Genomic DNA, 1,087,162 nt, shown 5'->3' on the forward strand with positions numbered 1-1,087,162 from the left:
AAGGTCATGTGTGACCAGTGTGGGAAAGTCTTCTTGGTGAGAGAAATATTTTACCACGCGACGTCGCGTGTCCATGTTGCTATTAGTTTAACACAACGCGATATGGCGTGATGACTTGTGCCTATTTCCACAGTATTGTGTCTTACGGAATCTTGCTATGGGGTAAAGCGGCGGATATTGGAAAAATTTCAGTATTACAAAAAAGGGCAATACGTGCAATTTATAATTTAAAACCGCGCGATTCCCTACGAGAGAAATTTAAGGAAATAGATATTCTTACAGTAGCTTCTCAATATATTTACAATAACATAATTATTGTTCGACTTAACATTCTCAGCTACAAAAAAATCTGTGATTTCTGTGACAGACAAACTAGGGACCGTAATAAGCTTGCAACTCCTACGCTCCGCCTCGCGAAAGTGGGAAAGTCATATTTTGTGGTGTGTGTAATATTTTATAATAAAATTCCACAAATAATTTTAGACTTGCCTTTACACAAGTTTGAAAAATCTATTAAAAGTGTGCTTTTAAAAAAAGCATATTATACAGTCGAAAACTATGTAAATGATAAGAAAGCTTGGATTTGACTCGCTGACGTATGTTATTGTTGGCATAGCAACAAAATCGTATGATTTCTAGGAAAACATGCCTCGCGCTTGCTGTACTAAGAAATCAAGTTTAGTTTTAAGTTTGCGTAATAACTATCACCACTATATCTTACAAATCCAACAACTGACAATCGAAAAGAGTAATTTATTACCTATTTTGAATAAATAATTTGACTTTGACTTTGACAAGGTTCGGACAAGCTTTCATTGAATCACAAGCATTTAGCAATCCTATAGACAACCTAAAACTAAGGGTCGCTACAAACTCATCACGCGACGTCGCGTGACGAGTCTATTAATAGCACCATTACGTAACGTTGCGTGACGAGTTAATCAATAGCTAACCTTGACACGCGACGTCGCATGACGAGTTAATCAATAGCCAACATTGACGCGCGACGTCGCGTGGTAAAATTAAAATTACGTGTCCACAGTCGCCTTCGTTCCTCCGTCAGCACATGCAAGTGCATACCGGCGTGAAACTGTACAAGTGTGAGATATGTCACAAGGGGTTCACCACGGCCTTGTCTCGAAGGTTGCACGTCAATGGACATACCGCCAAGGCCAGCTTCCCCTGTCACGTGTGTCACAAGACGTTCACGTACGAGTCCAACCAAAAGCGACACATGCTGGTGAGTGGTCATTTCTTGACCATCTTTTTTCTTTCAAAGGCACAACATGTCTTTTCCTCTAGACATGTTGGTGATTTGGCATGATGGTTCACAGCCAGCCGCCTACCTTCTTTTTCTTTCTTGTTTTTTATTCAGATACAAGTTAGCCCTTGACTGCAAGCTCACCTGGTGGTAAGTGTTGATGCCGTCTAAGATGGTAGCGGACTAACCTGGAATGGGTATGGCAGTTTTTATTAAAGCCATGCCCCTTTGGTTTCTACACGGCATCGTATCGGAACGCTAAATCGCTTGGCGACACGGCTTTACCAGTAGGGTGGTAACTAGCCACGGCCGAAGCCTCCCACCAGACCAGACCCTGTAGTTGTCATTTCTTTTACAGTCGCATCAAGCCACGCGTCCACTCCACAAGTGCGACATATGCGACAAAACGTTCACGGGTCGCATTGGTCGCGACCAGCACGTGTCGCACGTGCATATGAACGTGCCGCGGCCCAAGCGTAACCGCCGCGACAGGCAACCCGACACATGAACACCTGTCGATTATGAGACTGCGTCACAAATCGCGCAAGTGCGGTAGAATGACAGCTACAATGTCACGATCACAATCACCTCTGATTGGTTGACGCTCGCTCACTATTGGCTACAATGCATTGTTGCAACAAGAATAGGCACTAATTCAGCCAATCAGAACTATTGATATTGTAATATTGTATGATGCAGGTTTTACGAAATCGTCCAAGCGTTGGCTATATTTTGTGGCATTAAAAAGTTTGATCAGTATTTGGTCTATGGTTTTGAATTTTCCTATACAATTATATACACGGTCAAAAGGGCTAGAACCCAGAGCCGTAAAGCCTTCTAAAAGAAACCTGCGATCGAGGTTCTTCTTCTTAATTTGCTTTATGGCTTTCAGTAGACGTAGTAGTACTTCCAACTTCATTGGTAGTGCCACACCGAGCACAATTCACTTCGCCAATGTCACGTAGAAGCGATCAAGGTTAATAAAACAATGAATGTATGATGCGTAAAAAAGAGTTTTCACGCGACATTTTAGTTTTATGTGTCAAATGCCAAGACAAAAGTACGATTTTAGTCCATATTTTAAAGGTGAACCGTACTTTTGACACGTAGATAGAGTAATAAAGGTAGATGCAGGAACGTTTGCTTTCTCATTCGCACTAAAAAGAGAGCACAGATAAAGTTACTAATGTGATAAACAGAGACGCAGCTAATCTATTTTTTGTCCCTTATCATGTAACTGGTTTTTTTCAAGAATACATACAAGAAGTTGCAAAACAAACTTTGAGAATTCGTGGCGTAATTGTATTTCTCATTAATTATTTACTTGTTTTCACATAAAAAACGTTTAATACAAAATATATAGTTGATCGGTTAATATAAATATTGACTACTAAACAATGGTAATAATTGTCGTGTTATTCATCGTTACGTCGTGCTATCGCTATCTCATACGCGGTTACACAGTACTGTAAGGGTGGTAAATTGGGCGGAATAGAAATATACCCGGATACGGAATAATCTACCACCTTACAAAGATTAGAGGAAAAAAAAAATAATAATTTACTTTACTTGATCTATCTACCTAGTAAAGAATAGAAGCTAGCCGTCGACTCCCTTGTAATGTATATGAGGTGTTATAAATGAAATTTGCTAGATGTTAGGCAAAATTGTTTTTAATGTAACTTTTACCGGGGTCGCTTAATACATAGTGATGGCTAATAATGCTTAGTTATTCTAGCTTAATGCCAAGACTTAATTTAGATACATTAGAATGCCTTAGGTAGATAGTACATAAAATCTATGTTTTAAATTTAAGATGCCATTGGCATGGAATAGACAATGACACAGTAAAATTCATAAAATTGTTTCAAAATAAAAGCTCAGTAGTAAAGACAGGGTTCTTACTGTACACATACACTAAGAAGGTTCACTAAACTGTTGCAGGATACAAACATTTGCTTACTTGTAGGTGCGAAGACTGCAAGGTAGCTGGACGGCATCGGCCAAGATCCAAAACTCAATTTATTTGATTCTTCACAACCGAAATGTTTCATTACAAAGATTTTCACCAAGTCTTATCCATAGCAATTAAGTTGTCAACGTGAATGTGCAAAAGAAATAAATACGAAAACCGAAAACGCAAACGGAAAACTAAAACGGAAAACTGAAGCTAAACGTAAAACGTAAACGTAAAACGTAAAAACGTAAACCCTGTAACAAAGAAAAACAAGATTATAATTTGTGCTGTGTGAAAATTTCGACACGTGGAATTTTCCCGATCAAACACAACTCACCTATTGAACTCCTGGCCACCAATGGTTTTCAGAAGTCCACCCACAACCCATTATCCTCATTTATTTGGGAAGTTAAAATAACTGGAACTGAAAGAAATCATGAGATTAGGATTTTCTCTAACCAAACCGCCATTTTGTCGAATCCACATTACTTGATTTTTCACTCACCATAATTGATGAAACATTGAAATACGTTAGGATGACTAACTTTATAACTATTGTATTTTCCCAGGCGAAGCCATGGGCGAAAAAGAATGAGATTTTCCTGGAACGAAAAAAATTCGTCTTCACATGTTGACTCCAGAGAAAATTCTAAATCTCACCAATCGGTGTTGCCTGACGCAACCCGAGTGTCGCCGCTCTCAGTTAGTTTGATCATGAAGCCAATTCATTTTTGAATATTTGCGGAACCTAAGGATATATTATAAGAACCGTTTTGTTAATGACTTAACAATAAACAAATGATATTATGGTTTTATTTAATTATTTTGTTTTATTTTTACGACAATTGACAACGAAGCAAACGCCATCTATTGTGGCTCGAATGAACTCTGAACATCGACCCACGCGTAGTTCTGCACCCTGATGCTAGGTGGCACCAACATACTTTGAACAAAAATAGATTTTAATTAAAAGCGAAACGCTAATTAGTAGTTCAAAATTTACAACGTCACAATACTTCCCCTCCTACGAAAAGGTTCAACAGGTTGAACCACGCTGCCCTCAGCGTCATCCAACAACTACTAACAATTTGCCTGAAACAAACAAACAAAAAAACACAGAAGTTACGCGTGAACGCACATCTACTACTAACAAGGAAAATTGTCTAACAAAATAAATATACTGAAAACAGTGTAAGGTTTTATACATTATACTTAACTACACAACCCTAACTTCTAAAAGAATATATACAAAAAAAAAAAACTTCATGGTGTCTAAGACACTTGAGTGGAAACATCTTGGCATCATTCTTCAGCTGACTGATAGAATGCGTCTAGGCCTACGGTGGTTCACTCTTTTAAACTACCATCTTAATATTTGTTACTCAACAAATACGGAAAAACTGGTTGTGAACGGGTCCATCTGATATGGCAACCGTTCTCTATGCCATTCGGAAAATAAAACCGAATCAAAATCGGAATATGAGAAAAAAAAACGAAATAACTCTCCTAGAAAATAGATCTCGGAACAGAATCGGAAAAATAACAGAAATGATCCATTATCTAGAAGGAAAACGAAAACAAAACACAAAACCCCCCCTTTTCGTTATCCCCAAAGTACGATATTTGCATTTTTACTTTCTCAACCGGTTGGTCTACCACAAGCATTCCAATCATCACATATTCATCCCTACATACATCCACTACATTCCTCCTCAACTGAACCATGGTAATGTAACTGTTAACTCAGAACATCACTACACTCATACAAATTCCTAATTGAATATTGGTAACTTAAATATTCAAACAGTTTAGACCAAACTAAGTAATGGCAAATATCTACTTCTTAATATCCTTAATATGCCAAGTGCCTATTGGGTGGTTGTCAGCTACTCTAACTAGTTCGTAAACCAAAGGTGACAAAACCTTGACAACCCTGCACTTTTCATACTTAGGTGCCAGCTTAGCTGCGAAAAAATTTGTAGCGTCGCTTTGTGGATAGGTCTTTTTCCACACTATGTCCCCAACAGAATAGCTTGCAGACCTACGCCTTAAGTTGTAATGCGTTGCATACTCTGCATGAGCCTGAAACAAATTTCTCCTAACCTGACCAAATATGTCCTCCAAAGTTCCAAACTTTCCTGCGTATTCCTCCCTTGGAATTCCGGCCTCGTACTCCTTATCCGTGTCCTTATAGAAGGAACCATTTAAGACCGGTTCTCTAGCGTGGACAAGGAAGAACGGGGAGAATCCAGTGGATTCATTAACCGCACTGTTTATGGCGAACTGGACCTTGTACAGGTTTTCGTCCCAGGACCTGTGGTTATCTTTCACAAAAGCGGCTACAGCAGTCATAACAACCTTATTGTACCTCTCAACAAGGTTAACTTGCGGAGTGTACAGTGGTGTGTAGTGTAATTTCGGAATATTATAACGCTTAATGAGATTACGGAATTCAGATCCTGTAAATTGGGACCCATTGTCCACAATCACAGTCTCTGGAACACTATGGTTCAAGAATACAAAATTCTCTAGCGCTTTAACAACAGCGGCACCTGTGGCGCGCCGTAACGGAAACAACATTGTATATTTCGAAAAACAACACGTCACCACAAAAAGAAATGTAAATCCTGATTTAGACCTAGGCAAAGGTCCGACTAAATCAGCCGAAATGACCTGAAAAGGTCTCTCGCAGACTTTAGGCTTCCCAAGCAGACCTGGAGTGGCTGATGTCGTGTGTTTATACGCAGAGCAAGTATCACAATTCTTAACGTACTCAACCACGTCCTTATACATACCACGCCAAAAATATCTGAGGGATAATCTGCGATGAGTTTTGAACACACCAAAATGACCTGCAGTTGCATCTGCATGGTTTTGTTGCATAATTCTAAGGATGTCGTTCTTGTGGACTACCTCTTTCCAGTCGAACTCACTGAGAAGCTGGTATTTACATTTACTGTAACGATATAGTTTATCGTTCAAAATACTAAAATTCGGAAAATTTGCTGGATTGATTTTACAGCCATTAAATGTTTTGTCATACCAGTCATCTACCAAAACTTGTTGACTAGAGTTATCATTACGATCACCAACTACATCTACGTGTATGAGTCTCGACAAGGTATCCGGAACTACATTATCACAACCCTTCCTATGTTCGATAACAAAATTATACTGTGATAATCTACAACCCCATCTGGCGAGTCGTCCTGAGGGATTTTCTAAATTTAAGAACCACTTTAGGGATGCATGGTCTGTGATAATTGTGACTGGCTTGGAACCAAAATAAGCCTGAAATTTCTCCACTGCAAAAATCACAGCTAGAGCCTCGCGTTCCGTCGCGCTGTAATTCCTTTCGTTTTTATTTAGGCTCCTACTGACATACGCAATGGGATGATCGCAACCATCGGTTTCTTGCGTTAGCATACCGCCAACACCATATGCAGAAGCATCACAATGTATTTTGAATGGTTTTTCAAAATTCGGTACCGCAAGAACAGGTGCGGTTACCAACGCATTCTTCAATGTATTAAATGCTACCTCTGCCTGTTCGCTCCACTCAAATTTAGGTGCGTTCTTTCCTTTACTCGTTAGTCTATTGAGTGGTGCAGCGATGGTTGAAAAATTCCTAATAAAGCGCCTGTACCAAGAACAAGTGCCTAGGAAAATCTTTACCTCCTGTGCAGTTTTTGGGGTCGGAAAGTTCAAAACTGCGGCAACTTTTCCAGGATCTGTGCGTAAACCAAATTCATCCACTATATACCCTAAATATTTCAAAGAGTTTCGAAAAAAATTACATTTATCAAAATTTATGGATAGTTGAGCCATTTTTAGTTTATCCAGAACTCTGTTTAATAAAATTAAATGGGTTTCAAAATCAGCAGAACAAATAACAATATCATCTATATAACAAAATACTATTCCATTTTCAATATCACTACAAAAATTTTGATTAAATAACTGGTCCATTAACCTCTGCTGTCGTGCTGGTGCACCGCATAGGCCAAACGGCATGACTTTAAATTTGAATAACCCTCTACCAGGAACTGTAAAACTGGTTTTTTCCTGAGAGTCGTTAGCTAATGGAATTTGCCAGAAACTTGAACTTAAATCAATCGATGATAAAAACCTTGCCTCTTTCAAGCTATCTAGAATTTGTGGAATGTACGGTATTGAGTATGAATCCCCCTTTGTCACTGAATTTAATTTCCTGCAATCTAGGCAAAATCTCCAGTCTCCATTTGCCTTTTTCACTAAAATTGCTGGGTTATTCCAAGGGCTTTCACTCGGAGTAACTACGTCCATTTCCAGCATCCTATCTAACTCTTTACTTAAAGCTTCCTTCTTTTCGGGAGAAAGTGGATATTGTTTTATTTTTATTGGCAAGGCATCACCGGTGTCAATAACATGTTCAATTAATTTTGTTCTACCCAATCCAATTTTCGCTGAAGAAATATCTAAAAATTTATTTACTACAGATTGGGCTAATTCTTTCTGTTGAGATGATAAGTTTTCAAAAGAAGTGATGGTATGAATTTGTTCATTATCAATCGCACAAATATTGTAAAATTGAGAAGGTGCCTTAATTAATTCTAAATTATCAAAAATGCCAGGGGCTAACTGAAATGTTTTCCAAAAGTCACAACCAAAAATAACATCCGCTATTATAGAGGGTACTACAAAAAATTTTATTATGTGAGTTACGGAATTATAAGTAATCGGAATAAACATATAACCCATGCAATCAAGTTTGTCTCCATTTGCCACTGAAAATGTGGTATCAATACTGCTATGCAATTTATAACCGAATCTCAAAAAAACCTTGTGCGCCTGGTTACCCAAAATTGACGCGCAAGCACCGGAATCTAGTAAACCTGTAATCTCAAAACCGTCAACAAAAACCTTTAAATGTGGCCTAAAGTCTCGTTTATCCACTGAATACAGAACTGTGTCAGGTAAAAGGGATGTTTTGTTGTTAATGACCAAGTTCTTTACTTGTGTCTCTGCACAGTTCTTACTAATTAGTTTTTTGAATTTTTGTCCGGAGCGGGTTTACTAATCGCCTTTTTACTACAACTTGGACATGTCTTTACTGTAAAGTTCTGACGTCCACACGAAAAACATCTAATAAATTTCGGAACTGTCCTGCAAAATTTAAAGGAATGGTTACCCTTGCCGCACTTGTAACATAGTTGTTTATTTGTTTTCGTAAAATTAGTGCCTTTACTTGTATCAACCTTAGGTGCAGGTGTGACTGAAAGTGTGTTTATCTGTTTTGTCACTTGTTTGTAAGCAAACTCTGAACTTAAAGTTGCCTTACTGTTAGTAGGCTCAGAAAATAAGGCGGAACGCTGCCTCGCAGCCTCTAGTTTGCGACACTTTTCCTTCAACATTGCGACAGACTTAATGTCAACAAGAGCTAATTGTTCTGAGTAAAAAGGGCGAATATTATGTAATAAAATTTGTAACTTTTGTTCTTCGGAAAGTGGTGTTGACAACCTTGAAAACATGCCAAACATTACAGCGAAATAGATAGACACAGGTTCTTCAGAGCCTTGTGTTCTTGCTCGAATTTCACCTAGCAACCTGTAGTCATAATCTACTGCATCAAATTCCTCTAAAAATAAAGTTTTCAATTCTGACCAAGACGAAACTTGACATTTGTTGCCTCTGTACCATAACAATGCTCGGCCTGTAAAAAGATGAAATGCAGAAACAAATAATTTTCCATCTGAAACGCCATAAGATCTTTTATATTCCTCAACGCGTTCGATGAAACTGCGCGGATCACCCTGTCCGTTGAAATGTAACTTCCACTTGGCAACATTTTTATCACCAGTGCAGTCAACGGCGGTACTCTCGGAATCCAGTGATTCGTCGTGAGACGACTCATTGTCAGCATCTAATCTGGAAATCAAACTCTGCAACTTTGTATGTAATTCACTCTTCCTACTTATTAAGCTGAGTTCGGAACACTGTATTCTCAAAATTCTAAAGTACAAATGTGAAGCTAAAGCTTTAGACCTACAGAGGGCATGTCTCTCTTTAGTGTCAGAACACTTTTTTAATAAATCTTCTAAGTCTTGAAGTTTTTTAGTAATAACCCCTAACTCACTTTCAGAAGTGAAATCCGTCTCTAAAATTGATTCAGAAGGAATTTCCTGAATTAATTGTTTTAACTGTTTCTTTAAACCTAGCACTGTAGGTGCTGGAGTTTCGGAACGAATGGATACCTCATAACACAATTCGTCCTTCAAAAGTGAATGAAACTGGGCAAAAGTCTGTTCCATTGTGTTAAGTCAAAACACATTTAACAAAATATCGAGCTTGTGTAACTGTCTATGTTTAGCCTTATACAAATTGGTTAAACACAAACACAAAAGAAGTTATTTAAACTATTAAATATACACAAGCAAAATACACAACAAAAACAATATTCTTAAGTCTATCCTAACCTATTTTATCAATTATGTTCCTATTCCAAAATATTGTTAATAATACAAGCACATATTATTACTATAGTAAACAAAATATAACAAAATAAACTTCCCAAAATTGAATAAATGATTGTAAGGTGCAGTATCACCTTTATGAGTACACAGTGTGTTACAACCTTTACAATTACAAAAGTAAACAGGCAACAAAATTGCAATGAACTCTGACTAGCATATTATCTTTCAAAAAAACAAAGAGATTGTGCAATGGTTTGATGGCTGTTACTTTACACTTTTAACACATAACCTAAAATACAACAAAATCTGTTTCTAAATGTCACTTTAAACTACCAGCATTCACTTAAACTTAACATGTTTTGTGTGTGAAGTAGCTTTTATCATAACCTTAACACAGCTCTAAACAAAATTTCAACAAAATAATGAAGTATCAAGTCACTGACAAAAAATTGTTCATAACTTCCTACTTGAACTTAATGTAATCTCTGAATATAGTTTATATATTTAGTTTCACAAGTTGTAACTCTTAGTATTTATAAATGTATGTGTGTAACTAGTTAACAGCACATAGCGTTTCAAAACTTTAATTATACTAAGTTACCGGAATTTTCAAACATAAGATGTACTTACTATTGAAAGCAATACCCAACAACAACTCAGTTAAGCAATGTTTATTACTAAACTGAAGGCAAACATTCACTTATACACCTCCAAGGTAAGTCAAATAACATAATTGAACGGCATAAACACCATTTATAAAGTGTTGATTAAGTAAGAAAAAATGTTGGACTATACTCAGAAAATTACTTAAACTATCAAACAAAATTTCTAACTATTAGTTATTATTTAGTTAGTTAACCATAAAAACAGCTTAGTGCTCTTTGCAATGTGTCACTACTTAGAAAATTGTACAATCAGCGGAGTACATTTCATAAAATTCACAAAATTTCTCAAAATATACTGAAATAACTATATAAAAAAACGTTCGGGCGCCATTTGTAAGGTGGGTAAATTGGGCGGAATAGAAATATACCCGGATACGGAATAATCTACCACCTTACAAAGATTAGAGGAAAAAAAAAATAATAATTTACTTTACTTGATCTATCTACCTAGTAAAGAATAGAAGCTAGCCGTCGACTCCCTTGTAATGTATATGAGGTGTTATAAATGAAATTTGCTAGATGTTAGGCAAAATTGTTTTTAATGTAACTTTTACCGGGGTCGCTTAATACATAGTGATGGCTAATAATGCTTAGTTATTCTAGCTTAATGCCAAGACTTAATTTAGATACATTAGAATGCCTTAGGTAGATAGTACATAAAATCTATGTTTTAAATTTAAGATGCCATTGGCATGGAATAGACAATGACACAGTAAAATTCATAAAATTGTTTCAAAATAAAAGCTCAGTAGTAAAGACAGGGTTCTTACTGTACACATACACTAAGAAGGTTCACTAAACTGTTGCAGGATACAAACATTTGCTTACTTGTAGGTGCGAAGACTGCAAGGTAGCTGGACGGCATCGGCCAAGATCCAAAACTCAATTTATTTGATTCTTCACAACCGAAATGTTTCATTACAAAGATTTTCACCAAGTCTTATCCATAGCAATTAAGTTGTCAACGTGAATGTGCAAAAGAAATAAATACGAAAACCGAAAACGCAAACGGAAAACTAAAACGGAAAACTGAAGCTAAACGTAAAACGTAAACGTAAAACGTAAAAACGTAAACCCTGTAACAAAGAAAAACAAGATTATAATTTGTGCTGTGTGAAAATTTCGACACGTGGAATTTTCCCGATCAAACACAACTCACCTATTGAACTCCTGGCCACCAATGGTTTTCAGAAGTCCACCCACAACCCATTATCCTCATTTATTTGGGAAGTTAAAATAACTGGAACTGAAAGAAATCATGAGATTAGGATTTTCTCTAACCAAACCGCCATTTTGTCGAATCCACATTACTTGATTTTTCACTCACCATAATTGATGAAACATTGAAATACGTTAGGATGACTAACTTTATAACTATTGTATTTTCCCAGGCGAAGCCATGGGCGAAAAAGAATGAGATTTTCCTGGAACGAAAAAAATTCGTCTTCACATGTTGACTCCAGAGAAAATTCTAAATCTCACCAATCGGTGTTGCCTGACGCAACCCGAGTGTCGCCGCTCTCAGTTAGTTTGATCATGAAGCCAATTCATTTTTGAATATTTGCGGAACCTAAGGATATATTATAAGAACCGTTTTGTTAATGACTTAACAATAAACAAATGATATTATGGTTTTATTTAATTATTTTGTTTTATTTTTACGACAATTGACAACGAAGCAAACGCCATCTATTGTGGCTCGAATGAACTCTGAACATCGACCCACGCGTAGTTCTGCACCCTGATGCTAGGTGGCACCAACATACTTTGAACAAAAATAGATTTTAATTAAAAGCGAAACGCTAATTAGTAGTTCAAAATTTACAACGTCACAGTACTTACATCTACCTATTATTCTATCTACGAGTTTAGTCCATATTTTAAAGGTTAACCGTACTTTTGAATTGACAGTTGAACCCTAGAGTCAAAATGGCGCGTGAGCGTTTTGTACGGACTATAATCATTACAATATTCAATTTTGATTCTACAATCAATTTGAAATCCAAAAAAAACACTGTTATTATATAGTTAGGTAGATTTAGGTTTTTACTTCAGCTGACAATTGTAATATATTATGTAGGTTGCAAACGCATCGAATTAGAAGAAAGGTGATGCAAAATTATGTAGGTTAGATAACGAAATATTGTGGCTAATTCCATTGTACACAATCTCTAAACTAAACTAAAATGGCATGTCTAAATCTAATGCTATCCCTTTCATAATGTTACTTGCGGAAAAGGATGGCACAAAATTTAGACCGGTTAATTTAGTTTAGTTTAGAGATTGTGTACAAGAGAATCGGCCCCACTATGAAAACAATAGCATGTAAAAGCAGTGATAGCCTAGTGGTTAGGACGTCCGCCTTCTAATCGGAGGTCGGGGGTTCGATCCCGGGCACGCACCTCTAACTTTTCGGAATTATGTGCGTTTTAATTAATTAAATATCACTTGCTTTAATGGTGAAGGAAAACATCGTGAGGAAACCTGCATGCCTGAGAGTTCTCCATAATGTTCTTAAAGGTGTGTGAAGTCTACCAATCCGCACATGGCCAGCGTGGTAGACTATGGCCAAAACCCTTCTCACTCTGAGAGGAGACCCGCGCTCTGTAGTGAGCCGGTGATGGGTTAATCATGATTATGATGAATAGCATGTAAGATTTTGTTATAATTACTGTTTGTTCATAAGTTGGGTTGATCATAAGACATCACTCAATAAACACGTCTCCATCAATTTAACAAAACCAAGAAATAAAAGATATATAAAAGGAAAAGGTGACTGACTGACTGACTGACTGATCTATCAACGCACAGCTCAAACTACTGGACGGATCGCGCTGAAATTCGGCATGCAGATAGCTATTATGACATAGGCATCCGCTAAGAAAGAATTTTTCAAAATGCAATCCCTAAAGGGGTAAAATAGGGGTTTGAAATTTGTATGAAAGTCTGTCAGTTTTGAAGTGTCTATAAAGAAGTTTTGTAGTTAATATTTTTGCAATTAGTAGTATGACATATTTTAGTAAGCTCATGTTAAAATCTCATAGTTAAAGATCAAACCTAAGGGTGTAAAATAGGGGTTTAAAATTTGTGTAGTCCACGCGGACGAAGTCGCGGGCATAAGCTAGTAAAAGATATATTTCACAGTCCCCACTCCCCACTGATTGCCAATTTTTTTCTTACAGTTGCATAAAGACACGAGGCCCACCTATAAATGCAAATATTGTGGAAAATCCTTCCAAAGCACGACAGGCCACCATTTGCACGTAAAACACGTGCACCTCAACGTGCCCTGGCCCAAGAGGACTCGCAACGAACGTGCGAGTGCCAAGCGAACACAGTGTGGACTCTAGTGACACGCAGTGTTTCCATATGTAAATCGAGAATTACCGTGTTCAAGGGTTAAAATTACGGTGTTTCTAGATTAAATTACGGTGGATTAGCTAAAAGAATACCGTGTAAATTACCGTGTCATTTTTAAAAGAAAAAACGTCACGAATTTGCTTTTTAATCAATTATTAATATTATTCTGAATCTGACTCTCCTAGAATAGCAATATCTTTTTCATATACGGATTTATTCATATTAATATTTTGTTAAATCTCATTAGTTTTACATTTCATTCCTTCCTAATTGCTTGAATAAGGACGAAAATAGATTGCTGAGATTCGATGCTTAAACCGAGAGCAAGAGAAATGTTGCCATTACGAAATATGCTAACGTGACTGAGATTCGTACTCGTATTACGCAGTATACTATGAATTTTTAACGTGATTTTTGTATTACGGTGACACGGTCAAGGTAATGGCCATATTACCTTGACGGTAGATTAGGGCTGAATTACGGTGCATCTACGGTAATTACCGTGTACATGGAAACACTGACTGACACGTAATATGAACCAAAGGTCGAGATGACAATCGGGGAGGGAACGCCCCGCACACACTCACAACCCCCGCGCTAACTCGGTTCGGGCTAGTGCGGGTGTGCGGGGCGTCCCCCCTCCTCATATATCGATTGCCATCTCAACCTGTCGTGGACTACACGTAGCTGATATCGTTCATTTGTATTATCATGATTAAAATAATTATTTAAAAATGGAAATTGCAGTTTTATTTCTCTGATCTTCACCGTTAGTACAATTCACGACAGTTAGGGAACTTGGAACAAACCTGTGACAACTGGTACTGGTACAGACGCTCAGAATCAGGCTCAAAAACACTATAACCCAGAGTCGTAAAGCCAGTTGATTAAAAGTGCTTGGTAGTTGGGTTTCTGTCAGCTGTCAATGATAAAAACGTAGAGTGATTCGTAGATAGAATAAAAGGTAGATGTAAGTACTGTGTAACCGCGTATGAGATAGCGATAGCACGACGTAACGATGAATAACACGACAATTATTACCATTGTTTAGTAGTCAATATTTGTATTAACCGATCAACAATATATTTTGTATTAAACGTTTTTTATGCGAAGACAAGTAAATAACTCATAAGGAATACAATTACGCCACGAATTCTCAAAGTTTGTTTCGCAACTTCTTGTATGTATTCTTGAAAAAAACCAGTTACATGATAAGGGACAAAAAATAGATTAGCTGCGTCTCTGTTTATCACATTAGTAACTTTATCTGTGCTCTCTTTTTAGTGCGAATGAGAAAGCAAACGTTCCTGCATCTACCTTTATTACTCTATCTACGTTTAGTACACTTTATCACAGCACCAAAGAGTATATAATCACTATGCACAGCACCACAGAGTACATTGAATATACCACAGCCTTGGACGATCTAACCTAGGTTAGATCGTCCAAGACCACAGCACTTAATTTTGTTTACTTTTGTACTTTACAGTTATGTGAGAAATTAAATTAAATTATAATAATTGTTAGTTAGTGAATGACTGTGGGACCAAACGGCATTATGTGTTCCCCGAGGCACAGCGAAAAGGTGAAGATCAAAATTCAGACTTCGAGGTTAGGTCATCATAGTCATATTGTAAATTGCCTACAAAATGGTTTCTTTACAGTTTTGCATGATATGTCTGGACTCCAGTGAGGATTGTAAGTTGTACCCAATCAACAAGTGTAATTTGGATTTGGAATATCAACATTTGACTGGAATTTCGGTACGTTGTCTGCTGAAATTAATAGAATTCATTGACCGAGCAAAGCTTGGTCTCCGAGTCTTGATGTCCGTCAGTCCGTCTGTCACAGTCTTATAACTTCTGAATCACTGAACATAATCCTATATCATTATATGTAAACTGATGGCCTTCTGCCGAATATCTCTACATATAAAAATGAATCGCTAAATGTGTTGCTGATCGCAAATCTCGAGAACAGCTGAACCGATTTAGCTAATTCTTTTTTATAATATTCCTTGAAGTACGGGGATGGTTCTTACGGAGAGAAAAATTTAAAAAAATTGCCTGAAAAAGTATAGACTGTTAGGCGGTATGAGGTTCGCCGGGGCAGCTAGTTGCATAAAAAAATATAAAAAGCTTGAAATAAAGCTTTTTATATTTTTTTATGCAAGGGAGGCTCTCATACAAAATGGGTGGCTTTAAATTGAAGGCTGAATTCGATGCTATATGTCAAAAACCGGCCATATAATAAATTTTCAAAAATATATTTATAATGCACTGTCATAATTTTAACTTCTCTAAATTTAGTTCTCAGGGACTCTCGTGGTCCCATACTATATATGGCTCGAACAGCCCTTTTCTGCAGCACAAAAATAGAATTAATATCAGCAGCACTACCCCATAATAATATACCATATGACATAATGCTTTGAAAGTAACTAAAATATACTAGTCTCGCCGTTTCTATGTCTGTCAACTGGCGAATCTTTTTACTGCATATGCGGTAGAACTAAGTCTAAGCACTTAAACGTTTCCGTCTGTTGTGCGTGCATTGCCCCTCAAGTGAACCTATAAGGGTTCCGTTTTTCCTTTTGAGGATATTAAGATATGCTCTGTTATTGCAGCTGCAGGATGAGCTGCAGTTTGAGCCCCAGTTCTGCACAGAGTGTGCTCAGAGACTGAGCAACTGCAGCAAGTTTAGGAACAAGAGTATGAGAGCTTATCATTTACTTTTGGGATTAATTGAGAAGCATAAAACGGTAAGGGACTTATTGATAGAGCAAAGCTAGGCTTTCTTGGAGGCCTAGCTAGGTCTAGTGACTACCCACCACCTCCCATGGCCCCACCAACCTCGCTGTTATATGGGCCGAAACGCTGGCGCCCGTTCGGTACTTGCACAGTGCCTCTTTCCCGGGACGCCTTTTTGACTCCCTACAAATTCTTTCTATCCTTTCCTTTCTAGTCTTTCTCCCCTTTCTGGGGCAGACATACACACAAACGCAGATCCCCGCGTGCCCCGCTGTCCGGATCCTTCCTCAAACACCCACTGGTCCACGATCACGGTCCGAGCTGTTCTGCCTCTTGTGCCAATGAACTCCCGTAGCTTGCCGAAGTTTTCCGCCGAAGCAACGAGGACCTAGTCCAGGTCTAGTGACTCATGTCATTGGTTTAGCAATGAGGCAGTCTGGCAGTCCAAGCCTGAGTATGGGTCTCCTCTCAGAATGAGAAGAGTTAGGTCATAGTCAACCACGCTGGCCAAGTGTGGATTGGCAGACCTCACACATCCTTGAGAACATTATGGAGAACTCTCAGGCATTCAGGTTTACTAGCACATACACTAATCATTATCATCAATCAATACACATCCACAGCTGGACATAGGTATCTTGTAGGGACTTCCACACGCCACGTCTTGCGCCGCCGCCATCCAGCAGCTCCCACATGCTCGTTTATTGCGTCTGTCTTCCTAAGTGGGAGGTCTTCCAACGCTGCGCTTTCCGGTGCGAGGTTGCGATTCTAGTTGGGACTCCATCATCTATCGGTTTTTCAAACTAGTGCCAAATATTAATATGTCATAATATGTTTTCAGTTTTATTTTTATTTTTATTTTATTTATTTATTAATATGTTTTCAGTTAACAAAGAAAATTATCCAGACAGTTGACAGAAAGGATAACAAACTAGCATCTAATATAGAAAAGAAACTGTACCAATCAGACCACTGCGACCTACACTTGACAGAAATTAAAGGAAACCAAGATTTGAGAGTGTATAGTACTCAAGAAAACAATGTGAATATTGAAGAACAAAAAATTTTTCCAAATAAACTAATAGGTAAATTAATTATTAAATTACTAGATGATGCCCGCGACTTCGTCCGCGTGGATTTAGGTTTTTGAAAATCCCGCGGGAACTTTATGATTTCCCGGATTCCTATGTCCTTCCCCGGGATACAAGCTATATCTGTACCAAATTTCATCAAAATCGGTTAAATGGATGAGCCGTAAAAAGCTAGCAGACAGACAGACAGGCACACTTTCTCATTTATAATATTAGTATGGAATATATTAGTATGGATTTACATGTTATTTTTTAACTAGCTTATGCTCGCGACTTCATCTGCGTGGACTACATACATTTCAACCCCCTATTTTACTCCCTTAGGGGTTGAATTTTTAAAAAATCCCTTAGCTGATGCTTACGATAGAATAGCTATCTGCATGCCAAATTTCTGCCCAATCCGTCCATTAGTTTCAGCTGTGTGTTGATAGATCAGTTAGTCAGTCAGTCAGCCACCTTCTCCTTTTATATACAGGATGTAACCAGAACGCTAGCAAAAACTTAGCGTTATTTTTATACTACCTAAACACAATCCGATACCATTTGCCTCATTTTGTAGTTTTAGTGATCTAGTATTTTTCGAATCCGCAATGTATAGCGTGCAAAACTCTGGTCAATGCCCCGCCTACGACGTGACATTGACTCCGAGTGGCCTACTTACGCAACTTTCGCTGACCTCTAGCGTCAGTCAGATATTTTATTTGCAGTATATCGTAAAATTTTACAAAATTACAGGATTTTTTAATTATTTTTTTCGCGTTTTTTTTGTGGTATCGTATCAGTCGTCAGACGTAATCATACGTCATATACCTGTCTTCGTTTTTAGATATTTAATATAGTTATGTATAACTAACGATGTTATGATAAAAGAAATTAGATAATTATTAATTTATGAAGATAATTTAGAAATAATTTTGCACGCCATGCTTGGCAGGATATGTAACTGATTACCTAACTTTTAAGACCCCATGTAAATAATATACATGTATAATATGTAATATACATGACCTACCATATCTGAGCAAAATATTATGATTATGATTATGATTATGATTATGATTCAATTTACAGACACAGTTATAGATCTAGACATTAAGCATGAAGTTCAAGTTAAAGATAATGACGATGTACTTTCAAACAATGATGACAATACTGACATTTTCAAAAATGAGGTTGTCAATAAACAAGATATCAAAAATGATGTAGAATCTAGCGATTATGACATTGATATAGATATTGATGTTTGTAATGATAATAATCATGATACGGCGACTTTGGCTGAACATGTTGAAAGAGAAAAACGAAATAATACAAAACAAGTCACGCTTAAAAACAATGCTAGAAAGAAACCAACTGCTCGGAATGTTAATGCTTTAAAAGGGAAGAAGGAAATTAAATCAGAAAAACAGATGAAAAAGAGACCTGTCAAAAAGATTTTGACAGTTGAAAGTAATAGAAAAGATGCTGCTGTTAGAACTAGGACTAGAAAGCGTGTCGAAAAACCTCCAGTCAATAAGTTAGACTTGAAATTGGTCGAAGAAGTGAAACTGACTCTGGAAGAGCAGAAGGTCGAGATAGAAAAGCGAAAAAACTCAGACAACTATATGTATTCGTGGTACAAATGTGACTTTTGTTACAAAGGTTTCCACCGTTTGGAGCCTTATAACGCTCATATGGAAAGACATACGGATGTGAGTTATCTATATATACAAAAAAGAAAAGCTGACTGATCTATCAACGCACAACTCAAACTACTGGACGGATCGGGCTAAAATTTAGCATGCAGATAGCTATTATGACGTAGACATCCGCTAAGAAAGGTTTTTGAAAATTCAACCCCTAAGGGGGTAAAATAGGACGAAGTCACGTGCATAAGCTAGTTACTACATAACAACTCTCTCTGCATCATATTCCTCATTCCTGACGTTGTTGACATTTAATTAATCACAATGGTAAATTTTACCCCCTTAGGGGTTGAATTTCCTAAATTCCTTTCTTAGCGGATGTCTACGTTATAATAGCTATCTGTTTGCCAAATTTCATCCCAATCCGTCCAGAAGTTTGAGCTGTGCGTCAATAGATCAGTCAGTCAGTCATCTTTTGCTTAGAACACTAGCAAAAACTAACTGCTATTATAATTCTACCTAAATACAATCCAATACCGATAACCATTTGCTTTATACTTGTAGTTTTAGTGATTTAGTATTTTTCAAATCCGCAATGTATGGCGTGCAAAATTCGAGGTCAATGTCCCACCTACGACGTGGCATTGACTCCTCGGCACCTATCTACGCAACTTAGAGCCTCAATAGCTCAACCGGTACAGGAGTGGACTGAAAACCGAAAGGTCGACGGTTCAAATCCCGCCCGTTGCACTATTGTCGTACCTACTCCTAGCACAAGCTTTACGCTTAGTTGGAGAGGAAAGGGGAATATTAGTCATTTAACATGGCTAATATTCTTTAAAAAAAAAAAAAAAATTTGTTAAACTCCTGCGTCAAACAGGTGTTTTATTTGAAATACATTGCGAACTTTCGTCTAAAATGACGATGTGTAAATCTGTTTCAGAAATTCGGTCTGTTTGAATGCGAAGTGTGCCGCATTCGCTACAAAAGCGAAAGGCTCAAGAGGAAACACTTCAGTTATAACCACTGCTATATATATAAATGTACCGAGTGTGCGTATGTCTGCACCCACCGAAACTCGGCAGTACTTCACCAGCGGTGGCACGATGGCAAGATATACAAGTGTACACACTGTGATATGAAGTTCACGTGAGTATCCCCATTTCACGCTGCGAAGAAAATTGCACATCAGTATGGCCGTGTCGGACTATCTATACACAATACAATATAATAATGGCTTCGATGCCATCTGGCGCAAGAAAACAGCATCACTATTGTCCAGAGTCCGTGGAAGCAGCAACGGAATCCTGCGCATGATAGCGGATAAAATGGATAGTCCTCTGATGGGGAAACTCGTGCAGAGGACTAAATCCCTTTTAATTATTAAGTACTAACAGTGATTAAGTATTTTGTTACTAACTCCTTAGTGTTTAAGTATTAACAAAGTTATTAAGTATTTATTGTTGCTAACACATAATGGATCAATTGGTGTCCGATTTAATAAATAAATTGAAATTGAAATTTTAGCCCCAAGGGACGCACTATACAGAACAATAATTAAATTGATTCCAGTAAATGCTCGACACTCAAGTCGCACGAGCGTATAAAGCACCCTTCAGACTCCGTGTGCTCTCAGTGCGGTTTCTCGTTCATCGGCGAGAAGGGGCTGCGGTCGCATATGGACAGGAAACATCGCTTCGACGACACGGAGGTTATATCGCACCTTTTTAGTTTAGGGTTCCGTACCTCAAAAGGAAAAAAGTAACTTTTGTAGGATCACTTCTTTGTCTATGTGTCTGTCGTGTCTGTCAAGAAACCTTTAGGGTAATTTTTTTGACCTAGAATCATGAGATATAGAAGCTTAAAAAACAATATTAAATTCCTCATCATTTCGTTTCATGTCTATAAGATCTAATTACAGTACCCAGCAGGAAATATTGTACATCGATCTTTAGAAAGAGATAGCGGTTTCGTAGAGCATTGTCTCCTGTCGTTGAGACCGACAAAACGTCACATAGGTATGAGTGACAGACACAACGCTCTACGAAGCCGAAATCTCTTTCTGAAGGCCGATGTACTACAACATTTCCTGCCGGCAACTGTTTTTTTTTTAATATCTTATTAGAACGGCAGTGAGACTTACACTAACTAGATGATTAATAATAAATTTAAATACAAATAACGGTACAAGAAACAAGACACAAAAACCAAAACGATAAAAGATTAAAGGATTTTGTATAGCAAAGATAATAGTTAATAACTATTTCAGAACTTAGCCGGTCCGTTGTGTGAGCCCTGCAACATCCGCTTCGCCTCCGAGGACGCGTACATGCAACACATGTTTGCGTCTCCCAAACATGCGCCCGCCGAACTCCTCAGACCCAACTGTCCGCTGCAGAACAGAACGACCAACACGAATCAAATGCCCATCGATTGTGAACAGGTAAGTCATTATGCTCAACAAACTTTGCAGCAATGCCCAAAGTTACCACAGGCTGTGCATTGTTTAGTACTCGAAATACAAAGGATTGGTTACATTGTACTAGCCGGTCCGTTGTGTGAGCCCTGCAACATCCGCTTCGCCTCCGAGGTCGCGTACATGCAACACATGTTTGTGTCCCCCAAACATGCGCCTGCTGAACTCCTCAGACCCAACTGTCCGCTGCAGAACAGAACGACCAACACAAATCAAATGCCCATCGATTGTGAACAGGTGAGTCATATTGCTCAACAGACTTTACAGCAATGCCCAAACTTACCACAGGCTGTGCATTGTTTGATACTGGAAATACAAGGGATTTGTTACATAGTTGAACATGGTTTACTGGAATGCCCAAATATACCACAAGCAATGCATATACTTCTTAAAATAATTATGGTCCATACTAGCTGATGCCCGCGATTTCGTACGGCTGGATTTAGATTTTTAAAAATCTCGTGGGAACTTTTTGATTTTCCGGGGATAAAAAGGAGCCTATGTCTTGACTTTGCAGCCTTGCATAGCAAAGCAATATTTTATTTTTTATTTTATTTTATTGGTTTGCCAACTGATAGTACACATATTATAAAATAACAATTACAATTCACAGAGAAAAAATTTAGAGTGTACACCCAATTACTGGCAAACCGGCATGCATTTTAAAAGTTTGCAATATTTTTTCTTTCTTCCTTTTCCAGTGTGGTATGAGACTGGTGGGTGTCCGCCGATACGTTATGCACTTCAGGGCGAAGCACCCGGGCAAGACCCGCACGCAGTTCCCGAAGGGGATCCCCAAACTGCCGCGCGACAAATCCAGCTCCGTGATCAAAACCCACCCCAAGGCAGTGTGCGAGAAGTGCGGGAAAGTATTCCCGGTGAGATAAGTAAAAAGACTGTGTTCACGCGACGTCGCGTTATTCGCAACTCGCCCGCGATTGAGTGGACCCCAGCGCGATGATTCGCTAACCCAGTGTCTAACACTGAATGATAGCCACCGAGCTCATGTTACATTGGTTTGTTTTACATGCAGATAGCTATTATGACGGAAACATCCGCTAAGGATTTTTGAAAATTCAACCCCTAAGGGGGTGAAATAGGGGTTTGAAATTTGTATAGTCCACGCGGACGAAGTCGCGAGCATAAGCTAGTTTGTCATAAGGGATTAATATTTAGACGTGTTTGTCGGCGACGGATCGCATGATCACGCGATGTCGCGCGACATGTCAATTGGATAGCAACTTTACACTCGATGTCGCGTGATGTAATTTCCGATGTCATGAGCTTTATTTAGAAAATAAATTACTTACGTGTCCATGATAGTCCGCGCGTGTTCCTCTAAACATGTATCACGCGATGTCGCGTGATGTAAATATTTTTTTTCTTGTCCACAGACGTCCAGGCGTCTCATTCAGCACATGCAGATGCACACCGGAGAGAAACTGCACAGATGTAAGATATGCGATAAGGGCTTTACCACGAACATGTCTCTGAGGATCCACGAGATGAGGCACAGCGGCCAGAACAGCTACCAGTGCGATGTGTGCCTCAAGGTGCTGTCCAACCCCGCCAACCAGCGGCGACACATGCTGGTGAGTGGTCATCATCATGACCAACCCATTGCCGGATCATACTCAGTTTAGATAAATTTACACACGGACAGACAGTTGTTTTTAGGGTTCCGTACCTCTAAAGGAAAAACGGAACCCTTATAGGATCACTTTGTTATCTGTCGGTCTGTCAAGAAACCTACAGTGTACTTCCCGTTGACCTAGAACCATGAAATTTGGCAGGTAGGTAGGTCTTATAGCAGACATTAGGGGAAAAATCTGAAAACCGTGAATTTGTGGTTACATCACAAGAAAAAAATTAAAATGTGTTCATGAACAAATATTGCTGTTTTCTACTTTCAAAGTAAGATAACTATATCAAGTGGGGTATCATATGAAAAGGCTTCACTTGTACATTCTAAATTAGATTTTTATTTATTTTTAGGTATAATGGTTTTTGATTTATCATGCAAAATGTTGATGAAATATGATTGTAATACAGAACCCTCAGTGTTCGAGTCCGACTTGCACTTGGTTTTATTTAAATTAGAGCTTGCTTTGTTACAGCTACACGAAGACACGAGGCCTCTCTACGAATGCAGCCATTGCGGCAAGTCGTTTACGAGCGCGGCCGGGCGCGACTTGCACGTGTCGCACGTGCATTTCCACGTGCCGCGGCCCAAGCGCAACCGCCGCGTGCAACGAGCCACACTTGACACGAGACACAGCGGCAGTGCTAGCGACTCGCGAGACTAGTCACTGTATCACTGTGTAACCTCATGTCGTTCAAGGAAAATCACCCGCTGCGCAGGTACAAGATCGGAGGTCTTTGAAAAAGACGCCAAATAATATTATGTAGATCGACATATCACCTACTGAGCCGCGAGACTGGTCACTATGACACTGTGTAACCAAAAGAGACCTCACGTAATTCATTGAAAATCACCCACTGCGCAAGTTCAAGGTCGGAGACTTTGACCAACAGCAGCTTACACTATAGTACCAGGGTGAGTCAAATTACACTGTGTAACCATGAGACCTCACGTGATTCAATGAAAATCACCCACTGCGCAGGTACATGATCGGGGGGTCTTTTAAAAAGACGCCAAATATGTAGATCGACATATCACCCACTGCGCAAGTTCAAGGCCGTAGACTTTTGACCAACTGTAGCTTACACTAAAGTGCAATGCAAATCACCCACTGCGCAGGTACAAGATCGGAGCTCTTTTAAAAAGACGCCAAATATGTAGAATAAAATATGTTTTTATTCAAGTAGCGTAACTTTTTACAAACGCTTTCGAATAGTCGGGTAGTTTTAATTAACCACTGGTTCGGAATGCCGTTCCTACCGAGAAGAACCAGCAAGAAACTCGGCGGTTGCTCTTTTTAATTCGACAGTAGTAGTAAGTAGATCGACATATCACCCTCTGCACAAGTTCATGGTCGGAGACTTATTTATTAGGGTTCCGTACCTCAAAAAGAAAAAAGGAACCCTTATAGGATCACTTCGTTGTCTGTCTGTTCGTCTGTCTGTCGTGTCTGTCAAGAAAACCTATATAGGGTATTTCCCGTTGACCTAGAATCATGAAATTTGGCAGGTAGGTAGGTCTCATAGCAGACATTAGGGGAAAAATCTGAAAACCGTGAATTTGTAGTTACATCACACAAAAAAAAATTAAAATGTGTTCATGAACAAATATTACTGTTTTCGACTTTCAAAGTAAGATAACTAATATCAAGTGGGGTATCATATGAAAGGGCTTCACCTGTACATTCTAAAACAGATTTTTATTTATTTTTATGCATCATAAGTTTTTGATTTATCGTGCAAAATGTCGAAAAAATCTGACTGTAATACGGAACCCTGGCCTGACTCACACTTGGCCAATTTATTGTGTTTAAATTATTAGAATTATGTATAGGTACTTATCAAATTTCATTATCTCATAATAATTAATATATCATAGTAGTGTAAATAAAGGAAAACAATAAACTGTAAAATAAATAAATGTCTTTAATTTTTGATATGCATTTTTTTTTACACTCCCATCCCATTCTATCCATATACTCCTCCCTCCCGCCCTCCCTGACGACCTCCCTGGCGCAGTGGTAAGCGCTGTGGTCTTATTAGTGGGAGGTCACGGGTTCGATTCCTGGCAGGGATTAGGAATTTTATAATTTCTAAATTTCTGGTCTGGTCTGGTGGGAGGCTTCGGCCGTGGTTAGTTACCACCCTACCGGCTTACCACCCTACTTAACTTCTTAGGTATATAGGATTGCGCTGACTGCAAAGGCGTCAGGTGACAGTTTTAAAGCGTTGGCAGTACTGGAACCCAAAGCCGTAATACGTGTACAAAGAGTTTAATATCCACTGGTCTGTGATACAAGGATACAGGCACACAGGGCTTGAAAACAAATCACCACCCAGAGCCGTAAAACCAGTTAAAAAAAAAACACCAAAGAGTATATAATAATTCGAAAGGGCTAGAATCCAGAGCCGTAAAACCAGTTAAAAAAATAAAACAAAACATATAACAAGTTATTATTATTTTGGTAATTATATATTATGCCCACTAATGCCTGTAATTAGTGCTAATTCTTCCTACAGATAAGCAAAATGGAGCACAATACAAAAAGTGAGCTAAGAAATCAGCAGCAGAGTGCTTTACAGGTAAATGTCTTCCGTCAACTTAACCTGTACACGAATCTGCAATTAGTACTGTAAAAACAGTATTGGACGGGAACTGTAAAATGGGGATGATCACAATAGAATAGAATAGAATCAGTACCTTTATTATAAACTAGCATATACTCGCAACTTCGTCCGCGTAGACTTCAGACATTTCAAACCCGTATTTCACCCCTTTAATGGTTGAATTTTCAAAAATCCTTTCTTAGCAGATGCATACATCATAATAGCTATCTGCATGCCGAATTTCAGTCCGATCTGTCCAGTAGTTTGGGCTGTGCGTTGATAGATCAGCCAGTCAGTCAATCCTTTTATATATTTAGACTAGCTGTTGCCCGCGACTTCGTACGCGTGGATTTAGGTTATTAAAAATCCCGTGAGAACTCTTCGATTTCCCGGGATAAAAAGTAGCCTATGTCACTCTCCAGGTCTTTAACTATACCCATGCAAAAAATCACGTCGATCCGTTGCGCCGTGATTGGAGGACAAACCAACAATGATTCCAAACCTTAGCCATGTATTGTACAACTAGCTTATGCTTGCGACTACGTCCGCGTGGACTACACAAATTTCAAACCCCTATTTCACCCCCTTAGGAGTTGAATTTTCAAAAATCCTTTCTTAGCGGATGCCTACGTCATAATAGCTATCTGCATGCCAAATTTCAGCCCAATCCGTCCAGTAGTTTGAGCTGTGCGTTGAAAGATCAGTCAGTCAGTCAGTCACCTTTTCCTTGTATATATTTAGATTTGTTTGTTTTCAGTTCTGCATGATATGTCTGGACACTGATGAAGAACATAAAATGTACCCCGCCAACACATATAACTTGGGTCTGCAATTTACACAGTTGACTGGAATTTTAGTAAGCACTTCTTCATTTTTAGAATTCCGTACCTCAAAAGAAAAACGGAACCCTTATAGGATCACTTTGTTGTCTGTCTGTCAAGAAACCTACAGGTCCCGTTGACCTAGAATCATGAAATTTGGCAGGTAGGTAGGTCTTATAGCTGGCTTTAGGGGAAAAATCTGAAAACCGTGAATTTGTGGTTACATTACACAAAAAAAATTAAATTGTGGTCATGAACTAATAATTAGTATTTTCAATTTTCGAAGTAAGATAACTATATCAAGTGGGGTATCATATGAAAGGGCTTCACTTGTACATTCTAAAACAGATTTTTATTTATTTTTAGGTATTCTTGTTTTTGATTTATCGTGCAAAATGTCGATAAAATACGATTGTAATACGGAACCCTCGTTGCGCGTGCCTGACTCGCACTTGGCCGGGATTTTTAGGGTTCCGTACCTCAACCGATAAAAAATAGCCTATGTCCTTCCCCGGGATGCAAGGCGCAAGCTATATCTGTACCAAATTTCATCAAAATCGGTTGAACAGATGGATGGAAGTAGGGATGAGACGTATTTACGCTACCAGGTTTTAAAACCAGGGCTTTGCTTGGAAGTAGGGCGCCCTGGTGCGGGTGGAATTTACTTGCAAGTAATTCTTCACAAATAGGATTGTGCTCCTTATACATATGAAAACACGGACCGAATTTCTATGCAAGTATTTTTGCAAGTATTTTCCACAAATAGGAATGTGGACTTTATATGTATGATGACACGGATCGATTTCATATGTCATAAAAAGATTTCGACCTTCAACGTATTTTTTACCTGACTACGGCAAAGCCAAAAGTAAGGGTTATGAGAACGGCCGGGGCTTCGAACTTGCAAGTCTTTCTTCACAAATAGGATTGTGCACCTTAAACATATGAAAACACGGTCCAATTTTCTATGCAGTAAAAAAACTTCGAACTTGCAAGTATTTCTCACAAATAGGATTGTGGACTTTATATGTATGACAACACGGATCGATTTCATATGCCATAAAAAGACTTCGACCTTCAACGTATTTTTTACCTGACTACGGCAAAGCCAAAAGTAAGGGTTATGAGAAGGGCCGGGGCTTCGAACTTGCAAGTCTTTCATCACAAATAGGATTGTGCACCTAATACATATGAAAACACGGTCCGCTTTTCTATGCTTTTAATACTTTAAAGTATTTTAAAACCTGGTTTTAGACCCTGGTATTTTTACGTACTCTTACTTGGAAGCCCTGGTATTGAATTTAGAAAGTATGTCTCATCCCTAGATGGAAGGGACAGGCCGTAGCAGACAGACAGACAGACACTTTTGCATATTTATAATATTTGGATTATGATCGTTGTTTCCATAGTGGACAACCGATATTCAAAAATAAATCAAATAGTTCCCACAGGATATTTGCGTGAAAGTTTGCATGGTGGATAGTTAACTGTGTAACTACTCTTATACACTTCCTTGTGTACTAAAACTGAACTGTAATGTTACACACGTGTGGCGCCACCTAGTTTCATACGATGAAATTAGCCAAGTTTTAAACTAACTTAAACCAAGTTTTAAAAACCTACATAGTTGAAAAAAAACCGGCCAAGGGCGAGTTGGGCCTAGTTTTTTCAGGGTTCCGTACATAGTTCGGTTTAAAGACATTTGTTTCTCCATAAAGAATACAACAGTTCACTTATTCGAGAATTAGGAATAATCCATTAATGGTCTGACATAAGTTTATCAAACTCAAACTCAAATTATTTATTCAGAATTGATAAAATGTTACGCTTCCTAATAGTCATAAATTTTTATTTCTAAGATGATATTATATAGTGGTGATAATTAATACATACTTGCTACGAGGGTTCCAAACGCGCCCAGGTCAAAGAAGAGCCTACAACAAACTCAGCTAGAACTATCACAAGCTGTTAAGCAACTCATTCCCAAGCTTTCTTATCATTTAAATAATCCTTTACATTGTAATAGGATTTTTCAATTAGTTTACGTTTTATGAAAACTTTGAACTTGTTGAGAGACATCTCCAATATGTCTTCTGGAAGCTTATTATAAAACCGGCCAAGTGCGTGGCGGGCCACGCGCAGTGTAGGGTTCCGTAGTCACAATCCTCAAAAAACAGATATAACCCCTTAACCTGTGAACCCAACTTAGCCATGATAGTTTTCCTTTAAAATTGATTATATATACTACTGCTGTGAATTTTTTCACGTTCCTATCATTGAATTTTATCGTGTGAATTTTATCATTTGGATGATAGGGGGGGGGGGACGAGGTTGATAGGGGGGGATGAGATTAACCGAGGACGGACGGACTTGGCGTAACTATAAGGGATAATAAAAACGTATAAAATTACAAACAAACGAATTACTAACTTTACTTAGCCTTATTTGAATAAAAATGTATTGTATTGCAGCTGAAAGGGGTGCCCCAGTTCTGCACGGAGTGTGCTCAGAGGCTGAGCAGCTGCTGCAGGTTCCGCAGCAAGTGTCTGACAGCTCACCAGTTGCTGAGGGGGCTGGTGGAGAGGCATACAAGTGTACGACAATGAGTTATTACTAGCTGATCCGCGCGGCTTCGCCCGCGTGGAATTAGGTTTTTAATCCTTACAGCATCAGGTCAGGGCTGAGGAGTTGGATCCTCGAGTTCAAAAAGTCTTTACTTGGTACTTGGTAGGTACCTCCAATATCAATTTATAACCGACAGTTTCTAAATCCCATCAGTTTTGGTGGTCAGGTCCTGTACAGCATCAGGATTGAGGAGTTGGAATCCAATATTTTTATGGGATAATGTCGAAGCTGAAGGTTTCGCCGAAAAGTAGCCGAAAACGGTTTTTTCGCCGAAGGTAGCCGAAGACGGTTTTTTCGCCGAAGGTAGCCGAAGACGGTTATTTTCGCCGAAGGTAGCCGAAGACGGTTTTTTCGCCGACGGTAGCCGAAGACGGTTATTTTCGCCGAAGGTAGCCGAAGACGGTTATTTTCGCCGAAGGTAGCCGAAGACGGTTTTTTCGCCGAAGGTAGCCGAAGACGGTTATTTTCGCCGAAGGTCGCCGAAGATGGGTTTTTCGCCGAAGGTAGCCGACGCCGAAGCCTAAATTGAAGACTAATAAATAATCATTTTTTAGATATCAATACAGAAAATAAGGGCAATAAGCCGTAAGGAGTATCAATTAACATCTAATATATCTAAGAAGGCGTACAAAGCTAACCACACCGATGTATACCTGATAGATATTACTGATTGTAATACACAAGAAAATGATGACAAAACTGACGTATACCTGATAGATACTACTGATTGTAATACACAAGAAAATGATGAGAAAACTGAAATAAATATAGATAGTAAAAAACTAGATCCCATTTTAGATAAGGATGGGGAGGTCTTGGATGATAACTTTATTGACGAAGTATTTGTTAAATCTGACGTGGAATCTCTAAATGACGATATTGACATTGATATTTTTGATGATACTGATGATTTTCAAACACTAGCAAAAGATTTAGACAATGATAAGGAAGAGAAACAAATTATTGATAATATTCAGCCTCTAAAAATAAAAGATAATGATGTAAAAAAGACTGTAGAAACAACGTATGAATCGACGGACGAGATAAAATCGATACAAACTATGAATGATGATTTTGACAATGATGATGATTTTTTAGATTATGACATTGATATGTGTGATGATAGTGATTATATTGATAGAGAAACTAATAAGGAAAAGTACTTATCTAATAATAATATTACAAATAGCGAAACTACTTTGAATGCTGTCAAAGAAATTAATAGTGCAATCAAATCAAATAATAGCACTTCTGATGAAGAAGATGAGAAGAAAATCGTGAGAGAAAATGTGTATAAAAAAACTCCAATGCTATTTTCAAAAATAGACGTAGACTTATCGAACCAATTCAAAAAACTTTTCAAAATAATTGTGCTGACACATGCACAACAGATTGCTGAAATTCAGAAGAGAAAGGATTCGGACAACTTTAAGAAATCAAAGTTTATTTGTTCTGTTTGCTTCAAAGGTTTCCAAACTTCGGATCTATACAAGGACCATATGCTCAGACACACGGATGTGAGTAATTTTTAATAGGAATTATAATGTGTTCACGAAGTAATTAGTTTACTAAACCACATCGTAGATGGCGCTGTCCGTAATTAACTTGCAGTGTTGAAGTGTTATCTCTTATACGATGCTACTGAACCCTGCGGTCATGTGCGAATCTGAATCGCACATGACCGTTTTTAGGGTTCCGTACCTTAAAAGGAAAAACGGAATCCTTATAGGATCACTTTGTTGTCTGTCTGTCTGTCGGTCTGTCAAGACTCAAGAAACCTACAGGGTACTTTCCGTTGACCTAGAATCATAAAATTTGGCAGGTAGGTAGGTCTTATACATTCGGGGAAAAATCTGAAAACCGTGAATTTAGGGTTGTATCACACAAAAAAATATAGTATATTCAACTTTTAAAGTAAGATAACTATATCAAGTGGGGTATCATATGAAAGGGCTTCACCTGTGCATTCTAAAACACATTTTTATTTATTTTTATGCATCATAGTTTTTGAATTATCCTGCAAAATGTCGATAAAAAAAAAATCTGTTTCAGAAGTTTGGCTCACTCGAATGCAGTATTTGCCGCATCCGAGTAAAAAGTACATTACAGTTAAGTCAACATGAATACATTCACCGCATCATGTTCAGATGTAGGAAGTGTCCGTTCCAGACATGTCACAAGTCGGTGGCGGACCGCCACAGACGCAGCCACTTCGGCGGGGCGCACAAGTGCTCAAAGTGCGACTTTGAGTGCAGAGAGTAAGTATATTTTATTGCGTTGTTCAGAAACGCACTGTCGCCAGTTATCGGACCAATAGCGCTATTGAATAGATAAACTATAGAAATAATTCCGTTATACCTCTTCTCATATTTATTTTATTTATTTATTTATTTTTTAGGTACGGTCTTAGTTTTCTTATATTGTTTGTCTTTTTTTTAGTTATTTGTTTAAAAATAAATAAATAAAATTGATTTATTTCAGGTTAACATACCCATAATAACAACTTTGAAATTAATAAAAGTAAAATAACAATACATAAAATAATTAATAAATAAAAATAAAATTAAATATCTAGTACCTTCTCTCCGGCATTGGTACTGGAACATGTCTTTCACAGCAATGCCGAAGATAAGGACAGTCGAGTCGGGCTGCAATCATCTGCAGAATGGTGTTGGGGCTTTCCCGCACTCTGCGCACCAACGACGCGCACCGCTTGCGTACATTAGTATAGAAGCAGTCGATGCGCGCGTCCGCAAACATGCCTGAGGCGCTGCAGAATCGGGGCAACCCCATCAACATTCTGAACGCATTGTTGTAAAGGACCCGGAGGTCACTGTATCGTTTCTTCGTGTAGTTAACCCACAGGCTGCACGTGTATAAGGACGTACAATACGCTCTAAAGAGCGTAACCTTAACACCGGTGGAGCAACGAGCAAACCTGCGGGCTATCATGTTTGCTCTTATCGACAGTGCCCTCCGTTCCCGTTCAACATCTGCATCATCCTTGAGGTCGGTAGTAATCACGTGCCCCAGGTATCTGAACTGCTCCATCGTGTCTAAAGAGACGCCAGAGAGCACCACAGGTGGTACATTCTGAGGACGTTTTGTACCGGCGGCCTCAAAGACCATACATTTACTTTTTGCAACATTGTATTTCAAGCCATGACGACCTGCGTATTCCTCACAAGTCTGTACTAGTCTCCTCAGTCCACAAATCGACGCACTCAGCAGCACCATGTCATCTGCATAACTTAAATTATTGACGCAAACGCCGTCAACATGGCAACCGACACGCTGCTTGCTGAGTGCGACGATCAATTCATCCATATACAGGTTAAATAGAGTTGGAGATGTTAACCCACCCTGCCTGACACCACATTCGAGCTGATATGAATCCGACATTGCCCCCGCCCAACGAACACTGTTTGACTGATGCGCATACCAATATTGAAACATATTGATAAGTTCGTGTGGTAATTCTACACGCTTAAGTTTTTCCCACAGTAGATCATACGCCACCATGTCAAAAGCCTTGGATAAGTCGAGGAAGCACGCATACACTGGTGTCTTGCGGTCTGTGTAATATTTGACGGTGTGCTTAAGACACAGTATAGCACTTTCAGTAGACAGTTGAGGACGAAACCCAAACTGGTTGTCATGAAGTGCTACATATTTGTTCAACTGTGCATTAAGCAAACCGTCAAAAACCTTGGCCATGACAGTGGCAAGAGAAATTGGCCTGTAGTTACTTTTGTCAGCCAAGTCACCAGTCTTATTTTTCACAATGGGTACTATCACTGTTTTCATAAGGTTGTGCGGCAAGTAAGAATGGCTCACGCACAGCGAATAGAACATAGCCAGTACTCTACAAATATGAGATCCGGCATGCTGAAGGTGCTCGATGCTCAGTCCATCATGACCCGGAGACTTGCCTCTAGATATTTGAGTTATGGATCTATATACATCCTTCGCAAGGAATGAAGTCCCAACCACCTGTCTATTCATCTCAGCATCGAGCACTCCCATCGCCGGACCTAACGGTGATTTAACAGAAAAATGGGTCTTGAAAATATTGGCTATATCCCTAGGATCACTCATACCATCGATGCTCACCGGAAGACCAGGCCGTATATTTTCCTTACTCGTATCCTTCCAGAAACCGCGAAAATCACCTTTACAATGTTTTTCCGCCAGAGCATCCATTTTTATTTGCTCCTGATGATCCTGGCACCATTTTAATCTAGATTTAAACAATCTACGGCTTTCACACATATCGCGGTATAATGGGCCAGATTTAGGCCGACCACACATCACCCATTCCTTGAAACTAGACCTAGCTACCCGGTGTGCATCGCTGACATGTTTGTTCCATCCTACTACTATACGCGCTCCACGCCCTACCTTCCTCGCACCTCCTCGACTCACCACCGCCGAGTCGCTCAGAGCGGCCACAATGTCGGAGTAAAGCTCGTCCAGAACACGCCTGTGATCATGGCTATTACAAAAAGAATCAGCACAGTTTATACAGTCAGAAGGAAAGTCAATTAATTTTAATCTTTTATTGCACTCCTTGGTATACACATCCACCTGCTCCTTATTTCTTACACCCCATATTATGTCTTTATTTAAATTAATAATTTTATGCGGAACCGTAGGGGTAAGTAATTTTAAATTACACTCGATAACAAGTGGATAGTGGTCAGACCAGCTAGTGTTATACTTTACATCTACGCTTATAACAGACTGCTTGGCCGAGCGAGTTGCTATACAATGATCCAACCAGCTGGTGGTCCCGTGCACGTCACTTATAAAAGTAAACGTATTCGAGTCCAGCCCCATCGTGTCTACGTCTAGACACGACCACTGCTGTTCGTTACAAATATTCATAAGTTCATTGTAAAACAACTTACCCGGATCAGCATTGAAGTCGCCTAAAACGAATACAGATTCAATTCCATGCTCGTCAATAATAGCACTAACTGCACTCAAACAATTTGTAAATTCTTCCAAATTATCGATGGAATTGGTAGGCATATAAACGCACATCACTATTAAACCTTAAACCTTAAACCTTAGTTTAGTTGTTTGCGTATTTTGTTTTTATAATATACTGTACTAGGTAAATACCTCGTCCGTGACTTCACTTGTTAAGGCTCCCACTGAAAACCAGCGCTGCAGCTTGTTGCAGCATGATGCTGAGTGGGAGACCTATATTTGGTCACACGTACTCGTATATATGGGTATTATTTTTTTATTATTATAATTTTTGTTATCAGTTTAATTATGTAGATTGACTTAATTAGCTTTTAAGGTTTATTGTAGTATTGTGATCAAATAAAAGTTTTCTTTCTATCTTTCTATAAACCGTCGTTAAAAGTACCTCAGAAACCGGGTATAAATATATTATGTCTACCATTTCTTCGAGAAGCCTGGTTACAATGAGGAAGTTTCCAGGCAACGTTTGATAAAATTTTCATAGATGGCTCTGCATACTACCACCACTAAAGACGAAAAATAATATCTATATCTATATGATCTATGCTTTAAATCTTAAAATTTAAATCCGATGCGAAATTAATTATTAACTACTTCTATTATAGTTCACATATTTTGTGGGGAGGAAACGTAAGGAAAACTGCAGTGCAGGCCAGCTGTTACTCTTCGTCTGTCATTGATTGACACGACCTAAACATTAAAGCATATAAAGATGTAGGTATTATTCTTCGTCTTTAGTGGTGGTAGTATTCAGCGCCATCTATGAAAATTTTATCGAACTGTTAGACGCGATGTTAGGTGGGGGTGTCCGGTGAATAGAATAGAATAGAATAGAATGTTTTTTTATTCAGGTAAACTTTTTACAAGTACTTATGAATAGTCAGGTAGTTTTAATTTACCAAAGTCAAAGTCAAAGTCAAATGATTTATTCAAAATAGGTAATAAATTACTCTTATTGATGGTCTGGTATGGTGTTAGATTTGTAAGATATAGTAGTGATAATTATTACGCAAACTTAAAACTAAAGCTACGAGGGTTCCAAACGCGCCCAGGTCTGAGAAGAGCCCACAACAAACTCAGCCGGGTATTCTTTTTATTATCACCACTTTACAAAATTATTGAAACTTATTAGAACTATCACAAAGCCGCTAAGCAACTCATTCCCAAGCTTGCTTATCATTTAAATAATCCTTTACATTGTAATAGGATTTTTCAATTAGTTTACGTTTTATGAAAACTTTGAACTTGTTGAGAGACATCTCCAATATTTCTTCTGGAAGCTTATTATAGAAACGAGCAAATAAATTGCTAACTTTACTGAGCCTAGAGGCGGGCATTACATGTTTATTTTTATTTCTAGCATTTATATTATGACAGTCAATTTTTTTTTTAATTTATCTATGTTTTTATGTACGTACAGTAAATTTTCAATATGCGGCTTAGGCTAGGGTTGTAACAGAACGTTGCCTGGAAACTTTCTCATTGAACATAAATGTTACAGACACAGCAGGCTCATGGTGCACAAGCGTGTAAAGCACCCTTCAGACTTTGCGTGCCCCCATTGCGGGTACTCCCTCAACAGCAAGGCCGGCCTGACACAGCACTTCACCAAGAAGCACATCTTCGAGGACACGCAGGTTGGAGATATACAACATTAGTTTTATGATTTATGATTTATTTATTCATTTGCTTTCATGGTTACATGAAGCCCCGTTAGGGCATTGCAAAGTTAGGTACATTAACAATACATACATGCTAAATATATAATTATTATACAATTACATGCAAACTACGTGTTACATTATTTTATAATAGAATTTATCATGTAATTATATAGGGCATTCATTTTGAATCGAAATTATTTTTATTTATTGATCGCACTAATTAATTAAGTTTGTTATAATGTCAATTAGTTTCTTCTTTGTTAATAGTTTAGTAATATTAAGTAGGTATGTTAATATAAAATAGTTTCGATTATCAGTAAGAATGTCATATTAAACTTAAATTAACAGGTTATAGTAAGTACAACATAGTCTGAAGCATGGCTTCAGACTATGTTGTACTATATTTTAGCCTATATTTTAGCTTTAAGTTAAAACTATATTTTAGACTATATTTTAGCTTTAAGTTAAAACCGGCCAAGTGCGAGTCAGACTCGCGCACTGAGGGTTCCGTACTACAATCGTATTTCATCGACATTTTGCACGATAAATTAAAAAAAAAATTATTAATAAAAATAAATAAAAATCTGTTTTAGAATGCACAGGTTAGGTGCACTTTTCATATGATACCCCACTTGATATAGTTATCTTACTTCGAAAGTAGAATTTTCTAATTATTAGTTAATCACAATTAAATTTTTTTCTTGTGATGCAACCACAAATTCACGGTTTTCAGATTTTTCTCCTCATGTCAGCTAAAAGACTTACCTACCTGCCAAACTTCATGATTCTAGGTCAACTGGAAGTTTTTTGACAGACAGACAACAAAGTGATCCTATAAGGGTTCCGTTAACCCACTGTAATACAGTGTTTACTAGTGCAGGGGTTGCCCATTCATACGTCTACTAGACCTAGGTCTACTTAATTATTACTTGTTTTTTTTTTTTATCAGTACTTTATATGTAATAATATGTAATAGATAAATTAAATTAAATTAAAGTTTTTCCTTTTGAGGTACGGAACCCTAAAAAACATTAAAACTCTGTTTTGTTAAGAAAATAATGAAAAATAATGCTTTAAATTTTTTCCCCCATTATAATACAGTTCGACCTATTTTCACGGCTATTCTATTGGAAAACTACAATGTTTTTTTTTCTTGTAATATTTATCAAGAACAGCTATGACAAAATATTACGTTGAGTACTAAGATTTTGGATTTTAAGATATTTTTTATCTTTTTACAGTACTTAGATGGTCCGTTGTGCGAGCCTTGCAACATTCGCTTCGCGTCGGAGCGGGCGTACACGCTACACATGAAGGTGTCCCCCAAACATACGCCGGCCGACGAACGCCAACGCAACTACCAACCCCAAAACAGTAGTTGGATCGATTGCGCACTTGTAAGTGATGTTGCTCAACATATTTTACTGCTATGCCCAAACTTACCACAACTAGAGCATTGTTCAGTCATTCCCCTTCGTGTGCGAGTCCGACTCGCACTTGACCGATTTTTTAACCTTTTTAATTCTTCCGTATTTTTTTTGCAGTGTGGTACTTGTAACTTGTGAGTGATGTTGCTGAACATATTTTACTGCTATGCCCAAACTTACCACAACTAGAGCATTGTTCAGTTATTCCCCTTCGTGTGCGAGTCCGACTCGCACTTGACCGATTTTTTAACCTTTTTAATTCTTCCGTATTTTTTTTGCAGTGTGGTACTTGTAACTTGTGAGTGATGTTGCTGAACATATTTTACTGCTATGCCCAAACTTACCACAACTAGAGCATTGTTCAGTTATTCCCCTTCGTGTGCGAGTCCGACTCGCACTTGACCGATTTTTTAACCTTTTTAATTCTTCCGTATTTTTTGCACTGTGGTACTTGTAAGTGATGTTGCTGAACATATTTTACTGCTATGCCCAAACTTACCACAACTAGAGCATTGTTCAGTCGTTCCCCTTCGTGTGCGAGTCCGACTCGCACTTCACCGATTTTTTAACCTTTTTAATTCTTCCGTATTTTTTGCACTGTGGTACTTGTAAGTGATGTTGCTGAACATATTTTACTGCTATGCCCAAACTTACCACAACTAGAGCATTGTTCAGTCGTTCCCCTTCGTGTGCGAGTCCGACTCTCACTTGACCGATTTTTTAACCTTTTTTTTAATTCTTCCGTATTTTTTGCAGTGTGATATCAAATTGAAAGGTTTCAAGCTGTACGCTAAGCACTTCGAAGCGAAACACCCGGACCAGCCTCCGCCGACACGCTCTAAGCGCAAGGCCTACAAGTACACAAGCTATAAGTCTAAAGCAAATGATATGTGTGAAGTGTGCGGCAGATGCTTTGTGGTGAGTTTTTTAGAGTTCCGTACCTCAAAAGGAAAAAAGGAACCCTTATAGGATCACTTTGCTATCTCTCTGTACGTCTGTCCATCGTGTCTGTCAAGAGACCTATAGGGTTTTTCCCGTTGACCTAGAACCATGAAATTTGGCAGGTAGGTAGGTCTTATATCACACGTGAAGGGAAAAACCCGAAAACCGTGAATTTGTGGTTACACCACCCAAAAAAAATTTGAATGTGTTCATGAACAAAGATAAGTATTTTGAACTTTAAAAGTAAGATTACTTTACCAAGTGGGGTGTCTTAATATAAAAGGGGTTATACATTCTATTTTATTTTATTTATACATAAGTAGACATTTTAATTTTTTTTATTGATATACCCACAAATTCAACGTTTTCGGCATTTTTTCCGTCTACTTGTGCTATAAGACGTGCCAAATTTCATGATTCTAAGTCAACGGGAAGTTCCCTATAGTTTTTCTTGAGACAGACAGACAACGAAGTGATCCTATAAGGGTTCCCTTTTCCTTTTGAGGTACGGAGCCCTAAAACACTGAATCTCTCACAGGGCCCCCTGAATCTGCGAGAACACATGCAGCAACATAGCCTAACATGGCATATTATGCTGAAACATACAGATGATTGCTGTCTGTATGTCTGTCTGTCTGTCAAGAAACCTACAGGGTACTTCCCGTTGACCTAGAAATCTTGAAATTCGGCAAGTAGATACGTCTTATAGCACAAGTAGAGGAAAAAATGCCGAAACCCATGGCTTTGTTGACAGACAGATGAAGTGATCCTATAAGGGTTCCCTTTTCCCTTTGAGGTACGGAGCCCTAAAACACTGAATCTCTCACAGGGCCCCCTTAATCTCCGAGAACACATGCAGCAACATACGGGCGTGATGATGTACCAGTGTGACATATGTGATAAGACGTTCATGAAGAAACCTAGCCTGAGAGGACATATTATGCTGAAACATACAGATCCCACAAGCAAACATACAGACAAATTCCAGTGCCGCGTGTGCTGTAAGGTGATCTCCACATTTGGCAACCTGCAGCGACACATGGTGGTGAGTGGTCATTCATCCTCGCCCAGCCGTACTACACTGCTAATATTATAAACTAGATGATGCCCGCGACTTGGTTCGCGTGGATTTAGGTTTTTGAAAATCCCGTGGAAACTCCTTGATTTTCCGCGTTAAAAAGTCTAGAAAGCCTATGTCCTTCCCCGGGATGCAAGCTATCTCTGTACCAAATTTCATCAAAATCGGTTGAACGGATGGGCCGTGAAAAGCTAGCAGACAGACAGACAGACAGACAACAAAGTGATCCTATAACACCTTTACTTAGATTAGTTTTTTAAATTGTTAGCTCCATTTTTTTACATTTATATTATATTCTAATCAATTCTAATATTAATTTAATCCGCTTCATACTGTGTATATTGTTATGGGTTGTATTTTCATTGCCTGAAATAAAAAATTATTTATTATTATTTGTAAGGGTTCCGTTTTTCCTTTTGAGGTACGGAACCCTAAAAAAGAAAAGAAAAATATTTCAGGTACATCAAGCCGTGCGGCCCTCTTATCAATGCAACGTGTGTGGCAAATCCTTCACAACCAATGCCGCCATGCAGAGCCACGTGGCCCACGTGCACCACCACGTGCCGTGGCCCAAGAGGGTCAACAGGAAACGAACCAGAGCCAAGCAGAATAGAATAGAATAGAATAGAATAGAATGTTTTAGAATAGAATGTTTTTTATTCATGTAAACTTTTTACAAGTGCTTATGAATAGTCAGGTAGTTTTAATTTACCATTGGTTCGGAATGCCGTTCCTACCGAGAAGAACCAGCAAGAAACTCGGCGATTGCTCTTTTTAATTTTTCAATTTACAATGTTATTATACCGTACTATACAAGCCATTGCAGCCCCATGCATTGCTGGAGCGAGTCAAATCCAAGCAGAGGCGCAGTTCAGACATAGAAAACTAACTAACATATGCATGCAATCACACACTCCCACTTACACACACTCATACAACAACACACACACACACACACACACACACAATCACACACACACACTGTTGTAATTTTATTATTGTATATACATTTATTCTAAATCTATTCTGTTAAAATAGTTTTCATTATAATTTTAAGTAATCTCTTGTGGCCTTCTGTTAAAACTAGATTTAGATTTAAATAATAATTATATAATTCCGCTGTTGATTACTTTCAAATAAACAAAATAAACTATTACCACGTAAAGCTGTGATAGCCTAGTGGTTAGGACGTCCGCCTTCTAATCGGGGGTCGGGGGTTCGATCCCGGGCACGCACCTCTAACTTTTCTGAGTTATGTGCGTTTTAATTAATTAAATATCACTTGCTTTAACGGTGAAGGAAAACATCGTGAGGAAACCTGCATGCCTGAGAGTTCTCCATAATGTTCTCAATGGCGTGTGAAGCCTACCAATCCGCACATGGCCAGCGTGGTAGACTATGGCCAAAACCCTTCTTACTCTGAGAGGAGACCCGTGCTCTGTAGTGAGCCGGTGATGGGTTGATCATGATGATGATGATGACGTAAAGATGTGACACTCACTTCCCCCGGCAATTTATTGTTTCAAATACACACACAAACACACACGGTATAAACGCGTAGATAGAATAATAGGTAGAGGTAAGTGCGTATGAGATAGCGATAGCACGACGTAACGATGAATAACACGACAATTACCATTGTTTAGTAGTCATGGCCCCGATTCTCTAGTCTCTCTCTAAACTAAATTTAAAATATCTGCATCCTTTTCTTTTTACTAATGCTAAAAAAGGAACGGAACATGACTTTCACATTTAAAGACTCTAAATTTTAGTGCACAATACAAATTTAAACAGTAGGTTCGCGAGTGCGTGCTAAAATCACGGGTTTTACCATCTAACAATTAAATTTAGAAATGTCAAACTGCTTCTGTCCTTTTCATATTACAATAGTAAGAAGAGGGTGCGAATACTCTAAAATTAGGTTGTGCTTAGAATCGGTGCCAATATTTGTATTAACCGATCAACAATATTTGTATTAAACGTTTTTTATGTGAAAACAAGTAAATAACTCATGAGAAATACAATTACGCCACGAATTCTCAAAAGTTTGTTTTGCAACTTCTTGTATGTATTCTTGAAAAAAACCAGTTACACGATAAGGGACAAAATATAGGTTAGCTGCGTCTCTGTTTATTACATTAGTAACTTTATCTGTGCTCTCTTTTTAGTGCGAATGAGAAAGCAAACGTTCCTGCATCTACCTTTATTACTCTATCTACGAGTCCTCATAATTTAAAGTTGAACACTTTTGACATGACAGTTGACACATAGAATTAAAATGGCGCGTGAAGAGTCATTTTGTATGAACTATACCAATTTTTTAATGAAATCTCGCAAATTGCTAATGCTAATTTCATCGTATGAAACTAGATGGCGCCACACGTCTGTAACATTGCGGTTCAGTTTTAGTACACAAGGAAGTGTATTAAGAATAGTTACACCATCCGTTGTTAACTCTCCATGGAAATATCCATGCAAATATCCTGCGGGAACTCTTTGATTTATTTTTGTATATCGGCTGTCCACTAAATGGAAACACCGATCGTAAAAAGGTGATGAAGTTATATCGCACTAGGTGATATAAATTATATTATAGTTTGGTAAAAAAAATAGACATTTAAGGTTACATTCTTTCGCATAGGGCTAAGAATTGCTGTAAGTCCCGCTAATTGCTAATGCGCGTGGCCGCCATTTCAGTGACGTCAGCGCTAGACTGAAATTTAGACCAGATGGTATATTTTTATTTCGGCTGACATCAAAATGACGTCATTTCGATGTTCATGAGACATGGTTCCAGCGCAATAGCAATTTGCGTGACTTATACTAGGGACTAGGTATCACTATTTGGAAAGAAGTGAAAACGTACAGTGCGACAAGGCTATCTTGGCGCGTGGCGAAAATTAGAACTAACGTTGCCGTCAAGTGTCCCCTTTGTTCTTGTTTGAATATATATTCGCCCTTGTTAAATAAAAATTGCAGTTATATACCACAGCGCTTACCACTGCGCCAGGGAGGAAGGTAAGGTTTAAAATAAAACAAAAACACAATATTTTCTATAATATACATTTATTTCCTTATCTAAATGAGAAACAATGGTTGACATTATTGCCAAATGGCCATTTACAACTTTGCAGAATTGAATTTTTTTAAATAATCCATACTAATTATTATAAATGCGAAAGTGTCTGTCTGTCTGTCTGCTAGCCTTTCACGGCCCATCCGTTTAACCGATTTTGACGAAATTTGGCACGAAGACAGCTTGCATCCCGGGAAAGGACATAGGCTACTTTTGATCCCGGAAAATCAGAATTCCCACGGGATTTTTAATAACCTAAATCATCATCATCATCTAGTTGTTTTATACAAATAACGCTCTATAGATCTAGACGTTAGACTTCCACTTAATTAAGTAATTCAGATTTTTCACCCAAGTAACGCCGGGGCGAATCAGCTAAACAAAAAAAAGTAAATCTTACAAAACTTAAAGAAAATTAAAGGTTCGTACGCACCTGAGCGGCGCGGCGCGGCGCTTCAGCGAGCTGCACGTCGCGGCACAGAGCGTCAAAATATCATTTCTATCATTTTGTATGGCGCATATCGCACTAGAGCGGCGCTGCACAGCGCTTCACCGCGCGTTGCCGCGCGGCACGGCTGGAGAGAATATTTTGAAGCGCAGCGAAGCGACGCGCAGTGCAGTGACGCTAGTGCGACATAGCCAGCGGCGCGGCACGGCGCTTCGCGCTCGTACGCGAACGGGTATAAAAGTGACGCGCAAGTGACGCGAGGTGCCGCGTACTGAAGTTGTAGTGCGGTAGGCACCGTCGAGCGGCCTGAGGTGACGCGTTCTGCAGTCGGACTGAAGCGCCGCGCCGCGCCGCTCAGGTGCGTACGAACCTTTAATCAACACTTATTATTAAGGTAAATCCCACACGAGCTATATAGTACATTCAATATTAACTGGCGTGTTTCCACTTGAGACCGTAAATGATAGGAAAGCTTGGATTTGACTCGCTCCAGCAATGCACGGGGCTGCAATTGCTTGTACAGTATGGTATAATAGTATTGTAAATTGATCACTTGAAAAGAGCAACCGCCGAGTTTCTTGCTGGTTCGTCTCGGTAGGAACGGCATTCCGAACCATTGGTAAATTAAACTAGTTAACGATTCAAAAGCACTTGTAATAAGTCTACTTGAATAAAAATATATTCTATTCTATTCTCTACCATCATTAGCAATAGCAATAGGATTAAGACTGAGATCTATACAGCGGGCTCAGACTTTAGACAGGGTAAAAACGAGACAGAGCTATATCTCTCACATAAATCTGTCTCGTTTTAACTCAATCTTAAGTCTGAGCAAAGTCAAAGTGAGCTTCTATATTATGTGTATTCAAAAGTATCAACCCATGGTTTGCAACCATCGATATAAATGACAAGATATGATCAAGCGAACAAAAATTTTCACGGTTTTAGCACCAAATAAATCAGCGCCACCTCTTAGATACTAATGAACGACCCGTTTGAAATCCAGACGTCACTGAGGTTGCATTGGTGCTAAAGCACCACTGAGTGCCATTTTGTTTGTTCAATGGCCCTGTCCCGAAGTAATATTATATAAGGTTATGTTTGCAACAAAATATATAAGGTTGAACCGGCTCCTTTAAAAATGAATGGGCTCTTTGAGTGTTTATTACGCCTATTGATGACGTTCAAGTGGAAACACGCCAGTTAATATTGAATGCACTATATACACAAATCAAAGTGTGGATGGATTCACATTTAGTTTTAGGTGAACGTCAGGATGGCTGGACCACCACAGAATTTGGAAGTTTAAGCCATGCCAGGATTTAGTACCTATTTGGTACTATTTGGTACCTGAGATCAAATAATTAGTACCTCGATAAATAGGGAGAAATTTTATAATCAAAGTGGTCAGCCATTCTGACCGTCAGGATGGCTGGACCAAGTCGGTTTTACTAAGTTGGCGGCGTTAAAGTTAATATGTTTTATCGTAAGGATTTAGTACCTAGTTAGTACTTAAATATAAACACTTTTATTTATTTATTTGATACACAAAAAAAAAGTTATAACCAAAATCAGTTTTGTATGGGAATAGGACCATGTCAGTTTTTCTCAGTTAAAGGCGTCATAATGAATTAATTTTTTCGCAGAGATTTAGGTCCTAATTAGTACCTAAACATAAATAGTTTTTTTAGATTTTTCGGACAAACCAAAAAAATACTCCAAGAATTGTACAGGAGTAGTAGGTAGCTACTCTACTATACATGGGGCCAAGTCAGTAGGATGGGTAACCGACTTTAGAGGTCCAATTTGGTCTTTACATTTAATCCGTGCCTCGGAGAGCACGTTAAGCCGTCGCCATCGGTCCCGGTTATTATCACTAACATTTGACAATATAACTGTAAAACCTAATAATCGAAATTTCATTCCCGTAGTGAGTTGTATGCAGAAGAATAATGTTGTTGGATGCAAAAGAATTGTTGTATGGTGAGGTAACCCACCGCATTAGTATCCCAAGAGAACTTCAGCCATTATATGATTTATGGAAAGGAGTCACGACCCTTAGCAATGAGAATTAACGACTATAAGAAGAACCTTTATAAAAACAAAGAAACAGCAGAATAAGCCAGTACCAGCCAGAATAAGCAAGGCCAGTAACTCAGTAGTGGGTCGGCGGCGGTGTGTTGATGATGATTATCTACCTACCTGCGTCGCGGAGACCAATCCCTAATCTAAGACTACTTATAATTATGAAAATAAATCATAAGGACAGACATATTTTTTTTTAAATCAGACTTACATACTAAATTAGATCTTAAATCAATAGTTACCTAACTTACAGACTTTACTTAACTTTCAGACTTAAGTACATAATAAAGTTAAATCTAAAATTAATAAGTACTTAACTTTCACCACATCTAGGTACCCTTTTGGCACTTAAATTAGGACTTTGATTGCTGGGTGACTAGTCGACCGTGCGTAATGGGTCTAAGCGAAAACTATCATATAGATTAGGTGTTATTTAATGCATATTCCTTTTCAAAAATTTAAAAATAAAACATGTCAGTACGTGGTAGAATTGGCGCGATTGAGTATTATATTTAAGTGTTTGCGTTTTCTTAAAACCGATCTAGTGCGAGTCGGACTCGCACGCGACGGGTTCTGTACCATCGTACAAGATAATATAACACTTTTATGTGCAATACTGAAAGTTAATGACGGGTGGCGCCATCTACATTTGATTTAGTAAACTAATTATTTGTTCTTGAGTCTTGACACGTTCTTCCACTTCCTTAACACACTTCCCCGCTCCACACCCGGGCAAGGAGGCCATGCCTCGAGGCCCGTACCCCCATATTGACCTAAGTCAAACGGAGAAGACCCCGCTGCTGTTGAAGGTCATCTAAATATATAAAAGGAAAAGGTGACTGACTGACTGACTGATCTATCAACGCACAGCTCAAACTACTGGACAGGACGGGCTGAAATTTGGCATGCAGATAGCCTATTATGACGTAGGCATCCGCTAAGAAAGGATTTTTGAAAATTCAACCCCTAAGGGAGTGAAATAGGGGTTTGAAATTTGTATAGTCCACGCGGACGGTCGCGAGCATAAGCTAATTTTATATTAATTTTTAACCACCGACCCAAAAAGAGAGGTGTTATAAGTTTGACGTGTGTATCTGTGTATCGGCATCGTAGCTCCTAAACGAATAAACCGATTTTAATTTGGTTTTTTTTTTTGTTTGAAAGGAGAGCGTTCTTAGCTATAATCGAAGAAAATCGGTTCAGCCGTTTGAAAGTTGAAGTCAGCTCTTTTCTAGTTTTCTTATAGAGGTTTTTATGTCGGGGATTTTTTAAATTTTGAGTTATTTGTGATGTAGCCACAAAGTCGCGGTTTTCGGATTTTTTTCTTTACTTCTTCTATAAGACCTGCCTACCTGCTAATCATGATTCTAGTTCAACGGGAAGTACCCTACAAGTCTAGATTCCCTTATCTTGACAGACAAGACAGACAGACAGGCAGACAAAGAAGTGATCATATTATAAGGGGTCATTTCTTCCTTTCGAGGTACGGAACGTTAAAAATGAGTGCCTATAGGTACTTACCTTGTTCATCGGAAGAATTTTTAATTCGTGCGTGAGTCCGACTCGCACTTGATCGATTTTGCATCCCGAATTTAACACATTTCCGGTTGCAGTTTAGGAAATGTATGTAGAATTCCTAAATAAAGTAAGATGATGCGGGGCTATTCCGTCGGCGGGGCCATTGCGACTTTTGCCTGTAACTTTTATACTACAACTAGAGGATGCCCGCGGCTTCACCTGCGTGGATTTCGGTTTTTTTAAATCCTCTAGGAACTCTTCAATTTTCCAGGATAAAATGTAGCCTATGCCCTTCCTCGGGATCTAGCCCAAGTTTGCACCAAATTTCATTAAAATCAGTTCAGCGGTTGGGCCGTAAAAACTTAGCAGACAGACAGACATACAGACACACTTTCGCATTTATATTACTAGCAGTTGCCCGCGACTTCGTCCACGTAAAATTTCTGGTTTCTCATGAGATCTGAAATTTTTCCGCTGCAAAAGACCTCACTTACCTACTCACTCAGTCTCACCTTAAGGCACGGAACCCAGAATACCTAAATGCCAATTTTCATATCTCTAACTCAAAAACATAGGATTTTCGTATAACTCATATGCCGTATTTCGTATGCCGGCCTATCGGTATTTTACAGGACATATTTCGGAGAGTGTGCTCAGGAGCTGTTCGAAGTTGTCCCTCCCTCAAATTTCTACCACCGTACCGCAAGACTCAGGAAATATTCTTCTTAGATTGTCATTTAGATGGCACTGCTAACGCGTTAACTGTTTGATCGACAGTCATGTGTGTGTCGGACACCATTTTTGACAAGTGTGGTGAAAATAATTAAGCTCCACGGATTTTGTTTCGAAAATGAGTAAAATTTATCATTTTTTATGGTTTTTATGGGTAAACGACGATTTAAGAAACGGAATTATTATGTGCTATTCAGTTTTACTATGCGCTTTGTTTTTACTGAGTTATTTGATGCGACATAATAACCCCTCAAATTCTAAGATGGGGGTTATTCCAACCAAAATCTTCTGACGTAATAGCCCCACTATTTTAGTATGATAATTGAAAAAGTCAGTGATGTGCTAGGGTCGATAAAATAACGATAAATGTTTATATGGGGCTCTTACTATCTGATTTATAGTTAAGTAGTGTTCGAACAAACCCGACTTTGTTTTATATATTAAGATAATATATTTTTTAGTTATTTCGTGTAATGTGTTAGCGACTTTTTTACTAGCAGAGTAGAGCGTTCATCACTGGCACTATGAATATTGCACAAAAATGATAAAAGTAACTGTGATCGTTACGTTTCACGCGCTGGCCGCGCAGCCGCCGCGTACTTGTGTCCATAAATATCATTATAATATTGTTGTGGCTTAGTCAATAGATTGAATCCATACTAATATTATAAATGCGAAAGTGTGTCTGTCTGTGTCTGTCTGCTACCTTTTCACGGCCCAACAAATTAACCGATTCTGACAAAATTTGGTACAGAGATAGCTTATATCCCGGGGACGAACATAGGCTACTTTTTATCCCGGAAAAATCAAAGAGTTCCCACGGGATCTTTAAAAACCTAAATGTGGATTTAGATTTTTAAAGATCCGTGGGACACTTAATTTAGTTTTTTTTTTACTATCCTACAAACAATTACCTAACGTTTTTTTAATACACTGACTATTATTACAAGAGTACTTGGTATTAAAACTCTTACTATTCGCCGTTAAAGAAAGATAAAGCTTTTATTCAATAACTTAACGATAACAATTTGAAACCGATGAGAATTTATCGAGTTATTCGGCACATCACTAGCATGTATGGAGGCGCGTCGCAATTGCCCCGTAATTTACAAAAAAAAAAAAAAGATTTTAAAGGAATTTGAATCCCCCTACCTTTTTGTAAAACTTAGAATAGTATGTTTTCCGCCGTGATTTGTATGAGCCACTAAGTATTAACTAAATAGAATCACAGATGGCAGAGACACAATCAAAAGTCGAAAAAGCCCCGCAGCGGGGTTATTCCGCCATTTTCCAGAATTCAAATACAAATTCTTGGTTGTTACAAAAATATTGATTTTCTACAGAAGTAATACAGCGTAACCATTAACAAATAAATTATTTTTATGATGCACTTACTCATTTGTTGTTATTGCTTGCTGTAGTGAAATAGCAAAGATTTGAATTTTACACGTCACTTTTTTTGGCCGAATAGCCCGGCATGACCTTATGAAATAAATAATGTTTTATACATTGCCTGGATATTTTAGGTATTCCAAAAAATGCCTAAAATATTCATTTCCACAATAAACAAATATTGGCGATAACATCTTTAGGTTGATAACTACCTACTAGTATTATAAAGAGAAAAGACTCTGAAACTACTAGACTGATTTTAATAATTCTTTCGCCATTAGAAAGCTACCTGTTTTAACCAGATTTATTTTTGGTAAATTATTTTCCTTTGTACAATTTATATTCTTTCTTCTTTCAAATAAACATTACACTCATTTATACTAACCCACTACTCACATGCAAAACTTCTTCTAGGAGTATTTTTTAATATTTTATCGAAAAAAATTTAAAACCTATTTATCTGCAGGTACCAATTAGTTAGCTAAATCTTTACAAAAAGATAAGTTAATTATTACGCCTTTGATTGAGAAAAATCGACGTGGTCCCATTTATAGTAGAGTAGGTACCTACTACTCCTTTACAATTCTTGGAGTATTTTTTTTGGTTTGTCGGAAAAATCTAAAAAAACTATTTATGTTTAGGTACTAATTAGGACCTAAATCTCTGCGAAAAAATTAATTCATTATAACGCCTTTAACTGAGAAAAACTGACATGGTCCTTCTCCCATACAAAACTGATTTTGGGTATAACTTTTTTTTGTGTATCGAAAAAATCAAAAAAAAGAATTCATATTCAGGTACTGATTAGGTACTAAATCTTCGCGTAAAAATTAATTCATTATAACGCCTTTAACTGAGAAAAACTGACTTGGTCCTATTCCCATACAAAACTGATTTTGGGTATAACTTTTTTTTTGTGTATCAAATAAATAAAAAAAAGTGTTTATGTTTAAGTACTAACTAGGTACTAAATCCTTACGATAAAACATATTAACTTTAACGCCGCCAACTTAGTAAAACCGACTTGGTCCAGCCATCCTGACGGTCAGAATGGCTGACCACTTTGATTATAAAATTTCTCCCTATTTATCGAGGTACTAATTATTTGATCTCAGGTACCAAATAGGTACTAAATCCTAGCATGGCTTAAACTTCCAAATTCTGTGGTGGTCCAGCCATCCTGACGTTCACTTGTTCTTGTTTGAATATATATTCGCCCTTGTTAAATAAAAATTGCAGTTTTATTTCAGTGAACTTTATTTTGGATGTGGGAGAATCCTTATTTCCCTATCCGTCATTATCATCAACCAATAGACGTCCACAGCTGGACATAGGTCTCTTGTAGGGTCACACGCCACGGTCTTGCGCCGTGCCCTTTGTTCTTGTTAGACTGTGTTGTTCCCTTATAAGATTGTGGTCAAGGGTTATAGTGCATTCAAAATAAACTGGCGTGTTTCCACTAGAGACCGTCATTAGCAATAACAATAGGATTAATGGCGGGTGAATTCAAAAGTAAGACCGTCCCTAATGGGTCTTAGGGTTTGCAAATCATAGTGACTTTTATTTATTTTTATTCAGATACAAGTTAGCCCTTGACTGCAATCTCACTTTGTGGTAAGTGACGATGCAGTCCAAGATCGAAGCGGGCTAACCTGGCAGATTTTAATAAACCCATGCCCCTTTGGTTTCTACAAGGCATCGTACCGGAACGCTAAATCTCTTGGCGGCACGGCTTTGCCGGTAGGGTGGTAACTAGCCACGGCCGAAGCCTCCCACCAGACCAGACCAGAAATTTAGACATTATAAAAACTCCTAATCCCTGCCAGGAGTCGAACCCGGGACCTCCCACTACTAAGACCACAGCCCTTACCACTGCGCTAGGGAGGGAGGTAAGGTATAAAATAAAACAAAAACACAATATTTTCTATATACATTTATTTACTTATCTAAATGAGAAACAATGGTTGACATTATTGCCAAATAGCCATTTATAACTTTGCAGAATTGAATTTTTTTAAATAATCCATACTAATTATTATAAATGCGAAAGTGTCTGTCTGTCTGTCTGCTAGCCTTTCACGGCTCATCCGTTTAACCGATTTTGACGAAATTTGGCACGAAGACAGCTTGCATCCCGGGAAAGGACATAGGCTACTTTTTATCCCGGAAAATCAGAATTCCCACGGGATTTTTAATAACCTAAATCCACGCGGACGAAGTCGCGGGCATCATCTAGTTGTTTTATACAAATAACGCTCTATAGATCTAGACGTCAGACTTCCACTTAATTAAGTAATTCAGACATTTCACCTAAGTGACGCCGGGGCGAATCAGCTAAACAAAAAAAAGTAAATCTTACAAAACTTAAAAAAAAATTTAATCAACACTTATTATTAAGGTAAATCCCACACGAGCTGTATAGTGCATTCAAAATTAACTGGCGTGTTTCCACTTGAGATGATAGGAAAGCTTGGATTTGACTCGCTCCAGCAATGCACGGGGCTGCAATTGCTTGTACAGTATTGTATAATAGTATTGTAAATTGATCACTTGAAAAGAGCAACCGCCGAGTTTCTTGCTGGTTCTTCTCGGTAGGAACGGCATTCCGAACCATTGGTAAATTAAACTAGTTAACGATTCAAAAGCACTTGTAATAAGTCTACTTGAATAAAAATATATTTTATTCTACCGTCATTAGCAATAACAATAGGATTAAGATTGAGATCTATACAGCGGGCTCAGACTTTAGACAGGGTAAAAACGAGACAGAGCTATATCTCTCACATAAATCTGTCTCGTTTTCAAAGCAAAGTCAAAGTGAGCTTCTATTTTATGTGTATTCAAAAGTATCAACCCATGGTTTGCAACCATCGATATAAATGACAAGATATGATCAAGCGAACAAAATTTTTCACGGTTTTGGATCCAAGTAAATCAGCGCCACCTCTTAGATACTAATGAACGACCCGTTTGAAATCCAGACGTCACTGAGGTTGCATTGGTGCTAAAGCACCACTGAATTGGTGCCATTTTGTTTGTTCAATGGCCCTGTCCCGAAGTAATATTATATAAGTTAATGTTTGCAACAAAATATATAAGGTTGAACCGGCTCCTTTAAAAATGAATGGGCTCTTTGAGTGTTTATTACGCCTATTGTTGACGTTCAAGTGGAAACACGCCAGTTAATATTGAATGCACTATATACACAAATCAAAGTATGGATGGATCTACATTTAGTTTTAGGCTCCATCAATTTTTTTTGCCTTGTTTACACATACGCTAACCACGTTTACACCAAGATCTGAAGGTATAGAATACTGAGTATAAGTCCCGCAAATTGCTAATGCGCGTGGCCGCCATTTTAGTGACGTCACTAGACTGAAGTTTCGAGCTAATGGTATAAATATTTTTAACCGACTTCAAAAAAGGAAGAGGTTCTCAATTCGTCGGAATCTTTTTTTTATTTCGGCTGACGTCTAAATTATGTCATTTTGATGTTAATGAGACATGGTTCCAGCGCAATAGCAATTTGCAGGACTTATAAGACTCCTGCGGTAGTGGGGCGTTGCGGGAGGGTGACGTCACGTCATCACACCCCTCCCGCACCGCCCCACTACCGCAGGGACCTATTATGTTTGTAAAACACAGAAATTTTTATTAACGCTAAAAGAAGTGACAGAAGTCAAACAAAACTTGTAAAATAAAGCTGACTTTACAATTTGGTAACGCAAAAAAAAATGTCTAAAAAAGTGGCCAATTCTTTGTAGGTAGTAGGCACACAACATCTAGACCTGTTGCGGACTATAGAGAAAAACCGGCCAAGTGCGAGTCAGGCTCGCGCAATGAGGGTTCCGTACTACAGTCGTATTTTTTCGACATTTTGCACGATAACTCAAAAACTATGATGCATAAAAATAAATAAAAATCTGTTTTAGAATGTACAGGTGAAGACCTTTCATAATATGATACCCCCCACTTGATATAGTCACTCACTTCGAAAGTTGAACATACTAATTATTAGTTCATGACCACAATTTAATTTTTTTTGTGTGATCTAACCCTAAATTCACGGATTTCAGATTTTTCCCCAAATGTAAGCTATAAGATGTACCTACCTGCCAAATTTCATGATTCTAGGTACCCTGTAGGTTTCTTGACAGACAGACAGACAACAAAGTGATCCTATAAGGGTTCCGTTTTTCCTTTTGAGGTACGGAACCCTCAAAAATATGTCTACAAAGTGGCCAATTCTGTTGTAGGTACACAACATCTCGAGCTGTCGCGGACTATAGAGAAAAACTACCTTGAGAACCAGAACCTAGCATTTAGATTTTTTTTAGGAATTAATTTACAAACAAAAAATGCGCAGTACGGCGCTAGCAAAGGTCAAAATCACATTTTTATACGTCACTGACCCCCCCCCCCCCCTAAATTATCCCCATTTAGATTTTTTAGCAATTAATTTCTAACACAGTTCAAAAAAATAGTTCAAAATCACATTTTTATACGTCACTGAGCCCCCCCTCCCCCCCTAAATTATCCCCATTTAGATTTTTTAGCAATTAGTTTCTAACTTCAAAGAAATAGTTCAAAATCACATGTTTATATATACACGTACAAATTAACTGTGCACTGCAAACCGATGACGTCACTGTGCGAGCGAGCGAAAAATGTTGAGAGAGCGAGAGCAAAACATTTCGTTAGGGTTCACAGTTAAGTCGTACGGGATATAGAATAGATGGCGTCATGAAAGTTGAAAATAGACCCCCCCCCAAGCTATCCCCCTTTAAACAAGTTTATCATACAGTTATCGTGATATTGGTACTGATTCTGAGCATAATCTAACTTTAGAGTATTCGCATCCTCTTCTTACTAATGTAATATGAAACGGACAGACGCAGTTTGACAGTATTAAATTTAATTTTTAGATGGTAAAGCGACCTGTAAGTGCGAGCGAAACAGACAGATAACTTGACGACTCAGTTTAAAATGCGTCGACTATGCTCCTCTTAAATGCCATACCCTCATTTACAACTTTTATGCCCCTTTTCAACTTTTTTGCCCCATTTTTTAAACCTCAATGCCCCCCACTTTTTCAACTTTTTTGCCCCATTTTTTTACCCTCAATGCCTCCACTTTTTCAACTTTCATGACGCGTGACTATAAGTAGGTATATATACAATAGCTACAGTGAACTTATTCTGGCGGTTTGTATGTCTGTATGCCTTGCATGCGCGCCTTCCTGCGCTCGGAGGGGGTTGCGCCTTTGATCTTGTTGATAACGTGGGGTTTGCTGGCGCTCGGAACGTACGATGTTGAATTTGACTGTAAAAAATATACTCCTATATTATATTTATATCGGAATAACGTCTTGGACTGTAGTAATAAAATGATGTTGTTTTGTATAGTGGTAGTTTATGCCCCCTTTTAAATTTTTTTGCCCCATCTTTTCAACTTCAATGTTTCAACTTTTATGCCCCATTTTTTTACCCTCAATGCCGCCACTTTTTCAACTTTCAAAGAAATTACTTTATTAGGGTTCTTTGCCTCATGCCTTTTGAGGTACGGAACCCTAAAGAAGATAATATAAGGCAACTCACACTCTCCCAGTCCTCTTCACATTCGACTGCAGAGGATGGCGCTTGCACCTGTACCACGGGGCGGTAGTCGTTGTCCGTGATGTACAACTGCGAGTCCAGCAGCACGCGCTTCGGGCACCTCTCCACGTGGTACTGCAATAACAATTGTTCTATCATCATCAAGAAAATTGGTGACCTACACCAGCGATTCCCAATTGGTGGTCCACGGAACCCCAGGGTCAGTCCATGGAACCCAAGGGTCACAGGGGTTCCATGGACTGTCCGAGAGTTACCTAAAGAAAACGTTTGTGGAAAAGACTCATAACCGCGCCGCAATGTCACGCCTACGCGGCAGTCAAAGATGGAAGCTACCTGTGGCCCAGTGGCGTGCAGGTCATAGAGGCATAAATGCACTGCTTACCCCAGTTAAATAGTTCAATGCATATTTTTCATAATGACCTGTCAGTAAACAGGCTCTTACTTAACTAGTGCCTACCCTGGCTTCAAACCCTGTGCACGCCACTGCTGTGGCCCTACCGCGGTTGTTTGACAGCTACAATGTCACGATCGCAATCATCTCCTGATTGGTTAATGCTCGCTCACTATTGCCCACAATGCATTGTTGCAACAAGAATCGCACAAATTCAGCCAATCAGAACAATTGAGTTGGCAATAATGATTGATGCAGGTTTTAGACAATCGCCCAGCCGGTAGGTTTCTACACGGCATCTTACCGGGAACGCTTAATCGCTTGGCGTTACGTCTTTACCGGTAGGGTGGTAACTAGCCGCGGTCGAAGCCTCCCACCAGACCAGACTCTGGCTGGAAATCATACCGAGACTTCAAACTTTTAATACAACAGTGCACGCACTGCGCCACGAAGGTAATTTACGTCATAGTATTTATTTGTCACAATAAATGTTTTGCAATACCTATAATAATAATTATTTATCATTATCAAAATAGCCAGCTAGGGTTCCGCCAAAAAAAGTATGATCAATTAGGGTTCCATGGCCAAATAAAATTGGGAACCCCTGATCTACACAATAGTTTAACTAGAAACCATAACAAGCTTGCAGCTCCGCCTCAGGAAAGTCCAAAAGTCATTTGTGGGTATTGGTATAACCTTTTATAATAAAATCCCGCAAACTATTTTGGACTTACCTTTGCACAAGTTTAAAAAATCTATTAAAAATATGCTCCTGAAAAAAGCATATTACACAATTGAAGATTATCTAAATGATAAAAGAGCGTGGATTTGACCTGCAGCTCGTTCCGGCAACGCACAGGACTGCAAATACTTTTTTATACATGGCATAATCAAATATTTGAAAAGACCAACCGCCGAGTTTCTTGCTGGTTCTTCTTGGTAGGAAAGGCATTCCGAACCAGTGGTAGATGCATCCGACGATTCAAAAGTACTTGTGAAAGTTTACTTGTACAATGAACCAAAAGCTTAATTTGTAGGTGTACATCTCCTGAGGATGCTCCGGTGTCGGGGCGAAACGTGCGTCTAGTGTGTTTGGGATTTGTGTGGTGCTGCGTATTGCTTGCTTGGTGGCTGCTTCTTCCTGCTTGTTTAGCAGTGGGAGGGCGGGCGGTGCATTTCGCATGCTGCATGTTGCACCATACAGATTCGACCTATTTCAGCGGATTATAGCCAATTAAGCTTTTGGTTCATTGTATATCATGGACTTCCGCAAAGTAACACCTGCTTCTATACAAAGTTTACTTGAATAAAATCATTTCATTTCAACTGATAGACATCCACTGCTGGACATAGGTCTCTTGTAGGGACTTCCACACACCACGGTCTTGCGCCGCCGCCATCCAGCGGCTCCCTGCGAATCGTCTGATGTCGTCTGTCCACCTAGTGGGGGGGGGGGTCTTTAAAAACTAGATAACTCAACATACATCCATTTCAATGTCGTTGATCACGTGGGTAGAGTCGAAGGGACACATCCCTTTCTTGCAGTCCTTGTGCTGCTCCTGCACTTCTGGAGGTGGACATGCACCCTAAAGCGTTCCACCTGATGCGCCTTGTTGTATGGGCATGGCATGAGTTGATAAAAACTATGAGACACACTTCTAGATAGAAGAGTTGTTTGATCTCATTCCACCCTCCTTTTTCTACAACCGCACCGCACGCCACCACAATCAATTCCACCCTCACTGCCTGGGTTTCTGGAGCACTTCAACCACCCGCTGTGCCAGATCCTTTTTTCCACGCACATGCAAACTGTGGAATCAACTCCCTTCGGTGGTGTTCCCTTTAGATTACAACATGGGGTTATTCGAGGAGCGGACCAACAAATTCCTAAAAGGCCGGCAACGCATCGGCGGTTCCTCTGGTGCTGCAAATGTTCATGGGCGGCGGTAATCACTTAACATCAGGTGACCCACCTGCTCGTTTGCTCGCTATCTGTATTAAAAAAAAAGAAGATAACTCAACAATACAACATACGTCCATTTCAACGTCATTGATCACGTGGGTTGAGTCGAAGGGACACGTGGCTTTGTTGCAGTCCTTGTGCTGCTTCCTGCACTTCTGGAGGTGGACATGCATTCTATAGTGTTCCACCTGATGCGCCTTGTTGTACGGGCACGACATGAGCTGGTGAGGGGCCGGGTCTGCCATTGCTGCAAACCAAAACATATCTGAATATACAGGGTGTAACCAGAACGCTAGCAAAAACGACAGTACGAGAGAATCATTTATTTAAAATAAAACAACTAATTAATCAATCACGTTTTCAAAATGACCGCCGTTAGCAGTTATACAGGCTAGGGCTCTGAACGCAGTGGCGTGCAGCTCATAGAAGCATAAACACACTGCTTACCCTCATTGTAATAAATCAATGCTTATTTTTCATTATAACCTGCCGTAAAATAAGTTCATACCTAAATGCATACCCTGGCTGGAACTCCTGTGCACGCCACTGTCTGAACGACATCCTTTGGGTAGTTATTCATAATTTAGAAAGATTTCCTGATATTTCTGTAGCATTGATCCTCTCTTTTAGTACTATCGACACAGCATAAACTTTTTGTTTCATGTAGCCCCAAGAATTTATTATAGTTATCAAGTTTATACAGAAAATGTTTATTATTCTGATTACTGATAGTCTTTGTTTATAACTAAACCATAATGTCATAATGTCCTAATTTAAATAGTTATAGATTTTTTACTAACAAATAGGTTTAAGTTTCGTGTAATTACTAACACTAATATTAATAATTACTAACAATTAGGTTTAAGTTTCGTGTAATTACTAACACCAATATGATCCTTGTTGGTCGAAATAAAACATTTTTTTTTTTTTTTTATAATACCCCTTGCCTTGCAAGTTGCAAGCCCACACAATCAATTACGAAAATAATGTACATCGACCTTTAGAAGGAGATAGCAGATTGGTAGGTATCGGTCTCTGTCGTTGAGTGAGATCGACAAAACGTCACATAGCCTCACATAGATGTGAGTGACAGAGACAATTTTCTGCCGCGTACTGTAAAGAGACGCACTAACTAATATGCGGCCTATACGATCTTGTTACCGGGATCTTCCAATGAAATCATAATACGAGTTAAAGATCAACTCCATGAAGGTTTAAAGCGCCGGGCAAATCGTGTTGCTCGCATATCTTCCAGACGGTTCCTGTGATTTGAATATCTTAAAACTTTTAGGCAAACAAGTGTTCGGAATGACGACCATTTTGCCAATTTCTTCTTTGTTCCAAGTTTCGCAATATCAACAACCGCCAATAAAGAAAATATGCTGAGTACAGAATTAGTTAAGTAGGTAAGACTTAAATTCATTATCATTAATGTAGATGCAGAAACTAAATATATAAAATGAAAAGGTGACTGACTGACTGATCTATCAACGCACAGCTCAAACTACTGGACGGATCGGGTTGAAATTTGGCATGCAGATAGCTGTTATGACGTAGGCATCCGCTAAGAAAGGATATTTGAAAATTCAACCCCTAAGGGGGTGAAATAGGCGTTTGAAATTTGTGTAGTCCACGCGGACGAAGACGCGAGCATAAGCTAGTGAAGTATATAAATGAGGTATCTAAAGTGAATAACATGACTATCGTGAATCGTGATCGAAAGTTATTGTTCATAAAATCTTAATGGCCGTTAGTAGTTAGTTTCAACAAAATAGCACATGCAGTCTAGTTAATACTAAGAATCGCTGCGTGGCATATCTTTGGGACGATTAAAATGACGGTGTTAATGATACATACCTAATAACTTGCTTGGTTTCCACTAAAGTTAGTTTCAATTTTGCAGCAGAAAGAAAATTAACACAATACGTCTCGCTAGCAGGATCACTTCCATGAGAAAAAGCCGGGTCTTTTCACTCAGTACATTTTAGCCACAGTACAAAATCGCACAGGGTACATTGACTCAGACTTAGCTCGACAGATGGCACTAGTAGTAAGTTTTGTTGCCAACCACGCGCAACAGGTGGCACTACTTGTAAATTTTGTGGCCGGTCAGCAGTGTGACCGTTTGTGGCAGATTTCTGCCATTTGGGCAGATTTGGCTCCTAAATTTTTGAAAAAGCTGACGATTTAACAAAGTGGTAGATTGTGGCAGATTTCAAGGAAATCCTTATTATTTTTCTAATCTATCGCCCCACTTATCTTATCTTATTATTTTTCTAATCTATCGCCACACTCACGCACACACAGTTAAAGTATCAATTATTAATCTTGGCAATCTATTTTCGTCCTTATTCAAGCAATTAGCAAGAAGTGAAATGTAAAAATTCTTAAATGTGATGGATGAATGCAATAAAAAAATATATGAAAAGACATTGCTATGCTAGGAGAGTCAGACTCAGAATAATATTAATAATTAATTAAAAAGCAAATTCGTAACGTTTTTTTTTCTTTTTAAAAATTACACGGTAATTTACACGGTATTCTTTTAGCTCATCCACCGTAATTTAATCAAGAAACACCGTATTTTTAACCTTACAACACGGTAATTCTTGATTTACATATGGAAACACTGGCACAGTCACAAATTGTCAAGTCTGTGGTCTGTGTCTATTAAAAATTATTTATTTTCAACCACTTTTTTCCGAGGTTTTCCATTATATCAAGGTGTTTATGTGATATTTTCCAACGACTTGACTTTGTTAGTTGGATTTTGGTGATTCTGTTATAGTGAAGTGACTTGTGCTTTATTTTGAACTCTGACAACTCTACCGAGCAACTTTCTTTATTTCTTTGTACCTCTTCAGCTATTCGAAACTGCAAAGTATGGATTTACAGTGCATTGTGCTGATCTGGATGTGATGGAAAAAGCCATAAAACAAGAAAAAAGAAGAGCTCTATAAGTACCTAACTAATATAACCCCGACTACGTTTCTCGGACTACGATTTGCTGTAATAACAGAAATAAAGTGTGTGCCCAGTTATAAAAATAAATAAAAGATTATTACCTTATTTATGTGTTTTATTGAAATTAACCATAGAAAAATAGAAATAAAAGAAAATTTAAAACCTATATATAGGTACCTATCTAGGTAGCGTATATACTGTACCTATAGGGATTAGTATATATAGCAGATCCTGTAGTTGCAACTTAGCTCAATAGATGGCGTTACCAAAAAATAGGGACTGATGACTCTATACCCGTATATTCAATGTACTCTGTGGAAAAAGCGAAAAACACAGTGTACATTGAATCCGAAAAAGCACAGGCCAAAGACCAATAGCATATAGGAAAAAGTAAGCAGAAAAACCACAGAGAAAAACTCTATGCGGACATGATGCGTGTTGGAACTGGCTGTAAACTAAATTGTTTATATTTAAATGTTCTTATTCTTATTTTTTCTAAGAGTTTTTGTTTTACATTCGATGACATATTCACTGACTTCAAATATATATCTCAAACAGGACGTCCAAGTTTTTCTTTTTTACTGATATTTTTCCTATAAATTCTAAATATCCCAACGCGTTATCAGCACGAAGGGGCTCTAGGTGGAAAAATAAAAGTGGAAAAGTGGTATTAATTGTCCATTGTTGCTGTATTTGTTGCGTACAAGATTGGTTGTGAACAAGAAAAAATATTCTTTCCTACTTTAAAATGCGGAATTATTTCCTACATGACGACCTGTGGTTTGTGTTGATGGGTATCCAGAAGGAGATACGAACGCACGAGTAGAAATACAACCGCTGCATCAATGAAGGTGATTCTGTTCGTCATGCTTTCGCCCTCTGGTGGACTGTACAGTGTACATAGTTGATTGTACTGTTAATATTCCACCTAAGATGAATAGTGAAGATATTGCGTACGAGGTGCACTCTGACCGTCTGAGCAGGTATCAGCTCTGGCATATGGTTAGGACACTTGTGTCGCATAGGCATGAATTAATTGAACTTGAAGAATCATCAGGTAGTTTAGGTCTTGGTTTTTTTCTCATGTTAATTTTTTTTTTCTTGTTCCTGTGTGTTAATATTTTATGTTAAGTTTTTTTTGTAAGACAATTTAGTTTAAAGGGGGATGTTGGAACTGGCTGTAAACTAATTTGTTTATATTTAAATATATTCTTATTTTTATTTTTACGTTTTACGTTCGATGACTTATTAACTTACTTCAAATATATATCTCAAACAGGACGTCCAAGTTTTTCTTTTTACTGATATTTTTCCTATAAATTCTAAATATCCCAACACGTTATCAGCACGAAGGGCTCTAGGTGGAAAAATAAAAGTGGAAAAGTGGTATTAATTGTCCATAGTTGCTTTATTTGTTGCGAACAAGAAAAATCGTATTTAGATATTTTCCTTTCCAAATGTCAAAAATAGAGAAGGATATCCCACTTGGAAATTTAAAATTATTAAATTATTTGCTACATGAGAACCTGTGGTTTCCTATTGATGGGTATCCAGAAGGAGATACGACCGCTGCATCAATGAAGGTGATTCTGTTCGTCATGCTTTCGCCCTGTGGTGGACTGTACAGTGTACATAGTTGATTGTACTGTTAATATTCCACCTAAGATGAATAGTGAAGATATTGCGTACGAGGTGCACTCTGACCGTCTGAGCAGGTATCAGCTCTGGCATATGGTTAGGACACTTATGTCGCATAGGCATGAATCAATTGAACTAAAAGAATCATCAGGTAGTTTAGGTCTTAGTTTTTTCTCGTTAGTTTTTTTTTTTCTTGTTCCTGTGTATTAATATTTTATGTTGAGTTTTTTTTGTAAGACAATTTAGTTTAAAGGGGGATGTTGGAACTGGCTGTAAACTAAATTGTTTATATTTAAATATGTTCTTATTCTTATTTTTTCTAAGAGTTTTTGTTTTACATTCGATGACATATTCACTGACTTCAAATATATATCTCAAACAGGACGTCCAAGTTTTTCTTTTTTACTGATATTTTTCCTATAAATTCTAAATATCCCAACAATGCGGACTGCGGAGAAAACTGGAAAAGGAAAAAGTGAAAACACAGAATACAGACCAATAACATAGACGCAGAGCATAGACGTTAATTTAAAAAGTATTACCAAAGATTATGTACCTAATCACTACGTGATTTAATCTCGGAAGAATACAAAACTTGGGTTGGTGCATAGAGATATTGGTATGGGTGGGTTGGTAACTCACCAAAGAATTTTTATGTACTACTTCGTAATGTAACTAACTAACTATCTGTTGTCTCAAGTTAAGATTTGGCTAGAAATAAATGGGAGTCGATTAAGTTTGTCGATTAACACAGTAAATAAAACTAAAAAATTTTAAGAATTTATTTCACAAGTCGACCCAAAAGGCAACAAAATTTTGCTCTTCCATGATATAAAACAAGCCCCCCGATTGTGTAAGAAAATGTATTCATCGTTATCGTAATCGTCAACAAATTCTGCCCTTTCATTGGTTGATTCGCTGTTTACATTTTTTCACAGCATAAAGCTTATAAAAGTAAATTAGCGACGAAAGCACTAGAATCCAGAGCTGTAAAGGTAGTCGATTTTTTTATTGTTATTTTCCAGTTTGATTCATGTCTCTGTGGTATCTGTGCATGACATGACATTTTCTGTGGTTTTGTACCACAGACCATGTATTTTTGTTTACGGCTATTTTTGTGTGATTTGTATTTTGTTGTTTTGCTATTAATTTAAAAACGCGAGCGATTTATATTTTGTAATAATGGACGAGTTATTCAAAGATTCAGTGCATTTATCGAAAGGGATAAATATAAAGTAAGTGTGCAAATCCGTAAGTATTATGTTATAAGTACCCGCAACTTCGTCCGCGTGGGTTTCAGATTTTTGAAATTGCCGTTAGAACTCTTAATTTTCCGTGATAAAAAGTATCCTACATCAGTCTCCGAGGTAAGCAATCTCTGTGCCAAATTTCATCAAGATCGGTAGGGCGATTGTCTAAAACCTGCATCAATCATTATTACAATCTCAATTGTTCTGATTGGCTGAATTTGTACGATTCTTGTTGCAACAATGCATTGTGGCCAATAGTGAGCGAGCATTAACCAATCAGAGATGATTGCGATCGTGACATTGTAGCTGTCAAACAACCGCGGTAGAGCCACTAGGGCGATTGTCTAAAACCTGCATCAATCATTATTACACTCTCAATTGTTCTGATTGGCTGAATTTGTGCGATTCTTGTTGCAACAATGCATTGTGGCCCATAGTGAGCGAGCATTAACCAATCAGAGATGATTGCGATCGTGACATTGTAGCTGTCAAACAACCGCGGTAGGGCCACACGGTTCAGCCTGTAGGGCGATTGTCTAAAACCTGCATCAATCATTATTACAATCTCAATTGTTCTGATTGGCTGAATTTGTGCGATTCTTGTTGCAACAATGCATTGTGGCCAATAGTGAGCGAGCATTAACCAATCACAGATGATTGCGATCGTGACATTGTAGCTGTCAAACAACCGCGGTAGGGCCACTGTTGATTTGACACAGGAGATATTTTGCATTCTGGATTTTTATCACTAGAAGATGCCTATTCGCTCTTGTTTGACTGATCTAGGATACTTTTTATCCTGGTAAAACAAAGAGTTCGAACCTCCTTTTCACGTTTCAACTGCTTATCTGATTTTGACAAAATTTGTTAAAGAGGTAACTTGCATCGTAGAGAATAGTTATAGGGTAAGTACCAAGGAGTGTCTGAGGGATTTTAGTAATCTAAATAGGTATATAAAAGAGAAAGCTGACTGACTGGAAGGAAGAATTTTTGAAAATTTGTCCGTCAAGAAAGGATTTTTGAAAATTCAACCCCTAAGGGGGTGAAATAGGGGTTTGAAGTTTGTGTAGTCCACGTGGACGAAGTTGCGAGCATAAGCTAGTTTTATATAACATCTGTCACTGGCTTTACTCACGTATTTAGTCGACGTTAGCCCGACTAGTTTCAAACCCATGTCGAGTCCTTGAAAAAGGACCCCGGAGAAATCACTCACAATGATATTGATATTTTGTCTCTTGCAGGGAGCTAATCAGCAAGCCGTCAGAGTTCCACATAGACTTGGACTTCAAGAAGAAGTCAATGGGGATGATGAATGGGTGTGATGATGATCTGTTACCTGACATGGATGATGATGATAATGATGACAGGTAATGGGTTTAAAAAAACTACCGGCCCCCAAATGGTAGCTTTCGAGAATAAAGTACAGTATAACAAGGCTCTTTTAGCACTTGAATGACATTCCGAACCTCATAAGGAAAAACAGAACCCATAGGATCACTGTGTTGTCTCATGCCTGTCTGTCTATCAAGAAACCTACAGGGTACTTCCTGTTGACCTAGAAATTCGGCAGGAAGGTAGGTCTTATAGCTGACATTAGGGTAAAATCAGAAAACCGTGAATTTGTGGTTACATCACACAAAAAAAAATTAAATTGTGGTCATGAACTAAAAATTAGTATTTTTAATTTTCGAAGTAAGATAACTATATCAAGTGGGGTATCATATGAAAGGGCTTTCACCTGTGCATTCTAAAACAGATGCATCATAGTTTTTGAATTATCGTGCAAAATGTCGAAAAAATATGATTGTAGTATGGAACCCTCGTTGCGCGAGCTTGACTCACACTTGGCCAGTTTTTTAATTAAAAAATGTTATTTCCTGTACGATGGTACGGAACCCTTCGTGTGCAAGTCTGACTCGCACTTGACCAGTGATTTAATGAAATGTTACAGTGATGCAGAGGATGCCTTCAAAATTATAGAACGTTCTGCTGAGAACATGATGCTATCATGTCCTGAGTACCACTCCTTCAAGGACCTGGCTGCAAAGATGGTGGACTGCATACCATCCGGCGAAGTTAAAATGTTAATCATAGAGGAAGGTGAGTCATCATCATCATCTAAATATATAATAGGAAAAGGTGACTGGCTGACTGACTGACTGATCTATCAACGCACAGTGTTACCTCTTAATATCGTTGGTCCAATTTCCTTCTATACTATTAATATTTGTGCCAATTTGATCCTAAAGTAATAAAAAACCACCAAAAAATTTTCAAAAATTTTATACAATCGATAAGTGCAATAAAAATGAATTTAAAAAAATGAATGGTGTTGCCAGAAAACATACGTCCCTTATTTTGTGGGTAAATTTAATTTTAAATTCACCTCGATTATTTTGTAAAATAAAGAGATAGTTTTAAATAAAAGTAAACAAAAATGAGACAAAAAACCGCCAAAAGACAATTGTGAACCTATTATTTTTATTCTTTCTGTGTGACTGAGTATTTGATGTGACTTATATTATCAGAACATAACATATCTTAGAAATCCAACATCTGACCATCAAAAAGAGTTATTAATTACCTATTTTGAATAAATCATTTTACTTTGACTTTGACTTAACATATTGCATGCTAATAGGCAGAATTTGGCTGTACCTTTTTGTTTTTGTAACATCTTAACTGATTACCCAGATTCGCAATAAAGAAATTTGTATTTGTAAAAAGAAAATGTTTGTAGGTGACGGGCCGCTGGTACCCGTGGACGCGATGGTCACCATACACCACGCGGCGTATTTCGAAAACGCCAAAATACCCTTCGACTCTACGCTCACTACGAATAGTCAAGCTCCATTGGTAAGTAACCTAACTAACTAGAGTTAATTCTAAATAATATCTGTCCCGGCTGTACTCACGTGTGTAGCCGACGTTAGCCCGACTAGTTTCGAACCCATACGGGGTCCTTTTTCAAGGGAGTCCGTTCGCGCACGCGCCGCGGTTTTGACTGCGGGACGCACGTGCCGCTGCCCGTAGCGCCCGTTGTGAGGGTGGCTGGTAAATGCTAAAATAGAGTTAATTCATCTATATGTTACCCGATTTCAGGACAAACTAGTTTTGCCTAGGCCTAGGCTAAACTAGTTCTTCCTGTACGCCATAGGATGAACTAGTTTAGGCTAGGCAAAACTAGTTTGTCCTAAGCCCGATAGGATAGACCAGTTTAGACTAGGCCAAACTAGTTGATCCTGATGTAAATTACAAAAAAACATTAGACAAACATTCTATTAACAAATGTTTTACTTTGCAAAAGACAGAGGCTAGGTCGACGTTTTATTTTCAAAAAAAATTAGAGATCCCTTCGAAAATTGCAATAAAGTGAAAAAAGTCCATTTAGATCTTCCTCTTGAATCACTGTATCTATTGATGATCTCTCTTGATCTCATCTTTCCAGCGTATGCGCCTAGGCTGTAAGAAGTTCATACCAGGTCTGGAAATAGGCTTGACAATGGTGAAAGGCCCTAAAGCGAGATTTCTCCTCCTGGTAGAGCCCAGTATGGCGTGGGGGCGTCAGGGGGTATTCCCCCGCATCAGACCTGAGCCGGCACTCTTCGTGATTGTACTGTACCAAGTTGAAGATACCCAGGCCGCCGCTAGGTGAGTAAACGTTGACACTGGTCAAAGGCCATGAAACGTGATTTCTTCTTGTGGAGCCCAGTATGGCGTGGGGGCGTCAGGGGGTATTCCCCCGCATCAGATCTGAGCCGGCGCTTTTCGTGATTGTACTGTACCAAGTTGAAGATACCCAGGCCGCTGCTAGGTGAGTAGACCTTGACAATAGTGAAAGGTCCTAAAGCGAGATTTCTCCTCCTCGTGGAGCCCAGTATGGCGTGGGGGCGTCAGGGGGTATTCCCCCGCATCAGACCTGAGCCGGCGCTCTTCGTGATTGTACTGTACCAAGTTGAAGATACCCAGGCCGCTGCTAGGTGAGTAGACCTTGACAATAGTGAAAGGTCCTAAAGCGAGATTTCTCCTCCTCGTGGAGCCCAGTATGGCGTGGGGGCGTCAGGGGGTATTCCCCCGCATCAGACCTGAGCCGGCGCTCTTCGTGATTGTACTGTACCAAGTTGAAGATACCCAGGCCGCTGCTAGGTGAGTAGACCTTGACAATAGTGAAAGGTCCTAAAGCGAGATTTCTCCTCCTGGTGGAGCCCAGTATGGCGTGGGGGCGTCAGGGGGTATTCCCCCGCATCAGACCTGAGCCGGCGTTCTTCGTGATTGTGTTGTACCAAGTTGAAGATACCCAGGCCGCCGCTAGGTGAGTAAACGTTGACACTGGTCAAAGGCCATGAAACGTGATTTCTTTTTGTAGAGCCCAGTATGACGTGGGGGCGTCAGAGGGTATTTCCCCGCATCAGACCTGAGCCGGCGCTCTTCGTGATTGTACTGTACCAAGTTGAAGATACCCAGGCCGCTGCTAGGTGAGTAGACCTTGACAACGGCTTAGCATTTGCTGGAGCTTAGTATGGCGTATAGGGGAGAGAATATTCCCTGCATCAGACCTGAGCCGGCGTTCTTCGTGATTGTACTGTACCAAGTTGAAGATACCCAGGCCGCCGCTAGGTGAGTAAACGTTGACACTGGTCAAAGGCCATGAAACGTGATTTCTTCTTGTAGAGCCCAGTATGACGTGGGGGCGTCAGAGGGTATTTCCCCGCATCAGACCTGAACCGGCGCTCTTCGTGATTGTACTGTACCAAGTTGAAGATACCCAGGCCGCCGCTAGGTGAGTAGATCTTGACAACGGCTTAGCATTTGCTGGAGCTTAGTATGGCGTATAGGGGAGAGAATATTCCCTCCATCAGACCTGAGCCGGCGCTCTTCGTGATTGTGTTGTACCAAGTTGAAGATACCCAGGCCGCCGCTAGGTGAGTAGATCTTGACAACGGCTTAGCATTTGCTGGAGCTTAGTATGGCGTATAGGGGAGAGAATATTCCCTCCATCAGACCTGAGCCGGCGCTCTTCGTGATTGTGTTGTACCAAGTTGAAGATACCCAGGCCGCCGCTAGGTGAGTAGACATTGACAATGATGAAAGGTCTTCTTGTGGCGCCCAGTATGGCGTAGGGGCGTCAAGGGGTATTCCTCCACATCAGACCTTAGGCGACGCTTTTTGTGATTGTGTTGAGATTTCTTGGGATAATAGTGCGGTGGGTTCACAGATCCCTCCCCATACAACTCGACTAAGGCAACGAGATTTTGTTGACAAACTTTATCTAAACATTAAAAGGAAAAGGTGACTGACTGACTGATCTATCAACGCTCAAACTACTGGAAGGATGCAGGTAGCTATTATGAGGTAGACATCTGCTGAGAAAAGATGTTTGAAAATTCATCCCCTAAGGGGTTTGAAATTTGAGTAGTCCACGCGGATCAAGTCGCGGGCATAAGTTAGTAAATTTACTAAATTATAAGTTTTTTTTTAAATTTCCAGATTCAACGACCTACCCTCGGAGGAACAAAAGAAATTCGAGGTGACGATAAATACTGTGACGTCACTGCACAGTCATGCAAAACACCTTTTCTCTAAAGGGAAGTACGCTGCAGCCGTCAAAGACTACCAGCAGTCCATATCTATATTGAACATATCACAGACAGACGACGAAACAGAACAAAAAGAAATAAAAAAATTAAAAGTCAACTCTTCCGTCAACCTGTGTGTGTGTTATTATAAACTAAATAAACCTAAATATATACTGAACATTTGTAATAACCTTGACTATATAATTGATATTGAAACTCATTGTAAAGCGCTTTTTTATTATGGCAGAGCGTACGAAATGTTAGGAAAACATGAGGAAGCAGTCAAATATTACAAAAAAGCACTAAAATTAGAACCCAAAAATAAAGATATAGGTAATGCATTGGCAAATATAGATAAGTACAATTTAAAATCCGCGGAGAAAGAGAAAGAGTTATGGCAGAATGCATTCCAATCTTTGCCCGAAGAAAAAAAAGTTGTCTATGACGTCGATGAGGATTTTCAAAATGGCGTCCTAGAGATGTGTCAAAGTTTGGCGGGAAGGGACGAGTATTCGAAATTCGATTTGCCGAATGGTCTGTCGAAGGGGGAGGTTGATTGTATTAAGGATTTGTGTTCGAAATTCGAAGGTTTGGCTGTATTAGAGGATGGGGAGGGAAGGAGGAAGAGGATTTCTATTGTTAGGAAATTGTTGGGTTAAACGTATACAAAGACAAACAACTCGGTGGGCGTTAAACATTTTGAGACACCAACCAATGACAAACGAAACCATGTTTTCGATTTGAATTTCGAATATTTTTTGATAACATAGGTTCTCTAATAGATACAGTTCTTGCAATTCACGAAGGCAAGTGGCTCATGGCTAGCGTTTTGGTTACACCGTAGATAGAGTAATAAAGGTAGATGCAGGAACGTTTGCTTTCTCATTCGCACTAAAAAGAGAGCACAGTTCAAGTTACTAATGTGATAAACAGAGACGCAGCTAACATATTTTTTGTCCCTTATCGTGTAACTGGTTTTTTTTTCAAGAATACATACAAGAAGTTGCAAAACAAACTTTTGAGAATTCGTGGCGTAATTGTATTTCTCATGAGTTATTTACTTGTTTTCACATAAAAAACGTTTGATACAAATATTATCGATCGGTTAATTCAAATAATGTGGCTAATTCCTTTGTACACAATCTCTAAACTAAACTAAAATATCACGTCTAAATCGATTGCTATCCCTTTCATAATGTTGCTTGCGGAAAAGGAAAGCACTAGATTTAGACCTGTTAATTTAGTTTAGTTTAGAGATTGTGTACTAGAGAATCGGCCCCATTGACTACTAAACAATGGTAATAATTGTTGTGTTATTCATCGTTACGTCGTGCTATCGCTATCTCATACGCGATTACACAGTTCTTACATCTGCCTATTATTCTATCTACGGGTTACACCCTGTATTAAAAAGTTGGACCCAAACTAAGGCATATATTAAAGTAAAAAAATATTCAGAAATTTCCCTGAAGTGTAGGTAAAAACACTATCATAAGAACTTTTTTTTAAATATAGTAAAAAAGTAATAATATGTCATTTCTCGTTCAAAGAGCGGCATTGTAATATGGGCATTTGAAAGTAGTTTCGATAACTGCAAAGTGTCGCTACTAGATGGCATTAACAGTCGCTTCAGTACTGAGTGAACATGCATATCACAAACGTCACTGGCAGCAAGCGAACCGTAGCTTAGTGGTCAGAGCGTCGGCCGCGATCCCAGGAGACGCGGGTTCGATTCCTGCCGGTTCGCAATTTTTGATATATATATATTTGAAATTATTTAGAAATTTCCTTAAAGTGTAGGTAAAACACTATCATAAGAAAAAAATTTATAACAATTAAAGTGTTTAACACTTTAAAAAGACAGAAAAGTCTTAGAAAATCAATCTCGCCTATTAGTTAGGTATTACTTATATTTAAACTTTATACTAGTTTATAGTATTTTAGCGTTTAAACTACCGTTAGTGATTTCCATTATAAAATAATGGGGCCGATTCTCTTGTACACAATCTCTAAACTAAACTAAATTAACGGGTCTAAATCTAGTGCTATTCTTTTCCGCAAGCAACATTATGAAAGGGATAGCAATAGATTTAGACGTGCCATTTTAGTTTAGTTTAGAGATTGTGTACAACGGAATTAGCCACAATATCTGTCTCGGCTGTACTCACGCTTGGCTGTACGGATGGGTTCGAAACTAGTCGGGCTAACGTCGACTAAACACGTCAGTACAGCCGGGACAGATATTATTTAGAATGGAAATCACTCACGGTAGTTCAAACGCTAAAATATCTGTCCCCAATCACGTGTTTAGTCGACGTTAGCCCGACTAGTTTCGAACCCGTGACAGATATTACCGTTCGAAGCCGGGACAGATATTATTTATAATAGTCTTAACTAAATTTTAATCCATCTTAAGAACCCATAAAATCGATCTATTTTAAGATCTAATATTATGTTCTATACCTAACCTGTGTTCTCTTCACAGAATATCTTAAGTAGGATACAGCAAATTTGTAGAGCGTTGTCTCTGTCGTTGAGACCGACAAAACGTCATATAGGTATGAGTGACAGAGACAACGCTCTACAAAGCCAAAATGTCATTCTAAAGGCCGATGTACATTACTTTCGGCCGTGTACTGTAGTGCAGTGCGCGCAAAATATGTAGTCCGATCTGAAGTTGCAGCATGACTTAAAGGGAAAACCAGCCAAGTGCGTGGCGGGCCACGCGCAATGTAGGGTTCCGTAGTCAAAAGTTTGCTAGTTTGCTGGGTCAGCTAGTATAACAATAAATCAATCTAACTATAATTTATACATTAATATGCAACTCGTAATAGTGAATTTTATCACGTTATCACGGGGGGGGGGGGGGAATATCTATTCAACGATACCCCACACTATGGGGTAGACGAAAAAAAAAAATCATCACCACTTTACATGTAGGGGAGTTACCCTAAAAAAAATATTTATCACAATTTTATTTCACCACTTTGTCGGCGTGATTAAAACATATTTATTCTAGCACTAAAAGTCTCTGAGATTAACCGAGGACGGACGGACAGACGGACATGGCGAAACTATAAGGGTTCCTTGTTTACTACGGAACTCTAAAAAGGAAGGCTCCTTTATTCCAAACCTTACCTTGGACTGCCTACTGTTTAGCGCGCACTATGACAGGTCGAGATGGCAATCGGGGAGGGAGCGCCCCGCACAGCCCCGTGGTAACCCGGTGCGGACGAGCGCGGGTGACGTGCGTCATACCGCATACCCCCAACACACGAGTAGATAATATTATAGACCAGAGGGGAAGCTTCACACTAGTTCACGCACACCACGACGTGTCACGGACGCTCCGTGCGCCCAGTTCGATGGCAAACGGAGCGTCCGTGACACGTCGTGGTGTGCGTGAACTAGTGTGAAGCTTCCCCTCTGGTCTATATATATATATTTTTTTTTTTAACGCTGGGAAATGCGTTTATGCATCCCCCCCTCCTGGAAGCCAGCCAACCAACTGGAGGGAAGGTATGTGGGACTCGCCGGCCGAGAGGCGACCGAAATACCCACTTAAACCCAGCGGCGCTCTTGCGCGTCGCCTGGTGACTGGGTCCCCCCCCCCCCCCCCCCCCCGGGGACCCAACGGGCAACAACGCGATTCCGCGCACGTAGCAAGCGTCCCATCCTCCGCCTCGTCCACTGTGCCCCCTGCCAGGTCATTAGCCATGGCCAACAATATCCCCGAAGAGAGATTATTAGCCATGTTGCCGGGGTGCACCGGCCCGAATACTGCTCTTCCCCTCGGATGCCCGATGCATCCAAAAGGGACCAGCAACACCCAGCCACACTGGGAGGTTACCTGGCTGGCACCCCCTGGTCTATATATCTACTCGAAATGGCGTTGGGGGCACACGACTGGTCTATATATCTACTCGTGCGCCCCCAACGCCATCTCAACTTGTCGCGGATTATACCTATAGGCTATACCTCGAAGTATAAGACGAATAGTTGTATGAAAAATTTTGAGTTTTATTTTTGTTATTTTTCATTAATATATTTTAAACTTTGTACGTATGACTTTTATTTAAATCTTCCCTGCTCTTTCACTTGATGGTAAGTGACAATGCATACAAGGTCCGTCGGAGAAGTCCGCTGCAGTACCTGGCAGGAAATATTGCACATCGATCTTTAGAAAGAGGTTTTTAGAGTCTCGATAGCTCAACGGTTAAAAGAGCGGACTGAAAACCGAAAGGTCGCTGGTTCAAATCCCACCCGATACACTATTGTCGTACCGACTCCTAGCACAAGCTTTAGGCGTAATTGGAGGGGAAAGGGGAATATATTAGTCGGTAATTAACTTAGCTAATATTCTTATTAAAAAAAAGAAAAAAAGATAATAACATAAAAAAGATAACTAAAAAAAAAGTATATATATACAAAATATATCAAAAAAAATAATTTAGAGGTAGGCTTATTTATTTATTTATTAATATTCTTATTAAAAAAAATCGGCCAAGTGCGAGTCAGGCTCGCGCACTGAGGGTTCCGTACTTCAATCGTATTTTATCGACATTTTGCACGCTAAATCAAAAACTATTTATGCCTAAAAATAAATAAAAATCTGGTTTAGATTGTAAAAGCAAACCCCTTTCATATGATACCCCACATGGTATAGTAATCCTACTTTGAAAATTGAAAATACTAATTATTAGTATCACCACAATTTTTTTTTTGTGTGATGTATGTGGTCATTCACGGTTTTCAGGTTTTTCCCCTAATGCCAGCTATAAGACCTGCCTACATGTCAAATTTCATGATTCTAGGTCAACGGGAAGTACCCTGTAGGTTTCTTGACAGACAGACAGACACCAAAGTGATCCTGTAAGGGTTCCGTTTTTCCTTTTGAGGGCCGGAACCCTAAAAACCAACAAACAAACACACTTTCGCATCATCAATCAATATACTTATAATAAAACTGTAACAGGTCAAATTCTGTACATTGAAGATATTTTGAAAATTTTTTTTCGAGGGCACTCTATAATCGATACTGAACCCAAAACTGTAATTTTTTTCATTTTTGTCTGTCTGTCTGTCTGTCTGTCTGTATCACGGCCGCGCATCACGCTGAAACTACTGTATGGATTTCAATGAAACTTGGTACGATTTGAGGTCATACTATGAGGAAGAATATAGGATACTTTTTATCCCGAAATTCAGCATGGTTCCCGTAGGAGAGGGGATGACAGTTAAAATGTATACTGAGTTGTAATTCATTAACGCGTAGTCCGATTTCATTCATTCTTTTTTTGTTAGAAAGGGAATACTTTAGAGATTGTTCCGTAAATATTTCAAGGTCATCGGTTTTTAACCGACTGTCAAAAAGGAGGTGGTTCTTTTTTCTACATCGATTTTTTCGAGATTTCTGGACCGATTTGCAATTTTTTTTTTTAAATCAACAAAAAAGTTTACGTCGTGGTCACATAAAAAATTCTGGATTCAGCTCCTTAATCCTGATGCTGCAGGGTTACTGCCCGCCTGGGTTATCAAGATTCAGGAAGTGTTCATAGTGAATTCATATTGTAGGTACCAAGCAACGACAACAATCCCGAAAAATCAAAGAGTTCCCGCGGGATTTTAAAAAACGTAAATCCACGCGAAGTCGCAGGAATCAGCTAGTTTATAATATGGGTAGTGGTTCGTCCACGCACGAGTGGATTTGTCAATTAATTTTTTAAGTACATAATTAAGCTTATCAGCATTGTTTGTTTTAAACAACTGCGCAACTCAGTCAGTCAGTTAGTGTCTACCTGTTGGACTGATCAGCTGTAAGAATGGTTGTCAAAGCTAGTCATCATAAGGTAAGTCAAAATCGTTTTGCCGACTTCCCTGGCGCAGTGGTAAGCACTGTGCTCTTATCAGTGGGAGGTCCTGAGTTCGATTTCTGGCTTGGAATTTTATAAGAAATTTTCTGGTCTGGTCTGGTGGGAGGCTTCGGCCCTGGCTAGTCCTGAGCCGTGCCGTCAAGTGATTTAGCGTTCCGGTACGATGCCGTGTAGAAACCAAAGGGGCATGGGTTTAATAAAAACTCCCATTCCCTTTCCAGGTTAGCCCGCTTCCATCATCATCACTTAACACCAGGCGAGATTGCAGTCAAGGGCTAACTTATATCTGAACTAGCTTATGCTCGCGACTTTGTCCGCGTGGACTATACAAATTTCAAACCCCTGTTTCACCCCCTTAGGGGTTGAATTTTCAAAAATCCTTTCTTAGCGGATGCCTACGTCATAACAGCTATCAGCATGTCAAATTTCAGCCCGATCCGTCCAGTAGTTTGAGCTGTGCGTTGATAGATCAGTCAGTCAGTGACCTTTTACATACTTGCTGAATTAAAAAAAATCGAAGTCAAAATAAGTAGGTATTGTACACTTTGATTGTGAATTGTTGAATTTGTAGATAGGTAATGATGTAATAGCCTAGTGGTTAGGACGTCCGCCTTCCAATCGGAGGTCGGGGTTCGATTCCCGGGCACGCACCTCTAACTTTTCGGAGTTATGTGCGTTTTGAGTAATTAAATATCACTTGCTTTAACGGTGAAGGAAAACATCGTGAGGAAACCTGCATGCCTGAGAGTTCTCCATAATGTTCTCAAAGGTGTGTGAAGTCTACCAATCCGCACATGGCCAGCGTGGTAGACTATGGCCAAACCCATGAATGGTGTAATCATCATAACCAACCCATCGCCGGCTCACTACATTCATCATGATCAACCCATCGCCGGTTCACTACAGAGAACGGGTCTCCTCTCAGAGTGAGGAGTGTTTGCCATAGTCTACCACGCTGGTCAAGTGCGGATTGGTAGACTTCACACACGGGGAATTGGGGAGGAAACGACCCGCATAGCCCCCGCGGTAACCCAGTGCGGGTGAGCGTGTGTGACGTGCGGGGCGTCCCCCCGCCTCATACCCCGATTGCCATCTCGACCTGTCGCGTACTATACCTATCTATATCTTGTACGATGGTAGGGAACCCTTCGTGTACGAATCAACTCTCACTTGACCAGGGCTTGTACTTACTTATGATAATAATTCCAAACCGGTCTGATATGGAAAAAACCGGCCAAGTGCGAGTCAGGCTCGCGCAACGAGGGTTCCGTACTACAGTCGTATTTTTTCGACATTTTGCACGATAATTCAAAAACTATGATGCATAAAAATAAATAAAAATCTGTTTTAGAATGTACAGGTGAAGACCTTTCATATGATACCCCACTTGATATAGTCACTCACTTCGAAAGTTGAAAATACTAATTATTAGTTCATGACCACAATTTAATTTTTTTTGTGTGATCTAACCCTAAATTCACGGTTTTCAGATTTTTCCCCAAATGTCAGCTATAAGACCTACCTACCTGCCAAATTTCATGATTCTAGGTTAACGAGAAGTACCCTGTAGGTTTCTTGACAGACAGACAGGCAGACAGACAACAAAGTGATCCTATAAGGGTTCCGTTTTTCCTTTTGAGGTACGGAACCCTAAAAAGCTAACTATAGGTAGGTGTAAGTAAGTAAGTAAATATACAACCGCGCTGCGCCGAAAGATAAAATTAGCTAATGTTTTTATTATACAGGGTGTAACCAGAACTGCATTGTATGCAGATATGCATGTATTTTTCAAATCCGCAATGTATAGCGTGCAAAACTCGGGTCAATGCCCCGCCTACGACGCGGCATTCACTCCGAGTGGCCTACTTACGCAACGTTCGTTGACCTCTAGCGTTAGTCAGATGTTTTATTTGCAATATATCGTAAACTTTAAACTATTTTAAATTTTTTTTCGCGTTATTTTGTGGTATAATATTATTTCAGTTATCATCAGTCTCACCTATCTTCGTTTTTGCTAACGTTCTGGTTACAGCCTGTAGTCTGTATGCAGATAGATATTGGCGCTGATTCTGTTGTCTTTCTCTAAACTAAATTTAGAGTATCTGCATCCTTTTCTTTTTAACAATGCTAAAAAGGGACAGAACATGAACTGTACCTTTAAAGACTAAATTTTAGTGCACGCTACAAATTTAAACAGTAGGCTCGCGACTTTGCGCTAAAATCACGGTCTAAAGATAAAATTTAAAACTGTCAAACCGCGTCTGTCCTTTTCATATTACACTAGCTAATTCCCGCGGCTTCGTCCGCATGGACTACACAAATTTCAAAACCCTATTTCACTCCCTTAGGGGTTCAATTTTCAAAAATCCTTTCTTAGCGGCTGCCTAAGTCATAATTCGCTATCTGCATGCCAAATTTCAGCCCGATCCGTCCAGTAGCTTGAGCTGTGCGTTGATAGATCAGTCAGTCAGTCAGTCACTAACTCTAAAATTTAGTTGTGCTCAGAATCAGTAGGTACCATTGATTTCAGATTTTCGTAATAGTAACAGTGAGTTTCACTGCTATGTCACTTGGGTTCACGTTCGGGCACATGAGCGGGATGGTGCGAGCGCTGCAGCGGCGGGATGAAGATATAATGCTCAGCGAAAATGAGATATTTTTAACAGGTGAGTCACTGCCATACCAAGGATAAAAAGTAGGCTCCTCGAATTTATGAAAAAAAACCGGCCAAGTGCGAGTCGGGCTCGCGCAATGAGGGTTCCCTACAGTCGTATTTTTTCGACATTTTGCACGATAATTCAAAAATCATGACAGACAGACAGACCTCAGATTTCACCCCGATCCGTCCTGTAGTTTGAGCTGTGCGTTGATAGATCAGTCAGTCAGTCAGTCACTTTTTCCTTTTATATATTTAGATAATTAATTAATAAGTTGAATCGTTTTATGAAAACTTTGAACTGTACTTGTAAATATGTTTTATGGGAGCGACGACACACATGATACCACTTAAAAAGTGTCTCTCGCGCAAACTATTTAGTTTAGACAAAAATTATATTAGAAACTTCAATATCATTTTTGAAGACCTATCCATAGATACCCACGTATGGGTTTGATGAAAAAAAAAAAAGAGTTTCAGTTCTAAGTATGGGGAACCCCAAAATTTATTGTTTTTTTCTATTTTTGTGTGAAAATCTTAATGCGGTTCACAGAATACATCTACTTACCAAGTTTCAACAGTATAGTTCTTATAGTTTCGGAAAAAAGTGGCTGTGACATACGGACGGACAGACAGACACGACGAATCTATAAAGGTTCCGTTTTTGCCATTTGGCTACGGAGCCCTAAAAACTATTGAATTACTAATTTAACTTAGAGCGATAACGCACTCCGATCCGAATCCGTGAAAATACGGATATAAAAAACTTGGACCGAATCCGGATATTGCTAATGCACTAATCCGATCTCGGATCCAAATCCAAGTTATTCAGTGGACATCTTTAACTTATCTATGTTATACGTCCGATTTGAACCCGAGGCGTATCCGATATATTGACACGGATGAAAAGCTATGTACCTACTTATCATCAGCAAACAGTACTATATCCCATGATTGTCCTTATAGCGATGTAAGAAAGATCATTAATGTAAATGAGGAACAGAAAAGGTCCTAAAATGGAACCTTGTGGGACCCCTATTTTTGAAACTGATCGGACGCTTTCCATTGATGAAAAGTGATCAATTTAATTTAATTTACTTATTTACTTACCTAGCTATTGGGGCGGATTCTCTGATACACAATGGGGCCGATTCTCTAGTACACAATCTCTAAACTAAACTAAATTAACAGGTCTAAATCTAGTGCTTTCCTTTTCCGCAAGCAACATTATGAAAGGGATAGCAATAGATTTAGACGTGATATTTTAGTTTAGTTTAAAGATTGTGTACAAAGGAATTAGCCACAATCTCTAAACTAAACTAAAATGGCACGTCTAAATCTATTGCTATCCCTTTCATAATGTTGCTTGCGGAAAAGGATAGCACTCGATTTAGACCTGTTAATTTAGTATAGTTTAGAGATTGTGTACAAGAGAATCGGCCCCATTATAACTCTAAGTCTAACCTAATTCCTCAATCACTAATTTCTTATTGTAACCTTAGACTAGAGGGTCGCACAACATGACCAGGGTTTTCCAGGATTTGCCTAATGCTATTTATTATTTGTTCCAGTTTCCTTTGCATCACTCTCTTCAGTATTGGGCGTCATGTTCGTTGTGATAAGCGATGTTATCGGAAGAAGATGGAGTTTCATACTCTTTTCTGCACCATTAGTATTAAGTTGGATCGTTCTATATTACGCTAGAACTTTTTCCGCGTTCATGATATCAAGGTTCCTAGCAGGAATGGCAGCTGGAGCTTTTTCCATTCTTAATTTAGTTGGTATAGCGGAATTTACCTCTCCCAATTCACGAGCGATCTTGCTAAGTCTGGTATCCATGGTCACACCTGCGTTTGGGAATGTAACCAGTCATTTACTTGGTATTATCATAAATTGGAGAACGTTAACTGTAGTTGGGTTATCTCTATCAATCATACACCTCTTTTTACCTTACTTTTGTATAGAAAGCCCTCAATGGTTGGCCTCTAAAGGTAAATTTGAAGATTGTGCAACGGCATATCGAAAAATACACGGTAGTAGTCCAAGTTCTGAAGAAGAATTGAGGTTACTAATTAAATTGGAGACCAATAAACAAAAAGCAAGCGTTGAGATGAATTTGAATAATAGTGGTTTAAAGAAGTTATTATTAGCTTTTAAGAAGGGATATTTTTGGGATTTGATAATTATGCTTATATTTCTATTCACTTATTACTTTGCGGCAGGGAGATTAGTTTTCAGTACGCTAGCGACCGTTGTATTGGGAGATATAACAGGGTCTCCAGATATTTTATTATATACTTTTGTGGTCGACGGATTCATATTCGTAGGCACTTGCCTCTCTTGTGTACTAATTAAGAAGACTTCGGTCCGTGTTTTGCTATTTTCTTCGGGTTTAATAGCAAATGTTATTTTAATTTTACTGAGTTTGTGTTTGTACTATAAAAATTCTGAAGTTTACTTTCAATGGATTAATGTGGTTTTACTGGCTTTTTACTTTATAATTGTAAACGCAGGGCCGTATCCTGTTCTAGAAATATTGCTTGGAGAAATGTTTCCAATAGAATTAAAGATGTATTGTTTTTTATTAACTTCACCTTTTTTCGCTGTATCTATATATTTTAGTATAGTACTTTTACCCAAATTTATTTCTGCCTTGGGATACCACGGCCTGTTTCTGATGAACGCTGGGATCATGTTTGTATGTCTGGGTTATTTCTATGCTAAGTTACCAGAGACTAAGGGGAAGACGTTACAAGAGATAGAGTCGTACTTTAAGACTAAGAACTTCGACGTGGACGAAGTTTTGAGTAAAAATGAACAAATAAAGACGCTTATTTAAAAAAAACCTTTGTTTTAATTTGGAGTGGTTCGGTACAATTCCTATTACACCATGGTCTGCAAGCTGCAGGCACGGTAATGTACAGTATTGTAACTCGGCCGTATCTTTGAAATAAATACCTACAGCAGCGCGGTACGTAAACATGCGATAGGGCTGCCCGCCTCCGGCATTTTAATTATATTTGCTTACTTTGTGTTTATATATGTACTTGTCATTTGCCTACTTTGTGTTTAAATATGTACTTGTCATATTATTAAATATGTACTTGTCATTTGCCTATTTTGTGTTTAAATATGTACTTGTCATATTAAATATGTACTGGAACTTATTTTTAGTGAAAAAATCGCGTGGTTATTAAAAAAACAAAACACCATCCGTTCGTCACTGCGGCACAGTCGCGACTGGCTGCACCGCGAGCGTACCGCGAGATCGAGGCGCGTAGGTATAGCTCGCGTTTCGCCCGTTTGTATGAAGTTGGAATACTGCTTATAACATTACCGTGCTGCAGGCCTAGTTTGTACCTCAATGGACTGTGGATATAAACTATTATAGGTACAGTGCGACAAGGCTCTCTTGGCGCGTGGCAAAAATAATAAATAACGTGAAGTGTCCCCTTTGTCCTTGTTTGAATAATCTTTGCCTTTGTTCTCCAACAGCGCCCCCTGTCAATGTCATTCAAGTGCCAAGAGAGCCTTGTCGCACTAGATGGAACAAAATAGTATAGGTACCTACTTACAGCTATCTACCTATTTATTTTGGGTTTTCAAGTTTCTGCCCATGGCCCAGATTGTGCCCGAGCCTCTGGGCTCAGAAGTCAGAACATGGCCGAACAAAAGAACAAAGGCGAACTTCATACAAAATTTTACCTTGAATGCGTCTATGTAGGAAAAATATTAATACCACAGGGGGCCCATTACTTAAACATAATCACCAAGATTTTTCATTTCAGGATTCATCCAAAAAAAGATATTAATATTTTTATATTTTGAGATTATGAAAGTAACGTAGTGGTTACATACTCTTTGGTTGGTAGTCAGTCAATCAATCAATCAATCAATCAATCAATCAATCAATCAATCAATCAATCAATCAATCAATCAATCAATCAATCAATCAATCAATCAATCAATCAATCAATCAATCAATCAATCAATCAATCAATCAATCAATCAATCAATCAATCAATCAATCAATCAATCAATCAATCAATCAATCAATCAATCAATCAATCAATCAATCAATCAATCAATCAATCAATCAATCAATCAATCAATCAATCAATCAATCAATCAATCAATCAATCAATCAATCAATCAATCAATCAATCAATCAATCAATCAATCAATCAATCAATCAATCAATCAATCAATCAATCAATCAATCAATCAATCAATCAATCAATCAATCAATCAATCAATCAATCAATCAATCAATCAATCAATCAATCAATCAATCAATCAATCAATCAATCAATCAATCAATCAATCAATCAATCAATCAATCAATCAATCAATCAATCAATCAATCAATCAATCAATCAATCAATCAATCAATCAATCAATCAATCAATCAATCAATCAATCAATCAATCAATCAATCAATCAATCAATCAATCAATCAATCAATCAATCAATCAATCAATCAATCAATCAATCAATCAATCAATCAATCAATCAATCAATCAATCAATCAATCAATCAATCAATCAATCAATCAATCAATCAATCAATCAATCAATCAATCAATCAATCAATCAATCAATCAATCATCAATCAATCAATCAATCAATCAATCAATCAATCAATCAATCAATCAATCAATCAATCAATCAATCAATCAATCAATCAATCAATCAATCAATCAATCAATCAATCAATCAATCAATCAATCAATCAATCAATCAATCAATCAATCAATCAATCAATCAATCAATCAATCAATCAATCAATCAATCAATCAATCAATCAATCAATCAATCAATCAATCAATCAATCAATCAATCAATCAATCAATCAATCAATCAATCAATCAATCAATCAATCAATCAATCAATCAATCAATCAATCAATCAATCAATCAATCAATCAATCAATCAATCAATCAATCAATCAATCAATCAATCAATCAATCAATCAATCAATCAATCAATCAATCAATCAATCAATCAATCAATCAATCAATCAATCAATCAATCAATCAATCAATCAATCAATCAATCATCAATCAAACAATCAATCAATCAATCAATCAATCAATCAATCAATCAATCAATCAATCAATCAATCAATCAATCAATCAATCAATCAATCAATCAATCAATCAATCAATCAATCAATCAATCAATCAATCAATCAATCAATCAATCAATCAATCAATCAATCAATCAATCAATCAATCAATCAATCAATCAATCAATCAATCAATCAATCAATCAATCAATCAATCAATCAATCAATCAATCAATCAATCAATCAATCAATCAATCAATCAATCAATCAATCAATCAATCAATCAATCAATCAATCAATCAATCAATCAATCAATCAATCAATCAATCAATCAATCAATCAATCAATCAATCAATCAATCAATCAATCAATCAATCAATCAATCAATCAATCAATCAATCAATCAATCAATTTAATCCAATCAAATTGATGCATTAATAACAAGTAAAAACACTAAGAGTTTGTAGAGCATTGCCTTTAGTATTTTTTTCATGAGTATAGTTACACTAGAGCCTAGAGCCGTAAAGCCAGTTTAAGCGCAGACAAATAAACTGTTCCCATAACCATTACAAACCAATTATTACATCAAAAATTGTTGTAACAAACCCACAATAATTATTCCATCCTTGAGCCACGCGGAGGCGAAGCTGCGTGTAATAGTTAGCACAATAAGAATTATAGTTTGTAAGCATTGATTTATAAACAGTTTTATTTATTACTCAATAATAACGAAATACCTACTTTTAAGGTAACTTTTTGTAAAGTAGCAACTCTGGTAATGTTTTGCAATTATAACCAACACATGAATTTAATCAAATATTTATTAATTTTATAATTTAATCTACCATAAAGTCTTACAAAACTAATTTTGTATAAAAACTAACTAACTAAATTACTAAGTTTTGCATAGGTCACATTTCTAGACACTTCCTAAAACATTCGTAATCACATGCCGATGTTCTAGAATAGGCGAAAACTCTTTTGATATTGATAGTGTGACTTTCCTGTAACATAGTCACCGCAAGTTTCCGAAAGTAAACTCAAATCTCAAATGTCAGCATGACATTGACATCTCCAATCCAAGTGACGTGTTTCGAATCGAAAGGGAAACTTGTTTTTTGAAAACGTCCGCAGAAATTAAAAAGCGATATTGCTTACATTAATTTTTATCAATATCGATTCGATAAGGTGCTTTATCGCGTCCACGTAGGTGAATTAACAAATCAATTATTCACACGTTTCGTCAGTGATTTAATTACAATACTACCACTGTTAAAAACCTAAAGTAAGTTTACGAAAGTGTATAAAACTTTTTGGGAAAATTTAGTAAAAGTACGTAAATATTTAAGTAATTAAAGACTTTTATAAGTGAAATAGAGCTTAATTTAGTTGTTTTAACTTGTTTCCAGGGAAAAATGTATCGTTTAATAGTGTTAACAGCGGTTTTCCATTTTACGATATGCCAGCAATATCAACAGAAAGTCGCACCTGGGGTGCCCCCACAAAATTATCAGGTAAGGGTTTTTTACACGTATTAATATTTTTCATCACAATTTGTTTGTTATTTACTTAATTTTATGCTTGAGTAGTGAATGTGGCATGATGAATAACCTAACAATAGAATTTCTACTAAATTAGTATGTACCATTTTTTTTAAAGCAGTGGTAGCCTAGTCGTTAAGACGTCAGCATCCTATTTGGGGGGCCTGGGGTTCGATCAGAGCTATGTGCATTTTAAGTAATTAAATATCACTTGCTTTAATGGAAAACATTATTGTGAGAACAGTTTAAGAGAATCTAAAACAGAGATTTTTTAAAAGCATAAATAACCTAATGTATTTTTAGGGTTCCGTACCTCAAAAGGAAAAATGGAACCCAGGCAAACAGTATGTCTGTCTGCCTGTCAAGAAACCTACAGGGTACTTCCCGTTGACTTAGAATTGTAATAATTAAGCTTTTTTATTTCCATCTTAACATGTTTACAATTTCATGTGGTTACTTATTTGAAAATGTTACAAACTTCATAATGAAAAAAATGAAAATGAAAATCTTTTTTTATTCGTATAAACTTTTACAAGTGCTTACAAATAGTCGGATGCATATTGTTAGTTGTTAGATGTTTAGTAAATAGATTAAAAAGTTAGTGTTAGTTTGTTAGTGTGTTAGTTTTTGATGGATCCCAAAGTCTGGGTGAAAGCCTCCTCCATTTCTTTCCACTTTTTCCTATTTTGGGCAGCATACATCCAATCTCTTCCAGCCACTTCTATAATGTGTTGAGACCACCGTTTCTTGGGCCTGCCCACTTTCCGCTTTCCAAGTGGTCCAGTCCATTTCGTCAATGTTTCTGTCCACCTCCCATCTCTGCACCTGGATATATGTCCAGCCCATTTCCACTTTAGTTTCCCGTTGACCTAGAATCAGGAAATTTGGCAGGCAGGTAGATCGTATAGCAGACATGAGGGGAAAAAACCTAAAACCGTAAATTTGTGGTTACATCACAAGAAAAAATTAAAATGCGGTCATGAACTAAAAGTTAGTATTTTCAAGAAGGATAACTATACCAAGTGGGGTATCATATTAAAAGGGCTTCATTTGTGCATTCTAAAACAGATTTTTATTTATTTTAAGGCATAATAGTTTTTGGTTTATCGTGAAACCTCGTTGCGCGAGTCTGACTCGCACTTTGCTGGCTTTTTTTAAACTAAAGCCACAAGGGTGCACGTGGTGGCATGCTCTCTGGAAGGCCTATGCCTCGTAGGGAACACGAACAGGCCGATTGATTGATGTACCTTCTCTGTATCTTAATAGCAACAACAATATCAACAGCCGCCGCCTCCCCCTCAACAACAGTACCAACAACCTCCTCCTCAGCAACAACAGCAGTACCAACAACAGCCGCCTCAACAACAATTCCAACAACAACCGCCTCAACAACAACAGTACCAGCAGCAGGTGCCTGTACAGCAGATACCAGTGCAGCAAACTCCTCAAGGGCATGGAAACCATGGCAATGGTAAGTGTACTTCTGTTAAGCATCCCCAACAACAGTCTCGCTAATAACATTTGAAACAGCAGTTCCAACATCAGAGAACAACAGAGAAAGAGGTGATCTAATTGAAACGTACAAAATACTAAATAATTATTATAATGTCCCAAATTTTTAGAGCATGTTTCTGAGGAGCAATCCTACATTTAGGGGACATGATGTGAAGCTACAATATCAATTGCCATTGTCAAATCCATTAAAACACTTTCTGACTGGCAGAGTTGTTCATATACGGAATAAATTGCCTAAGGATGTGGTTATGTCAAGTTCTGTTAACCAGTTCAAGAATAGACAAACATTTGGAAAACTCCAAGCACTTCTGATATAGACAGATTAGTGAAAGCTGCTTCTATTAAAAATAATAATCCACACTAATATTATTATAAATGCGAAAGTGTGTCTGTCTATCTGTCTCTCTGTCTGTCTGCTAGCTTTTCACGGCTCTACCGTTTAACCAATTTTGATGAAATTTGGTACAGAGACAGCTTGCATCCTGGGGAAGGACATAGGCTATTTGTGATCCCGGAAAATCAAAGAGTTCCCACTGGATTTTTAAAAACCGAAATCCACACAGACGAAGTCGCGGGCATCATCTAGTAATAAATAAATAATCAATTGTGTTCAGGTAGTATATTACAGCTGTAATATACCTTAACAGAGAAGGTATGTATGGTACAATTTTCTAAGGCATAAAATTACTTTACACTGGTTTTTTCTCTTTTTTTCAGACCCTCATATATTAGATGCTGCTAACATCGCACATGAAAGAGAGTAAGACATTTCTTATATTATACTCAAATATCTTTAGTTATTATACACTAGCTGATGCCCGCGAATTCGATTGCGTGGAATTAGGTTTTTTAAAAATCCTGTGGGAACTCTTTTGATTTTCCGAGATAAAAAGTAGCCTATGTCACTCCAGGTCTTTATCTATACCCATGCAAAAAATCACGTCAATCCGTTGCACCGTTGCGACGTGATTGAAGCACAAACCAACAAACAAACACACTTTCGCATTTATAATAAGGGTACTGAAATTTCACACCCAGCTTTACTCACGTGTTTAGTCGATCGTTAGCCCAACTACTGTTGAACCCATCCGGGGTCCTTTTAGGGTTCCATACCTGAAAAAGAAAAACTGAACCCTTATAGGATCACTTTGTTGTCTGTCTGTCTGTATGTCTGTCAAGAAACCTACAGGGTACTTCCCGTTGACCTAGAATCATAAAATTTGGCAGGTAGGAAGGTCTTATAGCAGACATTAGGGGAGCGATCTGAAAACCGTGAATTTGTGGTTACATCACACAAAAAAAAAATTAATTGTGGTCATGGACTAAAAATTAGCATTTTCAATTTCCAAGTAAGATAAACTATGTGGGGTATCATATGAAAGGGCTTTACCTGTGCAGATTGTTATTTATTTTTATGCATAATAGTTTTTGATTTATCGTGCAAAATGTCGAAAAAATACGACTGTAGTACGGAACCCTCGGTGCGCGAGTCTATCTCGCACTTGGCCGGTTTTTATTTAATCATCATGTTTTGCCCATAGACACATTCAAGAGCACATGGAGGTGCCCATAGACACCTCGAAGATGTCGGAGCAAGAACTGCAGTTCCACTACTTCAAGATGCATGACGCTGATAACAACAACAAGCTCGACGGATGTGAACTTATCAAGTCCCTCATACATTGGCATGGTGAGACTTCTGAATTTACTAATTAGCACATGTTGGCGCTGATTCTGCTGTCTTTCTTTAGACTAAATTAAGAGTATCTGCATCCTCTTCTTTTTAATATTCCTAAAAAAGGACGGAGAATGAATTTTACATTTATATACTCTAAATTTTATTGAGCGCAACAAATTTAAACAGTGGCAGCTAAAGTCACGCGTAACTAACCTGGAATGGGTATGGCAGTTTTTATTAAACCCATACCCCTTTGGTTTCTACACGGCATCGTACCGGAACGCTAAATCGCTTGGGGGCACGGCTTTGCCGGTAGGGTGGTAACTAGCCACGGCCGAAGCCTCCCACCAGACCAGACCAGAAATTTAGAAATTATAAAATTCCAAACCCCTGCCAGGAATCGAACCCGGGACCTCCCACTATTAAGACCACAGCGCTCACCACTGCGCCAGGGAGGTCGTCGAACATGTACAATATTACTCGTAGTGTAAACAATTCTGTAAGTACTTGCGGAATAACTTGCAAGAAGTTCTTGCTAGTCTAAACCGCGCTTTATATCCAAGCGATAAAATTATTCTCATGCTACCCACCTAAATGTGTTATTTTGCGCCACAAATAATTTGTTAGTAAAGCTTTACCCAAATACACACAAGCACAATCTTATCAACATGTTTTTAGATTCATACATTTAATTGAGAGACAGTCGTTAAAATGATGTTCTTTTAAAATTGAAATACAGGAAACATACCTAACTATTGTTTAGTTATTAATATAAGATATAATGTTGTGAATTATAATATTATATGTCGCACCTCATTTTCAACGACATTAATTCTGCGACAGGTTAGACCCTGCCGGGTATGAGGCCGGGCAGACGCCCCGCACACCCGCACGTCACCCGCGCTCGCCCGCACCGGGTTAGCACGGGTGCAGGTGTGCGGGGCGTTCCCTCCGATTGCCAAGCTGTCGCGTACCTTTACTTTATAAATTGTATCGACTGTCTCTCTTATTCATATTTATACCATATTACAACATTTATAATATAAAATTACTTTTAATAAGTTTTAATGCAAAAGGTTTGACGGCTCTAAATTAAATTTAAAACTGTGAAACTGTGTCTGTCCTTTTTATATTATACTAGCTGATGCCCGCTACTTCGTACGTGTGGTTTTAGGTGTTTAAAAATCCTGTGGGAACTCTTAAATTTTCCGGGATAAAAAATAGCCTGTCTTTTCCCGGGTTGCAAGCTACCTCTGTACCAAATTTCGTCAAAATCGGTTGAGCCGTGAAAAGCTAGCAGACAGACAGACAGACAGACAGGCACACTTTCGCATTTATAATATTAGTATGGAGTATGGATTAGCAAGAAGAGGATGCGAATGGTCTAAGTTGTGCTCAGAATCAATACCAATATCTGGTAACCGCATATTCCAGTATTTAAAAATTATTTAAACTTTTTACCAAACGCGCGCTTAGTATGCTAGCTTCTATGAAATACTGGTTATGTGACGTCACAATAGTTTGACGTGCTTCTTTAGTTTAATCGATAATTTAAAATGGTTGACACACATGAAACTAACAGCGGACGTGAATTTTACGAATTTTGGAAGACCCTCTATTTAATATTTAAATAAATAAATAAAATAAAATTTCTCTGATACAATAGTTATACATCTTATATTACTAACTAACCGTATCACTAATTTCTTGTTTCCTATTATTTAATTATCCTATCCTACATAATTTATTCTAAAAAAATTTAATAATTACTAAGAAATAATTTATTTTTGACACAGTCCCGGTGCGGGTTAGCTCGGGGGGCTGTGCGGGTGTGCGGGGCTTTCCCTCCCCGATTGCTATACTATAAAGGGCTTACGCAATATTGGCTTATTCATTACTCTACGCACTGTATCTGAATCCGAGAACAGGGTATTTTACACCATGCGAGAAAACAACTAAAAATGTATATCTATATATATAAAAGGAAAAGGTGACTGACTGACTGACTGACTGACTGACTGACTGACTGATCTATCAACGCACAGCTCAAACTACCGGACGGATCGGGCTGAAATTTGGCATGCAGAAAGCTATTATGACGTAGGCATCCGCTAAGAAAGGATTTTTGAAAATTCAACTCCTAAGGGGGTGAAATAGGGGTTTGAAATTTTGTAGTCCACGCGGACGAAGTCGCGAGCATAAGCTAGTTATGTCTATAAAATATGAATTTCATAATGTTAAACATTTCACTTTTTTATCTGTTCTACAAATATTCGCAACGCACTAAGCTGTAGCCGCCATGATGAATTCCGATTGTGACGTCACATGGGTTGTAGTTGTAATGTATTTCACTAATAGAATAGAATAGAATAGAATAGAATGTTTTTTTATTCATGTAAACTTTTTAAAAGTGCTTATGAATAGTCAGGTAGTTTTAATTTAATTTAAGAAAATGTTTACCACTCCGTGTGACGTCATGACAGCTCATGAACCTAAACAAAACGGCGTTTTCACGGGAAAACTTGAAATACATGCGTTTTTAGTTCAGTTATCGATCTAAATAATTTTTTTCTGAATTTTCGGTAGTTTATTATCAACTAGCGACCCGCTCCGGCAATGTAGATACTTATGTAGTCTCACTTCCATACTAATATTATAAATGCGACCAGCGCCGCCTCCGTCTCGTTTTGTTGCGCGTAATATTTGTTAATTTTCGATGGAAGCTTAATGTTCTTCTGACATTTTGTTCAAATATCGTCATATTGCAACAAATTAACACAAACCAATATTAAATTATACCTATAAACCTTCCTCTTGAATCACTCTATCTATTAGTGAAAACCGCATTAAAATCCGTTGCGTAGTTTAAAAGATCTACGCGTTCATACATACAGACAGCGGAAAGCGACTTTATTTTATACTATGTCGAGACTTAAGATCAAATTAAGACTCTTTTCAGAAAAGGATAAAATACCCTATTCTCGATTCAAAGTAGCCGTAGTACTATTTGTATGAAATAAATTTTATTTTGGCTTTCATATGGTATTAATTTTAAAACTGCTGGGAGATTGGACCAGGGTCCATATTGGAGGATTGGACCAGGGTCCATATTAGGCGATTGGATCAGGATTCATATTGGGGAATTGGATCAGGGTCCATATTGGGGGATTGAACCAGAGTCCATATTGGGAGATTAAACCAGGGTCCATATTGGAAGATTGGACCAGGGTCCATATTGGGGGATTGGACCGGCGGAGTGATTCGCTAAATCAGTGTCTATCACTGAATGATAGCTACCGAGTTCATTTGACATTGGTTGGTTCTACATTGCTGCTTCACTGAGTGATATCGAAATAATTCTTCGTAGAAAACCTTCAATGAATTAATAATAAATGTCAAATGAGCTCAGTTGCTATTATTCAGTGTTAGACACTGATTTAGCCAATCAGTAGGCAGGGTCCATATTGGGGGATTTTCGTCCATTGTCCTTTTATTCACTTGTCTTGTCTCTCATTTTTATGTACCATCCATCAACCGTGGTTGTCATGTCAACCGTCCGCCATTTTGGTTCGCAACCACAGAGCAAGGTCACAAGCAACAACCGCAACCTGGAACCCCAGCGCCCGAAGAAAAGATCTTCAAAGATGATGAACTAACCAACTTAATTGACCCCATTTTAAACATGGACGACCATAACCGGGACGGGTTTATAGATTATCCAGAATTCATAAAGGCGCAACAGAAGAACCAAAATAAAGAAGGATAACCCGATAGACTGATTGAGATTATTTTTCCTGCTATTTTGGTAGGATTTTCTTTGGTGTGGCAACACTGGAAATAAGTCTTACGTAAATTGAGATAAACTTTAACACTAATATTTAGGGACTGAGTAAATATATACATACCTAGCAAATTAAGAAGACATTTTATATTTTCTTATAAAACATTTTTATTACCTACTGCAATACTCAATTGAGTTTTTTGTATACAAAAAGTTTAATACTCTTTTCTAGATAGTAAAAATACCCTAAAACTTCTGGAACAAGTTATTAATTAATAAAAATTCTAGGCAAACGCGTCCCATCTTAGGCCACATCATCACTTTCCATCAGGTGTGATCGTGGTCAAGCGTGCGCCTATAACGAATAAAAAAAAAGCCATTTTATCCGCGACGTTTAGCTTTTGTTTTATGCCCTTGGTGTACAATCTACTATTAAACTGCCTGTATTCTTTTTTATATTACCTATGTTATTTATCTTTAATTTTATCTTCTAACTAATGTGCCAAGATTTTATATACTCTTAAATAAAATTATAAAATAGCAAAAAGAGCCAGTATACGCTTCTAAATGATATATTATTTTTAAAATTTCATTGTTGCCATAAAAAAGAAAAAAATTAACACCATTCCATACTTCGAGTGTAGTCAATACCGTTGTCCCCGTTAAACAGAAACGACAACGGGGACAAAGGGATAATTTTTTTATAATTTTATTCAAATCCCGATGTCCCCGTTGAGCGGAAACGACAACGGGGACAACGGGACAACATGTAATTTTTTATGTGAAAAGTCGTCACTATATTCTATCCGCGGATAGAAGTAAGTATAGCGTTATCTCTGTTACGTAATCCTATGCAAATGATAGAGACAAAAATCTCAGTGGGTCTCAACCATTTTGAGGCACCAACCAATCACAAACGAAACTATGTTTTCTAATTGAACCTCGAATGTTTTTGGAAACATGTTTGTGATTAGTTTGTGACTCAAAATGGTTAACCCCCCACTGAGTTTTTGGTCTCTACATCACTTGTATGGGATTACGTAACAGATAATAACAGACAGAATATAACTATGACTTTAGTATGCTGTGAGTTTGATATTTATCAAAAATTGTTCAAGACGAAAATGAGATGGTCTCCGGACACTGCCTTATATATTACAGTCTCCTGCAGCAAAAGAATTGAGGAGTTGGATTCTAATTTTTTATGAGACAATGCAAAGTTTCTGTACCGATTAAAAAAAATACGCAAATCGGTTCAGAAATCTTGGAGATTTCGGTGTACATAGGTAGATAAACACAACTCCTCCTTTTTTAAAGTTGGTTAAAAAAGTAGCCTATGTTACTCTTTGGTTAATCCTCTACTTGTCTGTGAAAGTCCCGTCAAAAAAGTTTCAGCCGTTCCGAAGATTAGCCCGTTCAAACAGACAGACAGACAGACACAAAATTTAAAAACGTGTGATTCAGTTATGGTACATAATATGAGGTAGTCTAAATATATAAAAGGAAAAGGTGACTGACTGACTGATCTATCAACGCACAGCTCAAACTACTGGACGGATCGGACTGAAATTTGGCATGCAGATAGCTTTTATGACGTAGGCATCCGCTAAGAAAGGATTTTTGAAAATTCAACCCGTAAGGGGGTGATATAGGGGTTTGAAATTTGTGTAGTCCACGCGGACGAAGTCGCGAGCATAAGCTAGTTATTTCTAAATTACAGACATACACTTCAATTTTATTTATTAGTATAGATGATGATGAATGATCTAATTAGTGCTTCCTATCTCCACTTAAAATTACGAATATTTTTATCTTTTTATCTTCGGTTCTTAATCTTAGTTTTAAACTTAATTATTATTAATTATTATTAGTTTATTCTTTAAACCATCGCTCGTTGTGTATTTATTTATATTTTAATTTTAAATGAGATAATAAATAGATCGGTACAGATGACCTCGAATTTTGGTTAGAATTTTCTTTTTTTTTTCATCTCTCTTCATTTTACTTCAGTTAAATTGTAGTTTTTTTGGTGTCACAAAAATTTAATTTTATATTGATACCTGACTATTTATGTATATTTTGCTTGGGAAATGCATTAACTTTTGTTATTCGTAAAAAAGTTGATTATTTAAAAATATTTTTAAAAGTTCACAGACCAAAAGAAAAAAATATAGATAAGGCTCACGCAAGTAAATTATTTCATAAATAATTGTGCTTCATTACTAGATGCCCGTAAGCTGTCTATCTTTTTTTCTCAAGTCTGTGTTATATACATATAAAATTCCTATACAATTTTTTCAAAAATATATATGTACATAGGTATATACATTGGAAATGTGTGTGTGTATGTTGTTCAATATATGTTTTATGGGTTGTGTGTTTGTTTCTGGAAATAAAATGTAAAATAATTTGTACCGGTATTTGTGTTTTATTTTTGCCTTTTGTGATCATCATCATCATCAACCGATAGATGTCCACTGCTGGACATAGGTCACTTGTGTTGGCTTCCATACGCCACGGTCTTGCACCGCCGCCATTCAGCGGCTCCTGCAGATTCTTCTGATGTCGTCTGTCCACCTAGGGGGTCTTCCAACGCTGTGCTTTCCAGTGCGAGGTCGTCATTCCAGCACCTTGGGACCCCGACGTCTATTTGTGATGTATTAGGAATTAAAATCGCAAGCAAACCTACTATAATAGCCTTTTTAGTATTGTAAACGACAAGAAATATTTTACATCGACCTTTAGAATGAGATTTCGGCTTTGTAGAGCGTTGTCTCTGTCACTCATACCTCTATGTGACGTTTTGTCGGTTTCAAAGAACGAGACAACGCTCTACAAAACTGTTATCTCTTTCTAAAGGTCTGTACGGGAGCGGTGTGCAGGCTCGACCGTACCAAAGGGGAGATCTCCCACCGAGCGGTTGGTTGTGCTCGGTAGCGCCAGCTGGGCCGACGGTTGTATCTTGAAACTTCTATATATAATCCAGATTGCCGAACACTCTGTTAGTGCGAGTACTGTCGGCGGTACATTTGTTCGGGACTACGTCATCGATTGAACAGCGCCATCTAGTTTGTACTGTGGCAACCGCCACAGGTCGATGTACAATATTTCCTGCCGGGTACTGCATACGGTTACACATCACATCAAAGTTGATAGAGATGAGAGATCTGCATCTTTTCCATTTTAAAGCTGCTAAAAAAGGACAGAAGATGAACTTTAAATTTATGACTAAATAATTGTGGCTAATTCCGTTGTACACAATCTCTAAACTGAAATGGCACGTCTAAATCTATTGCTATCCCTTTCATAATGTTGCTTGCGGCAAAGAATAGCAATAGATTTAGACTTGTTAATTTAGTTTAATTTAGAGATTGTGTACAAGAGAATCGGCCACACGCTACTCTAGAAAAAAATACCGTTCTAAAGTGGTAATTGATTCTGAGCACAACCTAATTTTAGAGTATTCGCATACTCTTCTTACTAATGTAATATGAAAAGGACGCAGTTTGACAGTTTAAAATTTTATTTTTAGATGGTAAAACCCGTGATTTTAGCGCACAGTCGCGAGCCTACCTAAAATTTGGAGTCTTTAAATGTACAGTTCATATTCTGTCCCTTTTTAGCATTGTTAAAAAGAAAAGGATGCAGATTAGAGATAGACAACGGAATCGGTGCCAGTGACACATAAAGTCCCGAGGTTTGATAGTTCTAAATTAAATTTAGTTGATCTGTCCTTTTCTTATTACATGAACAAGAGAAAGATGCCAATACTCTATTAATCGATCCAATTCAATCACTATATTCCCATATGAAAATGGATTTAGTGTAAACCTACATTAAATACAAAGTAGGCAATTCGTGTTTTGTGATGTGCTTTAATAGGTTGTTATATAATTTTGGGGTGAGTTTTATTCAGCTAGATTATATTTATTTATATAAGCCCCGCAAATTGCGTGGCCGCCATTTTAGTGACGCCAGCACTAAATAAGTTTCGAGCTGGTATATTTTTATTTCGGCTGACGTCGAAATCACGTCATTTCGATGTTAATGAGACAGCCTCAATAGCTCAATCGGTATAGGAGTGGACTGAAACCGAAAGGTCGACGGTTCAAACCCCGCCCGTTGCACTATTGTCGTACCTACTCCTAGCACAAGCCTGACGCTTAATTGGAGAGAAAAGGGGAATATTAGTCATTTAACATGGCTAATATTCTTTAAAAAAAAAAAACATGTTCCAGCGCAATAGCAATTTGCGGGACTTATAAGTAAGCATACTTATAGAAGCCGTGATAGTCTGGTGGTTACGACATCCGCCTCCTAATCGGAGGTCGGGGGTTCGATCCTGGGCACGCACCTCTAACTTTTCGGAGTTATGTGCGTTTTCAGTAATTAAATATCACTTGCTTTAACGGTGAAGGAAAACATCGTGGAAACTGATTTTCCGTGATAAAATAGCGTACCTATGTCGTACCTAGATATGTCCATGTAAAAAAACCGGCCAAGTGCGAGTCAGACTCGCGCACTGAGGGTTCCGTACTACAATCGTATTTTATCGTCATTTTGCACGATAAATCAAAAACTATTATGCATGAAAATAAATAAAAATCTGTTTAAGAATGTACAGGTAAAACCCTTTCATATGATATCCCACTTGGTTACCTAGTTATTTACTTTGAAAATTGAAAATACTAATTATTTGTTCATGAACATCATTTGACTTTGACTTGAACACACAATTTTTTTGTGATGTAACTACAAATTTATGGTTTTCGGATTTTTTCCCTTGTTCTAGATGTACCTACCTACCTGCCAAATTTCAACTGGAAGTACCCAATACCCTATAGGTATTCTTGACAGATACGACAGCTGGACAGACGGACAGACAGACATCGAAGAGACAACAGTTTTGAGGCACGGAACCCTAAAAATAACTAGAAGCCCACAGCTTTTTATTTATAGTTATAGAATAGAATAGATTTTTATTCAAGTAAACTTTTACAAGTGGTTTTGAATCGTCAAAAACATAGTTTAATTTACCACTGGGTTAGAATGCCGTTTCTACAGAGAAGAACCAGCAAGAAACTCGGCGGTTGCTCTTTTCAAGTGATCAATTTACAATATTATTATACCATACTGTACAAGCAATTGCAGCCCCGTGCATTGCTGGAGCGAGTCAAATCCAAGATTTTTTAAATAAATTTATTTATTTATTTTGAAAAGAGCAACCGCCGAGTTTCTTGATGGTTCTTCTCGGTAGGAAAGGCATTCCGAACCAGTGGTATATGCAGTTGACGATTCAAAAACACTTGTAAAAGTTTAATTGAATAAAAAATATTTTGAGTTTGTTGTGGGCTCTTCTCAGACCTGGGCGCGTTTGGAACCCTTGTAGCTTTAGTTTTAAGTACGTATTAATTATAACCACTATATCATATCATAAGCTGTGGTAGCCTAGTGGTTAGGACGTCCGCCTTCCAATCGGAGGTCGGGGGTTCGATCCCGGGCACGCACCTCTAACTTTTCTGAGTTATGTGCGTTTTTAAGTAATTAAAATATCACTTGCTTTAACGGTGAAGAAAAACATCGTGAGGAAACCTGCATGCCTGAGAGTTCTCCATAATGTTCTCGAAGGTGTGTGAAGTCTGCCAATCCGCACTTGGCCAGCGTGGTAGACTAAGGCCAAAACCCTTCTCACTGTGATAGGAGACCTGTGCTCTGTAGTGAGCCGGTGATGCGTTGATCATGATGATACCATATCATCTTACAAATAAAAATTTATGATAATCAGGAAGCGTAAAATTACCAATTCTGAATAAATAATTTGAGTTTGAGTTTATTTATTTATTTACCAACAGTTTTTTTTCCAGGTGAAACGGACACAAAGCACCCTGTATACACAGATGCCCAAATCGAAGCAACTCTGGATCTAGCGTTGAATCATACAGACATAAACAACGATGGTTATATAGATTATACAGAGTATGGCTTTAGCATGCATAGAACTAAACTCAATGCTACGAAGATTGCACGCGGGGAGAAAATATAGGAAAATATGCTTTGTAAACAGCTCTTGTCGGTGTATATCCGGCAGAGTTATATTCTTATTTAGAGTCAACAGTCTTAGATTGTTATGACACAAACGTCTCTGTTTGTGGGAATCAGTCGGACATACACCGATAATTGTTACCTTTATAGACATGCAAATCGAAGCACCTTTGAAGAAGAAGTCCATACAGACATAAATAATGACGGTTACATAAATTATGCAGAGTATGGCTTTAGCATGCATAGAACTAAACTCAATGCTACTAAGATTGCACGCGGGGAGAAAATATAGGACAATATGCCATGCTGCTATTGTCAGTGTATATCCGACAGAGTTATATGCTTATTTAGAGTCTTAAGATTGTTATGACACAAACTCCTCTGTCGGCATACACCGACAATTACTGTTACCCTTAAAGACGCACAAATCTAAGTAACTTTGGACCTTGCGTTAAACCATACAGACATAAATAATGACAGTTATATAGATTATGCTGAATATGGGCTTAGCATGCATAGAACTAAACTCAATGCTACCGTGGGGGGAAATAGGACGGTAGGCTATCTAAACTATTTTTAAGTGAACCTATTTTTGGTGTATATTCGATAGGATTTTACACACGTTGAAGGTCCTCAGGCGTCTTAAGATTGTCACAACACGACCTCTCCTGTTTGTTGGGATTAGTCGGGCATACACCGACAGTTAATTTTGACTTTTGTAAAATTGTTTCCATTTATTTTCAATAAACGTTTCTTATCTTTGTTTATAAATCTTCTATGCTTTTTCCTATCACCTTGTACCGATCGCTAAATTAATGTTTTGAAAATCCCTTGGAAACTCTTAGACTTTCCGGGATACAAAGTAGCCTATGGCACTCTCCAGATTTTTAACGATACCCATGCAAAAAATCACATTGATCCGTTTCTCCGTTGTGACGTGATTGAAGGACAAACCGACAAACAAACATACTTACGCATTTATAATATGGGTAGTAATGTACAGAAATCGTCCAGTTACAGTTAGATATATTAGTTATAAGAAAGAAAAGAAAAGACGTTTATTTACCAAACTGTAGGTATAGATACTTACAACATATCAAGTGCCAGCGCAGCGAGCGCATAATTTTATTTGAATATGATTCCAGACTCCGACGGCACGAAGAAGGAGTCAGTAGTGAAGTATACCGACGCAGACCTGTCGGAGATCGTGGAAGGCGCACTAAAGCAGGCCGACAGGAACCACGACGGATTCATAGACTGGCCCGAGTACAGATCCGTCACAGTCGGATAAAGGCCAACAAACGCAGTGGCATAGTATACAATCTTGAGACTAAACTGACAAGACTGTCTAAATCTAGGGAATAAATAAAACACGAATACTTGGTTTATTTTATTTACTATGTTTTATTATTTAATGGAATAATTAATGAAAATAAAAAGCCCTATCAAGTGCGAGTCGGACTCGCACACGAAGGGTTCTGTACCACCATACAGGAAATAACGCTTTTTAATTTTCTTGGTGGCCATTTTGAATTATTATGATTGTTGTTAGCCTGACTCGTACTTGGCCTGTTTTTTATTTTTATTCCTATACAAATTAGCTCTCGACTGCAATCTCACCTGTTGGTAAGTGATGATGCAGTCTAAGATGGAAGCGGGCTAACCTGGAAAGGGTATGGCAGTTTTTATTGAAACCCATGCCCTATTGGTTTCTACACGGCATCGTACCGGAACGCTAAATAGCTAGGAGGTCCGGGTGTGCCTGTTGTGGTAACTAGCCGAAGCCTCCCACCAGACCAGAAATTTAGAAATTACTAGCGACCCGCCCCGACTTCGCATGGGTGCAAAAAACAAATGTTTAATATCAGAAAAATATATTTATTTTCATATCACACATTTAAAATAGGAACTATTTATAATAAACAAAATGATTTGTAGAGTAATTAAGTAAATGAGCCTAGCTTTAAGTTTTATTGTATAAGCGGACCGAAATATCGTTGTATAGGCGTTACTTTGCGGAAGTCCATGATATACAATGAACCAAAAGCTTCATTTGCTGTAATCCGCTGAAAGAGGTCAAATCTGTATGGTGTAACATGCAGCATGCGAAATGCACCGCCCGCCCTCCCACTGCTAACCATGCAGGGAAAAGCATCCACCAGGCAAGCAATACGCACCACCACCACGCAGCACCATACAAATTCCAAAACACACTTGACGCTCGTTTCGCCCCGACACCGAAGCATCCTCAGGAGATGTAGACCTTACACGTAGCGCTAGTTGTTCTATATCGCCTCTACCAATCTAAGGGGTTCTGCATCGCGTCTCGCAGGGAGACACTGTTGCTGCTGTAGAACTGAGTGAACCAGGCTCGGAAGGTGCGGATAGTCTTGTCGCTCTTGGCGTAGGCGGGCGAGCTCACGTAGCGCTTGTTGTTCCATATCGCCTCTACCAATCTAAGGGGTTCTGCATCGCGTCTCGCAGGGAGACACTGTGGCTGCTGTAGAACTGAGTGAACCAGGCTCGGAAGGTGCGGATAGTCTTGTCGCTCTTGGCGTAGGCGGGCGAGCTCACGTAGCGCTTGTTGTTCCATATCGCCTCTACCAATCTAAGGGGTTCTGCATCGCGTCTCGCAGGGAGACACTGTTGCTGCTGTAGAACTGAGTGAACCAGGCTCGGAAGGTGCGGATAGTCTTGTCGCTCTTGGCGTAGGCGGGCGAGCTCACGTAGCGCTTGTTGTTCCATATCGCCTCTACCAATCTAAGGGGTTCTGCATCGCGTCTCGCAGGGAGACACTGTTGCTGCTGTAGAACTGAGTGAACCAGGCTCGGAAGGTGCGGATAGTCTTGTCGCTCTTGGCGTAGGCGGGCGAGCTCACGTAGCGCTTGTTGTTCCATATCGCCTCTACCAATCTAAGGGGTTCTGCATCGCGTCTCGCAGGGAGACACTGTTGCTGCTGTAGAACTGAGTGAACCAGGCTCGGAAGGTGCGGATAGTCTTGTCGCTCTTGGCGTAGGCGGGCGAGCTCACGTAGCGCTTGTTGTTCCATATCGCCTCTACCAATCTAAGGGGTTCTGCATCGCGTCTCGCAGGGAGACACTGTTGCTGCTGTAGAACTGAGTGAACCAGGCTCGGAAGGTGCGGATAGTCTTGTCGCTCTTGGCGTAGGCGGGCGAGCTCACGTAGCGCTTGTTGTTCCATATCGCCTCTACCAATCTAAGGGGTTCTGCATCGCGTCTCGCAGGGAGACACTGTGGCTGCTGTAGAACTGAGTGAACCAGGCTCGGAAGGTGCGGATAGTCTTGTCGCTCTTGGCGTAGGCGGGCGAGCTCACGTAGCGCTTGTTGTTCCATATCGCCTCTACCAATCTAAGGGGTTCTGCATCGCGTCTCGCAGGGAGACACTGTTGCTGCTGTAGAACTGAGTGAACCAGGCTCGGAAGGTGCGGATAGTCTTGTCGCTCTTGGCGTAGGCAGGCGAGCTCACGTAGCGCTTGTTGTTCCATATCGCCACGTCTCTTTGGAACTGTAACAGACAAACATACAAGGTTAGTGATTTTTTTATAGATTTTTTTAAAGATACAGATACAAGTTAGCCCTTGGCTGTAATCTCACCTGGTGGTATCTGATGGTGCAGTCTAAGATAGAAGCGGGCTAACCTCAATCTACAGTTGAAGAATATCCTACCATGCATTTTTTTAGGAAAAAGGACCCTTATAGGATCACTTTGTTGTCTGTCTGTCTGTCAAGAAACCTACAGGGTACTTCCCGTTGATCTAGAATCATGAAATTTGGCAGGTAGGTAGGTCTTATAACTGGCATTAGGGGTATGGCAGTTTTTATTAAACCACACAATGTAAATAGAGTGAATGACCGAATTATAGTTGTTATAATACGTTGACGAATGACAGGAATGAGTGGAAGAAGAAGACATGTTGTGCCGACCCCACGTAGCGTGGGATAAGGTAAGGAAGAAGAAGAAGAAGAAGACAATGTACAATCGATGAAGCATTCTCTGCAGGAGAAAAATTTGGTGCCAGTGGTGTCACTGTCTGCGACACGGTCATGAGTCACAAAGGGGATAATTCTATTCAGTCTCTAATAAGAAAAGCGCCGCTCCAAGCCTCTCTCTCTGACTCTCTGCAGAAGGGGCATTATTGACAGAAACACTATCATGGGTCGCAGAGGGGACATACCTGGCTTGCCTCCAGGAAGACCAGAGCAGCCCCAAGCGGCGCGTTGTAGTACGGCGAGTACACTCGGTGAACCACTCGCTGCAGCAGTGGTGCCAAAGGCGTCACCGATTGCGACACCATCATGGGTCCCAGGGGTGACATGAAGTTCAGGCGGACGTGGGCTGGACCTATCTGGAAGTCAAAAAATTTTTACAAAAAAAATAAAAACCGACTTCGTTACATAAACACTAAAAATTGAAAAATAATTTAATTTATTACCGAATATATTATGTATACAAGAGTTAATATAGTTCCATAATAATACTTTTTGGTGCCGGTGCCAATTAGCTTTAGCTGCGCGAATCGTCTAGACTTCATATTTTTATGGGACTCCACAATGGCACCTCATTGGCACCGACCCCAAAAAATATTATTATGGAACTATATTAACTCTTGTATACATAATATATTCGGTAATAAATTAAATTATTTTTCAATTTTTAGTGTTTATGTAACGAAGTCGGTTTTTATTTTTTTGTAAAATTTTTTATTTCACAATTTTTAGTGGCCCCATGGAATTATGCTATGACTGGTTAAAAATCTACTGTTTACTAAGCTGTTACACTGATCGCGAGCAATTTACTCTTATCCGTTGAGGAGTTCCAGTATCTATCTTCGAAGATGTTCATCAGATCTTCACCAAATTGAAATGGGACCAACTTTGAAGTATACCCTTTCAAACAAAAAAAGAATTTTCAAAATCGGTCCAGGCGTTTTTGAGTAATCGGGGAACATACATAAAAAATAAAAAAAAAAAAAAAAAAAAAAAAAAAAAGATTCCGACGAATTGAGAACCTCCTCCTTTTTTTGAAGTCGGTTAAAAAGAGATCTCTGTGAGCGCAAAGTTTTAATCCTACTATCCTACTTCCTACTAATCCTACTTCCTACTATCCTACGAATCCTACTTCCTACTTATTAATATTAATATTTTAAATGTGAAAGTGTGGATGTTTGTTACTCAATCACGCAAAAACTACTGGACGGATTTGGCTGAAATTTGGAATGGAGATAGATTATACCCTGGATTAACACATAGGCTACGTTTTGTCCCGGAAAATCAAAGAGTTCCCGCAGGATTTCAAAAAACGTAAATCCACGCGGACGAAGTCGCGAGCATCAGCTAGTCAACAATAATACCACCGCACCGCACGCCACCGCAATCAATTCCACCCTCACCACCTGGGTGTCTGGTGCACTTCGACCGTCCGTTGTGCCAGATCCTTTTTTCCACGCACATGCAAACTGTGGAATCAACTTCATTCGGCGGTGTTCCCACTAGATTACGACATGGGGTTGTTCAAGGGGCGGACTGACAAATTCCTGAAAGGCCGGCAACGCATCGGCAGTTCCTCTGGTGCTGCAAATGTTCATGGGCGGCGGTAATCACTTAACATCAAGTGATCCGCCTGCTCGTTTTCTCACCATTTTTATTATAAAAAAACCGGCCAAGTGCGAGTCAGGCTCGCGCAATGAGGGTTCCGTACTACAGTCGTATTTTTCGACATTTTGCACGATAATTCTAAAACTATGATGCATAAAAATAAATAAAAATCTGTTTTAGAATGCACAGGTGAAGCCCTTTCATATGATACCGTTGATATAGTTATCTTACTTAGACAATTGAAAATACTAATTAATTAGTTCATGACCACAATTTAATTTTTTTTGTGTGATCCAACCCTAAATTCACGGTTTTCAGATTTTTCCCCAAATGTCAGCTATAAGATCTACCTACCTGCCAAATTTCATGATTCTAGGTCAACGGGAAGTACCCTGTAGGTTTCTTGACAGACCGACAGACAGACAGACAACAAAGTGATCCTATAAGGGTCCTTTTTAACCGACTTCAAAAAAAGGAGGAGGTTCTCAATTCGTTGGAATCTTTTTTTTTCCTAAAAAAATGCATGGTAGGATATTCTTTCGTCCTTGTTTTCACAATTAGAGGACATACCTGATTAACTGTAACTTTCAGCGGAAAAACGTCAATTTTCATGATGATATACTTCTGCGAGATTGTGATTTTAGCGAGATGCTCCTCGTCGCCCCTCATCCACTCCGCGCCCCAGGTGTGATGACCTGGAATATCATCATGATGATCAAACCATCACCAGCTCACTGCAGACCACGGCGGCGGCGTGATTCAGGCTTGCGACAAACGTAAATCTCGCTATCATTGCTGTCAAATCTCCGGCTAGAGAGAGACAGCAATAGCCACAAAGCAAAATAAGAAGAAGAAGAAGAGAGACAGCAAATGAACTGTCGGATTTCTACTGCTGTCGCGTTGCTGTCGCTACTGCAACCGCGCCGGTCTCCTCTCACAGTCAGAAGGGTTTGGCCATTCTACTGGCCATGTGTGGATTGGTAGACTTCACACACCTTTGAGAACATTATGGAGAACTCTCAGGCATGCAGGTTTCCTCACGATATTTTCCTTCACCGTTAAAGCAAGTGATATTTAATTACTTTAAACGCACATAACTTCGAAAAGTTAGAGGTGCGTGTCCGGGATCGAATGACCTCCGATTAGAAGGCGAACGTCCTAACCACTAGGCTATCACAGCTTTTTTAGACCTGGAATAGTGATTAAATATAATAGATAATAGAAGTTTTGGTAGGTAACCAAAATTTATTTTTGTGCCAAATATGTCTCATAGCTATTAACTTAAGTTTTGGTAGAGAAAAAAAAATATTTCTGGGCCAAATATGTCCAGCCACATATATGGCCCAGTCCACCAGCAACCTGCAATTTAAGCAAGGATGAATAGTTTTGGTACATGAGCAAAATTTTTTTTTGGGCCAAATATGGCCTCATGGTTCATGAGATACAGCCTGGTGACAGATGGATAGACGGACGGACTGCGGAGTCATAGTAATAGGGTCCCGTTTTACCCTTTGGGTATGGAACCCTAATTACGACTCAGACTATGAAGGCGATCTTGGTATCTTACTCTAGTTTTTGGCTAGTCTCCGCGTCCAAAATTCTGTGGAAAACGTTCAGGTGTGCCACATCTGCACCGTTCTCTGGTATTTACCTATGATTTGGTTGAGGAAGGGATACTTGAGGCCGATGTCTGAGAACATGGACACTGTGTGGACCGCGTTCAGGTGTGCCACATCTGCACGTTCTCTGGTATTTACCTATGATTTGGTTGAGGAAGGGATACTTGAGGCCGATGTCTGAGAACATGGACACTGTGTGGACCGCGTTCAGGTGTGCCACATCTGCACGTTCTCTGGTATTTACCTATGATTTGGTTGAGGAAGGGATACTTGAGGCCGATGTCTGAGAACATGGACACTGTGTGGACCGCGTTCAGGTGTGCCACATCTGCACGTTCTCTGGTATTTACCTATGATTTGGTTGAGGAAGGGATACTTGAGGCCGATGTCTGAGAACATGGACACTGTGTGGACCGCGTTCAGGTGTGCCACATCTGCACGTTCTCTGGTATTTACCTATGATTTGGTTGAGGAAGGGATACTTGAGGCCGATGTCTGAGAACATGGACACTGTGTGGACCGCGTTCAGGTGTGCCACATCTGCACGTTCTCTGGTATTTACCTATGATTTGGTTGAGGAAGGGATACTTGAGGCCGATGTCTGAGAACATGGACACTGTGTGGACCGCGTTCAGGTGTGCCACATCTGCACGTTCTCTGGTATTTACCTATGATTTGGTTGAGGAAGGGATACTTGAGGCCGATGTCTGAGAACATGGACACTGTGTGGACCGCGTTCAGGTGTGCCACATCTGCACGTTCTCTGGTATTTACCTATGATTTGGTTGAGGAAGGGATACTTGAGGCCGATGTCTGAGAACATGGACACTGTGTGGACCGCGTTCAGGTGTGCCACATCTGCTCCGTTCTCTGGTATTTCCTGGAATTAATAAAAACGTATTACTTAGCAAGAGTAGAAAAAATATTAAAAAAACCGACTTCCAAAGATTTTTTTTCGACATGACATCCGACACGGTTTTTTAATTTTTTTTTAATTATTTTAAGCTTTTTAGTGCAAGTAGTCATTGCTTGATACCTAAAATATCAATTCACCATCAGAAATTCTTGAATCTTCACGGCTTAGGAGTTCAGTACCTTGCAGCATCAGCATTGAGGAGTTGGGATCCGAAGTTCAATGGTATAGTCTACGCTTGGCATCAAAAATAATATTCCATCATCCGCAGTTCCTGAATCACTATAATTTAGGAGTGCTGTACCCTACATCATCAGGGCTGAGGAGTTGGGACTTGGAGTTCAAGTATAAAGTCGTTGCTTGGTACCTACAACATTAATTCACTATGAACACTTCCTGAATCTTGGTAACTGGCGGGCAGTAACCATGCAGCATCAGGATTGAGGAGTTGGATCCAGAAATTTAAATGGGACCACCATCTTTACATCCTCTGTTGATCAAAAAAAATTGGCCAAACCCTTCTCACTCTGAGAGGAGACCCGTGCTCTGTAGTGAGCCGGCGATGGGTTGATCATGATGATGAATCTCGTAACTGACCTGTATGTGAGAATTGACCAGGAACTCATTGCGTCCTCTGTACCCCCAGTTCGTGATATCCTCACTCTCTGCCACCGTCCAGTGAGGGGGCTCACCATCCGCGTGGTACCACACCCACACTGAACCATCCACCTCGTTGCAGTGGTAGGTCTTGATGGATATACCCTTGGGCACTGGAAGAGATAATCATATTGTTCAAAAAACCAGCCAAGTGCGAGTTAGACTCGCGCAATGAGGGTTCCGTACTACAATCGTATTTTACCGACATTTTGCACGATAAATCAAAAACTATTATGTCTAAAAATAAATAAAAATCTGTTTTGGAATGTACAAGTAAATGCATTTCATATGATACCCCACTTGGGAAAGTAATCTTACTTTGAAAGTTGAAAATAGCGATATTTGTTCATGAACACATTTCAATTTTTTTTTCTTGTGATGTAACCACAAATTTACGGTTTTCAGATTTTTCTCCTAATGTCTGCTATAAGACCTACCTACCTGCCAAACTTAATGATTCTAGGTCAACTGGAAGTACCCTGTAGGTTTCTTGACAGACCGACAGACAACAAAGTGATCCTATAAGGGTTCCGTTTTTCCTTTTGAGGTACGGAACCCTAAAAAGATATAAGCATTTAAATATTTTTGATTAGACAGACTGGCAATAAGTATAGCATTTTGACGTCACACCTTACTAACTAATGCCATAGTAGCTTCGTGCCGTTTTATACAAATTTTCGTTTTGCGAGAAAGAGATAGAAGACCCTCAAACTCCAAAATTAAAATACACGTAAGTTTGTGAATCTTTGTTGGATTTAAAAAAAAATTTCAGCGTACCTACGTCATTATTTTTATCCTAGTTTATAATAAAGTAATAAATATTTATCAAATTCAAAAGTAGGAAAATACCCAATTGTCAGTAATTTAATATTCTAAATGTATCTTTGTTTTTAAATAAAAATAAATGAATAAAAAAATCCATCTAGGAGTTCCGTTCTTCATCTCCCAAGATAACGAATGATTAAGGGTAGGGGTCAAAAGTAGATGTAAAGTATAAGGGTCGGAGACAGGGGTCAAGTTTAGAGATCAGGGATCATAACTCTCATCCATTGAGGAGTTCCGTTCTCCATCTCCCAAGATGAAGAAGGATCAGAACACAAACCTGTGTCCATGCCCGGTATGCTCACGCAGACGCCATCTTGGAACCGCCACTGGTGGAAGGGGCACTGGATACAGTCGCCGCACACCGAGCCGCCCATGGCCAGGTTGGCGCCCAGGTGTGGGCAGTACGCGTCCACTATACGAGCTTTGCCATCCTCTCCTCTATACACGCAGAGGTTTAGACCTGGAAACAAGAGGATTTTTTTTATTTTTTTTATTTTATTCAGATACAAGTTAGCCCTTGACTGCAATCTCACCTGGTGGTAAGTGATGATGCAGTCTAAGATGATAGCGGGCTAACCTGGAAGGGGTATGGCAGTTTTGATTAAACCCATACCCCTTTGGTTTCTACACGGCATCGTACCGGAACGCTAAATCGCTTGGCGGCACGGCTTTGCCGGTAGGGTGGTAACTAGCCACGGCCGAAGCCTCCCACCAGACCAGACCAGAAATTTAGAAATTATAAAATTCCAAACCCCTGCCGGGAATCGAACCCGGGACCTCCCACTATTAAGACCACAGCGCTCACCACTGCGCCAGGGAGGTCGTCAACTAGCGTTTATTCGCAACTAGCGACTCTCCCCGGCTTTACACGGGTAAAATGTAGAACCTAATGCCACAGTTCACCACAGTTAAGGAACTTGTAACCACAGACCACCACCTATAGACGAATAATACGCCTAAGACGCCTTTGTCAACCTCCCTGGCGCAGTGGTGATGTGGTCTTATTAGTGGGAAGTAGAAGGGAAGAAATATTGCTATATTCAACTTTCAAAGTAAGATTACTATATCAATAGTAATCTTACTTTGAAAGTTGAATATAGCAATATTTATTCATGAACACATTTTAATTTTTTTCTTGTGATGTAACCACAAATTTACGGTTTTCAGATTTTCCCCTAATGACTGCTATAAGACCTACCTATCTGCCAAATTTCATGATTTTAGGTCAATGGGAAGTACCCTATAGGTTTCTTGACAGACAACAAAGTGATCCTATAAGGATTCCGTTTTTCCGTTTGAGGTACAGAACCCTAAAAAGTGGTCTCAACTCTTACCCAAAGCATCAACGGGAACCACGTCTGCAACCCCCAAGTCCTGACTCTCCACCAGGGAGAACCATCCGTTAGGATATGGAGGGGGCAGCTTGTTGCCGAACTTGCGGTTGTTCTGAGCCCTGATGATGTGCAGGGCTCGGTCCTTCTTCGGCAGGTGGTTGTAGCCTATTTCTGACAGCTCCTGAAAAAATACAAACCGGCCAAGTGCGAGTCAGACTCGCGCACCGAGGGTTCCGTAGTACAGTCGTATTTTTACGACATTTTGCTCGATAATTCAAAAACTATGATGCATAAAAATAAATAAAAATCTGTTTTAGAATGCACAAGTGAAGACCTTTCATATGATACCCCACTTGATATAGTTGTATTACTTCGAAAATTGAAAATACTAAGTATTAGTTCATGACCACAATTTAATTTTTTTTGTGTGATGTAACCACAAATTCACAGTTTTTAGATTTTTACCCGAATGTCTGCTATAAGATCTACCTACCTGCCAAATTTCATGATTCTAGGTCAACGGGAAGTACCCTGTAAGTTTCTTGACAGACAGACAACAAAGTGATCCTATAAGGGTTCCGTTTTTCCTTTTGAGGTACGGAACCCTAAAAGCCGGGCAAGTGCGAATACAGTATTTGACAACTAGTCAAATCAGTAACTTTTAATAAGTAACAATTATAAACAACAATTTCAAATTTCAGGTCGATAGCTTTAATAGCTACTGAAATAATCGACTGTGACAGACAGACGGACAGACGCACCATAAGGGCTCCATTTTCACCATTTCATTAGGGAACTCTAAAAACTCACCTTTTTATACAGCACTGGGCTCCAATAAGATTTATACAGAATAAATAAAAGAAGAATCATCAATGCACTCAGAAGAATTACTTTATAGTGACTACAGATAAACACTAGTCACTAAACATATTAGCTTTGTTAATTGTAACTAATATTCTCCTTTCCCCTCCAACTAAGCGAAAAGCTTGTGCTAGGAGTAGGTACGACAATAGTGCAACGGGTGGTTTGAACCGGCAACCTTTCGGAATTCAGTACACTCCTTAACCGTTGAGGTATTGAAATATGACCAAATATGACGATAATAAGGGCGTTTGTGCACTCATCCGATCCGTGACGGTTTGACGGATCCGTGAAAAAAATACGAATTGAATGTATGTATTTGTATGACGAATACGAATCGAATACGGATAAGTGTAAAAACTAGTGTAGGCTAGTCGGGTAAAAACTCACCTTTTTATAAAGCACGGGACTCCAATAAGACTTGTACAGAATAAATAAAAGAAGAATCATAACTGCACTCAGAAGAATAACTTTATAGTAACTACAGATAACCACTAAACATATTTTGATTAGGTTTATCGCGAAGTTCGTATAAAATGATACGTCAAAGTTTGGTTTCGTGTCATGACAGCGTAGTTCGTTCTGCAAATTGTATTCGGTCGCCATCTTGGAATTCCGAATGTTTTACCTGAAACAAGGATAAAAGTTTTATTTGACAGTTGGTTGGAGGCTTCCGTCGTGGCTAGTTACCATGCCGCGTAGGATCCAATTAGTAGTACTTATTGATTTGAACCGTGATAGGACATCCGCCTCCTTTTTAGGGTTCCGTAGCTAAATGGCAAAAACGGAACCCTTATAGATTCATGTCTGTCTGTCTGTCTGTCTGTCCGTCCGTATGTCACAGCCACTTTTTTCCGAAACTATAAGAGCTATCCTGTTGAAACTTGGTAAGTAGATGTATTCTGTGAACCGCATTAAGATTTTCCCACAAAAGTAGAAAAAAAACCGGACAAGTGCGAATCAGACTCGCGCACTGAGGGTTCGGTACCTACTACAACCGTATTTTATCGACATTTTGCACCATAAATCAAAAACTACTTACTAGATCACATTTAAACCAATTTTAGGTGGAAGTTTGCATGGTAGCGCTTATAGTTTCGAAAAAAAGTGGCTGTGACATACGGACGGACAGACAGACAGACAAACATGACGAATCTATAAGGGTTCCGTTTTTTGCCATTCGGCTACGGAACCCTAAAAAGGTACCCTTATAGGATCACTTCGTTGTATGTCTGTCTGTATGTCCGTCTGTTGTATCTGTCAAGAAAACCAACAGTTTTTATAATTTTACTAGCTGATGCCCGCGACTTTCTTTCGCGTGGATTTACATTTTTCAAAATCCCGCGGGAACTCTTTGATTTTCCGGGATAAAAGTGGCCTATGTGCTAATCCAGGGTATAATCTATTTCCATTCCAAATTTCAGCCAAATCCGTGCAGTAGTTTTTGCGTGATTGAGTAACAAACATCCAAACATCCAAACATCCACACTTTCACATTTATAATATTAGTAGGATATAGTGTTTTTATCTACACGTCAAAGAAATTACTAAATAATTTTTAAATGCATATCTAAAATTGCGCAGCAGGATTCGAACCTGCGTCTTCTGGGTTCGCGCCCGACGCCTTGACCGGTGGGCCACGGTTTCGCTTACTGCCAGTGACGAGAATTCTAATTTCGTCACTGGCAGTAAGTGAAAATTTCTAAAAAAATACGCAGCGAAACTTTCAGCTTTTATAAAATAAGGAAGGTCTGGCACGCACTGGCTCTCTGTCTATTAGCGGAGTCAGCGTGTATTGTTATTACGGAAACCCCGCAATACGTAGGTATTTACCTACTTCATATTATTTCTTAGAATTTCATGCCAATTTCTACGAATGCCTAGTAATGCAATTAACTATTTTATAGGTATCGAGTTCTAGGCGCCTTTCCTGGAACAACTTACATGACCTGAATAACATAATAATATGTGCATTTTTAAAACACGTGTTTTATAAACACTAGCTTATGCCCGCGACTTTGTCCGCGTGGAATTAGGATTTTCAAAAATCCCGGGGGAACTTTTTGATTTTCCGGGATAAAAATAGCCTATGTCACTCTCCAGGTCTTTAACTGTACCTATTCAAAAAATCACGTCAATCCGTTGCACCGTTGCGACGTGATTGAAGGACAAACCAACAAACCAATAAACCAACAAAGAAACAAACTTTCGCATTTACAATAAGGATAAGGGTTTTTAAAAAATCCCGTGGGAACTCTTTGATTTTCCGGGATAAAAAGTAGCCTAAAAAATCACGTCAATCTGTTGCACCGTTGCGACATGATTGAAGGACAAACCAATAGGCAAATTGCTTCGTACGTATCCGTGGAACTACGTACGAGCCCCAATCAATCCCCGTAAAATCTGAAAACCGTGAATTTGTGGTTACATCACAAGAAAAAAAAAAATGTGTTCATGAACAGATATTGCTATTTTCTACTTTCAAAGTAGGTAAGATTGCTATACCAAGTGGGGTATCATATGAAAGGGCTTCACCTGTACATTCTAAAACAGACTTTTATTTATTTTTATACATTATAGTTTTTGAATTATCGTGCAAAATGTCGAAAAAATACGACCGGATTACGGAACCCTCGTTGCGCGAGCCTGATTCGCACTTGGCCGGTTTTTTTCCCACTCTGTATATCTAAAGTTATTGAAAAGTTAGAGGTGCATGCCCGGGATCGAACCCCTAGCACAAATAAATAAATAAATAAAATAAAATAAAAACCTTTTTTATTTTTACAAGTACTTACGAATAGTTGGATGCATCTACCACTGGTTCGGAATGCCTTTCCTACCGAGAAGAACCAGCAAGAAACTCGGCGGTTGCTCTTTTCAAATATTTGATATAGGTACACACACACAGGCGGCCCAAGCGGCTATCACAGCTCGCTCGTCACATAAAATAACCGGCCAAGTGCAAGTCAGACCCGTGCCCCGAGGGTTCCATACTACAGTCGTATTTTTTTGACATTTTAGTTAGACGATAAATCAAAACAATCTAAATATATAAAAGAGAAATACCACTCACTCACTGACTGGCTGACTGACTGACTGACTAATCACGAAGCCTCCAGGTAAGAAACGGTTTTGAAAAATTCCTCCCGGTTTTGAAAAAAGGGTGCGAAAGGGGGGGTCGAATGTTGTATGAAAGTCCTATGTTTTTGTGAGTTAGAGACGTGAAAATCGACATTTAGGTTATTAGCTTTAAATAATAAAAATCTGTATAATTCAATTTAATAATCAAAAAATATAATTCAAATTCCCCCCTTAAGGGTGGTAAAATAGGGGGGCAATGTTTTTATAGAAAAGTTTTAACAATTGTTATTTTTACTTGAAATTTAAAATGTAGGCTATTTCTGGAGGGTAGGTATCAGAAAGGATCTAACTAAATTCCCCCCCCCCCCCCCTAAGGGAGTAAAATGGGGGTGGAAGGGTTATATGAAAATCCTACGTTTTTGAAGTTAGAGATATGAAAGTTGGCATTCAGGCATTCTGGGTTCCGTGTCTTAAGGTGAGACTGAGTGAGTAGGTAAGTGAGTACGCAGACGAAGTCGCGGGCATCTGCTAGTATAGCATAAAAATCTGTTTTAGAATGTACAGGTAAAGCCCTTTCATATGATACCCCACTTGGTATACTGATCTTATTTTGAAAGTTGAAAATACTAATTAAGTATTTGTATTTTGTACCAATCCGCACATGGTCAGCGTGGTAGACTATGGCCAAAACCCTTCTCACTCTGAGAGGAGACCCGTGCTCTGTAGTGAGCCAGTGTTGGGTTGATTGTAATGATGTTTTATTTATTTGTCACAGAACCGCCCACAGAATTACACACTTAAAATTATGTAAAACTAGATGATGCCCGCGACTTCATCCGCGTGGATTTAGGTTTTTAAAAATCCCGTGGGAACTCTTTAATTTTCCGGGATCAAAAGTAGCCTATGTCCTTCCCCGGGATGTAAGCTATCTCTGTACCGAATTTCGTCAAAATTGGTGAAACGGTTGAGCCGTGAAAAGCTAGCAGACAGACAGACAGACAGACAGGCAGACAGACAGACAGACACACTTTCGCACTTATAACATTAAGTATGGATGTTATCGAGTTTTACAGGTCTCGTGTAACTCAACTTACGGACAGTCACAACGAGCTCTAAACAAAACAAGTCGTACATTAAAATAACCTAACCTAAACATGAAAAACCGGCCAAGTGCGTGTCAGGCTCGCGCAATGAGGGTTCCGTACTACAGTCGTATTTTTTCGACATTTTGCACGATAGTTCAAAAACTATGATGCATAAAAATAAATAAAAATCTGTTTAAAATGCACAAATGAAGACTTCTCATATGATACCTCACTTGATATAGTTATCTTACTTAGAAAATTGAAAATACAAATTATTAGTTCATGAACACAATTTAATTTATTTTTGTGTGATGTAAGCCTAAATTCACGGTTTTCAGATTTTTCCCCAAACGTCAGCTATAAGATCTACCTGCCTGCCAAATTTCATGATTCTAGGTCAACGGGAAGTACCCTGTAGGTTTCTTAACAGACAGATAGACAGACAGACAACAAAGTGATCCTATCAGGGTTCCGTTTTTCCTTTTGAGGTACTGTTGGCAACACCACGTTTCAAGTCCGGTGTTGGTTGCTACGTCTGCGGTCGTGACGTCACGCCCCTCCGCCGCGCCGCGCCGCCGAGGCGACAAGAGGCGACCGGCGACGCGGGACGACACTTTCAGTTTAGAATCCAAGCAAGCAACAGTTGAATGAATATACGGGTTGATTTAGTAATTTGAGAGTTTAATTGTTAACATCAGAAGTGTGTAGTAACTTACGCTAGGGGGGAAAACGGTTGGAATGCAAACGTGCTCGTCCACCTGGAATTCTTCAAGTGCCGCCTCCAAGGAAACGTAATAAGGTATCTTGTAAAGATACCGAGACTGTGAGTACTTTGGACAATATTATACTTAACGTTGACCTTTTGAAACACGATGTAAATGCTTGGTTTAATATTATAAGCCTTACGCTCAAACTTTCGTATAGGCAGATGAGATAATTCGTTACTAAACTCTAAATACGTTGAAAGGATCAGCTAAAAGTCTGGCACGATTTATTTGCGTACAGGCTATACGTGGGCCTTGTAGAAATAAAGTAATTGGAAAGCGAAATTGTTTGATTAGTTGACAATTCGAGGGAATATGTTTAAACTTTTAAAATAAATAGTTGATAAAAACTGTTAGTGCTCAGTTTATTCGAATTTAATTTAGAATTAAAAGGTAAAATGCGCTGTTTGTTTCAATGTTTTGACCAAGACATAATTTCTAGTGGCATCAGTGATTATGCGTCTTTAGAAGCTAGTAATTTAAAAACGTGTAATGAATAAGCTAGTTATTTACATAGCAGTTGTTGTACGCAAAATGTTAAACAATTAGTGGGTAGTTTACATGACGAACAATTTAAAATGAGTAGTGATTGGGGTATACCGTCGGTTAGTCAAAATTTACTAGTGAATTTAAACGTGCCAAAACATCTCGGTCATTCAAATGTTAGCTCAGATATTAATCATCATAGCCAAACATATATTCTGTGGACAAACCCAAACTCGTAGGGACATAAATGTTACATAATATTATGTGAGGTACTCGTAAAAATGTGTATATTTCCGATACATGTCGCGAGACATCTATGGGTACCGGAAGTAGTTGTTCACTTGCATCAGGATCGTTAGTAAAGAAATTTCAGTTTAAAGACATTTATTTCTCAATAAAGAGCACAACAGTTCACTTATGTATGGAGATTACAGCCATTTACATTTACAGTGGTAGGTACTTACCTACGTACACGGTATCTATGACCTATGTGTTGTAACGTTGTACAAGAACGTTGCATGTATTTAATAAAAATTCGGCGCCTAACCGAATATTAGCAGAAATATCGCACACGTACGACTGCAATCGTGTTACTTCGTGTTTCAACGAATGAGTTCCGCGTGCAGCCGCTAGAAGCGAGAGGGCGACACTGCCGCGCTGCGCCCGCGCATATATTTTACTAAGATCAGTCTAGAATCTTTTCGAAAAGTGACAGGAAGCGAATTGTTCCTCGGAAGTGTTCCTTATGATAGTTTCCGTATTCCTGGAACTATTATTAACAGTTTTAGTGACCTACGTGGATTTGTAACCCGTGTATAAACGGGTAAGTACTGGAAAATCGCCGTAGGATAGTTTTATTTCTTAAAATTGTAGCCGACCCTCGCGTCATTGCATAACCTTGCTTTGTTCATTAGTAGATTATAATTTTGCTTACCTAGTTTACTGTATTATTAGCCAATAGATGCTAATTGCCTTCTGCAATTAGTGTCGTGCGAGTAAATTCCTTTGTTTTTAAAAATGTTAACGTAGTCTCACACCTTCCTTCCCTTGTAACTCCGTCTGATTGTGACAACGCATACTATCATTACGCTGTGCTTTCCGCTTGCTGTGCCGCGTGGTCACGATCAGAAGCGTAGTGAGAGACCTTGCTCAGCCACTGGAATGTGCGTTCCAGGTTCTGGATCCTGCTTGGATTTTCACGGCACTTCTTCGTGCTTCTTCGTGCTTCTTCGTGCACCTTGGATCCCGCTGCCGCTGCCTACGCCAGGCGCATCACGTGGCACCCTCTTCCGGCGCTACGGAACTCCCTGCACCTGGCCAGCGGTCTGCCTCCGTACACCTCGTCGAGCGCGCATTCCCCTTCCCTGAAGACCATCTCGCCGGACTCCCGCTACCTCTGGGACGTTACCGCACGGCGAAACAGGGAAGTACAGCCTACTGCAAGTTTAGTGATTGTAGTGACGCCAGCACGCTAACTCACGACCCTACTTATCTAAATAAATTCTCGTGTTGACTTGTGGGTTTTATTCCTCGCCACTAACAAACCCCCGCGTCACACTGGCGCCTCAACTGGTAAGTAGGGTCATTATAATCCTAAGCTTGTAGTAGTGTTAATTTGGTGTGTGTGCTTGTTTTAGTTTAATTGTAAAACGTTTTAATTTTTATTTTTGGTTGACTGCAACTAAGGTGTTCGACGTACATAGATACCTATTGTAAACCTTGTTAAAGGGCATCACTCACTAAAGAGCAATCTTACATAAGCTATTTTTATAAATTTTATTGTTTTCAATTTTTATTAATTGTTGTTGTTCACATTAACTGTATATTATTATTATTATTGACCGTAGCGAGTACCGTTAGGGAAAAAAAATCTTATAAACGTCTCACACATTAGTTGCAATTTTCGTTTTATTTTTGTTGCTGCTTTGACATGTTGCACTGGTTGATTTAGTCTCATCAATCAATCAATCATTCACCAATCACTCAATCATTTCATGGTATTACTTCACGCTTTAAAGAATAAACAACCAAAACGTTATTTAGTTAATTTTAATTGTAACAGACGGAGATTTCAGTTAGTTTTTGGTGCGATTATTCAGTACTTACCCAGCGTTTATTTTTTTTAATTGTTGAATTATTTTAAATTTAACCAACAATGGCTTACGAGGTCAAATTTATGTCACTTCAAAAAGTGGAACTTGAGTATGAAGTCGCTATTCGAGGTGAAACTCCAGCTTCCACTGTTCAAGAGCTGAGGAAACAGATAGCTAAATGCGGTCCACTATACCCTTCTGAGGATATTTTAACTAGTCCCTTTGAACCTTCTGTAGATATAGATGGCGTATTTGATGCTCTCGAGAAGGTCGAACAAACAATTTCGTCTGCTTCGGACAGAAGTGCACTATTGCGAACTCAAAACTTACTAAACCATGTATATCATCGACTTCACCGTATTCCGTGCTCTGATAAAATAAAACAGGACTACGATGAATGTGTCTCCTTGTATAAAACACATGCAATGAAACTTAGCACGCTCTTAGACAATGCTACAGATCCCCTAGCCATTGCGAGTAGTAGTTCTGCGAATCCTACAACATCTACAACGCCACTCAATGTCAACCTTACTTGCGACGGAAACAACTCTAATTTGTTTTCTAAATTAAAATTTGATGGCAAATCTTGCGTAAGGACTTTTATCCAACGTGCTAACGAATTTTGCCAAGCAAAAAATATAGATTCTGGCAAAATTTTAAAAAATGCTACCGAAATATTTACCGGCAATGCTATTCATTGGTACCGAGGTATTAAGGAATATGTACATACTTGGGAGGAACTTGTTGTCTTACTAAAGAAGGATTTTAGTGAACCGGATTACGATTACAAATTGAAAGAGGAAATTAAATCACGTACGCAAGGTGAAAAGGAAAACATAGTCATCTACCTTTCAATTATGTCTGGGCTTTTCTCACGACTTAATAAAGAACCTTCAGAAGAGGACAAATTGGAAATACTTCTTCATAACATTCGACCTTTTTACGCGAATGCATTGTCCTCTGCTTCGTCCGTTAAATCCATTGATGAGTTGAGAACGCTCTGTCGGAATCACGAAGCTATACATTCCCGATTTTCTCAATTCAAAGAACCTCCAAAACTCACATCTGATACACTAGCACCAGATTTTGCTTATTCTAGTGGTAAAGTTAACCCTAACCCTACGCCAAAATTCAGTAACAATAATTTTAAATTTAACAGAAATAATAATGAAAATAACAAATCTTTTCACAATAAACAGAATTCCCCAAATTTTAGTAATTATGTACACGCTGTTGCAACTAACTCTCAAAAGCGAACTCAGTACTGCGTACGCTGTCGCACTGACTCGCATAGTACTAGACTGTGTACTGCAGATAGATCTAAGATATTTTGCTTTATCTGCGGCCTCAAAGACTTTAAATCAAATAATTGTCCAAATTGCTCTAAAAACAAACAACCTGATCCAAAAAACTAGAATCTGAGAATTGTGCGGATAGTAAATTTAATGAAAAGGATTGGAAAAATTGGCTTAGTATTATAAATTTATATTTTAAAACTTACAAAATCCACACAATTCTCGACAAAAATTACAATCATGATGATAGGCCTCATGCATCGATTCAGGTTAATGGTCTTAATCTTTTAGGTCTCTTAGACTCTGGCTCTAGCGTTACTATACTAGGTAACGTTATTCATCATAAACTAGGCAGTCTAGGCCTGCCTCTAATTAATGACGACTGCATTTCGGTCACTTCAGCCGGTGGTCAATGTTTAAAAAGTATCGGTTACATTAACTTGCCTGTTGAATTTGAAGGTCAATTTCACATCTTGAAATCATTTGTTATACCAGAAATCAGAACCAATCTTATTCTAGGTGTTGATTTTTGGCGGAAATTCCAACTTTGCCCTAAATATGTCAGCAGTGTTATTACTACCAATAACAATGTTGATAATAACCCTAAGGCTGATGCTTCACATCAACCTTTCATTCAAAGCTATAGTAACTTGTCTGATTCGGAAAAACTGTTAGCTGATAACATTATGAAGCAGTACGAGGATATTTCATCAGAAACCAAAGGTCTGGGTGTTACTAATATCATCACTCATCATATCGATACTGGAGACTCCCCGCCTATCAGACAACGTTACTATAGAATGTCACCAGCTAAGCAGCGTATTCTATGTGAAGAACTGGACGAAATGCTAAAGTTAGGAGTTGTCGAATCTTGCGAGAGTCCATGGTCTTCACCAGTCCTTCTGACCCCTAAAAAAGACGGTAAGCTTAGGTTTTGTCTCGATAGTCGTAAACTAAATTCTGTTACTAGAAAAGATGCTTATAAATTACCCTATGTATCGGAAATATTAGATAATCTCAAAAACGCTAAATATTTGTCCAGCATCGATTTATCAAAAGCATTTTGGCAAATACCTATAGCAACTGAAGATCGAGACAAAACTGCATTTTATGTCCCGGGTCGGGGTACTTTTCGTTTTGTTACCATGCCTTTTGGGTTAACAAACGCCCCTGCCACTCAGCAACGCTTAGTTGATATTTTATTTTACGGTCCCGAGTTTGAAAACTCGGTATTTGTGTTTGTGGATGACATAATAATCGTCTCACCTGATTTTAACACTCATATTTCACTACTAATGAAGGTTTATAAAAAATTACAAATGGCTAACTTAACCATAAATTTATCAAAATCGGTTTTCTTTAGAAGCGAACTTAAATATTTAGGCTATATCGTGAACGCTGAAGGATTACACGTGGACCCTGGGAAAGTTGACGCGATCCTTAATTTTAAAACTCCCACTAATAAAAAGGAAGTTAAAAGATTCCTAGGTACAGCTTCCTGGTACCGAAGATTCGTACCTAACTTCAGTACAATCGCTGGACCACTGAACCAATTGACGTCTACAGGTAAAAAAGCTAAACCTTTTATCTGGTCTAAGGAAGCTGATGAATCTTTTAACAAACTTAAGGAATGCTTAATTTCTGCTCCTATTTTGGCTTGTCCTGACTACAGCCTGCCATTTGAAATCCATACTGATGCTAGCGACTGCGGAATAGGTGCGTTGTTAACTCAAACTATTGACGGCATTGAACATCCTATTGCATATATGAGCAGATCACTGACGGTTCCAGAGCGAAACTATAGTATCACGGAAAGGGAGGCACTTGCAGTCTTAGTGGCTTTGGAACATTGGCGATGCTATATCGACAATGGTCTCAAGTTCACGGTGTACACTGATCACTCCGCACTCAAGTGGTTCCTTAACCTTAACAATCCTACTGGACGTCTAGCTCGCTGGGGCATCCGCTTGTCTTGCTTTAATTTTGAAATTAAACACCGTCGTGGCGCAGACAACATTATTCCCGACGCCCTCTCTCGCGCATGTCCCGTAGCTGCTTTAGACGCGACTTTAGATACGTCATCTAGTAGCTGTAGTAGTTCAGACCAATGGTACTTAAACATTTACCATGGCTGCCAAAATTCACCAACCTCCTTTCCAAATTACATCGTTAAAAATAACAAATTGTACCGCCTTATGCGAAATAAATGCGCCTTATTACAGGAATTTGAATGGAAGGAAGTGATACCTAAAGAAAAACGCGAACTGATTCTTACAGAATGTCATTCAGAGCCTACGGCTGGTCATTTTGGCGTTTTCAAAACTTACAAGCGCTTAACGCTACGCTATTATTGGCCCAATATGCACGCTGATGTAGTGAACTTTATTTCCAACTGTGATACCTGCCTATCCTATAAAACTCCTACTCACGGTACTATGGGACAGATGGGTAGACCGAAGGAAGTCTCGCGACCTTTCCAAATGATCTCTATAGATTTTGTAGGTCCCTTGCCCACTAGTCGAAAGCAGCATAGCTATCTTTTAGTAGTAGTCTGTTGTTTCTCGAAATATACTATGCTGTTTCCACTACGACGCGCTAACACAGAATCTGTTATTCGAGTGCTAGAGGACAACGTGTTTCTAGTCCACGGAATTCCTCAATCTATCGTCCTGGATAACGGAACTTATTTTTGCAGTAAAGACCTGGATACATTCTTTAAAAAGTATAAAATACCGAACGTATATTTCACACCGAAGTACACGCCGCAAGTCAACACAGTGGAGCGCTATAATAAAACGGTCATTACGAGTATAGCCTCATTTATAGAGAACGATCACAGATCTTGGGACACTAAACTGCCGAAAATACAGTTCGCTATGAACAGTTCTGTGAACGAGTCTACTGGGTATACTCCAAATTTCCTGGTTCATGGGAGAGAACTCGTTTCTTGTGGTTCTCATTACCTAAACTCCGATATAGGTGATGAATTTATTTTTCTACCTAGGGATATCTACTGCGAAAATCTGGGCCACCTCGCTATTATATTTAACGAAGTTCAAAAATCATTATATCACGCTCATGCAAAAAATATGTCGAACTATAATTTACGTAGGAAGCCTTTCGAATTTGAAGTAGGAGACGTTGTCTTTAAGAAAACCTATGTTTTATCTGATAAAGATAAGTTTTTTAGCAAAAAGTTGGCACCTAAATATATAAAGTGTCGCGTTATAGAAAAACGTTCGCCACTCGTTTATATTTTAGAGGATATGTCAGGAAATAAGTTAGGTACATGGCATATAAAAGACCTTAAACCTGTATCTTCTCACTATAAATTTTAAATTAACCTTAACCTAGAATAACTATTACATTAGATCAATTTAACTTAAATTCATATCATAATATATATAATTACCGTTAATATAATTTTCAACTTACGCTACGAATAATTATACTTATTTAACTCGATCCCTCGTGTTGATTTACCATCTTGTGGCTAAGTTCGTACGAGAGTTATTGGTTTCTGTACAACCATAAACTCATTTTATTAGGATGCGTCAGTAATTTTGAAGAATAATTACTGTTGCTTTTATTGAATGCGTGATGTATGTAAGAGTATGGATGGGATTATGATAGTGTGTAAGTACGAGCGTTTTCAGGCCTTAGCGAATTTTATCTGATAGGGATAAAATTCTTCGCCAGGCGAGGGGGATATGTAACGTTGTACAAGAACGTTGCATGTATTTAATAAAAATTCGGCGCCTAACCGAATATTAGCAGAAATATCGCACACGTACGACTGCAATCGTGTTACTTCGTGTTTCAACGAATGAGTTCCGCGTGCAGCCGCTAGAAGCGAGAGGGCGACACTGCCGCGCTGCGCCCGCGCATATATTTTACTAAGATCAGTCTAGAATCTTTTCGAAAAGTGACAGGAAGCGAATTGTTCCTCGGAAGTGTTCCTTATGATAGTTTCCGTATTCCTGGAACTATTATTAACAGTTTTAGTGACCTACGTGGATTTGTAACCCGTGTATAAACGGGTAAGTACTGGAAAATCGCCGTAGGATAGTTTTATTTCTTAAAATTGTAGCCGACCCTCGCGTCATTGCATAACCTTGCTTTGTTCATTAGTAGATTATAATTTTGCTTACCTAGTTTACTGTATTATTAGCCAATAGATGCTAATTGCCTTCTGCAATTAGTGTCGTGCGAGTAAATTCCTTTGTTTTTAAAAATGTTAACGTAGTCTCACACCTTCCTTCCCTTGTAACTCCGTCTGATTGTGACAACGCATACTATCATTACGCTGTGCTTTCCGCTTGCTGTGCCGCGTGGTCACGATCAGAAGCGTAGTGAGAGACCTTGCTCAGCCACTGGAATGTGCGTTCCAGGTTCTGGATCCTGCTTGGATTTTCACGGCACTTCTTCGTGCTTCTTCGTGCTTCTTCGTGCACCTTGGATCCCGCTGCCGCTGCCTACGCCAGGCGCATCACGTGGCACCCTCTTCCGGCGCTACGGAACTCCCTGCACCTGGCCAGCGGTCTGCCTCCGTACACCTCGTCGAGCGCGCATTCCCCTTCCCTGAAGACCATCTCGCCGGACTCCCGCTACCTCTGGGACGTTACCGCACGGCGAAACAGGGAAGTACAGCCTACTGCAAGTTTAGTGATTGTAGTGACGCCAGCACGCTAACTCACGACCCTACTTATCTAAATAAATTCTCGTGTTGACTTGTGGGTTTTATTCCTCGCCACTAAAAAACCCCCTCGTCACAGTGTAACGATTTAGTGCTTTTTGTCTATATTAATGTTTGAAGCAATAATTGTGTGAGTGGGTATTAGATAAAAATAAAATAATAATAATTTAGTGGGACAGTAGAACGTTCATAAGTTTACAGTGCTAGTTTTTAGGGAAGGGTCACATTGATGTACCTATACATTCAGGGTTTTCGTAAATGTTCGATCATTTGCTTATAAAAAAAAAGAGGTTGTGGTTTATTATTCGCTCCTTCAACTTATTTCGTTCTAATTTTGGGTAGTCGCAGTTTGTTGTGTTTTAGTAAACAATGTCATAAAGTGTTTGAGTCAAAGCATAATTTGGGAGTGTATGTCCTCTGTTATTATTTTCCTGATGAGAATACAGTCGTAGGCTCGTACAACTGACTTAAGGGCTTATTACACCAACTTGAAATAGGACGTCCTAGGTCCTAATTAGGGTTGGAAAGTGAAAGTATAATCGCATTTAGCAAGTTAGGATCGTAGAAAGTATGCTAGCTAGGACGAAAGTAAAGTTGCTAACTTAGTCATTCAGCATCCTAGGTAGGAAAGGATTAAGGAAGGTGTAATAGCATTGTTACATTTAGAATTTCCGTATCTTTACACAGTTTATTGGTGGGTGTTAAATAGAATAAATAGTATGATGCTTTGATTTTATTATGAAGAATCTGAAAATTTTAGACATAGGGTTTCGCGGGGGTTACCAAATTTCGAGAACGTACTCTCTAGAGTCTAGAGTATTACAAGGGTTCTAAGTAAAATTGCAAAAACAAAAGTAACCAAAAATAAAATGTTACCATTTGCGTTGATTCAATTGCGTTAAGTGAACTGATTCTTACGTCATAGGTTCAGTAGGATTTGGTACGGTATAAAAACTTACTTGGACGGAATACAGAGTGATCCGATTCAGTTTACTCCTGAGAAGAGTACTGGTACCTCTGAACGCATTTTAGCTATTTTGTTTCAAACAGAGAACCGTTTTGTACACAGAAACTAGTAGAGTAGATTAAACTAGTACGAAGTTAAAAGGGTTGTACATTATTTGTTCAAGTAAACACATAGACTATTATGAAAGTAATATATCTCTTTAGAGTTAAAACTATTGCAAATAGCCGTTAACTTCAAGCTTCGTTGCCGCTACTTGTTAGGTGCCTGCTTCAAAAATTATTACGGGTCGTAGTGCTGTCAGATAAAACAATAACAGTGAAGCTATTTCATTTAATACAAAGTTATTGTACGTGATCAATAATAATAATAATAAATGGAATATTTAAAATAACTATGATTTGGTGGTTAATATTCGAAATCATTATTAAGGACCTTTTGGGGTAAAAGCTGTCACATATGCGTGGATTGAAGAAGATATCTTTGGATATCTAGGCGGCTATTATTAGCTCAGAAAATCTGATTTAAAAGATTGCACAGGGAGGGAAGTCGAATGCAACATTTTGTTGCTCTCGACCGCAATTCTGTGCTATAATCAGGAGGGGCCGAAAATAGTAAATAAGTAGTGATATAAAGCTTTATTGCAACAAAACATAGTACATGCTTAAAAATAATAATAATAATTAGTTACTGGTAGTGAAAGCGTTGTTAATTTAAGGAGCAATGAAATATATTTAAAAAAAAAAGCCTTAGATTTGGCAGTGGTATGCGGTTGGGTACTCATAATTCATGACTCATATTTTCTTAGCCTAGTAAAATTATAATAATTTGAGGCAGCTTTTAGTGTAAAATTAATATGCGTGTATATGGAATATGAAATAACCAATTATTATTGGTTCGTATTGGAGTTATTTGTGAATTAAAATAGTGACTGGGTTATTAGATTATTTTGTGACCAACCCTGGTATCGTAATTAATAATGCAGTGAACTAGTGGAATTATGAATATACCAGCAGTTAAGATAATGATTAATTTGAAGTAATAGTTTGGTGTGATAATAATAATAATTGTTTGAAGCTAACTTATAGTACCTGCTTTAGAATCAAATAATCCGTTTAATAAGGAAGCATTGATGACTTTTGTTTAAAGTTAAAAATATAGCGGACAGTGAGATGCTTATGAGGTAAAATAGCTTTTATTCTGGGGGTTTCGTGAAAAACTGGCACCGACGATCCCTTGTGTGGATGTGCGGTAGATAAAGCTAGTGTGGCGAATGCATACGCGGGTGAATAGTGTCGGGGCGCTGTATGAGTGCACGACGCTATGACATTCAGTATGTAGATGCGCATAAAGTTGAGAAGGTATAGCTGATATTTGTGATTTAGTAAAGAGATTTGGTCTTGATCGTGAGTGTCAATGCAATGATTCTATAAAGAATTTAAGAATATCAAAAACCGTGTTGGCAAGGTTGCCTTGTGTACTTATACCGGTCGTTGATTGCCAATAAATTAATCATAACTAAAATTATATTTTCTTCTTTACTGCAATCAAAAGTTACCTTTAATAGAAATTAGTTCATGTTCTATAGTAACTAATATTATTATAGAAATTGTGTATAGCAAGATAATTGACACAGCGAGCCGAGATAAAATTTTAGGTTAGCTAATTAGTGGGAATATTGCACCATAGATATAAAATATCACATTGGGATACGAAGCTTGAACTTGGATAAAATATGAAAAGGTTAATTGGGAATATTGTACCATGAATATAAAATATCACATTGGAATACGATACTTGGTCTGAAAGGCGAACTTGGTACGCTTAAGTGAGCGAAATGTTCTTTAAGTGCAAGTGGTCTTTACAAACTTGGTACGTTTAAGTGAGCGAAATGTTCTTTAAACGCAAGTGGTATGAGTTACTATGACAAACCTGGTCTCCTAAGTGTGGCAAAGTCCCTTTAGGTGGGGTTGTTCACCAACTTGGTACGTTTAAGTGAGCGAAATGTTCTTTAAGCGCAAGTGGCATGAGTAACTAAGACAAACCGGGTTTCCTAAGTGTGGCAAAGTCCCTTTAGGTACCCGGGGTTGCCTTGTTGTTGTTTGTTGTTATTGCAGGCTATCGTATGGTTAAGTGATAAGTGATTAAGAATGGACAATATTTTTTAAGAGACCTTGCGAGTATGTAGTGAGGTTATTTGGTTAAGTTCAAGTTGTCGTATGATTTGTTAAGTGATATGTGATAATGAATGGGCAATATTCCTTCTAGATGTGATAATGAAAGGATCCTCACAAGTATATAATGAGATTCAGGTGTTAACGGTTGTGTAATTTGCAGAAGTTTTATCCCGACTCGTGGGGTGCCCGGGGCGGGCACCATGCAGCATGGCCGTGTTGGCAACACCACGTTTCAAGTCCGGTGTTGGTTGCTACGTCTGCGGTCGTGACGTCACGCCCCTCCGCCGCCGCCGCCGAGGCGACAAGAGGCGACCGGCGACGCGGGACGACACTTTCAGTTTAGAATCCAAGCAAGCAACAGTTGAATGAATATACGGGTTGATTTAGTAATTTGAGAGTTTAATTGTTAACAGTACGGAACCCTAAAAACAATAGAATAAAATAAAATTGTATGAACACATTTGAATTTGTTTTCTGTGATGTAACCACAAATTCACGGTTTTCCGATTGTTCCTCTCACGTGTGCTATAAGACCTGCCAACCTGCCAAATTTAATGATTCTAGGTCAACGGCAAAAACCCTGTAGGTTTCTTGACAGACAGACAGACAACAAAGTGATCCTATAAGGGTTCCGTTTTTCCTTTTGAGGTACGGAACCCTAATAATAAAGTAGTGTTTTCAAAGTCAATCTCATTCATGATTCAGTTGAATAAGAAATGTTGTTGTTTCCACACGACGCAAATTAGGTTTTGCGTCACTCGACGAATTTCAAAGTGAGATCTATCATCCAGCATCCATAGACCTCTGTCAAGTAAGGATATGTGATCTAAATCACTACCCATATCTTTTTTAGGGTTCCGTACCTCAAAAGGAAAAACGGAACCCTTATAGGATCACTTTGTTGTCTGTCTGTCTTTTTGTCAAGAAACCTACAGGGTACTTCCCGTTGACCTAGAATCATGAAATTTGGCAGGTAGGTAGATCTTATAGCTGACATTCGGGGAAAAATCTGAAAACCGTGAATTTGTGGTTACATCTCACAAAAAAATTAAATTGTGGTCATGAACTAATAATTTGTATTTTCAATTTTCTAAGTATAAGATAGATTTAGATTTAGACTAGCTTATGCCCGCGACTTCGTCCGCGTGGTCTGTACAATTTTCTAACCCCTATTTTACACCTTTAGGGATTAAATTTTGAAAAATCCTTTCTTAGAGGATGGCTACGTCATAATAGTCATTTGTGGGAATGAGTGTAAAATTTTATAATAAAATTCCACAAGCAATTTTAGACTTGCCTTTACACAAGTTTATAAAATGTGTTAAAAGTATGCTCCTAAAAAAGCATATTATACAGTCGCAGACTATGTAAACGATAAAAAAGCTTAGATTTGACTCGCTCCAGCAATGCACGGGGCTGCAATGGCTTGTATAGTACGGTATAATAACATTGTAAATTGAAAAATTAAAAAGAGCAACCGCCGAGTTTCTTGTTGGTTCTTCTCGGTAGGAACGGCATTCCGAACCAGTGGTAAATTAAAACTACCTGACTATTCATAAGCGCTTGTAAAAAGTTAACATGAATAAAAAAACATTCTATTCTATTCTATTCTATTCTATAGCTATCTGCATGCCGAATTTCAGCGTGATCCGTCCAGTAGTTTGAGCTGTGCGTTGACAGATCAGTCAGTCAGTCAGCCACCTTTTCCTTTTATAAATATACGAGCTGATGCCCGCGACTTTGTCCGCGTGGAATTAGGTTTTTTAAAAATCCCGTAGGAACCCTTTGATTTTCCGGGATAAAAAGTAGCCTATGTCACTCTCCAGGCCTTTATCTATACCCATGCAAAAAATCACGTCAATCCATTGCACTGTTGCGACATGATTGAAGGACAAACCAACAAACAAACACACTTTCGCATTTATAATAAGGGTACTGATTCAAAGATTTTTTTACACACGCCGCAGGGTATCCGCTAGAAGATTATTAGCCATGTTAAATGACTAATATTCCCCTTTCCTCTCCAACTAAGCGTCAGGCTTGTGCTAGGAGTAGGTACGACAATAGTGCAACGGGCGGGGTTTGAACCGTCGACCTTTCGGTTTTCAGTCCACTCCTATACCGGTTGAGCTATTGAGGCTCTATGTAGGCTCTATGTATCTAGTTTATAATATTAGTAAGATAAAATGACATACCAAATTGAAGAATTCACGCACATATCCTTGAAAACTTTAAAATTTTAATAAAAAAAAGGTCCTTCTTTCTTGGACTCTTTAAAAACACTGTGCCTTTTCAAAAAGTTACGCAGTTATGTGTGGTAACGCTAATATTTAATTCATTGATTTCACTGACCCCTACTAATAAAAGCTCGCTGGACTTTCGATTGCCGATGTGTTTTTGGAGCAACTAGATTTGTGCCGTTTTGAGACTTGAATAGAATAGAAAAGAATATATTTATTCAAGTAAACTTTTACAAGTGCTTTTCGTCAACTAGCTTAATTTACCATTAGTTCGGAATGCCGTTCCTACCGAGAAGAACCAGCAAGAAACTCGGCGGTTGCTCTTTTCAAGTGATCAATTTACAATATTATTACACCATACCACTATATATTGTTGTTTTGAAGCAACTTGTTTTTCGCTATTTTGACGCTGATAGCAGATGTGAGCGTGATGTAGCGTCATCATCATCATGCTCAACTCATCGCTGGCTCATTACTAAACACGGGTTTTCTCTCAGAATGAGAAGGGCTTAGGGCATAGTCCGCCACGGTGACCAAGTGCGTATTTGCAGACTTCTCACACCTCTGCGCCCTGCTGGACGGGATCGTTCGTGAGGAAGAGGGTCCGGTATACTACCAGGGCCTCGTTGCTCAGCAAGCTACGGGAGTTCGCGCACCCAGTGGTGCCTCTTGTGCACTCTTGTGCCAGTGCATAAGAAGCGGAACAGCTCGGACCGTGATCGTGGACCAATGGGTGCTTGAGGAAGGATCCGGACCGCGGGGCACGCGAGAATCTGCGTTTTTGGGCACGTCTGCCCCAGAAAGGGGAGAAAGACTAAAAGGGACAAGGAAAGGATAGAAAGAATTTGTAGGTAGTCAAGAAGGCGCCCCGGGAAAGAGCCACCGAGCAAGTACCGAACGGGCGCCCTCCCGCGTTTCGGCCCATATAACCGCGAGGTTGGTGGGGCCATGGGAGGTGGTGGGTTCTCACATATCTGCGAACATTATGGAGAAATCTCAGGCATGCAGGTTTCTTCACGATGTTTTTCTTCACCGTTGAAGCAAGTATCATCATAAAGTATCAATTTTAAATCCCATTACACTACACTTGGTGGGAATTAGCTTCGAATCAGTACAAAAATAACACAATTTTGTATGGCCTCCCTCTTCCAGTGCACTTGTATCCATTTCAGTGATAATATTATGATGGCAAAAACCCTCGATATTAGTTCAAAGACACACTATGGCGATTTGTATGACAAATAAAATGATTTTTAGGGTTCCGTACCTCAAAAGGAAAAACGGAACCCTTATAGGATCACTTTGTTGTCTGTCTGTCTGTCAAGAAACCTACAGGGTACTTCCCGTTGACCTAGAATCATGAAATTTGGCAGGTAGGCAGATCTATACCCATGCAAAAAATCGCGTCAATCCGTTGCACTGTTGCGACGTGATTGAAAGACAAACTAACAAAAAAACACACTTACGCATTTATAACAAGGGAGGTTACCTGGCTGGCACCAGTAGGTACCACCCTAATAGGTTTTTACAATCGTACCGGAACGCTAAATAACTTGACGTTACGACTTTGACATTGTAGAGGAGGTATTGAAACTTTAATTACTTTTTACGCAAGAATAAATTTATTATCAGTTTATACAAAAACCGGCCAAGTGCGAATCAGACTCGCGCACTGAGGGTTCCGTACTACAATCGTATTTTATCGACATTTTGCACGATAAATCAAAAACTACTTACTAGATCTCTTTCAAACCAATTTTCGGTGGAAGTTTGTATGGTAATGTACATCATACTTTTTTTTTAGTAAATATATAAGAGAATGATAAACATTCTCTTATTTTAGAAGTTACAGGGGGGGGGACACATTTTATCACTTTGAAAGTGTCTCTCGCGCAAACTATTCAGTTTAGAAAAAAATGACATTAGAAACCTCAATATCATTTTTGAAGACCTCTATCTATAAATACCCCACGCGTATGGGTTTGATGAAAAAAAATTTTTTGAGTTTCAGATCTAAGTATGGGGAACCCCAAAATTTATTGTTTTTTTTTATATTTTTGTATGAAAATCTTAATGCGGTGCACAGAATACATCTACTTACCAAGTTTCAACAGTATATAGCTCTTATAGTTTCGGAAAAAAGTGGCTGTGACATACGGACGGACAGACAGACATGACGAATCTATAAGGGTTCCGCTTGTTGCCATTTGACTACGGGACCCTAAAAATACCTACTATTGCAAAAATCTTAGCTAAATGTATGATTAAAATATATACCTACATATAATTAGGTAATCTAGGTCAGTGTAGTATGATAATTAGATTATTCAAACTTGTTATTTAAAACGTATCTAATATCTATAAATAATCAAAATAGGCCTACAAATTCGTGTATCTATCGACTAAAGGTAAAGTTAGACGTCCTCCCTGGCGCAGTGGTAAGCGCTGTGGTCTTATTAGTGGGAGGTCCCGGGATTTAACCCTAAATTCACGGTTTTCAGATTTTTCCCCAAATGTCAGCTATAAGATCTACCTACCTGCCAAATTTCATGATTCTAGGTCAACGGGAAGTACCCTGTAGGTTTCTTAAGTAGGAGCCTGTTCACTGGCAGGTCATAATGAAAAATATGCATTGAGCTATTACAACTGGGGTAAGCAGTGCATTTATGCCTCTATGACCTGCACGCCACTGCGTGTAGGTATGTCTGTATGAAGTCGGACGAGCATAAAAGAAACTAGAAATCAAAGCGTGTAGCTCACCCGACTTCAACATACATTACACGTGTAGAAACATAAGTTATTTTTTAATTTGTAGTGGTTTTGGAAGTCGGTTTTTAAAAATAAAATTGTATAAGTTATTTTGTCTTCTGACGTATGTTTATAGCTCCCAAACCCATAGTTCCGTGTAATGTGTAACATAAAAATTTATGATCTATATCATATAGCATTTTGTATCTATTTATTACACTCTCAAGAAGGATTAAGGCGTAATAGGTTAAAATCACTGACCTTTACCTTTTTTTTTTCCGTGGGGAAATCCTTATGGATGCCACCGCACCCGGGGAGGTACGGAGGTTATGTCGGACTCTTACCGACTAAACCCCACGATGTTCCACGCATCGCCTGGTGGCTGGGCTACGGGGCCAAACACGTTCGCGCAACCCAGCCAGCGGCGCCTGCTGAGGACCCACCTCAGGGGACCAATAAAATCCCTACACCCCGTCTGAGGCACCATGTGCTGTGGGAGTGTCCCCTTTATGAGGACTTGCGGGTGACGATGTTGGATGGGATCGTACGCGGGGAAGCGGGGCCGGTCTTCTACACGGACCTCGTCTCATCGGCGGGGAACTACAACCGGCTACGGGAATTCGCGCACCATTGGCATAAGAGGCGAAGCAGCTCGGAGCGTACAGGTGCCAGGCCGGCACCACGGAGGAGCAGCAGCGGAGATCACAGCTGTATTAGTGACGTCTAGCCCCCAAGGGGGGAGAGTGAGCATAAGGGACAAGGAAGAGACAAAATAATTTGTAGGGAGTCGAGAAGGCGCCCCGGGAAAATGCCAAGAGCAAGTACCGAACGGGCGCCCTCCCGCGATTCGGCCCATATAACCGAGAGGTTGGTGGGGCCATGGGAGGTGGAGGGTTGTCCCCTACCCCGTCTGAGGCGCACCAGGAACACGAAGGTGCGCCTCCCGACTCGAGGACTGGTTTCTTTCCGGACGATAGACTCCCCGCGTCCATTGCCCGAGAGTCCTTCTCAAGGGGGTACAAGTACGCTGTAGTTGCGATTGCCGACGTGTTTTTAACGCTACTTGATTTTTAGGGTTCCGTACCTCAAAAGGAAAAACGAACGGATCGACATGAGTTTTTACATGGGTATAGTGACAGCTGGAGAGTGACATAGGCTACTTTTTATCCCGGAAAATCAAAGAGTTCTCACGGGATTTTTAAAAACCTAAATCCACGCGTACGAAGTCGCGGGCATAAGCTAGCTAGCGGGCAAAATGTTGACAAAAATACCCGAGTACGGGACCCTCGGTCCCCAGGTCCGACTAGCACTTTTTTTATCTATATATAAGAAAAAGGTGAGTGACTGACTGATCTATCAACGCACACCTCAAACTACTGGACGGATCGGGCTGAAATTTGGCATGCAGATAGCTATTGTAAAGTAGGCATCCGCTAAGAAAGGATTTTTTGAAAATTCAACCCCTGGGTGAAATAGGGGTGTGAAGTTTGTGTAGTCCACGAGGACGTAGTCGCGAGCATAAGCTAGTTCTTATTAAAACAAAAACAAAAAAAACTAAAGATCACCAGCAAGGTTATTTATTTTATTTATTTATTTTTATTTTTATTTTGATTTTTCATGTACCTAACGAAATTGTGACCGATGACCTGAAGAGGGTGGTGGGGAGCGGGTGGATGAGGAAGGCTGAGGACCGTGTTTGGTGGCGTGCTCTTGGAAAGGCCTTTGTCCAGCAGTGGACGCAAACAGGATGGATTGGATTGGATTGGATAACGAAATTGTTGTTACATAGTAGTAATAAATTAAGTTACATTTGTGTTGTCTACATCTACACTTCTACACTAATATTATAAAGAGGAAAACTTTGTTTGTTTGTTTGTTTGTTTGTTTGTTTGTTTGTTTGTTTGTTTGTACTGAATAGGCTCAAAAACTACTGGACCGATTTTAAAAATTCTTTCACCATTCGAAAGCTACATTATCCACGAGTAACATAGGCTATATTTTATTTTGGAAAAAAATAGGGTTCCGTAAGATATTTGGGTTTTTCGGACACAAGGTGTAAAAAATCAACCAGAAAAGTTACTTATTTTGCGTACGCTGCCTAAACTATAAAAGATAGAACCATAAAATGTTCTAATTAATTGTAGATCTTATAAATATCTACAAAAAAGTCCGCGACACACTATACCCATCTATGTCGAGTGAGGCACAGCAACCATTTTTTTATTTAAAAATCTTGAATTTTTTTTGGACTACATTTAAACGCGTTTATTTTACTCATGCTATTAATCCTTATCAAAATAAATGATTTCATCACTAAGAACAGTTTATGGAGATAATATTTGGTCTTTGAATGATTAAAATTGGACGTTTGGTTTTGAAGTTATGGCGAAATTAAAATATTACGATTTCTGCTGCACGGCCCGTTGTATTATATAAAGAGGTAATGTCGTTAAGTTTGTTTGTAGGGGGTAATCTTTAGAACTACTGAACCGATTTTAAAAATTCTTTCACCAGTAGAAAGCTACATTATTCCTGAGTGACATAGGCTATACGGGATCTTTAAAAACCTAAATCTACGCGGGCGAAGCCGCGGGGATCAGCTAGTATTATATAAAGAGGTAATGTCGTTAAGTTTGTTTGTAGGGGGTAATCTTTAGAACTACTGAACCGATTTTAAAAATTTTTTCACCAGTAGAAAGCTACATTATTCCTGAGTGACATAGGCTATACGGGATCTTTAAAAACCTAAATCTACGCGGGCGAAGCCGCGGGGATCAGCTAGTTATGTATATTTTATGAGTTGTTATGGTCGGAAAATGGCACAAAAACGGTAAAAATTCAACGTAAGCCTTGAATTACTTAAATCGCAAAAAATAGAGACCGGGAGTCCTACTTTTCTAAAAAACCGGCCAAGTGCGAGTCAGACTCGCGTACCGAGGGTTCCGTACTCGGATATTTTTCACGATAAATCAAAAACAATAGTTTTTATAGGCGGGCAGTAACCCTGCAGCATCAGGACTGAGGAATTGGAGCCAGAAATTAAAATGGGACTTAACATCCTCTGTTGATTAAAAAAATGTTTGCAAATTGGTTCCGGAAACCTGGAAAAAATCGATGTGGGCTACATAAAAAAAACGGCCAAGTGCGAGTCAGGCTCGCGCAATGAGGGTTCCGTACTACAGTCGTATTTCGACATTTTGCACGATAATTCAAAAACTATGATGCATAAAAATAAATAAAAATCTGTTTTAGAATGTGCAGGTAAAGCCGTTCTATAAAATATGATACCCCACTTGACATAGTTAGCTTACTTTAAAAATTGAAAATACGTTTTTTTTTTTTTTTTGTGATGTAACCACAAATTCACGGTTTTCGGATTTTTCCTTTACATTTGCTATAAGACCCACCTACCTGCCAAATTTGATGATTTTAGGCCAACGGGAAGTACATTAGGTAGGTTTTCTTGACAGACACGACAGACAGACGGACAGACAGACAACAAAGTGGTCGTATCAGTTCCTTTATAGGGTTCCGTAGCCGAATGGCAAAAAACGGAACCCTTATAGATTTTTCATGTCTGTCTGTTTGTCCGACTGTCCGTCCGTATGTCACAGCCACTTTTCTCCAAAACTATAAGAGCTATACTGTTAAAACTTGGTAAGTAGATGTACTTATTATGTGAAACGCATTATGATTTTTACACAAAAATAGAAAAAAAACAATACATTTTGGGGTTCCCCATACTAAGAACTGAAACTCAATTTTTTTTCATCAAACCCATACGTGTGGGGTATTTATAGATAGGTCTTCAAAAATGATATTGAGGTTTCTTATATCATTTTTTTTCTAAACTGAATAGTTTGCGCGAGAGAAGTTGTAAAATGTGCCCCCCTCCCCCCCGCCTGTAACTTCTAAAATAAGAGAATGATAAAACTAAAAAAAATATATGATGTACATTACCATGCAAACTTCCAACGAAAATTGGTTTAAACGAGATCTAGTAAGTAGTTTTTGATTTATCGTGCAAAATGTCGATAAAATACGATTGTACTACGGAACCCTCAGTGCGCGAGTCTGATTCGCACTTCGCCGGTTTTAAACACACGCATTTATAATAAGGGTACCTACTGATAGCAAATATGACCTCCTGCAGCTCATTATTCAGGAGAAAATAGCTGACATTTGGGGAAAAATCGGAATACCGTGAATTTAGGCTTAGATCACACAAAAAAAATTAAATTGTGGTCATTAATTAATTAATAGCGTTTTCAATTTTTGAAGTAAGATAACTATATCAAGTGGGGTATCATATGAAAGGTCTTCACCTGTGCATTCTAAAACAGATTTTTATTTATTTTTATGCTTCATAGTTTTTGAATTATCGTGCAAAATGTCGCAAAATATGACTGTACTACGGAACCCCCGGTGCGCGAGTCTGACTCGACTCTGAGTCGCCGGTTTTTTTTAAAATTCAGATACATCATACAAGTTAGCCCTTGACTGCAATCCCACCTGGTGGTAAGTGACGATGCAGTCTAAGATGGAAGCGGACTAACCTGGAAGGAGTATGGCAGTCTTGATTCAACCCATACCCCTTTGGTTTCTACACGGCATCGTACCGGAACGCTAAATCGCTTGGCGGCACGGCTTTGCCGGTAGGGTGGTAACTATAGTTACGACCAATGCCTCCCAGACCAGACCAGACCAGAAATTTAGAAATTATAAAATTCCAAATCCCTGCTAGGAATCGAACCCGGGACCTCCCACTAATAAAATCACAGCGCTTACCATGCGCCGGGAGATGAAGGTATATATCTGGAAATGTATGATATCTTTAGCCAATGGGATCTACATTATTTAAATGTAAAGCTCAGCTTTTGCCGAGTGTTCATATATTCAACTAAGCTGTTATTTACAGTATCTCTCTTTGTGTTGACCGCATCTAAATTTATGTTTGACCGTTACTACTGGCGCCATTTTGTTTTGTGCGTTCGGATACTTGCACCAAAATATATTTTCCTCATCATTATCATGATCAACACATCGCCGGCTCACTGCAGAGCAAGAGTCTCCGCTCAGAGTAAGAAGGGTTTGGCCATAGTCTACCACGCTCCATGTGCAGATTGCTAGACTTCACACACCTTTGAGAACATTATGGAGAACTCTCAGGCTTGCAGTTTCCTCACGATGTTTTCCTTCACCGTTAAAGCAAGTGATATTTAATTACTTAAAACGCACATAACTCCGAAAAGTTGGATGTGCGTGCCCGGGATCGAACCCCCGACCTCCGATTAGCAGGCGGACGTCCTAATTACTAGGCTATCACAGCTTCATATAATTTTAAGAGTGGTGATAACCCAGTGCTAAGATGTAGACCACCTATTCGGGGGTCGGGGCTTCTTACACGCCTCTAAATTTTCATAGTTTTGTGCGTTTTAAGCATTTAAACTATCACTTGTCTGTCTGTCTGTCTGTCGGTCTGACGAAAATTGATCATGAAATTTGGCAGGTAGGTAGAACTTATAGCAGACATACATATATAGACAGACAGATGACATAGTTATCTTACTTCGAAAATTGAAAATACTAAATTATTCGTTTATGACCACAATTTTTTTTGTGTGATGTAATCCTAACTTCACGGTTTTCAGGGTTCCGTACTTACCAACTTAAAATCGTACAACGTCTTCAAAAAGTCCGCCCCTGCTGGTTGCCCCTGGGCCAAAGGTGCCCATTAAGCTGGCACTATTGTCACGCTGAATGACAACCTTTAGACCAGGTAGGCCCCAGAGAGCGGATCGCAATCTCTTTCCCTTAGACGACGGCCGATGTCACGCACGAAACCCAAAGTCTCCACCGCCAGTGGAACAAAGAGGTATTTCCCCGGAAGAGGGGCATATTTAGCCCGTTTCTTCGCGGCAGCGGACTCTGCGGCGGCGCAGAGTATTTGTATTTGTACCAAAAGCTAAAGTCAGAAAAGCAGGTTAAATTTAACAAATTTTATAAGACGTTATTAAAATGTTCCCTCATATAAAGCTTGCACGTGGATATAGATCACAACGCGTAGAGGCTTATCGAGAGTTTTAATCTTTATAATAACCTAACTGCAATATTAACTTGATTAGGGCACAATTGCTATTGCAACCACATAATCAAAATAGCGACCTAAACACAACAGTTTTTTTTTAATAGTCGTCGAGTCTCGAGTCGGAACTAGACTGAAGTAATAACTGTCAAACACTCGTATTTATACAAATCGAATCAAGATGGCTACGCCACCACAGATTGCGTGACATCAGATGAGTCAAATATTGTCTAATTCATTAAACTAACTTCAATAAGCTAACAGTACGTTTATTCGGTTGCGCGTATCCGATCGTGGATAAGTAAACCCCAATACAATATGCATGTAGCGCGTGCGTCAGCCGCCATCGGATTTGAATCCATTAATATTACACCAACTTTTTGCCCATTGCGAAACACCTGGCCGTGAATTTGGCTGCGTTATTTTCAAAAACATTTCATCATCACCATCATCATCATCAACAACCGATAGACGTCTACTGCTGGATATAGGTATCTTGTAAGTTGTAGGCCTCCCCGAAATCCCTTTCGTGAACACATTTTAATTTTTTGTGATGTAACTACAAATTCACGGTTTTCGGATGTATTCCTTTATTTGTGCTACAAGACCTACTTATCTACCAAATTTCATGATTCTAGGTCAATGGGAAGTAGGTACCCTAGTAGGTTTTCTTGACAGACACGACGGACAGACGGCTAGACGGACAGACAGACAACAAAGTGATCCTATGAGGGTTCCTTTTTTCCTTATGAGGTACGGAACCCTAAAAAAAGAAAAGTGGTTGACTACTAGGCACGCCAAGATCTTCAAAGCCCTTTTTTGGCGTCACCGTTATAGCGACATGCGGTGACGCAAACCCATGAGTTTCGCCCCAAATAAAAAACCGGCCAAGTGCGAGTCAGGCTCGCGCAATGAGGGTTCCGTACTACAGTCGTATTTTTCCGACATTTTGCACGATAATTCAAAAACTATGATGCATAAAAATAAATAAATATCTGTTTTAGAATGTACAGGTGAAGACCTTTCATATGATACAAGTGGGAACTTGGTATACCTAGTTATAAATTGAAAATATTAATTATTAATTCATGACCACAATTTAAGTTTTTTTGTGTGATGTAACCACAAATTCACGGTTTTCATATTTTTCCCCGAATGTCTGCTATAAGACCTACCTACCTGCCGAATTTCATGATTCTAGGTCAACGGGAAGTACCCTGTTAGGTTTCTTGACAGACAGACATAGACAGACAACAAAGTCATCCTATAAGGGTTCCGTTTTTCCTTTTGAGGTACGGAACCGTAAAAATCGCTCAATGCGATTGGCCATAGGAGTTTTCACTAAAAACTCAGCGAATCAATATGGCGCCTGCTTTCCTAACTTCTTTGTTGAAGTGGCCGTGAGTGGATATAGGTTACGATTAGAATATTTTCCGTCGATGTTTTTCTGACATTCTTAGAATGCCCTCAATATTATAGTTTACACGGGTCGCCATCGCCGGCTCACTACAGAGCATGGGTTTCCTCTCAGGAAAGGGTTTGGCCATAGTCTACCACGCTAGTCGATTGCGGATTGGCAGACTTCACAAACTTTTGAGAATATTATGGAAAACTCTCAGGCATGCAGGTTTTTCTCAAGATTTTTGTCGACTTAATAATCATTATATCAACCCATCGCCGGCTCACTACAGAGCACGGGTCTCCTCTCAGAGGGAGAATGGTTTGGCCATAGTCTACCACGCTAGTCGATTGCGGATTGGCAGACTTCACAACCCTTAGAGAACTCTCAGGCATAGGTTTTTCTCAAGATTTTTGTCGATTTAATAATCATCATGGTCAACCCATCGCCGGCTCACTACAGAGCACGGGTCTCCTCTCAGAGTGAGAATGGTTTGGCCATAGTCTACCACGCTAGTCGATTGCGGATTGGCAGACTTCACAAACTTTTGAGAATATTATGGAAAACTCTCAGGCATGCAGGTTTTCCTCAAGATTTTTGTCGATTTAATAATCATCATGATCAACCCATCGCCGGCTCACTACAGAGCACGGGTCTCCTCTCAGAGTGAGAATGGTTTGGCCATAGTCCACCACGCTAGTCGATTGCGGATTGGCAGACTTCACAAACCTTTGAGAATATTATGGAAAACTCTCAAGGCATGCAGGTTTTCCTCAAGATTTTTGTCGACTTAATAATAGCTCTATCTAAAATAATTATCATCATATTTAATACCTATCATCATCATCATCATTATCATCAACCGATAGACGTCCACAGCTGGACATAGGTCTCCTGTATATTAAAAATAAATAAATTTTGTAGTTTATGAAGCCAAAACTTGACACTTTGAACATCCGAAATGTGTCTCAGCACAGCTATTGGGACGCATATCGCCTTGATTTCTTAAAAACACATTACTCAGAAAGTTTTTTTTTTTAATTTATAGACTAGCGCTTGGTTGCAATCAGACCTGTGGCCCTACCGCGGTTGTTTCACAGCTACAATGTCACGATCGCAATCATCTCTGATTGGTTAATGCTCGCTCACTATTGGTCACAATGCATTGTTGCAACAAGAATCGCACAAATTCAGCCAATCAGAACAATTGAGATTGTAATAATGATTGATGCAGGTTTTAGACAATCGCTCAGCAGGTGGCAAGTGATGATGCAGCATAAGATGGAGCGCGCTTGTCTAGAAGATGCCTATTCACTCTCGTCTTGAAGGTACCCATATTATAGTTGGAGGGGAAAACTGATGTTGGAAGGGTATTCCAAATCTTAGCGGTGTAGGGTTGCGTGCGTGTGATCGAACCCCCAACCTCGCGAATAGGAGGCGGACGTCTACCACAGCTTTTTTAACCACTAGACTACCATGGCTTGGTTCAGAAGGTGAAATTACTAAGTTTTTTTTTTTTTTTAATTTCGCTTCTCTGGCGCTCCCAAAATACAAGTCTGCATATAAAAGACATCAACGCGAGTGCAGCGAGTGTTATCATTTTAGGTTCCGAACAGTGGCGTGCACAGGGTTCAAAGCCAGGGTAAGCAGTATTAAGGAAGGTACCTATTTACATTGAGCATTAAGCTATTTCAACTAGGGTAACTATTTCTTAGGTAAGCAGTGCTTTGATGCCTCTATGAGCTGCACGCCATTGGTTCCGAACCCAACGTAAAACTTAGTAATAGGGCCGCGTTGGGTGCCAACGGGACCTTATTACTATGACTCTGTTATCCGTCTGTCTGTCAGCGGGCTTGTATCTCGTGAACCATAATAGGTAGAAACCTGAAATTTTCACAGAATGTGTATTTATTTTCATGGCCGTTGTAACAACAAATATTAAAAATTTCAAAATGGCTGCCATGAAAATTAATAGTGTTAGTTATTGTACGATGGTACGGAACCCTCCATGTACGAGTCCGACTCCCAGTTTTTTTTTTATTTTTTTAAAGAATATTAGCCATGTTAAGTGACTAATATTCCCCTTTCCTCTCCAACTAAGCGTCAAGCTTGTGCTAGGAGTAGGTACGACAATAGTGCAACGGGCGGGGTTTGAACCGTCGACCTTTCGGTTTTCAGTCCACTCCTTTACCCGTTGAGCTATTGAGGTTCATCTATTTCTTTTCCTTTTGAGGTATGGAACCCTAAAAAATAAAATGCCTTACTTACTAAACTCAGAAATAAAGGCTATTGTTATTTTTTATACTTAATTCAAAACGTATTTACCTGACAAGTTTGGATGAATGGGTGTCTGAGATGTTTTTATATTATTTTGCCGCCAAAATAATGCGGGATCCATAATCGCCGAGTTTTTTCACGTGTCTACATAACAGAAGGTCGGAATTTTGTTAGCATTCTTATATTCTTATTTATTCCTCTTGGAGGGTTTCCGTGTGGGTATAGGGTTGGTAAATCCGAAAATATCCTTGAAATACCCGAAAGTGTATTTTTGTTTTTTAGGGTTCCGTACCTCAAAAGGTAAAACGGAACCCTTATAGGATCACTTTGTTGTCTGTCTGTCTGTCTATCTGTCTGGCTGTCTGTCTGTCTGTCTGTCTGTCAAGAAACCTACAGGGTACTTCCTGTTGACCTAGAATCATGAAATTTGGCAGGTAGGTAGATCTTATAGCTGACATTTGGGGAAAAATCTGAAACCGTGAATTTGTGGTCACATCACACAAAAAAATTAAATTGTGGTCATGAACTAATAATTAGTATTTTCAGTTATCAAAGTAAGATAACTATATCAAGTGGGGTATCATATGAAAGGGCTTCACCTGTGGATTCTAAAACAGATTTTTATTTATTTTTATGAATCATAGTTTTCGATTTATCGTGCAAAATGTCGAAAAAATACGTACTACGGAATCCTTGGTGCGCGAGCCTGACTCGCACTTGGCCGGTTTTTTTTGATTAAAGACATTTATCACTACCCATATTATAAATGTGTACGGGAGCGGTGTGCAGGCTCGACCGTACCAAAGGGGAGATCTCCCACCGAGCGGTTGGTTGTGCTCGGTAGCGCCAGCTGGGCCGACGGTTATGTTTTTGTGTTGTTTCGGATTGACTATGCTGCGTAGGCCCTATTGGCCGCTACAGCGTCACCGGGGGGGTTGGCGAGCGCGAGGCTCCGCCTGGGGGTGAGCCCTAGGGCTCGAAGAAATAATTCGAGAGGTCGGGGGGCAACGTCCTCCTAAGGGCGCCTCCTGTGAGGCTCGGACCTCGGCTTAGGATGACGTTGGGATGGGTGGAGTTGTCGGTTTTGTTGGTTAGTCCGTACGCCCCCGAGGCCGTGGCGTGAGCCCACGTCCGGGTGACGTTAGAAATCGGGGACCTCGTCTTCGCCGGCGAAGACGCTGTGATGAGGTTGAATTGTGTAGCCCTACGAGATAGGGTGCATTGTCGGTCATGATTTGATCGTCGGGGTCATTAAGGACGTGCTTAGGGCGTCTTTTATCTGGGGGGTCGTTTCGGTCAGGGGTGTAAGTCGCTGCCTCAACTATTAGGGGGTTGGGGTGTCTAATGGCTTTCTCAAAATAATTTTTGGAAAGCTGTTTAAAGTAATGAGCTATTGTCGGGAGTTGGAGGTCTCTGTGGAGGTCCACGTTGCGCATGTACCACGGGGAGCCAGTGGCCGTACGCATAAACTTATTCTGTAGGACTTGGAGAGGTTTGAGAGAGGAGGGCGGCAGGTGTGCAAATGCAACACAGGCATAAGACATTATTGGGCGGATGCACGTTTTGTATAGCGTGACTTTGTGTCGAAGTGACATTTTGCTCTTTGCGCAAATCATGGGGTAAAGACGGGAGAGCACATACGCTGCGTTCTTGCGGACTCTACGAATGTGCGCGGCGAAGCTCATCTTGTCATCAAAGGTTACACCCAAGTACTTGGTATTAGTTTGCCAGGGAATGGGGCGGTCGTAAAGAGTTATTTCAGTCTGTCGAAGTTTGTATTGTGATTTCCTTTTGGACTTTTGAAAGAGCACTGCTGCGCTTTTCTCCGGGTTAACCTCTATCCTCCAAAGGCGGAACCAGTGGCCTAGGCTACTGACTGCCTTTTGGAGTCGAGCTTTAACGTTCCGGTAGTTTAAGTCGGAGCTATATAGAGCGGTGTCATCCGCGAACTGGGCTATATGAACATGAGGGGATCTGGGAATGTCGCTGGTGTACAGCGCGTACAAAAGTGGCGAGAGCAGGGAGCCCTGAGGGACTCCTGCTCGGAGAGGTCTTGGGGAGGATAGGGTCCCATCCAGACGGTAGCGAAAAGTTCGATTGGTGAGAAATTCTCGTAGTAAACGTACGAGTCTTTCGGGCACGCCTAGATGGTAAAGCTTGTAGATCAAGCCGGCGTGCCACACCTTGTCGAAGGCTTTGGCTACATCGAAGAAGAGGGCTCCCGTTGGGATACCTCTCGTTTTGAATCGGTTGAAGCCGAGAAGGATGTGCTCCGTGAGGCGGTGCACTTGATGAACACATGAGTGTCTGGTTCGAAAGCCAAATTGCTCGTCGTTGAGGAGGTTTTTCTCCTCTACGACGGACCTAAGTCGATTAAGGATAACTTTCTCATACACCTTGCCAAGGGTGTTGAGCAAACTAATGGGGCGGTAGCTAGTAGGGAGGTTCCTAGGTTTCCCTGGCTTGGGGATGCCTATAACGGTAGCTTCTTTCCACCTGTCGGGGAAGGAGCATCCTGCCATGAGGGTGTTAAAAATTACAACCAAGAGGTTGATTAATACGTCGGGGAGTAACTTTAGAGTTTTGTTATTAATAGAGTCGGGGCCTGGGGCTTTTTTGGCGTGAAATTCTTTGATAATTTGACGAACTTCGCCGCTATTTGTCGGGAGGATTGGATCGCCACCTGGGGCGGAAGAGAAGATAGATGCTAGTTTGTTTTCAACTAGTTCTATGTGGGACTTGTCTACAGAGATGGTGCTCGGGGAGCATTGGGCTTCTAAGCTATCGGCCAAGCATTCGGCCTTATCGACATCTTCAAAGGCGGGCGGTTGATTGGGACGTAAAAGCGGAGGAGTGGCCGAGACAGGATCGGCTTTGAGAGCTCTCGCCAGGCTGTAGTAGGCTACATGCGATGGCTTGAGCTCACTCAGCTTCCTGTCCCATTGTTCGTCGCGGAGTTCGGCAAGGCGAGCCTTTACCTCCCTCTGGGCTCTCCAGAGTTCTCTCCGGTTGTCGGCGTTAGGACATGCGTCATGGGCTCTACGTTTAGCGTTTTTGATGGTGATGAGTTCTCTGGCGTCGTCCGGCAACTGTCGACGGGTGAAACCGTTCGGCATCTGTCGGGAGCAGGCGCTTAGAGCATCGCGGATATGATTAGTAAGGTGCAGTGAGGCTGCATGCGCTTCATCTAGACTACCTATAATGTCAGGAATTTGAGAGATGTGCACTGAGTCTATAGACTTAAGATGCTCTGAGAGCTTCTTGAAGTCAATGACTGTTTTGGTCGGGGGGGCCGCGGTGGGCGGGGGTCCTAGCCGCATTAGGACGGGACGGTGGTCTGAACCTAGCTCGGACAGCACCTCCAAAGGACTCACCTGAAGGGCGATGTTCTTTAGAAGAGCTATATCGAGTATGTCCGGTCTGTCTGTTGAATTGTCGGTCATTGGATAACGAGTCGGTGTGTCAGGGGCTATAACTATGAAGTTAAGATCGGGGCGGCCGACGGTTATGTCTTGAAACTTCTATATATAGTCCAGATTGCAGAAAACTCCGTTAGTGCGATTACTATCGGCGGTACATTTGTTCGGGACTACGTCATCGATTGAACAGCGCCATCTAGTTTCTATTGTGGTAACCGCCACAAATGCGAAAGTGCGTTTCTTTGTTGGTTTCGTGGTTTGTCTTTCAGTCACGTCGCAACAGAGCACCGGATTTACGTGATTTTTTGCATGTGTATAGTTTTGACTATACACATGCAAAAAATCACGTCAATCCCTATGTGACCTGGAGAGTGACTAGGCTACTACTACTTTATCCCGGAAAATCAAAGAGTTCCCACGGGATTTTTGTCAAAGTCAAGTCAAAGTCAAATGATTTATTCAAAATAGGTAATAAATTACTCTTATTGATTGTCTGGTATAGTGTTAGATTTGTAAGATAATATAGTGGTGATAATTATAACGCAAACTTAAAACTAAAGCTACGAGGGTTCCAAACGCGCCCAGGTCTGAGAAGAGCCCACAACAAACTCAGCCGGGTATTCTTTTTATTATCACCACTTTACAAATTTATTGAAACTTATTAGAACTATCACAAAGTCGTTAAGCAACTCATTCCCAAGCTTGCTTATCATTTAAATAATCCTTTACATTGTAATAGGATTTTTCAATTAGTTTACGTTTTATGAAAACTTTGAACTTGTTGAGAGACATCTCCAATATGTCTTCTGGAAGCTTATTATAGAAACGTATGGAATTACGAGCAAATGAATTGCTAACTTTACTGAGCCTAGAGGCGGGAATTACAAGTTTATTTTTATTTCTAGTATTTATATTATGACAGTCACTTTTTTTTTTAAATTTATTTATGTTTTTATGTACATACAGTAAATTTTCAAAAATATATTGATTATGCACTGTCATAATTTTAACTTCCCTAAATTTAGTTCTCAGCGACTCTCGTGGCCCCATACTGTATATGGCTCGAACAGACCTTTTCTGCAGCACAAAAATAGAATTAATATCAGCAGCATTACCCCATAATAATATACCATATGACATAATGCTGTGAAAGTAACTAAAATATACTAGTCTCGCAGTTTCTATGTCTGTCAACTGGCGAATCTTTTTTAAAAACTTTTTTGAAAACGTAAATCTACGCGGACACAGTCGCAGGCATCAGCTACTTAGTAGATATATAACTAGCAACCTATAGCGACGAAAAGAAGTCCGCCTCCTATCGGGAGGTCGGGCATGCAGATAGCTATTACGACGTAGACATCCGCTAAGAAAGATTTTTTGAAAAAGAGATTGCCCATTTTCTTAGGAGCTTTGGGCCCCCCTAATAAAATTGTTATGTCACCATGGTTTTAATTTTATTTTATAGACAAATAATTACCTTTTTATATTATGCAAACGATTTTCATTTTATTCACTCTGGTTATAAAGAAATCTTATTTTTTATGTTGCTGATATTGAGGTTATATTTAATTAATACTTCTTCAAAATATATGGATGTTTACGATTCTAACTGTAATTGTGGATATTTTCAGTAATAGAATGAAAGAAAAGTCGTAATAAAACATATAATCGTAATTTTTTTTGAATTTTAACACATTTTTTAAAAATTAATTTAAGTTTTAACACGACGCCACAAAAGAGGGCCCGTTCACGGGCAATCTCCTTTAGCCTATGTCACTCTCCAGGTCTTTAACTATACTAATGCAAAAATCACGTCAATCGGTTGCTCCGTTGCGACGTGATTGAAGGACAAACCAACAAACCAACAAACAAACACACTTTCGCATTTATAATATGGGTACTCATAGGTGTATTGTTGAATAAAACAATTGATGTTAAAGTCAATGGTGGATTTATTTTATATGTAGTTTTTTAGTAATTACTAATTAATATCGAGAAAAGGTACGTAGTGCCCCGTCCTTTAGTTTGGCTCGTCTTGGCGGGGGCACTACCGTGCCCCCTGATTTAAGTACAAACACAGTGAAATGCGATCTAATCTTTACTCAAGGTTATGTTAAACTCGCAATGACAGATATGTCATCTGTCACTTTTACTTTGACAGGTGACACAGAGTAACGTTCCGTTACTACAACAACAATACAAAAGCTACAATAAAAAGCTACAATAGGTACTGATGTTCGGTGTGGCACTACTGAAAGCCACAAAGTCAAAGTCAAAGTCAAAACGTTTATTCAAAGTAGGTAAAAAATTATTGATAGTCGGTTTGCATTTGTAGGGCGGTTTCAGACTAGCGTATTTTTTTGCGCGTATACGGTCGTTTCAGCATACGCGCTTACACGCGCGCTTCAAAAACCGGAGTCGCGTATACGGGCATATTTCGGCGTGTTCGCTCGAACCGGTGGTGTTGCGGGGAGGTGTCTCTCGCGGCTCGCGCTTAAATACGAGCTTAGAAGCGCGTCAACGCTCGTACGAGTTGAGCGTGTGCGAAAAGGCGCGCCTATACGCGCCTACATGCGCTTCCAAAAACGAGGTCATACGCACGTATAAAACGAGGTCATACGCACGTATAAAACGAGGTCATACGCACGTATAAAACGAGGTCATACGCACGTATAAAACGAGGTCATACGCACGTATAAAACGAGGTCATACGCACGTATAAAACGAGGTCATACGCACGTATAAAACGAGGTCATACGCACGTATAAAACGAGGTCATACGCACGTATAAAACGAGGTCATACGCACGTATAAAACGAGGTCATACGCACGTATAAAACGAGGTCATACGCACGTATAAAACGAGGTCATACGCACGTATAAAACGCTAGTCACAAACCGCCCTAAGTTGATGATATAGTGATAATTTTTACGCGAACTTAAAACTAAAGCTACGAGGGTTCCAAACGCGCCCAGGTCAAATAAAATAAGAAGACGTAGGTACCTACTTATAATATTAGTATGGATGAGGATGGACAGCCCTAGATCACGATACCTATATTTTTTCGGTGATTTCAGTATGAATAAATTGGGTCATATGCGGTCAGAACGTAAAAACTCTACCAGATTTCTTCCGGATGTGAAAAAATGGGTGTATTCCATCAGTTTTTTTATGCTTTTAATTCCTTGATTCAAATATTTTTCAAAAGCGTAGCGTAAAAAGTAACATCATCATCGTTATCAACCAATAGACGACCACTGCTGGACATGGGTCTCACTTTCACACGCCACGGTCTTGCGCCGCTGCCATCCAGCGGCTCCCTGCGACTCGTCTGACGTCGTCCGTCCACCTAGTGGGGGTTCAACGCTGCGTCTTCCGGTGCGAGGTCGCCATTCCAGCATCTTGCGACCTCAACGCAACGTCTATCGGTATTTCGAACTATGTGCCCTGCCCATTGCCACTTCAGCTTCGCAACCCGTTGAGCTATGTTGAGACATTCGGGGAAACATCTGAAACCCGTGAATTTGTGGTTACATCACACAAAAAAAAACGTTTTTTTTTTTTCAATAGATATAGCGAGCAAGCGAGCAGGCGGGTCACCTGATGTTAAGTGATTACCGCCGCCCATGAACATTTGCAGCACCAGAGGAGCCACCGATGCGTTGCCGGCCTTTTAGGAATTTGTTGGTCCGCCCCTTGAATAACCCCATGTTATAATCTAGTGGGAACACCGCCGATGGGAGTTGGTTCCACAGTTAGCACGTGCGTGGAAGGATCTGGCGCAGCGGACGGTCGAAGTGCACCAGACACCCAGGTGGTGAGGGTGAAATTCCTTACGGTGGCGCGCGGTGGTTATGAACTTATAATTAGTATTTTCAATTTTCGAAATATTAAGATAACTACTTATATCAAGTGTGGTTTCATATGAAAGGGCTTCACTTGTGCATTCTAAAACAGATTTTTATGTATTTTAGGCACAATAGTTTTTGATTTATCGTGCAAAATGTCGAAAAACTGTAGTACAGAACCCTCGTTGCGCGAGCCTGACTCGCACTTGGCCGGTTTTTTTTTGTTAGTCATATGCAGACAAAGTCAGCACACACAGCAGGTGAATGTAACATCATCATCATCATTATCAACCCATCGCCGGCTCACTACAGAGCACGGGTCTCCTCTCAGAGTGAGAAGGGTTTTGGCCATAGTCTACCACGCTGGCCATATGCGGATTGATAGACTTCACACACTTTTGAGAACATTATGGAGAACTCTCAGGCATGCAGGTCTCCTCACGATGTTTTCCTTCACTGTTAAAGCAAGTGATATTTAATTACTTTAAACGCACAAAACTCCGAAAAGTTAGAGGTGCGTGCCCGGCATCGAACCCCCGACCTCCGATTAGAAGGCGGACGTCCTAACCACTAGGCTATCACAGCTATTATGTATGTAACATATCAAGTGCGAATTACCATAAACAATGCAACCCAAATCCGTTTCTCGGAAATGGTGACATACTAGGTTGTTTTGTTCTGGTCTAGATTTTAAAATGGTCTAGACAAGTTTCTAGGCATCCGTTATTAGGTCCAGTTATATAAAAGATGGCTAAAGTTAACCCGGGTTGATCCTGAATCGACGATATTATGACAAACTAGCTGACGCCCGCGACTTCATCTGCTTGGAATTCAGTTTTTAAAAATCCTGTAAGAAAGCTTTGATTTTCCGGGATAAAAAGTAACCTTTGTCACTTTCCAGGTCTTTGTCTATACCCATGCAAAAAATCACGTCAATCCTTTGCACTGTTGCGACGTGATTGAAGGACAAACCAACAAATCAATAAACCAACAAACAAATACACTTTCGCATTTATAATAAGGGTACCGAAATAAGGGTACTGATGATGTTAGGCTATTTTGACGTAAAATCATATAAAAATGAGACTACATTAGGGCTACCTGCGTCAAATGTACGTGTAAATACTAACGACATGTCACACCTGCCAGTGACGTCGAAGCCAGCGACGTTTTGTTAGTAGTGCCCTAACTAATCTCGTACCTTTCTCAGTCAGTAACACACGTAATATGACACGTATTTCGTCACGTAGCTAGACGTAGCGGACTCGTAGCAAGTACTGTAACCAGGTCATGGCTTATTATCGGAATTTCATGGGGAACTATCATTAAATCACATTTACTAAACGGTATATCGATCCGAGACATGGTCGCTAACTATGGGCCTCATAAGAAAGCTCAGAGACACTCAGAGGGCGATGGAGAGAGCTATGTGCGGAGTTTCTCTACGTGATCAAATCAGACATGAGGAGATCCGTAGGAGAACTAGAGTAACCGACATAGCTCAACGGGTTGCAAAGCTGAAGTGGCAATGGGCAGGACACATAGTTCGTAAAACCGATAGACGTTGGGGTCCCAAGGTGCTGGAATGGCGACCTCGCAAAGACGCAGCGTTGAACCCCCCACTAGGTGGACGCATGACATCAGACAAGTCGCAGGGATCCGCTGGATGGCGGCGGCGCAAGACCGTGGCGCGTAGAAGCCCTTACAAGAGACCTATGTCCAGCTGTGGACATCTATCGGTTGATGATGATGGACACACGTAATTGTATGACGTGTATTTCGTCACGTAGCTAGACGTAGCAATCTCGTAGCAAGTACTGTAACCAGGTCATGGCTTATTATCAGAATTTTATGGGGAACAATCATTAAATCACATGTATTAAACGGTTAATGTGCCAGTGATGACATAAGGATCCAAGACATGGTCCTTACACCCCGATTGCCATCTCAACATAGGTATTCATGATCAACCCAGCGCCGGCTCACTACAGAGCACGGGTCTCCTCTCAGAGTGAGAAGGGTCTGGCCATAGTTTACCACGCTGGCCATGTGCGGATTGGTAGACTTCACACGACTTTGAGAACATTATGGAGAACTCTCAGGCATGCAGGTTTCCTCACGATGTTTTCCTTCACCGTTAAAGCAAGTGATATTAAATTTAATTTCTTAAAACGCACATAACTCCGACAAGTTAGAGGTGCGTGCCCGGGCCTTCTAATCAGAGGTCGGGGGTTCGACCTCCGACCTCTGATTAGAAGGCGGACGTCCTAACCACTAGGCTATCACAGCTTTACACAGGTATTAAGATGGTCTAATATTAAAGAGCTCAAAACAAACAAACAAAAAAGGCGTCACACCAAAAAAAAGAGAAGGAAAAACTCCTTGTTTGGAAATATGATCCTCAATCCAACGCGCAGATATAAGAGGTCGTCGGAAAATTTTGTTTTACTGTCAAGGATAAGTATATTATGGAATTTTGGCTTCTACAAAATATATTCCAGGAAGTAAAATATGTGTGTCAGAGTGTCAAAATAGGATTTATTCCTTTACTTATGCTATAACCTCTACCTATCTGCGCAAAATTTCATGATTCTAGGTCAACCGGAAGTACCCTATAGGTTTTCTTGACAGACAAGACAGACGGACAGACAGACAGACAAAAAAAGGATCCTATATTTTTCTTTTTGAGGTACGGAACCCTAAAAAAATCGGCCAAGTGCGAGTCAGACTTGTGCACCGAGGGCTCCGTACTACAGTCGTTTTTTTCGGCATTTTGCACGATAAATCAAAAATTATAATGCATAAGAATAAATAAAAATCTGTTTTAGAATGTACAGGTGAAGACCTTTCATATGCTACCCCACTTGGTATACCAATAACTTTAGTTATCTTACATTGAAAATACTAATTATTTGTTCAGAAACACATTTTATAATACTTTTTTGTGATGTAACCACAAATTCACTGTTTTCGGATTTATTCCTTTACTTGTGCTATAAGACCTACTTACTACCAAATTTCATGATTCTAGGTCAAAGGGAAGTACCATTTAGGTTTTCTTGACAGACACGAGTGACTATAATTAGCTTATGCGCGCACTTTCATGCCCGTGGACTACACAAATTTCAAACCCCTATTTCACCCCTGATTGAATTTTCTAAAATCATATTTTCTTAGCGGATGTCTACGTCATAATAGCTATCTGCATGCCAAATTTCAGCCTGATCCGTCCAGTTGTTTGAGTCAGTCAGTTATTCACCTTTTCCTTTTATCTAGATTTCAGTGTTTAATTACGATTGTAAACGGGTTTTAGTTTTCAACTTATATCTTGTAAGTTGGGTGCGTACACGAGTACCAGAGCAGGTCAGCTGTACACTTCACCCGCTCTAACCTACATTTGAAAAGTAGAGCACCGAAAAATGGAACTAACAAACGATTCATGAAATTCAATTTGGTAGATTTGTCCGAAAATTTCGAGGAAAAACGACTGTAACGGGGAAAATCTGCTGTTTACAGTTCAGAGAACTGTATGGTAACCTAAATCTCCTTGCATAGACTGCTTTTCTAAGAACTACATTATGCCCGCGATTTGCGTGGACTGCACAAATTTCGAACCCCTATTTTACCCCCCCAGGGGTTGAATTTTCAAAAATCTTTTCTTAGCGGATCTCTAACGTCATAATAACTATTTGCATGCCGAATTTCAGCCCAAGTGAGCTTTTCCTTTTATATATTTAGACGAGCGACCCGCCCCGGATTTACACGGATGGCTTTTTTAGGGTTCCGTACCTCCAGAGAAAAATAAGGAACTCTTATCATCAGCATCATGATCAACCCATCGGCTCATCTGGCTCACTACAGAGAACAGTCTCCTCTCAGAGTGAGAAGGGTTCTGGCCATAGTCAGGCATGCAGGTTCTAGGGGGGGGGATTCCAACGTTGCGTCTTTGCGAGGTCGCCATTCCAGCACCTTGGGACCCCAACATCTATCGGTTGTACGAACTATGCGCCCTGCCCATTGCCACTTCAGCTTCGCAACCCGTTGAGCTATGTCGGTTACTCTAGTTCTCCTACGGATCTCCTCACGTCTGATTTGATGACGTAGATCACTTCGTAGCTTTAGTTTTAAGTTTGCGTAATAATTATCACCACTATATCTTACAAATCTAACACCAGACCATCAATAAGAGCAATTTATTACCTATTTTTAATAAATCATTTGACTTTGACTTTGACTTAGAGAAACTCCGCACATAGCTCTCTCCATCGCCCGCTGAGTGACTCTGAGCTTTCTCCCATCACATCACACTAAACATATTAATTATTAATTAATGGTATTTTTAAGGTAGGGCATTGCCCCACAACGCCCGCCCCCCCCCACCCCCCCCCCCTTAGCTACGGCCCCGCCGGGTTGGTGGGTAAAAGGTACATAATATTATACCGGATCATCATGATCAACCCATCGCCGGCTCACTACAGAGCACGGGTCTCCTCTCAGAGTGAGAAGGGTTTTGGCCATAGTCTACCACGCTGGCCAAGTGCGGATTGGCAGACTTCACACACCTTTGAGAACATTATGGAGAACTCTCAGGCATGCAGGTTTCCTCACGATGTTTTCCTTCACCGTTAAAGCAAGTGATATTTTAATTACTTAAAAACGCACATAACTCCGAAAAGTAAGAGGTGCGTGCCCGGGATCGAACCCCCGACCTCCGATTGGAAGGAATAGAATAGAATAAGAAGGCGGACGTCCTAACCACTAGGCTACCACAGTTTTTTTATTTTATATACCGGATGCCGTACTTATAATATGAAGAGTTAGGTATATAGGTACCTACGTCAAACGGGCTCGAAAATATTCGGGCGAATTTGAAATCTGTATATTATTGCCCGTACCCACAGAATACTAAAATAAATTAATAGAAATAACGGTCGGCTATTTTAGCGTTTGTCAGCAACACTGACTAAATTACTAGTTATTTTTAGCTTATTTTAAAGAATTGGTTTGAATTCAAAGTAATGATCAAGATTATCAATTTATTTATTGAAGTTAGTTTAATGAATTTGACATTATTTGACTCATCGGATGTCACGCGATTTGTGGCGGGGCAGCCATTTTGAATCGATTTGTATGAATACGGGTGTTTGACCGTTTTGAAGGCAGTCTCGCTCTGACTCGAGACTCGACGACTATTAAATACTTTTTGTGTTTAGGTCGCTATTTCAATCAAGTGGTTGCAATAAGCATTTGTTCCCCAATCAAGTTAATATTTCAGTAAGTTTAGTTTAAAGACAAAACTCTTGATAAACCTCTACGCGTTGTGATCCATATCCGCGCGCAAGTTTAATATGAGAGAACATTTTAACTAAACTCATCTAAAAATATCCAATGATTTGCCTGCTTTTCTGACCGACTCTTTTACGTTTAAACTACCGTGAGTGATTTCCATTCTAAATAATATCTCAAAACCGCGGCACATGCGCGAACGGACTCCCTTGAAAAAGGACCCCGTATGGGTTCGAAACTAGTCGGGCTAACTTCGACTACACACGTGAGTAAAGCCGGGACAGATATTATTTACAACAGAAATAAGTAGTTTCTAAAGTTCAATCCAAGTTCAAGTTCAATTAAATTGTTTTGTAATATATGAAAGGTTAAATAACAGTAATAAGTACCTACATGACTATTTGATTAAGAAGTTTAAAAATCTATAAATCGTGTGAGGTCGATGATCTTTGTCAGCCCTAGCACAGACTACGGTCTGTTTGGGCAGCAAATTGCAAATACCAGTTTTTATTTAATTATTTATTTTTAGGGTTCCGTACCTCAAAAGGAAAAACGGAACGCTTATCACTTTGTTGTCTGTCTGTCTGTAAAGAAACCTACAGGGTACTTCCCGTTGACCTAGAACCATGAAATTTGGCAGGTAGGTAGATCTTATAGCTGACATTTGGGGAAAAATCTGAAAACCGTGAATTTAGGGTTAGATCACACAAAAAAATTAAATTGTGGTCATGAACCACTAATTAGTATTTTCAACTTTCGAAGTGAGTGTCTATATCAAGTGGGGTATCATATGAAAGGTCTTCACCTGTACATTCTAAAACAGATTTTTATTTATTTTTATGCATCATAGTTTTTGAATTATCGTGCAAAATGTCGAAAAAATAAGACTGTAGTACGGAACCCTCATTGCGCGAGCCTGACTCGCACTTGGCCGGTTTTTTATGTGTACCAAAAACATTTACAGTAAAGAGAAAAAGAGAACAAAAGTTTATCTAGTGCTTTGGTCTGAAAGGGCGGTGTAAAAATATTCACTTTTCATTAAGCCTATAAATTAAAACCATGAGCCTGTATGCGTCTAAGTATTGCTGGACATTTGTCTTTACAAGACGCATGTAGACGAGGTGCATGTAGACTATTTTATATAGGGACTATGCGAAAGCAGCGCACATCTGACATCTTTTTTTTTTGTTTTTTTTTTTAAAGAATATTAGCCATGTCAAATTACTAATATTCCCCTTTCCTCTCCAATTAAGCGTCAGGCTTGTGCTAGGAGTAGGTACGACAATAGTGCAACGGGCGGGATTTGAACCGTCGACCTTTCGGTTTTCAGTCCACTCTTATACCGGTTGAGCTATTGAGGCTGCTATCTTGATAGAGCGTAAAATTCGGTCCAGCTCCAATGCTTTCTTTTCTTTATTGCACTACAAAACACAAATGACAGGCTACAAAAAGAGATTTTAGAATGTAGGTAGGTACAAAAAGGCGATTTTATCGCTAAATAGCGATCTCTTCCAGACAACCTTAACGCTAGGGAGAAAACGAACAAATGGACAGGGAGGTGGTGTATATAATAAATCTAAATACTTATATGTTACCTAATAAATCAGACTGTCGTCATCATTATCTTCATCAACCCATCGCCAGCTTACTACTGAGAACGGGTCCCCTCTCAGAGTGAGAAGGGTTGAGTTATTATCAACCATGATGTTCAAGTGCGGATTGGTTCACACAATTCCCAGAATCGAAAATCTTTGCAAATATTTCGGTTTTTACAAAACGCGCCCTGATGCTTCACTAGTCATCTGCGTGGTGACAAGCTTAGTTCCTTGACCACTTCTAAACTTAATCTGAATTCTGCGGCTCTACAGAAAAAAGTTACATTTTGCTTTGCACGTGCTTTGAAGTGATTTTTCAACTTTAAAGTATTGACGTCACTTGAGCTTCGGTATTGGGGGGGGGGGGGGGGGGGGGAGAGGGGGGGTGTTCCCTCCCCGATTGCTATCTCGACCTGTCGCGTACAATACCTACTTATTATAAATGCGAAAGTGTGTTCGTTGTTTTATTGGTTTGTTGGTTTGTCATTCAATCACGTCGCATCACGGTGCAACGGATTGACACAAGGCCTGGAGAGTGACACAGGCTAATTTTTATCCCGGAAAATCAAAGAGTTCCCACGGGATTTTTAAAAAACCTAATTCCATTAACCTACTTATATTTTAATTTTATTTATTTTTATTTGCGCGTATTGTATTTTAGTGCGTAGGGGTTTGATATAGATATAGATCAGTCAATCAGTCAGTCAGTAAGTCACCTTTTTCTTTTCACCACCACCTTCGTGTATACCAGACTCGCACTTGACCGGTTTTATGGTAAATAGACTAGCGCTTGACGACCATCATGCCCCAAGTATAACAAACCGTTTCAAATCTCAATGGTTTCAGGCCACAGATATGCAAAATTATTGTACTTACAAGTACGCTAGATAAGGTGTGCCATAAAAAATGATCGTCGTGATAGCCTAGTGGTTAAACACGTCCGCCTCCTATTTAGGAGGTCGGGACTCGGGAGTTCGATTTCGGGCACGCATCTTTTTTAATAGAGATAGCGAGCAAACGAGCAGGGCACCTCTAATTTTTCGGAGTTATGTGCGTTTTAGGCAATTAAATATCACTTGCACAACTAGTGTCTCTTATGCTACACCCTGTGACTTTACCACTGGTTTGGAATGCAGATTCTATCGAGAAGAGGCAGCAAGAAACTCAGCAGTTGATCTTTTCAAATCATAAAAAGTTACAATATGTTACAATGTTTTTAGACATTCATGGAGCCTTTAATTTAATTATTATCGGTTTTGTTACTTTAGAAGGTATTTGTACTGACTTTGCATGCAGTGTTTACTTTTAAATGACAGTTGACACAGTTGTGCATTATAGAAAATTCTGTGCAAGTAATTAATTTAATTTATTTTATTTTGTAGAGACAAACAGTTGCAATTAGATAAATAGATAGTATTTATATAAAAACACTTAAACCAAAGCAGTCTCCAATGAGAAATTAACACTTATAATAAAAATTATGTCCACAACACACGCGTATGAAAACTAGGCACAGAGTATTTAAAACTAACTAGGTAGGTAAACTTATGGAACTAAAATCGACTAAAGTATAAACTATAACTAGGTAGAATTTGATATTACATTCCTAATTGCTAATTTATACATATGGAGAGAGAGATGAAAAATATCATTTCTCGCGAATAGATGATTATCTATAGTTATTAAGTAATAGCTGATGCCCGCGACTTCGTATCCGTGGATTTAAGATTTTAAAAATCCCGTGGAAACTCTTTGATTTCCCGGGATAAAAAGTAACCTATGTCACTCTCCAGGTCTTAAACTATACCCTTGCAAAAAACCGGCCAAGTGCGAGTCAGGCTCCCGCAATGAGGGTTCCGTACTACAGTCGTATTTTTTCGACATTTTGCACGATAATTCAAAAATTATGATGCATAAAAATAAAAAAAAATCTGTTTTAGAATGTACCTTTCATATGATACCCCACTTGATATAGTCACTCACTTCGAAAGTTGAAAATACTACCTAATTATTAATTCATGACCACAATTTAATTTTTTTGTGTGATCTAACACTAAATTCACGGTTTTCAGATTTTTCCCCAAATGTCAGCTATAAGATCTACCTACCTGCCAAATTTCATGATTCTAGGTCAACGGGAAGTACCCTGTAGGTTTTTTTGACAGACAGACGGACAGACAGACAACAAAGTGATCCTATAAGGATTCCGTTTTTCCTTTTGAGGTACGGAACCCTAAAAATCACGTCGATTCGTTGCTCCGTTGCGACGTGATTGAAGGACAAACCAACAAACAAACTAACTAAGTGTAGTGATAATAAGGGTCGTGATAATAATGGTAGTAATAATAAGCGTAGTGATTATAACTAAAGTACGCGACAGGTCGAGATGGCAATCAGGGTGGGGAAGCCCCGTATAGAACTCAAAAAAAAAACTCAAGACTCAAATCATTTATTCAGAATTGGTAAAATTTTACGCTTCCTGATTGTCATAAAGTTTTATTTGTAAGATGATATGATATAGTGGTGATAATTAATACGTACTTAAAACTAAATAGCCGCACAGTCCCCGCGCTATAGCACGGGCGCCATGCGAATGTGCAGGGCGTCCCCCCGCCCCATACCCCGATTGCCATCTCGACCTGTCGTGTACCATCTTGTGGGCAACTGAAAGCTCAGCCGGTTGCTTCCACTTTATCAGTACGGAATTCATCAATTATTAAGTTAAAGGACGGCAGAATAGCAATTCCAGCGTGCTTGTATAAGTAGATGTCAATGTTTCAGGCAGTTTCAGGCGTCCCGCCTATCTGCACCTGGCCTAAAATGCAAATGGCCGCGTATAAATATGGCCGCCGCGCCCCAGCTGGGCACAGTGCCGGCCGGTGGACGCGCCAGTTCCCGCCAAAACCTCCTGTCAAACACCAGTGCTGCCACTCTTCAAATTTCTCTTAAGAAAAATGAGTGCGCTCCTACTCATCACTCTATGTGCCCTATTTATATACAAACTTTTTTCTCGTCGAACTGTCGCATGGAAAAAAGTTTCCAAATATGGCGACGGGACCGTTTTAAATTTGAAACAAGCGCCCGGACCTATCGCTTTACCTGTCATAGGCAGTATGCATTTGTTAGGCAAATTCGAATCCCCTTTTCAATCCTTTACGGAATTAAGTAAAACTCACGGGGATATCTATAGTATTAAATTGGGTTCTTCGGAGTGCTTGGTGGTGAATAGTTTAGAGCTTATTAGGGAGGTTTTGAATCAAAATGGAAAGTTTTTCGGCGGTCGTCCAGACTTCTTGAGGTTCCACAAACTATTCGCTGGCGATCGGAATAATTGTAAGTATTTTTTTGTTACTTATTTTTTAATAACTTTATTTATTAATCAATTTAAACATCTTTAATGCTAACTAGCTGCCCCGGCGAACTTCGTACCACCTAACAGTCGATTCTTTTTCAAGATTTTTTTAAAAAAATCTCTCCGTATCAACTATCCTCGTACTTCAAGGAAATATTATGAAAAAAGAATTAGCGAAATCGGTTCAGCTGTTCTCGAGATTTGCGATCAGCAACACATTCAGGGATTCATTTTTATATATATAAATTACAATTACAATATTAATTAAATTGACCAAAGAATAAAAATACAGGATACGCTTTTAATAATTTTTATAACAGCTGACGCTCGTGAATTCGTCCGCTTTTAAAAATCCCGTGGGAACTCTTTGATTTTGCGGTATGAAAAGTAGCTTATGTCACTCTGCAGGTCTTTAATTATACTCATGCGAAAAATTAGGTCGGTCCGTTGCTCCGTTGCGACGTGATTGAAGGACAACTCAAACCTGGGTGCGTTTGAAACTTTCGTAGCTTTAGTTTTAAGTTTACGTAATTCATTATCACCATTAGATAATTAATTATCTTACAAATCCAGTAATTAAGAGTAAATGTAATCGAATTTGAAAACAAATGTCATTATCAAATTCAGCATCCTAGAAACCCCTGAAAACAAGACCCATTACAATTTTTCTAAAAAGTGCATGTTCGCTATCTTGGATTTGAAAATAAATGTCACTATCAAAAAAAAATTTTGCAAATCGATCCAGATACCTGGAAGAAATCGATGAACGTACATAAAAAAGTCGGAAAAAAAACGGGCTGAATTGAGAACCACCTTCTTTTTGGAAGTCGGTTAAAATCAGTATCCTGGAAAACCCTAAAAACTACACCCATGTCTATTTTTAGTGACACTTACTTTTAGTAGGTAATTCATTCAGTTTGCTAAGGTAAGTTAGTATCTAGGTACTATCACTATTACTAGAATTATTACACATGTAGCTTACTATACAATATTTTTAATTTTTATTCTATCTTGCAACAGGTGACAACCCGATAAGAATAGGTATAAAATTTGAACATTGTTAGGAAACTTCCCCTCTGTTCGGATAACAAGAATATAATTTTATACCGATTTTTTCATTTTATTTGTCGACAGTACATACAAACATAGTATTAAAAAAAGGTTTTTTAATTATTGCAATAAATATATTACCTTTTTTCATTTTATTTGTCGACAGTCCTATGTCGCAGAGATAAAAAAGATTTAAAAAGTTTTCTATTAAGTAGGTACCTATTTGAAACATTTTTTTTTGAATTTTTTCGTTGAATAAAATAATCCCGAGATCGATTCCTGAATAGACAATTTCGGAATGTATAATTTATTAATTTGCTTATCTGTGAATAAATAATATTTTTTTGCTGATGTTGGCAATATGGGGGATCGAATTTCATAAAATATCGGCTAAATTAAGCTGTGTTTAGACGAGCAGAAAATATATTTATCACGTTTTACACAACTGCCCAAAACATCAGTGTATCAGTTTACGTATGTATGTGAGTTTCTCTATTCCATCATAACTTCTTAACTAATCCTGAGTGACACGGGTTATACTTATTTTTTTTGAAAAAAAAAATGAATGTGGGCAGGGCGGCATTCCTGTTTTCAATTTTTTTTCTTTATAATTTTTATGTAAATAGGGCATAATGTCTTATTGAAATTATTGTTCTATAAGTAACGCAAATTGCTAATGCGCGTGGCCGCCATTTTCGTGACAGCACTGTAATAATAATAAAATAATAAAGCTGTACTGAAGTTTCGAGCTGATGGTATATTTTTATTTCGGCTGATGTCAAAATGACTTCATTTCGATGTTAATGAGACATGGTTCCAGGGCAATAGCAATTTGCGGGACTTATCATGTTTAATTAGAGCCGCAATAGCTCAACCGGTAAAGGAGTGGACTAAAAACCGAAAGGTCGACGGTTCAAATCCCGTCCGTGCTAGGCAAGCTTGTGCTAGGAGTAGGTACCACAAGATTTTTTTTTTTTTTTAAATAAAAAAATTGTACTTTGTACTGATAATACAAAAAGAAGAAAAAAATATCATACTCACATGAGATACTAATATTTCTATATATTTTATGGTATTTTCAACTCAAAGTTGGATTTCTTCATAACGAGATGTTAACTCCAAATAAGTTCATAATAGAAAATAAAAAGTTAGCCACTAAAAATAAAAATACCTCACTACTATAACTTACATTTTATTTAAAAAAAAATCACATAATCTTTGAAAAAAAAAATCACAGCACTTAAAATTTCACTCCCGCGTCAAAAAAGTCACTTTTAATGCAGTTTTAAGTTTTTTTACCCGCAATCCTTAGGGGAAATTAAATTCACGCGAATTAAAGATGAACGACGCGTAAAAAAGTTCACGTAAAAAATCCAAAGTATAACAAAAACATAAGATTTTATTACTCTACATGCATATTGATTTTTTATTCTATGCATTAATCAATCGGGCTAATTAATTAGAGTTCTTTTTTACGTCTAAACAAGTAGGAATACAGAAAGAAAACTGGGCTATAATTTTAATTTGATGAATGTGTATGAAACACGATCCCTACAACACAAGACGAGCTAAACTCTATAGAATTTGTGACTTTGCTCGCGTTTTATTTTTCCCATAATATTTTCCTGAAAACAAATACAATTTTCCCTATATAATTTCCAAATTATCTAAGTCCTAATAAGGATGTTGACTACTAGTCAAACGTCAAAACGCTCGCTTAGCATGGGAGCTTGTATGAAATACATAGATGTGACGTCATAAGACCTAATTTGACATAGATACTTTGGTTAGCAAACTTAAAACTAGCAGTGAAAGAGGAGTTTACGATTTTTGGAAGGTTTTCGGATTTTTTCCATTACTTGTGCTATAAGACCTACCTACCTGCCAAATTTCATGATTCTAGGTCAACGGGAAGCACCCTGTAGGTTTCTTGATAGACCGACAGACAGACAGACATACAGACAACAAAGTGATCCTATAAGGGTTCCGTTTTTTCTTTTGAGGTACGGAACCCTAAAAATACGCAAGTACGGAACCCTCGGTGCGCGAGTCTGACTCGCACTTGGCCGATTTTTGTAGCTACATATTATGTGTATGGGATCCCATAACATAAAGATGCCAGACATAGGTCACTAGCGCTAAGTCATGGTCTTAAGTTATCAAAGAAACGCGTAGGTAACACTTTAATACATTTAGGGCAATGTAGGTCACCTACATGATAGTTGATACACAAGTAGGTTTTTAGGGTTCCGTACCTTGAAAGGAAAAACGGAACCCTAATAGGATCACTTTGTTATCTGTCTGTCTGTCAAGAAACCTACAGGGTACTTCTCGTTTACCTATAGAATCATGAAATTTGGCAGGTAGGTAGGTTTTTGAAAATTTAACCCCCAAGGGGATGAAATAGGGGTTTGAAATTTGTGTAGTCCACGCGGACGAAGTCGCGAGCATAAGCTAGTCGGGCGATAAAATAAAAACATTTCGCTTATCTCTTATATCATGCATCTCAACCACTTACCATTTGGAGTGTCAGGTGTAACTGGAGAGGTTATGGGCAATCTGTAAAAATACGCTTGCAACAGCGCATTGCATGGGCTCATATTATATAGGCACATAATAATATTATGGACTAAGAGCCAGCGCGTGTCTGACCTATGTTATTTTATAAAAGCTTAAAGTTTCTCTGCGTTTGTAAAAAATCAAACATCAAAGTATAAAGTCTATTTTTTTTTTTTTTGGGGTTCCGTACCTAAAAAGAAAAAACAGCACCCTTATAGGATCTCTTTGTTGTCTATCTGTCTGTCAAGAAACCTACAGGGTACTTCCCGTTGACCTGCCAGGTAGGTAGGTCCTTTAGCAGACGTAAGGGGAAAAATCTGAAAACCGTGAATTTGTGGTTACATCACACAGAAAAAATTAAATTGTGGTCATAATTAGTAAGTACATATTTTCAATTTTCGAAGTAAGATAACTATATCAAGTGGGGTATCATATGAAAGGTCTTCACCTGTGCATTCTAAAACTGATTTTTATTTACTTTTATGCATCATAGTTTTTGAATTATCGTGCAAAATGTTGAAAAAATACGACTGTAGTAGGGAACCCTCGTTGCGCGAGCCTGGCTCGCACTTGGCCGGTTTTTTTTTCCTTGGAACAGTATTAGAAATCAGCATTGCCAGACACTTATTATGATGGCAACCCCCTGCCAGGTATAAAAAAGTTAGACTTTATAATTTGACGTAAGATTTTGTACGCCTTTATTGCCTGTTATCTCCCAAAGCCACCATGATCTAAACTTCATAGTCGCTGATCGTTCCTCCCAGTGTTGGGGACAATACGCAGAGAAACTTGCATCTATCTTCTATCTAAATTATATAAAAGGTAAAGGTGACTGACTGACTGACTGAGGAAAAACCGAACCCTAATAGGATCACTTTGTTTTCTGTCTGTATGTCAAGAAATCTACAGGGTACTTCTCGTTTACCTATAGAATCATGAAATCTGGCAGGTAGGTAGGTAGGCAGGTAGCTAGGATCGGGCTGAAATTTGGCATGCAGATAGCTATTATGACGTAGGCATACGCTAATAAAGGATTTTTGAAAATTCAACCCCTAAGGGGGTGAAATAGGGGTTTGAAATTTGTGTAGTCAACGCGGACGAAATCACGGGTATAAGCTAGTTCGCAATAAAATTGGTTATCATCATCATGATCAACCCATCGCCGGCTCATTACAGAGCACGCTCCTCTCAGCGTGAGATGTGTTTTGGCCATAGTCTTCCGCGCTGGCCATGTGCGGATTGGTAGACTTCACACACCTTTCAGAACATTATGGAGAACTCTCAGGCATGCAGGTTTCCTCACGATGTTTTCCTTCACCGTTAAAGCAAGTGATATTTAATTAATTAAAACGCACATAACTCCGAAAAGTTAGAGATGCGAGTCCGGGATCGAACCCCCGACCTCCGATTAGAAGGCGGACGTCCTAACCAATAGGCTATCACAGCTTGGATTGGATAAAATTGATCAAATACTTAAAAAACAAAAGTTATATAAAAAACAAATTACTTGTGTAATTTATTTGAGTAGGTAGTTACTTACCTAATAGTAAATTAGGCTATAGAATATAGGTAATAATAAATGACTAAGTAGGCAGATCTAGTACTTATGCCAAAAATCTGTAACCTAACACCATTGTTTACATTAAACTTGAAATTCGATACCGCTGGTTAGTAATGTAATGTTATTAAAATTGTCTCTTTATTTTTAAAATGCTGATTGTAGGATATGAAATGCCTAATTTTTTTCTAGGTTAGGTCATTGTTAAATGATACAGGCCTGAATGTTTATTGAACACTAGCTTATGCTCGCGACGTCATCCGCTTGGACTACACTTTCAAATCCGTATTTCACCCCCTTAGGGGTTGAATTTTCCTTTTCTTAGCGGATACCTACGTCATAATAGCTATCTTCATGCCAAAGTTTAGCCTGATTCGTCCAGTAGTTTGAGCTGTGCTTTGTTAGATCAGTCAGTCAATCAGTCAGTCTGTCTGTCAGTCATCTTTTCTTTATATATATTTAGATTAGCTGATGTCCGCCACTTCATCCGCGTGGGTTCAGTTTTCCCGCGGGAACTCTTTGATTTTCCGGGATAAAAAGTAGTTTATGTCACTCTCCAGGTCTTTATCTATACCCATGGAAATAATCACGTCAATTCGTTGCACCGTTGCGACGTGATTGAAGGACAAACCAACAAACAAACACACTTTTGCATTTATTAATGCGAAAAGAAGCAAAGGTATCTTTGGTTACAACGTATCAGTGGCCAAATCAGACAGGTCGAGATGGCAATCGAGGAGAGAACGCCCCGCACACCCAGACAGCCCCCGCGCTAACCCGGTGCGAGAGAGCGCGGGTAAGATACTGGGAGTGCGGGGCGTCCCCTCGCCTCATACCCCGATTGCCATCTGAACTTGCTGCGGACTATTCTTTTAACATGTCAATTTTTTTATTTTATTTTTTAAACTATATATAGTATATACAATATACATACAGAAAAACTTATCACTAAAAAATTTATATTTACAAAAAATATACGCCGTCCAAATGGTCATTTATGGGCATTGTGCCCAAAACACTGGCGCTATTACCTCGCTGAACGGCAAGGCTCAACCGTTGAGCGAAATAAGCACCAGCTCTTGGGTCACCAGACGCGTGGATCAGCTTTTGGGACACGACGTTTATAAAAGCTTTCGTGTCCGATGGCCATGGGCCCAGAGTCTCAAACGCAAGCGCCGCAAATACATAGTCCTTACTAATGACTGAGTATTTACGGCGCTTAAGCTCTTGAGCTGACTCGGCTGCTGCAGCCGCTTTTTGGCACGTGCCCGATAAATGGGACGCTGCCAACGTGTCGACGCAGGTCGCATCCCAGTATCAGACCAGCGCATGTCAGTTGATACATAGAGCAAAAATATGGCGAGGGAGTTCCCAAAATGTATGCATGGTATGAGTTATATATAAGCTGTGATAGCCTAGTGGTTAGGACGTCCGCCTTCTAATCGGAGATCGGGGGTTCGATCCCGGGCACTCACCTCTAACTTTTCAGAGTTATATGCGTTTTAATTAATTAAATATCACTTGCTTTAACGGTGAAGGAAAACATCGCGAGGAAACCTGCATGCCTGAGAGTTCTCTATAATGTTCTCAAAGGTGTGTGAAGTCTACCAATCCGCACATGGCCAGCGTGGTAGACTATGGCCAAAACCCTTCTCAGTCTGAGAGGAGAATCGTGCTCTGTAGTGAGCCGATGATGGGTTGATCATGATGATGATATGGGTGTGTCTTTGGTTATTTTGTTTCAACGATTAAATCAGAGCCACAAAAAATGCATGTTGTACGTGCGTCAACACTTGATCATGCATGCAAGTTTATGCAGGACGCTTGTTTGTGCGCATATCTCCCGCCATGCATGCCATTAGCAACCGAAATAGATTTAATACACCATGCATCAGCAAAAGTTACCTTTTTATGCGGTTTTAGATTTGAAAGATTTTATTCGCTCAAATCGTCCTTTTAGGGTTCCTTAATAAACAAGGAACCCATATAAATAAATAAATAACCTTTTATTTGGGACCATAGCGCACAGTACAAAGCACAACAACACCAGACAAACGTACATAAACAAAACAAAAAAAAAAAAAAGTTGTGTGTGTCTCCGCCCGTCTGTTCGACCGTCCGTCCGTCCTCGGCTAATCTCAGAGAATAGTCTCTGCACTAATAGCACTAATAATAGTGCTAGAAATCTGTAATTTGGCATGGGTATAAATATGAATCACACCGACAAAGTGCTGAAATAATATTTTTTAGTGTATCAACTGATTTGTACTTTCGTTAGGCCAGGGATCTCAAAAAGGTTAGGAAACAATTCATGATTTAACCACTTTATTTTGAGAAAAAAGTGTCGTAAATCGGTCACCCATCCATTTACCGATTTCGGTCAACGTTGCTTACCCTGCGCAATCGCCTGATATGTAATGTCGTAATCACACTTTAGTACATTTTAACAGAAGTTTTAAAAACTTTTTTCTTTGTCCACAGCTCTGGCTTTATGCGATTGGTCGAATTTGCAGTTGCGCAGACGAAACCTGGCGCGACGACACTGCGGGCCCAAGCAGCATACCGACAACTTCGCCAAAATCGGCTCAGTAGCCACTTTCGAGGCTGTAGAGTTGGTACAAACCCTCAGAAATATCACAAGAACTACTACAGACAGTATTGACATAAAACCCTTGCTTATGTCTACAGCTATGAACATGTTCTCGAATTACATGTGCAATGTACGCTTTGACACCGAAAACGATCAAGAATTCCGAAAAATAGTTGACCATTTTGATGAAATATTCTGGGAAATCAATCAAGGCTACGCCGTCGATTTTCTACCTTGGCTAGCGCCATTTTATAAGAAACACATGGATAAGCTATACAATTGGTCTCAGGAAATCCGTGCTTTTATATTATCAAGAATTGTAGAGCAGAGGGAAATCAATTTAGATATGGAGGGACCAGAAAAGGATTTCCTGGATGGACTGTTACGGGTTCTGCATGATGATCCTACTGTTGATAGAAACACTATAATTTTTATGCTTGAAGATTTTCTAGGTGGACATTCTTCTGTGGGTAACTTAGTTATGCTTTGTTTGACAGCTGTGGCTAGAGATCCTGAAGTAGGGAAGAAGGTTAGAGCAGAAATCGATGCTGTGACTAAAGGTAAACGCGCTGTGACATTAACAGATCGAATGTCCATGCCATATACTGAAGCGACAATTCTAGAATGCTTGCGGTACGCATCGTCACCCATAGTTCCTCATGTAGCCACAGAAAACGCAAATGTCGCTGGTTACGGAGTCGAAAAGGGTACAACTGTATTCATAAACAATTACGAGTTGAATACTTCACCCAAATACTGGAACCAACCTGAGAAATTTGATCCGTCAAGGTTTTTAGAGCGTACCAAAGTTAGAGCGAGACGTAATTCACAGTGTGATTCAGGAATGGAGTCAGATAGCGAAAGGTCTGGTCCCATTAACAGAGTAACAGATTTCGAAAAGGAAATAGTTTCGGTGAAGAAAAACATACCACATTTCTTACCATTCAGCATCGGTAAAAGGACATGTATAGGTCAAACATTGGTAACAACTATGAGTTTTGTCATGTTCGCGAATATCATCCAGGAGTTCGACGTTGGAGCTGTGGATGTAGAGGACCTAAGACAGAAACCTGCGTGCGTTGCTCTGCCTAAAGACACGTATAACTTGTACTTACTGCCTAGGAAACACTGAACTGAATTCGACTTATGCCTTACTTTAGAAAAATACCCTGACTCATTCGGTGTCTAGAATTCGTACCTAAATTAGTTTTGTAATTAGTCTTTGCATTAGGGTCTTGGACTGTAGTAATAAAATATGACGTCATTTATTGTAATTTATAAAGGATTTATTGTAAATTAAAGTATGTTTCTGTGTGTTTTTGTAATTCAAATATTACAGAATTCGCTAAAATATAACACATTTTGTAAAACTTACAGATTACAAATTTGGAAAACTGGCCAACTTTCGGCGACAACCCAGTTGGTTTATAAAAATGAGAAGCATTACTTTGATTTTACAATTTCTAACGTAATTACATTTTTTTTAAATAGACAAAGATTTGTCTGGAATTTACAAAATTGTGTAGAAATTCTGAATTATCATAGAACATTTTAGTATTTCAGCGACAAGGTTACCGAATTTGGATACAGAATGAGTTTAGGGAATCGCTCAAAACTATTTATTTTTTGAAATGACTCTAATTTATATCTCACATTTGGACGTCATCTTCCATACCACACTTGAACTCGAAAACTTGACTAAACTAAATTGAACATACTAAAAACATGTTGCTTTTCTTTTAAAAATAATGATTGCTGAAAAACAACTTGATTTTTGGTGTCTTAATTTTTTTGTAATTTTTGGTAATTTAAAGAAAAGTGCGACACTCATTTCGACTGTACAGGTTGAAAGAATATTTCATTTTTGGCGCAAAAAGAGGTACCTATTGTGTAAATAAAAGTTGTGTAAACTAAAGTCCTGTAAAATATCGCACTGTTATTTTAAGTAATTTCTTTGTAATTCTATTCATTTGATTGATGAAAAACGACTGTATTTTGTTTTGGATTATTGATAGTGCTAAGGTATATGTGATGTATGAATGAATCATTTATAGATATAGTATGTATGCGATAAACAATGAACTAATTTTGTTGTACATAAATTTGGGATGCGTCATTAAACATTTTAGTAATAAACGATACTGGTTGCGCCAACTTATTTATAAAATTAATTTAAAATATTTCCTGGTGTTTCCACTCCTAACTCCTTAAACCCGAATGCAGCACTCTACAAGACTGCGAGGAGAAAAGGGCAAGAATCCAGAGCCGCCACGCGAACTCGACACACATGTAACTAAGAAATATTATAACTAGAACACTTCTTCTCGAATACGTCGCAAGTGCGCGCGGTTCGAGAGAATGCAACGTTAAAAAAAACTTAAATTATAAATATTATAACTTATCTCCATGTGCTTCATTGAGAACACGCGAGACTTTCCATATCATATGTGTTTGTGCCTTGAACGTGGTGGAATTTGATCAAGAAAGAACCCGTGGAAGAAGGGGAAAGTTAACGGCGGCCATACTGGAAGATTGATTCAAGTAAGTGCTGCATTTCCTTCTATCTAAATCCTTTATTTCATTTGCACCACGGTTTTTATTTGTCAATTTTAATACAGTCCGCTAATCCATATTTAAATTCATAATTTTACATAATTAACATAACATAACTTGGCGCATTCATATAAGTGGTTACCTTCTCGCCGGATATTTCCAGCATATTTCGTTTGTTAGAATACTTCCATAGGCTCTAATAAATGAGATTTTATAATATTTACATATAATATTCATTGCGAATATATGTATTTACTTAAAACGAAAAACTTGGCTATTGCGTCATCTTTTTCATTGTCTAAATACTGGCATAAACGGCATATAGCATTGAGCTAGCTATTTTCCCAGTTAGGCATACTAATTATTTATACGTATTTATGTATATTTTGATAAATAAATAACTTATTTTCATAATATTAATCATTTAAATAAGTCTTGAATATCGTGCCACAGGTACCGTCAATTCAACGACACTCGAAAAAGTTAATGCAGATTACTTGACTCTTAAGTTCTAACGCATACGCTTGAGATTCGTTTGAATTAGACACGGGTCGATCATAAAATTATAATCCTACCGCGCGCGTAGTGTCTTCAATACCTACGCGCCTCGCTACCGATTACGTGACCTACTCCTTTCACCTGACTTTGCTTGACTATTATTTTTATATTTGGGTAAATTACGTATACATTTTGTGATTTTGTTTACTTATTATTTAGTTGCGTGTTATCATAATGCCGCCTAAAATAGACCCTAAATCAAGCGAAGGCACGAGTGAAAGCGATAAAGATATTCAAGATTCTAGATTGTCTATCTTACTTGCTAAACGTGAAGCTATATTTGGAATCATGCAGAATATCTTCGAATTGTCTCGTGACAAATACATTCACACAGATGATGAAAAGATGGAACATTTTCTCGACGAATCGTCACAAATTGATTCGTTGCGCGAAAAATACGAATCTATCGTTGATAGTTATAATACTCGTTTGTTGCAATTAAATCCTGAGGCAACGCCTAATTACAGCTGTCTGTACGCTTTTGAGACTTTATATAGTAGGGTCAAACGAGTTCAGGCGAAATGCCCAACTTCCGAATTGACACCGGAAATGCATAACGCGACTCCCGCGCTGCTGAAGGCTAAGCCAAAACTGGCTCCCATTTCGATATTGGATTTCGATGGTGACATAAAATCCTTTCAGATGTTTTATACGACCTTTAAGTCAGTGGTAGATAATAATCCATTACTCAGCGATGCCGAAAAGCTATTTTATCTATTACCGACGCTGAAAGGAAAGGCGAAAAGCGCGATCGCAGGAATTTCTCCATGTGCTGAAAATTATAAGTTGATCTTACAAACGCCTATAAACCGATTCGATGACAAACGGATGTTGACTTCCGCGTACCTACATGAATTATTTCGTTATAAAGGTTTTCAAACCCCCTCCGCGGCGAACTTTGAATCTTTCATAGATCAGTTTGCTGGCGCAGTAAGCGCTTTAAAAAATTTAAAATTAGACAATTTGGCTGATCTCATCATATTACATATAGCTACACAAAAGGTAGACACGGAAACAGTACGCGCGTTTGAAATTAAGTGCGGAAGTAAAATACCTAACTTCGACGAATTTGTGGAATTTATCACAACTCGTGCGAAGGTATTCGAGCGTACTAATAAAAATATAACAAACGCTTCGGATACACGTCAAAATAAAAATATAAAACAGACTAATAACGGGTCTTCAGGCAGTGCGCCGAAGTACCAGGCTTATGTAAGCACAGTTGATAAGTCTACTTCGTCTAAATGTCTATGTAAAAATATATCGCATACGTATTTGTATAAATGTGTCGATTTTAATAAATTATCTTCCCCTCAGGAACGTTTTAAATGTGTCAAAGACAAAAACGCCTGTGTAAATTGTTTGTCTGTGTTACACAGAGTTGGTCAATGTGAGGTCTCCCCACACTGCTCCTGTGGGCAAAAACATAATAAGAGACTGCACTTTGATCAAGCAAATACTCGCGTCTTACATCCAGATAGTGCCGTGACGTCATCGCGGACCGCCGTACCTACAACTCAGACGCCCGTAGCAAGTGAATGCACCGACGTAGCACCGCGTGCTACGGACGTAGGCGCTCCTATGACTGCTACGCATTCGTATAGCAGTCAGATATCGAATCGCGTAGGAGATAAGCAATCTACTGTCTTACTAGCTACGGCACAAATTGCTGTGTACGATTGCAACGGCAAGCGTCGAATAATCCGCGCGTTGCTCGATAGCGCCTCGCAAGCTGATTTTATATCTCGGCAATGTTGCGATCTTTTGGGTTTACAATGCGAACACACAGAACGTACTATCGTGAAGGGGTTCGGTGGAATTGAGAAGGTTGTACAATCCAACTCTGTTAATATAAAGTTTTATTCTCGATTCAATGACAACGTTAGCTTTAATATTTCGCCACTTGTCGTTGATACCGTAACAGATAAATTACCTACAGCTGTGGTAGATACGTCAGTCCTATCACACCTGAAGGGTATTCCGCTTGCTGACGAAAGTTTCGGCGTACCTGATAAAATAGATGCTTTAATAGGAGCTTCCCTATTCCCGCGCTTGCTTCTGCCCGACGATGTCCATACATCACGTCGCGACCCGTCGATGCCAGTCGCATTGCGCACAGTTCTAGGTCTCGTGTACATGGGCAATGCGCCTACGATACCTACCGTAAATACTCACTCAGCCTTGACATGTTGTTTCGTTCAAGAGCCTCCCGCTATTGACTCCATAGTCAGGCGTTTCTGGGAACTCGAAGAGCTTCCTTCCGCTTCCGTTCAACATCCTGACGATGCTGAATGTGAAGATTTCTATACTTCGACTACTATCCGTGATCCTGTCACTGGCAGATACGTTGTCGGCCTGCCATTTAAAGAAGATGTATACTCCCTAGGGAATTCTATGGATGTAGCTAGAAAACGTTTCGCTTGCCTCGAAAGGAAGCTCGAAGCTTCACCTAAATTGAGGTCAGCATATGATGACGTTATAAAAAATTATCTCGCGAAAGATTATATTTCTGCCGCGCCTTCGTACGATTCTCAGGATCCTGTTCCTATCTATGTGATGCCACATACGGGAATCTTACGAGAAGACAAATCGACGAGGTTGAGAATGGTGGTAGACGCATCGTGTCGCACTAGCTCCGGCCAGGCGCTGAACCATCTGCTACATTCCGGCCCTAACTTACAGGGAGATCTATTCAAAATAATTTTAAATTTCCGTCTGCATGAAATAGCAATGACAGCCGATTGCCGCGAGCAGTTTCTACAAATAATTATGCGCGAAGCTGATCGTCGCTATCAATGCTTCTTATATCGCTTCAGACCACAAGATCCCCTCGTGCTATATCAGTTCAATCGTGTCTGTTTTGGCCTCACTTCGAGTCCATACCATGCACTGCGCACGGTACGACAACTCGTAGAAGACGACGGCGCGAAATATCCGCTAGCGAGTAGCATTGTGCTACCAGCGCTATACATGGATGACGTTGCTTTCTCGCTTCCTAGCGAGCGTGAAGCAGTTACTGCATCGCAGCAGATGATTGACCTCTTCAAAAGCGCACAGTGGGACTTGATAAAGTGGAATAGCAATTCTCGCGAAGTTTTAAAACATATTCCGGCTTCGCACAAACTTCCTACTGAAGTGGAATTTGATAAAACCGTGCACCATAAGATACTTGGTTTGCATTGGTCCACTGAAACTGACTCGTTCTATTTTAAAATTTCCGTACCCGATGATGTGACATGCACCAAGCGCTCCATCTTGTCGACGGTTGCCCGTCTGTGGGACATAATGGGCTTCGTTGCTCCCACAGTCGTGTATGCCAAAATATTAATTAAGATGCTTTGGCAATTAAATCTTGATTGGGACACTGTAGCTCCGCCACACATCGTTAAGATGTGGAGACAGTTTTGCGACGAATTACCAGCTCTAAATAAACTTCACATACCACGTCATGTGGGCGTGACCGAAGACTGCGAGGTCACCCTCCTGGGACTGTCAGATGCCAGTCTCGCAGCCTACGGTGCCGTAGTTTATTTACACGTGAGCTCACCTTCTGGTAATACTGTGCGTCTCGTTTGCGCGAAAAGCAAAGTTTCGCCGACAAAACCACATTCTATCGCGCGTCTCGAGCTACTGGGTGGCGTCTTGTTGTCAAAAATACTTCGTACAGTATACGACAACTACGCTGAACACACCCCGATCAAGGCTACGTATGCTTTTCTTGATTCCAAAGTTGCCTTGTATTGGATTAAAAGCTCTCCACATAGATGGCAAACCTTTGTCGCAAATCGCGTGATTAAGATAACAGACAATATCTCAGCTGACAACTTTTATCACTGTGCTGGCGTTGAGAACTCAGCTGATATTTTATCCAGGGGTGTTACTCCTGAGAAACTTGTCTCACACCCTTTGTGGCTTCATGGGCCACCGTGGGCCTCGCTGCATCCCTCTCAGTGGCCGCTTAAGACCCTGGATGGGCAGTGCGTAGACAACTTACCAGAACAAAAAATTTTAACGCACCCTGTGTGCACGCCCGTAAAGCAATGTGCTTTATACGAGCTAGCACATCGTACGTCCTCATGGAGTAGACTTCTACGTATAATTGTATATATTTGTAGATGTTTAAAGTTACTTCCACGCCGCCGTACTGCGGCAATAACAGCTGAAGAGTTAGATTTTGCAGAAAATAGGATGCTTCGCGTTCTGCAAAATCAGCATTTTTATAACGAATATTATAATATTGAAAACAATTTACCATGCTCACCGGCGTTTAATCGCCTGCGACCATTTATCGACAATGGATTAATCCGTGTCGGTGGTCGTCTTGTCAATTCGGGGCTTGACTTTGAAAAAATACATCCGGTCGTACTGCCTCGCAATGACCATGTGGTAAACATAATTATTGATTATTACCACATCAAACATTTACATGCTGGACCAGAACTTCTGATGGCTTTGCTTCGGCAGAGATTTTGGATTTTGTCAGCACGCCGCATTATTAGGCAGAGAGTCCATAAGTGCAATACTTGCTTTCGAGCCAAGCCGCGTCCGACTTATCCTCTGATGGCGGATCTTCCTGATATCCGTACACGTCCAGCGCTAAAAGCTTTTACTTTCACGGGCTGTGATTATGCAGGTCCCATACCATACGTTCCTGTGCGCCGCCGAGGCGTACGCAGCGAAAAAGCATACATAGTGCTATTTACATGTCTCACTACGAGATCTACCCATATTGAAGTCGCTACCTCACTCAGCACTCCTAGCTTTCTTGCTGCATTTAAAAAATTCCTCGCCAGACGTGGGCCCGTTCAGGTGCTCCATAGTGACCGGGGTACGAATTTTCAAGGTACTGCCTCTTATCTTCGTGATCTGTACAAATTTCTTAGAGAAGAGTATTATCCGAAACTAGAACAAGAATGCGCCGAGAGTCGTATAACTTGGAAATTCATTTGTCCAAATAGCCCGCACCAAGGAGGTGCGTGGGAGAGTATGATCAAAGTAACAAAGTCGATCTTGTTTAAAGTCATAGGACAACAGCTCCTTTCATATGAGGAACTATATACTGTGCTTACGCAGGTCGAATGTCTACTTAATTCGCGTCCACTGACGGTACTCAGTTCCGATCCCGCAGAACCTTCAGCTCTTACACCGAGTCACTTTTTGCACACTGCGCCTCTATTTTCCTTACCTGCGCCTGAAGTCGGTACAGATAAAATCAACTTACTCGACAGGCACTCGTTAATGGATAAAATGGTCCAATCCTTTTGGAGTCGTTGGCGGATGGAATATCTGCATTGTCTACAAGTTAGACAAAAGTGGAATACTCCATCCGCACCAATCACTCCAGGGACTGTTGTTGTGGTCATAAACGATAACGTACCTCCCCAGGCTTGGCCATTGGCAGTAGTGGAGAGAGTTCATCCCGCTAAAGACAGTGTTGTTCGCATAGCTACTGTAAAGATCTCTGGGAAAACTTACCTCCGTCCGGTTGTTAAGTTATGCCCTCTCCCTACGCAGTAAGCTTCAAATATGGCTTCAGTTTAAATAGTAAGTTAGCTTATAATTTGTACATAATCATAATCATAATCGTTTATTTTATATTCATAAATTAACACTATATTCATATCGTACCATGTCATATCTTATCAAGATACACGTTAGTGTGTCGAGCCAAGTTCTAATAATTGTATTATCTCATGACTTTTAGATTATTTTACGCAATGTGCGTTTTTTCTCATAGAGCCCTATTCGCTCTACACCTCATGAGACTTTTCTTAAAGGTGACCCTTTAAGGGCGGGTGGATGGTTGCGCCAACTTATTTATAAAATTAATTTAAAATATTTCCTGGTGTTTCCACTCCTAACTCCTTAAACCCGAATGCAGCACTCTACAAGACTGCGAGGAGAAAAGGGCAAGAATCCAGAGCCGCCACGCGAACTCGACACACATGTAACTAAGAAATATTATAACTAGAACACTTCTTCTCGAATACGTCGCAAGTGCGCGCGGTTCGAGAGAATGCAACGTTAAAAAAAACTTAAATTATAAATATTATAACTTATCTCCATGTGCTTCATTGAGAACACGCGAGACTTTCCATATCATATGTGTTTGTGCCTTGAACGTGGTGGAATTTGATCAAGAAAGAACCCGTGGAAGAAGGGGAAAGTTAACGGCGGCCATACTGGAAGATTGATTCAAGTAAGTGCTGCATTTCCTTCTATCTAAATCCTTTATTTCATTTGCACCACGGTTTTTATTTGTCAATTTTAATACAGTCCGCTAATCCATATTTAAATTCATAATTTTACATAATTAACATAACATAACTTGGCGCATTCATATACTAAAATTGTTATATTTCACATTTTTTATTGTAGTTTGCAAAGTATATAGGTACTTAATTAAATAAATTTTATTTATATTTTATCAAATTGTTAAACCTGCACTTCAAGAAAATTTCAAAATAATAATAAAAAATTAGTTCTCTTCATTAATTAAATATCACCACGGATACCAATTGAATTTATTCAAAATTTATGTACAACAGAATTTATAATTTTGTGAAATTTAAAAACTCATTTTTTTCATTTCTCCGCTAAAACCAAAATCAAAATAAATGTTGTGACTAAAAACTATGTAATTGTTGTACCATGTAGACTTAAATGCATTTATTTAGTTTTTTCGATGTAGAAATTATATAGAACTTATATTGTGATTAAGCTATTTAACCTTTTTTGTAGATAAAAAAATACGTAGCAGAAGCATAGATATATTATTATGATATACTATTAACATAGTATGCTAGATATGGCGTGCCATGCAATAACACGTTTTTGTGCCAATTCGAACGATCGAGCGTACCGGAAATTAAAACTGAACTTTGTGTCAAATTGACAGGATATCTTATCACTCAGTTCCGAGTACGCTCACATGACACACTGCTGCCATCAGCGACAAAATGGCGAAAATCAGGTTGCTTCAAAAGCAAGTCGCTAACCGCATATTTACTGTACTATGTTATAGTATTATTATATAAGTAATATGTACGAGCAAAATAAACACAGTCCTAATTGAATTGTATTTTAAAACATAAAAAAAATACATTTCCAATTATTTTGTTTGACTTTATTTTACAATACTTATTTCCTTTTACAGTAAAAAACAGTTACCTACCTACTAAATATTAAAAAAATTCGAACTGTCGATTTATTTCTAAATACATGTTCAATAAAGACTTTTCAATATTATTTTCAACTTAAATTGAAAAATGATTTTTCTTACAATGATCTACCTACTCATGATAGTTATCTTTAAAAAAAACTGTTTTTGTTTTGTATGAAATACCTATTACGTAAGTAATAGTGAATTCATTATTGTAGATACCTATTGTAATATAAAACATATTATTGTGATGAATATTTAGTTTTGAAAATGAAAATATATAGCTTGCAATTTTGATATTATTTTTATTTATTTTAACACCCAATCACCATTGTTTATATAAAATATATAAAATTAAAAGGTCACTGACTGACTGATCTATCAACGCACAGCTCAAACTACTGGATGGATCGGGCTGAAATTTGACATGCTGATAGATATTATGACGTAGGCATCCGCGAAGAAAGGATTTTTGAAAATTCAACCCTTGAAGTTTTTTTTTTTTCTTTTTTATTAAAATGCATGAGAATAATCTTCATAGCCCTTACGCCTGGTCCACTACGGAGCACGGATCTCCTCTCACGAATGAAAAGGGGTTAAGCCATAGTCCACCACGCTGGCCAAGTGCGGATTGACAGACTTCACACACCTTTGAGAACATTATGGTGAACACTCAGGCATGCTGGTTTCCTCACGATGTGTTCCTTCACCGTTAAAGCAAGTGCTATTTAATTAAATACTGTTTTTTTTAGATTTAAGTTTATTAATAGTTTATTTGTAATTAAAAATTGATTAAAAGTTAAAAATATTTAGTTAAAAAAAAAAACAAAAAAAAAATTAAATACTTAAGACGAACATATCTCCGAAAAGTTAAGGTGTGTGCCCGGGATCAAACCCCCGGTCTCCTATTAGGACGTGGACATCCTAACCACTAGGCTATCACAGCTTAGATATTAGCAGTCGAATCTGTCTCTGTACTGTATAATAAAATCCAAAAAATAAAGTAAAAATTGACTTCAATAACCACAAACACAATAAATCAAAAAATAATTTAATTTATTACCTAACTAGATGATGCCCGCGACTTCGTGCGCGTGGATTTCGGTTTTTTGTAAATCCCATGGGAACTCTTTGATTTTCTGGGATGAAAAGTAGCCTATGCTCTTCCCCGGGATGCAAGCTGTCTCTGTACCAAATTTCGTCAAAAGCGGTTGAATGGTTGAACTGTGAAAAGCTAGCAGACAGACAGACAGACACACTTTCGCATTTATGATATTAGTATGGATAGGTTCCGTGCCTTAAGGTGAGAGAGTGAGTAGGTAAGTGAGGCCTTTTGCAGCGGGAAAATTTCTAATCTTATGAGAAACCAGAAATATTACGCAGACAAAGTTGCGAGCAACTGCTAGTTATCTTCTATAATATAAAAATGAATTACTAAATGTGTTGGTCATCGCAAATCTCGAGAACAGCTGAACCGATTTCGCTAATTCTTTTTTATAATATTCCTTGAAGTACGAGGATGGTTCTTACGGAGAGAAAAGTTTAAAAAAAACCGGCCAAGTGCGCATCAGACTCGCGCAGTGAGGGTTCCGTAGTCCAATCGTTTTTTATCGACATTTTGCACGATAAATCAAAAACTACTTACTAGATCTCGTTCAAACCAATTTTCGGTGGAAGTTTGCATGGTAATGTACATCATATATTTGTTTAGTTTTATCATTCTCTTATTTTAGAAGTTACAGGGGGGGGGGACGACACACACATTTTACCACTTTGGAAGTGTCTCTCGCGCAAACTATTCAGTTTAGAAAAAAATGACATTAGAAACCTCAATATCATTTTTAAAGACCTATCCATAGATACCTCACACGTATGGGTTTGATGAAAAAAAATTTGAGTTTCAGTTCTAAGTATGGGGAGCCCCAAAATTTATTGATTTTTTCTATTTTTGTGTAAAAAATCTCAATGCGGTTTACAGAATATATCTACTTACCAAATTTCAACAGTATAGCTCTTATAGTTTCGGAGAAAAGTGGCTGTGACATACATCTAGACAGACAGACAGACATGACGAATCTATAAGGGTTCCGTTTTTAGGGTTCCGTACCTCAAAAGGAAAAACGGAACCCTTATACGATCACTTTGTTGTCTGTCTGTCTGTCTGTCAAGAAACCTACAGGGTACTTCCCGTTGACCTAGAATCATGAAATTTCGCAGGTAGATAGATCTTATAGCTGACATTTTGGGAAAAATCTGAAAACCGTGAATTTAGGGTTAGATCACACAAAAAAAATTAAATTGTGGTCATCAATTAGTATTTTCAACTTTCGAAGTGAGTGACTATATCAAGTGGGGTATCATATGAAAATTCTTCACCTGTACATTCTAAAACAGATTTTTATTTATTTTTATGCATCATAGTTTTTGAATTATCGTGCAAAATGTCGAAAAAATACGACTGTAGTACGGAACCCTCATTGCGCGAGCCTGACTCGCACTTGGCCGGTTTTTTTGCCATTCGGTTACGGAACCCTAAAAATTTGAATCGCCTGTAAGGCGGAACGAAGTTAGCCAGGGCAGCTAGTATAATATAAGTATATCAAAACAGCTATATCAGTATGACATTGAGGTAGGTAGGTCTTAAGATATTAAATATTTATGATTGTCTAGATTCCAGACATGTGACTGAAGTCTTATTTTAGGGATCCGTAAGTATCTCATGAAGATAACAAGTTGAAATATAAAACACTAGCTTATGCTCGCGACTTCGTCCGCGTGGACTACACAAATTTCAAACCCCTATATCACCCCCTTAGGGGTTGAATTTTCAAAAATTGTTTCTTAGCGGATGCCTACGTCGTAATAGCTATCTGCATGCCAAATTTCAGCCCGATCCGTCCAGTAGTTTGAGCTGTGCGTTGATAGATCAGTCAGTCAGTCAGTCAGTCAGTCAGTCAGTCAGTCAGTCAGTCACCTTTTCCTTTTATATATTTAGATTATAAACAAGACTGCCTTGCCATAATTTTCCAATAGACTAGATAAATTCAAGCCCCTCGCTGTCCCCTTTTACCCCTACTAAAAAGGACAGACGATAAGGTCTAGAAAAAAATTTTAAATACATATCAAAAATTGCGAACCGGCAGGAATCGAACCCACGTCTCCTGGGATCGCGCCCGACGCTCTGAACACTAAGCTACATCCCGCTTACTGCCAGTGACGAAATTTGTGATATGTATGTTCACTCAGTACTAAAGCGACTGTTTATGCCATCTAGTAGCGACATCTTTTTGCAGTTATCGAAACTACTACTAAACAGCTCAAACTACCGGACGGATCGGGCTGAAATTTGGCATGCAAATAGCTATTGTGACGTAGGCATCCGCTAAGAAAGGATTTTTGAAAATTTAATCCCTAAGGGGGTGAAATAGGGGTTTGAAATTTGTGTAGTCCATGCGGACGAAGTCGCGAACATAAGCTAGTTTAAATTAAAGCTTTAATTTGTTCATTACTCAAAACTTCATCGATTTCACGAAAGTTTTTAGTTTTAAAATAGATTTCTATTTCTTGTAGCGTCCGCCCCTTAGTCTCTGGTAACCTAAGCCAGATGTAACCTAAACTTATGCACATTATACCTGCATTGGTTAAGAATAACCCATGGTAACCCATTGCGCCCACCATCACTTGTAACAAAAGTACAGTTAAAGCGAAGGAACTCATTAAAATAATCCCGGAAAAGAAAAAAAAGTGTACTTTCAATTCTATAGGGTAAATTTCACCCAGTAAAGCTTCTAGTACAGGGTACGGGCCCGACTTACCAATGAAGAAGTAGAAACTGAGCAACGCAATGCTAACCCATTGAAAATAGACTGAATCAGTTTTAAAATATAAACACGCACTTAGACTAACTAAAACTATGATGCCAATAATAGCTGTTGTGAATAACATGCTTCGCATTGATAACTTCTTGATTAATAAACACGACGCAGCCGCTCCTATTATAACACAAATATCAACGACCATTGTAAAAACAAATATGTCACGTGAACCTGTAATTTCCTCTACAATTGTAACACCGAGAGTACTAAATACTAACTTTCCACCTGCTGCTAAAAAAACAGAAATAAACACCCCAAGCAGCATCAAATCCCAGAAATATTTCTTTTTACACGCAATCATTAGTTTTTTGAGCGTTCTCAACGAATTTGTTTCTTTTGCTTTCTCCAATTTTGATTTTTCCACTTTGAGCAGCAAACTTAGTTCTGCTTCAGTATTTGGTGTACTTCCATGTAGCTTCCTAAATGCCTGTTCGGATTCTTCAAACTTTCCTTTAGATGCCAACCAGTGCGGGCTTTCTTCCCAGAAAAATGGTGGGATTATTCCAAAAAGTGTCGTTAATATTCCTACCAGAGCGACTGTTCTCCAGTGAAATACAATTCCTAGAGCGTGAGCCACAGCACTGCCGACAGATGGAGCTAGTGTAGATACCATGTTCAGGAACAGTGCCCTGGTTTTAGGGCCTGCGTATTCTGATGTTACACATAACTTTAGCGCGAATATGGCGCCTGTTGCGATACCTGAAAATGAGGAGAAAAAAGTGATTATATGAAGCCCATATAAAAATATTTTTTGTTCAATGAACTTTACAAGTACTTTTGAATGGTCAAATGCATCTATCACTGGTACGGATTCCGTTTTTCAAAGATTTGATATAAGTACTTAAAATTTATTTATTGGATATCACAACTTAAATATAAAAGAAAACTATATATACGAGTACATGTACAACTTATCAGTAAAAAAATTATATTTACAAAAAATATACCTACGCCGTCCAAATGGTCATTTATGGGCAATACACTGGCGCTATATAAATAAAATAAAAATAAAAAAATCTTTTTTTTATTTTATTCGAATAAACTTTTACAAGTACTTTCGAATAGTCGGATGCATCTGCCACTGGTATAAGTACAATAATATTATGCCATGAAAAAATATTTACGGACTGCAGGTCAAATCCACGCTCTTTTTAACCGACTTCAAAAAAAGGAGGAGGTTCTCAATTCGTCGGAATCTTTTTTTTTTTTTTTTATGTATGTTCCCCGATTACTCGAAGACGCCTGGACCGATTTTGAAAATTCTTTTTTTGTTTGAAAGTTCTTCAAAGTTGGTCCCATTTAAATTTGGTGAAGATCTGATGAACATCTTCGAAGATAGATACTGGAACTCCTCAACGGATAAGAGTAAATTGCTCGCGATCAGTGTAATAGCTTAGTAAACAGTAGATTTTTAACCAGGCATAGCATAATTCCATGGGGCCACTAAAAATTGTAAAATAATTTTTTTTTACAAAAAAAATAAAAACCGACTTCGATACGTAAACACTAAAAATTTAAAAATAATTTAATTTATTACCGAATATATTATTATGTATACAAGAGTTAATATAGTTCCATAATAATATTTTTTGGTGCCGGTGCCAATTAGCTTTAGCTGCGCGAATCGTCTAGACTTCATATTTTTATGAGACTCCACAATGACGCTCTTTTTAACCGACTTCAAAAAAGGAGGAGGTTTTCAATTCGTCGGAATCTTTTTTTTTTTTTTTTTTTTTTTTTTATTTTTTATGTATGTTCCCCGATTACTCAAAAACGTCTGGACCGATTTTGAAAATTCTTTTTTGTTTGAAAGGGTATACTTCAAAGTTGGTCCCATTTCAATTTGGTGAAGATCTGATGAACATCTTCGAAGATAGATACTGGAACTCCTCAACGGATAAGAGTAAATTGCTCGCGATCAGTGTAATAGCTTAGTAAACAGTAGATTTTTAACCAGTCATAGCATAATTCCATGGGGCCACTAAAAATTGTGAAATAAAAAATTTTTACAAAAAAAATAAAAACCGACTTCGTTACATAAACACTAAAAATTTAAAAATAATTTAATTTATTACCGAATATTTTATGTATACAAGAGTTAATATAGTTCCATAATAATATTTTTTGGGGTCGGTGCCAATGAGGTGCCATTGTGGAGTCCCATAAAAATACGAAGATTCGCGCAGCTAAAGCTAATTGGCACCGGTACCAAAAAGTATTATTATGGAACTATATTAACTCTTGTATACATAAAATATTCGGTAATAAATTAAATTATTTTTAAATTTTTAGTGTTTATGTAACGAAGTCGGTTTTTATTTTTTTTGTATCATGTAGATAATCTTCAATTATGTAATATGCTTTTTTCAGGAGCATACTTTATATAATAGATATAGATAGTAGATATAGTTGCATAGACGTTGGGGTCCCAAGGTGCTGGAATGGCGACCTCGCACCGGTAGACGCAGCGCTGGAAGACCCCCCACTAGGTGGACGGACGACATCAGACGAGATGCAGGGAGCCGCTGGATCCAGGCGGCGCAAGACCGTTGTGTGTGGAAGTCCCTACAAGAGACCTATGTCCAGCAGTGGACGTCTATTAGTTGATGATGTATTTTGACACGCTTTATCCAAGAACTCCTCAACATTCTTCAACATTTGAGGAAGGTTAAGATAGGACTAGCTTATGCTCGCGACTTCGTTCGCGTGGACTACACAAATTTTAAACCCCTATTTCACCCCCTTAGGGGGTTGAATTTTTAAAAATCCTTTCTTAGCGGATGCCTACGTCATAATAGCTATCTGCATGCCGAATTTCAGTCCGATCGGACCAGTATTAAGCTGTGCGTTGATAGATCTGTCAGTCACCTTTTTCTTTTATATATTTAAATGAGTTGCTCAGCATCTCCCCTGAATTGGGTATTTGACTACATCAAAAATAAATTATTTCTCAGTGATTATTAAATAGGTGGTCTTCCAAAATACGTAAAATCGACGTCCTTTGTTGGTTTTAAGTGTAATAACCATTTTAAATTATCGATTAAACTAAAAAACAGCCAAGTGCGAGGCAGGCTCGCGCAGCGAGAGTTCCGTACTACAGTCGTATTTTTCGACATTTTGCACGATAATTCAAAAACTATGATACATAAAAATAAAATATAATAAAAATCTATTTTAGAATCCACAGGTGAAGGATATCCCTTTCATATTATGATACCCCACTTTATATAGTCATCTAACTTCGAAAATTGAAAATACTAGTTATTAGTTTATAACTAATAATAAATAATAATAAAATATAATAAATAACCACAATTTTTTTTTGTGTGATGTAACCACAAATTCACAGTTTTCAGATTTTTCCCCTAATACCAGCTATAAGACCCACCTACCTACCAAATTTCATGATTCTAGGTCAACGGGAAGTACCCTGTAGATTTGTTGACCGACAGACAGACAGACAGACAACAGAGTGATCCTATAAGGGTTCCGTTTTTCCTTTTGAGGTACGGAACCCTAAAAAGCACGTCAAATGATTGTGACGTCACACACTGGTATTTCATAGAATCTCGCATACCAAGCACGCGTTTTGACGTTTGATAAAAAGTTACTGATTTGACTAGTTGTCAAATACCGTATTGATAAAAAGAAGAAGGAACTATGTCGTCTCTGTCTCACCAGCTAGCAGTCTGGACAGCATGAATGTGGACATATCCCACGCGAAGTACACCACCACGTAGTTGGCCATCATGGGCACGGAGAAGATGGAGAAGGACCTCCTTCTGCCAAACTTGTCGGAGACCACAGCGGCCAGCGCCATCCCCACTATGTTGAACATCATCAGGGAACCCGCTGGAAACATAAAAACAGAACTCATATAGTTTCACTTGTCAATAGGGTATTTTACCCTTTTTAGGGTTCCGTACCTCAAAAGGAAAAACAGAACCCTTATAGGATCACTTTATTGTCTGTCGGTCTGTCAAGAAACCTAGGGTACTTCCCGTTGACCTAGAATCATGAAATTTGGTAGGTAGGTGGGTCTTATAGCTGGTGTTAGGGGAAAAATCTGAAAACCGTGAATTTCTGGTCACATCACAAAAAAAGTATCGTAGTTTTAGAATTATTATCGTGCAAAATGTCGAAAAAATACGACTGTAGTACGGAACCCTCATTGCGCGAGCTGACTCGCACTTGGCCGGTTTTTTTTAAAAAGAATATTAGCCTTGGTTTATGACAAATATTCCCCTTTCCTCTCCAACTTACTCTAAGTCAAGCTTGTGCTAGGAGTAGGTACGACAATAGTGCAACGGGCGGGGTTTGAACCGTCGACCTTTCGATTTCAGTTCACTCCTTTACCCGTTGAGCTATTGAGGCTCTAAATTGAATGGCAACGTTGGCTAGTTTGACGGTAACTATACCATTTAGGACGTAGGATTTAGGAAGGTGGAATAAGCCATTTAGCCTTACCGATGATGGAGATCTGGCCGTCAGTCAGCTGGATGCCCTCCTCCCGTCTCCGGAGGGACTGCACCATGCTGGCCACCTGACCCAGGATGAAGCCATTGCCAAACGATACACAAGTTATAGTGCCAATCACTAGTGCCTGAGAAAAAAAAAAATCATTGGTTATAAATGACTAGCTGCCCTGGCGAACTTCATTCCGCCTAACAGTCGATTAATTTTTTTAAAGATTTTTCTCTCCGTAAGAACCATCCTCGTAATTCAAGGAATATTATAAAAAAGAATCAGCGAAACGAAATCGGTTCAGCTGTTCTCGAGATTTGCGATGACCAACACATTTAGTGATTCATTTTTAGGGTTCCGTACCTCAAAAGGAAAAACGGAACCCTTATAGGATCACTTTGTTGTCTGTTTGTCTGTCTGACTGTCTGTCTGTCAAGAAACCTACAGGGTGGCAGGTAGGTAGATCTTATAGCTGACATTTGGGGAAAAATCTGAAAACTGTGAATTTAGGGTTAGATCACACAAAAAAAATTAAATTGTGGTCATGAACTAATTAATTAGTATTTTCAACTTTCGAAGTGAGTAACTATATCAAGTGGGGTATCATATGAAAGGTCTTCACCTGTACATTCTAAAACAGATTTTTATTTATTTTTATGCATCATAGTTTTTGAATTATCATGCAAAATGTCGAAAAAATACGACTGTAGTACGGAACCCTCATTGCGCGAGCCTGACTCGCACACAAACCAGCCAAGTGGGAGTCAGGCTCGCGCAACGAGGGTTCCGTATTACAGTCTTATTTTTTCGACATTTTACACGATAAATCAAAAACTATGATGCATAAAAATAAACAAAAACCTGTTTTAGAATGCACAGGTGAAGCCCTTTCACATGATACCCCACTTGATATACTTAGTTATCTTACTTTGAAAATTGAAAACATTATTAGTTCACGACCACAATTTAATTTTTTGTGTGTGATGTAACCACAAATTCACGGTTTTCAGATTTTTTCCCTAAACCCACCTACCTGCCAAATTTCATGATTCTAGGTCAACGGGAAGTACCCTGTAGGTTTCTTCTTATTCTTCTTTTCTTATTATATGGCGTTTTTCAGTGCCATGTCAGCACAATGCACTTTGCCAGTCTCAAGTAGTATGGGCTTCTTGATAGACCAACAGACAGACAGACAGACAGACAACAAAGTGATCCTATAAGGGTTCCGTTTTTCTTTTGAGGTACGGAACCGTATTAAAATAATAAAAAACTCCAAAAAAATTCTAAATTGATTAAGAAAGAACATACCTTTGGAGACGTCATATTCGTTGCACCGCAGTCCGCACCACACCGCACTTTGATTGGAAACCAATTAACTTGAATTTTGTAGTGGCTTCATAAGCTAAGATATTTAAACGGTATGAATAAGACAAACTGGTAAAAATAATAGATATACTTATTAGCCAAAAAAGAGGCCATTTGGTAGTTTATTCTATACGACTGCTGACTGACTGATTAACTTAGTCCGCGTAGATTGCACAAATTTCAAACCCGGGGGTTGAATTTTCAAAAATCCTTTCTTAGCGGATGTTTACCTCATAGTAGCTATCTGCATGCTAAATTACAGCCCGATCCGTCCAGCAGTTTGAGCTGTGTGTTAATTGATCAGTCAGTCAGTCAGGCAGCTTCCCCATTTATATATTTAGACTAGCTTATGCTTGCAACTTCGTCCGCGTGTGCTACATAAATTTTAAACCCCCATTTAACGTACTTAGGGGTGGAATTTTGAAAAATCCTTTCTTAGTGGGTAACTCTTTACAAAGAACACACTCTCCAAATTTCATGTATGTAAGACCAGCGGCTTAGGCTGTGTGTTGATATGTAAGCCAGTCAGTCAGTCAGTCAGGACTTTAAATTTTATATATATAGAATAGATAATTAGCTCTAACACTCCTAGTCTATCCTCTCATCAAAGGTCTCCTTGGTGATTGCTTCAAGCATACATTTTTTTAAAGAATATTAGCCAAGTAAATTGCTGACTAATATTCCCCGTTCCCCTCCAACTAAGCGTCAAGCTTGTGCTAGGAGTAGGTACGACAATAGTGCAACGGGCGGGGTTTGAACCGTCGACCTTTCAGTTTTCAGTCCACTCCTTTACCCGTTGAGCTATTGAGACGTTGAGCAATTGAATACAATTGTTTTTATTTTATAGCTTCTTTGTGTTTTTAGGGTTCCGTAGCCAAATGGCAAAAAACGGAACCCTGATAGATTCGTCATGTCTGTCTGTCTGTCCGTCTATATGTTACAGTCACTTTTTTCCGAAACTATAACTGTTGAAACTGGGTAAGTAGGTGTATTCTGTAAGCCGCATTAAGATTTTCACACAAAAATAGAGAAAAAACAATAAATTTTGGGAGTTCAAAAAAGTTTTCTATCTTTCTATCTAAGCCTCTCTTAAGCGGCTGAGAGAAGCCCAAGATAGCTTTTCTACCATTTACTTAAATCTCTGAGTCAGCAGGCGAAACGAGATATTATTATCATACCCATTATTTATTTACATAATATTATAAATAAAGGATACCTAACGGCGAATTGTCTGTCTGCTAGTCGATATCTTAAAATATAATTATCATCATTTTATATATAAAAGCGAAATACCACTCGACTCACTCACTCACTCACGGACTGACTGACTAATCACGAAATCTCAGGAGCTTTTAAGCCTACAAACTTGAAATTTGGAAGGTAGGTTCTTTCTAGGACGTGTCAGCTAAGAAACGGTTTTGAAAAATTCCCCCCCTAAGGGTGTGAAAGGGGGGTCTAAGGTTGTATGAAAGTCCTATGTTTTTGAAGTTAGAGACCTGAAAATCGACAATGTGGCTAATTCCATTGTACACAATCTCTTAACTAAACTAAAATGGCACGTCTACATCTAATGCTATCCCTTTCATAATGTTGCTTGCGGAAAGGATGGCACTAAATTTAGACCTGTTAATTTAGTTTAGTTTAGAGATTGTGTACAAGAGAATCGGCCCAATTTTGGTTGTTAGCTTTAAATAATAAAAATCTGTATAAGTCAATTTGGGAAATTCTTCCCTTAAGGGTGGTAAAATAGGGGGGGAAAGTTTTTATAGAAAAGTTTTAACTATTGTTATTTTTACTTGAAATTTGAAACGTAGGTTCTTTCTAAAGGGTAGGTATCAGATAAGAAGGCCTCCTCCTAAGGGAGTGAAATGGGGGTTGAAAAGTTATGTGAAAATCCTATGTTTTAGAAGGTAGAGTTATGAAAATTGGCATTACGGCATTCTGGGTTCCGTGCCTTAAGTTGAGACTGAGTGAGTAGGTAAGTGAGCCTTTTGCAGCGGGAAAATTTTCAGATCTCATGAGAAACCAGAAATTTTACGCGGACGAAGTCGCGGGCAACTGCTAGTTATACATATAGCATTGTCCTTTGCACTATTTTGGTTGCCTGGAAAAGAGGTGTAGCAAGCAATCATGATCAACCCATCACCGGCTCACTACAGAGCATGGGTCTCCTCTTAGAGTGAGAAGGGTTTTGGCCATAGTCTACCACGCTGGCCATGTGCGGATTGGCAGACTTCACACACCTTTGAGAACATTATGGAGAACTCTCAGGCATGCAGGTTTCCTCACGATGTTTTCCTTATGCAAGTAAGTGATATTTAATTAATTAAAGCGCACATGACTCTGAAAAGTTGGAGGTGCGTACCCGGGATCGAACCTCCGACCTCCAATTAGAAGGTGGACGTCCTAACCACTAGGCTATCACAGCTTCCAAATTGTACCTACCTGCCTATATTTTTGTATTGCTTTTTATGGGTTTTTCTGTAATAATTTGTGGTGTACGTATGACAAAAGTATATTAGGGTTCCGTACCTCAAAAAGAAAAAAGGAACCCTTATAGGGTCATTTCGTTGTCTGTAGTAATACAATTCGGTTTTGGGTCAACACTCGACCAAACACCATATACGAAAAATGACAGTCACCGATTCCGTTGTCTTTCTCTAAACTAAAGGAGATCGCCCGTGAACGAGCCCTCTTTTGTGTCGTCGTGTCAAAACTTAAATTTTTTTTTTTTTAATGTGTTATTTTTTACGATTATGTTATAACGACTTTTTTTCACTCTATTATTGAAAATATCCACAATTACAGTTAGAATCGTAAACATGCATTTATTTTGAAGAAGTATTAATTAAATATAACCTCAATATCAGCAATATAAAAAATAAGATTTCTTTATAACCAGGGTGAATAAATAGAAATCGTTTGCAGAATATAAAGAGTTAATTATTTGTCTACAAAATAAAATTAAAACCATGGTGACATAACAATTATATTAGGGGGGGCCCAAAGCTCCTAAGAAAATGGGCAATCTCTTTTAGAGTATCTGCATCCTTGTCTTTTCAACAATGCTAAAAAGGGACAGATCATGAACTTTACATTTAAAGACTCTTAGTGCACGCTACAAATTGAAACAGAAGACTCGCGGCTGTGCGCTAAAATCACGGGTTTTACCATCTAAATATTAAATTTAGAACTGTCAAACTGCGTCTGTCCTTTTCATATTACATTAGTAAGAAGAGGATGCGAATACTCTAAAATTAGGTTGTGCTATATCAGTACCGCGTGAATATAAAATGTCTATATGAGCTAGAGAGTAGACCCGTGACAGACAGACAAACAAACAAACAGACAGACAGCAAGGTAACATTAATAGGTTTTACCCCTTGAGTACGGAACCCTAAAAACAAGTTGCAGTCCGCAAACATTTTTGTTTGGGATGACCCATCCTGTGGTAATAAATACTGCATAAAGGTCATTGCCCTGAATTTATAAAAGTCATCCATATTAAAATTTCCATACCAATATCAGTATATATAAAATTCAAAGTCCTGACTGACTGACTGACTTATATATCAACGCACAGCCTAAACCACTGATCTTAGAGACGTGAAATGTATGGAAAAAGCATTTCATGGCCCATCCGTTTAATCGATTTTGACGAAATTTAGTACAGAAAGAAAGAAAGAAAGAAAAGACGTTTATTTATGCAATTGTGCCACACATTACAACTTACAGCTAAGAGCTGGTCATTCCGGCGCTTCTTCCACCTGAGAACAAGCAAAAGAAGCGCCGGAACAAACTGTCATATTGTGTGGCACAACCCGAAAAAAGGGTCCCAGCTCAGCATTATGCTGTATGCCTTGTTGCACAAGAACATACAGCGCTAATTTTCAGCTGGTACCCTGAACCGGGTGACGCCACGGAATCATAAACTAATGATAACTAAACTAATGATAACTAAACATAACTAATAAAATACACACAATACAGAGATAACTTGCATGCCGGAGACAGACATAGAATACTTTTTATCCCAGAAAATCAAAGAGTTCCCACGGGATTTCAAATAACATAAATCCACGCGGACAAAGTTGCGAGTCGCGGATATCATCTATTTGGTACAGAGATACCTTGCATCCCAGGGATGGCCATAGGCTACTTTTTATCCCGAAAAAACAAAGTCTTTTCAAAACCCTAAAGAACTAGGTACAAATAATAATAATAATCATCTTTATTTCAGATATTACATCTATTTTGTTAGTAATAAAATTAATTGCTAATGACTATACTGCCGTCCTAAAGCTAAAGTGTCGTTAACTACCACAACCAAGTTTCGAGATATGATCAAAAAAGCGCGAATTTATAAAGAAATGATGCCATTTGATAAATAATAAACGTATATAAAACTTGAAACTATGAAAATGTAGAGCAAATAGAGCACTTTTGAATAGCTGTATTTTTAAGTTTCTAGAGTAAATAATAATTAAAGCAGGACAGTTTTGGCTTTTTAGTCTAGCATTTTTTCTAACAACGTCTTGTATTTACATAACTTAAATGTCGTTAGATTACCCTTTAAGACGTTTAAGGCTTGGATTGCATTTACTTTTTTTATCTTTTTACGAAACTTAAAAAAATTGTAAAATTACTAAAGTAAAATGACTCTAAAAGACTTTAACGACATTGTAGGTTAGGTTATGATCCTTAAAACTATCAATAACATAACACTTAAAATGCGGCTTTTGTAATTTAAACACATTTTAGTCTAGTAGAATAGAAATGGTTTGTATACAGTAGCGTTTTTTGGGGAGAATTGCTAAACTAAAATGTGGTTTATTGCAAATGATCGAACCGTAGCGACGTTTTAGGTTAGCATTGTTTATAAAAATTTGAGGTTTTCCAATGAAAGTAACGGTAACTACAACAATTGAAAGAGGAACAGTCCGAAAGTAGTCTCTTATTTTGTTAAAACTTATAGTATTAGTGCTAGAAATCTGTAATTTGGCATGGGTATAAATATTAATCACGCCGACAAAGTGGTGAAATAAAATTGTGATAAATATTATTTTTAGGGTGGCTCTCCTTCATGTTAAGTGGGGGTGAATTTTTTTTTCTCGTCTGTCCCATAGTGTGAGATATCGTTGAATAGGTCTTTTAAAAATACTGTGGGTGTGGGAACATCATTTTTCAATTTCTAGATCCGTTGTAAAATATGATGTTTTAATTAAAGTGCTAATTTTTATTAGAGTCAAGTGTCTACCCCCTTTATCAGCCATATGGTTGTATAAAGGAACGTGAAAAAATTCACAGCAGTAGTATATAATATAATCAATTTTAAAGGAAAACTATCATGGCTAAGTAGGGTTCACAGGTTAAGGAGTTGTATCTGTTTTTCGAGGTTAATTATTGTAGGTACGTAGATATTACGAATAGCATATTAATGTATATTATAGTTATATTGTATCTATTGTATTTGTGATTGATCGTAATCCTAATAATATTTTTTCCAACTTCCCCTGTGAAGCTGGATTTTATGACTCTCTCTTCAGTTACCATCGTCCTTTGTGGGCCCGTTTGTAGAAGTGAACCGTGAAAAACCATGGATTTCAAAATATCCTCAGTATTCATAAATAAAATAAAAGCACTATCTTAGGTCAGCTGTAATAATTGTGACATTACAAAATCCATAAAATCATACAATTTTCCTTTTTTCTTCATAGCAAGTCCTCTTAGTCCGTTATGTCCTCTTGTTTTCTTCCCACTACGCTATCATTCCAGAGTACAGTGAGAGGTTTGAACTCATTGGTTATTTTGCCTATTGGTGCAAACGTTTGATTGAATGCCACAAGGCGTTTACAGAAAGCTCTCGCAGACGCACTAGTTAAAGTTAGAAGCTTTTGAATGTGGGTATACAGAAGAATGTTGAGAATCTCTTGGGTACAGTGTATCAAAAATGCAACTGTACTACAAAGGCTAAGTGAAGATCTTGAAATCCTGAAGACCATAAAAGTGCGGAAGTTGGAGTACTTTAGCCACATTATGAGAAATAGCAAATACGACCGCCTTCAGCTCATTATTCGGGGGAAAATAGCCGGCAGTCTTACCACCAGGCCGTAGAAGAACATCCGTGGCTAAAGAATTTACGCCAATGGTACGGGAAGAGTACCCGATCTCTTTTCCGAGCAGCAGTGTCCAAGGTGCAGATAGCTCTAATGATTGCCAACCTCCGATAGGAAACGGCATTGCAAGAAGAAGAAAGTCACAACCTCGCGAGATGCGGGAATAGTTAGAGACATTAAAGTTATGTATTGCGGGATAGAGTTATTTTAGGATAGGAAACAATATTTTTTTGCAAAATATCACTAAACTGTAACGCGTTTATGTGTCATTAAAGACATTTTAGTCTAGCATTTTCGTTTAAAGACATTTAAGTTATGGAATAGTGCACCATAATTTTGGAGAAAAACTTAATTTAAAAATAAGTAAAGTGACTATAAAGACATTTTAGTTAAGGAATTTAAGAAAAAAGCCTGCTTTGAGACATTTTAGACTGGCAAATGTCAGTTAAATGCGTTTAAGTGTTGTTATCATATGAACAGGTAGTTATTTAACGACGTTCTTCATATTTCTATTTCAAAAACTACAGCAGCTAGGAAAATACCGGTTAGATTGGTCGATAGAAAAAAAAATTCGAAGTAAGATAGCGTTAAAAAGTCAAATTTGGCCAAATGTTGGTTAACGACGTTTTAGCTTGAGGACGGCAGTATATTAGTAAGTAGGCTTTTTCATGCTTACTTTTATTTATCTAGGAATCTACCGCCCATGAGACACTGAGAGTGCATGTGCAAACCAACCCAGTGTCTCACAAATGGATCAAAATCACACACACCGCCATCGCCCTGCGCTCCCTCTCTATGTCCTTTATATCAGACATATCCTCTGAAACAATATTCCCTAGATATTTAAACTATGCGACTCTTTTGAGGGGGACTCCGTTAAGGGTCACAGGAGGGATATCATCGGGCGAGTTACCTTTACTCTTAAAAACGCTTGAATTTTGTATATCTTATTATTATAATCACAAATCTTATTATAATGATCACAATAAACTTAAACTTTAAAGTACACAAATATTTAATTACATACTTGACTATTAATTTTATAACTTAGCTAAATTGTTCTTATAATTACAATTACTTATTTAATAAGTAGGTAGGCCTGCTATGTGTTTCAAACCTCCAGCACCACATCTCAGCATCAATCTTCTTCTTCTCGACCAGTCGCAAAGTCTCCGCAACGTATAAAAATACGAGGAAAACAAGTGTTTGAACGAGCTGGATCTTCGTTTTTGTGATGTTCCTGTTCTTCCATTTTTTTCTTCAGCTGTTCCATCGCAGTTCTTGCTATCGCCGTTTTACTTCTTCTACGCAATCTCCATTGTACGAAATTAAAGCACCGAGATATGTAGGATTGGAGTTGGACGACCTCGCAGTTCGCAATCTGAGTGACTTCGGGCGAGTTATTGTTGGCTCGGTCTACAATCATCATCTTAGTTTTACTGCGGTTTATCTTTAATCCGAACTCTAGGCTCACGCGCTCCATTTTGAGAAGTAGTTCCTCCATATGACGAGCACTGGTTGCAAACAGGGTGGTATTGTCAGCGTAGCGCAAATTTGATAGCTTCTAGCCACCAATAGCAACATCGTCTGTCTCGTCTTCTAGAGTAATGTGCATAGAGTTCGGTATAAGCATTGAACAAAAGCGGTGATATTATGCATCCTTGGCGAACACTTGCACTGGAACGGAAGTCTTTTAAAAAAACATCATCCATCCGCACCGATGCAGTTCCATCTTCGTAAAGGCGTCTAAGAAGATGAACTAAGTATTGCGGTGTACTAGCAAAACATTCTATAGTTTAGGCTATTTCACAGAGTCAAACGCGCTGGAGAAATCAACAAAGCAAATATATGTCAGTTTATTGAACTCTCGTGCCTTCTCTATAAACTGGCGAACAATAAGGATTTGCTCACGTGTTCCCTTAACGAAAATGGCTTGTTCTGGTTGCTTGACGAAAATCTCCTTGGACAGAAAGGTCTTCAGTCCCTCATTTAAAATGTGTATCAAGATTTTGCTAGCGTGTGATATAAGCGCTATAAGGCAGTATAGGCTACTTGACTCATATCTAATTTCGTCCAATAAATGATTATTTATGATAGTATTTTGCTTAAGACAACGAAATATATCAATAACAATTATTAAAAACGCAGGATGGATATATAAATCCAATTTAAAAAAATACAGTTTTTATTTTTATTTGAAACGCAGAAAACGCTGTCAGCCATAATGTGACGTCATTAAATATGTAAACAAAGAAATGTCATCCCTATGTCACGCGGGGACTAACGTAGTATCCATATATATAAAATTTAAAGTCCTGACTAACTTATATATCAACGCACAGCCTAAACATCTAAACAGCTGGTCCTAGATACATGAAATTTGGTGGGTGTGTTCTTTGTAGGTAAAGAGAAGGTATCCACTAGGAAAGGATTTTTTGAAATTCCACCCCTGAGTGGGTTAAATGGGGGTTTGAAATTTATGAAGTCCACGCGGGCGAAGTCACGAGCATAAGCTAGTTTTTATATGTTTTTAAAAACTCAAGTAAACGTAAAAAAATATCGTTTTCTCTTTATAAATTGAATAAGTTATTAAGTACCTAAGACTTACAACAAAGTGATCTTTGCAAAAATAAATTTGGGTTGAAGTCGTTAGTGATATAGGATCCCTTTAAGCAAGTCTTCACGTGTTACGTATATTTATTTCACTGGGCACTCTAATCCACAACTTTCCTGTAGTCTTTATCGATGCGTTTTTACATTCTCGGATGATACAATAACGATAATTACTATATTTTTCATGTAAACTAGTATAGAAGTCATGTTTGTTAAACTTTGGGAGGTTATGCTGTTGTTTACAAATGCATGACGTCAGAGCACAGATAATCTATCGGCCAAACATGGCCGACAGTGTTTTCACCTGTCTAAGAAAAATATATTTTTAAATTAAAGTTTTACGGTTTTTAGGGCGCAAAAAAATATAGTGTTAATTTTTTTGATCTAATTGGACAAATATTAACCATTTAAGACCTACTTAAAAAAAGTGTCAACTAGCCCATTGCTATGCTACACTTCTTAGTTGAACCCTTTTAATGTAAAGGAATGAAAACCGTATGAGTCCAATCTTTTAGCCTTGCTCCCGAATGAATCTTGTTGCAGATGATGTGGAACATATTGGCACCTATATAGCCTAAAGCCCTTAGGCGGTATAGGCTTGTTTCAATCGGGATTGCATCTCTACCGGTAGCTTGTCCATTTTTGAGATGCATAATGGCGGCTCTGACTTCAGACTTCAGTATGTCTGGCTCTAAGTTTTCTTTATTAAAAGTAAGTTTACTTAATTAATTGACAACAAATTTACTAACGCAAATGTACTTTGGAGTGTTTACATTAGTTGCCGTATTAACCGTGTAAGCTATTTACGTGAGTAATACTAACATATGTATCTGTGGCCCAAGAAGAGCATTTCAGAGTTCGTTTATTTTAATTCGATACGTATTTCACTTTAATTAAATTAAAGCTTTAATTTCTTTATTGCCCAAAACTTCATCAATTTCATGGAAGTTTTTAGTTTTGAAATAGATTTCTATTTCTTGTAGCGTCCGCCCTTTAGTCTCTGGTAACCTAAGCCAGATGTAACCCAAACTTATGCACATTATACCTGCATTTGTTAAGAATAACCCATGGTAACCCATCGCACTTACCATAGTTGGTAACAAAAGTACAATTAAAGATAACGAACTCATGTAAATAATCCCAGAAAAGAAAAAGAAGTGTACTTTCAATTCTATAGGATAGATTTCGCCCAATAAAGCTTCTAGCACAGGGTACGGGCCCGACTTAACAATGAAGAAGTAGAAACTAAGCAACGCAATGCTGACCCATTGAAAATAGACTGAATCAGTTTTAAAATACAAACACGCACTTAGAGTAACTAAAACTGTGATGCCAATAATAGCTGTTGTGAATAACATGCTTCTCATTGACAACTTCTTGATTAATAAACACGACGCAGCCGATCCTGTTACAAAACAAAAATCAACGACCATTGTAAAAACGAATATGTCACGTGAACCTGTTATTTCTTGTATGATAGTAACCGCTAGAGTAATAAATGCTAACTTTCCAGCGGCTGTTAAGAAAGCAGATATAAAGACTCCGAGCAGCATCAAATCCCAGAAATATTTCTTTTTACACGCAATCATTAGTTTTTTGAGCGTTCTCAACGAATTTGTTTCTTTTGCTTTCTCCAATTTTGATTTTTCAACTTTGAGCAGCAAACTAAGTTCTGCTTCAGTAGTTGGTGTACTTCCATGTAGCTTTCTAAATGCCTGTTCGGATTCTTCAAATTTTCCTTTAGAGGCCAACCAATGTGGACTTTCTTCCCAGAAAAATGGTACGATTATTCCAGAAAGTGTCGTTAATATTCCTATCAGAGCGACTGTTCTCCATTGAAATGCAATGCCTAGAGCATGAGCTACAGCACTTCCGATGGCTGGCCCTAATGTTGATATCATGCTGAGGAATAGGGCCCTGGTTTTAGGGCCTGCGTATTCTGATGTTATGCACAATTTTAGAGCAAAGAGACCACCTGTTCCGACACCTGAAAGAGAGAAGAAAAATGTGATTATATTTTGGAGCACACGCTAAAATAAAATCTGTGGCGTTCTAGACGATGATTCATGATTTCGTTCTTCCATTCCAATGACGAATGGCCTTCTCGATCGACTTACGTCAATAGCAAGAAAATGACGTTTGCGAGCGCAAGCCTGCGGGTGAGCCCTAAGACTCGAAGAAATAATTTGAGAGGTCGGGGTGCAACGTTCTCCTAAGGGCGCCTCCTGTAAGGCTCGGACCACGGCTCAGAATGACGTTGAGATGGGTGAATGGCTGTGGCGTGAGCCCACGAGCGGGTGACGTTAGAAATCGGGGACCTCGTCTTCGCCGGCGATGACGCTGTAATAAGGTTGAATTGTATAGCCCTACGAGATAGGGAGTATTGAGGGGGATTCCAACATCAATGAATCAATGATTGACAGTCATGATTTGATCTCCAGGATCGTTAAGGTCTTCTAGGTCAACGGGAACGGGTCTGCAGGTTTCTTGACAGACAGACAGACAGACAAAGTGATCTTATAAGGATTCCTTTTTTCCTTTTGAGGTAGTTGAAGAGCAGATGTAGGATGTAAGTAGGAAGTTGGTTGGTTCCACTTCTTCTCTCTCTCACCTGCTAGAACTCTGGACATCATGAAGGTGGGCATGTCCCACGCGAAGTACAGCACTACGTAGTTGACCATCATGGGCACGGAGAAGATGGAGAAGGACCTTCTTCTCCCAATCTTGTCGGAAACCACAGCGGCCAGCGCTAGCCCGGGTATGTTGAGGATTAACAGCGAACTCGCTGGGAACACAAGAACAAAATCTATATACATATATAAAACTAGCAGTTGCCCGCGACTTCGTCCGCGTAAAATTTCTGGTTTCTCATGAGATCTGAAATTTTCCCGCTGCAAAAGGCCTCACTTACCTACTCACTCAGCAGAATACCTAAATGTCAATTTTCATATCTCTAACTTCAAAAACTTCATTTTCATTAAACTTTTCAACCCCCATTTCACCCCCTTAGAGGGAGAATTTAGTCAGATCATTTCTTATCTGATACCCACCCCCTAGAAAGAACCTACGTTTCAAATTTTAAGTAAAAATAACAATAGGTAAAACTTTCTATAAAAACTTTTCCCCCCTATTTTACCACCCTTAAGGGGGGAATTTCACAAATTGACTTATACAGATTTTTATTATTTAAAGCTAATAACCTAAATGTCGATTTTCATGTCTCTAACTTCAAAAACATAGGACTTTCATACAACCTTCGACCCCCCCTTTCACGCCCTTAGGGGGGGAATTTTTCAAAACCGTTTCTTAGCTGACTCCTATGTCCTAGAAAGAACCTACCTTCCAAATTTCAAGTTTGTAGGCTTTATAGTTTCTGAGATTTCGTGATTAGTAAGTCAGTCAGTCAGTGAGTGGTATTTCGCTTTTATTAAAATTTAGATTAAAAGTGTATAAGTGTATAAAACTTTTCATATCAATAATGATGACTATGATAAAAATTATGATTGTCTTCAATGTAATATTATAAATCTAGCATAATAAGAATGTTGCATGCAATAAATTGTAAAAAAATGTTATTTTATTTTATTTATTTATTTTATTAAGTGTATAAAAGTGTGTATAAAATTCAAAGTGTATGAAATTCATCAAAGTATATAAAATTCAAAGTCCTGACTGACTGACTGACTGACATAATATAATATATCAACGCACAGCCTAAACCGCTGGTCCTAGAGACATGAAATTTGTAGGGTATGTTCTTTGTAACGAGTAGGTATCCACTAAGAAAGGATTTTTTCAAAATTCCACCCCCAAGTGGGTTAAATGGGGGATGGAATTTTGTATGAAAGTCCGTCATTTTTAGGGTTCCGTACCTCAAAAGGAAAAATGGAACCCTTATAGGATCACTTTGTTGTCTGTCTGTCTGTCAGTCAGTCAAGAAACCTACAGGGTACTTCCCGTTGACCTAGAATCATGAAATTTGGGTCTTATAGCTGGTGTTAGGGGAAAAATCTGAAAAACGTGAATTTGTGGTCATATCACACAAAAAAAATTAAATTGCGGTCATAAACTAATAATTAGTATTTTCAATTTTCGAAGTAAGATAACTATATCAAGTGGGGTATCATATGAAAGGGCTTTACCTGTGCATTCTTATGCATCATAGTTTTTGAATTATCGTGCAAAATGTCGAAAAAATACATAATGGCCTTGCTAAAAATATACAATATACCTAAAGACATTGTCTAAAGAATGTGCTACTTTGATACACAATAGGAAGTACTTCACTCGATCAAATAAAATCTTGAAATAAGCCGAAATAAAAGTCTGAAACGAATTATTTAATACTAAAATTTCTGACTTGGCAAATAATTTTTATATGGAAATATTTGTCTTTAAGTACTACAGAGAACCTGCTAAATTTTGGTTTTCAACAGGACTTCTATAATTTATTAAATTCAAATTTAACGTTTGAAACACAGAATTTGAACGTTGCCAAGCGGTTTACTTCAAAGCCACGCTGCCCGCCTCGGTGACTATTCGCAATAAGAGCATGGACTGATACAACTATCGGTACAATAATCGTTGAGTCAACACTCCACATGGCGGTAATCTCGTGAGCCAAGTATTTTTATTATCTGTGTTATTATTATTAATGTATTTAATAATTCATTATGTAAATAATTGATTGATATAGACAGCGTAAATTAAACTATTGTAAAATTAATGTAAAATTAATGGGTTCAGTCACTTCGATGATTGATTATACCCGACATACTTGTTTCATTATCGCGAGATAGTAAACAATTTAGCACTTAGGTACCTAATTAATGACTTGTAGAGACGAGACAAATCCGTGGGGTGATTACGTAAAAAGTTGCAGTAGCGACAGCAACGCGACAGCAGTAGCAATCCGACAGTTCATTTGCTGTCTCTCTTCCTCTTCTTCTTATTTTGCTTTGTGACTATTGCTGTCTCTCTCTAGCCGGACGTTTGATAGCAATGATCGCGAGATTTACGTTTGTCACAAGCCTGTCGCGAGATACGTAATCACCTCGCCGACGAGTTCAAAGGTGATCTTACGTTCAATAGCCGTGATGTTGGTAAGTGATCGATCTCTTTTAGTAATTTGGTAAAATTAAATTATTTCTCAGTGATTATTAAATAGAGGGTCTTCCAAAATATGTCAAATCCACGTCCTTTGTTAGTTATAAGTGTAATAACCATTTTAAATTATCGATTAATCTAAAAAAAGCACGTCAAATTATTGTGACGTCACATTTAAATATTTCATTTATCTCGCATACTAGTCCGAATCCAACTCGGTTGGGTAGCGTTTAGGAAGCTTCGAGATGTCTTCTTGTCCAAAATTCCTCAGTGCTTGAAGACCAAAGTCTTGGAACAGTGCGTGTTGCCAGTGATGACATATGAATCCGAGACATGGTCGCTAACTATGGGCCTCATAAGAAAGCTCAGAGTCACTCAGCGGGCGATGGAGAGAGCTATGTGCGGAGTTTCTCTACGTCATCAAATCAGAAATGAGGAGATCCGTAGGAGAACTAGAGTAACCGACATAGCTCAACGGGTTGCGAAGCTGAAGTGGCAATGGGCAGGGCACATAGTTCGTACAACCGATAGATGTTGGGGTCCCAAGGTGTTGGAATGGCGACCTCGCACCGGAAGACGTAGCGTTGGAAGACCCCTACTAGGTGGACGGACGACATCAGACGAGTCGCAGGGAGACGCTGGATGGCGGCGGCGCAAGACCGTGGCGTGTGTAAGTCCTTACCAGAGACCTATGTCCAACAGTGGACGTCTATTGGTTGATGACGATGATGCATACTAAGTGCACGTTTTGACGTTTGATAAAAAGTTACTTATTTGACTAATTGTCAAATACCAAATTCTGGTCCGACCGCCGACGATGAACGAGAAACGAGTAGAACTAGAAACTATAAACGAGTTGGCGATCACCGGGAAGCGAGTGTGTAGTTTCGATAGTTTTGTCGCCGGGTTATAAGCGAGTGTGCAAGTGCGACGAGCGATTACTCGCGCCATTCGCCCGCGGTCGCTCAGTCCTGTGCAAACCTGCGAGCGCGTGACACGTGTTCAAGCGAGCGAGCATCGCTGAACGAATAGCGCTGAGCGAATTTATTTTTGTAAGCTCATCGCTCAGCGACGAGACTAGTAGAGCGAGTCGTCGCCGGCAGTGTGAACAATCATAGAGTAACTTTTGATATATGCATCTCTTTCGTTTACTCGGAATGTACATTTATTGTGCGTTTCTTGGGAAAGAAAATCGCCGATAGTTAGTCGTTTTCTCGCCGGCGGTCGGACCACTGCCTGATGCTGGGCGCGTAACTCAAACTTTTCAGCGTTACTTATTTATTTATTATTTATTTATTGATTCAAATGAAAATACAATAAACAAAAATACCAAACTTATTCTAGAACATAAAAATTACAGATCGATTCTTATTTATTTATTTATTTATTACTATTAATTTTAATGTACATTCTGTTACATGCGTCTCTTCACAGAATGCGAAAGGGTTAGGTCATATACACCACACTGGCTGGCCCAGAGCTGATTGGCCTCACGATGTTTTCCTTCATCATCATCATCATGATCAACCCATCGCCGACTCACTACAGAGCACGGGTCTCCTCTCAGAGTGAGAAAAGTTTGGCCATAGTCTACCACGCTGGCCATGTGCGGATTGGTAGACTTCACACACCTTTGAGAACATTATGGAGAACTCTCAGGCATGCAGGTTTCCTCACGATGTTTTCCTTCAACGGTAAAGCAAGTGATATTTAATTACTTAAAACGCACATAACTCCGAAAAGTTAGAGGTGCGTGCCCGGGATCGAACCCCCGACCTCCGATTAGAAGGCGGACGTCCTAACCACTAGGCTATCACAGCTGTTTTCCTTCACTTGATATTTATTTAATTAAGGTAAACGCAGCTATCAGTGATCTAAGGAAAATGCGCAGTTATTACCGATCTATTATTTTAACTATCTATCGCATTAGGTTAGCCTGTAATGATAGTTTTAAGTTGTACAATAAATAAATAAATAAAATAAAAAAACTAGCTGATGCCCGCAACTTCGTCCGCGTGGAATTTGGTTTTAAAAAATCCCGTGGGAACTCTTTGATTTTCCGGGATAAAAAGTAGCCTATGTCACTCTCCAGGTCTTTATGTATACCGATGCAAAAACTCACGTCAATCCGTTGCACCGTTGCGACGTGATTGGAGGACAAACCAACAAACCAACATAACAAAACTCTGAGAAGAGACACGTCCTCTGTACTGAACCGGCCATGGCGGACCGACAGACACACTTTCGCATTTATAATATTAGTATATGGATGGATTTTTAATAAATAAAAAAACCGGCCAAGTGCGAGTCGGGCTCGCGCACTGAGGGCTCCGTACTACAGTCATATTTTTTCGAAATTTTGCACGCGAATTCAAAAAGCATAAAAATAAATAAAAATATGTTTTAGAATGCACAAGTGAAGCCCTTTCATATGTTATCTTACTTGGAAAATTGAAAATACTAATTTTTAGTTCATTACCACAATTTTTTATTTTTTGTGTGATGTCACCACAAATAGCCGGTTTTCACATTTTTCCCCGAATATCTGCTATAAGACCTACCTACCTGCCATATTTCATGATTCTAGAATCTAGGTCATCGGGAAGTACCCTGTAGGTTTCTTGACAGACAGACAGACAACAAAGTGATCCTATAAGGGTTCCGTTTTTCCTTTTGAGGTACGGAACCTTTAAAAATGTCACATTTAAAAAAAAGGAACTCACCAATGATGGAGATCTGGCCGTCAGTCAGCTGGATGCCCTCCTCCCGTCTCCGGAGGGACTGCACCATGCTGGCCACCTGACCCAGGATGAAGCCATTGCCAAACGATACACAAGTTATAGTGCCAATCACTAGTGCCTGAGAAAAAAAAAAAAAAACCGGCCAAGGGCGAGTCAGTCATAATATATACCACTGCTGTGAATTTTTTCACGTTCCTACATACTACCATTTTGCTGATAGAGGGGGGGGGGACACTTGACTCTAATAAAAATTAGCACTTTAAAACATCATAAACGGATATAGAAATCGAAAAATGATGTGCCCACACCCACAATATTTTTAAAAGACCTATTCAACGATACCCCACACTATGGGGCGGGTAGACGAGAAAAAAAAATCATCCCCTTTTTACTTGTAAAGGGAGCTACCCTAAAAAAAAATATTTATCAAAATTTTATTTCACCACTTGGTCGGCGTGATTAATATTTATACCCATGCCAAATTACAGATTAACCGAGGACGGACGGACGGACGGACAGACAGACGGACGGATATGCGTAACGAATGTATTCACAGGTTCTAACAAATTTTAACTGGTCGCTTGATTCGCCCCCTTATTATAAGGGGGTGAATCAAGCGTATCCGTTGCACCGTTGCGACGTGATTGAAGGACAAACCAACAAACCAACAAACCAATAAACCAACAAACAAATACACTTTCGTATTTATAATAAGGGTACTGATTAGGAGTGATTTTTGACGAAAAAATTGGCTATAACAATAGTTATTCACGCCTAGAATCGATGTGCAGTCATAACAAAATTGAGCCTCAACAGCTCAACGGTTGAGAAGCGGACTGAATTCTGAAAGGTCGGCGGTTCAAACCCCACCCGTTGCGCTATTGTCGTACCTACTCCTAGCACAAAGCTTTACGCTTAGTTGGAGGGGAAAGGGGAATATTAGTCCTGATTAGTATGGCTAATAATATTCTTTTTTTTTTACTTTTTTTTTTTTGTCGCTTAATTCGATATTCGATAACACAGTCCAGTTATTACACACTGTACAAAACATTTTTATTGTTTTTTTCTACAAGTCAGTCAAGTTTTTTAGTGACTACCTAGGCCAGTAAATAGAGCAATTTTTTTTTTAGGTTAAGGGTCACTTACTGACCATAAAATCACAAAATGCTGACAGATCCAGGTGGAGCTTCGATCGGAGTCTTGAGGGAAAGTTTTTGGCCGATATCTCGGAAATTATCCACTTTAGTGCAAAATTATCTATACTATTATTGTAGAAAATAAAATTTTGCATTTTTTGTTTTCTGTAAACTTTTTTGTAAAACTTACCGTTTACGATTTATGGCCGATTGAATGAACCGGTTTTTCTATTTCGGCCGATAACTTCTAAAATATTGGATTTGAATCAGCATTTTGTGATTTTATGGTCAGTGAGTGACCCTTAACCTAAAAATAAAGCATAATTGGATCGGAAATTTAGTACGAGATTGACCAAAAACAAAACGGCTTTATTTACTGGCCTAACTTATTTTGATTTAAATTGAAAATTAATTAGCACAACCTTCCGATTCATTTTGTCGTCACACCCCACCACTCCGAACTTTGGTCACAAACAAACTAAGGTGTGACACTTTAGGTGCTCCAGCAGGTATTCTAAGATGTATTCTCAGTGTGTGCAGTTAGACTGGGGGCACACGGTGCGTTGCGGCGCCGCACCGCAAAGATTTTACCGAATCACCGGGCACACGAGCGCTGCGGCGCCGCAACGTTGGTATGTCGCAGCGGCGCCGTAACAGCGTTGGACAGCCTTGAGCGGCGCCGCTCTGACGTCACAACGTATTCACTTCCCAGCCTCGTCTCGGTGGTTGCAAGTCCAGTGCGGCGCCGGAGCGCATCGTGTGACATGCCACAGATATCTCTATGTAAGACGACGCAGCGACACCGCTTCGGTGCCACACCGCCGCGCCGCCGCAACGCAACGTGTGCCCCCGCTCTGACATGTCACACGATGCGTTGCGGCGCCGCACCGGACTTGCAACCACCGAGACGAGGCGGGGAGGGGTGAATGCGTTGCGACGTCAGAGCGGCGCCGCTCAAGGCTGTCCAACGCTGCTACGGCGCCGCTGCGACATAACAACGTTGCGGCGCCGCACCGCTCGTGTGCCCACTGATACGCTGAAATCTTTGCTGTACGGCGCCGCAACGCATCGTGTGCCCCCAGTCTAAGATGTATTCTCAGTTTAAGTGTGTGCAATTAAGCTATCTATCTAACTGTCAACCTATCTAAGATATTTAAATGATAGGTTAGATAGGACAAACTGATAAAATCATTATATTAACCTAATTAAAATAGGTCAGTGTGGCTATTTTTCTGTTATACACAATCTCTAAACTTAAATTTTTTACAAAAAAATATATGAACCGATTTCAATACCTTACCGTATTTATACACTAAAAATCAGTACCCATATTATTATAAATGCGAAAGTGTTTGTTTGTTGGTTTGTTGGTTTATTGGTTTGTTGGTTCGTCCTTAAATCACGTCGCAACGGAGTAACCGAATGACGTGATTTTTTTGCATGGGTATAGTGAAAGACCTGGAGAGTGACATAGGCTACTTTTTATCCCGGAAAATTAAATAGTTCACACGGGATTTTTATTACTGAATATATTTTTATGTAGACAAGAGTTAATATAATGTAGTTCTATAAAAATATTTTTGGGGCCGGTGCCAATTTAGCTAATTAGCTGCGCCAATCCTCTATAGGTACTTACTTCATATTTTTTTGAGATTGGCATATGGCACCTCATTGGCATTAAATGAAAATGATTAAAAAGTAGCAATAATCGTCTAGAAACTCTTTCCTTCTTTTCTTTTAGATTTTTTAAAAAAGAAAACTAGCCGTTTATCATGACTAATATTCCCCTTTCCCCTCCAACTAATCGTAAAGCTTGTACTAGGAGTAGGTACGACGGGGTGCCAGCCAGGTAACCTCCCAGTGTGGCTGGGTGTTGCTGGTCCCTTTTGGAAGTATCGGGCATCCGAGGGGAAGAGTAGTATTCGGGCCGGTACACCCTGGTAACATGGCTAATAATCTCTCTTCAGGGATATTGTTAGACCTGGCAGGGGGAAGGATTCTCCGCGTGTCCTTCTGGCTAGCAGAGGGCGCAGCGGACGAGGCGGAGGATGGGACGCGGGCGACGTGCGCTGAGTGTGCAGTTGTCGCCCGTTGGGTCCCTGGGTCGGGAGTGCGTTGTGGGGACCTCGTGAGCGGGGTCCCTGATGGAGGGTCCGCCTCGGCGTATGTCGCTGACTGGGTCGCGGTGGTTACCTTCGGCGTTCCCGTGACACAGTCGCCAGGCGACGCGCAAGAGCGCCGCTAGTCGCGAGTCCCACATACCTTCCCTCCAGTTGGTTGGCTGGCTGGTTAGCTGACTGGCTTCTAGGAGGGGGGATGCGTAAACGCATTTCCCAGCGTTAAAAAAAGGGAGTAGGTACGACAATTTGCAACGGGTGGGGGTTTGAACTGCCGACCTTTCCGATTTCAGTCCGCTCCTTTAACCCTTGAGCTATTGAGGCTACAAATCTCTAAAATGTCTAGGAATCCGGCGGGTCTAATCAGAGTTCCAATATCTTAGAAGCTAATGTCATTAACTTCTAAGTTGCTGAGTGATACACAAAATTCTGTTTACTCGGCAAACCAATGTTGATTCTGTGATAGTCTAGGGGTTAGCACATCCGCCTCCTATTCGGGAGGTCGGGGGTTCGATCCCGGGCACGCACCTCTAACTTTTCGGAGTTATGTGCGTTTTTAGGGTTCCATACCTCAAAAGGAAAAACGGAACCCTTATAGGATCACTTTGTTGTCTGTCTGTCTGTCTGTCTGTTTGTCTGTCCGTCCGTCTGTCAAGAAACCTACAAGGTACTTCGCGTTGACCTAGAATCATGAAATTTGGCAGGTAGGTAGGTCTTATAGCTGACATTCGGGAAAAAATCTGAAAACCGTGAATTTGTGGTTACACCACACAAAAAAAAAATTAAATTGTGGTCATAAACTAATAATTAGTATTTTCAATTTTAGAAGTAAGATAACTGTATCAAGTGGGGTATCATATGAAAGGTCTTCACCTGTACATTCAAAAACAGATTTTTATTTATCATAGTTTTTGAATTATCGTGCAAAATGTCGAAAATATACGACTGTATTACGGAACCCTCGTTGCGCGAGCCTGACTTGCACTTGGCCGGTTTTTAAGTAATTAAATTTCACTTGCTTTAAGTTTAACGGTGAGGGGAAACATCGTGAGGAAACCTGCATGCCTGAGAGTTCTCCATAATGTTCTCGGCGGTGTGTGAACTGTGAAGTCTCGTAATACGAGTAGGCTTGTCGAAACAATATCGATACCTACATGATACATCGATAGATCAATATTATTTGTTCGATATTTTTAAGCGACATTTAATCTTCTAAATATATAAATGGGAAAGGTGACTGACTGCCTGACTGATCTATCAACGCACAGCTCAAACTACTGGACGGATCGGGCTGAAATTTGGCATGCAGTTAGCTATTATGACGGAAGCATCCGCTAAGAAAGGATTTTTGGAAATGCAACCCCTAAGGGGGTGAAATAGGGTTTGAAATTTGTGTAGTCCACGGGGACGAATTCGCGAGTATAAGCTAGTTTTTGATAAATTAAATATCACTTGCTCTAACGGTGAAGGAAAACATCGTGAGGAAACCTGCATGCCTCCATACTGTTCTCAAAGGTGTGTGAAGTCTGCCAATCCGCACTTGGTCAGCGTGGTGGACTATGGCCAAACCCTTCTCATACTGAGAAAAGACCCGTGCTCTGTAGTGAGCCGGCTATGAGTTGATCATGATGAACCTAGTTTGAAAAAAAGTAGTGTCGGCGAAGTGGTTAAGACGTCGGCTGCCTATTCGGTCTGGAGATCGGGGGTTCGATCCCGGGCAAGTACCTCTAACTTTTCGAAGTTATGTATTTGCTTTCAAAGTCAAAGTCTTATTCAAAATCCATACTTCCATACTAATATTATAAATGCGAAAGTGTGTCTGTCTGTCTGTCTGCTAGCTTTTTAGCACAGCTTAACCATTCAACCGATTTTGACGAAATTTGGTACAGCGATAGCTTTTATCCCGGGAAAGGACATAGGTTACTTTTTATCCCGGAAAAATGAAGAATTCCTACAGGATTTTTAAAAAACTATATCCACGCGGACTAAGTCGCGGGAATCGCCTAGTGGCTAATATTTAAAAAACCGGCCAAGTGCGAGTCAGGCTCGCACATTGAGGGTTCCGTATACAGTCGTATTTTTTCGATATTTTGCACGATAATTCAAAAACTATGATGCATAAATATAAATAAAAAATCTGTTTTAGAATGCACAGGTGAAGCCCTTTCATATGATACCCCACTTGGTATAGTTATCTTACTTCGAATATTAAAAACCTTATTATTAGTTCATGACCACAATTTAATTTTTTTTGTGTGATCTAACCCTAAATTCGCGGTTTCAGATTTTTCCCCTAAAGCCAGCTATAAGACCTACCTACCTGCCAAATTCCATGATTCTAGGTCAACGGGAAGTACCCTGTAGGTTTCTTGACAGACAGACAGACAGACAGACAGACAGACAGACAGACAACAAAGTGATCCTATAAGGGTTTCATTTTTCCTTTTGAGGTACGGAACCCAAAAAATTATAAATTCCCAAATTGCCGCTGCCAGGAATCGAACCCGGGACCTCTCACTAATAAGACCACAGCGCTCACCACTACGCCACGTTCAAACAATCAATAAATTTTAATTTCAGCTAGAAAATCCCATATTTGAAAAACTTCTCTACAATTTAATTAAATCTCTAAGTCGCCAAGCGAAGCTAGATATTTTTACTGTATAAATTTAAATACATAATATTTACATAATAAAATTAATTAATGATTACATTGTCTGTCCGCTCCGTTGTATCTAATACTAACGACCACACGTGGATTTGCTCCCCTGCGAATTTCAAAAAATCCGGTCTTACACCCTATCTACCTAAATATTTAAAACTTATCTCTGTCTGTCTGCTTATTTCGCTCAACGGTTGAGCCTTGCCGTTCAGCGAGGTAATAGAATTCCGAACCAGTGGTAAATTAAACCTGACTATTCATAAGTACTTGTAAAAAGTTTACATGAATAAAAAAACCATTCTATTCTATTCTATAGCGCCAGTGTTTTGGGCACAATGCCCATAATTAATGACCATTTGGACGGCGTATATTTTTTGTAAATATAAAATTTTTAGTTTTTAGGGTTCCGTACCTCAAAAGGAAAAACGGAACCCTTATAGGATCACTTTGTTGTCTGTCTGTCTGTCAAGAAACCTACAGGGTACTTCCCGGTGACCTAGAATCATGAAATTTGGCAGGTAGGTAGATCTTATAGCTGACATTTGGGGAAAAATCTGAAAACCGCGAATTTAGGGTTAGATCACACAAAAAAAATTAAATTGTGGTCATGAACTAATAATTAGTATTTTCAACTTTCGAAGTGAGTGACTATATCAAGTGGGGTATCATATGAAAGGTCTTCACCTGTACATTCTAAAACAGATTTTTATTAATAATTTAAACTAAAACCAAAACCTTAAAAAATATAATATTATAACTAAAATATATTATTAAAAGGAGTCCCTTTAGGCAAGGTTCCGAAGATACTGGCAGCGTTCCCCCTTTGAATAGCTAGGCTAATTCTTTGTCCGAGGTAGCTGCCAGATTTTTATTTATTTTTATGCATCATAGTTTTTGAATTATCGTGCAAAATGTCGAAAAAATACGACTGTAGTACCGAACCCTCATTGGCCATTGCGCGAGCCTGACTCGTACTTGGCCGGTTTTATTTATTAGTATAGATATAGACTACTATGACCTAAATACTACCAATATGCGAAAGTGTCTGTCTGCTGCTCGATTGCGGTAGAATGACAGCTACAATGTCACGATCGCAATCACCTGCGATTGGTTGACGCTCGCTCACTATTGGCTGCAATGCATTGTTGCAACAATCGCACAAATTCAACCAATCACAACAATTGAGATGGTAATTATTATTGATGCAGTGGCTCTACCGCGGTTGTTTGACAGCTACAATGTCACGATCGCAATCACCTGCGATTGGTTGACGCTCGCTCACTATTGGCTGCAATGCATTGTTGCAACAATCGCACAAATTCAACCAATCACAACAATTGAGATGGTAATTATTATTGATGCAGTGGCTCTACCGCGGTTGTTTGACAGCTACAATGTCACGATCGCAATCACCTGCGATTGGTTGACGCTCGCTCACTATTGGCTGCAATGCATTGTTGCAACAATCGCACAAATTCAACCAATCACAACAATTGAGATGGTAATTATTATTGATGCAGTGGCTCTACCGCGGTTGTTTGACAGCTACAATGTCACGATCGCAATCACCTGCGATTGGTTGACGCTCGCTCACTATTGGCTCCAATGCATTGTTGCAAGAATCGCACAAATTCAACCAATCACAACAATTGAGATGGTAATTATTATTGATGCAGTGGCTCTACCGCGGTTGTTTGACAGCTACAATGTCACGATCGCAATCACCTGCGATTGGTTGACGCTCGCTCACTATTGGCTCCAATGCATTGTTGCAACAATCGCACAAATTCAACCAATCACAACAATTGAGATGGTAATTATTATTGATGCAGTGGCTCTACCGCGGTTGTTTGACAGCTACAATGTCACGATCGCAATCACCTGCGATTGGTTGACGCTCGCTCACTATTGGCTGCAATGCATTGTTGCAACAATCGCACAAATTCAACCAATCACAACAATTGAGATGGTAATTATTATTGATGCAGTGGCTCTACCGCGGTTGTTTGACAGCTACAATGTCACGATCGCAATCACCTGCGATTGGTTGACGCTCGCTCACTATTGGCTCCAATGCATTGTTGCAAGAATCGCACAAATTCAACCAATCACAACAATTGAGATGGTAATTATTATTGATGCAGTGGCTCTACCGCGGTTGTTTGACAGCTACAATGTCACGATCGCAATCACCTGCGATTGGTTGACGCTCGCTCACTATTGGCTGCAATGCATTGTTGCAACAATCGCACAAATTCAACCAATCACAACAATTGAGATGGTAATTATTATTGATGCAGTGGCTCTACCGCGGTTGTTTGACAGCTACAATGTCACGATCGCAATCACCTGCGATTGGTTGACGCTCGCTCACTATTGGCTGCAATGCATTGTTGCAACAATCGCACAAATTCAACCAATCACAACAATTGAGATGGTAATTATTATTGATGCAGTGGCTCTACCGCGGTTGTTTGACAGCTACAATGTCACGATCGCAATCACCTGCGATTGGTTGACGCTCGCTCACTATTGGCTGCAATGCATTGTTGCAACAATCGCACAAATTCAACCAATCACAACAATTGAGATGGTAATTATTATTGATGCAGTGGCTCTACCGCGGTTGTTTGACAGCTACAATGTCACGATCGCAATCACCTGCGATTGGTTGACGCTCGCTCACTATTGGCTACAATGTCAATTCAATTCAATTCCCAATTATTGGCTTTTAGGTGTGCCAGCTGGGCACAGAGTGTTTCGCCAGTGTCACGTTTATGGAGAAGGCAGAGCTACAATGTCACGATCGCAATCACCTGCGATTGGTTGACGCTCGCTCACTATTGGCTCCAATGCATTGTTGCAACAATCGCACAAATTCAACCAATCACAACAATTGAGATGGTAATTATTATTGATGCAGTGGCTCTACCGCGGTTGTTTGACAGCTACAATGTCACGATCGCAATCACCTGCGATTGGTTGACGCTCGCTCACTATTGGCTGCAATGCATTGTTGCAACAATCGCACAAATTCAACCAATCACAACAATTGAGATGGTAATTATTATTGATGCAGTGGCTCTACCGCGGTTGTTTGACAGCTACAATGTCACGATCGCAATCACCTGCGATTGGTTGACGCTCGCTCACTATTGGCTCCAATGCATTGTTGCAAGAATCGCACAAATTCAACCAATCACAACAATTGAGATGGTAATTATTATTGATGCAGTGGCTCTACCGCGGTTGTTTGACAGCTACAATGTCACGATCGCAATCACCTGCGATTGGTTGACGCTCGCTCACTATTGGCTCCAATGCATTGTTGCAACAATCGCACAAATTCAACCAATCACAACAATTGAGATGGTAATTATTATTGATGCAGTGGCTCTACCGCGGTTGTTTGACAGCTACAATGTCACGATCGCAATCACCTGCGATTGGTTGACGCTCGCTCACTATTGGCTGCAATGCATTGTTGCAACAATCGCACAAATTCAACCAATCACAACAATTGAGATGGTAATTATTATTGATGCAGTGGCTCTACCGCGGTTGTTTGACAGCTACAATGTCACGATCGCAATCACCTGCGATTGGTTGACGCTCGCTCACTATTGGCTCCAATGCATTGTTGCAAGAATCGCACAAATTCAACCAATCACAACAATTGAGATGGTAATTATTATTGATGCAGTGGCTCTACCGCGGTTGTTTGACAGCTACAATGTCACGATCGCAATCACCTGCGATTGGTTGACGCTCGCTCACTATTGGCTGCAATGCATTGTTGCAACAATCGCACAAATTCAACCAATCACAACAATTGAGATGGTAATTATTATTGATGCAGTGGCTCTACCGCGGTTGTTTGACAGCTACAATGTCACGATCGCAATCACCTGCGATTGGTTGACGCTCGCTCACTATTGGCTCCAATGCATTGTTGCAAGAATCGCACAAATTCAACCAATCACAACAATTGAGATGGTAATTATTATTGATGCAGTGGCTCTACCGCGGTTGTTTGACAGCTACAATGTCACGATCGCAATCACCTGCGATTGGTTGACGCTCGCTCACTATTGGCTCCAATGCATTGTTGCAACAATCGCACAAATTCAACCAATCACAACAATTGAGATGGTAATTATTATTGATGCAGTGGCTCTACCGCGGTTGTTTGACAGCTACAATGTCACGATCGCAATCACCTGCGATTGGTTGACGCTCGCTCACTATTGGCTGCAATGCATTGTTGCAACAATCGCACAAATTCAACCAATCACAACAATTGAGATGGTAATTATTATTGATGCAGTGGCTCTACCGCGGTTGTTTGACAGCTACAATGTCACGATCGCAATCACCTGCGATTGGTTGACGCTCGCTCACTATTGGCTGCAATGCATTGTTGCAAGAATCGCACAAATTCAACCAATCACAACAATTGAGATGGTAATTATTATTGATGCAGTGGCTCTACCGCGGTTGTTTGACAGCTACAATGTCACGATCGCAATCACCTGCGATTGGTTGACGCTCGCTCACTATTGGCTGCAATGCATTGTTGCAACAATCGCACAAATTCAACCAATCACAACAATTGAGATGGTAATTATTATTGATGCAGTGGCTCTACCGCGGTTGTTTGACAGCTACAATGTCACGATCGCAATCACCTGCGATTGGTTGACGCTCGCTCACTATTGGCTGCAATGCATTGTTGCAACAATCGCACAAATTCAACCAATCACAACAATTGAGATGGTAATTATTATTGATGCAGTGGCTCTACCGCGGTTGTTTGACAGCTACAATGTCACGATCGCAATCACCTGCGATTGGTTGACGCTCGCTCACTATTGGCTCCAATGCATTGTTGCAAGAATCGCACAAATTCAACCAATCACAACAATTGAGATGGTAATTATTATTGATGCAGTGGCTCTACCGCGGTTGTTTGACAGCTACAATGTCACGATCGCAATCACCTGCGATTGGTTGACGCTCGCTCACTATTGGCTGCAATGCATTGTTGCAACAATCGCACAAATTCAACCAATCACAACAATTGAGATGGTAATTATTATTGATGCAGTGGCTCTACCGCGGTTGTTTGACAGCTACAATGTCACGATCGCAATCACCTGCGATTGGTTGACGCTCGCTCACTATTGGCTGCAATGCATTGTTGCAACAATCGCACAAATTCAACCAATCACAACAATTGAGATGGTAATTATTATTGATGCAGTGGCTCTACCGCGGTTGTTTGACAGCTACAATGTCACGATCGCAATCACCTGCGATTGGTTGACGCTCGCTCACTATTGGCTGCAATGCATTGTTGCAAGAATCGCACAAATTCAACCAATCACAACAATTGAGATGGTAATTATTATTGATGCAGTGGCTCTACCGCGGTTGTTTGACAGCTACAATGTCACGATCGCAATCACCTGCGATTGGTTGACGCTCGCTCACTATTGGCTGCAATGCATTGTTGCAACAATCGCACAAATTCAACCAATCACAACAATTGAGATGGTAATTATTATTGATGCAGTGGCTCTACCGCGGTTGTTTGACAGCTACAATGTCACGATCGCAATCACCTGCGATTGGTTGACGCTCGCTCACTATTGGCTCCAATGCATTGTTGCAAGAATCGCACAAATTCAACCAATCACAACAATTGAGATGGTAATAATTATTGATGCCGGTTTTACGAAATCGACCTACATAGGTACAGGTCTTTCTACGATTTAACATTCTTAAAAAATATTTGATAGAAGCGGAAATTTTATTACCTAGATCCATTACATTATTAATATAATTATACTGTATCTAGATCTAGATTCTAGATCCATAAATAGTTTTACTGTTATAATAGGGTCTTAGACTGTAGTAATAAAATGACGTGATTTTATGTATAGCGGTAGTTTATGCTGCTAGAATTCATCCGGCCAAGTGCGAGTCAGGCTCGCGCAACGAGGGTTCCGTACTACAGTTGTATTTTTTCGACATTTTGCACGATAATTCAAAAACTCTGATACATAAAAATAAATAAAATCTGTTTTAGAATGCACAGGTGAAGACCTTTCATATGATACCCCACTTGATATAAGTAGTTATCTTACTTCGAAAATTGAAAATACTAATTATTAATTAATGACCATAATTTAATTTTTTTGTGTGATGTAACCACAAATTCACGGTTTTCAGATTTTTCCCCTAATGTCTGCTATAAGACCTACCTACCTGCCAAATTTCATGATTCTAGGTCAACGGGAAGTACCCTGTCAGTAGGTTTCTTGACAGACCGACAGACAGACAGACAATAAAGTGATCCTATAAGGGTTCTGTTTTTTCTTTTGAGGTACGGAACCCTACAAAACATGTTTTTTATTTATTTTTAAAATAAATAATTATTGACGTCACGCTATACGGAAAGCGATTAATGAAGTCACAAGGCGATAATTGACGTCTTAAAAAATTCTGGGTCCAACTCCTTAGTCCTGATGCTGCAGGGTTACTGCCCGCCTAAGTTATCGAGATTCAGGAAGAGTTCATAGTCAATTATTATTGTAGGTACCAAGCAACGGCTTCAAGCTTGGACTCCAAGTCCCAACTCCTCAACCCTGATGATGTAGGGTACAGCACTCCTAAACTTTAATGATTCAGAAACTGCAGATGATGCAATATTATTCTAGGTACCAAACATATCATTGAACTTTGGATCCTAACTCCTCAATCCTGATGCTGCAAAGTATCTACTGAACTCCTAAGCCTTGAAGGATTTGAGAATTTCTGATAGTGAATTTATATTTTAGGTATCAAGCAACGGCTTCAAGATTGCATTCCAAGTCCGAACTGCTCAAACCTGATGATGCGGGGTACAGCACTCCTAAATCATAGAGCTTCAGGAACTGTTCCTTGTGAAATAATATTTTAAAATTATTTCACAAGGAACAGTTCCTCCTTAAGCCTCAATAGCTCAACCGGTATAGGAGTGGACTGAAAACCGAAAGGTCGACGGTTCAAACCCCGCCCGTTGCACTATTGTCGTACCGCCTCCTAGCACAAGCCTGACGCTTAATTGGAGAGGAAAGGAGAATATTAGTCATTTAACATGGCTAATATTCTTTTTTTTTTTTTTTTTTTAAATGCCGAGCATAGACTTGATTTTTATTGAATTCCAAGTCTCAACTCTTTAATCCTGATGCTGCAAGGTATTGAACTCCTAAGCCGTGTGGATTTGGAAAGTTTTGCTGGTGAATTGATATTTAGGTACCAAGCAGTACTTAAACTAAAAAGCTTAAAATGAAATATGAATATTTAAAAAACCGACTTCCAAAAACACTACCTACAAAGTAAAAAATAGCTTTTGTTTCTACTATTCGCACTTGGCCGTTTTTTTTATCTAGGAAAATCGAAGAGTTCCCACGGGATTTTTAAAAACCTAAATCCAGGTGGACGAAGTCGCGGGCATCATCTAGTCTAAATATATAAAAGGAAAAGGTGACTGACTGACTGACTGATCTATCAACGCACAGCTCAAACTACTTGACGGGTTGGGCTGAAATTTGGCATGCAGATAGCTATTATGACGTAGGCATCCGCTAAGAAGGGATTTTTGAAAATTCAACCCCTAAGGGGGTGAAATAGGGGTCGAAATTTGTGTAGTTCACGCGGACGAAGTCGCCAGCATAAATAAGCAAGTTGTAAAATAAAATAAATATAATGGTCCACACATTCTAATCGCACAGTAATTAAAACAGGAAACAAAAAACCGGCCTTGACTCGTGTGTTTTTTATTTACATTAAATACCAATAAAATATATGGAATAAAAACATAATCAATCACTTTAATCTATACCTACTAACTAATATTATAAAGAGGTAAAGTTTGTAAGTTTGTTTGTTGAGGGGGTAATCTCTGGAACTACTGAACCGATTTTGAAAATTCTTTCACCAGCAGAAAGCTACATTATTCCTGAGTAACATCACTACACATCAACATTCTTACAATTATACCTACATAAACATTCGCAACTTTTTTTATACACCAATGCCAAATGTCATTACATCAATATTGTAAACTTTTTTTTTTCTAATCAAGACTTTATATTTTCTACATTTAAGTCAAATCAGCTTCCAAAAATTAATTTTAAAAATTTAGTTAAACAATAAAACTAAAACTATAACTAAAACCTTAAAAAATATAATATTATAATTAAAATATATTATTAAACGGAGTAAATAAATAATTACTCGTATTATAAATGCGAAAGTGTGTTGGTTTGTTGGTTTTGTCCTTCAATCACGTCGCAACGGAGCAACAGATCGACGTGATTTTTAGGGTTCCGTACCTCAAAAGGAAAAACGGAACCCTTATAGGATCACTTTGTTGTCTGTCTGTCTGTCAAGAAACCTACAGGGTACTTCCCGTTGACCTAGAATCATGAAATTTGGCAGGTAGGTAGATCTTATAGCTGACATTTGGGGAAAAATCTGAAAACCGTGAATTTAGGGTTAGATCACACAAAAAAAATTAAAATGTGGTCATGAACTAATAATTAGTATTTTCAACTTTCGAAGTGAGTGACTATATCAAGTGGGGTATCATCTGTACATTCTAAAACAGATTTTTATTTATTTTTATGCATCATAGTTTTTGAATAATCATGCAAAATGTCGAAAAAATACGACTGTAGTACGGAACCCTCATTTCCCGAGCCTGACTCGCACTTGGCCGGTTTTTTGCATGGGTATAGTTAAAGATCTGAAGAGCGGCATAGGCTTACTTTTTATCTCGGGAAATCACAGAGTTCCCACGGGATTTTTAAAAACCTAAATCCACGCAGACGAAGTCGCGGGCATCAGCTAGTTAGGAATTTTGTACTACCACAGAACAATAATAGTACTATCGTACCAATACTAAACTCTGATGTCTATTTTTAGGGTTCCGTACCACAAAAGGAAAACGGCACCCTTATAGGATCACTTCGTTGTCTGTCTGTCTGTCCGTCTGTAGTGTCAGTCCAGTATATAAGTCAGTCAGTCAGGACTTTGAATTTTATATATACCAACGGATAATAAAATTAATTGAAAAATACTTCGTACTAATACCTGAATAACTAATTATAATACGCTAAGTACCTAACTAGAGATAAGGATTATGTCACTTACCATAAAGTGATATCGTGATCACATTAGAACAGGATTCCTACAAAAACAAAGTACCTACGAGTTCTATCCATACTAGCTTATGTCCGCAACTTCGTCCGCGGGGACTTCACAAATGGGAAACCCCTATTTTACCCTCTTAGGGGTTGAATTTTTAAAAATCCTTTCTAAGCGGATGTCTACGTCATAATAGCTATCTGCATGCCAAATTTCAGCCCGATCCGTCCATTAGTTTAAGCTGTGCGTTGATAGATTAGTCAGTCAGTCAGTCAGTCACCTTTTCCTTTTATATATTTAGATTATAAATGCGAATGTGTGTCTGTCGGTCTGTTACCTTTTCTCGGCCCATCTGCATAACAAATTCGATGTTTCATCACCACCCTTATTATAAATGCGAAAGTGTGTTTGTTTGTTGGTTTGTCCTTCAATCACGTCGCAATGGAGCAACGGTTTGACGTAACTTTTGCATAGTTATAGTTAAAGACCTGCAGAGTGACATAGGCTGCTTTTTATCCCGGAATATCGAAGAGTTCCCACGGGATTTGAAAAAAACTGAATATACACGAACGTCACGACACGCAGCGGCTTATCGAGAGTGTTACCTTTCATAACCTTATTGCAATATTAACTTGATTAGGGCACAATTTCAATCAAAATGGCGACCTAAACACAAAAACTCAAAGCCTAAAGACGAAAGTCTTTAATGAGTGTGTCCTACCTGTGATCACGTATCGCGCTGATACGTGGACACTGACAGTTGGCCTTGTCCACAAGTTCAAAGTCGCTCAGCGGGCTATGTTGGGTATCTCTCTGAGGGACAAAATCCGTAACGAGGAAATCCGTAAGAGAACCAGAGTGACCGACATAGGCCAACGAATTAGCCAGCTGAAGTGGCAGTGGGCAGGCCACGTCTGCCGCAGAACCGATGGCCGATGGGGCAGACGTGTTCAGGAGTGGAGACCGCGTATCAGCAAGCGCAGTGTGGGACGACCTCCAACCCGCTGGACTGACCTTAAGAAGATAGCGGGAAGTGGGTGGATGAGGAAGGCGGAGGATCGTGTGTGGTGGTGCGCTCTTGGGAAGGCCTGTGTCCAGCAGTGGACTCAAACAGGCAGATTGATTGAAACACAAAAAGCATTCAATAGTCGGTCGAGTCCCGCGTCAGAACAAGACTAACTTATAAATCGTTGTGTAGTTTCGGATTGATTATGCTGCGTAGGCCCTACTGGCTGCTACAGCGTCACCGGAGGGGTGGTGAGCGCGAAGCTCCGCCTGGGGGTGAGCCCTAGGGCTCCAAGAAATAATTCGAGAGGTCGGAAGGCAACGTCCTCCTAAGGGCGCCTCCTGTGAGGCTCGGACCACGGCTTGGACTCCACCCATCCCAACGTCCGTACCGTAACGTTGGTTAGTCCGTACGCCCCCGAGGCCGTGGCGTGAGTCCTGTAAAGAGGTTAATTTGTGTAGCCCTACGAGATAGGAAGCATTGTCGGTCATGATTTGATCGTCGGGATCGTTAAGGACGTGCTTAGGGCGTCTTTTGTCGGGGGGACTTATAAATCATCAACCACCCGTATTTATGCAATCGAATCAAGATGGCTGCCTCGTCGCAATAGATCACGCCACTTCCATTTCAAAAGGCGGCAAATACAAATGGGATAACACGTAGTCGCGGGTATTAGCAATTAGCATGTACCTACCAACAGAAATATTCGTCCGCAAACAACCGCAAAACTTCACAAAACTGGAAGACGTTTCAAGTTATCTCTACATAGTATAAAATAAAGTCGCTTCCCGCTTAAAATAAAGTAGCTTTGTATGTATGTATGAACGCGTAGATCTTTTAAACTACGCAACGGATTTTAATGCGGTTTTCACCAATAGATAGAGTGATTCAAGAGGAAGGTTTGTAGTTATAGTTTAATTCTCAAAAAATTAGAGATCCCTAGAGAAATTGAAATAATGTGAATTAGGTCGGAAAAAAATCCTCTCATTTGAGAGTTTCCGAGGCAATGACACCTCAATGACACCACATTAGTATCTACATTGCAGCCATGCGAAGCCGGGGCGGGTCGCTAGTTTTTATTATGAACTTCGTCCTGCACGTACTTAATAATGTTTTTTTTTTTTTTTATTGAAAAGGTTAGCTAGCTATTTTTACAAAAATGATCTTAAATTACATAAAGTTAAATTACATGACGTTGTATGTAAAATCATTTGAAAGCAAACACTACATGCACATTACCATACACATTACATGATCGTGCCAAGCTCTAAACTAAAAATACACAGTTCGGGTCCCAACTCGATTTGTTCGAAAATTTATAATAAAATTCCAGACCATATCAAAAACCGGCCAAGTGCGAGTCAGGCTCGCGTAACGAGGGTTCCGTACTACAGTCGTAGTTTTTCGACATTTAGCACTATAATTATTCAAAAACGATGATGCCTAAAAATAAATAAAAATCAGTTTTAGAATGCATAGGTGAAGACCTTTCATATGATACCCCACTTGATATAGTTATCTCACTTCGATAATTAAATGTACTAATTAGTTCATGACCAGAATTTAATTTTTTTTTTGTGTGATGCAACCCTAAATTTACGGTTTTCAGATTTTTCTCCGAATGTCTGCTATAAGATCTACCTACCTGCTAAATTTCATGATTCTAGGTCAACGGGAAGTACCCTGTAGGTTTCTTGACAGACCGACAGACTTGTTTGTTTGTTTGTTTGAAAAATGTCTTTATTAAGACCGACAGACTGACAGACAACAAAGTGATCCTCTAAGGGTTCCGTTTTTCCTTTAACCCTAAAAAATATATATAATATCATAACTAGTTATTGTTTCGTCGGTAGCTAAGTACAACCCCCTAAGTGATTTGTATTTTTATGTGACCTTCAAGTCAAACTTTTTTTTTTATCTTTTTTAATATTACAATAAAACTTAAAGCTAGCCTTATCTAATTACTATATAAATCATGCCCGTGTGAGATTTAGATAAAAAGAGAGAAGAGAAGTTAAGACAGTGGGCTTTAATAGTGATGATAAATTAAATCCAATGATTACTAATGAAAGTTATCATCTATCAATTATTGAAATGTAGGTAGTTGTACTTTTGTCAGGTAAGGCCACATACTAAGTAATTAAAATTAAAGCAAAGCATCTGCTGTATTATTTCAAAGTAAGAATCCTAATCATCTAAACAGGCTTCTATAATAATTAGAAGCTAACAACCTAGTGTTTACTTTTATCTCAATGTATAAAATAAATAGCACAAGAGGGTAGGTGATAAATACAGAAGTAAAACCAACCAAGTCGAATAATAACTGAATTGTATTTATTCAGCATTGATCTATTTATATTAAAATGAATCTACCACCCATTTCGCTAAGGTGTTTAGTCATGGAGAAGAAAGGGCAAAGAAACTCCATAACACACATCTTTTAAAACATTAGAACGTTGAGTAAAGTAGTAGGTACATATTTGGTACACAGTTACAACAGGTAACCTATAAAAGGCAAATGATTACATTACATTATAATACAATATAAGAATACTTAACTTCAGTAAGGTCCGCTGTGTTTGCTCTGGGCTGTCGATACAAGACTGTCCCCTCTCTGTCGAGGTAGGGTACTTTTATAACACTGCCATCGCAAACAAGGCGGATATCGACTATCACATGATCTTAATATTAATCATTATTTATTTTAGGTTTGTTGACAAAAGGTATGTTGACACACCCAATTTACAATAATAAAATCAGTGACATTGATGGTCTACGTATTAATAATTTACAATAATAATAAGCGACTTAAATTGTCAGTTTACACAACATTATTATTTCACATAATAGCTATTGCCAACTGTATGTTGACAATAGCTTAATATAATGTCACTCTTAGTATATTGACAATATTTAATTTACAATGAATAATTAGTGACATGTATTGATAATTTATATAATATTATTTTTCATATTTTCATATTCCTAGATACCAAATTAAACAAGAATAAACAATAATAGTTTTACACTATTGTATTGTATGACGACAGTAAGAAACTAGGAACATTGACATTGTATCCGGAAACGGAATAACGATTCTGTTTTAAACATCACAACAAACATTTACTTCAGACTCCCAAGTTTATGATTAGATGAATTTTAGCATAATAATTATGTATCCAATTTTATCGTAATATAACACGGCCATACTGACAAGTACTTCGCTCCCGAAGTACATAGGGAAATACGGAGAGAAAGGAAAAAAAATCCTTATGTTTTGTTTTTTTTTTTTTTTAATACCATTCGGCAATAATAACATTTGTCCCTTTTAGGATTAAAAACTCTTGTCCCGTTTGGGAATCTCAACGTTTGTCTCATTCGGACATCTCAAATTATTTATTATTATTATTCATATTACCATTATAAATTTACTATAATAGGTATGTATTTATTATTACATTTACCATATTTATTTATTTTATTTTTAATTTATTTACCTTTATTATTATCAATATTTGTTCCATTCGGAAATCTCAAGCTCGTCCCATTCGGGAATCTCGATATTTTGTTCCATTCGGAAATCTCAAGCTCGTCCCATTCGGGAATCTCGATATTTTGTTCCATTCGGAAATCTCAAGCTCGTCCCATTCGGGAATCTCGATATTTTGTTCCATTCGGAAATCTCAAGCTCGTCCCATTCGGGAATCTCGATATGTGTTCCTTTCGGAAATCTCTTAGTTCGTTCCTTTCGGAAATCTCTCAAGTTTGGTTTTTTTTTTTTTTTTTTGTCCCATTGGGAGTCTTAACATTTTGTCCCATTGGGAGTCTTAACATTTGTCACAGTGAGTCTTAACATTTTGTCCCATTGGGAGTCTTAACATTTTGTCACATAGTGAGTCTTAACATTTTGTCCCATTGGGAGTCTTAACATTTTGTCACAATATAGTGAGTCGTAACATTTTGTCCCATTGAACTTTTTGTCACATGGTGAGTCTTAACATTTTGTCCCATTGGGAGTCTTAACATTTTGCCACATAGTAAGTCTTAACATTTTGTATCCTTAAAATTTTTTTTTTTTCTTTTCTTTTTTTCTTTTTTTTCTTTTCCCTTTCCTTCCTCTCCGTTCTCCTTCTGTCATTTAGCATAAATTATTAGTATGTTTTATTATAATTCGGCCATCTTGATAAGTACTTCGTTCCCGAAGTACATAGGAAAATAGAAAACTGCAGCCCGTGAAATTAAATCAACTACGGCAACAAAAGCACCGACACAAAAAAAAATAAGATTGTGCCATTCGCAAAACAAAATTCAATGATTCAATGTCAATGTTACTGTCATAAAAACTAGGATAGACGTCAGACAGAAATTAGAGTAGAAGAGAATATGTTTTCTTTGTTGATTATGTCTTAGAAACAAGTGTAGTGGATGCAAACCAACTCAAAACAAGAATAAATTGATAACACGTAACGTAGGTATTTAAAATGTTCTGATAGCATTACTGAACAGAAAAAACTTGAGCAGGTAATCTGCCTTACGTTGCTAAAAAAGTAATTTAGTTAAATAATAAAAGTTACTTGAATGGACCATCTCTTTTGTGTTGTTTTAAGAGAAGAAAAATGGTCGAGTTATTTTAAGAAGCAAAATAAATAAATAAATATAGTTTATGTTTAAGTTACATAAATCAGAATAAGGTAATTTCTTCAAGTTTCGAGTTGTAAGTACGATGCAATTTCTCAAAATTGCAAACCTACTGATTTGATTATTATTATTGTTTCGGTATATCATAACTTTCTAAATGATTTCACATTGTTATATACTTTATCAAAAACCGTTCGGCCAATCTGACCTCTAACTAGACTTATTCTTATCCAAATAAATTATACCACAAACACGTGGTTTAAACTTAAAAGTTGCACCAAGTTCACTTCGAAGCAGCACATAAATACACTTCACTTAACTTTCAAAATTGAAGCGACGTTCCAACAAAAGGTGCCACACGAGCACCAAGTGCCGATGACAAAAGCGCTGCAGGGTGCTTTGGGATCATCGGGCACCAACATCAAGTGCCACCGACGACAGGCGGTAGCCTGTCGCTTCGAGGAGAAGCCGTATCCACGATTGCTGAAAGCATTTGAAAAGTATTAGTATTTCGACAAGAAAAGAATTACCGTATCCCACTTCTGATGTGAGATTTAGATAAAAAGAGAGAAGAGAAGTTAAGACAGTGGGCTTTAATAGTGATGATAAATTAAATCCAATGATTACTAATGAAAGTTATCATCTATCAATTATTGAAATGTAGGTAGTTGTACTTTTGTCAGGTAAGGCCACATACTAAGTAATTAAAATTAAAGCAAAGCATCTGCTGTATTATTTCAAAGTAAGAATCCTAATCATCTAAACAGGCTTCTATAATAATTAGAAGCTAACAACCTAGTGTTTACTTTTATCTCAATGTATAAAATAAATAGCACAAGAGGGTAGGTGATAAATACAGAAGTAAAACCAACCAAGTCGAATAATAACTGAATTGTATTTATTCAGCATTGATCTATTTATATTAAAATGAATCTACCACCCATTTCGCTAAGGTGTTTAGTCATGGAGAAGAAAGGGCAAAGAAACTCCATAACACACATCTTTTAAAACATTAGAACGTTGAGTAAAGTAGTAGGTACATATTTGGTACACAGTTACAACAGGTAACCTATAAAAGGCAAATGATTACATTACATTATAATACAATATAAGAATACTTAACTTCAGTAAGGTCCGCTGTGTTTGCTCTGGGCTGTCGATACAAGACTGTCCCCTCTCTGTCGAGGTAGGGTACTTTTATAACACTGCCATCGCAAACAAGGCGGATATCGACTATCACATGATCTTAATATTAATCATTATTTATTTTAGGTTTGTTGACAAAAGGTATGTTGACACACCCAATTTACAATAATAAAATCAGTGACATTGATGGTCTACGTATTAATAATTTACAATAATAATAAGCGACTTAAATTGTCAGTTTACACAACATTATTATTTCACATAATAGCTATTGCCAACTGTATGTTGACAATAGCTTAATATAATGTCACTCTTAGTATATTGACAATATTTAATTTACAATGAATAATTAGTGACATGTATTGATAATTTATATAATATTATTTTTCATATTTTCATATTCCTAGATACCAAATTAAACAAGAATAAACAATAATAGTTTTACACTATTGTATTGTATGACGACAGTAAGAAACTAGGAACATTGACATTGTATCCGGAAACGGAATAACGATTCTGTTTTAAACATCACAACAAACATTTACTTCAGACTCCCAAGTTTATGATTAGATGAATTTTAGCATAATAATTATGTATCCAATTTTATCGTAATATAACACCCGCGTAGAATGGTGCCAAGAATACTGGCTGCATTTCCGTGCTGGACAGCCAGGCTGATCCGTTGCGCAAAAAATGAGCCAGCCCTTCTGTCACCAGATGAGGCTATTAATCGCGGTGAAATGTCTCGTAAAAAAATTTTAGCACTAAGACTCCATGGCCCCAGGGTCTCCACGGCAAACGGCACTAAAATGTAACTCTCTATAAGAGAGGCACACTTGCGCCGCTTGCCGTTTTCAGCTGTTTCTGCTGCGGCTCCCGGTCTTGATGCTGTCTTCCTGATATGACACGAGGCCAATGTGTCAACGCAAGTTGCGTCCCACATTAGCGCCCGTCCCCGTTCCCAGGGAACCAGCGTCAATCCATCAGGTCTCTTGCCATCATCCCGACTAATCCCTGCCGGCTCAATGAGCGCAGGAATATTTATGGTGGCAAGAGCTCTTTTAATTGTATCGTTAAGAGAGCCATGCCTAAACAACTTGGACGATTTAACCTATGGACTTGTAACGCGCCTAATATTACGAATAAAAATTTCTGTCACTTTTGGTGCGGGACGAGGAAACACTACATAGACAACTTGACACACTCACTCAACAAAGTTTTGTGACACACACATATCTAAATCTTCAACACTGCTACATTTTACGCACACTAATAAGTTATATACATCAACATACAAAGACATTACGAGTGTAAGACAGTCAAATTGATTTGCGATGCTACCGTATCGATATTTTAAAATATATCGATAGTTTTTCAGAAACAAAAGTAGAAGTAAGAATTTATTACTCGTATTTAATTACTTAAAACCAGTGTTTGGTCAGCGTACCGTATTCTTGCATACATTCACCTCACTTAATAGGTAATTATCCCAAAAACTAATAATGCAACGTAAAAATAAGAAAAATATTTATTTAAAAAATATGCACATAGGTACTTTTTTACTTATTTTATATCATTTTTAATCTTTTGTATTTTTTTATATAACGAAATTTTCATTTAAAATTTCGATAGTGAAAATGTTAATTATTCATCATAGTAGGTTGTTAAAGCGTAACACAAAAAGACAGACAGTCAGACACCCTCAAAAATTGTTTCAAATTTTACATGTAAACACATAATATGGAAACACTTACGGTATCTGCTAAAAGCAATGTTGGTATGGCATGAGAGACTAATTTGCGACGTTTATTAGGCAAACATTCAAATTGGGACGAATCAAAGTGCGCCGAACAGATAGTACTTGTGCGGGTAGGTTCCCAACTACGTTTTCGATCGCACAATTGTGCCCACTTCATTTTAAAGTGGGCGTCTTTAGGAAATCTGTAAAAATAAAACGATTATGATAAATTATTACCTGATCCTCATCCTTGAGAAAGGTACACCTTTTAGCTACATATTACCCAGTTCAGAGACACCCTACCCCGTTTCGCGCCTATCACTAAAATTGCGTTGCTTTAATTTTTTTTTTAAATGTATTAAGTACGTGAAATCACAGAAATCGACCAGTTTTATTACAAGTATAGGTAGCGAAAAAATTGTGGTAATTAATAATAACTATTCTTTACTTGACTTGAAGACGGTAATTTAGTCGTTAATAATAAAGAAAATGTTTTCATCGATATCGATAATCGAACCGCAATCACTATCGTACTACTACGTAATTTCATGCTGTTCACGCGTATTCAAATTTTAACCTAATTTGTATATGTCGAGGGTTGCAATTGTTTAGAAAAAACAAAATATAGTCTCGTGAGGAGTGTGACTCGTTTCTACCGAATTATTACGTACTCAATTACCTACTGAATCGGTAAAGTTCTCGATTGTTATTTTATTATAATAATTTATGTAATTTAATTTATAGAAAGCGTTTATTACACCAAAAATACTTACTTATGAAATGAAATTCCATCTTTTTGTAAATTTGATGTGTTTGATTTGTTCTTGCACTCACTAACGGCACAAACAGGCATTTTTCACCCAGCGTCTAAGACGTCGTCACACATCGAAAACGATTCTGACAATGACAAAATCGATTCCGTAAACAGTGTTTATAAACGCAGTGGATTAAAAATCCATTACTATTGACAGAGGGGAATAATCATGCGAGGCGCGTCCTTAGGTTAAATCGTCCAAGCTAAACAACCTACCAGAGCTCCTTTGGCAAGAGAGTCCGTGGATTCCAAATTTATCAACCTCTTTTCCACACGGACTGTGCTGATGGCACAGTGGTGTTAAAGTATACTATGTTAAGTTAAGTTCAAAGTCAAAGTCAAATGATTTATTCAAAATAGGTAATTAATAACTCTTTTTGATGGTCAGATGTTGTATTTGTAAGATATAGTGGTGATAATTATTACGCAAACTTAAAACTAAAGCTACGAGGCTTCGTAAATCTAAGTTGACAAATTGAATTTTAAAAAACCGGCCAAGTGCGAATCAGATTCGCGCACTGAGGGTTCCGTAGTACAATCGTATTTTATCGACATTTTGCACGATAAATCAAAAACTACTTACTAGATCTCGTTCAAACCAATTTTCGGTGGAAGTTTGCATGGTAATGTACATCATATATTTTTTTTAGTTTTATCATTCTCTTATTTTAGAAGTTACAGGGGGGGGGGGGGCACACATTTAACCACTTTGGAAGTGTCTCTCGCGCAAACTATTCAGTTTAGAAAAAAATGATATTAGAAAACTCAATATCATTTTTGAAGACCTATCCATAGATACCCCACACGTATGGGTTTGATGAAGTTCTAAGTACCCCATTTATTGTTTTGTTTCTATTTTTGTGTAAAAATCTTAATGCGATTCACAGAATACATCTACTTACCAAGTTTCAACAGTATAGCTCTTTTAGTTTCGGAAAAAAGTGGCTGTAACATACATCCAGACAGACAGACATGACGAATTTATAAGGGTTCCGTTTTTTGCCATTCGGCTACGGAACCCTAAAAACACGCCATGTAAAAAATGACAAAAATTTCCGACGTAGAACAACTTAGGTATATCTGTTAGGGTCTTGGACTGTAATAATAAAATGATGTCATTTTTAGGGTTCCGTAGCCAAATTGCAAAAAACGGAACCCTTATAGATTCGTCATGTCTGTCTGTCCGTCCGTACACCACAGCCACTTTTTTCCGAAACTATAAGAACTATTCTGTTGAAACTTTGTAATTAGATGTATTCTGTTCACTCAAAAATAGAAAAAATAAAAAACCGGCCAAGTGCGAGTCAGGCTTGCGCAATGAGGGTTCCGTACTACAGTCGTATTTTTTCGACATTTTGCAGGATAATTCAAAAACGATGATTCATAAAAATAAATAAAAATTAGCACTTTCAAACATAAGACCTATTCAAACGATACCCCACACTATGGGGTAGACGAGAAAAAAAATCATCCCCACTTTACATGTAGGGGAGCTACCCTAAAAAAATATATTTATCAAAATTTTATTTCTCCACTTTGTCGGCGTGATTAATATTTGTATCCATGCCAAATTACAGATTTCTAGCACTAATAGTCACTTAGATTAACCGAGGACGGACGGACATGGCGAAACTATAAGGGTTCCTTGTTTACTGAGGAACCCTAAAAAGGAACCCTTATAGCAGCGGTCGGCAACAGGTGGACCTAGCACAACCCTCCACCTCCCATGGCCCCACCAGCCTCTCGGTTATATGGGCGAAGTCGCGGGAGGGCGCCCGTTTGGTACTTGCTCTTGGCGTTTTCCTGAGACGACGTCAAGTCATAGTATGAGTGACATAGACAACGCCCTAAAACGCCAATGTCATTCTAAAGGCCGATGTACATTATTTTCTGCCACGTACTGTAGCACGGAACCCTCGGTGCGCCGTGCGCGAGTCTGACTCGCCTTGGCCGGTTTTTTTGTTGTCACAAATTACAATACTAAAATGCGAATCGATAATTTTTGTTTTATTTTTAAACCAGAGGACGTTTTGATTTATTCTATACTTACCTATTATACAGGGTGTAACTAGAACACTGGCAAAAACGAAGACAGGTGATGGTATTGATGGTTACTGATGTGAATCCACAAAAAAAACCGGCCAAATGCGAGTCAGGCTCGCACATCGAGGGTTCCGTACCATACTACTGTCGTATTTTTTCGAAATTTTGCACGATATTTTTTTTTTTTTTTTAAGAATATTAGCCATATTAAATGACTAATATTCCCCTTTCCTCTCCAATTAAGCGTCAGGCTTGTGCTAGGAGTAGGTACGACAATAGTGCAACGGGCGGGATTTGAACCGTCGACCTTTCGGTTTTCAGTCCACTCCTATACCGGTTGAGCTATTGAGGCTCTTAATCAAAAAACTATGATGCATAAAAATAAATAAAAATCGGTTTTAGAATGCACAGGTGATGCCCTTTCATATGATACCCCATTTGATATAGTTATCTTACTTAGAAAATTGAAAATACTAATTTTTAGTTCATGACCACGATTTAATTTTTTGTGTGATGTGACCACAAATTTACGGTTTTCAGATTTTTTTCCCCATTATGTCTGCTATAAGACCTCCTGCCAAATTTCATGATTCTAGGTCAACGGGAAGTAACCTGTAGCTTTCTTGACAGACCGACAGACAGACAACGAAGTGATCCTATAAGGATTTCGTTTTTCCTTTTGAGATACGGAACCTTAAAAATAAAAAACAAACATAAACATAAGGTAGCTGCCAGCTCTCTGGTCCCCGGTTGACTCGATAACTCTTTTCGCAATTTCTTCAAAAAGAGCTCGAGCCCCCGGGCCCTACGGCCCCAAGGTCTCCACACCAAAAGGCACGAATACGAAGCTCCCATCGAGGTTTTCATATTTGCGCCTCTTGGCTTGTTCGGCGCTGATGGCCGCTGCACCCGCCATAGAGGAGGTCGCCTGAATGTGGGATGCAGCTAAAGTGTCTACACAAGTTGCATCCCAAACAAGCGACCTGCCCATCTTCCACGGTACGAGCGTCATACCATCAGGTCTCTTGCCATCGCTACGTGCCAAACCAATAGGTTCTAATACAGCTGGCACATGGGCGGTGGCAAGGGACCTCCGGATGATGTCGTTAAGGGTACTATGGCGGGAGAAGCGTCCAGCGCTTCTCGAACAGGAGAGCCCATGGTGGCTGAAGGCGTCAACGCAGTCACCGCAGTGGCAACGGTGAGGCTGGTTTATTGTGGCGCCAAGCCTAAGAGCAATCAGAACAGAAAGTGTCGTATGGTCTAACATAGTGCCCAGGTTGGCAGAGGGAAGAGCATGTAGCCAGTAGCCGGACTCTTTTGCAGAGACAGCGAGAAGACCAGCACGGTCTTTTTTAGAATTTGCGTTTGCTAGTAAAGTGTCAAATGTCGTTTTGCAAATAATGTCGTCCCACTGTCTCTGGGAAGAAAGAGAAACCGGCACTTGGCTGGGACTATGTATGGACCATTCATTTCTTGCCTCTGTTAAGCCAGACACCTCTATGGAACCCAAAGAATTGGATATAATCTTGCCATAGAGAGTGTGTGTACTGTAAACAGAGGAAAGAAATGCTGGCAGCGAAACACTAGAAATTTTGCGAATTCCCAGACCTCCATACCTGATTGGAAGAGAAGCCTGGGACCATGCTTGATTACTTATTGGACAATTTAGAATACTAGTGAGAATATTTTTAACTAAAGCATCCAAATTGTCCAATAAAGTATTAAATTTCCAAAGTGGAGAACATCTTAGATAGTAAGTAAATTTTGGAACAAATAAACAAAACCGCAATATTGTGAGAGCCATATGTGGATTAATTTCACACAGACGGTGGGAGTTACTACTAAATTTTGAAATAGTATTTTCAACAAATAGAGGAACTGATGCATCTAGTACGGGAGCCCCTAGGAGACGAAGTGACTCATCATTTAAAATTTTAATACCAGGAGCCAACATATTGAATTTCTCTAAAATATCTAATTTAGAATCAGCCGAAAACGAATTTGGAACATATATTTCGCATTTATCAAAGTTTAGTTCTAGGCCAATAGATTCAAATTTTGATATAACACTGCTTAGATCGTCCAAAACTGTGTTCACTTCGCTACCTAAGGTCCCATCATCTAAATACCAAATATTGAATTTTGAATTTAGCGTCGAAATGATAGGATGGATAGCCAAACTAAAAACAGCTGGTCCAAGTGGATCCCCCTGCTGACAGCCCACAGCGGAGATCAGTAAATATTTTTTTATATACAAGTTTGGATGGATTCCGGTAGCACGGCGCTAAATATGGAAACAGCTGTGGAAATTTATTTTTCATATAAAATCTTTTATTTGTTCATTACTCGTAATTCTACCCTCATCGAATTTATTATTAGACTTAAAATATAACTCTATTTCTTGTAGAGTCTTGCCTTTGGTCTCGGGCAGGCTGATCCAAAAATATGCTAAACATATAAAAGCTATGGCAGAATTTAACAAAAACAATCCATGGTAACCTATAAAACCTACTAATACAGGCATAAGTACGATGCCAGTACATACCGTAGCTACAAGCGCAGGTGTAGACAATAAAAAGCAAAACAATTTAATATCTAAAGGAAATAATTCACCTAACAAAACTTCCATAACTGGATACGGTCCAGCATGAACAATAATAAAGTAAATCGCCAAAAGAGCTACATTAATCCATTGAAAATACATTTCACTATTCTTAAAATATAAGCAAGCACTTAAAGCTATTAAAATACCATTCGAAACAAATCCAGAAGAGAAAAGTAATACACGAATCGACATTTTTCTTATCAAGATAATAGACGCGCAAGTTCCCACAACTATAAACCCATCGACTAATAGAGTGAAAAACAAAATGTCTGCCGTGCCAGTCATCTCTTCAAGCATTACAGTAGCTAAATTACTAAATATGACTTTACCGGCAGCGGAATAGTACAAATATATCATGCAATTAGTTAACATTATCTTCCAAAAGTATTTCTTCTGAAACGCACTGAAAACTTTCTTGATTTCAGTATTTTTATTTAATTCCTTTGCTCTTTTCTGTTTGTTGCCTTCAATTTTTATCAAAAGACTTAACTCGTCTTCAGATTTTGGATTGATTCCATGTAACTTTCGAAAAGCCTTTTCGCAGTCATCAAATCTACCTTTTGATGCTAACCATTGAGGGCTTTCGATCCAAAAATATGGTAAGCATAGGTGTAAAATTGATATAACAACTCCAACTATGCATAGATGCTTCCAATGTATGATTACTCCAAGGATGTGGCCTGAACTTGTGCCTAATGCTGGAGCAACCATGGATACTAAACTTTGAACCAATGCTCTGGATTTTGGGGTAGTGAATTCGGCTGCTGTGACTAAGTTTAAAGTTGCTAACCCCCCTAAGGATATGCCAGCTAAAATCCTTGATATCAGTAATGTTATAAAGCCATTGGTGTAGTACATTATCACCCAATTGGTTAGCATTGGTATGGAAAAGAGACTGATACTCCATCTTCTCCCAAGTCTCTCGCCAAATATGCCGAGTAGAATCATTCCGATGACGCTGCAAAATGTCATGCAGACCGCTGAAAAACAAAAAAATCTATATATAAATCATTAACTTATAATTTACTAGCTGGACCGTCCCGGCCTCGCTCGGGTGGAGTTTAGAAAATTGAGGGGGAGGTTGAATTTTTCGGAATATTTTTTTGTTCGGATTTTTCTCTCCGTAAGAACCATCCTCGTACTTGAAGGAATATTATAAAAAAAATATTTGCGAAATCGGTTCAGCGGTTCTCGAGATTTGCGATGACCAACACATAGTGATTAATTTTTAGGGTTCCGTACCTCAAAATGAAAAACGGAACCCTTATAGGTTCACTTTGTTGTCTGTCTGTCTGTCGGTCTGTCAAGAAACCTACAGGGTACTTCCCGTTGACCTAGAATCATGAAATTTGGTTGGTAGGTAGGTCTTATAGCAGACATTAGGGGAAAAATCTGAAAACCGTGAATTTGCGATTACATCACACAAAAAAATTAAATTGTGGTCATGAACTAAAAATTTGTATTTTCAATTTTCGAAGTAAGATAACTATATCAAGTGGGGTATCATATGAAAGGGCTTTACTTGTGCATTCTAAAACATATTTTTATTTATATTTATGCATCATAGTTTTTGAATTATCCTGCAAAATGTCGAAAAAATACGACTGTAGTACGGAACCTTTATTGCGCGAGCCTGACTTGCACTTAACCGGTTTTTATATTATAAGAAAAGATTACTTCGTATGGACAGGGGTCAGGGTTATTGAACAAACAAAATGGCACCGACTCATTAATGCTTATGCACCAATGCAACCTCAGTGACGTCTGGATTTCAAACGGGTCGATCATTAGTATCTCAGAGGTGGCGCTGAATATGGTAAAACTTCTCATAAGACCCGTGCCACAGTGAATTAGAGTGAGAGAACTCTTGGTTTGATCCTAAATCGACGATATACCTATCAAATAGAGATCAATGAGCCTAAATAGCTCAACGATTGAGGAGTGGACTGAATTCCGAAAAGTCGGCGGTTCAAACCCCACCCGTTGCACTATTGTCGAACCTACTCCTAGCACAAGCTTTACGCTTAGAAAGGGGAATATTAGTCCTGATTAGCATGGCTAAAACTCTTTACAAAAAACTAGGCTATGGGCTGAGGTCAAATCAAATAAAAATATTATGTACTAGCTTATGCTTGCGACTTCGTCGGCGTGGACTACACAAATTTCAACCGATATTTCACCTCCTTAGGGGTAGAATTTTCAAGAATCCTTTCTTAGCGGATGCCTACGTCATAATAGCTATTTGCATGCCAAATTTCAGCCCGATCCGTCCAGTAGTTTGAGCTGTGCGTTGATAGATCAGTCAGTCAGTCAGTCAGTCACCTTTTCCTTTTATATATTAAGATGTAGTTGTTTCGCCTAGCGTCACATAGGTAATGGGTAACATTTGACACTTGCCATCTAACGTTGAAGCTTCGATGTCTTGTTACAAGTTCCCCAAACTGTTGTGAACTGTGCCCGTGCTCAGTTGTGAGCCAGCGATATGCCAATGATGACGACTTACCCAATAATGATATTTGTCCTTCGTTAACTTGTATCCCAGCCTCCTGTTTCTGTAACGCCCGGATCAGCCCCGTCATATTATGTCCTTATGTGAATATGATGACTGACCCAATAATTATATTTTGTCCTTCAATAATGATATTTGAAATATGATGACTGACCCAATAATTATATTTTGTCCTTCAATAATGATATTTGAAATATGATGACTGACCCAATAATTATATTTTGTCCTTCAGTAATGATATTTGAAATATGATGACTGACCTAATAATTATATTTGTCCTTCAAGAATGATATTTGAAATATGATGACTGACCCAATAACGATATTTGTCCTTCGTTAACTTGTATCCCATCCTCCTGCTTCTGTAACGCCCGGATCACCCCCGTCATATTATGTCCATAGTATGTGAATATGATGACTGACCCAATAATGATATTTGTCCTTCAATAATGATATTTGAAATACCTATGAAGACTTACTCAATAATGATATTTGTCCTTCAGTAATGATATTTGAAATATGATGACTGACCCAATACCTAATGATATTTGTCCTTCAGTAATGATATTTGAAATATGATGACTGACCCAATAATGATATTTGTCCTTCAATAATGATATTTGAAATACCTATGAAGACTTACTCAATAATGATATTTGTCCTTCAGTAATGATATTTGAAATATGATGACTGACCCAATACCTAATGATATTTGTCCTTCAGTAATGATATTTGAAATATGATGACTGACCTAATAACGATATTTGTCCTTCGTTAACTTGTATCCCATCCTCCTGTTTATGTAACGCCCGGATCAGGCCCGTCAGATGTCCGTATGTGAACCCACAGGATAGAGCACTCAACACCATGGTACCAATCGCCAAACCCTGAAACAGTTTACCATCTCACTTATCATCAAACTAGTTTATGCTCGCGACTTCATCCGCGTGGACTACACAAATTTCAAACCCCTATTTCACCCCCTTAGGGGTTGAATTTTCAAAAATCCTTTCTTAGCGGCCTACGTCATAATAGCTATCTGCATGCCAAATTTCAGTCTGATCCGTCCAGTAGTTTGAGCTGTACGTTGATAGATCAGTTAGTCAGGCACTCAGTCAGTCAGTCACCTTTTCGTTTTATATATTTAGATTTAGGTATTAGGTATTCTGAAATTAAAATACCGAGGTATTACTCCAGGTTTATTAAATAAATAGTATGCCTAATGATATTAGGTATATAATTTTAGGTATTATTTATTCAGTTCATGTTTAGTTTCTTACTAGCCATATTTACATACAGCCTTACGTCAGGAGACTGTTGCCAACTAAAATTGAGCTTTGATGCCAGCGCATAAAGTTTGTTTTGTAATGTCAAACATTAAGGCTGTTTGAATTTATGTTTCAAATCGTTATCTATGTTTTTAGGGTTCCGTACCTCAAAAGGAAAATAGAAACCGAGATCACTTTTTGTCTGTCTATCTATCTGTTGTGTCTGTCAAGAAACGCCGAAGCAAACCACCGCGACCCAGCCAGCGACGTCCGCCAAAGCGGACCCTCCACCTCCTTCCTCCACGCACGTCCGAGGTGCACCAACTATGTGCACATCCCCCCCCCCCTCCCCCCTCTCCCCCCCCCCCCCCCCCCCCGGAGACGCAACGGGCGAAAACGCAATCCCGCGCACGTCGCCCGCGTCTCAACCTCCGCCTCGTCCACTGTGCCCTCTGCTAGTCAGAGGGACACGCGGAGAAACCTCCCCCTGCCAGGTCATTAGCCATAGTCAACAATATCCCTGAAGAGAGATTATTAGCCATGTTACCAGGGTGCACCGGCCCGAATACTGCTCTTCCCCTCGGATGCCCGATGCATCCAAAAGGGACCAGCAACACCCAGCCACACTGGGAGGTTACCTGGCTGGCACCTCACAGTGTTAGGTAGCTAGGTGTATCTTGTACGACAGTACGGTACCCTTCGTGTGAGAGTCCGACTCGCACTTGACCGTTTTTCTTTCTTTAATAATAGAAATCGTAAAGGCAAGGGTTTAATTTTATCTAACTGATTTAATTCATGACAGTTTATTATCAAAACCATAAATATTTTTTCAACACACATGCTCATAAAGAGACTCTAAAAAATTCTGGATCCAAATCCTCAATCCTGATGCTGCAGGGTTATCAAGATTCAGAAAGTGTTCATAGTGAATTAATGTTGTAAGTTGATACCAAGCAACGACTTCATGCTTGGTTTCCAAGTCCCAACTCCTCAACCCTGGTGATGTAGGGACAGCACTCCTAAACTATAGTTATTCAAGAACTGCGGATGATGCAATATTATTTTTGGTGCCAAGCATAGACTACACCATTGAACTTCGGATCCCAACTCCTCAATTCTGATGCTGAAAGGTACTGAACTCCTAAGCCGTGGGGATTCAGGAATTTCTGATTGTGAATTGATATGTTAGGTGTCAAGCAACGGCTTCATGATTACATTTCAAGTCCGAACTCCTCAAACCTGATGATGCAGGGTACAGCACTCCTAAGCCATAGAGATTCACGAACTGTTCGTGGTGAAATAACATTGTAAATGCCAAGCATAGAGTTTGTTATTGAATTCCAAGTCCCAACTCTTCAATCCTGATGCTGGAAGGTACTGAACTCCTAAGCTGTGTGGATTTGGAAAGATTTACTGGTGAATTAATATTTTAGGTACCAAGCAATGAGTAAGTTACACTAAAAAGCTTACAATAAAAAACCGACTTCCAAAACCACTACAAAATAAAAAATAACTTTTGTTTTCATTTAATCTAAAAATATAAAAGGAAAAGGTGACTGACTGACTGACTGACTGATCTATCAACGCATAGCTCAAACTACTGGACGGATCGGGCTGAAATTTTGCATGCAGATAGCTATTATGACGTAGGCGTCCGCTAAGAAAGGATTTTTGAAAATTCATTCCCTAAGGGGGTGAAATAGGGGTTTTAAATTTGTGTAGTCCACGCGGACGAAGTCGCGAGCATAAGCTAGTTAATGATAATTTTAATTATTGTTTCGTTTGCCGTGGAGACCCTGGGGCCATGGAGTCTTAGTGCAAAAAAAAATTACGAGACATTTCACCGCGATTAATAGCCTCATCTGGTGACAGAAGGGCTGGCTCATTTTTTGCGCAACGGATCAGCCTGGCTGTCCAGCACGGAAATGCAGCCAGTATTCTTGGCACCATTCCACGCGGGCATGATTAATTGTATAGTAATTAGATAAGGCTAGCTTTAAGTTTTATTGTAATAGGTACTAGCTTATGCCCGTGACTTCGTCCGCGTGTACTACACTTTCAAACCCCTATTTCACCCCCTTAGGGGTTGAATTTTGAAAAATCCTTTCTTAGCGGATGCCTACGTTATAATAGCTATCTGCATGCCAAATTTCAGCCCGATCCGTCCATTAGTTTGAGCCGTGTGTATCAACACACAGCTCAAACTAATCAGATCAGGATCAGGCTAGATAGATAGGCCAGGGAGATCAGGTTGATAGATCAGTCAGGTCACTTTTTCCTTTTAAGTATATATTTAGATTGATAAAATTATGATCACATTACTTCGAAAACTCCCTTGAACTAGCACTCCAGATTGCTGCGGCCTCGTGCTGAGTGGGGAACCATATTTGTTTAACGATTAATTTTCGAGTATTTAGAAAAATATGGGTTTTACTTAGGTACCTACTTATTGTAAACGTTAATTGTAAAAGGTTCGTCAACAAATGATTTTTTTATCTATTCATCTTATTTAGTTTGGTCGTTTGAAGCTGCTATTTGCTATATCTAGGTATAATATAAGTACTACTCTCATAATTTAAGTACTTCGCCCGTACCTATCGTCGGATAGCTCGTGTCAATACCTATTATACCTTAATATCTTTCACGATGTTTGTGAAGACTACTCTTTTTGGTCCTGGCAGAATACCAGCGCTCAGGTTTTATTTTAAAACCTGCGGCATTAATGCTGAGCTGTTCATCCTGTGCCAAGTGGGTGCAAGAACGCATTTTAAATTAAATTAATTACTAAGTATTTTTATGATCTACTAACAACTAATTTTAAGTTTGTTTGTACTTTAGGCATAAGGTGAATAAACTAGTTTTCTTTCTTTCTTCTTCTTTCATCTATTTTTCACTTCACTTCATTATTTCTGTATTGCGTGTACTATCCAACACACCTAGTTTCTCCTTTCAGCAAAGGTTACCTGGTAGAGATTGCTGTGAGCAATAAGGCCGCCTTTGCATACAATTATTTTTTAGTTTTAGTTTCTTTCTTTTTGTCATGTTATGTAATATTTTTTGTGTGGAATAAAGTATTTCTATCTTTCTATCTATCTATCTAAATAAACAAACCTTTTGGTAAAAATCCCACATTGTCACCACACCACCACCACCACCACAACTACGCTGCAAGCGGCTAAGACAAGCTAATGATGCAGTGAGTGCGATCGTTTCAACGATAGGCATGTACACAGAGCTATGGACTAAGAGCCAGCGCGTGCCAGACCTTCGTTATTTTATAAGTGTTAAAAAAATTGCGTTTAAACTATCGTGAGTGATTTCCATTATCCATACTAATATTATAAATGCGAAAGTGTGTCTGTCTGTCTGTCTGCTAGCTTTTCACAGCTCAACCGTTTAATTGATTTTGCCGAAATTTGGTACAGAGATAGCTTGCACCCCGGGGAAGGACATAGGCTGCTTTTTATCCCGGAAAATTACAGAGTTCCCACAGGATTTTTAAAAACCTAAATCCACGCCGACGAAGTCGCGGGCATCATCTAGTATATAATATCTGTCAATGGCTTCACTCACGTATTTATTCGACGTTAGCCCGACTAGTTTCGAACCCATCCGGGGTCCTTTTTCAAGGGAGTCAGTTCGCGCACGCGTCGCGGTTGTGACTGCGAGCTGCGCGTGCCGCTGCCCGTAGAGCCCGTTGTGAAGGTGGCTGAGTCTAGTCTCTGTGTGAGTCTCTCTGAGTTTATAATGGTGTTAAAATGTTACGTCAAAGTATCATCATCATGATCAACCCATCACCGGCTCACTACAGAGCCATACCGTAAGTAATGTCATACTTGAACTCCGCACAAGGTCGGTATATTTTGATAGTAAGCTGATGATGACTTCGTACGCGTGGATTTAGGTTTTTAAAAATCCCGTGGGAACTCCTTGATTTTCCGGGATAAAAAGTAGCCTATGTCACTCTCCATGTCTTTATATACTCATACAAAAAATCACGTCAATCCGTTCCACCGTTGCGACGTAATTGAAGGACAAACCAACAAACTGACAAACCAACAAACAAACACACTTTCGCATTTATAATAAGGGTACCTACTGATGAATCGCTGAATGTGTTGCTCATCGCAAATCTCGAGAACAGCTGAACCGATTTCGCTAATTCTTTTTTTATAATATTTCTTGAAGTACGAGGATGGTTCTTACGGAGAGAAAAATTTAAAAAAATGCTTGGAAAAGTCTAAAAACAATTGAGCCCCTAGCAGTATCATCTTCACAGGCTGCACTCATGTTCTTATTTACTTTTTAGTTAACCGTGGGAGAGGGCTGGCTATCCTTAACACAGATCTAAAAATCTAGCTAGGATAGCCAGTTCTTGATCTTGTACCATTTTTAATATTGTGTATGCTTATGTCAACAAGCACGCAAATTTGTTCAAGATCAAATCCATGTATGTGTGTAACTAGATGATTGAAAAATAAACGTTTTATTTATTTATTTATTTATTTATTTTATTTATATAAAAAAAAATACTTGAAAGTGTCCAGTTTGAGAAATTAGTCAAAATAATGAGTTTGACGTGAGCTACTCACAAATTAGTCTTTATTTTGACTAATTTCTTAAACTGGACACTTTCAAGTAAAGATTTTTATATAAAGCTGTGAAGATGATATTGCTAGGGGCGAAATTTGAATGCCATAAGTCGACTTTGTCGCATTAGTTTACAAATTGTGAAAAACCAAATTAAATTTGAATTTCGTGGTCAGACCCGTGTCTTGGGCCTTAAGCTTTTTAAAGATAAATTTCTCGATAAGCTTTTACTCGTCGTGACCTGTGTCCCCCACGCAAGTTTAATCTGAGAGGACATCTCAATTGTTCTTTGAAAATACCTATTTAAATTATACAGGTGTAACCAGAACGCTAGCAAAAACTTAGCGTTATTGTTATACTACCTAAACACAATCCAACCAATAGCCATTTGCCTCATTTTGTAGTTTTAGTGCAAAACTCAGGTCAATGTCCCGCCTATGTCACGGCATTGACTCCGAGTGGCCTACTTACGCAACGTTCGTTGACCTCTAGCGTTAGTGAGCTATTTTATTTGCAATTCGTAAACTGTTACAAAATTATAGGATTTTTTATATTTTTTGTCGCGTTTTTTTTTGTGGTATCATATCAGTACCATCACCTGGCTTCGTTTTTGCCAGCGTTCTGGTTACACCCTGTATATTCTGGTTTCTGAGGGGGGATGCTTATCTATAATACGCGACAGGTCGAGACGGTAATCGGGGTGGGGACGCCCCGTACACCCGCACAACCCGCGCGGTAACCCGGTGCAGGCGAGCGTGGGTGACGTGCGGGTGAACGGGGCATCCCCCCACCTCATACCCCGATTGCCATCTCGAGCTGTCGCGTACTGTACACAATAGGGTCTTGGACAGTAGTAATAAAATGATGAGATTTTTTTGGCGGTAGTTTATGACGCTAGAATTAATTGTTAAAGAGAATGATTTAAAAAAAACATGATTTTTATTTATTTTTAACGTGAACGTCACGCTGTACCTACGGAAGGTGAATAGTGACGTCACAATCCGTAAACAATGATTTTTTTCAATTTTTTAACTTAAAAGAGTGAATGAGTTCACCAAGATCATCAATATAATTTTGTAGTGTTATCACGTCAGCTTGGCTGTTAATAGTTTTGTAAGTTTTTATATCATGTGCAAAAATTTAGAATTTAAATTGTGTGCCAAATCATTTATAAAAATTAAAAAGAACGTGGGACCTAGATGTGATCCTTGAGGTACACCCGATGTTATTTTTATCTCATAAGACTTAAAACCATTAACAGCAACAAGTTGCGACTGATTTCTTAAGTAAGATTCACACCAACGTAACAATGAGCCATGAATTCCCAAAAACTCATTTATTAATAACAAAATATATTGGTTCACCATGTCGAATGCTTTTCGAAAATCAGAAAATGCATGTACCTCACCAGTAGCATCAATAATCTCAGCGATGTCTGAAATATAACTAAGTTAGAGGTTGTCGATTTGTGAGGGTGAAACTCATGTTGATTAGGATCAATCATAATAAATGGCGCTATATGTGAGACTAATTTTTTTTGAGAATTTACCACAAACTGATAAAATAGATATAGGCCAGTAGTTTTTTATTTCTTTTGAGTTGCTACACTTATGGACTGGAGTGGTATATGGAATTTCCCATTTGGTAGGAAATACATACCTGTTTGCAAATATTAATTACTAGCTGAGACCCGCGACTTCGTACGCGTGAATTTCGGTTTTTAAAAATCCCGTGGGAACTCATCAATTTTCCTGGATGAAAAGTAGCGTATGTCCTTCCCCGGGATATAAGCTAACTCTGTACCAAATTTCATCAAAATCGGATGAACGGTTGGGCCGTGAAAAGCTAGCAGGCAGACAGACAGACAGACAGACAAACACACTTTCGCATTTATAATAATATTAGTATGGAAGTATGGATATACTTATGCGAGTTAGTGGTTTAACTAATTTGTGAGCGCATTTTTTAAGAAATGCTGGGGCAAAAATATCTGGACCGGGTCCTTTAAGTGAATCCCAGTTTAAAAGATGTTTATTTTTTAGGCAGTTGACAGGTACCGAATGGAGCATTAGGAATGGTATTGTTTCGGAGAGGTGAGTTTCCTACTGAGGTTTTCTACTTGACAGTTAGGTACTGGTGTTTGTGTAGATCGATGAAAAATGTTTAGCAAAGTGTTATGTTGAGATAAAATTAAGTCGGGTAAAAAATATTGTAATAGTTTACCACGCTGGCTATGTGCGGATTGGTGGACTTCACACACCTTTGAGAACATTATGAGAACTCTCAGGATCAGTGAAGGAAAACATCGTGAGGAAACCTGCATGAGGTTTCCTCACGATGTTTTCCTTCACCGTTAAAGCAAGTGAGATTTAATTAGGTACCTACTTAAAACGCACACAACTCCGAAAAGTTAGAGGTGCGTGCCCGGGATCGAGCCCCCGACTTCCGATTAGAAGGCGGACGTCCTATCACAGCAGCAAAGTTGCAGATTCCAGGTAATTTTAAAAATCAGATGAATTTCTGAACGTAAACGTAAGTTTCCGAACGAAGTTGCTTTCATTGTCAGTTCTGACTTCTGCGAACTGTCAAATCGAGTATGACATTTCATCGGATCAATACCATCGAAGTTTCCTGTTGCGATTTTGTCTAAAAATCTACATTTATTTGTGTGTTAGAGGGGCGTCGGTATCTCTAATTTATAAAGAAACATTTTCTGTAAGTATTTCATAACAACTTTAGTTATTTTTAATGCTTTGAACGTGTTTTAAATATCGATTTAGTGGGCGAAGGTTTTGACCTATAATTCAAATTTAAACACCCCTTTTCACTACTATAGGGGTAAAATTTTGGAGAAGGCTTTAGTACATACTGCATAAGTTACTAATATTATTAGTAGTGTCGACTATTTCACGCTAAGTCGACTACAAAAAGTCTATGTAAGTTGTACTATATAATTTCACGTCTTTTACTCCTCCTTTGGTTGCCTTTCTCTGTACTGATTTTGTAAGGTACATAGCCAGAAGCCGGAAGCTATTCTAATGACGTAGCAATTAGGATTGATTAAATAAAGTATTTATACTTAAAGCCAGGTGCATAATATACTTAAAAACTAGCAACCCGCCCTGGCTTTGCATGGGCAGCTTATTACAATTTTTGTAGGGATCTCTAATTCTTTGAAAATAAAATATAATATGTTATTCAGTAATAATGTAGCTATCTACTGGTGAAAGAATTTTAAGAAGAAGAAAAAGATTTATTTTTTAAAGCTGGTACCTATCACACATTACCAGTTAGGTCATTTTCAAAATCGGTTCAATAGTTCCAAGGATTACTTCCTGCCAACTTACAAACATTACCTCTTTATAATAGTAGTACTTAAATAAAGGTTAAAGATTGTGTTACAATTAAAATTAACTACCAACTAGCTTATGCTTGCGACTTCGTCCGCGTGGACTACACAAATTTCAAACCCCTATTTCACCCCCTTGGGGGTTGAATTTTCAAAAATCCTTTCTTAGCGGATGCCTACGTCATAATAGCTTTTATATTTTCATATTATTAGGGACTAGCTGATGCCCGCGACTTCATCTGCGTGGAATTAGGTTTTTAAAAATCCCGTGGGAACTCTTTCATTTTCCGGGATAAAAAGTAGCCTATGTCACTCTGCAGGTCTTTATCTATAGGTACCCATGCAAAAAATCACGTCAATCCGTTGCACCGTTGCGACGTGATTGAAGGACAAACCAACAAACCAATAAACCAACAAACAAACACACTTTCGCATTTATCAGAAGGGTACTGATATTATAAAGCTTGCTTAAATTATTTGGTCTCTTCAAACGTACTGTTATAAATTTATAATTAATAACTATTTAATTAAACTGTTAAACAAAATTGTAATCCAATTTGGCCTTATTATCAGTCTGTTATTATTTAAAATTATATTGTATGCATCGCTGTTGATTGCAAATAAACGAATAAAAAAAAATAGCTATCTGCATGCCAAATTTCAGGCCGATCCGTCCAGTAGTTTGAGCTGTGCGTTGATAGATCAGTCAGTCAGTCAGTCAGTCACCTTTCCTTTTATATATTTAGACGATTAAGGAGCTTTTCTTTCTCCACAGAATCATGGGAGACCCATGGGTGATCCAGCCTCATGAGCACGCAAAGTTTGCGGATCACTTTTGCAACCTCGGACCCATCAATGGACACCTCACCGGAGAGCAGGCCAAGAGATTCATGTTACAGGTATTCCTTAATAGCAATATTTGTTCATGAACCCCTTTTTAATTTTTTTCTGGTGATGTAACCACAAATTCACGGTTTTTTGATTTTTCCCCTCATGCCTGCTATAAGACCTACCTTCTTGCTAAATTTCATGGTTCTAGGTCAATGGGAAGTACCCTATAGGTTTCTAGACAGACAGACAGACAGACAGACAACAAAGCGTGCCTATAAGGGTGCCGTTTATCCTTTCGATTGCGTGCCCGGGATCGAACCCCCAACTAGAAAGCCGTCATCTTAATCACTATACTGACAAGTCTATCACTGCTTTTAGATTAATAAAAAAAACTTACTACAATATAATAAAAACACACACACACACACACACACATACACACATACATTAATCTAACATAATTTTCATTGATTTTTAACATTGTGCTTTTTCTTTTCATTTCTTTTGTACCTAATTTCTCAATCTGGAGGTGGGCGTTAACAACTGTAACACAGTTTCTAACTAAAGCAGTTGTTACTGTTCTTTACTTTTAAGGCAATGTAAAGAGAATAATAATAAAGAATTTTCAATTAAAAAATATATATATGGTAGGTACTGTAGGCATAGATAGCTATAAGGTATACCTACCTATATAGGTATAAATAATTTTTCAGTCACAGTTCCTTTCAGTCATTGAACATTAAAAATATATAAAAGTACTTAATTAATTTAAAAATGCCCAGCGAACTGTTTTGACGCTGCTAAATACAATGTGAACAACTTGGTACTCAATATTTAAATTGTATTGCTCTATTTCTAGGGTTCAGTACCCTTACAGTAGCAGCTCGCAATATATTTATAAGAACATAATTTTTGTAAGACAAAATATTCTTAGTTACAAAAAAATTGGTGATCTACACAATAGGCTAACTAGAAACTGTAACAAGCTTGCAGCTCCTACCTTCCACCTCAGGAAAGTCCAAAAGTCATTTGTGGGTATGGGTATAACTTTTTATAACAAAATCCCGCAAACTATTTTGGACTTACCTTTGCACAAGTTTAAAAAATCTATTAAAAATATGCTCCTGAAAAAAGCATAAAACAATATAAAAGAGCGTGGATTTGACCTGCAGCTCGTTCCAGCAAGGCACAGGACTGCAAATACTTTTTTATACATGGCATAATATTGTATATCAAATATTTGAAAAGAGCAACCGCCGAGTTTCTTGCTGGTTCTTCTGGGTAGGAAAGGCATTCCGAACCAGTGGTAGATGCATCCGACTATTCGAAAGCACTTGTGAAAGTTTACTTGAATAAAAAAGATTCGTCCGGTTTCAAAATGGCGGCCATGAAAAATGAAAATAATAAAAAGCAGCGCGGAACCCTTGGTGTACGAGTCCGACGCGCACTTGAAAGATTTTTAAATTAAAGCAGTAATGTTCAAATTATACTAGTTATTATTAATTTTATTGTTATACGTGCATAATTATTAACTTAATTCATGAATACTAATGAATTTGTCTCATCAATTTTCTTCTAACGTTGTCTGAAATTGCGGTAAAACCACTATTTGTATGGATGTACAAACATTTGTATTATATTAATATATCTATGTATTTTATCCATATCCATACTTCGATACTAATATTATAAATGCGAAAGTGTGTCTGTCTGTCTGATAGCATTCCACGGCCCAACAGGTTAACCGATTTTGATGAAATTTGATACAGAGTTAGCTTACATCCCGGGAACGGATTATCCCGGAAAATCGAAGCGTTCCCACGGGGTTCTTAAAGACCCATCCGCTTAACCGGTTTGTACGAATTTTGGTACTGAGGTAGCATATTCATACAAACGGATTACCGTACAGTCAGTGGCGTGCACAGTGTTTGAAGCAAGGGTAGGCATTAGTTAGGTAGGAACCTGTTTACTGACAGGTCATAATGAAAAATATGCATTGAGCTATTACAACTGGGGTAAGCAGTGCATTTATGCCTCTATGACCTGCACGCCACTGCGTACAGTACCATATTCTAGCAGTGCATATTCTTTTTTTTTCTTCTCGAGTCGACTGTCACCTCAAATACATCATGATCAACCCATAACCGGCTCACTACAGAGCACGGGTCTCCTCTCAGAGTGCGAAGGATTTTTGGCAATAGTCTACCACGCTGGCCATGTGCGGATTGGTAGACTTCGCACGCCTTTGAGAACATTATAGAGAACTCTCAGGCATGCAGGTTTCCTCAGTATGTTTTCCTTCACCGTTAAAGCAAGTGATATTTAATTAATTAAAACGCACATAACTCCGAAAAGTTAGAGGTGCGTGCCCGGGATCGAACCTCCGATTAGAAGGCGGACGTCCTAACCACTAGGCTATCACAGCTTACCTCAAATACGGGCAGCCCAAAAAGCCGCAACCGTGATAGCTCGGTAGTGTAGCTCGTTCGTGCAGTTTGTCGGGCACGCAGGGCACCCAGTCATGTGTGCAATGGTCTGTCTCGGATGACCGCAGATGCACTGCGTATCATGTCCAGAGATGAAGCCCCACCTTGCTTAGTTTACCCTAGACTTCCCCATCCCTGCTTTGAGGCGGTTGAGCGACTTCCAGCTGAGGTTGTCTCCTTCACGCTGGTGTTCGGGTTCGGGGTACCTAGCCGTGACCTCCACATACCAACTCAAAATTATGTGTCAAATTTTGCGAGGAGATGTTAATGCTCCAGAACTTCATGACCAACTGTGTCGCATACGTGTCCCTGAATCCAACAGTAATCTTCGTCCACGAAAAAATAAACTTTTCGTGGTCCCACATCATCGCACTGTTGCTAGATCTATGTCACCTATACCCCGTTCATTAGCATCATTCAACGCGCTTTTGGACAATAATGCTCAATGGGACCCATTTAATGATGGGTCTATAATACTGGTTCGGGAGTTACTGAAGTACGCTGAGAGCATTGCATGAATATGTCATTCAATGTTCTCAGCGTACATATTCAAAATTCTTTGATCTTTTATCGTTTTGTATTTTATGTCCTTTTTCTTGTACCTTTATTTGTATTTAAATTTATTATTAATCATCTAGTTAGTGTAAGTGGCACTGCCGTTCTAATTAGATATAAAATAAATAAATAAATAAATAAATAGCAAGACGCGTAGTTTCAACGGACTGGTTGAGAGGCTGCACCGAGTGTAAGAAGCCATTCCTGGAGCGTAACCTAGGAAGGGGCGGGTTTATGACTGAATAGTGGGTGACGTCTATCCTGTGTCTGCTTTGTTCTTTCATTCATTCAGTGCATATTAGAAACGAGGAAATATTTGTGTTGTTCTAGTCCCAGCTGCCTCCGCCAGTGCTTGGCCAGATCTGGACGCTGGCAGACACCAACGCTGATGGGAAACTCGACTTGAAGGAGTTCTCCATCGCTTGCAAGGTGAGGTTTTTTAGGGTTCCGTACCTCAAAAGGAAAAACGGAACCCCCAGTGACGAAATTTGTGATATGTATGTTCACTCAGTGCTGAAGCGACTGTTAATGCCATCTAGTACACTATCTAGCGACACTTTGCAGCTATCGAAACTACTTTCAAAGGCCCATATTATAAAAAAATGTTTTTTTTCTTTTACAGATAATAAACCTAAAACTGCACGGCATAGAAATACCTAAGGCATTACCACCGTCTCTACTCGCTTCCTTGAGTCCCACAGGTAACTGTACTATCTTCTTTCTCCTTCTATACTATACTCTATCCGAACCAGTGGTAGATGCATCCGACTATTCGTAAGTACTTGTAAAAGTTCTAAGGACCAAATTGCGACACCCAAACTGGGTATCCATAATACTTTATACATGCTTAATATGATGTAATGAGTTATGGAAATGCAATAAATAAAAATTGAAATTGAAATTGAAGTTTATTATTCAAATAAAAAAGATTTTTATTTATTTATTTATTTTTATCCGCGGAAAGAAGTAAGTATAGCGGTCTCTCTCTCTTCCGTAATCCCATACAAATGATAGAGACAAAAATCTCAATGTGTGTTAACCATTTTGAGGCACCAACCAATCACAAACATGTTTTCAAATTCAATTCAAAAATGTTTTCCGGAATACAAAAAGTCGTTGCATGAAGGAGTTACAACATACAAACTTACAAACATAAAACTAATCTAAATATATAAAAGGAAAACGTGACTGACTGACTGACTGACTGATCTATCAACGCACAGCTCAAACTACTGGACGGATCGGGCTGAAATTTGGCATGTAGATAGCTATTATGACGTAGGCGTCCGCTAAGAAAGGATTTTTGAAAAATCAACCCCTAAGGGGGTGAAATAGGGGTTTTAAAATTTGTGTAGTCCACGCGGACGAAGTCGCGAGCATATTTAAGCTGGTAATAAATAATTATACAAAATCCACGCGAACGAAGCCGCAGGTATCAAAAACATAACATGCATACGTTTTGAGATCTAACTTGCCATTTTAACTAAAGGTTCTCACCTTTAAATTAATTAAAGGTGAGAACCGCTTTTCACCTTTAAAATAAGAACTGATAAAAAAGAATCAGTTGATGCAGTTTTTCAGTCAGTCATACCAGCTGGTTGATTGCGTAAAAACTGCATCAATCTTTATTACAATCGCAATTATTGTGATTGGCTGAATTTATGCAATTCTTGTCGCAACAATGCATTGTAGCCAATAGTGAGCGAGCGTCAACCAATCAGAGGTGATTGCGATCTTGACATTGTAGCTGTCATTCTACCGCAATCGAGCCGCTGTACTTTTGACATGACAATTGACACATAGAGCAAATATGGCGAATTAGTTCTCAAAATATACTTACTATAAGTGCTTTAATAATAATACTACATTTTCTTTTTTCAGGGGCCAAACAGCAATTCCCACCCCCGAAACCTCCCATACCACCAATGCCCAACCTCAACCAACCCCTTATTTCCAGTTTACCCCAATCTCCTCAACTACCACCCCAAATTCCACCCCAACCCACCCAAAACCTATTGGGAGATTTCAACGCTCCTTCTATACCCGCAAAACCTGTACCAGACTTGATATCTGGTGTGAAACCGGTTATGCCAACCCAACCTATGTTACCAACCAATCAACTGATCAACCAATCCATCCCTCAACCAATAACATCTCAACCATTGATGAATCAACCACTAGTCTCAAACATAAATCAACCATTGATTAATACTACAACTTTAATCAATACATCCATAATGTCTCAAAACCAACCGTTGATCAACACATCAACTTTGATCAACACAACTACTCAACCGCCGAATCAGTTGAATAACACATCTCAACCGAATCAATTGATCAACTCGAACCAACCATTGATCAACACATCCCAACCATTAATCAACTCATCTCAACCATTAATCAACTCGTCTCAATCGTTGATCAACTCATCCCAACCGTTGATCAACTCATCACAACCGTTGATCAACTCAGCTCAACCGTTAACCAACTCAACTGCATTAGTTGGACTAAATCAATCCCTAGCAAGTTCTCCCCTAGGACCTAGTTCCCCCCCACAAATCCCTGCCTTACCCTCAGGAACAACTGTAAGCTCAGTGGTTAGTCCAACCAAACCTGGGGTGACAAGTGTAGCAGGTTCGATCCCGAGTCAGCCAATTACTTCAACACCTATTACTGCGGTCAAGAGTGATTCATTTTCAAAACCGGGTAAGTATTTCTCGTCTCATCAATTGGATATTTGACTACATCAAAAGTAAATTATTTCTCTGTGATTATTAAATAGAGGGTCTTCCATTATACGTAAAATCTACGCCCTTTGTTAGTTTTATGTGTAATAACCATTTTAAATTATCGATTAAACTAAAATAGTACGTCATTATAATGTGACGTCACATTTCAGTATTTCATAGAATATCGCATACTAAGCGCGCGTTTTGACGTTTGATAAAAAGTTACTGATTTGACTAGTTGTCAAGTACCGTATTTTCCCCTCCACTTTTAATACAAGGTGTAACCAGAACGCTAACAAAAACGAAGACAGTTGATAGTAGTGGTAGTGATAAGGTACTTACCAAAAAAAAAAAACCGAAAAAAAACCTTTATTTATAAAAGTTTACAATACATTGCAAATAAAACATCTGACTGACGCTAGAGGTCCTTTGATGACGATATGGAAAGGGAACGCAGGGCATTGTTAGTCCGAGCGAATATGGTGGCCCGCAGGTTTGCCCGATGTACAGATGCTGTGAAAGTCACGCTGTTCAAAGCATACTGTACATCCTTATACTCGGCAAGCTTGTGGTTTCAGTACACGCAAAGGGCTTACAATGCGCTGCGAGTCCAATATAATAAGGCGTTCAGGATTTTGTTGCGGCAACCTCGGTTCTGTAGTGCATCAGCTATGTTTGCTGAGGCGCGGACAGATGGCTTCGATGCCATCTGGCGCAAGAAAACAGCATCACTGTTGTCCAGAGTCCGAGGAAGCAGCAACGGGATCCTGCGCATGATAGCGGGCAAAATGGATAGTCCTCTGATGGGGAAACTCGTGCAGAGGACTAAATCCCTTTTAGTGTTTAAGTATTAACATAGTTATTAAGTATTTATTGTTACTAACACATAATGGATCAATTGTTGTCCGATTTAATAAATAATAAATAAATAAAAATAAATAAAATTTAACGTAAACGTGCCACTCGGAGTCAATGCCGCGTCGTAGGCGAGGCATTGACCCGAGTTTTGCACGCTATACATAGCGGGTTTGAAAAATACAAAATCACTAAAACTACAAAATGAGGCAAATGGTTATTGGTATTGGATTGTGTTTAGGTAAGTAATTATAACGCTAAGTTTTTGCTAGCGTTCTGGTTACACCCTGTATGATACTGGTGACTTAACCAAGTCAGTCTTTTATTGCACGGCATATGACACACTGTGCAATAATGGACTATTTAAGTCACGCGTGCCTTAATTTAACCTATTTTAACCGTCTGTTACATCATCATTTGTCGAGAAAATGTATCATTTTGATTTCGAATCAAGAAAAATAATCCATACTAATATTATAAATGCGAAAGTGTGTCTGTCTGTCTGTCTGTCTGCTAGGTTTTCACGGCCCAACCGTTCACCCGATTTTGATGAAATTTGGTACAGGGTTAGCTTATATCCCGGGGAAGGACATAGGCTACTTTTTATCCCGGAAAATTAAAGAGTTCCCACGGGACTTCAAAAACCTAAATTCACGCGGAAGAAGTTGCGGGCATCAGCTAGTTATCAATAATTTCATTGTTTAGGGTCGTTGGTGACGAGTCCCACGGATGTGCCGATGGGAGTAGTGAGTCCACCCCCAGCCGTCGAGTGGGGAATCCCCCAGCCACAGAAACTCAAGTAAGTTCACTCTATACTATCCACGGAGAGAAGTTAGTATAGCGCTATCTCTGTTACGTTGTCCCATACAAATGACAGAGACGAAAAACTAAGTTAACCGTTTTGAATCACCAACCAATCACAAACGAAACTATGTTTTCGAATTGAATTTCGAATGTGTCCACCAGCCACAGAAACTCAAGTAAGTTCACTCATCATCTAGAGAGAGACAGTAATAGCCACAAAGCTAAATAAGAAGAAGAAGGAGAGAGACAGCAAGTGAACTGTCACATTGCTACTGCTGTCGCTACTGCAACGTTTTACGTAATCACCCCGCCCGTGCTCTGAGTGAGCCAGCGATGAGATGAAAGAAAGAAAGAAATTGCATTTTTTTGTTTTGATTTTTTATTTGTTATTGGTGTATTGAATATCTGGGCCATGTTATGCGCAACCCAAAATACGATCTACTGCAGCTTATAATACAGGGCAAGATAAAAGGCAGACGTAGAGCTGGCCGTAGACGAATATCCTGGCTCAAGAACCTTCGCCAGTGGCTTAACATGAGTACAAGATCACTGTTTAGGGCAGCAGTAAACAAGATCCAGTTAGCCTTAATGATTGCCAACCTTCGGTAGGAGATGGCACTTGAAGAAGAAGAAGTTATTGGTGTCACAGATAACAACAAAAACAACAAAGACACCACCCCACATGGGTGTACAGCTCAGCATAATGTCTTGCATCATATTATGCAGGACACATAACATGCAGGACGCTGTTTTTCAGCTGTGACCTCTAATATATGATGATATCTGTCTAAATGTCAGCTATAAGATCTACCTACCTGCCAAATTTCATGATTCTAGGTCAACGGGAAGTACCCTGTAGGTTTCTTGACAGACAGACAACAAAGTGATCCTATAAGGGTTCCGTTTTTCCTTTGGTATAGAATAGAATAGAATAGAATGTTTTTTTATTCATCATGTAAACTTTTTACAAGTGTTTATGAATAGTCAGGTAGTTTTAATTTACCACTGGTTCGGTGGTTGAGGTACGGAACCCTAAAAAAAAAGACTAAAAACTCAGTTGATCGCTTTGAATCACCAACCAATCACAAACGAAACTATTGTTTCGAATGTTCTAGGTACACTCAACTGTTCAACGCAACAGACCGTTCTAAGTCTGGATCAGTGTCTGGAGCCCAGGCACGATCCATCATGCTCCAGTCTCGCTTGCCGCAACAGACTTTGGCCCAAATTTGGGCCCTGGCTGACCTAGACTCTGATGGGAAACTTGGTGAGTTCAACTAGCTTATGCTCACGAGTTCGTCCGCGTGGACTACATAAATTTCAACACCCTATTTTTTTTTTTTTTTTTAATCTTTATTTATTTTTAAAGGGCTTTTCTACAATATGTACATGACAACCCTATCGTGCATAAACTGACTTAATTAACAGTAATTATTAATAAAATCATATTTTATATACTTACCTAGTAGAATTTCAAAAATCTTTTCTTAGCAGATGCCTACGTACAGATAGCTATCTGCATGCCAAATTTCAGCCCGATCCGTCCAGTAGTTTGAGCTGTGCGTTGATAGATCAGTCAGTCAGTCAGTCAGTCACCTTTTCCTTTTATATATATAGATATCACCTTATATGATAAACTATATGTACAGGGTGTGAAGAATTCGTGCTAGCGATGTATCTGTGCGAGAGAGCGACGCAAGGGGAGACCGTGCCAGCAAAACTGCCCATCGAATTGATACCTCCCACTTTTAGGTGAGCTTGGGGATGTTTTTTAGGGTTCCGTACTGGGGTACTGAACCCTAAAAAACCCTAACAGGAACACTTCGTTTTCGGTCTGTCTGTCCGTCGCGTCGTGCCTGTCAAGAAAACCTATACGATACTTCCCGTTGGCCTAGAATCATGAATTTTGGTAGGTAGGTAGGGCTCTTAGCACAAGTAAAGGAATAAATCCGAAAACTGTGAATTTGTGGTTACATCATCGGAAAAACATTAAAATGTGTTCATTAACAAATATTAGTATTAACAATTTCTAAGTAAGATAACTATATCAAGTGGGGTATCATATGAAAGGTCTTCACCTGAACATTCTAAAACACATTTTTATTAATTTTTTATGCATCATAGTTTTTGAATTATCGTGCAACATGTCGAAAGAATACGACTGTAGTACGGAACCCTCGGTGCACGAGCCTGACTCGCACTTGGCCGGTTTTTTATTTATTTATTCAGATACAATTAATAATTATAAATTTATAACAGTACCTTTGATAATTTAAACAAGCTTTACAATAATATAATAATATGAAAATATAAAAGTCAATTAACTACTAAAAATACCTAGTAGGTGATTCACAACATATGTATGTTTTTTTTTTTATATTCAGATACAAGTTAGTCCTTGACTGCAATCTCACCTAGTGGTAGGTGATGATGCAGTCTATGATGGAAGCGAGCTAGCCTAAAAGGGGAATGGCAGGTTTTTTTAAACCTTTCCCTTTGGTTTCTACACGGCATCGTAGCGGAACGCTAAATCGCTTGGCGGTACAGCTTTGCCGGTAGTGTGGTAACTAGCCACGGCCGAAGCCTCCCACCAGAAATTTAGAAATAATAAAATTCCAAACCCCTGCCGGGAATTGAACCCAGGACCTCCCATTAATAAGACAACAGCGCTTGCCACTGCGCCAGGGAGGTCGTCGAAAATCTGATTCCACTTTACCGGCTTTTCAATCTCCTTCTAGACGTGATTCAGTGTCAAGCATCAGCAGTAACAAGTCATACGAAGAGAGAAGGAGAGAGAACTTGGCGCGAGGACAGGCGGAGTTGGAGAGGAGAAGATCGCAGCTCGCTGACGCACAAATGAAGGAGAAGGTGAGATTTTACGATCTTCTACTGACTCTTCTTTTTGTCTCTTTCGATGTCTGATCTTCATCTTTTTTTCGCTCTATTAATGTGTCATTCTCACTCTTTCTCAGTTCCTTGTACTCTTTTTAGAGTTCCGCACCTCAAAAGGAAAAACGCAATTCTTATAGGATCACTTTGTTGTCTGTCTGTCTGTCGGTCTGTCAAGAAACCTACTTCCCGTTGGTTTAGAATAATGAAATTTGGCAGGTAGGTAGGTCTTATAGCAGACATAAGGGGAATAATCTTAAAACCGTGAATTTAGGGTTAGATCACAAAAAAAAAAAATTGTGGTCATGAACTAATAATTAGTATTTTCGTCGTATTTATTAGAAGTGAGGGACTATATCAAGTGGGGTATCATATGAAAGGGCTTTACCTGTATATTCTAAAACAGATTTCCATTTATTTTTAAGCATAATACTTTTTGATTTATCGTAAAAAATGTCGACAAAATACGACTGTAGTACGGAACCCTCGGTGCGCGAGTCTGACTCGCACTTGGCCGGTTTTTTCTCACTTTCTCAATTCTATGTTCTCATCCTTTGTTCTCCAGTCCATTACTATAATTTCTCGCTTTCATTTTACACTCAATTTCTCTCTCTCTCTCTCTCTTATTATTTAAGGTGGTTGGTTGCTTCAAGCGGCTTTCAATATTGTTTGTTTAATTTTCACGTTTTGAAGTCGATTTTACGTAATTAAATTTATCACTATTACATCCTGTTACAAATTCACCAAATGAGAGTCAAAAAGCTGTACAATGTTCCGCAAATTGCTATTGCGCTGGAACCATGTCTAAATTAACATCGAAATTACGTGATTTTGACGTCAGCCGAAATAAAAATATATGTACCATCAGCTCGAAACTTCAGTCTAGTGCTGACGTCACTAAAATGGCGGCCACGCGCATTAACAATTTGCGGGACTTATAATAAAATTATCACCATTACATCATCTTACAAATGTACCAAATGACAATCAAAAAGTTGTACAATGGTACCCCCAATTTGACTAAATGCTTGAATTTGATGTTTTTTTTTTTTTTTTTTTTTTAATTTTTTATTCAGATACAAGTTAGCCCTTGACTGCAATCTCACCTGGTGGTAAGTGATGATGCAGTCTTAGATGATAGCGGGCTAACCTGGAAGGGGTATGGCAGTTTTTATTAAACCCGTACCCCTTTGGTTTTTGTACATTGCGTGTTTTATTTACATTTACATTACATTGCATTCGATGTTTATTATTTGCAATAATCATTGTTTTATTTGCTTCAACACGCTGACATATAGGAAGAAGAGGTAAAAAATATAATCCATATCTAAATATATAAAAGGAAAAGATGACTGACTGACTGATCTATCAACGCACAGCTCAAACTACTGGACGGATCGGAAATTTTGCATGCAGATAGCTATTTTGACGTAGGCATCCGCTAAGAAAGATTTTTAGGCAATTCAACCCCTAAATGGGGCAAAATAGGGGTTTAAAAAAGTCGTAGATATAAGCTAGCAGTATTATGAATGTAAAAATTCCTTACGTACTTCCTTTCACGGCCCATTAACTTAGTATAGAGATAGCTTGCATCGTAAGGATGGATATTGTCTCATTTCTATCCCGAAAAATCAAAGAGTTCCCACAGGATTTAAGTTTTTTTTTTCAGTAATTTATTTATAGAAAAGAAGAGATTTTTATCTAATCAGTACCACTACTATAAATGTGAAAGTGTGTTTGTTTGTTGGTTTGTCCTTCAATCACGTCGCAACGGAGCAACGAATTGACGTGATTTTTTGCATGGGTATAGATAAAGACCAGTGGCCCTACCGCGGTTGTCTGACAGCTACAATGTCACGATCGCAATCATCTCTGATTGGTTAATGCTCGCTCACTATTGGCCACAATGCATTGTTGCAACAAGAATCGCACAAATTCAGCCAATCAGAACAATTGAGATTGTAATAATGATTGATGCAGGTTTTAGACAATCGCCCTACTGGAGAAAGCCATAGGCTACTTTTTATCCCGGAAAATCAAAGAGTTCCCCCGGGATTTAAAAAAAAATTAAATCCACGCAGGCATCAGCTAGTAAATTATATTATTTTAAATGTATTTAATGTCACAGGCGGAAAGAGAAAGAAAAGAAAGGGAAGAAGCGGAGAAGAAAGAGAAGATGCGCCTCGAAGCGCAGAAGAGGGAGCAAGAAGAGTTGCTTCGGAAGCAGAAAGAAGAACTGGTTAGTTTGTATGTATAGATAAAATTTCAGTACCTACTCGAGTATATGGCGGTCACCACAATTGGGTATTTGACTCTAATTTTTTTATTACTTTATTATAAACTAGGATAAAAATAATTACTTAAACTGAAAAAACTAATTAAATCGATCAAATAACAAAAAAAGTTAGAAGCATTTAAATATTTCTGATTAGACAGAGATAGCGATATAGCATTTTGACGTCACACCTTACTAATGCCATAGTAGCTTCGTGCGGTTTCATACAAATTTTCGTTTTGCGAGAAAGGGATAGAAGACCCTCCCACTCCAAAATTAAAATGCCTGTAACTTTGTAAATCTTTGTTGGATTTTAGTATTTTTATCAGCGTACGTCATTATTTTTATCCTAGTTTATAATAAAGTAATAATATTTATCAAATTCAAAAGTAGGAAAATACCCAATTGCAAGCAGATGGCGCTCCTCACTCGTACAAAGAAATCAATCAGCAATCATTGGATACGAACCCAAGCCTTGACTACTCACGTCGCTCTCACTAGATGGCAGCACGGGTACCACCCTCGGAAGTGAAACACGCAACTCTGAATCGCACTAACGGAATGTTTTGGAATCCAAACTATATACAGGGTGTAACCAGAACGCTAGCAAAAACGAAGACAGTAGATTGTACTGTTGATTAATACCACAAAAAAAAACGCGAAAAAAAATTGTGTGGGGGGTCTTTCAACGCTTCCTGGTGCGAGGTCGTCATTTGTTAATTAAACTGTCTAATTTTTTTAACAGGAGAAACGCGAGGCAGCACGAAAAGAGATGGAGAGGCAATGTCAACTAGAGTGGGAAAAGAAGAGGTGAGAACTATTAATTCTTCACCTAAGAGTTGACGATCTGAGACCTAAAAGAGTTTTATTTAAAAAAAAATCTCATCCAAAGGACTCGGGAGCTGGAGGCCCTACGTACAGAAGAACAGACCAAGGTTCTAAGCCTGAAGTCCCGCAGCCAAGCTCTATCAGCTGAGCTGAGTTCGGTGACTCCTCGCGCTGGCAACCTGGCCAAACAGATCCGTGACACCAGGACTGCCGTGGCTGCCGCCAAGTGCACTATTGACTCCATGCGGTAAGTGACTCTTGCACTATACGTGCTTACAATTAAATCTTGGTCACCGGCTCTTATACTATAAAGATTAAATGTCATCAAAATTTTGGTCACCGGCTCTTATACTATGAATGTTTAAGTGTCTCAAACGTTTTGCCACCCGGCTCTTATACTATGAACATTAAATGTCATCAAAATTTTGGTCACCGGCTCTTATACTATGAACATTAAATGTCACCAAAATTTTGGTCACGGGCTCTTACACTATACGTGCTTACATGCCATCAAAATTTTGGTCACCGGCTCTTATACTATGAATGTTTAAGTGTCATAAAAGTTTTGCCACCCGGCTCTTCTATAATATAAAAATGAATCGCTGAATGTGTTGGTCATCGCAAATCTCGAGAACAGCTGAACCGATTTCGCTAATTCTTTTTTTATAATATTCCTTGAAGTACGGGGATGGTTCTTACGGAGAGAAAAATTTAATTCAACCTCCCCCTTAATTTTCCAAACTCCACCCGAGCGAAGCCGGGGCGGATCAGCTAGTATACTATAAAAAAGTCATCAAAATTTTAGTAATGGGCTCTTACAAAATTTTGTATAGGTTGTATAGGTCGGTAGATCTATAAAATCATCAATGATGCCAATGACAATGATGATGACAATGATTTTTCGTGTCATCCATGTGTTATCAGATAGATTCATATATAAACACTTTATGCCCAAGAACATGAAAAGCAGTTTTAGTCCGCTTACAGCCAGCATGAAGAAAGAACTTTACGAGCATGAGAACTGAAAAAAATTATTAAAAGAGCTTGTTTTCGTTACAAGGTCCGACCGCGACACAAGCATGTCAGAGATGCAACAGCTTAAAGCGCGAGTCAAAGAGCTAAACGCGAAGCAAATAGCTCTGAACAAGGAGAAGGCTGAGCTGGACGCCAAGGCCAAGGCGTCGGAGGGCGCGGGCGAAGACGGGAAGCTGAGTATGATGGAAGTCACTCTCAAACAACTGCGGGACAAGGTGAGTCTTCGCGCGAGCTTGTACAAATGGCAAATCTCCTCCCTGACGCAGTGAAGAGTGCTGTGGTCTTAATAGTGGGAGGTCCCGGGTTTGATACCTGGCAGGGGTTTGGAATTTTATAATTTCTAAATTTCTGGTCTGGTCTGCGGTGCGATTGTCTGAAACCTGCATCAATCATTATTACAATCTCAATTGTTCTGATTGGCTGAATTTGTGCGATTCTTGTTGCAACAATGCATTGTAGCCAATAGTGAGCGAGCATTAACCAATCAGAGATGATTGCGATCGTGACATTGTAGCTGTCAAACAACCGCGGTAGGGCCACTGGTGGGAGGCTTCGGCGGTGGCTAGTTACCACCCTACCGGCAAGGCCGTGCCGCCAAGCGATTTAGCGTTCCGGTACGATGCCGTGTAGAAACCAAAGGGGTATGGGTTTAATGAAAACTGCCATACCCCTTCCAGGTTAGCCCGCTATCATCTTAGACTGCATCATCACTTACCACCAGGTGAGATTGCAGTCAAGGGCTAACTTTTATCTGAATAAATAAATAAAAAATCCTGCGAATTTTCTTAAATGTTAGTGTAACGTAGTTTTAAATGAATTATTGTGCTTTATTAAATACAAAACAGACATTATGGTACATTTTTTTTTTTTTTTTTTTTTATTATTGAACACAAACAGCTTTTACATTTTTACTTAGCTACTTATTTCTAGTTTGTACATATGCCTATTAAGTGTTCACTCATTTACATTATATCTATTTAAATACATGGTGTATCCTGTATTCTTACTCTCTGTAATTTTGTTAACAATGAAGTTATTTAAATAAATAAATAAAATTATGGATGAAGATAGTTCGTGAAGTTCACACTTCCCTATATTTCTGTTGTTTTTTTTTTTTAGGTGGACGCAGCCAAAGCGGTAGTGGAAAGCAAGAAGACCGACCTAGAGACCAACAAGTCGCAACTGACTGAGCTCTGCGACACAGTCAGTCAGTTGAGCGAGAAGTGCGAGACAGTGTGGAAACTGTACGAGCAGAGACGCGACGAGTATGCCAGGAACAGATCCACTGCGCCAGCAGACTCCGCCTGGCAAGCCGGTGAGTACTGAGTAGCTCCTGTATAACTATGCTCTCCTGGTACTTTTCACGTTCCTCAGCACTACAAAAAGCATTCTGCTGACGAATCTTCGACGCTTCTGATACAGACGACTCGTGATGTAGGTGTCTCCACCTCCCCAGCAGACTCCGCCTGGCAAGCCGGTGAGTACTGAGTAGCTCCTGTATAACTATGCTCTCCTGGTACTTTTCACGTTCCTCAGCACTACAAAAAGCATTCTGCTGACGAATCTTCGACGCTTCTGATACAGACGACTCGTGATGTAGGTGTCTCCACCTCCCCAGCAGACTCCGCCTGGCAAGCCGGTGAGTACTGAGTAGCTCCTGTATAACTATGCTCTCCTGGTACTTTTCACGTTCCTCAGCACTACAAAAAGCATTCTGCTGACGAATCTTCGACGCTTCTGATACAGACGACTCGTGATGTAGGTGTCTCCACCTCCCCAGCAGACTCCGCCTGGCAAGCCGGTGAGTACTGAGTAGCTCCTGTATAACTATGCTCTCCTGGTACTTTTCACGTTCCTCAGCACTACAAAAAGCATTCTGCTGACGAATCTTCGACGCTTCTGATACAGACGACTCGTGATGTAGGTGTCTCCACCTCCCCAGCAGACTCCGCCTGGCAAGCCGGTGAGTACTGAGTAGCTCCTGTATAACTATGCTCTCCTGGTACTTTTCACGTTCCTTAGCACTACAAAAAGCATTCTGCTGACGAATCTTCGACGCTTCTGATACAGACGACTCGTGATGTAGGTGTCTCCACCTCCCCAGCAGACTCCGCCTGGCAAGCCGGTGAGTACTGAGTAGCTCCTGTATGACTATGCTCTCCTGGTACTTTTCACGTTCCTTAGCACTACGGGAACTAACGGGAAGTACCCTGTAGGTTTCTTGACAGACAGACAGACAGACAACAAAGTGATCCTATAAGGGTTCCGTTTTTCCTTTTGAGGTACGGAACCCTAAAAAAGTGCTATCACTGTATGTATGTAATGTTATGTGTTGGCAATCTATCAGATGCAGACTGGGGCACAGCGGACGAGGCGTGGTCGGAGCCAGCCGCGACCGAAGCCGCGTGGGGAGACGCGCCTGCTACCAACGGTAACTAACTTTTGTTACAAACAACCTCGATAGCTCAACAGTTGGAGAGCGGACTGAATTCGGAAAGGTCGCCGGTTCAAACCCCACCCGTTGCACTATTATGACGTAGGCATCCGCTAAAGGATTTTTGAAAATTCATCCCCTAAGGGGGTAAAATATGATTTGAAATTTGTGTAGTTCGCGCGGACGAAGTCGCGGGGATAATCTAGTGTGTTTTATTGCTATTCGATTTAATACAGTTCTTGCAATTCACGAAGGCGAGTGGACTTTACTTGTGGTTACGTCGTATACACGGGCATTGTGCATGTCCGACCAATCAGTCGCGAGCACCTTAACACAAGCATGAGCCACTCGCCTTCGTGAATTGCAAGAACTGTACCTATAGTACGCGACAAGTCGAGATGGCAATCGGGGTGGGGACGCCCCGCACAGCCCGCTAACTCGGTGCAGGCAAGTGCAAGTCACGTGCGGGGCGGCCCCCCGCCTCATACCCCGATTGTCATGTCGACCTGTCGCATTTATTTATTTTATTTTATTGTAGATACTTTTAGTTTAGTTTAGTTTAATATTCTTTATTGTACACCAAAAAGAAAAGACACAAAAAGAAACATGTAAAAGAAGAAACATACAATCAGCGGCCTTATCGCTGTGAAGCGATCTCTACCAGGCAACTAGGTTGAAGAGGATTTAAGGGCTAGTGAAAACTGGGTTTAAGGTGTACGTAAGTTGTTAGGGAACATAAAGATAATAATTATAATATAAGTAATATGTATATTAATAGGCACAGAAATGCCTTAATAATTATATATAGATAAAGTATACACAGGTACATATATAATACATAATATATATACATATATTAATATATAATATAGTGATAGATGAATAATAAATATACAACAATAATATTATGAGTAATACTTGATATGCTTACAGCTAATGCGAAAGCGCATTCCAAGTTAAAACTTATGACTAATGACTTTATTATTATTATTTCCTCTCATTTATTTATTTATCTCATTTTTATCATATTTTTAAAAAAAACAACAAACAATAAAATAACAGAAGCAACAAAAAAAAAATTAAAGTAAAGTAACAGAAAATCAAATAACAAGAACAACAAAAAATTAAATAAAATAAAATAAACAACAGAATATAAAGTAACAGAAACAACAAACGATAGAATAACAGAAACAACAGAAATTAAAATAACAAGAACAACAAAAATGAAAGTAACTGGAACAACAACAAAAAAAAAAAAAACAATAATTAAAAATATGATAAAATGGATCCCACTAGCAGCGGGCTAGGATCCAAGCTGGGCTCCAGAGTGAGGAACCTCCTCACAATGCGTGAGGAGGTTATTATTATTTATTATTATACCATAATGTGCACTGTCCTTACAGGGGAGTCCTAATGCGACAGTGTACTTACTAACTTATACCTATTAACAATAATTATACTTAAAATTTAAAAAAAAAATATTTACAACGACCATTATTAATCTACTACTTAACCAAATTACCAACTTAAAAACGTATTACGCTTATGGCTACGCATTTTTGAGATACGGTGTTATTCTCTGGGGAAACTGCACAAATGCCCATGATCTGTTTATACTACAAAAAAAGTGCATACGCATACTAGTCAATATAAAAATTACAGACTCATGTCTACCTCATTTCAAAAAATTAAAAATTCTTACCCTACCTTCCGTATATATCCTCGAAATATGCAAATTTGTAAAAAGAAATATACACTTATACACAAAAAAAGTAATCAAATCCCGTCGATTTCCCGAAGGACATTCAAATAAATTAAACCTTCCGCAATCAAAATTAGTACTGCATACCTCGAGTCCCTACGTAATGTCTATAAAGATATATAATAATTTACCAGACAAAATTCGTAACATAAACAATAGGTTTAAAGACTTTATTTTCTCAAAAAAGAACAAAAGTTCACTTAAATGAGAACAATTTTAAACATAAATATAGAAGAAAACATTATTTAAGATACGGTGAATTTATACAATAATAAAACTTATACCTATATATTTTAAAACTATAATGTGGCTAATTCCATTGTACACAATCTCTAAACTAAACTAAAATGGCACGTCTAAATCTATTGCTATCCCTTTCATAATGTTGCTTGCGGAAAAGGATAGCATTAGATTTAGACCTGTTAATTTAGTTTAGTTTAGAGATTGTGTACTAGAGAATCGGCCCCAGTGTTTGACAATGAGGCCGATTCTCTTGTACACAATCTCTAAACTAAACTAAAATGGCACGTCTAAATCTATTGCTATCCCTTTCAAAATGTTGCTTGCGGAAAAGGATAGCACTAGATTTAGACCTGTTAATTTAGTTTAGTTTAGAGATAGTTTACAACGGAATAAGCCACATTATTTTTTTAATTTTTCTTTAAATTTTAGAAAAGATTTTTCGTTAAAAATGTCTTTCGGCAAGTCATTATATAGTAGCACTCCCTCAAACTGTATAGTTTTCACCCCACAATTAGTCCTAGCTTTAGTTAATTGTAGTTTATGTTTGTTTCGTGTACCATGTTTATGAGATTTTGTCTTAAAAGTGATTTGACTCTAATGGAAATAAATTCAACAAAATATTAAAAAACTTTTTATTTGAAAAGGTCTACTATGCCGTAAATGATTTTCTAAACGACGAACATCAAAATAAATAATAATATGATGTAGTTTATGGAAATGCAATAAATGAAAATTGAAATTGAAATTGAAATTGATTGATATTTATATTGAACACGTCTAGGCTCTGGTGCTGAGCAATCAACTCACTTAGCATGGAATTTTTTGTTTGTGTTGTTTCGGATTGACTTATATGCTGCGTAGGCCCTACTGGCCGCTACAGCGTCACCGGGGGGTTGGCGAGCGCGAAGCTCCGCCTGGGGGGTTAGCATGGAAAGTGCACATACTATATTTATATTGTTTCAGCCACTGAAGCGGTGGCCGCCACCCCCGCGGCGGCCATCACCACCACCCCGAGATGGCGTTGTGTGTACGAGTTCACCGCAAGAACCGTCGATGAGCTGAGTCTCCAACCTGGTGACTTGGTAAGTTATACTAGTGGGCGCCCCGAAATAAGACCTCGCAGTATCCCACAATGCCCGATAGATTTATAATATTAACAGCGCCATCTATTAACATTATTGTGAAGTTAGTTTAAAAATACTGATACCCATTAAAAACCGGCCAAGTGCGAGTCAGGCTCGCGCAATGAGGGTTCCGTACTACAGTCGTATTTTTTCAACATTTTGCACGATAATTAAAAAACTATGATGCATAAAAATTAATAAAAATCTGTTTTAGAATGTACAGGTGAAGACCTTTCATATGATACCCCACTTGATATAGTTATCTTACTTCGAATATTGAAAATACTAATTATTAGTTCATGAACACAATTTAATTTTTTTGTGTGATCCCTAAATTCACGGTTTTCAGATTTTTCCCCTAAAGCCAGCTGTAAGACCCACCTAGCTGCCAAATTTCATGATTCTAGGTCAACGGGAAGTACTTACCCTGTAGGTTTCTTGACAGACAGACAACAAAGTGATCCTATAAGGGTTCCGTTTTTCCTTTTAAGGTACGGAACCCTAAAAACATCCACCGATCTCCGGCTTGTACGGGAGCGGTGTGCGGGCTCGACCGTACCAAAGGGGAGATCTCCCACCGAGCGGTTGGTTGTGCTCGGTAGCGCCAGCTGGGCCGACGGTTATGTCTTGAAACTTCTATATATAGTCCAGATTGCAGAAAACTCTGTTATTGCGAGTACTGTCGGCGGTACATTTGTTCGGGACTATGTCATCGATTGAACAGCGCCATCTAGTTTCTATTGTGGCAACCGCCACACACTACTAAACACGGCTCTCCTCTCAGAATGAGTCACAGTCCGAGTGGAGATTGGCAGACTTGGCACTTTCGAGAGCATTATAGAGAAGCACAGACCACCACCTATAGACACCTAACAGCCGGACACCCCCAATCGCCAAGCTTAGGCAGTGGCTTAGCATAAAAGTCGGCCCACGCCCGTTCCCTACCCTCATTCCGCACATTGTCTTGATTACATGACTTTTGAGTCCACCAATCACAACAAGGCATTCTCCCCTGTCCCCCGCCAACATTTTACGATTTCGTGTCCATGCAAAACATTGATAAAGTCCTGCAAATTGCTATTGCGCTGGAACCATGTCTCATTAACATCGAACATTTTGACGTCAGCCGAAATAAAATATACCATCAGCTCCAAACTTCAGTCAAGACGTCACTAAAAGTTTTTTTAGTTCTATGTTCTTTTATTACAGTATAGGTATTATTTAATAGTGAGTCCGTTACTAACTTCGTACACGTCCATTACTAATAACTGCATTTGTACACACTTTTTTTTTTTTGGAGAGTGACTAGTTTTATTCATGACTTGTATTACTTTATCAATTACTGTCATAATCTGTTTTGTGTGTCCAATAAATAAAAATAAAAATAAAAAAATAAAATAAAATGGCGGCCACGCGCATTAGCAATTTGGGGGACTTATATATGCTTACTTATATAGGAATTTGGAGTATTTTGTCAAAAAATCCGATGTAAACCAAAATAGTATAACAAGGAATCAAGATAGGCTAATAATGCCACAATATAATCTTAGGCAAACTCAAAAATCGCCTTACGCAATGAGCATTAAAATTTATAATAAATTAGATACAAACTTAAAAAAGCTACCGACGACACATTTTAAAAGGAAGCTCTTTCAATGGTTGTGCGATGAATCGTTCTACTCTGTCTCAGATTACCTCAATTATATACCATGGAAGTCATAGTGCTAATTTAAGATGTATAATTAATTAGTTGTAATTTTATAAAATAAGTTTGAATAATATACCCTACATCGTTTGTCATTGTACAAATTACCTTTAGGTGTAGATATATTATTATTAATATTTGCATGCTGAAGTATCAGTAAATATGCGGGGACTATTTAGATTATAAGTAATATATTAAGACCTTTGTAAACTACCCATATTTAGCAAATAAAATTATTTCAATTTCAATTTCAATTTTTACTCTTGAGATTGAATTCTCTGTGGTACACAGGTAAGCGAGGCGAGCGCGCCTCGAGGCGACGCCGAGCCGGGCTGGAAATGGGGCACTGCTAGAGGTATGACGATTCAAACAAAAATATTTGTTTTTAGCGCACAGTCGCGAGCCTACTGTTTAAATATGTAGCGTGCACTAAAATTTAGAGTCTTTAAATGTAAAGTTCATGTTCTGTCCCTTAAAAGAAAAGGATGCTTTTTATCTAGTGCTTTGGTCTAAAAGTGTGTAAATTGTTCACTTTTCGTTTTGTCTAAATAAATAAATAAAAAATAAAAATTCAGGTACTCTAAATTTAGTTTAGAGAAATTGGCACCGATTCTAAGCACAACCTAATTTTAGAGTATTCGCACCCTCTTCTTACTATTGTAATATGAAAAGGACAGAAGCAGTTTGACATTTCTAAATTTAATTTTTAGATGGTAAAACCCGTGATTATAGCATGCACTCGCGAACCTACTGTTTAAATTTATATTGTGCACTAAAATTTAGAGTCTTTAAATGTGAAAGTCCTGTTCCGTTCCTTTTTTAGCATTAGTAAAAAGAAAAGGATGCAGATACTCCAAATTTAGTTTAGAGAGAGACTAGAGAATTGGGGCCATTACCCTATTAAAAACAAAAATTCTAAACATAACATTTTAACACGCTGATCCATTGTAAGGTCAATCGGGCTGGTTCCCCGAGTCGTACGTGGAGGACATCAACGCGATACAAGCTTACGCCGAGGTCATCGAACCTTTGGAGACCAAGACGCAACTTGAAGGTAAGTGCTCATTTACCCGACAGCCAGGAAAAAGAGAGTAAGTGACGTTAAAGGTTTGATCCTGCTGCGCGATTGGGGTAGAATGACAATGTCACGATCGCAATCACCTCTGATTGGTTGACGCTCGCTCACTATTGGCTACAATGCATTGTTGCAACAAGAATCGCACAAGTTCAGCCAATCACAACAATTGAGATTGTAATAATGATTGATGCAGGTTTTGTGAAATCGCCCTAGTGAATCGACGATATGTCAAATATTAGGCTACCGGTGACGTGAAATTAAAGAGAAATAGGCTATTCATAGGCTACCAAGCGCCAGATGTTGGAACATTTGACGCCTGCCAGTGACGTAGAAGCCTTGACGTTTTGTTGCAAGTTCTCTAATGGCATGCAATTAAAAAGAGCAACCGCCGAGTTTCTTGCTGGTTCTTCTCGGTGGGAACGGCGTTCCGAACCAGTGGTAAATTAAAACTACCTGACTATTCATAAACACTTGTAAAAAGTTTACATGAATAAAAAAACATTCTATTCTATTCATGTAAAAATTGATCAATTTTATCCCTAAAACTTTGATCTTCTGCGCAGGTATAGCTGAGGTTCCAGAAGCGGAAATAACTAATGACTTGGGCGGCGCCATGCCTGCTGTTGGCAAGTACTCCTCTATAAAGTACATAAATATTCTATACTGACGCCATTTACATATACATAACAGCTGTGATAGCCAAGTAGTTAGGACGTCCGCCTTCTAATCGGAGGTCGGGGGTTCGATCCCGGGCACGCACCTCTAACTTTTCGGAGTTATGTGCGTTTTAAGTAATTAAATGTCACTTGCTTTAACGGTGAAGGAAAACATCGTGAGGAAATCTGCATGCCTGAGAGTTCTCCACAATGTTCTCAAAGGTGTGTGAAGTCTACCAATCCGCACATGGCCAGCGTGGTAGACTATGGCGAAAACCTTCTCACTCTGAGAGGAGACCCGTGCTCTGTAGTGAGCCGGCGATGGGTTGATCATGATGATGATGATGATGACGCCATTTTAGTGACGTCAGCACTAGACTGAAGTTTCGAGCTCTTGTCCACAGAGGGCGGTGACTTCTACATAGCGGCGTACCCCTACGTGTCCTCGGAACCGGGTGACCTGACCTTTGAGGCTGGTGAGAGGATTGAGGTCATGAGACGCGATGGCGACTGGTGGACTGGTAGGATTGGCATACGGTACGTGGTAAATCTCATTTTTTATCCTTCGCAATCATAGATGGCGTCATATGCCTCAATTATAATTATTATGCACTAGCTGATCCCCGCGGCTTCGCCCGCGTAGATTTAGGTTTTTAAAGATCCCGTATAGCCTATGTCACTCAGGAATAATGTAGCTTTCTACTGGTGAAAGAATTTTTAAAATCGGTTCAGTAGTTCTAAAGATTACCCCCTACAAACAAACTTAACGACATTACCTCTTTATATAATACAACAACGGGCCGTGCAGCAGAAATCGTAATATTTTAATTTCGCCATAACTTCAAAACCAAACGTCCAATTTTAATCATTCAAAGACCAAATATTATCTCCATAAACTGTTCTTAGTGATGAAATCATTTATTTTGATAAGGATTAATAGCATGAGTAAAATAAACGCGTTTAAATGTAGTCCAAAAAAAATTCAAGATTTTTAAATAAAAAAATGGTTGCTGTGCCTCACTCGACATAGATGGGTATAGTGTGTCGCGGACTTTTTTGTAGATATTTATAAGATCTACAATTAATTAGAACATTTTATGGTTCTATCTTTTATAGTTTAGGCAGCGTACGCAAAATAAGTAACTTTTCTGGTTGATTTTTTACACCTTGTGTCCGAAAAACCCAAATATCTTACGGAACCCTATTTTTTTCCAAAATAAAATATAGCCTATGTTACTCGTGGATAATGTAGCTTTCGAATGGTGAAAGAATTTTTAAAATCGGTCCAGTAGTTTTTGAGCCTATTCAGTACAAACAAACAAACAAACAAACAAAGTTTTCCTCTTTATAATATTAGTGTAGATAACAGAGATAGCACCGTTGCTATGCTTGCATTTTTTATTCGCGTGAATGGGACATAAATAGGGTATATGTGCATTTCCTTCTTCCCTGTACGCAACCCCATATATATCCGTTCCTTCCTACATCCTAACTTATATGCAAGAAGTACCAATCAGTGCAAAATTACCGCCGTGAAGACATGACCGCGTTGTGATACGGTATGCGCAGTGCCAACGTGTTTGTGCAAAATAAAATAACCTTAATTCGATTATCGTGCGTATAAAATAAGCCAAAAATAATCAAACCCAAGACCTGGCCAGGCAGAAGACGCAAAATAAGGACAAGTGTTTGGTGACGTCGGCAAACTGTGAGTCTATATTCTATGTTCACCTAGACCTCCCATTTCCTAGCTATCCTATCCCTAGTTTGGAGTGCTACTTATTTTCGGGGAAAATTAATTAAAACGCAAAAAATCTACAGTCCACTTTTTAAAGATACATAAATATCGAAATAAGTCACTCCGCTACCAATATGGTGGATTTCGCCAGTTGCCCCATAATTTAATTTTGGAATTCACCAGTACGTATACCGCACCTTACTTTTATGTGACCTCGGAGCATGGCGACCTGACCTTTGCGGCGAGAGGTCGGGATTTTTAAAAAACCTAAATCCACGCGGACGGAGTTGCGGGCATTCTCTAGTAAAAAATAAAAACTAATAAAAGTACTGTAACTGATTTTAACAAATAACAAATTATGTGAAATCGGTTTTTTTTTCAGCACGGGTATATTCCCTTCCAACTACGTAACTAAAGACACCACCACAACAAGCGGCGACGTCATGTCTAGCATTCCCGAAGCGCGCGAACCGCAAGACGCTGCGTTTCCGCAACCGCAACCGCAGCAACCTGCGTTTACGCAACCGCAACCGCAGGAAACTGCGTTTGCTCAACCGCAACCGCAGGAAAGTGCGTACACGCAGCCCGAACCACAACTAGAACCTGTGCAGGTAAGAAGCTTCAACCATTATCAGTAACTTTCAACATGACTTCAAAATTACTACAAATTTTTTTAAAGCATGAGTAAATATTAATTAAAATTTAGTAAATTTACAATATAAGGTACAATTTTAAATATTTTACAAATAACCTACAAATCTTCTTTCATTGGTACTTGATTGGGGACTGCTTGTAAACTTTAGTTTTTAGGGTTCCGTACCTCAAAAGGATAAACGGAATCCTTATAGGATCACTTTGTTGTCTGTCTGTCTGTCTGTCAAGAAACCTACAGGGTACTTCTCGTTGACCTAGAATCATGAAATTTGGCAGGTAGGTAGATCTTATAGCTGACATTTGGGGAAAAATCTGAAAACCGTGAATTTGTGGTTACATCACAAGAAAAAAAATTAAAATGTGTTCATGACCAAATATTGCTATTTTCAACTTTCAAAGTAAGATTGCTATATCAAGTGGGGTATCATATGAAAGGGCTTTACTTGTACATTCTAAAACAGATTTTTATTGATTTTTAGGCATAATAGTTTTTGATTTATCGCGCAAAATGTCGATAAAATACGATTGTAGTACGGAACCCTCAGTGCGCGAGTCTGACTCGCACTTGGCCGGTTTTTTGACTACTGTTGAGTGTTGAGACGAGTTTTTAGAGAAGTTTACAAGTAGTTGACGTCATCAACCACTCGGCCAATCACAGTCGTTCACGATCACGCGACTAAAGTAGACAAAACATCATTTTCTCTTTTGATTTTCTCTTAAAATATCTTGTATTTTTATTAACTGACTAAATATAGTTGGGTTCTATAATCCATATTCAATATGGATATCGATAGATCCTATGTTTTACATGCTGTCAAATACCCTATAGGCCTATAGTATAAAAAAAAAAAGTGAAGACAGATTGGTACGCGCGTGTGTGTTTGTGTATGTGTGACACATACATATAGCAACACACTACATAGATATTGGCGCAGGGCTTATACGCACCTTTAGACACCTATGAGCGTGCTTCTATAGTTCGCGACAGGTCCACATGGCAATCGGGGTGGGGACGCCCCGCACAGCTGCAAAGCCCCTGCGCTAACCCGGTGCGGGATAGAATAGAATAGAATAGAATGTTTTTTTTATTCATGTAAACTTTTTAAAAGTGCTTATGAATAGTCAGGTAGTTTTAATTTACCACTGGTTCGGAATGCCGTTCCTACCGAGAAGAACCAGCAAGAAACTCGGCGGTTGCTCTTTTTAATTTTTCAATTTACAATGTTATTATACCGTACTATACAAGCCATTGCAGCCCCGTGCATTGCTGGAGCGAGTCAAATCCAAGCTTTTTTATCGTTTACATAGTCTGCGACTGTATAATATGCTTTTTTTAGGAGCATACTTTTAACACATTTTTAAACTTGTGTAAAGGCAAGGCTAAAATTGGTTGTGGAATTTTATTATAAAATATTACACTCATTCCCACAAATGACTTTCGCACCTTCCAGAGGCGGAGCGCAGGAGTAGCTAGCTTATTTCTGTTTCTAGTTTGCCTATCATGGAGATCACTGATTTTTTTGTAACTGTGAATGTTTTGTCGTACAAAAATTATATTATTGTAAATATATTGGGAAGCTACTGTAAGAATACCTATATAGTGCGGGTGTGGGGTTTCCCCCTGCCTCATACCCCGATTGACATCTCGACCTGTCGCGTATAGTTAGTTTAAGAGCTAGTTTAGTGCTAGGTATCTCATAAAACATTTGAGGGTTATTTGTAAAATACAGTCGTTTAACTTACTGAATAATTGGCACAACTATGACTCATGTAATCATGTATCACAAGATGCAACAAGACACACCGAGTGCGCCACCGGAGCACCCCTGTGTCTCGCCGCCCTACCACGCAGAGCTTGTGCAGGTAAGCCACACATTTACACAGAAAAATTATGTAATCACACTCATTTACACAGCTAAATTCTGTAAATACACTCATTTACACAAGTACATTCTGAAATTATTCTCATTTACACAGGTAAATTCTATAATTATACTGATTTATACAAGTAAATCCATAATTATACAGGTAAATTCTACAACTAAGTATGTACTCATTTAACTTACCTGTAAATAATTGGCACTATGACTCATGTAACTCGACTTACCTATCACAAGATGCAACAAGACACACCGAGTGCGCCACCGGAGCACCCCTGCGTCTCGCCGCCCTATCATGCAGAGGTTGTGCAGGTAAGTCACTCATTTACACAGGTACATTCTGTAAATATACTCATTTACACAGGTACATTCTGTTATTATTCTCATTTACAGAGGTAAATTCCATAATTATACTAATTTACACAGGTAAATTATGCAACAAGTATGTACTCATTTAACTTCCCTGTGAATAATTGGCACTATGACTCATGTTATTCGACTTACCTATCACAAGATGCAACAAGACACACCGAGTGTAGCGCCGGAGCACCCCTGCGTCTCGCCGCCCTATCATGCAGAGGTTGTGCAGGTAAGTCACTCATTTACACAGTTAAATTATGTAATCACACTAATTTACACAGGTAAATTCCAAAATTATACTCATTTACACAGGTAAATTCTACAACTAAGTATATACTCATTTAATTTACCTGTGAATAATTGGCACTATGACTCATGTGACTCGACTTACCTATCACAAGATGCAACAAGACACACCGAGTGTAGCGCCGGAGCACCCCTGCGTCTCGCCGCCCTATCATGCAGAGGTTGTGCAGGTAAGTCACTCATTTACACAGTTAAATTATGTAATCACACTAATTTACACAGGTAAATTCCAAAATTATACTCATTTACACAGGTAAATTCTACAACTAAGTATATACTCATTTAATTTACCTGTGAATAATTGGCACTATGACTCATGTGACTCGACTTACCTATCACAAGATGCAACAAGACACACCGAGTGTAGCGCCGGAGCACCCCTGCGTCTCGCCGCCCTATCATGCAGAGGTTGTGCAGGTAAGTCACTCATTTACACAGTTAAATTATGTAATCACACTAATTTACACAGGTAAATTCCAAAATTATACTCATTTACACAGGTAAATTCTACAACTAAGTATATACTCATTTAATTTACCTGTGAATAATTGGCACTATGACTCATGTGACTCGACTTACCTATCACAAGATGCAACAAGACACACCGAGTGCGCCACTGGAGCACCCCTGCGTCTCGCCGCCCTACCACGCAGAGCTTGTGCAGGTAAGTCACTCATTTACACAGCTAAATTATGTAATCACACTCATTTACACAGGTAAATTCTAAAATTACACTCATTTACACAAGTGAATTCTACAACTAATCATGTACTCACTTGACTTACCTGAGAATAATTGGCTCTATGACTCATGCAACTTGACTTACCTATCACAAGATGCAACAAGACACACCGCGTGTAGCGCCGGAGTACTCCTGCGTCTCGCCGCCCTACCACGCAGAGCTTGTGCAGGTAAGTCACTCATTTACACAGAAAAATTATGTAATCACACCCATTTCCACAGGTAAATTTTGTAAATATACTCATTTACACAGGTACATTCTGTTATTATTCTCATTTACACAGGTAAATTCTACAATCATACTCATTTACACTGGTAAAATCTGTAATTATACTCATTTACACAAGTAAAATCCATAATTACTCATTTACACAGAAAAATCTATAATTGTGAATAAATAAACATCTTCAAGCAACAACACAAAGTCGCGAGCAAATAATAAATAGTTTTCTCTATAAAGTTCGGCAATCTTAGGCCACATCATCACTATCCATCAGGTGTAGTTGTGGTCAAGCGTTTGTCTATAATGAATTTAAAAAAAGTTCGTATCTCTTACAGGAACAAAAGTCATCCACGCCCATATCATCAGAAGTTGCCGCTATAACGGAGTCAGCCAGCGCTCCTGGAGGGCCTCGACCGGCCTCCTCTGCCCGTAGAGACTCTGGGAGGGACTCCGCCACGTCTTCTCGACGCAAGCACGAGGTGGCGCAGGCGTTGGCTAACTATACTGCTACTAGGTAAGCTAAACTTTGCGCTCACTGCGCTTGTGCTTTTGTCTGTCAGATTTGTGTTGTCAGAGGCGTGAAAATCGACATTTAGGTTTATTAGCTTTAAACAATAAAAAATATTTAATAAAAATCAGTATAAGTCTTTTTGGAAATTGGAAAACCCCCCTTAAGGGCGGTTAAATGGGAGGAAAAGTTTGTATAGTAAAGTCTTAATTATTGTTAATTGAACTTGAAAATGTAGGTTCTTTCTAGGGAGTACGTATCAGATTAAGAAAGGATCTAACGAAATTTCCACCCGTAAGGGGGGGGGGGGGTGGGGGTGTCGAAGGAATTTGCGAGCAACTGCTAGTACTATATAAAACACAAGAAATGTTTTTATCTATGTCTGTAATAGATTTGAAACCGATGTGCCCCAAACTGGTTTCATTAGAAATGCAATAATGCGAAGATGTTATTTTCAGCGCCGAGCAATTGTCACTAGTGAAAGGGCAACTGCTGATCGTTAGGAAGAAAGCAGACAGCGGCTGGTGGGAGGGCGAGCTGCAGGCTAAGGGCCGGAACAGACAGAGCGGCTGGTTCCCCGCCAGCTATGTTAAGGTGAAAAAAACCGGCTAAGTGCGAGTCAGGCTCGCGGAACGAGGGTTCCGTACCTACTACAGTCGTATTTTTCGACATTTTGCACGATAATTCAAAAACTATGATGCATAAAAATAAATAAAAATCTGTTTTAGAATGCACAGGTGAAGACCTTTCATATGATACCCCACTTGATATAGTTATCTTACTTAGAAAATTGAAAATACTAATTATTAGTTTGTTACCACAATTTAATTTTTTTTTTGTGTGATGTAACCACAAATTCACGGTTTTCAGATTTTTCCCCAAATGTCAGCTATTTTATTTGTCTAGATATTTTGCAAATGCTGTGTACACATTTTATAGATACATTTATCAGCCTGTGTTTGTTTATAAGTGTCGTAGTTTGTGTTAAATTAATGTATTGTGTGTGTTCCTAATAAATAAAATAAAATAAATAAAGAAATTTACGATAGAAAAAAAAAAAGACGTACCGTACCTACCTGCCAAATTTCATGATTCTAGGTCAACGGGAAGTACCTACCCTATAGGTTTCTTGACAGATAGACAACGGAGTGATTCTATAAAGGTTCCTTTTTCCTTTTGATGTACGGAACCTCTACAAATCACCTTTACAATATATTTTGGCAGGTGTTGCACTCGTCGGGGCGCACGTCGGGGCGGACCACCCCCGTCATGTCAAAGATGGACACAGTGCCCACTGAAACTGTCATCGATAAGGTAACAATATCCTCCTCAGCCTCAATAGCTCATCAGGTAAAGGAGTGGACTGAAAACCGAAAGGTTGACGGTTCAAACCCCGCCCGTTGCACTATTGTCGTACCTACTCCTAGCACAAGCTTTACGCTTAGTTGGAGGGGAAAGGGGATAATTAGTCATTTAACATGGCTAATATTCTTAAAAAAAAAAAAAAAAAAAAAAAATTACCCGACTACGGCAACGCCAAAAGGAAGGGTTATGATTTTGGCAGTCTATGAATGTATGTATAATAATAATGTATGTTTGTCTGTCAGGTGATAGCTCTATACCCGTACACGGCTCAGAACGCGGACGAGCTGAGTTTCGAGAAGGATGACATCATCGCCGTCACCGACCGCTCGCAGGACCCCGCCTGGTGGCAAGGTATGTATGTATGTTTGCCGTGAAAAGCTAGCAAACAAACAGACAGACAGACGCACATTCGCATTATTGAAACCTCCACGGCACTGGCGCCTCTTGTATCAAGCATCTTTTCCTCATAAAATAAAATAAAATAAAATAAATAAAAAAGCTTTATTTTTATCCCTTACTAATTTAATTTTACATTTTTTATCTATAGTTTAAACTAGATATTCTTATTTTTATTTTTCCCAACTTACTTAATATTTACACTAAACAATTTAAATAAACTAATCTCTACAATAAAAGTTTTATATTGCATCTTTTCCTCATAGTGAGATGAAAAGTTTTGTGTTTCGCACGGCTGCTTGCGCTCGAGTCTTTGAATTCCTCGCTACGCTCAGGATTCTATCTTTCAAACCTTCACCTTAGAATCCTTCGCTGGCTCGGAATTCAATACAAACTCTCGCGACAAAATAACAATTTTGCAACCTTGCATAATAAATAACTATTTTGGTTTTCAGGTGAACTTCGAGGGATGACCGGCCTCTTCCCGAGCAACTACGTCACTAAATTAGTCAACTAATCACTAAAATTAGTTTCACTAAACTAGTAATTTAGTAACTAAGAAAACAATATTATGATTATTCTATTGCAAGTAGAATTCACTCATAAAAACCATTGTAGTAGTTAGTAATTCATGAAATACCAAAAAAAACACTTAATTCATAATAAGAATAAATAAATAATAAAAAAACTGTTTGCCTACCTAACTCATATAATGAAAATAATTATAATAATCTGTCGCAAAAACATAGAACAGATTTTTTTATAGGTCCCGCAAATTGCTAAATTGCGCTGGAACCATGTCTCATTAACATCGAAATCACGTCATTTTGACGTCATTTGACGTATATTTAACTTCAGTCTGCGGCCATGCGCATTAGCATTTTGCGGGACTTATAAAGGTAATTTTTAAAAATGTCTTTGTATTTGTAATTTAAAGTGGTTGCCTAAAATATTAAAAATAAAAAAAATTCATGAATTTGGTATTTTGAACAAAAAATATTTGTTTACTAAAAAAAATTGCCTTTTCCGATAATTACGATAGTTGACGTCAAAAAAACTGAGGTATTCATTTGATGCGTATTTTTCTCGTATTAGTTGTATCTTTCTTAATTAATCAAAATAGTATTATTCTAATACTCGTTATCATTTTCAATAGAATAGAATAGAATAATGTTTATTCGAGGTATATAGGTGGTACATGGTGTAGGCAATATCGTCCTGTACAGCAGTGCAACACCTCGAACAGGTAGGCCACTCAGCTTGTGTTGAGACGTCGGGCCCCTCAGACACAAACCTCTAGAGCAAATATCTGAGGTACCAGATGCCCCAACGCTGATTTTCGGTATTTTATTTCAATTTTAATCTAATTTTTAACTATGTTTTAAAAATAATATTTTTTAATAAACAACATTCCAATTTTTTTCATAAATTAGGTATTTTAATTTAAGAAATGACATGCTCTTGTAATTTTTAATCTTTACCTACATATTTTGTTATTTTAAATTTGGCTTAATTTTTTGGATTCTAGCCTCAATGAGCCAGCCTTATTTATTTTGTAGAGTACAAAATGTTGCCAGCATATTTTAGTTAAATTGTTGTTAAAACCTGTAGTGTTTTAGCTTTAAAATATGTGGTAATTAATTATAATAATCGTGTATCAATGTTATTGTGATTTTAAAAATAAATGTTATCAAATCATTAAATTGACTTTTCTTTCGCTGGTCTCTCCTCAGCCAAAAAAATTTTTTTTTATTGCAAGATACAGTGCGACAAGGATCTCTTGGCACTTCAGCGACATTGACAGGGGGGCGCTGTTGGAAAACAAAGGCTTAGAATATTCAAAAAAAAACAAAGGGGATACTTGACGGCAATGTTAGTTCCGATTTTCGCCACGCGCCTAGATAGCCTTGTCGCACTGTAAAGCAGTTTATCAATAAATGCGCCGCGTTCCGGCTCTACTACAATTTGTTGGTGTGCTGTGCGCCTAAGGGAATTGGGAAGTCAAGTAAAACACATTAAACTTTTGCATTTTTTTATATTTTTTTCATTAATTTATCCAACATTATATAAATACGGTACTCTGGATTATTGCGACGTATTATAACAAAGTTGCCACCTTAAAAAAAATATAATACACTTAATTTAATTTTTTTTAACGTAGCAACATCGTATCGCAACAATTCGGAGTTGCCAACAACTAAAAACAATTTCGATTTCTTTTCCTTGATTCGAAATCAAAATGATACATTTTCTTGACAAATAATAAATGTAACAGACGGTTAAAATAGTGAATTAGGGCACGCGTGACTTAAATAGTCCATTATTGCACAGCATGTCAAATGCCGTGCAATAAAATACTGACTTGCGTAAGTCACCAGTATCATGTAACCAGAACGCCAGCAAAAACTTAGCGTTATTGTTATACTTCCTAAACACACCATCAGCTCGAAACTTCAGTCTAGTGCTGACGTCACTAAAATGGTGGCCACGCGCATTAGCAATTTGCGGAACTTATACCGTCCAAAAATGATTTACGTGATGTTAAAACTTAAGCGACGATATCACTTTATAGCTCGTGTGATTGGTCTAACGCTAAACGCTTACACGTGACTTAAGTAGTACATTTTAATTTTCATACTGAGCAAAAAACTACTATTGCATGGCGTGACTTAGCGCTCAGCGTAGTGAGGTCGTGCTATACAATTTCGCACGGTGTCAAACGTACTTACTACTTAAGTCACGTCATAAGCGTCATAAAGTCAGATTTATGTCACGTGGTGCTGTAAAATTGATTTAATTCTAGGACTACTAATGTCTTTTGGTTTTTTTGGAAGTTTTAACAATAAATTTGCTTGATTCATACATTTCGTGATGTTCAATATCATGTTGATTTTTAAAAAGTTTTGAATTCAAATTTAACTTGCCAACTAAAAGTTATCTCTGTGCTAAGTTTTATCAAAATCGGTTCAGCAGTTTAGCCGTGCAAGGTATCAAACAGAGAGAAAGACTTTCTATTAATCATAGGCTCTGGTCTAGAAAAAAATCTTTAATACAGTGCAATATTTTTGAGAACTCACTCGCCATATTTGCTCTATGTGTCAACTGTCATTTCAAAAGTACAGCTGCGCGATTGCGGTAGAATGACAGCTACAATGTCACGGAAGTACCCTACAGGTTTTCTTGACAGACAAAAAACAAAGTGATCCTATAAGGTTTCCTTTTTAACCGACTTAAAAAAAAGGAGGAGGTTCTCAATTCGACTGTATGTTTTTATTTTTATTTTTTGTATGTTTGTTATGCGAAATATGGCGAGTGAGTTCTCAGAAGGTATGCACTATAATATGTCTGGTTTTCGGCAACTGTCTGCCAAACCCTAGGACAGTGTATTTATTGGTGCCTTGAGGAGTTAGCTGCGCTGTCTCTGTTGTGGTCTCTCCAATGTCTTTCCACGAATTTCCTTATGTAGTTGTAGGGCTTTGACTCCTGCTCGCCTATTACGTTTTCCACCTGAAAAAAAAAAGATATTTAGGATGGTAAATCTTCCAGTAGTATTTTTAGCGGTCCGTACCTCGAAATCCTTAAAGACTTTGTTGTCTGTCTGTCAAGAAACCTGTAGGGTACTTCCCGTTGACCTGGCGGGAAGGTAGGTCTTATAGCAGACATCCGGGGAAAACCTGAGAAGTTGTGGTTACATCGCACAAAAAAAAAAAAATTGTGGTCATGATCTAATAAATTAGTATTTTCAATTTTCTAAGTAAGATAACTATATCAAGTGAGGTATCATATGAAAGGTCTTCACCTGTGCATTCTAAAACAGATTTTTATTTATTTTTATGCATCATAGTTTTTGAATAATCGTGCAAAATGTCGAAAAAATACGACTGTAGCACGGAAACTTCGCTGCGCCAGCCTGACTCGCTCTTAGCCGGTTTTTTAATGATGTAACCCCAAATTCATGGTTTACAGATTTTTTTCTTGTCCTATTAAACCTACCTATCTGCCAAATTTCATTATTCTAGGTCAATAAGAAGTACCTACCCTATATGTTTTCTTGCCAGACACAACGAGAAGACCCAAGCAGATATCAGTTACCTTATAAGGAGGAGTGATTGTGACTTCATTGTACACTCGGATGCTCTGCCCGGCCCAGGACACGTCGTCTATGACGCGAGCAATCGCCAGGAACAGTCTCTGACCTTCAGGGTCTAAGCATGCTGACAGTGCTGATACCTGAAAGTAGGGAAAAACTTTTAATATCAGACGTAGATACATTTTTAGAGTTCCATAGCTCAAAAAGAAAAAAGTAACTTTTATAGGTTCACTTTGTCGTCTGTCTGTTTGTCTGCTGTGTCCGTCAAGACCTGTCAAGAGAATTTAAACTTATACTTCCTATTGACCTAGAATAATGAAATTTGGTTAGTAACAATGTATTATAGCACAAGTAAAGGGAAAAATATGAAACCGTTTTGTGGTTACATCACAAAAATACGATATTAAAATGTTATTTCCTGCCTTGAAAAATTTAGAGGTGCATACCTAGGATCAAACCCCTGATCTTCGTGATCAAAGGGTGACATCCCAACTACTAGGCTATCACCACTTACCACCACTTTTGTAGCTTAGCAGCCATTAGTAAATCAATTAACCTATATAGAGAATCCATGAGCTCAACAAATATTGCATCATGCTTTTATAGGAACTTAAGCATTTTTGATTTGCATAACATTGTTCTAACAGTGTGTAAGGAACATGAATAGAGAAAATCAAAGGTGTTATAAAATTTTTATTAAGTCTTGGGCTACCTAAACCTATCAAGTATCTATTGACCAGATATAACAGCTACATAGAATTTTGGGTTTTATGTGTACTGTGTATGTCACTAAGTAGATGTTTTAAGACAAAAGTAAGGGTACTTACCAATCTACGCTTATTTTCTATTGAGTTTCTAACCCGTGTATTCAATCTATGAAGGTTCAACGATGGAGGAGGTTCCGGTACCGATGTCACCTCCTTCTTTATCTGCACGTCGCTTACGAGCGATAGGTTTATGATATTCACGTCGTGGCGCTTAGGAATACCACTGGAAGATGGACATTTGAGGATCAGCATTTTTGTTTGCGGGTCGAATGCCAACACTTCCCCTTCGATGTCTTCATTGTAACAAGTCCTCGTAGCAACTATACTGCCGATGGAAAAACAGTCTGAGACTGTAGACATCGTTGTTATGATATAAATTTATAAAATGGTCACGTTTTTGTGGTTAAAAATTTGCCACAGTTGTTTTGTTAGAAAACGTAAAGTGACAAGTCCGCCATGAAATTGTGACAGCGCGAATCGCAGGACGCAGATTGGCGGAACCAGTGTTGCCACTTACTATTTTGGTTTTGCCCTCGTTTCCGTGGGAATTCACCCTAAAATACCTTAAAAATTGTATGAAATATCCTGATTTAGGGTGCATACATCGACATAAGAGGTAATAATTAAACTTTGGGTGCATGGCATAAGTTGACGTTAATTTTTATATGACAACTCATTTCGCGTTTTAAATACCTATCATTTCACGATCCTAAATCTTCTGACAGAATAAATAATTTGCTTTTCATTTCTAAAAAATTTAATACCTTTCAGTGTCACAAAAATACCAAGCTAAGGTTTCAATACTTATGAAAACACGCTATAATTTCAGAAAACAATTTTCTATTTTTGAGCCTATCCCCTTAGATAAATCTACTACGATACTACATTAAGTTTGATTACACCCCAAATTATTTTAAATCTCTGTTAACAAAAAAATGCCGATATTTCTACCTAAATTAGTTAGTTAACATTCACCGTAAAATAGGGCGAAATCCCTAAAGTGGAAACACTGAGCGGAACACAGATTGAAATGACAAAAAGCGTTTTGTTTTTGCATCGATTTGCGTTTAAGCTAAACTGATTCTTAATGCTTTTCAGAGTGCCAAATCAGCACAATGTAATCTCAATATCTTTAAGGCTCGTTGAGACCGACAAAACGTCACACAGGTATGAGTGGCAGAGACAACGCTCTACAAAGCGGATATCTCATTCTAAAGGTCGATGCTTTCTTGCCGGCTACTATAAATAAAACAATTCATGACAATGTGTACTCATTTATTCAAGCACTTATCCACTATACTAGCCGATTATTATGAACGAACAAAATTCTAATAGTAGTTACCTATACAATGATAAAAATGAGATAATTTAAATTAATAAATTAAAGTTAAGGTAGGCGTACACTGTTGACTTCCACTATTTAGGTACCTATATGTAGTAGAATTAATTTCCCAAAATATTACCTATCAGGATCGGCAGCTCGATTGCGGGAAAACTGCATCAATCATTATTACAATTGCAATCGTTGTGATTGGCTGAATGTATTCTTGTTGCTGTTGCAACATTGTATTGTTATATATTGTAGCCAATAGTGAGCGAGCGTCATCCAATCAGAGGTGATTGTGATCGAAACATTGTAGCTGTCATTCTACTGCAATCGAGCAGCCGGATTCTTAAGCTGCGGAATACTGAAATGCTACTCAGTGCCACACACTTTTCGTTTTTCGACATTTGCTATACGTTCTTTTCTCCCTAGAAACCTTCTGATATTCATATTAATTTAGGGTCCTTGAATATCGTTCCCGCAGAAATTACTCTATTTTTATGTTAAAAAAATTAAAAATTTTGTCGTTTACGAATTGTGACGTCATTATTCACCTTCCGTACAGCATGACGTCATGTTAAAAATAAATAAAAATCATGATTCTTTAAATTATTCTGTATAATAATGAATTCTAGCCCCGTAAACTATATGTATTCAAAAAATCACGCTATTTTTACTGCAGTCTAAGACCCTATTATGCCAAGAAGTAATTTGAAAAAATCTAGAATAAGTGTTTAACTTTGAATTTTACGAGAAACAGAGTCATATTGCTGAAGGTTCATTCATTTGAAACACATAGTAACTTTTGAGATGCTTTTCAGTATTCAGGTTTTGTTATTATTATATTTTGAATACACAGTGCACGCACTAAATAGCTTTGTCTGGCGGAATCGCTTTTAACATATATTTTAACATATAATATTTTCATTCATTAAAATAATATATCTATTATATAATATGTAATATTATATTATTATTATATTATGTATTTTGTTTTACGCCGCGTTAAGACTGGTTCCTAAACAAAGATATGGATTTTATTTCATATTTATTAGACCTAACACACAAACTAGTTTTAGAAATTTTCGCTCTCCAGTCTGCGTGCGGCTTTACAATAAAGAAATTAATTATTATACTATCCATATTATTTTATAGTTACTATATTTTAGATTTTTTACTCTTTAAAAGACTGCTTAAACTTAATAAAGATATATATTATACAATATTATAGTTTTAGAGGAACATATACAACTATTTAAAAAAAAGGAAAATGTAGATAATAAATAGATGCGGAAGCGTGTTTTTTTTTCAGTTTAAAAAGTCAGAAAAGTAATAGATAGCCAAATGTGAGTTGAAATTTAAAAATACTATTGTATATTTTCTTCTAAAACTCTTAGAAATATTAAAAACATGAACTTAACTGTATTTCAAATTACTTAAGACTAGGAGTAAAAAAATAATTATAACCTTTTTTTTTATATTTGTTGATAATTTTTTGACGCAAAAACCAATAAAGGAAAAATAATATTCATGTAAGCATATATTATGTCTTTATATTTTATACAAATTTGACAATATAAATAAAAATAAAAATTTAAGTTTTTTGAATTGGTTTTATAACTTTTAATGAATCAAAAAAAACATCAACAAATAAAATTAAAAATAGCATGAAGGTATTTTTATAGTAAGAAAATACAAAATATCACTAATTAGGTAGGTATTTAAAAATCCGTTTTTTTTAGTTTTTTCCTTAGTTTTTACTTTACGAAACGTACCAAATAACAGTCTGAATGTCAGAAATAAGGCTTGGGAAGACAGTGCGCGACGAAAACTTAGAACGGTATATAATAGGTATAATGCATAATGGTATGTGTCAACTGTCATGTCAAAAGTACGCTTTAAGTCCTTAATCTAAGGTTAACCCATCGAGATTATAAACAGCTGGAGACGCCATACCTTCGAAAACAGGTATGCACCTACCTACAGAAATAGGTATGCACCCTGGTAGGTGGGTATGTATGAATATTCCATTCTCCATATTTATATTCCTATCTCTATAGTTGTTGTTTCTTGCTTAGTGGCTTTTGGTAGTGCCACCACGGCACAATTTACTTCGCCAATATCGCGTAGATTGAAGAAAACACGAAGGAGGTTGCTCGGTTTCAGAATTCTACTATTGAATTTTCCAAACCAAAATTTTTTTCTCTATAGTTAAACCGTACTTTTGACATGACAGTTGACATAGAGTAAGAGCATGTTCTAATGCATTATACATGTGTATCACAGTCACAATGCGTTCGCGTTTTGTCTTACCAGGCCTTTAAAATTCAATTTCTACCAAAAAGGAATAAAACTACGTACTAACTATGGGTTTCAGATGCGAAGGCCATTGACTTTCGCCATTTTAAAATGTAATGTCAAACTTACAATTTGAATTATTATCGCAGAGAAGTTGATATAAGGCTCTCTCTTTCTCTCTGTTAATGCCATACAAATAACAAAGACCAAAGTCAGTGGGCATCAATCATCATCCCGCGTAACAATTTCTATTAATACGTAAAGTAATAATAGATTTCTGTGTTAATGGTAAAAGGGCTAACGTCGACTAAACATGGGAGTAAACCCGGTTGTGAGACAAGTATATTTTTTATAATGAAATGGAAATAAATCTATTAAGGTCTTCATATTTGAAACGCATAGTAAGTTTTCATTTATAAATACTTCTACGACAAAACTACCAAATTCTACTAAAATGCCCGTAATACTACCAACTTTTTGGTAGAAATCAAATTTACAATCCTTACCATACTTAATACAAAACTCCGGTCGTAAATAAAATAATGGCTTAGTGGAATTTTTCCAGTCCAAATCATTTCCAAAATTTTACAAAAAAAAAAACTCAAATTCTAGTTTTAACCATAGAGTTTACTACCGTACTAGAATAGACACTGTATTTTGTCTTCGATCAAACGGCTGAAATTAATATACATCTCTACATAGTATAAAATTAAGTCGCTTTCCGCTGTCTGTCTGTATGTATGTATGAACGCGTAGATCTTATAAACTACGCAACGGATTTTAATGCGGTTTTTACCAACAGATAGAGTGATTCAAGAGGAAGATTTATAGCTCACATATAGATTTACATTCTCAAAAAATTAGAGATTCCTAGAGAAATTGAAATAATGTGAATTAGGTCGGAAAAAATCCTCTCATTTGAGTTTTCAAGGCAATGACACCTCAATGACACCACATTAGTATCTACATTGCACCCAGGCGAAGCCGGGACGGGTCGCTAGTACTATCTAGTTGTAATATGCCGTTAGACGTTGGGGACCCAAGGTGCTAGAATGGCGACCTCGCACCGGAAAGCGCAGCGTTAGAAGACCCCCCACTAGCTAGACGGACGACGTCAAGCGAGTCTGCGGGAGCCGCTGGATGGTGGCGGCGCAAGACCGTGGCGTGGGGAAGTCCCTACAAGAAACCTATGTCCAGCAGTGGACGTCTATCGGATGATGATGATGACAATGAAACAAGTTATAGCAATGTTATTTTTCAAAAATTGCACGGCCTTTTTTGACAAATTACTCAGCCAACAAAAAAAAATTTACCGCTATCTAAACATTAATCTAGTGTTAGGAGTGAGATAAATATTTATCTCCGCTATAATCAGATGCCACTTTGAATTTTTCTGCATTGTCTATTCTAGTACCTTTCTAGATCTATATCAATGATACCAACATAAAAAAATTCAAACAAACATTTCTTTATGTTGTTTTAATTTGAACAAAACAAAAAAACAATATTTATTGTTTTAATTTAAAATCCCCATACTTTATAAACTCGACTCGATACATACTATATAAGCGATCACCTTTATTTGCCATAGAGTTAGAAATCTAACAGTATTACCACTATTTTAAGTTACGTACGTACCTGCGCAGAAATCTTGTTTTTGAATGGCGCGAAAATATCTCAGCCAATCACAGCGCGTGTTCGTCCGCTATTGGTTGTTGCCTACGCGCCATGTTTTGTACGCGTGAATTATGAGCGAGATAGCACGAGTCCCTGTTGTTCTTGTGTTTAAGATCTTAACGTCAAGCAATAAGGTCTGTATTTCATTGGGGTACATTCGGTTTCGGCGTTAGGTTACACTTTTCTATGCACACGAAATTTGCCGATACGACTTATAAAAGTGGTAGTACTGCACTCAAGTATTGTTAACTCTATACGCATTATAAAGGTGATCGCCCACTACCCTAGCTCTGCCTCAGTCTTAACTCTAGTTGAGGATGATGAGTCTGGGCGGAAGCATGCCCTTCTTACTGAGCCACACCCTGGAAATAAAAGAAAAACATGATTAAAAATTGTTCAAACATAAGAAAAAATTTGAAACAAGAAAATAGATGTTGAAACATGAGAAAAAATACTGAAACATGAGAAAAATGACGAAGCATCAGTATATGTAAATATATATCAGTAAATGTTGAAACATACATAAAAATCTTGAAACTTGCGTAAAAATATTAAAAACGTGAAAAAGATGTTGAAACATGAATATAAATGACAAGATATGCCCAAGCGAAGAAAATTTTTCACGGTTTTGGAACCAAATATATCACCTCTCAGATACTAATGAACGACCCGTTTGAAATCCAGACGTCACTGAGGTTGCATTGGTGCTAAAGCACCAATGAGTCGGTGCCATTTTATTTGTTCAATGGCCCTGTTCATACGAAGTAATATATATGTCAATGGAAACGTGAGTAAAAATGTTGGAACATAAGAAAAAAAAATGTTGAAAAATGAAAAAAATGTTGAAACATGAGAAAAAGTGTTGAGACATGAGAAAAAATATTGAAACATGGGGTAAAATGTTGGAATATGAAAAAAGTTGAAACAGAGAAAAATGTTGAAACATTAGAAAAAAACCAGCCAAGTGCGAGTCAGGCTCGCACACTGAGGGTTCCATACTACAGTCGTATTTTTTCGACATTTTGTACGATAATTCAAAAACTATGATGCATAAAAATAAATAAAAATCTGTTTTAGAATGCACAGGTGAAGCCCTTTCATATGATACCCCACTTGATATAGTCACTCACTTCGAAATTTGAAAATACTAATTATTAGTTCATGACCACAATTTAATTTTTTTTTTGTGTGATCTAACCCTAAATTCACGGTTTTCAGATTTTTCCCCAAATGTCAGCTATAAGATCTACCTACCTGCCAAATTTCATGATTCTCGGTCAACGGGTAGTACCCTGTAGGTTTCTTGACAGACAGACAGACAACAAAGTGATCCTATTAGGGTTCCGTTTTTCCTTTTGAGGAACCCTAAAAAAATGTTGAAACATGAGAAATAAACTTTTCATAACTCACCCGATGCCAGCTCCGAGCAGCAGGGAAACTATATTGGTCACCAGAACCGCAGCGATGGCGCCCCGACTGAACAGGCACGTGCGACGGACGGACAGGCAGTGGCTCTGAAAACGTAAATAATATATATATCCTATAAGCATATTATACAGTCGCAGACTATGTAAACGATAAAAAAGCTTGGATTTGACTCGCTCCAGCAATGCACGGGGCTGCAATGGCTTGTATAGTACGGTATAATAACATTGTAAATTGTAAAATTAAAATTAAAAAGAGCAACCGCCGAGTTTCTTGCTGGTTCTTCTCGGTAGGAACGGCATTCCAAACCAGTGGTAAATTAAAACTACCCGACGATTCGAAAGCGCTTGTTAAAAGTCTACTTGAATAAAAATATATTCTATTCTATTCTATTCGAAATTAATGTACATCGACCTTTAGAAGGAGATAGCAGATTTGTATAGCACTGTCTCGGTCGTTGAGACCGACAAAACGTCATATAGGTATGAGTGACAGAGACAACGCTCTACAAAGCCGAAACGTCATTCTAAAGGCCGATGTACATTACTTTCGGCCGCGTACTGTACAATTAATTACATACAGTACATATAAAATATCATCATCATCATCATTATCAACCAATAGACGTCCACTGCTGGACATAGGTCTCTTGTAGAGACTTCCACACGCCACAGTCTTGCGCCGCCGCCATCCAGCGGCTCCCTGCGACTCGTCTGATGTCGTCCGTCCACCTAGTGGGGGGTCTTCCAACACTGCGTTTTCGGTGCGAGGTCGCCATTCCAGCACCTTGGGACCCCAACGTCTATCGGTTGTACGAACTACGTGCCCTGCCCATTGCCAAATAAAATATACAATTTACTGTTTAACCGAAACAATTAAAAACTGACTATGACGAAACAGAAAGTATTTTAAAACCATTTGTAATGTCACTAATGACTAACCAATCACAAACGAACCTGTGTCCGCGACAGGTTTAGATGATGATCTAGATACAGTACGGAACCCTGTGTGCGCGTGTCTGACTCGCACTTGACCGGTTATTATGATAGTTAGTAAAGTAGTTTTATAAATTTGTGATAATAAAAAGAATACCTGGATGAGTTTGTTGTGGGCTCTTCTCAGACCTGGGCGCGTTTGGAACCCTCGTAGCTTTAGTTTTAAGTACGTATTAATTATCACCACTATATCATATCATCTTACTATAATAATCAGGAAGCGTAAAATTTTACCAATTCTGAATAAATAATTTGAGTTTGAGTTTATTTTGAACTAGCTTATGCTCGCGACTTCGTCCGCGTGGACTACACAAATTTCAGACCCCTATTTCACCCCCTTAGGGGTTGAATTTTCAAAAATCCTTTCTTAGCGGATGCTTACGTCATAATAGCTATCTGCTTGCCAAATTTCAGCCCGATCCGTCCACTAGTTTGAGCTGTGCGTTGATAGATCAGTCAGTCAGTCAGTCAGTCAGTCAGTCAGTCAGTCAGTCACCTTTTCCTTTTATATATTTAGATTGAAGATTGAAGATTGATAAATCATTTGACTTTGACTTTGACTGACCTGCTGCATGGCAGGCGCCAGCTGTTCCAGCACCTCGATGGAGGAGGTGGCGGAGGGGGGGCCCCGCGCGCTCTGCGGGTGCTTGAAGCGCCAGTCCCTGCAAATAACACAAATACAGGGTGTAACCAAAACGCTGGCAAAGAAAACAGGTGATAGTAATGATGATCAGTGATATGATACCACAAAAAAAAACATTTAAAAAATCCTATGATTTTATGAAAGTTTACGATATATTGCAAACTAGCTTATGCTCGCGACTTCGTCCCCGTGAACTACACAAATTTCATACCCCTATTTCACCACCTTGGGGGTTGAATTTTCAAATATGCTTTCTTAGCGGATGCTTACTGCATAATAGCTATTTGCATGCCAAATTTCAGCCCGATCCGTCCAGTAGCTGTGCGTTGATAGATCAGTCAGTCAGTCACCTTTTTCTTTTATATATTTAGATAAGCATCTGACTGACGCTAGAGGTCAACGAACGTTGCGTAAGTAGGCCACTCGGATTCAATGCCGCATCGTAGGCGGGGCATTGACTTAAATTTGAATTTGACCTCCTTTTTGGAAGTCGGATAAAAAGTAGATATGTATGGTATTGTATGAACTGTGAAATAATTGATTTCGACCAAACGGAGCATATAGCATGAATATTTTACTATAATACCTACAACTAACTGACTTAAAGTTTAAGTCAGTTAGTTGTATATAGTAAAAAACTAAAAAGTATGTAATAATAAGTAAATATAAATAATTAAAGTTAACTTAGCTATCGCATTAGGTTAGCCTGTAATGATAATTTTAAGTTGTCAAAAAAAAAATAAAAAAAAAAAAATCTGAAGAAGAAGAACATAACCTAAAAAGTTAATAAGTTAATGAGTGTGAACTCACTTTGGGGGCAGCTGGTCAGGTCGACTGCTCCATTCCCAGACCCAGTCGTTTGCGTCATCCTGGAATTTAATATAGAGGAGATGTGACCAACAACTTTTTGGGCTAGTTCCTCCTTCACCTTTCTACTATCGTACCGCAACAGCGGCGTCTTTACCTATGGTGCAGGGTGTGCGGCGCACACGGGCGCCGGGTCTAAGGGGACACCTCCAAAGATGCGTCGATGCCGGCGCTCTCAAAGACCCTGCGCTCGTGTTATGGCCGACGCCGTCATCATTTAAAATGGCACCATTTGCATCCGAATTTCCGTTTGAAAATATAACTGTTAGTATTCCATTTTGACCCTGCTTCTACTAGACTAGAGGGCGCCAGGGTACTGGTTGCACACGGGCGCCACAAGGGCTAGAGATGCCTCTGTACCGCAAGGCATCATCAAGGTCTGCACCAGTACAGTACGGGGCAGAAAACAATGTACATCGGCATTTAGAATGACATTTCGGCTTTGTAGAGCGTTGTCTATGTCACTCATACATATGTGACGTTTTGTTGGTCTCAACGACAGAGACAATGCTCTACAAAACCGCTACCTCTTTCTACAATTTCTGTCGCATACTGTACATAATTTATCTAATTCATCACGCCAACGTCGCCTCGGCCGACCACGCTGGCGTTGATGATTCTGGGGCGTCCAAAAAGAAGCAGATTTTGCCCATAACTCATCTGGCATACGGCACACATGACCTGTTACGTGGCCTAAAGAGGCACGAAATAGAAAATTGTGGAAGGATCGGAGGGAGGCCTTTGCCCAGACGTGGGACAGCACAGGCTGATTTAGATTAGATTAGATTAGACTGTACATAATCGAAATTCCTCGGACATGTACGAAGAGATTCGGCTCCTCATTTCTAATTTGAACCGTTACTACATAGAACGCCCTTCCAGCATCAGTTTTCCTCCTCCAATAAGAATGATCACTACTAGTAAATTCAACGATTTTTTATCAAACGTCAAACTTGTGTGATGTGACTTCATAAACGTTTCACGTAATTTGACGTACCTAACTTTTTAGTTAAATTGGTATTTTAAAACGGTAATAGCTTAAAACCAACACCGGACGTGGATTTTGCGAGTTTTGGAAGACTCTTTATTTAATAGTTCCTAAGATATAATTTATTTTTGACATGGTCATCACCCCAATTCTAATATGGGTACCTTCAAGTCAAGAGTGAATAGGCAGATGCCTAGGCAAGCGCGCTCCAACCTAGACCTTGGCGTATCTAAAGTTAGCCTAAACGAAATTAAAATGATTAGTATTCACCCTCCAGCAGTTGATGTAGACCCCCTTTAGCTCGTCTTCCGTGGAAGGTTCCAGGTTCGGACTGTTTGGAGGTGATTTGGGGCTGAAAAAAAAAGAAAAAAAGAATGTTTGTAAATGTCAAAATACAAAGTTATCCGCCTTTTCTAATTACGACAAAATTAAGCTAAGCTATTTTTTTAAAGCAAAAAATGTTTAAAACTATTTCTTAATAAAAAAACTACACTACAGTCGTATTTTTTCGACATTTTGCACGATAATTCAAAAACTATGATGCATAAAAATAAATAAAAATCTGTTTTAGAATGTACAGGTGAAGACCTTTCATAATTATGATACCCCACTTGATATAGTTATCTCACTTTGAATTTTAATTTTTTTTGTGATGTTACTACCACAAGTTCACGATTCTCGGATTTTTTCCTTTACTTGTGCATATAAAAATGCCATCATTACCTAGATTTTCCAATGAACTAGATTAGTCATTGCATACCAGAGGTGCGATTGTGTAAAAAATTACCATGGAAATGGTATTCATTTCATGGCGTAAACAGACGATTTCAGTTGTCAAACGACAATTTCGAATTGTGTAAGGTGTTCATGATTGTTTAGTCATTACATGGTTATGAGATTGGTTTTTAGACCATTGAGTGAATGATTTGATAAGATTTGACAGCTAATTTCGATTGTGTAACTATTTTGAGGCCATTGCTTATGTCAAATAATAACTGTGACTCGAGACCTATGACAATGGTCTTAATATAGGTCATAATATAGGTTTTAAATATAATTATCTAACTTTTTTAAGCCAATTCCTACTTCACCGCGGTAAATTTTGTACCTTTTTACTCGACTACGGCAAAGCCGAAGGCTCAACAGTGCACAAATTAACACAGCTCTTTATCAAAAAGTGTTTTAAACAAAAATTGACGTTATTATTGCAATAAAAGGTACTTAATAATTCATTGCATACCTAAGTACCTAGCTAAACTACAACTAGTGATAATAATTTAGTGATGCTAGATGCTAGAAAACCACTAGGTATCGACGCCTCTCAATCCGGCTGGTCACCCTGAGAGGTTAGACCAATAACCTTCAGTGTAAATACAGTTCATAGGTGTTTTGATTGACTAGGTAGGTACCGTATGTTAAATGGACACAGAAAACACCTGAAGGAGGCCTCACACCCTAGGGCCTAGGGTGTACTGCACAGCTAAACGGTATCTACCTAGGTATCTACTGGAAACAAATTAGCATTTAAGTAATTTGTTCACTGATTACCTTAGAAAAGAACTCGACTGATTACAGACAGATTGTTTTAAGTTTAAATTGGCTTAGGTATAATTATGTTGTAGGTACTTATGTATGTACCTACCTACTCAAATCTAATAGGTACCTGAGTTTTGTAGGTAATTAAATTTTTGTTTGTTTATTTAATGTAGTATTTTATGTTATGTAAAATAGCTTACTTTATTATAAACATTAAATGGTTTAATGGTATAAAATTTAACTCCTTACGCGCCATTTTAACTTTATGTGTCAAATTTCATGTCAAAGGTACCACACTTTGAGGTGAAAGTTGACTCATAGAGTTAAAATGGTGCGTGAGGAGTCATTTTGTATAGACTATACCTAACTACCTACTTAAAACATCATCATGATCAACTCATAGCCGGCTCACCACGGAGCACAGGTTTCCTCTCAGTATGAGAAGAGTCTGGCCATAGTCCACTACGCTGGCCAACTGCGGATTGGCAGACACAACCTTACATACCTACATTTTTATTATTAAAAGAACCTACTTCCTTGGATACAATATCAATAATATAAGTTAGTAAAAATGAATTGTTTATTTGCATTCTACACTACACTAGACAAGTACCTACATAAGAATGAATATTATTTACAACTTTTAATTTGATCATTTATTCAACAATTTAATTTACCTTGGTTTCCATATTCCAGTCAAAAAGAATGAAAATAGCTACTTACATCTTTTATTATTTAATAGAATGTTATAAGGACCTACCCAACTATCTACTATCATTTAAGAAAAAACATTGTCAAAGACTAAAATTCTAGAATGTTATACTTAAAGGAAAGTAGCTACCTAATAGGTACTTATATTTTTTATATAGAAATACTGAAGATAAAATAAACGAGAAAAAGAAGTATGCATTATTACTACATATAATAGCAAAAATATACTTACTAATAAGTAAAAGTAGGTAGGTACATTTATGTTAAAATATTTAGGAAATAGTAATGTAACAGGTTTCAAGGGCAATGTTATTAAGTACCTACCAATAATAATGATAAAGCATTTTTTATTTATGTTATTAATGAATGTACTGTACTAGTTATACCTATCTACTACCTAGGTAGGTAGGAACGATACCTAGGTACTTATTAAAACTCTATTAAGTATTTTTAAGTTCAGTAAATAAAGGGCTTTAATATTATTATTATTACGGCAAAGCAAAAAGGTAAGGATATGATTTTAGCAGTCTTTGTACCTAGATGTTTGTATTTAAGTACTTATGTTCCTAAACTACTGAGCCGATTTTGATAAATGTGGTCTCAATCGATTCGTTAGTACAATATTAAGTAGGTACCTATGCAATTAATTCTGTTTATTTGGCCATGCCAGTTTAATCAGTTAGGTAGGAACCTAGTTACAGTTTTATTTAATTAATTGCTATGTTTTAGTAAGTAAGTTTTCTGTTTCATCATAGGTTTAAACCGTGTAAATATTTGGTGAGTGTTTTTTGCAATTAAATCTATTCATTTCATACATTGGAGAGAGTTTTACTTAGTTGATTAGACCCCAGGGTAGCTATATTTAGGTACCTATCTACTTACCTATTTCTTAAGAGTAGGTACCTAGCTGTTTAACTTTTTACTTTATCTTGTTAAGTACCTACCTAATTGTAATTGTGAAAATAGCTCACCCATACATGCTGAGAATGGGAATGAGGAGTTCCCAGCTGCCGAAAGCCCCTGCCACATCCCAGAAGGGGAATTTGTGGACAATTACAGGCTATCTTTGCCACTGTTCCAGCAACTTGTCGACGAACTCACACCCATACTTGCAGTCAAGGCAGAGATCTACACGTATCTCTACAGAGTTCAAAGTATTGGTCTTATTATAAATACTATCTGTCCCGGCTGTACTAACTAAACGCTAAAATATTGGTCTTATATTATAGTAGGTAGGTACGTATTGATGAAAATAAGAAAAATTAGGATAGAATAGTCATGTCTGCCAAGAAAACCTAAGTATAGGGTACTTCCCGTTGACCTAAAATCATGAAATTTGGCAGGTAGGTAGGTCTTATACTACAAGTAAAGGAAAAAATCCAGAAACCATGAAATTTGTGGTTATGATTCTAGGTCAACGGGAAGTACCCTGTAGGTTTTGATTCCCTTTTCTTGATAGACACAACAGACATACAATGAAGTGATCCTGTAAGGGTTCCTTTTTAAGGTTCTGTACCTCAAAAGGAAAAACGGAATCCTTATAGGATTACTTTGTTGTCTGTCTGTCAAGAAACTTACAGGGTACTTCCCGTTGACCTAGAATCATAAAATTTGCCAGGTAGATAGGTCTTATAGCAAACATAAGGGGAACAATCTGAAAACCGTGAATTTGTGGTTACATCACACAAAAAAATTGTGGTCATGAACAAATAGGTAATTAGTGTTAACAATTTTCAAAGTAAGATAACTATATCAAGTGGGGTATCATATGAAAGGGCTTCACTGGTGCATTCTAAAACAGATTTTTATGCATCAGTTTTTCATTTATCGTGCAAAATGTCGAAAAAATACTAGTACAAAACCCTCGGTGCGCGAGCCTGACTCGAACTTGGCCGGTTTTTTTCTTTTGGAACCCTAAATAGTAGGTCTCTGAAAATTTTTTTGCTATGGTAATGAGTAGGTAAGTAGGATATCAAATGAAAGAGGAGAAAATTCTGTTCATAAAATAAAAAGTATGTAAATTACGATATTAAACATCTTTATTGTCTACAACTATTACAAATAATAAAAATATAGGATAAGCGACAGATGATTAGGAACCTACTAGCTACTCAGCCCCACCCGTTTGGTATTATTAGGTATTTCTTTGGGTTTTAGTTGGGTTTATCTGTTTACTTATGATAAACATAGGAAAATTTTACCTACTTATAATATGCTAAAATGTTGAATGTGAATCACAGTCAATTTTAACACGGCACACAACTCATCATCATCAACTCATCACTGGTTTATCACATTGGAGGCAGACATCTTAACCACTACACTATCACCGCTCTTGATCAAAGATTACTAATTATGAACACATAGTAAATAATAAATTATTTGCCTACTTATATGCTATAAATAACTCAAAAAGTCTTAATGTGAGAAAACTTAACATTTGATTTTTGATTTATTTTTATAAAGAATGTTAGCAAGTTTATTATGGTGACTAATAATCCCCTTTTCTTTCCAACTAAGCGTAAAGCTTGTGCTAGGAGTAGGTACGACAATAGTGCAATGGGTGGGGTTTGAACCGGCGACCTTTCGGATTTCAGTCCGCACCTCGAACAACGGTTCGGAGCTATTGAGGCTCCGATAACACTCTGGGCTGTTCATAGTAAACCAAGTAGGGTTCTAGGGTTAAGGATAATGCCTTTACAACTTCTTCAGTGCCTGTTCTGCAATCTCCATTTGATATCCAAGCAATTTCAAGGCGTTGCTTCTCATAACTTTGTGCCCCCACGTTCCCCTCGTTGGCTTCTAGTAGGCCAGAGTGCTTATAGGCATTTCTCTGCCGGAGACTTCTTAATTTTATTAACGTATGGAAATTATGGAATAGATATCGAACTGAGAATTTTGTCTAATTTGTTATTGTAATTTGTTCTCGTAAAATTCGTAATTTGTCATTACTGACATTGACACCACTGTCACTTGTCACTTAATTGACACTTGAAACGTAGACTTACAGGAAAAAGCATAATCTAAGAGGAAAAACATAGGAAAAAATAAGTCCACTAACGCCACCTATTGTCGAATAGCAGTAAACTCGACTATTCATTCGTTCAAAGCGTTTAGTTATTGCAAATGCATTATATAATAATAACGTTAGAATTCAATGTTTTAAGTATGAAAGGTAATTTTTATGATGAAATTAATAAGTTAACTTTTAAGTTGCATTGTTTTTGTGTCCGACATAATTCTTAAAAACAAAAAATATTGACTTTCACTAATGCTATTTGTATAATAAAACGCGATTCTAATGAAAAATTTTTAAGTCACCGGTCACCAGTAGGTCTTCATATGATGATACAATTTACGCAATTCGAATTCGGTTTTACCATTTATGACCAATCGCTTAGATTTGCCATGATGGTTAAAACTTACGCAATCGCACTTCAGAATAGCCTAGTCTGTTTACAATTTACCTAGACCTCAACCTAGCTATGACAAACAAGTCTAGGATGTCTAGATTTTAGATATCGCGTCTAGTTGGAACCGGTTAGAGGTACTAGGGTAACATAGGAATGTAGAATGGTCAGTAATTTTCTTAGGCACAAGGTACACCGGCAGAGTTGAGCGGGGCAGGCATTATCATCATCATGATCAACCCATCGCCAGCTCACTACAGAGCACGGGTCTCCTCTCAGAGTGAGAAGGGTTTTGGCTATAGTCTACCACGCTGGCCATGTGTGGATTGGTAGACCATGTGCGGATTGGTAGGCCATGTGTGGATTTGGTAGTTTTGCAGGCATTATGTCAAACATTTATTGTTTAAATCATGTTTTCCGATACTATTGAATACATACATTGCTCTCACATTCATACATTCACACGCACACGCACACGCACACACACACACACACACACACACACACACACACACACACACACACACACAATATTTGTATTTGTTATTAATTAATTTTTAAGTTAAACCAATATGTATGGGAAGGCACTGGCTCCTAAGATACGGGATCTCCTAGTTTACGAGCCAGGACTCCATTTAAGTGAAATGTACAAAAGTTTAGTATTAAATAAATATTCATTCATTCATTCATACATACATTTTTCAGGAAAAAAGGAACCCTTATAGGATTATTTTGTTGTCCATCTGTCCGTCGTATCTGTCAAAAAGCCCTAGAGGGTAGTTCCCGTTGATCTAGATTCATGAAATTTGGCAGGTAGGTAGGTCTTATAGCACACATAAGGGGAGAAATCCAAAAACAGTGAATTTGTAGTTACATCACGAAAAAAATTACCCCACTTGATATAGTTATCTTACTTTATAAATACCAATTATTTGTTCATGAACACATTTTAATTTTTTTTCGTGATGTAACTACAAATTCACTGTTTTTGGATTTTCCCCCTTATGTGTGCTATAAGACCTACCTACCTGCCAAATTTCATGAATCTAGTTCAACGGGAACTACCCTCTAGGGCTTTTTGACAGATACGACGGACAGACAGACAGACAGACAGACAGACAACAAAGTGATCCTACTATAAGGGTTCCGTTTTTCCTTTAGGTACGGAACCCTAAAAAACCAGCAAAGTGCGAGTCGGGCTCGCGCAACGAGAGTTCCGTAATACAGTGGAGAATACAAGATAACTATATCAAGTGGGGTATCATATGAAAGGGCTTCACCTGTATATTCTAAAACTGATTTTTATTTAATTTTACGCATCATAGTTTTTTAATTATCGTGCAAAATGTCGAAAAAATACGACTCAAATTACGGAACCCTCGTTGCGCGAGCCTGACTCGCACTTGGCCGGTTTTTTGTGTGATGTAACCACAAATTCACGGTTTTCAGATTTTTCCCCGAATGACTGCTATAAGATCTACCTACCTGCCAAATTTCATGATTCTAGGTCAACGGGAAGTACCCTGTAGGTTTCTTGACAGACAGACAACAAAGTGATCCTGTAAGGGCGGAACTCTTACAGGATCACTTTGCTGTCTGTCCTTGTGTGTTTCCCTGCTGTGTTTCCTTTTGAGGTACGGAACCCTAAAAAAAAGGTAACGGATATCTATCTCACCTGCCCTTGATGCTAGAAGCTCGGGAGTGTCTGACGGAGGAGTCGCGGCTTTCGCGTTGAGCTTCTCTCAGCAGTCGGATGTATTCGTTCTCCGCGCCGCTGAGAACTCCGCCAGAGTTCAGTTCCACCCAGGATTCTGAAAAGATTCACAAAATCCATGCTAATATGTTTATCCGTCTGCCTGTCTGTCACATTTCACGTCTCATCAGTAGGGCGATTTCGTAAAATCTGCATCAATCATTATTACAGTCTCAACTGTTGTGATTGGCTGAATTTGTGCTGTTATTGTTGCAACAATGCATTGTAGCCAATAGTGAGCGAGCGTCAACCAATCAGAGGTGATTGCGATCGTGACATTGTAGCTGTCATTCTACAGCAATCGCGAAGCCGTACATATTTATTTTACCTACACTTCAAGGAAATTTCTAAATAATTCAAAAATTGGGGAACCGGCAGGAAGTTGTTACGATAACTGCAAAGTGTAGCTTTAGTTTTAAGTTTGCGTAATAATTATCACCACTATATTATCTTACAAATCTAACACCAGACCATCAAAAAGAATAATTTATTACCTATCTTTATATACAAAAGGGAAAGGTGACTGACTGACTGACTGATCTATCAACGCACAGCTCAAACTACTGGACGGATCACGCTGAAATTCGGCATGCAGATAGCTATTATAACGTAGGCGTCCGCTAAGAAAGGATTTTTAAAAATTCAACCCCTGAAGGGGTAAAATAGGGGTTTGAAGTTTGTATGAAACTCTGTCAGTTTTAAAGTGTCTATAAAGAAGTTTTGTAGTTAATATTTTTGCAATAATTAGCAGTATGACATACATATTTTATTAAGCTCATATGTTAAAATTTCATAGTTAAAGATCAACCCTAAGGGTGTAAAATAGGGGTGTAAAAGTGTAGTCCACGCGGACGAAGTCGCGGGCATCAGCTAGTTTTAAATAAATCATTTGACTTTTGACTTTTGACTAGATGGCATCAACAGTCGCTTCAGTGCTGAGTGAACATACACATCACAGATTTCGTCACTGGCAACAAGCGTGGCTTAGTGGTCAGAGAGTCGGGCGCGATCCCAGGAGACGCGGGTTCAAATCAGATTCCCAAATCCATTGGACATTACTTTCTGCTGCGTATTGTACATACATGATACATAGACTGCCAAAATCATAACCCTTCCTTTTGACTTTGTAGTCGGGTAAAAAATAAACAGTTTCGCACGTGCGCAGCTTACACTTCCGGCATGATTTAAATCTCAACAGTATTAGTATACAGTGGCGTGCAATTCATAGAGGCATAAAAGTACTGCTTACCCCAGTTGAAATGACCAGTGCCCATTTTTCTTTATGACCTGCCATTCAGTAGGTCTATATAAGGTGTATCTAAGGCCTATCTTACTAATGCTTACCCTGGATTCGAACTCTGTGCACGCCACTTTTAGTATATATGTATCTAGTTATATGTTATGTATCTCTACATAGTATAAAATAAAGTCGCTTCCCGCGTCTGTAACGTATGTATGAACGCGTAGATCTTTTATACCACGCAACAGATTTTAATGCGGTTTTCACCAATAGATAGAGTGATTCAAGAGGAAGGTTTATTGCTTTAGTTCAATTCTCAAAAAATTTGAGATCCCTAGAGAAATTAAAATAATGTGAATTAGGTCGGAAAAAAATCCTCTCATTTGAGGGTTTCCGAGGCAATGACACCTCTATGACACCACATTAGTATCTACATGGCACCCATGCGAAGCCGGGGCGGGTCGCTAGTTATACATAATTGGTATAACACCCGCGCCGGCCAACATGGCCGACTGCGTCCGGTTTATCACACGCGATCGAGATTTCATCGCTCTACAAGTTCCACGCAAAACTTATCTAAATCTAAATATATAAAATGAAAAGGCGACTGACTGACGGACTGATGTTTTTATGTAATATTTAAATATATATAAGGTATAATTATTATGCTCGCGACTTCGTCCGCGTGCACTACACAAATTTCAAACCCCTATTTCACCCCCTTAGGGGTTGAATTTTCAAAAATTCTTTCTTAGCGGATGCCTACGTCATAATAGCTATCTGCATGCAAAATTTCAGCCCGATCCGTCCAGTGGTTTGAGCTGTGCGTTGATAGATCAGTTAGTTAGTCAGTCAGTCAGTCAGTCAGTCACCTTTTCCTTTCATATATTTAAGATGTGTGTTACATTTAAGTAAAAATATACCATCAGCTCGTAACGTCTAGTGCTGACGTCACTAATGTGGCGGCCCCGCGCATTAGCAATTTGCGGGACTTATATAGAAGATAATAATTTTATTGGTATGTCTAAAAAAGTATTCCACGTAGTCGTAGCGTGAAGTTCCATTCATCAATTGTACATTAGTTCGACCCATTTTGATAATATCGTCATTACATAAGTCAGCAGGGTTCCGTAGCTGCGGAACCCTACTGGCTTATTTAATGTCACTCGATACAACAGCAAAAAACCAGCCAAGTGCGAGTCAGACTCGCGCACCGAGGATTCCGTACCTACTAGTCGTATTTTTTCGCCATTTTGCACGATAAATCAAAAACTATTATGCATAAAACTAAATAAAATATAGTAATCTTACTTTGAAAGTTAAAAATACTAATTATTTGTTCATGAACACATTTTAATTATTTTTTTGTGATGTAACCACAAATTCACGCTTTTCGGATTTTGTCCTTTACTTGTGCTATAAGACTTGCCTACCTACCAAATTTCATGATTCTAGGTCAACGGGAAGTATTCCATAGGTTTTCTTGACAGACACGACGGACAGACAGACAGACAAAGTAGTGATCCTATAAGGGTTCCTTTCTTCCTTTTGAGGTATGGAACCCTAAAAATAACGCCATTCTTCGACTGACTTTTAAGTAATATCTTGAAGTAGTGTGAAACTACAACATTATCTAGAAATACCTAGTAAATCTATAATTAAAGAAACTAGTTTTACTAAATGTCAACTAAGTACATCAGCACTTATATGTAGTGTAACCAGGGAGTAAGTGCTTTATAGGATAAGTCCCAGTTTATATTTTTTTTAAAGATGACAAAAAAAAGGAAAAAACCTTGATGCCCGCGACTTGGTCTGCGTGCAATTAGATTTTTAAAAATGCCGTGGGAACTCTTTGATTTTCCGGGATAAAAAGTAGCCTATGTCACTCTCCAGGTCTTTATCTATACCCATGAAAAAAATCACGTCAATCCGTTGCACCGTTGCGACGTGATTAAGAGGACAAGCCAACAAACAAACACTTTCGCATTTATAATATGGGTACTGATGGCTTAAGAATTTCTTATGAGTCATCACTAATTGTTAAAGGTCAGATGAGATGTGACCTTATTATCGACTGTGGAGATAGGTCATTTGACATAGACATTTAATAAAGACTGATTAAGACTCATACATTTTGAACGAATTCTTAGGTGCATAAAATACTGGACAATTGATTAATACAATTACTATCGATCCAAAGTACTTTTCAGGGTTCCGTACCCTAAAAGAAAAAAGGAACCCGGAAGGAAGGAAGAAGATCATTTTGTTGTCCGTCTGTCCTTCTCTGCTAGCTTTTCACGGCCCATTCCGTTCAACCCGTTTAAAAATCCCGTGGAAACTATGATTTTCCGAGACAAAAAGAAGACTATACCCGTCTCTGGGATGCAAGTAGGGTTCATTCCCGGGAATTCTCGAGCCGAGAATTCCCGGGAAATCAAGCTCGAGAAAACTCGAGAACTCGAGAAATCATATTTGAGTTTATGAAATTATAAAATAAAACGATTTGCGTTTGCCGTTTGTTTTAAATGCAAAAATTTCATTTGATTTTTTTTTCTAATTAACATGCCAAAAATGGTGCTGTGATTGTAATTTAATTATAAGTTAGGATAAGGTTAACGTTTTCATGTTGAAATTTTTGTTTATTGTTTGTTTTGTTTAAAAGAAAGAAGCTAGAAGTTTTAAGTTGTTTTTTTTTTCTTTTTAATGCTGTGCTTGTGCTGTAATTGTATATATGTATAAGTCACAAATGTCAGAATAGCTTATTTTTTTAGTTTTCTTTAAGAAAAAGAAGCTAATTATGTTGAAGACTGTCAATAAAAGTCTTATAATTATTTTGGTACTTTTATTTGAGAGGAAACCACTGAATTTGTTGATTAATCGCATTATTGGAACCGAAGAATATGCAAATCCGTACGTAAATGTAAATTTCTCGACAACCCGAGAAGACCCGAGAAATTAGCCTCGAGAATTCTCGAGACCCGAGAAATTGATAAGCTCGAGAAATCATGAACCCTAGATGCAAGCTATCGACTACCAAATTTCATAATAATGATCATCATAATCATCATGTAACAGACAGACACACTTTCGCATTTATAATATTAGTATTGATGTATTTAGAGTCATGCTAGTCCTTATTTACAGTACAGTAAAGCTCTATTCGGTAATCGGTAAGCTGCGATAGTCTAGTGGTTAGGACGTCCGCCTTCTAATCTGAGGTCAGGGGTTCGATCCCGGGCACGCACCTGTAAGTTTTCGGAGTTATGTGCGTTTTAATTATTTAAATATCACTTGCTTTAACGGTGAAGGAAAACATCGCGAGGAAACCTGCATGCCTGATAGTTCTCCATAATGTTCTCAAAAGTGTGTGAAGTCTACCAACACGCACATGTAGACTATAGCCATAACCCTTCTCACTTTGAGAACCCGTGCTCTGTAGTGAGCCGGAGATGGGTTGATCATGATGAAAGCTCTATTCAACACAAGACAGCCCAGCCAGCACTATTAAGGCAAAGAGCGAATCATCCCTAAACACTGTGTGTTTAAAAATAAACATAAATTACCACAGTAAACAAAAAAGCAAAACAAATCCAATACCGAGTTCGTCTACCGCCGACGCGTTCAGAGGCTCTATCATGTTTACAATCGCTGGCACTGTTCACGTTTTACACAACACAAAACACAACAATGCTCACACCTTAATTCAGTTTATTAATAAATAAATTAGTCACTTAAGTCCACTGCTGCGTAGAAATCGATTACACGTGAACAAATATTTCTAATCGATTAAAATTAACGAGCGGAAGCACACGCGTCTGCATGCGCCGAGCGCTCGAACTAGACTGGCGTGACCGGTGTTTATTTTCAAATTTCGAACGTAAACAAAGCGAATGCGTAGGCGCAGGTTCCTGGCGATATCTGCGTAGATGCTTCTCGTTGGTCTACTTTGTGTGCATTCGCAACGGAATGGTTCTATTGGGATAATTATTTTATTCGTAGCTTGTTTTTAGACGTGACTGCGATCGCGTAGAGTTTATAAACCGGACGCGATAGAAATCTAAATATATAAAACGAAAAGGTGACTGACTGACTGATCTATCAACGCACAGCTCAAACTACTGGCCGGATCGGGCTGAAATTTAGCATGCAGATAGCTATTATGACGTAGACATCCGCTAAGAAAGGATTTTTGAAAATTCAACCCCTAAGGGGGTGAAATAGGGGTTTGAAATTTGTGTATTCCACGCGGACGCAGTCCCGAGCACAAGTTAGTTATTTATAAGTAGATACTAAAGTATAACCGGTAGAACCACAGATGACTAAGATGCAAATTAATTTAATTCGATGAAGCTGATAACAAGATTTTCCATAGGAAAGTACTAAAGTTTACACGCCATTTTCGCCTCTTTGGTATTTAATATTACACTAATTAAAGACTTTCTACATATAGTATACTTGTTTCAAAACAAGAATATGTATTTTTATTATTATATGAATAGTTTTTTTACTTCAACTGGCCCGACACAATGGGAGCTATCCTGAATCTTTCAAGATTTTGGGGCACCGTAATAACATCCTATAAAAGAAAAAAAAAATAGATTTTAGAATGAATTACAATTTAGAATTTCTCACAGTTCAAATTAATTTTTTTGGTATTTTTAATTTTGGACTAAGAGCCCATGAGGGCCAAGCCTTTGTTATTTTATAAAACAAAAGTTATTTTTACTTTATAGTGGTTTTGGAAGTCGGTTTTTTCAATTATTATTTTTTTACATTATTATTTAGATAGGGATTATGTACAATTGAATTGGCAACATTGTCTGTCAGGAAACGTGTTGATGATGGTGTGATTTAGTGAGAAAATTGGTTTTGAAACAATTTGGCAAGGATTCGCAAAGATATTTTCAGTGTAAGGTCAACACTCGAGATGATAAAGTTTTCCTGTTTCTGTGTGTATTATTTATTATTAGCTGATGCCCGTGACTTCGTCCGCGTGGATTTCATCATCATCATCATCAACCAATTTAATTTTATTTTGACATTTAATTAGTTAAAACGCACATATAACTCCGAAAAGTTAGAGGTGCGTGCCCGGGATCGAACCCCCGACCTCCGATTAGAAGGCGGCCGTCTTAACCACTAGGCTATCACGACTGCTGTAGTAGTGATATTAGTATGAATTAATATTCGACTATATTAGCAGTTAAATAACACATCCTGTTTCTGGTAGTTATTTATTTTTTTGTTTATTGCGAAATGGTTTGAATATCAATTTTTCAAGGTGAGAATCGCATCTTAATTTTTAGGGTTCCGTACCTCAAAAGGAAAAATGGAACCCTTATAGGATCACTTTGTTTCCTGTCTGTCCGTCGTGTCTGTCAAAAAAACCTATAGGGCACTTCCCGTTGATCTAGAATAATGTAATTTGGTATAGTTCTTGCAACTCACGAAGGCGAGTGAACTTTACTTGTGGTTACGTCGTATACACGGGCATTATGTAAGTGTGCGTAAAACAGGTACCTACACAAAACTTAGACGCAAGAGCGAGCGAAGCGAGCTCGGGACTCGGAGCACTCCGACTCGGATGGGTTAGGTTAGAGATTTTTTGGTAATCATTAGTAAACCGGCATTAAATCTTAGTACATTTGACGCAGGTAGCCCTAATGTAGCCCTATTTTCCTTTACTTTACCTCCATAGCCTAATATTTGACATAATCATCGATTCAGGATCAAACCGCGAGGTTCCTTCACTCCAGTTCACTCTGGTAGTGTACAGACGCCAGTCCGACGACGCGACGTCACGTTTCGGACGTCAACGTCGTATATGCCTTGAGTCACGTTTCAGCTATGACTAACCCAGCCTTGCGTATTGTTGTAGATACTATCACTTGTTATCGAATTGCGTTCTACTCGTACGTTGTTTTGTTAACTTATCTATGCACTTAGGAGTTTATGACAACTCTACTTCCTAATTGGCCCCGCGTGTCATCATCATCATCATCATCAACCGATACACGTCCACTGCTGGACATAGGTCTCTTGTAGGGACTTCCACACGCCACGGTCTTGCGCCGCCGCCATCAGCAGGTCATCTGATATCGTCTGTCCTGCGAGGTCGCCATTCCAGCACCTCGGGACCTCAACGTCTATCGGTTTTACGAACTATGTGTCCTGCCCATTGCCACTTCAGCTTCGCAACCCGTTGAGCTATGTCGGTTACTCTAGTTCTTCTACGGACGGAACTAGGCGACTAGTTGAAGCTCAACTGGTAAAGGAGTGGACTGAAAACCGAAAGGTCGACGGTTCAAACCCCGCCCGTTGCACTATTGTCGTACCTACTCATAGCACAAGCTTGACGCTTAGTTGGAGAGGAAAGGGGAATATTAGTCATTTAACATGAAACACTCGTTGTTGTACCCCCACTCGACTCTTCCCCTCTAACAAGAGACCAGACAAAGAGTGCGCACACGCACTGAATCACGTATGCCCTTCACCTCACGAGTCAATGAGGTTACAGATACAGACAGAATGTACAGTGGTACTGATTCTGAGCACACCTAAATTTTAGAGTTTTTTTTTAAGAATATTAGCCATGTTAAATGACTAATATTCCCCTTTCCTCTCCAACTAAGCATCAGGCTTGTGCTAGGAGTAAGTACGACAATAGTGCAACGGGCGGGGTTTGAACCGTCGACCTTTCGGTTTTCAGTCCACTCCTATACCGATTGAGCTATTGAGGCTCTCAAACATAAGTACCTACTCGTAACAGAACGATTAATTTTGTTTGTATTCAACTTGCTCTAAATAATACGTTTACCTAACCTCATTATTATCATTACAGATTCTTCCGTGGATCTTACTGTTGGTTATAAATGTTACTAGTATAAACTAAGCCTAATATGTTTTATCTGTAAGCACGTAAGAAAAGGGCTTGTAGCCAGAGCCGCAAAACGGTGTTTAAAAATGTGAGTTGGCAATCTGTGTTGCCCTCTCTCTCTTGCGTTCTCTTCTCTCAATCTCTCAGCTAAAGACTAGCCGCTCTCTGTTGTACTGTTGCTTCTAAAGTGTTCCTTATAAATTAAATGCCTGTCGATCAGCATATTTCCTTTTATTTCTATATAACCCTTCAGGTTATGGGCCCAGCACGCTTCCACTGCGCGTTATATAAGTTGGTGGTTGGTGGCAACCCTATTCTATTTGGAATAGGGTTAGGTTTAGGTTTAAAGACTTTATTTTCTCAAAAAAGAACAAAGGTTCACTTACATGAGAACAATTTTAAGCATAAATATTGAAGAAAACATAAATATAGAAGAAGATACGGTGAATTTATACAATAATAAAACTTATATATATTTTAAAACTATAGTGTTTGACAATATTTTTTTAATTTTTCTTTAAATTTTGGAAAAGATTTTTCGTTAAATATGTCTTTAGGCAAGTTATTATATAGTAGCACTCCCTCAAACTGTATAGTTTTCACCCCCCAATTAGTCCTAGATTTAGTTAATTGTAGTTTATGTTTGTTTCGTGTACCATGTCTATGAGATTTTGTCTTAAAAGTGGGTTGCCACCAATACCTAAAATAATATATTTATAGTATTAGGAACCCATACATATTTCAGTTCTGCAATCTGCGCATCTGCTATACTGTTGAATAGAATAGAATAAAATAAATTAAAGTGCTTTTGGATCATTAACTAAATTACCACTGGTTCGGAATGCCGATCCTACCGAGAAGAACCAGAAAGAAAATCGGCGGTTGAATAAATATATGGTAGGTGCGCAAGAATACTTTACATACATCATCATCATCATCATCGCGTGCCTTCTTCGGAACAAAGTTTGGAGGTCATCATTCGAAAAGCTTCTCTATTTAAAGCCGCCTCCGTATTTTTCTCATAGTCATTTCTTAGCTGACACCTAACCTCAAGAAAAAACCTACTTTCCAAATTTCAAGTTAATAATATCAAAAATTAAAACTTTCCCATACAAACTTTCATCTCCTATTTTACCACCCTTATGGGCGAATTTTCCAAAAATCCTGAAACACGTATTTCTTCATTTGTGACCGAAAACCCAAATACCAATTTTCATGCCAATAACTTGAAAAATGACGGACTTTCATACAAACTTCCATCCCCCATTTAACCCACTTAGGGGTAGGACCAGCGGTTTAGGCTGTGCGTATATATGTCAGTCAGTCAGTCAGTCAGGACTTTGAATTTTATATATATAGAAGATATACACATGTACCTATCTATCACAATGTGTAAGATCTGGCGATGACACAATATTTCAATCACAATAGAATAAATAGAATAGAGTAGAATAGAATGGAATACAATAGAATAGAACGGATATATATTTTTATTCAAGTTTTTTACATGCGCTTTTGAATCGTCAAATAATTGAATTTACCAGTTATAGGTACTTTTAGTTGTAACAACTAGTTGGAACTAGCAACGGCCGAAGCCTCCCATCAGACTAGACCAAAGACAACTTACAAATTATAAATTCCCAAATTGCCCCTGCCAGGAATCAAAGCCGAGAATCATAAGATCACACCACTCATTAATGCATCAGAGACGTCGTTGTTTATTCATTTCTTGTTTCACAATTATCAATTTATCAATCAGGTCTCGGACAATAATCACGTCTTCACTCGACCAAGGTCACATAAAGAATGAGGCCCGTACATTGACCGAGTGCAGTGAATTCGAATTTCGAATGCGTGTTGCATTTTTTTTAAATTCCGCCAATTAGTAATGTGAAACCGTTATATAGGGCTGCCAAAATCTTAAGGGTCGATGGCTTACTTTGATACTTGAATTATTGCATATACATATCTCTCATCATCACCATCATGATCAACCCATCGCCGGCTCACTACAGAGCACAGGTCTCCTCTCAGAGTGAGAAGGGTTTTGGCCATAATCTACCACGCTGGCCATGTGCGGATTGGTAGACTTTACACACCTTTGAAAACATTATCGAGCACTCTCATGCATGCAGGTTTCTCCACGATGTTTTCCTTCACCGTTAAAGCAAGTGATATTTAATTAATTAAAACGCACATAACTCCGAAAAATCAGAGGTGCGTGCTCGGGATCGAACCCCCGACCTCCGATAAGAAGGCGGACGTCCTAACCACTAGGCTATCACAGCTTCTAAATTTCTCTACATAGTATAAAACAAAGTTGCTTCCCGCCGTCTTCTGTCCATCTGTACACTTATCTTTTAAACTACGCAACGGATTTTAATGCAGTTTTCATCAATAGATACGTAGTCTCTGTCGTTGAGACCGACAAAACGTCACATAGATATGAGTGACAGAGACAACGCTCTACAAAGCCGAAATCCCTTTCTAAAGGGCGATGTACAATACTTCCTGCCGGCCACACTGCCTATATCATCAGGTCAATAGTCTTATATCAAACACATGTGTCTGTTGTCTTTATCATTCCTTATCAGTAACATTGTAGCTACAAAACTATAGCACGGTAATGTTATCTATATACAGTATTCCAACTTCATACAAACGGGCGAAACGCGAACTATACCTACGCGCCTCGATCTCGCGGTGCGCTCGTGGTGCAGCCAGTCGCGACTGTGCCGCAGTGACGAACGGACGGTGTTTTGTTTTTATAATAACCGCGCGATTTTTTCACTAAAAATAAGTTCAAGTACATATTTAATATGACAACTACATATTTAAACACAAAGTAGGCGAATGTAATTAAAATGCCGGAGGCGGGCAGCCCTATCGCATGTTTACGTACCGCGCTGCTGTAGGTATTTATTTCAAAGATACGGTCGAGTTACAATACTGTATAGATAACATTACCGTGACTATAGTTTCATGATAATAATGCAATCAAATTGTTTTATAGTGCGCGCAAAACAAATAATCCAATCTGAACACGAGGCGTATCACTGCGCATTGATTTTTAGGGTTCCGTGGCCGAAGGGTGCCAACTGTCCGTCAGTCCGTCAGTCAGTGGGCTTTATCTTGTAAACCATAATAGTGGTTTTGGAAGTCGGTTTTTTAAACAATTTTTTTAATACCATTTTCTTTTCACAAATTTTACAATGGTAATAACTCACATCAAATAGTTGTCCGCAATTTCGTTGAAGGTCGAACTTTATAGGGTTCCGTACACCCGAATGAAAAAACGGAACTCTTATAGGGTCACTTCTGTCTGTCTGTCAGTCCAGTCAATTTGCTTGTCATGATTTCAAAATAATAGTTAATCGTTTGAGTCAAATCACATACTTTTTAGGGTTCCGTACTTCAAAAGGACAAACGGAACTCTTATAGGATCACTTTGTTGTCTGTCTATCTGTCAAGAAACCTACAGGGTAGGTACTTCCCGTTGACCTGCCAAATTTTATGATTCTAGGTCAATGGGAAGTATCCTACAGGTTTTGATTGCCTTGACGGTCTTGACAGACAGATAAGACAACGTCGTGATCCCATAAGGGTTCCTTTTAGGAGATACGGAACCCTAAAACGGATAAAAATTAAGAGTGTTAACATCTTGTTTACATTTCTTTGTTCACGATAAAATCAGGGTGATATTCGTGATATTACAAACTCCAAGAAAAATTACAAAGATAAGATAAAAATTGCCCACTGATTTTACAATCTTAGATAAATAGATAGTTTTGTTTACAAAACAAAATATCTATGGATATCTACTTATTCATCCCAATTTGACCTAATCAACATCACGACCCATCGCCGGCCCACTATTGAGCACGGGTCTCCTCTCAGGCTTTCATAGACTTATTGAGACAACCACATCACTGCAGGCGTTACGCCATAGTCCATTAAGCTGGCCAAGTCTTTGAGAACAGACTTTCGGCAGACTTTAAGAACAAGTCAAGAGTGAATAGGCATCTTCTAGGCAAGCGCGCTCCATCTTAGGCTGCATCATCACTTGCCACCAGGTCTGATTGAAATTTTTAAAAAAAACATAGACCTTTGAAAACATTATGGAGAACTCTCAGGCATGCAGGTTTCCTCACGATGTTTCCTTCACCGTTAAACCAAGTAATATTTAATAGCTAAAAAGGTAAAACACACATTACCTACCTGATAAAGCTAGAGACGCGTGCCCGGGATCGAACCCTGAACTCTCTGAATAGGAATATTTAAGTAATACAAATGTATTTTGGTGTAAAATCTTAAAGTTTGTTTAAATTTATTTACTTACTACAATACAAAGAAATATTTTTTTTATATCTAAATTAAAAGTTAAAGAAAAAACCGGCCAAGTGCAAGTCAGGCTCGCGCAATGAGGGTTCCGTACTACAGTCGTATTTTTTCGACATTTTGCACGACAACTCAAAAACTATGATGCATAAAAATAAATAAAAATCTGTTTTAGAATGTACAGGTGAAGACTTTTCATATGATACCCCACTTGATATAGTCACTCACTTCGAAAGTTGAAAATACTAATGATTCATGAAGTACGCTGAGAGCATTACATGAATATGTCATTCAATGTTCTCAGCGTACATATTCAAAATCCTTTGATTTTTTATCGTTTTGTATTTTATGTCTTTTTTCTTGTACCTTCATTTGTATTTCAATTTATTATTAATTATCTAGTTAGTGTAAGTGGCACTGCCGTTCTAATAAGATGTAAAAAATAAAATAAAATGACCACAATTTAATTTTTTTTGTGTGATCTAACCCTAAATTCACGGTTCCCCAAATGTCAGCTATAAGATCTACCTACCTGCCAAATTTCATGATTCTAGGTCAACAGGAAGTACCCTGTAGGTTTCTTGACAGACAGACAGACAGACAGACAGACAGACAGACAGACAGACAGACAGACAGACAGACAGACAACAAAGTGATCCTATAAGGGTTCCGTTTTTCCTTTTGAGGTACGGAACCCTAAAAACATTAAATTAAAACTAAATTAATTGTTTAAATTAATTTTTTGTTCATACTTACTTACTTACTTCAAAGGTTTTTAACCGAACGAAAACAACACAAAGAAAGTACCAGGACAATATAACACACAAACAAGTGTATAGATCCGAGGTTGGGTACTTGGTACATAAAACTAAATGTAGTATGCCTTCGAAGGTCAAAGGCACCTAGACGTCTCGACGGGTCAACGGCCTCACAGAGCATAAACTCTTAACTGATATGGGTGCCTGGTAATTTTAAATCTTGCGCGATGAAAGTTTGTTTATTCATAACAAAAACTTGCCTGGCTCACTACTGAGCATGGGTCTCTTCTTAAAATGAGAACGGTTTATCCCATAGTTGTACCACACTGGCTAAGTGTGGATTGGCAGACTTCACACACCTTCGAGCACATTATGGAGAACTCTCAGGGCATGTAGGTTTCCTCACGATGTTTTACTTCACCGTTAAAGCAAGTGATATTTAACTTCTTAATACCAGGGATCGAACCCCCGACCTCCCGAATAGAAGACCGATGTCTTAACCACTAGACTATCACCGCAACCGCTTCATAGGAAGTAATCTCTTGAACCACTGAACCGATTTTAAAAATTATTTCACCAGTAGAATACTACAATATTCTTGAGTGATATAGGCTAAATTTTATTTTCAAAAAAAAATTAGAGATCCCTACGAAAATTGTAATAAGCTACCCGTGCGAAGCCGGGGCAGGTCTCTAGTAAATAAATAAAAATTAAAAATAAATAAATAAATCATTTATTTGCAAGAACATTGACGTACAAGAAAGGTTGTATACAAATTATGTATAGTATAATGTACATTTGACTAAATTAATACTGAGCAAATATTTTTAGAGAGAGAACAATGAAGTTTCTAATTAAATTAAATTATTAGGTATAGTGCATTCAAAATAAACTGGCGTGTTTCCGCTTGAGATCGCCATTAGCAATAACAATAGGATTACATTCGACATGCCACGTAAACAATAGGGGTAATAATCAAAGACTCATAGGGGCTCTATGAGTGTTTGGTTTATTACCCATTCATTTTTAAAGGAGCCTGTTCAACCTCACAGTGTTGAAACTTTTCTTGAATTCACCTGCCATAACTTAATCCTATTGTTTTTGTCCTAATGACGGTCTCAAGTGGAAGCACGCCAGTTTATTTTGAATGCACTATACATACTTATACTTACTGGTACCCCAGAGATGGGAAGAGAGCGAGAAGACGGCCACAGAGGAGATGGGAGGATGACCTGCCAAAGGGTTGGCGCGGACTAGCGTTAGATAGGAAAAAATGGAGAAGTCTAGAGGAGGCTGCTGCTTCACTGAATGATATCAAAATAGTTTTCATAGAAAACCTTCAATGGATTAAAAATAAATGTCAAATGAGCTTTGTGGTTCTGTACTACAGTCGTATTTTATGACATTTTGCACGATAAATCAAAAACGGTTATGCATAAAAATAAATAAAAATCTGTTTTAGAATGTACAGGTGAAGACCTTTCAAATGATACCCCACTTGGTATAGTTATCTTACTTTGAAAACTGAAAAAACTAATTATTTGTTCATGAACACATTTTAATTATTTTTTGTGATGTAACCACAAATTCACGGTTTTCAGATACATTCCTTTACTTTTGCTATAAGATCTACCTACCTACCAAATTTCATGATTCTAGGTCAATGGGAAGTACCCTATAGGTTTTCTTGACAGACACAACAGACAGACAGACAGCAAAATGATCCTATAAGGGTTCCTTTTTTCCTTTCGAGGTACGGAACCCTAAAAACTACTTTAAAGGGTCTAAAGCACGCTGCAGCTCTATTTTATGCAACGCCCTCTGGTGTTCCAATTTCTCTACTTCTAATAACTCTTTGGTTTTATTGATCTCCATTAAACTTCTCAACTTTTCTACGGCTACCTCTTTTTCTAACATTAGAATGGAACGACGAATGCAGAAGAGTTCTTTTCTTTCTTCTTTCTCTTGTAAGATATTGTTTTGCCTTGTGGCGATGAGGTCAGTTGCCATCGTAGATGATGATAAGACAGTGTCGCATTCCACAGGGTATGGCACCTCTCCTGGCACATAGTCTTCACTGGGAGGTGGGCTGCCGCTGCCTGTTGACAGTCTACTTTTCATTTCTTGGGATTGGGCGTCCTTTATTGACCTTTTTAGTTTCTCCCAGCATCTTTTCAATTGTATGACTTCTCTCTAGAATATTACATTTTTTTTTAAATTCAGATACAAGTTAGCCCTTGACTGCAATCTCACCTGGTGGTAGGTGACGATGCTGTCTAAGACTAGCTGACAGAGTTCCCATGGGATTTTTGAAAACCTAATTCCACGCGGACGAAGTCGCGGGCATCAGCTAGTTATAGTATAAAATATTGCTTACCTTACTAACAAAATCGTGGCTATTATATTTTTTTTGTATCCTCTCCCACGCCTCCACTTTTAATTTATTGGTGGCTTTATTAGTTCGCTTATCTTCTACAACTTTTTCCCGTTTTATAAGGGAGATTAATAACTCCTTTTCTTCAGTTGAAAAAGTAATTTTTGCGGATGCAACCGTATCCACCGATGCCATTGATTTATAATAACAAACATCCAAAAAGTAAGGTTCTCAATTCGTCGTGTGTTGTTTTTACTAATTAATTATGTACTAATAAATATTCTATTCTCTATTCAATACCATGTCAATACCTAAACAGTATTATTTTAATAGAAATGTTTCCAAAACAAAAGCAAAGCGACGCGCGGCGCGCCAATAACACAAGATGTCAAAGTCACGTCAAACTTCAAAGCGACATTTTTAACTGGCTTTACGGCTCTGGGTTCTAGTTTTTTGAGTCTTGTCAAAGTGATATAAGTCCCGCAAATTGCTATTGCTTTGGAACCATATCTCATTAACATCGAAATGACGTCATTAAATAATAATATTAATAATAATTTTGGAGTCAGCCGAAATAAAAATATAGGTACCATCAGCTCGACACTTCAGTCTAGTGATGACGTCATTAAAATGGCGGCCACGGGTATTAGCAATTTGCGGGACGTATATCTATAACAAATTACATTGCCAGCTTGGTAACTGTACTGTACCCCACGCGACCCAAACCGGAGAAGTCGAATTGATCTCAATTACTAAATTGCGAGCAAAGACCCGCGCTATATTTAGGTACACTACTGAGTATCATTTTAGATCCATCAGGGACCAATTCGTGAACATCTACATATACATAAATATATAATATCATATATTGTTCCTATTTACAGTAGCCGGCAAGATATATTATACATCGACCTTTAGAAAGAGATAGCGGTTTCTTAGAGCGCTGTCCCTGTCGTTGAGACCGACAACGTCAGTCGTCGCATAGGTATGAGTGACAGAGACACCGCTCTACAAAGCTGAAATCTCCTTCTAAAGGTCGGTGTACAATATTTCCTGCCGGGTACATTATATGCACTGAAACTGCATAACAATCACTCGCGCCTTGGCCGGTTTTTTAAATTAATTTTAAGAAGTCGCGTCGTCGGTTAAATTTATAGTAAATAAATAAAAATCTTTTTTATTCAAATAAACTTTTACAAGTAGGTACTTTCGAATCGTCGGATGCATCTACCACTGGTTCGGTATATAAATAACCAAATATGGTCTGTAGTTTATGCCAAACCATCGGATCGTGTCAACTACGAGTCAACTCTATGGGTGCAATATATTATTTACCTAATACATTCTCTATTATGAGAGTAGGTAGGTATGGTTCGTCGACTCAAAACATCTCAGCTAAAAGTTCAACTATTGTTTTTGTATCATTGTAATTAAATTACCGTAAAAATACAGGTCATGTGTGAGTCGGCCTCGGACAGTGTTCCGTACAATACAAGCCGTCGGAAATATATGCGAATCGCTTAATGACGTTATGCAAATGTTCGCGCAACGAGGGTTCCGTACTACAGACGTATTTTTTACACATTTTGCACGACAATTCAAAAACTATGACACATAAAAATAAAAATAAATCTGTTTCAGAATCCTTTCATATGATACCCCACTTGATATGATTATCTTACTTCGAAAATTGAAAACACTATTAGTTCATGACCACAATTTTTTTTGTGTGATGTACCTAACCACAAATTCACGGTTTTCAGATTTTCCCCCTAATGTCTGCTATAAGACCTACTTACCTGCCCATGCTTCTAGGTAAACGGAAAGTACCCCGTAGGTTTCTTGACAGACAGACAACAAAGTGATCCTATAAGGGTACCGTACCTCAAAAGGAAAAACGGAACCCTTATAGGATCACTTTGTTGTCTGTCTGTCTGTCCGTCTGTATGTCAAGAAACCTACAGGGTACTTCCCGTTGACCTAGAATCATGAAATTTGGCGGGTAGGTAGATCTTATAGCTGACATTTGGGGAAAAAACTGAAAACCGTGAATTTAGGGTTAGATCACACAAAAATTAAATTGTGGTCATGAACTAATAATTAGTATTTTCAACTTTCGAAGTGAGTGTCTATATCAAGTGGGGGTATTATATGAAAGGTCTTCACCTGTACATTCTAAACCAGATTTTTATTTATTTTTATGCATCATAGTTTTTGAATTATCGTGAAAAATTTCGAAAAAATACGACTGTAGTACGGAACCCTCATTGCGCGAGCCTGACTCGCACTTGGCCGGTTTTTTTTCCTTTTAAGGTACGGAACCCTAAAAAACGCGCGATTCTCTAGTCTAAACACACGATAGCGCGCACTAAGCTTTGCAAAACACCTGCCAAGATATCGTTATCTGCCACGTAGTAGGCATTGGGTACGCATGAAGTACGTAATTGTTTGTTGAATGTGTCATGATCATGATCAACCCATTACCGGCTCACTGCAGAGCACGGGTCTCCTCTCAGAGTGAGAAGGGTTTGGCCATAGTCTACCACGCTGGCCAAGTGCGGATTGGTAGACTTCACACACCTTTGAGAACATTATAGAGAACTCTCAGGCATGCAGGTTTCCTCACGATGTTTTCCTTCACCGTTAAAGCAAGTGATATTTAATTACTTAAAACACACATAACTCCGAAAAGTTAGAGATGCGTGCCCGGGATCGAACCCCCGACCTCCGATTAGAAGGCGGACGTCCTAACCACTAGGCTATCACAGCTTATTGTTGAATGTGTACGACAAAAAAAATAACTATTAGGTAATGTATTTATGGCGTAAAACCATTTTCGAAAATTAAATTTTTAAGGTTCCGTACCTCAAAAAAACCGGCGAAGTGCGAGTCAGGCTCGCGCAATGAGGGTTCCGTACTGCAGTCGTATTTTTTCGACATTTTGCACGATAATTCAAAAACTATGACACATAAAAATAAATAAAAATCTGTTTTAGAATGCACAGGTGAAGACCTTTCATATGATACCCTACTTTTTATAGTAATCTTACTTTGAAAGTTGAAAATAGCAATATTTGTTCAAGAACACATTTTTTTTCTAGTATAACCACAAATTCACGGTTTTTAGATTTTTCTCCTCATGTCTGCTATAAGACCTACCTTTCTGCCAAATTTCATGGTTCTAGGTCAATGGGGAGTACACTGTACGTTTCTTGACAGACAGACAGACAACAAAGTGATCCTATAACGGTTAATGTCAGGTTTCGCAAATTACATTTTTAGGGTTTCGTACCTTTTTCTTCATTCATTTGACATCCCACACGATACAATAGCAAAAAAAAATTTAAAGACTCTCACTATATTGGATTTTACATCCGTCAGATCGATTTGTTTGTACATAGACTGCGAAAGTCATAACCCTTCCATTTGGCTTTGCCGGAGTCGGGTAAAAAAATAGGCATACCTTTAACATTTTAACCAGTTGCCTTAATATAATGGGCGATATAATATAAGTAGACACAATAAAAGTGGGCGTAGCCGCCTACACTTTGGGAACATATGGTTTCGTTTATGTTCGTCACGTCCTTGCCAACGCAATCTACTCTCGTATCATTTTAGACTAGCTTATGCTCGCGACTTCGTTCGCGTGGACTACACAAATTTCTAACCCCTATTTTATCCCCTTAGGGGTCGAATTTTCAAAAATCCTGTCTTAGTGGATGCCTACGTTAGTTTAATTATCAGCGAGCATAAGCTAGTCCTACTAATATTATAAATGTGAAAGTGTGGATGTTTGGATGTTTGTTACTCAATCACGCAAAAACTGCTGAACGGATTTGGATGAAATTTGGAATGGAGATAGATTATACCCTGGAGAGTGACATACTACTTTTGTCCCAGAAAATCAAAGAGTTCCCACGGGATTTTTAAACACCTAATACCACGCGGGCGAAGTCGCAGGCATCAGCTAGTTCTTCATAATTTGTGAAACACGTAAAATTGGACAAACATGCTGGACCGTTTACGGGGCCTCTAAGTGAGGGCTAAAGCATTATCTGACTAAAGTCTAGACTTGCATGAAACAGGCTTATAGGATAAAACAAGTGTACACTTGCACACCTTGTAAGCATTCTGTTAATACTGTTTGTAGGCTTAACTTGTTAAACTTGCTAATAGTTTATTTTTGTATTGCTGACTTAAAATACAAATACAAATACAAATCATTTATTTGCTGATTGTAGGTAGGTATATAAATAAGTTGTTAATTACAATTGTTCTTCTTTCGTGCATAAAAATAAATAAAAATCAGTTTTAGAAGGTGCAGGTAAAGCTCTGAAAACCGTTTTCAGTTTTTTTTCCTTATGCCTACTATAAGACGGTAGGTCTTACCTCTACCTACCCAATTTCATGATTCTAGGTCACTGGGAAGTACCCTGTAGGTTTCTTGACAGACAACAAAGTAATCCTATAAGGTAGATAGGTAAGTCTTATAGCTGATATTATGGGAAAAATCTGAAAACCGTGAATTTGTGGTTACGTCACACAAAAAAAATTAAATTGTGGTCATGAACTAATAATTAGTATTTACAACTTTCGAAGTGAGATAACTATATCAAGTGGGGTATCATATGAAAGGTCTTCACCTGTACAAACGAAAACAGATTTTTATATATTTTTATGCATCATAGTTTTTGAATTATCGTGCAAAATGTCGAAAAAATAGGACTATAGTACGGAAGTCGTTGCGCGAGCCTGACTCGCACTTGACCGGTTTTTTCCTTTTGAGGTACGGAACCTTAAAAAACTACTGTTTACGAAATAATGACCATTAGCAAATAGCATCAAGCTTGGTTACAGAAACCTATGAGCACTTTTATAATAATTGGTTATTAAATATAGACGTAATTGGTGTGCCATTGCATAAACTTAATTATACCTAGTTAGTATATTTTATGGTAATTAGATGGCAGTCTGGATCCTAGATAGTAGAATAATGATTCTATTGTTACTTGTTATGCTAATTTTGCAAGTTTTTGCAAAACAAAGATAAACTTGTTTACAAAAGTATGTTATTCTCATTTTATGTTGATATTTTGGTGGTAGCCTAATGATTAAGATAATATTATGTAATCTAAATATATAAAAGGCAAAGGTGACTGACTGACTGACTGACTGACTGATCTATCAACGCACAGCCCAAACTACTGGACGGATTGGGCTGAAATTTGGCATGCAGATAGCTATTATGACGTAGGCATCGGCTAAGAAAGGATTTTTGAAAATTCAACTCCTAACTGGGTGAAATAGGGGTTTGAAATTTGTGTAGTTCACGCGGACGAAGTCGCGAGCATAAGCTAGTTATCTATAAGAGGGGTATATGATCCCAGGCATGTGCCATGTACCTAATTTTTCGGTATCACTTGCTTTAACGGTGAAGGAAAACATGGTGAGGGGACACCTGCATGCCTGATAGTTCTCCATAATGTTCACAAAGGTGTGTGAAGTCTGCCTATCCGCACTTGGCTAGTGTGGTAGACTATGGCTTTCTGAGAGGAGAACCGTTCTCAGTAGTTAGCCATTCATGGGTTGCTGATGATGGTTTTGAGAAATTTTGTTTCACTAATTTTATTATTCTTACAGGCAAACTGACAAACAAATCTAGGTAAAAAAAAATGGTCCTAGGTCCTAGTAAAATTAAGTAGTTCATTTAAAAGTACCAGGAGATAATAAACAGTAGGTGAAATGGAAATCAGCTGTTGTATGATGAAATTAAAATCTCCATTTACAATTTGCTTCAAGTAAACAACGTATTAATTATTAAAAACGGATTATCTTCGTTGGGTTTTTAACGAGGTACCCAGTATTCTATTATCGCATTCCAACTAACCCCAAAGGTTGACGCATATCAAATAGACTGCCTACGAATAAATACCTAACTTTCCAAGGACACAGCTGTTGCAAAATAATAACTGCGCAATTTAGGAAGGAAACGATCGTACGCGTTGTTTACGTGTTTAAAATAGAAGAGAAATTACAAGAATAACGATTAATCATTCATGTTTCCGAACAAGGAACTTTTGTTTTTGAATCACAGTCGACTGCACTTTGTGTTGTGAGCCATTGTTTATTTATGAAAAAGGAATGTTAGCTTACCACTTAAATCTTCAATAGTATTCAGCTTCCGTGCAGCCATTCTCGCTTTTTTCGTCACAACACTGATGCAAAAAGTTATTATACAGATTATTACACTTTTAAAATAATGTTCCAAGGTATTTTTGCGTTGTAATTACAATAAAAACATTCGCGAAGAGCGATTTCGCAAGAAGTTCTTTGTTTTCTGTTTTGATTTGGGGTTGTTGACAGGAACGGTGCACGTCTCTGCACGTATAGTCGATTATTTGTTAGCCAATAGAAGAGCGTGACGCATATTATCGTCTTCTGATTGGATAAGGATTTGTAAACAAAAAAAAATGTTGCCGTTATCAAATATACGGCTTTTCATAGATAATGTTATTAATAGTACAAAATAAGAAAGTATTTAACTATTGATGTGCCTCCGGAAAACATACAGCATTTATGTATGAAGAAGCAATTATGTACTCACCGCATATATGCGCGCTTCATCCATAAACATGTATATTCCTATGCAATAATGTAGTTTACCTTACCGGATATAGGGGCGCTAGTGTCTCACCCAGCAAGGCAGTGAGCCGCTGCCATCTTGGATGTCATAGCGTTGTGTACTTTCGCCGCGTGCGCGTCGAATCTAAAATTATATCGTTAATCCGTCTTCCTTTGCAAAAAAAATATTTTCAATAAGTGCAATAAATGTGATAATACGGTGATCATGATATATATTTTCTTATTATTTCGTAATATTACCGTGGGGACATTTTGGTTGGACCCCACGTGCGCGAACAATGTCGATAGGCTACGTAAGCTAATCGATCTGGTGTTTCGCGCTTATTGGTGCCTGAGAGGGCTCTTGAAAAAGGGGATACCTCGACATCCAGCAGCGATTCAAGCAACGAGCAGGATTGAGAGTGACTCCCGAGAGAAACGGCGAGAAATTACCAGGTAACGATCGATCCTCGAATCGATGCGTTATACAACCAGGTGAGTTTTCTTACATATCTTATAATGCATCTACCATATTGTGTATCTAATGCAAATGAGATGCTAATTGAGAAACCAAATTAAACAAATGGCGATTTGGTTGACGAACGTGTCGACACCGACACCGAAATCTAAATCTGGATCTAGGTTTCTTAAATACAAGTTTTGGCGAGGAAAAGTCCCAATGGTTACCTATAATCGGTTATTGAATCTATTTATTTTATGTACAAAGTTAATTGAGTGCAATTTAAATTTTACGCCAGTGAATCGAATGATAACATTTTATCTCGCCCACGTGGCGAGATGTTGGTTATAACAAGACATTGGTTAAATTGCTCATTTAAAGGGGTTTCGTAAACTGAAAATAACGGAGAACTGTACTCACTAAACAATAGCTAACACTTATTTGGCCCCACTGAGGACATCATGGCCGTTACCACCAATGCTTTATTATACCAAACAGAACTCAGTTAAGAATCCAGATACCCCCTTTAATAAAGTCGCCCTTTGGTCTAAGTATCTCCTGCATTTTTATTCTTTTGAATATAATGATTAGCAATAAAGATGGTTAAATAAATAAATAACATTCAGCAAATCATCTTTGTCTTAAAAATTATCAGAACAAACTTTACAAATTGTTTAGGTAACAGGCGAATGTATAGCATAATAATATATTATGTAAGGCGCAGGAGATGAATATCAGACAGAATTTTCATGGAGATGTTTATTTTAAATACTCTAAGGAAATTTTGGATACGGTACTTGCATATGTCAAAAGTGAATGGTTTCTCAGTGATGGCTGAATGGAGGGTCTTCCACTGGAAGCCTCTCGGACCTCACATATGCTGATATGTGAGGTCCGCGCCCTTTGTTAGTTTTGGGTGTGATAACCATTTTAAATTATTGATTAAGCTGGAAAAGTACGTCAAATCATTGTGACGTCACATGCCAGTGTTTCATGGGGCCTCGCGTGCTGAGCGTGTGTTTTAACGCTTTATAGGATACTGATTTGACTAGTTGTCAAATACCGGATTGGCTTTTAACAATAGTGACGAGGTTCTTTTTGGATAAAGCAACACTCACTGCGTTTATGCAATCCCCTGGTGGCCCATATTTATAAATATTACAGCTATAAATGCCTACAATTGAAAAACCTATCCAACACATGTTACAGGTTATGTAATGACATTCTAATATCGTTGGCAAGCTTTTGGTGCAAACAGTTTTTGTAAATGTCAATTACGGTATTTCGAATACCCTAATACAAGAAACTACCCCCGGTAATGCCCACAAAACAAATAATGCAACATGCAACCTGGTCACCTGTCACGACTTAAATGACACAAGAATTACTGGACCAAAACTAGTAGAAGTGGTTCACAAGGAAATGCCCAGTTTTATCTCCGAGCTTTTTCTGCGGAAGGAAAGCGTTGGATCGATGCGTCTGATTTTCGACCCTCGAGAACGAAACAAATTTGTGAAACAAAACTATCCCGTCTGATTTGTCATACCGGTTCGTAGCTTTCTACAACAAAAGTTGGACAACCTGTCTAATTTTTGGGTCTGGCGGCAGCGCCCCACCTGTAACATGCTTGGTTGCGGAAACCTTGCATGCGAAGGAATGTCGAGTGCTAGTCTACCTAGACGACTTCCTTCTGGTCAATCAAGACCAATCCAAGTTATGTCTTCAGGCTGCGGAAGCCGTGAGGCACTTGGAACTTCTGGGCTGGCAATTCTGGTCAACCAAGACCAATCCAGGTTATGCCTTCACGCTGCGGAAGCGTGAGGTCCTTGGAACTTCGGGGCAGGGGGATCAATTACCAAAAGCCAACGTCCATACCATGTTGAAGACACCGGTTCTCGTCCGATCACCGAAGTTAAGCAACATCGGGATCAATTACTAAAAGTCAATTCTAACACTGACACAAGACCTACAATACCTGGGTATTCGTTGGCAGACTATAAGAAAATTCAATGTTCTTGCCCATAATAAAGAGTAAAAAACTATCAACGAGAACTTTGAGAGAATTATTACTGAAAATATCTGAAATCACTCTTCACGAAATGCAACGGTTGCTAGGACAGTCAGACTTCGCCAGTTTAGTAACTCCCAGAAGCAGACTACATTCTGATCAGATCCAAATACGCCTCAAACGTTTCGATAATATGTTTTAGACTGCTGAATCCACAATCGTGGAACAGGGAATGACATGGCGGCGCGGAACCACATGTCTCAGGCTGCCAATATGTACACCTAAAACCTGCCATCCACTGCTTGGCGAATAATGCCTCTGATTGGCTTTTAGTGCCCAATTAAACGGGAAATTAATGCCAGAAACTTGGTGAGTGCATCAAAAATGATAGCACAGCAATAGAAGGAACTTTATGCAGTTATAGTGGCAATTGAAGACAGCACAAGAACTCTGTAAAAATCGCAAGTCTTAGTTCAATCGAACACTCATTCGTTCACTCACTCGTTCGTTCTAACGTTCATTTTAATGAACAAAGTCGTGGGTTTTACTGATTCTAACAATCGAACTCCCGCACATAACAGATTACATTATTGGCTCAAGGCTGTCACGAGGAAAACCTCCCACAGAGTGTCATCTTTTCCCTCAAGCGCCGTCCGAGATCGATTTGGTTGCAGCACAACAGATTACTGTAGTAGGGAATAAAGATAGTGTGATGTCTTTATCGACTGCAAAGATTGATCAGCAAGTTATAGATGCTTTCAACAGGTCATTGAGACATCAATTTAGCATGGGTGTTTTCTTCTCCAAACTAATTGCCAGAAGTACTGACTTACTTGAACAAGTGCAGCTGGGGTGTACTTAAATGCGGCACGTGAAAGACCTTTGGGCTTCAAGATTTGAAAGCAGAGCTCAAATGAACTATAGAACCTATCAGGGACTCTGATAGATGTCACGACATTACAGTGTCCACCAGACATTTACACGGAAGCTGAAAAAATTGAGGATGGGTGCCCAAATAAAGGATTAGTCTATACGAGAAGTAAAGAACAGGTGCTTGTTGGAAGCAATTTTTGTCCTACCTACCTACCAGACATCAAAAATGGTTAAACTGGTGCGAAACCTGGTGGCGGTTAACTTTCTATGATCCACATGTGGACACTAGGCAATTATTGACGTGGCTAAACTCAAAATTACTAAACCATTTATCATACAGGACCTTAAGGTAGAGCTCAAGCGCTAACTTCAGAAGCTCTCATTTAAGCACACACTTCTCGAGATATCTAGACGAACCTATATGGACAATTGTTGCCTCGGAACGAAGGGTTGACAACTGAAAGTCTGTGTCACCGGGAAAAATATATTATATACTTTATTTGGCCCAAAGACTGACACTCACTCTTAACATCAATACGGATGGACACTTTCAAAACATAATAGCATAACAGAAAACATAATTCTCTATTAATGTACTAGTATACTACAGTAGTACTACATGTATGTCTTTGACACAGGAAAATAGGTCAAGCAGAATGAAGTTAAGAATTTAGATATATTGTAATCTTTTTATCACCAACTGTAATGAAACTGAAGCCGCATCACGTACTGTAATAGATCACTGGAACAGTTCAGTTCTTAAGCAATGTGGCAGCATTCCTGTATCCCCAGGCATTCATCAGTGGATCAGCAGTAGTTTCTTTGGGGACAGATAACCAATCAATGGACGATATACTCGTATCTCGTGGTAACTGGAGATTACCAGACACTCTTGTTGAAATCATTATTGTCCGGAGGAGACCTAAAAATAACTGAAGCTTATTTTTCAATATAATCATTATATGGTCCGGTTTGAGTTTTAGTAATCCTTATCAAAATTACAGACATAAATCATTTAAATTGTTTGTCTTTTAGACATTATATTTTAACTTATTAACCCTGGTTAGAAATAACAATAACTTTAATAGGTGACAATGAATGAAGGGGACGTGGTTATTTGATCTAACTTAACGATTAATATTTTTGTTATTCAATTGACAGATTAACTCCCTTTGATTCATCATAGCGTTGTGGGTAATACATTTCACCAGCAGATAACAAACACGTCTTCATACATAAATGCTGTATGTTTTCCGGAGGCACATCAATATGACGGTTTTACATAACAATAAAACCGATATTATGTGCCGAGAGGGAAAACATACAGCATTGCAGGAACTTCTTCCTGGTGAAGACTATGACATCCAAGATGGCAGCGGCTCACTGCCTTGCTGGGTGAGACACTAGCGCCCCTATATCCGGTAAGGTAAACTACATTATTGCATAGGAATATACATGTTTATGGATGAAGCGCGCATATATGCGGTGAGTACATAATTGCTTCTTCATACATAAATGCTGTATGTTTTCCCTCTCGGCACATAATATCGGTTTTATTGTTATGTAAAACCGTCATATTATGAAAATTCAACATTACAGTGTTATTAATTTCATGATACCCTTAGTACTATTTCAGGGAGGCTATGTTTCTTGAATGCTACAACATTCTGTTTTCGTAGGTACTATATATTTTGTATGTAACTAACTAGATACTAGTTACAAACTGTTGGTCTTAAGCCGGTACCACAAGCGAAGCGATACATGAGGTGAGTCATGATTGCATGCGGGTGTATGCCCCACAGCTTGCTGCTGACCTTTTTAACACTAATGCAAACACTCGTCATCACCTCAGTGTATTCAATAGGTTTATAGTACCTTTACTTCCTAGTAGTGGTTAGGTTAGGATTTAGATATTACTATTTTTTAATTATTAATAATTGAAACTCCCACAGACTGCTTATAATTTCTATTTGGACTAATGTTATGGCAACATTACAATATTGACATTGATGACTGCTCTACTTTTTAACAATTATCTATTTACTCTTTTTATAAAATTTGCCGAGTGCGTGATGACGTTCTGCTGTTAATTTTCAAACAGTTTAATTTCTTAAATATTAATCAAGAAAATGAGCACAAACACCACTGAGGATGACAATCTACCTTCTCCAGCCCTGGATGTGATGGACAGTCCACGGTAATCGCAATATTTTGTGTGTAAAATTGTATTTTAGCCGCTTGTAGACTGTGACAGCTGATTGCTTGGCGCCAAAGTCAAAGGCGGTAAAAGCATGTTAGCTATATTTTTACCTTAAAAATGTGCTAATAAGTGAAATTATTTGTGTTATTTGTAGGAAAAGGATGCGCTTGGAAAATTCGCCGCGTAAAAGTTGGAGTTTGATGGATAGACGGGCCGACAAAGAGGTATGTAAATGATGCCGATTCCCGCTCTTTTGCACCACATTTTTGCTTATAATTTGTCTTTAAAACAACTAAATGACTTTATTCTCGTAGAAGGTCGACTCTAGTGCTAATATTTAGCTGTAGAATAGTCTGATACAGGCTAAAAATACGCTAAAATTTAGTAAAAATGATACTTATAGGATCACGTTGTTGTCTGTCTGTCAGAGAAACTTTCAGCTTTTATAAAATGACGAAGGTCTGGCACGCGCTGGTTCTCTCTCTCTATTGTGTTATTATACCAAATTATGTAGTTCAGCAATAATTTATTGCCAAAATGCACATGTATTTTTGTTCCATATTTTATGCTGACAAAATCTAAATTGATTATGTTTGTAAAAAAAATCTAAGAAAGTGCATACAGCCTGTATCAGCTATATTTATAACTAGACTAGATGATGCCCGCGACTTCGTCCGCGTGGAATTAGATTTTTTAAAATCCTGTGGGAACTCTTTGATTTTCCGGGTTAAAAAGTAGCCTATGTCACTCTCCAGGTCTTTATCTATACCCATGCAAAAAAAATCACGTCAATCTGTTGCACCGTTGCGAAGTGATTGAAGGACGAACAACAAACCAAATAAACCAACAAACAACACACACTTTCGCATTTATAATAAAGGGTACTGATAGTTTTTGATTTATCGTACAAAACTGGGTGCGCGAGTCTTGATGCGCACTTGGCCGGTTTTTAGTAGTCTGTTTTTTTTCTATAGGTATTACAAGAAATGGGTGTGAGCCTTTTGGAGCCAGACGAGGGAGACCCTAGTTGCGATACAGCTTCTACTAATAATGCAGTAAGTGTCATCATCAACTTGATCAACCCATCGCCGGCCCACTACAGAGCACGGGTCTCCTCTCCGGCTGAAATCTACGCACTTTGACTTTGCTCAGACTTAAGATTGAGTCAAAACGAGACAGACTTATGTGAGAGATCTACCAGTCTCGTTTGAACTCTGTCTTAAGTCTAATCAGAGTGCGCTTTATAGATCTCACCCTCAGAGTGAGAAGGGTTAGGCCATAGTCTACCATGCACAGTGTGGATTGGCAGACTTCACACACCTTTTAAATACATATAAAAAATTACGGACCGGCAGGAATCGAACCCGCGTCTCCTGGGATCGCGCCCGACGCTCTGACCACTAAGCTACGGCTCGCACTCAGTACCGAAGCGACTGTTAATGCCATCTAGTAGCGATACTTTGCAACTATCGAAACTACTAAAAGCCCATATTAAAAGGCAGTTCTTTGAATGAGAAATATTACATAATATTTGCTTTTTACTATATTTTATAATCGGGCGCGATCCCAGGAGACTATATATTGATCAAGTAAACTTTTACAAGTGCTTTTGAAAAGTTGACTTGAATAAAAATTTAAGTATGTATTCAATATTTTTATTTTGTTTACAGCATAAATCAAATCTAAAACGCAAGCGGGACATAGAGAATGTTAACCCCAACATCAACAGTATTATAATGTCCCCACGGGGTAAATACAGCCCCAAGTCCCCGCGGGGCAAGTTCAGCCCCAGCCCCGGACCTTCGAGGGTCAAGAGCCCTAGGAGCTCAGAAAAACGTAAGTTATTCGTTCATTCAGTATTCTTTATTACCTGTTATGTCTCAAAGCCACCCTTCATAGTCGATGATCGGTCCTCCCAGTGTTGGGAATAATACGCAGTGAAACTTTCAGCTTTTATATTTATAAAATAACGAAGGTGTGGCACGCGCTGGTTCATAGTCCATTAGATCTAACCAACCAATTTTTGGAAATAAACGATTTGATTTGTATCTTCTTTCTTTCTTTCTATTTGTATCTCAGTAGCTATGTACGAAACTCTTACTAAATACCTGACATAAATACTATCTGTCCCGGCTTTACTCACGGTAGTTTAAACGCTAAAATACCTGACACTTAAAATCTCGAGTGAGACTAAAATGGTTGAGAATAATAAAATGCTCAAGTAGTGCTTGATTTTGAAATACTTGAGAACACTACAATACTTGAGAATACTAAAATACTTAGGTAGTATTAAAATACTTAAGAATACAAAAATCCTCAAGCACGCAGAAACAGCTGAAGAACATAATGAATTATAGTTATGGGTTGACTGGTAGATTTTGTTCCTGATTGTTTCTTTTATTTATGGTCAGTATTAAAGATGTTTAAATAAATAAACATAACTTTTACTAATAATACTCATGTTATATTTACAGAAACATTACATTGTAAGCTGTATTTTATTTTATCACCGACGACCTCCCTGGCGCAGTCGTGAGCGCTGTGGTCTTAATAGTGGGAGGTCCCAGGTTCGATTCCTGGCAGGGGTTTGGAATTTTATAATTTCTAAATTTCTGGTCTGGTCTGGTGGGAGGCTTCGGCCGTGGCTAGTTACCACCCTACCGGCAAAGCCGTGCCGCCAAGCGATTTAGCGTTCCGGTACGATGCCGTGTAGAAACCAAAGGGGTACGGGTTTAATAAAAACTGCCATATCCCTTCCAGGTTAGCCCGCTATCATCTTAGACTGCATCATCACTTACCATCAGGTGAGATTACAGTCAATGACTAACTTGTATCTGAATAAAAAAAAATATCAATTACAAGTTACTTAGTCTTTGACTGTGGTCTCACCTGATGGTGAGTGATTATGCAGTCTAAGATGGATGCGGAGCGCGGGCTAGCTTGGAAAGGATATGTAACTTTTATTGGTTTCCACATGGCAACGTATCGGAACACTAAGTCGCTAGCCAGACCAGACCAGAGGCAAATTAGAAATTATGAATGCCCAAATTTCCCCTGCCAGGAATCGAACCCGGGACCTCTTGCTTATAAGAGCACAGTGCCAGGAACGTCGTCAATAAATGTTTTCTACTTGTGTTTATCTCTGTAATAAGTAGATAGATACTACCTACATACGCGACAGGTCGAAAGGGCAATAGGGGATGGAACGCCCCGCACAGCCGCCGCGCTAGCCCAGTGCGGGTAAGCTCGGGTGACGTGCGGGTGTGCGGGACGTCCCCCCGCCTCACACCCCGATTGCCATCCTGACTTGTCGCGGACTATAGTTATAATAAATAATAAATAAGCCTTTATTCAGACATGTTTCATTTTTACAGTAATAATTGTTAGTTGCTAATAATAGGTACAAGATTACAAAATATTAAACTACACGATTTTACATAACTATTATTTCTAAAGTAACTTATTTCTAACACTTATAATATATTATATTTCTTATTTATTAAGTCTTGTACTGCCTCGATAGCCTACAATTCGTCTGTTTGCCACTTTTTGGCAAAGGCCTCCTCCAATTGCCTCCATATATTTCTGTCGCCAGCAGTTCTAGACCATGTGGCGCCTGCTGTTTCTCGGATATCATCAACCCATCTTTGTGCTGGTCTACCCCTTTTTCTTTTTAAATGTCCTGTGTACCAGTGCATTACTGTTTTGCTCCATTTTGCTCCATTGGACTATAGTTACTTTATTATATTTGACTGTCCCCAGTGAAACCACTGCAGCCATCAGATCAGATCCTGGAGACGAGTGTGAGCCACGCTTACCTCGTGGACGAGGAGACCCCTTTGGCGCAGTCGGTGAGCGCGGACTATAAGGGGTTCAATGCCGGGACGAGTAGCGGCAAAAAACGGATTAGCGACAATAGTTTTACCCGTAAGTATCTGGTACTCAGAATGAGAACGGTTTACGCCATATTCTGCCCTTCTCATTCTGAGAAGAGACCCGTGCTCTGTAGTGTGCCGGCGATGGGTTGATCATGATGATGCTGGTGAAAAATTACCAAAATAAAGCCACAAAAATACAAACAAAAACATTCAAGGGACTTTAAATATTTGAATACCTACACTACTACTCGTAACATTTTTAAAAGTCGGTTCCATACCATCATACAAAAAATAACACTGTGATGTAACCACAAATTCATGGTTTTCCAATTTTTCCCTTTAGTTTTGCTATAAGCCATTGCTACGTGCCTTTCATGATTCTAAGTCGAATCCCCATACCACAAAGGTTTAAATTCCCTTGACGGTTCTTGACAGACAACGAAGTGACCCTATAAGGGTTGATTTATTTCTGTAGAGATATGGAACCCTAACAAAAAAAATAAAAACCGACTTCGTTACACAAACACTAAAAATTGAAAAATAATTTAATTTATTACCGAATATATTATGTATACAAGAGTTAATATAGTTCCATAATAATATTTTTTGGTGCCGGTGCCAATTAGCTTCAGCTGCGCGAATCGTCTAGACTTCATATTTTTATGGGACTCCACAATGGCACCTCATTGGCACCGACCCCAAAAAATATTATTATGGAACTATATTAACTCTTGTATACATAATATATTCGGTAATAAATTAAATTATTTTTCAATTTTTAGTGTTTGTGTAACGAAGTCGGTTTTTATTTTTTTTGTAAAAAAATTTTATTTCACAATTTTTAGTGGCCCCATGGAATTATGCTATGACTGATTAAAAATCTACTGTTTACTAAGCTATTACACTGATCGCGAGCAATTTACTCTTATCCGTTGAGGAGTTCCAGTATCTATCTTCGAAGATGTTCATCAGATCTTCACCAAATTGAAATGGGACCAACTTTGAAGTATACCCTTTCAAACAAAAAAAGAATTTTCAAAATCGGTCCAGGCGTTTTCGAGTAATCGGGGAACATACATAAAAAATAAAAAAAAAAATAAAAAAAAGATTCCGACGAATTGAGAACCTCCTCCTTTTTTTGAAGTCGGTTAAAAATACTCAAAATACTTAAAATATCAAAATACTGAATAGGGACTACGTTTCCAGGTCACAGCTTAGAAGAAGACCAAAGAGTGCACCCGACAGAGCCGTCAATCAGGCAGGATGACGTCACAGATGGCGCAGACACATTCTCGCTGCTCTCCGACGAGGTCATACTCGGCGTCATGCGCTGGCTGCCGAAGCGCACTCTCGCGCACTGCATGCTTGTATGCAAACGGTAAGATCGATTATCTTGAGTTTGTTTGTTTGAGATTATCTTTAAATTAAATTAAATTAAATTAAATTATTTATTGATCAAAAAACATACATAGGTTACAAATACATCTGCATATCTAGAAGTACAAAATACATGCTTATAATAACATACCAATTTTGTTAAGTATACAGAAATACCGACTGTCCCTAAGCTAGGTATATACCTGTGTTTTAGGCGACAGGGGTTCTGAGTTTGTTGTGGGCTCTTCTCAGACCTGGGCGCGTTTGGAACCCTCGTAGCTTTAGTTTTAAGTTTGCGTAATAATTATCACCACTATATCTTAAAAATCTAACACCATACCAGACCATCAATAAGAGTAATTTATTACCTATTTTGAATAAATCATTTGACTTTGACTTTGACTTGTTCTTACAAATGTAAAATGAAAATACAGAAAAACTTATTTTATTTTCTTAGATTTAAATTCAAATTTACGGATTTTAAAACGCACCGCAATTGGGTATTTGACTCCAATTTTTTTATTACTTTATTATAAACTAGGATAAAAATAATGACACGTAAACTGACTAATTAAATCGATCAAATAACAAAAAAGTTATAAGCATTTAAATATTTCTGATTAGACAGAGATAGCGATATAGAATTTTGACGTCACACCTTACTAATGCCATAGTAGCTTCGTGCAGTTTTATGCAAATTTTCGTTTTGCGAGAAAGAGATAAAAGACCCTCCCACTCCAAAATTAAAATGCCTGTAACTTTGTAAATCTTTGTTGGATTTTAATATTTTTTTCAGCGTAAGTTACGTAAGCGGCAACCAGAAGGATTTTTGAAGGAAACGAAGATAGGCTTTTACTAAATTTATATTCTTAAATCTTTACATTTTAACTTAACCTAACGTCTGCACTCTGCACCGAGGTTAGATGCAGAGTTTCACATAGTGACGACCTAAATCTAATCTAATCTAACCTAACTTAGAGACTGCGTCGAGGTGTGACGACAGACTGCCCCTCTTCACATATCTCACTTGGTTTAAATACCTTAATCTTAAAATATAGCTAAATCCCAATTAGTTGCGGAGTCACGTATGGCAATGAGGTAGTTACTTGCTGACGGCGCGGTGGACTCATGACCTAGTGAGTTAGCCTTCAAAGATGGTTTGCTGCGTAAGTGATTTGAACTAGGTTATCGTTAGGATAATATGTATATGATATATTTTTTAAACCTTCGTGGTTTTTTGCTGTGTCTAAATTGGATTTGTTAAACATTCTCTATGTTGGTAATTAAAAAAAAAAAAAAAAAATGTAACACGTACGTCATTATTTTTAATCTAGCTTATAATAAAGTAATAATAATATTTATCAAATTCAAAAGTAGGAAAATACCCAATTGGTCGCACCGCAGTGCGTGCCCTCTCTTAGAATCTGTAATTTATATGAAAGTTGCCGTACCTATCCGCACGAAGTTGCAGCGACTCTGTGCGCAGAGACACTGCGACTTCCATATAAATTACACATTCCAACCGCCGTCGACTGAGTTGCCGGGCGACTTGTTGATCCCACGTAATGGCACTAAGGGTTCTTTGTTTACTACGGAACCCTATAAACGGAGAGACATTGGATTTGTTTTCTTTCTCTTACAGTTGGTACAGAATAGCCTGCACGGAGACGCTATGGCAACGCTTGGATCTCGGTAACAAGACACTGGCCAAAGACTCGCTAGGAAGAATACTGGATAGAAAACCTGTCATAGTCAGATTTGCTAGCTCAGAGGTAAGCTCTCACTAACACACATACATGTACAGTTCGTACAGAATAGCAATAATATAATATAATATAATCGTAATAATATAATGTATGCCTCAGCCCGATTCGTTCTGTGGTTTGAAGTGTGCGTTGATAGATCAGTCAGTCAGTCTGCTTCTTTTATATATTTAGATCCTAAGTCAAAGTCAATCATTTATTCAAAATTGATTGATTTGTAAGATAATGATGTATGGTGATAATAATTAATTATGAAAACTTGAAACTAAAGCTCCGAGGGTTCCAAATGCACTCAGGTCTGAGAACAAACAACAAACTCAGCTGGGTATTCTTTTTATAATAATTTAATTAAATATTTCATTTATTTAATTTCAGATAGGCGAATGGCGCCCAACTTCGACGCCAATACAATCGCGAATACAGTATCTAGACCTGAGCATGTGCACAATAGAACATCAGACACTAGAGCAATTGCTCGCAAGATGCTCAGGACTGAGAAAACTGAGTCTCGAGAGCGTTAACCTGAGCGAACCCACTCAGGAACTTATTGGTAAGTGATTTTCTTATATTACTAGATGATTGATTGTTTGAGAATTATTTATTTATTTTTCTCATAAGCATAAAATAAATAAAGTAAAAAACAAAATAGTATGCACTACTTGAGTATTTCAGTATTCTCAAATATTTCATTACTACTTGGGTATTTTAATATTCTCAAATATTTTGCGCTGTTTGAGTATTTTAGTATTCTCAAATATTTTTAAACTACTTGTGCGAAGCCAGGGCTAGTCAACGAGCTATGTTATATGATTTGTTTATGATAATCATCATTATCAACCGATCGACGTCCACCGCTGGACATAGGTCTCTTGTAGGGACTTCCACACGCCACGGTTTTGCGCCGCCGCTATCCAGCGGCTCACGCAGACTCGTTTGATGCCTCCAGCAGTGGACGTCTATCGGCTGATGATGATGATGATGATGATTTATTTGGTACATAAATATGTTTGTTTCAGGTAAATGCGGTAATATGGAAACCTTAAACCTGACAATGGCTCAAGGGTTAACCGTTGAAGGGCTCACCGCCATCTTGGAAGGATGTACTGCGTAAGTAAATCATCATCAGGCCCACTACTGAGAACGGGTCTTCTCTCGGAATGCCACTACCACCAGCGCCACCAGCTGGCCGAGTACGGATTAGAAAACTTCGCACACCTTTGAGAACATTCCTTTATACCAACCATAGAATCATTCCTCATACGTATGGCTAAGGGGGCGTCCACAAATTACGTGAGATTTTTAAGGGGGGGAGGGGGTCGATTCAAATCTCATCTAATCTTACGTTGGAGGTCTCGGCAAATATCACGCAATTTTTTTCCTGATTGAAACAAAAAAAATTATACTATTTTTGTCCGTTTAATCCAGATTGTATTTATTTATTTATTACACCTATAACTCTCAGCAATATTGAGTACTAGTCTTAAATAGTCGTAAATAAAAGCACGAAGCAAATTTTTTTTTTCTTTGTACAATTACAATCCAACGCGTTTACGTAAGAAACCCACATTTTGAAAAATCTCACGTGAGATTGGGGGATGGGGGAGGGGGTTGAATAAAATCTCACGAAATCTCACCAGGGGGGGTGGGACGGACAAAAAATTCAAAAAAACACCTTACGTAATTTATGGACGCTCCCTAAGGTTTGGAATACTCTTCCGCGATATGTGTTTCCTACCAATTACAACCCGGGTATCTTTAAAACAAGAGTGAATAGGCATCTTGTAGGTAAACGCGTCCCATCTTAGGCCGCATCATCACTTCCCATCAGGTGTGATTGTGGTCAAGCGTATACCTATAATGAATTAAAAAAAAAAGAACATTATGGAGAGCTCTCAGGCACAGAGGTAAAAAAAGTAAAAAAAATAAAAATTAAAAAGTGTTTTTGTTAATAATCCATACTAATATTATAAATGCGAAAGTGTGTCTGTCTGTCTGTCTGCTAGCTTTTCACGGCTCAACCGGTCAACCGATTTTAATGAAATTTGGTACAGAGATAGTTTGCATTCCGGGGAAGGACAGGCTACTTTTTATCCCGGAAAATTGAAAAAGTTCCCAAAGGATTTTGAAAAACCTAAATCCACGCGGACGAAGTCGCGGGTTTCATCTAGTTTTAAATACATATCAAAAATTGCGGACCGGCAGGAATCGAACCCGCGTCTCCTGGGACCGCGCCCGTATTTTTTCTTGTACAATGGTACGGAAAACTTTGTCTGACTCGCACTTGGCCGGTTTTTAATTATTTTTGAATATTTTTCCAGCCTCCAATCCCTAAACATATCGTGGTGTAATCTAAACGAAGACGCGCTACAAATACTAGTCGAATTGTTGCCTCAAAAGCTGCAACGCCTCAACCTGGGCGGCGCGAGGACACTCACAGATGACAGTAAGTGGTCACCGCTTGTTTATTACTAATACAGAATCTAAATATATAAAAGAAAAAGGTGACTGACTGACTGACTTACTGACTAATCTATCAACGCACAGCTCAAACTACTGGACGTATCGGGCTGAAATTTGGCATACAGATAGCTACTATTATGACGTAGGCATCCGCTAAGAAATAATTTTTGGAAATTCAACCAGTCTCAACCCCCAAGGGGGTGAAATAGGGGTATTGAAATTTGTGTAGTCCACGCGGACAAATTCTTGTGTCTGCTATAAGATCTACCTATCTGCCAAATTTCATGATTCTAGGTCAAGGAGAAGTACCCTGTAGGTTTCTTGACAGACAACAAAGTGATCCTATAAGGGTTCCTTTTTCCTTTTGAGGTACGGAACCCTAAAAATAATTTTTCTATTTCAGTGGTTGCAGCTTTAGTTTCCCGCTGCCCGCGTCTTTTGGAACTAGATCTGTCCGACTGCTCGCGACTAGCAGTCGCATCACTGACTGCTCTACTGTCGCTCAGTAGACTGGAGCACCTCGCCTTAAGTCGCTGCTACCTTCTACCGCCACACGCCTTAACGTGAGTCCACCTCCTAACTAGTTATATTGCCCTGGTACTTTTTACCGAAACTTCATTTTGGGAGGAGAACCGTGCTTAGTAGTGGGCCGACGATGAGTTGGTGATGATGATGACGACTAAGGTCTACTTAAACTCACTACCTTTCATAATCAGTCTACAATCGCTCAGTAGACTGGAGCACCTCACCTTAAGTCGCTGCTACCTCCTACCGCCACACGCCTTAACGTGAGTCCACCTCCTAACTAGTTATATTGCCCTGGTACTTTTTACCGAAACTTCATTTTGGGAGGAGAACCGTGCTTAGTAGTGGGCCGACGATGAGTAGTCTGTGATGATGATGATGACTAAGGTCTACTGGAACTTCATTATCAGTCTACTATCGCTCAGTAGACTGGAGCACCTCGCCTTAAGTTGCTGCTACCTCCTACCGCCACACGCCTTAACGTGAGTCCACCTCCTAACTAGTTATATTGCCCTGGTACTTTTTACCGAAATTATTCATTTTGAGAGGAGAACCGTGCTTAGTAGTGGGCCGACGATGAGTTGGTGATGATGATGACTAAGGTCTACTTAAACTCACTACCTTTCATAATCAGTCTACAATCGCTCAGTAGACTGGAGCACCTCACCTTAAGTCGCTGCTACCTCCTACCGCCACACGCCTTAACGTGAGTCCACCTCCTAACTAGTTATATTGCCGTGGTACTTTTTACCGAAACTTCATTTTGGGAGGAGAACCGTGCTTAGTAGTGGGCCGACGATGAGTAGTCTGTGATGATGATGATGACTAAGGTCTACTGGAACTTCATTATCAGTCTACTATCGCTCAGTAGACTGGAGCACCTCGCCTTAAGTCGCTGCTACCTCCTACCGCCACACGCCTTAACGTGAGTCCACCTCCTAACTAGTTATATTGCCGTGGTACTTTTTACCGAAATTATTCATTTTGAGAGGAGAACCGTGCTTAGTAGTGGGCCGACGATGAGTTGATGATGATGAAAGGTCTACTTGAACTTCACTACCTTTCATCATCAGTCTACTATCGCTTCAGTAGACCAGAGTACCTCTGCTCAAGCCGCTGCTATTTCCTTGAACTACTACTACACTACTATACTAACTTCTTTCCGCGGATAGAGTAGGCGATAATAAAAATGGGCGTTATTGGCTATTTCTGGCAACGGTTAATGAACAGTTATTTAGTTTCAATACCAATATTGATAACCGTTGCCGAATATCGGTATCAGAGTTGTGTTTCAACTAATCTAATATGCGCAACGCACGGTTTCCGTAGTAGTGACTAAGCTAGCTGCCGTATCAATACCGTCTGTATAGCTAGCGCCCGCATATTCACTAAAATAAAACCAATTTTACTTTCATGAATATCGTGAAGTAATCACAACCTTAAGTTCATAGCAGCAAAGTTTAATTATAATGATCATTGGCATAGGTCAAACTATAGTGGACGCCTGCACGAATAGTTTGCCACAGTCCAGTTAACCAAAAACATTTCACGAAGATTGATAAACCAAAGAGGACCTTATCTCTATTACTCTAAGGCTAACTGTATTAAGATTGATAGATCAAAGTGAAATGGACATGTACTTGTACAGTCCATTTCACTGTACAAGTGCCTTAGCGTAATAGAGATAAGGTCGGCTTTGGTTTATCAAGTTCTTAGTTACTAAGCCGGTAGCCAATAACCGCTCCTTCTCAGCTTTCAGTGAAAGAAAGAAAGAGAAGGCATAATTATTGCGTTTCTAGTTACCAAAAAACCAAACAATGCATTGTCAGTTGCCAGTTGGCAGCGTTGCGTTGTCAGGTGGTTCGTCATAGTGATAACCGTTGCTAGGTACGACAATAACGTTACGGTACGCTATAGGCACGGCAGCGATTTTCAGTTAGTCAAAGTCAAAGTCAAAGTCAAATGATTTATTCAAAATAGGTAATAAATTACTCTTATTGATTGTCTGGTATAGTGTTAGATTTGTAAGATAATATAGTGGTGATAATTATAACGCAAACTTAAAACTAAAGCTACGAGGGTTCCAAACGCGCCCAGGTCTGAGAAGAGCCCACAACAAACTCAGCCGGGTATTCTTTTTATTATCACCACTTTACAAAATTATTGAAACTTATTAGAACTATCACAAAGTCGTTAAGCAACTCATTCCCAAGCTTGCTTATCATTTAAATAATCCTTTACATTGTAATAGGATTTTTCAATTAGTTTACGTTTTATGAAAACTTTGAACTTGTTGAGAGACATCTCCAATATGTCTTCTGGAAGCTTATTATAGAAACGTATGGAATTACGAGCAAATGAATTGCTAACTTTACTGAGCCTAGAGGCGGGAATTACAAGTTTATTTTTATTTCTAGTATTTATATTATGACAGTCACTTTTTTTAAGTTAAGTTAAGCTATAGCGGACACATGTCTAGTCGATAATATTAGTATGTTTGTTTGCAGCAAACTGCGCAGCATGGCGGCGCTGCAATATCTGGAGGTGTGGGGCATGCTGCCCACTGCCTCCACCAACGCGTTGCGTGCTGCGCTGCCCGCCATACAAATCAACCAGTTCAAGTTTAGGTAAGGGCCATAAAGCAGAAACAAAGAGGAGATGTTGTATTAAGATTTCCCTATGAAATATCGAGTGACATTTTGCGGGGTGAGGGGTTGTGGAACGCCGCCCACTTCTCAATTTTCCATCTGCGGGTTAGTAGCAAAACTACTCGCTTAGCGACCTAACATCGATATATTGATGTCACTACATAGTTCAGCTATCTCACACTAGATGTCAATAAGTGTAGAAATTACGTATAAAATTACTTACAAATGAAATGTGATACCATTCATAGCATCAGAACGTCTGTCTGAATAACTTTGACACGATAAAACACAACACTTCATCCTTTTGTTCTTAAAAACGCGAAAACACACCGATACTACGAGTCTCAATATATGTGAACCTGACGAACGCAGACAGCATACTAACTAAGGCCCCGCCCACAGTGATGACGTCAGGACCTAGTTGAAAATCACAGTGCACAGTTGCTTAGGCCAACTCCTCTTTGTTTCTGCTCTATGGTAAGGGCAGACAAAAGCTTTAAAAAAGTTAGGAAAACTGACTGAGTGACTTATATATTATTATTTTTTTTTTTTTTTTTATTTATTTATTTATTCAACTCTTTAAATCTAGCATTACAGGAAATGGTCCTAATGCACTAGATTAAGCCTTAAATATTATCTAAATCTAATTAATATATTAAAGTAAAAATTAAAAAAAACTTATATTAAACCCCCACTATCGTAGCAGATAGTCCCCAATGCAACTCTTGTGAATAGGCTACTTGACAATTTTTTTAAGTTGGTCTTAAATGGTTAATATTTGTCCTATTATATCAAAAAAATTAACACTATATTTTTTTGCGCCCTAAAAACCGTAAAACTTTAATTTAAAAAAATATTTTTCTTAGACAGGTGAAAACACTGTCGGCCATGTTGGCCGATAGATTATCTGTGCTCTGACGTCATGCATTTGTAAACAACAGTATAACCCTGTGGTTATACTGTTGTGTAGTGTTTTCACCTGTCTAAGAAAAATATTTTTTTAAATTAAAGTTTTACGGTTTTTAGGGCGCAAAAAAATATAGTGTTAATTTTTTTGATATAATAGGACAAATATTAACCATTTAAGACCAACTTAAAAAAATTGTCAAGTAGCCTATTCACTCAGAGCACGCATATCAACGCACAGCCTAAACCGCTGGTCCTAGAGACATGAAACTTTGAAGGTGTGTACTTTGTAAAGAGTAGGTTTTTTTTTTATTTTATTTTTTATTCAGATACAAGTTAGCCCTTGACTGCAATCTCACCTGGTGGTAAGTGATGATGCAGTCTAAGATGATAGCGGGCTAACCTGGAAGGGGTATGGCAGTTTTTAATAAACCTATGCCCCTTTGGTTTCTACACGGCATCGTACCGGAACGCTAAATCGCTTGGCGGCACGGCTTTGCCGGTAGGGTGGTAACCAGCCACGGCCGAAACCTCCCACCAGACCAGACCAGAAATTTAGAAATTATAAAATTCCAAACCCCTGCCAGGAATCGAACCCGGGACCTCCCACTATTAAGACCACAGCGCTCACCACTGCGCCAGGGAGGTCGTCGGTAGGTATCCACTAAGAAACGATTTTTCGAAATTCCATCCCTAAGTGGGTTAAATGGGGGATGGAAGTTTGTAGGAAAGTCCTTCATTTTTTAAGTTACATCAATGAAAATTTGTATCTAAGCCTTCAGTTAAAAATAAAAAATAAACCGGCCAAGTGCGAGTCAGGCTCGCGCAATGAGGGTTCCGTACTACAGACGTATTTTTTCGACATTTTGCACGACAATTCAAAAACTATGATGCATAAAAATAAATAAAAATCTGTTTTAGAATGCACAGGTGAAGACCTTTCATATGATACCCCACTTGGTATATCATACTTTGAAAATTGAAAATACTAATTATTTGTTTGTGAACACATTTTAATTTTTTTTTGTGATGTAACCACAAATTAATGGTTTTCGGATTTATTCCTTTACTTCTGCTATAAGACCTACCTACGTGTCAAATTTCATGATTCTAGGTCAACGGAAAGTACCCTATAGGTTTTCTTGGCAGACGGACAACGAAGTGGTACTATAAGGTTTTTTCCTTTTGAGGTACGGAACCCTAATAGGACTACTAAAAATCGTACTTTTGACGTGACAATATGGCGCGTGAGAAGTCATTATGTACGCATAATACATATGTTATACTAGCTTATGCTCGCGACATCGTCCGCGTGGACTACACAAACTTCAAACCCCTATTTCACCCTCTTAGGGGTTGAATTTTTAAAAATCCTGTCTTAGCGGATGCCTACGTCATAATAGCTGTCTGCATGCCAAATTTCAGCCGGATCCGTTCAGTAGTTTTTTTTTTTTAATTAGCCATGTTAAATGACTAATATTCCCCTTTCCTCTCCAACTAAGCGTCAGGCTTGTGCTAGGAGTAGGTACGACAATAGTGCAACGGGCGGGGTTTGAACCGTCAACCTTACGGTTTTCAGTCCACTCCTTTACCGGTTGAGCTATAGAGGCTCTTGTTTGAACTGTGCGTTGATAGATCAGTCAGTCAGTCAGTCACCTTTTCCTTTTGTATATATAGACTATGTTGTTGCAGCGCAATATCCCGGCCGACGGTGGGCACGCGACGGACGTCCATATGGGGCCTGAGGACTAGAGACTGAACATATATATATATATATATCGTAGAGTACATATTTATTGTTAGCTTTAAACAAATAAATCAAATCATATTTATAAAACTCTGAGTTTTAATTAAAAAAAAAAAAAAAACTTTTTTATTCGAATAAACTTTTTCAAGTACTTACGAATAGTCGCATGCATCTACCACTGGTTCGGAATGCCTTTCCTACCGACGAAGAACCATGTAGACCCGTTGTCCCCGTTAGCCGTATCCCCGTTAACGGGGACATCGGGATTTGAATAAAATTATTAAAAACTTATCCCGTTGTCCCCGTTGTCGTTTCCGCTTAACGGGGACATCGGGATTTGAATAAAACTATTAAAACTTATCCCGTTGTCCCCGTTGTCGTTTCCGCTTAACGGGGACATCGGGATTTGAATAAAATTATTAATAACTTACCCGTTGTCCCCGTTATCGTTTCTGTTTAACGGGGACAATGGTATTTGAATAAAATTGTGGCGGTTGCCACAATAGAAACTAGATGGCGCTGTTCAATCGATGACGTAGTCCCGAACAAATGTACCGCCGACAGTACTCGCAATAACAGAGTGTTCTGCAATCTGGACTATATATAGAAGTTTCAAGATACAACCGTAGGCCCAGCTGGCGCTACCGAGCACAACCAACCGCTCGGTGGGAGATCTCCCCTTTGGTACGGTCGAGCCTGCACACCGCTCCCGTACATTGGGGATTTTTGACTGTGTAGGTACGAGGAAATCGGATGGTACTCGTAGCGTTGCACCGTACGTCATCAGAGCCGGACTGAGATTGTTGTCCTCTCGTAATGCCGTACGTAGGCCAAGTAGTACTGTCGGCAGTTCTTCCGTCCAAGTTGCACTGGCACCGCGCGCCATGAGAGCCGCCTTCATTGTGCGATGCCATCGCTCGATCCGTCCATTGGCCTGTGGGTGGTAGGCCGTAGTCCGGCAAAATAATTGAAAATCTCCAGCAAGAAACTCGGCGGTTGCTATAGTACGCGACAGGTTGAAATGTTTTCATAAAACGTAAACTAATTGAAAAATCCTATTACAATGTAAAGGATTATTTAAATGATAAGCAAGCTTGGGAATGAGTTGCTTAACGACTTTGTGATAGTTCTAATAAGTTTCAATAATTTTGTAAAGTGGTGATAATAAAAAGAATACCCGGCTGAGTTTGTTGTGGGCTCTTCTCAGACCTGGGCGCGTTTGGAACCCTCGTAGCTTTAGTTTTAAGTTCGCGTAATTATCACCACTATATCTTAGAAATCCAACATCTGACCATCAAAAAGCGTTATTAATTACCTATTTTGAATAAATCCTTTGACTTTGATAATCAGAGAGGGAACGCCCCGCGTTAACCCGCAGGGTGATTACCTTAAACGTTGCAGTAGCGACAGCAACGCGACAGCGGTAGCAAAGCGACAGTTCATTTGCTGTCTCTCTTCTTATTTTGCTTTGTGGCTATTGCTGTCTCTCTCTAACCGGCGTTTGACAGCAATGATCGTGAGATACGTAATCACCCGCATGCGGACGAGCGTGGGTGTGCGGGGCGTCCCCCTGCCTCGTACACCGATATACTATGTCAGGAACCTTTACGCAAGTATCGACAACAACTGTACTAAGTTTCAACTCAATCGGATAAACGATGCGCGAACGCACAGGTAATGAACAGATTACATTGTTTTTGATATTCAACAATAATGCACCATCAAAGAGTACAATGAAGTCTTTCCTACTCTAGGACTCTGGGTTCGATCCCGGGCACGCACCTCTAATTTTTAAATGGACAAATAAACTTCAAATAAAAACCGGCCAAGTGCGAGTCAGACTCGCGCACTGTGTGTTCCGTAATACAGTCGTATTTTATCGACATTTCGCACGATAAATCAAAAACTATTATAAAAATCTGTTTTAGAATGTCCAAGTAAAGCCCTTTCATATGATACCCCACTTGATATAGTAATCTTACTTTGAAAGTTGAAAATAGCAATATTTATTCATGAACACATTTTAATTTATTTCTTGTGATGTAACCACAAATTCACGGTTTTTCGATTTTTTCCCTCAAGTCTCCTATAAGACCTACCTTTCTGCCAAATTTCATGATTCTAAGTCAACGGTAAGTACCCTATAGGTTTCTTGACAGACATACAGACAACAAAGTGATCCTATAAGGGTTCAGTTTTCTTTTTGAGGTACGGAACCCTAAAACTCATCACATAACTATCATCCTACCAGGTTCAAAAATAAAACAAGCATTTATTAAAACTTAAATCACATTTATTTAACTTTATAGTAATTGTATAAACATAATAATATTATAAAGTCATTGAATACAATTATAGGTGATTTAAAATAACGCTATAAACAATTTAAGAAAATCGCTTGATACACATTTTTAAATTCTTTGGATACAAAATAACGCGTTCAAACTAAGAAAAGCACTGATTTGCCGCTATATCGTGACGTCATAGCTGTATTTTCCTTGCAAACCGTAATTTTCAATTGACAGATAAAGTTTACATTTTTAGTAATATTGCCAATATTATACCACAATATTATTACCCATATTGGCAAGAATAATATTGCCAATATCATACGAGTAATGCTTGCACAAAAAGTTTGTTGTGGGCTCTTCTCAGACCTGGGCGCGTTTGGAACCCTCGTAGCTTTAGTTTTAAGTTTGCGTAATAATCATCACCACTATATTTTAGAAATCCAACATCTGACCATCAAAAAGAGTTATTAATTACCTATTTTGAATAAATCATTTGACTTTGACTTTGACTAATATTATGGTACATTACGAAAATATAATAACAATATTTTTTAATATTATTCTGCGGAAGCTAAAGTTACTCTTGTTATATGCATTTCAAATGGCACATCTTTAAAAAACTCTAAATTCTAAATCTTATAGATTTCGTTTTGTAATATTTTAAGTAAATCCATCATGAGTGCTGCAAGTCAGTTGTAAAAAAAAAGAAGTTTAATTTACATTTTTCCATGGATTTTTTTGTTAAGAATTTGGCATAGATCTAGGCAATAACTTAAAAGCAATGGGCTAAGCCTAATATATAAAAATCCATAGACGTGGCACAATTTTGTGATTGCGTTTGATTGAATGTTTGCGCTTGATACCTGTCCTTAAAAAATAATTACAAAACCCCGAAAATGTACATAGTCCATTTTGTTGAACATCAATCTCAAAACTCAAATGGCAAGTATTATAAAAAAAATTGCTATTCTTTCTATAATAATTGACAATCAACGAGTTATAATTATTGTACTGTAAATTATTATTGTCTTCGAAAAATAGCACAAAGTAATTTGATTCGCGTACAACCATTTCACACGAAATAATTTGCTGAGAGAAAAATAATCACATTCTTTTTAATTATTTCAATAAGCTATTCTGAATTATATTCATATTCAGCTATAAAAGTCCTGATTTGTTTAGCATTTATTTTAATCTTTAGTCCATCATCATTTTTGTCTTTAATTCCACCATCGACCGAACTTTCATCACCTTTATTGTTTTCATTACCTCTAGATATCGAATCATCATATGCATTATTAAAGCTATCAGCAAAATCACTGTCAGTATTCCAATACCACTTTTCTGTTTCCTTCAACCATCTATTCGCTGCCAAAGTAGTTTCTTTAATAGATTTAATTTTTAAATTATTAAACATATCTACCAAATCTAATTCTACAGTAGATTTATCAGATTTCTCCATAATGTTTTCGAATCTAATCAAAACTTTATTACTATCCCACGGTTCTAAAGTGAGTAAATGAACACCTGAAGGCAAAGGTTTAATTCCTTTATAACAATTGTTTAAATTAATCCAATTTTCATAAGTGACATGTTCTGAATTAGAAACAAATATGATTGGCTTTAAATGATTTTGTATGACTTGTTTCCTTTCGTTTAGTATTTCATCTGGTTTATTGGGATTTATAAAAAGTATTCTATGCGCACCTCTAACTACTAAACCTATACCGTTAACTGTTTCGTTCAAAGCTTCGCCTACGCCAAAAGCATCGTCATGCAACAACCGTCTATGTACCATAACTTCTATATCACCTGTATTTAATGAGGTACCACCAACTGATCTGTCAGTTAAAATGGCAATCCTATCATTAGAATCTTCAATAGAAATTTCATTAGTTACTGGATAATAATTCCCAGCAACTGGTTCTTGTAAAGTCAAGTTATAATCATATCTTTTATTTAAAACACGTTTCAACATCTGTCTACCATTTGAATCTGTGTAAAATACGCCATTGTTATTTACATTACTTTCGTATCTTACTACGTATTCTTTGCCCACATTATCAGTGATATCTATAGGTCCTATAACAAAATCGTGTTCTATAAAGTTAATTCCGTTATAAATTCGTAAGGTATCAAAAGCGTTTTGATCTGATATAGCCCTAGCTTCGTGCACAACTTTTCCGTCTATTGTGCCATTATTTTTGTATGTGATTTCGAATGGTTTTGTAGTTTTCGGTCTGAATATGTAAGCTCCTGAGGATCTTTGCGACGTATTCGTGTTGTCGCCGTAGCAACCAGTCCAGTAGTATACTTGTATTCTCAAGTTGACAGTACGGTCGGGTAGAATCATGTGCGTCATTTGGCCGGTTTCGTTGTCAATGCGAAGTTTCATGAACTGCGAATAAATAACAGTCTTTAATTTATATTGTATTTGAATAAAAGGAGACTGACCAAATCATGGTACAGCTCAAACCGCTGGACTAAGAAACAAATTTTTTAAATTAAAAAAAACCGGCCAAGTGCGAGTTAGGCTCGCGCAATAAGGGTTCCGTACTACAGTCGTATTTTTTCGACAATTTGGACGATAATTCAAAAACTATGATGCATAAAAATAAATAAAAATCTGTTTTAGAATGTACAGGTGAAGACCTTCCCCACTTGATATAGTCACTCACTTCGAAAGTTGAAAATACTAATTATTAGTTCATGACCACAATATAATTTTTTTGTGTGTGATCTAACCCTAAATTCACGGTTTTCAGATTTTTCCCCAAATGTCAGCTATAAGATCTACCTACCTGGCAAATTTCATGATTCTAGGTCAACGGGAAGTACCCTGTAGGTTTCTTGACAGACAGACGGACAGACAGACAGACAGACAACAAAGTGATCCTATAAGGGTTCCGTTTTTCCTTTAGAGGTACGGAACCCTAAAAAGCAAATTAGCTATGTTTATCGTGACTAATATTTCCTTTTCCCCTCCAACTAAGCGTAAAGTTTTGCTAAGAGTAGGTACGTCAGTCGGATTTCAGTCCGCCCCTTAACCGTTGAGCTATTGCGGCTTGTAAATTGTAGAAATGCATAGAATATACATTCATGTGGAATACAAAATCTATGGACAAGATGTCAATAAAGTAAATACAATTTATACTACCCATTTATTTACGATTTTTACATTTAAAAAATACTATTAAGTCTATAATTTAAATATATGAAACGAAATCAAAACTATTTAATTGATTTTGAAGAAATATAAATTGGTGCAATTCGGTGGAATCGAAGAAAAACTAAATCCTTTATCAATGCAATGCAAATGCTGAACCTTTGTCAAATACATATTAACCTGACAAAGCCCAATAACTAAATTTAAAGAAATAAGAGTAAGTTCTAAATAAATGTTAGATAAAACATTTTATATTAACATTATAATGAAAGTAAATACCTCATTCTCCAAATAAAACTCGTCGGATCGCTCCACAATCTTTGGTTCATCAGATAACATCCTCATTTCCTCATCATTCAAAGTTGGATAAGTCCACGTTTTGTCCAAACTCCTCGCTTCCCCTCCACTTTTCCCCAAATATACCTCCCTTATTATTTTTTCCAACTCCCCTACCCCATAATCTGGCGATTCCTTATCCTTTAGCAAATCAATATCAATTCCCTGGACAATATTGACTTTATTGTCAATATTATTACGGTAATTCACCAATATTGGAATATTGGCTTGAATATTCCTCGAATATTTTTCCGGTAATACTGGAGTATCTCTAACAGGGAAATAGCTGTCTTTTATATCAACATCATCAATGTTTTGTATATCAATATAGGGTTTGTCACGAATATTTTTCCAGTAATCATTAATATTAATGTAGTAATCATTTTTCCTTTCGTTATTTTGAGTGTCCCTTTTGACTTTCTGGTTTACTTTTTTTATGAAAAAGGATTTGACACCCATAGCGTGTAGTTTTGCTATAAACACTAACTCATGGGTTGCCTCGGATTTTCTAGTTGGTATGTTTCTTACTGGTTCAGGAATGTCTACCAATTGTGTTTCTATTTTATCACCTGAAAATTTAATTTGAGTGTATTTTGTTATCATTTTTTTATGTAAGCAGTAATAGCCTAGTGGGTAAAACGTCTGCCTCCGTCGGGGATCGGGGGTTCGATCCCGGGCACATGTGTGTTTTAGGCAATCAAACATCACTTGCTTTAACGATGAAGGAAAACATCGTGAGGAAGCCTGCATGCCTGAGAGTTCTCCATAATGTTCTCAAAGGTGTGTGAAGTCTGACATGCGCACTTGGCCAAGGTGGATTATGGCCTTAAACCCTTCACAGTGTAAGAGTAGACCCGTGCTCAGTAGTGGGCCGGCAATGGGTTGAGAAGAGAGATAAGAAAGCCGGGTCGGAGCAGTTATCAGTACCCTTATTATAAATGCAAAAGTGTGTTTGTTTTTTTTTTCAAGATTTTTGATTTTTGATTAGCCAAGTGAATTGGTGACTAATATTCCCCTTTCCCTTCAAATTAAGCGTAAAACTTGTGCTAGGAGTGGGTACGACAATAGTGCAACGGGTGGGATTTGAACCGGCGACCTTTCGGTTTACAGTCCGCTCTTTTTGACCGTGGAGCTATCGAGGCTGGAATAGAATAGAATAGAATGTTTTTTTATTCATGTAAACTTTTTAAAAGTGTTTATGAATAGTCAGGTAGTTTTAATTTACCACTGGTTCGGAATGCCGTTCCTACCGTTGCCGTTCCTGGTTTGTTGGTTTGTCCTTCAATCACATTCGTCGCAATGGATTGACGTGATTTTTGCATGGGTATAGTGGAGAGTGACATAGGCTACTTTTTATCCCGGAAAATCAAAGAGTTCCCACGGGATTTTTTTAAAATGTAAATCCACACAGACAAAGTCGCGGGCATCAGCTAGTCGTGTTATATATTTACCGTTAGGTGCGTATACTTCGTATGTTCCGTCTTTGACGGGGATCCTGATGGGTTCCATGGTGTCCCACGCCAAAGGATTGTAGACTGTTACCTAAAATATTATAAAAAAAAAACAGGTCGAGTGTGAGTCGGACCCGCACACGAAAGGTTCTGTACCATCGTACAAGAAATAAAACTTTTTAAATTTTCATGTCCGTCATTTTGAAATGTTTATCATTTATTGTTTATTTTTTATTTTTTATTTTATTTAACACACACAATACATTAATTTAACACAAACTACGACACTTATAAACAAACACAGGCTGATAAATGTATCTATAAAATGTGTACACAGCATTTGCAAAATATCTAGACAGATAAAAAGAACTTAACTAACTACTTTAACTAAACAATTAATAATTAAGTTAAGGTTCCATACCTCAAAAGGAAAAAGTAACCCTTATAGGATCAATTTGTTATCTGTCTGTCTATCTGTCTGTCTGTCAAGAAACTTATGAGGTACTTCCCGTTGACCTAGAATCATGAAACTTGGCAGGTAGGTAGATCTTATAGATCTTATCTTCTGACATTTTGGGAAAAATCTGAAAACTGAATTTGTGGTTACATCACACAAAATAAATTAAATTGTGGTAAAGATGCCGTAGTACAAGTTTAAATTTTTTTTTTTATTCAGATACAAGTTAGCCCTTGACTGCAATCTCACCTGATGGTAAGTGATGATGCAGTCTAAGATGATAGCGGGCTAACCTGGAAGGGGTATGGCAGTTTGTATCAAACCCATACCCCTTTGGTTTCTACACGGCATCGTACCGGAACGCTAAATAGCTTGGCGGCACGGCTTTGCCGGTAGGGTGGCTTATTTAATTTTTTTATTTAAATTATTTAAATTTGGTGGTTTTAACAGCTCTATATAAATCTTTTGAACTGGACGCAACCGCACACTACCATACATGAACAACGACTGACGAAACGTCACATAGGTAGTTTGCGACAGAGATAAGCCGAAATTAGCCGACTGTCTCTTTCTAAAGGTCGATGTTCATCACTTTCGGCCGAGTACTGCATGTATTATGCATAAGACGTATGGATAGTCTTACCACAAACTGCTTGCTGGTCTCGGCGACGGGACAGCTCGACTCGTTGAGTCTGCATCGCTCGTAAGCGAAAAGCGGCAATTTCAAGCTGTCGCCTTGAGCGATCTTACTGTCAACAAATACAATATTATATATAATAATATCTCTCACCCGGCTATACTCACGTGTGTAGTCGGCGTTAGCCCGACTAGTTTAGAACCCATCCGGGGTCCTTTTTCAAGGGAGTCAGTTCGCGCACGCGTCCCGGTTAAGACTGCCCCCTCCCACAACGGGCTGTGCGGGCAGCGGCGCGCACTCTTAACCGCGACGCGTGCGCTAACTGACTCCCTTGAAAAAGGACCCCGGATGGGTTCTAAACTAGTCGGGCTAACGCCGACTACACACGTGAGTATAGCCGGGTGAGAGATATTATATGTAATGGAAATCACTCACGATAGTTTAAAAGCTAAAATAAAATATTGTTTGTTAACCCTCGTAGCTTTAGTTTTATGTTAACGATCCGTGTTATTTATTATTAGTTTTTACCTTACCCAATACGATTTTTAATCGAACTTACCTGTGATAGGATTCACAGGTAAGTTCGATTAAAAATCGTAAGTTCGAATTGTAATATAGTTTACCAAACGAATCACTTACGTTTAAAGAGTTTATTTTCCCAAAAAAGAAGAAAAAGAATTTATTAGCAGGGCTTAGTTGCAAAGACGTTATTTGTATTTGTTTTATTTATTTATTTTTCGATTTAGACTCATACAAGCGCTTACGAAAGTCAGTTCGGCATAGTACAATACAATAATAAAATAAGTTTACAAAATATGCCATAGAATCTAGATAATAGTAGTGCAAGTTGATCGTTATATATAAATTAATATATTATGTTAGGGATATACTCACTTGAAGGCCTGTCTAGCAATGAGTATAGCGTCTTCGATGGCCGCGTCTAGCAACCTCTCATAGTCGTGAGCCACGTGTTCTTTTTCTGTGCCGGTGATTGCGTCGTGGTGTTGCATGACACCTTCAATAAAAATGACGCTATTTATTTATCTTGGTCGTGAAGGAATCGGTAGGTACCCTTATAATAAATGCGAAAGTATGTTGGTTTATTGGTTTGTTGGTTTGCCCATCAATCACATCGCAACGGATTGACGTGATTTTTTGCATGGGTATAGATAAAGACCTGAAAAGTGACATAGGCTACTTTTTGTCCCGGAGTTCTCACGGAATTTTCAAAAAACATATTTCCACGTGGACAAAGTCGCGGGCACCAGCTAGTTTTATAATAAAAGTTTAATTGTTTTGAAAGACAAACAAAAAATAAACTTGTAAATATTATTATGACAGGAAATTTTTCATAATACATTTAAATGACTAGTTTTAAATAATGCATAGAATTAGATATTTGAATTATTAATAACATTTACATGATGACGTAACAATAATTTAAGAAGGTGAGACGAGATGCTGGGTTCAATTAATTTTGCACGCCATGCTTGGCAGGTAAAGATGGGCGTTATTGGCTATTTCTGGCAACGGTTAATCAACAGTTATTTAGTTTCAATACCAATATTGATAACCGTTGCCGAATATCGGTATCAGAGTTGTGTTTCAACTAATTTAATATGCGCAACGCGCAGCGGTTTCCGTTGTAGTAACTCTAGCTGCCGTATCAATACCGTCTGTATAGCTAGCGCGCGCATATTCACTAAAATAAAACCAATTTTACTTTCATGAATATCGTGAAGTAATCACAACCTTAAGTTCATAGCAGCAAAGTTTAATTATAGAATTTATTCAAGTCATTTAATAAAATGCAAAACGATAACTTACCCATTGCACTTTTAAGTTCGTTCAACACAAATTTGTTGTGTTCCTCTAAACCTCCTAACACTTGAAGATGTTTCACCATCTAAAACACAAACAATAATTTAAGTAAAACAAACACACACACAAAAACATAAATGGAAGGGCGGACGAAGTCTCGAGCATCAATAAAATTCAATTGTCTATTTAACATTTCAGAATTCAACATCGCATTCCCACTCAGAAAACCAGTTCTATAAAAGTAAAATTAATCGAACTTACCTGTAAATAATCATTTCCCTGTCGCTCAAAGTACTTAGTTGTAGGCCTCGAGGTAAAGTAACCGGTCCAGTAAGCGGTGGGATCGCTTGCGTAAGGGAAGAAGTCGTCCTGTTTTGTGGGTAGTGTTGGGCTAAAAAACAAATAGACTAAAGTTATTGCGTTTAAGTTTTTTTTTTAGTATAGGCGCACGCTTGACCACGATCACACCTGATGGGAAGTGATGATGTGGCCTAAGATGGGACGCGTTTGCCTAGAAGGTGCCTATTCACTCTTGTTTTAAAGATACCCGGATTATAATTGACAGAAACTCTGACCTAGGAAGAGCATTCCAGACCCTACCTGTAGCATTGATTAAAATTGTTTTTTCTTGAATTACTCACTACATCTATTGATGAAAACCGCAATAAAATCCATTGCGTAGTTCAAAAGATTTAAGCATATAGGGGACAGACTGCGGGAAGCGATTTTGTTGTATACTATGTAGAAACTGAGTAAGAATCCAAGGATCATTTAGATTAGATCATCTTGTACAAATTATCGTCATATTTCAAGAAATTAACATAACATAATACAAGTGAGAAATTAAACTATTGAACACCTCCATGCTTTCTCCGAAAAGTTTTCTAAGATTTCTCTCAATTTTAGGTCGGCTAAGAAAAAATTTACTACGTACATGGCTCATTAATTAGTCCTTTTTTTTAAATAGAGATAGCGAGCAAACGAGCAGGCGGGTCACCTGATGTTAAGTGATTACCTAGTGCTATTGTAGAAAAAAGAGGGTGGAAAAGCTCGTCAATGCACTCCTTATAATAAAGGCGATAGAACACGCATAGAGAGCTAACGTCTCTGCGGTGCTCCAGGCTACGAGCCGGTTAGTTTGGGATCGTCCACAATCGTCGATCCATCGTCGTCGCCTAGGATAAATAACACAAATAAAAACTTACTTTGCGTCTTTGACAGCTTTCAAATAACAATCGGGTGTTGAATAAAATAGTTTTATGTTAAGGCCATCTTTCGCTGCCTTCAGGTTTGTGTATCTGCAAAATAATGGTAATTTTTGTAACTTACCTGTCACTTCTTTAATGTTACCTGTTATATCAAAACACATATACTGTTATATTGGGGCTTCTCTTGTACACAATCTCTAAACTAAAATGACACGTCTAAATCTATTGCTATCCTCATAATGTTGCTTGCGGAAAAGGATAGCACTAGATTTAAACCTGTTAATTTAGTTTAGTTTAGAGATTGTGCACAAGAGAATCGGCCCCATTAGTCACCTAAACTACAGTGGCTAAGGCATTCATTTTATATCATGCACGGCTACTTTTAACATCTATACAAACATGCACACTACGTTTTCACGCAAAAATAAATATGGTATCAATGGTAACTGACTAAATCACATATTAGTGATTTATTTACAAGATATAAAATTACATCGTGTATGCTGCTTCTATATAGCTTCGTGTTTTTTTTTTTTTTTTAAAGAATATTAGCCATGTTAAATGACTCATTTCCTTTCCTCTCCAACTAAGCGTCACGCTTGTGCTAGGAGTAGGTACGACAATAGTGCAACGGTCGGGGTTTGAACCGTCGACCTTTCGGTTTTCAGTCCACTCCTTTACCGGTTGAGCTATTGAGGCTCTAAATGACACGTTATAAAAAAGACTTACTCTATCAACTTATCAAGGTTTTTGTACCACATTTCAGCGTTTTGGTACGTAAAATCCCCGCCCATTGTCAAAATGACATTACTCGTTCTGTAAAACTCCGCCTGTTTTGTCACGTACGCGAGGAACTTGTCTACCTGTCAATTAAGAAATAATTTTCCTCAGTTGCTGCAAGTTTTTTTTTGGGTTCCAATCTCAAAAGGAAAAATGTATCCTTATCACTTCGTTGTACGTCTGTCTGTCTGTCAAGCCCCTTTTTGCTCAGGAAGGCATGGAGTTAATAAATTGAAATCAATATCACATATTTAATTCTACGGTTCCTTGAATCCATAAAAAAAATCAAGCTTCTAAGGTTACGCAATCAAAAAATACACCCATTTTAGCAACATATTAAAATCGCTAATAAATCAAAACCTGTAGTGTACTTCTGATTTTTTTTTAAATAATATTAGCCATGTCAAACGACTAATATTTCCCTTTCCTCTCCAACTAAGCGTCAAGCTTGTGCTAGGAGTAAGTACGACAATAGTGCAACGGGCGGGGTTTGAACCGTCGACCTTACGGTTTTTCAGTCGACTCCCTTACCGGTTAAGCTATTGAGGCTTATGATTGACTCTGATTGACATTAGGGGAAAAACTGAAAACCGTAAATTTGTGGTTGCATCACACAAAAAAATTACTTGTGGACATGAACTAATAGTTAGTATTTTCAATTTTCAAAGTAAGAAAACTATATCAAGTGGGGTATCATATGAAAGGTCTTCACCTATGCGTTCTAACAGATTTTAATTTATGCATCTTACGTTTTGATTTATAAAATTTGAAAAAAATACGACTGTAGTACGGAACCCTCGGTGAGCGATCCTGACTCGCACTTGGCCGGTTTTTTAGTTGAATAGCAGTAATAGACACTATATGAGTAAAACCGTTTCAAAGCGCTGTTTTGAATCATACGCGAGTCAAGTGATACCTACTTATTATTCAACTATTCATATTTACCTGTCACGTCAACCCCAACAGGTAAGTTTCATTTATAGGAAAAGATTTGAAGTAAAAAAGTGATTTTTACTAAATTTTTTTCACCATGCATATTGCATAGCATGCATGCATAGAGACATAAAACAAAATTACATCGTGCGTTCAAACGTGCGTGCGTGTTTGCGTGCATGCGTTTTGCGTCTATCTAGAAACACGTTAAGCTATTTGACTAGCTTATGCCCACGACTTCGTCCGCGTGGACTACACACATTTCAACCCCCTATTTTACCCCCTTAGGGGTTGATTTTCAAATATCCTTTCTTAGCGGATATCTACGTCATAATAGCTATCTGCATGCTAAATTTCAGCTCGATGCGTCCAGTAGTTTGAGCTGTGCGTTGATCTTCAGACAGACAACTTTTCCTTGTATATAAATTTAGATTTATAGTTCTACATTATACATTCTACATCTAAAAAGTCAAAACCTTTAATTTCGCAAATTATTATGTTGTTTTTACGTGGTCTATTTACGCACGAAGTTGCATCAAAATTTGGCCTACAATAGAGACTTTTCAAGGGTCCTAGCTTTCAAAATAAATATAATTTAATCATGTTTCATTATTTTCGGGAATTAATCACTGAGAATTTGAAATTCGTGTTGTCCACGCGACATCAGTACCCTTATTATAAATGCGAAAGTGTGTTTGTTTGTTGGTTTGTCCTTCAATCACGTCGCAACGGTGCAACGGATTGGCGTGAAATTTTGCATCGGTATAGATAAAGACCTGGAGAGTGACATAGGCTACTTTTTATCCCAGAAACTCAAAGAGCTCCCACGGGCAGTGGCGTGCAGGTCATAGAGGCATAGATGCACTGCTTACCCCAGTTGTAATAGCTCAATGTATATTTTTCATTATGACCTGCCAGTAAACAGGTTCCTACCTAACTAATGCCTACCCTGGCTTCAAACCCTGCGCACGCCACTGTCCACGGGAATTTCAAAAACCTAATCCACAAAGACGATTCAAAGACGAAATGATTGGGTTAAAAAAGCCAAGGATAGAGAGAAATGGCACCAACTGGAGGAGGCCTATACCCAATGGGATCCTTATCAAAAACATATAAATATACTTATAAAGAAGCAAATGTGCAATAAATTAAATTAATATGTAAATAACTACTAATTTACTAACACAAATAAACACAACTACAATCATAAATACACACGCACACATTTATACAATACGCTTATACACGCACACACATGCTCACACACACGCTCACACACCCACACACACACACACATCAACATAATATCACTGATTAACATACTAACAAATAGAATTAGATTAGGTATTAGAATAGATTCAGAAACTCTGTAAATAATATTAATTGATAAGGAAAATAAAGACGAAGTCGCGGGCATCAGCTAGTTATCACTTAAGTGTGACGACATATGCTAGTAACATAATAACCGACGTAACCCTAAGATTTGGACTCACGATATCAACTTATCGAGGTTAGTGAACCACATCCCAGCGTTCTGGTACTGGAAGTCATCCCCCATTGTGACTAGAACGTTATCCGTCTTGTATGCAACTGACATTAGTAGGGCTCTGCCTATAAATGCCGATACCTAAGACAAACGAAAATAACCGATCAAACGCGGTTCCGTACTCGGGTATTTTTCTCGACATTTTGCACGATAAATCAAAAACTATGATGCATAAAAATAAATAAAAATCTGTTTTACAATGCACAGGTGAAGCCCTTTCATATGATACCCCACTTGATATAGTAATTTTACATTGAAAGTTAAAAATAAGTACATTATTTGTTCATGAACACATTTTAATACTTTTTAGTGTTCCGTACCTCAAAAGGAAAAACGGAACCCTTATAGGATCACTTTGTTGTCTGTCTGTCTGTCAAGAAACCTATAGAGTACTTCCCGTTGACCTAGAATCATGAAATTTGGCAGGTAGGTAGGTCTTATAGCTGGCTTTAGGGGAAAAATCTGAAAACCGTGAATTTGTGGTCACATCACACAAAAAAAAATTAAATTGTGGTCATAAACTAATAATTAGTATTTTAAATTTTCGAAGTAAGATAACTATATCAAGTGGGGTATCATATGAAAGGGATTCACTTGTACATTCTAAAACAGATTTTTATTTATTTTTAGGTATAATAGTTTTTGATTTATCATGCAAAATGTCGATAAAATACGATTGAAATACGGAACCCTCAGTGCGCGAGTCCGACTCGCACTTGGCTGGTTTTTTTGTGATGTAACCACAAATTCACAGTTTTCGGTTTATCGATGTACAATATATCATGCCGGCTACTGTGCGTATGCAATCATATGCGCATGCAAAATGCACATTCATGCATCTAACATGCATAATATGCACTTGTTAAAAATCCATGGCGACTCACTCTATAAGTTTGTCGAGGTTTTTAAAAGACATAGCAGCATTTTGGTAGAAAAAATCTTCACCCATTGTTATCAAAATGTTATTTGTGATGTAGTTTTTGGAAATGTTTCGGCATATTTCCAAAAAATCGTGTACCTTTGAAAAAATTTTATCATTTTTACTATAGGTGTGTTACGGATATTCGCATCCTCATCCGCAAATGCGGAACATTCGCATTAATTCAGACATCCGCATCCGCTTCCGCGGATGTGAACTTCTAACCATCCGCATCCAACATACCCTGGTATTTACTATAGTAGCTAGGTACGACAAAATTGTATATGTACAGTACTCAATCGATAGTAATGTACATCGATCTTTAGAAGGAGATAGCAGATTTGTAGAGCGTTGTCCCTGTCGTCGAGTGACAGAGACAACAAAGCCGAAATGTCATTCTAAAAGCCGATGTACATTACTTTCTGCCGCGCACTGTACTCGTAACAAAGTGACTCAATTTTTATTAGTCATGTATAGGTATGTTAATACCTACATAACCTACATTAAACAAAGTTGTTCAAATATATATACTTTATCATTATTCATCTCTATATATATAATACTAGCTGATCCCCGCGGCTTCGCCCGCGTAGATTTAGGTTTTTAAAGATCCCGTATAGCCTATGTCACTCAGGAATAATGTAGCTTTCGAATGGTGAAAGAATTTTTAAAATCGGTCCAGTAGTTTTTGAGCCTATTCAGTACAAACAAACAAACAAACAAACAAAGTTTTCCTCTTTATAATATTAGTGTAGATAAAAATGAATCGTTGAATGTGTTGCTGATCGCAAATCTCGAGAACGGCTGAACCGATTTCGCTAAATTTTTTTTATAATATTCCTTGAAGTACGAGGATGGTTCTTACGGAGAGAAACATTTAAAAAAATTGATCGACTGTTAGGCGGTACGAAGTTCGCCGGGTGAGCTAGTTAGAGTTCCGTACCTCAAAAGGAAAAACGGAACCCTTATAGGATCACTTTGTTGTCTGTCTGTCTGTCTGTTTGTCTGTCTGTCTGTCCATCTGTCTGTCAAGAAACCTACAGGGTACTTCCCGTTGACCTAGAATCATGAAATTTGGCAGGTAGGTAGATCTTATAGCTGACATTTGGGGAAAAATCTGAAAACCGTGAATTTAGGGTTAGATCACACAAAACAAATTAAATTGTGGTCATGAACTAATAATTAGCATTTTCAACTTTCGAAGTGAGTGACTATATCAAGTGGGGTATCATATGAAAGGTCTTCACCTGTACATTCTAAAACAGATATTTATTTATTTTTATGTATTATAGTTTTTGAATTATCGTGAAAAATGTCGAAAAAATACGACTGTAGTACGGAACCCTCATTGCGCGAGCCTGACTCGCACTTGGCCGGTTTTTCAATAAATTCATGTGTCAATAGTTTCAATATTTTAATGTTTTCAATAATGTGTTATTATGAGTAAGTATTTGTGAGTAAAAGAAATAAGCATTATTTTAAATTTATTACGAGATACTCGCGTGGTCAAATTGAATGATTTTTTCAAAATACCTGTTTCTGAAGGATAATTTTTATTTTATTTTATTCAAATGCAAGTAAAAATAGTTACAGTACTAACTACCTCTTTTAAAAGTCACACCGATGTCCTGCGCAGAAATTTGGCGCAAAAACCATGAAATTTGGCAGACAGGTAACTAGGTCTTATAGCAGACACAAGGGGAAAAATACGAAAACCATGAATTTGTGGTTATAAACACAAGAAAGAAAAAAAATTAAATATGTTCATGAACAAATAATTAGTATTTTCGACTTTCAAACTAAGATATATATACCAAGTGGGGTATCATTTGAAAGGGCTTTTCTTGTATATTCTAAAAAGCAGATTTTTATTTCTTTTTATGCATCATAGTTTTTTGAATTATCGTGCAAAATAGTCAAAAAAAAATGCGACTAATACGGAACCGTCGATGCGCGAGTCTAACTCGCTCTGGGCCGGTTTTTAATGGTGTAACCACAAATTCACGGTTTTTGGGAGTTTTCCCTTTACTTGTGCTATAAGACATGGCTGTTTGTAGGACAACGGAAAGTACTCTATAGGTTTTCTTGTCAGACACGACAGACAGCTGGACAGATAGATAGACAAGAAAGTGATCCTATAAAGGTTCCTTTTTTCTTTTTCAGGTACGGAATCTTAAATTAATACATCCATACTAATATTATAAATACGTTAATTTAGTTAAGTTAATGCAATAAAATTTATTCTATTCTACGAAACTGTGTCTGTCTGCTAGCTTTCCACGGCCCAATAAGTCAACCGAATTGAATGAAATTTGGTTCTCTTCCATTTTCTTGACAGACAGACAGATCCTATAAGGGTTCCTTTTTTCCTTTTGAGGTACGGAACCGTAAAAAAACTTATGAAAGTGGTAGTATACTGTACTAAGTACTTACTCGATCTTCAACATTGAACATGGGCGAATCCGGGTCGTCTATAATAGGTTCATCGTCACAGAGCACGTCGAAACAGAACCCGGGCGGCGGGGAGTAAGTATTGAACAGTACTCCCGTGAATAAGTCTGATGAGTTTCCTGGAATTAAAAACAAAACCGGTATACACGAGAGGTCAACGAACGTTGCGTAGATAGATGCCGCGTCGTAGGAGCATTAACCCCGAATTTCAGCTATACAATGCGCGTTTGAAAAATAAATCACTAAAACTACCAGAGGCAAATTATTATTGGTATTGGATTCTGTTTCTAGTAGTATAACAATAACGCTAAGGTTTTGCTAGCGTTATAATCTTGGAAAAGGTGACTGACTGACTGATCTATCAACGCACAGCTCAAACTACTGGACGGATCAGGCTGAAATTCATCGGGCATCCGGTAAGGATTTTTGAAAATTCAACCCCTAAGGGGTGAAATAGGGGTTTAAAATTTGTGTAGTCCACGCAGACAAAGTCGCGAGTATAAGTTAGTTACATATAATATGTATATTTGAATTTCAATATTTCATAAGAGATAAGTGCCACAAGTATATTTCTCGGATCACGTGACGTAAGCCTAAGTTTTACGTACCTAAGTCATCATCCCCTCTCCAAACCATTTCCATCCTCTTCTGAACTCGCCTAGCCCCTTTGTCCTGATAGTCTATCCGGCCAAGGAACAGTCCGTCATAGCCCATAGCCGCCAGCAGAGAGGCGAACTCTCGCGAGTGACCGAACGGGTCTATTTGCCATCCCACGCGTGGCATCCCACAGGGACCAAATGTTTCGTTGAGTTTTCTATAAAAAAAAAAAGAGACTCGTGCTATCTCGCTCATAATACGCGCGTACAAAACGTGACGCGTAGGCAACAACCAATAGCGGACGGACGCGCGCTGTGATTGGCTGAAATATTTTCGCGCCATTCAAAATTAAGATTTCTGCGATTAAGCACAGAAGATATAATGATTAAGGTACATCGGCGCTACTTATATCAACCGGCCAAGTGCGTGGCGGGCCACGCGCGGTGTAGGGTTCCGTAGTCACAATCCTCGAAAAACAGATATAACTCCTGAACCTGTGAACTTTACATAGCCCTGATAGTTTTCCTTTAAAATTGATTACATATACTACTGCTGTGAATTTTTTCACGTTCCTATATACTACCATTTGGCTGATGGGGGGGGGGGGCACTTGACTCTAATAAAAATTAGCACTGTAAAACATTATATTTTACAAACGAATCTATAAATCGAAAAATGATGTTCCCAAACCCACAGTATTTTTAAAAGACCTATTCAACGATACCCCACACTATGGGATAGACGAGAAAAAATTCATCCCCACTTTACATGTAGGGGAGCTACCCTAAAAAAAATATTTATCAAAATTTTATTTCACCACTTTATCGGCGTTATAAATTTTTTTACTCATGCCAAATTACAGATTTTTAGCACTAATAGTCTCTGAGATTAACCGAGGACGGACGGACAGACGGACAGACAGACGGACGGACATGGCGAAACTATAAGGGTTCCTTGTTTACTACGGAACCCTAAAAAGTGGACAGTGGTTAGTGTTGGGCAATGAGTTTGTTGTAGGTTCTTCTCAGACCTGGGCGCATTTGGAACCTTCCTAGTTTAAGTTCGCGTAAAAATTATCACCACTATCATCTTACAAATCCAACCATCAAAACCACCTATTTTGAATAAAATATATTTTGACTTTGACTTTGACTTTGTCCACTGTCTGTCTGTCTGTCAAATAATATTCTGGTATATGTCATAGTTGAGAAGTAGGTACTAGGATACCAAAGTAATCAAGGAGGTAACACACCTCAGGCCCCAAGTGAACTGATCGATAGTGCTCTGGTAGTGTGAAGCAGCCTCATCGTTCATGCTCCAAGCCCCGCCCACAAACTGCAGCCGTCCTTGTCGCACCAGCGTGTGCACTTTGTGACGTACGTCATCGTTCTGACGCACCCACCACTTCCAGAAGAACGCCGTTTCGACGTAGATAAACCTGGGAATAAGGGTTAAAAACAATAGACGTGAAGGTAAATATTGGCACCGATTCCGTTGCCTTTCTCTAAACCAGAGATAATATATTAATGTTTAATATATTATCTGTGCTCTAAACTAAATTTAGAGTATCTCCATCCTTTTATTTTTAACAATGCTAAAAAAGGACAGAACATGAACTTTACATTTAAAGATGCAAAATTTTAGTGCACGCTAGAAATTTAAACAGTAGGCACGCGACTGTGCGCTAAAATCACGGGTTTTAACATCTAAAAACAAGTGCGAGTCAGGCTCGCGCAATGAGGGTTCCGTACTACAGTCATATTTTTTCGACATTTTGCAGGATAATTAAAAAACTATGATGTATAAAAATAAATAAAAATCCGTTTTAGAATGCACAAGTGAAGACCTTTCATATGATACCCCACTTGATATTATAGTCACTCACTTCGAAAGTTGAAAATACTAATTATTAGTTCATGATCACAATTTTTTTTTGTGTGATGTAACCCTTCACGGTTTTCAGATTTTTTCCCAAATGTCAGCTATAAGATCTATCTACCTGCCAAATTTCATGATTCTGGGTCAACGGGAAGTACCCTGTAGGTTTCTTGACAGACCGACAGACAGACAGACAGACAACTAAGAGATCCTATAGGTAAGGTCCGTTTTTCCTTTTGAGGTACGGAACCTTAAAAACCATTTGAAATTCAATTAGAAAATATAGGTAAACCATATGCATCTTCTAGGCAAGCGCGCTCCATCTTAGGCTGCATCATCACTTGCCACCGGTCTGATTGCAGCCAAGCGCTTGTCTATAAAATAAAATAAAATAAAATTGATAGTAGAGTAGTAAATAAAGTACCTTCTTTTTGGGTCCAACCAGAGTTCTTTGATGACTGAATCCAATATATACTGGACACCAGCTTTTTGTATGTTGTTCCGACCTAAAATAAATAGTCCGGTTAAAATTTCAAAATTTAAGTCTAGTAAAAGTCAAAGTACTAAAATCCTAAATCGTGGGGATTTTAGAATTTCTGATAGTGAATTGATATTGTAGGTATCAAGCGACGGCTTCACGATGACACTCCCAGCGAAGCCGGGGCGGGTCATCATAAATAAGGAAAGAATGAAATTAGTTTCTTTTAATAATTGTAAGTCTCTTAAGAGATCCATAGACTGTGTACGGGGACTTAGCCTTAAGGCTGATATTATTTAAATTAAGGTTTTTATTTAATTACATGTAAGCTGTACGTACTAACATAGTTCTTAAGTTTTTAAATATTAATACTATTTACTAACACCACATGGGCCAAATAAAGAAATAAAGAATTTGTTTATTATTTATTTATTATCACCACTAGTGACTAGGTGAGATTGTAGTCAAGGGCCATATGACCAACCCTTTGTACAGTAGCCAGAAATAAATATTGTACATCGACCTTTAGAATGAGATTTCGGCTTTGTAGAGCGTTGTCTCTGTCACTCATAACTATGTGACCTTATGTCGGTCTCAACGACAGAGACAACGCTCTATGCAACCGCTATCTCTTTCTAAAGGTCAATGTACAATATTTTCTGCCGCGTACTGTATTTCCAGTACTAAACAATGCACTGGTTGTGGTAAGTTTGGGCATTGATCTAAAGTGTGTTAAGCAATCCATACTAATATTATAAATGTGAAAGTGTGTCTGTCTGTCTGCTAGCTTTTCACGGTCCAACCGTTCAACCGATTTTGACGAAATTTGGTACAGAGATAGCTTGCATCCCGGGGAAGGATATAGGCTACGTTTCATCCCGGAAAATTGATGAGTTCCCACGGGATTTTTAAAAACATAAATCCACGCGTACGAAGTCGCGGGCATCAGCTAGTATTATATAATTATGTATTTGAAAACAAATACTCACTGCCGTAGTAATACTGGTCCACAGTCTTGAGCCAACCGACGTCGTCGTGTGTGTGAGGTACTATGTGCACATTCAGCACACGCGGATCTGCTTGTGTGCAACTCTGTAAAACACCAACCCATATTATCTGATGCCCGCGACTACGTCCGCGTGGATTTAGGTTTACAAAGATCCTGTGGGAACTCTTTTTAGGGTTCCGTACCTCAAACGGAAACAAGGGACCCTTATAGGATCACTTCGTTGTCTGTCTGTCTATCAAGAAACCTACAGGGTACTTCCCGTTGACCTAGAATCATGAAATTTGGCAGGTAGGTAGGTTTTATAGGACAAGTAAAAGGCAAAATCCGAAAACCGTGAATTCATGGTTACATCACAAAAAAAAGGTATTCATGAAAAAATTGTTAGTGTATTCAATTTTAAAAGTAAAATTAATATATATCAAGTGGGATATCATTTTGACATGGGAAACTTTTTATCCCGGAAAATCAAAGGGTTCCCACGGGATTTTAAAAAACCTATAAATCAACTAGTAAATAATAACATCTAAGTTTGTTTAGAATAGAATAGAATAAAATAGAATGTTTTTTTATTCATGTAAACTTTTTACAAGTGCTTATGAATAGTCAGGTAGTTTTAATTTACCACTGGTTCGGAACGTTTGTAATATTGTTTGTTTATCTAAATATGTATAAAAGGAAAAGGTGACTGACTGACTGACTGATCTATCTACGCACAGCTCGACTAGACGGATCGGGCTGAAATTTGGCATGCAGATAGCTATTATGACGTAGGCATTCGCTAACAAAGGATTTTTGAAAACTCAACCCCTAAGGGGGTGAAATAGGGGTTTGAAAGTTGTGTAGTCCACGCGGACGAAGTCGCGAGCATAAGCTAGTCTAGTAAATAATAACATATTAGTTTTTTTATTATTCAGATACAAGTTAGCCCTTGACTGCAATCTTACCTGGTGGTAAGTGATGACGCAGTCTAAGATGATAGCGGGCTAACCTGGAAGGGGTATGGCAGTTTTTATTAAACCCATACCCCTTTGGTTTCTACACGGCATCGTACCGGAACGCTAAATCGCTTGGCGGCACGGCTTTGCCGGTAGGGTGGTAACTAGCCACGGCCGAAGCCTCCCACCAGACCAGACCGGAAATTTAGAAATTATAAAATTCCAAACCCCTGCCAGGAATCGAATCCGGGACCTCCCACTATTAAGACCACAGCGCTCACCACTGCGCCAGGGAGGTCTTCGTTTGTTATTCATTGTGTTTATACAAAATAGAGTGGAAAGGTCGAACTGTTCGTTTGCATGTTATCAGCATGTCGATAACATGTTATTTGCTGAACTAACTCATTTTACTCAGTTACGATTATTATTTTAATTACAGAAATCGTTATCTTCTCTTTTTAGGGTTCCGTATCTCAAAAGGAAAAACGGAACCCTTATAGGATCACTTTGTCTGTTTGTCTGTCTGTCAAGAAACCTACAGGGTACTTCCCGTTGACCTAGAATCATGAAATTTGGCAGGTAGGTAGATCTTATAGCTGACATTTTGGGAAAAATCTGAAAACCGTGAATTTGTGGTTACATCACAAGAAAAAAATTAAAATGTATTCATGAACAAATATTGCTATTTTCCATTTTCAAAGTAAGATTACCTTACCAAGTGGGGTATCATATGAAAGGTCTTCACCTGTACATTCTAAAACAGTTTTTTATATTTATTTTTATGCATTATAGTTCTTGAATTATCGTGCAAAATGTCGTAAAACTACAACTGTAGTATGGGACCCTCGGTGCGCGAGCCTGACTCGCACTTGGCCGGTTTTTTTGTCGAACTATGTGCCCTGCCCATTGCCAGCTCAACGGTTAAAAGAGCGGACTGACATCCTAAAGGCCGCCGGTTTAAACCCCACCCGTTGCACTATTGTCGTACCTACTCCTAAGCTTAACGCTTAGTTGGAGGGGAAAGGAGAATATTTGTCATCATTGGCTATTACTCTTTAAAAAAGTGGGCCAAGTGCGAGTCAGGCTCGCGCAATGAGGGTTCCGTACTACAGTCGTATTTTTTCGACATTTTGCACGATAATTCAAAAACCATGATGCATAAAAATAAATAAAAATCTGTTTTAGAATGTACAGGTGAAGACCTTTCACATGATACCCCACTTGAAATAGTTATTTCACTTCGAAAGTTGAAAATACCAATTATTAGTTCATGACCACAATTTAATTTTTTTTGTGTGATCTAACCCTAAATTTTTCATTAGGTTTTCAGATTTTTCCCCAAATGTCAGCTATAAGATCTACCTACCTTCCAAATTTCATGATTCTAGGTCAACGGGAAGTACCCTGTAGGTTTCTTGACAGACAGACAGACAACAAAGTGATCCTATAAGGGTTCCGTTTTTATTTTTGAGGTACGGAACCCTAAAAATTGCGCACCGAGGGAAGCTAGTATTATACTTACGTCATAACCACACGTATCCCCTCTGCCAGGGTATATGTCATCAGCAACAGGCACGGCTGATGATAGCCCAACAGCGGAAACTAACAGCAATGGCAGTAACATTTTCTGGAAAAAAACAGTATAAATAAAATAAAATAAAGATAAAAAAAATTATTTTATTTTTTAAGGGATTTATTATATTTTATTTACTTTAAGCGAAACAGACGAGTCTGCAGGAGCCGCTGGATGGCGGCGGCGCAAGACCGTGGCGTGTGGAAGTCCCTACAAGAGACCTATGTCCAGCAGTGGACGTCTATCGGTTGATGATGAAGAAAGGATTCAGCACGATGTATATGCGAGGGAAGCTCGTTCCATAAACAGATAGCCTTGACTGAGAAGGAATATAGGGTCTTGGATTGTGGAGGGTCCGTCAGAAATAAGAAAATAAGGGCGCGGTAGAAATGCTTCGGTGTTTCCGTGACCCAGGCGCCAGCGCAGCGCAGGAGCTGGGCTTTAGTGGGTATTCCGGCCCCCCCTTAGGCTGGCGAGTACCACATACCCTACCCGTTCACGTGAGGGATGCGTAGATACATTAATATAGAAACTTCCCATTGAAACCGTCACGGTATACTGGCGCCTTTTGTATCTAGCGTTTTCCTCGCTGTAGTGAGATGAAAAGTTGTGTGTTTCGCACGGCTGCAAATTTATTTGCGCTCGAGCCTTTGAATTCCTCGCTACGCTCAGGATTCTATCTTTGACCCACTCGCTTGGAATCCTTCGCTGGCTCGGAATTCAATACAAACTCTCAAGACAAAATAACACCTTTGCACCCTTGCATAACAATAGTTATTTGTTTTTATTTATTTTTACGTCGTCCAAGACCCTATTACTAAAGTACATATTTATGGAACTCACCATCACTGCACCAGGGAGGGTTATCGTTGAATTACGAAAAAATAAGTAGAACAAAAATATATCAAGTACAAGTTAGATATTACAACATAAGATAAGATATATCCCTTCTTAGTTAGAACTAATAGTAGGTCATAAGCATCTTGCACCATAGATATATCAGTAAGATGATTTGTATGTGTCTTGCGCAAATAAACAAAACACTTAAAAACCGACCAAGTGCGAGTCAGGCTCGCGCAACAAAGGTTCCGTACTACAGATGTATTTTTTCGACGTTTTGCACGATAATTCAAAACCGGCCAAGTGCGTGCCAACTTTATATAGCCTTGGCTGATAGATGGGGGGGGGGGGGGGCACACTTGACTCTCATAAAAAATGAGCACTTTAAAACATCGAATCTAGAAATCGAAAAATGATGTTCCCACACCCACAGTATTTTTAAAAGACCTATTCAACGATACCCCACACTATGGGATAGACGAGAAAAAAATTCATCCCCACTTTACATATAGGGGAGCTACCCTAAAAGACAGACGGATGGACATGGCGAAACTATAAGGGTTCCTTGTTTACTACGGAACCCTAAAAACCATGATGCATAACTCGTCTGACTCGCACTTGGGCGGTTATGCTTTTCAACTTCGCGGCCCATCCGTTTACGATTATGACGGGCACAGAGACAGGTACCTAGCCTCGCAACAGGTCGAAATTGCGATCGGGGTTCCCTCCCGCACAGCCTTCGCACTAAGCCAGTGCGGGGAAACGCGGGTGCCGTGCGGGGCGTCCCTCCGCCTCATACTCCGATTGCCATCTCCACCTGTCGCGTACTATAGCCAGCTTACATCGCAGACTATGTAAGCTACCTCTCGTCGGAACTTTCCAGGGTTCCGTATCCAAAGGGTGGCAAAGTGGTGCCAAAGGAACCCTATTACTATAAGCCTCCACTGCGCTGTCGGTCCCTCTATCAGTCAGCGGACTGTATCTCATGAACCGTAATAGGTAAACAGTTGCAACAGATAATTGAAAGCAAGATGGCGAATTTCAAAAGGGCCACCATGAAAATAAAAAATAAATGAAAATACGTACCGCAAATTGCTAATGCGCGTGACCGCCATTTTAATGACGAGGTGATGCTATATTTTTATTGCAGCTGAACTCAAAATGACGTATTTCGATGTTAATGAGACATTGTTCCAGCGCAATAGCAATTTGCGGGACTATAGTATGATACGGAATCCTTTGTGTGCGAGTCCGACTCGCACTTGACCGGTTTTTATTTTTATTTTCTAGAAGGATAGACCGTTTTCACCTAGTACAAAGTAAATTGTAGGACGCGGGTCGCATAAGTTACAAGGCGAAGAACCGTTTGACATAATAAAAAATGTCGGTCGCATCTCGCATCCGTACGACCTCCTCGCAGCTATGAGATCCTGGTACTCAGTTACTCACATATCGGACATACTAGGACAAAAGTTTACAAAAAACAACAACAAGTTTTAGTTCATTATTCGAGTCCATTTAAAAAAAATGTGCTTCGTTATTTACCTAGGTACCAATAGTTTGGTAAAATAATAAGATTTGCCTGGAGGAATAGAATGGTAATATTTGGTTAAGTACCTCATTATTTCTGAAATACTGAACTTGTTTTAACGAAAATCTAGAATTAAATAGCGTTCCCGTTTTTGTAATTGATACAAAATTTGCATTTTCGATAGACTAGCGAATAACGATCTAAAAATTAAATTTTAACAAACTTTTTAAGGTTTCTTTAAACAAGTCTCTCTCTAAGTGCAAATACTTATTAATATAAGTACCGATATTTTAAAAAAAAAACCGGCCAAGTGCGAGTCAGACTCGCGCAACGAGGGTTCCGTACAAAAGTCGTATTTTTTCGCCATTTTGCACGATAATTCAAAAACTATGATGCATAAAAATAAATAAAAATCTGTTTTAGAATGCACAGGAAAAGCCCTTTCATATGATACCCCACTTGATATAGTTATCTTACTTCGAAATTGAAAATACTAATTTTTAGTTAATGACCACAATCTAATTTTTTTTTGTGTACTAATGTAACCACAAATTCAAGTTTTTCAGATTTTTTTCCGAATGTCTGCTATAAGACCTACCTACCTGCCAAATTTCATGATTCTAGGTCAACGGGAAGTACCTACCCTGTAGGTTTCTTGACAGACAGACAGACAGACAGACAGACAGACAGGCAGTCAGACAGACAGACAACAAAACGAAACCCTAAAAAATACTAGGTTTACACTTTCATAATTCCAATATTTTTTTCCAATTTCCATAATTATACGTTTTATAATATAAATAATTATTATTAACGTTTAATTAAGGTTTAATTTATAAAACATACAACTGCACCTACATAGCTAATTATTTTATTTTTCCTCTTATTTCAACTCCATTTCTTGTTTTAAGCCTTTTAGTAAATTTCTGTAATATATTTAAAAGAAAACTCACCAGTTAAACATCCACACTAAATCTAAGAAAACTAGAAAAAAATATTTTAATTTCTATAAAATTACAATTTTAAAAGGCGTCTACTCCTCTCCTTTCGCAATCAAGGAATGACATTTGTCATTTTGATTTTGGACATTTGACATTAATTTACAAAAGAAAACTGACATTTGTTTATAGTGTTACCACTTACGATTTTGGTTTTACCCTAATTTTTTATACCCTAGTTTAGGGCACGTAACGGTTCCAATTCAATTCAATTCATCAGCCTGTTTACATCCACACCTGGACATCTCCACTGACCTTTCCAAGAGCGTACTGCGTAACGACTACTTCATGTTCATTATTAACTGTTTAACAATATCATTTCAAGTAAGTATTAACATCATTTCACGATCCAAAATCTTCTCCAAAGTCCAATCCAAAGTCTCGTAATGAAGAAGGTATTTGACTATAATTTTCTTCCATTTTAGATATACCTAATTATATATAACTAGATGATGCCCACGACTTCGTCCGCGTGGATTTAGGTTTTAAAAATCCCGTGGGAACTCTTTGATTTTCTGTGATAAAAAGTAGCCTATGTCCTTCCCCGGGATGCAAGCTAACTATATCTGTGCCAAATTTCGTCAAAATCAGTTGAACAGATGGGCCGTGAAAGGCTAGCAGACAGACAGACAGACACACTTTCGCATTTATAATATTAGTATGGATTTTATCTAAAACGCCCCAAGCCAAACCTAATATTTAGTTGTTGTGCCCTACAATAGGGAGAAATCCCTAAAGTGGATACACTGTTGAATGTCTATGATTTGAACTTGAAACATTAGTTTTTATTTTCTTTGTCAAATCAAATATGACATCCAATCCACTGACATCGATTTGATTTGTTTACAAACACAAGTGTCGAGGTCATGTTTTGGTTTTGCTAAAAACGTTTAAATAAGTACCTATCAGTTTTATTCACCATGGCGTTGTGGCAATTTTCGGAGTCAGCCCAACCACTTCTTAAACGATGTATAGAACTAGCAACCGTTGATAGCAATAACAAATGGATTCAGAAGTTTGGTAACAAGTCCGAACATTTTGATAAAGATGAAGTTTCGGATACGAATGCAGCTAATCATCCAAATAATACTTGTAATGGAGCTATACCAATCACAAATTGTCCAAAGGAGGCTACGGAAATCTTTGAAAACCCTATTTTTGTACCAGTACGAGTGAAGCTGGAAAGAGACGATTTTTCCCGCGAAATTTTAGATTTGGAACCCATCACACATTTCGACTACATCGTAGAAAAGTGTTTAGAAAATGAAAATTTATATGTAATTTTAGCTGACGAATTACCGCTTATTTCGATAGAAAAACTATGCAGACACATTTACGATACGAAAAACGTTGATTCGACGTTTTTGGAGAACTTTTACACTGTTTTTATCCCGGCATTTTTGAAAAGAGAACCCACTCGGTTGTCTTTGGATTTACTCATCAAGGGGAAGTGCTATCCTGTGTTTCATAAACATTTACTTGTAATAATTTTCAAAGATATAGAATTACCGAGTAATATTTTACATGATTTTGTGTCTACTTTAAATATGAATGAGCAAACTGAGTTTTTGATAACTTTAAGCCACTCTGACGTTCCGAATGAAGCATTTCTTCATCATTTAGTTACAATTCATACAGCTTATAAGAATAGTCTAAAAAATAACGAATTACAGAATTATATTTTAGCAAAGTTAAGTCAAATATCGGAAAATTGTGCAACAGATAAGAATTATGGTCGTTTCTTACTCAATTTTTTACAGTCGCATAAGGATTATAAAACAAATATAACAAAAATAGAAAGTATTGTTGCAACACATAGATCTGCTTTCAAGAAACCCTGTTTTAATGTATTGAATGAAATTAAAAATTTATCTAAGGATAAATAATCAGAAATGTTATACTGAACAATAAACTTATATATTTCGGAGAGTGTGCCGAAGAACTTTTCAACCTGGTTACTCCTTCATCTTTCTACTATCATCCCGCAAGGCATTGCCAAGGTCTGCTCCCATACGTAGTCGAAATTCCATGGATACATACAAAGCGATTTGCCTCCTCATTTCTAATTCAAACTGCTAAGATTTGGAACATCCTACCTGAGTAACGGCCTGCGAAAATCCTTTCAAAATCGGTTCAGCCATTCAGCTTTCATAAAAGCAATTTTTTCCTATTTAAATAGATTATAGTTACCTAAGTACTTTTGTGTGTTAAGTGATTTAAATAAAATGTAATTAGCTTTTAATAACTTTGCATGTACACGTTTTGGTTTAGGCTGTAAGTGTAGGTATATTGTTTAAAATGAAATAAAAAAAATAAAAATTCAATCTTCTACTATTTCAATTGTATTGAATGTATAACAGCTATAATTAATGCATGCAATATATTGTATAATTTAACTGATATTTGACTTAACAAAAGGTCATTAGATACCTAGTAGATCAATGAACTCTGAGCTCTGAATCTTGAAATTGTAGATTGATGATCATAGAGATCAACTATTCCTAATTGTTATTTTCCAAAAGTTATTGTTGATTTCCTAAATCCGATGTAATTTTTTTGTTAAAATTAAAAATATTTGAATAACCCTTTGTTTCTCTAAATTGCTCTGAAACTGGTGCTCTGAAATAACCGTAATTTTGTACTGGCAAGTCTCGTTAGAGGTCCATGGTGCATGTTCCTTGACAGGCAATAACACTAAAATTATTGCTACCCGACTAAATATAGGAGAATACGCCTCCGTTTTCGTATTGGTCGTATTGTATTGATTTTTTTATCAGACGTTCCGCCATTGTTAAAATTAGATGTCCATTTCAATTTGTTCGATTAATCTTACATATGATTTTTAAAGGTGGCCGCACAGAGTACGGTGGCCGTGTTTTTGTTCAGTTGTCAATTAAAAAATGGTGAGTTAAAAAATGAATTGAAGGTAATTATTAAATGATTTTGTGATCAGGCCACGTCAAAATGAAGTTCTAACGGTGGATATTGTCTTCGATCCTACTTATCAACGTTAAAAGGTAAATATTTTTAATAGTTACATTTATATACGTCCATGTTTTCGAAGTTTCTTTGTTACAAATTTTCTACTTTCATTTCTTCATTCTTTTTTCCGCAGCCTGCCAACAGAATCGATGCTAGTAAATCCATCCGAGAAACGATTCGCTAACAATGGCGTTTTCACTGCGAAAGATGTTTTCAAACATTACCTATTTCAAAAAATCTGAATCCGAAAATCCCGAACAGCATTCGAAGCTACGTCGAGATACTTACGTAGTAGACGACCCCATTATAATCCATTACAACTCTACAGAACCTGATTCCACTTCTAGACAATGCGCGAGTTTAAACCTCCCTGATTCCGTGAAAAACTTCGTCGCGAAAAAAGGTTCTTTATCTGATACAGACTTGTTAAATTTAAACGCTGAAAATCCAATACGCAAGAAACGTAAGAGCAAAAAACTTAAACTGGACATTAAAAAGGCAACAAGTCACTCAATGAATACGTTGAACTATGATAGCAATGTTGAGAACACCCCAAAACATGTGCATCTAGAATGTAAAAGTTCTGATGCATTCAGCGAAAAGTTGAGGAACATGGATTTTAATAAATCTTTTCATTTAATCGATGCTATGTCGGATGATCCCTCATCGTCACCTTTTGAGGAAGATTTTGAAATTGAATCACTCTCCGATTATACAGACTCTGATATATCTGTACTTTCAAATAAATCATCTATAAAGATGTGTCGTAAGATAATGGTAAGTCAGTCCAGTGATAAAAAACAGATTGCTCCATCGGTCAGTCTCGAATCATTCTCAGACATTGAATTAGATAAGAATGAAGAAGTGAGAAACAGACTACTCGTCAACTATCAGACAAAGTTGGAGAAGTTGGAATTATGTACGAAGAAACTACTCAACGAGTTCCAATTCCACATTGAGGTGTCCAAAGTTTTCAATTCTCGGTCTACAACTTCTATTCCGGGTAAAACGGAAAAGATTCCAAAAATGCTTCAGGAGCTCGTGTACACGACTGGCACAAACAAACCGAGCTTATCAGATTCCTGGAATGTTATTTTGGAGAAGGAAGATAATGAAACGAAATGTAAAGTGAAGAAACATTTGTTATCCATGAAAGAGTTTATCGATGAATTTGTGCGTTTGAATTTGCAGAATTCTGAGCACTCTGACGTAGATTCCAAACAGGGCCGACCCATCAAGAAATGTAAACGATATGTACCGAAACACGCGAATATGAGCCGTAAGAAGAAGATGAAACATTTCGACTTTCCAGATCTCAGAGAAGCGATGTTAAATCTTTTTAATGAAAATGTAACTTCGCATGATTCAACCACTGATATAAGCTCATCTGATGAATCTGATATGTCCAAATGTATCTGTAAATGTCACAGCACATCCTCTGAGACTGATTTGGAGCCATCTTCGAATATGAACGATCAATCTACGTCAATAACATCTTCCATCGGCAACTTTACTCTTGACATGTCAGAGTTGACAGCTTATTCAGAGTCCCTAGATCAAATCGTGAGTTACAACAGCTTCCAAGACACCAGTTTGTACAATACGTTGCTTCAAAAGGCTGCCATTGAACGCATATCATTCTACGTTCAAGTCCACAGCATACAGCTGAAATGTGAAGAATCGAATCAAGATGGAGATACGAAGAATATATTAACATTCTACTGTCCGTCATGCAAGGATGTTGAAACAGAAGAAAATGGTTTATTGAGACATATTCTAAGTCCATCGCATTGCGAGAAAATCCATTTTCTGTATAAAACAGCATACATCAAGAAGTGTGTAGCTGCGGGTAAAGAGATCCAGCCGAGTACGGTGTTGAATCCCATGACGATGTACAGGGACGATAATAAGATAGTTTGTTTTGGGGATGCGTTGTATGCCTGTACGTTGTGCTTCGAGAATCTGATTGTTGGGGAGTATGTACTCATGAAACACTGTTGTGAGCCTCAGCATATTGAGAGGAAGGAGAAATTGGCAGATATTATAGGCTAGTGAGACTGTTCTAGCAATAATCAATCAATTATCTACCACTGCTGGATTACAAATACTGGAATTTTTTGCTGGATCAAAAGATCAGTTGTTTCTGAGAAACTTCCCTGGAGCAGTGGTAAGTGCTGTGGTCTTATTAGTGAGAGGTCCCGGGTTCGATTCCTGGCAGGGATTTGGAATTTTATAATTCCTGATCTGGTCTGGTGGGAGGCTTCGGCCGTGGCTAGTTACCACTCTACTGGCAAAGCCGTGCCGCCAAGTGATTTAGCGTTCCGGTACGATGCTGTGTCGAAACCAAACGGGCATGGGTTAATTTAAAACTGCCATACCCCTTCCAGGTTAGCCCGCTCCATCTTAGACTGCATCTTCACTTACCACCAGGTGGGATTGCAGTCTAGGGCTAACTTGTATCTGAGTAAAAAAAAGTCCTCATCCAGCCACTACCCCGCCATCTTTTTAAAGTCGTCCACTCTGTGCTTGCTGGCACTCAGTCTCCTCTCCAGAACACATCTGTCCCAGGAAACATAATATGTATCTGCCAGCTGCCACTTCTACGTAAATAAAGGTATGTGATTCTAAATTCTTATTGATTGCTATCATTCAATCGTTCAAGTTTAGTACTCAAGGGTGCTGTTGAATTTTATTTATAATTGCTTGAAGTAAAATTGTGTTTATTTAATAAAAGTTAGTTATGAATTAATTTTTTTTTTGTATTTGCAATTAATTTTTAGCCTCAAAAATACTCAGTGGTTCGAATAATAGGGATGTTGCCTATATAAAAAATAAAATAGAGGGTCTTCCAAAATACGTAAAATCCACGTCCTTTGTAAAATTTATGTGTGATAACCATTTTAAATTATCGATTAAACTAAAAAAAAGCACGTCGAATGGTTGTGACGTCACATACCAGTATTTCGTAGAAGAAGAATAAAAAGTTACAGATTTGACTAGTTGTCAAATACCGGATTATAGAAAGAAAAGGAAAGAAAGAAAGAAATCAAAATGTTGCCACTCAAAGCTTAATGCTTGTTTTCAAATTAGTCCTACCAATTTAACTACTCTGTGCAATTATAAATGAGTTGCATGTTAACAATATTATGATAATGATTTCATATTTACTGTAGGTTAAGATTTTTTCAGTCTGACATTTACCTAGAAAAATTTATTTTTACTCTCGTGTAATCTGTCGATCTTAACCTGTTCTGATATTTCCTATTGAAACTCAAACATTGTTTTATATTTGTTTGCGCATGTGTAATTAGAATAATATGTATTGTTGCTAATGATGATAAAAATTAAATAATTTTTGGTGTTCGTACAAACATTTTAGATCTGGCTGGCTGGCTCGCTTTTTTGAGATTAAAGTGTAAACTGGTTGGATTAAAGTGTACTGTAGATTTTCGGCACTAGACAGTAGACTTCTTGAGCTTTTTTCTCGGTACTTTTTTTTGTATTTTTCTGAATACTCAAGTCTGAATTCAAGCCTTTTAAGTTATGATTAGTAATAAACGTTGCCACATTTTATTGGAAAAGATTATATTTAAATTTTCTTTTCAATTTTATTTTTTGCTCTTTTTACAAAATGCAGAACATTTTTTCAAATGGAATCTTATTTTTAAGAAATTAGATTTGGATTTTGCATTTTTGTTACAATAATTTTTGTGTCATATCTATTTTAGGATCTCATTTTGTATGCCATAATATTATTAGAATTTAACTTTGTAAGCATTTAAGTGAATGTTTGTATGAACACATATATAAACTTAAATTTAAGTATTAAAAACACTTTTTCTAATTTTCTAATAATGCAGACTTGACAAATCTATTTTTTTTACTGTGTTATTTTCTTCTATACAATTTAAACTAATTTTCATTGACTGAGCATTTATATAATTTTTTTTCCAAACTACATTAGATTTATTGGTATTTTACTTAATGATTTTTTTATTGTCACTTTTTGATTTAAAAAGGAGACGAAATTGATATTTATGACTTGAGGAGTTTTATGTAATTTATTACTTTATGATTTTTTTTGGCTCAAATTAGTTGTTTCTTAAAAATATAAAATAATATATGTATTGATTTTAATGCTCCGGGTTCTAACCCATTATAGGATGGATATTATATTTTTAATTTACTTGATGTTGCCAGATGAAATCGAAAGTTTATAATATTAAAATAAATATGTACACATCGCACATACCTACATATGGCAAAAAACTTATTTGTTGTTAGACTTTTCTAATTATAAGTTTTAATTATGTCAACCAATCAGGAATAAGTATTTAAGTAAATTTTTGCCGATATAATATAGCGAAATATACAATAGACAAACATAAAAATAGTTAGTAGTAGTTCCTATACCATTCATGTCATTGTTGTTCAAATTCTAGAAAATAAAATAGTGTGATTGTTTATGAATTTACAAAAAACAGGGTGATGACCGTAGGGGTTTTTCGAAATATTTTTGTACTAATTTAGAAGCTTAGACCTTTTTTTAAATATTTATATAGTTCAAAAATGTATTTCTTGTATATTGTTATCGTAATATTATTATGTACTTAAAGTAATCATTTGTTAGCAAGTTTCAAAAAATCGCGAATAAATTGAAAGCTTTTAGATAACTTTCATACTACCTATACACATTTTTAATAGTTTTTTCAAATGTAATTTAAGCTTAATATCTTAATAATTAATGTTTTAGTGGTAAGACTGTTAAACAGACAAAAAAGAGGATTTTCAGGATAATGTTTTGTAATTCCTGTTAAAAATTGCAGATCTCAATTTTGCACAGATTAAAAAATGCAGATAAATAATATATATCTTCTTTAAGAATTGCATCTAGCTGGTTGTTTTTATTCATAAGTGTTTTAAAAAACCTTGCCTACGGCTTGGTCACCTTTGTATCATACTCGTTAATTACCAAGCATAATGTATCTCATAAAAATAAGTTAGCATCTGCATTTTTTCGTCGTGTGTGATAGCTTATAATAGTTATTCCTTCAAATTAAAAGACTGATATTTTGAATGTAAAAAAATGTGTTCAGTAATTGATTAGCCAACGTTAAAAAATTACAAAAATCTAGCCATCATTTACCCGCCTGTACATTAGAATAATTTAAAAATAATTTTTAAATTAATTTGAAAATAAGTTTCCAATTTCATAATCTTAAAAATCCAAGTTCAATTTCTAAGATCTTAAAGTAAGCAATAATAGTTTAAGATAACCAAATGATAGATATATCAGTTCGTAATTTTTAAAAAAGCCGGCCTAGTGCGAGTCAGGCTCGCGCAATGAGGGTTCCGTACTACAGTCGTATTTTTTCGATATTTTGCACGATAATTAAAAAACTATGATGCATAAAAATAAATAAAAATCTGTTTTAGAATGTACAGGTGAAGACCTTTCATATGATACCCCACTTGATATAGTCACTCACTTCGAAAGTTGAAAATACTAATTATTAGTTCATGACCACAATTTAATTTTTTTTGTGTGATCTAACCCTAAATTCACGGTTTTCAGATTTTTCCCCAAATGTCAGCTATAAGATATACCTACCTGCCAAATTTCATGATTCTAGGTCAACGGGAAGTACCCTGTAGGTTTCTTGACAGACAGACAGACAGACAACAAAGTGATCCTATAAGGGTTCCGTTTTTCCTTTTGAGGTACGGAACCCTTAAAATGATTCAATTTGAACACACGCTGCATATTTATTTTGGTATCTACACAGTTTTAAATAAATAAAAAGATTCCGACGAATTGAGAACCTCCTCCTTTTTTTGAAGTCGGTTAAAAAAAGGAAAATGACATGTTAAACAATTTTTATTTGTGTTAAAAAAACAGCTAATCACTTTTTTTGTGTAAAGTGTGTAATAAATAAATGGCGATCGATAATAGTGGTGTAGCAATTATTGCATTAATTAAGTAGATTAATAAATAATTATAACCTTCATATATAAGGGCTAGTAGTAATTATTAAATATTTCTCTTCTCGTAGAAACACATTAAATATAGCTTTTTTTTCTTTAAAAAAAATAGCTATTCAAAATGGGCATCAGTTGGGATGAAATGTAAAAATTTGATTTATTTTTATAAAAAAAATATTTACGAATGCCCAAGTTTTCTTAGTTTAAAAAAATAAGCGAGGCTTAGGTAACTATGTTGGTACGTTGATTATTTGAAATGTAATTAAATAATAACTATGAATATTAATTGCATAATAATCAGTAGTTTAACTAAAAAGTACTTTGTATTAAGTGAAAAAAAAAAAAAAACTAAAAGATAAGTGCACACTTAAAATGTGGACTGTAGTTTTTTTTAATTTTTGAAGGCTAAAGCATTTTTATCCTAAAACGTATACTTGAATTTACTAAAAAAATAAAACAATTCTGTGATCTAACTGTTGATATCCAAAATTATTGTAAAAAAAATAGTTTTTAAAAACGTGTGTGACGACTTTGAAAAGTCTTTTCCTACCTATTTTACTTTTTCTTGACATTTCTATGACCAAATTTTTTGATCTGTTATATTTCTTCAATCAAAGTTTTCGCACACATTATCTGTGATCCAAAAAAGTGTTCATATCTCTATTGTTATTAAAAAAAAGATCAATATTTTGTTTGGAAAGCCATCAACGAAATTATTAACTAAAAAAGTAGATTTTTTTATTTGAGCTTATTTATTTTGATTTATGTTCAACAAACTCAATATTGGTCTTTCCTTTCATAAATGGTTGCATTTTACAGGCTTAATAATCGATATGTTTATAGTTTTTTTTTACTTTTGAAATTTTTTAATCTGCCTATGGTAATTTTGCATACGAAAAAATTTTTTTCTTCAAAAATTGATTTTGCTCTTTTATATTTAGAATTATTACGTCTGTAAAATCGCGCCATCTGTTGGTTCGTGACTGTTAAAACTTTTTTTTCTAATAAAATTACACCGATTTTTCGACTGAATAAATGTGTGCAGTTTGGAATCATTTGTTTTATTTCTATAGAATAAACTTGCAACACTATCCGTTTTGTTTTTATTGTCCGTTCATCGCAATGGTTTATCGTAACTTGATGCGTGAGTAATATGTTAGAAAAACATCCTAATTTGTATAATCGGTTCGATTGCGGTAGAATGACAGCTACAATGTTACGATCGCAATCACCTCTGATTGGGTGACGCTCGCTCACTATTGGCTACAATGCATTGTTGCAACAAGAATCGCACAAATTCAGCCAATCAGAACAACTGAGATTGTTATAATGATTGACGCTGGTTTTACGAAATCGGTGTACAAATTGGGATGTTTTTCGACGGCGCGCACTTCCGACGGAAAGGCGGCCATCTTGCTCGCCACGCAGAACTTGAGCACGTCGATCTCACGAGCTAGCTTGCAAGCTCCGGTAGGAGTGTGTGTTTTGTGCTTGTAAGCGGTGAGGTATCAATCTCATGTTATCCTGGTACCTGCATTTAGCTTTCACTTAAGCATAAAAATACGCGCTGCCCAGCCCGATTGTTGTTTCTCGTCGCTTTTACTAATATGTGCTGCCCAGCCAACACTCGAAGGTTGTGGTAATCTATCTCGCTTACTCATTAGTAGTTCAATGACATGAGAGATTAGGTAAGAGGAGTAGGGAAAATAGGTAAAGAAAAGCAACTATAGTCAGTGCAAATTTTTAAGTAAATTTTATGTTTTATTTTATTTTAGATGACATAAACAAAACTTAATTAAAATTATAGTAACTCAGTACAGTACGCGGCCGAAAATAATGTCCTAAATATCAGTGATAGCAGATTTGTAGAGCGTTGTCCTTGTCGTTGAGACCGACAAAACGTCATAATATAGGTGTGAGTGACAGAGACAACGCTCTCGGGTGTGCAAGTTTTAAGTAAATTTTATTTGTTTTTTTTATTTCTTTATTTTAGATGACATAAACAAACTCAATGAAATTGAATCAGTAACTCAGTCAGTCAAGTTTTAATTTTAAGTTAAATTTTATTTGATTTTTTAAAATTTAAATTACTTAATTTTTTAATTAAATAAAACGCAATACTATTTAAAATACAGCATCAAGTGTACAAATTGGGATGTTTTTCGACGACGGCGCGTACTTCCGGCGGCAGGGCGGCCATCTTGCTCGCCACGAAGAACTTGAGCGTGTCACGTAATGGCGCGGGGAAGTATGGCGCGTCGATCTCCGCCGCCAGCGCCGAGTAGCACGCCGGCACGCGCCACCGGATCTTGTACTCTTTGTTTTCCGACTGTTAGAAAATGGCGCACTTATAATCATTTTATTTTTTTATTTTATTTTTATTGAAAAGGTTCGCTAGCGATTTTTACAAAAATGATCTTAAATTACATAAAGTTAAATTACATGACGTTGTATGTAAAATCATTTGAAAGCAAACACTACATGCACATTCACACAATTTACATGGAACAATTATTAATCATATAAGTAAATATTTTTATCGCAGTATAATTAATATATAAAAGGAAAAGGACGCAAAGCTCAAACTACTGGACGGATCGGGCTGAAATTTGGCATGCAGATAGCTATTATGACGTAGGCATCCGCTCAGAAAGGAGTTTTGAAAATTCAACACCAATTAAATTTTTGAAAATTCAAAAAGGGGTTTGTAATTTGTGTAGTCCACGCGGACGAAGTCGCGAGCATAAGCTAGTAATTAATTAAATTGAGGGTGAAGGGGGGGGGGGGGGAGGAGAGGATTGAGAGGCTGGGGGGAAAGAGGATGTGGAGGGAGAGGGAGTGGAAGGAGACAGAGGATAGATGGGAATAGAGGATGAAAGGAGAGAGGAGAAGAGGGAGAAATTATTTTTTAGCTGCAGCGATGGCGAGATGAAATGCACTTTAATGCGTCGTAACAAGAGTCGCTATTTATTTAAACGTCTTTACGGAGTTATGTGCTAACCTTGATGAGCGTCAACGCTCGCAGTAGCGTGTTAGCGAGCAACCATTGCTGTCTCGCTCTCTGCACGAGCGTGTGATAGAGACGGCTGGAGCTCTCCGCCGCGGTCACACTCTCCCCGGAGAGTCCCGAGACACAACAGAGAGCCTCCACATAGGCTTGTGTCAAACTCTCTTGGTCGCGTATTGACTGAAATTTAAACAAAACAGTCCTTCAAAACTTGTTTATTTGCTAACTAGCTTATCCCCGCTGCTTCGCCTGCGTGGATTTAGGTTTTTAAAAATCCCGCGGGAACTTTTTATTTTCCAGGACAAAAGTAGCATATCCATAGTAGCCTGGAGATGCAAGGATGCAGTACCAAATTTCGTAGAAACATGAACGTATGATTCTTTAAAAATCCCTTGGAATCACTACAATAGGAATGCAATTCCTTACAATTATTTAAAAATCTCATGGTATCACTACAATAGGAATGCAATTCCTTACAATTCTTTAAAAATCCCATGGTATCACTACAATAGGAATGCAATTCCTTACAATTCTTTAAAAATCCCATGGTATCACTACAATAGGAATGCAATTCCTTACAATTCTTTAAAAATCCTGTGGAATCACTACAATAGGAATGCAATTCCTTACAGCATCAGGGCTGAGGAGTTGGAGAATCCTCGCGTTCAAAAAGTCTTTACTTGGTAGGTACCTCCAATATCACTTTAAAACCGACAGTTTCTAAATCCCATTTGTTGGTGGTCAGGTCCCCTGCAGCATCAGATTGAGGAGTTGGAATCTAATTTTTTAAGGGACAATATCACAAAGTTTCTCTATCGATTAAACAAAATTACGCAAATCTAAATATATAAAAGGAAAACGTGACTGACTGACTGACTTACTGACTGACTGACTGACTGACTGATCTATCAACGCACAGCTCAAACTACTGGACGGATCGGGCTGAAATTCGGCATGCAGATAGCTATTATGACGTAGGCATCCGCTAAGAAAGGATTTTTGAAAATTCAACTCCTAAGGGGGTGAAATAGGGGTTTGAAATTTTGTAGTCCACGCGGACGAAGTCGCGAGCATAAGCTAGTCTAAATATATAAAAGGAAAACGTGACTGACTGACTGACTGACTGATCTATCAACGCACAGCTCAAACTACTGGACGGATCGGGCTGAAATTTGGCATGTAGATAGCTATTATGACGTAGGCGTCCGCTAAGAAAGGATTTTTGAAAAATCAACCCCTAATGGGGAGAAACAGGGGTTTTAAAATTTGTGTAGTCCACGCGGACGAAGTCGCGAGCATAAGCTAGTCGTTTCAGAAATCTCGTTGATTTCGGTGTACATAGGTAGAAAAACAAGTCCTCCTTTTTTGAAAGTCAATTAATAAAAGTAGCCTTGTCTGTGAAAGTCCCGTCAAAATAGGTTTAGCCGTTCAGAAGATTAACCCGTTCAAACATACAGACACTTCAAATGTGATTTTCAAAATGACCCATTCAATTTATTTTACCTGTAAATGTGCGTCGATGACATCTGCTGGATTTGATCCTAGTCTTATGAGGTTCTCTATTGTGGGGTTGTTTAAGAACTTCCCAACGTCTGTGTCCACTTCTTCTATTCCTACAAAATAAGTAGTAATTAAAAAAACCGGCCAAGTGCGAGCCAGGCTCGCGCAATGAGGGTTCCGTACTACAGTCGTATTTTTTCGACATTTTGCAGGATAATTCAAAAACTATGATACATAAAAATAAATGAAAATCTGTTTTAGAATGTACAAGTGAAGACCTTTCATATGATACCCGACTTGATATAGTTATCTTACTTAGAAAATTGAAAATACTAATTATTACTAGTTCATGACCACAATTTAATTGTTTTTGAGTCAAATACTCAACTTTCACTCTGGTATTCTAGTACTTATTTTATTTTATAGGAACTTGTACAGTTCCAGGGACTATAATCAACAGTTCCAGCAACTGTAACCGATAGTTCCAGTGACTATGCCCTATAGTTCCAGGAACTAGAACTTTAGGTCATAGTTCCCGGAACTACAATTCATAGTTCCCGGAACTATAACTATAACCTATTTTTTTTTTCTTTATTTATTTAGGGGCTTTTATATTTAAATACATGTCAGCCCCATTATAGCCTAATACATAAAATCAAAACAAGAAAATCTTAACCTAACGACATAACCCCAATACAAAAAAAAAACTATAACCTATAGTGACAACTTTCATAACATGTTCTTACCACTCTGGTCAAGGCTGATCTCATTGCCCATGCCCAGCACTGTGTCGATATGCCGTGTGTCCTCAGTGGCGCTGTCTTCATCAGACTGACCCTCGCCATCTTCTTCTTCTTCTTCTTCTCCATCAGAGCCTGATACATCTAGAATTTGGAATTTCACTCAATAATTATCAGAAATGAAGTTTGTGTGATTACGAAATTGCCTATGTATATACAAAACGGGTTGCGAAGTTGAAGTGGCAATGGGCAGGGCACATAGTTCGTACAACCGATAGACGTTGGGGTCCCAAGGTGCTAGAATGGCGACCTCGCACCGGAAGATGCAGCGTTGGAAGACCCCCCACTAGGTAGACGGACGACATCAGACGAGTCGCAGGGAGCCGCTGGATGGCGGCGGCGCAAGACCGTGGCGTGTGGAAGTCCCTACAAGAGACCTATGTCCAGCTGTGGACGTCTATTGGTTGATGATTATGATGATACCCGTTTTCAGGGCTCGATAGTTAACAAGGAATTCTAGTATTGTAATACGCGACAGGTCGAGATGGCAATTGGGGTGGGGACGGCCACCACACCCGCACAGCCCCCGCACTAACCTGGTGCAGGCGAGCCCGGGTGACGTGACGGTGTGCGGGGCGTCCCCCCGCCTTATACCCTCAATAGCTTATGCTCGCGACTTCGTCCGCGTGGACTACGCAAATTTCAAACCCCTATTTCACCCCTGTGGGGTTGAATTTTCAAAAATTCTTTCTTAGCGGATGCCTACGTCATAATAGCTATCTGCATGCCAAATTTCAACCCGATCCGTCCTTCCGTCGCGGGCATCAGTTAGTAAGATATATAACTCACATTCGTCCTCACTGCCTTCTCCGTCGCTGAGTTCTGCGGATGGGCCGAGTTTGTTTTTCATTGTCTTTTTGTTCTCCGCACCTCCTAAACTATTTCCTGTAAACAAATAAAAGAGGGTGTTTTAGAAGTTAAGTTAAGACTTTGACCTCCTATTTGGGGGGGTACAGGTTTGATATTTTTCGTTTTTTTTTTCCTTTCCCTTCCCTCTCCAGTTAAGCGTCAGGCTTGTGCTAGGAGTAGGTACGGCAATAGTGCAACGGGCGGGGTTTGAACCGTCGACCTTCCAGTTTTCAGTTTACTCCTCTACTCATTGAGCTATTGAGGCTATCGCGATTTGAGTTATTCACGATTTAAGCAATAGGGTCTTGGACTGTAGTAATAAAATAATGTGATTTTTGTATAGCGGTAGTTTATGGGGCTAGAATTTATTATTAAAGAGAATAATTTAAAAAAAAACCATGATTTTTATTTATTTTTAACATGAACGTCACGCTGTACGGAAGGTGAATAATGACGTCAACCACGTAAAACTCCAGGTTCACCCTCACCATCTGGGTGTCTGGTGCACTTCGACCGTCCGCTGCGCCAGATCCTTCTTTCCACGCACATGCTAACTGTGGAACCAACTCCCATCGGCGGTGTTCCCACTACATTACAACATGGGGTTATTCAAGGGGCGGACCAACAAATTCACGCATAGGCGGCTCCTCTGGTGCTGCAAATGTTCATGGGCGGCGGTAATCACTTAACATCAGGTGACCCGCCTGCTCGTTTGCTCGCTATATCTATTAAAAAAAAAAAAAAAAGGTAAAGAAAAACTTACTTACCAGCCAATACAACCCTTGTAAGTCTGTCCGTACTATCCGGTAGAGATGTTAACGCGTCAACTACCTCCATGCAAGCTTCTCTCCCTATTTCATTATGGCTTAGGTCCAACGACTGAAAGAGACAAAACATTTTTACATTAAGATTGTACGGGAGGGGTGTGCAGGCTCGACCGTACCAAAGGGAGATCTCCCACCGAGCGGTTGGTTGTGCTCGGTAGCGCCAGCTGATCCAGATTGCAGAAAACTTCGTTAGTGCGAGTACTGTGGGCGGTACATCTGTTCGGGACTACGGCATGAAATGTTATCGATTGAATAGCGCCATCTAGTTGCAATTGTGGCAACCGCCACAAGATTAAACAATGAAAAATCGACCGTTGTATGGATTTATATTTTTTGGGCAGGGCACATAGTTCGTAGTTTAAAGCTGTGATAGCCTGGCGGTTAGTACGTCCACCTTCTAATCGGAGGTCGGCGGTTCGATCCCGGGCACGCACTTCTAACTTTTCGGAGTTATGTGCGTTTTAATTAATTAAATATCACTTGCTTCAACGGTGAAGGAAAACATCGTGAGGAAACCTGCGTATCTGAGAGTTCTCCATAATGTTCTCAAAGGTGTGTGAAGTCGTAGACTAGCGTGCGTAGCGTGGTAGACTATGGGCAAACCCTTCTCACTATGAGAGGAGACCCGTGCTCTGTAGTGAGCCGGCGATGGGTTGATGTATCTTACCTCCAATAACGTAGAATCCTTTAAACTTTTGGCCAGAGTCTTCGCGCCGGTGCTCTTCAACAGGCAGTCTCCGAAATTGATGGATTTCAGGTTTTTTAATCTGTAAGAGAAAAAAAATTATAAATGTGTAACACCGATTTAAGTTCTCGACCTGTAAACTAGGTGGCGCTAGTAGAACGTTATGTCGCGCTATTCCATACCGCGGGTCCGAGGTTACCTACCTGCCAAATTTCATGATTCTAGGTCAACGGGAAGTACACAGTAGGTTTCTTGACAGACCGACAGACAGTAGGGCGACTGTCTAAAACCTGCATCAATCATTATTACAATCTCAATTGTTCTGATTGGCTGAATTTGTGCCATTCTTGTTGCAACAATGCATTGTAGCCAATAGTGAGCGAGCATTAACCAATCAGAGATGAATGCGATCGTGACATTGTAGCTGTCAAACAACCGCGGTAGACAGACAGACAACAAAGTGATCTTATAAGGGTTCCGTTTTTCCTTTTGAGGTACGGAACCCTAAAAATAGTCACGGTATCTAGCCACGGCCGAAGCCTTTTCGCCAGTAAAAATGCTAACCTATTGATTTGATCCCAGGTTCCATTCCCAGTTGCGGTAAATTTGGATTTGGCCTCAACTGGGAATTGAATGTGGGACTCACCTGGGTAGCGCGGCGGCGATGGCGGCGGCGCCGGTGGGGCCCATGGTGTTGTCGTTAAGGTTGAGGCAGGAGAGTCCCGGGTTCTGTTTGAACGCCTCAGATAAGGCGGTGATGCCAGCATGGTAGATGCCGTTCTGTGGCATTGACACCTCTTCCAGGGTACCCATGGACTGTTGGAAACCAAAAACAAACGAACTCTATACAAGGTCTAACATTATTTAGAGCAAAGCAAGCTCAATTTTAGAGCCTCAATAGCTCAACGGGTAACGGAGTGGACTGAAAACCGAAAGGTCGACGGTTCAAACCCCGCCCGTTGCACTATTGTCGTACCGCCTAGCTTGACGCTTAGTTGGAGAGGAAAGGGGAATATTAGTCATTTAACATGGCTAATATTCTTTAATAAAAAAAAACCCGACTAATTCACAAAAACCGGCCAAGTGCGAGTGCAGACTCGCGCACTGAGGGTTCTGTACTACAATCGTATTTTTTCGACATTTTGCACGATAAATCAAAAACTATTATGCCTAAAAATCAATAAAAATCTGTTTTAGAATGTACAACTAAAGCCCTTTCATATGATACCCCACTTGATATAATCTTACTTTCAGAGTTGAAAATAGCAATATTTGTTCATGAATTTAATTTTAATTTTTTTCTTGTGATGTAACCACAAATTCTCAATTTTCAGATTTTTCCCCTCATGCCTGCTACAAGACCTACCTTCCTGCCAAATTTCATGATTCTAGGTCAACAGGAAGTACCCTATAGGTTTCTTGACAGACAGACAACAAAGTGATCCTATAAGCATTCCGTTTTTCCCTTTGAGGTACGGAACCCTAAAAAACTGTTTTTCTTCATTTCTGAAAAAAATGTTATGGAGTTGAAAATTTTATGATCTACGGGTGCGAGAATAAACTAGCAAGTGTAGCGAGCGTAAAATTTTTCTTTACCTGAAAGACTCCGGCCAGTGCCTTAGCGCCCTCGTTCTCCAGGCGGTTCCTGCCTGCCACGAACACACGCAACTGTCTGGGATTGGTCGACAGCGCCTTGGCTAGCAGCCTGCCCCCGGTTATGCCTAGACCATTATTGTTCAGGTACAGCTCCTACAAATTATGACATTACAAGTTAAGTTCTCAAATGCTTTCCGTAATGTGTGAAGGCTACCAATCACTACTTAGCCAGCATGGTAGAGTATGGCCTAAACTGTTCTGAGAGGAGACCAGTGCCCAGTAGTGGGTTGATTATTATTATCAATAGACTAAGTGGCTTTCGCTGATGCTTCTATATCAGAAAAGCTTGGAGTTTTCCAAATGTTTGTCTAATCTATTGTTGAACTGGTTAAGAGAACTTGACATAACCACATCCTTAGGCAATTTATTCCAAACTAGCTGATGCCCGCGACTTCGTCCGCGTGGAATTAGGTTTTAAAAAATCCCGTGGGAACTCTTTGATTTTCCAGGATAAAAAGTAGCCTATGTTACTCTCCAGGTCTTTATCTATACCCATGCAAAAAAACGTCAATCCGTTGCACCGTTATTGAAGGACAAACCAACAAACCAATAAACCAACAAACAAACACACTTTCGCATTCATAATGAGGGTATTGATTTGACGATGGCAATTGATATTGTAGCTTCATATCATGACCCCTAAATCTAGGATTGCTCCTTCTTGAATACATGCTGATGATGTCATGATCATGATGATGATGCTAGAAGCATACTCACTTGCAACTGTGAGCAAACGTCACTCTGCAGTAACTTCGCCAGTCCCTCGACGCCGATTGGACCAAATGCGTTGTCGCTGAGGTCTAGGACCTTGAGCCGAGCGCCCGCCTCTATCATGCCATCACCTAGGGCAGTCTGGAAAATATATTCTAGAATATATAAAAGCAAGTGGCAGTGGGCAGGCCACGTCTGCCGCAGAGCCGATGGCTGCTGGGGCAGCCGTGTTCTGGTATCAGCAAGTGCAGTGTGGGACAACCTCCAACCCGCTAGACTGGACGACCTTAAGAAGGTAGCGGGAAGTGGGTGAATAAGTAAGGCGCAGGATCGTGTGTAGTGGTGTGCTCTTGAGAAGGCCTATGTCCAGCAGTGGACGCAAACTGGCTGATTGATTGATTGATATACCGTACCTCAAAAAGAAAAAAAAACCCTTATAGGATCATTCCGTTATCTGTCATGTCTGTCAAGAAACCTACAAGGTACTTCCCATTGACCTAGAATCATGAAATTTGGCAGGTAGGTAGGTCTTATAGCAGACATTAGGGGAGAAATTAAACAATTAAAAAAAAAGACAGGCTCTGGACCAAACTTCCTTGCCTTTAGCAAGAATATCAGTATTTTCGTTGTTAACTAGTAGCAGCCCTGGTAGCCAGTGTAGAATCATGCTGTTGTACCGAGCCAGGGTGTTTAAGCACTAGATTGGAAGGAACCTTACCAGAGCTGGTGGTATCTCCGTCTTCATCCTGCCAGTGAACATGTCGGAGAACCTGGCAGTCTTCAGCTCAGGGTGTTGTGCTAGGGCCTTCGCGATAGCCTGTGCGGCTGACACACCCAGTGTGTTGCCAGTGAGGGTCAAGTACTGTAAGTCTGGACATTTGTTGATAGCATCTATTATTGGTTGTGCTGTAAAAAAGAGTTATGTCAAAATTTCAAAGTCCAATCCTCACGAGATGTCGACGAATCGAGTTGTAGAATTATGCAAACCAAGACGCATCATACCACAATATGGAAAGTTGTGACGTTGTGATTGTATTTTGCCAGATAGCTCGTGCAGTTCCAGCGAAAAGAACAAGAAGGGGGGTAGGGGGCTCGAACTTCATCTCTCGCAGCACCGCAGTCCCGCCATGACCACGACCACGAAATAAGCTTAAAATCATTAGTTAAGTATCTTTTACTTTAACAGTGACGGAAAACATCGAGAGAAAACCCGCATGCCTGAGAGTTCTCCATAATGTTCCTAAAGACCCGTGCTCAGTAGTGAGCCAGCGATGGGTTGATGATGATGATGCTTACCAAAAACTTCAACCGCAAAAAAATTGCAAAGATGCTCAGCTTAGGTTATGTTTCTATTTCATGACAATGTTATGATACCTTACCTATATATCATTTATATGAACGTTAAAAGTAAGATTTTAACTTCAGAAGCGGTCATAAAAGTATTATTATAACTAAAAATCTAGTTTACATACCATCTTTTTCGGTATCGAGTTTCAATGACCGCCCGGAGAAATCTACACCAGTCACGCTTCTGTTTGGTTCATTTAAAGCTGTGCTTAGTGAGTTTAAGTCGATCGACATGTTTGTTGGCTGTTTTTGGCAAGTTATAGTTGTTTTTCAATGTTTTATAAGTTTTTTCACATTACAAATCACAACACGCAACGGCTTTTTTTGATTTTTTGTTTGGCGTTTGCTTCTCTGTCAAATCAAATTGTCAAATGTCAAGTTCCATAACGCACAGATAAAAAATAGCCATGACAAAACCACCTACGTCTCCACTATCGCCAAATTCGGATAGGATTCGGCATCGACAGAAAAGAGTCGAAATTATATATGGGGGCACCACACTTTCGTTTACTCTTTAACGCCATGTAGGTACTGTAACTAAATCAATGTTGATATTAATTAATAGTTTTAAATTGTTAAAAACACTGGAGAATCCTATATCGTATTTTTAACATTATAAAAATTGAACGGTCGATCAGCTGATTGGTTGTTAGAGCGACCCTTTCTCTCACTTGTCCGAGTTAGGTTTTTCTTATGGGCCCCGAGACCCAAGCAGAGGCCGAAACACATACAAAATTGCTAAAATCTATATAAATCAACATTTTTTTTAATCTTTGTCAGCACTGACATTAGTTATTTTAGGGTAGCTCTTTAAAAAATCATTTCAGCTCCAAATTTTTAATTTCCATTCTAAATGATCGCACTGCCGCACATAATAATATTTATCCTATATGTTATTGGTCTGTGATAATATTACTTCGTGCTAACTGCTAACCCAAACGTTTTATTTCATTGTTGAGTTGGAAATCAGAAAAGTGTGGCCAGTTGATTTGTCGAATGCCAAAATAACGTAAAATTCTCTAAAACTCAAATGATTGGCCAAATTAACTACACCGCGAGGCGGACGCCGGTGTATGCGTGTTTCCTCGACTTGTCGAAAGCTTTTGACCTAGTCTCATATGACGTGTTGTGGGGCAAGTTGAGGGATGCGGATGTGCCGACGGAGTACACGGCTATACTGAAATACTGGTATGCTAACCAGCGTAACCAGGTGAGGTGGGTTGGTGCTCTGTCGGACGAATACAGGCTGGAATGCGGTGTGAGGCAGGGTGGTTTAAGCTCTCCTTTGCTGTTTAACCTGTATATTGACCAACTTATTGAACGACTGAGTGGCACACATGTCGGCTGCCACATCGATGACATATGTGTCAACAACATAAGCTATGCTGACGACATGGTACTGCTCAGTCCTTCAATAGCAGGGCTTAGGAAGCTGCTTTCCATCTGCGAGACATATGCGGAGGAGCATGGCCTAAAATATAACTCAAAAAAGAGTGAATTATTAGTATTTAAGGCACCGAAAATACGGCCACGCCATGTTCCACCCGTGTGTCTCGGTGGTGTGAAGGTCGTGGATAAATTTAAATATCTTGGTCATATTGTCACGAGTGACATAGGAGATGATGAGGATATTGAACGAGAACGCAGGGCGTTGGCGGTAAGAGGCAATATGCTCGCCCGTAGGTTTGCCCGATGCACTGCAGACGTGAAAGTAACTTTATTTAAAGCGTTCTGTCAGTCTTTCTATACCGGTGCACTATGGGTGACATATACACGCCGAGCCTACAGCGCCCTGCGTGTTCAATATAATAACGCTTTTAGGATGCTGTTGAGGTTGCCGTGGCGCTGTAGCGCATCTAAAATGTTTGCAGACGCTCACACCAATGACTTTTTTGCCATAATGCGCAAAAAAGCGACATCTCTCCTGCAGCGCTTACGTACCAGCGACAACGGCATCCTAAAAGTAATTGCTGCCAGGCTCGACTGTCCCATACTACACCACTGTGTGGCGATAGCTATTGGGTCAGTAAAATAAAATTAATTGTACCTACGTGCTAATGAACTAACAATACTAACTTACTATTTAAGGAACAATTGTAACTAACATACTAACAATCTATGGATCTATTATGGTCTGAAATAAACGTTTATTTATTTATTTAAATTCTGATAGTGGAGCCGTACCTACCATAAGAATTTTATTTGGACTCGCGGCTCGCCGCTTGGGGCTTTGGCTAGCTGTGGTGCTTGCTTTATAATGAGCAATCATCTTTATTGATAACGTTTAAAAATAAAAACTACAATGCTACAAAACTAGTAAAATGACATTTGTGAATGACGTATAATCTTTTTTTTCGTGCCGTCAATGTTGCGTCAATGTCACTTGCAAGTTTCAATCTTTTAACTTTTTTTTCTGGTCGGTGGTTTCAATGTAAATTTTCATTAGAGGTCTTTTACATTCTATGATTATATTTTACGTTTTAACTTTCCGATAACACAAATATAACAGCGTTCCTCGACCCTAGTTCCTACGTGATTTTAGGTGACTTCAAAGTTCATACCCGAACACCATGGCAGGTTCGTATTTTTTAAATTTCAAATTTCGAACTTGTTTTTCATGCACTAACATTTTCCTGTACAACTCTTATCAGAGTTTAATACGGAAATTCTTAAGTTATCGCTTTCCTAAATAAATAACAGGAAAGGTAATTTTGATACATGATTACAGTGCATGAAACTGTTTAATAAACATTATAGGCATAACCTTTGATCTTGTTTATGTGTATGATTAATATTCTAAATGTTAACTAATTGACACTAAAAGAACTTTCAAGGTTATTTGAGCGGCTGCTGTTAAATTCTATTGGGTTCTTTTCAAGAGCCACTTCCTACCATGCCTCTAACTTTAATGTAAATCCAATGTAATAAATGATTTTATGAGCATTGTACCTACTATGATTTTCGAATAAACTAGGTATATGATGTAATACATGACTTTATAGTTTATGAGCATTATACTATGATTTACGAATAAACTACTTAGTAAATGTAATCTAGGTTCTCTTGCTATTAATGATTTAATATCCCTACAAAATTAACTAGGAATTAAAAATTGCCAGCCTAGAATTATTAAACCTGAGTTCTCTTACCAATGCCAGTTAATTTTTAATTTTTAATCGTTAATCAGATTTAACTAAAATGAAATTCTGGGTGTTTGTTGCTGGCCTTAGAATATATTTTTATAAAATAAAATTATTTTGACATTAAACCCTCCTTCAATAGTGATAAATATTTGATTTTGACAGATTTTGTATGGAAATTAGTTATAGGGAATAATTATAGGGAAATTATAATCAATAATTATTAAAAAGCTAAGTAGATGATGCCTGTGACTTTGTCAGTGTGGATGTGGATTTAGGTATTACATATCCTCTGGGAACTCTTTGATTTCATGGGATAAAAAGTAGACTCACTCTCCGTTTTCAACTATCCATGCAAAAATCACATTGATCTCTTGCAGCATGATTAAAGGACAAACCAATTAACAAACACACTTTCACATCACACTAATATTATAAAGCTTAAAGTTTTGTGTGTGTGTGTGTGTGTGTATGTTTGTAACTTTTTCATGCAAAAACTGGACAAACTTTAGAATTATTAGGTTAATTATTATGTTAAGTATGTTATATTATATTAGGTTAAGTAGGATCTATGTCTTGGATTAACACATACCTAGACTACTTTTTATCCCATAAAAATTCATGGTTCCCATGTTCCCGTAGGATTTTTTAAACATATCCACACAGAGGAAGTCTAGGGCATCTATTTTATAATATGTACTGGTACATTTTACAGATTTTATAGGTGCAATAAGACTTGAACCCAGAGCCAAACATCCATTTAAAAAATTGCAATAATAACCAAAAATAATGTTAATGCTAAAAATTATTTCTAAATCTATTAAACAAACATACAAAATGAGAGTGCATGGCTTTTCTTTTGCAGCGAGCGGCAACCCGTACGAAAAGCTGTTGAAAACTATGAACATCAATGGGAAAAGGTTCAAATATTATGACGTCAGCACATTGGGCGAGAAATATGGTAAGATTTAGAATTTGAAAGAAGAAAGAAATAAAGAAAGAATTTGAGAAAATATCATACACACAGCGCAGAATATTTAATAGTAGCTAACTCATTCTGAAACAGTGGTGTGCAGGTCATAGAGGCATAAATGCAATAAACTGCTTACCCCAGTTGTAATAGCTCAATGCATATTCTTAGGGTTCGTAGGAACCCTTAGGTCTGTCTGTCTATCTGTCCGTCGTGTCTGGCAAGAAAATCTATAGTATACACTATAGATTTTCTTTTATCTTACTTTGAAAATTGAAAATACTAATTATTTGTTCATGACATTTTTTTTGTGATGTAACCACAAATTCACGGTTTTCGGATTTATTCTTTTACTTGTGCTATAAGACCTACCTACCTACCAAATTTCATGGTTCTAGGTCAACGGGAAGTACCCTGTAGGTTTGTTGACAGACAGACAGACAACAAAGTGATCCTATAAGGGTTCCGTTTTTCCTTTTGAGGTACAGAACCCTAGATAGGCCTCTGTTCAACAGTGAACATCCACAGGCTCATATGATGATGATGTTTCCAGACCGCCTGCCCTTCAGCATCAGGGTCCTCCTGGAGTCCTGCGTCCGCAACTGCGACAACTTCCAGGTGCTAGAGAAAGATGTCAACAATGTGCTCAACTGGGAGTCCAACCAGAACGTCGAGGGGGGTGTGGAGATCGCGTTTAAACCTGCAAGGGTTATATTGCAAGTAAGTATTTTAATTTTAAAGCCTCAATAGCTCAACAGTTAACAGCAACTGCCGAGTTTCTCTCGGTAGGAAAGGCATTCCGAACCAGTGGTAGATGCAGTTGACCATTCAAAAATACTTGTAAAAGTTTAATTGAATAAATTGGACCAGAGAGCTGGCAGTTACCTCGGTCAGCATATTAGTCTGGCCATTCAACGAGGTAACGCTGCCAGCGTTCCCAGCACCCTGCCTCGTTGCGGTGGTTTAGATGATATTTTCGATTTGTAATTTTTATGTTCTAGAATAAGTTTGGTATTTTTGTTTTTTGTATCTTCCTATTACATCATCTTCTGTAATTTATTACCCAATATATTATGTATACATTGAATAAAAAATATTTTTATTTACTTAAAGTAGTGGACTGAAACCGAAAGATCGACGGTTCAAACCCCGCCCGTTGCACTGTTGTGCAATGTTGCTAATGTTGCTAATGTTGTTAATGTTGGTATTATACATATTATTTAATACATGTATTAGTGGTTTATGTATATTAGTATATTACACACCACCTGCAGTCTAATGTTCCTCACATTTTCCAATCTTTAAGGTTGCCTGGTAGAGATCGCTAATTAGCGATAAGGCCGCCTTTTGTATCTTTCTTCTGTCTGTGTTTTTTATTCTTTAATGTAATCCTTCTTGTGGTTGTGCAAATGAAGTGTATTTATTATATTATGGTCTTTCATTTATTTATTTTTCTCATTTTTATCATATTTTTAAAAAAACAACAAACAATAAAATAACAGGAACAACAAAAAATAAAATAAACAACGGAAATATAAAATACCAGAACAAACAGAAACATAACACACACATTTTTGCACGCGAATTAGAATAGAATAGAATAGAATAGAAATTCATTTATTGATTGAGGCAGATATTGGCAGATATTGGGAGAATTTTTGTATTAAAAAAAAGGGCAATACGCGCAATTTATAACTTAAGACCACGCGATTCCCTTCGAGAGAAATTTAAGGAAATAGATATCCTTACTGTAGCCTCTCAATATATTTATAATAACATAATTTTTGTAAGACAAAATATTCTTAGTTACAAGAATGTGATCTACACAATAGGCTAACTAGAAACAGAGACAAACTTGCAGCTCCTGCCTTCCGCCTCAGGAAAGTCCAAAAGTCATTTGTGGGTATTGGTATTACCTTTTATAATAAAATCCCGCAAACTATTTTGGACTTACCTTTGCACAAGTTTAAAAAATCTATTAAAAATATGCTCCTGAAAAAAGCATATTACACAATTGAAGATTATCTAAATGATAAAAGAGCGTGGATTTGACCTGCAGCTCGTTCCAGCAACGCACAAGACTGCAAATACTATTTTATACATGGCATAATCTTGTACCTATATCAAATATTTGAAAAGAGCAACCGCCGAGTTTCTTGCTGGTTCTTCTCGGCAGGAAAGGCATTCCGAACCAGTGGTAGATGCATCCGACTATTCGTAAGCACTTGTAAAAGTTTATACGAATAAAAAAGATTTTCATTTCATTTTCATTTCATTTCATTTCATTGGTTGATCCAACACACGATAAACACAAATATTTACAAAAAACATTCCTTAAAATCTAATCCAACAAATAGGTACCTAGTGTCCTAGCGTTGTGGTTACACGATGTAACCACAACGCTGGTTTTCTGTTCGAGCCCAAATTATGAGCGAGATTATGTCAAATTCCATATAATTTGCAGGATCTGACCGGCGTCCCAGCGGTGGTGGACTTCGCAGCGATGCGCGACGCCGTGAAGGGCTTGGGCGGCGACCCCGACAAGATCAACCCCATATGTCCCGCCGACCTGGTCATAGACCACTCTGTCCAAGTGGACTTCGCTAGAGTGTGAGTGCTCTTCTGCATTATACACTATCCACAAGGGAGCGTCCATAAATTACGTGAGGTGTTTTTTTGAATTTTCTGTCCCCCCCACCCCCCCTGGTGATATGTCGTGAGATTTTATTCAACCCCCTCCCCCATCCATTTTTTAGGAAACTTGTAACTGCCTTTCTGCAACACAGGTTTTTTCCTAGTGCAGAGGGTAGGAAACTCGTTCTCTTACCTATAATTTTAGTATAATATTAGATATAATATATTAAGTCCTTAGTTTTTAAAAAACTTGTAACTGCCTTCTGCAATACAGGGTTTTCCTAGTGCAGAGGGTAGGAAACTTGTTTCTTGTGCCTAAATTCTAAATTCAAAATAAATTATTCTTATTCTTATTCTTCTTATCCCCCAATCTCACGTGAGATTTTTCAAAATGTGGATTTCTTACGTAAACGCGTTGGATTGTTATTGTAAAAAGAAAAAAAAAATTGCTTCGTGTTTTTATTTACGACTATTTAAGACTAGTACTCAATATTGCTGAGAGTTATAAGTGTAATAAATAAATAAATACAATCTGGATTAAATGGACCAAAATAGTAGGTATAATTTTTTTTGTTTCAATCAGGAAGGTACCGACCGATACTTTCCCGGCATGTAAGCTACCTCTGTACCAAACTTCATTAAAATCGGTTAAACCGTTGGGCCGTGAAAAGCTAGCAGACAGACAGACAAACACACTTTCGCATTTATAATATTAGTATGGAGTATGGATATAACACTTGTTTTTTCTTTTCAGGCCAGATGCATTGAATAAGAATCAAGAATTGGAATTTGAGAGGAACAAAGAAAGATTTCAGTTTTTGAAGGTACCTTCATTTTTTTTAAAATTTCAATTTAAAAAGAATATAAGCCAAGCTGACTAATATTCCCCTTTCCCCTACAAATAAGCGTAAAGCTTGTGCTGGGAGTAGGTACGACAATAGTGTAACGGGCGGGGTTTGAACCGGCGACCTTTCGGTTTTCAGTCCGCTACTTTAACCGTTGAGCTATCGAGGCTCATGAATCAACAGTTTTAAAATCAATTTTTTTTAAAACTTATAGTTTACTAACTGATGCCTGCGACTTCTTCCGCGTGGAATAACTACAGTACGCGCAGAAAATAATGTACATGGACCTTTAGAATGACATTTCGGCTTTGTAGAGCGTTGTCTTTGTCACTCATACCTATATGTTGTTTTGTCGGTCTCAACAACAGAGACAATGCCCTCCAAAGTACAAAACCGTTATCTTTTTTTTTAATAGAGATAGCGAGCACCGAACTCGTTGAGACCGACGAAATGTCATATAGGTATGAGTGACAGAGACAACGCTCTACAAAGCCGAAATGTCATTCTAAAGGCCGATGTACATTACTTTCTGCTGCGTACCGTACTTTTAAGCTTGAACAGTCTATAAGTCAGGCAAATTGCTAATGCGCCTGGCCCCCATTTTAGTGACGTTAGCACTAGACTGAAGTTTCGAGCTGATAGTATATTTTCATTTCGACGTCATTTCAGTGTTAATGAGACATGGTATCATGGTAAGATACCATTCGTGACAGTTTCGCTATGAAAATACAGATGAAAACAGCAGTGGCGTGCAGGTCATAGAGGCATAAATGCACTGCTTACCCCAGTTGTAATAGCTCAATGCATATTTTTCATTATGACCTGCCATTAAACAGGTTCCTACCTAACTAATGCCTACCCTGGCTTCAAACCCTGTGCACGCCACTGGAAAACAGGGTAATAAACCAAATTACGTACCCGTGCCATGTCTACGTGCCTACCAATGAAAGAAATACGGCAGCTCACTGTCTGATATTGTAAATCTGAAATTAATAAAGTTCAGTTCAGTTCAGTTCATACAGACTTGTCGAAGATATTTTTTTTAAATAGAGATAGCGAGCAAACGAGCAGGCGGGTCACCTGATGTTAAGTGATTACCGCCACCCATGAACATTTGCAGCACCAGAGGAACCGCCGATGCGTTGCCGGCCTTTTAGGAATTTGTTGGTCCGCCCCTTGAATATTATGTTGTAATCTCCTTCTAAAGGTTGATATACATTATTTTCTGCTGCGTACTGTACTGCTATTCAATATGTACGCGGAGGCAATATTTTCTGAAGCACTCGACGGTATTGACCAGGGAATAACGGTAAATGGCGTATCCATAAACAATATTCGATACGCGGATGACACAATCTTGATAGCGGATAGTCTAGAAGGCTTACAGTCATTAGTCAATGTAGTTTCTTCTGCAAGCAACTCATACGGCATCAATATCAACTGCAAGAAGACCAAATATATGATAATCAGCCGATCACCTGTGCAGAACACCTCCTTGTATCTCAACCATGGAAATTTGGAAAGAGTCCAACGGTATCGGTACTTGGGAACCATGCGAAACCGGCGACCACAGTCTGGAAATACGGTGCCGTATTGAACAGGCAAGAAACGCTTTTATAAAGCTAAAAAGAGTTCTCTGTGACCGCAATTTAAAAATACCGCTTCGGATGCGGTTGGCACGGTGCTATGTTTTCTCAGTTTTATTGTATGGAGTCGAAGCCTGGACTTTAACGCAAGCGATGAGCAACAAGCTGGAGGCGTTCGAGATGTGGGTGTACAGGCGAATGTTGCGAATCTCATGGAGAGATCGTGTACGCAATACCACCGTGCTGCAAAGAATGGGGAAGTCCGCTGAGTTACTCAAATGTGTGCAAAGGAGAAAGCTCGAATATCTGGGCCATGTTATGCGCAACCCAAAATACGATCTACTGCAGCTTATAATACAGGGCAAGATAAAAGGCAGACGTAGAGCTGGCCGTAGACGAATATCCTGGCTCAAGAACCTTCGCCAGTGGCTTAACATGAGTACAAGATCACTGTTTAGGGCAGCAGTAAACAAGATCCAGTTAGCCTTAATGATTGCCAACCTTCGGTAGGAGATGGCACTTGAAGAACTTGAAGTACTGTACTGAAGTAATTTAACAGTTTTACTTTTTTTACAGTGGGGTGCCCAGGCATTTGACAATATGCTGATCGTACCGCCAGGCTCGGGAATTGTCCATCAGGTAATGTAAAAGCTAAACATAACCTCAACTGCTACCCATTTATAGTAACCGCTGAAAAAAACTGGCCAAGTGCGAGTCAGACTCGCGCAACGAGGGTTCCGTACTACAGTCGTATTTTTTCGACATTTTGCACGATAATTCGAAAACTATGATGCATAAAAATAAATAAAAATCTGTTTTAGAATGCACAGGTGAAGACCTTTCATATGATACCCCACTTGATATAGTCACTCACTTCAAAAGTTGAAAATATTAATTATTAGTTATGACCACAATTTAATTTTTTTGTGTGATCTAACCACAAATTCACGGTTTTCAGATTTTTCCTCGAATGTCAGCTATAAGACCTACCTACCTGCCAAATTTCATGATTCTAGGTCAAAGTCAAAGTCAAATGATTTATTCAAAATAGGTAATAAATTACTCGTATTGATGGTCTGGTATGGTGTTAGATTCAAACGGTTTTAGGTCAACGGGAAGTACCCTGTAGGTTTCTTCACAGACAGACAGACAACAAAGTGATCCTATAAGGGTTCCGTTTTTCATTTTGAGGTACAGAACCCTAACAAGACCTTATTCATCATCCTGACTATTCATAGTATAATAGTGGAAATGTTGTTGGTTTCCAGGTGAACCTGGAATACTTGGCCCGTGTGGTGTTCACGGGGGATGTGCTGCACCCTGACTCCGTGGTGGGGACGGACAGCCACACCACCATGATCAACGGCTTGGGAGTGGTGGGATGGGGTGTGGGAGGTAGGTTCATTCCACAAGCAATTTTAGACTTGCCTTTACACAAGTTTAAAAAATGTGTTAAAAGTATGCTCCTAAAAAAAGCATATTATACAGTCGCAGACTATGGGCCGGTTGTTTCAACAAATTTTGACGGACACGTAACCTTTAAATATGGCGCTAACGAACGTAAGAAAAGAAAAAGCGCTGATTCAGCATCTATTAGCGCTAACGTTCGTTAAAAAGTTACGTTTACGTTAACCGGTGCTGGCGCCATTGGTGATCGTCAAATCAGTTCGTAACTTCATACTTCTTACAAACGGAATATTTTATTTACAAATTATAATGGAATCAATTGAATTCAATGCTTTTAATGGTAGTTTTTTTGAAGATGAAAGAGAATTTTTAAAAAAGAAAAAGTGTTTAAAATGCGAAGTAGCAATATCAATAACTATATAATTTAACTAGCTGACCCGCCCCGGCTTCGCTCGGGTGGAATTTTCGAACCGCGTCATTTACGGGAGCCGCGCGGGTACCTTACTCATAGATCTAAACTCCCCTCCCGCACGCGCACCCCCGCCTTGGTGACGCCCACTTCGCAACGGGTCGTGCAGCAGAAATCGTAATATTTTAATTTCGCCATAACTTCAAAACCAAACGTCCAATTTTAATCATTCAAAGACCAAATATTATCTCCATAAACTGTTCTTAGTGATGAAATCATTTATTTTGATAAGGATTAATAGCATGAGTAAAATAAACGCGTTTAAATGTAGTCCAAAAAAAATTCAAGATTTTTAAATAAAAAAATGGTTGCTGTGCCTCACTCGACATAGATGGGTATAGTGTGTCGCGGACTTTTTTGTAGATATTTATAAGATCTACAATTAATTAGAACATTTTATGGTTCTATCTTTTATAGTTTAGGCAGCGTACGCAAAATAAGTAACTTTTCTGGTTGATTTTTTACACCTTGTGTCCGAAAAACCCAAATATCTTACGGAACCCTATTTTTTTCCAAAATAAAATATAGCCTATGTTACTCGTGGATAATGTAGCTTTCGAATGGTGAAAGAATTTTTAAAATCGGTCCAGTAGTTTTTGAGCCTATTCAGTACAAACAAACAAACAAACAAACAAAGTTTTCCTCTTTATAATATTATAGTGTAGATATAAAATGAAATAAAAAAGGATACGGAAAAGTAAGTAAATTTTTAGGGTTAGTTTCGTAACCAGAATAACAATGACGAACAGTTTTTTGTATAATGAAGCAACGCTCTTAAATTAACAGATGTTAAAATTCGTCTACGTCTGTTAAATTTTAACGAACGAATCTTACGAAGACCAATGGTTTGAAACAACCGGCCCTATGTAAACGATAAAAAAGCTTGGATTTGACTCGCTCCAGCAATGCACGGGGCTGCAATGGCTTGTATAGTACGGTATAATAACATTGTAAATTGAAAAATTAAAAAGAGCAACCGCCGAGTTTCTTGCTGGTTCTTCTCGGTAGGAACGGCATTCCGAACCAGTGGTAAATTAAAACTACCTGACTATTCATAAGCACTTTTAAAAAGTTTACATGAATAAAAAACATTCTATTCTAAACATTCTATTCTATTCTATTCTATTCATCCAGGATATCCACATTTTTAATATACCTAGATCCATACTAATATTATAAACTAGGTGATGCCCGCGACTTCGTCTGCGTGGATTTAGGTTTTTTGAAATCCCATGCGCACTGCCCAACAGTTTGACCGATTTTGATTAATTTTGGTACAGAGTTAGCTTACATCCCGGGGAAGAACATAGGCTACTTTTCATCCCGGAAAATTGATGAGTTCCCACGGGATTTTAAAAAACCTAAATCCACGCGGACAAAGTCCTGTGGGAACTCTTTGATTTTCCGGGATAAAAAGTAGCCTATGTCACTCTCCATGTCTTAAACTATATCCATGCAAAAAATCACCTGGATCCGTTGCTCTGTTGTGATGTGATTGAAGGACAAACCAACAAACAACATTTTTGATATGGGTACTGATTTTTTTAAGGTATTGAAGCGGAAGCAGTGATGCTAGGTCAAGCTATAAGCATGCTGCTACCCAAAGTGGTGGGGTACAAACTGGTGGGGGAGCTGGACCCCCTGACCACCTCCACTGACTTAGTTCTTACCATCACCAAGGTAAGTCATCATCATCACGATCAACCCATCGCCGGCTCACTACAGAGCACGGCGAGGTATGTATCTCGCGACAGGCTTGCGACAGACGTAAATCTCGCGATCATTGCTGTCACACGTCCGGCTAGAGAGAGACAGCAATAGCCACAAAGCAAAATAAGAAGAAGAAGAAGAGAGACAGCAAATGCACTATCGCATTGCTACTGCTGTCGCTACTGCAACGTTTTACGTAATCACCCCGCGGGTCTCCTTTAAGAGTGAGAAGGGTTATGGCCATAGTCTACCACGCTGGCCATGTGCGGATTGGTAGACTTCACACACCTTTGAGAACATTATGGAGAACTCTCAGGCATGCAGGTTTCCTCACGATGTTTTGCGTCATCGTTAAATCTTTAAAGCAAGTGATATTTAATTGCATAAAACGCACATAAGTCGGAAAAGTTAGAGGTGCGTGCCCGGGATCGAACCCCCGACCTCCGATCAGAAGGCGGACGTCCTAACCACGACAGCTTGGATTAAAATATTACTACTTGAAGGGCCTATGCATATTTTTAGGGTTCCGTACCTCAAAAGGAAAAAGGGAACCCTTATAGGATCACGTTGTTGTCTGTCTGTCTGTCTGTCAAGAAACCTACAGGGTACTTCCCGTTGACCTAGAATCATGAAATTTGGCAGGTAGGTAGATCTTATAGCTGACATTTGTGGAAAAATCTGAAAACCGTGTATTTAGGGTTAGAGCACACAAAAAAAAAAAATTGTGGTCATGAACTAATAATTAGTATTTTCAACTTTCGAAGTGAGTGACTATATTAAGTGGGGTATCATATGAAAGGTCTTCACCTGCACATTCTAGAACAGATTTTTATTTCATAACAGTACAGAACCCTCATTGCGCGAGCCTGACTCGCACGTTTTTTTTATTTGTACAAACAACATTTACAGTAAACAGAAAAAGAGAGTAAAAGTGGACAGGGAAGCACTTATCTCCATATGAGAGATCTCTATCTGTGACCCTTGGCAGTCTCGCACTGCATGTAGAGAGGGTACAAGAAGAAGATAAAAATATTATCATTGTTTTATTTTTTAGAGGGTCTTTGGACGGGGGGGGAGTTAATTTTTTAATTTAATTTTTTCAAAAGAAGTTCATCACTTCAAAAAACCTTCTATTTAAGTCAAATCATCTATTCAAAGTAGGTTCTTGGTAGGTACTATTGAAGATGATGTAGTGGTGATAATTAATTAATGATGTAAACTACGAGGGTTCCAAACGCGCCCAGGTCTGAGAAGAGCCCTCAACTCTATTATTTATTTCTTTGTTCTAGCACCTCCGTTCTCTGGGCGTGGTGGGTAAATTCGTGGAGTTCTTCGGTCCAGGCGTGGGCGCTTTGAGCATCGCAGACAGAGCCACGGTAGCCAACATGTGTCCCGAGTTCGGTGCCACGGTGGCTCACTTCCCCGTTGACGAGAGATCTCTGCAGTACTTGAGTCAGACTAGTGAGTTATCTCCTTCTATTCTCTGCGACCCTAGTACAGTAGCCGGCATGAAATATTGTACATCGATCTTTAGAAAGAGATTTCGGCTTCGTAGAGCGTTGTCTCTGACGTTTTGTCGGTCTCAACGACAGAGACAACGCTCTACGAAACCGCTATCTCTTTCTAAAGGTCGATGTACAATATTTCCTGCTTGGTACTGTACCTATGTTACGGTAAGCGTAGGTGCTTTGAGAAACGCAGACAGAGCCACGGTCGCTAACATGTGTTCGAGAGACGAGACGACAGATCTCTGCAGTACTTGAGTCAGACTAGTGAGTGATCTTTTTCTACTTTCTGCGACCCTAGTACAGTACCCGTAGTACAAGATTTTACGTCTCACCAAACCAAACCAAATTCGAGAGTCGAAATACTTCCGCGTTACAGTAAACTGGATCTTAAACGCCTTGTTTTAAAGCTCAAGTTTGTCTACACTTCTACAGCCAGCGCTCCAAGCGGAAACATTGCGAAATTAAAATCAGTGGCATTGAATATTTGACTTCAATTCAAGGCTGTTTAGGTCCATTTTACTGTAACGCGGAAGTATTTCGACTCTCGAATTTGGTTTGGTTTGGTGAGACGTAAAATCTTGTACTACCGGTACAGTAGCCGGCATGAAATATTGTACATCGATCTTTAGAAAGAGATTTCGGCTTCGTAGAGCGTTGTCTCTGACGTTTTGTCGGTCTCAACGACAGAGACAACGCTCTACGAAACCGCTATCTCTTTCTAAAGGTCGATGTACAATATTTCTTACCGGGTACTGTACCTATGTTACGGTAAGCGTGGGTGCTTTGAGAAACGCAGACAGAGCCACGGTCGCCAACATGTGTTCGAGAGACGAGACGACAGATCTCTGCAGTACTTGAGTCAGACTAGTGAGTGATCTCCTTCTATTTTCTGCGACCCTAGTACAGTAGCGCGCAAGAAATATTGTACACCGACCTTTAGAAAGAGAATTCGGCTTCGTAAAGCGTTGTCTCTGTCACTCATACCTCATTTAGTTGGCAACACCGCGTCATCACTTCGGGTGTTCGCACTTTCTGCTTAGACTCCAAATAAGCAAGAGTTGAATGAATATACGGGTTGATTTAGTAATTTGTGAGTTTAATTTTTAACAATTTTGTCGGTCTCAACGACAGAAAACAAATCAAAACAAAAGAAATCCGCCATTTTTTTGTAATATTTATTTAGTGACACTCGCGCCATCAAGACGAATCTTATCAAAATCGGTTGAGCCGTTGAGTAGCTACGAGCGGACATAGTGATGAAAATACATGTCAAACACATGACTCTCCCCTGTAAGGTCTTACCACAGTCGAGTAAAGAACCATATTAATACTTTTTAACCGACTTCAAAAAAAGGAGGAGGTTCTCAATTCGTCGGAATCTTTTTTTTTTTTTATTTTTTTTTATGTATGTTCCCCGATTACTCGAAGACGCCTGGACCGATTTTGATAATTCTTTTTTTGTTTGAAAGGGTATACTTCAAAGTTGGTCCCATTTAAATTTGGTGAAGATCTGATCTGATTCGAAGATAGATACTGGAACTCCTCAACGGATAAGAGTAAATTGCTCGCGATCAGTGTAATAGCTTAGTAAACAGTAGATTTTTAACCAGTCATAGCATAATTCAATGGGACCACTAAAAATTGTAAAATAAATTTTTTTTACAAAAAAAAAAAACCGAATTCGATACACAAACACTAAAAATTGAAAAATAATTTAATTTATTACCGAATATATTATGTATACAAGAGTTAATATAGTTCCATAATAATATTTTTTGGGGTCGGTGCCAATGAGGTGCCATTGTGGAGTCTCATAAAAATATGAAGTCTAGACGATTCGCGCAGCTAAAGCTAATTGACACCGGCACCAAAAAGTATTATTATGGAACTATATTAACTCTTGTATACATAATAATATATTCGGTAATAAATTAAATTATTTTTCAATTTTTAGTGTTTGTGTATCGAAGTCGGTTTTTTTTTTTTGTAATTTTTTTTTATATAATATAAAAAAGCCAAAATTTTTGAATGTGTTTTCAGATCGATCGGCGGACAAAATCAAAATGATCGAAGAGTATCTCAGGGCTACTAAACAATTTAGGGACTACAGCAACCCAGCTCAAGACCCTATATTCTCTGAGGTAACCTAACTTTTATAATATAGTACCTACCACTAGCTTATGCTCGCGACGTCGTCCGCGTTTACTACACAAATTTCAAACCCCTATTTCACCCCCTCGGAGGTTCAATTTTCAAAAATCCTTTCTTAGCAGATGCCTACGTCATAATAGCTATTTGCATGCCAAATTTCAGCCCGATCCGTCCAGTAGTTTGAGCTTTGCGTTGATAGATCAGTCAGTCAGTCAGTCACCTTTTCCTTTTATATATTTAGATTTTGAATCAAATAAACCATTTTGTAAGATCATAAATCCACATAGTAAAGTCTATCTCTAGTCTATAAAACATACAGAAAAATTTATCACTAAAAAATTTATATTTACAAAAAATATACGCCGTCCAAATGGTCATTTATGGACATTGTGCCCAAAACACTGGCGCTATTACCTCGCTATAATAATAAACCATTTGATTTGATTTGATTTCAGGTAGTAGAACTAGACTTGTCCACCGTGGTGACGTCAGTGAGTGGACCAAAGAGACCACAGGACCGGGTCTCCGTGTCTGTTATGAAGAAAGACTTCAAGGACTGCCTTACCAACAAGGTATGTGCATTGGACATTATAACTAGGTGATGCCCGCGTGGATTTAGGTTATTAAAATCCCGTGATTCTTTGATTTTTCGGGATAAAAAGTAGTCTGTGTCCTTCGTCGGGATATCAAGTAACTCTGTACAAAATTATCAAAATCGGTTAAACTGTTGAGTCAATTTCGCAATTTATTAAAAATCTGGCAAGCATTCTAAATGAAACAATCTAAAACGCACACCTTCACACACACACACACACACACACACACACACACACACACACACACACACACACACACACACACACACACACACACACACACACGCACACACGCACAAATACATACACACACGTCACTGGTAGAGATCTCTCATAGAGATAAGTTCTTCCCTGTCCACTTTTGCTCTCTTTTTCTCTTTTCTGTTAATGTTTTTGGTACAAATAAAAAATAAAATAATGAGAAATATTAAAATAAAATAAACAGTGATTTGTCAACTTTTGTCATGACAGTGCTTGTCTTCTTTGTGACAATGTTCACCAGTGACAGCAATCACACACCCAGTGACTGATTGGTGACATGTCTACTGAGAGAGTGACTACTACCATTGACAAATGTTTTCTTGCTTATTTTGTCATGACAGTTCTTGTCTTCTTTGTAACAGCAGTGCTTGTCTTCTTTGTGACAATGTTTACCAGTGACAGCAATCACACACCCAGTGACTGATTGGTGACAAGTCTACTGAGAGAGTGACTACTACCATTGACAAATGATTTCTTGCTTATTTTGTCATGACAGTTCTTGTCTTCTTTGTAACAGCAGTGCTTGTCTTCTTTGTGACAATGTTCACCAGTGACAGAAATCACACACCCAGTGACTGATTGGTGACAAGTCTACTGAGAGAGTGACTACTACCATTGACAAATGTTTTCTTGCTTATTTTGTCATGACAGTTCTTGTCTTCTTTGTAACAGCAGTGCTTGTCTTCTTTGTGACAATGTTTAACAGTGACAGCAATCACACACCCAGTGACTGATTGGTGACAAGTCTACTGAGAGAGTGACTACTACCATTGACAAATGATTTCTTGCTTATTTTGTCATGACAGTTCTTGTCTTCTTTGTAACAGCAGTGCTTGTCTTCTTTGTGACAATGTTCACCAGTGACAGAAATCACACACCCAGTGACTGATTGGTGACAAGTCTACTGAGAGAGTGACTACTACCATTGACAAATGTTTTCTTGCTTATTTTGTCATGACAGTTCTTGTCTTCTTTGTAACAGCAGTGCTTGTCTTCTTTGTGACAATGTTTACCAGTGACAGCAATCACACACCCAGTGACTGATTGGTGACAAGTCTACTGAGAGAGTGACTACTACCATTGACAAATGATTTCTTGCTTATTTTGTCATGACAGTTCTTGTCTTCTTTGTAACAGCAGTGCTTGTCTTCTTTGTGACAATGTTCACCAGTGACAGAAATCACACACCCAGTGACTGATTGGTGACAAGTCTACTGAGAGAGTGACTACTACCATTGACAAATGTTTTCTTGCTTATTTTGTCATGACAGTTCTTGTCTTCTTTGTAACAGCAGTGCTTGTCTTCTTTGTGACTATATTCAGCAGTGATAGCAATCACACACCCAGTGACTGATGAGTGACAAGTCTACTGAGAGAGTGACTACTACCATTGACGAATCTTTTCTCGCTTCTTTTGTCATGACAGTTCTTGTCTTCTTTGTAACAGCAATGCTTGTCTTCTTTGTGACTATATTCACCAGTGACAGAAATCACACACCCAGTGACTGATTAGTGACAAGTCTACTGAGTGAGTGACTACTACCACTGACAAATGTTTTCAATTTCAATTTTCATTTATTGCATTTCCATCATATTAAGTATGTACAAAGTATTATGGATACCCAGTTTGGTGGTTTGGTTGGTGGTTTGGTTTTTAGTAAAACACCATGTATAAAACGTCATGTGTATGAAAGTAAAATGACAAAAATATCTATCAGTAATTACTGTCATACACCCAGTGACAGACATGACATGTGACACTGTCTACGACTGAATGACTGAGTGAATGACTGCTATCACTAAATCATAAGTACACTGCTGAAAACTACACCAAAAATAACATAAGAATAATGGCCGTATAATTATGAAATCCCTGTTAGTGTTTGTAGTGGTAAAAAAAAATTACAGTGGAAAAACAAAACAAGCATGAAGATATCTCTCAGCAATAACCGTCAGATACCCAGTGACAGACATGTGACACTGTCTACTGAGTGACTGACTGGTGTCACTGAAAGAGGACACCCTTGTTAAGAAACCCTGTAGTAAAAAGAGACAAAAGACGCGGTGAAAATATCTTTCAGTAATAACTTTCATACACCCAGTGAGAGAAATATGACACTGTCTACTGAGTGACTGACTGCTGTCACGGAAAGACTAAATAATTATGATATACATGACAGAAAAATTAAAAGCATATCTATATTGTGCAGATAAATATGACAGCATTTATAAAATAACACGACGAATTGTGTCTTATAGTAATAACTGTCATACACCCAGTGACAGAAATATGACAATGTCTACTGAGTGACTGACTGCTATCACTAAAAGACTAAATAGTTGTAATATACATGACATAAAATTAAAAGCTAAAATTAATATGACAGCATTAATAAGATAACACGACGATTGTGTCTTAGAGTAATAACTGTCATACACCCAGTGACAGGAATATGACATTGTCTACTGAGTGACTGACTGCTATCATTGGAAGACTAAATAGTTGTAATATACATGACAGAAAAATTAAAAGCATACCTATATTCTGAAGATAAATATGACACCATTAATAAAATAACACGATGATTATGTCTTAGAGTAATAACTGTCATACACCCAGTGACAGGAATATGACATTGTCTACTGAGTGACTGACTGCTATCATTGGAAGACTAAATAGTTGTAATATACATGACAGAGAAATTAAAAGCATACCTATATTATGAAGATAAATATGACACCAATAATAAAATAACACGATGATTATGTCTTAGATTAATAACTGTCATACACCCAGTGACAGATATATGATACTGTCTACTGAGTGACTGACTGCTATCACTGGAAGACTAAATAGTTGTAATATACATGACAGAATGATTAAAAGGATGACTATTTTGTACATAAATATGACAGCATTAACAAAATAACACGACGATTGTGTCTTAGAGTAATAACTGTCATACACCCAGTGACAGAAATATGACACTGTCTACTGAGTGACTGACCGCTATTACTGGAAGACTAAATAGTTGTAGTGTATATATGACAGAACGATCAAAGTATGACTACTGTCAAGATGAATATGACAGCATTAACAAAATAACACGACGATTGTGTCTTAGAGTAATAACTGTCATACACCCAGTGACAGAAATATGACACTGTCTACTGAGTGACTGACTGCTATTACTGGAAGACTAAATAGTTGTAGTATATATATGACAGAACGATCAAAGTATGACTACTGTCAAGATAAATATGACAGCAATACTAAACTAATACGATGATTGTGTCTTAAAGTAATAACTGTCATACACCCAGTGACAGAAATATGACACTGTCTACTGAGTGACTGACTGCTGTAACTGAAAGACTAAATAGTTATAATATACATGACAGAAAAATTAAAAGCATTCCTATATTGTGAACATAATTATGACAGAAATAATAAAATAACACGATGATTGTGTCTTAAAGTAATAACTGTCATACACCCAGTGACAGAAATATGACACTGTCCACTGAGTGACTGACTGCTATCACTGTAAGACTAAATAGTTGTAATATACAGGACAGAAAAATTAAACGCATACCTATATTGTGAAGATAAATATGAGAGCATTGATAAAATAATACGACGATTGTGTCTTGGAGTAATAACTGTCATACACCCAGTGACACAAATATGACACTGTCTACTGAGTGACTGACTGCTGTCACTAAGAGACTAAATAGTTGTAATATACATGACAGAAGTAAGTATATATGACAGAATGATTAAAATTATGACTTTTGTCCAGATAAATATGACAACAATAATAAAATAACTTGATGATTGTGTCTTTCAGTAATTACTGTCATACACCCAGTGACAGAAATATGACACTGTCTACTGAGTGACTGACTGCTATCACTGAAAGACTATTATGACAGCTGTTTCATCAAAATTAGTATAGCAATAAATATAAGAAAAAAAAATTCATACCTACACTTTCTATTTTTAACCGACTTCAAAAAAGAAGGAGGTTCTCAATTCGTCGGAATCTTTTCAGGGTTCCGTACCTCAAAAGGAAAAGAGGAACCCATATATGATCACTTCGTTGTCTGTCTGTCGTGTCAGTCAAGAATACCTATAAGGTACACTAAGTCTTACTCAAGGAACTTCAAAAGTTACGTTACGTTATTCACTGATAGTTAAAATGCAACTAACCAATTTAGCGTTGTACATCAACCTTTAGAAAGAGATAGCCGTTTCGTAGAGCGTTGTCTCTGTCGTTGAGACCGACAGAACCTCACATAAGTATGAGTGACAGAGACAACGCTCTACGAAACCGCTATCTCTTTCTAAAGGTCGATTATTTCCTGCTGGCTACTGTACTAGGGTCGCAGAAAGTAGAAGGAGATCACTCACTAGTCTTAACTCAAATAACTTCAAACGTTATTTCACTGACTGTTGAAATGCAACTAATCAATTTAACGTTGCGCTTTGCATATTTAAACATAGGTTGAAAAGTGGGGTTTATTTATTAACGTAACAAAATAAATTAATTACTAGGGATAATTTATTATTATTAAGAATAATTAATTAATTAATTAACGATAATCTCGTTCGCTAATAGGTTATTTTGTTAATGGGGGGTTTAAAAGAAGTGCTTTAGGTAATTAGGACAGGTAAGGTGTATTTTTGGGATTATGTAATTATAATAATATTTTTGTTATTGTCTCGGAAGTTATTTTTTGGGTTCCGTATCCGAAAGCTGTAATAGCCTAGTGGTTAGGACGTCCGCCTTCTAATCGGAGGTCGGGGGCTCGATCCCGGGCACGCACCTCTAACTTTTCGGAGTTATGTGCGTTTTATGTAATTAAATATCACTTGCTTTAACGGTGAAGGAAAACATCGTGAGGAAACCTGCATGCCTGAGAGTTCTCCACAATGTTCTCAAAGGTGTGTGAAGTCTACCAATCCGCACATGACCAGCGTGGGTCTACCACGCTGGTCATGTGCGGATTGGCCAAAATCCTCACTCAAAATCAATTCAGATCAATTCTGAGTTTTTTTTTAAACTTATTGATGACTATTGACTAGCGACCCACCCTGGCTTCGCATGGGTGCAATGTAGATACTAATGTGGTGTCATAGAGGTGTCATTGCATCGGAAACTCTCAAATGAGAGGATTTTTTCCGACCTAATTCACATTATTTCAATTTCTCTAGGGATCTCTAATTTTTTGAGAATTGAACCATAGCTATAAACCATCCTCTTGAATCACTCTATCTATTAGTGAAAACCGCATTAAAATCCGTTGCGTAGTTTTAAAGATCTACGTGTTCATACATACATACAGCGGGAAGCGGCTTTATTTTATACTATGTAGAGAAGCCGTTGTCAGTAACAGCTCAACGATTCAGTGAGAGAGCTTTAAGATATATATAACTTAACTTACAAGCTCGATCACCGAATCACTGAATTGTACACTTTCTCTGTCTGCGTCATATTCCTCATCGCTGAGCGTGGTCACCCCTTCCACTCTTCTCGTCTTCTCTACTTACTTTTCTTTGCATAGTATAAAATAAAGTCGATTCCCGCTGTCTGTATGTATGAACGCGTAAATCTTTTAAACTACGCAACGGATTTTAATGCGGTTTTCACTAATAGATAGAGCGATTCAAGAGGAAGGTTTATAGCTATAGTTTAATTCTCAAAAAATTAGAGATCCCTAGAGAAATTGAAATAATGTGAATTAGGTCGGAAAAAATTTCTCTCATTTGAGAGTTTCCGAGGCAAAGACACTTCAATGACACCACATTAGTATCTACATTGCATCCATGCGAAGCCAGGGTGGGTCGCTAGTTATACATAAAATGGTAGTAGTTCTCTTGGGATGATAATTTCTCTTGCGGTGGGTTCCCAGATCCGTGCGTATATAAGAGCGTGAATTGTACTTATAGTTTCTCTCTGCGTCATATTCCTCATCGCTGAGGGTGGTGACCCCTTCCCATTAATCATATAATGGTAGGAGTTCTCTTGAAATGTCGTCATTTTGACGTCAGCCGAAATAAAAATATACCATCAGTTCGAAACTTCAGCTGCTGACGTCACTAAAATGGCGGCCACGCGCATTAGCAATTAGCGGAACTTATATGTTTGTAACATCGATATAAATGACAAGATATGTCCAAGCGAACAAAATTTTTCACGGTTTTGGCACCAAATAAATCAGCGCCACCTCTTAGATACTAATGAACGACCTGTTTGAAATCCAGACGTCACTGAGGTTGCATTGGTGCTAAATAAACATTTTAGGACCAATGAGTCGGTGCCATTTTGCTTGTTCAATGGCCCTGTCCTTACGAAGTCAATATGGTCAATGGTTTGTAACTATTGTGTGTATTGCACTTTTTACTATCACTATATATCACTTTATATTACATACTATATTATGTAGGTGCGTTCTTTCTTGATATATAACAAAAGAAGTCGTTATCTAATGTGGTCAATTTGTTAAACCACAATTATTTGTATGTTGTAGTTGTATGTCGATTCTGACAATACTTAAAAAACCCTGATATGATTTTGACTGATATAACCCGCCCCGGCTTCGTTTGAGCGTAATTGTCGAAAATACATGAGAGGGTGGAATTTAAGTCTCAATAGCTGAACGGGTAAAAGAGTGGACTGAAAACCGAAAGGTCGACGGTTCAAACCCCGCCCGTTGCACTATTGTCGTACCTACTCCTAGCACAAGCTTGACGCTTAGTTGGAGAGGAAAGGGGAGTATTAGTCATTTAACATGGCTAATATTATTTTTAAAAAATGTAGATACTAGCTGATGCCCGCGACTTTGTCCGCGTGGTTTTTTTAAAAACCCAGTGCAAGGCACATAGTTCCTAAAACCGATAGACGTTGGGGTCTCAAGGTGCTGGAATGGCGACCTCGAACCGGAAGATGCAGCGTTGGAAGACCCCCCCACTAGGTGGACGGACGACATCAGACGAGTTGCAGGGAGCCGCTGGATTGCGGCGGCGCAAGACCGTGGCGTGTGGAAGTCCCTACAAGAGACTTATGTCCAGCAGTGGACGTCTTCTCTCTCTTCTGGAGAGAAGGAAAAGAGTAAAAGACAAGAATGTTGCTGTGTTGTAGGCTGAAAGGCGGGTACACGGTCAACAACAAGACAGCAGGGGTGTCCATGAGGATTTTCCCCCTGCTGTATAAAAAAAAAAAGCAGTGGACGTCTATCGGTTGATGATGATGATGATACATACATAGACTGCTAATATCATAAGCCTTCCTTTTTGCTTTGCCATTAGACGTGTAAAAAGTAGACGTTAATGGTTTGACGTGTTTGTAACATTTGGAAGGTAACATAAAATTGAAAATTCGATAATAATTAATTATTGCTATCTATCTTGCGGTGTCAAATAACTGTATTGGAAATAATTATTATCGTTAGAATATTTTTATCATTAACTAGCTGACTCGCCCCGGCTTCGCTCGGGTGGAGTTTAGAAAATGAAGGAGGAGAGGTTGAATTAAATTTTTGTCTCCGTAAGAACCATCCCCGTACTTCAAGGAATATTATAAAAAAAGAATTGGCGAAATCGGTTCAGCTGTTCTCGAGATTTGCGATGACCAACACATTTAGTGATTCATTTTTATATTATAGAAGACTAGCTTATGCCCGCGACTTCGTCCGCGTGGACTACACAAATTTCAAACCCCTAATTCACCCCCTTAGGGGTTGAATTTTCAAAAATCCTTTCTTAGCGGATGCCTACGTCATAATAGCTATCTGCATGCCAAATTTCAGCCCGATCCGTCCAGTAGTTTGAGCTGTGCGTTGATAGATCAGTCAGTCATTCAGTCAGTCGGTCAGTCGGTCAGTCACCCTTTTCTTTTATATATTTAGACTAGCTTATACCCGCGACTTCGTCCGCGTGGACTACACAAATTTCAACCCCCTATTTTTACCCCCTAGAGGTTGAATTTTCTAGAATCGCCGTCAACCCATCGCCGGCTCACTACCGAGCACGAGTCTCTCAGAATGGGAAAGGTCATAACGCTTAGCCAAGTGTGGATTGGCAGACATTCACACATGTTCTCAAACATTATGGAGAACTCTGAGGCATGCAGAATTTGGAATTTTATAATTTCTAAATTTCTGGTCTGGTGGTCCTCCATTTTCTAAACTCCATCCGAGCGAAGCCGGGGCGAGTCAGCTAGTTAATGATAAAAATATTCTAACGATAATAATTATTTCCAATACAGTTATTTGACACCGCAAGATAGATAGCAATAATTAATTATTATCGAATTTTTAATTTTATGTTACCTTCCAAATGTTACAAACACGTCAAACCATTAATGTCTATTTTTTACACGTCTAATGGCCCCGATTCTCTAGTCTCTCTCTAAACTAAATTTAAAGTCCTTTTCTTTTTACTAATGCTAAAAAAGGAACGGAACATGACTTTCACATTTAAAGACTCTAAATTTTAGTGCACAATACAAATTTAAACAGTAGGTTCGCGAGTGCGTGCTAAAATCACGGGTTTTACCATCTAAAAATTAAATTTAGAAATGTCACACAGCTTCTGTCCTTTTCATATTACAATAGTAAGAAGAGGGTGCGAATACTCTAAAATTAGGTTGTGCTTAGAATCGGTGCCAATGGCAAAGCAAAAAGGAAGGCTTATGATATTAGCAGTCTATGTATGTATCATCATCATCATTAACCGATAGACGTCCACTGCTGGACATAAGTCTCTAGTAGGGACTTCCACACACCACGGTCTTGCGCCGCCGCAATCCAGCGGCTCCCTGCGACTCGTCTGATGTCGTCCGTCCACCTAGTGGGGGGGGTCTTCAAACGCTGCGTCTTCCGGTGCGAGGTCGCCATTCCAGCACCTTGAGACCCCAACGTCTATCGGTTTTAGGAACTATGTGCCTTGCACTGGGTTTTTAAAAAACCTAATTCCACGCGGACGAAGTCACGGGCATCAGGTAGTATCTAATATTAGCCATGTTAAATGACTTATATTCGCCTTTCCTCTCCAACTAAGCGTCAGGCTTGTGCTAGGAGTAGGTACGACAATAGTGCAACGGGCGGGGTTTGAACCGGCGGCCTTTCGGTTTTCAGTCTAATCTTTTACCCGTTCAGCTATTGAGGCTTAAATTCCACCCTCTCATGTATTTTAGACAATTACGCTCAAACGAAGCCGGGGCGGGTTATATCAGTCAAAATCATATCAGGGTTTTTTAAGTATTGTCAGAATCGACATACAACTCGCTTGTGGTGGTCAGGCATCTTGATGTGCCAAAAAGTACACGCTTAGATTATGATTCAGGATTTTTTAAGAAATTCTTTTACAATAACCTTGTTCTTTACGAAAACAACAAAAAATCGGCCAAATCGGTTGATTTGTTCTCAAGTGATGATCTTACATACATGCGGCAATTGATTTATGTACTTAAATTTACCTAGTTACAATAATTAAAGTTTTCTTCTTTGTGGGAATTGTTTTATCTCTGGTAACATTAAGAAACGTCAGAATTCCACGGAATTAAAAATCAGACTATAGGCTATTAAATTGTACTTATTATAATGCCTAATCATTAATTATATTACTAGAATAATTATCAAAAAGAATCACTTTACTTGATTTTATAAGCACTTGTCGTTTCGTGCCCATTAATTAAGTTAATTTACAATGTCGCTAATTTATTAATTAGTTAGGATACGTCATACAATAGGGGTTTATTTGTGTAATTCACGAGGACGAAGTCGCAGGCATAAGCTAATCCATACTAATATTATAAATGCGAAAGTGTGTCTGTCTGTCTGCTAGCTTTTCACGGCTCAATCGTTCAACCGATTTTGATGAAAAGAGATTGCCCATTTTCTTAGGAGCTTTGCCCCCCCCCCCCCCCCCCCCCCCCCCTAATTTAATGGTTATAATTTTATTTTGTAGACAAATAATTAACTCTTTATATTCTGCAAACGATTTCTATTTATTCACCCTGGTTATAAAGAAATCTTATTTTTTATATTGCTGATATTGAGGTTATATTTAATTAATACTTCTTCAAAATAAATGCATGTTTACGATTCTTACTGTAATTGTGGATATTTTCAATAATAGAGTGAAAAAAAGTCGTTATAAAACATAATCGTAAAAAAATAACACATTTAAAAAAAAAAAAATTTAAGTTTTGACACGACGCTACAAAAGAGGGCCCGTTCACGGGCGATCTCCTTTGGTACAGAGTTAGCTTATATCCCGGGGAAGGACATAGGCTACTTTTCATCCCGGAAAATTGATGAGTTCCCACGGGATTTTTAAAAACCTAAATCCACGCGTACGAAGTCGCGGGCATAAGCTAGTAATATTATAATCGTGTGACAAAAAAAAACTTACCAGATGTTTTTTTTTTCGAAAATTACACTAACACGAAATATTGAATACTAAAATAAAAAGTACTTACTCTTTAATAAATAACTAATTAAACACTACAGTGGTAACTGTACGTGAGGTTTTATCGATTCGTTTATATTGTAACTGAAATTCACAATGTCAGCCATTTCTAGTTCCTGAATATTATGTAGGTATCACGATCAACCCATCACCGGCTCACTACAGAGCACGGTCTCCTCTCAGAGTGAGAAGGGATGCGGGAAGGGATGAGAAGGGTGCGGATTAGTAGACTTCGCACACCTTTGAAAACATTATGGAGAACTCTCAGGCATGCAGGTTTCCTCACGATGTTTTCCTTCACTGTTAAAGCAAGTGATATTTTATTGCTTTAAACGCACATAACTTGGAAAAGTTAGAGGTGCGTGCCCGGGATCGAACCCCCGACCTCCGATTAGAAGGCGGACGTCCTACTCCTAACCACTAGGCTATCACAGCGAGTCCCGAGCTCGCTTCGCTCGCTCATGCATCATGTCGATCTTATTTTTGAAGTTGCCCTGTTTGGATTTCTAGTAGCTCTTTAGTTTTATATTTTACGCGTGGCTTCGGTAAGTTTATAAATTTACGAAAATGCGTAAAATGATACAATTTATCTCTCGTTTATAATCCTTCGAAGGTTTATAAATTTCCTAAAAAAAATTAGGAAATTTATAAACTTACGGTTCTTGTTATCTTCCGGTGACATATATAAATAAATAAAATAAAATAAAAATATTTTATTTATTTATTTTATTTTATGTAACGGGTAGGTACATACCACGATTAATTTTTGTTTTTATTTGTCGATATTTCAACCCAATTGCACGGGACGTGGTCACGACGGGACGTGGTCACGACGGGACGTGGTCCCGGTAAAAATCCCGTGGGAACTCTTTGATTTTCCGGGGTAAAAATAGCCTACGTCACTCTGCAGGTCTTTATCTATTCCCATGCAAAAAAAAAATCACGTCAATCCGTTGCACCGTTGCGACATGATTGAAGGACAAACCAACAAACAAACACACTTTCGCATTTATAATATGTGTAGTAATAATATGAAAAGTATGGATACGTAATCACGCATGTACTTGTATGCACCTATTTTTAGGGTTCCGTACTCGAAGGGTACCAACCCTACCCTATTACTAAGCCTCCGCTGTCCGTCCGTCGGTCCCTCCGTCGTCTGTCAGCGGGCTGTATCTCATGAACCTTGATAGGTAGAAAGTTGCAATTTTTACAGACTATTTCTCTTGCCGCTTTATCAACAAAAAAAATGAAATAGGCCGATATGAATTTGCAACTTTCATTGTAAAATCACTATACCAAGTGGGTTTCATATACCACTATCTATATCTAAATATATAAAAGGAAAAGGTGACTGACTGACTGACTGACTGATCTATCAACGCACAGCTCAAACTACTGGACGGATCGGGCTGAAATTTGGCATGCAGATAGCTATTACGACGTAGGCATCCGCTAAGAAAGGATTTTTAAAAATTCAACTCCTAAGGGGGTGAAATAGGGGTTTGAAATTTTGTAGTCCACGCGGACGTAGTCGCGAGCATAAGCTAGTTTCATATAAAAGGGCTTTACCTGTACATTCTAAAACTGAGTTTCATTTCTTTTTATGCATCATAGTTTTTGATTTATCGTGCAAAATGTCGAAAAAATACGACTGTAGTACGGAACACTCGGAGCGTGAGCCTGACTCGTACTTGCGCGGTTTTATAATATTTCCTCACACAACAAGGTCAACAATTAATGCATTGACAGCAGATTCTATAGTGTGTGTCAATTTTGCTTACACACGCAATTTGTACCACGACCTTTGGTGAAAGAAAGAATGTTATTTCCGTGTTATTTTTGTAGAATGCATGTCACGATCATTTAAAAACTTGGTTAAACAAAACGCGAGGCGGAAGCGACTCGATTGCAATTCCTAAATATTAAAAAACTTTAAAAAAATCGGCCAACTGCGAGTCAGACTCGCGCATTGAGGGTTCCGTACTACAATCGTATTTTATCGAGATTTTGCACGATAAATCAAAAACTATTATGCCTAAAAATAAATAAAAATCTGTTTTAGAATGTACAAGTGAAGCCCTTTCATATGATACCCCACTTGGTATGGGAATTTTACTTTAAAAGTTGAAAATAGCAATATTTGTTCATGACCACAATTTAATTTAATTTAATTTTTTTGTGTGATATAACCACAAATTCACGGTTTTCAGATTTTTCCCCTAATACCAGCTATAAGACCCACCTACCTACCAAATTTCATGATTCTAGGTCAACGGGAAGTACCCTGTAGGTTTCTTGACAGACAGACAGACAACAAAGTGATCCTATAAGGGTTCTGTTTTTCCTTTTGAGGTACGGAACCCTAAAAGTGTGGTAATAAATAAAGAATCCGAACGGCATTCCGAACAAGATATGATAAGACCTAACCAATGTTAGGTCCAATGTTAGACGGCGGTGTCCGGTGCTCATAGAAACAACCACAAAGTTTGATAGACACCCCTTTTTAGGGATCCGTACCTCAAAAGGGAAAACGGAACCCTTATAGGATCACTTTGTTTTCTGTCTGTCTGTCAAGAAACCTAAAGGGTACTTCCCGTTGACCTAGAATCATGAAATTTGGCAGGTAGGTAGATCTTATAGCTGACATTCGGGGAAAAATCTGAAAACCGTGAATTTAGGGTTAGATCACACAAAAAAAATTAAATTGTGGTCATGAACTAATAGTTAGTATTTTCATATTTCGAAGTAAGATAACTATATCAAGTGGGGTATCATATGAAAGGTCTTCACCTGTACATTCTAAAACAGATTTTTATTTATTTTTAAGTATCATTTTTTGAATTATCGTGTTTAAATTGTCGAAAAAATACGACTGTAGTACGGAACCCTCATTGCGTGAGCCTGACTCGACTTGGCCACGGGTCCTAGAGACATGATATTTGGAGGGTGTGTTCTTTGTAAAGAGTAGGTATCCACTAAGAAAGGATTTTTCGAAATTCCACCCCTGAGTGGGTTAAATGGGGATTTGAAATTTATGTATTCCAAGCGGACGAAGTCGCGAGTATAAGCTAGTCTACAAAAACGATTGTATTGAGTTTGGTATTGATTGTGTTCTTAAATCTTTGTTTTCGTCTTCCACAGGTGGGCTTCAAAGGCTACGGTCTGTCACCAGCACAGCTAGCAACGTCAGGCAGTTTCTCGTTCAGCGATGGGAAGACTTACTCTATAACGCACGGATCTGTCATCATCGCCGCCATCACCTCCTGTACCAATACCTCCAACCCCAGCGTCATGCTTGGTGCCGGTGAGTGAATTTACCTAAATTTTCCCATTATTTCCCAATTTTTCCCATGACGATTTTAAGCTTTTTAAATCCACAGCATCATGATCGAAGCTACGACGTAATTTTACCTTTTTTTCCACGAATAATTTCCCAATTTCTCGCAAGCTTTTTTCACTTTCACAGAACCCTAGCATCATGATCGAAGCTAAAGAGTGATTTACCGCATTTTCCCTGAATTTCTCATCTTTTCCTCAAGTTTCCCACTACATTAACAAGTCTACCATCATTTTTCCTGAATTTTTAAACTCTTTTCCTAAGTCATAATTATTATTTTCTTTTGTCCCTAGGCATGCTAGCGAAGAAGGCGGTGGAAAACGGCCTCTCAGTGTTGCCTTACATCAAGACTTCCCTGTCGCCTGGCTCAGGGGTTGTCACTTATTACTTAAGGGTAAGTCCTTTTTCAGCTAAGCTGTGATAGCCTAGTGGTTAGGACGTCCGCCTCCTAATCGGGGGTTCGATCCCGGGCACGCACCTCTAACTTTTCCGAGTTACGTGCGTTTTAAGTAATTAAATATCACTTGCTTTAATAGTGAAGAAAAATCTGTGAGGAATCCTGCATGCCTGAGAGTTCTCCATAATGCTGTCAATGGTGTGTGAAGTCTGCCGATCCGCATTTGGCCAGCGTAGTGGGCTATGGCCAAAACCCTTCGCATTCGAGAGGAGACCTGTCCTCTGTAGTGAGCCGGTCATTGGTTGATCATGATGATGAAGTTTTTTCTGAATGGTGGAGAGAGCTATGCTTGGAGTTTCTCTACGTGATCAAATCAGAAATGAGGAGATCCGTAGGAGAACTAGAGTAACCGACATAGCTCAACGGGTTGCGAAGCTGAAGTGGCAATGGTTAAAAAAAGAAAGAAATAAAGAAAAAAAAAACTTTTTATTTGATCACAATGAGCCTTAAAAGTAATTACAATAATCTATCCTTATATTATGTAACAACTAGCTTATGCCCGCGACTTCGTCCGCGCGGACTAGGTACACAAATTTCACCCCCGTAGGGGTTGAATTTCCAAAAATCCTGTCTTAGCGGATGCCTATGTCATAATAGCTATCTGCATGCCAAATTTCCGTCCAGTAGTTTGAGCTGTGCGTTGATAAATCAGTCAGTCAGTCAGCCACGTTTTCCTTTTATATATTTAGATTCAGGTATAGCACTGACAGCAATCTCACCTGGTAGTAAGTGATGATGCGGTCTAAGATGGAAGCGGGATAATCTGGAAGGGGTGTGGCAGTTTATATACATAAATTTTAGTTTAATAAATTCTTATTGAAGTTTATATCCTAAAGCACTTATCTTATCTTTTATCTTATCCTTTTTTTTTTAAATATTACAATAAAACTTAAAGCTAGCCTTATCTAATTACTATATAAATCATGACCGCGTGGAATGGTGCCAAGAATACTGGCTGCATTTCCGCGCTGGACAGCCAGGCTGATCCGTTGCGCAAAAAATGAGCCAGCCCTTCTGTCACCAGATGAGGCTATTAAACGCGGTGAAATGTCTCGAAAAATTTTTTTAGCACTAAGACTCCATGGCCCCAGGGTCTCCACGGCAAACGGCACAAAAATGTAACTCTCTATAAGAGAGGCATACTTGCGCCGCTTGCCGTCTTCAGCTGTTTCTGCTGCGGCTCCCGGTCTTGATGCTGTCTCCCTGATATGACACGAGGCCAATGTGTCAACGCAAGTTGCGTCCCACATCTTATCTTATCTAAATAGTAGATTAATAATGGTCGTTGTAAATAATTTATTTTTAATTTTAAGTATAATTATTGTTAATAGGTATAAGATAGATTTGAGTACACTGTCGCATTAGGACTCCCCTGTAAGGAAAGTGCACGTTATGGTATAATAATAAATAAAAAAATAAAATAAAATAAAATAAAAAATCTTTTCAGGAGTCCGGGGTGGTTCCGTACCTGGAGAAGCTGGGCTTCGACATAGTCGGCTACGGGTGCATGACTTGTATTGGCAACTCGGGACCCATAGATGATAACATCGCCAATACCATCGAAAAGGTAATATAAGACTATCTATCTATCTATCTATCTATCTATCTATTTTTATTCATTTATTTATTTATTTAGATACAAGTTAGCCCTTGCCTGCAATCTCACCTGGTGGTAAGTGATGATGCAGCCTAAGATGATAGCGGGCTAACCTGGAAGGGGTATGGCAGTTTTTATTAAACCCATACCCCTTTGGTTTCTACACGGCATCGTGCCGGAACGCTAAATCGCTTGGCGGCACGGCTTTGCCGGTAGGGTGGTAACTAGCCACGGCCGAAGCCTCCCACCAGACTAGACCAGAAATTTAGAAATTATAAAATTCCAAACCCCTGCCAGGAATCGAACCTGGGACCTCCCACTATTAAGACCACAGCGCTCACCACTGCGCCAGGGAGGTCGTCTAAAATCTATCTATCTATCTATCTATAAGTCCCGCAAATTGCTATTGCGCTGGAACCATGTCTCGTTAACATCGAAATTACGTCATTTTGACGTCAGCTGAAATAAAAATTATACCATCAGCTCGAAACTTCAGTACTGACTGATTTAACTAGTGCTGACGTCACTAAAATGGCGACCACGCGCATTAGCAATTTGCGGGACTTATACCAATAACATAGTAAATAAATAAATAAATAAATATTTTCTTGCAGAAATTACTGTGATTACTAGGTATTTTAGAAAACCGGCCAAGTGCGAGTTAGACTCGCGCATTGAGGGTTCGGTACTACAGTCGTATTTTTTCGACATTCTGTACGATAATTCAAAAACTATGATGCATAAAAATAAATAAAAATCTGTTTTAGAATGTACAGGTGAAGACCTTTCATATGATACCCCACTTGATATAGTTATCTTACTTTGAAAGTTGAAAATGCTAATTATCTGTTCATGAACATATTTTAATTTTTTTTGTGTGATGTAACCACAAATTCACAGTTTTCAGATTTTTCCCCTAATGTCAGCTATAAGACCTACCTACCTGCCAAAGTTTATGATTCTAGATCAACAGGAAGTATCCTATAGGTTTCTTGACGGACAGACAGACAATGAAATAATCCTATAAGTTTTTTTTTTTTTAAAGAATATTAGCCATATTAAAATGACTAATATTCCCCTTTCCTCTCCAACTAAGCGTCAAGCTCGTGCTAGGAGTAGGTACGACAATAGTGCAACGGGCGGGATTTGAACCGTCGACCTTTCGGTTTTCAGTCCACTCCTATACCGGTTGAGCTATTGAGGCTCAAAAAATTGAGGTTTCTTTTTCCTTTTGATACAGAACCCTAAAAATGTGTGACAGAGACAGAATACTTTCCTGCTCCCAGATGTTTCTTAACATCTCACTATCTCTTTCTTCTCTTCTAATTGATCTTCTCTGTTCTTCTAGAACGAGCTGGTCTGCTGCGGGGTTCTGTCAGGCAACAGGAACTTTGAGGGCCGCATCCATCCCAACACTAGGGCCAACTACCTGGCTTCACCTTTGTTAGTCATAGCATATGCCTTGGCTGGTACTGTTGACATTGACTTTGAGACGGAACCACTGGGTGAGTGCTACATTCCCTCACTCTCATAACAAACCGGCTCGTTGGAAAGCCTGGAGCACCGCAGAGACGTTAGCTCTCTATGCGTATTCTATCGCCTGTATGATGGGGAGTGCTCTGAGGAGCTTTTTGACCTCATTCCACCCTCTTTTTTCTACAACCGCACCGCGCGCCACCGTAAGGAATTTCACCCTCACCATCTGGGTGTCTGCTGCACCTCGGCCGTCCGCTGCGCCAGATCCTTCTTTCCACGCACGTGCTAACTGTGGAACCAACTCCCATCGGCGGTGTTCCCACTAGATTACAACATGGGGTTATTCAAGGGGCGGACCAACTAATTCCTAAAAGGCCGGCAACGCATCGGCAGTTCCTCTGGTGCTGCAAATGTTCATGGGCGGCGGTAATCACTTAACATCAGGTGACCCGCCTGCTCGTTTGCTCGCTATATCTATTAAAAAAAAAAAAAAAAAAACTTTTTGTCATAATAAATGGGTATTTTACTACTTTTGATTTTGATCAATATTATTACTTTATTATAAACTAGTGTAAAAATAATGAGCGTCAAATGTACTAACATTTGACGCCTACCAGTGACGTCGAAGCCTCGACGTGTTGTTAGAAGTTCCCTAACTGTCGTGAACTGTGGCCGTGCTCAGTAGTGAGCCGGCGACGGGTTGATGGTGACAGCAAATGTTTGGTCCAGGCAAACGCGCGGATGGGTCTCCAGTGTTCCTGCGCGAGATCTGGCCCACCAGAGCTGAGATACAGGAGGTTGAGAACAAGTACGTCATTCCCGGCATGTTCAAGGAGGTAAGTACACTTTCCTAACAGGAAAAGCTGACTGACTGACTGATCTATCAACATCATCATCATCAACCGATAGACGTCCACTGCTGGACATAGGTCTCTTGTAGGGACCACACGCCACGGTCTTGCGCCGCCGTCATCCAGCGGAAGACGCAGCGTTGGAAGACCCCCCCACTAGGTCGACGGACGACAGCAGACGAGTCGCAGGGTCGTCGTTCCCGGCATGTTCAAGGAGGTATGTACACTTTTCTAAAAGGAAAAGCTGACTGACTGACTGATCTATCAACATAATCATCATCAACCAATAGACGTCCACTGCTGGACATAGGTCTCTTGTAGGGACCACACGCCACGGTCTTGCGCCGCCGCCATCCAGCGGAAGACGCAGCGTTGGAAGACCCCCCACTAGGTCGACGGACGACAGCAGACGAGTCGCAGGGTCGTCATTCCCGGCATGTTCAAGGAGGTATGTACACTTTTCTAAAAGGAAAAGCTGACTGACTGACTGATCTATCAACATCATCATCATCAACCAATAGACGTCCACTGCTGGACATAGGTCTCTTGTAGGGACCACGACAGCGACATCTTTTTGCAGTTATCGAAACTACTTTCAAAGGCCCATATTACAATGCAGCTCGGGCGCGATCCCAGGAGACGCGGGTTCGATTCCTGCCGGTTCGCAATTTTTGATGTGTATTTAAAATTATTTAGAAAATTTCCTTCAAGTGTAGGTGAAACACTATAAAAAATTATAAAAATTTAGTGCCAATTAGTAGAATACTACCTAAACACTATCCAATACCAATAACCATTTGTTTTTGTCTTATAAAAATAAAAGATTTTTCAAATCAGCAATGTATAACGTGCAAAACTCGGGGCCAATGCCCTACTTACGACGCGACATTGGCCCCGCGACACATCTATGCAACGTTCGTTGACCTCTACCGTCTTTTCTTTTCTATCTTCGTTTTTGCTAGCGTTTTAATTACACCTTATATTTTGCACATTTTCATTTTTGTCTTTTGGTGTACAATGAAGCATATTTCATTCATTCATTCATTCATTACATTATACCTGTACAGGTATACGAGAAGATAGAAGAAGGCTCAGCTACATGGCAGGCGTTGGATGTGCCTAAAGGGAAGCTGTACGGATGGGATCCTGAATCCACTTACATCAAGAGACCGCCGTTCTTTGACGGCATGACTAAGGTGAGTGAATAAAACAAATTGGCGCTGATTTTGTTGTTTTTAGCTTAAGATAAGTTTATTAATAAGATAAGTTTATTAATTGCAAAATTGGATGTACATAGGTTCTTAAAAATATAAAAGTCCAATTACAATCTGCCATCAATGGCGCGCAATTTTACAATAGTGTCAGTTACACATTTAGTTACTATTAACATAGGTACTAAAAAATAAAAAATAAATTTAAAATATGATGTCATAGAAAACCTAAAATAGTCTTATTAAGTGCATGTTAATTATAATTTAATAATAAATTAATTACATTGATGAAATTAATTACTTAATCATCTCGAAATTAAGCCTTACGTACGAAGTCATCCACTGCATAAAAAATTTTTTCTTGCAACCATTTTTTTAATTTATGACAGAATTGTTTAAATGGAAGCATTTTAATCTCCATCGGCAATTTGTTAAAAAAATTTATGCACATAGAGTAACAATTTTTTTGGTATAATGATGTTTTGGAGATCCTATCAGACACTAATTTATCTTGATTTCTCAATCCTCTTTTTCCAACATTATCATGCAGAGTTTTGAAACAATGAAAGTTCGTTTTGACAAACTTTGCAATTTCTAAAATGTACATACATGGAAGTGGCAATATTCCATGTTTTTGAAAGACAGGCTTACATGATTCATAACTAAATTTAGAGTATCTGCATCCTCTTCTTTTTAATATTACTAAAAAAGGACGGAACAAGAATTTTACATTTAAAGACTCAAAATTTTAGTGCACGCTACAAATTTAAACGATGCGCTCGCGACTGGCCGCTAAACTCACAAGGTTTGACGGCTCTAAATTAAACTTAAAACTGTCAAACTGACTGTCCTTTTCATGCTATATTTATTAGTAAGAGGATGCGAATGCTCTATAATTTAATTGTGCTCAGAATCATTAGCATTATTAATTATTTATTTAAAAACAAGTATTACATATCATCCTATGAGCCTCAATAGCTCAACCGGTAAGGGAGTAGACTGAAAACCGAAAGGTCGCTGGCTCAAACCCCGCCCGTTGCACTATTGTCGTACCTACTCCTAGCACAAGCCTGACGCTTAGTTGGAGAGGAAAGGGGAATATTAGTCATTTAACATGGCTAATATTCTTAAAAAATCATCATCATCATCAACTGATGATGATGATGATGATGACCGAAACGTATTCATTATAATAATGTTTTCTTTCAGGACTTACCACCAATCCGTAACATCGAGAACGCTCGTTGTCTTCTCCTACTGGGTGACTCTGTGACCACAGACCACATCTCGCCCGCTGGATCCATCGCCAGGAACTCTCCTGCCGCCAGGTTCCTTGCTGACAGAGGGTGCGTTGACCCGCGAGCGAAGCAAGCGCGAAATTTTCCTACTTATCATCAAAATCAACCCATCACCGGCTCTCTACAGAGCACGGGTCTCCTCTCAGAGTGAGAAGGGGTTTAGGGTAGTCCACCACGCTGGCCATGTGCGGATTGGTAGACTTCACACATCTTTGAGAACTTTATGGAGAACTCTCAGGCATGCAGGTTTCTTCACAATGTTTTCCTTCACCGATAAAGCAAGTGATATTTAATTACCGCACCGCGCGCCACCGTAAGCAATTTCACCCTCACCACCTGGGTGTCTGGTGCACTTCGACCGTCCGCTGCGCCAGATCCTTCCACGCACATGCTAACTGTGGAACCAACTCCCATCGGCGGTGTTCCCACTACATTACAACATGGGGTTATTCAAGGGGCGGACCAACAAATTCCTAAAAGGCCGGCAACGCATCGGCGGTTCCTCTGGTGCTGCAAATGTTCATGGGCGGCGGCAATCACTTAACATCAGGTGACCCGCCTGCTCGCTTGCTCGCTATATCTATTAAAAAAAAAAAAAAAATTAATTAAAACGCACATATTTCCGAAAAGTTAGAGGTGCATGCCCGGGATCGAACCCCCGACCTCCGATTAGAAGGCGGACGTCCTAACCACTAGGCTATCACTGCTTAATCTTATGGATTTTTAAATTTTGTTTGGTTGCAGGCTAACACCTCGCGAGTTCAACTCGTACGGGTCGCGCCGCGGCAATGACGCGGTGATGTCGCGCGGCACGTTCGCGAACATTCGCCTTGTCAACAAGATGGCGCCCTCTCCCGGACCCCGCACCGTCCACCACCCCTCTCTACAAGTGATGGACATATTCGACGCGGCCGACAGGTGAGATCCCCTCCTTCAGCGAGTTCTGACCCTTTTATCCGAACTAGACCCCTTTAGCCTCTCAATATATTTATAATAGCTGACCCGGCGAACTTCGTTCCGCCATCCGCAGGTCCTGAAACATTATAGTTTAGGAGTGCTGTACCCTACATCATCAGGGTTGAGGAGTTGAGACTTGAAGTCTGAGAATAAAGTCGTTGCTTGGTACCTACAATATGAATTCACTATGAACACTTCCTGAATCTTGACAACTCAGGCGGGCAGTAACCCTGCAGCATCAGGATTAAGAAGCTGAATCCAGAATTTTTTATGTGACCACGACGTAAACTTTTTTGTTGATTTAAAAAAAAAAAATTGCAAATCGGTCCAGAAACATCGAAAAAATCGATGTAGAAAAAAGAACCACCTCCTTTTTGACAGTCGGTTAAAAACCGATGGCCTTGAAATATTTACGGAACAATCTTTAAAAAACCCCCTTTCTAACAAAAAAAGAATGAATGAAATCGGACTACGCGTTAATGAATTACAACTCAGTATACATTTTAACTTTCATCCCCTCTCCTACGGGAACCATGCTGAATTTCGGGATAAAAAGTATCCTATATTCTTCCTCATAGTATGACCTCAAATCGTACCAAGTTTCATTGGAATCCATTCAGTAGTTTCAGCGTGATGCGCGGCCGTGATACAGACAGACAGACAAACAGACAGACAGACAGATAGACAGACAGACAGACAAAAATGAAAAAAATTACAGTTTTGGGTTCAGTATCGATTATAGAGTGCCCTCGAAAAAAAATTTTCAAAATATCTTCAATGTACAGAATTTGACCTGTTACAGTTTTATTATAAGTATTGATTGATAACATAATTTTTGTAAGACAAAATATTCTTAGTTACAAGAGAATTGGTGATCTACACAATACGCTAACTAGAAACAAAGACAAGCTTGCAGCTCTTACCTTCCGCCTCAGGAAAGTCCAAAATAAAGTCAGGATAGTTTTAAGTTGTGAATAAATAAATAAAAAAAGAAAAAAAAAAAAAGTCATTTGTGGGTATTGGTATTACCTTTTATAATAAAATCCCGCAAACTATTTTGGACTTACCTTTGCACAAGTTTAAAAAATCTATTAAAAATATGCTCCTGAAAAAAGCATAAAACAATATAAAAGAGCGTGGATTTGACCTGCAGCTCGTTCCAGCAACGCACAAGACTGCAAATACTATTTTATACATGGCATAATCTTGTACCTATATCAAATATTTGAAAAGAGCAACCGCCGAGTTTCTTGCTGGTTCTTCGTCGGTAGGAAAGGCATTCCGAACCAGTGGTAGATGCATCCGACTATTCGAAAGTACTTGTAAAAGTTTATTCGAATAAAGAAAAAGATTTTCTTTTTTACCCCCAATTTGACCCCTTTACCCTCAACATGATCCCTCACCCCCAATACCACTCCTTACCTCCAAAATAACCCCTTACCGCCAATAGAATAGAATAGAATAGAATAGAATAGAATGTTTTTTTATTAATGTAAACTTTTTAAAAGTGCTTATGAATAGTCAGGTAGTTTTAATTTACCACTGGTTCGGAATGCCGTTCCTACCGAGAAGAACCAGCAAGAAACTCGGCGGTTGCTCTTTTTAATTTTTCAATTTACAATGTCATTATACCGTACTATACAAGCCATTGCAGCCCCGTGCATTGCTGGAGCGAGTCAAATCCAAGCTTTTTTATCGTTTACATAGTCTGCGACTGTATAATATGCTTTTTTTAGGAGCATACTTTTAACACATTTTTTAAACTTGTGTAAAGGCAAGTCTAAAATTGGTTGTGGAATTTTATTATAAAACTAGCTTATGCTCGCGACTTCGTCCGCGTGGACTACAAAATTTCAAAACCCTATTTCACCCCCTTAGGAGTTGAATTTTCAAAAATCCTTTCTTAGCGGATGCCTACGTCATAATAGCTATCTGGATGCCAAATTTCAGCCCGATCCGTCCAGTAGTTTGAGCTGTGCGTTGATAGATCAGTCAGTCAGTCAGTCAGTCATTCAGTCAGTCAGTCAGTCAGTCACCTTTTCCTTTTATATATATAGATATTACACTCATTCCCACAAATGACTTTCGCACCCTCCAGAGGCGGAGCGCAGGAGTAGCTAGCTTATTTCTGTTTCTAGTTTGCCTATCATGGAGATATATATAACCCCCTTATCGCCGCTTGGTTGAAGTCTAACTTGGTCCTTACAGATACGCAAAGGAGAACGTGACGCTCATAGCGATAGTGGGGAAGGACTACGGGTCGGGGTCCAGCCGGGACTGGGCCGCCAAGGGACCCTTCCTGTTGGTGAGTTGACATTGTTTTTACAATACGACAAGGCTCTTTTGATGTAATAGTTATATTATGTCACTAACAATAAATTAACCCTTTTTTTTTTTTTTTTTAAATAGATATAGCGAGCAAGCGAGCAGGCGGGTCACCTGATGTTAAGTGATTACCGCCGCCCATGAACATTTGCAGCACCAGAGGAGCCGCCGATGCGTTGCCGGCCTTTTAGGAATTTGTTGGTCCGCCCCTTGAATAACCCCATGTTGTAATGTAGTGGCCTTCTATTACAGTAAACACAAACAGTTCGACGACCTCCCTGGCGCAGTGGTGAGCGCTGTGGTCTTAATAGTGGGAGGTCCCGGGTTCGATTCCTGGCAGGGGTTTGGAATTTTATAATTTCTAAATTTCTGGTCTGGTCTGGTGGGAGGCTTCGGCCGTGGCTAGTTACCACCCTACCGGCAAAGCCGCGCCGCCAAGCGATTTAGCGTTCCGGTACGATGCCGTGTAGAAACCAAAGGGGTATGGGTTTAATAAAAATTGCCATACCCCTTCCAGGTTAGCCCGCTATCATCTTAGACTGCATCATCACTTACCACCAGGTGAGATTGCAGTCAAGGGCTAACTTGTATCTGAATTAAAAAAAAAAAAAAAAAAAAAAAAAAAAAAAAAAACAGTTTAAGATCTCAACTGCACATTTTTACCGGCCAATCTCCTCTCTGTGTCTCCTTCAAGCTACTTGAGACTGGCAAAGTACATTGTGCTGACATGGCACTGGAAAAAGCCATATATTAAGAGAAGAAGAAGGCTCTTTTGGCACTTGAGTGACATTGACAGGGGGGGGGGGGGGGGCGTTGTTGAAGAATAAAAGCTGCCAGCAAATAAAATCTTCTCAACGGAATATTATTGAAAACTAGCTTATGGTCGCGACTTTGTCCGCGTGGACCACACACATTTCAATTCACTATTTCACCCCCTTAGGAGTTGAATTTCCAAAAATCCTGTCTTAGCGGATGTCTTCGTCATAATAGCTATCTGTATGCCAAATTTCCGCCCGATCCGTCCAGTAGTTTGAGCTGTGCGTTGATAGATCAGTCAGCCAGTCAGTCACCTTTTTCTTTATATATTTAGTTTGGGTTACTGTCGCTTGGTATATTTCAATAGTATACTATATTTATATTTTCATGAACTCTAGTATTTTACCCTTTTATTTGACATCCTTTGTATCGAGTATATTTCGAGTCTTCAAATTAAAAAAAATTTAAAGACCCCCACTTTATTGGATGCAACTTCCGTCACATTGATTTTGTTCGTATAAAATGTAGCCTATACCTCATCATTACAATCGGCTCTGTAGTTTAGCCGCTACAGTGGAACACACATAGATACAAACAGTGGCGTGCACAGGGTTTGAAGCCAGGGTAGGCATTAGTTAGGTAGGAACCTGTTTACTGGCAGGTCATAATGAAAAATAATATGGTCATAATGATAAATAGCTTACAACTGGGGTAAGCAGTGCATTCATGCCTCTATGACCTGCACGCTACTACTGGATACAAACATACATACATACATAGACTGCCAAAATCATAACCCTTGCCGTAGTCGGGTAAAAATGAAAACTTTAACAAAATCCTAACGTATATATTTTTATCCCGCAGGGTATAAAAGCTGTGATAGCGGAATCGTTCGAGAGGATCCACCGTTCAAACCTCGTCGGCATGGGCATCATGCCCTTGGAGTTCCTGCCCGGGCAAAACGCGGACTCCCTGGGCCTGACCGGGGCAGAACACTACACTATTAAAGTACCCGAAGACCTGGCGCCACAACATTTACTTACTGTACAGGTAAATCGGTACCCTTTTTTTTTTTTTTTTTTTTTAATTTTTTTTTTAAAGAATATTAGCCATGTTAAATCTAAATATATAAAAGGAAAAGGTGACTGACTGACTGACTGACTGACTGACTGACTGACTGACTGACTGACTGACTGACTGACTGACTGACTGACTGACTGACTGACTGACTGACTGACTGACTGACTGACTGACTGACTGACTGACTGACTGACTGACTGACTGACTGACTGACTGACTGACTGACTGACTGATCTATCAACGCACAGCTCAAACTACTAGACGAATCGGGCTGAAATTTGGCATGCAGATAGCTATTATGACGTAGGCATCCGCTAAGAAAGGATTTTTGAAAATTCAACCCCTAAGGGGGTGAAATTGGGTTTTGAAATTTGTGTAGTCCACGCGGACGAAGTCGCGAGCATAAGCTAGTGACTAATATTCCCCTTTCCTCTCCAACTAAGCGTCAAGCTTGTGCTAGGAGTAGGTACGACAATAGTGCAACGGGCGGGGTTTGAACCGTCGACCTTTCGGTTTTCAGTCCACTCCTATACCCGTTGAGCTATTGAGGCTCATAGGATGATATGTAATACTTGTTTTTATATATATTATAAACTAGCAGTTTCCCGCGACTTCGTCCGCGTAAAATATCTGGTTTCTCATGAGATCTGAAATTTTCCCGCTGCAAAAGGCCTCACTTACCTACTCACTCAGTCTCACCTTAAGACACGGAACCCAGAATACCTAAATGCCAATTTTCATATCTCTAACTTCAAAAACATAGGATTTTCATATAACCTGCATTTCACCCCCTTAGGGGGAGAATTTAGTTAGATCCTTTCTTATCTGATACCTACCCCCTAGAAAGAACGTAAGTTTCAAATTTCAAGTAAAAATAACAATAGTTAAAACTTTTCTATTGTGGCGGTTACCACACTAGCAACTAGATGGCGCTGTTCAATCGATGACGTAGTCCCGAACAAATGTACCGCCGACAGTACTCGCACTAACAGAATGTTCTGCAATCTGGACTATATATAGAAGTTTCAAGATACAACCGTCGGCCCAGCTGGCGCTACCGAGCACAACCAACCGCTCGGTGGGAGATCTCCCCTTTGGTACGGTCGAGCCTGCACACCGCTCCCGTACACTATAAAAAAATTTCCCCCCTATTTTACCACCCTTAAGGGAGATATTTCCCAAATTGACTTATACAGATTTTTATTATTTAAAGCTAATAATCTAAATGTCGATTTTCATGTCTCTAACTTCAAAAACATAGGACTTTCATACAACCTTCGACCCCCCCTTTCCCACCCTTAGAGGGGATTTTTTCAAAACCGTTTCTTAGCTGACACCTACATTCTAGAAAGAACCTACCTTCCAAATTTCAAGTTAGGCTTTATAGTTCCTGAGATTTCGTGATTAGTCAGTGAGTGAGTGAGTGAGTGAGTGAGTGAGTGAGTGAGTGAGTGAGTGAGTGAGTGAGTGAGTGAGTGAGTGAGTGAGTGAGTGAGTGAGTGAGTGAGTGAGTGAGTGAGTGAGTGAGTGAGTGAGTGAGTGAGTGAGTGAGTGAGTGAGTGAGTGAGTGAGTGAGTGAGTGAGTGAGTGAGTGAGTGAGTGAGTGAGTGAGTGAGTGAGTGAGTGAGTGAGTGAGTGAGTGAGTGAGTGAGTGAGTGAGTGAGTGAGTGAGTGAGTGAGTGAGTGAGTGAGTGAGTGAGTGAGTGAGTGAGTGAGTGAGTGAGTGAGTGAGTGAGTGAGTGAGTGAGTGAGTGAGTGAGTGAGTGAGTGAGTGAGTGAGTGAGTGAGTGAGTGAGTGAGTGAGTGAGTGAGTGAGTGAGTGAGTGAGTGAGTGAGTGAGTGAGTGAGTGAGTGAGTGAGTGAGTGAGTGAGTGAGTGAGTGAGTGAGTGAGTGAGTGAGTGAGTGAGTGAGTGAGTGAGTGAGTGAGTGAGTGAGTGAGTGAGTGAGTGAGTGAGTGAGTGAGTGAGTGAGTGAGTGAGTGAGTGAGTGAGTGAGTGAGTGAGTGAGTGAGTGAGTGAGTGAGTGAGTGAGTGAGTGAGTGAGTGAGTGAGTGAGTGAGTGAGTGAGTGAGTGAGTGAGTGAGTGAGTGAGTGAGTGAGTGAGTGAGTGAGTGAGTGAGTGAGTGAGTGAGTGAGTGAGTGAGTGAGTGAGTGGTATTTCGCTTTTATATATTTAGATGTGAAAGTGTGTTTGTTTGTTGGTTTGTCCTTCAATCACGTCGCACCAGAGCAACGGATATCAATGTGATTTTTTGCATGGGTATAGATAAAGACCTGGAGAGTGACATAGGCTACTTTTTATCTCGGGAAATCAAAGAGTTCCCACGGGAATTTTAAAAATCTAAATCCACGCGCACGAAGTCGCGGGCATCGGCTAGTATTATAATAACTGACTAATTTCTTCGACGCGACCGATGCAACCGATGCGTGAATTTCTTCAGCGTGTGCTTTCTGACTTGTCGTCATTGAATATTCCGTTGCTTTCGATGCGTACGACTCTTGCAGCGCCGGCTGTTTTACCTCTAAGTACCAGGGTATCATAACCAGAGCCTCAATAGCTCAACCGGTATAGGAGTGGACTGAAAACCGAAAGGTCGACGGTTCAAACCCCGCCCGTTGCACTATTGTCGTACCTACTCCTAGCACAAGCTTTACGCTTAGTTGGAGGGGAAAGGGGAATATTAGTCATTTAACACGGCTAATATTCTTTAAAAAAAAAAAAACTCTACAGTCCATACTGTTACGAGTTATGTCCGAGTTCAATCTCCATCACCCTTATGATAGCCTAATAGGTAGTTACCTATCCCGACGTGCAATACTGCTGATGTCATCTGCATTTCTTCAGCGCTCCCTATGCTGTCGACTCGTGCTGGCCTCCTGTACAGAAAAGTAGGTACAGTATTACATTACCCGGCAGGAAAGCTTCCGCTGTGCGTCCGTCCGTTTGTCTGTCATTTATATTTAACTGGCTTTACGGCTCTGGGTTGTAGCCTGTTTATAGGTAAAGAGTAGACATTTCAATAGGATGTATAATTCTATTGCCGCTGTAACAAAAAAAAATACAAATTTCAAAATGGGCACCATGAAAATTTAAAAAAAAAATTATAAAGTTTTATTTCTTATAAGATGGTACGGAACCTATCGTGTGCCAAACCGACACGCACTTGACCGGTTATTTTTTTTCTAGGTGGACAACGGCACATCCTTCCAAGTCAAAGTGCGATTCGACACCGAAGTGGATTTAACCTACTACAGAAACGGAGGAATTTTGAACTATATGATTAGAAAGATGTTGTAATCTTCGTTCACAATCACAACCTTAGTATAAGTCCCGCAAATTGCTATTGCGCTGGAACCATGTCTCATTGACATCGAAATGACGTCATTTGACGTATATTTAAGTAAAAACTAAAAATATACCATCAGCTCGAAACTTCAGTCTAGTGCTGGTATCACTAAAATGGCGGCCAAGCGCATTAGCAATTTGCGGGACTTATAAAGATTTATTTTTGTGTTCGAAAACGACATTCTATAAGTTACTTGATAAACTATAGTCGTTTTTATTCCTGTAGAATTAAGGCGGAAACAAGGTACCTGATTAATAAAATGTACACTGAACTGTGCTAACTATCAGACGTAAGTAGCGGACGTAACCTGGAGCGCTCGGACGTCCGATAGATTTCTCGCAAGCCGTGTCCCAAGCGATTGTGCCAACTATCAGACGTAAGTAGTGGACGTAACCTGGAGCGCTCGGACGTCCGATAGATTTTTCGCAAGCCGCGTCCCAAGCGATTGTGCTAACTATCAGACGTAAGTAGTGGACGTAACCTGGAGCGCTCGGACGTCCGATAGATTTCTCGCAAGCCGCGTCCCAAGCGATTGTGCTAACTATCAGACGTAAGTAGTGGACGTAACCTGGAGCGCTCGGACGTCCGATAGATTTCTCGCAAGCCGCGTCCCAAGCGATTGTGCTAACTATCAGACGTAAGTAGTGGACGTAACCTGGAGCGCTCGGACGTCCGATAGATTTCTCGCAAGCCGCGTCCCAAGCGATTGTGCTAACTATCAGACGTAAGTAGTGGACGTAACCTGGAGCGCTCGGACGTCCGATAGATTTCTCGCAAGCCGCGTCCCAAGCGATTGTGCTAACTATCAGACGTAAGTAGTGGACGTAACCTGGAGCGCTCGGACGTCCGATAGATTTCTCGCAAGCCGCGTCCCAAGCGATTGTGCTAACTATCAGACGTAAGTAGTGGACGTAACCTGGAGCGCTCGGACGTCCGATAGATTTCTCGCAAGCCGCGTCCCAAGCGATTGTGCTAACTATCAGACGTAAGTAGTGGACGTAACCTGGAGCGCTCGGACGTCCGATAGATTTCTCGCAAGCCGCGTCCCAAGCGATTGTGCTAACTATCAGACGTAAGTAGTGGACGTAACCTGGAGCGCTCGGACGTCCGATAGATTTCTCGCAAGCCGCGTCCCAAGCGATTGTGCCAACTATCAGACGTAAGTAGTGGACGTAACCTGGAGCGCTCGGACGTCCGATAGATTTCTCGCAAGCCGCGTCCCAAGCGATTGTGCCAACTATCAGACGTAAGTAGTGGACGTAACCTGGAGCGCTCGGACGTCCGATAGATTTCTCGCAAGCCGCGTCCCAAGCGATTGTGCTAACTATCAGACGTAAGTAGTGGACGTAACCTGGAGCGCTCGGACGTCCGATAGATTTCTCGCAAGCCGCGTCCCAAGCGATTGTGCTAACTATCAGACGTAAGTAGTGGACGTAACCTGGAGCGCTCGGACGTCCGATAGATTTCTCGCAAGCCGCGTCCCAAGCGATTGTGCTAACTATCAGACGTAAGTAGTGGACGTAACCTGGAGCGCTCGGACGTCCGATAGATTTCTCGCAAGCCGCGTCCCAAGCGATTGTGCTAACTATCAGACGTAAGTAGTGGACGTAACCTGGAGCGCTCGGACGTCCGATAGATTTCTCGCAAGCCGCGTCCCAAGCGATTGTGCACACTACAGATATGCAACTAGCATGGCCCCTATAGTCCCTCTCGCTCAAGCAGAGGTACTTACTTGCGAAACGTTATTCCTTCCATTTTACGTCCGCTTCGGCTATCGTAGCCTAGTATACTGCAACTTGCAACCCACCATTGCACAATAACATCAAAGAGAAAAATATTTGTCAGAATCTCACGTACAAAATACATTTTAACAAACAAAAAACCTGACCACGGTGATAAGGATAAAAATAATTATTCTTCACGTTTATATACGAGCTTAAATGAATTTAGCTATCTTGCTTTAACAGCCGCGGCTTACGGACGCGTCCGATAGTTTGTTTCCGCCTTTTGTATAAGATTTTACATTTCAGCCACGTTCATAAAATTCGAAATTCGAAATACTTTATCGTTAAAGTAAAATGAACCTTAACAGAGCCCGTTTTAAAGTTCAAATTCATAAATTTACAGTCAGCGCTCCGAGTGTAAACCTTGCGAAATTACCTGACCATTTTGAACTTTCGACGCTCGAATTCTATTTAGCGTTTCGAATCGATGTTCGAATTCTATCAATCGAGATGGAACAACTCATACTAGGTATACATTTTTTTTTTAATTTAATTTTTTTTTGGAAATGGGTTGGTATTGTTGTGAAATGTATATTTATTTGGGTTGGGGTACCTAGTTTCTTATAATTTAGGCGCTAGTAAAGTAAAGGGGCTAAGTTAGCTTTTAATTTGCGAATCTGTTTAGAGATATCGGAGTAATCGATGTGATACACTTAAAGCCCGATTTCTAAAACTGTTTTTTTTTTAACAAGAATATTAGTCGGCCCTTGACTAACATAATCGCTAATTTAAACTGAAAACGGGTTATAACTGACATAATGTACACACAGTGGCGTAGCTACCTAGGGGCTAGGCGGGGCAGTGCCCCGGGGCCCTAAAGCTCAGGGGGCCCTCGAATCCTTACCAGAAATTCTCGATCGAACTAAATTTTTGAAAATTTCTCCCATTTTCAAAATAAATATTATAATTCGAAAGTTACTAGGGAATTCCCCTAAATTCTTTCTGTGAATGTATTTGTATATTTAATATTTTTACTTGATAAAACCTAAACAGTTTAGATAGCAGTGGGGTCCCATTTTTGATTTGCCCCAGGGCCCTTGGTTACCTAGCTACGCCACTGGTCTTACTCTAAACTAAATTTAGAGTTTCTTTTTAACAATGCTAAAAAAGGAACGGAACATGGCTTTCACATTTAAAGACTCTAAATTTTAGTGCACAATACAAATTTAAACAGTAGGTTCGCTGCGCGCTAAAATCACGGGTTTTACCATCTAAAAATTAAATTTAGAAATGTCAAATTGCTTCTGTCCTTTTCATATTACAATAGTAAGAAGAGGGTGCGAATACTCTAAAATAAGGTTGTGCTCAGAATCGGTGCCAATACCTACATAGAAACATACGCATCGAATTCAACATAAAAATCTGTAAAAATAACCATGTAAAGGAATTTGCAGTCACAACTAGTTTATTTTGATTGTTAAGTTATTTTGTTGTATTTATAATTTTTCTTTATGATAGTGTTTTAACTTTTATCCTACACTTCAAGGTAATTTCCAAATAATCCATACTAATATTATAAATGCGAAAGTGTGTCTGTCTGTCGGTCTGCTAGCCTTTCACGGCCCAACCGTTCAACGGATTTTGACGAAATTTGGTACAGAGATAGCTCGCATCCCGGGGAAAGGCATAGGCTACTTTTTATCCCGGAAAATTAAAGAGTTCCCATGGGATTTTTTAAAACCTAAATCCACGCGGACGAAGTCGTGGGCATCATCTAATTTTTAAATACATATCAAAAATTTCGGCACCGGCAGGATTCGAACCCGCGTCTCCTGGGATCGCGCTGACGCTTTGACCGCTAAGCCATGCTTTGATGCAAAGTGTCGCTACTAGATGGCGTTAACAGTCGCTTCAGTACTGAGTGAACATACATATTATCACAAATTTCGTCACTGGCAGCAAGCGAAACGTGGCTTAGAGGTCAGAGCGTTGGGCGCGATCCCAGGAGACGCGGGTTCGAATCCTGCCGGTTCTGAAATCTAAATATATAAAAGGAAAAGGTGACTGACTGACTGACTGACTGACTGACTGATCTATCAACGCACAGCCCAAACTACTGGACGGATCGAGCTGAAATTTGGCATGCAGATAGCTATTATGACGTAGGCATCCGCTAAGAAAGGATTTTTGAAAATTCAATCCCTAAGTGGGTGAAATAGGGGTTTGAAATTTGTGTAGTCCACGCGGACGAAGTCGCGAGCGTAAGCTAGTTATTGATATGTATTTAAAAATTATATTTTGTTAGTCAATAAGTGCCCTTGTTAGTTTAAATGGTTTTCTTGTTACCTATACGGATTTTGTACTAAAAATAGTAAAATTTTATTGCAAGAAAAAATAGTGCAAATTCTTGTAAACTTGCAAATAGCAAATAAGTATCGATGTACTTCGGAATTTATACTTATTGGAATAAAATATTATATTTTCATATGACTTGGTTTTATTTCTATCCTTTACGTAGAAAATATGTATCATCATCATCATGATCAACCCATTGTCGGCTCACTACAGAGCTCGGGTCTTCTTGCAGAGTGAGAAGGGTTTCGCCATAGTCTACCACGCTGGCCATGTGCGAATTGGTAGACTTCACACACCTTTGAGAACATTATGGAGAACTCTCAGGTATGCAGGTTTCCTCACGATGTTTCCCTTCACCTTTTTTTTTCTTAACGGGGAAGAAAATAATATGTATATTCCGTACAAAATGAGGTCTCACTCGCCATTTTAACGCTGTTTCAACTGTCACCTACTTAAATGAATACACAGGCAAGCGGTAACTTGTTAATTGAAAAAACCGGCCAAGTGTGAGTCAGGCTCGCGCAACGAGGGTTCCGTACCACAGTCGTATTTTTTCGACATTTTGCACGATAATTCTTTTGAATTCATAAAACTAAATAAAAATCTGTTTTAGAATGCACAGGTGAAGACCTTTCATATGATACCCCACTTGATAATTTATCTTACTTCGAAAATTGAAAATACTAATTATTAGTTCATGACCTATTTATCTGCCAAATTTCATGATTCTAGGTCAACGGGAAGTACCATGTAGGTTTCTTGACAGACCGACATCGACAGACAACAAAGTGATCCTATAAGGGTTCCGTTTTTCCTTTTGAAGTATGGATCCCTAAAAAATACAAATGAAAATGTTATTTGTTTATTTGGTAACACGATCATGAGTAGGTTAAGAATTAGTAAACATTTTTTGTTTATTAATTTAAAATACTTAAACACTGAATACTGTTTTGTGAAATGTTACCGACCACATGTGGAGAAGTCAGTCAGTGAGTTTGTTTTAAATTAATGATTCCTTAGGTACGTATTGTATATAATATCAAAAATAAATAAAATATATATATATACATAGTTACTTAAGATTAAATCAAATAATAACAAACTGTAGACATTAAAAAAAAAGTGTGTGTTAATAAGTGCAAGAACCATTATTAAGGAACTAAAAGGCTATAATAATAAAAATCCGGCCAAGTGCGAGTCAGGCTCGCGCAATGAGGGTTCCGTAATACAGTCGTATTTTTTCGACATTTTGCACGATAATTCAAAAACTATGATGCATAAAAATAAATAAAAATATGTTTTAGAATGTACAGCTGAAGACCTTTCATATGATACCCCACTTGATATAGTCACTCACTTCGAAAGTTGAAAATACTAATTATTAGTTCATGACCACAATTTAATTTTTTTTGTGTGTTGTAACCCTAAATTCACGGTTTTCAGATTTTTCCCCAAATGTCAGCTATAAGATCTACCTACCTGCCAAATTTCATGATTCTAGGTTGTCCTGGAATCATGAAATAAGTAAGTCCGGGAAGTACCCTGTAGGTTTCTTGACAGACAGACAGACAACAAAGTGATCCTATAAGGGTTCCGTTTTTCCTTTTGAGGTACGGAACACTAAAAAATAATAGGTACGTATTATTCTGAGATAAAAGTTCTAGATCCGACCGAGTAAAAGATTCTATAAGGGTTCCGTCTTTCCTTTTGAGGTGCGGAACCCTAAAAATTAGTTTTTAGGGTTCCATGGCGTGTGGAAGTTCATACAAGAGACCTATGTCCAGCAGTGGACGTCTATCGGTTGATGATGATGATAATAAAGGATTAGTGGATTATTATTAAGGATTATTTATAATATAAAAATGAATCCCTAAATGTGTTGCTGATCGCAAATCTCGAGAACAGCTGAACCGATTTCGCTAATTCTTTTTTCATAATATTCCTTGAAGTACGGGGATGGTTCTTACGGAGAGAAAATTTTTAAAAATGCTTTAAAAAAAAGAAGTTCGCTGGGGCAGCTAGTGATTAATAAAAATCCGTTTTTTTTAGGTATTATACCGTAACAAAATGAGTTTTATTGTACAGTGTATTTATTTGGTCATCTATTTGAGGATGGTTCTAGCTATGGACCCTAACCTCAAAGATTTGTTGACTCCTTTACCACAAATAGGAGAGAAGTGTGGATATGAAGTAAGTCCAACCCGTCGGAAATATCTGAGAAACTGGCTTAATGACGTCACGCTTCGTGCTTGCGTTAGCAACGGTACTGGCAACGGTACTGGTAGGACGTAGTATTTATTTATACTCTTTGGGTACTGGATAATCGAAAATGGGCAAGCTGCAGCGAAGTGCGAGGGGAAGCGCATTGCAGCGAGATGCGCAGATATTTCCGACAGGTATTTTTTTTTTTAATACAGTAGGTACGCAGCCGAAAGTAATGTACATCGGCCTTTAGAATGACATTTTGGATTTGTAGAGCGTTGTCTCTGTCACTCATACCTATATGACGTTTTGTCGGTCTCAACGACTGAGGCAATGCTCTACAAATCTGCTATCTCCAAAAGGTGCGATAGCCTAGTGGTTAAGACGTCGTCCTCCCAGTCGAGAGGTCGGGAGCACTTATCTTTAACTTTTAGGAGTTATGTGTGTTTAAAAGCAACTAGCTTATGCTCGCGACTTCGTCCGCGTGGACTACACAAATTTCAAACCCCTATTTCACCCCCTTAAGGGTTGAATTTTCAAAAATCCTTTCTTAGCGGACGCCTACGTCATAATAGCTATCTGCATGCCAAATTTCAGCCCGATCCGTCCAGTAGTTTGAGCTGTGCGTTGATAGATCAGTCAGTCAGTCAACTTTTATATATTTACCTAGTTATGTTATTATTCTAGAGCTGCCCCCCTCTAAAAGACGGCTGGCTCAATGTCCATATAGTACCTCATTCGCACGCAGAGATGGGACTTTCAAAAACCTTCGAAGACTACTATTCAGGAGGTAGGTACTTAAGGGCGAGGCCACAACACTGCGATGCGACATCGCATCGCAAAACCGATGCCGAATCGCGATGCGATGCGTTGACGCAACGCAAAAATTTCGTCGCTTACGGCATCGTACGAGAAAACTCTGACCATCAATTTCTAGTGAGCCATGGACCGCACTCTGGGCCGTCTATCTATTGGAGGCCCTGGGCACATTAGAATAATGGGGCTCGTATGACCTAGATAAAGTAGTACTATTTTCTTAGAATAGGCAAAGAAAGTAGATAAGTCACAATTTTGATTGGTTAACAATCTCTATGGTCCTTTGTTTGAGAGGGCCGTTTCAATCTTTGATTTTATAGAAATAAACGGTAAATATGTTTTTCGGTAATAAAATATCGGTCGGTCGGTTATGGTTTGATGATCTGGTGGTAGGGACTAGTGGGCCTCTATCGATCGTGGGCCCTGGGCACGTGCCCACAGTGCCCAGTGGGAAAGAGGGCCCTGACCGCACTACACGTATCCTACTTCTACTTGCTTTAAGACGCATCAAGAAGAACACAGCACAGGATGGCACACATATGAACTCTGTAAGGGATTGTCTCGACGAAGTCGCAGGCATCATCTAGTATTAATTAGTATATTAGGTATCTATAGTACGCGACAGGTTGAGATGGTAATCAGGGAGGGAACACCTCGCACACCCGCACAGCCCCTCGCTAACCCAGTGCGGGCGAATGCGGGAGACCTGCGGGTGTACGTGACGTCCCCCCCGCGTCATACCCGAATTGCCATCTCAACCTGTCCCGGACTATACACGATAGCTTTTCGCTTCCATGATTACAGATTCTTACGGTGGTTGGATGAAAATTCGCGCAAATTGGAAAACAATATTGGACTCGACCATATCGGAGCTTTGGGTTATAAAAGATAGAAGGTTAGTAACACAACTTTAAACACCTATACATATCAAAAATGAAAGAACCGACAGGATTCGAACCTGCGTCACTCTAGGTATCACATCCGCAGCTCGATTGCGGTAGAATGACAGCTACAATGTCACGATCGCAATCACCTCTGATTGGTTGACGCTCGCTCACTATTGGCTACAATGTATTGTTGCAACAAGAACCGCACAAATTCAGCCAATCACAGATCTAGATCTAGATCTAGATAGATCTTTACACAGCTAACCGTAATATTGACATTTTTAATAATAATTTGAACATATTTAAAAAACATATTTATCAACATTTTGCATCTTCTCCACTTTAAGTATATTTTTCATAGTTAATTTTCTTGTATTTCTTTTTTCTGTGTTTTTATAAATTGTATCTTATCAGTTAGTTAGTGCATTTATTTATTTAAGAATTGTTGTGTACACATATTAAGGGTTACCGCTTAGATCTTAATCTATTGTTTTTTATTTTTATTTGGACCATTTATAGCTGAAATCTGTTTTGTGTGCCTTTATAATAAAATAAAATAAAAATAAAATAAAAATCAGAACAATTGAGATTGTAATAATGATTGATGCAAGTTTTAGACAATCGCCCTACTGGAGGGGGAACGCCCCGTACACTCGCACAGCGCCTGCGGTATCCCGAACTGGGCAGGTGCGGGGCATATCCACCCCGATTACCATGTTGTTGACCTGCTGCGAACTAATTATACCTATTATAGCCACCTTTGGTTTGGCCATCCATGCATTGTTTGGCCCACGGATTGTGAATTCGAACAGATCTCGAATCGCGCGCCACCGTAAGGAATTTAACCCTCACCACCTGCGTGTCTGGTGCACTTCGACCGTCCGTTGTGCCAGATCCTTCTTTCCACGCACATGCAAACTGTGGAACCAACTCCCATCGGCGGTGTTCCCACTACATTACAACATGGGGTTATTCAAGGGGCGGACCAACAAATTCCTAAAAGGCCGACAACGCATCGGTGGTTCCTCTGGTGCTGCAAATGTTCATGGGTGGCGGTAATCACTTAACATCAGGTGACCCGCCTGCTCGTTTGCTCGCTATCTCTATTTTAAAAAAAAGATCTTCGACAAGTCTGTAAACTGAATTTTATTAATTTCAGATTTACAATATCAGACAGTGAACTACCGTATTTCTTTCATTGGTGGGCACGTAGAGATGGCACGGGTACGTGAAATTGGTTTGTTACCCTGTTTTCATTTGTACTTTCATAGCGAAACTGTCGCGAATGGTACGGTCTATGTAATACCTGTTCAAGCATAAAAGTACAGTAGGCGGTAAAAAGTAATGTACATCGGCCTTTAGAATGACATTTCGGTTTTGTAATTGTCTCTGTCACTCATACCTTTATGAAGTTTTGTCAGTCTCAACGACAGAGACAACGCTCTGCAAATCAGCTACCTATATATATCTCCTTCTAAAGGTCGATGTACATTACTTTCTGCTGCGTACTGTAATAGGCTCGCCTCATTCAGAACCTTCTTCGCGAGCCAGAAGGGCTTCGCGCGAAACAAAAAGACTCTTAGAGGTAAGACCACACAAGTAGATATATAGACCAGAGGGGAAGCTTCATACTAGCGGCTGGCTGTAGGTTCACTCACTCACAGCGCAGCTCACGCACGCCACGACGTGTCACGGACGCTCCGTTTGCCATCGAACTGGGCGCACGGAGCGTCCGTGACACGTCGTGGTGTGCGTGAGCTAGTGTGAAGCTTCCCCTCTGGTCTATAATATCCACTCATGTGTTAAGACTGCCTGGAGTCGGGATGATTAGGTACATTTCGTTCTGGGCTATTCTGGCTGAACTTTAAAGCGTTTCTTTGTAGTTCGTCGCATGGTATACGAGCTGATTCGTCAGGGGCGACTGGTGTTCGTCGGAGGAGGCTGGGGGATGCACGACGAAGCCTCGACCAGTTACCAAGCCATCATTGACAGCTACACTTACTCGTTGAGGTAAGTATTAAGAGTACAATCTTTTAGCGCAAGTCCGTCCACATATGGAGTACTGCTCTCCCCTACCTACTGCCTACTGGGCCGGAGCACCCCAGGACCAAGTCCTTCCATTTGATCGGATCCAAATGGCGGGCTGTTCGACTTGTGGGCGATCCCAAACTAACCGGCTCGTTGGAAAGCCTGCATGGAGCACAGCAGAGACGTTAGCTCTCTATGCGTGTTCTATCTATCGCCTTTATAATGGGGAGTGCTCTGAAGAGCTTTTTGACCTCATTCCACCCTCCTTTTTCTACAGCCGCACCGCGCGCTACCGTAAGGAATTTCACCCTCACCACCTGGGTGTCTGGTGCACTTCGAGCGTCCACTGCGCCAGATCCTTCTTTCCACGCACATGCAAACTGTGGAACCTATAAAATATGTAGGAATCATTTATTTGTTAATTAATGACAATGACATTGTTCTCTTTTTATAAACTAAGAAAAGAGGTTTACATATGTCACACCTCCCTTCTTAAACAATAACTTCCCTTACTATCTTAACTATATAAATCATCGATGCCAAAACGTCTTGGCGGCCCTCGTTTACGAACAGACTCGCGAGGCGCCCTGTCCACCACAGCTAACTCGGGCTGCTGGCTAGTGCTGGGCTCAGGCGCCGCGCGACCGGGCGACCAGGAGCTCGTCTCCCCGCCGCTCTCCTGCGGCCCTTCCTCGGGTACCGAGCTCAACGCCACTGCCACCATCGCGCCCCTGGACCGTCCCGCTGCTGATGGTCTATCACCAGTTTCAATGTTAATTGAATTACCGATATTTGAATTAATTTCCGAACATTTTTTTATCTGATCGACATGTCTAAATATCTCAGTTCCATCTCCAGTACGCAGCTTATAATTTGTACTCCCGCTTCTTCCTATGACATCCCCGTTTAACCATTTATTGCCTGTTCCGTAGTTTCGGTACCACACCCTACTTCCGACCTCGAACGATCTCTCAACTCCTCCCGCCGCAAACTCTTGACGTGCCTGGGCAGATCGAACTATATCCTCCCGTTCCGGCTTTAGCTTATCCAAACGCGTGCGTAATGACCTGCCTTGTAACAGTTTGGCTGGGCTTTCTCCTGTCGTGCTATGCTCGGTATTCCGGTATAATAATAGAAAACGACATAACGCTGTGTCTACGTCTACCCCCTGTATAAGAGCTTTCTTTATTACTCTTTTACAAATCTTAACCGCATTTTCCGCAGCACCATTAGACGAAGGATGATACGGCGCTGAAAAAATTTGTTCAATCCCGTTCTGACTTAGAAAAGTTCCAAACTCCACGCTTTGAAACGAAGCAAAATTATCACTAACTAACTGCTTTGGAAGACCAAATCTAGCAAAAATATCTCTTAATTTATTAATTACAGTTTTCGCTGTGATGGAACCCATCTTTACCACCTCAATCCATTTGGAACTAGAATCGACTACCACCATATAAGTAACCCCCGCTATAGGTCCCAAGCAATCGATATGCAGTCTTGTCCACGGGCGACTCGGCCACGGCCACATGTGCGGTGCGTGCGCCGGCGGCGCGTCGGCCACTGCGGCGCAAACCTCGCACGCGCGGCACATCGCCTCCAACGCTTCATCAATTCCCGGAAACCATACGTAGCTCCTCGCTAATGCCTTAGTTTTAACTATCCCCATGTGCGAGTCATGAAGTTCCTTCAACACTTTATCTCGGCACTCAACGGGTATTATGACCCTATGACCCCACATGAGACATCCTAGTTCGCTATACAACTCCTTCCTACGATTGAAAAATGGCCGTAATTCTTTTATTTCTACCTCCGTGGGCCAACCGTCCCTAATGTAACTTAATACTCGTCCCATGATGGGATCTCGGCAAGTAAATTTTTTTAATTCTTTATAATCAAGTAATAAAGCTTCTGAAGCAAAATGTAAATACGTTTGCTCGGGACATTCGCTCATTTGAGATTCACTATTTTCTCTATGAGCTTGTATCATCCTTGACAAACAATCAGCTGTATTTTTATCAGTACTTACATATTCAATTGAAAAATCATATGCCGACAAAATTAACGCCCATCTCTGAAGCCTGCTAGCTGTCATGTTTGGAATACCTGACTCAGCCCCAAAAATGGTCACTAAAGGCTTGTGGTCCGTTCGTAATATAAATCGGCGCCCATACAAGTATTGGTGAAACTTTTTAACGGCAAAAATAATTGCAAGAGCCTCCTTTTGTATCTGACTATAATTTATTTCCGCTGCCGACAGCGATCGGGAGGCATAAGCGACCGGTCGCTCGCCCCCGCCGATGTCTGCGCCTCGCTGCGCTAACACCGCGCCTATCCCAAGCGCACTCGCATCACATGTCAATATAACCGGCTTATTTACATCGTAATGCGCTAAAACCGCAGAGATCGCCAGTAATCTTTTAACCTTATTGAATGAATTCCTTTCTTCTATCCCCCAATACCAACTATGATTTTTCTTTAGTAAATTATATAATGGTGATAAATTACTACTTAAATTCCTGACAAAACGACCGTAAAAATTTACCATCCCTAAAAATGATCTTAATTCGGAAATATCTTTTGGCTCCGTTAAATTTAAAATAGGCTTGACTTTATCTGGGTCAACTCGAATACCTCTATCCTCTATTACATACCCTAAATAGGTTATTTGACTTTCGAAAAATGCACATTTTTCTTTTTTAATTTTAAAACCGCAATCCTTCAGCCTAGTAAGTACTCTCTTTAATGTATCCTTATGCTCATCAAGTGAAGAGTTTGCGATTAATATGTCATCTAAGAAAGTTACCACATTCGGAATATCTTTAAACAAATTTATCATTATCCTTTGAAATATGCCCGGACTTGAAGCTAACCCAAACACTAATCTATTGTAACGGAACAGACCCCGGTGAGTATTTATCACCGTAAATTCTTTTGACTTATTATCTAACTCGATCTGGTTATACGCTTGTGAAAGATCGATTTTACTGAAATACTGACAACCGTTCAAATTGGCCAGTAGATCTTCTATTTTAGGAACTGGATATTTATCAACCGATAAAAAACGATTCAACGTAGCCTTATAATCGGCACATACCCTAATGGCACCGTTAGGTTTGTTCACAATTACAAGCGGGGTGGCCCAGTCCGACGTGTCAACCGGTTCGATGACACCGGCGCGCAGCATCGCGTCCAGCTCGGCGTCCACGCGCTCCCGAAGCGCATAGGCGAGGGGGCGCGCACGACAGAACACGGGCACGGCGCCCTCCCGCACGTGCAGCGTGGCGCGCCCGCCCGTGTAGCGCCCGAGCCCGCCGTCGATTAACTCACTAAACCTGGAAAATATTTCCTCCACGTATCTATTCTTAACAAACTCCTGTACTCGCAAATTATTAATTTTGCACTTAGGCACGTCAATGTTTAATTCCGCTAACCATTGACGCCCTAATAATGACGTCGTCCCATTATCGATGACATATAAATCTAATACCTTCATGCGATCTTTATACCTCACTTTAATTGAGATATACCCTAGAGGTTTAATTTTTGTGCCATCATAAAAAGTTAACGTTAACCGACACGATCTTAACGGTAGGTATTTGTACCTTTCAATATACGTCTGCTTGCTTATACATGACAATGCAGAACCAGTATCAATTTCCATAACCAAAGGCTTCTCGTCTAGTAATACTATTATGCTAACCGGCCTATAGTCCCTTAGCGACATCTGATAAACAGTTTCTTCTTCGTTGACGTCATCCGAACCGACCGACTCCATCCAAGCCGGGTCTTCGTCCCGCCAGTGGTTCGTGCCCGCCGTGTTCGGGCCCCTCGATGCAATGCCCGCACCCTGATTTCTACGCTGTGCTCCTGCTCCCCAACGCATTCCGTAGCTGCGACCGCCGCGCCGCGATCGGTTATAGCCCCTGGCAGCATTTTGCCCTGCAGATCCTGCTCCTGGGTCATCAGGACATCGTCGTCGCAAATGCCCGATCCGTCGGCATCGGCTGCACTCAAAAAACTTATAAGGACAGTCATCTTTACCATGCCGCTGATCCCCGCATCGATCGCATGCACTAATTCGAAAACGATGTAATGATTTTGATGAAGTTCCGCTGACACTCGCAGCTGCTTCTCGTAGCGTCTCTCCCGTCTTCCCTGGTTCCGATTTTGGTCTGCTGATACCTATTCCGACTTCCACTGCAAGTGCGTTTTTCTCCGCGGCTTCGAATGTCGTAGCCAACCTGACTGCGCGATTAAAATCTAAAGTCTCTTCGGCAAAGAGTCTTTGACGAATGACTTCACTCTGTAAGCCGCACACTAACTGATCTCGCAAATTTTCGCTGAGATTATTTCCAAACTCACAAAAACGTGATAGTTCCTTCAGTTCTGCGACATATTGTGAGACCGAAGTTGATTCTTGCTGACGATACTGCCTAAATCGAAAACGCTCAGCCAATATTGATGGTTTTGGTTGTAAATGTTCTCCCACTATCTTCACTAACTCGGCAAAAGTTTTATCACCTGGTCTAACCGGGCTACAGAGGTTTACCATCAGCTCGTACGCCCTGTCCCCGACCATCGATATCATAGTAGGTACCCTTAAGGCCTCTTTCACATCGCCCACTATGAAATACATTTCCATCCGCTCGCAGTATGATGCCCAGTTCCCACTCACGACATCGAATTCCCCTAATTTCCTGGGAGAAACCATCTTCACTTAATTTTCCATCCAGTCGCCACTATAAAATATGTAGGAATCATTTATTTGTTAATTAATGACAATGACATTGTTCTCTTTTTATAAACTAAGAAAAGAGGTTTACATATGTCACAGAACCAACTCCCATCGGCAGTGTTCCCACTACATTACAACATGGGGTTATTCAAGGGGCGCACCAACAAACTCCTAAAAAGCCGGCAACGCATGGGCTGCAAATGTTCATGGGCGGCGGTACTCACTTAATTTCAAGTGACCCGCATGCTCGTTTGCTCGCTATCTCTATTAACTAGTTCTATTGTAACTAAAATTAAAAAAAAACATTTTAGGAAGATAAACGCAACTTTCCTGTCTTGTGGTCGTCCACTAGTGGGCTGGCAAGCGGACACGTTCGGTCACTCGCGCGAGTACACTTCCCTGGTCGCGCAGATGGGCTTCGACGGTCTGTTCGTGAACCCCATCAGTTTCGACGACGAACTGATCAGGATGGAAAGACGCGCCTTGGAGTTTGTGTGGCGAGGAAGCGATGACTTGGGTAAGTAATACTCATCATCATCATCATCATCAACCAATAGACGTCCACTGCTGTAGGGACTTCCACACGCCACGATCTTGCGCCGCCGCCATATAGCGGCTCCCTGCGACTCGTCTGATGTCGTCCGTCCACCTAGTGAGGGGTCTTCCAACGCTGCGTTTTCCGGTGCGAGGTCGCCATTCTAGCACCTTGGGACCCCAACGTCTATCGGTTGTACGAACTATGTGCCCTGCCCAATGCCACTTCAGCTTCGCAACCCGTTGAGCTATGTCGGTTACTCTAGTTCTCCTACGGATCTCCTCATGTCTGATTTGATCACGTAGAGAAACTCCGCACATTCTCTCCATCGCCCGCTGAGTGACTCTGAGTAGTACTCAGACTCTACTTATTATATGATAGCCTGGTACTTAGCCATAAGGAACGGTAGTTAAAAGCTAGATTATAAACTAAGGTTATCTTAGGATATTTCTCATTCATGAGGGTCCAGACTCCAGGTACCTGGCATCCAGGTGTTGAGGGTGACATTTTTTGCTTCATCATCATCATGATCAACCCATCACCGGCTCACTACAGAGCGCGGGTCTCCTCTCAGAGTGAGAAGGGTTTTGGCCATAGTCTACCACGCTGGCCATGTGCAGATTGGTAGACTTCACACACCTTTGAGAACATTATGGAGAACTCTCAGGCATGCAGGATTAGTCACGATGTTTTCCTTCACCGTTAAAGCAAGTGATATTTAATTAATTAAAACGCACATAACTCCGAAAAGTTAGAGGTGCGTGCCCGGGATCGAACCCCCGACCGATTAGAAGGCGGACGTCCTAACCACTAGGCTATCACAGCTTATTGTTTGCTTACCTTTACCTATTCCAGGTGCAGAGACAGACATATACACTCACAAGCTATTCGATGGGTATTGGTCACCGCCAGGGTTCTGCTTCGGAAGCAGGTGCTCGGATCCTCTCCTCGTGGTTTCTGACAGCTTATTTAATAACGTCGATGAAAGAGTAAGTACATGGCCTCGATTACACATGTACGTTTTAAGGTGCTATTCAGCATTCACCAAGGTCACTGACATAGCCCAAGCTATTAGCAAGCTGAAGTGGCAGTGGGCGACCCATGCCTGTCGTAGAGGCGATGGCCGTTGGAGCCGGAAAGTCCTTGAGTGGAGACCGCGTTTAAGCAAGCGTAGTGTGGGACGCCCTCCAGCACGATGAACCGACGATATAAAGAGGCTGGCGGGAAGTGGCTGGATGAGGAAGGCTGAGGACCGGGTGTGGTGGCGCTCTTTGGGGAAGGCCTATGTCCAACAGTGGACGTCCACAGGCTGATGATGATCATAATTCAGCATTTAGCTCGATGCGCCTCTGGAGTCTGGACACAGAGGTGTTGTGATAGCTTTTTCTATTCTTAAAATGCTGAATGACTTTCAATATAGAGATACGAAAATACACAAAATTTTCAAGTTACTTAAGTTAGGTAGAATATTAGGTATTTTTATTAAGTTAATCTATGTTATAAGGTACGATAGGATTGTCATGTAGGTACATCTAAATATATAAAAGGAAAAGGTGACTGACTGACTGACTGACTGATCTATCAACGCACAGCTCAAACTACTGGACGGATCGGGCTGAAATTTGGCATGCAGATAGCTATTATGACGTAGGCATCCGCTAAGAAACGATTTTTGAAAATTCAACCCCTAAGGGGGTGATATAGGGGTTTGAAATTTGTGTAGTCCACGCGGACGAAGTCGAGAGCATAAGCTAGTATTGTATAAAAGCTCTTTAAAAATAAATAAAGATATTAAAAAAAAGCCCCAGCCAGAATGTTGTACACAAACCCTCCACATCGGTCTCCACCAGTGATTTACAAGTGTTTACACTGTTGTTTAATCGCCGGTGGAGACAGTTTGTTTACAACAGTCTGGTCGGGGGTTTAATGATCATTTGGCTTATCTTGTAGTGATTTAGTATTTTTCAAACCCGCAATGTATAGCGTGCGAAACTCGGGTCAATGCCCCGCCTACGACGCGGCATTGACTCCGAGTGGCCTTTAACTAACGTTCGTTGACCTCTAGCGTCAGTCAGATGATTACTTTAACTTAAAGTAAGATAACTATATCAAGTGGGGTATCATATGAAAGGTATTCACCTGTGCATTCTAAAACAGATTTTTATTTATTTTTATGCATCATAGTTTTTGAATTATCGTGCAAAATGTCGAAAAAATACGACTGTAGTACGGAACCCTCATTGCGCGAGCCTGACTCGTACTTGGCCGGTTTTTATGGAATCGACCTACTGGTTACACCTTGTATGTCCTTTCAATGAAAATAAACACCTTTATAATTATTTTCAGATAGACCAATTCATAACTCAGATCCGTTATCGACAGTCGCCTCACTACAACACTAGACAGGTGATGGTAGTGATGGGACAGAGGCATGGCTACTTCGACGCTAAGATCTGGTTCAATAATATCGATACATTGATACAGTGAGTACAACACTAAGGCTGAGATCTATAGAGCGCACTTTGACTTAGCTTACCCTTAAGACAGAGTTAAAACGAGACAGACCTATATCTCTCACATAAATCTGTCTCGTTTTAACTCTAATCTTAAGTCTGAGCTAAGTCAAAGTGCGTTCTATAGATCTCAGCCTAATTCTGAGATCTATAGAACTTTGTATCTATAAATCTGTCTCATTTTAGCTCTGTCTTAAAAAACAAAAAAAAAACACCACGTAAAAATCACGTTAATCCGTTTCACCGTTGCGACGTGATGGAAGGACAAACCAACAAACAAACACACTTTCGCCTTTATAATAAGGGTACCTACTGATGGCGATTTTGTAGAGCGTTGTCTCTGCCGTTGAGACCGACAAAACGTCACATAGGTATGAGTGACAGAGACAACGCTCTACAAACAAACACACTTTCGCCTTTATAATAAGGGTACTGATGGCGATTTTGTAGAGCGTTGTCTCTACCGTTGAGACCGACAAAACGTCACATAGGTATGAGTGACAGAGACAACGCTCTACAAACAAACACACTTTCGCATTTATAATAAGGGTACTGATGGCGATTTTGTAGAGCGTTGTCTCTGCCGTTGAGCCCGACAAAACGTCACATAGGTATGAGTGACAGAGACAACGCTCTACAAACAAACACACTTTCGCATTTATAATAAGGGTACTGATGGCGATTTTGTAGAGCGTTGTCTCTGCCGTTGAGCCCGACAAAACGTCACATAGGTATGAGTGACAGAGACAACGCTCTACAAACAAACACACTTTCGCATTTATAATAAGGGTACTGATGGCGATTTTGTAGAGCGTTGTCTCTGCCGTTGAGCCCGACAAAACGTCACATAGGTATGAGTGACAGAGACAACGCTCTACAAACAAACACACTTTCGCCTTTATAATAAGGGTACTGATGGCGATTTTGTAGAGCGTTGTCTCTACCGTTGAGACCGACAAAACGTCACATAGGTATGAGTGACAGAGACAACGCTCTACAAACAAACACACTTTCGCATTTATAATAAGGGTACTGCTGGCGATTTTGTAGAGCGTTGTCTCTACCGTTGAGACCGACAAAACGTCACATAGGTATGAGTGACAGAGACAACGCTCTACAAACAAACACACTTTCGCATTTATAATAAGGGTACTGCTGGCGATTTTGTAGAGCGTTGTCTCTACCGTTGAGACCGACAAAACGTCACATAGGTATGAGTGACAGAGACAACGCTCTACAAAGCCGAAATCTCATTCTAAAGGGCGATATACAATATTTCTTGCCAGCTATTGTATGTACCTACTTAGTGAAAAAATTTTTACAAAAAAAATAAAAACCGACTTCGTTACACAAACACTAAAAATTGAAAAATAATTTAATTTATTACCGAATATATTATGTATACAAGAGTTAATATAGTTCCATAATAATACTTTTTGGTGCCGGTGCCAATTAGCTTTAGCTGCGCGAATCGTCTAGACTTCATATTTTTATGGGACTCCACAATGGCACCTCATTGGCACCGACCCCAAAAAATATTATTATGGAACTATATTAACTCTTGTATACATAATATATTCGGTAATAAATTAAATTATTTTTCAATTTTTAGTGTTTGTGTAACGAAGTCGGTTTTTATTTTTTTTGTAAAAATTTTTTATTTCACAATTTTTAGTGGCCCCATGGAATTATGCTATGACTGGTTAAAAGTCTACTGTTAACTAAGCTATTACACTGATCGCGAGCAATTTACTCTTATCCGTTGAGGAGTTCCAGTATCTATCTTCGAAGATGTTCATCAGATCTTCACCAAATTGAAATGGGACCAACTTTGAAGTATACCCTTTCAAACAAAAAAATAATTTTCAAAATCGGTCTAGGCGTTTTCGAGTTATCGGGGAACATACATAAAAAAAAAAAAAAAAAAAAAAAAAAAAAAAAAAAAAAAAAGATTCCGACGAATTGAGAACCTCCTCCTTTTTTTGAAGTCGGTTAATTATTTTCCAGGAAATTCAATGAAAGGACATATCAAAATAATGAGAAAATGCACGCGATCTATTCCATGCCCGCTTGCTTTTTGAAAGCTGTTTATGAAGAGAAGTATGTTTATATATTATGCATTTTCAGTTAATTTATTTATACAGGAGACCTTTGTCCAGCAGTGGACGTCTATCGGTTGATGACGACGACAAATTCCTTTAAAAAACTACAGGGTGTAACCAGAACGCTGGCAAAAACGAAGACAGGTGATAGTACTGATGATTACTGATATGATACCACAAAATAACGCGAAAAACAAGTATAAAGAAATCTTATAATTTTGTAAAAGTTTACGATATATTGCAAATAAAACATCTGACTGACGCTAGAGGTCAATGATCGTTTCGTAAGTAAGCCACTCGGAGTCAATGCCGCGTCGTAGGCGGGACATTGACCCGAATTTTGCACGCTATACATTGCGGGTTTAAAAAATACTAAATCACTAAAACTACAAAATGAGGCAAATGGTTATTGGTATTGGATTGTGTTTAGGTAGTAGGTATAACAAAAACGCTAAGTTTTTACTAGCGTTCTCGTTACACCATGTATGTAGATACTTATAGTAAAATAATTGTATTTTAATTTATATTCTACTAGCTTATGCTCGCAACTTCGTCCGCGTGGACTACACAAATTTCAAACCCTTATTTCACCCCCTTAGGGGTTGAATTTTCAAAAATCCTTTCTTAGCGGATGCCTACGTCATAATAGCTATCTGCATGTCAAATTTCAGCCCGATCCGTCCACTAGTTTGAGCTGTGCATTGATAGATCAGTCAGTCAGTCAGTCAGTCACCTTTGCCTTTTATATATTTAGACTAGCGTATGCCCGCGACTTCAATTCGCGCCCATAATTTCAAACCTCTACTTTACCCCCTTAGGGCTTGACTTTGCAAAAATCCTTTCAGCATAGCTATCAGCATGCCATAGTTTGATCCGTCCAGTAGTTTGAGCTGTGCGTTCATAGATCAGTCAGTGACCTTTTGCGTTTATATATTTTTTCAGCCCCATTTTAGAGACGAAACAAGACGATTTCTTCCCGTATGCGTACAAGAAAAATACCTACACAACTGGCATGTATACCACACGACCTACTTTCAAGTATCTAGTCAGAGAATCCAATATTTTTCTGCAGGTAAGTACCTAAGTCAGCGTGGTAGAATATGCCCAAAATCGTACTCACTCTGAGAGGAGACCCGTGCTTTGTAGTGAGCCGGTGATGGGTTGATCATGATGATGATGATGACGAAATACCTAAGACAAACTACTCGTTTCTTATCCGGACCACTAGGACATACAAATAGCCTGTAAAACAAAAGATGTGTAAATGCAACGATAGAGGATGAACTGGACCTTAGTAAAAAAAAACTAGATATAAATTAAGGCACAGAATAATATAATAGTACCGGTTAAGATTAGTTTAGAGTTAAAGATGTTGCAATGTAATAGCAACAGGTAAAAATGTCATCAAAAAAAAGGATATACAACGTTAGTTTTAGTTAACACAAAAACCGAAACACGTGTCGAATATTTTTTACATAAAGAATGTATGTACAAAATTTTAAAAATATTTAATGAGAATTTACGAAGTTATAATCTTGTTGTGTTGAGTAGTTGTCCTCACAAGAACATGGTCACCCCAAGCGAGCAGCTTTGAGCGAACGGGACGGCTGGCGTCGATCGTGCGCGCTCCCGCTCGCACGGCTCGAATCAGCTGGTGCATGCGGTCATTCAACTAGGTGTCTAAAAAGTATTTTTTGGTCAAAATTTAACCACAGCGCCTTAACGATTAAAGAGCCTCAATAGCTCAACGTGTAAAGGAGTGGACTGAAAATCGAAAGGTCGACGGTTCAAACCCTACCCGTTGCACTATTGTCGTACCTACTCCTAACACAAGCTTGACGCTTAGTTGGAGAGGAAAGGGGAATATTAGTCATTTAACATGGCTAATATTCTTTTAAAAAAAATTGTAAAATTTCAGATAGCGAAGCAGTTGCAAGTGTTAATGAATTTAGGGAATTATGATAAAATGTTTGAAAATTTCAACTGGATCATGGGTGAGTGCTCATTGACAACATGCATATCAAACGTGTATATAATATGCGACTGGTCGAGATGGCAATCGAGAGGGAACGCCCCGCAAACTCCCACAGCCCTTCAGTCTTCCAACGCTGCGTCTTCCGGTGCGAGGTCGCCATTCCAGCATCTTGAGACCCCAACATCTATCGGTTGTACGAACTATGTGCCCTGTCCATTGCCACTTCAGCTTCGCAACCCGTTGAGCTATGTCGGTTACTCTAGTTCTCCTACGGATCTCCTCATGTCAGATTTGATGACGTAGAGAAACTCCGCACATAGCTCTCTCCATCGCCCGCTGAGTGACTCTGAGCTTTCTTATGAGGCCCATAGTTAGCGACCATGAACACATTCAAACATAGTAGGTAGGTTATATGGTTAGGTTCTCCGTAGTATATCAAACGAGCCGAGACATGGTCATCATTGGCAATACGCATTTACCTTACTCTATGCATGAACTATATTTCAGGAGTTGTGCAAGACCATAACATAATATCAGGAGCAATGCGAGACCATGTAGCAAGCTACTATGCTGAGAAACTACATTCTGCAGTGCAGTGGTCAACTGAGTTACTCCAAGATGCTTTCAAGTAAGTAGCTGTTGAGTTTCTGCCGGCTTCTCTCAGTAGAATCTTCTTTCCGAATCAGTGGTGCTATATACGTACTATATCGACCATTCCATCCTTTACTTGTGCTATAAGACCTACCTAGTACCCAGTGGCGTGCACAGGGTTTGAAGCCAGGGTAGGCACTAGTTAAGTAAGAGCCTGTTTACTGGCAGGTCATTATCTATACTTATAATTGCAGGGTAATCAGTAGGTAGGAAAAATAATAATGTAAACGCGGGTACCGGCGTATCACTATTAAACTCAGTTAGCATCGAACCTGTGTTTGATTTGTTCCACTGGCGACGAGTTTGTGTATTTTATATTATTTACCACGCGATTTAAAGTGATTATTTCAAAAATACAATGCCTATAGGTAAATTAGAACCGTTTGACTTGAATTCCAAACAGTGGCCCGCGTATATAAGGCGAGTTAAGCAGTATATTCTCTTAAACGAAGTGAAGGCTGAATTACAAGTGCCGTTACTAATTACGATTGTGGGTGAAGCGACGTACACTTTGATGTGCGATCTATGTTCGCCGGCGCATCCTGAATCGAAAGGTTTCGAAGAATTAGTGGAATTGGTTTCGGCACACTTGGAGCCAAAACGTTCCGAAATAGCCGAGCGCCATGTTTTTCGCTTACGTCGCCAACGTCCAGGCGAGTCCCTCACGGAATATCTACATAACTTAAAACATCTGGCAACAACTTGCAATTTTGGAACAATGTTAGAGGAGAACTTACGAGATCAGTTCGTGTCAGGGTTGGCAAACGAACTGATGCGATCTAGAATATTCGCCGAAAAAGACATCAAATACAAGGAGGCAATCGAGCTAGCTCTGGCGTTGGAGGCTGCAGAAAAGCATGCGGAGGTGAGCGGGTCTATGGTGACTTCGACATCGACCTCGGGTGCGGGCGGCGAGGCAGGCGAGGGCCTGCATCATGCGAGCGGGCGGCGCGGCCCGGCGCGAGCGGCGTCGAGCGCTGCCGGCGCGGGAGGGCGCGGCGGCCGCGGCGCACCGGGACCGACGGCGGAGTCGAGTGCGGCTGTGCGGTGCTGGCGGTGCGGAAAGCCGCACCGTGCAAACAGATGCAGATATGCGCAATTTAATTGTGATAAGTGCCGACGCCGCGGACACCTAAAAATCATGTGTGATGAAGTGCATAATTACGGGTTTAATGTGCGAAATAATTATGTACAGGAGGGAAGTGTCTCGGGGGAAGACGACTTCTTTAAGATCGAACTGGCAGCCAAAGGTAACGGACCATATTTTCTTAAAGTGCAAATAGACGAGCATCTATTGGAATGTGAAATTGATACCGGTAGTCGTATTTCGGCGATTAGTGACCAACTTTTTTATAAACTTTTTTCTCATAAAAAAATAATATGCGATAATTTAATATTACGTTGCTACTCGGGTACACAGATCGATTCGTTGGGTTATGTACATGTAGATGTCACGGTTGGGAACGTGCGAGTACCTAACTTGACATTATATGTAATCAAAAACGGTTCTCGACCTTTGTTGGGCCGAGATTGGCTTCGAGCCTTAGATATTAAACAAATAACATTAAAAGAGATAGCCGAAGATCGATTTGTGGACCGTTTAACCGCCGAATTTCCGGAAGTATTTACGGATACGTTAGGCACTTGTAAAAAGACCATTCAATTACAGCTCACTGACCAGGAACCTGTTTATGTGAAGGCCCGGCCGGTACCTCTCGCGCTGCGCGGCCGCGTGCAAAGCGAGCTCGAGCGACTCGAGCGGGAGGGGTACATGTACCGCGTGGACCACTCGGAGTACGGCACGCCGATCGTGCCGGTGGTAAAGGCGTGCGGAGAAATACGAATATGCGGGGACTATAAAGTTACGATTAACCCAAAATTAAAACGCGATTATTATCCTTTACCTCGAATTGAGGAACTATTTGCTTCATTGAGCGGGGGGGAAGAGTTTTCGAAAATAGACCTAAAGCATTCGTATCAACAAGTCATGTTATCCGAGGACTCCCAAGCTTATACCGCTATTACTACGCACATAGGTACGTTCGTATACCGCCGCACGCCATTCGGACTATCATGCATTCCTGAAAAATTCCAAAAATTAATGGAGGAAACATTACGAGGTATTCCTGGAACGGTAGTGTTTCTAGATGACATTTGTGTGACGGGGTCTAACAGACAAACACACCTAGCCAATTTACGAGCTGTACTTGAACGGTTGCGGTCGATGGGTTTTACTGTTAAGTTAAGTAAGTGTAGTTTTCTTAAACCTAGTGTAAAGTATTTAGGCTTCATTATCGATAAATCAGGCTTGCACCCTGATCCGAATAAAATAGAAGCGATCCACGATGCGCCTCACCCCGAAAACGTGACACAATTAAAAAGTTTTCTCGGATTATTAAACTACTATGGAAAATTTATACCCAACCTCAGTATATTATTATATCCGTTACACGCGTTACTTAAAAAGGACGTTCCTTGGAAATGGGATGCACGTTGTGAAGCCGCGTTTTCGGAAGCCAAGAGCGCACTGTTGGGCGATAAAGTGTTAGCTCACTATGAAGAGGGTCGGCCGTTGGTACTGTCCGTGGACAGCAGCGCGTACGGTTTGGGCGCTGTGCTCGCGCACCGTTATCCGGACGGCAGTGAACGCCCTGTTAGCTGTGTTTCGCGAACATTAAATGATTCCGAAAAAAATTATAGCCAGCTTGATAAGGAGGCGCTAGCTATTTTCTTTGGTATTACCAAACATCACCAATATGTATTCGGTAGACAGTTTATATTGCGCACAGACCACCAGCCCTTAAGTTTCATTTTCGGAAAAAAATGTGGAATCCCCCAGACGGCTGCCAGTCGTTTACAACGGTGGGCTGCGCGTGACAAATTTAGATAAAGAGAGAAGTTAAGACAGTGGGCTTTAATAGTGATGATAAATTAAATCCAATGATTACTAATGAAAGTTATCATTTATCAATTATTTGTCAGGTAAGGCCAAATACTAAGTAATTAAAAATCAAGCAAAGCATCTGCTGTATTATTTCAAAGTAAGAATCCTAATCATCTAAACAGGCTTCTATAATAATTAGAAGCTAACAACCTAGTGTTTACTTTTATCTCAATGTATAAAATAAATAGCACAAGAGGGTAGGTGATAAATACAGAAGTAAAACCAACCAAGTCGAATAATAACTGAATTGTATTTGTTCAGCATTGATCTATTTATATTAAAATGAATCTACCACCCATTTCGCTAAGGTGTTTAGTCATGGAGAAGAAAGGGCAAAGAAACTCCATAACACACATCTTTTAAAACAACTAGAACGTTGAGTAAAGTAGTAGGTACATATTTGGTACACAGTTACAACAGGTAACCTATAAAAGGCAAATGATTACATTACATTATAATACAATATAAGAATACTTAACTTCAGTAAGGTCCGCTGTGTTTGCTCTGGGCTGTCGATACAAGACTGTGTCCTCTCTGTCGAGGTAGGGTACTTTTATAACACTGCCATCGCAAACAGGGCGGATGTCGACTATCACATGCTCTTAATATTAATCATTATTTATTTTTGGTTTGTTGACAAAAGGTATGTTGACACACCCAATTTACAATAATAAAATCAGTAACATTGATGGTCTACGTATTAATAATTTACAATAATAATAAGCGACTTAAATTGACAGTTTACACAACATTATTATTTCACATAATAGCTATTGCCAACTGCATGTTGACAATAGCTTAGTATAATGTCACTCTTAGTACATTGACAGTATTTAATTTACGATGAATAATTAGTTACCAGTATTGACAATTCACATAATATTATTTATCGTATTGTCACATTCCTAAATATTAAATTAAACAACATACAAGAAAAGATACCACTTAAACCATACTCTTTCCGTACATTGATATTGAATCCGGAAACGGAATAACGATTCTGTTTTAAATATCACAACAAATATTCATTTCGGACTCCCAAGTTTATGATTAGATGAATTTTAGCATAATAATTATGTATCCAATTTTATCGTAATATAACACGCGCTTGTCGGCCTACGACTTTACGGTGGAGTTTGTGCGTTCCTCGGACAACGGGCCGGCCGATGCTTTGTCCCGCCTGCCCTTGCCGTGCCAGCGGGCGACCCCTTCGGAGTGCGTAAGCTATGTCCAACTTATGGAAGATAACTTGCCAATTAGTTTTAAAGATGTTAGTAAGGAGACGAAGAGAGACCCTTTATTAAGTAAAATAGTCGGCTATGTAATGTTCGGTTGGCCGTCGTCAGTAGCGGGCGGCGAGGAGGAAAAGGCTTATTTTGCTAGGCGACATGAGATAGTATTGGAACTGGGTTGTTTAATTTATAAATATCGAATAATAATTCCGCCGTCATTGCGTACAGAAGTTTTAAAAGAAATACATGAAGGCCATTTGGGCATTAATAAAATGAAGAATGTGTCACGTAGCTATGTCTATTGGCCCAGTTTAGACCGCGACATCGAGGATTTATGTCGAAAATGTGAAGCATGTCGAGTAGTCCGCGACTCCCCACCCCGCGCCACACTCCACCCCTGGGAGTACCCACTATGTCCGTGGCAACGCGTGCACGCCGATTTTGCGGAATGTGCGGGTAAGAAATATTTGATCGTCTTAGATGCTTATTCAAAGTGGGTAGAAGTAATTGGTATGACGCGCACGGATGCGGAGTCGACAATTTCGGTCTTTCAGACATTATTTGCCAGATTTGGGCAGCCCGCGCAGCTCGTAACTGACAACGGCCCCCCGTTCAGCGCCTTAGATTTTAAGAAATTCTGTGCTAATAACGGCATCAAGAGTGTAACGACGGCACCGTATCGACCGCAGGGTAATGGTGCGGCTGAAAACATGGTGAAAACCATTAAAAAAGTTATCAAACGCGCTTTATTTGTTAAAGAGAATGTATCAGCTGCCCTAAACAAATTTCTATTTCAATATAGAAACTGTGAACATGCTACGACGGGTGCGTCCCCCGCCGTACTGATGCTAGGCCGGCGATTGCGTGGGCGACTGGACGCGTTGCGTCCGGACGTATCTTCGGTAGTCCGCTCAGCACAAGATCGCCAGATTAGTCAGAAAGGGGGTACGCAGAGACAAGTAGATATTGGAGATACGGTCATGGCACGAGATTATTCCTCTAAAGGAAGCAAATGGACTGAAGGAGTCGTAGTCAGTCAGACAGGACCGGTGTCTTATAAAGTAGATATTGGTAAGGGCATAGAATGGCGTAGACATCGAGATCAGGTAATCAAAGTAAATAAAAAAAATCGTTACTCTCTCGCTCGAACTAGCATCCTCGGTCAGGAAGCCGAGCAGACGGGGGAGAATGCCGACGAAAGGGTAGCGGTTGATAGCGATGCCGACGTTACATTCGAAGACGCTGTCGGTGTGTCCGGGACGAGGGTTCGGCCCAGGCGCCTGAGGTGCACTCTCCAACACCGCCGCCCCCGGACGCGTCTGCTAGAGCTCTGCGAGCATATAAGCGTAATAAAAAGGTCTAGTTATGTATAACTATGTTATTTTCTATTTAAAAAGGGGGGAAAAGTGCAGGGTAATCAGTAGGTAGGAAAAATAATAATGTAAACGCGGGTACCGGCGTATCACTATTAAACTCAGTTAGCATCGAACCTGTGTTTGATTTGTTCCAATAATAAAACTGTAACAGGTCAAATTCTGTACATTGAAGATATTTTGAAATTTTTTTTTCGAGGGCACTAATCGACACTGAACCCAAAACTGTAATTTTTTTTCATTTTTGTCTGTCTGTCTGTCTGTCTGTCTATCTGTCTGTCTATCTGTCTGTCTGTCTGTCTGTATCACGGCCGCGCATCACGCTGAAACTACTGAATGGATTCCAATGAAACTTGGTACGATTTGAGGTCATACTATGAGGAAGAATATAGGATACTTTTTATCCCGAAATTCAGCATGGTTCCCGTAGGAGAGGGGATGAAAGTTAAAATGTATACTGAGTTGTAATTCATTAACGCGTAGTCCGATTTCATTCATTCTTTTTTTGTTAGAAAGGGGATATTTTAAAAATTGTTCCGTAAATATTTCAAGGTAATCGGTTTTTAACCGACTGTCAAAAAGGAGGTGGTTCTTTTTTCTACATCGATTTTTTCGAGGTTTCTGGACCGATTTGCAATTTTTTTTTAAATCAACAAAAAAAGTTTTTGTGGTGGTCACATAAAAAAATCTGGATTCAACTCCTTAATCCTGATGCTGCAGGGTTACTGCCCGCCTGAGTTATCAAGATTCAGGAAGTGTTCATAGTGAATTCATATTGTAGGTACCAAGCAACGACTTTATTCTCAGACTTCAGTATGTAATTATCTATTTTAATTTGTTTATTATTAATTCCAGTAAAATACGTAGAAGTACATATAAAACGGATTATAGACTGTGTTACCTCAACATATCGTCGTGTCCCAACACTAAACTGGATACGTTTTATGTGAGTAAATTAATTAAAAATCATAAGTATAATAGAAAAACCGGCCAAGTGCGAATCAGACACGCGCACTAAGGGTTCCGTACTACAATCGTATTTTATCGACATTTTGCACGTTAATTCAAAAACTATGATGCATAAAAATATATAAAAATCTGTTTTAGAATGCACAAGTGAAGACCTTTCATATGATACCCCACTTGAAAGTAAACTTGTAAGAAAACTATATCAAGTGGGGTATCATATGAAAGGGCTTGACCTGTATATTCTAAAACAGATTTTTATTTATAGATTTTTATTTGTTTTTGAATTATCGCTCAAAATGTCGAAAAAATACGTTTCGCGAGCTTGACTCGCACTTGGCCGGTTTTTTAAAGTTGTTTTCCCTGTTTTGTGTGTAATAACGACTCTCTATTTATCTATCGATCTATTACAGATAACAATCTATAACCCATTAGCTTGGCCCGTGACGATGCCTGTACGGTTGCCAATAACAAATACTAAATATGAAGTCTTCGATCCATCCGGTAATTAGGTTTTTTTTTTTTTTAAAGTATAATAAATGACTAATATTCCCCTTTCCTCTCCAACTAAGCGTCAGGCTTGTGCTAGGAGTAGGTACGACAATAGTGCAACGGGCGGGGTTTGAACCGTCGACCTTTCGGTTTTCAGTCCACTGCTTTACCGGTTGGTTTGATATTTGTAGATCTCTCTAAAGAAGCCCCAATCTTGATTATAAATTCTAGTGTTAGTGCTCACCTTCATTATTATAAGGATTTTCTTTGCAAAGGGGTTTGAATATTTTAGTATGGAACCTGGCCTACCTAAACTGTCCACAACTTTTCTCAATACCATTCCTAGTACACAGTGGCGTGCAGGTCATAGAGACATAAATGCACTGCTTACCCCAGTTTTAATAGCTCAATGCATATTTTTCATTATGACCTGCCAGTAAACAGGTTCCTACTTAACTAATGCATACCCTGGCTCCAAACCCTGTGCACGCCACTGCTAGTACATTATTTACCTGTTTATATGTTGCTTAATATTTGACGACCTCCCTGGCGCAGTGGTGAGCGCTGTGGTCTTAATAGTGGGAGGTCCCGGGTTCGATTCCTGGCAGGGGTTTGGAATTTTATAATTTCTAAATTTCTGGTCTGGTCTGATGGGAGGCTTCGGCCGTGGCTAGTTACCACCCTACCGGCAAAGCCGTGCCGCCAAGCGATTTAGCGTTCCGGTACGATGCCGTGTAGAAACCAAAGCGGTATGGGTTTAATAAAAACTGCCATACCCCTTCCAGGTTAGCCCGCCATCATCTTAAACTGCATCATCACTTACCACCAGGTGAGATTGCAGTCAAGGGCTAACTTGTATCTGAATATAAAAAAATAAAAAAAAACTTTTCAGGTACACAAATCAAGGCTATAAAAATAGCAATACCGGGCCACGTATTCGATATACCTAACCGAAAGATACCAGTCACAAACGAGCTGGTCTTCATAGCAGAAAACATCCCACCGCTGGGACTGAGGGGTTACTTCATACAAAAGGAAACCAAAACACTGGCGAAGAGATCTATCATAAAGAAAATAAGTAAAACCCAACAGAAAAAATACTATATGCGACAAACGGCGAAAGAAAATAAAAGTTACATCGAACAATCTCGAGAATATGACGATTTTGATGAAACTAAACCAGCGACTAGGATAGAGTTCGATAAAGTAGTACATGCATTACCAAGTGGTGATGAAGAAACTGATTTAATTGATGTAGAAGGTGAATCAACCAATAAAACTGGTGATGGAATCCAAGTAAGACTCAATAATAATAGTCAAAAAGTTGATGAAAGTGAGATGACTGTTGTTAATAGTAATGAATCGATCAAAATTTTTGATGAAACTCAAGTATCAATTATTAATTCTCAATCAACTAGTCAAAATAGTCTCAATAATAGTCAAAATGTTGATGAAAGTGAGATGACTAATGGTGATAATGAAACAAATATTAAAATTTTTGATAAAACTCAAGTATCACATAAAAATAATGAATCAACAAGACAGAACATTGATGAAACTGAAATAACAAATGTTGATAAAAAATTTGAAATTGAAGTAACTACTATGGAAAATATTGAAGTAATACATCCTGGTATAATGAAAAATACTATAGAAAATGTTAGTAGCACGGAGAAAACTGTACAAGACAGTCTAGCTCTATCTATTGTGGATACACTAAATAAACCTAAGTTTAAAAAATGGGTTCCAGCAGATGGAAACGAAAAACCTGATGACATAAGTTCTAGTGAATTAAATATAGATGATTATTATGCTAAGGAATCGAAAGACTATTTTATTAGAAATCAGGTAGGTACATATTCTGTTTTAATTGTTGTAGTAGAAGATAACTACCTTCTTAGGCGGTTAGGTTAGGTGAGCTACTATCGGGGTACCAGCCAGGTAACCTCCCCGTGTGGGCAGTTTCTCTACATGGGATATTGTTAACCATGGCTAATTGACCTGGTGGGGCGGTGGTGTTGTCAGCGTGCCATCCAGCAGCTCCCTGCAACTCGTCTGATGTCGTCCGTTCGCCTAGTGGGGGGTTTTCCAACGCTGCGCCTTCCAGTGCGAGGGCGCCATTCCAGCACCTTGGTACCCCAACGTCTATCGGTTTTTCGAACTATGTGCCATTGCCACTTCAGCTTCGCAACCCGTTGAGCTATGTCGGTTACTCTAGTTCTCCTACGCACCTCCTCATTTCTGAATTGATCACGTAGAGAAACTCCTCTCTCCATCGCCCGCTAGTAACTAATACGATAAACTCTAACAGATCTTTCTCCTTTTCAGTACATACAAATAAACTTGGATGAATACCGAAAAATAACAAGCATGAACTTGTCCAATGGCGTGAACACATCACTAGATATACAATACTATTACTATATATCTGACGAACCAACAGATAACACCACTTGGAAACCTGGAGCATACATATTTAGAGCTGTAGATACAAAACCTGAACCTATCATAGATTTCATTGAAACGAAAGTCTATAAAAGCGATATTGTAGAAGAAATACATACCAAATATTCTAATTACGCTTCTTTTGCAGTGAAATTGTACACAAATAATCCTATTATAGAAATAGATTGGGTAACAGGTCCTATACCTATTGAAGATAATTTTGGTAAAGAAGTATTTATAAGATATACAACGGATTTGGAGAATGAAGGTGTTTTTTATACAGATGCGAATGGAAGACAGATGGTTAAAAGGATACGGCATTTGAGACCAATGTATGAACCTTATGATTTAGATCCTATAGCTGGTAAGTTGATTTAAGATACATTACGGATTGTTGAATTCAAAATCGGTAAAGAAGAAGTCGCTAACTCTGGGCCTCAGAAGAAAGGTCAGAGTCACAGCGGATGATGGAGAGAGCTATGTGCGGAGTTTCTCTACGTGATCAAATCAGAAATGAGGAGATCCGTAGGAGAACTAGAGTAACCGACATAGCTCAACGCGTTGCGAAGCTGAAGTGGCAATGGGTAGGGCACATAGTTCGTAAAACCGATAGACGTTGGGGTCCTAAGGTGATGGAATGGCGACCTCGCACTGGAAGACGCAGCGTTGCTACACAAATTTCAAACCCCTATTTCACCATCTTAGGGATTGAATTTTCAAAAATCCTTTCTTAGCGGATGCCTACGTCATAATAGGCTATCTGCATGCCAAATTTCAGTCCGATCCGTCCAGTAGTTTGAGCTGTGCGTTGATACTCGTAGATCAGTCAGTCAGTCACCTTTTCATTTTATATATTTAGATTTCCACTCATTTTCTAGGTAACTTCTATCCAGTAACATCAAGAATATACATTGAAGATCCAAAACGGAATCTACGATTTTCAATTTTCAATGATAGATCGCAAGGAGCTAGCTCTCTTCTCGAAGGCTCCATAGATTTAATGGTACATAGAAGAATCCTAACAGATACCAGCGCATCGTTTATAATAATAAATGAAACTGAATACAATAAAGGTCTTATAGTCAGGGGAAATCATTATTTATATCTAACCAAAGCAAATTATAAACAAAACAGAGTTTACGAGAAGAAAATTGCTAAAGAGATCGAATTAAAACCTCAAATAATGTTTAATAGAATAACACAAGAACTAAATAAAGAAGTTTGGTTAAGTTATAACAATGATTTTACTTGTTTAAACAAGAGATTACCTATAGGTGTACACATTTTAACTTTACAAGAATGGAATGCTAGAACTATATTGTTGAGATTAGAAAATTATTTAGAAAAAATCGATGCAGTGAAGAGTGGTATTAAAAAAGTTTATATAAAAGATTTGTTTGTTAATATTAAAGTTTTGAATTTGATAGAAATGAATTTAGCAGCGAATATGTTTTTAAAAGATAATGTTAAATTGAACTGGCGTGTTAATGGTAGTTTTGTTAAGAATTTCAATGATTTTTATGGTAGTAATGGTAAAATTGAATATAGTAATGATGAAATGAGGGTAGTTGATGACGTGGATTTGGATAGCGGTATTATTTTGGTTCCGCAGCAAATACGAACTTTTGTAATAGGCCTAGAGGCCTAGCTCATTATTGCGACCTAATTGAGGCCTAGCTCATTATTGCGACTTCGTCCGTGTGGACTACGCACATTTCAAACCTCTATTTCACCCACTTAGGGGTTTAATTTTCAAAAATCCTTTAGCGGATGCCTACGTCATAATAGCTATCTGCATGCCGAATTTCAGCCTGATCCGTCCAGTAGTTTGAGCTGTGCGTTGATAGATCAGTCAGTCAGTCAGTCGGTCACCTTTTCTTTTTATATATTTAGATAAAGATATTTAAATAAAAGATTGGGTTAAGGATATTAAATTGTATTTATTTAAAGAATTAATAATGTACTTAATATCTAATTTGTATCCTAAATTAAGTAAATAATTATTATTTATATTATGTGTTTCTTTATAATTCAAAAGAAATAACTAGCATTAAGGATAAGTTAAGATTATATTATTGTAATATTTTTAATAAAGTATGTTAATTTTGAAAAATGTTAATTTATTACCAATCCATATCCATACTTCTATTCTAACATTATAAATGCGAATGTGTGTCTGTCTGTCTTCTAGCTTTTCACGGCCCAACAGATCAACCGATTTTGATGAAATTTGGTTTAAAGTTAGATTACATCCCGGGGACAGACATAGACATTTTTTATCCTGGAAAGTCAAAATTTCCCACGGGATTCTTAAAGACAGTCTGTGTAACCTAATTTATATGAAACTAGCTTATGCTCGCGACTTCGTTCGCGTTGCCTACGCAAATTTCAAACCCCTATTTTACCCCCTTAGGGTTGAATTTTCAAAAATCCGTTTTTAGTGGACGTCTACATCATAATAGCTCCAGTCCAGTAGTTTGAACTGTGTTTGAGATGTGCGTTGATAAATCAGTCAGTCAGTCAGTCAGTCACCTTTTCCTTTTATATATTTGGATTAGATTTGGTACAGAGGTAGCTTGTATCCCAGAAATTTATATAGGCAATTTTTTATTCCGAAAAACCAAAGAGTTCCCACAGGATTTAAAAGAAACCAAAATCCACGTGGACGAAGTCAAGAGTATCATGTACAGTGGAAACTCGATTAACCGGATTAATTGTTGTCGTTAGGGATTCGGATAATCGAAAATCCGGATGATCGAATGTGTGAAGAAAAGCAGGTTTGTGCATATTATGTAGTTCACTATAATAGTTATTTTTAATTTTCAAAGTAAGATAACTATACCAAGTGGGGTATCATAATATTATGAAAGGGCTTTGCCTATACATTCTAAAACAGATTTTTATTTATTTTTATGCATAATAGTTTTTGATTTATCATACAAAATGGCGGAAAAAATACCCGAGTATGGAACCCTTGGTGTGCGAGTCCGACTCGCACTTGGCCGAACAATTTTCAGTTAGGCAAATCCGTATAACTGAGGGCCGGATAATTGAGTTTCTACTGTAGTTATATCTATTTAAAAGTCCTCTTAGCCTTCTGCTCGGCTGCGTCGCTGGCTCCGATAAAGGTTCTCTTTAGCTTGTGCTTGCGACTCTCTCTGTACTTTGCTGACACCTTCTCTGCCAGCGACGCTATCCTCTTCATGGTCTGGGCTGGATATCTGTAACAATTGGAAAATCAGTCAAGTGGGAGGCTTCGGCCGTGGCTAGTTACCACTAGAAACTAAAGGTAAAAACTGTCATACTCCTTGCAGGTTAGCTCGCTTCCATCTTAGACTGCATCATCACTTGCCACCAGGTCTGATTGCAACCAAGCGCCAGTCTATATTTAAAAAAAAACCACCAGATGAGATTGCAGTCACGGGCTATCTTGTATCGGAATAAATAAAATGATGTGATTATTGAAAGGGGTCACGATCCTCAGAAATAAGGAACACGACTCAAAGAGTCAAGACTTGAGTTTACCTGCACCCCAGGAACTCAATGTTAGTGAAGATCTGAGCCAGAGTTATCAACTCGGATTCTTCAAAGTCATCTTTATGTTCCATCATGAAACTGCGACGCACGTCCCACTGCTCGTCAGACTCGTGCTCTGTGCGCAACGCGTCTATATCTACCGATGGCTTCATTTTGGTTCAATTAATTGTAGAAAACCACAATATTATTACACCCTACACGTTGTTTTTATTTTTTAGCAATTTGTTTTGACCACTTTGACATTTGAGACTTTTGCCCACAGAACACATTTTTTTGCCAGCAGAATCACAGAACAAATTAGACAGCTGCTGACGCTAAGCTATGGTTTGGTCACAGATTAAAGGCTGTTTCAATTAGAATCGAATAGTCCAAGTTTGTCGTGCATGCCTTTCCTTATTTATCTATGATTTATAGTCTGGAGCCTGGAATCCAAGGCCCATTAAAATAAAAGACGTTGACAGAAAAATAATAAACATAACCTAGATTTCGTAAATTATTAAAATTTAAATCTTTAGTTACGAAATAAACGTGTTCATTAAAGTACTGAAATAGATCGGTAATTAGTACATAATAGTGTCTTTTTTATTTTATTAAAGCAAGTAAAATATATATTAAATATATATTAAATATATAGTATTTTAAGTAGGTATAAGACGTATACTTACTTGTTTATGCTAGAAATCTGAGGAACACCTTTTGAACCTAAAGAGGAAGTTGTGTTATAGCAACAACAGTATATTATAAAATACTATTTGATGCCCGCGACTTTTTCATCTATAGGTTTTCAAAAATCCTGTGGTAATCCATTTTTCCGGGTCTAGCCTAAGTAGCCTATGCCCTGCCCCCCACAATACAGGCAAATCTCTGCACCAAATTTTGGCATAGGCTACCTTTTATCCAGAAAAATTTAAAAGTTCCCGCAGGATATTAAAAAAAAAATCCACATGAACCAAGTTCAGGTACTTTATAATATTAATATGGATTTCATTTCAGCCGTAAATATGCCAGAAACTTTGAAAGTCCACCTACAGTTTGGCGGAGGTGCAGAACTCCTGTTTGACAAAGTTAAGAAGAGAGAAGTAGAATTGCCAGCTTTAAACAAATACTTCCCGGATTGCCAGACTGAAAAATGGACCATAAAAGAACTGCTTGTATGGATTAAAGATAACTTGTTGAAAGAAAGGCCAGAGTTGTTTTTACAGGTAATATATTATACTAGCTTATGCTGCGTGGACTACACAAATTATAGTTCTTGCATTTCACGAAGGCTCTAACTCATGCTTGTGTTTAAGTCGTATCAGTATACGTAAGGTACACTAAATGTGTGCGTTTGACAGCACTTGCTCGTGACTGATTGGTCCGACATGCACGCACACTTACGCAATGACCATGTAAATAGTGTTACCACAAGTAAAGTTCACTGGCCTTCGTCAGTTGCAAGAACTGTACAAATCCCTGTTTTGCCCCTTTAAGATTGGCAGACTTCACACACCTTTGAGAACATTATGGAGAACTCTCAGGCACACAGGTTTCCTCACGATGTTATTTTTCACCGTTAAAGCAAGTGATATTTAATTTTTGTAAACACATAATTCTGAAAAGTTAGAGGTGCGTGCCCGGGATTGAACCCCTGACCCAATAAACTCTGTTTAACATGAGGCCCCCGTCCACAGGGTGCCTCAGTGAGGCCTGGTATCCTGGTGCTGGTGAACGAGGCGGACTGGGAGTTGTGCGGGGAACTGACATACGAGCTGCAGCAAGGTGACGTCATTATGTTCATATCCACGTTACATGGCGGATAGGTGACTTACAGCCGTACTCAGAGTCACTTAATCCTTACTTAAGTTTAGTTAAAACGAGACAGAGCTATATCTCTCACATAAATCTGTCTCGTTTTAACTCAATCTTAAGTAACGATTAGCGACTCTGAGTACGGCGGTAAGTTACTTATTTTGTATAGTAATTAGATAAGGCTAGCTTTAGGTTTTATTGGATTAATTTCATTTAAAAAACTTACGTATTATATTGTATTTATTATTAAAATAAAAAATAAATTAAAAAATTTATAAAAGCGACTTTTGTTTTTTCCCATATTTGACACATTATAATTAGAGGTAGATTACTGATAGATATTAGGGATTTGCACTGATGATACATCAACGGGAAAATAAAATTCCTCTTGTGTCACACTGTGATTTTTCCTGTGGAGTCACAGTATTACTCACGGAAGTGTGATTCAACGGGAACCAATCCTTTTAGGTACCTTCTAACGAAACATTGAAGCTTGAAGTCACTGGCAAGCCTCAAATGTTAGTGCATTTGACGCAGGTAGCCCTAAAGTAGTGCCATTTTTCTTTTATTTTACCTCAACATAGCCTAATATTTGACATATCGTCGATTTAGGATCAAACCGAGATTTCCCTCACTCTGATAGCGCTTACCACTGCGCCAGGGAGGTCGTCAAGTCATGTTGTAAGGCCTCTGTGCAAAGGGTGCCTCATTAAGACCATAGTTTTAATTTATAAAAGCGACTTATTTTATCCCATATTTGACAAATTGGTAGATTACATATAGATATTAGAGATTTGCACCAGTGACACAAATAAAAATAAAATTAAATAAAATTCCCCTGTCACACTGTGACTCAAGAGGATTTTGCCCCCTTTGAGTCACAGTATTACTCACGGGAGTGTGACTCAACGGAAACATCCCGTTCAGACTGTTGGATACCTTCTAACGAAACATCGAAGCTTCGACGTCACTGGCAAGCGTCAAATGTTAGTACATTTGACGCAGCCCTAAAGTAGTCCTATTTTTTTTTGATTTCCATGGCTTTCTCGTTTTGAAATCCGTCCATTGTGCCAGATTTTTCCACGCACATGCGAACTGTGGAATCAACTCCCATCGGCGGTGTTCCCTTTAGTTACAACATGGGGTTATTCAAGGGGCGGACCAACAAATTCCTGAAAGGCTGGCAACGCATTGGTGGTTCCTTTGGTACCTACTGTAAATGTTTGGGCGGCGTTAATCACTTAACATTAGGTGCTTGCCATTTTTATTTAAAAAAAATCGGTTTAAAAGCATTTGATTCCCCGTTAGGTACCTATATTTCGACTCACCCCCTCGCTTTTAGTTCAAAGCCAATATACACAGAGGGATGGATCAAACAATCATAATCCAATTTGTTGATTTTGATGCAGTTTGCACTAAAACAACTAACTAGTTTAGTGTTGCGATGTTCCCTATGGCTTAGTGTTGTTACACTTCACAATCGAGATGTTCCGGGTTTGATTCCAAAATGTAAATAATTTAAGCATTAGTTATAGGTACTAATTGCGACAGGTCGACATGGCAACCGGGGTATGAGGCAGGGGGACGCCCCGCACACCCGCACGTCACCGGGTTAGCACCGGGGCATCCCACCCTGATTGCCATGTCGACCTGTCGCAAACTGTACCTAGGTTAGATAGGTATAAAGGAAATAATTAATGCTACCTAATCTATACAGGGTGTAACCAGAACGCTGGCAAAAACGAAGTCAGGTGATAGTACTGATGATTACTGATATGATACCACAAATGAAAGCGCAAAAAAAAAACCGGCCAAGTGCGAGTTAGGCTCGCGCAACGAGCGTTCCGTACAACATTCATATTTTTCGACATTTTGCTCGATAGTTCAAAAACTATGATGCATAAAAATAAATAAAAATCTGTTTTAGAATGTACAGGTGAAGACCTTTCAATTATGATATGATGATGATATAATATTGATATAGTTATCTTACTTCGAAAATTGAAAATACTAATTATTAGTTCATGACCACAATTTAATTTATTTTGTGTCATTTAACCACAAATTCACGGTTTTCAGATTTTTCCCCGAATGTCAGCTATAAGATCTACCTACCTGCCAAATTTCATGATTCTAGGTCAACGGGAAGTACCCTGTAGGTTTCTTGACAGAACGACAGACAGACAGACAACAAAGTGATCCTATAAGGGTTCCGTTTTTCCTTTTGAGGTACGGAACCCTAAAAATATAAAAATCCTATAATTTATAAAAGTTTACGATATAATATTGCAAATAAAAACTGCGTAAGAAGGTCCCTCGGAGTCAATGCCGCGTCGTAGGTGGGGCTTTTGACCCGAGTTTTGCACGTTATACATTGCAGGTTTGAAAAATGCGAAATCACTAAATGAGGCAAATGGTTATTGGTATAGGATTGTGTTTAGGTAGTATAACAATAACGCTAAGTTTTTGCTCGCGTTCTGGTTACATCCTGGTACATTCTTATTTAACTTATAAATAAAATTATATTTGCAATATTTACCTGTACCTACAGACCTTTGAGTAGGTCACCTAATCTTTTAAGCTTGAGCTAGAATAACAACACAATCCTTATAGTCTGAGAGACAGCTACAAGATTCCCTTCAAGTAACGAAGCTGTGATAGCCTAGTGGATAGGGCGTCCTGGAAATCAGTGAAACTGTTGGACCGTGAAAAGCTAGCAGACAGACAGACAGAAACACTTTCACATCAGTACCCTTATTATAAATGCGAAAGTGTGTTTGTTTGTTGGTTTGTCCTTCAATCACGTCACAACGGTTCATCGAATTGACGTGATTTTTTGCATAGGTATAGATAAAGACCTGGAGAGTGACATAGGCTACTTTTTATCCCGGAAAATCAAAGAGTTCCCACGAGATTTTTTAAAACCTAATTCCACGCGGACGAAGTCGCGGGCATCAGCTAGTTTATAATATTAGTATGGATTCCTTGTTTTCTCATCTTCTCTTGACGATATTTGACGCTAGTCTCTTAGCCTACATCGCCCGCACTGTAAGCCCTAGGGTTTGCACTAATCCTCAGAGCTAGCTTCGTGTCCCGGCGATGCCTGGATTAGTTCTAGACACGCTTTGAAAGACATCCAACGTAACTAAGGTACCTATCTTAGTCTAAGTATACATTAAACACCTTTAGCTGCGCTTTATAGTGGGTTTCAGGAGTTTCTGAAACGTTATGCGTGTTTCCTTCAGTTCAATAATGTTGCAACAAACAAGTAAAAATAACTCTGTTTAAGGCATATTGCCAAACTTTCTACACGTGCAACCTGTGGGTGTCATATACGCAGAGGGCCTACAACGACTTGCGTGTCCAATGGATTCAGAGTGCTGATGGGGCTGCCGAGGTGCTGCAGTGCGTCGCTGATGTTGAGGCTCATACCGACGATTTTTATGCAATCATGAGAAAACGAGCAGCTTCAGTGATGAGCAGAATCCGAGGTAGTTTCAACGGTATTCTGAAAACCTTATCTGAAAAACTAGATAATCCATTTATGAGACACTGGGTTGGTTTGCACATGCACTCTCAGTGTCTCATGGGTGGTAGATTCCTAGATAAATAAAATGGTTCATAAAAGAGCCTACTTACTAACATAGTCATTAGCAATTAATGTTAAAAATAAATAAAATAAAAAAGCTTTTATTATTCCTTACATGCACATACTTAATTTTACTTAGTTTTTAATTTTTATCTTATTATTAACATTATATTATATATACAATTACTTTTAATTTTTTCTTATTATTATAAATTATTTCTTTATTTAAGTATGTAGTTATTTACAATTGCAGGTGCTACCTGGCTTGGACCCACTCACGAAATCTCTTATATATATATTTTTTTTTACATATATATATATTTAATAGTTTACATATAGTTATGTTTTTAGTAGGTAATTAGTAGGTGACTATATTCTGAATTTCTTGTAAGGACCGCCTTATGCGGTAAAAGCCTCCTCCAAGACTTTCCATCTGACAATTAATGTTATTACTAACAAAATGGATGTACCTAATATCTTCTCTTCTATCTAAATATATAAAAGGAAAAGGTGACTGACTGACTGATCTATCAACGCACAGCTCAAACTACTGGACGGATCGGGCTGAAATTTGGCATGCAGATAGCTATTATGACGTAGGCATCCGCTAAGGAAGGATTTTTGAAAATTCAACTCCTAAAAGGGTGAATTAGGGGTTTGAAATTTGTGTAGTCCACGTGGACGAAGTCGCGAGCATAAGCTAGTCTGAACTAAAGATGATTATTATGTTATTATTATAATAATGTACAATACATCAAATGACATGGTATGGTATAATCCCATATTAAAGCCATTGGATTTTCCCGGGAAAATTCCTGGAAAATGAATACAGCACGGATTCGGAGAATGACAGCGGTGACGGTGAGGCAAGTACAAACAAAACGTTTACGTTATTTGCTTAGGGAATCCTGAATGTATAGGTACAGGGTGTTTATTGATTATTATACTGCGCTTGAAAACTATTGATACTTCATTATCCTTATTATTTACGTACTAATACATACTATCAGTACCCTTATTATAAATGCGAAAGTGTGTTTGTTTGTTGGTTTGTCCTTCAATCACGTCACAACAGTTCATCTAATTGACGTGATTTTTTGCATGGATATAGATAAAGACCTGGAGAGTGACATAGGCTACTTTTTATCCCGGAAAAACAAAGAGTTTCCACGGCATTTTAAGAAACCCTAATTCCACGCGGACGAAGTCGCAGGCATCAGCTAGTCAGTACCCTTATTATAAATGCGAAAGTGTGTTTGTTTGTTGGTTTGTTGGTTTGTCCTTTAATCACGTCGCAACGGAGCAACGGATTGACGTGATTTTTTGCATAGATATAGATAAAGACCTGGAGAGTGACATAGGCTACTTTTTATCCCGGAAAATCAAAGAGTTCCCACAGGATTTTAAGAAACCCTAATTCCACGCGGACGAAGTCGCGGGCATCAACTAGTATTAATATACTTTTAGAATAGTCCGATAGCCTACAGTCGTCATTCTTAAAGGGAAGAGGGTGTTCATTACTTAAAGGGAATCTTGTAGCTGTCTCTTGCACTACAAGGATTGTGTTGTTATTCTAGCTCAAACTTAAAGGATTTTAAGAAACCCTAATTCCACGCGGACGAAGTCGCGGGCATCAGCTAGTGTATTATAAATGCGAAATTGTGTCTGTCTGTCTGTTAGCTTTTCAAAGCCAACAGCTTAAACCCGATTTTGATGTAGTACAGAGTTAGCTCAGAGTTAGCTGAGGCAATTTGGGGCCATCTCCAAAATCAGAGTTTCCACGGGATTCTAAAACCTAAATCCACGCAGCATCGGTTGGTCGGTCGCGGGCTTCAGCTGGTTATAATATCTACAGTACCAAAACTACCTAATCTATCTACACACACGTTTTTATGAAATAACACCCGCTGTCTTTTTACCCCTGTCCTATAGATAAGGTCAATAATTATATAGCTTTAATTACAATGTGTAATATTTAATGTTGCTTCATCATCATCATCAATCGATAGACGTCCACTGCTGGACATAGGTCTCTTGTAGGGACTTCCACACGCCACGGTCTTGCGCCGCCGCCATCCAGCGGCTCCCGCAGACTCGTCTGATGTCGTCTGTAAACCTAGTGGAGGGTCTTCCAACGTTTCCGGTGCGAGGTCGCCATTCCAGCACCTTGGGACCCCAACGTCTATCGGTTGTACGAACTATGTGCCCTGCCCATTGCCACTTCAGCTTCGCAACCCGTTGAGCTATGTCGGTTACTCTAGTTCTCCTACGGATCTCCTCACGTCTGATTTGATGACGTAGAGAAACTCCGCACATAGCTCTCTCCATCGCCCGCTGAGTGACTCTGAGCTTTCTTATGAGGCCCATAGTTAGACCATGTCTCGGATCCATATGTCATCACTGGCAACACGCAATGTTCGAAGACAATTTTTGGTCCTCAAGCACTGAGGAATGTAACTAACTAAGGCTAACCTGGAAAGAGCATGGCAGTTTTTATTAAATCCACACATCTTTGGTTTCTACACGGTATCGTACCGGAACGCTAAATCGCTTGGCGGCACGGCTTTGCCGGTAGAATAGTAACTAGCCACGGCCGAACCAGACCAGACCAGAAATTGAGAAATTATAAAATTCCAAACCCCTGCCTGTAATTGAACCCAGGACCTCCCACTAGTAAGACCACAGCGTTTACCACTGCACCAGGGAGGTCAAAAAAGGTATGCGACAGGTCGAGTTAGCAATCTGGGAGAGAACGCCCCGCACTCCCAGCCCCCGCGCCAAACTGGTGCAGGTAACGTGTTGGTGTGTGGGGCACCCCCCGGCCTCATACCCCGCTTGCCATCTCAATCTGTCGCGGGCTATACCAAGACGGCTCTATATGTAATGGATATCTAAGATCCCTTTCAAGAGTCGAGAAAAAAATGCAATCCATTATGAAACATTGATTAATTAGTAAAAAGACTTATTTATAGACTTAACTATTCAAAGCAGCACATCATTTAAGTCTTTAAACTCCAAACGATAAAAAGGAATTGAATAAAAATAAACAAATAATACAATTTTCTTCCCAAAGGTTGCTCGGTATCGCTGTCCCTGTCGCTCGTGTGGGGAAATTGTTTGGGTTGGTCTCCCGTCTCGCTCGCCGCTTTTCCGAGCATAGTGGAATATTGAACGATCGCACTACCGGGATAGGGTAAGGATGTGACACAGGCATATAGCCATGTTGTCGATGCTTTTTAGGGTTCCGTACCCAAAGGGATCCATATGTCATATGGATCCGAGACATGGTAGCTAACTATGGGCCTCATAAGAAAGGAAAGAAAGGCAAAGAAGTATTTATAAGATACACAGCTGATTTGGAGAATGAAGGTGTTTTTTTATACAGATGCGAATGGAAGACAGATGGTTAAAAGGATACGGCATTTGAACCTTATGATTTAGATCCTATAGCTGGTAAGTTGATTTGAGATACATTACTGATTGTTGAATTCAAAATTGGTAAATAAGAAGTCGCTAACTATGGACCTCAACAAAACAAACTTTTGTTGATTACAATAAAGCATTCGATTCACTAAAACATAATCTCCTATGGAAGACTCTTTTACAGCAGGGAGTTAATAGAAAATACATAAGAATCATAAAAAACGTGTATACTAAGAGCACCGCACAAATTAAGACAGAGTCACTAGGAGAAGAATTCCTAGTATCTAAAGGAGTGAGACAGGGAGACCCGCTATCCCCAAAACTCTTCTCGGCAGCTCTAGAAGGAATATTTAGAAAACTCGATTGGGACGATTTCGGGATAAATATAAACGGTGTGAAACTAAACCACCTAAGATTCGCAGATGATCTTGTTTTGATATCTAACAACAGCTTAAACATCCGAATTATGCTCCAACAGCTTGCTGAGAAGAGCAGAGAAATAGGTCTAACCATGAACAAATCAAAAACAAAGATAATGACGAACAAAGAACAAGAAGATATAGAAGTAGATGGAGAGAAGATAGAATATGTCACTCAATACATCTACCTAGGACAAACTATCTCTTTCAAAGATCAAATTGACCTAGAACTAGAAAGAAGAGTGACTTGTGCCTGGAAAAGGTACTGGTCCCTAAAAGAAGTTATGAAAAGTAAACACTTCCCTATAGCAGTAAAAAGGAAAGTATTCAACATTTATATCCTCCCATGCCTGACCTATGGCTGTCAAACTTGGGCCCTCTCGCAGAAAAACTTGCAGAAACTTAGAACTTGTCAAAGAGGAATGGAAAGAAGTATGTTAGGATTCACTTTAAGAGACAGGAAGAGAGCGAATGACATAAGAAATACCACTAAAGTGCAAGACATACTTGAGACAATTAAAAAGTTGAAATGGCGGTGGACAGGACATATGACAAGGGAAAGCAACGAAAAATGGACACAGAAAATAACTGAATGGTTACCTCGAGATGGACAAAGGAAAAGAGGGAAACAATACAGGCGATGGGAAGACGACATAAGAAAAGTTGGAGGAGCAACATGGAAAAGGACAGCGCGTGACAGGCAAAAGTGGAAGCTGCTGGAAGAGGCCTATGTGTCGAGAGGACACGCTGATAGCTCAAGAACAAAACAAATTCTATTTTCTAAAGACTAAAACTAAAAATATTAAAAAAGAAAAACTATCAGCAATAAAGGTTAAAAAAAAAAAAAAAAAAAAAACTATGGACCTCAGAAGAAAGCTCAGAGTCACTCAGCGGGCGATGGAGAGAGCTATGTGCGGAGTTTCTCTACGTGATCAAATCAGAAATGAGGAGATCCGTAGGAGAACTAGAGTAACCGACATAGCACAACGGGTTGCGAAGCTGAAGTGGCAATGGGCAGGGCACATAGTTTGTAGAAAATTAGTATTTATTAGTGAATGACGGAGGAGGAAGAGCGGGGACTCTGAGATACAGGTTTTGCAAACTTACTTACCCTGGCACAATTTGTAAAAAGACATATTGTTAGAACCAATAAATCATTTCATTTCAAAACCGATAGTCCCGGAAGACCGGTAGTTGGGTCTCAAGGTGCTGGAATGGCGACCTTACACCGGAAGACGCAGTGTTGGAAGACCCCTCACTAGGTGCACGGACAACATGGGACTCGCTGGCGCAATACCTTGGCGTGTGGAAGTCCCTACAAGAGAGCTGTGTCCAGCAGTGGACATCTATCGGTTGATGATGATGATCATAGATAGTATGATACTACTACTGATACTAAACTGGACATTAAAAACTATACTATACTATGATACTATACTATGATAGTAAACTGGACATTAAAAAGAATCATTAAGAATGAAGAAGAATAATCAGTCTGAAAAACGACACGCTAACATCCGCTCGCGCGCAGGCCACCTATGGCCTTGCATTGGTACCAGCACGAAAATCTAGAAACGCTCTCAGGCATCCCTAAGGCTGATTCAAGGAGTACTGGAGAATTGCATAAGAACAGGTCAGTGATTTCTTCCTTGTATATATCTGTTTTAAGCATTATTTTGTTGTTTTTTCTAGGTTTTTTGTTGCAAATACCATCGCCGCTAATTCCATACTATTGCAGTATAATTATTATAATTAAGTTCGCACACGCACCCAGGATCAGTGACTATTTACACGTTGCCGATCCATTTTATTTCTTCATTCTTCTTCATTTGAAGATTAATGATGTTTATCGACACGTCGACAAATCCCAACCCTGCCAGCAGGCTGGTGTCCGTAAAATGGCAGTCGCACTACGCCTGCGTAGGCGAAAGGTTCTACACCGGACCACACCAAAATACCACCATTTGTGCTAAATAAATGGAAAACTATCAGTGAAAAACACTTAAATACAGTGCTTAAGACGTAATTACATACTATAGATGTGCTTGTGTGTGTTAAACATGACTATGTGTGAGTGTAAAGGATTATAATCCGAAATATAGTAAGTTATATAATTATATTTATATAATACTAAAGTAATATGTGCAATTTAAGGACTACTTAAGTTTCACTGACTAGCTTATGCCCGCGACTATCCTATTTCACCCCCTTAGGGGTTGAATTTTCAAAGATGCCTACGTCATAATTGCTATCAGCCCGATCCGTCCAGTAGTTTGAGCTGTGCGTTGATAGATCAGTCAGTCACCTTTTCCTTTTATAAGTATTAAGTATACTAGTTTATGTTCGCAACTTCGTCCGCGAGGGCCTATAAAACTTTCAGACCCCTATTTTACCTCCTTAGGGGTTGAAGTTTCAAAAATCCTTTCTTAGCGGATGTCTACGTCACAATAACTATCTGCATGCCAGATTTCAGCCCGATCCGTCTAGTAGTTCGGGCTGTGCGTTGATATATCAGCCAGAGCCGTAATAGCCTAGTGGTTAGAGGTCAAGCGACTTGACGTCAAGCACGTTTTTGCTTGAGCGTTTTGACCGTTTACATTGCTTGATGCTTGAGTCAAGCATTTACGTGCTTGACGCGACATTCGGACAGTGTTCGAATGAAAAAAGTGCCGTTTGCTTGTTCAAGCCGCTTGACGGGCGCATCAAGGAAGACAAATTTACGTGCTTGACCGTGACGAAAGCTCTTTAGAATAGGGAAATATTAGTCATTTAACATGGCTAATATTCTAAAAAAATCTGTTCAGGCATTTAGAAGTTAAGGTGGTATAAATAAACTTACATACATACATGAACCCGTACATTTCACTCATTTTTGAGCGTATTGCAAAAGCATGACCTTAACTCATAAAGTCAGGTTTAAACACCTAGTTAAATACCCTCCTTAGAGTTATCGGGTTATTTTGAACCCCTCAGTTATAAATTACATGTAATTGTCGCCATCGCGTGAAAATATTTTATTTGTAACACGACCCTCGTAGGGTTAGCATAAAAAGGTACAACGGTTTAATGAAAGGATCAAATTTTATCATGGGTTTTTCTATTTATAACTTTTTAATCATCTTTTAACGAAGTAATTTGATTATGTAGGTAGTTACTTTTTTTTAATCGACTTCCAAAAAGGAGGACCTAGCTTTCACTAGCTGATACTCCATGCTCCCATACCAATATTATAAATACGTGTGTGTGTCTGTCTTTCTGTCTATCGGTCTGCTAGGTTTTCACGGCCCATCTGTTCAACCGATTTTAGTGAAATTTGATACACGCATAGTTGCATCCCGGGGAAGGACATAGGCTGCTTTTCATCCCGGAAAATCAAAGAGTTCCCACGGGATTTTAAAACCCTAAAAACCCTAAATCCACGCAAACGAAGTAGTGGCATCATCTAGTAATAAATATTTTCTAATTATTATTTAACATCATGATCAACCCATCACCGGCCTACTACTGGCCGGTACCCTACCTAATGAGAATGGTATAGGCCATAGTCCACCATGCTGGCTTAGTGTGGATTGGCAAACTTCACTCACCTTTGAGAACATTAAGGGAAACTCTCAGGCATGCAGGTTTGCTCACGATATTTTTCTTCATCGTTAAAGTGAAGTGATATTTCATTTCTTAAAATACAAGTAACTCCAAAAACTTGGAGGTGCAGGATATGGATAGGATACCCAGGATAGAACCTAAACCTCCCGAAGGGGAAGCCGACGTGTTAACCACCATTAATGGTAAATTAAAACTACCTGACGATTCAAAAGCACTTGTAAAAAGTTTACTTGAATAAAACATTATCTATTCTATTCTATACCAAGCCACTACCGCTCTTGTACAACTATACATAAAACAGACCATGTTTTATTTAATTTTTAAGCCATAAAAATAAAACTGTACAAAACTGTTTCATAAACTTTTTTAAACTGCACAAAAGTTTCAAATAACTTTCCGAAAATAAAATGTTTTTTTTTTGTTGACTCTACAACAAAATCTAGCTTAGTTCGTCGGCCTAATCAGTCACAAGCCATAACTAGGTCGTGAAGTTTTTAGTTGAATTTAAATAAGTGGCGTGGATTGTAACTCGTTTAAAGTTTTTTTTTAAATTTTACCTTCTGACCAATTTTTTTCTACCTTGAAATTTTGAGGTTTTTTTGACCTTGGACTTTGAGTTTTTTTTGTACCCTGGACTTGAGTTTAAGAAACTGGGTGGTTGCTCTTTTCAAAGCTATGAAGTAGTTTTTCTTTAGACGTAGCTGCAGTCTACGAAGCTACTAGCAATATGCTACGCTACGTAGCCGCGTAGAACTAAGCTACGGTTTCTTGCAAACTAACTACCAATCATCATGATCAACCCATCGCCGGCTCACTACAGAGCGAGAAGGGTTTGGCCATAGTCTACCACGCTGGCCACGTGCGGATTGGTAGACTTCACACACCTTTGAGAACATTATGAACTCTCAGGCATGTAGGTTCCCTCACGATGATTTCCTTTAACGATAAAGCAAGTGATATTTAAACGCACTGGTGTAAATTCGTGGGCCACTGTCCACCTTCGACAGCGAGAGCTGGAGCGGACTGTATGCGGGTTGTTTAGAATTTAGAAGGTGTCCACGCAGGTGAAAAGGGGCAAATGAAGGACAAAGGATTCGTGCACTAACCTCGACGGTCTGCCAGCAGGAACAGGCTCAGCACAAGCACTCAGGGGTATCTCCCACATGCACAGTTCACTTCACGGGACACTTCGGGGTGTATCTTCAGACGAGCAGCGGCACACACGGATTCACCTTCCTTATTGGGTTGTATGAACACGAGGACGCGACTCAGTTGTCAACGGGGCGTCTCGCGGAGCACGCAGAACATACTGGCGTCGTGGCGTTGTATTTGACACCACGAACATAGGCAAAAGTGCACGAAGGGGAAAATGGAGGGTAGGTAGATAAAATAATCATGAACACCTTGTCAAATTATGTTTATCCAAAAGTACCAACAGGTGGCGCCACCACGCACATAACTCGAAAAGTTAGAGGTGCGTGCTCGGGATTGAACCCCGACCTCCGATTAGGAGGCGGACGTTACATTATTTTCTGCCACGTACTCTACACAGTAGGTATATACTACATAGAGGTAGTCGCTCTATACATAATATCAAAATTCTCTAAATTAATTTAAGGGCCCGTCGTGCGTTATTTTAAGGTTACAAATCAAATGTGAGGGACCCGTAATCCAATAATGTTAGGGTGCGTTTATATGGTGCCTTTTTTTTTTTTTTTTTTTTACACTTTACTGCACACAACACAAAGTAAACATTGAAAAAACACAATACAGGATCTTATTCTAATAGATGTAGCATGCAAAGGCGGCCTTATCGCTAAAGCGATCTCTTCCAGGCAACCTTTGACGAAAGGAATCACGAAAGCACGGGTTGGTGCGGCAGCCGAAAATGGCCCTAGTTATTATTATAAATTAGACTACATACACAGTACATTCAAATAATACACAAATAAATATAATTATATATACCCATATACATATCTCTATAATATACTACATAATTCTGTTTACATAGATAAATAATAGTTCTTCAAACGATTTTTGAAGGTGCCTTTATTTGTGACTAGCTGATACACGCTACTGCGTCCACGTGGATTTAGGTTTTTAAAAACCCCGCGGGAACTCTTTGATTTGCTGGGTCAAAAAGTACCTAACCTAGTCTGTATACGGGATGCGAGCTATCTCTGTACCAAATTTCGTCAAAATCGATTAAATCGGTTGTTAGGGTTCCGTAACTCAAAAGGAAAAACGGAACCCTTATAGGATCACTTTGTTGTCTGTCTATCTGTCAGTCTGTCAAGAAACCTACAGGGTACTTCCCGTTGACCTAGAATCATGAAATTTGGCAGGTAGGTAGGTCTTATAGCAGACATTAGGGGAAAAATCTGAAAACCGTGAATTTGTGGTTACATCATACAAAAAAAATGTGGTCATTAACTAAAAATTAGTATTTCCAATTTTCGAAGTGAGATAACTAGGTGTATCAAGTGGGGTATCATATGAAAGATCTTCACCTGTACATTCTAAAACAGATTTTTATTTATTTTTATGCATCATAGTTTTTGAATCATCGTGCAAAATTTCGAAAAAATACGACTGTTGTACGGAACCCTCGTTGCGCGAGCCTGACTCGCACTTGGCCGGGTTTTTTTTCATTTTGGTACTTAGCCCTAAAAAGATCCAGCCCCCATGGCCCCACTTCAGCTGCTTGTATTACGTTGCGCCATATAACCCCACGGTAGAAAAATATAAATCCAATAATCTTATTACTCCCACGCCCCCATGTGAACACACCCTAATTTTATACAATTTCGCTCAGTATGGGAGAGGATTTGTGTGGAAATGACATGGGGTGGTCTAATAGAATCGGGTTTAAGGTTTTTGATTTTTACTATCAAAGGGGAAAGCTTTTTAAACCATAACTAGGTTTGACATGTGATTTCGTGTGATGTCGCCAAGGAGTAGGTATTATTAATTCATATTAATTCAACATTTTAGGAATTCAACATTTTAGGAATTCAACATTTTGGGCCTGAAGGTTTTGCCGTTCGATTCCGGGTACGCGTACCTCTAACTTTTCGGAGTTAATTTGCGTCTTAAGCAATTAAATATCACTATTTATAACGGTGAAGGAAAACATTGTAAGAAAACCTGCATGTCTGAAAGTTCTCCATAATGTTTTCAAATGTGTGTTAAGTATGCTGATCTACACTTGACCAGAGTGGTGGACTATGTCTTAAGCCCTTATCACTGTTACGTGTTATCAGCTAGTTCAATATAAATATCTACTTAATAGAGATTTGTTTATTTTCAGGTCAGGTTTCAGGTTTGCAGTGGCGTAGATTAAACTGAACAGGTATTTATGAAAACATTTTGTAGTAAGTAATTTAACTTGAAACTTTACATCGAATAAAAAAATATTTTAGGGTTCAGTACCTCAAAAGGCAAAACGGAACCCTTATAGGATCACTTTGTTGTCTGTCTGTCAATACCCGTCAAGAGAATCAAAATCTATACCTAGGTTCAGTACATCGGCCTTTAGAATGACATTTCGGCTTTGAAGAGTGGTGTAATCCACGCGGAAGTCGCGAGCATAGGTCAGTCTCGTTCTAAAAGTCGACGTGATTGAAGGACAACCCAACAAACAAACACACTTTCGCATTTATAATATGGGTAGTGATTCGAATGAAAAACCAGGCAGACAAAAACATGGCGTCGGACGATGGACACCGTCATACTTACGGATTGAGTGTAAAATTTGTACTATAGGCAATGGGAAAAATAATATACTAAGTGTCATGTAAATAAATAAAATAAATAAAAAATCTTTTTTATTCGAATAAGATGAGATGGTTACTAACATAATATTGTGGGCCTTGATGTCTGAGGAAATGAAGATTATTTATTATTTATTTATTATAAACTTTTACAAGTACTTTCGAATAGTCGGATGCATCTACCACTGGTTCGGAATACCTTTCCTACCGAGAAGAACCAGCAAGAAACTCGGCGGTTGCTCTTTTCAAATATTTGATATAGGTACAAGATTATGCCATGTATAAAATAGTATTTGCAGTCTTGTGCGTTGCTAGAACGAGCTGCAGGTTAAATCCACGCTCTTTTATCATTTAGATAATCTTCAATTGTGTAATATGCTTTTTTCAGGAGCATATTTTTAAAAGATTTTTTAAACTTGTGCAAAGGTAAGTCCAAAATAGTTTGCGGGATTTTATTATAAAAGGTAATACCCATACCCACAAATGGCTTTTGGACTTTCCTGAGGCGGAAGGTAAGAGCTGCATTGCTGTCTTTGTTTCTAGTTAGCCTATTGTGTAGATCACTAATTTTCTTGTAACTAAGAATATTTTGTCTTACAAAAATTATGTTATTATAAATATATTGAGAGGCTACAGTAAGGATATCTATTTCCTTAAATTTCTCTCGAAGGGAATCGCGTGGTCTTAAGTTATAAATTGCGCGTATTGCCCTTTTTTGTAATACAAAAATTCTCCCAATATCTGCCGCTTTACCCCATATTAAGATTCCATAAGACATAATACTATGTTAGTCTCGTTCTAAAAGTCGACGTGATTGAAGGACAACCCAACAAACAAACACACTGTCGCATTTATAATATGGATAGTGATTTGAATAGGGAACCCTAAAACAGTGAATTCAGGAACGAAACAGGTGTTTGGGATGTAAATTCAAATCCAAAACTTGAGATTTACGACTCGCGAGATGCGATACCACTGATTTATGTGACACTAGCGCCGCGCCCCGTCTGCGCTTATCTTTTGTACGCCTCTGTGATAAGATGTCGATTCCACTGCCAGAAGTTTACGCTTCAGAGTTTTGTGTTCGCGGTAATCTACGCGATAGCTTTCTTTTGTACAGCACTTTGTGTGTGCAAGAAGTTTACCGCTAACTTTAATGCTTATCGAACCGCTGGTAGATATTATCTACCACCGGTAATTGCCCTGCCCATTGCCACTGCAGCTTCGCAACCCGTTGAGCTATGTCGGTTACTCTAGTTCTCCTACGGATCTCCTCATTTCTGATTTGATCACGTAGAGAAACTCCAAGAATAGCTCTCTCCATCGCCCGCTTAGATTTACTTAATTCTGCTTAAAAAACTTTACTTCCAGACTTTAGGTCAATATGTTGAAACAACAAAAGATATTCGGGCACAATGAAGCAAACAAAAAATTCAACGTCCACTCGGGGCTCTAAGTTTCCGGTAGAGAATGACAGCAGTGGCGTGCAGCTCATAGAAGCATAAACACACTGCTTACCCTCATTGTAATAAATCAATGCTTATTTTTCATTATAACCTGCCGTAAAATGAGTTCATACCTAAATGCATACCCTGGCTTGAACTCCTGTGCACGCCACTGCCGGTACCTCTAAAGATTTCATTATCAATGCGAAAGTGTGTCTGTCTGTCTGCTAGCTTTTCACGGCCCAATAGCGTAGCGGGGCACTTCCCTTCAGGTGTGATTGTGGTCAAGCGTATACCTATAATGAATAAAAAAAAAAAAAAATTAAAACCCTATTTGAGGAAGAAATTCTTTGTAAATAAGTAGGTAAGTACTGTTCCTTTATGTGTAGGTAAATAGGGGTTGGCCGGTAGAATTTCTATAATTTATGTGTTTTAAAAATAAACTCATATTAAATAATTGTGCTCTGTTAAAAATTTAATATAAAAACCGGCCAAGTGCGACTCAGGCTCGCGCAATGAGGGTTCCGTACTACAGTCGTATTTTTTCGACTTTTGCACGATAATTCAAAAACTATGATGCATAAAAATAAATAAAAATCTGTTTTAGAATGTACAGGTGAAGACCTTTCATATGATACCCCACTTGATATAGTCACTCACTTCGAAAGTTGAAAATACTAATTATTAGTTCATGACCACAATTTAATTTTTTTTGTGTGATCTAACCCTAAATTCACGGTTTTCAGATTTTTCCCCAAATGTCAGCTATAAGATCTACCTACCTGCCAAATTTCATGATTCTAGGTCAACGGGAAGTACCCTGTAGGTTTCTTGACAGACAGACAGACAACAAAGTGATCCTATAAGGGTTCCGTTTTTCCTTTTGTAGTACGGAACCCTAAAAACTGGAGTAGTAGAAAATTTCTATTAAGTACCTAGTGCCTACTCGCTCATTACCATCGAGCTACTCGTAGCTCATTGAAAAGTTAATTTTAGCCAACAGGCTACAGTGTATAATTTTAAATCAATTTTCAATGAAATTGTCGACTTGCACTCGGTGGCGGTTGAGTTAGCGTGTTAGTGTTATTTGCTTTTATTTTATGTTTCCAAAGTATAGCAGAATTATACCTACTCATTTATTTTTTGGATTTAGTTTTTTAAAACTGGAAACTGGGAACTCTTTGATTTTCGGGATAGAAAGTAAAAGTAGTCAAAAATATGTCACTCTCCAGGTCTTTAACTAGTATAATTATATCCACGCAAAAATCAACTCTATCCGTTGCTCCATCAGTTGCTCCGATGCTCCATCAGTTGCTCCGATGCTCCATCAGTTGCTCCGTTGCGGCGTGATTGAAGGACAAGCTAACAAACAAACACGGTTTCGCATTTATTTGTATATATAAAATTGAAAGTCCTGACTGACTGACTTATATATCAACGCACAGCCTAAAGGTTCGTACGCACCTGAGCGGCGCGGCGCGGCGCTTCAGCGAGCTGCACGTCGCGGCACAGAGCTTCAAAATATCATTTCTATCGTTTTGTATGGCGCATATCGCACTAGAGCGGCGCTGCACAGCGCTTCACCGCGCGTTGCCGCGCGGCACGGCTGGAGAGAATATTTTGAAGCGCAGCGAAGCGACGCGCAGTGCAGTGACGCTAGTGCGACATACCCAGCGGCGCGGCGCGGCGCTTCGCGCTCGTACGCGAACGGGTATAAAAGTGACGCGCAAGTGACGCGAGGTGCCGCGTACTGAAGTTGTAGTGCGGTAGGCACCGTCGAGCGGCCTGAGGTGACGCGTTCTGCAGTCGGACTGAAGCGCCGCGCCGCGCCGCTCAGGTGCGTACGAACCTTTAACCGCTGGTCTTAGAGACATGCAATTTGGAGGGTGCGTTCTTTGTAAAGAGTAGGTATCCACTAAGAAAAGATTTTTCGAAATTCCACGCCTAAGTGGGTAAAATGGGATTTTGAAATGTATGTAGTCCAGGCGGACGAAGTTACTTTCACGTATAATGTTTTGGCAAGGTAGGTAACTTGGTTGACAAATGATAATTTTAAATACAACTCATATCTAAATCAACCTAAATGAATTATACACCTAGGCTCATTTTAATAACACCCTGTTAATTATAGCTCACATAAAAGTCAGTCACGAACGTTATGATTTAAGCGCGCTTAGAGTCAACAGCTAATTAAATATGCTAACTAGCTTAGCTGTAATTAACGTGATTTTTATTAATTATGTACTTGCAAAATTTAATTTCCTTCTGCGTGCAAAGCTTAATTTCATTTCTTGGTTAATTAAATATGCACTAGCTTATGCTCAGGACTTCGTCCGCGTCGACTACATAACTTTCAAACCCCTATTTCACCCCCTTAGGGGTTAAATTTTTAGAAATCCTTTCTTAGCGGATGCCTACGTCATATTAGCTATCTGCATGCCAAACAGCCCGATCCAAAGATTCAAAGATTCAAAGATTCTTTATTTGCGGAAACATTTTACAATGAGATGTTATTACATAAAATTGTCCAGTAGAAATGTTTCGCCTTAAATATTAGGCATGCAAAACAATTAGTTAACCTAGTAAAACAATAACTATAAGTAATTTGACGCACGTTGTCTTTGTATATGGTAAAATTCAAAATTTAAAAATGTCTAATTTGAAAAAATTCATTAATGTTATATAATGTCTATTAAAAAATCATGCAATTTATTCTTAAATTTATTTATATTATTACATTTCCTTATCTCCCCTGGTATCTTATTATATATCTTTACCGCCATGACACAAACACTTTTGTTAAGGAATGAGGTTTTGTGAGTGGGAAACAAAAATCTGTCTTTACAGCGTTCTCGTAGCGTTCTCCGTCCAGTAGTTTGAGCTGTGCGTTGATAGATTAGTCAGTCAGTCACCTTTTCCTTTTATATATTTAAAATTACGGATGACAGAGAAAATGTAGTAGAGATCGAAAGGAAGCCAATTTCTAAAAATGCGGAAGAAAGATAGTCTAGTGGTTAAGACGTCGGCCTTCTATCTAGGAGGTCAGGGGTTCGATTCCGGGCACGCACCTCTAACTTTTCGGGAGTTATGTGCGTTTAAAGCAATTAAATATCACTTGCTTTAATAGTATCATGTCTTATGGAATCCTGATATGGGGTAAAGCGGCAGATATTGGAAAAAAAATTGTTTTACAAAAAAGGGCGATACGTGCAATTTATAATTTAAAACCACGCGATTCCCTTAGAGACAAATTTAAGGAAATAGGTAAACTTACAGTAGCCTCTCAATATTATTTACAACATATTCTTAATTACAAAAAAAAATGGTGATCTACATAATAGGCTAAATAGAAATCGTAATAAACTTGCGACTCCTACGCTCCGCCTCAGAAATGAAATCATTTGTGGGTATGTGTTGAAATGAGATTCAGCAATTTTATTAAATCACACACTGTATTACAGGAGAATCTCTGTATTTACAATAATTAATTGTGTCACACTCTGTACTTATACAAATCATTACAATAATCTCTTAACGGAATAAACAAACTGTCACGTGCGCTCGATCAGACTGACGTCCCACACAGTGTTGCCAACTCGGATTTTGAAAAAGGCGTAGACCACATTAGAAAAAGACGTAGATTTAGTAAAAATTTCGGATGAAAAGTTCGTAGATCTACGTACTTTTTTTCTGGGTAAAATGAAGAGAGTAAGGTAGTGTTTTGTCATACAATTTATTCATTTTCATCAATTTCAGCCTCACGCAAATGAAACTCATACATATTTGTTAAAAAATTCTTGCAAAGGTCACTGTTTTTTTATATTTAATTTTTGTAAAAAGTAGGCCAGTTAGTGTTTAATTGAAAAGTCTGTTTGTTAAGTTTGTTTTCATTAAGTTGTTAGTCCGTTTGAATTTGAACTTTGAATCGAAATGCATAGTATCTCTATGATAGTACGACATAGTGCATACAAGGCTCTTTTGGCACTTGAATGACATTGATAGGGGGGTGTAGTTGTCGAACGACGGCTGCCAGCAAATAAAATCTCCTCAATTTTACGGAATATATTGAAAATGTCAATGTCGAAAGTCGAGTAAGTTTTATTTAATTTTAACTGAATAAGAAATTGGGAAAGCCGTCCCTGTTTCCAAATAGAGAAAGAATAATAAAAACCATTTATAGGCCATGGACTAGCTATATTAATTAGTTACCTGGTGCTAAATATAGCTATAAGATGCAGACACATTTATGCTGTACAATATATTATTAGGATATATTATCATGATGTTATTTAAATGGAATGGCTCTAATATTTAACAAAAACAGTGAATTTAATTTTTTTTTACTTAGCAACACTGCATTTAAGGTCACACCGTGATACTTCAAAAGATGGCGGCTTTATTTTCGCCACGCGCCAAAAGAGTCTTGTCCACTTGTATTTCTGACAGTGACACTAGTGACAATTTCTGCAAAGCGAACGTTCCATTTTACACAGTCACACGTATATTGTTGTAACTGTGTAAAAAGGGAACTTTTTTTAATAACCTTTTTCATGAACGAAAAATAAATTCAAATTATGCCCATTCAGCCTCAAAAGGCTAAGTATTCGATCACTTTGTACAATTTGATAAAAAATACGTAGATTCAGGGCAGTCCCTGAAGTTCGTAGGTTTGCAGGAAAGGCCTAAAGTTAGTAGATCTACGTAAAAAGACGTAGATGTGGCAACGCTGGTCCCACACGCCAGCGCGCCCCCCTTCGCCCAAGCTCGGCTACCGCCGACAACGGCCGAAGCGCCATCGGTACCGTCGTAGCGACGCGGCGCGTTACAATTTATACCAAAGTTACCCGCTACCACAGTAGGCAGCGCCGTCCGAATATATTCTGTGAATGTAATGTCAAAGACGTTTTTTGTTTCTCTATATATTAAAAGTTTTGTTAGAAAGTTTATGAGCAAATTAAAGATTAATACTTTCTCCCCGGTGTTTTCTTGTTATAATAGTAAACATGGGTATAACCTTTTATAACAAAATTCCGCAATCTATTTTGAACTTGCCTTTACTCAAGTTTAAAAAATCAATTAAAAGTCTTATGCTCCTGAAAAAAGCATATTACACAATCGAAGATTATGTAAATGATAAAAGAGCGTAGATTTGACCTAATTAATTTATTTATTAACTGATAGGTCCGACTGTCCGAATGTCCATAATATATACGACTAGCTTCTGCCCGCGGCTTCGCCCGCGTGGCCTAAAGGAAACAAATGGCATTTTTTTTTCAGAAACAAACATTATAACATCAGGACACGCACTCTGAACAGCACCGAATAACACATATAACCTTCCAACCCCCATTTCACTCCTTTAGGGGGGGGTTTTCTCATAGTCGTTTCTTAGCTGACACCTAACCTCAAGAAAAAACCTACTTTCCAAATTTCAAGTCAATTATAATATCAATAATTAAAACATTCCCATACAAACTTACATCCCCTATTTTACCACCCTTATGGGCAAATTTTCCAAAAACCCTGAAACACGTATTTCTTCATTTGTGACCGAAAACCCAAATACCAATTTTCATACAAATAACTTGAAAAATGACCGACTTTCATACAAACTTCCATCCCCCATTTAACCCACTTAGGGGTGGAATTTCGAAAAATCCTTGCTTAGTGGATACCTACTCTTCACAAAGAATAGACCCTCTAAATTTCATGTCTTTAGGACCAGCGGTTTAGGCTGTGCGTTGATATCTATGTCAGTCAGTCAGTCAGTCAGGACTTTGAATTTTTTATATATATAGATAGATGTGACAACCACAAATAAAGTTCACTCGCCTTCGTGAATTGCAAGAACTGTATTGGTAATCGGTAATAACACCGGTAAGCCCCAACATGAGGGCGGTATGAATATTTAAATACATAATACGTGGTATTGCGTGTTACAAGCATAGATTGTTATAATACGAGAATAAGTTCATTTTATGTATGTTTTTTTTTAATTTTTTTTATTCAGATACAAGTAAGCCCTTGACTGCAATCTCACCTGGTGGTAAGTGATGATGCAGTCTAAGATGATAGCGGGCTAACCTGGAAGGGGTATGGCAGTTTTTATTAAACCCATACCCCTTTGGTTTCTACACGGCATCGTACCGGAACGCTAAATCGCTTGGCGGCACGGCTTTGCCGGTGGGGTGGTAACTAGCCACGGCCGAAGCCTCCCACCAGACCAGACCAGAAATTTAGAAATTATAAAATTCCAAAACCCCTGCCAGGAATCGAACCCGGGACCTCCCACTATTAAGACCACAGCGCTCACCACTGCGCCAGGGAGGTCGTTAAATGTAAATGGTATGTACCTGTAGTTTGTCGATAAATTCAATTGAAATAATTTTTAAAAAGAATATTAGCCAGTTTATCAAATTTAATTAGTTCTTGTTTAGGCAAAGTGAGGTAATTAATTTTATTATCAATGGTTAACAAATAAACTATTAATAAAGTTAAATCTAAAAAAAAACCATTTTAAATTAAAACTAAAATAAATTAAATTAAATCTAAAACCTCGTCGAGACCACCGCAGCGAGGCATTGTACCCAAGATGCTGGCAGCATTACCCCTTTGGATGGCCAAACTAATTCTTTGACCAAGGTAGCTGCCAGCTCTCGGGTCCCCGGTTGACTCGATAACTCTTTTCGCAATTTCTTCAAATTAAATCGCATTAAAATATTTTTAGGGTTCCGTACCTCAAATGAAAAAACGGAACCCTTATAGGATCACTTCGTTGTCTGTCTATCTGTCAAGAAACCTACAGGGTACTTCCCGTTGACCTGAGGGTCTAACATGCGCCCGGCGAGAAAATTTTGTCTACGCATTATCTCGTGTTTTTTCATACAAATAAGACGAGTAAATGCGTAGACAAAATTTTCTCGTGGTGCGCATGTTAGGCGTGCTGGAATCATGAAATTTGGCAGTTAGGTAGATCTTAAAGCAGATATTAGGGGAAAAATCTGAAAATCGACAATTTGTGATTAACATCACACAAAAAAAAAAATTGTGGTCATGAACTAATAATTAGTGTTTTCAATTTTGAAGTAAGATAACTATATCAAGTGGGGTATCATATGAAAGGTCTTCATCTATACATTCTAAAACAGATTTTTATTTATTTTTAGCCATAATAGTTTTTGATTTATCGTGCAAAATGTCGAAAAAATACGATTGTAGTACGGAACCCTCAGGGCGCGAGTCTGATTCGCTCTTGGCCGTTTTTTCCGCGACAGTTCGAGATCGCAATCGGGGAGGGAACGTCCCGCACACACCCATTGCGGGCGAGCGCGGGCGTGCTACAGTATTTTGTGGCACGTATAAAATTAATAAAATAAGACATCTTTTATATTTATTTACATAATAATCACTTAATTATTAATTAATTAACAGAGTCATAAATACTATTAACATAATATTATTATTATTGCTTATTCTGAATTGAGTGTCATTCAATCAGCCTGTTTGCGTCCACTGCTGGACATAGGCCTTCCCAAGGGCACGCCACCACACACGATCCTACGCCTTCCTCATCCACCCACTTCCCGCTATCTTCTTAAGGTCAGTCCAGCGCGTTTGAGGTCGTCCCACACTGCGCTTGCTGATACGCGGTCTCCACTCCAGAACACGTCTGCCCCATCGGCCATCGGTTCTGCGGCAGACGTGGCCTGCCCACTGCCACTTCAGCTGGCTAATTCGTTGGCCTATGTCGGTCACTCTGGTTCTCCTACGGATTTCCTCGTTACGGATTGAGTGTACTAAATTTGATTAGTTGTACTCCTAAATGTAGATTAATTAAAACTACATTGACATCCTATCCTATTACATCCACAATGGCACATATTTGCCCACACAATATAGACTGTACCATTTTTGATAGAACTTTCATCAATATTATCAACAACTACATGAGGCTTACTGTTCTGACTATCGGGTTCTGTTTTAACAATAATAGGTTCACCATAATGCATTTTAACAAATTGTTCAATTATTCTCTGAACTTCTTCATTTGTATATTGTGTGTTTTTATAGTTAACTATAGGACAGAAGTTTAATGCTTGTAGTTTATCAGTTTCAAATACAATCTTTGCTTTTATAATTTTGACTGCAGTCGGCCACATCTGCAAATATATATCTGGATTGTCAGTTTTTAAATAACTAACTTTACCAAACTTTGCTGGTTCATATTGAATTGCACCTATATTATTTAAAGGTATTGTTACAACCTTTTCATTTAATACATTGTTTAATACATTTGGTTGTGCTAAGTAATTCTTTAAGTTATTGCTTATTTCTTTAATGTTGTTAAGATTTGATGTTGATATATCTGGATTGTCAGTTTTTAAATAACTAACTGTGCCAAACTTTGCTAGTTCATATTGATTTGCACCTATATTATTTAAAGGCATTGTTATAACCTTTTCATTGCATACATTGGTTAATACATTTGGTTGTGCTATGTAATTCTTTACGTTATTGCTCCTTTCATTAATGTTGTTAAGATTTGATGATGATACATCTGGATTGTCAGTTTTTAAATAACTAACTGTGCCAAACTTTGCTAGTTCATATTGATTTGCACCTATATTATTTAAAGGCATTGTTATAACCTTTTCATTGCATACATTGATTAATACATTTGGTTGTGCTATGTAATTCTTTACGTTATTGCTCCTTTCATTAATGTTGTTAAGATTTGATGATGATACGTCTGGATTGTCAGTTCTTAAATAACTAACTGTGCCAAACTTTGCTAGTTCATATTGATTTGCACCTATATTATTTAAAGGCATTGTTATAACCTTTTCATTGCATACATTGGTTAATACATTTGGTTGTGCTATGTAATTCTTTACGTTATTGCTCCTTTCATTAATGTTGTTAAGATTTGATGATGATACATCTGGATTGTCAGTTTTTAAATAACTAACTGTGCCAAACTTTGCTAGTTCATATTGATTTGCACCTATATTATTTAAAGGCATTGTTATAACCTTTTCATTGCATACATTGGTTAATACATTTGGTTGTGCTATGTAATTCTTTACGTTATTGCTCCTTTCATTAATGTTGTTAAGATTTGATGATGATACATCTGGATTGTCAGTTTTTAAATAACAAACTGTCCGAAACTTTGCTGGTTCATATTGAATTGCACCTATATTATTTAAAGGTATTGTTACAACCTTTTCATTTAGTACATTGGTTAATACATTTGGTTGTGCTATGTAATTCTTTAAGCTATTGCTTATTTCATTAATGTTTGGTGGTTCTATATTTTCAAATTTAGCTTTTTCTAGTGTATTTAAATATGGTTGACTAACTATGTATGCTTCGGTAGGTAGATTTTCTACTTTGGTAGGTGCTATTATTTGGTCATTTTGATAAACATTGCCATAATTTAATGGTGTTGCAAATCGATAATAATTAATATTTGCCAATTTATTTAGATATAGTTTAGGTTCAGTTTCTTTTTCTGTGGTAAATGTTTCGCAACGATTTGGTAAATATGTAGAGCTTAATAAAGCTGGATTACTATTTGATTTTAATCGTGTTTCACCTAAAAATTGGGCATCTAACGATGGCATATGAATATGAGGTATTGTTGAAATTTGTGTAGAATCTGTAACGTCTGGTGTAAAATTTGGTTTTTGAATAAATGGTGTTGTGAGAGAAGTAAAAGGTGTTAATGATAAAGGTATTTGTCGACCTGAATGTGGAAGTTTTACTAATAATGGTGAAGAATATAATGCCGGTTGTAGAGGTACAGAATCTGACTTGATTCCAAGAGGATATGAATCGGGGAATATAGATGTTATTTTACGATTATCACCAAAATTAGGCCATGTTATGTTATCGTTAGCTATTGGAGATAAATTAGAAGTTTTTGGATTAAGTAGTGGTGAAATGGCTTGTTGACTATCTTCAAAATAAGAAACGCTAAGGTTTGGTTCACGCGTAATAATGTGATCATTAAATGTTGTAATTTTAGGCGTGACATACATGCTTGATGGTAAATCATTACAAGGTGATAAATATGGAGTTTGTGATATGGTTTTCGAAAGAGGTTTAGAAAGATGTGATCTTGTATTAAATGCAGATGGTGGAATGACATTTAGAGTATTAATGGCGCCAGTACTTGAAGGCGCTGTATCTAATAGAGGTGGATTGGTTACAACAAAAGGATTAGGTGATGTAGGTGTTAAATTTTGTAATTGTTCTTCATCTTTACTCGTTATAACCTTATTGTATGGTAATGCAGAAGATAAAACATTATTAAATTTATTTGGAGACAAGTTTAATGAAGAAGTAACGCGCGAATTAAAACCTGAAGGTAATGAACCTAGTGATAAATTATTATCGAGTGATATTGATGTTAAATCAAAAGGTATTGATTCCGTACCTAAATTCAGTGGTGAACCACTTGTTTTTGGTGAAATTATTAAATCAGATGGAGTTACTTGGTATAACGGTATTTCTGTAGTTTTAATTGGTAAATGTTTACTTTCTTGTAAAGAGGATAACTTATTTAATTTGTTTTTAGAAGAATAAGGTGAAAAAGAAGACGTTTCGTAACCAAGTATAGGTAATACAGAATTTGATGTGGCAGCGATATACGACATTTTGTTTGAACTTTTTGGTGTAGATACCATTTCACTTTGCGAATATGATGATGGGTTGAGAATGAACATTTTGTTATTTGCTGAATTAGGTGTTTTGCATCCTGAAACGAAAGAAGGCAATGTGTTATAAGATTGAGGAGGTTTAACATTTGGAAGATTATTCATTGACAAAATTGGCGATTTTCGCAAACCTAATTTTGATATAGTTAGAATATTTGATTGTAAGGCCAATTTTGGTACTGCATAAGTTGGACCTATATTTGCAGTTTGGTGAAAAGATGAGGGTTCGGTGTATATAACTTGGCCAGGCAATCCATATTTAGGTATGTTTGTGGCAGTAGAAGAAACTTGACCTAGAACCTCATACTTTTTACCATGTTTTAAGGGAAGTTGTTTGTATAGAGAGTGTATATATTTTTTGTCTATATTTGAGTCGAAATCTCGAGGTTTCTCATTAGAAGAAAATATTGGAAGAAATTCGGGTGACATCAAATTTTGTGACGTTAAAATATTTATACCGGATTTAGGTAACGGATTTGTAAAAGTTGAATATTTGTCTCCATATGAAGAAATAGGTTCTGTTTTGGGCAAGCATGGCACAACCGAAAACGTGCTTTGTGGTTGTATAATAGAATTTAATTTAGCATCAGTAGGCAGTATGTGTGATAAATATGGATAATTTATAGTATCCTTAGATGATTTTATATCTTGTGTTAGGAAAGGTGTTAACATTAAAGGTTTTGGAGTAGAGGAAATTGAGTTTGAAGGGATTTCGTTCCTGTATGTTTCCATATTGTGTGGCAAACTTTTATAGAAATGTATCTTTGATGGATGATGATGTGGTCTTAATGGCAATGTTACATCATTGGAAGATGCCTTAAAAGGTTGCATTGGGGCTATACTGTCACTATAAAAAGGTTTATATGTATCTCCTAAACTGTTTTGTTCTTGTACTAAAGGTAAAGCTTTGGATTGCTTTAATGGCAGTAAAGCTTCTAATGCAGCAATAGGTTTAAAAGAAGCTGTGTCCCTAAGCAATGGTGTTTGTTTATGTTTAGCTAGCATTCTCGAAGATAAAGGTAACACTGGTGACGTACCTATAATATTTTGATTTGGAATAACCTTTGAAGCGAGAGGTTCGAAATTAGATGAATAATTATTCTGAAAATCAGTCATAAAGCTCTGTTTATCTGAAGTGCTAGGTTCTTCTTTTGGAGGAAAAAGATAAGATGTAAATGTCGATTTTGGAGCATATTTACCTACTGATGTATATGGCATTTGTTTAAAAACTCCTGGTATAGACTGACAAGGAAGTAATGTATTTATTGATGAGTCAGTAGTAGATTGTGGCAATAAAGAGTTAGTTGATAAGTCATCATGAGAAATTGTGGTTTTGTCCTGTACTGGAATGGCCGGTAGAGAAGAAAAAGGGTAACGAGCAGTCATGGGAGTAACTGAGGATGAAAAGGAAGGATAAGTAGAGTCCTTTATCGTTGGCGATATAAATTCAGGCATTGAACTTTTAGCATTTTGGTTATATGGATTAATTGCTGTTGGTGATACATTTTGAAGTAAAGATTCACTCACAGTATTGGGAATAGAGTCAAAGTTATTCGAAAGCCCTGTCACAATTAAATCTTGAGCCAAGGGTTTCGTTTTTGGAGCTACAAAATAAGATGTGTATGGCCTTTGGTCCAAAAATCCTGGTGTGAACTGACAAGGTATCTTTGGATGGTGTTGGTATGGTGTTAAAGGCATATTGTTATATGGCAAAGTTACATAATTGGCAGATGCCTTTACAGATTGTATTGGGTCACTATAGCAAGGCTTATAGTTAACTTGGGCTTCTTGTACTAAATATGGTACCGGTTTAGACTGCTTTGATGGCAGTAAAGTGCCTAATACAGAATTAGGTTTCAAGGAAGCCGTGCCACTAAGCAATGGTGTTTGTATATATTTAGCTAGCTTTTTTGTTGATAAAGGTGACACTGAAGACATAGCTATAATATTTTCATTTGGAATTGCATTTGAAGCGAGGGGTTCTAAATTATTTAAGTAATTATTCTGAGAATCAGCCGTAGAGCTTTGTTTATCTATGGTACTAGATCCTTGTTTTGGAGGGAAAAGATACGATGTAAATTGAGATTTTGGCGCGTATTTATTTTCTGCTATATATGGCCTTGCTGGTGTAGACCAACAAGGAAATGATGGATTTGTTGATGAGTCAGCAGTAGAGTGTGGCAATAACGAATTAGTTGATAAGTCACCATAAGATACTATGATTTTGTTCTGTATTGGTACAGAAGACAAAGGATAATAAGCAGCCATTGGAGTAACTGGTAAAGTTTTATAGAAAGCGGGTATTTTTGAAAGGTGTTGGTTTGGTGTTAAAGGCATAATATTATATGGCAATTTTACAGACGTGGAACAGGCATTTAAAGGTTGTGTTGGGGTTATACTGTCACTATCCAATGCAGAAATTGGTCTGAAATAAGCTGTGCCACCAAGCAATGGTGTATGTTTAGCTTGCATCGTTGTTGATAAAGGTAACACTGAAGACGTACTTATAATATTTTCATTTGGAATAACCTTCAAAGCGAGAGATTCCAAATTAGATGAAATAACGTTCTGAGAATCAGTAGCCGAGCTCTGTTTATCTGTAGAACTAGCTTCTTCTTTTGGAGGAAAAAGATGAGATATAAATTTAGATTTTGTTGCATATTTATCTTTTGATGTATATGGTCTTTGTTCAAAAAATCCTGGTGTAAATTGACAAGGAAATAATGTATTTATTGATAAGTTATTAGTAGATTGAGGCAATAATGAGTTGGTTGATAAATCACTATGAGATACTGTGATTACATTATCTTGTAGTGGGATGACCGGTACAGAAGAGAAAGGATAATGAGCAGTTATTGGAGCTAGTGGGAAAGTAGAAGAAGGATAAGTAGAATCTGTTATCGTTGGGGATACAAATTTAGGCAATGAACTTTTATCTTTTTGGTTATACGGATCAAGTACTCTTGGTGATACATTTCGAAGTAAAGCCTGATTTACACTTATAGGAATGGAGTTAACGTTATTTGCAAGCTTTGTTACAATTAAATCTTGAGTCAAGGGTTTGATTTTTGGAGCTACAGTAGAATATTCATAGGGCTCTAAAATATAAGATATTTGGTCTGGTTGTGACACATCTTTAAGAGATATTATAGGTTTTGATTTCGCTGTCAATAAAGTAAATGGTTTACTGGTTTTTGATGGTTTATAGTTTCGAACATATGGTTGAGAAATTGTTTGTAAGCCATTTGATCCAAGTTTGCTTAGATAAATAATTTCTGGAGTCACAGGCTTCAAACTTTCAAGTGTTTGTAGTTTATTTATATTCTTAATGATGGGATGGGATGGATCTTTTTGTAGTATATCATTTGTTACACCATAAAATGCATTCATTGGTGAAGTAATAATATTATAATCTTTTATTTTTAATATATCATTATCAGCAACAAACATGGGAAATTTTTCTACTACTGGATATGTATATTTTGAAGATTCTATAGGTTTTGTAGATGTTGGTGAAATAACATAATATAAGTCTTTATTAGCTAAATCTATTTTGCTTGTTAATGGCGTTAAATTCTTTTCAGCTTGTGATAAATTGCTTAGATATGTGTAATATTGATTCATTGGTAGCGCATTAATATTGAGTTTTAAAGGTATGTTTGTTGGTATGTAAAGATGGTTATTAATAGGAACAAATTCTCCCGTTATATATTTACGGTTAGGTGCATTATAATCAAATAATAAAGTGTCTCCTTTATCTGTCAAACCTTGTGGAGTAGCTAGAGTGTTTGATGTTTCTACTATTGGTTTATCATAACCTTCCAAAGTTATTACATTTTTATACGTACAGGGATCTAGCATGTAGTAAGTATTTGAACCAATATTTGGTTGGTGAACGTAACTTTCAAATTTTTTACCACTATATGGATAATATGGTGAAAATGTTGTAGGGCTAGAAATTGTTTTATATCTGTAAGGCTCAAATAACTTGGTATTATAAGTCGCATAATTTTCTGGGTGATCTTTACTTTTATCAAATAATGTGATACCAATTTGATTTTGGTCCTCTTCATAATATTTCGAATCTTCCAAATTTTTTGGTAAACTCTCTTCTCTAAATGGTGAAATTATTTCCTCTTGTAGATTTTGGTAATTAGGTTTATCGTCTAGATTCACTTGAGACAAATCTAGAATGCTTTCTGCTTTCTTACTAGCAACTGGTTCTAGATACTTTACCATATTTTTGTGTTTCGATAGCAGAGGCAGCAATATATTTGGGGCCATCACATATTTTGAAAAATCAATTGTGTAGAGATTTTTATCATGGTTAATATTTGGCTCCGTTAGATCATAGTTGTATAGTGCGTTTTGGTGCAAATCATTATGCCCATGTATGACTAAATTTGGGTGTAAGAAATTATTTGGCCACTGTTTAAGTATATCAAACTTATTAATTTGACCTAAACTTAGAAACCTAGATTGATTTCGTTTATTGACATCACCATTTTGCAAATAAATCCAGGGATGAATATGAGGGTATTGTCTGTTAGTAATTAATTGGTAATTTTTATTATTATAAGGTTGTGTTTTTAAATGATATTCATCGTTGTCATTGTGTACATGAGTCTGAGGCGCTTCTGCGATATTTGTACCAAAATTTGGAATGTGAGAATGGGTCGGGTTTACAAATTTGTAACACGGAACTTGAGATTTAACATTTGCTATTGGTGATAATTTAGGTACATATATGATATCCTCTTTTGTAATAATCGAAGGTATGGTAGCCTCGTATAAGGGTGGTTTAGTTACATAGGTTAGAAATTCTTTTTCTTTATTATTCATTGTTCCTGATTTAACTGTAACTATCGGTTCTGTATCTGCAGCTTTCTGAGCTATGTTTGAGATTAGAATATCTTGCACTGTACCCAATACTCTAGATGGTGGTGTAGAAGGTGTAAATACAATTATATTATCAGTGTCTTGATTAGGATTATTATGGACAGTTACAAAATCATTTTTGTCTTTGAGTACATTTATCTTATTTTCAAAATCGACTGTATTTTCTATATTATTTGTTTCAGGTGTCTTTACAATAACTTCATTGCTTGGCATAGGATTTGATAATAATATGTTCTTATCAGAAGGTGTTAACACAATTATATTATCGGTATTTTGATTAGGATTATTATCAACAGTTACAAAATTACTTTTATCTTTAAGTCCATTTAGCTCACTTTCAAGATATACTATATTTTCTATATTATTTGTTTCAGGTTTCTTTACAATAACTACATTGCTTGGATTAGGACTTGACAATATATTATTATCAGAAGGTGTTAACACAATTATATTATCGGTATTTTGATTAGGATTATTATCAACGGTTACAAAATTACTTTTGTCTTTGAGTCCATTTAGCTCACTTTCAAAGTCTACTATATTTTCTATATTATTAGTTTCCGGTGTCATTACAATAACTTCATTGCTTGGAATAGGATTTGATAATATATTCTTATCATAAGGTGTAAACACAATTATATTATCGGTATTTTGATTAGGATTATTATCAACAGTTACAAAATTTCTGTTGTCTTTGAGTTCATTTATCTCATTTTCAAGATCTACTATATTTTCTATTTTAGGTGTCAATTCAATAACGTCATCGCTTGGAACAGGATTTAATAATACATTTTTATCATTTTGTGGTGTACTCACTGCATTGCCCATAACATTAGCATATTCTAAATAAGGGTTCATTTCTATAACTGCATTAATTTGAACAGGAGTTGAACTATCAGTAACATCAGTGTTATTGCCATTTGTTTGATTTAAAATATTTGCATCAGAGATTCCATTTTTATTATTTTCGATTATTGACTCATTGGTTTTGTCAATTATTTTGGTTATACCATTGATTGGATGAGCAGTCGTTTCCTTTGAAATTATATTATCAGGTCCCAAATTTTCTACATTGAGAGAAATTTGATCTTCTGGTTTAATATTATTAATGCCATATATTAACTGCGTATTCGGAATTTGTTCTTGTTCCTTGTAAGAAATTGGTTTTAATTGTAATTTAGAACTGATTTCAGAGTCAGGTAAGTTGCTATTTTGTAAATTATAAACAAGAGTATGTTCTTGATTAGTTTCGTGATCTGTGTTCTTGTTCACATAGTTACTTTCAGTGTTTAAAATACCTATATTTGCAGAGTCTGTCAAAATGTCGGTACGATCATGTTTATTATTAGTCAAATCAATATTTTGCTGGTCTGGTCCACCTAAATTATTAGGTAGAGCTAATACAACATTATTATGAGAAAGGTTTGTAATGTCAACTTTATGTTCTGCATCATTATTTATATTGTGAATACCTTGCACAATTTTACTCCCATCTAATTCTTCTGGTATTACAGTAACATCTTCATAAATATCTTTTGATTTTGTATCCTTTTCCTTTGAACTTATTAACTGCTGTAACTCCAAAGGTTGTTTCTTTGGGTAATATAGTTTAGGTTCACTTATTGCGCTACTTATATAACCAAACTTGCTTATTTCTGGGTCAGTATTAACATCTTTACTTGATATGCTGTCTGGATAAGCAATATTAACAAACTCTGGTTTACTATTACCTTCTTGATTTATTTGTTCTTTAGAATGAAATTTTCCTAGATTTTGTAAACACAAACAATCCTTTTTGTTGTGACCTACACAAAAGTAATGTGTATATTTCAGAATACAATCCCGCAATGTCCTTTCGTTTGTGAAGAAGTATCCAAGGTATCGAAAACTATAATTTGTATACAAGTAGAAATAAACTAGCAACTCGTACCCTGTACCATGTTTTTGGATATCGTTCATTAGATTAATTATTTGGTCGTCGTATCCTGCTAAATAGATAGCAGTTACATTTGTACCAGCCAACACAGGATTAATTTCTGCACTGTTTCTGTTGTAATTATGTTGAGGATCTTTAGTATTGATACAATTGTGAAGTTGTTTTCCATATCCATCTTTAAAATTAATATATTCTATTATGTTATGTTCATTAGGTAGGTAGGTAGTGTTGAATTGTTTAGCTATATCATTTTCATCAGAAACAACTTGTTTGTTAGCAATAGCATCTCTATTGTATACATCTTCATAGTTAGAATTGTCAATTGTATTATGTCTATCAGAGTAAACTTCTATATATGGTTCTCTAGGATCGACTTTGATATTAGTAGCACCATCTACGTCAAGTTTCCTGGAATGTTGATGTATATGCTGATCACATGCATCAGCACAATAAGCTGCACATCCTATTATACCTGAAATAAGAAAGATAATATCAGGGAGACAGCATCAAGACCGGGAGCCGCAGCAGAATTTGCTGAAACTGGTAAGCTGCACAAGTATGACATAATGTCATCTTGATAAATCTGGTGACAGAAGGGCTGGCTCATTTTTTGCGCAAGGGATCAGCTTGGCTGTCCCGCGGAAATGCAGCCAGTAATCTTGGCACCATTCCACGCGGGCATGATTTGTATAGTAATTAGATAAAGCTAGCTTTAAGTTTAATTGTTACCATTTTCGAAAAAAAGGAGAGAAGAATTCAATGTAAAATAAGCGACGTGAGGTGAGATATTCAGAATAGAATAGAATAAACTTTTATTCAAATAAACTTTTACAAGTGATTTTGAATCGTCAGAATAATTTACCACTGATTCGGAATGCCTTCACTGCCTAAAAAAAAACCAATAAGAAACTAGGTGGCTTCTCTTTTCAAATGTTCAATCCATACTATCCATACTTAATATTATAAATGCGAAAGTGTGTCTGTCTGTCTGCTAGCTTTTAACGGCCCAACAGTTCAACCGATTTTGATGAAATTTGGTATAGAGTTAGCTTACATCCCGGGGAAGGACATAGGCTACTTTTATCCCGGAAAATTAAAGAGTTCCCACGGGGTTTTTAAAAACCTAAATCATCTAGTCATCATCGTCTAGAAACCGAGAGTTTCTCTCACTCTGATTCACTCTGATAGTGCATAGTAGGTACGTAGTATTCTTATACACGCTCCAAAAAACAAAAATCATAAGTTCTCTCAATAGAAAATGGCGTCTTTCGGTAGTGAACGGAGTTTTCCTTGAGGCTTTTAAAAACCGTTTAAAGCGCCATAAACATAAGCTAACTGCTTTACCAGTCAACTGCAGACGGCTTTAGGGCTTTGTTTATGAATAATAACTAAGTATTTCTTCGTTCTAAGTTACCCATAGTATTATTTAGTTAATAGGAAGTCAACGGTATACAAAGAAATATTTTTTATATCTAAATTAGAAGTAAAAAAAACTACATTAATTAAAGTAAAATAAATTAAATTAAATCTATAACAGCGAGGCATTGTACCCAAGATGCTGGCAGCATTACCCTTTTGCGCGAGTCTGACTCGCACTTGGCCAGTTTTTAGGGTTCCGTATCTCAAAAGGAAAAACGGAAACCTTATAGGATCACTTTGTTGCCTGTCTGTCTGTCAAGAAACCTACAGGGTACTTCCCGTTGACCTAGAATCTTGAAATTTGGCAGGTAGGTAGATCTAATAGCAGACATTAGGGGAAAAATCTGAAAACCGTGAATTTGTGGTTAAATCATACAAAAAAAATTGTGGTCACTAATAATTAGTATTTTCAATTATCAAAGTAAGATAACTATATCAAGTAGGGTCATCATCATGATCAACCCATCGCCGGCTCACTACAGAGCACGGGTGTGTGAGGGTGAGAGTGAGAAGGGTTTTGGCTATAGTCTACCATGCTGGCCGAGTGCGGATTGGCAGACTTCACACACCTTTGAGAACATTATGGAGAACTCTCAGGCATGCAGGTTTCCTCACGATGTTTTCCTTCACCGTTAAAGCAAGTGATATTTTAATTACTTAAAAACGCACATAACTCCGAAAAGTTAGAGGTGCGTGCCCGGGATCGAACCCCCGACGTCCGATTGGAAGGCGGACGTCCTAATCACTGGGCTACCACAGCTTACGTGACTCGCACTTGGCTGGTTTTAGTTTTTTATTATTATTCAGATACAAGTTAGCCCTTGACTGCAATCTCACTTGGTGGTAAGTGATGATGCAGTCTAAGATGATAGCGGGCTAACCTGGAAGAGGTATGGCAGTTTTTATTAAACCCGGCAAAAACGGCATCGTACCGGAACGCTAAATCGCTTGGCGGCATGGCTTTGCCGGTAGGGTGGTAACTAGCCACGGCCGAAGCCTCCCACCAGACCAGACCTGAAATTTAGAAATTATAAAATTCCAAACCCCTGCCAGGAATCGAACCCGGGACCTCCCACTATTAAGACCACAGCGCTCACCACTGCGCCAGGGAGGTCGTCAAAAAGAGTTAGGTAATAAAACCGAATATTCTTGACGTTGTAAGTATTTGGTACGAATGTGGATGTAAAAGGTGAGGGGAGGAAATAAAACGACTATGAATTTAAAACGGGAATTTTACGATCCTGCATAAATTAACGACGATACCTTTTCCTACATTTGGCAAACTTCGTCGAATCTCTTTGCCATCCCTTACAATTTCTGAACTTAGAAAAAACTACCTGGCAACCAAATCTTCTTGGATTACAAGGAAAGCTGACTTCACGCACCCTTGAGAACATTATGGAGAACTCTCAGGCATGCCGGTTTCCTCACGATGTCTAGCAAGTGAGGAACGCACGTTTTCCTTTTATAGATAACTTCGAAATGCCCGAACCGATTTGGATATATGAGGTATGGTTAGAATCCTTACATCATCCCGACATACACAGGTTATTATTTAGATGGTATCTGTATGTTGCCATTTTGAGTTTCACGACTTGTTTTCATAGAAAAATATAATAATATAGAAATATTCTTAATAGAATTTTAAAAGGAAAAGGTGACTAACCGATCATTGTACTGATCTTTCAACGCACAGCTCAAACTACTGGACGGATCGGGCTGAAATTCGGCATGCAGATAGCTATTATAACGTAGGCATCCGCTAAGAAAGGATTTTTGAAAATTCAAACCCAGGGGGTGAAATAGGGGTTAAAATTTTGTGTTGTCCACGCGGACATAAGCTAGTTAGATAAGCATTGACTTATATAATGTTACTTCGTATGGACAGGGCTATTGAACAAACAAAATGGCACCGACTCAGTGGTGCTTTAACATCAATGCAACCTCAGTGATGTCTGGATTTCAAACGGGTCGTTCATTAGTATCTAAGGGGCTGATTTATTTGGTTCCAAACCCGTGAATAATTTTGTTCGCTTGACCATATCTTGTCATTTATATCGATGTAGATAAGTAAAGTACGGACTCTCTTGCCAAAGGAGCTCTGGTAGGCTGTTTAGGCATGGCTCTCTTAACGATACAATTAAAAGAGCTCTTGCCACCATAAATATTCCTGCGCTCATTGAGCCGGCAGGGATTAGTCGGGATGATGGCAAGAGACCTGATGGATTGACGCTGGTTCCCTGGGAACGGGGACGGGCGCTAATGTGGGACGCAACTTGCGTTGACACGTTGGCCCCGTGTCATATCAGGAAGACAGCATCAAGACCGGGAGCCGCAGCAGAAACAGCTGAAGACGGCAAGCGGCGCAAGTATGCCTCTCTTATAGAGAGTTACATTTTTGTGCCGTTTGCCGTGGAGACCTGGGGCCATGGAGTCTTAGTGCTAAAACTTTTTTACGAGACATTTCACCGCGATTAATAGCCTCATCTGGTGACAGAAGGGCTGGCTCATTTTTTGCGCAACGGATCAGCCTGGCTGTCCAGCGCGGAAATGCAGCCAGTATTCTTGGCACCATTCCACGCGGTCATGATTTATATAGTAATTAGATAAGGCTAGCTTTATGTTTTATTGTAATAATGATAAGTAATAAAATTTCAAAACAGATTTAAATTGTAAGCGGACCGTTGTAAAAAAACGGTTCGTTTAAAACTAACACAAACTTTGTATGGAGTACGAAATCCAATTATTCATATCGAAATATCCGGTATTCGTTTACAAATTGAAACTATTTGACTGTAATTGGATTTATTCATGTGGAATATAGTTACATGTTGCTATCGGAAGGTAACTTAGTTAACTGTGAATATGAAAGGATAAACTAAGTTAATAATGACATTTTAGTGCCAGCCAGATAACCTCAAAGTTGGCCTGGGTGCTGCTGTCACACTGGGAGGACTTCCGACTTCGTCCTCCCAGTGTGACACGTAGACCACGGCGCGGCGGCGTTGTTTTAACAATGGTTGCCTGGTTGCTATTAAATGGTTGATTCTCTAAAACCAGTCAAGTGCGACTCGAGCTTGCACACGACGTATTCCGTATATTATCGTACAAGATAAAAAAAACCGACTTCGTTACACAAACACTAAAAATTGAAAAATAATTTAATTTATTACCTACCGAATATATTATGTATACAAGAGTTAATATAGTTCCATAATAATATTTTTTGGTTCCGGTGTCAATTAGCTTTAGCTGCGCGAATCGTCTAGACTTCATATTTTTATAGGACTTTACAATGGCACCTCATTGGCACCGACCCCAAAAAATATTATTATGGAACTATATTAACTCTTGTATACATAATATATTCGGTAATAAATTAAATTATTTTTCAATTTTTAGTGTTTGTGTAACGAAGTCGGTTTTTATTTTTTTTGTAAAAAAAATTTATTTCACAATTTTTAGTGGCTCCATGGAACTATGACTGGTTAAAAATCTACTGTTTACTAAGCTATTACACTGATCGCGAGCAATTTACTCTTATCCGTTGAGGAGTTCCAGTATCTATCTTCGAAGATGTTCATCAGATCTTCACCAAATTGAAATGGGACCAACTTTGAAGTATACCCTTTCTAACAAAAAAAGAATTTTCAAAATCGGTCCAGGCGTTTTCGAGTAATCGGGGAACATACATAAAAAAAAAAAAAAGATTCCGACGAATTGAGAACCTCCTCCTTTTTTGAAGTCGGTTAACAATATGTTTTCTTTTAAATTTTCATAGCTGTCATTTAGAACATCGCCATCTTGGTTTTTTATTATTTTGTTGTTAAAGCGGCAAACGAAATACCACTCTGTTAAGATTTCAACTATTTATGTATTATATTCATGAAGTTTTATTATAAGTATTGATATACAGCCTGCTGACAGACAGACGGACGGCAGAGGCTACGCTAGAGCTAGAGTACGGAACCATTAACACTGCCTTTTAATTTCACAGATAATTTTACAAGTCCGCTGTGGTTTCCCGACTTGTGGTGTGTCAACTGCACACGGAACGAAACATGGCGGCGTCGCTTTTACAATGGTCTGGTTGTTATTAAATTGTTAATTCTTTAAAACCAGTCAAGTGCGAGTCAGGCTTGCACAACGAGGGTTCAGTACCACAGTCGTTTTTTCGACATTTTCCTCAAGAGGTTTTCCTTCACCGTTAAAGCAAGTGATATTTAAATGATTCTAATCTAACTCAAGATCTGTGATTGCCTAGTGGTTAGGACGTCCGCCTTCTAATCGGATGTAGGTTCGACCCCGGGCACGCACCTCTAACTTTTCGGAGTTATGTGCGTTTTAAATAATTAAATATCACTTGCTTTAACGGTGAAGGAAAACATCGTGAGGAAACCTGCATGCCTGAGAGTTCTCCATAATGTTCTCAAAGGTGTGTGAAGTCTACCAATCCGCACTTGGCCTGCGTGGTAGTCTATGGTCAAAACCCTTCTCACACTGAAAGGAGACCCGTACTCTGTAGTGAGCCGGCGATGGGTTGATCATGATGATATTTTATAGATAGTATATTTCTATACTTACATATAAAAATCAATGTAATAATATATTTTCTTCTGTTAAGGTATTTCATATCGGTACCAGAAAATAATGTAGTTTAGATACATTTAGCTTGAACTCTGAAAATAAAATAAGTGCAAAAATTATTATAAGCCTTTTTATAATAAAAAAAAAAACCGTCCAAGTGCGAGTCAGGCTCGCGCAATGAGGGTTCCGTACTACAGTCGTATTTTTTCGACATTTTGCACGATAATTCAAAAACTGTGATGCATAAAAATAAATAAAAATCTGTTTTAGAATGTACAGGTGAAGACCTTTCATATGATACCCCACTTGATATAGTCATTCACTTCGAAAGTTGAAAATACTAATTATCAGTTCATGACCACAATTTAATTTTTTTTGTGTGATCTAACCCTTAATTCACGGTTTTCAAATTTTTCCCCAAATGTCAGCTATAAGATCTACCTACCTGCCAAATTTCATGATTCTAGGTCAACGGGAAGTACCCTGTAGGTTTCTTGACAGACAGACAGACAGACAGACAACAATAAGGGTTCCGTTTTTCTTTTTGAGGTACGGAACCCTAAAAACACTATAATAAAAAATATTATTATATTATGGTAAAAATACTGTGTTACTCTCCAGGTCTTTAACTATATCCATGCAAAAAATCACGTCAATCCGTTGCTCCTTTGCGACGTGATTGAAGGACAAACCAACTAACCAATAAGCCAACAAACAAACACACTTTCACTTTTATAATATGGGTAGTGAGGCAGTGATTTTCAATAAAATAAAATAAAATAAAATAAAAATCTTTTTTATTCGTATAAACTTTAGATTAAATAAAAAGTGTAGTGATTAATTACTATTAACTCATTAAATTTGAGACATTTTAAATAATTTTATCTTTTTATCTATACTATTATATAAAGAGGTAAATGTCGTTAAGTTTGTTTGTAGGGGGTAATCTTTGAAACTACTGAACCGATTTCAAAAATTCTTTCACCAGTAGAAAGTTACATTATTCCTGAGTGACATAGGCTATACGGGATCTTTAAAAACCTAAATCCAGCTAGTGGGATTATAATTTCGATATCTATGCTAGCCTTTATATAAGTATACTATACTATAGTATACTGAGATCATAGGTTCATTAGATCCAAAAGCATACAAAACTAAACAGATACCTACTTACATGTTTTCCCTTATTTTTTAACAGCATATAATTTAGAGATAGATACTGAAAACTGATTATATAATGTATGATGACTCAGTCACTACTGAAATTCTATAAAATAAAATAAAAAAAATCTTTACAAAATTCTTGAACATTATATTATTTTGTAAACATTTTTTTAAAATCTGTTACCATGAAAGTTTACGCGTTCCGGTTATTATGGAATATAAAATAAAATTATCTATGGATTGGTTTAATTTGTAAATTCATAATACGCAAGAAGCGCTGATGACCGAGTGGTTAAGACTTCAAGAAGAAGCGTTCAAGGTTCGATCCCGGGCACCTATAACTTTTCAGATTTAAGTATATGAGTTAGATTTATCGTCATCATCATCATGATCACCCCATAGCCGGCTTACTAGAGAGCACGGGTCTCCTCTCAGAGTGAGAAACGTTTTGACCATAGTCTACCACGCTGGCCATGTGCGGATTGGTAGACTTCACACACCTTTTGTCTGGTGGGAGGTTTCGGCCGTGGCTAGTTACCACCCTACCGGCAAAGCCGTGCCGCCAAGCGATTTAGCGTTCCGGTACGATGCCGTGTAGAAACCAAAGGGGTATGGGTTTAATAAAAACTGCCATACCCCTTCCAGGTTAGCCCACTATCATCTTAGGCTGCATCATCACTTACCACCAGGTGAGATTGCAGTCAAGGGCTAACTTGTATCTGAATAAAAAAATAAAAAAAACCTTTGAGAACATTATGGAGAACTCTCAGGCATGCAGGTTTCCTCACGATGTTTTCCTTCACCGTTAAAGCAAGTGATATTTAATTACTTAAAACGCACATAACTCCGAAAAGTTAGAGGTGCGTGCCCGGCGTCGAACCGACATCCGATTAGAAGGCGGACGTCCTAACCACTAGGCTATGACAGCTCTTGAGTTAGATTGTAATCTATTTATATTATAAGCATTTAAATATCACTTGCTTTAACGGTGAAGGAAAACATTTTAGCGTTTAAACTATCGTGTTATCGAGGGAGTCAATTCGCGCGATAAAGATCAGCAAGAATTACTGTCGGGAGATGATCTGCAGCTCTGTGTGTGGAAAACGTACCTATGGTTTACCGTGGTGCGTGCTAGCTCTAAGGCTTTTTTTTTTTTTTTTTTTTTTTTTATTTGACTAACCAACAACATTTACACATACACAAGTATTTACATACAAAAGGATTTATAACTAAAGGACATATAGCATAAACGTTAACAACTGGCTAGTACATAAGATTTAGGTACAATGATGTTATGACTTTAAAAGGCACTTAAGATTGAGTTAAAACGAAACAGATTTATGTGAGAGATCTGTCTCGTTTTAACTCTGTCTTAAGTGTAAGTTAAGTCAGTCAAAGTAAGTATCTCCGGTCTATAGATCTCACCCTAAGATGGAGCGCGCTTGCCTAGAAAATGTCTATTCAGTCTTGAGTCTTGCCTTGAAGGTACCCATGAATCAAAAGTGACTAGCGCGAGCGGTTCGAATTAGAGACCAGGAAAGAAAATCGCTTCGTACCCTACGTATCCGTTTTTAGGGTTCCGTACCTCAAAAGGAAAAACGGAACCCTTATAGGATCAGTTTTGTTGTCTGTCTGTCTGTCTGTCGGTCTGTCAAGAAACCTACAGGATACTTCCCGTTAACCTAGAATCATGAAATTTGGCAGGTAGGTAGGTCTTATAGCAGACATTCGGGGAAAAATCTGAAAACCGTGAATTTGTGGTTACATCACACAAAAATAATAAAATTGTAGTCATGAACTAATAATTAGTATTTTCAATTATCAAAGTAAGATAACTATATCAAGTGGGGTATCCTATGAAAGGGCTTCACCTGCGGACTTAAACAGATTTTTATTTATTTTTATGAAACATAGTTTTTGATTTATCGTGTAAAATGTCGAAAAAATGCGACTGTACTACGGAACCCTCGGTGCGCGAGCCTGACTCGCGCTTGGCCGGTTTTTCATTGCCATTTCGACCTGTCGCGTACTATACCTTCCTGCGTATGGGTGCAGACTGCAGACCTTGACGATTCATTTCTCTGTTCCACTCCACTCTGCCGGTGTGCGCTGCTCCTTACGCTTCGAAAAATAAAAAATAATTTTTCCCATTTTTCCGAGAGTGTCGTTACATCAATTATTCAAATCGCTGGGAATTAAATAACTTTCTACAGGCAATTTTTTGTTTCAACAAATCCGATTTTCCCGCCAAAATTCCGATGTCGGGCGACCAAAGTTTGGAATCGATAGAACTTTGGACGTTTCGGATTGAAATTCCATTAAAAATTCATTGAGATGATTTTTAGGGTTCCGTACCTGAAAAGGAAAAACGCAACCCTTATAGGATCACTTTGTTGTCTGTCTGTCTGTCTGTCAAGAAACCTACAGGGTACTTCCCGTTGACCTAGAATCATGAAATTTGGCAGGTAGGTGTAGGTCTTATAGCTGACATTCGGGGAAAAATCTGAAAACCGTGAATTTGTGGTTACATCAACAAAAATAATAAAATTGTAGTCATGAACTAATAATTAGTATTTTCAATTTTCGAAGTAAGATAACTATATCAAGTGGGGTGGGGTTTCATAATATGAAAGGTCTTCATCTTTCACATGATACCCCACTTACCCGGATATCTTTAAAATAAGAGTGAATAGGCATCTTCTAGGTAAACGCGTCCCATCTTCACTTTCCATCAGGTGTGATTGTGGTCAAGCGATTACCTACCTATAATGAATTTTTAAAAAAGGTCTGTGCATTCTAAAACAGATTTTCATTTATTTTTATGCATAATTTTCGAATTATCGTGCAAAATGTCGGACAAAATACGACTGTAGTACGGAACCCTCGTTGCGCGAGCCTGACTCGCACTTGGCCGGTTTTTTTATCCCGGAAAATCAAAGAGTTTCCACGGGATTTAAAAAAAACATGAACTATATCGCAAGCATAGGTTTACAAAGAAGATATCCCGAATTGTTATCCTAAGAAACTCCTAACAGGATAATGCTTAAATTGCACAAACGGTTTTCCTATTTTTCCAAGGCCTTTTCAAAATACACGATCCTCGTATCAAAATATTATTTCCCCCGGATTTCCCCAGGGCGAACTGTTGGTACATCAATTATTCAAACCTTTCAGGATTAAAAAACTTCCTATAGATAAACAATAGCCTTGTCTTTGATTCGATAAACACGAATTTTTCCCCCCGAATTCCGATGTTTAACAAAAAACCGGTAAAGTGCGAGTTAGGCTCGCGTAACGTGGGTTCCGTAATTACAGTCGTATTTTTTGACATTTTGCGCGATAAATTAAAAACTATTAGCTGCCCCGGCGAACTTCGTTCCGCCTAACAGTCGATTCAAATTTTTAAAAATTTTCTCTCTGTAAGAACCATCCTCGTACTTCAAGGAATATTATAAAAAAAAGAATTAGCGAAATCGGTTCAGCTGTTCTCGAGATTTGCGATCAGCAACACATTTAATGTTCAATTTTTATATTACTTATAGAAGATGTATAAAATATGTTTTAGAATGTACAAGTAAAGCCCTTTCATATGATACCCCACTTGGTATTTATTTATTTCTATACGAATTGTAAAGCAGTAATAGCTTAGTGGTTAGGACGTCCGCCTTCTAATCGGAGCTCGGGGGTTCGATCCCGGACATTATGATACAACGTCAAGAATATTCGGTTTTATTACCTAACTAAAAGCAGCCAAGTGCGAGTCACGTAAGCTGTGGTAGCCCAGTGATTAGGCCGTCCGCCTTCCAATCGGAGGTCGGGGGTTCGATCCCGGGCACGCACCTCTAACTTTTCGGAATTATGTGCGTTTTAATTAATTAAAATATCACTTGCTTTAACGGTGAAGGAAAACATCGTGAGGAAACCTGCATGCCTGAGAGTTCTCCATAATGTTCTCAAAGGTGTGTGAAGTCTACCAATCCGCACATGGCCAGCGTGGTAGACTATGGCCAAAACCCTTCTCACTCGGAGAGGAGACCCGTGCTCTGATGTAGTGAGCCGGTGATGGGTTGATCATGATGATGATGATGATACGAATTGTATCAAGCCATGCCTCTAAGAATTTGGAAAGGATACTAATAAACAATATTATTTTAAGTGTTTATTTTAAAACTAAGTATGTTTACATAAAATTTAAAGAAACAGACCAAGCGCGAGTCGGACTCGCGCACGAAGGGTTCCGTACCATTATTTATAAAAACGGCAAAAAAAAAACATGCCTGTTGCACTCAACAGATTTTACAATAAGTAGGTATTTATTTTATTCTGTTTTTAGTATTTGTTGTTATAGCGGCAACAGAAATACAGCATCTGTGAAAATTTCAACTGTCTAACCATCACGGTTCATGAGATACAGCCTGATGACAGACGGACAGCGGAGTCTTACTAATAGGGTTAATTTCAATTTAAATTTCAATTTATTGCAATTCCATAAACTATGTACAAGGTAGGATTATGGATACCCAGTTTGGGCGTCGCAATTTGGTCTGAACAGTAGACCTTAATAATAAGACGCATATTATTATTTATTTTCATCTGGGTCCTGTTTTACCCTTTGGGTACGGAACCCTAAATATTACAAAGTGACTGCTCCGCTCAGTAAGTTAGTTGCCAGGTTGGAAGGTAGCTTTAACAATGTTGTTAGGAGCTTGTTGCAATTCTGGGCACATCCTGATTGTTGTTGTTGTTGAGGCGGTGGTTGTTGTTGAGGTATCGGTTGTTGTTGAGGCATCGGTTGTTGTTGAGGCATCGGTTGTTGTTGAGGCATCGGTTGTTGTTGAGGCATTGGTTGTTGAGGCGGCGGTTGTTGTTGGGGCAGTTGTTGGAGCGGTTGTTGCATTTGTTGAACTGGTTGAGCAGCTATGAACACAAAAAAAAATACAAGGTATGTTAGATATTACAAAATAGAAAATACAAAAACAAAAACGATTCCGTGTAAGAGCTATGAACGGTTAAAATACCGGCCAAGTGCGAGTCGGGTCCCGCTTTTTTAGAATTCCGTACATAATTATGTTTTGGGCACAGCTTACAAAATACTTAATGAATACAGTACAGTAGCCGGCAGGAAATATTGTACATCGGCAAAAAGAGATAGAGTTTTGGTAGAGCGTTGTCTCTGCCGTTGCGACCGACAAAACGTCACATAGGTATGAGTGACAGAGACAACGCTCTACGAAGCTGAAATCTCGTACTAAAGGTCGATATACAAGTCGCTTCACGGTGTGGGTACTTACCTTGGTATTGCATTTGGTGTGGTGCATGGTAGGGGACAGCGTAGTACATGATGGGGCACGCCAATGTTGTTAGGGGATCTGCAGAAAATACAAAATTTCATTAAAAACCGGCTAAGTGCGATTTGAACTCGCACACGACGGGTTCCGTACCAGAAGTAACATTTTTTATTTTTATTTTGTGATGTAACCACAAAATCACAATTGATTTTTTCTTATACTTGTTCAATTACACAATTAACAATGCTTTTACAATGCTTCCTGCCAAAAATCTTATGATTATATCTGTCTGTCTGTCTGTCTGTCTGTCTGTCAAGAAACCTACAGGGTACTTCCCGTTGACCAAGAATCATGAAATTTGGCAGGTAGGTAGATCTTATAGCTCTGAAAATCTGAAAATCTGAAAACCGTGAATTTAGGGTTAGATCACACAAAAAAATATTAAATTGTGGTCATGAACTAATATAATTAGTGTTTTCAATTATCAAAGTAAGATAACTATATCAAGTGGGGTATCATATTATGAAAGGGCTTCACCCGTGCATTCTAAAACAGATTTTTATTTATTTTTATGCATCATAGTTTTTGAATTATCGTGCAAAATGTTGAAAAAATACGACTGTAGTACGGAACCCTCGTTGCGCGAGCCTGACTCGCACTTGGCTGGTTTTTTATTTTTATTTTGTGATGTACCTAACCACAAATTCACAATTTCCAGATTTTTTCTTATACTTGTGCAATTACACAATTAACAATGCTTTTACCATGCTTTCTGCCAAATCTTATGATTATTTTTATTTTATTTTGGTGATGTATTCACAAATTCACGGTTATCGGATTTTTCCCTTGACGTGTGCTATAAGACCTACCTACCTGCCAAATTTCATGATTCTAGGTCAACGAGAAGTACCCTATAAGTTTTCTTGACAGACACGACGGACAGACAGACAGACAGACAGACAACGAAGTTATCCTAAAAGGGTTCCTTTTTCTTTTTGTGGTACGGGACCCTAAAAAATATTAAAATATATGTATATAAATATTTTCATTTACCTACTTACGCCAACTAATAACAAGTTATACTCTACCACAGGTTCGGAAAACAGTTTCTAATGAGAGAAGCCAGCAAGAAATTTATTTTTTAGCGACTCCAAAAAAAAGAGGAGGTTGTCGATTCGTACTTTTTTTGCGTGGATAAGGACTTACCAAAAATTAAAATTAATATCAAAATTATGGAATACATCGTTATTATTATTAGTCGTTAATTATATTAAACACGTCTTTCTTAATCTTATGTCACTGTATATTATGAAAAAATGTCTACCTAGGTAGAATTTATAAATACTACTAATCAATTTCTGGCTAAGCAATTTACGACTTTATGATGAGCGTAATATGGGCACTTTTTATTTGAAAATAGTTTTCATTAGTTTATTAAACGGTTGATTAGACGTTTAAACTAAACAATCTCAAGTTTATAGTAATAATTCAATTTTTACTACTTGTTTTTTTAGGGCTCCTGATTCAGGAGGATGATTCAGGAACTTCAGATGATGCTAAATTATATATATATATATATTTTTAAATTTTTGGTGTCAAGCATAGACTACAGTCTACACCATAGAGTTTCAGATACTCCTCAATCCTGATGCTGCAAGGTACTGAACTTCTGAGCCGTGTGAATTTGGAAAGTTTTGCTGGTGAATTGAAATTTTAAGTACCAAGCAATGATTAGTTACAATAAAAAGCTTAAAAATATATATTAAAAAACCGACTTCCAAAACCACTACAAAGTAAAAAATAACTTTTGTTTCTACACGTGTATGAAGTCGGGCGAGCATAATAAAAGAAACTAGAAATCAAAGCGTGAAGCTCACCCGACTTCAACATACATAGATACGTGTAGAAACAAAGGTTATTTTTTACTTTGTAGTGGTTTTGGAAGTCGGTTTTTATAATAAAAAAAATTTACATCCTATATTTATATGTTTTTATTTATTCAAATGATTGTGTCTAGAAGAGTAATGTAATTGTGGTCGTTACATCTTTCTTCGGACCATAATGTCGTGCCTCCACCATGCTCAACTCTGAAACAAAAATAATATTTTAGTTATAATCTTAAACTAAATATATATAGAAGGAAAAGGTGACTGACTGACTGACTGATCTATCAACGCACAGCTCAAACTACTGGACGGATCGTGCTGGAATTTAGCATGCAGATAGCTATTATGACGTAGACGTCCGCTAAGAAAGGATTTTTGAAAATTCAACCCCTAGGGGGTTGAAATAGGGGTTTGAAATTTGTGTAGTCCACGCGGACGAAGTCGCGAGCATAAGCTAGTTCAATATATTTTGAAAAATTTAATCGGGGGAAACATTATCATCGATATAGACCCCAAAACAATTTTTTTGGAATTCTTCTGTCTGTCTGTCTAATGCCCGCATCACACGAAAACTACTGAACGGATTTTGATGAAATTTGGTACAGTGGTAGCTGTTAGGTGAAAAGCTAGCAGACAGACAGACGGACACACTTTCGAAGGATTTAGATGATTGGATTAGATACATACATACCTGTTTCTTAGCAGAAAATCATGCAAAAAATGGAGGCGAGGAATCAAACTGTATTGAATCCTAAGATGTCCTGCATCCTTGTCTATTCCTATAGAGATTGAGGGAGATGTAAGAATTTTTGGTAGAAATACGCCTGAAATTAAATAAAACCGGTCAAGTGCGAGTCGGGCTAGCACACGAAGGGTTCCGTACCGTCGTACAAGTTTTTTTTAATTTTATGGCTGCCATTTTGAAATTTTTAGTGTTTGTTGTTATAGCGGCAATAGAAATATATATTCTGTGAATATTTCAGCCAAAAATAGTATGAGTTTCAACATTTTATGAATTTTCATCCTCTTATCGATTTTCAAAAATTCAACTTAAGCTTAGACTTTTTTTGTTAATTTTGTATTAGTGTAGATAGGTGATTGGTTAGTAAAGAATAAAATAAGTAATTAACAATTAATTAAAAAAAATTTAAGTATTTACACCATATTATAGCCACGATGGCTTGAAATGACATGGTTAAATAGAAGATTTTTTTGAAAAATCATTAAACTTTATACCTACCTACTGGTTTTGTTATTCTAACATTGCGTCGAAGTACCTATAGAATTTTCAAACTTTCTAAATTAAATAAAACATGCGAAGATATGAAAAATGCGACAGTGTGTATGTCTGTTACGTTATCACGGCCCATCCGATTAACCAATTTTGATGAAATTCTGTGCAGAGATAGCTTGAATCCCAGACACGGGATATAGGCTACATTTTATTCGGAAAATCAAAGAGTTCCCATGGGATTTTTCAAAAACCTAAAAAATGATGATGGATGCGGAAAAAGACGCGGGCGTATTTAAATCCATACTAATATTATAAACTAGCTGGTGCCCGCGACTTCGTCCGCGTGAAATTAATTTTTTAAAAATCCCGTGGAAACTCTTTGAGTTTCATTTATAATAACTTAATAAGGGTACTGATGTGAAAGTTTGTCAGTATGTCTGTCTGCTATACTTTTTCACAGCCCATTCGCTTAACCTTTTTTGACGTTTGGTACGGAGATAGGTATAGCTTGTATCCCAGAGACGGACATAGACTTTTTATTCCGGGAGATTTCCGGGAAATCCATCCGGACGGATGAAGTCGCAGGCATCAGCTAGTTCGCTATATCTTGAAAATACAGACCAATTATAATCACAGGCAGTGGTACTGATTCTGAGCACACCTAGATTTTAGAGTATTCGCATCCTCTTCTTACTAATGTATTATGAAAAGAACAGACACAGTTTGACAGTTTTAAATTTAATTTAGAGCTGTCATCCTGACTTTAGCTGCCAGTCGCGAGCCTATTGTGGCTAATTCCATTGTACACAATCTCTAAACTAAACTAAAATGGCACGTCTAAATCTATTGCTATCCCTTTCATAATGTTGCTTACGAAAAAGGATGGCATTAAATTTAGACCTGTTAATTTAGTTTAGTTTAGAGATTGTGTACAAGAGAATCGGTCCCAATGTGTAGCGTTCACTATAGAGTCTTTAAATATAAAATTCATGTGCCGTCCTTTTTAAGCAATATTAAAAAGAAAAAGCAATAGATACTTTGAATTTAGTTTAGAGAGAGACTACAGAATCGGCGCCTGGAGTTTTTATAATTCAAGAGCATTCAAATATCCGAAAAATACCTAACAATCATTTGCAGCGAACCGTAAATTGTAAACTATCCACATTTTTCAATCAAAGAAAAATCATAATATTTCCAAAAATAGTTACTAATATTTGCCATGAACCGTAAACTTTGTAAACATGCAATATTGAATTTGGAATTGTAAACAGGTAAAATTAAACTTTTGAGTATAAAAAGTGACGGGTTGCCTCCAAAAAATCACAGAACGGTGGTGATAGAATAACCAAAATGGCGTTTTTAACTGGTTTTTTCCTTGTTGGTAAGTTACTTTAGTAAATTTAATTACCTAAGTACTATAAGTTCATCATCATCATGATCAACCCATTGCCGACTCACTGCAGCGCACGGGTCTCCTCTCAGAGAGAAGGGTTTTGACCATATTCCATCATGCTGGCCAAGTGCGGTTGGCAGACTTCGCCACATACAACCCTCAGGCATACAGGTTTCCTCACGGACGTTTTTCTTCACCGTTAATTTCTTAAAACGCACCGAAAAGGTGCGTGCCCGGGATCGAACCCCCGACCTCCCGAATAGGAGCTGGGCGTCTTAACCACTAGGCTATCACGGCTTAACCATAAGTTCATCATGAACAACCCATCGCCGGCTCACTACAGAGCACGGGTCTTCTCTCAATATGAGAAGGGTTTGGCCATAGTCCACCACGCTGGTCAAGTGTGGATTGGCAAATTTCACACCTTTGAGAACATTATGGAGAACTCTCAGGCATGCAGGTTTCCTCACGATGTTTTCCTTCACCGTTAAAGCAAGTGATATTTAATTTTTCAAAACGCACATAGCTCCGAAAAGTTAGACGTGCCCGGGCTCGAACCCCCGACCTCCGATTAGAAGGCGGACGTCCTAACCACTAGGCTATCACAGCGCAAAGCAACGTTTAATAAATAGCAATAAGCTAATAGGTAATTGCGAGACTTGCGAGACTCTTGCTGCAAGACCAAGACCAAGACTGGGAGCGCAATACCAAGACCAAGACCAGGTGTATTGGCGCAAGACCAAGACCAAGACTGGCTACGTATCGTCTTGTTCGTTGCCAACGTTGCCAACTTAACTTAAGACCTGGAGCCGCAGCAGAAACAGCTGAAAACGGCAAGCGGCGCAAGTATGCCTCTCTTATAGAGAGTTCTTTACATTTTTGTTCCGTTTGCCGTGGAGACCCTGGAGCCATGGAGTCTTAGTGCAAAAAATTTTTTTACGAGACATTTCACCGCGATTAATAGCCTCATCTGGTGACAGAAGGGCTGGCTCATTTTTTGCGCAACGGGTCAGCCTGGCTGTCCAGCGCGGAAATGAAAATTCTTGGCACCATTCCACACGGGCATGATTTATATAGTAATTAGATAAGCTTTAAGTTTTATTGTAATATTAAAAAAAAAACTTAACCATTATTTTCTAGCTCTACTATGCTCAGTACGCTGCAACCCATTGGGTGAAACCACCGTCTGTGAATCTACGCCCAATGTTTTGCCGAGCTTTGGCCTTGGGGTTGGACCGTTGGGACTAAACCTACCATCATCTTTACTAATGCAGCTTATGTCACAAACCGTGGCCCCAACGTTGGGCTCGACTACCATATGTGACAGCAAACCTAACATTGGCTTACCTGTCATTTCACCTTATGGCTTACCTTTCAATACAGGTAACTACTTTTACTACCTGATTATCATCATCATTATCAACCCATCGCCGGCCCACTACTAAGCGTGGGTTCCCTCTTAGTGTGAGAAGGAAAGAAAGTAGGCAAGAAAAAAATGCAAATTTTTTGAAAGTTAGAAACGTTTAGACCATGTAGTCCGCCACGCTAGCCCAGCGCGGATCGGCAGACTTTATACACCTTCGAGAACATTATGGAGAATTCTCAGGCATACGATGATTCCCTTCACCGTTGAAGCAAGCGTTGTGACATTTAATCACAACCACAACGCATATAAAAGTTAGAGGTGCGTGTCCGGGATCGAACCCCTGACCCCGAAATCGTCTAAGCCACTAGGCTATCGTGGCACAACCGCACCGCACGCTATAAGTACCTATAATGCAGCATAAATTTTGAGGACTCACCATTTTTAGGGTTCCGTACCTCAAAAGGAAAAAAGGAACCCTTATAGGATCGCATTGTCTGCCTGTCTGTCTGTCCTGTCTGTCAAGAGAACCTATTTGGTACTTCCCGTCGACCTAGAATCATTAAATTTGGTAGATAGGTAGGTCTTATAGTACAAGTAAAGGAATAAATCCGAAAACCGTGAATTTGTGGTTACATCACAAAAAAAAATGTGTTTACGTAATTTTTAATAACAGCGCCATCTATATGTGATTTGATAAATTAAAATTAATTTATCAAATCACATATAGATGGCGCTGTTGTCATTATCTTGCAGTGTTGCACATAAAAATGTTAAAATATCTTGTACGATAGTACGGAATCCTTCGTGTGCGAGTCCGACTCGCACTTGGCCGGTTTTTTGCTCCATGTCTCAACTGTCATATCAAAAGTACGATCTACCCTTATATAAAGGACTAAAATTCTCTAAAATCGTATTTTTGACATGACAGCTGTTGACACAGAGCAAAAATGGCGCGTGAGTTCTCAAATGCTCTATATAGATTTGTATATTATTTTAGTTCTGATAAAATAATCATAATTGTTTTTTTAGGTCTTGGTACAGGCACAATATGTGAATCCATGCCGAACCTTGGCTTACCTCTGCTACAAAACTACGGGTTACCTGTCCCCGGCCAAACAACCATCTGCGAAAGTTCACCCAACCTATCCCCATTGAACTTACCTTTACCTTACGGCTTGAACTTACCTGGACTACTACCTGTCCCTAGTCAAACAACACTATGCGAAAGTACACCCAATCTATCCCCACTAAACTTACCTTACGGCTTGAACTTACCTGGACTATTACCTGTCCCTAGTCAAACAACACTATGCGAAAGTGTATCCAATCTATCCCCACTAAACTTACCTTACGGCCTAAACTTACCTGGACTATTTAACAACTTACCTGGATCAACCACTGTAATCGAAAGTACTCCCAATGCTATTTCACCACTTGGCATGCCTTTCGGCTTACCTGGGATGGGATTAGCTGGGTTGGGTTTACCTTATTCCAGGCAACTTGGAGGCCTTGGCTTTGGTTTACCTCTTAATGGACTAGGCTTACCTCTAAACGGACTTGGTAGATTCCCAGTCAGTCCTTTCGGCTTACCAATAATGTAAAATCCATTATTCTAACGAAACACAACTAACACAACGAATACGTAGTACAGTATGCGGCCGAAAGTAATGTACATCGGCCTTTAGAATGACATTTCGGCTTTGTAGAGCGTTGTCTCTTTCGCTCATACCTATATGACGCTTTGTCGTTCTCAACGACAGAGACAGTGCTCTACAAATTTGCTCCTTCTAAACGTCGATGTACATTACTTTCGGCCGCGTACTGTACATAAATTTTGAGAAACAACTCGTCATAATATTTGCTCTATTTGTCAACTGTTCTGTCAAAAGTACGATTTTAGTTCTTAATTTAAAAGTGAACCGTACTTTGACATGATAGGTGATACATACCCCTATGGGTAAAATGGCGAGTGAGATCTCAAAATGTACGCACTATACGATGTTAACTTCACCATGGTAAACTGTAAAGTCATCTATACCTTGTCCATTTTAAGAACGGCCTTTTGACAGCTCGACGACTGCTAAGTTATAGTGATGTCCTAAAGGACGTATGGACAAAGTATAAGTATAAAGTAAGGTAAAGGATTTTAAGTTGGTCTCATTTATTTATAAGCAAGTTAAAAAATACTTTGGACATAATATTTTGTTTTAACTTTCATTGTAATTTTCGATACAGATTTTCTAATAGTTGAAATATCATACAAATGTTTTTGAAATACAAATATTTTTTATTTAAGTTTGGTATTTTCTAAATAAGCGTTAAAAATATTCACTTGATTGGCTGAAGAATTATTTTTATTTGTTTTTAAATTGACTACCGAACTTGCAAATAATTAAAAAATTGTATTCTGTATATCATTGCATGTCCAAAGATTTAAAAAAATGTACGAGTAAATTTTATATTTTGTGAAATTTATATAATTTTGTTATATGTATAAAATTGGCGTAAATAAAACTTAATATGTATATCTTATTGCTTTTCTTTATTTCGTTATGAGTACCTACCTAATTTATCAATAACCTAGTGGTCCATATTAGGGGATACGAAATTTGATCCCGGGCACGCATATCTATCTTTTCGCAGTTACGTGCGTTCTTGGTTTCATGGTGAAGGAAAACATCGTGACGAAGCCTGTGGCCTGAGAGTTTTCTTCATAATGTTCTCAAAGGTGTGCGAAGTCTGCCAATCCGCACTTCACATGGTGCACTATGGCTTAGCCCCTCTCGTTTGATTAGCAATTGTTTTGTTTTTCAAAATGTGTCTTCAAAGTTTCATTGAATTTGTTTGTAATGGGAACCAAACTAAGTTTGAAATAAAGCACTGGGGAGTGCGCTAGGATTACTTCTAAAGTAACTAGCCACGGCCGAAGCCTCCTATTAGAGGACAGGATAAATTCTGTCTATATAATATCTGTCTGATTAAATAAAAACACAAAATAAAATGTTCAAACAACTCGTATTTTATTCGTTGGCTCATACAATCTTTGCAAATGTAGTCTTAAAACAATAAAATATACAATTAATACAATAATAATTATACATATAAATTAAAATAATACTTACATATAGGGGTTTGCACAATATATTTAGGTATTTAAAAAATGCTTAAGATGGAATGAGCATTTAAACTTAGCGCTTGACTACAATCAGACCTTGTGGCAAGTGATGATGCAGCCTAAGATGGAGCGAGCTTGCCTAGAAGATGCCTATTCACTCTTGACTTGAAGGTACCAATGCTATGGCTAGCGGGGAAAACGGACGCCGGAAGTTTGTCCGATGATGCTAGCTGGATTGCTGATTGATGGTGAATTGAAGGTACCTATATTAAAAATGGAGGGGAAAGTAGGAGTTTTATAGATCTGATTTTCTAGTATTCGGATTGGATGCAATGCGAAAAGGACCTAATATGAAATACCCCTGCTGGAAGAACTTAATATGAGATAGCTCTTAGTTAAAACCCTGCTGGCAAGCGCAAGGGTCTGGACAAGGTGGAGGGGGACATGGGTTGTACACGCACACCTTGGCACCACCGCGGGTCCTGAACCGTGTGATGGGGTTTGGTTGGAAGCAGATGGTGGGGGACTGTGGTACCACTATCCTGGGGGGCTGTACCACGAGGGTGTCCGGTGGTGGTGGCTGGATTGCTGGTGGGGTTACCTGTGAAGAAACAATAATGTTAAAAAAAACGACCGAACTTGACCCGAAGGGTTCCTTTCCATCGTACAAGATATTTTAACATTTTTATGTGCAACACTGCAAGATAATGACAACAGTGCCATCTTTATGTGATTTGATAAATTAAAATTTATTTATCAAATCACATATAGATGGCGCTGTAATTAAAATGTGTTGACGAAAAATTTCATGAACACATTTTTTTGTAATGTAACCACGAATTCACGGGTTTCGGATTTTTTTTCTTTATTTGTGCTATAAGAGCAACCTACCTGCCAAATTTCAAGATTCTAGGTCATCGGGAAGTACCCGATAGGTTAACTTGACAGACGCGTCAAACATACAGACTGTATACCTACGGACAGACGGACAGACAGACCGACAACAAAATGATCCTAGAAGGGCTCCTTTTTTCTTTGAAGATACGCACGTTAAAAAAACCAGCCAAGGCACCGAGGGTTACGTACTATAGTGCGACAAGGCTCTCTTGGCACTTGAATGACATTGACAGGGGGGGCGCTGTTGGAGAACAATGACTTAGAATATTCAAACAAGAACAAAGGGGACATTGCGGGTCTTCTCCGTTTGGCCGGAACGGCCAAGCGGGGGTACGGGCCTCGAGGCATGGCCTCCTTACCCGGGTGGGGCGCAGGGCAACTTTGTGCCCTGGTGACTGTTTTTAAGTCGGAATTACACCGACTTGGGCCTGCCAATCTTGGCTTATGGCCCTAGAGGACTTGTTCTGTTTGTTTGTTGAGATGTTTTCGGTCCAGGGTCGTCAATACGAGGTCGGTCTCCGCGCGACGGCGTTAAGTTCGCCGTCGAGCGCGGAGACGAGGTCAAGTCCGGTGGGTCTCGCGTCGTCGTAATCGTCGTCGCTTGGATCATTTGCGTTCTGCGACAATGATGACGATCGCAGGAGCTCACGAAATAGTTGACGCCCGGTCGGCGGTCTAGGGATGAGTGAAGCGATGCCGTGGAGGTGCTCGTACGGTCCGTTGTCCGCCGCGCAAACATGTGCCGCGCGAGTGTGCGGACGTACTCCTCCACGGTGGGCGTCTTGAGGTCGCGGTGGATGACGTCGTTCCTCACGTACCTCGGAGCTTTCACGATTAGGCGCAGGCACTTGTTTTGTTGGATTTGTTGGACAAAGGGGACACTTGACGGCAACGTTGGTTCCGATTTTCGCCACGCGGCATGATAAGCCTTGTCGCGCTGTAATCTTTTTAACCGACTTCAAAAAAAGGAGGAGGTAATCAATTTTTTTTTTTTTTTTTTTTTTATGTATGTTCCCCGATTACTCAAAAACGCCTGGACCGATTTTGAAAATTCTTTTTTTGTTTGAAAGGGTATACTTCAAAGTTGGTCCCATTTCAATTTGGTGAAGATCTGATGAACATCTTCGAAGATAGATACTGGAACTCCTCAACGGATAAGAGTAAATTGCTCGCGATCAGTGTAATAGCTTAGTAAACAGTAGATTTTTAACCAGGCATAGCATAATTCCATGGGGCCACTAAAAATTGTGAAATAAAAAATTTTTACAAAAAAAATAAAAACCGACTTCGTTACATAAACACTAAAAATTGAAAAATAATTTAATTTATTACCGAATATATTATGTATACAAGAGTTAATATAGTTCCATAATAATATTTTTTGGGGTCGGTGCCAATGAGGTGCCATTGTGGAGTCCCATAAAAATATGAAGTCTAGACGATTCGCGCAGCTAAAGCTAATTGGCACCGGCACCAAAGAGTATTATTATGGAACTATATTAACTCTTGTATACATAATATATTCGGTAATAAATTAAATTATTTTTAAATTTTTAGTGTTTATGTAACGAAGTCGGTTTTTATTTTTTTTGTAAAAAAAAATTTATGACACAAAGTTCATGCTCACAAAGATGTTGCGAGAAAAAGTCAATTTGTGAATAAATCAAGTTTCAATTCCAATTCAAACTTCGCTTAAGCTTAATTAGAAACTTCCGGGCGTGTGCTAAACTTTAAACTTTAAACATATCAACGCTCCTTGATATTGGGCCATAATGAGCAATCATGGTTCACCTCACCTCAAACTCGATAGAAAGTTTAAACTTCTGCACAGGCACTACTAAACTTCTATACGACGCTAGAGAATGTTCCCAATATATTATGACCACTTTTTAGGGTTCCGTACCTCAAAAGGAAAAACGGAACCCTTCTAGGATCATTTTGTTGTCTGTCGGTCTGTCAAGAAACCTACAGGGTACTTCCCGTTGACTTAGAATCATGAAATTTGGCAGGTAGGTAGGTCTTATAGCTCATAGCTTATAAAAAATCTGAAAACCGTGAATTTGTGGTTACATCACACACAAAAAATTGGTCATGAACTAAAAATTAGTATTTTCAATTTTCCAAGTAAGATAACTATATCAAGTGGGCTATCATATGAAAGGGCTTCACCTGTGCATTCTAAAGCAGATTTTTATTTATTTTTATGCATCATAGTTTTTTAAATTATCGTGAAAAATGTCGAAAAAAAACGATTGTAGTACGGAACTCTCGTTGCGCGAGTCTGACTCGCACTTGCCCGGTTTTACGTCATAAATATAGGTAATATTAGTATGGATGTAGTACCTATGAATTAAGATTTAGTGCTGTTGTAAAGGAATGCAACCCTAGGTTTATACTCTTTGTTAATTATGTTCATGAAAATGAAATTTGGCAGGTAGGTAGGTCTTATAGCGGGGAATAATCTGGAAACCATGAATTTGTGGTAACATCACACAAAAAAAATTAAATTGTGGTCATGAACTAAAAATGAGTATTTTCAATTTTCCAAGTATCACATCAAAGAGAAACTGGTTACCTTGATGCATGCAGGTTTCGGTGGTTGCACGGGCGCAGGTCTAACTATAATAGGCTGTGGTTGTGGAGGGCGCACCGGCGGGGGTTGCACCATTATTGGTTCTGGTGTAGGCGGCTGTACTGGGGGTGGTTGAACCTGGAAGATTGAACAAAGGGGGTAGATAATTATATCTACCAATAGATGGTCGCTCATAAGAAAACTCAGATTCACTCAGCGGGCGATGGAGAGAGCTATGTGCGGAGTTTCTCTACGTCATCAAATCAGAAATGAGGAGATCCGTAGGAGAACTAGAGTAACCGACATAGCTCAACGGGTTGCGCAGCTGAAGTGGCAATGGGCAGGGCACATAGTTCGAAAAATCGATACCCCTTTTTGAGGGTGCTTAAATATTTACCCGTATCGGCGCTGGTGGTTGGGGCTGCACCGGTGCTGGTCTGACCCAGATGGCGGGAGGGGTTGGCAGCTTGATGGTCCCCGGCTTCACCATTATAGGCTGGGGGGTCGGGAACCTTACGAGACCTGGTTTTATTATCACCGTTCCTGAAATGAGGATTAAAATTAGTGTTGCCCAAATGCAAGAACAAGACGATACGTAACCAGTCTTGGTCTTGGTCTTGGTCTTGGTATTGCGCTCCCAGTCTTGGTCTTGGTCTTGGTCTTGCAGCAAGAGTCTCGCAAGTCTCGCAATTACCTATTAGCTTATTGCTATTTATTAAACGTTACTTTGCGCTGTGATAGCCTAGTGGTTAGGACGTCCGCCTTCTAATCGGAGGTCGGGGGTTCGATCCCGGGGACGCACTTTTCGGAGTTGTGTGCGTTTTAATTAATTAAATATCACTTACTTTAACGGTGAAGGAAAACATCGTGAGGAAACCTGCATGCCTGAGAGTTCTCCATAATGTTCTCAAAGGTGTCTTCACAAGTCTACTAATCCGCACATGGCCAGCGTGGTAGACTGTGGCCAAAACGCTTCTCACTCTGAGAGAAGACCCGTACTCTGCAGCAGTGAGCCGGCGATGAGTTGATCATGATGATGATGACGACGTAACAGAGAGAGCGTACTAACTTCTTTCCGTGCATAGAGTGATAGAAGGTTGAGTTTGTACTTTTGATTGTACTAGGATGTTATGAAATAGAAGAGTTTAAACTTACCAGTAGGAGCTTGCCCATATACATAACGAACTGCAGCGTCATTTGGGTTACACGGCCCTACTTGTATGGTATCCTGGTACCCAGGACAGGGGTCAGGTTGGGGACAAGGGGGTAAATTCTCCTCACAAGGGGGCGGCTGTGGGCATGGGCAGGGGTCAGGAGTCGGCTCGGGGCATGGTGGGGGACACGGTGGCGGACACGGCGGGGGACATGGTGGGAGACAGGGGTACTGCATTTGGGGGTCCGGCATTGGTAGTCCCCATGATGACCCGATGAGAAGAACTGGGGAAATACAGTATAGATTTAAGTTTTCTTAAATAAAAAAAATAAAAAAATAAAATGTTTTTTTTTTTGCAATGGAGATTAGAGAATACTTTCTGGTGGTGTGGAATACCTTAGAATATTTTACTTAGACTGACAGACAAACAGGCAGACAACGAAGTGATCCTATAAGGGTTCCTTTTTAGGGTTCCGTACCTCAAAAGGAAAACCGGAACCGGAACTAGAATAGAATCACTTTGTTGTCGAAAGTTGTCAAAAGTTGTCAATCGACAGACGTGGGTCTGTCAAGAAACCTACAGGGTAATTCCCGTTGACCTAGAATCATGAAATTTGGTAGGTAAGTGGGTCTTATAGCTGGCTTTAGGCTTTAGAAAACCGTGAATTTGTGGTTACATCACACAAAAAAAATTAAATTGTGGTCATGAACTGATAATTAGTATTTTCAATTTAGTTATTTATTTTAATGCATCATAGTTTTTGAATTATCGTGCAAAATGTCGAAAAATACGACTGTAGCACGGAACCCTCGGTGCGCGAGCTTGACTCGCACTCCGAGGTTTTTTCCTTTTGAGGTACAGAACCCAAAAAAAGGTGATTCAAGTCTATGGCACCAATAATAGGTCTTACCAGATAACCAGAGTGCTTTTCCCGCCACCATCTTCCAGCCAACTGATATTTCCAAAAACTAACAAACCTTTTATATTCAAAATCACAAAAATATTATAGAAACAAAACACAAACCAAATCTGAAACATTAAATTTACAATTAACGGTTTATGAATTCAAAATTTTAAACAAAATCGAAAATTATAAACGCTATATTTTCACAGATAAAATAATAATTTAGTAAATTATGAAAACAAAATATACCTACTTAGCTTTAAAATGGTTGAAAGATTTTAATTTTTTATTACTTTTTAAGTAACACCTTAACATAATCTTTTAAGTGCGTATCTAAATTTTGTTACGATTATGAAAAAGTTTCAGTTTTATGAATAATTTTCATCATCATCTGATGAATTATGATTTCATCATTTCACAGATTGACTGACTGATCTATCACCGCACAGCTCAAACTACTGGACGGATCGGGCTGAAATTTGGCATGCAGATAGCTATTATGACGAAGACATCCAGTAATAAAGGATTTTTGAAAATTCAACCCCTAAGGGAGTGAAATGGGGGTTACAAATTTGTGTAGTCCACGCGGACGAAGTCGCGAGCATAAGCTAGTTATTATTTAAATTGTATTTATTCTTTGTCCAAAGGGAAATTGTCATAATAAAACCGGCCAAGTGGGAGTCAGGCTCGCTCAATGAGGGTTCCGTACTACAGTCGTATTTTTTCGACATTTTGCATGATAATTCAAAAACTATGATACATAAAAATAAATAAAAACCTGTTTTAGAATGCACAGATGAAGATCTTTCGTATGATACCCCACTTGATATAGTTACTTACTTTACTTACTTAGAAAATTGAAAATTCTAATTATTAGTTCATGACCACAATTTAATTTTTTTTGTGTGATCTAACCTTAAGTTCACGGTTTTCAGATTTTTCCCCAAATGTCAGCTACAAGACCTGCCAAATTGCATGATTCTAGGTCAACGGGAAGTACCCTGTAGGTTTCTTGACAGACAGACTGACATACAGACAGACAGACAGACAGACAGACAGACAACAAAGTGATTTTTTTTTGCATTTTTTGTGGTTATCATATCAGTAATCATTAGTTCTATCACCTGTCTTCGTTTTTGTCACTTCTGGTTACAGCCTCTATCTATAGTGGTAATACATCCCGCCTGACCTAAACGCAAGTTAGTTTTAGAAGTTTAGTAGGTCATCAGATATATGTAGTACCAGCGGTTTAGGCTGTGCGTTGATATATATGTCAGTCAGTCAGTCAGTCAGTCAGGACTTCGAATTTTATATATATAGATAACTTTGACTACAAGGGATTAGAGCATAACTTTAACTACAAGGGACTTATGATACGACAGACTTACGTCATAATATTTAATGTTTTCGGTAACGGGTTTTCAATTGGAAATTCAATCCCAAAGGGGGTAAAAATGGGGTTTGAAATTTAAGTTGTCCAAGCGGTGATTCTAAGTCAACGGGAAGTACTCTGTAGGTTTCTTGACAGACCGACAGACAGACAGACACAACAAAGTGATCGTGTAAGGGTTCCGTTTTTCCTTTTGCAGTACGGAACCCTAAAAGTATAAAAATATTAAAAATCTGGAAGAGCCAAATTGTCAATTAAAATTCGTTTAGTATACTTTAATTTGTTCAGTTTTTACAAGTTTGAAACTTTTTACGCCCAAACTTTTTAAGGTACCTACATAAAAAGAGCCCCTTAAAAGTTAGTTTTAAGTATTTTTCTACGCCACAAGTATAACCTTCCGCCACCCAGTGCATGTTATTACCTCTTTAGGGTACTTTGTGTTGACCTAGAATCATGAAATTTGGCAGGTAGGTAGGTCTTATAGCAGACATTCGGGGAAAAATCTGAAAACCGTGAATTTGTGGTTACATCACACAAAAAAATATTAAATTGTGGTCATGAACTAATATAATTACTAACTTCTGGTGACAGAAGGGCTGGCTCATTTTTTGCGCAACGGATCAGCCTGGCTGTCCAGCGCGGAAATGCAGCCAGTATTCTTGGCACCATTCCACGCGGTCATGATTTATATAGTAATAAGATAAGGCTAGCTTTAAGTTTTATTGTAATATTAAAAAAAAAATCAAAGAAAAAAAATATATAATTAGTGTTTTCAATTATCAAAGTAAAATAACTATATATCAAGTCGGGTATCATATGAAAGGTCTTCATCTGTGCATTCTAAAACAGATTTTTTTTTTTTATGCATCATAGTTTTTGAATTATCGTGCAAAATGTCGAAAAATGTACTACTGAACCGAGCCTGACTCGCACTTGGCCGGTTTTTTCCTTTTGAGGTACGGAACCGTAAAAGTAGCCTTTGTCCATAAACTGGACACCAAGCTATCCGTGTATCATAAGGTGATGCGCACGATGTCACGGGCACGAATGAGTACCTACCCAGAGGCAGGCACGTGCCCACTGCCTAGGCCCTAGGGGCGCGAGGTTACGAAAGGGCGCGCTACTCATGTAGAGTTCAATTACCTGGCCTACGCCTACCTAAATATCCCTACTAAGTAATATTATCTTGGAGTGACCGAAAACTGCCTCTTCTCTACATAGTCTAAATATATAAAAGGAAAGGCTGACTGACTGACTGATCTATCAACGCACAGCTCAAACTACTGGACGGATCGGGCTGAGGCATGCAGATAGCTATTATGACGTAGGCATCCGCTAAGAAAGGATTTTTGAAAATTCAACCCCTAAGGGGGTGAAATAGGGGTTTGAAATTTGTGTAGTCCACGCGGACGAAGTCACGGGCATAAGCTAGTATAAAATAAAGTCGCTTCCCGCTGTCTGTATGTATGAACGCGTAGATCTTTCAAACCACGCAACGGATTTCAATGCGGATTTCAATAATACATAGATAGAGTGATTCAAGAGGAAGGTTTATAGGTATAGTTTAATATTGGTTTGTGTTAATTTGTTGAAATATGACGATATTTGAACAAAATGTCGGAAGAATCACTCCTCACTGTCACCACATTAGTATCTACATTGCACCCCATGCGAAAGTGGGGCGGGTCGCTAGTCTTTAAAATAGCAAAGTGTGATGTTCTTCACTCGTTCACATAAATAGTATAATCACCAACTACCAGCTATGCAATGAGACGAGACAATTGCTCTTTAGAAGTTAGTAAAAATTTTAATATGGCTGCTAGAGGGGCGCCTATGAGGTACTTGCCTAGGGCGCCTTCGCCTTAATCCGCCTCTGCCTATTATTCAATTTCCAACACTATTTTGAAATCCCTGTGCAGTAAAGATGTAGTAAAGTTATGTATTCATTCAATAAATAACTAGTTACTTCATGTTATTAATGGATTTTATCAACGAGAGGAAACTTGTCGGTCTCAGGAAGGAAATTGGAAATACGTGCGAGCTTCCGGAAAATTAATAAGCTCAGTGTTCCATTGAAATTATTATTATTTATTATTATTATTACCTCAAAAGGAAAAACGGAACCCTTATAGGATCACTTTGTTGTCTGTCTGTCTGTCTGTCTATGCGTCTGTCTGTCAAGAAACCTACAGGGTACTTCCCGTTGACCTAGAATCATGAAATTTGGCAGATATAGGTAGGTCTTATAGCAGACATTAGGGGAAAAATCTGAACATTATAAAACAGATTTTTATTTATTTTTATGCATCATAGTTTTTGAATTATCGTGCAAAATGTCGAAAAAATACGAGTGTGGTACGGAACCTTCGTTGCGCGAGCCTGACTCGTACTTGGCCAGTTTTTTAGAGTTATACTTTCCTAAATTTTTATACATTTCACGTAAGTTATACAACTCGTTTTCTGTATTTGGTGAACGTGTACCTACTTACCATAGACAAACTGTAGAGCCGAGTTCTCTATGTCGAGGAAAAGTTACATAAACTAAGCAAACTTAGGAGTTTAGAGCAAAAATGTACGTAAACTAGGGATATCATCTCAGAATATTGTCTAAGTTTTTGGATATAAGTAGATTTTTACTAAAAGTTATCAATAATCTAAATATATAAAAGGAAAAGGTGACTGACTGACTGACTGACTGACTGACTGATCTATCAACGCACAGCTCAAACTACTGGACGGATCGGGCTGAAATTTGGCATGCAGATAGCTATTATGACGTAGGCATCCGCTAAGAAAGGATTTTTGAAAATTCAACCCCTAAGGGGGTGAAATAGGGGTTTGAAATTTGAGTAGTCCACGCGGACGAAGTCGCGAGCATAAGCTAGTTTTATCTAAATATATAAAAGGAAAAGGTGACTGACTGACTGATCTATCAACGCACAGCTCAAACTACTGGACGGATCGGATTGAAATTTGGCATGCAGATAGCTATTATAACGTAGGCGTCCGCTAAGAAAGGATTTTTGAAAATTCAACACCTAAGGGGGTGAAATAGGGGTTTGAAGTTTGTGTAAATTTTTTTTTTATTAATTTTTTTATTCAGATACAAGTTAGCCCTTACTGTAATCTCACCTGATGGTAAGTGATGATGCAGTCTAAGATGATAGCGGGCTAACCTGGAAGGGATATGGCAGTTACTATGGCAGTGGCAGAGTAATCCACGCGGACAAAGTCGCGAGCATAAGCTAGTAGGATCATAAAGGCGAAATGTATGGAAAAGTCTGCGCGCCCGAGCGCGTTGCACATTTTTTATAAATATTTTATAGTTAAAATTACTCTGTTACCATAAAATATCGTATTCTTAGTATATTAAACATTGAACGTAAATATGTTTTTTTATTGAAATTGGTTTTACTTATATCAATCGAATAATACTGGATTTTCTTCTAATGGTCGTGTAAAAATGCGTATTTTGGGGAAACTTCACGATTTTTTCGTTTCGAGTCAAATTTTGCCAATTGTGCTTTGGCTCTCGTAATTCACTAAAGAATATCTGTAAATTGTTATACTATTACTTGCAATCATCATCATCATCATCAACCAATAGACGTCCACTGCTGGACATAGGTCTCTTGTAGGGACTTCCACACGCCACGGTCTTGTGCCGCCTGGATCCAGCGGCTCCCTGCGACTCGTCTGATGTCGTCCGTCCACCTAGTGGGGGGTCTTCCAACGCTGCGTCTTCCGGTGCGAGGTCGCCATTCCAACACCTTGGGACCCCAACGTCTATCGGTTGTACGAACTATGTGCCCTGCCCATTGCCACTTCAGCTTCGCAACCCGTTGAGCTATGTCGGTTACTCTAGTTCTCCTACGGATCTCCTCACGTCAGATTTGATGACGTAGAGAAACTCCGCACATAGCTCTCTCCATCGCCCGCTGAGTGACTCTGAGCTTTCTTATGAGGCCCATAGTTAGCGACCATGTCTCTGTTACTTACAATATAAATAAACAAATTTGTAGTCCCCTAAACCCCCTAGTCCCCTAAGGCCCCTAAACTTCGAAATAAGCTTAAGGTAAGTAAGTTAGTAAGCTGTGATAGTCTAGTGGTTAGGACGTCCGCCTTCTAATCGGAGGTCGGGGGTTCGATCCCGGGCACGCACCTCTAACTTTTCGGAGCTATGTGCGTTTTTTAAAATTAATTAAATATCACTTGCTTTAACGGTGAAGGAAAACATCGTGAGGAAACCTGCATGCCTGAGAGTTCTCCATAATGTTCTCAAAGGTGTGTGAAGTCTACCAATCCGCACATTGCCAGCGTGGTAAACTATGGCCAAAAACCCTTCTCACTCTTAGAGGACACCCGTGCTCTGTAGTGAGCCGGTAATGGGTTGATCATGATGAAGTAAGTTAAGGAGAATAAAACAAAGTTTTAAACATAAATACATATAATTTTACACAAATAAAAACATAATTATAGTATTTTACATACAAATAGAACTGACTAACATATGCAAAGACTTAAAACTAACGAATCACATACGAGTTATCTTAATATACAGGCAATCTGGCTAATTATACACAATACCTACCTCTAACTATATGGACAGGTCTGAATCTAGTGCTATCCTTTTCCGCAGGGAGTATTGTAAAAGAGACAGCAATAGATTTAGATAACTGTTCAAGACCAAACCATGTTTCTTTGATCTCATTATAGATGTCGCTGTAAGTCAATTGTATCGCGATTTTATTATATACTATAGTAAAATTTTGTTTCTGTTTAATTTAGACATTGTGTACAATAGAATTTTATTAGCCACATGATTTAATTATCTGAAATCATTTTTGAACAGCATAGTTTGAAAAATTGAGATCTTTTATATTGTTGCACGAAAGTTGATAAAACACTGTAAAGCTTGGGTCTTTGTTTAAAGGGGGAGATTTTTGATTTTCACTTCTCGCGCTGTAGGGAAGTACAGTACTTATGCGAAGACACATCTCTTCCACTTAATAGTTCGAATATTTTTTACTTGTAGTTCATGAAAATCTTGAATTCGTCAGAGATACCTCAAATTGATCCTTTCCTTCTGACTTTCCTCATTCTAAGAGAAGACCCGTGCTCAGTAGTGGGCTGGCAATGGGTTGATCATGATGACGATGACCTAAAATAATGGCGTTGTTTCAAATTTCGTGATGCGGGTATTTATGCTGGTGATTAAGAGCATGGACATGGGCATGGGGAATCACATGGTGAATCACCAGAGGAGCCATTGGAATATACTCCAGAACTGTCTCCAGAGTCCATGGAATCACCTCCATTTCGATTAAGACATGATGTTTGGAAATAAATTGAGGGTAGTTGCAAATTTGGTAAGACTGGTGGTCTGACTAAAATTGGTGATGGTGTGATTGGTGCAAATTCTGGTTGTCTTATTGAAATTGCTGCAGGTTGTATGGGTTGAGGGATTGGTGGTCTGACGAGGATAGGTGGCGGACGAATTGGGGCCAAGGGTTTGGGTCTGACATAGATTGGGGGTGGACTTATTGGTGGTAAGGTGGCAGGTCGCACGCAAATTGGGGGAGGTGTTATTGCAGGTTGCTGTGGTGGCTGAACGTTTATGGGGGCAGGCTGGATTGGTTTCAGCATTGGGGGTTTGACCAAGATTGGTGGGGGTTGGATGATGACGTCTGGGTTTTGATGGACAAAGAAGCATCCTCCTGGTACGGGGTAGGATTGGAAGTTGGCTGCTCTCAACTGGTCTTGCACTGTTGTCTTCTGCACCATCACTTTTATTGGGCCATCGCCGTTGGGTGCTGTAAAGAAATAATAAGTTTCACAGTTTGTTGAAATAATGTTGTAACTTGAATCTATGTAAAGAACAACCGGAGAGTTTCTTGCTGGTTTTATTGGTATGGGCAAATGGTATGGTAGTATGTACCCTCAAAGTGGTATGGAGTGATATCATATTGCATACTTGTGACATGAGAGCTCAAGCATGATGACCACTATCTACAACTCGTTTGATCTTAGACACGGTTTGACACAGTTTGTTTTAAAGTGGTGAGGATTGTATCGTGGTCTAGATACTTGTCTATTTCAAAACCAAAATAATATGGCGTTAGAAGCACAGGGGTAGTATCTGCAACTACCCCATGCCCCTTTATGATCAATCCATTATATTTATACATTGCTCAAATGAACTGAAGTGCACATACTCATGTAATGACCTTGCTTATGGCACTATTAACATTGTAATCCTTTGTTCAAGATGTGACGGTTGCCACAGATGCAACTAGATGGCGCTATTCAATCAATAACATTTCATGACGTAGTCCCGATCAAATGTACCGCCGACAGTACTCGCACTAACGGAGTTTTCTACAATCTGGACAATACATAAAAGTTTCAAGATACAACCGTCGGCCCAGCCGGCGCTACCGAGCACAACCAACCGCTCGGTGGGAGATCTCCTTTTGGTACGGTCGAGCCTGCACACCGCTCCCGTACAAATAATATATTATTATCAGTCACAAAACAAGAATTTCACTTACTTGGTTGTATTTCATTATCACAGGGGTCGCGAGGGTCACAGGGGTTGACAGGGGGTTCTGGGGGAGGGCACGGCGGTGGCGGGCATGGTGGTAAAGGCTCGCAAGGTGGTAAGGGGGGTATCACGCAGCATACTTGGGGCACTGGCGATGAGTAGGCCGATGCTATGAGAGCTGGAATAAAAAAGTCATCATATTTTTAGGGTTCCGTACCTCAAAAGGAAAAATGGAACTCTTATAGGATCACTTTGTTGTCTGTCTGTCTGTCGGTCTGTCAAGAAACCTACAGGGTACTATTCCCGTTGACCTAGAATCATGAAATTTGGCAGGTAGGTGGGTCTTATATAGCTGACATTAGGGGAAAAATCTGAAAACCGTGAATTTGTGGTTACATCACACAAAAAAATTAAATTGTGGTCATAAACTAATAATTAGTATTTTCAATTTTCGAAGTAAGATAACTATATCAAGTGGGGTATCATATTATGAAAGGTCTTCACCTGCACATTCTAAAACAGATTTTTATTTATTTTTATGCACCATAGTTTTTGAATTATCGTGCAGAATGTCGAAAAAATACGACTGTAGTACGGAACCCTCGTTGCGTGAGCCTGACTCGCACTTGGCCGGTTTTTTTTAATGCACATAATTCGAAAAAGTATAGAGATGTGAGTCCAGGATAAAACTTCGGAAACTTCGAATAGGAAGCGGACGTCCTAACCACTAGGCCTTGAAGTTATCACAGCCTTAAAAGTAGGACAAACAATAGAATAAATAGACAATATAACTAGTTTCGCTCCGTCAGAGCAAATAGAGTTTCTGCTGACGGTACATAAAAGTTTGGCACGAACACGAGGAATACAACAACAAACTAAGGCAGAACTATTTAAACGCCTGATAAGATGTTAGTTTGTTGCTAGGCTAATAAATAAAACCGGTCAAGTGCGAGTCAGACTCGCGCATCGAGGGTTCCGCACTACAGTCGTATTTTTTATAAATATAGGTAACTAGCAGTTGCCCGCGACTTTGTCCGCGTAAAATTTCTGTTTTCGCATGAGATCTGAAATTTTCCCGCTGCTAAAGGCCTCACTTTACCTACTCACTCAGTCTCACCTTAAGGCACGGAACCCAGAATACCTAAATGCCAATTTTCATATCTCTAACTTCAAAAACGTAGGACTTTCGACCCCCCCTTTCACACCCTTAGGGGGAGAATTTTTCAAACCCGTTTCTTAGCTGACACAACTACGTCCTAGAAAAAACCTACCTTCCAAATTTCAAGTTTGTAGGCTTTATAGTTTCTGAGATTTCGTGATTAGTCAGTCAGTCAGTGAGTGAGTGGTATTTCGCTTTTATAATATACTAGCTGATCCCCGCGGTTTCGCCCGCGTAGATTTAGGTTTTTAAAGATCCCGTATAGCCTATGTCACTCAGGAATAAGGTAGCTTTCTACTGGTGAAAAATTTTGTGAAATCGGTTCAGTAGTTCCAAAGATTACCCCCTACAAACAAACTTAACGACATTACCTCTTTATATAATAGTATAGAATAGATATAGATTTAGATATTAGTATGTATTAGTACGTCTATGAATAAATATTTAGTGCAACTCACCTATGAAACCCAATGCCGTGAATCTCCCCATCCTTGTCAAACTGATTGTTCCCTCGAAAAATACGCTTATATACTACCTTTTATCTATGTCTAGATTTTTACATGTTAAACTTTAGTAAAACATACAAAATCAGCATGGATGCGTTTTAAAACAAATACAGGTACGGTACGTGCTAGGCCTTTAATATTAGTAATGCGAAAGTGTCGGTCTGTTCATTTGTTACCTTTTCACAATCAAGCACTTTATTATATCCTCACTAGCTTATGCTCGCGACTTGCGTGGATTACACAAATTTCAAACCCCTATTTGAAAGAAGAAAGAAAGAAAGAAAAGACGTTTATTTACACAACTGTTTATTTGTTTATTTCACCCCATTGGAACTTGAATTTTCAAAAAAAAAATCTTAGCGGATGCCTACGTCATAATAGCTATCTGCATGCCAAATTTCAGCCCGATCCGTCCAGTAGCTAGAGCTGTGCGTTGATAGATCAGTCAGTCAGTCACCTTTTCCTTTTATATATTTAGACTAGCTTATACTCGCGACTTCGTCTGCGTGGACTACACTTTCAAACCCCTATTTTACCCCCTTAGGGGATGAGTTTTCAAAAATCCTTTTTTAGCGGATGCCTACGTCATAATAGCTATCTGCATGCCAAATTTCAGCCCAATCCGTTAAGTAGTTTGAGCTGTGCTTGATTGATTAGTCAGTCAGTCAGTCAGTCACCTTTTCATTTTAGGTAATATTTAGATAAACTCAAAAGCAAGTCAAAAGAAATACCACTACACAATAATTTAAGTACCACTGGTTCGAATTGCCATTCATATCGCTTGAAACTAATCAATAATAATAATATCCAATATTTGTTATTCTGGTAATATTTAAGATTTAGTGATTAAGAATTGATAAATAATATCTGATGATAAATTTACTTGTATTAAATGATAAATGATGATGATGATAAAAAAAAAAAATAAGTTATCGTAAGTTATTTATCTATACCTAGACCTTAAAATTTAAAATTCATCACGGACAAAGTCGCGGGCAACATGTTGTTTGTTGCTGTTAATATTATAATGATTCATTATTAAATATTATCATAATAATTTCAAATCATGCACAAAAATTGTCAATCAAGCTTACAAAAACTACTCCACAGTTTTTGTTACGCTATTAATTATTCCAAATTGAACTTTAGGGATTAGTTCATACAGTTCATAATCACTTGTATATACTTAAATGATATGTTTTGAAAAAAAGGGTATAAAATGGAGGGTTTTTTTTTTGGAAAAAGAGACATTCGATCGCTATGGGTATTTACGCTTGGATCATTTTGGGTAAGTAACAATTCAAAGGTATTTTATAAAGATTTAGTGTAAATTGAGCGGAAGTATTGATGCGTGGGGGGCGTCTTCCAACGCTGTGCTTTCGGTCGCCATTCTAGCATTTTACCCCCTTAGGGGTTAAATTTTCAAAAATCCTCTCTTAGCGGATGTCTACGCCATAATAGCTATCTGCATGCCAAGCAGTCCGATCCGTCCAGTAGTTTGAGCTGTGCGTTGATAGATCAGTCAGTCAGCAAGTCAGTCAGCCAGTCACCTTTTCCTTTTTAGGCTTCCGTAGTAAACAAGGAACCCTTATAGTTTCGCCATGTCCGTTCGTCTGTCTGTCTGTCCGTCCGTCCGTCCTCGGTTAATTTCAGAGACTATTAGTGCTAGAAATCTGTAATTTGGCATGGGTATAAATATTAATCATGCCGACAAAGTGGTGAAATAAAATTTTGATAAATATTTTTAGGGTAGCTCCCCTACATGTAAAGTGGGGATGAGCTTTTTTTTCTCGTCTACCCCATAGTGTGGGGTATCGTTGAATAGGTCTTTTAAAAATACTGTGGGTCTGGGATCATCATTTTTTGATTACTAGATCCGTTTGTAAAATATGATGTTTTAAAGTATTAATTTTTATTAGAGTCAAGTGTCTCCCCCCCCCCCCCCCCATACTATCCAAATACCATCAGCTAAATGGTAGTATATAGGAACGTGAAAAAATTCACAGCAGTAGTATTTATAATCAATTTTAAAGGAAAACTATCATGGCTAAGTTGGGTTCACAGGTTAAGGAGTTACATCTGTTTTTCGAGGATTGTGACTACGGAACCCTACACGACGCGTGGCCCGCCACGCACTTGGCCGTTATATTTTATTTAGATACTGTATATCTAAGGCTAAGTCCCAAGAGTAGCTAGTTTCTATAGAAACATATTTCAGATAATTACCGCTTCAGGCGGTGTTCCGACTAGCAAAGCATACTTTGAGCTAACTATAATAAGTTTATCAATAAACTAAGACTAACTAAGGCTAACTTTACCGTACTATTGCTCAGTTAATTTACCGGTAACGCTTTGAACCTGTATTAATTCAATAAATAAGTGATATTTTAACGGTGGAGGAAACATTGTGGGGAAAACTGCGTGCCTCAGAGTTCTCTATCAAATTCCCACGGGATTTTCCCCCAATTCCCACCAAGCAAATTCTTCACTTCAAAACCTATTTAATCGTTTTAAGAATCAGCATATAACCATAAATACTGAAAACAGCGGCATAGCAAGAGAAAATATATACATAATGGTTTTATTATGCGAGACTTTATACCGTTTCACGTCCATTTATCTGGGACCCACTGTCGGTATATCACGTTGTATAACTATGTTTTCCAAGCCATTACATAGTATGTTAATGGATTTAATTCTTCTCCGATTCATCAAAGTTTTCAGTTCTGTAGTAAAAACCAAAATCTATTCATTTAAAAAAGAAAAGCTGACTGACTGATTTATCAACGTGCAGCTTAAACTACTGGACGGATATGCCTGAAATTTGGCAAAATGATAAATGACGAAGGCATCCGCTAAAAAGGATTTTTGAAAATTCAACCGGGGGGTAAAACGAAGTCGCGGGAATAAGCTAGTATACTTATAAAAGCAAACTGACTGACTGATTAATTATCAACGCACAGCTCAAACTACTGGACGGATCGAGCTGAAATTCAGCATACAGATTATGACGTAGCCATCCGCTAAGAAATTATTTTTGAAAGTTCAACCCCTAAAGGGGTAAAATAGGGGATTGTAATTTGCGTAGTCCACGCGGACGAAGCCTTGCCTAGCCAGTATATAACCATAAATAATGGGAACAGCAGCATAGCAAGAGAAAATATATACATAATGGTTTTATTATGCGAGACTTTATATCACGTTGTATAACTATGTGTTCCGAGCCATTACATAGTATGTTGATGTGTTAATTCTTCTCTATTCTAGTAAAATTTTCAGTTTCAACTTGTCTGGATGAAATATTTTTAGGCTTTCGTACCTCGAAAGGAAAAAAGCAACCCTTAAAAATGTGTTATTTTTTTACGATTATATATTTTATTACGACTTTTATTTCACTCTATTATTGAAAATATCCAAAATTACAGTTAGAACCGTAAACATCAATTTATTTTGAAGAAGAATTAATTAAAAATAACCTCAATATCAGCAGCATAAAAAAAGATTTCTTTATAACCAGGGTGAATAAATGGAAATCGTTCGCAGAATATAAAAAGGTAATTATTTGTCTACAAAATAAAATTAAAACCATGGTGACATAACAATTATACTAGGGTGGGCCCAAAGCTCCTAAGAAAATGGGCAATCTCCTTTGGTATAGTAGGTAGGTTTTATAGCTCTATATATACCAAGTACTATGATGATGTGATGTGAAGTCATCCGGATCACCCTCACTAATGGGCGTTCCTCAAGGCTCTATACTAGGTCCCTTCATGTTCTTGGTATATATAAACGATTTACCATATTTCGTTCATGATACTTGCAATATTGTGCTATTTGCAGATGATACGTCCCTAATTTTTAAAATCGATAGAAATAAAAACAATTTTGACGATGTAAATAATGCCATATCGCGGGTCACTCATTGGTTTACTGTCAACAATTTACTTTTAAATGCAAAGAAAACCAAGTGTGTTATATTTTCTCTGCCCAATACAAAGGCGACCAAGGACATTAACTTAATGATAAATAATGATATGTTAAAAGTGGAGGAGACCACCGTGTTCCTGGGAATCACGTTAGATGCAAAGCTTCAATGGAACGCCCATATATCAACACTTGCTGGTAAACTCAGCTCTGCTGCTTATGCTGTTAGAAAGATTCGACAGGTAACTGACGTGGAAACTGCAAAAATTGTGTATTTTGCCTATTTCCACAGTATTATGTCTTACGGAGTCTTGCTGTGGGGTAAAGCGGCAGATATTGGGAAAATATTCGTTTTACAAAAAAGGGCAATACGTGCAATTTATAATTTAAAACCGCGCGATTCCCTACGAGAGATATTTAAGGAAATAGGTATTCTTACAGTAGCTTTAATATTTACAATAATATAATTTTTGTACGACAAAACATTCACATTTACAAAAAAATCTGTGATCTCCATGATAGGCAAACTAGAAACAAAAATAAGCTAGCTACTCCTGCGCTCCGCCTCTGGAAGGTGCGAAAGTCATTTGTGGGAATGAGTGTAATATTTTATAATAAAATTCCACAAGCAATTTTAGACTTGCCTTTACACAAGTTTAAAAAATGTGTTAAAAGTATGCTCCTAAAAAAAGCATATTATACAGTCGCAGACTATGTAAACGATAAAAAAGCTTGGATTTGACTCGCTCCAGCAATGCACGGGGCTGCAATGGCTTGTATAGTACGGTATATAATAACATTGTAAATTGAAAAATTAAAAAGAGCAACCGCCGAGTTTCTTGCTGGTTCTTCTCGGTAGGAACGGCATTCCGAACCAGTGGTAAATTAAACCTGACTATTCATAAGCACTTTTAAAAAGTTTACATGAATAAAAAAACATTCTATTCTATTCTATTCTATTCTATATTACTATAGATACTATACTATACCAAGTGGGGTATCATAAGAAAGGGCTTTACCTGTACATTCTAAAACAGGTTTTTATTTATTTTTATGCATAATAGTTTTTTAATTTATCGTGCAAAATGTCGAAAAATACTTAAGTACGGAACCCTCGGTGCGCGAGTCTGACTCGCACTTGGCTGGTTTTTTGCAAACAAAATGTCTACCTTAGTAGGCTTCTTAGCGTGGTCCATATAAACGTAGTTTGATTCTCATCTAAATATATAAAAGGAAAAGGTGACTCTCTGACTGACTTACTGACTGATCTATCAACGCACAGCTAAAACTACTAGACGGAACTGGCTGAAATTTGGCATGTAGATAGCTATTATGACGTTGACATTCGCTAAGAAAGGATTAATGAAAATTCAACCCCTTAAGGGGTAAAATAGGAATTTGAATTTTGTGTTGTAGATAGAATAAGATAGTTCATAATACATTTTTAACGATTTTTTTATTTTTATTTTTTATACTTATTTCTTTTATTTAGCTATCATCAGCACAGCCTACGCCGCGCCGTGGCGTTGCGTCAAAACCCAAGATGGCAGCACGATATGTTTCGGCGACTGTGGCCAGCCAACCTTCGGTCCACCATCCATCACTGTCGGCAGACAAGGGCCACCATGCATCTGCTCCTCGACCATATATACACCACCAGTCGGCCCCCCACCACCACCACCATGCGGTCCACCATGCCCACCCCCGCTGTTACTGACACCATGCGGTCAGCCTTGCTATAATTAAATTGGTTATTCTCACGACGGTGCCTTACCTTCGTCATTTAGTCAGATAATGGTACACATTTTGTGGGCGAAAAAATTGAATTTTGGTATTTTTCATACTCAAAATTGAGATTCGGAAATTATATTTTGGCATATCTTTTGTTTTTTTGACGAATTTAGCAAAAATATTTCGCAAATGTAAAAAAAGGGTAATTAACTTTGACAGTTTTGTTTTTTTTTGTCTCAAACGTCTATCTTTGGTCAGTTTTGGAATACAAACATAATGATTTTTTTGTGTTTTATTTTACGTTACATAACTGCTTTATTTTACAGCTGAAGTTTGCTTGTGCAAACTTCAGTGTTATTGTTATCCTACCTAAACACAATATTTGCCTCATTTTGTAGTTTTAGTGATTTAGTATTTTTCAAAACCGCAATGTATAGCGTGCAATATTCGGGTCAATGCCCCACCTACGACCTGACCTTTGGCGTCAGTCAGATGTTTTATTTGTAACATATCGTAAACTTTTACAAAATTGTAGGATTTTTTTATTTATTTTTTCGCGTTTTTTTTTTCTTGTGGTATCATATCAGTATTCTTCAGTACTATCAGCTGTCTTCGTTTTTGCCAGCGTTCTGGTTACACCCTGTATACCTACTTAGTATCCAAAAGTTAGTTTGAAATCATATTACCTAACATTAGAACAAAGCCAAACTCTCACGTCCGGAGATCTAACTCGATCGAACTTAGGCTAAGACTTTAGCCAAGTCTACATTTGTCTTGGGGAAACCTAGACTGAGCTTACTGTGTCAGTTTGACGTGAATTTTAAATTCTTCAGTTCGAATCCGAATTCAAAATCTTTGTTTTAAGTTACATAAGTTAGGTTAGGGAAGCTATTCTGTATCTACTAGTGAACTGTTCCGGCTTCCCACGGGATAGGAACTATTATCTACACTATAGGTAGGTACAGTACGCGGCAGAAAGTAATGTTCACCGACCTTTAGAAAGAGATATACGTTTTGTAGAGCGTTCTGTCACTCATACCTATGTGACGTTTTGTCGGTCTCAACGACATCGTCATTTAACACGTCAAGAAAGCTCTGTGGAAGAAATCCGAAAGTGTGTCTGTCTGTCTGCTAGCTTTTCACGGCCCATTTGTATAAAAGTTTTTGACGTTTGGTACAAAGATAGCTAGCTGACTGACTGACTGACTTATAATATTAACGCACAGCCTAAACCGCTGATCCTAGAGACATAAAATTTGGAAGGTGTGTTACTTTGTAACGAGTAGGTATCCACTAAGAAAGGATTTTTCGAAATTCCACCCCTAAGTGGGTTAAATCGGGGTTTGGGATTTATGTAGTCCACGCGGACAAAGTCGCGAGCATAAGCTAGTCTATCTTCTATATATATAAAAGGAGAAGGTGACTGACTGACTGACTGACTGACTGATCTATCAACGCACAGCTCAAACTACTGGACGGATCGGGCTGAAATTTGGCATGCAGATAGCTATTATGACGTAGGCATCCGCTAAGAAAGGATTTTTGAAAATTCAACTCCTAAGGGGGTGAAATAGGGTTTTGAAATTTTGTAGTCCACGCGGACGAAGCCGCGAGCATAAGCTAGTATTCAATAAAATAGGTAAACCCATCTATGCGAATTCCGGCCTAGTTTCGAACATGATATAATCATAGTTGTCAGCCCATTGGCTGGCAGGCCATGCGATCAAATCCAATAACACAACTTGTATGAAACGGGGGCACAGAGATACGTTGTTATATTGTGAGTGATGAAATGGCTAAACTTCTATATTGAAACGACTACAACTAAGTCAATAAGTAAGTCAATTTATCAACTTTTAGGACATAGCAATGCTGGATTTTAGCATCAACGATCGGCGATTAGAAGGAGTTTCTATAGGGGTTTAAAAACTCTAAATTCTCATGAAAATACGTTGCAGGTACTTCTCACCTGTTCGGTACAGGAATAGCACGCATCCCGAAGATGTAATAGGCTACTTTTTATAAAGAAAAATCAAAGAGTTCCTGCGGGATTTTTACACACCGGACGAAGTCACAGGCATCATCTAATATTCTATAGAATAGGTAAACCATCTATGCGAAGTCCAGTCGAGTTTTGAACATGATATAATCATAGTTTGTCAGTCCATTGGCTGACAGGTCATGCGATCTAATCCAATCACACAACTTGTATGAAACGGGGGCACAGCGATACGTTGTTATATTGTGAGTAATGAAATGGCTAAATTTCTATAGAATAGAATAGAATAGAATGTTTTTTTATTCATGTAAACTTTTTAAAAGTGCTTATGAATAGTCAGGTTTAATTTACCACTGGTTCGGAATGCCGTTCCTACCGAGAAGAACCAGCAAGAAACTCGGCGGTTGCTCTTTTTAATTTTTCAATTTACAATGTTATTATACCGTACTATACAAGCCATTGCAGCCCCGTGCATTGCTGGAGCGAGTCAAATCCAAGCTTTTTTATCGTTTACATAGTCTGCGACTGTATAATATGCTTTTTTTAGGAGCATACTTTTAACACATTTTTTAAACTTGTGTAAAGGCAAGTCTAAAATTGCTTGTGGAATTTTATTATAAATATTACACTCATTCCCACAAATGACTTTCGCACCTTCCAGAGGCGGAGCGCAGGAGTAGCTAGCTTATTTTTGTTTCTAGTTTGCCTATCATGGAGATCACTGATTTTTTTGTAACTGTGAATGTTTTGTCGTACAAAAAAATTGCAACGCTATATTGCAACGAGAATCTATAATATTTATCTGACGTGACTGAAGGACAAACAAACACACTTTCGCATTTATCGCACTTAGGACGAGGAGAAAAGTTGAAATATTAAACTCGTATTAAGCGATCTTGGAGCAGAAAATGGTCAATAGTCAAAATGTAATAGCCTATTACATTTACTTGCTGGCAAGAATAATGGTCAATTCTACAGAAATCCACGTCTTCACGTCGAATGGGGGTAGAAGACTTTTATAAACGCTGCTGTTGAATTATTTGAAAGTTAGAGCGCGAGTCACGAGCGGTAGCGATTTCAAAATCACCAATTTTTTTAATTTTTAAGTGACAACTTCTTTGGGCGCGTTAGGTGATTTTGGGATGAGTAAAAACTTCAAGGTTGCGTCAGAAACATGCTTGATGCTATGGAAATAGCTTGGCTAAGGAAAGTTGTATTAAATAGATTTTTTAATCCGCGGGGTCATTACGTAAAACGTTGCAGTAGCGACAGCAACGCGACAGCAGTACCAATGCAGCAGTTCATTTGCTGTCTCTCTTCTTCTTCTTATTTGGCTTTGTGGCTATTGCTGTCTCTCTCTAGCCGGACGTGTGACAGCAATGTTCGCGAGATTTACGCGTGTCGCAAGCCTGTCGCGAGATACGTAATCACCCCGCGGGTTTCTGTTTAACGCCATGGAAGTAGGAAGTACTAAGCGGTCTTTAGTTCAACGAAAGCTGAAAGAGATAATTTAGTGTATTTAGAAACCTGAAACACTGCAGAAATTCGCGAGTCTGACTCGCACTCGGCCAGTTTTTAGGGTTCCGTACCTCAAAAGGAAAAACGGAACCCTTATAGGATCACTTTGTCTGTCTGTCTGTCTGTCTGTCTGTCCGTCTGTCTGTCAAGAAACCTACAGGGTACTTCCCGTTGACCTAGAATCATGAAATTTGGCAGGTAGGTAGATCTTATAGCTGATATTTGGAGAAAAATCTGAAAACAGCTAATTTAGGGTTAGATCACACAAAAAAAATTAAATTGTGGTCATGAACTAATAATTAGTATTTTCAACTTTCGAAGTGAGTGACTATATCAAGTGGGGTATCATATGAAAGGTCTTTACCTGTATATTCTATGACAGATTTTTATTTATTTTTATGCATCATAGTTTTTGAATTGTCGTGCAAAATGTCGAAAAAATACGACTGTAGTACGGAACCCTCATTGCGCGAGCCTGACTCGCACTTGGCCGGTTTTTTTGTATGGGAATAGGTAGAGAGAGCGCTACTTATATTAATTTCATTCCGCGGATAGGGTATATATAAATAGTGAACCACAGTGACACTTGGACCACACGCGATCACAAACATGGCCGTCGAATATAACTACGTCCATTGTCCTCTTCACTTTAAAATTAAAATTACAAGCCGTTCAGTGAATGTTTACTAGACGTTCCAGGTTTGATTCTTAGTTTTTTATTATCTATACAAACTGCCATACCCCTTCCAGGTTAGCCCGCTATCATCTTAGACTGCATCATCACTTACCATCAGGTGATATTGCAATCAAGGGCTGTCGTGTATCTGAATAAAAAAAAAAAAAAAAAAATCTATACCTTTTTTTGGTTCTACACTGCATCGTACCGGAACGCTAAATCGCTTGGCGGCACGGCTTTGCTAACTAGCCACGGCCGAAGCCGCTAACCAGATCAGATCAGGCATTAAGAAATTATTAAACTCCAAACCCCTGCCAGGAATCAAACCCGGGACCTCCCACTAATAATACCACAGTGTTTACCACTGTGCCAGGGAGGTCATCTCACTAGTAAGCAAGAGTCTCCTCTCCAAATGAGAAGGGCTTAGGCCACAGTCCACCACGCTGGTCAAGTGCGGAGTGGCAAACAAGCAAGCAAGCAATGTGTCTGTTGGTTTTTCATTTTGTATAGACGGGCCTTATTATCAAGTCTCTTAGAACGAAGAATTTGTCATAAAACACGGCTATTGCCTTTTTAATTTAACACCTTTTCCGCCATTTTCCCGTTTCCCCCACTTTGTACCTCTTCCTGTTTTTTCCGAGATATCATTAACCGCCTCAAATAGTCTGAGAGCAAGTGATCGGCGCGGCGGGGTGATTACGTATCTCGCGACAGGCTTGCGACAGACGTATATTTTTATTTCGGCTGACGTCAAAATGACGTCATTTCGATGTTAATGAGACACTGTTCCAGCGTAATAGCAATTTACGGGACTTATGCTTAGTTTATTATTTAGAGTTAATTGGTCGTACGTGTTGACAGGTGTCAAATTCGTCCGAACGCATCAAAAGTGCGGCTAGCGATCGACGCCTTAGACAAATCGGTCGCCGGTTCCTGAACTACAATTCCGAAAACAACTTTTTAATTAAAACTTGTTCACATTTTCCTCCACAACCTTAGTATTCTGCTCGCTCTATTTAAACATATTAACGCCGGACGCAAATGAGCGACATTATACGCCTGACGCAGACGAGCGACATTATTCGGCATGGCGAAATTCGGCGAAAACCACAGCATAAAAAAAATGTATTAAAACTTATGCTCCTTAAAACACTGCAATGAGGAACTTTCCTGACAACGTTCGATAAAATTTTCATAGATGTCTCTGAATACATAGATCGCCACTAAAGACGAAAAATACTATATCTACAGTCCGTTCACTATAACTTTTCCCCTGACGTCATGTTGGCACCATTGCTTTGTTTGCTTTATTCCTTAGAGCTTAGGGTTTATTATTGTGTGATTTGCAATGGTGCCAAATATAACGTCAGAGGTAAAATAAGTGTGAACGGACTGTATATGATCTATAATTTATGTCGAGTCAATCAATGACATAGATGAAGAAGCCTAGCGTGCACTGCAATTTTCTGTATGTTTCTTCCCCATAAAATCTGTGAACTAGGATAGAAGCGGCGCACTTCGTAATTAATTTCACATGTAGATTCTAACAGTTTAGTCTGTGGAATTATTGTTATGTATGACAGTAAAGGTGAACACACACTTGTCGAACGAAGTCATCATTTTCGTTTAAGTTTCGTTTTCGTTTTGCGGTTTTGTGATCTTGTAATTTTTTATTTACTTCTGCTTTACAACAAACTGCATAACCCTGGACTCCGATTACCGCTGCATAATTATGAAGATCTGCCTACGACCTCTGGATACCAATTCTATTGTACTCATCTTCTACTAGCTGTGTCAAATTCTTTGTTTATTAGTTTGTTGGTTTGTCCTTCAATTACGTCGCAACGGAGCAACGGATCGACGTCATTTATTGCATGGGTATAGTTTAAGACCTAAACAGTGACATAGGCTACTTTTTATTACTGTCACTGACATAAAATACGTCATCTAAATATATAAAAGGAAAAGGTGACTGACTGACTGACTGACTGACTGACTGACTGACTGACTGATCTATCAACGTACAGCTCAAACTACTGAACGGATCGGGCTGAAATTTGGCATGCAGATAGCTAATATCACGTAGGCATCCGCTAAGAAAGGATTTTTGAAAATTCAACCCCTAAGGGGGTGAAATAGGTGTTTGAAATTTCTGTAGTCCACGCGGACGAAGTCGCGGGCATAAGCTAGTCAGTTATAAGATTAAAATCGACCTCACATAAAAATCAGACGTCTGCGTTAGGCCTAAAATAGCCGCTTTTAATCTGACAGTACCTAAACGAGAAATTATATATATTTAACCCATTTTTCTCATAATTTTTCGCTACAACTATTATTATATAGTCTAGTACTTATATTAGAGCAAAGCTTGTGAAAGGTAAATCATTAGTTTTAATTCCAAGAAAACATTAAAAAGATATTCTATTCAATTTAAACGCAGAATGGTACAGTTTTTAACCGACTTCAAAAAAAGGAGGAGGTTCTCAATTCGTCGGAATCTTTTTTTTTTTTTTTTTTTATGTATGTTCCCCGATTACTCGAAAACGCCTGGACCGATTTTGAAAATTCTTTTTTTGTTTGAAAGGGTATACTTCAAAGTTGGTCCCATTTCAATTTGGTGAAGATCTGATGAACATCTTCGAAGATAGATACTGGAACTCCTCAACGGATAAGAGTAAATTGCTCGCGATCAGTGTAAAAGCTTAGTAAACAGTAGATTTTTAACTAGTCATAGCATAATTCCATGGGGCCACTAAAAATTGTGAAATAAAAAATTTTTACAAAAAAAATAAAAACCGACTTCGTTACACAAACACTAAAAATTGAAAAATAATTTAATTTATTACCGATTATATTATGTATACAAGAGTTAATATAGTTCCATAATAATATTTTTTGGGGTCGGTGCCAATGAGGTGCCATTGTGGAGTCCCATAAAAATATGAAGTCTAGACGATTCGCGCAGCTAAAGCTAATTGGCACCGGCACCAAAAAGTATTATTATGGAACTATATTAACTCTTGTATACATAATATAATCGGTAATAAATTAAATTATTTTTCAATTTTTAGTGTTTGTGTAACGAAGTCGGTTTTTATTTTTTTTGTAAAATTTTTTTAAATAAGTTGTTATCCTTTTGCGAATGTTGCGAATCTCATGGAGAGATCGTGTACGCAATACCACCGTGCTGCAAAGAATGGGGAAGTCCGCTGAGTTACTCAAATGTGTGCAAAGGAGAAAGCTCGAATATCTGGGCCATGTTATGCGCAACCCATTACAAAAAAAATAAAAACCGACTTCGATACACAAACACTAAAAATTGAAAAATAATTTAATTTATTACCGAATATATTATTATGTATACAAGAGTTAATATAGTTCCATAATAATACTTTTTGGTGCCGGTGCCAATTAGCTTTAGCTGCGCGAATCGTCTAGACTTCATATTTTTATGAGACTCCACAAATGGCACCTCATTGGCACCGACCCCAAAAAATATTATTATGGAACTATATTAACTCTTGTATACATAATATATTCGGTAATAAATTAAATTATTTTTCAATTTTTAGTGTTTGTGTATCGAAGTCGGTTTTTATTTTTTTTGTAAAAAAAAATTATTTCACAATTTTAGTGCCCCCATGGAATTATGCTATGACTGGTTAAAAATCTACTGTTTACTAAGCTATTACTCTGATCGCGAGCAATTTACTCTTATCCGTTGAGGAGTTCCAGTATCTATCTTCGAAGATGTTCATCAGATCTTCACCAAATTTAAATGGGACCAACTTTGAAGTATACCCTTTCAAACAAAAAAAGAATTTTCAAAATCGGTCCAGGCGTCATCGAGTAATCGGGGAACATACATAAAAAATAATAAAAAGAAAAATAAAAAAAAAAGATTCCGACGAATTGAGAACCTCCTCCTTTTTTTGAAGTCGGTCAAAAATACGATCTACTGCAGATTATAATACAGGGCAAGAGAAAGGGCAGACGTAGAGCTGGCCGTAGACGAATATCCTGGCTCAAGAACCTTCGCCAGTGGTTTAACATGAGTACAAGATCACTGTTTAGGGCAGCAGTAAACAAGATCCAGTTAGCCTTAATGATTGCCAACCTTCGGTAGGAGATGGCACTTGAAGAAGAAGTTATCCTTTTCCTTCGTGTCAGTCATTTCGAAATCTAGACAATTAGGGATTCCTAACTGTCTAAGTAAAGGACTAAGAAAGGAATTAGTGGACTGGCGATGCGATGGGTCGATCATAATGAAAAACCGACCGAGTGCGAGTCAGGCTCGCGCAACGAGGGTTCCGTACTACAGTCGTATTTTATCGACATTTTGCACGATAAATCAAAAAATACTTACTAGATCTCGTTCAAACCAATTTTCGGTGGAAGTTTGCATGGTAATGTACATCATATATTTTTTTTAGTTTTATCATTCTCTTATTTTAGAAGTTATAGGGGGGGACACATTTTACCACTTTGGATGTGTCTCTCACGCAAACTATTCAGTTTAGAAAAAAATTATATTAGCACCTCAATATAATTTTTGAAGAGCTATCCATAGATGCCCCCACACGTATGGGTTTGATGAAAAAAAAATTTGAGTTTCAGTTCTAAGTATGGGGAACCCTAAAATTTATTGTTTTTTTTTTCTCTTTTTGTGTAAAAATCTTAATGCGGTTCACAGAATACATTTACTTAGGTACCAAGTTTCAACAGGATAGCTCTTATAGTTTCGGAAAAAGTGGCTGTGACATACGGACGGACAGACAGACGGATTGACTGACATGACGAATCTATAAGGGTTCCAATTTTTGCCATTCGGCTACGGAACCCTAAAAACTGCCATAACCCTTCTAGGTTATACCTCTTTCTATCTTAGATGTATGTATTTAAATAAAAATAAAAGTTTACAAAAAATAAAAATAAAACCGGCCAAGTGCGAGTCAGGCTCGCGCAATGAGGGTTCCGTACGTATTTTTTTGACATTTTGCAGAATAATTCAAAAACTATGATACATAAAAATAAATAAAATCTGTTTTAGAATGCACAGGTGAAGACCTTTTATATGATACCCCACTTGATATAGTTATGTTACTTAGAAAATTGAAAATACTAGTTGTTAGTTCATGAGCACAATTTTTTTGTGAGATGTAACCACAAATTCACGGTTTTTAGATTTTTCCCCAAACGTCAGCTATAAGATCTACCTACCTGACAAATTTCATGACTAGGATCATGAAATTTGTCAGGTAGGTCAACGGGAAGTACCTACCCTGTATGTTTCTTCACAGACAGACGGACAGACAGATAGACAGACAGACAACAAAGTGATCCTATAAGGGTTCCTATAAGGGAACCCTAAAAATACAGAAAAAATACGTAAAGAACTTGGGAACGTGGGGGTGTTTTTTAATTTCAGAGTTTCAAGTTACAGGGTTCCTTGTCTCGTGCCTTCCGGTTCATTAACTCTTGCCTGTTTTACCTAAAAAGGCAAAAAAGGCAAAAAGGAAAAGGCTTGAGTAAAACTTTAGTAATTAAACGTTGCTTTTCGATTCAAGCGTTTGTTGACTACATTAGGTACCGGTCAAAAAGTAATGTACATCGGCCTTTAGAATGACATTTCGGCTTTGTAGAGCGTTGTCTCTGTCACTCATACGTATATGACATTTTGTCGGTCTCAACGACAGAGACAATGCCGCAAATCCTACAAATCCGCTATCTCCTTCTAAAGGTCGATGTACATTATTTTGTGCACGTACTGTATCTATCAATTTTCATTTTTTAGGGTTCCGTAGCCGAATGGCAAAAAACGGAACCCTTATAGATTCGTCATGTCAATCTGTCCGTCTGTCTGTCCGTCCGTATGTCACAGGCACTTTTTTTCCGAAACTATAAGAGCTATATGCTGTTGAAACTTGGTAAGTAGATGTATTCTGTGAACCGCATTAAGATTTTTACACAAAAATAGAAAAAAACCGGCCAAGTGCGAGTCAGGCTCGCGCAACGAGAGTTCCGTACTACAGTCGTATATTTTCGACATTTTGCACGATGATTCAAAAACTATGATGCATAAAAATAAATAAAAATCTGTTTTAGAATGTACCTGATGAAGACCTTTCATATGATACCCCCACTTGATATAGTCACTCACTTCGAAAGTTGAAAATACTAATTATTAGTTCATGACCACAATTTAATTTTTTTTGTGAGATCTAACCCTAAATTTGCGGTTTTCAGATTTTTCCCCAAATGTCAGCTATAAGATCTATCTACCTGCCAAATTTCATGATTCTAAGTCAACGGGAAGTACCCTGTAGGTTTCTTGACAGACAGACGGACAGACAGACAGACAGACAGACAGACAACAAAGTGATCCTATAAGGGTTCCGTTTTTCCTTTTGAGGTACGGAACCCTAAAAAGATGAAAAAACCGTATCCCTGGCAAGTTATTTCAAGTTTTTCCAGCGAATAAGTGTTTCATATTAGCAGTAGGTAGGACTGCACCCTCACTTACCATCAGATGAGACCGCGGTCACTAGAAAACCTACAATCAATAACAGTAAAGTAAAACACCCCTCGTTCTAGTCTAGGGGGTGATAAATAAAATAATAGCCCCTAAGAATTTTCATTAAAAAATTCAACCCCAAAGCGTTTTCTTTCAATTCTCTTTATTTTTTGCGTAAGGGTAGTTTATCCCAGGGGATTCTAGTGAGTTTGTCGCAATTTTTTTTTTGATATTAGCTGATGCCCACGACTTCGTCTACGTGAATTTAGGTCCACCTCGCGAAAGTGGGAAAGTCATTTGTGGGAATGAGTGTAATATCTCTACATAGTATAAAATAAAGTCGCTTCCCGCTGTCTGTATGTATGAACGCGTAGATCTTTTAAACTACGCAACGGATTTTAATGCGGTTTTCACTAATAGATAGAGTGATTTAAGAGGAAGGTTTATAGCTATAGCTTAAAATTGGTTTGTGTTAATTTGTTGAAATATGACGATATTTAAACAAAATGTCGGAAGAATCACTCCTCACTGTCACCACATTAGTATCTACATTGCACCCCATGCGAAGCCAGGGCGGGTCGATAGTCTACTTATATATAAAAAGAAATCGCTGAACGTGTTGCTGATCGCTGCACGGAGAACAGCTGAACCGATTTCGCTAATTCTTTTTTTATAATATTCCTTGAAGTAGGTACTAGGATGGTTCTTACGGAGAGAAAAATTTAAAAAAAATCCTGAAAAAGAATCGACTGTTAGGCGGTACGAAGTTCGCCGGGGCAGCTAGTTTTATAATAAAATTCCACAAACAGTTCTAGACTTGCCTAATTATACAAGTTTAAAAATCTATTAAAAGTGTGCTCTTAAAAAAAGCATTCTATACAGTCGAAGACTATGTAAATGATAAGTAAATTGATCTCTTTAAAAGAGCAACCGCCGAGTTTCTTGCTGGTTCTTCTCGGTAGGAAAGGCATTCCATGCATTCTATGTCTCGTACGTGACAGGTCGAGGGTCGCGTACTAAACATGATATTTCAGAGAGCTATGACTATAAATTAACCTATCATACAAACGAAGTCGCGAGCAAAAGCTAGTTAACCATAATGCGATGGTACTTAGTGACATTTGAAGTCGATTTTTGAAGTTTTTTTAATAATATAAAGCGAAAACATGAGCATGTTTCTATGAAAATGTTTGTACAGAATTGCAAATGGCGGACGAATGTTGCAGCTCATTACCGTCGCTTGCATTGTCGTGTTTTTGCACTTTTTACGCTTTTTGCGCCATTTCGCACCCATTCCCGCGGTGGATAGAATTATTTTGATGAATAACATTTAATATTTATATTACTAGCTGATTTGCGATGGACTATTGAATAAATGAACCAAATATGAAAGAGGTTAACCGCTGAATCCAACTTGGGTGAATAGCGTTTGGGAATCTTCGAGATGTCTTCTTGTCCAAAATTCCTCAGTGCTTGAAGACCAAAGCCTTCGCACAGTGCGTGTTGCCAGTGATGACATATGGATCCAAGACATGGTCGCTAACTATGGGCCTCATAAGAAAGCTCAGAGTCACTCAGCGGGCGATGGAGAGAGCTATGTGCGGAGTTTCTCTACGTCATCAAATCTGACATGAGGAGATCCGTAGGAGAACTTAAGTAACCGACATAGCTCAACGGGTTGCGAAGCTGAAGTGGCAATGGGCAGGGCACATAGTTCGTACAACCGATAGACGTTAGGGCCTTTGGGGGGTTGACAGGATAACGCTTTCTTGAACTTTTTAATGGGGAGTGCTCTGGAGAGCTTTTTGACCTCATTCCACCCTCATTTTTCTATAACCGCACCGCGCGCTGCCGTAAGGAATTTCACCCTCACCACCTGGGTGTCTGGTGCACTTCGACCGTCCGCTGTGCCAGATCCTTCTTTCCACGCACATGCTAACTGTGGAACCAACTCCCATCGGCGGTGTTCCCACTAGATTACAACATGGGGTTATTAAAGGGGCGGACCAACAATTTTCTAAAAGACCGGCAACGCATGGGCTGCAAATGTTCATGGGCGGCGGTAATCACTTAACATCAGGTGACCCGCCTGCTCGTTTGCTCGCTATCTCTATTAAATTTTTAAAAAAATACTAGGTATAGTAGATTGTTGGATTACGGAATGACTTGATATACTTAATTTAAAATTGCTTTGGTTAAACACCTCTGATTCCAGTCATTATTTAGATGGGAAACTAAACTATGTAATTAGAAAAGGTAAGAAAGTTATGTGAGGGGGTAACCCACCCTCACCGTGTCTAAAAGCCATCGTAAGGTATCTATCTATCAAGCCCCTTCCATACCACATAAATCAACCCCTATTATTATTTTCTGAGTATCACGCACACGCAGTATCATAGACGCATTCGGTTTATATAGACGTCTTTCGTGAAAAGTTAATAAACTTTATCTAAAAGTTAAAAATTAAATTAATTTTATTAATATAATTAATACCATTACCATAATTACCATTTGGACGGCGTATATTTTTTTTAAATATAAATTTTTTAGTGATAAGTTTTTCTGTATGTATATTGTATATATACTATATATAGTTTTTTTTTTGTTGTCTACTTAATAATAATTTCAAATAGATGCATATTCAAAATAAAGCGATACAATTTAAATGATTTAAAAATATAATTAATTAATTAAATAAAAGAGAGTAACTAAAAATAATTCGTAGAGAGGTAGGTATATACTTATTTTGTTTAATTTAATAAAAATATACCAAAAATTTGAATTTAAAATTACGAGTGGAAAGGAAATAAGATAAAAAAAATTATAGGTAATTTAGATGAAAAAAAGTGTACAATGATTTTATGAAAAAATATAAAGTTTTAAAAGTTATATTGAATTAACTTGTTCCCGGACTTTAAAGAAATATTTTTGTGAATAAAATAAATTGAATACTTTTATAAAATCATGAAATAGGCTTTTTTTAAATTTAAATAATTAAATTACTTTAATAACATCAAGACTTTATGCAGTTTAGTGTTTGTGTGATTTTGGAACTTTGGGAATTTTTAGGGTGAAGTGATCAATTTTGGATTAAATAGGTGCAATTAGTAGGTAAGGGGTTTTTTTTTGCAGTTTAATATAGAATTTTATTTCACTTTTTTTTTTTAGCTAGCCTTATCTAATTACTATATAAATCATGACCGCGTGGAATGGTGCCAAGAATATGGGCTGCATTTCCGCGCTGGACAGCCAGGCTGATCCGTTACGCAAAAAATGAGCCAGCCCTTCTGTCACCAGATGAGGCTATTAATCGCGGTGAAATGTCTCGTAAAAATTGTTTAGCACTAAAACTCCATGGCCCCAGTTGGTAAGGGGTTATCTGTTTGTAAGCGTATTTTTTTTTTCAGGTACAAGTTAGCCCTTGACTGCAATCTCACGTGGTGGTAAGTGATGATGCTATGTAAGATGGAAGCGGGCTAACCTGGAGGGAGTATGGCAGTTTTTAGGGTTCCATACCCATAGTGTAAAACGGGACCCTATATTACTAAGACTCCGCTGTCCGTCCGCCTGTCTGTCCGTCTGTCTGTCCGTCAGTCACCAGGCTGTATCTCGTGAACCGTGATAGTTAGACAGTTGAAATTTTCACAGCTGATGATGTATTTCTGTTGCCGCTATAACAACAAATAATGAAAACAGAATAAAATAAATAATTAAGGGGGCTCCCATACAACAAACGTGATTTTTTGGCTCGTTTTTAACCTCTAAAGGAAAAACGGAACCCTTATAGGATCACTTTGTTGTCTGTCTGTCTGTCAAGAAACCTACAGGGTACTTCCCGTTGACTTAGAATCATGAAATGTGGCAGGTAGGTAGGTAGATCTTATAGCAGACATTCGGAGAAAAATCTGAAAACCATGAACTTGTGGTTACATCACACAAAAAAAATTAAATTGTTGTCATAAATTAATAATTAGTGTTTTCAATTTTCTAAGTAAGATAACTATATCAAGTGGGGTATCATATGAAAGGGCTTTTTAGTATATTCTAAAACAGATTATTATTTATTTTTAGGCATAATAGTTTTTGATTTATCGTGCAAAATGTCGATAAAATACGATTGTAGTTTGGAACCCTCAGTGCGTGTGTCTGACACGCACTTGGCCGGTTTTTTTTATAGATAACTAGCTGATCCCCGCGGCTTCACCCCTGTGTATATAATATAGCCTATGTCACTCAGGAATAATGTAGCTTTCTATTGGTGAAAGAATTTTCAAAATCGGTTCAGTAGTTCCAGATATAACCCCCTACAAACAAACTTAACGACATTACCTCTTTATATAATAGTATAGAAGATATCTACTTCATCGGACGAAGTCGCGGGCATGATCTAGTAATAAACAAAATTTGTTCTTATTCTATTTTCCTATCCCCTCAGTTAAATCCGAAAACTTTATTAATTTTAAACCTATTAATCAATGAAAACCTCATTAAAATCGGCCCCACCCTCTTTACATTGAAATTTTACGACTTCTTACTTCACAACTATTTCTAAACGCGAACATTGGCTCTCAAAGTTTGCATTATTAAATACTTTTGATAATTTATTCATGGATCCATTTTATACCAATACTTAAATCTCTTTTATTTTATTAGAAGTTAGCCCTTAACTGCGATCTCACTGCGTGGTAAGTGATGATGCATGATGCAATCTAAGATGGAAACGAGCTAACTTGGAAAGAGTAAGAATGACAGTTTTTTATCCCATTATCAGTTTCTACATGGTATCGTACCGGAACGCTAAATCGCTTGGCGGCACCGCTTTGCCGTTAGGGTGGTATTGAACCCATATCTACTCATTATCATCGTACCGGAACGCTAAATCGCTTGGCGGCACGGCTTTGCCGGTAGGTGGTAACTAGCCACGGCAGAAGCCTCCCACCAGACAAATCATCACCGGCATCTTGGTGGAGAGCTGATAGCCTGTCACGCACCTCTAAGTTTTCGAAGTTATGTGCGTATTAAACAATTAAAATAATATCACTTGCTGAGGAAACCTGCTTATTATCTACCGGAGAGTTCTCCATAAATTCACCCCCCAGGGGTTGAATTTTCAACAATCCTTTCTTAGCGGATGTCTACGTCATAATAGCTATCTGCATGCCAAATTTCAGCCAGATCCGTCCAGTAGTTTGAGCTGTGCGTTGACATATCAGTCAGTCAGCTTTTCCTTTTATATATTTAGATCTCATGGACAACTACTATATCAAAAGCTACGTTTGTGACTCTACCACTGACGATGGTTAAAAATTTAAAATCTAGGCATTACCGTGCGCTAAGCCTAGGTCTAGATATATTAATCTCGCCGGCTTAGCTGCTCGATGGACGCAATATTGGTATCGGTCGTGTTCGCGATAGATTGGATTTTGTGCAGCTCGCACCTACTTTATTTGGTTTCAAAATCCTGCACACCATTTCACTACAGTAATACAAGTCACTACCCATCCATACTAATATTATAAACTACCTTATGCTCACGACTTCCATCATCATCATCAGCCTGTGGACGTCCACTGTTAGACATAGGCCTTCCCTAAAGAGCCCCACCCGGTCCTCAACCTTCCTCATCCAGCCACTTCCCGCCAGCCTCTTTATATCGTCGGTCCATCGTGCTGGAGAGCGCCCCACATACGCGGCCTCCACTCAAGGAATTTCCGGCTCCAACGGCCATCGCCTCTACGACAGGCATGTCCTGCCCACTGCCACTTCAGCTTGCTAATAGTTTGGGCTATGTCAGTGACCTTGGTTCTCCTGCGGATCTCCTCATTCCGGATCTTATCCCTCGGGGAAACTCCTAACATAGCCATCTCCATAGCTCGCTGAGCTACTTTGAATTTGTGAACAAGGCCATTTGTCAGTGTCCACGTTTCAGCATCATAGGTGAGGACGGGAAGACCACACTAGTTAAAGACTTTCGTCTTCAGGCACTGAGAAATTGACGATGAGAAGACTTGACTCAATTTCCCAAAAGCTGCCCAACCTAGCCGAATCCTTAGGGGTTTAATTTTCAAAAATCCTTTCTTAGCTGATGTCTACTTCAAAATGTCTGTCATTATCAGAACTCTACACTTTGAACGCTAGACCGCTCTCTGTGTGGACGACGCGTAATCCTCTAATTAAAATTCCCTATCAGTGCGTGTTTAATTTGTTGGCGCCTTCTTGTTCTAATACATCAACGTCGGGTAATCTTAACCGACGATCACAGTTGCCGTTAAACTTGTTAAACTTACCACCTTGTTTTTTTTTAAATAGAAATTGCGAGAAATCGAGCTGGCGCGTCACCTGATGTTAAGTGATTACCGCCGCCCATGAACATTTACAGCACCGGAAGAACTTTCGGGAATTTGTTGGTTGGGTTTTTGCATGGGTATAGTTTTTTAGTAAATATACTTGTCGCTATGACAAGTGTCACCGCATCCCTGACATGATGTCAGAGACTTTTGACAGTCAGAAACAACCATAGAGCAGAAACAAAGAGGAGTTGGCCTAAGCAACTGTGCACTGTGATTTTCAACTAGGTCCTGACGTCATCACTGTGGGCGGGGCCTTAGTTAGTATGCTGTCTGCGTTCGTCAGGTTCACATATATTGAGACTCGTATTATCGGTGTGTTTTCGCGTTTTTAAGAACAAAAGGATGAAGTGTTGTGTTTTATCGTGTCAAAGTTATTCAGACAGACGTTCTGATGCTATGAATGGTATCACATTTCATTTGTAAGTAATTTTATACGTAATTTCTACACTTATTGACATCTAGTGTGAGATAGCTGAACTATGTAGTGACATCAATATATCGATGTTAGGTCGCTAAGCGAGTAGTTTTGCTACTAACCCGCAAATGGAAAATTGAGAAGTGGGCGGCGTTCCACAACCCCTCACCCCGCAAAATGTCACTCGATATTTCATAGGGAAATCTTAATACAACATCTCCTCTTTGTTTCTGCTCTATGGAAACAACTGACAAGGCTGCAGTCACCAAGTAATTCTTCCCAACAGTGGAAGGAGCCAATGCCATCTTGCGCAAGTTAACACTGACACCAGCTCTAGTCCAAGTGTTCAGTGGGCATGGCGGGTTTTCAGAGTACCTGCACAGGTTCAAGTGCAAGGAAGGTCCTGGCTGTGTCTGCGATGACAGTGGCGATGAGTCGATTGTACATCTACTCATCGACTGTCCGCAGCACAGCAGAATACGTGAGGACCTACACCAGCAAATCCGAATAGAACTGTGCAGGGGCTCTATCCCCGCCATGGGTATAGTTTAAGACCTGGAGAGTGACATAGGCTACTTTTTATCCCGGAAAATCAAAGAGTTCCCACGGGATTTTTAAAAACCGTAACCCACGCGTACGAAGTCGCAGGCATCAGCTAGTCATTTAATATTTCGGATGGTCAAAGCTCAAGGCTACTTGATAACACGAATGTAACAACGTCATCTGAGTTATCAGAAATACCTAAGTACCTCTGTTTATTACGACGATTGAAATTGAAGTTGAGCTATTGAGAGCCTCAATAGCTCAACGGTTAAAGGAGCGGACTGAAATCCGAAAGGGCGCCGGTTCAAACCCCACCCGTTGCACTATTGTCGTACCTACCGACCTATTCCTAGCACAAGCTTAACGCTTAGTTGGAGAGGAAAGTCATTTAACATGGCTAATATTCTCTTAAAAAAAAAATCCGTTTTTAGGATTCCGTACTTCTAAAGGAAAAACCAGCCAAGTGCAAGTCAGGCTCGCGCAACGAGGGTTCCGTACTACAGTCGTATTTTTTCGACATTTTGCACGATAATTCAAAAACTATGATGCATAAAAGTAAATAAAAATCTGTTTTAGAATGCACAGGTGAAGACCTTTCATATGATACCCCACTTGATATAGTTATCTTACTTCGAAAATTGAAAATACTAATTTTTAGTTCATGACCACAATTTAATTTTTTTGTGTGATGTAACCACAAATTCACAGTTTTCAGATTTTTCCCCGAATGGCAGCTATAAGACCTACCTACCTGCCAAATTTCATGATTCTAGGTCAATGGGAAGTACCCTGTAGATTTCTTGACAGACCGACAGACAAACAGACATCAAAGTGATCCTATAAGGGTTCCGTTTTTCCTTTTAAGGTACGGAACCCTTCCGGAGACAATATAGTAATTATAAATCCTAAATTGCCCATGTAGGGAATCAAATCCGGGACCTCCCATTTGTAAGACCGCAGCGCTTAAAACTGCGCCAGGGAGGTCGTCAAACACCACCACCAATAGCCTATCACCACTTCTGTCATCTGTTATAAGTCCCGCAAATTGCTAATGCTCGTATGGCCGCCATTTTAGTGACATCAGCACTAGACTGAAGTTTCGAGTTGATGGTATATTTTTATTTCGGCTGACGTCAAAATGACGTCATTTCGATGTTAATGAGACATGGTTCCAGCGCAATAGCAATTTGCGGGACTTATAGTACAACGACACAAGTATACCTACTTAATCAAAATCAGTCTAAAACCAAACATAATCGATAGGGATCAAAAATTATCTACACTTTTCACTTAAACCGACCCCTCTGTATGCAACTGACTGACGTTTGATGTAACGACACCGACACCGACACGACACCGGCACGCGACCGGCACGTGACCGACACGTGACGAAACTGTGCATCTCGTTAGATTAAAGAGGGTGGTATTGACTATGGATAAGGCTAGGTACCTACAATCGTGCATGAAAGTTTTTTGACTTCCACTTAAAAAGTAAAATAAGTATAACTCAAAATAAGTTTATTTTCTCTTATCTAAATCTAATTATATAAAAGGAAAAGCTGGCTGACTGACTGACTGATTGACTGATCTATCAACACATACGGACGGATCGGGCTAAAATTTGACATGCAGTTAGCTATTATGACGTAGACATCCGCTAAGAAAAGATTTTTTAAAATTCAACCCCTAAGGGGGTAAAATAGGGGTTTGAAATTTGTGTGGTACACGCGGACGAAGTCGCGGGAATAAGCTAGTAGGATATAAGTTCAGGGGAGTATCCTATTTTATTAGTTTTATTAAAAAACTGGTCAATCCAGATAGAATAATGTAGGGTTCCGTGGGTAATTGCTAAAAAAAATATGGTCATTATTTCTCAAGTGGTAGATAGGTTCTTAGGGTTCCGTACCTCAAAAGGAAAACGGATCACTTTGTTGTCTGTCTGTCTGTCAAGAAACCTACAGGGTACTTCCCTTTGACCTAAAATCATGAAATTGGGCAGACCAGGTAGGTCTTATAGCTGACATTCGGGGAAAAATCTGAAAACCGTGAATTTGTGGTTACGTCACACACAAAAAATGAAATTGTGGTCAATTGGTCATGAACTAATAATTAGTATTTTCAATATTTGAAGTAAGTTAACATGAAAGGACTTCACCTGTGGATTCTAAAACAGATTTTTATTTATTTTTAAGCATCATAGTTTTTGAATTATCGTGCAAAATGTCGAAAAAATACGACTGTAGTACGGAACCCTTGTTGCGCGAGCCTGACTCGCACTTGGCCGATTTTTCCTTTTCAAAAACATAGTAATTTTAAAATACATACTTATTTAACTTGCGGAGGTATACCATATAATTTTTTATTATTATTCAGATACAAGTTAGCCCTTGACTGCAATCTCACCTGATGGTAAGTGATGATGCAGTCTAAGATGATAGCGGGCTAACCTGGAAGGGGTATGGCAGTTTTTATTAAACCCATACCCCTTTGGTTTCTACACGGCATCGTACCGGAACGCTAAATCGCTTAGCGGCACGGCTTTGCCGGTAGGGTGGTAACTAGCCACGGCCGAAGCCTCCCACCAGACAATCTCCATGTGTTCGAGGGGGAAATCAAAAATTTTTCGACACTTATTTGGGTTCCGTACCTCAAAAGGAAAAACGGAATCCTTATAGGATCACTTTGTTGTTTGCCTATCTGTCTGTCTGCCTGTCAAGAAACCTATGGGATACTTCCCATTGGCCTAGAACCATGAAATTTGGCAGATAGGTAGGTGTTATAGCAGACATGGCTTTTACATTAGAAAGTTAATAATGCTAACCGAAATAAGTAGAATAGCAAATTAACAATAATGTTATATCAATTTTTGCCCCCATACAAAACCCATGGGTGCCACAAACCATGATATATCTCCCTAATTTATGTCTCACGCGTGTCATGGGGGTCCTGGACCAACCGGAAGCCGGGTTAGGGGGTGCGATGACCCCATGGGGTCTCGCTTATCGTGTGGGATACTACGATTTGTTATTAATTTGATGACCTTACTGGTGCAGCGATTAGAAACTTGCCTGAGATTTGGAGTTCGATTTCTGGTTAGAAAATCTAATTATATAAAAGGAAAAGCCGACTGATTGACTGACTGACTGAATGATCTATCAACGCACAGCTCAAACTACTTGAACGGATCGGGCTGAAATTTGGCATGAAAATAGCTATTATGACGTAGGCATCCGTTAAGAAAGGATTTTTGAAAAGTCAACCCCTAAGGGGTGAAATAGGGGTTTGAAATGTGTGTAGTCCACGCGGACGAAGTCACGAGCATAAGCTAGTATATAATTAGAATTTATATTTGCTACGGCAAAATTAATATTTATATTTAAGTAGGTACAAAATATACGATATAAATACAGATTAGAACATATTTTTATTCAAAAATGTAATTGTATTATAAGCATATTGTGTCAAAAATTATGCGTTGTATGTTTTTTGACTTAACACCACAACTTTTTCCAAAATCCCGACCCCAAGAGATAACAAATTGTAAAATGAGTCCCTCTTCATTCCCTCGCGAGGGATTTGTTAATATAATCCTTTGACAATCAAATGTGCTATGGGAAATAAATTAAAAGCTGGTTCCCAAAAAGGGACGATTCAATACGCCATGTAAGCTTTTTTATTTTCCCCCCAAAAATACGATTTTTTATGTCCGAGGTAAGGATTAAAACCATTCTGCCTAAGTTTTTCTCTGTGTTTTAAAGTAGGTGCCTACGATGCCGCTTAGAAGAGGCCGATAAGGCGTATGGGTTTAATCATTGACTTATATTATACTAGCTGATCCCCGCGGCTTCGCCCGCGTAGATTTAGGTTTTTAAAGATCCCGTATAGCCTATGTCACTCAGGAATAATGTAGCTTTCTACTGGTGAAAGAATTTTTAAAATCGGTTCAGTAGTTCCAAAGATTACCCCCTACAAACAAACTTAACGACATTACCTCTTTATGTAAAAGTATAGATATAGATTACATCGTATAGACAGGGTTATTGAACAAACAAAATGGCACCGACTCATTGGTGCTATAGCCACAATGCAACCTCAGTGACGTCTGGATTTCAAACGGGTCGTTCATTAGTATCTAAGAGGTGGCGCTGATTTATTTGGTTTCTAAACCGTGAAAAATTTTGTTCGCTTGACCATATCTTATCATTTATATCGATGGGTTTAATAAACTATTTTTTTTTAAATGTATAGGTTGCACGAACTATGTGCCCTGCCCATTGCCACTTCAGCTTCGCAACCCGTTGAACTATGTCGGTTACTCTAGTTCTCCTACGGATCTCCTCATGTCAGATTTGATCGCGAAGAGAAACTCCGCACATAGCTCTCTCCATCGCCCGCTGAGTGACTCTGAGCTCTCTTATGACGCTCATTGTTAGCGATACCTAATCATTATCATGAACAACCCATCGCCGGCTCACTACAGAGCACGGGTCTCCTCTCAGGTTGCGAATTGGCAGACTTTAGTTAATTAATATAATCATCATGATCAACCTATCACCCGCTCTCTACAGAGCACAGGTCTCCTCTCTGAGTGAGAAGGGTTTTGGCCATAGTCTACCACGCTGGCCAAGTGCGGATTGGCAGACTTCATACACCTTTGAAAACATTATGGAGAACTCTCAGGCATGCAGGTTTCCGATGTATTCCTTCACCGTTAAAGCAAATAATATTTTAATTACTTAAAAACGCACGTCATAACCCCGAAAAGTTAGAGGTGCGTGCCCGGGATCGAACCCCCGACCTCCGATTGGAAGGCGGACGTCCTAACCACTAGGCTATCACAGCTTATAATAATATAATACCTACATGCAATAACTACATAAGATAAACTAAACACAAAACCTGCTTTTCACTTTCCAAGTCGGTGAAACAATACCCCACCTTTCGCCACACTAATTGAAGTCAGTCAGTCATAAATCCATTTCTTCTTAATAATGAAAGCAACCACTTAGCAAATCGATTTTTTTCACGCTGCTTTCGCCACTCCCCCTGTAGGTTGCACCACGGGGGATCTATCAATGTACAGTTAGAAAAAAAAACACTCAGAAATTTCATACTTTATTTTTTTTAAAGCACTCTCTTGAAAGCTCAGGGGGATATTTCCTTGCAATAATACTCGAGAATCATATCAAACTCATATTTTATTCTTTGTATGCTTTTACTTATTATCTCATCTCATAATCATATAATCACATAATCACAATATAACAACTTCATAACTTAAACACTATCGCACCATAATTAACATATGAACACAACTATGATTGACAAAAGACTGAGCTCTGGTTATCCAAAACATCTGTATTAAATGCAAGTCGTTACCACTTCCAAACAGTAATAATTGCCTTTGTCAATATACGTCTTTTTATGCAACGTATATTGACAAAAGATAATGACATATTTGATAAGGTATATTGACGTGCCTACACTGTAGTTTTCATGACATCCACTTCCGGACAATAATAATTACTTTTGTCAATATACGTCTTGTCATGAAACGTATATTGACAACAGTATAACGACATGTTCAATAAGGTATATTGACGTGGCTACACTGTTGTTTCATGACGTTGTATACTGGCAAGTGATAAGAATAATAATTATCCCCGAAATTCTAACACTCTACTATTAGTTAGTTTGATTCTATTTATTTGACCAATACTTAAAAATATCCATACAAGTCGAGTCAGACTCACGCAGCGAGGGTTCCGTACTACAGTCGTATTTTTACGATAATTTGCACGATAAATCAAAAACTACTATGCATAAAAATAAATAAAATCTGTTTTAGAATGTACAGGTAAAGCCCTTTTATATGATACCACACTTGGTATAATAATCTTACTTTGAAAGTTGAAAATACTAATTAATTACTTCTTCATGAGCACATTTTAACAATTTTTTTTGTGATGTAACCACAAATTCACGGTTTTCGGATTTTTCCCTTTATGTCTGCTAGAAGACCTACCTACCATGCAAAATTTCATGATTCTAGATCAACGGGAAGCCTATAGGTGTTCTTGACAGACAACGACAAACAGACGGACAGACAGACAGACAACGAAGTGATCCTAATAACCCTAAAAAATATTCAGTATGATAGATTTTAAACAAGCTTTTGCCTACAGATTTGACAATAGTCCAAAAAATTAAAGGTAGGTATCATAATTTTTCAAACGTGTTTTTTTGCTGTTGGTACTCAGTAAAAGTATTTTATAGAGGGGGAATCTAAATAGGCTTATAATATCGCAGCATGTCGAAAATATTTGTATTATGACTTTAGAATTTAGATAGAAAAAAAATTATAAACTAAACATTTTTTGACTCAGGAGATTGGCTTTTCCAAGTATTTTGTGATAAGCTGCCATAGCCTAGTGGTTAGGACATCCGCCTTCTAATCGAAGGTCGGGGGTTCGATCCCGGGCACGCACCTCTAACTTTTCAGAGTTACGTGCGTTTTAATTAATTAAAATATCACTTGCTTTAGCGGTGAAGGAAAACATCGTGAGGAAACCTGCATGCCTGAGAGTTCTCCATAATGTTCTCAAAGGTGTGTCTACCAATCCGCACATGGCCAGCGTGGTAGACTATGACCAAAAACCCTTTTAACTCTGGGAGGAGACCCATGCTCTGCCGACGATGGGTTGATCATGATGATGATTATGAAGTATTTTGCAATTGTGCACTGTGGAGTCTACATCCCCTGAAGAGGCTCCGGAGTGAAACATACCTAACGTTTTCTAGAATTTCTAGAAGATTTGTGTGGTGTTGTGTGTTGGTGGTGTTTTTAGGGTTCCGTACCTCAAAAGGAAAAACGGAACCCTTATAGGATCGCTTTGTTGTCTGTCTGTCGGTCTGTCAAGAAACCTACAGGGTACTTCCCGTTGACCTAGAATCATGAAATTAAGCAGGTAGGTAGGTCTTATAGCAGACATTCAGGGGAAAATCTGAAAACCGTGAATTTGTGGTTACATCACACAAAAAAATTAAATTGTGGTCTCATGTGAACTAATAATAATTAGTATTTTCAATTTTCAAAGTAATATAAATATTAAGTGGGGTATCATATGAAAGGTCTTCACCTGTGCATTCTAAAACAGATTTTTTTATGCATCATTGTTTTTGAATTATCGTGCAAAATTACGAAAAAAATTCGTCTGTAGTACGGAACCCTCGTTGCGCGAGCCTGACTGGCACTTGGCCGGTTTTGATCTCGGAAAATCAAAGAATTCCTACGGCATTTTCAAACCTAAATACACGCGGACGAAATTGCGGGCATCAGCTTGTAGTCCTTGCAGAGCGTACATACAAACCATCATAGTACCTACCTAGTTTGTAATACAACCGTATATTGGGACTAAAATGAGATCAAGGGGGTAAGGAGGGGTAGAATCATTTACGTAGGGGTACTCGCCCCTGTGCTATGCACCAGTGGAATCAATCAGGGAACTAAAGGTCAAAGCGGGACTTAAGGTGCGTTTTAATTAGTTAAGGCCTCCTTCGGCGGTGTTCCCATTAGATTACAACATGGGGTCATTCGAGGGGCGGACCAACAAATTCCTGAAAGGCCCGCAACGCATATGTAGTTCCTCTGAAAACCGTGAATTTGTGGTTACATCACACAAAAAAAAATTGTGGTCATGAACTAATAATAATAATTAGTATTTTCAATTTTCTAAGTAAGATAACTATATCAAGTGGGGTATCCTATGAAAGGTCTTCACCTGACCATTCTAAAACAGATTTTTATTTATTTTTATCATAGTTTTTGAATTATCCTGCAAAATGTCGAAAAAATACGACTATAGTACGGAACCCTCATTGCGCGAGCCTGACTCGCACTTGGCCGGCTTTTTTTGTTGTTGTTAAGAAGACCTTTTTCGTCTCTCCTGGGTTTATTTTCCGCAAATAATATTAAATCTCTTTTTAATTATTAAATTATTATTGTTCTTCTCTTCTTCTTCTTCTTCTCAAGTCGACGGTCACCTCATATACGGGAAGCCCAAAAAGCCGCAACCGCGATAGCTCGATCGGTAGCCTCGTGTAAAAATAACAATACAAAAATATATTCGTTCGTTCGTTCGTAAGTAATTCATTTAAGAATGTTAGTTTAGGTTTATATGTATTTATTTTAAATGTTAGGTCAGTCTTCAGGCTGTGGTAGTAATTAATAATAAGTAGGTATATAGGTATTTTTTTAAAATGTTACTTTAGATATAATTTTTTTTGAAGAAGTACATATTATGTTACACTAGCGTATTAGGAATAAGCCTGGAAAGCTAGATGTAAGTGTTGCAAAAATAAAAAAATATAAAAATATTGTTGTAAAATTTCAACTGAATCGAAAAATCAGAACTAACAGACGTAGGTCTCTTGTAGGGATTTCCACACGCTACGGTCTTGCGCCGCCGCCATCCAGCTGCGACTCGCCTGCGATGTCGTCCGACGTAGTGGGAGGACTTCCAGCGCTGCGCTTTCCGGTGCAAATTCAAATTCAAATTCAAATTCAAATTTCTTTATTGCGAATATGGGTAAACAGTGCAGATATTAACAAAACAAAAAGGTACAGCCAAATTCTGCCTATTAGCATGCAATATGTTATGACTTATGATATACCGAACAACGTGTAGGTACATAGTTTTGATAAAATTAGTCAAATTAAATACTTAGTCACAAAAAAATACAAATTTAAATGATAATGTTACAAATGTCAAAAATTAAAATAAAACTAAAATTTCTCTACAAGGTAATCATTAATCGAGTAATATGTCTTTTCTAACAATAGTTTTTTCAATTTTATCTTAAACAAAGGAAGTTCTCGCGTCTCAATTATATATTTGGGCAAGTGATTATACAAGAGTGGCAAAAAAACTTTTGGAGAAATGAGCGGTTCTACTAGGAGGGTGCCGCAGTTTAAGCACATGCCTTTTACTATTGAAGTTTTCATATAAATTCAAGTTTTGTTTAATAAAAATGATAGTCTCATAAATATATATACATGGCATGGTAAAAATATTATATTTCTTAAAATAGGGTTTACAACTGTCCGTCATTTTTAATCTAAATATTGCCCTTAAACATTTCTTTTGCGCTTTGAATGCAGCCTCTTTTTCTGTAGAATTACCCCAGAATATAATGCAATATCTCAACAGTGAGGCAAGGTCTCCATTCCAGCACCTTGGGACCCCTACATCAATTTCGACACAAATCAAACTAAAAAAAAGCTTTTAAAAATCGTTAATGTACGCTACGGAGTCTAGTGACGAAAATGGTAAAATAATAAAATGTACGTAGTCAAACCTACCCTTAAGCCACCCTAAGCTAGGGGATTGAAAAGAAATGTCGGGGCTCAAGTCGAGGCTGGGGAGTCATTATTTATTTATTATTTTACTGGTTTTACAGTTTTTAGGGTTCCGTACCTCAAAAGGAAAAACGGAACCCTTATAGGATCACTTTGTTGTCTGTCTGTCTGTCTGTCCGTCTGTATGTCAAGAAACCTACAGGGTACTTCCTGTTGACCTAGAATCATGAAATTTGGCAGGCAGGTAGATCATTATAGCTGACATTTGGGGAAAAATCTGAAAACCGTGAATATAGGGTTAGATCAAAAAAAATTGCGGTCATGAACTAATAATTAGTAATTTCAACTTTCGAAGTGAGATAACTATATCAAGTGGGATATCATATGAAAGGTCTTCACCTATGCATTCTAAAACAGATTTTTATTTATTTTTATGCATCATAGTTTTTGAATTATCGTGCAAAATGGCGCAAAATACGACTGTGGTACGGAATCCTCGTTGCGCGAGCCTGACTCGCACTTGGCCGGTTTTTTATTTTATTTCCTGGCCATTTTGCAGTTTTTGTCCATACTAATATTATGAACTAGCTGATGCCCGCGACTTCGTCTGCGTGGAATTAGGTTTTTTAAAAATCCCGTGGGAACTCTTTGATTTTCCGGGATAAAGAGCCTATGTCACTCTCCAAGTCTTTATAGTCCTGCAAAAAATCACGTCAATCCGTTGCACCGTTGCGACTTGATTGAAGGACAAACCAACAAACAAACACACTTTCACATTTATAATAAGGGTAGTGATGTGAAAGTCTGTCTGCCTATCTGTCTGTCTGCTAGTTCCACGGCCCAACAGTTTAACCGATTTTGATGAAATTTGGTACAGAGTTAGCTTACATCTCGGGGACATAGGATTCAGCGTTCCGGTACGATGCCATGTAGAAACCAAAGGGGTATGGGTTTAATAAAAACTGCCATACCCCTTCCAGGTTAGCCCGTTTCCATCTTAGACTGCATCATCACTTACCACCATGTGAGATTTCAGTCAAGGGCTAACTTGCATCTGAATAAAAAAAACCTATATATAGAGACGAGGGACCCGCCCCGGCTTCGCTCAGGTAGCTTATTACAATTTTCGTAGGGATCGCTAATTTTTTTGAAAATAAAATATAGCCTATGTCACTCAACAATAATGAAAGTTTCTACTGGTCATAGAATTTTCAAATCGGTTTAGTAGTTCGAGAGAAACTTTACCTCTTTATTATCATCATCATCATCATCATCATCATCATCATGATCAACCCATCGCCGGCTCACTACAGAGCACGGGTCACCTCTCAGAGTGAGTAATGTTTTGGCCATAGTCTACCACGCTGGCCATCTGCGGATTGGTAGACTTCACACACCTTTGAGAACATTATGGAGAACTCTCAGGCATGCAGGTTTCCTCACGATGTTTTCCTTCACCGTTAAAGCAAGTGATATTTAATTAATTAAAACACACATAACTCCGGAAAGTCAGAGGTGCGTGCCCGGGATCGAATCCCCGACCTCCGATTAGAAGGCGGACGTCCTAACCACTAGGCTATCACAGCTTCAACCTCTTCACCCCTATCACTTCACCTCTTTATAATCTTCTATAATATAAAAATGAATCACTAAATGTGTTGCTGATCGTAAATCTCGAGAACAGCTGAACCGATTTCGCTAATTCTATTTTTATAATATTCCTTGAAGTACGAGGTTGGTTCTTATGGAGAGAAAAATTAAAAAAAATTTAATCGACTGTTAGGCGGAACGAAGTTCGCCAGAGCAGCTAGTATTAGTATAAATATTAACCGCGCGATTCCCTACGAGAGATATTTAAGGAAATAGGTATTCTTACAGTAGCTTTAATATTTACAATAATATAATTTTTGTACGACAAAACATTCACATTTACAAAAAAATCTGTGATCTCCATGATAGGCAAACTAGAAACAAAAATAAGCTAGCTACTCCTGCGCTCTGCCTCTGGAAGGTGCGAAAGTCATTTGTGGGAATGAGTGTAATATTTTATAATAAAATTCCACAAGCAATTTTAGACTTGCCTTTACACAAGTTTAAAAAATGTGTTAAAAGTATGCTCCTAAAAAAAGCATATTATACAGTCGCAGACTATGTAAACGATAAAAAAGCTTGGATTTGACTCGCTCCAGCAATGCACGGGGCTGCAATGGCTTGTATAGTACGGTATATAATAACATTGTAAATTGAAAAATTAAAAAGAGCAACCGCCGAGTTTCTTGCTGGTTCTTCTCGGTAGGAACGGAATTCCGAACCAGTGGTAAATTAAAACTACCTGACTATTCATAAGCACTTTTAAAAAGTTTACATGAATAAAAAAAACATTCTATTCTATTATATTCTATTACTTATGTATATATAGTAACAAAGATAAATCGTGGGTAGGGAAAAAATAATTGCATTTTTTCACCCTCTTTTTATCCAGTTTAGTTTGGGGTAGAAAAGTCAATAATAATATTGACCTTCGTGTAAAGACCAGATGGTCAAGTGCGATCGCTAAATAATTCAACTGTGAAGAAGTACAAATTGGTTTTGGATAAACTTTGTGGGGTGGAGAAATAAATTTTTAGATTTCCGTACCTCAAAAGGAAAAACGGAACCCGGGTTCCGTACTGCAGTCGTATTTTTTCGACATTTTGCACAATAAATCAAAAACTATTATGGATAAAAATAAACAAAAATCTGTTTTAGAATGTACAGGTTAAACCCTTTCATATGACACCCCACTTGATATAGTAATCTTACTTTGTAAGTTAAAAATAGCAATATTTGTTCATGAACACATTTTAATTTCTTTCTTGTGTGATTCACGGTTTTTAGATTTTTCCTTTCATATATCTGCTATAAGACCTACTTTTCTGCCAAATTTCATGGTTCTAAGTCAATGGGAAGTACCCTATAGGTTTCTTGACAGACAGACAGACAACAAAGTGATCCTATAAGGGTTCCGTTTTTCCTTTTGAGGTACGGAACCCTAAAAATACGACTTCAGTACGAACCCTCGGTGCGCGAGCCTGACTCGCGCTTGGCCGGTTTTTCACTATATGCACGCCAGTTGACACACATATATTTATCTCTCTCTGTTTGTTGCAGATGAGGCCGCGTGCGACAAGGACGGGTAGATGCTGAGCCATGGAGCCAGGCTGGGTTGTGCTGGCTACCGCCCTGGTGGCGGTCTTCGCGCAAAATAATAGAAGTAAGTCATCATCATCACCAACCGATAGACGTCCACTGCTGGACATAGGTCTCTTGTAGGGACTTCCACACGCCACGGTCTTGCGCCGCCGCCATCCAGCGGCTCCTGCAGACTCGTCTGATGTCGTCCGTCCACCTAGTGGGGGGTTTTCCAACGCTGCGTCTTCCGGTGCGAGGTCGCCATTCCAGCACCTTGTAAGACAGATAGACAGAAATAAGTACCTTCAAAAATAGTCATCATGATAAACCCATCGCCGACTGATGCGACGTGATTGAAGGACAAACCAACAAACAAACACACTTTCGCATTTATAATGTGGTTAGTGATTGTTATTTTCTGTGTTTTTATATTTAAGTCAACAACATAGGCAACAAAGTTTATGTTTTACAAATCGAGTTCTGCCGTCGCCATCTTGTGCGAATATAAAAGGAAATGGCCGGCGGAAGTGGAAATGAACGGCAAGACGTCGCTTCCGGCAATCAGTTGGCGGGAAACGCGTGATTTGGGAGATCGAATCTTATCTATTGTTTTACACTCCATTAATCTATACTAATATTATAAATGCAAAAGTGTGTCTTTCTGTCTGTCTGCTAGCTTTTCACGATCCATCCGTTCAACCGATTTTGATGAAATTTTGTACAGAGATAGCTTGCACCCCGAAGAAACACATAGGCTACTTTTTATCCTGGAAAATCAAAGAGTTCGCACGGGATTTTTAAAAACCTAATTTCACACGTACGAAGTCAAGGGCATCAGCTAGTATAATATAAAAGGAAAAGGTGACTGACTGACTGACTGATCTATCTACGCACAACTCAAACTACTGGACGGATCGTGCTGAAATTTGGCATGCAGGCTATTATGACGCAGGCATCCGCTAAGAAAGAATTTTTGAAAACTCAACCCCTAAGGGGGTGAAAAAGGCGAAAAACAAATAAATTCCATGCGGACAAAGTCATGGGCTTCAGCTAGTAGACTATAAATATCACGAAATCGTGAAAGTTTTTCACCAATCTATTGTCGGGGCGTCTCCATTCACTTGAATGCATTCGCGTCGGATCTCAGTTCTTTACCAACTTCTCATAATAAATCCCATTCAGATCTTGACACCTATTCTATATTATTATGAATGATTATAGAATTCCTCCATTAAATGAATATTGGATAAATCGAATGATGTATTTTTTTCAAAATATCGGGGAAATTACGGACTTTTGTACAAACTTATTTATTTTAACTCCCTTAAATGTAGAATTTTTAAAATCCTGAAACACGTATTTCTTCATTTGTGACCGAAAACCCAAATACCAATTTTCATAGAAAGCTTTTATCTTAAAAAATTACGGACGTTCATCTCCTATAAAAACTCTTTCTTTATAGTACCTAAGCGCTTACGACTAACAAAATTTCAAGTTTCTAACTCCAGCTTTTTTAGGTTTTTTATGCCTTTCAATACAAACTTATCAAGTAGGTAGGCATTATTTGTGACTGATCAGTCGGCCAGGAAAAGTTATTACTTTTTATATATTAGTTATCTAGGTATACCTAGACATATATAAAAGGAAAAGCTGGCTGACTGACTGATCTATCAACGCAAAGCTCAAACTACTGGACGGATCGGACTCATGCAGATCAATATTGGTATATTGTACGTTTCTTGAGAGAGAAAATCGCCGATAGTTTTCTCGCCGGCCGTCGGACCCAGTCGGACCACTGCCTTACGCTCGTAATTTTTGTCTGTCTGTACCTACATCTAATTCTAATAAACATTAGAACAAAGTAAGCAATAGACAAACTTGGTACCGGAAGTAGTAGATTTACCGCCAAAACGGAACACGCGGTCGTTAACCAACTTCCGCCATTATATAGCTTTTAAACATGGCGCCTTAATTGGGTTTTAGTTTAGTTTATAGTTTTTGATTTGTGCTATAAGCTATTATTTTATGTTATGGACTGAAGTCCAGGACAACATGACAGTCTGTTCCGGCGCTTCTTTTGCTTGTTCTCAGGTGGAATAACCAGCTCTTAGCTTGAAGTTGTAATGTGTGGCACAATTGTATAAATAAACGTCTTTTCTTTCTTTCAATATCTAAATATATAAAAGGAAAAGGTGACTGACTGACTAATCTATAAACGCACAGCTCAAACAACTGGACGGATCGGGCTGAAATTCGGCATGCAGATAGCTATTATGACGTAGGCATCTACTATGAAAGGATTTTTGAAAATTAAACCCCTAAGGGGGTGGAATAGGGGTTTGAAATTTGTGTAGTCCACGCGGACGAAGTCGCAAGCATAAGCTATAGTTAGGGAATAATTTGCTTTAACAGCTTCGATAGTTCTAATAAGTTTTAAGAGATAATGTGAAATAGTGATAATTTCACACTATAATATTATAAAGGCGAAAGTTTGTGTGTATGTGTGTGTGTATGTTTGTTACTCTGTCACGCAAAAACTATTGGACGACTTTGGCTCAAATTTGGCGTGCAGATAACTATTATGACGTAGGCATCCGCTAAGAAAGGATTTTTGAAAATTCAACCCCTAAGGGGGTGGAATAGGGGTTTGAAATTTGTGTAGTCCACGCGGACGAAGTGGCGAGCATAACCTAGTGGTTAATAAAGGGAATGAAACAATTAGTGAAACACAAAGCAATTGGATATTTTGCGATTCAATCACAACCAATATGCTAAACATTAGCTTTAATTAAACCACATCGAAATAGAATTAGAAACAGAAAGATTATTCTATTCAATAAACTGTAAGTGTATCTGTCCATCTGTCTGTTACCTTTTCACGGCCCATCCGCTTAACCAATTTTGAGATACAGTGGGACAAGGCTCTCTTGGCACTTGAATGACACTGACAGGGGGGCGCTGTTGGAGAACAAAGGCTTAGAATATTCAAACAAGAACAAAGGGGACACTTGACGGCAACGTTAGTTCCGATTTTCGCCACGCGCCAAGATAGCCTTGTCGCACTCGGCCCTAACCTCAGCTCGCCGGAATGATACGGACTGATTAAAAAAGCCAGTGGCCCTACCGCGGTTGTTTGACAGCTACAATGTCACGATCGCAATCATCTCTGATTGGTTAATGCTCGCTCACTATTGGCCACAATGCATTGTTGCAACAAGAATCGCACAAATTCAGCCAATCAGAACAATTGAGATTGTAATAATGATTGATGCAGGTTTTAGACAATAGCCCTGCTGACTAAAGTACTGTGTAACCGCGTGTGAGATAGCGATAGCACGAAATAACGATAATAACACGACAATTACCATTGTTTAGTAGTCAATATTTGTATAAACCGCTCGACAATATTTGTATTAAACGTTTTTTATGTGAAAACAAGTAAATAACTAATGAGTAATACAATGACGCCATGAATTCTCAATGTTTGTTTTGCAACTAAAGTAATATTCCTTGAAAAAAATCGGTTACACGATTAGGGACAAAAAATAGGTAAGCTGCGTCTCTGTTTATCACATTAGTAACTTTATCTGTGCTCTCTTTTTAGTGTGAATGAGAAAGCAAACGTTCCTTAATCTAGATTTTTTTACTCCATCTACGTTATCTACAGTTTATAAAAACTTTTTTTTCAGATGACGGCCCTAGATTCCTGTCGCGGGGTCACTCCTTCAGGACAGTGGTTGGGGACACGTTGCTGTTGCCATGCCAAGTACAGAATTTAGGTAAGATCGACTAGAAGGTGCCTATTCACTCTTCTTTTGAATGTCTGTCTGTCTGGTGGGAGGCTTCGGCCGTGGCTAGTTACCACCCTACAGGCAAAGCCGTGCCGCCAAGCGATTTTGCGTCCCGGTACGATGCCGTGTAGAAACCAAAGGGGGATGGTTGTATACACGTTACTTAGCGGAAGTCCACGATTTAGGTACAATGAACCTAAAGCTTTTTTTTTATTTATTCAGATACAAGTTAGCCCTTGACTGCAATCTCACCTGGTGGTAAGTGATGATGCAGTCTAAGATGATAGCGGGCTAACCTGGAAGGGGTATGGCAGTTTTTATTAAACCCATACCCCTTTGGTTTCTACACGGCATCGTACCGGAACGCTAAATCGCTTGGCGGCACGGCTTTGCCGGTAGGGTGGTAACTAGCCACGGCCGAAGCCTCCCACCAGACCAGACCAGAAATTTAGAAATTATAAAATTCCAAACCCCTGCCAGGAATCGAACCCGGGACCTCCCACTATTAAGACCACAGCGCTCACCACTGCGCCAGGGAGGTCGTCAAAAGCCTAAAGCTTAATTTGCTATAATCCGCAGAAACAGGTCGAATATGTATGATGCAACATGCAGCATGCGAAATGCACCGTCCGCCCTCCCACTGCTAACCATGCAGGAAAAAGCAGCCACCAGGCAAGCAATACGCACCAACACCACGAAGCATCACACAAATCCCAAAACACACTCGACGCACGTTTCGCCCACGATGTTTTCCTTCACCGTTAAAGCGAATGTTATTTAATTTCTTAAAACGCACATAACTCCGAAAAGTTAGAGGTGCGTGCCCGGGATCGAACCCCCGACCTAGGACTAGAAGGCGGACGTCCTAACCACTAGGCTATCACAGCAGTGGTAAAATAGGAGTTTGAAATATGTATATAATATGTATTTGTAAATATGTATACGCGAACGAAGTTGCGGGAATAAGCTAGTCTAAATATATAAAAGGAAAAGGTGACCGACTGAATGACTGACTGACTGATTTATCAACGCACAGCTTTTACGCGAAATTTGGCATGCATATAGCTATTATGACGTAAGCATCCGCTAAGATTTTTTTTTTGAAAATTCAACCCCTAAGGGGGTGAAATAGGGGTTTGAAATGTGTGTAGTCCACGCGGACGAAGTCGCGGAAACAATGCTAGGCTAGCTGCTATATAAAATTAAAATGACCTCCCCCAGGGTCTCTGGTGCTGCTGTGGAGGCGAGGACCAGCGGTGCTGACGGCGGCCAGCCTGATGGTGACGAGGGACGAGCGGTTCCGCCTGGTGGATGGGTACAACCTGCAGATCACGGACGTTGGACCACAGGTAAATTGTTGTGTTGTCATTTTTTGGGTTCCGTATCTCCGGAAAAGGGAACCCTTATAGGATTACTTCGTTGTCTGTACCTATATATCTGTCTGTCTGTCGTGTCTGTAAATTCAGGGGAATTCTTCAGGGGAATCAAAACTCATAGGGTTTTGATTCCCTGTTTGCATCCCCAGGGATTGATATAGAATGTTGTCCCGGAAAATCAAAGAGTTCCCACGGATCAAATCACGGACGTCAGCTAGTACCTAGTTACAGTTCATATTCATTGCAAGAATTGTACCGATATAATAACGAAGGTCGAAGGTACTTTAACAAAACCTTTTATAACCTACAAAATATAATGCCCTCTCCTTGAAAGGTTCAAAGAAAAACTTCCCATTCAAAAATTTTCATTAAAAAAAGCAAATTCCGTATTCTCCATAGACAATAAAACGCCACAGAGCTGACTTTCATTATTCGTGCAAGTTTCCCGCCAAATCCTCCGATCCTATTAGGCGATATGATTTTTAATTTCGGCTTTGGATTCTCGTGGTTTTCGTTTAAATGAAAACCGATATATTTTAATGAGCTTCTTATAAGTTTGGTGAAAGCTGAAAGTGAAAAATGGCGGCATGTTTAAATATCTTAGGTCATTCACACTCACTTAGGTAAAGTGAGTCTCATTTCGGCTTTGTAGAGCGTTGTCTCTGTCACTCATACCTATATGACGTTTTGTCGGTCTCAACGACAGAGACAGTGCTCTACAAGCCCGTCATCTCCTTCTAAAGGTCGATGTACAATATTTTCAGCCGCGTACTATACGCACAGCTCAAACTACTGGACGGATCGGACTGAAATCCGGCATGCAGATAGCTATTATGACGTAGGCATCCGCTAAGAAAGGATTTTTGAAAATTCAACTACTAAGGGGTGAACCCATTGTACGCACTTAATTATTTTGTAACTTCGTAGGCTGTATCGCAGTCATCATAATATTTTAGTGCACAATCATCTTTTTGCGAGGTTGTTTATCATGTCGGCCATTTTGCTTTGCGAGCTCCTCGGCTGTTACGAGTGCAGGGTAACGGCCTGTAACGAATGGCGTGACATTTTGCCGCGTTTTTAGGGTTCCGTATCCAAATGCTGAAAATCAGCGCTGTGTTCTTGTGCAACAAGGCATACAGCATAATGCTGAGCTGGGACCCTTTTTCGGGTGCCACAGATGACAGTTTTTTTGAATTTTTGGAGCGCGTTGGGCTTATGCTCAGGTCAGGTGGAAGAAGCGCCGGAATAACCAGCTCTTAGTTATTACTAGCGACCCGCCCCGGCTTCGCATGGGTGCAATGTAGATACTAATGTGGTGTTATTGAGGGGTCATTGCCTTGGAAACTCTCAAATGAGAGGATTTTTTTCCGACATAAATTCACATTATTTCAATTTCTCTAGGGATCTCTAATTTTTTGAGAATTAAACTATAGCTATAAACCTTCCTCTTGAATTACTCTATATATTGGTGAAAACCGCATTAAAATCCGTTACATAGTTCAAAAGATCTACGCGTTCATACATACATACAGACGCGGGAAGCGACTTTATTTTATATACTATCTAGAGATAAGATGTGATGTGTGGCACAGTTTGCTAAATAAGCGTCTTTTCTTTCTTTTCTTCTTTCAAATGGTAAAAACGGACAACCTTCCTGGCGCAGTGGTAAGCGCTGTGGTCTTATTGGTAGTAAAAGTCTCGCAAATTGCTAAAGAGCGTGGCTGCCATTTTAGTGAAGTCAGCACTAGACTGAAGTTTCGAGCTGATGGTATATTTTTATTTCGGCGGACGTCAAAATGACGTAATTTCGATGTTAATGAGACATGCTTCCAGCGCAATAGCAATTTGCGGGACTCATAACGAATGGCGTCAGATTTTGCCGCGTTTTTGGGAAACGTGACGCGAGATTGCCCGGTTTAAGAGATTAGATCTTTATACGTGAAGTACATACATAAAATAACACACATTACATTTTTTTAATTATTCCTCTTTCCATAAAACTTTTAGATACGTTTTAAAATGTAGTAAAAGGGTACCAGACTTTAAGTGCGGAAACCAGCCCAGAGTGAAGAAGGGTACCAGACGTGAGTTTAAAGTCAGGCAGAAAGGCAGGGCATTATATAAGCTATTTTTGGATTAGTTATTTAAATGTCCTCTCTTGTTAAACTTGCGCGCAGATAATGATCACACTCGTAGAGGCTTACCGATAGGTTTACTCCTTATACTAACCTAACTACAACATTAACGTGATCAGGGCACAAAATTACTATTACAACCAATCAATCAAAATGGCGACCTAAACACAAAAGCATTTAGTAGTCTGTTGAGTCTGCGTCTGAAACGAGACTAGCTTTAAAACCATCAACCACCCGTATTTATACAATCGACTCAAGATGGTTGCCTCAGAATAGATCACACGGCTTCCATTTCAAAAGGCGCCAAATATAAATGCGATAACATTAGTTAGTGTAAGTCGCGCAAATTGCTCATGCGCGTGGCCGCCATTTTAGTGACGTCAACACTAGACTGAAGTTTCGAGCTGATGGTATATTTTATTTCGGTTGACGTCAAAATGACGTCATTTCGATGTTGATAAGACATGGTTCCAGCGCAATAGCAATTTGCGGGACATATACTGTCCCAACTCTTCAAACCTGATGATGCAGGGTTACAGTACAACTCTCATAATCTATAGCAATTCAGGGATTGCGGATGATGCAATATTATTTTAGGTACCAAGCATAGCCTACATCATTGAACTTCGGATCCCAACTCTTCAATCCTGACGCTGCAAGGTATCGAACTCCTAAGCCTTGGGGATTCGTGAATTCCTGATGATGAATTGATATTTAAGGTATGAAGCAACGGCTTCATGATTACACTCTAATTCCAAACTCCTCAAACCTGATGATGCAGGATACAGCACTCCTAAACCACAGCGATTGAGGAACTGCGGATGGTGCAATATTATTTTAGGTACCAAGCATAGACTACATCATTGAACTTCGGATCCCAACTCCTCAATCCTGACGCTGCAAGGTACTGAACGCCTAAGCCTTAAGGATTCCGGAATTTCTGATGGTGAATTGATATTATAGGACACTAGCTTATGCTCGCTACTTCGTTCGCGTGGACTACACAAATTTCAAACCCTTATTTTACCCCCTTAGGGGTTGAATTTTCAAAAATCCTTTCTTAGCGGATGCCTACGTCATAATAGCTATCTGCATGCCGAATTTCAGCCCGATCCGTCCAGTAGTTTGAGCTGTGCGTTGATAGATCAGCCAGTCAGTCAGTCACCTTTTCCTTTTATATATTTAGATTAATTTAGATTATAACTACTAGGCTATCAGCCTCTTTTTAGGGTTCCGTACCTCAAAAGGAAAAACGGAACCCTTATAGGATCACTTTGTTGTATGTCTGTTTGTCTGTCCGTCTGTCTGTCAAGAAACCTGCAAAATGACGAAAAAATACGACTGTAGTACGGAACCCTCATTGCGCGAGCCTGACTCGCACTTGGCCGGTTTTTTACATAATTCCCATAGTTAATCTCATATCACGTCACCCGCGCTCAAAATGGCCGAATGCTAAACTCGACCGCAAAAAGATAATTGTGAAGTAAAATATGATAATTGCGATATAAAACCTCGCGTCTCGTTATTTTTTACGATGGCAACACTCTCGAATTGGGCTGTTTCGAGGTGGCGGGAAATAGGTACTATTTGGGGTAATTACCCTGCTTATTATTTTTAGGGTGTTTTTGGAGGTCCTGGTCAATCAAACTGGAACAAAAAAATTGAGTCAGTTTATCCTTACTAGCTTATGCTCGCGAGTTACTGGACTACACAAATTTCAAACCCCTTAGGAGTTGAATTTTTAAAAATCCTTTGTTATCAGATGCCTACTCATAATAGCTATCTACATGCAGAATTTCAGCTCGATCCGTACAGTAGTTTGAGCTGTGCGTTGATAGATCTGTCAATCAGTCATTCAGTCAGTCAGTCACCTTTTCCTTTTATATATTTAGAATAGATGATGCCCGCGTTTTCGTCCGTGTGGAACGCGACCTGCGACGTTTTGCTACACCTAGCCACGGAAGCGTACGATATCAAGCCATAATATCCCAATATGATGCCCAATGATATCATATCATTGGCCTCACGATGGCTGTATAGAACCAGCAGGGTTAGCATGGGCGGGGATATAATTTTCTCCCCGGGGAAAGGATAAAATCTTTATCCCCTCCGACAGCTTTATCCACTCTCCGAGCATGGGCTCATGGGTGGATATAATTATCCACAGTGAATAAAACGGGGACTTTTCGGTTTTTGGATCTTTTCCTTTACCTTTATTGGGTTAATGGTAATTGGTATTTGGGACCTATATTGGGTTTATGTTGGGGTTCCCAACCATATTCCAAACATAACCCAAACACAACCCAAACATAACACAAACACAACCCAAACATAACCCAAACACAACCCAAACATAACCTAAACCCAACAGGTACCGCGAGACATGTTTTGATTTTTTAAGTTCTATGAGAATAAACTTAAACCCACGTCTAATGTCGAGGATAAAATTGTCCCCGAATTAGGGATAAACTTCTCCTCTCTTCTGTTGCCGTGCTTTGAGAGGTGGACAAGTAAATTTTATCCCTCGTCAGTGGATATAATTGGGGGATAAAATTTTTGTCTCCTGCCCATGCTAGGGGGGCAGAAGATTACTTTTGAGAGAGAGAGTACCTATAGTTCGCGACAAGTCAAGATGTCAAGCGGGGTATGAGGCGGGGGAACGCCCCGCACACTCGCACGTCACCCACGTGCACTGTGCGGATCGGTCCGTCGCTCAGTGTGGTCCTCGGGTTGGTTGGCGTGCTGTGGTTCCGGCATGCCTCTGACGGTGTTTGGGGACACGTGTGCCCCAGTCGTGGGTCTGCTGCGGCGGACATCCGCTGGCGGAGTAACGAGGCGTTGTTGGTCCCTTGTGCTCCGTCGTTAGCGGTGTGGTGGAACTTCGTGAGGTTTTTATATAATAATAAAAAAAAAAAAGCCTTTTATTTCTTCTCTTTACAATAATATTATGGGATTAATTAAATAAAACTTAAAATTACTAGACGTTAACATAAAATAATATTTTAAATTTAGTGCTATGCTTATTTTTATGAAGAACCCTTTTCAGGTCAAGGCCTCCTCCAGAGAAACCCACTTTACCCTGTCTTTAGCTTTGAGCATCCAGTTTGGTCCCGCCACTTTTTTGATGTTGTCGTCCCAACGATAATGCGGCCTTCCTCTACTACGTGTGCCTTTTGGTCCTGGCCAGCTCGTTACTCTCGCTGTCGTGTGTGAGGTTTTTAGTCGGTAGGAATCCGACAAAACCACTGTGGCCGGTGGTATCCATGATGGATTTTCTTCACGAGAAAAAAAGGGGGATGTGCGGATGTGCGGGTCGTCCCTACCCCGATCGCTATCTCGTCCTGTCCCGTACTATGCCTACTTGTTCTTTTACCATCAAGTGATATCACGGTCAAGTTCAGAACTGCCATCAAAATCTACCTACAGTGCGACAAGGTTCTCTTGGCACTTGAATTACATTGACAGGGGGGCGCTGTTGGAGAACAAAGGCTTAGAATATTCAAACAAGAACAAAGGGGACACTTGACGACAACGTTAGTTCCGATTTTCGCCACGTGCTAAGATAGCCTTGTCGCACTGTAGGTGACTTTGTTGTGACCTCACAAAATATGTGTGGTGCCATAAAAGATAACGAAACTCGCAACCCTTATGGAGCAATTATCATATTTCTCCCCACCAATTATATTTTTTTCATGGATATAAAACTTTTTAGCATATTTTTGTGGTAAGGGAGACGTTATAGCTTATACCGTGTAAATGGTTTGGATGTATTAGTACGCATGATTTTCGGAAACATTTTGAGACTTTCTACAGAAGTTATTTAAACAACTGCTATACCGATAGAATAACATTTAAATGACCTACGAATTTTCGTTTTAAAATAGCCAAATCAAATAAATGAAACAAGTACCTAAGTAAATAATTTAATAAGTTTTAAGAAAACCCGACTGCTATTTGCATTGCTGTCTAATATCTGTGTTGTGTTTATAAAAAACCACGTCAATCCATTGGTTTGTTGCGACGTGATTGAAGTACAAACCAAAAAACCGGCCAAGTGCGAGTCAGGCTCGCGCAATGAGGGTTCCGTACTACAGTCGTATTTTTTCGAGATTTTGCACGATAATTCAAAAACTATGATGCATAAAAACAAATAAAAATCTGTTTTAGAATGTACAGGTGAAGACCTTTCATATGATACCCCACTTGATATAGTCACTCACTTCGAAAGTTGAAAATACTAATTATTAGTTCATGACCACAATTTAATTTTTTTTTGTGTGATCTAACCCTAAATTCACGGTTTTCAGATTTTTCCCCAAATGTCAGCTATAAGATCTACTTACCTGCCAAATTTCATGATTCTAGGTCAACGGGAAGTACCCTGTAGGTTTCTTGACAGACATACGGACAGACAGACAGACAGACAGACAGACAACAAAGTGATCCTATAAGGGTTCCGTTTTTCCTTTTGCGGAACGGAACCCTAAAAACAAACACACTTTCACATTTATAATATTATTGTCGTGATATCCTGCATGATTAGTGAGGCAGTGGTCCGACCGCCGACGATGAACGAGAAACGAGTAGAACTAGAAACTTAAACGAGTTGGCGATCAGCGGGATTCGGGAAGCGAGTGTGTAGTTTCGCCCGCAGTCGCTCAGTGCTGTGCAAACCACAGAGTACTTTTTACATATGCGTGCGCGAACGATGTCGATAGCCTACGTAAGCTAATCGATCTGGTGTTTCGCGCTTATTGGTGCCTGAGAGGGCTCTTGAGGATAGGAAGGGGATACCTCGACATCCAGCAGTGATTCAAGCAACGAGCAGGATTGAGAGTGACTCCCGAGATACTTTCGCCGCGTGCGCGTCGAATCTAAAATTATATCGTTAATCCGTCTTCCATTGCAAAAAATTATTTTCAATAAGTGCAATAAATGTGATAATACGGTGATCATGATATATGGTGCAAACCTGCGCGCGCGCACGTGTTCAAGCGAGCGAGCATCGCTGAACGAATAACGCTGAGCGAGTTTATTATTGGAAGCTCGTCGCTTAGCGACAAAACTAGTAAAGCGAGTCGTCGCCGCCAGTGTGAACAGTCAGAGAGCAACTTTTGATATATGCATCTCTTTCGTTTACACGGAATGTACATTTATTGTGCGTTTCTTGAGAGAGAAAATCGCCGATAGTTAGTCGTTTTCTCGCCGGGCGGTTGGACCACTGCCTTACGATAGTGTTTCTATTTTCCAGGATGCAGGAGACTATGTGTGTCAGATATCAGATCGCGTGGCCAGGGACCAAGTCCACACAGTGGAGGTCCTCGTCCCGCCCAGCATGAGGGCGTCTCCAGAGTCGAGGCACGCGGCTGCGAGGCGAGGCGGGGCTGCGGTGCTGGAGTGTAGGGCTTCGGGTAACCCAGTGCCTACTGTGACTTGGCATAAGCTGGTGAGTGAAGAACAGTTCCCTTGCCTAGGTACCTTAGTAGAAGACTAGAAAACACGCATGGTGCTTACGTATCTCGCGACAAGCTTGGCGTAAATCTCGCGATTATTTCTGTCAAACGTCCAGCTAGAGAGAGACAGCAATAGCCACAAATCAAAATAAGAAGAAGAAGCAAATAAGAAGAAGAGAGACAGTAAATGAACTGTCGCATTGCTACTGCTGTCGCTACTGCAACGTTTTACGTAATCACCCCCCCCCCCGGAGTTAGCCACATTCATGCCTGTACAAGACTAATTCTTTCTGTTCCTTCATCACCAGAACGACTCTACGCTCCGCCTGGGCGAGGGTCCGCAGCTCCAGCTGTCGCGGCTGGAGCGGCAGCACAGCGGGAAGTACGCCTGCACCGTCGACAATGGTGTCGGACCACCTATCGTGGCCGAGTTCCAGCTGCAGGTTTTATGTGAGTTCACATTTGCGTTAATCACAATATAATTTATGGTCTGTATATGCGAATGCTCACGTCAAACAATATATTTATTTTGGTTATAAGCAAATGCGTTGCCAGAATTTCAGGAATTTTATATTTAACTAGCTATTTCTTGTAAATTGTGTTCTATTGTATGAATCTTGTTTTTCAGATCCTCCAGAAATAACAGTGGAAAGGTCCTGGGTACACACTGGAGAGGGATTCAGGGCTGAACTGCTTTGCACTGTGCTGGCTGACCCTCCTGCTGAGGTAAATATGTGATGAAGATCAAGACATAATCTTCAGTATAATAATATCATATCAGTTTTCACCAAGTGTGAACGTTAATTTTCATCAAACTAAAAATATAAGATTTTTTCTGAGAAAACAAGATAAGAGATATTTTCGCAATGCAAAGCCGAGTGATGTCGCTGCTTACAATTCTGACATTTAGTTGCACTAATACAATCTTTGGTCACATGATTAGAACCTAAACAATTAAAACATTGCCTTTGCACATAGGATTATAAAATTAAAATTTTGCAGGTGTTATGGTACCAGAACTCTTTCCCATTGAGTGCATCAGAGCGCGTGACGATGTCAGTAAGAGGGAACAACCACACACTCCTCATTGCTAACGTTCAACCCGAAGATTTCGGAAATTATACGTAAGTTATCAAAACTAATTTAATATCTGTCTGAGTTAAACAATGATTTTTATAAACAACTAGCTTATTAAACTACACAAACTAGTAAAATTTCAAACCCCTATTTCCCCCCCTTTGGGGTTGAATTTTCAAAAATCCTTTCTTAGCGGATGCCTACATCATAATCGCTATCTGCATATCAAATTTCAGCCCGATCCGTCCAGTAGTTTGAGCTGTGCATTGATAGGTCTGTCAGTCAGTCAGTCAGTCACCTTTTCCTTTCACATATTTAGATAATTGTTGTTAAGCGTCACAAAACGCGAAATAGTCGTAACGAAAAGCCTCTGATTTTATTTTTGAAGCCAAGCTTCGCAAGCAACGTCTGAAACTTAGCTCGCAAATGGGCGTACGACTGAACCATGAAAATGTAGCTTTCGCATTCATAAAATCAGTATGGATTAAAGTATGAGGCCTCCCTTTCATTGAGTGTCCTACGACACATCACACTTTTTTGCTTTTCAGTCCCTAAAAACACTTTAATTCCTTGCAGGTGCGTAGCAGACAACAGCCTGGGTCGGGCCCGACAGCACGTGGAGGTGTCGGGCCGGCCCGGCGCCGCGCGCTTCACGTCCCCGCCGCTGGCGAGGTCGCGGACAGCATACACGCTGTCCTTCGCCGTGGACAGCTACCCGCCGCTGGACGAGCTGCGACTGCTGTACCGGCAACTCGCGGTATGACACACCCATACCACATCAGACATTCCATACAAGCGAATTTATTTGATTAGCTATTACTACTACCGGGACACCAGCCTGTCCGCAAATATTTGTGTATGTAGGTACTGGTAGAGCTGAGGTCTGAGCAGAGCTAACTGAAACGCATGTTAGCAACGTCAGTCAACAAGGTGAGAGTGAATAGCCGAGCCATTACTGTGAAGGAAAACATCGTGAGGAAAGCTGCTTGCCTGAGAGTTCTCCATGTTCTCAAAGGTGTGTGAAGTCTACCAATCCGCATTGGGCCATAGTGTGCTGACTATGGCCTAAACCCACTCACTCTAAGAGGAGATCCGTGCTCTATAGTGAGCCAGCGGTGGGTTGATCAAGATGATGATGATGATATTCTAAGTAATTACTTCTAAAATAATGGAATATGGTTTAAATTTCAGATAAACGAGTCATTCCAGCAGCCTGGAAGATGGCACGACGTGGTCATTCAGGCCCCAGAGCCCGCGGGGTCCTTGACCCATCGAGTGACGCACGAGTTACGGGGTCTGGACCCTGGGGCTGTGTACGAGGCCATCGTCCAGGCCAAAAACAGATATGGGTGGAATGAGGTAACATTTCAAACTCACGATTTTGAACCCTACAATAGTTAGCGTGATGATAAGACAGTTAGAAACGCTAAAATATCGAGGTAAGTTAGAGTAACAACTTTTGTGTACAGGTAAAACCGTTGCGCGGAATTTACATAGTATCTAGTATTAAGAATAAATACTTAGTACCTAATGTAATTCTTATGTAATCTGTACAAGAGTGATGTGTTGGCTCGACCGTATAAATTAGGGAGATCTCCCACTGAGCGGTTGTCTTGCTCGGTAGCGCCAGTGGCGCCGATGGTGACATCTTGAAACTTCTATATATAGTGTAGATTCCTAAACACTCCGTTAGTGCGATTCAGATTTGTGTGTCCTACTTTCACTTCCGATGAAGGTAGGTAGGAATAGTCAGGCTTAAGTTCGTATCTATTGAACTATTTTATGCAATTTGAAATATTTTCTTTCAGGTAAGCGACATCTTCCAATTCCACACACTGGGTGGTACCCATTCGGTCCACGCGGACGAATTATCCCCTATGTTCGCGTCAGCAGTCAGGCATCGAATGATGACGAGCACAGTACTCCTCGCCTTATATACCCACCTTCTCGGATGATTACAGTTCTACCACCATTTTGAAAGTAAATTTTGACGTTCCATTTTTATTTTAATATTTATATAAATACTTTTTGATACATTGATGTAAAGAACTAAGGTAAAGCCACGTATAGTCCATAAAAAGTGACTTCTCATGCGCCATTTTAAGTTTACGGGTCAACTGTCATGTCAAAAGTACGGTTTTCCAGGGTTTTCCTTTAAAATAAGGACTAAAGTCGTACTTTTAACACGAAATTTGACACAAAAAGTTAAAATGGCGCTTGAGAAGTTAAATCTTCTTCTTCTTCTTCTTCTTCGCTCTGGGCTGGTTTCCGCACTTAAACGTTTCCGTCTGTTGTGCGTGCATTGCCCCTCCCCGCTGAAGTTAAATCTTACAAATGTGTACTACAAAATATTTATGTCAACCGTATAAGTTGAGGCTCAGTGCTGACCTCTGCTGACGTCATCATGTCTTCGATGCTTCCGATGCGGCAGATCGAAATTTAATGGCATAACCTGTAGAATATCCTAAAAGTAGGTATTCTATAATATAATAATGTTTTTTATGTGATTTGAATACCAAAGCTTTTTATGTTTATATTAATTTTTTGTAATATTATTGTGTACGTGTTAATAATAAAATGGGGTTTCACATAATAATTTCTTTTAATTAAACAAATTTTTTTAAAAAAAGTGTGGAATTCAAAAAACGAAGGTAAAATGAAAAAATTAAGTATATAAAGTTATTTTATTATGTTTTACCTTATTTTATTGCAACACTATTTTAAATAATATATTAATATTCAATCCTAAATATTTTATAATGTCCCGACTTTTGTATTCGAAAATTAAAATAAAACTAACCAACAGCAAAAATAAATTAAATTAAATTAAATTATTTATAATTAATAATATTATGTAATTCCAAAATGGTCTGTATTAGAAATAAATGTAAATGTAAATTAGAAATATTGGACTAAGAGCCAGCGCGTGCCAGAACTTTGTTATTTTATAAAAGCTGAATGTTTATCTGTGTATTGTCCCTAACACATGGAGGAACGATCAGTGACTTTGGAGTTTGGATCATGGTGACTTTGGGAGATAACAGGTAATAAAGGTGTAAAAAATCTTACGACAAAGTATAAAATCTAATTTTTTTATATTTTCTTCGGAATAGTATTAGAAATCACGTCATGCATTGCCAGACACTTAGTGTTGTGGCAATCCCCTGCCAGACACCCTTAAAGTTTAGCAATTTATAAAAGTTAATGCATGACGTTATTTCTCATATTATTTCAAACAAAAATTAAAAATTAGACTATACTTTGACGTAAGATATTTTTACATATTTTATTATCTGTCATCTCCCAAAGCCACCATGATCTAAACTTCATAGTCGCTGATCGTTCCTCACCGTGTTGGGGGCAATACGCAGAGAAACTTTCAGCGTTTATAAAATAACGAAGGTCTGGCACGCGCTGGCTCTCTCTCTATATGTATGGGACGTAGGTTTCGTAAGAGGGTATGTGACATTATTTCATATAATGTAATTTTTTGTTTGACACCTCTCTATACAAGAACTGTCAAATTTAACGTCACTTTGTGTCATGGCACAAAACGACCTCTGATTGGTTGACGCTCTGAAAGTGAAACTGAAATGCATTGTTGAACAAGAATACCATCATCATCAACCGATAGACTCCACTGCTGGACATAGATCTCTTGTAGGGACTTCCACACGCCGCGGTCTTACCCCACCGACATCCAGCGGCTCCAACAGACTCGTCTTATGTCGTCCGTCCACCTAGTGGGGGGTCTTCCAACGCTGCGTCTTTCGGTGCGAGGTCGCCATTCCAGCACCTTGGGACCCCAACGTCTATCGGTTGTACGAACTATGTGCCCTGCCCAGTGCCCATTGCCACTTCAGCTTCGCAACCCGTTGAGAATACCATAAATTCAGGCAATTAAAATGGCCGCAAAATTTTGTCATGTACCCGACGTCAGTAGTCACTCCCTTTTATAATAATTTATGCATCATATTTCAGTGCTAAATAAATTTAATTTATGCATCATAATTTATCTACTACTCTGTACAATTCTATGATTTTTTTAACTTGCAAAATATATCGTGTAGAAACCAAAGGTGTATGGGTTTAATAAAAACTGCCATACTCCTTCCAGGTTAGGCCGCTCCCACCTTAGACTGCATCGTCACTTACCATCAGGTGAGATTGCCGTCAAGGGCTAACTTGTATCTGAATTTAAAAAAAAAAAAAATCGATATAACACCTACTTTGATACGTTATATTAATTTTATTAATATCGATTGAAGTTATTTCATTCGGTTCCTTTTTTTAATGACCTATAAAGCTATGCGCGCACAATTTTAGTAAATATATTTTTCTATACAATTAGGTACATATTTTAATGTATTTTTAGGGTTCCGTATCTCAAAAGTAACAAGGAACCCTTATAGGATCACTTTGTTGTATGTCGTGCCTATCAAACAACCTATAGGTACTTCCCGTTGACCTAGAATTATGAAATTTTGCAGGTAGTGAGGGCTTATGGCACAAGTAAAGGAAAAAATCCAAAAACCGTGAATGTTCACAAAAAAAATGTTCATGAACAAATAATTAGTATTTTCAACTTTCAAAGTAAGATTACTATACCAAGTGGGGTATCATATTATATTATGGTAATATTTTATTTATTTTTACGCATAAAAGTTTTTATTTTTAATTTATTGTGCGAAATGTCGAAAAAATACGATTGTAGTACGGAACCCTTGGTGCGCGAGTCTGACTCGCACTTGGCCGATTTATCAACTTATAACGTGTCCAAACTAAAAATCCGTGTTTGCCATATTGTGACGTCATAGTTAGCTAGAAATATATTTTGATGGATTATATTTCAGTAGATTTTGTCCTACAAAATCGATTGAATGGATTCAGTAGGTTTTGTCCTCCAAAGCGATTGAATATATTTTGTCCTACAAAATAATAGGTATATTGAATCAAAATAGCTAAGACGTCACAACATGGCGGCAACGATTACCCTTTGTTAGTTGGGATGCGTTATATAATATGGAGTGACTATTAACTCTTTAAGGATAGTGGATAATCGTAAAACGGTTAATTTCAACACCAAATTTTTTGTATATTGACAAAATGATACTTAATTTATAAGTTACCTAAAATTTTATATCGGTGGCAGATGAAGGATATTGCCGCAGCAGTATGTCTAGTGAAGAAGTTTCTAGGCTACGTTCGAAAAAATTCATAGATGGCGCTGAATACTACCACCACTAAAGATAAAAAATAATACCTGTATCTATATTATCTATGCTTTAATGTTTAGGTCGTGTCAATCAATCACATAGATGAAGAGTAAGAGCTAGCGTGCACTGCAATTTTCCTTACGTATCTTCCCCACAAAATCTGTGAACTACCTATAATATTAGAAGTACTTAATAATTTTTGCATCTGATTTAAATTTAAAGCATAGATCATATAGATATAGGTATTATTTTTCATCTTTAGTGGTGGTAGTATTCAACGCCATCTAGGAAAATTTTATCGAACATTGCCAGGAAACTTCCTCGTTGCCACACAAAACAACACACAAGTGTGTATGCACCTTTATTCCATTTCCAATGCAAGGCATATACCCTATCCGCGGAAAGAAGTTGGTATAACGCTATCTCTGTTACGTAATCCCATACAAATGATAGGGACAAGAATCTCAATGGGCGTTAACCATTTTGGGGCACCAACCAATCAAAAAAAATGTTTTAAAAAAACATTCGGAATTCGATTAGATTCGTTTGTGATTGGTTGGTGACACAAAATGTTTAGCGCCCACTGAGATTTTTGCCTCTATCATTTGTATGGGAGTACATAACAAAGAGAGCGCTAAACTAACTTCTTTCTGCGGATATAGTAAAGATGTGTTCAGTACAGCAGTCAGATTTATTGATAGATGACGTAATTTTTTTACGTCATCTTCCAATAATATGATTGACCTATAACTGCTTTAGTGGATCCCGCGGGGTGATAACGTATCTCGCAATCGGCTAGAGACAGACAGCAATAGCCATAAAGCGAAATAAGAAGAAGAAGAAGAGACACAGCAAATGAACTGTCGCATTGCTACTGCTGTCGCGTTGCTGTCGCTACTGCAACGTTTCGTAATCACCCCGCCGGCCTTACTTCAATAATTTAAAGTTGGTCAGTCCACAGCATTTTTAAAAGGTATTAGTGTTGTGAATAATTAATTTATGCCAGGGTTAAAAACACTCTAAAACGTTTTTAACTTGTAATTATTTTTGCATTTAAAATTGTTTAAACTAGACTGAAGCGTACGGCTAATTTCATTAAATGAACACACACATCACCATTAAAAATCCTGTAGTTATACATATTTGCGGACCTTATGAAACAACATCACTACGTAAAAAATGTTTTTCTGTGGTTTTTTTTTGTAGTATTGTAATAATTTTGAATTGAGAAACATTTTTTTTACTGGCAACTACCTACCTACAGTGCGACATTGCTATCTTGGCGCGTGGTGAAAATCGGAACTAACGTTGCCGTCAAGTGTCCCCTTTGTTCTTGTTTGAATATTCTAGCCTTTGTTCGTGCTATGTTCTCCAACAGCGCCCCCTTGTCAATGTCATTCAAGTGCCAAGAAAGCCTTGTCGCACTGTACATAAAATGTGTTTTCAAAAATCATTTGATTTTTGTTTGATAAGGTCCAAATCATTTAATATAATATTAGTAACTATGTGTAGCGCTTATAAATATCTGTCATTATTTGTAAAGATACATTTGGTGTTACTTGAAAATCATAATAAATCTATTCATAAGAATAATAATAAATAAATTATTTATTGAATAGAATAATAGCGATTAGAATTTAAACAATTTTTTTATTGCTCGTAGACTTAGCTCTTAAAAATAAAAAAAATCTTTATATTTTTTTTATTTCACGGTTTAAAGGCAAAGGATTACTTCTATTCAGCCTAATATTTTTTTTTTAAATTTCAAATAACACCAAATTGAACTCCCAATGAAAAATATAACATCACATCCATATAAATGAATTTATTAATAATTACGTAGTAATATTAAATTAATATTAAGCAATAAACACGTGTTAGTGATATACCTACGCTATTTTAGTGATTATTATAATAAAAAAAAATATTATCTCTATTATCTATGTGTGTAACCTATTTTCTTTTGGTTTTTTAATGGCTCCATATTAATTACGTCACTAAGTATGGGAAGGGGTTATAATGTTAACGTGCATTTCTCAGAACAAGGACTATTAGAAGTAGCCCTATTGTGACACTTACTGTTAGAGCGAGATAGCTAAATGCATTTAAGCTCTTATTAGAACGTGACAAAATGATAATGTTTTGTCCTTATCACCGTGGCCACTTTTTTTGTCTGTCAAAATGTATTTGTACGTGAGTATTTGACAAACAACGTGAAGTGTAGAAGGAATGACATTTCACAAGTAAGAAAATCTGCTTGAGCGAGAGGGACTGAGGGGGCCACGCCAGTTGCAAATCTGACATATCTGTGGTGCATTTACATATTGTTTTCACAATTCTTCAGTGCTTGAAGACCAAAGTCTTCGAACAGCGCGTGTTGCCAGTGATGACATATGGATCCGAGACATGGTCGCTAACTATGGGATTAAATTTTTTTTCAAAAAAAACAGTTCTTGTGACGTTAAGGGATTCCAGAATTTGTGACGTAATTATATGATACGGTCCTAAAATTGTATAAAAGATGTAATTAATTTTAAGTGCAATATTAATTTAAGCATGAAATCCAAAGCAATATTTGAACACATCACTATTGTATTGTGTAAAAAATTAGAAACAATTATCATGCTATTTTTTTATTTAGTTAATTAAATACATATTTGCAAGTACTTATTTAAAATATTATATTGCAGTAAAAAATTACCAAACAATATATAGCGCGTGCAAACTATTCGAAATCCGCCATATTGTGACATTCTAGTTACAGCTTTTGCCAAAAAACTAACTACTAACGCCGCCATCTTGTGAAGTGTCACAGCAACGCCGCATAATAAGGGGACAGCCCTTGTTATTCGGTGTTGCTAAGTTGAAATTCGCTGTTTTTGTTAAATATTAGTCACTAGCTTATGCTCGCGACTTCGTCCGCGTGGACTACAAAATTTCAAAACCCTATTTCACCCCCTTAGGAGTTGAATTTTCAAAAATCCTTTCTTAGCAGATGCCTACGTCATAATAGCTATCTGCATGCCAAATTTCAGTCCGATCCGTCCAGTAGTTTGAGCTGTGCGTTGATAGATCAGTCAGTCAGTCAGTCATTCAGTCAGTCAGTCAGTCAGTCACCTTTTCCTTTTATATATATAGATTACATATACATACAGTGCGACAAGGCTATCTTAGCGTGTGGCTAAAATCGAAACTAACGTTGCCGTCAAGTGTCCCCTTTGTTTTTGTTTGAATATTTCAAGCCTTAGTTCTCCAACAGCGCCCCCCTGTTCTTTCTATTCCATTCTAAAACAAGTTTTCATTTATTTTTGTGCATATTAGTTTTTAGTCGATAAAATACGAATGTACTACGGAACCACGGAACAGAACTCTCACTCAGAACTCTGACTCGCACTTGGCCGGTTTTTTAGTTTGGACGCGCTATAAAAATATTCACATTTGAACACGTTCGAAATGATTCAAAATAATATTTACTTAATTGTGTAATTATTTTACAATATCATTAATGTACGGATCCATTATTTTTATAAAAATTGCCACTGCCATTAAAATGTAAAATGTAGGTACCTAAATACATATATATGCTTGCTACTATTTAATATTCTTTCCCATATTTTTGAACTTCGGTGGTGAAAAATACGCAAAACCCCGCCATTCAATTATAGTTTCAAACTAGGTGTAATTTTTTTAGGAAAAAAAATTTGGAAAAAAATTAAATATTTACTAGGTCGTAAAATTGTAAAAATTTGATTGGCTGTAGAAAGACGCCTTTTTGAAAATCGATTTTTTTAAAATAAAAAAAAACACTGACTCCTGTAAGTAGTAATTAAACGTGTAACTTTATTACAAAATATTCACTTGGCATTTTTATTTCAAAATCCCATTTCGAAAAATTCAATATAAATAATTATAATCATTATTAATTTATAGTTAATAATGGCGGGTCTTCTCCGTTTGGCCGCAAGTCGCAACGGCAGTATGGGCCTTGAGGCATGGCCTGGTGGGGCGCAAGACAACTTTTTGTCTTGGTTTTACTTTTTAAAACTGACTGACATCTATTAAGGCATAGATGGCGCTACTAGTATTTTTTCACGCTATCTATGTTTAGTATTTAACATTACTTTGTTGTCCACTGAGACAAATAGATGGGGCTATTAGTATTTGGAGTATCTCACTGTAGCCATATCTATGTTTACCATCAATCAACTTGTTGTCTACAGATAGATGGCGCCACTTGTGTGTTATACCAATTTTGATCTCAATCACTGTCGATCTCTAAGAAATGTACTACAGGATAGGAAATGAAACAAAAGGCTTAGTTCAACGTATATGTACACAGTATACAATGTTTTTGTAGATATTTACACGATTTCATGGTAGTTTTACAGATACAAGTTAGTCCTTGACTGCAATTTCACCTGCTGGTAAGTGATGATGCAGTCTAAAGTGGAAGCGGGCTAACCTGGAAGGGGTGTGGCAGTTTTTATTAACCCTTACCCCTTTGGTTTCTCCATCGTACCGGAACGTTAATTCGCTTGGCGGCACGTCTTTGCCGGTAGGGTGGTAACTAGCCACAGCCAAAACCGGAATTCCAAACTCCTGCCGGGAATCGAACCCGGGAACTCCCACTAATAAGACCACAGCACTCACCACTGGGCCAGGGAGGTCGTCAGAAGTAGTTTCACACAAGCTTGGAGCGCCGCGCGCGGTAGGGCGCCGGCAGTTTGAGGTGCACCGTGCTGACGTGCAGCTTCATGGAGTTGGACTGCGAGAACGACTTGCCGCAGTGGGAACAGCTGTAGGGCTTCGCCCCCGTGTGTACCTGGAGAGAAGAAAATCAATTTTACTGTTTTGGTTTGAGATCTATGTTTGGCGCAGTCGGTAGGATGCAGATGGAAAAATCGACCCAAAGCCCAAGTAACATTTTATCATCATCATCATCATCAACCAATAGACGTCCACTGCTGGACATAGGTCTCTTGTAGGGACTTCCACACGCCACGGTCTTGCGCCGCCGCCATCCAGCGGCTCCCGCAGACTCGTCTGGTCCGTCCACCTAGTGAGGGGTCTTCCAACGCTGCGTCTGCCGGTGCGAGGTCGCCATTCTAGCACCTTGGGACCCCAACGTTTATCGGTTATACGAACTATGTGCCCTGCACATTGCCACTATAACATTTTATAGTCTGTAAAAAATGATTCCTCACGCGCCATTTTAACTTTATCGGTTCACTGAGGCCGATTCTCTTGTACACAATCTCTAAACTAAACTCAATTAACGGGTCTAAACCTGCTGCTATCCTTTTCCGCAAGCAACATTATGACAGGGATAGCAATAGATTTAGACGTGTCATTTTAGTTTAGAGATTGTGTACAAGAGAATCAGCCCCACTGTCATGTTAAAAGTACGGTTCACCTTTAAAATAAGGACTAAAATGTACTTTTGACATGAAATTTGACACAAAAAGTTAGTGTCTGTTTTATCTGTCTGTCTATCCTACAGGGTACTTCCCTATAGGTTGACCTAGAATCATGAAATTTGGCAGGTAGGTAGGTCTTATAGCACAAGGGGAAAAACTCGAAAATCGAGAAATTTGCGATTATATCACCAAAAAAAAAAATTAAAATATGTCCATGAACAAATAATTAGTATTTTCAACTTGCAAAGTAAGATTAGTATACCAAGTTGGGTATCACATGAAAGGGCTTCACCTGTATTTATTTTATTTTATTTTATTTATTAGGAACACACAATACATTAATTTAACACAAACTACGACACTTATAGACAAACACAGGCTGATAAATGTATCTATAAAATGTGTACACAGCATTTGCAAAATATCTAGACAAATAAAAAGAACTTGACTAACTACTAAACTAAACAATTAATAATTAAGTTACTTAGGAGATGAACCCACCGTAAAATGATAAGAGCTTTTTTTTGAATGCAGTAGCTGAGTCATGAAATATGTCGATGCCAGATATCTTTTTTGACATTCTGTACATTCTAAAACAGATTTTTATTTATTTTTATGCATAATAGTTTTTGATTAATCGTGCAAAGTGTCGAAAAAATACGACTGTAGTACGGAACCCTCGGTACGCGAAGTTTTAAGGTTAAGCAATAAACTTACTCGATCGTGTCTGTTGAGAGCCGCCTTGTGCTTGAACGCCTTCGGACAATGCTTGCATTGATACGGACTTTCCCCGGTGTGAGTCCGTAGGTGAATCTGTGCAAACACCAGTTAGATGAGACCACCACTGAGATTATTGTCTCTATCGTTTGTGTCGTGAGCAACCCACTACCGGCCCACTACTGAGCTCGGGTCTCCTCTCAGAGTGAGAAGGGTTTAGGCCGTAGTCTGCCACGCTAGCCCAATGCGGATTGACTCGCTCCAACAATGCACGGGGCTGCAATGGCTTGTATAGTACGGTATAATAATATTGTAAATTGAAAAATTAAAAAGAGCAACCGCCGAGTTTCTTGCTGGTTCTTCTCGGTAGGAACGGCATTCCGAACCAGTGGTAAATTAAACCTGACTATTCATGAGTACTTGCAAAAAGTTTACATGATTAAAAAAACATTCTATTCTATTCTATTCTATTGACAGCCTTCACATTTGACGACCTACCTAAGTGCTGTGATCATATTAGAGAGAGGTCCCGGGTTCGATCCCGGCAGAGGTTTGGAATTTTATAATTTCTAAATTTCTGGTCTGGTCTGGTGGGCTTCGGCCGTAGCTAGTTACCACCCTACCGGCAAGGTCGTGCCGCCAACCGATTTAGCGTTCCGGTACGATGCCGTGTAGAAACCAAAGGGGCATGGGTTTATTAAAAACTGACATACCCCTTCCAGGTTACCCCACTTTCATCTCAGATTGCATTATCAAAATCTCAGTGGGCGTCAACCATTTTGAGTCACCAACCTATGAATCACAAACATGTTTTTCAAAAAACATTCGAAATTCAATTCGAAACAAAAACATAGTTTCGTTTGTGATTGGTTGGTTAACGTTCACTGAGATTTTTGTCTCTTTCATTTGTATGGAATTACGTAACGTAGTGCCGTACTAACTCCTTTCCGCGTATAGCGTATAGTCAACATACCTGTAACCTCTGAAAGACACTGAACTTCTTCGGGCACTCGGTACACTGGAACGGCCTCTCTCCGGTGTGTATGCGCTGATGGTAGGTTAACGTCGCTTTCGTCTACAACAATAATTTATTCTAAGTCAAAGTCAAATAATTTATTTATTTACTTTGTTCAGAATCAGTAACAGAATCGATTGCATTTTTACTACGGGTTAAGGGTTATTTAGAAAAAAAAGCCGGCCAAGTGCGAGTCAGGCTCGCGCAATGAGGGTTCCGTACTACAGTCGTATTTTTTCGACATTTTGGACGATAATTCAAAAACTATGATGCATAAAAATAAATAAAAATCTGTTTTAGAATGTACAGGTGAAGCCCTTTCATATGATACCCCACTTGATATAGTCACTCACTTCGAAAGTTGAAAATACTAGTTATTAGTTCATGACCACAATTTTTTTTTTGTGTGATCTAACCCTAAATTCACGGTTTTCAGATTTTTCCCCAAATGTCAGCTATAAGATCTACCTACCTGCCAAATTTCATGATTCTAGGTCAACGGGAAGTACCCTGTAGGTTTCTTGACAGACAGACGGACAGACAGACAACAAAGTGATCCTATAAGGGTTCCGTTTTTCCTTTAAAAAATCCTGCACGTTTGAACACCTAGTTAGTAGTAATGACCGCATGCACCAGCTGACTCGAGCCGCGCGAGCGAGAGCGCGCACGATCGACGCCAGCCGTCCCGTTCGCACACAGCCACTCGCTTGGGGTGACCATGTTCTTGTGAGGACAACTCCTCAACACAACCAGCTTATAACTTCGTAAGTTTTCGTTAAATATTTTTGAAATCTAAATATATAAAAGGAAAAGGTGACCGACTGACTGACTGACTGACTGATCTATCAACGCACAGCTTAAACTACTGGACGGATCGGGCTGACTTTTGGCATGTAGATAGCTATTATGACGTAGACATCCCCTAAGAAAGGATTTTTTAAAACTCGTTTTTTTTAAAAAGAATATTAGCCATGTTAAATGACTAATATTCCCCTTTCCTCTCCAATTTTAAAAAAATATTGTGTGGCACAACCCGAAAAAAGCACGCTAGCTCATCTAGCGCTCTGCAAATTGGATAATGTAATGGGCGTTTTACGTAGTATAATAGTAGTTATAAATTTTTATTTTTTTTAATTATTAAAATTATTTAATAATAGTGGTTCTCACAATGCACTTCTTCCCGCATATCTCGCAGACCACACTCTCGCTGGGCCGCTTCAGAGTCCTCGGCTTGTTTTGCTTCAGCTTCACTCCGAGGTGGACGCGCTGGTAATGTATGGCGTACGACCGCTCGTTGTTGAACGTTCTCTTACACTGGAAGTAAAAGCAAAAATTGTAACACTGACTTTAGTACCCGACCTGTAAACTAGATGGCGCTAGTGAACATTAGCTCGCGGTAGGAGGCACCCATGTTGCTTCCACACCCGCCTAATGATTCGCTAAAAACTGATAAGGGATCACTGACTTTAGTATTCGACCTGTAAACTAGATGGCGCTAGTGAACATTAGCTCGCGGTAGGAGGCACACATGTTACTTCCACACCCGCCTACTGATTCTCTAAAAACTGATAAGGGATATGGTTTTAATAAAAACTGCCCCTCTCAAGTTAGCTCTCTTCCATCTTAGACTGCATCATCACTTACCACCAGGTGAGATTGCTGTCAAAGGCAAACTTGTATCAGAATTTCAAAAATTGGCAGACCTCTTTTATATAAAAGGAAAAAGTGACTGACTGACTGATCTATCAACGCACAGCTCAAACTACTGGACGGATCGGGCTGAAATTTGGAATGTAGATGAAATTTGTGTAGTCCACGCGGACGAAGTCGCGAGCATAAGCTAGTCATATTATAAAACGACCACCAAACAGAACAGCTATTTTGACACGGCCATACTGTGACTTACCTCGTCGCAACTAACGCTCTCGTCTTTATGGTGAAGCTGCAGATGTTCTTTCTGGTCTTCATCGGATGGGTACCCTTCCCCGCAGTATGGACATGGCCTGAAACAAGTTACATTGAAAGGAGATAGGAGTTTTTTTTTTTTTTCTTAGGAGCTTTGCCCCCCCCCAATATAATTGTTATGTCACCATGGTTTTAATTTTTTATTTTGTAGACAAATAATTACCTTTTTATATTCTGCAAACGATTTCCATTTATTCACTCTGGTTATAAAGAAATCTTATTTTTTATGTTGCTGATATATGTATCAGCATATGTATGTTATATTTAACTAGCTTATGCTCGCGACTTCGTCCGCGTGGACTACACTTTCAAACCCCCATTTCACCCCCTTAGGGGTTGAATTTTAAAAAATCCTTTCTTAGCGGATATAATAGCTATCTGCATGCCAAATTTCAGCCCAATCCGTCCAGTAGTTTGAGCTGTGCGTTGATAGATCAGTCAGTCAGTCAGTCAGTCATCTTTTCCTTTTATATATTTAGATTAATACTTTATACACACACAGGCACAGACACTATTACACACGCACACAGACAGACAGGGAGAGATATTATATATAATTAATACTTCTTTAAAATAAATGGATGTTTACGATTCTAACTGTAATTGTGGATATTTTCAATGATAGGGGTTTCAAAAAATAACACATTTAAAAAAAAATTAGTTTTACACGACGCCACAAAAAAGGGCTCACGGGCGATCTCCTTTCCTTTTATATTCGCGGGCATTTTTAATTCAGATACAACTTAGCCCTTGACTGCAATCTCACCTGGTGGTAAGTGATGATGCAATCTAAGATGGATGCGGGCTAACCTGGAGGGGGTTTCTACACGGTATCGTACCGGAACGCTAAATCACTTGGCGGTACAGCTTTGCCGGTAGGGTGGTAACTAGCCACGGCCGAAGCCTCCCACTAGTCCAAACCAGAATTTTGGAAATTATTAAATTCCAAACCCCTGTCGGGAATCGAACCCGGGACTTCCCACTAATGAGACCAGGGCGCTTACCACTGCTCCAGGGAGATCATCAGGGAGACGAAGTATAAGTCCCGCAAATTGCTATTGCGCTGGAACCATGTCTCATTAACAAATGACGTCATTTTGACGACAGCGGAAATAAAAATATACCAACAGCTCGAAACTTCAGTCTAGTGCTGACGTCACTAAAATGGCGGCCACGCGCATTAGCAATTTGCGGGACTTATACCGGGTATGAAGTTAAAGTCAAATGAGTCAAAGTCAAATGATTTATTTGACTTTTTGATAGTCAGTTGTTGGATTTGTAAGATATAGTGGTGATAATTTTTACGCGAACTTAAAACTAAAGCTACGAGGGTTCCAAACGCGCCCAGGTCTGAGAAGAGCCCACAACAAACTCCCACTGACCTCACAGTTGGGTCGCAAGTGTCGTTGAGGGAGAGGTCGAGATGCCTGGCCAGCGCTTCGATGCTGTGGAACTTGGCGTTGCATTGAGGACACGTGGACGGAGAGTGGGAACTCTACAAAAAAAAAAGTTAAATTGTGAAAAATCGAGCAACTGAGAGTCGAGACAAGGACAATGTTAAAATTAGTACGCGACAGGTTGAAATCGCAATCAGGGTGGAGACGCCCCGCACACCCGCACAGCCCCCGCACACCCCCAAGTGCGAAAGTCATTTGTGGGAATGAGTGTAATATTTTATAATAAAATTCCACAAGCAATTTTAGACTTGCCTTTACACAAGTTTAAAAAATGTGTTAAAAGTATGCTCCTAAAAAAAGCATATTATACAGTCGCAGACTATGTAAACGATAAAAAAGCTTGGATTTGACTCGCTCCAGCAATGCACGGGGCTGCAATGGCTTGTATAGTACGGTATAATAACATTGTAAATTGAAAAATTAAAAAGAGCAACCGCCGAGTTTCTTGCTGGTTCTTCTCGGTAGGAACGGCATTCCGAATCAGTGGTAAATTAAACCTGACTATTCATAAGCACTTTTAAAAAGTTTACATGAATAAAAAAACATTCTATTCTATTCTATTCTATTCTATTCTATTCTATTCACCGATAGCACGGGTGACGAACGACTGTGCAGGAGATTATACTATAATTGCGTAATAAAATAAATAGGAACTATAATGCGCATTAACAATGTAAATGGTAAGAAAGATATAACACTGTACTTTTATTTTATTTTTAATTTGCATGGCGGCCATTTTGAAATTCGCCATCTTGGTTTTTGTTATCTGTTGTTATAGCGGGAAATACACTCTGTAAAAACTCTCATCATACGGTTTATGAGATACAGTCCGCTAACAGACAGACGGACGGCAATCTGTGAGGACTCACTGACTTTTTAACACACAGCGATGTGAGTGTTCTCGCTCGCGCGCTACTTAGCTTGAGGCGATGACCATGTGCTATACTTACGTGCGCTTTTCGCTTGTGCATCCTCAACCCAAACTCCCCTATAAAGGATTCCCCACACACATCGCAGGCGTTGCTCGACGGATGTTGAAGACGGATATGAGTCAAATGACTTGTTGATTTACTGGAAAATAAGCAGACATTGGGGCCGATTCTCTTGTACACAATCTCTAAACTAAACTAAATCAACAGGTCTAAATCTAGTGCTATCCTTTTCTGTAAGCAACATTATGAAAGTGATAGCAATAGATTTAGACGTGCCATTTTATTTTAGTTTAGAGATTGTGTACAACGGAACACATTAGCTGATCAGAACTCTAGCAAAAACTTAGCGTTATTGTTATACTATCTAAACACAATCCAATACCTCATTTTGTAGCGATTTAGTATTTTTCAAACCCGCAATGTATAGCGTGCAAAACTCGGGTCAATGCCCCGACTACCAAGCGGCATTGACTCCGAGTGGCCTAGTTATGCAACGTTGTTAACCTCTAGCGTCAGTCAGGTGTTTTATTTGCAACTAGCTTATGCTCGCGACTTCGTCCGCGTGGACTACACAAATTTCAAACCCCTATTTCACCCCCTTAGGGATTGAATTTTCAAAAATCCTTTCTTAGCGGATGCCTACGTCATAATAGATAGCTATTATGACGTAGGCATCCGCTAAGAAAGGATTTTTGAGCTGAAATTTGGCATGCAGATAGCTGCATGCCAAATTTCAGCTCGATCCGTCCAGTAGTTTGGGCTGTGCGTTGATAGATCAGTCAGTCAGTCAGTCACCTTTTCCTTTTATATATTTATAGAAGATATATCGTGAATTTTTACAAAATGTAGGACTTTTTATATATTTTTTCGCGTTCTTTTTTGTGGTATCATATCAGTAATCATTAGTACTATCACCTGTTTTCGTTTTTGCCAGCGTTCTGGTTACACCCTGTATGTACATACTACATACACATATATAGAGCCTCAATAGCTCAACCGGTATAGGAGTGGACTGAAAACCGAAAGGTCGACGGTTCAAACCCCGCCCGTTGCACTATTGTCGTACCTACTCCTAGCACAAGCCTGACGCTTAATTGGAGAGGAAAGGAAATTGGAGTCATTTAACATGGCTAATATTCTTTAAAAAAATATATATATATCTATGTATGTTTGTGTTTATGTCAGTGTGTGTGGCATGTGAACAGAAAACGCAACTCACGCAAAACTGGCGCCGCATATCTTGCAGTCGAACGTAAACCCGTTGTGCCAGTTCGAATGCTCCTTCGCTCTGTGACTGCAACAAATCATACGACTAAATAATGTATAGCATGCAAACTCGGGGTCAATGCCCCACTTACGACGTGGCATTGACCCGCGTGCACGGCACCTAACTACGCAACGTTCGTTAACCTTCAAGCGTCAGTCAGATGTTTTAATTGCAATACGTTGCGATTTTTGTTTCTTACTTTTTAGTTTATTTTATTTATACCTAGTCAAGTTACTACTACTAAGTAATTATTAACATTTGGTTATATTTTTTTTCTTATGTTGTTTTGTGAGCTGAATAAACTTTTACTTATTTACTAGCTTATGCTCGCGACTTCGTCCGCGTGGACTACACAAATTTCAAACCCCTACTACCCCTATAAACTCCCTTAGAGGTTGAATTTTTAAAAATACTTTCTTAGCGGATGCTTACGTCATAATAGCGATCTGCATGCCAAATTTTAGCCCGATTCATCCAGTAGTTTGAGCTGTGCGTTGATAGATCAGTCAGTCAGTCAGTCAGACAGTCAGTCACCTTTTCCTTTTATATGTTTATTGTTTTAGTCCTTTAAAGGTGACCGTGCGTTCACCTTTAAAGTGCTAAAATCGTACTTTTGACATGAAATTTGACACACAAAGTTAAAATGGCGCGTGACTAGTCATTTTTACGCATTATACAAACCGCTGTTTGAAGCAAATAAATATAGAAGAGCAGTGTTACCTAGATCTAGACACGTGATCGCACAGTTTACACACGTACTTCCTCTCGTGCGAGTTGACTATGTGCGTCCTCAGCTGCCTCGCCTCCGCCCATCGCGACTGACATATCCCGCACACGAACTCGCCACGTTCCTGGTAGTTACAGGTTATATTAATGTACCTATATATTTTTTAATTTATAGACTGCTTGGCTGCAATCAGACCTGGTGGCAAGTGATGATGCAGCCTAAGATTAAAAAGAGCAACCGCCGAGTTTCTTGCTGGCATTCCGAACCAGTGGTAAATTAAAACTACCCGACGATTCGAAAGCGCTTGTAAAAAGTCTACTTGAATAAAAACATATTCTATTCTATTCTATTCTAAGATGGAGCGCGCTTGCCTAGAAGATGCCTTTCACTCTTGGTTTGAAGGTATCCATATTATAATTGTAGGAGAAAAAGGATACCGAAAGGGCGTTCCAAATCCTAGAGGGCTGAATTAGAAACGAGGAGGCAATTCGCTCCGTATGTAGCCGTGGAATTTCGTGCACGGGTGCAGACTACACAAATTTCAACCCCTATTTCACCCCCTTAAAGGCTTTGTCAGACAGGACGCGTACTTAGCGCGCGTCAGAGCGTTAACTTGACGCCGCGCTATGACGCTAAGATGTGTTGTACTACCATCGTACAATACCGTCAAACAGAGCGCCGGCGCTAGCAGTACGCAACGCTCTGTCGCGGCGTTAGGACGCTTTTAACGTCGGGTGTTGTATTTTTTTACAAATTTTATTTTAGCGTCGGAGTGAATAGGCGTAAAATAATAATAAAATACTGCATAATGATCGAAAATTTGATAGAATTGGTTAGAAAATATCCATGCTTATATAATACGAAGGATAGTTCATATAAAGATATATCAATGAAGGCAAAATTGTGGGCACAAATCGGAAAAGAAATTAATGAAACTGGTAAGTAAAAAAATTCGTTTATTGATTAAAATAAGACACAAATTGTTCACGAGTTTCGAATGCTGCAGTCGTTGATCTTCTATTTGTTGGACGATGAGTTATTAAAGCACGCATAGGTGCGTTTTCGTCTTCCGACTCCGGAGTTAATATCGCTGTACCTTGTTTTGTTCGCAAGTAATTATGTAAACAACATGCAGCTTTAATAATATCAATTGATGTGTCCACATCACAGTCAATAGGTCGTAAAAAAATGCGCCATTTTTGTGCTAATATTCCGAATGTATTTTCAACCACCCGACGTGCCCTGCAAAGTCTTTTATTAAAATTTGTTTTTCTTTCGTCTTGTGTGGCTAAGGCTCTTGGGAATGGACGCATCAAATATGTTTTTAAAGCAAAACCTTCGTCGCCGATAAGTACATGAGGTACGGGCTCCTCGGTGCCTGGAAGAGGTTTATCTGGCAGCAGAGATTTTCCGTGGATATATTGCCGATAAAATATTGAGTTCTCGAATATACCACTATCACTTTGCCGCCCGTAACTACCGACATCTATGACGGTGAATTTGTAACATGGATCGACTATAGCAAGAAGAACTACAGAAAAAAACTTCTTGTAGCAAAAATATTCTGATCCACTATTTTGGGGACACTTTATAGAGACATGTTTCCCATCAATACTACCGACACAATTCGGGAAGTTCCAGGTTTCCCTATAACCCTTCTCTGATTGTTTCCATGTCTCTTCAGTAGGCGATGGCATATATTCTGGTTGTAATGTATTCCAGATTTCTGTACAGACTTCTTTTACAATACCACCGACTGTTGAACGACCTACTCGGAAGGAGAAGGCTATGGTCTGATGTGAATCACCCGTAGCTAAGTACCTGAAACAAAATAATACAATTTATGTTTATTTTATAGGTGAAGTAGCTAAAAAAAAATGGAAGAGCTTGAGGGACAATTATATGAGATACAAAAAAGAGGTTGCAGGTACTACAGGACAAGCTGCAAAAAAATTTACAAAATGGCCTTGGGCTTCCCAGTTACAGTTCCTTGACTCAACTCTGACAGATCGAGAAAGAACTTCAAATATTCGAGAACCTACACCAGAAACATCGTCAGCTATAGAAACTCAATCTCCAGAGACGCCTCCACCACAGACACCTCCACCAAGAACACAAAGCGCACCCCCGCCAGAAACACCTCCGCTAGAGACGCCCCAAACAAATGACACAAATAGTTCACGAGCTAAGAAAATTAAAAAAACTGACAGCGAAATGGATAAAGTTATAAATTTTCTTCAAAATAAGAAAAAACAAGAGTATGATGCCATAGATCACCTATTCCAAAGTTATGCCCAAACATTTAAAAGTTTTTCCAAAGACAAACAGATAAAAGCCAAAGTAGAACTAGCCAAGTTATTTGCAAGCATAGAAACAGAGGAACTGCAAGAAAACGTCCAGATATTGAATTCACCACACTATTCCATTATTAGTACCGAAGACTCCGTCTGCTATGCAGTACCCAATTCTGTTCCCGAAGATTCATCCCCAGTAGCTGTTATAGATTTATCTAACAGTACTTCATCATACCTGCAACAGCCTGAGCAGCTACGTCAACCACTACGCGAAATCGATATTCTACATGTAACTAATTTTGGAGCATCGACTTCTGATTACAACTCAGCTGATTTTGATTGATTTTCATAATAATAACGCAATGAACATGTATTTAAAAAAATAAATATTTCTTACCTTAGACAGATTACAAGTCTTTCTCTTGTAGAAATAGGTGTCCTCCAGTTTGTGGTACATTTGCTTATTTTTGGGATGAGCAGTTCATGTAGTTCTTCGAATAAATCTTGAGACATACGAAAGTATGTAAAAAAACGATCTTCATGTGATGCAAGCTCACGACACAAACGATGATACTCTCCTAAATTCTTTCTCTTTTGATTGATGTCGTGCACCCATACTCTTTTTCTCTGTGACCGTGATAAAGCATATAAAAGTAATAATTCTTCCACATCTGAATCACTCGACATCTCCATAACGAACAAACTCTTCACACTGCTATCGATCTGCACTACGCTTTGGCGAATGGCGAAATGGCGGCGCGGTGTCGTCGAGTCAGTGCCCTAACGCGCGCTAAAGCGTTCTGTTTGACGAAGCCTCGCGCGACGTTAAAACGGGACGCTATAACGCTACTACGCAGCGCTAAAATACGCATCCTGTCTGACAAAGCCTTAAGGGTTGAATTTACAAAAATCCTTTCTTAGCGGATGTCTACATCATAATAGCTATCTGCATGCCAAATTTCAGCCCGATTCGTCCAGTAGTTTAAGCTGTGTGTTGATAGATTAAAACTCTTTAAATCATAATAATGTACCCTTAACTAAACTAAACTAAATGTTTTTGTGTGTGACAAATATGTCCCATATGACATATTATATGCCTCAACGTCTTTAAAGTTAGATTTTTGGTAGTTTTATGTATTACCGATTCTTATGTCGGAATAAATGTACCGCTGTGAGTTTTAATTAAACTTAACTTAATAAACATCTTCATGTGTGACAAATTTGTTCCAAAAATAAAAACTTACTTCCTCATGCGGGACAAACATGTCCCTTATATGACAAATGTCCCTTATGTGACAAACATGTCCCTTATGTGACAAACATGTCCCTTATGTGACAAATATGTTCCAAAAATTAAGAACTTACCTCATCATGACTCAGCATATGATTCCTAAAAGTAGCGTCCGTTATAAAGCCCTTAAAGCACTTATCGCACTTATAAAAGGAGTTGATATAATTCGACGATGTTTTCCTCTGCTCTATCTCAGATAACTGCTCAGATTTGCTCAGGTATATAACCTCAACGTCTTTGAGGTCTTCGGGTATTGGTATTTCTTCGTTAATGACGTCACTGTCATAGTTGGTGACGTCATTGTCTATGTCGATGTAGCTGTGATCTTGTTTGAAGTCCTCTTCAAGTTTGACTAGGTCTTCTATTTCCTGGGGACAAAGGCTATATTTTTAAAAACCAGTGTGCGAGTCAGACTCGCGCACCGAGGGTTCCGTACTGCAGTCGTATTTTTTCGACATTTTGCACGACAATTCAAAAACTATCGATGCATAAAAATAAATAAAAATCTGTTTTAGAATGTACAGGTGAAGACCTTTCATATGATACCCCACTTGATATAGTTATCTTACTTCGAAAATGGAAAATACTAATTATTAGTTTAAGACCACAATTTAATCTTTTTTTGTGTGGTGTGACCACAAATTCACGGTTTTCAGATTTTTCCCCTAATGTCTGCTATAAGACCTACCTACCTGCCAAATTTTATGATTCTAGGTCAATGGGAAGTACCCTGTAGGTTTCTTGACAGATCAACAGACAGACATACAGACAACAAAGTGATCCTATAAGGGTTCCGCTTTTCCTTTTGAGGTACGGAACCCTAAAATAGGGCAACAACCCTTGTATAGATACCTGTTTAATTTTCTTCTTTTTCCTCTTCTTAGGTTTCAACTCTTCCACAGTCAACTGCACATAGTCTACATTGTCTATCTCGTGTTTGATCTCCGGCTCTACATACTCTATGCGCACAGTGGGGTAGTTGGTTTCGTGTACCAGGTTCAGTTCAAACTGGTGGTTTATTACACGCAGGCTTTCCAATGATACCTGAAACAGTATATACATACACAAGAACGCTGGCAAAAACGAACACAGGTGATAGTACTGATGATTACTGATATGATACTAGAAAAAAAACGCGAAAAAAATACTTTAAAAAAAACCTATAATTTATTTAAAAGTTTATGATATATTGAAAACTAGCTTATGCCGGCGACTTCGTCCGCGTAGACTATCCTATTTTACCTCCTTAGGAGTTCAATTTTCAAAAATCCTTTCTTAGCTGATGTCTACGTCATAATAGCTACCTGCATGCCAAATTTCAGCCCGATCCATCCAGTAGTTTGAGCTGTGCGTTGATAGATCTATCAGTCAGTCAGTCAGTCACCTTTTCCTTTTATGTATTTAGATAAAACATCTAACTGATGCCAGAGGTCAATAAACATTGCGTTTGTTTGTTTGGCGAGGGGGGTTATATAATAGTGAAAGTTCTTACCACTTGGTGTGATTGAATAGAATTCAGCAAAATCTGCTGAGTGGTGCAGCATTTCTCTTTAAAAGACGCACTCTTGAGCAGCATGGCGCTGCAGTAGCTGCAGATATGGTGCGGCAAACCCTCTTGTAGTGAAAACTGAGAACAATAATATAAGTTCACAACGGTGTAATTACGAAGTCTGCCAACCTACATTTGAACAACCTACATACAGTAGGATTAAGATAAAATCATAACTGTCTGGGAAGATAGAATCGTAATCGTATCACTCTTACCAGATCAGCCAATTTTAAATCTACCCTGTCGGAAATCTGACCCTGGGATCTCCCATTTGTCCATACTAATATTATAAATGCAAAAGTGTATCTGTCTGTCTGTCTGCTAGGTTTTCACGGCCCGACAGTTTACCCGATTTTGATGAAATTTGGTACAGAGTTAATTTAAATCCTGCGGAAAGACACCTACTATTTTTTATCCCGGAAAAGAACAGAGTTCCCGCGGGATTTTTAAAAAACTAAATTCACACGGACGAAGTCGTGGGCATCCTCTAGTCTTCTAAATATACAAAAAGGAAAGGGTGACTGACTGATCTACGCACAGCTCAAACTATTGGCCGGATCGTGCTGAAATTTGGCATGCAGATAGCTCAGGCAGATAGCTATTATGATGTAGGCATCCGCTAAGAAAGGATTTTTGAAAACAACCTCGGGGGTGAAATAGGCGTTTTAAATTTGTGTAGTCCTCGCGAACGAAGTCGCGAGCATAAGCTAGTCATAAATAAAATAGTAAGCTAACTCGGTATAACCATAAGACATTTTCCGGTTAAATAAAATAAAAATAAACATTGGTAAGTACCTCAATTCCAGTTAGAATTTCATATGCTTGTACAAAATTGAAGTGATACATGTTGTACAATTTTATATTGTCCGTCGCAAGGCACACACGACACGCCAATAATTCCGCCATTATTCATTCAATTAACACGAATTTACTTTAATTTTTGAAATATACTTTTGATTTATTTCAATATTTACAAACTATGAGAACATTTGACAGCTTCTTTCTAAGTTTCTAAGCACAGAGCAGAAGAATGATAGAGATTTACAGAAATAGGATCGTCTAAAATGGACGCGAAAATCTTAAATCGATCGGTATTTTAATATGATTGTTACATATTTTGTTGAATATAAACAGTCGTTATCGTTGTTTAAGTTTTAAAAACACTAGAATATTGTTATTTTGAACAATTTTTGATTAATCGTTATTATTTTTATGAAATTACGTAATTTACAATATTCTCTGAGGTGTTATTTCTCTATTATAGCTATGCAATACAACATAGATCGACCGAAAAGAGTTTAAATTAAATGAGGCCGCCACTTTCGTTCTTGTATACAACACCATGTACTGCAACCAAAACAATATTGATATTTAATTTTTTTTTAATTTATTAAAAACACTGGAAAAGTCTATATTGTAAGTTTCAGCGACAAGTTCCATCAAAAAATTTCTGCAACAAGTTTTAACAACAAGTTTCAGCAGCAAGCTTCTGAAACAAGTTTCAACAACAACTTTCAGCAACAAACCAAACCATGAAACCACCAATTTAGCCACGTTAATAATAAGTTAAACCACGACATAATCTTAATATCATTAGTTTCAACAACCAGTTTCCAAGTGGACACAACAAGTTTCAATAAAACAATAAAACATTTTAGTTCCAATATATTTAATTTTCTACTCTAAGCGGTTGCACTGTACAACCTATTTTCCAAATCGCGTTCATTTTATAAATACATTTGCATTTTGGCAGTCTCACTTTATCATTATTTTTGCAGTTATCATTTAAAATTCTTTATACCTATCTACCCTACTTTATATCTATCTATCAATAGTTTTTTTTTTTTTGTGCATAGTTTTTTCAATTTTATCTTAAATAAAGGAAGTTCTCGCGTCAAAAAAAAATAGCTCACTATATTAAATTATCTACCCTACCATAATATTCTCTACATCTAATTTTATTTGAAAAATAGTTCTTGGAAATAACAAAATCGATGAATGAAATCGATTTAAATTAATCCATATCTTCACACATCACTAGTATAAGATTACAAAAAACAAAATCAAAACAGAGTGACGCGTCAAGGGCGCCATGACAGTCCCACAGATACTGTCATGGCGCCGTGATCACGCTAGCACAGGAAAAAATATTCTGTATTTTGCAACTTGATAGCTTCAAGTAATCACTTGGTAATCTGTGGTGATAAAATGAATAATTTCTGTTCCTTTGTGAGCATCCACTATATTATCTGTGAGTGCGGAGATACTTTCCCAACCGAAAAGTTATTGCGGGACCATCTAGATCATGAACACGTAAATCTTAATGAAGAAACTAGTGAATACCAGTGCAGCACTGTAAGTAATGGATATAGATTTATTACGTACCTATCTATTATCAACCTCATTGTTTACCGTAGTCCTTTTAAAGGATCTGGCGGGAAAAAATTTCATCCTTTGTTGACGCTGTTTCTGCTGGTAAATTTCTTTTCTGCTGTTAAAAACAATAAATTATAGTCATTAATTAGTTCAAATAACCTCCGGTTAAGTTTCAAGCTTTTTCATTAGTTTTGTTCAAGATTTGAGTATAATGATTAATGTTTAGATAGGTATATTATAGTGATCTTATCAACCCCTTTTAAACCCTAGTAAGACTTTAACACACGCTTGAAAACATTATGGAGAACTCAGGCATGCAGGTTCACTCACGTTTTCCTTCACCGTTAATAAAAAACCGGCCAAGTGCGAGTCAGACTCGCGCACCAAGTGTTCCGTATTACAATCGTATTTTTTCGACATTTTGCACGATAAATCAAAAACTACTATAAAGATAAATACCTAATAATTATTTATGATCAGGAGGTGGATCGCCCAATAAATTCAATCTTGATAAATACATAAAATATAATTTATTATTTTAACAGAAAGACATTACTTTTTCCAACGATAACGACAACCCACAAGTGACAGACTTACAAATATAGAACGCTATTTTATTCTTTCTTCACTTTAGATGTAATGAGTTTACATACGAGTTCATATCACTTTCTAATCTATTTTAGAATGTTTAAGTAAGGCCCTTTCATATGATACCCCACTTGGTATAGTTATCTTACTTTGAAAACTGCAAATACTGATATTTGTTCCTGATTCATGATTGTTTTTTTTGTGATGTAACCACAAATTCACAGTTTTAGGATTCCTTTACTCGTACTATGACCTACCTACCTACCAAATTTCATGATTCTAGGTCAACGGGAAGTACCCTATATATAGGTTTTCTTGACAGACACGACAGACAGACAGACCACAAAGTGATCCTATAAGGTTTCTTTTTCCTTTTGAGGTACGGAACCCTGAAGAAGTGATTTATAACTGCATTTAAGGCAAATATATAAAAAAAAATTAGAGGTGCATGCCCGTGATCAAACCCCTCGACTCTCCAATTAGGAGACTAAAATCTTAATCACTATAGTCGACGCATTTTAAACTGAGTCATCGAGTTATCTGACAGACAGATAACTCGATGACTTAGTTTAAAATGCGTCGACTATATACTCTGATTTTTAATTCGGTGGAATTCTGACATTGTCATTTTTATACATCAGGGGAGTTATTTGTATGAAAAACAGTGTGACCACCACCTGAAGTTCGATTTTACCCCAAATTACATTAAATCCCTGTCAATATAAAAAGCCCTAAGACATAACTTCGCACTAAAATACAATGCAATCTTTAACGGCTGAAAGTGGAAACTGGCAGCAATGGGATCGGTTGATTTGAGAATGTAATCTTGACTTATATGTTGACATTTCTCAGTAAAACAACAAAAAATCTGCCAAATCGGTTGATTTGTTCTCAATCTTTACATGCGGCAATTGATTTATATACTTAAATTTACCTATGTATAATATTAAGTTTTCTTCTTTGTGGGAATTGTTTTATGTCTGGTAACATTAAGAAATGTCAGAATTCCACGGAATTAAAAATCAGATTATAGACTATCACCACTCTTGAATTGATCATCACTTGTATACCATTTTTCCAGTGCGGTAAGATCTTCTCTACAGAGAGAGGATGCATCGTCCATCAAGAAGTTCACGCCAGAGGTGTCACAACCAGGCGCCCGCGCCTGGCGGAGCCACGAAACTCATCACAAGCTAAGAAGAGATATTACACGTGCAAGAATATTGTGTGTGAAGTCTGCGGCAAGAGATATGCTGTGAGTAGCTTCTTCTTTTTTTTATTCAGATGCAAGTTTGTAACCTCATCTGCTGGTAAGTGTTGATGCAGTCTAAGATGGAAGCGGGCTTTTTTTTTATTATTCTTGAATTTTAAATATGGTGTGTGTGAGAGATAACTGTACCCCTAAACTTTTGTACTTGGTTTCAGTCTAATGCAGCATTGCGGTACCACCAGAGGGTCCACACTGGCGAGAGGCCGTACCAGTGCATCATGTGCCCCAAGAACTTCACCATGCCCCTCTTCCTTCAGGTAAATAAAACCAGCAAGTACTAGGTTTCAGTCACGCAGCGTTGCGGTACCATACCTAGATCTAGATTACAACATGGGGTTATTCAAGGGGCGGACCAACAAATTCCTAAAAGGCCGGCAACGCATCGGCGGTTCCTCTGGTGCTGCAAATGTTCATGGGCGGCGGTAATCACTTAACATCAGGTGACCCGCCTGCTCGTTTGCTCGCTATCTCTATTTTTAAAAAAACCCATTTTTTTCACAAATTTCAAACCCCTATTTCCCCCCATAGGGGTTGAATTTTCATAAATCCTTTCTTAGCTGATGCCTACGTCATAATGTCTGTATGTTAAATTTCAGCCCTATCCGTCCAGTAATTTGAGCTGTGCGTTGATAGATCAGTCAGTCAGTCAGTCGCCTTTACCTTTTATATTTTTTAGATCCACGTCCGTACTCACACTGGAGAGCGCCCGTACGAGTGTCCGTTGTGCCCTAAGGCCTTCAGCAACAAGGCTGCGCTGCTGAGACATGACCGAGTGAGTTAATCTATATCTTATCAGTACCTCAGTACCCTTATTATAGTGCGAAAGTGTGTTTGTTTGTTGGTTTGTCCTTCAATCACGTCGCAACGGTGCAACGGATTGACATGATTTTTCGCATGTGTATAGATAAAGACCTGGAGAGTGACATAGGCTACTTTTTATCCCGGAAAATCAAAGAGTTCCCGCGGGATTTTTGAACAACCTAATTCCACGCGGACGAAGTCGCGGGCATCAACTAGTATACTAATATGATAAAGAGGCAACGTTTATTTTAGCGTTCAAAGTGGCAGCGGCGACGCGTCCGAGAATTGAGTCCCTGTGAAAAACCGGCCAAGTGCAAGTCAGGCTCGCGCAATGAGGGTTCCGTACTACAGTCGTATTTTTTCGACATTTTGCACGATAATTCAAAAATTATGATGCATAAAAATAAATAAAAATCTGTTTCAGAATGAACAGGTGAAGACCTTTCATATGATACCCCACTTGATATAGTCACTCACTTCGAAAGTTGAAAATACTAATTATTAGTTCATGACCACAATTTAATTTTTTTTGTGTGATCTTACCCTAAATTCACGGTTTTCAGATTTTCCCCCGAATGTCAGCTATAAGATCTACCTACCTGCCAAATTTCATGATTCTAGGTCAACAGGAAGTACCCTGTAGGTTTCTTGACAGACCGACAGACAGACAACAAAGTGGTCTTATAAGTGTTCCATTTTTCCTTTTGAGAAAACAGAACTCTAAAAATACTAATTAATTTTTTTCTCTCCCCAAGGTACATACGGGCGTGAAACCGTACGAATGTCCCCAATGTGGCAAATTCTTCACACAATCCAACTCCATGAAGCTACATGTGAATACTGTTCACTTGAAGATGCCCACTCCATACAAAAGCAAGAACAGGAAAGCTAAGCTTGCGATGAAACAGGCCAACGTTATAGCCAGTGCTATAGGTAAATATGAGAGGGGTATATTTGGTAATCTTTTCTACGTAACGTCTACTAACTAATATGGGAAAATATGAGTTGGGTATAGATAGATAGATAGATAGAAATACTTTATTGCACACAAAAAAAATTACATAACTATTACAGAAACTTAAACTAACAAAATTATTGTATGCAAAGGCGGCCTTATTGCTCACAGCAATCTCTTCCAGGCAACCTTTGGTGAAAGGAGAAACTAGATGTGTTGGATAGTACTTACACGCAATACAGAAAAAAAAAATGAAGTAGTATAATATTATATAATATAATTAACTATTTCAGTAATACATACATAACTATCATACATATACATAACTATTATAAATATTAATATATATACAAAATCCATAATAGAAATATATATATATATATAACTACATACCTACATATATTATTATAATAGACATACATATTATACCTATGATCGAATAAATTAACTATTATGGCATCGATAAGTATAGTTCTTTAAGACGAATTTTGATTTGGTATGTTTAGTAATCTTTTTTACGTAGGTTCTACTAATGGTATAGGAAAATAATATGAGTTGGGTATATTAAGTAATCTTTTTGTATGTTGTTGGTGCTAATTAATATACCCAAAACAGTATAGCCAACCTTATATTATAGCGAGTGCTATAGGTAAATATGAGATGGGTATATTTGGTAATCTTTTCTACGTAACATCTACTAACTAATATGGGAAAATATGAGTTGGGTATGTTTAGTAATCTTTTTTACGTTAAATATAAATTTCAAAATGGCGACCATAAAAGTTTGTTGAAATTTCTTTTACCTATAATGGTACGGAACCCTTCGTGTGCGAGATCAAAATCATTTAACTGGTTTTTTTTGTTACAGCAAATCAAGTTCTGACTAAGTCTAAGCCAATGACTAAGTCTAAGCCAATGTTGGTGGCTATCAAAGAGGACGTTGAGGCGACGACAGAGGATGTGGAGTCTATGGATGGCACGGAGGTACATTTGATGGAGGTCAAAACTGAGGGCCAGGAGGAGGGGGACCAGGAAGAGGAGGTGGAGCAGGAAGAGGAGGGGGAGCAGGAAGAGGAGGTGGAGCAGGTGAGGACACCCTTTATACAGGTTGTAAGTAAAACGCAAACTAGACGTAAACTAGAGTAACCGACATTGCTCAACGAAGATGAAGTGGCAATGGGCAGGGCACATAGTTCGTACAACTGATACACGTTGGGGTCCCAAGGTGCTGGAATGGTGACCTCGCACCGGAAGACGCAGCGTTGGAACACCCCCCACTAGGTGGACGGACGACATCAGAAGAGTCGCAGGGAGACCGGTGCGTGTGGAATTCCCTACAAGAGACCTATGTCCAGCAGTGGACGTCTATTGGTTGATGATGATAATGAAGTAAAACGCTAAGCGAGCTATGGAAAGGGCTATGTTAGGGGTTTCCCTGAGGGATAAGATCCGAAATGAGGAGATCCGCAGGAGAACCAAGGTCACTGACATAGCCCAAGCTATTAGCAAGCTGAAGTGGCAGTGGGCAGCTCATGCCTGTCGTAGAGGCGATGGCCGTTGGAGCCGGAAAGTCCTTGAGTGGAGACCGCGTGTGTGGGACGCCCTCCAGCATGGTGGAACGACGATATAAAGAGGCTGGCGGGAAGTGGCTGGATGACGAAGGCTGAGGACCGGGTGTGGAGGCGCTCTTGAGGGAAGGTCTATGTCCAACAGTGGACTTTCACAGGCTGATGATGATGATGAATAAGTAAAACGCTAGCAAAAAATAAAACAGGTGGAAGACAAAAATAAATTGTAAACAATTTTTTTTTAAGTTCGCAATGTACTACAAGCCGTGATAGCCCAGTGGTTAGGACGTCCGCCTTCCAATCGGAGGTCGGGGATTCGATCCCGGGCACGCATCTCTAACTTTTCGGAGCTTTGTGCGTTTTTAAGTAATTAAAATATCACTTGCTTTAACGGTGAAGGAAAACATCGTGAGGAAACCTGCATGCCTGAGAGTTATCCATAATGTTCTCAAAGGTGTGTGTAGTCTGCCAATCCGCACTTGCCCAGCGTGGTAGACTATGGCCAAACCCTTCTCACCCTGAGAGGAGACCCGTGCTCTGTAGTGAGCCGACGATGGGTTCATCATGAATGTACTACAAATAAAATACCTGACTGACGCTAGAGGTCAACGAACGTTGCGTAGATAGGTGCCGCGGGGTCAATGCCGCGTCGTAGGCGGGGGATTGACGCTAGTTAATCTATATATTTTCACGACCTCCCTGGCGCAGTCGTGAGCGCTGTGGTCTTAATAGTGGGAGGTCCCGGGTTCGATTCCTGGCAGGGGTTTGGAATTTTATAATTTCATAATTTCTGGTCTGGTCTGGTGGTAGGCTTCGGCCGTGGCTAGTTACCACCCTACCGGCAAAGCCGTGCCGCCAAGCGATATAGCGTTCCGGTACGATGCCGTGTAGAAACCAAAGGGGTACGGGTTTAATAAAAACTGCCATACCCCTTCCAGGTTAGCCCGCTATCATCTTAGACTGCATCATCACTTACCATCAGGTGAGATTGCAGTCAAGGGCTAACTTGTATCTGAATAAAAAAAAAAAAAAAAAATTCCAGATATACCAAGAAGAGCTGATTGACCAAAGTCAAGTGAAAGTGGAGATTGAAGAGATGCCAGTATATGAGGAAGACCTGGAGCAGACCGACATTGTCTACGAAGAGGTCTACGAGATGCAGGAAATGTAGAGCCATCATCATCATCATCATCATCATCATCGTCGTCGTCACCGGCCCACTACCGAGCACTGGTCTTCTAAAATAAATGAAATAAATAAATCAGTACCCTTATTATAAGTGCGAAAGTGTGTTTGTTTGTTGGTTTGTCCTTCAATCACGTCGCAACGGATTGACGTGATTTTTTGCGTGTGTATAGATAAAGACCTGGAGAGTGACATAGGCTACTTTGTATCTCGGGAAATCAAAGAGTTCCCACGGGATTTTTGATTATTCAAATGAACTTTTACAAGTATTTTTGAATCGTCGGATGCATCTACCACTGGTTCGGAATGCCTTTCCTACCGAGAAGAACCAGCAAGAAACTCGGCGGTTGCTCTTTTCTCTTAAGCAATATAAAATTGTATACATCTAGGTCTATGAGATGGAGGAAATGTTAAATCATCGTCATCATTATTGTTATAGCTAGCTGATGCCCGCGATTTCGTACGCGTGGATTTAGGGTTATAAAAATCCCGTGGAAACCTTTGATTTCTCGGGATAAAAAGTAGCCTATGTCACTCTCCAGGTCTTTAACTATATCCATGCAAAAAATCACCTGGATCCGTTGCTCCGTTGCAATGTGATTGAAGAACAAACAAACAAAAAACACTTTCGCATTTATAATAAGGGTACTGATAAAACCCTATATTTTTAAAAGTTTACGATATATTGCAAATAAAACATCTGACTGACGCTAGAGGTTAACGAACTTTGCGTAAGTAGGCCACTCGGAGTCAATGCCGCGTCTTAGGCGGGGCATTGACTCGAGTTTTGCACGCTATACATTGCGGGTTTGAAAGATACTAAATCACTAAAACTACAGAATAAGGCAAATGGTTATTGGTATAGGATTGTGTTTAGGGTAGTATAACAATAACGCTTAGTTTTTGCTCGCGTTCTGGTTACACCCTGTATAGGTATTGATTAATTAATATTATGTAATTTGTAAATAGTTATGTAAGTTTAAATTTTAATAAAATTAAAAAAAAAATTATTACAAAAATTTGTTTTTTTTAATACCATCCATTTCAGTATGTTATTTAGGGTGTAGTAAAATAAAGAAAAAGCTGTGATAGCCTAGTGGTTAGGACGTCCGCCTCCTAATCGGAGGTCGGGGGTTCGATCCCGGGCACGCACCTCTAACTTTTCGGAGCTATGTGCGTTTTAATTAATTAAATACCACTTGTTTTAACGGTGAAGGAAAACATTGTGAGGAAACCTGCATGCCTGAGAGTTCTCCATAATGTTCTCAAAAGTGTGTGAAGTCTACCAATCCGCACATGGCCAGCGTGGTAGACTATGGCCAAAACCCTTCTCACTCTGAGAGGAGACCCGCGTGCTCTGTATTCTAATAACGTCTGTAGTAACAGTCTCAAAAATAATAATCAATTCTACAAAATTAATAAAAAGTTCACAATTTTTTTTTTTTTTATTAAGATACAAGTTAGCCCTTGACTGCAATCTCACCTGGTGGTAAGTGATGATGCAGCCTAAGATGATAGCGGGCTAATCTGGAAGGGGTATGGCAGTTTTTATTAAACCCATACCCCTTTGGTTTCTACACGGCATCGTACCGGAACGCTAAATCGCTTGGCGGCACGGCTTTGCCGGTAGGGTGGTAACTAGCCACGGCCGAAGCCTCCCACCAGACCAGACCAGAAATTTAGAAATTATAAAATTCCAAACCCCTGCCAGGAATCGAACCCGGGACCTCCCACTATTAAGACCACAGCGCTCACCACTGCGCCAGGGAGGTCGTCAAAATGTCAATATTAATGAAATGCTAAAAACCAGAATAAAACAAATATTTAACTACAAAATACGTGATTTTTGTGCTCGATTTTATAGATAACTAGCTGATGCCCGCGACTTTGTCCGCGTGCAATTATGTTTTTGAAAATCCCGGGGGAACTCTTTGATTTTCCGGGATAAAAAGTAGCCTATGTCCTTCCCCGGGATACAAGCTATATCTGTACCTCGTCAAAATCGGTTGAACGTTTGGGCCGTGAAAGGTTAGCAGACAGACAGACAGACACACTTTTGCATTTGTAATATTAGTATGGACTAGATGATGCCCGCGACTTCGTCCGCGTGGATTTAAGTTTTTGAAAATTTTCCAGGATAAAAAGTAGCCCTTCCCCGGGTTGCAAGCTACCTCTTGCCTTTGCATACAATTATTTTTTAGTTTTAGTTTTTTGTAATAGTTATGTAATATTTTTTGTGTGCAATAAAGTATTTCTATCTATCTATCTATCTATCTATCTACCTCTGTACCAAATGTCGTAAAAATCGGTTGAACGCTTGAGCCGTGAAAAGCTAGCAGACAGACAGACACACTTTCGCATTTATAATATTGTATGGATGGATGGTAGGAACCCTTAGTGCGCGAGTCTGACTCGCACTTGGCCGGTTTTGGGCGTGACGCGGATCCGAACGTGTGACCCCAGGATCCGCAGCTGTAAAGCTAACCACGCGTCCAACGAGATAGTTAGATACTTATGATGTGAGAGGCTAAGATCGTGGTGTTGAAATACTTTAGTCGACAGCTGAGTAGGTCGCGGCCATGATAATGTTGTGAGGTCGACCGGTCCCCTAGTGGTGGGAAAAGTCGATGATTCTGTGTCACGAACTTTGAATATCGACACTTTAACCTGCTGAATTATTTAATTCAGCAGGTTAAATAATAATACCTTGCATACAATGATATAATGACATGATATGATTGCATATAATGATACCTTGCATAGGTACTAATTTTAGTACCTATGCAAGGGCCCATCCTAGTGGTTAGAACGTCCGTCTTCTAATCAGAGGTCGCAACTCTAACTTTTCGGAATTATGTGCGTTTTAAGTAATTAAATATCACTCGCTTTAACGGTGAAGGAAAACTCAAATCATCATCATCAACCAATAGACGTCCACTGCTGGACATAGGTCTCTTGTAGGGACTTCCACACGCCACGCCATGTGATGATGTGGGGGGGTCTTCCGGTGCGAGGTCGCCATTCCAGCACCTTGGGACCCCAACTTCTATCGGTTGTATGAACTATGTGCCCTCCCCGTGCCCATTGCCACTTCAGCTTCGCAACCCGCTGAGCTATGTCGGTTACTCTAGTTCTCCTACGGATCTCCTCATGTCTGATTTGATCACGTAGAGAAACTCTAAGCATCAAACTCAAATAAACTTCAAAAATTCAAATAAACTTTTATAATACTTTTACTAACGTCGAATAAAGCCGGGTGTGAGATATAATATAAAGCTGTATAATGGAAATCTCTCACGATAGTTTAAACACTCAAACTTTTACAAGTCTTTTCAAGTACCTACTTTTGAATCGTCTAATGCATCTCCCACTGGTTTGCAATGCGATAATATCGATAGCGATATAAACCTAATTTGATTAAATTACAACACTAATTTACGATACATGTTTATTATTGAAATCGAACAGTTCGATTAAGCTCTCTGTACCGAAAGCTCAGTTTTTATCCATTTTATTTAATTTGTGCTAATTTCAAGTTTTTTTTAGTTTTGGAAGTGTCTGATATAATAAAAGGAAAGTTACTACCTAAAACCCTTAGTAGGTAGGTAAGTGGTAGATATACGTTTTTAAAAATTATATAGACTAGTACGCGACAGGTCGAGATGGCAATCGGGGTATGAGGCGGGGAACGCCCCTCACACTCACACAGCGCCCGCATCGGGTAAGCGCGGGGGCTGTGGCCCTACCGCGGTTGTTTGACAGCTACAATGTCACGATCGCAATCATCTCTGATTGGTTAATGCTCGCTCACTATTGGCCACAATGCATTGTTGCAACAAGAATCGCACAAATTCAGCCAATCAGAACAATTGAGATTGTAATAATGATTGATGCAAGTTTTAGACAATCGCCCTACAGGTGTGCGGGGCTTTCCCACCCTGATAGCCATCTGGACCTGTCACGTACTATACTAACGTAGTTACCTATCTCAGGTATATTATGTAGGTACTATTTTATTTAGAGAACTAGGCATGTGTAATATTAACATAGGTAGCTTCTATTTTAATCAGTAGGGCGATTGTCTAAAACCTGCATCAATCATTATTACAATCTCAATTGTTTTGATTGGCTGAGTTTATGCGATTCTTGTTGCAACAATGCATTGTAGCCAATAGTGAGCGAGCATTAACCAATCAGAGATGATTGCGATCGTGACATTGTAGCTGTCAAACAACCGCGGTAGGGCCACAGGTTAAATAAGTTGCTGAACCGATTATGTTGAAAGAATGTGTTAGAATAATTGTTTTATTTACTTTTTCAGATAAAAAAATGGAACCAAACGAAATGCTTAGCGATCCAGAAGAGTGCACCGCCGGAGTTCGACTTGTAGTGGTAACAATCTTACTATAGTTGACGCATTTTAAACTGAGTCCTCGAGTTATCTGTCTGTTTCGCTCGCACTTACAGGTCGAAGGTAAGTGCGAGCGAAACAGACAAATAACTCGACGATATAATAAATATAATAAATAATAAATATCTCTACATATACTTAGTATGTAAAATAAAGTCGCTTCCCGCTGTCTGTATGTATGTATGTATGAACGCGTAGGTCTTTTAATTTAAAACTACGCAACGGATTTTAATGCGGTTTTCACCAATAGATAGAATGATTTAAGAGGAAGGTTTATAGCTATAGTTTAATTCTCCAAAAATTAGAGATCCCTAGAGAAATTGAAATAATGTGAATTAGTTCGGAAAAATCCTCTCATTTGAGAGTTTCCGAGGCAATGACACCACATTAGTATCTACATTGCACCCATGCGAAGCCGGGGCGGGTCGCTAGTAGACTATAATATTGAAAGCGGTGATAGCGTAGTGGTTACAACGTCGACCTTCTCTTCGGGGGGTCGGAGGTTCGATCCAGGGCACGATGGAACCTCCTACCTCCAGATTAGAACTGAGCTTATCGGAGTTATGAGTCATATAAGTCTCGCAAATTGCTATTGCGTAGGAACCATGTCTCATTAACATCGAAATTACGTCATTTTGACGTCAGCCGAAATAAAAATATACCATCAGCTCGAAACTTCAGTCTAGTGCTGACGTCACTAAAATGCCACGCGCATTAGCAATTTGAGGGACTTATTGTACCTCTAACCTTTCCGGAGCTAATGTGCGTTTAAGCTGTGATAGCCTAGTGGTTAGGACGTCTGTCCGCCTCCTAATCGGAGGTCGGGGGTTCGATCCCGGGCACGCACCTCTAACTTTTCGGAGTTATGTGCGTTTTAAGTAATAAAATACCACTTGCTTTAACGGTGAAGGAAAACATCGTGACGAAACCTGCATGCCTGAGAGTTCACCATAATGATCTTAAAGGTGTGTGACTGTGAAGTCTGCCAATTCGCAATCGGCCAGCGTGGTGAACTTTAGCCGAACCCTTCTCATTCTGAGAGGAGACCCGTGCTCAGTAGTGAGCCGACAGTAGGTTGATCATGATGATGATGAACCTTTAAAATAAAAACCAATAAGTATACCTACCTATTATATAAAGACTAAACGGGAGTCGAACCTTGGACTTCTGCACCGCTGCGCTTGAGGTCATCTGTACCTACTAGTCTGTTTTAAATTAGTTTTAAAATCATTCGAGTATTTTATGGTAAGGTCGCATTTACGATTTGATTTGGAAGATGTTGCCTAATATGTAAACATACAAACAAACACTTTTAAGTCAAAATGACATAATATTCAAGGCCTTTTTTGTCCGAGCTAAGCAAGCTGTCGTCGAGTCTATTGGAATAAGAGCCAACGCGTGCCAGACCTTCGTTATTTTATAAAAGGTGAAAGTCTCTCTGCGTAAGTCAAAGTCAAATGATTTATTCAAAATAGGTAATAAATTACTCTTGGTTGGTCTAGTTGGTCTAGTCTACTAGATGGTCAGTTGTTGGATTTGTACGATATAGTGGTGATAATTATTACGGAAACTTAAAACTAAAGCTACGAGGGTTCCAAACGCGCCCAGGTCTGAGAAGAGCCCACAACAAACTCTGTTGTATTTTTATTTATTTTTTAAGAATATTAGCCATATTAAATGACTAATATTCCCCTTTCCTCTCCAATTAAGCGTCAAGCTTGTGCTAGGAGTAGGTACGACAATAGTGCAACGGGCGGGGTTTGAACCGTCGACCTTTCGGTTTTCAGTCCACTCCTATACCGGTTGAGCTATTGAGGCTCCAAATGTTATTTTTAAAAAGTCTGGCACGCGCTAGCTCTTAATCTATTCTAAGAGAAAGTTTGTTTGTAGCGGTAATCTCTGGAACTACTGAACCGATTTTGAAATTTCACCCCCTCTCCCCCCCCCCCCCCCCCCCCCCCCCCCCGACCCCCTCCCCCCCACCCCCCGACCCCCGCTAACTCGGCGTCGGCGAGCGCAGGTGACGTGCAGGGCGTACTCCCGTCGTATATAGCGATTGCCATCTCGACCTGTCGCGTACTAAGTATACTACAGATCGTTGGTATGATAGAACTTTATTATGAAAGCTTTAATGGAATTTTAAAATATGTCGTACCTATGTTTACAGTTGAACCTTCCTGAAGATGAGGGCGAAGGCCTAGGGTTTCGCCTCACTAGGACGTTATGGGACCCATACCCTTGGGTGAGTCTACCTACATATAACACGCTGGTTATAAAGGATATACATAAAAAAATTCATTAAAAATCGGTCAACTGTGAGTAGGACTCGTACATTTTTTTTTTAAATTCAGATACAAGTTAGCCCTTGACTGCAATCTCACCTGATGGTAAGTGACGATGCAGTCTAAGGTGGGAACGGGCTAACCTGGAAGGAGTATGGCAGTTTTTATTAAACCCATACATACATATGCGTTCCGGTACGATGCCGTGTAGAAACCAAAGGTGTATCCTTTGGTTTCTACACGGCATCGTACCGGAACGCTAAATCGCTTGGCGGCACGGCTTTGCCGGTAGGGTGATAACTAGCCACGGCCGAGGCCTCCCACCAGACATGAAGGGTTCCGTAATCCATACCATCATACAAAAATATGTACCTACTTTTTAGGATTCCGTACATCAAAAGGAAAAAGGGAACCCTTATAGGATCATTTCGTTGTCTGTCTGTGGGTCTGTCAAGAAACCTACAGGGTACTTCCCGTTGACCTAGAATCATGAAATTTGGCGTAGGTACTTATAGATGACATTTGGGGATAAATCTGAAAACCGTGAATTTAGGGTTAGATCACACAAAAAAAGTTAAATTGTGGTCATGAACTAATAATTAGTATTTTCAACTTTCGAAGTGAGATAACTATATCAAGTGGGGTATCATAATATGAAAGGGCTTCACTTGTACATTCTAAAACAGATTTTCATTTATTTTTATGCATCATAGTTTTTGAATTATCGTGCAAAATGTCGAAAAAATAAGTACGAGTGTAGTACGGAACCCTCATTGCGCGAGCCTGACTCGCACTTGGCCGGTTTTTATTTATTTTGATTTACACGGCGGCCATTTTGAAATTTTTACAGCGGCGATAATATAACACACTGTGAAAACAACTCTCTACCTATTATTAATTAAGATAGGTACAGCCCGCTGACAGACAGGCAGACAGACAGACGGACGGACAGTGGAGGCATTTGTCTGGTGGGAGGCTTCGGCCGCGGCCAGTTACCACCCTACCGGCAAAGCCGTGCCGCCAAGCGATTTAGTCTTCCGGTGTGATGCCGTGTAGAAACCAAAGTGGTGTGGGTTTAATAAAAACTGCCATACCCGTTACAGGTTAGCTTCCATCTTAGACTGCATCATCACTTACCACCAGGTGAGATTGCAGTCAAAGGCTAACTTGTATCTGATTAAAAATTAATAAAAAAGTAGGGTTCCGTCGACACCTATAATAGTTAATTATTTCAGATTCACGAGGTAACTCCAGAGTCGCGAGCTGATATCGCCGGGTTAAGAGCAGGCGACTGTTTACTGCAAGCGGATGGGAAGGACTTGCTTGGACTATCGGTAAGATGACTATAAATCAAATTGCTAATGCGCGTGGCCGCCATTTTAGTTACGTCAGCACTAGACTGAAGTTTCGAGCCGATGGTCAAAATGACGACATTTCGATGTTAATGATACATGGTTCCAGCGCAATAGCAATTTGCGGGACTTATACAGCATCGGCACAATAAATTAGAAAATCGATTTTAAATAATCGATTCTACTTGCATATTAATTTCTCTTAAGGTTGAATATACACGATGCGCAGTTATATCAACCACCCAACCCTCGTGAAAATAAGTTTTCAGTACTTGTTACAATTTACATAATTAAAAATTTTGTGAAAGGATAATGAAGTTTAGTAGGTACTTCAAAGTAACAAAGTAATTTTTCAAGCGGTTGTAAAATTGGATTAGGTCAATCAATTAACTTAAGTAGGTATTAAAATAATATTTAAGCAGTAAGGAATGAAGTTTTAAACCAGTTTAATTAAATAAAAAGAATCAGAAGTGGGATTGTACCTACTTATTTTTAATACAATTTTATTTTGATTTTTTTTTTCAGATAGGCAAAGTAGCCGGTCTGATAAGAGGTGACGGCGAAGGGCACGGTGTGTCTTTACTAGTGTGGAACTGTGGCGTTGATCCCAGAGACGACCCAGAGGTATAAACATTAATTTCATTTCATTGGCAACAAAACAAATTAATTACTCGTCTTAGACTTATTTTTTACTAGCTTACTCTTGCAAATTTGTCCGTGAGGATTTTCTGGAATAAAAAGCAGTTTATGGTCACTCTCATGATATTTAACCATATTGATGTAAAAAATTACGTTGATCTTTTGCGGCGTGAAGGACAAAGAAACAAACAAACACATTTTTGTATTTATAATATGGGTAGTGATTTTTACACTGGCAACATTTACAGCTGCTGTGGAGCTGCGGTGGGGGCTCTCGTGGGGAGAAGTCGAGACGCGCACTCGCCGGCGTAGTGAAAGCGCTGTCGTGCTGTGTATGCGCTGCCACTGCGACGAAAGCGCTTAACTGTGCACGATCACATTTGTATTGCGAAGGTAAGCGTTGAAGCATATGCGAAGGAGTTTTAGAGACCACCGCATTATTATTGGGACTACTCCAACCATTATGTTATTAAAGGAAAAGAGTAACACCCCTCAGAAATGAGGCATATGGTTCAAAGAGGAAAATCTAAAAAATATATACAATTAAGCAAGCTTAAGCAAGATGCTTCACTCTCTAGTGGAGGATTTATGTTCCTTAATACATTTCTAAATCAGCCATCTTTGTTAAAGACTAGCTTATGCCCGCGACTTCGTCCGCGTAGACTACACAAATTTCGAGCCCTGTTTTATCCCCTTAGGGGTTGAATTTATTCCAAAAATCCTTTCTTATCGGATGTCTACATCATAATACCTATCTTCGTGCCTTTTCAGCCCGTCACCTTCAGTCAGTCACTAGTCACCTTTTTGTTTTAAATATTTACGCTTGGATCTTAGATTAATAGTGATCTAAGCGTAAATCCAGTCGAAGTGTTGAGAATTTGAATGTATTTCAATGTACTTACCATAAAACATTGAGCTATGAAGACTTAAATGTTAACTTTACTAACTATGGAGTTAGCTTTGTAACTTTCTTTTCAGGATGTTGGAGCAGATTAGAACGGTGTGCGTTGTGCAGAGAAACACTGCCAGCTAAAGAATCACCGTATTCAAGAAATCTTGTTGCCGAACAAGTTTGCTCATTTTTTTACTTACGGCGATTACGCACTGCACTTCCGTCATCCGAGTTCTATCCGTCATCCGTGAGAATACCAGCGATTATCTACGACTGTCTATAAGCTCTCATACAAAATAAAAAAGAACATATTTTCACGGACTCGGATTGGATGCAGTGCGTAACCGCTCTTACTGTTCTAACGCGGTGCGAAAAACGTCATCTTGGCACTGAGCACAAAAACTCCTAGTGAATATTTTCAAGGCACTGAGGTGAGCATCGGCAATGTGACGAACGGCACCAGACGTGTCTGCGGGAGCCACTGGATGGCGGCTGCGCAAGACCGTGGCGTGTGGAAGTCCCTACAAGAGACCTATGTCCAGCAGTGGACGTCTATCGCTTGATGATGATGATGAGATGAGCATGCCTCATTGTCTTGAAAATATTCGTTGTTTTGGTTTGGGCGTACCCAGTTATAAGCATTATCCTGCATATTTTTTTATTTGTTTTTGGGACAGGCACATTGTGTTACTTTTTTTATTTTTTTTATTTTTATTTTGTTTATTTGAAAGTAATCAACAGCGTAAATACATAATTATTATTTAAATTTAAATCTAGGTATAACAGAAGGCCAAAAGAGATTACTTAAAATTATAATTAAACTATTTTAACAGAATAGAGTTAGAATAAATGTAGGTATATACAATAATAAAATAAAATTACAACAGTGTGTGTATGATTGTATGTGTGTGTGTATGCGTGTGTGAGTGTGTGCTTATGAGTATGTGTGAGCGTGTGTGCATGTGTGTGTGTGTGTAAATGGGAGTGTATGATTGCATGCATATTTAGATGTTAGCTACTTTTTTTTTTGTTTTACGATGATAGTTTCTTAATTCCTTTTTAAATTTATTGTTTGATAGGTAAAATAAGTCAAACTCAGCGAACTGATTGTTATAAGTACGTACCAAGCGTGGAATTATAGAATTTCGCGCATAATTTGAGTTAGATTTGGGAACATTTAGAAGGCGCGTGTGACGCGTTCTTGAAGGTTGGTTATGCACTTAATAATATACTTAATAATAAAATTTACTTTTTTCAGGTCTTCGAAGCAATAGCAACGGAATATGAAATAAAGTACACGCTAAAGAGACCGCAATCTATATCAGCCCACACATCTCCGAACCGATCACCCAACATATCACCAACAGCGCGCCGCAAAGGACAATACCAACTATCTGTGATGCACAAAAATCGAAAACCGACGCTTCCGAATGAAAAGTTTGCATCAGATCCGAATATAAATCGATTTAAGGACGATTCAAAAACTACCAGTTCTACCAAAATGGTAGAACATCCTGGCATATTTAATGGGAAATGCAACTGTCAAATTAATGGCGGGAAATGTAACTGTCATGCAGATAACCAATCTCAAAGGTTGAACATACCACAGATCAATGTCGAAGACACCACTTGCAATTGCAGTTGCCAGCAGTTGCAACATAAGTTAGTTGCGAGATTAAGACAAACCTGTTCGCTTGCAGATCTGCAAAACGTTGCTTTTCAAAGCTGTTCTTTGTCTAAATCTATGAATAACATCAGTCAGAATGAAAAGAGGTAAGTTAAATAGTCCATACGAAAAACGCACCTTTTGGTAGACTTTTGAATTTAATCAGAAACAAGTAATGTCAATAACTCTCAAAACTAAATTATTATCATTCGCTAACAATTTCATTATTATCCTAAGAAACCCACCTACTATTAATGAAATGGCATTTTATGGTAGAGAGGGATTCAACGTAGTATTCGATATACGTAACACTTTTACTATTTTCAGCTCTGATGAGGGGCAACATAGCAACTCAATGGATAGTTTAAAAATTGCAGGTTCGTACATTTTCATTGGTATAATTATTAATCCAAAGACTATACAAAATATTGCAATACTAACTGCAAAAATAAAACTAGTAACTAGGTACCCATTGGAATTTGATGATAAGTTTTTTAATAAAATGTTTCTTTAATTTACAGAAGCACCAGTGTTCGTGGTTCCAACACCCATATATCTCTTGGCATGTGAACATAGTAAATAAAATAAAACGTGCCTGTAAACGTAATAATTTTATAAGTCACGCCATCATGTATTTAATTTATATTTTACAAAATCATTAAATGTTTTTGAAATAAAATAACGTGGAGTTTCTTGTTATACCGAAAAATACTTCTTTGATTATTAAAACACTGTCTGCAGCTGCCTTTATTTAGGAGTGAAGACGTCTTTGATCTTTACTTTAGTTCATCAAAATCACAGAACACATTTACTCATCAAAATACTTATTCATTACTTGTGCGCATAGATTATCTACTATATCTTGTGCGAGTTACATGCACCGTGTACAAAGACCATAAGAACAGGGAATCGAGCCACAGCACAATCGATACAAATCGATTTTTGATACTAAGGAATCTGTGGACAACTCCAGCTGTCACGTTTTGTCAACGCTTGTCAGTGAGCTGTGACCAGTGTTTCCACTCTTAGGGATTTTGCCCTATTTTAGGGTGAAACGACAATTATTAAGTACAACTTTTTAATACCCACCCAATGGCACCGATTCCTTTGTCTTACTCTAAACTAAATTTAGAGTATCTGCATCCCTTTCTTTTTAACAATGCTAAAAAAGGAACGGAACATGACTTTCACGTTTAAAGACTCTAAATTTTAGTGCACAATACAAATTTAAACAGTAGGTTCGCGAGTGCGTGCTAAAATCACGGGTTTTACCATCTAAAAATTTAATTTAGAAATGTCAAACTGCTTCTGTCCTTTTCATATTACAATAGTAAGAAGAGGGTGCGAATACTCTAAAATTAGGTTTTGCTTAGAATCGGTGCCAATGTATTGTTTATATTTTATTAGATTTAATAAATGGGCTTCGCTCAAAAGAGCTATAAAAGGGCAAAATAAAAACAATCTTGCATCGCGGAGTAACAGGGTATTTGGAAAATATTTTAGAATAGAATATAATAGAATTCTATTGTATTCTATTCTAAAATATTTGAGGGTAATTTAAGGCGAACTCCTACTGAAGTGGAATTTCCACTGTGGAAACAATTGTCACTGTCAGTGTCAACTGTCAATGTCAAATTACCTACGTGACGTACGTAGACTGACCAACGCCATACTGCACCACTGTTTACCAAATTGAAATTTGTAAAGGAATTTCATGATTTCAACATCAAATAATCGTTTAAAATGGACAAAATCCCTGAAAATTATGAAAGCGAGCTGAAACCTGACGTGGAGTGTGGAAAAGCGATATGCCGATGCTGTCTTACCACCAACAAGCGCTTGACCAGGATCGACCTCTTTCGTAGTCTTTTTATCGATCTAGCTGATATTGTGGTAAGTATTCTTAATTTTATTAACTTGTTGAATGCGATAGCGATGATAGCGTGGTGGTTAAGATGTCGGCCTCCCCGTTCGGGGGTCGTGGGTAACTTTAGTTATGTGCATTTTAAGCAACTAAATATCACTTGCTTTAACAGTGAAGGAAAACATCGTAAGGAAACCTGCATGCCTGAAAGTTCTCCATAATGTTCTCAAATGTGTGTGAATTCTGACAATCCGCATTGGGTCGACATGGTATACTATGGCTAAACCCTTCTCTCTGAGAGAAAAGATCAAAATTCAAATAATTAGTTCAAAATAAATTACTCAGTTTGATAGTCGTTTGTTGGATATGTAAGATGTCGTGGTGATAATTATTACGCGGACTTAAAACTAAAGCTATGTGGGTTCCAAACGCGCCCAGGTGTGAGAAGAGCCCACAATGAACACAGCCGGGTATTTTTTTTATTATCACCACTTTACAAAATCACTTTAACTTATTAGAACTATCATAAAGCTGTTAAGCAACTCATAAATAATTTATTATTATTATCTATAATATAAAAATGAATCACTAAATGTGTTGCTCATCGCAAATCTTGAGAACAGCTGAACCAATTTCGCTAATTCTTTTTTTATAATATTCCTTGAAGTACGGGGATGGTTCTTATGGAGAGAAAAATTTAAAAAATTGCCTGGAAAAGAATCGACTATTAGGCGGAACGAAGTTCGCCAGGGCAGCTAGTTATTATTATTTTTAATAGACTAAGCAGCTTTCGCTGATGCGTGTATATCAGAAGTGCTTGGAGTTTTCCTAATGTTTTTCCAGTCTATTGTTGAACTGGTTAACAGAACTTGATGTAACCACATCCTTAGGCAATTTATTCCATATGTGAACAACTCTGTTGGTCAAAAAGTGTTTTAATGGATTTGATGATGGCAATTGATATTGTAGCTAGTATTGATATTAGCATTTTGCAGGTGACAGAATCGGATGGTCTGCCACAGTGGATCTGCTGGGAGTGCCGCGCTATGCTGCTCAAGAGTGTGAGGTTCAAGCACAAAGTGCTCCGAGCACACGCCATGCTGTATGACTACCATCGGAGATGTGCACCTGTGAGTTGTTCTTCTTTATAGTCGTGCTTGATGATGCCCATGTGAACTCTTTGATTTTCAGGGATAAAAAGTAGTTTTTTAGGGTTCCGTACCTCAAAAGGGAAAACGGAACCCTTATAGGGGTAGGGTATGGCAGGTAGGTAGGTCTTATAGTACAAGTAAAGGAATAAATCCGAAAACCGTGAATTTGTGGTTACATCACAAAAGAAAACCGACCAAGTGCGAGTCAGGCTCGCACACTGAGGGTTCCGTACTACAGTCGTATTTTTTCGACATTTTGCACGATAATTCAAAAACTATGATGCATAAAATAAATAAAAATCTGTTTTAGAATGCACAGGTGAAGCCCTTTCATATTATGATACCCCACTTGGTATAGTTATCTTACTTTGATAATTGTAAATACTAATTTTTAGTTCATGACCACAATTTTTTTTTTGTGATGTAACCACAAATTCACGGTTTTTAGATTTTTCCCTTAATGTTTTCTATAAGATCTACCTACCGGCCAAATTTCATGATTCTAGATCAACGGGAAGTACCCTACAGGTTTCTTGACAGACAGACACAACAAAGTATAGTATATGTTATAACGTGATATTTTTTCAGTTCCCAATAGATGGTGCAGATTCTGAGCTCACGAAATACGCAAGTCCACACCTAAGCACCTGTACTACCCTCGTTTTTGAATCGGCAAAAGAAAAAAAAAATGGTTACCATGAAATTTTAGAGGTAAGTCTTTTATTTTATTACAAGCTTATTTCATTTCATTTATTCATTCATTTATTGCATGATTGTAAGTATAAGAGAGATGTCACATAGATTATTAAGTCGATAGCTACATGTCACAATCTGCCATGAAATGGCGTACATTTTCAAAGTATAATACATTATGATTTAAGTATAATATGCTTATTCTACACGACTACACAAATTTCAAACCCCTATTTCACCCCCTTAGGGGTTGAATTTTTAAAAGTCCTTTCTTAGCGGATGCCTACGTCATAGTAGCTATCTGCATGCCAAATGACAGCCCGATCCGTCCAGTAGTTTGAGCTGTGCGTTGATAGATCAGTCAGTCAGTCAGTCACCTTTTCCTTTTATAAATTTAGACTCCCAAAAATTAGTAAGACTGAGGCCACTCGACGCGTTTCCGGTGCGTTGACATTAAGTGGCACAAAAAGTTTAATTTTTGGCTCTTCTCAGACCTGGGCGCGTTAGGAACCCTCGTAGCTTTAGTTTTAAGTTAATAATTATCACCACTATATCTTACAAATCCAACCACTGACAATCAAAAAAGAGTAATTTATTATCTACAAGCCGATGCCCGCGACTTCGTCCGCGTGGAATTAGGTTTTTTAAAAATCCCGTGGGAACTCTTTGATTTTCCGGGATAAAAAGTAGCCTGTGTCACTCTCCGGGTCTTAATCTATACACACGCAGGAAATCACGTCAATCCGTTGCATCGTTGCGACGTGATTGAAGGACAAACCAACAAACAAACACACTTTCGCATTTATAATAAGGGTACTGATTTTGAATAAATCATTTTTTTTTTTTGACTTATCTGTTTGTTTCAGCACGAAAAATCCAAAATAAAGTCTCAACTAGATGATATTTTAATAGTAGAAGCTGATGATACGAACTTTTATGATGATCAGATATCAGTTAAGGATGAAGCTGTGATATCAGATTGTGATGACAATGTTCCTCTGCATGAAATTAGGTAAGTCAATATCAAAGTCAAAGTCCAAACTAGATGACATAGCACCATAAAACAGCCACCCTAGATACACTGTCCTATATCTAAAAAAACTGGTCAAGGGCGAGTCGGACTCGCACACGAATGGTTCTGTAGCATCAATACCATACAAGAAATAACATTTTTATGATGTAACCACAAATTCACGGTTTTCGGATTTTTCCCTTTACTTGCGCTATAAAGAATCGCTGCCTGCCAAATTTCATGATTCTAGGTCAATAGAAAGTGCCCTATAGGTTTTGATTCCCTTTACGGGTCTTGACAAACACGACAGACAGGCAACAAAGTGATCCTATAATGGTTCTTATTTTCCTTTTGAAGTACGGAGCCCTAAAAAAACCGTAAACATGCCATCTCAACCTATTTCCGGGCCACTACTGAGCATTGATCTCATAGAATGAGAAGGGTTAAGGCTATAAGGGCGTTTGTGCACTCACCCGTGATTTCACGGGTCCAAAGTCAAAGTCAAATGATTTATTCAAAACTAGATGATGCCCGCGACTTGGTTCGCGTGGATTTAGGTTTTTAAAAATCCCGGGGGAACTCTTTGATTTTCCGGGATAAAAAGTAGCCTATGTCCTTCCCCGGGATGCAAGCTATATCTACACCAAATTTTGTCAAAATCGGTTGAACGGATGGGCCGTGAAAGGCTAGCAGACAGACAGACACACTTTCGCATTTATAATATTAGTATTTTCATTTTTTTAATTTTTTTTATAAAGAATATTAGCCATGTTAAATGACAAATATTCCCCTTTCCTCTCCAACTAAGCGTCAGGCTTGTGCTAGGAGTAGGTACGACAATAGTGCAACGGGCGGACGAGTATGGATTGATTGTCTCATTCAAAAAGTTTTTCTCTATAGTCATTTTCATTACAGATCAAACAAAAATGTATGTGAAGAGGAGCTAATACCTAAAACGGAGATAAAAGAAGAGAAGAAAGAAAGAAAAAAGAAAGTAAAGAAAAAGATTAAAACCAAAAGAAAACAAGAGAATTTAGAGTGAGTATAATTTATGGTTGTAAGGATGAAAGTAATGAAAACTAGACGATGCCCGCGACTTCGTCCGCGTGGATTTAGTTTTTTTAAATGCCTTTCCCAGGATGCAAGATACCCTCATTCCACCCTCTTTTTTCTACAACCGCACCGCGCGCCACCGTAAGGAATTTCACCCTCACCACCTGGGTGTCTGATGCACTTCGACCGTCCGCTGTGCCAGATCCTTCCACGCACGTGCTAACTGTGGAACCAACTCCCATCGGCGGTGTTCCCACTTGACTAGATTACAACATGGGGTTATTCAAGGGGCGGACCAACAGATTCCTAAAAGGCCGGCAACGCATCGGCGGCTCCTCTGGTGCTGCAAATGTTCATGGGCGGCGGTAATCACTTAACATCAGGTGACCCGCCTGCTCGTTTGCTCGCTATATCTATTTTAAAAAAAATACCTCTGTACCAAATTTCATTGAAATCGGTTAAACAAATGGGCCGTGAAGGGCTAGCAGACAGACAGACACACTTTCACATTTATAATATTAGTGTGGATGTTTTCAATGTAAATAACTGTGTTTCAGCACAGCATTCGAGGCTTTTGAACCAAAGAGAAGTTTGAGGAGACCGCTAGAGATAGACGAAACTAAGATTAGGATTATCAAATTGGACCCAGCCGAGCAGCTCAGGCAGAAAGAGGTGAGTTTTGTGTTTAAAAAACCTGATTCTAGGTCAACGGGAAGTAGCCTGTAGGTTTCTTGACAGACCGACAGACAGACAACAAAGTGATCGTATAAGAAAGTATAAGGGTTCCGTTTTTCCTTTTGAGGTACGGAACCCTAAAAACCGGCCAAGTGCGAGTCAGGCTCGCGCAACGAGGGCTCCGTACTACAGTCGTATTTTATCGACATTTTGCACGATAATTCAAAAACTATGAAACATAGAAATAAATAAAAATCTGTTTTAGAATGTACAGGTGAAGACCTTTCACATGATACCCCACTTGATATAGTCACTCACTTCGAAAGTAGAAAATACTAATTATTCATTCATCATGACCAAATTTTTTTTGTGTGATGTAACCACAAATTCACGTTTTTCAGTTTTTTCCCCGAATGCCTTTTACAAGACCTACCTACCAAATTTCATGATTCTAGTTCAACGGGAAGGTTTCATGACAGACAGACAACAAAGTGATCCTATAAGGGTTCCGTTTTTCCTTTTGAGGTACGGAACCCTAAAAAAACTATTCAAACTATTCTTTCAGGAAGAAACCAAAGAAAAACTAAAGTTCCCATACCAGTGCCATCTCTGTTTCAAAGGCTTCAACTTCGAAGCCAAACTCAAGAACCACATGTTCAAACACAGTCCGGTGAGTGTGTTTCTATATTTTTATGTAACTCGTGCCAAAAAAAGAAAATATATATGATAACTAGCTTATGCTCTTGACTTCGTCCGCGTGGACTACACAAATTTCAAACCCCTATTTCACCCCCTTAGGGGTTGAATTTTCAGAAATCCTTTCTTAGCGGATGCCTACGTCATAGTAACTATCTGCAAGCCAAATTTCAGCCCGATCCGTCCAGTAGTTTGAACTGTGCGTTGATAGATAAGTCAGTCAGTAACCTTTTCCTTTTATATATTTAAGATACTGGATTTGAAATTAGTTTTGGCAACCGCCAATTTCACGGGACAATAGCTCTGTCCCGGCTATGGTATATGTAGGACTGACTGCCCTGGGTGAACTCGCAGCCAGCCTGTTGGAGTTGTGCTGATGCGGCAGTAGGCATCAGCACATTTGCTAACTTTCCAGTAAATAAATAAATAAATAAATAAATAAATAAATAAATAATAAATTTATTCATAAGAATGCAGGTGACATAACATGGTTATAAAATTAGTTGGCGAGCCTTATGCATTCTACCTTAGAATATTGGTGTATGACTATTTAAATATTACATTACAGTTAAATTTTTAGAAACATGTAAGTACATATAAATTACAAAATCTTTAAAATTATATAATATTCAGAAAGTAAATTAATTAAGTCATACAAAAACAAGAGAAAAAAAATAGAAATAAAAGGTATAACAGAACCATAAAATGAAGTTGACCCCTATTTTCCAGTCCCGCGGCCCATACAAATGCTCACTATGCTCCATGCACCTACCTACCGCATATTCCGCATCGGTTCACTCGTTGACGCACACGCTGCGGTACGAGTGCGTTCAGTGCGGACGACGCATGATCGACAGACTGGCCATCATTAACCATTACCGGTAAATATAATGATTATTTTTGTATAGAAGCACATGACGAGCTCAATTAGACAGAGTTACATTCTAGTAATTAATGTCCATGTTGCTGACAATTATAACAATTTATTTATTGATGTTAAAATGATGTAAAAAAAACACGAGTAGTGATGAATGAATGGATGGTGAATAGTTTGGCATGACGAGCACAATTAGACAGAGTTACATTCTAGTCATTAATGTCTATGTTGCTGACAATTATAACAATCCATAAAATATAAAAAGTCTATAACGGACAACCCAAGTAACACAAGCTGCATATCAGCTGATTTACCATCCACATTGGAAACTTTAGCTGCATAAACGTGCTATATAATAGCTGAATAATAGCATCCTCAGAAGATATAACTCTGATTTGGGCACAAATTATTCAGCAACTAGCTGATTTACTGCCCACAACTGCGTTATATCAGCATTATATAAGCATTAACAAAGGTAACAGTCGCCCCAAGAGCTGAACATTGGCTGATAAAGAGAGTGTATGTTACCTATTATGCAGCTAAAACGACAAAATTGACATAGCTAAAAACATTTTTTTCATATCTAGATGATTAGTATGGATAGTATTAGCGGAAATGTTTGTTGCCCACAGATCTCAGCACGAAGGTGTCACGTCCGTGTTTACTTGCCATCTCTGTGGGAAAATTTCTACGTAAGTTTTTATCATTCACAGTTGTTTAGTTTATTTAAAAAAAAAATTTTAGGGTAGCTCCCCTACATGTAAAGTGGGGGTGATTTTTTTTCTCGTCTACCCCATAGTGTGGGGTATCGTTGAATAGGTCTTTTAAAAATACTGTGGGTGTGGGATTATCATTTGTCGATTTCTAGATCCGTTAGTAAAATATGATGTTTTAAAGTGCTAATTTTTATTGAGTCAAGTGTGTGTCCCCCCCCCCCCCTCCTCTATCAGCCAAATGGTAGTATATAGGAACGTAAAAAATTCACAGCAGTAATATATATAATCAATTTTAAAGGAAAACTATCATGGCTAAGTAGGGTTCACAGGCGCCCTAAAAGCTAACTGCTTTGGAGATCCCTCTTAAAATGTTCATCCAGTATGTTACTCGGATACAGCAACGACAAAACCCATCGCGGTCACATGCGGAACCACCACTCCGGGGCCGGTCGGGTGACGTGCAACGAGTGCGGGAAGAGCTTCGTCAACAAGGACTCTCTCATCGAACATCAGCTGTAAGTCATTAAGCTAGGGGTGTATTTACAAAATGAACGGCTGAGCCCTGACTGTATGATCACACAGTGTGTATGATCATACAGTAGTATGTATTGTTATGAATTCATTGAATGCACGAGAACTCCATAATTAGATTTAATGTGTATCAACAACTAGTAGAACTATTAATAAAATAAAAAGTAACTAGGCCAGGCAAACCTAACCTACCTAGATCGACTCCTCCATTCCCATACCGTTCCCAGACCAACCAGTATCTAACTGTAGTAGTTAGATACTGTTTGGTCTTCAAATTAACCTTCGAATTAACATTTCCAACCAACCGTACCCACGGATAGATAAAATCACATTTATTGATACAAATTGAAACGATACAAGAAGACTCACCGATAATAACAGCCACACAAATTAACTTTCACAGTAACTGAGTCAAAGCGCCCTTTCACAACTCGACTCTTTCAGAGCACGATCCGTAATGAATCTCTGATCACTCATTTCGATGTAATTTAATCGAATTACGACAGTATAATGACTGTTGAGTTATTGAGGTTGTCTTTACAGAATACACCAAGGCGTCAAAAACTACGAATGCCCAGAATGTAAGAAGATGTTCCGCACCAGGAATCAAATCCGGCACCACATGGTCAAGCACAGCGACTCCAAGGACTATTATTGCGTTGAATGTGATGTTAGGTGAGATTTCCAGTTTAATTCTTACGAACTCCGCTCCGCGAACCGCGTTTTTGCACGGAAAAAAAAACCAGTAAACAACTTTTACTTATTTTTGCAGTTTGTAAAATCAAAAATGCTGACAAAAAAACAAAAATTAATTAGAAAAAGAAGAAATTATAATCCGGTTCGAAGGACCAAAAAATAATGGCGAATCTGCTCCGAGGGAAAGGCAAACATTAACTTTTAAGGGAAAAAATTATAATCTGGTCCCAAGGACCAAGAAATAATGTTGAATCTGCTCTGTAGGAAAGGCAAACGATTAACTTTTAAGTTAATTTAGCAAAATTCTTATCCACAAATAACTTTTTATTGAAGTTTCGCAAAATGATGTACCTAATTTGCTTTTTTAAGGACCATTATTTTTAAATAGCTTCATAGATTACATTAGCTTATGCTCGCGACTTCGTCCGCGTGGACTACACAAATTTCAAACCCCAATTTCACCCCCTTAGGGGTTGAATTTTCAAAAATCCTTTCTTAGCGGATGCCTACATCATAATAGCTATCTGCATGCCAAATTTTAGCCCGATCCTTCCAGTAGTTTGAGCTGTGCGTTGATAGATCAGTCAGTCAGTCAGTCACCTTTTCCTTTTATATATTACTAGCTTATGCTCGCGACTTCGTCCGCGTGGACTACACAAATTTCAAACCCCTATTTCACCCCCTTAGGGGTTGAATTTTCCAAAATCCTTTCTTAGCGGACGCCTACGTCATAATAGCTATCTGCATGCCAAATTTCAGCCCGATCCGTCCAGTAGTTTGAGCTGTGCGTTGATAGATCAGTCAGTCAGTCAATCAGTCAGTCACCTTTTCCTTTTATATATTTAGATATAGATTAATAGATGAAATTGTTTTTGTTACAGATTTAAGTCAGCTCACACTTTGCGACAACATCTGAAGAGGACTACGAAGCATAAAGACAGTAAAACCCCCAAGTGAGTATTAATGAAACTGATAGAATTAAATAGACTGCTGCTGGATTGCGATAGGATCACAGCTACAATGTCACGATCGCTATCACATTTGATTGGTTGACGCTCGCTCACTATTGGCTACAATGCATTGTTGCAACAAGAATCGCACAAATTCAGCCAATCACAACAATGAAGATTGTAATAATGATTGATGCAGGTTTTACGAAGTTGACCTACTGTTTTCTCATATATTTTATTAATCTATTTTTGTACGTTTTTGCATTTTATCACTACCAAAAATTACAAAAAAACTGTTAAAAATACCTTAGTATTATAAAACCGTTTTTTGTAATGTTTTTCTCGGTTAAATTTTTCTATGATTTTTCGTCCTCTTTTATGTCGAGAGCAATATTTTATGCTCACTTGATTTTTCGGCATATTAATGGATTTTCCGATATTGTTGGTCTATAGTTTTTTGTTCCTTGAGATCTCTAGGATAGTATTTCACTTTTAAAAAAATAGCGTTGGTTATTATCTGATGTTTCTGGTCCTTCGAGCCGGATATCTTAATTTCCATAGTTTTAACTGGTTTTTCGGTAATTTTCTCCTAGATTGGAGTGTACAGTGTGTTCCAAGGGGTTCTCGACCCCAGCCGCACTGCAGGCGCACATTCGCATTCAACACGAAGGTATCAGGGAGCACCGTTGTCCGCAGTGCGACGCAGCCCTGGCCACTAGGGCTTCTCTGATGAAGCATATTAAAGCGGTGCATGGAGGCATTAGGGCTCCGCCCGTTCATGTCTGTCATACGTGTGGAAAGATGTTTAGGGTAAGTTCTGTCACACAGTATGACGCAATCATTTTTTTTTAAGAATATTAGCCATGTTAAATGACTAATATTCCCCTTTCCTCTCCAACTAAGCGTCAAGCTTGTGCTAGGAGTAGGTACGACAATAATAAATAAATAAATAAATAAATAAATAAATAATAAATAAACGTTTATTCGCTGTGTTTAATAGTGCAACGGGCGGGGTTTAAACCGTCGACCTTTCGGTTTTCAGCCCACTCCTCTATCCGTTGAGCTATTGAGGCTATTGCATCCAACATCATCTATCTAAGGAACAGGTGACTGACTGACTGACTGATCTATCAACGCACAGTTCAAACTACTTAACGGATCAGTCTGAAATTTGGCATGCAGATAGCTATTGTGACGTAGATCCGCTAAGAAAGGATTTCTTTTAATTCAACCCCTCAGGACGTTGGGGGTTTGAAATTAGTGTAGCCCACGCGGACTAAGTTGCTGGCATAAGCTAGTTATAAATAATAATAATTTAAGTATTTTTTGTAAATATCATTTAAGATTAAAAACGAAAAACTTGTGTCGAGGTGGCCATGGGACCCCAACGACATCGGTTGTACGAACTATGTGCCCTGCCCATTGCCACTTCAGCTTCGCAACCCGTTGTGCTATGTCGGTTACTCTAGTTCTCCTACGGATCTCCTCATGTCAGATTTGATGACGTAAAGAAACTCCGCACATAGCTCTCTCCATCGCCCGCTGAGTGACTCTTAAGCTTTCTTATCCATGTTATATGCGATTAATAATTTTGTGTACAATTTTTAGGCCAAGAGCACACTAACGAATCACGTGCGAACTCACACGGGGGAGAAGCCGTTCCCGTGCGCTGAGTGTGGACGCAGCTTCGCGCAGCGCACCGCCATGCGCACGCACGTCAAGCTGGTGCACCTCAAGATACACCGCAGTGCCAAGGTACGACGCTGAATGCATAATGCATATGCACCCCAAAGCCCTAGAAAATGGATATTACGTTCATAATCAGCACCCCAAAATCCTAGGAAATGGATATCATGTTCATAATGAGCACCCCAAAATCCTAGGAAATGGATATCATGTTCATAATCAGCACCCCAAAACCGTAGGAAATAGATATCATGTTCATAATGAGCACCCCAAAATCCTAGGAAATGGATATCATGTTCCTAATGAGCACCCCAAAATCCTAGGAAATGGATATCATGTTCATAATGAGCACCCCAAAATCCTAGGAAATGGATATCATGTTCCTAATGAGCACCCCAAAATCCTAGGAAATGGATATCATGTTCATAATGAGCACCCCAAAATCCTAGGAAATGGATATCATGTTCATAATGAGCACCCCAAAATCCTAGGAAATGGATATCATGTTCATAATCAGCACCCAAATTCCTAGGAAATGGATATCATGTTCCTAATGAGCACCCCAAAATCCTAGGAAATGGATATCATGTTCATAATGAGCACCCCAAAATCCTAGGAAATGGATATCATGTTCATAATGAGCACCCCAAAATCCTAGGAAATGGATATCATGTTCATAATGAGCACCCCAAAATCCTAGGAAAAGGATATCATGGTCATAATCAGCACCCAAAATCCTAGGAAATGGATATCATGTTCCTAATCAGCACCCCAAAAAACCTAAGAAATTAGATAATATCATGTTCATTATCAGCACCGCAAAATCCTAGGGAATCGACATCAAGTTCATAATCAGCACCCCAAAACCCCCAAGAAATGGGTGTCGTGTTCATAATTAGCACCCTAAACCCCCCAAGAAATGGGTGTCGTGTTCATAATCAGCACCCCAAAACCCCCAAGAAATGGGTGTCGTGTTCATAATAAGCACCCCAAAACCCCCAAGAAATGGGTGTCGTGTTCATAACCACACCCACCCCAATCAGCACCCCAAAACCTAGGATTTTGGGTTGCTGATTATGACACTGGAAATACGATTCAAAAAAATTAAAAAAAAAAAAGAATATTAGCCATGTTAAATGACTAATATTCCCCTTTCCTCTCCAACTAAGCGTCAAGCTTGTGCTAGGAGTAGGTACGACAATAGTGCAACGGGCGGGGTTTGAACCGTCGACCATTCGGTTTCCAGTCCACTCCTTTACCGGTTAAGCTATTGAGGCTTTGAAAATGTTTTCTATTTTTCCAGATAAAACCGAAGCTTCCCCCACCGCCCGAGTCTTTGCTCCAAAAAGCGGACATCTTCAAAGAAGACCCCCCCATCATGTTCGAGTGGGGCCGACAGAACCTGCCCTGCGAATATTTCACCGTCACCGCGGGACCCTAAAAGCAAAATAACTATAATGCATAAAGGGATTTGAATATTTTATAATGGACCTGGCCTACATGTCCGCCATTTTTAACCGACTTCAAAAAAAGGAGGAGGTTCTCAATTCGTCGGAATCTTTTTTTTTTTTTTTTTTTTTATGTATGTTCCCCGATTACTCGAAGACGCCTGGACCGATTTTGAAAATTCTTTTTTTGTTTGAAAGGGTATACTTTATTTATATATTATTTATTTATTTATATATATTTTATAAAGTAAGGGTATACTTTATTTATATATTATTTATTTATTTATATATATTTTATAAAGTTGGTCCCATTTAAATTTGGTGAAGATCTGATGAACATCTTCGAAGATAGATACTGGAACTCCTCAACGGATAAGAGTAAATTGCTCGCGATCAGTGTAATAGCTTAGTAAACAGTAGATTTTTAACCAGTCATAGCATAATTCTATGGAGCCACTAAAAATTGTGAAATAAAAAATTTTACAAAAAAAATAAAAACCGACTTCGTTACACAAACACTAAAAATTGAAAAATAATTTAATTTATTACCGAATATCTTATGTATACAAGAGTTAATTGTTTACTATTTTGGAAAAAAAGTAAAATGGCGGACTAGGTAGGCCAAAATTTACAGAGCCCTTTGAGAACTCACTCGCCATATTTGCTCTGTATCTACTGTCATGTCAAAAGTACAGTAGGGCGATTGTCTAAAACCTGCATCAATCATTATTATAATCTCAATTGTTCTGATTGGCTGAATTTGTGCGATTCTTGTTGCAACAATGCATTGTGGCCAATAGTGAGCAAGCATTAACCAATCAGAGATGATTGCGATCGTGACATTGTATCTGTCAAACAACCGCGGTAGGGCCATGACTGAGATCATACCTTTCTCATGACAGTTGACACATAGAGCAAATATGGCGAGCGAGTTCTCAAAATGTACGCAATATATAACAAAAGGATTTGTGATATAACAAAACGTGTAAATCTATTATTGAGCATGAACTTAGGTACCTTATAGTTAGTAAGATATAAAAATATTTTCTGGAAAAAAACCGATTTTTTATTTTCTGAACTATTTACCCAAAATCCTTTAGCTCGAGGTATCGGGGTGGGTGATGTGTGCCCGTTGTGATTGGCTGAGATATTTTCGCGCCATTCAAAAATAAGATTTCTGCGTGCCGGTGCCAATTAGCTTTAGCTGCGCGAATTTTTATGGGACTCCACAATGGCACCTCATTGGCACCGACCCCAAAAAATATTATTATGGAACTATATTAACTCTTGTATACATAATATATTCGGTAATAAATTAAATTATTTTTCAATTTTTAGTGTTTGTGTAACGAAGTCGGTTTTTATTTTTTTTGTAAAAAAATTTTATTTCACAATTTTTAGTGGCCCCATGGAATAATGCTATGACTGGTTAAAAGTCTACTGTTTACTAAGCTATTACACTGATCGCGAGCAATTTACTCTTATCCGTTGAGGAGTTCCAGTATCTATCTTCGAAGATGTTCATCAGATCTTCACCAAATTGAAATGGGACCAACTTTGAAGTATACCCTTTCAAACAAAAAAATAATTTTCAAAATCGGTCCAGGCGTTTTCGAGTTATCGGGGAACATACATAAAAAATAAAAAAATAAAAAAAAATAAAAAAAAGATTCCGACGAATTGAGAACCTCCTCCTTTTTTTGAAGTCGGTTAAAAATAAGATTTCTGCGCAGGTACATCGGCGTTACTTATACTACTACTGTACCTACATTTTAGAAAATGTATTAACTAGATGGTGCCTGCGACTTCGCCCGTGTCCATTTTTAGGGTTATGTAGTTACATCACATAAAAAAATTAAATTGTGGTCACAAACTAAAAATTAGTATTTTCAATTTTCTCTAAAAATTTGCATGTTGCAAATGGTTTTCGCTTTTACTTAATGTCCTGCGTCCAACGCCAAATACAAGTACGGTGGACTTTTGTATGTCCATTTCAAATTATCATCGTCATCACCGCATTGATGGCTCACTACTAAGAACGTTTCTTCTCGGGTACCTACCAATCTAAATAAAGATATTTTCAGTTCAAAAAAACAACATCCAAATAACCATTTATTTGCACATTAATAAAATTCTTCAACTAGATATTTACAAAAGTTCACTTCAATTAGACATAATTAAACAAAATTATTCTAAAATATTAATAATATTTGTTATAGTTAACATTTTTTAGTATGTACTATGATATTTTAAGCACTAGATGTATTTAATAAGTGTTAGGCAACAGAAATATTATGCCATATTACTAGGACTTGCAAAATGGCAACAACCACATCACCTCAACCCATCGCCGGGCCACTACAGAGCACGGGTCTCCTCTTAGGGTGAAATCTATAGAGATCTGACTTCGCTTAGACTTAAGACAGAGTTAAAACGAGACAGCTATATCTCACATAAATCTGTCTCGTTTTAACTCAATCTAAGTCTGAGCAAAGTCTATAGAGTCTTCGCTCTATAGATCTCAGCCTCAAAGTGAGAAGAGTTTTGGCCCTAGTCTATCACGCTGGCCCAGTGCGTTTTGACAGACTTCACACACCTTTGTAAATATTATGGGGAACTTTCAGGCATACAAGTGATTTTTGTCTAAAAATGCATATAACCTTCTGTAACTTTTCAGAGTTATGTGCGTTTTAAGCAATTAAATATGACTTGGTTTAACGGTGAAGGTAAACATCGCGAGGAAACCTGTCAATCCGCACTTGACCAGCGTGGTGGACTGTGGCCAAAAGTCAAAACCCTTCTCATTCCGAGAGAACACCCGTCCTCACTCGTTGCTGATGGGTTGATCATAATGATGATTGCCGGCGACTTCGTCCGTGTGGATTTAAGTTTTCTGAAAATCCCATCGGAACTCTTTAATTTCCCGAAATAGACAGTAGATAGCCTATGTCTATCTGTCTATCTCCGGGCTACTATAACTTTCGTCAAAGTCGGTTAAAATGGACCGTGATACACAGACAGATAGACAAACTTTCGCATTTATAATATTAGTAGGTATGGATAATTGGAATTTTTGACAAATGGTAATCAAAATAATTAAAAACACTGCCCTGCCAAAAACGACCTAAAAAGAAAAAAAATCACGAAAACTGCGCCATATAGTGGTCATATTGAATTTCAAAAAGTAAGGATTCTATCGTACCCCATATGTCCAAATCCGTTCAGGCATTTAGAAGTTATGGCGGGATAAACAAACTCACATACATACATGAACCCTGAAAATATTACACTCACTCCTTTTTTTTATTCATTATAGGCAAACGCTTGACCACAATCACACCTGATGGAAAGTGATGATGCGGCCTGATGGGACGCGTTTACCTACAAGATCCCCATGCCTTTTTTTGGACAGTCGTGTAAAAATTAACCAAATTATTTTAAACCAAATAAGAATTGGCAAGTTAAATTTTTTAACCTAATTTAAACCTTAAAAATACCCAAAGGTAGATTTCATACATAATTTCAAGTAGTTTATAATAGTATCACTGAAAAAACTTAAAAACTAAGTAATATTCAGGCCCGTAAAACTAAAAAGACAAAAAAATACTTTAATAATCAAACAAGACATGTTTTAATCAAAGTAAGTTTTTTCGAAATAATATTTACATAACATTAAAGACTATATTCTATAAAGTACCCTTCTTTATACATTATTACAAAAAAAAACATTATTTAAGAGTGCACCTCAAAATGTGCAGACAAAATCCGAATAGACTAAGAACTAGCGAACGATTTAGTTATAGTGTTTATACAGGTCGAAATCTACTATACAGTGCGACAACTTCTGGCACTTGAATGACATTGACAGGGGGGCGCTGTTGGAGAACAAAGGCTTAGAATATTCTAGCAAGAACAAAGGAGACACTTGACAGCAATGTTAGTTCCGATTTTCGCCACGCGCCAAGATAGCCTTGTCGCACTGTAGTCTATTTTTTAATCCCGGAGACCAAAATGACGTTTCGTGTGTTGCCTGTTTTTTTACGGCTCTTTATATTTTAATAGTGATGTGGTGCAATCGATATTTACCGATAAAATATTTATATGTAGGTTTTCTTGTGATATGTTTAATGAGACAAGAAAATGTGTTGAATATAATTCCAATTCAAATGAAATAAGTATGGGCTGATTCTCAATTTATAAGTTTTGCATACTATAGAAAAATTCCTATGGTGAATTATTTTTGTATTTTTTTTATATTATACGCTCAAGGTATTATATCGGTTACTCTTGCCATTATCTAGTTTTATCGATATATAAAACATTGACAAAAATATTGATTTTAAAGACCTTGGAATATTCCTATTTTTACACTAAATTTATGACAACTTTGGGCGTAAAAAATAAGATTAGGAATGTGAAAATTCTAAATCAATTTTATTTATTTATTAGTTGAAATATCTTTACTTTGCAAACATACATTTAGTAGTCTTGTCTCAAAAACACTTTTCCTAAGCCCTTTTCGCGCGCTTGATTTCGGTGAAAATCATCGTGCCTCTCACCTTTTTCATACCAGTATGTATACCATACAGGTTTAGGTTACCCACGTGCGCGGACAATTTCGGTCGAGCGTACTGCGTCTCTTTAAGACATGTTCGCTAGATCTTAGTACCTCTAATATCTCATTTCAATTTACATACTATCTCTATTTTCTTTCTTTCTATATAGAAAACACAAAAATGTTTCTACCTGTCTGTTAAAGACTTTGAACCATCCAACCGATGTTTCATCAGAAATGCAATAATGCGAATATGGTTTTAGACCAATAAAAAAATTTAGGCAATTTTTTTGCGTAGTAGCACACGCTGGGTATCCGCTATACTAGCGCGCTAGTATTTCAGTAATCACATCTAATCCTCAAAATTCTTAAAATCGAATGAAAATCCTTGAAATATTAATAGTAATAAAACTTTTATCAATTGGGATGAGGACTAACTGTGTCAAAGATAAATTATTTCTAAGAAATTACTAACTAGAGGGTCTGCCAAATTTCGTAAAATCCACATCCGCTGTTAGTTTTAAGTTTGGTAACCATTTTAAATTATCGATTTAACTTAAAAAGTACATCAAATTACGACAAATCTATATGACATCATAATAAAACTGTAAATTTAACACAAACTCCCATACTAAGCGAGCGTTTTGACGTTTGATAAAAAGTCGCTGATTTGACTAGTAGTCGTCATCCCTATTATTCTATATTTAATAATAGATAATAAGTGTAGCCTACAATATTTCATTTTGTAGTTTTATTAAAAAGACATCACTAATTGTGTTGTTTCGTAGTACTTACAAATAAATTCAAAAGTTTCATAGCGTTTTTTTATTTAAAAAAAACACGTGTACAATTAACTCTTAATTTAGTTACATTGACTCTTACATTATAATTTTCAAACAAACCTTTACGCCTTTATTTTAATGATTCGAAAGTTTTTAGACTCTATGGATCGATCTAAGGTTTGTACTAGCCACTAATTTTTCAACTAATAGGGTTTTGGACTGTAGTAATAAAAAAATATTAAAAAAACCGACTTCCAAAACCACTACAAAGTAAAAACCAGCCAAGTGCGAGTCGGGCTCGCGCAATGAGGGTTCCGTACTATAGTCGTATTTTTTTGACATTTTGCACGATAATTCAAAAACATATGATGCATAAAAATAAATAAAAATCTGTTTTAGAATGTACAGGTGAAGACCTTTCATATGATACCCCACTTGATATAGTCACTCACTTCGAAAGTTGAAAATACTAATTATTAGTTCATGACCACAATTTTTTTTTGTGTGATCTAACCCTAAATTCACGGTTTTTAGATTTTTCCCCAAATGTCAGCTATAAGATCTACCTACCTGCCGAATTTCATGATTCTAGGTCAACGGGAAGTACCCTGTAGGTTTCTTGACAGACAGACGGACAGACAGACAGACAACAAAGTGATCCTATAAGGGTTCCGTTTTTCCTTTTGAGGTACGAAACCCTAAAAATCATGATTTTTAAAAAAATAATTCTCTTCAATAATGAATTCTAGCCCCATAAACTACCGCTATCCAAAAAATCCCATCATTTTATTACTTCAGTCAAAGACCCTATTATCCCCTAAAAGCAGAGAACGTTCAGTAGTAATAAAGAGATGAATTTTTGACCTTTGACAATAGAGAGGGATGCCTTGGTTCTAAAACGCACTGAAGCCATATTTCTTTCTATCAGTTTTGATCATTTTTATTGCAATTAATAAAACATTTTAAGAAAATGTCTGAACAAAAAATTGACTGAGGCTGAGATCTATAGAGCGCACTTTGACTTTGCTTAAACTTAAGTCATAAGTTAAAACGAGACAGCGTTACATCGCTGACATAAATCTGTCTCGTTTTAACTGAAGCTTAAGTCAGAGCAGTCATGAGTTAAAACGAGACAGCATTACATCGCTGACATAAATCTGTCTCGTTTTAACTGAAGCTTAAGTCAGAGCAGTAATGAGTTAAAACGAGACAGCATTACATCGCTGACATAAATCTGTCTCGTTTTAACTGAAGCTTAAGTCAGAGCAGTAATGAGTTAAAACGAGACAGCATTACATCGCTGACATAAATCTGTCTGGTTTTAACTGAAGCTTAAGTCAGAGCAAAGCCACGAGTTAAAACGAGACAGCGTTACATCGCTGACATAAATCTGTCTGGTTTTAACTGAAGCTTAAGTCAGAGCAAAGCCATGAGTTAAAACGAGACAGCGTTACATCGCTGACATAAATCTGTCTGGTTTTAACTGAAGCTTAAGTCAGAGCATCTTACCATTAGTGACTTTTAGAACTGAGGCATCCTAGAAGTTTACAGATGAAATGACTCCTAACTTCTTATGGTAGATAAAAAATCTATTTGCAAAATTATTGCTATTATTTTGATAATAGTTAGAGCACCCCATCTGAGGTTTAAAATGGTTTTATACGTAGCATTCTTTGTTTGATCACAAGTTAGCCCAAAACTGTTATTTTACTTGGAGGTAAGTGACAATGCAGTCTAAGGCAGTGGTCCCGCGCCGGCGAGAAAACGACTAACTATCGGCGATTTTCTCTCTCAAGAAACGCACAATAAATGTACATTCCGTGTAAACGAAAGAGATGCATATATCAAAAGTTGCTCTCTGACTGTTCACACTGCCGGCGACGACTCGCGTTACTAGTTTTGTCGCTGAGCAAATAAACTCGCTCAGCGATATTCGTTCAGCGCTGCTCGTTCGCTTGAACACGTGTAACGCGCGCGCAGGTTTGCACAGGACTGAACGACCGCGGGCGAATGGCGCGAGTAATCGCTCGTCGCACTTGCACACTCGCTTATAGCCCGGCGACAAAACTATCGAAACAACACACTCGCTTCCCGCTGATCGCGAACTCGTTTAAGTTTCTAGTTCTACTCGTTTCTCGTTCATCGTCGGCGGTCGGACCACTGCCTAAGATGGAACCGGGCTAACTTGGAAGAGGTACATGGCAATTTTTGTATATCTCCATACCCCCATGGATCTATATGTATATACCTAAGGATAGAGCACACCTAATACCTATAACCTATCCACATAAAGAAATTATTAATAGCACTCTCTCTGTTACGTAATCCCATACAAATGACAGAGACGAAAATCTTAGTGGGCGTTAACCATTTTGAGTCAACAACAAACGAAAATAAGTATGTTTTCGAATTGAAATTCGAATGTTTTATGAAAACATTTTCTTGAATTTCGAATGTTCTTTGAAAACATTTTTGTGATGTGAAGTTTTTGGGTCTGTCATTTGTATGGGATTATGTAACAGAGAAAACAAATACTAACTTCTTTCCGTGGACAGAGTATAATTGGAGCCTACTTACCGCTATCTCACTTCAACTGCTTAGCGAGAACGAGAGGCCGGACATCATTGGTCCTCTCTCGCTCTAATTTGTTAGTTGAAGTGGGACACCGATAAGTAGGTATTTGCTTCATGTAGGTATTAGACTGATCTACCTTTATTATACATCATGCCTCTAATCGTTTTTTTTAAACGTTAAATCTTCTTTAGAGTGGTAACTAACCACGGCCGAAGCCTCTTATCAGACCAGACAAAACAATACATTTCCAAATTGCCCCTACTTGGAGTCAAACTCTGAACCTCTCTCACTTATAAGATCACCCCGACAGCCAATCTAAAAAGTAGTTAACTGTAAAAATAGTTTTTTAGTTATTGCCAAAAAAAAACGAATCTGTCTGTCTGGCTGTGTCTCATGAACTGTAATAGATGGAGCTGAAATTTTCACGTCGCCGTTATAACAATAAATAATAAAAAACCAAGATTTTAATTTCGAAATGGCTGCCTTGCAAAATAAAAAAATTAAAAAGACTTGGACTTGATTGTTTTTTTTTTCTGAATTCCCATGTTATTTGACCATTACTCTTAAAAGTCTAACAGCCGTATTTAGAGTAGATTAATCGTTACTTACGGCATTCCTTATCCATACTAATTCATGCCTTAAGTAACAACTAAGCGACTCTGAGTGTGAGATCTATAGAGCGCACTTTTACTTAGCTTAGACTTAAGACAGAGTTAAAATGACACAGAGCTATATCTCTCACAAAAATCTGTCTCGTATTAACTCAATATTAAGTCTTAGCAAAGTCTAAGTGCGCTCTGTAGATCTCAGCCTAAGTGTGGCCTTTAAACTATATTTACAGTTAACCTCTTTTCAGGTAAAGAATGGCATAACTATGATTTTATAAGTGAAAACACAGAGACATTAAACCATATCCACATCAATCAAAATTTGTCTGGATGCTGCTTTACTAGATATACGTACAAACATTTGTGCAACATACACAATATTTTCATATACACAATGAAATTTTAATGGTTGTTTTCCCGAAGCAAAACGATTTTGTTATGGTATTCTACTCGATTTATAAATATAAAAATTATTAGTGTCAGAAATGGCAAATTTTCAATCGAGAAAAACAAAACTCGAATGACAACTCGAACCAATAGTAATACCGCGTGCGTGCAAGTCAGTTTATGCCGTATCACTACGCGCGAGAGCTTATTTTGCTCTAAACTTTTTCACTTTATTGGCAGCGCGGTTCGAGTGGATGTACCTACCTACTATTCAGGTTATGTCTAGTGAGTTACTATTGTTTCTCACACTTTCGAGTTGTTTATTATTTTTAAATTATTTCTAAACGAAAACTCGAGAGTACTACTGAGGTCAAATCGTTCAGCCGCGGGAAGACAACCCTAAAATTTCAGTGTGTATAACATACGTTTCTCACGAAAAGACATTTAAAACCACTCTCTCACTCTGAATCGGACTCTGTCTCGTCAGTTTCCTCCTCCTCTTCAGAACTAGAAACCGGTTCACATTTGATGAACTCAATCTCTTTTCTGGTCTTGCGAGGTCTTCCTCGGTTCTTCCCCTTTCCCTTCTTATCTCCATCATCCATAACAGTCTTCACCATTTGGGAAATGCGTTTCAAATGCTGTTGTTCGTGTCGTTGCAAATGATTGTTCAAGTATCGTTTAATTTTGAATTTTTTTCCACACTGGTCACACTCGTGAGCATAATTACTCTCGTCGACTTCAACGTGAACGGAATTGTTGTGCCGTCTCAGATAGTGAGCATGGGCAAACTCCTTGTCGCACTTTTCACAACGGATCTTCGGTTTGTTAGGATGAACGATTTTCTTGTGCTTCTTCAAACGGACGGCCGAGTGGAAATACTTGTCACACAACTCACATTTGATCTTCTTATCAAACGACGTATGCACTTGCATATGCTCCTTCAAATATTGATCGTTCTTGAACTCCTTCAAGCATTCCGGACATGTCACTTTGGATTCCAACGGTGGATGAATATTTAAAATGTGACGCTTCATATGGTGACGAGACTTGAATGTCATCGGACAGAACACACACGGGTGACGTTCGACATGCGAATGTTGGAAATGTAAGTGACGGTTCAAATTCAAATGGCTTTTATACAACTTCTGACAGACGTGACATTGGTATTTGTCTTTTTCTGGTCTGTGACAGTTCTCGATGTGGTACCGGAGCTTGTACGGTACAGAGAACTCTTTGCCGCAGTCCGGACACTTGATTTCTGGTAACGTGTTCGGATGTATGCGTTTTACATGCATATGTAATGCTCTACGAGTGCGAAACTCCTGTAAGCAGAATTGGCAGTAACACTTCTCGGATTCTGAATAGTGCTTGTTCATTCTATGCATGTATAAGTAGTGCTTGTTTTTGAAGGTCTTATCGCAAATGTCACACAGAACGGCTGATTCTTCTGACGAATGCACTCTGGTTGTATGGAGGTACAGGTTTTGGTAATTCTTGAATTCCTTGTTACATTTCTGACATATGTAACGTTTGATTCTTTTGGGAAACATCACGGGTTTCCACGTGGACAGTACCGATTCGTACATAGCTCTCTGTTCCTCATTTAGTTCGTTGCTGGTAACGCTGATGAATTTTGGAGGAGGTCGGTTCGGCATGGGGCCAGGTCTCGGTATGGTGTGGTCGATGACTTGGCCTTCTTCCAGCTTCGGTTCTGCCAGCTGTTCCACCTTGGTTTCCGGATAACTTTCCAGTGGTGGTGGATAGTTTGGTGGCATGGAGTAGTTTTCTGGCATGGTCTGGTATTGGGAAAGTTCTGGTTTCTGGTCTATGTACGGGCCTGGCTTTTGGTCTATGTATGGACCTGGCTTTTGGTCTATGTAAGAACCTGGTTTCTGGTCAATGTAGGATGCATCCATTCTAGGATGGTATATACCATCTTCCATTTTGGGTTGCTGGTACATTGGGGGGGGCTCCTCCATTGTGGGGATCTGAAAAGATAGCTAATGAAATTATTTAATTCCTGTAGGACAGCCTGTGCAACTTATGACTTACTAGATGCCCGCGACTTCTTCCGCGTGGATTTAGGTTTTTGATTTTTAAAAACCTAAATCCTTGGGAAAAAACTTGGGAACTCTTTGATTTTCTGGGATAAAAAGAAGGACATAGGCCTTCCCGGAATGCAAGCTATATCTGTACCAAATTTCGTCAAAATCGGTTGAACGGACGGGCCGTGAAAGGCTAGCAGGCAGACAGACAGACAGACACACTTTTGCATTTATAATATTAGTATGGATGATATGTCAACATTCTACCGCTGATTAGGAAAGCAGAATCTACTGAGAAGTACCAGCAAGAAATCCAACAGTCGTTATTTACTTTTATAGAATAGAATAGAATAGAATAATTCTTTATTTGCATAATGTGGTACATAAGATGTTAAATCTAAGAAACAGTCCAGCACATTAGCCATGGCGGCGTACAAATATAGTTAACAGTTGAGATTATTGAGTGTGACTAGATATTTTTTTATAATACAGGCAAATCATAAAATTAAACTTAGTAAGTACGAGTTATAAATAAAATGTCAAAACCAAGCGAATATAGGCACTGTAATAAGCTTTGAACAAGTAACTGCAGTGATGATTCCTTATTCATAGCAAAAGTATAATTTGTCAAAGGATACTTAAATATAACAGTCAAATTAAAGTGGAAAAAAAATACTTATATGATTGGACATTCATAACAATAAAATTTATTTTTGATAATCATCAAAAATTTAATTTTATCAAATTAAAAAGTAGTAGTGTTGTGTTATTGTTGAAAAGTTGTAGTAGTGTCTTCTCAATTGGAATGCATAGTAAGATGTATTAAATGCTGCTACAACTTTGATTTCATTCTTTATTAGAAATCAAAAACTGCACAAATTTCAAAGCAAAGCCGAGGACAGAGCCTAGTTTCAAAGACATGTCAACACCCACTTGACCTTGAGATCTCTGTCCTTATTTTTTTAATAGCATTATGTGAAACAGACATACTCATTGTGAATTATTAGATAATGTGTAAATAAAGCATTAAATAGATAAAATACTAGCTCTAAATTGTGGTTTAGCCTGGGTATTTTAGTTGATATAGTAACAAAATAACTACAGATGTATTTTTCGAAAGGTATCTTCGTTTAATAACTAGATACCAGCTATCAACTTAACTATCAAAAACGAATGAATCTACTTAAAATGCTATAATAAATATAAAGTGAGTATTTAAATTAATAGTGTTCCGTCGAGAACGCGCATGCTTTCGAATACAAAAGATAAAACTTGGTCTTCAATAAAATGTAATAAATTACAATTTACGAAAAACTCCAAAAATGTGCCGATTGAATAACTCTTTTATACTCACCTTTTGCTATAACAGCACTTCAGAATAACACTTAAAATGCACTAGAACACGTCATAACTTTATCGAAACCACAATTCAATATTATAATAAAACTATAAAATCATAAATTCCATTGTGCCTAAGGCTACATCTTTAGCAACATGGCGTAGGTCTATTTACTAGAAATATAACTAAAATAACATTGCACTTATCGAAATAGCAACTAAAACAACGATCCCGTAAAACTATTTTGTGATATTATTGATAATTTTAATAAAATTCACGGCTAAATCGCTGATACGAAATTTTTGTTTGACAATTTCGTTTTGACATTTGGGTGTCACACTCCACAGATAACCTCTTTCTAGTCTATACTTTATTATGGCTCCTACACACTTGTTTATATTGTTTACTTTCAAATTAAATCATAATTAACTTCAAATTAATACTTTAATTCATTTGTATTTGGTTTCATTTAATATTATTCCATGAAAATACTTATATTTACACAGTTTACTTTTTTTTACAATATTTAAATAAAAATAGGAACGATATCCCATGTGATAGGCCAGCATAAAATAGTAAGCGAATTTCCCGTGCGGTTTTCACTTTTTAAATTAAGTGCTTTGCTTTGCAGTGAAAACTCTTAAAAATGCGTGAAATAGTGCATTTGCAGGCGGGCCAGTGTGGGAACCAGATCGGTTCAAAGGTGGGACAATAAAAAAAACCTTTTCTTTATACGATATTTTCTTTAGTTTATTTGGGACGAAAATAGAAAACTCATGGGAAATTCTATAAATAATTGTTACGCTCTAAATACCGCTCGAGATGAAATCGCTCGATCGCTCATCTCGAAAATGTCATTCTAATATAATGCATATTTATTAAATGAATATGAATAATTTATTAATATTTATTTGTTAGTATTCAGTTAGGTAGAAACCTATTTACTTATAATGACTGACGATCGAACTTTTCACGTATTTTGTTTAGAATAGTGAGAATAGCATACTAATTACTTACTAAAGTTTTTTATTTAAATAAATAGATAAGTAGATATAGTACGTGACAGGTCGAGATGGCAATCGGGGTATGAGATGCCGGGACGCCCGCACGTCATCAGCGCTCGCCCGCACTGAATTAGCGCGGGGACTGTGCGGGTGTGTGGGGCGTTCCTTCCCTGATTGCCATCTCGACCTGTCGCACACTATAGGTCAGGAAGAAAAGAAGCGGAGATAGCCCAGTGGTTAAGATGCCAGTCTCCTAGTCGGGGGACCGGAGTTCGATCCCGGGCACGCACCTCTAACTTTTCGGAGTTATGTGCGTTTTATGCAATTAAATATCACTCGCTTTAACGGTGAAGGAAAACATCGTGAGGAAACCTTGCATGCCTGAGAGTTCTCCATAATGTTCTCAAAGGTGTGTGAAGTCTGCCTATCCGCACCTAGCCAGGCGTGGTAGAGATGGCCAAACCATTTTCATTCTCAGAGGAGACCCGTGCTTTGTAGTTAGCCGGCGATGGGTTGATCATGATGATGATGATGACGTCATAGACTTCTGCATAGTAACGCCTGCTATACAACTTTTCTTTGGACTGTGGCATACAGTAGCTAGCAGGAAATATTGTACATCGATCTTTAGAAAGAGATTTCGTCTTCGCAAAGCGTTGTCTCTGTCAGTCCTATGTGACGTTTTATTGGTCTCAAGGACAGAGACAACGCTCCACGAAACCGCTATCTCTTCCTCTTGACACCTCATTCATCAAAATCGGCTCAGTAGTTTAGCCGCTACAGTGGAACACACATACATACATAGATAATCACAGCCCTTCCTATTGGCTTTGCTGTAGTCGGGTAAAAAAGGTTTTTCCCCATAGTTCTGGGAGATAATCTCTGACGAGCACGGCATAGACCCGACGGGGCACTACCATGGGGACAGCGAGCTGCAGCTTGAGAGGATCCAGGTCTACTATAACGAGGCTGCCGGTGGCAAGTCAGGTAAGCACAGTACAGTGCGACAAGGCTCTCTTGGCACTTCAATGACATTGACAGGGGGGCGCTGTTGGAGAACAAAGGCTTAGGATATTCAAACAAAACCAAGGGGACACTTGACGGCAACGTTAGTTCCGATTTTCGCCGCGCGCCAAGATAGCCTTGTCGCACTTTACTACCGCTTTTATGAGTTACTAGCTTATTCCCGCGACTTCGTCTGCGTGGACTACACAAATTTCAGACCTCTATTTTACCTCTTTAGGGGTTGAATTTTATGGATTTAGGTTTTAAAAAATCCTTCTTCTAGTGCCTCTCCATTACTGAAGGTCAGCCTTAAGTCAGTTGTTTAAACTTCTCCCTGTCCATGGCTAGGCGGAACAGTTCTCCGACTGTTTTTATGCCAGTCCACTCCCTGATGTTACGTAGCCATGACTTCTTTCTTCTTCCCACCCCTCTTTCCCCAGCTATTTTACCCATCATGATTGTCTGCAGCGGGCGGTACCTATCGTGTCGCAAAATATGGCCCAGGTACGAGATCTTATGCTGCTTGATGGTTTTAACTAACTCTGTCTTCTTCTGCATCCGGGCAAGAACCTCAGCGTTGGACACCTTATCCGTCCAGCTTATGAGGAGCATCCTGCGATACGTCCACATTTCGAAGGCTTCGATCTTTTTCCGCAAGTCCTCCACTAGGGTCCATGCCTCGCAACCATATAGAACTACGAGCCAAATGTAGCATTGAAATGTAGAATTAAAAAATCCTGCGGGAACTATTTTATATTCCGGAACCAAAAGTACCCATGTACCTACTTTATCTAGCAAGCTAGGTTTATCTGTACCTTTCATCTAAATTACTGCTTAACGGATATAATACTAGTGATCTGTTCCTAAAATACAAAATATCTTTGCAGACATGCGCTTCGTCCCCCGCGCCGTCCTGGTAGACCTGGAACCTGGCACCATGGACGCAATCAGATCCTCATCATATGGAGAACTCTTCAGACCTGACAACTACGTATTTGGACAGAGTGGTGCTGGTAAGTCTACTCCATCATCAGCTCTGGTAGACCTGGAACCTGGCACGATGGACGCGACTAGGTCCATCGTCCTATAGATTATTATAATAGTGGCATTAATTAAGTAGGTACGTAAAGTTAAAAATAAAGCTATGAGGGTTCCAAACGCGCCCAGATCTGAGAAGAGCCCACAACAAACTCAGCAGTATGCTTTTATTATCACCATATTCAGGGAGTGCTCTGAAGAGCTTTTTGACCTCATTCCACCCTAATTTTTCTACAACCGCACCCCGCGCGCCACCGTAAGGAATTCCGCCCTCACCACCTGGGTGTCTGGTGCACTTCAACCGTCCGCTGTGCCAGATCCTTCTTTCCACGCACATGCAAACTGTGGAACCAACTCCCATCGGCGGTGTTCCCACTAGATTACAACATGGGGTTATTCAAGGGCGCGGACCAACAAATTCCTAAAAAGCCGGCAACGCATTGGTGGTTCCTTTGGTACTGCAAATGTTCATGGGCGGCGGTAATCACTTAACATCATAAACCTGTTCGTTTGTTCGCCATTTCTATCTAAAAAAAACGCGCCCAGCGCCCAGCGTCTGGGAATATCCCATAACAAACTCAGCCAGCGGGGTGATTACGTAAAACGTTGCAGTAACGCGACCGCAGTAGCAAACAGTTCATTTGCTGTCCATCTTCTTCTTCTTCTTATTTTGCTTTGTGGCTATTGATGTCTCTCTCTAGCCGCTGTTACTGGTGACGTTTGACCGTTTGATTTACGTCTGTCGCAAGCATGGGGTATGCTTTTATTATCACCATGTTTACTCTTAAGAAACTGACCATAATGAAAATCTGTTGTTGTTCAGGCAACAACTGGGCGAAGGGCCACTACACGGAGGGCGCTGAGCTGGTGGATGCCGTCATGGACGTGGTGCGGAAGGAGGCGGAGCCCTGCGACTGCTTACAGGGTATGACATTTTGAAGCATTTTTTATAGACTAGCGCTTGGCTGCAATCAGACAACCGAAGATAGAGCACGCTTATAAAAACGGGGAGACAAATAGCTTTATATTTCAGAAAACTCCGTTAGTGCGAGTAAAGTCAGCGGTACATTTGTTCAGGACATCGTCGTTTTTACGATTGCGCCATCTATTACCTTAATTGTTCATCATACCGATGGTGCCATCTAGCAGGTTACTTGTAAATTACTTCCTCTTGGGTTTTTTATCTTTCATGATTATTGATTGAAACGCTATCTGCTTGCAACTGTCACGACCGCCACAAGCATAGAACGCACTTTGACTTTGCTCAAACTTAAGATTGCGTTGAAACGAGACAGATTTATGTAAGAGATATAGCTCTGTCCCGTTTTAACTCTGTCTTAAGTCTAAGTTAAATCAGAGTGCGCTCTATAGAATATAGATCTCACCCCCAGCCTTGGGCTGAGATCTTTAGAGCGCACTTTGACTCTATAGATCTCAGCCTTGACGCGATGCATTCCTCGAAATTGAGGTTGGGTGAGATGTCGATACCCAACTCAATGTGGTCACTGATCGGAACGAATACAATATTTTGACTAAAATTGTGCAGGGTTTCAACTGACACACTCTCTGGGCGGTGGTACGGGCTCGGGTCTCGGCACTTTGCTGCTCAGCAAGCTGCGAGAGGAATACCCTGACAGGATTGTGAACACATTCAGCGTTACTCCATCACCTAAGGTCAGTATGATGATGATGACTTCTGTCCAGGGTTTCAACTGACACACTCTCTGGGCGGCGGCACGGGGGGGTTACAAAATATGTAACTTTCCATAAAAAAGGCATACTTACTTGCTTCCATGTCTGTTTGTTTGACAGTTTTTCGTGTTAGTCAGTTTGTCGAAGTTTTCAATTGATTTTAATTATTCTATTAATTATTCTATACTTTTTAGTCCTTTTTAAAAACGCGGGGTATTAAAAAATAAATACTTAAAAATTTTCACGACTTTGTTTCCAGGTCTTATTCTTCTTATTTTGCTTTGTGGCTTTTCCAGGTCTCAGACACAGTAGTAGAGCCTTATAACGCGACTCTGTCCGTGCATCAACTAGTGGAGAACACGGACGAAACCTTCTGCATCGACAACGAAGCGTTATATGACATATGCTTCCGCACGCTTCGACTCGCTTCGCCCACTTATGGCGACCTCAACCATCTGGTGTCTGTAAGTGACTAGTGTGCTCAAAGTAACGCTAACAAAACTTTCTCAAAATGTATGTCAAGGCAAAGCTGCCACCACCTTGATAACATCATGATGATGATGATGATGAACAGGATAGTCAAGATTACCTTTTAGATTAACTTAGCCTTCGTGGACGCACTAACGATACTCTCGCAGTACGAGAGACAACACAAACTACCCTCAACTATAGCAACCCTGACTAACTATGAGTCATGACACCAACGTCTCCAAAGAGACTAGACAACGCTAACTAACCCTACCTAAGTCCCTACCTGGACCGGCTCCACCATCCCCTACACCAGTTCCATACCAACCAATATCTAATTACCTCAACTAGTCCAACCAACAGGAACCTCATTAGGCAACAAAAACAATAATATATAGTAACAAACCTACAGTACGGCACACACAGTGTCTACTGAGAAGTGTCCTCGGCAAGAGCCACACGAATAATAATCCGTTTCACACAGCGCATACGATTTTATAGTAACGGTGGGGACGATGATATAATGTTCAATGAGCAATCAGTAGGGCGATTGTCTAAAACCTGCATCAATCATTATTACAATCTCAATTGTTCTGATTGGCTGAATTTGTGCGATTCTTGTTGCAACAATGCATTGTGGCCAATAGGGAGCGAGCATTAACCAATCAGAGATGATTGCGATCGTGACATTGTAGCTGTCAAACAACCGCGGCAGAGCCACTGACTAAAAGACGGCGTTGTCGTCATATGCATTATGGTACCGACACGTATAATATGTCCGCAGCTGACGATGTCCGGGGTGACGACATGTCTGCGCTTCCCCGGGCAACTTAACGCAGATCTGCGCAAACTCGCCGTCAACATGGTGCCGTTTCCACGACTCCACTTCTTTATGCCCGGTGAGTATTACACACATATATATATAAGTGGCAATATATTATATTGCGGGTTTGAAAAGTACTAAATCACTAAAGTACAAAACGAGGCAAATGGTTATTGGTATTGAATTGTGTTTAGGTAGTTTAAGGGTTAGTTAGAAAAATAGGTTTAATTTAACTAATTTTATAAGTTATTAAAATGTCCTTATATAAACGCGTAAAGGCTTATCGAGAGTTTTAATCTTTATAATAACCTAACTGCAATATTAACTTGATTAGGGCACAATTGCTAAATTGCAACCACTTAATCAAAATAGCGACCTAAACACAAAAGTATTTAATAGTCGCTGAGTCTCAAGTCGGATTGAGACTCGCCTAAAAACCGTCAAACACCCGTATTTATACAAATCGATTCAAGATGGCTGCCTCGCCACAGATCGCGTGACATCGGATGAGTCAAATATTGTCTAATTCATTAAACTAACTTTAATAGATATAAATTTGAGAGCCTCAATAGCTCAACTGGTAAAGGGGTGGACTGAAAACCGAAAGGTCGACGGTTCAAACCCCGCTCGTTGCACTATTGTCGTACCTACTCCTAGCACAAGCCTGACGCTTAGTTGGACAGGAAAGGGGAATATTAGTCATTTAACATGGCTTATTCTTTAAAAAAAAAAGCTAACAGTAGTAGGTATAACAATAACGTTAAGTTTTTGCTAGCGTTCTGGTTACACCCTTTATGTTTTCAGGTTTCGCCCCACTGACCGCGCGGAACAGCCAGGGATACAGAGCGTTGACTGTCGCTGAGTTAACACAACAGGTACCTACCTACAGTGCGACAAGGCTCACTTGGCACTTGAATGCCATTGACAGGAGGGCGCTGTTGGAGAACAAAGGCTTACAATATTCAAACAAGAACAAAGGGGACACTTGACGGCAACGTTAGTTCCGATTTTCGCCACGAGCCAAGATAGCCTTGTCGCACTGTACCTATCCTATCTTAGGCTGAGATCTACAGAACGCACTTTGACTTTGCTCAGACTTAAGATTGAGTTAAAACGGGACAGATTTATGTGAGAGATATGGCTCTGTCTCGTTTTAACTCTGTCTTAAGTCTAAGCTAAGTCAGAGTGCGCTCTATAGATCTCACCCTTAGACTCAAAATAGGGTACGGTATAAAATACCAGTTACAGTGCGACAAGAATTTTTGAATTTTTTAATTATCGTGCAAAATGTCGATAAAATACGATTGTAGTACGCAACCCTACTTTGCGCGAGCCTAACTCGCACTTGACCGGTTTTTTTTTATATCAGAGCCATTCCATATACATAACATCACGATATATCCTAATAATAGATGCAGCATTAATGTATCTGCAGCCTTTATTATAGGCACACGCTGAAATTTTAGTGGTTGTCTTCCCGCGACAGAATGATTTGCTCTCAGTAATCGAGTTAAACTTAAAAAATATAAAAATGTTTTTGTTTTTTAATAAATGAAAAAAATCATCAGCTCGAAATGTGAGAAACAATAGTAACTCACTAACGTGACATAGACATGCCGTGAATAGTACGTTTCCTCCCGTGAGTACGTACTGTTACACCCCTTAACTGTACCTAAAAGAGCTGATGACAGACCGACTCTGACTTGACCGCCGGTAGATAAGGTAGCTTTCCCAGTCCGTGCTAGACCCACAGAGTACATTGAATATACGGGGCTAGACCTCTGAAGAGGGTAAACGTCTCTTGTTTTTATTTTTCAAGTTTAATTAATTAATTAAAGTGTATTTCTTTTAGTTATTAAATAAATCTTTTTTAAAAACCTTTTCGAAAGGACCCTTGTAACAGTACGTAGGTACATCGAACCGTGTTTCGAATAAGTGAAAAAGTTTAGAGCAAAATAAGCTCTCGCGCGTAGTGATACGGCATAAACTAGCCAGCACGCACGCGGTACTACTATTTGTTCGAGGTCTCATTCGAGTTTTGTTTTTCTCGATTGTAAATTTGCCATTTTTGACTCTAATAATTATTTACATTTATAAATTTATAAATTGTTATAAACAACCATTACAATTTCAGCGTGTAGATTTATGCTTTGGAATTTGGATACAGATGTTCAGTCCAATAAACATGATGGCGGCGTGCGACCCCCGCCGTGGCCGCTATCTCACCGTGGCGGCCATCTTCCGAGGACGGATGTCTATGAAGGAGGTCGACGAACAGATGCTCACTGTGCAGGACAAGAACTCCAGGTAATGGAAGACTGGCTGACTGACAATAAGAAAAAACTGAGAGAGTGAAGTTATCCAGTTTAAACCGCTGGGTCTAGCAAATAAATCACCCACTGCGTAGGTTTAGGTTCTGTGAATGAGACACTAGGTAACTGTTGTTTACATTGTAAAGTACCAGGCGAGCATCATAGCACAGGAGTTATCAAAATACCGTATAGGTTTCTTGTTAGGCAGACAGACAACAAAGTGATCCTATAAGGGTTCAGTTTTTCCTTTTGACGTACGGCTACGGAACCCTTAAAATCTATTATGTTTTGTTAACAGCTACTTCGTAGAGTGGATTCCCAACAACGTGAAAGTGGCGGTATGCGACGTGCCGCCGCGTGGACTCAAGATGGCGGCCACGTTCGTGGGCAACACCACCGCCATACAGGAGATCTTCAAGCGCATATCCGAACAGTTCACTCTAATGTTCCGCAGAAAGGTAACTTCAGTTTATAAAGCGGTAAAGCCCTTTCATAAGATACCCCACTAGATACACGCTGACATTGTAATGGTTGTTTTCCCGAAGCGAAATGATTTTATTGTGGTATTACAATGGATTTATAAGTATAAAAAAATATAAGAGTCAAAAATGGCAAATTTACAATCGAGAAAAACTAGAACTCGAAAAAACCGAATGAGACCTCGAACCGATAGTAATACCGCGTGCGCGCAGGCTAGTTTATGCCGTATCACAACGCGCGAGAGCTTATTTTGCTCTAAACTTTTTCACTTTATTGGCAGCGCGGTTCGAGTGGATGTACCTACCTACTATTCACGTTACGTCTAGCTAGGTACTATTGTTTCTCACACTTTCGAGTTGATGATTTTTTTTTTTATTATTTCAAGACAAAAACATTTTTACTTTTTAAGTTTAACTCAAAATTTCGATAGTACTACTGAGGGCAAATCGTTCTGCCGCGAGAAGACAACCACTTAAATTTCAGCGTGTATGAAAGTTGAAAATACTCTATTATTTGTTCATGAACACATTTTAATTTTTTTTTCGTGATGTAACCACAAATTTACAACTTTCCAATTTTTCCCTTAATGTCTGCTATAAGCCCTACCTACCTACCAAATTTCATGATTCTAGGTCAACGGGAAGTACCCTGTAGGTTTCTTGACAGACAGACAGACAACAAAGTGATCCTATAACGGCTCCGTTTTTCCTTTTGAGGTACGGAACCCCAAAAAGACAATATATCCGCAAGTGAACAAAAATTAAATTTAAATAAAACGGTGATTCAATATTAAAATATGTATTGTGGCTAATTCCTTTGTACACAATCTCTAAACTAAACTAAAATATCTAAATCTATTGCTATCCCTTTCATAATGTTGCTTGCGGAAAAGGATGGCACTAGATTTAGACCTGTTAATTTAGTTTAGTTTAGAGATTGTGTATAAGAGAATCGGCCCCATTGTATTTTAATATTTCTATTTTTGTACGCATTTCAGAGATCGATCATATAAAAATTAACACAAAATTTTAGTTCTTCTAATGACTCCAGAACACATTGGCCCAATAGCTTCGGCGATTTTACATCTCGCAAATATCCGAAACAAAAAATCAGCTTTAGACCAAAAAATTGGTTTTAGACAAAACCGGGCTTAACAAAAATCGGTTTCCGAATTGACCTCAAATAAAAATCGGTCATCTCTACTGTTTACGTCCTTCCAGTATTTCCAATTTCAACCTTAATATTTCCATTTCTTTCTATCTCTAATGATTTCCATTCTATTCCTATTCCGTCCTTTCAGTATTTCCAATTTCAACCTCAATATTTCCATTTCTTTCTTATATCTTATCATTTCCATTCTATTCCTAGTCATTAGTAGGCGGTTTTGTAATTTGGCGTTTTTCATTTTTTCGAGATAATACTGTTTCCTTATTGATCCTATTCTATTGTTCTCTCTGTTCGGTTTGTTTGAGTTGCTATCCTTGCTGTGTTCTGAAAAAAAAATAACAACACTGATGAAAGGTCTTCACCTGTGCATTCTAAAACAGATTTATTTTTATTTGTATGCATCATAGTTTTGTGAATTATCGTGCAAAATATTGAAAAAATCCGACTGTAGTACGGAACCCTCGTTGCGCGAGCCTGACTCGCACTTGGCCGATTTTTTTATTAATGCAATGGTGTGCTAAAGACTTTAGTGTTCCATATTTAAAATTAAAAAATGTACGATAATACTCTTTTATTGACTCACCTCTATGGTTTTCTCTGTTCTGCTCATTGGAGGAGTTATCTGTAGATTCTTCTGAAAAAGAGATAAGTGGAGATAAGATACATATTATAATGCATACGTGCATATTATAATGTGTCCGCCATAATGTGATGTTCTTGCTAGACATATATGTTGATCCAATATATAGGGGCGTAAGTAGAACACTAGCAAAAAATGTGATAGTACTGATGATTACTGATAATGATACCACAAAAAAAAGTGAAAAAAAAAAACATATTAAAGGTCTATAATTTTGTGAAATTTTACGATATGTTGCAAACAAAACGTTTAACTGACGCTAGAGGTCAACGAACGTTGCGTAAGTAGGCCACTCGGAATCAATTCCGCGTCGTAAGCGGGGCATTGACTCGAGTTTTGCACGCTATACATTGCGGGTTTGAAAAATACTAAATCACTAGAACTACAAAATGAGGCAAATGGTTATTAGTATTGGACTGTTTTTAGGTAGGTAGTATAACAATATAGCCAAGTTTTTGCTAGCGTTCTGGTAACACCCTGTATTTACCATTGCTGTTGGATTCTTGGCTGCTGTCATGGTCCTCATCTAATCTAACTTCAACTGTTCCCCCTTCCTGAAACAAGGGGGAAAATCGAAATATATAAAAAGAAAATGTAACTGACTGACTGATCTTCCAACGCACAGCTCAAACTACTGGACGGATCGGACTGAAATTTGGCATGCAGATAGACATTGACATCCACTCAGAAAGGATTATTGAAAATTCATTCCTTAAAGGGATGAAATAGGGGTTTGAAATTTGTGTAGTCCACACCAGGAATAAGCTAGTCTAAATAAATAATAACCAAGAGAAAGTTAAACTGCACTAAAACTCGACTACTAGATATCGATAGTGATAGATATACTTATAGTAAAATTGTTTTTGTCGCTCAGTGTATTTTAACACTGTACATAACAATATATTTATAACTTTTTTTTTTTTAAAGAATATTAGCCATATTAAATGACTAATATTCCCCTTTCCTCTCCAATTAAGCGTCAGGCTTGTGCTAGGAGTAGGTACGACAATAGTGCAACGGGCGGGATTTGAACCGTCGACCTTTCGGTTTTCAGTACACTCCTATACCAGTTGAGCTATTGAGGCTCATTTATATTTATGAACTCAGTGTCGCTACTAGATGGCATTAAGTCGCTTCAGTACTGAGTGAACATACATATCACAAAACATAAAATCATTTAGAAACTAGCTGATGCCCGCGACTTCGTCTGCGTGGAATTCGGTTTTTAAAAATCCAGTGGGAGCTCTTTGATTTTCTGGGATAAAAAGTTGCCTATGTCACTCTCCAGGTCTTTATCTATACCGTTGCGACGTGATTGAAGAACAAATCAACAAACAAACACACTTTCGCATTTATAATAAGGGTACTGATACAAAGGTCTTACCTTGTCAGTGGTGGGTTTAGATGTACTCTTACGTGTACATCGTTTGTGGTTGTCGTACCAGGCCTTCAGCTGCTGCGAACTCCTCGCTCCGCTGGATTGCACCTTGTTATATCTTCTTACTATTTCGTCCCATGCATCTCTCTTCATTGTTGCCCACTGTGTGTTGGTTTCTTTATTCAATATTATGTCTTTGAATCTGAAAAAAATTCACCATCATGAGCAGGCGAGAAAGAGGCGATCTAATTGAAACTTACAATTTACTAAATGATTATTATAATGTCCCAAATTTTGAGAGCATGTTTCCGAGAAGGAGCAATCCTATATTCAGGGGACATGATATGAAGCTACAATATCAATTGCCATCGTCAAATCTAGTAAAACACTTTCTGACCAACAGACTTGTTCACATATGGAATAAATTGCCTAAGGATGTGGTTATGTCAAGTTCTGTTAGTTCAAGAATAGATTGGACAAACATTTGGAAAACTCCAAGCACTTCTGATATAGACGCATCAGCGAAAGCTGCTTAGTCTATTAATAGTCATATAATAATGATCAACCCATAACGTATTTTAATTAGTGTAATTGGCTTTATGGCCGTTCTAATTAAATAATAAATAAATAATAATAATAATAATAACCTGGCTCACTACACAGGTCTCCTCTCAATTGAGACCGATTTTGGTCATAGTCCATCACGCTTGCCTCACAGTTGTAATAGCCCCGCTGCCCCTTACCTTAACAATTTCAACACATCGTACCGGAACGCTAAATCGCTTGGCGACTCAGTAACTAGCCACGGCCGTAGCGTGCCAGCAGAAGTTCCTAATTAAATAAATATTTACCAATTACCAGTTACCGCATTATTTAGTATTTACTTACTCATCTGTTAGTTTTACTATCATTGCTTTTTCGTGGGTCGTATAGTTGCTTGCACGCCTCCTCTTTGGTTCCGTGCCATACAACAACTCTAAATCTTCACTTTCGAGCATTATTCAAACCTATCTAAAATTAAAATTTCACTTTAAAATGCTTTAAATTAAAACCATTAACCAACCACCTTTTTTTTTTTTTTTTTTAATTTATTTTACGGCCCTGGATAACACTCCTTTAAGGCCTTTCAAAAATTTACAAATTCTAAAATACAAAATTGCTTATAACTAAATATTATTCTAAAAATACAAAATTGCTTATAACTAATTAGTCTAACGTTTTTACACTTTATTTATAGTATTACTTATATAATTAAAAATAGACTTAAAATATGACGTTTTACACAACAAGTCCTTTACATGGCGGGGAAAATCAATTTTTTGTTTTTGTTCCATATTTATAGTGTTTAGATCACTGGCTAATATAAGTCTTTGTATGCCAAAAGCTGGACATTTGAGTATCATATGATTAACATCAGCCTCCTCATAATCACAATAGTTGCATTTTTTACTGTTTAGTATTTTTATTTTATTCAGGTGTGTTGGCACCAGACAGTGACCAAATCTCAGTCTATTCATTAATGATGTAAATTTTCTAGATTCACACTTCGTTTTGAAATACCATGGTTGTATTGGTATTTCCTTTTGAATTTCCGCATACCATTTTCCTTTATTTTTATTAGTCACATCCCACACTTCACTCCACAATTTCTTTTGTCTTATTTTAATTGTATTGCATAAATCCGTAAATGGCACCTTGATGCTACTTGAACAATCTTCATAAAAATTACTTTTTCTTGTAGCAGAATCAACCACTTCATTTCCTGTTATGCCTCTGTGGGAGGGTACCCAAACAAATTCTATATTAATTCCCCTTTGTTTTAAATTAAGTAGTACATTTTTAATTTGGAAAATAATATAAACTAATTTATAATTACTAAAATTAAAATTATTTATAGCTAAAAGAACACTTTTCGAGTCTGTTATTAAAACATAGTTATTCATTTTAAACATTAATTCTTCTTTGATATATTCCAATGCCTTGAACAGGGCAACGCATTCAGCAGTAAACACACTGCAGTCAGAGTTTAATTTATATGATCTACATTTTTTTAACTGTGAATCATAAAAAGCAGAACTTACAAAGTTCTCATTTTTAGAACCATCCGAATATATCCTATAATGATTTTTACAATTTTCTTCAATGAACAATAGGAAGTCTAAATTGGATTTAATATCAGTGATGTGTATTCTATTTTCGAGGTTTATTACATCATAGTGGCAATCATACATAGGCCAAACGTCATTCACATTTATCTTACTAGCAATACTATGCATATAAGTCATAATCATTGACATAGTAGGTCCTTTACCGGAAAGAAGTGCTTCCGCTGTAGGTTGTAGAGTTTCAATTGATGCTTCAGTAACTTTTAATAAATCCTGTGGAAGTAATAATTTGTTTACCAAGTTAGAGTTAGCGAATAGTTGCTTCAAACAAAACTTTTCAGCCAAATAAACACGTCTCACCGGCAAAGGAGGGATACATGTTTCTACTTCCATTGAATTAATAGGTGTAGACCGCATTGCTCCACTTATTATTCTCAAACCTATATTTTGAATGACATCCAATTTTTTCAACAACGATGGATTAGTTTGCATATACGCAAGACAACTATAATCAAAATGACTTCTAACCATACTATTGTACAACAAAGTCAAAACTTTGGGATCTGAGCCCCAAAATGTACCAGCTAAACATCTAATAAGATTAATGCTTTTTAATGCATTTTTACAAATGTAGTTAATGTGAGCATCGAATTTTAGTTTTGTATCAAAAATTACTCCTAAGAACTTCTTATTTCTTACAATTGGAACATCTAAGTTATTATATTTAATGTTTACATCTACTGGTCCACCAAATACCATGCATGAACTTTTAGAGGTATTAATACTTAATTTTAAAGTGTTTTGGTAATAATTTTGCACCTGAGTCAATGCTGAATTAACATTATTTACAGCTATTTCTACATTTTTATTTACACTATATAATAACAAGTCATCTGCAAATTGTAAAATTTTTACATCCTTTGTTGTTACATATTTCTCAATTTGAGAGGTATATAAATTGTATAAAATTGGAGATAATGATGCACCTTGCATAAGGCCTTTACTTGTTGAGTTAGGTCCATGAAGTATATTATTATACTTAACATAAAACTTTCTGTTATTTAAAAAATTTGATAGCCATTTTAACATTTTTCCAGGAATGCCAATTTCATGAAGAGAAGTAATAATCTGGTTTAAATCAACATTGTCATAAGCACCTTCTATATCCAAAAATACACATACTGCAGCATCTTTTGATAACTTACAGCTTCTTAAATCCGATACAAATGATGTCAAACTCTCATTAGCACTTCTTCCTTTTCGGAAACCATATTGGAATGTTGGTAATAATTTATTTTTTTCTGTAAAATAATCTAATCTCAGTTTCAGCATTTGTTCAAATAATTTTCCTATGCATGATGTTAGTGATATTGGTCTGTATGAATTACAATCAGATGAAGATTTATCAGGTTTTAAAATCGGTACTATACATTGGATCTTCCAACTCTCTGGAACACATTGATTATCCCATAGCCTATTAAATATATCAAGTAAAGCTAATTGACCTAATTTATGCAATTTTTAATCATTATATATGGAATGTTATCTAAGCCGGGTGTAGAGTTTTTTCTTGATTTAAGTGCTATATTAAATTCTGCAAAAGTGAAAGGCTTTAAAAGTAACATATGCTTGTCAGAATCATTATTAAATTCGAAAACAGAGGTATTTAACGTTGTGTTATTGTTATCATGTTTAAATTTTGAAATAAAATCGGGAATCCATACATCATTTTTATGCTGTGGTGGGTTTTTAATACGTTTAAACATTTTCATATAATTCCATACTCGAGTAATAGGAGTATATCTATTGAATGTTGAACATAACATGTACCAACTATTTTTCTTAGCATCCTTAATTATTAATTTTTTTTGTGCATCCAATTGTTTATAATTAATGTAATTTTCCATCAACCCATTTCTTTTATATAACTGTAAAGCTTCTCTCGAATTTTTAACAGCAACTTCACAGTTTTCATCCCACCAAGGAGCAGGAGTTTTAAAAAGTCTAGGACCTTCAATTTTTACATAAGGAACGAATTCTTTTCTAAGAGTATTTAAAACTTCACAGAACTTATCATACGACTGTGAAGGATCTTTTTCATCAAAAGATATACCTTTAAAGTACTCCTCTGATTTTGCATAATATTTGGTCCAATCTGCTTTATGAAATAGAAATTTCTCTACTTTGTCATTGACAGAATATTTAGATGGAACTAGGCTTAATTTTGTAAAAGTTGGATAGTGGTAACTACCCAAAGGATCGTCACCTACTGACCATTCACATAGAGGTGCTAATACGGGACTCACCCCTGTCACATCAATAGCAGAGCTATTTGCATTAGGTCTTTGTACTGTAGTAGATACACCTGTGTTTAACAGGCATAGGTCATGTTCATCAAAAATTTCAAACAATGTTTTGCCTCTTGAATTTGTACAATTGCACCCAAAAGCAATATGATGCGCGTTAAAATCTCCTGAGACTATACAAGGTTTTGCTAAGCTAGCAATAATATTTTTAAGTTTATTAATTCTACAATAATTGTTATTTTTATTTTTAGGTGGACAATAAACACATAGAATCGACACGGAACCTATATTAGTTTCTAGAGAAATTGCTATGGACTGGACATCTTGATAAAATTGTGTTGGCAATATTTTATATTTTAATGTATTTTTTAATAAAATGCCTACTCCACCATGTTCATTATTTGCATTTTTTCCTACAAAATTATATCCTGAAAATCTAATAGGATTACTTGTATTTTTTTGCCAGGTCTCATTTAATAGCAAAATATCAATATTATGTTGTTCCAAAAATGTTTTAACCAAGGGTTTCTTATTGTTAATACTTTGGATATTATGCTGCACAATAGTTAGGTGAGAATCCATTATATTTTACTTAAATGTTCTAAAAATGTTTCTTTGATTTGATTAGTAGTCTTAATATTATTAGAGTTCCCTATTGTAACCAAAGTGTTTACTATGGCTCCTAAAAGCTTAGAGTTATTTACAATATCATTGTGTGAAATTTCTGTCTTTGTCTGTGTAGTTTGCTTAGGCTGTGAGTATGTAGTTTGGTTTTTTTCATATGTCTGAGGGCTCTGAGGCTTTGGGAGTGGAGGGAAACTCGCACTACTTATTTGAACTACTTTTGAGTAGGTTTCTTTTTTGTTCCTCTCCATTCTCGCTGCCTTTACAGGACACGTTTTTGATATTGCAAGATGCGCACCCCCACAATTGCTGCACTTCAGTGTATCCGTCGTGCAGTCCTTGTAATGGTGCTCACCAGCGCACCGTGAGCATATTTGCTGATTTTTACAAATTTTCCCATAATGGTTAAATTTCATACATTTAAAACATTGCATCAAAGGAGGAACATAAGTGAAAACTTTGTATCTCCAGTTGTCCAAATAAATATACTGCGGTAGACTAGTACCGCTGAAAATTACACTGATAGTGGAGAGAGGAATTAGCTCCTCTCCCACTTTTTTCAAAAATCTCTTTACACCTATTACTTCACTTTCCGAGGAGAGTTTATTGAAAAGTTCCTGATTGCTAGATTCTTTTGGAATAAACCTAACCACCCCTACCCTTTCCACAGAGGACGCCGGGATGAACGCTCGAAGTTTATAAACTGAAAGGCACTCGTGCTTCAAAAAGTCATTAGCCGCTGTCGCTTGTTTGAAGACAAGCATAATTTTAGTAGCGTTTATGCGCCTACTTTCACTTACACCTTTTACTTGTTTAAAATATTTGGATACCACTAGGGGGTTTTTGTTTCCTAGTTTGATATCGTCTGTGCTTTCTACGTATACAGGGAATTCTGAATTGGTACTAGTATCGCCGTACGCCCGGCGATACCCTGGTTTTATAAATGGTTTGTATTTTGCACCATCACTTTCAGAGGGTTTCTCCTTTTGCATTTTCTTCCTCTTTTTGCCCGCTGCTGGTTCCAAATCACAGCCGTCACTATCTGACGGCATTGTACCACAGTTTAACGAAAACTATTTACAAAATAATGTACTATTTACACTCAAAAACTATATTTTTAACAATTTTCAATTAAAAAGCGCACTTCGCGTTTCCCGCCAAAAACGCAAGTCAACCAACCACCTTAAAACCAGAACCCACAGAGTACATTATATCAGAACCTCCCCGTATATTATAATACCTACTCTTTGATTGAAGTATCTTCATAACAATTATTATACTCTTTGGCAAAGAGTATAAGAGTACAATTACAGCTCTTTGGTCAATAACGTCTTTTATTGTAATAAAGTATTATACAGTTATTTGTAAATTAAAAATAAATAACGTCTGACAACGTAGATAGAGTAATAAAGGTAGATGCAGGAACGTTTGCTTTCTCATTCGCACTAAAAAGAGAGCACAGATAAAGTTACTAATGTGATAAACAGAGACGCAGCTAACCTAATTTTTGTCCCTTATCGTGTAACTTGTTTTTTTCAAGAATACATACAAGAAGTTGCAAAACAAACTTTGAGAATTCGTGGCGTAATTGTATTTCTCATGAGTTATTTACTTGTTTTCACATAAAAGACGTTTAAAATACAAATATTGTTGATCGGTTAGTTATATCGCATAGCTCTAGGTGAAGCGCTGACTCTACGATATTGCTAGAGACACGAGTAGCAGCGTCAGCTATTGCGACATTGCGACCCAAATTGGAGTTTTCCTTAATTATTGTAAACGTCCAAAATTCATTCTGATTCTTTAGTTACATCGCGTAGCATTAAATCCAAAATTTAGTATTGTAAATTAGTTTTAATTTTATTTTAATAAAGTAATTATAAAGTAATAGTTTTTTTGGGCCCTCCGGCTGTGTCTTCCTTCACTGGTTGATACAAATATTGACTACTAAACAATGGTAATAATTGTCGTGTTATTCATCGTTACGTCGTGCTATCGCTATCTCATACGCGGTTACACTAGGTACCTATTATTCTATCTACGCTCAAAAGGAAGTTTTGTATCTATTTTTTTAGTTTTTTTACGGCTCTGGATGTCAGTCTTTTTAGGAACCGATTCTACTGAACCGATTTTGAAAATTCTTTCACCAATAGAAAGCTACATTATTCCTGAGTGTCATCTAGGCTATAGGTATTATATACACGCGGGCGAAGCCGCGGGGATCTTCTAGTATTAAGTATATAAAAGTTTACATGTATGCTTTATGCAGCATTTTGTTGCTGTTTCATCACTGATAACTAAACATAGGATTTAACACCTCTAGAACTTGCGGTTTTTCATTAAATCTAAGTTTAAGTCACAATGATTCTAGGTTATATGCAATTTACCTATAATATTGTGAAAACCAATAAAAACAGCCGCAAGTTTAAAATCGTGTTAAAATCACAACTTTTAATTTTTATTGACGGGACTTTCACAAACAAGTAGAGGATTAACCAAGGAATAACATAGGCTATTTTTATTCAACCCCTAAGGGGTTGAAATAGGGGTTTGAAGTTTTTGTAGTCCACGCGGACGAAGTCGCGAGCATAAGCTAGTAAACAATAAAATAGGTAAATTCTAGAACTAATGTAGTCACCTACTTAGCCATTTCAAAAATGATTTCCTTTTGTTTGGGATTTTGGGAGGGGTTAGTGGCCCAAACTTTTTCATTCTGAAAGAAGACTCGTGCTCGGTAGTGGGCCAGCGATGAGTAGATAATTTATTAAATAGACATAAATTTTGTTGGCAGGCGTTCCTGCACTGGTACACCGGGGAGGGAATGGATGAGATGGAATTCACGGAAGCGGAGAGTAACATGAACGACTTGGTGTCCGAGTACCAGCAATATGAGGTAAACACATCATCGCCAACCGATACACGTCCACACACACACACTGCTGGACATTGGGATGGTAATGATTTTAAGCTAATTTCGTGGTTTAACGACATATTTTAATGTACCTACTTCGATAACGGGTACTGCCACGATTAATTTGATGTTTTTATCCATCCATACTCCATAGTAATATTATAAATGCGAAAGTGTGTCTGTCTGTCTCTGCTAGCTTTTCACGGCTAATGCGTTAAACCGATTTTGACGAAATTTGGTATAGAGATAGCTTACATCCCGGGGAAGGACATAGGCTACTTTTTATCCAGGAAAATTAAAGAGTTCCCACGGGATTTTTAAAAAACCTAAATCCACGCGGACGAAGTCGCGGACATCAGCTAGTTTGTTGATATTTCTACCCAATACGTCGTGACTCGTGATCACGACGGGACTGCGATGCTGCGAGAGATGTAGTTCGAGCTGTCATGTGTAGTAGCGAACTACCCTCTTTCTTGTTCTTTTCGCTGGAACTTCACGAGCTGTCCGGCAAAATTGTATATTTTAGTTTTAAAAAAATAATCTTAAAAAATATGACTATATTTTTTAAAATAACTTAATTTAATTTTAGGAAGTAGGTGTTGACGAAGATTTCGACGAACAGGAAGAAGTCCCCGGAGAAGAGGAATTTCCTGAGGAATAAAATAGAGAATAGAGGGGGTAGACTCTAGCAGTCTGTCCAATGAATCTGAGTGCAAAAGAGCGATAATGCCGAGAATTGGCCAAAAAGCGCCCAGCATATTCTTTTTGTGAAAAAAAAATTGTTCCATTGAAACCCTCTCTTTTTTAGGGTTCCGTAGTAAACAAGGAACCCTTATAGTTTCGCCATGTCCGTCTGTCTGTCTGTCTGTCCGTCCGTCCGTCCTCGGTTAATCTCAGAGACTATTAGTGCTAGAAATCTGTAATTTGGCATGGGTATAAATATTAATCACGCCGACAAAGTGGTGAAATAAAATTTTGATAAATATTTTTTTTAGGGTAGCTCCCCTACATGTAAAGTGGGGATGAATTTTTTTTTCTCGTCTATCCCATAGTGTGGGGTATCGTTTAATATGTCTTTTAAAAATACAATCAATTTTAAGGGAAAACTATCAGGGCTATGTAAAGTTCACAGGTTAAGGAGTTATATGTTTTTCGAGGATTGTGATTACGGAACACTACACTGCGCGTGGACCGCCACGCACTTGGCCGGTTTTTTTTAAATCCATATTTTTACCAATTAATTGCTGTATTATATAGGTACTCTTGATATATAGCTTCATATGTGGGCACCTAAGGGCAAAATTTAGCCACCTGGCATTCCCCTTTAGTAGGTATAGAGATAGTTTATATCCCGGAAAATCGAAGTCCCCCAAGGGTTGTATGAAACCCAAAATCAGCGCGGATTGAATTGCAGGCATAACCTTAATATTTACCTAATATAAAATCAAAACTGTACAGTCCGCGGCAGAAAGTAATGTACATCGGTCTTTAAAATGACATTTCGCCTTTTTAGAGCGTTCTCTGTCACTCATACCTATGTGACGTTTTGTCGGTCTCAACGAGAGAGACAGTGCTCTACAAACCTATCTCCTTCTAAAGGTCGATGTACATTACTTTCTGCCGCGTACTGTACCTTAATTTATTTTACTTTTAATATCTTTGTTATTAAAAAATAAAACTACAAAAAAATATGCTATGACTTTTTATTTAAATGAAATTGTATTTTATTTACAGGTTTTGATGGAACTTTTCTAATTATTTCATTGCCAAAATTGTTATAATTCAGATGCTCGTTAATATTTGTAATAACTGCCTCCTCAACACCTGTACAATCTATAACTTCTATATTACCATCAGCTATATTACATTCTCTAATATTACTAGATTTTTATTTTATTTATTTTTATTTTTTTTTTTTTTATTCAACTCTTTAAATCTAGCATTACAGGAAATGGTCCTAATGCACTAGATTAAGCCTTAAATATTATCTAAATCTAATTAATATATTAAACTAAAAATTAAAAAAAAACTTATATTAAACCCCCACTATCGTAGCAGATAGTCCCCAATGCAACTCTTGTGAATTCACTCAGAGCACAACAAAACAGGTCAGTTTTCCCCGCTATGACGTTAAGGGTGCGAAGCGCGCGCGTCAGCGGCGCCTTGCTGAGCAGGCTGGTGCGCCCCACCGGTACCCACAGCAGCGGCGGCCTGCGTCTCCGACCCACGTATCCATCCGGGACTAGAAACCTGACTTGCCCTAAAACATCCGGGCTATGCAGCGCCCCTCTTATTACTTTAAAAATATATGTAACAAGTGCTAGTTCCCGCCTAACTCTCAGCTCATTGTACCCGACCATACCTAAAACAAATAACGTAGGATACATTAAGGGGTAGAACGGGTATACCCCATACAGCTTCAGGTAGAGGAACCTAGCAAATTTGTTTTGCACCCGCTCCAACATGAGTCTATATTTAGTCTCATGCGGAGACCAAATGACTGCGTTCCCTTCCAACTGACTCCTAACTAACGCATTATACAGTGCGACCACAGCGTTCATGTTGGTAAAGCCACCGACGGTACGAAGTAAGAAACCTAAATTTCTATAAGCTTTCTTGCAGCATTTCACAATATGCGTACGAAACGTAAGCTCCTTATTCAAATTAACCCCTAAGTCCCTAACTTCGGATACTCGAAGCATTGGCACCCCGTCAACCTTATACTCGTAATGGACAGGGGAGTGCGCCTTAGAAAAGGTGATCACTGCACATTTTGAGTGATTAAACTCCAAAATGTTGTCCTTGCTCCATTTGACTACTCTGTCTATATCCTGTTGCAGCCTCACACAGTCACTCGTGTCGCGTATATCCAGAGATAGCTTGAGATCGTCCGCGAACAACAAACACTTAGCGTCCTTGACGACTTGTGGCAGGTCGTTAATCATCAAAATAAATTGCAGGGGTCCTAGGTTACTGCCCTGACTCACCCCAGACCTTGTGTAGTACGATTCTGATCTATAACCCCCATATTCCACATATTGCGTCCTGTCACCCATGTAACTCGCAAAAAATTTAAGTAAATGCGGAGTGAAACCAATCGCCGCCAACTTTCTTAGCAGAACGTCATTTTCCACCAAATCGAAGGCTTTCCGGAAATCAAAGTATGCGGCATCTGCCTGCCTTCCACTGTCAACTGCTGGAACGATCTGAGACATATAGCAGAGAAGGTTGCTGGTTGTGCTTCTCGCTGGTCTGAATCCGTGTTGATTGTCAGAGAGTTGCGACCTTACTTGGGTGTAAATACTTTCATGCAACGCTGATTCCAACACCTTTGCTGGAGTTGACAGCACAGCCACCGGTCTGTACCCTTCTACCTGAGTTGCAGACCCGCCTTTGGGTACCGGGACGACTCTAGTCACTTTCCACCTTTTGGGAAACACCGCTGCCTCGAGACACTGATTGTATATGTATAATAACGGCTCAGCCAGGACGAATCGACAATCTCTGAACAGGTAAGGCGGTATACCATCCGGTCCCGCTGACTTCTTCGGCTTGAGTTTTTTAAGTGCCTGCCTCACCTCGTCCAAAGTCAGGCTTCCCACATGTACCCGCGCCGCCCCATTCTGCCCTCCTGCTGCTGCGAGATGTTATATTACCATCTGTAACATTATTACCAGATGTTATATTACTTATAACATCATCATTATATTTAATTTCTGTACTAATAATAGCATTATTTTCAGTAATATTATCATCATGACATTTTATTTTTTTGCGATTATCAATATAACAAGGTTGAATTTTTTTATCGTCGTTCATTTTACGTTTCTTAGAAACACGTTTTAGTTGATTACCGATACTTATAGTATTAACATCACCCATATTTAGTTTTACAGATTCTTTAATACAAGTTTCTTTTGCTTTAGTATTTATTTGTTTGTTATTTACATTTCTCAATCCATGAGTCTCGGTTGCAGGTTTGGTATCTTTAGGTATTTTCTGTTCGTTGTTCAAGTTTTTTAATCTAAATATAATATCACGCTGCCGTTGCATCAGTTTCTGTCTAGTCTCGTTAACATTCTCAAGTTCAGGAGCATAACATACATGTAACAATCCTCCGTAGAAGTTTTTCGTGTCAACCAATCGTTTAGCATGCCTAGCGGATTGTATTCTCTCGTACTGTGCATGATATGTTTCCGTGAATGACTCTGCTGCATGTCCCTTTGATATGTTGAACTGTAATAGTTTGCCGAACTTAGAGAATAGGGCTTTGGTCTCTTGGCGCAGGTTTAGTGAGGGTACTCCAAATATCAGAAGGTGGTTTGATTCCTTGCTGATTGAGTATACCTGGAAATCATACATACATTTAAAAGGATAACTGACTTACACTCTCTAGACTATGATAGCCTAGAGGTTAGGATATCTTCCTTGTAATCAGAGGATGGTGGTTTGATCCTGAGCATGCACCTCTAACTTTTCAAAGTTAGTTAGTTTTTAAATAACTAAAACATCACTTGCTTTAACGGTGAAGGAAAACATCGTGAGGAAACTTGCATGCCTGAGAGTTCTCCATAATGTTCTCAAAGGTGTGTGAAGTCTACCAATCCGCTAGTCTATAACATAAGCACCTCTAGGCTCTAAGAACCGAGGTTGCGAAATTCCAACAGGATATTTGAGAAACCTAACATGAAAAGACTAGATTTTAAAACTATAGACCATAGAATAGTCAGGTAGTTTTAATTTACCACTGGTTCGGAATGCCGTTCCTACCGAGAAGAACCAGCAAGAAAATCGGCGGTTGCTCTTTTTAATTTTTCAATTTACAATGTTATTATACCGTACTATACAAACCATTGCAGTCCCGTATAATATAAAAGTTATAAGCGTAAATCGAAGACGGTTTAAGTTTTTACCTTTACTGCTGTTAATTTTCTTCCTTGCCTGTATGGAAGGCGAGTGGTGCAGAGCGGTTGCTGTTCGTGATGCGGCAACAAGATTTTATCTTCATCACTTTGCTCTTGCATTGTAAGAGTGAAATAATTTATAGAAAATACCCAAAAAACCATGAAAATTGAACATCACAACATTAATCTAAGAAAATCACATTGTTTTGGACCATTTTTGGACACAATCAAATGACATCTATTTGACGTTTAAGTCAAGAGCACAGAGTACATTGAATGGTCAAGAGCATCACTAACAGCTTCGTTCAAAAACAGAAGCAAAATAGGGTAATGGCCACACTATCAACAAATCTTAACAAACCCATAAAAGGTTGTTTTTCTTTTATATAACTAGCTGAAGTGCTATGGATTCTAGCCTTTTAAGCTTTGGTATTAGCAAAATAATTAAGAAATTACAGAAATGAAACTAAAATATAATGCAAATAATTTATTTAGAGCTTATTACATATATATTACAACGTATAACAATGTTACATAGTGGAATACTTTCAGCTTTCTTCCTCGTACCCTTCAGTCTTCATATCGTTGAGTCCCAGCTCATCGTTCTGCTCGTAGGTGCGCTCGTAGCGAGTCACTTTGAGGGCTGTAACAAACGAAAACCGGTCAAGCGTGAGTCGGACTCGCACACGAAGGGTTCCGTAACATCTTGAACAATGGTATAAGTGGTAAAAAAAATCTTCAAACAATTTAGACTTTGACTTTGACTTTAAAACCTCCTTTACCATCGTCATACTGGTCTGGATCATCATTCAGGTTCTGCACATAGGAGTTGCCGGCTGGATCATCCAGGATGATGGTGATGGCTCGCTTGCTCTCCAGAACCTCCTCCAGCTTCTCCGTGAACCTGGAATACGTTGTGTTGGATAAGCGATGGTGGTGTATGACAGCGATTGGATTATCATTAATTGGCTCAACCCCGGCCCACTACAGAGCACAATGTCTCTGAGAATGAGAAATGAGAGAGAGTGACCATGTAGGGCTCTGCCTTCCATATTCTAATTTTGACTAAATTCGGTCACCCATCCAATTTACTTGGATCGCGTCGCGTCGGTTAAGCAACGTCCGCCCATGTTGCTAAATGAATGTGTGATGAAATATTTTCGGTTGGTCAAGCTATGTTGACCCAGGTCACCAATCGGATGGGAGACCGAAATTCGAAGCAAATTATTTGGGCTGGTCTAACAACAATGACGCAAATCTCTAACTGGAAGGGTCGCTCCCACTTTTTTAAAATCGACGCCAGCGCATTGTATTACACTACTAGCGCCATCTAGTATGCGAGATGAAAACTAAAATAACAAAATGACGTTACTTACTGCTCGAGGCGCTCCTTAGCCAATCCGGGCGCGTCGCCCGTAAGCGCGGGCGCACACTTCAACTGCTCAACGGAAGCCCTGATAAGTCCTTCCGCGGTAGTGAAGCGGCCCCCTAGGGCTTTGCCCCCCACTTCTAGGTCAAGTTCCGGTATTGACATACTGCAGGTTTCAGACTAAAACACAAAAAAACAACAAAAATAGTAAGTGCAATCACAATCCAAATTAGATATGCGAAAGTGTGTTGGTTTGTCCTTCAATCACGTCACACCGGAGCAACAGAGATATGTTATTATTGCATGGGTATACCGTATAGTTTAAGACCTGGAGAGTGACATAGGCTACTTTTATCCCAGAATATGAAAGAGTTCCATAGTATGGGTTCGCATTTACATTATTAGAATAGAATAGAATAGAATATGTTTTTATTCAAGTAGACTTATTACAAGTGCTTTTGAATCGTCAACTAGTTTAATTTACCACTGGTTCGGAATGCCGTTCCTACCGAGAAGAACTAGCAAGAAACTCGGCGGTTGCTCTTTTCAAGAGATCAATTTACAATATTATTATACCATACTGTACAAGCCATTGCAGCCCCGTGCATTGCTGGAGCGAGTCAAATCCAAGCTTTCCTATCATTTACATAGTCTTCGACTGTTTAATATGCTTTTTATAAGAGCATACTTTTAATAGTATAGATATTACATTACCTTAAGAATATCCCGTGAGAAGTCGTCTCTACTGGCGACGCGGACCTCGAACCTGACACCCTTGTCCTCTATTCCACCGCCAGACTTGACCTGCGCAGAAACAAATATTTAAACATTTACAAGGGCTAAACTTGTATATGAATAAAATGAAAAATTTATCCCGGGACCTCCACTTATAAGACTACAGCGCTACTATTGCGCCAGGAGAATAGAATAGAATAGAATTTATTTTATTCAAGTAGACTTATTACAAGTGCTTTTCAATCGTCAACTATTATAATTTACCACTGGTTCGGGATGCAGTTCCTACTGAGAAGAACCAGCAAAAAGGAGGATCGTCATAGAATCTACCAACCCGCACTTGACTGCAGCGTGGTGGATTTTCTCATTGTGCGGGGAGGCCCGTGCTCAGTAGTGAGCCAGCGATGGGTTGATGAAGGAATGTAGCACTCACTTCGTTGGTGCGATGGCCGCACGCGTCACATACGGTCGCCATGATCACCACATCTTTGAAATGTGGAATGGCTGAAAAAAAAAATTTTCTCAAACTACTTAAAAAAATATTTTACTATAAAAAATATACAGTACCCGGCAGGAAATATTGTACAACTACCATTTGAAAGAGCGGTGCGGTTTCGTAGAGCATTGTCTCTGTCGTCGAGACCGACAAAATTTCAAATGACAAAATACCTGTGTACGAGTGACAGAGACAACACTCTACAAAGTCGAAATATCATTCTAAAGGCCGATGTACATCACTTTCGGCCGCGTACTGTATGCGAGGTAAGACAGGGTACAGTTGGTGCTAACATAGACACCCCACTTTACACCACCAAAAAGATCGATTAATCACCCACTGCGCAGGTACAACATCAGATTTTTGCGTGAAATGAACTACATAATATACGTAGACGTTGGGGTCCCAAGGTGCTGGAACGGCGACCTCGCACCAGAAGGCGCAGCGTTGGAAGACCCCCACTAGGTAGACGGACGACATCAGACGAGTCGCAGGGAGCCGCTGGATTGCGGCGGCGCAAGACCGTAGCGTGTGGAAGTCCCTACAAGAGACCAACGTCGCACGCACAACAGACGGAAACGTTTAAGTGCGGAAACCAGCCCAGAGCGAAGAAGAAGAAGAAGAGACCTACGTCCAGCAGTGGACATCTATTGGTTGATGATGATGAACTACATAATATGCTCACTAGTAAGTTTCATGTTGGTATCGGCAGGCGCGTTGCAGTCAGGGCAGTTGGTCCTGAACTGTAGGACTTCGTCCTTAACGAGACGGTCGTAGGAGCCCTCACCGGGGTCTCCGGGGGTCAGGGTCCCGGGGAGACTGTCTGATACCTGTGGAAAACACATTTCAATATAATTGTTACAAAATTTATTCAACTAGCTTATCCCCGCGTCTTTGTGGACTACACAAATTTCAAACCCCTATTTTACCCCATAGGGTTTGAATTTTCAAAGTCCTTTCTTAGCGGACATCTACATCTATATCTGCATGCCAAAGTTCAGACCGATCTGTCCAGTAGTTTGAGCTGTGCGTTGATAGATCAGTCAGTCAGTCAGCTTTTCCTTTTATATAGACTAGGTTTTTAAATACATATATCCATGCAAATAATTACGGCTGTCCGTCTCTCCGTTGCATTGCGGCGTGAGTGAAGGACAAACCAACACACTTTCGCATTTACAATATTAGTAGGATGACATGTTATGACCTTAAGGAAAAACGGTATTAAAGACAGAGATACTGTTAAACTGCCTGGGATTAAATGAAAATTAAAAACCGGCCAAGTGCGAGTCTGACTCGCGCACCAAGGGTTTCGTATCTTTGAAAATTCGTATAATCGATTAAATAATTAGATTACAACATGGGTTTGTTCAACGGGCGGACCAACAAATTTCTGAAAGGCCGGCAACGCATCGGCGGTTCCTCTGGTACTGTAAATGTTCATGGGCGGCGGTAATCACTTAACATCAGGTGACCCGCCTGCTCGTTATTTTTATTTATATTTTTAAAAAAATATGTCAAAGGCTGGAATAAATGAGGTATTGTTCATATACATGTTAAAACATAGGCTTTTCTAAAATACTAAATTATTGGCACTATTTATGCAGATGATATAATTTTACACGATGGATATACATATATATATATATATATATATCAGAAAAAAATTACAGGGCAAAGCGAAAACTATTGATATAATGCGTACAAAAGGGGATCTCACTCGCACTTTAACATTGTGTCCACGTCCACCGTACTTTTGACATGACAGATGACCCATAGAGTTCAAATAGCGGATGATAACTCATTTTGTATGGACTATATTGTTGTTTAAAGGAGGTATAGTAAGCGACAGGTTGAAATGGGAATCGGGGAGGGAACGCCCCGCACACCCCTTGTGTTAACCCGCGGGGTGATTTCGTAAAACGTTGCAGTAGCGACAGCAACGCGACAGCAGTAGCAATGCGTCAGTTCATTTGCTGTCTCTCTTCTTCTTCTTTTTATATTGCTTTGTGGCTATTGCTGTCTCTCTCTAGCCGGACGTTTGACAGCAATGATCGCGAGATTTACGTCTGTCGCAAGCCTGTAGCGAGATACGTAATCACACCGCGGGTGCGGGCGGGCGCGGGTGTGCGGGGCGTTCCCCCTTCTCATACCCCTATTGCCATCTCGACCTGTCGCGGCCTATAAAAGGGGTATCAATTATTATGTCCCGCAAATTGCTATGGCGCTAGAACCATGTCTTGTCATTTTGACGTCAGCCGAAATAAAAATCGAAACTTTAATCTAGTGCTGACGTCACTAAAATGACGGCCGCGGGCATGAGCAATTTGCGGGACTTATACCTCGATTGCCATCTCGACCTGTCACGGGCTATAAAAAGGGGTATCAATTATTATAAAAACGTAGGGGCACTCAGCTAAAAACTATAAATATGCATAAAAACGTGTTTGTAATGCAATCTGTGTACAGCATCAACTTACACTGTCCGAGTCATCGTCACACGGCTTGAAATAACAAACAACTGTATTAGTTTCACATTGAGGAACACATAGTTCATTATAGTACTACCACCTGTATAAGTTGCGTCAATGTACCTGCGCAGAAACCGAATTTATGAACCTGCGACTTCATCCGCGTGGACTATAAGAATTTCAAACCCCTATTTTAAGGTGGTAAACTAAGGGTTGGATTTTCAAAAATCCTTTCTTAGCGGGTGTCTACGTCACAATAGCTATCTGCATGTCGAATTTCAGCCCGATCCATTCAGTGGTTAGAGCTTTGCGTTGGTAGATCAGTCAGTCAGTCAGCTTTTTCTTTTAGATGGCGTTGGCGATGGCGTACTAGGCATCATCCCTATTACTGGAATCATAGCCTACCTCCTCATGTGTATAGATGCCTAGTACATGATTTTGATCCTTGCTTCGCTTGAAATCCGTTCTTTCAGCTCGCGGGTCCTTTTTGGGAGCTTCAGGGTTTTCTATGAAGCAGTTGCCTGGAACAAGTTTTTCATCATTATCATCAAATCAAAAGTTCTCACAAGATTTCCAAAAACCGGCCAAGTGCGAGTCAGACTCGCGAGAAATACGAGTGTAGTACGGAACCCTTGGTACGCGAATCTGACTCGCACTTGGCCGGGTTTTTTACTGAATTCTCAAAAATTTTGCCAGTATTTCCCAAAACTTTCCCACTACCCACTAGCTGATGCCCGCGACTTCGTCCGCGTAGATATAAGTTTTTTAAAAATCCTCTTTGATTTTCCGGGATAAAAAGTAGCCTATGTCACTCTCCAGCCGGGCGATTGTCTAAAACCTGCATCAATCATTATTATAATCTCAATTGTTCTGATTGGCTGAATTTGTGCGATTCTTGTTACAACAATGCATTGTGGCCAATAGTGAGCGAGCATTAACCAATCAGAGATGATTGTGATCGTGACATAGCTGTCAAACAACCGCGGTAGGGCCACAGGTCTTTATCCATTACCCATGCAAAACTTCACGTCAATCCGTTGCACCGTTGCGACGTGATTGAAGGACAAACCAACAAACCAACAAACAAACCCACTTTCGCATTTATAATAAGGGTACTGATTTTATCTACTCACCGCTAATATCTTCAAGCAGCAGAGTCCACGGCGTGGCGACAGATCGCAGGGCTTCCAACCTTTCTACGAAGGCGTCTATTTGGGCTGCGGCGTCAGGGTGCTCCGCCCTGCGCTTCTCCTGATCTTGTTTCAGACCCGACACGGCTCGAGTCAGGATTCCCTCCACTGTGGTCACCTCTGTTTAGAAATCCATATATGACTGAATGACTGATCTATCAACACACAGCTGAAACTACTGGACGGATCGGGCTGGAATTTGGCATGCAGGTAGCTATTATGACGTATCTAATATGGATCAGAGACAGTCTAAGTGATACAAGATGTTCAAGAATCCGCTTAGAAAACGTTAGGATTGTGGTCATGAACTAATAATTAGTATTTTCAATTTTCGAAGTAAGATAACTATATCAAGTGGGGTATCATATGAAAGTGTGAACCTGTGCATTCTAAAACAGATTTTTATTTATTTTTATGCATCACTAGCTGATGCCCGAGACTTCGTCCGCGTGGATTTACGTTTTTCTAAATCCCGCGGGAACTCTTTTATTTTCGGGGATAAAAGTAGCCTACGTGTTAATCCAGGGTATAATCTATCTCCATTCTAAATTTTAGCCAAATCCGTCCAGTAGTTTTTGCGTGAAGGAGTAACAAACACACGCACACGCACACACACACACACACACACACACACACACACACACACACACACGTACAAACTTTCGCATTTATAATATTAGTCGGGATAGTTTTTGATTTATCGTGCAAAATGACAAAAAAATACGACTGTAGTACGGATCTCTCGGTGCTTGACTCCGACTGACTTGCTGACTTGGTTTTTTTATCCCAGAAGAGCAAAGAGTTCAGGATTTTTATAAACCTAAATTCACGCAGAATTAAGTTTTTAAGTTTTGGGCGTCATCTAGTTCTAACTATATGTTACATACTGACCTCCTTTTTGACTCTGAGCTGGAATCTCAAAATCGACTTCTGGAATCTTCACAGATGTATAATCGCTCTTAACCACTTGCCGGTTTAGGTCTTCGCTGGATTCCACACAGAGTTTCCATCTGGAAATCATTATGGTCTATCTATATCATAAATGCAAAACTTGTGTTATTGTATAGGTATTGGTTTGTTCATCAATCGCACCGCAACGGAGCAATGGATCTCCGAATAGGTCTTTCACGGCCCATCCGTTCAACCGATTTTGACGAAATTTAGTATAGAGATAGCTTGGATCCCGGAGAAGGACATAGGCTACTTTTTATCCCAGAAAATCAAAGAGTTCTCATGGAATTTTTAAAAAACTAAATCCACGCGGACGAAATCACGGGCATCTTCGAGTATTATATGTATGAAATGGCTTTACTTGTCCATTCTAAAACAGATTTTTATGCATAATAGATTTTGATTTATCTACAAAATGTCGAAAAAATACAACTGCAACTAAAACAGATTTTTATGCATAATAGATTTTGATTTATCTACAAAATGTCCAAAAAATACAACTGCAGTATGGAACCCTCGGTGCGCGAGTCTGACTCGCACTTAGCCGGTTTTTTACTTGTGATCTCTAAAATGCAGGAAAGATACCCGCGAGTGAAGAAGTAGATCTTGTATACCACATACAGTACGATTCAAACTTAAACCGCCGAGTTTCTTGCTGGTTCTTCTCGGTAGGAACGGCATTCCAAACCAGTGGTAAATTAAAACTACCTGACTATTCATAAGTACTTGTAAAAAGTTTACATGAATAAAAAACATTCTATTCTATTCTAAATGCGTCTGCGTTAAGTTGCGACACGTGCGCAGTTACCCTCCCCGATACCCCGGACACCCAAAATGTGTGTGGTGCGCAAACTTCAGGGGCGCATTTCCGTTTGAATCGCACTGTACCTGATGCCCAGCTCAGCGGTGGCGCCTCCGGGCTGGATCTCGTTGTTCTGGTAGCCGCACGAGGGGCAACTGAAGGACATGATCACCACATTCTTGTAGTGCGGGATGCGAGTCAGCAGGAGTCTAGTCGTACCCTGCAACGAGGACAACAATGGTGTCTGGACTTGCTGAATGACGCTAGCGTACGCCACTTGGGCTTATTTTGTAGACCTAGCGCGGGCAGTTATTAAAAGTTCATTGAAGTAGTAAAATTATGTAGTAAAAAGGTTCTCGGCGGCGTATTTGCTTTAAGTAGGTATTGGAAGTAAAACCTCTACTTACTTTTACTTCATGGTTAGGATTAACTAGAACCTAGGCTAGGTCTAACCTAGTTACTAGGTCATCAGCTATAGTTCCTATCTTAGCAGTTAAAGAATACTCTGATTCGAATTGGCGACACTTTGGGAGAATTTGCATTCTAATCACAAAGCCCTTTATAAACTAAAAAAAACTAAAAACCGAGCATAACCTAAAATTTGTAAACTCCAAAATTATGAATAAAATACATAGAATAACACCTACAAACTACTAGACTTTACTTAGAATAGTAAAATCACGAAGTTGAAGAGCATAAAAACTTTCGAGTTCATACAAAACTGCTGAAAAACTAGGGGTTTTAGAAATACTTACGTTTGTATAACAATTAACACATAAAGACTCTATTTCTGTGACTTCTGGCTCCGGATCTTCACCCGTGAGATCCCTGAATAGAGGTTTCTGTTCCGTGCTACACATTTTTTTCGAAAATTAATAATTTTCACGTTCCAATAACCAAAGTTCCTTCTGGAATGTTTTGGCAAAATGCCAAAACAATTTGCCAAAATGAAAATGTCAAAAGTTGTCAAAACCGACACAGACAAATAACTAATATCACATTTTTTTTAAACTGGTATTACGGCTCCGGATTTTAGCTCTTTTGAACCTCAAAATAACATAGATTATATTTTACCTCAGAAAAAATACCCTATTGTGACTGTAAAGAACCCATATGTTGCATAATATCAACCTATCGCCGGCTAACTACTGAGCACGGGTCTCCTCTCATAATGTGAAGCATTTTGGCTATAGTCCTCCTGCCACCACGCTGGCCAAGTGCAGATTGGCAGACATCGAGAGAACATTATGGAGAACTCTCAGGCATGCATGATGCAGGTTGTTTTCCTTCACCGGTTTACGAAGCAAAAATGACTCCGAAAAGTGGATGCTTATTGCTTGCCCGGCTTTCCGGCCTATCAATACTTATAATAAATCTTGCATATAAATAAACTGTTTAACATAATAACAGCTAAGTATGTAAGTATTACTTACAGACTCGTGCGAGCATTATTTACATTCACAAAATATGTAGTTAAATACATTGGCCTCAAGTAAATGATGTCACTATAGAGAAATAGGCGTGACCTTGGAGTCGGCCACACGAAGGTAAATCAAATGACGTCACGCCGATATTTTTGTCGATTTGTCGGTCGTGTCTTATGGTAACGCGGTTATATTTAAACGATCCCTTCTTATGTTTCAATACTAGCAATTTGTGCTACATCTCAATTTGGTTAGATAACTAAGTAGTATTTCCGCCACTGAAATGGACTAATCAAGAACGCTGGAAGAGGGGTGTACCAAACAAAATGACTGTTATTTTTATGACGATTTAAAGCGCTCGATCGTGAGTAGCGGATTAAAATTGTCACTAAGTATCAAATATATTTGGCATCAGTGTGGACACACCTATTTGACCTAATGTCTCATCAGTGACATCACTAACATTTAGTTTAAGTACGCTCACTGACCAAAATTGCTGCAATCAAATTGCAGAGGTCGGTAGGTCGATTTCGTAAAACCTGCATCAATCATTATTACAATCTCATTTGTTGTGATTGGCTAAATTTGTGCGACTCCTGTTGCAACAATGCATTGTAGCCAATAGTGAGTGAGCGTCAACCAATCAGAGGTGATTGTGATCGTGATATTGTAGCTGTCTTTCTACCGCAATCGCGCAGCTGCATTCGGCAATAGGCTACTTGACAATTTTTTTAAGTTGGTCTTAAATGGTTAATATTTGTCCTATTATATCAAAAAAATTAACACTATATTTTTTTGCGCCCTAAAAACCGTAAACCAAGGGTTATACTGTTGTTTACAAATGCATGACGTCAGAGCACAGATAATCTATCGGCCAAACATGGCCGACAGTGTTTTCACCTGTCTAAGAAAAATATTTTTTTAAATTAAAGTTTTACGGTTTTTAGGGCGCAAAAAAATATAGTGTTAATTTTTTTTGATATAATAGGACAAATATTAACCATTTAAGACCAACTTAAAAAAATTGTCAAGTAGCCTATTGCAATTCCAGCATACTTGTGTTAGTATAGGTCAGTGATTCCCGCCGAATGACTTCACTATTTGAACTGAATTTCAAAATAACATAGTCGAGTAAAAGACGTGGTTTCAAAGCGCCGGTGCTTAAAATAAAAATAGTTTTCGACAAATATAACAAAACAGTGATTAAATAGTGAATTATTAGTGCCCAATTAGTTGCCCTTGGATTTTATTTTAAATATTTATTGTAAGTATTTCACATTTTCCTAATCAGTACCCATATTATAAATTCGAAAGTGTGTTTGTTGGTTTGTCCTTCAATCACGTCGCAACGGAGCAACGGATCGACGTGATTTTCATGACATAGGCTACTTTTTATCCCGGAAAATCAAAGAGTTTCCGCTGGATTTTTTAAAACCTAAATCCATGCGTATCCATTAGGTACTCAGGGTATTCTCCAAGAATCAGAAGCGTTCAGGGCACAGTGTATAACATTGGCCAAGAGCGGATTGGCAGACTTCACACACCTTTGAGAACATTATGGAGAACTCAGAGCCTCAATAGCTCAACTGGTAAAGGAGTGGACTGAAAACCTAAAGGTCGACGGTTCAAACCCCGCCCGTTGCACTATTGTCGTACCTACTCCTAGCACAAGCTTTACGCTTAGTTGGAGAGGAAAGGGGAATAGTAGTCATTTAAGATGGCTAATATTCTTTAAAAAAAAAAAAAAAAAAATATTATACATTTAGGTACAGAAGTAAATTCAATTAAAACACAACTCTCAGGCATGCAGGTTTCCTCACGAAGTTTTCCTTCACCGTTAAAGCAAGTGATATTTAATTACTTAAAACGCACATAACTCCGAAAAGTTAGAGGTGCGTGTCCGGGATCGAGCCGAATTCGATTAGAAGGCGGACGTCCTAACCACTAGGCTATCACAGCTTTATTTAGATACCTATATTAGTAAGTAGGTATCGATTGTGAATAGGAGGAGGCTCAATAGCTCAACCGGTATAGGACTGGACTGAAACCGAAAGGTCGACGGTTCAAACCCCGCCCGTTGCACTATTGTCGTACCTACTCCTAGCACAAGCCTGATGCTTAGTTGGAGAGGAAAGGGGAATTAGTCATTTAACATGGCTAATATTCTTTAAAAAAAAAAAATAAAAAAAAATAGTTTGTTATGTTTATTAGATAAGTTAGTATGATATGACGTAATACAAGATGAACTCATGGATTACTGACTTAGACTTACCTATTTGCTTCTTGACCTTGAATAACCATTATTTACAGTACCCGGCCAAAAGTGATGAAAATCGATCATTAGAAGGAGACAGCAGATTTGTAGAGCACTGTCTTGTTCGTTGAGACAAAGCGTCATATGGGTATGAGTGACAGAGACAACGCTCTACAAAGCCGAAATGTCATTCTAAAGACCGATGTGCATTACTTTCGGCTGCGTACTGTACCCGATTACGACTTCTTAGCTCACCTATAGTTACAGACAGGCCTTTTTAGGGTTCCGTAACTCAAAAGGAAAAACGGAATCCTTATAGGATCACATTGTTGTCTGTCTGTCTGTCAAGAAACCTATAGGATACTTCCCGTTGACCTAGAATCATGAAATTTGGCAGATAGGTAGGCTTTATATCAGACATGAGGGAAAAAATCTGAAAACCGTGAATTTTGTGGTAAAATCACAAGAAAAAAATTAAATTGTGGTCATGAACTTATAATTTTATTAGTATTTTCAATTTTCTAAGTAAGATAACTATATCAAGTGGGGTATCATATGAAAGGTCTTTACGTTCGCGTCTAAATCAGATTTTTATGCATCATGGTTTTTGAATTATCATGCAAAATGTCGATAAAATACGATTGTAGTACGGAACCCTCGTTGCGCGAGCCTGACTCGCACTTGGCCGGTTTTTTTACAAACTTGTCTTTCCAGAATAATGGGCAAGGACGATAAAGAAGACTCGGGTTTCGGCTTCAAGGACAAGGCGAAGGCCGAGGACACCCTGCGGCTGTTGGAGAAACACGACCCCAACTATAGGAGGTTGACTGTGAGGGGTCTGCTGGGGAGGGCGAAACGAGTACTCACTAGTAAGTCTACGAGTTGCCTTTGAACCATAAATAAAACTTTCTCTAATCTGTGCTTTGAACTAACTCGCTATTGGCCCTCGCCGTCGGCTCGGGTAGATAGACGTGTCGGATAAAATGGCTTGTTTTTGGTTATTTCAGTGACAAAAGCAGAGGACAAAATAAAGAACATAAAAGAAGCGATGGAAGTCTTCGAGAACTGGCTCGCGGAACTGGAGAAGAACAAGGAGCAAAAATCGGACAAGAAGGAGAAGAACAGAGAACAGAGGAGTGAGGAAAGGGAAAGAAAGAAAAAGAAAAGTGAAGAGGTGAGTGATGAAGTTTTTTTTTTTTTTTTTTTTTTTTTTAACCGCAAAGCGCGGCGTTGGAAGATCAAAAATAATAGTGATGAAGTTGTAACAACTGTTTATTAACCACATCATAAAATCTACTTACTGAGAAAATAAGTATGTATGTATGTAAGGAATTTCACCCTCACCACCTGCTGAGGAGGGTCCAGTTTACTACCAGGACCTCGTTGCCTCGGCGGGAAACTTCGGCAAGCTGCGGGAGTTCGCGCACCACTGCCACAAGAGGCAGAACAGCTCGGACCGTGATCGTGGACCAGTGGGTGTTTGAGGATCCGGACCCCGGGGCACGCGGGGATCTGCGTTTTCGTGCACGTCTGCCCCAGAAAGAGGAGAAATACTAAAGGGGATAAGGAAAGGATAGAAACACTTTGTAGGGAGTCAAGGCGCCCCGGGAAAGAGCCACCGAGCAAGTAGCGAACGGGCGCCCTCCCGCGTTTCGGGCCATATAACCGCGAGGTTGGTGGGGCCGTGGGAGGTGGTGGGTTCACCACCTGCGTGTCTGCTGCACCCCGACCGTCCGCTGCGCCAGATCCTTCTTTCTACGCACATGCTAACTGTGGAACCAACTCCCATCGGCGCTGTTCCCACTACATTACAACATGGGGTTATTCAAGGGGCGGACCAACTAATTCTGAAAAGGCCGGCAACGCATCGGCGGCTCCTCTGGTGCTGCAAATGTTCATGGGCGGCGGTAATCACTTAACATCAGGTGACCCGCCTGCTCGTTTACTCGCTATATCTATTAAAAAAAAAAAAGTGTATTCCTTATTGGACCACAAACACAAATTATACGTTACATAAAGAAATCTTATAAAGTAGGTTACTTAGGTACAAAAAAAAATCCGACGAACTGAGAACCTCCTCCTTTTTTTGAAGTCGTTTCGAAAAAAGGCGGTTTTATCGCTAAACTAGCTTATGCTCGCGACTTCGTCCGCGTGGACTACACAAATTTCAAACCCCTATTTCACCCCCTTAGGGGTCGTATTTTCAAAAATCCTTTCTTAGCGGATGTCTACGTCATAGTAGCAATCTGCATGCCAAATTTCAGCCCGATCCGTCCAGTAGTTTGAGCTGTGCGTTGATAAATCAGTCAGTCAGTCAGTCAGTCACCTTTTCCTTTTATATATTTAGATAGCGATCAGACAATCTTAACGCTAGGGAGAAAACGATATTATTTTTTTCTATTTTCAGGAATCGGACTCAGATGTAGAAATGGAAGAAAAACCAAAAGAAAAGAAAGAGTTACCCGCCGACACTGTGCCTGGGTTGGGCTTCAAAGATCAGGCAAGAAAGTTATATTATACCTAATACCCACTAGCTGATGCCTGACTTTGTCCGCGTGGAAGTTTTTAAAAATCCCGTGGGAACTCTTTGATTTTCCGGGATAAATATGTCATTCTCCAGGTCATTATCTATATTCATGCAAAAATAAAAAAATAAAAATAACTAACTTCAATAACCACCAACACTAAAAAGTAAAAAAAATTTTTTTATTTTTTTTTATTCAGATACAAATTAGCCCCTGACTGCAACCTCACCTGATGGTAAGTGAAGATGCAGTCTAAGGTGGAAGCGGGCTAACCTGGAAGGAGTATGGCAGTTTTACTAAACCCATACACCTTTGGTTTCTACACGGCATCGTACCGGAACGCTAAATCGCTTGGCGGCACGGCTTTGCCGGTAGGGTGGTAATTAGCCACGGCCTAGGCCTCCCACCAGACCAGACCAGAAATTTAGAAATTATAAAATTCCAAACCCCTGCCAGGAATCGAACCCGGGACCTCCCACTAATAAGACCACAGCGCTTACCACTGCGCCAGGGAAGTCGTCAAACCAATATATTACCCAGTATATTATGTATACAAGAGTTATTGTAGTTCTATAGTAATATTTTTTGGAGTCGGTGCCAATTAGCCGCACGAACCATCTATCTACTCTTCATAGTGTTTTGCGACTCCACGTTATAATAGGGTACTGATAGGTAAACGCTTGACCACAATCACACCTGATGGGAAGTGATGATGCGGCCTAAGATGGGACGCGTTTACCTACAAGATGCCTATTCACTCTTGTTTTAAAGATACCCGGGTTGTAATTGGTAGGATTTAGGAAACACGCATTGTATTGTACGCGGCAAAAAATAATGTACATCGACCTTTAGAATGAGATACTTTACTCATACCTATGTGACGTTTTATCGGTCTCAACGACAGAGACAGCGCACTCGAAACCGTTATCTCTTTCTAAACGTCGATGTAAGTAATATGTGTGTTTGGTTCAGAAAGCCGCGAAGAACAACCTGCAGGAGTTGGAGGAGGCCTAGAGCCTCAATAGCTCAACGGTTGAGACTGAATTCCGAAAGGTCGGCGGTTCGAACCACACCCGTTGCACTATTGTCGTATCTACTCCTAGCACAAGCTTTACGCTTAGTTGGAGGGGAATATTAGTCCTGACTAGCTTATGCTCCGCGTGGACTACAAAAACTTCAAACCCCTATTTTATCTCCTTAGGGGTTGAATTTTCAAAAACCCTTTCTTAGCGGACGTCTACATCATAATAGCTATCTGCATGCCAAATTTCAACCCGATCCGTCCAGTAGTTTGAGCTGTGCGTTGATAGATCAGTCAGTCAGTCAGTCAGTCAGTCAGTCACCTTTTCCTTTTATATATATAGATAGCATAGCTAATAATAATAGCTAAAAATTAAATATAACAAATTATTATCATGTAACGCTCCCTAGTGCTAGTGCTTCTATACATAATGTATATATTATTTATGGAAGCACTATACCCAAAATCGATTAATGGACGGAATGATAAGCAACATACTAAACCTTAGTGGTTTTTTTGTTGTGTTAAAAGTATTTGTAAAATGTTCAATATTTGATAGTTAATAAAAAAAAAAAAAAAAATCTTTTTTAAAAAAACCGCGTGTTTTGTTCAGGAAGCTGCAAAGAGCACACTGCAGGAGTTGGAGGGCAGAGACCCCGACTATCAGAAGTTGGCCGTCAAGGGGCTCATAGGACGAGCCAAGAGAGTGCTCACTTGTAAGTTTCTATTTCGTTTATTTTTAGGGTTCCGTACTTCTAAAGGACAAAGAAGAAAGCAAAGAACCTTCGATGTGTGTCTGTCGTGTCTGTCAGGACTTGTTAAGGGAATTTCTTGCTGATTTTTCTATGAGTTTGAAAATTTCCGAGCTTCTTGCTGGTTCTTCTCGGTAGGAACGGCATTCCGAACCAGTGGTAAATACTAGTTGACGGTTCAAAAGCACTTGTAATAAGTTTACTTGAATAAAAAGATATTCTATTCTATTCTATTCTAATAAAAAAAAAACCTATTTAAGTACCTTATTTTGTTTTATTTGTAAAAGTTTACGATATATTGCAAATAAAACATCTGAGTGACGCTACAGGTCAACGATCGTTGCGTAAATAGGTCACTCAAAGTCAATGCCCCGTCGTAGGTGGGGCATTGACTTTGAGTTTTGCACGCTATACATTGCGGGTTTGAAAAATACTAAATCACTAAAACTACAAAACGAGGCAAATGGTTATTGGTATTGGATTGTGTTTAGGTAGTATATCAATAACGCTAAGTTGTTGCTAGCGTTCTAGTTACAGCCTCTATATACAGAGCCATCTTTATCCTATTGGAGGCCCTGGGCATATTAGAATAATGGGGCCCCTATGATCTTAATTTAATTTTAATTTATTTTATTTTATTTTGTAGAGACAAACAGTTACAATTAGTTAACTAGATATTTATATATATAAAAACACTTAAACCAAAGCAGTCTCCAATGAGAAATTAACACTTTTAATAAAAAAATATGTCCACAACACACAGGCATAGTATGTGTATGAAAAACTAGGCACAGAGTATTTAAAACTAACTAGGTAGTAGGTAGGTAAACTTATGGAACACAGAACTAAAATCGACTAAAGTATAAACTATAACTGAACTATAAATATATCTTGACAGAGTATAGGTACTATTTTCTTAGAATAGGCAAAGAAAGTAGATAAGTCACGTTTTAGATTTTCGGTAATAAAATATCGGTCGGTCGGTTATAGGTTGGTGATCTGGCAGGGACTTGTGGGCCCCTATCGATCGTGGGCCCTGGGCACGTGCCTATAGTGCCCAGTGGGAAAGAGGGCCCTGTGTATAATAAGCCATGTTTCCACAGGTACCCGCGACGAGACGAAACTATCGAACATCAAAGAGGCGATATCGATTTTCGACAAGTTTCTCGACGACTTCGATACAATGCATCTGAGCAAACAGAACAACCCTTACATCAGCCTGGCGATCGTGAGGACTTGTGTCCACCTAGCTGACGCGAACATCACCGAGCAACAGGTATCACTACCCCTATATACTTAGTATAATATATATAACTAGATGATGCCCGCGACTTCGTCCACGTGAATTTAGGTTTTTCAAAATCCCGTGGGAACTATGATTTTCCGGGATAAAAAGTATCCTATGTCCTTCCCCGAGATGCAAGCTATCTCTATTCCAAATTTCATCAAAATCGGTTGAACGGATGGGCCGTGAAAGGCTAGCAGACAGACAGACACACTTTCGCATTTATAATATTAGTATGGATTGATCTCTTGAAAAGAGCAACCGCCGAGTTTCTTGCTAGTTCTTCTCGGTAGGACGGCATTCCGAAGCAGGGGTAAATTAAACTAGTTGACCATTCAAAAGAACTTGTAAAAGTTTATTTGGATAAAAATCTAATCTAATCTATTCTATTCTATTCTATTCTATCACTACCCCTATTATAATGCGAAAGTGCTGGATAGCGGCGGCGCAAGACTAGGTGGACAGGAATACCTAACTACCGGCAAAGCCTTGCCACCATGCGATTTAGCGTTCCGGTACGATGCCGTGTAGAAACCAAAGGGGCATTGGTTTAATGAAAACCGCCATACCCCTTCCAGGTTAGCCCGCTTCCATCTTAGACTGCATCATCACTCACCACCAGGTGAGATTGCAGTCAAGGGCTAACTTGTATCTGAATAATAAAAATGATGGTTCATGGGGTAGGTACAGTACAGACAGCCCGCTGACAGACAGACGGACGGACGGACAGCGGAGACTCAGTAATAGGGTCTCGTTGGCACCCTGCGGGTATGGAACCCTCCAAAGCGTCCATTGTATTTTGTAAGCCGCGAGTTACGCAATGTCCCGATAGATGGCGCTGGTTATACATTACGTCGCGTTAACAGTCATATGTTATAGGACGTATATTGGTAACTTCTGAAATCTCGTTAATTCACTATCTGTCAACATATCTATGAACTACCATAGTGTAGTACAATTTTTATATACTTGCATAAGTTAAAAGCTTGCTATTTACATAGTATATGGCATTTGCTTAGAACAATGCGAGTAAGATAAGTAAGAAAAGAAAACAATCTCTACATATTTTGTAGTCTCTACATAGTATAGTATATAAAAAAACTGGCCAAGGGCGAGTCAGGCTCGAACAATGAGGGTTCCGTACTACAGTCGTATTTTTTCGACATTTTGCACGATAATTCAAAAACTATGATGCATAAAAATAAATCAAAATCTGTTTTAGAATGTACAGGTGAAGACCTTTCATATGATACCCCACTTGATATAGTCACTTCGAAAGTTGAAAATACTAATTATTAGTTCATGACCACAATTTAATTTTTTTTGTGTGTGATCTAACCCTAAATTCGCGGTTTTCAGATTTTTCCCCAAATGTCAGCTATAAGATCTACCTAACTGCCAAATTTCATGATTCTAGGTCAACGGGAAGTACCCTGTAGGTTTCTTGACAGACAGACGGACAGACAGACAACAAAGTGATCCTATAAGGGTTCCGTTTTTCCTTTTGAGGTCCGGAACCCTAAAAAAGATACAACTTCAACTCAAAAAAATATTGTTATTAATTATTTATTGTGATTGTTAACAGAAAGCCTTCATAGAAGCGTACACCTCAGCCGGAGGCGAGTACAAGCGTTTGAGAACTGTGCTCGAGACCGAGGGCGGTAAGACCTGGGACATTGTGAGGAACGCGGCCTTGAAGCAACTAAAGGAAAAGGTAGTTTTATACTATTGTTATTATAGAAAACCTTAACACCTACACCTCAGCCGGAGGCGAGTATAAATGTTTGAAGACTGAGCGTGACAAGACCTGGGACATTGTGAAGCACGTGGCCTTGAAGCAGCTAAGAGAAAAGGTAGTTTTATATCATTGTTATTATAGAAAACCTACATGACTGCACCTCAGCCGCAGGCGAGTACAAATGTTTGAAGACTGAGTGTGACAAGACCCGGGACACTGTGAAGAACGTGGCCTTGAAGCAGCTGAAAGAAAAGGTAGTTTTATACAATTGTTATCATAGAAAACCTACATGCCTGCACCTCAGCCGCAGGCGAGTACAAATGTTTGAAGACTGAGGGTGACAAGACCTGGGATATTGTGGGGAACGCTGCCTTGAAACACCTGAAGGAGGAGGAAGTTTTAAGGGTTGTTAAGGGAAAAAGGGTACTTCCCGTTGACCTACAATCATAAAATTTGGTAGGTGGGTAGGTCTTATAGCACAAGTAAAGGAATAATCCGAGAAACCGTGAATTTGTGGTTACATCACAGAAAAAAAATTAAAATGGGTTCATGAAATATTAGTATTTTCAACTTTCAAAGTAAGATTACTATACCAAGTGGGGTATCATATGAAAGGACTTTACCTGTATATTCTAAAACAGATTTTTATTTATCATGGAAAATGTCGAAAAAAATACCCGAGTACGGAACCCTCGGTGCGTGAGTCTGACTTGCACTTGGCTGGTTTCTTTATCATCTCATAGACAATTTTTTTTTTGTTTCAGCACGCAGACGCGAAGCTCTTCAATGAGAAAGACGAACCAACAGCAGAACATTTAGAGATGCTGCTGTGGGCGTACTCGCCGGAACCCGCGCGCGTCAAGAAGCTTGTCGCGGCGACTGACGACACCAAGCGCGACACCGACCGGAAACGACGGAGCAGCCGTGGCAGTGACGATAAAGTCGACGACCGGAAACGACGAAGCAGCCATGACAGTGACGATTCGCCAAGCAAGAAGAAGAAAGAATGATTTATTATTTTAATTTGTATTGATACATACATAATTATTGTTTGCAGCATTTATTTGATATTTTGATTAAATATTTACAAATTAAAAGTGCTTTCGAGTCTTCTTTTTCGGGTTCCGTATTTCCAGAGAAAAAAGGAACCCCTACATTGACCGTTCACACTTATTTTCTGCCACTGAAATATTTACCAAAGGCATATTAGGGTAACTATTTGCACGACAGGTTTTTGAAAATGTTTTATTCTATGTTACAGTGCGATACGGCTTTTTTGGCGCGTGGCCAAGTGCCAAGAGAGCCTTGTCGCACTGTACCATAGAGATTACTGTACACTGTACAGGATGTCTAAGACTATAAAAAATGTATATTTTACGTTCCATTACATATAGTGCAAGAAAAAACCCTTAACGACATCATCCAGAGGTCCCTTGCCACCGCCCATGTGCCACTTGCCAGCTGTACTAGAACCTATTGGTCTGGCACGTAGCGATGGCAAGAGACCTGATGGTATGACGCTCGTACCGTGGAAGATGGGCAGGTCGCTTGTTTGGGATGTAACGTGTGTAGACACTTTAGCTGCATCCCACATTCAGGTGACCTCCTCTATGGCGTGTGCAGCGGCCATCAGCGCCGAACAGACCAAGAGGCGCAAATATGAAAACCTCGATGGGAGCTTCATATTTATGCCTTTTGGTGTGGAGACCTTGGGGCCGTGGGGCCCGGGGGCTCGAGCTCTTTTTGAGGAAATTTCGAAAAGGGTTATTGAGTCAACCGGGGACCCGAGAGCTGGCAGCTACCTTGGTCAAAGAATTAGTTTGGCCATCCAAAGGGGTAATGCTGCCAGCATCTTGGGTACAATGCCTCGCTGCGGTGGTCTCGATGACGTTTTAGATTTAATTTAAGTTACTTTAGTTTTAATTTAATGTTGTTTTTTTTTTAGATTTAAGTTTATATAAATCATCTGTCTTGTTTAAAAAAAAATGGAAACAAAAATATTCTATTTAAATATGGCGAAAACGCTTTCGTAGCAATATGGCGCCTCATACGTCATTTCGAGGCCACCTCTTCACCACAGACCATTTACCTTTAAAATAAGGACTATAATAAAATCGTACTTTTGACATGTTGCCATTCACGGTTATTCGTCTGTGGTTCAGTACATCGATTTGACATTTTGAGTTGACATATCGTTGTAAACATTAGAGTACAATGAACTTTTAGAAATATGGAATTTTATGAAAGAGATGTTGTTTTGCTCGATGAATCATAAATTAAATGTGTCTTATAATGTACTCTTTTAGTGATCTATAAGTGTATTAAACAATTTTACACATTAGTTTCAGAATGTGACATATTTCCAAAAGTGGGCGTGTTTAACCGCAAAGTGATTCGATTTTTGAATATTTATAAGTGCGAAAGTAAACAATTACGTTTTAATTTCTATAAAACTTAAATAACAACACAATGGACTTAAAAGTTGTGAATTAACTACACTTTGGGATATAATTATTAATCAAAGTAAGTAAGAGTGTTAATCCTAGTCCTATGCCTAGTATTTATAGAGAGAGGCAGTTTCATTTGAGTATATCTATTGAAAATTAAATTAGGGTCCCGTATCTGCAGACACTCGCCGATAAACTGATGTGCATTTTGGCGAGATAAAAATTGTTAAATTACGTGTGCATTATATGAAATAAATTTTAAAAAAAAACTTTTTTTTTTAAACCAACAGCTTCATTTGATCTGAATAATCTTAACATTAACTAGAAGCTAAAATAGATTTTCACAGTTAGATACAAAATTAAAGTAAGTAAGATGAATACAGTGACAAGCAAGCTATAACTAGATATAATTATATGTTATGCTACCAAACAACTTTGTTGAACTTTGGCATACAAATTTCATTGCCATAAAATAGTTGTATTTAGAGATTTTTTTTAAATAATAAAACTTATAATTACTTTCCATTACAGGTAATGTTTTCAAGTTAGCAGGATGGAGGAAATCAGTGAAGCTAGTTATTGTAAGCATTATTATCATCATGATCATTTTTAGGGTTCCGTACCTCGAAATGAAAAACGGAACCCTTATAGGATCACTTTGTCTGTCAGTCTGCCAAGAAACCTACAGGGTACTTCCCGTTCACCTAGAATTATGAAATTTGGCAGGCACGTAGGTCTTATAGCAGATATTAGAGGAAAAATCTGAAAACCGTAATTCGTGGTTACATCACACAAAAAAAAATTAATTGTGGTCATGAACTAAAAATTTGTATATTCAGTTTTCGAAGTAAGATAACTATATCAAATATATAAAAGGGGTATCATATAAAAAGGCTTCACCTGTGCATTCTTAAACAGATTTTTATTTATTTTTAGGCATTATAGTTTTTGAATTATCGTGCAAAATGTCGATAAAATACGATTGTAGTACGGAACCCTTAGTGCGCGAGTCTGACTCGCACTTGGCCGTTTTTTTATAAATAATATTGGCACCGATTCTAAGCACAACCTAATTTTAGAGTATTCGTACCCTCTTCTTACTATTGTAATATGAAAAGGACAGAAGCAGTTTGACATTTCTAAATTTAATTTTTAGATGGTAAAACCCGTGATTTTAGCACGCACTCGCGAACCTACTGTTTAAATTTGTATTGTGCACTAAAATTTAGAGTCTTTAAATGTGAAAGTCATGTTCCGTTCCTTTTTTAACATTAGTAAAAAGAAAAGGATGCAGATACTCTAAATTTAGTTTAGAGAGAGACTAGAGAATCGGGGCCACTGATTTCTTTTTTATTTGGCAGGTGAAAAAGAGAGCTGGGATGAGTGGGGGAGTCACTCCTCCCTGAGCCAGCAAGAAGAGGTGAGACCACATATTTTTTATTTTCTTATAGCATAACCCACTGGCCACTGCCATTTCAGCTGGCTAATTCGTTGAGCTATTTCAGTCACTCTGGTTCTCCTACGGATTTTGTGCCTCACGAGAGCCTGCTCCATAGCACGCCGAGTGACTTTGAGCTTGTGGACAAGGCCAACTGTCAATGTCCACGTTTCAGCACTGTCTGCCGCAGAACCCATGGCCGCTGCGGCAGACGTGTTCTGAAGTAGAGATCACGCAAACGCAGTGTGGCACGACCTCTAACCCGCAGGACTGAGGACCTTAAGACAGCGGGAAATGGGTGGATGAGGAAGGAGGATCGTATGTGGTGGTGCGCTTTTGGGAAGGCCTATGTCCAGCAGTGGACGCGAACAGGCTGATTGGTTCATTGATACCACAGCAATGTACATCGACCTTTCGAAAGAGATAGCAGATTTGTAGAGCGTTGTCCTTGTCGTTGAGATCGACAAAACGTCATATAAGTATGAGTGACAGAGACAACGCTCTACAAAGCCGAAATGTCATTCTAAAGGCCGATGTACATTACTTTCTGCCGCGTACGGTACATTATCATAATCAACTACCGATAGACGTCCACTGCTGGACATAGGTCTCTTGTATGGACTTGCGGTCTTGCGCCGCCGCCGCCATCCTGTTTACATAATGAATAATAAAATTTATTTACATTCTTTGCTTTAAACCAAACATACTTGACGAATCGCAGCCATGTTATTTTTATTTCCCGCCAAATGTTCAAAGTAATGGCCGCCACAGCAATAGCATAGAGAAGTTGCGTAATCCTCAAATACAATTAAAAATGAACTTTACACCTCTAGTATTAGAATCAATTTTCTATCGAACATGTGAAGTTTTAGTGATACGCGATTTTATGTACAATTGTTAACGAAATAAGGTCGATCTTAGAATGGTTTAACTACTAGATACAATATTGTATGTTGATATTTGGTGAGTTAGTGACCCAATTTTTTTAATTAATCGCGCATTTTAAGGCAAAGATTGGGTTTATATTCGGAGAACAAACATATTATGAAACTCTTGATAGGCAAAGCTCGTGCAGTAATTCTTTAAAAAAAATCGGTCAAATGCGACCATCGTGCATCGTACAATAACACATTTTTTTCATGACATTTTGAAATGCTTATTTGTTGTTATAGCGGCAATAGAAATACACTTTCTATGAAAATTTCAGCTCTCTACCTATTACGGTTCATGAGACGCCTGTTGCGCTGACAGACAGACGGGCTTAGGAATAGGATCTCGTTGGCACCTTAGGGCACGGAATCCTAAAAAGGCTTAAACTTTGCACAGAGGTTCCCTTTATAAGGTAGACTAGGAAAAAACCGGCCAAGTGCGAGTCAGGCTCGCGCAATGAGGGTTCCGTACTACAGTCTTATTTTTTCGACATTTTGCACGATAATTCAAAAACTATGATGCATAAAAATAAATAAAAATCTGTTTTAGAATGTACAGGTGAAGACCTTTCATATGATACCCCACTTGATATAGTCACTCACTTCGGAAGTTGAAAATACTAATTATTAGTTCATGACCACAATTTAGTTTTTTTTGTGTGATCTAACCCTAAATTCACGGTTTTCAGATTTTTCCCCAAATTTCAGGTATAAGATCTACCTACCTGCCAAATTTCATGATTCTAGGTCAACGGGAAGTACCCTGTAGGTTTCTTGACAGACAGACAGACAGACAGACAACAAAGTGATCCTATAAGGGTTCCGTTTTTCCTATTGAGGTACAGAACCCTAAAAAAGCCGGATTTTCGAGATACCCACGGGATAGGGAAGAATAGAGCGAAGCCTGGTCCGTCGCTAGCAGAGTTAATTTATTATCTCTGGTCACTGGTAATCTTAACTAATATTATAAAGAGGTAAAGTAAGTTTGTGAGTTTGTTTGTAGGAAGTAATCTCTGGAACTACTGAATCGATTTTGTAAATTCTTTCACCAATAGAAAGTGTCATGGCTAAGGCTATGTTTTAAGCACCCGTGCGAAGAAGTGGTCGTCAAATTATGCTGACATTGGATCGCCATTTGCGTTTAATTAAGGACGGAAGTAATTTTTTGTTGACACGCGCGCCGGCCATCTTAGTTTATTTTCGTATAAGGTACGGACGCGCTTTCCATTTTGTAGGGCTGGCTAACACATTATAATCTAAATCCATATAACGCGTAAAATTTAACTCCTCAAACGCCATTTTAAATCCTCATCCGAAAAGTACGATTTTAGTCGTTATTTTAAAGGTGAACCGTACTTTTGACATGACAGCTGACTCATACGCGCGTAAGGATTCATTTTGTACGGACTATAGTCTATACTAATAATATAAATGCGAGGGCGGAGTTCTTAGCGGATGCCTACGTCATAATAGCTATCTGCATTCTGCATGCCTTTACGGCGGCGTCGATACGGATATCCGTAGTGGTAACACCCCTTGTAGCATTATTTTTGTGTAGGTTTTCAAAAAAACTAAAATTATTTACCTATTCAAAATAGGTAAAATGTTACGCTTTATGTTAATGTTATGCTACTGATTGTCAAAATTGTTAATTTGTATGATGATATAGTGGTGATAGTTAATACGTACTTAAAACTAAGGCTACGACGGTTTCAAACGCGCCCAGGTCTGAGAAGAGCCCACAACAAACTCAGGCGTATATTTTTTTTATTATCACCATTTCCAATGTCTAGTTTTATTTTCTCCGTCTGTTTCCAAGCTGTGAACGCCTGTAGGCGTTCACTCGTATACGAACTAACCAACACATTCTATGACAACTAACCAACACCTCGCAAAGCTAAGCACCATGCAGTCACATTAGTAATTCAAGAGGCTTTATGCGTAGGCAGCCCTATTCCGTAGTCAGTGAAACTCCCCCTCTACTACGAGTTCAATACTCACTTTAAACTCAACGCAAGTTCGTTGAATCACTACCCATATTTAAATGCGAAAGTTTGTTTGTGCATTGGCTTGTCCTACAATCATGCCGCAACGGAGCAATTGATCAGTGTGATTTTTGCATGCTTGAAAGACCTGGAGAGTGACATAGGTTAGCGGGATGATGCTGGTTCAGGAGAGAAATTTACATACATATAAATGACCTTAGGAAGCCCATTTATTTCTCTTCATTTATTTGTCTATGTCAATGTCATCACTTATCTATGTCTATGATCACATAATTTGAATCTGCCGCGCATTGACCCGAGAGAGCTGTCAAGTGTCAACTGTCAGGTTGTTATTTTATTAAAACGTTAGCTGTGCGAGTGAATTTCGAATTATAATATAAAATTAGAATTTAAAGTTTAAACAATACCTAATAACAGTGAAATAATAGCTTCAATTGTTGTTTCTCTTTACAGGTAAGATAATCTTTAACAACTTATGTGTTTGGTTCTTGTAAAATGTCAGGGCGTTAATAAAACATAATACTCTTTACAGAGCAACGCAAGATCTTTTATTTCACAAGAGTGTTTATAAACACATTATAAAACAACAATTCTATAGCTATTTTTTGCAAGAACATGGAGAAGTTAAGATTGGAATTTGTTGTAAAAAAAATCGATGGATGATCCGAAATCAAATGTCATCTGCTTAACATCAATAACTAATAATAATCGTACCTTCTTAATGCCGGAAGAATTCCAACCAGCAAAACTGCACGACACATTGATAAAAACTCAAACATTTCAAAAAGTAAAAACCACACTACAAAAGAGAAATGATAGAAGACAAGTTTGGTTTACACTAACACCAGAGATATGTGGTACCTACATAGATGAAGATGGAAACATGCAGTTTAAAGGATATTTGCTAGAGGAATCAACACAAGAAACGCGGACACTGCCCTCTACTTCTGGAATTTCAGAAGAGGCTTTGACGAGAATCTTAGAGAATTTTGCTGAAAAAAAGAATTCATCGAAGTCCGACAATATAAAAAAGCTGACAGAAAAAATTGTATTAGAGAAATTCAATAATAAGATGTCAAATGTATCACAATGGATGGCTATTTTTGAATCAGAATGTATTCGTGTTGGTATAGAAGAAGACACTAAGAAAATTGAGGCCTTGAGATTATTCTTAGAAGATTCATGCCTCGATTGGTACAGTTCAAGACTCATAAAATGTACAGTAAACTCGGAATGGTCAACGTGGAAGGAAAACTTCTGTGAAACTTACGCAGACAGGGGATGGTCGCCAGTGAGATATGCAATGCTATTCAAATATAGACAAGGATCATTACTGGAATATGCTTTGAAAAAGGAAAAACTTTTATTAGAAGTTAATAAATCAATGGATAATACCACGTTAATTGATTTAATTGCCACCGGGCTCCCAAATTTTATTGCAGACAAAATCAATAGAACTAGCTTAAAGGAGACTAAGGATTTGTTTAATAATATCAGGGGCTTGGAACATCTAGTGAATAAAAAGAATTCGGGAATAAAAATGAAAGGTTTAGAAAATAAAATTAAAGACCGAGATGGAAGTTACAAACCATGCAGAATTTGTGAGAAAGAAAACAAAGGCAACCGGTATCACTCCGAATCTTTGTGTTGGTATAAAAACAAAAATAATGATAAACAAAAAAGAGATCAGATAAAAACAGTTAATAATTCAGAGTTAGAAACAGAATTAAACGAAATAAATCCAAAAAACTAGTGATCCCGCCATTAATCAAAATTAAATTGTTATTAAATGATTCCTTAGAAATAACAGGGATTTATGACTCTGGATCAAACGTTTCTTTAATAAATTCTAGATTACTATCTTTGAAACCTAATAACAATAATATTGCAATTGAAAATGCAAACTTAAAAACGATTAATGGCGTGAAAAAAACTAAAGGAATAGTAACATTAAAGATAAAGATTTTTGAAATGGAAAAAAAAGCTAATGTTTTTGTGATTGATGAAGAAAACTTTGATTATGACTTTTTAGTTGGTCTGGACTGCATAAAAGAATTTCATCTGATTCAAAATGAGAAGTTAGAAATTACTCAGGGTACAATCAACCTCAAAATAGATAATAATAAAGAAGAAGTAAGCCTAAAAACCAAAAGAATACCATCGGACATTTCAAATAGTAAGATTGAGGAAAATTATATTAAAAATGTGGAGGTCCTGAATAAAACTAAGGATAAATATACAATAAACTTCAATGAACATGTAGAAGAGACTAGTTTCATTATTTCTGTCAATCATCTGGATGTTCAAAAGCAGGCAGAGATAGAGGATTTAATATGCAAATATAAACCTCTTTTTGCTAAGGATAAATATGATATAGGCACTGTGAAAGGCTATGAAGCACATATTGATTTATTAATTGATAAATACTGTAGTAAAAGACCTTATAGGTGCACTATTGAAGACAAAAAAGAAATTGAACAGCAAGTATCTAAGTTATTACAGGAGAACCTAATTGAAGAGTCCTGCAGTCCTTTTGCTGCGCCAGTAACACTGGCCTATAAAAAAGAAGAAGGGAAAAGATCAAGACTATGTATAGATTTTCGTGAATTAAATAAAATTGTGGTTCCTCAAGCGCAGCCGTTTCCACTTATAGAAGACTTGATGGTAAAGACTGCAAAGTGTAAATACTTCTCAACACTAGATATAAATTCAGCCTTCTGGTCCATTCCTTTGAAGATCGAAGACAGGGAAAAAACAGCATTTGTTACCCAGGATGGGCATTACCAATGGACATGCTTACCATTCGGTTTAAAAACATCACCTGCAATTTTTCAAAGAATATTGAGTAGTATTATACGGAAACACAGACTATCAGATTTCACTGTAAACTACATTGATGATATTTTGGTATTTTCTGAGACATTTTCAGACCACATCAAGCACTTATCACTTTTGCTGGAAGCAATATTAGAAGAAGGCTTTAGATTAAAATTCTCAAAATGTAACTTTGCACAAGACTCAGTAAAATATTTGGGCCATATTATCAAGAATAATACAGTCACTCCACTGAAAGATAACTTAATTGCTATAAAGAATTTCCCTGTTCCGAAAACCCAGAAAAATGTTAGACAGTTTCTAGGGAAGATAAACTTTTATGGGAAATATGTGCCAAAAATATCAATAATATTAGATCCATTACATAATTTGTTAAGAAAAGGACAAAAATTTATTTGGTCAGGAAAATGTCAAGAGTCTTTTGAGACAATAAAAAAATTACTTTGTTCGCAACCTATTTTAGCGATCTTTGACCCTAATCTCCCGATACATATATATACAGACGCTAGTATACAAGGTATCGCTGCTGTTTTGAAGCAACCTCAACACAGTGGAGAAGAAAAACCATGTGCATATTTTTCAAGAAAATTAAATGACACACAAAAAAAGAAAAAAGCCATTTATCTAGAATGTTTAGCAATAAAGGAAGCAGTAAAATACTGGCAATACTGGCTTATAGGAAAAAGATTCAAGGTTTTCACTGATCATAAACCTTTAGAGAAAATGAACATAAAGGCAAGAACAGATGAGGAACTAGGAGACTTAACGTATTACCTATCACAGTTCAACTTTGAGATAGAATACTCTCCAGGAAAATACAATGTGGAAGCAGATAGCTTAAGCAGAAATGCAGTATTAGACCCATGGGAAAATCAAGATGAAATTTTAAAAATTATAAACTTGATTCAACTAGAGGATATACAAAATGATCAAAAAAGGAATCAAGATATAAACCAGAATAAATATAAAGTAACATTAAAAGATAACATATACTATCGTAAGGATGGGAAAAGGGAAAAGATAATACTAACTGAGGAATTTAGTAAAAAATTTATACAGAAAATACATTATATGTACTGTCATATTGGGATACAACAGATGAAAAGGAAAATTAATCCATTCTATACAGCAAAAAATTTAACATATAATATCAAAAAAATTTGTGACAACTGTGAAATCTGTATAAAAAACAAATCTAGAGGGAAATATAATTTTGGACTAATGTCTCACTTAGGTCCGGCTACTTATCCTTTTGAAATAATGTCTATAGATACTATTGGTGGATTTGGTGGCTCACGTTCTACAAAGACATATTTACACCTCCTAGTAGACCACTTTTCGAGATATGCTTATATTTTGACTTCGAAAACCCAAAATGCCAATGATTTTATAAGGTTGGTCCAAAAGGTAACACGTGAAAATAAAATTGGCTTAATTTTATCTGATCAATATCCCGGCATCAATTCAAAGGATTTTAAAAATTTCTTAGACAAAGAGAATATACCTATCATCTTTACTGCAGTGAATTCACCATTTTCTAATGGTCTGAATGAAAGATTAAATCAAACACTGACAAATAAAATAAGATGTAAGATAAATGAAAGGAAAGATAAATTAGCTTGGACAACTATTGCTCATGAATGCACAAAAAAGTATAATGAAACGGAACATACTGTAACAGGATTTTCACCAAAATATCTATTGGAAGGAAAAAATGTTGATATACTACCAGAAGAATTGAAACAAGATAAAAGCCGTAATGATTTATTGAAGGATAGAAAAACCGCATTGGAAAACACTTTAAAATCGCACAATTATAATAAACAATACTTTGACAAGAACAGGAGAACATGTGAATTAAAAGTAGGAGACTTAGTATATGTTGAAAATGGTAACCGTTTGAACAGGAAAAAACTAGATGAGTTAAAAATTGGCCCGTATGAGGTCTTAGAAAAAATTTCAACCTCAGTCTACAAAATAAACACAGGACATAAGAAGTGTGAATCAAACCTATTCCACATAACAAAATTGGTTCCAGTGTTGAATTGACGACGGCTGGGGGGGGAGATATAAATGACCTTAGGAAGCCCATTTATTTCTCTTCATTTATTTGTCTATGTCAATGTCATCACTTATCTATGTCTATGATCACATAATTTGAATCTGCCGCGCATTGACCCGAGAGAGCTGTCAAGTGTCAACTGTCAGGTTGTTATTTTATTAAAACGTTAGCTGTGCGAGTGAATTTCGAATTATAATATAAAATTAGAATTTAAAGTTTAAACAATACCTAATAACAGTGAAATAATAGCTTCAATTGTTGTTTCTCTTTACAGGTAAGATAATCTTTAACAACTTATGTGTTTGGTTCTTGTAAAATGTCAGGGCGTTAATAAAACATAATACTCTTTACAGAGCAACGCAAGATCTTTTATTTCACAAGAGTGTTTATAAACACATTATATACAGTTCAACAAGTTATAGGCAATATTATACTCTCGGTATAAAAGTGACATGGCGCTCATTACGTTGTCTTGAAACCAGTGCAAAGGGGCGCGCAACTCCTTGCGATTAAGTGCGGAAACCAGCCCAGAGCGAAGAAAGAAGAACTCCTCGCGTGCGGGGGAGCCTTGGCCGCCCAGCCCCCCCCCCCCCCCCCGTTACCCCCTCCCGCCATGTGCGTTGTTCCTCAAACACGAAAAATACAATTCCCACGGGATTTAAAAAACCTAAATCTTTGTATCTGGATGAAGTCGCAAGCATCAGCTAGAAGATTATAAAGACAGGGCCAGCCAATCCCATTTTGTTAGATAACTAGTTCGATTAGTCGAACAATCCGAAAAAAATCCAGTCTGTTCGACTGATCGGTCTAACAAAGCGAAAACGTAATATTTACTCCATTCTGTTAGACTGTTGTTGAAGCAATCGTCGAACAATCTGTTTCAGTATATTTTCTTTAAAAAAAGCCCCGAGTTTTGGTCGAGTTTCGAGATCGTGGTAACGCTACAAGTGTCACAATAAACCGGTAAAGTGACATTTATCAATGCTGTCATTATTAGGAATTTCCCCCATTTTGTGGGGGAAAAATACTATAGGAAATTATGTCGGGACTTGCCACCTGCGTGTCTCAGCCCTTGTATCCTTCCCCGTATTATGTATAGTTTCGATAATATTAAAGTTGTTATAATCGTACCCAGTGTCCCAGTCACAAGTGAAGCTATTCAAAAATTGAGTGCAGGAACTAGACGCTCATACAAGCCTAGTTGCGGCATAAATATTATTATTCTATAAATATTTATTATTACTAATTTTAGATTTTCAAGTATCCCGTGAAAACTCTTAAGATAAAAAGTAGCCCTTCCCCGGAATGAAAGCTATCTTTGTACCAAATTTCGTGAAATTCGGTGAAGCGGATGAGCCATGAAAAGCTAGCAGACAGACAGACACACTTTAGCATTTATAATATTAGTATGGATATATATATTTCAACAGGATAGTGTAAAAAGTTGTTCATGATCATCATTATCATATGATAAACGTCAACATTGTTTGTGTTGTTTCGGATTGACTATGCTGCGTAGGCATTTAGGCAATACTGGCCGCTACAGCGTCAGGGGGGGGCGTCATGCCATACTGATATTTTTTTCTGATATTTTTGGGGAAAATCAGTTCCCCACGCTGACAATACTCCAGAAATGCGCCATTCCGTTCGGTTCGGCTCGCGACTTCGCATCGTAGTCTACTATGCGTCAAATCGAAATGTCATTGCGTAAAACATAAATAAACCAACTTGCATTGCTGAGTTAACTTTAATTTAATTTTAAAACAACTAAACCTATAGAAATAGTTAAAACTTTATTGAACTGCAGTGCTATTAATTATTACTCTGTGTTTATAAAAAGTTATTGTTCCAAATTCAAAAAGTGCGAATGGGAATTGGGAAACCGAGTCAAAGTGTGAAGTTGTGAATTGACCCAAATTGTATTGTGATGTGAGTCGTGACGTCATTGTGTGTTTATTTTTTTTTCGTAACGCATTTTCAATAGTCGAGTGTTTATGGTTTTTAGAAACGTAAAAAAAGGAGAAATGTGAAAGTGTTGTCTTCTATTTATTGGATTTGAATTTGGAATGCAATCGGTTTGTTGTTTGTTTTTTTTAATAAGTAGGTAGGTATCTAAATTATTATTGGGCTAATTTGGACCAATAACTCAGTGATTGTGGGTGGAATAGAGTCTGAAAGAACGTAGGTTCTAATTTCACGTTTTAGACTTTCTTGTACTTACTCCTAGCACAAGGTTTACACTTAGGGTAAGATCTATAGAGCGCACTTTGACTTAGCTTAGACTTAAGACAGAGTTAAAATGAGACAGAGCTATATCTCTCACATAAATCTGTCTCGTTTTAACTCAATCTTAAGTCAAAGTGCTCTCTATAGATCTCAGCCTTAGACTAGCTTATGCTCACGACTGTCCACGTGGACTACACAAATTTCAAATCCCTATTGCCCCCTTAGGGGTTGAATTTTCAAAAATCCTTTTTTAGCGGATGTCTACGTCATAATAGCTATCTTTATGAGAAATTTCAGCCCGATCCGGCCAGTAGTTTGAGCTGTGTGTTGATAGATCAGTCAGTCAGTCAGTCACGTTCTCCTTTTATACCTATATTTAGATTAAGAAAATTCTCTACAATAAAAGTGAAAGTGTAAAGATTTCTCTTAAAGTATCTGTTGAATTTGCATTGAAATAATATAAATTGACATTTACATGATTTTCAAATGCCAATAAGTCATTGAGAAAGTTATTGCATATGATATTGCATAAATAAGTAATATCCATGAAATCAATAATGTTAATTGATTCCTTCTAGCTTTGCATAGGTAGATTTATTAGTAACTGGACAATGCCTAGTAAAAGCTGTGACAGCCTAGTGGTTAGGACGTCGGCCTCCTATTTGGAGGGTCGGGAGTTTGAGTTCGGGCATGCACCTCTAACTTGGACTTATGGAATACACAAATTTCAAACCCTATTTTACCTTAGGGGTTAAATTTTCAAAAATTCTTTCTTAGCAGATGTCTAGGTACATCATAATAGCTATCTGTAAATTTCAGCCTGATCCGTCCAGAAGTTTGAGCTGAGCGTTGATAGATCAGTCAGTCCTTAGATTAACTTTAGATTTTTTCTCATCATAAGATCTACGAACTAACTTTCCAGAATTTCAAAGTTATGTGTATTTTAAGTAATTAAATATCACTTGCGTTAACGGTGAAGGAAAACATGGTGAGGAAACCTGCATGCCTGAGAGTTCTCCATAATGTTCTCAAACGTGTGTGAAGTCTGCCAATCCGCACATGGCCAATTTAGTAGAGTAAGTATATTCAAACATTTCTAATTTGGAGAGGAGACCCGTGCTCAGTAGTGAGACAGCAATGGTTGATGATGAGTTAAAGTATGACTCAGTATGAATAGTAAATTGTCCGTCTGTAAATCAATTGTATGCAATTCCATTAAGTGAACTGGGGTCATTGACATTGTGGGAATGGGGAATAACATTGATATGGATGGATATTTGTTAGATAGTATCAAATATTCATCCATATCAATGTTATTTTAGACTAGATGATGCCCGCGACTTCGTCCTCACGTATTTAGGTTTTTAAAAATCCCGCGGGGAATCTTTGATTTTCCGGGATCTTTCTCGGGAAAAGTAGCCTATGTCCTTCTCCGGGATGCAAGCTATCTCTGTACCAAATTTCATCAAAATCGGTTAAACGGGTGAGCCGTGAAAAGCTAACACACTTTCGCATTTATAATATTAGTATGGATTAGCTTATTCCAGCGACTTTTTCGGCATGGACTACACAAATTTCCAAACCCCCCCCCCCCCCCCATATTAATTTATTTAACTAGCTGATGTCCGCGTGGAATTAGGTTTTTTAAAAATCCTGTGGGAACTCTTTGATTTTCCGGGATAAAAAGTAGCCTATGTGACCCTCCTTAAACTTACACTCTATACACATGCAAAAAACCTTAATCCACGCGAACGAAGTCGCGGGAATCAGCTGGTATTAGTATAGATTAGGAATCACAAATTCCCAATTTACCCCTGTCCCTTGCTGGGAAAAGAACCCAGGCCTTCCAACTAGCTAGACCACATTTACCACTGCGCTAAGGATGTGAGTCATGTACATATAAACAAAGTACAGGTGTCCGCTCCCCGCGTGTATTTAGACAATATCCCAGTTTGCGCAATTCGCCCCACTTAGCGCAAACTGAATCAATATTAGCGCAGCCAAGCCCTGTGATCTCACCAGGCATAAATGTTTTACTAGATGCGGCGTTTTATAGTTACAACCAGCTGCGCGATTGCGGTACAATCACAGCTACAATGTCACGATCACAATGTCTGATTGGTTGACGCTCGCTCACTATTGGCTACAATGCATTGTTGCAACAAGAAAAGCACAAATTCAGCCAATCACAACTATTGAGATTGTAATAATGATTGATGCAGGTTTTACGAAATTGACCTACACCAGGGTTGTTGCGGATGCCAATATATTGACATCCGCGGATGTGAATGCGGATGCGGATGTCTGAACTAATGCGAATGTTCCGCGTTTGTAACACCCCTGTTGGTGAGCGCGAAGCTCCGCCTGGGGGTGAGCCCTAGGGCTCAAAGAGATAATCCCTCCCGTGAGGCTCGGACCACGGCTTAGGATGACGTTGGGATGGGTCGAGTTGTTGGACTACTGGTTAGTCCGTACGCCCCCGAGGCCGTGGCGTGAGTCCACGTCCGGGTGACGTTAGAAATCGGGGACCTCGTCTTCGCCGGCGAAGACGCTGTGAATAGGTTGACTTGTGTAGCCCTACGAGATAGGGAGATACGTCATGATTTGGACATCGGGATCGTTAAGAACGTACTTAGGGCGTCTTTTATCGGGGGGGGTCGTTTCGGTCAGGGGCGTATGTTGCTGCCTCAACTATTAGGGGGTTGGGGTGTCTATCGGCTTTCCCAAAATAGTTTTTGGAAAGTTGTTTGAAGTATAAGCTATTGGCGCGAGTTGTTACTATGAAGCGCCGCATCTAGCGAGACGTACATCGCTGGATCTCGCACTGTCTGTCCACACGTGCCCGAAATTGCTTTCCGGCGAACTGGCGTAAACATCGGCGCTTTGACCGATTACCACAATTACCGCACGAAAATAGCTGAACTGTTATTAGATTTTCTGCAAATAAAGAATCTTTGAATCTTTGATGATTCCCGCGACTTATTCCGCGTGGACTTCACTTTCAAACCCCTATTTTATCCTCTTAGGAGTTGAGTATTGGAAAATTCTTCAGATTTCAGATTCAGATTTATTTGCTTTCATGTACATTTACATTAATTGATGGTGGGTGCTTAAAGCTAAAGGCTAAATACATGAGACACTTGGGGCTAATTCTGAGCACAACCTAATTTTAGAGTATTCGCATGCTCTTCTTACTAATGTAATATAAAAAGGACAGACATAGTTTGACAGTTTTAAATTTAATTTTTAGATGGTAAAACCCGTGATTTTAGCACGCACTCGCGAACCTACTGTTTAAATTTGTATTGTGCACTAAAATTTAGAGTCTTTAAATGTGAAAGTCATGTTCTGTTCCTTTTTTAGCATTAGTAAAAAGGAAAGGATGCAGATACTCCAAATTTAGTTTAGAGAGAGACTAGAGAATCGGGGTACCTGTCAGGGTATTGCAAATACAATTTTAGGTACAAAAAATGGTAATAATATTAAAGATACAATAAGAATAGGATTAAAATTATTAAAATTATCATTACTAGATATTAAATATTATTCATTTGCATGCTTATATTTACGTATTTTATTTATTTTTATCAAAGAAGTAATTAAACTATTAATAAACTTAAATCTAAAAAAAAAACAACATCAAATTAAAACTAAAATAAATTAAATTAAATCTAAAACCTCGTCGAGACCACCGCAGCGAGGCATTGTACCCAAGATGCTGGCAGCATTACCCCTTTGGATGGCCAAACTAATTCTTTGACCAAGGTAGCTGCCAGCTCTCGGGTCCCCGGTTGACTCGATAACTCTTTTCGCAATTTTTTCAAAAAGAGCTCGAGCCCCCGGGCCCCACGGTCCCAAGGTCTCCACACCAAAAGGCACGAACACGAAGCTCCCATCGAGGTTTTCATATTTGCGCCTCTTGGCCTGTTCGGCGCTGATGGCCGCTGCACCCGCCATAGAGGAGGTCGCCTGAATGTGGGATGCAGCTAAAGTGTCCACACAAGTTGCATCCCAAACAAGCGACCTGCCAACATTCTCATATTATTATATTATGAGAATGTTGACTAGAATTTTCTTTCTTAGTGGATGCCTACGTCATAATAGCTATCTGCATGCCGAACAGCCTGATCCGTCCAGAAGTTTGAGCTGTGAATAGATCAGTCAATTCGGGAATAGACAATTTAGCAATATGTGGCCTAGACTAGGGTTGTAAGTTGTAACAGATCGTAGCTTAAGTCTAGGCACATACCCAGACTAGGAATACCATTATGGCGTGTCACATTACCCGCCAAGCCGCAAGATATCATGTTACGTCTGTCGAGTGTCTACGTATCTAACATACTTTGTGACATTGGATATTGATGCTAATATCATTGACCGAGCGAGTTCTTGCTAGGGTTCCGTACCGGGACCCTATTACCAAGCCTCCGCTGTCCGTCCGTCCGTCTGTCTGTCATCGGGCTGCATCTCGTGAACTATACTACATTCGGTAATAAATTTTTTTTTTTTTTAATTTTTAGTGTTTGTGGTCAGGTACTGAAGTAAGTTCTTTTTTAGGGTTCCGTACCTCAAAAGGAAAAACGGAACCCTTATAGGATCACTTTGTTGTCTGTCTGTCTGTCTGTCTGTCAAGAAACCTACAGGGTACTTCCCGTTGACCTAGAATCATGAAATTTGGCAGGTAGGTAGATCTTATAGCTGACATTTGGGGAAAAATCTGAAAACCGTGAATTTAGGGTTAGATCACACAAAAAAATTAAATTGTGGTCATGAACTAATAATTAGTATTTTCTACTTTCGAAGTGAGTGACTATATCAAGTGGGGTATCATATGAAAGGTCTTCACCTGTACATTCTAAAACAGATTTTTATTTATTGTCTTAAAATGTCGAAAAAAGACGACTCTAGTACGGAACCCTCATTGCGCGAGCCTGACTCGCATTTGGCCGGTTTTTTTTTTTGTAAAAAATTTTTATGTTCATGGCGGCCATTTTGAACATTTTATTACTTGTTACCGACACACTCTATGACAACTCTCTACCTATTATGGTTCACGAGATAGTCGACTGACAGACTAGACAGACAGAACGGCTAGCGGAGGCTTAGTAATAGATAGGGTCCCGCAAACCATTGGCACCCTTTGTGTAACGAACCCTAGATTTTTACTTTTAGCTTATCTAGACTTCTAGGTAGACTTTATTATTTGATAGTCAGACCATCTGTAGTCAGCAGCGACCTTGAGCGCGCCGCTCGATACTGTCCTTAAGTGGGCTCAGTTCGGTGCTTTCTTCATACAAACGTAGGAGGGTAATTACAACATTATTTGATTTTGTATGCTCAAAACTAAGTATTATATCGGTTTGTCTTGCCATTATCTAGGTTTATTGATATATTTAACACTGAAAAAAATATTGATTTTAAAGTTACGAGCTTCAAAGGATTCTTATTTTAACACTAAATTTATGTCAACTTTGGGCGTAAATGAATAAGATTAGGGGTATGAAAATTCTAAAAGAATTTAACATTAGACATAGTTTATTTATTCATTAGTTGAAATATCTTTATTTTACAAACATACATTTAGTGTTTTTTTCTCAAAAATACTTTTCCTAAACCCTTGATTTCAGTGAAAATCATCGTACCTCTCACCTTTCTCATACAATGTCAAGTGAAAAGCAAACAGGTTAGGTCGATCGTACTGCGTCACCTTAATACCACATTACCTACTGCTTCCGGCAATCCAAATACAACCTTAACTCTTCCCAATAAACTGCTTTTTCGCTTAAACAGCAATATTATGCAAAATTTGAACTACGTATTGTTTGTAGCAATCGAAATAGAACCTTAAGTCTTCTTTGTAAATTGCAATTTTACTTAACCAGCAATGTACCTATGCAAAATTTGAGTGCGTGCCCGGTATCGAACCCCCGACCTCCGATTAGAAGGCGGACGTCCTAACCACTAGGCTATCACAGCGTTTTATAGACACCTCGGCGGTGTTCCCACTAGATTACAACATGGGGTTATTCAAGGGGCGGACCAACTAATTCCTAAAAGGCCGGCAACGCATCGGCGGTTCCTCTGGTGCTGCAAATGTTCATGGGCGGCGGTAATCACTTAACATCAGGTGACCCGCCTGCTCGTTTGCTCGCTATATATTGCTTGCATAAGCTAGTAATATAATAGGTATGAATTGCAAACAAAGTGTTGGGCAAAAGCTACAGATAAATAGAATCAATGCAATGTCGCCGATATTTCGCCCTTGATAGACTTGTGGACAAAGTAAAGCTAATAAACCCGACGTAAACCAATTAGGTGATCGCACGAGGCCCATCATGTAAAGGGGAACTTATATAATATATACTTATAAGTCCCGCAATTTGCTATTGCGTCAGCCGAAATAAAAATATACCATCAGCTCCAAACTTCAGTCTAGTCACTAAAACGGCGACCACGCGTATTAGCAATTTGCGGGACTTATAATGTACATCGACCTTTAGAAGGAGATAGCTTTGTAGAGCCGTGTCTCTTTCGTCGAGACCGACGAAACGGATCATGGATATGAGTGACTGAGACAACGCTCTACGAAGCCGAAACCTCGTTCTAAATGTCGATGTAAAATATTTCTAGCCGGCTACTGTACAGCGTATTGTTGTCATAGTGTGAGCGTGAAGTCAGACGACCGTATCTGATTACATAAACGAAAATCGCTTCCGCCTATGGTTGAGACACAAAATTCAATCGCTTCCGACTATGGTTTGAGACACAAAATTCAATCGCTTCCGCCTATGACTTGAGGTGTAAAAAGTGTTGAAGTGTGCATTAATGCACCCAGCTTCACGCTCTCGCTCGTTAGAGAAGCTTTGTGCGGTTTTCAAACGGCGGTTTTTAAAAAACACGTGCAGTAACATACACCCTACTAAATACACCCTTGTATGAGTTACCGCCAGACGGTGGTTTGAATTTAATTTACCGTGTTCTTACCTAGTTATTTACGCTTTAGGTTTATGCATGTATTTTTTGTATGCTTTTTGTTATCTCACTCTTCAGCACGCCTAACATGCGCACCACGAGAAAATTTTATCTACGCATTTACTCGTCTTATTTGTATGAAAAAACACGAGATAATGCGTAGACAAAATTTTCTCGCGGGGCGCATGTTAGACCCTCTGGTCTTTATATCCATGCAAACATCACGGTGATCTATTGAATAGTTGAAGGACAAACCAACATACTTGTGCTACGAGTAATTGCAACGAGTGGGGTTTGAACCGTCAACTTTTCGGAATTCAATCCGCTCATCAACCGTTGAGCTATTGACGCTCAATGGCTTAATATTAAACAAAAACAAACCGATTGCATTTCCAATAACAATAAAATAAACTTAAAACCATAGAAAGACAAAACCTATAGCTTAATTACAAACATAAACATTAAAAATGTGACTCAACTATAAAAAAAATGTGAAAATTAACTAAACAAAACAATGGCGGGCGCCCGAAACGTAACCGAGCCGCGCTCTACCGCCTACTACTACGCGGATCTTGAGAAAATCAAGCGCCAAAACGGCGTCATCCAAGATGGCGGCATCAAACAAGATGGCCGCTACATCCAAAATGGCGGATACATACAAAACAACCAAGACAAACCAGACCAGAATCTGAACGAGCTAAGTGAATACGTGGAGACCAACGAAGTTGTCAATGATGGAGCCACGAAGGATGTTCCCCCTTTAAGAGATAGATACAGCCCAGAGTACTCTACTCCAGAAAATGGAGTCAAAATTGGTGAAACGTACTCCACGGCTGGGACTTTCCCCATGCCTGAGCCGAAGGAGAAGGAGCCTCTGTTGGCTGAGTTGGAGATTGTTGGGAGAGTACCGTTGACTCAGCTGGAGTCAGGTCAGTCGGTGAGGAGGAGCAGGAGCTGGTACTTGTGCTGTCCAGATGTTGGGGAGGAGGAGGCTTGCAGACAGTCCTCGTGGAGGTATTCCAGTCTGCGCCCCGTCACTGCGCCCCCTGCGCCCCGACCTGAGGTGAGTGGAACTAACTTGGCAATTTATTTGGGTTGCAAGGATTTTCTGGAATATTCTGGATTCCCAATATATTGATAGGTACTCAGGAACTGGAGACAGATAAAAGGAAGAGTGTATTAGAGGATAATGTGTTAGTACTGCCTTGAAGAGTCTATTTTCTAGAGTAATAGAGTTAAATTAGTAGTGTTTTTTAAAGGTTTTGTATAGAGAAAGAATATTATCAGGCAGATTAGGTAGGTATTTTACAAGTTTGGAATTGTACGCCACATTGCAGGTCCTGGCCGTTAGATCGCATCGAACCATTGTTAATGATTCCTGATTAGTATTCCATACATATTCAGTTACGTATTCGGGAGTCGGTGTAACTGCATTGTGATTTATAAAGCAGTACCGACCGTCAACCAAATACATATAGGGTGTGGTACTGGTACCTAAATTTTGGGCTGCAGTACGTGACCTTAACAGTTCTTACATTTCACGAGGGCTCATGCTCTTGTTTAAGTCGTATCGGTATGAATAAGGTACGCTAAACGTGTGCGTTTGCGAGCGTTTGCTCGCGACTGATTGGTCCGACACGCACGCACAATGTCCGGCGTGTATACGACGTACCCGTACGTGCAAGTAAAGTTCATTCGCCTTCGTGAACTGCAAGAACTGTACACGACCGTCAACCAAATGTAGGATGTGCCTTTATTTTGGGGCGCAGTACGTGCGACGGGCAAAAGATCTTCGCATATTATATAGACTTGACACCAATCTAACAGCTTGGGACAACCCTCCACCTCCCATGGCCCCACCAACCTCTCGGTTATATGGGCAGAATCGCAGGAGATTTCCCGGGGCGCCTTCTTGACTCCCTACAAATTATTTCGTTCATTCCCTTATGCTCACTCTCCCTCCTTGAAGGCTAGACGTCACTACCAATCCAACAGCCGTCATCGTCATCATCAACCGATAGACGTCCACTGCTGGACATATGGACATAGGTCTCTACGCCACTTCCACACGCGACGATCTTACGGCCGCCGCCATCTAGCGATGTCCGCAGACTCGTTTGGCGTCGTCTGTCCACCTAGGGGAAGGTCTTCCAATGCTGCGATTTATAAAAGTGGTAAGACGCGTTCCCACTTTGTCGTGACGACAGATAGTCGTGTAGTTTAAAGCGTCATGGCATGGATTCGTTTCTTTTGTTGCGGCGTGTACAAAACATCACAAATTGGGTCAACAGATTGGGGCGAGGATCGTTTGACAATGTTCGCGAGCTCCGAACGCTCTCAAACTGCATTTCAATGAATGCATCAGCAATGGTATCTGTATAACGTATTCCTGATGCGATATTTTCCAGGGTTCCATACCGAAGGGTGCCAACGGGACCCTATAGAGCATTGCTTTTAATTTTTCTATGATCAATATAGAAATGAGGAGAACCAAAGTTACCGACATAGCTCAATGGCTCAACGGGTTGTGAAGCTAAATTGGCAATGGGCAGGACATATAGTTCGGGGTGCCAGCCAGGTAACCTGCCAGTGTGCCTGGCTTCCAGGGGGGACGGGACGGGGGGGACGCGTAAACGCATTTCCCCAGCGATAAAAATGGCGGCGTTGGTTGCCGCCATTTTGATTTTTTTAAATTATAGCCAGTGCCACTCGGGATGAGTGGATGATGATGAAAAAGCATCTACTTGTACATTCTAAAACAGATTTTTTTGACATAATAGTTTTTGATTTATCGTGCAAAATGTCGATAAAATACGATTGTAGTACGGAACCCTCGGTGCGCGAGTCACACTTGGCCGGTTTTTTTTTAGTCAGTCGTTTATTCTTCTCACATTTTTGGCTTGGTTGCTCAGACTAATAGGTTTAACATTTGTTTTAGGTGGCAACCCAGAGCAGCGGACGTGCAGACGACGCAGCAACGCTACGCGCGGAGCGGGACGCGCTGGTGCGCGCGCTGGCAGCGGAGAAGCAACGCGCGGCCGCTCAGGCGCGAGCGCACGACGCGCGGCTCGCCGAGCTGCACGGCGTCATCGCAGAGCTCGTGCGAAGGCGCGCTGCCGACAAGCTCAGCAAAGCCATTCCTGAGGAGGAAGTGTCAGGTATGATGATTGAGTCTCTTCTCAGACCTGGGCGCGTTTGGAACCCTCGTAGCTTTTAAGCTTATTTCATGGTTTAACGACATATTGTATTGTAGAAATATTAGAAACTAGCTTATGCCCGCGACTTCGTCTGCGTTGACTACGCAAATTTGTGTAGATATGCAGATATGACGTAGACATTCGCTAAGAAAGGATTTTTGAAAATTCAACCCCTAAGGGTATAAAATAGGGTTTCGAATTTTTTGTAGTCCACCACGAATTCGCGGGCATGACTAATTTATAAACCATGTGTTTGTTTGCAGATGAGTGTGAGTCCACCACGCAGCCGGCCGGGGAGCTGGACAACGACCCGGACATGTCCCGGACTGAGCAAGTATGTCCATTGTCCATATTATAATGTAAACTAGCCACCTGCCCCAGGTTCGCGCGGCAGTTTGACTATTCCACTATACATTGTTTTCGTGTAACTTTTATACTTATTACACTAGCTTATGCTCGCGACTTCGCTTGTGGACTACACAAATTTCAAACCCCTATTTCACCCCCTTGGGGTTAAATTTTCACAAATCCTTTTTAGCGGATGCCTACGTTATAACTTATAATAGCTATCTGGGTGTAAAATTTCCAATAATTTGAACTCTGGGTTATAGTTCAGTCAGTCAGTCACCTTTTCAAGTCAACGCTGCGTCTTCCTGTGCGAGGTCGCCATTCCAGCACCTTGGGACCCCAACGTCTATCGGTTGTACGAACTATGCGCCCTGCCCATTGCCACTTCAGCTTCGCAACCCGTTGAGCTATGTCGGTTCCTCTAGCTCTCCTACGGATCTCCTCATGTCAGACTTGATGACGTAGAGAAACTCCGCACATAGCTCTCGCCATCACTACCCCTATTATAAATGTGAAAGTGTGTTTGTTTATTGGTTTGTTAGTGTGTTGGTTTGTCCTACAATCACTTCGCAACGGAGCAACGGATTGACGTGATTTTTTGTATGGGTATAGTACAAGACCTGGAGAGTGACATAAGCTACTTTTTATCCCGCAAAACCAAAGAGTTCCCACGGGATTTTTCAAAACCTAAATCTACGCGTACGAAGTCGCAGGCATCAGGTAGTAGCAAATAAATAAAATTTTGATTTTTCTTTCAGAATGACAACTCCTCCCTCCTCAGTCCAACTGAGTTGCCAACTCCTCAGGACCCGAAGCTGGAACCGTTACCTGAAGACACGGACTTCAGCACCACTGAACATATCAGGTACTAGTTTATACGCGTGGACTTCACAAATTTCACCCCCTCAGGGATTGTTGTTGGGGGGGTAGCTATTCGCATGCCAATTTTCAGCCCGATCTGTCCAGTAGTTTGAGCTGTGCTTTGATAAATCAGTCAGTCAGTTTCCTTTTATATACATACTAGCTAATGCTCGCGACTTCGTCCGCGTGGACTACACAAATTTCAAACCCTTGTTTCACCCCTTTAGGGGTTGAATTATCAAAAATCCTTTCTTAGCGGATGCCTACGCCATAATAGCTATCTGCATGCCAATTTTCAGCCCGATCTGTCCAGTAGTTTGAGCTGTGCTTTGATAAATCAGTCAGTCAGTTTCCTTTTATATACATACTAGCTAATGCTCGCGACTTCGTCCGCGTGGACTACACAAATTTCAAACCCTTGTTTCACCCCTTTAGGGGTTGAATTATCAAAAATCCTTTCTTAGCGGATGCCTACGCCATAATAGCTATCTGCATGCCAAATTTCAGCCCGATCCGTCCAGTAGTTTGAGCTGTGCGTTGATAGATTGCAGTCAACGCACAGCTCAGGAAGGAAAAGGTGACTGACTGACTCAGTCACCTTTTCCTTTTATATATTTAGACTAGCTGATGCCCGCGACTTTGTCCGCATGTATGTATTTAGGTTTTAAAAATCCTAAAATTGATAAAAAGTAGCCTATGTCACTCTCCAGGTCTTAAACTATATCCATGCAAAAAATCATGTCGATTCGTTGCACCGTTGCGAAGTGATTGAAGGACAAACCAACAAACAAACACACTTTCGCATTTATAATAAGGGTACTGATGAACATGATAGATAAAATGCGTTACAGGTAAACATATTGGTGTAGAATTTTCGATCGGCCTTCAACTCGACGACCTCCCTGGCGCAGTGGTGAGCGCTGTGGTCTTAATAGTGGGAGGTCCCGGGTTCGATTCCTGGCAGGGGTTTGGAATTTTATAATTTCTAAATTTCCGGTCTGGTCTGGTGGGAGGCTTCGGCCGTGGCTAGTTACCACCCTACCTTCAAAGCCGTGCCGCCAAGCGATTTAGCGTTCCGGTACGATGCCGTGTAGAAACCAAAGGGGTATTGGGTTTAATAAAAAACTGCCATACCCCTTCCAGGTTAGCCCGCTATCATCTTAGACTGCATCATCACTTACCACCAGGTGAGATTGCAGTCAAGGGCTAACTTGTATCTGAATAAAAAAATAAAAAAAACTTTTACGGTTATTCTTTCAGAATGGAGAGGCCCAAACTGCAGGTGTCTCCTGTGCAGGGCTCCGAGCAGTGCTCGAGTCTCCAGCTCTCCGAGAGAGACTCGGAGATCTGCGTCAGCACCGCCAGGTACTACCTACCATCAACAGGTCTATTTTTTAGGGTTCCGTACCTCAAAAGGAAAAACGGAACCCTTATAGGATCACTTTGTTGTCTGTCTGTCTGTCAAGAAACCTACAGGGTACTTCCCGTTGACCTAGAATCATGAAATTTGGCAGGTAGGTAGATCTTATAGCTGACATTCGGGGAAAAAATCTGAAAACCGTGAATTTAGGGTTAGATCACACAAAAAAAATTAAATTGTGGTCATGAACTAATAATTAGTATTTTCAACTTTCGAAGTGAGTGACTATATCAAGTGGGGTATCATATGAAAGGTCTTCACCTGTACATTCTAAAACAGATTTTTATTTATTTTTAAGCATCATAGTTTTTGAATTATCGTGCAAAATGTCGAAAAAATAGGACTTTTGTACGAAACCCTCGTTGCGCGAGCCAGACTCGCACTTGACCGGTTTTTATAAAAAAACCGGCCTAGTGCGAGTCAGGTTCGCGCAATGAGTTTTTCGTATTACAGTCATACGGAACCCTTAAAAGAGTCTGCCACTATGGGTTCGGAAACCAAATACAATCTGAGGAGAGGTGATGACTAACAAGTCAGGCCTAGTCCTAGTCCTAGACCTAGGTCTACTGTTATTATTTGTTCTTTATCTGTATTCTTAATATTTTTAACCGGCTCGTTGGAAAGCCTGGAGCACCGCAGAGACGTTAGCTCTCTATGCGTGTTCTATCGCCTGTATAATGGGGAGTGCTCTGAAGAGCTTTTTGACCTTATTCCACCCTCTTTTTTCTACAACCGCACCGCGCGCCACCGTAAGGAATTTCACCCTCACCATCTGGGTGTCTGCTGCACCTCGATCGTCCGCTGCGCCAGATCCTTTCACGCACGTGCTAACTGTGGAACCAACTCCCATCGGCGCTGTTCCCACTACATTATAACATGGGGTTATTCAAGGGGCGGACCAACAAATTCCTAAAAGGCCGGCAACGTATCGGCGGCTCCTCTGGTGCTGCAAATGTTCATGGGCGGCGGTAATCACTTAACATCAGGTGACCCGCCTGCTCGCTTGCTCGCTATATCTATTAAAAAAAAAAACTGTGTTCCTTATATTATAATTTATGTCAGCACTCAGCAACTGAAAGGCAATAAATTTTTTGATTTGATTTGATTGAAAGAAAGAAAGAAAGAAAAGACGTTTATTAATACAAATTATGCCACACATCACAACTTAAGCTAAGAGCTGGTTATTCCGGCGCTTCTTCCACCTGAGAACAATTATTGAGATTGCTGTACTTGTCCCCAGATGCTGCCAGTACGCGCGCGCGGCGCACGCGGCGCACGCGGGGCACGCGGCGCACGCGGCGGGAGGGAGCTGCGAGAGGGACCGCGGCTCGCCCGCGCTCATGCCCGTCTCTCCGGGTACATACTAATTTTTTTTTTTTTTTATTATTTTTTTTATTGGTTTGCCAACAGATAGTACATATTACAGTAGTATATAATATAAATGTAAAGAAAACCACTTTACCTATGGACACCTATTCAGTGCTTTTTTTTAATTTTTTACTTTGTCTTTGGTGCATAAAAGACATATCCTGAAGTCTGTGGACTTAGCTTGTCAAATGTCACTACTGACAGTTGTGTCAATTGAATCTGAAGTTTTGTCGGTGTTTTGAAGTAAACGGATATTTTGTGTTTATAATTAGAAAAGATTTGTTAAAACCGTAAATAAAGGCTTTAAATGTTGTTTCTGTAATTGTATAGAAACGCAATTAAGTCTTGGTTTCATTCCCCGAATCCACTCAAGAATAAAATAACATTATATAAATTATAATAATCTATGCTATATGTTACCACAAGGCTATAGTAGGCTAGGGATAATATAGTAAACTAGCTTATGATCGCGACTACACAAATTTCAACCCCCTATTTACCCCCTTAGGGGTTGAATTTTCAAAATTCCTTTCTTAGCGGATGCCTACGTCATAATAGCTATCTGCATGCCAAATTCCAGCCCGATCCGTCCAGTAGTTTGAGCTGTGCGTTGATAGATCAGTCAGTCAGTCAGTCAATCCTTTTTGTATGTTTAGATAATAATGGTGATTGTCGTGAATTGCAGGTCGCTGTGAGGCGCGGGAAGCGAAGATGGCGTCCCGGGTTCGACTCCGGCGCACCGAGGACACGGAGTCCAACCAGCTCTCCGATGACGAGGTACCAGTCCTTTGTCATTCCCCATTGCTGAGGGTAGTGCCCTCCGAAACATTTCACTTCACGGACAAAACTAATTATTTGTTCATAAACACGTTATTTTGTGTGATGTAACCGCAAATTCACAGTTTTCAGATTTTTTCCCGAATGTCAACTATAAGATCTACCTATCTGCCAAATTTCATGATTCTAGGTCAATGGGAAGTACCCTGTAGGTTTCTTGACAGACTGACAGACAGACAACAAAGTGATCCTAGGAGGGTTCCGTTTTTCCTTTAGAGGTACGGAACCCTAATCCATATCCATACTAATATTATAAATGCGAAAGTGTCTCTGTCTGTCTGCTAGCTTTTCACGGCCCAACCGTTCAACCGATTTTGATGAAATTTGGTACTGAGTTAGCTTATATCCCGGGGAAGGACATAGGCTACTTTTTATCCCGGAAAATTAAAGAGTTCCCACGGGATTTGTAAAAAACCTATTTCCACGCGGACGAAGTCGCGGGCATCGACTAGTGAATGAATAAAATAAAAATAAAATAACAAATTGGCAGGCGTGGTGCGTGCAGGCGGCGGAGCGCCTCGCGCTCGACGTGTGCTCGCAGGCGGGGCTGCGGGAGGCGCTCGTGGCGGCCTCCAACGGCGGTGAGTACAGACCCTCCATCTCCACCTCCCATGGGCCGAATCGCGGCAGGGCGCCCGTTCGGTACTTGCTCTCGGTGCCTTCTTGACTCCCTACAATATCGGGATATCGGGTCGGATGTCATTGCGATGTGGCAGGAGCGCTGGTCTGCGGAGATTTGCGGTGACAGGTTCGGGGCCACCTGGGTCGCGCCGGACTACGAGACCTCACAGATCCTCATCGCACACGGCTGTTTCCGGGCGCGCCTGCATAGGATGACGTTGTGCGAGAGCCCGGCGTGCGAGTGCGGCTTTGGCGACGAGGATAGGCACCATGTGCTGTGGGAGTGTCCCCTATATGAGGACTTGCGGGTGACGATGTTGGATGGGATCGTACGCGGGGAAGCGGGGCCGGTCTTCTACACGGACCTCGTCTCATCGGCGGGGAACTACAACCGGCTACGGGAATTCGCGCACCATTGGCATAAGAGGCGAAGCAGCTCGGAGCGTGCAGGTGCCAGGCCGGCACCACGGAGCAGCAGCGGAGATCACAGCTGTATTAGTGACGTCTAGCCCCCAAGGGGGGAGAGTGAGCATAAGGGACAAGGAAGAGACAAAATAATTTGTAGGGAGTCAAGAAGGCGCCCCGGGAAAATGCCAAGAGCAAGTACCGAACGGGCGCCCTCCCGCGATTCGGCCCATATAACCGAGAGGTTGGTGGGGTCATGGGAGGTGGAGGGTTGACTCCCTACAAGTTATTGTATGTCTCCTCCTTGTCCCTTATGCCCACTCTCCCCCTTGGACGCTAGACGTCACTAGCACAGCTGAGATCCCCGCTGCTGCTCCGTGGTGCCGGCCTGGCCCCTGTACGCTCCGAGCTGCTTCGCCTCTTGTGCCAATGGTGCGCGAATTCCCGTAGTTGTAGTTCCCCGCCGATGAGACGAGGCTCGTGTAGATGTACGGGAGCGGTGTGCAGGCTCGACCGTACCAAAGGGGAGATCTCCCACCGAGCGGTTGGTTGTGCTCGGTAGCGCCAGCTGGGCCGACGGTTATGTCTTGAAACTTCTATATATAGTCCAGATTGCAGAAAACTCCGTTAGTGCGATTACTATCGGCGGTACATTTGTTCGGGACTACGTCATCGATTGAACAGCGCCATCTAGTTTCTATTGTGGTAACCGCCACATAGATACGACAGGTGGACCTGTTTCGGAAGGTTCCGAAAGCTGCTCTCTGCTGTCTTTTTTTTTTATAGAGATAGCGAGCAAACGAGCAAGCGGGTCACCTGATGTTAACACTGTTGCACCAAATAAAATATAGTTTTAGTAATGTATGAATATATATATAGTATAGTATAAATATAGTATAGTATATAATATAATATAGTATGAATGAGGTCGATGAACTTTGTCAGCCCTAGCACAGACTACGGTCTATTTGGGCTGCAAACTGCCAACACCAGTCGCGGCTTTTTGTCTAGTGCTTTGGTCTGGAAGTGAATTATTCGCTTTTTTTTGTCTAAATAAAAAAAAAAAAAAAAAAAAAAGTTAAAACTAACTAGATTTAATTTAAAATATAAGCTAAAATTCTATTATATTAACAAATTGTAATGATCCCCGTTTTAGTATGAAATGTAATGTAATAAGGGTTTCTATAAACAATTTATATTGTTTATAGAAACACTATTATTATTATATATACATCTACTCTCACGCCCGCGTACAAAATAGATACATATAAAAGCCAAAAGAGTTATAATATACTTACATACATAAAAATAAATAAACCTACATAAACATTACATACATACATATTTGTACCGGGCGGAGGATTACACCCCGGCAGGGGAGACCAAACGGCCGGGGGTCAGGGCGACAGGTGTAGAAATCGGCGGACTATCCTAGCCGAGTCCAGCAAGACCGCTTTTTGCATCCTGGCTGCGAGCGAACTGCCACGGAAACCCAGTCGCCTCAGATGTGGAGCGAGGCTGACTGGGATCATCCTGTGGGTGTCGTAAGAGGCGACTAAGGGAAACGGGGAACTGATTAGCATCATTTAAGTTCCCCTAAATCTGGTACGCTGGCCACAGAAACAGCCTCCTCGGGGACCTGAGTGGACCCCGAGTGATGTAACCACCACTCACCCCCCCCCCCCCCCCCCTTTTTATGATGATGGACAACAATATACGGAATGTGCGAATAGGGCCGCTACCTGGGGGTCGCCAGGGCGCGCCTGGAGCTGGCGCTGGGCGTAGCAGCATACGGGCCGCCAGTATCACCACCAGTCGACCGGCACCACTACCTAGCCGGCCGACAAACCCATCATCCCCACCAGAGGGCTTGGCTCCGACAGGGTCCACTAGGGCCCAATTTTCGGCGCCCGCCGCTGGTGGTGTACGCCGCATGAGATGGACGTCTCTCATGAACGAGAATGTCATGCGTGCGTACTACAGGGCGACAGGAGGGGAAACCGGACGGACTGGCTACCGAGCGGCAATGTACCGCGAGTTCCTGCTGCTCGAGCCGAACTTAACTGTCACGGAACAAAACCTGGCAGGCTATTATTATTATTATTATGTATTAAGAAGTAGACGGAATGACACACTTTTTGATACTTCGTCTTTTTTTGCTGTGTCTAAATTGGATTTGTTAAACATTCTTTATGTTGGTAATAAAAATAAAATTAAAATAAAAAGTGATTACCGCCGCCCATGAACATTTGCAGCACCAGAGGAACCGCCGATGCGTTGCCGGCCTTTTAGGAATCTGTTGGTCCGCTCCTTGAATATCCCCATGTTGTAATGTAGTGGGAACACCGTCGATGGGAGTTGGTTCCACAGTTAGCATGTGCGTGGAAAGAAGGATCTGGCGCAGCGGACGGACGAGGTGCAGCAGACATTGTCTCGAAAGATGGCTGTCTTTAGGCGCTATCTTTTTTCTGCCTTGCCATCACGACCTGTCGCGCATAATCTGCTAATTTCATAACCTTTTAAAGCTAAAACTTTGCCGTATTCGAGAAAAAAGTTTTAATCGGTTTTTTTGTGTTAGACGAGTCGGTGCAGTCGGCAGCGGCGGCGGTGTGGCGCGCCCGATGCTTGCGACTCGCGGCCGACTGCCGCGTGCTCGACTGCGCGCTCGCGCAGGCCGTGGACACCGCGCACAGGTAACATAGTCAAATGTGTTATAACACATAAAAAATAATTAAAAAGTGTTATTTCTTGTACGATAGTACGGAACACTTCGTGTGCAAGTCCGATTCGCACTTGACCGATTTTCATTATAATATTTCAGGTTATCTTGCGCATGTGCGGTACAAGAGTCGTCGTCAGTGGCGCTGTGCAGCGCTTTGAGGGCTGCAGACCGAGCGCTGGAAACGTACGACGTGCTGCTGGCACTGGCCGAGACCCACGCTGACAACCAGCGGACCGAGAGCGAAGTGAGCCACTAATCTTTTATACGACCACTGTATATTCACACTCACTCACTCTTTGTAGACACTAGACAGGTAAAATAAAACAAGGCTGAGATGAAATTCAGTATCATAATTGAAAGCGAATCAATAGTGCGAGACAAATACAAACAGTGCCATCTAGTAGGATTTTTGGAACTACGAGTTAATTGACTTTGACCCAAAAAATTTGACCCAAACTAAATCTTTGTACTCAAAAATTAGCATGTCGGTGATGCGATCTTAAAATATTATCCATCCCAAAATTACCCAACGCGCCTAATGAACTTAAAAATAATTGAATGTAATTTTTGCCGCTTCCAGCGCGGTGCGGCGGAGGCGGTAGCTTGCCGACTACTGCGGCGGCTCGAGGCTGCGCCTGCGTGGGGCGAAGCCCTACTCTCTCCGGGGCCCTGGCACAACCACCACCAGTGAGTATCTAAATCTTATATATATAAAAGGAAAAGGTGACTGACTGACTGACTGATCTATCAACGCACAGCTCAAACTACTGGATGGATCGGGCTGAAATTTGGCATGCAGATAGCTATTATGACGTAGGCATCTGTTAAGAAAGGATTTTTGAAAATTCAACTCCTAAGGGGGTAAAATAGGGGTTTGAAATTTTGTAGTCCACGCGGACGAAGTCGCGAGCATAAGCTAGTATTATATAAACGGAAAAGGTAACTGACTGACTGGCTGATTTATCAACGCACGTCTCAAACTACTGGACGGATCGAGCTGAAAGGCATGCAGATAGCTATTATTCCCAAGTGTAGTTCCCAAAAGTAGTTCCTAAGTGTAGTTCCCAAGCGGTACACTTAGGAAGTTCTCGGCTTCGCCTCGTCTTTCCGATATTCATCATCATCATCATCAACCGATAGACGTCCACTGTTAGACATAGGTCTCATGTAGGGACTTCCACACGCCACGGTCTTGCGCCGCCGCCATTCAGCGGCTCCCTGTGGAGCGGCGACTCGTCTGATGTCGTCCGTCCACCTAGTGGGGGGTCTTCCAACATTGCGTCCTTCTGGTGCGAGGTCGCCATTCCAGCACGTTACTTATTATTATACTAGCTTATGCTCGCGACTTCGTCCGTGTGGACTACAAATTTTCAAATCCCTATTTCACCCCCTTAGGGGTTGAATTTCCAAAAATCCTTTCTTAGCGGATGCCTACGTCATAATAACTATCTGCATGCCAAATTTCAGCCCAATCCATCCAGTAGTTTGAGCTGAGCGTTGATAGATCAGTCAGTCAGTCAGTCACCTTTTCCTTTTATATATTTAGATTACTTGACCGTAATTCCTGCGCTCATTGAGCCGGCAGGGATTAGTCGGGATGATGGCAAGAGACCTGATGGATTGACGCTGGTTCCCTGGGAACGGGGACGGGCGCTAATGTGGGACGCAACTTGCGTTCACACATTGGCCCCGTGTCATATCAGGAAGACAGCATCAAGACCGGGAGCCGCAGCAGAAACAGCTGAAAACGGCAAGCGGCGCAAGTATGCCTCTCTCATAGAGAGTTACATTTTTGTGCCGTTTGCCGTGGAGACCCTGGGGCCATGGAGTCTTAGTGCTAAAAAAATTTTACGAGACATTTCACCGCGATTAATAGCCTCATCTGGTGACAGAAGGGCTGGCTCATTTTTTGCGCAACGGATCAGCCTGGCTGTCCAGCGCGGAAATGCAGCCAGTATTCTTGGCACCATTCCACGCGGTCATGATTTATATAGTAATTAGATAAGGCTAGCTTTAAGTTTGTACGGGAGCGGTGTGCAGGCTCGACCGTACCAAAGGGGAGATCTCCCACCGAGCGGTTGGTTGTGCTCGGTAGCGCCAGCTGGGCCGACGGTTATGTCTTGAAACTTCTATATATAGTCCAGATTGCAGAAAACTCCGTTAGTGCGATTACTATCGGCGGTACATTTGTTCGGGACTACGTCATCGATTGAACAGCGCCATCTAGTTTCTATTGTGGTAACCGCCACAAGTTTTATTGTAATAATTGGGAATTTGAGCAGTAATGTACTGACAGGACAATAATTTTGTAACAAAATGATTGCAGGAACAGCGAATCGGACAAGGACCTGGAGCCCTGGAGCCCTGAGTGCGAGTCGCGGCTGCGAGCGCACGCCGCGCGCCTCAAGCGAGACACCGTCGCGCTGAGGGAGCTTCGCCCCCCGCCCTCGTTCTATTCGCCACACGGTGTGTATAGCTGTACGGGACAAGTCGAGATGTCGATCGGAGTATGAGGCGGGGGGACGCCCTGCACACCCGCACGTCACCCGCACGTCACCCGCACGTCACCCGCACGTCACCCGCGCTCGCTCGCACCAGCCTAGCATGCTATGTTGTGGGTTCGACCACAACAACAACAACAGGAAGACACAACAACAACATCAATAGAAAGACACAACTACAACAACATTTTTTTATTTACTTGCGCTACAAAACATTAAAAGTAAAAAATTCATTTATTGTATACCTAGTGAAGTTTGGGAGCTTCGAGTTTATATTTTTTTTAAAGGCGAAAGATTCAAAACTATACTTTAATAATAATCAAACTAGAAAATAGACTAAAGGTTCGTACGCACCTGAGCGGCGCGGCGCGGCGCTTCAGTCCGACTGCAGAACGCTTCACCTCAGGCCGCTCGACGGTGCCTACCGCACTACAACTTCAGTACGCGGCACCTCGCGTCACTTGCGCGTCACTTTTATACCCGTTTGCGTACGAGCGCGAAGCGCCGCGCCGCGCCGCTGGGTATGTCGCACTAGCGTCACTGCACTGCGCGTCGCTTCGCTGCGCTTCAAAATATTCTCTCCAGCCGTGCCGCGCGGCAACGCGCGGTGAAGCGCTGTGCAGCGCCGCTCTAGTGCGATATGCGCCATACAAAATGATAGAAATGATATTTTGACGCTCTGTGCCGCGACGTGCAGCTCGCTGAAGCGCCGCGCCGCGCCGCTCAGGTGCGTACGAACCTTTATGCTAACAGAGTCGAGTTGGGGACTGTTGGTTATTTTCCACCCTTTTCCATTGTTCGGCGGCGGCTTTGGTGGTCGCGCTACCGAGAATGCCGCGTGAACGCAATGGCTTGTTGGTTAGGTTCGTTACATATAACTACCTACTTAAAAAAATTATTTTTGTTCAACATAATAATATGTAACCCCCCCCGGTTTTTTTTTTTTTTTTTTTTTTTTTCTACCATAAAGCACCATTATAAAATGGTAGCTTTATTGCTACTACCATCTAGCCTATGGGCTAATAAGTAATATTATTCTAGCTTAAACTTCTACTTATGATTAATTTTTAAATCTAATTTACAGTCCAGTAACTGTCCTTAGTTTATTCTAACACGTACTTACAGTTCACTATGTTCTTGTGACCTAGAAAAATAAAGTATTATACAACTACACACATACACTATTACACAAACGCTGCACTTATGTACTTTTTAACACTAATTCGAACGGCTTGGTTCTTTTGAGCCTCCTTTTGATGTCCACCTTATCTAGAAGCTTCACAGCCTCCAAATTAACTTTTTTTTTTTTTTTTTTTTAAAGAATATTAGCCATGTTAAATGACTAATATTCCCCTTTCCTCTCCAACTAAGCGTCAAGCTCGTGCTAGGAGTAGGTACGACAATAGTGCAACGGGCGGGGTTTGAACCGTCGACCATTCGGTTTTCAGTCCACTCCTTTACCCGTTGAGCTATTGAGGCTCTCAAACATGATGGCGAAGTCGATGTTGGTGTCATTCAAGTGCCAAAAGAGCCTTGTGGTCCTGTAGCACTGGTCCCTGTTGCAGACATGGAGGAGGCGGACTCGCGCTGCTCAGACACTATCAGTATGGAGGAGATGGAGGCGGCTGTCACCATGCAGGTACAGGTACCAGTCGTATTTTTTCGACATTGGCCCCGATTCTCTAGTCTCTCTCTAAACTAAATTTAAAGTATCTGCATCCTTTTCTTTTTACTAATGCTAAAAAAGGAACGGAACATGACTTTCACATTTAAAGACTCTAAATTTTAGTGCACAATACAAATTTAAACAGTAGGTTCGCGAGTGCGTGCTAAAATCATGGGTTTTACCATCTAAAAATTAAACTTAGAAATGTCAAACTGCTTCTGTCCTTTTCATATTACAATAGTAAGAAGAGGGTGCGAATACTCTAAAATTAGGTTGTGCTTAGAATCGGTGCCATTTTGCACGATAAATCAGAAACTATTATGCATGAAAATAAATAAAAATCTGTTTTAGAATCAATATCAATACTTATAATAAAACTGTAACAGGTCAAATTCTGTACATTGAAGATATTTTGAAATTTTTTTTTCGAGGGCACTCTATAATCGATACTGAACCCAAAACTGTAATTTTTTTAATTTTTGTCTGTCTGTCTGTCTGTATCACGGCCGCGCATCACGCTGAAACTACTGAATGGATTCCAATGAAACTTGGTACGATTTGAGGTCATACTATGAGGAAGAATATAGGATACTTTTTATCCCGAAATTCAGCATGGTTCCCGTAGGAGAGGGGATGAAAGTTAAAATGTATACTGAGTTGTAATTCATTAAAGCGTAGTCCGATTTCATTCATTCTTTTTTTGTTAGAAAGGGGGTTGTTTTTAAATTGTTCCGTAAATATTTCAAGGTCATCAGTTTTTAACCGACTGTCAAAAAGGAGGTGGTTCTTTTTTTTACATCGATTTTTTCGAGGTTTCTGGACCGATTTGCAAATATTTTTTTTAAATCAACAAAAAAAGTTTTCGTGGTAATCACATAAAAAATTCTGGATTCAGCTCCTTAATCCTGATGCTGCAGGGTTACTGCCCGCCTGAGTTATCAAGATTCAGGAAGTGTTCATAGTGAATTCATATTGTAGGTACCAAGCAACGACTTTATTCTCAGACTTCAAGTCTCAACTCCTCAACCCTGATGATGTAGGGTACAGCACTCCTAAACTATAATGTTTCAGGAACTGCGGATGATGCAAAATTATTGCGACTGTTAGGCGGAACGAAGTTCGCTGGGTCAGCTAGTGTATAAATAAAGCCCTTTCATATGATACCCCACTTGATATAGTATATCTTACTTTGAAAATTGAAAATACTAATTATTAGTTCATGACCACAATTTTTTTTTTTTTGTGTGATGTAACCACAAATTCACATTTTGTGTCACAAAGTGATCCTATAAGGGTTCCGTTTTTAGGGTTCCGTACCTCAAAAGGAAAAACGGAACTCTTATAGGATCACTTTGTTGTCTGTCTGTCTGTCTGTCTGTCTGTCTGTCTGTCTGTCAAGAAACCTACAGGGTACTTCCCGTTGACCTAGAATCATGAAATTTGGCAGGTAGGTAGATATTATAGCTGACATTTGGGGAAAAATCTGAAAACCGTGAATTTAGGGTTAGATCACACAAAAAAAATTAAATTGTGGTCATGAACTAATAATTAGTATTTTCAACTTTCGAAGTGAGTAACTATATCAAGTGGGGTTATCATATGAAAGGTCTTCAGCTGTACATTCTAAAATAGATTTTTATTTATTGTCTTAAAATGTCAAAAAATACGACTGTAGTACGGAACCCTCATTGCGCGAGCCTGACTCGCACTTGGCCGGGTTTTTTTCCTTTTGACGTGTGGAACCCTAAAAAGTATGCATAATTTTGTTTGTCACAGGAACTGTTGGTTGCTAAAGAAGCAGCGGCTATGGAACGAGCGGCGGCCTTGTTGAAAGAGAAGAGCAAACCCGCGAGACATAGCGAGGTAAGCTATCACTTATATACGAAGCCGGAAATATACGACCCTGTATATGACACGTCACACGTAACACGACATATACAGGACTAGCTTATGCTCGCGACTTCGTCCACGTGGACTTCACAAATTTCAAACCCCTATTTCACCCCCTTAGGGGTTGAAATTTCAAAAATCCTTTCTTAGCGGATGCCTACGTCATAATAGCTATCTGCATGCCAAATTTCAGCCCGATCCGTCCAGTAGTTTAAGCTCTGCGTTGATAGATCAGTCAGTCAGTCAGTCAGTCAGTCAGTCACCTTTTCCTTTTATATATTTAGATGTAACCAGAACACAAGTTATTTATTTATGATACTACCTAAACACAATCCAATACCAATAACCATTTGCCTCATTCTGTAGTTTTAGTGATCAATTTTTCAAACCCGCAATGTATAGCGTCAAAAACTCGGATCAATGCCACGGCTACGACGCGGCATTGACTCCGAGTGGCCTATTTACGCAACGTTCGTTGACCTCTAGCGTCAGTCAGATGTTTTATTCGCAATGTACCGTGAACTTTTACAAAATATATGTTTTTTAAATATTTTTTTCGAGTTTTTTCTTGTGGTATCATATCAGTAATCATCAGTATTCAGTACTATCATCTGTCTTCGTTTTTGCCAGCGTTCTGGTTACACCCTGTATATGACGTGTGACGTGTCATATATAGGGTGTAACCAGTCTATACTTGCTCCACGGAGAGAAATTAGTATAAAGCTCTTACTGTTGCGTAATAGCCATGGCTAGTTACCACCCTATCGGCAAATCCGTGCCGTCAAGCGATTTAGCGTGCTGGTACGATGCCGTGTGTGCTTAATAAAAACTGCCATACCACTTCCAAGTTAGTCCACCTCCAATCTCCAGCTTAGATTGCATCATCACTTACCACCAGGTGAGATCGCAGCCAAGGGCTAACTTGTGTCAGAATTTGAAATCTAAACTTTCATTTCATTTTAATTGGCGTTAATACGTTTGAAAAGCATGTATGAAGTGTAACCTTAATGTGTGTTTGTTTGTCTCACAGAACGACTGCGGGCGCAGACGACATCGGGAGAGACATTGGCTCGACACACCAGCTTCGGAAACCGACTTATAAAACACGCCCGTGACAAACTCATGACGCAATCGTGACAAACTCATGATTCACTCAAAACAAGCTCATGATTTATTGTGACAAACTCATAATACATTGTGACAAACTCATCTCATTATTTGTAACACACTCAACGCAATGATACTCTCGTCACAAACTCATGATCGCGTGAGTCAAATACACATAGTTGCGACGCACTCAACTCCTCAACACACGACAAAATGAAACCCTCGTGACAATGTCACGATACAGCTGTGACAAACTTATGATACATTGTTATAAAGTCATGATAATCTCGTAACAAATTCATAAGTGAAACACTCATTAGTCGTCTCACACTCTTTCAACTCAACATAGGATAAACTCATGATACCCTCATGACAAACTCAGGATACAGCAGTGACAATCTCATCAAGAAAACTCGTGATGTATTGTGACAAACTCATGATACATTGTGACAAATTCCTGACACACTCTGCCCGTGACAAACTTGTCACAAGGGTATCATTTTGTGATCACACCTGTCAAATCAACACATCTGTGACAAACTCATGTCACAAACGTGAGACTCCCATGATACCCTCATGACAAACTCATGATATCTCATGCATGGTACACCTGTGAAACACTCACTAGTGTTGACACTTTCACTCAACTCATAACACACGACAAACTCATGATACCCTTGGGACAAACTCAAAATACATCTACTTCTTCTTCTTAATTTGCTTTATGGCTTTCAGTAAAAAATTACATCTATGACAAAGTCATACTCGTGTCATTCTAATGTCATATCATAGTATGTAGTATAAATAATTATAAACATTTGCTCTGTGTCAACTGTCATGTCTAAAGTACAGTTTACCCTCAGAATAAATCTGTAAAACGATAGATTTAAGTACTACAATCGTACTTTTGACATGACAGTTGACACATATGACATAGAGCAAATATGACGTGACGTGTCTCATACGTGGTAACCAGAACGCTAGCAAAAACAACTACGCAAACTTCAACCTTCAATTTTACCCCCTTAGGGGTTGAATTTCCAAAAATCCTTTCTTAGCGGATGCCTACGTCATAATAGCTATCTGCATGCCAAATTTCAGCCCGATCTGTCCAGTAGTTTGAGCTGTGCGCTGATAGATCAGTCAATCAGTCAGTCACCTTTTCATTTTATATGTTTAGACTAGCGGATGCCCGCGGGACTTTCGCGTGAGAATTTTTTTTTTAACAATCCCGTGAGAATTTTTTTTAACAATCTCGTGAGAATTTTTTTTAACAATCCCGTGAGAATTTTTTTAACAATCCCGTAAGATTTTTTTTTTAACAATCCCGTGAGAAATTTTTGATTTTCCGAGATAAAAAGTAGCCTATGTGTTAAGTCAGGGCATAAGCTATCTCCGTTCCAAATTTAAGCAAAATCCGTCCAGTAATTTTTGCGTTAAAGAGTAACAAACATACATACGCACAAACTTTTGCCTTTGTAATATAATATTAGTCTACCAATCTGCATATGGCCTGCGTGGTAGACTATGGCCAAAACCCTTCTCACTCTGAGAGGAGACCCGTGCTCTGTAGTGAGCCGATGATAGGTTGATCATGATGATGACCACAAAAAACGCGATTTTTTTTTTAATCCTGTATTTTTAAAAGTTCACAATATTATATTGCAAATAAAACATCTGACTGACGCTAGAGGGCAACGAATGTTGCGTAAGTAGGCCACTTGGAGTCAATGCCCCGTCGTAGGCGGGGCATTGACGCGAGTTTTGCACGCTATACATTGCGGGTTTGAAAAATACTAAATCACTAAAACTACAAAATGAGGCAAATGGTTATTTGTATTGGATTGTGTTTAGGTAGTATAACAATAACGCTAAGTTTTTGCTAGCGTTCTGGTTACACCCTTTATATATTTTGAAATTCAAAATGAGCTTTAAGCTTTGAACACCGCCATATTATCTAAAATGCAATGTTAAACTTGTACAGTACGCAGCAGAAAGTAATGTACATCGGCCTTTAGAATGACATTTCGGCTTTGTAGAGTCTCTGTCTCTGTCACTCATACCTATATGACGATTTGTCGCTCTCAACGACAGAGACGACGCTCTACAAATCCGCTATCTCCTTCTAAAGGTCGATGTACATTACTTTCTGCCGCATACTGTACTTAACACATATTTCTTCATTGTTCTGCTGATTTCTTACGTATTTCAAAATCGAGCATTTTTAGGGGTTCCGAGAAGAAAAGGAACCCTTATAGGATCATTTAGTTTTCAATCTATCTGTTTTTTTAAAATTATAACTTGGATGGCCTTCTCAATTGAAATGCATAGTAATAGCATTTTTGTTTTGTTTTTTGTTTTTGTTAAATATTAGTGATATTGCTTAATGTGCCAATAATATTAATTAAATAATTATTAAATGATATTGAAAAAGTTTATTAATTAATGAAATAACAATTAATTGTATTGTGTTAAACTGTTAGTTTTATTTTAATATTACATAATATTATTGTATATAAATAATTAATAAAATGATAATTTTATTTGTCACCCCTTTTTTATTTATTTAACAATCTTTCTGACTGAATTTCGGTCATGGTGGCCGACTCTAAATAGAGAGTGGCCATAAAGAGGTTTCGGCTTCGTAGAGTGTTGTCTCTGTTACTCATACCTATGTGACAGTTTGTCGGTCTCAACGACAGAGACAAAGCTTTACGAAAGCGCTCTTTCTAGAGGTTTTGACGACCTCCCAGGCGCAGTGGTTAGCGCTGTGGTCTTATTAGTGGGAGGTCCCGGGTTCGATTCCTGGCAGGGATTTGGAATTTTATAATTTCTAAATTTCTGGTCTGGTCTGGTGGGAGGCTTCGGCCGTAGCTAGTTACCACCCTACTGCCAATCGATTCAGCGTTCCGCTACGATGCCGTGTAGAAACCAAAGGGGCATGGGTTTGTTAAAAACTTAGCCCGCTACCATCTTAGACTGCATCGTCACTTACCACCAGATTGCAGACAAGGGCGAAGGACTTAGGACCTTCCTTATATTTACAAAGTACTCTGTGGTGGATTTGTGATTTCGTTTTTTTGTCTCTTAGAGTTATAGCCTCGAATCCAGAGCTATAATGCCAGTTCTTCAGAATAGTGTTTTGTTTACACTGCGACCACCTATGGCGACCACCGACCAGAAATAAAAGGACTGCGACAAGCAATGGACAAGCATTATTCATCCAAGGCGACAAGGCTACCTAAACGAGTGGCGAAAATCAGATCTAACGATGCTGTCAAGTGTTTCCTTTGTTCTTGTTTGAATATTCATCCAGATATTCATGGACTATTCTAATGATTCTAAGCCTTTGTTCTCCAACAGCTTTTTTTCTGGTCGGTGCACGGCTTAGACTAAGTATCAAGGAGACTTGGCATCTAAATAATAATACCTTGTTAGAGCAAGCTAGGTGTATAGAAAAGCTCTAAAGAGGGATAAATATAAAAACTCATTTTTTTGTCTTTCTCATAGTTTAGCTTTTTTTTGTTAGGCACAGTTGTCCAACAATCTCTTTGATAGTAATTTATTGCGAATATTACGAGTTTTTATTTAGTTTCTGTGTTAAATGTAGTCTTGAAGGTGTGTAGAAGCCATTTATGGTACAGTGCTGTGTGATCGGCTGTAAAAGTTGTAGCAAACGCAAATTATCCACCTTTCATACGTAACTATGATTTCTTCTGTTATTTTGTGCTTTTGTATACGCATTTGACAAGTCCACCTTGATTCTTGGTCTGAGGTGCACGGTGGTTGCTTGATTTGGTCTGTGTTGTTTTAATTTAGAAAAGTATATGAATATATGAATAGTGAATAGCCCAGAGCCGTAAAACCACTTTTTAAAAAAATGTACGAAACACAGAGCACTGACCATCGACTACACAGAGTATTTACTTTGCTTTGTAAATAATTTATGGCACAAAAACTACACGTGAAATAAAAAGTTGTAAATTGAAATTCATGATTAAAAGCTTCAAAAATGCAGTGTTTTGCACCTTTTTGTAATAATACAGCAAGGATGGAGTCTGAATCTTATGGAATTAGTTTTCACAAGTAAGAATTGCCTTTGTTTTATACTTTTCAACGGCCCCGGCGCACCCACGCAAAGTTATTAAATAAACAACTAAATATAAGTTTATTCTTATTTCTTAGCAACAAAGACCAAGAGAATAGGAAATTACACTAAATATTGCTAGGCAGGCGCGCTCCACCTTAGGCTGCATCATCTTCTAGAATATGGTGTGATTGCAGTCAAGCGCAGGCTTATAAACATAATTAAAAAAAATACCCGGCTGAGTTTGTTGTGGGCTCTTTTCAGACTTGGGCGCGTTTGGAACCCTCGTAGCTTTAGTTTTGTTCGCGTAAAAATTATCACCACTACATTATCATTTTACAAATTCAACGACCGACAATCAAAAAGTGTAATTTATTACCTAAGTACCTATTTTGACCTATCCTAATTCCTAATATAATTATAAATGTGAAAGTGTGGATGTTTGTTACTCAATCACGCAAAAGCGGCTGAACGGATTTGGATGAAATTTGGAATGTAGATAGATTATGCCCTGGATTAACACATAGGCTACTTTTTATCCCGGAAAATCAAAGAGAGAGAGAGAGAGAGATGTCGCAGGCATCAGCCAGTTTTGAATAATTTTTTTGATTTGATTAGTATTAAAAACAACTGGATACACTGAACCACTACACCAGCTTAAACCTTGAAGCAGCGGTTTAATATCCTACTGGAGCTGCTGGCTATCATGCTCACGAATGGCTTTTTAGCTTAACTACAAAGAAACAGTTAAAAAGATGGACAAAAATTGTATGGACGCGTGCCCCAGAATGTATAGAAATGATAATATATGTGCCATTTAACAAATGTACAGAGATGATATATGTGCCATGTAATAGTAAAAATCTTCTATTTCAAGAAAAAAAGTCGCATGTTGTTTTGCAGCTATTGCATAAAGTTTGTGATAAGCATAGTTCAGCCTAGGGCAAATTTTAGCCATCTCGTTTTAGATTTTGATGCCACATTGTGAGCGGGTCTGTTGAAAAAGGACCCTGGACAGGTGAACTAGTCTGGGTGTGACTACTGCACCACTTTGTGGGCTGCTGAATGTGAAGCCGACCATTACTATGCAACTTTGTCATTTAGAAATCAAGATCTGGCCAAAGATATAAAATAACTAACTGATGCCCGCGACTTTGTCCGCGTGGAAATAGGTTTTTAAAAATCCAGTGGGAACTCTTTGATTTTCCAGTATAAAAAAACCTTCCAGGATTATACCCATGCAAAAAATCACGTCGATCCGTTGCGACGTGATTCAAGGACAAACTAACAAACAAACACTTGCATTTATAATATGGGTAGTGATTCTATTCTAAACACATTTTTTCAGGTTTCCCCCTTCCCGCAAAGCCTGTGCTGCCTGGCTCCAAGCCCTCGGTAGACCAGGGTCCCCGCTGCCACGTGGCGCAGTGGTCTGCTCACAGCACTTCCTGGCCGAGGACTTCAGTGTCACACGGAGCGGTCTGAAGAAGATACGACTAGAAGCCATTCCTTTTGTGATACATGATATGGCACTGTTTGGTGTAGATCAGAAAACAGTAGAAATAAGCATAAATCAGGAATTAGCTGACTTAAATCAAAAAGTTACTGACAATGTTGAAATAGTAGATCAGAAAACAGTAGAAATAGACATGAATCAGGAGTTACCTGACTTGAATCAAAAAGTTACTGACAATGGTGAAATAGTAGATCAGAAAACAGTAGAAATAGACATAAATCAGGAATTACCTGACTTGAATCATAAAGTTACTGACAATGATGAAATAGTAGATCAGAAAACAGTAGAAATAGACATGAATCAGGAGTTACCTGACTTGAATCATAAAGTTACTGACAATGTTGAAATAGTAGATCAGAAAGCAGTAGAAATAGATATAAATCAGAAATCAGATGACTTAAATCAAATGGTCACTGACAGTATCGAAATAGAAATAGAAAAAATAAAAATAGATGAACAAGCAGAAATAGAAATAAATCAGAAACCAGCAAGCTCAAATCAAAAGGTAGATGGTGTTGAAATACAATTAGAAAAATTTGACATAGCAGAAATAGACAAAAATCGGAAATCTGCACTCTCAAATCAAAAGGTTACTCGCAGTGTTAAAATACAATTAGAAAGATTTGACATAGCAGAAATAGACAAAAATCGGAAATCATCACTCTCAAATCAAAAGGTTACTGATAGTGTTAAAATACAGCAAGAAAAATTTGACATAGCAAAAATAGACAAAAATCGGAAATCACTCGCAAATCAAAAGGTTACTCGCAGTGTTAAAATACAATTAGAAAGATTTGACTTAGCAGAAATAGACAAAAATCGGAAATCATTCGCAAATCAAAAGGTTACTCGCAGTGTTAAAATACAATTAGAAAGATTTGACTTGGCAGAAATAGACAAAAATCGGAAATCAGCACCCTCAAATCAAAAGGTTACTCACAGTGTTAAAATACAATTAGAAAAATGTGACGTAGATACACAAGCAGAAATAGACAAAAATCAGAAAATAGCAGTCTTCAATCAAAAGGTTACTCACAGTAAAGTAGAAAAAGTTGATGTACATGTTACAGAAAATGGATCCATATTAAAAGGGGAACCTTTTGCAGATAAATGTTTGGAAATTTATTTTGATAAGGACTCAATCTTTAATGAGGTTTCTAAAAACAGTTTGGGAAATGATCAATACGGAAATAGGAATGCACCAGATTTACGTTCAGAAACGGTTGAATCCAGGTCAGAAAAGGTGGTGGACAAAGGTCCAGACAAGGCTGTAGAATATAAGAGACAGAGGAAACCAAAACATAATAAATCTCTTTTGAAAGATAAGAATTCGAAACGTCAATCGAAACGTAAACATAAACAAAAAAATAAACCTACATTTGGAGTCGAGAACAAAAAGCCTGTGAAATATAAACGATCGTATGAATATAGAAAAAACAGTAAATTTACTTGTGATCTTTGTGGTCTTACTACTACAAGAAAGCATTATCTAATTTGTCATATGCGTAAACACACTAAGGAGATGTCGTACTGGTGTGAGCATTGCCCATACAAATGCTTGGGTAGAGGGTCCATAATATCCCACATGAGACGTCACACTGGGGAGAAACCGTACATATGCGATATATGCGGACGCAAGTTTGCACACTCGTCCAGTTTCGTCAGTCACAGAAGGACACACACTGGTGAAAAACGGTACTCCTGTACGCTTTGTGATTTCAAAGCTGTCCAAAGAGGTGCTCTAATAGGTCATATGAGGGCTCACTCTGATGAAAGAAGTTACGTATGCAATGTGTGCCAATCTAAATTCCGGACCAGTGTCACATTAAACAGTCACATGAGAATTCATACGGGCGAGCGACCGTATAGTTGTGAACATTGTGAGCGTACGTTTGCAAAGAAATGTACTTTAGTGAATCACGTGCGGATTCACACTGGTCAGAAACCGTACTCTTGCAAGATTTGTCATTACAAGTTTTCGACTTGCAGCGGCCTATATTTACACAAGCGTATCCACAACGGTGAAAAGGCGTTTTCTTGTCAACATTGTCATCAGAAGTTTGGTAGGAAAAGTGCTTTAAACGTACATATGCGGATGCACACTGGTGAAAAACCGTATTCGTGTACGTTTTGCGATTTTAAATGTTCAGTTTCGAATGGTTTGAAAACCCATTTGCGGACTCACACCGGTGAAAAACCGTACAGTTGTCAAGTTTGTGACTACAAATGTGCCACAAGTGGTTCTTTAAAAACCCATATGACAGTTCATACGCGGATAAAACGATACGCGTGCAAGCTTTGTGACTTCAAATGTGCACAAACAAGTGGTATGAGCTCCCACATGAGGAGTCACACTGGGGAGAAACCGCATTTATGTAACCAGTGTCAGTATAAATGTGCTACCAAGACCACTTTACGGCAGCACATTCAAACTGTACACAACCATGAAAAGCCATTTGAATGTGATATATGCCAGTGCAAAGTGTCTTCCAAACACAGTTTAGTGTTACACATAAGGACGCACACTGGGGAGAAACCATATTCATGTCAGTACTGTGAATACAAATGCACAAACACACAAAGTTTGAAATCCCACGAAAGGACTCACACTGGTGAGAAACCTTACCCTTGCAAAGTTTGTAATTCAAAATTTTCAACTAATTCAATTTTGAAGATTCATATGCGGTCTCACACTGGTGAAAAACCATACGCCTGTACCTTGTGCCAGCTCAGGTTCGTCAAAAGCTACGGTTTGACGAGACACATGCGGACTCACACTGGTGGGGAAAAGACTCACCGCTGTACTGATTGTGATAAAAGTTTCTACGAAAAGGTTCATTTGAAGAGACATATGAGCACACACACTGGTGACAAACCTTTCGCTTGTAGCCTGTGCCCGCTCAAATATTCTGCGAACGCCTCTTTAATGTATCACATGAACAATCACACTGGTGAAAAACCTTTTTCATGCAAATCTTGTAATTACAAGTGTGCCAATGCAAAGTCCCTCAAATCTCACAACCTGGTACATACTAAAGAGAAACCTATTTTCTGTACGTATTGTGAATATAAATGTAATAACTGGGGTTCTCTGAAAATGCACATACGGACTCACACTGGAGAGACACCTTACAGTTGCGAGATATGTGACAGGATGTTTAAAACAAGTTCTTCCATCAACCGGCACATGAGGACTCACACTAGTGACAAACGGGTATTTTGTGCACACTGCGAGTTTGAAACGACACACAAGAAAACTTTAATTTGTCACATGAGGACTCACACTGAATAAAAACCATGTACAGTATGTGGCCGAAAGTAATGTATATCGACCTTTCGAAGGAAATAGCGGATTTGTAAAGTCGTCTCTGTCGTTGAGACCGACAAAACGTCATATAGGTATGAGTGACAAAGACAACGCTCTACAACGCCGAAATGTCATTCCAAAGGCCGATGTACATTACTTTCGGCCGCGTACTGTAGTAGCGCAGTTCACGACAGTTAGGCACCTATTTTAATGTAGACTAGCTTATGCTCGCGACTTCGTCCGGTTGGACTACACAAATTTTAAACCCCTATTTCACCCCCTTAGGAGTTGAATTTTCAAAAATCCTTTCTTAGCGGATGCCTACGTCATAATAGGACCCTCGTAGCTTTAGTTTTAAGTACGTATTAATTATCACCACTATATCATATCATCTTACAAATAAAAATTTATGACAATCAGGAAGCATAAAATTTTCCCAATTCTGAATAAATGATTTGAGTTTGAGAGTTTGAATAGCTATCTGCATGCCCAGCCCGATCCGTCCAGTGGTTTGAGCTGTGCGTTGGTAGATCAGTCAGTCAGTCAGTCAGTCACCTTTTCATATTATAAATTTAGATTACTTAGTAGTATCATAATGTGGCCATTGCACACAATCTCTAAACTAAACTAAAATGGCTCGTCTAAATCTATTGCTATCCCTTTCATAATGTTGCTTGCGGAAAAGGATAGCATTAGATTTAGACCTGTTAATTTAGTTTAGTTTAGAGATTGTGTACTAGAGAATCGGCCCCTAGTGTAAAATCTTGTTTAAAGTAAGAGCACTTCTACAATAATTGTTACTATTGTTTATGTACAATATAAAAATAGCATAAGTACTTTTTGGTATTAAATGTTTTAATTATAAAGATTTATTCTTGTTGGAACTGGCTGTAAACTAGATTGTTTATATTTAAATATGTTCTTATTCTTATTTTTTCTAAGAGTTTTTTGTTTTACATTCGATGACATATTCACTTACTTCATATATATATCTCAAACAGGACGTTCAAGTTTTTCTTTTTTACTGATATTTTTTCCTATAAATTCTAAATATCCCAACAATTCTAATGCATTTTTATTTTATATAGGCAAGTACCCTATACACGGAAATAAGTTAGTATAGCGCTCTCTCTGTTACGCAATCCCATACAAAGGATAGAGGCAAAAATCTCAGTGTGCGTTAACCAATTAGAGTCGCCAACCAATCTCACCTACACGGCGACGACCTCCCTGGCGCAATGGTATTAGTGGGAGGTCCCGGGTTCCATTCATTGGAAATTTATAATTTATTTTTGGTCTGGTGTGGTGGGAGGCTTCGACCGTGGCTAGTTACCACCCTGCCGCCAAGTGATTTAGCGTTCTGGTACGATGCGGTTTTTTTTATTCAGATACAAGTTAGCCCTTGACTGCAATCTCACTTGGTGGTAAGTGACGGATGCAGTCTAACATGCATGACATTTCGGCTTTGTGGTGCGATGTCTCTGTCACTCGTACATTTGCAACGTTTTGTCGGTGTCAACGACAGAGACAACGCTCTACAAAATCGCTATCTCTTTCTAAAGGTTGATGCACATTATTTTCTGCCGCGTACTGTACCCAGGAGGAGGCTTTTACCGCATAAGGCGGTCCTTACAAGAAAGTCAGAATATAATCACCTACTAAAAACAACTATATGTTAACTATTAAATGTATATATATGTAAAAAAATATATAAGAGATTTCGTGAGTGGGTCCAAGCCAGGTAGCACCTGCAATTGTAAATAACTACATACTTAAATAAATAAATAATTTATAATAATAAGAAAAAATTAAAAGTAATTATATATATAATATAATGTTAATAATAAGATAAAATTAAAAACTAAGTAAAATTAAGTATGTGCATGTAAGGAATAATAAAAGCTTTTTTATTTTTATTTTACTGTACCCATAAGTTGGACAAATCAGCCGGCCGGGTATATTACAAGGGTGATTGGAGAAAAACAACACAAATACCGATTTCACCAGTTTATTTGTCCGATTTGGTTAATGAATGACAATTATTAATGCAATTGTACGGGAGCGGTGTGCAGGCTCGACCGTACCAAAGGGGAGATCTCCCACCGAGCGGTTGGTTGTGCTCGGTAGCGCCAGCTGGGCCGACGGTTGTATCTTGAAACTTCTATATATAGTCCAGATTGCAGAACATTCTGTTAGTGCGAGTACTGTCGGCGGTACATTTGTTCGGGACTATGTCATCGATTGAACAGCGCCATCTAGTTTCTATTGTGGCAACCGCCACAGCAATATTATACATTCAGTCCAATGTTTTCTTATATTATATTTAATGAACCTATTAATTATTATCTGTATATACTAGACAATTCACATGTATTATAATAATTAATTACATAAATATATACTAATATTATAAATACGAAAGTGTGTCTGTTAGGTGATTTATCCTTCAGTCACAACGGATCGACATGATTTTTTGCATGGGTATATTCAAAGACCTGGAGAGTGACATAGGCTACTTTTATCCCGGAAAATCAAAGAGTTCCCACGGAATTTTCAAAAACCTAAATCCACGCGGACATCAGCTTGTAATATATACAATTCATATTGATTATAATAATTATTTACATGACTTCATGAGGTGTGTTGTCAGATTACATTTGTGGCTAAAGTTGGCTTTAACTAAACTACTTTTCTGTATAAACGCAGCTTTGCACGTCTCACATTTATACTTCTCACTAGTGTGAGTCCTCATATGTACGGACAAAGTGTGGTTTAGTGGAAATTTGGCGTGACATATTATGTCACACGAAAAGGGCTCGTCACCAGTGTGTCCTATAATGTACTATCAGACCGCTTTTCTTTACAAATTTAGCTTCACACCGATCGCAAGCGTAAGGCTTGTCGCCAGTGTGAGTCCTGACGTGCGAGGTTAAGGGGACTCAGTTCGGTGCTTTCTCCATACAAACGTAGGAGGGAAAATACAACAATATTCGATATTGTACGCACAAAACTAAGAATTATATTGATTTATCTCGTCGTTATCTAGGTTCAATGATATCTAAAACATTGAAAAAAATATTGATTTAAAAGTTACGAGCCTCAAAAGATTCCTATTTTAACACTAAATTTATGACAACTTTGGGCGTAAATAAATAAGATTAGGGATATGAAAATTGTAAAACAATTTATCATTAGACGTAGTTTATTTATTCATTAGTTGAAATAACTTTACTTTGCAAACATAAATTCAGTAGTTTTTTCTCAAAAATACTTTTCCTAAACCTTTTTCGCGCGTTTGATTTCAGTGATAATCATCGTGCCTCTCAACTTTCTCATACAATGTCAAGTGAAAAGCAAACACGTTACCCACGTGCGCTGCCAATTTCGGTCGAGCGTCCTGCGTCACCTTAAATGACACTTTTGTCTGAACTGTACCTTTTTGTTTTGTAACATCTTCACTGTTTACCCAGATTCGCAATAAAGAAATTTGTATTTGTAAGAACTTAGCGTCACACAGGTGACAGGTGTACGGTTTCGCACCGGTGTGAGTCCTCATGTGAATTTTTAGTAGACTCCAATGTGCATATTTTATTTTTTATTTTATTTTATTCGTTTTTTGCAATCAACAGCGATATATACAATATAATTTTACATAATAACAGACTGAAAATAAGGCCAAATAGGATTACAATTTGATGCGTAGATTTAGCTTTAGGCCAGGAAGTAACGAATGTAACCGTCACTTACCGTTGTGCTGATGCGAGGACTGCTTGATATCCTTTGGGGTACCCCGTGCAGGACTCCATAGCGGCGTTTTTAAGTACTGGTGGCAATGATTGATAAGTTGATGACACAACGTTGCCGAAATTGAAGATTCGCACCGCATCGGATTATGATATCGTAATCATATTTGCGATTTATTTGCGCGTTGCAGCGGTGCACGCGTTGCAGAGAGGTGTCTGACAACTGATTAGTTTTGCTTCTTAACGTAGTTGGCGCTGTATGCACACGTTCGGAAATTGTGACATATACATTCGTTTGAATGTTGTAAAAAATGAGAATTTGGAAAGAATGGCAATTTTAATTATTTGTGCTTGCAGTTTTAGGAAGTATAAAGATAAACGCTTGTTCTACGGAACACAATTTTTTACAGATTACTTAAATAGATATTAATTATAAATTTATAACAGTATGTTTGATAATTTAAACAAGCTTTACAATAATATAATAATATGAAAATATAAAAGTCAATTAACTAGTAATATTTAGTGTTGCACAGGGAACACGAATACGGTTTGACGCCTGTGCGAGTCCTCGTGTGACACATGAGGCTAGGCTTGTGCGTGTACTTCGCGCCGCACAGCGGGCACCAGTAGGGCTCGTCCCCGGCCTGTTTCTGTATATTATGTAAAAGTAAAGCTATTTCTTCTCCGTAAAAGTTAGCAAAGCTGTTGAGCTTCGCCTTGGTAGCTAAGTCGCGCTGGGCCTGCGCTGATGCTGGAAGGGAAAACGTTTTCCTTGAAATACCAGTGTGACAGACGGACCGACATGCATGGCAAGAAAGAAAAATAAACTTTCTCCCTCTTGCTCGGAAATCACTTAATTATTTAAAACTATCTTATGCTCGAGACTTCGTCCGCGTGGACTACACAAATTTCAAACACCTATTTCACCCCTTTAGGGGTTGAATTTTCAAAATCCTTTCTTAGCGGATGCCTACGTCATAATAGCTATCTGCATGCCAAATTTCAGCCCGATCCGTCCAGTAATTTGAGCTGTGTGTTTTTATATCGTCACTCAGCTTTTCCTTTTATATATATAAAAAATCAAAACGTGTTTTCTGTCCGCACGTCAGGAATTTCGAACACGGCAATAAATTACTCGAATGTCAGTTGTTGGATTCTTAAGATATAGTGGTGATAATTATTACGCAAACTTAAAACTAAAGCTACGAGGGTTCCAAACGCGCCCAGGTCAGTGAAAAGCCCAGGACAAACTCAGCCGGGTATTCTTTTTATTATCACCACTTTACAAAATCAAAATACATTGATCAGTTTCGTCGCGGTAACCGTGCGAAGGAGCCGCGTCCGACCGAGTGCTACCGCTTACAATTTTATTTACGCGCGCCGGCCGCGAAGCAACGTAGGTATCTATTTACCTGCCTACGGCCGGCCGGACGGGTTTATACGCAATGAGTAAAGACAGTGACGGGTACGCAAATGCAAATAATACAATTGTGTTACGCGGCGAGAATGATATACAACAGGAAGTAATGTTAGTAGAAGAGCACCAATACAACCAAGAGGAAGAGGTAGATATGACTTTAGAAGTGTGCAGGGAAGAGGATTTAAGAGCTCAGAAGAGAACAAGATCAGATGATGAGGAGAGTGAATGGACTACGGTGGGAAGCAGAGGGAAAAAGACGAAACCCGGAAACGATTCAATTGAAATATATATCTCTAGTTCGGAAATTTTACCCAAACAGTTTGCAATGGCAAAACTTTTTAAAAAGAATAATTTGAGTGACATCGAAAGAGTAAAATATATCAGCCCTTTTAAAATTCGGCTCCATGTGCCTAATGAAATCAGCGCTAAGAAACTAGAAAATTGTAGGGAGTTTATTGATAAAGGCTGGAGAATCTATAGGGCGTTGGAGAAAGATATATCATATGGTATCATAAGAGGAGTGGACTTGGACTTGTCAAGCGAAGAAATCGCCAAAAGTATTGAATGCCCCAATGAAATCGAATTACTATCCATTATGCGCCTCGACCGCCGTAGCGATACAGCGGTAAACGGCTGGACTCCTAGTGAATGCGTTCGGCTATGTTTTAGAGGCAAACAGCTACCCCAATACATATCAGTAGACGGTCTCAAAATTAATATAGAACCATATATTTTCCGGGTCTCTCAGTGCTCAAAATGTTGGCGGCTAGGTCACATTCTTAGAAGGTGTCCCTCATTCAAGGTCATTTGCCCAAAATGCGGTGGAAACCACGACAATTGCACAACTACAACTTATAAGTGTGTTAACTGTAATGGAAACCATATGGCGATGTCAAAGACGTGTCCCAGTTATCTTAAAGAACGAAAACTTAGAGAGATAATGGCCGAACTTAATTGTACCTATAAAAAAGCGTTATCTGTTTACGTGCCATTGAGACCAGAGAGGCCACCCAATATGCCGGACTGCCCTTCCTCACCTATTCTTCCTACGACGTCCTACACATCAGCAAATATAAATAAACCGCCCGCATCATCAGATACATCCACATATGCACATGTTGTAAAGACTACCGCTATTATTCACAAACCAACTAGTTCTCACAGTACAGCTAAAACAACAAAGACTCCACGAAGGCGATTTGAAGATATGGAAGAAATTACTAAGGAAAGTGAAGATTTGTACAATACTAAAGAAAAGGAGAATAATTCTAATCAACAAAATAACAGGATACCATTTTTAGAGCTTTTGAGCAGGCTTAAAAATATTTTATTTTTGAAAGGAATTCCTATACAATTAAAAATTAAGAATATTGCAAAGTGCGTATTTGAGTGGGTGTATTCGGCATTGATGGATTATATATCTGACTGGTCCTTTATTAAGACAATTATTGACTCATTTATTAATAATGGCTAGTAATAATAATAACATAAAACTGAACATTATACAATGGAATGCGCAAAGTGTTAAGCCTAAGTTGTTGTCGTTTCAAAATATTCTCTTGCAGGAAAAAGTTCACATTGCTGCTCTGAGTGAAACCTGGTTAGACTCGAGCACGACATTACAGGTAAAATAATAATAATAATAATAATAATAATGTTCTTTATTTCAGGCAAAATGTACCCATATTATTACAAAAGTCAATAAAATAATAAATAAAATAAAAATAATTAAAATCTACAGTAAAAGTAATAACAAAAATAAGTACAATAATGTATTATTGTATAGTATTTCTATCATTATTTTCGATTCGCACTGCGATGCTGCGTCAACCAATACCGGTAGATGGCGACATCCAAGTGCTCACACATCGCCCGGAGAATCTCATTATTAGAGTGGCGTAGTCGCTCCCAAAAGGAAGCTATTCTGGAGCGAATAATCGCGAAGAAGTCGGGCATTCTTGCTGATGCGAACATGATGGACGCACTACAAAATCGTGGTAGTTTCATCAGGATGCGGTAGGCATCATTGTACTGCACCCTGATGGCACCATACGAGCGTCTTGTGTAGTTAAACCATAGTTGGCAAGTGTACAGGTTTTGACAGAACGCTCTGAAAAGAGTGTTCTTAACTTGTTCATTGCAGCGGAAAAATCTACGCGCGATCATGTTGCATCTTACGGCAAGCGCCCTCCTCTCGCGCTCGATGTCCTTATCGTCACTGAGATTCTCCGTCAAGATGTGGCCAAGATACTTAAACGTCGCCACCCTCCGGATTTCCACACCATTCATATACACTGGAGGGACACTGTCCGGACCCTTTCCACATCTAAATACCATCATTTCCGTTTTGGAAACGTTATATTTAAGTCCATGACTTAAAGCGTATTTTTCACAAATACTTAACAACTTCCGTAGCCCCTTGATAGAGGGACTGAGTAGCACCATATCATCAGCGTAACTTAAATTGTTAATACAAACTCCGCCGACATGACAACCGATTTTGGTGCTTCTCAGTTCCTCTATCAGGCTGTTCACATAAATGTTGAAAAGGTCCGGCGATGTTAACCCGCCCTGGCGTACACCACATTCTAACCTATAGTCGTTAGAAAGTGTGTCGCCCCATTTTACCTTGTTGCTTTGGTTTTCGTACCAATATCTCAAAAGATTTATAACATTAGATGGCACTTTATGCTTGTTGAGTTTCGACCATAGCAAATTATAATTTACCAGGTCAAAAGCTCGGCTTAGGTCCAAAAAACAGGCATATATACTAGTGTCTCTGTTAGTATAATATTTGACAGTGTTTTTCAAGCTGAAAATAGCAGAATCGGTTGAGACATTGGCACGAAAACCAAATTGCGCATCGTCGATACTAACATTTTTCATAAGAATCGGATGTAAAAGTCTTTCGAATATTTTACCAATTATAGTACCCAGTGATATGGGTCTATAATTGCTCAATTTAGACAAGTCTCCGGTTTTGTTTTTGGGGATTGGAACCACCACGGTCTTCATTAGATTCTTAGGTAAGTAATTAAATTTAATACATAAATTGAAAAGCGTACACAAAACTTGGCTAATATCTTCGCTAGCGTTGAGCATATGCTCGACACTCAATCCATCGTGACCCGGAGACTTCCCACGTGTCATTTTTCTTATCACGTCAACAATATCTTTAGGTGAGAATTGTAGGGTCTCAGTCTGCGTGTCCGACGGGGAAGTGTCGTACGTATTATGCTCAGCTCCTTCAACGTTAAGTGGTTTCACCTTAAAATGACTGGCAAATAATTCGGAAATTTCCCTCTGTTCAATTATATTTTCAACACTATGTGGCAACCGGGGTTTATTTTGCAACCTCTTTGTTGCTTGCCAAAATTTTGGAAAATTTTTATCTACTCTATGTGCAGCTAAAATGTTCATTCTAATCTGATCTTGGTTGTTCTGACACCATTTAAGTTGACTTTTGAATTTTCTACGACTATTTACCATATCATTGTAGACTGGACCGGCTGTCGGCCTGCCACTCTCCAACCAACTTAAGTAATATAGTCGAGCTATTTTATGACTTTGGCTCACGTGGTAGTTCCAACCCACCACTTGTTTCCGTTTCCTATTACCATCGCAGTGCGAATCGAAACTTAAAATAGCAGCTCTTCTTAAAATACTTACAATTTCATCATAATAACTATCTATTAAAAATAAGTGTTCAGTGCAAGTAAAATTATCACAGTTTAAACATTGACTAGAATAAGTAACATTTTTTAGATTATCACAGCAATATTTATTGTACATACTAATCTGATGAGGATTTCGTTGACCCCATTTAACTTTATTTACTAAGCTTCTATTTTCACTAATAATTTTACTTACAACTACGTCAAAATTACATGTAATTATCAGTGGAAGGTGGTCCGACCACCCCACGTCATAATCTACGGTTACAGCGGTGACCGTTCTCCGCGCGGCACTTGTCCCTATGCAATGGTCGAGCCACCGCGTCACGCCACTGGCATCACTAACATATGTATACGTGGACGAGTTCTTTCCTAAAAACTCATAATCCACACACTCTAAGGAGTGCTCCGCACAAAACAAAGTAAGCTCGTCACCAAACCTGGAGATGCAATGGTAAAAGATTACAATATCTTCCGTAAAGATAGGGCGGACTCGTATGGAGGTGTCGCACTATTTGTGCATAGATCTATCAAAGCTGACCTGCTGCAAATATCAGATATAAGTTCAGGCATAGAAATGATAGGAATTAAAGTTCATAACTGCGACGATATCTATCATATTATCTCTTTATACTGTCCTCCATCGGCACGTACACATCAAAAAGAGTGGGATATTTTATTTTCAAGATTTAGAAAGAAAACATTAATATTAGGCGACTTCAATGGTCACCATACAAATTGGTCTAATAAAATCGACTCAAGAGGGGTTCAAATATTTGATGCCCTCGAAGACCATTTATTTTGCACTTTAAATGACGGTACTCCGACGCGTGTACATCTGGTGAGTGGTCAATGTAGGCAGTCAGCTCCAGATATTTCATTAATATCTTCAGATATTGTTTTGAACTTCAATTGGACGGTTTTAAACGAATCTCTGGGCAGTGATCACCTAATGATTAAAATTTCAACTGAATTTAATGACCGTCCTAATAATTTTCCCCAACGTAATTACAAAAAGGCTAATTGGCAAAACTATAAAAGCTGCCTAAAATCAATGTTTGAAAAATTTGAATTTAAGGAAGACTTACAGACTTCGTACGATAATTTTATTAATTACTTAAATATAGCTGCAGATCTTCATATTCCACATATAAAAATAAGTCTGAACCCTTCTAAAAAATTTCGCCCTAAGCCCTACTGGAACCCGGACCTTTCTAAATGTGTTGCAGAACGTCGACTGGCCCTGTCAACTTTTCGACGTAATCCCACCCCCCAAAATTATGATATTTTACAAGAGAAAATTCAAAAATCACAGAGAAGGATACGCACCGACCGTAATAAATCGTGGCAAACGTTTTGCAATTCTTTAGATGGAGCTTCCAATCAAAACGAGCTTTGGTATAAAATGAGATGGTTCAAGGGCCGTCACAATCCTAGCAGTAATATTCCAAAGGATGAATGTGTCAAACTTCTAGAAAAGCTCACACCTGATTATGTTTCTCCGGATAAACCAGTTTTCTCAACAAGCAACGTATCTCTAGATACAAAAATATCACTGCAAGAATTGCTTAGTTGTATTAAAAATAAAGATACTTCCCCTGGTGCCGACAACATATCATATTCCATGATTAAGAACTTACCTAAAAATGCCAAAAATATCTTATTACAACTATACAATATTTTTTTTATGAATGGATTTGTTCCTAAACAATGGAGGGATATAATTATTATTCCTATCCCAAAACACAGCAGAGGTCCTAACTTCCCTTTATCTCTCAGACCCATTTCAATGATATCGTGCATCTGTAAAATTTTTCATGGCATACTAATCAATAGATTAGAGTGGCACATAGAAAAGAATAAGATTCTATTACCAGTTACCACCGGTTTTCGTAAAAGTCGATCTTCGTTGGAAAATTTATCCACATTAGTCTCAAGAATACAAATAGCTTTATCTAAACAACAAGCCACAATAGCTTGTTTCGTAGACCTAGAAGATGCCTACAACAATATAGATATTTCAGTGCTACTTAAGTCTATGGACTTATTAGGAATCAGTGGCAGATTATGCAGCTACTTGTGGAATTTTTTAAATGAGAGGAATCTTAAAATTAATGTTGAGAATTCATATATTTGCCGGAAAACTGGGAAGGGGTTGGCTCAAGGAGATCCGCTCTCACCTCTGCTTTTCAATATTGCGACATTAGATCTGTGTAAATGTATAAATACTGATAAGGTTTCAATTTCTCAATACGCTGACGATTTTGTAATCTATTTGATGTGCAAAAATACCCAAAGAGGGTCACAGGTCTTACAATTAGAATTAAATAAATTTGTTCATACTGCGATGCAATTAGGATTACAGGTATCAGCAGTCAAAAGTAAAATATGTATTTTTAGAAGGGGCTATAAAGATGCAACGGTAAATTTAACTGTCAATGATTCTACTCTGCAGATGGCCAATTGCGTAAAACACTTAGGTCTATGGTTAGATTATTCTCTAAGGTGGAAAAAACACATTAATGAATTAAAAGAAAGATGCTCAAAGTTTTTTAATGTTTTTAAAGTATTGGTAGGGCCGGGGTGGGGCATTCACCCAACCCATTTAAGAAAATTGTACATTGCTATAGTACGAAGCCGATTAGATTATGCTAGCTTCCTATTTGCAAACAGCTGTAATACACACTTAAGTAAGTTGGATAAAATTCAGAACCAATACATGCGGATTGTTGGTAGTTTTATCAGAAGCACGCCGATTCATGTAATGGAATCGGAGCTATATCTCCAACCCTTATGTACAAGAAGATACTACCTGGCCGGGAAGTTTTGGTTTAAGTCGGTATCAATCTCGGAAAGTGAGCTAGCGAATACACTTAGTGTTCTCAGTGCCCTTTGTCAAGATAGATATTGGAGATGCAAAAATAAACCTTTATTAGCTTTAGTTCACGACGAGTTCAAACACACCGCATTTCATAAGAGTAATAATTTGGACTGTTTTTCCCTAGATACTTGGATCAGCAATGTGGATTTAACAAATGTAGTTAACACGGAGATTGAGACGATCAAGAACGCTAAAAGGCAATACAATCAGAATGTGTTAAAAAATCTTTGTATGCATTACATTGCCGATAAATATGAAAATTTCTACAGGATTTACACGGATGGTTGCAAAGGAGAGGATGGTTCTGGTATGGCTTTCTTAGACACTCAATCGGGAACATCGGTCGGATTACGAGTTAATTCGAATATGTCTATCATGCACATTGAGTTGGTGGCTATAGCGGAAGCTGTGGCATATATTGACTCCCTTGCTCCTGGCAATTATGTGATTCTTACGGACTCAAAGAGTGCCCTTCAGCATATGTTGAAATGTACTACAACTGTTTTTCGCGGTGTACCACTAGCATATGATATCATAAAATCAATCCTTAAGATCTTATCTAATAAAAAGTATCTATGTCTACAATGGATCCCATCTCACATAGGCTTGCCAGGTAACGAGGAAGTCGACCACCTAGCCAAAGAAGCATCGTATTCTGACTGGTCATTTGATGGGCTACCCTATTTCAGTGATCTAATTTTTTTAGTAAAAGAAAGATGTTTTGATATGTGGAAGGAACATTTTGACCAGAGATCTCTCATCAAAGGCATATGGTATAAGACTATACAGCCATCCCTCCCTCGGCAACCGTGGTTTATTGGTGCTAAGTTAAGTAGATTCGAAATTGTAGTAGCTTTAAGACTACGTTCCGGTCACATTCCACTGAACGGATTTGCATACCTTATTGGAAAATCAAACTCGCCAAAATGCACAGAATGCGATATAATCGAGGATGTGTATCACGTCTTAGTGGAGTGTGTCCGGAACGAAATAGAAAGGCATAATTTTATAAATAGGTTTAATATTGACTTGAGAGATGTGGGTACTTGTAACAGTGTTTTGGCCCTCCCTTTGTCTAAGGAGGCCAGAGCACTGTGCAAGCTGTATAAAACGTACTCAAATTTTAGAAGTTAGAACATAATGAAATGTTTGCTCCTATGAGGGTGACATGTTTAGGTTGTAAACAAACCCTCTACAAAAATCTAGAAAAAAAAAAAAAAAAAAAAAAATACATTGATTGCAGCCAAGCGCTGGTCTATAAAATAAAAAAAATGGAGCAAGTGTGGAAAAAAAACCATTTAGATGGGCGATGTTCACAAGAATTTTTTCTTCACCTGTGTGAGTCCAGGCATGTTTAGTTAAATAAGCCTTCCGTGAGAATGTCTTCTGGCAAAGCGTACAGGGGAAGGGCCCCTCTCCAGTGTGCGTCCTCTTGTGGCGCGCTAGGGCGCTGGGCCCTGCGCACGTGCTCTGACACACGCCGCGCACGTGCGCCGCGCGCCGTGAGCACGACGCGGGTTGCCGGCCGCGGACGACGACGTGTACTTGAAACAAAGAAACACGTTTATTTCATAACTAGCTGACCCGCCCCGGCTTCGTTCGGGTGGAATTTAGAAAATCGGCGTGGTGGTAGAATTTGAAAAAGCGGCCAAGTGAGAGTCAGGCTCGCGCAACGAGGGTTCCGTACTACAGTCGTATTTTTTCGACATTTTGCACGATAATTCAAAAACTATGCATAAAAATAAAGTGTTTTAGAATGTACAGGTGAAGACCTTTCATATGATACCCCACTTGATATAGTCACTCACTTCGAAAGTTGAAAATACTAATTATTAGTTCATGATCACAATTTAATATTTTATTGTGTGATCTAACCCTAAATTCACGGTTTTCAGATTTTTCCCCAAATGTCAGCTATAAGATCTACCTACCTACCAAATTTCATGATTCTCGGTCAACGGGAAATACCCTGTAGGTTTCTTGACAGACAGACAGACAGACAACAAAGTGATCCTATAAGAGTTCCGTTTTTCCTTTTGAGGTACGGAACCCTAAAAATTTGAGTCAAATACCCAATTAGAATTAAGTATGTAATAAAATGGAACATACTTGAAATGGGTTGATTTCCAAATGCCTGTGACCAGTAGCAAAGCTTTCTCCCCCCATTATCAGTAATATTTTCTCCTCCAACTCGTTCAACTCTACCGCCTCTCGTGCCAGTGGTGCGCGAACTCCCGCAGCTTGCCGAAGTTTCCCGCCGAGGCAACGAGGTCCTGGTAGTAAACTGGACCCTCCTCAGCAGGTGGTGAGGGTGAAATTCCTTACGGTGGCGCGCGGATCCTAAGTTTTTATTTTTTCAAAGCTTCCGCCAGTAGTTTGAACCCCTCGCCGATGGCCTGCAATGCCTGAGACGTGGCCACGTCCCGCTCGTGCGCACGGTCGACCATCGCTTCCAACAGCAGCGAACTGCGGCGCGCCACCTCCATCCGCTGTTCCTCAATCGCCAGAAATCTCTCTGTCATTCTGGAGAATGGAGACCTCCGCTGAGTTGGAGGTGCCACTGTTTTGCGTCTTTGGCGGCCGCGACGGTTGGATGGCGCTAGAATAAAAATAACTTCATAGGGCCGGTTGTTTCAACAAACTTTGACGGACACGTAACCTTTAAATATGGCGCTAACGAACGTAAGTAAAGAAAAAGGGTTGATTCAGCATCTATTAGCGCTAACGTTCGTTAAAAAGTTACGTTTACGTTAACCGGTGCTGGCGCCATTGGTGATCGTCAAATCAGTTCGTAACTTCATACTTCTAACAAACGGAATATTTTATTTACAAATTATAATGGAATCAATTTAATTCAAAGCTTTTAATGGTAGTTTTTTTGAAGATGAAAGAGAATTTGTAAGAAAGAAAAAGTGTTTAAAATTCGAAGTAGCAATATATACCTATGCAATAGCAATATAGCAATGCAGTAGCAATATATAACTATGTATATAATTTAATATACTTAAAATGAAATAAAAAAAGGATACGGAGAAGTAAGTTAATTTTTAGAGTTAGTTTCGCAACCAAAATAACAATGACGAACAGTTTTTTGTACAATGGAGCAACGCACTTAAATTAACAGATGTTAAAGTTCGTCTACGTCTGTTAAATTTTAACGAACGTATCTTACGAAGACCAATGGTTTGAAACAACCGGCCCTTAGACTTTGACCCGTATTCACAATCATTCCTATGAGGTCTCACAGTGCCCTCGAACGCACAGTGTTGGTTCCACCAATCAGATTACTCAATAATGCAGTGTCACGTGAATTTTCAGTAATCTGATTGGTGGAACCTACGCTATAATGATAATAAATAAATAATTTTTATTTCAGGCAATGAAAATACAACCCATAACAATATACACAGTATGAAGCGGATTAAATTAATATTAGAATTGAATAGAATAGAATATAAATGTAAAAAAATGGAGCTAACAATTTAAAAAACTAATCTAAGTAAAGGTGTTATTGTCGCACCGATGCAGGTTGGACCAATGTTTTGTAAAAGGATTACTAAGATCCTCTACAACAGCACACAAGATAGCGTTTGTACTGTGTGTCAGTCTTTTCCAGAAGGATGCCGTCCTCGCTCGGAGTATGGCGAAGAAGTCAGGGACTCTTGCAGCAGCAAACATAGCTTTAGCACTGCAGAAACGCGGGCGCTTCATTAGGATGCGGAAGGCGTTGTTATATTGTACCCTAAGGGCCGGTTGTTTCAAACCATTGGTCTTCGTAAGATCCGTTCGTTAAAATTTAACGGACGTAGACGAACTTTAACATCTGTTAATTTAAGTGCGTTGCTTCATTGTACAAAAAACTGTTCGTCATTGTTATTTTGGTTGCGAAACTAACCCTAAAAATTAACTTACTTCTCCGTATCCTTTTTTTATTTCATTTTAAGTATATATTTTATATACATAGTTATTAATATTGCTACTGTAAGGGTGGTAAATTGGGCGGAATAGAAATATACCCGGATACGGAATAATCTACCACCTTACAAAGATTAGAGGAAAAAAAAAATTTACTTTACTTGATCTATCTACCTAGTAAAGAATAGAAGCTAGCCGTCGACTCCCTTGTAATGTATATGAGGTGTTATAAATGAAATTTGCTAGATGTTAGGCAAAATTGTTTTTAATGTAACTTTTACCGGGGTCGCTTAATACATAGTGATGGCTAATAATGCTTAGTTATTCTAGCTTAATGCCAAGACTTAATTTAGATACATTAGAATGCCTTAGGTAGATAGTACATAAAATCTATGTTTTAAATTTAAGATGCCATTGGCATGGAATAGACAATGACACAGTAAAATTCATAAAATTGTTTCAAAATAAAAGCTCAGTAGTAAAGACAGGGTTCTTACTGTACACATACACTAAGAAGGTTCACTAAACTGTTCCAGGATACAAACATTTGCTTACTTGTAGGTGCGAAGACTGCAAGGTAGCTGGACGGCATCGGCCAAGATCCAAAACTCAATTTATTTGATTCTTCACAACCGAAATGTTTCATTACAAAGATTTTCACCAAGTCTTATCCATAGAAATTAAGTTGCCCACGTGAATGTGCAAAAGAAATAAATACGGAAAACTAAAACCGAAAACTAAAAACGGAAACGCAAACGGAAACGCAAACGGAAACCCTGTAACAAAGAAAAACAAGATTATAATTTGTGCTGTGTGAAAATTTCGACACGTGGAATTTTCCCGATCAAACACAACTCACCTATTGAACTCCTGGCCACCAATGGTTTTCAGGAGTCCACCCACAACCCATTATCCTCATTTATTTGGGAAGGTAAAATAACTGGAACTGAAAGGGAAAATCATGAAATTAGGATTTTCTCTAACCAAACCGCCATTTTGTCGAATCCACATTACTTGATTTTTCACTCACCATAATTGATGAAACATTGAAATACGTTAGGATGACTAAATTTATAACTATTGTATTTTCCCAGGCGAAGCCATGGGCGAAAAGGAGTGAGATTTTCCTGGAACGAAAAAATTCGTCTTCACATGTTGACTCCAGAAAAATTCTAAATCTCACCAATCGGTGTTGCCAGACGCAACCCGAGTGTGGCCGCTCTCATTTAGTTTGATCATGAAGCCAATTCATTTTTGAATATTTGCGGAACCTAAGGATATATTATAAGAACCGTTTTGTTAATGACTTAACAATAAACAAATGATATTATGGTTTTATTTAATTATTTTGTTTTATTTTTACGACAATTGACAACGAAGCAAACGCCATCTATTGTGGCTCGAATGAACTCTGAACATCGACCCATGCGTAGTTCTGCACCTTGATGCTAGGTGGCACCAACATACTTTGAACAAAATTGATTTTTATTAAAAGCGAAACGCTAATTAGTAGTTCAAAATTTACAACGTCACAATACTTCCCCTCCTACGAAAAGGTTCAACAGGTTGAACCACGCTGCCCTCAGCGTCATCCAACAACTACTAACAATTTGCCTGAAACAAACAAACAAAAAAAACACAGAAGTTACGCGTGAACGCACATCTACTACTAACAAGGAAAATTGTCTAACAAAATAAATATACTGAAAACAGTGTAAGGTTTTATACATTATACTTAACTACACAACCCTAACTTCTAAAAAGAATATATACAAAAAAACTTCATGGTGTCTAAGACACTTGAGTGGAAACATCTTGGCATCATTCTTCAGCTGACTGATAGAATGCGTCTAGGCCTACGGTGGTTCACTCTTTTAAACTACCATCTTAATATTTGTTACTCAACAAATACGGAAAACTGGTTGTGAACGGGTCCATCTGATATGGCAACCGTTCTCTATCCCATTCGGAAAAATAAAACCGAATCAAAATCGGAATATGAGAAAAAAAAAACGAAATAACTCTCCTAGAAAATAGATCTCGGAACAGAATCGGAAAAATAACAGAAATGATCCATTATCTAGAAGGAAAACGAAAACAAAACACAAAACCCCCCCTTTTCGTTATCCCCAAAGTACGATATTTGCATTTTTACTTTCTCATCCGGTTGGTCTACCACAAGCATTCCAATCATCACATATTCATCCCTACATACATCCACTACATTCCTCCTCAACTGAACCATGGTAATGTAACTGTTAACTCAGAACATCACTACACTCATACAAATTCCTAATTGAATATTGATAACTTAAATATTCAAACAGTTTAGACCAAACTAAGTAATGGCAAATATCTACTTCTTAATATCCTTAATATGCCAAGTGCCTATTGGGTGGTTGTCAGCTACTCTAACTAGTTCGTAAACCAAAGGTGACAAAACCTTGACAACCCTGCACTTTTCATACTTAGGTGCCAGCTTAGCTGCGAAAAAATTTGTAGCGTCGCTTTGTGGATAGGTCTTTTTCCACACTATGTCCCCAACAGAATAGCTTGCAGACCTACGCCTTAAGTTGTAATGCGTTGCATACTCTGCATGAGCCTGAAACAAATTTCTCCTAACCTGACCAAATATGTCCTCCAAAGATCCAAACTTTCCTGCGTATTCCTCCCTTGGAATTCCGGCCTCGTACTCCTTATCCGTGTCCTTATAGAAGGAACCATTTAAGACCGGTTCTCTAGCGTGGACAAGGAAGAACGGGGAGAATCCAGTGGATTCATTAACCGCACTGTTTATGGCGAACTGGACCTTGTACAGGTTTTCGTCCCAGGACCTGTGGTTATCTTTCACAAAAGCGGCTACAGCAGTCATAACAACCTTATTGTACCTCTCAACAAGGTTAACTTGCGGAGTGTACAGTGGTGTGTAGTGTAATTTCGGAATATTATAACGCTTAATGAGATTACGGAATTCAGATCCTGTAAATTGGGACCCATTGTCCACAATCACAGTCTCTGGAACACTATGGTTCAAAAATACAAAATTCTCTAGCGCTTTAACAACAGCGGCACCTGTGGCACGCCGTAACGGAAACAACATTGTATATTTCGAAAAACAACACGTCACCACAAAAAGAAATGTAAATCCTGATTTAGACCTAGGCAAAGGTCCGACTAAATCAGCCGAAATGACCTGAAAAGGTCTCTCGCAGACTTTAGGCTTCCCTAGCAGACCTGGAGTGGCTGATGTCGTGTGTTTATACGCAGAGCAAGTATCACAATTCTTAACGTACTCAACCACGTCCTTATACATACCACGCCAAAAATATCTGAGGGATAATCTGCGATGAGTTTTGAACACACCAAAATGACCTGCAGTTGCATCTGCATGGTTTTGTTGCATAATTCTAAGGATGTCGTTCTTGTGGACTACCTCTTTCCAGTCGAACTCACTGAGAAGCTGGTATTTACATTTACTGTAACGATATAGTTTATCGTTCAAAATACTAAAATTCGGAAAATTTGCTGGATTGATTTTACAGCCATTAAATGTTTTGTCATACCAGTCATCTACCAAAACTTGTTGACTAGAGTTATCATTACGATCACCAACTACATCTACGTGTATGAGTCTCGACAAGGTATCCGGAACTACATTATCACAACCCTTCCTATGTTCGATAACAAAATTATACTGTGATAATCTACAACCCCATCTGGCGAGACGTCCTGAGGGATTTTCTAAATTTAAGAACCACTTTAGGGATGCATGGTCTGTGATAATTGTGACTGGCTTGGAACCAAAATAAGCCTGAAATTTCTCCACTGCAAAAATCACAGCTAGAGCCTCGCGTTCCGTCGCGCTGTAATTCCTTTCGTTTTTATTTAGGCTCCTACTGACATACGCAATGGGATGATCGCAACCATCGGTTTCTTGCGTTAGCATACCGCCAACACCATATGCAGAAGCATCACAATGTATTTTGAATGGTTTTTCAAAATTCGGTACCGCAAGAACAGGTGCGGTTACCAACGCATTCTTCAATGTATTAAATGCTACCTCTGCCTGTTCGCTCCACTCAAATTTAGGTGCGTTCTTTCCTTTACTCGTTAGTCTATTGAGTGGTGCAGCGATGGTTGAAAAATTCCTAATAAAGCGCCTGTACCAAGAACAAGTGCCTAGGAAAATCTTTACCTCCTGTGCAGTTTTTGGGGTCGGAAAGTTCAAAACTGCGGCAACTTTTCCAGGATCTGTGCGTAAACCAAATTCGTCCACTATATACCCTAAATATTTCAAAGAGTTTCTAAAAAAATTACATTTATCAAAATTTATGGATAGTTGAGCCATTTTTAGTTTATCCAGAACTCTGTTTAATAAAATTAAATGGGTTTCAAAATCAGCAGAACAAATAACAATATCATCTATATAACAAAATACTATTCCATTTTCAATATCACTACAAAAATTTTGATTAAATAACTGGTCCATTAACCTCTGCTGTCGTGCTGGTGCACCGCATAGGCCAAACGGCATGACTTTAAATTTGAATAACCCTCTACCAGGAACTGTAAAACTGGTTTTTTCCTGAGAGTCGTTAGCTAATGGAATTTGCCAGAAACTTGAACTTAAATCAATCGATGATAAAAACCTTGCCTCTTTCAAGCTATCTAGAATTTGTGGAATGTACGGTATTGAGTATGAATCCCCCTTTGTCACTGAATTTAATTTCCTGCAATCTAGGCAAAATCTCCAGTCTCCATTTGCCTTTTTCACTAAAATTGCTGGGTTATTCCAAGGGCTTTCACTCGGAGTAACTACGTCCATTTCCAGCATCCTATTTAACTCTTTACTTAAAGCTTCCTTCTTTTCGGGAGAAAGTGGATATTGTTTTATTTTTATTGGCAAGGCATCACCGGTGTCAATAACATGTTCAATTAATTTTGTTCTACCCAATCCAATCTTCGTTGAAGAAATATCTAAAAATTTATTTACTACAGATTGGGCTAATTCTTTCTGTTGAGATGATAAGTTTTCAAAAGAAGTGATGGTATGAATTTGTTCATTATCAATCGCACAAATATTGTAAAATTGAGAAGGTGCCTTAATTAATTCTAAATTATCAAAAATGCCAGGGGCTAACTGAAATGTTTTCCAAAAGTCACAGCCAAAAATAACATCCGCTATTATAGAGGGTACTACAAAAAATTTTATTATGTGAGTTACGGAATTATAAGTAATCGGAATAAACATATAACCCATGCAATCAAGTTTGTCTCCATTTGCCACTGAAAATGTGGTATCAATACTGCTATGCAATTTATAACCGAATCTCAAAAAAACCTTGTGCGCCTGGTTACCCAAAATTGACGCGCAAGCACCGGAATCTAGTAAACCTGTAATCTCAAAACCGTCAACAAAAACCTTTAAATGTGGCCTAAAGTCTCGTTTATCCACTGAATACAGAACTGTGTCAGGTAAAAGGGATGTTTTGTTGTTAATGACCAAGTTCTTTACTTGTGTCTCTGCACAGTTCTTACTAATTAGTTTTTTGAATTTTTGTCCGGAGCGGGTTTACTAATCGCCTTTTTACTACAACTTGGACATGTCTTTACTGTAAAGTTCTGACGTCCACACGAAAAACATCTAATAAATTTCGGAACTGTCCTGCAAAATTTAAAGGAATGGTTACCCTTGCCGCACTTGTAACATAGTTGTTTATTTGTTTTCGTAAAATCAGTGCCTTTACTTGTATCAACCTTAGGTGCAGGTGTGACTGAAAGTGTGTTTATCTGTTTTGTCACTTGTTTGTAAGCAAACTCTGAACTTAAAGTTGCCTTACTGTTAGTAGGCTCAGAAAATAAGGCGGAACGCTGCCTCGCAGCCTCTAGTTTGCGACACTTTTCCTTCAACATTGCGACAGACTTAATGTCAACAAGAGCTAATTGTTCTGAGTAAAAAGGGCGAATATTATGTAATAAAATTTGTAACTTTTGTTCTTCGGAAAGTGGTGTTGACAACCTTGAAAACATGCCAAACATTACAGCGAAATAGATAGACACAGGTTCTTCAGAGCCTTGTGTTCTTGCTCGAATTTCACCTAGCAACCTGTAGTCATAATCTACTGCATCAAATTCCTCTAAAAATAAAGTTCTCAATTCTGACCAAGACGAAACTTGACATTTGTTGCCTCTGTACCATAACAATGCTCGGCCTGTAAAAAGATGAAATGCAGAAACAAATAATTTTCCATCTGAAACGCCATAAGATCTTTTATATTCCTCAACGCGTTCGATGAAACTGCGCGGATCACCCTGTCCGTTGAAATGTAACTTCCACTTGGCAACATTTTTATCACCAGTGCAGTCAACGGCGGTACTCTCGGAATCCAGTGATTCGTCGTGAGACGACTCATTGTCAGCATCTAATCTGGAAATCAAACTCTGCAACTTTGTATGTAATTCACTCTTCCTACTTATTAAGCTGAGTTCGGAACACTGTATTCTCAAAATTCTAAAGTACAAATGTGAAGCTAAAGCTTTAGACCTACAGAGGGCATGTCTATCTTTAGTGTCAGAACACTTTTTTAATAAATCTTCTAAGTCTTGAAGTTTTTTAGTAATAACCCCTAACTCACTTTCAGAAGAGAAATCTGTCTCTAAAATTGATTCAGAAGGAATTTCCTGAATTAATTGTTTTAACTGTTTCTTTAAACCTAGCACTGTAGGTGCTGGAGTTTCGGAACGAATGGATACCTCATAACACAATTCGTCCTTCAAAAGTGAATGAAACTGGGCAAAAGTCTGTTCCATTGTGTTAAGACAAAACACATTTAACAAAATATCGAGCTTGTGTAACTGTCTATGTTTAGCCTTATACAAATTGGTTAAACACAAACACAAAAGAAGTTATTTAAACTATTAAATATACACAAGCAAAATACACAACAAAAACAATATTCTTAAGTCTATCCTAACTATTTTATCAATTATGTTCCTATTCCAAAATATTGTTAATAATACAAGCACATATTATTACTATAGTAAACAAAATATAACAAAATAAAACTTCCCAAAATTGAATAAATGATTGTAAGGTGCAGTATCACCTTTATGAGTACACAGTGTGTTACAACCTTTACAATTACAAAAGTAAACAGGCAGCAAAGTTGCAATGAACTCTGACTAGCATATTATCTTTCAAAAAAAAACAAAGAGATTGTGCAATGGTTTGATGGCTGTTACTTTACACTTTTAACACATAACCTAAAATACAACAAAATCTGTTTCTAAATGTCACTTTAAACTACCAGCATTCAATTAAACTTAACATGTTTTGTGTGTGAAGTAGCTTTTATCATAACCTTAACACAGCTCTAAACAAAATTTCAACAAAATAATGAAGTATCAAGTCACTGAAAAAAAAAATTGTTCATAACTTCATACTTGAACTTAATGTAATCTCTGAATATAGTTTATATATTTAGTTTCACAAGTTGTAACTCTTAGTATTTATAAATGTATGTGTGTAACTAGTTAACAGCACATAGCGTTTCAAAACTTTAATTATACTAAGTTACCGGAACTTTCAAACATAAGATGTACTTACTATTGAAAGCAATACCCAACAACAACTCAGTTAAGCAATGTTTATTACTAAACTGAAGGCAAACATTCACTTATACACCTCCAAGGTAAGTCAAATAACATAATTGAACGGCATAAGCACCATTTATAATGTGTTAATTAAATAAGAAAAAAAAACCAATGTTGGACTATACTCAGAAAATTACTTAAACTATCAAACAAAATTTCTAACTATTAGTTATTATTTAGTTAGTTAACCATAAAAACAGCTTAGTGCTCTTTGCAATGTGTCACTACTTAGAAAATTGTACAATCAGCGGAGTACATTTCATAAAATTTGCAAAATTTCTCAAAATATACAGAAATAACTATATAAAAAAACGTTCGGGCGCCATTTGTAAGGGTGGTAAATTGGGCGGAATAGAAATATACCCGGATACGGAATAATCTACCACCTTACAAAGATTAGAGGAAAAAAAAAATTTACTTTACTTGATCTATCTACCTAGTAAAGAATAGAAGCTAGCCGTCGACTCCCTTGTAATGTATATGAGGTGTTATAAATGAAATTTGCTAGATGTTAGGCAAAATTGTTTTTAATGTAACTTTTACCGGGGTCGCTTAATACATAGTGATGGCTAATAATGCTTAGTTATTCTAGCTTAATGCCAAGACTTAATTTAGATACATTAGAATGCCTTAGGTAGATAGTACATAAAATCTATGTTTTAAATTTAAGATGCCATTGGCATGGAATAGACAATGACACAGTAAAATTCATAAAATTGTTTCAAAATAAAAGCTCAGTAGTAAAGACAGGGTTCTTACTGTACACATACACTAAGAAGGTTCACTAAACTGTTCCAGGATACAAACATTTGCTTACTTGTAGGTGCGAAGACTGCAAGGTAGCTGGACGGCATCGGCCAAGATCCAAAACTCAATTTATTTGATTCTTCACAACCGAAATGTTTCATTACAAAGATTTTCACCAAGTCTTATCCATAGAAATTAAGTTGCCCACGTGAATGTGCAAAAGAAATAAATACGGAAAACTAAAACCGAAAACTAAAAACGGAAACGCAAACGGAAACGCAAACGGAAACCCTGTAACAAAGAAAAACAAGATTATAATTTGTGCTGTGTGAAAATTTCGACACGTGGAATTTTCCCGATCAAACACAACTCACCTATTGAACTCCTGGCCACCAATGGTTTTCAGGAGTCCACCCACAACCCATTATCCTCATTTATTTGGGAAGGTAAAATAACTGGAACTGAAAGGGAAAATCATGAAATTAGGATTTTCTCTAACCAAACCGCCATTTTGTCGAATCCACATTACTTGATTTTTCACTCACCATAATTGATGAAACATTGAAATACGTTAGGATGACTAAATTTATAACTATTGTATTTTCCCAGGCGAAGCCATGGGCGAAAAGGAGTGAGATTTTCCTGGAACGAAAAAATTCGTCTTCACATGTTGACTCCAGAAAAATTCTAAATCTCACCAATCGGTGTTGCCAGACGCAACCCGAGTGTGGCCGCTCTCATTTAGTTTGATCATGAAGCCAATTCATTTTTGAATATTTGCGGAACCTAAGGATATATTATAAGAACCGTTTTGTTAATGACTTAACAATAAACAAATGATATTATGGTTTTATTTAATTATTTTGTTTTATTTTTACGACAATTGACAACGAAGCAAACGCCATCTATTGTGGCTCGAATGAACTCTGAACATCGACCCATGCGTAGTTCTGCACCTTGATGCTAGGTGGCACCAACATACTTTGAACAAAATTGATTTTTATTAAAAGCGAAACGCTAATTAGTAGTTCAAAATTTACAACGTCACACTACTTCGCATTTTAAACACTTTTTCTTTCTTACAAATTCTCTTTCATCTTCAAAAAAACTACCATTAAAAGCTTTGAATTAAATTGATTCCATTATAATTTGTAAATAAAATATTCCGTTTGTAAGAAGTATGAAGTTACGAACTGATTTGACGATCACTAATGGCGCCAGCACCGGTTAACGTAAACGTAACTTTTTAACGAACGTTAGCGCTAATAGATGCTGAATCAACGCTTTTTCTTTACTTACGTTCGTTAGCGCCATATTTAAAGGTTACGGTGTCCGTCAAAGTTTGTTGAAACAACCGGCCCTAAGTGCATTATAGCTGCACTTGGTAAACTTTGTCCACAGCTGACATGTGTAGAAGCATTGACAAAAAGCTTTAAATAACGTCACCTTCACATCATCAGAGCAACGAGCGAATCTGCGCGCTATCATGTTAGCCCGTACCGAAAGAGCCCTGCGCTCCCTCTCCATATCTCCGTCACTATGCTATCTGTGCGTTCGAGCGCAATGCGAGGCCTCATAGTAATGATTGTGAATACGGGTGTAAGAACGGCCTTTTGACAGCTCACACCCATGAAGTTTCGTATTGTTTAACTTAAAGTTTCATACAACTAATATTGTACTTCAAGGACGGGTACCGCCCCCCCTAGTGATATGCCTCACAAAACTATCACTACGTTTTTTTTTTTATAAGAATATTAGCCATGTTAAATGACTAATATTCCCCTTTCCTCTCCAACTAAGCGTCAGGCTCGTGCTAGGAGTAGGTACGACAATAGTGCAACGGGCGGGGTTTGAACCGTCTACCTTTCGGTTTTCAGTCCACTCCTATACCGGTTGAGCTATTGTGGCTAATTCCGCTGTACACAATCTCTAAACTAAACTAAAATGTCACGTCTAAATCGATTGCTATCCCTTTCATAATGTTGCTTGCGAAAAAGAATGGCACTAGATTTAGACTTGTAAATTTAGGTTAGTTTAGAGATTTGTGTACAAGAGAATCGGCCCCATTGAGGCTCTAAATTGTGCCACAGATTCAAATAATCGATAGAAATAAATACTAGCACGGGCTTTTGTTGCGATTGACAGACATTTTTTACAAAAAAAAGCGATATCGATTATTACCTCCTTTAGGACATCATTATAACTTGGCAGTCGTCGAGAAGTCAAAAGGCCGTTCTTAAAATGGACAAAGTATAGATAACATTTAGTACAATTTATGAAGTTAAACTCAATCAATCAAAAAAGAAATTAGAGCCTCGATAGCTCAACGGTTGAAGGAGCGGACTGAAAACCGTAAGGTCGCCGGTTCAAATCCCACCCGTTGCACTATTGTCGTACCTACTCCTAGCACAAGCTTTACGCTTAATTGGAAGGGAAAGGGGAATATTAGTCAGCAATTAGCTTAGCTAATATTTTTATTTAAAAAAATCTATCCTGATATAAATCTGTTGGTATATTAACAGACACAATCGATAATTTTATTATTGGGTAGGTAGGTAGGTACTCTAAATCTATCGCATTTTCTAGTTATCTTGTAAATTGAGTATTTGACTCCAATTTTTTTATTACTTTATTATAAACTAGCTTATGCCCGCGACTTCGTCCGCGTGGACTACACAAATTTCAAACCCCTATTTCACCCCCTTACGGGTTGAAGTTTCGAAAATCCTTCCTTGGCGGATACCTACGTCATAATAGCTATCTGCATGCCAAATTTCAGCCCGATCCGTCCAGTAGTTTGAGCTGTGCGTTGATAGATCAGTCAGACAGTCAGTCAGTCAGTCACCTTTACCTTTTATATATTTGGACCAGGATAAAAGTAATGACGTAAACTGAAAAAACTAATTAAATCGATCAAATAACAAAAAAGTTTTAAGCATTTAAATATTTCTGATTAGACAGAGAGTTTGACGTCACACCTACTAATGCCATAGTAGCTTCATGCGGTTTCATACAAATTTTCGTTTTGCGAGAAAGGGATAGAAGACCCTCCCACTCCAAAATTAAAATGCCTGTAACTTTGTAAATCTTTGTTGGATTTCAATATATTTTCAGCGTAAATTAAGCGTCATTATTTTTATCCTAGTCTATCTATATCTATATATATATATATATATAAAAGGAAAAGGTGACTGACTGACTGAATGGCTGACTGACTGACTGACTGATCTATCAACGCACAGCTCAAACTACTGGACGGATCGGGCTGAAATTTGGCATGCAGATAGCTATTATGACGTAGGCATCCGCTAAGAAAGGATTTTTGAAAATTCAACTCCTAAGGGGGTGAAATAGGGTTTTGAAATTTTGTAGTCCACGCGGACGAAGTCGCGAGCATAAGCTAGTTTATAATAAAGTAATAATATTTATCAAATTCAAAAGCAGCCAAATACCCAATTATAATTACTTGTCTGTGCTGGTGGTCCCAACAGCCGACGGCGGGCATTCATCGTGCGCCGCGAGGGATGAGCACCCGAGCCCGAGGGTGTTGTAGGCGAAGGCCGTGGTCCACTAATTCCAGCTGGTGGGGTGTGCGGTGGGGAAGGAGGTACAGGCAGAGCACTCTGATTCTGAAAAAAAAACCGGCCAAGTGCGAGTCAGGCTTACTGCAGTCGTATTTTTTCGACATTTTGCACGATAATTCAAAAACTATGATGCACAAAAATAAATAAAAATCAGTTTTAGAATGTACAGGTGAAGACCTTTCATATGATACCCCACTTGATATAGTTATCTTACTTAGAAAATTGAAAATACTAATTACTAGCTGATGCCCGCGACTTCGTACGCGTGGATTTCGGTTGTTTTTAAAAATCCTGTGGGAACTCTTAAATTTTCTGGGATAAAAAGTAGCCTATGTCCTTTCCCGGGTTGCAAACTACCTCTGTGTCTGTACCAATTTTCGTCAAAATCGGTTGAACGGTTGAGCCGTAAAAAGCTAGCAGACAGACAGACAGACACACTTCCGCATTTATAGTATTAGTATGGATTAGTTCATGACCACAATTTTTTTTTTTTGTGTGACCCTAAATTCACGGTTTTCAGATTTTTCCCCAAATGTCAGCTATAAGATCTACCTACCTGCCAAATTTCATGATTCTAGGTCAACGGCAGTGGCGTGCACAGTGTTTGAAGCCAGGGTAGGCATTAGTTAGGTAGAAACCTGTTAACTGGCAGGTCATATAGGAAAAATATGCATTGAGCTATTACAACTGGGGTAAGCAGTGCATTTACGCCTCTATGACCTGCTCGCCACTGGTCAACGGGAAGTACCCTGTAGGTTTCTTGACAGACAGACAGACAACAAAGTGATCCTATAAGGGTTCCGTTTTTCCTTTTGAGGTACAGAACCCTAAAAATTTGAGTCAAATACCCAATTAGAATTAAGTATGTAATAAAATGGAACATACTTCAAATGGGTTGATTTCCAAATGCCTGTGTCCGGTAGCAAAGCTTTCTCCCCCCATTATCAGTAATATTTTCTCCTCCAACTCGTTCAACTCTACCGCCTCTGCCTCACCACCAGTCTTATTTCGGGCACGATAGCGAAGAGCGCCCTTTTTTTTCACGGCACTCTTTTTATCTGCCCAGTACTAAAATATAATAAACGTATTAGGTATGCACATAAAACTAATTAATAGAAAAATTATTAGTTGCTACGTAAACATTAGTTATTTGTTTTAGGTAAGTAGTTAGTTAAGTTCTTTTTATTTTTCTAGATATTTTGCAAATGCTGTGTACACATTTTATAGATACATTTATCAGCCTGTGTTTGTCTATAAGTGTCGTAGTTTGTGTTAAATTAATGTATTGTGTGTGTTCCTAATAAATAAAATAAAATAAAATAAAAAATAACATCCATATCCATACTAATATTATAAATGCGAAAGTGTGTCTGTCTGTCTGTCTGCTAGCTTTTCACGGCCCAACCGTTCAACCGATTTTGATGAAATTTGGTATAGTGTTAGTATCCCGGGGAAGGACATGGGCTAATTTTCATCCCGGAAAATCAAAGAATTCCCACGGGATTTTTAAAAAACCTAAATCCACGCAGACGAAGTCGCGGGTATCAGCTTATTTAAATATATAAAAGGAAAAGGTGACCGACTGACTGACTGATCTTTCAACGCACAGCTTGAACTACTGGACGGATTGGGCTGAAATTTGGCATGCAGATAGCTATTATAACGTAGGCATCCGCTAAGAAAGGATTTTTGAAAATTTAACCCCTAAGGGGGTGAAATAGGGGTTTGAAATTTGTGTAGTCCACGCGGACGAAGTCGCGAGCATAAGCTAGTTTAAATATATAAAAGGAAAAGGTGACTGACTGACTGACTGATCTATCAACACACAGCTTAAACTACTGGACGGATTGGGCTGAAATTTGGCTTCCAGATAGCTATTGACATAGGCATCCGCTAAGAAAGGATTTTCGAAAATTCAACCCCTATGGGGGTGAAATAGGGGTTTGAAATGTATGTAGTCCACGCGGACAAAGTCGCGAGCATAAGCTAGTCTAGTATAAAATAAGACAAAAAACCTTGATCCACTGTTTTGAAGTTTTAACACAGCCTCCAAGGCTGTTCAGTTGGAGTGCCAGAGCCTCCCAAGATCTCCGCGCTGCGTCCCTTGCACAAGGCACTTTGGAGAAACCCTTTGCAAGGCTTGGGTTTCTCTCCAAGTACTCCAAAAGAGACTCAATTTGAGCCCGAGAAGGATGTGACGCTCTTTCCGTGATGCTGTATTACGAAAGATAATCTTGTTAGACACTAATTGTTAGGTTTGAACATGATCTATTAAATATATAAAAGGAAAAGGTGACTGACTGACTGACTGATCTATCAACGCACAGCTCAAACTACTGGACTGATCGGGCTGAAATTTGGCATGCAGATAGCTATTATGACGTAGGCGTCCGCTAAGAAAAGATTTTTGAAAATTCAACTCCTAAGGGGGTGAAATAGGGGTTTGAAATTTGTGTAGTCCACGCGGACGAAGTTGCGAGCATAAGCTAGTTTGTAACTAAAGAGCAAAATTACAATACTTACCTAACTAAATACTACACTAACCCTCGTTGTGCGAGCCTGACTCGCACTTGGCTGGTTTTTTTTGTGAATAGCCCTGGGTTGGGGATGTAGTAGCCCCGGCCCAGCTGTATACAACATGTGTTCTGTAACTTGGGTGCTCCTATAAGTGTTCCGGTTTTTCTTTTGAGGTACGGAACCCTAAAAAATACTATAGTCCGCGACAGGTCGAGATGGCAATCGGGGAAACACCCGCGTATCACCCGCGCTCGTCCGCAAGGGCTAACTTGTATCTGACTAAAAAAGATTGCCATTTCAACAACATACAAACATACTTACAATACCATGGTCTTGTTGCTAAGATTGCTCGACTGTGACGCAGCACCATCTTTTTGTCCCACATTTAGAACAGCAGTGGGAGTAAGTTGGCTACAACCTAGTTCTGGTTGGGGACAGAGCACCCCCGGCCCAGCGGTGTACATGTGTTCTGTATCTTGGGTGCTGGCTTCTGTTCCCCAAGTTTGGTGGACTGCTTTGTCTTTTCCCGTCGTATGTATCATCGGCAAACGGGCACCTGAAAAATAACTTGTTTTTATTTTATTTAAATCTATACTAATAAATAAAATTGAAGAGTCTATATATAATTTCGAAATAGCTACCTACCTTAAATTAAGCTCATATGGTTATCTGAACTGTACCATAACTGTATCACACGTTTTTAAAATTCTTGTCCATCTGTCTGTCTGTTTGAACGGGCTAATCTTCGGAACGGCTGAACCTATTTTGACGGGACTTTCACAGGCAAGCAATCACAGATAACCCATGGGTTATACTGGAAAATCACAAAGTTCTAACAGGATTTATAAAAAACCTATATCCACTCAATAAAATTCGCAGGCATTCAGCTAGTTTTTAAATACATATCAAAAATTGCAGGATTCGAACCTGCGTCTATGGGAATCGCACTTGGAGCGCCTTACTATGTTAATATCCACTTACCAAGTGTTTGAGCACCATCTGTGGGCAAACTTGCATGAAGCAAGTAGGATTCAGTAGGTTCTAGCTGAAAACAAAATATACACAACATTAGCTGTTACCCGCCACACACTCGCATACACACATAACACAAAGGCAACTCACATTAATGTGTGTCCTCAGACATCTTGCAGACACCTCTGTGTCTTCAGATGACTTGAATACTTTCTGTAACTCGACAATTTCTTTACTTAAAATTGTTTTAATTTTGATTGGCATTAACATGGAGACTTGTTGATCATTCCACTGTTCTAAGTGTGGACTAGAGTTGGATAACTCTTCTTTAGGCACAATAAAGTCCTTGTCATCATCACCCTCATCAGCTACCTCTAGGTCTTCTAACATTTCCTCCTTAGGTTCTATGAGGTGGTAGGCATCGCATGTATGGTCTTTGGCTTGCTGTTCCATCTTCAAGTGTAGCTTACTTTAAAAGTACAATGACCAATGTGAATTAAGACAAACACGATGTTATGTTTATGTTAAATAACCAAAATAACCATTAAAATAGGCACAAATAACAATAAGCATAGAGTAAAGTAATACACTGAGCATAGAGTAAAGTAATACACAGGCCCTGTCAACTGAGGGCCATAAAAGATGCATCAGTCCATTTCTTTCGCACTTCCTATTCCTCTTTCGAAATCCACAGGACTATCTCGCTCCACTCACACAGTATTAAAGGCACATGTACATACAGCACACCTATGATATTTTTTTCTCAAATCTTATTGGTCGGTGATTAGATCCAATCGGCTTTCATTACATAGAATTTCGAAATAAAAATATGTCGGTTTTGAGAGATTTTATAACCTAACCTTAAAAACTCATTTTTTCTCGTCCTTAATCCATTGCGAGAGTTTAAACCTTGAGGTGTGCTGCAGTTATAACAGGATATTCATTTTATATTTCTATTTTCAGTTTTTTATGTTTTTGTTTTAATTGAGAGATATAGTGATGTGCTCTTTAAACTTGCCTGCCTAATTTAGGCTTAGTAATAATTGTTAGTGTTTCTAAATACCTAGTATCCTTTTTATCTGATATGAGGCAGTGTAGTGTACCTAAGTGTAAAAGCACCCTACATTTACACGCCGTACCCTTTACCGACACAACTAGATGGAAAGCATGGTTGATTAACTGTACATATTTGCGTAAGTACTCCCTTAGGCAATTAAAAAATGTCAGGATTTGCGAATCCCATTTCTTACCTCGGTATATCGTAAATAATAGATTGACAAAAGATTCAATTCCCACGCTGAATTTGCATATTACACAGTCTTCTAAAAACCCTGGTATAGTACATTTTAAAATTGACAAATTTCTAGAGATATCCCCTTTACAGACTGGTAAACCCCTCGATGTTAACATAGTCGATATCCCATCGACTTCACAAACAGACAAACAAAGTAGGAATGAGCAAGCTTCTGTTATTTCAAGTCCTATAGATTTAGTAAATCCCTTGCCAAATATCCCGATTCCTGACAAACAGAAGTCACCAGATTTAAATCAGCACTCTATTTTAGAGCCAACAACTTCTATTACTCATTACTCTCAACCACTGAGTCTTAAATATATCATATATATGATGTCCCACATTTACTCAAATGTTTCCACAATAATTTTCAGAAGAAGGATTTGCTCATCGGGAGTCAGCGTGCTCAGTGGGACTACATCGAGAAGCTGTTTGCTGTTGATGGTGTGGCAGGTGTTGGATGGTCTACCAAATTAACAGACAAGCATGTGAAACCAAATTGATATGACAAGTTGAAGGCAAGTAACTGAACATTTGTTTTGTAACAATAGCTTTGTGATAATGTCCTTGCCATGGAAAAAATCCAATAAAACTATGGTGCGCAGACCTTAGTTATTGGTACTAAAACTTCTTGTTTTCGTGGTGTCTATGTTATCACGTTTTTGAAAGCACTGTCTCTGAAACTATGGGTTGTAGACCCTGTTGTTGGTCAATTTTAAGTTTCAGCTTACAAAAATCTCTTCACGTGATCACATAGACACCATAAAAACAAGAAGTATCAATAACCAGGGTCGGCGCCCAATAGTGTCGCAGATAATTATGAGCATACTAGGTGATGCCAGCGACTGCGTGGATTTTCATTTTTCAAAATCCCGCGGGAACTCTTTGATTTTCCGGGATAAAAAGCAGCCTATATGTTAATTCAGGGTATAATCTATCTCCAGTCCAAATCCGTTCAGCTGTTTTTGTGTGATTGAGTAACAAACATCCACACTTTCACATCCATACTAATATTATAAATGTGAAAGTGTGGATGTTTGTCTGTCTGCTAGCTTTTCACGGCTCAACCGTTCAACCGATTTTAACGAAATTTGGTACAGAGATAGCTTGCATCCCGGGGAAGGACATAGGCTACTTTTTATCCCGGAAAATTGAAGAGTTTCCACAGGATTCTTAAAAACCTAAATCCACGCGTACGAAGTCGCGGGCATCGGCTAGTTTATAATATTAACATTAGGATTAGGATAATTAGGTTTAGGATAGTATAATTATGAGCATAAAAGATAATTTTTTGAACAAAAATTTGAATCCTAATGAATTTCCAAACTACTCATTTAAATTCTTTAATTATATTTTAAACCCAATGTCTACTTTAAATCTAAATTGCATTATCAAATTTAGTTTATTAACATAATTATCTATAAAAAAATAACTATGCATTACAGGTGAAACTTGCTGCGCAAGTCTTCAGCAGAGATGTGGCCCACAGCTTAAGAATACAGATGAACACTTATCGTCAACTACAACTGGAACATGGTTATTGTCTATTCTAAATAAAGTTTTTATATTTTGATAAATTTGATTGTTTTTTTTTTTTGAAAAACTAAATTCCTTAATAAATTATTAGTAGGATTACCGATAAATACTGAAAATCGGTAATTAATAGCAAAACCGTTAAAATCTGTAAAAAGGACATCACTAAAAAGTTACGGTTTTCCTGCTGTCACGCCATCCCTAATTTACGACAATCCGGGCATATAATTGCTATATATTATATAAAGTTAGAAAGAGATGGTCCTGTGGATTCTCATAGTAAAAACCAATAAAATGTGAGACAGACGATCACTACAACAATGACTATTTGTTATATAAATTCCTTGCCTCCCACTTCCCCTTACTACTGAAACAAACATCGTCTATGGAGTTGGTGGTCTGTATCCTATATGTTATTGGTCTGTGACACTGAATAAGTCACCAAAACAACACCAAACCACAGAATACAAACTGGATTACTGGTCACTGGTCTGTGGTAAAGTGCACAGACTTTCGATGAACTCTGGGGTGTATTGTCTATGGCCTTGATTTAACCCGTAGATAGAGTAATAAAGGTAGATACAGGAACGTTTGCTTTCTCATTCACACTAAAAAGAGAGCACAGATAAAGTTACTAATGTCATAAACAGAGGCGTAACCTATTTTTTGTCCCTTATCGTGTAACTGGTTTTTTCAAGAATACATACAAGGCGTAATTGTATTTATTATGAGTTATTTACTTGTTTTCACATAAAAAACGTTTAATACAAATATTGCTAATCGGTTAATACAAATATTGACTACTAAACAATGGTAATAATTGTCGTGTTATTCATCGTTACGTCTGTCTCATACGCGGTTACACAGTACTAAAATCTACCTATTATTCTATCTACGATATAACTCCTATATGTTATTGGTCTGTGACCAACTCTGTCTTAAAAAAGCAGAATCCAGAGCCATAAAACCAGTTAAAAAACAAAATCTTAGATAATCTATGGGTTGCACAGAGTACTTTTTACATTCTGGTTGTGACTTAGGTACTGGTCTGTGGTTGTGACGTCGACTCGAGGTTGTCCGTTGTGGTCATAGAGTAAAGTCTGAAAGTTGTGGTTGTGTCACAGATTAATTGTGACGATACGTGGACCGTGGACACTTTGATTTCATTCTTTACGCTGATAATCACCTTGTAATACGAAAATATGTAATAGTAAAATACCTACTTCAAGATGGAAGAACAACCCAAGCATCATACATGCGATGTCGGCAACCTCATAGAACCTAAGGAGGAAATATTAGAAGACCTAGATTTAGCTGATGAGTGTGAAGATAACAAGGTATTTATTATTGTACCTAAAGAAGAGTCATCCAACCCAAGTCCACACTTGGAAGAGTGGAATGATCAGCAAATCGGCATGGTGATACCAATCAAAACAGAAACAATTTTAAGTACAGAAATCAATGAAATACGGAATCAACAAGAAAAGTTAAGAAACGGACAGACATCTGTGGACAAAGATGTCGCCGAGTGCGCTGCTCGCGGTGAGTACGTACCTAGCCGACTGTGTATAGAATACAATATACAATAGAAATTATTTTATTCACGTAGACTAAATACAAGTGCTTTTGAATCGTTAACTAGTTTAATTTACCATTAGTTCGGAATGCCGTTCCTACCGAGAAGAACCAGCAAGAAACTCTGCGGTTGCTCTTTTCAAGTCATCAATTTACAATATTATTATACCATACTGTACAAGCAACTGCAGCCCCGTGCATTGCTGGAGCGAGTCAAATCCAAGCTTTCCTATCATTTACACTTCCACTCACATCTTCCACTGTATAATATGCTTTTTTTAAGAGCATACTTTTAATATGGGTGTCGCCCAGCAACAGGAATGTAGTATTCAGTTGTGAAGACCTCCCCAGCGCAGTAGAGCACTGTGCTCCCATATCTGCGAGGTTCTGGATTCTGTTCCCAGCTAGAGAAAGGAATTAACAATTTCTTAATTTTCTTTTGCCCCCGACGTGGCATCTGCAAAGATAAAGATATACTTATTTTAAATATTATATTTTTGAAGACGATTATCATAATTCCCCCAGCTTTATAAAAAATCTGATAGTACGCTGCGCTGTATGCAACAATTACATTAACAATGTTCTACATTTTGGCAATAATTTCATCTTGTTAACAATTTCTGATTTTTCATAGTCCAAAATGGCATGTAGGTAGCTAATAGCTATTATAACAGAGGCATCCCTAAAGAAAGTATTTTTGAAAATTCAAGGAGGTAAAATAGGGGTTTGAAATTATGAAACCATGCACGAAATAGTGGGAATAAGCTAGTTCATTAAAAAAGTAAAATTTGTTCCTTCCAGGCCCTCGTGTGCAGAAGAGGTGTGCGCAGCTCCAACACGACAGAGCTGCTGAGAAAGAGGAACGATACTGTTGCAATGTTTGCAACAAAACTTGTAAATCGAAAAGTGTTTTGCTTGTACACATGAGGACTCACACTGGCGAGAGGCCCTATACTTGTGATCTATGTCATATCCAATTTTCACAAAAAAGTGATTTAGATGGTCACATGTGGGCTCACACTGGCAAGAAATCGCATTTCTGTGACTTATGTAACGCTAAATTTGCACATAAAAGAAGTTTAAATGCTCACATGACGACTCACACTTGCGAGAAATCTTACGTTTGTGGTCAATGTCGGGCCAAATTTTCACAAAAAAGTAGTTTACATAGTCACAATATGATGTATCACACTGGTGTGAAACCTCATTCCTGTAACTTATGTCACACCAAATTTAGCCGCAAAGACAGTTTAAACACTCACATGAGGCTGCACACTGGAGAGAAACCTTATTCCTGTGACTTATGTCACACAAATTTTACCCGCAAAGACAGTTTAAACACTCACATGAGGCTGCACACTGGAGAAAAACTTCATTCCTGTGACTTATGTCACAGCAAACTTACCCGCAAAGACAGTTTAAACGCTCACATGTGCCTGCACACTGAAGAGAAACCTCATTCCTGTGACTTATGTCACACCAAACTTACCCGCAAAGACAGTTTAAACGCTCACATGTGCCTGCACACTGGAGAGAAACTTCATTCCTGTGACATATGTCACAACAAATTTACTCGCAAAAGTCATTTAAACGCTCACAGGAGGACGCACACTGGAGAAAGACCTCATACCTGTGATCTATGTACTGCTAAATTTGCACATAAAAGTAATTTACGTGCTCACATGAGGACTCACACTGGCGCGAAACCTCATTAAGTGTGACTTATGTTAGGCCACTTTTGCACTAAAATATCAATTAGCTGTTCACCTGAGGACTCACACTGGTGAGAAGCCCTTTTCTTGTGATATCTGTGAGAACAAATTTACGCAAAAATCTAGTCTAGTGAGGCACATGAGAGTACCTAATGCATTTCAGGGTTCCGTACCTCGAAAGGAAAAACGAATACAATCTCAATTGTTGCGATTGGCTGAATTTGTGCGATTCTTGTTGCAACAATGCATTGTAGCGAATAGTAAGCGAGCGTCAACCAATCAGTAGGTCTATTTCGTAAAACCTGCATCAATCATTATTACAATCTCTATTGTTCTGATTAGCTGAATTTGTGCGATTCTTTTTGCAACAATGCATTGTAGCCAATAGTGAGCGTCAACAAAACAGAGGCGATTGCGATCGTGACATTGTAGCTGTCATTCTACCGCAATCGAGCGCCTGCTGTTCCATATATTACTCGAGAAGAGCACAGAACAGCCGACTTTTTTTCCAATTATAACGGTAACAAATGGTTGGTCAAAAAAATGTTAACGTACCAACTTTATAATTACCTATGTACCAATAATTTGTAAAAATATTCCAAAAAGATTGATGTAAATGAATTGACATGAAACAATAGCAAAGTACCTACTCCTACGTAGATAAATAATACCTATAATATATAATTTTAGTAGATTTAATTGTAAATTTTCACATTTTACCATGCTATGATTGTATCTACAATGATAATTTGCACACTAAGTTATTGATTTAAGACCCAAGTGTACCATATTCTAGAAAATAAAACTATTTCTATTTCTAGCTAGTTGTATTATTTCCCCCCCATTATTATTGTGCTTGACGGCGGGCCTTGCTGGTAGCGAGGTAGGTACCATAACCAGCCACGACCGAAGCCTTCCATCAGACTAGTGGGGTGATTGCAGTGATCTAACTCAGTGTCTAACACTGAATGATAGCGTCACCGAGCTCATATTTTGACATTGGTTGGCAAAGAGTATATTAATATACTGTTGGTTGGTTTGGTTCTACATTGCAGCCACAGACTAGTGTTGATTGCAGCTTTATTGAGTGATATTAAAATAAATTTTCGTAGAAAACCTTCAATGGATTAAAATTAAAACTCATTCAATGTTAATAGTAGCCACCGAATCTGTCTGCAAGCCTTTCAAAGCCCATCTCTCAACCGATTTTAACGAAAACAATCTCTGAAAAAAATCCTCTGGAGTCACACTGGGACACGAGGAGTTTTATTTTCCCGTTGAGTCACACCCACATATTTCGTGTGTAACAGTGTTGAATGAACGTGAAAAATATTGTCCTTGAGCCACACTGACAACGTCACTTTATTTATTGGCAACTTTCAAAAAGGTGATTCTCAATTTTCTATAAGTGCTGTATCTGCATCATCAAGGTGAGGAGTTGAGACTTGAAGTCAACTGTGACTCAACGGGAACAAACCTTTATGCACATACACCCGCCATCGCCATCCTGATGCACACAGGCTTTTGATGTATACTGTGTGTAGTGGGGATGAAAGTGAATGAAACAAAATGGAATTTCTGCATTTAATTTATTTAAACAGATAAGTTTAAGTGTTAAGTATGTACCTACATCATTCCCGTCACTTATTCTAATTTAATAATTGGTTTTAAAGTTATCACATATATCACAAGAAAAGGGTTTCTCGCCGCTGTGAGTCCTCATGTCAATAGTTAAACTACTTTTATGTGAAAATGTGACCTGACATAAGTCACAGGAATACTATGTTTGAACTAGGTACTTTAATGTGAAAATGTGACCTGACGTAAGTCATAGGAATACTATGTTTGAACTAGGCCCTTAAATGTGAAAATGTGACCTGACATAAGTCACAGGAATACTATGTTTAAACTAGGTACTTTAATGTGAAAATGTGACCTGACATAAGTCATAGGAATACTATGTTTGAACTAGGCCCTTAAATGTGAAAATGTGACCTGACATAAGTCACAGGAATACTATGTTTGAACTAGGTACTTTAATGTGAAAATGTGACCTGAAATATGTCATAGGAATACTGTGTTTGAACTAGGTAGGTACTTTACTGTGAAAATGTGACCTGACGTAAGTCATAGGAATACTGTTTGAACTAGGTACTTAAATGTATAAATGTGACCTGGCATAAGTCACAGGAATACTATGTTTGAACTAGGTACTTTAATGTGAAAATGTGACCTGACGTAAGTCATAGGAATACTGTTTGAACTAGGTACTTAAATGTATAAATGTGACCTGGCATAAGTCACAGGAATACTATGTTTGAACTAGGTACTTTAATGTGAAAATGTGACCTGACGTAAGTCACAGGAATACTAGGTTTTTTTCCAGTGAGTCCTCATGTGGGCATTTAAATGAGCCTTTTGGACAAATCTGGCCTGACACAAGTCACATGAGTGAGGTTTCACACCAGTGTGACTCGTCATGTGAACACGTAATTGATCTTTACGTGCAAAAGTGGCCTGACATACGTCACAGGAATGAGGTTTCACGCCAGAGTGAGTGGTCATGTGAGCGTTCAAACTACTTTTTTGTGCAAATTTGGCCTGACATTGGCCACAAACGTAAGGCTTGTCGCCAGTATGAGTCCTCATGTGAGCATTTAAGCTACCTTTCTGTGAAAATTTGGTGTGACACACGTCACAGGAATGAGGTTTCTCTCCGGTGTGAGTCCTCATGTGAATAGTTAAACTGCTTTTCCGTGCACATGTGACCCCACATAAGTCACAGGAATGCGGTTTCTCGCCAGTGTGAGACCTCATGTGAACATCTAAGTGACCTTTTTGTAAAAATTTAACGTGACATAGGTCACAAGTATAGGGCCTCTCGCCAGTGTGAGTTCTCATGTGTACATGCAAAACACTTTTGGATTTACAAGTTTTGTCGCAAACATTACAACAGTAACGTTTCTTTTTCTCAGCAGCTCTGTCGCGTCGGCGCTGCACACATCTCTTCTGCACACGAGTGCCTGGAAGGAACAATTTTCATTATTTCAATTCATTAATGAATAGAATAGATTTTTTTTATAACCGGCCAATTGCGAGTCAAAGGGTTCCCTACTATAGTCGTATTTTCTCGACATTTTGCACAATAAATCAAAAACTATTATGCATAAAAATAAACAGAAATCTGTTTTAGAATCTACAGGGAAAGACCTTTCATATGATACACCCATTGGATACACCACTTGGTACGTTAATCTTACTTTGAAAGTTGAAAATACTAATTATTTGTTCATGAACACAGTTTAATTTTTAGGGTTCCGTACCTCAAATGGAAAAATCTGAACCCTTATAGGATCACTTTGTTGTCTGTCTGTCTGTCAAGAAACCTACAGGGTACTTCCCGTTGACCTAGAATCATGAAATTTGGCAGGTAGGTAGATCTTATAGCTGACATTTGGGGAAAAATCTGAAAACCACGAATTTATGGTTAGATCACACAAAAAAAATCAATTGTGGTCATGAACTAATAATTAGTATTTTCAACTTTCCAAGTGAGTGACTATATCAAGTGGGGTATCATATGAAAGGTCTTCACCTGTACATTCTAAAACAGATTTTTATTTATTTTTATGCATCATAGTTTTTGAATTATCGTGCAAAATGTCGAAAAAGTACGACTGTAGTACGGAATCCTCATTGCGCGAGCCTGACTCGCACTTGGCCAGTTTTTTTTGTGATTTGACCACAAATTCACGGTTTTTGGATTTTTTCGCTTAAGCCGGCGAGAATGGACCCACATAATTTAAAAATTAAGGAAGCCCCAAGCACAAGTTCAAGCAAAAGTTTATATTAATTATAATCATAAGTATATACAAAGGTTATATAAAAAATATTGAGGCTTTGTTATATCATCCTCTCCACTTACCCAGTGTGTGAGCAGTGTCTGCAGTCAAACTTGCTTCATCTTCAGAAGGCTTCCACTGAAACAAAATATATACAATATTAACTGTTACACACCACATACTCCCATGAAGTGACAGCATATACACATAACACAGAGGCAACTCACTTTAATGTGTGTCCTCAGACATCCTGCAGACACCTCCGTGTCTTCGGATGACTTGACTGCAATTTCATTGCTCAAAATAGTTTCTGTTTTGATTGGCTTACACATTTGTTGGTCTAATACAGTTTCTAAGTGTGGACTAGTGTTGGAGAACTCAACTTTAGGCACAATCAATTCCTTGTCATCTTCACAGTCAGGTTCAAAAGTAACCTCTAGCTCTTCAAACACTTCCTCCTTAGGGACTAAGAGTTGTTCCTCCATCTTGAGAGAGTACTCTCTCAAGTTCTAACGAGAGCTGACAACGAAGAAAAAAATTGTCACCACTTTTCTGTTTTCACATTAAATTACCTACAAAAATAACACGTAGTGATTATTAACTTTGTAAACAAAAAAGCTCAGTTTTGTTTGTTAATATTTCTCTGAGATATTTCTATGGTTCGAACTTCGCTTCGTTTTCGCTTCAAGCACGCTTCAAGGGCGGAATTTTGCTCTGGCTCTACTTGCTCTTTAGATAATATTTTCGATCTGTAATTTGTATGTTCTAGAATAAGTTTGGTATTTTTGTTTATTGTATTTTCATTCGTAATAATTACCTACTTAATTTTTAAATAAATAATTAATAACTTGCTCTACTTCCTCTACTTCTTGCTCGAATTTTGATTCACAGACCAATAACTTATAGGATACAGACCGCTAACTCCATAGACGATGTTTGTTTCAGTAGTAAGGGGAAGTGGGAGGCAAGGAATTTATATAACAAATTGTCATTGTAGTAGTGATTGTCTGTCTCACATTTTATTGGTTTTTACTATGAGAATCCACAGGACCATCTCTTTCTAACTTTATATAATATATAGCAATTATATGCCCGGATTGTCGTAAATTAGGGATGGCGTGACAGCAGGAAAACCGTAACTTTTTAGTGATGTCCTTTTTACAGATTTTAACGGTTTTGCTATTAATTACCGATTTTCAGTATTTATCGGTAATCCTACTAATAATTATTTAGGAATTTAGTTTTTCAAAAGAAAAATCAAACAAATTTATCAAAATATAAAAACTTTATTTAGAATAAATAATAAGCGACTCTACCACCGGTTCGGAAAGCAGATTCTATTGAGAAGAGCCGGCAAGAAACTCAATAGTTGCTCTTTTTTTTGTAGTGTATTACATTATTTTAAGACTTGTATTCTATTTTAATTCTAAAGATTTTAGGTCTAAAATAGTTTTGTACCAGCTAAACAATGATGGGTTTGGATAGATATAACGCATGCTGTAGGTGCATATTTAAGTCAGCAGAAAGTGTATTGACATTATATAAGTCTTATGCAGGGTGCACATTTAATTAATTAATTATCTTTGCCATATTTAGTTGATACAAAATACATAAAATGATTTATTCGATCAATAGAAATGTCATCCTAAAAATAAGTGCAACCTCATAGTGCAACCCGCGCAACCGCCTCAACCCCTTGCACAGCTTAATCAATCTTATTATTTTTAGGTCAAAAAGGTTTTAAGGATCGTTACATTACATGAGTGTGAAAATCATACATTTGAAAACCACGCGTGTTACTTGCAACTCCGCACCACTAAAACTGTGGTTGCACCATCAAGCATATTTTTAGAATGATTGTAATTTTTTCATCCCAAAAACTCGAATTTTTAAATTATAATGATAAAGATTTATACAATACAAAATCACTGCAATAGCCAGAGCTTCAATGAGGATATCAGCTGTGTTTTAAAATATTTACGAAATTAGATGATTATGCTTCTATTATAAAATAAGAACAAAAAGTTTTTTTCCAAAAAACATATTAACTTAGAAAACTAATAAGTTTTGAAGTAGGTATTCAAAATATTACTTTAGAATTATAAGTGATTGCACAGGCGGATTGCGAGTTTTATATATATACTAGGTATTTAACATTTTACTTATGTGGTTAAGAATTTAGAAGCGCTCAATGAGGCTATAATTTAAAATATTATACTAGATAGATACATTATGAACCTGTCAGTATGCTGTATAACATATTATATTGGAGTGCAATCATCATCACATCAAAAGAAAAGTCTCGATTTACTGACTGACTCATCAACACCCAGCCCAAACACTTGGACCTAAAAAGTTGAAATTTTTGAAGCGAAATGCAATTTTCTAAATTACCACGGGATAGAGAATAAAGAGAAATAGAATTCCACCTGAGTGAAGCCATGGCGTGTCAGTTAGTCTGCGAACGGAAATGGCAAAATGATACGACTTTAATGTTGTTCAAGAGAGATAAAATAATAAAGTTAATCTTAATATATAAAAGGAAAAGGTGACTGACTGACTGACTGACTGATCTATCAACGCACAGCTCATACTACTTGACCGATCGGGATGAAATTTTGCATGCAGATAGCTATTATGACGTAGGCATCCGCTAAGGATTTTTAAAAATTCAACCCCTAAGGGGGTAAAATAGGGGTTTGAAATTCGTGTAGTCCACGCGTACGAAGTCGCGAGCATATGCTAGTGAACATTAAAACATCAATTCAAACTTTTAACAGTGGCTTAAAACCTTAATTACTTTTGCGACGTACAGTTCTATAGCTTGCGCCTTTAGTAACTTTTGTCGCAATCAAATTTTCCATTTCCTTTCCCTTTTTTCTCGAATCAACATTATGTATTCTTCTATTGAAGTTAATACACCATTGTCTAACTTGCATTCTTATTACGAACAACCAAAAAGCTTTTAAAAAATCTGATTTATGCTCAACACAATCAAACCAAGATGTATTAATTTGTTCGAATTTGTTAATTAAATCTGAATATATGTAAACCTTACATATGTCTGGCAAAATTTTTTCAATGATAGATATACAATCCCATACCAGGGACAACAATTGATTGGATGGGTAGTACAATTTTTTGTTACTTGAATCAAATTCTTTCATTTCAATTAAAGTATGAAATGATTTAATTTCGTTAGACAATAGTGTATTTCGGCAATTTGGGCATTGCTCACAATTTAACTTTGGAAATAAATACCGACAAACTGCGCCGGCAATATAAGACAAAGCATTCGTTTGAAAAACGTTTTCAGGTGGAACACATTCTTCAATAAAATTTACGTTATGAATATCAGAACTGTAATCAACAAATCGTGTATCAAGTTTTGGTCTACTTACCAAATTACTTAGAGTACCGAGCATTTTATCACTATCGGCGGCGCAATTCGCATACAGAGATTTCCCGGTTGTAATGTTATTGATCAACAATGTTTTGAACAATGAAACAAAATTATGACAGTCCGGGTGTGTGCTAGAACCACCCTGACCTCTAATCTGAGAAAAGAAATTTTCCAGGGGATCCTGGTTTAAACGCGTCAGACTCAAAAATTTAACGCCTGAGATTAATCTAAGATCTGACCAAAGATGTTTTATAGTTTTAATGTCGTGTATAAAATTTCTTAAACACAATGGCTTACTTTCTCTTGAATCTGACGCATCGAATTTCATTGATTCTAGTTTCTTCACTGCTTCATTCCAAAAATCAAGATGAGTTGAATTTATAGATAAAGAATTACATAGGTCAGTACTGGAATAGCCGGAGGAGTTCAGGCTGCTGAATAAATTATGAATCAATAAAAGGATCTCAGCAGTGAAAAGTCCATTATCAATGTTTACAGATGGAGGACAATAACCATGTTCCAGTTGTAGTTGACGATAAGTGTTCATCTGTATTCTTAAGCTGTGGGCCACATCTCTGCTGAAGACTTGCGCAGCAAGTTTCACCTGTAATGCATAGTTATTTTTTATTAGATATGTTAATAAACTAAATTTGATAATGCTATTTAGATTTAAAGTAAACATTGTGGCTAATTCCGTTGTACACAAACTCTAAGCTAAACTAAAATGGTACGTCTAAATCTATTGCTATCCCTTTCATAATGTTGCTTGCGGAAAAGGAAAGCACTAGATTTAGACCAGTTAATTTAGTTTAGTTTAGAGATTGTGTACTAGAGAATCGGCCCCATTGGGCTTAAAATATAATTAAAGAATTTAAATGAGTGGGTTGGAAATTCATAAGGATTCAAATTTTTGTTTAAAAAATTATCTTCTATGCTCATAACTATACTATCCTCAACCTAATTATCCTAATCCTAATAATATTATAAATGTGAAAGTGTGGATGTTTGGATGTTTGTTACTCAATCACGCAAAAACAGCTGAACTTTAAATGATAAGCAAGCTTGGGAATGAGTTGCTTAACGACTTTGTGATAGTTCTAATAAGTTTCAATAATTTTGTAAAGTGGTGATAATAAAAAGAATACCCGGCTGAGTTTGTTGTGGGCTCTTCTCAGACCTGGGCGCGTTTGGAACCCTCGTAGCTTTAGTTTTAAGTTTGCGTTATAATTATCACCACTATATTATCTTACAAATCTAACACTATACCAGACAATCAATAAGAGTAATTTATTACCTATTTTGAATAAATCATTTGACTTTGACTTTGACTTTGACTTTGAACGGCTTTGGATGAAATTTGGAATGGAGATAGATTATACCCTGGATTAACACATAGGCTGCTTTTTATCCCGGAAAATCAAAGAGTTCCCGCGGGATTTTGAAAAATGTAAATCCACGCGGACGAAGTCGCGGGCATCACCTAGTATGCTCATAATTATCTTCGACACTATTGGGCGCCGACCCTGGTTATTGGTACTTCTTGTTTTCATGGTGTCTATGTGATCATGTGATGAGAATTTTGTAAGCTGAAACTTAAAATGGACCAACAACAGGGTCTACAACCCATAGTTTCGGAGATAGTGCTTTCAAAAACGTGATCACATAGACACCACGAAAACAAGAAGTTTTAGTACCAACAACTAAGGTCTGCGCACCGTAGTTTTATTGGATTTTTCCATGGCAAGGACATTATCACAAAGCTATTGTTACAAAGCTAAAGTTACTTGCCTTCATCTTGTCATATGAATTTGGTTTCACATGTTTGTCTGTTAATTTGGTAGACCACCCAACACCTGCCACACCATCAACAGCAAACAGCTTCTCAATGTAGTCCCACTGAGCACGCTGACTCCCGATGAGCAAGTCCTTCTTCTGAAAATTATTGCGGAAACATTTGAGTAAATGTGGGACATCATATATATGATATATTTTGTTTCCTTCGATGACATAATGTATTATATTACACCCATCGTTGCCACTTCGAAGTAAATCTTCGCGTGCATCAGCTATTAATGAGTTTATCGCAGCAACATTGGCAGAGCCTTGATCTGATACTGTTGATCTCAAAACAAATCCTGTCTTTAATATTTCCGTAGTTAGTTCTTTAATAATGTTTTTTAGAAAGAAGGTTTTAATTCCATCTCGTACAAAATAAAATGCTATAGGTAGCTTCCAAGGTAAAAATATGCCCCGTAACATAAACACTAAAACTTTGTCAGCAACATTGTTAGTGCGTTCACCACCTCCTAGATCTTCAAATCCTTCAATAACACCGGTATGAAAATTAAAAAATAAATTTTTGTTAATTGCCATTTCGTCAAACAGCAATACACATTGTAACCCCATACAATTTTTATTTTTAGCAGCATCTGCCAAATGCTGAAAAATAAAATCATTAATACCTGGTCTTAAAGGTATATTATTTAATATAGAGCCTATAGTGGATTGAGCTGGTAATCTTAATCTTTTTTGCAAATATCTGTAGCACCTTGGACTTAATTTATATAAAGAAAGCGCAAAAACTTTTTCTTCGTTAGTGTATCTAGAACCTCTAGATTTCACACCAGATAGTCGTAACTGTGAATCTACTAATAATTTGCCGAAATTACTCAAAATAGGATATTTTGTGATAAAGAATTTTATTTTATCAGAAACTGTTTGCACCTTTGCCTTAAACTTATTATATCTGATAGTCATGTTCCGTAATTTTATTTTTAATGTTTTATTACCCTGACGTAGCTTCTGCTTACGAGGGGTTTCTTGATTTTTATCTAAACGTACTCTAGGAATTATGTCTGGCTTTTTATGATGAGATCTAGAATGTGTTCTTTTACGTTTTGGTGTAGTCTGTAAAGCAGACCCAACTTCAGAAGGCATAGGATCAGACGGTATCAAAGTTGTAGCCTGTGAATTGGACACATCCTCTGAAGAGATGGGATCAAATGGAATGGGACTTGGAGTACGCAGAGCAGACACATCCTGAGAAGGCATGATATCTGACAGGATGGAACTTTTAGTCTGTAAAGCAGACACATTTTCGGAAGACATGGGAACAGACGGAATGAAACTTTGAACATCCTCAGAAGGAAAGGTTGTCTGTGAAGCAGATACCACTTCAGAATGCATGGACTCATGAGGAGCAGGACTCAGTGGTTGTGAGTAATGAGTAATAGAAGTTGTTGGCTCTAAAATAGACTGCTGAATTAAATCTGGTGACTTCTGTTTGTCAGGAATCGGGATATTTGGCAAGGGGTTTACTAAATCAATAGGACTTAAAATAACAGAAGCTTGCTCATTCTTACTTTGGTTGTCTGATTGTGAAGTCGATGGGATATCGACTATGTTAACATCGAAGGGTTTACCACGCTGTAAAGGGGATATCTCTAGAAATTTGTCAATTTTAAAATGTACTGGTTTAGTACCTTTTAGGGTTTTTAGTTTAGTTTTAGGGTTTTTAGAAGACTGTGTAATATGCAAATTCAGCGTGGGAATTGAATCTTTTGTCAATCTATTATTTACGATATACCGAGGTAAGAAATGGGATTCGCAAATCCTGACATTTTCTAATTGCCTAAGGGAGTACTTACGCAAATATGGACAGTTAAACAACCATGCCTTCCATCTAGTTGTGTCGGTAAAAGGTACGGCGTGTAAATGTAAGGTGCTTTTACACTTAGGTACACTACACTGCCTCATATCGGATAAAAAGGATACTAGGTAGGTATTTAGAAACACTAACAATTATTACTAAGCCTAAATTAGGTAGGCAAGTTTAAAGAGCACATCCACTATATCTCTAAATTAAAACAATCCCTTAAAAAACTGAAAATAGAAATATAAAACGAATATCCTGTTATAACTGCAGCACACTTCCAGGTTTAAACCACAAGGTTTACAACTCTCGCAATAGGAGAAAAATTAAGTTTTTTAGGTTAGGTTATAAAATCTCTCAAAACCGACATCACGTTTTTATTTTGAAATTCTATGTAATGAAAGCCGATTGGAGCTAATCACCGACCAATAATATTCGAGCAATCTTGAGAGAGTGTGCTGTATGTACATGTGCCTTTAATACTGTGTGAGTGGAGCGAGATAGTCCTGTGGATTTCGAAAGAGGAATAGAAAGTGCGAAAGAAATGGACTGATGCATCTTTTATGGCCCTCAGTTGACAGGGCCTGATTTTGATTTTTGATGGGTCGCACAGACCAATAACATTGATGGGTCGGTTCCGGTCAAAGAGTATATAATCACTATGTTGTTCCGGTTCACTCGGTGCCACAGAGACCAGCTTTGATCGGTGTATAGATAATCCCTGGAGGGTCAGTGCAACTCTGTCTGAGGTGCAACCTGGGTCGGTGCTGTGGGTCGGCCGTCGGTCCCACAATCTTGGACGATTTAACCCATAGATTATCTACTATATACTAGAAATAGATGTGCGACTCTAGATTTCTTTTTCAAAGTTACGCGTGTACTCACATCAAGAGGGCACTAAAAGCGCGCTAGGCGTGCGAGAGCGCGAAAATTTAAATGCTATTTAAATGTACTTTACTAGAATATTTTATATTTTTGGAACACGTTTTAAATAAACATTAATAATTCCATTAACGTTTGTTTAAAACATGTTTAAAAATATATATTACAAGACTATGACTCTTTGAGCTACTTAATTATAACTATATTATAGAAAGAAAAAGGTTTTAAGGTTTTGTAAATATTTATTATCATAAATTCGTAACTAGGTAGATACATAAAATACAATAGAATAGAAAACAATACGAAGTGTATGTAAACACTATAAAATACATACCCAAATTCAAGACCCGCAAGATTGTGAAATAATTACTATTCAAATTTAACATTTTCGGTTATTTACTTTTAATAATTTTCAAATTATTACCACAATTGGTGTATTTGTGTAGTCAGAAAACAATAAAATAATTGTTATATGAGCCAAAGATAATTAACATAAAGCTAGCTTTAAGTTTTATTGTAATATTAAAAATAAAAAAAATTAACATAAATTATATTAAATAAAATTCCCTGTAAATAAACTGTAAAATAATAAACATAAATTATACTAAATCAAGTAATCAATAAAACCAATCTACTAGATTGATTTTATTGATGGGAATTTATGTTTACTAGCTTATGCCCGCGATTTCGTTCGCGTGGACTACACAAATTTTGAACCCCTGTTTCACACACTTAGAGTTGATCTTTAACAATGAGATTTTAACATATGAGCTTAATAAAATATGTCATACTGCAAATTGCAAAAATATTAACTACAAAACTTTATAGACACTTCAAAACTGACAGAGTTTCATACAAACTTCAAACCCCTATTTTATCCCTTCAGGGGTTGAATTTTGAAAAATCCTTTCTTAGCGGACGCCTACGTTATAATAGCTATCTGCATGCCGAATTTCAGCGTGATCCGTCCAGTAGTTTGAGCTGTGCGTTGATAGATCAGTCAGTCAGTCAGTCAGTCAGTCACCTTTTCCTTTTATATATAGATTATATTATATTTGACTAGTGCCACAAAGGCAGTAATATTAAAAACATAATTACACAAATTAATCACACAGGATTGGCAAGAGTCTGTGATCAATCTACAATTAACAATTTAATCCCCCATATTTGTTAAAAGGAATACAAAACAATTTACTAAAGAAAACAATTTAGTAAAGACTGCCAAACGGATATAGCTTCTGTTAGATATTGATGCAGAAGATGACTTACGAATGTGCAATAGTTGACAGAAGCTTGAATGATTCCCCTTATCTAAATATATAAAAGGAAAGGGTGACTGACTGACTGACTGACCTATCAACGCACAGCTCAAATTACTGGACGGATCGGGCTGAAATTTGGCATGCAGATAGCTATTTTGAAGTAGGCATCCGCTAAGAAAGGGTTTTTGAAAATTCAACCCCTAAGGGGGTGAAATAGGGGGTTGAAACTTGTGAAGTCCACGCGGACAAAGTCGCGAGCATAAGCTAGTTTTATCAAACGAAGTCTGTAATTCAACTACTGATTTCATTAGATTGCATAAAATAGATTATTTACCTTTATGTGTTTGATAATATCTCAACGCCTGAATTTTTATGCTATCATTTTCAGTATCTGAATTTTTACCTTTTAAAATTTTATTTACATTATTGCACCAGCTGTGAATAATCAATTTGATCACAAAATTTATTATATAATTTTTCAAATTGACTTTGTGTGTATCACATGTTAAAAAATCAAAACTTGTACTCTGATCAACTAATAATTTTATCATTTGACTTTTGCCACTTTTCCCAGGATCATTTTTTAACATGCTTTTTACTATTTTTATTATATTTCTCACACAATTTGAAAAGTTACGCGAGGGTCGGTAAAGAGATCTCCTTGTGATATCGATAGAATGTATGTATTCATCTGCTTGAGGTGGGGTGGTGTCACACAATTCATTATTGCATTTTATACAAGATTTACACACATTCCTTTTTAGCTTTTTTATGACAAACCCTGTCACATACTTTTTAGTTTCAGAGATTATTAATTTGTCTCCAATTTCTGAACTACTATCTGCCAAATTTTCTATACTTAGATCTGTATCCATTGGCTCATTGCTCATCGGGGGCTCTTTGATGTCATTTTCTATCAAAAGACAATCTAAATTTTGTAACATTTTGTTAGGATCTTCCTCACAGTTAGCCCCTAATGAGTGACTTGAATTTAAATTATTTACAAGTAATGTTTTGTAAATACTTTCAAACTGCTGGCAGGTAGGGTTTGTGTTTCTAGCCCCGTGGCTCCTCACAGAGGAGAAAAAGTTTTCCACAGGATCTTGGTTAAAACAGCGCGTTAACAAACTAGTTACATTATGTTTTTCATTTAGATATAGCCACAATTCTTTCATAACTTTAATATTGTGGATCCAATTTTTAATTGATGGAACCTGTTCATAACGAATACTTACTGTTCCATCTTTTTTTTTTGTTTCCATCTTAAATCGCATTGATTTTAATATTGGCACACTTTCATCCCATAATTTAAAATGGTCAGAGTTCATTTTCAAACAATTTTTATATATTTTATGGGTCTTTTTATAAGACCCTCCATTAAAGGAGTCAAAAAGACGATCAAATAATAGCAGCAAGTCGGCTGTGTCAGCACACTCTTGTGGTAGTAAATTATTTTCTGAAAAAGAAAAAAGATTAAAAATTAAATACTTAAATAAATACTTAAATATATTTTTTTATACATAAATGTCAGGCCACATTTACATGGATTTGTAGCTGATGCTCGCGACTTCACCCGCGTGGATTTAGGTTTCTTAAAATCTATGAACTCTATGATTTTCAGAGAAAAAAGTAGTGTCCTTCCCTAAGAAGTTATTTGTATACCAAACGTCAAAATTGGGTGGGCTGTGGGTCGATTTCATAAAACCGGCATCAATCATTATTACAATCTCAGTTGTTGTGATTGGCTGAATTTGTGCGATTCTTGTTGCAACAATGCATTGTAGCCAATAGTGAGCTGGCGTCAACCATTTATAATATTAGTATGGAGTTGTGGATGTTTTAAAGTTGCACTATCATCACATTACAGATGTAAAATAGCGCCATATATGTTGCTAATAAATAATTATTGAGAATAAGATTAGTCCTTGCTAGTCAAGTAGTACCAAAGTCTGATGAATTAATTCTAAAGTGAAGAAGGTCTTCAAATATCAGGTCTTTAAAAGTTTCAGAACATTAACAGTACTTACTTGCACAAAATCGTAGCGCTCCTGATACACGCTGACTAAAAACTTGTGCAGCATGTTTTACTTTCATCTTCGGAATTTTCTCTATGAGTACATGAGCTTCTGTTAACTTGTTGCACATTCGTAAGTCATCTTCTCCTGCATCAATATCTAACAGAAGCTTTAAATGTATCCATTTAGCAGTCTTTACTTCGTCCTCCTGTGTGAATCTTAATTCTTTTGTCAGTAAATTGTTTCGTATTCCTTTTAACAAATGTGGGGGATCAAATAAGGGGAATATATTATTATTTTCTACAGCAAAACTACTATCCCTAGGCTCGTTGCCTAATCTAAGACAATCTACTTTAGTCTCTTTTATCAGCTCATTTATAACTTTGTTGTTAATTGTAGATTGATCACAGACAGTTGAGACGACAGCCAATCCTGTTTGATTAATTTGTGTAATTATGTTTTTAATACACCTTTTTAATATTACTGCCTTTGTGGCACTTTTGCAAAACAAATAGCAAATTGGCTGTTTGAACTTAGCTTTTAGCCCCTTTATCATGAATACCAAAACATGGTCAGCAATATTCTCTGTAATTTCATTTCCCCCAAAATCTTCAAATCCGATTACTTGATCGAATGCTGTATTGAAATGTAGGGATGGAGACAAAGACATTTCATCAAAGATTAATACACATAATCGTTGCTCCATCCCCAATTTGTCTGCCGCATTTTTCAAAAGTTTAATTATCGCAGGGTTTAAGCCTGGTTTAATTGTTATTTGTTTAAGGACATCCAGTAATGTTCGTTTTGATGGCAAAGTTAACATTTTTCTCAAAAAGTTATAGCCTTTTGGACTTTTCTTATATATCGAGAGTGACATTAATTTTTCTGCATGATTAAATCTTCTTCCACGGCTTTTTTTGTTATGCTGTGTTAATTGCATTTTTACAAGTGTTTGAGCAGGCATAGGTAAGTATTTTAGAACCTTGTTAAATAATTTTGTTTTTGACATTTTTTTTGCTATCTTTACTTGGTTTCTTTGTTCGAATAATTTATTTTTCAAATTAACTATTTTCCTTAACAATTTCTGAACTTTGAGATTCACATGTCTTTGACCAGCTTTTCCTGAAAAAAAAAAGGTGTTTTTATTAAGTATACATTAACTATTAGACAATTTTCAATACTCTATTCTTGTTAAAATCTTGTTAAACAGTAAAGATTTTTTATCTCTTATTTAATTAAATTAAATTAAATTTATTGGATATTATTACATATTAAATTACATATAAGGAACACAAAAAATACTTATAATACAGATAAAAACAAGTAATAACAATTAAGTAGACCTAGGTCTAGTGGGGTGCCAGCCAGGTAACCTCCCAGTGTGTATGTGTGTATGTGTATTATTTGTTGTTTATGGCCACAACTTACTAGTAATTATTTTTTTCTGAATCTGAGTTTGAGAATATCCTGCTTGGATGTTGTGAACCACAGATGGGGTACTTTGAGCGACCGATTGATTATGTGTAGAACTTTCTGGTTGATTTATTGTATTAGCATCTAGACTTGAATCAATGGCACCTGAAATATGCAAAATAGAGTTTTAGAAGAAGTGTTTATGTTATAATTATTAGTTATACATAGTTAGTTTCTGTCTGCAACTTCATTAGGAGATTTCAGTTTTGAAGATTCCATAGAAACATTTGTACTTATTACATTTGATACCAAGTGGGGTATCCCGTAGCGCTGCCAAGTCGATTTTTTTGATATTAACAATAAACCTCTACAGTTTTGCGGCTTGTTAAGAAAAGTGATCTGTTTTACTCTTGTGTATTACAGAACCCTATGTGCTGTGTCCAACTCGCACTTGGCCAGTTATTTTCTACATAGCAGTTCTTGATTTATCGTGCAAAACGTCGAAAAATACGACTGAAGTATGGGACCCTCTGTGCACAAGTCTGACCCACACTTGGCCAGTGTTTTCAAGCTTCTACAATCTGTGCTTTGACCTATTATTGACATGTCAATCAATGTAATTTCTCAAAATCCTCTCTACTGTAATAACTAATAAATAAAACTCACCAAGGTTAAGAGAAGGAAATGCTGTCTTTGCTAGTCTTTTACTGTGATGGTATAAAAAACGATCTTCAAAGTGGTGATTGCAAATTCGATAATTCGTATATATTTCATCATCAGTCTTGCTTTCTAAATCTTGTCCTACTATCTCTTTCCATTGTTGAAATCGTTTCAAAGAGGAGTGGCCAGGTTTTGGAAAGTGATGCAAAACATCTGAAAAAGTAGTAACATAAAATATGCAATATATTATTGTATTATCTATACTTATTGTACTTATTTACTTAATCTCTATAATATATATATAAAAATGAACCACTGAATGTGTTGCTAAGCGCAAATTTCGAGAACAGCTGAACCGATTTCGCTAATTCTTTTTTTATAATATTCCTTGAAGTACGAGGATGGTTTTTATGGAATTGCCCGAAATCGACTAGGCGGTAAGACGTTCGCTGGGGCAGCTAGTAAAATATAAAAAAACCATAGTCATTAAAGTTCAAAATAATATCTAATGTTGTACCTACGTACCTACACTTAATTACAAAACAAAAAATGTACAGAATTAGTAGTCAATAATCCTTACCAATATTATAAATGCAAAAGTATGTCAGGCTGTCTGTCTGCTAGCTTTTCACAGTCAATTTGTGTAACCGTTTATGATAAAAGTTAGAAGGTACAGAGAAGCTTGCATCCAGGTAAGGACATAGGCTACTTTTGCCTCGGAAAATCAAACAGTTCCCATGGGATTCTTTAAAACGCTAAACCAACGTAGACAAAGTGGCGGGCATCATCTATTTGGTGAAGAGATAGCTTGCATCGGAGACGGTTGTAGGCTACTTTTATCACGGAAAATTGGACTTCTCACGGGATTTCTAAAATGGTTTTTTGGATGATATCCACGTGGACGAAATCGCAGGAATTATTTAGTATCATGATAAAATACCTAATGTACTAATGGAGCATAGAGTTTGACTCGTTTAAGAGATTTGTGTTAGATTACAAGTGAGCTGATTTTAAACTTACCGAATTGCTCACATCCGAACACACATCGAGATCTCCGTGGCATTTTCCCTGCACAAATCTATCGACAGAAAATCTTTTCACAAAGCAAAAACAAGTCCGTAATCCGTAGCCGTGGTCAATCGTTCAGGCATGAATCGAGTCCGTAAATCAATCCTTAGGTAGTTATCGAGGTGGTTAAAGGAAACACAGAGTCCAGTAAACAAAGCAGGGTCAGATAAATTTATCAGAAATAGAAATATTTAGAACCGCACAAACAACAATACACGAAAACATGAAAAGTTTTGAACTTCAACGGTGACCAGGGTTGCCAGATATTTACCAATTGAATTCGCCCGTTTTTTTTTTTTTTTTAATAGATATAGCGAGCAAGCGAGCAGGCGGGTCACCTGATGTTAAGTGATTACCGCCGCCCATGAACATTTGCAGCACCAGAGGAGCCGCCGATGCGTTGCCGGCCTTTAGGAATTTGTTTTAGGATTTTGCCTGCTGAGTAGCCTAAAATCGCCCGTTTCTATCTTCCAGGGGCCCTACCGCGGTTGTTTGACAGCTACAATGTTACGATCACAATCATCTCTGATTGGTTAATGCTCGCTCACTATTGGCTACAATGCATTGTTGCAACAAGGATTGCACAAATTCAGCCAATCAGAACAATTGAGATTGTAATAATGATTGATACCGGTTTTAGACAATCGCCCTACTGGTAGCCTAAATGGTTACTGGTAGCCAATCGGGATTTTTGGGCGCCGATTGGCCCGCCGAGGTAGCCTAAATGGCGGTAATTCGCCTAATCTGGCACCACTGACGGTGACTGTGGCTGTCCAAATGTTTGTAATTTAAAATTACAACAATGTGCCCGCCATCTATTTACGTCTTTTATTAACTGTTATCTATTTGTTTAGCCGTACTCGCGCTTAGATGGCACCACAAGCGAATTTCAATTTGCGATTTTTTAATGTTCTGGAGTTGCACCCCTATGATTTAACCTATGGACTTGTAACGCGCCTAATATTACGAATAAAAATTTCTGTCACTTTTGGTGCGGGACGAGGAAACACTACATAGACAACTTGACACACTCACTCAACAAAGTTTTGTGTCATTATTAACACACACATATCTAAATCTTCAACACTACTACATTTTACGCACACTAATAAGTTATATACATCAACATACAAAGACATTACGAGTGTAAGACAGTCAAATTGATTTGCGATGCTACCGTATCGATATTTTAAAATATATCGATAGTTTTTCAGAAACAAAAGTAGAAGTAAGAATTTATTACTCGTATTTAATTACTTAAAACCAGTGTTTGGTCAGCGTAGCGTATTCATCGTAGTATTCGATCGCACAATTGTGCCCACTTCATTTTAAAGTGGGCGTCTTTAGGAAATCTGTAAAAATAAAACGATTATGATAAATTATTACCTGATCCTCATCCTTGAGAAAGGTACACCTTTTAGCTACATATTACCCAGTTCAGAGACACCCTACCCCGTTTCGCGCCTATCACTAAAATTGCGTTGCTTTAATTTTTTTTTTAAATGTATTAAGTACGTGAAATCACAGAAATCGACCAGTTTTATTACAAGTATAGGTAGCGAAAAAATTGTGGTAATTAATAATAACTATTCTTTACTTGACTTGAAGACGGTAATTTAGTCGTTAATAATAAAGAAAATGTTTTCATCGATATCGATAATCGAACCGCAATCACTATCGTACTACTACGTAATTTCATGCTGTTCACGCGTATTCAAATTTTAACCTAATTTGTATATATCGAGGGTTGCAATTGTTTAGAAAAAACAAAATATAGCCTCGTGAGGAGTGTGACTCGTTTCTACCGAATTATTACGTACTCAATTACTGAATCGGTAAAGTTCTCGATTGTTATTTTATTATAATAATTTATGTAATTTAATTTATAGAAAGCGTTTATTACACCAAAAATACTTACTTATGAAATGAAATTCCATCTTTTTGTAAATTTGATGTTTTTGATTTGTTCTTGCACTCACTAACGGCACAAACAGGCATTTTTCACCCAGCGTGTAAGACGTCGTCACACATCGAAAACGATTCTGACAATGACAAAATCGATTCCGCAAACAGTGTTTATAAACGCAGTGGATTAAAAATCCATTACTATTGACAGAGGGGAATAATCATGCGAGGCGCGTCCTTAGGTTAAATCGTCCAAGCCCACAATATAATCCGTAGAATAGATAGAATAATAGGTAGATTTAAGTACTGTGTAACCGCGTATGATATAGCGATAGCACGACGTAACGATGAATAACACGACAATTATTACCATTGTTTAGTAGTCAATATTTGTATTAACCGATCAACAATATTTGTATTAAACGTTTTTTATGTGATAACAAGTAAATAACTCATGAGAAATACAATTATGCCACGAATTCTCAAAGTTTGTTTTGCAACTTCATGTATGTATTCTTGAAAAAAACCAGTTACACGATAAGGGACAAAAAATAGGTTAGCTGCGTCTCATTAGTAACTTCACCTGTGCTCTCTTTTTGGTGCGAATGAGAAAGCAAACGTTCCTGCATCTACCTTTATTACTCTATCTACGATATAATCCTACTCTATGATCCCACAGAATACCATCTACAGAGGTCGGGCCACCCTTGAATTTGTAAGCTAACCATTACCTACCTACCTAATCTTTTTTCACAGAGTACCTACATTTAATATATGCTTTTTTTTCTGGTCGGTGCCTGTAATCTGCTGTAATCATAGACAGTAGTGATTATATACTCTTTGTAATAGAGTAGTATTATTGAAAAAGTACTCTGTGTATTATTGTAATCTCGTAAGGTAGGTAAGGTAGGTATTAACAATAACACCATCGACCAGAAATAAAAGAACTTTATTTCTGGTCGGTGTAAAAGAATAACACGAACAGCAGCAGATACCTACCAATGATTTAGCCGATCTAGGATTTTGGTACGGCTTATTGATTGAAGTCAAAGTTTGAGGGCATAACCTCCTTCATAATGTGTGTTCATTTGATCTTACACTCTCTCATTAATTATTGATCTCAAGCAAGTGCAACTTACCCCTAGTGTAATAAGTTAAACAATACATTCCAAGATGGAGGAACAACTCTTAGTCCCTAAGGTGGAAGTGCTTGAAGAGCTAGAGGTCACTTTTGAACCTGACTGTGAAGATAACAAGGAATTTATTGTGCCTAAAGTTGAGTTTTCAAACACTAGTCCACACTTAGACACTGCATCAGACCAACAAATGTGTAAGCCAATCAAAACAGAAACTATTTTGAGTAAAGAAATTGTGGAGTTACGGAAAGCAATCAAGTCATCTGAAGACAACGAGGTGTCTGCAGGATGTCTGAGGACACACATTAAAGTGAGTTGCCTCTGTGTTATGTGTATATGCTGTCACTTCATGGCAGTGTGTGGCGGGTAACAGCTAATATTGTATATATTTTGTTTTCAGCGGGAGCCTGCTGAAGCTGGACCAAGTTTGTCCACAGATGATGGTCAAACACTGGGTAAGTGGAGAGGATATTATTTTATTTAATTTAATTTAATTTAATTTTTTTTAATTTAATTTATTTTATTTTATAGAGACAAACAGTTACAATTAGTTAACTAGATAGTATATATATATAAACACTTAAACCAAAGCAGTCTCCAATGAGAAATTAACACTTATAATAAAGAATTATGTCCACAACACACGGGCATAGTATGCGTATGAAAAACTAGGCACAGAGTATTTAAAACTAACTAGGTAGGTAAACTTATGGAACACAGAACTGAAATCGACTAAAGTATAAACTATAACTAGGCAGAATTTGATATAACATCCTTAATTGCTAATTTATACCTATGGAGAGAGAGATGAAAAATATCACTTTTCGCGAATAGATGATTAGCTTGGTTGCAACTTCGTCGTATGAATGTGTTATCAGGGTGTTTAGTCTTACTTGGTGCAATATGAAACAGTTTCCGATGCCGGGAGTTAACCCGTGGGCACCTTAAAGATATTTTTGATAGCAGATATGGTGAGTCAACGCCGTTGTTAAGAAGCTTAAATAAAAGGATTTGATCTCTTTGAACACGTCTGTCAGCAGCTGAAACTGGCATATGGGGATTGTCATTACTATTAGTATTGTTTAATATGTAATATGTTAGTCGTTTTTTGAACCGATTGTGGACTCTTTCAATTTTATCCTTATGTACATTATACTGAGGACTCCAGACTGTGGAAGCATATTCCAGAGATGATCTAACGAACGAGTTATAGAGAATTACAAGTGTTGACGATAGTTTAAACTCTTTGGAAATCCTTAAGACAAATCCCAACATCCTGTAAGCCTTACTAGCTATGTGGTTGACGTGTTCATCGAAAATCAGCTTTTTATCTAATATTACGCCAAGATCCTTTACCGAGGACACCCTGGTCAAAATTTCATCTCTTAGTTTATAATCAAAGTTTATAGGTTTGCGTTTTCTTGTAAATGTTATAAGATTGCACTTTTTTATGTTCAAGAATAGTGAGTTTTGGGAGCAATACTGACAAAGTGAATCTAAGTCCTTCTGTAAATCAATACAATCATTTACGCTTCTTATAATTTTGTAAATCTTATTATCATCAGCATAAAGTAAAAACTCTGAGTGTTTGAAAACTGATAAAATGTCATTTATGTAAATATTAAAAAATAATGGACCAAGATGGGAGCCCTGAGGCACACCTGAAGGGACAGGGATGAATGATGAACAGTATCCTTTGACTGTAACAGCTTGACTACGATTAAATAAGTATGATTTAACCCATCGAAGCAGGTCCCTGTGTACACCGATACGTTTAAGTTTAGAAATAAGGATATTGTGGGAAATTTTGTCGAAGGCCTTAGAATAATTATAACAATCTAGCTGACTGCCCCGGCTGCACTCGGTGTGCTGTGGACCTAACTACAAGTATAATAATAATAATCAAGTGGGGTATCAAATGAAAGGGCTTGAGATTTAAAAATTGAGACTTGAGATTTAAAAAATATTATTGATTTATTTCAGATTTTTATTTATTGCTATGAATCATAGTTTTTGATTTATCGTGAAAAATGTTGAAATACTGTAATACGGAACCCTTGGTGCACGAGCCTGACTCGCACTTGGCTGGTTTTTTATTTATCAATTTTAATCATTTGTTGAGAAAACCTTTTCAATACGGTATTTTACACCATGCGAGAAAAAATTCAAAATGGAATAAACAAAGCAATCTTTAAAATGTTAGTTTCAGTATATAAAATTATATTTTAATATAATTATAGAGCCTGTATAATAATAAAATTATTAAAATATAATTTTATTATTATACAGGCTCGCGACTGCGCGCTAAAATCACGGGTTTTACCATCTAAAAATTAAAACTGTCAAACTGTGTCTGTCCTTTTCATATTACATTAGTAAGAAGAGGATGCGAATACTCTAAAATTAGGTTGTGCTCAGAATCAGTACCATTGATCAAATAAAACTTTTGTAAACTTTTTGGTAGTTTAATATCACTTAGGATAAAATTAAGAAAATCTTCAAAGGATAAAATACCCTATTCATCTAAGTCAGAGAAAACTGGCTTATGCTCGCGACTTCATCCACATGGACTACACAAATTTTAAGCCCCTCTATCACACCCTTAGGGGTTGAATTTTCAAAAATCCTTTCTTAGCGGATGCCTATGGCATAATAGCTATCTCCATGCCAGAGTTCAGCCCGATCCATCCAGTAGTTTGAGTTGTGCATTGATAGATCAGTCGGTCACCTTTTTCTTTTATATATATATGTCGGAGAACAGGAGGATGGCTGATAATTATTATTCATCTTTAGCCGACATCAGAAGGTACTAATTAATAGGTAGGTACTTTAATCCATGTTCTTTACAAATAGTTCTCAGTAACGTATCGCACATGGAAACCATCAACGTAACACAACCAGATCACCCTAACCTAACCCTACCTATGGTCGCCTCCAACCACCCCTCACAGCGACCCCTCACCTCACTCTAAACTAGCTAACCTAAGCTAAACACTACATCGTGTGATTAGGGCGCAATTGCTATTGCAACCTCTCAATCAAGTCACGACCTACTCCGTTATCTAATCATCTCAAGGTAATCAATCACAACTTCATGAACGCTCTTAAAAGGATCATTGCATCGACTCTCTTACGATCTAAACCAGATCTTATAATTGACTTCTCATTACTAATTCAGAATATCGCAATAGCTCTACCTTCTCCACTCTGTGCACATCTGCATACAGAACACCATAGCATCGTGCGCCACACGCGCCACGACTACTATATCCACCCAAATAAGCGATCACAACAGAAACCAGATAGAATGTAAGCTATTCGATCTCATGGGCAACTCATTGTCTAATCCATTTCAACATTACACGAGAGTCATCAATGATTCTTTACCAACCGGGTTATACGATTCTAAAGCGGGTACCTACTATCAAAGTTAACTTCAAGTTACTATCACACTAAGCTATCACTTCAAACTAATCATTATCTCAACTGCCGGTATATCTCCAATTACACTCTAAATCACTAGCGTCTGCAGAAATAACCTTAACGGATGTCCTTATAATAATCTATCCACTGAGCCAAACGTTAACTCACGAATTACTCTAATATTCACCAATAATTAGTATTCCATATTCGTCAAACAACTACGCGAACATTATTAATAGTGCTTTGCAGACAAAGTCACCGGATGGCACTAGATGTTACGATTTAACACAATGTACATTAGCATCGAACAATTACTGTTCTAACTATATCACAATCACCGAATTAAATATCACGATTAAGAAACTACCTACCTATCTCAAAGAATAATAATTAGCTAAGCTATAATCTGATACTTAATTAATTTAACGCGAGAGAAAATTGTGAACGACAACAAAATTCGTGCGTGTCAAAGTCCAACTCTGACAACTAAACTAAAGATGGCTACCTTCCGTAGAGTAAAACTCATACGTTTCTTTTCACGGAGTCTATAGACAGTAAGAACTCTTTCAATATCGACCCTCCAATATATAGATTGCTATAAAATTTAACAAGAATATTGACTTTGTATAAAAAGATTTTAATTAAGAGTTGTTCACAATATGGAATAAATTGTCTAAGGATGTGGTTAATTATGTCAAGTTCTGTTAACCAGTTCAAGAATAGATTGGACAAACATTTGGAAAACTCGAAGCACTTCTGATATAGACGCATCAGCGTAAGCTGCTTAGTCTATTAAAAATAATAATAATTTTTAGATTATATAGCATAGAGTAACTGTTATATAGTGAAGTATACGTTTCCTCTTTCAGACGCTCGCGTGCGGGAGGGCAGCAGCAGAGCCAGCGACGCGGACGCGCTGCACCGCTGCAGTGTCTGCCGCAAAGATTGTAGATGCAAAAGTGCTTTACTTGTACATATGAAGACTCACACTACCGAGAAACCTTTCGCTTGTGATCAGTGTCAAGCCAAATTTTCTCGAAGAGGTTATTTAACTGACCACATTAGGATTCACACTGGTGAGAAACCTTTCGCATGTAGTCAATGTCCGGCCAAATTTTCTCAAAAAGGTACTCTAAATGTTCACATGAGGACTCACACTGGCAAGAAGTCTTTCGCGTGTAGTCAATGTCAGGCCAAATTTTCCCAAAAAGATACTCTAAACGTTCACATGAGGACTCACACTGACGAGAAACCTTACGCTTGTGGTCAGTGTCAAGCCCGATTTTCTCATAAAGTTAGTCTAAGTGTTCACATGGCGACTCACACTCGCGAGATATCCTTTCCCTGTAACTTATGTGACGCCAAATTTCCAATAAAATCTCGTCTCACTGACCACATGAGGGAACACACTGGCGAGAAATTATTTCCCTGCGACTTATGCACCGCCAAATTTCCACAAAAAAGTAGCTTGAAGGTTCACATGAGGACGCACACTGGCGAGAGACCTTATGGCTGTGACTTATGTACCGCCAAATTTACACAACAATGTCATTTAAACGCTCACATGAGCACTCACACGGGCAAGAAACCCTTTTCCTGTGACATATGTCACACCGAATTTTCTCGAAAAAAGATTTTAAATAACCATATGAGAACTCACACTGCCAAGAAACCTTAGTATTATTGCCAGCATTGCCAATTTAAATATTCAATCAAAAGTAAAAAAAAAACTGGCCAAGTGCGTGGTGAGCAACGCGCAGTGTAGGGTTCCGTAGTCACAATCCTCGAAAAACAGATATATAACTCCTTAACCTGTGAACCCTACTTAGCCATGATAGTTTTCCTTTAAAATTGATTATATATACTACTGCTTTTTTTCACGTTCCTATAGAGACACTTGACTCTAATAAAAATTAGCACTTTAAAACATCGTATTTTACAAACGGATCTATAAATCGAAAAATGATGTTCCCACACTCACAGTATTTTTAAAAGACCTATTCAACGATACCCCACACTATGGGGTAGACGAGGAAAAAAAATTCATCCCCACTTTACATGTAGGGGAGCTACTCTAAAAAAAATATTTATCAACATTTTGTTTCATCACTTTGTCGGTTGTTGGTTGTTGTTGATTAATATTTACCGTAATTTATACCCATGCCAAATTACAGATTTCTAGCACTAATAGTCGCTGAGATTAACCGAGGACGGACGGACGGACGGACATGGCGAAACTATAAGGGTTCCTTGTTTACTACGGAACCCTAAAAATCACGTGATGAGTGATTTCCACGACAGACAAACTAGGAACCGTAATAAGCTTGCAACTCCTACGATCCGACTCGCGAAATTGGGAAAGTCATTTGTGGGTGTGATACATGGTACCTACAATAAGAAAAAAATACGTGCTCGCTACGTGTGGGCATCAGCTATAAAATAGAAATTAAGTATCATTATGTTCGCACGAAGCATTATAGATGTATCTACCTACCTGTTTAATAAATTGATACAGAAATTCAGTTTTGTTTCATTTCACACACAGTCACACTCGATCGACTCACACTGTGACCCGATCGAGTGTGACTCACTGGGAACCCACCGTGAAATGTATTGTTGTACCAAAAAAATACCACTATCAACCACAACAATTGTAAAATTGTAACCACACTTACATGGATTTTACCCAGGATATGCGTACCGCATTCAGTCAACACTTGCTACACACGTAATATGTAGGTGTGACTCAACGGGAATACCATTGAGTCACAGTTTTAAAAAACCCGTTAGGTCACACTGTTACTCACGGGGGTACGAGTTGTGACTCAACGGAAATAACCCTGCGTACGGGTCTATTGCTTTTGAGGAGGCGTTAAAAGCATAAATAGTAGGTAGGCATGTTCAAGAAAAACTTATGCAGTTTTGGAATTGACACCCTTTATAAAAAAAGGTGCAGATCTGTTCTATTCTTTAGAATACCCGGCTGAGTTTGTTGTGGGCTCTTCTCAGACCTGGGCGCGTTTGGAACCCTTATAGCTTTACCACTATATCATCTTACAAATAAAAATTTTGACAATCGGCAAGCGTAAAATTTTACCAATTCTGAATAAATGATTTGAGTTTTGATGGGAGGCTTCAGCCGTGGCTGGTTCTCTCACTGACGGGAAAAGCACAATAATTATTTTCTCCTTCCTCACTGATTGTTCTGTAAGTGCAACCGGAGGAGGTTATTCCCGTTGAGTCACACCCCCGTATGTAACACTGTGACACAAGGTGCCAACAATTTCAAAACATTCCCGTTGAGTAACACTGTTACACAACGGGAATTTTAAGGCGGATTAGTCAAGAGCGCCCTAGGCAAGCACCTCATAGGCACCCCTCTAACAGCCATATTAAAAAATTTACTAAATTCGAAAGAACGAGGAATCGTCTCATTGCCTAATTGGTAGTTGGTGATTATATTTATTTATTGAAGAATGTCACGTCATGACACTTTGCTATATTAAAGAAGAGGCAGTTTCGGTCACGGCATTCCGAACCAGTGGTAAATTAAAACTACCTGACTATTCATAAGCACTTTTAAAAAGTTTACATGAATAAAAAAACATTCTGTTCTATTCTACTCCAAGATAATATTACTTAGTAGGGATAATTAGGTAGGTCAACCCACCACCTCCCATGGCCCCACCAACCTCGCGGTTATATGGGCCGAAACGCGGGAGGGCGTCCGTTCGGTACTTGCTCGGTGGCTCTTTCTTGACTCCCTACAAATTCTTTCTTTCCTGTCCTTGTCCTTAATTGGTCTTTCTCCCCTTTCTGGGGCAGACGTACACAACACACAGATCCCCGCGTGCCCCGCGGCAATTAGGTAGGTCAGGTAATGGAACCCTACATGATCACCTGCGCCCCTTCGTAACCTCGCGCCCCTAGTTTGCCTTAGGGATAATCTGCCTCTGAATGCAAGTGTTACCTGAGAATTAGTGGACTGTTGACTTCAGCGTGGTCTGCAGGAGCGCGCAGCTGGCGCCAGGCGGAGATGTGACGACACCCGACGAGGACGAGCTCCGACAAGGGGGGTGGGGGGAATAATAGACCGGCAATAGTGTTTCATGTTCATTTATTTACTTATATCCGTAGGTACTTACTACAAAGATTTGAATATTTTTCTACATTTGCATACATAGCTAATTATAAAGATGATTTCAATGTATGTACCTCCATATGGCGTTACATACAAGGTGTAACCTGTGGCCCTACCGCGGTTGTTTGACAGCTACAATGTCACGATCGCAATCATCTCTGATTGGTTAATGCTTGCTCACTATTGGCCACAATGCATTGTTGCAACAAGAATCGCACAAATTCAGCCAATCAGAACAATTGAGATTGTAATAATGATTGATGCAGGTTTTAGGCAATCGCCCTACAGAATGCTAGTAAAAACGACAGGTGATACTAATCATGATCACTGATATGATACCACAAAACACGCGAAAAAAAAAAAAAACCCATATTTTGTAAACGTTCACGATATGTTTTCAATAAAACATCTGACTGACGCTAGAGGTCAACGAACGTCGCGAAAGTAGGCCACTCGGAGTCAATGCTGCGTCGTAGGCGGGGCATTGACTCGAGTTTTGCACGCTATACATTGCTGGTTTGAAAGATACTAAATCACTAAAACTATAGAATGAGGCAAATGGTTATTGGTATTGGATTGTGTGTAGGTAGTATAACAATAACGCTAAGTTTTTGCTAGCGTTCTATTTACACTCTGTATATCGTTATAGCCTATTGAGGTGTGTATTTGTCATGAAAATTTCGACTCTGTATCTATTACGGTTCATGAGATACAGCCCGCTGACAGACAGATAGACGGACAGACAGCAGAGGATTAGCAATAGGATCCCGTCGACATCCCGTACGGAACCTTAAAAATACAATAGTGTCAATATTCATGTGTTTCACTATAGTTGGGCCATTACGAACGTGCGAACTAATTTTAACAGACTCGCTCGCACTTACAGATCTTATGGCACTGGAACCTGATGCTCTGATGTTGTGTGTAACAGAAAAAAAAAAGATTTGTCGATAGTCGAAAACAGGTTACAAAGAGCGAGGGGGGAAACAATACAAAATTATACCTGCGTCCGAACGGCATCCCTTTATCGATAACGAGTTCTGCGGCATTCTCACAACCCTATGATCGTAATCACTACCCCTATTATAAATGGAAAAGCGTGTTTGTTTGTTGGTTTGTCCTTCAATCACGTTGCAACGGATCAACGTGATTTTTTGCATGGGTATAATAGTTTAAGGCCTGGAGAGTGACATAGCCTACTTTTTATCCTTGAAAATCAAAGTTCCCACATGATTTTTAAAACCTAAATCCACGCGTATGAAGTCGCGAGCATCAGCTAGTAATTTATGACTCGGTTCGCAAGTTCATAATGGCCCAAGACTAGTGTTTTGTAAAGTTCTCACAGATATCACAAAGGATTGTCACCAGTGTGAGATGCGGGCATATTGGGTGTGACATAAGTCACAGAAATGAGATTGCTCGCCACGGTCAGTCATCATGTCACGTTTAGAATGTCCTTTTTGTAAAAATTTCGTGTGACATAAGTCACATAAATAAGCAGTGTGAGTCCTCATGTGAACATTTAAACTATGTTTTTGAGCGAATTTCGCTTGACATTTACAACAAGCGTAAGGTTTCTCGCCAGTGTGAGTTCTCATGTGTGTCATCAAATTACCTTTTTGAGAAAATTTGGCTTGACATTTACCACAAGCGTACGGTTTATCGCCAGTGTGAGTCCTGATGTGAACATCTAGACTACTTTTTTGAGAAAATTTGGCCCGACATTTACAACAAGCGTAAGGTTTTTCGCCAGTGTGAGTCCTTATGTGCTCAATTAAACAACCTCTTCGAGAAAATTTGGCTTGACAATGGTCACAAGTATAAGGCTTCTCCCCAGTGTGAGTCCTCATGTGTACAACTAAAGCCTTTTTCGATCTATAAGCTTTGCGGCAAACATTGCAGCAAACTCTGCCGTGTCGGGGCGCGCGCCTCTTCCGCACGGGATCATCTGAAAGGGGAAATATATACTTCAATAATTATTATTATTCTATATATGGAAAGATCGTGATAGCCTAGGGGTAAGGACTTGCTTCAGGCTTGCACTTCACACACCTTCGAGAAGATAAAAAAACTCAGGCATACCGGTTTTCTCACGATGTTTTCCTTCACCATTAGCTCAATTAGTGATATTTGAATGCTTGAAACACACTTAACTTCGATAAAGTTATATCCTCTCCACTTACTCAGTGTGTGAGCACTCTCTATGGACAAACTTGCTTCAGCTTGAGCAGGCTTCCGCTGAAAACAAAATATATACAATACTAGCTGTTATGTTAGTCCCGCAAATTGCTATTGCGCTGGAACCATGTCTCATCAACATCGAAATGTCGTCATTTTGACGTCAGCCAAAATAAAAATATACCATCAGCTCGAAACTTCTGTCTAGTGTTCGTGTTTTAGTCGTCACTAAAATGGTGGCCACGGCATTAGCAATTTGCAGGACTGCAACCCGCCACACACTGCCATGAAGTAGCAGCATATACACATAACACAGAGGCAACTCACTTTAATGTGTGTCCTCAGACATCCTGCAGACACCTCTGTGTCTTCAGATGACTTGATTACTTTCTGTAACTCCACAATTTCATTGCTTAAAATAGTTTCCGTTTTGATTGGCTTACACATTTGTTGGTCTGATGCAGTGTCTGAGTGTGGACTAGTGTTGGAGAACTCATCTTTAGGCACAATCAATTCCTTGTTGTTACAGTCAGGCTCCAAAGTAACCTCGAGCTCTTCAAACACTTCCTCCTTAGGGACTAAGAGTTGTTCCTCCATCTTGATGTGCTTTGTACAACTTTTTGTAGACATAAGATGCACTGGCTTGAGATCACATGAGAGGCGGTATAACACACACTATGAATTAGTTTTATACCTTCAAACTTTGACTGCAACTGATGAGTAAAGCCCATTAAATCAATGGTAAAGCCACAGAAATTTGCCTCTACTGGTCGAGCGATTCTATTAAGACGACCTGTCGAGCATTAGGTACACGGTTTTATGCTCAAATCAAAGGGAAAACCGGAGAACCGAGCTAACCCTACTCACAAGGAACATGTAGTAAAAAACTATTGTCACCACTTTTCTGTTTTCACACATTTTTCACATTGTTTTACAAAATAAACAAAATAAAAGCTTGATGTCTGCTCGATTTAAAACGTAGTGATCACAGAACACATTTACTCCAGGAGGTAGTGATGTGGTAGTGATTATATACTCTTTGGATTTAAAGATCTACGCATGATCTACGGCTTTGGCACAGATTATTATTGACAGGCGTAGATAGAATAATAGGTAGATTGAAGTACTGTGTAACCGCGTATGAGATAGTGATAGCACGACGTAACGATGAATAACACGACAATACAATTACGCCACGAATTCTCAAAGTTTGTTTCGCAACTAAAGTTGCATGCCATGTATGTAAGTTGTATGTATTCTTGAAAAAAACCAATTACACGATAAGGGAAAAAAATAGGTTAGCTGCATCTCTGTTTATCACATCTGTGTTCACATGACATTTACGTGTTACGTAAATTTACGTCACGTTATGTAAAACAGATATAAAGCCTAGTCTACAATAATTCAGGCTAAGGGGATCACATTCAATTTATTAAAAACATGTTGACTGCCGACAGATTAAATTGTCTAGGCATGTGAAGGAACAAATCGGAATAAATTTTTAGAAAAAAAATTAGATTTAGATTTTAGTGTTGTTAATCGTTTAATTTTCTGCAGTAGATAATGTGTATTATGTTAAAGAATTACCTAATAATTTAGAAATGGGATAAAAGTAAATCTGGTACAAAATGATAATAGTAGATATAATAGAACACGACACAATAAAAAAAAATCAATTTATCAATTTTATTTATTTTTACTGGTTATTATAGTGGCAGGATTAAGTAAATTATAAACAGAAATGGCCGAACCTTCGAAAATAGATTTATTTATTTTCATTAGGGTACCATTTCTTGAACTACTTATTTTTATCATCATCGAATGTGGTAGGTAATAGCTTTTTTTGATATATTTACTTACTACAAGATCTGTTGACTAATATAATTTTGACAATACTTCTCTGAAAAAAACATTTAACTATATCGAACAAAGGTATCATCATATTATTGTTTTGATATTTTACTTTATATAGATATTATTTTTATTGTATTTGTTTTTCAGATGCCGCCTCGAAAAACTCCCGCCGAAAGGCAAAAACTTTATAGAGAAAAACTTAAAATCCAAAATCCCGAAAAATATAAAGAAATCAAACAGAAAACAGCAGCAAGAGCTCTTGAGTACTATAGAAAAAAACAAAGAACCTTAACAGAAGAACAGATACAGGAATTACGACTACGAAGAAAAGAGCAAGATCAGAATGCAAGAAATTCCCAAAGCGAGACACAAGAGCAAAACGACCCAGAACACCTACCTTCAGGACTCTTTCAACAACAACCTAACCGTAGAGATATTAGAAATAGCCAACGCAAGATCGAATATAAGAAAAGAAAAGAGATTCGACAACTGCAGGATAGTATGAAAAAAATATGGAAGGGATTCAAGACGCTGCAAAGAAAATACAACAGACAGCAGAAAAAGCTTAATGGATTAAATGAAACCTGCAATGATTTAAAAAGAGAGCTAAACTTGGTGAACATGTTAAGTGCTGAAAATACAAATTTAAATGAATGCACACCACTAAAAAAAACTGAACAATTCATTAAAGAAAATTTGAATAACATTATTACTAATAATTTTGACTAAAATTTAAGACTTCTTGCATGTACTAAAAGTTCAAAGATTCCTAGATCAGGCAAGTCTAGTCTTTAATTGTTGTACTTTTGCGCATTTGAGTCAAATTTGAGTTAAGTTTTTAAGTTACAAAATAAAGTTCTTAGGCTTTCACTTTAATTTCTTAGATGTTTGTTATTTTCTTATTAAAAAAACCTTCACCAAAGTACTTTGTTACTATATAACAAAGTAAAATAGACTTAGAATAATAAAAAAAAATATAATATAATATTTATAATAGAATACCTATTTCATTTAGTTTTTTATTAAGTGATCACTTCGATGATCAAAATATTGTGCCTACGATTATAAAAATTATAACATTATTTTAAAAATAGAATGATGTTAGAAAGCTCAAAGTATCAGTGTTTTATTTACATTTCAATTAGGCTTTTTACCCGACTATGGCAAAGCCAAAAAAAGGGTAATGTCTTTAGCAATCTATGTATGTATGTTTGTATCCGATTTTTGTATCGGATTCTGTGTGTTCCACCGTAGAGCTACACTACTAGTCCGATTTTACCTATCCTATAATATTGTGTTTAGGTAGTATAATAATAGCGCCAAGTTTTCGAAAGCGGTCTCCTTATACCCTGTATAAGCTGTTTTGGGTCAGTATTAAACAATATTTTGTTCACCTATTAGGGTCTAATAACTCATACCTCAATAAACGAATTGTGTTACAAAAGATATTGAATGAAATATTGCGCACAAATGAGATCTAGGCTTTAGAATTTTATATAACATTTTTACGTAACATTTATGTTTTTGTGACTTAAAAAATTTATGTCGCTTTTATGTCACATAAGGAAAAAACCACGGCCTTACCCATATACTCTGCTATTGAATTTATTAAATCAGTTCAGTTTTTCAAGATCTCTGCCTCTCTGTGTTTTATTTCTACCTATGTCTACAACGTGTGATGAGTGTATGATGTATCTGGTATCAGTGACCAATACGCGTTTTTTTTCGAATATCTACTTATTGGTTGTACGCACAAAAAAACTTTCACGAACAATTACACGACGTTACGCACTAAAAAACTATCCAACTCAAATCCAGAAATTCAACATTATTTTGCTGGGATTACGCACACGTGTGACGTGACCAATGTACAAGTTGAAGAGTTAAAATTTTACAAAAAAAATAAAAACCGACTTCGTTACATAAACACTAAAAATTTAAAAATAATTTAATTTATTACCGAATATATTATGTATACAAGAGTTAATATAGTTCCATAATAATACTTATTGGTGCCGGTGCCAATTAGCTTTAGCTGCGCGAATCGTCTGGACTTCATATTTTTATGGGACTCCACAATGGCACCTCATTGGCACCGACCCCAAAAAATATTATTATGGAACTATATTAACTCTTGTATACATAATATATTCGGTAATAAATTAAATTATTTTTAAATTTTTAGTGTTTATGTAACGAAGTCGGTTTTTATTTTTTTTGTAAATTTTTTTTATTTCACAATTTTTAGTGGCCCCATGGAATTATGCTATGACGGGTAAAAAATCTACTGTTTACGAAGTTATTACACTGATCGCGAGCAATTTACTCTTATCGGTTGAGGAGTTCCAGTATCTATCTTCGAAGATGTTCATCAGATGTTCACCAAATTGAAATGGGACCAACTTTGAAGTATACCCTTTCAAACAAAAAAAGAATTTTCAAAATCGGTCCAGGCGTTTTTGAGTAATCGGGGAACATACATAAAAAAAAAAAAAAAAAAAAAAAAAAAAAAAAAAAAAAAAGATTCCGACGAATTGAGAACCTCCTCCTTTTTTTGAAGTCGGTTAAAAATAGGTACCTACCTAATGATTTTCAGCTTATTTCGTGGTTTAGCAATTTGACAGCATGTGAAATATAGGATCTATTGATGGCATCCGTATCGAATATGAATTTTGGAAACCAACTATTAGTTAAGAAAAATACGAGATATTTTAAGAGAAAATCGACAAAGAAAATGATTGTTTGTCTACTTTATCACGTGATCGTAAACGCCTGTGATTGGCCGAAAGGTTGATGACGTCAACTGCTTGAAAACTCGTAGTCAACAACTAGAGTCCTTAAACATCAGTGAATAACAATTCAAAAATATTTTCAAAAAACCGGTCAAGTGCGAGTCAGGCTCGCACAACGATAAGGTTCCGTACAACAGTCGTATTTTTTCGACATTTTGCACGATAATTCAAAAACGGTTTCATGTCAAATAAAACAGAAAAATTGGAAAAAAATTATTTTATTACTATTATGTAGCACTTTTACAATTTTAAATATTATAAAACTTAAAATAATTCTATAAATATAAATTAGTAATTTAAATTTCTATATGAATAGGTATTATACCTACTGCCTATACACTAGGTATAGCTTCACAAGTATAAGTCAAAGTCAAAGTCAAATGATTTATTCAAAATCCGTACCCTTATATAAATGCGAAAGTGTGTTTGTTTGTTGGGTTGTCCTTCAATCACGTCGCAACGGTGCAACGGATTGACGTGATTTTTTGCATGGGTATAGATAAGGACCTGGATAGTGACATGGGCTACTTTTTATCCCGGAAAATCAAAGAGTTCCCACGGGATTTTTAAAAATTTGAATTCCACGCGTACGAAGTCGCGGGCATCAGCAAGTAGGTAATAAATTACTCTTTTTGATGGTCAGTTGTTGGATTTGTAAGATATAGTGGTGATAATTATTACGCAAACTTAAAGCTACGAGGGTTCCAAACGCGCCCCGGTAGTATAGTACGAGGCAGGTCGAGATGGCAATCGGGGTATGGGGGGATCGCCCCGCACACCCGCACGTCACTCGCGCTCGCTCGCACTGGGTTAGTGGGATGTGGCACCCAAAAAAGGGGTCTCCCAATTTTTTTTGTTATCGTATCGAGGGAGGGTTCAAATTAAAGAAACCAATGCTGATTTCATAAATATTAGTATACTACAACATTCAAATTTCAGCGTTTATTAATTAAGACGATCGATCATAGTCGGGTTTTTAACTTTATCTTGTTTCCTTTTGAGGTACGGAACTCTAAAAACACACTGTATAACGAACTTAAAAGAAAAACAATCACAGCTAAGTAGGCTTTACAAGCTAACGAGAACTTGTCGACCAACGCTTAAAATGTACTTGGCTCTCATGAGCAGTTTACGAGATTTTCAATTCACCAGATTCGCAACTCACCAGATTCTCAATTCACCAGATTCGCAACTCACCAGATTCTCAATTCAACAGATTCGCAACTCACTAGATTTTCAATTCACTAGATTTGGTATAATCGCACAGAAAATGAAGATCTGACCAGAATTGAGAATCTGGTAAACTGCTCATGAGCGGCGGTACTTGGTACTATTTTTAATTGTTTTTATTACTTGTTTATATAAAACTGATAGATGACGCCCGCGACTTCGTCCGCGTGGATTTAGGGTTTTTAAAAATCCCTTGGGAATTCTTTAATTCCGGGCAATAAGTAGCCCATGAAGGTTGAACGGATGGGCCGTGAAAAGCTAGCAAACAGACAGACACACTTTCGCATTTATAATATTAAGTATGGATTTGTTAATAGTTTAAATGTTAATCGCTATCTAGGTCGGAGTCGGAGTCCTTGCGGCCGCGGATGGTTTTCTTGCTCTGTATGTGCAGCGCGCGCTGCTTCTTGGCCTCGGCGGGCGGCAGCGTCAGGTCCCCCGAATACTCGATCACTTGGGACCTGCGACACACACACTGCTAGTGATCTCTTGAAAAGAGCAACCGCCGAGTTTCTTGCTGGTTCTGCTCGATAGGAACGGCATTCCGAACCAGTGGTAAATTAAACCAGTTGACAAATCAAAAGCACTTGTAAAAGTTTACTTGAATAAAAATCTATTCTATTCTATTCTAGTTGGTACGGCACTGCCAGAGTGAACTATCCACGGAAACTGGCTGGTTTCCGCACTTAAACGTTTCCGTCTGTTGTGCGTGCATCGCCCCTCCCCGCTGAAGTGCACCACCGGCACAAGAGGCGGAACAGCTCGGACCGTGATCGTGGACCAGTGGGTGTTTGAGGATCCGGACCGCAGGGCACGCGGGGATCTGCGTTTTCGTGCACGTCTGCCCCAGAAAGGGGAGAAATACTCAAGGGGACAAGGAAAGGATACAAAGAAGTTGTAGGGAGTCAAGAAGGCGCCCCGGGAAAGAGCCACCGAGCAAGTACCGAACGGGCGCCCTCCCGCGTTTCGGCACATATAACCGCGAGGTTGGTGGGGCCGTGGGAGGTGGTGGGTTGTATCCACGGAAAGAAGTTAGTATAGCGCGCTCTCTGCTTCTGTTTGTACCTACTGTAATACTATGTCGATCTAAAGGCTACACTAGTGAGATCACCTGGCGATCCTCCACTCGAGCAGATCCGTGGTGAAGTCGTCTCGGTTGCCCAGCTCTGTGAAGCCCACTATGAAGTCTGTGGTCTTGTTGGCCTTCACGAGTCCAATTGTGGGAATCACGCGCACCTTGAGCCGACCTGAGGATAGGTTATTTATTATAACTAGTGTCAGACTTCAGCCATCTTCAGTCAAAAAACACCTTCGGCTTCGGCCGAAATGAGCCGTAAAGTAATGTCACACGCTACCGGTAATATCACACGCTACCTGCAGTGTCACACGCTAACTGCAGTATGACACGCTAACTGCAGTATGACACGTTACCTGTTATGTCACACGCAACCAGTAATGTCACACACTACCTGTAATGTCACACGCTACCTGTAATATCACATGTTGCCTCCTAATGTCACACGGTACCTGTAATGTCACGCGTGACCTGTAATGTCAAACGTAACCTGTAATGTCACACGTGACCTGTAATGTCACACGTTACCTATAATGTCACACGCTATCTGTAATATCACACACTACCTATAATGGCACACGCTACCAGTAATGTCACACGCTACCTGTATGCATCACGCTATCTGTAATGTCAAGCGCTACCTGTAATGGCACACGCCACCTGTAATGTCACACGTTACCTGTAATAGCACACTTGCCCTGTAATATCACACGTTGCCTCTAATGTCACACGCTACCTGTAATGTCAAGCGCTACCTGTAATGGTACACGCCACCTGTAATGTCACATGTTGCCTCTAATGTCACACGCTACCTGCAATGTCACACGCTACCTGCAGTATAACACGTTACCTGTAATGTCACACACTACCCGTAATAGCACACTTGACCTGTAATGTCACAAGTTACCTGTAACATCACACTTGACCCGTAGTGTCACACGTGACCTGCAATATCACACGTGACCTGCAATGTCACACGTGACCTGTAATGTCACACGTCACCTGTAATGTCACACGTTACCTGTAATGTCACACGTTACCTGTAATGTCACACGATACCTGTAATGCCACATTACCTGTGAGGAATGGAGCCCTCTCCACATTGAGCTTCACGAATCTGGTCTCCACATGTTTCTTGGCCAGAGTCCTAAGGTGCATGTCCACGATGCGGCAGCGCGGCGCGTCGTCGCGGTAGAAATGGCACACTACATTCTCGCTTTTATTACATACAGTGAAGAATTCTTTTTCGTCTGACAGCTCTGAGTATTCCCCGTGGCCCTGGAATGAAAGAAACAAGTAAATTAAAAAAACAGTGGTATTTTGGATTTTCAAAGTAATTGTAGTATCGAAAATAAAAATTCCATAATTTTGTGAATTGAAACCATTTACATATCAAGTTAGTTTGGGTAAAAACTGATCAGTTACTTTATTTTTTCAAAAAAAAGCTACAGCAAACCTTTGTGATAGGAATTTATTGCGAATATTACGCATTTTTATTTAGTTTTCTGTTATAAATTTAGTATTGAAGGTGTGTAAAGTCATTTATGGTGCAAATAAATAAATAAAATAATAGTCACCATAGCAAGCCACTCCTGCTTCTGAATGGCGCGCTGCTTCATTTCGGCGATGCGCTGCTGTCTGATCACTTCCAGGTCACTGTTGTCCAGTGTGTCTAACCTGGAAGTCAAAGTCAAACAATTTATTCAAAATAGGTAATAAATTACACTTTTTGATGGTCAGTGGATGGTTGTTGGACCTCCAAAGAGCCATAGAGAAGAAAAGAACAAGAGGTTGTTGGATTTGTACGATGATATAGTGATGATAATTTTTACGCAAACTTAAAAGGGTTCCAAACGCGCCCCGGTCTGAGAAGCACCCACAACAAACTCAGCCGGGGGGATTTAGCGTTTTTTTTTATCATATCAGTAATCATCATCACCTGAGTTCGTTTTTGCCAGCGTTCTGGTTACACCCTGTATATGTTTGTATATATTTACCTTTCCAATTCATTGTCCAACTGCTTCTCGACGGTCTGTGCCACCTGCTGCAACACCTGCTCCATGTCTGCCAGTTCCTACAACAGAGTGCAACTGTACTTTACTCTGTCAACTGCAGTACACTGCAGAAAATAATGTATAGTCAAACCGGCCGAAAAAATATTCCAAAAGATCATAAGTCAGTACTTATACATTCAAAACGCTAATGTAACTGTTTGGGTTAAGGTCCAATGTCAAATGACGAATAATTACAAGAGAGATTTACGTTTTAAATATCCTGTGGGAACTTTTTTATTTTCCGGGATAAAAAGTAGCCTATGTCCGGCCCTTGGATGCAAGCTATCTTTGTACTTAATTTCGTCAAAATCGGTTGAACGGATGAGTCGTGAGAAACTAACAGACAGACACACTTTTGCATTTATAATAATATTATTATGGATGAAGAGAAAATGTTAGTAACAGGGTCAAGTCGGTGACCTCATGCGGCATCCGCACACATGTTACTAAGAAACGAAAATACAGACACACTTACTGCTTGTACGGTGATGCGAATAGCGAGAATCGATCACAGTGATACTTATTATTATTTCACAACAACAATCACGATTTTATTTCTATAACTTTCTAATGAAATTCACAAAACAAAAGAAACACCCTTAGCTTGTGTTGAATTTGTTGACAAATTTTTGACAATTTTGCATTTTTTGAAGATGTCAAAGCCAAACGTAAGTGTCACTCAAGTCTGACATTGAGAGATTATCTATCTTTGCAATTTGCAAAAAGTGTGACCGATTGTGGCAGATTTCTACCATTTGGGCAGATTTGACTACCTTATTTTCACTTTTTTCCAAGGCGTGTTCCTTAAAAGCTTCATATGAATGGATGTTACCCTCCGATGTCGTCGAGCCCTAGGACTCAAACCCAAACTTCTGTCGAGCGCTACTTTCTTCAGTGACTTCGCTGCTCAGCACGTAAATAATAATTACAGATACTATCTGTCCCGGCTTACTCACGTGTGTAGTCGACGTTAGCCCGACTAGTTTCGAACCCATACGGGGTCCTTTTTCAAGGGAGTCCGTCCGCGCCCGCGCCGCGGTTTTGACTGCGGGGCGCACGTGCCGCTGCCCGTAGAGCCCGTTGTGAGGGTGGCTGGGGTGGGGGGGGGAGACAGCTGCCGATCGTCTCCCGACAGTTCCTGCTGTTCTTCATCACTGGAACCGTCACCGAAATCCAGGCACGCGGAGCTAATGGTGTCCCGTCCCACGACTGATGCCCTTGTCTTAGCGTCAAAAAGCGGTTTCCACGCTGAGGGTAGCATCCATCCATTGTCACGATTGAAATTCGGGTGGCGACTAATTTCGATCGCTTCCCGTATCTTCCGCGGTACTAGAAACTTTTCCCGGGACAACACGGAAACCTTGTCGAATCGTATGTAGTGCGTCGTACCCGAATTCTGGATATGTTCTGCTATTGCTGACCCATTGGTGTCTACATTTTTGACGCTGCGTATGTGTTCCATCACTCTCATCACAACGGGCTCTACGGGCAGCGGCACGTGCGTCCCGCAGTCAAAACCGCGGCGCGGGCGCGGACGGACTCCCTTGAAAAAGGACCCCGTATGGGTTCGAAACTAGTCGGGCTAACGTCGACTACACACGTGAGTAAGCCGGGACAGATAGTATTTATAATGGAAATCACTCACGGTAGTTTAAACGCTAAAATAATTACAGAGTTTATTATTTTACGCACTTCGCTATTCATCTCGGAATGAACTTGAGAGCACAGAGTACATTGAATATACGGCTTTCGAGAGCTTTACTAAATTACATGAAAACGCTTAAGTACTTAAAATTAAGTTTACTTGAAAACTTCATACGTGTAAATTAGGCTGTGAAATTAGCCTTTATGCTCAGAACAAAATGACGTGCTCTCATCAGAGAGTAGGGTGATTTGTGAAGGCTATGGCTAGAACCCAGAGCCGTAAAACCAGTTAAAAAAGATTGTGAAGTGGTATTTTTCACTTTCTTGCTTTTATCTTGTTTCTACTTTCTTGTTAAATAATTAAATTTTGATTTTTAAGCGTTGATTAGAAATTAATGAATAACAGTGCGCCTACTCAAAGTGTTATTACTTATTTTGTGTGAAAAAATATTTTTAGTGTTGTTTCCAATGGGTTCAAGTTATACGTATTAGTGATTCGTAAACTTTTTTACTAAAAGGTAAATACTTAATTTGGTTTGTTGATTTGAGAACTGCATACCGGTTTTACGTTAGGACTTAGGACTTGAGCGCAGGCTCCACAAAACTCAAAAAGCCCGCAACGCATTTTTTTATTACCATGGGCTGAAAAACAGATATGGCGGCATCGGGCGGATCGAAGAAAAGCTGATGGCGCCGAGAAATGTCTTGCGAACTTACGGCTTCGTGTGGTTTTTTAATCGCTGTTTTGTTATTATCAGTCGAATAATAATGCTAAGGGCGTAAAATAAGGGGTTGAAATTTGTGCATTCCACGCGGACGAAGTCGCGGGGCATAAGCTAGTATTTCAATAAATTGAACTTTACCAGAGCCATCAAATACTTTCAAAAATTCATAACTCGTAATTTATTAATAGTACAGAGTTTGTTTGTAGTACACATAGAACACAAAGTACATAATATTATGTATTTTTGGAATACATAGTAGGTAATGTGTTCAAAAAACAAATTCCGTCAATATGTAGGTACTGTAGATGAAGTCATGAGCTATAATAGCTAGTAATATAAATTAACTGTGTGTTTGTATTTTACAGAACTGCCCTGTAAGTGCAACAAGTGACCCATGTGAACTAAAAACCTCAACATGGAGGACAGTACCAAGCAGTCAATACTTAACACAGGGCTCATAATACCCAAAGAGGAGATCAAAGAAGAGGTAGAAATAACTTTCGAGGATGACTGTGAGGATAGCAAAGAGTTTCTTGTGCTTAAAGAGGAGTTGTCCAACTCCAGTCTTCCAGAAGAGGAGTACGACCAGACCGTGATGCCCATCAAAACAGAACTGACCTTGAGTAAGGAGATCAGTGAGATACGCAGTCGGCAAGAGATGCTGGAGCACGGGGAGCCTTCGGGATACGTAGAGATTAAGGTGGGTGCTTTTTCAATCGGCTATGGAGCTACAGTACGCGGCCGAAAGTGATGCACATCGGCCTTTAGAATGACATTTCGCCTTTGTAGAGCGTTGTCTCTGTCACTCATACCTATATGAGGTTTTATCGGTACAGAGAGACAATGCTCTACAAATCTCGTTTTAAAGGTCGATGTACATTATTTTCTGCCGCATACTGTAGATGCATTTGACGATACCAAAAGTACATGTAAAAGTTAATTTGAATAAAAATATTTCTATTCTATTCTGCCGATTGTGTCATCATCAACCCATCGCCGGCTCACTACAGAGCACGGGTCTCCTCTCAGAGTGAGAAGGGGTTTGGCCATAGTCTACTACGCTGGCAAAGTGCAGATTGGCAGACTGCACACCACAATGTTCACTCCTTTGAGAACATTATGGAGAACTCTCAGGCATGTAGGTTTCCTCACGATGTTTTCCTTCACCGTGCAAGTGATATTTAATTGCTTAAAACACACATAACATGATTGGTTCGCACATTGAGATTTTGGTCTCTATCATTTGTATGGGATTATGTAACAGAGACAGCACTACACTAACTTCTTGTATACAAACTAGACGGCTTCATTGAACCTCTGTATGTATACGCTCACTTTGTTGGCAGGTGGAGCCGATGGATGAAGCTAGTATTCCCGCACCCGAGCCTTCAAGCAGTAAGTGATATTTATAATTTAAGCCAAGGAATTCAAAATAACGTTATAGAAATGGTATTTACTAATGATTACTATAGAAAAATTACTGGAGCACCCCAATGGTTCTCAAAAACTATCTATCATAGAAGCATGTTGCCAAAGCAAAAGGTTCAAGTCCTAGGGCCCTTTGGTGAACCGGTGAAAAAAAGATGGATACCGAACAAAAAAAAATTGCTCATGCAAAATACTACTGCCCTCAAATACTATATAAACAAAGTATAATAGTTTTATTTTAAGGTGCACCAAAACGCGCACTGATGTTTCACTAGTCATCAGCGTGTTGATGCTTCTTTATCATTTCTATACTTATTCTGAATTCTGTGGCTGATACAAATACAATGCGCGACCGCAACTGTTATAGCATCATCATCATCATCAACCGATACACGTCCACTGCTGGACATAGATCTCTTGTAGGGACTTCCACACGCCACGGTCTTGCGCCGCCGCCATCCAGCGGCTCCCGCAGACTCGTTTGATGTCGTCTGTCCACCTAGTGGTGGTTTTCCAACGCTGCGCTTTCCGGTGCGAGGTTGCTATTCTAGCACCTTGGGACCCCAACTCTATCGGTTTAGAATTACTATTATTTACTTGCGTTTAATTTAATAAAAAAATACACATTGGTACTGATTCTGAGCACAACTAAACTTTACGGTATTCGCATCCTCTTCTTACTAATGTTATATGAAAAGGACAGGACACAGCGCGTAGGGAACTGGTTTTTTTATTTGAATTTGTCGGCGCCGCGTTGTTTTTATTCACATACAAGTTAGCCCTTGACTGAAATCTCGCCTGATGGTAAGTGATGATGCAGTTCGAGATGGAAGCGGGCTAACCTGGAAGGGGTATGGCAGTTTTTATTAAACCCATGCCCCTTTGGTTTCTACACGGCATCGTACCGGAACCTCCGAAGCCTCCCACCAGACCAGACCAGAAAATTAGAAATTATAAAATTCCGAACCCCTGCCGGGAATCGAACCCGGGACCTCCCACTAATAAGCCTACAGCGCTCACCACTGCGCCAGAGAGGGCGTTAGTTTATACGTTGCGGTCGCGCTTTGTATATTTGTCTGTCTATATGTTTATATTGTGTCATGTGTCCACTAGCAATTAAACTTGCAGAAGCTCTGGCAAGTCACTTGCATGTTACTTGCATGAAATTGCAGATACTAAAATGCTTTTTAAGCGGGATGGGAGCCAGTGTGGCAGTTTGAAAAAAGTAGTTTTTTGGGTTCCGTACCTCAAAAGGAAAATATGAACCCTTATAGGATCACTTTGTTGTCTGTCTGTCGTCGTGTTTGTCATGAAATCCTATAGGGTACTTCCCGTTGACCTAGAATCATGAAATTTGGTAGTTAGATAGGTTTTATAGCACAGGTAAAGGAATAAATCCGAAAACTGTGAATTTGTAGTTGCATTACAAAAAAAATTAAATTGTGGTTATGAACTAATAATTAGTATTTTCAATTATCAAAGTAAGATAACTATATCAAGTGGGGTATCATATGAAAGGGCTTCACCTGTGCATTCTAAAACAGATTTTTATTTATTTTTATGCATCATAGTTTTTGAATTATCGTGCAAAATACGGAACCCTCGGTGCGCGAGCCCGACTCGCACTTGGCCGGTTTTTTACCTATGTAGAGGATGTCTAGTTCCGTGTCTATGTCCGGTTTTCCTTTTGGGGTACGGAACCCTAAAAAAGTCTAAAAAATCCCTTTTTAGGGTTCCGCAGTAAACAAGGAACCCCTATAGTTTCGCCATGTCCGTCCGTCTGTCTGTCTGTCCGTCCGTCCGTCCTCGGTTAATCTTAGAAACTATTAGTGCCAGAAATCTGTAATTTGGCATAGGTATAAATATTAAATTTTGATAAATATTTTTAGGGTAGCTCCCCTACATGTAAGAGTCAAGTGTGTCCCCCCCCCCCCTCTATCAGCCAAATGGTAGTATATAGGAACGTGAAAAAATTCACAGCAGTATTATATATAATCAATTTTAAAGGAAAACTATCATGGCTAAGTAGAGTTCACAGGTTGAGGAGTTACATCTGTTTTTCGAGGATTGTGACTACGGAACCCTACACTGCGCGTGACCCGCCACGCACTTGGCCGGTTTTTATTTCACATTTCTCAACCACCTTAATGGAAAAGCTTACAGAAATGGACAAGGACAGCTAGCTGCAACAAAACTTGCTAATGGACACTTAATCTTTGATACGATGACCGACAACCAGCCTGAGCAAAGGTGCACTGTCCACTTTTAACTTTTAAGAAAAATGTGACTGACTGACTGACTGATCTATCGACGCACAGCACAAACTACTGGACGGATCAGGCTGAAATTTGGGATGCAGATAGCTATTATGACGTGGGCACCGGCTAAGAAAGGATTTTTGAAAATTCAACCCCTAAGGGGGCGAAATATAGGTTTGAAATTGGTGTAGTCCACGCGGACGAAGTCGCGAGCATAAGCTAGTTGGTTGATAAAAACCATTGATGGATTGCTTGCTCAAGTTGTTTACCGGTCACTAAGGGTGAGATCTATAGAGCGTACTCTGACTTAGCTTAGACTTAAGACAGAGCTATATCTCTCACATAAATCTGTCTCGTTTTGACTCAAACTTAAGTCTGAGCAAAGTGAGAGTGCGCTCTACAGATCTCCACCTTGCGCAAAACCAGAACTGCTATCTGAACACTAGGCATAATGACTCTTTAGGTTCAGAAACCAGACCAGAGAGAAGAAAAAGAGGCTCAGAACAAATACCTGTAGAAGTAGCCCTATTGTGACTCTTACTGTTAGAGCGAGATAGCTAAATGTATTCAAGCTCTTAATTAGAACGTGACGAATGATCATTTTTTGTCTTTATCACCGTGGCCACTTTTTTGTTTCATCATGATCATCATGATGAACCCATCGCCGGCTCACTACAGAGCACGGGTCTCCTCTCAGAACGAGAAGGGTTTGGCCATAGTCTACCACGCTGGCCATGTCCGGATTGGTAGACTTCACACACCTATGGAGAATTCTCAGGCATGCAGGTTTCCTCACGATGTTTTCCTTCACCGTTAAAACAATTAGTGATATTTAATTAATTAAGACGAACATAACTCCGAAAAATTAGAGGTGCGTGTCCGGGATCGAACCCCCGTCCTCCGATTAGAAGGCGGAGGTGGCGGACGTCCTAACCACTAAGCTATTACAGCTTTTTTTTGTATGGTAGCTTACGCACTAAATCAGACTTCCGTCATCCTATTTTTCTCAGTCATCCGTGAGAATATCTCGGATGTGTTCCGAGTTTTTGTATCCGTATTTTCACGTATTCGGATCGGATGACTGCGTAACCGCTCCTAGACTTAGACAACTGTAAGAAAGGTATCTGATCTTGAACCTGCGCAGTAGATGATTTATCGTTTAGTTTAATGTACATATTGGATGGATGGATGTAAGCAGCGGGTACCTTCTGTGTTACTATGCTCTCCTGGTACTTTATTCATACAAACTACAGTTGGTGTCACGTTAAAAACCTTTTGACCTTATACATGCGCAGCGGGAGATTCATTAATCTTCATATTTGGTGTTTCGTTGAAATGCCTCGACCTTGTACCTGCGCAGTGGGTGATTTATCGTTCTATTTGATGCATAAAGACGTGAGAAACGACGGCGCCAGTGTCTATAAAAGTATTATAGCTGTCAGTATCAAAAGGCATCTGATCTTGAACCTGCGCAGTGGGTGAATTATCTTTATAAAGAAGGTGCGACGGCGGCCCGTCTCAGCTCGCTGGATGATGTCAGTGGGTACCTCCTGTGTTACTATGCTCTCGGTACTTTATTCATAAATACAATACAGTTGGTGTCACGTTAAAAGTCTTTTGACCTTATACATGCGCAGCGGGAGATTCATAAATATATTTGGTGTTTCGTTAAAATGCCTCGACCTTGAACCAGTGCAGTGTGTGAATTATTTAATTTATAAAATAAGGTGCGACGGCGGCGGCTCGGCGGATGATGTCAGCGGGTACCTCCTGTGTTACTATGCTCTCCTGGTACTTTATTCATATACACTGCAGTTGGTAACACGAAAGGACCACCTTGAACTTGCGCAGTGGGTGATTTATCTTTTTTTGCGGTACAAAGTTGGAAGTGCGTGCCCGGAATCGAACCCAAGACCCCCGAATATGAGGCCTGAGAAATGAGGAGATCCGTAGGAGAACTAGAATAACCGACAAAGCTCAACGGGTTGTGAAGCTGAAACGGCAATGGACAGGGCACATAGTTCGTACAAGATCTTGTGGTCCCAATGTGTTAGAATGGCGACCTCGCACCGAAGACCCCCGGGCCCCGGGCGATATCAAACGAGTGGCAGGGAGCCGCTGAATTCAGGCGGCGCAAGATCGTGACGTGTGGAAGTCTCTAAGAGACCTATGTCCAGCTGTAGACATCTAGCAGTTGATGATTATGATGAACTTGTCTCACTTATGATATTGTGTCAGTATTCTACCACCAGGACTTATGATGTGTCAGTATTCTACCACCAGGACTTATGATGTGTCAGTATTCTGTACCAGTTCGGCAAGAAGATTCTACTGAAAAGCAAAGTGCCTCAAAAGGAAAAAAATTGAACCCTTATAGGATCACTTTGTTGTCTGTCTGTATGTCAAGAAACCTACAGGGTACTTCCCGTTGACCTAGAATCAAGAAATTTGGCAGGAAGGTAGGTCTTATAGCTGACGTGAGGTCAAAAATCTGTATGTCGTGCAAAATGTCGATAAAATGCGATTGTAGTACGGAACCCTCGGTGCGCGAGTCTGACTCGCACTTGGCCGGTTTTTTATTTATTTGTTTCTTTCTTTCAAATAGCTACTGATGGTGAAGATGGTTTAAATACTAAAGATGCAAAGGAATATCGGGAAAAACTAGCTCAAACGGATGAGCAAAGAGTTACATATCCGATCCGTTGAAGGCGTTTTTGGTTCAATGTACAAAAGCACCAAGCAGATGCCAGAGTGTTATCAAAGGTGTATAAAAAAGAAGCTGTTTCAACTGGTGATGGAGGCGGAAGATGACATCGCCGAGACTACAGTGTGTACAGAAAGTCCTGGAAAATGCTGAAGGGTATGTATGTATACTGGTAGAGATGCACTCTCTACCAGTGTTATTGCGGGTGCCCATATTTTTGAAAGAAAGAAGAAAGGAAGAAAGAAAACTTTTTTTGACATCCGAGGATGCGGATGAGGAATGTGGATGCGTATGAGAATGTCTGAATGAATGCAAATGTTCCGCATTGACGGATGCGGATATCCGTAATAGCCCTGTTGGGTACAATTGGGTATTGGACAGTGGCGTGCAGCTCATAGAGGCATAAAAGCACTGCTTACCCAAGAAATAGTAACCCTAGTTGAAATAGCTTAATGTTCAATGTAAGTAGGTACCTTCTTAACTACTGCTTACCCTGGCTTTGAACCCTGGCTTTGAACCCTGTGCACGCCACTGGTATTGGACTACATGAAAAATAAATTATTTCTCAGTGTTTGTCTTCCAAAATACGTAAAATCCACGTCCTTTGTTAGTTTTAAGTGTAGTAACCATTTTGAATTATCGATTAAACTAAAAAAGTACGTCATTATGATGTGACGTCACATTCCAGTATTTCATAGAATATTGCATACTAAGTGCGCGTTTTGACGTTTGATAAAAAGTTAGTGATTTGACTGGTCGTCAAATACCATATTGTACACTTTTTGACTGATCAGATATCAACTCGCAAACACGCGCGCGGCGCGCGCCTCTCTGCTCTGGGGTTATTCCCGTTGAGTCACACCCCCGTGTGTAACACTGTGACACAAGGTGCCTAAAATTTCAAAACATTCCCGTTGAGTAACACTGTTATACAACGGGAATTAAGCCCGGCCCACTTTTTGCATTTAAAATATGAATAGTGATAGCTCCAAGTCATACTTGAGAAAATGGTTTTTCGATCCGTATTTAAGGGCAGGGCATACCCAAGAGCGAGGTACACGATGTGTAAAAATATAAAAAAATTAGACTTATACTAAGATACGTAAGATTTTTTTACACCTTTATTAACTGTTATCCAACCACATAATCAAAATAGCGACCTAAACACAAGAAGTATTTAATAGTCGTCGAGTCTCGAGTCGGAACGAGACTGGAGTAAACTGTAAAACCGTCAAACACCCGTATTTATACAAATCGATTCAAGATGGCTGCCCCGCCACAGATTGCGTGACATCGGATGAGTCAAATATTGTCTAATTCATTAAACTACCTTCAATAAGCCAACAAAAGATATTTAACATTCTTATGTGCAACACTGCAAGATAATGACAACAGCGCCATCTGTATGTGATTTGATAAATTAAAATTAACTTATCAAATCACATATAGATGGCGCCAGTCTAGCCAGTACGCATCTCCGCACAGCTTCGGTGGATATTGCTGAAAAACATCTCTTCTCGTCTCCGCTTCAGACATCTCCGCACAGCTCCCCTCTGGTGGAGTCCGGGCCTTACTTTGAATCGGTGTGACACTTTATTTAAACCCATAGCCTTTCTCGGTTTCTACTCGGCTTCGTACCGAAACGCTAAACCGCTTGGTGGCACGGTTTTATCGGTAGGGTGGCGCCTCCCACCCAACGCAATGTGTGGAATTTTTTTTGGTTTTGGGTTGAACCACACACGTGCATTACTATCACATCTAGCACTGCGAGCACTATTAACATTAGCATATCGAATAACTTGAAGTTTTTACCCATCCTATAATCCATCCGCCCAGCGTGCTTAAAAATTTACTTCAAAATTGCTTTTCAATTTTGAAAATTTCACCTTCCAGGCGCTCTCCTGCCGAAGAGACATCGGAAGACGAATCGCGGCAGCGCTGCAGAGAAGCGTCACCGTTGCACTGTCTGCGACAATCGGTTCCAACACAAATGTAATCTAATCACTCACATGCGGACTCATACCGGAGAGCGTCCGTTTTCGTGCGAGTATTGTGCGTTTACATTTAAAACCTCGGGCACTTTGAAGGCTCATACAGTACGTCACACTGGTGAAAGGCCATTCGCTTGTGAGGTCTGCCATTTAAAGTTCGCACAAAAGAGATACTTGGTAAAACACGTACGCATCCACACTGGGGAGAAACCGTACGCGTGTGACTTGTGTGACGCTAAATTCCGGGAGAAGAACGACTTGAATTATCACATACTCGCTCACACCGGGGAGAAACCTCACGCTTGTAAGGTCTGTGACGCTAGATTCATTCAAAGATGTCGACTAAAGTCTCACATGAGGATCCACAGCGAGGAGAAACCGTATGTCTGTAATGTATGTGAAGCTGAATTTGCAGTCAAGCAAGATCTAGCTAATCACAGAAGGACTCACGCTAGTGAGAGGTCGTTTGTGTGCAGCATCTGTAGCGAAGGGTTCTCTAGAAAAGAAATGTTGACCTTCCACATGGTGACACACACGGACACCAAGCTGTTCTGCTGCAACGCCTGTGATTGTAAATTTGCGGAAATTAAGTTTCTAGCCGAGCACGTGAACATTCATGCTAAAAAATAGATTAGAAATATTTTTTTTGCAAATATACTTTTGAATCGCCAAATGCATCTACCAATGTACACCTGGTTCGTAATGCCTTTCCTACCGAGAAGAACTAGCAAGAAACTCGGCGGTTGCTCTTTTAAAAGATTTTTTTATGCCATGCAATGCTGGGCGAGTTTTTTTTTTTTTTTTTTTTAATAGATATAGCGAGCAAGCGAGCAGGCGGGTCACCTGATGTTAAGTGATTACCGCCGTTTAAAATTAACTGTAAAGTAAACATTAACTGAAGTAAATTTTTATAAAATAAATAACGAGAATGATGTAAATACATGTGTAAACATTATAAGAATAACTTGAATAAATATGTAGGTACATATAAAAAAACGTTCGTCGTTTTGTTGAAAACCTTTATTTTTATTGTATTCTAGTGCTTGTATAGTAGTGCTTTTGAATCGTCAGCTAGTTTACTTAACATTTGGTTCGGAATGCCGTTTCTACCGAGAAGAACCAGCAAAAAAACTCGGCTGTTATTTTTTTCAAGTGTTCAATTTACAATAATATTATTATACCATACTGTACAAGCAATTGCAGCCCCGTGCATTGCTGGGGAGAGTCAAATCCAAGCTTTTTATCATTTACATTGTCTTCGACTTTATAGTATGCTTTTTAGGAGCATACTTTTGTTTTTTTATACTTGTGTAAAGGCAAGTCTAAAATTGATTGTAGAATTAAATTATAAAATATTACACTCATTCCCACAAATGACTTTCTCACTTTCCGGAGACGGAGCGTAGGAGTTGCGAGCTTATTACGGTTCCTAGTTTGCCTGTCGTGGAAATCACCGTCTTTTTTAGAGTTCCGTACCTCAAAAGGAAAAACGGAACCCTTATAGGATCACTTTGTTGTCTGTCTGTCTGTCGGTCTGTCAAGAAACCTACAGGGTACTTCCCGTTGAGCTAGAATCATAAAATTTGGCAGGTAGGTTGGTCTTATAGCTGACATTAGGGGAAAAATCTGAAAACAGTGAATTTGTGGTTACATTGCACAAAAAAATTTAATTTGTGGTCATAAACTAATAATTAGGATTTTCTGTATTCAAAGTAAGATACTATATCAAGTGGGGTATCATATGAAAGGGCTTCGTTTGTGCATTTTAAAACAGATTTTTATTTATTTTTATGCATCATAGTTTTTGAATTATCGTGCAAAACGTCCAAAAAATACGACTAGTACGGAACCCTCGTCGCGCGAGCCTGACTCGCATTTGGCCGGTTTTTTGTTACTGAGAATGTTTTGTGGTACAAAAATTATATTATTGTAAATACATCCTATTTCCTTAAATTTCTCTCGAGGGGAATAGCGCGGTTTTAAGTTATAAATTGCGCATATTTTGTGATACGAAAATTTTCCTAATATCTGCCGCTTTACCCCAAAGATTCCGTACGATATAATACTGTGGAAATAAACTTTATACAATTTTTGCAGTTTCCACGTCAGTTACCTGTCGAATCTTTCTCACGTCGTAAGCAGTAGAGCTGAGTTTACCAGCAAGTGTAGATATAATATGGTCGTTCCATTGAAGCTTTGCATCTAACGTGAACCCCAGGAACACGGTGGTCTCCTCTACTTTCAACATTCTTATTCCTATCGACTTTAAATATAAAAGACGTATCATCTGCAAATATCTACTAATACAAATATAAGCTACTACAAATATAATAATGGGGCCGATTTTCTTGTATACAATCTCTAAACTAAACTAAATTAACAGGCCTAAATCTAGTGCCATCCTTTTCCGCAAGCAACATTATGAAAGGGTTAGCAATAGATTTAGGCGCGACATTTTAGTTTAGTTTAGAGATTGTGTACAATGGAATTAGCCACAATATCTACCTAGTAAATGTATTTTGATATACATGATGAAATGTAAAGAACATCGAAACATTAAAAAAAATCTTTTACCTTATCACTGACATAGAAAATCGTGTTATACAACCACCTACGACTTACTAGCTGTTGCCCGCGACTTCGTCCACGTCCCGCGGCAACTGTCTTTTCCCGTGGATTTTTCTCACCTTTCAAACTTTCCTTGGACTTCTAGAAATATTTGAAAACCAAAATTAGGTAAATTGGTTTTGCCGTTCTCGAGTTTTTGTGAGACTTACAAACGTCAATTGATTTTCATATAAAAGAGAAGAAGAAGATAATGTGAGATGGTGCGAATAAAAATCCGAAAATAATTAGACTGAGTTTGTTGTAGGCGTCTTCTCAGAGCAGGGCACGTTTGGAGCCCTCATAGCTTTAGTTTTAAGTTTACTTACTCAATAATTATCATTATTAGTTTAACTATTTCGTTTTTAAAATCTCAAATGACATTTAAAAGATGTAGTGTCACTTTGAATAAATGACAGACTATATTTAGGGTTCCGTACCTCAAAAGGAAAAACGAACCTTTATAGGATTACTTTGTTGTCTGTCCGTCTGTCTGTCAAGAAACCTACAGGGTACTTCCCGTTGACCTAGAATCATGAAATTTGGCAAGTAGGTAAGTCTTATAGCTGGTATTAGGGGAAAAATCTGAAAACCGTGAATTTGTGGTTACATTACACAAAAAAAATTAAATTGTGGTCATAAACTAATAATTAGTATTTTCAATTTTCGAAGTAAGATAACTATATCAAGTGGGGTATCATAATATGAAAGGGCTTCACCTGTGCATTCTAAAACAGATTTTTATTTATTTTTATGCATCATAGTTTTGAATTATCGTGCATAATGTCGAAAAAATACGACTGAAGCACGGAACCCTCATTGCGCGAGCCTTGCTTCGCACTTGGCCGGTTTTTTTGAAAAAAATTATCTAGTGATTTTAGGCTTATATCGTGGTGTACCGACATACCTATTATAATGTACCTAACGGGTACATTACATACAACGATTCATACATGATTCTGCGATAGGTACCGATATTTCGACCCAGTTACATGGGTCGAAATAAAAATGTCGATAGCTCAAAATCATCATACGAATCGTGGTACGTACCGTTGGTTACATTATAAAATTTTACCTTGCAGGTGTTTTTCTGCTGAAGAGATATCCGAAGAGGAACCGCAGCAGCTCTGCAGAGAAGCTTCACCATTGCACTGTTTGCGACAAGCGGTTCCATCAGAAACGTAGTCTAATCACTCATATGACGACTCATACCGCAGAGCGTCCGTTTTCGTGCGAGTATTGTGAGTTTACATCGAAAACCTCAGGCAATTTAAAGGCTCATACAATGCGTCACACTGGTGAAAGGCCATTCGCTTGTGATGTCTGCCATTCGAAGTTTGCACAAAAGGGTCACTTAGCAACACACATGCGCATTCACACTGGAGAGAAACCGTACGCGTGTAACTTTTGTGACGCCACGTTCCGGCAGAGAAACTACTTGAATTATCACATACTCGCTCACACCGGAGAGAAACCTCACGTTTGCAACATCTGTGACGCCAAATTCATTCGAAGATATCGTCTAAAGGCTCACATGAGGATCCACAGCGAGGAGAAACCGTATGTCTGTAATGTATGTGAAGCTAAATTTGCAGTCAAGCAAGATCTAGCCAATCACAGAAGGACTCACGTTAGAGAGAGGTCGTTTGTATGCAGCATCTGCAGCGAGAGGTTCTCTACAAATGAATTGTTGACCTTCCACATGGTGACACACACGGACGCCAAGCTGTTCTGCTGCAACGCCTGTGATTGTAAATTTTCTGAAATTAGGTTTCTAGTCGAGCACGTGAATATCCATGCTAAAAAATAGAATAGAAACATTTTTCATGCAAATAAACTATTACAAGTACTTTTGAATCGTCAACGGAATGTCTTTCCTACCGAGAAGAACTAGCAAGAAACTTGGCTGTTGCTTTTTTAAAAGATTCAATTTACAATATTATGCCATGCAATGCTGGGCGAGTTGTATAATAATTTATATATGACGTGAAACGACGATGATGTGAATTTTGTGACTACCCACATTTACAATAATCGTGAACTAGCTGATGATCCACTGACGCGTGATTGAAGGACAAACAAAAAACCAACAAAAAAACACTTGCGCATTTATAATAAATAGATACTTATTTAGTAATAATATTGAAATTATTCTTTGTATGTTTCAGTAATTATTGTAATTCCGGTGTCACTCTCTGAATACGTGACATTCCAATTTCACACGTGCACATTACTGTTTAAAATTAACTGTAAAGTAAACGTTAACTGAAGTAAATCTTTACAAAATAAATAACGAGAATGATGTGAATAAATGTGTAAACATTATAAGAATAACATGAATAAATATGTAAAAATCAACGTTCATAGTTTTGTTGAAAACCTTTATTTTTAATGTATTCTACACTAAAAGTGAACTTTTACAAGTGCTTTTGAATCGTCAGCTAGTTTAATTTACCTTTGGTTCGGAATGCCGTTTCTACCGAGAAGAACCAGCAAAAAGACTCGGCTGTTGTTTTTTTCAAGTGTTCAATTTACAATAATATTATTATACCATACTTTACAAGCAATTGCAGCCCCGTGCATTGCTGGAGCGAGTCAAATCCAAGCTTTTTATCATTTACATAGTCTTCGACTGTATAATATGCTTTTTAGGAGCATACTTTTAATTGATTTTTTAAACTTGTGTAAAGGCAAATCTAAAATTGATTGTAAAATTAAATTATAAAATATTACACTCATTCCCACAAATGGCTCCTTTCCGGAGACGGAGCGTAGGAGTTGCGAGCTTATTACGGTTCCTAGTTTGCCTGTCGTGGAAATCACCGTTTTTTTGTTACTGAGAATGTTTTGTGGTACAAAAATCATATCTTATATATATGTCGGAGAACAAAGAGGATGGCCTATAATTATTATTGATCTTTAGCCGACATCAGAAGGTAGTAATTAATAAGTAGGTACTTTAATACATGTTCTTTACAAATGGTTCTCAGTACTGCAAACAACTTATCGGATCAGTCAGGATACTTTCCCTAAATTAATCAGGCCACTTGTATTTGAACTAACTATATTCTTTTGTTATCAAATGACATGAGCTACCTTCAATTACAATCATTGTAATACTCACTTATCACACGTGAAAACCACTAGCGTAACGTAACGTAGGTAAACCTAACCTAACCCTACCTAGGTCGCCTCCAACCACCCCTCACAGCGACCCCTCACCTCACTCTAACCGAATCTCAATATCAACATCATCATCATCATCGCATCATCATCATCATCGTCATCATCGCATCTTCATCATCGCATTATCATCGCATCATGTGATTAGGGCACAATTGCTATTGCAACCTCTCAATCAAATCATGACATTATTCCGTTATCTAATCATCTCACGGTAATCAATCACAACTTCATGAACGCTCTTAAAAGGATCATTGCATTGACTCTCTTACGATCTAAACCAGATCTTATAATTGACTTCTCATTACTAATTCAGAATATCGCAATTGCTCTACCTTCTCCACTCTGTGCACATCTGTATACAGAACACCATAGCATCGTGCGCCGTGTTCATGAAGTTGTGATTGATTACCGTGAGATGATTAGATAACGGAATAGGTCATGATTTGATTGAGAGGTTGCAATAGCAATTGTGCCCTAATCACATGATGCGATGATAATGCGATGATGAAGATGCGATGATGACGATGATGATGATGATGCGATGATGATGATGATGTTGATATTGAGATTCGGTTAGAGTGAGGTGAGGGGTCGCTGTGAGGGGTGGTTGGAGGCGACCTAGGTAGGGTTAGGTTAGGTTTACCTACGTTACGTTACGCTAGTGGTTTTCACGTGTGATAAGTGAGTATTACAATGATTGTAATTGAAGGTAGCTCATGTCATTTGATAACAAAAGAATATAGTTAGTTCAAATACAAGTGGCCTGATTAATTTAGGGAAAGTATCCTGACTGATCCGATAAGTTGTTTGCAGTACTGAGAACCATTTGTAAAGAACATGGATTAAAGTACCTACTTATTAATTACTACATTCTGATGTCGGCTAAAGATCAATAATAATTAATTATCGGCCATCCTCTTGTTCTCCGACATATATATATATATATATATACGTCGGAGACATCACAAGCAACCTATATATATATATTGAGACGCTACTCTAAGAATACCTATTTCCTTAAATTTATCTCGTAGGGAATCGCGCGGTTTGAAGTTATAAATTGCGCATATTTTGTGATACGAAAATTGTCCTAATATCTGCCGCTTTACCCCATAGCAAGATTCCGTACGATATCATACTGTGGAAATAAACTTTATACAATTTTGCAGTTTCCACGTCAGTTACCTGTCGAATCTTTCTCACAGCGTAAGCAGTAGAGCTGAGTTTACCAGCAAGTGTAGATATATGGGCGTTCCATTGAAGCTTTGCATCTAACGTGAACCCCAGGAACACGGTGGTCTCCTCTACTTTCAACATTCTTATTCCTATCGACTTTAAATATTAAAGACGTATCATCTGCAAATATCTACTAATACAAATATAATCTACTACAAATATAATAATATCTACCTAGTAAATGTATTTTGATATACATGATGAAATGTAAAGAACATCGCAACATTAAAAAAACTTTTACCTTATCACTGACACAGAAAATCGTGTTATACAACCACCTACGACTTACTAGCTGTTGCCTGCGACTTCGTCCGCGTCCTGCGGCAACTGTCTTTTCCCGTGGATTTTTCTAACCTTTCAAACTTTCCTTGGACTTCTAAAAATATTTGAAAACCAAAATTAGTTAAATTGGTTTTGCCGTTTGGAGTTCTCATGGCTTTAGTTTAAGTTTACGTACTTAATAATTATCATTATTAGTTTAACTATTTTGTTTTTAAATTCTCAAATGACATTTAAAAGATATAGCGTCACTTTGAATAAATGACTTAGACTATATTTTTGAAAAAAATATCTAATGATTTTAGGCTTATATCGTGGTTACCGACATACCTATTATAATGTAACTAACGGGTACATTATATACAACGATTCATACATGGTTTTGAGATAGCTACCGATATTTCGACCCAGTTACATGGGTCGAAATCAAAATATCGCTACCTCAAAATCATCATACGAATCGTGGTAAGTACGTACCCGTTAGTTACATTATAAAATTTTACCTTGCAGGTGCTTTCCTGCCGAAGAGATATCCGAAGACGAACCGCAGCAGCTCTGCAGAAAAGCGTCACCATTGCACTGTTTGCGACAAGCGGTTTCATCAGAAACGTAGTCTAATCACTCATATGACGACTCATACCGGAGAGCGTCCGTTTTCGTGCGAGTATTGTGAGTTTTCAGCTAAAACTTTAGGTACTTTAAAGGCTCATACAATGCGTCACACTGGTGAAAGGCCATTTGCTTGTGATGTCTGCCATTCGAAGTTTGCACAAAAGAGTTACTTGGCAACACACATGCGCATCCACACTGGAGAGAAACCGTACGCGTGTAACTTCTGTGACGCCACGTTCCGGCAGAGCAACTACTTGAATTATCACATACTCGCTCACACCGGAGAGAAACCTCACGTCTGCAACATCTGTGACGCCAAATTCATTCGAAGATATCGTCTAAAGGCTCACATGAGGATCCACAGCGAGGAGAAACCGTATGTCTGTAATGTATGTCAAGCTAAATTTGCTGTCAAGCAAGATCTAGCCGATCACAGAAGGACTCACGCTAGTGAGAGGTCGTTTGTGTGCAGCATCTGCAGCGAGGGGTTCTCTAGAAAAGAAATGTTGACCTTCCACATGGTGACACACACGGACGCCAAGCTGTTCTGCTGCAACGCCTGTGATTGTAAATTTTCGGAAATTAGGTTTCTTGCCGAGCACGTGAATATTCATGCTAAAAAATAGAATAGAAACATTTTTCATGCAAATAAACTTTTACAAGTACTTTTGAATCGCCAAATGCATCTACCACTTGACACCTGGTTTGGAATGCCTTTCCTACCGAGAACAACCAGCAAGAAACTTGGCGGTTGCTCTTTTAAAGCATTCAATTTACAATATTATGACATGTAGGTATGGTATAATACCTAATGGCAATCCTGCGCAATGCTGGGCGAGTGAGTTTTAACTTGTGATTTTCTATATGATTTATATATGACGTGAAACGATAATGATGTGAATTTTGTGACTACCCACATTTACAATAATCGTGAACTAGCTGATGGCAGTGACTTTGTTCACGTGGGTTGAGGTTGTCAAAATCCCGTGGGAACTTTTTGATTTTCCGGGATATAAAGTGCCTTTGTCTTTAACTATATCCATGCAAACAAACACACCGATCCGTTGCTCCACTGAGGCGTGATTGACGGACAAACCAAAAACCAACAAATTAACACTTTCTCAGTTATGATATGGATAGTTATTTAGTAATAATATTGAAACTATTCTTTGTATGTTTCAGTAATTATTGTCATTCCGGTGTCACTCTCTGAATACGTGACATTCCAATTTCACACGTGCACGTTACTGTTTAAAATTAACTGTAAAGTAAACGTTAACTGAAGTAAATCTTTATAAAATAAATAACGAGAATGATGTGAATAAATGTGTAAACTTTATAAGAATAACTTGAATAAATATGTTAAAATCAACGTTCATCGTTTTTTTTGAAAACCTTTATTTTTAATGTATTCTACACTAAAAGATATAGAATAGAATAATGTATATTTTTATTGAAGTTAACTTTTACAAATGCTTTTGAATCGCCAACTAGTGTAATTTACCACTGGTTCGGAATGCCGTTCCTACCGAGAAGAGCCAACAAGAAACTTGGTGGTTGTTCTTTTCAAGTGTTCATTTTACACTATTATTATTCCATACTGTACAAGCAATAGGCTACTTGACTCATATCTAATTTCGTCCAATAAATGATTATTTATTATAGTATTTTGCTTAAGACAACGAAATATGTCAATAACAATTGTTAAAAACGCAGGATGGATATATAAATCCAATTTAAAAAAATACAGTTTTTATTTTTATTTGAAACTCAGAAAACGCTGTCAGCCATGATGTGACGTCATTAAATATGTAAACAAAAAAAAGTCATCCCTATTGACTAACGTAGTATCCATATATATAAAATTTCAAGTCCTGACTAACTTGTATATCAACGCACAGCCTAAACATCTAAACAGCTGGTCGTAGATACATGAAATTTGGTGGGTGTGTTATTTGTAGGTAAAGAGAAGGACCTATCCACTAGGAAAGGATTTTTGAAATTCCACCCCTGAGTGGGTTAAATGGGGGTTTGAAATTTATGAAGTCCACGCGGGCGAATTCACGAGCATAAGCTAGTTTTTATATATTTCTAAAAACTCATAGTAAACGTAAAAAATTATCGTTTTCTCTTTATGAATTGAATAAGTTATTAAGTAAGACTTACAACAAAGTGATCTTTGCAAAAATAAATTTGGGTTGCAGTCGTTAGTGATATAGGATCCCTTTAAGCAAGTCTTCGCGTGTTATGTATATTTATTTCACTGGGCACTCTAATCCACAACTTTCCTGTGGTCTTTATCGATGCTTTTTACATTCTCGGATGATACAATAACGATAATTACTATATTTTTCATGTAAACTAGTATAGAAGTCATGTTTATTAAACTTTGGGAGGTTATGCTGTTGTCAAAGAGAATATAATCACTTGGCTGTTGTTTACAAATGCATGACGTCAGAGCACAGACAATCTATCGGCCAAACATGGCCGACAGTGTTTTCACCTGTCTAAGAAAAATATATTTTTAAATTAAAGTTTTACGGTTTTTAGGGCGCAAAAAAATATAGTGTTATTTTTTTTGATCTAATAGGACAAATATTAACCATTTAAGACCTACTTAAAAAAAGTGTCAACTAGCCAATTGCTGCCCTGTGCATTGCTGGAGCGAGTCATATCCAAGTTTTTTTTATCATTTACTAGCTTCTGCTCGCGGCTTCGCCCGCGTGGCCAACAGGAAACAAATACGCAGAGCTTCTGTCCAATCATAAGAGAGAAATTTATATCAGACATGTTTTGAAAACCGCGCGTAAAAACAAATGAATGTTTTATCTGTTGCAATAAAAATAAGATTATGATTCTGTACTTTTTCAGTTCAATTAATTTATTGGTATTATTTTCCGTAAATTTAAGTACGTTTTAGATTCTATAAACATAAACATTATGATAAAATTTGAAATTTGTTTATTTTGTATAGTTAGCGCCCTCTATTGAGGAGCGGACCCCAAAAGCTTTTCAGTTATCTCAAGTATAAACTAGATGGCAGCTGTATAGCTGTGGCGTGCAGGTCATAGAGGCATACATGCACTGCGTACCCCAGTTGTAATAGCTCAGCATATTTTTCATGATGACCTGCCAGTAAACAGGTTCCTACCTAACCCTACCTTACCTACCCTGCCTACCCTGGCTTAAATGTCTGTGGACGCCACTATTACCGACATACCTATTATAATGTAACTAACGGGTACATTACATACAACGATTCATACATGGTTTTAGATAGGTACCGATATTTCGACCCAGTTACATGGGTCGAAATCAAAATATCGCTAGCTCAAAATCATCATACGAATCGTGGTAAGTACGTACCCGTTAGTTACATTATAAAATTTTACCTTGCAGGTGCTTTCCTGCCGAAGAGATATCCGAAGACGCACCGCTGCAGCTCTGCAGAGAAGCGCCACCATTGCAATGTTTGCGACAAGCGGTTCCATCAGAAACGTAGTCTAATCACTCATATGACTACTCATACCGTGCGTCCGTTTAAGTGCGAGTATTGTGAGTTTACATCGAAAACTTCAGGCACTTTAAAGGTTCATACAATGCGTCACACTGGTGAAAGGCCATTCGATTGTGAGGTCTGCCTTTGGAAGTTTGCAGCAAAGACGCACTTGGCAATACACATGCGCGTCCACACTGGAGAGAAACCGTACGCGTGTAACTTTTGTGACGCCAAATTCATTCGAAAATATTGTTTAAAATCTCACATGAAAATCCACAGTGAGAAGAAACCGTATGTCTGTAACATCTGTGACGCCAAATTCATTCGAAAATATCGTCTAAAATCTCACATGAAAATCCACAGTGAGGAGAAACCGTATGTCTGTAATGTATGTGAAGCTAAATTTGCAGTCAAGCAAGATCTAGCTAATCACAGAAAGACGCACGCTAGTAAGAGGTCGTTTGTGTGCAGTATCTGCAGCGAGAGGTTCTCTAGAAAAGAAATGTTGACCTTCCACATGGTGACACACACGGACACCAGGCTGTTCTGCTGTAACGCCTGTGATTGTAAATTTTCGGAAATTAGGTTTCTAGCCGAGCACGTGATCCACATCTATGCTAAAAAATAGGGGAAATATTTTTATGCAAATAAAGTTTTACAAGTACTTTTGATTCGCCAACTGCATCTACCACTTGACACCTGGTTTGGAATGCCTTTCCTACCGAGAACAACCAGCAAGAAACTTGGCGGTTGCTCTTTTAAAGGATTCAATTTACAATATTATGACATGTAGGTATGGTATAATACCTAATGGCAATCCTGCGCAATGCTGGGCGAGTGAGTTTTAACTTGTGATTTTCTATATGATTTATATATGACGTGAAACGATAATGATGTGAATTTTGTGACTACCCACATTTACAATAATCGTGAACTAGCTGATGGCAGTGACTTTGTTCACGTGGGTTGAGGTTGTCAAAATCCCGTGGGAACTTTTTACACGTGCACATTACTGTTTAAAATTAACAGTAAAGTAAACGTTAACCGAAGTAAATCTTTATAAAATAAATAACGAGAATGATGTGAATAAATGTGTAAACATTATAAGAATAACTTGAATAAATATGTTAAAATCAACGTTCATCGTTTTGTTGAAAACCTTTATTTTTAATGTATTCTACACTAAAAGATATAGAATAGAATAATATATATTTTTATTGAGGTTAACTTTTACAAGTGCTTTTGCAGGTGACCGGACCGATCAATTGACAAAAAACAAATAACAAAGTTTCATTCCCCAAACAAATTCTGGCAAAATTATGGGCCGGTTGTTTCAACAAACTTTGACGGACACGTAACCTTTAAATATGGCGCTAACGAACGTAAGTAAAGAAAAAGCGTTGATTCAGCATCTATTAGCGCTAACGTTCGTTAAAAAGTTACGTTTACGTTAACCGGTGCTGGCGCCATTGGTGATCGTCAAATCAGTTCGTAACTTCATACTTCTTACAAACGGAATATTTTATTTACAAATTATAATGGAATCAATTTAATTCAAAGCTTTTAATGATAGTTTTTTTGAAGATTTTGTAACAAAGAAAAAGTGTTTAAAATGCGAAGTAGCAATATTAATAACTATGTATATAATTTAATATACTTAAAATGAAATAAGAAAAGGATACGGAGAAGTAAGTTAATTTTTAGGGTTAGTTTCGCAACCAAAATAACAATGACGAACAGTTTTTTGTACAATGAAGCAACGCACTTAAATTAACAGATGTTAAAGTTCGTCTACGTCCGTTAAATTTTAACGAACGGATCTTACGAAGACCAATGGTTTGAAACAACCGGCCCTATGAATCGTTTTATGATCGTTATAAAACTTATGTTTCTACAAATAATTCACTTGATAAAACAAATTACCAGACAAATTGTTATTTCATTCATTCATTTGACAAACAATTGATTTCTTAATCGTGTTAGTTTCTAAAACAACATATCGCACTCTTTTTTTTGAAAAATGAATTGTTTGATAAATTTACCAAATCATTTATATGTCGACCGGGCCGACGGAAGAGATCGCTTACTATAATGGGGGGTCTCTTTCCTCCCCGTCGTCGGGCCCCGATCGACGAGAAGAGACCACCCACTATGGTTAGGGGTATCTTCCCAACTCCATAAATTAGCTTCATGATGTCAAAAAAATATAAGAATAACTATATTTCCTTAAATTTATCTCGTACGGAACTGCGCGGTTTTAAATTATTTTCCTTGGACTTGAAATATTTCAAAATTAGGTAAATCGATTCGGCCCTTCTCGAGTTTTTGCGAGACTAACAAACGACAATTGATTTTTATATATATTAAGAGAACAAGAAGAAGAAGATAATGTGATAATAAAAATCCGATAATAATCCGACTGTTTGTTGAGGGCTTTTTTATTTATTCAGATACAAGTTAGCCCTTGACGGTAGCAACGGTACGGACGGTAAGTAGGTGGTGATGCAGTCTAGCTAGTCAGCTAAGGTGGTAGCTAACCTGGAAGGGGCTTCTTCTCAGAGCAGGGCATGTTTTGAGTCCTCGTAGCTTTAATTTAAGTGTACCTCATAATAATTAACATTAGTTTAACTATTTAGTTTTAAATTCTGCAAATGACATTTAATAGTTGTAGTGTCACTTTGAATAAAGTACTTGAACTATATTTTTGAAAAAAAAAATCTAATGATTTTAGGCTTATATCGTGGTGTACTGACATAATATTATAATGTTACTAACGGGTACATACAGTGATTAATACATGATTTTAGGCTTATATCGTGGTGTACTGACATAATATTATAATGTTACTAACGGGTACATACAGTGATTAATACATGATTTTAGGCTTATATCGTGGTGTACTGAAATAATATTATAATGTTACTAACGGGTACATACAGTGATTAATACATGATTTTGAGATAGGTACCTGGAGGATTTTACCTGGATTTAGGCACTGGTGCGGGTGATCTGCTCCTTGCTGGTGATGACCTTGGTATGACCTTCCGTTGCACTTAACTGCACTGATTTTATTAAGGGGTTTTCGATAGCACAGATTGATTAGCGATAATATGCCTACGTCATATGTTATTTACACTTTATATAGGTACCTATTTTGCTCGATTGTTCAGATCACTTATTTTAGCGGTTTAATTAGGGTCCATTTATTAGTTTAGCGGATTCACTTGATTTTTGCGGGATTATACAATTTTCTTTGAAATCTTAGCGTGTTCAACCGTAGCGGAGCGGGTGTGAAATTGCGTGGCACATTCGTTGTGCAAAACAGGGGCGGTAACGTGCGTAAACGCAGGAATGCGGAATCGGACTGAGGAAGCGGGGAATTTGAAAGGAAATGTCATTGCGTACGTGTTTATGTGTGAGTTTGAATGTGCGTATGTGTGTATATATAATAGATTACTGCAAATTTAATAATTGGCGTAAACAGTACCCTTATTTCGACACAGTTACATGGGTCGATCACACACGTCGATTACATCATACGAATCGTGGTACGTACCTGTTAGTCACATTATAAAATTTTACCTTGCAGGCGCTCTCCTGTCGAAGAGATATCCGAAGACGAACCGCAGCAGCGCTGCAGAGAAGCGTCACCATTGCACTATTTGCGACTATCGGTTCCAACAGAAATGTAGTCTAATCACTCACATGCGGACTCAAACCGGAGAGCGTCCGTTTTCGTGCGAGTATTGTGAGTTTACATCGAAAACCTCAGGCACTTTGAAGACTCATGTAATGTGTCACACTGGTGAAAGGCCATTCGCTTGTGAAATATGCCATTTGAAGTTCGTACAGAGAAGTTACTTAACCAAACACATGCGGGTCCACACTGGAGAGAAACCGCACGCGTGTACCGTGTGTGACGCCAAGTTCCGGCAGAGGTACGCGCTCACATCACACATGCTCGGCCACACTGGAGAGAGACCTCACGCTTGTAACGTCTGTGACGCTAGATTCATTCAAAGATATCGACTAAAGTCTCACATGAAAATCCATAGCGAGGAGAAACCGTATGTCTGTAATGTGTGTGAATCTAAATTTGCAGTCAAGCAAGATCTAGCCGATCACAGAAAGACTCACGCTAGTGAGAGGTCGTTTGTGTGCAGCATCTGCAGCGAAAGGTTCACTCGGAAGGGAACGTTGACCCTCCACATGGTGACACACACTGACGCCAAGCTGTTCTGCTGCAACGCCTGTGATTGTAAATTCGCGGAAATCAGTTTTCTAGCGGAGCACGTAAAGAGTCATACTAAAGAATGAGTTTTAAATTACGAAGTTTTCTGTATAATTTATAAATGGCGGCGTAAAACAATAATAATGGGAATTTGGTGACTACCCACATTAACTAATATTTGGAACACCCTTCCAGCATCAGTTTCCCGCTCCAAATATTATATGGGTAACTTCAAGTCAAGAGTGAATAGGCATCTTCTAGGTAAGCGCGCTCCATCTTAGGCTGCATCATCACTTGCCACCAGGTCTGAATACAGCCAAACGCTAGTCTATAAATTAAAAAAAAATACAATTATCGTGAACTGGCTGATGTCTGCGACTTAGTTCACGTGGGTTGAGGTTGTTAAAATCCCGTGGGAACTTTTGATTTTCCGAAGTAGAAAGAATTTTCAAAATCGGTCCAGGCGTCTTCGAGTAATCGGGGAACATACATAAAAAAAAAAGATTCCGATGAATTGAGAACCTCCTCCTTTTTTTGAAGTCGGTTAAAAAGTAGCCTGTGTCACTCTCCAGATCTTTAATCATATCCATGCAAAAATCACACCGATCCGTATATATCTCCACTGAAGCGTGACTAAACCAAAAACCAACAAATAAACACTTTCGCATTTATATATGGATAGTTGTTTGGTAATATTGAATTAAGATTGTACTATTCTTTGTACGTTTCAGTAATTATTGTAATTCCGGTGTCACTCTCTGAATACGTGACATTCCAATTTCTCACGTGCACATTACTGTTTAAAATTAACTGTAAAGTAAACGTTAACTGAAATAAATCTTTATAAAATAAACAACGAGAATGATGTGAGTAAACATTGGGGCCGATTCTCTTGTCTTCAATCTCTAAACTAAACTAAATTCACAAGTGTAAATCTAGTGGTATCCTTTTCCGCAAGCAACATTATGACAGGGATAGCAATAGATTTAGACGTGTCATTTTAGTTTAGTTTAGAGATTGTGTACAAGAGAATCGGCCCCATTATGAGAATAACTTGAATAAATATGTAATAAAAAAAAATCAAAAAAAAAAAATCCGACTTCAATAACCACCAACACTAAAAAGTAAAAAATAATTTAATTATTACCCAATATATTATGTATACAAGAGTTATTGTAGTTCTATAGTAATATTTTTTGGAGCCGTTGATACAGTTATCTTAGAAAATTGAAAATACTAATTATTAGTTCATGACCGCAATTTAATTTTTTTTGTGTGATGCAACCCTAAATTCACGGTTTTTAGATTTCTCCCCAAATGTCACCTGTAAGATCTACCTACCTGCCAAATTTCATGATTCTAGGTCAACGGGAAGTACCCTGTAGGTTTCTTGACAGACAGGCGGACAGACAGACAACAAAGTGATCCTATAAGGGTTCCGTTTTTCCTTTTCTAAAGACCGATGTACATTACTTCCTGCCGCGTACTGTAGTAAGTATTTTAATTTCCAGGCGCTCCTCGGGCGGCGGAGCGTCCGCAGCCCCGGCGCTGCACCGCTGCTGAGGGCGCTCCTCGGGCGGCGGAGCGTCCGCAGCCCCGGCGCTGCACCGCTGCTGAGGGCGCTCCTCGGGCGGCGGAGCGTCCGCAGCCCCGGCGCTGCACCGCTGCTGAGGGCGCTCCTCGGGCGGCGGAGCGTCCGCAGCCCCGGCGCTGCACCGCTGCTGAGGGCGCTCCTCGGGCGGCGGAGCGTCCGCAGCCCCGGCGCTGCACCGCTGCTGAGGCCCGTTGCAACATTCCTTACTGCACTTGTACATTCCGAAGCGCCTCCGACAAGAGCTTCTCTTGCGAGCATTGCGAGTACAAATGTAAAACCATGAAGCTGTTAGAACGTCACGCGCAACGTCACACCCGCGACAAGCCATACTCCTGCCATCTATGTCGGGCTTCATACAACGAGGAGGCTCAGTTGACCAAGCATTTGAGTACTCATCCTTGCAAGAGACCAGTCACATGCGATCTGTGTTCCAAGAAATACGAATCAAAGTATTTGTTAACTCTTCATATGAGGAGTCACACGGGTGAGAAGCCCTACTCGTGCGATATGTGCTCGGCGAGATTCACGGCCAAACGCTATTTGAAAGGCCATATGGTTACTCACAGTGAGGATAGACCTTTTTGTTGTAAAGTGTGTTACAAGAGGTTTACAAAAGAAAGTAATCTGACATGTCACATGAGTTTTTACGGACACACGGACGACAGGCCCTTCTGCGGCGAGCTGTGTGAGAACGAATGTTGTTTAACCAAACCGACTGTCCTCGCACCTCGACCCGTGCGGACGTACACCCGCGGCCCGCGGAAAACCTAAACAGTCAAACCGTAGCTCAACTGTACACATCTATACTTATAAGACCCTCAAATTGCTAATGCGCGTGGCCGCCATTTTAGTGACGTCAACCATAGACTGAAGTATCGAGCTGATGGTCATGTCGATGTTAATGAGACATGGTTCCAACGCAGTAGCAATTTGCGGGACTTATATAATAAAACTGTAACTGGATGATTTCTATACATTAAACCACTAGGTACCCACATTATAAATGCGAAAGTGTCTTTGCTTGTTGGTTTGTTCTTCAATCACGTCGCAACGGAGCAACAGATTGACATGATTTTTTCATGGGTATAGTTAAATGACCTAGAGAGTGACATAGGCTACTTTTTGTCCCAGAAAATCAAATAGTTCCCACGGGATTTTTAAAAACCTAAATCCACGCGAACGAAATCGCGGGCATCAGCTAGATTTGAATAAATGTATTGTAAGAATTACTTGAATAAATATGTAAACATTGTAAGAATTACTTGAATAAATGTGTAAACATTGTAAGAATTACTGGAATAAATGTGTAAAAATCTGATTATAATATTTAATTTGAAACCTTTACTTGTTGAGCTTCCTATCGTACGCGACAAGTCGAGATGGCACTTGGGGTATGAGGCGTGGGGTTGCCCCGCACACCCGCATGTCTCTCGCGTTATCCCGTACTGGGTTAGCGCGGGGGCTGTGCGGGTGTTCGGGGCGTTCCTACCCCGCTTGCCATGTCGACCTGTCGCGTACTATACACATATACAAGTGGGTGTACATTTGCGCATGCGCACGGACGGTGCGCACAACACGCATCGTTATCAGTTATCACCGATAGACGTCCACCGCTGGACATAGGTCTTTTGTAAGGACGCCACGGTCTTGCGCCCCCGCCATCCAGCGGCTCCCGCAGACTCGTCTGATGTCGTCCGTCAACCTAGTGGGGGGTCTTCCGGTGCGAGGTCGCCATTCCAGCACCTTGGGACCCCAACGTCTATCGGTTGTACGAACTATGTGCCCTGCCCATTGCCACTTCAGCTTCGCAACCCGTTGTGCTATGTCGGTTACTCTAGTTCTCCTACGGATCTCCTCATGTCTGATTTGATCACGTAGAGAAACTCCGCACATAGCTCTCTCCATCGCCCGCTGAGTGACTCTGAGCTTTCTTATGAGGCCCATAGTTAGCGACTCGGATCCATATGTCATCACTGGCAACACGCACTGTTCGAAGACTTAGGTATTCAAGCACTGAGGAATTTTGGAAAAAAAAGTCGTCCTTTCAATGACACTTAATTATTTAAGAACTTTTTGTAGATATTAATTATTAGTAAAATAAGAGGTAAGTGTAAAATTTTTATGATAGGTATCCATGTAAATTATAAAAGAAAAATAAAGCTATTTTTTATTTTATTTTATACACGTGGAAGCATTTGTCAGCCGCCATCTTGTTGGTCATCATGACATTCCGCTTCCATCTAGAATGTTCGACGTGCAAGTTGTTTTCTTTTCCTGTCAGTATAGGAAAATATACAAAGAGTAATAAAATATAATATTAAGAAAAATATAACCAACAGGAGGAGGCCTTCGCCTAAAAGGCGAACTAAAAATAGGAAAATATATGACTTTCGCATATTTTCGGACGAAACAACAAATCTTAAATACTGTAAGCCCCAATAGCTCAACGGGTAAAGGAGTGGACTGAAAACCGAAAGGTCGACGGTTCAAACCCCGCCCGTTGCACTATTGTCGTACCTACTCCTAGCACACGCCTGACGCTTAGATACTTAAAAAAAATTGGAGGTTAAAATCGAACTTCAGCTGGTAACTCTGCCTTTCATACAAATGGCTCGTCCAATATATAAAATGCCTTCTGTCAGAATTCCACCGAATTAAAAATCAGACTACAAGTGAAAATTTTATCTTTCAGGCGCTCCTTTGCCGGAAAAACATGAAAACGAAGTCAGAAGCGCCGCTGACAGTAGGAAACTGAGCTGCAAAGTATGCGACTATACGTGTAAATACAACAGTGTACTAATCACTCACATGAGGAGGCACACGGGGGAAAAACCGTTTTGTTGTGACGTCTGTCGCGCGACGTTCATGAGGAAGGGGAACTTGACGCACCATCGGCGGACGCACTCCGGGGAGAAACCTCACCCGTGTGACGTCTGTCACGTCAACTTCAAAACCAAACAGCACTTGATTAACCACACGAGGACGCACACTGGCGAGAAGCCCTACCGCTGCAGCGTGTGCCGCGCTCAGTTCGCGTACAAAGACAATTTAACCAACCACCTGAGGACTCACACCGGTGAGAAACCATACATATGCGATCATTGCAACAAGGAACACAGACAAAAACACTCGCTTATAAGACACATGAGAACGCACACTGGTGAAAAACCCTACAAATGTAACGTTTGTTCAGTGAAATTCGCATTGAAAGGTAATTTAAACGATCACATGAAGACTCACACGGGTGAAAAACCTCATTCCTGTAGCGTGTGTCACAAACGATTTAGACAGAGGAGTCAGTTGAACGGTCACATGAGGACGCACGGTGAGGGGCGCTTGTGTTGCGAGCTCTGTCCGTACAAAACTGTACATTTGAGCTGTTTGGTCGCTCACAGGCGGACTCACACTGGTGAGAAACCGTTTTGTTGCGATGTTTGTGACGCTAAGTTTCATATAAAAACTAGTTTAACTGAGCATATGAAGATTCACAGCGATGAAAGACCTTATGCCTGCGAGCTGTGCGACAAAAGGTTTAGAAAAAGGGGCAATCTAAAGGACCACTCACGGTCGCACAATGAAGAGAGACCCCATCGCTGTGAGCTGTGTCCTAACAAATACAAATATAAGAATGCATTAAAACGCCATACTATGAAGAGCCATACAGGGAGTCCATTGCCGTAATTTTATTTATAACTAGCTTATGCTTCGTCTATCGATACGTATTTCACGCCCGAAGCCGGGCGGGTCAACTGTTATTTTATAAATAAGTGTTCCTATTACAGTAATTTAAAATAATTTCTATTTAGCTTTAAGTGATGTAAACAATAACCGTTGTAAATATTTTTTGGAATGATGAGAATAAAATGTATAAACACTGAGGCTGATTCTCATGCACACAATCTCTAAACTAAATTAACAGGTCTTAATCTAGTGCTATCCTTTTCCGCAAGCAACATTATGAAAGGGATAGCAATAGATTTAGACGTGCCATTTTAGTTAAGTTCAGAGATTGTGTACAACGGAATTAGCCACATTATAAGAATGGCGTGAATAAATGAATTAAAATCCGTTGTGTGTTTTACTTGAAATCCTTGCTTCTTGTTGATATCTCTACAGTCTAGGTCTACACTAGATTAGGCGCAGCGCACACCGACAGAGCCGAGGCGCAGCGTCTTTCTTAATAACAACTCAAACTTTAAAGTTTTATAACATCATATAATATAATATCTCTCACCCGGCTATACTCACGTGTTTAGTCGACGTTAGCCCGACTAGTTAGTTAGTTAGTTTTATAAAATCATTGTATCTAAATCTTTTGTACTAGCCAGTTGTTAGCGTTTATGCTGTGTCTTTTAGTTATAAATCTCTCTTTTATGTAAATACTTGTGTATGTGTGAATGTTGTTGGTTAGTCAAATAAAATAAAAACAAACTAAGTGCTATTTGCTTTGGCATAAAGGTTGACACACGCGGCACGCGGCCGTGTTTTCTTTCAGTATGCCAATTTAATCTTTATTGAATGACAACATGGTACCATAAAATACCTCTAATAAAAGATGGCGGCATAAAAACAGCTGTTTTGTTTGGCGGTCACGTACAAGCGGGAAATGTCAAGCTGTGCCTGTTAGTATTTTCATAGAGCTAGTTTACTGCACTTGTGCGATAATAAACTATTACCGTACGGTCTCTGGAACTGAGCAACTGTGCACACTGCCTCTGTAGACTCTCTATAGAGCACACTTTATATTTGCTCTGACTTAGACACTGTTAAAACGAGACAACGTTATGTCGCTGGCATAAATCTGTCTCGTTTTATCTGAAACTTAAGTCTGAGCAAAACCAAAGTGCGCTCCATAGCTCTTGGCATAAGTGGCCAACTTTGTGGTAAATTTATTATCGCTCAAGTGCTATAATTCTATTTTACAGCTTAACGAGCGAATTTATTGAAAAAATAAATTTGCTTTCAGGCGTTCCCGTGACGTTCTCCCCCCCAGCGCCGCCGCGGCGCGGGAGGGGGAAGAAGAAGAAGAAGCTGCACTATTGCCACATCTGCGACTACACGTGCAAGTACAGGAGCGTGCTGGCCGTGCACGCGCGCACGCACTCCGGCGAGAAGCCCTTCGCGTGCGACACGTGCCCCTTGTCCTTCAAGACCATGAGCCATCTGAGGTCCCACGCGAAGACGCACACCGGGGTAAAGCCGCACGTCTGTCAACTTTGCCCCGCCAAATTCGTGCGCAGGAGCTATCTAACCAACCACATGAGGACTCACACCGGTGAGAAACCATACACTTGTGACATATGTCTCGCCAGATTCCCGAAAAGAAACAGCTTGACCGACCACATGAAGACGCACACTGGCGAAAAACCGTATTCGTGTGATATATGCGAGCTTAGATTTTCACAAAAATGCAATTTAAACGACCACATAAGGACTCACACTGGTGAGAAGCCCTATGAATGTAATATGTGTCAAGCCAGATTTACCAAAAAAAATAGTTTGTCCGGTCACATGATGACTCACACTGGAGAGAAGCCGTTCACGTGTGACGTATGCAAGAAGGAATTCCGACGGAAGAGTAATCTAACCGAGCACATGAGGACGCACACTGGTGAGAAACCGTACTCGTGCGAACTGTGCCAGAGAGTGTTCCGACACTCGAGTAAACTGACGGAGCATATGCGGATGCACACTGGTGACAAACCTTTCACCTGTACTGTTTGTCGTACGAATTTTGCACAAAAAAGATATTTGACGGCTCACATGAAGACTCACGGTAAAAAGAAGGAAAGTTCTAAGAATTGAGATATCTTGTGCGACCTGCGCGCTGCGTTCATACGTTGCCACTGTCTGTGTCTAGTCTGTGTTACTATAAGAAGGGCGCCATCGAGAAGTTGCGATTTTTTTTATTCCGTGTATATCACAGATATACCAGACATGCAACTAGCGTGGGCCCCTCAGTCCCTCTCGCTCAAGCAGACGTACTTACTTGTGAGATGTTATTCCGTCTATTTTACGTTCGCTTCGGCTATTGTAGCCTAGTATACTGCAACCCATGGTGGGTTCACAATAACTTCAAAAACAACAAAACGAATCAATTATTTATTTACAATACTTGAGTCAACATAACCTCACTTCACGTTGTTTGCCAAAATCTCACGTACAAATACATTTTGGCAAACAAAAAAAAAGTGGCCACGGTGATAAGGACAAAACATAATCATTTTGTCACGTTCTAATAAGAGCTTTAATGCATTTAGCTATCTCGCTCTAACAGTAAGTGTCACAATAGGGCTACTTCTAAAGGTATTTATTGTGAGGTGTATATGTTCTGTTAATAATAAAGTCTTTGGTAACTAAAAATTGTGTATTAATTATTTTTCTTATGATAAAGTAGTCGATGACGTTTCGACCGAAGCAGAGTGTACTAGAGGAGGGAGCTCTCAGTTTGATTCTGAATGGACATCTGTCAAATATTAGGTACTAGATGATGCCCGCGACTTCGTGAGCTGAATATAGGTTTATTAAAATCCCGTGAGATTTGATTTTTCGGGATAAAATGTAGCCTCTATCTTTCCCCGGGACGCAAGCTATCGCTGTACCAAAATTCGTCAAAATCGGTTGAACGGATGGGCAGTGTAAGGCTAGCAGATAGACAGACAGACACACTATCGCACCTATACTTATAAATAAAATTGAAATGTCTGTCTGTAATTTCAAAATAACCACCTTATATTAAGCTCATATGGTTATTTGAACTGTACCATAACTGAATCAAACATTTTAAAATTTTTGTCTGTCTGTCTGTTTGAACGGGCTAATCTTTGGAACGGCTGAACCAGTTTCGACGGGACTTTCACAGACAAGTACAGGATTAACCAAGGAGTAACATAGACTACTTTTTTAACCGACTTTAAAAAAAGGAGGAGTTGTGGTTTTCTACCTAGGAACACTGAACTCTCCGAGATTTCTGAACCGATTTGCGTAGTCAAAGTCAAAGTCGAATGATTTATTCAAAATAGGTAATTAATAACTCTTTTTGATGGTCAGATGTTGGATTTCTAAGATATAGTGGTGATAATTATTACGCAAACTTAAAACTAAAGCTACGAGGGTTCCAAACGCGCCCAGGTCTGAGAAGAGCCCACAACAAACTCAGCCGGGTATTCTTTTTATTATCACCACTTTACAAAATTATTGAAACTTATTAGAACTAACATTTTTAATCGATAGAGAATCTTAGCAACATGGTCCCATGAAAAATTTGGATTCCAACTCCTCAATCCTGATGCTGCAGGGGATCTGATCACGAAAACTGATGAGACTGTTTAGAAACTGTCGGTTACAAATTGATATTGGAGACTACCTACTTACCAAGTAAAGACTTTAGCGTTGAGCTGGAGGAGCCAACTCCTCAACCTGTAAACAATTGCATTCCCAAATCGTGGTGATTTAAAAACTGCCCTACTAAGTCGGTTAAAAACCGGCCAAGTGCGAGTCAGGCTCGCGCAACGAGGGTTCCGTACTACAGTCGTAATTTTTCGACATTTTGCACGATAATTCAAAAACTATGATGCATAAAAAATTAATAAAAATCTGTTTTAGAATGTACAGGTGAAGCCCTTTCATATGATACCCCACTTGGTATAGTTATCTTACTTAGAGAATTGATAATACTAATTATTAATTCATGAACACAATTTAATTTTATTTGTGTGATGTAACCACGAATTCACGGTTTTCAGATTTTTCTCCGAATGTCAGCTATAAGATCTACCTACCTGCCAAATTCTATGATTCTAGGTCAACGGGAAGTACCCTGTAGGTTTCTTGACAGGCCGACAGACGACAAAGTGATCCTATAAGGGTTCCGTTTTGCCTTTTGAGGTACGGAACCCTAAAAAGGAACGACGCAATGCCGCTTGCTTCCCACTCTCTAATCCGTGGTGCTTCCACACCCTTCAACATTACTATTTGCGTTGGACTTTAAAATCGATTTGTTAGTTGCCAGCGGGACAGGAGTGGAGGAGGCGGGTAGAGAGGCGCGAGGGGTGCAACGGATCGACTTGATTTTTTGCATGGATATAGGTAAAGACCAGGAGGGACACCCTACTACTTTTACGTCGGAAAATCAAAGAGTTCCATCGGGATTTAAAAGTGAAGCGGCGAAGTGCGTGGCGGGCCACGCGCAGTGTAGGGTTCCGTAGTCAAAAGTTAGCTGGGTCAGCTAATGTGGCCAATTCTCTTGTACACAATCTCTAAATTAAACTAAAATTGCACGTCTAAATCTATTGCTATCCCTTTCATAATGTTGCTTTGTAAGGGTGGTAAATTGGGCGGAATAGAAATATACCCGGATACGGAATAATCTACCACCTTACAAAGATTAGAGGAAAATAATAATTTACTTTACTTGATCTATCTACCTAGTAAAGAATAGAAGCTAGCCGTCGACTCCCTTGTAATGTATATGAGGTGTTATAAATGAAATTTGCTAGATGTTAGGCAAAATTGTTTTTAATGTAACTTTTACCGGGGTCGCTTAATACAGAATGATGGCTAATAATGCTTAGTTATTCTAGCTTAATGCCAAGACTTAATTTAGATACATTAGAATGACTTAGGTAGATAGTACATAAGATCTATGTTTTAAATTTAAGATGCCATTGGCATGGAATAGACAATGACACAGTAAAATTCATAAAATTGTTTCAAAATAAAAGCTCAGTAGTAAAGACAGGGTTCTTACTGTACACATACACTAAGAAGGTTCACTAAACTGTTGCAGGATACAAACATTTGCTTACTTGTAGGTGCGAAGACTGCAAGGTAGCTGGACGGCATCGGCCAAGATCCAAAACTCAATTTATTTGATTCTTCACAACCGAAATGTTTCATTACAAAGATTTTCACCAAGTCTTATCCATAGCAATTAAGTTGTCAACGTGAATGTGCAAAAGAAATAAATACGAAAACCGAAAACGCAAACGGAAAACTAAAACGGAAAACTGAAGCTAAACGTAAAACGTAAACGTAAAACTGAATCGTAAACCCTGTAACAAAGAAAAACAAGATTATAATTTGTGCTGTGTGAAAATTTCGACACGTGGAATTTTCCCGATCAAACACAACTCACCTATTGAACTCCTGGCCACCAATGGTTTTCAGAAGTCCACCCACAACCCATTATCCTCATTTATTTGGGAAGATAAAATAACTGGAACTGGAATGAAATCATAAAATTAGGATTTTCTCTAACCAAACCGCCATTTTGTCGAATCCACATTACTTGATTTTTCACTCACCATAATTGATGAAACATTGAAATACGTTAGGATGACTAACTTTATAACTATTGTATTTTCCCAGGCGAAGCCATGGGCGAAAAGAAGTGAGATTTTCCTGGAACGAAAAAAATTCGTCTTCACATGTTGACTCCAGGAAAATTCTAAATCTCACCTATCGGTGTTGCCAGACGCAACCCGAGTGTGGCCGCTCTCAGTTAGTTTGATCATGAAGCCAATTCATTTTTGAATATTTGCGGAACCTAAGGATATATTATAAGAACCGTTTTGTTAATGACTTAACAATAAACAAATGATATTATGGTTTTATTTAATTATTTTGTTTTATTTTTACGACAATTGACAACGAAGCAAACGCCATCTATTGTGGCTCGAATGAACTCTGAACATCGACCCACGCGTAGTTCTGCACCTTGATGCTAGGTGGCACCAACATACTTTGAACAAAATAGATTTTAATTAAAAGCGAAACGCTAATTAGTAGTTCAAAATTTACAACGTCACAATACTTCCCCTCCTACGAAAAGGTTCAACAGGTTGAACCACGCTGCCCTCAGCGTCATCCAACAACTACTAACAATTTGCCTGAAACAAACAAAAAAAAACACAGAAGTTACGCGTGAACGCACATCTACTAGTAACAAGGAAAATTGTCTAACAAAATAAATATACTGAAAACAGTGTAAGGTTTTATACATTATACTTAACTACACAACCCTAACTTCTAAAAAGAATATATACAAAAAACTTCATGGTGTCTAAGACACTTGAGTGGAAACATCTTGGCATCATTCTTCAGCTGACTGATAGAATGCGTCTAGGCCTACGGTGGTTCACTCTTTTAAACTACCATCTTAATATTTGTTACTCAACAAATACGGAAAAACTGGTTGTGAACGGGTCCATCTGATATGGCAACCGTTCTCTATCCCATTCGGAAAAAATAAAACCGAATCAAAATCGGAATATGAGAAAAAAAAACGAAATAACTCTCCTAGAAAATAGATCTCGGAACAGAATCGGAAAAAATAACAGAAATGATCCATTATCTAGAAGGAAAACGAAAACAAAACACAAAACCCCCCCCTTTTCGTTATCCCCAAAGTACGATATTTGCATTTTTACTTTCTCAACCGGTTGGTCTACCACAAGCATTCCCATCATCACATATTCATCCCTACATACATCCACTACATTCATCCTCAACTGAACCATGGTAATGTAACTGTTAACTCAGAACATCACTACACTCATACAAATTCCTAATTGAATATTGATAACTTAAATATTCAAACAGTTTAGACCAAACTAAGTAATGGCAAATATCTACTTCTTAATATCCTTAATATGCCAAGTGCCTATTGGGTGGTTGTCAGCTACTCTAACTAGTTCGTAAACCAAAGGTGACAAAACCTTGACAACCCTGCACTTTTCATACTTAGGTGCCAGCTTAGCTGCGAAAAAATTTGTAGCGTCGCTTTGTGGATAGGTCTTTTTCCACACTATATCCCCAACAGAATAGCTTGCAGACCTACGCCTTAAGTTGTAATGCGTTGCATACTCTGCATGAGCCTGAAACAAATTTCTCCTAACCTGACCAAACCTGGCCCCACGTTGGGCGCCATTTGTAAGGGTGGTAAATTGGGCGGAATAGAAATATACCCGGATACGGAATAATCTACCACCTTACAAAGATTAGAGGAAAATAATAATTTACTTTACTTGATCTATCTACCTAGTAAAGAATAGAAGCTAGCCGTCGACTCCCTTGTAATGTATATGAGGTGTTATAAATGAAATTTGCTAGATGTTAGGCAAAATTGTTTTTAATGTAACTTTTACCGGGGTCGCTTAATACAGAATGATGGCTAATAATGCTTAGTTATTCTAGCTTAATGCCAAGACTTAATTTAGATACATTAGAATGACTTAGGTAGATAGTACATAAGATCTATGTTTTAAATTTAAGATGCCATTGGCATGGAATAGACAATGACACAGTAAAATTCATAAAATTGTTTCAAAATAAAAGCTCAGTAGTAAAGACAGGGTTCTTACTGTACACATACACTAAGAAGGTTCACTAAACTGTTGCAGGATACAAACATTTGCTTACTTGTAGGTGCGAAGACTGCAAGGTAGCTGGACGGCATCGGCCAAGATCCAAAACTCAATTTATTTGATTCTTCACAACCGAAATGTTTCATTACAAAGATTTTCACCAAGTCTTATCCATAGCAATTAAGTTGTCAACGTGAATGTGCAAAAGAAATAAATACGAAAACCGAAAACGCAAACGGAAAACTAAAACGGAAAACTGAAGCTAAACGTAAAACGTAAACGTAAAACTGAATCGTAAACCCTGTAACAAAGAAAAACAAGATTATAATTTGTGCTGTGTGAAAATTTCGACACGTGGAATTTTCCCGATCAAACACAACTCACCTATTGAACTCCTGGCCACCAATGGTTTTCAGAAGTCCACCCACAACCCATTATCCTCATTTATTTGGGAAGATAAAATAACTGGAACTGGAATGAAATCATAAAATTAGGATTTTCTCTAACCAAACCGCCATTTTGTCGAATCCACATTACTTGATTTTTCACTCACCATAATTGATGAAACATTGAAATACGTTAGGATGACTAACTTTATAACTATTGTATTTTCCCAGGCGAAGCCATGGGCGAAAAGAAGTGAGATTTTCCTGGAACGAAAAAAATTCGTCTTCACATGTTGACTCCAGGAAAATTCTAAATCTCACCTATCGGTGTTGCCAGACGCAACCCGAGTGTGGCCGCTCTCAGTTAGTTTGATCATGAAGCCAATTCATTTTTGAATATTTGCGGAACCTAAGGATATATTATAAGAACCGTTTTGTTAATGACTTAACAATAAACAAATGATATTATGGTTTTATTTAATTATTTTGTTTTATTTTTACGACAATTGACAACGAAGCAAACGCCATCTATTGTGGCTCGAATGAACTCTGAACATCGACCCACGCGTAGTTCTGCACCTTGATGCTAGGTGGCACCAACATACTTTGAACAAAATAGATTTTAATTAAAAGCGAAACGCTAATTAGTAGTTCAAAATTTACAACGTCACAGCTTGCGAAAAAGGATAGCACTAGATTTGTTCCTGTTAATTTAGTTTAGTTTAGAGAGAATCGGCCCCAGTATAACAATAAATAAATCTAAACTAAATGAAACGAATAGGATTACGATCAATCACAAACAAAAATAATAAAACTGTAATATGCAACTCATAATATCTACGTACAATAATTAACCTCGAAAACAGATATAACTCCCTAACATGTGAAGTGTGAACCCTACTTAACCATGATAGTTTTAATTTAAATATATATACTATTATATATACTACTGCTGTGGATTTTTTCACGTTCCTATATACTACCACTAGCTGTTCCCCGCGTCTTCGCCCGCGTAGATTTAGGTTTTTAAAGATCCCGTATAGCCTATGTCACTCAGGAGTAATGTAGCTTTCTACTGGTGAAAGAATTTTTAAAATCGGTTCAGTAGTTAAGATTACCCCCCACAAACAAACTTAACGACATTACCTCTTTATATAATAGTATAGAGTATATAGATTTGGCTGATAGAGGGGGGTGGGGGGGGGGGGACACTTGACTCTAATAAAAATTAGCACTTTAAAACATCATGTTTTACAAACGGATCTAGAAATCGAAAAATGATGTTCCCACACCCACAGTATTTTTAAAAGACCTATTCAACGATACCCCACACTATGAGAAAAAAAAAATTCATCCCCACTTTACATGTAGGGGAGCTACCCTTAAAAATATATTTATCACAATTTTATTTCACCACTTTGTCGGCATGATAAATATTTATACCCCTTGCCAAATTACAGATATCTAGCACTAAAAGTCTCTGAGATTAACCGAAGACGGACGAACGGACATACGGAGTTAAGGGTTCCTTGTTTACTACGGAACCCTAAAAAGCGAAATCTACGCGGACGAAGTCGCGGGCATCAGCTAGTTTATCATATTAGTGTGGAAGTATGGTTGAAAGGCTAGCAGACAGATACACCCTTTTTCATTTATAATATTAGTATAGATTTTTTTTTCGTTGCAGGTCTTCCTGTCGAGAGCAAGTTCCCGCCGCCTCGAGGCGAGCCGAAGACGAGGCAGAAGGGTTCCTCGATACACCACCTGCTGACCCCCTCCGCTGAGAGACCCTTCTCTTGCCAACTCTGCGCCTCTAACTTCAAAACCCCGAGCACTCTCAAGTCCCACATGAAGACGCACACTGGTGATAAACCCTATTCGTGTGCTCTATGCCATGTTAAACTTGCACAAAAATGCAATTTAATCGATCACTTGATGACGCACACTGGTGAGAAACCCTATAAATGTAATCTGTGCAAAGCAAAATTCGCCAAAAAACATAGTTTATCCAGTCACATGATGACTCACACTGGTGACAAACCGTTCACGTGTGACGTATGCCAGAAAGAATTCCGACGGAAGGGTAACCTGACGGAGCACATGCGGACGCACACTGCCGAGAAACCGTACTCGTGCGAACCGTGTCACAGAGTGTTTAGTCACTGGAGTGAACTGACGAGGCATATCAGGACGCACACTGGCGACAAGTCGGCTTTCACTTGTACAGTTTGTCGCGCGAGTTTTGGACAGAAAAGATCTTTGACTGCTCATATGAAGATTCACAGCGCAAGGAAGTGACATAGAAAAGAATAGAATAGAATATATTTTCACTCGAGTAAACTTTTACAGTCACTTTGGTTCTTCTATGGATTTCCTCGTTACAGATTTCGTCCCTCAGAGAGACACCCAACATAGCCCGCTCCATGACTTTGAACTTGTGGACAAGGCCAACTGTCAGTGTCCAAAGTGGCTGACATAGCTCAACGACTTAGCCAGCTGAAGTGGCAGTGGGCAGGCCACGTCTGCCGCAGAACCGATGGCCGCTGGGGCAGACGTGTTCTGGAGTGGAGACCGCAGTGTGGGACGACCTCCAACCCGCTGGACTGACGACCTTAAGAAGGTAGCGGGAAGTGGGTGGATGAGGAAGGCGGAGGACTGTGTGTGGTGGCGCGCTCTCGGGAAGGCCTATGTCCAGCAGTGGACGCAAACGGGCTGATTGATTATTTGATTGAAACTTTTACAAGTGCTTTTCAATCGTCAAATAGTTTAATTTACCACTGGTTCGGAATGCTGTTTCTACCGAGAAGAACCAGCAAGAAACTCGGCGGTTGCTCTCATAGTGATTAAGTATTTTGTTGCTAACTTTAGTCACACATATAATGCTCTAGTGTTTAAGTACTAACATAGTAATTAAGTATAAGTAAGTAAAGTTTAGTAATTAACATTAAATGGATCAATTGTTGTCCGATTAAATAATTAATTTTTTTTATTTATTATTAATGAAAGTCCTAATAATTAAGTTATTTCGTGTGACCTGAAAACTGATAGCCTAGAGGGCTACAAGAGCGTCTGTAACTGTTTAAATAATGAAATATCACTTGCTTCAACGGTAAAAGAAAACATCGTGAGGAAACCTGCATGCCTGAGAGTTCTCCGTAATGTTCTCAAGGGTGTGTGAAGTCTGCCAATCCGCTTTTGACCAGCGTGGTAGACTATTCCTTTCTCACTCTGAGAAAAGACCCGTGCTCTGTAGTGAGCCGGCGATGGGTTGGTCATGATGATGAGCGACCTGCATTGAGATGAAATGAAATGAATTACCTACCTATTCTATTATTTATTGTTCTAGATCGAAACTAAGCCAGATATCGATTTATCGCTCCATTGCAAACAATTAGTAAAATTAGACTTATTTTTTGAAACTTATGATCCTTGAAACATCTCTTATTTTAAGGCAAATTTTGGTGCAAGATAAAGTACGACATTTCGGCTTTAAAACCGGCCAAGTGCGAGTCAGGCTCGCGCAATGAGGGTTCCGTACTACAGTCGTATTTTTTCGACATTTCGCACGATAATTCAAAAACTATGATACATAAAAATAATCAAAAATCTGTTTTAGAATGCACAGGTGAAGACTTAAGTAGAGTGTTGTCTCTGTCATTTACACCTATATGACGTTTTGTCGGTCTCAACGACAGAGACAATGCTCTACAAATCCGCTATCTCCTAAAGGCCGATGTATATTTCTTTCTGTCGCGAACTGTACTACAAAATTGCAAAACTATTGACAATATAAGGCGAAGGTTACTTAATAATAATTTGAAAGTTCCATATTATCAATACGAAAGTGTGTTGGCTTGTTGGTTTGTCCTTCAATCACGTCGCAACGGAGGAACCATTGATGTTGGAATGGAGCAACGGATTGACGTGATTTTTTGCATTGGTATTTAAAAATCTGAAGAGTGACATAGGCTACTTTTTATCCCGGAAAATCAAATCAAATCAAATCAAATCATTTATTTGCACGATTGCAGGTACAATGATGGTGTTACAGTGGTTTATCAACAGTCACATATCACATAATATAATATAATATCACATGTCACATAATAATTATCTACCTGTAATATATTAACCAAGAAATAATTAAAAAAAATAGTCAATATATCAATGAGTTCCCCCGGGATTTTAATATCTAAATCCACACAAACGAAGTCGCGGGTATCAGCTAGTTTAAATATATAAAAGGAAAAGGTGACTGACTGACTGATCTATCAACGCACAGCTCAAACTACTGGACAGATCGGGCTGAAATTTGGCATGCAGATAGCTATTAGGACGTAGGCATCCGCTAAGAAAGGATTTTTCAAAATTCAACCCCTAAAGGGGTGAAATAGGGGTTTAAAATTTATGTAGTCCACGCGGACGACGTCGCGAGCATAAGCTAGTAATGTATAAATTACAACGGTCCTAAAAACGTTTGCACAAAGCCTGTTTGTTTTAAAGTAAACCTTTTTCCTTTCAGGCCTCCTCGAAGTGAGGCAGTTCCCGCTTCGAGGCAAACCTGACACGCGCCAGTTCCCTCCGCCTCCGCGCAAGGCGAAGAAGAGGCAAAAGAGCTCGCTCATCACCCTGCACAGCTGCGGCGTGTGCGACTACACCTGCCGCCGCCGCAGCGGCCTGCTGTCGCACCTGCACATACACTCCGACGAGCGCCCCTTCTGCTGCCACCTCTGCCCCTCCAAGTTCAAGACCATGAGCACCCTAAAGTACCACATCAAGACCCACACGGGCGACAAACCGCACGCTTGCCAACACTGCGCACGCAAATTCGCACGCAGAACCCATCTCAACTACCACATGCGTTCCCACTCCGGTCACAAAGCTTACGCGTGTGACCTTTGTCCAGTCAGCTACAAAGCTCGAGCCAGCCTGGTGACCCACATGAAGCTGCACGCGGGCGAGGGCCCGTTCTCCTGCGACATTTGCTACAAGGAGTTCAAACTCAAGAGCAGCATAGCAGCCCACATGAAGGTTCACGATGGAGAGAAGCCCGACACGTATGACCCTCAGAGTTCCACTGCCAAGACGCTATTCTGCTGTGCCGTTTGTGATGCCAACTTTACGGAGATTAAATATCTAACCGCTCACGTGCGGATGCACCGTGGAAAGAAGAAGAATGCTGATTAACTGGCTCGTTGGGAAGCTTGGAGCACCGCATAGACGAAAGCTCTCTGTGCGTGTTCTATCGCCTTTATAATGGAGAAAGAAAGAAAGAAAGAAAACTAGTTACTTACAAACTTAAAATTAATGGTTAGTAGGTAGTAAGTAGTTCTAGTTAGTGATAAAAAAAACTTAATAATTAATTTAATTTAAAATGAGTTCTTGCACCCTGGGCACAGTATGGCCCCTAATGGAAATGGCCCCAGCTCAGCATTAATGCTGCAATAGAGAGTGCTCTAAAGACCTGTTTAACCTCATTCCACCCACCTTTTTTTACAACCGCACCGCACGCCACCGTAAGCAATTTCACCAATTCCACCTTCGTTCCGATTTTCGTCACGCGCCAAAAGAGCCTTGTCGCACTGTAGATCGTCCGAAGCCTCCTATTTCCTCCTACATCAAACCAACTATTTGGAAAAATTGAATTGCTGAATTCCCGCGCCGAGCATCGAACCGATAACACCTGAAGATGGCCTTATTTAGGTCCCGCAATGTTGCTAATGCGCCTGGTCGCCATTTTAGTGACGTCAGTACTAGACTGAAGTTTCGAGCTGATGGTATATTTTTACTTAAATATACATCAAATGACGTCATTTCGATGTTAATGAGACATGGTCCCAGCGCAATAGCAACTAGCGGGACTTATACCCACCACTGCGGTAGGGAGATTAAAAATAATAAAAAACCAAAATCATTCTCTTAAGTATAATAGTAGGAAGTGGTAAGTACATAATAAATAAATATTATAATACAAATATCACAAAATCATTTCGAGAAACTTTTCTTCCTTTTGTAAAATTCCATGGCACATTTTTTTTTAATTCAGATACAAGTTAGCCCTTGACTGCAATCTCACCTGGTGGTAAGTGACGATGCAGTCAAGATGGAAGCGGGCTAACCTGGAAGGGGTATGGCAGTTTTTAATAAGCCCATGCCCCTTTGGTTTCTACACGGCATCGTACCGGAACGCTAAATCGTTTGGCGGCCGGTAGGGTGGTAACTAGCCACGGCCGAAGCCTCCCACCAGACAGAATGAGAATGGTCAACTGGCCAAATGCGGATTGGCAAACTGTACATTTACAACAATACAAGTTAGCCACCAGGCCAGGGTCGCCAGGCCAGGGTCGTCAGGCCAGAGATTTAGAAATTATAAAATTTCATAACAAGGTCAAGGTAAGATTGCTGCTTCCACAAATCACATGGATTTACTCGCTGCAGTCGCGCAGCCGCAGCGCTGCAGTCGCGCAGCCGCAGCGCTGCAGTCGCGCAGCCGCAGCGCTGCAGTCGCGCGGCACTTCAGCCGCTTCGGCACAACCAGGTGGTAACATCGGATCATAATACATTTTGAGAACGCACTCGCCATATATAGCAGATTTGTAGAGTTGTCTCTGTCGTTGAGACCGACAAAACGTCATATAAGTATAAGTGACAGAGACGCTCTACAAAGCCGAAATGTCATTCTACAGGCCGATGTACATTACTTTCTGCCAAGTACAGTACCTACTTACGAAAAAGTTGTCAATAGGGATGAAATGGAATGAACTAACCCCACTATAGTTCGCGACACGTCGAGATGGCCGTGGGGGTGGGGACGCCCCGCGCACCCCCCGGCTCGTATCCCGATCGCCATCTCGACCTGTCGCGTACTATATCCTATATAGTATTTTATGTGACGAAGCGACGCGCGCTTTACTTGTGGTAACCAATGTACATGTGTGCGTGACGTTCGTGACGTTTCGTGATGTGACGTCAGTATACAAAGTAAACGTCGAAAAATCCTTCTTAGTGAGGTTGGTTCATTATTTTACATATTATTTTATTTACTTTTTTAGTTTTTAGATTTGTTTATGTATTTACAGATAACATACACTAATATTGTGTCAAAGACGACGTTTTACTCGTAAATTATTATCCATCCATACTAATATTATAAAGGCGACAGTGTGTCTGTCTGTCTGCCTGCTAGCCTTTCACGGCCCATCCGTTCAACCGATTTTGATGAAATTTAGTACAGATATAGCTTGCATCCCGGGGAAGGACATAGGCTACTTTTTATCCCGGGAAATCAAAGAGTTCCCACGGGATTTTTGAAAACCTAATTCCACGCGGACGAAGTCGCTTGCATCATCTAGTTATCGATAAATGTAATTTGTAAGTATGATTATAAATTTACAAGATGATTCCGATGAAACTGACACTGATTATGATGATTCGAATGATTCTCATTGATCTGAATAAATATTTAAAAAGTAACCATATGTCATTTCATTCAGTTCTTAAAAGATCTGTTCCTTCTAAATATCATTAATTTTTTATTTAATCATTTATTTTACACAATAAACAACAAAAAATAAGTCACACAGATTAAATAATATCCTAAATAATATCTGTCCCGGCTGTACTCACGTGTGTAGTCGACGTTAGCCCGACTAGTTTCGAACCCATACGGGGTCCTTTTTCAAGGGAGTCCGTTCGCGCACGCGCCGCGGTTTTGACTGCGGGACGCACGTGCCGCTGCCCGTAGCGCCCGTTGTGAGGGTGGCTGGGGTGGGGTCACACAGATTAATATTCACGTTTGGGAATAAAACTCCTAACTCCATTTGTTAGGATGTATGTGCTGACGCTACTCTCTTCACGCACACATGCGTACCTTGTATTGCACACTTGGTTCCCACAAGCAAAGCGCGCGTCGCTTCGTGACATGAAAATACTATAGCAAATCTTATTACCTAAACACACGACGCGATGGGTATTGCACGGCAAGTTGCCACTGAACGCGCGCGTACATGTGTTCGGTTGCATGGAATTATATGAAGCACGTCAAACTGTGGGACGCACTCAATTTTATTGTCTTACATACTATACTCTATCCACGTTAGTATAGCGCTCTCTCTGTTACGTAATCACATACAAATGACAGAGACAAAAACTCAGCGGGCGATAACCATTTTGAGTGGCCACCCAATCACAAACTGTTATCTGTATGTATTACTCCATTAGTAACTACTTAGGTTTTCAAAATACATTCGAAGTTCAATTCGAAAACATAGTTTCGTTTGTGATTGGTTGGTGCCTCAAAATGGTGAACGCCCACTGAGTTTTATGACTATAAGTCCTGCAAATAGCTAATGCGCGTGGCCGCCATTTTAGTGACGTCAACACTAGACTGAAGTTTCGAGCTGATGGTATAATTTTTTTACTTCGGCTGACATCAAAATGACGTCATTTCGATGTAAATGAGACATGGTTCCAGCGCAATAGCAATTATATTGACTTCTCTCCGTGGATAGGGTAGCGTGAATTAAGGTTTCGGTGGGAACTTTTGATTTTCCACAGACAGACACTTTCGCATTTTTAATATTACAGTAATAAAGCCAGTACGTGGCACGGCTCGGGCCCGCCACGTGTTGGCATAAAGCATCCCTAAATCTGGTGCTAATGTGCGTGTTGCGGCGCCGCACGCCACCCAGCGCGCACTACGGTGAATTTCCGTACGTTTTATTTCCCGCAAAATCTGTGAACTATAAAACTACAAAGAAAATCGCGCACTGCGGAATTAATTCAGCACCGGATTTTAATTGATTTAAATTCAAATTTCAAAAAACGCACCACAACTCGTCGCACCACACACAGTACACGCTCTCTCTAATGCGGCGGAATGAGCGGTGCGGCGCCGCAACGCATCGTATTAGCGTCAACTGCTGGGCTGCGCGCGGTACAGCCGCAGCCGCGCCTCCGACAGCGACGCCACCAGCGTGTCGGTGACGCGCGCCGCGCACACCGCCACCGCCGGCTCCGACGCCGGCAGCCGCATGCTCCTGCACCCGTCCAGCCCGTACAGATCCAGGCTCGAGTCGCTCTCCGAGTGCGCCGCCACCCACATCGACCCCGGCACCTTCACGAACGCGCTGCGACACATCACACTCGTGCGAGCGGAGCCCCCGAACACTTGCTCGTGCTCCACGTCACCACCACTCTTCACTTTACACAAGTGTAGCTTCGCGCGCTCAGCGCCCGCGCGACTCGACACCAGCACTCTGTGACTCTCATCGTCGTAACACAAGGACATGAACGGCCCCTCCACGGGCAGACTCCTCCTCTCCCACTGCCGCAAGTTGGACGTCCACAGCCAACAGCTGTTCAGCTGACACGACAGCAAGCCGTGCTCCGTCGACACCAACGACACGACGGGGGACAGATCCGTCCCAATGTTGAACTTCTTGATGTACGTCGCGGAGTTCCTGATGTCGTACTGCTGGATGACGCCGCCGGTTCCTCCCACGTAGAACTCGTTGCTCCGCAAGTAGTCCCAAGTGCACGACCACAGCGGAAGCCCACATTGGATCGTAGAGCTTAGTATCCCTCTTTCAACGATCCGTGCTGTATTATCCAATCCAACGGACAGTAGCAGGTCTCTTGGTTGGGAATACGTTATGTCTCGGATGGGTTTGGGATGTAAATGCAGGAACTGTCCCAGTTTGTAGTCCACGCAACTGACTTTCCGGATTCCGTATCCGGGGAACAGCGGGTTGGTGCTTCTCTGGGAGACGTACAGCTCGTAGGTCCTGCAGTTGTACGTCATCACCCTGCATCCCCCGTCCTTGTTGATCTCCAGGTTCTTCTCCAGGGCGAACCTCCAGGTCCTCCGCACCGGCTGCTCCTTGTGAGTCTTCAGCAGTGACCTGCGCAGATCTTCCAGCTGCATCATGGTGGCTCTGTGCGCTATTCTCGACTTCTGCAGTTCTAACTCTGACCGATTCTTCTCTGCAAAGCAAATAAATCCATGCTTAATATTATGAATGCGAAAGTCTGTCTGCTAGCTTTTCACGGCCCAACAGTTAAACCATGAGATGGAAGGGGTCATTAGTCCCACTATCATGAGATGGAAAGGGTCACTAGTTCCACTATTGGAAGGGGTCATTAGTCCCACTATCATGAGATGGAAAGGGTCACTAGTTCCACTATTGGAAGGGGTCATTAGTCCCACTATCGGAAGGGGTCAATAGTCCCACTATCATGAGATGGAAGGGGTCACTAGCTCCACTATTACGTCATGGAAGGGTCACTCACCCTGCTGTAGCATGTCGATCTGCGCCTGCAGCGCTGTGACCTGCGAGCAGTCCGCCGCCACGAGCTTCTTGGCGTAGATGAACCGCATGTCCTTGAGCGTGGCTCTGCTCTTACACGAGGGGCAGCGCCGCTCCCGCGCCGGCTGCGCGCGCAGCCACCGCGCCACGCACTGCGCGCCGAACAGGTGCCCGCACTTGAGCGACACCAGCCTGTGCGGCCCGGAGTTGCCCCACGAGTCCAAGCAGATGGGACATGTCTCACCATCGTCCTAAAAAAAAATACAATGTTTAACATGGGGGGGGGTCCCTAAAATCAAACCCCTATTTCAGCCCTTAGTGTAGTGACACACATGCCGAAGAGCTCGCAATGTTTGTGATGCGTTCGGCGCAGCGCCTATCTTCCGTTAGGCGATTACTTCGGCTACAACGCATTCAATGTATTTTGAAAAGCAAGCGACGTATACGAGCGCACGACCCAAAGATCGGCGCGAGTACTTCTTCTTCTAAGCGCTCTTTAATAGCCAATATTGTAATGAAATCCTTCTTTCTGGGATTCAACACATCGCAACCGCACACCACAAAATGACGACACCGGCTGACGACGACGCCACGTGCCGCCGTACGTAATTTTTCGTCGCGGAAAGCGCTGAACTGAACGCCGTCCGACTGTTCGGCGCGTGTAGTGTGTCACGCCACCGAATACCACGACCGATAGTCCAGTCGCTGAAGTATCAGCGCCATACGTTCAGCAAGTGTGTCGCTACCCTTAGGAGTTGAATCCGCCCAGTAATTTGAGCTGTGCGTTAATAGATCAGTCAGTCAGTCACCTTTACCTTTTATAATTGAGATTATCATACCTGTACTGAGGTATCCAACTTCCTGACTTTAGTCGGTGGCTCTTCACAACCTTCAGTGCCTGTATTTGGTCTCCCACAACACTGAGTGTCTTCACTGCTGCCCTCTGGGACGGCTCTCCACGGCTCCTCTATTGGTGGAGAGACTGGCAAGCCAGGCTGTGATTGGTTGCTCTCATTTGACAAAGCCTCATCTGGGACAGCTCTCAAGGCCTGCACTACTAGTCGAGAGAATTGTAAGCCAGGCTGTGATTGGCTGCTGTCATTTGACCGAGCCTCTTCACGGATATCTACAACAACCCTCAAGGGCCCCTCTACTGGTTGAGAGAGTGGGTAGCCTGGTGAGAGGCTCCTGTCATTTGACTGCGCCTCTTCACTGATATCTACAACAACCCTCAAGGGCCCCACTATTGGTTGAGAGAGTGGTAAGCGACTGCTGTCATTTGACTGAGCCTCTTCACTGATACCTAGAACAGCCCTCAAGGGCCTCACCCTCGAGGGCCAGACTGGTGAGAGCCTGCTGTCATTTGACTGAGCCTCTTCACTGATATCTAGAACAGCCCTCAAGGGCCTCGCCCACAAGGGCAAGTCTGGTGAGAGCCTGCTATCATTTGACTGAGTATCTTCATTAATGGCATCTAACACGGGTATCCAGTCTTCCACTGGTTGGGAGAGCGGTAAGACATGTCTCCGGGGCTCTAGGATTGGTTGAGGGGCTGGTGAGGCGGGCTGCGGGTGGTGACTGTCATTTGAGCGAGTCCCTTGTGATGCGTTGCTGATCCTATTGATGTCATAGCCTGAAATACAACCAATAGATTAACAGGACACTGGGAGGTGTACACTTAGAAATTCATCATCATCATCATGATCAACTCATCGCCGGTTCACTACAGAGTATGGGTATTAGTATAGTAACATTCAAAGTAAAGTCAAAGTCAAATGATTTATTCAAAACTAGATGATGCCCGCGACTTCGTCCGCGTGGATTTAGGTTTTCAAAAATCCCGTGGAAACTCTTTGATTTCCTGGGATAAAAAGTAGCCTATGTCCTTACCCGGGATGCAAGCTATCTCTGTACCAAATTTCATTAAAATCGGTTGAACGGATGCGCCGTGAAAGGCTAGCAGACATACAGACAGACACACTTTCGCATTTATAATATTAGTATGGATAGGTAATAAATTACTCTTTTTGATGGTCAGTTGTTGGATTTGTAAGATATAGTGGTGATAATTATTACACAAACTTAAAACTAAAGCTACGAGTAAGATAACTATATCAAGTGGGGTATCATATGAAAGGGCTTCACCTATACATTCCAAAACAGATTTTTATTTATTTTTATGCATAGTAGTTTTTGATTTATCGTGCAAAATGTCGAGAAAATACGACTACGTACGGAGCTCTCGGTGCGATGTAACGACAAATTCACGGTTTTCACATTTTTTCTTTACTTGTGCTATAAGACCAACCTACCTACCAAACATGATTCTAGGGCAACGGGAAGTACCCTATAGGTTTTCTTGACAGACACAACATACAGACAAACAACAAAGTGATCCTATAAGAGCCTTTGTGCACTCATCAGTATTTGGTTCATATCCGTGATACTTCAAAGTGTTTCATTTATTCATTATTCCATTACTATTTTTAAGATCATCTTTTCATTAATTATAATATGTATGTATTCACATAGTTTTAATGCGTCTTTTTTGTAGTTTCTGTTTCTTTTTTTATACATGCTGTGGTCGCTTCGAATAGGCCCAATTCACATTTATGTTTTATAATGTTTAGTAAGGTTATGGATTGGAGCCAGTTTAGTGACCCAAATAAAAATAAAAAAAGTAGCTGTCATACAAATGTATACATTTGATTCGTATTTTTTTGACAGATTCGCAAAATCACGGATTTTATTACATATTCTAGTTTAACGGGAAGTACCCTGTAGGTTTCTTGACAGACAGACAACAAAGTGATCCAATAAGGGTTCCATTTTTCCTTTTGAGGTACGGAACCCTAAAAAATCTGCCAGGATATCAGATTGCAGCCCACATCTGGAAAATCATTATCTGTTACGATAGCTTGTGAGTTGTCCTCACCGTAGTCTGGTTGCCAGAGGATAGGGCTTCCGGGGGAACCATCGGTGCTGCTCTCCGGTGACTCAGGAACCAGGATGCTGGGGCTGCTGGGGAGTTCAGATCCCTCCATTCTACATTGAACTGTAAGCCACAATAAAAGGTTGAATAACTAAAACATGACTAACTTTTTTCCGTCAATCCATTGCACTGTTGCGACGTGATTGAAGGACAAACAAACACACTTTCGGATTTATAATAAGGGTACTGAGGGTACTGCTGCAAAAGTGTATTTGTTTGTTGGGTTGTTTTGTCCTCCAATCATGTCGAATTGGAGCAACGGATTGACGTGCTTTTTTGCATGGGTATAGTCAAAGACCTGGAGAGTGACATACGCTACTTTTTTATCCCCTAAAATCACAAATTTCCCACAGGATATTTAAAAAACCTAAATCCATGTATGTATGGATTGATTCATTCTACATTGAACTGTACGTAACAATAAAAGGTTGAATAACTAAAACATGACTAACTTTTCCGAGTCATTTAGGGACTTTTCCTAAGGAACTGAAAAATCTCCCCTATGAACAAAGACTTATAAAACTTGGACTCAGCACCCTCAAAAGTAGGCGAGAAAGAGGTGATCTAATTGAAACTTACAAAGTATTAAATAATTATTATGATGTCCCAAACTTTGAGAGCATGTTTCCGAAAAGGAGCAATCCTAGATTTAGGGGACATGATATGAAGCTACAATATCAATTGCTATCATCAAATCCATTAAAACACTTTCTGACCAACAGAGTTGTCCACAAATGGAATTGCCTAAGGATGTGGTTATGTCAAGTTCTGTTAACCAGTTCAACAATCTAGATTGGACAAACATTTGGAAGACTCCAAGCACTTCCCATAGCACAGGGAATCCTAGTTTGGGGGCCAGGAACTTTGCATTGCTTCTACCAGGGTTATGTATTATTGTATATATACCTTGTAATTTTATCAAATAAAGATTATTTATTATTTTATTTATTTATTATTACTTCTGATATAGACGCATCAGCGAAAGCTGGTTAGTCTATAATAAATAATAATAATTAGCCTGTGGCATAAGCTCTTCTCATTCTGAGAGACCTTTGCAAGGGTGTGGACTAGTGATGGGGTAAACTGATGATGAATATGACCAATGTCTCATGTCAACAGGAAGGAAAGGCCTCCTGCTCCTATAGGCCTCCATCTAAGTAGGAATGGTATTCCGAACTAGTGGTAGATGCATTTGACGATTCAAAAGTACTTGTAAAAGTTTAATTAAATCCATACTTAAATTATAAATGTGAAAGTGTGTGTCTGTGTGCTAGCCTTTCACGGCCCATCCTTTCAACCGATTTTGACCCGTCCATCCCGGGGAAGGACATAGGCTAATTTTAGTTCCCACGGGATTTTCAAAACCTAAATGCACGCGGACGAACTCGCAGGCATCATCTAGAAAAAATATTTTTATTTTATTACAATTACAACAATTGACATTGTAATGATGATTGGTGCAGGTTTTACGAAATCGACCTATGTCATACACCATGGTTTCCAAACCTTTATGAGTTTGGGAGTTCTAAGGAACTAGCTGATGCCCGCGACTTTGTCCGCGTCGGTTTAGGTTTTTAAAATCCTGTGGGAGCTCCTTGATTTCTCGGCGTACAAAGTCTCCTATGTTACTCTCCAGGTCTTTAACTATACCCATGCAAACTCACACACTTTCGCATTAATATTAGGTATAAGAATATTGTAAAAATGAAAGGTTCATTTATAGTTACATGGGTACTTACAAAACCTATCGTGAATTTGCACTTAGTCACACCAAGTCACACTTCACTCACACACACACTCCACCGGTTAATATGGTTAATTTTAATTTTAAATAATTATGTAATATGACGGCCTACTTATTTTGTAAAAAACGCTAGATTTTTAAAAATCTGATTTTATAACTTTTAGATATCGAGAAACACCGAAACAAAAGCAAACAAAAGTACATAATAATAACCAATAACCATACTAGATAGAGTAATAAAGGTAGATACAGGAACGTTTGCTACACTTGCACACTAAAAAGAGAGCACAGATAAAGTTACTAATGTGATAAACAGAGACGCAGCTAACCTATTTTTTGTCCCTTATCGTGTAACTGGTTTTTTTCAAGAATACGCACAACTTACATACAAGGCATGTTTACAAGGCAACTTTAGTTGCGAAACAAACTTTGAGAATTCGTATTTACTTGTTTTCACATAAAAAACGTTTAATATAAATATTGTTGATCGGTTAATACAAATATTGACTACTAAACAATGGTAATAATTGTCGTGTTATTCATCGTCACGTCGTGCTATCGCTATCTCATACGCAGTTACACAGTACTTAAATCTACCTTGCAATGTCTTGGTATAGCCCGCGCCAATATAATAGTCGTCTGTGAACTTAACCGCAAGACGAGTTGCAAATCAAATGAGTTGCAAGGAGCACGCACGTAGTGATTATATACTCTTTGGAGCACGCTAGCCCGCGCCCACAGAGTACTTTTAACATATGGAAATAGAGTAGGTACTACCTCGCGAGCTAATAGTGGCAACAGCTTAGTAGCGCCATCTGTATCTGACGAACGGAACTAATATTCATAATATGTACATACCTACCTATGTATATAGACTGCTTTATCGGTTCATACCTATACATATAATACATACATATAGGACTGCTATGGAAGGTAGGATTGTGATCAGATTAATTATTTATTAATATTTGACTCCCTTACAATTTAACATATCATGTAAATTTAAAAAAAATCTATAATAATTAATCTGAACACATATTTTTAAATAATAGAATTTTTTGGATTCTAATCTTTATTTTTACCAAAATTAATCCTAATCACTCTTCCTTATCCTAAAACAGTTTATAAAGTTGCCTGAGGACTGGGGTCTGGTGCCGAGTAGTTTAGTTTCAAGATATCAATATTATGAATCCAGGTCATAAAAAGATCCAAATCTTTGGCACGATTTGGAAATTCATGCAGGACATTTTCTAAACCTGAAAAGGAAAAATATGAGTATCTTAGTATGGTCACAAGTTCATAACATGTTCACTAAATCTGACTCAATTTTATTAATCTAATCACATCTAATCTGAGGTCGGGGGTTCAATCTAGGGCATGCACCTCTAACTTTTCGGAGTTGTGTGTTTTAACTAATTAAATATCACTTGCTTTAACGGTGAAGGAAAACATCGTGAGGAAACCTGCATGCCTGAAAGTTCTCCATAATGTTGTCAAAGGGTGTGAAGTCTACCAATCCGCACATGGCCAGTGTGGTAGACTATGGCTAAACCCCTTCTCACTCTAAGAAGTGACCCGTGCTCTGTAGTGAGCCAGCGATGTGTTGATCATGATAGGAATTTGGTCTAGAAAAACTAAAGAAATACCTACTTCTTTATTCAAATAAACTTGTAAATAGGTGCTTTCGAATCGTCAAGAGAATCTATCACTGGATCTGAATGCCCAATACTTAAAGAAAAACCTATGCGTGAACCATATTGTCATCAAGTTCAAGGAATTTAATAAAAATTGCATTCAAGGATTAAAGTAGATACCTATGACGGTATTACAATGGCATTTACAAACCTGCAGTGAACCTGAACAGCCTGGAATACAGCCTCTTGTAAGAAATGTTCACTAAACTTAACTAGTACCTAACTACAACTATACTGGAGTCCTGTCTCGTAAATAAACACTGGAGTTCTGTCTCAAAACACTGGAGTCCTGTCTCAAAACACTGGAAGTCTCTGTTTCAAACATGGGTACGGAAAACTTAAAATTTCTTTGGTCTCAAAACACTAGAATCTCTGACAGCTTACTTAGCGTGGGTTAGGTTCACTGGTTTGCTAAACGTAGCGTGAAATCACTAAAAACTGGCTTTAAATAGTTACAAAAGGTATTGAAAATAGCAAAATCAGAAAACATTACGACCGCCAGCACAGACCAGGTTGTTAGCCCAATTTCTACCATATCAATAGCAAAAAATTGTCTGACAATTTTATTTTCAAGAATATTTATTAAATCAATGATACATACCAAAGGTAGAACCAAATAAAATATTGGTAAATAGAAATTAATGGTTAGAGAATATTTTTTTCTTTAAAATACAAATAATATTTGTATTTTAAAGAAAAAAATATTCATTATAAAATATTATTATATATATATAATATATAAATATTATGTTAATGTAAACTAAACTACCAATTTGGTAGAAAAATTAAACATGGGATGCCTTGACCACAGAATAATATATCGAATTTGTCCAGTCACAGTAGCGCGGTCTGCTATTGCCTTTTGGTACTAAATGAATTGAAGTGGTACCATGCTATTTGTTCTAAGATTGATGACCCTGCCCGCGCCTCACCGTGCCCTGCGCTCACCATCTGGCTGGTCGATGGGAAATTCATATTTTGTACCTTTTGTGTGTGACTCGGGGAGATGTAGGGCCCGGGAGCTCTTTTTGAGGCAAAAAAGGGTTATCCGCTTGCTATTTATTATACCTTAAACAAAGAATTACGTTTCTAAACCCTTCGTCACTGGGTAGAGTTACTCTGTGGAGTACATTTTACGTAGAGATTATCCGAATGTTTATCGTTATGTTGGCACGACTAGTATTTATTTATTAATCTGTCATGTTGGTAGTATTGTCAAAATCGCGAGGAAGACATAACGGGTCGTTCTCTTTCGCTGTTTTTTAATCCATAATTTTAACCAAACGAGCTTTATATCGTGACTTATTTGTGTTAAAACTAATCTAAGCTGTATTTAGAGGGTTTCCGTGTAATCGTTCGCGCTATACAACGTGTAGTGATTAGTTGGATAGCCATACAAGTTGACACATTATGGCGGATTGATTACATATTAAAACAAAAATGTTTGTGTAGATAGTGCGCAAACCGATTGGATTATTGTCTTGTGATGCCTGTTATCGCTGGTAAGTGCATGCTTTCATTTTAAAATACTACTTCCTTTAGCTTCTAATGATTTTTGACATACTTTTCAGCATCTTTTCAGTAATGTAATTTTTATCAAAGTTTCGACAGTACAGTTGTGTTTTTCACACACGTAAGTTGGTTTTAGGCCAGTATTAGTCAATACGTACTCGAAACGAGCCCTGTTGACATTTTATTAATGCATATCGCAATAGAACCGTGTCGCAAGATGTAAACTGGGTCATTCGTGGTCCAGGTCAGATGCGCACGCAATGACGTCAAAATAAAGTAACCGCGCCCCCAAAAGACCAAAAACAATTCACTTTCGATATAGGTCACTTTCCCACGACGACCTGACGACCTGTCGACGTCACGACAGGTCGGCGACGGCCGTACGAGACTCGTACTCCTCACTGCCGAGGGTCGTGTCTCTTCCAATTGTGGTTAAGGTTTTCGTGGAATAATAATGCGATAGGTTTCCAGATCCATCTACAAAAGACTCGACTAATTTCAACTATGGATTTAGGTTTTAAAACACCCTTAGGAACTGTTTATTTTTTTAGTACAAGAGATATCCTGAGTCCAGGTATCTGTGTCCCAAATTTCATCAAGGTTAAAAACTACCAATACAAAGCCTTATAAATAGGGTTTCGAAAAAATCCCTAGGGAACTTTCTAGGATAAAAAGTAGCATATGTCACTCTCCAGGTCTTTAACTATACCCATGCAAAAAAAACCGGCCAAGTGCGAGTCAGGCTCGCGCAATGAGGGTTCCGTACTGCAGTCGTATTTTTCGACATTTTGCAGGATAATTCAAAAACTATGATACATACCTAAAAATAAATAAAAAACTGTTTTAGAATGCACAGGTGAAGACCTTTCATATGATACCCCACTTGATATAGTTATCTTACTAAAAAAATTTAAAATACTAATTATTAGTTCATGACCACAATTAATTTTTTTTTGTGTGATGTTACCACAAATTTACGGTTTTCAGATTTTTTCCCAAATGCCAACTATAAGATCTACCTGGCTGCCAAATTTCATGATTGTAGGTCAATGGGAAGTACCCTGTAGGTTTCTTGACAGACAGACAGACAGACAACAAAGTGATCCTATAAGGGATCTGTTTTTCCTTTTGAGGTACGGAACCCTAAAAATCACGTCGATCCCTTGCTCAGTTGCGATGTGATTGAAGGACAAACAAGGACAACAAAACATGGAGAGTGACATAGGCTACTTTTTATCTCCTGAATTCAAAAAGTTCCCACAGGATATTTAACAACCTAAATCCACGTGTCTCTTTGCATGAAGTAAGTAATTTATTGGAGAGCATTGATAGCCTAGTGGTTAAGTGGTCTGCCTCCTATTCTGGGGGTCGGAGGTATGATCCTGGGCATGCACCTTTAACTTTTCAAAGTTATGTGCATTTTATACAAGAAAATATGCTTTAATGGTGAAAAAAAAACATGGTGAGGAAACTGGCATGACTGAGAGTTCTCCATAATGTTCATAAAGGTGTGTGAAGTGTTTTAATCTGCTCGTGACCGGCATACTGTACTACTGTATTACTTATTAACAATAATAATAATAATAAATAATGCAGTATCAAGCAAGAAAATATCTAGCCATTAATTTCAGTTTCTGTTTTTAGTTCATAAAATTATATTATGTGGTTAAAGAATTTTATTCTCAAAAGAAAAATTATAATTAATTTATAGATATCACTTTTTTAATCTGTTCTACAAATAGCCAAAATGCATGAAGCCATAGCCGCCATGTTAATTCCGAGTGTGACGTGACAGAGCGGGCGCGGCTGGGGCGCGCGGCGCGGTGATGCAGGGCGTCCGATGAGCCGGCTTCTCTGCTGCCTGCGCGCGCGCCGGCCCGACATGGGCGCTGCGCTCTCGCATCCACAGGTCAGTCGTGAGCCTAATGCCTGCTACACAGTACGTGGCAGCACTGGAGACTGTAGGCAGCAACTGTCAAGCAGGGTACTCACCTAGCCGTGGATGGCAACACGTGGCTCGTAGCGGGATACGCGGTGGCCGGATACGGAGTACTTCATAGTGCAAACAGCAAAGCTGAGCTGAGCTACTGACATACAAGTACATAAAAAGGAATCACGTGATTTTTCCCTCCCCAAATCTTTATTGTCCTGAGATTAAATCACAACCATTGTTTTTCTATTTAGTTATTATTAATTGCATAGTTTATTTTTAATTGCATAAATTATTAGTGCAAAATAAGCGAGTGAAATTTACATTTGCGAAACGCATCACTATTGGTCGAAACGGAACGTGACGTATTCTATAGTAATAATGACGTGACAGGACAGTGACGTCATTTTTCAGTTGACACAGAGTAAATATGGCGAGTCCTTTCTCGATATGTACGCATTGTATCGGAGCTGACATGTTTGTGGTGCCTGACGCGCGTGTCTGTTGCAGGAGGGCGATGCATGTGACGGCGGCATGCCCGCCTCGCCCCCCACCATGGCCGACGTCATACGGTACGTTACCTACCTTCGTAACATACACACACTGAGATAACGCCCTGCATGTTTGCAGACGAGCCGGCTGAACGCGAGTAATATACCAAAAGTTGAAAAATGAGTTTGTTGTGGGCTCTTCTCTTCTTGGGCGCGTTGGGAACCCTCGTAGCTTTAGTTTTAATTATCACCGAAATCCAATAACCGACCATAAAAAAACAAACACACTTTCACATTTATAATAAGGGTACTGATTTTGAATAAATTATTTGATTTTGACTAAAACTGATCCACAACTGAACAACCCACAACCCCATCAACCTCGCAATTATATGGGCCGAAACGCGGGAGGGCGCCCGTTCAGTACTGTAAGGGTGATAAATTGGGCGGAATAGAAATATACCCGGATACGGAATAATCTACCACCTTACAAAGATTAGAGGAAAAAAAAATAATTTTTATTTACTTGATCTATCTACCTAGTAAAGAATAGAAGCTAGCCGTCGACTCCCTTGTAATGTATATGAGGTGTTATAAATGAAATTTGCTAGATGTTAGGCAAAATTGTTTTTAATGTAACCTTTACCGGGGTCGCTTAATACATAGTGATGGCTAATAATACTTAGTTATTCTAGCTTAATGCCAAGACTTAATTTAGATACATTAGAATGCCTTAGGTAGATAGTACATAAAATCTATGTTTTAAATTTAAGATGCCATTGGCATGGAATAGACAATGACACAGTAAAATTCATAAAATTGTTTCAAAATAAAAGCTCAGTAGTAAAGACAGGGTTCTTACTGTACACATACACTAAGAAGGTTCACTAAACTGTTGCAGGATACAAACATATGCTTACTTGTAGGTGCGAAGACTGCAAGGTAGCTGGACGGCATCGGCCAAGATCCAAAACTCAATTTATTTGATTCTTCACAACCGAAATGTTTCATTACAAAGATTTTCACCAAGTCTTATCCATAGCAATTAAGTTGTCAACGTGAATGTGCAAAAGAAATAAATACGAAAACCGAAAACGTAAACGTAAAACTAAAACGTAAATCGTAAAACCCTGTAACAAAGAAAAAAAACAAGATTATAATTTGTGCTGTGTGAAAATTTCGACACGTGGAATTTTCCCGATCAAACACAACTCACCTATTGAACTCCTGGCCACCAATGGTTTTCAGAAGTCCACCCACAACCCATTATCCTCATTTATTTGGGAAGATAAAATAACTGGAACTGGAATGAAATCATAAAATTAGGATTTTCTCTAACCAAACCGCCATTTTGTCGAATCCACATTACTTGATTTTTCACTCACCATAATTGATGAAACATTGAAATACGTTAGGATGACTAAAATTATCACTATTGTATTTTCCCAGGCGAAGCCATGGGCGAAGAGAAGTGAGATTTTCCTGGAACGAAAAAAATTCGTCTTCACATGTTGACTCCAGGAAAATTCTAAATCTCATCAATCGGTGTTGCCAGACGCAACCCGAGTGTGGCCGCTCCCATCCAGTTTGATCATGAAGCCAATTCATTTTTGAATATTTGCGGAACCTAAGGATATATTATAAGAACCGTTTTGTTAATGACTTAACAATAAACAAATGATATTATGGTTTTATTTAATTATTTTTGTTTTATTTTACGACAATTGACAACGAAGCAAACGCCATCTATTGTGGCTCGAATGAACTCTGAACATCGACCCACGCGTAGTTCTGCACCTTGATGCTAGGTGGCACCAACATACTTTGAACAAAATAGATTTTAATTAAAAGCGAAACGCTAATTAGTAGTTCAAAATTTACAACGTCACAATACTTCCCCTCCTACGAAAAGGTTCAACAGGTTGAACCACGCTGCCCTCAGCGTCATCCAACAACTACTAACAATTTGCCTGAAACAAACAAACAAAAAAAACACAGAAGTTACGCGTGAACGCACATCTACTACTAACAAGGAAAATTGTCTAACAAAATAAATATGCTGAAAACAGTGTAAGGTTTTATACATTATACTTAACTACACAACCCTAACTTCTAAAAAGAATATATACAAAAAAAAACTTCATGGTGTCTAAGACACTTGAGTGGAAACATCTTGGCATCATTCTTCAGCTGACTGATAGAATGCATCTAGGCCTACGGTGGTTCACTCTTTTAAACTACCATCGTAATATTTGTTACTCAACAAATACGGAAAATCTGGTTGTGAACGGGTCCATCTGATATGGCAACCGTTCTCTATCCCATTCGGAAAAATAAAACCGAATCAAAATCGGAATATGAGAAAAAAAAACGAAATAACTCTCTCCTAGAAAATAGATCTCGGAACAGAATCGGAAAAATAACAGAAATGATCCATTATCTAGAAGGAAAACGAAAACAAAACACAAAACCCCCCCTTTCGTTATCCCCAAAGTACGATATTTGCATTTTTACTTTCACAACCGGTTGGTCTACCACAAGCATTCCAATCATCACATATTCATCCCTACATACATCCACTACATTCCTCCTCAACTGAACCATGGTAATGTAACTGTTAACTCAGAACATCACTACACTCATACAAATTCCTAATTGAATATTGATAACTTAAATATTCAAACAGTTTAGACCAAACTAAGTAATGGCAAATATCTACTTCTTAATATCCTTAATATGCCAAGTGCCTATTGGGTGGTTGTCAGCTACTCTAACTAGTTCGTAAACCAAAGGTGACAAAACCTTGACAACCCTGCACTTTTCATACTTAGGTGCCAGCTTAGCTGCGAAAAAATTTGTAGCGTCGCTTTGTGGATAGGTCTTTTTCCACACTATATCCCCAACAGAATAGCTTGCAGACCTACGCCTTAAGTTGTAATGCGTTGCATACTCTGCATGAGCCTGAAACAAATTTCTCCTAACCTGACCAAATATGTCCTCCAAAGATCCAAACTTTCCTGCGTATTCCTCCCTTGGAATTCCGGCCTCGTACTCCTTATCCGTGTCCTTATAGAAGGAACCATTTAAAACCGGTTCTCTAGCGTGGACAAGGAAGAACGGGGAGAATCCAGTGGATTCATTAACCGCACTGTTTATGGCGAACTGGACCTTGTACAGGTTTTCGTCCCAGGACCTGTGGTTATCTTTCACAAAAGCGGCTACAGCAGTCATAACAACCTTATTGTACCTCTCAACAAGGTTAACTTGCGGAGTGTACAGTGGTGTGTAGTGTAATTTCGGAATATTATAACGCTTAATGAGATTACGGAATTCAGATCCTGTAAATTGGGACCCATTGTCCACAATCACAGTCTCTGGAACACTATGGTTCAAAAATACAAAATTCTCTAGCGCTTTAACAACAGCGGCACCTGTGGCACGCCGTAACGGAAACAACATTGTATATTTCGAAAAACAACACGTCACCACAAAAAGAAATGTAAATCCTGATTTAGACCTAGGCAAAGGTCCGACTAAATCAGCCGAAATGACCTGAAAAGGTCTCTCGCAGACTTTAGGCTTCCCTAGCAGACCTGGAGTGGCTGATGTCGTGTGTTTATACGCAGAGCAAGTATCACAATTCTTAACGTACTCAACCACGTCCTTATACATACCACGCCAAAAATATCTGAGGGATAATCTGCGATGAGTTTTGAACACACCAAAATGACCTGCAGTTGCATCTGCATGGTTTTGTTGCATAATTCTAAGGATGTCGTTCTTGTGGACTACCTCTTTCCAGTCGAACTCACTGAGAAGCTGGTATTTACATTTACTGTAACGATATAGTTTATCGTTCAAAATACAAAAATTCGGAAAATTTGCTGGATTGATTTTACAGCCATTAAATGTTTTGTCATACCAGTCATCTACCAAAACTTGTTGACTAGAGTTATCATCACGATCACCAACTACATCTACGTGTATGAGTCTCGACAAGGTATCCGGAACTACATTATCACAACCCTTCCTATGTTCGATAACAAAATTATACTGTGATAATCTACAACCCCATCTGGCGAGTCGTCCTGAGGGATTTTCTAAATTTAAGAACCACTTTAGGGATGCATGGTCTGTGATAATTGTGACTGGCTTGGAACCAAAATAAGCCTGAAATTTCTCCACTGCAAAAATCACAGCTAGAGCCTCGCGTTCCGTCGCGCTGTAATTCCTTTCGTTTTTATTTAGGCTCCTACTGACATACGCAATGGGATGATCGCAACCATCGGTTTCTTGCGTTAGCATACCGCCAACACCATATGCAGAAGCATCACAATGTATTTTGAATGGTTTTTCAAAATTCGGTACCGCAAGAACAGGTGCGGTTACCAACGCATTCTTCAATGTATTAAATGCTACCTCTGCCTGTTCGCTCCACTCAAATTTAGGTGCGTTCTTTCCTTTACTCGTTAGTCTATTGAGTGGTGCAGCGATGGTTGAAAAATTCCTAATAAAGCGCCTGTACCAAGAACAAGTGCCTAGGAAAATCTTTACCTCCTGTGCAGTTTTTGGGGTCGGAAAGTTCAAAACTGCGGCAACTTTTCCAGGATCTGTGCGTAAACCAAATTCATCCACTATATACCCTAAATATTTCAAAGAGTTTCTAAAAAAATTACATTTATCAAAATTTATGGATAGTTGAGCCATTTTTAGTTTATCCAGAACTCTGTTTAATAAAATTAAATGGGTTTCAAAATCAGCAGAACAAATAACAATATCATCTATATAACAAAATACTATTCCATTTTCAATATCACTACAAAAATTTTGATTAAATAACTGGTCCATTAACCTCTGCTGTCGTGCTGGTGCACCGCATAGGCCAAACGGCATGACTTTAAATTTGAATAACCCTCTACCAGGAACTGTAAAACTGGTTTTTTTCCTGAGAGTCGTTAGCTAACGGAATTTGCCAGAAACTTGAACTTAAATCAATCGATGATAAAAACCTTGCCTCTTTCAAGCTATCTAGAATTTGTGGAATGTACGGTATTGAGTATGAATCCCCCTTTGTCACTGAATTTAATTTCCTGCAATCTAGGCAAAATCTCCAGTCTCCATTTGCCTTTTTCACTAAAATTGCTGGGTTATTCCAAGGGCTTTCACTCGGAGTAACTACGTCCATTTCCAGCATCCTATCTAACTCTTTACTTAAAGCTTCCTTCTTTTCGGGAGAAAGTGGATATTGTTTTATTTTTATTGGCAAGGCATCACCGGTGTCAATAACATGTTCAATTAATTTTGTTCTACCCAACCCAATTTTCTCTGAAGAAATATTTAAAAATTTATTTACTACAGATTGGGCTAATTCTTTCTGTTGAGATGATAAGTTTTCAAAAGAAGTGATGGTATGAATTTGTTTATTATCAATCGCACAAATATTGTAAAATTGAGAAGGTGCCTTAATTAATTCTAAATTATCAAAAATGCCAGGGGCTAACTGAAATGTTTTCCAAAAGTCACAGCCAAAAATAACATCCGCTATTATAGAGGGTACTACAAAAAATTTTATTATGTGAGTTATGGAATTATAAGTAATCGGAATAAACATATAACCCATGCAATCAAGTTTGTCTCCATTTGCCACTGAAAATGTGGTATCAATACTGCTATGCAATTTATAACCGAATCTCAAAAAAACCTTGTGCGCCTGGTTACCCAAAATTGACGCGCAAGCACCGGAATCTAGTAAACCTGTAATCTCAAAACCGTCAACAAAAACCTTTAAATGTGGCCTAAAGTCTCGTTTATCCACTGAATACAGAACTGTGTCAGGTAAAAGGGATGTTTTGTTGTTAATGACCAAGTTCTTTACTTGTGTCTCTGCACAGTTCTTACTAATTAGTTTTTTGAATTTTTGTCCGGAGCGGGTTTACTAATCGCCTTTTTACTACAACTTGGACATGTCTTTACTGTAAAGTTCTGACGTCCACACGAAAAACATCTAATAAATTTCGGAACTGTCCTGCAAAATTTAAAGGAATGGTTACCCTTGCCGCACTTGTAACATAGTTGTTTATTTGTTTTCGTAAAATCAGTGCCTTTACTTGTATCAACCTTAGGTGCAGGTGTGACTGAAAGTGTGTTTATCTGTTTTGTCACTTGTTTGTAAGCAAACTCTGAACTTAAAGTTGCCTTACTGTTAGTAGGCTCAGAAAATAAGGCGGAACGCTGCCTCGCAGCCTCTAGTTTGCGACACTTTTCCTTCAACATTGCGACAGACTTAATGTCAACAAGAGCTAATTGTTCTGAGTAAAAAGGGCGAATATTATGTAATAAAATTTGTAACTTTTGTTCTTCGGAAAGTGGTGTTGACAACCTTGAAAACATGCAAAACATTACAGCGAAATAGATAGACACAGGTTCTTCAGAGCCTTGTGTTCTTGCTCGAATTTCACCTAGCAACCTGTAGTCATAATCTACTGCATCAAATTCCTCTAAAAATAAAGTTTTCAATTCTGACCAAGACGAAACTTGACATTTGTTGCCTCTGTACCATAACAATGCTCGGCCTGTAAAAAGATGAAATGCAGAAACAAATAATTTTCCATCTGAAACGCCATAAGATCTTTTATATTCCTCAACGCGTTCGATGAAACTGCGCGGATCACCCTGTCCGTTGAAATTTAACTTCCACTTGGCAACATTTTTATCACCAGTGCAGTCAACGGCGGTACTCTCGGAATCCAGTGATTCGTCGTGAGACGACTCATTGTCAGCATCTAATCTGGAAATCAAACTCTGCAACTTTGTATGTAATTCACTCTTCCTACTTATTAAGCTGAGTTCGGAACACTGTATTCTCAAAATTCTAAAGTACAAATGTGAAGCTAAAGCTTTAGACCTACAGAGGGCATGTCTATCTTTAGTGTCAGAACACTTTTTTAATAAATCTTCTAAGTCTTGAAGTTTTTTAGTAATAACCCCTAACTCACTTTCAGAAGTGAAATCCGTCTCTAAAATTGATTCAGAAGGAATTTCCTGAATTAATTGTTTTAACTGTTTCTTTAAACCTAGCACTGTAGGTGCTGGAGTTTCGGAACGAATGGATACCTCATAACACAATTCGTCCTTCAAAAGTGAATGAAACTGGGCAAAAGTCTGTTCCATTGTGTTAAGTCAAAACACATTTAACAAAATATCGAGCTTGTGTAACTGTCTATGTTTAGCCTTATACAAATTGGTTAAACACAAACACAAAAGAAGTTATTTAAACTATTAAATATACACAAGCAAAATACACAACAAAAACAATATTCTTAAGTCTGTCCTAACCTATTTTATCAATTATGTTCCTATTCCCAAAATATCGTTAATAATACAAGCACATATTATTACTATAGTAAACAAAATATAACAAAATAAAACTTCCCAAAATTGAATAAATGATTGTAAGGTGCAGTATCACCTTTATGAGTACACAGTGTGTTACAACCTTTACAATTACAAAAGTAAACAGGCAGCAAAGTTGCAATGAACTCTGACTAGCATATTATCTTTCAAAAAAAATAAAGAGATTGTGCAATGGTTTGATGACTGTTACTTTACACTTTTAACACATAACCTAAAATACAACAAAATCTGTTTCTAAATGTCACTTTAAACTACCAGCATTCAATTAAACTTAACATGTTTTGTGTGTGATGTAGCTTTTATCATAACCTTAACACAGCTCTAAACAAAATTTCAACAAAATAATGAAGTATCAAGTCACTGAAAAAAAAATTGTTCATAACTTCATACTTGAACTTAATGTAATCTCTGAATATAGTTTATATATTTAGTTTCACAAGTTGTAACTCTTAGTATTTATAAATGTATGTGTGTAACTAGTTAACGGCACATATCGTTTCAAAACTTTAATTATACTAAGTTACCGGAATTTTCAAACATAAGATGTACTTACTATTGAAAGCAATACCCAACAACAACTCAGTTAAGCAATGTTTATTACTAAACTGAAGGCAAACATTCACTTATACACCTCCAAGGTAAGTCAAATAACATAATTGAACGGCATAAGCACCATTTATAAAGTGTTGATTAAGTAAGAAAAAAAAATGTTGGACTATACTCAGAAAATTACTTAAACTATCAAACAAAATTTCTAACTATTAGTTATTATTTAGTTAGTTAACCATAAAAAACAGCTTAGTGCTCTTTGCAATGTGTCACTACTTAGAAAATTGTACAATCAGCGGAGTACATTTCATAAAATTCACAAAATTTCTCAAAATATACTGAAATAACTATATAAAAAAAACGTTCGGGCGCCATTTGTAAGGGTGATAAATTGGGCGGAATAGAAATATACCCGGATACGGAATAATCTACCACCTTACAAAGATTAGAGGAAAAAAAAATAATTTTTATTTACTTGATCTATCTACCTAGTAAAGAATAGAAGCTAGCCGTCGACTCCCTTGTAATGTATATGAGGTGTTATAAATGAAATTTGCTAGATGTTAGGCAAAATTGTTTTTAATGTAACCTTTACCGGGGTCGCTTAATACATAGTGATGGCTAATAATACTTAGTTATTCTAGCTTAATGCCAAGACTTAATTTAGATACATTAGAATGCCTTAGGTAGATAGTACATAAAATCTATGTTTTAAATTTAAGATGCCATTGGCATGGAATAGACAATGACACAGTAAAATTCATAAAATTGTTTCAAAATAAAAGCTCAGTAGTAAAGACAGGGTTCTTACTGTACACATACACTAAGAAGGTTCACTAAACTGTTGCAGGATACAAACATATGCTTACTTGTAGGTGCGAAGACTCCAAGGTAGCTGGACGGCATCGGCCAAGATCCAAAACTCAATTTATTTGATTCTTCACAACCGAAATGTTTCATTACAAAGATTTTCACCAAGTCTTATCCATAGCAATTAAGTTGTCAACGTGAATGTGCAAAAGAAATAAATACGAAAACCGAAAACGTAAACGTAAAACTAAAACGTAAATCGTAAAACCCTGTAACAAAGAAAAAAAACAAGATTATAATTTGTGCTGTGTGAAAATTTCGACACGTGGAATTTTCCCGATCAAACACAACTCACCTATTGAACTCCTGGCCACCAATGGTTTTCAGAAGTCCACCCACAACCCATTATCCTCATTTATTTGGGAAGATAAAATAACTGGAACTGGAATGAAATCATAAAATTAGGATTTTCTCTAACCAAACCGCCATTTTGTCGAATCCACATTACTTGATTTTTCACTCACCATAATTGATGAAACATTGAAATACGTTAGGATGACTAAAATTATCACTATTGTATTTTCCCAGGCGAAGCCATGGGCGAAGAGAAGTGAGATTTTCCTGGAACGAAAAAAATTCGTCTTCACATGTTGACTCCAGGAAAATTCTAAATCTCATCAATCGGTGTTGCCAGACGCAACCCGAGTGTGGCCGCTCCCATCCAGTTTGATCATGAAGCCAATTCATTTTTGAATATTTGCGGAACCTAAGGATATATTATAAGAACCGTTTTGTTAATGACTTAACAATAAACAAATGATATTATGGTTTTATTTAATTATTTTTGTTTTATTTTTACGACAATTGACAACGAAGCAAACGCCATCTATTGTGGCTCGAATGAACTCTGAACATCGACCCACGCGTAGTTCTGCACCTTGATGCTAGGTGGCACCAACATACTTTGAACAAAATAGATTTTAATTAAAAGCGAAACGCTAATTAGTAGTTCAAAATTTACAACGTCACAGTACTTGCTCAGTGGCTCTTTCCCGGGGCGCCTTCTTTACTCCCTACAAGTTCGTTTTCTCTGCTTCCTTGTCCCCATCATGTCCCTCTCCCCATTCTGGGGCAGACGTCACAGATACGGGAGATTCCCGTCGCCATTCGTGGTGTCTTCTCCTGTTACCCATACTCCTGTCATTGCGTATCTGTGTATTCCTCGCTCTCGCTCTCCTCCTGTGCGCTCATCGCATCTTCCTCAACCTCCTCCTCCTCGTCCTCGTCTCCGTCGTCATAGATAGGGATGATATGACACGACTGTATGTTACAACAGTTTATAAGCATTGACGTATGCATGTTGCAGGGAGCGCAAGAAAAAGGCGGGCGGCGCAGGGCTCGGCACGCTGCGCAGGCGCCTCGCCGCCGCCGCGCGCCGCCCGCACGTCGACAGAGGTGACACTCATTGACATTCAAGAAAAAAATCGTGCTCGTTTCGCTTTCTAACTTTTTCTGCAACCGCACCTGCGGCATCGACGGTGTTCCCACTAGATTACAAAATTAGGTTATTCAAGGAGTGAACCAACAAATTCCTTAAAGGCTGGCAGTTCCTCTGGTGCTGCAAATGTTCATGGGTGGCGGTAATCACTTAATATCAGGTGACCCGCCTGCTCGTTTGTTCACTATCGCTATTGAATAAAAAAGACAAAAAACATCAAAAAATCTTTTTTTTTATTCCCTTACAAGTTAGTAAATAGTAGAATAATTATTCGCCGAGGCCCAATCGAGGCTCCAAAGTACTCACACATGAACTACACAGGTTGCGAGCATGCTCGCTTCATCCGCTCGGTGGTGAGCTCGTGGCGGCTGGCGGAGGTGTTCCTGCTGTGCGAGGAGCTGGAGGCGGGCGCCGCGCTGCGCGACCTGGCCACGCAGGCCGAGCTGGCTCGCGAGCCGGCGCCGGCGCTGCACGCAGACCTCGCCGCGCTCTATCGGGACCGGTGAGTATGTCACATTCCAGGCCGAGATCATCCGCTCGGTGGTGAGCTCGTGGCGGCTGGCGGAGGTGTTCCTGCTGTGCGAGGAGCTGGAGGCGGGCGCCGCGCTGCGCGACCTGGCCACGCAGGCCGAGCTGGCTCGCGAGCCGGCGCCGGCGCTGCACGCAGACCTCGCCGCGCTCTATCGGGACCGGTGAGTATGTCACATTCCAGGCCGAGATCATCCGCTCGGTGGTGAGCTCGTGGCGGCTGGCGGAGGTGTTCCTGCTGTGCGAGGAGCTGGAGGCGGGCGCCGCGCTGCGCGACCTGGCCACGCAGGCCGAGCTGGCTCGCGAGCCGGCGCCGGCGCTGCACGCAGACCTCGCCGCGCTCTATCGGGACCGGTGAGTATGTCACATTCCAGGCCGAGATCATCCGCTCGGTGGTGAGCTCGTGGCGGCTGGCGGAGGTGTTCCTGCTGTGCGAGGAGCTGGAGGCGGGCGCCGCGCTGCGCGACCTGGCCACGCAGGCCGAGCTGGCTCGCGAGCCGGCGCCGGCGCTGCACGCAGACCTCGCCGCGCTCTATCGGGACCGGTGAGTATGTCACATTCCAGGCCGAGATCATCCGCTCGGTGGTGAGCTCGTGGCGGCTGGCGGAGGTGTTCCTGCTGTGCGAGGAGCTGGAGGCGGGCGCCGCGCTGCGCGACCTGGCCACGCAGGCCGAGCTGGCTCGCGAGCCGGCGCCGGCGCTGCACGCAGACCTCGCCGCGCTCTATCGGGACCGGTGAGTATGTCACATTCCAGGCCGAGATCATCCGCTCGGTGGTGAGCTCGTGGCGGCTGGCGGAGGTGTTCCTGCTGTGCGAGGAGCTGGAGGCGGGCGCCGCGCTGCGCGACCTGGCCACGCAGGCCGAGCTGGCTCGCGAGCCGGCGCCGGCGCTGCACGCAGACCTCGCCGCGCTCTATCGGGACCGGTGAGTATGTCACATTCCAGGCCGAGATCATCCGCTCGGTGGTGAGCTCGTGGCGGCTGGCGGAGGTGTTCCTGCTGTGCGAGGAGCTGGAGGCGGGCGCCGCGCTGCGCGACCTGGCCACGCAGGCCGAGCTGGCTCGCGAGCCGGCGCCGGCGCTGCACGCAGACCTCGCCGCGCTCTATCGGGACCGGTGAGTATGTCACATTCCAGGCCGAGATCATCCGCTCGGTGGTGAGCTCGTGGCGGCTGGCGGAGGTGTTCCTGCTGTGCGAGGAGCTGGAGGCGGGCGCCGCGCTGCGCGACCTGGCCACGCAGGCCGAGCTGGCTCGCGAGCCGGCGCCGGCGCTGCACGCAGACCTCGCCGCGCTCTATCGGGACCGGTGAGTATGTCACATTCCAGGCCGAGATCATCCGCTCGGTGGTGAGCTCGTGGCGGCTGGCGGAGGTGTTCCTGCTGTGCGAGGAGCTGGAGGCGGGCGCCGCGCTGCGCGACCTGGCCACGCAGGCCGAGCTGGCTCGCGAGCCGGCGCCGGCGCTGCACGCAGACCTCGCCGCGCTCTATCGGGACCGGTGAGTATGTCACATTCCAGGCCGAGATCATCCGCTCGGTGGTGAGCTCGTGGCGGCTGGCGGAGGTGTTCCTGCTGTGCGAGGAGCTGGAGGCGGGCGCCGCGCTGCGCGACCTGGCCACGCAGGCCGAGCTGGCTCGCGAGCCGGCGCCGGCGCTGCACGCAGACCTCGCCGCGCTCTATCGGGACCGGTGAGTATGTCACATTCCAGGCCGAGATCATCCGCTCGGTGGTGAGCTCGTGGCGGCTGGCGGAGGTGTTCCTGCTGTGCGAGGAGCTGGAGGCGGGCGCCGCGCTGCGCGACCTGGCCACGCAGGCCGAGCTGGCTCGCGAGCCGGCGCCGGCGCTGCACGCAGACCTCGCCGCGCTCTATCGGGACCGGTGAGTATGTCACATTCCAGGCCGAGATCATCCGCTCGGTGGTGAGCTCGTGGCGGCTGGCGGAGGTGTTCCTGCTGTGCGAGGAGCTGGAGGCGGGCGCCGCGCTGCGCGACCTGGCCACGCAGGCCGAGCTGGCTCGCGAGCCGGCGCCGGCGCTGCACGCAGACCTCGCCGCGCTCTATCGGGACCGGTGAGTATGTCACATTCCAGGCCGAGATCATCCGCTCGGTGGTGAGCTCGTGGCGGCTGGCGGAGGTGTTCCTGCTGTGCGAGGAGCTGGAGGCGGGCGCCGCGCTGCGCGACCTGGCCACGCAGGCCGAGCTGGCTCGCGAGCCGGCGCCGGCGCTGCACGCAGACCTCGCCGCGCTCTATCGGGACCGGTGAGTATGTCACATTCCAGGCCGAGATCATCCGCTCGGTGGTGAGCTCGTGGCGGCTGGCGGAGGTGTTCCTGCTGTGCGAGGAGCTGGAGGCGGGCGCCGCGCTGCGCGACCTGGCCACGCAGGCCGAGCTGGCTCGCGAGCCGGCGCCGGCGCTGCACGCAGACCTCGCCGCGCTCTATCGGGACCGGTGAGTATGTCACATTCCAGGCCGAGATCATCCGCTCGGTGGTGAGCTCGTGGCGGCTGGCGGAGGTGTTCCTGCTGTGCGAGGAGCTGGAGGCGGGCGCCGCGCTGCGCGACCTGGCCACGCAGGCCGAGCTGGCTCGCGAGCCGGCGCCGGCGCTGCACGCAGACCTCGCCGCGCTCTATCGGGACCGGTGAGTATGTCACATTCCAGGCCGAGATCATCCGCTCGGTGGTGAGCTCGTGGCGGCTGGCGGAGGTGTTCCTGCTGTGCGAGGAGCTGGAGGCGGGCGCCGCGCTGCGCGACCTGGCCACGCAGGCCGAGCTGGCTCGCGAGCCGGCGCCGGCGCTGCACGCAGACCTCGCCGCGCTCTATCGGGACCGGTGAGTATGTCACATTCCAGGCCGAGATCATCCGCTCGGGAACTCTGATACCCAGTTGCAAAGCCCAATGGAAATCCCATAAGCTGCAAGCTTGCTTAAGAAACTCTTGTGACAGACATGTTCGAAAGCCTTCAATATATCAAGTGAAGAGCTTCACCATGGTAACAGTGCTGTCATCTGCATACCTAAAGATGCTGGGGTTTCAGCAGATCATCAATGTGCACCAGAAGAAGTGTGGGGGAGAGAAATGCTCCCTGAGGCACACCAGTATTTATCGCCATTAGATCAGACGAGGAGCCATCGAAGACTACTCAGAATGATTGTCCATTCAGGAAGTCCGATACCCAGCTGGAAAGGCTAATGGGTATCTAATCAGCTTGAGGTTTGCTCAAGAGGCTCCATGCCAGACTCATGGCGGGACGCCCCGCACACCCGCACGCCGTACCGGGTTAGCGCGGGGGCTGCATGGGTGTGCGGGGCGTCCCCCGCCTCATACCCCGTATACTATATTCACATTGCCTGCGTGACAACTAAACAGATAGATGCACATGTTACTAATGCCCATACATGTTGCCCACAGCTGGTGGTGCGACGTGGAGGTAGTGGGCAGCAGCTGGTCTCTGCCGGCGCATCGCGTCATCCTGGCAGCGAGGTGCACTTACTTCCGAGACCTGCTGCAGAGATACCCCAAGTAACTACTGTCTCATACTCCTCAATGCTGAGGGTCGTGACTTACAAAAATATCGATATCGATACATATCGATATTTCGATATATCGGTCTAGTACGCTATAAAATTATCTATTATTAAATCACACACTGTATTGCAGGAGAATCTCTGTATTTACAATAATTAATTGTGTCACACTCTGTACTTATACAAATCATTACAATAATTTCTTAACGGAATAAGCAAACTGTCACGTGCGCTCGATCAGACTGACGTCCCACACGCCAGCGCGCCCCCCTTCGCCCAAGCTCGGCTACCGCCGACAACAGCCGAAGCGCCATCGGTACCGTCGCCGCGACGCGGCGCGTCGCACTATATTTTTATTGGGTATTTTTTAGGTTAATTTATCTGAATACCTAATCAAAAATTTTGTAAATAAAATCAATGTGTTGCTTACTTCTAGCACGAATCACTAGGACGCATTCCGTGGCGCCGTCCGCGTCACCACACTCACCACAGATTTAAGACATGCAGATACCAATCAATGTTTTTTTAATCAGTCTGCCAATCAACCTTTTTAGACTGACAGTGTTGCAAGTAACAGCATTTAATTATTCGGTTTTTAATTTGTTATTTTATTAATTTAAGTGGGTAATTTCTATATTTTGTTACGATATTATTCAGTTTATTCGATATCGATATCGGCTTTTCGTTGATATTGATAATTAGCGATATTTTAGGCTTCGATATATCGATATTTATCGGTTTCTCCGATATATCGTTGCATACCTAGTCGTGACCCCTTTCCAGCGTCCAATCATTTTGTATGTATAATTACTTAGGGGTATCATGTCATGATAGCTCAGCTTTGACCTTGTTTCAGTTGTGTTCGCGTGCCGCTGGAGGGCGTGGGTGGCTCGCTGTCGCGGGCGGAGGCCGACGCGGTGCTGCTCGCGCTGTACGCGGGTTCGGCCGCGCCTCGCCTAGCCACCTGCGACGCTTGTGCTGGTGAGTGACGTCTTAAGAAATCCAAAATTCAACTCAAATCAAATTAGAGCCTCAATAGGTCAATGGTTATGGAGCGGACTGAATTCCAAAAGGTTGGCGGTTCAAACCCGGTGGGCCCCTTGCACATTACCGTACCTACTCCTAGCACTAGTCCACGCGGACGAAGTCGCGGGCATCATCTAGTCTAAATATATAAAAGGAAAAGGTGACTGACCGATTGACTGACTGATCTATGAACGCAGAGCTCAAACTACTGGACGGTTCGGGCTGGCCATGCAGACAGCTATTATGACGTAGGCATCCGCTAAGAAAGGATTTTTGAAAATTCAACCCCTAAGGGGGTGAAGTAGGGGGACTACAAGTTTGTGTAGTCATTCCACGCGGAGGATCATCTTGTTAGAAATATAGTTAATACTGGCTGGACTCACGTGGTTAGCCAAAGTAAGCCCGACTTGAAGGGTTGATGATGATGATGATATGTTGGTTGCAGGCTGGGCAGGCTGGGAGAGAGGCATGAACACGGATGCTGATTTGGACATCATCAGTGTCGAGAACTCCACACGTAAGCGCTTTTATACACTGTACATACTACACCACGGAGAGAAGTTAGTATAGCGCTCTCTCAGCCTCTCTCTGTTGCGTAATCTTCTATATATATAAAAGGAAAAGGTGACTGACTGACTGAATGACTGACTGACTGATCTATCAACGCACAGCTCAAACTACTGGACGGATCGGGATGAAATTTGGCATGCAGATAGCTATTATGACGTAGGCATCCGCTAAGAAAGGATTTTTGAAAATTCAACTCCTAAGGGGGTGAAATAGGGGTTTGAAATTTTGTAGTCCACGCGGACGAAGTCGCGAGCATAAGCTAGTCCCATATAAATGACAGAGACAAACAATGGCCAAGTGTGAGTCAGGCTCGCGCACCGAGGGTTCCGTACTACAGTCTTATTTTTTCGACAATTTGCACGATAAATCAAAAACTATTGCGGTGCGCGAGTCTGACTCGCACTTGGCCGGTTTTTTATTTCGGAAAATCAAAGTACACTATATATAGATCTAGTTTCAACGTCTAGTTGACATGAGCGTGCCTGTGACGTTGCAGTGCGTCGCGGCTGCTCGTGCGGCGTCGCGAGCCGCGTGGACGCCGCGCGGCTGCGTCGTCTGGGCGACATGCTGGGCTTCTGCGTCGACGCGTTGCATCGCGACATGAGATACCTGCTCGACTCGGGTGAGTTGCTCACGTCGTCGAAAACCGGGCTATATTATCAGAAACGAGGAGGCAAATCGCTTCGTACATGTCCGCGAAATTTCGACTACGGGTAAGTTGCTGATGTCGTCAAAAATGGTTTGATACGAAAGAAGATACTATACAGGGTGTAACCAAAACGCTAGCAAAAACTTAGCGTTATTGTTGTACTACCTAAACACAAACCTGTAATGTTTTAATAAATAAAATAATGATTCTTGAGATTATCAGGGTTTATTTTAGTATTTAACACTTGGATTAACTTAGTAATTAATTACAACCAAGGAGAATGACGTTGACACTTGACAGGTAACACATAAGTATGACTTTGACAATTCGTCTCTTGTCTATTAGTTCTCTCTGCTACAAAACCAAAAACCATTTGCCTCGTCTTGTAGTTTTAGTGGTTTAGTATTTTTCAAACCCGCAATGTACAGCGTGCAAAACTCGGGTCAATGCCCCGCCTACGACGCGGCATTGACTCTAGACGTCAGTCAGATGTTTTATTTGCAACTATAGCCTCAATAGCTCAACCGGTATAGGAGTGGACTGAAAACTGAAAGGTCGACGGTTCAAACCCCGCCCGTTGCACTATTGTCGTACCTACTCCTAGCACAAGCTTTACGCTTAGTTGGAGAGGAAAGGGGAATATTAGTCATTTAAAAAAATGGCTAATCTAAATATATAAAAGGAAAAGGTGACTGACTGACTGACTGACTGATCTATCAACGCACAGCTCAAACTACTGGACGGATCGCGCTGAAATTTGGCATGCAGGTAGCTATTATGACGTAGGCATCCCCTTAGAAAGGATTTTTAAAAATTCAACCCCTAGGGGGATGAAATAGGGGTTTGAAATTTGTGTAGTCCACGCGGACGAAGTCGCGAGCATAAGCTAGTATTCTTTAAAAAAAAAAAAAAAAAAAAAACTAGCTGACCCGGCGAACTTCGTACCGCCTAACAGAAGCGTGTGGAAGTCCGTACGAGAGAGCTATGTCCAACAGTGGACGTGTATTGGTTGATGAGGAAGCCTACATGCGGCGTGTTGTGCACTGTGCAGGCGAGCTGTGCGACGCGCGGCTGTCGTGGGCGGAGGGCGCGGCGGCCAGCTCGTACGGGTTCCGCAGCGCGCTGGAGCTGCCGTGCCACCGCCTGCTGCTGGCGGCCAGGTCCAGGTTCTTCAGGTGACGCGCATAATTATGATTTAAACTTATTTCGTGGTTTACCGATATATTGTATTGTCTTCTATAATAAATATATAAAAGGAAAAGGTGACTGACTGACTGACTGACTGACTGATCTATTAACGCACAGCTCAAACTACTGGGCGGATCGGGCTGAAAGGAGATTGCCCATTTTCTTAGGAGCTTTGGGCCCCCCCTAATATAATTGTTATGTCACCATGGTTTTAATTTTATTTTGTAGACAACTAATTTTCTCTTTATATTCTGCAAACGATTTCTATTTATTCACCCAGGTTATAAAGAAATCCTATTTTTTATATTGCTGATATTGAGGTTATATTTAATTAATACTTCTTCAAAATAAATGCATGTCTACGATTCTAACTGTAATTGTGGATATTTTCAATAATAAAGTGAAAAAAAGTCGTAATAAAACATAATCGTAAAAAAATAACACATTTTTTAAAAAAATAATTTAAGTTTTGACACGATACCACAAAAGAGGGCCCGTTCACGGGCGATCTCCTTTGGCATGCAGATAGCTATTATGACGTAGGCGTCCGCTAAGAAAGGATTTTGGAAAATTCAACCCCTAAGGGGGTGAAATAGGGGTTTGAAATTTGTGTAGTCCACGCGGACGAAGTCGCGAGCATAAGCTAGTATAAAATAAAATAAAAATATTTTTAATCCAATTAAACTTTTACAAGTATTTTTGGATCGTCGGATGCATCTCCCACTGATTCGGAATGCCTTTCCTACCGAGAAGAACCAGTAAGAAACTCGGCGGTTGCTCTTTTCAAATATTAATTGATATACAATGGCCCCGATTCTCTAGTCTCTCTCTAAACTAAATTAAGAGTATGTGCACATCCTTTTTTTTTTACTAATGCTAAAAAAGGAACGGAACATGGGTTTCACATTTAACGACTAAATTTTAGTGCACAATACAAAATTAAACAGTAGGTTCGCGAGTGAGTAAAATCACGGGTTTTACCATCTAAAAATTAAATTTAGAAATGTCAAACTGCTTCTGTCCCTTTCATATTACAATAGTAAGAAGAGGGTGCGAATACTCTAAAATTAGGGTGTGCTTAGAATCGGTGCCATTATTATGCCATGTATAAGAAAAGTATTTGCAGTCTTGTGCGTTGCTGGAACGAGCTGCAGTCAAATCCACGCTCTTTTATCATTTAGATAATCTTCAATTATGTAATATGCTTTTTTCAGGAGCATACTTTTCATAAATTTTTTAAACTTGTGTAAAGGCAAGTCCAAAATAGGTTGCGGGATTTCGTTATAAGACGGGTACATAGCACGATTAATTAGGCGATTTCGACAACGGGAAGTACCTTATAGGTTTTCTTGACAGACAGACGGACAGACAGACAACAAAGTGATAGCAGAAGGGTTTCTTTTTTCCCTTTTGAGGTATGGAATGAAGGGTTATATAGAAATAAAAGGAAATATGCTGATCGACAGGGATTTAATTTATAAGGAACACTTTAGAACAATAGTACAATGGAGAGCGGCTAGTCTTTAGCTGAGAGATTGAGAGAAGAGAACGCAAGAGAGAGAGGGCAACACAGATTGCCAAATCACATTTTTTAAACACCGTTTTGCGGCTCTGGCTACAAGCCTTTTTCTTACGTGCTTACAGATAAAACATATTAGGCTTAGTTTATACTAGTAACATTTATAACCAACATGGAACCCTAAAAATAAAAACTCTGTTGATCATTTGTCCACTTGTGGAACTGATGGTGGCGACCCCGGGTCCACAGGAGCGTGATGTCGCGGCGCGGGGCGGGCGCGGGCGTGAGCGCGGGCGCAGTGTGCGTGGACGAGAAGGTGCTGCCGCGTCGCTTCGCGCGCGCGTTGCTGCACGCCGCCTACACCGACCAGGTACTCCGACACTACTACTACGGTGGTGACCCCGGGTCCACAGGAGCGTGATGTCGCGGCGCGGGGCGGGCGCGGGCGTGAGCGCGGGCGCAGTGTGCGTGGACGAGAAGGTGCTGCCGCGTCGCTTCGCGCGCGCGTTGCTGCACGCCGCCTACACCGACCAGGTACTCCGACACTACTACTACGGTGGTGACCCCGGGTCCACAGGAGCGTGATGTCGCGGCGCGGGGCGGGCGCGGGCGTGAGCGCGGGCGCAGTGTGCGTGGACGAGAAGGTGCTGCCGCGTCGCTTCGCGCGCGCGTTGCTGCACGCCGCCTACACCGACCAGGTACTCCGACACTACTACTACGGTGGTGACCCCGGGTCCACAGGAGCGTGATGTCGCGGCGCGGGGCGGGCGCGGGCGTGAGCGCGGGCGCAGTGTGCGTGGACGAGAAGGTGCTGCCGCGTCGCTTCGCGCGCGCGTTGCTGCACGCCGCCTACACCGACCAGGTACTCCGACACTACTACTACGGTGGTGACCCCGGGTCCACAGGAGCGTGATGTCGCGGCGCGGGGCGGGCGCGGGCGTGAGCGCGGGCGCAGTGTGCGTGGACGAGAAGGTGCTGCCGCGTCGCTTCGCGCGCGCGTTGCTGCACGCCGCCTACACCGACCAGGTGCGTACCGGTACTCCGAGCACTTTGGTACAGGCTAGCTTACATCCCGGGGAAGTTCACATGTCTGAATGAATGCGAATGTTCCGCATTTGCGGATGCGAATGTCCGTAACACCCAGTGGCGTGCACAGGAGTTCAAGCCAGGGTATGCATTTAGGTATGAACTTATTTTACGGCAGGTTATAATGAAAAATAAGCATTGATTTCTTACAATGAGGGTAAGCAGTGCGTTTATGCTTCTATGAGCTGCACGCCACTGGTAACACCCATAGAGCAGAAACAAAGAGGAGATGTTGTATTAAGATTTCCCTATGAAATATCGAGTGACATTTTGCGGGGTGAGGGGTTGTGGAACGCCGCCCACTTCTCAATTTTCCATCTGCGGGTTAGTAGCAAAACTACTCGCTTAGCGACCTAACATCGATATATTGATGTCACTACATAGTTCAGCTATCTCACACTAGATGTCAATAAGTGTAGAAATTACGTATAAAATTACTTACAAATGAAATGTGATACCATTCATAGCATCAGAACGTCTGTCTGAATAACTTTGACACGATAAAACACAACACTTCATCCTTTTGTTCTTAAAAACGCGAAAACACACCGATAATACGAGTCTCAATATATGTGAACCTGACGAACGCAGACAGCATACTAACTAAGGCCCCGCCCACAGTGATGACGTCAGGACCTAGTTGAAAATCACAGTGCACAGTTGCTTAGGCCAACTCCTCTTTGTTTCTGCTCTATGGGTAACACCCCTGTTGGGAACCATTGTACAGTCATTGTGATTGGTCAGTTAGCGAACGAAAACATCACCCAGCAACACGCGTCACTTCGGCCCCGCAAACTTTCTTTGCTGGTCGTTACTTGCTGCAAATTGAGTGGACTGAAAACCGAAAGGTCCCCGGTTCAAACCCCACCCGATGCACTATTGTCGTACCTACTCCTAGCACTAGCTTGACGCTTAGTTGGAGACGATATAAGTCATTTAAAATGGCTTTAAAAAAATAGAATCTACATTCGTAAAAGCTCCGCATTAATTGATGCGGATATACCGCATTTGCGGATGCGGATGTGAATATCTGATTATATTATATTATGGTAGGGAGTTGGTGGGGCCATGGGAGGTGGTCGGTTGACCTTGTACCTGCGCAGTATGCGATTTATCTCTATGTCGCTCTCTGTACGGTATTCCCCATTGCTGAGGATCGTGACGTCTTTCCATCCATTTTCTAAATATATAAAAGGAAAAGGTGACTGACTGACTGATCTATTAACGCACAGCTCAAACTACTGGACGGATCCGGCTGAAATTTGGCATGCAGATAGCTATTATGACGTAGACATCCGCTAAGAAAGGATTTTTAAAAATTCAACCCCTAAAGGGGTGAAATAGGGGGTTGAAATTGGTGTAGTCCACGCGGATTAGTTAGTTACTAATAAATAAATACTATTAATGCGAAATGATTTGTTGATCTGTCTGTTACATTTTCAACAAATCACAATGTGTGTGACCACTCTCTTCCAGGTGGACCTGAGCCTCATCAGCAGGAGCTCGTCATCGCCGTCCTCCACCAACAGCGCCGGCAGCGGCGGCACGGTGAGTGTACAGCTTTACAGTGTCGGCAGAGTGAACTAGAGTGAGGAAGCTCTCGGTCTGATCCTTGATCGACATCTGCCAAATGTTAGCTATTAGCTGATGCCCGCGACTTTGTCCGCGTGGATTTCGGGTTTTAAAAATCCCGTGGGAACTCTTTGATTTTCCGAGATAGAAGCCCTTGTCACTCTCCAGGTCTTTATCTGTACCCATGTAAAAAAATCACGTCAATTCGTTGCACCGTTGCAACGTGATTGAAGGACAAACCAACACACTTTCGCATTTATAATATTACGGGTAGTGATTCTTGAGGTACAAGTTAGCCCTTGACTGTGATCTCACCTGATGGTAAGTGATGATACAGTCAAAGATGGAAGTGGGCTAACCTGGAAGTGGTATGACAGTTTTTATTAAACCTTGGATTTCTACACGGCATCGTACCGGAACGGTAAATCGCTTGGCGGCACGGCTTTGCCGGTAGGCTGGTAATTAGCCACGGCCGAAGCCTCCAGAAAAAATTTAGAAATTATAAAATTTCAGATTTCCCTTGCCGGGAATCGAACCCGGGACGATACTGATACTGCCACAGCGTTCACGAGGCCGTCGTAGTGTATACTACGCGACCGGTGGAGATGAGGCGGGGGGACGTCCCGCACACCCGCGCTCGCCCGCACCGGGTTAGCGCGGGGGGTGTGCGGGGCGTCCCCTCTCCGATTGCCATCTCGACCTGTCGTGTACTATAACATAGTAGCCGGCATAAAATAATGTACATCGGCCTTTAGAATGAGATTTCGGCTTAGTAGAGCGTTGTCTCTCGTCTATTCCTGTCTGTCACTCGTCTATTCCTCTCTTATTTACTGTTGTATTTTCATTTATATATATATATATATATATATATATATATACATATGTGTATTTACTTTATTTAATTAGTACACCCCTTCCGCTTTCTTTAATTTTTATAATATCCTCTACCCTAAGGTTGCCTGGAAGAGATCGCTATTTTAGCGATAAGGCCGCCTATTGTACATGCTGTATTTGTTATATGTCTATTGTTTTTGTTTTGGTGTACAATAAAGCATATTTTACTTTACTTTACTCGTAGCTTTAGTTTTAAGTTTGCGTAATAATAATTATCACCACTATATTTTACAAATGTAACACCTTACCAGACCATCAATACGAGTAATTTATTACCTACTAGCTTATGCTCGCGACTTCGTCCGCGTGGACTACAAAATTTCAAAACCCTATTTCACCCCCTTAGGTGTTGAATTTTCAAAAATCCTTTCTTAGCGGACGCCTACGTCATAATAGCTATCTGCATGCCAAATTTCAGCCCGATCCGTCCAGTAGTTTGAGCTGTGCGTTGATAGATCAGTCAGTCAGTCAGTCAGTCAGTCAGTCAGTCACCTTTTCCTTTTATATATATAGATTTTGAATAAATCATTTGACTTTGACTTTGACTCGTCGGTGTCAGCACCGCTGTAGTGTCGTGTGGTGTTGTTGCAGCTGCGGGGCGCGCGCGGCGCCGCACAGCTGGACGACGCCTTCCAGCTGTACGAGATCGCGAGGTGACGTGCAGCAACACAATCCTATGCCAATAACCATCTGCCTCCGCAATGTATAGCGTGTGTTACATGTCCTAACGGTAACCTAGTTCAAGTCACTTGCGCAGCAAACCATCTTTGGAGGTCATGAGTCCACCGCGCCGTCAGCAAGATATTACCTCGTTGCCACACGTCACTCCAACTAATTGGGATTTAGCTACATTTTAATATTAAGGTATCTAAACCAAGCGAGAGATGTGAAGAATAAAAAATTTCAAAAAAAAAAAAAAACCCACTTCGAAGCCTCAATAGCTCAACCGGTATAGGAGTGGACTGAAAACCGAAAGGTCGACGGTTCAAATCCCGCCCGTTGCACTATTGTCGTACCTACTCCTAGCACAAGCCTGAAGCTTAATTGGAGAGGAAAGGGGAATATTAGTCATTTAATATGGCTAATATTCTTAAAAAAAAAAAAAAGTGCTGATGTCACTAAATTGGCGGCCACGCGCATTAGCAATTTGCGGGACGTACATATAATAATAACCACCAACACTAAAAAGTTAAAAAATAATTTAATTTATTACCTAATATATTATGTATACAAGAGTTATTGTGCCAATGTGGAGTCGCAAAACACTATGAAGAGTAGATAGACGGTTCGTGCGGCTAATTGGCACCGGCTCCAAAAATATTACTAGAGGGGCAGTCTGTCGTCACACCTCGACGCAGTCTCTTAGTTAGGTTACATTAGATTAGATTTAGGTCGTCACAATGTAAAACTCCGCATCTCACCTCGGTGCAGAGTGCAGACGTTAGGTTAAAATGTAAGGGTCTAAGAATAAATTAAGTAAAAGCCCATCTTCGTTTTCTTCAAAAATCCTTCTGGTTGCCGCTTACGTAACTCGTGCAAGACTCGGGTCAATGCCCCGCCTACGACGCGGCATTGACTCCGAGGGGCCTAGTTATGCAATGTTCGTTGACCTCTAGCGTCAGTCATATGTATTTGTTAGTTATTTGCAATATATCGTAAACTTTTACAAAATGTAGGATTTTTTCACGTTATTTTTTGTGGTCGTTTTCCCGTAGCAATCAATGTCTTATAGCACAAGCGAAGGGAAAAATTCCGAAAACCGTGAGTTTGGGAAAAATCTGAAAACTGAATTTGTGCTTATATCACAAAAAAAAATTAAAATGTTTTCATCAACAAATAATTAGTATTTTCCACTTTCAAAGCAAGTGGGGTATCATATGAAAGGGTTACCTGTACATTCTAAAATAGATTTTTATTTAGTTTTATGCATCATAGTTTTTGGTTTATCGTGAAAAAATTTCGAAAAAGCGCGACTGTAGCACGGAACCCTCGGTGCGCGAGCCTGACTTGGCCGGTTTTTTAAGTAGATGTTTGTGTTTGCAGGTTTCTCGAGATGCCCATAGTGGCGCAGGGCTGCGAGGACGCGGCCGCGAGAGCCCTGTCGGCGGACACCTTGCCGCGGGTGCTGCGGTGGGCCTCCGCCCCCCACGCCAGCGCTTGGCTACATCGGTGAGCGAAACTTTGAACGATTACCTACGTATTTTTCCTTTTGTAACCAAAACCCAAATATTAATTTTCATGAAAATAATTTGAAAAATGACGGACTTTCATACAAACTTTTACTCCCTATTTACCCCCTATTTAGGGGTGAAATTTCGATAAATCCTTTCTTAGTGGATACCTACTCTTTACAAAGAATCCAATTTGAATGTTTCTGAGAGCTGCGGTTTAGGCTGTGCGTTGATTTCTGACGTCATAACGTGGTGTGGCAGACAAGCGATGCGGTTCCTGCGCGACGAGTTCCCCGCGATAATGTCGTCGGCGGCGGCCGCACGGCTGCCGCGCGCGCCGCTCGCCGCCGCGCTCGCGTCGCCCTTCCTGCAGGCGAGCGAGGCGCAGGCGCTGCGCAGCGTGCTGCGCTGGGCGGAGCGCGCCGCGCAGCCGCAGCCGCAGCCGCAGCCGCACGCCGCAGGTAACTTGCTGCTGACGTCATAACGTGGTGTGGCAGACAAGCGATGCGGTTCCTGCGCGACGAGTTCCCCGCGATAATGTCGTCGGCGGCGGCCGCACGGCTGCCGCGCGCGCCGCTCGCCGCCGCGCTCGCGTCGCCCTTCCTGCAGGCGAGCGAGGCGCAGGCGCTGCGCAGCGTGCTGCGCTGGGCGGAGCGCGCCGCGCAGCCGCAGCCGCAGCCGCAGCCGCACGCCGCAGGTAACTTGCTGCTGACGTCATAACGTGGTGTGGCAGACAAGCGATGCGGTTCCTGCGCGACGAGTTCCCCGCGATAATGTCGTCGGCGGCGGCCGCACGGCTGCCGCGCGCGCCGCTCGCCGCCGCGCTCGCGTCGCCCTTCCTGCAGGCGAGCGAGGCGCAGGCGCTGCGCAGCGTGCTGCGCTGGGCGGAGCGCGCCGCGCAGCCGCAGCCGCAGCCGCAGCCGCAGCCGCACGCCGCAGGTAACTTGCTGCTGACGTCATAACGTGGTGTGGCAGACAAGCGATGCGGTTCCTGCGCGACGAGTTCCCCGCGATAATGTCGTCGGCGGCGGCCGCACGGCTGCCGCGCGCGCCGCTCGCCGCCGCGCTCGCGTCGCCCTTCCTGCAGGCGAGCGAGGCGCAGGCGCTGCGCAGCGTGCTGCGCTGGGCGGAGCGCGCCGCGCAGCCGCAGCCGCAGCCGCAGCCGCACGCCGCAGGTAACTTGCTGCTGACGTCATAACGTGGTGTGGCAGACAAGCGATGCGGTTCCTGCGCGACGAGTTCCCCGCGATAATGTCGTCGGCGGCGGCCGCACGGCTGCCGCGCGCGCCGCTCGCCGCCGCGCTCGCGTCGCCCTTCCTGCAGGCGAGCGAGGCGCAGGCGCTGCGCAGCGTGCTGCGCTGGGCGGAGCGCGCCGCGCAGCCGCAGCCGCAGCCGCAGCCGCACGCCGCAGGTAACTTGCTGCTGACGTCATAACGTGGTGTGGCAGACAAGCGATGCGGTTCCTGCGCGACGAGTTCCCCGCGATAATGTCGTCGGCGGCGGCCGCACGGCTGCCGCGCGCGCCGCTCGCCGCCGCGCTCGCGTCGCCCTTCCTGCAGGCGAGCGAGGCGCAGGCGCTGCGCAGCGTGCTGCGCTGGGCGGAGCGCGCCGCGCAGCCGCAGCCGCAGCCGCAGCCGCACGCCGCAGGTAACTTGCTGCTGACGTCATAACGTGGTGTGGCAGACAAGCGATGCGGTTCCTGCGCGACGAGTTCCCCGCGATAATGTCGTCGGCGGCGGCCGCACGGCTGCCGCGCGCGCCGCTCGCCGCCGCGCTCGCGTCGCCCTTCCTGCAGGCGAGCGAGGCGCAGGCGCTGCGCAGCGTGCTGCGCTGGGCGGAGCGCGCCGCGCAGCCGCAGCCGCAGCCGCAGCCGCACGCCGCAGGTAACTTGCTACTGACGCTAGCATTTCGCCACACGGGGCTTATTTTGTAGAACTAGCGTGAGCCGTCAGTTGCTCCCTGCCCGCCGCTGATACTGTTCATAGTATTTATCTAACTTGTGTTGTAACCTTTTAACTAGAGAATTTAATAAATCTGTCATTTATTGGTGAACTTTTGTGTCATTAAACCCGATAGACTGAGCAGAACACGCCGCTACTTATTGCTAACATACTTTCTTATAATTCGCCTGCAAACGGTTGACGAAATACCAAAATACAGGTAAAAGCATCATCCAAGATAGATAACGGAACTCCTCAACGGATAAGAGTAAATTGCTCGCGATCAGTGTAACAGCTTAGTAAACAGTAGATTTTTAACCAAGTATAGCATATTTTAATACATGGGACCACTAAAATTGTGAAATAAAAAATAAAAACCCGACTTCAATACCTTACAACGACTAAAAAGTAAAAAAAATATTTAATTTATTACCGAATATATTGTGTATACAAAAGTTAATTTTCTGATTTTCCGGAATAAAAAGTAGCCTATGTCACTCTCCAGGTGTTCAACTATCAAAAGTTCCCACGGGAATTTTAAGACCTAAATCCACGCGTCCGAAGTCGCGGGCATCAGCTAGTTTATAATATGGGTATTGATAGGCACTCGTTCCACAGAGCCGAACGTGGTGTGGCACACGCAGTCTGCGCGCCGCGCGGCCCGCGCGCGTGGGCGCCGCGCGCCGGCCGACGCGGCGCTGCGCGAGACCGTGGCGGCGCTGGTGCCGCTGCTGCGGCTGGAGCACCTGCCGCCCGACTGCGATGTGTTGCAGCAGGTGACATACCTACTAGTCGTCTCCGAGCCATCGCCGGCTTACTATTGAACTTAGATCTTCTCTCAAAATACTGTACGGGTGCCGGGAGCGGTGTGCAGGCTCGACTGTTCCAAAGGCAGTTCTCCCACCGAGCGGTTGGTTGTGCTCGGTAGCGCCAGCTGGACCGACAGTTGTGTCTTGAAACTTCTGTATATAGTCACAGACTACGGTCTATTTGGGCTGCAACTGCCAACACCAATCTCGGCTTTTTATCTAGTGCTTTGGTCTAAAAGTGTGGTGTAAATTGTTCACTTTTCGTTTTGTCTAAATAAAAAATAAATAAATAAATAAATAGTCCAGATTGCAGAAAACTCCGTTAGTGCGAGTACTGTCGGCGGTGCATATTGTTCGGGACTGCGTCATGAAATGTTATCGATTGAATAGCGCCATCTAGTTGCAACTGTGGCAACCGCCACATGATTATGTAGTAACCCTGTAATGTTGTCGGCAGGCCATCAGACGGGGCATCATCACGGCGCCGCCCCACCTGGAGCAGGGCTCGTCGGCGGACGCGTGGCTCGGGCGCGGCGCCTTCCGCTCCCCCCGGTGCTTCCTGCCCTACCTCGATGAGATCAAGGTAAACCAATTGATTTTTGAAGTGAAACTTCTTTACACGTAACTTAAAAGTTAGAGCCTCGATAGCTCGACGGTTAAAGGAGTGGACTGAAAACCGAAAGGTCGCCGGTTCAAACATCGCCGGACACCTGTGAGCACAGGTGAAACTAACCGTATTTCGTGACACTGCCTGCAGGCCCTGCTGGAGGACCAGGCGGTGCCGGAGGTGGAGCTGGCGCGCGCGCGGCGGCAGCGCTACGCGCACCGCATCCCCGACACGCTGTACATGGTGGCCGCGGCCAAGTGCGCGCACGCGGCGCCCAGCGACGCCGACGGTGAGTACCGCTCGACCGACTACCGGGGAGCTCTAATGGCGCCATGAGAGGCCTCTTGAGTCTTTCTCCCCATTCACATGACGCAGGTCCCCGCGTGTCCCCCCTCACGGTGCCAAGTTGTTCCGCCTTTATAAGAGGCGATAGGAGCAGCAGCGGGGATCTCAGCCGTGCTAGTGACGTAGCCCCCAAGGGGGAGAGTGAGCTTAAGGGACAAGGAGGAGACATACAATAGTTTGTAGGGAGTCAAGAAGGCGCCCCGGGAAAACGCCAAGAGCAAGTACCGAACGGGCGCCCTCCCGCGATTCGGCCTGTGGCGGTTGTCACAATTGCAACTAGATGGCGCTATTCAATCGATAACATTTCATGACGTAGTCCCGAACAAATGTACCGGCGACAGTACTCGCACTAGCGGAGTTTTCTGCAATCTGGACTTAGATATAAAGAAGTTTCAAGACACAACCAACCGGTCGCTGGGAGATCGGCAGCAAGCGTGTCGTAGCTTCGTGGTCAGAGCGTCGGGTGCGATCCCAGGAGACGCGGGTTCGATTCTTGCCGGTCCGCAATTTTTATATGTATATAAAGTTATTTTCAATAAATTGGTATATAAATTCAATGAATGTGCCCACAGGCGAGGCGGTGAGCACGGAGGGCGTGCGCGCGTGCGTGTCCGCGCGCGTGCTGGCGTCGCTGCGCGCGCGCGTCGCGGAGCTGCGCGCGTCGCCGCCCGCCGCGCGCGCGTTGGCGCTGCACGCGGCCGACACGCGCACCGTGCGGAGACAGGTTAGCAGTTCTAGCGTGAGCAGTTTAGTTGCTCCCTGCCCGCCGAAGTAACGGGTCCTTTGCTATTTAGTTTGCTCACAGTATTCATTGTATTTATGTTGAACAGGACACGGCGCTATCTATCGGTAAGGTATTTCCTAGAAGAAATATCTAGAGGCAGGTAATTAACCGATAACCAAACAGATAAACCTCGGTAAAGGCTACAAAGGGCCTATTTTAGGGTTCAGTATCTCAAAAGGAAAGAAGGAACCCTTAAAGGATCACTTCGTTGTCTACCTATCGTGTCTGTCGATTATTGGGATGGTGCCAATGTCAAAAATAAAAATAAAATCTTAGGAATTATTAAATAGGGGGTCTTCCAAAATTCGTAAAATCCAAGTCCACTGCTAGTTTTAAGTTTGCTAAGCATTATTGCTAAATTATTGATTTAATTAAAAAGTTCGCCAAATTACGTCAAATGTTTATGATTCACAGCATTTCATACAAGCTCACTTACTAAGCAAGCGTTTTGACGTTGATATAAAGTCGCTGATTTGACTACTATAGTACCTACTTCCCGTTGGCCTAGATCTAGAATCATGAAATTTGGCAGGTAGGAAAGGAAAGAATTCGAAAACCGTGAATTTATGGTTACATCAAAAAAAATTGTGTTCTCAAACAAGTAGGTAATTAGTCTGAATCCTAGATGGCGCTGTCCATAATTGACTTGCAGTGTAGCACATAAAAATGTTATATCTTTTACGATGGTAGAGAACCCTTCGTGTACGAGTCCGACTCGCACTTGACCGGTTTTGTTAGGGTTCCGTACCGAAAGGGTGATAGTAGAAATAAATCCTTAGGTTAAATCATTACTTTCCATCAGGTGTGATCGTGATCAAGCGTGCGCCTTTAATGATTTAAAAAATTATATATATATATATATATATAAATGTGGATTGTGGACACTTTGCTGTTTGCAGATCGCGTTACGTGCTGTTCGCGAGCGCTCGCTGCCCGACGCGTGCGCCGAGCTGCTGCTCGCCGAGCGCGACGCGCCCGATGCGCCCGACGATCGGTGAGCACCTTTACATTGGACTCGTAACCTTTAGGCTAAGGTGTGACACATTGTATGTGTCAAGCTAAGTTACAGGAGCTATCCTGTGTACAAGATACACAATGGTCTCGCTTGGCGACACACAATTCACTTTAGCGCCATCTGTTGATGAAAACAGCGGAAATAAAAACTTCTTCCACTGAATCACTAGGCCCAAGCGACGACGCGAGACCCACCGGACTTGACTTCGTCCGCGTGGATTTAGGTTTTAAAAATCCCGGGGGAACTCTTTGATTTTACGGAATAAAAAGTAGCCTATGTCCCCTTCCACGGGACGTAAACTAAAGATTTCATCAAAATCGGTTAAACTGTTGGGCCGTGAAAAGCTAGCAGACAGACAGACACACTTTCGCATTTATAATATTAGCATGGATTAGTATGTCAATTAATATAATATAATTCAAGTCAAATGTCAGTTATTATAAGGGAGGAGATGGGCTAAATGTAGGGGTAGATGAGGGGAGATGAGGTGGATATGAGGAGAGGTGGGGGAGAAATACTTCCCTACTCCTAGGGATGACCCATTATATAATGCCCTTTGTGAGTAATGCTTACAGTATGGATAAAAATGTATGTCCGTGTGTCAGGGACAGTGACGAGTGGGACCGACGCGGCGGCTCGCACAGTGCGGCGCGCAGCGACCTCGACGACGAGTGCTGCCGGTGAGTGGTCACCGACACATCGTAATCTTTTATTTTATTCGGATACTAGTTAGCCTATGACTGCAATCTCACCTGGTAGTAAGTGATGGTGCGGTCTAAGATGAAAGCAAGGTAACTTGGAAGGAGTATGGCAATTTTTCTTAAACCTTGGTTTCTACACGGCACGTGCCGAAACGCTAAATCGCTTGGCGGCACGGCTTTGCCGGTAGGGTGGTAACTAGCTGTTTACGCCATTTATTATATTTGCAAATAATCTATTATATACACACATACGCACATTCAAGCTCACACATAAACATGTACGCAATGACATTTCCTTTCAAATTCCCCTTCAGTCCGCTTCCGCATTCTGGCGCTTACGCACGCTGAAAACCGCTCCTGTTTTGCACAACGAATGTGCCACGCAATTTATAACACCCGCTCCGCTCCGCTACCGTTTTAACACGATAAAAGTTCAAAAAGTGTGTAAACTCGCGAAATCAAGTGAAAACCGCAACTAATAAATAAACGCTAATTAATCCGCTAAAATAAGTGATCTGAACAAACCGTCAAGCAAAATAGGTACCTATAAAAAGTGCAAAATTAACCTATGACGTGTACATATTATCGCTAAACAATCTTGCTATCGAAACTCCCTTTAATAAAATCAGTGCAGTTAAGTGCAACGGAAGGTCATCCCAAAGGTCATCATCAGCAAGGAGCAGATCCCACTCACCAGCGACCGCCTGAAGCTCAGGTAACCCACAATCCTTGTGGTTCCATCGACCGGATTTAATCCTTTTGTTCCATCGACCGGGATCCGATCCTTTTGTTCCCATCGTCCTGGATCCAATCTGTTCCCTAACTATCCCGTTTGACCTTTAAACCTTCCATATTCCCTCAAAAAACACTTACAACAAAACACTGAAAACGCTATTTATATATTCCAATACTTATTTCATAAGTAAGAATCGAATCACGCTTCATACATCGAGTACCGAATTTATTAAAAAATATACAAAAATTTTGTATATTTACGCATATTTGTGATCAGATCATCGCATTATATTATATTAACGCATTATATATAATTATTTACGTATATTTCTCAGTATTTTAGGTTTTAAGTTGTTTTTTTAATTCTACCTGCATTCCGTTCGATAAATTATTCTTTGATCCATAATTATAATCGACCTTATTCGCTTGAAATAACGCTTACTATCGTATATCAAAAGTCAAAATGGCTAAGACAAAGGAATCGACTAATGTAGAAATCGTTAAATTGGAAGCAAAAAAGGAATTTTTATTTCAATCAGTTCAGCAAATTTATGATTTGTCACTTAAGGTGAGTGACCACGCACACAGAACGACTTTCATGTCCCGCATTCAATCTTTGGAGAAATTACGTCTAGATTTTACTACGAATTTAGATGAATTAATTTCAGCCTATTTGAACTCTGACCCTAAGTATGTTCCGAACTACTCCGCTCTTGGCGCGTTTGATACTTTATACTGTCAAATACAATATACGTTTAATGAGATTAAGACTGAGTCCACCACTTTGTCTCAGTATGATAATCAATACAGTTTGTTAAACAAAAAGTTACCTCCGCTAGATTTAAAAACCTTTGATGGCAATCCTGCAAAATGGACTATTTTTTATGAAAATTTTGTGAATCTTATTCATAATAACAACAGACTCTCTGACATACAGAAGGTTCAATACTTGATTAGTTGTTTAACTGATAAGGCGCTCTTAGTCTGTTCAGGAATCCCGCCTACATCTGAAAACTATCTTATTATATGGAACGCATTATTAGAAAAGTATCAAGACACGAGGGTACAGGCAGCTCAATATATTGATACAATATTAAATTGTAAACAAAATCAACCGCTCGAATCCTTTGTTGATCAATTCTGCTCTGCGCAAGCAGCTTTGACACGTTTACCTATTAAGAATTTGTCAGATTTTATGATAACGCATATCGCACTCTCGAAATTAAGTAAGGAAACTGTTTCATTGTTTGAACAGACGCATAAACACATTGAAATTCCTACTTTTTCTGATTTAAATACATTTTTAAAAGAACAACTAAAGATTCAAACTTTGCGAAGCACTCAAGTTCATCAAACTCCCAATAAAAAACCTATTTCTTACAAACCTAAATCGCAAACTCAAACGTATACAAGTACAGTCGGCAACAATAATTATAATTTAAATTCGCAAAATACTCAACGCACTTGCATTATATGCAAAAATCAAAACGCTCATCCGCTCTATAAGTGTGAGGTTTTTAAAAGCCAAGACGCAAAAACTAGACTAGATATAGTGAGGAAAAATAGATTTTGTGAATTCTGCCTAGGTTTTCACTTAAAATTCCGCTGTAAAAGCCAGGGAAGGTGTGGAAATTGTGCATCTAGCTCACATCACAGCCTTTTATGTAGCTCTTTTTCTAGATCTAGGTACGAACCTGGGACCTCACAGTCGCAAGCCCCCTCATACTCACAGAACCGCTATGGTGCGAATAATAGCAGCGCTCCGATGCCGCCGCTACCGCAGAACGAGAGATCTAGTGATTTACCAAAAATTACAGCACCGCCCCCCGCGTCTCACACTCAAACAACTAGTCCTACCGAATTAGCACTGTCGGTGACCACGTCCTCGGGCAATTATTTAAAAAATACGACCGTACTTTTACCTACCGCCACAGTGCATGTATATAGTAACAATACGCAATACCCTATCCGCTTATTTTTAGATACAGGTTCAATGACTAATTTTATATCAAAAGAATGTTGCCAACGTTTAAATTTAAAAATTATATTCGCTCCGTCAGTTGTAAAAGGCATTGGTCAAACAGAAAGTACATCACTGGGATTTGTAACTTTTAAAATTTATTCTCGCTTTGATCCACGCTGTTTTTATACTATTACCGCTAGGGTTATAGACACAATTACCGACCACTTACCTAACGCTCACATCGATGTCTCCCAGTTGAAATTTTTGCATTCATTACCAATGGCTGACGATAGTTATCACACTCCTGGACCAATCGATTGCCTGATAGGCAACGAATTGTTTCCATTTTTAATTGGATGTGACAAAGTAGTCTCACCTAATTCTTCTGTTGTCGCAATTCAAAGCACGCTAGGTTACATTCTCATGGGGAAAGCGGATTGTGAACCTCGCCACTCAACTCACCACTCTAACGCTGATAAAACATTTTTATGTAATGTAGACGCACTTTCGCTCGAAGAAATTACTGAACGCTTTTGGTCATTAGAAAACGTACCTAATAAAATTCACATAAGCCCAGACGATGAGGCATGTGAACGCATCTTTAAAGATACTTACTCACGCGATGAAACAGGTCGATATACTGTTCATTTACCCTTTAAAGATGACCCCGCTAAACTTGGCGACTCGTACTCGATTGCCAAACACCGCCTTCTTCAATTAGAGAAGAAATTAAACGCTAATCCCGCTCTTCGAAAAGATTATAACGCAACCATTCAGTCATACATTGACAAAGGTTATCTCACAAAAGTAGATAATCCTTCACGCGATATAAATTGTTATTATATTCCGCACAGAGCTGTTTATCGCCCTGATAAGCAGACTTCTAAGACTCGCATTGTTCTTAACGCTTCCAGTCGGACTACATCCGGAAAATCGCTTAATGATTTATTATATGTAGGTCCTAACTTACAGAATAATATATTTGAACTCTTAATAAATCTACGATTATTCTCATTCGCACTAACCGCAGATATTGAAAAACATTATTTTCAATTAAATTTAACGCATATAAATTCCACACATTCGTCGCTAATAGAATTACAGAAATAAATTCAAAATTACCTTCTGAACATTGGTTTCACGTCAATGGATGCGAAAATCCCGCTGACATAATATCTCGTCCAATCACGCCAAAAGAATTATTAGAACGAAAACTCTGGTTCAACTCTCCTCAATGGACGACGCATCCTTTATCGAAATGGCCCATTACGCCTTTTCAAGTAAACGCTCACAATGAAGATCTTGAAGAATCAAAAACTACTGTTTTAGCAGTTGAAACCTCTGTTTCTGACGCTCAACATCCCATTGAAAATTTAGCCGAACGCTCTTCTAGCTGGTCTAAATTACTGCGCACCATGGTTTACATATTAAGATTCTCTAAACTCTTGAAATCACGCGGTTCTATTACAGTTTCAGATCTTGATTTTGCAGAAATGTATGTAATTCGCTATGTTCAAAATAAACATTTCTCTCAAGATATTCACGCTCTTAAAAATAATAAACTTTGCTCTAAATCAATGTTAAAACTTAACCCGTTTCTCACAGACGACATCATCAGAGTTGGTGGTCGTTTAAGCAACTCACAATTAAATTTTGGGCAAAAGCACCCAATAATATTACCTTCTAAAGACCGCATTACTCAGCTGATAGTAGATTATTATCATATCACTAATTTGCATACAGGGCCCGCGTTATTACTCGCGTTACTTAGACAGAAGTTCTGGATCATTGCAGCCAGAAACTTGATTCGCCAACGTGTACACAAATGCAATATTTGTTTTCGCGTAAACCCTCAATCTACTTTTCCACAAATGGGAGAGTTGCCCGCCTTTAGAGTAGCGCAAGTTAAAGCCTTTGTTCACACCGCTGTGGACTACATGGGACCTTTTTTCGTAACACACATTCGCCGTCGAGGTATTAAAAGTCATAAAGCGTACGTCTGCATATTTACTTGCATGACTACCAAGGCAGTACACCTAGAATTAGTCTCAGACCTCAGTTCAGACTTATTTCTCGCTGCTTTTCTGAGACTAAACGCACGCAAAGGTCCAGTAAGTCTGGTTTACAGCGATGGAGCTACTACCTTTTTTGGAGCTAAACGCAAATTAAATGAAATTTACACTCTCATACAGTCCAATGCTCATAAAAATTTCATAGAGAATCGTCTCGCAGAACATCGTATTCAGTTTAAGCATAGTCCACCTTATGGCCCTCATTTCAACGGCCGTAGCGAAATTAACGTTCGCTGTGTGAAAACTCATTTGTATAAAGTTATAGGGACACAAATCCTTACTTATGAAGAATTGAATACAGTTCTAGTTCAAATTGAAAACTTATTAAATAGAAGACCATTATGTACTCTAAGTTCTGATCCGTCAGATCTTTCCGCGCTAACGCCTAACCATTTTCTCAATCTCACTCCCGCAAAATATTTACCTGTCGAGGATTTATCAGATATTCCCGACAGCCGCTTATCCCGCTATCAATTACTAACTAAAATCACTTGTTCTTTCTGGAAACGTTGGAGCCAAAAATATTTAACTTCTCTACAACACAGACAGAAATGGAATACTCCCTCCAATCCTGTAGGTCTTGGAGCTGTTGTTGTTATCAAAGATTCTAACGTTCATCCCCTTTGCTGGCCTTTAGGAGTTATAGAAGAACTCTATCCAGGGAAAGACAGTGTAATTCGAGCAGTCAAAGTTAGAACGCGTTCCGGAAACTACATCAGACCAGTAGTACGGATATGCCCTCTACCTTCTCAATAGGCTGCTATTAATTCTACTAACTCTATTAATTAATTTTAATTCTTAATTTTTTTTTTTTACGCTTTAATTTTATCACGCTTTTCGTTCTGTTTAGAGGCTTGCCTCTAGGCCGGGGGAGTTGTTTACGCCATTTATTATATTTGCAAATAATCTATTATATACACACATACGCACATTCAAGCTCACACATAAACATGTACGCAATGACATTTCCTTTCAAATTCCCCTTCAGTCCGCTTCCGCATTCTGGCGCTTACGCACGCTGAAAACCGCTCCTGTTTTGCACAACGAATGTGCCACGCAATTTATAACACCCGCTCCGCTCCGCTACCGTTTTAACACGATAAAAGTTCAAAAAGTGTGTAAACTCGCGAAATCAAGTGAAAACCGCAACTAATAAATAAACGCTAATTAATCCGCTAAAATAAGTGATCTGAACAAACCGTCAAGCAAAATAGGTACCTATAAAAAGTGCAAAATTAACCTATGACGTGTACATATTATCGCTAAACAATCTTGCTATCGAAACTCCCTTTAATAAAATCAGTGCAGTTAAGTGCAACGGAAGGTCATCCCAAAGGTCATCATCAGCAAGGAGCAGATCCCACTCACCAGCGACCGCCTGAAGCTCAGGTAACCCACACTAGCCACGGCCGAAGTCTCCCACAAGACCAGATCAGAGGAATTTTAGAAATTATAATTTATTTTACAAAAAAGTAAAAACTGACTTGTCAATACCGTAATACCACAAAATATACTAAAAATAAAAGATAATTTAATCTATCACATAACACACTCGACGCAAGTTTCACCCCGACACCAGATTTTGTGTTTGGGATTTGTGTGGTGCTGCGTGGTGGTGGTGGTGCGTGTTGCTTTCCTGCTTGTTTAGCAGTGGGAGGGCGGGCGGTGCATACAGATTTTTTTTTTTTTTAAAGAATATTAGCCATGTTAAATGACTAATATTTCCCTTTCCTCTCCAACTAAGCGGCAGGCTTGTGCTAGGAGTAGGTACGACAATAGTGCAACGGGCGGGGTTTGAACCGTCGACCTTTCGGTTTTCAGTCCACTCCTTTACCCGTTGAGCTATTGAGGCTCAAATTTTGATTGGACCTGTTTCAGCGGATTGTAGCAAATGAAGGTTTTGTTTGATTGCAATGTCGTATTGTTTGTTTGCAGGTCGGGCTCGGGCTCGCTGCGCTGCGCGTCGGGCGGCGCCTCGCTGGGTAAACAAACAAAGAAAAAACGTTTATTTTTTAAAGCTGTGCCACACATTACCAGTTAGACCTTGTTGGGTCATCCCGGCGCCTGTAAACTCAAAAGACCTCAAGCAGAAGAAGCGCCGGAATAGACTGTCATGTGTGGCACAACCCGAAAAAAAAAACTACCGCACCGCGCGCCATCGTAAGGAATTTCACCCTCACCACCTGCGCGTCTGCTGTCTGCTGCACCTCGTCCGTCCGCTGCGCCAGATCCTTCCACGCACGTGCTAACTGTGGAACCAACTCCCATCACGGTGTTCCCACTACGTTACAACATGGGGTTATTCAAGGGGCGGGCCAACTAATTCCTAAAAGGCCGGCAACGCATCGGCGATTCCTCTGGTGCTGCAAATGTTCATGGGCGGCGGTAATCACTTAACATCAGGTGACCCGCCTGTTCGTTTGCTCGCTATCTCTATTTTTTTTAAAAAGGTTCCCATTCAGCATAAATGCTATATGCCTTGCACAAGTACAGAAACATACAGCGCTGGTTTCAGTGGGAACCCCGATTCGGGTGCGCTTCTGTCCTGCTATACGTATATTATGAATGCGAAAGTGTGTCTGTCTGTCTGTCTGCTTGCTTTTCACGGCTCAACCGATTTTAACGAAATTTGGTACAGAGATAGACCCACCAGTTTGGCGAGAGTCACAAAATGTGAATATTCTATATTTAATTTAATCAGTATCCATTTTATAAATTATGTGAAAGTGTGTTTGTTTGTTGGTTTGTCTTTCAATGACATCGCAAAGGAGCAACGGATCGACGTGATTTTTTCACGTGACGTCATTTTGACGTCAGTCAAATTAAAAATGTACCATCAGGTACTGGTTGCTCGAAACTTCAGTCTAGTGCTGACGTCACTAAAATGGCGGCCATGCGCATTAGCATTGCGGGACTTATGACAATGAAAACGTTTTTTTTACACATAACTTGGGCCAAACATAACCCAGGTGGGTCTACGCTGGACGAACCGAGCACGAGCGAAGCACAAGCGGAGTCGTTCGCGGCGTCAAGTGTGGACGTCCAACGAACCTACAACGAACGCGAAGCAAATCCCTTTGTGTTCGTCAAAAAACCGACGACAGGCGGAACGCAGCCGAGCACGAACGGAATGCTCGTTCGAGGCTTGTACTACACGAATTGTGTTTGGCTCGTGCTCGGTTCGTCCAGCGTAGACCCACCTGGGTTATGTTTAGCCCAAGTTATGTGTAAGAAAAACGTATTAATTTTGTCATAAGTCCCGCAAATTGCTAATGCGCGTGGCCGCCATTTTAGTGACGTCAGCACTAGACTGAAGTTTCGAGCAACCAGTACCTGATGGTATATTTTTATCAAAAAACATAAGTGAAGTAAATTGTTTTGTTGTGTCAGAGAGCGGGCGCGGGCGCGCGCGGCGCGAGCTGCCGCAGCGCCCGCTGGACGCGCCGCACAGGTACCGCTTTGTTGCATTACTTTTAGGGTTCCGTACCTCCAAAGGAAAAACGGAACCCTTATAGGATCACTTTGTTGTCTGTCTGTCTGTCAAGAAACCTACAGGCTACTTCCCTTTGACCTACAATCATGAAATTTGGCAGGTAGGTAGGTCTTATAGCTGGCATTCGGGGGGAAATCTGAAAACCGTGAATTTAGGGTTAGATCACACAAAAAAATTAAATTGTGGTCATAAACTAATAATTAGTATTTTCAACTTTCTAAGTAAGATAACTATATCAAGTGGGGTATCATATGAAAGGTCTTCACCTGTACATTCTAAAACAGATTTTTATTTATTTTTATTCATCATAATTTTTGATTTATCGTGTAAAATGTCGAAAAAATACGGCTGTAGTACTCAGTGCGCGAGTCTGACTCGCTCTTGGCCGGTTTTTGTATAAAGTCAAATGTACCTTTTAAGATTGTTTTCTACTATATTTGTAAGTGAACTTTTGCTCTTTTTGAGAAAAAAAAATTTCTTTAAACCTCAACCTAAAGGCGTTGACTCTCTTTATGCTGAGACTGTTGGTGGATTCATCATCATCATCAACCCATACACGTCCACTGCTGGACATAGGTCTCTTGTAGGGACTTCCACACGCCACGGTCTTGCGCCGCCGCCATCCAGCGGCTCCCGCAGACTCGTCTGATGTCCTCCGTCTACCTAGTATTGGTGGATTATTGTAAATTAATTAATTTGCCAGAGGAACTATGGGCCTCATGAGAGAGCTCAGAGTCACTCAGCGGGCGATGGAGAGAGCTATGTGCGGAGTTTCTCTACGTCATCAAATCTGACATGAGGAGATCCGTAGGAGAACTAGAGTAACCGACATAGCTCAACGGGTTGCGAAGCTGAAGTGGCAATTGGCAGGGCACATAGTTCGTACAACCGATAGATGTTGGGGTCTCAAGATGCTGGAATGGCGACCTCGCACCGGAAGTCGCAGCGTTGGAAGACCCCCCACTAGGTTGACGGACGACATCAGACGAGTCTGCAGGAGCCGCTGGATGGCGGCGGCGCAAGACAGTGGCGTGTGGAAGTCCCTACAAGAGACCTATGTCCAGCAGTGGACGTCTGTCGGTTGATGATGATGAATTAATTTGTTTTGAACTCAGAAGTGGCAGCTTCGGTCGCGGCGGGCGGCTGTCGGCCGCGGTGCCCGACGTGGCCATGGCGCCCAACGCCAACACGCACCTGCTGACCGCACGCGACTACCCGCACCCGCACCCGCACGCGGCGCCGCACGCGCGCGCGCCGCACCACCCGCCAGGTCGGTGTACTACACCTATCCCTCATTCCGCACAGTGTCTTGTATCTTTACGGGACTTTTGTGTCCACCAATCACAACGAAGCATTCTCCCCTGTCCCCCCCCAACATTTGACGATTTTGTTTTCATGCAAAACCTTGTATATGCGTATATCAATAATTATGTTGAGGGTGAATTCTCTGTGACATTAATGAAATATTCTTTACTTTTTTCCGACTTAATTCACATTATTACAATTTTCGTAAAGATTGGTTTGAATCACACACTACTTAATTTGCACAAAATTTGTCTGTTTTTAACGATGATTTTACTGATACGAATGTCTTACAGACTCATGAATAACGAATTTTTTATTCACACAAACTTCAATGTCACTTGTCAATTGTCAATGTCAAATGTCGATCGAAACTAATTGTCAACGTTTAAAAGTCTATGGCGCGAACACTCTATTTATTTTTGAAATAAAACGTAGCCTTTGTCACTCAGGAGTAATGTAGCTCTCCACTGGCGAAAGAATTACATTTTGTCGAAATAAAAAAATAAAAAAATTGTTCAATATTTACTGTACAGTAGGCGGCAGAGAATGTTGTACATCAACCTTTAGAAAAAGATGTTTCGTAGAGCATTGTCTTTGTCGTTGAGACCGACAAAACGTCACATGGGTGTGAATGACAGAGGCAACGCTGTACAAAGCCGAAATCTCATATAGCTCACCTCGATAGCTCAACAGTTAAAGGAGCAGACTGAAATCCGAAAGGTCGCCGGTTCAAATCCCGCCCGTTGCACTATTGTCGTACCTACTCCTAGAACAAGCTTTACGCTTAGTTGGAGGGGAAAGGAGAATATTAGTCAGCAATTAACTTGGCTAATCATCACCATCGCTGGTTCACTATAGAGCACGGGTCTCCTCTCAGGGTGAGAAGGGTTTTTGGCCATGTGCGGATTGGCAGACTTCACACATCTTTGAGAACATTATGGAGAACTCTCAGGCATGCAGGTTTCCTCACGATGTTTTCCTTCACCGTTAAAGCAAGTGATATTTAATTAATTAAAACACACATAACTCCGAAAAGTTATAGGTGCGTGCCCGGGATCGAACCCCCGACCTCCGATTAGGAGGCGGACGTCCTAACCACTAGGCTACCACAGCTTGGCTAATATTCTTATAAAAAAGAAAGGTCGATGTACAATATTTCTTGTCCCACTTCATTGTTGGGAATTTCAAGTCACGATAGGGAGTGAGATTGTCGTATGCGCCACGCTTAGGCGTTTCTGTACAAGTTGTAAGCCAAGCTTAGTCGTTTTGGTCGTTTTTCCAGAGTTGGGAGCCGTGCTTCAGTTGGACTTAGGCGACGGCGCCACGCACACGCCCCGACCCGGTGAGTGAGTCAGATAGACTGTGAGTCAATGGTGAATGAGTGAGACAGTGAGTGTTTGAATATACGGATGCAAGCACACTCCCAGACCCGGTGAGTGAGTGAGATAGATGTGTACGAATGGTGACTGAGTGAGAGTGACAATTTACGGATGCATGCACACGCCCCGACCCGGTGAGTGAGTGAGATAGTGAAGGACGGCAATCCCGGCTACGCCGCGTAATTGACTCAGTGGCACCTATTTACGCAACGTTCGTTGACCTCTAGCGTCAGTCAGATGTTTTATTGCGGACTTGTAACTAGTTTATCGGTGTGTTATTACTTAAGTACTGTCACCTGTCATCGTTGTTGCTGGCGTTCCAAGAACATGCTGTACAAAGCTAAGTTGGCGTTGTTCGCGCAGGCTCGCGGGCGTTGCGCGCGCACGGCGGTCGTGCGCATCGGGAGCACTCGCAGGTCATGTCGTGCGTGCGGCGCGCCGACGACGACGAGCTGCGAGCCGCCATCGAGCTGTCCGTCATACGAGGTGAGTATAGTACTAACGCTTTTATAGGTTACGCCGATGTACCTGCGCAGAAATCAATTTTTGAATGGCGCAAAAGTATCTCAGCCAATCACAGCGCTCGTCTGTCCGCTATTGGTTGTTGCCACGCGCCTTGTTTTGTACGCGCGAGTTAGCACGAGTCTTTGCTGTCCTTTTTAGGGTTCCGTACATCAAAAGGAAAAACGGAACCCTTATAAGAACACTTTGTTGTCTGTCGGTCGGTCTGTCAAGAAACCTACAGGGTACTTCCCGTTGAGCTAGAATCATGAAATTTGGCAGGTAGGTAGATCTTATAGCTGACATTCGGTGAAAAATCTGAAAACCGTGAATTTGTGGTTACATCACACAAAAAAATAAATTGTGGTCATGAACTAATAATTAGTCTTTTCAATTTTCGAAGTAAGATAACTATATCAAGTGCATGGGGTATCATATGAAAGGTCTTCACCTGTACATTCAAAAACAGATTTTTATTTATTTTTATGCATAATAATTTTTGAGTTATCGTGCAAAATGTCGAAAAAATACGACTGAATTACGGACTGCCTCGCACTTGGCCTTTAACTTTAACTGCCTTTACGGCTCTGGGTTCTAGGCCTTTTGATAGAATATGTTTTTTATTCAAGTAAACTTTTTACAAGTGCGTATGAATAGTCAGGCAGTTTTAATTTACCACTGGTCCGGAATGCCGTTCCTACTGAGAAGATACTACCTCTGTTGAAGTTTAGGCTTTTGGGACGCGTATCGCCATCTGGAAATACACGATCTATTGTTTTTTAAATCAGCCGTTATTTCCACTTTGCTTTAAAAATCAGACTTGACAGATTGTAACGATCGTTTGTCTGTCTGTCTGTCACAGCGTACTCGTCGCTGCAGGTGGCGCGGCGCTGCGGGCCCGCGCACGCAGACCTGCTGCCCGCGCCCGGTGAGTGGTCACCGTCTCCACCCCTTACAGCTTTTGTGATAACTGATAATCTATACTAATAAATAAAATTAAAGTGTCTGTCTGTAATATCGAAATTCAGTACGCGACCAAAAGTGATGAACATCGATCTTTAGATGGAGACAGCAGATTTGTAGAGCACTGTCTCGGTCGTTGAGACCGACAAAGCGTCATATGGGTATGAGTGACAGAGACAACGCTCTACAAAGATGAAATGTCATAAAGTACGTACGAAAGTTCACGACTTTCGGCCGCGGACTGTACCTACCTCATATAAGGGTCATATGGTAATTTGAACTGTACCATAACTGATTCACACGTTTTAAAAAAATTCTGTCTGTCTGTCTGTTTGATCGGGCCAATCTCCGGAACGGCTGAACCTATTTTGCCGGGACGTTCGTTGAACTTGGGGACCCAACCATCCCTAATGCTGTAAGGAATCGCATTCTTGAGTCACGATGATGTCACGGCATTTTTAATAAACCTTGCGTTTTTTTTTAAATTCATTATAGGTGTACGCTTGACCACAATCACACCTGATGGGAAGTGATCATGTGGCCTAAGATGGGACGCGTTTACCTACAAGATGCCTATTCACTCTTGTTTTAAAGATACTTAAGTTAAGTTTTCTTTTGAAAATTTTAAACGTCTTTATGACAAGATCTGTTGAAACGAATGCTTTAACTTATTACAACTTATCCTATCTATTTAAATTATATATCTAAACTCCGTATGCATTAACACTGTTGCACCAAATAAAATATAGTTTTAGTAATGTATGAATATATATATAGTATAGTATAAATATAGTATAGTATATAATATAATATAATATAGTATGAATGAGGTCGATGAACTTTGTCAGCCCTAGCACAGACTACGGTCTATTTGGGCTGCAAACTGCCAACACCAGTCGCGGCTTTTTGTCTAGTGCTTTGGTCTGGAAGTGTGGTGTGAATTATTCGCTCTTTTTTGTCTAAATAAAATAAATAAATAAATAAATAAATAAATAAAATAAATACCCGGGTTGTAATTGGTAGGAAACACATATCATGGAAGAGTATTCCAAACCTTAGCCATACGTATGAGGAATGATGACGCAAAACGTTTCGTGCGTGTAGATGGGATGTCGACGACATAAGGATGGAAACTCGCCCGACGTCTTGCGGTTCGGTGGTGAAATCGGTTTTAAATGTTTTTATGACATTTGGTAGTGAGATATCTCGCATCTCGGGGGCGCTACCACGGATAGGATACTTATTGTCCTGGAAAATCAAAAGTTCTCACGGGATTTTTAAAAACCTAAATCCACGCGGGCGAAGCCGCGGGCATCAGCTAGTTTATAATAAGGGTAGTGATGTTTGGTCGCCATGTAGAAAGAAAGAAACAAAGAAAAACGTTTTTTTTTAAGGCTGTACCACACATTACCAGCTAGACCTGTGGCTCTACCGCGGTTGTTTGACAGCTACAATGTCACGATCACAATCATCTCTGATTGGTTAATGCTCGCTCACTATTGGCCACAATGCATTGTTGCAACAAGAATCGCACAAATTCAGCCAATCAGAACAATTGAGATTGTAATAATGATTGATGCAAGTTTAGACAATCGCCCTACTGGTTAGGTTATCCCGGCGCCTCTTATACTTGAGTAGTAAATTCAAAAGACCTCAAGTAGAAGAAGCGCCGGAATAAACCATGTCATGTGTGGCACAACCCGAAAAAAAAAGGTCCCTACTCAGCATAAATGCCATATGTCTTGCACAAGTACAAAAACATGTGAAGAATGGAAATGATCGTGGTGACATGTTGGTGCTCAGATTTCGGTGTGCACCGCGGCCGCGCCACGCCCAGCCCCGCCGCGTCCGGCGCGTCCGCCGCGTCCGCCGCGTCCGCCGCGTCCGCCGTGTCCGCCGCGTCCGCCGCGTCCGGCGCGTCCGCCGCGCGCCGCAGGGAGCGGCCGCAGCGTGAGTTTACGTCTTTACTTTTCTCATTTAACTAGCTTAACTTTGTCAAAACATTTGTACGTCAGGGTTTCCTGACTGGATATTATGTTGGCAACTCTCTATTGTAAACACCTTGTCTTCCCATATTCACACAAATAAATTATTATTTCATTTCTTATCTTACGTAGACTACACAAACTTCATACCCCTATTTCACCCCCTTAGGGGTTGAATTTTCTAAAATCATTTCTTATCGGATGCCTACGTCATAATAACTATCTGCATGCCAAATTTCAGCCCGATCCGTCCAGTAGTTTGAGCTGTGCGTTGATAGATCAGTCAGTCAGTCAGTCACCTTTGGTTGCAATCAGTCCTGCAGGTAATAGTGATGATGCAGTCTAAGATGGAGCGCGCTTACCTATAGTGTCACGTAACGTCTTCTTGTCCAAAATCCCTCAGTGCTTGAAGACCAACGTGTTGTAACAGTGCGTGTTGCCAGTGATGACATATGGAGCCGAGACATGGTCGCTAACTATGGGCCTCATAAGAGAACTCAGAGTCTCTCAGCGGGCGATGGAGAGAGCTATGTGCGGAGTTTCTCTACGTCATCAAATCAGACATGAGGAGATCCGTAGGAGAACTAGAGTAACCGACATAGCACAACGGGTTGCGAAGCTGAAGTGGCAATGGGCAGGGGACATAGTTCGTACAACCGATACACGTTGGGGTCCCAAGGTGCTTGAATGGTAACCTCGCTCGGCAAGACCCAGTGTTGGAAGACGTGGACGGACGACATCAGACAAGTCGCAGGGGGCCGCTGGATGGCGGCGGCGCAAGACCGTGGCGTGTGGACGTCCCTACAAGAGATCTCTAAGTCCAGCTGTGGACGTGTATCGGTTGATGATGATGGTATAGTAACCCTACAATGTGCGCACGGCAGTGTCGGGCGCCGCGGGCGCGGAGCGACGGGGCGGCGCCCCGGGCTCCAGTGCGGGCCCGGTCGCCGCGGGCACGCTGGGGCCGGGCGGCGCGCCGGGGCCGGGGACGCCGACCGTGCCGGGCGGGGGTCAGGCCGCGGTGGGCGTCAGCCGCAGCCCCAGCCCGCGCCGAAGCCCCTACCCGCTCTACACGCTTTACACGCACAGAGACTACAGGTATATATTTTATTTTTTACTAGACGAGGCCCGCGACTTCGTCCGCGTGGAATTAGATTTTAAAAATCCCGTGGGAACTCTTTGATTTTCCGAGATAAAAAGTAGCCTATGCCTTTTCCCGGGATGCAAGCTATTTCTGTACCAAATTTCGAAATCGGTGGAACGTCTGGGCCGTAAAAGGCTAGCAGACAGACACACTTTCGCATTTAGAACATTATTATGGATTAATTATAGGTAAACGCTTTACCGCAATCATACCTGATGGGAAGTGAAGATGTGGCCTAAGATGGGACGCGTTTACCTACAAGATGCATATTCACTCTTGTTTTAAAGATACCCGGGTTGTAATTGGTAGGAAACACATATTGTGGAAGAGTATTCCAAACTTTCTCTGTCTCCTACCCGTGCTCTGCAGTGAGTCTGTGATGGGTTGATCATTATGATGATGACTGTATACTAACTAGTACCCAAGTATAGATAACAGAGTTGGTAGCGCGAGTTAGATGAGTGCAGCGCCATCTCTGTGACGGCGGGCGAACTACGTGCTAATCAGTGTGTCTGCGCAGGGCGGGCGCGGCGCCGCGCAGCCGCGCGCACAGCCCGGCCTACGCGTGACGTCACCCGCGGCCCGCCGCGCCACGGTCAGTGCGCACGCGCATGCTGTACACAACTTACACTTTTTAACATTGAAAGGATCTTTATTTCTATATACTCGACTAGTTTATGCTCGCGACTTCGTCCGCGTGGGTTACATAAATTTCAAACCCCCATTTAACCCACTTAGGGGTGGTATTTCGAAAAATCCTTTCTTAGTGGGTACCTACTCTTTACAAAGAACACACCCTCCAAATTTCATGTCTCTATGACCAGCAGTTTAGGCTATGCTTTGATATATAAGTCAGTCAGTCAGTCAGTCAGGACTTATACGTATAGATAGGTAGCAATTCGAATAAAAACTTTGACTTGACTTGATAATGTTTTGTTGGCAGGGGGAGCGAGTCGGAGCGAGCGTAGCGACGCGCAGCGAAGCGGTGCGGAGCGGAGCCATGATCTCACACACACGCGTCCCGCGACACTGTGCCCACACACACAATGGCACCGATTCCGTTGTCTTTCTTTAAACTAAATTTAGAGTATCTGCATCCTTTTCTTTTTAACAAAAAAAAGCTAAAAAGGGACAGAACATGAACTTTACATTTAAAGACTTTAAGTTTTAGTGCACGCTACAAATTGAAACAGTAGGCTCGCGACTGCGCGCTAAAATCACGGGTTTTACCATCTAAAAATTAATTTAAAACTGTCAAACTGCGTCTGTCCTTTTCATATTACATTAGTAAGAAGAGGATGCGAATACTCTAAAATTAGGTTGTGCTCAGAATCAGTACCAATATTTGTCTAAAAAGTGTTTTTTTGCAGTAAAACTGCTTCAGGGGTCGCTTGAAATCTTTTTCCAGATGTAATATTCATACGGCACTGTCGCAGAAAATGATCGCCAAACAGAACAGCTGTTTCGAGGCCGCCATCTTGTCGAGCTGCCCATAAGTAGTTCTCGGGGACAGCGTTCGCGGGTCGAAACAATTATTTTATTGTTTTTATCAGTAAATGTTATATTTTGTAAATATTGTTATTAACTATTATTACGTTTAGAAGGAGATAGCAGATTTGTAGAGCACTGTCTCTGTCGTTGAGACCGACAAAACGTCATATTATAAGTACGAGTGACAGAGACAACGCTCTACAAAGCCGAAATGTTATTCGAAAGGCCGATGTACGTTACTTTCGGCCGCGTACTGTACTGCTCTTACCTACAACCCGGAAGTTCAAGGTTGACTGATAGACCAACTGCGCGGCAATGTAAAAAAGAAAAGAAAAAATGTAGACACCCACGCTTTTGTACCACCGAATAGATTGATAAATCACCCACTGCGCAGGTATAAGATCAGAGCTCTTTTTGTATGGGAAAAAACTAAAGATCAGAAGCCAGCTGATGTCTTTCTCTAAATTTAATTTAAGAGTATCTGCATCTCTTTGTTTTTAATGCTAATAAAAAAAATCGGTCAAGTGCGAGTCAGACTCGCACACGAAGTGTTCCGTGGCATCATTTACAAGAATTAAGAAATAACACTTAAATAGGGTCTTGGACTGTAGTAATAAAAGTAAGTGATTTTTTTGTATAAAGAGAATAATTTAAAAAAAACATGATTTTTATTCATTATTAAAATAATTATTTATTATTATCACGCTGTACGGAAAGCGATTAATGACGTCACGTAGCGTAAACGACAAATATTTTTCATTAAAAAAATGTTTTCCAGCAGAAATTACTCTAGTTTTATGTTCAAAAATTGAAAAAAAAATTGTCGTTTACGGATTGTGACGTCATTATTCACCTTCCGTACAGCGTCACGTTCATGGTAACAATAAATAAAAATCATGATTTTTTTTCTAGCCACATAAAACTCTACTCTCTCTCTACTTGGGAAGGTCCAAGACTAATTTGTTTACTTAACATTTATTTTATTTTATATTTCTAAGAAAATCTATTATTGTAACAAGAATATATTATTAAATATTAAGAAAAAGAATTTAAACTATTGTAATTGACGTATAATGTGTATTTATGAATAAATGACTATGACTATGACTATGACTGACTATGACTATGACTATGACTATGACTGACTATGACTATGACTATGACTGACTACGACTATGACTATGACTATGACTACGACTACGACTATGACTATGACTGACTATGACTATGACTATGACTATGTCTATGACTATGACTGACTACGACTACGACTATGACTATGACTAAACTAGCGCTAAACAAAACATCACTTCATTTTATTACTACAGTCCAAGACCCTATAATTATGTGAAACCACACAACTGCCATATAACGCGTAAAATTTTACTCCTCGCGCGCCATTTTGACTTTTTGTGTCAAATTTTATGTCAAAAGTACGATTTTAGTCCTTACTAGTTTATGCTCGCGTCTTCGTCCGCGTGCACTACACAAATTTATACCCCCTATTTCTCCCCCTTAGGGGCTGAATTTTCAAAAATCCTATCTTAGCGGATGCCTACGTCATAATAGCACGTCATGCCAAATTTCAACCCGATGCGTCTGGTAGTTTGAGCTGTGCGTTGATATTAGATCAGTCAGTCACCATTACCTTTTATATATTTAGATTTTAACGGTGAACCACACTTTTGACATGACAGTTGACCGATGGAGGGTGGATGGCGCGTGAGGAGTCATTCATTACGGACTATACAACGTTTTTGAGTAAGAGAGAAAATTTTGAGTTAAATAAGTGAAAGTCTGTAGAAATTAATAAAGAAATTTGAATTATATAACAAAAGTTGTAATATAACAATATACATAGTCATAATATGAAGTTGTAAGTTATTTTAGTGGTAAGTGGTAACCTAGCTTATATGTGACCAATGTATGTTATATTGTATATTGTATTCATGTATTTATACGTTATTATATGTTATATACTTCCGCTGTACACTTCTAAACCAACGACGACGCCACACTGAAGGCGCGCGTATCCGTGTTCAATTTGTCATACAAGAATCCGTACTTCCATATCCGTACTTAATATTATAAATGCGAAAGTGTGTCTGTCTGTCTGCTTTTCACGGCCCAACAGTTGAACCGATTTTGATGGGTACAGAGTTAGCTTACATCCCGGGGAAGGACATGGGCTACTTTTATCCCATAAAATCAAAGAGTTGCCGTGGGATTTTTGAAAATCTATATCCACGCGGACTTTTTAACTACTATATATACTTTAAAACAACTTTAAAAAAAGGAGGAGTTGTGTTTATTTACCTATGTACACCAAAATCTCTGAGATTTCTGACCCATTTGCATATTTTTTTTAATCGATAGAGAAATTATGTGAAATGTCCCATAAAAAAATTAGATTCCAACTTCTGGCAGCAAGCGAGCCGTCGCTTCGTGGTCAGAGCATCGGGCGCGATCTCAGGAGACGCGGGTTCGATTCCTGCCGGTCCGCAATCCATATTAATATTATACATGCGAAAGTGTGTCTGTCTGTCTGCTAGCTTTTTACGGCTCAACCGTTCAACCGATTTTGACGAAATTTGGTACAGAGGTAGCTTGCAACCCGGGGAAGGACATAGGCTACTTTTTATCCCGGACAATTTAGGAGTTCCCACAGGATTTTTAAAACCCTAAATCCACGCGTACGAAGTCGCGGGCATCATCTAGTTTTTGATATGTATTTAAAATTATTTAAAACACCTATTCCATTTATATGTATTGTATTTAATAAATTAATTATTATAGTAAGGGAATTTGTTATCGACTGAAAATGTTAATTTTACCATTTTATTGTGTAAGTTATATAAATAGTTGAAACTTAAATTGTATACCAATGTATGAACTTCGAATATCTATGGCCGCTAAACAGAACAGCTGCAGAACTAAAGTCATTGTTTTCAGTTGGTTTTTACCCAAAGCCAAAAGGAAGGGTTATGATTTTTGCTGTCTATATATGTATGTTTGTATCTATGTGTGTTCCACCATAGCGCCTAAACTACTGAGCCGATTTTGATGAGTGAAGTGTCAATCGATTCGATATTATAGTCCGGGTGACAAAGCCTGTCGCGAGATTCGTAATGTCCAATGTTATGTCAGTTTTAGTTTTCAACTTTATCTCATACGTTACAAGAATCGGCTCAATTGTGTACGGAAAACGTATTCATCGTTATCGTAATCAATCTTGTATCAAACTAGCTTATCCTCGCGACTTAGGGGTTGAATTTTCAAAAATCCTTTCTTAGCGGACGCCTACGTCATAATAGCTATCTGCATGCCAAATTTCAGCCCGATCCGTCCAGTAGTTTGAGCTGTGCGTTGATAGATCAGTCAGTCAGTCACCTTTTCCTTTTATATATTTAAGATTGTGTCCCTTCGATTGGTTGTGAAAAAATGTAAACAGCGAATCAACCAATCAAAGGACAGAATTTGCTGTCGATTACGATTACGATGTATACTTTTTTGTTACACAATCGCAAGTTCGCAGGGTTTCCTCCCCGATTGCCATCTCGACCTGTCGCGTACTATACTTGTTTTGCACGCTATAAGAACATAGGTTTTTAATGTATCATGTACATACTGACATACATAGGTATATGATCTAAGCGTATCTAAAGTTTGTAATAAAGAACTGTACATTAAATAAAATATAATTTAAATTAAATAGATTGTTTTATTTTATACTTCACTTCAATCCAAGCATTGACTGCAGTCTGTAGTAGAAAAGAAATACTTTTATTTTATTTCAAGTTCTTTTGAATCGTCAAATTCATCTATCTCGGAATGGTTTTCCTACCGAAAAGAACCAGAAGTCCAGAAAGAAACTCGGCGGTTGCTCTTGAGAAAGAAAATTCATGACATGAATTACAAGTAGGTAATTGAAGTCCCTACGCTCTTATGTAATTTAGGTAGTTAGGTACATAATCTTCGACAATTTTAAATTTTTTTTCTCAACAGATTTAGGATTTAGCCATGATTTAGCACAATCTTGTGCAATATTGAAAAAAAATGATGTTGGCTGTTGGCTTGGCTTTAGTGCATGTTTTGGAGGGTAGTTGGCAACACTGACCACAGAGTAATGATGATCACCACAGATCAATAACACATCATCACAATGTATAAGACATTGTCAATTAGGGATGCACCATGATGTACGATACTTGAATCTTGAATTTATTGTATCGATTCGGATTACCGATACAATTCGAAGATCATTCATCATTTAACAAGCGCGAGTCGAGACACTACTAGATCTCTTCAAGTAGGGACTTTCGCACGGCTTTGCGCCACCTGAATCCAGCGGCTCCTGCAGACTCATCTGATATTGTCTATCACACCATTATGCTTCAAAAAATTGGTTTTGATATGTAGGTATGTTTTCGATACTGTGACATTTTATATCGATATAATAATTATCTCTGAACGTATCGAAAAAATATCGGTATTTTTAACAAGCCTCCAGCAAGTCTTTCGCATCACTACACTAAGTTCGGGACAGGGAATGGGGAGGGAATTGATTGAAGATAATTCAAAGAGTATTATAATTACAAAGATAATTTTACGTTTTACTTTGCAGCACTGTCTTTGAAAGCTTTTTATTATGTTTATATTATATTATTATAGTTATTTATATTATTATAGTTATTTACATTGATTGATCTCTAACCATACAGAATTAGTTAGGTAGTGCAAAAATGTCTCTAAACTAAAGTGTAATATTGAAGAAACCGCTTCAAGATGCAGGAACCACAAGTAGTCCTCAAGGAGGAAATTGAGGAGCTCGAGATTACTTTTGACCCTGACTGTGAAGATAACAAGGAATCAACTGTGCCCGAAGAGGAGGCCTCCACCAGTAGCCCACACGTAGACACCGAAGATTTACGACATAAAATCGTCACGATATTTTTGCCAATGAAAACAGAAGCAATTTTAAGTGATGAGTTTGACGAGTCACAGAAAGTAATCAAGTCATCTGAAGACAACGAGGTGTCTGCAGGATGTCTGAGGACACACATTAAAGTGAGTTGCCTCTGTGTTATGTGTATATGCTGTCACTTCATGGGAGTGTGTGGCAGGTAACAGCTAATATTGTATATATTTTGTTTTCAGCTGGAACCTTCTGAAGATGAAGCAAGTTTGTCCGCAGATGATGCTCAAACCCTGGGTAAGTGGAGAGGATATTGTATCCACTGAGGTGATGTCCACGACAGACAAACTAGGAACCGTAATAAGCTTGCAACTCCTAACTGCCAAATTTTATGATTCTAGGTCAATGGGAAGTTCCCTGTAGGTTTCTTGACAGACAGACAGGCAACAAAGTGATCTTATAAAGGTTTTTTTTCCTTTTGAGGCACGGAACCCTAATAAGTGTCCATTACATTTTCAGGTCCTCCTTCGCCAATCAAATGTACAAGTAAAGATAGAACAGTGTGTCAGACTTTTGTGACGGGCAGCAGCACCCACCCTCACACATATTACGAGCTGCACATCGAGTGTACCATGGATAAGCTCCAGCAAAACAAACGACAGAAAAGAAAACACACTAAACCTCGAAGTAAAAAAGCACGAGGTATTCCAACTGATGCTTCAAACGGGACTGCAACCAGCAACAAGAAGACACCGACACTGTCCGTCTGTCAGGTCTGTCAGAGGACATTCCGGCGGGAGATCGATCTAGTTCGACATGTCAGGACTCACACTGGCGAGAAACCTTACCCCTGTCAGCATTGCCCCAAGATCTTCACCCAAAAGTGTCACTTGACCATCCACACGAGGACGCACAGCGGGGAGAGGCCCTACAGCTGCGTGCTTTGCCCCTACAAGTGTTCCGACAAGAGCAATTTGAAGACCCACATGCGAACCCATACGGGGGAAAAGCCCTTCAGCTGTCAACATTGCCAGTTAAAATTTTCTAATAAAAGTAATTTGAATCAGCATATGAAGATTCACGCGGAGGAAAAGCTGTTCTCTTGTCCGCGTTGCCAGTACAGGTGCTCCATCCGAAGCTCTTTGACTCAACACATGAGAACTCATACGGGGGAGAAGCCCTACAGCTGCACCCTCTGTGACGTGAAGTTTACTCGCAGGGATAGTCTAAGTTCGCACGTGCGCAACCTCCACGTTGACGAGAAGCCCCTGAGTTGCACGTTTTGTGACAAGAAGTATTCAATAAAAAGTCATTTAAAAACTCATATCAAGCGTACACACCTCAATCAAAGTGTGCATAATTTGTGATTCTAGTCACATTACTCACACATTACATCTACAAATCCGCACTTGACCAGCAAGGTAGACTATGGCCAAAACCCTCCTCACTCTGAGAGGATCAAATCCCGTCAAAGAAAGTCCCGCAAACCGCTAATGCGCGTGGCTGCCATTTTAGTGACGTCAGCACTAGACAAGTTGCGAGCTGATGGTATATTTATATTTCGGCTGACGTCAAAATGACGCTATTACGATGTGAATGAGACATGGTTCCAGCGCAATAGCAATTTGCGGGAATATTTATTATATTGTATGAACTGAGCATGTCGCATGTACAATATGTACACGTTGTGCATTAGTCTGTAAGTGTATATGTTTAAACTTAAATAAAATGAAATGAAATAAGAAAGTGCTCATTTTTTACCTTACTACGGCGAAGCCAAAAGGGAGGGTTATGATTTTGGCAGTGTATGTATGTATGTTTGTATCTATGTGTGTTCCACCGTAGCAGCTAAACTACTGGTTGTCACTAGAGAGGTCTCGCCCTCATTGAAATGATTTGAAATGAAATGAAATGATTTATTTGTTTTAAAAGGTCTTTTTAAAATTGTGCCAGGGACCCTGAAGTAAGTTTGCAAAACCTGTATCTCAGGGTCCCTCCTCCATCATTAATTAACAAATAAACACTTATACAAAACTAAATTTAGTGATATGATATGAATATGAAATTTAAAAATACGTGTGTGTGTGTGTGTGTGTGTACATATGTGTATCAGTGTGTATTGTGTGTGAGTGTGAGTGTGTGTATGTGTGTGTGAGTGTGTACATGTGTATATTTTTAATAACAAATTTAAAAATACTCTAACTCTAATTCACTCCGACTCGACAGTTTTCGATCGGCCTGTATTTTTTTAAAATCAGATACAAGTTAGCCCTTGACTGCAATCTCACCTGGTGGTAAGTGACGATGCAGTCTAAGATGGAAGCGGAAAATTAATAAACCCATGCTTTTCTGGTTTCTACACGGAATCGTACCGGAATGCTTAATCGCTTGGTGGCACGGCTTTGCCGGTAGGGTGGTAATTAGCCACGGCCGAAGCCTCCCACCAGACCAGACATTTAAAACTTATAAAATTCTAAATCCCTGTCAGGAATCGAACCCGGGACCTCCCACTAATAAGACCACAGCACTTACCACTGCGCCAGGGAGGTCGTCAAGTATCGAAGTGTACTACCTATTTGTCGAAAAAAAAAAAAGAATTCTGTTTCCGAAGAAGAGACATTTTTTTCTTTATTTATTGAAGGGTTTTTATACATATGTGTCTATGTACATATTCTTACTGCGCTGCGGCTACTGATTGGTGCCATATTATACGATACTCACAGAAAAACAAGATAGAAAGCAATGGATATGAAAGAGGAAAGGACAACCGCAGCTTTCTAGACAGGGTTGGTGCCAAAAATAAAGTAGAGCGGTAAGCAACGAAATATGGCCTATTGGAACATATACTTTTTCTTTAATTTTTAGTATATTTTTTGTTTATGTCGTAAATATTTTTATATCCGTATTTTCACGGATTGGGATCGGATGAGCGTGATCGCTATTACCGTTATAGCGACTTGTAACGAAACGCTAAAATAACGTTTTACTGTAACTGTATATGAAGTATGAACCCAGTTACAGACAACATTACACACAGAGCGTTAGAAAGAGACAATTGGCAGCGGCGGCTTCGCAGAGCGTCGTCTCTGTCACGCATTATTATTAGTGGTATTTTTTTTACATTTTTGTTTAAAAAATCGTTATAATAAACATTTGCTTAAAACACTGTTCATTTTGCGTATAATCGATGACTTGTCACCTCGAGACAGAGACAATGCTCTACGAAGCCGAAGCTGCCGATTATCTCTTTCTAACGCCCCACACATAACATGTAACGTTCAGTCGGCGTTGAGGTGTACATCTGGCCCCGCGACTTTGTCCGCGTTTTTGTGTTTTTTACCAAATCGAGTGTTCGTATAGCGCACGGAATCCTTTAACCTGTCATATACTAAGGGATCGCTCGCCTTTATGTACGTGTTCATATTCATGTACGCTTTCAAGTCTGGGTCTAGGTGTTTGTCCGAAGGTAGGTCGTCTAGCATCAGAATGATCAGCCTCTCCCGGCCGTGCGCCGCGCGGAACTCCATCTGCGCCCAGTCCGAGTTCAGGAAGTGTTCCGACAGCACTATGATAGTGCGCCGCGACTTCTCCACCGACCTGGCTATCTGGGTGGGGATGAACTCCCCCACCACCCAGTCCTCGTAGTGCAGGCACAGCTTCAGAGGGTTCCTGCCGCTCTTCAGATTCGGCACCAGCGTGTCGACGACGTACACTTCGTCCTTGTGCGAGAAGGAGACGAACGCGTCGTACTCGTAGTCGTCTTTTATAGGCTTCCCCCACCACAGACCGAATTTGATCAGTACGAGGCGGATCTCGGTACTGTACCGGTACGCGATACCGGTGAGTACCGCTACGAGAACACCGACACCCGCGACCGAGAAGCCGATGACGGTGGCGTCCCGCGCCGCGCACAGCGCCTCGGTGTCGACGCCGGACAGCGACACGTTGGTTCCGCACGTTATGTTGCGGTAATCCTTGACGAGATGATGTTTCAACTTCAGAAACTCCAGTTCATCTCTGTTGGCGCACGAGCAATCTATCGGGTTGGTGGCGAGGTGCAACACGCAGTTTCGTTTGAGCAACTCGATCGGTACTCGAGTTAGGCGATTGTTGGTGAGATCGATCTCCACGGCGCGGGACACTGCCGGCGCTGTGGTCAGGTGCGCGGCGGACAGGTCCACGTACGTGACGTTTGCGGGCAGGTGTGTCAGGTCGGAGGGTTGTCGCAGGCGCAGATGTATGTCTCCGCTCTGCTGCGGTAAACTCGGAGGTAGTGCTGGACAGTCGATCTCCATCCAAGACATGAAGGGTCGGTCGAGGCAGGTGCAGTTCCGTGGACAGTCGGGGCCGTCGCAGACGAGCTGGTCGGGGGTCAGGTCAGCGAGGGGGACGTCATGGAGGGCCGCCGGCCGGGAGCACACGGCGTTCTTGAGCTTGACGTCGACCGCGAAGAGGTCCCGGCGCCGCGCGTCCACGTACGGCAACATGTTGCAGTCGCAATTGAAGAGGTTATGGTTCAGCCGGAAGGTGACCCGCGGCCGAGGGTTGACCAGGTAGCCTATGGGTTCTTCAATGTGCGTGACGTTGTTGTGCGAGAGGTCCACCACGAGGCGGTCCGACCTGAACATCACGTCATCACCCTGGAACCGATCAAATTTCAAATCAAGTCAAATCATATTTAGTTCATGGAAGACAATTCATTATTTATATTACGTCCGTGATTCTGTAGCGATTGCTAAAATCGAGTAATTAGGTAATTCTATAAAATAAATAAGTTAGGAAAGGCAAATTGATCAACGACATCTAGCGAGCACACTTGAAACGTCTGCGTCAAGCCCCTATAATCAATCAACACTCGATCTCTATCTCGATCGATCTCGGTCTCTTGACTAGTTTTAAAACATCACTAAAGACATTTTTGATAAGCACAGCTTATTATTCTATTAAGGAGTATCTTAATGAATCGAGCATAATTTAATGATTACTTAATGCACGATTTACTTTTATTTAATATACATGGGAACCCCATTACATTAACTTAAAATTTTGAATAATAACCTCATTTTAACTCAACATTATTTTCTTATCCGACTATTTGACGTTTTATTCTTATTTGACATATTTCATTACCAGACACATTTTTACCTTATTTTTAAAATATGTACGAGTAATATTATCAGAACTCGATGCTAGGTATAACATAACATATTGCATGCTAATAGGCAGAATTTGGCTGTACCTTTTTGTTTTTGTAACATCTCAACTGTTTACCCATATTCGCAATAAAGAAATTTGTATTTGTATTTGTATTTGTATTTATTTGTATCTCTTAGCATCAACGCCAACTAGCGTCGAATAGCTACTAACTTAAATAGTGCTCCTCTTCGCGCGTTCGCGCTTCCTAAACTATCACTCAAGACCAAACTGAGAGTCCACGGGGCCTACGTCCGTTCGCGCCTGACGTATGGGGCCCCCCGCCCCAGCCTGGTATGCCCTCTGCTCAGCATACCAGAAGCAGCGACTACAAACCCAGCAGAACAGATGCCTGCGTATTATCGGGGGAGCTCCGAGGTACGTCCGAAATGATCATACGTATACCAGGATACCGGTCGTGGAGGAGTATGTCGCACGCACAATGTTCGTTCGCGCGGACTACAGTGCTTGCGTACATCTCCACGGCATCGCCCCGCTTCACGCGAGACCCGGGCGTCCTTTACCTCGCGAGCTTCTGGGGCCACCACAAGTACCTGAACCCAACGCAGGCATCAGTGGCGACGGACAGGACGACGCAAGAGATTGACGACACCACCGGATTGGACACTTCACGGAGAGACAATACAATAAGGTCTACGCCAAAGAAAGACGAGACCTTGGCTTACCAGGCCAAAAACTATTAGGATCCAGGTAACAATGTGCTATCTGAGAGGAAATGCCCGGGCAAGGAGGCCCAGCCTCGAGGCCCGCACCCCGATTGACTTAGGTCGATCGAGAAGACCCTTCATAATTTCGCGCGTGCACATTGCAGCTGCCACTTAGAACAACAATTCAAATTCGGAACGATCAAAACTCCTGCTCTCGGCGAACTCCGGCGATCCACATTCACTTCTCAGATATCAAGACCGACACACCACTGTGGAGTATCAAGCTCCAGTTTTCGTCTCCACCATCTGAACGTTTTTCTTTAATTAACTTAGACATAATAGGTCCTTTACTTTATTCCTCTGGTTTCAAGTGCTGCCTCACAGTCATTGACCGTTTTACACGATGGCCCGAGGTATTTCCAATGCCGAAACATGTGCTAGCGTTTTCTTAGCTGGCTGGGTAGCGAGACTAGGGTGTCCACTTACCATAATAACTGACCGTGGTTCTCAATTCAGCTCGCATCTCTTCACGAAGATCGTCGAGTTGACCGGCGCACAGCATCGGATGACGACATCGTACCATCCTCACTCCTCAGTGCAACGGTATGGTAGAGCGGTTACATCGACAGCTCAAGGCAGCCATTATGTGCCATGCCAACTCACAATGGACCGAGGTATTACCATTAGTACTCGTACTCCTAGGTATTAAGAGCGCATGGAAGGAAGGCCTTGGATTATCCAATGCGTAGCTGGTCTACGGAGAACCTTCCGATTCCCGGGTGAATTTTTCAACCCACCTAATAACGATCGTGTTTGTGAACCGGCGTACTTTGCTGATAGGCTTCGCAATCATATGTAAGAGTTTACTCCTTCGTCGAGACGTGGTAAAACAGTTTTCTACATTCCGAAGGTGTTTTGGCCTCTACTTGTCCCCCAAGGGAGCATGGGTCCTGGGGCCCATGACCAGGACCGCACTCGGACAAGCTAGAGGCAGGGTCGCACTAACAACCAATCGGCTAATCGACCTGGGAGACATAGAGGCGTCACTGTAATTACATTAATTACTGTAATTATGACTTTGACTATGACTTTTACTTCGATTACGATTATGACCTTGGCTATAATTAAGACTTTAATTACTATGATTATAACTTAGACTGACTTTGACTATGATTATTTGCTCGACTATGATTATAACTTTGACTATAATTATGACTTTCACTATGATTATGACCTTGACTATGATTATTACAAAGACTACGATTATGACATTGACTAAAGAACAACTTACTGTCAGCTCTGTGAACGCGTTGTAGGACAGGTCGAGAGTCTTTAAGTTCCAGAGCGCGTGCCAGTCGCTGCACATTAGCGCTACCCTGTTGTGGCTCAGGTCCAGCGTGGTGAGCTGCTTCAGCGCACGCAGGGGGGAGTCGCACTTGTACTTTTCCTCCGACAGTCTGTAGGACAGTAATAATGTCGTATAAACTTGGAGGAGTGCTTCTCTAACTCAGTGTCTAACACTGAATAATAACCTAAGAAATCGTTTGACATTGGTTGGTTATACATTGCTGCTTCACCAAGTGATATTAAAATATATTTCGTATAAAACCTTCAATGGATTAAAAATAAAATATCCCTAACGAGCTCGGTAGCTATCACTAAGCGTTAGACGCTGTGATAGTGAATCAGTGTAGGCTGGTCCGATTTCAGCTCTTACCAACAAAATTTTTATTTAGAAATTCAACATAAATAACAGTTCAACTGTCAAACAGTTCACTAAATCTTAGCTACTAACGCCAACTAGCGTCTTATAGATATCAATTACGATTTTCCCATATATTTATAAGCTTCAATAGCTCAACCGGCAAGGGAGTGGACTGAAAACCGAAAGGTCGACGGTTCAAACCCCGCCCGTTGCACTATTGTCGTACTTACTCCTAGTACAAGCCTGACGCTTAGTTGGAGAGGAAAGGGGAATATTAGTCATTTAAAATAAAAAAAATTTGGTACTGCCATCTGGCAGATTACAGACTAACTAAGTCCTGTGGGATTGTCAGCGCTCGATATTAACAGCGTGCGATAGTTGAACAAACCAAACTTCATATTAGAAGCACTGCTCTCTGCCAAGCAATAGCATCTTTCTAGAAAGAATTATTTCAGACCTGCGAAAGCTTCCGTCCCTAGATTATTCCAGAAAGCTCGCGAGTTCCAGATAACATTACATAAATAGGAACCGTCTGATTTCTTCAGTCAGTTTACCTACATCTACTCGTAGGTAGGTACATGCTGCTGGAGCTAGCTATGAACTAGTACGCGGCTTATACCAAAACATTAGTGAAAGGACTTGGTCTGGTCCACTTGGCACTGCAGCTGCACGCACAGCTCGGGCGATGTGAAGCGGAAGGAGTTCACTCACCGCGAAAAGGACATGTTGTTATTCGCCAGAGACAGGATCTGATAACAAAAACATTAGCATAACAATATAGGAACATACATTTCGATGCTCTCGTACATAAAAACGTATGGAAACTACGTATAGTGTCTGTGCCTAGCCTTTCATTATATAATAGCTGATGCCCGCGACTTTTCCGCGCGTCGCACAGCTCGCCTGCAAACACCCGCTATGTAGGCTTCTTCCCATCCCGGGGCGCGTTCACTACCGCGTTCCGCCTTCACGATTCTTTTACTTCGTCTGCGTGGATTTAGTTTTTTAAAATGCCGTGGGAACTCTTTGATTTTCCGGATTGAAGGACAAACCATCTAACCAATTTATTGGTTAGATGGTTTGTCCTTGTTTTGTTGTTGTTGTTGTGTTGTCGCATTTATTTATTTAAAGGGTACCTACTGACTAGCGGCACGTTAAAATGAGGCTGTACTTGCGCAGCAGGCGATTAGCCAATCAATTTGCACACTGTCGCATTGGAAAGCCTCCGAACTTATTGTAGTACTAGCTGACCCGGCGAACTTCGTTCCGCCTAACAGTCGCAATAATTTTGCATTATCCGCAGTTCCTGAAACATTATAGTTTAGGAGTGCTGTACCCTACATCATCAGGGTTGAGGAGTTGAGACTTGAAGTCTGAGAATAAAGTCGTTGCTTGGTACCTACAATATGAATTCACTACGAAAACTTCCTGAATCTTGATAACTCAGGCGGGCAGTAACCCTGCAGCATCAGGATTAAGGAGTTGAATCCAGAATTTTTTATGTGACCACCACGAAAACTTTTTTTGTTGATTTAAAAAAAAATTTTGCAAATCGGTCCAGAAACCTCGAAAAAAATCGATGTAGAAAAAAGAACCACCTCCTTTTTGACAGTCGGTTGAAAACTGATGACCTTGAAATATTTACGGAACAATTTTTAAAATATCCCCTTTCTAACAAAAAAAGAATGAATGAAATCGGACTACGCGTTAATGAATTACAGCTCAGTATACATTTTAACTTTCATCCCCTCTCCTACGGGAACCATGCTGAATTTCGGGATAAAAAGTATCCTATATTCTTTCTCATAGTATGACCTCAAATCGTACCAAGTTTCATTGGAATCCATTCAGTAGTTTCAGCGGGATGCGCGGCCGTGATACAGACAGACAGACAGACAGACAGACAGACAAAAATGAAAAAAATTACAGTTTTGGGTTCAGTATCGATTATAGAGTGCCCTCGAAAAAAATATTTCAAAATATCTTCAATGTACAGAATTTTACCTGTTACAGTTTTATTATAAGTATATATATATTGATATTGATTGATGATTGATTGATTGATGATGATTTGCGCAGCAGGCGGTTTATCGATCTTAACGGGAGACTCTCCGTCATGTGCTCTACACAATCGTACTTTGATGCTCATTTGAATACTAAGCAACCCTTTGAATGCTTCATATTCAATGAACACATTTTAGCGTAGATAATCTACATACCTATATTATCTAGGTAAGCATTTTAGAAACTAATATCTGTGGCTGTGATTTTCTAGATTTCTCTAAAAACATATGTGTTGAAAGTTACACGCTCAAAGAGCTGGTAGCACCACGGTAAATTTCCGTACGTTTTTTCCCGCAGAATCTGTGAAATATAGAACTAAGTACATAAAAACGCGCGCACTGCAGAATTAAATCCGCACCAGATTTTGATTTAACGGAACAGTTTTACGGATTTTACCGCACCGAGGTGCGCGCTCGCTCAAACATTTGTACTTTTCGATCAAAAAAGGCTCAACTTTGTGCTTATTTTTCTAGATAACGAAGCAATTTAAGATTTTGGAAAAATTACGTCATCATCATCATCATCATCAACCGATAGACGTCCACTGTGATGATGATGATGATCATATCGAAAATAAGTATATATCGATATTTGATATCGGATTTCGAAACACTATATTTTCTGAAACTATAGTATTATATTAGTAAATACATCGCGATGCAAATCGACTCCTTTCGATACTGATTTGCAACGATTTATAGCGACTCTTCGTTATCTATCTTGTCTTATGTCTATTTTTAAAGAAAAATCAAAGATCTTCTCACAGTCAATCACTGATCAATCAGCGGGAACTTATTTTGTACGGGAATTGATTATTTGTTGTGTTGCTATCAGCTATCCGTTACTCACCGGTTCACCAAAGGGTCTCATTAGTAGGACACGGCTTTGGTTGCTTTCATAGTTTCTGAGAGCCGTTTTTGTATGGATTACTTTTTAGGGTTCCGTACCTCAAAAGAAAAAACGGAACTCTTATAGAATCACTTTGTTGTCTGTCTGTCTGTCTGTCTGTCTGTCTGTCTGTCTGTTTGCCCGTCTGTCTGTCAAGAAACCTACAGGGTACTTCCCGTTGACCTAGAATCATGAAATTTGGCAGGTAGGTAGATCTTATAGCTGACATTTGGGGAAAAATCTGAAAACCGTGAATTTAGGGTTAGATCACACAAAAGAATTTAAATTGTGGTCATGAACTAATAATTAGTATTTTCAAATTTCGAAGTGAGTGACTATATCAAGTGGGGTATCATATGAAAGGTCTTCACCTGTACATTCTAAAACAGATTTTTATTTATTTTTATGCATCATAGTTTTTGAATTATCGTGCAAAATGTCGAAAAAATACGACTGTAGTACGGAACCCTCATTGCGCGAGCCTGACTCGCACTTGGCCGGTTTTATTTATTAGTATGTATAGATTATGTATTCCCTCACTTTCAGCTTGGTGATGGGACTGAAGGTTTCCGGATGGAGGAGCTGGATGCGGTTCCCGGACAGGTCCAGCTCCGTCAACTCCGACAGCGCGTTGAACACAGACCTGGAATATAACACCATCCTTAAGGTTCCCTATCTCCAGAGAAAATAGGAATCTTTACAGGGTCACTCCGTTGTCTGTCTGTCTGTCTGTCTGTCTGTCTGTTCAGATTTGTCAAGGGAATGAAAACCTGTAGGGTATTTCATGTCGACCTAGAATCGCAGAAGGTAGCACAAGTAAAGTGAAAAATCAGAAAGTAGTATTAAGTGCTTCATCATGACCAATTCATCGCCGGCTCACTACAGAGCACGGGTTTCCTCTCAAGATTGGAAGACACACACCGCCGAGAACATTATCTCACAAAGTGTTATTTCTTGTGCGATGGTACGGAACTGACTTTTTTGATAGGTTTTCACTTCTGTTGGCAGTCTCCATTGACTTTGACTTTTTTCAAAGTTAGTGGTTGGGAAATCGGCCATTAACTAAACTTAATATAAATCAAAGATAAACTCACTTGTCCAGCGCGTCGATGTGGTTACCCCCTAACTTGAGCACCTTCAACCCTTTCAGTCCAGCGAACACCCCCTCCGGGAGCCCCTCCAGGGCGTTGCCCTTCAGGTCCAGAGTATCCAGCTTGTCCAGGTTCCAGAACAGCTTCTCGTGGATGTACACCAACTTGTTGTGGCTCAAGTTCAGCACCCTCAGCTTGAGCAGACCGCGGAACATGTCGGCGGGGACGGACGTGAGGTTGTTGGCGGACAGGTCCAGGTGCTCCAGGCCGGTGGAGTTCTGCAGCAGGTGCTCGGGCAGGCTCTGGATGGAGGCGCCGCGCAGCACCACGGTCTCCAGCGCCGGCAGGTTGGAGAACTGGTGGTCGGAGAGGTAAAGTTGGGCGTTGTTGTCAGATATTCCCACCTGGAAAAGAATAATCAGTTTATTTTTTACCCGTGTCATATCAAGATAATTTTTATATCTATAATTATTTATGCTAGAATTGCCAAAACTTTGAAGTCTGAAACCTTCACGGTTCTGGCGCCTCTTGTATCAATCATCTAGCGTTCTCCTCGCTGTAGTGAGATGAAAAGTTGTGTGTTTCGCACGGGTGCAAATTTATTTGCGCTCGAGTCTTTGAATTCCTCGCTACGCTCAGGATTCTATCTTTGAACCACTCGCTTCGCTCGTGGAACCTTAGACTCCTTCGCTGGCTCGGAATTCAATACAAACTCTCGGGACAAAATAACATCTTTGCACCCTTGCATAACAAATAACTATTATAACATTTCTATACTATCCGATCTCAGAAATAATTCATCTGAGTATCCGATATACAACGCTCCAAGCCAAGGAGTAGACCCGAACGCCGCCACCTGTGGAGACCTGAAGACATATTATGAGCTCACAGGATTGTCTCAATTTCAGGGCTTCTTGCATCTAGGACGTCCTTACGCCCAGAACCTTCTTGGTACTGAATTTTGCTGACTGTGGGACCCACCGCATCACTGCGGCCAGAGCTCCCTGCATCTTGACTGCTCTTCGTTATATACAAACGAGAACTGAATTTCCAATCTTGTCTATATAAATAGTGACCTTCCGTCACAACCTACTTATCTTGTGAAAAGTTTTTGGCTCAACCCTGTCGAAAAAACCACGTATTAGTGCAATTTTGAGACAGGTGACTTACATATCTCAAATGCACTAATCCTCGGAACAAGTCGTCGGGCAGCGACGTGAGCCGGTTGTCGTTCAGGTTCACGTGCTCCAGGCGCGGGCACGGGCGCAGCAGAGCACGCGGCAGCGAGCTCAGTCGGTTCCAGTTCAGGCTGAGGCTCAGCAGCTCGGATAGACCTGAAACAACAAATATATTGCATTACTCCTCATCGCTGAGGGCCGTGACCCCTTTCCATGAGTCACATATTGATAGGAGTATTGACACATGTGAGCTTGTGTGACCCGCCGAGTTGTTCCTCGCCTTGCTGTGCCACAGACACAATAGGGTATTTTACACCAAGCGAGAAAAATCCAATTTATTTTTATTTTTTATTTATTTATTTTATTACAGAAGAATATTAACAGTTTACAATAAGTTTTGTGCATTCATAAACTTTAAATAAGTTTTTCCGTACACCAGTGCCGTCGACAGTCGATAGGTACCTACACGTAACACATTCATTTATTGGTATACTTAATACTTAACAGCTAACTAACAATTATGTATAAACAAGATAGTATTAGCAATAAGCAATAGGAATATAATGAACTAGCTTCTGCCCGCTGCTTCGCCCGCGTGGCCTACAGGAAACAAACGGCATTTTTTGGGCAAAAACATAGGACTTTCTTATAACCTTTCAACCTTCATTTTACCCCTTTAGACCCGTAAGATTTTCGTAAAAAATCTTTGCTGACACCTACCTCTAAATCAAGGTTTCTTAAACTTTTGGCAGCCACGGACCACTGTCAGAATTTTAAAATTTCATGGACCCCTGTCAAACCTGTGTCAGGAAAAAAACCGTGAATTTTAGAAATCAGTTATATTGGTAGTTTCCTCTATTTACTATAACGTCTGCGATCGATTGCGATTTTTAGTTTTTATAGAAACTAGTACCGAAAACCCTGCTTCAGAAAGATATGTGGTAGCAAATGGTATGAGAGCAGACATAGCCCGCTTTACAAGAAGAGGGCCCACTTAACGAACACCAGAATTCCAAAAGACATTTTACTTGATATTCAGCTTTCAAACACTTCTTTAGATCTCATAAGATCTTCATCGCTGATATCATCTGCGCTGCACTGTTCCGAGAAGCGTCCTGACATGGTCGGTCAGTGCGGGTAAGGCAGTGCAGTTTACTACACAAGGGTTTACTGAGCTGCTGCGGACCCCGAGTACACATGATACGGACCCCTAAGGGGTCCATGGACCACATTTTAAGAAATCTAAATCGAACCTGCCTTCCAAACTTCAAGTTAACAATAACAATAATCTTCTATTTTACCACATTTAAGGATGATTTTCCAAAACCACTTATACAGATTTTATTATTTAAAGCTGACGACCTAAAATATATTGATTTCACGTCTGTAACTTTAAAAACATAAAACTTTCATATAACCTCCCACCCGCTTAGGGAAGGATTTTCTGAAAACCGTTTCTTAGCTGACACTTAAGTCTTATAAAGAACCTACTTTCCAAATTTCCCATACATACTTTCATCCTTCTACAGGTTTTTATTATTTAAAATTAATAACCTGAATCCCGAATTTTATGTATCTATCTTAAAAAAACATAGGACTTTGATAATATAACCTTCGACCCCCATTCCACCCTCTTAGGGAAGGATTTTCTGAAAACCGTTTCTTAGCTGACACCTAAGTCTTATAAAGAACCTACTTTCCCAAGTTAATTAACAATGACAAAACTTTCCTATACAAACTTTCATCCCCTAATTTACCACGAATTTTCCAAAAATCCTGAAACACATATTTCTTCATTTGTGACCGAAAACCCAAATACCAATTTTCGTGAAAATAACTTGAAAAATGACGGACTTCCATCCCCCATTTAACCCTCTTAGGGGTAGAATTTCGAAAAATCCTTTCTTAGTGGATACAGTACTCTTTACAAAGAATAGAACCTCCAAATTTTATGTCTCTAGGACCACCGGTTTAGGCTGTGCGTTGATATATTTATGTCAGTCAGTCAGTCAGTCAGTCAGGACTTTGAATTTTATATTTATAGATTTTATAATTCATTATAAAGATTTCATTTTTAGGGTTCCGTACCTCAAAAGCACCTCCTTTCAAGGTTAGTGCGACCCTACCCCTAGCCTGGTCGAGTGATGAGGTCCTGCGATGGGCCCCAGAACCCGGACTCCCTGCGGAGCCAGGTAGGGGCCGAAACAGTAGGTCTTATAGCTGAAATTCGGGGAAAAATCTGAAATCCGCGAATTTGTCGTTACATCACACAAAAAAAAAAAAATTGTGGTCATGAACTAATAATAATTAGTATTTTTAATTTTCTAAGTAAGATAACTATATCAAGTGGGGTATAATATGGAAGGTCTTCAACTGTGCATTCTAAAACGGATTTTTATTTATTTTTATGTATCATAGTTTTTTAATTATCCTGCAAAATGTCGAAAAAATACGACTTTAGTACGGAACCCTCATTGCGCGAGCCTGACTCGCACTTGGCCGGTTTTTTTTAATCTGTTCTACAAGTATCCGAAACACACTAAGCTGTAGCCGCCATGATGAATCCCGACTGTGACGTCACGATGTCAATGTTGTGTAATGTCACCTTAGCACTTGTTAACAAAATACCTACCAATAGGCTAGTTGACAATTTTTAAGTTGGTCTTAAATGGTTAATATTTGTCCTATTAGATCAAAAAAATTAACACTATATTTTTTTGCGCCCTAAAAACCGTAAAACTTTAATTTAAAAATATATTTTTCTTAGACAGGTGAAAACACTGTCGGCCATGTTTGGCCGATAGATTATCTATGCTCTGACGTCATGCATTTGTAAACAACAGCATAACCTCCCAAAGTTTAATAAACATGACTTCTATACTAGTTTACATGAAAAATATAGTAATTATCGTTATTGTATCATCCGAGAATGTAAAAACGCATCGATAAAGACCACAGGAAAGTTGTGGATTAGAGTGCCCAGTGAAATAAATATACGTAACACGCGAAGACTTGCTTAAAGGGATCCTATATCACTAACGACTGCAACCCAAATTTATTTTTGCAAAGATCACTTTTGTTAGCGACATTGCTTTGCCTACAGTTGAATTTAAAAAAAGAATTATGAGGAGAGGTAAAAATGGCGGCAATAAGAGCGGGAGCTATTGATTTGAAGCAGGGAAAATTAGAATTTATAATTATGTCTTGAAGAAGTTAATAGTTTAGAACTAAGATTGAAGTTTATTAAGTATTGTCTAAATGGAATAAAGTCAGTTCCTATAAGTTGAGGATATTTTTATTAGTTCCGAAGTGAAGATTACTCATCGCCCACAATTTTGTGAGTACCTATTTTTATTCGTTTATTAAAGTACCTATGTACTTTGAGTGTTAAATTGAGTTTTGATTTTGTCTCGACTAAAATGCAGAACATAGATATTATAATAATTTATATTTTAAAATATTCAAATGGACTTTAGGAAAAGTCCGGAATCATAAACAATAGAGTAGTATTATATTAGGGTATAGAGTTATCACTCGCGGAAAATATTATACGAAACCATCAAGGAAATCAGCGCTCCTAGTAGTTGGTGTACGAACTACGAACTAATTTTCTTAGATATACCCATAACTATGGTTCTGTTGTTCTGCTATATATAGCCCTTATCCTACACCTATTGTTGTTATAATTTTTCGAGGTTATTTTGATACAAGTTTATCTCTTTCATTGTTGTTGCTTAATATTTAACATAGTAACAATGAAAGAGGTAAAACTTGTGTCTAAGTTGAGTGTGAACTATTTAAAACAAAAGTAATATCATCACAATATCTTTGTTTTATTAAACTTAATAAAGTATAACATAGCATTTTAAATTTAAAAAAAAAACCAGTAACGTCGTGTCTAGTGTTTACTGTCCAAATTCTGGACGAATCCGAATGAAAAATGTAGTAAAACACACCGACCAAAAAAAAAAGGTAAAAAAAAAAACTGGGTGTTGAAACATAAAATAAAGGTTTATTTATTTACTTTTTTTAGTTTACGGCCCTGGATAACAGTCCTTTAAGGCCTTTATTTATTAACTACACTTCATTGACCACAGATCGATAACTTTTTTTTACTGGTTTTACGGCTCTGGGTTCTAGCTCTTTTGAGCCTACCAATAACTTATAGGATAACAATATACTTAGTAGATAATCTATGGGATAACCTAACCCGGGAGAATCGGGAAGTGAGAAAAGTTGTATGATGTCAAACTAATTAATGTCGATTTATTATTTCATCAAAATGTAGAAATTTAATAATTTTAAAATGAATAGGGCATTAGGAGGCAATCAATCAGTTTATTGATTTATAAAATGTTTATAAGAATTTATATTACAGTCGAAATTATTAAAATAATACACTAGGTATATTTTGATTATTTTAACAAAAAAATATATATATGCGTATAACGAAACGTGTAACGATTCTAGAGAAAAAGTATGCCGGCATTAAAAATAATCTTTGGTATTGCTACTACAAATATTATTAGCTGTTGATGTACAAACTACCTATATCAGTTCATATTTCCATAGTTTTGTTCGAAGTAAAAAGCACCGTGACATAAACGTCGTTAACACTTTTCCCGATGATAAAACAGTTTAAAACACTCACTAACGACTTGTGGTCCATGAACAACATATCAAAAATACCTACACGTAAAATTCATTCTTTTTATCCATGATTTAAGCAAAATTTTTATTAAAAATGAAATGAAAACAAAATTAAGATCCACAGAGTAAACTAAAATGCTAGTTTGACGTTTCGCATTCTTTAATTTCTTTAGACATTGCAACCACAGACGAAAAATGTATGAATGTTAGGGACCGTACACATCGATAATTCGTTCAGAATCGGAAATTGATCGAGTTATTTAAATCAAATTATTTTAATATAGCATTGTGTACAACAGAATCGGCCCCATTCTTTACGAACCATCAATAGATATATAAAGTTATTTTATATTGCGTTCTCGTAATAATGTTTACGGACTTATAAGTTTTGCAAGTACATAAAATGAAAATATAATTCTTTACATCAGAGTTAATTCATTCAAACGTCCACATTCCCAATATAGTTAGTTCAGCAATAGCGCATCACTAGAGGTCAAGTCAAAATAAAGTCACGTGATCAGTATCGCCATATTTGTTATCTTTTTGGATCAATCATAAATTGGAATGCAGCTGTATAGGTGTAGTATGCATATTTCGATTCGTTCCTCGAAAAGGCAAAGGTCGTAGATCATGCAGCCTGGTGAATCGTAGATGACTTAAAATATTTTAATTGTGATATAATTTTTTGTAAAATTAAAAAAAAATTACTAAACAGCACATTAAAAAAAATCTGAAAAAATATATATTTGCGCAAAAAAATTATGCGCGGGAATCGTAATAAAAAAATTAATCTTTTACTCTTGAAAGTTAAACGTTTTTAAAACACGACAATTAACAATAATAAATTATGTACCACCTTTTAATGGTGATTTTGTTGCTGCTTTGTTTTTATTTCTGTTTCAGCAAGAATCTGTAATGATGATCAAGATGTAAATGCGGTACAATTTAAAGATCATAGTTTGATAAAGAGATTGATGTCATACAAGAAACAAAATTTATAAGCTATTGAAATATGCAGAAGATATTACTTATAGCAAAATGTGCCATGTTATTGCCAGGACGTTGTGGATAATATGATGACGATCACGATAAGACAATGAGACTATTAGTTTGCGGCCATCAGGATGGTGAGCGGGCCACCATGGCGTAAATGATATAGTTAATTAAGATGATGATTAAGATGATGATTAAAATGATGATTAAAATAATGATTAAAATGATGATTAAGATGATAAGATAATGAGACTATTAAGTTTGCGACCATAGGCTAGTGAGCGGGCTGCCATGGCGTAAATGATATAGTTAGTTAAAGATGACAAGTAATAATAAGTGAGTATATCTCTTAAGTTACACTGCATATTTTACACATTTAAAGAACTCAGATACTGCTTAATTGTTTTTATTTTGTTCCTTTCAGGCATCATTGACGTAACGATCGTGGATATTTTACTGATGTCATGACGTTGTGGATATGATGACGATCACCATAAGAGAATGAGACTATTAGTTTGCGGCCATCAGGATGGTGAGCGGGCCACCATGGCGTAAATGATATAGTTAATTAAGATGATGATTAAAATAATGATTAAAATGATGATTAAGATGATAAGAGAATGAGACTATTAAGTTTGCGACCATAGGCTAGTGAGCGGGCTGCCATGGCGTAAATGATATAGTTAGTTAAAGATGACAAGTAATAATAAGTGAGTATATCTCTTAAGTTACACTGCATATTTTACACATTTAAAGAACTCAGATACTGCTTAATTGTTTTTATTTTGTTCCTTTCAGGCATCATTGACGTAACGATCGTGGATATTTTACTGATGTCATGACGTTGTGGATATGATGACGATCACCATAAGAGAATGAGACTATTAGTTTGCGGCCATCAGGATGCACCATGGCGTAAATGATATAATTAATTAAGATGATGATTAAGATGATAAGAGAATGACCATAGACTAGTGAGCGGGCTGTCATGGCGTAAATGATATAGTTAATTAAGGTGACAAGTAATAATAAGCATTATTGACGAACGATCATGGATGTTTTACTGATGTCATGACGTTGGGGATATGATGACGATCATAATAAGAGACTGAGACTATTAGTTTGCGGCCATTAGGCATCATTGACAATGATCATGAATATTAAACTGATGTCTATGTCTGTCTGATGTGTGAATGAGGACATTCTAAGAAAAGGATGGCCGAAACGAAATAATTGTTCGAATGTAACAATCATCCAAAGAAGTGGTTTGGTTTAAACAAAGATGGTGATTATGAGATTAAGATATAAGTATGAGTTTGATCAAATGAGAACCCCTGCCAAGAAAAGATGAAATTCTTCGAATGCAACAATCAACCAAAGAAGCGGTTTAGTTTAAGCAAAGGTGATGATTATGAGATTAAGATAAAACTATGAGTTTGATGGAATGAGAACCCTTGTCAAGAAAAGACGAAATTCTTCGAATGCAACAATCAACCAAAGAAATAGTTTGGTTGAAGTAAAGATGGTGATTATGAAATTAATATTAAACTATGAGTTTGATGAAATAAGAACCCCTGACAAGTTCGAATGTAACAATCATCCAAAGAAGTGGTTTGGTTAAACAAAGATGGTGATTATGAGATTAAGATATAAGTATGAGTTTGATGAAATGAGAACCCCTGCCAAGAAAAGATGAAATTCTTCGAATGCAACAATCAACCAAAAAAGCGGTTTAGTTTAAGCAAAGGTGATGATTATGAGATTAAGATAAAACTATGAGTTTGATGGAATGAGAACCCTTGTCAAGAAAAGATGAAATACTTCGAATGCAACAATCAACCAAAGAAATAGTTTGGTTTAAGTAATTATGTTTAGGTGATTATGAAATTAATATAAAGTTTGATAAAATAAGAAACCCTGACAAGAAAAGATGAAATTTTTCGAATTCAACCAAAGAAGTGGTTTGATTAATGAAAAGTTAGTGATCATGAAATCAAGATAAAACTATGAGTTTGATAGAATGAGAATCTCTTTCAATTGAGCCTGAATGTCTGAGGACAGACATGAAGTCAGAATGGCCGATTGTTAGCGACATTGCTTTGCCTACAGTTGAATTTAAAAAAAGAATTATGAGGAGAGCTAAAAATGGCGGCAATAAGAGCGGGAGCTATTGATTTGAAGCAGGGAAAATTAGAATTTATAATTATGTCTTGAAGAAGTTAATAGTTTAGAACTAAGATTGAAGTTTATTAAGTATTGTCTAAATGGAATAAAGTCAGTTCCTATAAGTTGAGGATATTTTTATTACTTTGTTGTAAGTCTTACTTAATAACTTTTTCAATTTATAAAGAGAAAACGATAACTTTTTACGTTCACTATGTTATTAGTGAGAAATATATAAAAACTAGCTTATGCTCGTGACTTCACCCGCGTGGACTTCATAAATTTCAAACCCCCATTTAACCCACTCAGGGGTGGAATTTCAAAAAATCCTTTCCTAGTGGATACCTTCTCTTTACCTACAAAGAACACACCCACCAAATTTCATGTATCTAGGACCAGCTGTTTAGATGTTTAGGCTGTGCGTTGATATATAAGTTAGTCAGGAGGACTTGAAATTTTATATATATGGATACTACGTTAGTCAATACGGATGACATTTGTTTGTTTACATATTTAATGACGTCACATCATGGCTGACAGCGATTTCTGAGTTTCAAATAAAAATAAAAACTGTATTTTTTAAATAGGATTTATATATCCATCCTGCGTTTTTAATAATTGTTATTGATATATTTCGTTGTCTTAAGCAAAATACTATAATAAATAATCATTTATTGGACGAAATTAGATATGAGTCAAGTAGCCTATTGTCTACTCGACTTTATTTAAGCTTTTTTACTTTGTTTTCGTTTCAAATAGTAGGTATACCTAATACAATTCAGATTCATAAATAAATGATTACTCCAGTTCCCGTACAATATATTTCATTTATTGCAGTCATGGACAACCGGTTCGTAAAAGCATATCTAGGTAGCTCCATAGATTATTTACTATTCTCATACTATTTTTAACCGACTTCAAAAAAAGGAGGAGGTTCTCAATTCGTCGGAATCTTTTTTTATTTTTTATTTTTTTTATTTTTTATGTATGTTCCCCGATTACTCGAAGACGCCTGGACCGATTTTGAAAATTCTTTTTTTGTTTGAAAGGGTATACTTCAAAGTTGGTCCCATTTAAATTTGGTGAAGATCTGATGAACATCTTCGAAGATAGATACTGGAACTCCTCAACGGATAAGAGTAAATTGCTCGCGATCAGTGTAATAGCTTAGTAAACAGTAGATTTTTAACCAGTCATAGCATAATTCCATGGGACCACTAAAAATTGTGAAATAAATTTTTTTTACAAAAAAAATAAAAACCGACTTCGATACACAAACACTAAAAATTGAAAAATAAAAATTTATTACCGTATATATTATGTATACAAGAGTTAATATAGTTCCATTATAATATTTTTTGGGGTCGGTGCCAATGAGGTGCCACTGTGGAGTCTTATAAAAATATGAAGTCTAGACGATTCGCGCAGTTAAAGCTAATTGGCACCGGCACCAAAAAGTATTATTATGGAACTATATTAACTCTTGTATACATAATATATACGGTAATAAATTTTTTTTTTTTTTTTTTTTTTTAATACAATAAAACTTAAAGCTAGCCTTATCTAATTACTATATAAATCATGACCGCGTGGAATGGTGCCAAGAATACTGGCTGCATTTCCGCGCTGGACAGCCAGGCTGATCCGCTGCGCAAAAAATGAGCCAGCCCTTCTGTCACCAGTTGAGGCTATTAATCGCGGTGAAATGTCTCGTAAAAAATTTTTAGCACTAAGACTCCATGGCCCCAGGGTCTCCACGGCAAACGGCACAAAAATGTAACTCTCTATAAGAGAGGCATACTTGCGCCGCTTGCCGTTTTCAGCTGTTTCTGCTGCGGCTCCCGGTCTTGATGCTGTCTTCCTGATATGACACGGGGCCAATGTGTCAACGCAAGTTGCGTCCCACATTAGCGCCCGTCCCCGTTCCCAGGGAACCAGCGTCAATCCATCAGGTCTCTTGCCATCATCCCGACTAATCCCTGCCGGCTCAATGAGCGCAGGGATATTTATGGTGGCAAGAGCTCTTTTAATTGTATCGTTAAGAGAGCCATACCTAAACAGCCTACCGGAGCTCCTTTGGCAAGAGAGTCCGTGGATTCCAAATTTATCAACCTCTTTTCCACACGGACATCTGTGCTGATGGCACAGTGGTGTTCCCAATCTGAGACCTAGAGCCACACGAAAACTTTCGTTATCTAAAAGTGTGCCGAGATTTTTTGATGGCAAGGCATGCAGCCAATACCCAGATTCCTTTTCGGATAATGCTAGAAGCCTGGCACGATCTCTGTCACTTGTAAGATTTTGAACCAAATTCGTATGTGTCAGTTGAACCAATGGCAAATCCCAAAGTTTTTGTGTAGTACGTTCCTTCGGGATGTCGACATTGGGACATCTGACCTTCCAACTCTCTAGGGCCTCTGTGGCATAGGTCAATGATGAATTGGATCTGAGAATTTGAGAGCTAAGCTCTTTTATACTATGCACAGAGGACAGAAAAGCCGGAAGAGCTACACTGGAAATTTTCCTCACGCCGATGCCACCGTACTTGACCGGTAAAGTTGCTTGGTTCCAAGAGTGCTCATCAAAAGTTAAATTTAGAATTTGTTCTAGTGTACTTTTAAGGGTGGCATCCATGTTATCGAGTAGTCCATGAAATTTCCAAATTGGGCTCGCGCGGAGAATGTAAATTAATTTAGGTACAAAAAGGCAATATTTTAGGATCGAAAATGCAATGTGAGAATTTAGAGTGCCCAATTTGTCGGTATTAGCCGAAAATGTTCTGACTTTTTGATCCAAGAGTGGTTGTATGGATTCATTATAAAGAGGAGCACCGAGAAGGCAAAGTGAACGTTTATCAAGTATTTTAATATTATAAATTAAAATATTTTTCAATTTTTAGTGTTTGTGTATCGAAGTCGGTTTTGACACAACTTGAATCCACAACTTATTCGGTGTTTTTACACTGGGGTATTCCCATGTAAAAACACCGAATAAGTTGCAGAACATGCAGGCACATTGCACACGAAAGAAAAGGCAAGTTACTCATTTTAAATTGCAAAAAATATGTACTTCTTCATGTACTCTTTCACTAAGAAAATTCCTTTTAGACAAAGTGACGTCATCACGGCTCATGAACTTTACAAGATGGCGGGCAGCGTTTTCGCGGTGAAATTAGAAATGCAGAATTTTCAAAAATGCAGTATTCGATCGACTAATTTTTTGTAAATTTTTTGGTGGTTTATTAGGTATCACTTTATGATCAAATTTTAACATAATATGAGCTTAATAAAATATGTCATACTGCTAATTGCAAAAATACTAACTACAAAACTTCTTTATAGACACTTCGAAACTGACAGACTTTCATACAAACTTCAAACCCCTATTTTATCCCTATAGTGGTTGCATTATGAAAAATCTTTTCTTAGCGGACGCCTACGTTATAATAGCTATCTGCATGCCGAATTTCAGCGTAATCCGTCCAGTAGTTTGAGCTGTGCGTTGATAGATCAGTCAGTCAGTCAGTCACCTTTTCCTTTTATATATTTAGATTGAAACACTTTTCAAAAAACGGTAAAATACCCTATTCACACTACATCGTACACACACCCGGCAAAGTTCGCGACAGGTTGAGATGGCAATCAGGATATGAGGTGGAGGGGGCGGGGGTGCTCAGCACCTGCGCTATCCTGCACTGTGCGGGTGTGCGGGGCGTCGCCAACCCGATCGCAATGTGGACCTGTCGCGAACTGTACCTACTTGCCTGGACAGACTTCCTTGGCGTAACCTGCACAGGTGGAGCGACCTGCCCTCTCGCTCGTCCGAGCTCTCTTGTGGGACAATGCAATCTGCTGAAGGCCACCACCACCACTCACCAGCTAACGCGTCCTCGTCAATGTCCTCTATCTCGTTCGCCCACAGCATCAGCTGGCTGAGTGCGGGCGCGTAGCTGAAGGCCCCCGCTGGCACGCTCCGCAGATCCCCGTGCCCCAGCTCCAGCGAGCGCAGCGCCGGCAGGGGCCTCGCACCCGCTATGGTCCCCGCGCGCAGCACCACGGCGCCCCGCCTCAGCGCGAAGCTGCCCAGCGAGGGGAGCTGCGCGAGGACTTCGTACGGCATGATCTGGTTCCCTCCTGGATATCAACAAGTGACAGCTACAGTGTCACGATCCAATCACTATTGGCTACAAATCAACAATGCCTACAATGGCGTGCTGCAACAAGAATACCATCAACAGGGTCTTGGACTGTAGTCATAAAATGACGTGATTTTTTGTATAGTGGTAGTTTATGTGGCTAGAATTCATTATTAAAAACGGGAAGTACCCTGTAGGTTTCTTGGCAACAGGCAAACAGACGGACAGACAGACAGACAACAAAGTGATCCTATAAGGGTTCCGTTTTTCCTTTTGAGGTACGGAACCCTAAAAATCATATAAGTTTATTACTACAGTCCAAGACCTTTATAGGTAACCAGCAGTTCAAGTCAATAGTTAAAGGCAACTTAGCTGAAGTGGCTACGGTATACCCTTCCCACGTTCGTGTTCACGTATCGCTCGCGGCGACGGAGATAGTTGCCAGGAACCCGGGACCTCCCACTCACCCCTCGTATAGTAGATCCTGAGTTCCTCGAGCCCCGTCAGCCCCTCCGTGTGCTGCGGGGTCAGGGCGCCGCTCACGTCGTCCAGCACGAGCAGCCGGGCGCCCTCCGCGAGCGCCAGCCCCAGCGCGCAGCGGAGCGGCGCGGAGGGGAGCGCGCAGCTCTTGATTTCGAACCTGTTGAGCGACCTGTTGGCGCGGGGCTGCTCGGGGGTGAGGTGCGAGGATATGAACTCCTTCACCTCGTCCAGGTCTCGGCACGAGAATGTGCTGTGCTGCTGTGTGTGCTGCCAACATAAAATAGAATAGAATTTATTTATTCAAGTAGACTTATTACAAGTTCTTTTGCATCGTTAACTACTTAGTTTAATTTACCACTGGTTCGGAATGACGTTCCTACCGAGAAGAACCAGCAAGAAACTCGGCGGTTGCTGTTTTCAAGTCATCAAGTTGAATAAAATCGGTCAAGTGCGAGTCGGACTCGCACACGAAAATTCAACACTTTAATGTTTTAAATATTTATAGAAGCGATTATGAAATACTAGATGATACCCGCGACTTTGTCCGCGTGGATCTAGGTTTTTACAAATCCCCTTCCCCGGGATGCAAGCTATCGCTGACATTTCGGGATGGACGCTGAAAGGCTAGCAAACAGACAAAACTAATTGACAGCGTTGAATTCGCACTGCTCAAAATCAAGCCCACAAGTAACATTAATTTAATGATAAAATATAATGATATGATTTATGAAATTACTAAACTATGAAATGATTGAAAATACTTATAAGTAGTAATAAAATAGACTAACTTACGTGGAAACCGCAAATACAGATATTTTGCTAAGTTTCATAGTATCTTGTCTTATGGAATCTTGATATGGGGTAATAACATTATAATAATGAAAACAAAGTTTTAAAAAATTAATTAAGAAAAATTTTAGTCAACTATAAGTTTTTAAGGTCCGCAACAAACACACTGTCTCGGTGTGTGCACATAATGCCACCAACAGAAGTCGCTGGAGAGAGATCGCACGAGCAGCAGTGAAGAATTCATAGCCACGACCACTCTGTCAACAGTGAACGATTGAGAAGAAGTCTCCCAACAGCAGTTCTAGCGGCGATGGAAATACACACTCCGCCAGTCCGCTCGCCCTGAGCCGACCGCAGCTCCGCAAAGACGCAGCTCCCAGCGCTCACCTTTACATCTTCGCACAGGATCTTCAGGTTGGTGGCCGCCGGGTCCACGTAGATCTTCAGGCGGCCGGCGGCCAGCGCGCACGTCACTACCACCGTGCCGCCCTGCCGCACCGCGCCGCTGCAGCCGCGCGAGGGGTTCTGCCAGACGACCGGGTAGCTGCAAACGACGACTCTCTCATGATGTATCAATGAAGGGACGGGTGGAGGTGTCGGCCAGCGGTGGGCAGCGTGGGATGCTATATACTCTTGGACAATAATGCTCAATGGGACCCATTTAATGATGGCTCTATAATACTGGTTCGGGAGTTACTGAAGTACGCTGAGAGCATTACATGAATATGTCATTCAATGTTCTCAGCGTACATATTCAAAATCCTTTGATTTTTTATCGTTTTGTATTTTATGTCTTTTTTCTTGTACCTTTATTTGTATTTAAATTTATTATTAATTATCTAGTTAGTGTAAGTGGCACTGCCGTTCTAATAAGATGTAAAAAATAAAAATAAAATAAAAATAAAATACTCACTAGGGCTCGTCGGCGACGGCGGACACGACGGCGGCCAGCAGCAGCATCAGCCGCGCCATCACGCGCCGCGCACTATCGCTGCGACAATACGATAATGAGTAATTAGGTAGGTACATGATACGCGAATGCAAATGAGTCAATGTATCAAATCGAATCAAGTAAAATAATTAATAAATATAAGTCAAACCAACTTCCAAAACCAGTACAAAGTAAAAAATAACTTTTGTTTCTACACTTGTATGTATGAAGTCGGACGAGCATAATAAAAGAAACTAGAAATCAAAGCGTGAAGCTCACCCGACTTCAACATACCTACCATAAATAAATAAAATAAAATTAAAAAAAAAAAAAAAAAAAAACCGACTTCGATACACAAACACTAAAAATTGAAAAATAATTTAATTTATTACCGAATATATTATGTATACAAGAGTTAATATAGTTCCATAATAATACTTTTTGGGGTCGGTGCCAATTAGCTTTAGCTGCGCGAATCGTCTAGACTTCATATTTTTATGAGACTCCACAATGGCACCTCATTGGCACCGACCCCAAAAAATATTATTATGGAACTATATTAACTCTTGTATACATAATATATTCGGTAATAAATTAAATTATTTTTCAATTTTTAGTGTTTGTGTATCGAAGTCGGTTTTTTTTTTTTTTTGTAAAAAATTTTTATTTCACAATTTTTAGTGGTCCCATGGAATTATGCTATGACTGGTTAAAAATCTACTGTTTACTAAGCTATTACACTGATCGCGAGCAATTTACTCTCATCCGTTGAGGAGTTCCAGTATCTATCTTCGAAGATGTTCATCAGATCTTCACCAAATTTAAATGGGACCAACTTTGAAGTATACTCTTTCAAACAAAAAAAGAATTTTCAAAATCGGTCCAGGCGTCTTCGAGTAATCGGGGAACATACATAAAAAAAAAAGATTCCGACGAATTGAGAACCTCCTCGTTTTTTTGAAGTCGGTTAAAAATAGTGCTTGTTTCTTGATCTGTGATCTCAGTCCTAATCATCATCATCATGATCGACCCATCGCCGGCTCACTACAGAGTCTCCTCTCAGAGTGAGAAGGGTTTTGGCCATAGTCTACCACGCTGGCCATGTGCGGATTGGTAGACTTCACATACCTTTGAGAACATTATGGTGAACTCTCAGGCATGCAGGTTTCCTCACGATGATTTCCTTCACCGTTAAAGCAAGTGATATTTAATTAATTAAAACGCACAGAACTCCGAAAAGTTAGAGGTGCGTGCTCGGGATCGAACCTTGACCTCCGATTAGAAGACAGACGTCCTAACCGCTATTCCATCACAGCTTATTCAGCAGTCCTAATGCCTTTTATTAATTTCATTGATGGATGCACTTTGGCCAAAAACCCTTTGACGAATGGGCGTTTCCTCTAATTCTTCACTGTGAAGATATTTCTCCACAGGCGTCTAGGAGTCACAATTCCAGAAACATGTAGAGCAATATACTCAGTGTAAGGACTCCAAGGAAGGAGGAAAGATGAAGGACTCGATGAGCGCGGGCGCAGCGAGCGAACTGGCGCCATCGGAGGGACGATCGCACACTGACGGCCAATTTGGTTCCTGCCGCGTCGTCAGTTGGAAATATTATTACTAGATAGTACTCCTATGTACCTACTATATACCTAGCTAATAAATAAATAATAATAAATAAATAAATAAACGTTTATTTCAGACCTTCATAGATCCATAGATTGTTAGTATGTTAGTTACAATTTTTCCTTAAATAGTAAGTTAGTATTGTTAGTTCATTAGTGGGTAGGTACAATTAATTTTATTTTACTGACCCAATAGCTATCGCCACACAGTGGTGTAGTATGGGACAGTCAGGCCTGGCAGCAGTTACTTTTAGGATGCCGTTGTCGCTGGTACGTAAGCGCTGCAGGAGAGATGTCGCTTTTTTGCGCATTATGGCAAAAAAGTCATTGATGTGAGCGTCTGCAAACATTTTAGATGCGCTACAGCGCCACGGCAACCTCAACAGCATCCTAAAAGCGTTATTATATTGAACACGCAGGGCGCTGTAGGCTCGGCGTGTATATGTCACCCATAGTGCACCGGTATAGAAGGACTGACAGAACGCTTTAAATAAGGTTACTTTCACGTCTGCAGTGCATCGGGCAAACCTACGGGCGAGCATATTGCCTCTTACCGCCAACGCCCTGCGTTCTCGTTCAATATCCTCATCATCTCTTAGGTCACTCGTGACAATAAGACCAAGATATTTAAACTTATCCACGACCTTAAGAGGTACACCACCGCCACCGAGACATACGGGTGGAACATGGCGTGGCCGTATTTTCGGTGCCTTAAATACTAATAATTCACTCTTTTTTGAGTTATATTTTAGGCCATGCTCCTCCGCGTATGTTTCGCAGATGGAAAGCAGCTTCCTAAGTCCTGCTATTGAAGGACTGAGCAGTACCATGTCGTCAGCATAGCTTATGTTGTTGACACATATGTCATCGATGTGCTAATGCATATTACTATTGTTTTACGTTTTAGAGGGTTTTTGTGTCGGGGGGTTTTAAATTTTTTTTAATATGTCGGAGATACTCGGCAGTAATCGGGACGCAAACGTTGTCTAGTGGCGTTGATCGAGTCTACGCAAGTCTACGCATTATGACACAATCTGGGTTACCATGGACACGTAAGAAAAACAATATGGTTTGAAGATGGTAAGAGAAACGACTTGTGTACTTGTGTAGAATCGAATCCCGCGTTCCTATTAAGCCAACATAATAACCCTGTAGATAAACGCCCAATAGAAGGAAATACGACGATCCTAGAGCTCTCTGCCGACAAATAAATTATTATTAATAGTTCCCACTGTAAAAACACCTAAACCCACGCGACCGAAGTCGCAGGCATGAGCTTTTATATCATAATGAAGTATTAGATAATAATATCTAATTAACCTAAGGTCATCAAATAACATAGCTAATTAACCTAAGTAGGTAGGTATTACACCTACTTAGATTAATAGCTACGAATATTTTGATCGAATTTTAAAAAAATCATCCTTGACGGATGTTTTTCCTGCTTTAATTAAATTTTAATCAATTAATTAGCTCTTTAGATTATTGTGTTAGTTGCCTACTACCGCAGACAACAATAACTAACTAACTACCTACTTAGTACGTTTCCAGTTACATACCTCTACCTACCTAAACCATAAACTGCGTGCAAAATTTATGAAATAATTCTTAAGCATGTAGGTACCTACGTCATTAAAATTTATATTTATTTAAAAAAATTATGAAAAGTGCAGCGGAGCTATTACGAGTGGTAAAACATGAAGCAAAAGTTTAAACTAAAAAAAACCGGTCAAGTGCGAGTCAGGCTCGCGCAACGAGGGTTCCGTAATTCAGTCGTATTTTTTCGACATTTTGCACGATAATTCAAAAACTATGATGCATAAAAATAAATAAAAATCTGTTTTAGAATGTACAGGTGAAGACCTTTCATATGATACCCCACTTGATATAGTCACTCACTTCGAAAGTTGAAAATACTAATTATTAGTTCATGACCACAATTTAATTTTTTTGTGTGATTTAACCCTAAATTCACGGTTTTCAGATATTTCCCCTAAAGCCAGCTATAAGACCCACCTACCTGCCAAATTTCATGATTCTAGGTCAACGGGAAGTACCCTGTAGGTTTCTTGACAGACCGACAGACAGACAGACAACAAAGTGATCCTATAAGGGTTCCGTTTTTCCTTTTGAGGTACGGAACCCTAATAACTTTTGTTTCTACATTCACATGTTGAAGTCGGGCGGGGTTCAGGCTTTGACTTCTTGTTTCTGTTAAATGATGCTCGCCCGACTTCATACATACATACACGTGTAGAGACAAAAGTTATTTTTAGGGTTCCGTAGCCAAATGGCAAAAAACGGAACCCTTATGGATTCGTCATGTCTGTCTGTCCGTCCGTATGTCACAGGCACTTTTTTTCCGAAACCATAAGAACTTTGTTAGAACTATAAGAACAGTTGAAACTTTTGGTAAGTAGATGTATTCTGTAAACCGCATTAAGATTTTTACACAAAAATAGAAAAAAACAATAAATTTTGGGGTTCCCCACACTTAGAACTGAAACTCAAATATTTTTTTTTTCATCAAAATGTGTGTGGTATCTATGGATAGGTCTTCAAAAATGATATTGAGGTTTCTAATATCATTTTTTTCTAAACTGAATAGTTTGCGCGAGAGACACTTCCAAAGTGGTAAAATGTGTCCCCCCCCCCCCCCCCCCCTGTAACTTCTAAAATAAGAGAGTGATAAAACTAAAAAAATATATGATGTACATTATCATGCAAACTTCTACCGAAAATTGGTTTGAACGAGATCTAGAAAGTAGTTTTTGATTTATCGTTGCAAAATGTCGATAAAATACGATTGTACTACGGAACCCTCAGTGTGCGTAGGTAGGTCTTATAGCTGACATTTGGGGAAAATCTGAAAACCGCGAATTTGTGGTTACATCACACAAAAAAATTAAATTGTGGTCATAAACTAATAATTAGGATTTTCAATTTTCGAACTAAGATAACTATATCAAGTGGGGTATCATATGAAAAGTCTTCACCTGTGCATTCTAAACCTGATTTTTAATTATTTTTATGCATCATAGTTTTTGAGTTATCATGCAAAATGTCGAAAAATTACGACTGAATTACTGAACCCTCGTTGCGCGAGCCTGACTCGCACTTGACCGGTTTTTATAAATAAAATAGTAACAAATTTTGTTTTATTTATTTGTACCTATAGATTTGGCCATGCTCGTTAGCGCCGGTCGACTTCGTTTGAGCACACGTCCCGTATAAGCGAATGTAACATAGGTACCTACCTAATAGGTAACTCATTATCGTATTGTCGCAGCCACAGTGCGTGACGCGTGATGTTGCCGCTGCTGCTGCTGCTGCTGGCCGCCGTCGTGTCCGCCGTCGCCAACGAGCCCGAGTGAGTACATCCCACGCTGCCCACCGCTGGCCAAGACCTCCACGCGCCCCTTCATTGATACGTCATCATCCTCCGATACACGCACCGGGTTAACGCGGGGGCTGTGCGGGTGTGCGCAGCACCCACCATCTCGACCTGTCGCGTACTATAGTAGGGGGTCTTCCAACGCTGCGCTTTTTGGTACAAGGTCGCCAGCACCATGTTGGACCCCAACGACTATTGGTTTCCGAACTATGTGCCCTGCCCATTGCCACTTTAACTTCACAACCACTGAGCTATGTCGGTTACTTTGGTTCTCATTTCCTCATTGATGACGTTAGAAACTCCGCACATAGCTCTCTCCATCGCCCGCTGAAAGCTCCACTCGGAGCTTTCTTATTGTTAAGAGGGGCATAGTTAGCGGCCATGTCTCGGCTCCATATGTCATCACTGGCAACACGCACTGTTCCAACACTTTGGTCTTCAAGCACTGAGGAGTTTCGGGCGAGAAGACTTGATGTGTTCTCGTCCAAGCTTCTTGAACGCTGTCCAGCCGAGTTGTATGCGGCGGTCAACAATGTATTTCTCAAAACAAATGTATTACTTGGTACTTGTTTCCGACTTCCGAGGCGAACCACAGTAACCCACGGAGCTGAACGGGGAACGAAGTTGAAGTGGCAATGGGCAGGGCACATAGTTCGACAACTGGTAGACGTTGGGGTCCCACTCCTGAGCTGCTAGAGTGGCGACCTCGCACCGGAAAGCGCAGCGTTGGAAGACCTTCCACTAGATGGGCAAACGAGTCTGCGGGAACCGATGGATGGCAGTGGCGCAAACCTGTGCGTGTAGACGGGCGTGGGCCGGGAGACCCGTGTCCAGTAGAGGCAGTGTATCGAGTCGTCGTTTGCAGCTACTCCGTCGCCAGGCAGAACGCCTCGCGCGGCTGCAGCGGCGTGGCTGGGCAGGACGGCGCGGTGGTCGTGACGTGCGCGCTGCCCGCCGGCCGCCTGAAGATCACCGTGGCGGCTGGCGACCTGGAGATCGTGTGCGACAATGTAAGTGGGAGATGATGTAGTGCGGGGGCAACTACCCATGGCCCCTGGCCCCTGCCCCGCGGCGACGTGTGAGGGCAACCTGATGGCTCGCACCGGACTATGACAAGTGCCTGCATGACATGTGGCTCGTGGATATAACCACAACTCACTACCCGTATTTATATCACTACCCATATTATAAATGCGAAAGTGTGTTTGTTTGTTGGTTTATCCTTCAATCACGTCACAACGGAGCAACAAATTGACGTGATTTTTTGCATGGGTATAGTTAAAGACCTGGAGAGTGACATAGGCTAATTTTTATCCCGAAAAATGAAAAAGTTCCCACGGGATTTTTAAAAACTAAATCCACGCGGACGAAGTCACGGGCATCAGCTAGTACCTAATAAATATTTCAAAATCACCTAAAAAAATTAAAAAGGGTTATTCAGATATCTTAATATATAAATGGAAAAAATGACTGACTGACGACGAACAGTTCAAACTAATGGACGTATCGGGTTGAAATTTGGCATGCAGATAGACGTAGGCATCCGCTAAGAAAAGATTTTTGAAAACTGAACCCCTAAGGGGGTGAACTAGGGGATTGAAGTTTATGTAGTCCACGCGGACGAAGTCGCGAGCATAAGCTAGTTTAAATACAAGTTATATTTCGTATGATGGTACGGGACCCTTCTTGTGCGAGTCCGACTCGTACTTGACCTATTTTGTTTTTGTTGGCAGCACAGCACATTCTCGTGCGAAGACCTGCAAGAGGCGCAGGAGCTGATATCCCCCCGCCTCACCCCCGAGCACACGAGCGCCAGCAGGACGGTCAACAATTTCGAGATCACGAACTGCACGCTCCCCTCCGCGCCGCTCCGCTGCGCGCTCCCCTGCGCGCTCCCCTCCGCGCCACTCTCTTGTGGGGGCGCTCGACTGCTCAAGCTGCATGACGTGAGCGGCGCTGTGACCGCCCAGCACGTGGAGGGGCTGACGACGCTCGAGAAAATCGCGATCGACTCTACGAGCGGTGAGGGGGGCCTTTATAACTATCTATTAGTCAGAGGTTTTGACGATCTCCCTAGTCTTATGAGTGAGAGGTCCCGGATTCAACTCCTGGCAAGTCTCTGATCTGGATCGCGACAGTAGTGATTTGGAGTCATTGCTAAATGGCGAAGACATTCGAGCAGCGGCAGTATCGCGACGGTAGCGCTGCTGAATCGCTGCAAGAAGTCGCCGCGAGCCACCTCCCTGACACGTGGCAGCGAACGCGACGGTGGGAAGGTACTCCACATCGTAGCCAATTCAACTACAACTGAGTTTGTTGTGGGCTCTTCTCAGACCTGGGCGCGTTTGGAACCCTCGTAGCTTTAGTTTTAAGTTTGCGTTATAATTATCACCACTATATTATCTTACAAATCTAACACTATACCAGACAATCAATAAGAGTAATTTATTACCTATTTTGAATAAATCATTTGACTTTGACTTTGACTTTGAACTAAGTTGCCTGTAACTATTGACTTGAACTGCTGGTCGATTGCAGAAAACCTGCATCAATCATTATTACAATCGCAATTGTTGTGATTGGCTGAATTGGTGGTATTCTTGTTGCAACAATGCATTGTAGCCAATAGTGAGAGAGGTTAACCAACCAGTAGGTGATTGTGATCGTGACATTGTAGCTGTCATTGTACCGCAATCGAGCCGCTGATATGTTATACTTGTTGATATCCAGGAGGGAACCAGACCACGATGCTGGACGAAGTCCTTGCGGAGTTACCCTCGCTGCGTAGCTTCACGCAGTGGAGCGGCGCCGTGCTGCTGCGGACGGAGGGCCCGAGGGGTGCGGGGGCCCTGTCGGCGCTGCACACGCTGACGCTGGCGGGCACGGGCCTGCAGAGCGTACCGTCGGGGGCCTTCAGTTACGCGCCCGCGCTCGCCGACCTGTGGCTGTGGGGGAACAAGATAGAGAACATTGACGAGGGTGCGTTAGCTGGTGAGTGAGAGCCTCGAGCGAGGACCTTCAGCACATAATAATATTTCCTCATAAGAGAGCTCGAGCCCCGGGGCCCAGCGTGACCGACGGCGACGGACGAGCGAGGGGGCAGGTATGGCCACATTGCAATGGGGGTGGAGACACCCCGCACACCCGCACTATGCCATGAATGCCATGTCACCCTGTCGCGAATGTGCATGTCTGTGGCACAGCAAGGCGAGGAACAATTCCGCAGAACACAAAAGGTCATATGTTAATACTAGCTTCTGCCCGCGGCTTCGCCCGCGTGGCCTACAGGAAACAAATGGCATTTTTTTCCAGAAACAAACATTATAACATCAGGACGCGCACCCTGAACAGCACCGAATAACACATATGACCTTCCAACCCCCATTTCACTCCTTTAGGGGGGATTTTCTCATAGTCGTTTCTTAGCTGACACCTAACCTCAAGAAAAAACCTACTTTCAGCGGATGCCTACGTCATAATAGCTATTTGCATGCCAAATTTCAGCCCGATCCGTCCAATAGTTTGAGTCTGCGTTGAAAGGTCAGTCAGTCAGTCGGTCAGTCACCTTTTCCTTTTATATATTCAAAAATCTCAAAAATCAAAATCTATTTATTTGATTGTTGAACGGATAAACCCTGAAAGGCTACCAGACAGACAGACACACTTTCGCATTTATAATATTAAGTATGGATTTTGATGTGATTCATGGAAAGTGGTCTCGACCCTCAGCAACGAGGAGTACGATGCAGATAGTGAGTAATATGTACAATATTGTCTGTTGTTCCAGGGCTGTCCGAGCTGATGTACCTAGGCCTGAACATGAACCGCCTGAGCTCGCTGCCGCGTGCTCTGCTGCGCCCGTGCCGGCGCCTGGAGCACGTGGACCTGCACAACAACCAGCTCACGTCGCTGCCCGACGACTTGTTCCGAGGATTAGTGCATTTGAGAAAGGTTACTGTTTTACTGGTCACAAGTGTGACGATCGTTCAACTCGTACTTTGCGCGTGCTAGATTAGCGTCTGAACTCTGAAGATAGAGATAATAGAGCCAGACAATAATCTACAAGAGCGTAGACCTTACTTAGTTATCATTAAGATTGGGGCGTGGTTGTTGGTAGGAGACAGAATAAAAGATTGTATAGGTAAATAAACTGTTTTGTTCAGGGAAAACTCCCTCAAAATCAAAGTTTATCTTTACCTTACCTTTACTTAATGCTTTGTCATTAAATAATTTATTATTCCTTTTTAAAAAAATCTACCACCAGTTCGGAAAACCATAGCTATTTACCGAGAGAAAGAAAGGCAAGAAAACTCGGTGGTGTCTATTTTAAATAACCAATTACACATTAAACAATACATAAAACAAAATATAAAGTAATACAACAGAAAAATTCACAATTAAAATCAAATATTTCGTACCTGAATAATTATTTCGCAGCCTCACTTAAAATAGGAAAAACCGGCCAAGTGCGAGTCAGGCTCGCACACTGAGGGTTCCGTACTACAGTCGTATTTTTTCGACATTTTGCACGATAATTCAAAAACTATAATGCATAAAAATAAATAAAATTCTGTTTTAGAATGCACAGGTAAATCTGTAAGTTTCTTGACAGACAGACAACAAAGTGATACCCTAAAAATAATGAATCTCACAGTCAAAACATCGCTTTTTAGGGTTCCGTACCTCAAAAGGAAAAACGGAACCCTTATAGGATCACTTTGTTGTCTGTCAGTCTGTCTGTCAAGAAACCTACAGGGTACTTTCCGTTGACCTAGAATCATGAAATTTGGCAGGTAGGTAGATCTTATAGCTGACATTTGGGGAAACATCTGAAAACCGTGAATTTAGGGTTAGATCACACAAAAAAAAAAATTGTGGCCATGAACTAATAATTAGTATTTTCAACTTTCGAAGTGAGATAACTATATCAAGTGGGGTATCATATGAAAGGTCTTCACCTGTACATTCTAAAGCAGATTTAATTTATTTTTATGTATCGTAGTTTTGAATTATCGTGCAAAATGTCGAAAAAATATGACTGTAGTACGGAACCCTCGGTGCGTGAGCCCGACTCGCACTTGGCCGGTTTTTATAGGCTGGGAGTACCTCCCACCAGAGGTAGGTATAATAAAAATATAGTGATACCATCTAAAAATTAAATTCAATAGAGTTAACAATAGAGTTTAAACTCTATAGTTAAATTTATTTACTTTAAACTACACATACTCTATTTAAATCTACAATTTCTTTATTTCTAAAATAGTACAAAATGTTAGTTACTTAATTCAGTTTCGCCATGTAAGAACTTTAGATTTTCTATTTATAATTTGTTAATTGTTCTGTCACGTCTGTAGAGTGTAGTAGGGTAGGTACCTATTTGTCTATTATTTTGACGTGCCTTTGTTTACAAATAAAATGTCTATGGCATAGAATGAATGAATGAGACCTTGAATGAGACAGATCTGTGACAAAATCTAAAGCTTAGAGTTCGAGTTCAGTAGCAATTTCAAGAAATAAATAGCAACTCCAACCACCATAACCTTAGACGCGCTAGCGAGCAAAATTACCACTTTCCACTCAGATTTCAAAGGGCAAAAGGATTGTTTCCGAGCGAGTGAGATGAAAATATAATTATTCTTTCCCAGGTGGTGATATTCAACAACATCGCCCCACTACACCTCGCCAGCCACCAGTTCTCCGAGCTGCCGGCGCTGCAGCGCCTGGACCTGCACGCCGCCTCCATCCAGAGCCTGCCCGAGCTCCTGCTGCAGAACTGCACCAGCCTGGAGCACCTGGACCTGTCCGTCAACAACCTCACGTCCGTCCCGACCAACGTGTTCCGCGGTCTGCTCAAGCTGAAGGTGCTGTACTTGAGCCGCAACAAGTTGGTGTACATCCACGAGAAGCTGTTCTGGAACCTGGACAAGTTGGAAGAACTGGACTTGAGGGATAATGCCCTGGAGCGGCTCCCGGAGGGGGTGTTCGCTGGAGTGAAAGGGTTGAAGGTGCTGGACTTGGGGGCTAACCACATCGACACGCTGGACAAGTGAGTTTATCTTAAGGAGTTATATAATATGTTTTTCGAGGTTAATTATTGTAGGTACCTACGTAGATATTATGAGTTGCATATTAATGTATAATTGTATTTGTGATTGAATTGTGACTACGGAACCCTACACTACGCGTGGCCACGCACTTGGCCGGTTTTGTTTATGCTCTTAGAAGTATAATATCCTCAAAAGTCCAAACCCCTAGGATGTCGGCTTCCCCCTTTCCCCTCTTCACTGTCGTTCATTTTGCAACGTTGTTGTTGTTGCTCGGGTATAGATTATAGAAGTGAGGCGAGCTGCCGCGTACTGCAGTTGTAGTGCGATAGGTAGTGACGCGCCCTGCAGTGCAGCGCAGCGCAGCGCAGCGCAGCGCAGCGCAGCGCAGCGCAGCGCAGCGCAGCTCCGGTGCGTACAGACCTTTGTGATCAGATGCGTGTGATTCCAGGTCTGTGTTCAACGCGCTGTCGGAGTTGACGGAGCTGGACCTGTCCGGGAACCGCATCCAGCTCCTCCACCCGGAAACCTTCAGTCCCATCACCAAGCTGAAGGTGACACACTACATAATATAATAAGTAATAATTAGTAGATTATATTTTATAATTTTTATAGTGTTTCACCTACACTTGAAGGAAAAAAGCAAGTATGTCATTTCTCGTTCCAAGAGCTGCATTGTAATATGGGCCTTTGAAAGTAGTTTCGATAACAGCAAAAAGATGTCGCTACTAGATGGCAGAAACAGTCGCTTCAGTACTGAGTGAGCATACACATTACAAATTTCGTCGCTGGCAGTAAGTGGGCTGTAGCTTAGTGGTTAGAGCGTCGGGCGCGATCCCAGGAGTCGCGGGTTCGATTCCTGCCGGTTCGCAATTTTTGATGTGTATTTAAAATTATTTAGAAATTAGTAGATTATTATTAACCAAGGGGGTAAAGCAGTGTCTTCTGTCGCGGGTGACGATTTAAATCGCGAGCGTAGCGAGGGATTTAAGTTCACCCTAGAAAGAAGCTGTCTTAGCTTTATCACCGAGGTAAATACTCTACTTTTCGTACCATTTGCGAAAAAATTAACACAATAATAATATGAGATAAGCATTTATTAAACGTAATTTAAGAACATTTTATTATTTATAAAAATAAAATAAACTTAACGTTTATTTGTATTTGAAGAAAACAAAAACGCGGCAAATTCCTAGACTAATATTTTTTTGTCGGAAAAGCAAAGGCATCAAGCTCATACGGCCTCGTCGGTTTTCGTAATTTTATTTAATAATCATAACTGCATAATAAATGCGTATTCCTTTTTCAAAAAGATGTATAATGCTTTATATACATGTCGGAGAACAGGAGGATGGCTGATAATTATTATTTATCTTTAGCCGACATCAGAAGGTAGTAATTAATAAGTAGGTACTTTAATCCATGTTCTTTACAAATAGTTCTCAGTAACGTATCGCACATGGAAACCATCAACGTAACACAACCAGATCACCCTAACCTAACCCTACCTATGGTCGCCTCCAACCACCCCTCACAGCGACCCCTCACCTCACTCTAAACTAGCTAACCTAAGCTAAACACTACATCGTGTGATTAGGGCGCAATTGCTATTGCAACCTCTCAATCAAGTCACGACCTACTCCGTTATCTAATCATCTCAAGATAATCAATCACAACTTCATGAACGCTCTTAAAAGGATCATTGCATCGACTCTCTTACGATCTAAACCAGATCTTATAATTGATTTCTCATTACTAATTCAGAATATCGCAATAGCTCTACCTTCTCCACTCTGTGCACATCTGCATACAGAACACCATAGCATCGTGCGCCACACGCGCCACGACTTCTATCCACCCAAATAAGCGATCACAACAGAAACCAGGTAGAATGTAAGCTATTCGATCTCATGGGCAACTCATTGTCTAATCCATTTCAACATTACACGAGAGTCATCAATGATTCTTTACCAACCGGGTTATACGATTCTAAAGCGGGTACCTACTATCAAAGTTAACTTCAAGTTACTATCGCACTAAACTATCACTTCAAACTAATCATTATCTCAACTGCCGGTATATCTCCAATTACACTCTAAATCACTAGCGTCTGCAGAAATAACCTTAACGGATGTCCTTATAATAATCTATCCACTGAGCCAAACGTTAACTCACGAACTACTCTAATATTCACCAATAATTAGTATTCCATATTCGTCAAACAACTACGCGAACATTATTAATAGTGCTTTGCAGACAAAGTCACCGGATGGCACTAGATGTTACGATTTAACACAATGTACATTAGCGTCGAACAATTACTGTTCTAACTATATCACAATCACCGAATTAAATATCACGATTAAGAAACTACCTACCTATCTCAAAGAATAATAATTAGCTAAGCTATAATCTGATAGTTAATTAATTTAATGCGAGAGAAAATTGTGAACCACAACAAATGCGTGCGTGTCAAAGTCCAACTCTGACAACTAAAATAAAGATGGCTACCTTCCGTAGAGTAAAGCTCATACGTTTCTTTTCACGGTGTCTACAGACAGTAAGAACTCTTTCAATATCGACCCTCCAATACGGCCATTCTGACATGCGACCGTCCTCGGGCGCTAGTATGTATCAAGCACAAACATTTTATAAACGTCAGAACATCCGCTCGTTCATCCTGACAATCAGCACAAGCACACAAACCACATATTCTAAAGCATGCATATCACAACCATTACAAATAAAACAAGCATGACACAACCAAAGCATAGCCCAACTTTATCCATAGTAGCAACTTCTAAAACACACTGCACCATTTGCCATAATAGACTCACCGCTCATAATTATGTCTCATAAAACCCGAACTCCAGCAGTACCCCGCTACTGATCCTATCACCTGTTCCAAATACCCACCACACTATACACCAAGCTAACTCCCCTCAGCTGAAACGGCCACGCCGCCGTCCATCCATTATCGGAACAGCCACCTCGCCGTTTATCATCTAAATGGCCACCTCGCCTTTTAGATAACCCCCTTTTTTTTCAAAACAGCCACCTCGCCGTTTATCATCTAAATGGCCACCTCGCCTTTTAGACAACCCCCTTTTTTTTCAAAACAGCCACCTCGCCGTTTATCATCTAAATGGCCACCTCGCCGTTTAGACAACCCATTTTTATAAATCAAATATTCTTTAACGTCGCAATAGCACTTTTCCAAAAGCAATTCACTAAGCTCTTCCTTATACACATCCAAACTCATCCTTTTGAGGTCAATCGGCAGCTTATTGTTGATTTTTTTTTTTACAGCCATAGCGCAAACGCTTTTAATGCATGTACCACTGTGACATTCTGAAATGCATAGCTCGTGCGTGCATCCAACCGACCCACTCATCCTTACCTCATAATCTCGTTGGAAATATTTTTGACATCTCCTAATAAATACGCCCATATCCTCTATGCTCATACATCACAGTGGAAGGACCCCCACGCATACACAAATTCGTCCAATTCAGCACACACACCTAATGTGCACCCTCAAATTAGAGTTCTTGTCGCAAATTATTCCCAAAAACTTTAACTCATCAACCCTCTCCATCGTCGCATGATCATGAACTGCATCATTTTAGTTTTATTTAAGCGCACTTCCAAGTCATTATTACTAATTCAATTAATTATCCTCCAAAGCGCCGTTCAATTCCCATTCCTACGTTCCTTCAACATTATTCTATCATCTGCAAACAATACACAACGAACAATGGTCGCTATCGTAATGTCACCAATACAAGTTACAAAAAGAAAACAAATATTCCGGCGAATTTAAAAACCTCCTCCGTTTTTGAAGTCAGTTCAAACGGAAGGATTCTAATACACCACACATACCATACACTCTGAGGTACCCCCCGCTTATCACATTCCAGTGGAGATTCGTACACCCTTTGGTATTATTTTTCATTCTAGCAATCCCAGCGCACATTTTCAGTCCATTCAAATACGACTCTATCCATTCATAAGCTCTTCTTGCAACACCATATCCATCTAATTTATCCAATAATATTTTATGATTCACAAAGTCAAAAGCCTTAGTCACATCCAGAAAAATAATAGCAATAGGTACCCTGTCATTCAGGCTATCATTATCTATTCCACTTAAACAGAAACAATCCTCGACAGTGGAGCTGTCATTGCAAAAACCAAATCGTTCATCCACGAGCACACCATTGGCATTGAATTTTTTTGAGACGTTTCACCATTACCTTTCCAATCATTCCCGCTAATATTGGCACCAATGTTATAGGACGGTGCCACATCAATCGCCTTTTTTTGAACACGGGCTACAGGAATGGTAACTATAGAAATTTTTAAGTTGCTAGGGAAAACCCCTTATTCAAACGACTGATTCACTATGTCTGCAAATACACTGCATAGGCGAATAGCGCTCTCCTCTACAGAGCCAGTCCTCATCTCATCTTAGCCCAGCTTCAGTGTCACTCCGTGACTCTATTATACCAAAAATCCCTTCAGTCAACCATACCGTTTTATTATTACAATTATCCATTTTCACCTTCTTAGAGGGTAAACACAGCACATAGAAAAGTTATACAACATCATGAAAGGAATCAAATGCCTCGCCGACGCTTTCCGAATATTCGAAAATGTAAGGGACAAGATAAATTTCATGAATAAAATTATTTCGTATTATCCCCGTTGTAGTCCCTCCCACATTAAGACCATGCAGACCTATATCGCACTTTTTTTTCAACCCTTACTGCCAATGCCCAAGTAGCATCATGATCTGAGAGTGCTAGATAGTCAATCTCAGCAGCTGAAAACATCAGACCACTAGCTATTAAATTAGATGACAACCGTGCTGGGACATCACACTCCCAATGCTATAACCATTTAGTAAGGAAACCAAGTAGTTCGGAACCCTCGTAGCCTTAGCTCCAAGCTTACGCAATTCACCATCACCACCATACCACATAACTCCTACAACTGACAGTCAAAATTGTAAATTAACTAAACTTAACTATTTTGAATAAATGATTCGAGTTTGAGTTTAACTCCATTAAATCACGGCCACTTTCACCACTCCTTAGCGCATCTCTACACAAAATAATCCTTTTTTCTTTCTCTTTTTATTCAAAACACACAAAAGTAAATCAAGCTTTTCAAGAAAGACCACGTGTGGGTATTAAAATTGAAAACATGTCTTGCACAAATAAATAAAAAAAAAAAACAAAAAAAAAAAAAAAAAAATCTTGTAACTTTTTTTTTTTTTTTTAAACAAAGCTAGTGTTGCAATGATTTTCGAAAATGTGGGCATAAATCGTGTATCCCACTTCTGATGTCGGAGAACAGGAGGATGGCTGATAATTATTATTTATCTTTAGCCGACATCAGAAGGTAGTAATTAATAAGTAGGTACTTTAATCCATGTTCTTTACAAATAGTTCTCAGTAACGTATCGCACATGGAAACCATCAACGTAACACAACCAGATCACCCTAACCTAACCCTACCTATGGTCGCCTCCAACCACCCCTCACAGCGACCCCTCACCTCACTCTAAACTAGCTAACCTAAGCTAAACACTACATCGTGTGATTAGGGCGCAATTGCTATTGCAACCTCTCAATCAAGTCACGACCTACTCCGTTATCTAATCATCTCAAGATAATCAATCACAACTTCATGAACGCTCTTAAAAGGATCATTGCATCGACTCTCTTACGATCTAAACCAGATCTTATAATTGATTTCTCATTACTAATTCAGAATATCGCAATAGCTCTACCTTCTCCACTCTGTGCACATCTGCATACAGAACACCATAGCATCGTGCGCCACACGCGCCACGACTTCTATCCACCCAAATAAGCGATCACAACAGAAACCAGGTAGAATGTAAGCTATTCGATCTCATGGGCAACTCATTGTCTAATCCATTTCAACATTACACGAGAGTCATCAATGATTCTTTACCAACCGGGTTATACGATTCTAAAGCGGGTACCTACTATCAAAGTTAACTTCAAGTTACTATCGCACTAAACTATCACTTCAAACTAATCATTATCTCAACTGCCGGTATATCTCCAATTACACTCTAAATCACTAGCGTCTGCAGAAATAACCTTAACGGATGTCCTTATAATAATCTATCCACTGAGCCAAACGTTAACTCACGAACTACTCTAATATTCACCAATAATTAGTATTCCATATTCGTCAAACAACTACGCGAACATTATTAATAGTGCTTTGCAGACAAAGTCACCGGATGGCACTAGATGTTACGATTTAACACAATGTACATTAGCGTCGAACAATTACTGTTCTAACTATATCACAATCACCGAATTAAATATCACGATTAAGAAACTACCTACCTATCTCAAAGAATAATAATTAGCTAAGCTATAATCTGATAGTTAATTAATTTAATGCGAGAGAAAATTGTGAACCACAACAAATGCGTGCGTGTCAAAGTCCAACTCTGACAACTAAAATAAAGATGGCTACCTTCCGTAGAGTAAAGCTCATACGTTTCTTTTCACGGTGTCTACAGACAGTAAGAACTCTTTCAATATCGACCCTCCAATATACAAATTCAATGGTGTAAACACAGATGTAGTCTGTCTGTCTGGTAGGAGGCCTCGGCCGTGGCTAGTTACCACCCTACCGGCAAAGCCGTGCCGCCAAGCAATTTAGCGTTCCGGTATGATGCCGTGTAGAAACCAAAGGTGTATGGGTTTAATAAAAACTGCCATACTCTTTCCAGGTTAGCCCGCTCCCACCGTAGACTGCATCGTCACTTACCATTAGGTGAGATTGCAGTCAAGGGCTAACTTGTATCTGAATAAAAAAAAAGAAAAAAAAAGTTCAGTAAGTACATATTCCAAATTTAAATCACATTCTCTCACTAGAGGATGAATGAAATTCAGTACTTTCTTTCCCTGTTTTTAACAGATTAAAAACGAATATTGTTATGTTTGCTTTTTGTGGCATAGAATGTCACTTTTTTGAGCAAGTGGTACGAAAAATATCATTACAGTACGCGCGGCGAGAGTTTGGCTTTGACCGTTATTGCGCAGAAATCAGAAATTGGGTATCAACGGGCAATTAGTGGGGTGCGGGGCGGGTGTGTAGGCGCACGCGGTGCTCTGATTGGCGCTCCACTGCTCCAGTCGTTCCCTGCCTCTCGCATCGATACGACGTACCGCGCACTCGTGTTGTACAATCACGTTCACAAGTGAATTGCTATTTTCGTTAATTGTTTATTGTTGTCGATTGTTATTATTTGTTGAGTTTGTTTGTTTAAGTTTGTCAGTTAAGTTTTTTTTGTTAAATATTAAAAAGTGATTTGAAAATGCGTAAAAAAAACATTGTTTTAAAAAGGCAAGCACGGAAAATGATATATGACGTGAATTGCTTTTTAAAGAAAGAAGCTGACGAATGTGTCGATTCATTGAAGCAAATTCGAAGTCAGATTGAGGAAGTTGCTTCTTTACTCAGTCAGTCGGAGAATAACCAAACTATACAGACTATGCAGGTAATGAAAACGGAAACTGTTTCTAAATTAAATTGTGTAGTCAGTAAATTAGCTAAAATTCAAAAACGGACATCGGAGGCCACTAAGACTTCAATTGGAACTGTAAAAAATATCGCAAATCAAGCCAAGAGTTCCGATTTGCTAATTACTTTCAGAACACCTGGAAAAAAACGTCCCAGAGCTAAACCAGTTACGAATATTGATAATTTTGACCAAGGTATTATAAAAAGATGTATACACAATTTTCACAAGACGAATAATGAACTTCCCACCATTGGGAAACTAAAAAAGAAACTTGAGGAAGATATAAACTTTAAAGGGTCAGAAACAAGTCTTCGTGTAATTATAAAGGAGTTAGGATTTCGCTGGAAAAAAAACAGAAAACAACCGTAAATTACTAATAGAAACATCGAATATCCGATTACAACGCATTGAATATTTAAGTAAAATAAGAAAATATCGACAAGAAGGAAGACCCATTGTTTACACAGATGAATCCTACGTAGATTCATCGCACTCAACAACCAAAGCCTGGAGCGATGGCCCTACGGAAGGACTAAAAAAACCCATTTCTAAAGGACAACGAGTCGTGATAGTCCACGCAGGATCTGAAGCTGGGTTTATACCAAATGCTTTATTAACTTTTAAAGCCGGCACCAAAACAGGGGACTATCACGACAACATGAATTACGAGAATTATGAAAAATGGCTTAGGACACAATTAATTCCCAACCTACCACCCAATTCTGTAGTGGTTGTCGACAACGCTTCATACCACAATAAACAATGGGATTTAGCACCGTCCTCCAATACCAAAAAAGCCGATATGCAGAATTGGCTAACTGATAAAGGCATACAATATGATTCAACAATGCTCAAGCCACAATTGTACAACTTGATAAAAGCTAATAAAGAAAGATTTAAAACTTTTTCAATAGATCAAATTTTAGCAGAAGCAAACCATAGCATATTGAGATTACCGCCTTACCATCCAGACCTCAACCCCATAGAAATGGCATGGGCTACTATTAAACAATATGTAGCTAGCAAAAATGTTAAATGGAATTTACAAGAATGTACCAAACTTATCAAAGAAAAAGTATCCTTAATGGGTGCCCAGGAATGGGGAAAAATATGTAAAAAGGTAAAAGATATAGAAGAAGAGTACGTCAAGAGTGACCATGTAGTTGATTTACTTACCGAGCAATTTATAATTCGCGTCGATGATAATTCCGAAGACGATGATTCTGATGATGGTTATGAAGATGATGATGATGACAACTGCAACCGAGGAAGCCCTGAACCCGGACCCTCAACAAGCAAAAGACGTTGCACAATTTCGTGTCGCGGCAGCACCACTGGACCATGCGGTGATTTCATAGAAGGCGTTAAACCTTTAACTGATTCAGAATCTGAATAGCACTGCTGCTAAGACTTTTTTTTAATGTTAACTTTTGTATTTAATAATTATTTTAAGTTTTCTTTTGTTTGTATGTACCAATTTTACATGTATCTTGGAATAAATAATTTTATTAAAAAACAATTATTTAGAATTTTCATCGCTGTCTCTGTAAACTTTAAAAGGAAATAAACATTTTATATAAGTAAAATAACTATCAATAGTTTTAATAAATGAAGAAGTTTATCTATTTCGTATTATTTTCTAGCATTATTACCACTGTACATGAATTTTGACCCACTCAAATATCCAACCTGGTACATAAAAAAGGAAAAGTATTGTGTGCGTGACAGTACCCATGCGCAGTAATCCCCTCCACCCGAAGGTCAAAGCCAAACTCTCGCCGCGCGATCTGTAACTATTCGTACACCTGAATCTGGTAGAATGTGTCAGGTGAGACTAACTTGTTGTAAGACCTACATGTACTCACATTCCAGCGAATAAACGTTTATTTATTTATTATTATGCTAATGTTCTTGTTCTCAGACCCTGTCTCTGGCGAATAACAACATTTCGCGGTAAGTGAACTCCTTCCGCTTCGTATCGCCAGATGTGAACCCGCAGTCGACCAGGCATCGAACCCACGACCCTCGCTCACTACACACCGTCTACACCTTCACACGATCCCTTCCACGAACGCCGCCCATGTACAACCGCTGTTTGAGAAGGGCAGCGATCAGTGGCGTGCAGATCATAGAGGCATAAATGCACTGCTTACCCCAGTTGTAATAGCTCAATGCAAATTTTACATTATGACCTGCCAGTAAACAGGTTCTCCTAACTAATGCCTACCCTGGCTTCAAACCCTGTGCACGCCACTGGCAGCGATGTCTTCTCGTCCAAAACTCCTCAGTGCTTGAAGACAAAGTGTTGGAACAGTGCGTGTTGCCAGTGATGACATATGGAGCCGAGACATGGTCGCTAGCTATGGGCCTCGTAAGGAAGCTGATGTATATCTATCAATGTGCAAAGCTAATAATCTAGTAATAAACGGGTGTTTGCATAAACCAGTCGTTTTATTATTCATCAGCTCAGAGTCACTCTGCGGGCGATGGAGAGAGCTAAGTGCGGAGAACTTGAGTAATCGACATAGCTCAACGGGTTGTGAAGCTGAAGTTGCAATAGCCAGGCCACATAGTTCGTACAACCGATGCACGTTGGGGTCCCTGTGGAACGTGTGGAAGTCCCTACAAGAGACCTATGTCCAGCTGTGGACGTCTATTAGTTGATGATGATGATGAAAAATGGTTATTGTGAGCCTACCGTAAAAGAAAGATATGTTATGCTGTTGCGGACTTTTTTTTAGAACTGTTTAAGGGGAACAATTCCACTGAACATTGTTTTCTTGTAACTATAACTATTTACGCAGCGCACGCCACGAGAGACGGAAGCTCAAAGATGAGATGACTTTTTCACTTTATTGCAATTTTCGAAGGTATCTTTAATTATTTTAAAAATAAAATATAGCCTATGTCACTCAGGAATAATGTAGCTTTGTATTGGTGGAAGAATTTTCAAAATCGGTTCAGTAGTTCCAGAGCTTACCTCCTACAAACAAACTTACGACATTACCTCTTTATAAATTATTAGTATAGATATCTTCTATACTTGTAATCCTGCAGACTGTCGGCGGACAAGTACAAGTGCGACTCCCCCCTGCGTGCGCTGGCGCAGCTCGCCGCGCTGGACCTGAGCCACAACAGCGTGGCGCTCATGTGCAGCGACTGGCGCGCGCTCTCGAACATCGCAACGCTCGACCTTTCCTACAATGCGTTCACTGAGCTGACGGTGAGTTGTTACCATGGTAACACTAGTTACATTACAAGTGCGACTCCCCCCTGCGTGCGCTGGCGCAGCTCGCCGCGCTGGACCTGAGCCACAACAGCGTGGCGCTCATGTGCAGCGACTGGCGCGCGCTCTCGAACATCGCAACGCTCGACCTTTCCTACAATGCGTTCACTGAGCTGACGGTGAGTTGTTACCATGGTAACACTAGTTACATTACAAGTGCGACTCCCCCCTGCGTGCGCTGGCGCAGCTCGCCGCGCTGGACCTGAGCCACAACAGCGTGGCGCTCATGTGCAGCGACTGGCGCGCGCTCTCGAACATCGCAACGCTCGACCTTTCCTACAATGCGTTCACTGAGCTGACGGTGAGTTGTTACCATGGTAACACTAGTTACATTACAAGTGCGACTCCCCCCTGCGTGCGCTGGCGCAGCTCGCCGCGCTGGACCTGAGCCACAACAGCGTGGCGCTCATGTGCAGCGACTGGCGCGCGCTCTCGAACATCGCAACGCTCGACCTTTCCTACAATGCGTTCACTGAGCTGACGGTGAGTTGTTACCATGGTAACACTAGTTACATTACAAGTGCGACTCCCCCCTGCGTGCGCTGGCGCAGCTCGCCGCGCTGGACCTGAGCCACAACAGCGTGGCGCTCATGTGCAGCGACTGGCGCGCGCTCTCGAACATCGCAACGCTCGACCTTTCCTACAATGCGTTCACTGAGCTGACGGTGAGTTGTTACCATGGTAACACTAGTTACATTACAAGTGCGACTCCCCCCTGCGTGCGCTGGCGCAGCTCGCCGCGCTGGACCTGAGCCACAACAGCGTGGCGCTCATGTGCAGCGACTGGCGCGCGCTCTCGAACATCGCAACGCTCGACCTTTCCTACAATGCGTTCACTGAGCTGACGGTGAGTTGTTACCATGGTAACACTAGTTACATTACAAGTGCGACTCCCCCCTGCGTGCGCTGGCGCAGCTCGCCGCGCTGGACCTGAGCCACAACAGCGTGGCGCTCATGTGCAGCGACTGGCGCGCGCTCTCGAACATCGCAACGCTCGACCTTTCCTACAATGCGTTCACTGAGCTGACGGTGAGTTGTTACCATGGTAACACTAGTTACATTACAAGTGCGACTCCCCCCTGCGTGCGCTGGCGCAGCTCGCCGCGCTGGACCTGAGCCACAACAGCGTGGCGCTCATGTGCAGCGACTGGCGCGCGCTCTCGAACATCGCAACGCTCGACCTTTCCTACAATGCGTTCACTGAGCTGACGGTGAGTTGTTACCATGGTAACACTAGTTACATTACAAGTGCGACTCCCCCCTGCGTGCGCTGGCGCAGCTCGCCGCGCTGGACCTGAGCCACAACAGCGTGGCGCTCATGTGCAGCGACTGGCGCGCGCTCTCGAACATCGCAACGCTCGACCTTTCCTACAATGCGTTCACTGAGCTGACGGTGAGTTGTTACCATGGTAACACTAGTTACATTACAAGTGCGACTCCCCCCTGCGTGCGCTGGCGCAGCTCGCCGCGCTGGACCTGAGCCACAACAGCGTGGCGCTCATGTGCAGCGACTGGCGCGCGCTCTCGAACATCGCAACGCTCGACCTTTCCTACAATGCGTTCACTGAGCTGACGGTGAGTTGTTACCATGGTAACACTAGTTACATTACAAGTGCGACTCCCCCCTGCGTGCGCTGGCGCAGCTCGCCGCGCTGGACCTGAGCCACAACAGCGTGGCGCTCATGTGCAGCGACTGGCGCGCGCTCTCGAACATCGCAACGCTCGACCTTTCCTACAATGCGTTCACTGAGCTGACGGTGAGTTGTTACCATGGTAACACTAGTTACATTACAAGTGCGACTCCCCCCTGCGTGCGCTGGCGCAGCTCGCCGCGCTGGACCTGAGCCACAACAGCGTGGCGCTCATGTGCAGCGACTGGCGCGCGCTCTCGAACATCGCAACGCTCGACCTTTCCTACAATGCGTTCACTGAGCTGACGGTGAGTTGTTACCATGGTAACACTAGTTACATTACAAGTGCGACTCCCCCCTGCGTGCGCTGGCGCAGCTCGCCGCGCTGGACCTGAGCCACAACAGCGTGGCGCTCATGTGCAGCGACTGGCGCGCGCTCTCGAACATCGCAACGCTCGACCTTTCCTACAATGCGTTCACTGAGCTGACGGTGAGTTGTTACCATGGTAACACTAGTTACATTACAAGTGCGACTCCCCCCTGCGTGCGCTGGCGCAGCTCGCCGCGCTGGACCTGAGCCACAACAGCGTGGCGCTCATGTGCAGCGACTGGCGCGCGCTCTCGAACATCGCAACGCTCGACCTTTCCTACAATGCGTTCACTGAGCTGACGGTGAGTTGTTACCATGGTAACACTAGTTACATTACAAGTGCGACTCCCCCCTGCGTGCGCTGGCGCAGCTCGCCGCGCTGGACCTGAGCCACAACAGCGTGGCGCTCATGTGCAGCGACTGGCGCGCGCTCTCGAACATCGCAACGCTCGACCTTTCCTACAATGCGTTCACTGAGCTGACGGTGAGTTGTTACCATGGTAACACTAGTTACATTACAAGTGCGACTCCCCCCTGCGTGCGCTGGCGCAGCTCGCCGCGCTGGACCTGAGCCACAACAGCGTGGCGCTCATGTGCAGCGACTGGCGCGCGCTCTCGAACATCGCAACGCTCGACCTTTCCTACAATGCGTTCACTGAGCTGACGGTGAGTTGTTACCATGGTAACACTAGTTACATTACAAGTGCGACTCCCCCCTGCGTGCGCTGGCGCAGCTCGCCGCGCTGGACCTGAGCCACAACAGCGTGGCGCTCATGTGCAGCGACTGGCGCGCGCTCTCGAACATCGCAACGCTCGACCTTTCCTACAATGCGTTCACTGAGCTGACGGTGAGTTGTTACCATGGTAACACTAGTTACATTACAAGTGCGACTCCCCCCTGCGTGCGCTGGCGCAGCTCGCCGCGCTGGACCTGAGCCACAACAGCGTGGCGCTCATGTGCAGCGACTGGCGCGCGCTCTCGAACATCGCAACGCTCGACCTTTCCTACAATGCGTTCACTGAGCTGACGGTGAGTTGTTACCATGGTAACACTAGTTACATTACAAGTGCGACTCCCCCCTGCGTGCGCTGGCGCAGCTCGGCGCGCTGGACCTGAGCCACAACAGCGTGGCGCTCATGTGCAGCGACTGGCGCGCGCTCTCGAACATCGCAACGCTCGACCTTTCCTACAATGCGTTCACTGAGCTGACGGTGAGTTGTTACCATGGTAACACTAGTTACATTACAAGTGCGACTCCCCCCTGCGTGCGCTGGCGCAGCTCGCCGCGCTGGACCTGAGCCACAACAGCGTGGCGCTCATGTGCAGCGACTGGCGCGCGCTCTCGAACATCGCAACGCTCGACCTTTCCTACAATGCGTTCACTGAGCTGACGGTGAGTTGTTACCATGGTAACACTAGTTACATTACAAGTGCGACTCCCCCCTGCGTGCGCTGGCGCAGCTCGCCGCGCTGGACCTGAGCCACAACAGCGTGGCGCTTATAAGATAAATGGTTAGAGTTGCTATTTATTTCTTGAAATTGCTACTAAACTCTTTAGATTTTGCTTAAGAATTAATTCTAAACCATTGACATTTTATTTGTAAACAGAGGCACGTCAAAATGATAGACAAAATACTACAGACGTAACAGATAATATATAGCAGCTAATCCAAAGGTCTTACATGGTGAAATTGATTTTATTATATTTTAGAAGTAAAGTAATTGTAGATTTAAATAGAGTATAATGTGGAATTTTGAAGTGTATAAATTTAAAACTAAAGTTTAATCTCTATTGTCGACTCTATTGAATTTGAGTTTTATATGGTATCATTATACTTATGGAAAGGGTAGCCAAAGGGCTATAAATGGCTCTGCTTTGACGGTAGACATCATTAATTTTCCTATTTTTAATAAGAAGCTGTGACATACCTACAGGTACGAATATTGTTGATTTTATATTTCTATTGTTATACTATGTATGTTGTTTAATGTGTAATTTGTTATTCAACTGGTATTCCTTTGTAATAGTTTATGCTTATACCCGATGTGGGTTGGATATGTTATGGTAATACCATAGTTGTATCTATTTTTCAATAATTGTGGATAGACACCGCCGAGTTTTTTCTTGCCAGTTCTTTCTCTCGGTAGATATGCTTTTTCGAACTGGCGGTAGATTCTTAAAGGAAATAATAAATTATTTAATGATAAAGCAATAAGTAATGGTAAAAATAAACTTTGATATGGAGGGATTTTTCCCTGAATAAAACAGTTTATTTCCTTATACAATCTTTTATTTTGTTTTCTACCTTCAACCACGCCCTAGCTTATTGATAACGAATTAAGGTTTAGGCTCTCAGTAGGTGATTCCTGACTCTATTGTCTCTACATTACTCAGATTAATCTAGCATCAGAAGTGGGATAACGATATGGCTGAATTGTGCCTTTTCTAATGCAGTTTGTACAAGTTTCAGAAATACCGGCGAATTCGGATGGCTTTGTGAAAAGCCATCAAAGATGTTCCAACAGGCGTTGTGATGACTGACGTCCACGAGAGGTACCACAATGGACATTGGATACCCTAAATCTGGAAATCTTAATATGAAAATATGGTATGAAAAAAAAAGTGAAAGTGAATTAAAACTTTTTTGCAAGACAATTTTTCAGGCAGGTAGGCCTTAGAAAGTTTTATTGCGTAATCATGGACCTATTAATACTCTGTGTAATGTAGTAACACAGTTTCATAGTACCTGTCGTCATTTTATTTGTTTTAAAACTAATTGTATTATAGAAATAAAGATGTGGGTACTAGATAAATAAAATTTTTGCGGGTAATTTTGTGTTCAGTATAGATGTTCTGTTTCAATGACTCAGATTAATGTTTGAAGGTGTTTAATCGCATGATGTCCCAGCTAATAACACAAATCGGTATTACGAAAATTAATGTTGAAAATTTGCAGGTAGTTAGCTGGTATGAAATTTTTATTAAGTAAATGATCATACGATTACAATAGGTTAGACTTGACACAGGTTATGTCTTTTTTTTTGTATACGGTTCATTAGTAACATTATCTAATCGCACCTAGGTTTGTAGTTTGAAAATGATAAAATGTGGTTAAATGTCAGACTGACCGAGCGGTGAAAAACTAAAGCAAGTTTGTCAGTAAATATTTACTGATGATTAATTTGTGTTCTATTTTAATTTACGTCTGACGTCTAGCCGTATATTCGTAATTTATATGATAGTGATGTTGACATTGAATCATTGAATATTGTTTTACGAGTGATGAGTCATCTTACTTTTTTTTTAGTTATGTTCTTGAGGCATTTCCTATGTAAGTACTTCGAGAACGAAGTACTTTTCAGGTTGGCCGAATAGATGTATATAATTTATTTATGTGTTACATAATGACAGAGAGAAAAGAAGAAAAAAAAGAAACAAAAAAAAAAGAAAAAAAAAAAATTTTTTTTTGTTGTAATTTTGTTTCAAATTAAGAACAATACAGAAATACATATTGCATCATTCGTTAAATATTGATGATTCATTGATCAGAAACGCGATTAGCGTGGCCATTTTTGTAAATTTGCTATTGACTTTGCATCGGAGTTCTCACTCGCGAAACGTAGAGATGAAAGATTTGTGATACCTACCTACAATAATTAAGAAATTTTGTTGGAGTTTATTTTTGTAGTTTTTATATAAGGATAGGTTAGGCTGCTGATGTCTTATCCTGTTGCTATGCCGCTAAGTCTAGTAGCTACTGATTGTTTGATGTCATTGTTTTTTTATATATACCCACCGTTATGTAATGTGATGTAATGGAGCTGCCAATCCACACTTGGCCAGCGTGGTGGACTATGGTTAAACCTGAAACTTAAATTTAGAATATTGGAATTTAGAGATTATTGACTACCCACTTGTGTTTAATATTTTTTAATGCCGTATTTTGTTGTTTTGTTTGAATAATACTTTTGATTTTTTGACGTTTTTGATGTTTGAAGTGTTTAACTATTTTTGATATTGATTACTTCTTTGACGATCTTTTTAATGTAAATTATTTTTGTGGTATTTTTTGACATTTTAGTTTTTGATACCTACCTTTATGTTTTTATTTACGATCTTTTTGGATTTTTATATTTTATTGTGGAAAAATGTTTTGGTATTTATTTAAAAAGGAAGGTTGTTGGCACATCATTGGATGTGGGAAGCAACAAATGTTTTTGTATAGGCCAAGGACTGATTGCAGATAGACAAAAAGAGATTGAATAGTAAATATTTTTAAAAGTAAATAACGATAATTAGATAAGTTTACTCTTTGATTATTTTTACTTCTTCTAACATAGTAGTTAGTTTTGTTTTGATATATCTTACATATAATTACTTTTTAACCGACTTCAAAAAAAGGAGGAGGTTCTCAATTCGTCGGAATCTTTTTTTTTTTTTTTTTTTTTTTTTTTTTATTTTTTATGTATGTTCCCCGATTACTCAAAAACGCCTGGACCGATTTTGAAAATTCTTTTTTTGTTTGAAAGGGTATACTTCAAAGTTGGTCCCATTTCAATTTGGTGAAGATCTGATGAACATCTTCGAAGATAGATACTGGAACTCCTCAACGGATAAGAGTAAATTGCTCGCGATCAGTGTAATAGCTTAGTAAACAGTAGATTTTTAACCAGTCATAGCATAATTTCATGGGGCCACTAAAAATTGTGAAATAAAAAATTTTTACAAAAAAAATAAAAACCGACTTCGTTACATAAACACTAAAATTGAAAAATAATTTAATTTATTACCGAATATATTATGTATACAAGAGTTAATATAGTTCCATAATAATATTTTTTGGGGTCGGTGCCAATGAGGTGCCATTGTGGAGTCCCATAAAAATATGAAGTCTAGACGATTCGCGCAGCTAAAGCTAATTGGCACCGGCACCAAAAAATATTATTATGGAACTATATTAACTCTTGTATACATAATATATTCGGTAATAAATTAAATTATTTTTCAATTTTTAGTGTTTATGTAACGAAGTCGGTTTTTATATACCTACCCTTTGTTTTTGACTTTGGTACTTTAGGAGTAAGAGTCGATGGTATTTTATTATTTTTGCAAAATTATTAACTTGAAATTGAAAAAAAGTTCTTATGATTTAACTTATTTTGAAATATTAATATTTTTGTAACTTTTTCATTTTGATGGTTCTTTTTTATGAAACATATTATTTTAAATTCTGATAATTTACAATTTGTTCAGTTGCAATTTTTCTTTGTTTAATATTCATCTCTATATTTTATTGGAATTTATTTAAAACTTTGATCAAATGTTCGATCAATGGAAAAATTGTATAGTGATATATGGATCAAAACCAATGGTGTTAAGGGACAATTTTATGATGGTTTACGATGTTGCCTTAAAACCAATGGTGTTGAAGGATATTTTGTAGATGATACTTTAAAACGTTGGAACCAACGGTGTTGAAAAGTATTTTTATAATATCGCTTTAATACCAGTGGTGTTAAAAATATTTTTTGATATTGGTTTAAAACCAATGGGGTTAAAGGATATCTTGTTTGGAAACATTTATGTGCTGTGGCGAGAAAAATATTTCTTGTATTTTTGAGAGTAAACTGTGTGGTAATTTTGTATGTCACACACATGTTTAAAATGTTTTTTTAAATTTTGTTGGAAGCCACAGACATGTTGTTTGAAAAAAAAAAAAAAAAAAAAAATGTTTTGATGTTGTTAAAAATTTCCTTTACGAATTGTTTGTTTTTATTTTGTTGCTTCGAGAACGAAGCAATTGTCAGTTTGGCCGTATAAGATAAATGGTTAGAGTTGCTATTTATTTCTTGAAATTGCTACTAAACTCTTTAGATTTTGCTTAAGAATTAATTCTAAACCATTGACATTTTATTTGTAAACAGAGGCACGTCAAAATGATAGACAAAATACTACAGACGTAACAGATAATATATAGCAGCTAATCCAAAGGTCTACATGGTGAAATTGATTTTATTATATTTTAGAAGTAAAGTAATTGTAGATTTAAATAGAGTATAATGTGGAATTTTGAAGTGTATAAATTTAAAACTAAAGTTTAATCTCTATTGTCGACTCTATTGAATTTGAGTTTTATATGGTATCATTATACTTATGGAAAGGGTAGCCAAAGGGCTATAAATGGCTCTGCTTTGACGGTAGACATCATTAATTTTCCTATTTTTAATAAGAAGCTGTGACATACCTACAGGTACGAATATTGTTGATTTTATATTTCTATTGTTATACTATGTATGTTGTTTAATGTGTAATTTGTTATTCAACTGGTATTCCTTTGTAATAGTTTATGCTTATACCCGATGTGGGTTGGATATGTTATGGTAATACCATAGTTGTATCTATTTTTCAATAATTGTGGATAGACACCGCCGAGTTTTTTCTTGCCAGTTCTTTCTCTCGGTAGATATGCTTTTTCGAACTGGCGGTAGATTCTTAAAGGAAATAATAAATTATTTAATGATAAAGCAATAAGTAATGGTAAAAATAAACTTTGATATGGAGGGATTTTTCCCTGAATAAAACAGTTTATTTCCTTATACAATCTTTTATTTTGTTTTCTACCTTCAACCACGCCCTAGCTTATTGATAACGAATTAAGGTTTAGGCTCTCAGTAGGTGATTCCTGACTCTATTGTCTCTACATTACTCAGATTAATCTAGCACGCTCATGTGCAGCGACTGGCGCGCGCTCTCGAACATCGCAACGCTCGACCTTTCCTACAATGCGTTCACTGAGCTGACGGTGAGTTGTTACCATGGTAACACTAGTTACATTACAAGTGCGACTCCCCCCTGCGTGCGCTGGCGCAGCTCGGCGCGCTGGACCTGAGCCACAACAGCGTGGCGCTCATGTGCAGCGACTGGCGCGCGCTCTCGAACATCGCAACGCTCGACCTTTCCTACAATGCGTTCACTGAGCTGACGGTGAGTTGTTACCATGGTAACACTAGTTACATTACAAGTGCGACTCCCCCCTGCGTGCGCTGGCGCAGCTCGCCGCGCTGGACCTGAGCCACAACAGCGTGGCGCTCATGTGCAGCGACTGGCGCGCGCTCTCGAACATCGCAACGCTCGACCTTTCCTACAATGCGTTCACTGAGCTGACGGTGAGTTGTTACCATGGTAACACTAGTTACATTACAAGTGCGACTCCCCCCTGCGTGCGCTGGCGCAGCTCGCCGCGCTGGACCTGAGCCACAACAGCGTGGCGCTCATGTGCAGCGACTGGCGCGCGCTCTCGAACATCGCAACGCTCGACCTTTCCTACAATGCGTTCACTGAGCTGACGGTGAGTTGTTACCATGGTAACACTGGTTACATTACAACTCACCGTCTACATTCACTAGCGGCCCTGGCGAACTTCGTTCCGCCTAACAGTCGATTCAAATTTTTAAATTTTTTTCTCCGTAAGAACCATCCTCGTACTTCAAGGAATATTATAAAAAAAGAATTAGCGAAATCGGTTCAGCTGTTCTCGAGATTTGCGATGAGCAACACATTTAGTGATTCATTTTTATATCTGATTTTTTTTTTGAATATATTACAATAAAGCTAGCCTTATCTAATTACTATATAAATCATGCCCGCGTGGAATGGTGCCAAGAATACTGGCTGCATTTCCGCGCTGGACAGCCAGGCTGATCCGTTGCGCAAAAAATGAGCCAGCCCTTCTGTCACCAGATGAGACTATTAATCGCGGAGAAATGCCTCGTAAATTTTTTTTAGCTCTAAGTCTCCATGGGCCCAGGGTCTCCACGGCAAACGGCACAAAAATGTAACTCTCTATAAGAGAGGCATACTTGCGCCGCTTGCCGTTTTCAGCTGTTTCTGCTGCGGCTCCCGGTCTTGATGCTAAATTATATTATTATTTTTATATTATAAGATTATCATAGCATAATAAAATGTGAACATTTACATCAATCCTACTTAACTCATTTATATGTAAATGTATCTGTCTGAAACAATGTTAACAATAAATGTGGTAAATAAACTACCTGACGATTCAAAAGCACTTGTAAAAAGTTTACTTGAATAAAATATATTCTATTCTATTCTATAATATGATTTTATTGAAGTACTAGCTGATGCCCGCGACTTCGTCTGCGTAGATTTAGGTGTTTAAAAATCTCGTGGGTACTGTTTGGTTTTCCGGTATAAAAGTAGCCTTTGTCACTCTCGGTCTTTAACTACGAGTAAATCCACGCAAAAAATCACGGCGATCCTTTGCGCCCCAGACTCTCACCCGTATTCACAATCATTACTATGAAATCGCACAGTGTGCTCGAACGCATAGTATGGATTCCACCAATCAGATTGACGTGACAAAATAATCTGATTGGTGGAACCACACTGAAAAAAAGAATCAACCAAACTAGTTTTGTTATTTAAATTTTAAACAAACTTTAGTCGTTAATAAATAAACTTTGACTATTAATTACATAACTAGTTTAGTGTGTGTTCTCAAAGGCAGTTGGGTTAATGTAGTAGGTTAATAAGTTACAAAACGTTTGGTTACTAGTAACTGAAACAACGTAAACCAATTAGTTTTTCTATAGCAACAAAACCGATGTCTAATACATAACATAACTATTTGCTTATTATTTATTTAATATTTGATCATATTTTACAAAACGTGTACATTTAGTGAATTACCAAACTTTTGTAGACATTAAAAAACTTAATAAATTTGATAATAACATGTTACTTTATTTATTATCTACAAAGGTTTTATAGGTGATACCCTATTTATTTTACTGATAACAACCGTACTAAATGCTGTATTAATAATATAGTCAAACTTTAATTACAAATAATCTAACAATTTCAAAAATAACAATCAAACTTTCTTTGATATTTTAGCCTGTACGTTGTCCTGTTTCAATTTTATTCAGTGATCAGTGAGTGTGTTTATTTGGAGTCAGCAAAAGGAGTGCCTCGTAATTAGTGTTTACACTATTGTTTCTACGGTGCGGTACGGTTTCTACAACAGGTGCCTAATGGTTTTCGTAAAAAAGTTGTACCGTACAGCGCCTGGCCGAATATTTAAGAACATGAGCGACTTCGCGGAGGCGGCAGTGTCTGACGAAGGCACAAAGCTGGCTGAGCCTGACAATATCAATCTTCTATGATATTATCATAGAAGATTATTTAAAGTCGTGGGGCCTCGAGATGTACCTACATTCCGAAATTTAAAGGTATGTACCCTGGTAGTAAGTATATTCACAGTAGGTAATAGGTAGTTGTATGGTGGTTGCATCATGCTTTTTTCTGCCCATACAAAAATTTAACTTAAAATAGTCCCGTCGTCGTGGGCTGCCCCTTTATCGACACCCTGATCCTGATTGTTGGAATATCTAGATCTAGACCTTCAAAGTAGGTGCATAAATCATAGTAGGGTATAATAAAGGACGGTTTGTAAACTGTCTGTGTGCCAAATTTCATGGAAATTTTAGTGTACCTAGGCGTGATAGTGGAATGTGGAACTAACAAATATCCATACTTTCGCATTTTTAATACAAGTGATATTATATTTGTCCCGCCCGTTTTAAATGGTTTGATATGTACAGTGTTGCGTGTTTTTTTATGTAGGTACTTACTTAGTGTGTATCAGCATTTAATCATTATTTCTGAATTATGTTTACAATTATATTCTAGAACATGGCATTGACTTTGAAACATTGTTAATGTTGGCAGAGGACAACAAAGGAACTGGTACCTATGATTGGACACAGCGAAACTGATAAAACAACTATCCACAGTTAAAAATATGCTAACAGATGCTTTTCCGTCAGACCAGCAAAGTGATGTAAGTACAATCTTCATAGCATGTGCGAGTGTAGATTTAGCTCTCTGGTGTAGTCGTCCTTCTCTAAATAAATTAATTCTTTGTTTAATTTTTTCAGTGTCCTGTCCTGTGGATGAAAATATAGAAAAAGCAACTACAACAAAACGATACTTCAGATGATTTGGAGCTCCAGAAACAGAACAGATACAGAATGTGTATGTATAAATATGTTTTGCGGGTAGGTAGGTACTTTAGTAAGGTTGAATTTTTATTTGTTTAATGCCAATTTAATGAAAACATATTTAATGAATAATGCATAATATTATATAATTGCTGTCAAATTACAAGTGAAGATACCTTCCTACTTAAAAAAAGCTTGTGTAATTTCATTTATGATGATTAAAAATATTTTTGTTAATGATAGAGTTATTTTTGAATGTATACAAATGACATCATAATATTATTAAATTTTTGTAGACTTGTTTTTATGACTGTAACTCAAATAACTGATTAATAATTAAGGTAAAATGCTATTTCGAAGCTATGTTATAAATAATACTGAAGCGGGTCAAACCATCCTCCTGGATAAAAAATAGATATTTCATACAAGAAGCCACTGCTCATTGGAAAACGTATGAAACAGCCCTTTTTAATTCTGGAAAATCGTCTCATAGTAAAAGCTATGTTTATGTTTCATCTGTAAGTTTTATAGGTTTATATTTTTAATTTTGATATTGAGATTGTCAATTTTGATTAAGTATACTCGTACCTACCTATGTATGTGAGACGAAAAATAAATAAGTAGAAAGTAATGTATAATTTTATTTCAAATCAGTAACTTTAGCCAATATTAATTAACCAAACTGTTTAGTTATAACTTATTACTAATAAGTAACAAACCTAGTAGAGTAATGGTACGGTTCATGAAATCTAGCTTGTAATAGTATCTTTATTCTTATTTTTTTGTAACAGATGTAGTTTGTTACTGAAATGTAAATGTACCGATGGGTTTGTTGGTTTTTGAACAAACAGACACAATATTGGTGTAGGTTTACATTTTAGCTTGCAAATTACATCTACTGCAAAAAAATAAGTATGTAAATACTATAAGCTGGATTTCATTAACCATAATACCATTACTCAACTAGGTTTCTTATTTATAACTGAACAGTTCCCTACCATTACTCAACTAATTTAGTTACATATTACCTAACAGTTTGGTAACTACTAACACACCAAGATATCTTAATAACAATCACACTGTTCACATATCAGTAACAATAAAAAATAGTAATCCGTTGACAAAGTGTTTTGTAACCAAATGCACACCATTAGGCTACCAGTAGGTAAACAGTTTGTTAAATTGATACATAACATTTAACATATTAACAACATATCGACTTGTTAATAACAAACGCACAGTAAAGGTACCAGTAGGGCGCAGGTTGCTTAAAAGATACAAAATCGAAAAGTACTTAACAAGAAGATGGAGTGTTATGCGTTCATAAACTGGTTGCTTAAAAACAGTAAAACCGTTCAATTAACTTCAACAAAATAACTTTAGCGACTAGTACCTCAACTCAAATAGCAAAAGTCAGTTTTGTAGCTAGTAAAACATAGTTTGCAAGTCACTTTTTTTGTGTAAACAGTAACCAAAGTTTTTGTAACTGTATACAAAACATTTCTTTCAGTGCACACACTGAGCGTTCAAGCACACTGTGAGACCTCATAGTAATGATTGTGAATACGGGGTTCTATCCGCCATCTACCTACACTCTTGTCCCAGCCGGACTGCCACGGCCGTCGCCTTTATTTTAATTTCGTGATATCTAGATATTATTGTAAATGAAATGATACAAAGAGCAATTTTGGTCTAAATTAAACATTAGAGATGATGAACAATTTTATTTGTTTGATTCCAGGGTTACGACATGATGTTCAACGCGAAAAGCCCAATTGTGAACCTCTCGCACAACAACATCACGCACATTCAAGCCCCCTTGGGCACTCTGGTCACTTACCGGCGGCGGGTCATCTTCCTGCTGCACCACAACCCCATCAATCGGACGTACGCGTTACGAACTGGTCTATACCACAAGGAAGTGTCCTCGGATGTACCCTTTTTTTGGTATACATAAACGACCTACCTAACATTATAAGCCCACACTCGCGATGCATTATGTTTGCGGATGACGTATCGGTCCTGTCTATGTGCACGAATGTGACAGAATGTGAAAACATCATCTCGGAAAACCTAGCAAACATTCAAAACCATTTATCACACAATAATCTAGAAATAAATCTAAATAAAACTAAACTCATACAATTTAAGCCGCACCAAAAACATCCACTAAATCTAAAACCACTCGCGAATAATATAAAAATTAAAGAAGTTAGTAACTTTACTCTTCTCGGTCTAACGATCGATACTCACCTGGACTGGAAGAGCCATGTTCACAACCTAAGCGTTAAGCTTTCGCGATTTGTATATGCTCTCAGCATACTGAAAGCAAATACAAATTACGAAACTGCTCTTTCCGCGTACTATGCATACGCATATTCTTGGATCCGATATGGGATAATCCTCTGGGGGGAGAGTACCAACGCACAGGATATCTTCATCCTGCAGAAAAAATGTATCCGTATCCTAGTCAACATAAAACCACGCGAAAGCTGTAGACCGCACTTCCTAAACAAAAAAATTCTAACCGTACCCTCAATATATATAATGGAGACGGCTATGTTTGTCAGAAAGCATAACAGTTTATACAAAACTACCGAAAACACAAAGAAACACGGAAGAAGCACACGTTTGCAAAATAAACTAGTATACCCCACCTATAAATTACAAATCTCTAGTCGCGGCCCGTTATACAGAACAACTCACATATATAACAAAATTCCTAAATATATTACAGACGAAAATAACGATAGGACCTTTAAGCGTAAACTCAAACAATGGCTCATACAGAATAGTTTCTATGAGATAGACGAATTACTGCAAAACTAATCATACCTACCTATTTAATACATGACCTCAATTGCACGACCGACACTATATTTGCATATCCTATTTGTATGTTTAGACTTTAGACCAAAGAATTTTTAAATACCTACTAATACTTATGTAAGTTATAAGAATTATTACTTCTAAATCCATGCTTCAGACTATGTTGTACTTACTATAACCTGTTAATTTAAGTTTAATATGACATTCTTACTGATAATCGAAACTATTTTATATTAACATATTTGTACCTACTTAATATTACTAAATTATTAACAAAGAAGAAACTAATTGACATTATAACAAACTTAATTAATTAGTGCGATCAATAAATAAAAATAATTTCGATTCAAATGAATGCCCTATATAATTACATGATAAAATCTATTATAAAATAATGTAACACGTAGTTTGCATGTAATTGTATAATAATTATATATTTAGCATGTATGTATTGTTAATGTACCTAACTTTGCAATGCCCTAACGGGGCTTCATGTAACCATGAAAGCAAATGAATAAATAAATCATAAATCATAAAACATGTTTCCGTACGTGGAAGAGCAGCGTCGGTACAACATCGCGATCGACGCCCGGTTCCAGGGCGCCGAGTGCTCCCGGCCGGCGGCCCTCCGTAACGTGGCCCTCGCCGACCTGACCCCCGACCAGCTCGTCTGCGACGTCACCGACTGTCCGCGGAACTGCACCTGCCTCTACCGACCCTCCAGGTCTAGGATGGAGGTCGACTGTCCAACACTACCTCCGGGCTTACCGCAGCAGAGCGGAGACATACATCTGCGCCTGCGACAACCCTCCGACCTGATACACCTGCCCGCAAACGTCACGTACGTGGACCTGTCCGCCGCGCACCTGACCACAGCGCCGGCAGTGTCCCGCGCCGTGGAGATCGATCTCACCAGCAATCACCTAACTCGAGTACCGATCGAGTTGCTCAAACGAAACTGCGTGTTGCACCTCGCCACCAACCCGATAGATTGCTCGTGCGCCAACAGAGATGAACTGGAGTTTCTGAAGTTGAAACATCATCTCGTCAAGGATTACCGCAACATAACGTGCGGAACCAACCTTTTTTTTTTTTTTTTTTTTTTAATAGATATAGCGAGCAAGCGAGCAGGCGGGTCACCTGATGTTAAGTGATTACCGCCGCCCATGAACATTTGCAGCACCAGAGGAGCCGCCGATGCGTTGCCGGCCTTTTAGGAATTTGTTGGTCCGCCCCTTGAATAACCCCATGTTATAATCTAGTGGGAACACCGCCGATGGGAGTTGGTTCCACAGTTTGCACGTGCGTGGAAAGAAGGATCTGGCGCAGCGGACGGTCGAAGTGCACCAGACACCCAGATGGTGAGGGTGAAATTCCTTACGGTGGCGCGCGGTGCGGTTGTAGAAAAAAGAGGGTGGAATGAGGTCAAAAAGCTCTTCAGAGCACTCCCCATTATACAGGCGATAGAACACGCATAGAGAGCTAACGTCTCTGCGGTGCTCCAGGCTTTCCAACGAGGCGGTTAGTTTGGGATCGTCCACAAGTCGAACAGCCCGCCTTTGGATCCGATCAAATGGAAGGAGTTGGTACTGGGGTGCTCCAGCCCAAAGGTGGGAGCAGTACTCCATGTGAGGGCGGACTTGCGCCTTATAGAGTAGGAGCCTATGCTCGGGCGCGAAGTACCGCTTTGCTCTGTTGAGCACCCCAAGCTTTTTGGAGGCTAATTTGGCCTTGCTTTCCAAATGATCGCGGAATTGAACCTCGCTCGAAATGTGGACTCCAAGGATCCCAATGCTGTTGGAAGGTGTGAGGGGAGTGCTCTGAAAGAGAAGAGGCAGTGTAAAAGGGGACTTCTTGGCGGAAAACGCGCAAACTTGTGTTTTAGTTGGGTTAAATTGCACTAGGTTTTGTGCGCCCCATTCTGACACTTTACCTAGGCAGGTTTCTATGTCAGACACAAGTTTGGCTCTACACTCCTCCAGCACTGCGCGAGAAAGCTGTGTATGTCCTTTGTACAGGGCATCACCCGTACTGTCATCCGCATAGCAATGGATGTTGTTGTGATGCAACATGTCATTGATATGCAGGATGAACAGTGTGGGCGATAGCACCGAGCCCTGAGGGACGCCAGCATTGATGGGTTTGAGTTCCGAGCAAAAACCGTCGACAGCGACCTTGATGCTGCGACCGTCAAGGAAACTGGCGACCCAATTACACAGCTTCACTGGTAGTCCGTAAGATGGTAGTTTCGATAGAAGTGCCTCATGCCAAACTCTATCAAAGGCTTTTGCAATATCAAGACTGACCGCCAGAGCCTCTCCCTTGCTGTCAATGGCTTCCGCCCAGCGGTGCGTGAGATAAATAAGAAGATCACCAGCTGATCGGCCGTGGCGAAAACCGTATTGACGATCACTGATCAGCTGGTGCTCCTCAAGATATCCCAGCAGCTGGGCGTTTATGATTTGCTCCATGACTTTGGACAGGAGGGAGGTAATCGCGATAGGTCGATAATTTGAGGGGTCCGAATGATTGCCTTTCTTCGGAATAGGGTGAACTAAGGCAGTCTTCCACGAAGATGGAACTGTGCCGGAGGAGTAAGACAGACGGAACAGACGAGTCAGGACGGGTGTCAGCTCAGGAGCACATATTTTGAGCACAACCGCAGGAATACCGTCCGGCCCACTCGCTTTATTGACGTCGAGAGAGAGGAGTGCCTTACGCACAGCTGTTTGGGTAAAGCGTATGTCACGCAGCGAGCTTTGACACCGCGGGATGGTAGGCGGTGTTCTCCCCCCGTCATCAAGCGTTGAATTGGCAGCAAATAGTGTGCCTAGAATTTCGGCTTTCTCTTTGGCGGTGTGAGCCAGTGTATCATCCGGTTTGCGCAAAGGTGGAAACGAGGAACGACAGAAGTTGCCTTGAATGGCTTTTGCCAGCGACCAGAACGCGCGGGAACCAGATGGCATTGCGACTAGTCTCTGTCCAATTCTGTCGACATGCTTGAATTTTGCCCTGGCAATGGCATTTTTGTAGGATCTAGAGGCAGCATTAAATTGTTTTTTTCAGGATGGCGGTATTTGGTTCATTGTTGCGTTGTGCTGATAACCAGGATCGGTAAGAGGATTGCTTAAGGTTTGCAGCCCTCTTACAGGTCCCGTTAAACCATTTCTGTGCTCGCTCACCGGTGGGTATTAAAGAGTTGGGATGAAGCAATCCATACCTTGGAGTATAGCGTCAGCAACGGCCACAGCACAGATGTTGGGGTCATTTACGGAAAAACAAAGCTGCCCCCATGGATATGAGGCGTAGAATTCGCGGAGACCATCCCAGTCAGCTGATTTGTAATGCCAAACTCTACGGCTACCGGTAGCACGCGTGCAAACGGATGATGGAAGTTGCACGGTGGTCTGTACCAAGCAGTGATCAGACGTCCCTAGCGGAGCATCGACACTAACTTGGTAGCCGGTAGGGTGAGTGGTGAGAAAAAGATCGAGAATAGAGGGGGTATGATCAGCGATATCGGGGATCCTAGTAGGTAGCGTAACCAGTTGGTTGAAGTCGTATGCCAGGACAAAATTATGGGCGCACCTCCCGGCGTGATCAGTGGTACGTGATCCTAGCCATTCCACATGGTGGGCATTGAAGTCCCCTAGGATCACCACCTCGGCGGAAGGAATATGCTCCTGTATATAGTCCACTGATCTTTGGACGTGGTCGAAGAGTCGGTCCGTCCCAGCGTTTCCGCTATGGGATCTGTACAGGCACGCATAGACTCGGGTTTGACCCCCGAAGTCCACGCGCAACCAAAGTAGAGATAGGCCCCCAACCTCTAGGGTGTACAGGCGTTGACCGCAAATATCCCCTCTAATATACACACACACGCCAGCGCGTGGCGAGAAGACATGTTCCAGTTTGTAACCTGTCACTGGCCGGCGTCGACACCGAGGCGCTGTGCGCGGCGCGGGACGCCACCGTCGTCGGCTTCTCGGTCGCGGGTGTCGGTGTTCTCGTAGCGGTACTCACCGGTATCGCGTACCGGTACAGCACCGAGATCCGCCTCGTGCTGATCAAACTCGGCCTGTGGTGGGGGAAGCCTATAAAAGACGACTACGAGTACGACGCGTTCGTCTCCTTCTCGCACAAGGACGAAGTGTACGTCGTCGACACGCTGGTGCCGAATCTGAAGAGCGGCAGGAACCCTCTGAAGCTGTGCTTGCACTACGAGGACTGGGTGGTGGGGGAGTTCATCCCCACCCAGATAGCCAGGTCGGTGGAGAAGTCGCGGCGCACTATCATAGTGCTGTCGGAACACTTCCTGAACTCGGACTGGGCGCAGATGGAGTTCCGCGCGGCGCACGGCCGGGAGAGGCTGATCATTCTGATGCTAGACGACCTACCTTCGGACAAGAACCTAGACCCAGACTTGAAAGCGTACATGAATATGAACACGTACATAAAGGCGAGCGATCCCTTAGTATATGACAGGTTAAAGGATTCCGTGCGCTATACGAACACTCGATTTGGTAAAAAACCCAAAAACGCGGACAAACCCGCGGGGCCAGATGTACACCTCAACGCCGACTGAACGTCACATCACATGTTATGTGTGGGGCGTTAGAAAGAGACAATCGGCGGCTTCAGCTTTGTAGAACTTTACGTCTGTCTGTCTTGTCGAGGTGACGAGATACCAATGTACTCTGTGGTGACGAGGTGATGGCGCACAACGAACAGGGTTCGCTTTGTTTTAATTAAACAATTGTTTTGAACAAAAATGTAAAAAAGCCTTTTTTCCACTCTGACAATGAGAGAGTCTGCGCTTCGCTCTGCGAAGTCGCAGCTGCCAATTATCTCTTTCTATACAATATAAATAAAAAGATTACAACAGCGTGTATGTATGTATTATTTTTAACCGACTTCAAAAAAAGGAGGAGGTTCTCAATTCGTCGGAATCTTTTTTTTTTTTTTTTTTTTTTTTTTTTTTTTTTTTTTTTTTTTTTTTTTTTTTTTTTTTTTTTTTTTTTTTTTATGTATGTTCCCCGATTACTCAAAAACGCCTGGACCGATTTTGAAAATTCTTTTTTTGTTTGAAAGGGTATACTTCAAAGTTGGTCCCATTTCAATTTGGTGAAGATCTGATGAACATCTTCGAAGATAGATACTGGAACTCCTCAACGGATAAGAGTAAATTGCTCGCGATCAGTGTAATAGCTTAGTAAACAGTAGATTTTTAACCAGTCATAGCATAATTCCATGGGGCCACTAAAAATTGTGAAATAAAAAATTTTTACAAAAAAAATAAAAACCGACTTCGTTACATAAACACTAAAAATTGAAAAATAATTTAATTTATTACCGAATATATTATGTATACAAGAGTTAATATAGTTCCATAATAATATTTTTTGGGGTCGGTGCCAATGAGGTGCCATTGTGGAGTCCCATAAAAATATGAAGTCTAGACGATTCGCGCAGCTAAAGCTAATTGGCACCGGCACCAAAAAGTATTATTATGGAACTATATTAACTCTTGTATACATAATATATTCGGTAATAAATTAAATTATTTTTCAATTTTTAGTGTTTATGTAACGAAGTCGGTTTTTATTTTTTTTGTAAAAATTTTTAGTAATTTACTATTTAGTGACAGTAAAGTTGGTACAGTACGCGGCAGAAAGTAATGTAGATAGATACATCGGCCTTTAGAATGACATTTCGGCTTTGTAGAGCGTTATCTCTGTCACTCATACTTATGTGACGTTTTTCGGTCTCAACGACAGAGACATCGCTCTACAAACCTGCTATCTCCTTCTAAAGATCGATATAAGTACATTACTTTCTGCCGCGTACCAAAGAGTATATAATCACTACGTATTTAAAAGTAGTAATTAAAAAGAGTATTTAAAACGGTCTGTCAAATACACTGCCATCCTACCACAGAATAAATACCTGTAGAAGTAGCCCTATTGTGACTTACTGTTAGAGCGAGATAACTAATGCATTTAGGCCATGAACGTATTATTAGAACCTGATAAAATGATTATTTTCTGATAAGGTAGGCAGGTGATAAGGAATCACCGTGGCCACTTTTTTGTTTGTCAAGATGTATTCCTTGATTTAATTATTAGCTTGAATGACATTGACATGGGGGCGTTGTTGTAGCACAAAGGCTGCCAGCAAATAAAATCTCCTCAATTTTACGGAATAGGTATATTGAAAATGTCAATGTCGAAAATTGAGTAAGTTTTATCTAATTTTAGATGAATGAGAAATTGGGAACGCTGTCCCTGTTTCCAAATCGAGAAAGAATAATAAAAAGGCCATGCCATTTACCTGCACAAGTACTATATTTACCTAGTGCTAAATATAGCTATAAGATGCAGCTACACATATGCTGTACCTATTATCAGAATATATCGTGATCGTGATGCTATGTGCATGGAATGGCTCTAATATTTAAAAAACCGGCCAAGTACGAGTCAGGCTCGCGCAATGAGGGTTCCGTACTATAGTCGTATTTTTTGGACATTTTGCACGATAATTCAAAAACTATGATGCATATAAGTAAATAAAAATCTGTTAGTGAAACAGGACAGGTAAAGACCTTTCATAGATACCCCACTTGATATAGTTATCTCACTTCAAAAGTTGAAAATACTAATTATTAGTTCATGACCACAATTTAATTATTTTTGTGTGATCTAACCCTAAATTCACGGTTTTCAGATTTTTCCCCAAATGTCAGCTATAAGATCTACCTACCTGCCAAATTTCATGATTCTAGGTCAACGGGAAGTACCCTGTAGGTTTCTTGACAGACAGACGGACGGACAGACAGACTGACAGACAGACAACAAAGTGATCCTATAAGGGTTCCGTTTTTCCTTTGAGGTACCTACGGAACCCTAAAAAAGATTGAATTTTAGATTTTTTACTTAGCAACACCGCATAATATAAGGGGACAGTGCACAGATACGAGTATATTGTCCAGATTTGCAACTGGCGTGGCCCCCTCAGTCCCTCTCGCTCAACTGATTTTCTTACTTTGTGAAATGTCACTCCTTCTACACTTCACGTTGTTTGTCAAAAATCTCACGTAGGTACCTACAAATACATTTTAGCAAACAAAAAAAGTGGCCACGGTGATAAGGACAAAACATAATCATTTTGTCACGTTCTAATAAGAGCTTAAATGCATTTAGCTATCTCGCTCTAACAGTAAGTGTCACAATAGGGCTACTTCTAATAGTCCTTGTTCTGAGGGACAGCGTGTCACTTGACAAGATGGCGGTGTTAGTTCCAATTTTGGCAACGCGCCAAAAGAGCCTTGTCGTATTGCATGTATTGCACTATCACTTCCTTCACAGACCAGATGGTCTCAGACCCATCGACATAGGATTAGGAGGTAATAATTCTTATTGAAGTACCTAGTACATAAAAATTCTTTGCTCAGACCTCAGTGCCGTGGGTCTGTCAGTCTGTGGTAATTTTCTGACTTCTAGTGGTGACACGCTCAAAGACTAAAGAGGCTAGAGCCGTAAAACCAGAGAAAAAAGTGTAGGAGGATTTTGTTAATTTCCACCGATTTCCACTTCCACCGGCGACCAGAAAAAAAAGTAATTTCTTAAATTGTGATCTTTTATGTGATTGTGATTGAGTGATCTTGTAACTTAGCATCTATTTATTTAAATAAAGTGTGCGATATAAGTTTGATAAGTAGGTATAATATTACACTTAAAATCTTTTTATTAAGTGCAAAGTGATTTACATATCTCCAAAATAAAGTGAGTTGGAATTCCAGAAGTTGTGTCCCATTGAATATCGAATCTCTTGAGGAATTATTGTTTGTTCTAAAAATAGTTTTTTCTAAATTATTTAAATTGCAATTCCAAGGTTAGTTCTTACACTTTGGACTTTGTGCCCTTGCCTAATTAGGTAATTAATGCCATAACAATAAACGCTAATATTTACAATTCTATTTTTAACTTTAAGGTTAAAATTATGTTTAATTTATTTTATCTATCTACATTTTTATTACGACAAATATACCTATAAATTACTTAAGTATTTTTAAAAATAATTCAAGTTATTATCATAAAACTGGTTCCTAGGTACCTAACTTTTCCTCTTAATAAAACTTAAATAAGTCTTATGTAAGTAAATAACGGTAGCTACTTAAATTATTCTTAAAGTTACATCAAACAAGTAAGTATTATAATACATTATTTTAAAAAGATTTTTATACTGATGAGATGAGTAAAGGTTGACAAAAATAAGTAGGTAAGTAGAGGTTTTCTTTAATGTACCTATCTACAAAAAAATAGCTAGTCATTGAAGCTAGTAGCATGTGTTATCTTTGATTGTTTTTTTAATAAGCCAGTGTTATCTAGAATAATAAAACAATGAGTTGTCAGTTGTTGTGTGAGCTGTGAGCTGTGAGCTATTGTACACATAGTGAAGTGATAGCTGCTGTTGCTGTGAATACTGAATAGTGTAAATAAGTCTTGGTCCTTTGCCAACATTATGTTTGGAAGAAACAATTATATAACATTTTTAGTACTTTCCTTTCCAATGGCCTCAAACACCAGGAACGGGCTGAACTCAGATCCTGAAACTAAAACAGTCCACCACGCTGGCCCAGTGCGAAATGGCAGACTTCGTATAGGTATAAACATTACAGAGGACCTTTTTTAAGTGTTCAAACATTCAAGTGCACTTTAACCAATTAAATATAATCAGATTTTTAACGCAGAAGGAAAATGTCATGAGGAACTCTGTATTTCTGAGAGTTCTTCATAATGTTCTCAAAGGTACAGACTTCAGTCTGCCAATCCACATCCATCTTAGGCTGCATCATCAAAAACATTTGATCAGCGAGGGAGTCCCGTGCCCAGCCGTGGGCGATGGTAGTGATGATGCACGTTGTTGCAGGGGCGCCATGTGAGCGGCGGCACGTGAGATGGCGGTGGGCGAAGCGCGCGTCCCGCTGCTCCGCGAGGAACGACTGCCGCACCACAGTACGTACCGTGCACCTGGTAGCTAGCTACGGCAGCAGTGACGTCATCGGGGAGCCTGAAGCACCGCAGACGCTCCCGTTGTGTGTTCTATTGCCTTTATTATGGGGAGTGTTCTGAGGAGTTGTATCCACAAACAACCGGTCATGACTTGCACTTGACCAGTTTTGTATTGATTTGTTGTGAGAATCTGCTGCCCCTAGTGACGCTCACCGAGTACCCTCATTCCAGGCGAGTCAGCGAAGAGCAAGCAGTTGTCCGGGACAGCGCTAGTGGTGACGTCACTGGTGTCTGGCGCCGCGGCCGGCGCGCTGGCCAAGTCTGTCATAGCTCCTCTCGACCGCACCAAGATCAACTTCCAGACCTCGTGAGTTGATTTAGTAGTAATTGAATTAAATATTGATAAGTGCTTTTTAAACGTTAAATCTCCCACTTCGTACGGGAATTGGAATATCCTTCCTACCAGCTAGAAACTCCGCAGTTTAGCTTTGCAAAAATTTCTATTGCGTGATTTCTGCTAAATGTTCTTGGTGGGCGGCATGTTCATGATTAATCACGTTGAAACAACGGAAACATAGATGGCGCTGTATGTTGTTGCGTCGCGGTATTATTAGACGCACGATTTTAGAAAATAAAGATTCAGAAATCAAGTCAAGATTAGTCAAGCTGAAGTGAAATGAAATGAGAATTTAATTTTAAAACTGAGTCATTTAGCAATGATTGTGTCGGGCACCGTGGAGTAAGTTTGACAAAATCTGTACCTCAGGGTCCCCGCTCTTTCTCCTCAGTCATAGTATATTTTATAGATGGCGGATTGATGTTTTATGGACCGATTCTTAGGTTTAAGTGCGTTTATAAGTTTAGGTTTAATATTACTTATTAGCTTTAACTCAATGGCTAGATTGTAGTCTTAGTAGAGTACTGTTGCTAGCACTTTATGATGTGAAAATGTTTTATAGATGCCTAACCTGCTTCTTGTATGAGATCTGTCAATTTTGACGACCTGGCTACATTTTATCTATCTCCCTGTTTGTAGCGAGATCCCGTACTCGGCGCGCGCGGCGGTACGCTTTATAGCGCACAGCGCACGCACGGAGGGGTTCATAGCGCTATGGCGCGGCAACAGCGCCACCATGGCGCGCATCATACCGTACGCCGCCATACAGTTCACCGCGCACGAGCAGTGGAAGCGGGTGCTGGGAGTGGACACGCCACAGACTGCTCAGTGAGTATTATTTAGTTCTAAAAATTACAATAAATGGCGCTGTATTTCTCTCACGCTTTCCCTGTCTGCTATTCTTTGTTGCCTACGCGCCATATTTTGAACGCGCGAGATAGCACGACTCTCTGTTGTTCTTGTGTTTAAAATCTTAACGGGAAGCAATAAGGTCTGTATTTCATTGGTGTTCATTCGGTTTTAATCGGCGTTAGGTTGTGCCGAATGCAAACGAATTTCGCCGATGTGACTTATAAAAGTGTTAGTACTGATTAGGAAGACTATCGTCTATATTCTGTAAAGAACCACATTTCACCAGAGAGTCGCCCGTGCGGCTGTTGGTGGCGGGCTCGCTGGCCGGCGTGACGTCACAGAGCGCCACCTACCCGCTGGACCTGGCGCGCGCGCGCATGGCCGTCGCCGACTATCGCTCCCTGCGAGCCGTGTTCAGCAGAGTGCTGAGAGAGGAGGGCCCCGTCACGCTGTACAGGTGAGCATTTCCCACTTTGCTCCCTTCTCCCTATACCCGTCCGTCCTCCCATTCCCCATTCTCCTCTCCTCGTTTCCCCTTATCTCACCTTTCCACAGCCCTCCCCATTCCTCCCCCTTTCCATCTACCTTTACCCATTTCTCTTCCCCTCCCTTTCCCCTCCCCGCAACCCTTTTCCAATCTCCTCCCCTCTTCCCCAACCTTCACTCCCCTTCTCACTTCCCGTAACCTTTTTCCAATCCTCTCCCCTCCTTACTTCCATATATTCCACTCCCCTTCTCACTTCCCGTAACCCTTTCCCAATCCCCTCCCCTCCTCATTTCCATATCCTCCACTCCCCTTCTCACTTACCCTTTTCCCCACCCCCTCCTTTTCCCCTTTCCTCCCCTCGCTCTTCCCCCCTCCCCTCACTCTTCCTCCCATTAGTCTCACTACTGGCTGATGTACAGGTGAGGCGTCCGGTCGAGATTTCAGAAACTCTTCCCTTATCCTCTCGTTTTCATGCTATATAACAAAGTAAATACGCTGCTATATTGTATGAGATGGTGACGTTCTCCTTACAAGAAATACGTGCTACATAATACGTTTGCCCCCGCAGAGGCTTCCCCGCAACGGTGCTGGGCGTCATCCCGTATGCGGGAGTCTCGTTCTTCACTTACGACACGCTGAGGCACTGGTATCTAGGTGAGTTCATCATTATCATCGCAACGGCCGGCGCACTGCTGAGCACGGCTCTCCTTTCACAATGAATGTTTAGGCCAAGTACGGCTTGGCAGACTTCACACACCTATGAGAACGTTATGGAGAACTGTCAGGCATGCAGTTTTCCTCACCATGTCTCTCTCCTTCACCGGTCGAGCAAGTGATATGTAATTGCACGTAAAAACGCACATAATTTGGAAATGTTTGAGATGCGTGCCCAGGATCGAACCTCCGACCATCCGTTTATACAGACGACGATGCTATCACTGAATCTAAATATATGAAGGCTAAGGCTGTCGCCGTCTTCGTCATATGATGATGATTGATGATTACCGGATACGTCGGGATTACAACCTTTTAGATTTAACCGAGCCTACGTGGGCGCACTAGCAATATTCTCGCACTACGAGAGACAATACAAACTACCCTCAACAATAACTATAGCAACCCTCATTTATGAGTCATGACAACGTCTCCTATGTAACACTAACTACCTACACCGGCTCCTCCATCCCCATACCGTTCCCAGACCAACGAGCTAACCTAGCACACCACAACCTAGTACTATAACCTCAAAAAACAGAAACCACACATGTTACGGATACAGCTATCCTTACCTATCTATATAAAACCCAGGCATCGCCGGGGGAGCTAACATGTCGTCTAGCAGCCCAGCTACGTGTGGAAATATGCCAACTCATCACGTTCCGGCACATAGAGTCATCAAGGTCTGCAGCCACCTCTGTACGTGATCTCTGGTGCTAACCGACCACAGAACGGTAGAGGGGAAATCGATATAAAATCGACAGAGTTAGTTTTAAGGTAGCATTAATCTAGCATAAGTAGTATTTGTAATTTAGATAAGATATAGTTAAGTAAAGGCCTTCGTGTCCCAACGTCGACACGAATGTCCTAATAAAATCATTTTCGTAACCAAAAAGGACTTCTGCCTTCAACCCCCGCTCCAGGTAGCCGCCCTTACGTAACTGGCGCAGTCGGTAGGATAGTCCTGGATGTTTAAGGTCGTCGTGGTGCATCCCCTAAAATCAGGTCAACGCCGTCAACTTCCTTGTCGGGACTACAGAACCTACGAGGAGCAGCTGTCATAGGAGCTGCCGCTGAAGACTTCGAGTCATACTGGAAATCGATGGATCGAAGCTCGCCAGCGACTTTGGTTTTGTAAGTACATGAAATCCTTTTTATTGGTTGTTATATTAACTTTTGCGCAGGGTACTATAATTTTATAACTAATACGATTTTTTATTACGATTTTCACCCGCGTAGTAGATACTTTCATTTTATTGAGTTTTGGTAATTTAATTATTTGATACCTTTAGGTAGGACAGTTTAGAATATTTAAAGAATGACGGAACTTAGCCAAGTAGATTTGTTAGATAGAATAAATAAGTCACTTAAGTTTTTACCGAATTTTGATGGAAATTCTTATACTTTAACGAGATTTATTAATTTAGCCGACCAATTAGTGCGCTCATTTTTAAATCCAGGTCAAGAGTATGAGCTTTCAAACCTTTCCTTGATTAGCGGAATTCTTAATAAAATTACCGGATCTGCAGCAAGAACTATATCAGCCTACGGAATTTCCGATGATTGGAATAAAATTAAAGATACATTAGTTAACAGTTTTTCCGATTACCGAGATGAAATAACCTTACTAACAGACTTATCATATTTAATTCAAGGTCCAGATACAGTACAAATATTTTACGAAAAAGTTCAAAATTTACTCTGCACACTTATTACGTATGTAGAGCTACACGAAACTGTCAAAACTACTGTCGAAGTAAAAATAACACTCTATCAAAAGTTAGCCCTTAAAACGTTCTTAAAAGGTTTAAGAGAACCTTTAGGGTCAAGAGTAAGGTGTATGAGACCCCCCACGCTGCAAACTGCTCTTGAATTTGCCAAAGAAGAATTAAATATAATACATCTACAGAACAGAACTAAATTTTTTCAAAATTATCATAAGCATACTCGTAGACCTCATTATTTTTATTCACAGCGAAATTATTATAGTGGTACGAATTTCCCTTCTAGATCACGAAAATACTCAATGTCCCAAAAACACATTCCTTCAGAACCTCAATACCCTTCAAGCACTTATATCCCATGCCAACCTCACCCTGATTCAAAAATTTGCCCACAGGTGGACTTAAATCTACACAGTACACTGGAAACTCCGGAACGTAAAATTCCTGTATATAATAATATATCGGACCAATATTCTAATTCCCAACAATACGTGCCGACCCGGTGTGAAAATGAAATTGACACCGTTGCTGACGATAGGCAGAATTACGATTTCATAATATCACGTTTGCCCATAGAACAGTTAAATGCAGAGGAGACAATGAATTTAATTAACCTTTGTAAAGAATTTCCAGATGTATTTCTTTCTAATATAGGTAATTTAACTGTCGATTTCCGACAACTTAATAAATTAGATAAAAAGAATCCGAGTGATTTTACCAACTTTCTGGATAAAATCGGGAGGTCTTTGTACTTTACGACTTTAGACATACAAAATTCATATACAATTTCCGAAGATCTTATGGACAGTGTCCTTCAAGGCCTACAAAATTGTACAACCCTTTTTGACAAAATTGTAATTTTTTCAACATCCTTACAGGAACACATACTCAATTTGCGAGATTCGTTCGAACGATTTAGAAACTTCAATTTAAAAATCCAGTTAGATAAATCTGAATTTTTCAAACGCGAAACGCCATTCTGTCACATGTATTCTCCAGATGGTATAAAACCAAACCCACATTATGTTTTACATATTTTAAATTACCCATTACCTAAAAATCGCCAGCAGATTAAGGAATTTTTAGGCATCCTTGGCTTTTACAGAAGATTCATACCCGACTTCGCAAGTGTGACCAAGCCTTTAACATCGTGCTTGAAGAAAGGAGCGAAATTAAATTTTGATTCAGAATTCGTTAATTGTTTCAGACAGTGTCAAATTCTTGTTAAAAATATGCCTATCCTAGCATATACAGATTTTGGAAAAGAATTAAATTTAACTACATACGCATCAGAAACCACTTTAAGTGCAACGCTTACGCAAGGCCCTCTTGGCGCCGATATGCCTATTGCATACTCTTCCAGAACTTTGAATGATAGTGAAACTAAATATCCTACGAATAAAAAAGAACTTCTTGCAATAGTCTGGGCCACAAAATACTTTAGGCCGTATCTTTTTGGTAAAAAGTTTAATTTGATTTCTAATTTTCAAAATTTACCCAAGGTCAAAGAATTAGGTCCACGTATTACGCGATGGAATTTAAAGTTAAGTGAATACGATTATACAATTATTAATAAAAAGGCTTCAGAAACGAACGCGGATACCCCGTTAAATAAATCTAGGTCCGTTAATCATTTGGAAAAATCAAAATTACAGGCAAAGTCACAGGAAAAGCCGAGTTTAAGTCAAATTAACACTAAGCATACGAAGGTACAGAATCCTATTTCCAAAATTCCTAACGAAACCTCGAATTTCCAAAACCATACTATACATTTATATACACGAAGGAAAATTCGCGGTCCCTTTACAAAATCACGTTTTAAAAGACAGGTAATAAAGTAAATTAATTAGATAGGTATGTGCAATTCTTTCCAGACATTAAATTACAAAGATATAGAATTTGTCTTTTCACACGATCAAGTTTCAGCCAACCGATAGGACTACTATATTCCTATGTTTTACCAAGAACTATAACACTATATTATCTTTAAAATAATTAGTTTTTGCAATTAGATAACTATTTCAACACATATATACATTCTTTACTATAGACCTTTTACATTTTAGCATTTATTATTTCTTCTAAATTATAGCAAAACTAGGTGTACCACTAATCGGAAAAAGTTAAGAAAGCTCTTACTTGTGTCACATTGTGACTATAGAATAATGAGCAAATTTAGCATAAAGTAGGTATACCTAATGCTCACTTCCTGTAAATTTTCGTGCCTTGAACCGAAAATATGCAAGAACCTACATCATTCCCAGATCAAAAGTAAGTAGAAATAGTTAGATCATTGATAACTCAATGTACTTACCTACACCTTATTCAAAATTATAATATAATTTTAAAATAAAGTTCTTTCTAAAAGTAAGTAGGTATATAATAAGTCATAGTTACCTATCTAGTTATAACGAGTAGACATTTAGCTTATCATTTTACAGAATTCATGCAGTTGTAGTCCTTAGGTTTCTTTTTACATTACATTTAGTTCAGATTTTTTTATCAATTTAGCTCGAATTAATTAGTACATTCTGTCAATTATACTACTTTGCTTTTAATATACCTATCGTAGTAGTTATAGTACCATATGCACATTTTTATCTCAACCAATTCTAAGGTTTTCATTTACATTGAGGCTGAATGCCCGAAGGTCAGTTCTTCAAAACTGCGTGAGCAGAAAATATCACTCACTGAGGAACCAACTTATCCGGAGAACACATCAACTACTGTCACAGGAGATAGATGAAACGTGATAATCCACGCCTATCTCTCTGTCTAAGGAGGCTCAGAGAAAGCAGCTCAACCATTATCCATGAATTAAGAACTACTTCAATACTACCAGTATGCCGCAATATTCGGCTTCACTTTCAACGGTACGATTCGACCAGCCCATTACAGATGCTTCATCTTCACGAACGAAGTCCAGCAGCAGCCCTCCAGACTGAGGGTGGAAACCTCCGAGGACGTTCCGGCGACATTTCCGTTAAAATTACTACAATGGTCGCCGCACTGAGGGTGGAGGTGTTACGGATACAGCTATCCTTACCTATCTATATAAAACCCAGGCATCGCCGGGGGAGCTAACATGTCGTCTAGCAGCCCAGCTACGTGTGGAAATATGCCAACTCATCACGTTCCGGCACATAGAGTCATCAAGGTCTGCAGCCACCTCTGTACGTGATCTCTGGTGCTAACCGACCACAGAACGGTAGAGGGGAAATCGATATAAAATCGACAGAGTTAGTTTTAAGGTAGCATTAATCTAGCATAAGTAGTATTTGTAATTTAGATAAGATATAGTTAAGTAAAGGCCTTCGTGTCCCAACGTCGACACGAATGTCCTAATAAAATCATTTTCGTAACCAAAAAGGACTTCTGCCTTCAACCCCCGCTCCAGGTAGCCGCCCTTACGTAACTCACAGGTAACAACAACAATATTATTGTTACAATAATAATAAAACCCACAGTATGACACACAGTGTCTACTGAGAAGTGCCCTCGGCAAGAGCCATACGAATAATGAATCGTTTCGCACAGCTCGTTCGACTTTATAGTTTCACAACAACGATGGGGACGATGACGTAATTTTCCATGAGCAAATTGTTTATACCTAAAGACGGTGCTGCCGTCATACATAAAAGGAAAAGGTGACTGACTGACTGATCGATCAAGTATCCACAGCTCAAACTACTTAGATTAAAAAATTCATTGTTATTCCCCAGATTACACGGGTTCGACTCCGCGCGGCCTCACTAACATGGCGTGCGGCGGCGTGGCCGGTGCGCTGGCGCAGACCGCGTCCTACCCGCTCGACATCGTGCGGCGCCGCATGCAGACCGCGCGGCGCAGAACCGACAAGACGTATCCCTATCCCACCATACTGGACACACTGGCCACTGTATACAGGTGAGCTGTACACCCACAGGTAACCGGGGTAATACTGTATTACCTACTTTACCTGTGAGGTGATCCGTCGAATATCCAAAATAACCCGTCCCAGCCAGCAGCTCCAGCTCAGCAGGTAAGCTTTACACCCACAGGTAACCTGGGTAATACTATTTTTTTTATTTTTTTTATTTGATTCTTTGGAACACATACAATACATAAATTTAACATACACTACGCCACTTATAAATAAACACAGGCTGATAAATGTATCTATAAATAAATATTTAAATAAAATAATAATAATTATAGAATAACTATATTACCTACGTTACCTGTGAGGCGATCCGTCGAAAATCTAAAATAACTCATCCCAACCAGCAGCTCCCAGCTCAGCAGGTAAGCTTTAACCCACAGGTAACCTGGGTAATACTGTATTACCTACGTTACCTGTGGCCGATCCGTGGAATAATTAAGCTAACCGACATAGCTCTACGAGTTGCAAACATTATAGACGTTTCCAAAGCGCTCGAATGGCGACCTCGCTCGAAAAACGTAGATTACACTATTTATTAGCTCACTACTATACCAGAAGGTAAACAGTACCTACATATTATATAGGAGGGTTTTACAAAAACCTAAATCCACGCGGGCGAAGCCGCGGGCATCAGCTAGTTCATTAATAGATTTGTGTTTTGACTGTCAGGTTAGAAGGCTGGCGCGGGTTCTTCAAGGGGCTGAGCATGAACTGGGTGAAGGGGCCCATCGCAGTGGGCATCTCCTTCTCCTCCTACGACGCCATCAGGCGCACACTGCGTGACGTCTCCCTCTCGCTCACCGCGTGAGGGGCAACGCGGTAATCACTGATTACTGACAGTACCTGTTGCTTTTACTATGTACAGTACGCGGCAGAAAATGCCGTACATCGACCTTTCGATTGAGATTTCGGCCAGATACTAAAATGACAACTAGAAATGTCAAACTTAAGAATAATGATACCAGCTTAACAAAAATAGTGTTGTCCTAATGGATCCAGTTAAGATTAAAATCGTTAATCAGTACCCTTAGTATAAATGCGAAAGAAAGAAAGAAAAGAAAAGACAATAAAAAACAGACAACACACGACACGTCATTTTGGTCTCCGAGATGAAAAAAATGTACTATATGTGACGTTTTGTCGGTCGCAACGACAGAGACAACGCTCTACGAAACCGCTATTCTCTTTTCAAAGGTCGATATACAATATTTTCTGCCGCATGCTGTGCCACGTGAGACGTTCTATATATTAAACGATTACAAATACAAGCTAGACATAATGTTGGTAACAAATGATTACTGATACAAGCTAGACATAATGTTGGGTAATGTTGGTAATAAATGATTACTGATTTTACTTGTATTACTTGAATTGTTAACAGTAATAATAATAGCAGTGACAGTGCATGACGATGTTATGATAAGTAATTTTGGTAATGAGTGATTACTTAAAATATCTGTCACTTTATAATTTCAATGAAAATTATACTTTTAGAAATGTTAAAATTGATGTTATATGGTTTACAATCTTATTGAATAAAAACGAAAAAATTCAACAAAAAAATTGCCAACTTTTTACAATATAATATAAATATATGTTTGTGTAAATAAATGTTGGCCGCGAAAATATGTTAAATTTTTAATTTTGTAACAAATTGACACCAGCTTTGGCTTCAAGCTATGAAAGGTAAAAAAAATATATTGTAGTGATAAGTGCATAATTTAAAATGGTGCAAGTTAGATTAGTTAATGATTTTAAATTTATTTCGTGGTTTAACGGCATATTGTAATGTATATGTATCGGGTACATACCACGATTAATTGTTCAATTAATCGTGCAATTGGGTTGAAATATCGACAAATAAAAACAAAAATTAATCGTGGTATGTACCTACCCGTTATATACATGAAGTTAGATTAGTGTTAAATTTTATTTCCAAAGAGTCTCTTTTTGTGTAAAGTATTTTAAAATAATACAACTGTGTTTTTCAAAGTGAGAAATGACATTTAACTTACAAAAACTCATAATTTTTGATCTAAAGGTAAAATGATATTTAAGTATTACTCGCCCGATATTACTAAAATGTTATTTATGAATCGGTTGATATTATTAAAATGATATTTATTTTAACGGATGATTTCACTAACATGATATTTTATTTATTTATTGGTTGATATTACTAATATAATATTTATTACTCGTCTGATATTAGTAAAATGGTAATTATTACTCGACTAATGATAACTTTAGTGATATTTCGCGAGCAATGCATAACATAAATTGTAATAATATAACAATGGCAAGTGTTAGCCAACGTGGAAGTGTTTTTAGGGTTCCGTAGTAAAACAAGGAACCCTTATAGTTTCGCCATGTCCGTCCGTCCGTCTGTCCTCGGTTAATCTCAGAGACTTAGTGCTAGAAATATGTAATTTGGCATGGGTGTAAATATTAATCACGCCGACAAAGTGGTGAAATAAAATTTTTAAGATATTTTTTTTAGGGTAGCTCCCCTACATGTAAAGTGGGGATGAATTTTTTTTTCTCGTCTACCCCATAGTGTGGGGTATCGTTGAATAGGTCTTTTAAAAATACTGTGGGTGTGGTAACATCATTTTTCGATTTCTAGATTCGTTTGTAAAATTAGAGTCAAGTGTCCCGTCCCCCCCTCTCTATCAGCCAAATGGTAGTATATAGGAACGTGAAAAAATTCACAGCAGTAGTATATATAATCAATTTTAAAGGAAAACTATCATGGCTAAGTAGGGTTCACAGGTTGGTGATGTGTTTATAGAAAGACTGTAATTACTGGCACTGGTGTATTTTAAATAACTATGTACAATTTACACACGATTTATCTATCTGTTTTTCGAGGATTGTGACTACGGAACCCTACAATACGCGTGGCCCGCCACGCACTTGGCCGGTTTTATAACATGGGTTCACATTACCTTAACGTTATAAACCCATGAATAGATTTAAAAAACTATCATATATAACATTATAATTTTTTTTTATGTTATTCGTATATATTTTTATACAAATTATATATAAATAACATTTAAAAAAATATAATGTTATGAAATTATAATGAAATATGTTTATATGGTTACAGTTCCAAAGAAACGTTTTGTCAAATTAATTTGTTGTTTTGTCGCTTTTGCAAGCAACAACAATTATGTGATGTTACAAAATCTGCTTATTGCGTTTTTTATTGTGGTTGAGAATGTATAGTTGTAGAAGATAGATAATATATTAAAAAATTGTACGATAAATTATTGTCATTATAAAAATTATTTTGTATTTTATATTGGTATTAGTTTAGTATATAGTCTGTTTTTCTTTAGTTTGCTTAAAACATAAACTGCTCAGAGACATAAGCGAGCGTAAGCGACACGGTTTGCCTGGCGGTTTAGACCTTCTGGTTTTCACTCGTATCACGATTTGATTGTCAGTCAGTTTGCAGTGACAAGGTCGTATGTGCCTCTTACGTATGTCAGCGAGAAGCTACTTGTTTACCTCTTAAGTAAGCCAAGGAAAACTACAGTATAGTCCGCACAAAATGAGAACTCACGCGCCATTTTAGCTCTATGTGTCAACTGTCACGTCAAAAGTACGATTTAACTTTCTGTGTCAACACAGAAAGTTAAAATGGCGAGTGAGAACTTAAAATGTATGCATTATATAGTCAAACTGTTCGAACAATGCAATATGCGCCAGTAATTCTACATCGAATTTAGAGACTGAAATATGTTTCATCAAAATCGGCTTAGTCAATTAACAATTTCGAATAATATTCCATTTTATATCTCAAATGTAAATAATAATTTATTGATATAAGCTTACGTATTTACGTGTTATTGAACTATGTTTTATATTTAGTTCTGTAGATTATATTTTTCGTTGAACATATTGCCATGAAATTGTCGAAATTATGAATTTGAATTTATAATACTTACTTAAATAAATATTTATTTCATATAAGTTTTATTTATTAATATGGAATATTGACTGCATGTAATAAGTGACAATAATAGGAATAATATTATGTATTTTGAAACAAAAATTGTTTTTTTAAATGTACCTATTGGTTTCTTTATTAATGACTTTATTCCTATTTATAATTCATATATTATATAGAATCGTTATTCAAATTTTAAAATATTCATTTAAAATTGTTATAAAAAAATTGATAGATTTTAAAATAGCTATTTGTACTGTCTAGTCTATGCACACAGGTTTATATTTCTTCAATTCTATGTTTCTGTACATAATTATATTTAATTAAAAAAATGAGTATTAAAAATACTTACTTTTTGCAATGAAATACGTAGTTGTTATCGAATTAAATAAAACTTTTCAATTTTTCATTGTGTTTTAATTTACTTACGAAATCTTTTATTGTTGGTCTCTTTATAAAACCATAACCAGACAATCCCCGCGACTTCGTCCGCATCAATTAAGTTTTTAAAAATCCCGTGAGAATTCTTAGATTTTCTAAGCGACGGAAAGTAATGTACACCGACTTTTAGAAGAAGATAGCAGATTCGTACAGCATTCTCTGTCGTTGACACCGACAAAACGTCATATTATACGTATGAGTAACAAAGACGACGCTCTACAAAGCCGAAATGTCATTCTAATCGTCGATGTCCATTACTTTCTGCCGCGTACTGTACAAACGTGATGTAAAAAAAACTGCAATCTGAAGAAACATTTTAATTTACTTATTATTCACAGAATTTCGTATTTCGATCTTAATATACTAATATTGCACAATTATTACAAAGAAATCAGATAAAATACGTCTACTTATTTCAGTAAGAGCTACACAACTTAGATCTTTATTTTATTCAATTTAAATTTATACATACTTACCTGACTGCATTAAGTATTCATTATTTTTCTTTTAAGTAACTAAAACTTATCATTATTAATCTACTAGTAGTTAATTAAGTCAAACTAATTACTTAGGTAGGTACTTACCTAAATAAATAGATAGTTCCTATTAGTAGGTACTAATGACTTAAAATACTATTTTTTTTTTTAATTAACTTCATGACACATTTTACTTCATAATCATTTCTTGGTATTATTTTTTGGTATCGTATTAATTAATAATAGTTCCTAAGTATTTACTATTTACTTATATTAATACTAGCTGACGCCCGCGACTTCGTTCGCGTGGATTTCAGTTGTTAAAATCCTAAGGAAGGATCCTGTTCGGGCCTCGGGGTCCGGGATACGATCCAGGGACGTACTTTTCGGAGTTATACTTAGGTGCGTTTTCTTTTAATCAATTATTGATATCATTTCGTTCAACGGCGAAGGAAACGCTGGGCGGCGCGGCGGCGCGTAGGGCGGGCAGTACAGCTGCGTGAGGACGTCGTAGGGCGCGGGCGGCGCCACGCGGCTCATGCTGAATGTTTAGGTCTCATAGTGCGCGCTGTGCTGGTAGTAGCGCCGGTAGTCGGCGGGCGGGGCGCGGGGCGGCGGCGCGTAGGGCGGGCAGTACAGCTGCGTGAGGACGTCGTAGGGCGCGGGCGGCGCCACGCGGCTCATGCTGAATGTTTAGGTCTCATAGTGCGCGCTGTGCTGGTAGTAGCGCCGGTAGTCGGCGGGCGGGCCGCTGGGCGGCGGCGCGTAGGGCGGGCAGTACAGCTGCGTGAGGACGTCGTAGGGCGCGGGCGGCGCCACGCGGCTCATGCTGAATGTTTAGGTCTCATAGTGCGCGCTGTGCTGGTAGTAGCGCCGGTAGTCGGCGGGCGGGCCGCTGGGCGGCGGCGCGTAGGGCGGGCAGTACAGCTGCGTGAGGACGTCGTAGGGCGCGGGCGGCGCCACGCGGCTCATGCTGAATGTTTAGGTCTCATAGTGCGCGCTGTGCTGGTAGTAGCGCCGGTAGTCGGCGGGCGGGCCGCTGGGCGGCGGCGCGTAGGGCGGGCAGTACAGCTGCGTGAGGACGTCGTAGGGCGCGGGCGGCGCCACGCGGCTCATGCTGAATGTTTAGGTCTCATAGTGCGCGCTGTGCTGGTAGTAGCGCCGGTAGTCGGCGGGCGGGCCGCTGGGCGGCGGCGCGTAGGGCGGGCAGTACAGCTGCGTGAGGACGTCGTAGGGCGCGGGCGGCGCCACGCGGCTCATGCTGAATGTTTAGGTCTCATAGTGCGCGCTGTGCTGGTAGTAGCGCCGGTAGTCGGCGGGCGGGCCGCTGGGCGGCGGCGCGTAGGGCGGGCAGTACAGCTGCGTGAGGACGTCGTAGGGCGCGGGCGGCGCCACGCGGCTCATGCTGAATGTTTAGGTCTCATAGTGCGCGCTGTGCTGGTAGTAGCGCCGGTAGTCGGCGGGCGGGCCGCTGGGCGGCGGCGCGTAGGGCGGGCAGTACAGCTGCGTGAGGACGTCGTAGGGCGCGGGCGGCGCCACGCGGCTCATGCTGAACAGCGCCTCCGGGTCGCACACGAACTTGTACACGTAGCGCTCGCCTGCAACCCATAGCTTACGCTAAACATCTAAATATATAAAAGGAAAAATGACTGACTGACTGATCTATCAACGCACAGCTCAAACTGGACTGATCAGGCTGCAAATGATTACAATAATTAACAACGTTAACTTAATAGACCACTTAAACTACCAGCGTTCTAAACGCGCCCTAGCCGGAGAAGAAGCCCACAACACTCGGTCTCACCTGCGACTTTCTGCATGATGCCCTTCTCGTAGTAGTACCGCAGCGATCGCGACAGTTTGTCGTAGTTCATGGCGGGCCGGTTCTTCTGCGCCCCCCACCGCCGCGCCACCTGCACACACCATGCTTACTATATCTTGTCACCTGTCCACAGAATCTGGGCCATCATCATCATGTTCATCCCCTCTGGATCCTTTCAGAGCAAGGGTCGCCTCTCAGAATGATAAGGGTTTCGACCATCAAGGAAGCTGGTGACCCAATTACACAGCTTCACCGGCAGTCCGTTGTAGTGTAGGCTTGGTGTGTCTCCAACCGTAAGCCCGGTGTAACACCAGCTTGCGCCAAAACTGCTAACGTTGCACGTTACATTGTATTAATGCATTCTCGATTATTACACGCTTTACGCTCAACATGATCAGACGTTTTATTTCTATCATCATCACCAACACCAATCACCACATGGCGACCCTGCCCTAAGGACTTGAGAAGAAGCGATGAAGGTAGAAAATGGGGAAGAAATATTCCAAGTCAAAGAAGAAACCATCGTTGTGGCGCAAAATGCCAATGGCGAGGCCAGCGCTAGTCGACTTTATTCGGAATTGGAATTAAGTGATATTTTATTAATAGTGGTGTTGTCGATAATGATGATGGCTATTGTATGGTATTTTTATAAAAAATGTCAAGAAAAATCAATTAATATCTTACGAAGAGAAATGAATGCAGGCCATATGAATGTTGTAACGAGGCCCCCGGAGATGGTGACTTCAGCGCATATTTGAGCCCCGCGACGCGACGTTCCGAGAAATTTGGCCGACGTGACCCGACCCAGTGTTTGTGAACAGTGTACCTACGATGTGAATGGAATGTACTGTGACCTTTTTCCGAGAACTGTACCTGTTACTTAAGTGCGAACTTATAAAATTAATATATGGAATTAGAACAATTAGATACTATATTAGTGCAATTAAATCAATTAAGGACTTATTTAGTGAAAATCGGACCTAGTAGAAGAAAAGGGGACTTGTTAGTGAAAAAGTACAGTGAGGCAAATAAATGTTATAATAGTTATTTAGAAGTAATAGGGATAGTACAAGAAAAATTCGATAAAAACGAGTATACACAGGACACTCAAAAATATGTATTAGGAATTAAATATAAGGTAGAGAGTTTATATAGGGATATTTTTAATTTGTGTAATTTTCAGGAAACTTCCACAGACAAGATGGAGAGTAAGGTAAGTTTTGATTTGAAAACCGCGGTAAACTTGTTGCCTATTATGACCGACGATGAAAGTGTTACGCAAAAATTAATAGATGCAATTGAACTTTATAATTCGATGTTAAATACCGAAACTAAATGCTTACTTGTGAATTTTATCTTGAAAACACGCCTTTCGCGTAATGCTAAGCTACGCCTTAATACAAAATACGACGATGTAGAATCTTTATTGCGGGACATGAAATTGCATCTGTTAACTAAAAAATCCGATGTAGCGTTACAAAGTAAACTACAATCGACCGTTCAGGCCAATAAGTCGATTGAAGAATTTGGACAGGAAATTGAAAAATTATTCGTAGAATTAACGATTTCACAGGCTGACGGAGAGCCGTCAAAATACGAAATTTTGCGGCCATTAAATGAAAAAAATGCTATAAAACGGTTTGCAGATGGATTGCGGAGCCAAAAATTAAGCACGATCATAGCCGCACGCAACTATAGCACTCTGAAAGATGCAATAAGAGCAGCGGAGGACGAATCCTTAGTGAATCCTCCTCCTCCTTTCATGACATATCAAAGAGGTCAATTTCGTGGTAGACGTGGTTATAATAACTTTAATAGGGGAAGGCCACAATATTATCCAAGGTCATATTATAATAATTCGTATCATAACAACGATCACTTTCATAATAATTCCCAAAGATATTCCTATTATAATCGTGGTTTTTCATCTGCCAGAAATGCGTTCAGGGGTGCAAACCCAACTCGAGGTCGTGGTGTTACATATCAATGGCAAAATAACAATAGGAGTTCACGAGGAGCTTTTACAAATAGGAATCAGAGGAAAATAAATTATGCTGCTCCTTCGTCAACTGAAAACAACGAGAGTTCAGAAAAATTTTTTCGTCCCTAAATTCATTTTATCAGGAAATAGCATAAATTGGGTGAATTTTAGGCGTTACGGTCAGACAGTAGACTTATTAGTGGATACTGGAGCATCAATTTGCGCTATTAAGCGTAGTTCATTAAATAAACTTAGAAATCAACCACAATTTTATGCTGATGAGTTTGAGATTCATGGAGTTGGTGGCGGTCTTATGTCAGAAGGTTATGTATTTTTAGATCTCTACAGCTATGGCAAAAACTTCATACAAAAATTTTATGTGTTCCGTAATTTACCATGTAATTCATCTGGAATTTTAGGACAAGACTTTCTGTTAAAATACCGTGGGATTGTGAACTATAAAAATAAGTGTTTAATATTAAGGAATAGATTTAGTAATGTAAGATTAGCGCTTAACTTTGATGACGTGTTAGAAATAGAACCTAGATGTGAAGTTATTAAGTATATTCCTACTAATCTTAATAAAGATTGCGTAATTGTAAGCGATGAAGTGGCTAATGGTGTATTCATAGCGAATTCAATTTGTTCGCCAAAAAATGGGTGTTTACCTGTTAAGATATTAAATACAACAGAAAATAAAGTAGTTTTAAGAAATATTAAGCCTATTGTGCATGATGCAGATGAGTATTATATAAGTAAGTTTAGTTCTAGTTTATTAAGCCCGTCACGCACGCGTGAATTATTTTCTTTATTAAAGTTGGAATCTTATTTGAATAAGGAAGAACAAAGTACAATTGAAAATATTTGTGCTAAGTATAGTGATATTTTTCACTTACCAAATGATAAATTGAGCGTAACGAATATTTACAAGCAAGACATTAAATTGAAAGACAATACTTCAGCGGTTTATAGTAAACCATATAGGTTACCCTTTGCACAAAAACAAGAAATTAAAAAACAGGTTGAAGAGTTACTTAAAAATGATATTATAGAAGAGTCAGTTAGTGATTGGTCAAGTCCATTACTTATAGTTCCAAAAAAGGTAGATAAATCAGGTGAAAGAAAATGGAGAGTTGTTATAGATTATAGAAAGCTTAATGATAATATAAAAGATGACAAATTCCCACTACCCAATATCACAGATATTCTAGATTCGTTATCAGGTTTCATATATTTTTCACATCTTGATTTATCGCAAGGGTATTATCAAATTGAATTAGATCCAGAAAGTAGAAAGTATACTGCTTTTTCGACTGATCAAGGTCAATATCAAATGAAAAGACTGCCTATGGGTCTGAAAATCAGCCCAAGTGCTTTTTCTAGAGCAATGACAGTAGCTATGGCAGGATTGAATTATGAAAAATGTCTGATAATACCTAGACGATTTAATAGTTTTAGGTAGAAATTTGGAAGATCATAATAAAAATTTAATTACAATTTTTGAAAGACTTCGAAAAGTTAATCTCAAGTTAAATCCTTCAAAATGTGAATTTTTGAAGAAGGAACTTTTATATTTAGGCCATGTTATTTCAAACAGTGGAATTTTACCAGATCCAGAAAAGGTGAAAGTGGTAAAGAATTATCCGGTTCCAAAATCAACTGATGATGTAAAACGTTTCGTAGCATTCGCTAACTACTATAGAAAATTCGTAAAAAACTTTGCAGATATTGTCTTACCTCTAAATAAACTCGCAAAAAAAGATGCAATTTTTAATTGGTCATCAGAATGTGAAGAAGCTTTTAACACATTAAAAAGTATTCTAATTAATCCTCCAGTATTGAGTTATCCAGATTTTTCAGAAAATAATGAATTTGTTTTAGAAACAGACAGTTCAGGTTTTGCAATAGGTAGTGTATTATGCAATAAAAACGGTAAACCAATCGCTTATGCGAGCAGAAATCTAAATAAAGCAGAACTAAATTACCCGATTATAGAAAAAGAACTACTAGCTATAGTATGGTCAGTAAAATATTTTAGGCCTTATTTATATGCTCGTAAATTCAGGATAAAAACAGATCATAAACCATTAATATATTTATTTGGAATGAGAAATCCTACCAGTCGTTTAACAAAATTTAGACTTTGTCTGGAAGAGTATGATTTTGTTGTTGAGTATGTAAAGGGAAAGAGTAATGTAGCTGCAGATGCATTATCTCGTATGATTGTGGAATCTAATGAGTTGAAGAGTATGAATGAGAAGTATGTAAGTGAGAAGAATGTTAATGTGATGACACGTGCTCAGACTAAGAAAGCGAGAGAATGTGAGAATAATAATATTATTACAAACAAGGACGTACCGGCATTTAGACAACATGTAGACAACGTAAGGACTGATCAACCTAACGTTGTTGAGATACTAAAAAAGACTACTAATGACACGGAACTGACATTAATCGATAAGAGAAAGTGGTTAGATATTTTAAATAATAAAAGACTAAATAAACGCGTTTCAAGAAATAAAAACTACATGTACGTTAAGGAAAAGTTGACTATATATTCATGTTTGAACCCAAATTCTTTATCAATAAGGACGCGAGACGACTTGTTGAAAGAATTGGAAGATATGTGTGAAGAGATAAATATAAAAGAGCTCGTTATAATTAAAAATGAAGATAACTTGAAAATGATTAAAACAATGTTAAATAAAATAAAAGATGATAAAAGTAAAAATAAAGAAAATCTTAGGTTTTGTGTAATAAATAATGTGGAGAGAATAAGTGATAATGATAAAAAGAAACTTATATTAAATGATTTCCATTTGTTACCTACAAGTGGACATGCAGGAGTAAGGAGAACACTTAACAATATTAAAAAGTATTATTATTGGCCAGGGATGGAAACAGATGTCATCGAGTTTATTAAAAAGTGTATTAAGTGTCAAAAGTGTAAGCATCATAGATATATTCGAGAACCTCTAACTGTAACTACGACAGCATCTTCAGCTTTAGATAAAGTATTTTTAGATATTGTTGGTCCTATAGATAAAGATGATTTTGGATATAAATATATACTAACAATTCAATGCGAATTAACAAAATATTTAGAAGCATACCCATTAGTTACAAAATCAGCTGAAGAGGTTGCTAAAATTTTTGTGGAAAAATTTATTTTATCTTACGGCGTTCCAAGGATTATTGGCACGGATAGAGGATCTGAATTTATTAGTTCTATAATGAAAGAAACTTGTACAATTTTAGGTATTGAAAAAATGTTATCGACTGCTTATCATCATGAATCTATTGGTGCGTTAGAGAATACACATAAAGGGTTAGGTAATTTTCTTAGAATACAAACTAACGGTTTTCCAAATTCATGGAGTTCTTGGATTCCCTTTTGGAAATTTTCGTACAACACAACAGTTCATAGTGAAACTAAATATACTCCTTATGAATTAGTATTTGGCCATGCATGTGTATTGCCTAACAATCTGACATCAAAAGTTGAACCTTTATATAACTTTGAAAATTATCCTCTTGAACTTAAATATAGATTACAAAAAGCTCAAAGTGATGCGAGAAATAATTTAATTAAAAGCAAGGAAGCAAGAAAATTTAAATATGATATAAAAATAAATCCAATCCATTACGAAAAGGATGATTTGGTTTTGGTTAAGCAAGAGAATACTAAAAAGCTAGAAAATTTATATAAAGGTCCATACCCAGTGGTAGAAGATGTATCTCCAAATGTTAAGATAATTATAGATAATAAAATTAGATTAGTGCATAAGAATAGAACTATTCCTTTTTATGATTAAGTTCTTTATGTGTAAGATTTCTTTATTTTTTTTTTTTTTTCTTTAAAAAAAAAAAAAAAAAAAAACGGTAGAGGTGTAGTGTAGGCTTGGTGTGTCTCCAACCGTAAGCCCGGTGTAACACCAGCTTGCGCCAAAACTGCTAACGTTGCACGTTACATTGTATTAATGCATTCTCGATTATTACACGCTTTACGCTCAACATGATCAGACGTTTTATTTCTATCATCATCACCAACACCAATCACCACACCGTAAGAAGGTAGTTTCGATAGAAGTGCCCCATGCCAAACCCTATCAAAGGCTTTTGCAATATCAAGACTGACCGCCAGGGCCTCTCCCTTGCTGTCAATGGCTTCCGCCCAGCGCGGCGGCTGATCACTGTTCTGTTCACTGATCAGCTGGTGCTCCTCAAGATATCCCAATTCCCAGCAGCTGGGTGTTTATGATATGCTCCATGACGTTGGACAGAAGGTAATCGCGATAGGTCTGTAATTTGAGGGGGCCTTTCTTCGGAATAGGGTGAAGGCAGTCTTCTACGAAGATGGAACCGTGCCGGAGGAGTAAGACAGACGGAATAGACGCGTCAAGACTGGTGTCAGCTCAGGAGCACATATTTTGAGCACAACCGTCCCCCACTCGCTTTATTGACGTCGAGAGAAAGGAGTGCCTTGCGCACAGCTCTTTGGGTGACGCGTCACGCAGCGAGCATTGACACCGCGGGATGGTATATAGGCGGTGTTCTCCCCCCGTCATCAAGCGTTGAATTGGCAGCAAAGAGTGTGTCTAGAATTTCAGCGTTCTCTTTGGCGGTGTGGGCCAGTGTATCTCCGGTTTGCGCAAAGGTGGGAACGAGGAACGACAGAAGTTGCCATGAATGACTTTCGACAGGGACCAGAACGCGCGGGAACCAGAAGGCATTGCGACTAGTCTCTGTCTAATTTTATCGACGTGCTTGAATTTTGCCGGCAATTGCATTTTCGTAGGACTGAGAAGCAGCATATAATTGATTTTTCAGGTTGGCGGTATTAGTGGTTACCTCTTCTGGTTCGTGCAGCTTGAACTCCAGCCCCCGGCCGGTCCACGCCACGCACCTGGCGCCCTCCGCCAGCAGGGACACCAGGAACTGCCACAGCTGCAGCGCGCCACGACGCCCACCAGCCCCTGACACACAACACTCCAGCTCAACTCATCATCATCACGATCAACACATGGGCTCTACTGACCTCGCGATATCCTCTCCGCATGACGAGGTAAGCCCTGGGCCCGGTGCCGACTGGCAGACTACTCATACCTTTGGGAACATTAAGGAGAACGCTAAAGGTCCAACCAAACGCAAATTGCGCTGCGCTGCGCTTGCTACATAATTTTTTTTACAAAAACAAAAAAATCTACTTCAATACACAAACACTAAAAATTAAAAAAAAAAAAATTTATTACCGAATAAATTATGTATACAAGAGTTAATATAGTTCCATAATAATATTTTTTGGTGCCGGTGCCAATTAGCTTTAGCTGCGCGAATCGTCTAGACTTCATATTTTATGAGACTACAATGGCACCTCATTGGCATCGACCCCAAAAATATTATTATGGAACTATATTAACTCTTGTATACATAATATTATATTCGGTAATAAATTAAATTATTTTTTAATTTTTAGTGTTTGTGTAGCGATACCAATAATTAATCTATGGTTTGTGTATTGAAGTCGGTTTTTAGATTTTTTGTAAAAAAAAATTATTTTACAATTTTTAGTGGCCCCATAGTATTAAAATATGCTATGCCTTGTTTTTAATCTACTGTTTACTAAGCTATTACACTGATTGCGAGCAATTTACTCTTATCCGTTGCGGAGTATCTATCTTCGAAGATCCTCACCAAATTTAAATGGGACCAACTTTGAAGTATACCCTTTAAACAAAAAAAGAATTTTCAGAATCGGTCCAGGCGTCTTCGAGTAATCGGGGAACATAGGTACATAAAAAAAATAGATTCCGACGAATTGAGAACCTCCTCCTTTTTTGAAGTCGGTTAAAAACTCGCAAATATAAATCGCAGTACAAGTGCGTTGGCATCTCAAGGCATGCAGCTCTCACGGTACTTTCCTTCACCTTTAAAGCAAGTGATACTTCTGATGACTTAAAACACATTGTAACTCCGGAATGCAAGTAGCGCTTTACCCGCATGCGTGGTGGAGACGTGGTGGTGCGGGGAGCACGCCTCGGCCCGCGGCGACGCGCGCGCGCAGTGCGAGCTGCTCACTGCCAAACATGAACCATTTACTGACTAAGTCTCTCCGTCACTCGCTCCCAGTTGAATACTATACTAACCAATCAAAATCTATGAAATCTTGTAGCAATATCGTTCTAAAAATCTAAATATATAAAATGAGAGTGTGACTGACTGATCTATCAAAGCACAGCTCAAACTACTGGACGGATCGGGCTGAAACTTGGCATGCAGATAGCTATTATGACGAAGGTATCCGCTAAGAAAAGATTTTAGAAAACTCACCTCTAAGGGGGTGAAATAGGGGTTTGAAGTTAGTGTAGTCCACGCGGACGAAGTCGCGAGGATAAGCTAGTATCACATAAGTTATGTAGAAGGGCATCGTGAACTGATATCTCGTATCCCATAGCACACTCACCGAGCCTGTCCCCAAACTCTCCGCGCTGACACACACACTCACCGAGCCTGTCCCCCAACTCTCCGCGCTGACACACACACTCACCGAGCCTGTCGCCCAACTCTCCGCGCTGACACACACACTCACCGAGCCTGTCCCCCAACTCTCCGCGCTGACACACACACTCACCGAGCCTGTCGCCCCAACTCTCCGCGCTGACACACACACTCACCGAACCTGTCGCCCCAACTCTCCGCGCTGACACACACACTCACCGAGCCTGTCGCCCCAACTCTCCGCGCTGACACACACACTCACCGAGCCCGTCGCCCCAACTCTCCGCGCTGACACACACACTCACCGAGCCTGTCGCCCCAACTCTCCGCGCTGACACACACACTCACCGAGCCTGTCCCCCAACTCTCCGCGCTGACACACACACTCACCGAGCCTGTCGCCCCAACTCTCCGCGCTGACACACACACTCACCGAGCCTGTCGCCCCAACTCTCCGCGCTGACACACACACTCACCGAGCCTGTCCCCCAACTCTCCGCGCTGACACACACACTCACCGAGCCTGTCGCCCCAACTCTCCGCGCTGACACACACACTCACCGAGCCTGTCCCCCTACTCTCCGCGCTGACACACACACTCACCGAGCCTGTCGCCCCAACTCTCCGCGCTGACACACACACTCACCGAGCCTGTCCCCCAACTCTCCGCGCTGACACACACACTCACCGAGCCTGTCGCCCCAACTCTCCGCGCTGACACACACACTCACCGAGCCTGTTGCCCCAACTCTCCGCGCTGACACACACACTCACCGAGCCTGTCGCCCCAACTCTCCGCGCTGACACACACACTCACCGAGCCTGTCGCCCCAACTCTCCGCGCTGACACACACACTCACCGAGCCTGTCCCCCAACTCTCCGCGCTGACACACACACTCACCGAGCCGGTCGCCCCAACTCTCCGCGCTGACACACACACTCACCGAGCCTGTCGCCCCAACTCTCCGCGCTGACACACACACTCACCGAGCCTGTCGCCCCAACTCTCCGCGCTGACACACACACTCACCGAGCCTGTCGCCCCAACTCTCCGCGCTGACACACACACTCACCGAGCCTGTCGCCCCAACTCTCCGCGCTGACACACACACTCACCGAGCCTGTCGCCCCTACTCTCCGCACTGACACACACACTCACCGAGCCTGTCGCCCCAACTCTCCGCACTGACACACACACTCACCGAGCCTGTCGCCCCAACTCTCCGCGCTGACACACACACCCACCGAGCCTGTCGCCCCAACTCTCCGCGCTGACACACACACTCACCGAGCCTGTCCCCCAACTCTCCGCGCTGACACACACACTCACCGAGCCTGTCGCCCCAACTCTCCGCACTGACACACACACTCACCGAGCCTGTCGCCCCAACTCTCCGCACTGACACACAACTCACCGAGCCTGTCGCCCCAACTCTCCGCGCTGACACACACACTCACCGAGCCTGTCGCCCCAACTCTCCGCACTGACACACACACTCACCGAGCCTGTCGCCCCAACTCTCCGCACTGACACACACACTCACCGAGCCTGTCGCCCCAACTCTCCGCGCTGACACACACACTCACCGAGCCTGTCCCCCAACTCTCCGCGCTGACACACACACTCACCGAGCCTGTCGCCCCAACTCTCCGCACTGACACACACACTCACCGAGCCTGTCGCCCCAACTCTCCGCACTGACACACAACTCACCGAGCCTGTCGCCCCAACTCTCCGCGCTGACACACACACTCACCGAGCCTGTCGCCCCAACTCTCCGCACTGACACACAACTCACCGAGCCTGTCGCCCCAACTCTCCGCACTGACACACACACTCACCGAGCCTGTCGCCCCAACTCTCCGCGCTGACACACACACTCACCGAGCCTGTCGCCCCAACTCTCCGCGCTGACACACACACTCACCGAGCCTGTCGCCCCAACTCTCCGCGCTGACACACACACTCACCGAGCCTGTCGCCCCAACTCTCCGCACTGACACACACACTCACCGAGCCTGTCGCCCCAACTCTCCGCGCTGACACACACACTCACCGAGCCTGTCGCCCCAACTCTCCGCGCTGACACACACACTCACCGAGCCTGTCGCCCCAACTCTCCGCGCTGACACACACACTCACCGAGCCTGTCGCCCCAACTCTCCGCGCTGACACACACACTCACCGAGCCTGTCGCCCCAACTCTCCGCACTGACACACACACTCACCGAGCCTGTCGCCCCAACTCTCCGCACTGACACACACACTCACCGAGCCGGTCGCCCCAACTCTCCGCGCTGACACACACACTCACCGAGCCTGTCGCCCCAACTCTCCGCGCTGACACACACACTCACCGAGCCTGTCGCCCCAACTCTCCGCGCTGACACACACACTCACCGAGCCTGTCGCCCCAACTCTCCGCGCTGACACACATACTCACCGAGCCTGTCGCCCCAACTCTCCGCACTGACACACACACTCACCGAGCCTGTCGCCCCAACTCTCCGCACTGACACACACACTCACCGAGCCGGTCGCCCCAACTCTCCGCGCTGACACACACACTCACCGAGCCTGTCGCCCCAACTCTCCGCGCTGACACACACACTCACCGAGCCTGTCGCCCCAACTCTCCGCGCTGACACACACACTCACCGAGCCTGTCGCCCCAACTCTCCGCGCTGACACACACACTCACCGAGCCTGTCGCCCCAACTCTCCGCACTGACACACACACTCACCGAGCCGGTCGCCCCAACTCTCCGCGCTGCTGGAGACGGCCTCGTCGCGCGCCTCGCTGCCTCCCTCCGCCTCCTCACTGCACTTCACGTATCTGTACACATTTCAATAATCATCATACATCCATTGCCGGTCCACTACTGAGCACGGGTCTCAGAGAGTGAGACGGGCTTAGGCCATAGTCTGCCACGCCGGCCCAATACAAATTGGCAGGCTTCACACACCTTCGAGAACGTGGCAATATCTCAAGCAGGTTTCCTTACGATGTTTTCGCCGTTAAAGCAAGTGATATTTTAAAAAAACGCACATACAGTCATCATCATCATCATCACCATCCCTAAAGAGCGCCACCACACTCGGTCCTCAGCCTTCCTCACCCAGCCACTTCCCGCCAGCCTCTTTATATCGTCGGTCCACCGTGCTGGAGGGCGTCCCACACACGCGGTCTCCACTCAAGGACTTTCCGGCTCCAACGGCCATCGCCTCTACGAACTGCTCATTGCCACTTCAGCTTGCCAATAGTTTGGGCTATGTCAGTGACCTTGGTTCTCCTGCGGATCTCCTCATTTCGGATCTTGTCCCTCAAGGAAACTCCTAACATAGCCCTCTCCATAGCTCGCTGAGCGACTTTGAGTTTGTGAACAAGGCCGTTTGTCAGTGTCCACGTTGCAGCATCATAGGTGAGGACGGGAAGAACACACTGGTTAAAGACTTTCGTCTTGAGGCACTGAGGAATTGACGATGAGAAGACTTGACTCAATTTCCCAGAAGGTGCCCAACCTGCACATACAGTACCTGCACATACAGTACCTGCACATACAGTACCTGCACATACAGTACCTGCACATACAGTACCTGCACATACAGTACCTGCACATACAGTACCTGCACATACAGTACCTGCACATACAGTACCTGCACATACAGTACCTGCACATACAGTAGCCGGCAAGAAATATTGTTGGCTTTCAGAGCGTTGTCTCTGCCATGAGTGACAGAGACAACGCTCTAAAAATGTGACGTGCCTATGTGACGTTCTGTCCGTACTCCGCGTACGAAACCACTATCTCTTTCTAAAGGTCGGTGTACAATATTTCCTGCCGGGTATTGTACATAACTTTGAAAGGTTAGAGGTGCGTGTACGGCATCGAACCCTCGACCTCGCGGAAAGAAGGCTAATGTTATATCTTATCCCACTGAACTATCACCGCTTTCAATAAATAGAGGTCGCAATATAATGTTTCAATATATGTATATAGGACCTTATTGTTTTCTGTATGTGCGTTTGTGTGTGCTATAAACACTTTCAAACAAACAAATAAATGCGTACCTGTGCAGGTGTGTGTAGTGCTCTCTGTAGTCCGACCTCGTCTCCTCCGCCTCGCCTTTACATCTGCTAAAGTTACATCTATATTAATCCTAATCATCTTTAATATATAAAAGGAAAAGGTGACTGACTGACTGATCTATCAACGCACAGCTCAAACTACTGGACGGATCGGGCTGAAACTTGGCATGCAGATAGTTATTATGACGTAGGCATCCGTTAAGAATGGATTTTTGAAAATTCAATCCCCAAGGGGGTGAAATAAGGGTTTGAAATTTGTGTAGTCCACGCGGATGAAGAAGCGAGCATAAGCTAGTCTCACATGAATGGTAATGCTAATGAGTAAGTCATTTACACAATTTGATCCTTCATTACGTACGTTAAATTCCGTACGTTATGAAGAAAGAGAAAGTGTACCTACACTTGCAGTAGTGGTGGCGGGTTTCGGCCGTGGCTAGTTGCCACCCTAGCAATAAAGCCGTACCACCAAGCGATTTAGCGTTCCGGTGCGATACTGCGGTGCGTAGAAACCGATCAGGGATATGGGTTTGATGAACATGCCATAGCTCTCCAAGTTAACTCACTTCCACCTTAGCTGCATCATCACTTGTACAGGCAAACTTATATTAAGTACTTACTGCGTCTGTTGCGTGTCCACGTGCGTCTGCTGCGTGTCCACGTGCGTCTGCTGCGTGTCCACGTGCGTCTGTTGCGTGTCCACGTGCACGTGTGTGTGTCGCTGAGCGTGCAGTGCATACAGCGGCGCGTGCGTGAGGGTGTGCGGCTGCAGGTGCTCGTAGGAGTCCCGGCGCGAAGGGGGCTCTCTGGGGAATCAAAAAATATATATTAAAAAAACCGACTTCCAAAACTACTATAAAGTAAAAAATAACTTTTGTTTCTACACGTGTGTGGCGGTTGCCACAGATACAACTAGATGGCGCTGTTCAATCGATAACAGTTCATGACGTAGTCCTGAACAATTGTACCGCCGACAGTACTCGCACTAACGGAGTTTTCTGCAATCTGGACTATATATAGAAGTTTCAAGACACAACCGTCGGTCCAGCTGGCGCCACCGAGCACAACCAACCGCTCGGTGGGAGATCTCCCTTCGGTGCGGTCGAGCCCGCACACGTGTAGTTGCGTGTAGTGTCTGGTATATAGTGTGTTATCTATGGTGTAGTGTATGTAGGTTGAAGTCGGACGAGCTTTACGCTTTGATTTCTAGTTTCTGTTATTGTGCTCGCCCGACTTCAAACGTACATACAATACAAATGTAGAAACAAAAGTTATTTTTTTACTTTGTAGTGGTTTTGGAAGTCGGCTTTTTTATATATTTTTTATTTAATGCTTTTGACGTGTACCTACCTGTGCTGGTAGGGCAGGCCCCACGGCGGGAAGGGCGGGAGGGGCGGGAGGGGCGGCTGCGACATGACTATCGCGCCATCGCACTCACTCGCTCATCTCCTTACGGCATCTGCAATAACTACTAGTTACAACAACTTCTATGAAATACCCCCCAGATGAGTCATTCCGTACGAAAATAGTGCTTACATTACATTAAAATACAAAACCCTTATTAGGCCTTAAAGGTGAGGTCCTGTGATGGCCCCCACGTACGTATTGTCTCTTGAGCATGACAGAAAGAGAGACATACTGAGAGAGAGTTTAGGTACTTGTACACCGACCCCAAAAAGTATTATTATGGAACTAAGTATATTAACTCTTGTATACATAATATATTCGGTAATAAATTAAATTATTTTTCAATTTTTAGTGTTTGTGTATCGAAGTCGGTTTTTATTTTTTTTGTAAAAAAATTTTATTTCACAATTTTTAGTGGCCCCATGGAATTATGCTATGACTGGTTAAAAATCTACTGTTTACTAAGCTATTACACTGATCGCGAGCAATTTACTCTTATCCGTTGAGGAGTTCCAGTATCTATCTTCGAAGATGTTCATCAGATCTTCACCAAATTTAAATGGGACCAACTTTGAAGTATACCCTTTCAAACAAAAAAAGAATTTTCAAAATCGGTCCAGGCGTCTTCGAGTAATCGGGGAACATACATAAAAAAAAAAAAAGATTCCGACGAATTGAGAACCTCCTCCTTTTTTTGAAGTCGGTTAAAAAGGAACGCCCGTCAGAAACTATTAGCACCGCGACTATTGAACAAGTAAACACACTTTATAGGGTGTTTATAATTAATATTATAAGCCAAAAATACATAGAAAGTATAACTGTATACAATATGGAGGTAAAGTAAACATCAGAGAGCGTGGTTCTGACTCACTGCAACTGCGCGCGGCAGATACTCGTGGTACGTGCAGTCTAAGCCCCTTACATGTCAGTGTGACGAGTTCATTAGTGAGTAAGAAGAATAGGTGACAACTGACAACTGTCATTTATACTACAGCAGGGCGATTGTCTAAAACTTGCATCAATCATTATTACAATCTCAATTGTTCTGATTGGCTGAATTTGTGCGATTCTTGTTGCAACAATGCATTGTGGCCAATAGTGAGCGAGCATTAACCAATCAGAGATGATTGCGATCGTGACATTGTAGCTGTCAAACAACCGCGGTAGAGCCACTGTGCTACGTCTGTCACACTGTCACTACCATGTCACTACCATGTCACTACGTTGCACTTTACTCCTGCCTCCTGATATCGTACTGGTACCGGTTGTGTTCCCGGGACACTAAATATTCTAAGTGCGTTTTAGACATTGAATATCAGTTGCTGAGGAAACCTGCGTGCCTGAGAGTTCTACATAAAGCTCTCAAAGCCGTGTGAAGTCTGCCAATCCGCACTTGGCCAGCGTGGCGGACTATTTATGGCAAAAATACAAAATCTAAATCAGAATATTTTTTGTTCAATTAAACTTTTACGAGTAGGTACTTTTTTATCGTCAAATGCTTCCACCACTTTTAGCCTACACCCTCCTCATTGAGGGAGGGGACAAGATGTGATCACGATGTGCTCAGTAGTGGCCCGGCGATGTTGATCACGATGATATGGAAACATGGAGGGACAGGTCGAGATGGCAACACCCCCGCGCTAGACGGGTGCGGGCGCGCGCGGGGGACGTGCGGGTAGGCGGGGCCCTGATTGCCAACTGTACCTGTCGCGATCTATACCTACCTAACTACATGACCTAGAGCACAGAATAACATATAATAGAGATCCAGAATATAAACTAAGTAAAGTTTGTTTACAAAAGGAACTAAGCCGTGGTGCAAGTGACTCCTCAATAACTAACACTAACCACATTGTCTGTCTGTCTGTCCCCCCAGTCCCCTCCCCCCAGTCCCCCCCGTCCCCCCCCCGGCCGCGGCGGGAAATTGCGGATTCCCGCAGTTTAAGTAGATTTATTACCCTTAACGAACTCTCTGCTGGTGTCTATTTTTCCAAAAAGTGCTTTATTTTTTTTTAAACTAAGATACCTACAGCCCGTTGACCTACAACATAATTATGGAAGAATGATCAACCCATCGCCGGCTCACTACAGAGCACGGGTCTCCTCTTAGAAGGGTTTGGCCATAGTCCACCACGTTGGTCATGTCTGGATTAACAGACCTTTGAGAACATAATGGAGAACTCTCAGGTTTGCAGGTTTCCTCACGATGATTTTCTTCACCGTTAAAACGCACATAAGTTTGAAAAGTTAGAGGTGCGTGCCCGGGATCGAACTCCCGACCTCCTGTATAGGAGGCGGACGTCCTGACCACAGGCTAATCAAGTAAGATTGCAAATTATAATTTTAGATGGAGATAATTTAAGAAACAAAGTAGTTACACTATCTTTGCAAGGTACGGAACCCTCGGTGCGCGAGCGCGACTCGCACTTGGCCGGTGTTGTTTCGCTAATGGCTGCCTGATGACAATAAATAGCAATTGGTCGGGACTTGGGAGACACAACGCTCGCAGCCCAGGTGCTCACTACGGAAAGGGCTTTACCGCCACCGCATCAGCATCAGCATCAGCAACCCTTCGCCGGCTCACTACAGAGCACGGATCTCCTCTTAGAACGAAAAGTGTCCGGCGATGGTCAACGCTGGTCAATTCATGGGCAGCGGTATCTAATCACTTAACATTAGGTGACCCGCCTGCTCGTTTGCTCGCTGTTTTCCTTCACCGTTTAAGCGAGTGATATTTTTAAACGCAAAATCAGTTAGAGATGCGTGCCCGGAATTGAACCCCCGACTTTCGGTGAGAAGGCGGACGTCCTAACCACTGCGCTATCACAGCTTTGGTTTGCCATACTTACTCATAATTAACTTTACTTGTGTGATTTAGCCCCACATTGGCACATTGGCACATTGGAACATTGGCACATTGGCAGTTTTGAGCTGTGATTTGCACATTTTTATTTGTAAACTAAGAAAAACTAAAGTACCCGTAGTCTCAACGACAGAGACAGTGCTCTACTCTGCTATCTTCTTCTAAAGGTCGATGTACATCACTTTCGGCCGCTTACTGTGGACTGTAGCTCCGAACAGTTCCAGACGCCCGGGATCGAACCGCGGACCCTCCGGAGTCCGGACAGCAACTCGACAGCTACCAGTCAATACAGCTAATGTTCCCGACGTCGTTTGTCTGTACACAGCGTGTCGGTGACGGCGCCCCGCCGCGCCCCCTGGCGGCTATCTGCCGCGCTTGTATCGTTCATGTCGTAAGTTATTGGCGTTTGATGACGGATTCCCTTTACTGAACTAATTGGTACACTGCGATCTAATCTTACAATATTTCTAGGGTTCCATACCTCAAAAGGACCCTGAAGAAACCCTCACAGGATCACTTCATTGTGTCTTTGATGTCTAGTGTCTGTTGACGGGAATCAACTGACAAGAACTGCTCGCGACTTCGTCCGCGTGGACTGCACTAATTTCAAACCCCTATTTCACCCCTTTAGGTGTTGAATTTTCTAAAAATCTTGTCTCAGCGGAAGCTAACGTAATAATAGCTATCTGCATGCCAAGTTTCAGCCCGATCCGTCCAGTAGTTTGAGCTGTGCGTTGATAGATCAGTCAGTCAGTCAGTCAGTCAGTCAGCTTTTCCTTTAACACATTTAGATTTTCAAAAGCAAATAAAGCTAGTAAGCATGTTACAGAACATTGAAAGACGTCACGACACGTAACGGGATTCCGCGCCGGATATTGCGACTCGCCGACTGCGAGGCGGCGAGGCGGCGAGGCGGCGAGGCGGCGAGGCGGCGAGGCGGCGAGGCGCGAGGCGGCGCACTCTCTCGTGACGCAGCGGTACCTACACGCAGCGAGCCTGGGAAACGTCCTAGGTTCCATTTGTAACAGACAACATTCAGGGTACCTGCGCCTGTAGGCCTCACTCGTATTTTTATTTTTTCGCTTATCACTTCATCACTCTTCATCACCAGTCAGTCAGTCAGTCACCTTTTCCTTTTATATGATTTGGACATAAACAAATGCCCAATAGAAACGCATATTAGAGTCAGCAACACAGCCGGGTATGCTGCCCGTTCATAGTCGCTTGTAGTTGTACTGGCGAGTGACGTGCTAACCTAGCTGTGTTGCTGACAGTACGACACAAGCCGCGCGAGTCAATTTCCCGCGCGGGAAATGATCGCGCCGCAGCGACAATGTCGTTACCATTAGAGACACCAACCGTCCGTCTGTCTGTCGGTCTGTCGGTCTGTCGGTCTGTCTGTAGCTGCAGTGATCCTTCAGTTACACTTTTATTTTATCTCACCACGATACTAAACTACTTTAAAAACGTTTTGACGACCTCCTGTGCGCAGTGGTAAGCGTTGTTCTATTAGTGGGCGGTCCCGGGTTCCATTCCCCGCGGGGGATCAGAATTTTATAATTTCTAAATTTCTGGTCTGGTACCACCCTACCGGCAAAGTCGTGCCGCCAAGCGATTAAGCGTTTCGGTACGATGCCGTATAGAAATCAAAAGGGGCATGGGTTTAATAAAAACTGGCATACCCCATCCGGGTTAACCGCTTCCATCTTAGATTGCAGGTGAGATTACAGTCAAGGGTTAACTTGTATCTAAATAAATAATTAGAACGTGTGTGTCCAAAACTGAAGTGTGGACCCCGAACAGGCCGGCTGCTCGCCAGCATCATCATCATCACGTCCACCGCTGGACACAGGTCGGCTGTGTCCAGCGGTGCACGCACGCTCCACACGTCTGTCTAGTGAGGGGTCTTCCGACGCTACACAGTACACTATCCGGTGCGAGGTCGGCATTCTATCAGTGTATCGTACTTCGTACTAAGCTGAGTTGTCTATTGCTTTGACTATGATTTGATCACGTACACAAGCTTGGTGCAAGATTCAATAAAAACATCATTGAGATGCAGCGGCAGGTGAGACGTGAGGGGTGAGGGGTGAGGGGCGAGGGGTGAGGGGTGAGGGGTAAATTATGAAAAAATCCAATTTCGGCGTGATTGAACAACAAGGGATCAATCAGACGAAGCCGCGGGGCGCGCTCAGTGCCGCATTTGAATACCTCTCCACCTACCTACCTGCCTACCCGCACCGCGCGACGCGCAGACACGCAGACACGCGTGACGAGCATAGTAATGTGGTGTTGGCATTCCAACCTGGCGCGTACCTACGGTAACGCGACAGGTCGAGATGGCATTCGGGGCGAGGACGCCCCGCACACCCGCACAGCCCCCGTCTCATGCATGATTGCCATCTCAACCTGTCGCCTAGGTGCATCAGTCAATGTATATTCTGTACTCTGTAGGGCGATTGTCTAAACCCTGCATCAATCATTATTATTACAATCTCAATTGTTCTGATTGGCTGAATTTGTGCGATTCTTGTTGCAACCATGTATTGTGGCCAATAGTGAGCGAGCGTGAACCAATCAGCGGTGATTGCGATCGTGACATTGTAGCAGTCATTGTACCGCAATCGCGCAGCAGTAAGTACCTACACCAAGTGTACATAGTACCTTTCAATCGACAGCTCCAACTCGTCCATGAAATGAAATCAAAAACTTTTTATTATCGACATTTTTTAAATTTAACATAAAAACCGGCCAATTGCGAGTCAGACTCGTGCACCGAGGGTTCCGTACCATCGTACAAGAAATAATCACTTTTTAAAGGCAGCCATTTTGAATTATGTATCGGCTGGAAATACACACGTCGACAATCTGTCCATTGCAGTTCATGAGATACAGCGCGCTGACAGACTGACGGACGGAATAGGGGCTTAGTATTTAATAGGGTACCGTTCGTTAACACTCCGTTGGCAACCTGGTTTGTCCTTCAATCACGTAGCAACGGAGCAACGGACCCAGGTGATTTTTTTCAAAGGATAGTTTAAAACTTTGAGAATCACATAGGTTCCTTTTTATTACGGAAAATCAAAGAGTTCCTACGGGATTTTTAAAAACCTAAATCCACGCGTAGGTCTAGGTCTACGAAGTCGCGGCAACGGCTAGTCTGCCTAGGCAGTAGGCATTGTCGGCATTGCGAACAGTACAGATTAATTTAAAATGAAACTGAACAGTTTGTTTATCCAAAAGATCAACAGATCTCATGCAATATTAAACTCTCTCGGGGGGATGTTCCGGTGGGGGGAGGGGGAGGGGGGGGCTGGAGGGGGGAGGGGCGTGTCCGGAAGCGGAAGTGCGCGGGTGTCGACGTGTCGGTGATGTTCTGTTTGTTTTGCAACTCTGTAGTACATGACAAAGTTGACTCAAAAATCAAAATTAATATCCATAACTTATACGATATAATATCAATTTTGATTTTTGACCTCCCGTAGGCTTCGTTGACGGGAAACGATACTTAGGTACCTACTACGTAACATTATAACATGCGCCAGTGTCTGTGTATAGCTTCTTGTCTCGTTATAAAGTACAGAGCAATAGACAGTTCTGTGAAAGCTGAACCGAAACAGCTTCGTAAATATTTACACTTCAAAGATGTGGCACACAGGGACAGGGACAGAGGTAGCTTGCATCCCGGGGAAGGACATAGGCCTATCCTGGAAACTCAAAGAGCTCCTACGGGATTTTTAAAAAACCTAAAACCAAGCGGACGAAGTCGCAGACATCACCTAGTCTAAATAACGAAAACTTTCAAAGATACAGAATAGCCCTCTGGTGTTTAACTGTAAGTACTCGTACACAACATCACGTCAGCCTGTTGCCGACGGCCGTCGACTCGAGGACTAACCAATGGACACGCTGGCAGCAGCAGCAGCAGCAGCAGCAGCAGCAGCAGCAGCAGCAGCAGTGGCCAAGCTAATGCTGTGACCGACGCGACGTAGCTCCGCCAACTCTCGGAACAAATTAAAGAGTGTCTATTTCATGTACGATGTTACGGAACCGTCCCTGTTACATTTTCACTACGGGATCCTAAAGATGACTCTAGTAACGTTTCCACAGCCCTAACTCATAATCCTCAGTGCTAATGCGCCGCCCCGGGACTCCCCGGGGCTCCGCGGCGCTCCCCGGGGGCGCGTTGCTACATTTGCTGCACAGTCCCCGGGGACGCGGCCGCGGGCCCGAGTTCGATTCCCGCCCCACTTATTAACTATTTACACAAACAAAACGAATCTGATTACATTTCATGGATTTTTTAAAACGTTTAGTGTTCCGCATATCCGTATGAAAACCCTCAGAGGATCATTCGTCTATCTGTCTGTCTCCTACAGCCGATTGGCTCCGTGAACCTACTGGAGCGGGTAAAGTCGTCATGTTTCAAGTTATATCCATGACAATTGGTATTTTCAGTTAAAATTAAAGAAATACTTATATCTACGTATTTCAGGATGTTCGGAAATTCCACCTCTACACTGATTTTTAAAAATTCCACGCGAGCAAACCCGGGGGCTAGGTACTATTATAATATACTAGCTTATTTATTATAATATTATACTAGCTTATCTATTATAATATTATACTAGCTTATCTATTATAATATACTAGCTTATCTATTATAATATTATACTAGCTTATCCCCGCGACTTCGTCCTTAGTGGTTAAGTTTTCAAAAATCTTTTCTTACTCATAATACATCCGTCCAGTAGCAAACTACACTAGCTGAGCGTTGATAGATCAGTCAGTCAGTCAGTCAGCTTCTCCTTTTTCTGTGATAATACACTGAATGGTAAGTATAGCCAACAACATTCGCCCATCAGACGAATCCTGAGCCAATTCACAAAATACAAATCCCAGTTGCCCCTGTCGGGAATCGAACCCGGGCCCACACGAGCGCACTGCGCCAACAGGTCGCGATGACAGACAATCGATAGTATATTGGATGTATTAGGCGGGGGCGAGGCGCGCCGCGGGAACTCATTAGTTAATGACGGACGTGTCAGTCAGTGAGTCGCAGGTTTCAGTGCAGCGTTCAGATTTCGTTCCAACACAATTGTATGATTGTTTCTCTCTGCATCGCTGAGGGTCGTGACCCGTCTCCTTACAATAGTAGCAGTAAGACAACCCCATCAGTTGGCATCACCATCAGCACCATGCTCCGTACCAGGCAGTGGGCAGTAGGCAGGCCTCCAACCCGAGGTGGCGGGAAGTGGGTGGGCTTATGTCCAGCAGTGGACGCAAACGGGCTGATTGATTGGTTGATGTCAAAAGTACGATTTTGATGACGCAGTACGCTCGAGCGAAATTGCCGGCGCACGTGGGTGACTTGTTTGCTTTTCACCTGACATTGTATGAGAAAGAGAGGCACGAAGACTTTCACAAAGTCGCTACTACCCCGCGTTGTGTTTGGCCAGGCCTTCGCCGAGGCGAATCACTTTCTGCCGAGTGCTCGGTAGTGGCACGTCGTGAGTCGGCGCTTCCTTAGTTCCTTTGTGTGCAACAACTGTTGAATCAACTAATTACTTTGACACGTCGTCGCTCGACTTGCTCGCGCGAGTCGCGCACACCGCACACGTGCGACTCGTTGTCGTAAGACGAGATATTTTATTTTCATTTTGACGAATATTTCGTAACTAGATGATGCCCATGACGTCATCTGCTAGGTGTTTTGAAAATTCCGTGGGAACTCTTTAATTTTCCGAGATAAAAAGTAGTTAATTCCTAATTCGTTCCCGGGATGTAAGCTAACTCTGTACCAAATTTCATCAAAATCGGTTAAACTGTTGGGCCATGAAAAGCTAGCAGACAGACAGACACTCTTTCGCATTTCTAATGTTAGTATGGAGTATAGATGACAAGGTCTCATGGAAAACAAAATGTAATTTTTTTTTTCAAAAAAGACTAACTGCTGAGCTTCTTGCTGACTCTTCTCAGTAGAATTCTGTAAACAGTAGAATAAAAATAGGTGGTCTAGTCTCGACATACCACGTAAGTAGCACCAACTCTTAGTGACATACCACGTAAGTAGCACCAACTCTTAGTGACATACCACGTAAGTAGCACCAACTCTTAGTGACATACCACGTAAGTAGCACCAACTCTTAGTGACATACCACGTAAGTAGCACCAACTCTTAGTGACATACCACGTAAGTAGCACCAACTCTTAGTGACATACCACGTAAGTAGCACCAACTCTTAGTGACATACCACGTAAGTAGCACCAACTTTTAGTGACATACCACGTAAGTAGCACTTACTCTTAGTGACATACCACGTAAGTAGCACCTACTCTTAGTGACATACCACGTAAGTAGCACCTACTTTTAGTGACATACCACGTAAGTAGCACCAACTCTTAGTGACATACCACGTAAGTAGCACCTACTCTTAGTTATGAGATGTGATGTGTGACACTTGGTACTTATTTTAAAGATAACCAATTTTCTTTCTTTCTTCTTATTTCTTTCTTTCTTTCACATGCTCTAAATGAAATAAACGAATTAATTTAAGTAGTTAGAAACAGCAAATCACCCGCACCGTGGCAGCAGCGTCCGATCAGCTCAGATTACAACATCTATCTCACAGAGTACTTTGTAATCTATCTGAAGTAGCCGCGACTCGCGACTCGCGAGGGCACCACCGGCGCGGCGCGGCGTCCTGCACGCCGGACACTTGTCCGTCGACCGTCGTGTTCACACAAGTGTGACGTGTGTCGTTAGTCTGCCGTGCCGCAGTGGTCGGGGCGCCGCCCTCGCGCTGTCACGTGGTCGCAGGTTCAATCCCGCTAATGACACCGACATAGTTGTTGGAAGTTACAGCCATTGTGATAACTAAATTGTTTTTGATTATCATCATCATCATCATGATCAACCCATCGCCGCACCGGTCCACTACTGAGCACAAGTCTCTCCTCAGATTGAAAAGGGTTTTGACGACAGATGACGGAAACAAGGGCTTAGGCCTTAGTCTACCACACTGATCTTACACACCTAGAACACAATGCAGAACTCTCAGGTATGCAGATTTTCTCGCAATGTTTCCCTTCACGATAAGTAATATCTTAATTGCTATAATTCAGACAGGTTTAGGTAGGTGTGCGTGCCCGGGATCGAACCCCCGACCTCCCGATTAGAAGGCGCACGTCCTAACCACTGGGCTACCACGGCTCATGGCTGGAGGCTGTCACTGCAGTTCAAGTTATTACTTATTGCAAAATCGCGCAACCAAAGAAGTTATATAATACTAAATTAAGTATTATAAATGTGAAAGTGTGTTTGTCTGTTTGTCTGCTAGCTTTTCACGGCCCAACAGTTTAACCGACTTCGATGCAATTTGGTACAGAGATAGCTTACATTTCGGGGAAGGACATAGGCTGCTTTTCACTTCGGAAAATCAAAGAACTCCCGCGGGATTTTTAAAAAGTGAAATTCACGCGGACGAAGTCGCGGGCAGCAGCTAGTTACAAATAGTTTCAAAAGTAAGTACATATGTACCAATAAAATGGCAAAGTCAACATCGCTTACCCTCGAGCGGAGCGTCAAATGACGCCGCGGAGCGTCAAATGACGCCGCGTACCGACTGGAGCATGTGTACTGTGTAGCGCACGCCGCACGTGTGTAGCGCGGCAGATTACAGCGACGACACCGACACCGACTGACTGACTGAGGAGGGTTGATGTATCTCTCACGGAACCAGTCAGTTCAGTTGCAGTCCACTCCCACACTTCACTTCGCTTCATTAGTAAAATCAAAGTTTAAGGAGTTGATTGGTAGCGCGCTGCACACTCGTGTACATTGCAATGAGTTTGACTGGTTAGTCAGTCAGTATTCACTAACCAATCAAACACGTTGAAATGTAGATATTATAGCTATTATGACGTAGACGTCCGCTAAGGGTTTATAAAAATTCAACCCCTAAAGGGCTAAAATAGGGGTTTGAAATGTTTGTAACTAAGTAGCTGATGCCCTCGACTTCGTCCGCGTGGAATTAGGTTTTTAAAATCCCGTGGAAACTCTTTGATTTCCCGGGATAAAAAGTAGCCTATGTCACTCTCCAGGGCTTTATCTATATCCATGCAAAAAATCACGTCAATCCGTTGCACCGTTGCGACGTGATTGAAGGACAAACCAACAAACCAACACAATTTCGCATTTATAATAAGGGTACCTACTGATTAACGGGAATGAGCTAGTACTACTCTATATCTAGATATCTAGATATCTAGATATCTAGATATCTACATCTGTGGCTTACAATAATTCTACCGTTCAAAGTTAACGGTGAAGAAAAGCATAGTGAGGAAACCTGCAGGCTACATGCCTGATGCCTGATGCCTGACAGTTCTCCAAGTTCTCCAAGTTCTCCATGTTGTGTGAAGTGTAACAACCCTCAGCGAGGCGCATCGCTCGTTGTTTCGTTACATAACTCCGCAGTTATGTAACGAATCACAAGAGACATGAACCCATCGCCGGCTCACTACAGAGCACGGGTGTGCACACACCTGTGAGAACGGCAGGCATGCGGGTTTCCTCACGATATTTTCTTTCACCGTTTAAACAAGTGATATATAAGTTAGAGGTGCGTGTCCGGGATCGAACCCCCGACCTCCGGACAGGAGGCGGACGTCCTAGCCACTAAGCTGTCACGGCGCTAGTCGTTACCACATAACAGATCCATTACACATAATCGGATCAGCAAAACGGTTCCCACATCCAATTAACCCTTTCCATAGTAGAGTGTGCGCGAGGGTGCGTCTGTTTGTTTGTTTGCGCGTTACGCTATTACGCTATAGCTCCCCAGTCCTCAGCGCAAACACGCGCGGGAATTAGCTACTTACATTAATTGCTCCGTCAATATATTCATACTAAGCACTAGCTAGTAGCTACCCGCCCCGGCTTCGCTTCAATTCATGTCAAAATTAATGTGAATAAGGGGCGTCCGCCACTTCGTCGCGTGGAGTTGGCTCCAAAACTCTTATGGCTACTCTTTGATTTCCGTTATCACGAACAACACACGGAAAATGACATTACAGAAATTAGAATTGACGCATTACTTAAGTATATTTTTTATATTTTTATATAATTGATAAAGTACCTATATTCTATTATTATCGTCGATTTTAATTTCTAATGTTTTTCTCTAAAGTCGGACGGAAAATGGATTTTAATTTTTTTATAATTTCTGACAACTCAAAATAATTTTAGTGCACTATTTTTTTAAAATTCAAATACAAGTTATCCCTTAAGTACTATTTCACCTGATGGGAAGTGATGATACTATCTGAGATGGAAAGTGGAAGCGGGTTTTATTTTTATCTGTGACATCAAACTCAAACTCAAATTATTTATTCAGTAGGTAAAATGTTACACACGCAATATATGACAATAATTAGTGGTGGTAATTAATACGTAGATACTTCATAAAACTACAAATAAATGAATAATAATATTATGTTTTCTTCCTTTCCTTCAACGGCACGTTTCCAGACGCCAACACACAGGTACATCACCAGCAACATCCATCTGAAGACAATCAATAACACCATCTCGTCTTCCGGAGATGAGCATTAACTTGTTATTGACAGGAACATCAGGAAATCAACCAACAACACAACTAAACAACACAAAAGCAACCTTAAGCTCTGCCGATAACAACCAGAATCACTTGACACTCCACATCCCTACTGTGGGCAACACAGAAAACCTGGCATCTGTCACCAGTCAGTGGAGGTGTGACAGTGCGCGGGAGTAAAAAGAGGGACGATATAAAAGTAATTAAGGGAGATATAAGTACTAGGTGATTAATTAAGCTAGATATAAACTAAGGGGGCGGGAGGGCGGGGCCCGGGGTGGGCGTGGTCGGGCTCGGGCCACGCCCAGGCTTTCAGGGACTCAAATATTTATACTGGAGGGGGTGGGGGGTGCATTTGTAATGTACACGGGGTCGAAGAGATAATCCATGCGAAAGGGTTAGAGAGGCAGTTCGATTGCACTGGCACGTTGCCAAGTGTTGCACACCAGTGCCAGTACAGCGAGCCCTGATAGCACGCGAGGCAAGGTTCCTCTGAGTTGTCCGAGTCGGGCGCGTTTGGAACCCTACTGATAGCATCTTACAAATCTTACTAACGACATTCAACAACTGTACCTAAGTACCTATTTTGAATAAATGATTTGACTTTTGACTTTTGATAAAGCCTAGGCTAGAGACGTTTGCCTCCTACTCGGCAGGTCGGGGGTTCTATCCCGGGGTTATCTATAACGCACCTCTCTAGGGTAAGGTTGCCATCGTTGGACCGACGCTTTGATTGGACCATCGATGTTTCTCGGAATTGGAAAGACCTGTGCGTGAAAGAAAGAGATAAAACACATTCTCTAGAACTCTTTTGCTTACTCCACAACCGCCAGTGTACCAGCAACGTCCATTTGGAAGTGACGTTTTTTTGTGTGTCAGAGAGTGCAGTAAATTTTTTCATGTGGTGGTTTGACGTAGCAAGTTAGTACTTGTTTCTTTAACGTGTCTCAATTTAACTACAGCTAGTAGGTTTCATATGAAACTGGCTTGCTTTTGGTACACGATTAGTGAGTTTTAGGATAACGTATAAGTGGTGAATGACATTTTACTAATGAAGTACCCAGTTGCTATCATTGGACCAGTCTTAGTTGCCATCATTGAACTGGTCCAATGATGGATCTGTACGGAAAACAAATTTTATTTTTTATTTTTAGGATGGCTGAAAATGATGAAAATGAGCCCAGTAAAAGCAAAAAGCTAAGGTTATACTATACCTGTAACGAAACAAGTATGGCGCTTGCTATTGAAGCACATAAGTCCAAAAAAAATTGGTCTCAATGGGGCAGCTAGTTCTTACGGAGTTCTGAAAGCCACTCTTCTGCTTTTGTTATTTACGTGAAAAATTAAGCTTTGTAATGTCGCAATATTGTGATCTCAAGTTGTTTGATTATTTGAAGTAAATTAAAATTATAAAAATGAAGTAGGTAAGTATACAAAAAATTTCATTTCTTATTAAAAAAATTTTTTTTTTTCGAGTTTCCATTATTGGACCAGTTGTATAAGTAGCCTGTGTTCCAATCGTGGAATCTTTGGGGGTCCAATCAAGGTTCTGGTGGTCCAATCAAAGCAACTTTTTACCTGAGCTTTATTCAAGGTTTTCTCCACTATATGTTGTTTTTATAACATTTGAATAGTTTCATGTTACAGTTAATCATATTTGCTAACTAATGACAAAATTTAATAGTTCTACAATAAAAGATTTCCAAGTTATCGAAATGTAAAAAAATGTGGTCCAATAGTGGCAACCTTACACTTTTCGGAGTTTTTTTTTAATTTATAGACTAGCGCTTGGCAGACCTGATGGCGAGTGATGATGCAGCCTCAGACGGAGCGCGCTTGTCTACAAGATGCCTGTTCACTCTGGACTTGAAGCTACCCATATTATAATTGGAGGAGAAAGCTGATGCTGGAAGGGTGTTCCAAATCCTAGCGGCTCGAATAGGAAACGAGGAGGCAAATCGCTTTGTCCGTGTCGGGAGAACGGTACGATAGCCGGAGGACGAAGGAGGAACCAGGGCGAAGAGTTCCTCTTTCCGTTTGCGGTTGTTAGCGGTGAAGGGAAACGTCCAGAGGAAGAGGAAACCCGCATGCGTGCCAGTTCTCTGTTGTACTACTTAGGGCGGCTTCAGACTAGCGTATTTGTTTGCGCGTATATCGATGGTCGTTTTAGCATACACGCTTACACGCGCGCTACCGGTGCCGGTGGGTGGTGCCGGTGCCGGTGCCGGTGCCGGTGCCGGTGCCGGTGCCGGTGGGTGGTGCCGTGGTGGTCTCTCGCTTGTACGAGCCTAGAAGCGCGTCAACGCTCGTCCGAGTTGAGCGTGTGCCAAAAGGCGCGCCTACACGCGCCTACATGCGCTTCCAAAAACGAGCTCATACGCGCGTAGAATACGCTAGTCTGAAACCGCCCTTACACAATAGTTGCAAAGGGAAGTCTGCCAATCCGCACTTTGCCTGCGTGGTAGACTATGGCCCAAGGTTCTTCAAGTTTTGGGGAAAAAAACGGAACCCTCATAGATTCGTCATGTCTGTCTGTTTGTCCGTCCGTCTGCCACAGCCACTTTTTCCCAAACTATAAGATGTATACCTACTGTTGAAACTTGGTAAGTAGATGTATTCTGTGAACCGCGATTTTTACACAAAAATAGAAAAAAAACCATTAAATTTTGGGGTTCCCCAATACTTAGAACTGAAACTCAAATTTTTTTTTTAATCACACCCATACATATATAGGTGTTCAAAAATGATATTGAGGTTTCTTATATCATTTTTTTCTAAACTGAATAGTTTGCGCGAGAGACACTTCCAAAGTGGTAAAATGTGTCCCCCCCCCTGTAACTTCTAAAAAAAATAAAATAAATAAATAAATAAATTATGATGTACCTACATTACCATGCAAACTTCCACCGAAAATTGGTTTGAATGAGATCTAGTAGGTACCTAAGTAGGTAGTTTTTGATTTATCGTGCAAAATGTCTACAAAATACGATTGTAGTACGGAACCCTCAGCGCGCGAGTCTGATAGGGACTTGGCCGGTTTAATATGTTGAACCAACTTATATATACCCGCCACTTCGCGAATACTCCGTGCTCTGTAGTGTACCGGCGGCGGCGCGGCAGCGGGTGATGACGTAAGTACCTACTTATAGATTGATTCATCAATTAATGAACAGTTAGACGTGGCGGGTGTTATTTCGAGATAAGGCAATTAATTGAATTGATTTGATAAACAACCGCGTCAAGTGGATCGTGCCACGCAATGTGTGTGTGTGTGTGTGTGTGTGTGTGTGTGTGTGTGTGTGTGTGTGTGTGTGTGTGTGCCACGCAACGCGACTTCGGTTTTGTAAGGGTGGTAAATTGGGCGGAATAGAAATATACCCGGATACGGAATAATCTACCACCTTACAAAGATTAGAGGAAAAAAAAAATAATTTTACTTACTTGATCTATCTACCTAGTAAAGAATAGAAGCTAGCCGTCGACTCCCTTGTAATGTATATGAGGTGTTATAAATGAAATTTGCTAGATGTTAGGCAAAATTGTTTTTAATGTAACTTTTACCGGGGTCGCTTAATACATAGTGATGGCTAATAATGCTTAGTTATTCTAGCTTAATGCCAAGACTTAATTTAGATACATTAGAATGCCTTAGGTAGATAGTACATAAAATCTATGTTTTAAATTTAAGATGCCATTGGCATGGAATAGACAATGACACAGTAAAATTCATAAAATTGTTTCAAAATAAAAGCTCAGTAGTAAAGACAGGGTTCTTACTGTACACATACACTAAGAAGGTTCACTAAACTGTTCCAGAATACAAACATTTGCTTACTTGTAGGTGCGAAGACTGCAAGGTAGCTGGACGGCATCGGCCAAGCTCCCAAAACTCGATTTAACTTGATTCTTCACAACCGAAATGTTTCATTACAAAGATTTTCACCAAGTCTTATCCATAGAATTAAGTTGCCAACGTGAATGTGCAAAAGAAATAAATACGGAAAACGAAAGCGAAATACGAAAACCGAAAACTAAAAACGGAAACGCAAACGGAAACGCAAACGGAAACCCTGCAACAAAGAAAAACAAGATTATAATTTGTGCTGTGTGAAAATTTCGACACGTGGAATTTTCCCGATCAAACACAACTCACCTATTGAACTCCTGGCCACCAATGGTTTTCAGGAGTCCACCCACAACCCATTATCCTCATTTATTTGGGAAGGTAAAATAACTGGAACTGAAAGGGAAATCATGAAATTAGGATTTTCTCTAACCAAACCGCCATTTTGTCGAATCCACATTACTTGATTTTTCACTCACCATAATTGATGAAACATTGAAATACGTTAGGATGACTAAATTTATAACTATTGTATTTTCCCAGGCGAAGCCATGGGCGAAAAGGAGTGAGATTTTCCTGGAACGAAAAAATTCGTCTTCACATGTTGACTCCAGAAAAATTCTAAATCTCACCAATCGGTGTTGCCAGACGCAACCCGAGTGTGGCCGCTCTCATTTAGTTTGATCATGAAGCCAATTCATTTTTGAATATTTGCGGAACCTAAGGATATATTATAAGAACCGTTTTGTTAATGACTTAACAATAAACAAATGATATTATGGTTTTATTTAATTATTTTGTTTTATTTTTACGACAATTGACAACGAAGCAAACGCCATCTATTGTGGCTCGAATGAACTCTGAACATCGACCCACGCGTAGTTCTGCACCTTGATGCTAGGTGGCACCAACATACTTTGAACAAAATAAATTTTTATTAAAAGCGAAACGCTAATTAGTAGTTCAAAATTTACAACGTCACAGTTTTTTGGGGATGAAAAGAAGCACGTTTTCCATCACAGACGTCTATGCGGGTTCTACTCGGACCTCGGTGTTTTCCATCTCAGTACCTACCTCCTCGGGAGGGCCTCTGAACATCTGTGAGGCTCGACTGACTGAGAGGCCCTCACATTGTGCGCTAGTCTAACTGAGTTCGTCCTCAATCCTCCACACTCGAGTTATTTACTTCCGCCTGCGCTCACCACGCGGCGCGCCCACCTCACGCTCTGCACCTAGCTGGTTAGCATACAAACAAACAAACAAACAAACAAACACATCAATAACGCTATTTACAAGTAAACTACATTCACGGGTAGCGTCTCTTCACTTGTAGTGGAAACATCCTTCGATATCAAACAAAAAACCCACAACTACAACTTATAGCCCCCAATTCTGAACCGGTATATCACGATATTCTTTATACGACGCGACCCGACATTAAATAATGTACGACTCGATGTTTGGTCTCCACCTGCTAACAGTACCTACCTACCCGGCAGGAAATATTGTACATCGGCCTTTAGAAAGAGATATCGGTTTCGTAGAGCGTTGTCTCTGTAGCTGAGACCGGCAAAACGACATAGTTATGCCGTCTGAGTGACAGAGACAACGCTCTACGAAGCCGAAATCTCTTTCTAAAGATGTACAATATTTCCAGCCGGATATATTTTTTTAATTTTTTTAGACAAAACGAAAAGTGAACAATTTACACGACACTTTTACACACAGACCAAAGCACTAGATAAAAAGCCGAGACTGGCGTTGGCAGTTTGCAGCCCAAATAGACCGTAGTCTGCAGTACTACAATACTACAATATTTTTTAGACCCTTGGTTTATATCCAACCAAATTCAATGACGCTAAACCACTATGACCTAGGTCACCTAGGTAACCTAGATAGATCGCCAAGCTTCATTAAATTATGTACCTACTCAGTACACATACACAAAAGAATTCACAGCTTGGCTACTTCATTGAATAAGCAAATAAAAACGTTCACAAACACCACGAAAAAGGAAATAAAAGTCAAATAAGGTAACGTAACCATTAACTTTTGTTATTTCGTAAGATCTAATCAGGTTAACGTAACATCGTGATCTGTAAATGTCCGCATCAAACATGGCAGCAGTTTTGTGTAAGTGCGAGAAAGACAATGATATAACGCTGTCCTGCTCTGTCGCGGATCTGATCGTACGTCACGCGTTGCGAATTTGCCAAATGTTGCCAAGTGAATGAATTTTGCCTGTTTTTGGGGAAGGATAGAGTTTATGTAAAACGATAATATTATTTATATTAGTTAAGTATTACCTATTGATATTGCAATATAAGTACACACATGTTAAAATAAAGCACGTTTAAAATTTTAACAATCGTCTATAAAAAGATATTTCGCGAGCCTATCTATGTATCGCAAGGAAAAATATTTTACTTCACATTCGTTTCTATAAGAGCCCCCTTGAAGTAAACAATTTTATAATATTCAGCTGAAAGCTATCAGTTTCCATTTAAAGTTTTTGAAGTAATTACGTACAGTAATCCAGATGTTATAAGGCTCTGAAAGACAGACGGATGGACAGACGGACAAGTGCAAATTTACTTAAGTAGACTCAGAGACCTCCCTGCACTCGTTCAGTTAAATAAATAAGAAAACTTTTCACTACAATTAAAATTAATTAGGTAAAAATATAATCTATTCTTATTATGCAACAATTTATGGTATTATTAAGTACATACTTTTAAACTAAATAAAGTGTCACGTGTGACCTAATATAGGTCTCCTACTCAGCATCATGCGGCAGCAAGCTGCAGCGCTGGTTCTCAGTAGGAGTCTTAAAATTATGGTCTCAAAGTAACTAGTAGAACGTTCAACGTGGCTCCATCATTTTTATAGAGCTATCCATTGACCGTAGAGAGGGTAAAAAAGTAAAATACAATCTACGTAAAATATTCCAAGTAGCAAAAGTCTGATAAAGACCTACAAGAGTTATGAAGTAAGTAGGTAGGTATACCTTGCCAACGGTCTCCATATTTATAAAATAAAAATATTTTTTATTCAATTACACTTTTACATGTACTTATGAATCGTCAAATGCATCTACCGCTGGTCCGGAAAGCCTTTTATACTGAGAAGAACCAGCAAGAAACTCAGCGGTTGCTCTTTTCAAAGATTTGATATACAATTATATTTAAAATGCAGATATAACTATTTGAATTGCATAGTAATTAAGTGACAATACGATGTAGCGAAACAGAAAAAACAAAATACTAATTCACGTCATGTTACAAAAACTCGTGTAGATAGCTTATTGGGAAAACCCTAACTCTACATTTGGCAATACAGTTATGTCAATATCAGTTCCAATTTTGTCTTTCGCAGTATCCGTGTGCGTGTAATTTTACGATTTTGTTTTTGTAAAATCGCGATAAATAAACACTAGTTTAGCGTCGGTAGTGCGTGTTAGTGCTGTAGTGCAGTGTTTTGGTGCTGGTTTGGTGCAATTGTGCAGCTCATCAGCAGGAGAGAGCAGCTCGGGCTAGAGTCGTGGAATGTCGAATTTGGTTTCGAGATTGATAATTATGATTTCATGTAAAGGTACGTTTACACGAGACTCTTGTCCTTCCCTTGTCTTGTCGTCCTTGCGATTGCCAAATTAACTTTCTTAAATACCTATACTTTATTTTAGATTATGTTTGACGGGGTTGCTATAGAGTACAATACCATCCATTGGGATAGGGGGCAGTAAAGGGGGTGCTCCTGAAACTCTAAGTTAAAATTTCAGAGCTCGAAAATCATTTTTTTTAATAAAATTAATCACTTTAATCACAATTAGCATTTTTAGAATAAACTAAACAAACACAATACAAAATCGCAAAATACAATAGATACTGTCATAGGTTACCACCGTTAACACCTGTAATACTTTTTTTTTTACTGATTTTACGGCTCTGGGTTCTAATCTATAATACTTTTGCTGCTGCTGTACAGACTACAGACCAGTAAAGTAAACTTTTTTTTTCTAAACGGCTTTAAAGCGAGTCTTCTGGCGTAGCCTGTTTTAAAAAACTTAAGGATTGGGTAGGTTAGGGGGGGGGGGTTTATCCCCTTCTAACCTAACCATTCCGAGTCGGAGTGCCCCAAGTCCCGATCTCGCTTCGCTCGCTCTTGATGGTGGGAGCGGGGGGAGGAAAGAGACCCCCCACCATAGTGGTGGTCTCTTCTCGTCGACCGGGGCCCGTCGACGGAGCCCCGCGAAGCGGGGCTCCTTTTTTCTGGGTGGTAAAAAAAGAAATAACCCACGAAGGGGATGGCGGGGTCTTACAGACCCCGCCATCCTCTTCTAACCTAACCGTTCCGAGTCGGAGTGCCCCAAGTCCCGAGCTCGCTTCGCTCGCTCTTGATGGTGGGAGCGGGGGGAGGAAAGAGACCCCCCACCATAGTGGTGGTCTCTTCTCGTCGACCGGGGCCCGTCGACGGAGCCCCGCTTCGCGGGGCTCCTTTTTTCTGGGTGGTAAAAAAAGAAATAACCCACGAAGGGGATGGCGGGGTCTTACAGACCCCGCCATCCCCTTCTAACCTAACCCTTCCGAGTCGGAGTGCCCCAAGTCCCGAGCTCGCTTCGCTCGCTCTTGATGGTGGGAGCGGGGGGGAGGTATAGATTAGAACCCAGAGCCGTAAAACCAGTTTAAAAAAAAAGTATCTTGCTAAGTTTACTTTATTGGTCTTTGGTTCCCAGCAAGATTATTATAGATCCCAGAGCCGTAAAACCAGTTAAAAAAAAAAGTATTATAGGTTTATGTTATGGTAATCTTTATATGTGTTCGTAGTTCATACTTTGCGGTTTTGTGTTTCTAAAAATGCTAGGGACCTAATTAATTTCATTTTATTTACATAAATCTGTATAAAATACGCGATTACGTGTCTTGAAATTAAGAAATTACGTAAAGATCAGTGCAAATTAATATCTTTCCAGTGAATATTAACGAAATCTATGTAGTAATCGTGTTTTCTATTTATAATGTTAATCATTTTAAAATTGTATAAATGTCTATAAATACGTGTCTCCGAAACTTGAAATTACAGATATGTAAAGTGCAAATGAACCTCTTTATACTGAATATTATCGCTATACCTATATAGTATAATATTCGTGAATAAATAGTGGTGAACCTTTCTATAGTGGAGCCTGTTTGACAGGTATATAAACCATAATTTGATAGACTTACCTACTTACTAATAATTATTATTGTACGAAAACTGAATGTGCATGTGGAGCCGGGCCGGGTTGCTAGTATGTGATATGACGGCACTGCTGAAGTAGCCACAGGAGAGGTGGAGCTGTTCCACTGTCCCTCCGTCCCTCCGTCAACTGTCTCATTGTCCTGACAGTACACGCTGCTGGAAGCTGTATGCTCCTTAGCTGTGGGCCTCATGAGAGAGCTCCGAGTCTCTCAGCGGGCGATGGAGAGAGCTATGTCCCGAGAACTAGAGTAACCGACATAGCTCAGTGGGTTGTGAAGCTGAAGTGGCAATGGGCAGGGCACATAGTTCGTACAACCCACTAAGGTAGTTGGAGACTTATGTCCAGCTGTGGACGTGTATCGGTTGATGATGATGAACCACGTGCTCAACCACTGAGCCGTAACGGGTCTCCTTTAGTGGCAGTGGGAACATGATTCAATTCAATTCAATTTTGTTTATTGTGAATTTGGATTAGTTTACAGATCTCAAAGAGATATTTAGTGTAGGTCCAAAGTCTACCTTGCGGCATGCAGCGGTACATTCAAATGTATTTGAATGTAATTTGACTGTATCCTGAGGAGTTACACTTTACGCGTTATTTATCTCTGAGGGATAATAACATGTTATTTCGGTGTTACATATTGTATCGCGGTAGGTACCTACTAGATACCTACCTACCTACTACCCACTAGGTAGGGAGAGGGGGGGGGGGGGTTTACCGCCACCAATGTAATTGAAAAATCCAAATGATAATGTAATCAGCTGCAATGACCTCGCGCGACCTGTCACGAGTGACGCAGGGGCCTAGCACGTGGGAAGTCCCGGGTTTGATCCCGGCAGTTTATCTATCTACTAGCTGACGCCCGGGACTTCGTCCGCGTGGACAAAAACCTAAATGTTTTTGAAAGTCTCTTAGTTTCCGTCCTTTCAACTCTATGTCAAAAATCAAGTCGATCGGTTGTTTAGTTAGGACGTGAAGGAAGGACAAACACACTTTCGCATTTATAATAATATTACCTAGTGTAGTGTACATGACTTACTAGCAGACGCCCGCGACTGCGTTCGCGTGGGTTGGCGTGAAGCGCTCGCTGCGCTCGGAATCCAAAGCAACACCCTCGAGGAACAAACTTTGGCCCCTTGTAACACAAATAACTATTTCCAGTGGTGTAGTGGGAGGCTACGGCCGGGGCTAGGTGCCACCCTGCCGGCGAAGCTGTGCCGCCAAGCGGTTTAGCGTTCCATGTACAAACGGATAAGGGGTAGGGGTACCGACAGGGGTGTGACGGATATTCGCATCCGCAAATGTGGAACATTCGCATTCATTCAGACATCCGCATCCGCGTCCGCGTCCACGTCAGCGGATGGTAACATCTAGAACAACAGGTGTAATGGGTTTGTATGGAGCAGCGCGCAAGTGTGACCGCACCTTAACAGTGGCATGTCGCTGGCGCCAGGCAGTTCCCACGCGTGGGCGTGGACACAGTGTGCACGATGTCAGGGATTCCCGAAGGATGCAGATATGAGATAATGTCGTTATGTAGACAGTGCAACTGAGTGTAGTGTCGGTCTGTGTGCGTCGAGTTATCGGTGCGGTTATCAGTTGTGCGCACAGACGCGCACACATTGACGTGTGTGTGTGCTAGGAATCATATCTAATGGTAGGTACTTGCGTTACCGAGAAGCGCTAATGTGCCGCGGAACATGTTGTGTAAACATCAGTGTATCTGCACACTCATCGTGGCGTGAGGCCCGCGCACACCGCGCCGGGGGCCCGGGGGTCCGGGGGCCCGGGGGCCGGCACCACTTCCGGCGCCCCCGTAGGACATCGTGCTCGTTCATACACCACTTTCATTTCCACGCCGCATCGACAACACAACTTGACATTGCTGAACACATACATGGTGGCGAGATGTGCTCTGAAGTTGGCCGCGACTCGATGCGTTTGTGCCTTTGTCGGTGACGAGATACTTACGTAGCACTCGCATTTTGATCTTAGCAAACTTAAATTCGTACGTAACTAGTGGTAATAAGATACAGATTGCAATGTTTAGAGATCAAGCCCACGCCATCGCCGACGGGGATCTCCTTTCCCGGCATCAAAGAGTGCGCCCTGCCGCAGGGGGAGCTGACGGCACGTCACGATGGCATGCTTAGGGACGCCGAGACATGCGACGGCAACTTTTCAACGGCCGCCCCGGTGTGCCGTCGTGCCGTCGTGTATCTCGGCAGCGGCGGGCATGCCACGGCATGTGTACGGGCGCCGGGCATGCCACGGCATGTGTACGGGCGCCGGGCGCGGAGGTCGGTGTGCGATCACTTATTTACTTCGCATTTATAACATTAGTAGGCATGGGGTATAGACTATGGACAAACTTTCCACGGAGGGTCACGGAGGGTCACGGAGGGTCACGGAGGGTCTCGCGAGTCGCGAGCTCCGACTTTGTAAATGTACATCGAATGGCTCTTTTGTGCGATAAATATATAAATAGTTTGGACAACATGTTGAGGACGAACCATCATCGCGCCTGCTTCAGCTAATGAGCTACCAATGTGCTCGAATTTTGGACATTTTATCCTTGACGAATGGTTTTCCCACATTAACTACTTATAAATATAAATGATTGTACTAGCGACCCGCCCCAGCTTCGCTTGGGTGCGACGTAGATAGGTACACAATATGTGGTGTCAGTGTCACCACCGGCACCACCGGCACCACTCGTGACGTGCGGCGGCGCCCCGCCCGCCCGCCCGCCCGCCCGCCCGTCCGCCCGCCCGCCCGCCCGTCCGCCCGCCCGCCCGCCCGCCCGCCCGCCCGCCCGCCCGCCCGCCCGTCAGCCCGCCCGCCCGCCCGTTCGCCCGCCCGTCCGCCCGCCCGCCCGCCCGCCCGTCCGCCCGCCCGCCCGCCCGTCCGCCCGTCCGCCCGCCCGCTCGCCCGCCCGCCCGCCCGTCCGCCCGCCCGCCCGCCCGCCCGTCCGCCCGCCCGCCCGTCCGAATTTCTTGTAGAACTTTTGAAGAGAAACAATTTCACCATAGCTCATATTATGTAGGTACATTGTTTTCGTGTAACTTTGACTATTTAGGCAGCGCACGCCTCGGAAACTCTCAAATGAGAGGATTTTTTCCGGCCTAATTCACATTATTTCAATTTCCTTAGGGATCTCTAATTTTTTGAGAATTAAACTATACCTATAAACCTTCCTCTTGAATCACTATCTATTGGTGAAAACCGCATTTAAATCCGTTGCGTAGTTTAAAAGATCTACGCGTTCATACATACATACAGCGGGAAGCGACTTTATTTTATACTATGTAGAGATTAGTTACCTACCGCAGAAAAAACACCGGCCAAGTGTACATGTCGAAAAAATACAATCGTATTTTTTCGACATTTTGCACGATACATCAAAAACTATAAATGCATACAATCTGTTTCGCTCCTCCAGAACAGAGTGAACTAGAGTGAGGAAGCTGAGGGTTGATCCTGAATCCAATGGTATCGTATTATCTGTTTGGGCACTGGGGGCATTTACCCAACTAGGTAAAACTCTGCCCCATGTAGGCTATCAACCACCTGCCCACCCATCGCCGGCTCACTACAGAGCACGGGTCTCCTCTCAGTATGAGAAGGGTTCGGTTCATAGTCCACCACGCTGGTCAAGTGCGGATTGGCAGACTTCACACACCCTTGAGAACATTATGGAGAACTCTCAGGCATGCAGGTTTCCTCACGATGTTTTCCTTCACCGTTAACGCGAGTGATATTTAATTACTTAAAACGCACATAACTCGGAAAAGTTAGAGATGCGTGAGGGGGACCTCCCGAATAGAGGGCGGGCCTCGGGACCACTAGTGTACTCCTCATAGCGCATTGGAGGCACAATATGCCGTCGTAGTGACATGCAGTGACATGCAGTGACATTGCAACAACGCTGCCTTCCTTCCGCATCTGGACTTCCATCTGAAGCACACAGCTACGTTCAGTAGTATAAGCTGTGCGTTGATAGATCAGTCAGTCAGTCAGTCAGTCAGTCACTCACTCACCTTTTCCTTTTTAACCGACTTCAAAAAAAGGAGGAGGTTCTCAATTCGTCGGAATCTTTTTTTAATGTATGTTACCGGATTACTCGAAGACGCCTGGACCGATTTTGAAAATTCTTTTTTTGTTGGAAAGGGAACATCTTCGAAGATAGATACTGGAACTCCTCAACGGATGAGAGTAAATTGCTCGCGATCAGTGTAATAGCTTAGTAAACAGTAGATTTTTAATCTGACATAGCATATTTTAATACCATGGGGTCACTAAAAATTCTGAAATAAATTTTTTTTACAGAAAAAATAAAAACCGACTTCGATACACAAACACTAAAAATTGAAAAATAATTTAATTTATTACCGAATATATTATGTATACTCGAGTTAATATAGTTCCATAATAATATTTTTTGGGGTCGGTGCCAACGAGATGCCATTGTGGAGTCTCATAAAAATATGAAGTCAAGACGATTCGCGCAGCTAATGCTAATTGGCACCGGCACCAAAAAGTATTATTATGGAACTATATTAACTCTTGTATACATAACTAGCTGATCCCCGCGGCTTCGCCCGCGTAGATTTAGGTTTTTAAAGATCCCGTATAGCCTATGTCACTCAGGAATAATGTAGCTTTCTACTGGTGAAAGAATTTTTAAAATCGGTTCAGTAGTTCTAAAGATTACCCCCTACAAACAAACTTAACGACATTACCTCTTTATATAATACAACGGGCCGTGCAGCAGAAATCGTAATATTTTAATTTCGCCATAACTTCAAAACCAAACGTCCAATTTTAATCATTCAAAGACCAAATATTATCTCCATAAACTGTTCTTAGTGATGAAATCATTTATTTTGATAAGGATTAATAGCATGAGTAAAATAAACGCGTTTAAATGTAGTCCAAAAAAAAATCAAGATTTTTAAATAAAAAAATGGTTGCTGTGCCTCACTCGACATAGATGGGTATAGTGTGTCGCGGACTTTTTTGTAGATATTTATAAGATCTACAATTAATTAGAACATTTTATGGTTCTATCTTTTATAGTTTAGGCAGCGTACGCAAAATAAGTAACTTTTCTGGTTGATTTTTTACACCTTGTGTCCGAAAAACCCAAATATCTTACGGAACCCTATTTTTTTCCAAAATAAAATATAGCCTATGTTACTCGTGGATAATGTAGCTTTCGAATGGTGAAAGAATTTTTAAAATCAGTCCAGTAGTTTTTGAGCCTATTCAGTACAACCAAACAAACAAACAAACAAACAAACAAACAAACAAACAAACAAACAAAGTTTTCCTCTTTATAATATTAGTGTAGATATATTCGGTAATAAATTAAATTATTTTTCAATTTTTAGTGTTTGTGTAACGAAGTCGGTTTTTATTTTTTTTGTAATTTTTTATATATAGGTATGTTTAGAAGAAGAAGATAAGTGGCATGAGCCTTTCAATATCGTCCATGACATCAACTTATGTATTTCATCTAATTTTACTAATGTACGAGTAATCTGGAATCCCGCGGGAAGTAGATAGACTTCAATCCGCCATGGCTTCCGTGCTGCGTCCGGCGGCCGGCGGCCACCGTCCCGCTCCCGGCGCAGACGTCAGTGTTGCTGCAACGCTCGGCGCGAACAGACGTGCCTCGCACTCTCGCGTGGTGTTGACGACGCACACGTGTTTATGGTTACATACATGATACACCATAATCATAATAAAACTTGTAAAAAAAAAGATTCTGACGAGTTGAGAACCTCCTCCTTTTTTGAAGTCGGTTAAAAATAAAAAAATCAGTAACAAGGTAGTGCAATACTGACATTGATATTATCAGCATGACGTATTGTAGGTAAATATTATATCTCCATTTTGTTTTTACAGTTCCGTACCTACTTCAAAAGGAAAAAAGAACCCTTATAGGATCACTTTATTATCTGTCCGGCTGTCCGTCGTGTCTGTCAAGAAAACCTATATGATATCTGCTTCCCCTAGAATCATGAAATTTGGGAGGTAGGTAGGTCTTAGGAATTTAGGGTTAGATTGTGATCTAACCCTAAACCCGGTTTTCAGATTTTTCACATAAAAAATTAAATTGTGCTCATGAACTAATAATTAGTATTTTCAATTTTCGAGGTAAGATAACTATATCAAGTGGGGTATCATATGAAAGGGCTTCACCTGTCCATTCTAAAACATATTTTTATTTATTTTTATGCATAATAGTTTTTGAATTATCGTGAAAAATGTCGAAAAAATACGACTGTAGTACAGAACCCTCAATGTGCGAGTCTGACTCGCACTTGCTGGATTTTTATAAATAAAACTAGCTGACCCGGCGAACTTCGTTCCGCCTAACAGTCGATTCAAATTTTTTTTTAAAATATCAATTCACTATCAGAAATTCTAAAATCCCCACGATTTAGGACTTCAGTACTTTGCAGCATCAGGATTGAAGAGTTAGGATCCGAAGTTAAATGATGTAGCCTATGCTTGGTACCTAAAATAATTTTGCATCATCCGCAGTTCCTGAAACATTATAGTTTAGGAGTGCTGTACCCTACATCATCAGGGTTGAGGAGTTGAGACTTGTAGTCTGAGAATAAAGTCGTTGCTTGGTACCTACAATATGAATTCACTATGAATACTTCCTGAATCTTGATAACTCAGGCGGGCAGTAACCCTGCAGCATCAGGATTAAGGAGTTGAATCCAGAATTTTTTATGTTACCACCACGAAAACTTTTTTTGTTGATTAAAAAAAAAATTGCAAATCGGTCCAGAAACCTCGAAAAAATCGATGTAGAAAAAAGAACCACCTCCTTTTTGACAGTCGGTTAAAAACCAATGACCTTGAAATATTTACGGAACAATTTTTAAAATATCCCCTTTCTAACAAAAAAAGAATGAATGAAATCGGACTACGCGTTAATGAATTACAACTCGGTATACATTTTAACTTTCATCCCCTCTCCTACGGGAACCATGCTGAATTTCGGGATAAAAAGTATCCTATATTCTTCCTCATAGTATGACCTCAAATCGTACCAAGTTTCATTGGAATCCATTCAGTAGTTTCAGCGTGATGCGCGGCCGTGATACAGACAGACAGACGGACAGACAGACAGACAGACAGACAGACAGATAGACAGACAGACAGACAGACAAAAATGAAAAAAATTACAGTTTTGGGTTCAGTATCGATTATAGAGTGCCCTCGAAAAAAAATTTTCAAAATATCTTCAATGTACAGAATTTGACCTGTTACAGTTTTATTATAAGTATTGATTGATAGTAACAATGTATATTTTGTTTAAGTATTTATTAGTTGAAATGCCATTGTGTGCACGCTCCTTGCCTCTGCAGTGTGCAGTGCGCGCAGCAGCTAACGTGCAGTGTGTGTTGTCGCAGCGCTGCTGGTGCGCGGCGCGTGATGGCGCTGCGGCTGCTGCTGCTGGCCGCCGCCGTGTCCGCCGTCGCCGACGAGCCCTAGTGAGTCCCCCACACACACATACCGACACACATACATCATCATCGACGAACGATTTATTTGGCAACCAAAACAGATTACAATATAATAGAATTGTAACGTAAACACTATGTACGGGAGCGGCGTGCGGGCTCGACCGTACCAAAGGGAGATCTCCCACCGAGCGGTTGGTTGCTCGGTGGCGCCAGCTGGACCGACGGTTGTATCTGGAAACTTCTATATATAGTCCAGATTGCAGAAAACTCCGTTAGTGCGAGGACTGTCGGCGGTACAATTGTTCGGGACTACGTCAGGAAATGTTATCGATAGAACAGCGCCATCTAGTTTCTATTGTGGCAACCACCACAACAATATATAAATATATTATGAATATATATAAAATAATGAACTAATAATTAATTACATGAAAACCACAATTAAGTATTATTTTATTTAATGTAGAGCCAACGTGAAATTGCGTTTTTACGTTGCGATAGCAGATCTATTGAAGTGCGATGTGTGCGAGAGGGACAGGGTACACAATATTATTTTGTACTAGATGATGCCCGCGACTTTGTCCGCGTGGATTTTAGGTTTTAATCCCGTAGGAACTCTTTGATTTCTCGGGATAAAAAGTAGCCTATGTCCATCAGTGGCGTGCAGGTCATAGAGGCATAAATGCACTGCTTACCCCAGTTGTAATAGCTCATTGCATATTTTTCATTATGACCTGCCATTAAACAGGTTCCTACCAAACTAATGCCTACCCTGGCTTCAAACCCTGTGCACGCCACTGATGTCCATCCCCGGGATGCAAGCTATATCTGTACCAAATTTCGTCAAAATCGGTTTAACGGATGGGCCGTGAAACGCTAGCAGACAGACAGACACACTTTCGCATTTATAATATTAGTTATAGTATGGATTAGTATTAGTATGAACTAATATCGATGTGACACACGGCAAAAACGCAATCTCTCGTTGGCTCTATAATAATCGTTTAAATAATTTTTCTAAAGAGTTTAGAGAGATGTCCACTGCTGGGCATAGGGCTCTTGTAGGTCCTCGCGACTCGCTCGATCTGTCTGCCTAGTGGGTGATGGTCTTCCAGCACCTCGGGACCCCGGTCCGTCCGTCGCTCTGCTTCTCCGACAGATCTGATCTGGTCACGTGGAGAAACTCCATCGCCCGCTGACTGACCCTGAGCTTCGTTACGAGACCCACAGTTCCAGATTGTGTGGTCGCGGGCCACACGCACTGAAGCTTGTTACAAGTCCGAGCTTCCTGAACGCTGTCCAGCTGAGTTGGGTTCGGCGGATGCCCTGGGTACTTGTTTCCGAGGAGACCCAGAGTAACCCACATAGCTCACCGGGGTCGACAACTGGTAGATGTTGGGGTTCCACTCCCGAGGCGCTAGAGTGGCGGCCTCGCACCGGAAAGCGCAGCGTCGGAGGTGCAAGAGAGCCACGTTCAGCAGAGGACGTGTATCGATGATGGTGACGATGACGACTTGTGTGCAGCTACCCGGTGGTGTGGCCGGGCCCCTCGCGCGGCTGCAGCGGCGTGGCTGGGCAGGCCGGCACGCTGGGCGCGGAGTGCGCGCTGCCCGCCGGCCGCCTCAAGGTCTCCGTGGACGCGGCGGCCACCTACCTGAAGATCGTGTGCGAAGATGTGAGTACCACCCTCTACCTTCCAGAGCCCCACTACCGCGTCTATCGCAACACGCTCTGGTCTGCCGTGCTGTTCCGCCTCTTGTGCTTACGTTGAACGCCCGTCGAGCGACGCGCGTCGAGCAAACGGCATTTTAGTCATACATCGAACACTCCGAAGTCCGAACGTCGCGTCAAGCAAAAATATAAATCGCATCAATCACGCGCCAAGCACGTGAATGCTTGACTCAAGCATCAAGTAAATTTTGTAAACGGCCAAAATCAAGCAAAAATGTACGTACGACGTCAAGCCGCTTGACCGCGTCGGCGCGCGGCGTCGGCATCTCATATATTGGCCATTGTCTTGTCTCGTGGCGAGTGGTGTGTACCGTGCGGACTGGTGGCGGAGGAAGACCTCCCCCACGTCTTGTGGGAGGGTGTATTTCTATTGCCGCTAAACTACAAATAATAATAATTTCAAAATGGCCGACAAGAAAATTAAAAAGTGTTATTACTTGTACAACGGTACGGCGTACCCTCAGTTGGCGAGTCCGACTCGCACTTGACCGATTTTGTTGTTGGTCGTCAGGACAGCACATTCTCGTGCGAAGACCTGCAAGAGGCGCAGGAGCTGATCGCCCCCCGCCTCACCCCCGAGCACTCGAGCGCCGACAGGTCGGTCAACAAGTTCGAGATCAAGAGCTGCGCGCTCCCCTCCGCGCCGCTCCGCTGCGCGCTGGGGCTGGCGCGCGCGGGGGCCGCCCGGCTGCTCGTGCTGGACGACGTGAGCGGCGCCCTGACCCCGCAGCACGTGGAGGGGCTGGCGGGGCTCGAGAAGCTCAGGGTCTACTACGCGGACGGTGAGGGGCGCTTTGTGGATATAACTATCTGTTTGACGGAGGCACAGTTCACAATGGCAGGCGTCAAATGTTAGTACATTTGACGCGGGCAGCCCTACTTTCGTATGATTTCACGTCACCATAGCCTGATACTTGACACATCGTCGATTCAGGATCAAACCGAGAGTTTGGAATTTGGAAATTTTTAGCGTTTAAACTACCGTAAGTGATTTCCATTCTAAACCGCGGCGCGTGCGCGAATGGACTCCCTTGAAAAAGGACCCCGTATGGGTTCGAAACTAGTCGGGCTAACGTCGACTACACACGTGAGTAAAGCCGGGACAGATAGTATTTAGAATGGAAATTTTTACTTTCTAAAATGTCTCTGATCTGATGGGAGGGGCACTGTATCGCTGCAAAGGCTCGCCTCGACCTCCCTTCACGTGGCGGAGAACACGGGCGCGGGAACAGCATCCGTTCCCGTTGAATTGCTGTAACTGTTGACTTGTTGATATCCAGGAGGGAACCAGACCATGCCGTACCCAGTCCTCGCGCAGCTTCCCTCGCTGGGCAGCTTCGCGCTGAGGCGGGGCGCCGTGGTGCTGCGCGCGGGGGCCGCGGGCGCGCTGCCGGCGCTGCGCACGCTGGAGCTGGCGGACGGGGGCCTGCGGAGCGTGCCAGCGGGGGCCTTCGGCTACGCGGCCGGCCTCACCGCGCTGGGCCTGTGGGGGAACGACATCGAGGACATCGACGAGCACGCGTTCGATGGTGAGCCATGTCAAGTGTTCGTGACCCTGCGCGTCGCGTGGCGACTGGCTCACGGGAACACCGACACAATCAACCGGCTGGGACCTTCCACCGGGGACTCACTCACGAGGTGTCGTCGCCCCCCTGACAACACGATCCCGCGCACGTCGCCTGCGTCCCACCCTTCGCCTCGTCGGTCGTGCCCTCTGCTAGTGGGAGGGACACGCGCCAGGTCATTAGTCATAGCCAACAATATTGCCGTAGATAACTTATTAGCTATGTTACCGGGGGGTGCACCGGCCCTAATTTTTGTAGTTACCCGGTGATAATAAACTACAAAAATTTACAAAACGTCTGTCCTTGTTTTGGTAAGAAAATGCGAATATTCCAAATTGCCATCAGAATCAGAATAATTGCGTTTGTTTTAGGTCTATCCGAGCTGCTGAACCTCAGCCTGAACTCGAATCGCCTGAGCTCGCTGCCGCGTGCTCTGCTGCGCCCGTGCCCGCGCCTGGAGCACGTGGACCTGTACGACAACCAGCTCACGTCGCTGCCCGACGACTTGTTCCGAGGATTAGTGCATTTGAGAGAGGTAAGTGTCGTTGTCCCGTCACCGATGAGCGTCGAAAATGTTGGCATCGAAATTGTTTCACAATACAATTACCTTGGCCAAACAATTCAATTAGGCAGAAGCAATTTCGACGAGGAAGCCAACAGAAGAATCCGGCTAGGTTGCGCAGCTTTTGGAAAATTGAGTCAAGTCTTCTCATCGTCAATTCCTCAGTGCCTCAAGACGAAAGTCTTTAACCAGTGTGTTCTTCCCGTCCTCATCTGTGGTGCTGAAACGTGGACACTAACAAACGGCCTTGTCCACAAACTCAAAGTCGCTCAGCGAGCTATGGAGAGGGCTATGTTAGGAGTTTCCTTGAGGGACAAGATCCGAAATGAAGAGATCCGCAGGAGAACCAAGGTCACTGACACAGCCCAAACTATTAGCAAGCTGAAGTGGCAGTGGGCAGGTCATGCCTGTCGTAGAGGCGATGGCCGTTGGAGCCGGAAACTCCTTGAGTGGAGACCGCGTGTGTGGGACGCCCTCCAGCACGGTGGACCGACGATATAAAATGGAGCTCGTTGTGATTGTGATTATAAATGGGGCTGGTGAGTGGTGAGTGGTGACACGGACATAGTCTCTTATATCGCGTCTGTCCCCAGGTGATGATATTCGACAACGCCGCCCCGCTGCACCTCGCCAGCCAGCAGTTCGCCGCCCTGCCGGCGCTGCAGCACCTGGAGCTGCGCGGCGCCTCCCTCCAGAGCCTGCCCGAGCACCTGCTGCAGAACTCCACCGGCCTGGAGCACCTGGACCTGTCCGCCAACAACCTCACGTCCGTGCCCGCCGACATGTTCCGCGGTCTGCTCAAGCTGAGGGTGCTGAACTTGAGCAACAACAAGTTGGTGTACATCCACGAGAAGCTGTTCTGGAACCTGGACAAGCTGGACACTCTGGATCTGAAGGGCAACGCCCTGGGGGGACTCCCGGAGGGGGTGTTCGCTGGACTGAAAGGGTTGAAGGTGCTCAAGTTAGGGGGTAACCACATCGACGCGCTGGACAAGTGAGTTGGTTTTATTTACTTTTTAGGGTTCTGGACCGCAAAAAGAAAAATGGAATCCTTATCTTGTAGGATTACTTCACTGTCTGTGAAAAACTGGCTTTTTTCTCAAAAAAATTGGTCAAGTGAGAGTCGGACTCACACGAAGGGTTCCTACACCATCGTACGAGAAAAATGCTATTCAGTTTTTTTTTGATATTTCACCGTTTTGGAATTTTTCCCTTTACTTGTGTTATGAGACATTGTGTAGAGGTGCAACCTCTACCGTTACTTGGCTGGCAGCTATTAGGAAAACTTCGCAGCTGCCACACAACAATATTCAAATTTGGAACGCAGTAGAGAATCCTCCTGGTCACGCACGTTACAAGATTCCACATTCCCTATCATCCGCTCGTCACGTCAACATCTACCATTGTATTATATAAAGCTCGCGAGCCCGTCTGTATTGTACATAACATATCAATTGTAAAGTGTAAAATAAACATCATTATATGTAGCTGGTTCTTCATTATATCAACCCTTCAGCTACATAATTGGTGACTCCCGAGCTCAAGAACACGCAGCCGCATTATTGAGGAACACATCAGCCACATTGGGTACCTGCGTCTACGGTCGAGCCTGCACACTGCTCCCGTACATCTCCGGCGTGCAAGCAACTCAACGCAACAAGCAACGACGTGCGGCCACATTAGCTGCACACTCTGAACGCGAAAGCTACGAGTTACGACTGCGACTCGACATGGACGCCACAGATGGTGTCCCTCGTGGACGCAATCCAGTTAACTCGACGCGGCACGCTACGCAACCTACCCTGTCCTACATCGCTGACCACAACACAACCTCCTGAACCCGACGCGAGGTTCATACGTGCATGCCTTGTGAGTACATATCCGAGGCGCCCTGAGGAGGGATCCAGGTTTCATAAGGACATTATTTCTTCTGTGCTGAAAAACAATTTCTAACAATAATATTTGTGACATTGCATTTTGTTTTGTGAAAATTATTTTTGAGTGACGTATGTTTTTAATTTTCAAATTCAGTGAAAAAGAACATTAACATTCCATGAACAATATAGACAATAAGTGACGTCTCATCATCTCATTTTAAAAAGGGATTTTTTTATAGACATTTTACTTTTTTAGAACAATTTTATTTAGTTATATTGTCATGTCATAATTGCCATTGTATTTTGTAAAATTTTCCTGTCATAACAATTTAAATTTCAGCAATTTATAAAGAAACATTATTACACGTATGGAGAGGACTAATCTCTCCGTTCCATGGTTCCATTCACAACAAACCCCTACGGACCATGCCACAATTCGTAAGGTTTTCAGCAAAGCTTCCTCCGTGCATTGCGGATCATCTTTTATTTCAAAGTGAAGCAGCTTTTGTAGCTGAAGGGTTGATGCAATGAAGAACCAGCTACATATAATGATGTTTATTTTACACTTTACAATTGATATGTTATGTACAATACAGACGGGCTCGCGAGCTTTATATAATACAATGGTAGAAGATGTTGACGTGACGAGCGGATGATAGGGAATGTGGAATCTTGTAACGTGCGTGACCAGGAGGATTCTCTACTGTGTTCCAAATTTGAATATTGTTGTGTGGCAGCTGCGAAGTTTTCCTAATAGCTGCCAGCCAAGTAACGGTAGAGGTTGCACCTCTACAATAGGCTACTTGACTCATATCTAATTTCGTCCAATAAATGATTATTTATTATAGTATTTTGCTTAAGACAACGAAATATATCAATAACAATTTTTAAAAACGCAGGATGGATATATAAAACCAATTTTAAAAAATACAGTTTTTATTTTTATTTGAAACGCAGAAAACGCTGTCAGCCATGATGTGACGTCATTAAATATGTAAACAAAGAAATGTCATCCCTATGTCACGCGGGGACTAACGTAGTATCGATATATATAAAATTTAAAGTCCTGACTAACTTATATATCAACGCACAGCCTAAACATCTAAACAGCTGGTCCTAGATACATGAAATTTGGTGGGTGTGTTCTTTGTAGGTAAAGAGAAGGTATCCACTAGGAAAGGATTTTTTGAAATTCCACCCCTGAGTGGGTTAAATGGGGGTTTGAAATTTATGAAGTCCACGCGGGCGAAGTCACGAGCATAAGCTAGTTTTTATATATTTCTAAAAACTCATAGTAAACGTAAAAAAATATCGTTTTCTCTTTATAAATTGAATAAGTTATTAAGTAAGACCTACAACAAACTGATCTTTGCAAAAATAAATTTGGGTTGAAGTCTTTGTCATATAGGATTCCTTTAAGCAAATCTTCGCGTGTTACGTATATTTATTTCACTGGGCACTCTAATCCACAACTTTCCTGTGGTCTTTATCGATGCGTTTTTTACATTCTCGGATGATACAATAACGATAATTACTATATTTTTCATGTAAACTAGTATAGAAGTCATGTTTATTAAACTTTGGAAGGTTATGCTGTTGTTTACAAATGCATGACGTCAGAGCACAGATAATCTATCGGCCAAACATGGCCGACAGTGTTTTCACCTGTCTAAGAAAAATATATTTTTAAATTAAAGTTTTACGGTTTTTAGGGCGCAAAAAAATATAGTGTTAATTTTTTTGATCTAATAGGACAAATATTAACCATTTAAGACCAACTTAAAAAAAGTGTCAACTAGCCCATTGCTTCCTGGCAAATTTTACGATTCTACGTCAACGGAAAGTACCCTATATAATTATGTATTTTGATTTCCTTGACGGATCTTGACAGACACGACAGACAGACAGCGAAGTGACCCTGCAAGCATTCCTATTGTCTCTGGAGATAGGGAACCACAAAGACGGTGTGATTCCAGGTCTGTGTTCAACGCGCTGTCGGAGTTGACGGAGCTGGACCTGTCCGGGAACCGCATCCAGCTCCTCCACCCGGAAACCTTCAGTCCCATCACCAAGCTGAAGGTCAGTACCTATACTGATGTATTTATATCACACGTCGCTAACAGAGGCGTGTGAGAAGCTTGACGTGTGAGTCTGTGTGTCCGTCTGTGACATCGTAGCTCCCACATATAGAAAACAATTTTAATTTAGTTTTTTAAACTTTAAGTAGAGGTCTGCGCGTGGGAATATGGAACGCATGGATACTCTTCTATTTGTAGAGCGTGCGAAGCGAAACTTAACTGACGAACCAATGCACGGCGGCACAAACACTTTTGCAAGATAAATCGCTTGGGCGCAGATCCAAGGACTTTTAAATGAGACATCTAATAGATCGGACAAATCACCCACTGCGCAGGTACATTATTTTTAATGTGATCCCAAACTGTAGTTTACATGAATAAAGTACCAGGAGAGCATAGCGACACAGGAGGTGCCCACTGCTCTCGTGCAGCGAGGTACCCAAGTCCTCCAGCTGTACGCACATCAACTCTGCCGTCGTGTCTTATATTCCATCGACGAATCGCGCACTGCGCAAGTACAACAACTTCGGAGGCTTTTCAATGTGACATTAAATTGATTGGCAAATTGCCTTCTGCGCAAGTACGTACGCTCATTTTAACATTTTAACGTGCCGCTATCCAGTATTTTATATGAATAAAGTACCAGGAGAGCATAGCGACACAAGAGACTCAGTTGAGGCTCAGGCGCTGTAGTCGATAGCGTCCTTACATTGTTATGTACGAGAGCATTCACAGTGTTGTATAGTCCGTACAAAACGACTTCTCACGCGCCATTTTAACTCTGTTGGTCACCTGTCATGTCCAAAGTACGGTTCACTTTCAAAATAAGGACTAAAATCGTACTTTGACATTAACCCATGAAGTTAAAATGGCGCGTGAGATGTTATTTTTTTGGTATTATAATTGTAGGTTCCTATGTTGTTTTTGTTTCAGATTCTGTCTCTCGCGAATAACAACCTGTCCATTTCGCGGGAAGTGAACTCCTACCGCTTCATATCGCCCGAGCTGTACGCGCAGTACCAAGTGGACCAGACCAGGTACCGAACCCACTGCCCTCGCTTACTATGACTATATTATTATGTTGCTTTCTAAACAATAAAAGTTGTTTTTTAAGAGCTCAAATTGGACCGGTTTACACTGATTGATTCGCTAACTCAGTGTCACTGAATGATAGCTAATGGGCTCATTTGGCATATTTATTTTTAATACATTGAAGGTTTTCTACGAAAAGTTATTTTAATGTCACTCGGTGAAGCAGCGATGTATAAGCCAATGTCAAACGAGTTGTTCGGCTATCATTCAGTGTTAGACTGTAGTGTACATCGTCATCGTGCTGCAGAGTGTCGGCGGACGAGTACGAGTTCCACTCGCCGCTGCGTGCGCTGGCGCAGCTCACCGCGCTGGACCTGCGGCACAACCGGGTGGCGCTCATGTGCGACGACTGGCGCGCGCTCTGGAACCTGGAGACGCTGGACCTGTCCTACAACGCGTTCACGGAGCTCGCCGTGAGTTGTTCATAATCAATAATCATAATCAATAGCCTAAAGATGTGGCGGTTGCCACCGATGCAACTAGATGGCGCTATTCAGTCGATAACATTTCATGACGTAGTCGCGAACAAATGTACCGTCGACAGTACTCGCACTAACGAAGTGTTCTACAATCTGGACTATATATAGCCCCAGCTGGCGCCACCGAGCACAACCAACCGCTCGGTGGGAGATCTCCCTTTGGTACCGTCGAACCCGCACAGTGCACACCGCTCCCGTACATAGTCAATAACGTAATTGTAGACCAAATGTTACGAATCCCTACTAGCCCTAGCCTCCTGAGCTCCCATGCTCTCCTGAGCTCCCATGCTCTCCTGAGCTCCCATGCTCTCCTGGTACTTTATGTAAGCTACAATTGATGGTACGCAAAAGGCCTTTCTACCTGCGCAGTGGGTGATTTATTGATGCATGGAGAGAGCATATTATGTAATGACCGGAATGAATGAGCTCACCCACAGGTCGCCAGGTTGTACCCTCCACTTGAATATCTGCTCTCGCCTTCGGCTCGGGTGGATAAACGTCTTGTATGCCGTCGTCGTACAACCTACTCTTGTTCGGCTCCAGGGTTTGGACATGATGTTCATGTCGGACGGGCTGGTGGTGGACCTCACGCACAACGACATCGCGCACTTCCGACCCCCCCAAGGGCCACCTGCTCGACCCCCCGCCGCAGACCTCCTTCCTGCTGGACCACAACCCCTTCGCGTGCGACTGCAGGATGTTCCCGTACGTGGACAGCAGGCGGGCGCGACCTGCTCACCGTGGACGTGGTGCTGGGGCGACGCCGCGTGTTGTCGAACCGCCGGCCCCTCCGCGCCGTGCCCCTCGCCGCGCTCGCGCCCGACCGCTGGTCTGCGCCGACACCAACTGCCCGCGCAACTGCACCTGCCTCAACCGCCCCGCCCAGGCCAGGGTGGAGGTGGACTGCGAGACGCTGCCGCCCAGCCTGCCGCAGCAGAGCGCCGCCACGCACCTGCGGCTGCGGCGCCCCGCAGACCTGACGCGCCTGCCCGCCCACGTCGTGTACGTCGACCTGTCCGCGCTCAACCTCACCGCGGCGCCGCGCGTGGCGCCCTCCGTGGAGGTCGCCTCACCGGCAATCTGCTGACCGGCGTACCGGTTGCAGCTGCTCAAGTCGAACTGCGTGCTGCACCTCGCCGACAACCCGCCTGGACTGCTCGTGCGGCAACCGGCTGCAGGCTGGAGTTCCTGCAGCTGAAGCGCCATCTCGTCAGAGACTAC

At 39.5% G+C, this 1,087,162-nt stretch overlaps 61 protein-coding genes, 3 long non-coding RNA genes and 1 pseudogene across 119 annotated transcripts in view; 40 read left to right on the plus strand and 25 right to left on the minus strand.

Moving 5' to 3' along the window:
• The window catches only part of LOC138404410 (zinc finger protein 846-like), a 19,951-nt gene extending 6,265 nt beyond the window's left edge, over positions 1-13,686 (plus strand). Inside the window, exons 8-10 of one of the 2 annotated variants that reach the window (XM_069508196.1) lie at positions 1-36; positions 1,043-1,240; positions 13,518-13,686. The exon at positions 1-36 is cut by the window's left edge and continues 108 nt beyond it. In XM_069508196.1, coding sequence (XP_069364297.1) covers positions 1-36; positions 1,043-1,240; positions 13,518-13,685 — 402 coding nt within the window. In that variant the 3' untranslated portion in view covers position 13,686. Of the gene's footprint in view, positions 37-1,042; positions 1,241-1,619; positions 1,770-13,517 lie in introns of those variants that run through there. The other variant, XM_069508197.1, reaches the window with a different exon arrangement.
• Positions 13,687-15,145: 1,459 nt separating this feature from the next.
• On the plus strand, positions 15,146-24,744 carry LOC117995005 (zinc finger protein 879-like). Of its 4 annotated transcripts, XR_011238361.1 has the most exons (13): positions 15,146-15,280; positions 15,360-15,458; positions 16,322-16,456; positions 17,332-17,530; positions 18,608-19,227; positions 20,105-20,310; positions 20,734-20,872; positions 21,431-21,604; positions 22,339-22,515; positions 23,032-23,229; positions 23,755-23,978; positions 24,125-24,144; positions 24,399-24,744. XR_011238361.1 is itself a non-coding variant. In XM_069508155.1 (12 exons), the coding sequence occupies exons 1-11, from the start codon at positions 15,230-15,232 to the stop codon at positions 23,941-23,943; spliced, it is 2,187 nt and encodes a 728-aa protein (XP_069364256.1). In that variant the 5' UTR covers positions 15,146-15,229; the 3' UTR covers positions 23,944-23,978; positions 24,242-24,282. The 4 variants fall into 4 exon arrangements, 3 of the variants coding, with proteins under 3 accessions (XP_069364256.1, XP_034838875.2, XP_069364257.1); XM_069508155.1 differs by lacking the exons at positions 24,125-24,144; positions 24,399-24,744 and adding an exon at positions 24,242-24,282; XM_034982984.2 differs by lacking the exons at positions 24,125-24,144; positions 24,399-24,744 and having other exon boundaries at positions 23,755-24,006.
• Positions 24,745-25,716: 972 nt separating this feature from the next.
• Positions 25,717-40,060, plus strand: LOC117995007 (zinc finger protein 583-like). The gene is made up of 10 exons (XM_034982986.2): positions 25,717-25,861; positions 26,643-26,741; positions 29,178-29,300; positions 29,886-30,848; positions 31,384-31,589; positions 35,828-35,963; positions 37,232-37,387; positions 38,174-38,335; positions 39,189-39,404; positions 39,896-40,060. Exons 1-10 carry the CDS (start codon positions 25,808-25,810, stop codon positions 40,058-40,060), a joined length of 2,280 nt encoding a protein of 759 aa, XP_034838877.2. The 5' UTR covers positions 25,717-25,807.
• A 10,546-nt stretch (positions 40,061-50,606) lies between these two features.
• On the minus strand, positions 50,607-59,986 carry LOC117995066 (gametocyte-specific factor 1-like). Of its 2 annotated transcripts, XR_011238373.1 has the most exons (6): positions 59,942-59,986; positions 58,518-58,613; positions 56,732-56,907; positions 54,289-54,420; positions 53,301-54,013; positions 50,607-53,200 (listed from the first exon to the last, which is right to left on the minus strand). XR_011238373.1 is itself a non-coding variant. In XM_034983062.2 (5 exons), exons 3-5 carry the CDS (start codon positions 56,903-56,905, stop codon positions 53,885-53,887), a joined length of 435 nt encoding a protein of 144 aa, XP_034838953.1. In that variant the 5' UTR covers positions 56,906-56,907; positions 58,518-58,613; positions 59,942-59,986; the 3' UTR covers positions 53,220-53,884. The 2 variants fall into 2 exon arrangements, 1 of the variants encoding a protein (XP_034838953.1); XM_034983062.2 differs by lacking the exon at positions 50,607-53,200 and having other exon boundaries at positions 53,220-54,013.
• Positions 59,987-62,354: 2,368 nt separating this feature from the next.
• LOC117995063 (inactive peptidyl-prolyl cis-trans isomerase shutdown-like) lies at positions 62,355-70,957 on the plus strand. Its single transcript, XM_034983054.2, has 6 exons — positions 62,355-62,497; positions 63,754-63,879; positions 64,464-64,612; positions 65,253-65,368; positions 65,961-66,163; positions 68,000-70,957. The coding sequence occupies exons 1-6, from the start codon at positions 62,445-62,447 to the stop codon at positions 68,745-68,747; spliced, it is 1,395 nt and encodes a 464-aa protein (XP_034838945.1). The 5' UTR covers positions 62,355-62,444; the 3' UTR covers positions 68,748-70,957.
• A 2,906-nt stretch (positions 70,958-73,863) lies between these two features.
• LOC138404396 (facilitated trehalose transporter Tret1-like) lies at positions 73,864-79,456 on the plus strand. The gene is made up of 3 exons (XM_069508138.1): positions 73,864-73,937; positions 76,492-76,627; positions 78,189-79,456. The coding sequence occupies exons 1-3, from the start codon at positions 73,911-73,913 to the stop codon at positions 79,454-79,456; spliced, it is 1,431 nt and encodes a 476-aa protein (XP_069364239.1). The 5' UTR covers positions 73,864-73,910.
• Positions 79,457-82,768: 3,312 nt separating this feature from the next.
• On the plus strand, positions 82,769-97,638 carry LOC117995064 (lymphotoxin beta receptor inhibitor). Of its 6 annotated transcripts, none has more exons than XM_069508301.1 (6): positions 82,769-82,969; positions 83,094-83,198; positions 84,492-84,696; positions 85,458-85,500; positions 86,282-86,430; positions 97,387-97,638. In XM_069508301.1, exons 2-6 carry the CDS (start codon positions 83,100-83,102, stop codon positions 97,530-97,532), a joined length of 642 nt encoding a protein of 213 aa, XP_069364402.1. In that variant the 5' UTR covers positions 82,769-82,969; positions 83,094-83,099; the 3' UTR covers positions 97,533-97,638. The 6 variants fall into 6 exon arrangements, with proteins under 6 accessions (XP_069364402.1, XP_069364401.1, XP_034838946.1 ...); XM_069508300.1 differs by lacking the exon at positions 97,387-97,638 and adding an exon at positions 96,064-96,959; XM_034983055.2 differs by lacking the exon at positions 97,387-97,638 and adding an exon at positions 90,000-92,619 and having other exon boundaries at positions 82,769-83,016.
• Positions 89,724-313,354, minus strand: LOC138404429 (uncharacterized). 2 transcript variants are annotated; one of them, XR_011238372.1, is made up of 3 exons: positions 312,619-313,354; positions 311,579-312,434; positions 89,724-89,790 (listed from the first exon to the last, which is right to left on the minus strand). XR_011238372.1 is itself a non-coding variant. In XM_069508305.1 (2 exons), exons 1-2 carry the CDS (start codon positions 312,808-312,810, stop codon positions 312,012-312,014), a joined length of 615 nt encoding a protein of 204 aa, XP_069364406.1. In that variant the 5' UTR covers positions 312,811-313,354; the 3' UTR covers positions 310,792-312,011. The 2 variants fall into 2 exon arrangements, 1 of the variants encoding a protein (XP_069364406.1); XM_069508305.1 differs by lacking the exon at positions 89,724-89,790 and having other exon boundaries at positions 310,792-312,434.
• nvd (cholesterol 7-desaturase nvd) lies at positions 98,116-159,546 on the minus strand. The gene is made up of 9 exons (XM_034982987.2): positions 159,048-159,546; positions 108,456-108,693; positions 107,205-107,385; positions 106,148-106,330; positions 104,986-105,158; positions 104,250-104,355; positions 102,427-102,551; positions 100,437-100,607; positions 98,116-99,766 (listed from the first exon to the last, which is right to left on the minus strand). Exons 2-9 carry the CDS (start codon positions 108,669-108,671, stop codon positions 99,602-99,604), a joined length of 1,320 nt encoding a protein of 439 aa, XP_034838878.1. The 5' UTR covers positions 108,672-108,693; positions 159,048-159,546; the 3' UTR covers positions 98,116-99,601.
• Positions 156,487-166,850, plus strand: LOC117995062 (cytochrome P450 307a1-like). The gene is made up of 2 exons (XM_034983053.2): positions 156,487-156,937; positions 164,605-166,850. Exons 1-2 carry the CDS (start codon positions 156,559-156,561, stop codon positions 165,843-165,845), a joined length of 1,620 nt encoding a protein of 539 aa, XP_034838944.1. The 5' UTR covers positions 156,487-156,558; the 3' UTR covers positions 165,846-166,850.
• LOC117995009 (uncharacterized) lies at positions 167,999-172,517 on the plus strand. The gene is made up of 3 exons (XM_069508126.1): positions 167,999-168,251; positions 169,764-171,361; positions 172,458-172,517. The coding sequence occupies exons 1-3, from the start codon at positions 167,999-168,001 to the stop codon at positions 172,515-172,517; spliced, it is 1,911 nt and encodes a 636-aa protein (XP_069364227.1).
• LOC138404390 (uncharacterized) lies at positions 178,467-184,648 on the minus strand. Its single transcript, XM_069508127.1, has 4 exons — positions 184,634-184,648; positions 183,329-183,464; positions 182,540-182,713; positions 178,467-179,560 (listed from the first exon to the last, which is right to left on the minus strand). The coding sequence occupies exons 1-4, from the start codon at positions 184,646-184,648 to the stop codon at positions 178,467-178,469; spliced, it is 1,419 nt and encodes a 472-aa protein (XP_069364228.1).
• On the minus strand, positions 188,904-202,863 carry LOC117995011 (probable metabolite transport protein CsbC). The gene is made up of 4 exons (XM_069508263.1): positions 202,825-202,863; positions 201,249-201,384; positions 196,031-196,204; positions 188,904-195,406 (listed from the first exon to the last, which is right to left on the minus strand). Exons 1-4 carry the CDS (start codon positions 202,834-202,836, stop codon positions 194,313-194,315), a joined length of 1,416 nt encoding a protein of 471 aa, XP_069364364.1. The 5' UTR covers positions 202,837-202,863; the 3' UTR covers positions 188,904-194,312.
• LOC138404391 (facilitated trehalose transporter Tret1-like) lies at positions 230,082-233,746 on the minus strand. The gene is made up of 2 exons (XM_069508128.1): positions 233,629-233,746; positions 230,082-231,349 (listed from the first exon to the last, which is right to left on the minus strand). The coding sequence occupies exons 1-2, from the start codon at positions 233,744-233,746 to the stop codon at positions 230,082-230,084; spliced, it is 1,386 nt and encodes a 461-aa protein (XP_069364229.1).
• On the plus strand, positions 241,326-275,354 carry Dap160 (dynamin associated protein 160). Of its 5 annotated transcripts, none has more exons than XM_069508165.1 (29): positions 241,326-241,450; positions 242,860-242,983; positions 246,287-246,385; positions 246,579-246,657; positions 247,838-248,662; positions 250,246-250,339; positions 251,460-251,611; positions 251,994-252,096; positions 253,083-253,212; positions 255,362-255,472; positions 256,254-256,318; positions 256,401-256,583; positions 257,397-257,586; positions 258,491-258,686; positions 259,719-259,802; positions 262,774-262,892; positions 264,931-264,994; positions 265,592-265,693; positions 266,281-266,343; positions 266,778-266,910; positions 268,494-268,722; positions 270,554-270,628; positions 270,883-270,957; positions 271,654-271,728; positions 272,611-272,789; positions 273,242-273,377; positions 274,008-274,097; positions 274,391-274,499; positions 275,000-275,354. In XM_069508165.1, exons 2-29 carry the CDS (start codon positions 242,864-242,866, stop codon positions 275,059-275,061), a joined length of 3,942 nt encoding a protein of 1,313 aa, XP_069364266.1. In that variant the 5' UTR covers positions 241,326-241,450; positions 242,860-242,863; the 3' UTR covers positions 275,062-275,354. The 5 variants fall into 5 exon arrangements, with proteins under 5 accessions (XP_069364266.1, XP_069364265.1, XP_069364267.1 ...); XM_069508164.1 differs by lacking the exon at positions 271,654-271,728 and adding an exon at positions 272,148-272,222; XM_069508166.1 differs by lacking the exons at positions 270,883-270,957; positions 271,654-271,728.
• Lsm12a (LSM12 homolog a) lies at positions 276,560-279,877 on the minus strand. The gene is made up of 3 exons (XM_034982845.2): positions 279,462-279,877; positions 278,637-278,774; positions 276,560-278,051 (listed from the first exon to the last, which is right to left on the minus strand). Exons 1-3 carry the CDS (start codon positions 279,759-279,761, stop codon positions 277,932-277,934), a joined length of 558 nt encoding a protein of 185 aa, XP_034838736.1. The 5' UTR covers positions 279,762-279,877; the 3' UTR covers positions 276,560-277,931.
• Positions 280,660-318,997, minus strand: BNIP3 (BCL2 interacting protein 3). 2 transcript variants are annotated; one of them, XM_034982843.2, is made up of 7 exons: positions 318,769-318,997; positions 296,951-297,086; positions 289,889-289,970; positions 288,574-288,632; positions 287,686-287,782; positions 286,111-286,214; positions 280,660-285,062 (listed from the first exon to the last, which is right to left on the minus strand). In XM_034982843.2, exons 1-7 carry the CDS (start codon positions 318,806-318,808, stop codon positions 285,008-285,010), a joined length of 573 nt encoding a protein of 190 aa, XP_034838734.1. In that variant the 5' UTR covers positions 318,809-318,997; the 3' UTR covers positions 280,660-285,007. The 2 variants fall into 2 exon arrangements, with proteins under 2 accessions (XP_034838734.1, XP_034838735.1); XM_034982844.2 differs by lacking the exon at positions 318,769-318,997 and adding an exon at positions 301,866-302,120.
• Positions 318,998-324,613: 5,616 nt separating this feature from the next.
• On the plus strand, positions 324,614-340,165 carry Skp2 (S-phase kinase-associated protein 2). Its single transcript, XM_034983085.2, has 13 exons — positions 324,614-324,774; positions 324,932-325,001; positions 325,752-325,832; positions 326,448-326,613; positions 328,540-328,704; positions 329,862-330,033; positions 331,675-331,804; positions 332,171-332,345; positions 332,812-332,902; positions 334,114-334,238; positions 334,659-334,818; positions 337,288-337,407; positions 340,027-340,165. The coding sequence occupies exons 1-13, from the start codon at positions 324,707-324,709 to the stop codon at positions 340,091-340,093; spliced, it is 1,590 nt and encodes a 529-aa protein (XP_034838976.1). The 5' UTR covers positions 324,614-324,706; the 3' UTR covers positions 340,094-340,165.
• Positions 340,166-342,352: 2,187 nt separating this feature from the next.
• Positions 342,353-367,976, minus strand: LOC117995012 (lysosomal alpha-mannosidase-like). 3 transcript variants are annotated; one of them, XM_034982989.2, is made up of 16 exons: positions 367,872-367,976; positions 364,497-364,601; positions 362,020-362,122; positions 360,977-361,058; positions 359,927-360,112; positions 358,686-358,891; positions 358,060-358,196; positions 352,178-352,311; positions 351,446-351,538; positions 350,502-350,631; positions 350,247-350,325; positions 349,314-349,434; positions 348,426-348,531; positions 347,326-347,416; positions 345,818-346,443; positions 342,353-344,770 (listed from the first exon to the last, which is right to left on the minus strand). In XM_034982989.2, the coding sequence occupies exons 2-16, from the start codon at positions 364,596-364,598 to the stop codon at positions 343,505-343,507; spliced, it is 3,462 nt and encodes a 1,153-aa protein (XP_034838880.1). In that variant the 5' UTR covers positions 364,599-364,601; positions 367,872-367,976; the 3' UTR covers positions 342,353-343,504. The 3 variants fall into 3 exon arrangements, with proteins under 3 accessions (XP_034838880.1, XP_069364276.1, XP_069364277.1); XM_069508175.1 differs by lacking the exon at positions 352,178-352,311 and adding an exon at positions 354,655-354,788; XM_069508176.1 differs by lacking the exon at positions 352,178-352,311 and adding an exon at positions 355,592-355,725.
• Positions 367,977-368,745: 769 nt separating this feature from the next.
• LOC117995013 (uncharacterized) lies at positions 368,746-370,493 on the plus strand. Its single transcript, XM_034982990.2, has one exon. The coding sequence runs from the start codon at positions 368,837-368,839 to the stop codon at positions 369,800-369,802; it is 966 nt and encodes a 321-aa protein (XP_034838881.1). The 5' UTR covers positions 368,746-368,836; the 3' UTR covers positions 369,803-370,493.
• Positions 370,494-370,687: 194 nt separating this feature from the next.
• Positions 370,688-377,932, plus strand: LOC117995088 (uncharacterized). The gene is made up of 2 exons (XM_034983086.2): positions 370,688-370,933; positions 371,032-377,932. The coding sequence occupies exon 2, from the start codon at positions 371,085-371,087 to the stop codon at positions 372,948-372,950; it is 1,866 nt and encodes a 621-aa protein (XP_034838977.1). The 5' UTR covers positions 370,688-370,933; positions 371,032-371,084; the 3' UTR covers positions 372,951-377,932.
• Positions 377,933-378,609: 677 nt separating this feature from the next.
• Positions 378,610-388,617, minus strand: LOC117995080 (ran GTPase-activating protein 1-like). The gene is made up of 12 exons (XM_034983076.2): positions 388,388-388,617; positions 387,634-387,821; positions 386,922-387,056; positions 386,145-386,297; positions 385,195-385,364; positions 384,531-384,630; positions 383,804-383,915; positions 382,977-383,072; positions 382,134-382,271; positions 381,391-381,500; positions 379,882-380,067; positions 378,610-379,209 (listed from the first exon to the last, which is right to left on the minus strand). Exons 1-12 carry the CDS (start codon positions 388,494-388,496, stop codon positions 379,018-379,020), a joined length of 1,689 nt encoding a protein of 562 aa, XP_034838967.1. The 5' UTR covers positions 388,497-388,617; the 3' UTR covers positions 378,610-379,017.
• Positions 388,618-390,660: 2,043 nt separating this feature from the next.
• Positions 390,661-438,922, plus strand: LOC117995222 (cytoplasmic aconitate hydratase-like). Its single transcript, XM_069508180.1, has 22 exons — positions 390,661-390,839; positions 392,268-392,363; positions 392,926-393,092; positions 394,837-394,982; positions 395,761-395,830; positions 398,014-398,076; positions 398,706-398,832; positions 400,863-400,993; positions 402,313-402,484; positions 404,572-404,672; positions 405,138-405,254; positions 419,161-419,323; positions 419,650-419,750; positions 421,261-421,380; positions 422,759-422,915; positions 423,616-423,722; positions 424,805-424,933; positions 426,158-426,294; positions 426,991-427,164; positions 429,412-429,508; positions 431,149-431,334; positions 434,552-438,922. Exons 1-22 carry the CDS (start codon positions 390,833-390,835, stop codon positions 434,660-434,662), a joined length of 2,679 nt encoding a protein of 892 aa, XP_069364281.1. The 5' UTR covers positions 390,661-390,832; the 3' UTR covers positions 434,663-438,922.
• Positions 438,923-440,902: 1,980 nt separating this feature from the next.
• Positions 440,903-468,396, plus strand: LOC117995014 (lysosomal alpha-mannosidase-like). Its single transcript, XM_069508129.1, has 17 exons — positions 440,903-440,980; positions 441,680-441,782; positions 442,613-442,703; positions 444,213-444,280; positions 444,579-444,705; positions 449,773-449,978; positions 450,852-450,985; positions 452,343-452,479; positions 454,517-454,609; positions 455,554-455,683; positions 456,530-456,605; positions 457,094-457,214; positions 463,642-463,732; positions 464,166-464,256; positions 465,137-466,092; positions 466,573-467,053; positions 467,568-468,396. The coding sequence occupies exons 1-17, from the start codon at positions 440,903-440,905 to the stop codon at positions 468,335-468,337; spliced, it is 3,753 nt and encodes a 1,250-aa protein (XP_069364230.1). The 3' UTR covers positions 468,338-468,396.
• A 213-nt stretch (positions 468,397-468,609) lies between these two features.
• Positions 468,610-470,482, minus strand: LOC117995226 (partner of xrn-2 protein 1-like). Its single transcript, XM_034983229.2, has 2 exons — positions 470,215-470,482; positions 468,610-469,910 (listed from the first exon to the last, which is right to left on the minus strand). Exons 1-2 carry the CDS (start codon positions 470,376-470,378, stop codon positions 469,763-469,765), a joined length of 312 nt encoding a protein of 103 aa, XP_034839120.1. The 5' UTR covers positions 470,379-470,482; the 3' UTR covers positions 468,610-469,762.
• A 177-nt stretch (positions 470,483-470,659) lies between these two features.
• Urm1 (Ubiquitin-related modifier 1) lies at positions 470,660-472,291 on the plus strand. Of its 2 annotated transcripts, none has more exons than XM_069508141.1 (3): positions 470,660-470,782; positions 471,220-471,428; positions 471,900-472,291. In XM_069508141.1, the coding sequence occupies exons 2-3, from the start codon at positions 471,228-471,230 to the stop codon at positions 472,026-472,028; spliced, it is 330 nt and encodes a 109-aa protein (XP_069364242.1). In that variant the 5' UTR covers positions 470,660-470,782; positions 471,220-471,227; the 3' UTR covers positions 472,029-472,291. The 2 variants fall into 2 exon arrangements, with proteins under 2 accessions (XP_069364242.1, XP_069364243.1); XM_069508142.1 differs by having other exon boundaries at positions 470,729-470,868.
• A 6,034-nt stretch (positions 472,292-478,325) lies between these two features.
• Positions 478,326-481,425, plus strand: LOC138404392 (uncharacterized). The gene is made up of 4 exons (XM_069508130.1): positions 478,326-478,397; positions 479,508-479,710; positions 480,980-481,081; positions 481,284-481,425. Exons 1-4 carry the CDS (start codon positions 478,326-478,328, stop codon positions 481,423-481,425), a joined length of 519 nt encoding a protein of 172 aa, XP_069364231.1.
• On the plus strand, positions 481,379-594,665 carry klg (klingon). 2 transcript variants are annotated; one of them, XM_069508269.1, is made up of 13 exons: positions 481,379-481,549; positions 486,365-486,406; positions 562,176-562,211; positions 578,585-578,687; positions 582,295-582,384; positions 583,618-583,745; positions 591,159-591,353; positions 591,669-591,810; positions 591,989-592,086; positions 592,363-592,484; positions 593,014-593,194; positions 593,629-593,796; positions 594,246-594,665. In XM_069508269.1, the coding sequence occupies exons 4-13, from the start codon at positions 578,624-578,626 to the stop codon at positions 594,390-594,392; spliced, it is 1,335 nt and encodes a 444-aa protein (XP_069364370.1). In that variant the 5' UTR covers positions 481,379-481,549; positions 486,365-486,406; positions 562,176-562,211; positions 578,585-578,623; the 3' UTR covers positions 594,393-594,665. The 2 variants fall into 2 exon arrangements, with proteins under 2 accessions (XP_069364370.1, XP_069364369.1); XM_069508268.1 differs by lacking the exon at positions 562,176-562,211.
• Positions 522,751-525,766, plus strand: LOC117995015 (uncharacterized). Its single transcript, XM_069508317.1, has 4 exons — positions 522,751-522,787; positions 523,940-524,182; positions 525,195-525,332; positions 525,513-525,766. The coding sequence occupies exons 1-4, from the start codon at positions 522,757-522,759 to the stop codon at positions 525,764-525,766; spliced, it is 666 nt and encodes a 221-aa protein (XP_069364418.1). The 5' UTR covers positions 522,751-522,756.
• LOC117995073 (uncharacterized) lies at positions 527,647-532,888 on the minus strand. Its single transcript, XM_034983068.2, has 5 exons — positions 532,814-532,888; positions 531,905-532,186; positions 531,147-531,292; positions 530,753-530,887; positions 527,647-527,881 (listed from the first exon to the last, which is right to left on the minus strand). Exons 1-5 carry the CDS (start codon positions 532,842-532,844, stop codon positions 527,672-527,674), a joined length of 804 nt encoding a protein of 267 aa, XP_034838959.1. The 5' UTR covers positions 532,845-532,888; the 3' UTR covers positions 527,647-527,671.
• On the minus strand, positions 539,375-542,440 carry LOC117995075 (uncharacterized). Its single transcript, XM_069508131.1, has 3 exons — positions 542,359-542,440; positions 540,749-540,919; positions 539,375-540,064 (listed from the first exon to the last, which is right to left on the minus strand). Exons 1-3 carry the CDS (start codon positions 542,387-542,389, stop codon positions 539,412-539,414), a joined length of 855 nt encoding a protein of 284 aa, XP_069364232.1. The 5' UTR covers positions 542,390-542,440; the 3' UTR covers positions 539,375-539,411.
• Positions 582,663-617,522, minus strand: LOC117995159 (zinc finger protein 883-like). 4 transcript variants are annotated; one of them, XR_011238369.1, is made up of 14 exons: positions 617,080-617,521; positions 616,228-616,362; positions 615,588-615,779; positions 614,810-615,103; positions 611,144-611,274; positions 610,376-610,450; positions 609,175-609,295; positions 608,150-608,262; positions 606,709-606,805; positions 605,970-606,116; positions 604,761-604,862; positions 603,788-603,883; positions 602,239-602,475; positions 582,663-582,847 (listed from the first exon to the last, which is right to left on the minus strand). XR_011238369.1 is itself a non-coding variant. In XM_069508251.1 (13 exons), the coding sequence occupies exons 1-13, from the start codon at positions 617,188-617,190 to the stop codon at positions 602,335-602,337; spliced, it is 1,716 nt and encodes a 571-aa protein (XP_069364352.1). In that variant the 5' UTR covers positions 617,191-617,522; the 3' UTR covers positions 601,968-602,334. The 4 variants fall into 4 exon arrangements, 3 of the variants coding, with proteins under 3 accessions (XP_069364352.1, XP_034839049.1, XP_069364353.1); XM_069508251.1 differs by lacking the exon at positions 582,663-582,847 and having other exon boundaries at positions 601,968-602,475; positions 611,183-611,274; positions 617,080-617,522; XM_034983158.2 differs by lacking the exon at positions 582,663-582,847 and having other exon boundaries at positions 601,968-602,475.
• On the minus strand, positions 612,086-614,333 carry LOC117995163 (uncharacterized). Its single transcript, XM_034983162.2, has 2 exons — positions 613,842-614,333; positions 612,086-612,971 (listed from the first exon to the last, which is right to left on the minus strand). Exons 1-2 carry the CDS (start codon positions 614,135-614,137, stop codon positions 612,107-612,109), a joined length of 1,161 nt encoding a protein of 386 aa, XP_034839053.1. The 5' UTR covers positions 614,138-614,333; the 3' UTR covers positions 612,086-612,106.
• Positions 617,523-618,368: 846 nt separating the features above from the next.
• LOC117995162 (zinc finger protein 239-like) lies at positions 618,369-636,932 on the plus strand. 5 transcript variants are annotated; one of them, XM_069508274.1, is made up of 10 exons: positions 623,276-623,360; positions 629,349-629,419; positions 631,606-631,680; positions 632,956-633,054; positions 633,598-633,696; positions 633,960-634,104; positions 634,690-634,781; positions 635,862-636,376; positions 636,597-636,646; positions 636,791-636,932. In XM_069508274.1, the coding sequence occupies exons 2-10, from the start codon at positions 629,357-629,359 to the stop codon at positions 636,850-636,852; spliced, it is 1,200 nt and encodes a 399-aa protein (XP_069364375.1). In that variant the 5' UTR covers positions 623,276-623,360; positions 629,349-629,356; the 3' UTR covers positions 636,853-636,932. The 5 variants fall into 5 exon arrangements, with proteins under 5 accessions (XP_069364377.1, XP_034838885.1, XP_069364375.1 ...); XM_034983161.2 differs by lacking the exon at positions 623,276-623,360 and adding an exon at positions 628,505-628,628; XM_069508275.1 differs by lacking the exon at positions 623,276-623,360 and adding an exon at positions 628,516-628,632.
• Positions 636,933-637,939: 1,007 nt separating this feature from the next.
• Positions 637,940-693,458, plus strand: LOC117995017 (zinc finger protein 892-like). Of its 3 annotated transcripts, none has more exons than XR_011238366.1 (16): positions 637,940-638,162; positions 639,129-639,263; positions 639,873-639,995; positions 640,844-640,989; positions 641,905-642,027; positions 642,600-642,714; positions 643,283-643,387; positions 644,143-644,294; positions 644,923-644,982; positions 645,405-645,521; positions 646,081-646,212; positions 647,115-647,186; positions 647,777-647,993; positions 648,792-648,938; positions 650,173-650,999; positions 693,335-693,458. XR_011238366.1 is itself a non-coding variant. In XM_034982995.2 (15 exons), exons 1-15 carry the CDS (start codon positions 638,013-638,015, stop codon positions 650,308-650,310), a joined length of 1,932 nt encoding a protein of 643 aa, XP_034838886.1. In that variant the 5' UTR covers positions 637,940-638,012; the 3' UTR covers positions 650,311-651,363. The 3 variants fall into 3 exon arrangements, 1 of the variants encoding a protein (XP_034838886.1); XR_011238365.1 differs by lacking the exon at positions 693,335-693,458 and adding an exon at positions 668,363-668,523 and having other exon boundaries at positions 650,173-651,022; XM_034982995.2 differs by lacking the exon at positions 693,335-693,458 and having other exon boundaries at positions 650,173-651,363.
• On the minus strand, positions 652,417-662,929 carry LOC117995160 (zinc finger protein 70-like). The gene is made up of 2 exons (XM_069508254.1): positions 662,626-662,929; positions 652,417-661,214 (listed from the first exon to the last, which is right to left on the minus strand). Exon 2 carries the CDS (start codon positions 661,203-661,205, stop codon positions 659,682-659,684), a length of 1,524 nt encoding a protein of 507 aa, XP_069364355.1. The 5' UTR covers positions 661,206-661,214; positions 662,626-662,929; the 3' UTR covers positions 652,417-659,681.
• Positions 663,146-683,482, plus strand: LOC117995161 (tubulin beta-1 chain-like). The gene is made up of 12 exons (XM_034983160.2): positions 663,146-663,313; positions 664,481-664,601; positions 665,507-665,632; positions 666,481-666,582; positions 667,204-667,331; positions 667,646-667,813; positions 668,602-668,716; positions 669,445-669,515; positions 670,808-670,947; positions 671,251-671,410; positions 682,444-682,545; positions 683,153-683,482. Exons 1-12 carry the CDS (start codon positions 663,257-663,259, stop codon positions 683,222-683,224), a joined length of 1,362 nt encoding a protein of 453 aa, XP_034839051.1. The 5' UTR covers positions 663,146-663,256; the 3' UTR covers positions 683,225-683,482.
• Positions 672,405-675,680, minus strand: LOC138404428 (myb/SANT-like DNA-binding domain-containing protein 4). 2 transcript variants are annotated; one of them, XM_069508303.1, is made up of 5 exons: positions 675,506-675,680; positions 674,624-674,819; positions 673,727-673,793; positions 673,183-673,230; positions 672,405-672,923 (listed from the first exon to the last, which is right to left on the minus strand). In XM_069508303.1, exons 1-5 carry the CDS (start codon positions 675,613-675,615, stop codon positions 672,670-672,672), a joined length of 675 nt encoding a protein of 224 aa, XP_069364404.1. In that variant the 5' UTR covers positions 675,616-675,680; the 3' UTR covers positions 672,405-672,669. The 2 variants fall into 2 exon arrangements, with proteins under 2 accessions (XP_069364404.1, XP_069364403.1); XM_069508302.1 differs by having other exon boundaries at positions 673,183-673,233.
• Zpr1 (zinc finger protein Zpr1) lies at positions 687,940-696,411 on the minus strand. Of its 2 annotated transcripts, XM_034983046.2 has the most exons (12): positions 696,234-696,411; positions 695,565-695,698; positions 694,617-694,735; positions 693,669-693,845; positions 692,941-693,056; positions 692,545-692,568; positions 690,753-690,897; positions 690,005-690,075; positions 689,551-689,640; positions 688,844-689,016; positions 688,250-688,371; positions 687,940-688,110 (listed from the first exon to the last, which is right to left on the minus strand). In XM_034983046.2, exons 1-12 carry the CDS (start codon positions 696,336-696,338, stop codon positions 688,016-688,018), a joined length of 1,371 nt encoding a protein of 456 aa, XP_034838937.1. In that variant the 5' UTR covers positions 696,339-696,411; the 3' UTR covers positions 687,940-688,015. The 2 variants fall into 2 exon arrangements, with proteins under 2 accessions (XP_034838937.1, XP_069364365.1); XM_069508264.1 differs by lacking the exon at positions 692,545-692,568.
• Positions 696,412-698,006: 1,595 nt separating this feature from the next.
• On the plus strand, positions 698,007-707,577 carry Ude (Uracil-DNA degrading factor). Its single transcript, XM_034983047.2, has 8 exons — positions 698,007-698,166; positions 699,871-700,025; positions 700,164-700,330; positions 701,564-701,656; positions 703,316-703,418; positions 704,558-704,730; positions 706,325-706,453; positions 707,242-707,577. The coding sequence occupies exons 2-8, from the start codon at positions 699,875-699,877 to the stop codon at positions 707,485-707,487; spliced, it is 1,062 nt and encodes a 353-aa protein (XP_034838938.1). The 5' UTR covers positions 698,007-698,166; positions 699,871-699,874; the 3' UTR covers positions 707,488-707,577.
• A 1,115-nt stretch (positions 707,578-708,692) lies between these two features.
• LOC117995019 (uncharacterized) lies at positions 708,693-748,869 on the plus strand. Of its 8 annotated transcripts, XM_069508222.1 has the most exons (17): positions 708,693-709,000; positions 709,456-709,505; positions 710,286-710,344; positions 730,331-730,550; positions 730,853-730,923; positions 731,696-731,802; positions 733,059-733,163; positions 734,459-734,574; positions 735,272-735,363; positions 735,914-736,004; positions 739,028-739,142; positions 739,271-739,415; positions 739,752-739,858; positions 741,498-741,637; positions 743,238-743,317; positions 745,115-745,201; positions 746,259-748,869. In XM_069508222.1, the coding sequence occupies exons 2-17, from the start codon at positions 709,478-709,480 to the stop codon at positions 746,328-746,330; spliced, it is 1,635 nt and encodes a 544-aa protein (XP_069364323.1). In that variant the 5' UTR covers positions 708,693-709,000; positions 709,456-709,477; the 3' UTR covers positions 746,331-748,869. The 8 variants fall into 8 exon arrangements, with proteins under 8 accessions (XP_069364323.1, XP_069364317.1, XP_069364318.1 ...); XM_069508216.1 differs by lacking the exons at positions 708,693-709,000; positions 709,456-709,505; positions 710,286-710,344 and adding exons at positions 719,851-720,298; positions 727,817-728,455 and having other exon boundaries at positions 746,259-748,865; XM_069508217.1 differs by lacking the exons at positions 708,693-709,000; positions 709,456-709,505; positions 710,286-710,344 and adding exons at positions 719,851-720,298; positions 727,821-728,455 and having other exon boundaries at positions 746,259-748,865.
• On the plus strand, positions 713,489-715,721 carry LOC138404398 (uncharacterized; annotated as a pseudogene).
• Positions 748,870-750,287: 1,418 nt separating the features above from the next.
• On the plus strand, positions 750,288-874,709 carry LOC138404408 (zinc finger protein 271-like). 3 transcript variants are annotated; one of them, XM_069508174.1, is made up of 3 exons: positions 750,288-750,421; positions 751,771-755,094; positions 874,693-874,709. In XM_069508174.1, the coding sequence occupies exons 1-3, from the start codon at positions 750,348-750,350 to the stop codon at positions 874,694-874,696; spliced, it is 3,402 nt and encodes a 1,133-aa protein (XP_069364275.1). In that variant the 5' UTR covers positions 750,288-750,347; the 3' UTR covers positions 874,697-874,709. The 3 variants fall into 3 exon arrangements, with proteins under 3 accessions (XP_069364275.1, XP_069364273.1, XP_069364274.1); XM_069508172.1 differs by lacking the exon at positions 874,693-874,709 and having other exon boundaries at positions 751,771-756,117; XM_069508173.1 differs by lacking the exon at positions 874,693-874,709 and having other exon boundaries at positions 751,791-756,117.
• LOC138404422 (uncharacterized) lies at positions 757,460-786,918 on the minus strand. 2 transcript variants are annotated; one of them, XM_069508288.1, is made up of 8 exons: positions 786,505-786,918; positions 786,364-786,427; positions 785,704-785,938; positions 784,881-785,079; positions 783,751-783,933; positions 768,301-768,510; positions 758,662-759,742; positions 757,460-758,183 (listed from the first exon to the last, which is right to left on the minus strand). In XM_069508288.1, exons 1-6 carry the CDS (start codon positions 786,805-786,807, stop codon positions 768,409-768,411), a joined length of 1,086 nt encoding a protein of 361 aa, XP_069364389.1. In that variant the 5' UTR covers positions 786,808-786,918; the 3' UTR covers positions 757,460-758,183; positions 758,662-759,742; positions 768,301-768,408. The 2 variants fall into 2 exon arrangements, with proteins under 2 accessions (XP_069364389.1, XP_069364388.1); XM_069508287.1 differs by having other exon boundaries at positions 757,460-759,742.
• On the plus strand, positions 787,479-789,225 carry LOC138404437 (uncharacterized). Its single transcript, XR_011238375.1, has 2 exons — positions 787,479-788,166; positions 789,094-789,225. It is a non-coding gene; the product is annotated as an uncharacterized lncRNA (long non-coding RNA).
• On the plus strand, positions 790,336-792,670 carry LOC138404417 (gastrula zinc finger protein XlCGF57.1-like). The gene is made up of 2 exons (XM_069508271.1): positions 790,336-790,723; positions 791,558-792,670. The coding sequence occupies exons 1-2, from the start codon at positions 790,411-790,413 to the stop codon at positions 792,469-792,471; spliced, it is 1,227 nt and encodes a 408-aa protein (XP_069364372.1). The 5' UTR covers positions 790,336-790,410; the 3' UTR covers positions 792,472-792,670.
• LOC117995051 (zinc finger protein 239-like) lies at positions 794,731-824,428 on the minus strand. Of its 7 annotated transcripts, none has more exons than XM_069508295.1 (4): positions 797,132-797,189; positions 796,538-796,829; positions 796,394-796,448; positions 794,731-795,491 (listed from the first exon to the last, which is right to left on the minus strand). In XM_069508295.1, the coding sequence occupies exons 2-4, from the start codon at positions 796,793-796,795 to the stop codon at positions 794,839-794,841; spliced, it is 966 nt and encodes a 321-aa protein (XP_069364396.1). In that variant the 5' UTR covers positions 796,796-796,829; positions 797,132-797,189; the 3' UTR covers positions 794,731-794,838. The 7 variants fall into 7 exon arrangements, with proteins under 7 accessions (XP_069364396.1, XP_069364392.1, XP_069364395.1 ...); XM_069508291.1 differs by having other exon boundaries at positions 796,538-796,882; XM_069508294.1 differs by having other exon boundaries at positions 797,128-797,189.
• LOC138404436 (uncharacterized) lies at positions 797,577-803,946 on the minus strand. The gene is made up of 2 exons (XR_011238374.1): positions 801,502-803,946; positions 797,577-800,317 (listed from the first exon to the last, which is right to left on the minus strand). It is a non-coding gene; the product is annotated as an uncharacterized lncRNA (long non-coding RNA).
• On the plus strand, positions 813,454-826,941 carry LOC138404421 (zinc finger protein 182-like). Of its 3 annotated transcripts, XM_069508285.1 has the most exons (5): positions 813,454-814,016; positions 814,107-814,161; positions 817,999-818,205; positions 825,450-825,540; positions 825,573-826,941. In XM_069508285.1, the coding sequence occupies exons 1-4, from the start codon at positions 813,744-813,746 to the stop codon at positions 825,491-825,493; spliced, it is 579 nt and encodes a 192-aa protein (XP_069364386.1). In that variant the 5' UTR covers positions 813,454-813,743; the 3' UTR covers positions 825,494-825,540; positions 825,573-826,941. The 3 variants fall into 3 exon arrangements, with proteins under 3 accessions (XP_069364386.1, XP_069364385.1, XP_069364384.1); XM_069508284.1 differs by having other exon boundaries at positions 825,450-826,941; XM_069508283.1 differs by lacking the exons at positions 825,450-825,540; positions 825,573-826,941 and having other exon boundaries at positions 817,999-819,651.
• Positions 828,297-833,095, minus strand: LOC117995044 (thioredoxin domain-containing protein 9). Its single transcript, XM_034983030.2, has 6 exons — positions 832,929-833,095; positions 832,397-832,473; positions 831,977-832,076; positions 831,476-831,677; positions 830,436-830,571; positions 828,297-829,785 (listed from the first exon to the last, which is right to left on the minus strand). Exons 2-6 carry the CDS (start codon positions 832,459-832,461, stop codon positions 829,650-829,652), a joined length of 639 nt encoding a protein of 212 aa, XP_034838921.1. The 5' UTR covers positions 832,462-832,473; positions 832,929-833,095; the 3' UTR covers positions 828,297-829,649.
• LOC117995020 (zinc finger protein 84-like) lies at positions 834,308-875,170 on the plus strand. The gene is made up of 5 exons (XM_034982999.2): positions 834,308-834,615; positions 835,188-835,522; positions 836,169-836,217; positions 865,411-866,247; positions 873,884-875,170. The coding sequence occupies exons 2-5, from the start codon at positions 835,238-835,240 to the stop codon at positions 874,492-874,494; spliced, it is 1,782 nt and encodes a 593-aa protein (XP_034838890.2). The 5' UTR covers positions 834,308-834,615; positions 835,188-835,237; the 3' UTR covers positions 874,495-875,170.
• On the plus strand, positions 840,353-843,988 carry LOC138404426 (gastrula zinc finger protein XlCGF57.1-like). The gene is made up of 2 exons (XM_069508299.1): positions 840,353-841,368; positions 843,106-843,988. The coding sequence occupies exons 1-2, from the start codon at positions 841,359-841,361 to the stop codon at positions 843,831-843,833; spliced, it is 738 nt and encodes a 245-aa protein (XP_069364400.1). The 5' UTR covers positions 840,353-841,358; the 3' UTR covers positions 843,834-843,988.
• Positions 875,171-875,459: 289 nt separating the features above from the next.
• LOC138404393 (gastrula zinc finger protein XlCGF8.2DB-like) lies at positions 875,460-877,383 on the plus strand. The gene is made up of 2 exons (XM_069508132.1): positions 875,460-875,463; positions 876,719-877,383. The coding sequence occupies exons 1-2, from the start codon at positions 875,460-875,462 to the stop codon at positions 877,381-877,383; spliced, it is 669 nt and encodes a 222-aa protein (XP_069364233.1).
• A 2,534-nt stretch (positions 877,384-879,917) lies between these two features.
• On the minus strand, positions 879,918-887,443 carry LOC117995023 (E3 ubiquitin-protein ligase rfwd3.S-like). Its single transcript, XM_069508208.1, has 5 exons — positions 887,235-887,443; positions 885,439-885,558; positions 883,343-884,136; positions 882,487-882,754; positions 879,918-882,180 (listed from the first exon to the last, which is right to left on the minus strand). The coding sequence occupies exons 2-5, from the start codon at positions 885,545-885,547 to the stop codon at positions 881,111-881,113; spliced, it is 2,241 nt and encodes a 746-aa protein (XP_069364309.1). The 5' UTR covers positions 885,548-885,558; positions 887,235-887,443; the 3' UTR covers positions 879,918-881,110.
• Positions 887,444-890,152: 2,709 nt separating this feature from the next.
• Positions 890,153-940,678, plus strand: LOC117995024 (uncharacterized). Its single transcript, XM_069508133.1, is given in 54 exon segments — positions 890,153-890,435; positions 892,241-892,354; positions 892,886-892,947; positions 903,005-903,093; positions 903,458-903,642; positions 903,704-903,828; positions 903,875-904,018; positions 904,065-904,208; positions 904,255-904,398; positions 904,445-904,588; positions 904,635-904,778; positions 904,825-904,968; positions 905,015-905,158; positions 905,205-905,348; positions 905,395-905,538; positions 905,585-905,728; positions 905,775-905,918; positions 905,965-906,108; positions 906,155-906,269; positions 906,319-906,488; positions 907,069-907,179; positions 908,041-908,165; positions 908,656-908,727; positions 909,277-909,402; positions 910,481-910,604; positions 912,386-912,553; positions 912,714-912,881; positions 913,042-913,162; positions 914,699-914,770; positions 916,280-916,341; positions 917,732-917,857; positions 918,121-918,320; positions 918,362-918,556; positions 918,598-918,798; positions 918,840-919,034; positions 919,076-919,270; positions 919,312-919,506; positions 919,548-919,742; positions 920,418-920,575; positions 921,066-921,191; positions 921,366-921,504; positions 922,133-922,284; positions 923,244-923,338; positions 923,965-924,039; positions 930,766-930,812; positions 932,221-932,281; positions 933,439-933,593; positions 934,911-934,970; positions 935,371-935,493; positions 936,371-936,436; positions 938,275-938,421; positions 939,341-939,554; positions 940,121-940,195; positions 940,544-940,678. Coding segments are annotated over 52 exon segments (6,861 nt in total). The 5' UTR covers positions 890,153-890,435; positions 892,241-892,285; the 3' UTR covers positions 940,170-940,195; positions 940,544-940,678.
• A 5,033-nt stretch (positions 940,679-945,711) lies between these two features.
• On the plus strand, positions 945,712-947,746 carry LOC117995055 (zinc finger protein 567-like). Its single transcript, XM_069508279.1, has 3 exons — positions 945,712-946,158; positions 946,249-946,303; positions 946,526-947,746. Exons 1-3 carry the CDS (start codon positions 945,877-945,879, stop codon positions 947,371-947,373), a joined length of 1,185 nt encoding a protein of 394 aa, XP_069364380.1. The 5' UTR covers positions 945,712-945,876; the 3' UTR covers positions 947,374-947,746.
• Positions 947,747-948,696: 950 nt separating this feature from the next.
• On the minus strand, positions 948,697-974,912 carry LOC117995026 (protein toll-like). Its single transcript, XM_034983006.2, has 11 exons — positions 974,752-974,912; positions 972,920-972,997; positions 972,394-972,550; positions 971,202-971,484; positions 970,475-970,732; positions 958,786-958,949; positions 957,619-958,019; positions 957,065-957,167; positions 954,284-954,321; positions 953,159-953,324; positions 948,697-950,646 (listed from the first exon to the last, which is right to left on the minus strand). The coding sequence occupies exons 1-11, from the start codon at positions 974,910-974,912 to the stop codon at positions 949,285-949,287; spliced, it is 3,171 nt and encodes a 1,056-aa protein (XP_034838897.2). The 3' UTR covers positions 948,697-949,284.
• Positions 974,913-979,884: 4,972 nt separating this feature from the next.
• Positions 979,885-1,004,659, plus strand: LOC117995027 (toll-like receptor Tollo). The gene is made up of 30 exons (XM_069508134.1): positions 979,885-979,978; positions 980,687-980,947; positions 981,744-981,907; positions 983,602-984,002; positions 984,452-984,554; positions 993,501-993,532; positions 994,637-994,802; positions 994,841-994,984; positions 995,023-995,166; positions 995,205-995,348; positions 995,387-995,530; positions 995,569-995,712; positions 995,751-995,894; positions 995,933-996,076; positions 996,115-996,258; positions 996,297-996,440; positions 996,479-996,622; positions 996,661-996,804; positions 996,843-996,986; positions 997,025-997,168; positions 997,207-997,350; positions 997,389-997,532; positions 997,571-997,714; positions 997,753-997,896; positions 997,935-998,078; positions 998,117-998,260; positions 1,003,709-1,003,852; positions 1,003,891-1,004,034; positions 1,004,073-1,004,216; positions 1,004,654-1,004,659. The coding sequence occupies exons 2-30, from the start codon at positions 980,704-980,706 to the stop codon at positions 1,004,657-1,004,659; spliced, it is 4,284 nt and encodes a 1,427-aa protein (XP_069364235.1). The 5' UTR covers positions 979,885-979,978; positions 980,687-980,703.
• On the plus strand, positions 991,415-993,263 carry LOC138404380 (uncharacterized). The gene is made up of 2 exons (XM_069508109.1): positions 991,415-991,555; positions 991,914-993,263. Exons 1-2 carry the CDS (start codon positions 991,415-991,417, stop codon positions 992,973-992,975), a joined length of 1,203 nt encoding a protein of 400 aa, XP_069364210.1. The 3' UTR covers positions 992,976-993,263.
• Positions 1,004,660-1,005,719: 1,060 nt separating the features above from the next.
• Positions 1,005,720-1,007,524, plus strand: LOC138404440 (uncharacterized). Its single transcript, XR_011238377.1, has 3 exons — positions 1,005,720-1,006,122; positions 1,006,583-1,006,733; positions 1,006,831-1,007,524. It is a non-coding gene; the product is annotated as an uncharacterized lncRNA (long non-coding RNA).
• A 2,737-nt stretch (positions 1,007,525-1,010,261) lies between these two features.
• Positions 1,010,262-1,014,307, plus strand: LOC117995028 (protein toll-like). The gene is made up of 3 exons (XM_069508135.1): positions 1,010,262-1,010,791; positions 1,012,789-1,012,795; positions 1,013,609-1,014,307. The coding sequence occupies exons 1-3, from the start codon at positions 1,010,262-1,010,264 to the stop codon at positions 1,014,305-1,014,307; spliced, it is 1,236 nt and encodes a 411-aa protein (XP_069364236.1).
• Positions 1,014,308-1,017,105: 2,798 nt separating this feature from the next.
• On the plus strand, positions 1,017,106-1,028,166 carry DPCoAC (dephosphocoenzyme A carrier). 7 transcript variants are annotated; one of them, XM_069508326.1, is made up of 8 exons: positions 1,017,106-1,017,124; positions 1,018,651-1,018,736; positions 1,018,965-1,019,100; positions 1,019,770-1,019,958; positions 1,020,269-1,020,439; positions 1,021,038-1,021,123; positions 1,026,633-1,026,816; positions 1,027,502-1,028,166. In XM_069508326.1, exons 2-8 carry the CDS (start codon positions 1,018,679-1,018,681, stop codon positions 1,027,638-1,027,640), a joined length of 963 nt encoding a protein of 320 aa, XP_069364427.1. In that variant the 5' UTR covers positions 1,017,106-1,017,124; positions 1,018,651-1,018,678; the 3' UTR covers positions 1,027,641-1,028,166. The 7 variants fall into 7 exon arrangements, with proteins under 7 accessions (XP_069364427.1, XP_069364423.1, XP_069364424.1 ...); XM_069508322.1 differs by lacking the exon at positions 1,017,106-1,017,124 and adding an exon at positions 1,017,201-1,017,335; XM_069508323.1 differs by lacking the exon at positions 1,017,106-1,017,124 and adding an exon at positions 1,017,290-1,017,435.
• A 4,175-nt stretch (positions 1,028,167-1,032,341) lies between these two features.
• LOC117995029 (ETV5-related protein Ets96B-like) lies at positions 1,032,342-1,047,557 on the minus strand. The gene is made up of 8 exons (XM_069508321.1): positions 1,047,448-1,047,557; positions 1,046,718-1,046,903; positions 1,046,083-1,046,148; positions 1,044,755-1,044,846; positions 1,041,507-1,041,587; positions 1,040,362-1,040,486; positions 1,033,512-1,033,620; positions 1,032,342-1,033,305 (listed from the first exon to the last, which is right to left on the minus strand). Exons 1-8 carry the CDS (start codon positions 1,047,510-1,047,512, stop codon positions 1,033,121-1,033,123), a joined length of 909 nt encoding a protein of 302 aa, XP_069364422.1. The 5' UTR covers positions 1,047,513-1,047,557; the 3' UTR covers positions 1,032,342-1,033,120.
• LOC138404395 (uncharacterized) lies at positions 1,033,808-1,036,933 on the plus strand. Its single transcript, XM_069508137.1, has one exon. The coding sequence runs from the start codon at positions 1,034,437-1,034,439 to the stop codon at positions 1,035,637-1,035,639; it is 1,203 nt and encodes a 400-aa protein (XP_069364238.1). The 5' UTR covers positions 1,033,808-1,034,436; the 3' UTR covers positions 1,035,640-1,036,933.
• Positions 1,047,558-1,067,183: 19,626 nt separating the features above from the next.
• LOC117995030 (insulin-like growth factor-binding protein complex acid labile subunit) lies at positions 1,067,184-1,087,159 on the plus strand (the record flags this gene model as incomplete). The annotated part of the gene is made up of 11 exons (XM_069508136.1): positions 1,067,184-1,067,419; positions 1,076,504-1,076,584; positions 1,078,082-1,078,232; positions 1,078,800-1,079,070; positions 1,079,569-1,079,817; positions 1,080,225-1,080,388; positions 1,081,009-1,081,409; positions 1,084,269-1,084,371; positions 1,085,304-1,085,407; positions 1,085,710-1,085,875; positions 1,086,485-1,087,159. Coding segments are annotated over exons 2-11 (2,343 nt in total), but the record flags the coding sequence as incomplete, so codon positions are not given.
• Positions 1,087,160-1,087,162: the final 3 nt, after the last annotated feature.

This window comes from Maniola hyperantus, chromosome 28 (genome assembly GCF_902806685.2).
Source record: "Maniola hyperantus chromosome 28, iAphHyp1.2, whole genome shotgun sequence".
Classification (NCBI taxonomy): domain Eukaryota; kingdom Metazoa; phylum Arthropoda; class Insecta; order Lepidoptera; family Nymphalidae; genus Maniola; species Maniola hyperantus.

Bases quoted from the DNA above. Each gene is read 5' to 3' on its own strand.
- LOC117995005 (XM_069508155.1), top strand. From the start codon at position 15,230: ATGACTGTGGGACCAAACGGCATTATGTGTTCCCCGAGGCACAGCGAA. The intron at 15,459-16,321 runs GTACGTTGTCTG...CTGTTATTGCAG, and splicing joins AACATTTGACTGGAATTTCG to CTGCAGGATGAGCTGCAGTT. The intron at 21,605-22,338 runs GTAAGTCATTAT...TTCCTTTTCCAG, and splicing joins TGCCCATCGATTGTGAACAG to TGTGGTATGAGACTGGTGGG.
- LOC117995007 (XM_034982986.2), top strand. From the start codon at position 25,808: ATGGAGCACAATACAAAAAGTGAGCTAAGAAATCAGCAGCAGAGTGCT. The intron at 29,301-29,885 runs GTACGACAATGA...ATCATTTTTTAG, and splicing joins TGGTGGAGAGGCATACAAGT to ATATCAATACAGAAAATAAG. The intron at 39,405-39,895 runs GTGAGTGGTCAT...AAAATATTTCAG, and splicing joins ACCTGCAGCGACACATGGTG to GTACATCAAGCCGTGCGGCC.
- LOC117995066 (XM_034983062.2), bottom strand. From the start codon at position 56,905: ATGGCAGACCCGGCCCCTCACCAGCTCATGTCGTGCCCGTACAACAAG. The intron at 54,421-56,731 runs GTATGTTGTATT...TTGTTATTGCAG, and splicing joins TCAATGACGTTGAAATGGAC to TACCACGTGGAGAGGTGCCC. The intron at 54,014-54,288 runs GTGAGTTGCCTT...TATTTTTTACAG, and splicing joins GTGAAGAGGACTGGGAGAGT to TCAAATTCAACATCGTACGT.
- LOC117995063 (XM_034983054.2), top strand. From the start codon at position 62,445: ATGGACGAGTTATTCAAAGATTCAGTGCATTTATCGAAAGGGATAAAT. The intron at 65,369-65,960 runs GTAAGTAACCTA...TCATCTTTCCAG, and splicing joins CGAATAGTCAAGCTCCATTG to CGTATGCGCCTAGGCTGTAA. The intron at 66,164-67,999 runs GTGAGTAAACGT...TTAAATTTCCAG, and splicing joins GATACCCAGGCCGCCGCTAG to ATTCAACGACCTACCCTCGG.
- LOC138404396 (XM_069508138.1), top strand. From the start codon at position 73,911: ATGGTTGTCAAAGCTAGTCATCATAAG. The intron at 73,938-76,491 runs GTAAGTCAAAAT...CATTGATTTCAG, and splicing joins TCAAAGCTAGTCATCATAAG to ATTTTCGTAATAGTAACAGT. The intron at 76,628-78,188 runs GTGAGTCACTGC...TATTTGTTCCAG, and splicing joins AAATGAGATATTTTTAACAG to TTTCCTTTGCATCACTCTCT.
- LOC117995064 (XM_034983055.2), top strand. From the start codon at position 83,100: ATGTATCGTTTAATAGTGTTAACAGCGGTTTTCCATTTTACGATATGC. The intron at 83,199-84,491 runs GTAAGGGTTTTT...GTATCTTAATAG, and splicing joins TGCCCCCACAAAATTATCAG to CAACAACAATATCAACAGCC. The intron at 85,501-86,281 runs GTAAGACATTTC...TTTTGCCCATAG, and splicing joins AACATCGCACATGAAAGAGA to ACACATTCAAGAGCACATGG.
- nvd (XM_034982987.2), bottom strand. From the start codon at position 108,671: ATGGCGACCGAATACAATTTGCAGAACGAACTACGCTGTCATGACACG. The intron at 105,159-106,147 runs GTTTGTGTTCTG...TATCTCTTCCAG, and splicing joins CATACCGGGCATGGACACAG to TGCCCAAGGGTATATCCATC. The intron at 104,356-104,985 runs GTCAGTTACGAG...TATTAATTCCAG, and splicing joins TGGTCAATTCTCACATACAG to GAAATACCAGAGAACGGAGC.
- LOC117995062 (XM_034983053.2), top strand. From the start codon at position 156,559: ATGAGTGCGCTCCTACTCATCACTCTATGTGCCCTATTTATATACAAA. The intron at 156,938-164,604 runs GTAAGTATTTTT...CTTTGTCCACAG, and splicing joins CGCTGGCGATCGGAATAATT to CTCTGGCTTTATGCGATTGG.
- LOC117995009 (XM_069508126.1), top strand. From the start codon at position 167,999: ATGCCGCCTAAAATAGACCCTAAATCAAGCGAAGGCACGAGTGAAAGC. The intron at 168,252-169,763 runs GTTTGTTGCAAT...AATTACCTACAG, and splicing joins CGTTGATAGTTATAATACTC to CTGTGGTAGATACGTCAGTC. The intron at 171,362-172,457 runs GTGAGCTCACCT...GTGATTATGCAG, and splicing joins GTGCCGTAGTTTATTTACAC to GTCCCATACCATACGTTCCT.
- LOC138404390 (XM_069508127.1), bottom strand. The intron at 182,714-183,328 runs GTAAGGCTAAAT...TTATGTTTCCAG, and splicing joins CGGCCAGATCTCCATCATCG to CGGGTTCCCTGATGATGTTC. The intron at 179,561-182,539 runs GTGAGACAGAGA...CCTCATTTTCAG, and splicing joins GCTGTCCAGACTGCTAGCTG to GTATCGCAACAGGCGCCATA.
- LOC117995011 (XM_069508263.1), bottom strand. The intron at 196,205-201,248 runs GTGAGTTCCTTT...TTGTGTTCCCAG, and splicing joins CGGCCAGATCTCCATCATTG to CGAGTTCGCTGTTAATCCTC. The intron at 195,407-196,030 runs GTGAGAGAGAGA...TCTCTCTTTCAG, and splicing joins GATGTCCAGAGTTCTAGCAG to GTGTCGGAACAGGTGGTCTC.
- LOC138404391 (XM_069508128.1), bottom strand. From the start codon at position 233,746: ATGGTGTTGAGTGCTCTATCCTGTGGGTTCACATACGGACATCTGACG. The intron at 231,350-233,628 runs GTCAGTCATCAT...TTTGTTTTTCAG, and splicing joins AGGACAAATATCGTTATTAG to CGGTCTGCATGACATTTTGC.
- Dap160 (XM_069508165.1), top strand. From the start codon at position 242,864: ATGGGAGACCCATGGGTGATCCAGCCTCATGAGCACGCAAAGTTTGCG. The intron at 272,790-273,241 runs GTAAGCTAAACT...TGTTATTTTCAG, and splicing joins GCTAACTATACTGCTACTAG to CGCCGAGCAATTGTCACTAG. The intron at 273,378-274,007 runs GTGAAAAAAACC...ATATTTTGGCAG, and splicing joins TCCCCGCCAGCTATGTTAAG to GTGTTGCACTCGTCGGGGCG.
- Lsm12a (XM_034982845.2), bottom strand. From the start codon at position 279,761: ATGTCTACAGTCTCAGACTGTTTTTCCATCGGCAGTATAGTTGCTACG. The intron at 278,775-279,461 runs GTAAGTACCCTT...CCCTACTTTCAG, and splicing joins TAGAAAATAAGCGTAGATTG to GTATCAGCACTGTCAGCATG. The intron at 278,052-278,636 runs GTAACTGATATC...TTTTTTTTTCAG, and splicing joins CAATCACTCCTCCTTATAAG to GTGGAAAACGTAATAGGCGA.
- LOC138404429 (XM_069508305.1), bottom strand. From the start codon at position 312,810: ATGGCATCGGTGGATACGGTTGCATCCGCAAAAATTACTTTTTCAACT. The intron at 312,435-312,618 runs GTAAGCAATATT...GTAATATTCTAG, and splicing joins GCCACGATTTTGTTAGTAAG to AGAGAAGTCATACAATTGAA.
- BNIP3 (XM_034982843.2), bottom strand. From the start codon at position 318,808: ATGGCTGCACGGAAGCTGAATACTATTGAAGATTTAAGTG. The intron at 288,633-289,888 runs GTGAATACTAAT...ATTAAATTCCAG, and splicing joins TCTACATCAACTGCTGGAGG to GATGACGCAAACGACTGGGT. The intron at 286,215-287,685 runs GTCAGTCAAAGT...TTACGTTTTCAG, and splicing joins TGGCGCCTGCCATGCAGCAG to AGCCACTGCCTGTCCGTCCG.
- Skp2 (XM_034983085.2), top strand. From the start codon at position 324,707: ATGAGCACAAACACCACTGAGGATGACAATCTACCTTCTCCAGCCCTG. The intron at 328,705-329,861 runs GTAAGTATCTGG...CTACGTTTCCAG, and splicing joins TAGCGACAATAGTTTTACCC to GTCACAGCTTAGAAGAAGAC. The intron at 334,239-334,658 runs GTAAGTGGTCAC...TTTCTATTTCAG, and splicing joins GAGGACACTCACAGATGACA to TGGTTGCAGCTTTAGTTTCC.
- LOC117995012 (XM_034982989.2), bottom strand. From the start codon at position 364,598: ATGTTACTGCCATTGCTGTTAGTTTCCGCTGTTGGGCTATCATCAGCC. The intron at 352,312-358,059 runs GTAAGTACTTAG...CTTAATTGACAG, and splicing joins TGTTCAATGTTGAAGATCGA to GTAGACAAGTTCCTCGCGTA. The intron at 346,444-347,325 runs GTAAATATATAA...TTAAATTTTCAG, and splicing joins CGAAGTATACGCACCTAACG to GTGATAAAATAGAAACACAA.
- LOC117995013 (XM_034982990.2), top strand. From the start codon at position 368,837: ATGGCGTTGTGGCAATTTTCGGAGTCAGCCCAACCACTTCTTAAACGA.
- LOC117995088 (XM_034983086.2), top strand. From the start codon at position 371,085: ATGGCGTTTTCACTGCGAAAGATGTTTTCAAACATTACCTATTTCAAA.
- LOC117995080 (XM_034983076.2), bottom strand. From the start codon at position 388,496: ATGTCGATCGACTTAAACTCACTAAGCACAGCTTTAAATGAACCAAAC. The intron at 386,298-386,921 runs GTGAGTATGCTT...CATAATTTGTAG, and splicing joins ACGTTTGCTCACAGTTGCAA to GAGCTGTACCTGAACAATAA. The intron at 384,631-385,194 runs GTGAGTCCCACA...TTTCTCTTACAG, and splicing joins ATCGCCGCCGCGCTACCCAG to ATTAAAAAACCTGAAATCCA.
- LOC117995222 (XM_069508180.1), top strand. The intron at 419,751-421,260 runs GTAAGTCCTTTT...AAATCTTTTCAG, and splicing joins TTGTCACTTATTACTTAAGG to GAGTCCGGGGTGGTTCCGTA. The intron at 426,295-426,990 runs GTGCGTTGACCC...GTTTGGTTGCAG, and splicing joins AGGTTCCTTGCTGACAGAGG to GCTAACACCTCGCGAGTTCA.
- LOC117995014 (XM_069508129.1), top strand. From the start codon at position 440,903: ATGGTTCTAGCTATGGACCCTAACCTCAAAGATTTGTTGACTCCTTTA. The intron at 450,986-452,342 runs GTAAGTACATGG...AATTATTTTCAG, and splicing joins TTAATAACGTCGATGAAAGA to ATAGACCAATTCATAACTCA. The intron at 466,093-466,572 runs GTAGGTACATAT...TCTCCTTTTCAG, and splicing joins ACTATTTTATTAGAAATCAG to TACATACAAATAAACTTGGA.
- LOC117995226 (XM_034983229.2), bottom strand. From the start codon at position 470,378: ATGAAGCCATCGGTAGATATAGACGCGTTGCGCACAGAGCACGAGTCT. The intron at 469,911-470,214 runs GTAAACTCAAGT...CAATTGTTACAG, and splicing joins ATTGAGTTCCTGGGGTGCAG to ATATCCAGCCCAGACCATGA.
- Urm1 (XM_069508141.1), top strand. From the start codon at position 471,228: ATGCCAGAAACTTTGAAAGTCCACCTACAGTTTGGCGGAGGTGCAGAA. The intron at 471,429-471,899 runs GTAATATATTAT...CCCCGTCCACAG, and splicing joins GGCCAGAGTTGTTTTTACAG to GGTGCCTCAGTGAGGCCTGG.
- LOC138404392 (XM_069508130.1), top strand. From the start codon at position 478,326: ATGCGACAGGTCGAGTTAGCAATCTGGGAGAGAACGCCCCGCACTCCC. The intron at 478,398-479,507 runs GTAACGTGTTGG...ATGCTCCAACAG, and splicing joins CCCGCGCCAAACTGGTGCAG to CTTGCTGAGAAGAGCAGAGA. The intron at 479,711-480,979 runs GTACTGGTCCCT...GCTCGCGCGCAG, and splicing joins GTGACTTGTGCCTGGAAAAG to GCCACCTATGGCCTTGCATT.
- LOC117995015 (XM_069508317.1), top strand. From the start codon at position 522,757: ATGGCGTTTTTAACTGGTTTTTTCCTTGTTG. The intron at 522,788-523,939 runs GTAAGTTACTTT...ATTATTTTCTAG, and splicing joins AACTGGTTTTTTCCTTGTTG to CTCTACTATGCTCAGTACGC. The intron at 525,333-525,512 runs CTTACGGCTTGA...CACTAAACTTAC, and splicing joins CCCATTGAACTTACCTTTAC to CTTACGGCCTAAACTTACCT.
- LOC117995073 (XM_034983068.2), bottom strand. From the start codon at position 532,844: ATGGTGGCGGGAAAAGCACTCTGGTTATCTG. The intron at 532,187-532,813 runs GTAAGACCTATT...GTATTTCCCCAG, and splicing joins AAAAGCACTCTGGTTATCTG to TTCTTCTCATCGGGTCATCA. The intron at 531,293-531,904 runs GTAAGTTTAAAC...TCCTCATTTCAG, and splicing joins ATATGGGCAAGCTCCTACTG to GAACGGTGATAATAAAACCA.
- LOC117995075 (XM_069508131.1), bottom strand. From the start codon at position 542,389: ATGGGGAGATTCACGGCATTGGGTTTCATAG. The intron at 540,920-542,358 runs GTGAGTTGCACT...TTTTTATTCCAG, and splicing joins CACGGCATTGGGTTTCATAG to CTCTCATAGCATCGGCCTAC. The intron at 540,065-540,748 runs GTAAGTGAAATT...TTCTTTACATAG, and splicing joins TGATAATGAAATACAACCAA to ATTCAAGTTACAACATTATT.
- klg (XM_069508269.1), top strand. From the start codon at position 578,624: ATGGAGCCAGGCTGGGTTGTGCTGGCTACCGCCCTGGTGGCGGTCTTC. The intron at 582,385-583,617 runs GTAAGATCGACT...GACCTCCCCCAG, and splicing joins ATGCCAAGTACAGAATTTAG to GGTCTCTGGTGCTGCTGTGG. The intron at 593,797-594,245 runs GTAACATTTCAA...ATTTTCTTTCAG, and splicing joins ACAGATATGGGTGGAATGAG to GTAAGCGACATCTTCCAATT.
- LOC117995163 (XM_034983162.2), bottom strand. From the start codon at position 614,137: ATGGAGATGTCGAGTGATTCAGATGTGGAAGAATTATTACTTTTATAT. The intron at 612,972-613,841 runs GTAAGAAATATT...ATTTTGTTTCAG, and splicing joins AGACTTGTAATCTGTCTAAG to GTACTTAGCTACGGGTGATT.
- LOC117995159 (XM_034983158.2), bottom strand. From the start codon at position 617,190: ATGGCGGAATTATTGGCGTGTCGTGTGTGCCTTGCGACGGACAATATA. The intron at 609,296-610,375 runs GTGAGTTGCGTT...CTTATTTTCCAG, and splicing joins ATATGCGGCGCCAGTTTTGC to TAAATCAACAAGTCATTTGA. The intron at 606,117-606,708 runs GTAAGTCACAGT...TTTTACTTCCAG, and splicing joins AGAGCGTTAGTTGCGACGAG to TGTAAGAGAACGTTCAACAA.
- LOC117995162 (XM_069508274.1), top strand. From the start codon at position 629,357: ATGGAACCAAACGAAATGCTTAGCGATCCAGAAGAGTGCACCGCCGGA. The intron at 633,055-633,597 runs GTAAGATGACTA...TTTTTTTTTCAG, and splicing joins AGGACTTGCTTGGACTATCG to ATAGGCAAAGTAGCCGGTCT. The intron at 634,105-634,689 runs GTAAGCGTTGAA...CTTTCTTTTCAG, and splicing joins ATCACATTTGTATTGCGAAG to GATGTTGGAGCAGATTAGAA.
- LOC117995017 (XM_034982995.2), top strand. From the start codon at position 638,013: ATGGACAAAATCCCTGAAAATTATGAAAGCGAGCTGAAACCTGACGTG. The intron at 642,715-643,282 runs GTGAGTTTTGTG...CTATTCTTTCAG, and splicing joins AGCAGCTCAGGCAGAAAGAG to GAAGAAACCAAAGAAAAACT. The intron at 645,522-646,080 runs GTAAGTCATTAA...TTGTCTTTACAG, and splicing joins TCTCTCATCGAACATCAGCT to AATACACCAAGGCGTCAAAA.
- LOC117995160 (XM_069508254.1), bottom strand. From the start codon at position 661,205: ATGGAGGAGCCCCCCCCAATGTACCAGCAACCCAAAATGGAAGATGGT.
- LOC117995161 (XM_034983160.2), top strand. From the start codon at position 663,257: ATGCGTGAAATAGTGCATTTGCAGGCGGGCCAGTGTGGGAACCAGATC. The intron at 663,314-664,480 runs GTGGGACAATAA...TTTTCCCCATAG, and splicing joins GGAACCAGATCGGTTCAAAG to TTCTGGGAGATAATCTCTGA. The intron at 682,546-683,152 runs GTAAACACATCA...ATTTAATTTTAG, and splicing joins CCGAGTACCAGCAATATGAG to GAAGTAGGTGTTGACGAAGA.
- LOC138404428 (XM_069508302.1), bottom strand. From the start codon at position 675,615: ATGCTCGAAAGTGAAGATTTAGAGTTGTTGTATGGCACGGAACCAAAG. The intron at 674,820-675,505 runs GTAAGTAAATAC...AATTTTTTTCAG, and splicing joins ATAGTAAAACTAACAGATGA to ATTCAAAGACATAATATTGA. The intron at 673,794-674,623 runs GTAAGACCTTTG...CCCTTGTTTCAG, and splicing joins CTAAACCCACCACTGACAAG to GAAGGGGGAACAGTTGAAGT.
- Zpr1 (XM_034983046.2), bottom strand. From the start codon at position 696,338: ATGTGTAGCACGGAACAGAAACCTCTATTCAGGGATCTCACGGGTGAA. The intron at 695,699-696,233 runs GTAAGTATTTCT...TCCTCGTTGCAG, and splicing joins GTGTTAATTGTTATACAAAC to GGTACGACTAGACTCCTGCT. The intron at 693,846-694,616 runs GTCAGTATGTAA...ATTTCTAAACAG, and splicing joins AGCTCAGAGTCAAAAAGGAG to AGGTGACCACAGTGGAGGGA.
- Ude (XM_034983047.2), top strand. From the start codon at position 699,875: ATGGGCAAGGACGATAAAGAAGACTCGGGTTTCGGCTTCAAGGACAAG. The intron at 700,026-700,163 runs GTAAGTCTACGA...TGGTTATTTCAG, and splicing joins GGCGAAACGAGTACTCACTA to TGACAAAAGCAGAGGACAAA. The intron at 703,419-704,557 runs GTAAGTTTCTAT...ATGTTTCCACAG, and splicing joins AGCCAAGAGAGTGCTCACTT to GTACCCGCGACGAGACGAAA.
- LOC117995019 (XM_069508216.1), top strand. From the start codon at position 727,907: ATGGCGGGCGCCCGAAACGTAACCGAGCCGCGCTCTACCGCCTACTAC. The intron at 735,364-735,913 runs GTACCAGTCCTT...ACAAATTGGCAG, and splicing joins ACCAGCTCTCCGATGACGAG to GCGTGGTGCGTGCAGGCGGC. The intron at 739,859-741,497 runs GTGAGTATCTAA...AAATGATTGCAG, and splicing joins CCCTGGCACAACCACCACCA to GAACAGCGAATCGGACAAGG.
- LOC138404408 (XM_069508172.1), top strand. From the start codon at position 750,348: ATGCAGTGTTTTGCACCTTTTTGTAATAATACAGCAAGGATGGAGTCT. The intron at 750,422-751,770 runs GTAAGAATTGCC...ACATTTTTTCAG, and splicing joins TATGGAATTAGTTTTCACAA to GTTTCCCCCTTCCCGCAAAG.
- LOC138404422 (XM_069508288.1), bottom strand. From the start codon at position 786,807: ATGGAACAGCAAGCCAAAGACCATACATGCGATGCCTACCACCTCATA. The intron at 785,939-786,363 runs GTAAGTGGATAT...GTTATTTTTCAG, and splicing joins AGATGGTGCTCAAACACTTG to GTGCCCGTTTGCCGATGATA. The intron at 785,080-785,703 runs GTAAGTATGTTT...TTCGTAATACAG, and splicing joins AGCAACAAGACCATGGTATT to CATCACGGAAAGAGCGTCAC.
- LOC138404417 (XM_069508271.1), top strand. From the start codon at position 790,411: ATGGAAGAACAACCCAAGCATCATACATGCGATGTCGGCAACCTCATA. The intron at 790,724-791,557 runs GTGAGTACGTAC...TGTTCCTTCCAG, and splicing joins CGCCGAGTGCGCTGCTCGCG to GCCCTCGTGTGCAGAAGAGG.
- LOC138404421 (XM_069508283.1), top strand. From the start codon at position 813,744: ATGGAGGAACAACTCTTAGTCCCTAAGGTGGAAGTGCTTGAAGAGCTA. The intron at 814,017-814,106 runs GTGAGTTGCCTC...TTTTGTTTTCAG, and splicing joins GTCTGAGGACACACATTAAA to CGGGAGCCTGCTGAAGCTGG. The intron at 814,162-817,998 runs GTAAGTGGAGAG...TTCCTCTTTCAG, and splicing joins AGATGATGGTCAAACACTGG to ACGCTCGCGTGCGGGAGGGC.
- LOC117995051 (XM_034983039.2), bottom strand. From the start codon at position 824,078: ATGTCTACAAAAAGTTGTACAAAGCACATCAAGATGGAGGAACAACTC. The intron at 796,449-823,775 runs GTGAGTTGCCTC...ATTTTGTTTCAG, and splicing joins GTCTGAGGACACACATTAAA to TGGAAGCCTTCTGAAGATGA. The intron at 795,492-796,393 runs GTAAGTGGAGAG...TGTTCCTTCCAG, and splicing joins AGACACTGCTCACACACTGG to GCACTCGTGTGCAGAAGAGA.
- LOC117995044 (XM_034983030.2), bottom strand. From the start codon at position 832,461: ATGGAGCAGGTGTTGCAGCAGGTGGCACAGACCGTCGAGAAGCAGTTG. The intron at 830,572-831,475 runs GTAATGTGGCAT...ACCTATCCTCAG, and splicing joins GAGGGCTCCATTCCTCACAG to GTCGGCTCAAGGTGCGCGTG. The intron at 829,786-830,435 runs GTGATCTCACTA...TGTGTGTCGCAG, and splicing joins CTCGAGTGGAGGATCGCCAG to GTCCCAAGTGATCGAGTATT.
- LOC117995020 (XM_034982999.2), top strand. From the start codon at position 835,238: ATGGAGGACAGTACCAAGCAGTCAATACTTAACACAGGGCTCATAATA. The intron at 835,523-836,168 runs GTGGGTGCTTTT...CTTTGTTGGCAG, and splicing joins CGGGATACGTAGAGATTAAG to GTGGAGCCGATGGATGAAGC. The intron at 836,218-865,410 runs GTAAGTGATATT...ATTTGCTTTCAG, and splicing joins CGCACCCGAGCCTTCAAGCA to GCGTTCCCGTGACGTTCTCC.
- LOC117995023 (XM_069508208.1), bottom strand. From the start codon at position 885,547: ATGGAGGGATCTGAACTCCCCAGCAGCCCCAGCATCCTGGTTCCTGAG. The intron at 884,137-885,438 runs GTGAGGACAACT...GTTGTATTTCAG, and splicing joins CCTCTGGCAACCAGACTACG to GCTATGACATCAATAGGATC. The intron at 882,181-882,486 runs GTGAGTGACCCT...TTTGCTTTGCAG, and splicing joins GATCGACATGCTACAGCAGG to AGAAGAATCGGTCAGAGTTA.
- LOC117995055 (XM_069508279.1), top strand. From the start codon at position 945,877: ATGCAGGAACCACAAGTAGTCCTCAAGGAGGAAATTGAGGAGCTCGAG. The intron at 946,159-946,248 runs GTGAGTTGCCTC...TTTTGTTTTCAG, and splicing joins GTCTGAGGACACACATTAAA to CTGGAACCTTCTGAAGATGA. The intron at 946,304-946,525 runs GTAAGTGGAGAG...TTACATTTTCAG, and splicing joins AGATGATGCTCAAACCCTGG to GTCCTCCTTCGCCAATCAAA.
- LOC117995026 (XM_034983006.2), bottom strand. From the start codon at position 974,912: ATGTTTGCAGACGCTCACATCAATGACTTTTTTGCCATAATGCGCAAA. The intron at 972,998-974,751 runs GTCAGTAAAATA...GTATTGTCGCAG, and splicing joins TGTGTGGCGATAGCTATTGG to CGATAGTGCGCGGCGCGTGA. The intron at 958,950-970,474 runs GTGAGTGGTGGT...TTGTTGTTTCAG, and splicing joins TGACGAGGACGCGTTAGCTG to GTCTATCCGAGCTGCTGAGC.
- LOC117995027 (XM_069508134.1), top strand. From the start codon at position 980,704: ATGCTGGACGAAGTCCTTGCGGAGTTACCCTCGCTGCGTAGCTTCACG. The intron at 984,003-984,451 runs GTGAGTTTATCT...GTGTGATTCCAG, and splicing joins CACATCGACACGCTGGACAA to GTCTGTGTTCAACGCGCTGT. The intron at 996,623-996,660 runs GTGAGTTGTTAC...TTACATTACAAG, and splicing joins ATGCGTTCACTGAGCTGACG to TGCGACTCCCCCCTGCGTGC.
- LOC138404380 (XM_069508109.1), top strand. From the start codon at position 991,415: ATGATATATGACGTGAATTGCTTTTTAAAGAAAGAAGCTGACGAATGT. The intron at 991,556-991,913 runs GTAATGAAAACG...TAAAGGAGTTAG, and splicing joins AAACTATACAGACTATGCAG to GATTTCGCTGGAAAAAAAAC.
- LOC117995028 (XM_069508135.1), top strand. From the start codon at position 1,010,262: ATGTTTCCGTACGTGGAAGAGCAGCGTCGGTACAACATCGCGATCGAC.
- DPCoAC (XM_069508326.1), top strand. From the start codon at position 1,018,679: ATGGCGGTGGGCGAAGCGCGCGTCCCGCTGCTCCGCGAGGAACGACTG. The intron at 1,018,737-1,018,964 runs GTACGTACCGTG...CCCTCATTCCAG, and splicing joins GGAACGACTGCCGCACCACA to GCGAGTCAGCGAAGAGCAAG. The intron at 1,026,817-1,027,501 runs GTGAGCTGTACA...TTTGACTGTCAG, and splicing joins ACACTGGCCACTGTATACAG to GTTAGAAGGCTGGCGCGGGT.
- LOC138404395 (XM_069508137.1), top strand. From the start codon at position 1,034,437: ATGGAATTAGAACAATTAGATACTATATTAGTGCAATTAAATCAATTA.
- LOC117995029 (XM_069508321.1), bottom strand. From the start codon at position 1,047,512: ATGTCGCAGCCGCCCCTCCCGCCCCTCCCGCCCTTCCCGCCGTGGGGC. The intron at 1,046,904-1,047,447 runs GTAGGTACACGT...TTGATTCCCCAG, and splicing joins GGCCTGCCCTACCAGCACAG to AGAGCCCCCTTCGCGCCGGG. The intron at 1,033,306-1,033,511 runs GTGAGACCGAGT...TATGGGTTGCAG, and splicing joins CATCATGCAGAAAGTCGCAG to GCGAGCGCTACGTGTACAAG.